Source organism: Lacerta agilis, chromosome 4 (assembly GCF_009819535.1).
Source record: "Lacerta agilis isolate rLacAgi1 chromosome 4, rLacAgi1.pri, whole genome shotgun sequence".
NCBI classification, from domain to species: Eukaryota; Metazoa; Chordata; class Lepidosauria; order Squamata; family Lacertidae; genus Lacerta; species Lacerta agilis.
In genome coordinates this window covers 88,335,385-89,449,347 of record NC_046315.1, presented here as the reverse complement: position 1 = coordinate 89,449,347, position 1,113,963 = coordinate 88,335,385, and the positions used below count along the sequence as shown (strand labels likewise).

At 42.7% G+C, this 1,113,963-nt stretch overlaps 5 protein-coding genes, 1 long non-coding RNA gene, 1 other non-coding gene and 1 pseudogene across 10 annotated transcripts; 5 read left to right on the top strand and 3 right to left on the bottom strand.

The window, feature by feature from the left end:
• Positions 1-17,911: 17,911 nt before the first annotated feature.
• Positions 17,912-19,472, top strand: SOX21 (SRY-box transcription factor 21). Its single transcript, XM_033147885.1, has one exon. The coding sequence runs from the start codon at positions 18,135-18,137 to the stop codon at positions 18,990-18,992; it is 858 nt and encodes a 285-aa protein (XP_033003776.1). The 5' UTR covers positions 17,912-18,134; the 3' UTR covers positions 18,993-19,472.
• A 27,454-nt stretch (positions 19,473-46,926) lies between these two features.
• Positions 46,927-69,865, top strand: LOC117046102. The gene is made up of 3 exons (XR_004426516.1): positions 46,927-46,976; positions 53,293-53,361; positions 69,827-69,865. It is a non-coding gene; the product is annotated as an uncharacterized LOC117046102 (long non-coding RNA).
• Positions 56,754-76,297, bottom strand: GPR180 (G protein-coupled receptor 180). 2 transcript variants are annotated; one of them, XR_004426515.1, is made up of 11 exons: positions 76,097-76,297; positions 73,440-73,598; positions 72,078-72,278; positions 69,212-69,392; positions 66,244-66,293; positions 64,191-64,348; positions 61,746-61,937; positions 60,995-61,072; positions 59,854-60,163; positions 58,385-58,584; positions 56,754-56,858 (listed from the first exon to the last, which is right to left on the bottom strand). XR_004426515.1 is itself a non-coding variant. In XM_033147884.1 (9 exons), the coding sequence occupies exons 1-9, from the start codon at positions 76,233-76,235 to the stop codon at positions 60,005-60,007; spliced, it is 1,317 nt and encodes a 438-aa protein (XP_033003775.1). In that variant the 5' UTR covers positions 76,236-76,297; the 3' UTR covers positions 59,398-60,004. The 2 variants fall into 2 exon arrangements, 1 of the variants encoding a protein (XP_033003775.1); XM_033147884.1 differs by lacking the exons at positions 56,754-56,858; positions 58,385-58,584 and having other exon boundaries at positions 59,398-60,163.
• Positions 76,298-77,663: 1,366 nt separating this feature from the next.
• TGDS (TDP-glucose 4,6-dehydratase) lies at positions 77,664-95,646 on the top strand. Of its 2 annotated transcripts, XM_033147882.1 has the most exons (12): positions 77,664-77,781; positions 79,019-79,085; positions 80,288-80,356; positions 80,907-80,997; positions 81,645-81,787; positions 83,775-83,873; positions 85,689-85,748; positions 86,302-86,345; positions 86,971-87,136; positions 89,866-89,924; positions 93,603-93,700; positions 95,396-95,645. In XM_033147882.1, the coding sequence occupies exons 1-12, from the start codon at positions 77,693-77,695 to the stop codon at positions 95,479-95,481; spliced, it is 1,071 nt and encodes a 356-aa protein (XP_033003773.1). In that variant the 5' UTR covers positions 77,664-77,692; the 3' UTR covers positions 95,482-95,645. The 2 variants fall into 2 exon arrangements, with proteins under 2 accessions (XP_033003773.1, XP_033003774.1); XM_033147883.1 differs by lacking the exon at positions 85,689-85,748 and having other exon boundaries at positions 95,396-95,646.
• Positions 95,647-100,339: 4,693 nt separating this feature from the next.
• TRNAF-GAA lies at positions 100,340-100,412 on the top strand. The gene has a single exon. It is a non-coding gene; the product is annotated as a tRNA-Phe (tRNA).
• Positions 100,413-108,877: 8,465 nt separating this feature from the next.
• DCT (dopachrome tautomerase) lies at positions 108,878-126,868 on the top strand. Its single transcript, XM_033147881.1, has 8 exons — positions 108,878-109,467; positions 117,303-117,602; positions 118,498-118,598; positions 120,152-120,318; positions 121,284-121,463; positions 121,545-121,680; positions 124,813-125,014; positions 126,673-126,868. The coding sequence occupies exons 1-8, from the start codon at positions 109,170-109,172 to the stop codon at positions 126,852-126,854; spliced, it is 1,566 nt and encodes a 521-aa protein (XP_033003772.1). The 5' UTR covers positions 108,878-109,169; the 3' UTR covers positions 126,855-126,868.
• Positions 126,869-140,997: 14,129 nt separating this feature from the next.
• On the bottom strand, positions 140,998-881,849 carry GPC6 (glypican 6). Of its 2 annotated transcripts, XM_033147878.1 has the most exons (10): positions 881,336-881,849; positions 656,830-656,988; positions 480,809-481,200; positions 319,320-319,485; positions 192,835-192,965; positions 188,224-188,367; positions 177,622-177,651; positions 148,051-148,187; positions 143,372-143,547; positions 140,998-142,428 (listed from the first exon to the last, which is right to left on the bottom strand). In XM_033147878.1, exons 1-10 carry the CDS (start codon positions 881,496-881,498, stop codon positions 142,223-142,225), a joined length of 1,704 nt encoding a protein of 567 aa, XP_033003769.1. In that variant the 5' UTR covers positions 881,499-881,849; the 3' UTR covers positions 140,998-142,222. The 2 variants fall into 2 exon arrangements, with proteins under 2 accessions (XP_033003769.1, XP_033003770.1); XM_033147879.1 differs by lacking the exon at positions 177,622-177,651 and having other exon boundaries at positions 881,336-881,848.
• On the bottom strand, positions 743,430-743,875 carry LOC117046098 (annotated as a pseudogene).
• Positions 881,850-1,113,963: the final 232,114 nt, after the last annotated feature.

Genomic DNA, 1,113,963 nt, shown 5'->3' with positions numbered 1-1,113,963 from the left:
GAGAAGGAGAAGGAGAAGAGAGAAGGAGAAGGAGAAGGAGAAGGAGAAGGAGAAGGAGAAGGAGAAGGAGAAGGAGAAGGAGGAGAAGGAGAAGGAGAAGAATTTATTATTTATAACCCATCCATCTGGCTGGGTTTCTCCAGCCACTCTGGGCAGCTCCCAACAGAATATTAAAAACACGATCAAACATGAAACATTAAAAACTTCCCTAAACAGGGCTGCCTTCAGCTGTCTTCTAAAAGTCAGATAGTGTTTATTTCCTTGGCATCTGATGGGAGGGCGTTCCACAGTGTGGGCGCCACTACCAAGAAGGCCCTCTGCCTGGTTCCCTGTAACCTCACTTCTCACAGTGAGGGAACCGCCAGAAGGCCCTCGAAGCTGGACCTCAGTATCCGGGCTGAACAATGGGGGTGGAGACGCTCCTTCAGAAACACCCGAGCTTGTGCTGTGGAATCCTCATGCATTGCAGATAACACCAGGTTTTTTTGTAAGGACACACACTCCATTTGCACCCACCAGGCCCATGGGGAATTAATGCTGATCCCTGTGAATTTACTTGCCCCTGTGGATTGAGCATACTTTTGCACATTGCGGTGAATATCAGCTGAAGTGGGCAAGCTAGAGAAGCTTGTTCATCATTTCTGGTCATCTCACTGTGCACTCCACAATAAGTTTCCAAGGAAGCCCAGCACTATGCAACACCCTTTTGATTGAGCTCGTCCAGCAAAACCTAGTATGTCCTTTGGTCATAAATGAATTTTGGTCATGATCCTAGCCATGCCACTGTTGTCCCTCTTGTTGGAGAGGACAAAGAGGAAATTGCAGTAGGGTTTGCGGACCAAAAAATGGCCAAGAGCAGAACTAGCTAGTCCACCAAATACGTGTTAAACTTCTTGCAATTGTACCTTCACTTTTGCATCACATCACAATCATGCACGAGTCTGGCCATTTTGCCAAGGTCCCTTTTATTTTTATAAGTTTTTTAAAAAACAATATTTATTTATTCAACTTCAGATCCTTACAAAAAAGAAGAAAAAAACCCGAAGCTATAAACAAACAAAAAATACAATACATAAAACTATATCATTCCCATTATCCTCCCTCTCCACTTCCCCTCGCCCATGTGTGATTCATTTACTCAATATTTTACTTTCTCTTTCTTAGATGTGCTGCTACTTTCAACATCATTATCCTATATCTTTTATTTTCCTTCTTATTTTCCAGGCACGATTTATTCCACCAAAATATCAATTCCGGAGCAGTGTTCAATCATATAATCTTTCACTCCTTCCCATTCCTTTATTATTTCTTGGTTTGAGCGGCCCATAATATTTGCCATTTAGTCTGCCATCTCTACCAATTCACACACTTTATTTCTCCACTCTGATATTGTTGGGATTTTCTCCCCTTTCCAATTTTTAGCAATTAATAACCTCACCGCGGCTGTGGCATTTAAGAATACATTGATATTACTTTTTGGGATTTCATCCGAAATTAATCCTAATAAAAAGGCTTCTGGTTTCTTTATGAATGTAATTTTGAATAATTTTTTAACTCATCATATATTTCATTCCAGAATCTTTTAGTAACTTTGCATCCCCACCATAAATGATAAAATGTACCCACCTCCTTTTTGCACTTCCGACACAGATTGGATTGTTTTTTTATAATCTTTCTGGAGTGACGTACCATCAGTACATCATCTTGAGCATATTTTCTTTTATTGTTGAGCAGGCTGTAAAATGCAGATCTCTCCTTGTGACGGTAACATGAAGGTGCTGGAAGTGAAATAGTTAAACCAGGTTACCAATCAGAACTCAGAGGGGGTGGAGTCAGAGTGACAGTTAGTTGGCAGTTGAGAGAGTTAGTTGTGGGAGTGGGTTGGAATTGGGTTGGAATTGGGAGGTTGGTTGGAGTGGGAGTGAGTTAGGAAAGAGTGTGCGTAGGTGAAGTTAATGTAACAGGGAAACTGAGTCAAGACCAGTTAGGAGAATAGAAGACAAGTAAATAGCTGAGAAGTGGTTAAGTGAGAGAGAGCTACTAGAGGGAGTTATAGGTCTGGGAAGACACCCATGTTTGACATTGTTTGCCATCGTTTATGAAACCACATGCTTGTTAAAGGTAAAGGTAAAGGGACCCCCTGACCATTAGGTCCAGTCGTGTCCGACTCTGGGGTTGCGGCGCTCATCTCGCTCTATAGGCCAAGGGAGCCGGCATTTGTCCGCAGACAGCTTCCGGGTCATGTGGCCAGCATGACAAAGCCGCTTCTGGCGAACGAGAGCAGCGCACGGAAACGCCGTTTACCTTCCTGCTGGAGCGGTCCCTATTTATCTACTTGCACTTAGACGTGCTTTCGAACTGCTAGGTGGGCAGGAGCTGGGACTGAGCAACGGGAGCTCACCCCGTCGCAGGGATTCGAACCGCCGACCAATTTAACCCTGACTGGACTCAATAGATTTACCAGGTAGAGCCTGGTTGGTGGCAGCGAGAGAGGAGAGCGTGGTGGCACAGGGATCAATCGACGGTGAAACGTCCGGGGACCCTGCGTGCGATCGCCACACTCCTCCATATCCTCTCCCATCTATCAAGCTCAATTATATGGCCGATGTCCCTTGCCAAGGTCCCTTTTAGAAGGTCCATTCACAGGGACCTCAGCAAGGATGCACAACATTTTAAAGGTCCGGTTCTTCCACCACTGTTGGAATAAAATTGAGGCTCCATTTATTAAGTTGAGGAAGGATTCATTTTGCACAGTTGCTCGCATCTATGTTACATCATGCCAAGATGATAGAAGGTGGTCGTAGTTCAGGGGTGGCGAGGGCCGGGGAATATGAGGCAGAGATTTGCTGCACTTTTAGTTCTTTAGAGCTCTATTCCAGATTCTCCATCATGTTCAGTCCTGCGTACATGCTTGCCATAATGATTGTTTTTCTCATTTGGCTAGATTACCTGCTATGATTTTTAAGAGCGACATTTGTGTTCAGGTGTAGACAACTCTAAACACTTACATAAGGAATAGCATACAAGCACATTAAAGCCGCCGCTTCCACTCTCCCCCCCCCCTCCTCTCCTCCTCCTCCTTTTTCGGGGGCAATTTAATATTCTGCAAATGTTACAACTTTTCTCCCTCCCCCAAATTAAAAATACATCAGCTTAAACGCCTAGAGGAAATCTGGCTGTTTTTAATTTATTGTTTTGTCGTAAAACTCCGTGTGCTAAGAGCCAAAATAAACCAACTCTTGGAACTCAAAAATATAATGTGAATGTTCTGTCTCTCTTCTTTTTAAAAAAAAAAAAAAGAAGCAAAAGCAAGCAAAAGCTGTTAAAGGGTGAAAGCAATGTGCTTATTATTTATTACAATTCTGTACTACCTTTCTTCCAAGAAGATGAAGGTGACATCTCCTCTTCCCTGAGTTTATCCTCACAACAACCCTGTGAGGTAGGTGAGACAGAGTGGTGCCCGAAAGAAAACAAACATTTCAGGTCTATCTATCCTAATGCAGCTGCTTACAGACATGCCTCTGGTCTCCTTGTGAGTAACGCAGCATCTTGGATGTTCAGGGTTTGGTGATGAAGGACAAACAGGGAGGGAAGACTATTGGCAATATTCCACTCTTTTAAGGGATCATGACCCAGGTGGGTCAAAGCACAATCCTATACATATCTGCTCAGAATTAATTCTTAAAAAGGTTTAGGATTGCAACATAAATGTCCAACTAGAATGCATGCGTGCCCATGGCTATACAGTTTGGCTCCGACCAGGGGCGTAGCAAGGTAAACTGGTACCCGGGGGCAAAAAATTTGTTTGTCAAACCCCCCCCCCCCCCCAGGCATGGGACGGTCAGGTGGTACCCGGTGCGGAAAATTTCTTGTCAACCCCCCCATTGATCCCCCCCCCCGCAAAAATGGTTTTACGTTATTTCATATTTTCTGACAGTGTCCTATGGGAAGCCCACAAGCAAGACTACAACACCCATCACTCCTGACCAGTGACCATACTGGCAGCCCCTCTAAGTGTCCCTATTTTCCAGGGACAGTCACAAATTTACAGAAGCCGTCCCGGTTTCTGATTTGATTCCAGAACGTCCAGCTTTTCCTTAGGGCATCCCTATTTTCATCGGACAAATGTTGGAGGGTATGGAGTTATGCAACCGCCAAACCAAGAAGATAAGTAACTTTAAAACCTTTAGAAGACATCTGAAGACGGCCCTGTATAGGAAAGTTATAAAATGTTTAATGTTTTGTTATGTTTTTATATATGTTGGAAGCCATCTAGAGTGGCTGGAGTAAACCAGTCACATGGGTGGGCAATAATGAATGAATGAATGAATGAATGAATGGGATGTCTCTATTTTCATTGGAGAAATGTTGGAGGGTATGTACTGGCATGGCCTGATAGGAGTTGGAGTCTGTGGCGTTTGCCCATTCCTGGGGAATATATGAATGTGCAGGAGTAAGTAAAGGGTTAAGTGGCTGACCCTAGGCGAACCAATGAACAGAGGGAGGAGGAGCTAGGGGCAGCTGAACAAAGGCAGTTGGAGTTAGTCAGTTGGTGTTAGGCAGTTGGTTAAGGGCAGTTGACTGAGACAGTTGGTTGGTGATTGTGAGGGTTGGTGGTGAGCAGGGCCGTCTCGTCATAGGGGCTGGGTGGCATGGTGCACCAGGGCGCCAGGCCCCCCAGGGGCGCCCCCGCGAGCCCACCGGCATACCAGGCGCCCCCTCCCCAACCCGCGCCCGCCCCCATGGGCGGGCGGGGCGGGCGCTCGTGCGCCGGCAGGCAAGCTGCAAGCCGGCTGCCCTCCAGAGCCCCAGCTGGAGCGCTGGGAAGGGCGTGCAAAGCCCCGCGCCGCTCCAGCGCCATGCCCCTCATCTCCCGCTCGCCCACCTCCCTCCTGCGCTGGCCACCCCTCGGGGGATGAGGGGCGTGGTGCTGGAGCGGCGCGGGGCTTTGCACGCCCTTCCCAGCGCTCCAGCTGGGGCTCCGGAGGGCGGCCGGCTTGCAGCGCCATGCCCCTCATCTCCCGCTCATCCACCCCCCCTCCCGAGGGGCGGCCAGCGCGGGAGGGAGGTGGACGGAGAGGCGGCCCACCGGGGGCGCCGAGGGATCGTCGCACCAAGGCGGCCGATCCCCTTAAGACGGCCCTGATGGTGAGGTAGGGTGGTGAGTGTAGGATCAAGACAGGGCTGAGATAAGAATAAATATATACCAATGTAACTAATATCTTAAGAGCCAGTTTGGTGTAGTGGTTAGGAGCGGCAGACTCGTAATCTGGGGAACCGGGTTCGTGTCTGCACTCCTCCACAGGCAGCTGCTGGGTGACCTTGGGCTAGTCACACTTCTCTGAAGTCTCTCAGCCCCACTCACCTCACAGAGTGTTTGTTGTGGGGGAGGAAGGGAAAGGAGAATGTTAGCCGCTTTGAGACTCCTTTGGGTAGTGAAAAGCGGGATATCAAATCCAAACTCTTCTTCTTCTTCTTCTTAAGTTTGTTGATGTTTAAAATAAACACTTGTTATTTTGTTCAAATCCAAGCCCTGACTGTGACAGTGATTACCGGGGGGGGGGGGTCCTGGTTGGTGGCAGCAAAGCTCTGTGGTGGCACAGGGATCAATAGACTGTGAAAGGTCCGGGGACCCTGTGTGATCGCCACAGAGTCCAACAACAACTTGAGAAGGAAGGCTGTCATGGGTGTTACTTGAGTTCTCCACTGAATAAGTTCCCTTCCAGTTCTGGGATTCTGCTAAATCAGCTCTAAGGCAACTGAAGCACTTATAAACCTTGGTTCTCTCTCTCTCTCTCTCTCTCTCTCTCTCTCTCTCTCTCTCTCTCTCTCTGTGTGTGTGTGTGTGTGTGTGTGTGTGTGATGGCAGGGGCTAAAGAAAGAAAACTATACAAATGAGGAATGTAGTCTTGCAAGTGTGTTTAAGGGCCTGGCAACTTTTGACAACTGAAAGTGATGTGGAATTGGTGGCAGAGAGCTGCACAAAGAAAAATGTCAACTTTGAAGGGAGGGTATGGAAAGGCTTTCGTGCACAAACAAAGCAGCAAATACACAAAGTGCCTCTTCAAATAGCGCAGTGATAAGTCTATTGAGCGTGTGAGTCATCTTTTCAGTTAGTGAGAATGATTAGGTGCAGATCGCTATCAGGAAAACCACTATTCTCTTCTAATCCTTTTTTTTTTAATCTCTCATGCTTGCCAACTTATTATTACATTCAAATTGCCAAAATTAGATGGGATTGCGGCTTTTTGCTTGCTCAGGAGTGTTGTTGACGGTAATAAAAATAATGCAACCAGTCTTTTTAAACTAGGCCCAAGTATGTCAGAGAAAACATACACACAAACAGAGAGAGGTGGCATCAATTACATACCACCCTTTTATCGAAGCTCAGAAGTGGAGTAGCCATGTTGTTTGTGGGGGAATGTTTTGAGTCCCTGAGCCAACTGAAACTGCTTCTCGTTGCCCTTTCAAAAACTCTCCCTTCTTCTCCTCAGTTTTGTGAAATGGTTTATTCAAATAGGGCAACCGTTGCCAATATTGTGCTTCCCTGATATCATGGACTAAAATTCCCCTCGGCCTTAGCCGGCATGGGTGTTGTAGTCCAAATTCCCCTGAGGGCACCAGGTTGGATGAGGCTGAAATAAACAGTTGCAATTTCCAGAGAGAGTTTATTAAAAAAGAAAAGAAAATCAATCTTTGACATGGTAATGGATCTTATTCATTAAGAGACGATAAAAAAAAGAAACCTCAAGCAAAATGAAGGGCCTAGATTTAGGTTTCGTCATGTGCTTCAGATGCAAATTGACTCCCTTGCACAAGATGACTTTCTCATTATTCCCCGTAATTATATCGATACCATTGCATCACCGCAAGAATTAACGCATAATAAAGGCCATGTTAACCAAGCATCAAAGCAACTGAATGCATTTCAACCATCCACTCCTAATTAATAATTTTCAAGGGTCTAAAGTAAGAGCGTGATGGATGACAACAGGATTCGGCTTCTGCTGAAGTCAGTGGGAAATCTCGCAAAGGCTAGAGAAACAAGATTAGTGTAATTGTGGTGTCTTGGTGGTAGGAAGTATGAAAAGGGGCAGATGTCTCGGGAGCATTTTCCTTGATAGCAAAACTGTCAGCCCTTTGATAGCAGCGACAGCTTTGTCACTGCATTCAAGGAAAAGGGAAAGCAGCGAGGAAGGGATACCATTACCGATATCGGTAGGGCAGTGTTTTTCAACCACTGTTCCGCGGCACACTAGTGTGCCGCGAGATGTTGCCTGGTGTTCCGAAGGGATCTTTGCGCGCACACCCCCCGCCCCATTCTCGGTGCAGGGCTGTAAATTCCTCCTGTCAAGCCACAGATGCAGCAGCAGCAGCGAAACCTTGCCGCTCTCCGCTCTCGCCGGGCTGCGGCGCTGCGCCCTGGCTTGCAGCCTTCGTGACATGCGGCAGCTCGTACTGCCGCTGCGACTGTTTCACCCCGGACTGCTTCGGATCCGGTGCGAGGTTTCCAGCTCTGCGCGCTGCTCTGGGGCGCGGCAGGGTGAGGCCGCCGGCGGAGCGCCTGTCCTGCAAGTCCCAGCCTCGACGGCCCGCCCGACGGAGGTCACCTTGCGTCCCAGGAGGGGAAGGGGGAGAGGTGGAAACTGCGTCCGTCCCGCCTATGCCCCAGCCAAGACGGGCGACGAAGCCTCGGGGGGGACGGACGCCTCTCCCTCCTCCCCGCGGTTCCGAAGTGGCGCAGCACTGCGGGGAAGGACCCTCGGGACTTTGGGGGGGGGGACACACCCCAGCTCTTGGGACCTTTGGCGGCGGGGAAAGACCCTCGACGAAAAGGTCCCAAGAGCTGCCCGCAGTAGCGAAGGTTGAGTTGCCTTCTCGGGCGTCGGGTCCAACCAACGACGGCAACGCGAAGTCGACGGCAGCCGCTTCTCCACGTCGCCAGCCCCGATCTTTCGGGCATGCGAGGCATGTGCGCGCCCTCGCCACCCGCCTCCGCCCGTGTGGTTTCGCTAGCCTGGGGGTGGGGGAGTAATCGAGTGGAGCTGAGGCGCCCCCGAACTCGCGTCTTCTCCTTTCGCAAATGCGGCGCTTCGCTTGCCGAGAGTCGCGGCGGCACTTTGGGCATTTCTGCTCTTTGCACGCTTCGGGACTGGTCTGGGGAACTTTCGGGGTCCTTGCACCATGGGAGACTCTGAGAAGGGGTCCCTTGGTAGAAATCCACTCAGGGGTAATTCCCCACCTGTGAATATGGGCTTTGGGCGAGCTGCAGTCACAGAATGGTAGAGTTGGAAGGGAGTCCCAGGGGTCATCAATAAAGTATTTTATAATTTTTCATATTTCTGTTTACTTACTATTTCATAATAAAGTAATTATAAAATACTTTCTTTGTGTTTATTTGATTCCTATTCAAGAGAATTACTTTATATATAGTCAATATAGGCACAGAGTTAAATTTTTTCACATTTTCTAATGGTGGTGTGCCTCGTGATTTTTTCCATGAAACAAGTGTGCCTTTGCCCAAAAAAGGTTGAAAAACACTGCGGTAGGGGACATGGAAGGGGCAGAGATTCCATTAGGAGGATAAGATTCCCGGCCTACTTTGGGAAATGATGGGGGCTGAATTGCAAAATAAACATAAAGCCCCAAACCACCCAATGCACTTTAAGAGTTAGTTGTTGTGCGGTGCATGGAGACAGCCGGGTCGTGCATCCACAGCAGTGACCAGAGGAGGAATGATCTCTGGGAGGAGCATCAAGATAAGAAACGCCATGGTGCATCTGCAGCAGCACAACCGGACGCCTTCATCTGCTCCAGCTGCAACAAAACATGTCTCTCCTGTATCAGTCTCTACAGCCACAGCAGGCGCTGTAACTCTCCGACGATTTGACTTCACCCCCGAAGGTGCACTCCTCCCAAGACATATGCCAATAGATGTATTAAGTAGTGGGTGGCCATATCAGACGACACAGGGATTCTCTAAGCAGCTCTCTTTATTCTCAGGCTGGAACAGAACTGAACGGAAGGGCTGAGCCAGCCTGCTTATATAGTACAGTGGTTGTTGTTGTTGTTCAGTCGTTCAGTCGTGTCCGACTCTTCGTGACCCCATGGACCAGAGCACGCCAGGCACGCCTATCCTTCACTGCCTCCCGCAGTTTGGCCAAACTCATGTTAGTAGCTTCGAGAACACTGTCCAACCATCTCATCCTCTGTCGTCCCCTTCTCCTTGTGCCCTCCATCTTTCCCAACATCAGGGTCTTTTCCAGGGAGTCTTCTCTTCTCATGAGGTGGCCAAAGTACTGGAGCCTCAACAGTACAGTGGTACCTCGGGTTAAGTACTTAATTTGTTCCGGAGGTCCATTCTTAACCTGAAGCGTACTAAACTTGAAGCACCACTTTAGCTAATGGGACCTCCTGCTGCCGCCGCGCCGCCAGAGCACAATTTCTGTTCTGAAGCGGAGTTCTTAACCTGAAACGTACTTAACCTGAAGCGTACTTAACCTGAGGTACCACTGTACTCAGTAACATGCAACAGTAACAACTCTCTCTAGCAACACCCCTAGTGGCCTAGGGTGAGAACTTCAATACATAACAGATGCCAACAAGTTGCCAACACAACTGTGTTTCTTAAACTTTTTGGACTCGCTTCCTTTTTGAAGCTTGTATTGGGGAGAGAAGCTTGTGACCTCCTAGATGTTGCTAGGATTGATGGGCGTTGGAGGCCAAAACACCAGGAGAGTCGCATGTTCCCTATTCCCGATTTAAACTTTTAAAATAGCTTATTGTGTACACTAGGGATTTATATTGGTTTTGCTTCAGTTTTACGGTAATGATGATCTCAAACCGATTCCTGCCCCACAGTTTGAGAACCATGGCAATATATTACATCACAGAGCCATTACTGGGAGCGGGGGTTTGTGCCTTTGACGGTCTGCATTTAATTGTTTCAAATGAGCGTCAGGCCAGATGTAGTTAATGCAATAGCCAGTCAGAGGTAGAGGTGCTCTTCCTGAGGACTAGCCGCATGACATAGATGGGGGTCAGGAGGAAGGGCAAAGCTTTCCCCTGCCCTCTCCAAATGTTGTCCCTGATTACGGCCTTTTCTCTACTGCAGGTCAATTTTGTTTTTGAGGTAAGAAGAGCTGAGAGTCTTAAGACACTAACATATTTCTTGCGACATAAACTTTATGGATTAGAGTCCCACCTTCATCAAATGCAGGAAGTGTTCAGTTTGGGGCGGGGCGTGTCTGGTTTGCTTCTCTCCCCCAGCTGATGAGCTTGGTGGTCAGTCAATGAGAGAATGTTCCTGATGTGTTTCTCTGAGTATCCTCTTAGTTCTGGGCAACAGGGAGATGCCCCTTGCTTTCAACCTGGTGTGGGGTGGAACAAGGAAAGAGGAAGCTGAATTTAAGCAATTATAATGTTTAGGCGTGGGACGCGGGTGGCGCCATGGTCTAAACCACTGAGCCTCTTGGGTTTGCCGATCAGAAGGTCGGTGGTTCGAATCCCCGCGACGGGGTGAGCTCCCGTTGCTCTGTCCCAGCTCCTGCCAACCTAGCAGTTTAAAAGCACGTCAAAGTGCAAATAGATAAATAGGTACCGCTCCAGCGGGAAGGTAAATGTCATTTCTGTGCCGGCTCCCTCGGCCAATAATGTTTAGGCAAAATGAATGTATATTGCACATTATAGATTCATTGTATACAGGCAAACTCTCAACTTACGTCCCAGGGATCACGCTTAAAGCCAAATTGCATATAGTCAAAACACATTGGGTAAAATGGTGAGGAGTTGGCAAAGTCTTTTTCCTGGATGCCTGCCCCCTTTCCACCCCCTTTTCAAGTTAAAGAAATTGCCAAGCGTGTAAAGCTGAATGCACACAACTTAAATGCGGGTAAGTTGTAAGCTACCTGTATTTAACATTATGTGCACATTTTATGTCAAGTACACATTAAATCTCTATAATCTCTGCAATATGTAGAGCAGGGCTTCCCAGACTGAAGTCTGTGGACCACCAGAAGTCCATCACACGTCTGCATTAAATAGCCATATAGGTTTTTAATTGTATTTTATTGCTTCTTTTATTTCTTATACTGTACTCTATCACATTACAGTTTGAAATCTAAGGAATGCAAATCGTAATACAATAAAATGCAATATAAGAAATAAAAAGCAATAATAATGCAGTTTAAAATCACACAGCGTTTAGCAAAGCACATTACAATTACTACAACAGGCAGGGAAATCATTAAGTGTGTTGCCAAGACCCTCAACCGTTTTCAAGTGGTCTGTGGGATAAAAATGTTTGGGAGCCACTGATGTAGGATTCCTCCCTCTATATAGTTTCAATATGAATTTCAAGTTTGGAGAAGCCAAAAAAAAAAAAAAGGAAAGGAAGGAGTGAAGAAAGAAGTCAATGTCATAAGAAGTAAGTGAATGTACCATCAAGTCTTTCATGTTAATTGGAACCATGTATAGGTTAAAAAAAACCCACTTTTTTACAGGGAGTGGATAAATTCATTGGCTTAGTCCTCTGCATTCTCAATCATTTGGTCATTTAATATGCAGTCCTATATTGACAATGGGACTTACTCCTAAGTAAACATATAGAGAAGTGTGCTATATGATCCCCCCAACTCAGTGCGTTCCTGAAATATCAAACAGTTTGGAGAGAATGATTCAGTAGCAGCCTGAAAGGATTAAATTGTTTCGAGCTGTAGAAGATCTCAGTGATCGATGACTTCCATGGTTAATGACTCAGGAACTTGCATTGGTAATATTGAAAATGTGAATAATAATAATAATAATAATAATAATAATAATAATAATAATAATAAAGACTGCCTCTGAGTATATGCAGAGGACTCCCCCCTGCCTACTGAATTAAATAGCCATTCTTTGTTGAAAGGATTAGGATAAAGTCTTCCGCATCTGAAGCAGCTTTTCATACATAGCTTTAAGTTGAATATAGAAGAGTAATTAGAATACCGGTAGCATTTCACTTGCAAGAACAATCAACCATCTTCTGTCTCTCTCTGCAAAGCATATTTCAAGAAATAATAATGGTGATGATAATAATAATAATAATATCTCTTATATTGTTGGCTTTTTCAGTGCATAAAAAGAGGAAATTTATACATTGCTTAACTGGAGTAGTCAGATTCCAAGCATAGGACTAGGCCTGGAATCAAGTCCTCACTTTCCTATTAAACTCACCAGTTGATACTGGGCCAATCACCAACTCTTGGTCTACTTCATAGGGTTGTTGTGAGGTTCAATAGAAGAGAAAAATGTGTGTGGTTTTGAGGTCCTTGGAAGAAAAGCAGGGTATGATGTAATAAATGGCAAAAAAAGGTATAGTCAATGACTGAGGGTAAATCTGGGCATGTCAGTCTGTGTTTGTGATTCTTCCCTAGAATTTGCCGGGTGCTTGATATTTATTATTCAAAGCATGGTAAGTGTTGTAGCAGTTGTAACGGTGTTGTGTTCAATTATGCCAAAAGGTGTTTTTTGTGTTAAAAACACACAACAACAACAACAACAACAACAACAACAACAACAACAACAACAACTTCGGCTGCCGTCCTAAACGCTCCCCACTGAAAGCAGGAGGCCTCAAATATGCATTAAACATGTGTAGGATTTGTTTAATAAGGCATTTGACCTTAAAACAACAGCAGCAAACATATTTGCCTGTCCGAAATTCTAATCTGTGTGATAAAACGTAGTCTTTCTTAAATCCGCCCCCTTTTCTTAAATCCATGCCCACAGTTTGAAGGTCCAAAGTACAAATGGAGGAGGCTATTTCAGGACAGTGGGGTTTTATAGAAAGGGTGACAAGTCGCACCCCTTCCCTTCTCGCTCCCCCCACCCCACCCCGTAGCCTCCACATATCCTTTTTTCTTTTTCTTTTTTTGCTTCCCGGTTTAACTCTTCTAAACCCAACTGAAGCGAATGACACACAAGCGGAGTCGCTCCTCTGGTGTCCGCATTAATCAATCTGACACGTCCATTCATGCCGTGGCCACGGGAAGGGAGTGTTAATCGTTGGTCTCTTTGACTCTTGAAGGGTGTAGCATTCTGCCATATGCTGGTATTTTCCAGATCTGGCTCTCTTGGGGCGAGGGAATTAGTCGACCCTTAGTCTTCTGGGTATATATGGCTGGCCTGTCTACCCGTTTCGGGAAGGGAGACAGATAGACAAATTAGATGGATGGGAGGAGGAGGAAAGAGGCTGTTAACGCGGGGGGGGGAGCTGCTCCCATTCTGTTTATTGTAACAAAACGAGTTATAAGAAGTTCCCAGAAAAGATGGGGGGGGGGAATCCCCTGCCAGCCACTTTCCTGCCTGGTAATTAAATTTCTCAAGAGGATGTCCTTGCCATCCTGAATGGTTCAGATGCCGTAATATGACGCTATTGGCAAAGAGATGGATTTTCCCTTATTTTTTGTGGAGGCCTTGTAAGACCTTGCAAGATGACGCATGTCTACTCAGAAGTTAGTTCGAATGGGTTTTACTCCCCCCAACCTTACTGATATGCTTCCTCGAAATTCAGCCCCCGCTGAGTACAAGGGGACTTTCTGCTTCTTCTTGCAAAACCCGAAGCAGATTGTGGAAATAAGGCACGAGTCATTGAAGCACTTTTAAGTCCCTTTGATTTCGGTTCCCATGCTCAGAACATGTTCCCATGTCAATGTGTGAGTGGATGGGACTTCAAATTATTATTATTATTATTATTATTATTATTATTTACATTTGTACACCGCCCTTCATCGGAAAAGCCTGAGGCGGTTCACAACAGAAAAATACAAAATGAGAATGCAGAATACACAGTGATACAGAAACAAAGCAATAACCCCACCTCCCACAAACACAGTTTAAAGAGGAACGTTTTCGCCTGGTGCCTAAAGATGTACAATGAAAGCGCCAAAAGACCCTCGCTGGGGATAGCATTCCACAAATGGGGAGCCAACGCAGAAAAGTCCCCTCCACCTCCCAGACCTCTCCTGGAAGAGGAACACGAAGAAGGGAAGAAGGTCCACCAGAAAAGTGCTGATTGCTTTTTTCGAATCTCAGAAATAAGGTCCCAGATATTAGCCCTTGACTTCTCCAATTGAAACCAAGAACCCGAAGAAGCCAGAGTGGAGAATAACGGGGGTTAGATGAAGACAGCGTCTGGGAAGACATCGTCTGCCTGCGTTTCTCTCCCTCCCTTGCCCTCTTCCTCCTTTTACAGATTCCCCTCTCATCCCAGTTTTGATCATATCGGTGTGTTTGAACATGCAAGATTATATCGGTGTGAACATGCAAGAGCGCCTCTTTCCACTCTGGCCTGGCTGGCGTTGTTGGTGTAGCTACAGTTTTAGCCAAGCACCTGTTAATTTTCTCTCTCGTACCGTCTAAACAGGGGGCGTCGTGGAATGAGCCAGCGGCCCCGCTATACCTGGCAGAAGCAGACTGAATGAAGTTCGGGGGCTCATGATCGATCTCTGGAAGAAGAGAACTTATAGAAGGAAATAATACCGCGATGCCCAACCGAAGTCCCAGTTAAGTCGCAGCGCTTGAATTTAAGCCGACTTTGTTGTCGCTGAACGACACCAGCTGGACAAAACGATCTGAATTTCAGTCCGGAGTGAAACCGATTTAAGCCGTGCTAGCACCAAGGAGACTTCAATCGGTTTAAATCCAGACACACTGCGCCCACGCAGTAGATACAAAGCGCATTGTCCCTCCCTGGGAACTCTTGTTTAACTCTCACAGAGCTATAGTTCTCAGCACCCATAAGAGCACATTTCCCAAGATTCGTGGGCCGGGCCAGAGGGAAAAGGAGAAGGAGGAGAGAGGTGTGTGTTTTAGATGTACTTTAAATGTGGATCGGGCTGGCAGGTGGCTGCAGGAATTCTTCACCTGCATATTTGGGGGCGGGGAGGGTCACTTAAAGGAAAGGTGGATGAGTTCAGAAGCAAAAGGTTTGAGGGTTAGCTGCCGACGGATTGCAGGGTCGAAGCAGGTAGCGGGACAAATTTAAGGAGGAGTAAGTCGCCGGTCTGGTGGGAAGGCGCCCGGCAAAAGCGATCTGATTTCAGAGCTATCCGACGTGGGATATCCCCACCGACTTCTGCACTCTTTGATCCGAAGCATCCTTTCATGGAAGTAAAAAAAAAAAAGTCCCGTTGATTGAAAATGAATTGCGCCTCCCCACCAAAATAATAATAATAAAATCAAATCAAAGTAACGCATCCTCTGCAGAGCATCATTTCACACACAGTGATAACGTTTCCAAAGACGTCGGAGGGGAGATTGGAGGAGCAGCCGCAGGAGGAGCTCCCTACCGAAGTTGATGCTCTGAAGTGACCGAATTTCGGAATAAATCGTTTAAGAGAGGGAAAGGGAAAGTGAGAGGCGTGGTGAGGGGGGTTTATTGCCTCCCCCTTGCAAACTGCAACGGAAGAATTGCGCTTGTTGAACGTCCCCGTCCCGTCCCCCCTCCATGGGCGTAGCCAAGAGGGGGAAGGGAGGGGCAGCTGCCCCCAATCAATAAAAATAAAAAATGCATAGCAAACTGAGGTTCTGCCTCCCCCCCCTTAACAAGAGGCATGTCCCCGCTAACAAAAATCCTGGTTATGCCCATGCTCCCCTCCCGGCCGCTCGTCCTGCCTGAGCGAGCCCGCAGGGGAGGGGGCGACGTGGGATCGGTGCTTCCCCCGGCTCCTTGCCGCCGGCCCTTCCCCCTCCCATCCCCGCCACGTCCCTCCCCCACCATCACCCGCCTTGTGGTATTGATCAGAGTTCTCGAATCGAGGCAAAATAAGCTCTGCCCCCCTCCCGTCCCGTCGATCAGCCTCGCCTTCGCCGGGGAAAGAGTTAATGGTCCCTGCCGAGCCGAGCCGGGCCGCTCACTTCCACACACCACGAAGGTAAGTCAAACCAGGCGAGCGGGTTTTCCCTTGACAGACAGACGGGCATGTCAATGCGACGGCAGCGGACCTAGCAGGTGATCTGGTAGCAGGGAAGCAAGGGGCCGGTGAATACCTGGTTCCCCTCCCCAGCTTCCGCCGTCCAGGAGACAAATATTGGGGGGAACCGGGGTCCCCTTCTTCTCCGCCGTTAGCTCCCTAAGGATTTTGGGCCCTCCTCCTTAATTCAGGACCCCCCTCCCCGTCAGTTAAGTTTGAATTGCGCGTTTTGATGCGCTCGTTGTCCCTTCCCCTGCCTTCTTCAGGATCTGTCCCGGGTCATTTTTCCCCCGGTGCGCCCAGGTGTGCACCTCGGAACGAAGCGCCGCCTCCAAGTAGAAGAGCGTTTCCGAGAAAACTTCTCCAGGAAACTGTCGAGGCAGCACTTTTTTCCAGGAGAGAGAGAGAGAGATCCGCGCGGACCAACACTCTCTCTCCCCATGACTGGCAAATCGCTTCTTGGAGAGGAAGAGGGGCGAGAGCCAGCCAACGAAGCGCGCGCTCAGTTTGGGGATCCTCGCGAGCGATCGCGGCCGGGGTGCGATTGAAGCGGAGGGGACCCCCCTGTCGAGAAAGGGGAAACCGTGGCGGCCCCGTCCGCCCCCTCTCCTCTGCTCTGCTTCGTCCACAGACGAAGCCGGATGGCCGGCTTTTTCGGAAGAGGAGGGCGCAGCAGGGTTTCCCAAAAGGAAAGGTCCCGGAGAGATGGCTCTGAGTGCGCACGCGCCCCGTTTTTCGCTTGCCCTGGCGGCGGGCGGGGGGGGGGTGTGTGGCGGAGAGAGAAGGGAGAGAGGGAAACACCCCCCCTCGCCCAGTCCCCGCCCCTCCCTCGAAGGCCTGCGGCGGCGTGAATGGGAGACGGAAATGCGCTCTCTTTAATCAATGGAACGCGGGGGAGGGAGGAGGGGGAGGAGCCATGGGGGGCCGCCCATTCACTCGCCTGACACCCCGCCCCCTCCTCCTCCTCCCCCGCCTCATGCCCCCAGATACACACGCTGCCCATGCACCATATAGGCGAGCCTAATGCCTTCGCCAGCGCACAGGGAGTAGAGCCTGCGTCCCGGAGGCAGCAAGAGGGGGCAGCTGGCACCCAACGCTAGGGCTAGATACGGATATAAATACAGATACGTAGAAGACGCTTCCAATCTAAGGGCTTTGCGCCTGGATCGTCCGTCATCTACACCGGCCGCGTTTTAAGCTTTTGTTTTGTTTTGCTTTGCTTTCCCTCTCCTCCCTCCTCCCTCAGCCGCCTTCCGGCCCCCACAGGCTCGCCCTAAACTTCAGCGGAGCGGGGCGGGCGGGAGGAGCGAGCGGGCAGAGGTGGAGCCGACGGGAACTTGTGGCAAGTTTGCTGCGAAAGCGGCGCGGCAGCGAGATCGGGAGAAAGGAGGAGCCGCTCCGGAGAGCGCTTGGCCGCCGCAAGAAGCGCGATCGCCGGCTTCTTCCTACTGCGCCCTCGACGGCTGCGAGGAGCTGGTCGTGGCGAGCAGAGGAAGGGTGCTAGCGGCTGAGCGAGACCGGCGAGCGAGGATGGCGCCCGGAGAGGAAGCGTCTCGCTCTCCGTCAACATAGAAGGAAAGCTGACGGAGAGAGACGGGCGGGCACCGGACAGCCTGGCTGAGGGTCTCTGCGGGAATCGGACAGCTCCCGTCCCTCTCTCTCTGGCAATCCAGATCGACTTTAGATTGGTGCATTTGACTTCAAAGAATAACATTCGTAACTAAGTTTTTTTGCCTGCTCGCACCGTCGGGTTTAAACTTTTCTCGGCGGCCAGTCATGCTGCCGGTGGCGACAGCCCGGGGCTCCTTTGCTGTCCTCCAGTCGGCTGTCAAATGCCCCGATTCCCGCCAAGAGTAAACGCCAGTCGCACTTGGGTGTTGCAGGGAGCGCTTTGCACCTACTCGAGCTAAGGAGGGGGCCATTGGAGGGCGGGGGGCGTCGGCGAACGGGATCCGAGGAGCAGGAGGAGAACCGACGGCGCGCCTAACCACCGCCAGTTATAGGCCGTGGCAGGGAGACTGCGGCGGGGTTTTGCCGGAGCACGTTTCGGGGTTCGGAGAGAGGGGGCAGGCACCCCCGAATTTGGGCGTCCGGAGCGCAGGAGCCACCATTGATTTCCTGCGGGTGGCTCGCAGCGACGGGCTGGGCGCCGCCGCCGCCGCCGCCGCTGCCGCCGCGGGCATGGCCAAGCCGGTTGACCACGTCAAGCGGCCCATGAACGCCTTCATGGTGTGGTCGCGGGCGCAGCGGCGCAAGATGGCTCAGGAGAACCCCAAGATGCACAACTCGGAGATCTCCAAGCGCCTGGGCGCCGAATGGAAGCTGCTGAGCGAGGCGGAGAAGCGGCCCTTCATCGACGAGGCCAAGCGCCTGCGGGCCATGCACATGAAGGAGCACCCCGATTACAAGTACCGGCCGCGGCGAAAGCCCAAGACGCTGCTCAAGAAGGACAAGTTCGCTTTCCCCGTCGTGCCCTACGGTTTGCCCGACGCCGCCGAGCATCACGCGCACCATCTTGGCCACCACCACCCGGCCCTCAAGGCGGGCGCCCTCCACGGCCACGAAGCCCTGCTGGCCAACCCGGAGAAGGCGGCCGCAGCCGCCGCAGCTGCGGCCGCGCGCGTCTTCTTCCCCCCGACGGCGGCCGCGGCCGCGGCTGCTGCTGCAGCGGCCGCTGCTGGCAGCCCTTATTCTCTGCTCGACCTGGGCTCGAAGATGGCAGCGGAAATCTCATCGTCGGCGTCTGGAGGCTCCGGCGGAGGAGGCGCGGCGTCGGGGTTGCCCTACGCCTCATCGCTGGCTTACCCGACGGCTGGCGGCGCTTTCCACGCGGCGGCGGCGGCGGCTGCCGCGGCTGCAGCCAGCGGCGGCCACACTCACTCGCACCCGTCCCCGGGTAACCCGGGCTACATGATCCCCTGCAACTGCAGCGCCTGGCCCAGCCCGGGGCTCCAGCCCCCGCTGGCCTACATCCTCCTGCCGGGCATGGGCAAGCCCCAGCTGGACCCCTACCCCGCGGCCTATGCGGCGGCCCTATGACATCCTGCCCCCCACGTTGGACCCCTGTACAGAGGAAGCCTGTGGGGCGCCTGGGGGCTGGACTCCGACGCCGGACTCTAGCCGACTGGACCCTCTTCTTCCCAGCCTGCTGCTGCTGTTGCTACCGCCGCCGCGGTGCCCTCCAGCCATCTGCTCTACGGGGCCGCCGACTGGGGTTTCCGGACGAGAACATTTCGCCTCTCCATCCGTCTTGTCGCCTCCTTCGCCGCCCGTCCATTTCTTCAACCTGTTGCCTTCCCTCCCCCCCTCCAGAATCTGCTCGCTCTGCTCCTGTCCTCGGGTTTCCTCGACGGATTTGCTGGAGGGTGATGGGTGGAGAGAGAGGAGAGAAGTCGCGCGTTTCCTTGCCGGGCATCCCGGTGGAGACGCTTCGGGTAGCCCGTTGCCTTTTCTCCTCGACGTCTCATGGGATTGCCTTTTTCTTTTCTTTTCTTTTCTCTCTCCTTAACCTCTCCTCCCTCCCCCACAAATCCCACCCTTCCTCTCTCTTCCCCCCTCTCTCCACACCCCCGCTAAATCCAGCCCTGTCCACAGTAGGTCCAGAAAAATGGACCCAAACCCAAAGCCATCAGCCTTGACTCCATGCTGAACCAAGTGGACGAGGCGCGCACAGCTAACCACCCCGCGAAATAAGCAGAGTTTGATACCTCGCTTTATGAGGAGGAGATCGGGTCACTAAAAGGAGAATCAGTATGCACTATCGCTGTTGGTTTCCTCCTAGCTCCCCTCCCTTCGCCCCTTTCCCCTTTAATGTATACAGCAAAGTTCCCCATGACAACTTTTGTATTTCTGGAGAAGGGACCTGTAAATGTCTACATGCGCGTGGGAACTTTAGGTGTAAGACTGCTTCGCTGTATTATCTGAGTCACTTTTTTTTTATAACTGAGATATATATATATATATTGGCTGTGATCCTAAGCACACAGTACCTTGGTAATGGGTCTCGTTGCAATCAATGGGGCTTGCTTCCAAGCAAAACTGTGCAGGAGCTCGAGTGCCATAAATAGACAGCGCCAACCACAGCAAAACACCGAGGCGAATTGCAACAGACTGCGAAATCCCTTTTCGGGGGGGTTTCGGAGTTCAAACTAAAAATAAAAATCAGACTTCTTGTCTGAGAGATAATTCTATACTTTCTGTGATGTTGGCGTATCCCAAACTGCTGTGTTTCGAGCGAAGACGTTTGAAATAAATCACCCCCCTCCTTTTCGGACACCTCACGGCAAAACCTGGAGTGCTTCCATGCGATTTGGCCCGACTGGGGAGGTGGGGGAAGGGAGAAAATATTCTCCTTATTATTCTTTTAAATAAAAGCATACAGGATTCAGTTGCAGGAAATGATTTTGGAGGGCGAGGGAAGTCATTCTGAGCAATCTCTTCCATTTTCGTTTACTTTTGTAATGTGTATATTTGGATTAATGTTTGTGAATCAAGTTGGCTAACCTGTATTTAGTTTCCTTTCCTTTTGTTTTTCGCTTTCTGTAATATAAGGTTTTTGGAAGGGGGGGTAAGTTTTTAAGTATTGGTTTTAACATTTGACGTGTATAAATGAGTTTGCTGGTGTGTTCTAATTTAAAATTAGACGTCTAAGCTATATCTGTACATTTAGAATCCGACTTACCACTCTGTTCATTTTGGAACAATGAGTTTAAATAAAAGCCTGAAGCAGGGGAAAGAGAAAATACTCTAGTTCTTATTGAGTTACTTACAAGATTTTAATCTCAATCGCCCTTACCTGCTTAGGCCAGGTGAAGTGTAAGGTATCCTCCAAAGACTTTCTTTGTTTCGCTTTTGAATAGATTGACTAGGAAATCTAAATCGGACCATTGTAAGGTAGAACTAAACCCTGATTTATCACATTTGAAATCGTGAATAGGAAAGTAGGGTTTCCCCCCCTTTAAAAAAAAAAATCCAAGTAGCTCTATTATGTGGGGGATGGGTGGGTGAAGAAAAAGAAACAGCATTCATTTGTTGGTTGAATAAGACACACAGGGAACCCTGAACCGGTTTCCGTGTAGTGTTTTCAGAGTAGAAAGTTGTTTGCCTGCTCTGTCTTCCCACTGCAAAGGGTTTCTCTGCTCCAAATCTGCGCAATTTGCTAAAAGTATCCTTGGGATATTTCTTATATTGCACACCTTGAGGTCGTCACCTGGCGCTAAGGACATGCCGCCCGGGCCTGTTTGTTTTCAGTCTGAAGCAAATAATTAAAAGCAGAGCAAATGGGGAGTCACCCCGGTTAAATAAGCTCTTTTAAGGACCATTGATTTCAGTGGCCAACGTTTGCATGCCGCCCTGCTAAAAATTAGCGGGCACTTTAACGCTGCACCCCTTAAAAAAACAACACCCCTTTAAAATTTCATCCAGGTAAGCACATATCAGATCGGTTTGCCCAGCTGCAATTCTTGGCAACCTGGACTTGGAGTGGTTTCTCGCTCCGGTTACTTTTGAGAATCCATCCTCAGGGCTGCGGTGGCCCTCGGTTTTCATTGAGCCGGTTTCTTAATTTGTCGAGGAGAGAAAGGAGGATGGAGAAAGGCTCATTGAGCAAGCCTGAAAGGGAGGGGGCTACTACTTCACCCAGCGGATGGGGAATCGACTAGAAATAAAGCCCCCCTTCAATCAATTTCAGCTTCCAAATCTGTTTTTATTAGCCTGGAAGAGTTAGCTCCCTGTTCCAAGGCTGGGCCCAACGTTTGCTTAGAAAGGGATTTCTTCTTTCAACCCCCCTCCTCGCTGGACGAAATTTAGTTTTCTTGTGCAACACCCCCTCCTCGCTGGACGAAATTTCCAGCGCCATTCTTGGCACGGTTGCTTGGAGGCAAGTCCCGCGGAAAAAAGCAAGCGGTCTCTTGCTCCCAAGCAAATGGGCACCGGCGTACACACGTGCGATTGCTTCCTAAGCGCGTCTTTTACTTGGACGGAGCTTCAGTGGGACAATCTCAACCGAGTATGCAGAGGACTGGAGCCTTAGTTTTCGGAATGAAATGTGTGTGCATTTTGCGGGATGTGGGTCGGTGGGATTCTGCGTGGAAACACGTCCCAGCAAGGATGTCTTTCCTGACCTGGCACTGCTCATTAAAGCGATCTTCCTTTGTCGCCACTCCAGCTGTCCCCCCCTCCCAAATATCCTAAGTGAATTCATATGGTTAGGAGCGATTATGCAAACTCGGACTGTCCAGGGGTAATTAGCCCTGACACGGTTAATTAAATCCTTTTCAGGGCTCGCCATCTTCCACCCCCCCTCCTTTTGTGGCAGCCCATCATTGCTTCACATGGAACTTCCTGCTGCTCTCTAGAAATCCCAGCCCTAAATCTTCCCTGACCCCCTCTCTGTTTTGTGGACTCGAGCACCCGGGAGGCACCGCTGGCTTTTTAGGCGCTGTAGGGCCTTATTTGTTAACTCCTAAGGCCCGTCGAGGGGGTGTTCACCAACGGAGAGCTTGTAAAGGGTGGCTCCCCCGCCTTTCCACCCCAGAAACCCCTTTGCAATGCACGTGGAAATGGCGTTTCTTGTCCGCCTTGGACAAGAACGCAGAACAAGGGGGCAGAAATTGCTCCAGATTAATCAACCTGCCCCAAAATTAATCATTCTTGTCCACTTTTACAGAGCTGTAAATCGATTGGCAGGACTGACCGAATCCCTAAAGGAACCTCCACCCTCTAGTAATACTGTAGTAATAATGCACGTTGTGATCTTGTGTATGCAACCGTGGTAAACTTTCGACCAACTTTGCCGCCTGAAGCGTCCTAGAAAGGAATAGACGGAAGGGTGAATCGTTTGTTTTCCCCGATAAGCGGGATTGTACGTGGAAATAAGTCCCACCAACAAGCTCATTAATAAGGCAGCTTTAAGCGGATGGTTTTAGTTTTAATTTCCGACTATTTCTTCGCATTCCGCTCGGGACAGGGACCTGGCAGTGGCAGTCAACCGTTTTTGCCCAAGGATCGGTGGCTTTTGCAAGATCAGAATTTCCCCTTGCAAAGCTCAAATGTGCAAAACATTTAAAAAGAGGAAGCGAACTGGCCCAGGGCTGGTGCAGAGATCAAGTTCCTGGTCCTGTTCTTCACCCAAGGGCGGGGGTGGTCCCAACCACCACCGCCTAGCAATTAATTTGCAACGACGTTGTCCACGGTCTCCAAGTATTTGAATAAATACTTGAAGCAACCATCTCTTAATTGCAGTCTGGGTTAAACAGAGACCGATGAAAGTATGGAATGGGTGTGTGTGTTTTTCACAATGGGCAGCTTGTTTCCTAATGTCCCCGTCCCTGTCCTTACTCCCGTACCTCCCGCCCCACGCCGTGGAAGGGAACCCAGATTTCTCCCGTGCAGGTCACTTCCGAAGGAGGCCGAAAATTCCTGGAAAGAATGCAGAGGAGGCGAAGATTCCACCAGAGAACGGCAAGAGCGCCAACATTCCACCAGAGAACACCGGAGAGCTCAAGATTCCACCAGGGTCCCTTCGACGACAGGGGTTAGAGACGGGGCGGCGGCGCGAAACGTCGGGGAGGACAACATTTCAGACCTGGAGATCTGGAGCCCCCCAGATGGGACGGAGGAGGCAACGGCCTCTTGGAGGGGGACCCGGGACGCAGCACTTTTGCCCTGAATTAGGACGACACCGCTGGTCCCCGAGCACCAATCGCCCCCCCCCCGGGCCACTCACTGCTTTAGAAACTTTCCTAATCTCCCCCTCGCCCCTATCCTTCCCCCCCCCCCAACCCGGCCCTTCCCTTTCTCTCCTCCCTCCCGGTATCCCTCAAAGGTCACCACTTCCCTTTTCAAAGACTGATATTATTAATTCGCGGACAATTTCCCTCTCCTCCGCAAGCTCCTTTTCCTCTTTCCTCCCTCTTATTTCCCCCCACCCCACCCCCCCTCTCTCTCACACACAAGGGAAATGGGGGCAGGGAGAGAAAGGACCAAATCGAGAAAAGCTCTCTCTCCCCCCCCCCTTCCCCTTTCTCCTCTTTTTTTTTTTTGTTCTGCAGTGGGAGCGTTTAGACTGTCGAGGGTTTTTTTTGTGCCAGAACAAAACCAGGGGTTGGGAGGTTCTGTGAGGGTGTTGTTTGTTGAAGTGGAGCTAAGAGAAAGCGGCGGCATTCTCCTCTTTGTGAAGAAACCAATCAGTGGTATTTGGAAAACTGTTAGCATTGTGCATTTCTTCTGTGCCCATTGTGAAGCAGTTCTTTTCACAAGGCTTCTTCTTCTTCTTCTTCTTCTCTTCTTTTCTTTCTTTTTCTTCTTCTCGGGCTTTTTTTCTTCTCTCTCTCTCTCTTTCTCTCTCTCTCTCTTTTTTTAGCCGATCCAGCTGGCCAGACTGAATAGCGGTGCAATTGTGTACACGCTTTGTCCCTCCGGCCCTTCAAGTAGCCCCCTTTGAATAGACTAAGTTGACACTGCATGACAGAGAAACAACATAATAAAAAATACATGAGCCCCTGAATGGGAACAGGCGCATAAATAAATAAAATGGGTGACCAAAACTGGATAAACTGAATGACAAAACGGTGAAAGGGGAACAAAAAGATATTTAACACGCTAGATTAGCATTAGAATGCCATCGACAAGACTGAACAATTGATGAATAGGGTTACCGGCGAAGAAAGAAAGAAACTAAATGCCCTTTGAATAGATTTTTTTTTTTTGCGTGTGTGTGTGTGTCGAGGGCACTGAATAGAATATGCTTCTTGCAAGACTGAATGAGAAAAGGTAAAAATGAAGCTATGCAAATTGAGGGAGAAGATGGGCGTGCGTGTGTATACGCGGCTATGCATATAGAGATGCACACGCATATAAGTACATATGCATGTGCGCGCGTATATGTTTGAGAGATGCGCATCTACGCATGCACACGCATATCCATGCACGCGCACACACTGCACTGGCAGATGCTTACAGCAAGCCGAATTACTGGATATAGATAGCCATATGCGGGGCATAATACAAAAAATACATGCTAGCTGGGGATATATGTACATACATCTGTGCATATTTATTTATATATTACACGCACTTTATTTTTAATTGAATGTTTTCCCCCCAGCTTTGTGTGTGTGAGAGAGAGACCCTTGCAATTTAGGATTTATAAGGTATCGCAGCAATATCCGCGCTTCTTTGCATAGTCTTGGGACGGGAATCAAATAACTGGATTGATCGTAGCCATTTCTCAAGGCCTAACTCTTTGACGAAGGAGCGGATCTCCCCCACCCATCACCAATCTTTCCCAGACAGGTTAAGTTCCCGCGAACTGACCTCAAATCCCGCCCGGTCCTGAAATTCAGCGAGCGAACCCTGGAGGTTGCTGCTGCCGCCTGCGCGCAAATCACATCTTATCTCTCTGGTTCTCTTGTTATTTATTTCGTTTCTTCCAAGTGTCGCGTTTGTGGGAAGGATGGTCTTCCGGGCATGCCCCCGCTTGGGAATGTGAAGTGGTGAAGGGAAAGTTACAGGAACTTTTCGGGAGATGTAGCTAAGGAGAATTAGGGCAGGACCCCGAAAAGTTTGCAGAGAGTTTTTGCAGTCTTTTTGTGGGGTGCTGAGGAACAAAACGCTGCAGCAGCCTATGATCTATCTAGCTCCCGGCTAGAAACTGTAGACACACATACTGGAGCGGAAAAACCTTTCCGTCGCCTTCTGTGGTCCATAGAAATGACGAGAAAAAGTCCTTCGGGCATGGTTCCTCGCTTGGCTCTCTTTGTGGTCTGAGCAATATATGGCTGACCCGCGTCAGGATGATGCGTGTCGAGGGCGTGCTTTCTCGAGTTGGTGCGTGTTTGCTGGAAGAGGGTCGGGAACTGGATCTTAGGGCGTTTTCGCTCCCTCCGATGCTGTGATACCTCTCAGTTCTGCTCCCTTCTTTGAGCAACCAGATACTGTTTGTTTCTTGTTTCTTGTTTTTTTTAAAAGTTCCCTTCTTTATAGCCCCCGTAAAGCTGAAGTTTAGCTAAAAGTTTCTCCACATGTCTCCTTGACAGCCTGCTGTTCGCAGCCGCTTTCTGACGTTTTGAAAACTCGCCTAGTTTCCAGCATATAAGAGCGCACCTTTCCCAATGCGAACAGGTGCGTGATGCGCGCGTTGCGTGCAGCGAGCGGGAACGACCCGTTTTAAACGGGCGTGAGTCTGTTTCGATTTTGCACCGCTGTTGCAGGCGAGGGCCGTTCCTGCCTTGAACCTGGACGTAAGGAAGCCTCCTCCAAGTATATGCCGCGTTTCTCTGGGGGAGGAGACCCCTCTTTGTGGCCTCTAAAAGGGGTGGGCGGGGGGAGGAAAGTGAAGTGTAAATCTAGTCCGATTCAGTTGCACTGAATCCCAAATAAACCAAAGTGGAATCGGATTGCAACAGGCATCCATTCCCCAGCCCACCCCCAATAAATTAATTCGGTGAAAGACCATCACAGGTCGGAGTACGTTTTCTGCACTAAAATCCACCCCCCCTGGCTGTATGCTTTAAACCTTCGTTAAGTATAATGTCATATCATAGACGCACACACGTGTAATTCCATAGGAATTCCTTTTTATTTTTCTTCTCACATGCACATTTCGTCCTTTGAAAGAACACCCCCCCCATTCATTGAAACTTTCGCATCTACAGACCCAGGGAATTTGCCGGTTGCCTCTGACAGGTTATCCTCTGTCGCTCGCGCGCGCACCGAAAGTGACACTTGTTTGAGAAAATTGCCGTCGAGGGTGCCACGTACAAACACAGTCGCCCCGCTTTCCTCCCTTGGAGTTTCCTCCTTGCGCCCGGCTCTTTCTTTCTTTCCATTTGGAAGAGAGGGGAGCCCTGGGTTGTCAGGGAGCCTTTGAAGAATCCCTAACAACTGCCTGAGTTAGCTGTGGGCAGAGCAATGTACATAATTTCTCTTCCCACCCCCCCGCCCGGAAGCCCGGAGGATGCAAGTTGGCTTTCGCTGGTTTCAGAAATAAAAACCGTGCTTCCTGATCTCGATTTGCTTTCCTTCCAACCGCACCCCCCCCCCCCAGCTCACCTCGCCAGTCCTGAGACTTCTTAGGTGAGTGAAAGGAATGAAGCAGTCATTGTAAACACCTCGTTGCTTTTTCTGAATGTGCTTATTATCATATTAGCAGAGGAGTAAGAGACACATGGCGCATTACTCATCCAGCGCCTCTAGGCAAAGAATTCTCCTATTGAGATCAACCAGTATAACCAGATTTCTTATGGGAAATTACAGAAGGCAGCTTTAAACGCTTCTCCCGGAAAGAGATTGCCAGTCCCCTTTCTCCTTCTCCTTCTCCCCCCCCCCATCAGCTACAAGCAAAAAAAAAGTAATTAGCTATTTACAGCTCAAGACTTGGAATTCAGCAAAGAGAAGAAGTGGGAGAGAGATGGAAATCACTTGGAGCACCCCAGAGGAGAGGGGCGAGGAGTGGCGGGCTGTGATTGGGATCCTGGCCACACTGAACGGAGAACAAGTCCTCTAGAACTCAGTGGAACTTGCTCTGGTGTAATCACACAAAGGGTCATCCTGTGCATATTGCTATGGATGGCATAATATACAGGTGTTGTTTTTTTTAAAGTGATAGGAATAATGTTGGGCTTTTGAAAAGGTATGATCAAGGAAGCAGGAGGAGATCTCTGTCCTCTTAGCACCACCTAAATTCCTTCATGGATTCCCCCAGCCCCTGCCCCGTGTGAGCATCAGAGAGACTTACATGTGTAGATCATAGATTACGTCCTGGTTCACACATGCATGCATATTACTTGATTACTCTACAGTTGATTACTGTATAATTTGGGCTGGGTCACACCCACGTTATTCGTCATTTGATGAATGTGAAATTTACAACCTGTCAGTGTGTAATTGGGCCACCACAGATATAATGGTACAGATAGCACCTCACACTACCTCAAATGCAAAAGCCGACTTTCCAAAGGAGTCAGGTCACATGTTTAGCTGCCGGTCATGCATGAGGCAGTCCTTGATGCTGACTGCATCAAAAACACTGGTGTTTCTGTCTTGTTTTATAGGCAACGAGAGACTACATTAAAGCTCCATCTCTGTACTGTATCTGTAATGGCCCATTCACACCTGCAAGTTATCATGATGCCAAGTGACTGTCAGGTATGTACAGTATCAAGGAGTCCTGTAAACTGCATGCATATTGTTTCCCATAAAATGGATGCCAATTGCTTCTGCAAATATTGGGAAGCTGCAATGGGTTCTAGCATCTCGGTTGCACACAGGTTTCCTACATGCTATAGCCTCCATGCCATAACCATAAACTTATTGCAATATCTCCATGTAGGAGTTCGGTATCATCAGCTTTCCACATACTGCATTGCCATCTCTTTCTCTCCTTTTAATACTTACCATGAAGGGAGAAACATCTCAAAATAATTATAGTACATCATTTTGGTGTCTACTGTATATAGTAGAAAAATCATTACAGTAATCCTCCAGAGGAGACCAAACTTAAGATGCACACACACACACTATACAATTAAAGCACATTCAAAGCACATTTCCCCCCTCAAAAATTATGGGAGTTACAATTCCCAGCAAACCTTGACAAAATAGAGTTTTTGGAGGGGTGGGGTGGGGGGATGTGTTTTGGATGTGCTTTAAGGGTATAATGTGTATGCTGCCTTAGAAATAAAGATGATAATAATCAAATAATGATAATGCAAGAGTGTGTGTTTTTCAGTGTGTGACCAGAAAGCCATGGTTTACTTTTTCCCAACATTGTTGGGAAAGCCAGTGTGGTGTAGTGGTTAAGAGCGGCAGACTCGTAATCTGGGGAACCGGGTTCGTGTCTGCACTCCTCCACATGCAGCTGCTGGGTGACCTTGGGCTAGTCACACTTCTCTGAAGTCTCTCAGCCCCACTCACCTCACAGAGTGTTTGTTGTGGGGGAGGAAGGGAAAGGAGATTGTTAGCCGCTTTGAGACTCCTTCGGGTAGTGAAAAGCGGGATATCAAATCCAAACTCTTCTTCTTCTTCTTCTTCATTGTGCCCCATTTTCCAGTCCATTTATGCTGTTCCATGGAATTTAATGGAAGCCTGTTTGCAAAAATCAAGCCTGTTCCCAACTCTGCATAGCTCCACCCCAAGTTCTGCTTCTTGGTCTCCCTAGACTGTGGTGGAATCTTCATATCCAGGTCTTGTATGTTGAGGTTATTTTAAGACCCATCAGGTTTAATGGGGGGTGGGAAATAAAGCACACCATCCCTTTTATCTATCCACATTTACCACCCCTAATCAAGACTGTCCCATCCCAATCCTGAAACACATAGCATTAGAAGCAAACTATCACAGTGCGTCTGACTCTGCAGGAGTGATGGCTTAGTGGTGGAACAGAAGTTAGGTTAGAATCTGCTGATAGAAGGAATTATGAAAAGAAGATCTGTGGTAGATCTCTGGGTAATTTGCAGCACATCAGCAAGTGCTTCTGTTCTGATTCTCAACTATTTTACAATGCCAATCACATCACGACTTTTTGTATCTACATTCCACTACTGAAATGAAAAAGGTAATGAGGAGTGGATGTGTTTGAAAGGACTGTGAGCTGCATTCAGTTCTGGTACTGAAAATAATGTCCTAGGCTTAGCATCTGCTCAGAGGCACACTATTCTATAACTCTAATTTTAGATGTGACTCTGTTCAGTAGAAGATTTGGGGTTCCAGTAAAACACCAAGTAGATCTGGCAAGTCTGCCCAGCTCTGTGGTATACTGCACAGCTTGGCTGCAGGAGGTCCAAATGGGGGTCCATTCATGATATCTCCAGTTTAAAAGGATCTTGGGTAGCATCTCTGGGTAAAGACCTCTGCCTGGAGATCCTGGTGAGCAGGTGCTACCCAGAGCAGGCAGTACATTGGACCAGTGGCACAAGACAGCTTTGTGTGTTAGAAAGGTTGGAAGACGTTTTCTATGTTAATAGGATTCTCTATATACTAACCAACAATTGCATCCTCCTCTCCAAATACAGTAAACAACTGAAAAGAGATTATAGCCTCAACACAACAACGTAGAGTCAGGTGCCCTTAAGCCTATTGAAATCAAAGGATTCTAAGTGTATGTAATTCTGTATTGGATTGTGGCCTGCATATTCTGCACCTCCTTCCAAGAAGTCTCTTGTTATGCTAGCTGGCTGCATGATAAATGTGGCTGAAATGTTTTGTCCCTTCCTGTAAGTTCCTGCCCATGTACATTCACCCCAGGAAGCAATCCCCTGTGAGCCAGAGAAGACAACTGAGAAGGAGTAAGAAGAAAAGGAAATGAAGCTGAAGCTTCCAGCGGGAAAATTTGTCCACCTTTCCCCAGTTCCCGCATGCTTTTGGTTGGTACCAAGACTGTGAAGAGTCCCTGTAAGCAAGCCCCCACATTGCTATTTTCTCCCACGTTTATCAAATGCATAATAGGTAAAGCAAGCTTTATACTGGGCTTGACTCTTTCCCACCCCCTTCAGTGGAGGTTTCCACCTGCTGGGGAGAGCTTTGGGCTCCGGCGATAACAAGATAAAAGGGACAGAGCTGGCATCTGGCTGCTGATTGGACGACAGGGCATCCTGTTTGTTCTGTATGACCAAACAGCTTTTGGAAAAAGCGAAACAACAGCAGAAGCAGCATTTGAACCCTCCTATCAGTTTTGCACATTCGCAACATCAGAGACAACCAGGAAAGCCCAGCTCTCTATATCTTTAAACAACAACAACAACACCACAGGGTCAGTAGAAGACTGTAGGGAAGAGGAGGCCACAGACAGAAGTGCTAGCTCTTAAAGGAATTTTCAGGAGTGCCAGTGATTTTTGATCAAGCTATTCCCTTGGAAATGTTCCTACATGCTCTCTTGAATTGAAATTTCCTTCGGCTGCCAGTAATGAAATGTGAGAAATTACTATCAATTACTAGGCAAGGGGAATGTAAGGGAAACTTTGGGAGGGGAGGAAAAAAAGAAGAAGGGAGAGAGCCAAATAACTGTCAGGTTACATAATCCAGTATTCCTTCATGCTTCTAACAAAGTAAACCCATGAAAATTGTGGCAGTTTTCTCACTGAACCAGGTATATGCAAGATCAGATTTTTAGATCCTTTGTTAATTTGTCTAGAACAAACGTTAAACTCCATTCTCTGGTTTGGTCTTGACAACTAATACAATTAATAAGAAATATAGAGAACATTAAACAAACCACCCTGCAATGTGGACTGTGTTTTTTTTTTTTTGCACACAACTGACTACAGATTAGCTACAGCTCAAAACAGCTTTAATTACCATTTTGTTCAGAGTAGCTAAAGAATTGCAAAAGGTTGGGTATTTCCTGAACTTTTCCAGTGCATATTTGTGGGACTCTTCTCTTAATCCCCTGTTGAGCTTATTTATTCCAGGAATACCCCCCACAGTCACCATAACAGATTAGATTGACTGGTCCCTATACGTTAAGACTTAAAGTTTAAGTTCTCCTTGGAGGACTGAAAAAGTCATATTTATTTTATCATTTCTAAGCTACTTCTCAGAAAATAAAAATAAAAATAAACAAATGTTCAGGGGAAACTACTTCATACAAACACATGAATGTCTACCTGGGAGCATTGTACACGCTATGACTTACTTCTGAGTATCATGCAGAGAACTGGGACACACATGTCCAAGGTGCATAACAAGTTTCTTCTTCCTTACTTTCCCCAAGTCTAGTGGGTGAGAGTTGAACTTTGACCAGTCATCACATCCCTTTTAAGGGCAGAAAGGCGACATGTAAATTCAAAGATTAGGAACTCCGGTTAGGCATATTTGGATGCATACAAACTTTGTCAGATGCCTTTGTCAAGTTTTTTTACAGCGGTGTTGGTGTACTAGGTTTTTTTTTTTTTTTAAAGAAAATAGTGATGGTGGTAATGAAACCACAATATTAAATTTATTTGGTTTTTTTTTGTGTGGCGACTGGTCTTCAGAATGCTACAATACATTTACACACATTGAGACAGGGATAAACCGCTTGGTTGGAACTTACCCCTAGAAGATGACCCTCAGGAAGGTCTACCTGTTATCATTTAGGCATCAGGAAAAGACCATTTTATCTTCTCAAGCTTTTAAATTACTTTTTTCTTTATCTGTGCTGGGTTATTTCTTATGCTGTCTTTAATTGGCCATTTTTAATATACGATGTTTTAATTGCTATTTTATTATGATCAAAATATCTTAAGTAATAAATTATTCCAAGGATATAGACTTGGGTGTTCAAAGTTTGTAGGGATTTTCACAGCCTCAAGCCAGTAAGACCCTTGTAATGAGGCTTCCCTGGGGCTCATTTTATTATATTTTAGGCACCAGGGTACAACATTTTTATTCTTCCAGGAATTTGTACTTCAAAACAATGGAATTGGGTTTTTTATTTTTCTGTTTTAGTGTGTGTATTTAGTTAATGTTATTTTTAACAAATATTTCTCCACGGTTGCTTGCACATTCCATTGCTTTCTTTTAAACATAGCTGTCAACTTTTTCCTTTTTTAAAGGGAAATTCCCTTATTCCAAATAGGATTCCTCGCAAGAAAATGGAAAAGCTGACAGCTATGGTTTTAAGTCACATTGTGAACTGCACAGAGATAAAGATTATGATGGGCAGTATCTAAATACATGGGCTGAGCAATCCTGTGGTTGAGAATTCACAAGCCCAAATGTATGCCTTTGTAGCAACACAACCCCAAACCACCCCCAGCTTGGGAGGGGAGAAAACAAGAGAAAGGAAGAGGTGGATTTCCCGCAGCCTGACTTGGAATTGGATCGGCACTTACAGGTGTAGCTGGAGAATGTTATGTATATCTGTATGCACACAGATACACACACAATATTCTGTAAGGGTTTATAATCGGATCATTTTTATTTTATTTTTACACATGCATGATTGCTCTGTGGAACACTCTAAGAATCTGCATGTATTCCAGAAAGCAACCATGCATGTGCAAAAAATTTATAAAAAAAGGGGAAAAGTGGGGAGAAGAATGTTGCTTGGGAATTTAGGGGGTGAGACAGTAATTCCTACAGTTATGGCAGAGAAACACTGATAAATTCAACTCTCCACTATCAAAACAAAAACATTCGGTAGCAAGGTTTTAACTCTGAAGTGGGGTCGGGGTGGGGCAGTGATAAAAATAAAATAAAATAAAAATAAAATAAAAAATAACAATATAATCATCATCATCATCATCATCATCATCATCAAATCTTCAAGAAACTTCAATTTTTGAGAATTGACTCAAATATGTTCCGCAGAAAACAACAGGACGCTTGGTCAGGCTGTGTGTTTCACAACAGTCAGCAAGAATAAGGGTTTAATGTTAATTAACTTCTGTACATGTACTTACAAGGCACCTAGTTTTGAGCAGCAAATCTGCCAAAACATGACTAAGCAAGGAAATCACACCTGATTCAGAGTGGGACCAGTTCGTATTCTGAACCAAGCAATCACAAACTTTGGAACCTCAATCTGCAGAAGTGCTGTACCCTTTGCAAAAATATTTAAGCCCTCGCATTAACTTCGTCAACATATATTGATGTATCCAAGGGGAACATACTGCAGGTTGTTCCTAAATGTGGATTTCTAGACCAAGATTCCCATAAAATAGATAGCTGGAAACAAGCAAATATTGAGGGGATATTATAAAGCTATGTGCATACCCATTCTCTTCCAGTGATGGAGCGTCAGTGAGTACAATCTCCAAGATGCCTCATATCCAGTATTATCTCCTATATTTCTGCTTTTCAAGGCAACATGTAGTTATTTAAAAACTGAGTACAGTACCTGGATTAATTTATTTTACTGACTTCTTTCTAAATTTATTTTGTCCTGTAGAATTCATGTAAACTTGAGAGTTTTGAAATAAACTTATCCCTATATTTGAGTATTTTGAAAAGGGAAAGGGGGGAATTTTAAAATCTACATAGGAGTGGAGTCAATTTTTCTTCCTTTACTCTCTATTCCTTTTCAAAAAATTCTCCTTTCTTAAAGCTCGCTTTAAAATGCAAAGATAAAATATTATTTTCACATTTCCTGGATTACTTTGAAGCAATGTGTGTCTTTCTGTGTTTGGTCTCACACCAAAATTGCACCAAGTCTTGAGCTCATCACGAGATATATTGTAATAGTACCCATAATATTAACCAGAAGTAACAATAAGCTATCAGCATCTGATATAATTTGGACAATACACGTCTCTAACCAACACTAGATATCTCAAGAGGTCTATATCCCCTCGTTGTTGTTGTTGTTGTTGTTGTTGTTGTTGTTGTTGTTGTTGTTCAGTCGTTCAGTCGTGTCCGACTCTTCGTGACCCCATGGACCAGAGCACGCCAGGCACGCCTATCCTTCACTGCCTCTCGCAGTTTGGCCAAACTCATGTTAGTAGCTTCGAGAACACTGTCCAACCATCTCATCCTCTGTCGTCCCCTTCTCCTTGTGCCTTCCATTTCCCCCAACATCAGGGTCTTTTCTAGGGAGTCTTCAGTTCTCATGAGGTGGCCAAAGTACAAAATCCCCTCACCCCTCATCAAATAACACATTCAGTTTTGCAATGAATCTACATAAATGTATTTAGGTTCTGGTAGCAGGGTATTGTCCCAAGCAATTTTCGGTATGAACTATATTATGGATTGCAGCAGCTAGATTTCAGTATGGAACCATGCACCGAAGGCAAGCAAGATGGGATTCAAACACAGGGTCTGAAGATTGCAAACAGATCACTTCATTAGCAGACTGGAGAGAGGAATTTTAATTGGCAATTCTACTCTAAAGTGGGGAATTCTAGTTCCTGAATCCATATCTGGTTATGTTCAGGTTACAAGACTCATGGAAACATCTCAACTGGTTTCTTTGACCACCACATACAAGCAGTAGATGCCACACCTGAGCACTGACTCTTCAGACAGTTGTTAACTGGACAGTTGTTGCTTGACCACATTATGTACCTACTTTGCTGTGACTTCTCTAGGACAACATAAATATAATTTCAGAACTGAGGTGGAGGAAGCAGAAAAGAGTTTAAAGCCTTTGTATCTGCAGAGACAAAAGCTTGTTATGAAAATAAACGTTCTGTGAATCCTCTTAATATAAGTGGGACCAAATAGAGAGCCAGTGTGGTGTAGTGGTTAAGAGCAGTGGATTCGTATTCTGGTGAACCGGGTTCAATTCCCCGCTCCCCCACATGCAGCTTCTGGGTGACCTTGGGCTAGTCACACTTCTCTGAAGTCTCTCAGCCCCACTCACCTCACAGAGTGTTTGTTTTGGGGGAGGAAGAGAAAGGAGAATGTTAGCCGCTTTGAGACTCCTTCGGGTAGTGAAAAAGCGGGATATCAAATCCAAACTCTTCTTCTTCTTCTTCTTCTTCTTCTTCTTCTTCTTCTTCTTCTTCTTCTTCTTCTTCTTCTTCTTCTTCTTCTTCCTCCTCCTCCTCCTCCTCCTCCTCCTCAGTGCTTCAGTATGTAATGACTATAGTTAAAACTTTGGTTTTCTGGTAATAAAAGCAGAGGCACTATTGCCTATGGAAAAGGGATGCATTTATTTTAAATAAAGTAGGATTGTCAACACCCCTATGAAAATTCAGGAGGCAAGACTATTCCTGGCACACAAGTGATGGGGAATCGCTTTACCTGCGTAATTGCTGTTTTGCCATGTTGTCGTTCGAGGCACGGTAGCAAGGCCCCAAAAGCAAGCATACAAATTGACATCTAGCACTAAGCAATATAGAAGACCTGCATGTAAAAGAAGCCGATAGAAGGATAATATTTGTTTCACTGATATGATAACTTTATTCACGGAACATCAAGGACTGCAGCCATGAGCTGAAATTTAACAGATGTGTTGTAGAGAATCAAGGATGCACCCTATGGGCCAACTAGGTTAACTGCCTTTTCTTAAACATGTACCGGGTAATCCAGTGCCCAAAGCTTCTACAGCAGATGTCCGGCAAACATTTTCTTGAAATCTTGTATCAGTCTTCCGAGGTGGTTTATTTCATTGCTAAATTGCTCTGAACCGCTAGGATGTTTTTGTTTGTGGTAATGACGATGATCCATTATTATCCTCATAAATTCTCCTCTTAATCCGTTTCAAGCTGCCATAATATTGAGGACACTTAGCCCAGTGTTTTTCAACCTTTTTTGGGCAAAGGCACACTTGTTTCATGAAAAAAATCACGAGGCACACCACCATTAGAAAATGTTAAAAAAATTAACTCTGTGCCTATATTGACTATATATAAAGTAATTCTCTTTAATAGGAATCAAATAAACACAAATAAAGTATTTTATAATTACTTTATTATGAAATAGTAAGTAAACAGAAATTCTTCTCTCCGCTGCTGCGCACACTGTGCTCGGGCGGGAAGGAAGTCGGAAGATGATGTCAAAAAACCCACCCCCCATACCCAGGACACAGTCCAGCGCCCACAAAAGAAAAAGATTTTTTTTATGGAAAATTCCAAGAAAATACACGTCCTTAATAGTCTTAAGCCAATTTCAGGCTATGTTCACTTCACTTGCCAAACTGCACTCCCACTGAACCGCAAAAGGAGGGCTGCAACCATCATAAACGCAAGTTTCCAGCATCCATGCTGGCAGCTTATGGAGGGGGCGGGGAAGGGCCCACGTCAAAGCGACGGCAAGGAGGAAAATAATACTATTATACCGACACCCTGTATCAACGCAAAAGATTTCGCCTAGTTTTTCTGTCAATCTAATTGGATGTTATAGCCGAGATACTCAAAGCAATTAATTTAAAAAAACCCGCATAGGAAGCGCACTTCACATACTTCGGGGCACAAAAGTTTAAGCAGGCGCGTGTAGAAGGAGAAAGGGGAAGGCCGCCGCTCCCTTTATTAGAGGCTCCTGGAAAGCGCGCCAATGAGCAGGCAGCCGGCAGAGGAAGAGCAAGCAGCGGTAACTGCCCTTCACGCCCTCCGGCGCCGCTTCTCCGCCCTCGCACCGCCCTCCCTCTGCCGACGGCTCCGCCAAACGCACGGCCGCGGTGCCGCCCTCGCGGCTTCTTCCCTCGACCAGCCCGCCCATCTCATCGCTGCCGAAGGCGAGCGAAGCAGCCCTGGGCGCCGCCATCTTTGGCGCCGCCTCCATTTTGCCCGCGCAGCGTCAGTAGCGCCGAAGGGAGGGAAAACAAACCCCGCCAGGTCCAGCCACAAGCCCCGCCCGCCGTTACCCCGAGGGGAGTCCCCTCCTAGGCGCCGCGAATTTAGCTAAGCGGGGCCTCGAAAAGAGCCAAAGAGAGGCGTCGCTGCGGTCTCTTCTCCACCCGCGCCACTCACCTCCACCGTAACGGCCATACCGCGACATCTGCACCCAAGTAGGGGGGGAAATCCCAACCGTCTCCACGGCACACTAGGCAACATCTCGCGGCACACTAGTGTGCCGCGGAACAGTGGTTGAAAAACACTGACTTAGCCAGTACTGGCTACAATAGCTTCTATTTCTTTCTTAACAGTGCAATCCTATACATCTTTACTCAAAAGTAAAGACCTAATGTGTCCAGTGGCACTTGGCTTAATCCCAAAAAAAAACACGGTTGGGATTGCAATCTAACAGCACAATACTGTGTTTACCTGCAATTAAGTTCTACCATAATCAGTGCAGCTAACCTCCAGATAATGTGAACAGGATTGCAACTGGAGTCTCTGAAATGTTTAAAGTAACCGTAATTGGCAGCATCACAGTATCATATTGTTGACTCTAGTCCAGTTTGTTGAATCTCTGCATATTTCTTGGAAGTGTTGCTTGGTTATCATCTGGTTTATATTGTAAACTGGCATCTTATTTTGTATGATATTTGCATCTTATTTACATTTTGTTACATTCTGTTTTATTTTTTTCACCCAGGAGGGCAATTTAAACATTTTTATCCTCTAAAGTGATAGGCAGTGACCAACAGGCAGCTTGCAGGCTATCAGACACCTCAACCAGTTTAGTCCTTCAGCACCTGCCAGCAAACAGAGGGCGTCTCTCACACAGCTGCTGTTTTTGTACCACATCCCTGTTAGGTAGGTTCATATTATCTACATATTTCAAGATGAGGGTGCAAGTGGTTTGTTTATGACATAATACTGAGTTTATGGCTGAAGTGAAATTTGAATCTGGGACTTCGTAGCTTGCACTCTTAGGTACCACACAACACAGTTATCATGCCACAATTAAGCAGTTATATTTATAATAAAGAAAGAAGACAGACAATGCTTTTCAGGAGGGGTGGGTGCCTATTTACCATTTGCTGAAAGGGAAAAGTTAGGCTGAAGGATAGAGAAAGGAATAAATCTATTTCCCCAAAAAATATACAGTTACGAAACACGGTGCCATTTTGCATTAATAACTGAGCTGAGTGTCTCTAAGAGGCTTTGTGCTAAATCAGCTGACATTCGATTTCAAACTTAATTTAAAATAGTATGTGCAAATTGTGAGCTATGGAGTGTACTCCTATGTATGTTTGCTCAGAAATAAGTTACACTGTGTTCAATAGGGCTTATTTCCTAATTGGTGTATTTAGTATTGCAGCCACAGGCAAACATACATTATTGCTCTATTTTAATTCTTTAGCATATAATGCCTGAACCAAGCCTTGTGACAGTAATACAAGCACTATTGGTGTGAATAGGCCTTGAGTAAGCAGTTGAATGGGACATGGGTGGCGCTGTGAGTTAAACCACAGAGCCTAGGGCTTGTCGACCAGACGTTCGGCAGTTCGAATCCCTGCGACGGGGTGAGCTCCCATTGCTTGGTCCCTGCTCCTGCCAACCTAGCAGTTCGAAAGCACGTCAAAGTGCAAGTAGATAAATAGGTACCACTCCGGTGGGAAGGTAAACAGTGTTTCCATGCGCTGCTCTGGTTCGCCAGAAGTGGCTTAGTCATGCTGGCCACATGACCCGGAAGCTATACACCAGCTCCCTCAGCCACTAAAGCGAGATGAGCGCCGCAACCCCAGAGTCGTTCGCATCTGGACCTAATGCAGTTCAATGGTGTTAGCCCTGAAATTAAGATGAATCCACAGGTTTTTTTTATTTTTATTTCAGTGCAAATATTACTAAGAAACACATACTTTCCGTTAAGATTGCCATGAAGTATCATCCCTCCCGCCATCAAATAATTCACAAATAAAATAACAGTATAATTGGGAGAGCTATTCACAAAAGGCCAGAATGATGAGAGTCAGCTTGGGGGATACACACAAGCAGAGAAACAATCACACACTCACCCCAAAATGTTCTGCACAAAAAAGGGCCAGATGTTTGAGGTTTTGTGGTGGATATCTCCTGTAAATACTTTACAAAAAAGAAGTGTGGGGATGAAGTGGATACATTAATTTTAATAGCTATGAACTACAATTTGAAGGGCTTCAGATAATATAGTTATATAGTTCAGGTTCAGCCACATCCCTGCCAATGGTAATTTCACTTTGAGGAGCTATTCCTCTAACAATCACCCACAATGAAGCTGGTTATTTTTAATTGTAAGATCTGGGCAGGAGCCAGCCTTAAATATTAAACACGAGACACCATCTAATATGGTTTTTAGGTCACTTTTACTACTTCATTCGGTGCCTGATACCACATTTTCCCATGTTGTTATCTCCTCTGGGCCTGACACTATTTCATCGGGGCTGTGCATCTTTAACAGGGAATTCAAACTGGCAGTGTGGAGAATTAAGAGATTATCAGCCATCAGATGATAGGCAAGTTGGATTTATGTTTAAACATTACAGTATCGCTGGTTTAAGAAATATATCAAAAGGTACATTTCAATGTGGTTTTGAAATGTGATTTGAAAAGATGACCCTAATCTTCTGAGAGTCTGTCTGGACACATGTGCATTTCACTAGATTGTACCTTTTCTCTCCCTCTTCCCCCCCCCCACCCTGAGGAATTTAAAGAGATATGCTAAACTGTTACCTAATGCAGCTTTTCTGTACAGGAAGTGTTAAACTACAGTTACTGATAAAAGCGGCTGATAAAGCCCATGAAATATATGCCACTGCTTTGCTAGGAAGCTCTATTTTTCACATGTCTGAAGCTGAAGTAAAGAGCAGGTTGCCTGGAACCAAAACTTCCTATGCTGAAATTGTAAGGGGAAGAGAGATTTGGGTGTAATGAGTATCCTTATCCTCCCCGGTATCTTTTACAACTGCTTTAGATGACTTCCTAATGGTTGCTTTAATACATTTTAATTAGGATGACACTTCCTCATTTTCGAGGATGACATATTAATATTACAGATCATTAACATTGCTAAATGGCTGTAATGGCACAGAAGTCTTTAATTGTCCCAGTTAGACAGAGACCCACTTTTTCATTTAGCTTTTTCCTTTTCTTTCTTTTTTGTTATTGGCCTTACAGAGAATTCAGGAATGACTCCCAAGTCTTTAAAGCATGTAGCAAGAAGCAGCTACACCCTCCTTATTAAATTATGGATAGGATAAAGACTCTTGTGTAATGCTGTTTCTTCTTGAGACTGAATGACCGCTAATATTGTCTTTCTAATATCCACTTCATCAATATTAGAAGTTGGGAAACTTTGGCTCTTGAGTAGAGCTATTTTTTAAAAAACAATTAGAGCAGACTGTATTTAACATCTGCAAAATACTCATGCTTATAAGGAATGAGCTGTTCCATTCTGTTTGCAATGGTTTTAATCTCTTAACTTTAATATATGTCCTCTAGCAGGCTATGCTACTTGGATTTCATTTTTAGATCCTTAAGGCTGCATATATCTGTCAGACAGACATAATGAATTTAAAGTGCTAATGCTTAGGAGGCAAGAAAAAAAAACAACAACATTGAAATATATCCTCGGTTGATTAAATTGCCACCTCCAGCTACTTTGCCTCCTTATGTCCAAACTGATTTCCTTTTCTACTTTCCAGGTACTGGATCTAGCAGATGTGGAAGATGTAATTTAATGGTAAAACATGCACAAGTATTTAGACAAGAACATTTTCTTTAAGCATCTTTTTGACTCTGTGTCTATAAGATAGAGCTTCTAACTGACTAGAGGGGCTTTCAATTATACTCAACCTCCAGGCTGACCTTAGGCTGAAGGAGGACTTTTGTATACTGGCACCGAAAGATGATTAGGGTTAAAAATATCTGGCATCGCACTTCAAATTTAAAACAGCCAATCTCCCTCTTTCTCAGTTTAACTTGCTCTGCTTATTTCATGATTCATTCCATTATACACAATTGGTAGTGTGTGCTTTTCCACACCTAATACTGTAACCTATTGTGCCCAACCTCTGTGTGATTTTGTCACCAAAATAAACAATCCTCTTAATGTGAATTTAATTATCACACTTTTTGGGGGGCGGGGGCAGGAGAAAAGTGTTTACTATCAGATCACTGCTTCACGGGCAGTATTTTTTTGGAACAAGCAATTGCCTTGCTTTGCATCTATAGCTGTGCCAGCATCATCTCCATCACCATAATCATGCAGTGGCTCATCAAATATACCGGTAATCTATATAATGTCTTGCTCCTGCTGTCATTGTGAAGTGCAGTGCCACTTTTCACATGGTTCTTCCTTATGGCATGGGAAGTGTCCATGCCAATCTGGCCCAGTCTTGTGGTAGTTGAGCTGTGTAGAAGAATTAAGTAGTGGGAAGAATTAAGCTGGAGATGGTACTACCTGCTATGGCAGTAGACTGGATAAAATACTCTATGGAGGCTGTTACGGTGTGATCAAAATAATATACAGTGGTACCTCGCAAGACGAATGCCTCGCACAACGAAAAACTCGCTAGACGAAAGGCATTCGCTAACAAAAGGGTGACTCGCAAGACGAATTTTTCTATGGTCGTGCTTCGCAAGACGAAAATTTCAATGCATTCCTATGGGAATTAAATTCCTATGCATTCCTATGGTCGTGCTTCGCAAGACGAATTTTTCGCAATACGAAACAACTCGCAGAACAAATTAATTTTGTCTTGCGAGGCACCACTGTACAGACCAGGCTTTACTCATAATGCAGTGGACGCTCGGGTTGCAAACGTGATCCGTATGGGAGGCGCGTTTGCAACCCGCAGTGATTGCAACCCGCAGTGCCACATCTGCGCATGCGCGGGTCGCGATTCGGCACTTCTGCGCATGCGCAAAGTGCAATTTAGCGCTTTGCGCATGTGTGAGCGCTGGAACCCAGGAGTAACCTGTTCCGGTGCGCAACCTGAAAACGCGCAACCTGAAGCGTCTGTAACCCACGGTATGGCTGTAGTTGAAAGCAGAGAGCATGGGGAATTAAACAGGTTAAGCAAGGTTATAGAAACGTCTTGGTCTGCATAGCATCATGGTATTTGAAGGACACCATGCTCTCTTGTCCTGGAAGGTGCTAAAGGTTTGAAAATATGCCCCTGCAACCACAGCATGCATATATGTGCCATATACTCTAATAAAAACACAAAGATTCAAATAAATCCAGAAACGCAAAGGCACAAATATGAAGGAAATTATCCCGTATGTACACATTTAGTCTACGTAAAAAAGTTTACTCATGCAAGTAGCTACACAAACACAAATATTAACTTGCAGGAATATTAACTTGCACAAGAGAGGGGGAGTGTGTGTAGATAGATAGATGATAGATAGATAGATAGATAGATAGATAGATAGATAGATAGATAGATAGATAGATATTTCCCATTCAGGTAGCTCTACTAACCCATAAGTACACGTAAATGAATAAATTTCTGTTGCATCTAATATATACCATAATTAATCTTACTCTTTAACCTTTCAGGAAATACAGACATAAACATAGTCAGACATTGCAAGAATGTGCTCGTGTAAATCTTCATAAGAACACACACAACCCCTATCCTTCGTATTCTTCTCAAGATAACTCATATCCACACAATCCTGGAGTCGCACAGGTACAAATATTTGTTTCCTTGGCAGCCTCAAACTATGCACATCATTCCTAAGTACAAATATGCACATGGTCAAGATGAACTTGCATATACACCCTCCGAACATGGCGTTCACATTTGGTATCCACCCTCACAAAATACCCCATGACACACCCTTGAGACCCCCCCTTGAGACACACATTTCTAGACTTTCCCCACATTCGGATTGGAGCGCACTTTATCATCCCATAACAACCACTTTCAGCACCCACCTCACACTTATTTACCATTTTATTTCATTTTTTACACTCCTTCCCCACCTTTCCTCCAAGGAGCTTAAGGTGGCACGCATACAGTACTTCTGCTTATACAACAACCCTGCAAGGTAGGCCAGGGGGAGAGCAAATGCAGGACCCAACATCACCCAGCGAGCTGCGCTGCCAAGCGGGGATTCGAACCCTTCTCAGGGAGATTTGCCTAGAAATACCCGCTCACTCTGAACGTAGATACAAACGGGTCCCCGCAAGGCCTAATATGCGGCCCACCCAAATATCTTCCACTTCTTCATTTCCTCAAGGACAAGCCCCACATTACGCTGAAGCACCCTTGCAGCCTGTCATGCCTCGCACCAATGCCACCATGCTCTCCCATCTCTCCCTGCACCCACACAACGCCCGGTTGGCAGAGCGTGAGACCCTTCTAACCTCAGGGTCATGGGTTCGAGCTCCACCCTGGGTGAAAGGTTCCTGCATTGCAAGGCATTGGACTACATGGACTATGCCCTTTCTAAATGTGGTTTTTTTTTGAGTATGTGTGTCATTGGGTTGCTGTTTTTATTTTGATTATATATATATATCTTGCGGTTTTATATCTTGATTTTGTTCTGTGAACCGCCCTGAGACCTCCAGGTAGAGGGCGGTATATAAATAAAATAAAATAAAATAAAATAAAATAAAATAAAATAAAATAAAATAAAATAAAATAAAATAAAATAAAATAAAATAAAATAAAATAAAATAAAATAAAATAAAATAAAATAAAATAAAATATCAGGGTTTTCCAATCTCAGGGCTGTACTACAACTCTCATCATCCCTAGCTAGCAGGATCAGTGGCCGGGGATGGTGGGAACTGTAGTCCAGAAACCGCTGGAGACCCATATTTGGGAAACCCTCAGGGTCCCTTCCAACTCTACAGTTTTGTGCATAGCTGTCAACTTTTCCCATTTCTTGCGAGGAATCCTATTCAGAATAAGGGAATTTTCCTTTAAAAAAAGGGACAAGTTGACAGCTATGGTTTTGTGACGCATCCCTTGGCCCTTCTTCCCAAATGCAAACAGGCTTAAACCACACATAGTAAACAGCTACTTCTTCAAGTTTCTCTCACACAAACTCACAAGAAACACTTTTTCCCACACAGCAGTACAGACACACACACACGTGTCGATCGATCGATCGAGACAGGGTTCTCTTTTTCTCCCTCTGGAGTCAATATGGCGGCGCTCCCTTGTGAGGCGAGGGGCCATCTTCCCATGAAAAGCCACCTTGCCTACTCTGCAAAAAAGAGTTTTCCCACCAAAACTCCCCTGCCATGAAGTTCCCTCTCTTTTTTCCCCTTTGGAAAATTTATTTATTTGGTTCTTCAGTTTAAAGTTTTACAATCACATGTCCAACATGCAACATGAAAACCAGATTCCAAAGAATCTCCTGGACTTCCCACCTCCCCTTTGTGGGTCCTATTATTAGTCATTTCCTCCTGCATCTTTTATAATGACCCAAATCTATTATTATTATTATTAATATTAATATACTGCCCTATACCTGGGATCTCAGGGCGCTTTCACATCTCCATTATGTCCAAAATTCACCATTAAACTACAAGTGTTATTCCAACCCTACTAACGATTTTAGCTATTTGCAATGGTTTTTTTCAGATAAATTATAAATTTCCCCCATTCCTTATTAAAATTTTGGTCTTCCTGATAAGAAAAATCAGGATGTTGTCTCTCTTTTGCCAGGGGAGGTATTTACCCTGCCTTTCCCCCCTTGCCCTCAGCCAGGGCCGCAAGGGCCAAGCGGGCTCTGAGGGGGTTTGCCCTCTTTCTTTCCCGCCATTTTGTTCCATGCATGCGCCTTCCTCTCCCTCCTCAGCAGCAGACAGAGCTGAGGGGAAAAAGGGGGGACACAAATGGGGCCTTTCTTCTTCCTCCGTTGCTGCTGCTGGAGGGTTGGCGGGGCCTCTGAGGTGCCCACAACCCGACCAAGGGAAGGGGATATGATAGATAGACAGACGTATATAGGCATTGTAGGATAAGGAGCTTTCCCTCAGTTTTTCGTTTATTTTATTATTATTTTTTAAAAGAAAAGCGAGTGCCCCCAACAGATGAGCAAAGTCCCCACAATTTGAAGTGGGTGGGTGGGGGTTAGGGGGCGATGGGTGTGGGGCAGCGTGAGGTAAAAATGAACAGGGGACGATGAAGGGGGGGGGTAGGGAGAAGCAAATGGAAATGAGTGAGACAAAAAATAAGGGGAAAAAGGCAGAGAGAAAAAGAAAAGAGAACAAGAGGGGGGGAAAGAAGTAATATTTTCCTTGATAAAAATGCACAAAAGGGAAGATGAACTTTGTTCTTTTTCTCTTTCTACTCTCCTCTCTCTTTCTGCTTTTCGCCTCGCAGCACGCCAGCCTAAGCTGAGAGCTGTAATGTCATTAAATTGCAAATGCTTTTTCATTTCCGACACACACTGTTTACTTATCTGGCAAAAACATATGTTGGAAGGAATCCGTTAAATTCTGCCCATTGCCTTGGGTAAAAGTGCAATGGAAACGGACCCAGTGAGCGTCTTCTTTCTTCTTCTTTTAGCACTTCCCTTATCTACAAGACTGCTTCGCAGCAAACTGGCTAGTTCAATGAAAAATGAAGATACAGCAGGAGATTAGAGAAGAACAGTGAGCAAAAAATTCCTGGAGAGAGGGTCACTTCATTGCAAATGATTTCACTTCTCTAGATCTGCATAAATTACTATTTTTAAGGCATCTCCAAAGTCTGTATATTTTTCTCACTCTGTCAAACATTTAATTTCACGCCCCGTGTTCTGAATATGCTAAAATGCATATCTCTGATGCACCTTTAAGCCAGAAAAACGAATGCAAAATTGAAGATAAAATGATGTGATTTGCACTACAAGCCTATTACTTGAGGTATTTACATATAGTTTACCTCTGCAGTTCTGAGAATGATTTATTAAAAAAAAAAATCAGGATTAAGCTCATATAAATATGTATAAATCTTTGTTTAGAAAATAGATTTTGCAGCTGTTGTGTCAAGAAGTTCTTTAAGATTCTGTGAAGAATTTTCCTTTTAGCGTGCCTTTCTATTTAAAAAAAACAACAACAAAAAGAAAGAAAAGAATTTGACAACCTTCTTTGGCAGGAAAACACATATTTTTTTCCTAATGCCTTGGGGGTTTCCCCCCAAAGATTCACTTGAAGTTTCTTTTCTCCCCCCCCCCTTTGCATCTCCCCACCTATTTTCCTAATGCCACTTGGGTCCTTTCCGTCTTATTTGTTTGGACCCTGAAAATAACCCCTATGGTATCTCTCGAATTCAAAAGGAACATTCCGGATTTATAAAAGTAGATCAAACCGCTGTGGATTTCTCTTATTCCCACTAAACTATTGTTGTTGCATAGGCCCTAGCTATGGGAAAGAGAGCTCTTCAGATTTAAAAGATTCTTGAAACAGAAGCATCGCTTTTAAAAAGGGACAGGGAAGTTTGCCCACATGTTCCTTTTTATTTCGAAACCGATGCTCCTTTAATCGCCTCTGTTTAGGTGAACAATGCCTTCCAGATCTGGCATCCTTTCACCTGGTGAAATAGAAAATAATGACATTATGATGTAATTCACCCTCCTTGTAATAAACCCTCCACCTTCTAACAGTGAGAGTCTCTAACTCTTCTCTCCGGCCTTCGCTTACAGATAATCAAAGCGATGGGAGATGGAAAAGCAAGACCGAGCAACCACCATGCTGCCAGTCTCCAAACCAAAACCAGGAAGATGCTTCTGGTTTGCTCTGGTGCTTGCTAGCTCAGCTAGCTCTGGGGAACAGGTACTGGAGGAAAAGCAGGTACTTCAAAGGTTACGTTAATGCAATTAAAAAGACCAAAGGACTCTGGCCAGAGACAGATTGTATTGGAGAGAGTGAGAGTGAGTTTGCTGTTTGCTTACAAAAGCTGTGATTGAGAGCTCTTAAGATGCGCTTGCTTGGAGTTGGCTAATGACCGCTGGGAAGAGGGAAGGGGGGGGGAAACACCCACAAACTTAACAGTTACTTCCAGAAATTCAATTTAATTTTCTCCCACACACAAAATGGTTTAACAATCCCCCTAGCGGTATTTCTAGTGCTACTGTAAGTACACAAAAAATGCACATAAACAAATTCCTACTTGCAAGTGATAGCACGGTTAAAAGATGGAGATCGGATAGGAAGGGTATGTGTGTGTGTGTGTGTGTGTGAGAGAGAGAGAGAGAGAGAGATCATTCATGTTGTGAAATAAGCACAGCTTATGTTGTATATAAACTGCACATGCATATGCCTGTGAAGAGATATAAAAATGTATTTTAACAAATCTTTTTACCCTGCACATCTCAGATCAAACACATTGGTATAAACTAATTTGTCAGCATACTTTATCAAATGGGGCAATAAATTAAAAGTAAGCATCCTTTGGAAATCGTGTCAATCTCTCAGCTGTTAACCATTTCCTGAAACAGGACTGACTGTGACTAAGATTCAGAGTCCAATGCGACTAACTCCTGGTAAATGAGTATAGTAGGATTGCAGCCTAAATGCTATATATCTGTAAAATGAATATAAAAGCATTATTGGCTAAAATCCACATTTGATTTTCAAGTTACCTTTCCTACACATTCAAATATCAGGTTGTTGTTTTTTAAATTTCAGCACAAAGTGTGTGAAACATGTGCTGTCATCATTTGTGAAAATGCAGTAGAAGAACCATTTTACATATTATGCGGAAAGAGTTGGTAAGCTGTGGTGATAGATTACTGGAGCATACCACTTCAGACTCCAGGTGGAGTTCATATTATTGAATGCGTTCCCTACTTAAACAGCAAGTGATAATATTAGGTACTGCTAACTCCATCTAATGTGCAGAAGGACTCTAACATATTAGCTCACAAAAAGAAGGAAGTATATAAACAATAACTTTTGATTGTTACTGTCTATAGCTGTTGTCTGATATACGTAGCTGAAATATTATAAATGTATTCATATAAGTTTGTACAACGTAAGTGCCAAACTGCATCCCTGTAGTAGCAGTTTATCTGAAACAATTAAAGTTTGTGTGGCCTTCCCATTCCAATGCTAACTTAACCTTACATTTTCCACACACCTGCGATTTCAAAGGTTAAAGGTGGGTTGCTCCTTTTGCTATAAGATTGCGTCCTGCACCCTGTCACCTGTTTGTAGTTATTATATAAAATTGCATGCTTTATTTTATCTATTGTTCACTTCCTCTGCTTTTACATGCACTTTAAAAAGCAACTTTGTGAGCTATGTACATCTTAGCCTCAAATGCTTCACAGTCATGTTTGGAAAATGTGGCTCTTTCCGATTTACAAAAATACAAAGGTAATTTTAAATGTGGTGGTTTAAGCAAGAGCAGAAGGCAGGCACAACCTGCAGAATTACCTGGTTTTCAGACCCCAAAGAAAGAAATTACTCTAGGGTAATGCACATAGGGATGCGGGTGGCGCTGTAGTCTAATATTTATTTATTTATTTATTTATTTATTTATTAGTAGAAATTTATTGGATTTTGGTAATAAACATAAACAAAATACAAATACAAACACTACAAAAACTACAAAACAAAATACACACAAACAAAACATTTATTTACTCATCCTTATCCTCTTTATAATCCTAAACTTGGGACTTCCTCGCATCCTCTCTTTTGCGTTCATTTCTAATCTTCTTTAGTAACTTTATAACATTGTAAAATCTGCTTTCTTACATCTAATCTTAATCTTACAATTATAATCAACGTATCTTAAATCTTATTCTTATCAAACAAAACATCAAATTCCACATCTCAACTTCTTTTATCCTCTCTTAACTTAACTTTGTTATACTGTAGCCTATATTTCTTCTGATTCCAATTTCAAATATTAAACAGAAACCACATTTTAACAAATACCTAAATGTTTCTTCCAGTCTCATAGTCCGTTTTCCCTCTGGTTTCGGAGTTCCTTGGTCATCCTTTATCATATCCCCTTTAATTCATCCTTTACCCCACCCCCCTCCTGTCCATCACAACCCTTCCCATTACCTTTCCCCTCCCCCACAGGTCCCCCCCCCAAAATTCACCCAATCCAGTTTCTTCTTCTTCCATTATTTCCTTCATGTTCAGTTTTGCTTCTTCTTCTTCTGTTATTTCCTTCATGTTCAATTTTAAACTTAGTATTCCTCGTTGTAGCTTCCTCTCCTCCAGATTGTAGCATTCTTCTTGATAAGTAGTTGCTGTAACTTTGTCATAAAGTATCTCTCCTCCACTCTCAGCTCCATAATGCATTTTCCATGATTGTTGTTCTCGAACCCTTGGGCTGGCGCTGTAGTCTAATCTGATCAGAAGGTCGGCAGTTCGAATCCCCGCGACGGGGACGTTGCTCGGTCCTTGCTCCTGCCAACCTAGCAGTTCAAAAGCAGCTCAATGTACAAGTAGGTAAATAGGTACCACTCCAGCGGGAAGGTAAACGGCATTTCCGTGTGCTGCTCTGGTTCGCCAGAAGCGGCTTAGTCATGCTGGCTACACCCAGAAGCTGTATGCCGGCTCCCTTGGCCAGTAAAGCGAGATGAGTGCCACAACCCCAGAGTCGTCCGCGATTGGACCTAACGGTCAGGGGTCCCTTTACCTTTACCTTTAATGCACATACAGTAGGCGCTGCAATACACTCTTTGTATATTAGGACTGATGCAGGAGTTACACTGGGAAAACTTTTGCACTTGTGGAACATCTCCCAACAACCACATTCATGTGACTAATGTAACATATGAGACAGAAGCCTGAGACCTTTGTTCTCTAATGCACGTTAGAGATATTGCTGTGGATGAGGTTCACACGGTTTACTGCTAGGAAGAATGCCAAGAGAGCTTGGTGAATGCAAAAATCACCTCCGTGTAATGTTAAAATTGATCCTTAGATATGTAGGTGAAAATGCCTTTTGCCTGACGCAAGCAATTGATATTCATGATAGCCTTTTGCTCCAGTAGCAAATAATGATGGGCATTATTTGCTCCTTCTTTCCAAGAGGTCCATTCCACAAGATAAGAATCAGGCATTTAGTATCATGGCACCAACCCTTTGGAATTCCCTCTCTTAAAATTTTAGGCAGGCACCATTACCGTTGAATTTGGGTGCCCACTGAAGTCCTTCTTCCTTCAATAGGCCTTTTAAGTGGAGCTCTTTCCCAGTCCATATCTGTACTGAGATTGTTTTTAGACGTTTTAATTGTTTTCCTCTGGGCTCCTTTGGTAGGAGGTGTAGGATATAAATTTGAATAATGGTAATGGTAATAATTTTCTTGTGTTACATTTATATCCCTTCATTCATTCATTCATTCATTCATTCATTCATTCATTGTGAAAGTATGTACAAAATAAGTGCACTTCATGGTATAAAAAGTAAACATGCATTTTGTGTATGTTAATGAGATATCATGTGACTTTTTTAGACAAAGAAGCACAATGTGGTTCTTTAACCCAGGTGGAATCTACACACAGAGTAAAAAGGCTGTGAAAATGCTAAAAAAGAAAAAAAGTTTTGAAAAATACATTGAATTTTGTATAGCTCGCTGTTACCATCTAGTGTTACAACACATTTAAACTGTTTTATTTGCAGCTGTATAGCTGAGTCCCAGGTTGCCATTACTACCATTTTCACATACACACATCTCTAGCTTTTGGATATCAGAGCAGCGGCTTTCTTGTTCCAGCGAATGACACATTTGTATAATATGTGATTTGTATAAGAACTTTCAAGATTGTTGTTACTTCCATTCATTGTTTTCCTAAACACATAGTCTTATGTCCACTTTTATAGCAAACGTTTCCCATTTCTATCTTGATTCCCATTGCAACACACTATATGGATGGTGTCAAGCACTGTTTTCCTTTCCAGGAAGGAAAACTGTAGTTCTGTAGAGACGATAGAGTTCAGCTCAATTCTACCCGCTTTGCTGGTCACTTCTGACAATATTGCATATGGCAGACACATCCAACAGGTAGATCACGATCTACTGGTAGATCACGGGGTGTTCCTGGTAGAGATCTGGTCCCTCAGGGATCTCCTTCCCCAGAAAATAAAAAAGAATAAAAGAATAAAAAAGCTCAACCACTCTGCCTTCCTAAGAAAAGCTGAACAACTTTGCCTTTCCAAAAAAGAGCTCAGCAACTTTTGCTTCCTAGCAAAAAAATAAGTGGACCATCAGATTAAGGTCCACTATTTGACTGTGGATTCAGGACCCTCAACTGTGTGTTTTATATAATTGACTTTTTATTAAGTTCTGTGCATATTGCAATGCTGAGTCAGTTTCATTCCTTCATATATTCAGTTCCATTCATTCATTTCCTTCCTAAAAAAAACAACAACTCAACAACTTTGATCCATCAAATGACAATGGGTAGATCACTGCCAGTTTTTTATATTGTGAGTAGATCGCAGTCTATTGGGAGTTGGATGTCCCTGGCATATGGCAACCAGATCAGGAACTGAGCCAGCCGCTTGGACCTGCAGGGGAGCTGTCCAGCAGAATCTAAAGCTGAGTTAGATAGGCTATGTGGGAGCTTTCTTCATTGCTTTGTACTGACAACTAGCAGGCCGATATTTTATAGCAGACTTGGCAGCACCACTTCTTCCTGAAGCTAAGTAGGCCCAAATCCAAAACATGTACTAGTGCTTGCTTCCTCCTCCTAAGTAGGGATGAGGGAAGGGAAGTGTTGGGTTGCTGTCTGGGCACTGTATCTTCAGTGCCTGTTCTTGTACAGGGCCTTCCTTGCCTTTGTTCCTGTGGTCACTGGAGTGATGGTATAGAGTCTAGAGCTATTTGGGAACATTTGGGTCCTCTTGGAGCAGGCGCAATCTGAATTCAGGGCATTAATTCCCTATGGTCCTTGTATGAGGTGCAGCTCACAGAATGTGCCACTGTCGGTGCTCTGCCTGCCCCCCCCCCACTAGCAATAGCAAGGCAAGGAGAAGCAGCAGTGGCTTCTTGCCAAATTTCACGGAGCTCTTGTGAGATCTTGCTGGAAGCCACTGTTGCTTCTCCTTGCTTCTCTGCTGCCACTGTGGACATCCTGCCTGCCTTCTGCTGCCACAATTGGAGAAAATCAAGGCAGCTTCTGGGTTGTGGCAAGATCTGGCAGGACTCTTGCAAGATCTTGCCAGAACCTGGAAGTTGTTGCCACAGCTGCACAGCCCCAGTAAGTGAGATTTTGGTGGGGGCAGGTGGCACCTTCCCATTTTGCCGCAGGCAGTGAAGCAAGATGCACCAGCCCTGGTGAACACACACAGACCAAATGCAAATGCAAATAAAGTTTATTTGCATCTGGATGTACCTAGAATTCCATGGGAAACTCATTAGCCCCAAAGCTGCAGCATTTTCTGTTTTCTACCCTGTGGGTAGAAATAACCCACGCAAGACTTTTCATAGCTGCTCTCAATTCCCTTGCATTTTAGATTAAATCCAGCCTCTCTCATACGCTTATCTTACTGCCATTTTATCTGAATATGTTTATTTAAAAGTCACCCACTGACCTCCACTACTCTTGTGCAGCAATTGCTGCCTATCACTCAAATACATATTTGAGCTTTGAGTAGCACCTTCAGTGTATGTTCGGCAGAAAGCCTCCTGTGTCTCTGAAAAGTGGTTGCACTGTGTGTACAGCAGGCACTTTTCAAAGTAAAACATATCTTTTCAATTTTTTTTAAAGTTTCAAAATACCCAAAGCAGTAAAATCATGTAATTGACTAATCACTTGCCAATTTTCCTCTTTTTTTTAATCTAATCTATTTTAATTTTTAACGGTGCCAAAATGCAAATGAAACTGGTATGCTTCCAAGCTGCTTTATTTATTTTACAGCACAATTTAAGGTATTCACAATTTAGAGAAAACATTTCCCCCCCCAAAAAATAATAACATTCCCTCTAGTATGCATGAGTGTTGTTTTGCAAGTTTCAGCCTGAAGCAAAGGTTCGTGTTGAGGGAACTGAATAGAGGCCTTTTGTAAATATTGAAACACCTTTGACTGCAATGTATGTTTTCAGCATATGGATTGAAATTCATAACTCAATTGTCTTAAAGTGAATCACATGCCCAAGAAATGTTTGTTAAATGACTTACTGTCCTGATTGCCCTTTCAGCTCTACCTACCACATCAAACAAGCCAATAGATGGCCTCCTGAGACTCCCTGTTTGCAGAGTTTTCCCTGGTGAGTTTTCTTAGTGTACCGTGAAATACTCATTAACTAGCCTAAACACACTCTTCAGCACTTTATCCTGAAGTGGGAAAACACAATTTAAGTAGGCTGCTTAAATGAACCTTGCCACCATTTTGTCTGTACTCCTTAGTACTCTGTACAATTCAGGCTGGTTAGCCTAGTACTTTAAATCAGCCTAGTTCATGGACTGAATACAAATATCAATGTATGGATTATGTATCTGTCTGTCCAACAATTCATCCATCCAGAAACACACACACCACACACACACACTTCCAGCAACCGCATCCAGGAGCTTAATATCTACCATGTGAGTGTGAAATATAAGCTTTGGTATTGAATGCAACATCATGCACGAGAACAGTGATGCAGACTGTAGACAAGTGATGTTGCCTTGATAATAGAACTCTGGTGGAGCCCAAGTGCCTCTGGAGAAGGCAGGGGTTCTCCAGTATTTTATAAAGATTATACCATTTGATAAAAGAGAGTCATAATAAAATACTGAAATATGCCACTTGGAGGCCTCCACTTCACTCTGCTTTCAAGTGGACAGCGGAATACTTGGCAGTTGGGCTGACAGGGACAGCTGCTGCAGAATCGGTTGTGTAATATATTTAAACTTGTTTAAATGCTATTAACTTACACAGCATTTATTTTAATTTCGAACAACTAGAGACATTTTAAGGCGGGAGATTTTGCTAGGAGGCTTAGCAAATGCAGCTGGCCAGATAAAGTGGCAATTTTGCAGCCTTTCAATTTTGTGCCTAGAGTCCTAACACTGTAAATTGGATAGTGCAGGATACGGGAAGAGAGAGAATTTGAAACAGATTCTGGACAAGTACTAGACTATTTGGAAAGGAGCACCCAGCAGTCAGTAGCAGGAACAGTCAATCTGAACAGTGGGAACCAGACATTTTAGCAAGAGTTATCAATTAAATTATAAACTAGATTGTTGTTGTTGTTCAGTTGTGTCTGACTCTTCGTGACCCAATGGACCAGAGTACGCCAGGCACGCCTATCTTTCACTGCCTCCCGCAGTTTGGCCAAACTCATGCTAGTCACTTCGAGAACACTGTCCAACCATCTCATCCTCTATCGTCCCCTTCTCCTTGTGCCCTCCATCTTTCCAAACATCAGGGTCTTTTCTAGGGAGTCTTCTCTTCTCATGAGGTGGCCAAAGTACTAGAGCCTCAACTTCCGGATCTGTCCTTCCAGTGAGCACTCAGGGCTGATTTCTTTAAGGATGGATAAGTTTGATCTTTTTGCAGTCCATGGGACTCTCAAGAGTCTCCTCCAGCACCAGAATTCAAAAGCATCAATTTTTCGGCGATCAGTCTTCATGGTCCAGTTCTCACTTCCATACATGACTACTGGGAAAACTGTAGCTTTAACTATACTGACCTTTGTTGGCAAGGTGATGTCTGTTTTTTAAGATGCTGTCTAGGTTTGTCATTATTTGTACTAATTTACCCTATGCAGATGGGGGCGGTCGGGGCACTTGCTGCAGGAACAATGCACCTTGAGAAGTCATGTAATATATTAAAGGGAAACAGAAACCTTCTTCTACAGTGGTACCTTGGGTTACAAACACCTCAGGTTGCAAACACTTTGGGTTACAAACTCCACTAACCCAGCAGTAGTACCTCGGGTTAAAAACTTTGCCCCAGGTGTGGTGGCAGCGGGAGGCCCCATTAGCTAAAGTGGTACCTCAGGTTAAGAACAGTTTCAGGTTAAGAACAGACCCCCGGAACTAATTAAGTTTGTAACCCGAGATACCACTGTATATGTACCGTACTTCATGCCCTGTTCATGTAGCTAATGAACTAAATTTGCTGTCATGAAAGCTGGTATGTCAGAAACAAATTGTGGCCCAGTTGCAGTTCTAGTACTTGTGGTCTGGGTTTAATAGTTCTGTTATGCTGTGTTATCTTATCCTGGGCAATTGCAGGGTTTAGTATAGCTTTGATTAGAGTTGTAAAGGTCCTTGCAAAGATTTTTAGTTTTGAAAGGTGATATATGTTTATTAAATAAAATGAAATAAAATCAGTTTGTGCTTTATTTTATTTTTTGTACAAATGTAATCAAATTAAGTAAAACAAGCAAACCAGCATGCATTTATTGCCGTACACTGTTATTCTTCTCTTTACCATCACTGGGAGAGCAAACAGCTGTGCAGACTCCATAAGCATGCAGACCCCTGCCCCACCCAGTTCTGAATCTTGCTTCAGATTAGAACATTTTATCCAGCATCACCCACACATTTACTGCCTTAAGTGCTAGAAACTTCTTCCATTTTTTTTTTAAAAAAGCTAGAATTCTGGCCCCTTCTGGGCCTGTGATTCCATGAATAGGGAAAGAATTAAAATCAAGGCAAACGGTAGGGTGTATGCGTGGCTGAGAGTGAATCAGAGCATGGAGGAGGTCAGTCAGGGCATCAGTGATTCAAAATGGGTATTGATAATGGCCATCATCTTTCAAGACCATACCTTCTGGAGAACTGCAAAGAGAACTAAATGGTGCCCTGGTGCCTTAGCCGCTAAATGGTGTCTTACACTCTCAGTTTAAGGGGAAGTGCAACCTAATAATAGAATCTAACAAAATATGAGACAAGGGTCAGAGAAGCTGCCTGCAGTTCTGAGATTACTTTTATTGCCATTAGGGCCTATTCACTTAGAAAATCAGAGTTTCTGTTACATTAGCATCACTTGAAATATTGTGCATATTAGCAGAACAATAGATTGCTTAATTTTCCCCCCTATTCCCATTCTATTTATAAAACCTTTAAAAAAGCCACACACCCAAAACCTGCCTTCTCCACTAATGTAAGATATAGCAAAAAAAATATTGTTTTTTTACTCTTAAACCAAAAAATGTGATGAACTAGAATCCAACAATGTGTTGATAGACTAGCTTCTGAGAGAGCATCCTCTCTGTATCCTGAAACTTTTCTGATTATTAACTATGTTGGCTACGTTTGCACAGGCTTCCACAGCTCCAAATATGCCCACTGGGTGCTGCTCAAAGGGCCACAAAGCAGGATTGTGCTGGTTCTCTAGGCTGCCTTCTTGCACCGTTGCTGGGATTCTAATGATGGATGGGCTGCTGAATCAATGTGTGAAAGAACAGAGAACTTCAGAGCACACCCATTTTAAGGACCAAAGGCCATAGCACTCACAGGGACTTACTGTTTTTAAGCAAATTTCTACAGGGTAAAACTATATAGCTAGTAGAGGAAGAGCACCACAGCCAAAAAGATTTAGTTAATGACTGGCCAGTGTGGAAACAAAACTTCCTTAAATGGCAGTACAGCTGTAGGATCCAGTCTGGAGAAGTTCAAGCAGAATCTTTCACAGATGAACACCCCTTTCTGTACCAAACTCTGGTCCTCTTCCCATAATCCCTCTCCTCATCTCAGTCATGAAGGGCAGTGCTGTCTGCCCATATTGAGAAGGAAGCTCTCAACATTCTTTTGTTTAACTCAGCAGCTTCTGAAAAACAATGGGGGGCGGGGCGGAGAAAACAATGCAGCTCACGGAAACCGTTTATCAATTGGTCAATAGAAACGGTGCATGTGGACAATTAACAATGGTGCTATATGCTGCTGTATGGCATGTATGGGGTGTTGGGGGAGGGGTAGTATCTCTGGTGGGGGACACGTGGTGCTCCTTCTGGGGTAGTGTGCCCACATTTGGACCCCATCCTGCACTCAGCTCTTACCTGCGGCTTCTAGAAGCTGTCAACATTCAACAGTGGCCACAGCCCGGGAAACGGCTTCGAGCTGGTCGGCTTAAACCAGGCGAGGGTAGCCAGTTAGTCTCAAACCCTTGGTGGATTAGGGACTTCTCCTGCGTGTGAAGCAGACTGCATTTGAAGCAGATTGAGTGGGTGGGACCAACAGCGAGTCCAATGGTGAAGGAGACAGTTACTGCACATGCTGTAGAGGGAAGTGAGGCAACCTGGGAAGGCAGCCCATCTAGGAGAAGGAGAATCGTAAACTTCCACTGCCTTGCGGATATACTCATTTGTGAGAAAGGGGGAAGAAAAGGCTAAGGAGTAAGCCCTACACAAATCTGGAGCGGAGTCCCTAAGATGGTTGGATGGCATCTTGTACGCCTCTTTCCGGCAACTCCTGCAGCCAAGCTGGTGCCGCACATATTGCTCTGCTTTCCTTTTGAGCGCATCAGTGAGCCTGACAGTGGGGAATGCTGTCTGCCCCGACAGTGGCTTTGGTGCTGCCAATACAGCAAAAACAATGTGGGATGCAGCAGTTATGAGTCTTTGCAGCCACAGCAGGCACTGTGATTTCTCCAGTGGTTTGACTTCGCACCCAGAGGCGCAGTCCACTGACTTTTGAGACAGATGGATACTGATAACATGCTGATGGTAGACCATTCATCAGAAGCCCAGTCATTACATTCTCCCCTAACTTCAACTCCTGGACTCCACTTTAAAGAGTAGCAACCCCCTGCTGTTAAAATAATCCAAACTCTAATTTGCCAGCACTTGGACTACTGAAAGCAGAAATCACACTGCGCAATTAATATGAGAATTGAGGTATCAGTTTTTCATGCATTTTTTTCTGACCAAATGCAACTTTTATCACGCAAGATGGCAAGTGGCACCATTCATTCCTCACTCTTGGTGCAAGCCTTGTGTGCATTTTGCATGAGAGGAAACCCAGATGTATGTTGTCTTGTATTATTGAAAGTTTGTGCCAAAACCCACCTTTTCTATTCTGAATATGAGCACAGAGATAAACACAATTTAAGCCATTTTGATGTGGCTACCAGAGAAATGCAAAAATGTTGCAGTCGTTCTGCTGATGGCATGAAAGTCTACGATTTCAGCCTTTCCAGCCTCAACCTGCCGTTCTTGTCCTGAATTACAAAGAGTAACTAGTGAATCTATTTAATGAACAACTTTGTCATGTTGCCATTTGCCTTAGTCAGAGGCAAATATGTGGCACCTATAAACTTAAATGAAATCCCGAGACTGATTCTCAAAGCTCTATTACCTTTAGTAAGGCTTGTGCTGAAGCAGTGCTTTTGAAGACTAGACTGTCTGATTTTAAAGGCTGCATTCCTAAAATTATGTTCAAGCTTGTACTGTATCAGGATTGCTGCCTCAGGCTCCCCTGACGCTCTCCCCATACGCTCCTGACCAAGTTCTTTGAGGATAAGTCTGCCATAGTTGTATTCCCCACTGCTGCTAATCCTGGTGTGAAGTGGGGAAGAGAGTGGGGAAGAGGATAAGTGGGAAGCATTAGTTTTGTACGGCCTTCTCCTCCTTTCTTCTGGCAGTTGGCTCAACACAGCGCGAGTATTGCCTTGGAGCAAGTAGGAAGCGTAAATAAGCACGAATCAATCAGCTTTCATGGCTGGCTTCTGATGATGCTACAAACACAGCCTTGTGTCTGGAACTCAGAAAAAAAACTGAAGCATATTATAAAACTAGCTTCACATTTCCTCCGAGACACCAGTTTACAAGCATGATTTAATAGCACACAACAGCACAGAAATTACTTAACAGGAGTATTTATTTTATATAGCAAAACTCGTTCAAATTATTTCAATCTTGAGCAATAAATAGGCACTTCAATAAGAGTATATACTTACAATGGCAGTCTGAATGCTAGGAATCATTTTAAAGTGTGCTTCTACTACAATGGGTGGGAGATGGCAACTACTTAGAACCCACTGCCAACATGGATTATAACAAATCCAGTGAGTATTTTGTTTTTCAATTATTCATAGAAAATTTAATCCTGATTAAGTATCCTTGGGCAGGAATTCATGGGTAGTTGATGACTGAAACTAACATTGATGACTGAAACTAACATATTTGAAATGCTTCTGTTAATTTAATCTGTGAATATGGCTTAATTATGATTGAATCCTCAATGTAAGAGTAATGAATTATATCAGGATTAAAATTCTAGTGCTGCATCACATATCCCCCCCCCCAAGTTTAGGAGATGCTAGCCTGCTGTTTTTATAACCTTAACAATGCCAGGTTTTTGTTTTTAAAAAAAACAGAACTCAAGTTAGTCCATCACCCTTATGCTCTTGTAACATTTGTCACAAATATGGTGTGTAAAAAGCAATTGGTAATCAAGCTGAAATCTGAACTGCATCCAAATCTCAAGGCAAGGAAGTGTGTTTTCTTTTCGTTTTCAAAAACACAAATAATGAGTGCTACAGTTTGCTGTAAACATTTTACACTGGTTTCCCGGACCTATTACAATTTCTAAGTCCTTTTAAACTTCTGCACAATTTGCACTGTTTCAAAGCAACTTTAAATCAATATATTATTTTAATTCCAAAAGTGGTCTATGTGATCCATTTATGCCTGTAGTTATTACAATTTGGATCTAGTTCCAATGTAAGATGAGGCAGTTTTTAAGTGAAAACACCGAGGTTAAGAATTTTCTTTGACTTCATCCAAGATGCTTTGTCGCAATTTTTGAGGAAATCTGCCTCATACCTGCACTCGTTCAGCTCCTGCAGCAGTGCAATTCTGTGTTTTGATTGTTTCGTTTCTCCCAAAGATCCTCTGTGGTGGATTCACTGCTGAAAACAGCTGCACATTTCCAAGTCTTTATTGCACATTTGTCAACGGATCTCCCAGATGCATGTCAGAAGTGATGCCGACTTTTATGCCCAGATGCTACTGTAAGTGGCAGTGTTACTGAAGAGAGGGAGGACACTTCCCAATACAGACTATGGGAAACAAAGAGTCGGTACAGGAGGACCATGGAGAACAACTGGCAGAGGATGACACCTACGGTAATGGCCTAAAATATGAAAGGAAAAGAAAACAAAGAAGAGAGCTTTGTAGAAAGAACAGAATATTCACCTGAAATTTACTGGACCTACCCAGGCATTCAAGTTTAAAGTTCACCTTGGGATTGCCAGATCTCTTAAAACACAATTTCATGTAGTCTTTCATGGGATCTCTTAACATCACAATTCTAAAGCTGCCTGCATACATTACAATGCACATGAAGGGGCAACGCGGGTAGGAAGGGACTGTGCAGTTCCCTCTGGCCCCACCATTCACGTTTTGCAGGCTTTCCTGGAACTTGCACAATTAAAAGTTCCAGGATATGAGGAAGTCTACATGCACAGATTTCCCTGCCTCAAGCACCCACACTAATACACGACTGGTGGGGCCAGGGGAACTTGATGCGCTGGGGGAAGGGAAGGGGTCCCACAACTCCCCTCTATACATGTTGCTCCTTCATGTGGAATGAGTGAAGGGGGCTACAGGGGAAAAAATAGATTCAGAAATTCCCATTACTTATCAAAGTTTAACAATCCAAAGTCTTATATACCAGAGGTGGCCAACTCCCAAGAGACTGAGCTTTTTTTAGGAAGGAGGAAGGCCCATTTTTGCGGGGTTCGGGTCAAAGTTGTTGAGTTTTTCCAGGGAGGTAAAATGTTGAGCTTTTTTTAGAGGAGCCACAGTTGTTCAGCTTCTTTGGGGGGAGCCAATGATTTACCAGTGATCTACCGCAGATGTCCAGTGATCTACCGGTAGATCACAATCTACCTGTTGGACACCCCTGTTATATACAATTAAGCCTTCATTCTGACTCAAGTTTTATTATGCTGTATCTACCTACCTTCTCTCGCTGATAATCTCTTAACATTAGAGATATAAATACAAGACTTGGTTGACACAAAAACCATAGAAGACAGCCCTGAAAGAAGAAAGACCACTATCAGCTAATCCACTGCCATCGTTCTGCCTGGACACTGAGATCCAACACCTAGGGCCTTCTGGCGGTTCCCTCACTGCGAGAAGGGAGGTTACAGGGAACCAGGCAAAGGGCCTTATTGGTAGTGGTGCCCACCCTGTGGAACGCCCTCCCATCAGATGTCAAGGAAATAAACAACTATCTAACTTTTAGGAGACACCTGAAGGCAGCCCTGTTTAGGAAAGTTATCATCATCATCTGTCAGTACTAAAAGTCACTCTGTCCATTAACGGATCTCTAGTTACCTTACCTATTTTCATTTGACATGTCAAAATAACGTTCTGTAACTTACCAAATGCTCTTCTGCATCAGGCCATAGAACACTGAGAGTCTTGATGTATAACATCATACCTTGCATAACCAAACCTTATGTATGTATGTACTCAGAAGTGAAGTCTCACTGTGTTCCATGGGGTTTACTTCCATGTAAGCATGCATAAGATCGTAGCCTCAGACTACAATCCTGTACACAATAACTTGGAAATAAGCTCCATTAAACACAATGAAACATTTGTAAGTACATAAGAGACTGCACTGTTTTATTTTCTTCCAAACTAGTGACTGCATTCAATAGCGCTCTGGAAGAATACATTAAGTTTCTATATTATGCACATACTTTTGTGAAAGTGATATAGAATTCTCTTTTCAGTGTACTTCTCTCAATTCGGATGATCTGGTAAAGTCCGCAGCCAAGCGAAAGAGCTAGGCAAATTCTCAAGCCAATGAGAAGCCCGCCTGCTAAACTTTGGTGTGAGTGGTAGCTGTGATGATTTGTATCCTCAAACTGTTCCCAAATTAGCAAAATGCCCTGCAAAAGAACAAGGAACACATTTAGAAGAAAGATAGTGCCCAGATGGATCTTTCTTCATATAACTTTGTACAGTATAAAAACAAATTATGATGGCCCCCACATTGTCAGCCTGGGCAGTGGGGAGAGAGGAAGGAGGAACAAAAAGAGTACAATTCGCTGAAGCCATCTTCAATAAAACTGAGATTCTAGTCAGCAAATACAATCTTTTAGGATGTGAGGTGGTCAGGGGTGGACAAAAGTTCAAGCACTCTATTTGGGACTGATCTGGATAATTTTGCCTCAGTTATAGGGTCCCAATTCAGTGGCAGATTCCATCTGTTGTGGTGTGACAGGCACTTGCCAAGAGAACTATGTGAATGGGCTTTTTAGCTTTGGGAGAGGGAATAAACAAGCATTGGTTTAGAAATAATTAGAAGTATGTCGGAGAAGGAAACCTTTCACCTGTGCCCATTTAGTTTGTTTGTTTAGGAAGTAACATAATCTTTCAATATTTTGTATTTTTCCGTGTATAAAACTAGTTTCCCCCCCTAAAAAATAATATCATAAATTAGGGGGCGTCTTATACTCTGGGCCATCTCCCAGCATTTTCTTAAATCTGAGTTCCCCAAAATAGGGGGTGTCTTATACATGGGAGCGTCTTATAGATGGAAAAATACGGTATCTGGTGTGTGTGTGTGTGTGTGTGTGTGTGTGTGTGAGAGAGAGAGAGAGAGAGAGAGAGATATCACAGTAAAAATTAGCTCAGGGTCACATGTTGTAATAGCGTTCTCAAAGGCATATGGCTGAGAGGTGAGAACTGTTTTTTTCTGCTGAATGCCCACCAATATATGAAGCACAGAGGGCCAATGAATGAATGAATGAATGAATGAATGCTTGGAGACATGTCTCTTCATTCTCTAGACCAGGGGTGGATAAATCAAGGCCTAATCCCACGGCACCCTGAGTTCATACAGGTAACAAGGGAAAACCAGGGAGTTAAAGGGAGACAATGGAGTGGTAAAAAGAGAAATAAAAGAGAAGCAGTGCCATCCACCTTTGGTGCCAATATGCGGTCTCCCACAGATTACTCTAAGGGTGTAAAGCCCTTGACAGAAAGGAGTTTGTTCACCACTGCTCTAGACAATAGTCCAAGAAGTATATTTTGCCAAAAATGAGAAAGAAAAGAATCCCATCTATAGGCTCTCATGGAATCTTTGGGTAACTGATCAGTTGGAACATTGCATACCTTCCCCCCCCCCCCAAAGCATGTAACATTCACATGTGAAATCTTCCTCACAGCTTTTGAAAACATTGGCCTTTTCCTTTCTAGTGATGAGCTGGATAAAATAGTTACCAAATCTTTATTTGCATTTGGTACAGTTGCTGGGGGGTGGGGGACGGCGGCAGATCAATTACAGCGGACCCTCTAGTTACGTACCGCTCTGGATACGTAACTTTCGGGTTATGAACGCAGCAAACCCGGAAGTGTATACTTCTGGGTTTCACCGTGCGCGCCTGCACAGAAGTGCTTTGAGCACCACACAAAGAAGCGGCACCTCTGCCTGTGGACTTTTCGGGTTGCGGATGGACCCCCGGAACAAATTTAATTCATATCCAGAGGGTCCACTGTACTTTGGCAACTAGGAATCCAATGCTGGTATGAAGAGAAAAACACATTTGCCTGTGGCAGCGGCAGCAAACATGGTGCCCTCTAGACACTGGGCTACAAATTCCACCATCTCTGACCATTTGCCATGCGGTCAGGGACTGATGAGGATTTTAGTCCAACAACATTTGGGTGGGTGAGGGGGCAGGCTGGCTTCCCCTGGCTTAAGACAACAAAGGAAGTTCATGATTAAGAGCAGATTTGAACGAGGGACTTCCCATTTCACACTTTGGGCTGATGCAGTGTATCAGTGTAGCTAAAGGAGAGACTTTGAGAGACCCTGGAAATACTTAGCCATTTAGAAAATGTACAACCAGGTACTCAGGGGCTGCTACTTTTTCAGGAGCTAGGTATTACATTAAATCCTATGCCAGCCTGCAAAGAGCTCTTCTGAGTTTTTCAATCATCTGTATCAGTACCAGCAACAGCGGCATTTGCAGTCTTTCGGGCTGGATACCCTTTCACAACATTCCTAAAGGAACATCAGTATAGACAGCCTCTTCTCTTTTTGCAGGATCATTATGACACCATATGCTTATTAATGTTTCTTAACTACCCCCAAAAGCACCTCCACAGTAAATAAAACACCCAGCATGAAAACAGACCTGTGTTACCACGACAGCTATCGCAATGGCTGTGGATGTTGGAGTGGAATCCCACTGGAGAGGTTTACTCTGAGATTTCTTCATTCTCCCTATTGTCCATCCCATGCACAAGCTGAGCAGTAGATAGAGCATCTGCACCTGAGAGATTATGTCGCACACTAAGGGAAAGAACATTAGTATAATTGAATTGTCTTAATTACGCCACCAAGAAAAACCGCTGTATAAAATGGCCTCTTGTAGGGCTTTACTTCTGCAAAACGTACATAAGGGGTCAATTAACATTGTTGTAAACACTTCAATATAACTAGCGGGATGATCTAGCCTAGATAAATAGCATGCATACTGACCAGCACTCTTGCAGTGTACAAATTCATTTAAATTTTGTCCATTGGTGTTCCAATACGAAGCTTCCTGTATATATCGGCTTTCCCCCTCAATATTTAGAGCCTCTGCTGTACAGAATGCCCTCATTTGGAGAAATGCAATTTTCATAATCTGGACCAGACTTCCCCAACCTTGGGCCCCCAGATCTACTACCTGTCATTTAGAAAATACCTGAAGGCAGCCCTGTTTAGGGAAGTTTTTAATTTGTGACTTTGTATTGTATTTTGATATTTGTTGGAGGGCGCCCAGAGTGGCTGGGGAGACCCGGCCAGATGGGCGGGGTATAAATAATAAATTATTATTATTATTATTATTATTATTATTATTATTATTATTATTATTATTAATTATCACCCCCAACAACTGGCCATGATGTTAGGAAGGCTGGTCCGGAGCTTTACTGTGGTTGTCACTGCAACCACATCATGGACAGTGTGCAGGGACAGCCTTGCACGGCTTTTAAACATATTTTTGGTACACTTAAATCAGAATCAGATATATGGAACGCACAAGGAAGAAGGAAAATCCCATAAAAATATTTCTGAAATGAGAGGGGACAAAATGAAGCAGGACCATGATTTCATGCTTATGTCTCCCCCCTTCCTCTTGAGAGTCTGTACACGTCATCTATCCAGAGCTGTTCTGTATGTGTCCAGAAAAGCATCTTTAAAAAAAAAAATAGACATGCACGCCTATTCCCCTAATGTCACCGGATACATCCAGTATTTGCCACACAACAGCAACAGAGTCAGTCACCTTTTCTACACTGAAGGTCAACAGTTGCAATAGCTAGGGACAGAAATGTGTTTTTTTCGCTGCAACACAAGCATTGGCTGCTGCAATTAACACTGAACAGTCCTCCTGGAAGTACAAGAGCCCTAGGAAACAGCACAGTATTGTAAAAATCGTACCCAACAGATTTTACGCAACATGCTACAAGAAAAATTAAATTAAATTAAATTAAAATCAGCACGTGTAAGGGTGGAGTCGTGTTGGCATATCTTGAAATAGTAAATCTGTCAGGTTTAGCTTTTGCTGCAAGAAATTCAGCGAAGGCGTGCATGGACTGTATGGGGACTTGAGTCTACAACATCTGGGGGAAATGCACACCTCTTTTGTGAGGAAGCAAGATTTACAGGGAAAGAAACTGGAAGGGAGGAAAGGAGCAGTGGCAAATCACAGAGTGGGGTCTAACCTGTGCCACGTCTTTACAGGAATATTTGCACAAGAAACTGTCTGCCTGGAACACCCTAAGGGGGGGAAATGAAATTTGTTTAGCTGAAGCGATTTAACTTGTAGTTAAGCGGGCAATCCTATGTTGACTTATATGAATGAAGTTTTACTGATTTCATGGGGCTTAGTTTTGAGTGGAATGCTTGAGTGGACTCTTAACACTGTTCTAAAAAGTGTAACTATTTTTAATAAATAAGGGTAAAGAGCCCCATTTGCTGCAGGGGCTCCTTCAGTCGCAGCCGGGAATTGCAACTCTGCGCAAGGACAGGTTTCTAGGTGTGGCTTAAATTTTTTATCTAATATTTTAAACCACTCTGACTTTCCAACAGACTTAGCATTTCATGCTATACAAGATATATTAACATCCAGATAACGTGCTTCCCTAAAACCAATGTCCTCGTTTGTGACCAGCTCAAAGAAAGCAAGATGTACTTACACTCTGCAAGGCTTCCCATAAAAGGTGCTCCTACTCCATTTTTAGAGTAACTAAAAAGGAAAACCAGCTTGATAAATAAGCCTATACTAAAGAAATACGCATCATAAAAGCATAAACTGATTGCAAAACATAACCACCACTAATACCATTTTTGGATATTAAAAAAAATGGAAATAACTTTGTAAAAGCTTTAAGAATACATAACACAAAAATCAGCTGGGTTTGCCTCTAGCTTGTAAATGATAAAGGAAATGGGCAAATCTACTATTTTGCATTCCGCACAGAGGCTCCAGAATTCAGCTTTTCTCATATGAATTTCTGTGAAGCAGATTTGACTTATTAACAGAAGAGGATACACTAGCAGTGCGCAGTGGCACACAAGTTGGGTTGATCTGGAGGCCTCCTGCCTCACAAAATGCAATGCCAATACTTCCCATCATCCTGAGTTGGATTAGCTGCTGCACATAATGGCCTTTCTCTGCACTGTATTTCCTATATTTCTTTAGGTCCACAAGTTTTGCAACAAGTGGGGCCGTCCCAAATGTAGCCTGCAGAACACTGAAAAGCTGGTGATTGTTTTTTTTTGTGGAAGTGCAGTAGAAGAGGACTTTCAAATACTTAAAAGCTTTCATTTACTTACTTTTTAAAGTGTTTTTTAATTGGAGGGCAAAAGGGAAACACACACACACACAGAGAGAGAGAGAGAGGGGGGGGAGAGAGAAAATGCACTTGACTGAATTTATGTAACCCTTTTTACATAAAGGGGAAATACTAAAACAAAATGTCAATACTGTTCTATTCCAGAGTAGTAGGCCTCAATTAAGAAGTTAAAAAGCAGCAAATCTAGAGGAACCAACAAGAATGACAATCGATCAGTACATCCGAGTTCAAAGGAAGCTGAAGTATGAATGTTTAACTACAAGAAAATACTTCTGTTTCAGTGTATCTGAAGAAGTGTGCATGCACACGAAAGCTCATACCAGGAACAAACTTAGTTGGTCTCTAAGGTGCTACTAGAAAGAATTTTCGATTTTGTTTTTACAAGAAAATAAAATTAAGGTGGAAGAACGCCTTAAGAACAGCATATTTAGGTTTTATAGTGGAAAGTGACAACAGCTTGTTTCTTCACCTATTTTCAGCACTGAATTGTATTCCCTACAACAAAACCTAAATCAGCTCTGCTAAATGGTTATTTCCTATCTCACTCTTTGGATCATCTATTGGGGATGGTGTAAATATTAGGAGATAGATGTGTTTCCTACACCCACACACACCAGTGTTTCATGCAGCAAATATGTATTACGTAAAGTGTGGAAAACATTCCCGCCTGTGAATGCATATGGAGACTCTGGCGATTCAGGGTTCCAACATACATGTACATGTTTGTATGTCTTCTACGCTGTTCTAGGAAACAGCAATGTAATATTGCAGCATATGTAGCAAAAACATTTATTGCGCAAAGCAGGGAGCTGCCCTAAGATACAGGTAGTCTACCTTTGCACAGTTGTTCAGTTGTGGTAACTGTATCAGTGTGCCTGCGAGTTCGAAACCTGCTGTTCCCCTGTGCTGGGGCAGACCAGCACCCTGTATTTTGCTCTACTACCCTTGTGTGGCGAGTTGCAGAAAGAACATTTCAGAGTCAATCTGAAGGGAACAAAGCGAACATCGGTAGGAATGACTTCTGGGTCGACTGCGGGCAATGGAGGACGATGGAGGCCGCTCACTGCGAGCGGCCCGATTGCTGTGAGGAAATGGGAAGTGACAAAGGAGACTCTCTAGGAGCTCCCAAAGCTTCAGAGGGAGCTGCGGGAGCCCCGAGATCGAGCACAGACACACGGCGCGATCGAGACCCACAGCAAACTACCACAAGGGCTGCCATTGAAGCAGCGACTTCTCCAAATAAAAGAAATTTGGACCAGTTTGACAATGTAAATTCCTTCTTGAAACCTGGGAAGGTGCGACGAACCTCCACTTCACACTCTCCCCTTGTTACTAAGTGAATTTCTAATCAGGTGTTCTGGGTCAAATTTCAATCCACCCCACCTGTCCTTCTGAGGTCCGTCTGTTATGTCAATCCCCTTTTATTTATAAACTGGGGATTCCTTAGTAACGGGAGTTTTCCTGTCCAGCGGCCGTGGCCGGTTATATCCTCTGCTCTGGGCTTCAGGGGTTAAACTCTCCTTTGCCTACAATTCGGGGTCTCTCTTTCATTAGATCCCTCGCTATATCAGTTAGCTAAGCCCTCTTAGCAACTCTGTGGCAATACCAGGGTTTCCGCCCGCTAGCCCCTCCTGAGGGAACTCCAAGACACAAACTATCGCCCTGCCGGTCAGTTTTGTCCTTTCCCTGAGTTCGCCTCCTCATGAGCATACATAACTCGCTGGACCAAATGAACGACGATATTTTCTTAGCTCAACAATAAGAAGTCTTTATTTCTTTCAGAACATAACTGTTTCAGTAATGGTTTATAAGCTTAGTTTCATAACAGAGAAAACTCTTTCTTTCAGCATCATATACACATCTTCAACGATCCTAACCTATCCTAACCTACCCACCACTATCCTGGCTCCACGCCCTCCTTCTTCCAGTCACCACTCCCCCTCTCTAACGGCTGCTCCCTCCTTTTAAAGAGCGGAATGTCCCGCCTCCCAAGGGATATCTGCCACTCAAACTGGGGTGCCCATTAACTCCTAAAACACCGTGGGTTTCTGAACATCCCTTAACTTAGATCCGATTCACTACCAATGCAAGACCAGGGGTGGGGGACCTGTAGCCCTCCAGATGTTGGACTCCACCCTGCATTTGCTCCAGGCAGAATCACCAATGATCAGGGATGATCACTGTTGAGCAACATCTGGAGAGCCGTAAGTTCCCCATCCCTAACACAGACAGCACTAGATGTGGAAGACCAATGATGTTACTCGGTATGGCAGCTTCATATGCCCAAAGGCGGAGGGTTTAAATTTACCTTGAAAAATGCAGGTAGTTAGCAAAAGCGGAAGCAGCTTGCAAGAGCAGAACGGTCGACAAAACTTTTAACACAGTGTGCATAGGTCCTGCTTTTTTAATCGTCTGCCACAATGTCTGAGCATATATGCAAGCAGCGATGAAGTATGCCAGAACAAGCAGGAAGAAGAACTCATGGAGGCCTGCAAAGAGAAAAGCACCTTACATAATATTTCTTTACTTAGATATTTAATGTCCAACCCTTAAAAAAAATATCAAAATTCCCAGAGCTAAAAGTAATAACGACAAAACACAGTGGCAACCCAACCAGATAAAATTTTAATTAAGAATAGAAATCTAAAAGAGAGACTCAAAAGGGTCTCACCCAGTGCTCAAAGGGCAACAAATCGGATGTCAAGTAAACCTCTCTGGGAAGAAGGTTCTGAAGGCAAGGCAGGGTGGGGTTAAGGGTACTACAAAAATAACTCATCTTTGGTGTGCAGAGATGAGCCTATTGAACAGGGGAAAGTAGTGGTCCCTAAGGTACGTTGTTCCGAAGCAGGGTTATTATTAATATATGCCTATATACTGAGTAATTTCGACAGAGACAATTGCTAGCTTAGTTTTTTTTAAAAAGGCTGGAAATTTTTTCTATGAATAAATAGAAGCAGGAAACTCCAACTACTGTCCCGGCAGACTGTAAGTACTGTGCTCGTATAGATACTCACAATACCAGCATAACAACACTGGAAATGCTGGAATCTTATCATTAATTATATTTGTTACCTGTCTTTCACGTCCCAGGACAGGCTGCATCTAAAAAGATAATACAATACCATTATGCTGATACGCCCTAACCTACTGTATGTTATCACATGCTACCTTTCAAGATTTATTTCAAAGAACCAATTAAGATGTGACCAAAGAATACTTTGTTCCTTCACCAAAATACCGTAACTTAATAGATTTTAAAGTAACTGTTTACTATAACACCAGTATTTCCAGTGTGATGCTGGTACGATGAATATTGCTTACAAAGCGTGGGGACAGATGTTGGATTTTCTTGTCTCTGTCTAATAACAGAAATAATTTCCAGCCTACTTTATTTTTACTAAGCCGGCAACCATCTCTGTTGAAATTACTAAGTATATATGCAAACACACGTGCCTTGTCAGAAGTGTCTGAAACTTACTGTGTTTAGTGACAAGAATCTAGCCTTTGGGTAAATGTAGCTCCTCTTTTCAGTCATGGAATATTGCTGACTTTGCAATACAAACATTATACGTTTGCCTTGAGGATATGGCATTTGTGAACAGTGCTCTCAGCTCAACAAATTTGTTTATACGAAGACTCCTTTGTTACTGTTGTAATGTCTTTTGCTAAAGCAGTTGACAAACAATGAGTGACTGAAATGTTTCAAGCGCAGCACGCACACAAGTATAGTGAACGGCAGGATAGTATATCCATGTCAGTCAGTCCCAGCTAATGCCACATCCATTGTGAATGAGCATCAAAGCCGCGCTTCACACACAAAACATTATTGCTTCCCAAGGGTGTGATTCTGTGAACCCTAGCTTGAAAGCGTCACTGAATTAATGGGATTTACTTCTGCGTAAACACATAGAGATTTGCACTATAAAAAGTGCTTCCCGTGTACTCATATCTCTCTTTTCCCTCACAATACCAAAAAGAGATGTTTGCTGCAAATATTCATAGTGATCACAGCATTTGAAGAGGAAGTTCCCAGCTGCTTGTTGGCAGACATACATTTCTGTTCAAATATAATGCTTGACATGCTGCAAACGCCACTTTTTCATACAGAACAAAGAAGCTTCCAGTTACAGGTAGGTAGCCGTGTTGGTCTGCCATAGTCAAAACAAAATAAAAAATAAATAAATCCTTCCAGTAGCACCTTAGAGACCAACTAAGTTTGTTCTTGGTATGAGTTTTCGTGTGCATGCACACTTCTTCAGATATCTGGTATGCACACGAAAGCTCATACCAAGAACAAACTTAGTTGGTCTCTAAGGTGCTACTGGAAGGAATTATTTTATTTTTTATTTTGTTTTGAAAGAAGCTTCCAGTTTTGCTTTAGACTTGTGGACACAATTGACTCACCAAAATTTTACCATGCCTACATTTGAGAGACCGTGCAACAGATGTGAGAATCATTCATCTTACCACTAGATGTCATTGCTGCAACATTTAAAAGGAACAGCCAGTCCACAATGCACTTAAACACAGGATACAATTTTCAGCTTTGAATGAATGATGTTCATGTTCTATGGTGTGTAACATTAAGATGAATTAAAGAAACCTGGCCCCTGAATTTCTCAATCAAGATATTTTATTTTCCTTTTATACTTGTCTGGATTAAACTTCTTCTGCTGCTGTGTAAGAAGTAGTCATTTATCTCTGTTACATTGTTAATTCTTAGCGCATTCAATGAACCCCAAATAACTTTCTTTAAAGCTGTGTTTGCAGTCAGAACAGAAGTGTCATATATATTAGCAACTAATGTTAATTACAGAATAATAAAATTGAAGTGGTTGATTCTATTAATGTGTTACTGTATCTTCTGAGACATCACAATTAGACTGCACCAAAAATGGAACTACCGGTAAGTAGACACTTTGGGTAATTGTCCTGGATTGTGGAAAAAAGGAGTAAAAAAGTGGGTGAACACTAATCTATTAGGGCAAATTAAAAGTTATCAGGCACTTCAAAGTCCTCTTTATATGACCAATCCTATACTTTCCCCAAGCAACTATGTTTCCCTCATCCTAAAGATAACTGGATAACAACATCTATGTATACAATTTAATGGGTTATTTTTGCCTGTCACTTCCCCAACCAATTTCCTCCAAAATCCAGAAGAAACATCTTACCTGATTCCCCTGCACTAAAGTGATCTAAAGGATTCCCTTCCGCATCTGGATTTAGTAACACCATTTCAAATTGAACTTCCTCGGATTCAGAGTCCTCATAATTCACCGCACAGGTAAACTTGTCGACATAAAACACATACCATGTGTCAGGGTACGGAATCTGGGACACAGTCAAATTTTGTTCTGTGCTGTTCAGATGCACTGCAAAAGGAACCAGACTTGAATAAACTCAGAAAGCTTTGAATTACAGAACATAAAGCAATGCTAGAAAACAAGAAACTTTTCAGGTTAGCTATGGCTAAGGAATGTACAAGCTGTTTTTGTCAGATGCACATGCATCAAGGTGCTTTTTAAAAAACAGATCCATATGATGCATTTGTGTTACGTGTTTTAGTGTGTGTGTACCCCTTAAAAACCATATGGTGCAATGCAGTCACACATCTTTTAATTTCAGTAGGAGGCAGTTAAGCATGTGCATAACTAACATTGCAATCAATGGATATAAAAGTGCTAAGCTATGCTTAGATTGTGGTCATGATGTTTGGTCTAGTTAAAATGTTAATTCAGCGGCATGCCTTCAGCCCCAAACCACATTGTCAATTCTCTACTTGTCCATGGTAAAATCTGGACAAACTGGGCTAAAGGAAAAGGGGGCGGGGGAAATCCAATTATAACTAGAATTGTTCATATAAATGCTCATATAAACACACTTAAATGATACTACAATAATGATTTTAGTATCTGTTCAATTCAGTTATATAATTATACTGTCCTTCTGAGACATAATTTGCATGTCTTTATTTTGATCAATAAGCAAATTAAGAATGATCTTGATTAGCACATCTTGATTAGCACAGAGGCTGCTTTCTGGATGGGGAAAGGGCAGCTGACATGCTGCTGCATGCATTTTGCATGTGCTGAGCTGCTTCTTGTACATTATGTGTTGCCGTGCATATTTTTATGTGATGGGCTATTGCACATGCCTGCTCATGACACAGTTCAGCCTGCTGCTGCATGTGTTTGCCCAAGACACACTGCTGCACACATTGCTGTGTGGATGTGCTGTGGCATGTTACTGCATGTGTGTTCCCCCAATATGAAAACGGGCTGAAAAACCATAGGAAAGTGCATGGATGAAGGCTCAGTTGCAATCAGGCACAATATATACAGCTTGCGTGGCATGGAAATTAAGTCTAGGTACCTTAGCTTACAATTGCATGCCTTTTGTTTACATGAGCAAATTTATAAACACCTATTCTCTTAGTTTTTTCTTCATCCTAAACCTATTGTTCAACTGATGCATATAATAAGCTATGAACTGACTGAGCATATTTATGACACCCACCGCCCATTCGAACTCACTTATCAGCTGAGCTTTGGACAATCTCTCTTTACAGCTGTAATCCTGGTAGCTTTCTTGCAGCTTTAGCCATTCCTGAGCTTGAAAGAGGTGAAGCTTGGCTTCTTTTCCAACTGCTGTTGCTACATTGTTGATTCTGACATACAGAAGAGCACAATCACCTTGATATTTAAAAAGAAGTCAAAGTCTATTATACTGATAAGGACGGAAATAAAGCTAGAAAGCTTTTAATGCTGGCAGAATTGCCTCTTAATGCAAACTGCTGCCAAGTGTTCACTTTCCTACCAATATTTAGTTCAACAAATAGTTGTATAAGATGCCCGCAATTAATTTTCCAGCTTACATCAAGGCACAACAAATTCCAAACTGCGAAAATGCTCTACATTGGGCTGCTATATATTTACCTTAAAATAGGATTGTAGAACCTAGATTTATTTGGGGAAGGGCACTTTGGACATTCTGACGTGGGTATAAAAATGTTTTGGATTGTCCCTGCTGCAGAATGTTATTTACACAGCAAAGTGATTTCAGTTGGCTCAAATCGGACAGCTAAGACTTAGGCTGAGCGACTCAATTATATCCACATACACACTGGATCTCTATGGAAGCAACCCTATACACAAGACACTGGGATAAAGCAAGCTGGTATAACTTAAACTAGGGTAAAATTACAGCAGATCCAGACTCCATTCAGCAGTGGGGCTACAGCTGGCTAAGCCTGCCTAAGTCTGGCAGAGAGAAAGCAATAGTGTTTGAGTTGTTTTACTCTTTTTGCCTTTAACTTGTTCAGGCTTAGGATCCAGCCTAAGCCTCTAACCTCTGCCCCTATAGTGCCCTTTATTCAGGGCTTACCTTGGGAATATGATTACTGGGGCAATCTCATAGCTCCAAACCGGCAGAAAGGAGAAGCGACTTGCAAGGCAATGCTTGTCATTTGACAGATGCCTGCGGAATAGATAGCTCAGTCGGTAGAAGAGCATGAGGCACTTGATCTCAAGGTTGTGAGGTCGAGCCCCACGTTGAGCAAATAGATTCCTGCATTGCAGGGTGTTGGGCTAGGAGACCCTCGTGATCCCTTCCAACGCTGCGATTCTATGACCCTCCAAAGGGGAAACAAGAAGCCACTCCAACAGCGCCATCCTGACTCTTTGACAGTGAATGCTGTTTGTTAAAACCAATGTATGAAAAATTTAATTGCTTAACTAAGATATATAAAAAGGTAAAGGTAAATGACCCCTGGACGGTTAAGCCCAGTCAAAGGTGACTATGGGGGTGCAGCACTCCTCCCTTTTGTGCCTAAATGATCTGATCAGAGAGTTGTTTTTACCTCCACAATTCATTCCATTATTTTGAAATGCAGGCCAGATTTCGAAAGTGGACTAAAGTCTGTTTATACGGCGTCAGCTCACCGATTCACCAACCTGAGTACTTTTGACATATGTTGGCTAATTCTGAAGTGGCAACACTTTAAGCCAGTGGTTCTCAACTGGTGGTTCACAGAAACCAGGGGATCCATGGCACATTCTCCATCACGGACCTGGGACATCGTGTTTTTTTGGGGGGGGGCATGCTCTCATGCAAGAGCACAGCACCTAAAAACGTGTGCGATCGTGGCTGGACATGTGTCTTGCTCAAGATTGCAGCTCCAAAAACTGCATATGTCTGACTCTAGCGAAAACTGAAAACGTCAATATTGGGTAGATAGCATTAGCAGGTACACCAAATAATCAAGAGAAGACATGACTTCTGTTCTCATTCATAGAAGTGGTCCTCCTGGGAAATGTTCCCCAATAGGTAAAGGACCCCTGAACAGTAAAGTCCAGTCAAAGGCAACTATGGGGTTGCGGCGCTCATCCCGCTTCAGTCCGAAGGAGCCAGCGTTTGTCCACAGACGGCTTTCCGGGTCATGTGGCCAGCATGACTAAACCACTTCTGGCGCAACGGTACACCGTGATGGAAACCAAAGCGCATGGAAACGGCATTTACCTTCCCGCCACAGCGGTACCTATTGATCTACTTGCACTGGCGTGCTTTCGAACTGCTAGGTTGGCAGGAGTTGGGACAGAGCAACGGGAGCTCACTCCGTTGTGTGAATTCGCACTGCCAACCTTCCAATTGGCAAGCCCAAGAGGCTCAGTGGTTTAGACCACAGCACCACCCGAGTCCTGCATAAATAGATGAGCATAAAGAAAAATGCCAACTACCTTGGCCGGAAAGCAAAATTAGTGCCGCAACCCCATACTCGCATTTGACTGGATTTAACCCGTTCAGGGACCCTTTACCTTTACCTTACCTATATAGGTGACAATACATATGGCTGCAAGATCAGCTGAGGTCCGGACAGAGCCTTAGCTACAGGGAGAGCTAAAGGGCGGTGGACTTGAGGATGGGGCGAGTCTCAGAGCCCCCTGGAATCGGGGCAAACCCTTGTCAAATCCAGGAAGGGCGCATAACGCGTGGAAACGGGCGCAAACAGCAGAAAAGGCCCTGGCACGGTGTCCCTCGCTTCCCTCCTTCTCCTCCCAACCGAAGGCGCTGCTGCGCTGGATCCTGACCTAGGCGCGCATAGGATCGCGCTGCGAAAAGGCGCTGGGCGGGGATCCTGCTCCAGGCCGGGCAGCCGTCGAGGAGGCGGCCGAGGCGGAGGCGCCCCGCTTACCGTGGAACTGGAACTGAGCCGCCGCCTGGCCAGCTCCGGCGGCCGCGCTGGAGAAGCCGCCCCGGACCGTCTTGGCTTGCGCCGCCGAGAGCCACGCGCCGCACCAAAGGGCGGCCCAGGTGAGCCACGGAAGCCCCATGGTCGTTCCCTCGGCGGCCACAGCGGCCGCCTCAGTCACCGCTTTCTCATCCCCGTACCACGTCTACAACCTCACGGATGGGTGGGCGGAAGCGAGACTGACCGCGCAGCTAACCAATAGGGTTCTTCGAAACGACGGGGTGGGAGGGGCCAACAGATAGATACTGCTATACTTCCGGTCCGCCGCCAGTTTGATCTCCCCCCTTCGGCGCGCGGCGGAGGTTGCTAGGGTACGAGTTCTCCAACCGCGTGACCCAGCCGTGTTTGACCAGCCTGTTGATTGGTTGCTGGGTGGGTAGGTGGGCGGGGAAACTTCCCAAGGAGGGCAGAGGGTGAGGGAACGCGGCGTCAGAAGGGGGTCGTGACGTCATAGCCACGGGACACGACTTATACAGGATTTATTTTATACACGAAAGCTCATACCAACAACAAATTTAGTTGGTCTCTCTAAGGTGCTACTGGAAGGATTTTTATTTTATTTTGTTTTGTTTCGACTACGGCAGACCAACACGGCTACCTACCTGTAACTAGGATTTATGATGATTATGATGATGATAATCATAAAATGATCAAAAAATAAAACTGCAAAATATATAATCAATATTCGTATTTTACTTTATTCAGAATCAGAAGAATCTTTTATTTGCATCAGCCATTCACAAAAGCAACAGCAATAAATTGTACTGAAGAGAGAGGTAAAAACTATACAAAATACATTTTGCAGGTTTACATCAATATTCAAATAATAGATCTTATTCTAATTGTCCCCGCTCAAAGCCTTTCAGTTTTTGCTGTCACCTGATCATCTTGATGTACTAAAAGAAAGTGCTAAAAGATCATCTTGATCAGCTAAAAGGAAGTGCTAAAAGCAAGGACAGTGGCAATGGTTGATCGACAAAAATAGAGGGGTAAAAACTTCACTTCTCAAATCTTTATAGAGAGTGCAAAAGCCAGAAGCACTTTATACTGATTAAATGGGAGATCCAAGGACGGTTAACAGAATAAAATACAGGACAAAATAGCAGGTAAATAATTAAAGCAAAACAACACAACTAAAACTCCCTTTCCCACGGATAACATTTAAAAGGCTGCAGGATATTCAAAAGTCTGCTTGAAGTGGAACGCATGCCGCCTTTGCGCAGTGTCAGCCGCTCTCAAGGCGGCCGACGACATGAGTAAAAACACATCGCTGCCACATAACAGAAAAAAAAATTAAATACTTTTTTTGGGGGGGCAACTTTATGTTATCACTCCCAGTTTTGGAAAGAGGGGAGCGCCCGAGTGCGCATGCCCGCGACACACCCCCTTGCGCTACGTTCGCAGAACGCAGAGAGAAGCGCACGTGCAAAGGTCGCTCTGGGTGGCAGTGCAGGCGGAAGTGACTTGTACAGTCGTGGCGGAAGTGACGCGTCGACGGGGAGGAGGAGGAGAGAGAGAGACTCTCCAGCTGTGGGGAGAATGTCTGGGGGGTTGTCCGGGTCCGAGGCTGCCCCGCTCCCCCCGGGCTTCGCCAAGAGGATTTTGGTGACCGGCGGCGCGGGCTTCATGTAAATTCCCTCCTAGGTTGGGTTGGGGTTTTGGGGGGAGGCTTCCAGGCTTCCTAAAAGCCCTCACGAAAGGAGTAAAAAGCGCATTTAATATGACGGGGTGGGCTTACTCCTGAGTAAAGATGCCTAGGGTTGTGTGTGTGTGTGTTTTAAAAAACAAAAAACTTTTGGCCTGCTTTCTCTGCCAGCGTGCCTTTCAAGGAGGCTTGCGAAATTAAAATTGCATAAATTACCGGAGTACAACTTCCTTTTTTAAAAAAGCTTGCAAAAAAGGGAAAGCAATAGTTTTTAGTATAACTCCTCTACCTGGTGAGCTGCAGGGTAGTTCTTTACCTACTGAGCTTTCCTTCTCAGAAAATATGGGCTTGGAAAGAGCAAAAAGGTGTCTTATGCTTGTTCCCCATTGAAGTTCTTTACAAAAAAAGGAAAACTAAAAAAAAAATAAAAATTGGCTTGTGTTTGCTACTTAAAACCTATTGGTTTCCTCTCTTTTTTTATTATAATTCCTGTACCTGGTGAGCTGCACGGTCGTTCTTTACCTACCATACGTGATTGGGCTTGTGTCCACTTACAAATTTGGGTTGGGTTGGGTTGGGGTGAATTTGGGGCAAGGGATTAAAGGCCTTAAGCTTTCCATTTCAGAAAATAAGGGTTTGAAAAGTGAAAGGTGTCTTATGCTGCTTCTCCATTGAAGTTCATTCATGACACCCGCATCATGTTTTCCATGACTGTAAAAATAAAGAAATCCTAATATGTGTGACTGGAAAGGGTGTCACTTATTTCTTGATGCTCCTAATAAAGGGGCGGGAAGTTCAAACTATGTGGAGGTGGGTAGGTAAACTGCTTATTTGCTAGAAGCTTTTTATGTTTTTGTTTCTTAAAAAAAACACAGTTGCTTCTTAAAGAAAACAATATTTTGGATACAGTTTTGCTTACTCTGTCTGAAAAAAAGTTTACAAACAAATATTCTAAGAGCTCCACAAGTAAATATCTTTTCCACTGAGATTTGCTTCTCGGTTGAGGCTGATTACTTGAGAGACAGTTCATGAGACATTACCTCAAGATTTTTTTGTGGTGTGCCAGTCTTAGTGACAGAAAAAGCAATCAGATCATGGCAGCAGAAACAAGGGAGCAGCATGGGACTGGTACATGTGTGTACGTGTTTTGGAAATGCTTTTGAAATCAATGCAGTTTAAATTTGAAATATGATTTTTTGTTTTTTCTTCAAAATCTGCAGTGCATCTCATGTAGTGGTTTCCCTCGTAGAGAAGCATCCAAACTATATGATTATTAATCTTGATAAGGTAAGACTCTTTTGCTTAAATAAACATAAATTAGCAAACCAACATATACTTGACAGGCAATCAGTGACTGCATGCAATATTTCAGGTCTTGATTTTAAAGTAAGCCATTACCATGGAACTCATATGCATGTGATGCTATGGTGAATTTTGATCCGGAAGGCCAGTATCCTACAAAATACTCTATTTACTTAGCTCTGGAGATAAACAACAGTAAATGAGATCTGAATGTTTGCAGCTATGCAACTTTAATCCAAATAGCCATGCTCTAAGGGAGCAATCTCATGCAGAAGAAGCTGGTGTAAAGTGAGCTAGTGTAAAGGTAAACAGCATTTCCGTGCGCTGCTCTGGTTCGCCAAAAGCAGCTTAGTCATGCTGGCCACATGACCTGGAAACTTTCTGCGGACAAACGCCAGCTCCCTCGGCCAGTAAAGTGAGATGAGCGCCGCAACCCCAGAGTCGTCCGCGACTGGACTTAATGGTCAGGGGTCCCTTTACCATTATACCAGATCCAAACCCTGTTCAGCAGTTGCTTTGTTGCTATAATATAATAAAAAAATATTCATTCAAACCTCCTTGATACACCTCCTTGTTCTTATATAAATTGAAGGATCACTCAAGAGTATAGATTAGAGATACTATTTAAGGTTTCTTCATATGATACATATTATACCCGGTAACAGATTCTAAAAGATGAAGTTCAGTGCATTGTCATTAATGAAGGAAAAAACCCTTAACCTTCACAGCTTGCTGTTACTGACTTCCACACTGTTTCTTTTTGTAATTCTGGCTTTTGGACTTCTCACTGACCAGTTCTGTGTCTCTTGCACATTTATCCATGTAAATAAAAAATTAAATTCTTCCTTGGAATTGTTTATAATGAAAATACAGTCTCTATATTTCCTTCAGAGAATAACTCTGCAGGCCAAAGAGTTGTCATTCAACACATATTTGCTTTCATTATACTTTTTCTCTCTTAAGAATTCATTTTCTTGACTTTTTTGTGATTGAAATGTGGATGTGATGATTTTCATTTATTTCATACTAAGACACACCTGAGTTTAATTAAAAGGGTTGATTTGTACCAGTCCCAAGATACAGAGAAGGTGGGTTGGAAGAGAATACTATGAGACAAAATGGAGGAGCAGAGGCTTGACTCTAGAAATAAAACTTCTCTGTTATTTTCCTTTTTTTTTGCTGTTAAGCTGGACTATTGTGCAAGCTTAAAAAATCTGGAGAGAGTTTCTGAGAGAAAGAACTACAAGTTTATCCAGGTAAACTAGACCTTTTTTTGGGGGGGGGGGTACGTTGCTCGGTAGATAAATAGGTACCGCTCCGGCGGGAAGATAAACGGTGTTTCCGTGCGCTGCTCTGGTTCGCCAGAAGCGGCTTAGTCATGCTGGCCACATGGCCTGGAAGCTGTACGCCGGCTTCCTAGGCCAGTAAAGCGAGATGAGCGCCACAACCCCAGAGTCGTCCATGACTTGACCTAATGGTCAGGGGGTCCCTTTACCTTTTTAATTTATTGTTATTTTAAAAACCACCTACAATATAAAGGCTGCAATCCTGTACAGACTTACCTAAGCGTGAGTCTTGTTAACTGACTTGGAACTGGCAGCTTTTTCTTTTCTTTGTTACTGAGTATTTCACTGTGTACACTGAAGTTGGAACTGACTGAAGCATCCTTCCGCAGAGCTTTGTGAAGCGAAAGTATTAAACTTTCTGCAACAGGTGTAAAATTTGGTGTAGTTGAAGAGTTTTGGGTATACATAACGAAAGTTGATGTTCACTACTAATTTTATACTTTTAATCTTTCTCTTATAGGGGGATATCTGTGAACCCAATTTTGTAAAAGAATTATTTCAGACTGAGAAATTTGATATAGTGCTACATTTTGCAGCTCAAACACATGTAGGTGAGCACTGCATGTCACTACAAGAATGTACTATACTAGTAGTAGTAGCTTCCAGTTTTTGCGTGAGGGACAGAGGATACTGCTTATGCTGCACCGCTAAAATAGCTGGACATCTATCCTGCTGTACAATGTACATAAATTGATAGGTTTTACTGTTTTGCCATTGTGCACCTTGATTCATCATTGCTTAAACTTTTGACGTCAGGTGTTAAGCATGCTGCTGCTGTAGATAAGTGGCGCAGAACATCTGGCCAATGGACCTGATTAATGTTTTTAATAGGAGCTGCTCAGAGTGGCTGGGGAAACCCAGCCAGATGGGCGGGGTATAAATAATAAAATTATTATTGTTATTATTATTATTAGGCCCAGTGGGGATCAGCCTGCAGTAGTTCCACTGCTGAGTGGAGTTTGGGTCTGGTGGAACTTTATCATAACTTAATTTACACTGGCTTGCTTTATACCAGCTTCTTGTGTGTAGGATTGCTCTCTTAAGAGTAGTTTTATTGTACTGCATATGGACACATTTTTTCTTTTACTTGAGTTCATGTTGTAGGTCTGAAGGTCCCTCAGAGATCATGGCATTCAGGCTTTTTTTGGTACCAAGATGGATGTACATTTCTCTTTTATTCTTTTGTCTCAAAACTCAGATCTTTCTTTTTGGCATAAGTTTGAATTCAACTATGTCAACGTTTATGGAACTTGCATTCTGGTTGGTGCTGCTTATGAGGCTAATGTGGAGAAGTTCATATATGTCAGTACTGATGAAGTTTATGGGGGAAGCTATAACAAGGTGAGCTTGAAGTAAATGACTTTCTTACATCTCTTACCTTCATGTTTGTCTATTGGGTGAATTAAACAGGGCATGATCTTGTAACGACCAGTAAGTGGAGACTGTTAGCTTTGTTTAACTAGTACCACTTTACTTCCCATGACCAACCAATAAAAATAGACAAACATTAGAAACTGAGCCTCTCTTGTTTCCAGCTTAGTAAGCATATTGTTTTACATTTACACCAGTGTTCGGCCACTTGAAAATAACCAAAAGATAAAGATAATCTTACACAGAAATTGTACCACACAAATTTGTGCTGGTACAAATTTGACCTAAAGCATTTTTGATTCTGCTGTCTTTAAAGAAAGCAAGAGTTTTTGTTAGGACTTTGGTATTTTAGGATTTCTGTGCAAGTAAATACTTTTTTTCAGTAAGAGGATGGAACATGAAACCTCATCTGTCACGGAGCAAGAGTAAAATGTTAATTCCTGGTAAAGGTAGTCAGAGTTGAATTTAGGAGAACACTTTGGGCAGGATGGTTTCCTTATACTATATAGGTAGACAGGATCACTTTCCCTTTTCCCATATTTTCTGCTGCATCTGCTAGGAAAAGGATCAGGCCCTCTGGGGTATCTTGCAGCACAAGCCTAACCGACATCTACTCAGAAGTAAGCCTTATTGAATTCAGCAGGGCTTACTTCTAGGTAAGTGGGTTAGGATTTTATCCTTATGTGCTTAGCTGGGGGTACATTTTTCTTAGCACTACTGCTAATTAGAGAGTGGAAGTATTATTGGTATAATGTTAGATAACTAGCAATGAGAAAGATTCAGGTAGGTAGCCTTGTTGGTCTGACGCAGTCAAAATCAATAAAAAAAAAATCAAAGATGCTTTTTTTAAAATAAAAAATAGTCTAGTAGCACCTTGGAGACCAACTAAGTTTGTTCTTGGTATGAGTTTTTGTGTGCATGCACACTTCTTCAGATACTCTTCATGCACACAAATGCCCATACCTAGAACAAACTTAGTTGGTCTCTAAGGTGCTAGTATACTATTTTTTTTTTATTAGCAATGAGAAAACCTCTTAAATGTTTTCACTCCACATACAGAATTTTGTGTTGTTGTTTTTTTAAATTATTACATGTTTTTGGCAAGCTTGCACTGCTTATTTGTGTTAAGTCAAACCACAATAGGAAAGGTGTCTAAAGTAACAATTTGCATGCAATTCCACAACTATCTTAAACATTACTGTCGGTATATATAGAATTTAGTATTGTGCAACCGTTAGCCAAACTGAACCACGTTTCTATGAATTATTGCTACATTAGTAACTTAATGTTTCTAGTTTCGAGCTTAACATTAATCACCAGTCTAGTATGTAGACTATTTAAGCCATGAATTACTGTTTCCTGAAAACACTGGCAAATGACATAACTGTAGTTTATTTATTACCAAGAAACCAGAATCTAAAGTTGTGATTTGTTGTTGGCTTACGAACCCTGCTTTGTTTTAACCTATGACTTGCTCTTAATGTGTGAATCTAGTACCCTTCCTTAACCATAGTTTCAGTTACAGGTAGGTAGCCGTGTTGGTCTGCCATAGACAAAACAAAATAAAAAATAAAAAAAATCCTTCCAGTAGCACCTTAGAAGTGTGCATGCACATGAAAGCTCATACCAAGAACAAACTTAGTTGGTCTCTAAGGTGCTACTGGAAGGATTTTTTTTATTTTTTTATTTTGTTTTAATCATAGTTTGTTTGGTTGCTTAAACCCAGATGCTCACTAAGCTACAAAGACACAAGGTAAATCCCAAACTGTGGAGGAACAAGCTGTTCTTTGCTGCTTTATCAGATAGCTCACGGTTAATTTGAGGTTTGTTAAATAAGCCATAGTTTAGCATTATGTGAGAATTGGGCCATTAACTAGAGTCATTTTAAGTTGGCTTGTAAATCAATATAAATTCTTTTTAAGATTTTGAATGTCTGGCATGTAAAAAATTGTTCTAGGAATTTGATGAATCCTCATCTAAAAAACCGTCAAATCCTTATGCAGCTTCTAAGGCGGCGGCTGAATGCATTGTCCAGTCATATTGGGAAAGATACCAGGTAAGCAGAAATGAAACTTGATATTTTAGGTACTGTTATTAATTATTTGGATTTCTGAACATGGTCCATATGCCCAAATATGTTTTGGACACAGAAGAAATGCACAAGAACCCACACGGAGGTTAAATAAGTTGCCACCGCAAACTATATACGTTTAGTCAGAAGTCAATATCATTATGTTCAGTGGGCTAGCCAATGTTGTGTCCTTCAGATACGATGGGACTACAACTCACATCATTCCTCACCACTGGCCATGCTGGCCAGGGCTGATGGGAGCTGTAGTCTATCAACCTCTGGAGGACAACATATTGGCTACCCCTGCTTTGCTGGTGCTAGTGAGTTTTAAAATACGTAGTAGATTTCCAGTATAAAATATGGTAGTTATATCTTTGCTGTGGGCTTGCTTACAATGAAAAATAAACATTTAAAAACTTGATATGTAACCTGCTATACTGGCTATGCTGGTTTATAGTTTTCTGTGAAATGCTGCACCACAGGTATCAATTTCCTGATAACGTCTGGCTTTTCCCTCTTTCAAGAATATATGTTTAGTCTCTGACTCCAAAGCCCAGCCTTTAAGAGAAGTGAAGCATGTCCCAGAGCCCCCTTTCTGCTGCTCCATATTGGAAGCAAGGAATACTTTAAAATATAACACCACTGATTACTCTTGCTGGGCCCGGTGGCCATGTGGCACGACATATAGGTATGCTTGTCAAGGAGCAAGGATTTTTTAAGTTTGTGTATGTGGTGATAAGCCCAGGTTTGCCATTGTATAACATGCAATTGGGCCCAAAGTCCTATCCCAAAAGTGTATTATTTTGCTCTTAGCTGATATTCTTCAGAGATATGAAAAGTGCACCACTTACTGCGTCTTCTGTTTGTGGAAGAAGGCATTGGTTTGTATCTTTACTAGTCCCCTGCAAACAGAAGGCCTTGTTTCATTTGCAGAGGGAGCTGTGAGGCTAGGACATGATTTTTTTCATTTCATTTCATTTCACTTTTAATTTGTATACCGTCTTTCTATTTTGCAATACCCAAGGCGGTTTACAAGCTGAAGAAACAAAGAATGTAAACCTTATAAAAATCTAATCCAATACAAAAATGTGATTATAAAACATAACTTTAAAATGAGTAACTTATATAAGTAATACAGTGGTACCTCGGTTTAAGAACAGTCCGGTTTAAGAACGATTTGGTTTACAAACTCCGCAAAACCGGAAACAGTGTCCCGCTTTGAGAACTTTACCTCGGTCTAAGAACGGAATCCGAACGGTGAAGGGCACCGGCAGTGGGAGGCCTCATTAGGGAAAGCGTGCCTCGGTTTAAGAACGGTTTTGGTTTAAGAACAGACTTCCGGAACGGATTAAGTTCGTAAACCGAGGTGCCACTGTATTTAGCAGTCCATTGGAATAGTATAGAATAATATTAAATATCAGCATATAAAAAACTAAACAGAAACCCACTCTTAACAATTATAATTAATAATTTCTAAACTATAATCAATAAAACAACAGCAAGCCGCAGTGCATAAAATAATACAATACAGATTGAGAAGCAGAGACTGGAGGGTGGGGCAAGGCAAATGGAAGAAGGCCTTGCCTGGTGAAGTCTCTCTACTCACATGATACTTCTCATGCTGCTTGGGGGGCTATACCAACACCCTAGATCAGATTTCACAGGGGCAAATCAGCTGGGTGGTGGGAGGAAGGGGAGATGCCCCCCACCATTGGAACCTTAGGATCTAAGCCACTGCAAGCTATTTATGGCTGTTCTCCTTGAATTTGTGCTGGCACACTCATAGTATATCCTTTAAAGTTTCCAGTGGTTATCACGCGGAGCAGCAATGTTTATGGACCCCATCAGTTTCCAGAAAAAGTAAGTGAGATGAAGGCACTTCATTTATCAAACAAACCCTTTGTGAGCTCTCAATTAACAAAGTCACAGCATTTTGCCAAGCGTTTATTACGTGGTCTCTGTTCTGTAGAATTACTGCTTATTAATGTGCATGCCGTCAGATATTGAAAGAGTTGGCCATTCATCTAGCTAGGGGTTCTAGCATGTGAAAATAGGCTTCCATGTAAATAGTAAATCCCAGCTGGGAGAGGAACCACACATGCAGCTGTGTGCTACCCATTCAGTTCACCTCTCCGGTCCAGCAGCCAGAATTGTGTGTGCAGAATCCATAACTGAAAACAGTTGGGCTTTTAATTGGCTGTTTAGGAGATGGAGCAAGGTGTGGTTTCAGCCCCTTCCCTTTAAAAAAAAGAAAAAAGAAGGGACTGCTACAAGTGATTGGTGGTTTTTATTACTGTCCGTTGCTAGAATTAAATATGTTCTCACACAAATATTTCAAAAAAAGCTGAAAGGTTTAACATTCTCTTTAAGTAGCCTGGATTAACAATTGCTGTCTATTTTTAATGTTTCTTAGGTTATTCCAAAGTTCATTTCTCGCTTGCAGCAGAACAGAAAATGGTATGTATCACGGTCATTTTCGGTGTTCCCCCCCCCTTCTGTTATGGCAAGCTAAGTCAGTGCCATACCCTTGGAATTGAATTGTCTGGACAGTAAAATGGGTCACGTTTAGAGACCGCACTGCCCCTGGGACAAAACCTGCATGCACAACTGCTTTTATTCAACAACAATAGGTATATGGTTTCTTAATACTCCGTCCCACCACAAGAGGTCATAGATGTAGAGCTGGACATAGCAGAGTCACTGTTTCATGCTTTTCGCTAATTTGAAAGCTTGGCTGAAGAGAATGTATAATGCTGGGGTCTTGTACTTAGCCTTTCTCATTGACATGGATTTGCACCTGTTATATGTTTTGACACTACTAGGACACATTCTGTAGCGCAAAGTCTGACACAGGGTGCAGTGCAATAGCCACTTTTTCCGTAATTCTTTGTAACTTGCTGTGTGTGCCGCCAGGTTTATTGCCACTGTAAAGAACTAGCATGCATGGAGGTCGTGTTTTGTTATCACATACTTTGTGCTTTGCCCTTTGTAAGCAGTTTATAATTTTGCAAACCTGGCTGGAGTGTTAGAATAGCATTTGAAAAGCAATGCTAAATGTATGCACTGTCTTCCTTGCTTGTAGCTGTATTCATGGCTCAGGACTTCAGAGAAGAAATTTTCTTTATGCCAGTGACGTAGCCGAAGCATTTCTTACTGTGATGAAGAAAGGGCAGCCAGGGGAAATCTACAACATTGGAACAAGCTTTGAGATGTCGATTGCACAACTTGCAAAGGAATTAATCCACCTAGTGAGTAATAAACAGTGTTGGAAATTGGAGGCTAAGTTGCAATAAATACAGTACTGAATAGGACAAATGAGCTCTATTGATGCATTTCAGTAAATGACTCTGTAAGATATGTGTGTGCAGATACATTTGGAAATGGGAGCATGTGCAAAGTTTTATTTTACTAACCAGTGGGGTCTGTTTGCTCTGCCTTTGATCCTGTGTTGACAAATTCCTTTCCATCATATTTCAGGCAGGCGCTCTGCTTTTGGTTTTGTTGTTTATTTCCTAGCACTCGCGTGGTTATATCTTTAAACATTTGACTTAAACCTCTTTTTGCCTATAACTATTATTATTATTATTATTATTATTATTAAATTTGTATGCTGCCCTTCATCCAAAGATCCCATAGTGTTTCACAACATAAAATACAAAATGAAAGTTTGTTCTGATGTTTAGCCAGAATCTCCTTGAACTTGAAGCCATTGGTTCAGGTGTTACCCTCTAGAGGAGAGAACAAGCTTGCTCCACCTTTCGTGTGACAGCCCTCAATTCATTTTCTGCTCAAACCAGTTTCCCCCCCAAGTGCAGTCCAGGGAAAAACGTGGCTTGTCCAGTTACAGCGTGGTTGAGCAGACTTCCTATGGTGGGCTCCTCACTGAAATGTTATATTTCTGGGTGTACCGATAATTACATTACAGTCTCCCTTCCTGACACTTTCAGGTATCACCAATTGTAGAAGAATGTGCCAGTTCTTTTTCTTTTAAGTGATGCAAGGTCGTTCTATACAAACTACTGGGGCAAATCCTCATCACTTACCTGTATAGCTTCATGCTCTTATATTATGGTCAATATTGTGTGGCTCAGAATATACAGTGAGGGGGGGGGGGAAGTATTTGATCCCCTGCTAAATTTGCCCGTTTGCCCTCTGATGAAGAAATGACCAGTCCATAATTTTAATGGTAGGTTTATTACAACTGTAAGAGACAGAGTAACAACAGGAAAACCCCCAGAAACCCAGAAAACAAAATCCAGGGATTGATGTGCATTATCATGAGCCAGCCAGATGTCAGGCTACCTGGTATCTTCACTGTATGTAACAAACTGAGATTAGAAGCACCTGCTGTAAGGGAGAGGTCTTACCTGTAATCCCAGCTCATTACAGTACCTGTACAAAAGACACCTATCGACAGAAGCAATCAATCCAGCAGATTCCAAAGTACCCACCATGACCAAGACCAAAGAGCTGTCCAAGGATGTCAGGGACAAGATTGTAGACCTGCACAAGGCTGGACTGGGCTACAAGACTATTGCCAAGCAGCTTGGTGAGAAGGTGACAACAGTTGGTGCAATAATTCACAAATGGAAGAAACCCTCGGTCTGGGGCTCCATGCAATATCTCATCTCGTGGAGTTGCAATGATCAGGAGAACAGCGATGAAGCAGCCCAGAACTACACCAGGGGAACTTGTCAATGATCTCAGGGCAGCTGGGACCATAGTCACCATGAAAACAGTTGGTAACACACTACGCCGTGAAGGACTGAGATCTTGCAGAGCCCGCAAGGTCCCCTTGCTCAAGACAGCACATGTACAGGCCCGTCTGCAATTTGCCAATGCACATCTGAAAGACCCAGAGGAGAACTGGGTGAAAGTGTTGTGGTCAGATGAGACTAAAATTGAGCTCTTTGGCATCAACTCAACTTGCCGTGTTTGGAGGAGGAGGAATGCTGCCTAAGACCCCAAGAACACCATCCCCACCGTCAAACATGGAGGGGGACATATTATGCTTTGGGGGTGTTTTTCTGCTAAGGGGACAGGACACTTTCACCGCATCAAAGGGACGATAGATGGGACCATGTATTGTCAAATCTTGGGTGAGCACCTCCAGGGCATTGAAAATGGGTTGAGGAAGGGTATTCCAGCATGACATTGACGCAAAACACATGGCCAAGGCAACAAAGGAGTGGCTCAAGAAGAAGCACATTAAGGTCCTGGAGTGGCCTAACCAGTCTCCAGACCTTAACCCCATCGAAAATCTGTGGAGGGAGCTGAAGGTTCAAGTAGCTGCACATCAGCTTCGAAATCTTACTGACTTGGAGAGGATCTGCAAAGAGGAGTCGGGCAAAATACCTCCTGAGATGTGTGCAAACCTGGTGGCCACCTACCAGAAATGTCTGACCTCTGTAATTGCCAACAAGGGTTTTGCCACCAAGTACTAAGTCATCTTTTGCAAAGGGATCAAATACTTATTTCAATCATTATAATGCACATCAGTCTCTGACTTTTGTCTTCTGGGTTTCTGGGGGTTTTCCTGTTGTTATTTTGTCTCTCACAGCTACAATAAACCTACCATTAAAATTATGGACTGGTCATTTCTTCATCAGAGGGCAAACGGGCAAATTTAGCAGGGGATCAGATACTTCCCCCCCCCCCCCCCACACTGTATTTAGTAACATACTCCATAAACACCTTTGATTTGGGCCAACTAGCTAACACTTGGCATCTTAAATGTAAGATATATTTTCCGGCACTTGAGTGTTTCTCACAACTTACATCTCTTGTTTTCAGTAGTTTTAATGATACAACTAGCAGAACTTGGGAATCGTCTACATTTTAGACAAAACAGAGGGTGGTTTATTGGTTTTGGGTTTTTTAAAAAAAATCTTCATTAGAAGTAGTTGTGCTTACAATGCAATAGAAATCAAAACATTTTGTTAAATGTTAAATCTCCCCCCACCCTCCTGATTTACAGATTAAAAATACCAGTTCAGAAGCAGAGACAGAATATTGGATGGATTATGTTAAAGACAGGTAAGATATTTATTACTTCGTTTCAAATATTTTGTCATGTCATGTAAAGCATCCCACAGGATTTCAGATGCCATATTAATTTGGGTAATATTATGTGTCCTCTTATTTAGTGGTACAGAATGTTTTGCGTATGTTACAGCGAAGCCAAATTTTGAGCTGCTCTGCCCCCCACCCTTTGTAGGTTGGGCTGTGGCATGGAGAGGCAAGCATGGAGCTTTGTTGTACATTCCTTTCCTGCTCCAGGATAGGAAGATGAGTTTGGTCCTGGGTGCCCAAGGTAAAAAGGTAAAGGTAAAGGACCCCTGGATGGTTAAGTCCAGTCAAAGGTGACTATGGGGTTGTGGCACTCATATGGCTTTCAGGCCGAAGGAGCCAGCGTTTGTTTGCAGACAGCTTTCCGGGTCATGTGGCCAGCATGACTAAACCGCTTCTTGCACAATGGGGCACCATGACGGAAGCCAGAGCGCACGGAAACGCCGTTTACCTTCCCGCCACAGTGGTACCTATTTATCTACACCCTTGTGCAAATTGATTGAAACAAAGCATGTTTTCTGTCTTGCCCGTAATCCTGTACTCAAAACAAACACGAAAAGTCACTTGATCATTATGGTGTCGGAAGCCTGCAGCCAATAGAAGGAATGATGCGCTCGCCACAATATATTGAGGTTCTATGAAAGAGACTTATTCCAGAGCTGGAAAAGAGGTATTCTGATGGTACTGGGATATTGCAGCAGGACCTTGCCCCCTGTCACACATCGAAAGTGGCGAAGAAGTTCATGACAGAGCAGTAATTGATTGGCCAGGGAATTCCCCGGACGTAAATCCTGTTGAGAATTTGTGAGCTATTTGCAAAAGTCGCCTCCGTGCTGTAGACTGTATGATTATGGAGAAGCTCATTCAGGTGCTGATTCAAGTGTGGTACAGGGATCCAAAAATCAACAGTGACTGTTGAAACTAGTAGACTCCATGCCAAACCGTGTTCAAATGCTGCTTAAAAATAGCAGAGGTCATATCCATTACTAATGTACGTTATATGTGAGTTTTGTACATGTATATGTGAGTTTTGTACAATAAACTACATTGTTTGTTTCAATTAATGTGCACAAGGGTGTACTAGTACTGGTGTGCTTTCGAACTGCTAGGCTGGGAGGAGCTGGGACAGAGCAAAGGGAGCTCATCCTGTCGCAGGGATTCGAACCACTGACCTTCTGATCAGCAAGCCCAAGAGGCTCAGTGGTTTAGACCAATACACACTCCCAAGCCTCAGAGCTTGAAAGGGGGCAGTGATTGTCTTGGCATTATGTCTGAACTCAGTTTCACAGTTTGTTTTACTTCAGACAAACCATGAGCAGTAAACCCAGAACAAACCTTTGGTGTAGCTTTGCATGCAAGCCGAGTCACTGCATCTCATATTGGCGTAGACACTGCTTTTATGTTTTACCGACCATCAAGTGACTTGCTTGAGACTTGTAACTATTTGAAAGTAGCTTATAGCTACAATTAAACAAAGACCCTATGCTTGGATTTGGATATAAAAATGATGAGGCAAACTACCCAGTATTTTTACTGGAATATTTTATTTCTGTTTTATAGTTCCTTGAAGCAGTTCAGTTAAAGATTTCATATAATGAAACTTCTTCTTGAAAAACCAAAAACATCACAAGAGATATTCCATTGGGTCTGCGGTCACACGGCAATTTTTTTGGTCTTCCTGGCATTTCCTGTTATTTTCTGCATTGCACACGACGGAAATCTGGTTGAATTTAGCATTAATTGCTTTACAGATAAATTCTGTATCCAGCTATTTTAGCTTGGAAAACCACAGGACAAATTTTGGGGTGATATCCCAGCATGCATCCTTTCCTGCCATTTAAAATTTAGTGTAACATGGTGGTATATTGATCAAAAAGCTGGCGCTCCAGAACGAAACAGGTACTTCAGTGTGAAAGGAACTTTTGAAATCAGGACAGAAATGTTATTTATAATAAGAAAAACTAACATAGTAATCCCCACATCTGAAATCGCGCACAATAATTGAATCAAGGGACCTAAGTTAACTGATTTCAGTAGGTCTGCTCTAAGTATGATGAATGTTGTTTATTGCCAGAATCAGCTACTGAAATAGTCCTAAATGTGACTTGTTATCTATCTCATTTTCTTTACATGTACCAATAAAATGTTTCATCTATACCTATGTGATTCATGATCTCGCTTAAAGCTTTTAGGGCTGTAGAAAGAGTGGTTTTCTTTTATGAAAGTGAGAAGTCGTCAGTGTGATGTAATGGATAAAATATTAGTCTTAAATCAAGAATGCTTGAGGTTGAAGGGATGCGGGTGGCACTGTGGTCTAAACCACTGAGCCTCTTGGGCTTGCCAATCGGAAGGTTGGTGGTTTGAATTCCTGTGACGGGATGAGCTCCCGTTGCTCTATCTCAGCTCCTGCCAACCTAGCAATTCGAAAGCATGCAGTGCAAGTAGATAAATAGGTACCGCTGCGGCCAGAAGGTAAACAGCGTTTCCGTGCACCCTGGGTTCTGTCACGGTGTCCCATAGTGCCAGAAGCAGTTTAGTCCTGCTGGCCACATGACCCAGAAATCTGTCTGTGGACAAACATCGGCTCCCTTAGCCTGAAAGTGAGATGAGCGCTGCAACTCCATAGTCGCCTTTGACTGGACTTAACTGTCCAGGGGTCCTTTACCTTTTACTTGAGGTTGAATCATTTATCAACAATGAAGCTTACGACTCTGTCAGCCTGTTGTTGTTCAGTCGTTCAGTCGTGTCCGACTCTTCGTGACCCCATGGACCAGAGCACGCCAGGCACCCCTATACTCCACTGCCTCACGCAGTTTGGCCAAATTCATGCCAGTCAAACTTTGAAATGAAGCTTTGAATACACAAAGGCTTTCAGAACTCCATTTCAGCATTTTGATTACATTTCCTGAAAAATGCTGTTGGTGTTAAGCCTTAAGGTTGTTTGTAATACTCCTTTCTTATTTGTTTTTTTTTTTTAAACATCATAAATTGATTGGGATCTGATCTGGCATTTTTGTGCTATGTGTTCCACATGGTTTTAATTTACACACGCCCCATTTAGTGACTGGAATTGTGATGGGTTATATAAACTAAAAGTAAACTAAAGGTGTTCATAATCGGAATGTATATGAATATATCTATGCACCTGCTAGAGACAGTCACCTGAAAATGTAATTACAACTGCTCAAATTCATTGGTATTCATCCATAATATTCCAAATAAATTTCCCATGTTTGATGTCAGTGGTAGTATATTTTTCTGCCTCACATGACTGATCTTTGCTATGATTACTCACACTCAGGTCTGTGATTGCAGTAATCGAGTCAGAGATTGGAAATTATTTGGGTGCCTTGCATGTGCGTAATATTTGTGAATATAGACTATTCTGTGTAAATCATGCGTGTTTATCAGGAGAAGGAAGGGCAGCCTAAAGATTAATCCAAAGGAATAAAGTGCTGAACTTCTAAATGTCCTTTGAAGGTAATTAATAATAATAATAATAAATAATAATAATTTATTATTTGTGCTCCGCCCATCTGGCTGGGTCTCCGCAGCTTCCAACAAATATTAAATTATATTAAATACACATGCTATATGAAACTTTGAGTTTTCCATTGGAATAACACTCTTCTCATTTTTTTAAAGGCCTACGAATGACTTGGGATATCCAATGAACTCTGGAAAAATGCACAGCTTGGGCTGGAGACCTAAAGTGCCTTGGAATGAAGGAATAAAGAAAACCAGTATGTTGCATTGATACTAAATATGGAATGAGAGTGAAAGGAAACAGGGCAGCATTGTTTACAAAAGAGCTGTTTTTTATAGGTTACTTTGGAGAGTAAGCTGTTTACTGAATTAGCTAAAGCTAGAATTTTTAAAACAAACTTTGAACCTCCCATTTTATTTTTGTCTGTATATACAGTTGTACCTTGGCTCCCGAACAAATCGGCTCCCGAACGATCGAAACCCGGAAGTGAGTGTTCCGGTTTTCAAACATTCTTTCGGAAGCCGAATGTCTGACACGGCTTCTGTGGCTTCCGATTGGCTGCAGGAGCTTCCCGCAGCAGCCAATTGTAAGCCACGCTTTGGTTTTGGAAGTCGAATGGACTTCCGGAATGGAGTCCGTTCGACTTCCAAGGTATGGCTGTAATGGTAAGAGAGGAAATAAATGTTGCTTCTGTGAGCTTGAGAGTAGGCACTGTATGTTGGGGTAAGAAATATGAGAATAGAAATTATCTACACCCAGGCAACTGTTAGCCTAGACCACATAAGCACTTTTCACATACATCATTTTCATTTGGAAATGGGATGTGCTTGGTTGCCGTTGGTGGAATTTCACTTCTGTAGTTTCCACCAGTGCTTTCTTTCTAAAAAAATGTTTAGGGGTACTCTCATTTTCTTACCCATATTGAAATACTGCCTCTCAATGAAGCCAAACTTAGATTTACAAAATGTTTAGGGGTATGGGTACCCCTACGTACCCCCAGAAAAAAATCACTGGTTTCCACCATTAGCTTAAGTGCCCCATTAAGTTCCTAGGCTGCTCTGGAAACTTGGCAAAGGACTACAGATCTTGACTTAAACTTCCATAAGGCAAATATTTGTTCACAAGTTAACCTGGAATTCAGGGCCTTTTGTGTGTGAGCAAAAGCCAACTCTGCTCGTGCAAGTATTGCCTGAGTTTCACCAACTTGTGCTAAAACCCTGTGGACCTCGAGGAGTGGGAGTGGCTTCTCAAGAGACAAAACAAGGGCCTGTAGAGGAAGATAGGAAGGCTTGTTGTGAGAGCAGAGTTCTGTATACCTTTCCCTGCTTCCAACCAGAAAAACAAGTCTACATATGCTGTGAGATGAAATTGACTTCCTTTTGGGGCTATCAAATGCCCTGCTTAATCCTAAATGTCTGACATTGTTACTCTGCTGTTAAGAACATTTAAACCATCATAAACCAAAACTTTTTATTTCTGCCTTTTGGTTCCTGAATCCTTGAAATGTGCTGCCAAAAAAAATCACGAGATAGAAACCTTCAAACTGAAAAATACACTGTTGTGATTGTAACTAGTAACTAGTACAGTGGACACTCAGGTTGCGAACGTGATCCATGCGGGAGGCGCGTTCGCAACCCGCAGTGCCGCATCTGTGCATGCGTGGGTCGCGATTTGGCGCTTCTGCGCATGCGCAAAGTGCGATTTGGCACTTCTGCACATGTGCGACTGCCGAAACCCGGAAGTAACCTGTTCTGGTACTTCCGGGTTCGGAGCAGTGCGCAACCCGAAAACGCACAGCCTGAAGTGCCTGTAACCCGAGGTATGACTGTATCCTGTAATTTGTCATCCTCTGCACTTAACGATTTTGTGTGTGTTTGAGCCTGCATGGATTAGCACTGTAAGATTGCTTATTACATATTCATGCTTTGAAATCTTCCTTTTCTTGTGCTAGTTGAATGGTATCAAGAAAACTTCCACAACTGGAAGAATGCAGAGAAAGCTTTGGAGCCTTTTCCTGTTGCTGAAGAATCTGTATGATTTGGTCTGCAGCAAAGTTGTAAAGAAAAAATGAAGGAAAACATTCTACCTCAAGATCATCACATTAATGGAAAACTGTACTCAAGCAGCCAAATGTGATTGTACTCATGGAAATGTCAACAATCAATAATATCAAGAAAGACAATGGAGTAGAATTTTACAGTATGGGCTTTTAATCAACATTCCAGTGCAGTATTGAAGCTTTAATATTTTTCTATAAAAATAATAATTGAATTGGAGCATTTTTTTTTATTAAATAATGCACTTTTTAATAGGTACAGCAGTTTTGCATTTTAATTATTTATTAATGTATTGTATTGACAGGGTTATAGTTTTTTTTACAACCTAGGCAGCAGATTTTGGTTCAGGAGTATTTTCTGCTTTTTGTAGTTGTATCTGTAGTTGTCCCAGAAGAAGTCTATGCTTGATCACGTGCTTGTTTTAAAATACTGTCATATCATGTATCCTCAATGATCTGGTAAGGAAATCTGTCTCCCATTGCTCTACAGAAATAGTGCTTTGTAGACAACCAAAGACTTCCCCGAACTCAAGAATACAGTATAGAAACCTGATAGCTTCTTTCAAATTTATTTTGAAGAATAACAGTGCATTCAAAATTTATTTAATTTGTCTTTCTTGTTGCATAAAAGTATTTTAACTCTATGAACATGTGAAATTATGTGAACAATATTAAAATGTAAGACTACGATAAATGCCCAGTGGTGCCTTTTCTGAGCTAGACTTGGAGCTGTGTATTCAAAAGGTAGAAATGTGTAACAGCTGACATCTGTTTTGTCACTGAGCAATCTGGCAGGTATCTCCCATGCTTTACTACTATTCTTCATAATAATAATAATGATGATAACAACAACAACAATGATTTGTTTTTTATATGCCGCCCATCTGACTGGGTTGCCCCAACCACTCTGGGCAGCTTCCAGCAAATTAGAACACCAAACACAATAAAACGCCAAACATTAAAAACTTCTCTATACAGGGCTGCCTTCAGATAGTTGTTTATTTCCTTGACATCTGACGGGAGGGAGTTCCATGGGGAGGGCACGCTGCCAAGATGACCCTCTGCCTGGTTCCCTGTAACCATGCAGTGAGGGAACTTCCAGAAGGCCCTCGGAGCTGGACCTCAGTGTCTGGGCTAAATGATGGGGGTGGAGATGCTTCTTCAGGTATACAGGGCCAAAACCATTTAGGGCTTTAGAGGTCAGCACCAACACTTTGAATTGTGCTCGGAAACGTAACTGGAGGCAATGTAGATCTTTAGGCTGACATGTATCCCATAGTCTCTCTTTTCAAAACAAAATAGAAAATTCTTTCCAGTAGCACCTTAGAGACCAACTGAGTTTGTTCTTGGTATGAGCTTTCGTGTGCATGCACACTTCTTCAGATACCTCTCTTTTCACTTACTGTTGGTGCCACTTGGCACATTTTATCTAAAGGCACGTTTTAAGTATCAATCCCAATTAGCCTGTACATTGCTTTATGCTGATAAGAGATATTGAACCAATGATGAGTATTCTCCATCGCAAACTGCAGTCATATAAAGGCGCTTTGTCAAACCCCTTCAACATCGAATCCAAGTCTAAAACACCGTAGCCACATTCTGTCGTGCCAAAAGGGTCGTGTGTATTTTCCATTACTCTCTTCCCAAAGCTTTCAGTATGAGGAAACTATGGTCATGGTATTCTGAGGCCAAATTTCATGCCATGCTGGCCATTGGTGAAGCATTTGTCTATATGACAGAGGGACCTTGCCTTAGGCCAACTTGGTCCATCGATTCATCTAGTATTGTTGACACCGACTTAAGAAATGGCTGTCCAAGGTTTCAGGCTGAAGTCTTTTCCCAGCCCTGCCTGGGGACACCCAGGGATGGAAGTGGAGACCTTTTGCATGCAAGTCATGCGCTGTACCACCGAACTATGGGATGTCATTTAAATGGTCTTATCGTTGGTGCCGGCCCATATGCCTGCGGTGTTGGCATGCCAGCAGCTTCTCCGTAGGGCTCAGATATCACTAGCATGCAAATGCCGCATGTGATAAAGAGAATTTAAACAAGATGCCGGCTGTGTGGAATGCTTACCCGAGTAAATGGCTTGCCCAAGGTCGGCATAGCCTTGAAAATCTAGGGAAATCGCAATGGAAAATGTTCACCAAAGAGGAATGTATGCAGGTCCATATTGTGTAAAAAAAATGCAAAATGCAAAAGAGAACAGACTATAATTGAAATGGCATAGGCTACACATTCAATACTATTATAACACAGGAATCGAGCTAAAGGCTTATAAACCCCTAACTCTTTAGCTCCTGAAATGAAAGATGCGAAAATGGAGTACTTTTCCTTTGTGCCACTTTTTTTTAATGCTAAACCACTAAATCGTCTGAATCCCTCGAAGGCATGTTCCCTCACTATGTTAGTTGTCATTATAGTCCCAAAACAACAGCGCAGAGAACTTTGATGGCTACTACTTGAAAGCACTGGGGACACGGGTGGTGCTGTGGTCTAAACCACAGAGCCTAGGGCTTGCTGATCAGAAGGTTGGCGGTTCGAATCCCCACAGCGGTGTGAGCTCCTGTTGTTCTGTCCCTGCTCCTGCCCACCTAGCAGTTTGAAAGCACGTCAAAGTGCAAGTAGATAAATAGGTACCACTCCGGTGGGAAGGTAAACAGCATTTCCGTGCGCTGCTCTGGTTCGCCAGAAGTGACTTAGTCATGCTGGCCACATGACCCAGAAGCTGTACACCAGCTCCCTCGGCCAGTAAAGCAAGATGAGCGCCGCAACCCCAGAGTCATCCGCAACTGGACTTAACGGTCAGGAGTCGCTTTACCTTTACTTGAAAGCACTACTTGCCTACTTTAAATGATCTCCCCCAGCCAATGTGTTTTGATGAGTGCAACGTGCCACCCTTGGAAAGCAACCCAGGACCTTCAGCTTGTTCAGAGGAGGACTTTGCAAATAGGATGGCGCCAGCACACATTTTTGTCGTCTGCAATGACTTCCAGTCCATTTCTGTGTCCAATTCAAAGTGCTGACATTAACCTTCAAAGCCCTAAAATAATTTTGCACCAGGTTATCTCAAAGGATTGCCTTCTCCCATAAATAACGCTCTAGCTTCGCCCTTAAGAACATGTGATGTTCTGCAGGTTCCCCTACCCAATGAAGTGAGGTGGGTGGGTTACTACAGAGGGGACCTTTTGGGTAATAGCAACCCACTGCAATGCCCTCCTCAAAGATACTTGTATCGTAACCTACCACCAGGTAAAACACTTTTTATTCTTACAGGCCTTTGCACAATATTTGCATACTTTAGTACTTTTTATATTCTTCCACCCTTTGAGCTTTTAATGCTATTTCATGTTGATTTATGCTGCTGGGGGCATTTTTGCTTGTTCTATCTTCTTTTTCATATATCTATAATTTTCATTAAATTTTCTGTTTTACAATTTAAAGTACTCGTTTTTACATCCTTAAAATATCAATGACTCCCCTTCTTCCCTCTCCATGGTTCATTTTTACATACCTGCATATTTTACAGAAACTATACCATTCAGTATTCCATTATTACATTCACCAAAACTTATTTACACTGTTGAGTTTTATCTTAACTCTGCCAGCGTTTTCAGCTGTTGCTTGTTTCATCTTCTATTTGCATGCGTGCAGCTAATTCATACTACAGTACAGTACAGTACAGTATGTGTGTGTGTGTGTGTGTGTATATATATATATATATATATATATGTGTGTGTGTGTGTGTGTGTATATATATATATATATATATATATATGTGTGTGTGTGTGTGTGTGTGTGTGTGTGTGTGTGTATGTATATATATATATATATATATATATATATATATATATATATATATATATATATATATATATATATGTATGTATATTTCTGATTGTATGTTTAATACAATGGTAAACCAGTCATGGACCAATATATAGAAATGCAGTTCCAGTCGCGTGTGAAGAAGAAGAAGAAGGAGGCAAAACCTTGCATGCTGCCTTTAAAACCCCACGTGGCAAAACTTGCCCGCAGCTGCCTTCGCTGCCATAACTTGGAAGTAACTCCCATTGAAGTCAATGGACCTTAACTTGAAAAGCAAACATTTGGCAGAGTTGGCACGTGGGGCATCTTTAATAGCGCTGTTATCGCTGGAGGAAAGGTGACAGAGGCTGCCCGTCTCGCCCCCAGTTTGCAACGTCGCACTGCAAACGTGCCAGCCTGCGATTTCCTCCTTTTCATATATAAAAATTTAATTTTTTATATTTATATTTAAGTTTACACACACGCACACAAACACACACACATATTAGTATTGGCATGGGCTTTGCAGAGAGCGCCATGTGAGCTAAAAGTTTTCCTGGGAGTTTATATAATATTAAAATATAAAAAAATAAAACTCCCAGGAAAACTTTTAGCTCACGTGGTGCAAAGCCCAGGCCGATACTAAAATGTAAATATACACACACACACACACTTAAATATAAATATAAAAAATTACATTTTTATATATGAATAGGAGGAAATCACAAGCTGGCACGTTTTTCAGAACGTGTGTAAAAATAAGTCCTAAAGAAATCGCCAGCCTTGGGGTGGGGGTTTATTATTATTTAAATAGTTTTTTTTTTCTTTAAGCAGGGTCGCTGCTCACAGCCACTGCCATGAAATGGAATTTGCAACTAATTCAACAATCGTCGAGAAGCTGCCCTAGATAACACCAGCGCCGAGAGAAACAATATATATGTGTATGTGTGTGTGTTTTCAAATAAAAAGCACAGAATTTATCAACCGGGAGAGTCCTTTTGAAAGTCCTTCTTCGAAAGCCGCAGAGCAGCTGCCGAAATAGCTCAGTTGGGAGAGCGTTAGACTGAAGATCTAAAGGTCCCTGGTTCGATCCCGGGTTTCGGCAGGCGGTGTTTCCTCCGCAATGAAGGTTTTATTTTTCCCATTCCCCTTCTTCCTTGAACTACTCCCTGCACGTTAAAATCTGCTTCTCGGGAGAGGTTAATCGCTGAAGCTCGATAGCTGCTCTGCAGGATCGCACACAGACAGAAGCTGAGCTTTTTTTTTCTTTCTCCCCCCCCCCCCTTTGAAATAGCAAAGACTGGCAGAGCTCTGTTTGCTATCTGAAAAACCAGAGTTAAGAGGATTTAACTCCAGACAGCTTTTGAATTATGGTGCTGGAGGACGAGACTCTTGAGAGTCCCATGGACTGCAAAAAGATCAAACTTATCCATCCTTAAAGAAATCAGCCCTGAGTGCTCACTGGAAGGGCAGATCCTGAAGTTGAGACTCCAGTACTTTGGCCACCTCATGAGAAGAGAAGACTCCCTAGAAAAGACCCTAATGTTGGGAAAGATGGAGGGCACAAGGAGAAGGGGACGACAGAGGATGAGATGGTTGGACAGTGTTCTCGAAGCTACCAACATGAGTCTGACCAAACTGCGGGAGGCAGTGGAAGACAGGAATGCCTGGCTTGCTCTGGTCCATGGGGTCACGAAGAGTCGGACACGACTGAACGACTGAACAACAACAACAACAACAACAACAACTCCAGACAGAGGCTTAATGTTGCAAACAGGTCATTCAGATATCACAAATGGGTTGACAATATTTAAAAAACTAAAAAACCCCACAAAACACACACAAAAAACACACAACTAAAAAAACTGTGGGCTGGCAATTTGTATGCAGTTGATATAGAAAAATAGGGGTGGTTGGCTTTTGCTGCCCAACTCCCCAAGGGACTGAGTCTCCTAAGTTCATGATCTGTCAGAGATGAATGGATGGAGGCTGGATGCACTGAAATCAAGACAGATCTTTATTTTTATGTTGCAATGGAGTTCCCACCCCTCTTAGCAAGGAGGCAAGAGAGACCCAGAACCAAGAAAAAACACAATTGTAGTATTAGTAATAGTAGTAGTAGTAGTAGTAATATTACTATTATTTATACCCCGCCCATCTGGCTGGGTTTCCCCAGCCACTCTGGGCGGCTCCCAACAGAATATTAAAAACACGATAAAACATCAAACATTAAAAACTTTCCTAAACAGGGCCGCCTTCATCACTTTTAAGGGTTGGCATTTTGGCGTGCAGAAGGAGGACATCTCTACAAACAGTCAGAAATTGCATCACACCTAAGGTGGGGTTACTGTGGCTCAGGCAGGCCAAGGTGTGATATTCCTGAGGATTTAGCAAGTTTTACATAGTTCCAGACACAGTTCACGCAAAACATTAGCGTTGGATAAGACAATCAGGTTGCCCCTCGGACATCCCTAAATGCAGAGCCTCTGGGCAAACAATTGCAATTATTACAAAGACGGTTCGTAGATATAGGAGAGGAATTATTTCAGGAACTTCTCCTCATTGCTATCTGCCTGCGTGTTCTCAGGGATTAAGGAGGCAGAGGGAATGTTTATAGAGTCTTTAGGAGAGGCAAGATTACTTTTGGATTGCTCTCCTGAACTGTTTTAGACATGTGGTCTATATACTTATGTATGTGTGTTTACCTTATGCAATTATCAACATTTATTCTATATTTGAGACCTTAGCCAGGGGTCAGCAAACTTTTTCAGCAGGGGGCCGGTCCACTTTCCCTCAGACCTTGTGGGGGGCCAGACTATATTTTGAATAAAAAAAGAAGAAGAACCAATTCATATGCCCCACAAATAACCCAGAGATGCATTTTAAATAAAAGGACACATTCTACTCATGTAAAAACACACTGATTTTCGCACTGTCCAGGGGCCAGATTTAGCAGGTGATTGGGCCGGCTCTGGCTCCCAGGCCTTAGTTTGCCTACCCATGCCTTAAAAAGGTAAAGGTAAAGGGACCCCTGACAGTTAAGTCCAGTCGCGAACGACTCTGGGGTTGTGGCGCTCATCTCGCTTTATTGGCCGAGGGAGCCAGTGTACAGCTTCTGGGTCATGTGGCCAGCATGACTAAGCCACTTTTGGCGAAACCAGAGCAGCGCACGGAAACGCCGTTTACCTTCCCGCCGGAGTGGTACCTATTTATCTACTTGGACTTTGACGTGCTTTCAAACTGCTAGGTTGGCAGGAGCTGGGACCAAGCGACAGGAGCTCACCCCATCATGGGGATTAGAACCGCCAAGCTTCTGATCGGCAAGCCCTAGGCTCTCTGGTTTAGACCACAGCGCCACCTGCGTGCTCTACCCATGCCTTAGAAACTGGGAAAATCTTGCCTGCTTGAGGAGCAGTGATGCTGCAATAAACACTTGTCTAGAAGTCCCCCCCCCCTCCGATCTGCATGGCTTGCGATAGGGTCAGCCTAGCTCACACATCATTTAGGTTCATTTGCCCTAATTAACATCATGTTGCTTCTAGGTCAAAATCTACAATAAAATAAATTTATGGCTATATTGTTCAGGAAAGCCTTGAGGCTTAAAGAAAGAATCTTACTTTGTTTAGCTGCTGCCACTACTTAATATTACTACTACTATTTATTTCAGACAATCAATGCTTCCATTGTTCCACACGCAGAAATATGTCAATGAATTTGAATGACTTCTGCACAGTAGTGTTGTTGTGTTTCCTTCTGCCAACTTTGAGACCTGGGTTTCTGCACTGATAAAAAGCAAAGCAAACAAACCACTCTCAGGGAGCATGTGATTCACTTCAATGCTTGCTCACACACAGACACATACCCGGGGCAAACAAAATTGTAGTTGCGTGATTTGGTAATATGGCTTCCCATATCCGGCGAACAAACAGTCCTGCCAATGGAAATGGCTAACATTTCCTGTTTCCCAGAAGGACAAGCAAGTCATTAAAGTACCATCACATCGACACAAACCAAAACACCAGAAACAAGCTTTTCCCACACACAGAAGACTCATTCATTGAGCGTTTGCTGAATGTCTGTGCCTGCTGGCTTGTCTTGTTCATAGGATAGTATGCCCTTTGGTGTTGAACTGTTTTCTCAGATCTTGCTTTGAAAAGAACTTTTTGAAGATGAAAAACCAAGTAGGAGAGCTGGAACTTCAACATGGTGCTGACAGCGAGATGGCCCTCTGCTTGAAACTCAATGCCTGACTCAATGTTTGGTCAAGTTTTGAGTTTCGGGGCAATGTGGCTACTGAGGAGCAGAGCCAAGCATGAGTTTGGCTCCTGTTTAAAAGCGAGGTTTGTGTGAAGTGATGGCAGCAACAGCTCCACAAACACAGCTTTGGTGGTGGTGAACATGGCAGGGCCACAAAGCACCAGAAGATGGTCTTGATGACAGCCTGGCAGATGTGGGTAGGCGACGGCCCTTTCTGAGTCCCAGGAGGTGCCCATCGATGCTGATCCCTGGTGTTGGGCCTGCCAGGAAGCCACACATTTAAGGAGAAACGTCATTTCTGCACCATCCCTTGGAATCCAGCCACCACATACTTGATGTCAGAGGAACAGGAGATGAGGATTCCAGGTAGGAATCGGAGTGATTCTTGAGAGCTCTTGGGAAGTTTCTGGCTAGAATGGTTGGCTATTCTGTCAATGTCCTGGTCATTCTGTGGGATGTGGAGATGACTCAGAAGAAGAAGAAGAAGAAGAAGAAGAAGAAGAAGAAGAAGAAGAAGAAGAAGAGTTTGGATTTGATATCCCGCTTTTCACTACCCGAAGGAGTCTCAAAGCGGCTAACATTCTCCTTTCCCTTCCTCCCCCACAACAAACAATCTGAGGTGAGTGGGGCTGAGAGACTTCAAAGAAGTGTGACTAGCCCAAGGTCACCCAGCAGCTGCATGTGGAGGAGTGGAGACGCGAACCCAGTTCACCAGATTACGAGTCTACCGCTCTTAACCACTACACCAAACTGGCTCAGGAGGCTGACATGATTGTTCCTAAACACCATGTCCTCCAATGCAGAGCCCATCCAGTAATTTGATTTTCTGGGGGTGTATGGGCAATGAAACAGACAAACCACCAAAAAAAACCTTGGTTACATACAATAGTAGCTCAAACCACAACAAACGTAACCTGCTGAGTCTCATTAATATAATATCTTGTTTTTTGTCATTACCATCAAACGGGTATGAAGTTCAACTAAATGCTAAACCAGGATTATAATACAAAATATACACAGATCTGCTTCACATGTATAGAAAGAGGCCCAAAATAATTAATGCATGGAGGAATGATAACAATTCATAAAGTTCATAGAATCATAGAGTTGGAAGAGACCACAAGGGACATCCAGTCCAACCCCCTGCCAAGCAGGAAACACCATCAAAGCATTCCTGACAGATGGCTGTCAAGCCTCTGCTTAAAGACCTCCAAAGAAGGAGACTCCACCACACTCCTTGGTAGCAAATTCCACTGCCAAACAGCTCTCACTGTCAGGAAGTTCTTCCTAATGTTTAGGTGGAATCTTCTTTCTTGTAGTTTGAATCCATTGCTCCGTGTCCGCTTCTCTGGAGCAGCAGAAAACAACTTTTCACCCTCCTCTATATGACATCCTTTTATATATTTGAACATGGCTATCATATCACCCCTTAACCTTCTCTTCTCCAGGCTAAACATACCCAGCTCCCTAAGCCGTTCCTCATAAGGCATTGTTTCCAGGCCTTTGACCATTTTGGTTGCCCTCTTCTGGACACGTTCCAGCTTGTCAGTATCCTTCTTGAACTGTGGTGCCCAGAACTGGACACAGTATTCCAGGTGAGGTCTGACCAGAGCAGAATATAGTGGTACTATTACCTCCCTTGATCTAGACGCTATACTCCTATTGATGCAGCCCAGAATTGCATTGGCTTTTTTAGCTGCTGCATCACACTGTTGACTCATGTCAAGTTTGTGGTCTACCAAGACTCCTAGATCCTTTTCACATGTACTGCTCTCAAGCCAGGTGTCACCCATCCTGTATTTGTGGCTTTCATTTTTTTTGCCAGTAATGTTAAGTTCAGTAATGTTCCATGCATAGAATGTGACAGTTCCGTGAAAAGACACGAGAAAAATACGTGGAATGTAGTAGTTCCATGAGATGATGCAAAAAGGAACAAGGATTTCCGGAATATATTCTCCCTGTTTCGCCCTTCGGCTTCTTCAGCAATATGGAATCTAAATAATACAAATAAATCAAAAGCTGTAATCTTACACATATTGCATGATCCAATCTTAGAAATGCAACATAGCCAAATAGATTATACTTACCAAACATGATATTATGACAATGTACATCACAGGTATTCCAAAAGGCTGCAATAAACTCTTGTGATACAGTAAGGAATACAGGGCAGGGAGATAGCTAGAACTTTGGTGTTGATAAACCCTGATGTACATCTAGACTAATGCAAGGGTGAACATGTTATCTAGGCTACAAAGTGGTGGCAAAGAAGTGATACTTCACTGCCATGGTGTCAATGGGGTGCCATCCAGTGATGCTTTTGTTACTGGTCTGAGGCCTCTTACAGCTTGTCTCGTGGTGTAATACGAAGGAACCCTGCTAACGTGTTTGCTATGCACTTTGAGGAGAGGAATTGCGTTGTCTCGGGCATCACAGTTTCTGCAGATTAGCCAAGGGGCGTGTCCAGAGCACCATCTAGTCATTTTCTATGGGATGCATAGCTTCAGTGCCTGAAGGAGCCCCAGCTTTAAGAAGTACTGGTTCTCAGTGCTTGATCCTACGGCTGGAGACATAATTCAGATTCCAGCTGGAGTGATGATGATGAGCAACTGTGTGAGGTTGGGAAGTGGCTATTTGTCCAAATAACTAAGCCTAAAAAGGTAAAGGGACCCCTGACCGTTAGGTCCAATTGCGGACGACTCTGGGGCTGCGGCGCTCATCTCGCTTTATTGGCCGAGGGAGCCGGCATCCAGCTTCTGGTTCATGTGGCCAGCATGACAAAGCTGCTTCTTGGCGAACCAGAGCAGCGCACAGAAACGCCGTTTACCTTCCCGCCAGAGTGGTACCTATTTATCTACTTGCACTTTGACGTGCTTTCGAACTGCTAGGTTGGCAGGAGCAGGGACCATTCAAATACAGATACCTGGTAAAATCTGAATGTGTATTAGTTAATTGTCACACACTAGCTAATGGGGTGCAATAACATTACCGGTAAATTTGACGGTGATATGGGTAGGTTGGAAGAGCTTGAGTCATTTAACTTCCAACTTCATTTCCGATATTTCCCAGATGAAAGTAGGAGCTTGCTTGTTAGTTTTCCAATTCTCGTCCCAAGGATTTCTGCCAGAGTCCCAGCTACCCCCTCTGTGACACATTGCAGAACTCTGCAGCTAGTGTTTCTTTCATGGGCTGCACTCATGTTCTGTCTTCTAATGATGAAAAAAAGCCAAGAAAATTTGGGCAAAGAGGTACTAAGTGCAATAATCCCATGAGGCTGCTTAGGCTGTGATAACCTCGCAGTGAACGACCTCACGGGCTGTGAACGACCTCACGGGATTATTGCAAGCGTACAATGAAATAGAAAGCTTTGAACCTTCAGGGGAAGGGGGAGATGCCACCTAAATGAGTATGTACATGTTTGATATCATCTTAAAAGTCTGGCCTGGGTAAGTTGGGCAGACAACTTGCCAACCGTTTCTTGAGATGGGGTTGCTCAAGGCGAATTTCTGGTGGATTAATTGCATTTGTAACGTCGTTTCATTACTTTAGGAAACGAATCCTCAGTTTAGGTAGATTGGCAGATGCAAGATGGCACAAGAAAACAAAACCAAACAAGCCTTGTGGGCAGGAATTGGGGCAGGCAATCTTATGGGGTGGGTGTCCTTGGAGGGAGAACATCAACATTTGAGGGTGTACCCCTGTGAAAGAAGGGGGGGAGCCCACAGCAAGGACTCATTCACACTTCTGCTTGCCCTGTGCCCAGAAAGTTCCTGCCTCGAGTGGCAAAAACACTTGTTCCAGTCCTGGAACCGGACCTGAGATCTTATGCACGTGCTGAATTATGGACCAGTTTCCCCAGAAACAGAAGTCAGTCCTGCTTCCAATCGGTGTATCTGAACCTTCACATAAGTCTATATGCATACAAACAGTGGCGTAGCAAGGGCGGGGCGTTGGGGGCGGGGCGCCCCGGGTTCCAGCCTGGGGAGGGTGACACTCTGCGCTACCCCCCCCCCCGCGAGTGCGACTCCTAAGCCGCCACCCGGAAGGGGTGCCGGGCAGTGGCTTGGGAGTCCGGGCGGACTGCGCATGTCCGCAGCAGCCCGCAGCACTGCAGTCCACCCAGGCTGCTACGGACATGTGCAGTCCGCCCGGGCTGCACTCTGTAGCGCATGCGTATTGATGTCATGACGCATACGCTACAGAGTGAGGCTTGGTACGCCTCTGCATACAAAGGATGTGACTCACTTCCCAGCAGTCTGGCATCCCCTTCTGTTGCTGAGCAAGGACTATAGCAATTGTTGGCTCCTGTTTCCTTTCCTTTCCTTCCCTTTCCCTTTCCCTTTCCCTTTCCCTTTCCCTTTCCTTTTCCCTTTCCCTTTCCCTTTCCCTTTCCTTTTCCTCTTCCTTTTCCTTTCCCTTTCCCTTTCCTTTCCTTTCCTTTCCTTTCCTTTCCTTTCCTTTCCTTTCCTTTCCTTTCCTTTCCTTTCCTTTCCGACATTCTTCAGGGGGAGGGAGGGAGGGAGGGAGAGAGAGAGTGAGAGTGAGAGAGAGAGAGAGAGAGAGAGAGAGAGAGAGAGAAGAAAATGGTTTGGAAGAGGACTGTCACTATTAGTGGCTTGCAAACTCATATTGCTTTTTCCTCCAGTAACAATATTTAGCAGATTTTCGATACTGTTTAAAAGACCTGCAAATCCTGTCTTCTCAGAGGTAACAATGGTACAAAAGATGCGTGTGTATGCTTCACGATGAGAAGCGAAAACTTCCCTCCAACTGCTCTTGGTTTTCTCATAAACGATTATCTGCTTCCAATTTATTTATACTTATTTTATTTATCTCTAGAGAAGTTCTACACCTCAGCTTCCCGGGGCCTGCATGCTACTTTTTGCAGCTATGGACAATTAAAACCAACCTGAAAATACAAGGCAAGTCCGAAAGAACAAAGACAAGACAAAGAAACTCACAATATTATCAAACCAGAGATAGGCGCAGCAGATAGGCTTTTATAGCAGATTACTGTTTTAAATTCTCTCTCTCTCTCTGCATAACATTACATTTATTCTACCTATCTATGCCACAAAGAAACCGGTGTCTCCATGCACAGTGCATGAACTCCAATGCTAGCGGTGTTGCAGAATGCAAAAGAGAACAGGCGAGAGAGAAGACAAGGAATGAAAGGCATTTTGTCTCACTGACCCAGAGAGCCAAAGTATTTCACATATCCCCCACCTCTCAAAAGGCCTCTTTTTTGCCCTTGATGTCATGTGCTAAGCACGAGGGTTGGTAGAAAGCTAATCCTTCTAATTAGGGTTTGCTGCCCCTACAGAGAAACCCCCCAGCCGTGGCCTCTTGGCAAGCAACAAAGGACCAAACTGTCCTCGTTTCTACCACATTCAATAAAAATTAGGCTCCAGGATTAAGCAAACGCCCCAAAGTCTAACCCGGTAGGCTGTGACGGGTTGGGGGGTTGGAGACCTCATTTGGTCACATAAAACCTGGCTTGCTTGTTCAGCCCAGAGGCTGCGGATAAGACCGCCTGCCCTCAATCCCATGCTGACTTTGCAGGTTGAACAAAGCGAGTCAAGAAGTCCTGGAGTCTGATACTGATATGGCCTTCCTGCTGTTTTGCTGCGCTCTCTTAGGATGCCTGAGCCCCTTTTGGCCTCCGGAGGCCACGGCGCAATTCCCACGAGCGTGCATGACGGCGGAGATGCTGCAGTCCAAGCAATGCTGCCCTCCTTCGGGGCCTAATCCTAACAACGTGTGCGGCTCGCAGCAAGGCAGGGGCACCTGTAAGGAGGTGCAAGTGGACACCAGACCTTGGAGCGGCCCTTACACTCTCCGCAATGTGGACGACCGAGAACGATGGCCACTGAAATTCTTCAACAGAAGTTGTCAGTGTACAGGTGAGAATAATAATAATAATAATAATAATAATAATAATAATAATAATAATAATAATAATAATAATATAATTTATACTGTACCCCACCCACTCTGGGCGGCTCCCAACAGAAAATTAAAAACACAATCAAACATCACACATTAAAAACTTCCCTAAATAGGGTTGATTTCAGATGTCTTCTAAAAGTCAGATAGTTGTTTCTTTCCTTGACATCTGATGGGAGGGCGTTCCACAGGGCGGGTGCCACTACCGAGAAGGCCCTCTGCCTGGTTCCCTGTAACCTCACTTCTCGCAGTGAGGGAATTGCCAGAAGTCCCTCTGAGGTGGACCTCAGTTTATGAGGGCTGAATGATGGGTGCGGAGACGCTCCTTCAGGTATACTGGGAGGGAGGTTCCTTACTCTCTGGAGAAAGCCAGGAATATTCAGAAATACACTAGAAAGTCCCCATGATTCTGTCGGGTTCCATCTACTTTGCATGTGCAAAATAGACACAAAGCTACGTTTTATATTTCTTATTTTCACCCCCAGTACTTGTGATACGTGTCGACAGTTTCCGATGTTACTTTTCCCTCTTAACGTTCCAAAAACAGCTATACAGAAGCAGGAAGAAAAATGGCTACAGGTGCACAGCTTTGTGATGTGTTCAGACCCGAATCGGACGTACATCATGATGAAAGGCAGGAGAGCAGAGTTTTGCCGCTTTTGCCACTTTTAGGCATTTCCCCACATTAAAAAGAGGCCTTTTGATTCATGGAACTTACTAATTGCCTGACAAGAAAGACACTAAGAGCTACAAATTTAACTTTCTTTGGGGGAGAGACCACTAGAGATTTATGGTGCCTTTGCAATATATGTTGAAATTGTAAGTATATGAGCAGATTATATTGGAACCAAACAGAAACTCCTATAGCAGAATGCCAGTCCCATACAGCGTTTCTGAAAGCTCAGCTCAGCTTTTATACCTCCAGACAATTTTACAGCTCCCAAACTCTCTCTAACGCTCTCTAAATTCAGACTGACATCTGGATCCAACTTTATTTACCCTGCTTCTCACCTAGAGAGCCATCATCTCCTCCAAGCTCTGGATACCACATTGCAGAAGCTGGGGAGAGATTTCTATTCCAGCTACCTCCTGTCATTTGGGAATGTTTTAGTAGTCAGCCAGCATCTGCCACAGTCACCAAACAATAACAAAACAGTATTAAAATGAATACGACATTTTCTTCACCTCCTGCTCTTGGGTTTTGGAAATGCATTAATTTGGAGGAAGATCTGGAGCTAATTGCCAGTTTAGTAGCAGCAATTAGACAAACAAGAGATCTTTTTGGAAATCTCCAAGATCTCCCAAAGTGTGTTCTCTGGTATATGTTTGTTTTTCTAATGCATCCGTTTAACCTTCTGGTGGCTGCTTTGCTGATAATATCGCTCTGTTATGCTAAAGGCAGTACTGTTCCGTCCTTGCCAAAAATGTTTTAGCCACCAGAACACAAAGCGCAGTTATGAGACCTCATGTAAGAACAGCGCATGAGGCAGCTTGAAGGAAAGTTTTGAGCTGACAGATAAGGTTTCATTTGAAAGCATTTGTGTGTTCCACATCAGATGCATTAGGGTAGCCAATTTGCCCGGAGGCGAGAAAAAGAAAAAGATAGAAACGAGCAAGTAACAGTTGCTGCGGTTGTACCTATCAAGTCCCTCAATGTCAATTTGATTGCCAGGTTGAAACACGGAAATAATGCTATGTTAATTTATTCATTATATTTACACCCCATTTTTACTTCAAGGATCTTAAGGCAGGGGAAATGATCCCCCCACTTTTATTTCGACTAGGTCTGAGCTCTCTTAAGGCACTCATATTTGTAGTCGGTCTAGAGAGGGTATTTTGTTCATGAGCTCCCAATATCTCGAGCTGGCGTGGTCTGCAGGTAAGCGTCAAGGCTGGAGCCAGGTGGCAACTAGATACTTCAGTTCTGAAAACAGGGCATTTGCACCTGGTCAAACAACACATGTTCTTCTCTCTATCTTCATTTTCTCCATTGCGGGGGTAATCTTGAGTTATGTATTGCAGTTCTCACCCTAGGCCACTAGGGGTGTTGTGTATACAGGTGAAACTCGAAAAATTTGAATATCGTAGAAAAGTCCATTTATGTAAGCAATTGTTTTCATTAGCTACTGGAGTTGAATATATGAGATAGACTCATGAAATGCGAAGCGAGATATGTCAAGCCTTTGCTTGTTATAATTGTGATGATTATGGTGTACAGCTGATGAAAACCCCAAAGTTGAGATTGTTAATTTGGGGTTCTCATCAGCTGTACGCAATAATCATCACAATTACAACAAATAAAGGCTTGACATATCTCGCTTTGCATGTCATTAGTCCATCTCATATATTAGTTTCACCTTTTAAGTTGAATTACTGAAAGAAATGAACCTTTCCACGATATTCTAATTTTTCGAGTTTCGCCTGTATAGTTTCACTCTGCCCACCGTGGCTGCAGTTCTCACTCAGGTCCGCAACATGCAAATGAAGGATTGAGAATGCCGTTCGCGGATTGGGTAGCTAGAGAGTGTTTGTTACTGTTGCATGTTACTGAGTGCTATATCAACAGGCTGGCTGGGCCTTCAGTTCAGTTGTGTTCCAGACTGAGAATAAAGAGAGCTGCTTGGAGAATCACTGTGTCGTCTGCTATGTCCACCCGCTACTTAATATCTTGACTGTATCCTTCCCAGGTCCAGTTAAAGAGTTAGTGGTGACATTCGCTTGCCTGGACCATCTGAAGCAATTGCAGCTTGTCATTGCACTTATTTAGAAGTGTGGCTTAAATGTCCCTGCAGAGCTTAGGCAATTAAAAAATACCACCAGGCATAACACTGCTTCTGAATGCAGTTGTTTTCTAGCCAGAGCAGGGAAAATAATTCCTGCTTGACGGAACTGGTTCGTCCCCACACACTGACGCTCAAATTTAGATCGGGCCTGCACAACTTGTGCCCCAACTTGTGGCCCACTAGGACCTTGTCAAATCTTAAAGCTTGCTTGCTTCCGGTCTGGGACCGTAGAGGCTGGGAGATTACGAAGCAAGGTGCCAGTACACGACTGATGTTCTCTCTTGAGTTAGGTGGGTCAATCTACACAGATTGCCAACCTAGCTGGATTTCCTGAGAGACCAAGGCTGTGCATGCTATATTTTCGAACCCTCCAAGTGTCCCTATTTTCCAAGGACAGTCCCGGATTTACAGAAGCTGTCCCGGTTTCTGATTTGATCCCAGAATGTCCCGCTTTCCCTTAGGACAGGGGTCTGCAACCTTTAAGACCAAAAGAGCCACTTGGACCCGTTTCCGAAGGGGGAAAAAAACCTGGGAGCCGCAAAACCATTGCGACATTTAAAACAAATATAACACTGCATTTTATTTTTAAAAATCCTATTTAAATAAAAAAAAAATCCAATTTAAATAAAAAAATCCTATTTAAATAAAAAAAATCTGATTTAAATAAAAAAAATCCATTTAAAAAAAAATAAAAAATCATTCATTTTTATCCATCCTGGGGACCACTACCAGGTCACAGCCTGATCCAAGGTGGGTTGCAACAGCATACAAATATTTGATTTGTTGGGTTTTTTTTAAAATGAGTCCTCAACTGCACACTTGTGTTAAATGTTTGTCCCATGTCTAATTGAAGACTGCTGGCTTTTACAATAATCTTAGTGTCTTTTACTCTTAATATTTCAGACCAGAGGCTATGTTCACCTCTTCCAACCTCCTCTCTTGCTAAATAAAGCACAGAATTGCACCAGAGAAGCCTGTGATGTTTGTGCTGACTTGCATACAGGTGGCTGTAGTAGTTCGTAGTGTTCAAACCTTTTTAGGGGAGTTCCCTGCCCCCTTAATGACAATGGCGATAGATTTTGCACATGAACACAGATCCAAGTTAGGACTCCTCTCTTCCACGCCAACAGGTGCTTTGTCAAGGCTCCCCTAACACACACTCAGGACAGAGGAAAAACTGCAAAACGTCCCGGCCTTGCTCCGGGGCGGAGAGAGACGCGCGCCCGCGAGAGCGCGGTCTGATGCTGCGAGCGGAACCAGGAGCGAAGGAGGCAGCGGCAGGGAAACAGGCGCCGCTTCCTCGACCATTTTTAAAAAGAGGGCTTCCCCCCTCGCCCTCGCCTGCCACCCGCCGCCCCTGGCCCAACCCACAGCTGCTTACCTCGTCGTCGCCTCAACGCAGCAGCCAGCAGCCTTCCAAGAGGAACCGCGGCCAGCCCGCCCCCGCGGTCCCACGACCCAGCCGAGGAGTCCTGGCCTCCAGTGCCCGTGCGGGCACGCGTCTGAAGGCCCCCTTCCTGCCCCCATCCTATCCCGCCTCCCAGGTGCCTCTGGATGCTGCGGGGTCCCACATAGCTGCCGACCCCGGAGCTCCCCTGTCCGCCCCAAGGCCGCCTCCCACGCTATGAAGACTCCCGGAGCTGGGCAGGGTTGGTCCCGCCAGGCAGGCTTGGGGGGGCGGCCTCTCCCATGGACGCCTGCTTCGGAGGTGGAGGCAGGGTCTTCAAAGTTCCCCCTCCCGCTCGCCCAGCTCCATCTCTTCCCGAAGGAGCGCACGCGCCTCAGGTGCGCTCCCCGCCAGAGCCCTCAGCTGAGCTGCGCCACCTCTACTACGTCCCCACCGCCTCCGAGCCCCGCTGTTCAAGGCCAGGTGATCCTGGGTACGCCCCTGAGCAGCGCCCTCAGCCTCTGGAGGGCGGGCCGCCGGCCAGCTGGAGGGCAGTCGCTTCCGCTGGCCAGCTGGAGAAGTGAGCGGGCGTATCTGCAGCCGTGTAAAAGAGCCGCATGCGGCTCCGGAGCCGCAGGTTGCTGACCCCCGCCTTAGGACATCCCTAGTTTCATCAGAGAAACGTTGGAGAGTATGGAATAGGATGTCCCTATTTTCATTGGAGAAATGTTGGAGGGTAGAAGGTAAAGGACCTCTGGACGGTTAAGTCCAGTCAAAGGTGACTATGGAGTGCGGCGCTCATTTCGCTTTCGGGCCGAGGGAGCCGGCGTTTGTCCGCAGACAGCTTTCCGGTTCATGTGGCCAGCATGACTAAACCACTTCTGGCGCAATGGAACACCATGATGGACACCAGAGTGCACAGAAAGGCTGTTTACCTTCCCACCGGAGTGGTACCTATCTATCTACTTGCACTGGTGTGCTTTCGAACTGCTAGGTTGGCAGGAGCTGGGACGGAGCAACGGGAGCTCACCCCGTTGTGGGGATTTGAACTGCCGACCTTCTGATTGGCAAGCCCAAGAGGTTCAGTGGTTGCAGTTAATGACAGTGGCAAACTTTGGGCTTGCAAATTTCAGTGGCGCCTTTCCCGATGCTAAAATTGAGCACCCCCACCTCTCACACTCTGTTTTTGCAGCTTCATTTTGGCGCCCCCTGCGATGCAACGACAGTGTTTGCACTTCTCTAAAACTGCCTCTGTTAATGACCTACCAACGGGGCGGTGGATCAGTAGCCTTATTGAGCTACTGTTTTTAGAGCAATACTTCGTTCTGTGGACATTGCTCTTCCTTGTAGCTAGGGTATTATAAATCAGAAATAATTGAATATGAAAGTCTGACCTATTCCAGTTTTCTTCTGCTAATACTCCTTGTAAGGGATTATTGTTTGAATGCGCCGACTGATTTAGGGCAGAGGTCATGAATGTAATTGCAAGCAATTACCAGCCATTATGGCTCTTAGATGGCTTCTTCCATACTTCATCTTTTATGAATGTGATAGATTTTCCTCGTATGTTGAGACAAGTCAGCAAATCCTTGCTGTCAGTGCTGTCCACACATTCCCCTTTTCTCTGCATCCCATGTGATCCCTGTACCATTTTAGGAAGTGGTGTTCACAGGGCAACAGTCTAATCAGTATCTATACTGTCATTTCTTGTCAAGTACTGCATTTTGGTGTCTGTCCCCCCCCCCCAAACCAGCTTTGATCTGAATTGAGGCCAAGAATGACCCTGTACTCTGTACTCTGCTGAAGCTATATCCCAGGGGGCAGGGATCTCTCCAGATCTCAGAACTAGGGAAGGGGAATAGTACTGTTTAAATATATATATATATATATATATATATATATATATATATATATATATATATATATATATATATATACACACACACACACACACACACACACACACATATAATATTTATGAAAAATTTAACTGAAAACATACATAAAGAAAAAACATAACTACAATAACAACAAACACAAAAACACATAGACATTAAAAATAATTATTCTTCCTCACATCATGGTGGGACTTCCTCCTGTCTACTCCTCCTGCGTCCCTTGTAAATACCTTTTTTGTAACTTCCACAATTACCTATAGTTCTATTTATTTTCTAACAACAAAATTCATTAATATCTCAAACCTCTTAACATATATTATATCATTATCTACTCAATTAAACTTATATCTTATCTTATCCTTATCATCTTCCAACCTATTCATCTATCTTCTATTCTACAACCTATCCTATCCTCAAGTTATATCTAACTTTCAATCATACAATGATCTTTTAAGTACAATTTAAAATTCTTCCAAAAAATAAATATATATTTTTAAATCTGTTCTCATAACTGGCTCCATGTTACCTACTGTATGGTGACACTGGTGAAGGAAGAGGAGTGGGGGGGGGAGCGCACTGCCCCCGGCAGCGCGATCCCGTTTGGGTGTCATTACAGCTGCCCCCCCTGCGCTGGGCGCCCCACCCCTGCAGATGGCACGCCCCACCCCTGGGACACGTGCCAGCCCCGCCCCTGCCTGCTCTCCGCCCCCCCCCCCGGTGCCGGAGCATGAAGCTCCGCCACTGCATGGTGAGCCTGTACATCAGGTTTAGTCTGCTCTTTCCAAATGTCACACCAACTCTGGAGACTTCAGGGAGGATGGCTGGCAAATTTGACCAAGGTAGCAGTCATGGTCTCATTTGTTCACAATGCCTTTAGCGTATACATGGAGGTGACTTTATGGAAACAGCTCTCCTGAGATGTTGGAGAGCATGAAGTAGTCATTTTGGCTGCATACACAACATACATTTAAGGAATCACAAAGAATCATGGAAAATGTAGTTTACCCCTCTCTGAGTTACAATTCCCAGCGTCCTTAACAAACTATAGTTCTCAGGATTCTTGATGTGCATGTTTGTGTGTGCTTTTGTCAGGCTTCAGGGAATCGGCTTCCTCCTCCATGGCAGTAGATAAGCAGAACAAAGGAAAAGGAGTCTTCTTACCAGTTAGAAAGTTTAATAATCACAGCGACAGAACAAAGAACACCTCTCCTAGAAATGGCGGTGCTCCCAGTTAAGGAACCCACCCCTTTCCATCCCTATTAATCTACGTCACTCCTACGTCTTGTAATCTGAGCTTGTACCCTCTGTGCTTTCTGTTCTGCCACTTTCTGAGCTCTCCTTGACTTTGGAGAAGGGTGTGTGTGTGAATGCTGTCCAGAGACTGTGAATCTGTTAACCCTCTCTCTTCCAGTGTTTCTTCTCCTAGCTGTTCCCCATTCAGTATTTCCCAGCATCTGCCTTCTGGACTATGTCCCTCTGCAAACCACTGTTCCAAATCTATACTGTCTTCCTGCTCCTGGGAAGATTCAGGATCCAGAGCAGGAGCAGGAGGAGGGGGAGGCTGCCAGCATTCCTCCTCAGTGCAGCCCTCCTCAGCACAGTCCCTGACAGCTTTGAATGTTTAGCGTTTATTCAGCCTTTTAACTCCTCCTCATCACAGAGGTTTGGGCAACATCTTCTGCTTCTGTACGCTGAGGTATGACTGGTGCTGTCTTTCAATACAGGGAATTTTGCCGGCTACAATTGTGGGGACTGCAAATTTGGTTGGTCAGGGCCCAACTGTGACGTCAGGAAGCCTCTGGTTGTCCGGAAGAATATCCACGCTTTGACGGAGGAAGAGCGAGAGCAATTCTTGGATGCCCTCAACCGTGCAAAGACCACCGTCCACCCCGACTATGTGATTGCTACCCAGCATTGGCTGAGTCTGCTTGGTCCCAGTGGAAATGATCCGCAAGTTGTAAATTGCAGCATTTACAATTACTATGTGTGGCTTCATTATTACTCAGTCAGAGACACACTTTTAGGTTGGTGATTTCCATGAGCAATGGATAAGATAGAAAAAGCTGAAACACACACCAAAAGGAATGTCAACAGAGTGTTGTTGTTGTTGTTGTTGTTGTTGTTGTTGTTGTTGTTGTTGTTGTTTTATTATAAAAAAACCACTTTGGAAAAAACACACTGTAGTTAACACAGGAAATGAAACATTTCCAACACAGTGGATCAGATTTGTCTGAGAATTTCCCCTCTTCTGGGGAAGAGGATTTTTTCCCCATTCTCCCAACTTAGGAACTTCGGAATGCTCCTTGAAGCTTCTTAGGATTCCTGTAATCTTTGGAATAGTCTAGTTAGTAGAAAGGCAGTATGGTTTGTACAGTACTGAGGTTTGAATTTGTATTACCGGTACATTTATTTTACACTGTTTGGGGTGGTTTTTTTGGGGGGGGGCATGTTTCTTTAAAAACACACAAGAAAACTGTTAAAAAACACACAAATAAATCAGAAATAGATGTGGAACTATTCTAGCATTACATTCCTTTGTCTGAAACATAAAGTTTGGAGCCATATACGATCACTGTTCTGATAGCCAAAAATGGAAATAGTTTTGCATTCTGACTTTCCAGGCAGAGCATACAGGGTTTTCACCATAGGATAAGAAGAAAGAATGGTGCTGGCAGATGACATTTCATCTGAGCCTACCTGGCCTAATCTGAATCTTGGGCATATGGCAGTCAGCTAAATGGGTAGAAATCTAGAATTTTAGAAACAAGAATGTGCCATAATTTATAAGCCAGGATGGCAAAAGGCACAGCTTTCTCTCGACTGTCAAGGCATTGTAGCAATGTTTTAAAAAATGGATTTCTATCCAACGTGATAGAGAAAACGTCCACTTTCTAAGCGTGATTCCATTCTAACCCACAGGACCAGGCCGCCCCTTCACAGCAATAGACTTCTCCCACCAAGGACCTGCCTTTGTAACTTGGCACAGGTATCACCTGCTGCTGCTGGAAAGAGATCTGCAGGTTAGTGGAAACACCGACTGGTGTATGATGCAAATGGAGCAGCTCCTAAGTCCTCCCCCCCCCCCATTCCTGAGACGGAGGAATTCTCAGCATAATGAGCCTCCTTAAGGTTTAGCATTCTGGCACAGAATGGGAAATGTGTAAAGATGGTCCTGGGGAAAGAGAATGATGTGACAAAGGATTTGGAGCTTCCCCATCTGCTGCATTGGTAAAGGTAAAGGACCCCTGGACAGTTAAGTCCAGTCAAAGGCGACTATGGGGTTGTGGCGTTCATTTCGCCGAGGGAGCTGGCGTTTAGCACAGACAGCTTTCCGGGGCATGTGGCCAGCATGACTAAACCACTTCCACCACAATGGGACACCGTGATGGAAGCCAGAGTGGGTGGCAATGCCGTTTACCTTCCCGCCGCAGCGGTACCTATTTATCTACTTGCACTGGTGTGCTTTCGAACTGCTAGGTTGGCAGGAGCTGGGACAGAGCAACGGGAGCTCACCCCGTCACGGGGATTCGAACCACCGACCTTCTGATCGGCAAACCCAAGAAGCTCAGTGGTTTAGACCACAGCGCCACCTGCGTCCCATTGCTGCATTGACTGATAGAGGGATCAGTTGAGGCCGGGATAAACTACACAGACAATAATATATCCAATGCCATCCCATTCTAATTAGGCATGTAAGAATGATTATTTTGCATGCCCAGGCAGTGACCCCTCGACCCCCCGAGAGACCACTGCATGCTTTGCTTTCGGCTCCGCCCCCTAATAAACAGCACAAGCGGACCAGAGTGAAGCCTGCTCACTCACGGTCCACTCGGCTGGCCCCGCCTCCACTGCATTATTTGAACCGAAGTTTGGCGGGAACCCCCAATGGCTGTGGCATCAGGGAGGCAGGCCAGCTTGGTGAGCTGGTACGTCCCACGAGGCTCGGGGGTGCTGCACGTGGTCCCACAAAGGGCGCCCACAATCCGAGGACTGAGCATTCCTTCTCTCCCCCCCTGTATTTTTTGCATGCAACACTGTTTCCATTCTACTGCTGTTCATCTTTTGCTAAAACTATATCTTGCTGTCTGTTGTCTGCTATCATTACATTGTTCCTCCCTTTTCATTTTGATGCAAAGGCAATCCATTGGATAGCTCAGTTGGTTAGAGCATGGTGCTGATAACACCAAGGTCGCAGGTTCAATCCCCAAATGGGACAGCTGCATATTCCTGCATTGCAAAGGCTTGGACTCGATGATCCTCAGGGTCCCTTCCAATAGAATCATAGATTTGTTTTGTATGCAACACAAGGCACGTGTGTGTGTGTGTGTGTGTGTGTGTGTGGAGAAGCTTTGTGCTCTGATTTCAGGCAAATATAGCACATCTACCTGAAGAGATATCCATGTTTTTGTAAGGACTGGGATGGCCTGGAAAGAGACGGTTTGGGCAAGTGTTGCAAAGAGGTTATATTGGGTTTGTTGAGATGTGGAAATAATTTTAACAAATGTTTCATGCAAAGAACTAATCCAAAGTGGTTTCATCCCCACCCCCTCCATCTCCCCCCTCTTGTGTTTAGCGGATGATCGGGAACGATTCCTTTGCATTGCCTTATTGGAATTTTGCTACAGGCAGAAATGAATGTGATGTGTGTACTGATCAGCTTTTGGGAGCGCAGAGTCCAGACAACCCAAACCTAATAAGTCGGAATTCAAGGTTTTCACAGTGGCAGATAGTATGCAACAGGTAACACAATTTTGTTTAGAACTGAGATATTGGGGATACCTATGCATCCAGGCTTTTAACTCCTCCTTTGATTTTTTTTTTGAGCTGTCAATAAATTCAAGAATTACCTGCCTTTTCATTGATGAATAAATTCATTCATTGCATTTAAAGACAAGCTGCATCAAAACCTCAATAAAGGTGACATTTTAAAATTTCTTGAGGAAGCGTAAGATAATTTTTGGTTTAATAAGTAACAGCTGCCACCAAGACTTGGTTCAGATGTAATGCTAAACTATGGTTTGGTGTTACACACAGAGCCTCGGGCTCATGTTCTCCCTCTTCCTTCCTGGTTAATCTTCACTATGGTTTAGCAAAACAAACCAGGACCACAAGCCAAAGTTTGAAGTTGACTTGTTTTCCTAAAGTGTAGATAAGACTACCCACAGTTTGTTTGGGTTCAGACATAACAACAAACCTTAGTTTGTCAAAAATGGAAGTGAAAGCTTCTGATTTCCTCTCAGCAAACATGGGGGGGGGGGAGCAGCTTATGCACAGGTGTCTGAATACAGCCAACTATTTGAAGAAAAGTCTATTTTTAATTTGTTGAGCAACATTTATTTCACCTTCCTTGCACATGGCTCCAAGAGGGATTCCTCAGTTGGTACCTCTCTAACTCCCCCAGCCCTGAATCTGCCTGACCATTATCTCCACTGGGGTGGGGGCGGGGGTGGGATATGTTTGTACTTCCAACACAAAGATCCAACACTTTGTAGCTCCTATGCTCCCTGGTGTGCAAACACTTCATGTATGGGTGATCAACATTTTCCCCAACTGGAAGATTAACTAAGCACCGGCTAATTAATCCTCCAGTTAAAACCAATTAACGCTTTCGGCACCATCTTCCTCCCTGCGTAAAATCAATAACAAGGAAGCTCAGCACAAAATCAAGTCTGACTGCTTCATGTCTCTCTATTTTTAAACCTAAGTTTGGATGATTATAACCGCCTGGTTACACTTTGTAATGGGACCGATGAAGGACTCCTGCAGAGGAACCCATTCAGCAAAGCCGGGGACCGGCTGCCGACCATGGAAGATGTCCAGAATTGCCTCTCTCTGCAAGACTTTGACAAGCCGCCTTTCTTCCGGAATTCTAGTTTTAGCTTCAGGTTAGTTCTTTGGTTTGCATCGTTTGCTTTGCTGAACAACGGAGCTTGTGAGATGGTAATGCTCTGCCTTGCTTGACCCAGGAATACTTTGGAAGGCTTCGACGAACCCGACGGAACCCTGGTCCCATCAGCTGTGAGCCTCCATAACTTGGTCCACTCGGTCTTGAACGGAACGAGTGCTTTCCCTCATTCTGCAGTGAACGATCCTGTCTTTGTGGTATGTCCTTATCTCATTTTGGGTCCCTTGGAAGTCCTTGTAACCAAATATGCCTGTTGGGGCATGGGTGGCACTGTGGTCTAAACCACTGAGCTTCTTGGGCAGGGGTAGGAAACCTAAGGCCCGGGGGCTGGATGCGGCCCAATTGCTTTCTCAATCCGGCCCGTGGACAGTCAGGGAATCAGCATGTTTTTACATGAGTAGAATGTGTCCTTTTATTTAAAATGCACCTCTGGGTTATTTGTGGGGCCTGCCTGGTTTTTTTTACATGAGTAGAATGTGTGCTTTTATTTAATACGCATCTCTGGGTTATTTGTGGGGTATAGGAATTTGTGCATTTCCCCCCCCTTCAAAATATAGTCCGGCCCACCACATGGTCTGAGGGGGGGGGGTGGACCGGCCCACGGCTGCAAAAGGTTGCTGACCCCTGCTCTTGGGCTTGCCGATCGGAAGGTCGGCAGTTCAAATCCCAACGACGGGGTGAGCTCCCATTGCTCTGTCCCAGCTCCTGCCAACCTAGCAGTTCGAAAGCACGCCAGTGCAATAGGTACCGCTGCGGCGGGAAGGTAAACAACATTTCTGTGTGCTCTGGTTTCCGTCATGGTGTTCCGTTGCGCCAGAAGTGGTTTAGTCATGCTGGCCACATGACCCGGAAAGCCATCTGTGGACAAACGCCGGCTCCCTCGGCTTGAAGTGGGATGAACGCCGCAACCCCATAGTTGCCTTTGACTGGACTTAACTGTTCAGGGGTCCTTTACCTTTACCTATTGGGGAACATTTCCCAGGAGGACCACTTCTACGAATGAGAACAGAAGTCATGTCTTCTCTTGATTATTTGGTGTACCTGCTAATGCTATCCACCCAATATTAACGTTTTTCAATTTTCGCTAGTGTCAGACATATGCAGTTTTTGGAGCTGCGACCTTGAGCAAGACACATGTCCAGCCACGATCGCACACGTTTTCAGGTGCTGTGCTCTTGCATGAGAGCATGGCCCCCCAAAACAGGATCTCCCAGACCCATGATGGAGAATGTGCCATGGAACCCCAGGGTGGGTTACACAGATCCCCTGGAGTCTGTGAACCACCAGTTGAGAACCACTGGGTTAAAGCGTTGCCTCTTCAGATTTAACCAACATATGTCAAAAGTACTCAGGTTGGTGAATCGGTGAGCTGACGCCGTATAAACAGACTTTAGTCCACTTTCGAAATCTGGCCTGCGTTTCAAAATAATGGAATGAATTGTGGAGGTAAAAGCAACTCTCTGATCAGATCATTTAGGCACAGAAGGGAGGAGGCTGTGGAACACCCTCCCATCAGATGTCAAAGAAATAAACAACTATCTGACTTTTAGAAGACATCTGAAGGCAGCCCTGATTGGGGAAGTTCTTAATGTTTGATGTTTTATCGTGTTTTTAATATTCTGTTGGGAGCTGCCCAGAGTGGCTGGGGAAACCCAGCCAGATGGGTGGGGTATAAATAATTTGTTGTTGTTGTTGTTGTTGTTGTTAAAAAAGAGACAAATCAAAATCTTGTTCATTAATAGTTTTGTTTTGATAAAGTGAGGACAACAGTGTCCTATTCATGCACCTTACAGAACCCCTATGTGGGCAGACAGGGAAAAAAAGCAGGGAAGACGGAATATTTCATATGCGTGGAAGTGCCTCTATTAATTCACAAGATTATCCATCGTTGTTCTGGGGGCATAACGGAGTATGTGAGCTCCATCTGGTGGCTCAACTAAAGCTCGAGCCCTGCAGCTTTAGTAATGCAAATAGAAGAACTACATGGAAAAAAACTTGTAGGAAATGTAAGAACTCTGATTCACTGCAGTAGAATTCTGTAATGATGCCTAAGGAAAGAAGCCACAGCTGCGTTCCTTCAAGGCAGGTTTTTAAAGAATGGTTGATACCCAAAGAAGGAGGTGGATTTTCATTCTCTGCGGCCCAGAGAAGGACCTGAAGGCACAAGATGCTGGTCTCAGTAGAGGTGATGCCTTGATAGATCTCACAGAACCCCATGTAAAGTCTCCTGAACTCCACAGGGATCTAAATGTAATAAATAAAACTGATAAAAAACGGAGAGAAAATGAAAACCCACATCCCAGGATCAGCCTATTAGAGAATCTAGACGTAGGAATATTGATATATTATTAAATCCAACCTTGAAATTCTTAAATATTGTTGCTGGCTTCCATCTGTCTTGAGAGAATATGGAGTGCACCCCCCAAATCACTGTGCTAGCAGCACCGAAGTAACCTTCCACTGTGTGCAAGCTTGGGCAGTGTGTATGGAGGTCCTGGGCTGTCCAGACAAGCTCTCCCTGATTCTTTCTTTCTTTCTTTCTTTCTTTCTTTCTTTCTTTCTTTCTTTCTTTCTTTCTTTCTTCCGCAATCACTCGTATAGCCGAGTAAGATTGTCTCCCATAAACATGGTTTTAACAGTGAGTCCGTAAGTGACTGTGGAAGCCAGTTCTGGATCCGCATGTCCTTCCGCAGTGGGGGTATTGCTAATCCAGTCATGGAAAAAGGGTGGCGGACTATGTTTAGGGCACCTTTTCTAGCTCCTTTCCCTTTTTGGGGTGAGCAGAGTGGATCCTAAAAAGGGCTGCTTAGTCATGGATACAGATGCTCAACTGCCTTGTTCCTGGAGTCAGAACAACTAAATCTGTACCCACCACCCATGTGCCGGTTCATGTCTAGGGGCTTCCAGATTTCATGACCCTGCCCCCGCTACCATTTGCCGATCGCCATGGGACTTTTGGGTTTTGGGTTTTGGATGGGTTTTTGGAAGACGCCTGTGCATGAATTTGTTTTCTGTGTGTAGATCAGTGCACGCTGAACAAACGCACAGTCTTCGCAGTGCCCTTCCACCGTTCGGCTTCTGTTCTTAGACCAAGGTAAAGTTCGCAAACCGGGACACAACTTCCGGTTTTGCCGAGTTCGTAAACTGAATAGTTCGTAAACAGGGCTGTTCTTAAACTGAGGTAGCACTGTGCTCCAAAACCCAGTAGTTTCCTATAGATGATAAACAGCATAGGGAATAAAATGAACATGGTCAAATTGTTTGTTTTCATCATATTGGCATGGGCATATCCCTGTGAGCTTACGATCATGTGTGAATTGACTTCCCAGGTCCTCCATTCCTTTACGGATGCTATTTTTGATGAATGGATGAAACGATTTCACCCGTCTGGCAGTGCGTGGCCCGAAGAACTGGCTCCTATCGGCCACAATCGGAAGTTCAACATGGTGCCTTTCTTCCCTCCTGCGGCCAACGAAGAACTGTTTCTACCTGCAGAACAACTTGGCTACAGCTATGCCATTGACTTGCCTGGTAACACAGATAGTTTTGCGAGTTATATAGTGCAGGTTTAGCTTGCAAGAGCTCAGCAATGCAGCATGTACCACGTGTGTGGTACCACTCTGGGCTAAGGGCGCAATGTGGTATGGTAGCCTTTGCCAAACTGGTGCCCCTGGTTGTTTTGGCTTACAATCCCACTGGTTTAATAGCATGGCTATTAAAAACAACGGAAGCATTGTCAATTATGGCAGTTGTCCAGGGATTTAGTGTAATGGTTAGAGTGTGGATGTGGCCCCCAGAAAGGAATGTGGCCCTCTGGTTAATTTAGGCTACCCACCCCTGCTTTACCACAATGTTGTAACTGGCTTTGTTCTTTGTTCTTTTTACAAAATTTATTTATTTGGTTTTTCAAATTAAACATTTACAGGGATATATCAGACATAAATCATAAAAACAAGATTCCAAGGAATCTCCTGGACTTCCATCCTACCCTATATAGGTCCTATTATCAATCCTTTCCTCCCTCATCTTTTATGATAATCCAAATCCTTTACCTTTTCCATTATGTGCAGAATTTAACCTTAAACTACAAGTGATATTCCAATCCCACTAACAATTTTAACTGTTTACAATGGTATTTATAAATCTTCCTCATTCCTTATTAAAATTTTGGTCTTCCTGATTTCTGACTCGTCCGGTCATTTTAGCCATTTCAGCATAATCCTTCAGGCTTTTAAACAAAGGTTATTTTAAACACTTTTTTCAACTCATTATATATCATTTCCCAAAATCCTTTTACTACCTTACAATTCCACCACATATGATAAAAGGTGCCTTCTTTTCCCTTACATTTCCAGCATACATTTGAGCACATTTTATACATTTTTGCTAATTTACTAGGAGTTAAATACCACCGGTACATCATTTTCATATAATTTTCTTTCAGTGCATAACATGCCGTGAACTTCAAGTCCCCAAAATCACATAGCTGTTTATCTGTTTGACATCTGCTGGTGGAGGGTGTTCCACAAGGCGGACGCAACTACCCAAAATGCCCTCTGCCTAGTTCCCTGTAACCTCACCTCTCACAATGAGGGAACCACTAGAAGACCCTCGGACCAACAGCTTCAGACACTCAGTGTCACTTTCAGCACCACACAACTCTTTGCAGCAGACATGCCAACTTTAAGGGCTGACGTATCTCTGGTCCTTTCAGTCTTTGTTGAAAAGGGGGTGGGTCCTCTCAGTACTGAGGGGGCCCAGTGTGTGTCGCACAGGCATGACATATAACATGCCGTGAACTATAAATCCCAATTCCATAACATCTCCCAAGCTGTGAGCTGTATATTATACCCAAAGTCTCCCACCCAGGAGAGCCAGTGTGGTGTAGTGGTTAAGAGTGGTAGACTCGTAATCTGGGGAACCGGGTTCGCGTCTCCGCTCCTCCACATGCAGCTGCTGGGTGACCTTGGGCTAGTCACACTTCTCTGAAGTCTCTCAGCCCCACTCACCTCACAGAGTGTTTGTTGTGGGGGAGGAAGGGAAAGGAGAATGTTAGCCGCTTTGAGACTCCTTCGGGTAGTGAAAAGCGGGATATCAAATCCAAACTCTTCTTCTTCTTCTTATCATTACGGATTTGACCTGTTCGTCTTTGGTAGACCATAATCGGCTTTGCTCTTCTGCCTTCACAGAATCGGCTGAAGAAGCCCGCACTTGGGCTCTCATGGTTGGATCTACAATTGGAGGAGCTCTGATTGCTTTACTTGTTCTGGTCCTTCTGCTTGTCCTCTTCCAGCACCGGAGACACCGGAAAGGGTTTGAGCCGCTAATGAATGCAAGGTTTAATGTGAAGAAATACAGCGACGAAGCCTAAGGGGGGTGGGGTGGGTGGGAAGTGTTTTGCAGTCGACCGCCCTTGAGAAGTCAGTTGGTCAACACATACCATTTGTTGCTTTAGCATCTTGACAGAGAACAACGCCCGGACAACTTGTATACTTTTAAAACCAGCTCAACTAAGCCTCCATTCCTTTCTGATTTGAGGTTGTCATCTCGCACGTCAACACCCTTCGAAAGGACAGATGCAGATCTTGATTCCTGTTCCATGGACTCCACCTCATCGGCTCTCACAGGATTTAAAGTGGGGTGCTCACATGTGCAGGAAGGAATCCTCCCCAGGTTGCCGAATCTCTGTGAAATTGATTTGTCCGCCCTTAGCCCAGAGTTACCTTGAGAGATTTCTCTTAGGTGGCTAGGTGCACAAATATAGAGGAGAAGAATTGATGTGTTGCACACATTCAAAATACAGTGGTACCTTGGTTCTCAAATGCCTTGGTACTCAAACAACTTAGAACCCAAACACTGCAAACCCAGAAGTAAGTGCTCTGGTTTGCAAACTTTTTTCGGAAGCCAAACATGCTCCGTTTTGAGTGTCATGCTTCCGTTTTGAGTGACACACTTCTGTTTCGAGTGTTACACTGAGGTCCGTCTGCTTTTGCTATTAAATTTGCATTTTTGTTTTTGTGACTTTATCGTTTCGTTTTTGTGACTGTGTGGAACCCAGTTCAGCTACTGATTGATTGATTGTCTGCAAACAATTGCAGTACATTGACTGCAAACAACGCAGTACATTGTTTATTGCTTTCATTTTATGGATCAAGGGTCTCGTTAGATAGTAAAATTCATGTTAAATTGCTGTTTTAGGGGTTGTTTTTAAAAATCTGGAATGGATTAATCCATTTCGCATTACTTTCTATGGGAAAGCACGCCTTGGTTTTGGAACGCTTTGGTTTTGGAACGGACTTCTGGAATGGATTAAGTTTGAGAACCAATGTACCACTGTATGTCTTGTTATACACAGGCAATGCTGATATCCACATATCCATCATAGGGGTAACACCACTTTGATCTCCTAACTACTTAACTATGAATGCTGTTCTAACATTTATTTAGCACAGCATGCTAAGTGCTATTCAGAGCATGCCCACGGTGCTTAAAGAACACTTGCCAGAGGAGAACTGTTGTCGTTTGTTCCTATATTTTTAGTCGGCTCTGAGTGCTTATTACATTGTGCTTCACATGTTTCACTGTATACACTAAATTCCCCATCTCTTTGTGTGCAGTAACATACTTTGATTCCTGATCGTATGTCTGCTCACAGGTGAAAAGGCATTCACCAGTATCTGATAGTGCCAATTGCCTGTTGGAGAGAGCATGAGAGAAAGTGGATTCAGTGGGCCTCTCCCCTCCATCCTGCTCCCAAAAGTGATTATTATTTGTTTTCATCTCGGTTTTCCTCAAAGGACCTCAAGAATAATGCAAGGCATTCCCTTTCTGCTGTGTATTGATTCAAGGGTTATAATATCTGTATTACTATTGTCTGTATTCACATTAGGGGAAAGTAACTGCCTTCCTGTTCCAGAAGGAACAGCTACTATTGGTTCATTCAAGTTGCTGCATTTGGATCCTCAGTCTTATTGGTTCCCACCAAAAGGCAGCTTTGTGATTGCTTGAGATTGTTCCCTCCAAAATGTATCCTTTCTAGCCAGTCTTTCTGTCCCTATAAATGTAGCATCCCTCTCCTCAGTTCCCCAGTCTTGTTTGTCTGAATAAAGAGTGTTACATGAAGAAGCTGTCTCCTGCATGCTATGTCAGAGAGCTGAAATCACTTGCTGAATCACGATCCCCACGTTACAACACTTTCCACCCATTTTATCTGTACAACAACCCTTGGAGGTAGGTGAGGCTGAGAACCGATGACTGGCCCAAGGTGAGCTAAATGGCTGAATAGGGATTTGAACCCAAGTCTCCCTGGTTCTAGTCAGATACTCTAACTACTGCACCACAAATAGTGGGTGCCCAATAGCTGTTTGGAAACAAATGTATAGACCTGATTCAGGGCAGCTCCAGGGAATGCAGGACCCAGAAGAACACAGCTTCCAAGTGTGGCTAGTGATTGCTGGATTTTACTTAGTTTGTTTTGTTTAACTGCATACATGAATTCGTTTTTTAAAAAATGTGCTGAGATTTCTGTAGTAAATCCTTGGCTAATACACATTGCAGTAGCACTTTGGATCCCAATGAAATGTGGCGATTCGACCTACAAATCATGAAGCTGTAAGTCTTACTTTCCCTCCTGTGTTTTGCTTGCTTCATTAAATAAAATGTAACCTTCAAAAAATGCAAGAAGGAGAAAACTTTGTTTTAGAAGGGATGGAAACCTGTGCTGCATGAAAGTGTGGGTTGCCCTCTTGTGGCATGCTTGGGAACTACAGGGAGATCCTCTTCTGCTTGATCGGAATCAAGACCGAGGACTAAAGCTTTGGAAAAAAGCATGGTTAAACGGACCACTTTTGTTTTGAAGAAAAAGCAGCTGTGGCATCCTGATCTGAAACACGGTCTCAAACCAGATCAAGGGCTCCATGTTGGAGGGCCTCTTCCAACAGAGGTGCACTCTAAGCTCTGTCCCAGCTCCTGCCAACCTAGCAGTTCGAAAGCGCACCAGTGCAAGTAGATAAACAGGTACCACTGTGGCGGGAAGGTAAATGGCATTTCCATGCACTCTGGTTTCCATCACGGTGTCCCGTTGTGCCAGAAGTGGTTTAGTCATGCTGGTCACATGACCCAGAAAGCTGTCTATGGACAAACACCGTCTCCCTCGACCTGAAAGCAAGATGAGCGCCGCAACCCCATAGTTGCCTTTGACTGGACTTAACCGTCAAGGGGTCCTTTAAAGGTAAAGGGACCCCTGAACATTAGGTCCAGTCGTGGCTGACTCTGGGGTTGCGGCGCTCATCTCGCGTTAGTGGCCGAGGGAGCCGGCGTGCAGCTTCTGGGTCATGTGGCCAGCATGACAAAGCTGCTTCTGGCAAACCAGAGCAGTGCACGGAAACGCCGTTTACCTTCCCGCTGGAGCAGTACCTATTTATCTACTTGCACTTTGACGTGCTTTCGAACTGCTAGGTGGGCAGGAGCTGGGACCGAGCAACGGGAGCTTACCCCATTGTGGGGATTCGAACCACCGACCTTCTGATCGGCAAGCCCTAGGCTCTCTGGTTTAACACACAGCGCCACCCGTGTCCTTTACCTTTACCTTTTACCTTGTATCCCTCAAGCTGAGATGCTTGCCCATGCTTCCTAATTCAGGGCTAAGCATTGTGTAGTGGACTAGGATTGGGAGACCCAGGTTCAAATCTCCACCCTAGCCATGAATTTCAGTGAGGGACTTTAGACCAGTCAACAAAACTCAGCCCGACCTAACTCACAGAATGGGAACTTTGTTTTGTTCATTTTTGCTCCTGGTGATGGTGTCTTTCTTGCACATGCATGGCAGTTTGGGCCCTGGCAACTCTGCATACTTTGGCCTTTCAAGCAACGCAGGAACCAAATACGCCATTATCTCAGTAAGGACCCCAAAATGCCGCCCAGAAAGTGTGAGTGTAGCCTTGTCATAATATAGAGCTGCAACTCTTCGGCAAGGGGATAGGCTATATATGGTGTAGGCTCTTTAGAACCCTTTTTGTGTTTGAATGTGGCAGCACACTCTGTACCCTTCAATCGTTTGGATTTAATTTAATATATTCAGTGATTTGCTACACTTGGTTTAACCTCCCTGTACTCCCCACCAAGAGATGCTGCTGCTGCAGGCTGATTAACAAATTAGATTATGAATTCTAAGAGAGCTTGTTGTTAATTTAATTGAAACCTAATTGTGACTTCATTAGCATCTTCTATTCCCCCCCTCCCTGATACTTAAGGTTATCTGAGGTATTGTGCCTCTCTAAAAACACATTGTTGAAAGGAAGCCCCATTGATCCCTACATGACTTGCCACTGTCTTAAGTGCTTAGTTGTCCTTCTGGCCTGATAGGGAAGGATTGTTGTTTAGTCGTTTAGTTGTGTCTGACTCTTCTTGACCCCATGGACCAGAGCACGCCAGGCACTCCTGTCTCCTGTCTTCCAGGAGAGCCAGTGTGGTGTAGCGGTTAAGAGTGGTAGACTCGTAATCTGGGGAACCGGGTTCGCGTCTCCGCTCCTCCACATGCAGCTGCTGGGTGACCTTGGGTTAGTCACACTTCTTTCAAGTCTCTCAGCCCCACTCACCTCACAGAGTGTTTGTTGTGGGGGAGGAAGGGAAAGGAGAATGTGAGCCGCTTTGAGACTCCTTCGGGTAGTGAAAAGCGGGATATCAAATCCAAACTCTTCTTCTTCTTCTTCCACTGCCTCCCACAGTTTGGTCAGACTCATGTTGGTAGCTTCAGGGAACACTGTCCAACCATCTCGTCCTCTGTCGTCCCCTTCTCCTTGTGCCCTCCATCTTTCCCAACATCAGGGTCTTTTCCAGGGAATCTTCTCTTCTCATCATGTGGCCAAAGCATTGGAGCCTCAGCTTCAGGATCTGTCCTTCCAGTGAGCACTCAGGCCTGATTTCCTTCAGAATGGATAGGTTTGATCTTCTTGCAGTCCACTCTCCAGTGGAAGGATACAGGATGCAAACAGGCATCGTTTAGGGAAGACATCATGTGAAAAGCCCTGCAGGTTCAGATCAATGGCCCATCTAGTCCAGCATCATCTTTTCACAGTGGCCAATCAGATGCCTTTGGGAAACCCCAAATGCAGGTCCTGAGGACAACAGCACTCTCTTAGTTTCTGATACCTACTGTACTACGATGGAGGTAGCACATAGCCATCATGGATGGAAGCCACTGATAGTTTTATCCTCAGTGAAATATCCTGTAAAGCCCCTTAAAACCATCTTCACTGGTGGCCATTACAATGCCTTGTAGCAGAAAATTCCGTAGCTGAACCATGCGCTGCAAGACAAATGCTTAAGACAAAGATCTCTTGCTTATTAGATAGATCCTTATAAAAAAAAACCCCATCTTCCTGAACTTCATGCTCCCTGCTGGACATTTGGCATGAAGCTCTTGAGCCCAGAACCCTGGCAGCTGCTAAGACAGTTTTGCAAACAAACAAACAAACTGCATGAATTATTATAGCTAGGAAATGTAAGGGGCAAGCAGAATATAAAATGGAAGAATGGTATAAAGTGGTGTGGGATATAGCTATTAATGATAAATAAACATGTGTCATTAAGGCAAGGTGGGGAATATGCAGGAGAAATGATTTCAAGGAGATATGGAGGGTGTTTGTAGAATTTGTACTGTTAAAACGGAAAGGGGTCAAACCATCGCAAGAGGTCTTGAAATTTTGGGAGACTGGATATTTAGAATGGAATGGTCTCGGTGGTGGGGTGGACATTTTTATTCTTATTTATTTATGATTATTACTTTGCTAAAATAGAACAAAAAATTAAAAAAGAACAAAAAAGAGCATTATAATATATCAGAGATATATTATCTGGCTTAAGGCCAATATAAACAAAAAAATGAAATGCCATTTACCTTCCCACTGGAGCAGTACCTATTTATCTACTTGCACTTTGACGTGCTTTCGAACTGCTAGGTGGGCAGGAGCTAGGACCGAGCAACGGGAGCTCACCCCATCATAGGGATTCAAACCGCTGGCCTTCTGATCAGCAAGCCCTAGGCTCTGTGGTTTAACCCACAGCACCACCCGTGTCTCCTGCAGGGTGGTGGTTGAGGCCAATTCTCTTCCAATGGCTAGTCGCCTGTAGATGATTTTTTACTTGTGGCAAGCAACCAGGCGAACTGCTCTTCACAAGCCTGTGGCAGGTTGAGAAAATGAGGCAGCCAAGCCTGTACACTGCCTTGCTTGTGACCAGAAGTCACCATGAAACGTCTACTCCCTTCTCAGGCAGCAACTGCAACAAGAGGCTATTTTGTGAGGCTAAGAAGACTGCACACCATCTCAGTAGCATCCCTCGGAAGTCTTTCTGAGATTTCTTGCTGCTGTACTGAATGCATCAAACCGACTCATGACTTTTGCGTTTCCTCTTGTAAGATACGTTGTCCCCATGGTTATTTTAGCTCTTTGTCTATGCCATTGCTCTTCTAACAAAAGGACCATAATTGCAAATGGTAATGAGACCGCTATAATGAACAAGCGTATCTAAGCAGAATGGAAAAGCTGTTCTATTTGGAGCCTTGCTTTGCTGACTGGTCCATGTTTGTTATCTGAAAGCAGGCGCTGTGTGTTGAATGCATGGACAAAATATACTCACATTTAATCCTCAGCATCTAAAGAAGTAAAACTGAAGCGCTTCCAGATGCTCTAGACACCAAACTCTGGTCAGATCTGTGTTATCTTACCCTTCAACTACAGAGAACCTGGATTTGCAAATGTCAGGGACATGGATTACTTTCAAAATATATAGGGTGCTTGCCAGAATTTCCTTTCCATGTGCTCTGAAAAAAATTGCATTTCCACCCTTTTCCTAGCAGGAAGCTTTCCAAACTTGATTTTCTTCAGTGTTGCAGAGAGCAGAGTATGGAATGTGAAAACATTGTTGAAAAAGAGATCCAGCTGTTATTCACTCAAGCCCTGTGAATTTTCACCATCAGCCACTATTTGTTCCAGGGCCAAGTGCAAGGAGCTTTTATGCTCTCAGTTAAATTTGCGTGATTATTTCTGTGGTGTAACAAAAGCATCTTCCCCTTCTTTGCTACTGAGACACTGTTCCTGATTTCTCCTCGCTAGCTTTACAACAATACAAATGGAATATGGGGGTTCATTATTCGCTCCGCTTTTCCAATTGCACCAGCTTTCCCTGCTCATATAAGCAAAAGGAGTGCTGGAATTGTTTAAGCTACAGGTGAAACTCGAAAAATTAGAATATCGTGGAAAAGTCCATTTTTGTAAGCAATTGTTTTCATTAGCTACTGGAGTTTAATATATGAGATAGACTCATGACATGCAAAGCGAGATATGTCAAGCCTTTGCTTGTTATAATTGTGATGATTATGGCGTGCAGCTGATGAAAACCCCAAAGTTGAAATTGTTAATTTGGGGTTCTCATCAGCTGTACGCCATAATCATAATTATAACCAATAAAGGCTTGACATATCTCGCTTTGCATGTCACAAGTCTATCACATATATTTTGTTGTTGTTCAGTCGTTCAGTCGTGTCCGACTCTTCGTGACCCCATGGACCAGAGCACGCCAGGCACGCCTATCCTTCACTGCCTCTCGCAAGTTTGGCCAAACTCAGAAGCTTCGAGAGCACTGTCCAAGCATCTCATCCTCCGTCGTCCCATTCTCCTTGTGCCCTCCATCTTTCCCAACATCAGGGTCTTTTCCAGGGAGTCTTCTCTTCTCATGAGGTGGCCAAAGTACTGGAGCCTCAACTTCAGGATCTGTCCTTCTAGTGAGCACGCAGGGCTGATTTCTTTGAGAATGGATAGGTTTGATCTTCTTGCAGTCCATGGGACTCTCAAGAGTCTCCTCCAGCACCATAATTCATGTCATGAGTCTATCTCATATATTAGTTTCACCTTTTAAGTTGAATTACTGAAAGAAATGAACCTTTCCACGATATTCTAATTTTTCGAGTTCCACCTGTTGTTCACGGGCAGTTTCTGGCTTAGTCAATTTCACTCCTAAGGCAAATGAACTTTAAAAACAAACAAAACAAAGTGAATTTTTGTCCATGACACCAGTGTTGCTCTTGCTTCTGGTAGCTTGTTTCAGAGACCTTGAAGTGCTACAAAAACCTGGAAAACCTGGATTCATGATATATCACAGTGGCACATGAAAAGCAAGAGCTTGTACTACTACAGGCAATGGGAGCTCCACAGTACCATTTCCAAGCCACAGGAACATTTCCAGTCAAATGCAGTGACATTTCTCGCTGCTCCTGAGATCAGTGTTCTTGTCACACTCCTATCCCGCAGGTCACTGGAAAAAGTAAACCACTGCCTGGAGAAGCAGGTCTTCCTGCAATTGCGCAGATCTCCCTGTAGCTGGAGCTCGTGGAATCCGGAAAGGGTCAGAAGCAGGCTGAAAACACGCAGCTGATTCTGTGGAGGCTGCTGCAGTATTCAGAAGCTGACCACTGTCATTTAAAATCAGCTGAAAAAATATATATTCTGAGAACAATGGATGAATCATTCACAACACAACACAACTTTGGCTCCTTGGCTTTCCTGATACACAAATCAGGTGGATTTGGCTGCCGTTGGGATGAATGGGATTTACACCCAGTGTTTTTTTCCCCCTGAGGGTATGCAGGGGTACACATACCCCTAAACATTTTGTGAATCTTTGTACTTTTGTCCATTTACTGTATTTATTTCCCCCGATTCGAACCATAAAATGGTGATTTTCTTGAGTCAAAACGAGAGTACCCCAAAACATTTTTTAAGGAAAAAAGCACCACTTACACCATACATCTAAAGCATATTGCTTCCCCCAAAGAATGCTGGGAACTGTAGCTTACCCCTAGCAGATGCATAATTTTTCTTGTTGTTGTTGTTTAGTCATTTAGTCGTGTCCGACTCTTCGTGACCCCATGGACCAGAGCACGCCAGGCACCCCTGTCTTCGCATAATTCTTAGCACTCAACAAACTACAATTCCCAGGATTCTTTGGGAGAAACCATGTGCACTGAATGCCTGGCACCTACTCTGTCACAGTAATAAACTCTCATTTGGAAATGGCACGAAAAATATTCCCCTTAGGGGGCTGGTTTTTACAATGATTAATCGTAGAATCCCATAACCCACCCCACCCCCATTTTAAGCACTTTATTGTTCATTGATGATGATGATTATTGTTATTATCATTATGTCCTGCCGCCCTTTTTGTGTGTGCAGAGCCACCAGGGCTCTCTCTTCCAGCCACTGATCAGGTCCCATTTATTCACCTTCACCATATAGGCAACTCCAGGCCAATCACGGGAGCTTCCCATTGGCACCTGATTGGCCACAGTCAGAAAGAAGATGCTGGGCTTGATAGGCTTTTGGTTTGAACCAGCAGGGATCTTGTTCTCTTAAGTCCTCCGTGTGCTCCGTCAAAGTGAGAACATTAAAAACTAGCATCCGGAGAAGGTTATGGGAAAAGCACCGAGTTGGACCTTACAGTGTTAAATACTGAATATCTTTTCCTCGGCATTTGTCACGGGTAGATATCAGAATATTCCCAGAAACAAGAGATACTGCAGGTGTTCCTGTCGAGATACATAGAAGGTTGTGTAGCCTAGTAAGTCTGCAGGCTTGAGCTTGCTTGCAAAGTAAAAGAAGCTGATGCAATAGACCTACAAACATTACTGTATCAGAGTGACTCAGCAAGAGTGGGCTGACAGATGATTGGCTGTTGTCTTGTATTAAAGGGGAACCTGTTAAGCAGGGTGTGGTGGTGTAGAGTGGAGTCAGAGAGTGAGAGTGAAGTTGTCCTAGTTGTCTTTGTATGAACTGTCTGTAAGTATATAGCTCACATTAAAACAATACTGCACTAAAGAACCTGTGGCTTTTGCACTTCTCTGCTACAACGCCATGGAGCAATCCGCGACAGTTCCCTGAATGTCCCGGACACTGTAGAGCATATTCTCTTTTATTGCCCACTACACAGTACACTGCGTGAATGCGTGTTGTCCCCCCTTTTGGACGGTTTGAAACCGCAGCATGGTGGAAGTGTTGGATTCTGTCTCTCTGACATTGACCAAGGGGTGACTGCGGGGGTAGCCGAGTTTTTGGCAGCAGCGCTTCAAGAAGAAGAGGAAGAAGAGTTTGGATTTGATATCCCGCTTTTCACTACCCGAAGGAGTCTCAAAGCGGCTAACATTCTCCTTTCCCTTCCTCCCCCACAACAAACACTCTGTGAGGTGAGTGGGGCTGAGAGACTTCAAAGAAGTGTGACTAGCCCAAGGTCACCCAGCAGCTGCATGTGGAGGAGTGGAGAAGCGAACCCGGTTCACCAGATTACAAGTCTACCACTCTTAACCACTACACCACTACACCACAAGGAGTACTTTAACAGGAGGAAATTCTAGATTTTACTAATACACACATACAATCAGCCTATGAGTTTAATTGTTGTTTCTTTGTGTATATATATTTTAAAGTTCCTGTATGTGATTCTTTCTCTCGCAATTTTACATGTAAATGCCTAATAAAGGTTTTGATAAGTAAATACCCAGGCGGGGAGGGCTCAGTACAGGGCCTGCTGCTCCCTCCCTCCACAATTACATATCACATATGTGAAGTTCCTCATCAAATGTTATGTAGATGGGCCACCTAGTTTGTGGAACTGGAGGAGAAACATCACCTAAAGGGAAAAAATGAGGGGGAAATGATATCTGCATTGCAAGTGGAACTAATGAAAAGGGTTTTTCTCCCAAACAAAATTTAGCAAAATCCTTGGGAAGCGTTCTGTTTCTAGTTGGTATGGATGGTTAGGACAACTACCATACAATTATCTGCAACCATAGCCATGTAATTTCCACATCCAATTTAATTATGATGCTGCATTAATTAAAAACACTATGATATTCTAAAGGATTTCAAATACGCTGCCCCAGCCGTTGCACGATTATTAATGTTGTGAAAGCAACTTAAGCTTTGTTTGTTGTATCTCGCCATAAACAGAAGAGAACCATTTGAATTACGGCACTGAAATAATTCTGCATTTCCTGTAGACAAATAGTTATTATAAACAAAGGAAGTGTAAAGAGAGGCACTTCAAATGATATAGAAACTTGCATTTAGAAGCACCAGGTTTTTAAATTTTTATTTCCTAACTCCAAAATCCAACACGCTCTGTAGATTTAATAGCTCCTTCACATTCCAAGACAATCTGAGGTGTGGAAAAAGAGAGACAATTCAAGCTTTAGGGAATATTGGAGAGTTATGTGCACATCTCGCACAAAGCGATCACCATATCTACTGTGGAGAAATAAACAGAGAACTATGACCGGACATATTCATCCCTGATTTAACTCACATACTAATGGATGAACTACGACCAAAACATGATGGATAGAGGCATGTCACATTATTTCCATGTTACCTGGCATCCTCAGCCAATCCCAATCTCAGGATGGGGAAGTAGAGCCATTACTATTGCATAGCACCTGGCATCTTCGTGAATGGATGCCATCCTGAATCCGGATAAAAATTGCCCTCTCTTGAGAAACACATTATGGTTGCATGTTCCCTCATTTCATCACCATTTGTTCTCTTGCGACGCCGAATATGCAGCTGGGTTACTACCATCTCTATGAATACCCAGACCAAGCCGTATGTTAATGCAGTGCTGTGTGAGTGCCATTTCAATGCGACTGGATCTCACACGGCTCTGTTAATGTTTGTAGAAAGGAAGGATCTGTGACAGGCCACTGAAGTGGCACCTTTGTGTATCAGCTGGTAGGGAAAAAGTAACCGCATCAGCCATCTTTGGCCCATGTGGTTCCTTCCTACAGACATCAGTGAAACGACATTGGTCCACACAGCAGAAGTTGCCATACAGTTCTAGTATCAAGGCATGACTGTCCGATTGCCCAGAAGTGGATAGAGTCTGCGGTAAGGGGCAATGGAGTGGAGGGCAGCCCCACAACGCTTTCCTAAGAAATGTCTGTGAAGAGGAAACCATTTTAGAAGAAGGCAAATCATATGACAGAGTGGACTATGTGTTGTTGTTGTTGTTGTTGTTGTTGTTGTTGTTAAAAAACAACAACAGGGCTCTACCATTTCTTTCCCCACTTGTCTCAACTGTGCCAAGGAGTTGTAATGTGGAGTAGCAGAGAATCTGAACGAGGATACATGGGGTTATATTATATTTACCTATAGCATAATTAGATGAAAGTGAAACTGGACTCTGTTTTATCAATATCTCATTACATTGGCAAAGGCCCAAGAAGAATCCTGGCATGCTGGAAAATGTTGGATAAGTGTACTGAAGTGCCCAAGGATAATAAAAAAGGTAAAGGGTAAAGGACCCTTGGATGGTTAAGTCCAGTCAAAGGCAACTATGGGATTACAGCGCTCATCTCACTTTCAGGCCAAGGGACCTGGTGTTTGTCCACAGACAGCTTTCCGGGTAATGTGGCCAGCGTGACTAAACCAATTCTGGCACAATGGAACCCAGAGCGCACAGAAACGCCATTTGCCTTCCCGCCGCAGCGGTACCTATTTATCTATGTGCACTGGTGTGCTTTTGAACTGCAAGGTTGGCAGGAGCTGGGACAGAGCACCGGGAGCTGACTTGGTCGTAGGGATTTGAACCGCCGACCTTCCGATTGGCAAGCCCAAGAGGCTCAGTGGTTTAGACCACAGTGCCACCAGTGACCCAAGGATAATTAGGGTGAGCTACCAGATAAGATGGTAAACATAAATCAAGATGGTAAACATAAATCAAGAAACTTAAAAATAAATGGGATGCAATTAGTTGTAGGGTGATTAACTGCTGGCTCTCTTTGTGACAAGGAAGATGGTTTAGCATTAACAGGTAGATGAAGTTACTTGTGGCGAATCAGCTTATGGTGTTCACTGCATCCTTTTTCTTAACACCTTAGGCAGGTGAAGGGAAGGGCCATTCCTCAGTGGGACAGGATAGGTGCATATAAGGCCCTAGTTCAACCACACACATGCTCAGTTAAAAATCCCTTAAGAAACGGTCTGCAAGTAGTCTCTACCTGAGACAGAGCTACAGCCAGGGAACCAGAGCAGATAGTAAATGGGTCATTGGCCTAATCGCATATGAGGCAGTACATTATATCCATATTCTCAACTGGAGAGTCTGAATTTGTGTGTAACCTGTAAAAATGTTCAATCCAAGAAAGATTCAACGGCTGATGTACAGTCAAAAGGTGCCTTTACTTAAGTAACCACCACTACTACCATGTAACTGCCAATAGGGGTGACAAGGTTGGGGGGTATAAAAATTTAAATAATAATAAAAAACCCAGAATAAACCTGTTTTTGAGAATCAAAACCTCTGCCTTTTGTTTACCTACGGGACGTAGCATTTAATCATTAGCTGCATATATGCTCATTTTAGGGGGAAAGGGAAGTGTAAAAGTGCTTAAGTATACTTTATACATTTGTGCTGTGCGCCTACTACTTTCATTACTAAATCGATAGCTAATTATAACGAGATGAGGAAACGATTATTTTGAAACATGTACAATTCATACGGTCAAAGCCTTAAAAGCAACGCGAGCAGGTTTCCTTGAATGTGTTCCACCAACTTCCCCCTCTCTCAACGCTAAAAGAGCAATAAAAACAGGGCCATCTATTTGTAACGACTCCCTTTTCAATGAGGCTGTAATCCTATAGCTATTTACACGGGAGTAAGCCCTTTTGAACTCACTTGGATTTCTGTATAGACATGTAAGGTGGCAAGGATCCGGTTTGGGCCTGCTCACTCATGTTTCTCATTAGGTTGTGATCCAGGCCCCTCTGAACATGGAGCACGGGGCAGGGCCAGGACATCTGCATAAATCTCCCCGCTCCCTTGTCATGCTACCTTTACACTATGCCTAGCATGGCAAGGGGGAGTGGATAATTTATGCTGATATCCTAGCCCCTGCTGCTTCCATTTGCACCCAGAGCCTCTGACATCTTACCCCGCAACATGCTAAAGCTCCATCACCGCCTTGCCATTCCTGGTACACAGGTGTGATACGACACACAGAAGCTTTTCAGACATTATCAACAGGATCGCCAACAGCAGTGTAGCAAAGGAGCATAATATTTATGCGTATGGGAGCAGGATCACAGCCCCGGGGCTCGAACACTTTCTTTTACATCAGATCCTGCTACCCAGACACATCCCGGGGTTGCTATCACCATGTAGGCAGTCAAACTGGCTTTTGAAGGAAGCACGCAAGAGTACAAATTGCCGTCACAAAGTCACACTGCATTTCCATGTCCCCGTTGCACGTGCTCGCGCAAATGCACAGACACAGAAAAGGGAGAGAGACACCCCTTTGCAACTCCGTAAAGAAATGGACCAATGAAAATGCAGAAAAGTTCCCTTTCTGATACTTGCACTTGCCAGTTATGAAAAGGCGACTCTTCCTAAGCAGAACAACAAAAATAAAAGCCGGTTGACAAAACATTCCCTCCCCCCCATACAAAGATGTGTCAACCCTGAGCTTGTAATTAAGAAGTTAAAATCTGTGATTTATATATATATATATAATATTCATATATATAAAAATAGATGATCATACTAAGACTAAAAAAGTGAAAGAAATTTTCCATGTCAGTACTATATATATATATATATATATACTTGTGTCGACGTTTTAGCAACAGAGTTCCCTTCTGATACAGAAACTAATAGATACGAAGGATGCCGTTTCTATGCAAAACTAACATATTGATCCAATTACTGTTATCAGTTCCTTTGAAAACTGCCATTTGGTTAAGGTAAATGAACACAGTCGCAGGAATTTCTACTTGATGCCAAACCTGCAGCTAAAGAAAAAGGAGAGATTCTATCGCAAGAGATTAGTTTTTATGTCAAAACCCTCGAGTTAAAACTTTTCAAGCATTGTTAAGACTTTGCTACAAACCAGGTGGTGATGGGCAACTTAGTGGACGCCTTTGTCAATTACATACCATGGCTAAAGGGTAAAACCAACCAGGACAAAGAGTGTTAGAATTCAAACAAGAAGTGTGCTAAACAACGTGAATATTCTGAGACGAATGATGTTCCTTGATTAGTAGACTTATTTCTGCTTTTGTTTTGGACCTCTTGGCAAGTCTTCTATTTATGGCCAATGGAGTGCAAATAATACAGGATTCAAAAGATACTCCCTCAATAGTAAAGATCATTTCGGTGATCTGAAGCGCGATACAAAAGCACTCCTTGTTTTTTATGTATATGTTTGAAGTCACATTTCGCTATTTTGTTGGGCCTTGGACTTAGCTTGATTGATTGATTGATTTTTTGGTGGTGGGGCGGGGATATTCTTTATTTTGTTTCTCTTCTCTTTTTTCTCTGTAATGGAAAACCCACACTTTGTACCCTTAACCCTTTCCCGCCTCCCCTCCCCTTTTTTCTTCCTGCAGCATAAAAGCAAATGAAGCTCTGAAAAGTCTCCTGTAATAAAAACGTGAGAAAAAGAGATCTCGCCGAGGAGCGGACAGCGTCTTCATCACAGCTATCTGAAGGAAACAGGGAAAGGTCCACTCTGGCACCCGGTGCTCTTTGGAAATGCACAAAGGGGAGCAGGTTGCAGCACCGCTCTCTTCTAGTAGAAAACTGTAAGTATTTGTGGCATGGTCCGTTGCCCAAGAGCATAAGAAAAAGAGAAAGTTGGCTGTTTTTGTTTTCATTTTCCGAAAGCTAAAAGGCAGTCATTGCTGACCAGAGCTAGGATTATCTGCATTGTTTTTGCAGTAGGAGAACCAGGCAGATGACAAACCACGTGAGTGCTGACCAACTGGGCTGACTGGCTGAAGAAGAGTCCACTTCCCTTCTGTCTGAATCAACGAGGGGTGCGTCCGTGGTGATGAATTCAAACTCTGTGGGACAAATGTCATCCGTGCAACCGCTTCCGCTTCCCGAGCCACTGGTCTCTTCGCCTGCGGGAGGGAAGGGAAGAGGGAGAATGTCATCCTCATCATCCTCATCACCACCATCTATTTCTTATACCCCGTGCATCTGACTAGGGTATCCCAGCCACTCTGGGCAGCTCCCAACAAAATAAAAAGGAATACACCAAAACATCAAACATTAAAAGCTTCCTGAAACAGGGCTGCCTTCAGATGTCAACGAAAAGTCATATCATTGTTTATCTATTTAACATCTTTGACATCCTTCCAAGCACAATTCAAACTGTTGGTGTTGACCTTTAAAGCCCCAAATGGCCTCAGCCCTGTACACCTGAAGTAATGTCTCCACCCCCATTGTTCAGCCCAGACACTGAGGTTCAGCTCCGAAGACCTTCTGGTGGTTCCCTCACTGTGAGAAGTGACGTTACAAGAACCAGGCAGAGGGCCTTTTTGGTAGTGGCGCCCGCCCTGTTGAACGCCCTCCCATCAGATGTCAAGGAGATAAATAATTGCGTGCCAAGGCCCCATGACAAAGGCCCCCTAAGGGATAAATAAAACACACAAACAAGCAGAATTTGGTTTATGGGTTCAAATAGGGGCAAAAATAAAATTATTATTATTATTATTATTATTATTATTATTATTATGGCCAACTGTCAGGGATGATGGAAGTTATGGGCCAACAATATCTTGGAAGGCCACAGGTGGATCTCTGGCTGCCAGGATGGACACACCTCCCCATGAGAGCTCAGATAGCTAGTGTGTAAACAGCACTGAGATGGGTCAAGGCAGTTTCCTGGTCCCACGGAGGTTTTCATCCAAAAATAATGAATAAATGGATCACAATGGAAATTTCAGCATCTCAGCCAGTGGTTTCAACTAAGAACATATTTGAAGAATATTTTTCTATCCCATTAAGCACTGCTGTTGTAAGGGACCCGATTAAGAGAAGCCGAATGACGCGGGATCTTACTTGTATCCTGAAAATTCACATCGTTTCCATTGTATGCGTTCTTGAGTTTGTTCGTCATGACTCTCAGGGCCATGATCTGCTGCCTTATGTAGGTGTCGGGCCTGGTGATGTCGACGTCAACCTCAGGATTGTTGATCTGGTTGGTGAGCCCATCATTCATGATCTCTGGGAGGTATCTGTGCATCAGAATGAAGAACTGCATCAAAATGATATGCCACGACCAAGAAATTTCACTAGTCCCTGACACAAAAAGCCAGAAAGTTCAATTTGTCAACCCAATGGACATGCAGCTGCAAACATGCCTCCAGGACCACTCACTCGATCCAGTAGGTCTTTTAAAAGTTTTTTATTTTTTAAAGAATGAAGGAACTGGCAACCTGTTTTTCAGAATGGTCACTTTAGCTCGCCAGTAAACCCGCCGTTTGAAACTGAATAAGCAGCGAGTCCCCGTCAGATGGGCTTTACGTAGATGATGATGATGATGATGATATACTGTGCTGGTTTACACATTTAGGAAAGCACTTTGCTTAGTAGCAATTAAGAAATGTATTGAGGTTAATGCAGGGATTTTTTTTTTTTAGGTAGGGAGATAGGAACGAAAAGGATTTTCAAAAAATATGTATCTGCCATTAAAGAAGGAACTATATATTATTTTGACAGGGTTTCATGTAAACTCTGTTAGCATGATGGAAATGAACGCCTGCAAGTGTAGAAAATGTTATGTGAGAAGCACAGGGAAACTGGCACAAACCACCTGCATCTGTGCCTCAGAGGAAGTGCTTTCATATAAAGAATAATCTCATTCCCTTCCCCTTCACTGTCAATATTTTGAACTAAAAGCTATGGACTGGATTTAAACTAAGGCTACAATCCTAAATATCGCACGCATTATACTTTTAAAGCACCTCACCAAAAGAATCCTGAGAATTGTAGCCTACTCCCCCCCCCACAGAACTACCATTCCCTGAACACCCTGAACAAACTACAGTTCCTAGTATTCTTTGAGCAGGGAATGTGCTCTAAACGCACACAGCCACAGACTAGGAAGTAAGCTCCACTGGACACAGCGGGACTTAAAATCGGTTAGCCATGGCTCAACTCTTGATGATTTCAATGGGAATTAAATGAAACTAATGCGCAGAGAAATCCAAACTGGCAGAGGCACCCAGTTTTGCATAACATGGGGTGGTGGGGGTTGTGTGTATGTGATGTCACATATGCGACACACATGTCTGAGGTCACGTGTGCCGGGAGGAGTCCGCGAGGCCCTCCACCATTGTAGGGAGGCCTGGCGGGGCACTCCACCACTGTGGGGAGGCTCGGTGGGCCCCAATCCCTCAAGATTGGGGAGGGCTCAGCTCTGTCCCCTTTGTGGGGGCTGAGCTGTCCCCAGCTCCATAGAGTTGGCACGTATACAAAGTGGGGTTTGCCCTGTTTCAAAGGCTTCTGCCTGTTGGCTTCGCACAGTGGTGGATGATGCACTTGTGGGGCTCCTCACTGCCAATGGAGGCAAATAGGATTGTGAACGACTGGTCATGTTGGACTGGTCATGTTGTGTGGATGCCTGATTATCGTCTTCCAAAGCAACTACTCTATTCCAAACATCAAAATGGAAAGCGTGATGCTGTTGGTCAACAAAAGAGGTTTGAAGACTCTCTCAAGGCAAATCGCAGAAAATGTAGTATAGACACCGACAAATGCGAAACACTGGCCCGCGAGTGCTCCAATTGGAGAACAGCCTTTACCAAAGGTGTCATGGACTTCGGAGATGCTCAAATTCAGGATGAAAGGGAGAAACGCGCTAAGAGGAAGGCATGTTTGGCAAACCCTCACCGTGATCAACTCCCATCTGGAAACCTATGTCCCCACTGTGGAAGGATGTGTGGATCCAGAATTGGCCTCCGCAGTCACTTACGGACTCAATGCTAAGGCCATGTTTATGGAAGACAATCTTACTCGGCTACCTACCTGTAACTCGGCTATAAGTGATTGGCAAAGAAAGAAAATAGGATTGCGACCTGTATACTGAAAATCTGCATTAAATCTCATCTCCACTGAACTGATGGGTAGGTTGGATACCTTCTGTCTACGTATTGATCATGTTAAAGTCAAAGGCGGTACAGGTCTGCATCCTACCTCCAAGGCTGGATGGGTTTCTTGCTCCACTCCTCAACACCCACAAGCCTATGTGTGTTGACCTCTATGGGAGCTGGAGCCCTGAGTGATCAAGCTCATGCTCTTATAGAAGTTTACATGCTTAGGCTTTGGCCAGGAAGATGTGCATGTTCAACACATGATGCTGGAGGAGCAAGGAAGTAACCCCATCTCAGATGCATAAATAATAATAAAAAGGCTATCTCTTTATTTATTTTTGCTTTTTGTTTTTTTGGTATTTGTTTTCTTTTATTATCATTTTATTTTGACAAAGTAATAGTCATAAATAAAGAAAAATAAAAATGTGCACCCCACCACCCAGACCATTCCATTGTAACTATCCAACCTCCCAAAATGTCAACACCTCTTGCGACGTTTCGACCCCTTTCTTTTTTAACAGTAGAAATTCTATAAACACCTTCCATATCTCCTCGAAATCATTTCTCCTGCATATTCCCCGTCTTGCCTTAATGGCACATGTTAATTTAAAGCTGACCGAAAGTCCAGAGGTAGCATTATTATCAATTTACGATGGGGTGGAAGGTTCGCAGGCTATGAAGGACTTGCTCACAGATTTATTGACAGCTGCACAAATTAAGATACCGTAGCTAGGAATTGGAAGGGGCAAGCAGAATATAAAATGGAAGAATGGTATAAAGAGGTGTGGGATATAGCTATGAATGATAAATTAACATGTTCCTGCTCTCTCTTTAATTGGATAGGTTTCACAAAATCAACACATAATTGACCCAATTATACAGAAATAGGGACTTACTTTTTTGTTTATTTCAAAGACTTATAATTTCATTTTGATGAAACATGTTTTGTAAAGTTGCATCAATCTGTGAGAACGTGTCGTGTTCGAAACATCTCTCTCCCTTTTATTTTATTTTTTACATAGATATATTTTGAGGAATGTTGTTTCTGCTCATTTATTTTTCTGACTACCGATAGTGACAGAGGCCACCCTGCTGTGTATTTCCGAAAGGACCAAAAAGCTCAGAAAAAGCTATGATTGCACTTTCACTTGTTCATTAGGGTTCCATTCACATTATAAGAGCTGTTTCACACTCCCAGCTCCCTGGTCGTATATGGCCTGATAAAATTACATCTCTGATAATGAGGCATTCCTGGCTGCTTTTCAAATAAAGGGCTAGAAAGATCAATCCTCCTCTGTGTTATTTGCTAATTGATGGCCTAGAATTAACTCAGCCTGGCCTCTTCTTAATTAATAGTGGCAGTTGTAGAGAAAGGAGTGATTTTAATAATCACAAGTAATCTTGACATGATGACTTCTTCACAGCCACATAGCTTCCTTTGGCTTAAAACTGAAGTTAGGAAAGGGCTACTCAATGATATGAGAGGCCCATTTTAAGGCATGTCTACTATAAATGGAAATTAGTTTGATGTCAGTTTGTCATGCCTGTTTAAGAATGAATCCTGGGATTTGTAGCTTGGTAAGCGTACTGAGCCTCTGGTTTCCAGATATAGCTCTGAAAACTTGTTTATTCCTTCGTTGCAAATTGAGCCTTACATTGTCTACTCGTAAGTACTGCTTACTGTATTCAAGGGAGCTTACTCCTGGGTAACTGGGTAAAAACTGTGCAGCCTCACACAGCAATCCTAATCATTTTTACTCAGAACTAAGTTTCACTGAGTTCAATTGGATTTACTCTCTGGTATGTGAGTATGATAATTCTCGCAGTTGTTGTTGTTGTTGTTGTTGTTGTTGTTGTTGTTGTTGTTGTTGTTGTTGTTGTTGTTGTTGTTGTTGTTGTTTCCTGCCTTTCCCCCTGACAGGGACTCAAGGCAGCTTACAGCTACAATTGTATTTCATTCCATTTATCTGTTGAAGGCATTGTACAAGACCCCTTCCCTCACACATTTCTTCTTTACTACAACCCTGTGAGGTAGGTTCGGCTGAGAGGTTGTAATTGGCTGAAGATGACAGGTGTAGATGTATATTTGACATCTATGTGTGCAGGAGATCACACACAGGAGAAGCTCCCTGAGGTGGAATAGGATGTCAGGGGACGCGGGTGGCACTGTGTGTTAAACCACAGAGCCTAGGGCTTGCTGATCAGAAGGTCGACGGTTTGAATCCCCACAACGGGGTGCGCTCCCGTTGCTCGGTCCCAGCTCCTGCCCACCTAGCAATTTGAAAGCACGTCAAAGTGCAAGTAGATAAATAGGTACCACTCCAGCGGGAAGGTAAACGCCGTTTCCGTGCACTGCTCTGATTAGCCAGAAGTAGCTTTGTCATGCTGGCCACATGACCTGGAAGCTGTATGCCGGCTCCCTCACCCAGTAATGTGAGATGAGCGCCACAACCCCAGAGTTGGCCACAACTGGACCTAATGGTCAGAGGCCCCTTTACCTTCATTTCCATTTGAGAAATGTTGGAAGGTATGTGTGTACCTTCAACACAGTATTTCTAAACAATGCTTCACAAAGTGTACTATGCATGGTTCCATGGAAGTTGCAGATGCAAATATTAATATATATTTTTGGTCTCCCCCCCTTACTTAGCTTTGGTGTGCCCATTCCAGCAGTCCTCCTCATTGGACAGGCCTGCTGTCACTCTTTCTTCTTTGCAGATACTGTATGGTAATGTTGACCAGAACTTTTTGGAAAGCTTCAGTTTTTCTTTAATGTCAATTACCTGATCAAAAGACAAAAGAAGGACATTTGGTTAAAAAGAGATAAGAAAAGATAAATAGACTCAGATTGTGTGTTCGTGTTTGTGCACATGTGCATATTTTTTTTCTTTTCAAGAATTACAAAATGGCAAATATCATTCTTGATAGTGGAGACTATTAAGGAACACAAGATAATTTCTATATAGACTGAAACAAGCTGCCAACCACATGGGACTGCAATCCTAGGCCCACTTACCTGGGAGTAGGCTTCACTAAACTCAACAAGATTGATTTCTGAGCAGGCATGTAAAGGATTCTGCTCTTAATTTACCTTAAGGCCATTTCTACACAACATTTAAATTGCCCTCGTGCCTTCCCTGTGCATGCGAGTTTGTAATTATTCATCCAGAAGAGAGTGTGGGAGAAATTCAAATTGTCAAAGCAGGCTTATATTTGCAGAATAAACTGAAGTGAGAAGAAGACCTAGTAAGAAGACCTAGAAGCTTACCAGGAGTAGCTCAGTTAGATGATCAGCAACAGCGGGCAATTTCCTTTGAGGCTTACCCTCTGCTACTGAAATGTGCACCGCCAAGTTTGTTGTGGTTTTCAAGGGCTTGCTCAGTTCACATGTGCGACGAACCTCCCTGCCAACTACCCCTCTGTTACCAAGTGTATTACTTCTGAGGTGTTCAGGGTCACTTTTTTCCATACACCCCACCTCGATCCTTGAGGTCCGTCTGTGAGGATAATCCCCCTTTTATTATAACTAGGGATGACTTGGTAACGGGGTTCTCTTGTCCAGCTGTCATGGCCTGTTTTATATGTATATATATTGCTCTGGGCTCCTGGGTTGAGAATACCTCTCAGCTCTATCAGTTCTGGGGCTCTCTCTCATTAGATTCCCCCACTGCGTCAGTTATCTAAACCCTTTTAGTAACTGTGTAGCCTTACCGAGGTTTCTGCCCTTTTGACCCTCCTGAGGGAAACTCCAAGATACAAACTATCATCCTGCTGGTTAGTTTTGCCTTTTCCCTGAGTTCACCTCCTCATGAGCATCCATATATCGCTGGCCCAAATAAATGCCTCTTTTCTCTTGGCTCAACAGAAAAAACAAGACTTTATTTATTTCAGAACATCGTGCTTCACGTATTTTGATATTTCATCAGCTTAGTTACATCAAAAATATCAACTCTTTCAGTACAACTGATTAATCTCCATCCTATCCTATCCTAACCACCACTCTCCTGGCCCCACACCCCTCTTCTTCCAGTCACCACTCACTCCCTCCCTCTTCTCCAACTGCCAAAACGGCCGCTCCCTCCTTTTAAACCGGGGATCGCCCCGTCCCCAAAGGATGAACTGTCCGTCACAAACGAAGGTGGCTTAACTCTTTCGGCGCTGGGCTGTCATACCTCCTCCATCTTAGGGCCAATCCATCACATAATGGAGCAATGGTGAGGCCCACTGATTAGAATACGTTCCAGAATCCTAGGAATTCCTGCTCAGTATTTCATGCAGAAAGCACACCTTTCTGGTAGAAAGCCAGGCAACCGGGACGGAAGAGATGACTTGCCACATGTCAGAAAAAACAGCATTTGAGCTTCAGTAAGAAGACCTAGGCGACTTAATTGATTTTTTTTTATAATGCGTAAGCAAACCTGCCAGTCTCCCATTTCGTTGTGCTGAGTTTGAGGAGTTGTCTTTGCTGCTGTCTTAAAGAACAGTCGGCTCATGAACTTGCTTCATAGACCCAGAACCATAAAGTACTCTAGATGGCAGCCTTGGCCAATGTTCTGCAGAATTAAGCGTTTCCCTGGCTGCACACAAAACAGTACACCCCAAATAAAATTGTAGATTGTTCTACCGAATAGAAAACTGACAGGCCTGATATTTTAAAACTTGAAACTGACAGGCTGCTATTTTAATGAGGTCTGCCAGAGCCAAGGTTAACCAAAGCCTTAGTTCCTTACAAAGCATTACTGCCTTGCTTCTCAGCAGGAGGCTGCACAACACGATGCCTATTGATATCTTTATAGAGTTCTCAAAATTGCATCATGGGTGTGTTTGGTATAACAAAGGCCTTTAATTTTTTTTTTAAAATGCAATTTTGGACAAATTTTATTTCTTTAAACAGAAATGGCCTTACCTTATTTTTTGTGTGTGTAATGCATAGAGACAAACGGGCCCTTTTGTAATTTGAAAATAAAGCTGGAGACCTTTCTTGTAAAGAGGTATCTCCTTCCTCTCTGATGTTTCAGAAACACAGAAGGAAATTTAAAAGGAGGAAATGTGCGCTTGATATTTGCAAATGGCTTCATGAATTTAGACAAGGAAATAAATGCCAGAGGTGGTCCGACAGCCCACGCACATTTCATCTCTCTCCCGCATTGTGTCCTATGTGAGCACCACTTGCATAAATAGCATGCATCAAACTCAAAAATGATTTTCCAGCTTCACACGTGACAGTGGTCTCTAAAGACAAATTAAAAGTTTGCTTCAGACACTCTCTCCCTCACATCCCTGGACCTTGAGCTGAGGGAGTTTGTGGTGCCACAAGAGTGCTTGTAACCTGGCCAGGATAACATGTAAGGTACTGGCTGAATGAACAAGCCTCTCCAAATTGATTCGATTTAATATTTGTATTCCGCTTTTCCAACAAAAAACAACAAGAGCAAGGTAAATCTTGTGGTCTTGCACACCCTCCAACATTTCTCCGATGAAAATAGGGACGTCCCATTCCATAACGATAAATTTACTATTTACACCCCACACATCTTACTGGGTTTCCCCATGCACCCTGAGCAACTTCCAACATATATAAAAACATGATAAAACATTAAACATTAAAAAAACTTCCCTGTACAGGATTGCCTTCAGACGGCATGGGGGTTGGATAATACCTTCCAACATTTCTCTAATGAAAATAGGGGCATCCTAAGGAAAAGTGGAGGAGACTCTTGAGAGTCCCATGGACTGCAAGAAGATCAAACCTATCCATTCTTATAGAAATCAGACCTGAGTGCTCACTGGAAGGACAGATCCTGAAGCTGAGGCTCTAATACTTTGGCTACCTCATGAGAAGAGAAGACTCCCTGGAAAAGACCGTGATGTTGGGAAAGATGGAGGGCACAAGGAGAAGGGGACGACAGAGGGCGAGATGGTTGGTTGGACAGTGTTCTTGAAGCTACCAACATGAGTCTGACCAAACTGTGGGAGGCAGTGGAGGACAGGAGTGCCTGGTGTGCTCTGGTCCATGGGGTCACGAAGAGTCGGACATGACTAAATGACTAAACAACAACAAGGGAAAGTGGGACATTCCGGGATCACATCAGGAACTGGGACGCCTTCTCCAAATCAGAAACGTCCCTGGAAAACAGGGGCACTGCAAAACACCTATCGTGAGGGATCATGTGTCTCTTCTGAAATTATCTTGCTTCATGTTCAACACAAATACCGCTACTGCGTCCTCATACCATATTTGTTTTAGGAAAAACAACAACACCTTTCAGGTGGGGCAGTTGGGGAGGAGAGAAGCCACAGGGATCCCTTAGGCATTTCCTGATTCCATCACCACCCTTGCTACTTTTGCTCATATGGGACTTTAAATGTGTGCTTGCCAGAGAAAGACAGGTTTTGTTTTTGCTGAACAAGTTTACTGGAACAACAACCCTCTTGGTGGCCAAATTTATTTTTCTGGCCTTTAAGCGTTGTAAGGCTAAAATTGACTGTATTGATATGGGTCCATGGGGCCACCTCATGAGAAGAGAAGACATGGACACTGTTGTCACGCCCGCAAGTGCTTTTTATTTTATTTGTTTTAACCTGTACGATTTTACTGCCAATTGTTTTAACTGTATCTGTTGTATTCTCTGCATAATCGTGTCAGTCTACTGCCTGGTCTTTTACTATGTGCTATGGCCATAGGGCTAATGCAATAAATAAATTGATTGATTGATTGATACGGGTCTAAATGTATAAACTACTTTTCCTTGTAGGTCTAAGTGTCACACTTCTCTAGACATTTAGATGTTTAAATTTTTGTGTGGATAATATTTGTTTTCTGACTGACGGTCGAATAAACTTTATTGATTGATTGAGAAATGTGTGCTTGCTCTTGCATCGTCTCGCCTTTAGGAGGTGGAACTTAGAACTGATGGCTTTAAATATTCAACTAAGAGCCATATGAGCTACAAAATCGCTGCGTTCTTGGATATGCCCCTCCATGGCCAGGCAAACACCAATATTGTTTTATTAGCTTGTCTGCCACATTTATATCCCACCGAAGCACTCATGGCAGCATACATGTTTCTCTTCTTCCCCATTTTATCCTCACAACAAGCCCTTGAGGTAGATTAGGCAGTGAGAATGTGACTGGTCCAAGGTCACCCAGTGAGTTTCATGGCTAGGCAGGGATTTGAACTCTGCTCTCCCAGGTCCTAGTCCAACACTGGAAGCACTAAACTACAATTGGATCTTTGGTTCGTTGCAATTTCTAACAGTCGGTCTCATGTTAAGACGAGCTCTTGTTAAAGCAGGTTTGTTTATACACTTTCAAATGTCATCATATTTGCATCATCTCTCACTCCCTGTTTAGTCACCTTCCCCAGATGACTGTGAAATAAGACTCCTAAAAATGGAGAAAGACAACCGAGGCTGCTGAAAGTATGGAAGCATAATTTAGCATTCAAAATGATTTAAAAGCAACAACACACGAAGAGGTTTTATATGTCACAGCAGAACTGCACCCACTCTAATAACTCCATCACACCCTACTGTACAATGTAGGCTTCAGAAGTAACTCAAAGTGGTGGGGAGTTAACTCCCTGAAGTGGAAATCTGAAGAAGTCTGTTAAAGATTTCATTTTTCCTAGATAATTTGGGAACAGTGTTAAAAAGCTAAGTCATAAATCTGAGTCAAGAAAATCCAAAGTGTGCTGACGGAGATTCGTTTTATTGCAGATGAGTGTAGCAACAGCGTTGCAAGCACACTAGTATCTGAAAGTGCTGGGAGGGGTGTGTGTGGTGTGTGTGTGTGTGTGTGTGTGTGTGTGTTTCTGTGAAACATCCATAGCTAAGTGCTGAAATTTCAGGAAGAAACTTTCATCTCTCTGAGAAAGTACAAGCAAAACAGGATCTCAGGCAAGCAGATAATAGTGACAGAATGTCGGGTCCCTACATCTTCCCCACTGTTTAAGAAAACTCATTTGCTTGCAGAAAAGAAATGGCCCAGCCTTTTGGCATTTTTGAAGGTTGTGAGAGTGGTTACTTAAATGGTGAATCATGCATCGGTAAATCAGTAAACTGGAGGAGAATGGAATTTGATTGATGTGGATGTTCACATTTGAATGGTGACGAAGCCAAGGCAATTTTTGTGCATATCCAAACTCTTGAGACTTACAATGGAATACCACTTTCTTTCAATGCTGTGCTCTCATGCCCCAGCGGGGTCAGGGGTCAACCTGAATGGTTTTCCAGTCAGGCTGCTGGTCAAGGTCTGGAGGAGACACAGATGACTCCAATGGACCAGAGGCTGATGTGGGCACAAACCCACAGTACCATTTCTGACCATTTTAGACAGGCTCGGTATCAGCACAGGGCAAGTTGGGACAAAACGAAGGGAGACCAGGAAGTCCCACTATGGAAAAAGACTTCTGGGAAAAGATTTATAATGAAATGAAAAAAGTGTTGAAAGACACTTTTATTAAGAAACCAGAAGCCTTTTTACTGGGAATTGTAGGAGAGGAAATCCCTAAAAAAGATTTAACATTCTTTCGGTATGCCACAACTGCTGCGAGGCTACTACTTGCAAAAAACTGGAAGAGTTGAGATCTACCAACTATAGACAAATGGCAAATGAAGATGATAGACTTTATGGAACTGGCCAAACTGACTGGGAGACTCTGCGACCAAGGAGAAGAGTCGTTGGAGGAAGATTGGAAGAAATTTAAAATTTACTTCAAAAAGTATTGTAATATTTAGCATGGCCTAAGGAAGTAGTTATAGGTTTTTCGCAATAATTTTAGGAAATAGGCTAAGCATAGATGTTTAAGAAGAAAATATTGGATAAGATGTTAGCCCTTAGTAACTGCCAAAGAAGATTAGGAAATGAAATTCAGATGGGGGGATTGGGAGAAGTCTTCTATTGATGTTAAGAGGAAGTTATGTGATTGTAAGAATTACATATTGTCTCTTTCTTTTTCTTTTCTCTTTTTTCTCTCCCCCCCTTTTTAAATTTCTGTATTTTTCATGTTTTATTATGTTATATTCTTTAATCTTACAAAATGAAAAATAAATATTATTAAAAAAGGAAGTCCCACTATGGTTGGTGATGGCACCTCCCTTTCTGAACAACACTTTTCTTTTTTTAAAGAGCCGGGAAATAAAGGAGAAGCTCCAGGCCAAGCAGCTGTGGTCACCATCTGGCCTCTGCCCCCAAAGCTTTAGCTACCTGTGAATCTAGGTTGGTACGCAGAGTTCAGTGGAAGTAGTAATATGATGTAGTAATAAATGTAAGGCTGGACTGGATGAATCCCAAGCCGTAATTAAGATTGCTGGAAGAAATATCAACAACCTCAGATATGCTGATGACACAACCTTGATGGCAGAAAGTGAGGAGGAATTAAAGAACCTTTGAATGAGAGTGAAAGAGGAGAGCACAAAATATGGTCTGAAGCTCAACATAAAAAAAAAAACTGAGATCATAGCCACTGGACCCATCACCTCCAGGCAAATAGAAGGGGAAGAAATGGAGGCAGTGAGAGATTTTACTTTCTTGGGTTCCATGATCACTGCAGATGGTGACAGCAGTCACGAAATTAGAATACGCCTGCTTCTTGAGTGAAAAGCAATGACAAACCTAGACAACATCTTAAAAAAACAGAGACATCGCCTTGCCGACAAAGGTCCGTATGGTTAAAGCTATGGTTTCCCCAGTAGTAATGTATGGAAGTGAGAGCTGGACCATAAAGAAGACTGATCGGCAAAGAATTGATGCTTTTGAATTATGGTGCTGGAGGAGACTCTTGAGAGTCCCATGGACTGCAAGAAGATCAAACCTATCCATTCTGATGGAAATCAGGCCTGAGTGCTCACTGGAAGGACAGATCCTGAAGCTGAGACTCCAATACTATGGCCACCTCATGAGAAGAGAAGACTCCCTGGAAAAGACCCTGATGTTGGGAAAGATGGAGGGCACAAGGAGAAGGGGACAACAGAGGACAGGATGGTTGGACAGTGGTCTCAAAGCTACCAACATGAGTCTGACCAAACTGTGGGAGGCAGTAGAAAACGAGTGCCTGGCGTGCTCTGGTCCATGGGGTCACGAAGAGTCGGACACGACTAAATGACTAAACAACAACAACAAATAAATGTAAAAAAGAAATCAACAATAAAACACATTTCCAAACCATTTCAAGTCCAATACAGATACAGACTTTGATAAGAAAATCTCAACAAAAGGCTTTCTGGAAAAGGAAGGCCTTCAACTGGTGCCAAAAAGGCTTTTGAGAAGGTGCCTTTCTGATGTGTAAAAGGAGGGAATTGTAAAAGCTAGGAGCTGCCACCCCAAAGGCCCTATTCCACAGGAGGCTCTTTCCTGCAAAATGCAGGGTTATAAGGGGTGAGATGTTTTTTTCCTATTGAAGTTACAATCACCAAATAAAAGAAAATGGCAGGGATGGCCTTGCTGCAGAAGGATATGCTAGATAGGAAGGGAAAGTGACTTAAAAGAAGTATTTCATGTTTGAACACTGGAGAGCAATAGCACGCAGCCTCTGGAAATAAGAAGGGGAAAGAGAGAGGGAAATTCATATCACCAGTGGACTCTGAAAACGGTGTGGGCAGGCACTGAGCAACATGAACACCAACGAAGAGGTTCCCATCACACCACTCAAACTACCCCCTTTCCCACAGCAAGGGCCACAAACAGACACAGTTACTCTTTCGCAGAAACTGGAAGCAGCAGTTTGAGTGCCAGTGCACAACCATTCTACGACACGAGCATTTCCTGGCTGACTCAGTCACAGCGGCACATTCCCAGGGGCAAACACACAACATCTGGAAAAGCCCTAAGTAAACACAGGATGCGGCGATATTCCCTTAGTAGACAGATGCCTAGGTGTTTATTTTCAGGGCAGACATCCTGTGTGAAAAGGTCCGCTTGTCTTCAGCCTTCATTCTCGTTATCTTCTGTGATCACTCATTCTTTTTCTTTCCTCCCCCCCACACCCCATTTTACATAGTGCAACACTGACCCCAAAGTTTCCATGCTTAACCTAGGGAACATTTAATGATGGGATAGAGTTCTCCGTGTGCGCAAATTTGAGCTATAGAGCTTAAAGCAACAGGCTGGTTCCACCAGCTGTTGGTAGTGAAATAATTTTTTTTCAGGAGGATTTTTCAGAGGACTTGAAGCTGACCTGGGAGTAAGTCCCATTGAACTCAGTTGGGCTTAATTCTGAGTAGATCTCCATAGGGCTGCACTATATGAATGTAGTAAATTCCAGTTGGGCAATCTCACCAAAACGTTGGCTTGATGCAGCAAACAAGATAAAGACCAGGGGCTGGTTTCTTATATTTAAAGAAACAGCTAGAGAACCTTTTGGTAGCTGAACTTCAGTTTTTTTCTACTTAAAAATTAAAATAATAGTAGTCAGGGCTTCCCCCCCCCCAGCTGGAACTTGCCAGAACTGAGTTCAACATGTAAATAATTGTGTTATTTTCCGCATTGTCAGACCCTGTGTGAGAACCCAGAGGCTGAGAGGTAGGGTGTTTCAGAAGGAAACTGATTTGATATTGATTTATATATTAGTAACTTACAACAACAACAACAACAACAACAACAACAACAACAACAACAACAACAACTTATTTATACTCTGCCCATCTGGCTGGGTTTCCCAGGCCACTCTGGGCGGCTCCCAACAGAATACTAAAAACACAATAAAACATTAAAAACTTCCCTAAACAGGGCTGCCTTCAGATGTCTTCTAAAAGTCAGATAGTTGTTTATTTCCTTGATATCTGATGGGAGGGCATTCCACAGGGCGGGCACCACTACCGAGAAGGCCCTCTGCCTGTATTAATGTAACATTTCTATATGTAACTGCACTTTTTGCAATACTTTGTCTAAGTTGTCTGTTGTTGCTTCCGTTTTTAGTGTACTGCTTAGAGATATTTTTAATATATTAAGTGGAATAGAAACACAATAAAATAATAATAAAATAAAATAAAATAGTTGAAACACTTTTCAGCCTATGCTGAAGACACACCTCTTTATCCTGATACCCTATTCTTGTGATTGTTAGTTGCTTTAACTGATTTTTAAAAGTGCAATTTTACTTTGTTGGTAGCCTACCCTGGGACCTTCTGGTGAAGGAGAAGGCAAGGAATAAGCAGCAACGCCAACAACTTTGGTCACATTTCTCCTTAGAAATATACTCCAGTGCCAGTTTACACTATTTTACTCCACAGCTTTTAATCTCTCTTTCCTAAAGGCAGGAAGGATTTAAATACACACAAAGAAGCCTTGAAGGTTTGCACTGGCGGTTCTTGAGCCATGAGGCATTAGGACCAAACTTTTCTCAGAGAATCCTGCCCTGAGGAGCATTTCTGAAGGGTCTGAGGAGAAGGGTGAATTCAATGAACACCACACACACACACCCTTCTTTCAAATATCAGATTTCACACAGTGGTCAAATTAAAACAAGGACCAGGTTTTCCAAGGCACCCAATGCAAAGGAAGTTTTGCTTGGCCTTTTAAGGATGAGTCATGCACAAAATACATTTCAAATATAGTGGGTAGAACAGGAAAAGGCTTTGCTGAAGGAACAACGAGACCCTGATGGATATACGGTTACATGACCTGCTAGTGAACTCTCCTCGCTGACCCCCCCCCCCGGCAATGCAAGAACGGGAGCAAGTCCTCCAATTAAACAAACGAATCTCCGAGATTGTCTGTATATAAGATAATAAACAGTAAGCTCATTCCTCAGTGGTGAAGCTTTATGTAGCCAAAATGGCACCAATCACGCAAAAGGATGAGCTATCTGAATAATGGGATGAACCGCAATGTTTTCATATATATATATATATATATATATATATATATATATATATATATATTGTTGTTCAGTCGTTCAGTCGTGTCCGACTGTTCGTGACCCCATGGACCAGAGCACGCCTATCCTTCACTGCCTCTCGTAGTTTGGCCAAACTCATGTTAGTAGCTTCGAGAACACTGTCCAACCATCTCATCCTCCGTCGTCCCCTTCTCCTTGTGCCCTCCATCTTTCCCAACATCAGGGTCTTTTCTAGGGAGTCTTCTCTTCTCATGAGGTGGCCAAAGTACTGGAGCCTCAACTTCAGGATCTGTCCTTCTAGTGAGCACTCAGGACTGATTCCTTTGAGAATGGATAGGTTTGATCTTCTTGCAGTCCATGGGACTCTCAAGAGTCTCCTCCAGCACCATAATTCAAAAGCATCAATTCTTCGGCGATCAGCCTTCTTGATGGTCCAGCTCTCACTTCCGTACATCACTACTGGGAAAACCATAGCTTTAACTATACGGACCTTTGTCGGCAAGGTGATGTCTTTGCTTTTTAAGATGCTGTCTAGGTTTGTCATTGCTTTTCTCCCAAGAAGCAGGCGTCTTCTACATACATACATACATACATACATACATACATACATACATACAAACACATTAGGGGGGGAAATCAGCTTAATGAGAACTGAGCAAGCTGAGCGCATTGGGCATGGGGGTGCTGATGAACTACTGTGTGTGTGTTTTTTTTTGGGCGGGGGAATAGATGGAAAACTGATGGGAAAGAATGGAATGGATTATGGAGAAGCACGTTGGAGGCTTGCTGGATTCCTGAACACTCTGCGCTGTAACATTTTGTTGCACTCCCCGCCGAGTTTGGTTATTATGTTCCAACTCAAGGTGACTTGCAGCGAGCACCTAAAAGTGTACGACGTTTTCCTTTTGCTGATTTCCGCCAAAGAAATACAAGCAAGCGATTCCAGTTTGTGCATATTCTTTGATGGGAATTAACGAAAGGAGACTGGCATTTCGTGTTTCCCAATAATGGAAATTTAAGCAGGGCAGCAGAAAGAGGAATATAGTCAATGGGAGAAGAGGGCAACATTCTGTGGGTGAATCCAATGCACATTTACCTGTGAGTAAACCCCATTGAACTTAATGGGGATTAGTTCTGGGGAGATGCATAGAATTAGACTGCAAAGGAGTCAAAGGTAAAGACTTTTAATTTCTGCCTTGTTGTGTTTAAACAGTCTAAAATGTGAAGAAAATGGGCAGAGAACTGGGAGTTCATCAAGAGAAAAGGTGGATTCAGTTACCTGATGTAGACATCAAAGTGATCAACATCTTTGATTTGCTGTAATTCTTATCTTAGATTTTTCTCAGTGAAAGTGCAGTTTAGTTCTCATGTAGCTGTAATTTATCCAGGCTTAAGACATGTCCTGTCAAATCTGTCACAGCCTCTCATATTTCATTTGTCCATCAAAGTCAATGGCATCATAGACGGGAAAATTGAAAATAAAGGGGGAAAACCTGCTCGGCAAAGGCAGGCCTTTCAAGCAAATGGGGGGATTTGGGGGAAGAGTCTTTAGGGCAATTGATTTACTGTAGGTCTTCATGAATATAGAACTGTAATTTTTAGTCTTTAGGCACCCCACAGTACAGACACTGCAAGGCTCTTAACTGGATCTGATGTGTGAGGAGGAAGCAAAGCAAAATAGAGACAGAATGCATAAGCTCAACAAGAATTTTTGTACGAAATCATTGTTAGGGTCCAGTGAACCTTCTGACATCAATTCTCTGCTCTTTTGATGTGTGTGTGTGTGATGTGTGTGTGTGTGTGTGATTTGCAATACAAAGCAGAACTAAAACATGATCAGTCATCAAGAAGACATACAGGGCTGCTTCTGAAACCAGTAGCACATTTTAAAAGGGCATTGGATGTCAATCAGCAAAAGGGCTAGTTAAAGGAACGTTTTTGCCTAAAGGTGTATAATGAAGGTGCTACCGTATGTAATTATTATAGCAATGTTATCAATACATATAAAAAAACCATCTCTTTTAAATCAAAATACTTGTGCTTACACAGACCCATTTAACTATTGATCAAAGCATGTGCTCTACTACAAAGCAATAAATTTACCTATACTATTTATCCTCTTTAAAGCATTTTTTTAAACAACAACAACAACAACAACAACAACACTTCCTATAAGCTACAGGGCAACCATTGCTCTTTCTAGAAAACCATTTGGGTAATGGATCTAGTGTTAAGGGAGAAAAATGGGATGGAAGTTGCTTTCACACATAAGCTTTGAATAATCTTGCATCTCTTCTGGATGCATGATCATCATTAATGTTAATGATCATCCACCCCCATCATTCAACTGAGGTCCAGCTCCGAGGGCCTTCTGGCGGTTCCCTCACTGCGAGAAGTGAGGTTACAGGGAACCAGGCAGAGGGCCTTCTCAGTGGTGGTGCCCGCCCCGTGGAACGCCCTCCCTCAGATGTCAAAGAAATAAACAACTACCTGACCTTTAGAAGACATCTAAAGGCAGCCCTGTTTAGGTAAGTTTTTAATGTTTGATGTTTGATCGTGTTTTTAATATTCTGTTGGGGAACCCAGCCAGCTGGGCGGGGTAGCAGCAGCAGCAGCAGCAGCAGCAGCAGCAGCAGCAGCAATAATAATAATAATAATAATAATAATAATAATAATTTTGGGATGGAAAGCTGATGAGAGGCAGCTGTAATTGCAATAGCATTCGGTGCCCTCCATGTTTAACACTTGCAAAAAGTCACATGTGAAAAACACAACGTAAGAATGTAAGAGCCCTTGAGCTATCCACAGCCTGTAAGTAGCTTTTAAAGATATTTCAGATCTACTGTTCTCAGCGTCAGAGCTACTACTTCAAAATGCTTGCCCAGCATAACAGGTCCCCCCCCCTCCATTCTGGGCAAACTGGGCAAAGGACAAAACTTTGAGTTTCAAAGAAGAAAACGACTTTGTCTCACAGTCTGCATTTGAATCAGTGACACTGACTGAGTGAGAGAAAGAAGAGAGCGAGGTTATCAGCGAGGCTTAACGGTCTGCGATCGAACCTGTAGGATTAAATTGCACAAAAGCAGCACACTTCAAGGACATTTGTTGTAATTGCTTTCCTCATAATTATTATAGGATTGTTATCAACTCATATCAAACAACCACCATCACTTTAAAGGTAAGGGACTTGTGCTTACACAGACCCTTTTTAAGTGCTAATAATCATGGTCACTGAGGATCAAATGCTATAGATGATGCATCATTTGCACTCGGAAATCGCTCGCTTTTTGTTATCTCTCTTGAATTTCTTAACATAAATACATATTCAACAACAACAACAACAACAAGGGAGATCCTTGGCTTTTTTGTTTTGCTCAGTGACTCTTCACAAAAAGACAGGTTTACAGACTTAGTTTCTCCAATAGTTTCTATTGGTGATTCCCACAATTTAGCTATGGGACCCTTGGTGTTCCCTATGATAGCTAGGGCTGAATAAATCTGTCAACGTCAGTTTCCTGTTTTGCAAATCTTCATATCAGTTTGCCTCTTTTTCACAACAGCATATTTTACCTAGTATGCAATTCTTGAAGCAATTTTTCCTGAACGAAATAAAGTATATTTATCTATGCTCTTTCCATTAATATATAGATTTTGTGTGTGCAGGTAGCCTCCTAAATTACACTCTGTTTTATATGTATTCTTTCTCGCCCCCGCTTTTTCGGTTGGAGAACAGTGCCGCAAAGTTCAGAGAAGTGCAAATTTCAAAGGATTATCTGTTTCAGGTCACTTATTCGTTTGGGAAATGTGAATTAGATGACATGAAAATAAGAACGAAACAAATCCATCCCACCATCCCTAACAATAGCAGATGACCTCAAAGACTCATAAGATTCTTGTTCAAAAGCAGATGCTGTCACCCCTTATTTTCTTTATAGAGTGGAGATCTCTGGTGACCTTCCTTCTTCTGGATAGTTGCTGCATAAACATGGAGTCTTCATTCACATTTTTTTTAAAAAAATTTTTTGCTGACCTAGCATCATACAATAAATCAAAAACTTGCAGTGATGGATAGATTGCAGTCCAAACCAGCAGGCCTCTGCAATATTTATACCAAGTGGTAATATATTGCCTCTAGGAGAACCAGGCAAGAGTTTGTGAGGAAGGCTGTGTTTGCTTTTAAAATTATTGCGTGAAATATGGGCAATCTTTGGGACCAATGGTATATAACAGGAGTTAAGGATGATCTGGGTGTTGCCATATCTTCTATATATTTCCTACTGCTTTAAGTTGCATATAAGAGAAGTTGCTTCACCCCCTGCGAAGACTTTTTCCTCTCTCTTTTGGTATTGGATGTTTGTTGGAGAAATGTTTCCACGTTTCTGAAAGTGGTCAAATCTCTTGCAGGTTCACTGGACTTGAATATCCCTCCTCCCTATTTCAGGACCCTTATTTAATGGAATGCTAACTTATCTGTGATGGGACACGGGTGGTGCTGTGGTCTAAGCCACAGAGCCTAGGGCTTGCCGATCAGAAGGTCGGCGGTTCGAATCCCCGCGACGGGGTGAGCTCCCATTGCTCGGTCCCAGCTCCTGCCAACCTAGCAGTTCAAAAGCACATCAAAGTGAAAGTAGATAAATAGGTACCGCTGCAGCGGGAAGGTAAACAGCATTTCTGTGCGCTGCTCTGGTTCGCCAGAAGCAGCTTAGTCATGCTGGCCACATGACCCGGAAGCTGTACGCCGGCTCCCTCGGCCGGTAAAGCGAGATGAGCGCCGCAACCCCAGAGTCGTCCGTGACTGGACCTAAAGGTCAGGGGTCCCTTTACCTTTAACTTTTCTGTGAGATTTTATTGACTTTTGACTACCCCACCACAGTGGCTTCTGCTGCTGAGCTTGTCTTAATACGAGGGCAAAACCCTCTGCCCTCCCCAACCTCATGCCAATACACGTCTATACTCAGTGAATCAGGCCATAAAACAATATGGGAAGTATTATACAAACATCGTTGGACACTCTCTAGAAATGGGTGAAATGACTTGCCAGAGATTTTCATTTTCATATTTTATGAAGCTAGTAACATGGCCACTGCATCAACTGGAATACAGAATTCAAATTACCTTAAAAAAAGAGGGGGGGGGAGTTAAATTGCAGATAAAAATAAAGCCTCCAACCAAGATAAACAACCGGCCTGCAGCTGGTGTAATTCTTTATAAAGGCCTTCATAAAAATACTCAGTTCCTATCAGCGGATTCATAAAAACACCTTCTGTAAGTCCAAATGTGCCACAAAGAATTTATATTCTCATGTCTCAATTCCTTATTTTCCTCACAAACCCCAAGAATAACTTGAATGTTTTTTTTTTACATAATAACGAACCATTCCTCACTAACAAAATATAAAATCAAAAAATCCTTCCAGTAGCACCTTAGAGACCAACTAAGTTTGTTCTAGGTATGAGCTTTCGTGTGCAGGCACACTTCTTCAGATACATTCCCCACTAAGTTCTCTAAAACAGTTGCGTAATGGAAGGGGATAAGAGCCAGTGGCTGTGAACATGGCTGTGATTTGGGTACCAAAAACATGGCTCTCAAATTATAGGGTAGTGCACATTAATAATAATAATAATAATAATAATAATAATAATAATAATAATAATAATATTTATACCCCGCCCTTCCCAGCCAGAAAACCGGGCTCAGGGCGGCTAACATCAATTAAAATCACAGCAAGAAACATAAAAACGATCAATTTAAAATAACAGATTAAAATACAAATTTAAAAATTCAATTAAAACTGCAGGTCTCAATTTCAAAATATCCCACCAATAAAAGATGAAGCATTAAACATAAACCAACCCAAAGGCCAGGTGGAACAGCTCCGTCTTGCAGGCCCTGCGGAAAGATGCCAAATCCCGCAGGGCCCTGGTCTCTTGTGATAGGCTGTTCCACCAAGTCGGGGCCAATATTGAGAAGGCCCTGGCCCTAGTTGAGGCCAACCTAACGTCTTTGTTGCTCGGGACCTCCAAAAGATTATTATTTGAGGACCTTAAGGTCCTACATGGGACATACCAGGAGAGGCGGTCCCTTAAATACGAGGGTCCTAAACCGCATAGGGCTTTAAAGGTCAAAACCAGCACCTTAAACCTGATCCTGTACTCCACCGAGAGCCAGTGCAGCTGGTAAAGCACTGGATGAATGTGGTCCCGCGGCAAAGACCCGGTAAGGAGCCTCGCCGCGGCATTCTGCACCCGCTGGAGTTTCTGGGTCAGTTTTAGGGGCAGCCCCGCGTAGAGCGAGTTACAATAATCAAGTCTGGAGGTGACCGTCGCATGGATCACTGTGGCCAGATCAGGGCGACACTTCAGTTATATTGGGTGCATTCAGAATATTGGGGAATGTTCCTTTCACATTGCAGTAGCTATTGTGTTCTGGAACTGTGGCTTTTGGACTGATATACCGGCATTTCGCACTAAATTTAATTCATACCTAGTGGGTGTGGCCAGGGACGGGTTTAAGTTTGATGAGGCCCTAAGCTACTGAAAGTAATGGGGCACTTTATATGTCCAGCTGTCCTTTGTCAACAAAAAATTGTGGCTGTTTTTTTGTGTTGAATATATGCTATATGGTAATTTATGGACCTAATAAGTATCTAAAGCCATTTGCTGTATGTAGGTTTTATTTTATTTGTTTTTTTATCTTAGATTTTGGAAATGTACATTCAGTTTTTCTTCCTTTAAATTTTTTTTTGGGCCCCCAAGAGACTGGGCCCCTAAGCTATAGCTTGTTTAGCTTATACATAAATCCGGCACCTTGAACAATGCCTCTGCTCCTCACCCTTTTCGTGCACGTGTGCTTCTTCTGTCCTCCATAATTCCTTCATGAAAAGAGCAGTATGTCCCAATTATTTTTTTTTTACTCCCACAATTTCCCATGTTAAGGAGGCTGGAAATGACCCCCCCCCCCGGAATCAAATAACATGGAAATGAATGCGAAACATGCACTACATTTCATTATTTTTCTGGAAGCGGCTTTCCCGCCATGTGGGATCTCAAATGTAATGTGGGAATTAACAGTTACGGAAACGTTGCGGGAAATGGAACAAACTGCAATGTGAATGCAGCTGTACCAGCAAATTCACAGATCCTCCAAGTGTCCCTATTTTCAAAGGACAGTCCCGGATTTATAGAAGACGTCCTGGTTTCTGATTTGATCCCAGAATGTCCCATTTTTCCTTAAGATGTTCTTTTCATCAGAGAAATGTTGGAGGGTGTGGAGTTATGCAACCCCCAAGCCAAGGAGATAAGCAACTATACAACCTTCAGGAGACATCTGAAGGCAGCCCTGGAAAGGGAAGTTCTTAAAAAATGTTTAATGTTTTAATATGTTTTTATATACGTTGGAAGCTGCCCTGAGTAGCTGGGGCAACCAAGTCAGATGGGTGGGGTATAAATATTATTATTATTATTATTATTATTATTATTATTATTATTAAATAGGATACCCCTATTTTTATAGGAGAAATGTTGGCGGGTAGGCTTTAGCTTTGGTGTACACAGGCTGAAAGCCTGAAGAAGTCTTAACTGTGGCTGGTTTCGGTGTTTTTGGTTATTTTTGTTTTCTAACTTTGCTCTTCAGCCGCATGCCGTTTCTGATTATTTCATTTCTGTGGAGGCTATGGTGGCTTGGTAAATTTTAAAGTGAGAATCCAGTCTCAGATGTCTGAGCTGCATAGATGCCAGCCTGTGGCGTTATCAAGACAGCTGAGGTCTCAGAGTCCCCGCTTTTTTTGTCTGTGAGGCTAGTTCAGAGCAGGCTTATGAAGAGAAAGAAGGTTGGTTCAATGAAAAGGTAGATTGATTTCTTACACTGCATGAGATAGCGATTTACCTCAGGTTACAAATTGACTGCAGCTGCTAAAAATAACGAACCCGCCTCATTTCTTACTTTTGGGGAATACTGATCTGAGGGATAGGAAACCAACAGTAATTTTTTTTTTAATATTTAGCAGTGATCCTGTTGCTGCGCTTCATTATTTTTGATTAAATTTGTGAGAAAAGGTGTAGGTGATGTTCCCATTTCATATTTTGCAGATCCTATACTCTCCACCCCTGCACACAGGTAATTATTATGGAACAACTATCCTCTTTGGTGAAAACTCCATGCTGGAAAGAAGCCAAAGACTTTTCTAAAGGGCAGCATTGTGGTTCTAAAACCAAGTTTAAATGATGTCTAACCTTTTCTCACACAAACTGTTTTGAAACTAAGGATTGACAACTGCAGTGCCCCCATGAGGCAATTTTGTGCTCATTGGAATTTTGCCTTGCTTGGAAACTCACTATAGGGGCCTACAGTTGCCTGCTAAATTGGAGACTGGGATGGGTGATTCTCTCAACTTCAGTTTCTCATTTTTCCAGTCTTAAATTCAGTGCTCTAGATTTCCACACCAGTCCTCATGAAAATGCATTCCCTCCAACTTTTCTCCAGTGTCCTATTCCAGGTATGTCCAACCACAAGTAGCCCGAGATCTACCATCCCATATAAAAAAACTGGCAGTGACCTCCTACACTCTCCCATTGTCATTCTTCAATTTAAACATATTATATTTGGCTGAGCTTATGACAATAATAATAATAATAATAATAAATGACAGTCGCTTCCATAAAAAAAGTTCATCATAAATCAATATATTTTAAAAATACATACTTTGTGTACTTGTAATGTAAGAAAATAACATTGAGGACAGGGTCCTACATAATAAGCACATGATGCACGGATTGTTGTTCACAAAAGTTCATGCCATAATAAATGTGTTAAGTCTTTAAAGTACCCCAGGACTCTTGCTGTTTTTCAAATGAGTCAGGGGCACATGCCAACCACAGCGGTTTCCCTCATAGTTCGAAACAGAAATTGGGTAAACTCAACTGCAGAGTTGACAGCCTTCAAGCACCACCTTAAGAACTGGATGAAACCTGTGGAAGCCCCTTCCCCTGGATCCAACCCACCCCATCCTTTCGAGTAAACCTAAACCAGCCCTTTCTGTCTCTGAGGAGCCAGTGCACAGGGCTGCACACGCATACCTCGGGGTGGGATGGCAGCAGCCACAAAGGGTCCCCAACTCCCTTGTGCGTGTTTACTCGAGAGTAAGTCTCGCCGCACTCAGTGAGAGAGCTTGTTGGTTTACCATGGGGGGGGGCAAGGCAGTCCTCTCCTTGAGAGCTGGATCCTAGAATGTCCAGCACCATCTCTCTCTCTCTCCAAAGCAGTCCTTTCTCTTGAGGAACCAGTGCACAGGGCTGTTATCTCTCTCCCAGTCTCTTCATCTGCGTATGCCTCTGCCCACCTCATGCCCATTTTCTTCTTAGAGAGAGAGAGAGAAAAGCCTTGCACACTGGCTCCTTAGACAAAGGACTGTTTTGTGTGTGTGTGTGTGTGTGTGAGAGAGAGAGAGAGAGATTGACAGAGATCGGCGAGAAACAATCACATGATCCACAAGTAGATCCTGATTGACATTTTGTACAATGCTGTCCTATTCAATAATACCACTACTAAAAAATATTTTATTATTTATACCCAGCCCATCTGACTGGGTTGCCCCAGCCACTCTGGGCAGCTTCCAACATATACAAAAACGTAATAAAACATTTTAAAACTTCCCTATACAGGGCTGCTTTCAGATGTCTTCTGAAGGTTACATAGTTACTTATCTCCTTGGCTCGGGGGTCACATAACTCCATACCCTTCAATATTTCTCCAATGAAAATATGGATGTCCTAAGGAAAAGTGGGACATTCTGGGATCAAACCAGAAACTGGGGCAGCTTCTGTAAATCTGGGACTATCCCTGGAAAACAGGGGCACTGGGAAGGTCTGAAAATGTAACAGCGTTTCAGTGCAAATTTGTTTGGAAAACTACACTGCAAAATTCAGAAAAGTGTGAATTATGAAGGGTGCTAGGGTTTTGCCTCCCTTGTTGTTTTGGGAAGGGTGCATTAGACAAGTTCATGTTCAAATGTGAACTGAACTGAATGTCTCCCCTATCTCTAGTTGTGGCCTTCTCACAAAAAAGTGAGCTCACATTCTAGCACCGTAGATGTCTTGGTGGCATACGTGTGAAATTCACTTGGTGCAAGAAGACACAAAGGCAACTCAGCAATGGGTTTAGGGTTGTCAGATTTGAAGGCAGGTTGGGGAGCAGGCTGACGATGGGGGTGCTATGCAGGGCCGTCTTAAGGAGATCGGCCGCCCTGGCGCGGCTATCCCTCCAGCGCCCCCGCCATGCCGCCTCTCCGCCGCCTCTCTCCCGCGCTTGCCTCCCCTTGGGAGGGGGGTGGGTGAGCGGGGGACGAGGGGCGTGGTGCTGGAGAGGCGCGGGGCTCTGTGCGCCCTTCCAGCGCTTCCAGGATGGGAGGCGGGGGCAGCCGGCTCACGCTCCCGTGCTCCGCCGGGCAGCCAGAGGGCGCTGCGTGGCTGGCCAGCTCGCGGTCCGCCGGGCAGCCTGATGGCGCGGTGTGGCCGGCCGGCTCGCGCTCCTGTGCTCTGCCGGGCAGCCAGAGGGCGTGGCATGGCCGGCCAGCTCCCTTGCTCTGCCGGGCAGTTGGAGGGTGCTGCCCGCAGGCGCTGCCAGCAGGGCTGGAGGGCGGAGGCACCCTCCAGGCCATTGCGCCCTGGTGCGCCGCGCTGCCAGCCCCAATGGATGAGACGGCCCTGGTACTATGCTACAGAAGTGTTTCGGTGTCACAGCTGCCCAGCCATGATGCTCTGCTACTCCACCTCTTGCTCAGAACAGGCCTGCTTCCCTGCCCCAAGCCCAATAGGAGGATTTACTTCCTTACGGAATGTGAATTCTATGAAATAAAGTTGTCGTCATGCAGGCACAAGCCTTTTACCTTGCCTGTTCCCTACCCACCCAGCCAACGAGGGTGTGGGAGAATCAGCCCAAAACTCCTTTCTCCTTCACAAACCACAACCCTGCAATAAACTGAATATTGCAGCTGAAAACAAGTGCTGGTTCCTGAACGGGAATCGTTGGCGATTCCAAATGATGATGCATGAAAGAGAGGCAGGGAAATTTGATTTTCTCAGACTAGGCTGACCCTATAAAACTGAGTGGAGCAGAAAAATTGGTTTTACTAAGCAAACATGACATGGAAGTCATAAAAGGAGCAACGCTTACAATATGAAGCATCAGAATGCCTCATTGCTATAAATATATTGTTTAAAGCAGAATGACATTTAAATGACAGCAATAAATGCATTTTCTTCATTATCCTTTATGTGCTTGCTTTCCTGCCAATTTTATATATGCCAATGGAATCCCAGGGCCTAGAAATTTCGGTGCCACAACTGCCCTAGGTGAAATGCAATTTACTAGCATAAAATGTGCTGACTCTTTCAGACAATGTTAAATATCTGGGGGATTCTTTTTTTTTATTAAAAAAGCAAAGTTTCTGGCCACCATGGCTACAGACAATCTAGCCAAAGCTGAAATCAGTGGGTGAGATGCACACCCTGAACTGACCCATTTTAATCAAGGGAATTTGAAGGGGGGGGGAGTGTAGCTTTGGCTGTTTTCTACCCCCTTAACATACAGATAGTGTCTGCTACAGACTCAAACAGAAAACAGAGGTGGTTTTAAGGAGATGGATGTCAGTTCCAGATCACCGCCATACAAATCTGCTCTGAAAATAGCACAGGGCAAGGACCACACTTTTGCCTTGTCACTTGACTCTAATTAAAACACCACATCCTTATTCCTTAAGCAAGTGACTTTGCATAAATTGTTGCAGAGGATATACTAACCAGATTTTAATATTATGGATATTTAAGGCTTAAGTCAGACATCATCTATCTTAAACGGGTGGCTTTCACATAGACTGTTGCCAAATGCACTGACATAAAACGGTAATCTGCATACAGGAAATATTACCTATCCATCTTTAATGTTTTATTTATAGAGAGCCGCCAGCTTTCACTCAAGTGAGAGCCTTTGCACTTGGGTTTTTGCAGTTTTCAAACAAAGGCTGCTAGCTCTTACTCAAGTGAGAAACTTTGCATTTGACTTTCTGCAGTTTTCGACCAAAGGCACTTAGGAATGCAGTCTTGTCATCAGTTTTGCACAGTCAAATCTCACTGATTCAAATAGGGCTTGTACAGGAATAGCTGTGCACCAGATTCAGCCCAGGAGCATTCATGTGTGGTGTGCAAAAATCACAGTTCCCAGTACTTCAGTTAATGCCAGAGTTAGTTGAACATCTGGCAGACCCCAAGGCTCCTGTTTTTGCAATCAGTGTCATAAGCTCCAAGCTGGGACATAACCACATGCATATACATTTCTGTACAATGACAAATCATGTTTCTTCATTCTCAGAATCATATGAAAGACATCACAAGTGGGGAAGAGGACCCTGAACCAGGTTGGCTTTCTCTCAGTATACATCAAAATGGGTCTAGTTCTCAGTGATGGCCGAAAATGGAGAATCAGGGTTCAGGCTTGGGAAGCAATGCAAAAAGTCTACGGATATCTGAGCATGCATAAAATGTCTCTCCCAGTACTGAGATCCTGCTATCACCTCCTGTAAAACATACATGTGGGTTTAAGAAGAAGGGCAACGAGAAGCCACACCTTTTCACTACTTTCTGCTAGCAATACAGAAGCAGGTGCCACAATGGAAAATATAGTTATTCCTAGCTGGAAGCAGCAGACATTCATTGCCCACATCACCAGGGCTGGGCCATTTCAGAATCAACTGGCTCACCAAATCTATTGCCCTGTAAGCAACCATGGCATGGCCATCTGATCTGGAAGTAATGGTCTCCCATGATGTCACTGCCACAATTGGAGTGACAAGAAACTGGCATATTCCAGTTAGGCCCCAGAAGGCCAAGGTCTCATCCTCTCAAGTAAACATCTCCTGGCTACATCTGCTTCTAGGAAGTTTGATCCAAGCTATAGTTCTCAGGGACCACCGAGGCCCGCTTTTTCTGAGCTGTGAATAGCACATTTCCACCCAAGCTGATCGTTGTAAGAACTTTGTGCCATCCACAAACCCTGAGTTTGCTTATTGCCCCTTCCCTCCCTGCTTCTTCCTTTTGTGAGTTGTCTTGTTAAACTGTAAGCTTGAGGGCAAGGTCTGTGCTATTTTCATTAATTCAGCCACTCTGTAATATTTTCTGGCTGAGCGATGGGGTGCAATTTCTTTGAACGACTGAATGAATGATTGACAAAACAGAGAACATGGCTTTGGTAAGCCCAGGTGAGGACTAAGCTTAGAGAGGATGGACAGGTGGCTGAGTGGCTGTACCAGCTTCTCCTCCTCCTCCTCCTACATGTTCATCCCTTTCTGCCACTAATAGTGCTCTTCTTCCTTGTGTTAGATGGTGGTTTTGGCTCTGGGAAGGGGAGAGGAGTAAGTTTCATTCCACCCAGGAGCAATGGGTGCAAGCTGCTATGATGTGAGGACATGAGGGGAAATGACCTACACAAAAACCCAGAGCCAGCTCTGCAAGTGGGGAGAGAAAGGTGCGGTGCGAACAAGACAATAGCATCTCTATTCAATGTTAGACATCTTCAAATGGCTGGGGAAGGAGAAAACCGCTCTCTCTTTCTGTCTCATTCTCTGAACTCAGCTATACAGCTGCAAATAAAACGTTTTTGTAACGTGTTGTAAAGTGCATTATACAAGTGTGACAGTAGAGGGCGATGGCGAGCTATGGCAAATTCAATACGTTTTTCAAAACGGTGTTTTTTTTTTTTAAAAAAAGCATTTCCGTAACATATTTTTTAAAATGTGTGTGCAGATTCCACTTCACTCTCTCTGGCCATCTTCATGAGTTCAGTACCATTGTTCACCATTTGGGGCTTGCCTGAAAGTTCACGGAGAGAACAAGTCTCGCGGCAAAAGTAAATAAATCCCTTTAGTTTCAGTATCTGACTTTTTTCTCTAAGCACTAGTAACATCCCTAGAAGTCCATAAAGTGTCAAACATCCATTACGAGCCAAAGAGAAATGTATTAGGGGCTATATGTTTGGCTTGGGAAATCACTTTTCATTTGCTGTAAACCAACTTCCTGTTATGACTGTGTCTGTCAAAGGCAAAATCTTCCGCAGCGCATTTCTGTTATGACTACTCAAGCAGTGCATCTGTTAAAACCAAAAAGCTGAAAACGGCTTGGGGGAGAACTAGTATCGAGAGGATAGATGAACCGGGGTTTTCCGTTTGCAGCTCTGGCCTCCTTTGTCTGCGATAAATTCAGACTGCAGCAAAGAGATTTAATTTCACTTATCATATTCACCCCCGGTTCTCAAGTGACTTCTTCCTGGAACGATTTCGACACAAACTACATCAGCGTTGTCAAATGAGATTTACATTCCCAACCGGGTGTGAGTCACCAGTGTCATTCTCTGCTTCCACTCTGTCGGAGGGAAGTCACTGCCTCCAATTTTGCCTATCTAGAACGAGGTTAAATAAAAGCAGAATTCGGAAACATTTGCTACGCTCATGCTAAGCCAACAATAAAGATTGTGAAGCCGATTCAGACATTAAGAAAAAGAGGTGCTACAGTCCTCCCCGGGGAGGACTTCAGAATGCAGATGGGGTACTTTATGCTCGAAAACGTACTGCATGAAGAACACTAGCACCTCAGGGGAGAGCCCTTTCCCTTTTTACTATGTTACAGAAAAGGTCAATTTTCACCATAGCTTGTGGGAATACATTTTAAGGTGCTCCTGCACCTGTTTTCTTTAAGGAAACCTTCCGCGCATTGCACGGAAGGTAAAGGATCCGGCAGAAGGTTTGCTGCCTGGATCCCTCCGCGCTTGGGGCAAAGCGCGCCAATTTAGCTTTATTAACGGTCAGTTAAGAGTTTCCCGCCCAGAAACTCACCTAGAAACAACGTTGTGATTGGTTGTTGACAATGTTATGACAATGTTTAACTTCCTAATAAATAGCCCCCTGCTCTCTGTAGCGGTGTGGAGAGTGCGCGAGACAAGCTAAGAAAGAACATCGGTGCGAGACAAGCCAGAGAGAAACCGAAAGAGAAACCAAGCCACACAGAGCAGTGGAGCGCTTCTTCACCATTGACTGCAGTCTCTTAGTATTTATTTCATTTTATTTCTAAAAGTTTATTTGGCCTTCTAAGTTTTGGCCGCTACTTTAGCTTTGCCTATCTTTCCTATCCGGAAACCTCCGGAACCTTCAGAAACCTTCGGAAACCTTCAGAACTCACAACAACTACCTTCAGGTTCATAACCAGTGGTCCCTTTTACGGTCAGTGGGAGCAGGAACTCCGGGATTACTGGTCGTCCCAGATGCTGGTTATCCCCACAATAGCTTTTGTTTTCAAAGGCTCGAGTTTCCTCGCTGTTGGGCAGTCTATTCAGTTGTTTCATGTATTCATTCTTTATAATTACTATTACTGAACTGAAAACCTACCAGAACTGAAGAGAACTAAACCGGGAGTAACAGGTTGCTCTATGGAAGAGATTTAGATAGGAGTTATTTTACGATCAGCAATTTTTTTCTTTAGCCAAAGAAGAAGGCCGCGAGGAAACCTAGCTCCAGAGATTCATGGTTGTTATTACAGCAGAATATTGCTAAAAATCGCCGGCTGAACGACCAGTTTCTTTTGGACAGCGATTCTTATGAAACACCAGAATTTAAGTGGCGTTGTGGTGAAGTAGTTCGGCGCCTACATATGCAGCAAAGCTTCAGAGTTAGCATAATGTGAAAGCAGTTGGCTGCTTTTTGGAATAATATTGCAGCTTAAAAAGGTGTGCGCGCTTGCATGTCTCTGCAGGATTTCGAAAGCCATTGTTATCTAACTCCTTGTCAACTGAATCTAGTAATAAGTTATGAGTGGGAGAAGAAAAATCCAGCACCTAATGTAATATTGCTGGGACATCCTTCTCAATTGATATCAAACAGGTAAACTTTCTCTTGCAGGGTTCAGCTCAACTTTTAACATTGCTATCTGCAGTTGTCAGAATCTCGGGAAATAACGCTAATATGTTCAGCCTTCATCTGTGAGAGGTTCTCTTATGGAGGAACTGAGCATCACATGAACCTCTGTGATTGTTGTTTGTTTCAGACCTTGTGCCACCAAAGCTACAATTTGAGATAGATATCAGGCACAAAGGGAAATGGGTTTCTGAACCCCTTGCCCTCGTGCTTCAAACCAGGTGTTGTTGTTGTTTTTAACCTGCTGAGGCCATTTGTAGACCACAGTGGTCCAGGCATTGGTGATTTCAAGACAGGTTTACTGTAATGAACTCTCCGTGGGGCTTCCTTGTCACTTTGCATTTCTTAGTACAGAAAGTATTGATCTGATGTGTAGAGATCTTTCCTATTCTAATTAATTCAAGAGGGTTCTGGAAGCTTCTCTGTGCAAAAGAAACAAGCAGATGGTTCATTATGTTTGGGTTATTCCTTCAGAGAAGCTGAGTACAGCTGATCTAAATGGTTCTCTTATTCTTTCTGTCAAGGTCATGCTGACTATAATAATAGGTCAGAAGGAGCCTAGGTTTCACTCACTTTCTCTTTCTATCTCTTTTCCTTCTGGTGTGGCGTTCTGTATGCTTAGTGCTAAGTTTTAGACTTATTATAAGTTATTGTAAGTTTAAGTTAAGTCTGTTGCAACTGGATTTCTTATGGAATTCTTATGGACAGTGCCAATCCAGAATGTATTGGATTTGTGATCATTACGCTTATTTTGCCTTCAGTAGCAGTAAAGCTCTGCTGGATGAAATATTAATTGCATCTGGTCTACTTTTTGGGAATCCTGCAACATGTTTAAGTTTTTACTCTGCTAATGATACATTGGAATCTGCTCTGGATCAATATTGAGTAGAATTCCAATGTTTCTTTGGCCTTGGTTCAGAAACTGCAGTTAGTGCATAATGCTGCAGTGCAGTGTGATTTCTGACAAGAGAGTGGCAGCTGTGGCGGAGAGTGTGGGGCGAGGAGAACTGCAGTGTTGGCTCACCACTTCCTACCTCCCAGTCAAAGTAGCCTTCTGACAAAAGTAGATGGTCGCTGGAATTCTAGTAGGCCTATCTTGTTCTTCTGTTTGGGAGGCCAGGATTGAAACCCCACATTTGCTCATGGCTCATTTGAATGGGCAAACCATGTTCTATCAACATCAGTTTTTCTCCAGAATAGCACAGTGAGAGGCTATGTTGCAAGGAAGAACACGATTAAGATTCGGGATCACTCTACACATTCCAGAAGATGTGCTACACCCATGATTAACGATGACCACAGATGCTCCTTTTTACGAAGAACATTTCTAAAGGCGTCCAACTCCATCATTGTCTCTTACAGAGAGAACAGACAGACAGGCAGAAGTTGCTAAATGGAAATTGTATGCTTTGACTGAGATCAGATCCTCTGTTGTGATCTCATCCATGATATGTTCCATTTTATGCATGAAGAAATGGCACCTGCAGCAGCTTAGCAACCCAGCAGTGTGAAAATATTGGCACATTTACATCATTGGCTTCTTTTCAACCTGTTATTTTCTGACTTGGAGGTGTGACTGAGACCATACGAGGTCTTGCCCTTTAACATATTCTGTTGTCACATCTAAGTATTCCGCATTCACATCTACATATAGCCATGAAGAAGAATTGCGGAAAAGGCTGTATCCGTCCCATGGTGTTAAAGATACTAGACATCATTTGCATGCATTAAATATGAATTTATTCTACTTTATATTCTGTGAATGCTTGAGAGACAAATTGTATATTTAGAGTATTAATATACTTCCTGACTCAGACATACTGTATGTCTGCAGGTTTAAGTGACGATGCTAGATAAAAATCCTGTATCTTTTTTTTTTTTTTTTTTTTTTTGCTACATTGCAATACACCAGCTAACTGTATATGAAATCTGGCTGGAGGATTATGGTGACTGCTGACTGATTAAATGTATTCTATTGAGACAAGTGTGCTGATGTGCCCCAGGCAGCTGACTCAAATTCATCCCCCCTTCAAATACAATCTACTTCCTCCTGGCTTGGTGATTCAACAGATGGAGAAATGGCCAGCTTAAGTGGATGACATTAAGGAATTCCTCTGTCATAGCTCTTCCCTGACCCACTAAGCAACTGTAAGAAGTTCTGGAGTCTGACATCAACTAGACCAGTTTTTGAAATTAAGCACCGCCATAGTTCCCCCTTGGACTTTCCTGTTATGAAAGTTGCTTGACTGCATAAGCCTAACCAGAGGATATACTATGTTTTCCTGGGTGGCGTCCAGACTATGAGATGGATAGATTCTATTCCACAACCCTTGGTAAAACAGGAAAAGGTGGCACAGGAGCCGTGAAATCACTTTGCATAAGTACGTGACACAAAAATAAATGTATGAATATCTTGCTCTGGCATTCGATGATTGAGTCTATATGGAAAGGGAGAAATTGCCTGTATTTAAGACTTCATTCTTACCATGACCTATATTTTTTCTGTCTAGGTATGCAAGTCAAAGGTACAATTCCCATTGTGAAATAAGTACCGTGTTGATTCCATTGCTATAGGTTTTTTTTTATGACGCATTAAAAATAACATAAGATATATTTCTATTATTTCCCTCCCTTTTTACAATAAATTAAATGTAGCTGGGGGGGCATGTACCTTTGAAGTTTACTGAATCTTATATCTCTTCAATTGAACTATCTACCCACTATCCTAAAATATGAAATTTTACTCTGGGGCCTTGCTGAAAGTAAGTTTTACTTTGTGCAGTCCTTTCCAGATGATTTAAAGAGCAGAATCTGCAACAATTAGAATGGATTGAAGCAAATGCAGATTCACGCAGAGGATGGAGACACCTGAGGACCAATCAAGATGAGCAATCACACAAATGGCTTTGGAAAAAGGAAATTCCATACAGGGAGATTTGCAAACACTGCGGTGTTCAAAGGGTTAAAGCCCCCCCCATTCCCCACACCAGAGTCCCGATCAGATTCAGAGGCTCCTTGTCCACAATTTATTTTTTAAAAGCCATTAACACAATTGTTTGAATGGCACTGCATTTAGCTGGGTGCCGGGGAGGTGTAATAACGCAGTCTAAAAGGAAATCTGTACAGCCGTATGACTGGTGTGTCATTTGAATTTTAAGGCAGAAGAAAAACAACAACACATTATCTCAGTCATTAGAAGTTTGGGAAACACTGACTTAGATGAAAACTACTCTGGGAAATGAGGGGTGATGAAAAGAACCCGAATCACCCGTTCCAAACACTGAGATCTTTGGAAACTGGAAATGAACTCATTTTGCAGTAAAGCCAAGGGAATGTGACACAGATGATACTAGATGGAGTTTGCACAGCAAAATCAGAAACAGGCGAATGGGTATGAAAGTCAAGAATAAGAATACCAGAGCTTACACCATGTTGCATTGTCCTCCAGATAGTCCTCTGGGAAGCAAAAGAGAGAGAAAAGAAAAGAAAATAATTCAAGACAAAGTGTTAGGTTATAGAGAGAAGACAGCTGCAAAGAAGATAGTGTATCAGTACTGGCAAACCACTCTGAATGGGACTTATTTAATTATGGCTGACAATATACACATATCCAATTAGCCCTAAACCACCTCTGTATCACATTTAGCTTTTATTTTCTTTTATTTTTAATTGAGTGCATGTTTTAACTTTTCTATAGGGCTAATGCTAAAAACTTCAGAATACAAACCCCCAGGAACGTAATAACAAGAATTCATAATTTTTATCTCCTCCTGCCATTAATCTCCGTGTCCCACCACTCACGCATCCCCAGTTCCTACCAAAGTTATCAAAGTCTCTTCTGCTAAAAAGAAAGGGGCACATTTTCACAATAATAAAATTAGACACTTCCTGCTTAAGCCCTTAATGGAAGTAAAATGGGTTCAGCAAATTAATGAATGTATAAGGAGATGATAATTAATGTATAAGGAGACTTTTAGAAACTCAGACTGCAGTGAAGATACATCAGGGTTTCTGAACTTTTGTGCACTATAAACACAGGTGACCATTTTGCACTCTCTCTTCTCTTTAAAAGGTGACATTCTGACAAAGACTGATGCTTTGATGATGGCAGGGGTGTCTCTCACTTCATTTTAACCACTCCGTGCTGCCTGGTATTGGAGTGTGTTATGATAAATCAATATAAAACAATTTGGCCGTATATTATCAGGGAGACCTCAAAGGCAGTTTTCTTCCAAAGCCCTTGTGTTTATTTTGGTCCTATTCTGGCTTAGCTGCAATCAATTGTTTTGTTGTTTTGTTCTGCTTCAGGTAACGCTCTGTCTCTTTCTTTCTCACCAGTTGGAACCAGTTCAGATTGTCCTACGCTGCTACTCAAAGATGAAATCACAATCATTAGTGTGACATTTATATCCCATCTTTCTTTCACAATGAAGGGCAAGGTGGCAGACTTAGAATTCTCAAGTGGTCTCCCATTCATTTACAGACCAGATCAGGACTTGCTTAGGTTCAGCTTTTTGGATTATGCTGCACCCTGGGACCAACTGCATCGAATGTCTAAATATTAATCTAGGAGATTCAGGGTTCAGACTGTTCACTGTGATTTGTGAAGGTTTTTGGAAGTGGGTACTACTAGGACTTCGACGTTTGAGCTTCTTGATTCCTGAAGTCTTGAAAGCACAGAGGACATTGTTTGTGGATTCTAGAAGATTGCTCATTTGATCATGACGGCTAAATGAAACCTGAAATGAAGTTGCTGAGTGAGGTGCCTTAGAAATCTGGAGGGAAGTGTCATTCGTATCTAGATGACACCTAACCCTATTTCACTTTGTCATCAAAGTCAGGTGAGGCTATGGAGGTAATGGATTATTATCTGGACTTGATGAGGACCAATAATTTGAAGCTAAATCTTGAGGAGACAAGCACTGTGGGTCAATAGTTTCCTGGTCTGGAAAGTTGCTGTGTTAACTTTTCTAGATGGGGTTGCACTCCTGCAAAGGAGAAGATACAATAGCTTGATCTGACATTGTCAATGGAACCCCAAGTGGCTCACAGCACCTTTGACAGACTTTGCTTCATTGGTCAGTGGTGACCATTCCTGGATCTTCTTCTTCTTTGGCGATCACTCGTAGCTGAGAAAGATTGTCTTCCAATAAACACGGTTTTAACAATGAGTCTGTAAGTGACTGTGGAGGTCAGTTCTGGACCCACATGTCCTTCCACAGTGGGGACATTGGTTCCCGGGCAGGAGTTGATCACGGTGTGGATTTGCCAAGCCTGCCTTCCTTTTAGCATGTTTCTCCCTTGCGTTCTGAGTTTGAGTGTCTTCAAAGCCCATGACACCTTTGGGAAAGGCTGTTCTCCAACAGGAGCGCTTGCAGGCCAGTGTTTCCCAGTTGTGGGTGTTTATACTACATTTTTTAAGATTTGCCTTGAGACAGTCTTTAAACCTCTTTTGTTGACCACCAGCATTACGCTTTCCATCTTTAAGTTCGGAATAGAGAAGTTGCTTTGGAAGACGATAATCAGGCATCCGCACAACATGATAGCCTGGCTACAGCAAACCATTCTCTGGTCATCTCCAGGTTGAGTTATTATAACGTGCGATATGTGGGGCTGCATGCACACTTCTTCAGATACCTGAAGAAGATATCTGAAGAAGTGTGCATGCACACGAAAGCTCATACCAATAACAAACTTAGTTGGTCTCTAAGGTGCTACTGGAAGGAATTTTTTTTTAATTTTGTTTCAACTATGGCAGACCAACACAGCTACCTACCTACCTGTAACTAGAATTCCAGATGGTTTTTCTTGATGGAGCCAAATCACATCAGTTCTGAGGTAACCATACTTCTTGCTTCCTGTTCAGTGTCAAGGTGCTGGTTTTGGCCTTAAAGAGCTTGGGCCCCAAATATCTGAAGGAGCACCTCCTCCCATATCAAGTTGGCCATGCATTAAGATAACCAGAGGAGGCACTTTCCCATGTTCCAGCTATTGGAGAAGTGTGTTATACATATGCAGAAAAGAGGGCTTTCTCCATGGTAGCATCCCAGTTTAGGAATGCCCTCCTGAGAATGGCAATCCTGGCGCCGACAATGTGTTCCTTTTGGCACCTTTTTATTTGCCTAATTTTATGTGAATATATTTTCAGCTGGTTGACTGGTTTTATTCCTCTCACTTTCATTATATTGATGTTTAATGTAGGCTTTGTATTATTATTATTATTATTATTATTATTATTATTATTATTATTATTATTATTATATTTTAAACGTCTGCTGCTCCGAAATCCATTTTTGGATGAAGGCTCAGTTTACAAGTTCTATAAATACATAACTAAAATAAATAAATGGAGATGAATAGCGACACATGGCTTTCCCATTCATAAGGTACCCAGGGAGGGTTGGGGGGGGGGGAGAAGGAATAACCATTAGCTGTAGCATATGGCTAAGCCGGAAGCTTGGTTATTTGCCTGCTGTTTCTGCAGAAATGCAGAAAAGAATCTGGCAGAGTCACACAAAGCTAAATTTGTCACTGCAAGCTAATGGGAATGCATAGAGCAGATTGCCTTATTTATGCCGAGATTTGCTTGCCTTTCAGACACCTAGGACCAGCCGCCCAATATAGCTCCTGCAAATCCTTAGGAAAGACAGACATGAGTTGTTCTGAAATGATCCTGGAGTCAAGCTGCTGGTAAGTAGCGCAGCTTCAAGCCGTCACTTATCCCCCATTTTGTCAGCCTGCCTTATGAATTTACAGTGTTTAAGCTGACTCCTACCTGGTAAAATACACAAAGAAGGTATTGCACTTGGTCTATACAATAGTGTTTTTCACATTTAAAAATACCTATCCCTATTGTAGAATGAAGAATAAACCCACCTTTAAAGGTTTTCCTTTCCTTTTCTTTCTTTTTTAAAGAAAATGTCCCCGGCGGGGACATGGCAAATCATTTTACAGCTTATTGATGGTTGTAAATGAAAGGGGGCAGGGGATGAACAGAAGAAATTTGCTGTGTAAAATAAATACTACTGTGCTAGTTGCATTTTCTGCCCTTGATTAAGACGCCAGGGAGTTTTGTTTAAAAACAACAACAAAGGGTTGGATCCACGATTAGTCTGGCTATGAGTAGAACCATTAAGATCAATGGGACTAATTAACACTAAAATCAGCGAGTCTCCTCTAAGTCTATGTGTGGATCCAACCCAATGGCCCCAATACTGCCCCCAATGAGTTGGGGGAACTGGTGGCTCTCCAGATGTTTTTGGATGCACATTCCTACCAGCCCAGCCCCATCCATTGGGGTGAATGAAGTCCCATTAGGATTGATAGGAGTTGTAGTACAACATCATTTTGCCATGGGTTCCCTATTCTTAATGTATTGAGTACTGATGTGGAAACATCCCTAGCTAGTGTGGTGTAGTGGTTAAGAGCGGTAGACTCGTAATCTGGGGAACCGGGTTCGTGTCTCCACTCCTCCACATGCAGCTGCTGGGTGACCTTGGGCTAGTCACACTTCTTTGAAGTCTCTCAGCCCCACTCACTTCACAGAGTGCTTGTTGCGGGGGAGGAAGGGAAAGGAGAATGTTAGCCGCTTTGAGACTCCTTTGGGTAGTGAAAAGCGGGATATCAAATCCAAACTCTTCTTCGTCTTCTTCTTCTTCTAGCCACCTGAAGTCAGTTCCATGGGGTGAAATTAGCCCTATGGTGTGATTGCAACTGCACATTCAGATGCACACCTGTATCTGTATTGGCTAAGTGTGGATAAGCACAATTTTTCTAGATTTATCAAATTGAAAAGTCAGACCCTGTGGACCTGCCAGCTTATTCTTCTATCCATTTTCTGCCAAGTTGGTTGGAAAGATTAGACCAGATGTTCATTATATCAGTGTAGTACCAGCAAATACACATTCTGGAAGGTTATATATATTTGGGTCTGAAAGCCCAGGATTTCAGATGTATTCAACAGTATTATAATCATAATCACCATCATCATTATTTTGCCATGGCCCCCACTCTAATAATCCTCCTAATCCACATTAAGAATAAAAGAAATTGTGACCCTAATTTAATTTATCCACCTCAAATTGAAAATGCCATGTCCCCAATTAGAGGGAGGGAGAAGGTTTTTCAGTGGCCACCTATGTGTTTCTGAGCTTAGAAGTCTGAAAGACTTGCCAATCATGGACATTATTGCATCTGTTATCTTTGCAGGTCTTGGAGAATACCAAGAGGTTTGTTGTTTTCACAAATTCAAATCTGAATGTGTGTGTGTGCATGTGTAGACAGATAGGTAATCGATAGATAGATGGGCCTTTTTTCACTGATAGCACCAGTGCTGTGAAATTGCTTCCCTGATGAAAAACTGAAAGCCCCATGAGTATTGGCATTCTGCCAGCTATTGAAAACATTTCTTGAAAGCATCTCCCTGATTGGCTTGTTTATCCTACATATGTTAATTGTGGATGCTTAATGTAGCCATTTTACTATGTAACCTATTTTTTGCTCCACAAGAGGCACTTTTTGCTTCCTAAAATGTAAGGGGAAATATCTGTGCGTCTTATGGGGCGAATGGTGGTCCCTGGCGCTGAATTGCCCAGGGGCCAAAAGAGGATCATGCTTTTTATTTTACAATGAGAAAAGGGGGTGTTGAAAGGACCCCGTTGAGCAGCTGATCAGCAAAAGATCGGGAGAGAGATAAGAGTCCCGGCTCCCTTTCAGCCCCGCCCTCTTGCCCAGGCCTCCATTGTTGAATGTGCTGCAGAGGGAGGTTGTTTGTTTCCCCAGCGACATGCGACTGGCTGATTAGATTATCTGTCTGGAAACTGTAGAAAAGGCTCCCTTTCCTTTAGAAACTGTAGAAATGTGAGTTGAACCCCATAAAAACAGGGCTTTTCCTCTTTGATTTTCCCCCTTTGCAAAAAAAGCTGCAAAACTTTTAGCTGATCCTCAAAAAAGGGTTTTTCCCTTTGCAAAATAGGCTGCAAAACTTTTAGCTGATCCTCAAAACCAGGGCTTTTCCCTTTGCAAAAAAAGCTGCAAAACTTTTAGCTGATCCTCAAAAAAACAGGGCTTTTAGAGGAGGAAAACCAGATTTTTTTCCCTTGCTTCCTCCTCTAAAAACGAGGTGCGCCCTATGGTCCGGTGCGCCCTATGGAGTGAAAAATAAGGTATATTAATTACAGCAGCTGTATTTTCAATTAGTTTTATTATTGTCACTTTGCTATTGGTTTTATTTGTTTGCGAATACCACCCTGGTAATTCTTTTTGAAATGAAAGGTGGTATATTAAGAATAGTAGTAGTTTAGTAGTAGTAGTAGTAGTAGTAGTAGCAGCAGCAGCAAAAAATAATCTAGAGATCTTCGCCCAGAGGCTGGAAGCCATCTCTTGGGGATTTATTTATTTATTTATTCATTTTATTAAATTCATAACCTACTTTTCCTTTCTCAGAATAGAACACAGTAAAAAACAGAGAGAAGGTAAAATATGCAGACTTTTCGCAATGAAAGTCAAGAACTGCTTTTATGTACCACACATAACAGCATCACCTTTATATTTTGCATGTAAAGAGTCGTTTTTGAGAAGATGGGAGTGTCTTTCAGGGCCTGTCTGAGGGGACAAAAGAAGAGTTCCCAACGGTTGAAGGCATTGATAACAAGAACACCGTTTCATATGTTTAATGTAGTTGTGAAGTAAGTTTTGTGTCCCAACTTGCTTGAAACGTGAATTCCTTAATTAAAGTTTAGCGAGCGGAGATGCATTATGCATATGGACACTTAACAACAATAAGTGCTTATTTAATTATGAGAGGAGCTGTAAAAATGAGTGTATTGTAAAGTTAATTGGGAGCTGAAGTGATGGCACTTTAATTTGACAGGCTCGGGATTACTCGTTTCAGTTTTGGGAGCATTCAATTTTCTCATGGACAGAAACGGATCTCTCCATTGAAAAGCTGTCCTCGCCATTTCATCTTAAGAGTAATGTATTATGACTAGTGAAATGCATGGGAAATTTGTGGGAATGTTTTAAATCTGCAGCATAGATTTGCCATTTGGAGTTCATATCGTGGAGATTGGTTTGCTAGTAGCAGCAGCCGGTAAATCTGGGAGGAGGAAACTGTTGTCCTCGGGAGGTTGTTGGCCTGCCTCTCCCATAATCCCTGACTATTGGTCATGATGGCTGAGGTTGACAGGAGCTGGAGTCCAACACCATCAGGAGGGTCACAGTTTGAGCATCTCTGATCTGCTGGCTTCTGCTAGTGATATAATAGTCTTTTTCCTTGCTGCTTTTCTGTGGAGGGCTGGAATGAACTATCTGGGGTTATTTCTTCCAAGTAAATAAGCATAGATCCCCTAGACAGAGTCTCTTGGATTCCCATCTCTCAGCTTTTTGACGGGAAAAAGGTAAAGGTAAAAGGACCCCTGGACGGTGAAGTCCAGTCAAAGGCGACTATGGGGTTGGGGCGCTCGTCTCGCTTTCAGGCTGAGGGAGCCGGCGTTTGTCCACAGACAGCTCTCCGGGTCATGTGGCCAGCATGACTAAACCACTTCTGGTGCAACGGAACACCGTGACAGAAGTCAGAGTGCACAGAAACGCCATTTACCTTCCCGCCGCAGCAGTACCTATTTGCACTGGCGTGCTTTTGAACTGCTGGGTTGGCAGGAGCTGGGACAGAGCAACGGGAGCTCACCCTGTCGCGGGGATTCAAACTTTTGACCTTCTGATCGGCAAGCCCAAGAGGCTCAGTGGTTTAGACCACAGTGCCACCCGCATCCCTTTCTGACAGTACCTACCACAGGCAACATGTTTCAGAAAAAATAGCTAGGCAGCAAGAAGGACTCTCTCCCATACAAGGGAGAATCACAGTCCTTTAACACTGGGTGCCTGGAGCGGTCTTTCCACTAGGTGACCACACGTGATTCTTCATGAGGACTTTTCTTATTGCACCACTCTATGGAAAGTAGTTCCTATGATGTATTGCATTTCTGTAGCACATGAAGAGAGGCTTGAAAGGTGATATCGCAGGGAGGCAAGCTAGGTCAATGGAGCCCAGCAATATTTTAATACAGTAGTAAAAGTTTAACAGGGCCCAGGGAAGTCGTGGTTGGTTGAGTAGCTGCAGCCTATTGCAGGGAAAACACAAGAGAGACCCAAAGAAAGGGAAGGATGGAGTCAAATTGTAGGCTTGGCAGATCTACTCTCTGCCCCCAAAGAAGTCTGAGGTCTACTAACTGGACCCATGTGCAAAACAGGAAAGCTGACATAGAACTGTAGGAAAAGGTAAATGCTTTCTCAGTCCACAGATTTGTTTTCAGTACCAAAAATTGAGCTCACATGCAAATCTACTCTGATTTCCCCACAATCTGCCTTAATTTCAGGGGAGGAAAGAATGTTATGGTGATTTTTTAAAATATTTTTTATTTTGCAATTGTATTGGGAGTCAGAAACTCTTGCTGGTTTACAGTCAGGAGATCCCAGTCTACCTCCTTCCTTCTGCTCTGAAATGGGACGGGTGTGGGTGAAGTGTACCAAATGCTTTTGGCAATGCTTTTAGTATCTTAATATTGTGTCTTGGGTGTCAACATCTGTAAAATGCATTCTGTTGGAGACAACAGAGTGGTTTAATTCTGTTAAGTATCAGAAATGGATAGCATAAAAAGTGAACTAAAAAAGCTATTGCCAGGTACAATAGTTGTTTCTATTACATCCTGCAATCTGTTCTCAAAGAGTTGGGTCAGAATGTGGGTACAGAGAGGCACATTTCACTGAAAACAATGCAGTGAATAGAGATATGTAGCATCCCTACTCAGATACATAATCAGAACTGACAGTGAAGGAGCTGAGAGCAGCTTATGCTATAAGCATTGCTGAAACTATGCAGGCATGGACCTGATCTGGGCTTAGATGTAAGACAGCTGAGAGCTCCTTATCTGGATAACAGACAACTGGGAACTCCTGAAAAGTCCATGTAAGCAGCTGGGAGCTTTCTAAATGAAAAGGAAACTATACATGCTTATTTTATATAATTACCTGTATGTATCCGAAATGTGACTGTATTTTTATTAGGAATGCCATGAAAGGTGTCATGAAAGATGGCAAGCTTCAGATTTGGTCTTGGATTTGTGGTATCCTACTCTTAGAAATCTGGGGCAAAAGTGGGTCTTTCTACCTATCCAAAAATGGATTCCTGACATTCCGCAAAGGTTTCTGGCCTGATATATCTGGGGCAGTGACAATGGGGAACTCCCCTCGTCTTTGATAACACCACATTGAGCATCAGCAAACACCACTAAGCAGGAGTGCCAACTTGAATAAAATATTGCGGGGTAAGCCCCGCCCTGCATAATTGATCACAAGATGTGGCACCCCCCCATTTGAATGTCAATGCCTGTCAACTTTGGGCCCCTCCGGCCTCCTCAAATATTTTATTAGGGGGCGGCTGAAGGGACCTCAACCACCAGGAGTTGGCTCCTATGCCATGAAGCATGTGCAGGGAGATGACAGGAAGGGCAAAGTCAACCCAGTGCTAGTATTTATATGTGATATGTTGTACTGGAATGTGAATGGGGATTTACATCTCATTGCAGGGGAAGTGCATATGCTGGGGGCCCTCCCTCCTGATACAGGTACCACTGCTACTAAGCCAGCGGCCCTGACCTTGCTGCCATCTTGGCCCATCCATCGCCATCCAGGTAAGCGACAATGGCACTGGTGTCGGAAGGATGGTTCTCCTCAACCTACATGTGGCTACTGTCTCGCTGGAAGCAAGGTTGAGCACCCATACTCCCTTGTGCTGCTCAGGGAACCAGGCAGAGGGCCTTCTCGGTAGTGGCGCCCGCCCTGTGGAACACCCTCCCATCAGAGGTCAAGGAGATAAACAACTACCTGACATTCAGAAAATACCTGAAGGCAGCCCTGTTTAGGGAAGTTTTTAATCTGTGATATATTAATGTATTTTAATATTTGTTGGAAGCTGCCCAGAGTGGCTGGGGAGACAAATAAATTATTATTATTATTATTATTATTATTATTATTATTATTATTATTATTATTATCCTTTCCCTCCCCATAGCCAGAAGTGCAAAGGACAATGTGGGGAAGGACGGCAAATGGCTATAGTGCACTTGTGAGCCTCAAAAGGCCGTTCTCACATTCTGTTAGGATAGAGCTCAGTAGATTCATTCGGTTTTAGGAACAGTGTTGAGTAAGCAAGCAGGCAAGTCTTCAGCATAATTTTGCAACGCCCCTAGTTTTAGGAAAATATTTGTTTTATGGGGCAATAATTGTTCACATCATATGAACAAGGATTTGTCGTTACTAGCCAGCTGCTTTGGCCATGTATAGCCATATGGTGAAGCCACATACATAACTATGATTAAGGGGGAGAATGAGAAAAGATTAATCATCTGTTAAGTTCTAGCTGACCAAAATTCTTCCCTCCCTATATTTTTTTAAATGATTTGCAATTTGTAAAATTAGAAAACGGCTATAGCGCACGAAGACACAAAGGTCAGAATTGTTTTATAGGTCCACACTTGGCTTTTTATGTCCTTCATTTAAGATTTAAATGAAGATCTGAGGTAGGTTGCTTTTCTCACATTTTAGGTAGATTCACTGAACCACAAGAGTAAGCAATATTTAAGTCTCTGGCCTACAAAACCTCCCCAACAAACACAAACTTTCCCTACCATTGTGTGGCACCTCACTCAAGAACAAGTCATTCTGAAGGAAAAGGAGGGAAATGCTTTGAAGGGTCACACATGACGCAACATACTTACGTTGTTCTTGTGGTCTGCAGGAAAGATCATTGTTACTTCCAATATTGTTAGTTTTTCACTGCCCAAATAATTCAACTATTTTACTATTCTTCCTTTTTAGAGTAAAATAGCTGTCCATTGTACTGTTACACATTTTTATCTGGTGGTGTCATGTAACAGGTATGACCATCTAAGGGTGTGGAGAAGGTTAACTTTCAAAATAGAATCCCTTCCTTTTCATAACAATTGAGATCACTTTACCATAGTTATTACTCACCAGCCTGTCCAAACTTGTACCAGCGGCTGTTGTTGGTCTTTCCTCAGGATTATAGGGCCGAAAGCGGGTATTAAAGGTATCCGGAACAGAGCGGGAGGATCTTAACGCTGGAGCTGGTTTAGGCTGTCCACATCCTTGAAAGACCTGCAAGAACCATGCTAAGTTACTCCAAAGGTTTGCTCAGAATTGAATCTAGCAGCATCTTATTCCTGAGTCTCAATAAATTTGATGACCTGGTAAAAGTGATCGATCAACAGCATCATCAACAACTGAATAAGCTGATTTTTTGTTAATGAGTCGATATGTTGTACTTGTGAATTTTATTGGCTAAGTACCAAGTTACATGAACTGGATTTCAAGTTGTGTCATCTGTATTAAAACAGATGCCTCACACATGCAATATGAAGGTCTGAGTTCAAAATACTTGAATGGCCCCATTTTGGTTTTCAGTGAGACTAATCAATACCTTTGTTTTTTGACTATTTTTTCCAATCTGCTACTCAAAAGCATGAACAAAAATTACTAGAGTGTGGACCATCTCAAGGATCATATAGTTCTCCCTTTCAAGACCTTCTCTGGGCACTTTCTTTCTTTCTTTGGTGGAACTGCACAAATCCTCGCAAAGACTGGGTAGTTTCTTCAAGTGTGAACATTTAAGTCTTAAATTGTAAGTCATAGAGAGTTAATGACTCTTAAGTACATTCCATCATAATTATCAAACAGCCTTGAAAACATTGATTTTACTCATTGGCTACCTATTTTTTTGATGAACAAAAAACCCAACCTCAACGAAAGGGCAGCATTTGAGGTGAAAATCAAAACCCATGAAATTATGGCTCAAATTGCTCAGGACATTCACTGACTTCCTTAGGCCATTCACTTGATTTTTCTACGCCGTTGCTGTGCTAACTGGCAGTCAAATGTGTGAATGAGCTGCACTGGCAAGTGTTCTGTTTCAGGTGTTACGTTCTTAAAGGAGTGTAACTTGTTTTTGGAACTAAAAGGAATTCTGTTTAAAACTTAGCCACTACCGCTCCAGCTCCAATCTGTTTAAGCCTTATTTGTGTTTGGTGAAGAGGCATTTGCATCAAGTCTTCCTGGTGTGTTTTCTGAGACCCACCAAACTGAGAAAAGCTATACAGTTGTGCAGTAAGGTAAAGGTAAAGGGACCCCTGACCATCAGGTCCAGTCGTGTCTGACTCTGGGGTTGCGGCGCTCATCTCGCACTATAGGCCGAAGGAGCCAGCGTTTGTCCTCAGACAACTTCCGGGTCATGTGGCCAGCATGACTAAGCCGCTTCTGGCGAACCAGAGCAGCACACAGAAGCGCTGTTTACCTTCCCGCTGGAGCGGTCCCTATTTATCTACTTGCACTTTGACGTGCTTTCGAACTGCTAGGTGGGCAGGAGCTGGGACCGAGCAACGGGAGCTCACCCCATGGCAGGGATTCGAACCGCCGACCTTCTGATCAGCAAGCCCTAGACTCTGTGGTTTAACCCACAGCGCCACCTGGGTCCTTAAGTAAGCCACTGCTAGATCAATGAATTCAACTGTGCACCAAAGAATTATGAGTAACACAATCTACATAAACTGAAGGTGAAAACAATGCAGAAGGAGTGGACATATTGCAAAGTGTGACAGCAGCCTCAATATGGCTGGTGTAATAAATGGGGGAGACAATCGGGTTAAAAATGAAAAGGAGGAAATTGATCTCATTGATTCTACTTAGTGATGTGTCAGAATAAAGACAGAGCTCTGCCAGAATAAAATAGCGTATTTGGAGGCTGAAGAATGTAATGTCATGCTCCTGAATGGTTTTAAAAATTGAGTGCAACGGATACTTCGCTTAATCACTTTCCACATGTTATATTTTGAAAGGTAGTCAACATATAGGAAATCTAGATTGGACCTGGATAAGCCCCATTCAGGTCAGGCTGGAGATATGCAGATCTAGATAAATAACCATTTGTCATATTCATATGTCATATTAGATCTAAAGGGCCTTTGATTCAGGCTGACGTGAATGACCTCCGTTTGAGTTCAAGCTAGCAACGAGCTTGTCAGAAAAGGTTTTGCCAATGTGGAAAGCTGAAACCTGGGAATTTCTGCATTGATAAAACAAAGTTGCCATTGTCTGCAGCTGTAGGGCTCCTCTAAGTAGACAGGAGAGCAGAATGGACACATCCTGAGGGTTTGGGGGAGATCTGTGCACCTTTGCGTGAATGCTGCTGAAGAAAAGCCCAGGAGGGGAGCACATGCTATCAGCTCTTAAGGAAACCACCAACTGTTTCAACAGACCCTCCTCCATCTTTGGGGATGGGTGAATCTGTCAATTTTGGTTTCTCTTAATTTCTCATTCCCCCCCCTGAACATTCAGTTCCCCCACATCTTTCTTAAAAGCCCTTTGGAGAAAAGACCTTTAAAAATTTGTTTAAGCAAACAGAGTTGGGATTAGTTAGAGAAAGAGTGTGTACATGGTGGGGTGTCCTATAACGGTTAGACTAAAATATTAAATATCTGTGACAGCTGACAGTTGGCTGCCATGTAAGTCCCTCAGGCTGGTCTGGGGAAACTTGGTCCTTTTTGATAAACTGTTGATTAGTCATTTGGGCACAAATGCTTGGTCACTCATTGGACAGTTGAGGTGGTCTTATGAGTGGGGAGAAATCAATGCCACCCAAATCTGGTCAAAGGATAGGCTGGCTGGGACATAATTTATACTGTTGAGTGACCAAACTTGCTGAACAAGACGGAGGGTGAGACTGATACTGGCAGAGATGATGATGATGATGATGATGATGATGATGATGATGATGATGATTATTATTATTATTACGGAAGGAACATGGTAAAGGTCTAGTGTGGGACAGGAAAGAGCAATCCACAGCTAGCAACATGTAGCAAGACTGTAACCTCTGTATTTTCCAGCCCAGTGAACAGGCATGGTCTGGAAGCCTTTGTGGGAATCTGGAAGTACAACATGACCCACTCTTGGCTATTGGTGTACAGTGGTACCTTGGTTCTCAAATGCCTTGGAACCCAAACAACTTGGAACCCAAACACTGCAAACCTGCAAGTAAGTGTTACAGTTTGCGAACCTTTTTCAGAAGCAGAATGTGCTCCGTTTTGAGTGTTATGCTTCCAATTTGAGTGCCACACTTCTGTTTTGAGTGTTACGCCGAGGTCTGCCTGTTTTTGCTATTTCTTTTGCATTTTTGCAGTCTTTTCTTGTTTTGTGACTGTGCGGAACCCAGTTCAGCTACAGACTGATTGATTATGTGACTGCAGTGCATTGCTTTCGTTTTATGGATCAGTGGTCTCCAGGGGCGGAGTTAGGGGGGCGGGGGGGCGGGCGGTCCGCCCCGGATACCGCCCTGGGGAGGGTGACACTCTGGGGGCAGTCCCCACCCCCGCGATCGAGTGTGGCAACTTTTAAAAGGCTGCAACGTGCGAACAGCAGCACAGCGTCTGTGCTGCTGTTCACGCGCTGCAGCCTTAAAGGTTGCCGCACCGCACAGAAGGGGTGCCAGCCGATCGCGCCCGCCATCTTGGGTGGACATGCGCAGTCCACCCAAGATGGCGGGCGCGATCAGCCGGCACCCCTTTTGACCGGCACTGCGCAACGCCGCGTTTTAAGGCTGCCTTAAAACGCAGCACGGTGTGGCCCGGTGCCGGTCAGAAGCGGTGCCAGTGATCGCGCCTGCCATCTTGGGTGGACTGCGCATGTCCACACATGCGCAGTCCACCCAGGAGGCCGCGTGCGCGTCGTGACGTCACAGCGTGCGCACGGGGAGGAGTGCCTTTCAAGTTTGCCGCCCCGGGCGGCAGATTGGCTCCCTCTGCCCCTGGTGGTCTCGTTAGATAGTAAAATTCATGTTAAATTGCTGTTTTAGGGGTTGCTTTGAAAAGTCTGGAATGGATTAATCCATTTTGCCTTACTTTCTATGGGGAAGCGCACCTTGGTTCTGGAACGCTTTGGTTTTGGAACGGACTTCCGGAACAGATTAATTTTGAGAACCAAGTTACCACTGTAATGAAATTTCCTCTGTTGGTGTGGATGGCCTTTTCATGCCATTCCCTCCTTTGATTCGTTGCACAGGCAGGATCCCTGCTTGAGATCCCTTGATTGCCTGCTCAAGACCTACTGAGAATTCAAGTCTCTTCATGCCTTCAATCCAGCCCTTGCACAGGACTTCAGAAGCTTGGAAAACGGATTTCAGGCCAGACCTTTCAGGAAAAATAGAGAAAAATGTTCCAGATGCTTAAAATAACACTTACTCCAAGCCTGACACATTTCAGAACAAATCCTTCCCCGGGGAGTAGGAGGAACACACTATAAATATGCCAATAACATACATAAGAAACGGGATAGCAAAGCAACTAATGTCTCATAGCCTTGTTTTACTCTATACTTTACTACCTCATTTCATAGAATAAATCATATGGCATGCAACTGGAGTTTCTCCCCTCTTTTTTTCTGCCAGTGGCGATTTCCTGGTTTTGTGATTGGTCATCTGGATATTTAAGGAAAGAAACAACCAAATTTCTAAAGAAGCAATGGTAGAGTTTGCTATCTAGCTGAGGCATTTAGTAGCAACAATGTGTTTGATACCTTTGCTGTCACGTGTACACTGTTTTCTTGCATGTTCATGATGGCTTCAGAAATCTTGACATCAATAGGATCCATAACAGATTCAATGTTGAATGGTCCCTCTAATCTGTCTGCTACCAAAAGCATAGCATCTGTTGAAAGACAAAGCAGTCAGCCGTCAGATAATAAGTAACTATGGAGCCTCACATGATGTAACACAAAGGGTCCTGGCAGATGATTCAACTTCAGAAACTTGCCATTGTCTCACAGAGAGACAATGGAAACCAGGTGTGTCTTTCCTATATAAGCACATAAAATATGTCAGTACTCAGCTGGAGAAAAAGTAGAGAGCACCTGAATCGGACACCAGCAGGAGAAAGAAAGAGGAGGAGAGGGAGGGAGGGGGACATACACACAGGGGAGGAGTACTGCAAATTCAGCCAACAGGTGTGCCAAAAAGTGGAGTTGTCTGCCAGTGATCTCTCTCTCTCTCTCTCTCTCTCTCTCTCTCTCTCTCTCTCTCTCTCTCACACACACACACACACACACACACACACATTTTAAAAGGTGTACCTAGAAAGCTTTGCTATGCATTACACAAGTGTGTTTTCAACCACATGCACCAATTCAACAGAACTGGCTTGGGTAGCAGTCCTTTATTTTACATTTACTTCTGTCAGGGCTGATTCAGCTGCAGGTCAGCACGGAGACTCAGTGATGAGCAATAAAGTTAATTCTTTTTTCAAGAAAACAGAATACAAACAGAGAAACCTGCACGCAAGACTGGCCTCGGTAAAGCAGTTGGCAGAATGGACAGCCTGTGCCTCCTACTCCCCCCCCCCGCCAAGTCTCCTCCCCATCCAGCTGTTTCCCCAGCCATCTGAAACTCCATCGGGGAAGTGCCCTCTGAGCTCTTTGCTGTGCTACAAGCAAAGCCTTTCACGCCCTTGGAGACAAGGGAGGAGAGGAGCTGAATAGAGTAGGACTGGCAGACTCCTGCGAGTCTGCTGCAGCCTCTGCTCCCACCTCCTCCCGCCTGCCCTGCATCTTCAGTGCTTTCTGCCTCTTCTTCCTCTCTCTCTCTCTCGGCTGTTGCTTGTTCAGCATCCAACCATTCTGCCCCCCTTTATTTTATCTTCATGACTGTTATGTACTGAGTTGAATAGGATCCAAACTGCAGCAGGCTGATTGGTCCTAGAACAATAGGATTGAGATTGCAGCAGTCTGACTGGTCCCAGAACAATAGGATTGAGATTGCAGCAGTCTGATTGGTCCCAGAACAATAGGATTGAGATTGCAGCAGTCTGATTGGTCCGCAGGAGCCACCCAATCCAGCTCCAGGTGGAAGTGAATCTGCACTCTGATTGGCATACAGGAGTATCCCTGAATGAGCCAATCACGTGGGGCCCATTGTGTAAATAGTGTATATCAGGGGTGGCCAACTCCCAAGAGACTGCGGTCTACTCACAGAGTTAAAAACTGGCAGTGATCTACCCCCTTTTTTGGGGTTCAGGTGAAGGTTGTTGAGCTTTTTTTTAGGAAGGAGTAAGGCCGATTTGGGGGAGGGGGTCGGGTCAAAGTTGTTTAGTTTTTTCAGGGAGGAGGTAAAATGTTGAGCTGTTTTTAGGGGAGCCACAGTTGTTCAGCTTCTTTGGGGGAAGCCAATGATCTACCAGTGATCTACCACAGACGTCCAGTGATCTACCAGTAGATCACGATCTACCTGTTGGACATGCCTGGTGTATATAAAGCAAACGTTTTGGGGGAACTGCATTCCTCACTACTATGAGCTGAATAAAGAGCATGAAATTCACACTCGACTCCGAGTATCTTTCAATGACAACCCCGGGAAGCTGGCTAAAACAGAGTGACTGGTTCAAAGCCACCCAGTGATCTTCATGGCTGATCAGGGTTTTGCTCTTTGGCCTCTCAAGTCCATGCCCAACGCTAGCCTGGCACAGTGACCCCAGCTGTTAGGGAAGAGCCACAGCTCCATGACAGAACAGATGTTTGGCATGAAGAAGGTCCCAGTTTCAACCCCTGTCAACTTCAGGTAGGGATGAGAAAGCGATGAGATGAGATGTCAACTTCAGGTAGGGATGAGAAAGCGATTTTGCTTATTTGCCAGCTACAAAAAAAGAACGCAGCCACCCCACCTTTCTCTGTCAGCCATCTTGGAAATGATTGAGAAGGCAGCACTCGAAGCAATAGGGAGCAGAATCCCTCCTCCCAAGCAACTGAAATCCCAGATGAAATGCACAGTCATTATAGTTGAGGATCTGAAAAGATATGAGCCAGGTGTGTGTAAATGCTTTGAAGATGGTGTGGCCCACAACACAGAGAGGTGTTCTGAAAAACTAAATGTTGCTGCTTAACGGAACTCCAAGCATCACTGTTAGGTGGTGACACAGTCTACTCCGTAAATGCATATCCACATGGGCCCATGTGTGTCAGCCTGTTGTTTGTGATTTCTTGGCATGTATTTGTGAGGGGTGACTGGCACATCCCTCTGGAGGTGGGGGATGATGACTTAAAGCAGGCATAGGGAACCTTCGGCTCTCCAGATGTTTTGGACTACAATTCCCATCATTCCTGACCACTGGTCCTGTTAGCTAGGGATCATGGGAGTTGTAGGCCAAAACATCTGGAGAGCCGAAGGTTCCCTATGCCTGACTTAAAGGATTCTAAAGGATCTATTCTGGCTCCCAGTACATTTCTGAGCACAATTTAAAGGGCTGATGCTGACCTTTAATGCTCTAAATGGCCTTTACCCAGGATACCTGAAGGAGTGTCTCCACCCCCATCGTTCAGCCCAGACCCTGAGGTCCAGCTCTGAGGGTCTTCTGGCAGTTCCCTCACTGCGAGAAGTGAAGCTACAGGGAACCAGGCAGAGGGCCTTCTCGGTAGTGGCACCCTCCTTGTGATGTCAAGGAAATAAACAACTATCTGACTTTTAGAAGACACCAGGGAGTTTTAATTTTGTTTTGTTTTGTTATGTTTTTTATGTGTTGGAAGCCACCTAGAGTGGCGGGGGCAACCCGTCCAGATGAGCAGGGCATAAATAATAAAATTATTATTATTATGTGTGCAAATATGTTTGACTCATGTTGTGTTTCTCTCCAACATACAGCATACAGCCTGCGTGGCACAGGGGAGTAGTGGTTTGACACGTAACAGGGTGTACCAGGAAAGCACAGAAGGGATTGTTGGGCAAAAACTGGAGCCCATGGCAGTAAGGAAAATCCTATTGATATATATATCAAAGCTTCAGCTTGAAGTAACAAGAAGCAGGTTGAAAACTTTCTTCACAAAAGCCGTCTCTTGTCATACTTCTCTAAGAAAAAAAAGGCAGCAGAGAGTTTAAAAACTGCATTAATAATAGATGCCACATACTATTGCCTCACGCAGCAGAGTTGAAAACGGGCCTTTTATCTTGACACCCGAAACAGATAATTTGCTAGACGATTCGTACATAGACATATCAATCATAAGAATGGAAGCTGATCGAAATGAACCCTTGGGGTATATTCTGGAGCTTTGCACAAGACGAAGAAAACTTTTATGTGATATACTGGGATCTTATAATTAAAGCAGCTGTTCATTCTGACCCCGAGGACCCCATTTCCTTGCAATACAAACAGGGGATAAATATTGGATTCCTGCCATGACGTACAGGTACAAGTCATGTTTTATGCTCTGTGCTTTGTACAAAATGCAGCTGTCTGCTGTCTGCTGCAAGATATATTTTATGGTTCTGCTGGGGTTACACAAACTCATTTGTCTAATTACATGGCGCCGTGCTCAGAGAATTACATAATGTACAATCATAAGAGCATAGTGATGCATATGCTACTGTGTTTACAGTGCACCTTTGACCAAGTTAGACGCTACCAGCTAATCCATCCCCGAGAAGTATGTGCTCCCATGCCTTCTAACCTCAGCCCATGATCAGACAGTGTTTCCTTTCTCAATTGTTTAAAAAGAATCTCCTCCCCTCTCCTCCCCAGTGCAGAATTCCCTTTAAGCTCTGCACTAGATAGACTGCAATATCTGCTCTGGAAGCAAACAAGCATTTACAGAGATGCTGCAAAAGACCTCATGGTTTGACTCAAAATATTGTCATTTCCATCATAGCATGGAGGCGAACGTGCCACACACCTTTCACAGAGCAGCCTTGAGTGGTTTCTCTCAGAGGTGGGGGCAGAGAAAGGCATGCGAGGCTTGATAGCCCCAAATGAAAGGATGGGTGAAAGCAACCACAGACCAGGAACAGCTTCGATTGGTCAGCTAAACCAGGTTGAGAGTAGCCAGTGGGTCTCAAACGCATGGTGAGTTAGGGACTTTCCCTGCAGGTGTAGACAGGCTCCAGCGGATTGAGCAGCCAAGACCAAGAGTGGGTCCAACAGTCAAAAAGGCAGTTTCTGCATTTGAGGGGCAGATGTGGCTCCTCAACCTAAGAAGGTAGCCCATCTCAGAAAAGGAAAACTCTGATTCTAAACAACCACTGCCTTGCAGGACATTTTCAGGAGAAGGAAAGGCTAAGGAGTAAACCCTACACAAATCCAGAGTGGAGTTCCTAAGATGGTTGGATTGTGCCTTGTACGCCTCCTTCTGGCAACTCCTGCCTATTGTTCTGCTTTCTTTTGGACCACACCAGCAAGGTCAAGAGTGGTGTCTTGTTGTATGGGCAGCCCAGGACCTCCATACACACTGCCCTGGCTTTTACCCTGGGACCCTTCATCGCCTACAGACAGCCACCCAATCTCAAACAGCTCCTCACCCACAATAATACAACAACAGGACTCAACATGGACACTGGTACCAGAGCCTGCAATAAACCCAGATGCCAACTTTGCTGCCACATAAACCCGGACAACACCATTACTGGCCCCAACAACATCAAACATACCATCTCAGGACTATTTAATTGCTCATCTTCCAACATTGTGTATGCAATCAAATGCCAACAGTGCCCTTCAGCTCTCTATATTGGACAAACAGGCCAAACCCTACGCCAAAGGATAAATGGACATAAATCTGATATCAGGAATCACAAGACAGAGAAACCAGTAGGAGAACGCTTCAATCTCCCAGGACATTCTATAAAAGATCTCAAAGTAGCTGTCTTAATAAAAAAGAAATTTCAGAAATAGACTGGAAAGAGAAGTGGCTGAATTGCAACTAATCACCAAACTTAAAACCATGGAGAAACCTGGTCTGAACAAAGACATTGGATTCTTATCTCATTATAAGCTATCTTTAGCCATCTCACCCCTTGCCTCTCCCTGCAAGACTAATTGCATCCGTTAAGAGTCGTCAACAGGTTTTCCACACCTATCAGCTGATCACCCATTCCCACCACCCTTCTGAGCAATACCCCTCCCCACTCCCTCACTATATTTAAGGATCTGGTGACTTCTGTTTCAGTGTATCTGAATAAGTGTGCATGCACACGAAAGCTCATACCAAGAACAAACTCAGTTGGTCTCTAAGGTGCTACTGGAAAGAATTTTTTATTTTGTTTTACCCCGGGAGTTCACTTTGGTGCTGCTAATGCAGCAGCTTGACATCACCCCCAAAGCCCACTCCATTGTCTCTTGAGACAGATGGATGCCAACAACAGCACTGACTGGAGAGGTGGGTATGTTATTAGGTTTGAATTTTATTTTTTTTGAAAGGTTGCTCAGAATTGGAAAGGGGAGAAAATCCCAACAATTGAAGATTGGCAGATTAAATTAGTAGAATATATGAATTTAGCAAAGATGACAGCAGCGATTAGAAATGTCCCAAAATAAAAAATCAAAAGCGAGTGGAAATATGTGGAGGATTACTTGATTAAAGAAGGTATAAAAATGGAATTGGTGATTTGTCTAGAATGAGACACATAAGGGAATATATAGATGGATAGTATATTATATGAGAGATTGATGCATTTGCTAGATGGTGGTATTGTATGGTGAGGAAAAGTAAGAAATGTTAAAACGTAGAGGGAAACGATATACAAATGACGGGGAGTCATTGTTTTCATTTTTCATTTTCATTTTTGTTGTTTTTTTGGGGGGGTTATTGGTTATCTTTTTGTGATTGTGTTTGTATTGTATGATTTGCATTTTCTTTGTTGTATATTTGTGTGTGAATGTATTCTTTTAAAATATTTTGAAATAAAGATTATTTATTAAAAAATAAATTAAAAAAAGAAGGTGCTCAAACTCAGGACGAAAGGGGGAAATGTGCTAAGAGGAAGGCACGTTTGGCGAACCCTCACCGTGATCAACTCCTGGCCAGAAACCTATGTCCCCATTGTGGAAGGACGTGTGGATCCAGAATTGGCCTCCACAGTCACTTACGGACTCACTGTTTATGGAAGACAATCTGACTTGGCTACGAGTGATCACCAAAGAAGAAGAATTAGGTCTGCTTAGCTTGTGGTCCAGGCCAGAGGTCACAATGAGTTTGAGGTCTTCCACCCCCTTTTATTGTTTTATTGGGTATGGGTTTTTTGTGGGATTCGTTTGTTGGTGAGGAGAGGGGGTGCCCCCAAACATAAAGCAGTTCAGCTGTACACACCCTACCTAACCAATGTGTAGATAGACACAGTGCATTTATAACGCTTTAATACAAAAGAAGAAGAAGAAGAAATCACCGACCCATTTTTCTATTCTCCCTCAACTCCTCAGCCCAGTGCTGACTGGTAAATCATGCAATGGCACTCCTCCTCTTGAAAGAAAATGGATGGAGTTTCACAACACTGACTTATTACACATGCAAAGGATTAGAGAAGTTTTAATGGGAAAGTATAAAACTAATGCTGAATTATTGGGCATCTATGAGTATGCTGGGACTTAAGCCAACTTCTAGTCTATTGGATTTGGGAAAGAAAAGACTGTGGAAATGAGAGTTTTTGCATCTAGCACATCATTTCTCATCCCCCAAGTGATATATGTCACTTGGGATTTATACAGTTTTGAATTAGCATGAAGCGGAAGAGAGGAAGCCTTTCTTATTTGTGGACTGGAAACAGGAATATTCCAGGGCAATTCATTTATTTGTATTTTATTTTATTGAATTTATTCCCCACCCTTCCTCCATGGAGCTATTTTATCCTTACGGCAACCCTCAAGATAGGACATGCTCACAAGGTATGACTGGCCCAAGATGAAATGGTGAACTTCATGGCTCAGCAGAGAGTTGAACCTGGATTGTACTCAACCATTACACCACTCCGTTTCTCACACAATGTCAAAGTACTTGTGTGGGGTTCCTCATGACCCAGTGTCAGGGATTGGGTAGATGAGGAAGAACAGTGGAGACCACCACCCCAGGTGTCGCCCAATGTCAGGGACTGGGCAGAGGAGGAATGGTGGAGACTGCCTCCCCATCCTGACCCTTCCAGGGAAGAGGAAGAGGAAGACAGGATAGATTTACAACAGGGGTTTGAGGGAGGTAGTAGCTCAGAGGCAGATGAAGAGAAAAGCTTGGAAATCATGGGAGAGCTGGGACAAGACCTAGCTGACACATTGTCATTAGAAAGCATTCCATTCCCCCCATCTCCCAGAACAAAACAATGGTCAGATAGTAGGAGAGCAAAGAGCTCAAAGACAGAGGGCATGTATGACAAATGAGGAAGTGGGAGAGACGAGGAGTGGAGATTCACTCTGGACAATGCTGTTATCCAAGATGCTGGGTTCTATAGCCTCTCTCTGTAAAGATTGAACTAAAAAGGATGGCAAGAAACTTTCCCTTGTCTTTAGACTTATATCACGCCGAAATCATAACGACATTCAAATGAAAATTAAAGGCTACAGCAAATAAACTTCAGATGCTGGTTTTAACCGAACCCAACAATCAAAATAACTACACTGAAATGAAAGCGTTCAGAACTTCCAATGTGCGCTTTTCTTTAAATAAACAAATGGACTTCAAGAAGAGAAACACGGGTAACCTGCCCCTTTTCCGCTTAATGAAATGCACCGTTGAGTTGAGTTTCCCCCCTCCGCAAACTAGATTCCCCATTAGGAGCCATGCCAAGATGTCTGTTTTATTTTTTAAAAAGGCGCTCCATTTATATTTCAAATCAAAGCTATTATTTAGAGCAAATGGCTGCAGCATGGCTGCCTTTCAGGCATGTGAACGCAGCATGATTTCAGACCTGAAGGGTCAGGGTGAGTGATCTTTCCTTCACGAAGCAAGTGTTGCCAGAGCAGGCTAACAACCCAAACGCCAAAGAACAAAAAAATGATGTGCTAAGCCTTGAATGTATACACTCAGGTTACCACTCACTTCATCCTCATTTGTTTCGAGTTACCCCCTTTTCTTTTTAAATACCAAATTGTGCTACATCTGTGCTTTACACACCTCTCTCAATCACTGCAGGAATCATGGCCTAGTGTCATGACCTTCTGCAATGCCACTGAAGGGTTAGGGACTGCGCAAATGACCAGGCAGGCACATTGTTTGTCTGCCTACCACACCTTCCACTGCTGGTAAAATAGGGACATCCTATTTAATATAATAATAATAATAATAATAATAATAATAATAATAATAATAATAATAATAATACAGTGGATGCTTGGGTTGCGAACACGATCCGTGTGGGAGGCGTGTTCGCAACATGTAGCGTCCGTAACTTGCAGTGCTGCGTCTGCGCACACGCGGGTTGCGATTCGGTGTTTCTGCGCATGCGCAAAGCGCCGAACCCGGAAATAACCCATTCCGGTACTTACAGGTCCGGCGGGGTGTGCAACCCGAAAACGCACAACCTGAAGTGGCTGTAACCTGAGGTATGACTGTAATACTTTTATTATTATTTATATCTGACAGGGTTGCGCTGCCACTCTGGGTGGCTTCCAACATATATCAACACATAATAAAACATTAAACATTTTTTAAAAACTTCCCTATATATATAGGGCTGCTGTGAGGGACTGGGCAGAGGAATGGTGGAGATCACCTCCCCATCCTGACCCTTCCAGAGAAGACGGAGACAGTTCAGAATTACAACAGGGGTTTGAGGGAGGTCACAGCTCAGAGGCAGATGAGGGGGAAAGCTGGGAAATAATGGGAGGAGGAGGAGGAGGAGGAGGAGGAGGAGGAGGAAGCTGCACCAGAGGGGGGGTGACAGCTGATGGACTCAGTGTCTTTAGAAAGCCTTCCAGACCCCCCCCTTCACCCAGAACCTGGCGAGCCTTGAAAGCAGGAGAGCAAAAAGCTCAAAGGCAGAGGGCGCTTTTCAGCACCTGTAGTGATGACTCATGAGAAAGTGGGAGAGACGGAGGGGGTGGAGAGTCACTCGGGACAACGCCATTAATCCAAGAGGCTGCATTCCCAAGCCTCTCTATGTGAATATTGAATAAAAAGCAGATGGTAAGGACTTTTCCTTGTCTTGTCTGTTCCCGGCAACCTGCTGTGGGGGTTGGTTCCTCTGCCGCCTGACAGTAGGATAGGATAAATCACATAATCAAAACCCTATGTTTTTTTCTGGATGGATGGATAGATAGATAGATAGATAGATAGATAGACAGATGATGTTTTCAGTTTTAAGAGATGTGGGAAGAGAGAGGAAACCACTTTCTCAAGCATACTTTCTGTACTTGAAAATATTTGATCTGCCAGTCTATTTTCTGTGCTTCCAGCACACCGAGACCTTGTCAGAGTGGGCTGAATTAAATTGTGTAGAATTGCTAATGCTGTAATGTATTACGCATTGAGTGTGTTTTGTTTGGCTTTTTTATATAAAAAAATATTTATTCCTACAAGCGGAATGTCATTTTCTCAGACATGTAAAGAAATGTGCTGTGCCAATGTCCAATCCACTGCAGAAAGCGCACTGCTCATCCACAGAAACTCATTTCCTTGCTATCAGCTAGTACAAGATGACAAAAGCCTGCCAATATTTTTCACTCTTTATGTCCTATGTGGTTGGAGAATGATTTCTTGAACTGTTCTACGCAGAGGGCGAGAGACAAGCATAACGGGATTGATGGAAAATCTTTCTTCATTGTAGTTTGAGAGAGGAAGCAAATAAACTCTTTTGTATTGTTCAGCTTTTCCTTTTATTGTTTTTCTCCCCCCCCCACCCTTCCCAGCGGTTCATCTGAAAGCGTACTTGACAGTTCACCTGCCTATCAACACTTACCTTGAGGTGTGGGAGCGGATTATAGCCTTGGTCCAGCCGTTCCAGTGTGTGCACGAATGCAAATATTTAAATGGGCATATAAAACGTTTGTGCAGGCAGCAGCTTTTCCATTCACTTAAACAAGCGGGACTTGAAATGAATGGGACTTGCAGGGTTGAGTGCATCGGTTCCTGGTTCCAGTCAACTAAGCTCTCTGTCAGGAAAGTCTATTCCGTTTCTCCTCCCCTTGGACAGCTTTCCATATTTTACTCCCTTAACAATTAGTCAGCATTCAGTGGACACAGAGAATGCAGTTGGACTGCTTTCTCTCCCCCCCTCCTTAGAGCTTCTATTTTAGAAAGAGAGAGAAAGAGAGGTGTGTGGGGGGGGGACTGGGACTGCTCTTTTGTTTTCGTAACTATCTATGGTTTAGAAAATTGTGTTCTCTATCTAACTGTGGGAGGCAGTGAAAGATAGGCGTGCCTCTGGTCCATGGGGTCACGAAGAGCCGGACACGACTGAATGACTGAACTAAGAGGTTTTAGTGTACTGGTCCAGTAAACGCTTCTGCTGCGCAAACCAGCAACACTTCTCTTTGCAGAGCATTAAACAAGTCCAGCAGCGGGGTTCTTGGTGCAGTACCGAAGTAATGACACACGGGAGCTCAACTTCCTAAAGACAGGTTTATTGCAGACTGATAACAGAAACACCCCCGGAGCTTTCAGACATGACTGCTCCACGCCCCAGAGGCAAACCAAAGCAAACGCTCTATATATACTGAGCAGCTTAACAACTTAGCAAGCTTAACAACCTAAATCATGTGACCTTGCTAATTTGCCAGCGTTTCAGGTTTCAAGCCCTAACACGAACAACAACATCTACCTGTATATTGTTGTTCAGTCGTGTCCGACTCTTCGTGACCCCATGGACCAGAGCACGCTAGGCACGCCTATCCTTCACTGCCTCCCGCAGTTTGGCCAAACTCATGTTAGTAGCTTCGAGAACACTGTCCAACCATCTCATCCTCTGTCGTCCCCTTCTCCTTGTGCCCTCCATCTTTCCCAACATCAGGGTCTTTTCCAGGGAGTCTTCTCTTCTCATGAGGTGGCCAAAGTACTGGAGCCTCAACTTCAGGATCTGTCCTTCTAGTGAGCACTCAGGGCCGATTTCCTTGAGAATGGATAGGTTTGATCTTCTTGCAGTCCATGGGACTCTCAAGAGTCTCCTCCAGCACCATAATTCAAAAGCATCAATTCTTCGGCAATCAGCCTTCTTTATGGTCCAGCTCTCACTTCCGTACATTACTACTGGGAAAACCATAGCTTTAACTATACGGACCTTTGTCGGCAAGGTGATGTCTTTGCTTTTTAAGATGCTGTCTAGGTTTGTCATTGCCTGTATATTAGTTTAGTGCAATCCAGATGTTGTTGGATTACAAGTCCCATTGCCCCTTACCATCGGCCACGCGAGCCATGATTCATGACAGTTGTAATCCCAACAACAACTGGAGGGCACTAGGTTGGTGTAGACGATGATATGCAAAATAGGCTCTGTATGTGTGGATAAAGATGGAGAGTCTGGAATGCTTTCTAATGACAACATGTCAGCCAGGTGTTGTTCTGGCTCTCCCATGATTTCCCAGCTTCCTCCCTCATTTGCCTGTGAGCTGCTCCCTCCCTCAAACCCCTGTTGTAAATCTATCCTGTCTTCCTCTTCCTCTTCCCTGGAAGGGTCAGATGGGGAGACAGTCTGCACCATTCCTCCTCTGCCCAGTCCCTGACACCTACATACCATTGAAGAAATTGGAGTTCTTGGTAGAATAATGCAGGAAAGGAAGCATTACCTACATACTATTGGCATCATCTAATGCAGCTGAATGATGGGGAATTTGGGACAGGTAAAAGGAACTACTCCCCATAGATAAAATACGGAATTTGCCCGAACAAGATGTGGTGATGCCCACTGTATGCAATGGCTTTAAAAGGGGATTTGATAAATTCATGGCTACTAGCCGCAGTGTCTCTGTGACACCTCTGGGATCAGAAGGAATACCGTATGTCTCTGAATGTCAGTGGCTGATCACTGTGGGAACATGATATTAAACTAATCACCAAACTTAAAACCATGGAGAAACCTGGTCTGAACAAAGACATTGGATTCTTATCTCATTATACATGACAAAGCTATCTTTAGCCATCTCACCCCTTGCCTTTCCCTGCAAGACTAATTGCAGCCGTTAAGAGTCGTCAACAGGTTTTCCACACCTATCAGCTGATCACCCATTCCCACCACCCTTCTGAGTAATACCCCTCCCCACTCCCTCACTATATTTAAGGATCTGGTGACTTCTGTTTCAGTGTATCTGAAGAAGTGTGCATGCACACGAAAGCTCATACCAAGAACAAACTCAGTTGGTCTCAAAGATGCTACTGGAAAGAATTTTCTATTTTGTTTAAACTAGAGAAGTCTTTGCTCTGATGCAGCAGGGCTTTTTGTTAAGTACAGTGGTTTAATTGACTGAAATTGGGAATGCTTAAATGCATTACTGTGTGTTTAATTCTGGAATGTTCCCAAATAGGTCTCGTGTGTTTGGTTAACTCTGGTCACATGGGAGTTATCTTATTACATTCTCTGTTTGGTTTTGCGTGTGAGTGACTTGACTGTAATGGCTGCATCTCCATGAACATTGAAGAAGAGAAAGGGTTAGACAACTCTCTCTCTCACTGAACGCAATAGAGGAGAGGCATGCTAATGTTTCTGTGCGAATGTATGTGACAGAAAGAAGTACAGAAGTTGAAGTTCTCCCAAAGAAGCAGGTAAGGGAAGTCTGCTGGAAGGAGAAAGTGGAAACCTCTCAGAAGGAACTGCATGGCCAAGCTGGGTAACTTACAGAAGGCTCAGTGCAAGTACTGGAAAGAGAGAAAGACACAGTTTGTTTGGATGCTTAAGGAAGAAGCTGTAATCTTCAAGTAAGAAATAACAAGCCCTTGCTTGGATAAGCATGTGAATGTAAACACTTTGCATATATTCTTGTTTAGCTATACGTTCTGAAAGTAAAAGTTTCTTTTTGAATATTTTAACAAGTGTTTAATTTCAAGAAACGAGTCAGTATTGCACAAGATTTGGCTTCCTAGATGCCATTTGGCTACTCTGCCAGCATGCCCTGCCCCTTTCAGCCCATTTTTGTGACTTTTGGGGTCACTTCCGGGTTCGGCACAAGGTGTGTATACGTGGTCACACACATATTGAAAGCGCGTAAATGGGGGGGGGGTTCAGCTACTCTGCCAACAATTTTGATTTTGATATTTGCTTTTGTCCTTGTTTTCTATTCCTTGAACCACGTGTTGGCAACCTTTGGCTCTCCAGATGTGGCTGAACTACATCATCCACCAGCCCCAGCAAACATGTCCAATAACCAGAGTTGATAGGAGTTGCAATTGACAACGGAAGGACTGCCTTACGCTATATATGCAATGTGCAATGGAGACCTGGTGAAACAATTCGCCAAATAATACTTTGGAGTGAATCGTGAAACTCCCCCCCCCCTTCAGAAATAAGATCAGGGACTGCTCATCTCTCTCCCTGCACTTTCAGCCCTGATCTCCCAACTTTATCTTAGTTGTGAGCAGTTTGCTTCAACTTCCCTGCGCAGAGTCATTCACAATTAAGTCTGCCAAGAGCAGAGGTTTGTAATAAAGTGCTGCTCAGAATGGCTTAGGTCCTTTCTAAATGAATTGCAAGGATCTGTGTTGCGACGTGCACTGGCTTTGCACTTTGCCAAAAACAATTTACAAAGTCCTTTAGTTTCATCTAGCAGGCTCTTCTCTGATCTGAAAACCTTGCAGCCACTTTGTGACTGGCTGTGCTTTCGATTAATCTACCTATGAGCCAGGTACATGAGCTCTGTGTATTCTCATTATATTTGCATTGTTGCAGTATTTCACCTTTAATGTCAAACTATCAGTTAGGGATGGGCAAATCTGTCAATCTCCATTTCCCCCAGTTTCTTCCTTTTCCAACCATAACTCTAGCTTTTCTAATCAGTTTGCATTTTCTGAAAAGCATCTTAGGGAAAATTTCTCATTCATTTATTTACTTAATTCATCAATCTCTTTTTCTACACACAAAAGTCTCAAAATAAAATGCAATGCAATTTAAATCCAGAAAGAATTCAAAGCATTGACAGTAAAAATACAGTATATATAAAATGCTCATCCTCCAACTTATTAATAAGGACTAAAACCTAACCACCCCACTAAAGGTTTATAGGAACAACAACATAATATGTACATATTTATATGCAATTTTGTAAATTTTCTCTTATATGGTTCATTTTCTGTACATTATTTTCCACCAATATATGCATTTTTATACACATTTACTCCAACATAGTGCATTTTTTGTAGACATTTTGCAGCTGGAGAACTGCATTGCAAAATTTGGAGAAGTTCAAATTTTGAAGGATGGTTGTGTTTAGGTTCATGCAATGTTTGGGAAAGCACAAATTAATTAGGTTCATGCCCATATATGTGAACTGAATCAATTTCCCCCATTCCTACTATCAGTGAGTGGCTGAAATTCCTTTCTTCCTAGCTGCAGTCATTTACAGAACTGAAAATGAAGATGCACGTGTAATGATATCAATGATTTATGTAGCCTTATGACTACAAGATCCATGATGCATTGTGATAGAGACTTAATTATATTTACATAGAAACATCTGGGGCCTTTAACTGAAACACGCAACTAACAATATTGAAGAAACGCCTGTGCAGATTAAAACAGCCAAAATTTAAACAGGTATATAGATTTCCTGTTGATCTTCAGGGCTGGGAAAAATGAAATTGAAAATAGAATTGCACTTTCAGTTTCACACACACTGATGGAAGATACAGAAGGAAATGGAGCAAATTTTTGTGAGTGGTCTGTGCAAAATGCACAAAAAGGAATTATGCTCACACACTCAAAATTATAGTAATGTGTTGTAATTACTCAGTTGTGATAGCGTAAAATATCGATGGCATGCTAATTGAGCCTCCATCCCAATTTGTTTGCACAAAATGTGTGGGAAAATCAGGATGTTGGCTGTACACTGAGCATTCATTCTAACAGCAACAGCATCAGCAATAACAGCAACAACTGTCAAATGATTATTAATCTTTGAATCTTTTTTATTAATCTGCAATCCCATTGTCTCTGGGATGGTGTTCCAGAGGCTGTAGAAAGCACTCAAACTCCATCCCTCTTCATGGGCTGAATAGGACCTCAGGGCTGAATAGGGTCTGTGCCGGGAGAGCAGATCTGACTATGGGATCCAAAATATTAATAGTCTTTTCAGTCCTCCACCCCACCCCAAAATGAGGGCAAAAACTATACCAGCCCTGGATTTGACATGGTGAGTTTGCCTTCTATTGCTTCCAGTGGAAAAAGATGGAAGAGCCAGTGTGGAATAATGGTGTTGCGTTAGGACCTGGGACTAGGCCTTTAGGGGTTAGGATTTGCTACTGGGCGCAGGTAGGAGATCAGCCCCCCCCCCCTACCTGGCTTTGTGCTGGCTTCTCCTGAAGGGAGGAGTCAATACAAAGCCCCTCTGGTGGGTCGGCGGATCAGGAAAGGATCTCCCCCCTGTCTGTTGGAGGAGACTCCTTATGGGGATTGCATCCCCTGTGCTGGGATGGCAGCAGGGTGTTTCATTGCATAATCCTGCGGGTGCCTGTCTGGTCTTTGCTATGTCAGGCGTCAGAGGATCCAGCCCCCATAGTAGGTTGTCAGGAATGGATAAGACAATGAAAGTTCTTACCATCCACTTTTTATTCAATATTCACAGAGAGAGGCTTAGAAATGCAGCCACTCGGAGTAGTGGCGCTGCTCCGAGTGAGTCTCCACCTGCTCCCTCTCTCCCATTTTTCATCATCACTATGGTTGCTGAGATGTGCCCTTTGCCTCTGAGCTATCCGCTCTCCTACTTTCAAGGCCCACCGGGTTCTGGTAGGGGAGGTCTGTAATGCTTTCTAAAGACATCAGTTGTCCCCGCCCCTCTGGTGCTTCTTCTTCCTCCTCTCCCATTATTTCCCAGCTTTCCTCCTCATCTTCCTCTGAGCTGTGAGCTGTGATCTCCCTCAAACCCCTGTTGCAATTCTCATTTTTTCTCCTTCTTCTTTGGAAGGGTCAGGCTGGTGAGGCGGTCTCCACCATTCCTCTTCTGCCCAGTCCCCGACATGCTGTGTTTAAAATTTTATTGCACACCCTCCAACATTCCTCAGATGAAGATAGGGTCATTTCTCACTCCCCCCCCCCCATGGCAGACCCTCCTTAACCCCCCATTATTATTATTATTTGTCATCCAACACCACTACACTAATGGAACACAGTACACATGCCCTCCAGCATTCTGAGAAAACCCGTTTGTGGACACACAAAGCGTTTTTTAAATAACAAAAATCAAGACTCCCTTCCCTCTGCCTGCCCCTGAGAGCTGGCGCATTATGCTGGGCTGGGCCTTAGTGGCAGAAGCTTCTCCTCTTTCTTGCCCACTCTCCAGCAGCCACTACGAGCTGCCCAAGGGGGGAGGCTGGCAGCAGCAGCCATGGAGAGGCAATGGGATGTTCCCTCAGAGCCACAGCCATCACAACTGGGACAAGCACCAGTTCAGCCTCCTCCCTGAGCTCAGGGCAGCAGCACTGGCAGGAGAAATAGGGACATTCCCAGATCAAACCAGAAGCCAGGATTGCTTTTGTAATTCCAGGGCTGCCCCTGGAAATCCGGGACACTTTGGGGGGTATGTTATTGTTGCTTATTCATATGAATATTTATTTTCTGTGTCATCTGCAGCTTGGAGAGTTAGCATGATTCATAGAAACGTACTGGGTCTGGCCCCTTCTTTGATGAGATATGCTCAAACAGCAAATCACCACATGAAATTTCAAGTCTAATTTTCCCTTCCCTTGAAAAAAAAACCCCCTCTGAATTTACTGTTCATTTCATCTTCTTCCAATCACAGAAATCAGAGCTGAAGAAAGGACGTTTTCAGCCAGCTAGTTCATTCCCTCGCCACTGGAAAATTATTACCTGCTGTATATATTCTGCAGGGCTGCTTCCAGTCCAATTTTAAAATGGCTCAGGTGCTAAGGCTATCATCATTCCACTTCAGTATCCAATGCACCACAGAGTCAGAATTTTAAGTTCTATTCTTTAGCTTGCAATTTCTTTGCTCCTTTTTGACCAGATAACCTCATTTATACGGATCATATACAATTGCATTTTTTAAAAAATATATATGTTTATGTTCTTTTTTTGCAGACACTTGCCATACACTCACTAAGTCAATATTTCCCAAAAGTATACATATTTATCTTTTCAAATCCTTTTTCATAAATCAAAGTCCACTTTTCATTTTCACTGCTTCTCAAGTCTTTTCACTGAGCTTCAGCTGAACTCAGAGATTTCAGCTTGTCTGGAACAAAAACAAGGTTGTTGTGTTGTTCTTTTTTAAAAACTGGAATATGCCCTCCTCTTGTATGCTCCACACATAGCTTGCTGTAGAATATTGAATAACCATACCAATACATTCCATTCATTAACTAAAATAGCTATGTGATATACATATGTAGTACTGAAACCAGCAAATCCTTCTCTCCTTAGGTGGGTGGCAAGAATGCTAAGACTACCTCTGTTTTCTCTAGTAGTTCTCATGTGATTGGCTAACGTTGGTCACATGGGAGGTATCTAGTGAAGGAGAGACTCCGTTGTATGTGAAGCAAGATGGCTGTGTTTTAGAATCCACTGTGAACACTGCTAAGTTGAATGGAGTGTTGGACTGCTTGTTCTCTGCTTGAAAGAAAGAGAGCAATGCTTCAGGAGAGTGTAAAAATGGAAATCTCTCGTAAAAGCTGAAGGGCATGGCCTAATTGAGATACAGAAGGCCGAGTGCTGACCTCTGGAAAGAGGGGAAAATACAGTTTGAAGAAGAGACTGTAGGCCCATGCTTGGAGAAGCATGTGACTGTAAATACGATGTTTTAATTTGTCTATCACTATAAGCTTCTGAAAGTAAAATTTTTGAATGTTCAAGTCTGGACATTGGTTTAACTTCCAAAGAAGAGTGTCAGTCAAATATATGATTTTGGCTCCTTAGCTGCAATTTTGCTACTCTTACTTCAAAAATCTATAGTATTGTCACCACAGCAACTGCCATACAGTGGAATTTCCCTGCCCTGATGTAAGTTTTGAACCGTGTAAGTGCAACCATACCTAATCCCCAAAATTTTGTCCGCAACTAATACAAGTAGTATTAGTTCATGCTCATATCCATATATTAATCAGCAGCAGGAAAATAATAATCTTAATTGGATTAAGTCTGAATTTGCATCTCCTGAATAACATAAAGGGATATTCCAAGAGGAATGCCATACTCGAATGGCTGTGAGTTTGGATTTGCCAGACCTCTCTGTCCAGTTGCCTACTGACAGCTCACCACTTAATGTCTCTTCCACCTACTCCTATCCTTAAGGACAGGGATGGAGAAGCTTTTTAGTAGCAATAGAGGAGGGAATTAAATCCTGCAGCTTTGGCTGCAAGCACCGGTCACCTGGGTATGTGTGTAGGGGGGAGATTTCAAGAGAGGGATGGTCTCAAGCTCTACCCCCTACAAATCTCCTCCTGTGGTCCATATTAAATAGCTGATAAATGAGCAAAAGAGGGCTGAGGCTGAAGAAGCAATGAGAGAAGAGATTGCTCACTTTAAAGATGTTGCTGGCGGGAATGCTCGCCAGTCGAAGCAGCCAGCCTGCTGCATGGCCATGTGCCACTTTAATCAGCCCATCAAGGTCATGTCTGGCCATGATTAAACTTTAGATCTTACTCAGCATAACAGGATTGTCTTGAAGGATTAACACACACACATGCACACACACAAACTTTTTCCTTCCTTTCTGAGAATGCTTAATAGCTAGGTGCCAAAGGGAGGCATACACTATGGGAGTTACCAAATGGCCTAGGGCAAGCCGACACCATTGTATACATTCTGAAGGACCATTCATAAGGGTGGTTTGCCTATTTGTGTGCTCGAACGGCCCCCTTTCACGTACAGAATAGTTACAGTGCGATAAACATCTCTTTATGATAATGCGACTTTGTGGAGTTTGACTCTATAATTAGAATCAGAAATGGTCTAGTCCTCGAGAGGACAACCTGTTCCATTTGAAATGCATGCTAAAAGCACTGGTTCTAAATGAGTGCTAAAAGCATTCTAACTAGTGCTGGAAGAGCTAGCAGCAACGCATTTCTCAGGGGGCTTCGCCATTAAGAAGACAGTCCTGCAGGAGCAGCAAATTTACTGGGCAATCCAAACTGAAGGAAGCCAGTGTGTGTTATAACAGGGTGAGTTATGCCGGTGTACCTTACCCGGTACGCGGATGGCGCTGTGGGTTAAACCACAGAGCCTAGGACTTGTTGATCAGAAGGTCGGCGGTTCGAATCCCCGCGACGGGGTGAGCTCCCGTTGCTCGGTCCCTGCTCCTGCCAACCTAGCAGTTTGAAAGCACGTCAAAGTGCAAGTAGATAAATAGGTACCGCTCAGGCGGGAAGGTAAATGGCGTTTCCGTGCGCTGCTCTGGTCCACCAGAAGCGGTTTAGTCATGCTGGCCACATGACCCGGAAGCTGTCTGCAGACAAATGCCGGCTCCCTCAGCCAGTAAAGCGAGATGAGTGCCACAAACCCCAGAGTCGTCCGCGACTGGACCTAATGGTCAGGGGTACCTTTACCTTTACCTTTACTTTACCCTTACTTCAAACTCTTTTAAGCAACAGAGCTGCTGTTGGCTGAACCAGCCCGAACCCAACAGAGGGAAAACAAGCCATTAAAAAAGAGTTGCTAGGCCACGTACCTGAGTCGAATGAAGTTTGGAATAGGTGTAAGTCTCTCCTGGCTCCATCCCATGTCCACAACCCCCCCAGAATGCTTTTTCAAGACTTGCACCCAAGACTGGGCAGGGCGGAGCATGCACGCAATGCCACACCATCAGGAAGAAGCCGAGTGGGGTGCCCAGTGCAGCGCTGAGGAGCAGTCAGCCAGTGAACCGTGCCACGGTCGGCCTCCTTCACCCCCTTGACATCAAGGGGGCCAGGCCCCCTGCCGACTAACATTGAGGGGGCTGAAGACCCCTCTGCCCCTAGGAGTTGGTGTAGGGTGCAAAGAGAAAGCAATATTACAGAAATGTGATTAATAGCAATGTATCACACAGCTCACATGTTAGAGATTTCAAAGTGCCTATGTGCAGAAAGTCAGCTTATCACCTCTGTAGCAATTACCAGTTGGCTGAAAGCCAAGATCTGCTCTCTCTCCAGACCCTTAGCAACAACCTGTGATTGGTCAATGAGTTCCTAAAGAATGAGCTCTGTGTGAGAGCTGGTTGTAGTTGTTAGTAGTGTGGTGCTTGTAGTTTGGTTACTGAAGGTAGAGAGAGAGAGAGAGAGAGAGAGAGGAGAGGTTTTATGTTTTGTTTCTTTTATTTGTAAAGTCTGTACATAGTAACTTATGGATACTAGTTGCTTCAATAAATACTGTATATAGTTATCCAAGTGAGTTGCTGAGTTCCTGCGTTGTGCTGTCCAGTCAATGCTCTACAGCCAGAAGCTTCCAAAAAACCTGCGGTTCACTCTGCTGTGTCCAGGACTATGTTATTTCCTGACACTAAATCTTAAGATCGCATTAGTGTTTACTGCAATTCACTTTCCTTGCAGTGGAGGAAAGAGAGACAAAATATTAAAATATACAGGATGAAAACAGGGCTAATCCAAAAGGGAAGGGGCATTTTCATCATACCCACCCTCCACCCAAATCACCATGTTTCCCAGGAACCCCCCCTCTCTCTGTGTGTGTTGTGTGTTGTGTTGTTGTGTCCCAGAAGAGAAGGCTGCATAGACAAGTAAAATAGGACTTGGGGGTGGGGATGCTTTCAGAACACCGTTCAGCTCCCACCTCCCTATTTATGCCAAAAAAAAAAAATGTTCCCTGGAGAGCATTCAGCTGAGCCCTAAAGTCAACACCTCTGGAGAAATGTCAATGTGTTTGGAGAAAATCGGAAAATGAGATCTAAGCTAGTAGAGGGGCTGCAGAGCCTAGCCCATATTGTTCATGCCTTAATACCAGCTTAGCTAGATCCTCCTAATCCATGGAGTATGTAGCAAAATTCCCTTTTGTAACGGTGACATCTGGTATCGAACAGCAGAAATAATAATACATTCCCCGAGTTCTCTGCCTGAGAGCTTTACTCTACGCATCTTCGCCACTGCCTATATCTCTGCATTGCTGAGTCAATGCCAACCAGAAACTATCTCTTGCAAAAAAAGCCACATTTTATGTATTACTGGGATCTGTGTTATTCAGGGCCCGGGGGGGGGGCAGGTCTATGCTAACCTTTGGGACAGGGCATTTATTTATTTATTAAAAAAAATGCTAGCAAAAATTAAACAGACTATTTAGTAGTCACCATGCCAGCAACTACTTTGCTGTCCTGAATAGCCAATGCTGCTGCTGCCAGCTTTGCCAGCATGTAATAAATTCCAATGGCACTGCTGCTAAGCAGGTATCAAACTCAGGGGCACAGGTAATATTGATTTTTTCCCCCCTGCCTCTAGCTTTTTGATTAATATGGAAACCTACTGCACATTGCTCACAGCAGTCCAGAATCTGCTAGCTGCATTTTTTTTCTCCACAGAGCTCAATACCACAAATAAACATGAGGTTTAGAAAAAAATGAAAAGCAAAGTAAAAAGTCCCCCCCTTTTTTTCTTTTGGTTAACATCCAGCTAAGTGCTCGACTACTTAAACTGTAACTCTGAAAAGCACATTTGTATTCCCAAATGGCAGTGCACACCAGGACAGCCACGGATCAATACAGCCGATACGATTTATCTGTTATTTTGACATCCCTTCTTGGAGAAGTTGGAAGGGGTGGGGGGAAAACACCTCAAAGGGTAATTTCTTCACACTTGTCTTACTGTGCTAATGACATTGTTGGGACGAAAACAGAACTTGATCAGTAGCAGAAGTGCAGCATGGTACAAAAACTTGCGGATGGTTTCAGCAACACTTAAAGAGCACAGAAAGCTTTAGAAAACTATAATGAGAACCACAGGGGCAAGCAGGAGACTTGTCCCTTTCTCATTCCTTCTGGCAAATACTAAGAATTGCATTATCCATTTCTGATGCTGAGGTTGTGAGTGCCATTGCATATGTCGTCAAAACAGCACCACGCACGAGGGAGGTTTCAGAGGGCAAACACCAAGAGTTGTTGAAGTCTAAAAAATATTTAGAAAAAAGAAAGACTTGAAGGAGGAGTCAAATAGCCCAATTAGGGCTCATAAGTGGAATGCTGACAGACTATTACATGAAACACTGTATTAAACATGCCTAAGTTGTTTTCTTTTGTTTTTTTAAATTTGCCAGGATGATCAGATTAATTCTATGTCCTTCTGCTCCTCTCAGATAAAAAAAAAAAATCTTATCACCCTCAGTGTGGTCAAGCGCTGTGTGCCAGCAAGCAAAACCTGCCAGCAACAGACACCAGACATTTTGAAATATTCTTCTTTGGATTTCATGGCGTTGTTACATATTTTAGAATGCCAATGCTCGTTTCATTTCACTCTATGCTGTTTTTTATTTATTTTAGTTTAACATTTTTTTTTACCCTATTATACACATTTGTTTGTTTGTAAAACTGTCTTAGCAGCTGCCAGGGTTCTGGGCTCAAGGGCTTCATGCCAAATGTCCAGCAGGGAGCATGAAGTTGTTCAGGAAGACAGTTTTTTTTATAAGGATCTATCTAATAAGCAAGAGATCTTTGTCTTAAGCATTTGTGTTGCAGCGCATGGTTCAGCTATGGAATTTTCTGCTACAAGGCATTTTAATGGCCACCAGTGAAGATGGTTTTAAGGGGCTTTACAGGATATTTCACTGAGGATAAAACTATCAGTGGCTTCCATCCATGATGGTTGTGTGCTACCTCTATCGTAGTACAGCAGGTATCAGAAACTAAGAGAGTGCTGTTGTCCTCAGGACCTGCATTTGGGGTTTCCCAAAGGCATCTGATTGGCCACTGTGAAAAGATGATGCTGGACGAGATGGGCCATTGATCTGAACCTGCAGGGCTTTTCACATGACGTCTTCCCTAAACGATGCCTGTTTGCATCCTGTATCCTTCCACTGGAGAGTGAAGTCAAATGGACTGCAAGAAGATCAAACCTATCCATTCTGAAGGAAATCAGGCCCGAGTGCTCACTGGAAGGACAGATCCTGAAGCTGAGGCTCCAATACTTTGGCCACCTTATGAGAAGGGAAGACTCCCTGGAAAAGACCCTGATGTTGGGAAAGATGGAGGGCACAAGGAGAAGGGGACGACAGAGGATGAGATGGTTGGACGGTGTTCTCGAAGCTACCAACATGAGTCTGACCAAACTGCGGGAAGCAGTGGAAGACAGGAGTGCCTGGCGTGCTCTGGTCCATGGGGTCACAAAGAGTCGGACACGACTAAACGACAACAATTTCCCATTGATTTCAGTGGGAAATAATTTCAAGTAACCTGGGGAGCGATCCTATGCACAAGAAGATTCTCCAAGAATGCCTCTTTTGGGGGACTTGCACTGGCCTTTGCTGGCTGAGGAAATTACACCAGCATATCTTTGGATGAGCCGAGCCTGGGGACTTGATAGCACTGAGACTGAAATTAGCTGGCTGAGCCAGAGTTCTGCTGCATCCTAAACTGCTTATTCTGGCAGGTCTTGCCATAGAATAATGGAAATCCAATGCTTCCCCCCCCCTGAAAATCATGCATAAAACAGCTATGGGAAGAGAATTTGGAACAGAGAATAAGGGCCCGTGTGCCCTACCCTTTCCCCCACCCTAACGCCAATACCTTAAAATTCATTTCAAATCACGTAAAAGAACTGCTGGGGAAGAAACCAGGACTCTTCTCAAATGTGTTAACTCAGCCCAGAGAAAAAAATAGACAGGTGTGCTACAGAAGGACCCTAAAGAGCTAATACATTCAGGCAACTCAGACAAATGAGCAAACTCTCTCACTCCCAAGGAAAGTGAGCAACAACAACAACAAAAAACCTTCCCCCAAACGACTAGCTAATATGATCTGGGAGAACAATGAAAAAAGTGGGAAAGAGAGCCCATTAAAGAGCATTAGTGCATTTTATCCCTCCAAACCTTTTGTTTATGTTTGCAAACTTTGCGTGTCCTCAAATGATAAATGACACCGCTTCCATCATAACAGTGCGACGTGGCATCAATATTTCAAGCTTCTGCATGCTACACACAGTGAATGACTTCATATGAAATTAATTACCTTTAAAATGGAAGACGCGCATAAATCAATCTAGCCGAAAAAATAAATGATTTATTTTTCCTCCATCAAACAGGAAGAGATAATGATGCATGCTGATCAATGCCTTGCAAAAAGAGAGGGAGGGGGGTACAGAAAGTTATATGGCCTTGTGGGATTGCTCAAGTTCCACAAGTAATTTTATTTGCCTGCGTATCTCTTGGAGTGAAGCTTGCACTGATAAAATGACAAACACGATGTAAGAAGAGCTTCTTCGTTTCCTCTTGGCGAATAGGTGGAAACTTCATACAATATGAGGAGAAAAGGACAACTTTATCCACAACTGACACAAGAAACGAATCCCGGAGACCGATTAGTCTGAGGCAAAGACCCCCTGAAACAACTTTGTTTTTTTCTTCTGTTGCATGAGCTCATGTGAGATAGTTTAGCGGAAGTATTTTGAAACGTGGCATTTTTTTAAAAAAAGGTGTCTTCTTTGAAAGAGATGGCTATGATCATCATAACCACATGATGGTGTGTCCTGTTTCTGCTGAGAAATGATCTTTGCCTAGATTTAAAAGACAGCAGGAGAATGTATCGGGTTGTCAACAATATTTGCTCAAAGCCATATAATCAGATAAATAACCCCAAGGTTATTAGTGGTATAAAATGGCAACTACCCCTGGCCACTATGATGACCTGTCCATAATAAGTCAGCATAGCTCTAAAGCACTACAGCACAGCCAGCTATATATATGTACTATTGTTGAGGACCAAGTGCTGTGTTGGATTGTCTCTTAGTTTGAATTTTCATGTGGGAAAAGCATATTCACGGTGGAGGGTGAGAGTTTCCAGCAAGCTGTCCCAAATCCTACATTCTTCATGGCCATTAATTGGTTGTTCATCATCATCATACCCTGCCCATCTAGCTGGGTATCCCCAGCCCTGGTCATTTATTGCTTCGAGGCTGAGATTTGGCTCACTGATGACATCATCAGGACAAACAAAGCTGTTTAATATGAGTCTTCGCCCATAAGATTTTTCTGCTTTCAAAAACATTGTGATGCATCCAAATCTGATGGGATGCGATACCAATTTCTTGTTTCTAGAGTTATGCAGCAGGTGACCAATGTTGCAACATTTCTTAACAGGTAGCAGGGAGAAGACCTGTGCGGCTGTGGCAGAATGCACTCATGTTGGAGGGGGTGTTTTAGAATAAACATTTTAGGTTCCTTTTGTATGCACCCCTCCACGCAAAGTAAAGCAAAGGCATATTTTGCAGGTTTGGCAAAGAAGCCCTTTGCAAAACACACCCCTTCTGTTGCGAGCAAGTCAAAGATCGTATGCTATTTCATCACACACAGAACAATTGTCTAGAATTGGCACTTCTGAAAGTACACCCGAACACAAACATGCCTCTCCTGTGCTATGCAACTTCTCTCACTTTTTACAGCTGCTTCTGTAGGTTGATTTGCCATTGGTGAAGTGTAAAAATGTTCACATTTCTTCCTATATACAGTACATCAGGATGTAAAATGTCATCATGTTCTGATGCTGTGTGGCTGTCAATAGGAGGCCAGCCAGACAATATGAGGAATGCCAGACAAAGTCAGACAAACTGCTTAAATGGGGGTGGGGGGCACCAAGCACCTGTTCTGGTTTGGTAAGTGTTTCTGCAGTGAAGTTTGGCAGAGGAATGGAAAGGCCCTTTGCCCAGTAGCTGAGCTGTGGGGTGGAAGGAGCTGTGGGGGTTTGGGGTAAAGTGGGGAGTTGGAAAGTGGGGGTGGGTGTTTGCCAAGGGTTCGAGAACTGAGTGAACCCAGTATACACAGAAGTACGAGCTTCTGCTTGCTTATACAGTTGTACCTTGGAAGTCAAACAGAATCTGTTCCAGAAGTCTGTTCAACTTCCAAAACGTTCGAAAACCAAAGCGCGGCATCTGATTGGCTGCAGGAAGCTCCCGCAGCCAATCAGGAGCTGCGGAAGCCCCTTCGGATGTTCGGCTTCCAAAAATCGTTTGAAAACCAGAACACTTCCAGGTTTTGATTGTTCAGGAGCCAATTTGTCCGGGAGCCAAGGTGTTTTGAGATCCAAGGTACGACTGCATGCACTGTGCTTAGTGGCAACACACTTGAGGTGCCGTGTCAACTATGCCTCGCATCCACATTCTAAATATACATTAATTTGTTTTTATGTTCTTATGGGTCATTTTGAGTACTATGTGGAAAAGCATTATATACAGTAAATAAACTTGACAATGATGGTGATGACTGGCTAATAAGCATTTTAGTTCATTAATAACTCGTTTACAATTATTTCTTTGTTCAGGATGCAGGCAATAAAGAATATTTTCCAGAATTCCCAGACTTACACCATTGCACCAATTTCACTTGTGTTGTATTTCTTTAAATCTCAACGAACAAAATGTGCTATGCAGCATCTGGTAAACAAAGCAATTTCTTGATCAGATTGGAAGAATCTGGGCAGGTGGCTGAATCAGAAGCAAGGAAAATTATTTCGCTTAGTCCAGATATTTAAAAAGACATGTCGGAATGGGCTTCCAAGTTTATGCTTCTGTTTTGTATCATGTCAAAATGAAGGACAGATGTCCTTCATGCTGGCAGCTTAAAATATAAAGACCTCCATACTAGGGATTCTCCGGCAGCCAGATGGATGACAAATCCTACACTAGGAGAGATAAGTCCATGGAAAATGGTGTCCAAACCATTGAGAGCTATTTAACATGCACCCCAACAGACAATTCTCTACAAAAGACAACTCTTCTACAGTTGTTAAGAGGATGCTGGAACCACAATTAGGCAGAGAAACTAAAAAGAGACAGAATGCTTTAACCTGGGGATCAAAACAGGAACCAGGAATGAAGGAATGTGAGCTGAGACTAATATATTGCAGCTGCTGTCTATTTGCAGCAGCTGTTGCAGGATTTTGGAGGTAACCCTAAGTCAGTAACACACTGACAACCACATGCAATGAAGAAAATCACCACCATAGCAATGTTGCTAGAGGGTGGTCAAACATGCAATGGCAGTGGTGGCGATGCAAATGTATTGGTGTCTGCCACTAATGGTCTTACAGAAACGGTGAACACCATTCTAAGGCTAAGGTCTTCTATCAGAATAAAATAATTGTCTCTGAAGAAAAAGAGCGCGCCCATTTTCAAGGTGTTAATGAAAATATTGTCAGGCTTGCTAAGGGGATCTTTCTGCATCAAGGTGTCAGAGCTATGCTTTCCAATGGAGGTGGCTACCCCAGGGGTGTATCCAGGATCAAAACTGGGGGGGGGGGCAAGCCATGGTCATTCAGGTTGTGACATTTCAGCACGGAAAAGGCGAATGAAACCAAAATTTTAAGAAAATTATATATAATTATAGCAGTGCTTTATTACAGTAGTTATTACAATTATTTGCTTGATTTTTTTTAAATTTTTATTCTAGTTACATGTCTTATACTAATATCATTTTTCTCGGGTTTGAAGAAAACTTGTTCAAAACTTTCTTTTCAATCCAGTCCTGATTTTCCTTGAAGAATTTCCGATGGACGCTCATCAAACACAACCCAGTCAGTCTGTCCTCTCCCATTGTGCTTCTGAGCCAGGTCTTTACCCTTCGAAGGGTACTGAAACAGTTCAACAGTAGCCGTGGTGGACGGGAAAGCACTTAAAATACTGATCAACTAGCGGCGGGCGGCTCAGTTTATATAGTGACGCGGAACTCACTAGACCCCTTTAGAAGATACCCTCTTCTCTCTGCTAGAGCCCGCTAGAGACCTCTCGCTCCCTTGAATCCCACTGGCTGGCTGACATAGATTCCTCTACCAGTCGCTAGGTGTCTCTAGATACTTCTCGGTTTCCACACCATTTCAGTGTGGTAAACAACTGATTATTCGCCATCGCCCTACCTAATTTTGTTTCGTTTCATCATTTTATAACCATTTAATTTTTTTTGCTTATGGGGGGGCAGCTGCCCCCCCTGCCCCTCGCTGGGTACGCCCATGGGCTACCCAAGACCAGTAAAGCCATGGAGTGGGATGGGAATTTCCAGTACTCAAATGGCAAGCGAGAAGATGGTACCAGTCTTTTCCTATTTCACCCCTGTGGCCAGGCTCATCTCCACTCCCAGAGCCTGGCAAGGAAAAAGGAAGTGGTTGGGGCATGTTAAGTATAATTGATTTAATTCACACAGAAATGGAAGATGCATGTGTATTAATGAAGGTTTAAAATGGAAAATGGCTCAATGTGTATTGCTGAAAGGTTTGTTGTTGTTGTTGTTAAGTCGTTCAGTCATGTCCGACTCTTCGTGACCCCATGGACCAGAGCACACCAGGCACCCCTATCTTTCTCTGCCTCTCGCAGTTTGGCCAAACTTCGAGAACACTGCTGAAAGGTTATTAACTCGCAGTTTGGCCAAACTTCAAGAACACTGCTCAAAGGTTACTAACTGCCTATATAAATCCATACAGTAGGCAAAATTGTTTACAAAATGTGCATATTGGGATTTATGGGCATGAAAATGCACACAAATTTTATAGGGACTTTTTAAAAACTACATGCAGAAGTGGGGTAAACTGAATTTACGACTGGGAAAATGAGATGTGGAGAGGAACTTACGTGATTTTAATTAGTGTTAGCCGCCCTGAGCCCGGTTTTTGGCTCGGAAGGGCGGGGTATAAATAAAATTTTATTATTATTATTATTATTATTATTATTATTATTATTATTATTATCCCTACTCCTGGCTTCGGGACTTGTTAGAAATTAGGCACCTGTACTGCAACAAATTAAGACCTGCTTGCCCTGCTGTTCACACACACAAGGAGAGAGAGAGGAAGAGAGAGAGAAAGAGAAAGAGAGAGAGAAGGGATGTATATTTCATTTGCTCTGTAGTCATGAACAGAAGTCTCATGATGCCAGCCCCTATCCTGAAAGTAAAAAATTTCTCCCTGGACACCTGAGTGGATAAGATAGTTAGCAAGAGGCCTGCAATGTGGGCTCTGCTTTTGGGAGTCCAAATAATTTAGAAATCCATTTCATTCAGCACTGAAAAGCTCACAGGCATTTGAGCCAAAGTATGGAAATCATTTTTTGATGAGGACTCTACGTGTGTGTGCTTGCCTGTCTGAAGGTCACTTTGAGCAATGTTTGCAAAGGCATGCTGCACGTAATTTTGGTACTCAGTCCCTTAGACAATTTAGAAACTGAATACTGAAAGCACCTTCTTAGGAATGATAAGAAATGTAGAAACCTCAGGAGTAAACCTGCTGGAATGGGGAAATATTAAGAAGCAGTCTATTAACATTTTCCATTTTATTATGTCAGATATGTCAGCATATATCGGCTATTAAAAAAAAACCAAACACCAGCGTGCAAATTGCTCTCAGTCCAGAAAACTCCAGTTCCAAACCTTTCCTTCTTAGCTTTACAGACTGTTGCCTTGGTCCTCAAAAACTTTCACAGATCTTGCTATTGCAGAGTTGTTAGCCCCTCCCACTTCCTCAGACATGTCTGACTTGAAACTCTCTCAACCTATCTCTTGGGACATTGTGATTACTCCGGGTCATTTGCATCACTTAACTTTCGAAGATAAAAACACCTTCTGCTTTAAAGCTCACCATAACCTTCTCTCATAGCTGTCAAGTTTCGGATTTGAAAATAAGGGATCACATGGAGTAACACATGACTGGAAAGGTTTGCAGTTCAACAAACATAGGTGTGCACTGCCTCGTAATAAAAAGAAGTGAACAAAAGAAGCCTCACTAGGGGGGGCATTGCTAAAAAAATGTCAACTTTGTAACCAGAGGTTCAACTGAATAGAATCTGAATCACATGCACCACAAGGTCTATGCAGCCTCAACTTAAGGTGGCTCCCGGCCTGGCTTTTTACAGGTCCCAGCTGACTGCACAACCTGGCCTTTGGAAAGGCCATATAGATTGCATATATGTAAGTATTTTAAATTAGTAATAAAGATTTGCAAAAAAAAAGGAAAGGCCATATAGACAGATACCTTTAGCTTCTGCACCCCTCCTTTGCACACCTGTCAACACAACCACATAGGCATTTTCCACAACAGCTCCGCAGCACAAATCCCTTCTGCAGGCAGGCACCCGTGTGCAAGAAATGCGCTCCGCTCCCCACAGCGGACCCATGCTCCCTCACCCTCTCAAATTTCCCCTCTGCAAGCTGCATCCATGGATAGAACACCGCACCTAAATATTTCCATTCTGCACAACGCGCAGCATTTGCACGACCCCCTCCTGACAGCACCACACACGGAGGGATAATTCCCACACACAGCTTGATGGGCACATGTGCAACCCTCCCACCCCCCAATATATATCTGCATCATATATGTGTGTGTGTGTGTGTGTGTGTGTATATATATATATATATATATATATATATATATATATATGTGTGTGTGTGTGTGTGTGTGTGTACACACACACACACAACACCTTCATGTGCCATTCCCTCTGGGCAGGCCGGGTCGTCCTCTTATATACCTGCTGGGATTGACAAGTCATCTGACCCTCACCTGAATCTCATAGCTCTCCAGTAGCTGTCTCTGATCAGTTATCATTTAACTCTTGGGGTTAACCCCTTTGGCTTAGTTACAGGTGGGTAGCCGTGTTGGTCTGCCATAGTCGAAACAAAATAGAAAATTCTTTCCAGTAGCACCTTAGAGGCCAACTGAGTTTGTTCTTGGTATGAGCTTTCGTGTGCATGCACACTTCTTCGTGTGCATGCACACTTCTTCAGATAAGCCCTTTGGCTTAGTTGATTAAGCCGTGATTGAGCCAGGATGGAGGACTTATGTGGCTGGACCAGGATGAGGGACTAGGCTCAGCCAGAGAAAAATCTTTTCCAATCTGTGCTCAGCCTAGTGGTTCTTGGGTTTGGATTGCTTCCTGAAGCTTATTTGCAATTGGGAATGAATATTAAGAGGCCAGGTTGGTTTTGAGGAGCATCTTTATGGACAAAAGGGAGAGCTTTCCCCATCCAGGTGTTCGGGAAGAGAGTTCCATTAACTTTAATTCATAGACAGAAGTGTTTGATTCATAATTGGCTGTGCAGAAATCGGCTCTCCATTACAAATTCCAGCTTTACAAACAAAGCTATTTGATTGTACGTATAATTCGGTGCTACATTGCCTTGTGTGTTCATTGTCATGGAATGGTGGAATAAAAATGCCAAAAGAAAGAAAAAAACCCAAAAACTTTGCAACTGGGCCAGAAGGTAAGAGAAACCTAACTAGGCCAGGAAAAAAATCCATTTATTGGCAATCATACACATTCTGCTCTATAGCATATTGCCACGGCAAAAGCAATTCCTTGAGGCCACTATATGCAAGTCTTGCAGGAATTGCCTCTAAATATTCAGGTGATACAAATGCACAAGGCAATTACTAATTGCTAATTGTATTTTTGGTCCTCTGGGAGCATTTTGCTTATCCCATATCACAGATAAAAATGTGAGAAAATTGAGTTTGGTCAAAGCCAAATAATGATCTGATTAAAGGAAGGTGAGCCAAGTCACCATTGTCCCAAAATAACAGAACATCTTATACTAAATTGTGGAGTAAAATGCAATGTTTCATCTATCTGCTGAGATTTATTATTATTATTATTAAACTTTTCATCTAAGAGGAAATATATGGAAGGCTGGACATACAGTAAGATGATATACATGTGATATAATTGCATTTTAAGTATATACATAGAGCCAGTGTGGTGTAGTGGTTAAGAGTGGTAGACTCGTAATCTGGTGAACCGGGTTCGCGTCTCCGCTCCTCCACATGCAGCTGCTGGGTGACCTTGGGCTAGTCACACTTCTCTGAAGTCTCTCAGCCCCACTCATCTTACAGAGTGTTTGTTGTGGGGGAGGAAGGGAAAGGAGAATGTTAGCCGCTTTGAGACTCCTTCGGGTAGTGATAAAGCAGGATATCAAATCCAAACTCCTCCTCCTCTTCTTCTTCTTCTTCTTCTTCTTCTTCTTCTTCTTCTTCTTCTTCTTCTATGATACCTTAGTCCATGCCATAGCTGTCAAGTTGCGGATTTGAAAATAAGGGATCAGCAGCCACACCTATCCCGGGGACAGTCACATGGCAGTGGTGGGCGGAGCCAGAAGCAAAAGTGGGCGGCACTGGTGTGAACGTGCGCAGTAGGCTTACTGTATTTTGGAAATGCTGCCCGTGGGCTACGACACCTGTAAGCGCGGGAAATGTCTCCCGCTTGCTTTGAGGCTGCAAGGAGGCGAGGTCTTCCCAGTCCCTGGCCAGCAGGGGGAGGGAGAGGAGCTGCTTCCTTTGAAAAAACGGGAAATTAAAGGCATATAAAAAATAAGGGAAACTGCTTGAAATAAGGGAGATTCCCGGGGGAAACGGGATACTTGACAGCACTGGTCCATTCAGCCAAGGGACCAATCAGGATCAGTGTTGTTTGCATGTATCACCACCAGACCCCTTCCGCTGTGCAGGCATAGGCAAACTCAGCCCTCCAGATGTTTTGGGAGTACAATTCGCATCATGCCTAGCTAACAGGACCAGTGGTCAGGGATTATGGGAATTGTAGTCTAAAAACATCTGGAGGGCCGAGTTTGCCTATGCCTGGTTTATTGTCATTGTTTCTATAGATACGAACTTATGCTTTTGACTTCTACTAATTCTGCAAACATTGGTTGGGAAAACAGAAGAGCGTGCATTATCATAATGTGAGTGTTGCAGTTTAATTACCACGAGCTTTTTAAAACAAAGAAACCCTTTGACTGCAAATATTTAGCAAGGTGTAACAGTAAGCATTTTCTAATACTGAGAAGATAAGCAAAGCACTAGGATAAATAATGTGTTGGGGTGTTACATTTTAATTGCCTAAAAGTGGTTTAAACTGGGGTTTCTTTTCACTTATTGTGGAAAAGCTCGTGATAAACCCAAGTAAATTAAATAAACATTTTTTTTTTAAAAAAAGAAAGAAATTGTGATACTGTACCTAATTATAAATAACAGCCTGTGCTAATTTCCCAATTGTATGGACAAAAAGATAAGGAAATACTGAAGACAGTTGTAATGTACCTTAGTATGGCAAATGAAACACTAGAGCGTAAAATTGCAAAATATTGCATGTATTTGTAGGATAATTTCTAATTGTTGTTGTTGTTAAGATAGTACTCAAAATGTGCAACAAAGGGTGGTTTGCAAAAAAAAGGAGAGTTCATTTTTTTAAAATGAAACAAGCATAGAATTTGAATCTAATGCTTTGCTTTGGATTTCATTTTGCTTTTCTTTGGATTTAAATTTAATTTAACAAAGTTTGTATACTGCTTTATTGCCAATAAAACATCTGAGTGTTTTAGAAAGAATATGAGATATGCATTAAAATTCTTAATAAAAATCAAGTTTAAATCAAGTTTAAACAGTCCAAAATATGAATAAAACCAACTGTGTGTATGTGTATAAAAAAGATTAATAGTTAATGTTCCAAATACAGACACTTCCCATTCCAGACAGGAAAGACTCCAGTCTGAAACCCTATAGAGCTCCTGCCACTTCCATGCTGGAAAAACACATTCTAGGAACATACTTGAACAGTACTGCAGAGAAGAACATTTTTTTCCAAGAAGGGACATATAAAGTTGAATCAGGCATTCATCTCCTGTTATGTGGGGGAACATTCAAGCATGAGACTCCCTACTTGCATTCTGAAAATGTACAAACCAAATGAGCACTTTGTTCTGCAGCAAATCCTATTGCTGAACAAGTTGATCAGCTCTGAGTTACTGGCCATCACCTTGCCTGTGGCATATGCAATGACCTGTGTAAATTAATTATGGGTTGCATAAAGAAGAGCATGGAGACAGGGAAGGGTTCAGTGTAAGAGAATATGCTTTGCATGCAAAAGGGCCCAGGTTCAGTCCCTGGCACCTTCAGGTAGGTCCATGAAAGTCCTGCCCAAAACCTGCCACTTGATGTCAACAAGCTAGATAAACCAATCACCACACTGCACTCCTAAACAGTTCCCGTTGTTCACCACAAATCCTTTTCCGCCCCTTTAGGAAGGAGGGGGAGTTGCGGGCATCACGAGCCCAGCACGTGCGCAGGGGATGATCGCATCCCCTGCCATCACTGGCTGACCCCTGGGCGCGGTGCCCAGCGTGCTGGCCAACCGGCTCAGCCGCTGGGTGTGGCTGGCTCAATTTAAGCCAGAGCGCGACCAGGGCTCAGCCTGCTCCTTTCCTGGCCCCTTCTGCGCGATTTCCCACCCTCCCACCCTCTAGGTAGCGCCCCTTAGTGTCCCATTAGGCAGGTGCCTTGACCTTGCTATGGACTACGGTTGGTCGCCGTTAAGGGGCCTGGTAGGACTTTTTTCCATTTGGCAAATTGGCTTCCGCCTGGTGGTTTTCGCCTACCTCGTAGCAACTCGTCACAACTTTGGTTTGGCGGTTAGGCATTGGATTATCCCCAGTTAGCATCTCGGTGGGGGGGGGGGAGAGCTTCGGCCATCACCTCCCCCCAGGCTCTGAAGGGTACTTCAGTAAATGAGTCCGGGGGGGGGCGTGTCCCTGTCCGAAGCCACGGTGGGCGAGGGCCAAAGGCACGCCCCAGACCAGTGATCACTGGGTGAGTCCCTAGCTGATGTGCAGCAGCAGGGTTTCTCACCCATCAGTGGTTAACCCTTCTTGGACTGCCAGCACAACGTGCTGGAGTCGGATATTGTTAGTTAGTTCCAATGCCTAAGCCAATACCGCTCAACATCCGTAACCAATAAAGTTGTGGCCTTTTATGCCCATTAACCTTATTTTTGATGTCCTGTGTCTTCATTTCACCACGGGAGGGATCGGGTATTGACACGCAAACACGCTGACAACAACATATCCTTGGATCGCTTGGGCTCTCTACATTTTCAGACGGAGGAAGTTTATTTGCTCTTTGCTCCAGTAGCAGATGGGCATGGTAGGGTGGTGGCACTTAGTGGCATCTGAGGTGCTGCTGCTGTTTACCAGGGTGGAGAAGGAAAAGAGTGAGGTGGTTGACACAGTGCAAACAGATCAGCAAAAGCACCAGAATGGCTCTGATGTGGCGTGTTTGCACCATGCCAACCTCTCTGCCCCCTTTGTCCTTCCTCTGCAGCGGAATTGCCCTAGTCCTAGATCTTCTTCTCCTTTTATGAGGACAGAGTTAGATGCCGTCATCATTAATTAATTCATTAATTATCATGAATACCACTTGTGTGCAGGAGACACGAATATACTGCCAAAAATGGCATCCTCCATCAAATTCTCCCACCCCTTTTCTCTAACATGTGATTTCACAATGGTGTGCCCCCCCCCCTTGGCCATAGTGCAGAAAGGGGGTTAAGAAAATCCTCAACTTTGTGGTGTAATTGATACAATGAGTGGTGTGGAGTGGAAAGTGGACATGGAAATATTGCCACATTTCCATTATTCGTATAATAATATCCACTTCTGCTCTGGCAGTTTTTCTGAAATAATGACTCACCTAGTCCTTTTAATGTATTTGTATCCTCTCTGGTGGCACTGTGGGTTAAACCACAGAGCCTAGGGCTTGCCGATCAGAAGGTCGGCGGTTTGAATCCCTGCCACGGGGTGAGCTCCCGTTGCTCGGTCCCAGCTCCTGCCAACCTAGCAGTTCAAAAGACGTCAAAGTGCAAGTAGATAAATAGGTACTGCGGGAAGGTATCCTCTCTGTCCTCCAAGTAGATTGGAGTCAGAGCTGTTTTTTGTTGTTGTTTTTTTTTTTGCTAAGTAGGTTAGGCTAAGGTGCATTGACACACCCAAGTCAAATCAGTAAGATTCTTGGCTGAAAGGGGATTTGAACCAGAACTTCCCCACATCACTCTAGTCATTGTACTACAAAGATGCCCTCTTACTTAGTCAGGGACAGTTACAGTAGAAAGGGTTTTTGCAAGACCTTCCTTCCACATGGATAATCGGTCACTGACCACAGTCCCAACACTTGTGTGACCAGTGCTCCCTCTCCCAATTCAGCAGAACGCCAGAAAAAAGAACCTACACCATACCCTCCAACATTACTCCAATAAAAATAGGGACGTCCTAAGGAAAAGCAGGACATTGTCTACATCGTTTTCCTTGAAGTAGTTTTGGAGGGTTTTTGTGAGACTCTCTAATTTGTTTGTTTGTAGTTAGGGTGGGACTAAAGGACCATGATGGGGTGGATTGTGTTTCTTCTCCTATTTTAACCATGACTTCTACTGGGATGTGATCTGCGATTTTGATGTTGCCTATGTTTGTTGATTCCACTAAGGGGATCAGACCTTGTGTGGGCAGAATGCTGTCCAGTCTGGATACTGTAACGTGGCGTCCAGATTGGAATGTATGGCTGGTGTCTCCTGGGTTTTCCTCACCCCAGATGTCATAGAGGCCTCTGTTTTTTAGCATTTTTAGTAGCTTGTAAGAGTCCCTGGTTGATGGGTGGATTTTTTATTGAGGAAGGTTGTCCGTGAGGTTGTAGGGTGAGTGTTTTTCAGGGATATGCCTTTCATATTCAGGTTGAGGTCACCTCCTATGATTGCTTCCCCTTCAGAGAAGCTGTATGTCAACTTTACCTGACTGGGAACCCAGAATGCACAAGGTTTCAGTCTGGAGAAAGCCCAACATGTACAGAGCTGTGTGCATGTAGGCTATATTTCCAGAAGCTCTGCTTCAAAGCTGGGGGAGGGGGAATATGGGAGAAACACACTTTGAAAATGTCTATAAGAATAAAAGAAAATTATTATAAGTTAGTTTGGAGGTGGCATTTAACACCAGTAAGATTAAATCAAATAAACAAGGAATATTCGGTGTTATGTTGGAGGGGATGCCAGGAAACCGGGACTTACGTTCACATGTGGTGGGGGTGTAAATATGTAAAAAAAAAAAAAAATGGGAACAGGTGTTTAAGGAGTTAACAGAAATCACTGGGATAAAGCTGAACGAAAGTCCAGAAGTAGCATTGTTATCAATTTATGATAGCGTGGACGGTTCGCAGGCTATGAAGGACTGGCTCACAAATTTATCGACAGCTGCATGAGTTATTATAGCCAGGAAGTGGAAGGGGCAAGGTGGATATAAAATGGAAGAATGGTATAAAGAGGAGTGGGGTATAGCTATAAATGATAAATTAACATGTGCTATTAAGGCAAGACGGGGAATATGCAGGAGAAATGATTTTGAGGAGATATGGAAAGTATTTGTAGAATCTGAACAGTCAAAACAGAAAGGGGTCAAACCATCGCAAGAGGTGTTGAAATTTTGGGAGGTTGCATAGTTATAATAGAATGGTCTTGGTGGTGGGGTGCACATTTTTATTCTTATTTATTTATGATTATTACTTTGTCAAAAAATAAAGAAAGGAAGAAAGGAAGAAGCAGCAGCTCTGCTAAACATGAGGACAGTGGAGGGTGAGGCCAATGGATACATGGGGACATTGGTGGGGAAGTCCGACTCCCTACTCTGTACATATTATACCATATATTCCAGTGTACAAGGCGACTGGGCGTATAAGACGACCCCCAACTTTTCATGTTAAAAAACAGAATTTGGGGTATACTCACCTAGCCCGGGCTCCATGGTGGATGAGGTGGCGGCGGCGGCTGGAGCGGCGGGGACAGCCTCCCCTCTCACCGCACAGGAGCCCGTCACGCTCCATGGTGGCTGAGGCAGTGCACGCACGCAGCCAGCGGTGGGGCGGAACGCTGCGTGATGTTGCCGGCGTCATCGCGCCGCGTGACGTTGCCGGCGTCGCCTGAAAAACTATACCCACTGTACAAGAAGACCCTTGACTTTAGAGAAGATTTTCCGGGATTAAAAAGTCGTCTTGTACACCAGAATATACGGTATATACTTGGAATCCTGGTGGGTGAAATGACTAGCCCCTGGGTATGTGCCCAAACTGGCAAAGCAAATGCTGAAGAAAATAATTAGATCACAATCCATCCAATACAAGGGTGACAACTGTGAAACTAATCAACAAATAGCTTGTTAGCTTGTTTTTAGGTACGATGGTGTTTTCAAGATCACGGGCTCGTTTGTACAGTTCATAACTCAAAATTCTGGCTAATATTTTTGCTTTCACTCTCTGGTTTCCACTTGATTTAAAATACATCTAGTTCATTGACCTTTCTTTTCTCCTTTAGGCCAAGTAGCGTTGGATGAAAAAGGAAAGATTTAAGGGAAGCTAACAATATGAATAATAAAAAATATATAATGATGAATAAAATATGGTTAGATTTATGCATTATACTGTGTAGCCTTTCATTGAAACAGTGTTCTGACGGCAGTCATATATCTTCACAATCTTTCTCTTCCCACCCACTACCAAAACACATTTCCCCGGTGGCATTATAAAAAAAAATATTGCTCTGTTCCCAAAGGAGCTTTTACGGTTTCTTTTATCACCGTGTGTATATTTTACATGCCTGTAATAAAATAAGCAAACAACTTATGAAGCCCCACTTATTTTCAGCAACAAATTACTAGAATGTATGTGAAGCTCCTTCAGTTTGCAGTCTGTTTGCCCTCTTGAATAGTATATGAAGCAGAATAGTAGAATATGCAGGAAACCTTTAAACTGTCTGCTGCACACATTTTACTACCACACCCCACAATATCTGAATTAAAATTTTTTGGGGGGGGGTGGAGGGTCAAAAATTGTTCAATACCTGACTATAAATATTCATCTTTTTTTTCATGAGACAGCCTTCCATAAATGAAGTCTGTATTTAAAAACACCTTCGTTCAATAATTTATGACGGTATCAAAGCTCTTTCTCCTTACACACAAATTACATTGATATCACAGTTCTATGCATGTTCACACAAAAGCAAGGCTCACTGAGTTCAACAGAAGTGGAACTCAATCTCAAGGATGTTCAGAGAAAAACGAGAGAGTTGAGATGGCAAGTTCATTGGCCTAGTCCTCAGGGATTTCCTGCAACATGGGCTCCCTCCTACACACAGGTCCTGCTATCCAAATTCTCATTATTTTGCTAATTCGCTTATCCAAACATGAGGAATTGGTACCCAAATCTTGCTTTACAAACTGCAGATTCAGATCTCCAAAGAGCCAGACGTGAATGTAGTACTGTGATGAAAGAAGTAGCCTTAAGCAAGCATTACTTTTCATGTTTTGCTGGTCCTTGGCAGCAATTTTGCTAGAAACCATGGTGGGTTGGAAGGTGGAGATCGGGCAAATCTTTCTTTCCTTGTTTGTGTTTTACAAGGTTCCAGAGAGTTTTCTTGGGTTTCCCCAGATTTCCCCATCATTATGGGGTTGCGATTCCGTCGCTGGGAACACATTTCACATGCCACACCCAGTATTTTAATGCCGGAGTTCTCTGCATTAAAAACCCTAAGATTTGAGTTTCCACCTGGAGCCTAGGTATGCCTTGGGGGCACATCTTTCAGAAAGCAGACACCAAGCATTTAAGTCTGAAGAGGAACAGCTTAATCTTGTTCTTTGAGAACAAGACTGTAAACATTTCTATGGAAGATATCTGGTGCTTTAGGGGTCTCTACAAATGTTTGTTACACAACAGACAAAGTCTGAACCCATGCCTTTAGGAGTGCCATGCAATCCCACCCCTGCCCTAAAGCCTCCCTTTAGCACTCACTTTCCTCCATAATTTAAGATAGCATCTCCTCCTCTGCAAAATAAATCATTCATGTGCAATATTGAAAGGGGGGTGGAATCTGAGTAAGCTAAATCAATCTGTAGTTAATATTTGATAGCTTCTCTTCATGGCTTGATGATAACATTTTGTATTGTTCCATGCAGGACTAGAGAGTCTCTTTTCTTTTTCTTTACATTGTGTGCACAAGATGATTTATACAAATGCATCCTATTCCTATTAATGGAGGCAACACAGATACCAGCACACAGTTCACACACGAAAGTATCTGAAGAAGTGTGCATGCACACGAAAGCTCATACCAGGAACAAACTCAGTTGGTCTCTAAGGTGCTACTAGAAAGAATTTTCGATTTTGTTTTGACTATGGCAGACCAACACGGCTACCCACCTGTAACAGTTCACACAGAAAGAGAAACAGAAATGATTACATTATGGCATGGCTATGAAACTAGCTTGCATAAGAACTTGAGCATCTGATACAGAAGAATATATATTTCCCCTATAAAATACTGTAAAGACACTGTATCTGATGTATCTGATAATACATCTAGGTTACTTTACTTCATCCAATGGTATAAAAGTTCTTCAGGTGGTCACTTATGCGTCACCCAAAAAGAGGTCAAAAGATAACACAAATCTGCATATTCTAATTTATGTGTAGATATGCAAATTTAGAAATAATTACCACTTTTTACAGGAGGAAATTACCCATCTAAATCACCCCAAATAACTCCTCCTCTTATTTTTCACCCCATTCCAGAGCACCCAAATGTTTCTCTCCAATTAATTTACCCTGGTTAATTCTCCAACTGGATCCTGTTTCAAATCAATTCACCTTCGTCATTTAATTACACAAATCCCTCATCACTTGACCCCTGGTAAGTAAAATTCAAAATAAATGGGGTACAGAAATGTTTGAGTGACTCGCTTGTATTGGAGCTGGACTTTGGAAGAAGAGAGATAAGGTGGGAGTTAGGTCCTTTCCACTCAGCCAGAAGCAGAGAAGCTGCCCTCCTGATGTCTGTATGGGGCTAGGGGAGGGTAGTGTACACCCAACAGCTCCGACATTCCTGCTGTCCTCCCTCATCCTCTTCCAGGTAAGCAGCAATGATACCTGTTTCAGGAGAGTGGCTCTGCGGCTCTGCTAGACTGCACCAGCCTCTACTAGTTGTTGTTGTTGTTATCAGATAAGTTCTTTAATAATCACAGTGAGAGACAAAGGAAGGCACAGCGAGCTAAAAAATGGCATAGTATTATATAGACATTCAAACTAGGTTTATGCAACCCATCTTATATAAATTTCCTGGGCGGTTCAGAACAACACAACATCTCCCCTATTACTATTGGACAAGAGCCCAGAAGTTGCCAGATTTTGCGCTGCCTTGATAGATATTTGATGAAGAATTGTCTATGCTACAATTCAATCCTAAACTGAAGGCCCATATTGTTAAGTCTGGACTTCTGAAGCCCACCCCATATAGCTGTGTTAATCAATCTTTTAATTTTTCTTATAAATTTTTACTCACCCATTATCTATGCTTAATTAGGTATTGTTTAAATCTATGTTTGGTTCTTGCTCCTATTTATTTAATAATTATTCGCTTAGATTCATACTGTTATGCTATTTATTTCGATGTTTTGCTTAGGCTGGTCTATGACCGTAATAAAGTACTAGACTTGAAAAACAGCGTTACTCCCAGTAAAGGTTCACCCCCTCCCTCCCATTAATCTATGTCACTCCTACGTCAGGTAATCTGAGTTTGTTGCCATTGCGCTTTCCGTTCCATCACTTTCCAAGCTCATCTAGTCTTAGCGGGAAAGGGGTGGTGGTGGCCTCAGGAATGCTGTCCAAGGACACTGAATCAGTCAGCTGTTTCTCCTAGTGTATGCTCTTCTAGCTGCTCCTCATCCAGTATTTCCCATCTTTCCCCCCTCTGGACTATGCCCTTCTGCAAACCACTGTTCTAAATCAATACTGTCCTCCTGCCCTTGGGGAGGTTCAGAAAGCGGAGGGGGGGGGGACTCCCACCATTCCTCCCCAGTCCAGTCTCTGACAGTAGGGCCCACTTACATAATCCATCCATGGCATAAAGGGTGGTGTGCAAAGTTCTGGATACCCCTCAGCTGTTGCAACTACCAGTTTTGTTGTCTTAAGTGGGATCTACTGCCTGGTATAAACTAGTTTTCACATTTCAGCTTTAGTCTTGGGGGCGGGGGGCGGGAGAGAAAGTGGTATGTGGTAAGAGATGGTAAAACACAACTCTAACCAATCCTCTCCCCCCCCCCCCAGCTACTTCTTTCACTTGCCTAGCTGGGTACATGAAGGACAGTGCTAACAGAAAGAAGTTTATTTTTACATATTTAAAACACATGACTACCCATGCTAGTCATTGGCAAGCAAACAAGCAAGTTTTTTTTAATGTAGTGAATATTTGGATTCTCAGGAATTAGGGTCTCTCTTTTATTAGGTCCTCTCAAGTTTTTATTGCAGGTGTATTGATTGCTTGCATCCCATGCTGTTAATGTAGTGGTTTGACTTCACCCCGTACACTCCACTGTCTCCTGAGACAGACAAGTGCCAACATTCCTGCAACATGCTCTTGATATTGATACAATAATAGTGTATTAGTGACGGCTTCATTATGCCTTAGTATGCTTCCACATTGTTGCTGTCTGGAGGGCCTATTTAGTGCAACAAAAGTGGAACAAAAATAAACCAGAACATTTGTGGCACAAAAAGTTTTGGGATTTCAACAGGAAGTAATGGGATATTCACTGACTGGAAATGAAACAGTGCGGACGTCCCCAAATCCTTTGTGGGCACAAACAGTAATTGAAAGTGGGAACATGTGTGAGCACAAGTAATCCTGGACGCACAATAAAAAGGATGTCTGGGGTGTGTGTCTCTTAATAAAGCTGTGTGTTGTGTGTATGTGTTTGCATCATTTAAAACTGCAATGTTTTAATTGCAATCTTATTTTGCAATGTTTTCATGGAATGTTCTTTTGCAGAAGCAAAAATGGGATAGCTCAGAAACAGCACGGTATGGAAGCATTTCAGTTTGCCTATTGGGATCTCAAAAATATTGTCTTCACATCCTGTATTCGATATTCCTGCATGATGAGCCGACAGTATAACTAATGGGGCTGCAGGATACCTTATAACCCTCCTGTCAGAGCAGCTTTTGGGATTGATGAAGTGCTGGCACACCTACACGGAGAAAGATGTATGGATCCATGCTGGGTTGCAACTAGCACATAAATCCTCATTTGTTATTGTCTCCTTTGTCACTCTTCTTTATTTTTCTTCTTCTTAAAAATCAAGTATTGGGAGACTTTAGAAAAGTTGTAAAATGCCTAGTGTTCTTATTATCTGCATTGGATAATCCAGGCTGGATTATAAAGAATGAAAAACCCAGATACTGTGGCCATGAAATAGGATAGCCTGGGGTCACCAGACTATCCTTCAGCCACAGTTTATGTATTCTCTAGGCTTCTACAATGAAATTGCTACTGCCTTCCGGAAGGGAATAATATGCAGTTGGCCCAATATTTGGATGGCCCTCCATAAAGGTAAAGGGACCCCTGACCATCAGGTCCAGTCGTGTCCGACTCTGGGGTTGCGGTGCTCATCTCGCTCTATAGGCCGAGGGAGCCGGCGTTTGTCTGCAGACAGCTTCCAGGTCATGTGGCCAGCATGACAAAGCCACTTCTGGTGAACCAGAGCAGCGCACAGAAATGCCGTTTATCTTCCCGCTGGAGTGGTCCCTATTTATCTACTTGCACTTTGACATGCTTTCGAACTGCTAGGTGGGCAGGAGCTGGGACCGAGCTACGGGAGCTCACCCCGTGGCAGGGATTCGAACCGCCAACCTTCTGATCAGCAAGCCCTAGACTCTGTGGTTTAACCCACAGCGCCACCTGGGTCCCTAACTGTTGTAATGTATGGCCCTCCATACATTACAACAATTATTAACTAGGTGCTGTCCAGCGAATTAAAAGTGAACCAATCTTGCCTTTGTGCTTAGAATCTAGAAAGGCAAGGTTGTAAGAGTTGGGGAAAGGATATCAGGAACATCCACCATATCTGGATGTTACTGCTTAAACAAAGATAAAAGGTCCTAGCAGAGAGCAAGCTAATTCCAACTTAAATTCGTTTTTGCTTGTTTTAGATGAGGGCATGTAACAGTTATGAAGTGCATGCAATACATGGGTATTTGTGAAGTAGGGGACTTACCAGTCAGGCACCTGCAGAGAGACAACTGAATCAAATTAATGCACAGAACATATGAGTTGCTTTGCCAATTTATTCCCAGAATAAGTTAAACCTGACAAAAGGGGAGGGGGAAGAAATGGGGAAATGCAAGCTGCAGTCTTAAACCTTTGTAGCTACTGGCTCTGGGAACACAGCCATTGGGCCAGTTTGGCAGTACACAAAACATAGGGCTTAATGTGATGGGTTTGTACACTATCAATAAAAAGTGGTTCAGAGGAGAGAGAAGCCATTGAAGTATTAGTTAGGCCGCGTTAGCAACTATTGTGCTTGTATAACAATATACAGACCATGTGGATGGTATGTTTAAGTAGTATCTGTATACTGGTATTTCATGTGGGCAGTGTGAATAAGCATATATGCCTATATGTGAATGTTGGAGAAATTCAAGGAGCGATGGATCGGTACAGATGAAACAAAAACTGGACACACAAAACACAGCAGCGAGGAGCTCCTTTAGAGCAGTGTTCCTCAACCTCGGGTCCCCAGATGTTTTTGGCCTACAACTCCCATCATCCATAGCTAGCAGGACCAGTGGTCATGGATGATGGGAGTTGTAGGCCAAAAACATCTGGGGACCCAAGGTTGAGGAACACTGCTTTAGAGGCTTTCCTAGGTAGGCCTTCATTATCCATCCCATTCATATCTGAAATGCTTCCATGGTTTTGAAGGCAGAGGAGTATGTTAAATGCAATCATTTTGTCTCACCATCCACTTTCCATAAGCGGCGCCTTATAGACCAAATAATATATCATTGCCCAAGTGTTTCAAGGAGTTTAATTAAATGTATCACTTCCAATAAATTCCTTGGGCAAACACACCACCATAGGGACACATAAAGAATGTGAACATTAATTGCGTTTGAGATTAGCCTTGCTGAATTGAATTCTCACACACTGATACCCTTTGTTCTTAAGCCATAAATATCAGGCCTTTATACATCCAACTATTGGCAGCTTTACTGTAACTTAGAATTCCCATCAGGCTAGTCTGGGACAGGGGGAAAGGGGCTCAGGAAAGGACCAAATTAGCTGGGGACAAAGCCTCACTTTTAATTCTTTTTTTTTTTTTAAAGAAATGTATGATGTCCTTTTAGTTTTCTAACTAGTGTGATAATAGTGCCAGCATTCATTTGGTCTGCATTCTCCTGGCTTGGGTTTAAATAAAGCCTTGTTTTGTGGTGACTTGTAAAGAAATAAATGAAACTGACCTGGAAAAAGCAACCCTCATTCAAATAAAATAACACATTTTAATACAACCCGCACAGAGTAGGAAAAAAAAATCTATTTTAAAAAAGAGAGGGGAGGGGGAAGCAAGGACACCTAATGAAATTCCAATTTGCTGAAAGATTAATTAAATTCCCTACCCGCCCAACCCTGACTGAATCTGTCCCACATGTGAGAGCCTGAAATATGCATTTACTAATTAATGTTAATGCAGAGAATAGAACAATTAGAGGAGCAGACACACAACAAAATGAACATCCTCTTTAACACAGTTAATGAAAGCAGCATGGGTTAGTAAATTGTGGTGCTTGCAAGATCTATCGAGAACCAATTGGCCAAAACTAACTATAGCACCTTGGGTAATAAAGCTGTAACTCCTATAGCACAAAACAGGTAACTTGCTTCATATTTGGAGGGATGCTTTATTTGGAAAGGATGCTTCAGAAACCTACAAGTTTTGCAGGTGTGCTATCTATGCCCTGCTTCCAATAAAGGGAGGAGCTTGGTCTTCTTGCTGCCATGTTCTAGTGAATAAATTGGAGTTCTTGTTATTAAATGCACCAAGAAAAACACACACCAAGAACTCTGGCCAGTATAAGTTTCAATAGTGGGAGTAGTCCCTACTCACAAATCAATAGTAAATTGTAACAAAAACTAATCCATTCAAATACATATATTCAGACAGAGATTACAAACTCAAACAGAGATTACAAACTCAAACTCACAGGGATATGTACAACACAATAATCCGTTACAGTATTGGAAATGAGAGTCTTTGAATAGAGACAAGTTCATGTTAATCCATAGTCAGGTGTGATGTGAAGATCTTAGTTTCAATCATTGAGCAGAAGTCAGAAGTCAGTTATGGATCAGAAACCAGGACAGGGCCCTGTTTCGATGTATTCACCTTCATCAGCTAAGTTTTAAGGGGTCGTATAAGTTTGAAGAAATCGTATAAGTATATCCTGTTATTTTCTACATTTCTCAGAGATAACAACTAAGCGTGTGAAGATCGACATGTATCTTGAGCTTTTCTGGGAGGAAATGAGCTCTAACCCTTCCTTGCGAGTAGGCATTTTTGGGTTAAACAAGCAGTCCCCATCCCCGAATCCTTTTGAAAGGCCAGGATATAAACTCAACTCTAACTTTTGAAACAAATAGCAATGGGTTGCGCTGAATTTGGTCCAAGCGGGAGAAGAAAGGCAGACAATGTCCCTCCTACTCCTTTAAAAATGACTTAAAATAAGACAAGGAACACAAAAGGTACAGAAAGGGCTTAGCTTTCCTGACCTTGGCGGACAAAAAGAAAGAAAGAAAATAACCACAATGATGTAAGGATTAACAGCATTTCCTTGGTCATGACCTGTCTTCACCTTGTCTCGATAAGTCTGCTTTTAAAGATCCATTCTTGGCTACATCGTATTTTCAGCTTGGAGTACAATATCTTTTATTGCCAATTAAAGGAAATTAATCAGAGGAGTCGTTTCTAAATGAAAGCAAACACGCAGAGAAAGACAGCTTTATTAGCTTGAGAGGTTCCCTCAAAGCACTTGTATAAACCACACGGAAAGTTCATTGCATACAATTGTTTATGATACATTTCATTATTAGCATCCTAATGCCTTTCAATTGCTGATCAATGTTACATTAAATATAGATTTGCTTACAGGGTAGACTGTAAGGAGCCTGCATGGGCCACTGAGTAAACGTCTGCTTTAACAAGTCCATAATTATGTATTTACAATATGAGATTCTCTGTAATAGCTCCTTTGGAGCCATTGCAAACTATTAACTCAATAATGCACACTTCTAAGTTAATTATGTCTGAATGCTGTCACTATCAGGGTCATCAGGAGGAGACAATGAAATGGGGGAGGAACTACTTTCAGAATATGAAGCAAATAGTATTATAGCAGAACAATACTACAAATCACCAACAATGCAGTTCAAGGGAAGCACACTGAGTGACATCTGACACAGCTCTGTGTGGCTACTCTTGGACCATTGCTATGTGCAGTATGAAATGTAGCTGAACTAATCCCTTGACCATTTTTGTTTCAGGTAAGTCAGAGGTTGCTGAGAGTGCTCCAAAACAATGTCTTCAATGAGATATTGTTGCGCCCCTCTGGGGGAGGAAAAATCTTAAACACAATGCAGAGTTCCCCCAAAATAGACCAGAGGCAATTATATTTCATCCAGCAGAGCTTTACTGCTACTGAAGGCAAATGAGCATAATGGTCACAAATCCAATACATTCAGAACTGGCACAGTCCATAAAAAAATCCAGTTGCAGCACTTACAAAAACTTATAAACTTATAACATAACTAAACCTTAACACTAAGCATACTATGTACGGAACAGAAGACCAGAAAAAAAGAGATAGAAAGAGAAAGTGAGTGAAACCCAGGCTCTTTCTGGTCTCACTATTATAGTCAGCATGACCTTGACAGAAAGATAACAGAACCAGTTTAAACCAGCTGTACTCAGCTTCCCAGAAGAAATAACCCAAACAAGAACCTTCTGCCTGTTTCTTTCACATAGAAAGAAAACTTTCCAGAACAATCTATAAATGGTAAGTGAATGAAATTAGGGATGGTGACCTCTATCTACAAGGTGACAATATCCTCAAATGACTATGTTGCAGGTCTACATCTGTGTTAGATGTTGCAGTTAAAGGTGCCCGCTTGGATTTTACCCCAAGTCTTTGGAAGAAGGTGCTAGCAAAATGGGCCTTCATCAAAACATACTTTGTATTACTGAACTATAACAATCTCTCAGTGACTTGAAGATAGTTGGAAGGAACTTCCCCTTCTTTGCAGCCCTGGCTTCTGTGGCAGTTTCTTCCCTCCCCTACCTGCAGTAACACACTGCTACATAGCTGTCAACTTCCCCCCCCCTTTTAAAGGGAAATTCCCTTATAGGATTCCTCGCAAGAAAAGCAAAAAGTTGACAGCTATGCGCTGCTTCAGGGTAGCATCCTGAAGTCGCTTGCCACAAGGAGCGAAGGCACGATTATATTTATTTTGCTGTGGATTTTTTTTTTACAGGAGTTCTTCACAGTGCTAAAGCTGTCACACCTGGATGCTTTCAAGTTTAAGCAATGTATTTGACTCCCTGTTGTGCTGAATAAATAGGCCAGTATGAAATGCCAGATATATTACTTCTTAGTGGCTCTGCTGATTCTCGGGAGGTTTAGGCAAACCAAGCATTTGTTTCTGATTTAAATTCAGCAGCTTTTCCCATTTCCTTCCCCAGCCTCAGCCCTTTTTTGAATTTCTAAAATCTGGATTTCTTTACTTGTTTCTGCTTACCTGTATGCATTAAGTTTGCCGGAGTTATTAGGCTGCTTTAAGGGAAATGAAAGTTGACTGGCATGTACTGATTCCTTCAGGTGTAGACTGACAGTATATGGGGCTGCTGCACCAGATATATGACCTGCCGTTAGGAAAAAAATGCTCGAATGGAAATAGGAAAAGTGCTACAAGGCATCACAGATAGCAGCTTCAAGGCCAGTAGAGAATTAAACCCAGACTTCTTTCCCACATATCCACAAATATATACTGAGATCCAAAACTTCCTACGTGAAGACTGCAGACTTACAAAGTTGAATATTGCAGATTGTACCCAAACCCAAGAAAGTAAGGAAGTTGGCTGTTCAAATAAGTGAATCTATGGAGCATATAGCAAGGTTTGGGTATAATTCTTCAAGTGAGGATAAGTGAATTTTTGGATAAAAAGCACGCAGATACTAGAAACTCACACATATATTGTTTCATTTTTTTTCCAGTTTCCAATAGTTTCCGTTGGAAAACAGAAATGCTACAATTTTCACCTTTGACTTTAACAAAATGGCTACCAGTTCCTTGCTGTCAAGGAGTAACACTTGTGAGAAAACCATGGGTGCCTGCCATGAAATCAGCATATTTTCATTATTTCTTGTAATCAAGATGAACATATTCACATCCACAACGGCTACAACTCCGCTAAGGTCACAAATATATCCCCCATCATAAAACCGGTTTCCTGTTCAATCTCATTTTTATTGTTGATTTAAAGATGCTCTTAACTTCTGGCATGGATGTGCTTCAACATCCTATGGGATTACATTTTTGCTCCATTTGAGTACCACTGTTCCTAGCAGTGACCATAGAAGTGGAAGAAGAGACTTTCAGAAACACACCCTGCATGAAGCTGACTCCGCATTTCCATTTTTACAAGCTCCAAAGTGCTAATGTAGGGTTTGCCACTTCGTTGACACTCGACTATTAATTGAACCTTCTCCACAGATAAACTAACTGCCTCCCTCATCCCCACACTCTTTGTGGTCAAGCCTGCCAGTACAGAACCCGTTTCCTATTTTGTGTAGTGCTGAAAGTAGTGCTGCCAGTACTGACATTATTACAGGTGAAACTCAAAAAATTAGAATATTGTGGAAAGGTTCATTTCTTTCAGTAATTCAACTTAAAAGGTGAAACTAATATGCGAGATAAACTCATGACATGCAAAGCGAGATATGTCAAGCCTTTGTTTGTTATAATTGTGATGATTATGGCGTACAGCTGATGAAAACCCCAAAGTTGAAATTGTTAATTTGGGGTTCTCATCAGCTGTACGCCATAATCATCACAATTATAACAAGCAAAGGCTTGACGTATCTCGCTTTGCATGTCATGAGTCTATCTCATATATTAAACTCCAGTAGCTAATGAAAAGAATTGCTTACATAAATGGACTTTTCCACGATATTCTAATTTTTCGAGTTTCACCTGTATTTATGCTGAAATTCTATACATACTTCCATGAGAGTAAGTCTCATTGAACTTAGTGGGGCTTACTTCTGAGAAGGCTGCTTCTCCTCCTCCTCCTCCTCCTCCTTCTTCTTATCACTCATAGCCGAGAAAGAGGAGGAGGAGTTTGGATTTGATATCCCGCTTTATCAGTACCCGAAGGAGTCTCAAAGCGGCTAACATTCTCCTTTCCCTTCCTCCCCCACAACAAACACTCTGTGAGGTGAGTGGGGCTGAGAGACTTCAGAGAAGTGTCACTAGCCCAAGGTCACTCAGCAGCTGCATGTGGAGGAGTGGGGACGCGAACCCGGTTCACCAGATTACGAGTCTACTGCTCTTAACCACTACACCACACTGGCTCTCAGAAAGATTGTCTTCCATAAACACGGTCTTAACAGTGAGTCCGTAAGTGACTGTCAAGGCCAATTCTGGATCTACATGTCCTTCCACAGTGGGGACATTGGTTTCTGAGTGGGAGTTGATCATGGTGAGGGTTTGTCAAATGTGCCTTCCTCTTAGCACATTTCTCTCTTTCGCCCTGAGTTCAAGCATCTTCAAAGCTCTTTTGTTTACCACCAGCATTATACTTTCATATTTTTTTCCATAATGTTCTGAGAAGACATGCATAGGCTTGCCCTGTTAATCTTTTTGAAAGAACATTAATGAATAATGTTATACTGGAATGTAGAAGCCAGAGACAATGCTGTTTTAATACAGGGAGCCTTCAAATATTGTTTGGCTGAGTTTACCTAAAGCTTCTGCACAGAAGGCATGATGAGCTCATGTCAACCCAAGAGTGTTTCAAGTGATCATCTGAAGTCACCTACTGTATATGGTGCAGATATTAAAATTGCACAGTTTGAAGTGACTTGAAGCATAATACTGAGTCCATTTGGAAATGAATAATTGTCCAGGCCCATAAAAATATTATTCAAACTTTCAGTGGCAGAACTCTTCAAAACATACATAAGCAACAATGACAGAACCCGAATATCCATACAATGTTTTGTGCTGTCCAGCACAGCCTTGGCACCTTAGAAAATATGAAATAATGCAAACAAACCTAGACACAAAGGTCTCTCTCTCTCTCTCTCTCTCTCTCTCCACAGCCTGCATCCAGCCTCCATTGGTTTTAGGCAGTTTACCCTCCCTTCAGTAGAGCGCCATGGAGTTTGGGACACAAAGACTCACAAGGCAAAGCGTGTCCTCCATAAAAGAGGGCACGTGTTGCAGTGCGACCTGGCCACCTGACTCGGTGTTGTGGGGGGTAATCTGGAATCAGCCACAACCCCTGATAGGTTGGTCCCGTGTTGCTGGGGTGCAGTCTGACCAATGGGATGTCGCAAAGAACGGCAACGCGGGACCTATAGAAGCCCATGCAAGGCTACCAAGCTTCCTCTTTGGGGCTATCACATCGGAACACCCGCCCACCTCTCCCTATATTTAGGGCTTGCGCTTGACCTTGCTATGCCGTCGTGTGTTGTCTGCTCTTGAGGCAGGGGCACGACAGGAATTTTCCCCACTTGGCTGATTCGCTGGTGCCAGTTGGGTTTCCCCTGCCGTGTAGCAAATAGTCACAACTTGTAAGTTGCGGATAGGCTCTGGTTCAGGTGATAGGCATGGCAAGTGAGGTGGCCACGCCTATGCAAATGAAGGATATTCTGGTAGAGGAATCCAGGGACTCACTGGTTAGGCATTCCCCGTAAGGGGTTTGGCCCGCGCCCGAGTCCAGGGGACATCAGGTCGGCTGATTGGCGCTCCTTCCATCAGCTGTCCCTGGTGTTCATCCTTGGCTGTCCTACGAACGTGGCTCTGGGACAGCACTGCCTGCAACGGTGCAGGGAGAGAGTCGAACCAGAACCTATGCAACCACTCACTTGATTGTAATCAATAAAGTTGTGGCCTAAATTTCTGCCAAAAACCAAACCAAATATCTGACTCTTGTGTGAATTTATTTTGGGGAAAGGTAAAATGTCTAAACACACAACTCCCTTGAAATTTTGCCTAATCCTCTTTTAAAACTATAGAAGTTGGTGACTATCACTATATTTTGTGGGAATGAATTCCATAGTTATAGGGTTATTATGACATACTGATATGACGATTAGATGTTGGCTTAGAATTTTATAGCGCTAAGTGTATAAAGTTATAAAAATAAAATTAACTATTAAAATGGTGTTACAAGGATTTTACAATACCTGAATTATGCATTACTGATTTTAGACTAGGTACTGTAAAATCTTTGCAATACCATTTTTAATAGTGACTTTCATTCTTTATATTATTTTTATATGATTTTTTAAAAATATATAATTAAATATAATATAATTTTTTTAAATGATGTGATGAATCTAAAACGCCACCTTGAAAGCAGAGCTATTTGGTTTACTGCATCTCCTCTAACCATCAGAGTATCCTTCATTTTCTAAGCAAAGCCGCTTTCTTGGGCTAACATATGAAATATTTAAAAAAATAAATGCAGTGTCCTGGTATGTGGCACATAGCATAACACAAAATTAGAGAGACAGCCTCCCCCCCGAAACCTTATGCTTTCCACGTCCTGATTGTGGAGATTACACAATATTGCCCCCCCTTGCGCATACACTGATGCTCTTGGTCTCTCATAGCAACAGAGAGCACTCTTCAATACCGTGAAAACTATACAAAATAGCCACACCACTCCCTCTCATTCCACATTGCACATTTTGCCCCATGACATTCTTTGGAGAAGGGGTAGAGACTTACTTTTTGCTTTTAATGCAAACTCATGCATGTTCTGGCGCCCACAGGTGCTGGGTTGGTGATCTCGTTTTAAATTAATAAGACCCCTTTCTGCCAAATCTCAAGCTAAATGGAAAGATTTTTGTTTTTTTGTTTTTCCAGCATTCAGTAAGGGCTTCATGCAGAAAGAGTGAATGAGACTCGCTGAATGCCCAAAGGGTGGCAGGGCGGAGAGAAGGAAATATTTTGTATCACATTATTTGAACACCTGCTCCTTTCAAGAGGGAATTGACTTCATATAATTGAAGGCTCCCTACTTCCTCCTGTCAAATGGGAGTGGCTCCCCAATGCCTATCCACTTTCATTCTGCTCCATTCCAAACTTCGCTTGCTGACTGTAGGCGCTGGACTCACTTTCTCTCAAGCTCCCGATGGATTCCTTTTTTTCTTTTTTTTGGCACAAATCATTAGCAAAAGAGACAGAGAAAAGGCAAGGACACAAGCGGTCAAATCATAACTGGAAACACAGACGTCACCCTCCATTGTTCATCGCAATATGTTGCAAACATTTAAACAACGTGTAACCTTCTTAGGAGTGGCAGTGAAGGAGGACAGGCAGAAAGCCTAAATCACCTCCCGCCTTTCTCCCTTTGATTTGTTTCAACTATTTTAATTTAGTTCCTAACTGTTCCTAACCAAAGATAAATAAGAATTGCTGATGAGCCACATTATATTCTCACTGAATGAGCTGGAGCAAAGCACAAGATGTGTAATTAATGCATAGCAGTAGCTGTGCGGTTTATAGGGTTTAAATGAATAGGCATGTTTAAATATGCCTGCGTGAACTCTTGCACTCCAATTTTAACAGGGTGAAATTCCATTAACTTCTTTTGATATTAAGCGAGTCAGGAAGATTAGACTCTAAGCGTTCCTTACGTTCTGTAGGAGCAGTTTTTGGCAACCAAAAATCCTGAAATGCACTGACCTTCCATGGGAGCCTACTTATCAATAATAGTAGTCCTGCACATGGATGCATATGGAGACAAGCTGTTTACTGTTTCTGTTGTTCTAAAGAAAAGCACAAGAACTCAGCAGGTAAGAGTGAAGAATTCAGTTAGGTAACAATGTCAGCTATATATATAATGGACTCCAGAGCATTCGGGAAGAATGCTAATCTTCTTAAGGTTGTATTTCACTCAGCAGGCAAGACATCATAGGTATGCATATTTGCATGCCAGTGAGGCAAGGCTCACTTACAAAACCTGTATGCTGCATGGAAAGGAATGGATGGAGGGTATAGGTGGACACCACTTGAGACCTTGTGCACAAATGCATGTACATAGGCCTTGGTTCATATTCAATGCATGGAAGAGGCCAAACTATTCAGGCTTTTAAAGTAGGCACCACAAGTTTATTAAGTATAGTAATTTAATTCACTGACATTGTAAACGCTTGTATGCATTACCATGTGTTAAAATTTGATTGGTTGGTAACTGAATTCTAGAGCATAGCTGTCAACTTTTCCCTTTTCTTGCGAGGAATCCTATTCGGAATAAGGGAATTCTCTAGTAGTGATTATGTGGTTGGCTAATGTTGGTCACAAGGAAGGTATCTAGTGAAGAAGGGACTCCATTTTATGTGAAGCAAGATGGCCGTGTTTTAGAATCCACTGTGAACACTGCTAAGTTGAATAGAGAGTTGGGGTGCTTCTTCTTTGCTTGAAAGGAAGAGAGAAAAGCTGCAGGAGGAGGTAAAAGTGGAAATCTCTCATAGGAGCTGCAAGGCATGGTCTAACTGAGGTACAAGGGGCTGAGTGCTGAGCACTGGGAAGAGAGGAAAATACAGTTGTTTGGAAGAAGAGGAGACTGTAGGCCCATGTTTGGATGAGCATGTGACTGTAAATATGATGTTTTAATCTGTCTATTGCTAGAAGTTTCTGCAAGTAAAGTTTTTGAATGTTCAAGTCTGGACATTGGTTTAATTTCCAAAGAAGGGTGTCAGTCATATATATAATTTGAGCTTCTTTGCTGCGTTTTTGCTACCCTTATAGTCAACAAAGCTATGTATGTTTCCAGATGTCTTGTGATGTCATGTGAGGCATCTGGGGCACCAATAAGCATGTACTACAGCTGAACTCCTTGGTAATCCTGTTGCTCCTCAAGGTCAATAATGGACCTAATAATAGCAGACAGAAAATTTCCCAGCTGCCCCTCTTGCATGCTGATGATGGGAAGAACAGGGGTTATCTCTCACTGTGCCCCACTTTTCCCAGTCAGGGAATCCTATCTCAGAGTTTTTGCTCCCTGGACACATCCATCCATTCATTCTTGGCTGGTTCACACATTTATGTTCATAATTTGATTTGCATGTATGGATGGGCCAACACAGATGTGACAGAATTTATATCACCATAAACATAAGTTAAATCATATCACCTAGAATGAAATATATTTCAGTGTAGGCACTCCATAAATTCAACAGCGCATTCATCAGTTAGTCCTTTCCAGATGATAATTCAGGTACAATCTGCATGTGCTTGGGGTGTAATATAAATACTTTCTCGGTGCAGAGGTTAATAGGAATGCTTTGAGGCTTCAAATGCAATCTCATTACCTCCATGCACATGCTGTCATCTGAATGGGATTCAAGTGCACAGTAATCAAATATAGACTTGTCATGTGAGCTACATACATCTGTGATCCCCTAAGAGGTACGGTATATGTAGAATGTGCTGCTTTGTAGAAAGCTGATTCAGTTGGTTCAAAATGTAGCAGCTAAGGGGTTAACTGGGTTTTTCAGGTTGGAGCACATCAATCTCATAATGTGCCATCTTCACAGGCTCCCAGTTTGCTTCTGGGGCTCAGTTTGAAGTGCTATTTTTGGTCTTCACGTCTCTTGAGAACAATACGAATCTGTCCAAGCACTTCCTGCTCTTTACCTCTCAGCTATCAAAAGCATCGTGAGTGAGCTTAAGAAGGTAATGAAAATTACCTTTAGTAAGAAACCAGAGGCATTTCTTTTGAGCATGACCAATGAAGAGATACCCAGTCAGGATAGAATATTTTTTATGTATGCCACGACAGCGGCTAGAATTTTATTGGCAAGAACTTGGAAGGGTGAAGAGATACCGACAATTGAAGAATGGCAGACGAAGCTGATGGAGTATATGGAGCTCGCAGACCTGACTGCCAGAATCCGAGACCAGAGGGAGGAGAAGGTGTCGCAAGATTGGAAGAAATTTAAGGACTATTTAGTTAAGCATGTTAAACTGAATGTTTGAATATTTGAGCAGAGTTATACAAAAGAATCGGCTTTAGAAGTTTAAGGTTAGATATAATGGTTTAGAAGAAATTTTGATGTGATAGATCTATTTGCATAAGAAGGTTTTAAGATATAGAATACAAGTTAAGAAATATATTGGTTTAAATAAATTTAAAGAGCATTAGGATATTGAGCATAAGTTAATGTGAAAAGAAATGAAGCTACCTAAAGAGTATATATGTTTTTGAAGACAGAGGAGGGACCAGGGGAAGTCCCCCCAAGAAGTTAAAAATAAGTTGAGAAACAAAGATAAGTATTTGGTAAGGTTTGTATAAGTTTTCTTTTTTGTATGGTATTGTTGTGTTTTATATTGTTGATTGTGTATTATGTTTTTATTGCGTTTATGTGTGTTTAATGTTGTTTCTGTTTTGTTTTATGGTAAAATAATAAAAATCTTATTAAAAAAAAAAAGCATCGTGAGTGGGCATGAGGGGAAGAGCATTTTCTGTTGGCATCAAGATTGCGGAGTGCCCTCAAAGAGTGCCCTACCTAGCTCCATCTCTGCTTGCCATTTGATGAATAGTAAAAACATACCTTTTGAGATTTTCCTGGGTACTGGTCTTTAATGTTGTTTGTTCTTAATTTAAACATTTGTTTGCCTGAGATTATTTCAGAAAGGAGTACAAGAACACATCTCTCCTGGACGGATATTCTTGTGCCCATGAGGGTCTTTATCAAAATGCTTTTCTAAAGGGCATTTTTCCTATTTTATAGCATTCCCCCCCCCAGCTCCATTTTGATGTATCACAATATTTTCTCAATATTTGGCCTTTTTTAAAAAAATTAACCTTGTAATTAAAAAGTAATTTGTCGTATAATATCTGTTGTTAGCCGCCTTGTTGATTTCTTTAGTGATACAAAATAGAAAAAGGAAATGCAGTGGTACCTGGATTTACGAATTACTCGACATACGAATTTTTCGACTTACGAATGAAAAAAGTGCCCGCACGCCTTTGAATTTTTTGACATCCGAAAGACACCCATTGGCGGTTTTAGATGGGGTTTACTCGACTTATGAATTTTAGATGCGGTTGACTCGACTTACGAATTTTTCCGAATTTTTCTGAATTTTTCTGTTTCCAATGCATTCCTATGGGGAAATCGCTTTTTTCGACTTACGAATTTTTCGACTTAAGAATGTGCATTCGGAATGGATTAAATTCATAAGTCGAGGTACCACTGTGCACTCATATGTGCCTTCCTGGAGCAATCCATGCCTTTCCCCCTTTTTTCTTTACTGGGGTTGGCCAGTCCAAAAGCCTACCTTCCAGCCGCAGAGTACAAATGCTTTAAACCCTATCGGAAGGCTGAATAAACACTTTGAAACCTGCACACCTGCAGTCCACCATACAGCCCTAGCTCCCAGGGCTAGATCTCGGCATCAGACTGTGGAGGCTCCCAAAGCTGACAGTGCCTCTGTCTGAGAAAGCCCTTAGGCTACAACGCCACATGCCTTCATGCTTCAACCTCAATGCAATGCGCTCTAAATGGGGATCTAGGTGCATGATAGCACATTGCGTTGCCCTGATCTTTCTTCCAGTTAAATCTCCAGACTACAGCTAAGTGCTTTAACGTTTTTAAAGGCCTTTATTTATTTATTTATTTACTTCAGGTCCGGCTTCTTTGTCATTGCAAGTTCCTCGTCAAACAGACAGCCTGTCAACAGTCCCTTTGTGCGAACTGGCTCTTCCCTTTATCTCCTGCTCACAATTGCTCATTCTTCTCTCTTACGCTTCCTTGTCCTACTGCGTCTCTTACTTGAGATCCTGCTGCTCTCGCTCTGCTCCCTTCTCACTCCCCCCCTCCAAATGCCTTTTCTTCAAGGCAGTGTGCAGAGCATAGTAAGATCACGGATGCGACTGTGTTTAATCAATAGGGACAGAAAGGAATATGCCCCGCTCCCACTCCCTGCATTGCCTGAGCTCTACCTCCTGCTTAGGGCTGCTACTAGAGAAGGAGAACAAGATGGTGATCCCCATTCCGCGTAACAAAGCAGAGTCGAATGAAGGTTGAGTCTTATTTGGCCACAGCTGAAGGGGCAGCATTTTCCACCAAGCAAAGCTTAAAGGTTGTAGTTCCAGCCACAAAGCACACAGAGCTCTTATTCGTCATTTACTTAAAAAAAATCATATACAGTCCTTCATCCGAGGACCACAGGGTGGTTTACAGCATAAAAACACAAAAACACATAACATACAACACACAAAACAATAACACCCCTGCCCCAGTTTAAAAGGCCATACAGTCATACCCCGGGTTGCAGACGTTTGAGTTAAGAATGCCTGCAACCCCGAAGCATTTCCGGAGTGTGGACGACCCCTGGATGCGCAAAACGCTTCTGCGCATTTCGTGCATGCGCAGAAGCACTCAAATCACGCTACTTCTGGGTTTTTGGGTTTTTTTGGGGGGGGGGGCGTTTGTGTTAAGCACGCCTCTGTTACGTAGCGCGATCCGGAACGGATCACATGCATAACACGGGGTACCACTGTAGACTGTTTAGTTAGTCAAAGGTTGGAATGGAAGAGGAATGTTTTCACCTGGTGCCTGAAGGTATATAATGAAGACACCATCCCTGGGGAGAGCATTCTACAAACAGGGAGCCCGTATCCAGCCCCCAACCTGATTTGACTGGAGCATCAGGGAATTACAGGAGCCATCCCGGCTCCTGATTTGATCCTGTCTTTTGATCTTGTGCAAGAGCGCAGAACCCAAAGACAATTGTTTTTTGGGGGGGCATGCAAGTCAACTGGGGTGCTGTAAAAATGTGACAGAAATGTGCATGGCCCCATCTTAGTGGGAGGCTAGAGCTGCTCTCTGTGTGCCCTCTGCCCCATGTGTCCTGCCCAAGCGTGGCTGAGCATGGCCGCTTCTTCCTCACTTTCTCCAAGGCAGTGGCAAGGGCCCTCATGATGGTGGTGGCTGTGGTCTCTGCACACAGACTGCTACTGCTGCTCTTGGGGCCACTCCAAGGGGACCTCGGTGAGGCCCACTTGCCGCTGCCTGTCTTGCTGGATGTTGAGTTCACCTTCCTGCAATGGCTCCATGAGGGTGGGTACCAGGTTAGGGTGGGTCGGTGGGTTTCCAGAATCCAGCTCCCAATCGTGTGCATTGGGATTGAGGGGTGTGGGCAACCAACGCTCTTATTCGTGCTCAGTTCCTGGTTGTGGTGGTGGGTAGGCTGCCCCAATGGTGGAGTTTCCACTTCGAGGCTGTGTGTGCATGCATGACAGGGGGGGGGGGAGGACATTCCAATTTTCATCACCGGGATGTTGGAGGGCATGGGAGCACCCACAGAAAAGGCCCATTCTCATGTTGTTGCCACCCTGCAGACCTCCCACATGAAGAAAGGTCTCCTGACATCTGCTCACTGCCAACTCAAACAGATGCTGCAATGCAACCTTGTGATCATCATATGAGCAGAGCATCATCACCCCAAATGTCTGCTGGAGTGTGTGGCCTATGGTGGCTCTGTCTCTGCTGGCTTACCTTTCCTAGTGATGGGGAGGAGGTAACTAGGGAAGACAGTCAGCCTGCTCAGACCAACAACTATCAAACATTGCCTCTGCTAGGGCACCAGCTCAGGAGGAAGAGCTGGAGAGGTCCGCCACATGCTCACCCTGGCACCCACCACCTGAGGAAACCATCTCACCCTACCACATACTAGGGGCCATCCACCTAGGCCATGAGTAACCATCAGATTTCTCCTTTTACATTTTAAAGGTAAAGGTAAAGGGACCCCTGACCATCAGGTCCAGTCGTGTCCGACTCTGAGGTTGCGGCGCTCATCTCGCTTTATAGGCCAAGGGAGCCGGCGTTTGTCCGCAGACAGCTTCTGGGTCATGTGGCCAGCATGACAAAGCCGCTTCTGGTGAACCAGAGCAGTGCACGGAAACGCCGTTTACCTTCCCGCTGGAGCGGTCCCTATTTATCTACTTGCACTTTGATGTACTTTCGAACTGCTAGGTGGGCAGGAGCTGGGACCGAGCAACGGGAGCTCACCCCGTGGCAGGGATTCGAACCGCCAACCTTCTGATCAGCAAGCCCTAGACTCTGTGGTTTAACCCACAGAGTTAAACCACATTTTACATTTTAGGCAACACCAAATCCAAACAAAAGAGGATATAACAAGGCTCAGCCTTTAATACTCATTTAACCCCAGCCTTTCATACCTTTTCATCCAACAAATCATGCTAATTCCCATGGGAGTAAATACACTTTACCCAAATAAATCTACTTCATTATAACACCAAAGAGTTTTGCGCAAGGAAAATAAGACCTGCTTTATATACCATTTCTGAACTTTCGAAGTGCCAATTTAAGCTGAAAGGTTAGGGAAGGAAAAAAAAAAAAAAGACTGTGCAGTTCAACAGGGAGCCTGCAACACACACACCCCATTTCTAATCCCCCCCCCCGTGTCAGCATCAGCTGCAGCCCTGTTAAATTCAATAATATGACGTTCACTAGAGACTTCTTACAATTTACCCACAAAAATCCAATTTCCTAGAAACTGTCAGGAGTTTAAACCCCCCACCTTTCTAGAGTTTTTAGAAGCAAAGGTAGAATAGATGCCACAAACTTTATGATCTCTCTGTAAATATGTAGGGAGGTGGTGGGGGACCCAGCCTAAGTGAATAGAATTAAAAAAGCATTAAAGGTACATTTTCCCAGATGCCACCACCAGCAGTCTTCCGTTCAGCTTTCCTCTCAGTACTTCCTGTTGATATTCCAAAAGAGAGCTTTAAAGGCTTCTCTCGCACACCCTCCAGTATCAATGTCATTTAGAAGCTTGTTTCGGGGACTTGCATTTGGCACCAGCCACAGGGAGCCTTGGCATGTTGGGAAGGTATCTCTAGCAACTCAGCGGGCTGCTTTCACCTTGCTCAAGTCATCATCCTGAGCCGCTCTGTAAACCCGTCGCAAGTAAATGCCTTTGGAAAGAGACCCGGCGGTTCGCTTGCATATGTAATCTCTCGCGGGCAGTTAAAAGACTAGATCAAAAAAAGCCACGAGAATCCTTCCCTTCATACACATCAGTAGCAAACAAGAGGTTCAGAGTTGCTAGGATAAGGAAAGTTGAGATACGAGCAGCTCTACGGAATGCAGAGGAATCCTTTCACTGAAATGTTTTCCATGAGTATTTCTCTCAGTGGAAGCTTCCAGAGTTCAGTCCAACCTTGACCTAGAACCTGAGGTCTCCTGACAAGAGAAGCGGGGTGGGGGGTGGGGAGCAAGACCTCCCCTGTCGCAGATCTCTATATTACCAATGACCCGAAAAGCCATTTGAGCCAAAGATCTCTGCTCCAAGGCTGGAGTTCACCACATAGCCCAATTGAAGGTGGAATTCAATTAAGGCTTACTCAGAGTAGACCCATGGAAATGAATAGCCCTAATTCAGCCACGTTCATTAATTTAAATGGGCCTGTTACTAGAGTGTGTTTTCCTTTCCATGCTAATAGCAGGTTCGGCCCAAATTGAGAAAAATCACATGGCTGTAGCCATGTTCCTTATGTCCCCTAGTGTTTCTCCAGCTACTAAATGTTGGGATTAAGAGCACATGGGGATATCCCTTTCACAGGTTTCCTCCCCCCAAAGGTATTTAATGCCTGCTATGCCAAAATTGTGGGATGCACGTGGCACTGTGGTCTAAACCACTGAGCCTCTTGGGCTTGCTGATCAGAAGGTCGGTGGTTCGAATCCCCGTGATGGGGTGAGCTCCCGTTGTTCAGTCCCAGCTCCTGCCAACCTAGCAGTTCAAAAGCATGCCCCAAAGTGCAAGTAGATAAATAGGTACCGCTCTGGCAGGAAGGTAAATGGCGTTTCCGTGCGCTGATCTGGTTCACCAGAAGCGGCTTAGTTATGCTGGCCACATGACCCAGAAGCTGTACGCCGGCTCCCTTGGCCAGTAATGCGAGAGGAGCGCCGCAACCCCAGAGTCGTCTGTGACTGGACTTAATTGTCAGGGGTCCCTTTACCTTTATACCAAAATTATAATCTTATGGTAGTTTAGAAGAGGAACTGTGTGTCTGCCTGAGCTATGCCAAACCTGGTTATTGCGACGAAATTTTGTCTGCAGCTAATGATTGCTGTCACGGGCAGTACTTTGACTCAGTGCCATCGTCTCTATCTGCTAGATCTCTCTGCTGAACTGAGCTTGCAAGCTGACAGCTCAAACCAGTCAGAGGGAAGTGGCACAAAACAAACCTTTCCCAAATCACCCCTACCAACCCCTGCTCTCTGTACATGAAAAGTGGGATGATTGCTTTTCCTGCATGAAAGAGAGAGAACCTATTCCAGATCTTCCACACAAGTTGGATTTTTAGTGGTAGAAGGAAAAGTGGTTTAGCTTTCGTTTTGGACTTTCTTCCAGAACACCTGATGAAAAATGACAATGACATGTGGTAGCATGCCAAAAAATATTTCAAAAACAGGAACTATACTACTACTATAATAATAATAATAAATTTTTTATTTATACCCTGCCCTTCCCAGCCAAAAACTGGGCTCAGGGCAGCTAACACTAATTAAAATCACAGCAAAAACATAAAAACAATCAATTTAAAAACCAGATCAAAATACAGATTTAAAAATTCAAAATTAAAACTGCAGTCTCATTTTCAAATAGCCCACTAATAAAAGAATGAAGCATAAGTATCAAACAGAAACCAACCCAAAGGTCAGGTGGAACAGCTCCATCTTGCAGGCCCTGGGGAAAGATGCCGAATCCCGCAGGGCCCTGGTCTCTTGTGATAGACTGTTCCACCAAGTTGGGGCCAATACTGAGAAAGCCCTGGCCCTAGTTGAGGCCAACCTAGCATCTTCGTTGCTCGGGACCTCCAAAAGATTATTATTTGAGGACCTTAAGGTCCTACACGTGACATACAAGGAGAGGCGGTCCCTTAGGTACGAGGGTCCTAAGCCGCATAGGGCTTTAAAGGTCAAAACCAGCACCTTAAACATGGTAAATGCAGGAATACTTGTTGTTGAACACCAACCTGAGTTCTTAGTTGGCTCTCGTACTTAACCTGCCCTTCTCCAAGGCAGAGGAGCACAGAAGATAGTGAACCAGGCAGGAATTTCAGACTAGCAGCCTGTGAGGCTACTTGAGAGGATGGGGGAAGCCATGACTTGGTCATAGCCTGGCAAAGAGGCCGAAAAGGATGGAGTCTCCAACTCCCATAAAAGCTCCCCATCTGCTCTACTTTGTTGATGAAACAACAGCCACTAGCTTGCATCTTTCTGAACCTTGGGCAACAAGCAGGTTGTTTGCCTTAAGATTATTGTACAGCTGATTCATAATTTGTCACAAACATTTTCAGCAGTGTCAACCCCCCCCCCTTTTGTGATGTTTCCATGTTCCTTCACCTTGCTTTTACGCACACTTGCCACGTGTATTTCCATAAAGATGCTGACTCTAATTGGCTGTATAGCACTGTCATTAGATTGAACTGACTGAACATTTCATGAGGGGCGGGGCGGCTGAATATTTAAAGAGAATGGGTAGCCATTTTTGTCAGTTGAGAGGGTGCTTGGGAGAGGGAGTGTGGGGTGGTTGAAAAGAAGGTCTGTGAGAGTAGGTTTAGGTTAGGTAGTTGTAAGTTTATCTATTATATGATTAATATATTAATATCTATTATATGATTAGATAAACTTCTGAAGAAGTGTGCATGCACACAAAAACTCATACCAAGAACAAACTTAGTTGGTCTCTAAGGTGCTACTGGAAGGAATTTTTTATTTTATTTTGTTATGATTTACAAAGATATTACCACTGAAACAAAGCTTGTACGTAAAAAAACAAAAAACCTTAATGCAACCATTACGATCTTAAGCAAATAATTTTCCATCTTTAAAGTGCCAGTCAGAAAGTTGCCTGTGTTATTTTCCAGCAAAGGTACATGAAACTCATTTGTGTGGACACTCATTAAAAAGACAAAACTTCCTTCAAGAGTGGAACTGTGAGGGGGTGTCTTTGAGGTGCACTGTGAGGGCGAAATAGGCAGACAGACCCAGGGTGTCACAAAGTTACCTCAGGGAAGAGGTGAGCTTTTACGTGAGGGGATTTCTAGTGGCTGAACCCCTCATACTGTGGACACAAGGGATAGTCTCATATTTGGCCTAGAGTTTAAAAGGGTACCTGGCCACCTTGGTGCTGGAAAGGTCTCTCTTTTATTTAAAAAGAGAAAGGTTTACAGAAAGGCTAAAGGGATAAGTGGGAGCTTATTTTTACCTAAGAAAGCCCTGTTAGTTCTTTTAATAAGTGAGAGGACGAAGTTGTTAGACGAAAGGAAGGTATTGTGGTCCTGAGCTGTTTAAGGCGTTATAGGTCAAATCCAGTGCTTTGAATTGATCCCGGAAACTAATTGGTAGCCAGTGCAGTCAGACCAGGATCGGTGTAATATGCCCAGACTGTCTTGCTCTGGTGAGCAACCTGGCTGCTGAATTCTGCAGCAGCTGAAGTTTCCAAACCATCTTCAGAGGCAGCCCTATGTATAACACATTGCTGTAATCTAACCTTGAGGTTACCAGAGCATAGGCATAGATTTGCCTCACACAAGCGTGTGGTGTGAGCAAACCCATAGTGAAGACAATAAATCACCGTGCAAGATGAAAAAGTGGTATGAACAATATTTGAATAAGATTTGCCTGGCACATGGAGCTTAGATTCTACATATATAAATGCCATTGTGGCTTTTCAGTTATGGCTGGAATATTTTCCGGAACTGCTAAATTATTCCTCAGTACCAGGATTCTAGTAAGACGTTCAAGCTGCTACACAGCTGGTCTTCTAATACCTATAACATGCATTTAGGCAGTATGTCATGCCTCCGTTGTTAAATGTATTATCTTATTACTATGTTTAATAAAGCCATATATCAAAATACTGGCATTGAAATAAGGTGCCAGGAGCTATAGCCGTTTTCTTCGTTACATGTACCCCCCCCCCACTGCTGCAAAATAAAGGAGAAAAAACTGGTTTGATTGGCACCTTTTCTTCCCTCTTAAGTCTCTCCTGCACTTTTCATTTAGTAACCTGTCAAATAAAGTCCTTGGCAGCAAAACACGCTAGCGATACATTTAGAGGGGGAAGAAAAAGCCTCTGATTCAAGATGCTGGTGAGAACTGAAATAACGTTCACATTCCAAATTCAAAACATTGCAAAAGAGTATAACCTCCACGGAGAGTCACATTCAAGTGTCTTACACAAAGGGCAAAACTTTGCTTAAACTTATAACTGATCGCCAGGCACTGAGGCTTAATCCTCAGTCTTCTTCCCCCTCAGGGTAGGTCTTGCTACACTTCAAATCCAAGTTGCAGCCACGGCTTGGAGGTCTTCAGTGAGCCACATGCTTTCCGATTGAGTTTCTCTCTATAAAATGGGGATAAAAACACCTCCGTGATTTTCAAACAGTGCTGATACCAAGTTGCCAATGCTGAGGTTCCTGGGAAGTTTAACAAAGGCTAGGAGTGCATGGGATATTAGGGCATAGCTGTCAACCTTTCCCTTTTTTGCGGGAAATTCCCTTTTTGTAGCATTGGGAAACAGCAGGGAGGGTTGACAGCTATGTATTAGGGGAGGGGTAGTACCCCTGGTGGGGGACAAACTGTGCTCCTTCTGGGGTAGTTTGTCCACCTTTGGTCCCCACCCTGCACTCAGCTCTCACCTGTGGCATGCGACCATAGCCACACCCCAGAAAATGGCTTCGATTGGCTGGCTAAACCAGGTGAGGGTGTCCACTGGGCCTCAAACCCTCAGTGAGTTAGGCACTTGCCCCGCATGTGAAGACAAGCTCTGGCAGATTGAGTGGATGAAACCAATAGTGGGTCCAATGGTCAAGAAGGCAGTTTCTGCACGTGCTGCAGAGTGAAGTGAGGGGCAGATGGGGCTCGTCCACCTGGGAAGGTAGCCCATATAGGAGAAGGATGCTAAAACCTCCACTGCCTTGTGAGATATCTTCGGGAGAAGAAAAGGCTGAGGAGTAAACCCTATACAAATCCAGAGTGGAGTCCCTAAAATGGTTAGATGGCGTCTTGTATTCCCCCTTCTGACAACTCCTGCAGCCAAGCTGATACCAATCATATTGCTCTGCTTTCCTTTGAACCACATCAGCAAGTCTGAGATGGGGGGGGGGAATCTTGCCATCTAAACAAGAGCTGCCCATGCAAAGTGCCCTAGGAAGGTCACTTCAGTGCTGCTAACACAGAGGTGTGACTTCACCCTGGGAGTTGCAGTCCATTGTCTTTCAAGACAGAAAGATGCCAACAGCAATATAAGAAAGGCTAGACAAATATTCCCGAGAGGCTTCTACCCCATGACCATTGCGTCTCTGCTTCGCATAATGACAGATATGTTGAACATGCTCTAAAACAGAGGTGGGGGAGCTTTATCAACCTGTGTCAGGCGGCAGAGAAACCAACCCCCGCAGCAGGTTGCCAGGAACGGACAAGACAAGGAAAAGTCCTTACCATCTGCTTTTATTCAATACAGTGGTACCTCGGGTTACATACGCTTCAGGTTACAAACTCTGCTAACCCAGAAATAATGCTTCAGGTTATGAAGTTTGCTTCAGGATAAGAACAGAAATCGTGCTCTGGCAGCCCAGCGGCAGCGGGAGGCCCCATTAGCTAAAGTGGTGCTTCAGGTTAAGAACAGTTTCAGGTTAAGAACGGACCTCCAGAACGAATTCAGTACTTAACCAGAGGTACCACTGTATTCACAGAGAGAAAATGTGGCCTCTCGGAGTAACGGCATTGCCCCGAGTGAATCTCCACCCCTTCCATCTCTCCTATTTCCTCATTCGTCATCTCTATGGGTGCTGAGAAGTGCCCTCTGCCTTTGAGCTCTTCGCTCTCCTACTTTCAAGGCCTGCTGTGTTCTGGGGGGGGGGTCTGGAATGCTTTCTAAAGACACTGAGTCTGTCAGCTGTCGCCCCCTGATGCTTCCTCTTCCTCTTCCTCCTCTCCCATTATTTCCCAGCTTTCCCCCTCATCTGCCCCTGAGCTGTGATCTCCCTCAAACCCCTGTTGTAATTCTGAACTGCCTTCTTCTCCTCTGGAAGGGTCAGGCTGGGGAGGCAGTCTCCACCATTCCTCCTCTGCCCAGTCCCTGACAACCTGATGGCTTTCATTCTCTTCTGGCAACCTTCAGGTGTGTGCATCACCTGCCAGTGGTGTTGGACCAGGGGCAGAAGAGCAATGAATGTGATTTTTATTTTTGTAGGCTAGCGCACCCCCGCACCCCTTTTTGTCCTTTATTCAGGCAAGCAAAAGCCATTATCAGAATTCAAAGACATATTCCAGCCAAGCCAAAAATATCCTAATGGTGGTACAAAATTGGGCCAGTGAGGCTTGTGGCTTGGGGAGAGAGGAGAGTCCCAGAGAGAGTCCTGGAAGTTCGCATTTGACCCCTACACCGGATGTTTCTTGCCCCTGTGCTAAGGCAAGCCATAACACTTTCAAGGCAAGGCCAGGTCTAACTAAAAGCATGTTGACAGGAGCTCCCTTCATGCAACCAACACATGGAGTAGGAATATGGCAGTGTGCACTGACAAATATGTTGTATATTTACAGACACGTACTGAAATATGCATCTAGAATCTAATGTGCGACAACTGCCCCTTCCGTTTGCTGACATCTCCTGCTGATCCAGTTTTAGTTTTGCAGAATGAGCACCATGAAGCATTGTTCAATATCTGCACAACTGATGCTTTGTCTTATGGGATTTCCTTCCCACCAAGTGGGATAAAATACTACGGAGAATGCTGTAAAATGCTGGCAGGACACTGTGCCTTAAAAGACCATTATTTTGTTCTTTTCTCTCTCTCTCTCTTGCCGCCTAAGATTACTTAAATTGCATTGCTCAAAAGATTTCTCTCTCCCACCCCCCTTTCCTTTTTTGCTATCTTTAGGGCCTTAATGCATTTTAGAGTAATACAGCCTCATTATCAAGTGTAAAATCACAAAGATCAGTGCGGAAATGTATATAACTATGTGCGATTCCATTAATCAGTGCCACAATTCGCAGGGAAACCAAAGCAGCAGGCGGCCTGTCATGCCTGCATAAATTGCTTGTATCTGTTCCAAATACCCGAGAGCCAACCAGAAGATGAAATTTGTACACTGCTGCCTTCGAGACCCACAACTCAGGTGGTAGATGAACTCTATAAAATATGTATTTGCGTAATCACCGGGGGTGAGGTCTGATTACCTCAATACGTTATATTGCTTGGGGGGTAATAGTGCGAATAAAATGATGACCATATCAGCCAGAGAGGTTATCATTAGCTTTCTTCATACTGTTCCATTGGTATTATTCAACTCTCATCCATATTTTACTCGAGGCGGCGGCGATAAAAATGATAAGGTCAGTGATGCGTGGCTGCTTTTAATTTAGATCCATTCCCAGCACAAAGTGCAACACAGAGTTATATGGATGGGTGGTTAAAGGTGAACAGCTGTATTGTTTTTTTTTTTTTTTAAAGTATTCTAATCCTGCAATGCATTACCGTTCTATTTCATCTAAGGTTCTAGAAATGCTGCCGTTATTTTGTAACAGCTTGGGAATCTGGTGATAATGTGTTCTTAGCATTTATTTCCTTGTTTCACAAATTATCTCCTTTACATGGAGAACAATTTAGGACATAGGCCCTGAGGAAACCAGATTTCAACAGGCTAGCTATTCTCAGAGGCAGACTGGCAGTCAAGCGTGGCTGAATCCCAATCCTGGCCAAATCATCCACAAACTCAAAGATCCAGGGTGTTTCCAGATTGTCACTATTTTTTTAGGTGGGATTCAATCACATACTAAATACACCAGGCTTCCTCAAACTCGACCCTCCAGATGTTTTTGGCTTACAACTCCCATGATCCCTAGCTAGCAGGACCAGTGGATAAGAAGAAGAAGAAGAAGAGTTTGGATTTGATATCCCGCTTTTCACTACCCGAAGGAGTCTCAAAGTGGCTAACATTCTCCTTTCCCTTCCTCCCCCACAACAAACACTCTGTGAGGTGAGTGGGGATGAGAGACTTCAAAGAAGTATGACTAGCCCAAGGTCACCCAGCAGCTGCATGTGGAGGAGCGGAGACGCGAACCCGGTTCCCCAGATTATGAGTCTACCGCTCTTAACCACTACACCACACTGGCTCCTACACCACACTGGCTAGGGATGATGGGAATTGTAGTCTCAAAACATCTGGAGGGCCGAGGTTGAGGAAGCCTGAAATAGACACTTATGGCAAAGACCTACTGTATTTATGCAACTGGGAAAGACTATTAGTAAACCCGAAATGAAAAATGCTCTCCTGAAAGTAATTAATGTGCCTACAATCTTAGACCCTCCAACATGCCACGGAGAGAAATCAGGACATGTGTCTTTTGGGGCTATTCTCTTGTGGGAACCAAAATAGGACATTCCAGGAGCCAATCAGAAGCCGGGATGGCTTCTGTATTTCTGGGATAGTTGACTGGTATACAATCTTACTTCCCATAGGCTGCAGTTTTATGCACACTTAGTACTGGTTTGTGACTCAACAGAGAGAACAAATCTATGATAGCAGAGGTGGGAGATCCAGTAATGCTGTTACAGTGGTACCTCAGTTTAAGAACAGTCCGGTTTAAGAATGATTTGGTTTTACAAACTCTGCAAAACCGGAAATAGTGTCTTGGTTTGAGAACTTTACCTCGGTCTAAGAACAGAATCCGAATGGTGGAAGGGCACCGCCGGCGGGAGGCCTCACTAGGGAAAGTGTGCCTCGGTTTAAGAACAGTTTTGGTTTAAGAATGGACTTCTAGAATGGATTAAGTTCGTAAACTGAAGTACCACTGTACTGTCACTTCCTCTGAAGGTCTAGTTTTTAATGCTAAGTATTTTGTTAATGTTCTGTTATGTTCAGAAATGTGTGCAGCAATCTGCCTCCTTTGTGTGTGCTTTTCAAGTTTATAAAATTATCCTGGCATGTATCTCTGCATAGATTTCTCATCCACTTGTCTTTCAAAATATGTAAGGTTATGCTCATGTTTTTCCTCAGCCTGCGTTAACAATTCTAAGGCATCTCTAGCATCAGAGAAACCAATAGCGACTGATTTCGTTTCAAATATATTTTGCTATGTTGAACTTGAAGGAACCACACAAATGTCAATTTCATGTGTGGTAGCCTGGGTACTGAATGTGATTTGGGAAGCCAGCGTTCAAATCCTCAATGAAATTTGCAGCGTAACTTTGGGCTCACCGCTTTCTCTCAGCCTAATCTTCCTCACAGGGTTGTTTTGAGGATAAAACGAGGGTGGGAGAACTTTGTAGGCCACTCTGAGCTCCTTGGAAGAAAGGTATGATAAAAATAGAATAATAGTTATCGTCGTCATCACAATGCCTCTCTGAATCTACATCAACCGGCATTCAAAAGAACAGAGTAGACCCCACTAAATTCAACGAGACTTGCTTTTGGAAAAGTTGCATTGCTGTTACAATCTGCTTTGCACAAATGCACATCCCTCGCTGTCCCCAAGTTCTGCTGTTGGGCTGGGCAGGTGTGGATTCTGACAGCTATGTGTTACAGGAAGACAAGAGGGTGCAGAAAAGCAGGTGGAACAAGGAAGAAGTGAGCAAGTAGCAAAGAGGGAAGAGGTGCCGCTGCCACCTCCATTTCCTCCCTCCTTGCCAATGTGTATTGTCATTCTCTTCCTTCCTGTTGCTGTGCTGCCGCCATGTGGAAGAGGTGTGCACCCTCAATTTGAATTGGAAGAGGGAGGGGAGGTGGCAGGTGATCCAGAACATGGGTGGCTGGGTGGAGCGTAAGAGATTGTTCAGCCCGGACACTGAGGTCCAGCTCTGAGGACCTTCTGGTGGTACCCTCACTGCGAGAAGTGAGGTTACAGGGAACCAGGCAGAGGGCCTTCTTGGTAGTGGCACCCGCCCTGTGGAACACCCTCCCATCAGATGTCAAATAAATAAACAACAATCTGACTTTTAGAAGACATCTGAAGGCAACCCCTTTTAGGGAAGTTTTTAATGTTTGATGTTTTATTGTGTTTTAAATATTCTGTTGGGAGCCACCCAGAGTAGCTGGGGAAACCTAGTCAGATGTTGTTGTTGTTGTTGTTGTTGTTGTTGTTGTTGTTGTTGTTGTTATGCATGGGACCTGCCAGTGTTAAAGTTATCCAGAAACGCACAGTCTGAGTGTCTTGTCTCAGTGTGCCTCCTTAATGAACCAGCCACGGAAGGAGAATCACAGCCATGTTGCCTTCTGTTGCTCTCAAGCATCCCTTCATAGACAAAGGTTTATGGAGGCTGCATGTTTTGAGAGCCTTTTGGTGCAGGGTATTCAGACACATTCCTCATTGAGACAGGGATAACATTCAAAAGCTTATTACCTTGTGATGGGCGACCAAGAAAAATTAGAAATAAATTAGGATTATATTGAGCAAGCTACACTGACTTTGTATGTTCATTTCACAGTCAGTTAAGTTTTACATTTGTTTTGTGAAATGTTTTTTTTAAAGAAAATAATTTGCCAACATTTGTTTTATTACTTCATGGTTTGTTTTACCTAAAGCCCTTTATTGCACTTTGATACCTAACAGCTTAATAATATGGATTGATTGCACTATAAGTCTTGTAGCAGCCTGGCCTACAGCTCTTTTTTAACTCTGCCAGTGCTTGATGGTGATGAATCACAAAACTCTAATTCAGAGATCATCAGTGCATGGATGTGAACATCAGGAACGGAAATAGTTCTAAAAGGTTTTTAATTTTGTTTTAATTGTTCCTCTTAGTTCTGAATTAGTTGAATTGGGGGAGGGTGGTGAACTGAACTAAAACATAGTGTGTTGTCAGAGACCTGTGTTTTGGGGGAGGGGGAAGATGAACTGTGGTAAGAAAATATTAATGACTAGAAAGAAATTATTAGTTTTAGTATGATCTTCCCCATTTCCATCAAACCATTCAAACTTGATACTTAGACTGTATGTCTTTTGAAGACAAAGACTGACATTGACAAATTTGCTGAATGTCTACCGGAGTCCACAGGACAAAGTAGGATCGATCGATCAATCAATCAATCAATTGGAATGACTACCATGTGTCATGAAGTGACCCTTTCAACCATACTGAAAATACACAGAGTGCACCATGGGTCACACTTGTATTTTAGGATCAGTATTCCACATTGGTTCTGTGTACACAAGTGCTGTGATTTCTATGCTAGCTGCAGTGCTTTTTGAAATGACCAGGTTCTACATGTGGAAAGTGTTTCCTGCTCATGGGAGTGCTGTTTTTAAACATCTTATCGACAGCATTGCGTGAGGAAAACAAAAGTAAAAAGCAGTGTTGATCTGCTTGCATGGGAACTTGCACAACCTGTTCCAGAAGCAGAAGTTGAAAACTGCTTTAGGACCTAACTCTTATTCCACTGTCAAAACTCTCCTATGTGAAATTGTGCGAACATTGGTGGAATAATGCTAGTGGCCATTTTCCTTCCACTTGTGGGTCATTGTTGTTTTTGAATCTAGCCCATTGGCATATTATAATACTGTGTTGACACTTGTAACCAAAGATCAGAAAGCTTCATGACTGGGCAAGACTTTACTGTGGATTTAAATGGATTCAACACTTGGGAATCACTCAACTGCAACCTGGTCTAACGTCCAAAATTAATGTGACAATAAATTGATGGGTCACTGAATCAAGCAAGTTGGACTTCTGGATTGCCATGCCAAAAAGTTTGAGAATCGCTGATCTAAGAAGACTACCATTTTGCCATTGTTTGATTTGTGTAATTACCACCGGAACTTCAACCATGATTATGGAGGTTATGCTTCTAAAGAAATAACTATTTCTTGATAAATATCAGTCAGCGCTTCATTGTCACAAATGATTTCCATAAAATATATTTCTTGCTATGGAGAGAAGACCGCTCCTCTGAAGAAAATGTAGAAGCGTGAAAGCACAAGGTGTCTGGATTTGTAGGCATAACGACTGAAAGAAATCTCAGTTTTTATCATTTTTACTGTACAGTTCACTCTAAGGTTGTTTCAGGAAGGTGCGAAAGTCAAGAGAACATTTTAACATTAAATGTGCAAAGATTTTCACACATAGGCATTGACATAAGGAAAACATTAATATCCTTCATTGATTTTGACTGCGTCCTTTGTAAGTGAAAAGGCAAAACAATTTAATTTAGGTCATTCATAATTTCAGATTTCAAAATTTTAATCCATAATGCAATTTCACAGTTGCGGTCCATTCATACTAAGGCACGAGTGGGAAACCTGTGGTAGTCCAAATGCTCTTAGACTCCAGTTCCCATCATTCCTGACCATTGACCATGCTGGCTGAGACTGATGGGACTTGGAGTTCAACAACATCTGGAGGGCCACAGATCCCTCACCCTTGTACTAGGTACTGTTTTTTACATTAAGTCTCCCCATGAAGACAAGTATACTTACATAATAAGAAAGGCACATATCTGTACGATGGGACCACCACACAAGTCTTGGGCTACACATTGTATTTAGGTATGACTGCTCTGTCAGATGTTGGGTGCATAGTGGTACCTCAGTTTTTGAACATAATCCGTTCCAGAAGACCGTTCAAATTCTGAAGCTTTTGAAAACCGAAAACTCAATACGGAAGCCTCAACACAGAAAATTCAATACAGAAAACCGAACACAGAAGCCGCGTGGCATGTTCGACTTCCGAGGCGTGTTCGAAAACCGAAGCATTTACTTCTGGGTTCATGGCGTTCGAAAACCGAAATGTTTGTCAACGGAGACTTTCGAAAACCGAGGTACCACTGTATAAGGAAGCAGCAAGAAACAGTATCAAAAGTGGCTCTGATTTACTGAAATGAACTCATAATTTTAGATATTTGAAATACACCGCACAAACAAATGCCACCTAGGTCCTAGGTCTACACCCTTCAAAGACATACTCTCCTCTTTTCTCTGAGATCAGCACAGATCACAACATGTACATGCTAGTCTACTGTACATGCATGGCCACTATGGATGTAGTGTGCATTGGGGTGTACAGTAACATTCAAGCCAATATGAGCAAGTTGGGCTTATGGGTGACATCCGATAGATATGGTTCCGATATCACCTTGATGTGTACATCTCACCTTGACCAAGCATCAGGGCTCATGTCTCATTTTGTGACTTTTAAAACTATTTAAAAGTCTGTAAACATCTGTGTTCTGAGACACCTTGGCCAATTACAGCTCCGGGTAGTTAGTTTACTTCAGGTTTTCAAACATTACAGATGCTCTTTGAACACTACAAAAAGTTATCCAGGATTGAAATTCTTCTTGGCTGTCAAATATGAAGCTTCACTTGAGCTTTGATGGTAAACTGAAACCTTTTACATCTTTACAAGAAACTCGTATCCATTTTTGGTCCCGACTTAAAAGTATCAAAATGGTCACAAAGGGTCCTGCTTTGAAGTGGCCTGTAAATGCATGCAATCAGATCTGTGATCTATAATGATCGTGTCCTTCCAGTACCTAAAACATAAATTTGTAACTTTCCTTCCAGAAGAGTCACTGAATGGTGACCTAGCTCTGATCGCAATGTTTCAGAATTGTGAAATTATGCATCCAGAGATGAATTTTGAACTTCAGAAGTTTGAGGAAAAATTTAGAATCAGAAGGGAAGGAGAATCTGTGGATTGGTTTTTCGTTTTGTTTAGTTTGCTAATGTGAATGGCTCTACAACATGCTGAGAAACACTGATCTTACTGGATCATAGAATCATAAAAATGTAGAGTTGGCAGGGAGCACAAGGCCCATCGAGTCCAACCCCCTGCAATGCAGGAATCTTTTGTACAATGTGGAGCTCGAATCTTCAGTTGCAACTGAGAGTAGAAGGTCTCCAGGCAGGCTGGATCAGCTGTTGGTCAAATCTGTTATTGCATGGTTTTGGAGTTCCATAAAAAGCAATAGTTAATATCCAGAAACAACCTGTGTGATATTTTAGGGGCGTAACAAGTGTGTGCAGGAAATCGGAAGCTGCCTTTACCAAGTCAGAGCATTGGTCCATCTCACTCAGAACTGCCTACTGCAATGAAGGGGATATTCCCATCCTTACCTGGAGAAACCAGATATGAACCTGAGACATTTGGCAGGGAAAGCATATATTCTACCACTAAACTACTGCCTGTCAAAAGCACTATTACACAGAATAGGGTAGTTACTATAATTTATATATCCAGCTGTTATTTGGCTTTAGGAGCTGCCGTATTTCACTCACTATACTGCAGACATTCCCCCAGTCAGTTCAGGCTTTTGGGTATTAGCATTGCCATAAATATATACCTTGGACAGGGCTTTGCTTTAGCCAGAACTCACCGGAACAGTTCCAGCACCTCAGGTGGGTGCCATTGCCATTATAAGAGAACAAGGGAGGCGTTCATGGTGAGTTCCAGCACCTCTTTTTCTAGAAAAATAGCAGTGATTTTCTATTTCACTTTAATACATTGTAGCACCTGTTCCGAGCCTCATCTAGTTCCTATTCGTGCTCAGTGTATCACTAGATTATATGGAAACCACACAACCTTATAGTTTTTTTCAAGCTATATACTCTCAGGGTGGGGTGTATGGGGTGTTAGGGGAGGGGTAGTACCCTGATTGGGAACATGTTGTGCTCCTTCTGGGGTAACTTGTTGACCTCACCTGTGGCTCTCACCTGTGGCTCCGAGAAGCTGTCAACATGCAACAGCGGCCACACCCCATGAAATGGCTTTGACTAGCCAGCTAAACCAGGTGAGGTACACTCCATTGTCTCTCAAGACAGACAGATGCCCACAACTCTCAGGGTACCATCCCCACTTTTACCTTCTGCAAAGAACCCCTTGGAATTTTGCCACTAGACCTCTGAACACAGCAGAGGATTCTGGGTAGTTTTCTGTGACATATGGTAAATTCATGCGGGACGCTTGACAAGTCTTGGACTTTACTCATTGTTGAGCCACATGGACTGAGAGTACACTTACCCCAAACTCATATGGCTTCCCATTGGAGAGGAAAACAATGTGGGCAGGTTGTCTCTCAAAGAAGCATGTCCAATGATTTTTTTTTTTTAAGAACTCAGTTTTCAAGGAACCAGAGTATTCTCTGGGACAAAGTTTGTAAACTATTGACATAATCCATAGAAAATGACTTTGGACTGTGTAGACAGTACATAAAGGTGAAACTCAAAAAATTAGAATATTGTGGAAAGGTTAATTTCTTTCAGTAATTCAACTTAAAAGGTGAAACTAATATGTGAGATAGACTCATGACATGCAAAGCAAGATATGTCAAGCCTTTATTTGTTAAAATTGTGATGATTATGGCGTACAGCTGATGAGAACCCCAAATTAACAGTTTCAACTTTGGGGTTTTCATATCTCGCTTTGCATGTCATGAGTCTATCTCATATATTAAACTCCAGTAGCTAATGAAAACAATTACTTACATACTTTTCCACGCTATTCTAATTTTTCGAGTTTCACCTGTACATCACTGAGAAATATAGAAATGTGTACCAGATTAAATGTAACTTCTTACCATTCCCAAACCACACTTCAGTTGAGCTCTGGATATAGAAACCAAGTAACTCTCACATCTTTACTAAACCATTTTCAGAGCTATTTGCATTATGCAATAAAGTCTAAATTTGCAGCAATATTTAGTGCAGATTGCAGTCAACCCTATTTGTACCATACCATTTTACAGTTTATTGGCTTTATTAACTGAATTGGTGTTTTCTGTTTTGTTCTCTAATGTAAGGGAAACATGTTTCTCCTGCTCCCTCTCATCTGTAAGCCACCTTTCTAAATGAGGTGTTTCTTACATTTTTCTGTTTCTAGTGAAGATAATTTAATATACAAATAGCCCCAATTCATGATAATATATGTTGACAGCCTGATAGCCAGTTGTGAATTATATAATCTCACACAGCCAAAATGGAGCCTGCTTTCTTATCAGGTCAATAAACAACATTGCCATGGAAAGGTCTGATTCCATGCATATATAATTTGGAAATCCAGCAACAATTTTTTTGGGCACCAGTTCTCAAATTAAATTGGATATATGTCTAGTTCATGCTGCAATACATAAATTATACTCACTGACTCACCGACATAGTACAACACAGAGGTATGCCATGGTTGCAGTTCAGATCATTTCTAGAAAAATACAGTTTGGGGAGCTGATGGGACGTGGTCACTTCTTACAATATGCTTTTTGTGTAACTGAGTAGAATAAACAGGTGGCAGTTAAGAATGGAATTAATGTTGCTTTTTCATGGCAGAAATATTCAAAAATGGTGCTTATGAAAGAATCGGGTTGGCCCAAGCTTCTGTGTGTTTTCACAGTAAAGTGGCAATTTAAATGTGTGTGTGTGTTGTGTGTGTTGTGTGTATGCCAGTTGCAGCTGCCACAAAGGGAGTGGAACAATAGGAAGATGAAACATCTAAGTGTTGTGATCCGTGCTGACGTCTCATCCTGATCAATGCCTGCGTGGAAAAGATCGTATTGGCAGAAATTTATATATAGGCCAAAGAAAGCCGCACACTTTCTTTGTAAAGGTAATGGCACATAATACTTGTGGTGTTATGAAATGTTGCCTTTAGGGCTTCTCATACCGACTAGCCCTTTCCTGCCGACAGCTGATAGGAGCCAGAATAGTGGCTTCTTCCTTTTAGCAAATATGATTGCCTAAGTCTCTTCTCGCTGCATTCGTAAAGCAGGTTGACAGCTCCATTAAACAAAGGATGCAGCATTCCTCTCATCCCTATACATTTTTAATGCTAATGCATACAGATTTTCCTTCAGGAAATGTTTCTTTTTTATGATCAGTGCCCAGATTAAAATTTTAACAACTTTCTTTTAAACTTTAGAGGAGAGGTGTTCTTAACACATTTGCAGCCAGGGTTAAGAGGAGAAATTTGTCATTCACTGGTATCACTTCAAAGAAAGTCATCCTCTAGACTGAATGCTCCTACTTTGTCTTCACTCCCTGGGACTGAAGCAATGTATCGGAATGTCCCTAAGGGCACATTGTACATCCTGTTTCACAAATGAAAATAGGGACTCTCTTGTGTGCTTGTTAACACCCCTGTTCTCATATCCAAGATCACAGTCTGAATCCCAGTTCTCACAAGTAATTACATATTACTGAAGGTTCATCTCTTCCTGATTTAAGCTACATTCATTTCTCCCGAAATATTATTCACCTTAAGGTCCTAGGATGGGAGATAACCTCTCCTGCACTCATGTCTGAAGCATGTGTATTAAAAATGATTAAAAAAAACCCCAACAGTTTTCTTAAAAACAACCCTCCAGATGCTTTTGGACTCCAGCTCTCCCCCCAGCCCATGCCATATAATAATAATAATAATAATAATAATAATAATAATAATAATAATATGGCTAGGGCTGGTGGGAGAGCTGGAGTCCAAAAGCATCTGGAGTATGGCCAGTATGACCAATGCTCAGGTGTGGTGGCATCTGTAGTTCATCAACAACTGAAGTGCCTCAGGTTCCATCTCCACCCCAGTTTTAAAGATATACATTGCAACAAAGTCAGTTGCACTTGTTATGGAACAGCTGCAAATGAATAAATTTCAGTGGCATTTGCTATCTGGATAACGGAATACTTGAACCACTGTAGTCTCTACATGGGGCTACCTTTGAAGGTGGCTTGGGAACTACAACTAATCCAGAATGTGGCAGCTAGACTGATGACTGGGAATGGACACCGAGACTATATAACATCAATCCTGAAGGATATTCACTGGCTCCCATGTTTCTGAGCACAATTCAAAGTGTTGGTGCTGACCTTCAAAGTCCTAAGCGCCCTTGGCCCAGTATACCTGAAGGAGTGTCTCCACCCTCCATCATTCAGCCCAGACAATGAAGTCCTCCTCTGAGGGTCTTCTGCTAGTTCCCTCACTGCGAGAAGTGAAGTTACAGAGAACCAGGCAGAAGGCCTTCTTGGTAGTGGCGCCATCCCTGTGGAACCTCCTCCCTTCAGATGTCAAGGAGATAAAGAACTACACAACTTTTAGAAGACATCTGTATTAGGAAGTTTTTAAATGTTTGATGTTTTATTATGTTTCCGTATATGCTGAAAGCCGCCCGGTGTGGCTGGGGCAACCCAGTTGGATGGGCAGGGTACAAATAATGAAATTATTATTATTGGTTGACCATGGACTTGTCACCTTCTCTCAGCCTGGTCTACCTCATAAGGTTGTTTTGAGGATAAAATAGGTAGAGGGAGAACTATGTAAACCACCTTGAGCTCCTTGGAGAAAAGATGGGATAGAAATGCAATAAAAAATAAATAACAAGATGCATGTGTGCACAGGCTTAGTGAAGCCACTTTGTCTCTCCAACCTTACCTTAGCTATACTGCGCACATATTTTTCCCCTGGGGTGGGGTGTGTGTGTGCAGGATCTAGCAGAACCAAGTAGTCTCAGCTATGGCTAGGCAAATAATCCCCTTCCAAACCTGCAGGTGGCAACATTTGGGGGGGGGGGCAACTTTTCTTACAGGAGGAGGTTGTAGAATGTTTTAAGGAGCAGAGAGTTTACCAGTAAAAGCACAATGAGCAACATCTCTCCCCCCCCCCTTCCAACTTTTTTTTCATGCTAAAGAATGATGCCACTCTATTTGTGAATGGAATATACTGGGAACAGTTTAAGGAGTCCAGAGAATCAAGATGCATTTGTGTGTGTGTGTGTGTGTGTGTGTGTGTGTGAATTATTTTTTTAACCAAAAATTTCGTCTATTCATGCAAAGCTTACTAAAAGAGATACAAGGCAAGTAAATTGAAGAATTAAGAGCGGAAAGTCCTAAGCATCAGATAAGCCCAAGGACAAATTATAAGGATATGATGCCCCAGGGCAATAGAGGGCTTCTAACATCACCATATAATATCTGATGTTTGATGGAGCACTATTAAATATTATGGGAGACTAGGGCTCTCATCAACACATCTGTTAACATGGCCCTTGAGGTATTTGAGGGTGCAATGCAGGTAACTCCTTGAGAGCTTTTAACCTCATTGTGAACAGTTATATAGTGCCAAAACTAGGTGCCTTGGTTTTCTGAGGATGCCCAATATCACACAATAAAGTTAAAATAGAGACTCAGGAGAGACATTTTCTGCTTGATGCCGAAAAGAATTTCAACAGTGTTAGCAAAAACGATAAGAGCAATTACTCCTTCTATGGGCTGAGGTTGGCTTTTTATTTCATTCACTAGCAAAGATGGAGCAATTAACTTGTGGGTTACAAAGGTCTCTGCAGGGGGAAAAAATAAGCTCTATATAAGGGCGACAAGAAAATCTGTCTATAAAAGGAATGGCCTGTCTCTTTTTTTCTCCCCCCCCCCTAGAGCTGTAGGAATATATACTGCAGCTATATTGAAATTGCACCCACATTTGACAAAACTTCGAACTTCCCATTTTTACTTTGATCAAGACGTTATAAATCTAGTCTTAAGAAACAGTGACTACTCTTTGCTATTTTATGAGACAATACATCAAATTTGCATGAGTATTGGTGGTCAAATCCATGCATAACACAATTGTGTTTCAAATACAGATTTTGTATGTCCAACTACTCACATCAGTAACATAGTGGTAGAGTACAATGCATGTAGATATAAGGCCCCTGGTTCAATCCCTGGTATCTCTAGAGAGGTCTGGAATAATGTCTCAACCCACCTTGAAATCTGTAGAGCCACTTCTAGTCAGTGTAGACAATACTGAGATAGATGGCGATTTTACTCCGTCTAAGACAGCTTCCTATATTCCTAACAATAATAAATCTTACATGTGTATATATATTTCAATATATGGTACAATATGGTCCAATTCTAAATGTTTAAACCTCTAAACATGTTGGTTTCTTATCCAGGTGGATGGAGATATCATTGTTCTAGAGACCATATGCTTCTGATATGATTAAAAAGGTAGCAGAATATGGACTATGCTTATATAATCAAATCACCATTTAATTGGGGATTACTTTCAAAGAATGACTATGTTTTGGGCAGCTCAAATTGGGTGGATTCACCTTTAAATGTGAATGCAGATGATTTTCTCCTGCATCCCATGTATAAAAAATAAGGAACATCATGCTATATCTATATACTGTTGCAGCACATTCTTCTCAACCCATTGGGCCAGTTTGGGGCTCTCTTAGTATGGAAGGGGTGGTTGACCACCGCATTACAAGTGTGCATGCACACGAAAGCTCATACCAAGAACAAACTCAGTTGGTCTCTAAGGTGCTACTGGAAAGAATTTTCTATTTTGTTTCGCATTACAAGTGTGGAAGAAGGCAGCTTGTCTGACCTGTCCAACGTCCATGCATTGGAGATAGTGGTACTTGTTTAGATGCCCCCCTGCCCTTCCCAAACTGAAACCCTGCCAACTTTTTGTTTTGCCACTCCTGCTCCATGTGACACTGATGCATATCAGCACATGTCAGCGAGAAATGAAATGAGAAAAGAAAAGAGGGGTGGGGGTGGGGGGGGAAGAAGGATCACGTTGTTTGACTTGAAGATGTAAATGCAAAGCTACATCTGATGCCTGGATTCAATTTTCAGAGCGACTTTCTCATTATAAAAATGCTAAGAAAGAACCCGCCGTTATCATATCAGTCTATTGACTGGGGAGAATAGGCCCCCGACTGTCAAGGAAAGATAGCCAGTGCTGAAAGATTCACATAGTAAGATAGGCTAGCCTTGCATCAAGGGAACTATTTTCTATGGGCTAGACAAAGGGTTGTGTTTGGGATTTATTCCCACATAACCTCACTGTAACTTCTGCTACACTTTATATATGCTGCTCACAGAAACCTACCTTGTTATAAAGTCTTCTTGCTTGATAAACTTGGCTTGTGCTTTGGATTTAACTTCAGGTCAATGGGAGCTCAGTGGATTGATCTTGCTGCATTTACGATTGAGGTCTCGGGCTGCAGCACATGGAATATGCAGCATGTTTGGGATTGCAACAATTCTCTGGGGCTGCTACCCACTCCAAAGGAAACTGGTCTCACTGTCTGACATAGTCCAAGGAGGATTTTACTCCATATCCTTTCTTTGGAAAAAGGCAAGAAAATTATAACCTTATATTGAACATTTCTATAAAGGGTTCTGTTTTGGTATGCTTCTCCCACTCGAGAAATAATGGTCTTGAGATAGGGTTCCATTCATTTACAGCTACCTTTTTGACTTACACGGAGCTGGCATTATTATAAACACCAAACAGTAGGTTACAAGCGGGGACCTGCAGCAATGCATACCCATCACAAAGTCTCTTGTTATAATATACCGAGATAAAACAGCTACTTGATCTAAAAAAAGAGCAAAGTCAGAAGGAAGAAAATACAAGTAAAGGAGATATCGAAAGAAGGAGAAAGCAAGAGAAAAGGAAAAGAGAGAGAGAGAAACTAAAGAAAGAATAAAATAAAAGGAATTCCGGCTCTCTGCAACTACACATGATAAGATCCAACCATTCTATCTTCTACAAACCAGTATGTTTTCAATCTTCAGATACAGTGGAGCCTCTGGATACGAACTTAATTCGTTCTGTGGGTCCGTACGTACCCCGAAAAGTCTTCAAGTCGAGGTGCCGCTTCTGTGCATGTGCATGGCGCGATAGAGCACTTCTGCACATGCACGAAGTGCATAGAGCGCTTCTGTGCATGCATATACACTTTCGGGTTTACTGCATTCGCAACCCGAACGTTACGTAACCCGAGATACCACTGTACAGATATAACGAATTCATTTTCTCTTTCATGCAAAAAGTCCATAAGAAATTTCCAATCCTTATGTTAGTAATGATTTTTCTTTAATTAAACATGGGGACCTGCAACAAATGTTGATGTGTATTCCAGACCCCTAATAGAAGTGTTACTGTTCATGGCTACAGCCAGCCTGGAACAGGAACCTTGTAGCACTTTTTTTCCTTTCCTTTTCACCTTCTAGCAACCTTCCCTGACTGTGCTCCATAGTGCTAAAGGTAATATTCTCCTGGTGGGTCCTGGGAAAGATGGTGGAAAGATGTCCTCATTGAGGTGCCTTTTGCTCTTGCTTTATAGTCATTTTGACGCCAAGTAAAAGCTCACCTTTTCTTGTCAGAACAAAATAAAAAATAAAAAAAATCCTTTCAGTAGCACCTTAGAGACCAACTAAGTCTGTTCTTAGTATGAGCTTTCGTGTGCATGCACATCTGAAGAAGTGTGCATGCACATGAAAGCTCATACCAAGAACGAATTTAGTTGGTCTCTAAGGTGCTACTGGAAGGATTTTTTTTTTTTTTTTACTATGGCAGACCAACACGGCTACCTACCTGTAACTTTTCTTGTCAGGTTTTTGGAAGCAGAAGGGTGAAGTCATTTCAGAGGTTTGGTTGCCCCTATTCCTCTCCCAGAGCTACAGTTCCCAGACTGGTTTCACAAGCAATCCCTCTTCACAGGGAACACTGGGAATTGTAGCTTTGAGAAGGGAATAGAGTCCCCTGGTGACTGAGCACCCTTCACAAACTTCAGGTAACAAAATTCTTTGGAAGAAGCCAAACATGCTTTAAACATATAGTGTGAATGTGTCCATGATGAATTGTGCCAGGAAACAGAGGCAACAAGTACAGCTGCTGCCACCTTCTAAATCAAAGGAGCTGCAGGTATAGAACATTTCAGTAACCTAACCTGGATATAACCAAGGCATGTACAAACCTGGCCAGGTCTAAACTTTTCAGGAATTGGTCTCGCTTGAGTAGCATCCTAAGCTGGGCAAAGTCACTCCAATTGCTATTTGCTATTTAGTGGAGAAAAAAACATCAATAAGCATAAGTATTCTTGCAGGGAGCAATGTTATACAGTGGAACCTCAGTTTTCGAACGTATTCCATTCCGGAAGACTCCCAAAATATTCAAAAACCAGAGATAAAAGGGTGGTTGGCAAAATCCATTGAAAAAATGGAAAAACGCGACGCAGAAGCCGTTTGACTTCTGAGGCGCGTTTGAAAAGGGAAGCATTCACTTCCGGGTTTTCGGCATTTGGGTTCCGAATTGTTCATCGACAGAGACGTTCGAGAACCAAGGTTTGACTGTATCATATTTTTAAATAATTGACTAAAGTGTGTGGGCAAATCCTGGCTAACTTGGTATAGTGAAGAAACACATTGACTTAGCAACATCTACCTCTTCCAAACACCCTGTGGAATAGTCCTGTATAACTTGAAAACTTTAAATGCTAGTTGGTTCAAATAAAAATGATATCAAAAAGGAGTCTCTGGACTCTCTACTACTTTGTACACAGCATTTCATTAATGCAGTTAAGCGTTTATTAAATTTGTTGTTGCTAGTTACCAGCCCTCTGGTTTTTATGGATAGGAAGATTACAGCTTACTGCTACTTGAATTAAACTTTCTAGTTTTTATTTGGATTTTTAAAGCCTTCCTATAAATTGCTAGAACCAAAATATACACCAACGCCGTGAAAGTAAAACAGGAAATCTTTAAAGAGCTGCAATCCAGAAAATGTGTATGTCTATCACGGATCATAAATATAGCCACAGATAATTGTAAACATATGGTAAGTTACTCCTAAATAGTTATATTCTGGGAACATAATTGTGCCATATCGTTTGCTGAAATCACTGAATACTCATAACTTGGAAATCTGTGAAAATATCCTCAATGCGTCTCCAGCAAGCACATATACAAACAAACAAACAAACAAACAATGGAGAGAATATGGTATGTGTGTGTGTGTGTGTATGGGTCTCTGAAATTATTTGTCTAAACTTTGCTAGGTTTCTTACCTGCAGGCACCTCTCTTATGACTGCTATTTTCTTAACCCTCAAAACACTTCTGGAGATTAAGGATGCGACCCCATGCACAAGAAGCTGGCATAAAGCTAGCCGCTGTAATTTAAGCAAGCATAACATTACATCAGATCCAAAATCTGCACAGCAGTGGAGCTGTTGCTTCTTCTCTGCCTAAGCCTGGCAGAGGAAAAACAAACCTGCCAGTCCATGTGAACATGCTGAAAAGGCTTAGCATTTTCCCACTGGCTCTGGTTCTCCTCCACCCCCACCCCTGAATGCTCCTTTTTGGGGACTGGCACCAGCGTTGGGTCAGATATATGAATGTTACAGTACCATATCTTCATCTGAGTTGGCTGAGCCAGGAAACAGATGGCTGTGCCACAGATCTATTGGATCCTAAGCTGCTCATCCCAATGGATCTTGCCATAGCATAGCCCTCTTAGTGAATCCTTCCATAAAGGTAAAGGTAAAAGGTAAAGGGACCCCTGACCATCAGGTCCAGTCGTGTCCGACTCTGAGGTTGCAGTGCTCATCTCACTCTATAGGCCAAGGGAGCCGGCGTTTGTCCGCAGACAGCTTCCGGGTCATGTGGCCAGCATGACAAAGCCGCTTCTGGCGAACCAGAGCAGCACACGGAAACGCCGTTTACCTTCCCGCTGGAGCGGTCCCTAGTTATCTACTTGCACTTTGACATGCTTTCAAACTGCTAGGTGGGCAGGTGCAGGGACCGAGCAACGGGAGTTCACCCCGTGGCAGGGATTCGAACCGCCGACCTTCTGATCAGCAAGCCCTAGACTCTGTGGTTTAACCCACAGCGCCACCTGGGTCCCTTGAATCGTTCCATAAGCACCCTTAAAACAGGAAAGGCTGCTCTTTCAGAACACCCACTGCAGCCAGTGTGGTGTAGTGGTTAAGAGTGGTAGATTTGTAATCTGGGGAACCGGGTTGGCGTCTCCGCTCCTCCACATGCAGCTGCTGGGTGACCTTGGGCTAGTCACACTTCTCTGAAGTCTCTCAGCCGCACTCACCTCACAGAGTATTTGTTGTGGGGGAGTTACAGGTTGTTGTGGTGGAGGAAGGGAAAGGAGAATGTTAGCCGCTTTGAGACTCCTTCGGGTAGTGATAAAGCGGGATATCCAATCCAAACTCCTCCTCCTCCTCCTCCTTCTATACCCTTGATATTGGGCAGGATTCATCACATCAGAAAGCACTACTACGCCTACAAATTCCATTCCTTTCTGCCAAGTTATAGATGGTTCAGAAATGGCACAGAATCCACCATAAAAATACCTTGGATTTGTTTGCCTATAATATGGCTCACTTTATCCACCCTGGAGGGGCTATAATGCCCAAAAAATATCTTTAACTTCTGCCAAAAAGGAAAAAAACATTTCCCCCCATAATAATGAATGGGAATATTGTTTTTTCTTCTTTTCTGAATCAGGATTGGATTCCTATCAATACGCCAAATTAGATATCTGTTGAAGCACTTAGGGCCAAAGTAAGTAGTTTTCTGAAGTGTAAAATCAGGCCCCCAAAAGCAATATTATGGTCTCAGTGGATATCCCAAGTTCATACCAATATTCCTCAAGTATCCCTTGATACTGTCAAACAACAACAGCAACGGTTTGGTATTGAAATAATTATGAAACGTATTATTTCTCAAAAGGTGGGACGGATCTACACTCATGGTTTATAACGTTAAAGAAGGATTAATGAATGATCTACATAATGTAATAGGCACATTACGTTTTGCTTGTAATGTTAATAATGCAGTATTAAAATGTGACCCGAGAGGCCGCTGTAGAACAACCCAGAACGGGCAGTAAGGAAAACTGCACTGTTATGGAGGAAACAATACTTTGGGACATTTTAAATTTATCAGTATGCCCTGTGATATTTTAGAACAATTCATCTAATATCGTTCTAATAAAGTTTAAAAAGTCAGTGTAGATCCAGCCATGGTCCGAAGGAACACATTGCAGCAATATTGTGCCTGGATGGAGGCCATCTTGAGTTCCATTTTTGGAAAACAGAAAATATAAATAGGAAGAAGAAGAAGAAGAAGAAGAGTTTGGATTTGATATCCCGCTTTTCACTACCCGAAGGAGTCTCAAAGCGGCTAACATTCTCCTTTCCCTTCCTCCCCCACAACAAACACTCTGTGAGGTGAGTGGGGCTGAGAGACTTCAGAGAAGTGTGACTAGCCCAAGGTCACCCAGCAGCTGCATGTGGAGGAGTGGAGACACGAACCCGGTTCCCCAGATTACGAGTCTACCGCTCTTAACCACTACATCACACTGGCTCTCACACCACACTGGCTCTAGGATATTATTAAAATCAAAGTGTATGCGGTTGTTTGTGTGAGAGTGATGCCGCGTAGCAAGAAATGAACAATACTATACCAAAGTGTGCTTGATACTACAGGAGTAAGTCCAGCTGAATACTTAAATAGGAATTAGAATAACCCACCTGAATGATCATTCTTGCACTTGTCAGAAGCGCTCTAAAATGACTGTCGTCTTACGGGTAATTCAGTGAGGACGGCATCTCCCTTCCGTTCAACGCCTGACAGTAGCTAAATCCTAGCTTAAAGGGGAGTGTATGATATATTACATTTTGCTGCTATTGTTTCCTGCAGCAGCCAGACTCTCGTTCCCTCACCTCACTCTCCTGCTTCCGCCTTGCTACTGATTATACCCAAACCTGCTCATTTTAAAAGATCAGATGAAATCACAGTCTGAAGTGGTATGGCTGCAGGGTAGCTTGAAGGGACTAGTCCAGAACAAGTTAGGCAAGCGGCTTATTTTTCACAGTGGCTCGAGGAGCTGGGAGGGGGAAACAAGGTGTCACCATGGAGAAAAACCTTTAGATATTCAAAACCAATCTTATACTATAAAAGAGAGGGAGTGAAAATCCTCTGAAAGCTATGCAGGCATCTGCTCGGAGTATTGTGCTTAGAAAGGCAAATGAAATGGGTGGAACAATTTAAATATTTTCAAGGAAAGATTATTCTGCCCTTAAGGTACCACACACAGCAGTTCAATTTCCAAATATTCAGAAATAAGAAACGTTGCAGTTTTTCTTGGGCAACAGGTGTGTAGTTTACAGAGCGCAGGTGAAAGAACTCCTGCAGCAGCTTCTAGCTAGGATGTTAGCAGTAACTGGGTGGCCCAAATGAGAAGCAAGATGGAATTAGGTCCAGGAACACATAAATGTATACGCATAAGGCAGGCAGGAAGACAAGGTGGGGAACAGGCATTCCAAACAGATGATAGGCTAAAGGGACAGATTTATAAAAGTGCAAGGTATATAGAAGCAAACATCTAAAATGAGCAGGCTTGCACAGCTGAAGAAATCCCAAACAAACCCTACAGATAAAACCGGTCCTGCACCTGTGTGGTGTAGTGGTTAAGAGCAGTAGACTCGTAATCCGGTGAACCGGGTTCACATCTCCGCTCCTCCACATGCAGCTGCTGGGTGACCTTGGGCTAGTCACACTTCTTTGAAGTCTCTCAGCCCCACTCACCTCACAGAGTGTTTGTTGTGGGGGAGGAAGGGAAAGGAGAATGTTAGCCGCTTTGAGACTCCTTCGGGTAGTGATAAAGCGGGATATCAAATCCAAACTCCTCCTCCTCCTCCTCCTCCTCCTCCTCCTCCTCCTCCTCCTCCTCCTCTTCTTCTCCTCTGTGTGGTCCTGTTTTAATGAACTCAAGAGATGGCAAACACAGGTGTTTGATGGATATAGGGATCATTTCCTGCGGTGTATGCTTATTCCTTTGTGTCCAGCTCTTGCCTCTGGTGACATGAGTTTTGCCTTTTCACAAGGCCACCTAAATCCAGCAGGCTGCACTGGGGCCCCGTGTCCCTCCAGAAATTGTTGGACTACAACTTCCATCATCCCTGACTGGAGCTGATGGGAGCTAGAGTCCAACAACATCCAGAGATGTTCCCAGCCTGGCATTAGGCGGTAAAGGCATCTGCCTGGGGCGGCTGAGCTCCAGGGAGTTATAATGGTCCAACCAGGGTCCTGATATCAGCAGGGTGGGCCACTCGCCTGTAGGTGTGGGGCAACACTTCCTGTAGTGGCTCACTGACTGTGGAATTCCCTCTTCCCAGAGAAGCAGATGACCACCACATTATTGGGCTTCAAGTATCAGGTTAAGACACTTGTTCATCCAGACCCCTTTGGTGAAATTTTATTAGATTGTCCAAGGTCCTAGAGTCATTGCAAATTACTGCTGTACTCACTGTCTGTAATGCCTTTTGCACGATTGATTGTTTTGTTGTAGGTCTGTCATTAAAATTTTGTTTCATTAGCTTCTCTCTTCCCAAGTTTCGCCTTGCCTTTTGGAAGGAGCTTGTTTATAATGATTACATGCAGTTCTGCTGGTGTATGTATAATCTGCTTTTGTATAGAATATAACCTGGCAAGGTGAGGATGCTCTCTGAAGTGGCAATTTATAGATTTGCTCTTGATTGAGGAAAAAAATAAGCACCACAGTGTCTATGCTGCTTCTATTAATAGCAGCATTTGCATATTTGTTATTATGCCGACCCGATTGCAAAGCATTTTAAACTATTTTTCATATAGTTTAAAATATGGGTTCTAGCCTAAGGTGCAATGGTATGACAAGATCCTCTGGGATGAGCAACTTAGGATACAGTGGATCTCCAGTTTAGACAGCCTATTCCTGCCTTAGCCAGGCTCAGTCCCCAATTTCAGCTCAGCTGAAGAAAGAGGCACCAATTTCTAATAATAATAATTTGTTGTTGTTGTTGTTGTTGTTGTTGTTGTTGTTGTTGTTGTTGTTGTTGTTATTTATACCCCACCCATCTGGCTGGGTTTCCCCAGCCACTCTAGGCAGCTCCCAACAGAATATTAAAAATATGATAAAACATCAAACATTAAGAACTTCCCTAAACAGGACTGGATTCAGATGTTTCCTAAAAGTCAGGTAGTTGTTTATTTCCTTGACATCTGATAGGAGAGCGTTCTACATGGCGGGCGCCACTACCGAGAAGGCCCTCTGTCTGGTTCCCTGTTACCTCACTTCTCGCAGTGAGGGAACTGCCAGAAGGTCCTCAGAGCTGGACCTCAGTGTCCGGGCTGAACGATGGGGGTGGAGACGCTCCTTCAGGGTATACTGATTGTGGGGGCCTGATGCGATGACCTGATGTTACATATGTGCGATTGCAAGGGGAACGTGGGGGCAGCACAGTCCCAGCAAGCAGTGGCCCCCATCCTCTCTCTGCCACACAAGATAAAGACATGGGAAGCCACCCCTGACCAGTGGTGGCAGCAACAGCAACAAGAGCTGCTGGCCACCAAAGCCATGCCACCTTGAGATCTGTGGATGTAGGGTAGTATACAAATTTAATGAATACTACTACTACTACTACTACTACTACTACAAGAATCATGAGAATTAAAATGCTAAAGTCAGAATCTGGAAACCATTGCTAAATAGACAAACTTTACAGTCCTTGCTTGAAGCGTTCCAGACCCCACTGGCACAGAGGGAGGGAGCTGTGTGTGTGTTTTTCTAATCAAGGAAGGTCTGATGGGGCCAGCTCAGTGCAGAATCCATTACTAACCTGGTTTCGAAATGATAGACTACAATTGAGGAGTTCCCAAAGCAACGTCTTTAGGAGTCCCAAATGATCCCAGTCATTTCACAACACAGCAATATAGCTTTTTATTTCTCAGAGAGGACGGAACGGAACTACAGCAGTGAGCCAGAAATATTTCGGAAACGAACAGTTAAGAGAAGGCTGAACTGTAACTCTGTGCAAGAACGCACATTACAGGATAGGCTGGGTCCAATTGTGCAGCCATTTCACAAACAAAGAGTTCCGTGGGCATCTATGAAAGGGCAATCTGCCCAGCTAAGGACCTCTAATGAGGCCCTTTAGGATCCTAATCTAACAGCAAACTAAGGTATGTGACAATTATTTTGCAAGTATTTCCCAAGTCTAGTATTAAGATTCGGGATAAAGCCTAATTACTAATCTTAACCATTCTCAAGACTATTTTAGAGTCCTTTGGAGAGGATTTCAGAATCAATTTGAAAGATAAACACTGGTAGAACTGCAGAAATTGTCCACCGAGGATTACTGTTTAGTCTTGTTCTGTCTCGGATCTCTGGAAAAAAGCATTTTGTTTAACTTGTAAAATGATAGAGTTGCACAGGACCTCATAAGAAAGTAAGAATTTTGCTGAATCCAACCAAAAGCCAACCAGATGTCCCTGGGAAGCTCAGAAAAAGGGTATGGTGGAAGTAGATATTCCTGTCCTTTGCAAATGGTGATCATAGGCATGAGGACCATCAACTCAGAGTTTCTGTATTGAACTGTTATACTTAATAGCCATTGAAAGATTTATACATTATGCATCAGGGGGCCTGGGGCCGCACAACGTCACCACATCATGCACGCACACCTGAAGATGACTTTATTGATAACAAGAACCACCACTGAGATGATGCAGATGTGTCAACTGAAGTTTTGGTCCCAACACTGGATGCTCAGACACAGCTGCAGAACCCCAGTCGTGATTTCTGAACCCATTCAGGCATGTTTCTGTAACATGTGCAGTGTCCCGTAGTCAGTAATTCAATGAAGCAAATCTGATTTTTAAACAGAGTTTTCTTCATCACATTATGGAGAACCATTACTGAATCCATATTATTAAATGCACTGCAAGGGATACATACCGACTTCTAGTAACTGAAAAAATGCCCTTTCGGATACCCTGCACCCGAATGTGACATCCATATTCCAAGAGATCGTTTCTATGAGATCTGGGATAACCAGGATGTCCAAATCCATTATAAATAATTTTAGAAGCTCATGCAGTCATACCTCAGAAGTAAAATGGAATCCGTTCTGGAAGTCCATTCGACTTCCAAAACGTCCGGAAACCAAGGCATCACTTCCGATTGGCTGCAGGAAGCTCCTGCAGAGAATCGGAAGCCACAGAAGTCTCGCTGCACGTTCGGGTTCCAAAGAACGTTCGCAAACCAGAACACTCGCTTCCAGGTTTGTGGCGTTCGGGAGCCAAAGCGTACGAGTGCCAAGGCGTCCGGCTTCCAAAGTACAACTGTATTACCATTTCAAAACAAAACAAAGCTTCATGTTGCGAATGTCTGTAATACCCAGGACTTTTATCTGCTGGAACTCGTCTGAGCTCAATTCCGACACCTCTGAGGTAGGCACCATTGCCATTCTAAGAAGGAGGTGTTCATGGTGAGTTCCGACACCTCTTTTTCTAGAAAAATAACACTGGTAATACCTGTTGTATCTTTTGGAGGTCCCAAGCAACAAAGATGCTAGGTCGGCCTCAACGAGGGCCAGGGCTTTCTCAGTATTGGCCCCGACTTGGTAGAACAGCCTATCACAAGAGACCAGGGGCCTGCAGGATTTGGCATCTTTCCTCAGGGCCTGCAAGACGGAGCTGTTCCACCTGGCCTTTGGGTTGGTTTCTGTTTGATATTTATGCTTCATTCTTTTATTGGTGGGCTATTTGAAAATGAGACTGCAGTTTTAATTTTGAATTTTGAATTTTGTATTTTAATCTGTATTTTAAATTGATTGTTTTTTATGTTTTTGCTGTGATTTTAATTAGTGTTAGCCACCCTGAGCCCGGTTTTTGGCTGGGAAGGGCGGGGTATAAAAAAAATTTATTGTTGTTGTTGTTGTTGTTGTTATTGTTGTTGTTGTACCAGTATCAATGTATATTGTCCAAAGGTGGGCGATATATGCAGCAGCCTTTGCCATTTTCTCCTTTGTGGACATTGCCAGCATCAGTCCAATGCAGAAGCCATTTACCATAAGCATTTACAGTGTGATTGGAATATGCTGTGCTTGTGATAATTTTAGCAATACTAGATACTTGTATTGTAGCAAGGAATGTTGTTTTTAACGAGGTAGATCTACTTTGGGGTAATAATCAATATAGATGGCTGGAGACAGCCCTGCAATGGCTTATAATTCATACAGATTCAATTATTTCGGCAAATGTAAGCACACGAGGAATAAATATGCTAAACGATTCCAAGCTCCTTGATCCTAAAGTTAATTTCTCTACAACAATGTGCAGCCTTTTATAAAATTATGTGTTATGAAAATCAGACGACGGTTGGTTGGAAGTATCCGGTGTCTGAAATATTTGTTAAACATTATCTCAAGAGGCTGTCTGGATTGTTGCGGTGATGAATGTGAATTACAGAGTGCATTAACAATGTTGACACTTATATGACAATTTACCACTTTTTTTTTTAAAGCAAAACAAAATCTTGTCCGTACCCCCACCTCGCCTCTTTTATCCAGGAAACATCAGCAGCAAATGGGTGAAATCAAATCAAAGAGTCAGCAGAGAGTTCTGCTGCTCTCCCCTGAGGCAGAAATGAAAAACCAGTGGGGCTTACAGTTAGTACATGAGGCAGGAGAGGGTTTTCTCTCCCCCCCCCCACTGTCAGCAAAACCAAGAAAAGCTTTGGTCTCACTTCAAGGGGTACTTCATTTACAAGGAGTGGCCTGTCTGCACCCTCTCATATCAATAGGCCCAGCAGGAACACTGCATTACACACACAAATGAATAAATGCTGTTGTGATTTTCACACATTTAATGCTCACATGAGAAGATGGCTCACTTAAGAAAAAGGCCATAGGCTCAGTGGTAGAGCATCTGCTTGCATGCAGGTTCAAGCAATGATATCTACAAAGGGCTGGGAAAGACGACAGTTCGAAACTGTTGAGAGATGCCAGTCAGCGTTGGAAATACAGGCAACCCCCCCATTTACGTGGGGGCTATGTCCCAAGGCACCGTGCGCGCCAGTGAAACCGCGTATATTTGAAACACCATTGAAAAAGCCTGTTCTGCCTCTGCCCTGTTAAGTATAGTGATTTAATTTATGGTACTGAAACTGGGTTCCATGATCACTGCAGAAGGTGACAGCAGTCACGAAATTAGAAGACACCTGCTTCTTGGGAGAAAAGCAATGACAAACCTAGACAGCATCTTAAAAAGCAAAGACATCACCTTGCCGACAAAGGTCCGTATAGTTAAAGCTATGGTTTTTCCAGTAGTAATGTACGGAAGTGAGAGCTGGACCATCAAGAAGGCTGATCGCCGAAGAATTGATGCTTTTGAATTATGGTGCTGGAGGAGACTTGAGAGTGCCACGGACTGCAAGAAGATCAAACCTATCCATTCTCAAAGAAATCAGCCCTGAGTGCTCACTAGAAGGACAGATCCTGAAGTTGAGGCTCCAGTACTTTGGCCACCTCATGAGAAGAGAAGACTCCCTAGAAAAGACCCTGATGTTGGGAAAGATGGGGGGCACAAGGAGAAGGGGACGACAGAGGATGAGATGGTTGGACAGTGTTCTCGAAGCTACTAACATGAGTTTGGCCAAACTGCGAGAGGCAGTGAAGGATAGGCGTGCCTGGCGTGCTCTGGTCCATGGGGTCACGAAGAGTCGGACACGACTGAACGACTGAACAACAACAACAACAACTGAAACTGGGAATGCTTAAATGCATCACTGTGTGTTTAATTCTGGAATGCTCCCCGGTAACTCTGGTGTGATTTGTTAACTCTGGTCACATGGGAGGTATCTTATTTCAGTCTCTATTTTTGATGTCCTCCCAAATAAGCAGGAAGGAGAAGTGTGCTGGAAGGAGAAAGTGGAAACGTCTCAGAAGGAACTGCGTGGCGAAGCTGGTTAAGGAACGGAAGATTGAGTGCAAGAGCTGGAAAGAGAGAAAGACACAGTTTGTTTGAACATTTAAGGAAGAAGCTGTAATCTTCACCTAAGAAGAACTAAGCCCTTGCTTGGATAAACATGTGAATGTAAATACTTTGCATGTATTTTTGTTTAGCTTTAGCTTTTTGTATATTTCAACAAGTGTTTAATTTCAAGAAAAGAGTCGGCGTTGCACATGATTTGGCTTCCAAGCTGAAGTTCAGCTACTCTGCCAACATGCCCTGCCCCTGTTTGCCCGTTTTTAGGTCACTTTCAGGTTCAGCACAATGTGTAAATGGCGGGTTGCCTCTACAGAGGTAGGTGGGCCAATGGTTTTATTCAATATCATGCCAGTTTCTATGTTCCTACGTTTTTTATGAGCTTTGAAAGATGTGCATGAGTCAGAACACATTTGTGAAACGCAACCGGAATTTGTACATTCAGTAGGTGGAGTAGGTGGAGAGATAAATGTTCTTTTCTCGGTCCAAATTACTTTAAAGTCTTTAAAAGAATGTGTGTTTTTTCCCATCAAAGAAAAAAATGCCAGCAAAAGTAAAAAATGCCGTCACTCTGGGAGGGAAATCATATGAACCCCGAATATCATCTGTACATAAGACATATCAGAACTCATAAATCGTGGTGGCAATATACTAATAGTGTATTTCATGGATCATAATGACTTTATCTTGATCTAAATCATCCAAAAGTACATCTGTGAATTATTGATGCCTTTAGCACTCTGGAATAATCAATCCTCTTCTCAACTGTGATATAAATTTCACTACAGTCTTCATGCATGCACAGACTAGGCTTACACACTCAAAGTGTCAGGTTAAATTGGTACTTGTCCCTCTGCTTGCACTGAGCAGGGAAAACAGCAGTGACCCATAAGATTGGGTTTCCAGTGCCACCACCTGATGGTACCAAGATGAATGTGCTCCTTGGACCCTATGGCCTCTGTGAGATCATGCACAACTGTGTATGTAGTTGATTTAATGGAAGAGGAATCGAAGGGGAAGGGAGTGGTAGACAAGAAGTGCTTTATTCAGCCTGCAGTCCTGTCAAAGGACCGGGCCATCACTCACTCCAGCAAGCAGAGACACGGCAGTTCTGCTATGGTCATTACAACACAGAGGAAGCAAGCTGAAGGATGTGGGAAAACCCTCATGTAGTTGTCTGCTGGGTTGTCTGGTGCCATGGTATTCAGGCCCGTATCCCCCAGTAGCCATAGAAAGGTAAAGGTAAAGGACCCCTGGATGATTAAGTCTAGTCAAAGGCAACTATGGGATTGCAGCGCTGATCTGGCTTTCAGGCCAAGGGAGCCGGCATTTGTTTGCAGACAGCTTTCTGGGTCCTGTGGCCAGCATGACTAAACCGCATCTGGTGCAATGGGACACCATGACGGAAACCAGAGTGCATGGAAACACTGTTTACCTTCCTGCCACAGCGCTACCTATATATCTACTTGCACTGGCGTGCTTCCAAACTGCTAGGTTGGCAGGAGCTGGGACAGAGCAACGGGATTATATGAACGAATTCCTATGCCCCACAAATAACCCAGAGATGCATTTTAAATAAAAGGATACATTTTACTCATGTAAAAACATGCTGATTCCCAGATTGTCCGCAGGCCACATTTAGAAGGCGATTGGGCTGCATCCAGCCCCCGGGCCTTAGTTTGGGGACCCCTGGCCTAGGGCTTGCCGATCAGAAGGATGGCAGTTTGAATCCCCGCGATGGGGTGAGCTCCTGTTGTTTGGTCCCTGCTCCTGCCAACCTTGCGGTTCGAAAGCACGAAGTGCAAGTAGATAAATAGGTACTGTTCTGGCAGGAAGCTAAACGGGGTTTCCATGCGCTGCTCTGGTTTGCCAGAAGCGGCTTAGTCATGCTGGCCACATGACCTGGAAGCTGTACGCCGGCTCCCTCGGCCAGTAAAGCGAGATGAGCACCGCAACCCCACAATCATCCATGACTGGACCTAATGGTCAGAGGTCCTTCTACCTTTACCTTTAAGAGCTGCCCCAGATCTGTGAAGGTGGCATCTAGATGGTTCCCTTCTGCTGGACTGCAACCACTCTCAATTTCTCTGTGAAGGTGACATGTATGGTAGACCACACTGATGGAAATGTCAGCCCAGTTTTATGGAGACACCATGCAACCCATTAAAAACAACTGCATATATTTTCTACTATTAAATTACACTGATACTGATGTTCTGCCCCAAGCGCTTAGGAAGAATTTGATATTTAGCAGATACTAATTCTAGCTGACATTAAGGGAGAAAAGGCAATCAAAAAGAAGTGTTCACAGCAGTGATTAAGTCTTCATATTTGTGGAAAGTTTTAACTGCAGAAAGGTTCATTAAGGGATGTATGGTTGTGGATTTGGAAGACCTGGCTTCAGATTTCAGCCAAGCTGGGTTTGAGTAGATTACATTCTCATGCTGGGCGCTTCTCTCGCGCAAATTAAGAAAATAAGGGTGCATTCAGATGTGGGGAATATTGCGTTAGCTTTCCAAATTCCATGCTAGCACTTCTGTCCCCCCCCCCCAACATTCCTTTCACGCTGTAATACTTGTCGTGTTAAGAAATTGTGATTTTTTTGATCAATATACTGGCATGCAGCCCTGAACTTTCATTTACACCAATTGGTGTGCTGCAACACAACAGCAAACATTACTACTCCTCCACCCTTTCCGCACATGCATACTTCTGTTCCCCCATGATTCCCCCATGAAAATGGCAGGAAAGAGCTGTATGCAGTGAAGCCTTTGCTCCCTCCCCAGTCTACCTGAGAAACTCCGTGTGTGAAGACGTTCTGAGATGGTTGCTCCAGCTCAGACAGCATGGCTCTCACAAGCCATTCTTGAGTGCCTATACCAATAATCTAGGTTACCACTTTGTAACTAAGCCAAGTTTTACTGCATATGCAACTTTTCTGACAGATGTATGGAAAAACACATGAATCTGACCTTTAAAGAGTTTGTAAGTAAACCAATTTTTAGCTTACAAAATGTGTGATCTTTTCCCTATGTAAGGGAAAGAGGGGAACCTTGCATATTTTAAAGGTCTTACAGCCTATATTTGTATGCTTTACTTTGCTGCATATTTTGTGCTTTTAAATCTCTGCTGGGATTCTTTCACCAAACAGTACTTGCTCCAAACTTGGATCTTCACATCAAGGAATTCATTCATATATTCCTGAACCAATAACAGGAACAACTGTTTAGAAACTGGTGCATGAATTTTGATTTCCCTGCCTGCTTTCCTCTCTGTTCCCCCTACCAATCCAGAGACATGGGTGGATTGGCTGTGCGTCCCTCCAGGACCGAAGAAAAAGTATGTGTTTAGTATATGCTTTAAATGCTGCTGAATCATTTCTCCACACATCAGCAGTGCCATTGAAATATGGATTCACAACAAAGTCTAGGCTGTAATTATGTCTTGTTTATGCCTACTAATTTCATGCTTACACCTGTTTTTCCTGCTTTGCCTGTTCATTTCCCGAAAATAATTCATCCTCCTGTAACTTATCTCTGGAGGAAGGCTGAGCATAGACAGGCCTCTAGCTCTTTTCCTATCTTAAAGCAGATGAAATGGTCCTTGTAGCTCATGGTTGCTGTGCCATCCCAGTTAAGTTACTGATGCCTAGCTCTTTTGTTGTAGAATAGGGGGTCAAGAAACTTTTTTTGCCCGAGGGCCAAATTTTCTTCCAGCAACTTTCCAGAGGCCAAATGCCAGTGGTGGCCGTGGCTATTGGCAGAAGTGGGTGGAGCAATGAATTTTAATCATGCTTTCCTAGGCGGACCTTGTGTCATCTATTGACATCCTTCCCCTTTCTCTCTTCCTTTTTCTGTTCTTTCCTCATTTTGGGAGCTCCCTCACTGTTTCTGCCTCTCTCCAGGAAAAAAACCAGACATCCTAATCACCCTTGCTGTCGGCTGTTAACTCCCCCTGGTATTTTTACTAGGGAGGAGGAGCACGGTGCAGAAGGAATTCAGTTCAATTCAGTTCACATTTAAGGCACGAAAGTTTGCACTTTCTGAAACAATCTGAAAACTGAGAAAAAACAGCTGCCCTTCGGAAATTACACTTCTCTGAATTTTGCAATGCAATGCAAAGATGCACACTGAGCTCAAGTGTGCGCAAAATGTGTATCTTCATGAAAACTCACATACAAAAATTCATTATATAACAGAAAACCTTTCTTTGTAAAAATGTGTCTACTAGGTAAAATTAGATGCAAAAATAAGCATATCAGTACAAATGTGCACTACAACACTGATGGCTTTTCAACTGAACCTTACATGTCAAAATGTGGATAACTAAATTTAAGATTGGGGGAAAAAATGAGAAATGGGGGGGAGACTGAAATTGACAGAATCAACAGGAATTGCTGAGTTTTGAATTTCCCTGCAATGGAGATTTCAAATAGCCCTAGTCTTCTTAATCCATTCATTTTATGGGTTTCTTTTCTGGTGTTGAATATATTTGAACAGGCAGCACAACATTTTAGCCCACAGTTTAGGCCCGTCCCTCTGCCAAGTGCATATACTGTATACAGTGTGTGTGTGTTTCCCTTCACTTACACATTCAATTTTTAATCCAGACATAAATGGTTAGAAAGAAGATTAGAAAGGGACATGGCCCTCAAGTATCTTGGCTGCCCTCCAGCCATCCGCATGGGAGACCACAAAGTAACCCTTTTCTTCTGATTCTAATCTGGGCTTTGTGTAGTTTAATTGCTCATGACAGCTTCAAAATATAAGGATGAAATTTAAATGATAGCCTAATGAAAACGAGGTCATGGATCAGCAACTCCACGGACACAGGCAAAATCATTAACTACCTGACTTTTCTAATCTTTGCCTGTGGTTAAATAAGGGAAAGCAAATATGCCTATGAATGGGTTTATTGAAAAGCAACACACACACACACACACACTCTCTCTTTTGGCAGGCTCAGACATATAGCCTTTCTTGCCTCGGAGTTTTAAAGTTGTGCAAATTAGGCTCTACATTAGTACAGGCGGCCATTGTGGAAACTGACAGTCTCTCTAAAATCCCACTATTCTTTTGTCCAACAAAGCTTTGGCTACCAAGCATTTTTTGCTATCCCTTCTACAGGTATGTATTCATTTGTTCCATTATTTACCGTATTTTTCGCTCCATAAGAGGCACTTTTTCCCTCCTAAAAAGTAAGGGGAAATAGCTGTGCGTCTTATGGAGCGAATGGTGGTCCCTGGAGCTGAATTGCCCAGGGGCCAAAAGCAGATTGTGCTTTTTATTTTACAAAGAGAAAAGGGAGTGTTGAAAGGACCCCGCTCAGCAGCTGATCAGCAAGAGATCGGGAGAGAGATAAGAGTCCCGGCTCCCTTTCAGCCCCGCCCTCCTTTGTTGAATGTGCTGCAGAGGGAGGTTGTTTGTTTCCCCAGCGACATGTGACTGGCTGATTAGATTATCTGTCTACAAACAGTAGAATTGGCTCCCTTTCCTTAAGATTTTTTCAGAAATGTGAGTTAAACCCCATAAAAATGGGGCTTTTCCTCTTTGCTTTTCCCCCTTTGCAAAAGGAGCTTTGCTTTCCCCCCTTTGCAAAAAAAGCTGCAAAACCTTTAGCTGATCCTCAAAAAAAAAAAAACCAAAACCAAAACAAAACAGGGCTTTCCCTTTTGCAAAAAAGCTGCAAAACCTTTAGCTGATCCTAAAAAAAAACACCCAGGGCTTTTCCCTTTGCAAAAAAAGCTGCAAAACCTTTAGCTGATCCTCAAAAAAAAACCAAAAACAAAACACCCAGGGCTTTTCCCTTTTGCAAAAAAGCTGCAAAACCTTTAGCTGATCCTAAAAAAAACAACACCCAGGGCTTTTCCCTTTGCAAAAAAAGCTGCAAAACCTTTAGCTGATCCTAAAAAAACACCCAGGGCTTTCCCCTTGGCAAAAAAGCTGCAAAACCTTTAGCTGATCCTTAAAAAAAAGGCCTTTTGCCTTTGCAAAAACAGCTGCAAAACTTTTAGCTGATCCTAAAAAAACAACAACAAAACCAGGGCTTTTAGAGGAAGAAAACCAGAATTTTTTTTTCTTGTTTCCTCCTCTAAAAATGAGGTGCGCCCTATGGTCCGGTGCGTCCTATGGAGCGAAAAATACGGTAGATTCTTACCCCCATCTAATTCTTACTTTCTGGAAGAGTAATCTTTTTCACTATGATTATCTAATATTGCTAAACATCATTTGATGTAGGGGTTAAAAAGTGAAAGTGGAAGATCTGGACAATTTATTTATTACAAAAACACAGAGAGAGCTCCTTCCAAAGTGCACAACAACAACAACAACAACAATTTATTATTTGTACCCCACCCATCTGGCTGAGTTTTCCCAGCCACTCTGGGCCTCTCCCCATCGAGTGTTAAAAACAATACAGCATTAAATATTAAAAACTTCCCTAAACAGGGCTGCTTTCAGATGTCTTTTAAAAATAGGATAGCTGCTTATTTCCTTGACATGTGATGGGAGGGCGTTCCACAGGGCAGGTGCCACTACCGAGAAGGCCCTCTGTCTGGTTCCCTGTAACCTCACTTTTCGCAATGAGGGAACTGCCAGAAGCCCCACGGCGCTGGATCTCAGTGTCTGGGCTGAACGATGGGAGTGGAGACGCTCCTTCAGGTATACAGGACCGAGGCCGTTTAGGGCTTTAAAGGTCAGCACCAACACGTTGAATTGTGCTCGGAAATGTACTGGGAGCCAATGCAGATTTCTCAGGACCGGTGTTATGTGGTCCCGGCGGCAACTCCTAGTCACCAGTCTAGCTGCCGCATTCTGGATTAATTGCAGTTTCCTGGTCATCTTCAAAGGTAGCCCCATGTAGAGTGCATTGCAGTGGTCCAAGTGGGAGATAACTAGAGCATGCACCACTCTGGCGAGACAGTCCACAAGCAGGTAGGCCTGTGTACCAGATGGAGCTGGTAGACAGCCGCCCTGAACACAGAATTAACCTGTGCCTCCATGGACAGCTGTGAGTCCAAAATGACTCCCAGACTGTGCACCTGGTCCTTCAGGGGCACAGTTACCCCATTCAGGACCAGGGAGTCCCCCACACCTGCCCACCCCTGTCCCCCAAAACAGTATTTCTGTCTTGTCAGGATTCAACCTCAATCTGTTAGCCGCCATCCATCCTCCAACTGCCTCCAGGCACTCACGCAGGACATTCACCGCTTTCACTAGTCACTATTCTTCAGGTTTCACTTACAATCCTTTAATTCAACTTAACCACTCTGACTAAAGGCAGGAAAAAATGTGTCTTTCTCTGCCAACCCGCTGCATCCTATTGTACAAAGTGTGTGGGGTGGGGTAGGATCCAGATCAAGATAGTCATGTTTTTGCCTAGGTGGGGGGAGCGGACCAATGGTCAGAGTTGAGGAAGCTGCAATCCAGCAACATCTAGGGCAGGGTTTCCCAAACTTGGGTCTCTAGCTGTTTTTTGGACTACAACTCCCATCATCCCTAGCTACCAGGAGCAGTGGTCAGGGATGATGGGAACTGTAGTCCAAAAACAGATGGAGACCGAAGTTTGGAAAACCCTGATCCAAAGGGTGTACAGCTCCCCCTGATTTAATCCCACTAAAATCAATGGGACTTAAATGAGTCATAACTAGCTTGCCGCACTAATTTCAGTGGGACTGACCCCATGACTGTTAGGGTAATGTAGAGACCATTACATGGTAAATGTATCTCTGTGTGCGCACACGAACAAACAAACAAACAAACAAACAAACAAACAAACAAACACTAAAGCCATCCCAAGCATGGCCTCTGATGCTACTGAGTTTTGTCCCACACAATCCTGCCATTCCCACATGCTTCTTACATCACTGGAGTATCCTGGATGGAACCACAAGAAGGTGGTAACCATTTTGCTTTCATGTCATGAGAATCAGCTCGCGATAACGGTGACAGCAGAACCAGGGAGGGGACAGTTCTTCCAGGATTAGTTAACAAAAAAACGAGACGAAGGTGATCTTATGCAAGGAACAAATAAATTTAGTGGATGGGGAAACATCACTTGAGAGGGACCGTGAGCAACTTTACGAGGGCGTGTTTCTAGGACTAAGGTGAAACCATGAAGCCCCCTTGTTATTTTTGCCATTGGATACTGCATGTTGTTTAAGTAACATATTGTTATATATCTTGTTTATAGCATTGAGATGTGCTTTTTTGTATGTTATTATATATATTTGTTTTGCTGTGTTATCATGCCATTGTTTGGGTGGTGTTTGTTTGAAATGCACCCTCATTTCTTTGTTGTAAAAACAAAATAAAAAATAAAAAAATCCTTCCAGTAGCACCTTAGAGACCAACTAAGTTTGTTCTTGGTATGAGCTTTCATGTGCATGCATGCATATCTGAAGAGGTGTGCATGCACACGAAAGCTCATACCAAGAACAAACTTAGTTGGTCTCTAAGGTGCTACTGGAAGGATTTTTTTGTTTGTTTGTTTTGACTATGGCAGACCAACACGGCTACCAACCTGTTCTTTGTTGTAAGTGACTTTGAGCATGATCTTTTTCTGTGTGGAAGAGTGATATACAAATAAAATGAACGAATGAAAACCACAGCAATGAAACGAAGGGTTCTGGATGCATTGCAAGCCTAATTCATACAGAGATTCAAGAGTAAGCTAGATTTCGGAATGTTTGCCAGAACTGTCAGATCACAAACTCTCAGGATCTAGAAGCAATAGAACCATAGTTTGTGACTCAAATTTTATTTGAAGTGAATGTAGGTTGTTATATGATATAACTTGTAAAAATCGTGTTTCATTATGGAAAAAAAAATATGGTCGACTGAATCCACTCTTTGAATCATGGTGTTTGCTAGGAAACTGTAATTCTAATAGACATGGGACCAGCGCCTTGTTGATGTGGGCGCACTAAAATTATAAATGCAAAACAAAGAAATGCATAAAACCTGTGTGCTTTGCTGCTGTTGAGTTGCCATTATTTTGTTAAATTCCAATCATCCAATTTTGTTCACGCTTGGGCTGTAAAATCTGGCAGTTTCATGTTGTCTTTATCAATATGGACAGCATCTGTTTCTCTTGATTACAGATTTGTTCCTTCTAGGTGAAAGTGAACAATAAAACAAAGTGCTCTTTCTTTTGTGGAGTATTTACTTTGTATTAGTGGGTGTATGCGTTGAGGGAGCGAAGCACAAGGAATCGGGTGCAAAAACAGTTAACAATGTTCTCCTGCCCTGGCTTTGAAAATGATTTTGTTAATCCATGCTAATCTAGTAGAATACTTTGAAAACAATTATGTTTAGTTAACAACCCACCTGCCAGCCTGAGTAGCATTATAAATACGCTTCAATGCATACATATTTTCACTCTATTGCACCTGTAGGCAGAATTAAAGAAAAGGATAATAACTCTGAAACTGATTATGGTGGCTCAGTGGTGTATATGTACAATCCAGTTTAGCGTTTCGCATTCTTTGATCACTGACGTGAAGAGTGGACGGCGCAGGTGAAGAGACGTTCGGTATAGTGTTATCTACAATACCTGGAAACAGTGCTCTGGTAAAGTTGTTATGAGTAAAGATGGTAAAAAGTAAAGGCAAAGGATCCCTGGCCAGTCAAAGGCGACTATGGGGTGTGGCACTCATTTTGCTATCAGGCCAAGGGAGCTGGTGTTTGTCCACAGACAGCTTTCCGGGTCATGTGGCCAGCATGACTAAACCACTTCTGGCGCAACAGGACACCGTGACGGAAACCAGAGAACACGAAAATGCTGTTTACCTTCCCGCCGCAGTGGTACCTATTTATCTACTTGCACTGGTGTGCTTTTGAACTGCCAGGTTGGCAGGAGCTGGGACAGAGCAACGGGGGCTCACCCCGTTGCACGGATTCGAATCGCCGACCTTCCGATGGGTAAGCCCAAGAAACTCAGTGGTTTAGACCACAGCACCACCTGCATCCAAATGGACGTCAGTAACGTATTTATTCAGCAGCATAGTTCACAACAATTGCATAGCACATTGTATAGCTCAGACAAGTTTTGCTATGTTACCAGACCCAAAGGAGTCTGCACCGGCACTCTCCTCCCTATTCCATTCCTACCCTTCCTTTCATTGTGTCATTTTCAGATATTATGACAAATCTCGGAAAAAAACTCTACCCCCTCCACAGCAAAAACCGATTCAGAGATCGCAACAGTTCACAGCTCTCTATCAAGTGCCGGGATGGACCATTCGTTGGATGGATGGGGTAGATGGTATGCTCAAGAGGGCTCACAGCCAGTTCTGCCTCTAACTTGCCAGCCAAGGGGACTGTGGAGCTAAGTGAGGGGACTCCAAGAAAGCACTCTATGGTTGTGCAGCAGCGGCGATGTTTTTTCTCATTCACCATGAATAGAAATGGCAGATGCCCCAGTCACAGGCAGGAGTGGTCGTTGTGGTGGGGTGTGTGCTGTACCCTGATCAGTTGAGACAATTGTCTCAGTCTGCCTAATGATAGCCCGTGCTCAGCCCAATCCTATTTAATGGATGGAAGAAAGCTCCAACAGTTCAGTTGGGGGACATTTGATGAAGTTAATGGACATGGTGAATTTAGATTCATCAGTTTCGGTGGGACTACTCTGAGCCTTCTTCTTTGGCGATCTCTCGTAGCCGAGTAAGATTCCATAAACACGGTTTTAACAGTGAGTCTGAAAGTGACTGTGGAGGCCAATTCTGGATCCACACATCCTTCCACAGTGGGGACATAGGTTTCTGGGTGGGAGTTGATCATGGTGAGGATTTGCCAAGCATGCCTTCCTCTTAGCATGTTTCTCCCTTTCATCCTGAGTTTGAGCGTCTTCAAAACCCATGACACCTTTGGTAAAGGCTGTTCTCCAATTGGAGCACTCGCAGGCCAGTGTTTCACTACTCTGAGTAGGACCTAGCTGACTACAACCCTTAGGATTGCAGTGTTTTTATATCAGTTTTCATGTGAATTCAAAGCATCACTTCACATACATTCTTTTGGTAATCCTCACAACAACCTTATCAAGTAGTTCTACATTATTATTTTCATGTTACAGATGAATTGGATGCTGAAGCTAGTAAGTACAGCTTGCATAATGTCACCTTGGAAGTTTATGGCTTAGCTGAGATTTTAAACGAGATGCTATCAGCCCTTAGCTTTTGCACTAAAGAGATATTCTCTTTCAGCTCTGCTCTGTAAATATTGTCGTGACAGAAACGGACATGCATATGGCAGAGATGCCCTTATGGAAATACCAAGATAGGTCTAATGCAGCTGTGAGTCTTGCAAGTTCTCAAAAACAGCGTGAAGAATCTCCGGTCATATTCAACTTTCCTATAGTTACACCTGACCTTAACCTGAAATTGAAAATGGAAACTGGTCCCCATCATCTCAGGAGGAGGAAGAAAAGGAATATTAAGGCACGATAACGTCCCTTGCAGACCCAAAAGGAAAAGGAAATTTGAAAGAATTCATTGTGCAGTTCTCTTGAAATATCATGACTTTTCAAAGCCAACCTTATGTTTCTTGGGGATCTTCATCACAATTCTTGAAAGCCTGCTGTTGGCATCCTTAGCTGCAGTAAATGGCACTTCGGCTAACTGCTATTGCATAACAAAGGTACTCCTGGCAAGGTGACTGGAAAGGTCTGGACGTTATTGCTTTAAGGAATAGTAACTGCTTTGAAGCACATTGCATCTATGGTCCCATGCCACCTACATTAGGGACACTGACCTTCAAAATAATTTATAACTTAAAGCATTCAGCCAGTATCCTTTAGCTATATTCTCCAACCCACTCTTCTTTCTGCAAGGCATCCACAAATTTCAGTATCAAAAGATGAGTCTGAGCCCAAATTTAAGTTAAATTCCATTCTGCCATCTATAAATGCTTGGTCAGGAGGAAATTGGTGTTTGGCTGATCAGAGGTCCTTGGGAACTGCATTTAGTTCCTGTAAATGGTATTTATATAATGTTGTTGTTGTTCAGTCATTCTGTCATGTCTGACTCTTCGTGACCCCATGGACCAGAGCACGCCAGGCACCCCTATCCTCCACTGCCTCCCGCAGTTTGGCCAAACTCATGCTAGTTGCTTCGAGAACACTGTCCAACCATCTCATCCTCTGTTGTCCCCTTCTTGTTGTGCCCTCCATCTTTCCCAACATCAGGGTCTTTTCCAGGGAGTCTTCTCTTCTCATGAGGTGGCCAAAGTACTGGAGCCTCAGCTTCAGGATCTGCCCTTCCAGTGAGCACTCAGGGCTGATTTCTTTAAGGATGGATAAGTTTGATCTTTTTGCAGTCCACGGGACTCTCAAGAATCTCCTCCAGCACCATAATTCAAAAGCATCAATTCTTTGGCGATGAGTCTTCTTTATGGTCCAGCTCTCACAGACATTAAATGTCGTGTGTTTTTGAACTCTGTATATGACACTACACACAACTGTTGTGCTCACACAAGTGTATAATTATTACCCACTCACTTTCCTTTCTGTCCTTTAGGGAGCTGTAGCCATAAATTGTGCTGAAACAAGGAGGGGTGGGGGAATAAACGAAGAAGGCTTTTGGGAATACCAAACTGATTACACAGCATCTCCTGACATCTATATATCTGATCTGGAGCTACGTACAATTCTTGCACATATAGATTTTCCATCTAGCTCACTGGGGTGTGAACGTTTGGACATATGTATGGAGCAAGCCCCTGTTCGTTAAGTTAATAGGGAACTTCTTGTCTGCCCATCAAAACCTCCACATTCACAAGAAGCATTTGGAATGGAATGCATGCCTTATTTCAGGGAAGTCAGAAATGTTTGCCGGTTCTGGGACACAGAGTTTTACTAAATTGGTCATCCTGCAAAGTCAGGACTGCCTACTTCTGTAGTCCTGGGGAACACATATGTTCTCAAGATCCTAGCTTCTTTATTAATTGTTAGGTGCTGTAATAAAATTGACATTAATTATTAGCAATAAGGGCTGTGTGCGTATTGTAGTACATGTGTTCGGATGGTTTCATTCCATAGACTGGGCTGTGGAAGGAAACTTTCTGAAAGGTCCTTTCAAAAGGTAGATTGGCAGTAAAATGCAGTGCAGACTCTTCCTTAAAAGTGAGGTTGCAGGTGACATTTTTTACCTGGATTAAAAATTAGTAAAACTAGTGAAAGGGGCAGTAAAGTTTCTTCGGGGGGTTGGGTATATCTAGCTTGGGAGCTGCCATTTGTTTAGTCCTCTTCCGAGATAATTTTTTTCTTTTTATTAGAAAGACGAATTTATGAAATCAGAAATCCTTATTTTTATTTCACTGGGCAATTATCTGGGTATATTTGCTGCCTGCAGTATGAAATAGAAATGGGACTTTGTGGGGTGGAAAGGTTGATAGGAAATGTGGAGCAAATCAAATACTTTCATCAGCTATCAATCCCCTCTGCACCTGTTTGCCATGAGATTTATTATGGTCTGATTCATACTGCTACATCACAGATTCCAAATTGTGTTCTGGAAACTTTCTTTTATGTTCCCATTGTTAAGGTAAACGGATGGTCATCTTTAAAAAGAAAAAAACAATGTTGTTGTGCCAGGGCACACTTTGGTTCTTTATAGCATAAGTCGGTATAGCTATCCAGTAATACTGTATACTATGTAATAGTTTGTATTGATATAAAGGTTTTATTGACGCTTTGCTACCTGTGAGTTATGCAGGTCATCTCAAAGAAGTAGCAAAATGACTTTTATAGCGCACCATGCCGCCGTATATTCCACGCACGCCATGCAAAATACATCGCTAAACTGATAGCGAGGAAAAGAAATACAGCAAAGCGTTTTAAAGCTGTTGTTATTGATGCTTCTTTTATATGATGGTTCCCCAGTAACGTGTGCTGACTTGGAGACCCATAAATTCTTGGGGTTTAGTTGGTTCCTTGGGCTCAGTGCAACTATTATGCCGCTTCAGCCTTGCAGAGCGCAAGAGCTTAACTAGGGCTGGAAATAGACAAATCGGGTTCTCACTTGTGAGAGCATGCGTTGCGGTTGGGGCTAGAAAGACACCTCCCTGGTCGCTGGGTGGGCTGGCTAGCTGGCCACAGCTCCTATAGGTCCCTGTGAGTTGCTGAGTAGTACTGAATGTATCAAGTTGTGATGGACAGCCCAGCGTCCTTTATATTGTCCTGCATGCAGGGAGATCCTCCTCTTGGCTGTGTGCTTCGGATCACCCACCCTCCCTCCCTTTATTTAGGTCTCTGCATTTGACCTTGCAACTGCCTGTCATGGGGTCGTCTGCTTTTAGGGCAGGGGCCCAGTAGGAATTTTGTCCATCTGGCTGATTGGCTGTTGCCATTTGGTTTTTGCCTACTGCAGTAGCAACTAGTCACAACTTGTAATGTTTGGCGGTTAGGCATTGGTTATTGTGTTGGTTACTGGAATGATGATGGTGCAGGGAATTCCGTTAAAGGAATCCAGGGGCTCAACATGCTTTTGTCCGAACCCCCGGTAGGGGGACAGGGCCACGCAAGAGCCCCTGGGACCCCTGGGGAGAGGGAGGGCCCTGCTCCCGGCCTCCTTAACGCTCCCCAGGTGGCATTCTCCCGATGCTGACCGAAAGTCAGCTCTGTCCTGGCGGACAGCTAGTCTGAACCAATGCCTGCGCAACCACTCACATAATTTGTATTTTAATAAAGTTGTGGCCTAAATTATTGCCAAAAACCCAAACAAATATTATGTCTCTAGTCTGAGTTATTGGGGGGTGTCTTGGGGACCTCAACACGCAACAGGGCAGATGTGGTGCCATACCCAAAACAAAAGCCCTGTCTCATTCCAGTGATCCAAAACTGGCAACATAATGTCATGCTACATGTGTCCCTGCCCTCTAGCAGAACCAGCCAATATAGTTCTGTGCAGGTGAGGAAATACTTGGTCCTTGATACCAGCGCACACTTTTTTGTGTCAGTAGATATGTCTGGGGAGAAACAAGGAGATGTAGGTTTGCTGCATTTAACAGCAGCTCCATGTTGCCTGAAATGCTGGTGTAGTAGAATGGCCAAGAGACTGAGCTATGAATCAGGAAGTCCCTGCTTTGAATCTTGCCTCAGCCATGAACTGGAACACCCTCTCCGCCTCAGTCCTCCCCTCCACCTGCAAAATGGAGGCTACTGATACTGACCTAGCTTACAGCAGCCTCTCCCAACCTGGTGCCCTCCAAGATGTTGCTAGACTACAACTTGTGTCATGCCCGACCACTGGCAATGGTGGCTGGGGCCGAGGAAAGTGGTAACCCAAAATATTTGTGGAAGGCTGAGGTTACAACTAGATAGCACATGCGAAGCGCTTTCAACACTCAAAAGCACCAAATTTTTCACTAGCTACAGCTTTTTATGAATGAAAGCGTAATGCTGGTGGTCAACAAAAGAGATTCAAAGACACTCTCAAGGCAATTCTTTTTAAAAATGTAGTATAAACACCAACAACTGGGAAGCACTGGCCTGCGAGCGCTCCAGTTGGAGAACAGCCTTTACCAAAACAAAATATAAAATCAAAAAATCCTTCCAGTGGCACCTTAGAGACCAACTAAGTTTGTTCTTGGTATGAGCTTTCGTGTGCATGCAAAAAGCTCATACCAAGAACAAACTTAGTTGGTCTCTAAGGTGCTACTGGAAGGATTTTTAATTTTTTGATTTTATATTTTGTTTTGACTATGGCAGACCAACACGGCTACCTACCTGTAGCCTTTACCAAAGGTGTTGTGGGCTTTGAAGACACTTGAACTCAGGACGAAAGGGAGAAACATGCTAAGTGGAAGGCACGCTTGGCAAACCCTCACCATGATCAACTCCTGCCCAGAAACCTATGTCCCCACTGTGGAAGGACACGTGGATCCAGAATTAGCCTCCACAGTCACTTATGGACCCACTGTTAAGACTGTGTTCATGGAAAACAATCTTACTCGGTTGTGAATGATCACCAAAGAAGAAGAAAAAGAATGCAATGAAGCACTCTTTCACCCACAATGTCCTTTCCTCCCACACCCAACTGGGCCAGCAAATGAGCAATGCTACACAGAAAGATGATGAACAATGCTGTCTTCTTAACCACTTTATGAACCTAGTTACTGGGCCTACCACAAACCCTTCTCCACATTTGATCTACAATCCTACTATGCTTTGTAGTACAGGGGTGGGCAAGCTTCATGCTTGTGGAATCTCCTCCCCCCCTCCCCAACTAGCACCCCAAGATCTGCCAACCTGAGCCAGGTGTAAAATACAGGAGGACTATAGAACAGTTTGAACTCTAAGCACATTCTGGGCCTCAGAATTTGTTTTCAATACTACAGCAGAATTGAGTTCACAAACCATTCCACACAGGTTAGCTTTCTTCGTCTCAGCAGCCCAATTTAGAAGGAGCAAAAAGTCATTTTGTTGTTGCCATTATCGGTGTGCGCCGGCCGCGAGATTCAGTTTGGGCTTCAATTTGGCAATTTGGAAAACAGTTCACCTGGATCCAAAATGCTTTGCAGTCTGTCTGATTTGGCTCAAGGCCCATCTGAACCTAGTGGAACAATTGGGAAGCAGACACCCTTACCAATCTCCTGAAAATCACCCCAAGTTCTACCAGTAGATCCGAATCTACTTTCTATCAATCCCTAATGGATAAAACTGCAAGGGAAAGCAAAACAGCACACACATATTTGAGTTTCCTACTAGTCTACTACTTTGGCATTTTAAAATGGAATGGTCTGCCCTATCATGTGAGAAGCCACTGTAGAAATGGTGAAAACATCTCCCACTGTGTGCATATTTCTCCTTTGACTGTGCATAGAGAACTTGAATATATAGAGTATTAACACCCATTCAACAATGTCTGTCCACACAACGTATTCAAATCTAAAAGATCATCGTAAATTCATTTCCTACAAGAAGGCTTTCCTATAAGGGGGCTTCAAGGTTTTCAAAGCTCAGGGCAGCTTCTGAAGTTGCATAACTCTACTCTCAACTTGAAAAGGTATGCAAAGACATTTTTTTTAAGCAAAGGTAGCTGTCAGGTTCTTCCCAAGTGTTGCTCATGAGTAACGACAGAGCCTTCAGTATCTAAGACTATTTATTGTGCATTACTATTTACAGTGTAGAGCTCGTTCAAAACATGACCGCTCAGTCACTTGCAGAATCCGGAAGTGCCCTTCTCCTGTTTGCCGCCCAACACCAAATTCTCGGCACCCTAAAACGACATCTGCGGTGCCCCTGACCCCCCGATGGTGTGCTGGCACTGGAAGCGGCAGTTTTTCCTCAGATCCTCTCTGGCTGGCAGTGCTGGGTCTTTGCCCAGAGTCTCCAAGCCTTCGCAGCCCCCCTTCCCTTGGAGAGAGCTCAGGCGAAAGGCTAGAAGAGGAGGAGGAGGAGTCTGTTGACAGAAGCGGCTGGGGTTCCCTGTAACGTAGAGAGCCCCCCCTCTCGCGAAGAGCTGCTCTCCCAGTCCTCCTCTTGAGCAGGACCTCCAATCAGCCCCTCCTCTCGAGTAGTCCTCTTGTTCCTCTCTTCCTCAAGAGGAGGACCTCTCTCCCGCTGCTCCCCCCAAGGAAAACCCTCGCCCCCGCTCTCCTCCCAAGTAGTGCCCCCTCTCTCCCTCTCCTCGCAAGGAGCCAGGCAATCCCTGACAGTAGCTTTAACTATTTATTTATTTATTTGTGGTTATTTATTCATATTACCCATCATTCAAATTGCTCAGATGCCTTCTTACACGCAAACCCAGGCATTTGAGCTCTGATGATAGGGTTTTGGTTTCTGTTTGGAAAAATTATTTTGAAAGTGTAGAAGTGGCCCAGAAGGGTTCTACCCTTACTCTGGTCACAAGTTCCTTTACCCTTTCTGCTGTTGAAGTGGCTGTCCTTCCCGTGGGCTCCTGAATGAACGCATCAGGGGTTGAATACGTGTTTTTACTTTTGTGCAGAGACTACAAATCTCTCCAGTGCTACACATGTCAACTCAGAAGTAAGGCATGTTGAGCTCAATGGGACCTACTCCCAGATAAGTGTGTATAGGGCTAGAGCCTTTGGCATGGTTTTATAAATAATAAACACTTACTCAGGCAAATTTACCAGTTGGCAGTAATTCTTATGCAACACTGGGGAATACTCTCCAAGACAGTTCTGGGAATAAAACTATGCACAGAGGGGCCACCGAAGTGATGCATACGTATTCCCTTGAAGAACCTGCAGGGCGTTTTCAAAACACTGTTAACAGGCTAGGCTCACTGTAAATTGTCAGCACAGTAATGAATATATTATTTGTTCCTAATAGTTTGAAGAATTTAGAAGGTTCTGATGCAGCTTATGTATTTAGATTGCCATCAGGATATTAAATAAATCTTTCCGCTGAAGGCAAGCTGGAATCAAGTCTTCCCAAGCCATTCATAAGCACGATGAGGTTTGCTCAGTGCCTTGTTCTCTGATTTATCCTCAAATGGGAGCGACGCAACAGCAAATATATGGGTTTCTGGCAGAATGATTTCTGCAAAGCTGCGTCAATTAGAATTCACAGAACATTTGATCCAGAGTGCCTTTGACCTTCATAAAGCTACATTAGGAAACCCTTTCCTCCCCCCCCCCAGACTGAAACTAGCAGTAGAGAGGCGGAAGGGTAAGTATGATCCCCCCCCCCCAGTGTCATCCTGCATGGAATATAGTTTCTGGATTGCAAATGAAAGCTGGGCTAATTGGTGTGAATTGGCTTCTTGTATTTAATCGTACAAAGGTCAAAATCAAAATCCTTTTCATCTTTTAAAGATGACTAGATTTTCCACGTCCAACTACAAATATAATCCAGTTAAAACAAAATGCCAGTCATGGCAAATCCTTCATTAATAGAGGGGAAATAGTAATTTGCAGGTAGATTTTCCATCACGCTATTTCCGCAAGGCCAATTTATCCATTCGTTTATTTATTTATGTCTGTATGTATTCATACATACAAAGATAGCCAATCTAAGTGGTACCTAAGCTCTAGAAGGCATCCTTCTAACAACAATTAAAATAGCTAACAACAATTAAAATAAAGAATGAAATGCAATCATACGCCAGATACACATTACCATAAAAAAAACCCAGAGAGGTGCAGCAGATGAAATGGAGATATTGAACAAAACAATCATCCGCCTGATAAAACAAAACTCTGCCTGAAGAAAAAGGCTTTACTAGAGCTGGGACAAAATATCTCAGAAGACTTTTTCCTAAGAAGAATTCTGATTCCCCCCCTCAAAATAGACCACTCCCCCCCCCCAAGAATTCTCCATCACTGTTGCATCCAGAAGTGACTCAACAGGTGGGGCTAAGCTGCTATGTTAGCTTTCCAGAAGACAGATTGCTGTTGATTGCTGAGAGGGAGAGAGGTGAGATGGTGGCAAAGTCAGTGCGGTGCAAATGCCCTGGTGGCGCCAGTCTGGCACTCATGCCAGTGTACCTGCACCGCCCTGACCCCCCCCCGCTGTCTCTCCCTCATGATGAGCAACACCGTCGCCCCTCCTACTGGGAAGCTAGTGTTGTAGCTACAAGCACAGCAACAGTAGCCAATGAGGTCCTGGGACAGCGGTGTTGAAGCAACAGTAGCGAAAATGCAGCTAAGAAGCTCAAATCATATTTATGACTGGCGCTCTTCTTTTGGAAATTAAACCAATGTCCAGGCATGAACATTCAAAAACTTTGCTTGCAGAGACTTATAGTTATAGATGAATTAAAATATTTACAATCACATGCTTATCATGGCCCTACAGACTCTTCTTCTAACTTCCAAACAACTGCATTGTCCTCTCTTTCCAGAGCTCAGCATTCAGCCTTCTATATCTCAGTCAGGCCATGCCTTGCAGCTCCTATAAGAAATTTCCACTTTCACCTTCTCCTGCAGCTTGGCTCTCTTTCTTTCAAGCAGAGAAGAGGCATTCCAACACTCTATTCAACTTAGCAGTGTTCACTGTGGATTCTAAAATACAGTCAACTTGCTTCACATAAAATGGAGTCTCTTCTTGACTAGATACCTCCCATGTGACCGTGAGCCAATCACATGAAAACTACTAGAGAACTCTCTAGAATTCAGTTATCAACTACTCAGATTTAAATGCATAGGAATGCATACCAGCATTTGCAATTTCAGTGTACTAAATGACTATACTTAACAAGCAGCACTCACTTGATCTCTGGTTGGTTGCAGTGCTGCTGTTTTCTGGGAGATAGAGCAGGAAGCAGCGGTGAGGCTGGTGCATTAGAAACACACTGACAGAGCCAATCTGGTGCCCCCGGTGTGTTTACACCACACCAACATCCCCTCTATCTCCCAGTAAGCAGCAGCAATGCAACCAACCAGAGGTCAGGTGAGTGTCGCCACCCCATCACACCAAACAGAAGGATCATGATTATGCTTGCTAACTGTGAGTTGCACTCAAAACTAAAATTGCACCCTGTCCTCTCCTTCTCGTTCTCTGTGTTCAATAGACTCACAGTGAAAAATGAAAGTGGAAGAAACTGCTCCACATGGCACCTGCCCGCACAGCACCTGCAAATGAGTTTCTCTTTCCCTCTTTTTTGGCAATGCTTTATAGAAATAGCCATTTCAGTTTCTCTGATCACAAACAGGGTGGGGGACATTTATAGAAGACATTTGTGCATAGCTGTACGGTGAAACACCAGGAAGGAGTCAGCCAACAGAGGCTCATGGGTACAAAGAAATTCATAATTTAGTTTTCCCCATAATACTATGTATACAACACACTAAGATTATTTAAGGCTGCCAATAAAACCAATGGGAATTCTGCCATTGGTGATAGGATTGCATGCACAGATGGATCCACAGGTAATTCAGATAGCTCTGAGTATGGTTTTTAAAAGCCAACCTTGTGATTTTTTTTTTAAAGTAATCATCAAGCAGGAAAACATAGTATTTGGGATGTGGATTACACGCAGTAAGCTGTGATTGTCAAACCACCTCCGATACTGTGCAAATTTGGTGTAATGCAAAACGTAGTATAATTTCAATAAACTGCTCTTACTTAAAAAGACTCTTGCAAGCTTCAGCCTTCAAACTGAAACATCACCAGGAAAATGAATGGACTACTTGGCAATATCCGTTGGAAAATAGCTGGGTGGAAAAAGTAGTAACGGTACTTCATCAAAAGACTCTATGTTACGAATAAAGGTATTTGCAAACTGTTTAGAAACTAGTGAAATTTTCAGGTCACCTGAAAGGCATCAGAATTGCAGTCAGCCAATTTTTGGTGCATTTGTTTACATAGCAAAATCACACACATGGCATTTTCACCTCCAAGTAAAATATTACACTACCTGAATTAAATGCTAATGGGCTGGAAAGCTATCTACTCCCAATGGAGCTTTTAAAAAATAGTTCTAAAAGCTCCTTACATATATAGTTTCCATTGGGCAAAAACGGTTGTTTTGCTCCAGCTATTATAACTGGACCCCAAAGTGTTGTTTTACATATGCATGATGAAGTAAATCACCTTGCAGTAGTATAAATGATACATTCATCTTCTATAGCATCTGCTTCTGAAGCAAGACTCCAACTGCCTCCAAAATGTCAAAGAATATGTACAGTACCTCCCTTTCTTCCTACCTTTCCAGCACAATCCTATGCATGTCTACTTAGAAATAAATACTGTTGAGTTCAATTGGGCTCACTCCCAGCTGAATAGGCGTAAGACAGGACTGCAGCCATAATGTTCTTATTAGGTTGAAGGAATGCATCAACTGACTTACGTTACTAGTCATTTTAGAGGACACGGCAGGACATTTGCTCCGAGGGGCCTGTTTCCTCAGTTCTGGGGGTATTGGGGCTGGTATATTGCTTTCAGCATTCTCTAATGATGGGTTATGGTTCCGTTACATATAGCTGCACATTTAAACAGAAAATTGTTTCATAGACTGCAACCCTGGGCAATTCTCTTGGCTCTGAATGGCACAATATCCCACGTCTCCAAAGAAGCGAGAATGTTATACAGAACCCAGCCTTTCATTACCAGGGTGGAAAATTCCTCCCCTTCCATATTACTGAAGAGTAGGTTAAAATTTGGCCAGCTGACATTTCCGAGTAAATGGCTTGGGCCAAACACGCCTTGTGGGGGAGCTTACTCCCAATATGACTATTTTGCCTGCACACACATCAAGCCAGACAAATCTTTCCAGAATGTTGAAGGACTATTCAAAATCACAGTAAGCGAAGCTCGGCGAGAATCTACGGCACAGATCTGCTCCACCTGAATCTGGAGAAGCAGCTAAGGTGCTAGACAGATGTTTGAATGCATTGATGGGCTGGTTGTGGGCCAACAAACAGAGCGAATCCCGAAAAGAGAGAGGTTTTTAGTGTTCCAAGTTCCCGAGTTCAGGAGGTATGAAGACAGACTGTTCTGGGCAGGATTGCACTTCCCTAGAAGGAGCAAGCTTGTAGCCTGGGGGTACACCTAGATTCATCATTGACACTTGAGGCCCAAGTGGCCTCAGGGTCCAGGAATGCCAATTTTCAGCTCCAGTTGGTTCGCCAGCTGTAGCCCCTGTTGGGGAGCAATGACTAGGGCACAGTGATCCAAGCTCAGATTGGATTACTGCAATGTATTCTACACGGGGCTGCCCTTGAAGACACCTTGGAAACTTGAACTGGCCCAAAGTCTGACATTTGAGTGCTTCAGGCTGCAATTTTTACTGGGAGTAGGGATAGAAGAGAAGTTTGATTCAGTTACCTAATTTACAGTTTCTGAAACAATACAAGAACCAAAACTCAGCCGCCCTTTGAAATTTGCACTTCTCTGAATTTTGCAATGCAGTTCTCCAGCCAAGTAATGTGCACAAATGCACTTACCAGGATAAAGTGTGCATAAAAATGCATATATTAGTGAACATGTATTGGTGCAGAAAATCCACAACAGTATCCTCCCCAATAGGTGAACAACATCCATTTTATCCTCAAAGGGCCTGCAAATATTTATGTATTGTGTTTATCACATATCCAAGCTTCTCATTGTCACTGAAACTTCCTACTTGTCATAGGCAAGGCAAGGATGCTGATACCCATTTTCAGCCATTAATACTCAGCAAAGTAGCAAACTAAAAAACAAAGAAAAAGTAAACGCTAAGACACTTTAGTTTGTAGATGTTGCTTCAAGCACTATCCTTGAAATGCAAGGCAATTTAGGGATAATTCATAATTGCAAAATGTCAGCATTTTGATTTGTAAGCAAATGAAAAAAGAAGTGTTTCCAAAACATAATCATCCATTTTAAAATAAATTACTCGAAACTCTTGGGAATGAGACTGATGAGCTAGAGCATTCTCATCTTTTCCCACTGAGCTGTTGATACCCCTCCCCCTTTCCTACAAGACTGCTTCAAGGAAGGATAAAACAAATGAGAAAAATAATTGTAACAAAAAATAATTAACCAATGAATCAAAATGTAGCTACAGCCTCCCGCTACATATGAACACTTATGCTATTGAAAGCAATTTTTCTATTGACAGTTACACAATGGACTCATTATCAGAACCAAATATTGGTACCTCTGTGAATTAACCACATCTATATAGGCGATGTAGGTGACATCTTGCAGTGGGGTGAGATCTCAGATGCTTCCTGACATGGCAATGAGAAAACAAAATATAATTCATCTATTACCTGACAATACTGGCATAGCCTGCCTCTCTTGTATTAGGAGAGGAAAATGTTGCACTTGGGGCAACTTTGTGGTGGTGCAAATTCTGCCCACTACTCCTAGGATAAGATAATGTCACGGCCACCAACAAAAATCTGTTGGTGGAAAAGTAGATGTGGTGTAGTGGTTAAGAGCAGTGGACTCGTAATCTGGTGAACCGGGTTCGCTTCCCCGCTCTTCCACATGCAGCTGCTGGGTGACCTTGGGCTAGTCACACTTCTCTGAAGTCTCTCAGCCTCATTCACCTTACAGAGTGTTTGTTGTGGGGGAGGAAGGAAAAGGAGATTGTTAGCCGCTTTGAGACTCCTTAGGGTAGTGATAAAGTGGGATATCAGATCCAAACTACTACTACTACTACTACTACTACTACTACTCTTCTTCTTCTTCTTCTTCTTCTTCTTCTTCTTCTTCTTCTTCTTCTTCTTCTTCTTTCCCTTCTGAACTTGCCTCCAGATTGTAGAGATGGAGTAGAACGTTTAACACACCCCAGGGGCTGATGGGAGTTGTAGTCCAACTGGAGGGGATGGTTGGATCAGGAGGAAAGGTGGGAGGAGCTGGAAGAGTCTAATGATTCCGGGGAGGTTTCCAGTGGGTTCCGATGGGTTTCATCTACTCTCTGCGGGAGACACAGAGTTGACTGAGGAGGAGGCTGTAAGTGCAGAGTCAGATCCTGGACAGAGACCAAGCATGGAGATCTCATACAAAAGTGGCAGGGACCAGAAATTGACCGATTAGCTTACTCCTGAAGTCTGACATGGAGCTACGAAGAACCCATCAGCACATTCAGAATAACTGTAACATGGATTGTTTTGGGCTCTTCATTTCAGGCAATTTCTCTGTAGCAACTAGGAGATTTGGGCGGGGACGACTGGATCATGTACAAAACCCGAGTAACAAGTGCACATTTCTTGTTCAATAAAAATCATCTGAAAAGCCCCCTGATTTACCTCACTGTGACTGACAATGCAACACGGCAAATGTGACATTTGAAATCATCTTGGGAGAGCCCTTCAGAGCCAAAATGACTGACATGCTTTGAAAGACATCTCTCATGCCCTGAAATTCTTTTAGGGGAAATGATTTTATAATTGTTTCTTGGAGGCCATGTCTGTGTTTATCGTTGCTCTTTCTTTCACAAACACTCGGCACACTGAAGAGTTAGGTTGCCAACTTATAAACACTAAGCTGGAAGTAAGCTCCATTGAACTCAATGAGGCTTACTTCTCAGTAGCCATACACAGATTTGTGCTGTTAAACTGGTTTAATAGCTATTATCTCTCACCAGAGAACCGTGGCAATTGTAGAGGAACTTGCAAGGTGGCTGGAAGTTTCTAATAAGGAATGTCAGTACCTTTCCCTGTGGGGGACACAAGGTCTCTAGTATGCTAAAGGTGCTGTAGCTCTGTGAGGTTTAAGGTACAGTACCCAAGATATTGGGAAAGATGGAGGGCAAAAGGAGAAGGGGACAACAGAGGATGAGATGGTTGGACAGTGTTCTCGAAGCTACTAACATGAGTTTGGCCAAACTGTGAGAAGCAGTGAAGGATAGGGGTGCCTGGCGTGCTCTGGTCCATGGGGTCACGAAGAGGAGGACACGACTGAACGACTGAACAACAACCCAAGATTCATTGGGGTGCATATGCTCTGAATGCATTTTAACTGCATGGTGTGTACTCAGCCTTAGTGTTTCCTATAAAACCAAAATATCTGCCTCTTAGTAGCATGTAGCACAGCATATTATCTAAGAAAGCTGGAATTCAGAGGCAATTTAATGTAACAGATACAATGGTATTATTCGGAAAATAGACCACATGGGGTTGGACCCAGACATTCACAGAAGGGAATCGAACAAGTGTTCTTTTCAGAAGAAATGGGAAGAATGAATTTCACTGGTTTTCCCCTTCCCCAGGCCCAATCTCCCATTCTCTTCCAGGGGTTCCCTAACCATCGGAAGTAGCTTTTCAATGAGGCACAGGAAGCTACCGAGAGAAGGAAGAACAAGGGAAAAAATGGTTTCCCCAAATGAAGCTTTGTGTGAACAGGGCTCCTTTCACTTCAGTTCCAGAATTCAAGCATAAATGAAAACACATTGTTGCTAAAAATACTCTTTAACCCAGTGGTAAGGTACATACTTCCTTGAGTTGCAGGTTTTAAAGTCTACCACTAAATGGCAAAGAAGGAGAGATAAACTCCTCCTGTCCTTGAAGAGACATAGAAGCAGGAAGCTCCTATACCATCAGATTCTTCAAAAGCAGCTCTGAGTGATTATGAATCTCTTGGGAAACATGTTGGGAGTGAAAGACCTTCAGGATTGCAAAGGGCTGACCACCCACTTCTTGTGACGTGGACCAATCAACATATTGGAGATAAGAGAGGGAGAACTTGTGAAAAGCATATTAGCAAGGCTTATTCTGAGATTAGGCATCCATTCTCAAGCTAAGAAAGGTCATTTTGAATCAAGCACTCTAAGCACTGAGACTGGAAGGATAGGATTTCTTGCTTTTAAGTCCCTGGGGTTGTTTTGGTGACAAAGTTATACGCTAAATTTGAAGGAAAGAAGGCTAGTGTTGCTGCAGCTGAAAATGCATTCCGAGCAGGATAAAATTGCAGCATTAATGTCAAACATTCTCAAACTACAATTCTTGGGATTCTTTGTAGCCTGCAAACTATGGTTGGCAGTCATGGCAGTTAAGAGTGGCCTAAGTGTGGTGTAGTGGTTAAGAGCGGTAGTCCTGTAATCTGGTGAACCGGGTTCGCGTCTCCACTGCTCCACATGCAGCTGCAGGGTGACCTTGGGCTAGTCACACTTCTTTGAAGTCTCTCAGCCCCACTCACTTCACAGTGTGTTAGTTGTGGGGGAGGAAGGGAAAGGAGAATGTTAGCCGCTTTGAAACTCTTTCGGGTAGTGAAAAACGGGATATCAAATCCAAACTCTTCTTCTTCTAAGGAAGATACATATTATCCAGAAGGTTTATATATATGCTTGCATCCAGTTAAGTCATACTTAGAGTAAACCCACTGAAATCAATAGGCTTGGCAAATGATTTTGATAACATGTCAATTTTCCATAATCACTTTATATAGAACTTCACATGTTCCTGGCTTGGTACATCATTTGACAGGGGTTTCCAACATAGGGCCTTCCAGGTAGAATTACACCCCAAGGGTCATCTAGTCCAGGAATCTCAACTAGATCATACATGACAAATGGCCACCCAACCTCTGCTTAAAACCATCCCAGGAAGGAGAGTCCACCACCTTGTAACTTGAATCCATTGGTTTGGATCCTATCCTCCAGAGCAGGCAAAAACAAGCTTGCTCCATCTTTCGCACGACAGCCCTTTAGATATTTGAAGATGGCAATCATATTTCCTCAGTGTCTCCTCTTTACCAGGTTACACATACCCTGCTCCTTCAACCATTCCTCATAAGGCTTGGTTTCCAGACCCTTGATCATCTTGGTTGCCCTCCTCTGCACACATTCCAGTTTGTTGAGATCCTTCTTAAATTGTGGTGCCCAGAACTGGACAACAGTATTCCAGGTGTGGTCTCGGACCAAGGCAGCATAGCGCAGGGCTATTACTTCCCTTGACCTGGACACTATATTTCTGTTGATGAAAGTCCCATCAGCCCAAACCTCCTGATCATCAGTGGTCAGGGATGATGGAAGCTGTAGTCCTACAACATCGGGAGGGCATCATATAGTCCACCCGCTGCCATATGAGGACAGAAAATCTATACGAAAGGGGAAATGGGAAAGCGTGCAAGGCTGTGTGGCAGGAGCTTTTCCAATAACTGGAAGCAAAGCTATCCGAAAAAAAATGCTGGATAGATCCTTCCCTCACTTATTTGCAACAGTAGAATGAAGGGGGGGGGGGGAATAAAACATTCAGTCACATTTACCTAAGCAAAGGCTACTAATGCACAACATTATATATTATTTTCTTCATGCATGATTCTCGACACAAGCTCTAGAGGCAAAATTGCTCATGCAGCCTATCCAATCTTGCATAGCTCAGTGGTGCTGCATACCTCTGCTTCTTCATTTTAATTTGGCTAGTAAAAGTTATGTAGTGTTTTGTATGAAGGGAATTGCATATGGTGTTTGTTATTAGAAGAGGTTTGACAGCTGTCTGACAGAAGTAGCCTGCCTGCAGTTCAACCCTCAAGGTGAGCTATGATTCCCCCCCCTTTTGAAAACCTGCCGAATGTAGAGTTCCTTTTCCCAATAGGAAAAACACACACACCACGTTGCTTTACGACAAAGTTACCTTTGTTAATACTCAGTGAAATATTTTGTATCGGACAAAATATTGTTTTTATTACACCACCAGTTTACACCAGGGGTAGTCAACCTTTTTATACCTACCACCCACTAATGCATCTTTCTTGATGGTAAAATTTCCTTACCACCCACCATTGCTCAATGGAAGGAGGATTCAGCTTGTGCCGTAGAATCCCCTACCGCCCACCTAGAATCCTGAAACACCCACTAGTGGGTGGTAGGGACCAGGTTGACAACCCCGGCTTACACAGTGCCCATAAGGGAGTGGAGTTGCATTTGGTTCCTTGGTAAGGTAAAGGAAAAAGTACCCCTGACCATTACCTTTACCTTTACCTTACCAAGGACCCAGGAGGTGCTGTGGGTTAAATCACAGAGCCTAGGGCTTGCTGATCAGAAGGTCGGTGGTTCGAATCCCTGCGACGGGGTGAGCTCCCGTTGCTTGGTCCCAGCTCCTGCCCTCCTAGCAGTTTGAAAGCACGTCAAAGTGCAAGTAGATAAATAGGTACCACTCCGGCGGGAAGGTAAACGGCGTTTCCGTGCGCTGCTCTGGTTCACCAGAAGCGGCTTTGTCATGCTGGCCACATGACCCGGAAGCTGTACGCCGGCTCCCTTGGCCAGTAACATGAGATGAGCGCTGCAACCCCAGAGTCGGACACGACTGGACCTAATGGTCAGGGGTCCTTTACCTTTACCCCTGACCATTAGGTCCAGTCACAGAGAACTCCTGGGGTTGCAGCGCTCATCTCACTCTATAGGCCAAGGGAACCGGCGTTTGTCCGCAGACAGTTTCCGGGTCATGTGGCCTGCATGACTAAGCCGCTTCTGGCGAACCAGAGCACAGTTACCTTCCCACCGGAGCGGTACTTATTTATCTACTTGCATTTCACGTGCTTTCGAACTGCTAGGTGGGCATGAGCTGGGACCGAACAACGGGAGCTCACCCCATCATGGGGATTCGAACCGGCGACCTTCAGATTGGCAAGCCATAGGCTCAGTGGTTTAGACCACAGTGCCACCCGCATCCCTTGGTTCCTTGGTACCCCAGCATTAAAATTCAGATACAGTTTGTTCAACCAGCAAATCGGTTTCGTCCATTCCATTTGCTCTACAGAAGCAGGCACCATTGTACGAAAACGCCTCCCAAATATACAGCCAATTAATTAATTAAATTTATATCTGTGATCTATTTTGTTGGGTGTGTACCTGGGAACTCACTGCTCATCATGGCTAATCCCAAAATGTATACACCTGGCAAACAAGACTCTTGCATAAACCTCACATCTTACAGTTCCAGCATCAGTAAAACGGTTGTGTAAAGAAGTAGCACACTCTTCAAGAGTTTTAAATGGAATGGTTGAGGGAAAGAAGGTGGAAAAAGGAACAGTTTGAACCCCCCCCCCCACACACACACCACATTTGCAACACAGGAAACAGAGGTTTATCATCAAACTAGTTGGCACTGCTAAAATGAAACGACAAGGAAGGCGTTATTTTAGGAGTTTGTATGTGGAGAAGGATATTTCACGATAGCAGTAAATATCAGTGTTATGCATTATACATTATTATAGTATTTTACAGTATCTAGCGATATTATATTATGCATTATATATTAGTACTAGAAAGAATTCTTACATTCATATTTTGAAAGAAAAAAAAATATGGTAGACGCACCACTGCCCTGCCTATAGTGTACAAACTCATTTATTCGTCTAACCATCAGCTCCAGTCATTTGGTTTTTTTTAAAAAAAAAATTACAAAACCACACGTAATAATGGCATAAATGCATGTGTACACACTCATTTATTGACTCTCTTTAGTACTAGATTAGATTAGAGTCCACACTATGGGGGAGGGTGGAGCCTATACATAACAACTTTTCATTCTATAGTTCTATGGTTGTGCCCCCAAAGATGTGGTTGGTGATGGGGCCATGACAACAGTGTGCCTATGGTCACAACTCTGTTCTCCCCCTCCATGTGACTGTAACTGAGTGGACTGAACACTTTTATAGTCTTTTGTCTAGTGTGGTGAAAACTTCAAATTGACCCTGCTTATTACCGATGCAATAATTTGTCGTTGGATGAAAGAGAAGTGTGCCGATTCTCCTCTGGTTATTGAATCTCATGCAATTCACTTTACATAATGATGTGTGTCCAGGAAGGGTGTATCTTGGGATAACTGAGAAAGCAAACACATCTCGACTCATCACGTTCATTTCTCCCTCAACTACCTTTTAAAAGTGTGTTTTATATATGTTCCTCAATGTGCCTCCCCTCTGTTCCATTTTTTTCACCCAGCCCCCTGCAGTTTCCACACAGTATATAAACCCAACATAACAATACAAGTCCACCTGGGTGTGTTTTCCGCCAGAATTAAGACGTGAAGAGCTCTTCTACATTTTTGCTTGTCCTTCACAGCAGAGCCCTGCCTCATTGCTCATTGTGCGCTTGTTTTCTTCCAAGGTATTCCGTGAAAGGGAATTATTTCAAAAGGAGGCAGAAAGATGAAATAGGCACTTCAAGAAAATTAATTGCTTTTTTTGTGACAAGGGGAAGAAAATCACTCGACACCCAATGGGCTTTTTTTTTTTTTTTTTTGGAATGGGAAGACACCAGATATTTGCTTTGTTTCACTAATATGGTGCTTTTTCTATTTTATTTTAAGAAACCCAAAACTTATCACCCTGTAGTGGCACTCAGTCAGGTGAAGACGACTTTCAGATCGACTTCTTTTTGTTCCCTTTTCCTCATTATCTTTATTATGGTTACATTTTGTTGTTTAGAAGCTGGGCATCTCTTCTTCCCACCAATGATTTCTGGATGGTAGGCAAAACAAAAATCTTTTGGGAGGGCACAGAGCTACCTAAATGGCCATCTATATGAATTGAAGTTTCCCGTTTTCTTATTTATGTATCAGCATGATGCCTTATTATTATTCTGGGCATAGAAGGAGAGGATTTGGCATATTTTTTTAACTCGAGTTATGGGGCTGATAGTTTTGCCTGTCACATTGATGGTTCTCAGAGAGTTTCATTCCCCCAATCACACTTGACTCAGGGGGGAAAAAAACGAACCAAGGATAGTGCTGCCTTCATATTTGCAGATCAGCTTGAAGCAGGATAGCTTTAACACAAAGCATACTCTCTCACATGATTTCTCTCTCTCCTGCTAGGCTTGTTACCACAAACCCAACCCAAACATTTGCAGTATGCTCTCGCTCTCTCTCTCTCTCTCTCACACACACACACCTCTACGAATTTAGCTTAGGAATTTCAGCATCACATGACAATGTGACACTGAGAGAGATTTAATGAAAACAGCTCCAAGGCGGAACAATGATCGTCCCCTATAAACCGCAGAAACTTTGATCGGAGAGTGTGAGTGACAACCAAACGAAGGCATTCAGTCACTGTGTCCCGTTTTCAATTTAGCAAATGCTGAACTTTTCTGAACTTCTCATGGAGTTATATAAATTAATGGCTTCCTCCCGCCGCCCCCTCCCCTCCCTCTCCCTCCAACTGTTCTTACCTACGAAGAGATTCCATTCGGTATCCAAATCAGCTTGGTTGGCAAGGCAGCCCTTCATTACGTTGAGGCAATAGTTGTTGCAAGGTTTCACAGTGGGAAGTCCCCGGCAGTAAGGGCAGTACAGCATCTTCATTAGGGCTCGGATGCATCCTGGGGTAGGGCTGACCTGCAGAGTTTAAGGGCAGGAAAAAGAAAACAAAGGAATTCAATTTCCTGTGTCTATCCAGAGACCTGATAGGTGAAAAAACGCAGCCCTCAGGCAACAAAACCACAACCGGCACTGCATGACAACTGTTTAGCACTTAATGATAACTTTTGCTAGAACCACTACTTATCTTCCAATTATTTAAGCTAGATATCAATGATTCCAGGGAACAGCACACACACACAGACACACCCCACACCAGTTGGCACCGGTGATATTTAGACAGGGAGTTTTTCAAAAGATGTGCTTGAATAAAGAAGCAGCAGGCTGGCAGAAATGGACACTTAGTGATGGATAGACCAGCCTCTTTTATGTATTCACTCCACACCATTTCACATTAAGCTATGATAAATATATATTTTAAAAAAAATACCTCATCCCAAAGTTTGCATTTAAAGAAACAATTAAAAAAATATCTTCTCTGAAAACACACACAATATATACACACACATTTTAATTTTCTTCTTTTAGTTGAGAACTATGTCAGATCATTCAAGAGGCATAACAATATATGATGATGATAAGGATGATGATTAATTTCAATTTATATACTGCCCTTTATTAAAAGATCCCAGGGCAGTCTACAATATTAAAAACACATTATAGAACATCAATAATAAAAACCATACTGACAGGCAGCCTAATAAAATATAATAACAGTCCTCTTCCCCAGAATTTTACAGGCCAAATATTATTTTATAGCCATAGGCATTTTTGCCTGGCACTAAAGACATGTAGTGATGGTGCCAGGCGAGTCTCTCTGGGGAGAGCATCCCACAATCAGGGAGCCACCACAGAAAAGGCTCTTTCTCTTGTTGCCACCCTACAAACCTTTCTGGGATGGGGGACATATAGAAGGGCCTCAGATGGCAAGTGCAGGCTCCGGGTCAGTTTGTATGAGGATGGATAACAACATTCTGATCCTCACATTCATCTGGGAGTGGGATCACGTCAGTTTCATTCCTTGAGAATTCCTGTGGACAATTTCCCCATCTTTGGTGATCAACCTTAGCTGGTTTTGCCACCCTGTAACAAGGTTTCCTCCTCCTCAGTGGGAAGTGGTTCTGTGACTTTTCCTTTTTTTTCCCCCAGAAGGGCAACTCAAAAACCATCACCTAAAACTTATAACCCCACATAGAAGGCAAATATCGACACATGTAATTTAGCCCATCATTGCATCTCCATGCCAGGAAAAGCTGTTCTAACTTAGTTTCTGCTTGCTATAGCCTTTGCGTGTCGAGGTCCCCAACCCCCCCCCCAAATAAATTCACACTTCAGACAGAAATTTTGCTTTGGTTTTTGGCATGATTTTGGCCACAACTTTATTAAATACAAGATATGTGAGTGGTTGCTTAGGCATTGGTTCAGACTATCTGTCCCTTAAGGACAGAACCGACATTTTGCCAGTAAAGGGGAAAACCCTCAGGGGAGAGACAGGGAGCCGGGTGGGTCTGACCCTCCCCTCTCCCCACAGGCTCCCAGCGGCTCTTGCTTGGGCCCTGGCTCCCGACCGAGGGATACGGACAAAAGCACGTCGAGCCCCTGGATTCCTTTAACGGAATTCCCCCCACACCAGCATCAATTGGAGGGGCAGACACAGTCAATCATAACCTCTCCTCCAACCAACATAATAAGAACCAATGCCTAACCGCCAACCTTACAAGTTGTGACTAATTGGTATGCAGTAGGCGAAAACCAGATGGCACCAGCCAATCAGCCAAATGGAAAAATTCCTACCAGGCCCCTGCCCCAAAAGGAGACGACCCCATGACAGGCACAGCAAGGTCAATTCAGAGGCCTAAAATAGGGAGGGAGGGCGGGAGATCCGAAGCACACAGTCAAAGGGGTGCTAACCATTATATAGACGCTGGGCTGTCCATCATGAAATAGCAACATAGAACTCTCCCCAATGACACCCTGGGTCCAATCACAGCTGTGGCCATCCAAACCATCCCGCCCAGCAACCAAGGGGTAGTTTGCCGGCCCTCACCACAACACGTGCTCTCTGTGAAGGAGAACCCGCTTTAGAAATAAAAGTGGTAGCACCCTGTCAACCCCCTATTTGTTGTTGTTGTTGTTATTCCAACTTGCACTTTGCTTTTTCATATAAATATGCCCATAGTGGCTCACAATATAGTGTAAATCAATACATAATTACAACAACACCCGTGGGAGGCTGCTTTGACTCTCCTCCTCCTCCTCCTCCATGGCAGGAGAAGGAGCTGGCCACTGAAGCTATGCCACGTTCGGCTCTGCGCTTTGCCTCTGTGCTTTGGGGATATTGGGCCCCCCAACCCCTAAAATATGGCGGGGGCAACAGTGCTCGGTCCCCAGGAGCTGGTGCCCCTGTTGGTCAAGAAATGAAGAGTTTGTGTCACCTCGCTACAATGAGAAAGGTTTTCCTTCTGAATTTCAGGCAGCAACTGTGGCTACCCTGCTTCAACCGCTTGGTTATAAAGCTCTGAATGGAAGCAGCAGTCTCCATTTCCAAGGTCTTATTAAATTATTCAGGGCTAAACACAGTGACAGAAGCAACTATGTGCTGAGTTAAGCATGTGCTGTTAGCTTTCAAGTGAGCAGCTCAGCTCTTTCGGCTAAATTAAAAGTCCTCTGTCCCCCTATCTGGCCCTTGGATAAAACATGGCTAAAGGAGTGCTATGAACCAGCCCAACGTTGTCTTTTAAGGGGGGTGGGACATAGGAACATGAGAATGTAAAACAAACCTGCTGGATCAGGCCAGTGACCCATCTAGTCTAGCATCCTCTGTGGCCATCCAGATATCCTGTGGGGCCTGCAAGCTGAAATGAGTACAAGAGCACTTTGTTGTTGCTGTTCAGTCATTCAGTCGTGTCCGACACTTCGTGACCCCACGGACCAGAGCACGCCAGGCACGCCTATCCTCCACTGCCTCCCGCAGTTTGGCCAAATTCATGCCAGTCGCTTCAAGAACACTGTCCAAACATCTCATCCTCTGTCGTCCCCTTCTCCTTGTGCCCTCCATCTTTCCCAACATCAGGGTCTTTTCTAGGGAGTCTTCTCTTCTCATGAGGTGGCCAAAGTACTGGAGCTTCAGCTTCAGGATCTGCCCTTCCAGTGAGCACTCAGGGCTGATTTCTTTAAGGATGGATAAATTTGATCTTTTTGCAGTCCATGGGACTCTCAAGAGTCTCCTCCAGCACCATAATTCAAAAGCATCAATTCTTTGGCGATCAGTCTTCTTTATGGTCCAGTGATCCCTTCATGGATCACTGCCTTGTCGTGGCGAAGGGGCTTGAATAACTCAGGGAAGCTATGAGCTATTCCATGCAGGGCCACCCAAGATGGACAGGTCATAGCGAAGAGTTTAGACTAAATGTGATCCACCTGGAGAAGGAACTGGCAAGCCACTCCAGTATCCCTGCCAAGAAAACTCCATGGACAAAGACAACAGGCATATAAAAAAGAGCACTTTGCCCACCTGCAATTCCCATCAGCTGGTATTCAGAGGCATACTGCCTCTGACTTTGTAGGTGCCAACCATTGTGGCTAGTAGCTGCTGATAGCCTTGTATTCTATGAATTTGTCTAGTTCTCTTGAAAAGCCATCCAAATTGGTGGCCATCAGGAGCAAGCTCCAAAGTATAGCCACACTGCATGAAGGATTACTTTCTTTTATCTGTCCTAAATATTCCAACGTTCCATTTTATTGGATGTCCACGGGTTCTTGTATTATGAGAAATGGAGAATTTCCACCCCTCTATCCACTGTCTCCATGCCATGCATAATTTCATAGATGTCTATCATGTCTCTCTCACACACAGAGAGAAAATTAGCACATTAAATGTTATCATCTACATTTCTGTTTTGGGGAACCATAAAGAAAGCTCAGCCACAGTCCCTTTCCGACAATATTGAACTTATTTTGGTTTGTGTTTACTGGGTTACCCAATCATCCCTTCCGCTCCATATGCTCCCTGTGTTTCTTTGACTCATTATCTTAGCAGAATGCAGTCGCTTCCCGCTGACTGTTCTGCAAATATTAGGGAAAGCACATGCCATTTAACAAATAATGATGTTCTGAAAAAAAAGAACTCCCTATCTTCTTTTTCTTTTAAAACCGAATTTGCTCTCTGCTTGACACAACATTTTCATTTTCACATTGATGATCGCTTATCTCTCCCACGTTCGGTTTGTTATTGCTGCTTTCGTTTAACAAGCTGCACAACGACTTATCAGACCTGCCGTTTTCTATGCTGTGGAGCAGCTAGGGTCTGATCTAGAGAAACGTTCCTCTTTCATCTTGCAAGGCTAATCCCCGACTTTCAAAGGGGAGATGCTGTTCTCGTCTCCCAACATGTAACCGAGAGTTTCAATTTTGCAGTATACAAGAAAGCTTCTCCCTTCACAATTTCCAGCTTGCTTGCTTTATTAGTCCTGGTCTCCTCTAGTTGCACTGGTGTAATTGAACAATGACCTTGCTTGTGTCCTGCTCCACCAAAATGAGCCCATTGTACTAGTCAGTGACTCGACTAACTCCTTTCACAGTATACATTCATTCAGTGTTACAACACTGGGCTTGCCAGCTAGAGTTCAGTCAAAATGAGCACATGTACATGCTTCCAAATACCACCTAAGTTGCACTCATATTTTAAAATTTTGGGTGTACACCCTCCCCCCCAAAAGGGGTACACACTTAAAATCTCTCTTCTTCCTTCCTGTATGAAGCAGTCGCGGAAATCAGTCCCACCATGTAGGCTTAGAAGCGGAAGCTATCTTTGTAAATATGAAGAAACTCTAGTAAAGAAACATTCCCCCCCCCCCCTTACCAATAAGACCAATGCTAGGTGTTGTGTGAATAAGACAGAAAGGGTCGCAGAAGCACTGGGTAGAGCCAGTGCCCAAGCTATTAATTATGTCATAAAGATAAAGGTAAGGGGACCCCTGACCGTTAGGTCCAGTCGTGTCCGACTCTGGGGTTGCGGCGCTCATCTCGCGTTACTGGCCGAGGGAGCCGGCGTACAGCTTCCGGGTCATGTGGCCAGCATGACAAAGCCGCTTCTGGTGAACCAGAGCAGCGCATGGAAACGCCGTTTACCTTCCCACCAGAGCGGTACCTATTTATCTACTTGCACTTTGACGTGCTTTCGAACTGCTAGGTGGGCAGGAGCTGGGACCAAGCAACGGGAGCTCACCCCGTCGCAGGGATTCAAACCACCAACCTTCTGATCAGCAAGCCCTAGGCTCTGTGGTTTAACCCACAGCGCCACCCACGTCCCAGTATGCCATATAAACCAGCAAATTATATTTTTACACTCAAGAAGAAGGGGGTGGTGGTGGTGGTGGTGAGAGGCTCTCCTGAGTACCCTCTCTTCTTTACACATGCTGCTGCTCATCAAATATTTAGCATATGCTCAAGTAGCCCATGGGACAATGACTGTAGTCTGAAATAGCCTTGCTCTGGAACGAGTCTTAATAACGCTAAGCTAGCAAACTTAAATTGCATTTTTTTTTTAAATTTATTTTTTGGCAATCCGAAGTCAGGAACATATGAAAGTATTTTCTTTGTATTTTAAGACCCCTTCCCCCAACTCGTATGGCAATACTTTCTGTGTATCAATCTGCCTGTCTTTACTGCCGGGTTAACGAAGGAGACGCTTGTCGCGGGCCCTTCGCCCTGTACAGCCCACCCCCGGACGTTTTACGGTCTATGGGTGCTGCACCAACGACACACGGACCCCAGCTGCAGCCCTCCAGACTTCTAGCTGGATCCTGCTTATTTCATTCACCACAGACGAGGATATTGTGAACTAAAAAGTTGTTTATTGAGTACAAAAGCTTGTGGTTGCTGATAAATAAAAGGTTGTTCAATAAGCTTATAACAGTTGTCCTATACCGGCCTAATACCTCTAAATGTTACCGGCCTATTACCTCTAACAGATAACTAAATAGCAATAACAACACGTTTCACAATCTCTTTATCCTCTCTGCTAACTTCCACCTCAGACTCTTAAGCTCCCAGCTCTATCTCCGGACTCACACTGCTCAAGTAACTCTCCCACTTCCACCAACCAACTCCAACTCCACCTGCCCACACTTCAACTCTAACTAACTACCACTGCCCACTGGGAGGGGTGTTTTATACCCAGGCTGAGCCCGCCCCTGAGGGTTCTAACTGTCAGAAAATTTAACCCCTACCTGGCATTGGGCTAGTTCTCCACAACGCTCACGCTCCGTGCTTGTTGACTGTCATATCAAGTCATGAATTGTGATTGTGAATGAGCCCTGACAGATCACATACCAAAGATGGACCTTTCCGATCTCCTGAGGTCAGAGGAGGCTTAAATTTTTGGCCTGAAGGCAATGCTCACAGCATTTTTTTACTCTCTGGCGACTGCATGCCACATTGAGCTGTGGCTAGAAGTCAGTCTGCCCACCTACACAACATATACACCATATTTTTTGCTCCATAAGACGCACCTGAACATAAGGCACACCTAGTTTTTAGAGGAGGAAAGGGGAAAAGCCCTGCTTTTTTGAGGATCAGATCAAAGTGGTGCAGCTTTTTTTGCAAAGGGAAAAGCCCTGCTTTTTTGAGGATCAGCTCAAAGTGGTGCAGCTTCTTTTTCAAAGAGGAAAAGCCCTGTTTTTATGGGGTTCAACTCACAGTTCTGCAGCTTCTAGTCCTACAGACATTTCTACAGTTTCCAGACGGATAATCTAATCAGTCAGTCACATGTCACTGGGGAAACAAACAGCCTCCCTCTGCATTCAACAATGGAGGGCTGGGCAAGGGGGCGGGGCTGGAAAGGGAGCCTTATCTCTCTCCCCGATCACTTGCCGAACAGTTGTTCAGCGGCTTCCTTTCAACACCCCCTTCTCTCTTTGTTAAAAAAAGAGCATGATCTGCTTTTGGCCCCTAGACAATTTGGCTCATGCATTCGCCCCATAAGACGCACAGACATTTCCCCTTACTTTTTATTAGGAAAAAAGTGTGTCTTATGGAGCGCAAAATAAGGGTACTTAATCCCCCCAAGCCATAATCAGTTGTAGCTTTGGGTGGAGGGCAGAAAAATTGTTTGGGTAGCCATATGAGGTCTCCAGGCAGGATGTTAGCACTTAGCTCAGGAAAGTGGTCTTCAATGTAGACAGTTCACACAATCCAGACATTGAATAATGAAATGGCAAGGGATCCGTTGATCTACACGTGTTTGTGAACCAGCTCTGGGAAATGAATGAAACATACCAAATATATCTAATAATTAATCAGTGAACAGATTACATTCTGCAATCATAGGCAATTGAGTCTGCTGCCACCAGCAAATTGGCTTCCCCAATCCAAGCCTGATTCATGTGAACGAAGGGGCAACATAATTCACCACATTTCATTCAATGTGTGGCCTGACTTTTTCTACTTTGGTGTACTGGTTTCTACCACCATAATGTTCACCAGCAACAATGTTTTTCTTTCAATATTCCAAGCACTTTGTTTAAGAATCTCCTGGCTCTAAGACGTGTCTTAAGAATAATAGGTTTTTGCATTAGTCCTCCCCCACCACCCCAAGCTCACTCAAATGTAATAGTGACCAAGGGTGGCTGCATGCATACTATGAACACCCTAAATTCTTATGAATGTGCCATTTAATACAAGGCACTTTTAAATTTTCTCTTTTACTTGACGTTCATATAGCTGCATAGCCTCAGCCGTAAAACCTGCCCTATTTATATGGATAAAAATAAACCAGGTGTTGTTATTTAAAAGATGTTTATTAAATAAAGTGCTTCTTTATTTAAGGAAGGTGTTTATTCTACGTGTTCGAAAACTGAAGCATTTACTTCCAGGTTTACGGCGTTCGAAAACTGAAATGTTCGTCAACGGAGAAAATCTTTCCTCTCTAACCAGACCTTTGGTCTTTAACTATCCATGGCCTTTTAGAAATGAGCAGGATGTTTTAAATGTATGTCTTTGTCTCTGGTTGGTTGGTCGGTTGTTGCCTTGGGCAAGATGAAGCTACAAAATTTTTCAATAAAATAATTGGCAAAGTATTCTCCTGTCACACACACACACACACACACACACACCCCACCACCACCAGTATTGCATCTTTCTATTAAGTCAGGACTCTCTGTGAACCATAATCATACACAGAAAGCAAGACCAACACTGGTGCCCAGCATTCAGTTAATGCCTTTAGTAAGTTAGATTAAATAAAGGTTTCCCCGAGGACTGGTTATTTTTAACTTGCCGTATTAGTGATTTAATTTCATCAGTCATCGCAGGTGGTCATTTGTCAACAGATACTAGCAAGGGGGAGCATGAGTCAAACAATTCATTATCATTAAACTGCACGTGGTACAACATATTTCACTTGCAACTTTCTTCTGGTGAATGGAAGGTGAAAGTGCAATATGCTGAAGACTCTCGCTGGGTTGAAAGCTCTCCCTCAAAAGCAATAAGTGAGCAGGCCGTAACTATTTGTAATACTCAGAAATCTACACAAACACTCAGGCTTTCAATAGTCCATTGCTACTGCAGGTGAGTAATCCCCATATGACAGTTTTGAAACACTAAAGGCTTGAATGGGGAAGTGAAAGACATGTATTTGCTGCCTTTTATGAGAAAACAACAGCAGGAATAGTTTAACAAATAGGATTTGTGTATGTGTCTCTGTGGTCGTGCAGCATTATTTAATCAACCCTCCAGAGTCTCTCTGCTCACTTACGAGAGTGGAAAAGGAACTGCAGACATCAAAGCTGAGAGCAGTCTATTCTGGGAGCCAGAATAGTATACATAAAAGGCTAATTAAATCATTACTTCATTTCAGCAGGATCCCATGATAAGAATCAATAGCTGGGCCACTGATCTTGCATTAATTTGTCCTCACATTGTCACTAAATCTTGTCACAGTCACACTTTCTTGACACCTCAACCTAACCTTGATCATAACCTTAGCTTCAAAATAGAAGCCTGGAATAGATTTTACTTCCTAAAACTTGTATTTGTTTCCTGCAAATGGCTCGGTCTCATAGAATAACAGAATTGTGAAATTGGAAGGGACCCTGGGGCTCATCCAGTCCAACCACCTGGACTGCAGGAATCTGAACTAGATCATACATGATGGATGGCCACCCAACCTCAGCTTAAAAACTTCCAAGGAAGGAGAGTCCACCACCTCTCCTGGGAGTCTGTTCCACCGAAAAAACCAGCTCTTACTCTCAGAAAGGTCTTCCTGATGTTTAGTCAGAATCTCCTTTCTTGTAACTTGAATCCATTTGCTCTGGTCCTATCCTCCAGAACAGGCGAAAACAAGCTTGCTGCATCTACCATGTGACAGCCCTATAGACATTTAAAGATGGCTATCATATCTCCTCTCAGCCTTCTCTTTGCCAGGCTAAATATACCCAACTCCCTCAACAGTTCCTCATAAGGCTTGGTTTCCAGACCCTTGATCATCTTGGTTGCCCTCCTCTGCACACGTTGCAGCTTGTCAATATCCTCCTTAAATTGTGGTGCCCAGAACTGGACACAGTACCCCAGGTACGGTCTGACTAAGACAGAATAGAATGGGGCTATTACTTCTCTCAATCGGGACACTATACTTCTGTTGATGCAGCCTGGCCTGTGGAAGATGAAGAGTTTGGATATGATATCCCATTTTATCACTACCCAAAGGAGTCTCAAAGTGGCTAACATTCTCCTTTCCCTTCCTCCCCCACAACAAACACTCTGTGAGGTGAGTGGGGCTGAGAGACTTCAAAGAAGTGTGACTAGCCCAAGGTCACCCAGAAGCTGCATGTGGAGGAGAGGAGACGCGAACCCGGTTCCCCAGATTACGAGTCTACCGCTCTTAACCACTACACCACACTGTATATGATGACAAGGAACACAAGTGTGGATCTTTTTGTAGCCAAAATAGTAGCATCCATAAACCAGAAGGAGGTATCAGCAGGTTTGGGAGAGTACAAAGCAAAGAATGTAACAGGCATACTTATCTCCATGGCAAGTGAGCTCTGCAGCAAGAGTGACTAGCCAGCAACCTGCAAATCAGATCCACCTCAGTGAGCTTCAGGAATTGACTTGCCAGCTCCTATAGATCACATTGCAAGATGAAGCTCTGCCTGATCTTTAGAGAGGGACTCTAAAGAACGCGGTGCTTTATTTCTCAATCTAAGTGCTAAAATGGGGGAGATAAAATTCCTGTCCCTGCTTTTTAGAGATCGTCTAAATCCATAGACTCTATAAACCAGAGGTTCAAATACCTGTCTGTGGCTAAAAAGCCCTTTGCAAACATGCTGCACTTTGACGTTCTGAAAATCGGGGCTTCAAAGTGCAGCATTGCCAGATGTGGACTCCATCCACCTGCCAGATTTGGCCACCAGGGTTGGGGGGGATTAAAATCTGGCCCACCAGTCCCAAAATGACCCCACCCCTGCTATGGAGTCAACAGATTACAAACCCCATTCAACCAACCATGAGATAACTGCTGGCTGCCTTGGGCAGAACTGTAATCTACATGACAGTGTTCCTGCATACACATTATATTGAGAAATTGAGCATTGTGGAGTGGTCCTAAGAGCATCTTAAATCTACCAGCCCTTTCTGTATGCTGTATAATTAATTTCACTGCATCTATTAAAACCCACTCATTTTGTTCTATAATACTACGCGGGATATGAGCCAATACCTTATTCAGTTAAAGAAATAACTGTTTTCAGAAAAGATGGCACATGTACACAGATAATCTTTTAGTACATTTTATGCCTTTTTTATGACAACCGTTTGTCAAGGAACTAAAAATATAACTCATTAATTGCACTCTCTTCTACAAAGGAAAGTCCTTTAAGTGCATAACTCAATGTGATGATCTCATTAAGACAAGAATGGCTATTTATCAAACTCAGTATAATTTAGTTATTATTTTATCATACTTAATAGAATTCATAGAGCTAGGACAATGTATTATATGGATGTAACTAAAGCCTGGAAAAGAGTGTGTGTGTGTGTGTGTGTGTGTGTGTGTGTGTGTGTGTGTATTGCTACTTTAATAATTATCTTCAAATATTTCGGTGATTGGGGGATCCTCATTTTTCAGCTGCATTTTATTTTTAAAAATACTTGAGTGAGACGTGAAAAAAACACTAGCATTTTAAAAGTACTAGTTTATGGGTTGTAGCCAACAAAGTCATTCTGTTAGTGCAATGACTTTCACTTGTGCAACAGGACTTCATCTCCCCCCCCCCACTGCATGAGGAGAGAAGAGGAAGTCCCATTGCACAAGAAGAAGTTATTGAGCTAACAGGATGGCTCCCCCCCCCCCAATATAACCTTATGTTTTGGAAAGTATCTCCACTCACCCAACCACTCCTGGATTTCCATCCCTCTCTTTCCTATGATTATCTCAGAATAAATGAAATACATTTTTAAAGTTACAGGTGGGTAGCCGTGTTGGTCTGCCATAGTCAAAACAAAATAGAAAATTCTTTCCAGTAGCACCTTTCCAGTTGGTCTCTAAGGTGCTACTGGAAAGAATTTTCTACATTTTTAAAAACCCAGAAAAATAAAATAAAAGGGTATAATGATCAATATTTTAATAAGATCAGAAATACAGTTTCTATTTACAAACTACATTGCAGAATGATAATTCACCTAAACCCCAATAGGAATTATCGAGAGAGGAGGAAGAAGTGGGACAACACATGCTCAAACATTCCTGTACCTGTCAGCATCACCCCAACTTTTCTGACTGGGGAGGAAGGTTTGAAGGGAGAACCAACATACATTTAGCTGAAAATGCACAGGATCCTCCTCCACATGGATCAAGAGCCATGAACAATCAATGTTTCCTATTGCCTGTGCACATTCAGTAGGACAAGTGTTGGCTCTCACTACAGTGTTACCTTGGTTTTCTAACTTAATCCATCCTGGGAGTCCGTTCGACTCCCGGAACGGTTCGAAAACCAAGACACGGCTTCTCATTGGCTGCAGGAGCTTCCTGCACTCAACCGGAAGCTGTGTCGGACATTTGGCTTCAGAAAAACGTTAGCAAACCAGAACACTCACTTCCAGGTTTGCGGCATTTGGGAGCCAAAATGTACGAGTACCGAGGCATTCGACAAAGCCACTTCCGCCTATTGGCAGGAGGTGGCGTTGCGGGCATCACGACCCGAGCACGCGTGCAGGGGCTGATACTTAGCCCCTGCACGGTTGGTGGATTCCCGAGGCTTCTCCCCGGTGGCTGACCAATCCGGTCAGCCGAGGGGAGGGGCCAACAGACCCTTTAAACGCGAGACGGCGGGAATCCTTCCAAAATGTATGAGTACCGAGGCATTCGACAACCAAGGTACAACTGTATAGAATTTCCAACCTACTAACCAGGCCATATGTTCTTTACCATCACGTGCATCAGCTTCTGAAGTGGGCAAGAGTTGAATCAGATTCTCTTGTGTTGAGATACATAATTGAAAACCAGTCTCCATATGCCATGAAAATTCTAACGCGTTACACCGAAAGCAGTTTTAAGCATGTTATAAAGCACAATTTAGCCTGAATGGTTTGTGATACCCTATATTAAGAACCTGCTTCCCAGTTTCTCCTTGGCATTACAATAGGGTGCTATCTCCGGCTCCCTTTCGAGGGCTGAAACAGCCCCTGTCATTCAAACCCAAGTGCTCCAAGGTCACAATCTAAATTTTGAGACAAAAAGTCCTCAAAGACACAGCAAATATACCTTTCTCATCTGCATTGCAAACAACTCATCACACCCTATCACAGATGAACACAAAACCCAAATTCTTGCTTACATATTAATATACTAACTATCATACCAAGGATTTATTGTCAAATTATATCATGTAGCATCTTTGCGTCTGCCTGTCTGTGGAGAGGCCAAGACCTTTTGTTCACTCAAGCAATGGTTTTTCAGCTTGATGTATTTTCACCACCCCACCTGAATACCTTGCTGATGCAAATAGGACCCCGTGCGCGAAAGGTCACTTCTGAAAGCTGCTGAAAAGTTAAACAATCTTTCAGGATGAAAGATGTGCAAGCGCAATGCAGACAGAGTCAGATGCAAACAGCCAGACGTAACATGTATTTCATTGTTAAAACTTAGCTAATGTTATGAACTTTAATGTATGAATTTGGTATGGTGTATGTCCTGAAGGCCGAGGGAGCTCATTATATTTCAGCATCTAGGAAACGGGAATGGAAGAATGATGGCAGCAGGGGGAGAAAGCAGAGGTTCCACTGCACTTTTTGCCATCAAAAAAAATAAGCTCAACATCAAAAAACTAAGATCATGGCCACTGGTTCCATCACCTCCTGGCAAACAGAAGGGGAAGAAATGGAGGCAGTGAGAGATTTCACTTTCTTGGGTTCCATGATCACTGCAGATGGTGACAGCAGTCACGAAATTAGAAGACGCCTGCTTCTTGGGAGAAAAGCAATGACAAACCTAGACATCATCTTAAAAGGAAAAGACATCACCTTGCCGACAAAGGTCCGTATAGTTAAAGCTATGGTTTTCCCAGTAGTAATGTACGGAAGTGAGAGCTGGACCATCAAGAAGGCTGATCGCCGAAGAATTGATGCTTTTGAATTATGGTGCTGGAGGAGACTCTTGAGAGTCCCATGGACTGCAAGAAGATCAAACCTATCCATTCTCAAGGAAATCAGCCCTGAGTGCTCACTAGAAGGATAGATCCTGAAGTTGAGGCTCCAGTACTTTGCCACCTCATGAGAAGAGAAGACTCCCTAGAAAAGACCCTGATGTTGGGACAGATGGAGGGCACAAGGAGAAGAGGACGACAGAGGATGAGATGGTTGGACAGTGTTCTCGAAGCTACTAACATGAGTTTGGCCAAACTGCGAGAAGCAGTGAAGGATAGGCGTGCCTGGCGTGCTCTGGTCCATGGGGTCATGAAGAGTTGGACACGACTGAACGACTGAACAACAACAATTTCCATAGTGGGCAGTGGCAGAGTGGCAAAGTCCACCCCCTGTTTTGACAGTGTGGATTGTTCCTCGAAATAAAAGAAAACACTTGTGCTTGGGCCCCATTTCAACCACCTGAGCCTACCCTTTCTTTTAAATGTGGTGGGAAAACTAGTTGCGTGAACCTCTGAGGCTATTTTCAGGATACTCATATTGTTGCCCATTAGAGCGCAAGCCATTTTTGAGCATGTAGACAAATCAGCAGATTTATATGGGGCCATGCTATGAACAAATGGACTCACTTGGTGTGCTAGACACGAGCTGCTTCAAACACCTGCAGTCCCAGTTTGTTGCCCATCACCTTTGTTTAGCATTTCAGCCTTTAATAGCTTCCATTTACAAACTTGTCTCCTTTTATTTAGGACTGTGCATTTTCTTCTATGCTAATAGAAACGTCAAGCAGTATTAAACTGTATCCTCCTCAGGGCAGATGTCTTGATCTGCGTATCTAAAAATAAGAGACATTTGTAATGTTGTTTCTCTCTCTCTCTCTCTCATTAGGTAATATGTTCAATGCTAGCAATACATAACGTAATGTACAGTTCCTGTGTTCTTTGGCTCAAAATCAGACTGCTGCAGTGACAAAAGTAGATTTCAAATCCAATCCATGCAATAAAAATGAATCTTTTTTTTATTACAGGAGTAATTAAAAGTGCAAACTATAAATTTACAATGTTGCCTTACACACAGGCATGTAACTAGTTTTCCTTGTTAGGCTTGGCAGTCAGATTTGTAGCTGGGCATTTCATGATGGGAGGTGCCTAAAAGGTAAAGGGACCCCTGACCATTAGGTCCAGTCGTGCCCGACTCTGGGGTTGCAGCGCTCATCTCGCTTTACTGACCGAAGGAGCCAGCGTACAGCTTCCGGGTCATGTGGCCAGCATGACTAAACTGCTTCTGGTGAACCAGAGCAGCGCACAGAAACGCCGTTTACCTTCCCACTGGGACGGTACCTATTTATTTACTTGCACTTCGTGCTTTCGAACTGCTAGGTGGGCAGGAGCTGGGACCGAGAAACGGGAGCTCACCCCGTCGCGGGGACTCGAACCGCCGACCTTCTGATCAGCAAGCCCTAGGCCTAGTGCCAGCAAATTTGGAGAAGATGTACAGTCCAGGTAAGGGGAAGGAAAAAGAACTGACCTTCTGTCTTGCTTGTCCTCCATGCAGAAAGTGTGCTGACTTACATAATGGGCTGTGTAAAGGTCAGGTTAAAAAGAAAATTTAGCAGGAACAGCAGGAACTCAGTGACTGGCAAAAAAAAATTGTTTCATAAGGCGGGGAGGGGAGGATATCAAGGATACAGTGAACCATATGATACTAAAAGTTGTAAAGCAAAAATAGTTTCTGCTACAACCAAGAAGTTGAAAAACTAATGTGAAGCTTTCCACCCCCCAAAAAATCTTGTACAATTACAATACCAGTACAAAACAAAACAAAAAAAGTTTAGGGGGTGATCTTATGGCAAGATCTGCCAAGATGAGCAGTTTAGCATGCAATGAATCTCTAGCACAGCCTGCTGATTCTTATCTCAGTTGGGAGTAAAGCCTCCAACCTTTGGTCAGTTGAAGACATGGCAGCGTAACTTGCTCATCTCATTGTAAGGCCCTAATGTGAAGTTTCCCCCACCCCCCAAAATTCTTGTACAATTCATCATGTCCCAACTTGTGCTGGGCAAGCTAAGAAAGGAAGTCGGGGAAATCAAAATGACAAAGCAGTTTTTAAAAAAGGTAAATTAATAGGCTGAAGTTGAGAGAACTAGAATTTGAAGATGCTCACCTGCCAAGTGTAATCAGTGCACATAACAGGAGTATTTCTGTCTTGCACAGAGAGGATTTGTTGTCGGTAGCAGTTATATGCAGATTGCATATACTTTCTCTATGAGGGCATGCTAAGAACTGTGAGGAACAGGCCATCAGCTGACACAGCAAGAAGTACTTTCGTACAGGATAAAAACACTTCATGTTAGTTAGGGGTCTCTTCTGCGGATGGGTGTGCTTTCAGATGTGCTGTTTGAAAGCCAGGTTAAGAGGACACCTGCAGGGAACCTGGGGGTTTTCCAAACCCATCTTTTAGTCATCACATGAATTTGGCAGTGGAGGGGGCAATTTGCAGAGGACAATTTGCAGGCAGAAAAATGGGAATTTATAGCCACTTTCTTCTGATTGGACAAACATGTCCCAGGTTCTCAGCAATTGTTTCCCCCCAAGACAGTATCTGGAGTTGAATGTAAACATCAATGCAGCTGTTGGTGGGAAACTCCAATTTCAGAGGAGAATCGGTGGGGGGGGGGGAGTGGATGGGTGAAGTACCCTCTCAAGTCCACTAGTTCTTCCTTTCAAGGGCCTCTCCCTTGCATTCTCAATTTATCAGCAAATGTAGGCTTGAGGAGTGTGCATTGGATGAGATTCAGTAATATGCCTGTACAGTGGTGCCTCGCAAGACGAAATTAATTCATTCCGCGAGTCGTTTCGTATTGCGAAAATGTTGTCTTGCGAAGCACAGTTTCCCATAGGAATGCATTGAAATTTAATTCCCATAGGAATGCATTGAAATTTTCGTCTTGCGAAGCACGACCATAGAAAAATTTGTCTTGCGAGTCACCTAAAAATCGCAAAACCCTAGCGAGTTTTTCGTTGCGTGAGGCATTCGTCTTGCGAGGTACCACTGTATATATTTGTGATATATGATACAAGATGTGATAAGAGGCCTAGATACAGTTAGAGAGAGTTGGTGGGAGAAGTAAGTTGAGCAGGGAGTGAGTCAGGAGTGAGAGCTGGGTCAAGAGTCTGAGGTGTAGCATTGGTGGAAGTTAGCAGCGAGGATAAACTGTTATTGTGAAACGTTGTTAATTAGTTGACTGTTAGAGGTAATAGGCCGGTATCATCTAGCGGTAATAGGCCAGTATAGGACCATCTTTATAAGCTTATTGAACACCGTTTATTTATCAGAAACCACAAGCTTTTGTACACAATAAACAACTTCTTTATTCACATAATCCTCGTCTGTGGTAAATAAAGCAAGCAGGTTCCGGTTAGCAGTCTGGTGGGTTGCAGCTGGGGACCGTTTGTCGTTGGTGCAGCACTCATAGACCATGAAACGTCCGGGGGTGCTGTACAGGGTTGAAGTGCCCGCGACACCCATAACCTAGGTTTAAGGTCCCATTTAGCTCCTAGCTTCCGTATCATGGGCTTGAGGGCATCCTGATCAAGTTTGCAGATGACACCAAATTGGGAGGGGTGGCTAATACCCCAGAGGACAGGATCACACTTCAAAATGACCTTAATAGATTAGAGAACTGGGCCAGAGCAAACAAGATGAATTTTAACAGGGAGAAATGCAAAGTACTACACTTGGGCAAAATAAAAAATAAAAAATGAAAGGCACAAATACAGGATGGATGACACCTGGCTTGAGAGCAGTACATGTGAATAGGATCTAGGAGTCTTGGTAGACGACAAACTTGACATGAGTCAACAGTGTGATGCAGCAGCTAAAAAAGCCAATGCAATTCTGGGCTGCATCAATAGGAGTATAGCGTCTAGATCAAGGGAGGTAATAGTACCACTATATTCTGCTCTGGTCAGACCTCACCTGGAATACTGTGTCCAGTTCTGGGCACCACAGTTCAAGAAGGATACTGACAAGCTGGAACGTGTCCAGAAGAGGGCAACCAAAATGGTCAAAGGCCTGGAAACGATGCCTTATGAGGAACGGCTTAGGGAGCTGGGTATGTTTAGCCTGGAGAAGAGAAGGTTAAGGGGTGATATGATAGCCATGTTCAAATATATAAAAGGATGTCATATAGAGAAGGGTGAAAGGTTGTTTTCTGCTGCTCCAGAGAAGCGGACACGGGGCAATGGATTCAAACTACAAGAAAGAAGATTCCACCTAAACATTAGGAAGAACTTCCTGACAGTGAGAGCTGTTCGGCAGTGGAATTTGCTACCAAGGAGTGTGGTGGAGTCTCCTTCTTTGGAGGTCTTTAAGCAGAGGCTTGACAGCCATCTGTCAGGAATGCTTTGATGGTGTTTCCTGCTTGGCAGGGGTTGGACTGGATGGCCCTTGTGGTCTCTTCCAACTCTATTATTCTATGATTCTATTATCTCAGTTTCTAACACTGATTGGAGCTGGAAAGAGAAACCACTTTGGCTCACATACTGTACACATAGTGCCTTGTCTGAGTGCAAAAGGAACGCACATATATAAAAATTAGAAGGGGGGGGGAGAGAACTGGAAGTGCATAGCAACAGGCTGTGGAGACAACTGGCAGATTTTATTCATAGGGAAAGACAAAAGGGGTGGAATTGAAAGAGGTGAAAGAAGAACACCCATATAATGTGTCACAAAGGAAACTGTGTTTTTCCATTTTATTCCCCCTTCCCCAGATTGGAAGGGGAACAATTTTCCATTTGGGTTTTAATGGGTTTTTCGTTCGTTCTGATACAGCGGTAAAGAGCAAGTTTTCTACATTTCTGCATTGGGATATAAACGAAAAGCTTTTGGACCAGTGCTTTATAGAATTGAAAAGCTTTTGGACCAGTGGACGGATCCACTGCAAATTCTAAGAAAGCATGCAACAAACGAAAGTGTGGACAGGGCCTGAGCGCAACCTTTAAACTAAATTTAATAGGAATACGTCCCATCGGTGGTCCTTGATTCCAAGTAAACAACCACAGGACCAAGCTGTATGACTTATTCAATAGCTGCTGTCCTGGCCAGGTGGTTATGAGTCAAAAAGAACATTTGCTTCAAATGCCGGGGCTGCAGCAGGCCCCAAGCAGCTGCCGAGTTTCCCCAGTGTGCCATAGCCATGCTGTTATGAGACGGCCATTTTATTTTTTGCTGCAGTTGCCTAGCAACCACGCTCTGTTCTACTTGCTGCAGCAAAATGGCAGGGGTTGGGGGGGATGAAGCTCAAAAGGCATTGTAGGTCATAAGAGAAAGGAATGTGTGCGTTACAATAATTAAGAAATGCAAAACCAGCAAAAAGAAAAGGGGGAGGTACAAAATCTGTGAAGAGGGCCTGAAGACCCAGGGCCTACATAGCAATAAAAGGACCAGAAAAAACTTCTGTGCATGTTGCACAAATCAAGTAGTCTGGAGGCATAACGTGATATACCTCCATATTTATCAAGTGTCTGTCTAGAAATCAGTCACCTGGAGGACCAGGTTAAGAGGTGACAAAAAATTGTAGCAAATAAGGAAATCACGAATAAGCAAATTCCTGCATACATTTGTGTGTGTGTAATAAACTGCCTTCCCAATTTTCAGAACAGATTTTGGATGAAATCTTCAGGGTCTGCCAGGAATTTCAAGGGAATAATCCATGGCTAATAGGAAATCTGAATAATCTTATGCGTGGCAAAGCTGTTTTGGGACCCTGGTTCTATCCAATTGAGTGGACATCATTTTCCGTAGCTCACTTCATCTATTTTGGGATGTTCAGACCAAGGTTCTCCAACATAGCCGAGACACATATAGTGCACAGCTAATTTTGTAGGACGCGTGTATCCTGTTCACCGGTGGGAAAATGGCAACTGAAGTGTAGGCTGATGTTTTGGTAATCGTTTGGACCATTTCCAAATGCCTTTCGTCATTCTTATTCTGAACACACTCCCTTCTGCAATTGTGCCTGCAATGCTTTTGTTCTTCTCTGCCAAAGCAAGCCATTTTGAGGCTGCTTGTAGAAGAGAGGGGTTGCCAGGCAACAGGAGCAAAATAAAATGGCCACCTTCTTTAAACATTTGCAGGACATATGTAGCACCAGGGCCCAGAAAAGTCCCTCAGGCTTTTAAGGGTTTTTTGTTGTTGTTTTTTTTATAAAAAAAATATTAACTGAAGTGTAGGTGGGTTCCCACGAGGCAAGACACAGTGATAACAGCAAGAACCTTTATTGAACTAACAGAACCGGACAACAGGGGCAAGACAACTGCTTAAATACATTTCTGAAGGCCTGGGCCACTCCCACTACCAACGTGATTGGATGTCTAGACTTCCAAGCTGCAAATCATGACTCAGAGTTTAAGGGCCAATGGCAGAGGCCCAAATCATGAAATGTTCTGTGATTGGATATCATGTATCAAATCAGAACACAGGGGCTCAAGCCTTAGTCCAGGCTCAAGCTCAGGCAAACACAGACCATTGAATACATAACATTAGCCATCTCTTCTGTTTAGGTTTTTTTAGTGTCTTTCTGTGTTGGTGTTCTTAATAATTGGAGTGATCTCCAAATACTTCACACTCAAAGTAGACTCATCAAAATCAATGGATTAGTCAGTCTTCCAATTAAATAGGTTACTCTGAATATAACTAATGTTGAATGCTACCCTTGAGTTTTATAACATGGGTGGGGAGTCTCCAGCCCATGGGTTAAGGGCGGCCAACCAGATACTCTCTGAGTAATTCCCATCACCAGCTGTACTGCTTTTGCCTAGTTTGAATGCTTCCTCGAACTTTGATAATGCTTCTTGCTTAAGTGGGTTTTGGACAACTGGAATAATAATAATAATAATAATAATAATAATAATAATAATAATAATAATTAGTATCCCACCCTATACCCATAGATCTCAGGGCAGTCAACAACATAAAATCACAATAGAAAAAAAATACAAAATACATAAGATAACCCAACGACCCCCCCCCACACACATTTCAAAAGGCCATTAGGTGTCAATCAGCCAAAGGCCTGGTTAAAGAGGAACGTTTTTGCCTGGCAGCTACAGATGTATAATGAAGGTGCCAGCCAAACCTCCCAGGGGAGAGCAATCCCACAAATGGGGAGCCACTGCAGAAAAGGCCTGTTCTCATGTTGCCACCCTCTGGATCTCTTGCGGAGGACACACACAAAGGAAAGTCTCAGATGATGATCTCAGGGTCCAGGTCAGCTCACAAAGAGAGAGGCAGTCCTTAAGGTATTGTGGTCTTGAGCCAATCACATACCCTCCAACATTTCTCCGATGAAAATAGGGATGTCCCATTCCATAATGATATTTTTACTACTTACACCCAGTGTGTACAAAACACAATGAACATTAAACATTTAAGAAGAAAGTTACCTATGCAGGATTGCCTTCAGATGGCTTGGGGATCGGATAACTCCATACCCCCCCCCAACATTTCTCCAATGAAAATAGGGACATACTAAAGAAAAGTGGGACATTCAGGGATCAAATTAGAAACTAGGACAGCTTCTCTAAATCAGGAACGTCCCTGGAAAATAGGGACACTTGGAGGGTCTGTGGTTGTACAAAGATAAGAGTCGCCTCCTGCCTCTGACCACCAACAGTTTTATGGTTTGCACCTCCTTGGTACGGATGAAAATTGGTCTAAAACTAAAGGAGCACACAAAGCACAGCTGAGGGGAACTCACAGTTGTGAGGCCTGAGGAGATTGTGATGCTGCATCCCTAGTTGTCGCTATCGACTAAGTGCTGCCTGTGACATCACAAAAGTACATGGCAGCTGAGCCTTTCCCTCTCCCCCAACATCGGTTCTGTTGGGGTCTGGCATGTAATTCTTGTTCATGCATCTCGCACAGATACATTTTAGGGTAGAAGAGTGAAGTTTGCCTCCAGTGTTAATTCAGAAAAAAGTATGCCTCAGCTCTGCCATCAGAACTCTAGTAAACAAACACCGACAGCGAATGTTGCAATTACCAGCATGGTTTCCAGTAGAAAGAAAGAAAGAAAGAAAGAAAGAAAGAAAGAAAGAAAGAAAGAAAGAAAGATGATTGAGTCAATAAAACAAATTATGATTGCAGTGTTTTAACAGAAACATGATGCGAGTTTCCATAGCTGCTTCTCAAAGCTTCATCCACCACAAATATGTTTGTACTGATTTCAGTTTAAAACTTTAGAACAAAAGTTATTCATCGGTACTTAATTACCTTTTCCTTTAGAATTTAGGATTCGGGACTTAATTATGGTTGAGCTGGAGGTTCACTGCATCCTGAAGCCATTCATCTTGGCAGATCTAACCATAGGATTACTCCTGTAAATCCAATTTGTTTCGGTGGGTATACTCTAAGTATCTCTAAGTTTGGAAGTAATAAAACTACTCCAGTGATTTTTTAAATACTTTTTTATTATTATTACTTAGAGTGGCACACCTGTATGCTACATAATGAACTCATTTTTTCCTCTGTTTTAAAGGATTGATGCAGCACAGGGGACTGATGTTGGAGAGACAGAAATCCAGTGCTATTGTGGGCACAAATTCAATGAGATAATCAAATGGTAATTTGGATCCAAGCTATAGCCGAGACTGAGCTTTCTCAGCGCCACACATACAAATTCCACACACACATACAAAGTCACACTGAAGTTGCATTTCTGACAGCTGAAGAAAAGAAAACGTACCGATGAAAGAGAAGCGGAGTAAATGAGGGGAAGCACTGAGGCTCACCAGCGCTGAATGGGGTGTGTGTGTGAGGGATCAGAGCTCCCCAAAATAAATTTAAATGAAGGGGCCACCCCCCAAGTTCCTCAGCAGCCATGTGAGCAGGCCGTGGGGCATGCTTGTGTTGCACATGCACACTGTAGGGCATCCACAAAACACGCCAGCATGCCACAGGGCATGCATGTATGGCGTGATGATGTCGCCCGGCCCCAGACCCCCTCAGTCACCGGGGGGGGGGGGGGAAGGTGTCGTAATATCGTTCAGGCCAGTCCTAAGGTCAGAAGTATCTCAGTTCATGTAGTTAGACGATCTGAGGGTTGAAAGCCGAGGGTCCAAGGTCACAAGAAGGAAGAAGCAGCAAGGTCTGACCACTGGCGGAGGAAGAGGAGTGCGGGGGGGATCCCGGCAGGGTGCCATCGCGGCTGCCCCCTGCCCGCGCTGGGTGCCCCATCCCTGCAGGTGTGCACCACGCCCCAGGATGCATGCTCCGCCCCGTAGGTGGCGCGCCCCACCCCCAGGACGCACACCAGCCCCGCCCCTGCCTGCTCTCCACTCCCCCCTCGGTGCCAGAGCATGAAGCTCCACCACTGGGTCTGACCAGGAATGAGAAATGTAGTTTCTAGCAACTGACAGAGGCTGGAAACCCTGCTTAAGAAAGCTGGAGAAAAGCTGGTTCTCCTCAGGATCAAGAAGGCTGATCAGCAGCAGGTGGAGTCACAATGCCTTCTGCTCATTCAGGCTGCTGCTCAGCAGGTGAAGCCAACTCCTGGCCCATGACAAAAGGCTGCACACTTTTCCTCCACCAGATGCAGGTTTTTTGTGAGAGATGTGTGTAACTTTTGGCTTTTGTGATTATCCCACACTATTTAAGAAAATTTGTCACAAGGTCTCCACCCACTTGATAAGAATTGTACTTTGTGCATAAATTAATTTCCTCCCATTTCAATGTTCTTAAAGACACTATTGAGTTCACAACTCTATTTATTTCAGAAGCATCAGGTAGGTCAAACTGCATGCTGGCTCAGTTGCTTGACAAGAGTGTTGGTGTACAGAAAATAGTTTTATCCTGCCCCTGCTGTAAAATAATGTTAGCTAAACTAGAGGCTCCCTCCTCTACTTCTCTCAAAACACATGGGATGAGGAAAGAAAAACAAAACTTCAGTCAGAATGACCATCATTTTGATGTCCTTAGAAAATCCGACTGATGTGTGAAAATGAATTTTTTTAAAAAAAAAATGGAAGGGGCTGCAGTCAGTAACTGGAAATTGGTACAGATGTTCAGTGAACATCTGAGGGACTTCCTAAGCAGGTTTTGTTAAAAAATAAATGAAAAGTGTTTGAAAAGAAACACCGACATGTGAAACCTCAGGGTTTCTTTGTATGTTATAGACCCCATACAGAGGCAACCAGAAGTTGCATCTAGGAGGTAGTTCTCCACATAGAAGCTGTAATAACACCCAGAACGGCTTTTCTCATGGTTTAACCTAACCAAGTAGTGAGTCACCATGCTGGCTCTACAGAGCTGTGGCCGCTGATTTGCGACAGTCAGCAAAGAAGGTGGCCTGCACCTGGGTGCTCCCTTAAGTACCCCAGGGGCGGGCTGGGGGCAGTGCCTAGGACCTTTGCCATAATTGGCCTTGCCAGTGATGCCCAACCACACCTGGAAGGCCTGGGATGGCTGAGGTGGGTGGCACCAGGTGACCATCCCCTCCCCCAGCTGTGCAGGAAGATGGCGGCCTCCTCGGACCAGCTGAGGCTACGCTGCGCGGCAAACGCCACCCCACCCCAAGCCCCAGGTGAGGTGGATATTTTCCATATGGAAAGGAGTTTTGTTATGCTGTCCTCGGAGGCTATGGCAAATTGACAATTTCCTCAGAAACAGGAAAATGTATGAACTGTAGGAGATAGATCCCTCACTGCGAGAAGTGAGGTTACAGGGAACCAGGCACAGGGCCTTCTCAGTAATGGCGCCTGCCCTGTGGAACGCCCTCCCATCAGACGTCAAGGAAAGAAACAACTATCTGACTTTTAGAAGACATCTGAAGGCAACCCTGTATTGGGAAAAAATTTAATGTCTAATGTTTCACAATTTTTTATGTAAGCCGCCCAGAGTGGCTGGGGAAACCCAGCTAGATGGGCGGGGTATAAATAATAATAAAATTGTTGTTGTTGTTGTTGTTGTTGTTGTTGTTGTTGTTTTATATCAACTGCTAGGAATGGCCATGTTACTCACAACTGGAACTACATTACATCATGTTTATAACAAAATAATACTTCTGCTTACTTTCTTAGCAGTGAACTTTGCATCTGAAGGGGTGCTTGTTTTCCCCACAGACAGCAAAGAATTGAGGTGCGGAAGAAGAAATTGTTGATACCATCACAATTTTGTGTAATGATAAAGGCATCAATATCTGCTATACAGGATTACAGGGGGGGGGAAACAGTTTAGCAAGTTTTATTGAAAAGGAAATTTAAGTATTCTGTCAATGGAAAAACTAGGGACCTATCATAAATATTCACAAAGACAGATTGCCAACCTCCTCTCTTCAGGGGAGAAATCTGCATTATGTTGCCTTTGCCTGTGAAATTTATTAGCACATATATTATCAACGGGGGCTGGGAAACTGCTGGTGTTTTCACATAATCCTGCATTTGATGTAGATTTTGGTAACCGGTGCAAAAATCCTGCTGGGTGGATCTCACACTGAGATGCCAGAACTAACGTCAGACCAAGCTGCCACATGTTACTCAATAACTGGTCCTCCTTAACTTCTCACAAAGCGTATCTAGTGATACGAATGTGGGCAGCAAAGAGAAAGAAGGACCACTCCTGGATTTTTCGGGTTCGCTAAGTTTGAGCCTGCGCAGACAGAAAGGGGTGGGGTACTTGTAGTTGTGATGGTTGTGCAGAAGCAGGAATTTCGGTAGCTGATGCCAGGAAAGGCTACACCCACTGACCTGCCTTCTGTCTATATAGATACTAGAGCTATTAAGAGAGCTACCATGAAAAGAATATGGCAATTCTCATTTCTACACTCTGGGCTTCATTATTATTAGACTTCCTTCAAATGATTTCCTGGGGATAGAAACCTTTCCTTTCCCTCCACATCCTTCCCTCTTCTCTTGACTTAGCTTCATAAAGACCTATATCTGGCGGACCCATTTTGACATTGCTGAACTGATAACATTTTAGCACATCTGGTACATTATCAACTATTATACTAACAAACTTTTTTGTGGGTGGGAAGAAATGCAGTTTAGTGCAGGAGTCCTACTTTTCATGTAAGGTAGGGCTGCCATATGCCTGGGTTTCCGCGGACACGTCTGGGAATCAGGCTGCGAAATGTTGTCCGGGCATATTTATGCTGAATCGGCAAGATGTCCGGCGAAACCTGGACATATGGCAAGTAGGGCGATACTGTTTCAAAAAATGCTTTGAAAATTCAAGAAAAGTCCAAAATGTTACCCCAAAAAAGCTCAACAGTTTGTCCGGAATATGCCAACTCTATGTAAGGGTCTGCTCATTAGGAACACTGCTTACTCTCATATCTGCTCAATAGGTACAGTGCCAGTTTCCTCTGTAAATTCACTTTGTATCCCCGAAAGGAAAGGCAGATGGTGTCACCACATGACAACCTTGCCAGAGTGGCAGAGCCAGATGGCAACCTGACACAATCCTTGTTTGAACTGTGCCCAGGTGCCATCTGCACCGAAGAGAGAACAGTATCCGCACAGCATGATCCTGCGCTACACTTCTCCTCTCCTAATGAGGAACAGAGATACCTCCCTGCCACAACAAATGGTTGATACCAGAAGTTATGGTAGGGAGTTAATAACCTTCCCACAATTTCCCGTATGGTAGTCTATAAAAAATCTAGAGCCCCTCCATCTATCAATGTCCTACTATTCTTTCATAGAATTGTAGATTTGGAAGTGACCTCAAGGATCATCTAGTCCAATCCCCTGCAATGCAGGAATCTCAGCTAAAGCATCCATGACAGATGGCCAACCAACCACTGCTTAAAGACCTCCAAGGAAGGAGACTCCACAACCTCCCGAGGCAGACTGTTCCACTGTTGAACAGCTCTTACTGTCAGAAAGTTCTTCCTGATGTTTAGCTGGAATCTCCTTTCTTGAGACTTGTTTGAGTTCCACCCTCCAGAGCAGGAAAAACAAGCTAGGGAGATTTTTCGCCCATATTTACATTGTAAGCTTGGAGGTAAAATACTTGCTTGATTTTATCTGGTTTGTACAATGCTGCACAAATCTTTGAAAAGTGTTTAATGAACAGTAGCCACAACTAACACACAAGTTAACAACCCAACATAAAAGTGTAAGAGTCTATAGAGAAACATGCCTGAGATGGTTCCAGTTCCCAAAGTACACCACATGCCAGGAGATATCATCAACAAGCATTTTGGCAAGTCGATCTCCTTTTCAGGACCAAGGTTGCAACATGCATAAGTGAAAAGGCTCCAAATCACATAAAGAGATCTACATGCAGAAACAGATTTCCACATAGGCATCACTTACTAGATGAGGAACCAGGGTTAGAAATTGAGAGATGGAAGCTAGGAGGTAAATGGCACCTTAAACCGAGGTTATGGGCGCAACAACGGAATGTCCAGGCACACTTTTTTATAACAAGAATACCAACCTGAAAATGAATGAACTACAGCTAAAATGTTATGTTCATTTTTCACATGGTCTAGTCCATGCATGTCGAACAGGTAGATCGTGATCTACTGGTGGATCACTGGGCATCCGTGGTAGATCACTGGTAGATCATTGGCTCTCCCCAAAGAAGCTGAACAACTGTGGCTCCCCTAAGAAAAAGCTCAACACTTTACCTCCTCCCTGAAAAAACTTAACAAGTTTGACCAGAACCCCCCCAAAGTGGACCTTCCTCCTTCCTCAAAAAAGCTCAACAACTTTGTCCTGAACCCCCCAAAAGGGGTTAGATCACTGCCAGTTTTTAACTCTGTGAGTAGATCACAGTCTCTTGGGAGTTGGCCACCCCTGTAGTCCTTCCCCTGCCTAAAATTCTTAAGGGGGTCTCTTCTCCAGTCTTCAGAGAGTAGCTGGAAGTGGGGAGGCAGACAAAGGTCCTCCTTTCCTTCCACTCTGCAATTTTAATCCAAAATTAAAGAGCTCAGAAACTGGTTGCCCCAATGAAATTCCCCGTTGCAACATGCGCCTAGAACGATGGGAGTTTCGAACACTTTGAGGAACTATGTTAATTGGATTGTGCCCTAGGTACCACGGATGTAAATCGGATTGTGTTCTGATGTTGATATTGTCAGTTCATACTGCATTACTTTCAACTGGATGTGCATTTGGATGAAAATCCTGTTCCTCATTGTAATATGCATATAGCTGGATCAGGATGAAAAGACTTACATCCTGCGGTACGCTTCACAGAACGTGAGCTGCTTCTGAGGCCAAAAAGCTCAGAGTAGAATTATCTTAAAGGGATTATAATAAAAAGTAACATCTCTGCAAGCTGGCATCAAAGTGTGAACTAATTAGCACTCAAAGAGGGCTGTGAAAGTTAAAGTGGACATTCACCATCCGGGCAGACAAAATAATTCTTACCTTCAAGCATTTGAATACTACAGAAACCATATGGTGCAGGTTGTTCAGTTAATACCTAATGAAAACATCAGTGCCATAGATCAAGTGTGATAGGTGTCAGAGTGATCTAGTTCAACGGCCTTTCGCACCTGGATGTCTTTTTTCCCCTCTTAGCGGGAGCAAATACAACATAACAGGGTCAACTGTCACTGCGTAAATATATTGCTGTGACAGCATATATGGATGGAGTGTTTGATGGCAAACATTAAAAGCAGCCTTCAGTGCAACCTGAATACAAAATATCTTAGACGGTTATTGTTGTTTATTTTATTAGCAACCAACGCACACAGTGCACAACAGAGATTGAAGGGTTAAGGAAATGGCTTGGAAATACCGCATTTTTCCGTGCATAAGACGAGGTTTTTTTTGCTATAAAAAAGTAAAAAATTGGGGGTCGTCTTGTACATGGAACATGGGCACCTGGGGGGATTTCTTAACTATTTAAGCATAGGTCCAGGATTTTGGCTTGGGCGAGCTGAGGCGGACCCTCCTGCTGCCGCCCCCCCTTTCTCCTCCCCCTCTGGGCTGCATGGTGGCGACTGGCTCGCCTCCTGAAGCCCCCGCTGGCTCGACCCCCGGAGCAAAAGTAGCTTCCACCGCTGCTGCTGAGAGCTGCCTCAGCTTCCTCTCCATGCCCTTCTTTCCACCCCCCCTTCCCCTCTCAAACTCCCACCCTGCCCCCAGCCCGCTCAGCACCCTCCTCAGCTCAGTTTGCTCGACGGCATGGCCCGGTGCAGAGTGGGCGCTGCCTCCCCCCGGCTTTTCCTCGGTATCCTGCTTGGGAGCCTCCTTCCCCTTGCTTCCCCGCAGCAGCAGCAGCTGCCACCGAGGGACAGCGTGTGATGCCCCAGTCACTGCCTTTGCTTCTGCACCACGGTGCACTGAATGCTCCTCGTGCTGGAAACTTTGAAGGCGATTGCCCCACAAAAAGATAGAACTTGCCACCGCAGACCATCCAGATTTTCACTTCTGTTTTAGGGTTTTGCCTTCTTAATTTTGGGTTCAAAAAAATAAGGGTAGTCTTACACATGGGGGTGTGTCTTATACATGGAGAAAAATGGTACATTTTAGATAGGAATGGGTGCAACTACATGGTTTCCCTACCATTTTAGTCAATAACAAATGACTGGGGTGACCCAGCCAGTTGCATAGATGTCAACCTTTCCCCCCTTTTTTGCGGGAAATTCCCTTATTCCAGGCATAGCTGGAATAGGGGGAAGATTGACAGCCTCCCCAGAAGGGAAGGCAAAAAAAGGGAGGGTTGACAGCTATGGCCAGATGTGTGGGGTACAAATAAATTATTATTATTATTATTATTATTATTATTATTATTATTATTATTATTCTGCTCTGTCTGCCCAAACTCCACAGTGAATTGCAGAAGCCAGAATGTTTTCCACACTTAAATCTGGGGATGCACAAAGAGACCCAGCACTGAAAAGTGTTTGCTTGTATAATCAAGCAATGCTGTGAGAGGAAACTGCATTTACTGTCCTATGGTGCGAAGATGCAGTGAGTTCTCTGCAGGCTCACCCACAGTGTAAATGAGTACTGCCACTGGGCTACTTCCCTCCAGATGTGAATCTCCATATGCCTTCCTCTTGCCGCACAAAGCATACTGTATTGTTTTGTGGGCATTAATGGGCTAAAGCCCACTTCGCCGGATGCATGATGTGACCTGGAATGCTACTTGCTGTTGATGCGCTCAAAGAAACACAGTGCTGATGTGCGATTGACTTTTCCAGGCCTTCGTTCACGCCCAGATGCCACTGCCGAGTCCCACGCACTGTTAAACTGCGCACATGGCTGGCAGTAGTTTTGTATTAATTATGCCACGAAGGCCCAGCAGTAGTTTGAGCCACAATGGAAGTGACACGCTTTCAGGTCCGAGAGCTGGCAAGTACCTGGAGCAGATAAGCAGATGGCAGGCAGGCAGGTGGAAGTCAAAGAGGACAGGAAGGCCAGCACCGGGGAAGTTGGCAGTCAAGTGCGGAGTTATAGCCTAATGCACATTTAATACTCTGAGGTTTCAGAGAGAGAGGTGTCCTTCCCCCTCATTGTCATTATCTGAAAAATGTCAAGAAACTACAGGCTGGGGTAGTTAATAGAGAAAGCCTAAAATCCCATTCAAAAGCTATAAGCTGATTGGGTTGGAGGGTTTCCCATTGCTTGCTCAGGAACTGCCCTGATCCGTGATCCTCAAGGCACTGCTGCTTTCTGGGATTTGCCCATCCTTATCTAGAGCCTTCTAGATAAGAGCTGGACCATAAAGAGCTGGATTCTTAAAGAAATCAGCCCTGAGTGCTCACTAGAAGGACAGATCCTGAAGTTGAGGCTCCAGTACTTTGGCCACCTCATGAGAAGAGAAGATTCCCTAGAAAAGACCCTGATGTTGGGAAAGATGGGGGGCACAAGGAGAAGGGGACGACAGAGGATGAGATGGTTGGAGAGTGTTCTCGAAGCGACTAACATGAGTTTGGCCAAACTGCGAGAGGCAGTGAAGGATAGGCTGATTTGTGAAGGATGATTTGTGAAGGATGATTTGCTACGGGAAGGCAAAACCCAAGTGGCACCTGCCAATCAGCCAAATGGGAAAATTCCTACCGGGACTCTGCCTCAACAGCAGACGACCCATGACTGCATAGGTCAAAGCAAGGCCCTAAATATAGGGATGTGTGGGTGAGTGAACCAGTGCACGAAGCGAAAAAGAGGAAGCTCAACGCAACGTGCAGCGGAATATAAAGATTCACAAAATTCCCATTGGCCAGATCTGCTCAGCAACCGAGGGCTCTCCAATCGGGTTGTTGTGACTGTTCAATCGCTCCCACCCACAACAATGAGGTCAGTCCTGATGATCTCACCACAACACGTGCCCTCTGGGAGGAGGACCCGATTTATTATTATTAGTTGAATTAGTAGTAGAAGCAGCAGCAGAAGAACTTTTGAAGAACATAATGCTTGATTTCGGTGACACATAAGTGTTGCAAACTTAGCAAATTTGTACAGGACACCAGATAATTAGGAAGGCTGGGCCATAAGGAAGGCTGATCGCCGAAGAATTGATGCTTTTGAATTATGGTGCTGGAGGAGACTCTTGAGAGTCCCATGGACTGCAAGAAGATCAAACCTATCCATTCTGAAGGAGATTAGCCCTGAGAGCTCACTGGAAGGACAGATCCTGAAGCTGAGGCTCCAATACTTTGGCCACCTCATGAGAAGAGAAGACTCCCTGGAAAAGACCCTGATGTTGGGAAAGATTGAGGGCACAAGGAGAAGGGGAGAACAGAGGACAAGATGGTAGGACAGTATTCTCAAAGCTACCAACATGAGTCTGACCAAACTGCGGGAGGCAGTGGAAGACAGGAGTGCCTGGTGTGCTCTAGTCCATGGGGTCACGAAGAGTCGGACATGACTAAACTACTAAACAACAACAACAACATGAAATCAGTAGCTGGAATGTACCAACAACATAGTCTTATTGTGGGAATCTTTATACAGTATTTAAATGTGGCTGCTCAAACTGTTTGGGCCAAATCCATTGTGCAGCTTGTATATGGTACCCAATTGGGTCCCCTTGCCAATTGTGCACCATTAGAAGTGGTACAGCCATTTTGTTAGTGTCTTAATAATAATGAACACAAATAAAGCAATACTACGGTCGGCAATGGCCACACAAAGTGCTAAATATCTGTTGGCAGCATTGGAAATGGCAGCATTTATCTGCATTGGAACATTTGTTTTGCAACATGATAAAGAGAAACACAAGAAAACAACCTACTACAGAACATGAGGTCATCAGAGCAGAAGAGGGTGGTATTTGTATCAGGAGGTTATCTGCAGAAGAAGATTTCTCAAATATGGGAAGTCTCTTTTTCATTCCATTGTACTCAATGCTTTCCACTGCATAATGCATTAAAATACCTGTAACATCTTCCATTTAATCCTCTGTGGTTGTATTGTTACTGGACGACTCTAGTTCTCATTCAAATATCAAATTCCCTTTTATAATATGATAAAAAATGGCTGCTACATAAATGTATTATTCTATAAACATTACAATCAAAGGATAAGGTATAGTGGAGACTGAAATAAGGAGAACAGAATAAAGATTACACAAAGGTTCCTGACTGGAAAATCACAGCAGGCTGGATGAGCTCTGCTGAGACCCCTTTTTCAGTTTATACTTGGGGGGCAGGCAAGAGAGATGGGTGGTATGATGACATTTCACCAGTCCAAATGTCGTGCTTTGTTTTGAAAGACTTGAAACAGGGTTTGAAACCCCCGGGGAAGTTTTGCAGCATCCTGGTTTACAATATCAGCTTTATAGCAAAAGTAAAATCCCATCTGCTGCTTAAAATTATCTTGAAACACAAAAGAATATGTGCCTGCCTCCTTTGTTTTGCGTGCAGCTTTCTTTCTTAAATCAGGGCATTATTGGTTGATATTAAATATTATACATTTCACTGTCAGCTTGGTTAAAGATTCACCCACTCCTTGACCGTGAGCCGCAGTTCACTGAAATATCATTTTGAATAACGGCAATCACTTTGGAGTTGAAGGCTACTCTCAGTCATCACATTTATGATGCACATGTGATACCACCTATGAATACATGGGTTGGAGCAGTCAGAAGCTTTTTGTTTCTGTACCTTTGGCTCCCAAATATATTTACATGTAACAATTGCACAGATTTAGATGGGGAACCTATGGGTTTTGGCTGGCTGAGCCAAGACTGGTGTTAAGTCCCCAGCAAGGAGCATTCCAGGGATGTGGGAAAAGCAGGACCGGGGGGGGGGTACATAGGCTGGATCTTGAACCCATTCAGTTCAGTCATGTTACTTGGCAATTCAGCGTAGATGTTTGCTTTCACTCTATAGCTAAGGCAGAGTAGCAGCCGCCGCCCCACTGCTAAACAGCATTTGGATCTGGTGTAGTTACGCTGGCTTAACACCTTCTCGCTATGGAGAAGCAGAATGGAAAAGTTCCATTCTATAATTGTTCTGGGATTCCACATCTTCTTGATTCCAAACAGATTAATTCCGGTCGGAAATCTATATTTTAGAATATAGGCGGTAATGCAATTTCTTTAAAAGCAGAATAGATAGATATAGCTATTAACACACACACACACACACACACACACACACACACACACACACACACACTGTCTCCATTGAAATCAGAGGATTGATAGAGCTATAGCTCTTATTCTGGTGGGAAGCAAGAAAAATCTAAGACCTTACGCCAAGTAGATGCTCAGTGGTTGGTTTTTGTGTTGGTGACTATTTCAATACCTTTCTCGATTTCATTTGCGCCATTGCACCACTTTATCACGAGGAAGGAGGGAGGCAAACACCAGAACCTGGAGCTACAAGAATGAGCAGCAGCAAGCCGGTGAGGAAGCCCTGACCTGTGACATCTGGCTGTTTTGGAAGCCATTTCTGGGCCAGGATTATTTCCAATGAGGCCTTGCTGTGGTTGAGAGATTCAGCAGCCCAGCAGAAGTTGGAATATCTGAGAATTGGCAGGAGGCTTGCAACATCTCTCCTCCCTTAGTGCCTTGTGCATCTGCCACCAGACCCAGAGGCTGAGAGAGGCCTCAGCAGTAGCCAAGTGAGGCAGCCCTGGCTTGAAAGGGAGAACCATCTGTCTGCTTCAACAGCCAGCTCAAGGACAGAACATTCAGTTGAATGGCAGCTGGTACACTGGAGAACCAAGGGGAAAGCTTATATATTCACCCTAATAGGTAATGTACCATCAATTTTATTTTAACTATATTGTAAGCTGCCTCAATATAACCAGGGTATATAACCAGGGTTATAACCAGGGCTTTTTTCCAGCTGGAACTCACAGGAACTCACTTCTGGCACCTCTCAGGTGGGTGTCATTGCCATTCTAAGAGAACGAGAGAGGTGTTCATGGTGAATTCTGGCACCTCTGTTTCTAGAAAAACAGTGCTGGGTTACCTCTCAAAACAAAGAAGCAAACACATATAAGGTATCTGCTCCTGCTGAACTATCGCATTCCCCTGGGACCATTTTTCAACAAGTCCCTGTGGGGAGGAAGAGGCAAAGGAGGCAGGGATACAGTATACAACACCAGACACCAGCTGCTTTTGGACTGTCCCCTTCCCTCTGAGCCAATATACACCAATTGCATTGTGGGAAAGATTCTGCTGAGTTGTTATACATCAATATTTTATTATTGTGTTTTGATTTTACTTGTAAGTTATCTTAGATGGATTTGTATCTTCCAAGATGGGATATAGATCATTATTATGAATAAGAAATCATTTCATCATTGCACATCTGTAACATTTTTTTAAAACAGAAAAAACACCATTCTTGCAAAACCTTTAGCAGTTTAGTTAGTCGCTAGGCAAATTTTAAAAAAAATACTCATCCGGAATTCGCCTTGCCAAGTTCTAATCTGGAAACCGTGCTGGAAAATATGGAACTGCAAAATCCAAGGCACAATCTGGTTGAGGCAGATTTCATAACCGTCCTGTGATCTCTTGCACCTGTGCATTGTAATGGGGGTATTTCCAAGCATCAAGGGTCATAAACCACCCTTGAGCCTGTCTTGCACTATTTATGTTAAAGTGTGGTGGTTGTTTATGTGGCAGAGAGAGTGGAGGGAGGTGAATTCTTGCCAAGGCACATTTGGTATTCAGAGCTTAATGAAGCCCAAGCAGATGTAAGCCATTTGCGTGGAAATGCAGTAGGTGCGCAGCTACTGGTCCAGCAATGAAAACTGTGCAGAAGCAGCTCTTTTGCTAGACTGGGACTATTGCCGCTCAAGCTGAATGAAAAACAACATACCAGTTTAATTCCCATGGATTCTACTACAGTTATCTGGAAGTGTTGTATGGTGATAGTTCTAAGAGTTGCCTGTGAGAGATACCCCACACTGTACAGCTCCCAAGCAAGATGGAATAACTGTTGAAGCCAGTCTCAGTCTGGAGTTTATCTATGCAGAAACTGTGCAGTGATTAGTAGTGGTGAGGTTGCTTACAGCTTGAAAACATGTATATAAGAGTTATAACTTTTTGACTTAAAAAAATAATAATCCACACAATGGATGATCAAGGATATAGTTTGAGTTCCTCACTTGTAGTTTTATAGATCATTTAATGTGTCAACACAAATAGAAGTTATTAATATTGCAGTTGCTGTATAAGGGATTATTATGACCGGAATGTAATGGAAATTGATAAGGTTTTGGAACGCAGAATAGAAAGCAAATAATCAAGCCATCAGTTCTAGCACACGGGGGGCCACTTTATCAAAATTATATAATTTGGTATTTGAACGATTGGTATTAACAGTTGTATTATAAATTGGTATTGTTATAATGAGGCTGTTGTTGGATTGCAATGGAAAACTAATAAAATTATTATTAAAAATAAAATAAAATTCCTGTATCATAATGGGATGAACTATTGCTTAGAAACACTGAAAAAGGGAGTAATTCTTCTCAGTTATGAAAACAGGTCACCACGAAATGAAAAGTTGGAATTCGCCATATATGTAATGTTACTATTCATTAAGTAGCAGCACTTTTAAAAACTTTATGAAACTGTTTAGAACTTTTACAGCTGTAAAAGAACTTTTAAAAACATTGGAGAATCACTGGAATCAGGAGCCATCCGTACTGCAGATACCAAAAAATAATCAGTGTGCAGAACATGCAATCAAAGTTATGCAGGAACTTTATGGTGCTTGCAGCAGAAAGAAAGACAAACTGCAACCTCAATTTATTCTAAACAATAGGAAGTGATGTACAATATACAAAATATTACACTAGTATTAGACAATTTGCAAGCTCTATTTTTTCCTGTATTATAATACATGTTATACATATTACATAATACATTATACAGTTACATATACAGAAATCGATTTAGTGGTTTCAGGGTGAACTTTTTTCAAAAGACTTGGAAATGTCAGCTCATTCCTTTGTTTTTAGGAAAAAAACTTCATCTAACTAAGCTACAGGAACATGTGGTTGTAAAAAAATGTTATAACCCCAATGTAGAGTTGCAATCGAACTATTGCAAATCAAGTTTATTATCAAAATTTACAGGCTTTCAGCTACAGGTAGGTAGCCATATTGGTCTGCCATAGTCAAAACAAAATAAAAAATAAAAAATTCCTTCCAGTAGCACATGTACATGTACACTTCTTGAGATACAGACTTTCAGCTGTTTGCAATGAGCAAATCAAACAAACACCATTGAAATAGCTCAACACAATGGATGCTTTAAGTGGTTCCCTCAAATTCAGGGAAAATGCAACTCTCTTTGGGGTTTACTCCTGAAACCTTTCTCATGAATAAATATAGCCGCAAGGCAATGGAGAATTTGGACCAGAGTTTTCCTTCTCCTAGATGGGCCACCTTCCCAGGTTGTTGAGCCCCATCTGCCCTTCATTTCCCTCTAAAGCATGTGCAGTAATCGCCTTCTTGAATGTTGGACCCACTATTGGTCTCATCCGCTCAATTCAATGCAGCCTGTTCTTATATGCAGGAGAAGTCCCTAACTCACTAAGCATTTGAGACCCATCGGCTACCCTCACCTGATTGAGCTGGCTAGTCGATGCCATTTCCCAGAAGCTGACAGCTTCTAGGAGCCACAAGTGTGACCAAAGGTGGACATAATGTCCCAGAAGAATCACGACGTGTCCCCCACCAGAGCTGCTGCCCCTCCCCTAACACCCCATAGACCCATCCTTGTTTTAAAATATAAGCAAAGCAATATATGTCAAATGGCAGTGAGTTTATGATTATGTACAATATTTGATTTGATGCTGAAATCAAGCTAAGTATGGTTGTATAAGTTATCTCTTATTCTCTAATACAATGGTGCCATAATATGACGGACTGTTACATGTTTCACTCCAGAACCTAACACACAGCGCAATTATGAGTTGAATTCAATGGAACTTCAGTCTCAAATAAGTGTTCCTAGAAGTTGAGGCTCCAGTACTTTGGCCACCTCATGAGAAGAGAAGACTCCCTAGAAAAGACCCTGATGTTAGGAAAGGAGAAGGGGACGACAGAGGAGGAGATGGTTGGACAGTGTTCTCGAAGCTACTAACATGAGTTTGGCCAAACTGCGAGAGGCAGTGAAGGATAGGCATGCCTGGCGTGCTCTGGTCCATGGGGTCACGAAGAGTCGGACACGACTGAACGACTGAACAACAACAAAGAAGACTCAGCACAATCCTACGTGTGTTTTCTCCGCATTAAGTCCCACTTTGTTCAATGGGAAAGTGTGTATAGTACTGGATTGCAACCTTAGACAGCCAGCAGAAGGGATATAGAACTTGTTCAGCTGGTTGCTAAAGCTAGTTGTTTGACCTCTCCCAGAGAGCTAAGGGACTTACGATTTTCTTTCATTCCTGAACAATGTGGGATCAGTTCCAAGCATTATTTCTTTGGTTATAATTATTTGAAAAAGATACGAGGGAGAGTAGCATAGAGGCCGCAAAGCAAGCCATCAGGAAGGGGAAACAAATTGATAATCTGCCATCCGAAATGATCAAGTTGTCAAGGATGACACTGATATAAAATCCCCAGTTATGGCAGATGAAGCGCTGCAATACCGAGGGGATGAAAATGAGCCAGATTTAATTTGTCAATGTGTTGATGTTATTTTGACAAGATTTCAGTGAAATTGTCACATCTGTCGAAATTCTGTTGGAAAATTAGATGTAGCAAAGAACACCAAACAATCTTATTTTCTAGTATTGAGCATCCTGGGACTTTACTCTAGTGAGTCATCAGCCGGCAGCAAACACAAAGTGTTACAACAACACAGCAAAGATACCATCTGTTTAAGGGAGGGGATGAAACCAGAATGCCATGTGGCCGTGAAATCCATCAGTTCAAAACTATTTACATTACATGCTTGTATGCTATTGTTGGACCTCTTTCTTGATGTGACATCTACATGAAATTATTAAGTAATGAGAGTAGCGGTTGGCAATTATGCGTTTCACTGGAAAATGTTGCTTTGCTGAAAGTTCTGCAGTGCACATAACGTGGTTCCTTTCTGGGGATTGTATGTCTTTCAGTGTTGCCTGGGGATTGTATGTGGGAGAGTGGAAAGGCATTTTGCTAGGGGCTAGGGCATGAGGGGTCATGTTGCCTTCTGCTGGTGGCCAAATACACTCCTAATCGGTGTGGCATAGGCCTATCAGTGATTCCGACCCACGTCGCCAGGGCCTTCTCAATATTGGCCTCGACTTGGTGGAACAGTCTATCACAAGAGACCAGGGCCCTGCGGGATTTGGCATCTTTCCGCAGGGCCTGCAAGACGGAGCTGTTCCACCTGGCCTTTGGGTTGGTTTCTGTTTAATATTTATGCTTCATCTTTTATTGGTGGGTTATTTTGAAATTGAGACCTGCAGTTTTAATTGAATTTTAAAATTTGTATTTTAATCTGTTATTTTAAATTGATCGTTTTTATGTTTTTTGCTGTGATTTTAATTGATGTTAGCCGCCCTGAGCCCGGTTTTTTGGCTGGGAAGGGCGGGGTATAAATAAATTTATTATTATTATTATATTATTATTATTATATTAACTCCAAGACCACAGGCAGCATGTATCTGGGTACCAGTCCTCAGACCATATGAGCAGAAAAAGGCATTCACCCTCATGCCCTGCTTGTGACTTCCTATAGACACCTGGATGCCCACTGTGGAAACAGGCAGTTGAACTGAATATATTATTATTATTATTATTATTATTATTATTATTATTATTATTTCCTGCCCATCTGACTGGATTGCCCCAGCAAACAGAAACATAATGAAAAACCAAACATTAAAAGCTTCCCTACACAGGGCTGCCTTCAGATGTCTTCTAAATGTTGTAAAGTTACTGATCTCTTTGACATCTGATGGGAGGGCGTTCCACAGGGCAGGTGCCACTACTGAGAAGGCCTTCTGCCTGGTTCCCTGTAACCTCACTTCATACAGTGAGGGAACTGCCAGAAGGCCCTTGGAGCTAGATCTCAGTGTCCAGGCTGAACAACAGGGGTGGAGACACTCCTTCAGGTATATATATTGCTGTTTTATTGATTTAGGAATTGTCTTCCACATTGAGTCTCAAGGCAATTTGAAACCAACATAGTATGTAGGCAGGTTTGCCCAAACTTCTGCTGTTGTTTAAAACCACCATTTCCCCCTCTTTCCCCTCCACCTCTATTTTACTCAATTTTCTGCCATTGTTTTAAATCACCACTTCCCCCTCTTCTTCCTTCCTTGCCTTGGCCACTATTGTTGCGCAACCTGACTTTGCTTTTATTCCTATAACCTGCCCTAACTTCATATAAATCCAAGATTGTGATTAGGCACTACAAATCCTTCAGTGGGGGCTGTGTGATGGCAGCCTTACATTTATATATATATAGAAAGAAAGGGATAAATTGCTTCCCTTTAAAAATCAATTACACAAGTGACATTTCTGTTGCCTTTCCAGTGAAAGTTGTCTTATTAATTAATAAATTAATTACTTAATTTTATTTATATACCACCTTTATCTTTGATCTAATCCATCTGGCCTCTTATGTTCTTCTCCCATTCTTCCCAGGGTGCAAGCAGAGCTAGATTGTGTGCAGCTTTATCTTCCAAGAATCTCAAGGTAGGGTACTTGGTTCTCCATCTACCCAACAGCCCTGTGAGGTAGATTAGGCCAGGAGAAGGTGACTGGCCCAGTGAGCGTCATGGCTAAGTGGGCATTCAAACCCCACTCTCCCAGGTCGGATCATTCAGGCTTGCCTTTGGTGACCTAGGCTATGCTAGGACAGATGCTTGAGCCAATAGGGATAGCATTGGCCATACCTGTTATATCTCCTACTCATTCAAACATGACATCATCATATGGTATCAAATATTTTCATGACTGCATAAGGATATATATTTTTCTAGCCATGGGATTATAATGAGCAGGTTGAAAAGCACAGGCTAGCAGGAAAGTTCAGAGACATCATGGGTGCTCAGAGACAGAATCTAATTATTAGATGAGGTGGACTTCCAAGTATATTTCCTTATTTGGGTGGGCTTCTTTGACGAACAGGCGCTGCAAGCAGCTTCGGGGCTCTTCCTTGACACAAATCTTGAATCTCATTGGAGTACAATCCTCATAGACCGCAACGCTTTTTTCTACCTCTGCAATCCAACCAGCTTTCCGTCTCCACTAGCATTCCCTCTCTCTAGGGATGTGCATGTGGGAGATGAAAGCAACAGCTATCAGGCTGCACATCTGTCAGATCCTGACCTCTGAGATGGAAACAGTAATAGAGTGTCCCACTTCTACTCTTATCTCCCCAGTGCTTGGCTCCAAGCACTTGGTAACAGCCATATTTTTAACTGGCCTCTGACTGTGAGATAGTTTTGCCTCCTTTCTGCACTGGGTGTGGTTACCGATAGCTTGGTGGTATCATTTTGGCTTCATTTTTTCCTTAAAACTCCTCCTTGCACTGCTTTATCCTGTTGTTGATTGTTTGGAGCACACATTGATTTTAATGACCAAAAACATCATAGACTATTTTTTTTTAAAGTATTTGGATGTGTTTCGATATATGTTTTCTCAACTCAGTGTGTGTGTGTGTGTGTGTGTGTGTGTGTGTGTGTGGTCTATAGCTATTTCTCTAGAATTCAATTTAGCACAGTGAATGCAAGGCCATCCCTTTGGTTGCTGCCTGACTCTGTGTTATACATTAAGAATGGAATAAACTCACTTTTTAGAGGATTGATTTGCAGTGTGTTTTCTATAATCTTGCAAACCGCTGATTGACAAATATAGTAAATAAATAACAGCGCCAAGTGCCACAGAAATGCAGGCGTCAAGATTGGCCATAGATAATTCTTTCAGTTACACTATCTGGATTTTGTAAGACAAATTCTAATGAACCGTGAATATCATATGTTGAGTCTTTTCAAATGCTGTCATTGAAAATGATTTCAAATCATAGGCAGTATTAGCTGTCAGGATACACGGATACACACACACACATACACAAAACACAAACGTTTTATACATAAATCAGAAGGGACCTCATGAATTAACAGTAATGCATATCTAGGCAGCTGTTTTGTCTGTGTGACTAATGTTTAGAATGCTTCCCTATACTTTTGCCTTTTTTCTATAGTAAACTGAAATGTAGGTGCTTTCTGCAGGGATAAATGAGTTCATTCATCAGCAGAAAGCAAGAGGGGAATAATAACTGCTTGAAAATAATAATCAATAACTTATTTACTATGGTGTTCCTTCACAATGAAATGGAGAATTTTAACAAAAAAAAACAAAAACAAAACCCCTCCATTTTTCTGTATTGTATGACATGTCAACAAGACTTCCTCTGTCACTGTAATCATATTTAAATAGCTTTCTTACTTATCTAAGGGAGCATTCTCAAGATCACTTAGCATGAATTAGCCACTGTTGAACCCTTTAAATATCCTGTCATTTCCACAATCATAAAGGCAAACTGGTGGGTGTCATTTTGTCCTTTGATGTTTGTTTGCACGGATAGGCGGAGTCCCCCCAACCCCCAGGTGACCCCTGAGCAGAATAATGACACAAGACAACGTGCTATGGGATTAAAATTGGCCACAACTTTAATATGATTCAGATGTAGGGAGACCTTGGCTCAAGCATTGGGCTTATCCTTCCCAGCCACCAGCCGGGGATCTGGGAAACTTCAGGGTTATCCAGAATGTGTGGGGATTGGGCTGGCTCTGGAGAACATATGTTCAAGCAGAGAGCCTGCCCCCCGTTTTGCCGCCACTGGTGGGGGAGAGCAATGACAACCTCTCGGCGTATGGACAATGCCTCCCCCAATACCCCTTTAACGGGGAACCCTGTTATCACTGCCGCACTGGGGGCCTAGAGTCACCGTCCCATGCCCCCCCCCCATTTAGGAAGATGACTAAAGGATTGCGCCCAAGGCCTGAAACCGCCAAAGTTGTGACGAATTGCTATGGGAAAGGCAAAACCTGTCAATGCAGGGAAATTCCTTTCCGGCCCTTCAACAGCGGCCTTGGCATAGCAGCGCCTGCGTACCTGTGGAGAAGAGGTTAACCTGCAAAATAAGTGTTAATTGAGGGAGTGGAGGGTGGGAGAAGCTCTGGAGCTGACTGCTGCTTCTCAGGTAAGCGACACCCTCTATTGTGTGGGCTGGGTAGTCCCTCCCCTTACCTGGCCAATCCCTTAGCAACACCTCCCCCAGGCGGGATTGGATGGTTAACTGGGTAGGCGGAGACCCCAGGTATCCCTTCTGGGAGAAGGCACAGCCAGCCGAACTTCCAGGTATCACCCAGGAATTCAGGGGGACTGCGCGTGACCATGCAAACATTTGATGTGGGGAGCGGTCATTATCGCTGAAGGAGGGTTTTTAACCTATGTTGCCACACTGGGATCATTCAAGAGGAAGGGCAAGATACAAGTCGACATCATAGTAAAGAAAAGCAACAACAACAAACCTGAGGGTGTGGTGATTATTTCAATTAACAAATGCAGATTAGAAGGATGCATCCTTGTGCGTGTGACATAAATTTGTCCACATATATTTTGTGTGACTCCTAGCCATTCATATAAATAAGCCCATATAAGATATATGTGTACTAAAAGAAACTCTCCTTGACTTGCCATAGACAGAAATTACATGGATGAAATTAAAAGTTGACCACAGGTGCTCAGATGGTGGGGAATGGCTGTAGTTCATGTGCTGCATGCACAAATTCCAAGGTTCAATTTCTGGCAATTTTGCAGGTAGGGCTGGGAAAGATTCAAGCCGGATACCAGCCACTGCCAGTTAGCATAGTCAATACCGAGACAGATAGACCAGCAATTTGATTCAGTACAAGGTGGTTTTGTGTTCCTATTATACCAGTGCAATGGCACATGTTGTAGCATATTTCTAGCAGAGGGATCTTTATACTTCATTTTGTGGGTGCCACTGTGCCAAGTCATCAGATCGGGCTAGAATAGGAACAGGCAATGGAAGACCTGCAGACCGTCACTGACGGTCAATTTCACATTGACTAATTGATGGTCCATTTTACGCATGTGGAATGACATCATTTGATGTCCCATCAGTTGATGACGCATGGCTGAATGTGTGAGCTGACTCTGGCCACTGGAAAGCATGGTGTCTGATGTAAGGCAATAAGAATGTGATTTCACTCAGGGGCAGAGGAAGGGGGGGTGCGGTGGGGGTACAGCACCCCAGGTGTCTTCACTGGGGGGGGTGACATCTGGCACTTACAGGCGGGCAGCGCACTGAATGTTGGCGGCTTGCTCCGCCCCCGGCTGCAGGGTGCACATGCCACTCCATGCACCCGAGCGGCTATCCCATGCCTGGAAGGGCACCATCTGTTCCCCGCCCCTTTCGGAAGCGCCAGCATATGCTCCGCCGCTGATTTCACTGAGATGGCCACATGCACAGGTTACTTCAACACTTGATACCGCAATCACCAAAGCGGGTTGCACATGAAAACACAGAGGAGGTCGCAGAGGTGTTTAGGCCAGTCACTCCCACTGACCACTGCCACGTTCCCTTGCCGGATGTCTATTTGACGTTCATTTGGGGGGGGGGGGAAATGTCTCCACAGATGTACAGATGTATGCATAAAAAAATCTTACTTGAGAGAAGGGATCCCGATTGGCTAGAATCCTCACCTCATGTGTAGGAACGATCCATGTGCATCTCTGTATGCATGGAGAACACTTTCTGATGAATATCAAATGCATGTTTATCAGGGCAGTGGTGCATGCAGGACTTTTTTCCCAGCCAGAACTCAGTTCCAGCACCTCTCAGGTGGATCCCACTGCCATTATAAGGGAGGCATTCCTGGTGAGTTCGGACTCCTCTTTTTCTATAAAAATAGCACTGGGTGCATGGTGGCAGCAGTAGCTGGCAAGGCTAGGGAAAACTGGCTAACATGATGGGAGATATGGATGATCAGACCTTCTGAGGTTCTTAACCTTTCAGCAGATCATGTCCACAGCATTGAGTCACATCAAGGCCACAGCAATGGGGAAAGTAGCCAAGCCAGTTTCCTGATCTAAACTGCCCACCCCCCCCCATTATATTTGCCCCACAAGGGAAAACCTATAAATATGGGACATGCAACTTGACCCCTTCTGCTGCAATGACCCAGAGGCACAGGCATGACACATAAAAGTCTTCTTACAGGAAAACTTGTATATTTTGTTCATTATGGTAGATGCTTCTTGACTGCGCTTCATTTGCAGTTGAAATTCTTGTCCCATAAAGTGGCTGTCCTACTACCTTGGCAATAAATCTTACTTTGGGGAAAGGTCCGGGGAAACTGTTATTGTTGAAAAAATAATGTTCCCTCCAAGATCTAGTTAATTTGGGTTTTGGCCATAATCGCGTAACTAATGATTTACTGTATTGCACCTCACTCTAAATTTACCTGAAATATGTCCTTATTATCAGTAAAATACCCCACAAGCATCGACAGAGAGCCCAATCAAACCTGAAATAATGAGGAGGCTCGAATTAAGCAGGCGATTTAAATTGAAACAGAACGAAGGAAATTGAAACGCTACAGATAGCCACATGTGATCTGACCTTCTGCTGCCCAGCACTACGTGTTCTGACTGCATTTCTCAGCAAAACTAAAATCAACACCTCCATTTGGTGCCTATCAAAGTAATTCTGCTAAGGACTGGTAGCTCCCCCCGCCTTTTTTTCCTTTTACACATTATGGGTTTACTAAGCATGTCCTCTACCCAAGGTAAGAACGAAGGGATGATAGATGGCGTGACATTTTCATTATATGACAAGCATGTGAAAAGCTAAGTAACCACCTGAAAGGTTGCAATTTTCTCTATTTTCAGTAAGATTTCGCAAGACCTTTCTCACAAGGGAAAGGTTTACTGCTCTGCTTCTTTCTGTCTGGGAAAGATCAGAATCTGTACACATAATTTTATCTGTATGCCACCTTTCCATAGTTAAAAACCATGCTCAAGGCAGCTTACTACATGGAAACAAACACACATAATTACAAAAGTAGTCATGGACAATAAATTAAGCATAAAAAGTACACAACCAAACTGAAACAATTCCTTAGTCATTCAGGCTCAGTGGCAGACCTACATTTTGGGGACCCTGCAGCTGGAACTGATATGGGGCCCCCTTTGCAACCAGCAACAAGGTTGGGGTAACCACTCTCATCATCTTCAGTGGGGTTGTTCCATGACAGAACTCCACATGTATTTATTTTTAAATAGCTACTACATCTGAGATTTTGATTAAAATTGCTGTTCTGGATTATCTCACATGTCAAAGTCATTGGTGTGAACAACAACAACAAAAAATCCTATCCCTAGTTTTTGAGTTACAGGGGGATGAAAATCAGGGAAATTCATGATACATTTTTGAAGCAGAATTTGGAAGCAAGGTGGACTAAAGTCACTTCTGGGCCCTTAAATTCAAGCTTAATTGGTTTCATAGTACTATTTGACTCCAAATTCCTAACTGTGCCTAGTGGCTTCATATAGATGTTAAAAATCAGTGAAGACAAGATTGTACCCTGTGGTGCACTATATCACACATATCATGGAGCCAAAATGCACATGACCAGGGCTGGATTTAGGTTTGATGAGGCCCTAAGCTACTGAAGGTAATGGGGCCCTTTATATGTCCAGCTGTCCTTTGTCAACAACAAATTGTCGCTATATGGTAATTCATGGACCTAATAGGTATCTAAAGCCATTTGCACATAAGAAAATATCTATTTTATCAAAGTAATTGTTATAGAAATGAGCAAACCAGCGATATATTAGGGAGCAGGCTAGCAGGCGGGGTCCATTACTTACATTATAGCAGCCTACACAATACAAAACACTGTTGCTGTATGTAGGTTTTATTTTATTTGTTTTTTATCTTATATTTTGGAAATGTACATTCAGGGTTTTTTTTCTTTAAATTTTCTGGGGGGCTCCTAAGAGAGAGGGGCCCTAAGCTATAGCTTGTTTAGCTTATACGTAAATCCGGCACTGCACATGACCCTGTAAGTAGGAGTGGAACCACTGTAAAACAATGCTCCCCAAACTCATCTCACAGAGATGCTGAGGAGGATACCATAGTAAATGTCAAGTTATTAGTACCCTCTAAGAACACATGCAACTGTTTGGCTCCCACCCTCTCAACCTCTTCTCTGGGTTATTTGTGGGGCCTGCCTGGTGTTTTTGTTGTTGTTCAGTCGTTCAGTCGTGTCCGACTCTTCGTGACCCCATGGACCAGAGTACGCCAGGCACGCCTATCCTTCACTGCCTCTCGCAGTTTGGCCAAACTCATGTTAGTAGCTTCAAGAACACTGTCCAACCATCTCATCCTCTGTCGTCCCCTTCTCCTTGTGCCCTCCATCTTTCCCAACATCAGGGTCTTTTCTAGGGATTCTTCTCTTCTCATGAGGTGGCCAAAGTACTGGAGCCTCAACTTCAGGATCTGTCCTTCTAGTGAGTACTCAGGGCTGATTTCTTTGAGAATGGATAGGTTTGATCTTCTTGCAGTCCACGGGACTCTCAAGAGTCTCCTCCAGCACCATAATTCAAAAGCATCAATTCTACGGCGATCAGCCTTCTTTATGGTCCAGCTCTCACTTCCGTACATTACTACTGGGAAAACCATAGCTTTAACTATACGGACTTTTGTCGGCAAGGTGATGTCTTTGCTTTTTAAGATGCTGTCTAGGTTTGTCATTGCTTTTCTCCCAAGAAGCAGGCGTCTTCTGATTTCGTGACTGCTGTCACCATCTGCAGTGATCATGGAACCCAAGAAAGTGAAATCTCTCACTGCCTCCATTTCTTCCCCTTCTATTTGCCAGGAGGTGATGGGACCAGTGGCCATGATCTTAGTTTTTTTTATGTTGAGCTTCAGACCATATTTTGCGCTCTCTTCTTTCACCCTCATTAAAAGGTTCTTCAATTCTTCCTCACTTTCTGCCATCAAGGTAGTATCATCAGCATATCTGAGGTTGTTGATATTTTTTCCGGCAATCTTAATTCCGGTTGGGGATTCATCCAGTCCAGCCTTTCGCATGATGTATTCTGCATATAAGTTAAATAAGCAGGGAGTCAAATGCTTTTGCATAATCAATGAAGCAGAAGTAGATGTTTTTCTGGAACTCTCTGGCTTTCTCCATAATCCAGCGCATGTTTGCAATTTGGTCTCTGGTTCCTCTGCCCCTTCGAAATCCAGCTTGCACTTCTGGGAGTTCTCGGTCCACATACTGCTTAAGCCTGCCTTGTAGAATTTTAAGCATAACCTTGCTAGCGTGTGAAATGAGTGCAATTGTGCGGTAGTTGGAGCATTCTTTGGCACTGCCCTTCTTTGGGATTGGGATGTAGACTGATCTTCTCCAATCCTCTGGCCACTGCTGAGTTTTCCAAACTTGCTGGCATATTGAGTGCAGCACCTTAACAGCATCCTCTTTTAAAATTTTAAATAGTTCAGCTGGAATATCATCACTTCCACTGGCCTTGTTGTTAGCGAGGCTTTCTAAGGCCCATTTGACTTCACTCTCCAGGATGTCTGGCTCAAGGTCAGCAACCACATTTCCTGGGGTGTATGAGACCTCCATATCTTTCTGGTATAATTCCTCTGTGTATTCTTGCCACCTCTTCTTGATGTCTTCTGCTTCTGTTAGGTCCTTTCCACTTTTGTCCTTAATTGTGGTAATCTTTGTACGAAATGTTCCTTTCATATCTCCAATTTTCTTGAATAAATCTCTGGTTTTTCCCATTCTGTTATTTTCCTCTATTTCTTTGCATTGCTCGTTTAGAAAGGCCCTCTTGTCTCTCCTTGCTATTCTTTGGAAATCTGCATTCAATTTCCTGTATCTTTCACGATCTCCTTCGCATTTTGCTTGTCTTCTCTCCCCCGCTATTTGTAAGGCCTCATTGGTCAGCCACTTTGCTTTCTTGCATTTCTTTTTCATTGGGATAGTTTTCGTTGCTGTCTCCTGTATAATGTTACGAGCCTCCATCCACAGTTCTTCAGGTACTCTATCCACCAAATCTAAATCCTTGAACCTGTTCTTCACTTCAACTGTGTATTCATAAGGAATTTGATTTAGATTGAATCTTACTGGCCCAGTGGTTTTTCCTACTTTCTTCAGTTTAAGCTGGAATTTTGCTATAAGAAGCTGATGATCTGAGCCACAGTCAGCTCCAGGTCTTGTTTTTGCTGAGTGTATAGAGCTTCTCCATCTTTGGCTGCAGAGAATATAATCAATCTGATTTCGATGTTGCCCATCTGGTGATGTCCATGTGTAGAGTCGTCTCTTGTGTTGTTGGAAAAGAGTGTTTGTGATGACCAGCTTGTTCTCTTGACAGAACTCTATTAGCCTTTGCCCTGCTTCATTTTGATCTCCAAGGCCAAACTTGCCAGTTGTTCCTTTTATCTCTTGACTTCCTACTTTAGCATTCCAATCCCCTATAATGAGAAGAACATCCTTCTTTGGTGTCATTTCTATAAGGTGTTGTAAGTCTTCATAGAATTGATCAATTTCGGTTTCTTCAGCACTGGTAGTTGGTGCATAAACTTGGATTACTGTGATGTTAAAAGGACTGCCTTGGATTCGTATCGAGATCATTCTATCATTTTTGAAGTTGCATCCCAGTACAGCTTTCGCCACTCTTTTGTTGACTATGAGGGCCACTCCATTTCTTTTACGGGATTCCTGCCCACAGTAGTAGATATGATAGTCATCCGAACTGAATTCGCCCATTCCTGTCCATTTTAGTTCACTGATGCCTAGGATGTCAATGTTTATTCTTGCCATCTCATTTTTTACCACATCCAGCTTACCAAGGTTCATGGTTCTTACATTCCAGGTTCCTATGCTATACTTTTCTTTACAGCATTGGACTTTCCTTTCGCTTCCAGGCATATCCGCAACTGAGTGTCCTTTCGGCTTTGGCCCAGCCGCTTCATCAGCTCTGGATCTACTTGTACTTGTCCTCCGCTCTTCCCCAGTAGCAAGTTGGACGCCTTCCGACCTGAGGGGCTCATCTTCCAGCGTCATATCTTTTATATGCCTGTTGTCTTTGTCCATGGAGTTTTCTTGGCAGGGATACTGGAGCGGCTTGCCAGTTCCTTCTCCAGGTGGATCACGTTTGGTCCAAACTCTCCGCTATGACCTGTCCATAGCTTGCCTGAGTAATTCAAGCCCCTTCGCCACGACAAGGCAGTGATCCATGAAGGGGCTGGTGTTTTTACATGAGTAGAATGTGTGCTTTTATTAAAAATGCATCTCTGGGTTATTTGTGGGGCCTGACTGGTGTTTTTACATGAGCAGAATGTGTGCTTTTATTTAAAATGCATCTCTGGGTTATTGGTGGGGCATAGGAATTCGTTCATATCTTTTTCAAAATATAGTCCAGCCCCCCACAAGGTCTGAGGGACAGTTGCCAGGCCCCCTGCTGAAAAAGTTTCCTGACCCCTGATTTAACACCTAGGCTTGTGTATATGTGGGTGGGTGTGCTCAAAAGATATCTAGCTCTCTTCTTGCACATTTCCACCATTCTTCACTTTCGCAGTCTTCCAAATCACCAAGCAGTATCATGATGGGACGGTAGCTTTTGGTTTGTCAGATATTATTGCCAGGATCCCAATAACAGTATAATTCATTGAATTCAAATGCAGAAGGACAAAAGTAATTAAAAAAAACCCCAACTTGCAGCCCCTTCCCCTGTCCTGTGCACAAAGTAGTTGACAAAATGGTTCAATTATTTTGAAAGCAAAATTAACTGCATTATGTAATGATTTTTTTAAAAAGTGTCTCTGAATGAATAATGTTGGGCTATAGGCCAATGCATACAACATCAGGTTATGTGTCCAGTGCAGCATTTCTTGCTATAACATTTTTATTTGCCATCTTCCTACAAACTCGCCATTTACGAGGAAATCTCTCAGCATCCTTACGGACGTTTTATGACTTCCTTTGGATATAATTTTGTTAGTTAAAATTTAACAAGGTACCACCTGCTGAAAGTAAGGCTTCATCATTCATTAAGAAAGTTGTGTGCTTTTCAAAGCTTTACTAAATCAACCTCCAAAGATTCTTTGTTTCAGTATTTATTACTCATGCTGCAAATAAAAACAAGCAAACATAGGATCCTTCCTTAGACCACATGAGGCCACTGAGCCAGTCAGCTCAGTACTGTTTTCATTGCCCGCCAGTGGCTCTTGAGGGTTTCGGACAGGAGTCTCATCCAGCTTTACCTGGAGATTCCTGGGAAATGAAACCTAGTCATTGGTTAAGCCTTAGTCTTGGTCTGGAGGGGAAGCCTCTGCCTGCCCCTCCAGGCACTCACAATAAAAAATTTAAAGAACCACACACAATAAAACATCAACCACTAAAAACTTCCCTTCAGATATCTTCTAAAAGTCAAATGCCAACAATACCCTTCAGCTCTCTATATTGGACAAACAAGCCAAACCCTACGCCAAAGGATAAATGGAGATAAATCTGATATCAGGAATCACAAGACAGAGAAACCAGTAGGAGAACACGTCAGTCTCCCAGGACATCCAAGATCACTTACGGTTGCCAGATTTCTGATCACCGTCCTATCCCAAAAGAAGAAAAACGGACTTCTGGGCGGATTGGACATTCCTTTTAAATCATGACTCAGGATGTAATTATGTGTTACCTTAATTGATGCTTTTATAATTTTTTATAGTTTTTATAGTTTTTATAATTTTATAAATAGGGGGTGATGTTTTATGTTGTAAATTTACTGCTTAGTCTGTTACTTTAAAGTCCTTTCGAAGTTCTAAGTAGAAAGGCTAAGTATACATATGTTGTTTGAAAAATCGTGCGTGATGGGCCAATGGCCGTAATAATAAATATCTATCTATCCATCCCAGGACATTCTATAGATGATATCAAAGTAGCTGTCTTACTACAAAGGAATTTCAGAAATAGACTGGAAAGAGAAGTGGCTGAATTGCAACTAATTACCAAATTTAAAACCATGGAGAGACCTGGTCTGAACAAAGACATTGGATTCTTATCTCATTATACATGACAAAGCTATCTTTAGCTATCTCACCCCTTGCCTTTCCCTGCAAGACCAATTGCAGCCGTTAAGATGTCGTCAACAGGTTTTCCACACCCATCAGCTGATCACCCATTCCCACCACCCTTCTGAGTAATACCCCTCCCCACTCTCTCACTATATATAAGGGTCTGGTGACTTCTGTTTCAGTGTATCTGAAGAAGTGTGCATGCACACGAAAGCTCATACCAAGAACAAACTTAGTTGGTCTCTAAGGTGTTACTGGGAGGAATTTTTTTTATTAGTTATTTATTTGTTTGACATCTGATGGGAGGGCATTCCACAGGGCAGGCGCCACTACCGAGAAGGCCCTTTGCTTGGTTCCCTGTAGCTTCGCATCTCACAGTGAGGGAAGTCTCAAAAGGCCCTCAAAGCTGAACCTCAGTTTCCAGGATGGACGACGAAGGTGGAGGTATATGGATGTAATATGCATGCAATATTATATGCATTACAATGCCTATACGTGGGAAGTGTTCATAATTTTAACAGAACCGGCTGAGATAAAAAAAGCAAGACGGAAATGAGAATGGGGGAAATTGTGCACAAATTCTGCTTCTAGATATGCCTCTCTATACCTGTGCCTCGTTTTTTTTTTTAGTTTCAGCCCCAACGGACCCATTCAGAGACAAGAGATGATGCAACACTTTGTTCTTTGTCAGTATACAGAAAAGCCCATCCAGTAATAAAGATGTACACTTAGCTTTCGCAAGAGCAACCCTTATTTCAAAAACAGCGACTTGCAGGTGGGAACTGAGGTTATTTTCGAAGAGCCAATGCAATCACAAAATGAAATAGTGCAGAAATCTGGTGCCTGGGTTTGTGTGTGTGTGTTTTGGAAAGAAGTCACTGTCCTGTGTAATTTACAAGAGGGAATAAATCACTGAGACAGAAAACATATGCAATGGCTAAACATGGGGAACTTGTCACATCAGTTCAGTGTCAGTCTGCTTCTATCTAGTTAAAGCAGACTTCCTGCATTTTCTGATGCACCCGTCCACATGCTCTTTTCCTTTCTTTTTTTGAATAAGGCTTTTAACCCATTTTTAAGACACTGCCCCTTGCCCCCAGATCCACAACGTTTTTAGTACAGAAACAACAAGGGTGGCTGGAACCCATTGAGCTTCATAAGGCAGAAGGCAGGTTACTCAAAGGTAGCTTGAGCCAGAACCAATGACAAGCAGAGCCAATTAAATCCAGTTTTGCTTCTGCTGAGTTCTGAGTTTTTTATGGCAACAGTGAGACTAAGCAGTAGGGCTTAGCTAAGGGGGGGGGGTCAGACCAAGGTTGGTGGGGCAGTGCCCCTTCATTAGCTAGCCTCCACTGAGAAACAAGACTTGAGGTGTGAAGGGCAGGGTGTGGGCACCCATTTCCCCCCAATTTCTCCCACCTCATTTTTTTCAGGACCTCCCCTGTAAGGACGTTCAGTGGTTGCTCATGAAGAATCAGCCAAACGCAGAACTTCTAAGCTAAGTTCTTTATTGTGCAAACTATTTACAGTGGAGCAAAAGTTTCAACGTCCATCTCCTCACTCCACAGAGTCCAGGAATGACCCCTTCCGGTTCTTTCGCCAGCAAAAAAGGCGCGGGATCCTGAACCCCCGCCTGCCCCTTCCACGTCCTTCCTGTCTGCCCCTTCGGAGCGTGGGAACCTGACCCTGTTCCCCGCTATCCCCTCGATGCTGAGGCTCTGCGTTCCTGTCACAGCCCCTGCACCGCCTTCCTGCTTCCGACTCCCCCTCCCCACTAGAGGAATGGTAGCTTCCAGAGGAGGGGGAGGACGAGCTGGTGAAATGCACAGGGGGTTTCCTATACTGCAAACCCTCCCGCGATCCCACCGAGCGCGGGGAGGGGGGGTTTCCTGACATCCCCCAACCAAATAAAATAGAAAAAGGTGCCCTGCCAATTTTTCTGACTTTTTCTTTTGTGAGGGGGGTCCGCATCTCTAAGCAGGATTCATCTTGTGTATTAAGTAGTGGGTGGACATAGCAGACGACACAGTGATTCTCCAAGCAGCTCTCTTTATCCTCAGGCCAGCCTGTTGCCCAGCAACGTACAAAGACAAGGAAATGTTTCTTAGCATCTGCTTTTTATTCAGTATTTACAGAGAGAGGTTATAGAACCCAGCCTCTTGGACAGGGGTCAGCAAACTTTATCAGCAGGGGGCAAGTCCACTGTCCCTCAGACCTTGTGGGGGACTGGACTATATTTTGTGGGGGAAAGAACAAATTCCTATGCCCCACAAATAACCCAGAGATGCATTTTAAATAAAAGGACACATTCTACTCATGTAAAAACACGCTGATTCCCGGGGACTGGACTATATTTTGTGGGGGAAAGAACAAATTCCTATGCCCCACAAATAACCCAGAGATGCATTTTAAATAAAAGGACATATTCTACTCATGATTCCCGGACCATCCGCAGGCCGGATTTAGAAGGTGACTGGGCCGGATCTGGACCCCGGGCCTTAGTTTGCCTACCCATGTTCTTGGATAATGCCGTTGTCCCGAGTCAATCTCCACCCGCATCTCTCCCACTTCCTCATTTATCATTCTCATCGTCTCCTTTACAAGCAATGTTACATGCCCTCTGTCTTTGAGCTCTTTGCTCTCCTACTTTCAAGGCTCACTAAGTTCTGGGAAAGGGTGTGTGTGTGTGGAATGCTTTCTAAAGACACTGTATCTGTCAGCTGTCATCCTCCTCCGTTTCCATTATTCCCCAACTTTCCCCTTCATCTGCCTCTGAGCTGTGACCTCCCTCAAACCCCTCTTGTAATTCTGTCTTCTTCTTCCTCCTCCCTAGAAGGGTCAAGCTGGGGAAGTGATCTCCACCATTCCTCCCCTGCCCAGTCCCTGACATCTAGTTTGTTTCTGCTATCATAGGAGTGACTGCTTCTGGCAACCTCTCAGTTATGACTCCTCCCTGTTTATCCTGCACACACTCCGTCTTCATAAAGTCTGCAGTTCTCTTAGCTCCCTTCCGAGCAGGCAAAGTTTGACACATGTTCCAGTGACTTGGGGTCATCAAAAAAAGCCTGTTTGCATCATTAGGTGTTGGGACACAAGCAAATATTTCAGGGCACTTTTCGCCAGAGGCAATATGGATATTCAGAAGTGGTAAATACTAAGTCATGATACATTTAATGATGTGCATGCATGTGCAAATCTCTCTCGAGATGCTACCCAATCAATCTGGTGAATATGTTCTCCCAAAACTTGCTCCCATTTCAGCTGGGAGAACAGAGTAACTGTGTCTCTTGCACAGTCTCCTACTTCCAGTTGACTTGCTTATGATTTTAGGACTTCAATACACTGAGATAAATAAATAAGCCATTTTCCTTTTGCTTTTTTCCCTTCACTGAAATGCCTCCTGAGCAACTCAGTGTTCCAAACCAATATCTCAGCAGTCAGAAAACTTAATTAAAATTTCATAAAATAACTATAATTATCCTAGCTTAGTAATAAGAAACCTTAGTTATCACACAAATTACTCCTTTGGTTTGTCAAACAAGCACTTTATTTGGGTAACTAAATACAGTGGTACCTCGGGTTACAGACGCTTCAGGTTACAGACTCCGCTAACCCAGAAATAGTACCTCGGGTTAAGAACTTTGCTTCAGGATGAGAACAGAAATTGTGCGGCGGCAGCAGGAGACCCCATTAGCAGGAGACCCTCAGGTTAAGAACGGTTTCAGATTAAGAACGGACCTCCAAAACGAATTAAGTTCTTAACCTGAGGTATCACTGTATACCGAGTTTCCTCACTTTTTGTCTTGCAGGAGGCTGCTGTGTACTTTTAGGTGACACTCAACGTTGGAGCTTGCATTCCTTGTCTATACAAGGCTAATATTTCTTTGCTGAATGTGCGCTGTATTGACATTAGGCTGATTTATCCCTGAAAGCGTGCATGGGTGAATTTCATTTTAAAGCTGGCTCCCCAAAGCATTTATTTATCTTGCAATGTTTCTCAGTGCACTACCGGTCCACTTAAAGGGAGTATATTAGGGGACTATCTTTTCGGCAGTAATTTACAAGCTTCTCCTACCATTTTTAAGCTATGTTGAGTCTCTGCTGTCAGTAGCAATGCCCCTGAAACCGACCGAGGACATCAGGAGGAGTAAAAATCCACAAAAGGGCAGGTTGTTACTTCCGCTGAATTTAAACACCATCAACATCCTTAAAATACTGTCCCTGCAGCCCAGGAGTTCTTGAAGCTGAATAATTTAAGTGTGCAGTTCTAGATTCAAAATGTGTTTATAAAATGACAGCAAAGAACAGGGTTGGTTTTTTTTTTTTTTTACAAGCATGAAACAGATCCAAAATACTATGAGTGCCATTTTCAATCAATCAATCAATCAATCAGTCAGTCAGTCAGTCAATTTAAAGACCTCTTAACCTTATGGCTCTTCAATATTGTATACTATGTGTCTGCTCTCTATCACACATGTACGTAAGCACCTAAAAGAAAACAAATCTGCTCATTTCATTAACTGCAAATAATATATTGGGCCTGTCTTGCTTCACTAACATTAGAAGGTCATAAAAAGGTTGTGCTTATTGATTGTAACCTTTTAGTCTTCTGAACCAGGATTTTCTTGAAAGCTTTGGTTTTGCATTTTATGCTTTGATAATTATCCGTATTACAGGAACAATGCTTAAAGGTTGAATTGTACATTTGAATTGTATTTGTTCATTGACAGAGATTTGATGGAACTTTATTTACACAACCTTTTAGATATATTGCACCTTTGTATATAATGAAAGCAAAGACATCACCTTGCCAACAAAGGTCCGTATAGTTAAAGCTATGGTTTTCCCAGTAGTAATGTACGGAAGTGAGAGCTGGACCATAAAGAAGGCTGATCGTGGAAGAATTGATGCTTTTGAATTATGGTGCTGGAGGAGACTCTTGAGAGTCCCATGGACTGCAAGAAGATCAAACCTATCCATTCTCAAAGAAATCAGCCCTGAGTGCTCACTAGAAGGATAGATCCTGAAGTTGAGGCTCCAGTACTTTGGCCACCTCATTAGAAGAGAAGACTCCCTAGAAAAGACCCTGATGTTGGGAAAGATGGAAGGCACAAGGAGAAGGGGACGACAGAGGATGAGATGGTTGGACAGTGTTCTCGAAGCGACTGGCATGAGTTTGGCCAAACTGCAGGAGGCAGTGAAGGATAGGCGTGCCTGGCGTGCTCTGGTCCATGGGGTCACGAAGAGTCGGACACGACTGAACAACAACAACATATAATGAAATAAAAAGTATTGTTTATGAGAGCTCATGCAATAGCAAGAGATTATTTTAAGGTGCCACAGAACTCTTTGGTCCCGATCACACAACTCTTGCATGTCACAACATGAGTATCTGTCCATGAGTGTATGCACATGCCGTATATGTGCGTGCATATGGTTATGGTCGTTGACATTACCAGTCGCTATTAGCAAGAGAAAGGGAAATCTGGAGACTTGTGAAACAAGCAAAAATCTGACACCATCAATCATCTGTTTGATAGTGCACATGTAGTCTTAACACAGCAAGTTCTGATGAGCTGCAAAGATGCACACTGTAAGCTTTTACATGCATGGTGCCTAAAGTAGCAGAGCATCTGTGCACAAGAGACTACTCTGCATGGATCCTTGTAGGATTGTATAATAATTTTGGTACCACGTTGGAAGATGTATATGGATACTCTACAACAGATATCCCATCTATGGATTCTAATGGATCATGGGTTTCCAACATGGTGCTCACGGGCACAAAGAAGTCTTTCTTGGCACTCACAGGGTTCCACACACAAACACTCCTTGACTGAAATTAGGCTTGAAAGAGGCCTTCTTTAGTCAACAGGCAGCCCTTTCAAAACCTAACTGTGGCACAATCGTGATTTCAACGAGAGAAGGGAGAGCCGCATCACTCAAGTGGTGCTCAAACCAGTTTCCCTGGTTTGCAAATGTGCCCGTGCGCCCCAAAAATGTGGGCGACAGGGGCGGAGGAAGGGGGTGCAGTGGGGACGGGCCCCATAGGTGTCACCACTGAGGGGGGTGACAAAATGCCAGGTGGCAATCACCGCAGGGCCTGCAGCGTGCCCGAGCCACACGTCTCTCCTGGGAGTGATGCGGTGGCTTGGGTGCCTGCAGGCTCCACACTGCCCCAAATGGTCCGCTCGCCGCCTCCCCCTCAGCTGTAGGGCAGCTGAGTGGGGTGAGGCAGGCAGACTCATCGGAGTCTCTTTGGATCTTATGATTTATGTGGAAATTGTTCAAATTGGCTGTATACTTTTTTGTTATTTATTTGATATTTATTTGTCGTTTATGACTTCTTTCATTATGTTTGTGGTTACGTAATTTTTAAATGTGCTGGAGGAGACTCTTGAGAGTCCCATGGACTGCAAGAAGATCAAACCTATCCATTCTCAAAGAAATCAGCCCTGAGTGCTCACTAGAAGGACAGATCCTGAAGTTGAGGCTCCAGTACTTTGGCCACCTCATGAGAAGAGAAGACTCCCTAGAAAAGACCCTGATGTTGGGAAAGATGGAGGGCACAAGGAGAAGGAGACGACAGAGGATGAGATGGTTGGACAGTGTTCTCGAAGCTACTAACATGAGTTTGGCCAAACTGCGGGAGGCAGTGGAAGACAGGCGTGCCTGGCGTGCTCTGGTCCATGGGGTCACGAAGAGTCGGACATGACTGAACGACTGAACAACAACAACAGGTACAAATTTTTAAATGTTGTAAGCTGCCTTGAGCATGGTTATAACTTTAGAAAGGCAGCGTACAAATAAAATGATTGATTTCTTCTTGTGCTGACAGAATGTTTGCCAAAGTGCTACAATGAATTCCACCTTCACAAATGATTTTTAATTGGTGTTTGCTTGTAAACCAAATACTGACTTTTACACAGAATTTTAATATCAGCCCCCTATCAATATCTAAATATTTGCAACAACATAAATAATAAAGAAGTTACAAGTGACACCATCTCAAGAAAACAAAATAATGATAAACATTGATTTTCTTATAGAAGAGTTACTCCAGGCAGCCATTTCCAGAAAGTCATTGCCCCAGATCCATTCAGATGGTGTAAGCAATTTGTTGAGCATATTTAGACCTTTTGAGACATGTGTATAATCTACACTTTTCCTTTGTGTGGAACCCGCTGATTAGAATTCCTCAGAATGAAGTCAATATTTGTACAATAAAGATGAAGTTGACTTTGAATTTAAAAAAGGAACCGGGTTTGTCATGCATTCTACCTTGAAATGACTAATTCTCCCTATAGGAATCTATCAGCATCTTCCAAAGCCTAAGGCTACTCTCTTTCAAAGAACACAGCGATGTAAAAATGCTGATGGAAATTAGAAGGGAGACCATGATATATGGGCTGATTCAACTGAAACACTTTTTCCCGTGTAAGAATATGGGTGGGAAAAAAGAGAAGATGGAAAATTCCCATTGATTTTGCATAAAAGGCTAGTAAACAGGGGCATCTTCTAACTTCTAACATCTGGAAGACATCCTAACAGGATTATTAGTTGTTTTCTCCAGAAACATACCTACATACCCCTCAAACCATGGGGGCCATTGCCAATGAAATGTACCTATGTCTGCCTGAGTCTTCAGTTTAAAGGACACAGGTAGAAACTTGCTAAGATGCACGTGCATTAGGCGAGTGTTATAGTATGACATTCTATAGGGGGAACCAATGGGGGCACAACTTCATTATTATTACAAAACCCCCCTTTTTAAATTGTGAGATAACTTAAGAACAAAGAGCCAGCCTAGCGTAGTCGGAAGAATGCACGATCTAGAAGTAGCTAACTCAGGTTCGAATCCCAGCTCGGCCTGCTCCAATCTGAGTGACTTAAAATAAGCTGCTCTCTGCTGATCAAACTATATCAAGGGGTTGTTGCAAGCCTGAAAAGCCACTCTTTGGTCATCCTTGAAGCAGACTGGGATAAGAATGTGATAAAGAAACCAACACGTTACTCGCACTGAGAAATGTCTCAGTACAGAGAGAAGACACTACATTCTGTTCCCACCGAGAACAGAAGTTAATCTAGCCCATGCAATCAATGGGGCATTAATTAAGCCCACTAGTCATTCCTATAGGTTCTTCACTATCACTGTTGGTTGGGGACTGCCCGTAAGATATAGCATGCATCATGTGTAAGGGGGGAGGGGGGGTAAAGACGTTAAACAATGTTCCAAGAAAGGAAGACTAGAGCATTTGATAAAATGGTGTGCGAACTGGGTGGGGGTGCTGAACCACTTAAACATAATTGGTTGGCAGGTTTGGACATGCTCCCCCTAAGTGCTGAACGGAGCTTCTCCTGAGTGGTGGTTGTTGAGTACGTGTTCTTTGTGTGTGCATGCACACACTTGCTTGACTGTTTGATGGATAGCAATAGCAGCTAGCGAATTAGAATTATTTCCTGTTCCCCACCCACCTGCCCACCAATCACATGCTTGGTGGCTCCAGCCCAATGTCACACCCATCTTCCTCTTCTGCAAGTGGCTTTGACTGTGAGGCTTTTTGGAGTGTGTGTGTGTGTGAGATAAGTCACCCATTGCATATCGAGGCCCCGCTACCGCCCTGTTCCCTAAGGTGCAAATAACTAGACAACACACAGCATATTGGTTTGGGATCAAATAGGGCCACACCTTCATTGGTTACTCATGTGAAGTTTTGGCCATTACGGCATGCTATAATTTAAGAGAGAATGTAATGAAAATGCAATACAGATGGTACCTGACCCCGGTCAGACTGGCAAAAATGTATATAAGCTGTAGTGGTGTCTGTTGGAGATGCAACAACAGGGCAGGAACCTTTCTACACATGTGGTGGGAGTGCAAAGAGATAGTGGGATTCTGGGAAAATATCTATAACGAATTGAAAAAGATGTTTAGATTTTCATTTGAAAAAATACCAGAATCCTTTCTCCTAGGTATCGTGTCAGAGGAAATAAAAAGAACGTTCAGACCAATATTTATGTATGCGACTACGGCGGCAAGGTTATTGATTGCCAAAAACTGGAAAAGCAGCAGCGTCCCAACTAAAACAGACCGGCTATCTAAAATGTTGGAATACTTCCATATTGCCGAACTAACAGGGAGGATAAGAGGAGATATGGTACAAAAAGTGAATAAGGAGTGGGCTATCTTTAAGGAATACATCAAAATTTATGTGGAAAAAGTAGAATTTCTGACAGATATTGAGTGAATCCAGAAAATGATTACAGTGAAAGGAGAGTAAAGTCAAGATAGAAGAAGAGATTAAAGAAATAATGAAATGTGTTTAAGCTAGTTGGAAAAATAAAGTAGCGTAGCAAGAATGGCTAGAAGTCAAGTCACTTGGTGGGTGTCGGTGTGTCGGTATGTTGATATGTATAGTTTAGGTAGGTATTATATAGAGAAAATTATTTATTTTTAAAAAACCAGAAAGTTTGGCCATAGGAATTGTGGTATGCAACTGCATATGTCACACCCTCCCATCCACTGGGATGGTTACCAAAGGTGAAGCCAGTGGGGTGGATGCCCCATGACCTACGTCAAATTGGGGCGTCCCCCAAGTTGTCCCCATTGGAGGAGTGGTATGGCCCTAGCTCCCATCTGGGTATCGGACAGGAGCCATTCTTCCCGGATCCTTTTAACAGGATACCCTTACCCGTGGAGGGGCAGGCGGAGGCTACAACCCCCCCCCCCCAAACCAAGACTAGGCTTACCCAATGCCTATCCGCCAATCGAGGCATTCACTCATTGTACAACCCACTGTTCTTCTGTTAATTTTCCCAAAGACAGCCTGTTGAAAAGTTGGGAAGAGGAGGCTTTTGCTCCATTGCCAAGGCTGCAATCCTAACTTCACCTACTCGGAAGTAAGTGCTATTCTACAGAACATGATCCTCAGTAGACATGGTTAGGATGGCACTGTAAGCTGGTGAGTTGCCAAATTAAAAACTGTCAAAAGCTGTAAAAATAATAATAACGAAGAGGTTGAACTTTTGTGAACTAGGCCATTAATTTGGGTGGACTCAAACTAGTTTGTTTTGTAAAAGGACACACCTGAACTGGAACTGGAACCCTTTGGGACATGATGCGCTTGAAACAGTTTCTTTTAAAAATGAACCTTCCAAGCAGTGCTCTGAGAAGAAGACAGATAGTCAGCTTGAACCAACTTGTCACAATACCTCTTTTCAGGGTGTGCATTGCCTGCAAAAAATAAACACCCCTCAGAAATCTACCCTCAATGGCATCAATGTTGTGGTAATGATATGATCCACTTTTACCAACCGGAATGTTTGAACTTTGCTTTTCTTCTGAAGGTCAGACTTTTGGCTTTCTAGAAATTCAAATGTGGACCTCCCATGTACGTTCATGATCTGCAGGTGACTCAGAGACTTTTTGTAGTGATTGCAATCTGTCAGAGCCTGGCTGGCAGCTGAGGCTGCTTTAGCAGAGGCAAATACTTTTTTTTTTCCTTTTGCAAAAAGAGAAACATACCCAAATGCTAGGATTTTATCATTTCAATGAATCAGATCATTAAATTTGAGTTATAGCCCATAAGAGTCTCAGGGAACAAAATGATGAAACGTTGGCTCCTCGCCAAAGCATTAAAAACTCTTTGGGTTTATTTTTGTCTGTGAAAGTCAATGTACTCTTTATACAGCCGCTTTCCCAGGTGCAATGAAAATGCAAATTGAAAACTTGGAGGCACTATTGTTAAGTGATTCTCACACTCTTTGATGGGGAAACATGCAAAAACACCCTTTTCTTAATAGAATTTATGTTGGAATAAGGCACCTACCAAACATCTGGGGGGCTGAAATGGACTAAAGTTATGAGCAGAGAACAGCTGTGTGTTTGAAATGAATCTCTTTCACTCAATGGCTGATTATTGGCAAGGCGGGAGGGAGTGCAAGGTGGGGGGAGGAGAGAAAACAAGTACTCTCTCTTGTTAAATTGATAAACTTGTGTGAACCATATGAAGAATGAAAACATCTTTCATAGAATCCACCAATGTCCTACTATCTATATATGGTATTTTTCGCTCCATAGGACGCACTGGACCATAGGGCGCACCTCATTTTTAGAGGAGGAAACCAAGGGAAAAAAATATTTTTTCTGGTTTTCCTCCTCTAAAAGCCCTGTTTTTGTGAGGATCAGCTAAAGGTTTTGCAGCTTTTTTTGCAAAGGGAAAAGCCCTGGTTTTTTGAGGATCAGCTAAAAGTTTTGCAGCTTTTTTTTTGCAAAGGGGGAAAAGCAAAGCTCCTTTTGCAAAGGGGGAAAAGCAAAGAGGAAAAGCCCCATTTTTATGGGGTTCAACTCACATTTCTGAAAAATCTTAAGGAAAGGGAGCAGTTTCTACTGTTTCCAGACAGATAATCTAATCAGCCAGTCACATGTCGCTGGGGAAACAAACAACCTCCCTCTGCAGCACATTCAACAAAGGAGGGCGGGACTGAAAGGGAGCCGGGGACTCTTATCTCTCTCCCGATCTCTTGCCGATCAGCTGCTGAGCAGGGTCCATTCAACAACCCCTTTTCTCTTTGTGAAATAAAAAGCACAATCTGCTTTTGGCCCCTGGGCAATTTAGCTCCAGGGACCACCATTTGCTCCATAAGACGCACAGGTATTTCCCCTAACTTTTTAGGAGGAAAAAAGTGTGTTTTATGGAGCGAAAAATACGGCAAATGTTCAAGATGGGTGCGTGGATGCGAAGGCCTTGCTCCGTAACCATTTGACCAGTTGCCTTCAAATTTGGACACAACATTCCTTGGCCATATGGGAAGGTTCTTAGGTACCTAGATTGCAAAAAATATCACACCTTTCCCAGGTAAATTTGTGAATTTGTGCAAAAAATTGCCCTCCAGTGGACGTCAAAGGAACACACACTTTACAACAACAGACCAGAAGAGGGTGGGAGGGGGAGTGGAACTTGAGGTCGCCTCAGCCAATAGGTTGTTGGCGGGGGAGGGGCTGAATCAACCTTTAGCTACCACCACCATAACAACTCCTTGCCTCAGGCTCAGCCAATTCCCATTTTAAAACAGTGAGCAACAGACATGAGAGTGTGGAGGTGACGGAACAAATAACAGAACAGGAGTTCAACAGAACAAGCTGTGGAGAGCCATGCAAAACCGGGGGGGGGGAACCGGAGAGAAGGGAGGTAGGAGATCAACACAGTTTCGGAGTGACCACGGAGAGTGCGGGGGAAGGGAACAAATCACGCCGCGTGAGTGGGAGGAAGACGAAAACGGGGGGGGGGGGCTGAGAGGAGGCACACAGAAGTTCATCAGGATAAGCTGTGGGAAACCAGGCGAAAACGGGAGAGAAAGACTGAGAGGAGGCAGTCTTAAGTTCATCGGGATAACGTGTGGGAAACCAGGTGAAAACGGGGGGGGGGGGGAGGGAAGACTGAAATGGGGCACACGGAAGTTTGTGGGGATAAGCTGTGGAAAACCAGGCGAGAACGGGGATGGGAGGGAGAGCCACAGAAAGGCATGGCCGGGCCAGCTAGTTCTTTCATAGAATTGTAGAATCGTAGACTTGGAAGGGACCCCAAGGGTCATCTAGTCCAACCACCTGCGATGCAGAAATCTCAGCTAAAGCATCCATGAGAGATGGCCACCCAACCTCTGCTTACAAACCTCCAAGGGAGTCCACAACCGAGGGAGACTGTTCCAATGTCCAACAGCTCTTACTGTCAGAAAGTTCTTCCTGACGTTTAGTCGGAATCTCCTTTCTTGTAACTTGAATGCATTGGTTAGGGTCCTAGCCTCTGGAGCAGGAGAAAACAAGCTTGATCCCTCCCCAATGCGACAGCCCTCGAGGTGTTTGAAGATGGCTATCACATCTCCTCTTTTCCATGCTAAGCATATCCAGCTTCTTCAACCTTTCCTCATAAGGCTTGGCTTCTAGACCCCTGATCATTTTTTATATTATGGTAGTAGACCATGGTAGTTAAGAGAGTGAGCTGTGAACTCAGTCCCTGCCCATGCCACAAACTCCTTAGGCTGCCTGAGGCAAGCCACTTTCTTAGCCTTATCCATTTACTTGTATTTTCTAAGTGTTTTAAAACTGGATTAGGCTGCCATTCTAAGTGTGTGTGTGTGTGTCATTCAATGTCTTGCAAGGCTCCTGCTGGCAAGGCAGAAGTCAGATGGTTCTTGCTCTCTCATACATCCTCATCTGAGGTTCTGCCATGTTGCCAAGGAGGGACCTCCGACATCTTTGATGCCAGTGGTCCCTCTATGCTATCCAGAGCTTCCAGTGTGGCCCATTGCTGCTTTTAGCTGCTGGTTTCATTCCCTTGATTGTGTCGTTTTGTATCTTATTGTTGTGGTTTTATCATGCTTGCATTCTGTCATTACAATTCACCATGGAAACATAGCTGAAATCTCTAAAATAAGCAAACATATTAGCATTATTGACTTGCCTGCCGAAAGAATGGAGTAGAACACTCCAAATGCTATTTGGTTCCCCTTTATCGCATACACAGCCCAACAAGACAACAAATAAGAATCCCCCGACAGCATCCGAATCAATCTGGCTAACTGGATTCGAAAATACACACTCACACATAAAAACAATTCTCACTACAACCAAAGACAACCAACCACACCCTAAGCCACACCCAACCTCTCTCACCACCAAGGAAATACAACAAGTGAATAGTAAGAGAACCCATACAAGTAACGCTGACACAACCCCTCACACACACTAAGTAGAAGAATAGAAGCATAACAACCCCACCCCACCCCACTCGCCATTCCCCTCCCCTCTCCCCTTTTCACTTTTTCTCACCCCCCCTTCTTCTTCTTAATTGTTTAAACCAGGGGTCAGCAAACTTTTTCAGCAGGGTGCCGGTCCACTGTCCTCCAGACCTTGGGGGGGGGGGCGGACTATATTTTGAAGAAGAAAAATGAATGAATTCCTATGCCCCACAAATAACCCAGAGACGCATTTTAAATAAAATCAGACATTCTACTCATGTAAAAACACCAGGCAGGCCCCACAAATAACCCAGAGATGCATTTTAAATAAAAGGACACATTCTACTCATGTAAAAACACGCTGGTTCCTGGACTATCTGCGGGCAGGATTTAGAAGGCGATTGGGCCGCATCCGGCCCCGGGCCTTAGTTTGCCTACCCATGGTTTAAACCAATTCACAAACCAAGAATTTATACATTGATCACTAATAATGAAACATACGTTGTAGATAATTTTTCCACATTTATTATGCTGTTTTTGTGATATACAAATGACATGAGAAAACTTGGTATACTTGTTTGTGTAACACTGTTCTTGTTTATAAAACACAATAATAATAATAATAATAATAATAATAATAATAATAATAATAATAATAATAATAATAATAATAATAATAATAAATGCCAGCAGCAGGATTCAAGAAGTGACTGTGTACGGCAACTTCTGCTAGCACAACAGGGCTTTCTTCCCACCTCCCCTCATGCACACACCCCTCTCACAATTGGCTCGGTGGTGGGAAGCCCCCAGAGCAGCATGTGAGGGGAGAGGAGGGTCGTTTTCTCTGGCAAGCTGAAAACCTTGTACTGATGTAAAAAACTGCCATAGTGCTAGGTGGTGGAGGAGGGGTTGGCGCGGCCAGCGGCTATGCCTGGTCAGGCAGGACAGGAAGTGGAAGGAGGGACACCCGGCGCGGTCTCAACAATGTCAGAAGGGGACAGTACTGGCGAGTCCATTCATGGCAAACCTTCAGTGGTCTTTAGATTTTTCACAAGACTTGGACAGATTGATCAGTCCTGTTTAGACAATTCTACTCCTTATACTGCAGTGCGATGGGTCACAACGCTGGGTTTAAGTTTTATCTACATGATAAGAGTTTATCTACTGCAGGGTTGGTACATCGTGACATATGCCTTGGGCATCTACCACCTAAACCTTTTCATAGCTTTCTTGTTGCCAAAGGTAGATCCCTTTCTAATGGAGGACTAAGATGAGGGTCCTTCATTGCCTACAAAACAAAATGAGGAGTTTCGGCCCTTCATTCGAAGGCTGCCATAGTGCTACACCAAGCTCCTCTCTAAGCATTGTTCTTAAGCAAGAGGGACATTTCAACCTGTTGTCGTTGTGTGATGTGTTCCTTATGGTGGCTAACTTGAGGTCCTTTAAATGTTTCTCGACTCCATCTCCCATCACTGCTAACCATTGGCCATGAAGTCTGGGGCTAATGAGAGTTGGAGTTCAATTGCATTTCAGGGGTTTGGAGTAGATGACCCTTGGGGTCCCTTCCAGCTCTACAATTCTATGAGTCTATGGTCACCTGGGGGGTCACAGGCCATCCCTGCTTTATGATGTTAGCAGAAATATTTGCTTGATGTGGCTTTCAGTAGGGTTTTTGCTTTTGTTTTAAATTGAATTTATGTTAAGAATATTGAAGGTGAATGAAGAATATTAGATTGTAATGGACTACCATGCTAAGTGTCGAGTTAAGTTGCGTGTTAGATATTTTATAATCAGTACAGTTTTTGTTATTGGAAAAGATTGGCTATATGTTGGATATTTCAGTGGATCGTGCCATTTGTTTTTTTTTAATCATATCTAAGTGGTACTGCATTTTTGATTGGATTGTTGCATGACTGGTAACGGCTTTTGGCTAAGCAGTAGAGTTCTGGGTTTGGATTTACATGTGCTGTTACAACGTATGGTTAAAACTGAAATAAATATGCTAGAACTGGGGCACTATGGCACCTATATGGCAGCAAATACCACTGGATAATAACAGACACAATGACGGAGAGACTGTGATGCTCACGAGCCAAACTGGGCTCAGTTTTATTTTATTTTTATATAAGATATAGATAGAAAAGGGACGTTTAATGAGAACGGTAATCTCAGCAGGCTCCAACTCCTTGCCAAAGTGGCTTGAAATGTCCGTGATAAATTGGTAAGCCTTGACAGAGCAAAAGAAGATGAAATATTTTCTGCAGAAAGGGATGTTCATTTTTTAAATTCATCATCCGCAGATTGTAAGTGCAGCCCCGTTGGCATGCTGATAAATTAATGTTAGTCACTGGAACAGGGTGGTGAAAATCAAAACAAAACAAGAAATCCATGAATCATATATCAACAGAGCTCATTTTTAAGTCTCTTGGAAATAATATGTTGGTTTTTTAATGAAATGGGCAACAAGAGTAAGAGAACAAGCTGAACCCTTGCTCTACCAAACTAGAGGGGGTTGGTGTGCCCCAGAAGTGTCATGGATGGGTCAATATTGTGTGTGTGTGTGTGTGTCTTTGTCACCACAATGTGCCTGCCAAAAGCATGGAATGGGAGAAACTACTGCTTGCAGATTCCCCACTGTTGGTTGCCAGAACAACCCTCCCCACCCCAAAAAACCCCAGAGCACTTTTGGGAGCGGGCAAGGGGAAGAGCTGGGCTGACCAAAGATCTGCTGGATCCTAATTCAGTCCATCTACCGGTACTTAGAATAGACCTGATCTGCATCTCTATGTTGTACCATCTTGGAGCTGGTACAACAACAACAACAACAAACACAATTTCTGTCATGAATGGCAACTTCCATTATTCCTGACCACTGGCCATCCTGTGAGCAGTTCTAGTTGGCCTGTGCAAAAAAGGATATTGTAGAGCTGAAAAAAGTTCAGAAAAAGGCATCCAAAGTGATCACAAGCCAGGAAAGGTTACAGAATTTTTGATTTCTCACTTTAGGGGGGGGGGGAGAGATTAAGGACGGACATGCTAGCACCATATAAAATTAAGGAATTTACTACCACAAGATATATTAATGGTCACCATTAATGGAACTTTCAAATGGGTTTGACTAATTCATGGAAAAGATTCTTCTCCTCCTCCTCCTCCTCCTCCTCCTCCTCCTCCTCCTCCTCCTCCTCCTCCTCTTCTCCTCCTCCTCCTCCTCCTCCTCCTCCTCCTCTTCTTCTTCTTCTTCTTCTTCTTCTTCTTCTTCTTCTTCCCCACCCATCTTGACTGGGTTGCCCCAACCACTCTGGACAGCTTCCAACATATATAAACACATAGTAAAACATTGGACATTCAGATGTCTTCTAAAGGTTGTATCTTCTTGACATTTGATGGGAGCGCATTCCATAGGGTGGGTGCAACTACTGAGAAGGCCCTCTGGCTGGTTCCCTGTAGCTTCACTTCTTGCAGTGAGGGAACCGCCAGAAGGCCCTTGGAGCTGGAGCTCAGTTTCTGGGCTGAAGGATGGGAGTGGAGAAGCTCCTTCAGGTATCACAAGGCTATCATTATGGGTGCTAGCATGATGGCTGTGTACTACCTCTCGTATCAGAGGTGAAATGTCTCTGAAAACCAGTTGCTGGGTTCAGAAGTGTGCATTCATGTCCTGCTTGGAGGCTTGGCATCTTGTTGGGCTCTGTTGGAACATGATGGTGGACTAGGTGGGCCTTTGGTTTGATCCAGAAGGGATCTTATTTTCTTCCTACCCACTTTTATGAATGAAGTAATTTCTTGTAGTGATGTACACATTCCTATAAAACTCAGCTTTTCTAATAGTTACAAAAGATTCTGGCCTCTGGTTAGTAATGGGAGATTTGCATATTGACAGTGATTTCTACGGTCCTCTTCACACAACTGACAGACCTTCTTTTTTTGTCCATTGAAGGGGTAGAGATCGGCAAGTGCCAAAGCTACAGTTATATCCCCATGTCGAGATAAATGGGAGTCAAATTTGGTTGTGTCAACTGAACTCTACTGTAGAGAGGAAGTTAACTTGCATTTTTACATACATTTTAATGTACCCAAACATAAGCCTGAGGCAGACTACAAACAAAGAAAAGCAAATGTACTTAAGTCAGTGTTTTTATAGCTTCATGGATATTGCCAAGCTGTTGGAAATAATTAAATTTGAGGTTTTTCCAAAAACTGACTACATGAAAAAATAATATTTTTTTACATAATGAACCTGGACCGTTGCCCTAAAAGCATCTTTCCAAGTGTGATCCCAATAGGTTTATCAGCTTAGTGATGGATGCTCTGCTTCTGCAGCCACAGAAGGGGAAAAAAAACACTTACTGTATAGTACTTTAACTTGGAGTCTGGCAGGACTTTATTCAAGTATGTTTAGGGATGCAGCTAAAAGGCTGTGTTTGCACATAATTCTAAACCATGGTTAGCACTATGTACACAAGCAGAAAAGAACCTGTGTGAAGCCTCTTGCTTGTGTACTCACCCTCTCATTTCTTTCTCTCACATGGCCAAAAGGAGGACATTGCCAGGAGTAGTTTCATTCCCACAATTCCTGGCTCCTTGCTACATGCAAACCAGAGATCATGGCTTATAAACAAGCTCTGGTCAGTTTCAAAACATGCCAAGTCAAACCAGGGGTTATGAATCTGGCTCGTTTATTTGCTGAAGCTTTTAATTTTATTGAGACAACTGGGACCTGAAAAAATAACAATGTTGTAGTTGTATATTCCCACCCACTCTGGGATACACAGTGGATGCTCGGGTTGCGAATGCGATCCGTGCGGGAGGCACGTTCGCAACCCGCGGCCACTGCGTCTGCGCACGTGCATGACGCAATTTGGTGCTTCTGCTCATGCACGAGCGCCGAAACCCAAAAGTAACCCGTTCTGTTACTTCCGGGTTTGGCGTGGTGCACAACCCAAAATCGTGTAACCTGAAGTGGCGGTAACTCGAGGTATGACTGTAATCTGTAAGGGAGTAATTTATAGCTATCGTTAATCCCTCTCAAGATGCTTACCATTGGCTGTCACAGGCTTAAGAGGCCAATTCCTCCTCTTTTCCCCATCTCCACCTTCATTTTTCCCCTGCCACCTTGTCAATTGGCACCACAACACTCTGTAAGACCTAGAAGCTCACAGATATTGTCAGGCCATTTTGCTTCCAAACTGAGTTACATGATTTTCTTGTTGGAGGGGAAAAGTTGGATTTGAAACACTATATTTCAGGACACTTCATGCTACCCCTCCTTTTCCATTCTGTAGCCACTGTCAATACTCATTGGTCTGGGTTTTGTTGGGGGGGGGGTTGTACTTTTGTAAACTTTGGAGTATGCAGATACTTCCCCATTGTTTCTCATTGGCCCTATTTTTGCTCTATTTTATTGACTGAGTTTGCTGTTAGATGGAGTAACAACAATTGCTCACTTTGTCATATTTTAAATGTTGTTTTGTTAGCTGTGGCCAAATGGTTCAAAAGATGGGATAGGCAAATTGTAAATGAACACAGCAAAAGTAAACAACATAATGAAAGACAAAAATCAGTGGATTTATTTACTAACAGACCAGAATTAGACTGAATAGCAACACTCATCTGAATAACTATTGTCTTCATGACTTCACTGTGGCTTCCTCCCAAAGTAACTGTACATGCAGTTTTATCCTGTGTTATAATAACCTGTAGAAGATGGAGAAACTGCCTTGAAAAAGCTGTAAAAACAACTTTTATAGAGATGTTAGCAGGCAAGTGCTTGCTCAAACTACAGGAATCATGTCATTATCAGTAGTTTCTCTAGACTACTCAAGGTAAGTTTGACCCTAGGATTTTACAATGCATAAAATTTATGTCCTTCAAAACCGCCACACAACTTTTAAAAATTATTTGAGATAATGCAGATGACAAATCTTTCTGGCCTATATATGGATTATTTAGTTTACATTTAATTTACATGTTATGCAGAAAGAATAAAATATTTTTTAAACTAAAGTAGGAGAGTTATGACACACTGTCATCTTCCTATTTTTTGCTTCCACCAAAACACTAAAAAGAAGAACATAAATCAGATTAGAGCATAAACGGAACAAGTGACAAGAGGATTACTCAAATAAGATGAAATAATTCATGAGGTTTTAGTTTAAGGAATGATTCATTTGCATTCGATTGACTGAACTCCATCAAGCCACAGTATTGTAAAGAATAGTTTGCACTTCTAGTGCTTCTATGTTCCTGGAAAGGAAGGGAAAGTTGTTTGCTGACGACGGGCCATTTCACAATCTCCCATCCATGTTTTCATTATACATGGTGGAAGAACTACCATGATGACATTTAAATCAGGGATGGGGAACCTCCAGAATAAAATGGGGAGAACCTTTTATACCACCTATAACCTTATATGAAAAGCAGTATATAAATGGACCAAATAAATGCTTGTTGGCTGGACTAGATCCCACCACTAAAAACAGAACAGAAGTTGAGAAGAAGAGAAGAAGAGTTTGGATTTGATATCCTGCTTTATAACTACCTGAGGAAGTCTCAAAGCGGCTAACATTCTCCTTTCCCTTCCTCCCCCACAACAAACACTCTGTGAGGGGAGTGGGGCTGAGAGACTTCAAAGAAGTGTGACTAGCCCAAGGTCACCCAGCAGCTGCATGTGGAGGAGCGGAGACGCGAACCCGGTTGACCAGATTATGAGTGAACAAAAAATTAGAATATTGTGGGAAAGTCCATTTATGTAAGCAATTGTTTTAATTAGCTACTGGAGTTTAATATATGAGATAGACTCATGACATACAAAGCGATATATGTCAAGCCTTTGTTTGTTATAATTGTGATGATTATGGCGTACAGCTGATGAAAACCCCAAAGTTGAAATTGTTAATTTGGGGTTCTCATCAACTGTACACCATAATCATCACAATTATAACAAATAAAGGCTTGACATATCTCGCTTTGCATGTCATGAGTCTATCTCATATATTAGTTTCACCTTTTAAGTTGAATTACTGAAAGAAATTAACCTTTCCACGATATTCTAATTTTTCGAGTTTCACCTGTACCTTACCTCTGCATCTAACCAGTCCATGATATAAGGCTATGCTCTACAATGATTAAAACCATACTTCTTAAGAGTTCATGTAGAACCCCAGGTTCATAGAATCATAGAGTTGGAAGAGACCATAAGGGCCATCCAGTCCAACCCCCTGCCAAGCAGGAAACACCATCAAAGCACTCCTGACAGATGGCTGTGAAGCCTCTGTTTAAAGACCTCCAAAGGTTACCCTTTCCACTCATGGGGGTGCTACCTACTTGTGAGTCATGTGGCATGAGTCAACGTGGACCTCAGTCATGGCAGGTCCTGTGTCCTGTAAGGCCTCAAAATGTACTGCATGGAACACGGAAGTCAATGCGATCTGTTTGCTACTGACTTCTATTTTGTACTGCTGTTGTGAGCAGATACTTCCCATTAGTGAAAAACTGCCTGCAACATTAAACATGAACCGCCTCATCAGAATCTTTGTTTATTATTCATCAAGCATCTAAAAACAAAGCTACGCACACCCTGAAGCATTCTGGTTCAAAAAGACCAGTGTTTCTCGTTGCAGGGCTACAATACCACCAGGCATCTCCTCCCACCAAACCCCATTCAAATTAAATGGGGTTGTATAGGGGATCGGTGTTCATCAGAAACCATTCTAAATAAACTTCATGTACTGAATCTCCTGTGCTTTCTTATTTAAATGACCAGGCAGTGCAAAAGATGTTCGCTCTCTTTCTATTTTTTTTGTTTTGTTTGGAAGGTGTGTAATGCATATATTGGCGTGATCTCCCAGAAGTGGCTTTCAAAAGGGCACAAGTGGGAAAAGATCCTTCTAAAGCAAAGATATATGTGATTCATTTTTCTCTTTATGTAGGAATCTGATTGCACAAGCTTCAAAGAAATGTGCAGGCAAAATAAACCAACACAGTTAATGTTACAGTGAGGAATTGGTTTATGAACTTACATTAGCTTTTCCAGCAAAAAGGGAAAAGTCTGAGAGGCTAACAAAACTTCAGACTCCATTAGCTTGAGTTCACCTTGTTTAAATTAGTCTAATGTACTGCGTACATTCAGCTGTTTCGGTATTTTTAAAAATTACCTTGTACTGGCTATTCTAATTTAATCAGTGTTGTTACCCTGGAGAAAAGACGGATGCACTTTGCAAAATCATACATAAGTTATGAACAACCCCCCCCCTCCCTTCCCTAAAACAAACCACAGGACTGGCTGCTTTTTACATCCAAGCAGTTTGCATCTCAAGAAACAGATTTCTCATCTCTCAGGACGACTGGCTTTATGCTGTCTCTCCCCCACTCCCCCCTCTGCTTAAGTTTAGAATTCAAGAGCATAGTTGCTGGATTCTGTTATTTGAGAATGGTAATTTAAAAGGGCAATTTTCTTGACTGAGAGCTTATTGGAAATGCATAGCAACACGCAAAATGCCTGTTTTTAAAAATGCAGGCTACGAAAAGGAAATAAATGAAAGAGCAGTTTTGCTTCATTCAAGTGTTCCAAAATGATGGATTGGGTGGGACCCTTCGATGGGCCATTAGGCTGCCAACTGGTACATTGTAGTACACAGGGTAGTTGAAGGGCCAATTCCCTGTGATTCTCCAAATGGACTTCACCAATAATCAGGAACGATGGGGTTGTAGCCTAACGGCATCTGGAGGGCCACCCGTTCCCTATCAATTTTGGAGGAATACAATAATTCATTATTATATAATAGCCATTACTTTGTTTTGAGAATCAAGCCAATGTTCCGTTTCCAATATTCATAGTCTTAAGTGGCTTGTGCACCTGAATAATTGTCTCTTCCCATGTAAGCCACCCAAATTTTGAGAACAAATTCAATGGCCTTTCTATGTTCCACAGCCTGTAAATGTTCAGCAATTGAGTACAAGAGAACAAACCAGACTATTTATTTTATATCATGGCTCATATTGCAATTCCTTTGGGTGTTTTAAAATTCTACAGTCGTACCTCGGAAGTCGAACAGAATCCGTTCCGGAAGTCTGTTTGACTTCCAAAACGTTCGGAAACCAAGGCGCAGCTTCTGATTGGCTGCAGGAAGCTCCAGAACCCACATCGGACATTCGGGTTCCAAAGAACGTTCACAAACCGGAACACTCGGTGTTCGGGAGCTGAAACATTTGATTCGCAAATTGTTCGACTTCTGAGGTACGACTGTATTTAAAATTATATTTCACTTTTTGTTTTTGTTTTTAAAAACATCCCTCCTCGATACTTCTTAGCTGCCACTTTATCCTTGCTCTAGTTACCATGGAGTAACCGACTTAGTGTTTGGAAGTTTCATAGGCCCTTAAGATCTATTTCACTTAAAAAATATATGTCTTCTGACAGAACATGCAGACTGTAACAATTTGGCAAGCACAGCAGACATCTGACATCTGATTATCATGTAGCAACAGCCGTCCACCGGGCATGGAATCACCAGCTGCTCCTCAGCTTTGCCTCAGAACCTCCCATGTCTTCCTTGCCTTCATCTCTGTCTGAATCAGACTCTGCATTAGGAAGAAAATGTGAGCCCTCGGAAATATGTCCTGCTTAGTGACTGACAGCCAGCTCAATTCAGGATGAATGGTCTTGAGTAAAAATAATTATTGCCCAATTCCTCCAGCTCACAAAATGATAAAAAATATGTTTTATTTGAGAGTAAACTCTGAAGTTGCCATATTCCCCAGGGTTCCTGGAAGGGATGTGGGAGGAACTGTATTTGCATTTGGAAGGAAGCATACCTATATTGGGGGCCCTGTCAGATCTATGTGTGGACTGAAATGCAGATATGAAGACTAGCCTGCATAATCCATGAGCTGATACATGCATGGGTAATAACAATACTATTGAAGAAATATGAGGTGGTAAAAGGGCTACTTTTTCCTTCCTTTTTAAACATTTGACAGCTGCTTGGGACAGCTAATAACTCTACTGTAGCTGCACCAATCAAAAGGCATTTTAAATGCTCCCAGGAAGCGATGGCATGTCAAAATATGCTCTTCCTTCCTAGAGAAACAGCAGTTGCCATCATAGACACTTGGGCCACCTTAGTCTCCATTCAATGCTTTAAAAAGTACTTCCAAGTTTGCATCTAAATTAATAAATGCAAATTTTATTTATGCCATTTGGTGACGCGTTTCCTCTTTTTAAGCGATGCGTAAAAGCTACTGCAGTTTCTCTTATTAAATTTTCACTCTAATTTCTCCAGGCCACAATTGCAAGACTTTCTGTGAAAAGCTATGCGTGTTAATCTGGTATTGATGGAAATAGGTTTGCAGTACAAATTTATATGCCGCATTGCATGCGTGGTGATAAAGCATATCACACTTCTTGGTTTCAACAGTGCTCAGTTGCTCAGAGGACAAAGCAGTTTCCAGTTGAGATTATCTGATGGGAAGGAAAACTCTTCATCTCGTTAGGTTTGCATTCAGGACAGGCCAAGGACTTGAAACAAGGTCTGGGATATATGACCAACAGGAAGGGAGGGTGAAGGAAGGAAGTGTGCAGTTAATGGGCTAAGAAAGAGCCACCTGAAGGAAATATGGATGTAGATTGAAGCTTAGTTGAGGGGAAAGACAGAATTGATGTGAAGCTGGGGCAAGAGAGCTGAACATGTAAGGTCTGAAATGGCTGCATACTATAGGTGTGTGTGCATGTTGAGGTGGGGGGAGACATAGAAGAATACTAGGGAGGTTGGTCAAGAGAGGGAGTTGTGATATGTAGGCTCCTATGATGTAAGTAATGGGCCCCGCCTGCTAGCCTGCTCCCTAAAATATCACTGGTTTGCTCATTTCTATATATAGGGTGCCTACATTCTGCATGTGCAAATGGCTTTAGATACCGATTAGTTCCATAAATTACCATATAGCATATATTCAACACAAAAAACAGTGACAATTTGTTATTGACAAAGGACAAATGGACATACAAAGGGCCCCATTACCTTCAGTAGTTTAGGGCCTCATCAAACCAACCTAAATCCGGCCCTGGGTGGGGGAGACATAGAAGAATACTAGGGAGGTGGGCCAAGAGAAGGAGGTGAAATGAACTGATGAAAGGTAGCCAGTAGCCTGGAGACCAGAGACTTGAGGAAACAATAGGTGGTGAAGACATGAATAAAGGTATTGCTGAATGAAATACTCACGATCAGCATGAGTGCAACTGCTGACACATGCACAGTTTACAGTGCCCAAAGAGGGTGGAGCAGAAAGGAGCAGGGCAGGGGCAGAAGGGACCAGAAGGAACTTATGCACATCCTGCTGAAGCAGCCAGGAGCAGAATCCCTGTGTAAACAGGAATTCCCCTGTAGCAGCACAAAATCCCACACAATCTAGGAAACAGCTATGCAGTATAGGCAGGCAGGAAGGAAGTGGGCAAGAGGGCTGGAGGGCTAGAGATATATGGGGAAGGGGATCTACTGCCACACACTGGCTTTCACAATCTTACAGAGAGCAGAAGGTTGCATTGACATCACTCTTGGTACACAGTTTCGTCCCCTGCCACTCCCACCTTGGCTTGGTCTCTGACCAAAGTGGATTTTTGGGTAGCTGTAAGTACTTCAGGGATGCGGGTGGCACTGTGGGTTAAACCACAGAGCCTTGGGCTGGCTGATCAGAAGGTCAGCGGTTCAAATCCCCACAACAGGGTGAAGCTCCCGTCTCTCGGTCCCAGCTCCTGCCCACCTAGCAGTTTGAAAGCACGTCAAAGTGCAAGTAGATAAATAGGTACCGCTCCGGCAGGAAGGTAAACGGCATTTCCGTGCGCTGCTCTGGTTCACCAGAAGCAGCTTTGTGATGCTGGCCACATGACCCGGAAGCTGTATGCCGGCTCCCTCGGCCAGTAACGCGAGATGAGCGCCGCAACCCCAGAGTCGGACATGACTGGACCTAATGGTCAGGGGTCCCTTTACCTTTAAGTACTGCAGAAATTACCTGGGAAACATCAGTTGTAGCTCCTAGCAACACACACACACACACTCATTGTGGACAACCATAGACAGTACCCTGGGCAACTAAACTAGCACATTTCCCCTGGCCCTTATGCCTGCAGTAATTCTGAATAAGGCTTTTGGGTGCATTTTAAAAAATAAATGTCATGAAATAATACTCATGAAAGTTTATTATTATACTTACATTGTGTATATAATATACATATATCTGTGCCCACTCCTTTTAAAGCAATGTAGGGTCACCTCTCAGCAATATTGCACCATTAAATAACCTTCCCTTCCTTTCCTTTCCCTGTGGAATGAAGTCAATTTCACCGCTCACTTCTCTTGCATAAGAATTGGGAAAGTGTCTCCAATTTGGACAAAAGTTACACACTGACAATTACGGGGGTTACCAGTATGGGATTAGTACAATGGCCCTGTCGCATACAGAAAGAAGTAGTTCTATTTGCAGTTTAGAAATGTTTGCCTGTACACCAGCTAAAAATGAAGGAATTGTCGGTGCAACACTCCGTAGAAGTGCTGTCCTGCACAATCATACATTCAGCTAGTGTGTCCATGTGCCTTTCCTTGAGGAGTCAGACTTGCTTTGGTCATTCACACCTTAGTCAGCTTCAGGTTAGATTCCTGTCAATGTACCTTTTGTGGGGCAGTCCTTGAAGACAATCTGGGGGCATGACATGTCCAGAACACAGCTCTCAAGATACTAATTGGAGCAGGCAGCTTGGTACATAAAACTCTGACACTTTGCCATCTATGCAAGCTGCCAATTTGTTTCCAGCTTCAATACAAAGTACTAGCTTTGACCTTTAAAGCCACAAACTCGCCAGGGGTGTCTTAAAAACCTTACCAATTACTTCCACCCATATGACTCAACCTGACCTTTGAGAACCCTTTCTACTGAAGTCTTCCTCTGCATCCTCTCACTGTCTGGGCCCAAGAGAGACAGGGCCTTTTCTGCTGTGGTGTTGAGATGGAAACCATGTCAAAAGAAGTTGGCCCAATTCATTATTTTAGTTTTTTTTTTCTTAATGGGCATTGCCTTTAAAACAGGTTTCTGACTGCTGTAGTTTTTGCACTAACTCTCACTATTTAAAGGTAGTTTTAGCAGGGTGGAAGACTCTGCTTAGCCCAGGGCATTCTGAGACCAAGAGATGGACCTGCCACAATTTTTTGTGTTGTTTTCTGCCTTGAATGCTTCCATAGGCTGGAAGAAATGTGTGTGTGTGTTTTTCTGAATTTCTGAAATCCCAAGTTGCTAATAAACTGTACAGCAAGAAAGACATGGCCTCTTATCCCTTGCATAGATAGTTTTACCTCAATCTCTGCTACTGGTTGGTTTTGTTTTTCTTGAATTTTCTCTGTGCCATTGACCTTGTCCTTCAAAAGTAATATGAGAACCAATCCACAGAGACTTGGCATTTAATAGATCCCTCATAGTTTACGCCATTACGGATGCACATCCCTGTTAACTGTGTGAGGTGGTGTTTACCAAAGGCTCGTTTTAAATTATGATTTAAAGACGGTTACCGTTTTCTCTGAATAATGACTTATGAGATAATGGTTGCACTCCATTATCTTTGATGCCAAAAGTGAATCCTAAAATCTGATTTAAACATAACTCTTTAATAAATCAAGGTCCAATTGAGTTAAAAGGGTCAAAGTGAAGTGCAGCTATTAAATATGCAATTTTTCCTTAGCCCTTTATGGGGTTTTGAGAGCTAGCAAGCTCATGCTAAGGTCTTGCATGGATAGCTCGAGAAGGCATATCATGAACTAGGTTTGATTTCGAAGTAGGAGCTAAAGTGCAGCTAAGAGGAGAAAAGTGCAGGAAATAAATGTTACCACTGCAGTAATGTTATTAGTATAGCTGATTTGTCTTTTGCAGTGTGGTTTGCAGGCAGTGAAGGCCGGTCCATTAGGGAAAATGGGGCACTGCCCCACAACCCTCAGTCCCCCACCTCTTCCTCACGGTCTTCTTACTTATAGCTTCCTCTTCTTGGTGCCTTTGTATCAAGGAAAAGGATGGAGGCAAAACTAGAATTAGTTGGCTGTGTCTATCACTAGCCTCCCAGCCTTTCTGCCCTACCAGTCCCAATGGGCTTCATTCACCAGGGTCTAACAATCACACTGTAGATTCTTGAAAACTATTAATAATTGTTGAATTGGATAGCGGTATCAATACTACGGGCGAGGGGGAGACTTATACTTCCCTTCCCGGCACATTCTGTTTCCAAGGCACACATACACATGGCATGAGATATATATTTAATCAGTTACTAATCATGTGATTAATGTCACCTTTAGTTATGCCTTGATTCTCCAGCCTTATCTCTGTAAATGTCTGGTTTACCATAAGAAGTTGAAGCATTGTTGATCCTTCAGGTGAAACATGACGTACGGCAGATATTACTGACATTAGATACCACCTCATTTAAGGACCCGATAATCATTGATTCCCAGTGCTTCTGCAACAATGCAGCTGCCACAATTTCTCAATTTTACATATTCATGCTGCCTTTGATCACTGAATTTAGATTCCTAGAATGCGGAGTATGGAGAGAAATGACCTTGGGGGCATTTGCTGATGTGGAGGAAATTAATCACTCATTTCCCTGCCGGCTTGTTCTCCTTTTCAAACGCACCCATTCTGAATTACACGGGCAAATGCAGCTTAGGGAATACATATTTGCCCAGGCAATATCTATCCTTGAGCCATGTTTCATAACTGAGAGGGGATTTGCTGGGCGTGTGAGATCCAGAGCTTCCACTGGTTGGTACACATGTACAACCCAATTTGTGCCTGAATTTTATAGTTCAAATCTACACAGAGAGACACATTCTAGTATGCTGAACATATGAAAGTGCTTTACATTGAGCCGGACCATTGGCCAGTCTACTCCAGTGCTTACTGCTTTGACTCACTGTTGCCCTACAGGATCACAAGATCTTTCCTAGCTCTGATATTCTTTTCAATGGAGATGCCAGGTACTGTTTGTTGCATGAAAAGCTTATGCTCAGTTATGCTCCATTCTCATATGTAATCTCTGGGTTTACATTTGAAGCAAAAGGTGTGCTTTTGTGATGTTTTGTGTGTGTTAATGGTAGCTATTGTGCACCAGGTCTAAGTTAATGAAAGCACGTGCATGGAGAATTTCTCCTCTCCTGCAAATTAGTCAGTGCAAAGTAGGAAATCACTCCTGAATATTGAATCCTGCTTGAATCATGCCATCACACCATAGCACCACCTATAATTCCACTAGAAGCCATTTTTATCAACTTATTACTTTTACTTACTACTACTGCTTATATGGTAGTATTCTCTGGGAAATTATCTGTTATCTACAGCCATTCCATTCCATTCTGGTGTGCAACTCCATTTTCCATTTAATAAAAGAAAATAGAGATAATTGTGTTGCCTGTAAAACTAATTTCTTCTCAGCAGCAGGGATTTCCAGCCTGTGACAATGCAGTTGGCAGACTGTCTTGTATTTCAGCCCTGTGATTCAGCAGGTGGCCTCATTTTCATCCTAATCATACTGTATCGGTATCTGTTCCATTTTTATCCTGAATCCTATCCATTCATGTTCTTGTCCTTATCTGACCTTGATAAACTGATTGCATTTGTGAAGCTTACAATTTGCTCTTTAGATTCCTTTCCAGCTGAATTATTGGCTGAGCAGCCAAACAGAGTTGGTTAATCTTCCCTTGCCTTTGGGCAAGAAATCATATTTTGCTGAAAACGGCTAGGATGAAACATATAAAATGTTCTAGTTTCTAAAGAGGACATCTTCCCATGTCAAACTACTCAATTTTATTATTTGGCGACATTTAGAAAATATTATTCCCATATGAATTGGAATTTTATCGTGTGTATGTGGAAGGAGACAGGGGATGAAGATAATACTTTTGTAAGACTTCTGTCCTTTTCTCTGCCATTTGTGGCTTTAATAATATTGGGTCCAGTTTTCTATACAGGTTACCAACTTAAAATTTTCCCCTCCTGCAAATATTTGTGTGAGAGAGTGAGGGGGAGGGGAGGAGAAAGATCACATTTGATGAACTTGGTATTAGCCATGTCTATCATAACCCCTGAATATAGAGTCCATCAGTACTCCAAGAAAACTTAAAGGATGAAGTACAGGATTGTGCCAGCAACGAAGTAACATTCAGTATCTTCTCACATGCCCTTCCTATCACAGAATGTGGCCTCACCATCACCCTTGGACTCAGCCCCAAACTTCACAGAAGCTACAGTCAGCTTCGGCCGACTACAGCACAGGTTCTGTCTGCCTACATTAGGCTTCAGCTGGTTTGATATAACATCTCTCTATAGCTCAACTACTGAGAGCTGTCCATGGTGCTGACTTCTGTCTTTGCCTTCACCTGGTCTGCTTTTACTGTGATGTGAATTGACTTGGCCAAACCTGCATTTTCTGGTTAAATGCTTTCCCCCCTGCCCCTAAAAGGCTCTGTCTGACTGCCTCCACATCCCCTGGCAGCCTTATACCTCAGTGAAAGAATACGCCATGTGGCCACACTCTTGTGCATGAGGCCATTAGAAAATAAAATGCCTTGTATAGAGTTGCCAAAGGACTAGGGAAATCGAAGACAATGCAGGGGTTTTCACAAGCAAAATGACGGAGAAATCATGATGGATCCTAAAAGAGCTACTATAGGACTAACAAAAATTATTAAAACAAAATAAGAAATAAAAAAATCCTTCCAGTAGCACCTTAGAGACCAACTAAGTTTGTTCTTGGTATGAGCTTTTGTGTGCATGAACTAAGTTTGTTCTTGGTATGAGCTTTCATGTGCATGCACACTTCTTCATGCACACAAAAGCTCACACCAAGAACAAACTTAGTTGGTCTCTAAGGTGCTACTGGAAGGATTTTGTTTTGTTTTGTTTTGTTTTGACTATGGCAGACCAACACGACTACCTACCTGTAACAAGAATTCTTAACAAAATAGGAAACAAAATAGGAAATTCTTTCCAGTAGCACCTTAGAGACCAACTGAGTTTGTTCTTGGTATGAGCTTTCGTGTGCATGCACACTTCTTCAGATACTTCTTAAGAATTCTTAAGTTGCTGTGCTGGTGGTACAAAGCAAAATTCAAAGCAAAAATGAGAGGTACTTCATCTGAGGAACTGACTAAGAGTCAAGCAACTTTTAGTCAACACTGGTGACATTACTCTGAGAAATCTTGTAGATTTCTATGATGTATGTCATAAAATAATTTTTACCTATAAATAATAACTTTTAAGTTACATAAGCTTAACATTCTTAGTTTCAGGAGGAGATAATAAACGGACTACTCACTTTAATGCATTTTGAAATAATGGAAGCATACTCTGATGATCTCAAGAAATTACCAAGCCAAGCCTGTCAGACGCAGGCAACATGAAATGGTGAAGAGGAGTGAAAGCACACTGTATACAGGTCTCCAGATTTTTCAAAACAGTTTCAGTCCTGACCCAGCAAGTTTTATAAATATTCGGGAATTTCGCCTGCCACATTGCCTACTGATTCAACGAGGTTTCCTTGGCAAAACAATAAATCACAGCAATTCAAAATGCAGCATCAAAAACAGCTGAAAACAAGTTACAATCACAATGATAAGGGGATCCTATTATACAGCTCAAGTGTCAAAGTGCAGGATAAAGAAGAAGAAGAGTTTGGATTTGATATCCTGCTTTATCAATACCCGAAGGAGTCTCAAAGTGGCTAACATTCTCCTTTCCCTTCCTCCCCCACAACAAACACTCTGTGAGGTGAGTGGGGCTGAGAGACTTCAGAGAAGTGTGACTAGCCCAAGGTCACCCAGCAGCTGCATGTGGAGGAGCGGAGACGCGAACCCGGTTCACCAGATTACGAGTCTACCCCTCTTAACCACTACAGCACACTGGTTCTCCTTGATGTTGTAAGGAGAAAAACAAAAGGGAAATAAGGAAAGTTACAGGTTACAGGAATGAGCAGGTGCATAAATGGTAAAACGGGTGACTTAGGGTAAGCTAGGGTATTGATCCAACAAGCAACATGCCCACTTCATCTTCCTTTTGAGGAGTGGTGCAGGCATGGGTTTAGTTTGGCAAGTGAGTAGAGTCCCAAGACTTGGCAAGCAAGTGGGCATTCCCTTGAGTGGGTTGACATTGAGAGATTTGTTCATGCCAATGCTGATATCTCTGTGTCCTAGGTAACAGAGAAGAAGACATTGCTGTTCAACATCAGTGTTACTGCTAGCCACCTCCCCAGAGGACATAAGCTCCTGGAGGACCGGGGGGTGGGGTGATGAAGGCAGCTCATTGACAGGAGGCAAAGGACTAGGTATGTTTGGCGGGAGAAGGATGGAAGGCTGCTCTGCTAACACGCTTGGCCTGGGTCTCCATCCTCCAAGCTTCTGGGTCCATCCCAGGATTGGACATCAATGCACTGCAGTTGACTAGAAAATTAGGTCTTCCAGTGCCCATTCTTTGAGCTCCTCCCGCTCCTTCTCTGAGTCTGATCACCCCCTCCACAACACCCCCAGGGGAACCTTGGCAATGTTGTTCACTACTGACAGACAGTTTCTTGCTACAGTTGATTTCTAACTGCCCATCAATAATCTTTTACTTTCCCATCAGCCAACAGACCAATAGATGAGGAATTTACTTTATTTAGCATTGAAGAAATCAATAACAGTAATGCATTAACAATGGACAGACTCCTGACAACACAATCCTAAGCGTTCTAAGAAGTAAGGGCCTCTGAACTTACTGGGACTTTCTAGTACATGTGTTTAGGATTGCACACAGGGTCGAATTTAGGTTTGATGAGGCCCTAAGCTACTGAGGGTAATGGGGCCTTTATATGTCCAGCTGTCCTTTGTCAACAAAAAAAATTCACTGTTTTTTGTGTTTAATATATGCTATGTGGTAATTTATGAACCTAATAGGTATCTAAAGCCATTTGCACATAATAAAATATGTACAAAACACTGTTGCTGTATGTAGGTTTTATTTTTTTAAATCTTATATTTTGGAAATGTGCATCCAGGTTTTTTTTCCTTTAATTTTTTTGCCCCCCCCCCCCCCGAGAGTGGGGCCCTAAGCTATAGCTTGTTTAGCTTATATGTAAATCCGGCACTGATTGCACACTAAGACATTACATCTGAATGCAGAACCCATTCCATTATTGGGCACAAGGTTTTAAAAGGTTCCTTTGAGCAAGTTTCTAACTTCAGCAGAAAAAAGATCACCACTAATTGATGAACAAAAAAAGGTTGCGTAACAGTACTTGAGGTCCGCAATCTACAAGTGAATCTTCATGTGTTTTAGTTTAAATGAAAAAAAAAAATAGAAAAAGAAATCAAACAACAATTTTAAAGCTAAATAAAAATATACTTACAAGTAGTGGAAATTAGTTTACTTTAGGGTAAAGTTGTATTTTCTGTTCTGCACTGGCACTCAGTGATTGCAATGGTAGGAACAGCAGAGAAATGAAACAGAGTTGTGCAGATATCCATGTTAAAATGAATACTAGATGAAAAATGATGCATGAAGCCAGATAAGAAGCAGACCCATGAAATGTTTAGCTTTCTCCAAGCCAAAAACCTGGGAGCCTTAATTATGATTCATGAAGTCATTAATTCTTTTTTGGCATGAGAGTTAATGGAATAATGATTTTTAATCACACTGGGATAACTCCTGAAACATCTCAACAAAATGTTATCATGCATAACTATCGTTTCAGAAACAGGGAGTTTCAGAGACAGAAAAAATATATAGCACTCCCAAACAATATGCTCTTCTGTGCAACTACAGCCGTACCTCAGGTTACGTACTCTCCGGGTTGCATACTTTTCGGGTTATGAACTCCGCTAACTCAGAAGCGCAACCCAGCGCATGTGCGATTTGTGCATGCGCAGAGCGTTTTTTCAGGTTTTTTCGGGGGTTTTTGGTCTGCGCATGAGCAGAAGGAATTGTTCAGGTTACGTCCTTTTCGGGTTACGTACTGTAACTTGGAACGGATTAAGTACGTAACCTGGGGTACCACTGTACATGTAAGGCTACATAAAATAATTCACCTTAAGACACTGATACCATTTCCAGAAAGTGAACCCAAAATAACCACCACCACCACTATTGCCCCCCCCCCAAATCTGGATTAGTTCTAAAGGCTACTGAAAGACACAGCTTTGCTTTTGCATTCATTTTAATACATGCATTTGGGAGGAAAAGAATTTAAAGTTGCATGATAATAACTAGAAAGTTAAGGAAATCATAGGTTAAGTGGGATGGCGTATATGCATGGAATATAGGAAAGGACTGGAGAAATACAACAAAGCTAACCTAGACTGAAGATTGGCTAATATTTCTTTAAAAATATTAATCATTGGACAATTGAGGGGATAGCTGCTGATTCCTTCATTGTTCTGCTCAGCTCTTCTTACTTATGTCATTTAGCCTTAAAGGCTGTTGATTGCAGGAGAAATCAAGCATTCTATCTTCAAAAATCACTAGGTTAATGAGTTGGTATATAAAAGCAGAGTGAGGAATTTGTAAATTGGTAGTAAGGGAAACATGAACAAAAATTGCTGGCTAAGAAGATTTGGCTAGTGAGTGGAACTTAATGTAAGAGTTATAATGTAAGAGTTAAAGAATGAAGTGGTATTTCAGCAAATTCACATTGAGAGATGAAATGTGGTGAAGCGTTGCATGCATAGCTGAAAATGCCAGAAGATGGTGCTGGGTGATCTACTGCTTAGTCCAGTGCTCAGATCCCAGTGTGATGGGATCTGGAAGGATTCCACCCCACTCTCCCAGGTGTTGGTGCAAGACCCCTGCGGTGGCTGAGGGCTATTTTGCAAATGACTTGTCTTTCAGTCTGCAAACCATCTCATCAGTGGTCTGAGTTCTGTAGTTTTCCTGGTTGTCCACTCTTTCATTCAAGGCCAAGTAACTCCTACCACGGGGCTTTTCCACATCAGGAACAGTGGTCAGCCAGGGAGGCTACAGAGCACAGGAGAAATGCCTAATGGTAAGGAAAAAAACACATACCACATTGACCACCCCACAACAGTAACAAAAGCAGTCACCAAAATGCTAAAGACATTCTAAACCTGAGAATGAGGCAGATAATTAGAAGAGTCCTTAGAAGAAAATTTTAGAGAAATTTAAACACACCAATAACAGAGAGAGCCTGGCTACAGTTATCCATGATAACCTCCAGATTAGATTGTGGCAATGCTGCCTTTGAAACATCTTCAGAAACTGCCGTCAATGCAAGCTGCTAGGCTGCTAAGTGAGCATCACCATTTTGTAAATGTGCTTATAGCCCTCCACAGGCTTTGATTTCCTAGAACAATTCAAAGATCTGGTGCTTACCTTCAAAGCTCGACACAGCTCAGATCCTGCATTAATAACCTGATATGTAAGCAGGACTTAAACCATGGTATCCTGGTTCAGACATCACAGGAAACTGTGGTTTAACAAGGCAAGATACCAACATCCAAGCAAAGCACACAAAGAGAGGAGAAGAGGGAACAGAGAATGTGCCAAGCACAGGGCTAGCTCCTAGCTTCACCTACTATGACTAAGTCCAATAGATTTTATCAGAATGGAATAGTGTTATCTGAATCTCCCCATGGTTACATCTAAAGTTGTGCAAGTGGAATATAATCTTTCCTTCCTCTCCGATCTCACTACAGCTCCCTGAAATGTACAGGGGAATCCCCACTTACATGGGGGTTCCATAGCAGGACATGTGTTCTGCCCCACTGTACCCCAGACCACAGCCCCCCCACAACCTTCTGGAAATGCTTTTCAGAAGGTACAGGAGCTTCAGGAGAAACAGAAGTGAAAAATCTGTTGCATGAGCTACCTTATACTAGTGTAATGGTGAACAGTTATAGCTCTGCTCTACTATCCAAATGTGATTTGGAAGGCTTTCCCTCAAATTCCTAAACTTCAATAGATTGTTTCCCATCAAATAGTTTGTAGGAGAATCCTTGCCTGATCTTGAGAGGGGAGACAGTGAAACACACATAGCTTCATGCGGTGCCTTCACCTGCTACCAGATCTGAAATGGGCAGTAATAAATCAGTGCTCAGAACAGGAATGAGTGATATAGTCACCTATTCGCCACCCTATGTAACAGATCTCTTTTTCTGTACATGCTTTGGCAACATTTGAACATCTTGCCCTGTCAGCGGAGTATTTCTGAACCGAATTCTCCAGATAATTGAACTGAAGACATGCATCTTATTACCTTGCAGTTCATCTAAACCATTTTTCCTTCACTTTATGTCCTTACGCAGGACAATGCATTTCTGGATTGATGTGGTGGTGTGCCACATGCAAAACTACCAAGAGCAGCAGCTGCACAGAGAATTTGGCTCAGCAGTGAACTGAAACAAGCAATTTATTTAAAGGGCTATGGAATCTTGATTCATTCTGGTTATCGTGTCGCTTTCTTGCTATTCCCGTTCAATTAAAATCATTGCAGTTAATTAAAGAGGCATGATTGGCTTATTTGGATCTGAAGATGTAGCATTTTGCCGTGTGTGCTGTGATTAAAACATATGAGATACAGTTAGACAGATTTGTACAAGAGGATTTGACAGCTTGAGTGCATATGTGCTTGGACAGTGAAATACAATTCCAGTTTAGAGTCGTTTGTCAAAATTACAGCTTATAGAAATACACTTGTCTCTTAATGGGGTTTCTGATGCATGTTTGCATTGATCTAAATTATTCTGAAGGTATTTCCATTTTGTTACCCACCCCATTCTTTAATTTTTATTTATTTAAAAAATAACATGATAAATTGGGGGATAAACTTTTTAGCTTTGTTAAGAAGAAGAGTTTGGATTTGATATCCCGCTTTATCACTACCCGAAGGAGTCTCGAAGCGGCTAACATTCTCCTTTCCCTCCCCCCCCCCACAACAAACACTCTGTGAGGTGAGTGGGGCTGAGAGACTTCAGAGAAGTGTGACTAGCCCAAGGTCACCCAGCAGCTGCATGTGGAGGAGTGGAGATGCGAACCCGGTTCCCCAGATTACGAGTCTACCACTCTTAACCACTACACCACACTGGTGTAGGATTTTATCATTCCTCTTGGAGTCAACTGCTGCAATCTTCCGCCTTGATATCTCTTAACAAAATGTGTGTGTTTATGTATGTTGTGTGCATATGTCTTTTGTTTCAGAGTTTTGACGGAGGACTGGGAAAGAAAATAATGCTCCTGAGGTGAATTTTAACATCTCTAGGTCAGGGGTAGGGAAACTCCACCGCATGCACCAATATCGGCCTGCAATTCTCCTCCATTTGGTCCATGAGACTGTTCTGGGCAAGCCAAACTCACCTACCCTGCACCCAAGGGTGGAGGAAGGGGGTGCGGTGGGGGCAGATCGCCCTGGGTGTCTTCACTGAGGGGGGTGACATTTGGCAGTCGTGGGTGGGTGGCGCACTGAATGTCCGCCATTGGTGGCTTGCTCCACCCCCATGGGCAGCTTGCTCTGACCCCGGCAGCAGGACGCGCACGCCGCTCCATGAACCTGAGTGGCTACCCTCCGTGCCCCATCCCCCTCAGGAACGTGCCTGCCCTGGGCAGCGTGGGCACATACTCCGCCGCTGCACCTGATGTCATACAGGTGAGGGCAGGGCTTCACTGAAAGGATGGAGCTTGCCTAAAGCTGCGTTGTGGAGCTCCCACAATGAGGAGCCTTTGAGGTGCCACACAAGGCCAGGAACGCCATGCAAAGCAGGTTCACTCCAGCTTCATGTCATCCAAAGGAGAGCAATCTTGCTGAGTTTGGTCTCTGTGGTGTGCCCAGACTCAACACTAAGCAGGATCACTGTCCTGCCACCAGGAGAGGGGGTGGTCCCACTTAGGGCTGGGCTTGGGAGAGTGATAAGGCACGTCGCTACCCTCCCTGCAGAGAGCTATTGAATGTATCCAAACTTTGTGCCAAAAAGGGAGAGAGAGAAATCTCTTCCCTTCCTTTATAAGCCTGATTGTGCTGTGAAACAGGAGTGGGGGGGGGGGCCCTCCGAAATACTTATCCCTTTATCCTTTCCCTTTTACTCATGCACCAACAAACGTTTGCAAAAGCCTATGGGTGGTGCTGTGGATTAAACCACAGAGCCTAGGGCTTCCTGATCAGAAGGTCGGTGACTTGAATCCTCACGACGGGGTGAGCTCCCATTGCTCGGTCCCAGCTCCTGCCCACCTAGCAGTTTGAAAGCACACCAGTGCAAGTAGATAAATAGGTACCTTCCAGCAGGAAGGTAAACGGTGTTTCCATGCGCTGCTCTGGTTCGCCAGAGGCGGCTTTGTCATGCTGGCCACATGACCCGGAAGCTGTACGCCGGCTCCCTCGGCCAGTAAAGCGAGATGAGCGCCGCAACCCCAGAGTCGGACACGACTGGACCTAATGGTCAGGGGTCCCTTTACCTTTACCTTTATGGGAGTTTCCACCTTCATCTTTAAAATTGCAGATAGATCGGCCTTAAAAGGGATGGTGGGAGTTCCTCCACTTTCCTTTTAAGTGTGCTCTCACTCTGATGAGCGCAAAATGGATTTTGCCCTGCCCTTTCTGTCAAATTTGGCCTGTGAGGCAGATCCCTGCCCCTGTTCTAGATGAACCCACCTATGCAGCCTAGCTAGGGAGAGCCAACCAGGATGGGCTTGTTGATGCATCTGAGGAGAAGCTGGTAGATGTTTTAAGAAGGTGATAGGGGGCTGTGATATATAACGAAGGACCCTTCCTTTCGTCTTACCACTTCGTCCTCTCACTTATTAAAAGAACTAACAGGGCTTTCTTAGGTAAAAATAAGCTCCCACTTACCCCTTTAGCCTTTATGTAAACCTTTCTCTTTTTAAATAAAAGAGAGTCCCTTTCCAGCACCAACTTGGCCAGGTACCCTTTTAAACTCTAGGCCAAATATGAGACTATCCCTTGTGTCCACAGTATGAGGAGTTCAGCCACTAGAAATCCCCTCATGTAAAAGCTCACCTCTTCCCTGTGGTAACTTTGTGACACCCTGGGTCTGTCTGCCTATTTTGTCCTCACCATGCACCTCAAAGACACCCCCTCACAGTTCCACTCTTGAAGGAAGTTTTGTCTTTTTAATGAGTGTCCACACAAATGAGTTTCATGTACCTTTGCTGGAAAATAACACAGGCAACTTTCTGACCGGCACTTTAAAGATGGAAATTTATTTGCTTAAGATCGTAATGGTTGCATTAAGGTTTTTTTTGCGTACAAGCTTAGTTTCAGTGGTAATATCTTTGTTAATCATATAATAGATAACCTTACAACTACCTAACCCAAACCTACTCTCACAGACCTTCTTTTCAACCACCCCCACTCCCTCTCCCAAGCACCCCATCAACTGACAAAAACGGCTGCCCATTCTCTTTAAACATTCAGCCGCCCCACCCCTCATGAAATGTTCAGTCAGTTCAATCGGGAGTCTGCATTAACCCTTGATGGGCCGGGTTGAAAAGGATAGAACAAACAGTGCAAAAACGTCACAGGGGCTAACAGAGAAATATCAGTTCTACACTTTCTTGAAGTGGTCAAAGTTAGTGGTAATTAAACTGAACAGTTACCGAGTTACAAAATATATTAACATGCCCTTTCCCCCTGAAAGTAATAGTGTATGCCCAACCTCCCCTTGTTTGGCTGGTATTTCTGATTCTAAGCTTCTCGGGGGCAGGCACCTGTCCCTTTTTGTAAAACTCTGTCAGATCCCCTACAAAAGAGGGAAGGAATTATGAGAATCCTAAAAAGAGGTTTAAGTGACACGGGACAACACATTCATGTGACGAAAATTGCACATTATAGTGTTACATTGGCAACAAGACATGTTGCAAGTAAAACATATTTCAGGTAAAATATCTCACCACATTTTCTTAATGCTAAGAACCTCACAGAAGAGAATAGGAAGGGATGCTTAAGGAATTAAATTTCTGTGGATTCTAAAGCAGGCTGACATAATCCATGCCTTCCAGACTAATGCATGGATCAGAACATAATTATCATTTTGATTTTGCAGTTCTCCAATGCATCTTTAAAAACAGACCAAGATGCATAATTTGAGGACAAAATGCATACATTGAGATTTTAATACAAATTGTAAAACAGCAGATTAATGCAGAAAAGGGACAGAACTGGCTCATGAATGGATACATACAGAACTGACATAGATTGGAAACAGAATGATCTACCCATCTTTAATCACAACTAAGTTAGAAAACAGGAATGCAGCCCACTTCCAACTGCTTATCTGAACCGTAGTGCTGAGCACACAGAGTTCTCTGTTTTATATCTACAGTCTTGTAACTAATGCGATTGCCTTTGCTGACATACTGAAGCATTTTCAGACTATAGAGATAAAAGAAATGGATGGAACTTGAATAATTAATAACCTGAAACTAAATGAGTTGGAGGTTTTTGCAAACCACATGGCCCTCATTTGGAATAAAAGTGAATGCTAATACTCAACTGGTGAGAACTTTTGGAGACCTTTAGGTGTTCCAAGCCAATGATTCAAACATTTGGCTTGTAGAACGCCTGTTTTTAACATCAAGAGGATTTGCTTAAACATTTTTTCTCTCTCCGCAGAACACGAAGAATTATGAACTGAATCAGCACATTGCACACCTGAGCCATACTATGATTAAAAAGCTGATTTCTGGAGAAGTTCACTGGCTAAAAGAGACGTAAAAATCTGCAAAGCAAACACCAAAGCATAAACCCCTTAGATAAAAGGCTATGACACATTTGTGTATGATGCAAGTCCACTAGAGAGGAAAAATGCCATATGGCCCTGGCAATCTTCCAACACTTTAAGGGGAAAAAAATCCAAATAATTCGACACTTGCATTATTTGGATTTTTTCCTTAACAGCCCAATCCTAGTCCTAAAACCCTAGTCCTAAACCTTGGGTATCTGTGTAATTTATTTCCAGCTAAGATAAGTATACTCTGAAAGTCTGAGGCTGCAATCCTACACTCACTTACCTAGGGAAGGGTACACTGAACGAATGGGATTTAGAAGCGGCTTTGTCATGCTGGCCACATGACCTGGAAGCTGTATGCCGGCTCCCTCAGCCAGTAACGCGAGATGAGCGCCGCAACCCCAGAGTCGGACACGACTGGACCTAATGGTCAGGGGTCCCTTTAGCTCTATACATATACAGAACAGCCTTTCTAGGCTAGAATCCCAATACCTTGATGATGATGGCTGCATGGAGGCTAGGAAACATTAAGTACCATATCCCCATATCCCTAAGAGGTGGAACAAGTTTTTACCGCCACTATGCCCCAATGAAACTTGTCACAAATTATTTACATTTCTTTCCGAGGAGTAATAATAGCAGGAAGAAATCTAGACTGTTATGACTGCTGCCAGACCCCTTCCCTTGAAGAACAAGGAATGTGTTATGTATTGAAGTTCTCACCCTAGGCCACTAGGGGTGTTGTGTATAGTTTCACTCTGCCCACCATGACTGCAGTTCTCACTCAGGTCCACATGCAAATGAAGGATTGAGAGTGCCATTCACGGGTTGGGTAGCTAGAGAGAGTTGTTACTGTTGCATGTTACTGAGTACTATATAAACAGGCTGGCTGAGCCTTCAGTTGAGTTCTGTTCCAGCCTGAGAATAAAGAGCTGCTTGGAGAATCACGGTGTTGTCTGCTATGTCCACCCACTATTTAATATAATGAGTGACTTGACCCCGAACACTTGGGGCCCTGTGCTCTCTATTCCCAGCTCCTCAGTCCATCCTCTGGAGTAATTTTACCCGTTGATGCTCTGATCCAGGAAGTGAGCCCTGCTGCGAGAAAGGTGGGTAAGGGGAGATGGGCTAAGGGAGAGTTCAGCCTCACCCCTGGCAGTCCTGTTACACATGAAATTCCACCCCTTTCACTTTAAGACAAGGGTCTGCCACTATTACATCACTTGCAGGGTAGATCTTATCTGCAAAGCCACTTCTCGTGCCCTTAAGGAAGCAGGAAATATCTGCATGAAGTCGAGAATCAGAGGCCTGCCTAATAGTCAATAAATAGAACAGAACAGCCTGAGATCAAAATAATCTGAGGTCCAGTGTTTCAACAGATCACAACTGCAAACCTAAAAATTAAAAAAAGCTAAATGCCTTGGCCCAATACAATAGGGATGGACATTCCAAAACAAAGTGATACCACAGGAGAGGCCCTACCCCACAGTGCTCACTGTCCTATTAGAGGTGGAAAGAGCTTACTGGTCCTAAGACATTGAGGGCTTTAAAAGTTAAGGCCAGCACACTGAATTGTGCCCAGAAGCAGCCCAGTTTCTAGAGCAGTTATTTCAAGACTAGCAAAGTGTGTTCCATTCTTGTACAGATTCCTTCCCGGCCAATATGGACGCAGCAACAGACCAAGGGCTATACGCTGGGAATCAGTTTGTAGTCTCACCAGCGGTGCTCTTCATTTTTTTCAGAACTCAAAGAAACAAGACCCACAAGCCTCCCATACTCACTGCAAAAGAATGCAACTTAATCCGGCACACGAAAGCCCCTTTAGGATATGGATTCAAATTGTCTGAGATAAACCTAGTGTATTCCTCTCTTTTTTTTATTACAGATATTGCCGTATCAAACTGAAATGCGGTGGAGACCGTCGCGTTGTGAATTAAGAACAGCAGCAGAATAACATACATAAACATGTCAGAGGCCGTCAAAATCATTGTTACCCCTCCACACCAATTAAGTTCTTGAGTGCTCCAGCCATATTTCCTAAAAACGAAAGTGATAAGCAACGTACGAGCAAACAAATATCCTAATTTATTTAATGTCATTTTAATGGATTCAATTTACTTCTTTTTTTTCTTGCTCAAGTGTCAACTTCCATTGCAGAGGATAAGTCTTGGCTTTTGTTGTTCATGTATCTTCTGTGCTCACGATTACTTGCAAAATGCTAATCGGGCTTATTTCCTCCCCAGTCCTATTAGCTTATCACTTCAAAAGCGTGGCTGCTATGATTTAAAGAGTGTTTTTTGAATAGCCGTGCCCTCTTCATGGCACTGGGAATTAAATTCCCCCTCCCCGCTCCAATCTTCATCAGAGTGTTTATTCTATCAGGGGCAATTTGCTCTAATTAAGATGTGTGTGTTCTGAAACTGTAGTCATTTCTTCAGGAAATGATTTGGTGTGGGATCACTGCCTATAACCAGATTAGCTTTCTAAACAAACTTGAACTTCAAACTGCACTTAAAAACAAAACAAACCAAAACATAGGATTTGCCCTTCTGGGCCAAGCAACTGATCTAATAGTTGCAACTAAACACCTAACGTTTCAAAGAAAAAATCACAGCGTGAAGTGTGCCGAGCACAAAGCTAGTACCGGTACATAGATTTATACATGAAGGAGAGTCTCCAACCCCATCATTCAGCCCAGACACTGAGGTCCAGCTCCGAGGGCCTTCTGGCGGTTCCCTCACTGTGAGAAGTGAGCTTACAAGGAACCAGGCAGAGGGCCTTCTTGGTAGTGGAGCCGCCCTGTGGAATGTCCTCCCATCAAATGTCAAGGAAATAAACAACTATCTGACTTTTAGAAGACATCTGAAGGCAACCCTGTATCAGGAGGCTTTTAATGTTTGAAGTCGTACTGTGTTTTTATTTTTGGGAAGCCACCCAGAGTGGCTGGGGAAACAAACTAATAATAATAATAATAATAATAATAATAATAGTAATAATAATAATAATAATAATAATAATAATAATAATAATAATAATAATTTAGAATGGCTTCCTGACCACTGAAAGTGATATATTTGTGACATGTGGAAAATTTATGCACAGCTCTAAGTCCTTATATGTTCAGCTCTAAGTGCCCTAACTATTGCTTTATGAGTTTTCATACTCTCTCTTGCTACACAAAGATTGACAGAAAAGCTCCAGCAATAGCAGAGCTGGTTTACTGGTGGAACACTTGAGGGTTTCTTCCATCTGTCTGCGATACTGTGATTATATATACGCAAAGAAGCAAACTGGCAGAGCTTGGTTTGGTTTCCTCTAGCACAGCAGCATGGTTTCCGAGCAGTTTTCCCAACTTGAGACAAAACATTGGGGATGGGCATGCTGTTCCCGCATTGCACCATGCTCCTTTCAAGCCGGGGATCAGGCTGGTGAGTGCCCAGTCATGCACAGCGACCATCGGCTAATTTAGAAGCTTCTGGTCTATTTTAAACCAACCACAGTTTCCCATGACATCACACTTGAGGAACTGTGGTTCGTTTAAACTGTGGCTTGAGAACAAGTCAATATATGAAACCATAGTTTGACTCTCACTTATCATCACTAACCATGGTTTAAACCAGCCAATAGACAGGAAGAATGGGAACTGTGGTCTACATGAAACCACTGGGTGGGGTTATCTGGAGTTTTGGAGAACGTTATCACACAGCTCTATTGGCTGCCAAATAGATTCTGGGCCCAATTCAAAGCCCTGGTTTTGACCTATAAAGCCCTAAACAGCTCAGGGCCATAATACCTCAAGGACCACCTCTCCCCATGGAACTTTGCAATCATCACCTGAAGCCTTTCTTTGTGTGCTTCCTCCATAAGAGGGCCTTTTCTGCGGTGGCTCCCCCATTGTAGAATACTATCCCCAGGGAGGCTCGCCTGGCGCCTTCATTACATGTCTTTAGTTCATTACATATCTTTAGTCGTTTGGATGATTAACATTCTACGGCTTTAAAAGTGTGTTTGTGGTGGGATGGGAATATTGGTTTGTGTTTGTTTTATTATGTATTATGTATTTTGTATTTCCATTTTCCATTTTTTTCTGGGATCTTTAGCTGAAGAGTGGAATACAAATTTAATTAAGTAATTAATAGTCCAAAACATCAGGAGGGCACTATGTTGGGGAAGGATAATTTAAATAAGCTATAGTTCTTTGAATATTACAGGAAACTGTGGTTTGTTTAGAGCAAAAACTTGCAGTTTCTTCCTTGCATATGCAAAAAAGCAGAAGAGGGAAGAAAAACACACAAGCCCAAGGCTAAATATGATTTGTTCACCTAAACTTGGGTCCTCCATTACTGGGCCTGTGCTTCCTGGCATATTCAGAGAAACTACGGTACATTTCTCCATTTTCTGCCCTATGTATCTTCCTCCTTTGTTTGCGTGTTGAGGTCCCCAGACCACCCCTCAAATAATTCACACTTCATTGAGGTATCACAAATAGACCTCTGTGCAGTCCTCCCCCTTGCCCACCATCGCAGATCCCAGAGAGTGCTTCTTGCGTTTCAATCTTCAAGAATTCCCTCCATCATAATACAAAGGAAAATATTTTTATCACGTCATGGGATAACACCAACGAGAGTCTTTATAGACTCTACACTTAAACCTCTATTGTTGAAGGAAATATCTAAAGAGATCTCAAAACCATCCAATCCTGAAACACCAATGGATGACGAACCGGGTGTTCCGATACAGGAGCAGAGCTATGTGGCCTCCACCCCTCAAATAAAGAACAGTGATTCTGTGGAAACTGGCCTGACGCCACCAGAAGAAATTGAACTTATTGCCTCCTTTGCTGATTTACCAGAGACGGAACAAAAAGAGATTATTGACAGGCTGGACTCACTTAAACTCCAGCTTATCAGGAAGCTCAGCAGCAGACCGTCTTTAAAGAGCGAACATTATATCCCAGAGGAACCAGATCATATGGAACTTGAAATAACTAATCCCAGATGTACGTCGGCAATGGAGGATAAGGTACAACTCCAAGAAGTAACCACTGGCCCCTTCCTTCAAGTAGAACAACCCTCCTTACTTCTAACAGATCTACACGATCCGCCCTTGTCAAACATATCTGAAGAAGGTGCTCATGACATATTACAGCTGGACAAATCCCCTTCCACCCATTCCTCGATGCCGGACCTGGAACTTTCATATAGCACCGATCAACCAAGAGAAGATAAAATTTTGCCAACTCTCCCAAATAGTCCACTCTCCCAGTCTTATTCTTCATTGCGGAGAAACATGGACTTAATAGCAAGACCAGAGATGGAACTGATTGAAGATCCAACAGGTCATATAAATCAAGTAGTCCAGAAGACTAGCAGCAGACCCCAGAGAGGACAAACATCTGCCATGCTAGTTGGGTTGCACAAGTCGGCCCACCAAACTTCTCTGGAAAAGGCGGCCTCCTACGCCCGAGGATCCACCCCTAACAGAATAAGTGGCCAGGATCAACAGCTAGACAATATTGGCAATCCTCCTACACAGTCTCGATGGGGGGGTTTTCAACAGAGGAAAATAACTGATTTCTTTGCTGCCCCGTTCCTTCCTGTATCAAATTTGAGCCAACCTTCCAAATGACAGTTAGAAAGAGCTGGGAATTTTCAGCCTACAATATTAAGTTGGAACATTGCGGGGTGGAAAAGTAAAAAATCAGATCCAGAATTCCAAAAATATATAAATTCTTTTCCCATTATTTTATTACAAGAAACCTGGGTGGAGGAGGAAGTTGTGATAAATGGTTTTGAGCTTCTATCTCTACCTGCTAGCCCTTCATTGAAAGGTGGCCGCCCTAAGGGAGGTCTCATAATTGGCATATCTCTTAAACTACGGGCAAAACTCTCCCTTGTGCATGCCTTACCGCCTTATGCCCTTACTGGGCTGATCTCTGGGGGAAAGTTTTCTTTACTGATTACAAATGTCTATCTTCCTCCAGGAGGCTTAATTGCCGAACTCACTTCTAGATGGGAATCCCTAGAAGATTTTTTACTATCCGGTTATCTCAAGTTTTCAAATGTTCCATCTATTATAGGAGGCGATTTCAATGCCCGGATAGCCTCAAATCGGGAGGCTCTTATAAAGTCCAAATGGTGGGTTGACCCCGGTTCTCAAAACTATGATTTAGACCATATTCCCCCCAGAATTTCTAAGGATGTAAAGGCTAATGAAGCAGGAGTGATACTTTATCAGATGGCCACTCGCCTAAATTTAATAATATTAAACGGCAGGTGTTCTCCTGATATACCGGGAGAATTCACCCATCTGGGACCAAAATCAAATAGTGTCCTAGATTATGTTTTGGTTTCTCGAGATCTATTTCTGAATGTTGCCCTCTTCAAAATTGATAATGCTCAATTCAGTGACCATCTACCTCTGATAGTTAAGTTATGTGTTGACTGGCAGCTGACTGAGCGTTTCCATCCGATCTGGGTGAACGAGGAGTCGACTACCAAAATAAGGGCGACTAAATGGTCTCCCGCCCTTGCCCAAAGATATGCGGATTTTATCCAAAAAGAACTTCCTGGGGTCCAGCCGGACATAGGACTAGCCACATGTGACCCCATCAAGTGTTTGAATTTTTTCTCCTGCCTGACAGGAGTTTTAACTTGTTTTTTTAATTTATCTGTGTATAGTGGTAATAAGGATTTTAAACTTGGCGCCCCTTGGTTCAACTCCTCCTGCAAACAAGCCAGACTCCATCTACGTACTATATATAAGGACTATAAACTTTCTGGTGCTTCTACTTTACCTCCAGCTTACTCCCAGGCTAAAACGGCATACAAACAGGCCCAGAAAATGGCCAAACGGGAGTGGCAATTAAATCGCTGGCAGATGATAGTAGCGGCCTCAAAATCTCAAAATTCCCAGAAATTTTGGTCCTTAATAAATAGAAGAACGAGGAAATACCCCTTGGCGGTTATTCCGGCCCCTACTTGGGAACAGTTCCTGAGAAAGTACTTCTCCGTGGCAGAGACCTCAACCACTCACTTGGGTCCGTCTTTTAGTTCCCTTCCTGTTTGGCCAAATACCGACCCCACTGAAATTCTTGAACTGATAGCGCAGCTGAAAATTGGTAAGGCCCCTGGGCCAGATCTGATTCCAGCTGAGGCTATAAAGCTTCATTCTGTATGGTGGGCAGGGATACTGGCTAAAGCTTTCGATGCAATTAATGCCACTGGCTCGATACCAGCAATATGGAAGGAGGCCATTATAATTCCTATCTATAAAAAAGGCCCCCCCGGTGACCCAGGGAACTACAGGAGCATTAGCCTGTTATCGATCATCGGGAAAATATACGCCCATTTTCTGTTGGTAAGGTTGACAAAGTGGTCTGACGAGGCTAATTTGATTGGCCACGAACAAGCCGGTTTTAGATTAAACCGATCCACAACAGATCAGGCTATTGTCCTACATCACTTAGCCCAGAAATATTCGACACCCCGACGGGGCCAGCTATGCGCTGCCTTCATAGATCTGAAGGCGGCGTTCGACAGTATCCCGAGAAAAATACTATGGGATAAACTTGCCCGTTGGGGAATTGACAGAAGACTTTTGTGGCTTATTTCCCAACTTCATGATGGGTCTGTGGCCAGGGTGAGACTAACACCTGCTGGCGATCTAACTAACCTTGTGCCAATAAATAGGGGAGTACGCCAGGGTTGCATTTTAGCACCATTTCTTTTTAACTTATTCATCAGTGACATGAGGAAGCCTCTAGCCGACTCACACAAATTCATCCACGCTCCGCGCATAGCAGATTATCGTTGCCCACTACTTCTCTACGCAGATGATGCGGTGTTACTCTCCTACTCTAGGGTGGGTTTAAGGAGGGCACTTAAGATTCTTGTGACCTACTGCCATACAAACCACTTGTCTATTAACCACTCCAAGTCCAAAGTATTGATATTTTCAAGGAGTAGGAAAATCTATTCGTGGAAACTGGAGGGTAGGAAAATTGAACAAGTGTATAAATTCAAGTATTTAGGAATTTATTTTCAGTATAATATGGGGTGGAAATCACAAGTTGAATACTTATATAATAAGACAAAAGCCCTCACTCACTCTCTCCTCCGTTTTTTCTTTTCTGAGGGGGCGTTATACATCCCTGCGGCTTTGAAAGTGTACAGCATTAAAGTGACGGCCACAATGGCCTACGCTGCCCCTTTATGGGCCGCTTTTGCAAATCTCGCACCTTTAGAGTCGCTTCAAAGCCAATTCTTACGTCGACTCTTAAAACTACCACCATGCGTAAGTAATGCAGCCATTCGCCTAGAAATGAAGATCCCCTCAGTGGAGTCAGTTCTGTGGAGGCGAGCTTTGTTTTTTTTTTTTTTTTTTTTTTTTATAAGATTTTATTATTTTCTATTAAGACAAAAGAGAAAAAACATAGCATAAACACCAACATTAACAATACAAAAATACAATACATAAACACTGCACAAAAACACAATCAAACAATTACAATAGAAAGAAACATATACAAACCTTTAAACTAACACTTATCCTCTTACTTTTCTTGGTACTATCTTCTCTGTTTTAGGGGACTTCCCCCATTCCCTCCACTGTCTTCAAAATCATATATATCTTCTAGGTAGCTTTGTATCTTATTCTATTCACATTTGCTCAATTTTTAATGTGCTTTACTTTACTTAATCATATACCTAATCGCATATAAATCTTAACTTAAACACCAAATCTTAGCATATTTTCTAACAAATAAATCTTTCACACAAAAATATCTTCCTAACAATTTTATCTAACATAAACCTACTAAAGCCGCTATTCTATTTGATTCTGCTCGAATATTCAATTTTACTGATTTAACTAAATAGTCTTTAAATTTCTTCCAGTCCCGTGACACCTTCTCCTCCCTCTGGTCCCGGATTCTGGCGGTCAGTTCTGCGAGTTCCATATACTCCATCATCTTCATCTGCCATTCTTCCACCGTTGGTATCTCTTCGCCTTTCCATGTTCTTGCCAATAGGATTCTAGCTGCTGTTGTGGCATACATAAAAAACACTCTATCCTGACTGGGTATCTCTTCATTGGTTATGCTCAGAAGGAATGCCTCTGGTTTCTTACAAAAGGTAACTTTCATTACCTTCTTAAGTTCGTTATAAATCTTATCCCAGAAAGCATTTACCGCTGGGCACAACCACCACATATGAAAAAAGGTACCTTTCGCATGTTTACATTTCCAACATACATCTGACATTTTGGTATTCATCCTAGCTATCTTAACTGGTGTCAAATACCATCTGTAAACCATTTTCATTATATTTTCTCTTAAACTATGACAAGCAGTGAATTTGATACCTTTTTGCCACAATCTCTCCCAGTCATCCATCATAATATTATGTCCTACATCTTTCGCCCAATCTATCATTGACGATTTAACCAGTTCATCTTTCGTATGCCACTCTAGCAAAAGATTATACATTTTGGAAAGGTTCTTAAAGTTCGATTCTATCAGTTCTGTTTCCAGTTTTGATTTTTCTACTTGAAAACCAACTTTTTTGTCCATTTTGAATGTTTCGTATACCTGATGATAGTGCAGCCAGTCGGGGACCTGACTTTTCACTTGATCGTAGCTTTTTAGCTTAAAAGAGTCCCCTTCCTGCTGCAATATGTCCATATAACTTAACCAGTTTGCAGACATGTTTGGTCTCTTATAGGCTTTGGCCTCCACTGGAGAGATCCATCTAGGGGTCTTTCTCTCTAACAAGTCTTTATATCTAGTCCAAACCTGATACAAGGATTTTCTAACTATATGAGACTTAAAAGTTCTGTGGATCTTAACCTTGTCATACCAAAGGTATGCATGCCAGCCAAACATATTATCATGTCCTTCCAAGTCCAATACATCAACATTGTCTAGTTTAAACCAATCCTTTAGCCAGCAAAAGGCCGCTGCTTCAAAATAAAGTCTTAAGTCCGGCAGGGCAAAGCCTCCTCTCTCTTTAGAGTCTGTTAGGATCTTAAACTTGATTCTTGGCTTTTTGCCCTGCCATATAAACTTTGATAAGTCCTTTTGCCATTTCTTGAAGCAATCCAGTTTATCCAAAATTGGTATGGCTTGGAACAAAAACAGCATCCTTGGTAGGACATTCATTTTTATCACGGCAATTCTTCCCATTAACGACAGTTTCAATCTTGTCCATATCTCCATATCTTTCTTTATTTCCGTCCACAGTTTTTCGTAATTATCCTTGTACAGGTTCAAATTCTTAGTTGTGAGATTGATACCTAGATATTTTACTGTTTTAACAAAATTGAGGCCAGTGCCTTCCTGTATTCTTTGAATTTGTTCTGCACTCAAATTTTTTCCTAAAACTTTGGTTTTCTGCTTGTTTAATTTGAAACCAGCTACAAGTCCAAATTGTTCAATTATTTCCAAGGCTCTGGGGACACTGCTTTCCGGTTCCTGCAGGGATAACATCAGATCGTCTGCGAAGGCGCGTAGTTTGTATTCTTTCTCTCCCACACGAATTCCTTTTATCTGTTTGTCCTTTCGTATCATATTTAGGAGGACTTCCAGGACCGTAATAAAGAGTAAAGGGGAAATAGGGCACCCTTGTCTTGTTCCCTTTTCAACTTCAAACTCCTCCGATATCACACTGTTTACTATTACTTTAGCTCTTTGTTCCTGTGGAGGCGAGCTTTGATTTACTGGCTAACCCTTTGGCATAAACTCCCGAACCACTATCTTATTCAGTGCATGTGGCGGGATGATTTCACAAATCTGTGGGCTGGAAAAATCCATGCCAAATTGCTGACCTATGAGATCTCACCTTCTGATTTACTCAAATTAGATCTTACTGCAGCAAAAAGGTGTATAAACCAAATTCTGGACGATGTGGAGCTATATCAAAATCTCTTAACTGGTGGGGGAGTTTGTTCGCCGTTAAATATCGGCATTACCCCTATCTACAAAGTTCCATCTTATTTAACATCACTCACGGTTGCTTCACATCGTTATGCCTTCATTAGAGCTAGGTTTAATGTTTTTCCATCGAACGTGCTGAGTCATAGATTTACTAAGGGCCAAGTTTCTCCTATGTGTGCCTGTGAAAACAAATCAACTGAATCTCTACAGCATGTTATGTTCAACTGCCCTATGTACAGATCGATACGTGCCAGTATATTAAATCCGATAATTCAGTCCATTGCTGATAAGCCAGTTGACCTACGTCTTGCTTGGGTTCTCCAAGATGTGGACCCTTATATAACTCTACAGGTTGCTAGATTCCTAACAGCCGTCATCTCGCACAAGAGACAAAATGGGATGTCAGCCGATTACTGATGATTAGATATGTTTTTTTCCCCAAAAAAATAGAATTAGACATTGGTTTTAGTTTTGGGTGCCTAAATTTTAACTTTAATTCTTTTTATGTATGTTTTATCGAAGTGATAATATTGGTCCCTGTGAGTTGTGTTATTATATCCGCGGCCTGTATTGGGTTATCGTTTTATTTGATTTTATCTGATTTTTGATTGACTGCTTGTTTTGTATTGTATGATTGTATTGTATGACGGGCGCAAATGCCGAATAAACACCTATCTGATCTAATTCACACTTCAGACATAAATTTAAGTTTAAGGATTTTGGCATTAATTTGGCCACAACTTTATTAAAATACAAATTGCGTGAATGGTTGCTTAGGCATTGGTTCGGACTATCTGTCACTCTCGGGACAGAACTGACATTTGTCAGTAAGGGGAAAACCCAATTTGGGGAGAGAATTGGAGCCGGGGGTCTGGTCCTCGCCTCTCCCCAAATGTTCCCAGGGGCTCTTGCGTGGCCCTGGCCCCCGGCTGGGGGATACGGACAAAAGCATAGCAAGCCCCTGGATTCCTTTAACGGAATTCCCCGCGCAGCAGCAGCATTGGAGGGGCAGCTGTCAATTCTGACCCCTCCCCAACCAAAATGAACCAATGCCTAACCGCCAATCTTACAAAGTTGTGACTAATTGCTACGCAGTAGGCGAAAACCCAGATGGCACCATCCAATCAGCCAAATGGAAAAAATTCCTACCAGGCCCCTGCCCCAAAGCAGACGACCCCATGACAGGCATAGCAAGGTCATACACAGAGGCCTAGTAAAAGGGAAGGGAGGGCGGGAGATCCGATGCACGCAGCGAAGAGGGGGAATGAGCAGCGTGCTAAGCCATATATAGACCCTGGCCTGTCAATCAATAAATTGCTACATTCAAATCTCCCCAGCTACACCCTGGACCCAATTACATGAGACCATCTATCCTAACCCGCCCAACAACAGAGGGGTGTCTTTCTGGCCCCAACCGCAACACGTGCTCTCCAGGAAAGAGAACACGCTTTCTCATAGCCCTTTTCTTTTCAATTTTTTACATGCCTGTTATTTAGGTCACTTCCTGTGGAGATGGTGTGTGTGTTTGTGTGTGTGTGTGTGTGTGTGTGTGTGTGTAATTAACAGTATTATTATTATTATTAGACATATGTTTTAATATTTTGAGCACTGCTAGATGGTTTAGTGAATCCTTCCTTGATCTATTTCTTCCTTGTTACAATTCCCAACCAAGCTGCCTCTGTCACCTTCACAACTTTATTTCAGAACTTAGTTAATTACCCTTTGATCTGCTAATTGCTTGTTACCGACAGATCCCTTGCTCCCCCCTTGCATATAAAAATGCTGTTCCCTTCACATGAATTGTTATACTGGGAGGAAACAATGGGACATCTGGTCTGGTATTTTTCCTCCAACTGTGGGCAATGATGGCTCTCCTCTTTAACACACTGTGACTGAAGTGGCCCATCTTTTCACCTACAAAATCCCAGAGAAACAACAGCCACACCTGCTCTCTTTGTTTTAACCTCATTGACAACAGCTGTACAGAGAGCAGATGTCTTTCCTGAACTGCCCACGGTGACACTTGGGACTTTTTTTAAAAAAAGGAGACAGGGAGGAGAAACAACAATTAGTCCAGGACATGGTAGCAAGAATACATAAATAGGGCAAATGTCTACTCTAAAGGTTTTAGGCACTAACCAAGACAGGAGTGTCTGGCGTGCTCTGGTCCATAGGGTCACGAAGAGTTGGACACGACTGATCAACTAAACAACAACAAGAAGACAATGCAGGTTTAGATTGGGTGGGAAATCATAAACTTGTCACCTTGTGGGTAGTAATGGCCAATGAATCCACAGCTCAAACTCAAGAATCAAGTTCTCTGTAAGTTAGAATGGGTCTAAATCTTTAAAGATATTTTGATTTAGCATCCATGAGTGGTTGGTGGTTTTGGTGATAGTTTTTCTTCTTCTTCTTCTGACCAAAGAATAAACAAACAAGTCCTTCAACCCACTTCTCCCATTTTCCAATTTGGTATTGGACTATTATTATTATTATTATTATTATTATTATTATTATTATTATTATTATTATTATTATTGTAATGGCTAAAACTCCCAGCAGGGAGCAGGAATTGAATGCCTTTGCCCTGTTGCATTCCTTCCTGACTCCAGCAAAGCCTTCTGAAACACATCTTGGGAAGATAGTTTTAGAGTAAGAGTGCTCTATGACTTGCTTTTGACTGGTGGACTGAGTAGGATTCTTCCCTGTGTTGGATTGTGACCTGTTGATTGAAGCACATCAGGAAGGGCACATCTGAAAAAGCCTTGGCTTGGTATTCTTGGTACACCAGTGTGGTGTAGTGGTTAAGAGCGGTAGACGTGTAATCTGGTGAACCGGGTTGGCGTCTCCGCTCCTCCACATGCAGCTGCTGGGTTACCTTGGGCTAGTCACACTTCTTTGAAGTCACTCAGCCCCACTCACCTCACAGAGTGTTTGTTGTGGGGGAGGAAGGGAAAGGAGAATGTTAGCCACTTTGAGACTCCTTCGGGTAGTGATAAAGTGGGATATCAAATCCAAACTCCTCTTCTTCTTCTTCTTCTTCTTCTTCTTCTTCTTCTTCTTCGTCTTCTTCTTTGCCAATGCAATCCTTAAAAGTATTACACACACACACACACTTTGGTTTTTTAAAAAAAATCTTCTCTGAAGTGCACTATTTGGCATCACATTTGAGGACAATGTAATGGGGACATACTGTATACAATGCTCATATCCTCCAACATTTATCTGATGAATATACGGATGTCTGCTATGATTACAAGCCATGCATCTGGCAAAACCAGTTGCTATCAGCTCCAAGCACTTAATGTATAAATGAAATGCACTTTAGAAAGAATCCTGCAGTTCTGAACAAAATTAGATGTTACAGGTAGGTAGCCGTGTTGGTCTGCCATAGTCAAAACAAAAAATAAAATAAAAAATAAAATAAATCCTTCCAGTCTCTAAGGTGCTATTGGAAGGATTTTTAAAAATTTTTTTTATTGATTTTTATTTTGTTTTGAAAATTAGATGTGTTAAGGTGACAGAGCCATCTCCTTTGAGGATCCTATTAGAGTAAGAAGGTTTCAAATCATTATATGGTGTTAATAATTTTCAAAGTGTTTTGCACTATCTACTTTCACGACATCCTGAGAAATATATTTGACTTGGAAAATTCCCAAGTGAGTGCACAGTAAATCTTAGCAATATGAATTCAGGAATGGAAGTGGGTCTCTTTTAATATTGCGTTTGTATCTTACGATCACCAGACAAGCCCCATAGCCCATACTGCACTTTTATCTTTCCTTCTCTCTTCCGTCTCCTTCCAATCAACTTTGCCCTTTCTCTGCACCCCAGAGGCAACTTGAGTAGCCAAAATGTCACCTGAAAAACCCATTACCTAATTTTTGATTAAGCCATTACGCTTTGCCTTTTACATAGCAGTGCAATGACATATTTCAGTCTCTCCCATTTGCACCTCTCCATGATAGCTGTCTCTCAACCCCATTCCCCTTTCACCTTTGCTCATATGAAACCCTCTGTCTCCTGGAGTTGCCAAGAAACCAGCAAGATGACTATTAAAAAGTTAGTTGATTTACCTTTATTGCAGCCGACTGATTTAAATGATTACGGGAATGCTTCTACCTGGATGACATGTGTTTTATATCTCTTAGTAGCCTTTCCCTGGGAAATACTTGCTTTCTGGCACAACCCCCAATGTCTTTTTAGTCAGTAGATTTTCTTTTTTACAAACAACAACAACAACCATGAAGAACAATAACTCTGAGGAGAGGCAAGGAGGCAGAGCTTCAGTTGTTGTTGTTGTTCAGTCGTGTCCGACTCTTCGTGACCCCATGGACCAGAGCACGCCAGGCACCCCTATCCTTCACTGCCTCTCGCAGTTTGGCCAAACTCATGTTAGTAGCTTCGAGAACACTGTCCAACCATCTCAACCTCTGTCGTCCCCTTCTCCTTGTGACCTCCATCTTTCCCAACATCAGGGTCTTTTCTAGGGAGTCTTCTCTTCTCATGAGGTGTCCAAAGTACTGGAGCCTCAACTTCAGGATCTGTCCTTCTAGTGAGCACTCAGGGCTGATTTCTTTGAGAATGGATAGGTTTGATCTTCTTGCAGTCCATGAGACTCTCAAGAGTCTCCTCCAGCACCATAATTCAAAAGCATCAATTCTTCGGCGATCAGCCTTCTTTATGGTCCAGCTCTCAGTAGGAGCTTCAATAAGATGGATCAGGTCAAGAGCTGCGCTTCCTACTTACTGCTCTGGCCATAAAGATGCTCAGGAAACTCACAAAATGGGGCATGATAAAGGACAATGAATGATAATCAATGCTGCTTGTCTCCAGTAGCTGGTACTCAGCGTCTTGGATTCTCTCACGGAGCTGACCTACAAAATGAAAAGTCCTGCCCACAAGAGAACTCTCTCTTCTCACTACAGACCTCTCTAGCCAGTGATGTTATGGAATGAGGTGTGAGAACCGGAGCGTGTCCATGCAGCGCTTCTGATTACAAAATTGAAACCTGAGGAATTTGACCCTGCTCATGTTACTCGCAGTAGCGTGGCGATTGCTACCTTTGCTACTCCAGGCAGCTGCTAAATCTCTAACTAGTCACATAGCTGGTACAGATGTAGTGACAGAATCACACAAACAACAAACCCACCTCGCTAGAAGGGTGTCACCAACATGCTACAGAAGCATCCAGCCCACTTTGGGACGTGGGTGGTGCTGTGGTCTAAGCCACCGGGCGTCTCGGGCTTGCCGACTGTAAGGTCAACTGTTTCAATCCGTGCAATGGGGTGAGCTCCCATTGCTCTGTCCCAGCTCCTGCCAACCTAGCAGTTCAAAAGCAAACCAGTGCAAATAGATAAACAGGTACCGCTGTGGGAGGAAGGTAAGTGGCATTTCTGTGTGCTCTGGTACTCATCATGGTGTTCCGTTGCACCAGAAGCGGTTCAGTCATGCTGGCCACCTCACCTGGAAATCTGTCTGTGGACAAACGCTGGCTCCCTCGGCCTGAATAGTCGAATTCAACTGGACTTAACCATCCACGGGTCTTTTACCTTTACCAGTCCACTTTGGATAAACACAGATATTACGTGGTGTTGAGTAAAAGGAAGTAGCCAGGCTACAGTCTTTGGATTAGGTTTATGCTGTTAAAGATGGGGTGTTTCTATTGCTTCAGAATATATTCCTAAAATTGCAGGCATCCAAAACTCTATAGTAGCTCTAATTCATGTTTTAGAAGCTTTATTTATATTGGTAGATGTTTTTCTGTACTTGTTTATAAGCCCAGTGTTTTGAAGTGATAAGAACTCCCCGCAGATTAGTGACTGGCTAATAATCACAGAATTGCAGATGTCCGTTCCCTCTTGTATCCCAAACTTATTACCAAATCACCACACTTCAGAGGAATCACTGAATAAACGCTATTGCATTTATTCCCCATTGCTCCCTTCTTTTAACTACTGTGATTGAATAAACCCTTCAAAGATTTTCACATCTACTCCCTCAGATCATGAATGCAAGCTGTTATTTTACACCTACTTTCTGCTGCGATCTCCATAGTAACATAGGCGATAGTACCTCTCACCCCCGAGGAGAGTTATTTACAAATCACTTAACTGCTGGTCTTAGAGGGATAATTTGGTTAAAAAATACAACTATACTAATGGAATGTTCAGATACAGCTGAACCTCAAATCAGTTTCGTATTTCCATGTGCAAACAAAATGCTAGTAAGTATGGGTCTGTTATTTATTCTTTTGCTTTCTGTGATATATTGCTTTCTGTGAAGGCTCCTAGCATAGGTATATCCCTTACTTATAATGTAAGTATAAAATTCAACCAAAGGCCTGACAGCGCAGCAATTCAAGGTGTTAGTACTAGCATATAATAGGGCTGCCATATGTCCCAATTTCCCCAGACATTCTTCTTCTTTGGCGATCACTTGTAGCCGACTCAGATTGTCTTCTATGAACACAGTCTTAACAGTGAGTCACTGTGGAGGCCAATTCTGGATCCACACATCCTTCCACAGTGGGGAAATAGGTTTCCGGGTGGAAGTTGGTAGCGGTGAGGGTTTGCCAAGCACGCCTTCCTTTCAGCACGTTTCTCCCTTTCATCCTGAGTTCGAGCGTCTTCAAAGCCCATGACACCTTTGGTAAAGACTTTTCTCCAATTGGAGCGCTCGCAGGCCAGTGTTTCCCAGTTGTCAGTGTTTATACTACATTTTTTAAAAGATTTGCCTTGAGAGAGTGTTTGAGCCTCTTTTCTTGACCACCAGCATTACGCTTTCCATTTTTAAGTTTGGAATAGAGTCGTTGCTTTGGAAGAAGGTGATCAGGCATACGCACAACATGACCAGTCCAACGAAGTTGATGTTGAAGAATCATTGCTTCAACACTGGTAATCTTTGCTTCTTCCAGTACACTGCCGTTAGTTCGCCTGTCTTCCCAAGTGATGGGTGAAATTTTTCGGAGACACCATTGAGGGAATGTTTCGAGGAGTTGGAGATGGCGTTTATACGTGGTCCATGTTTCACAAGCATACATTGAGGTTGGTAGTAAAATTACAGGGTTTTGAAAGGCAGAATTTCAGGCTGGTTTTTACTTTTTGAACTATGACAACCCAATGTATAATGCCCTAAGTGGCTTGGGACCCACATGCCCCAAAGAGCACCTTCAACAATCTCAGACCTTAGAATAAGTAGTTGGACAGTTTTAGGCTCTGGACTTAATGGTCCTATGCTCCAAACTCCACTTGAGATGCATTACTTCACTTACTTCAGAATGTGATAAGCCAGCTTTGATATGTGGAAGTTCCTGGGCTCATTCTGCTATGCAAAACCCTGGAAGTCTGGCCCAAGACCCTCCATAGTTAAAATACTGGAATTGAAAAAACAGGATGCTTTCTTTCTTTCTTTCTTTCTTTCTTTCTTTCTTTCTTTCTTTCTTTTTGGCTTTGAAACCGTTTCACCACCTGACATTTCTTTGCCTAAGCCATCTAGGTCCAAAGTTTTCTAAATACGAAGGAGTTGAGAATCACAGAAGCCTCAGCTCTGAATTCATTAGTATGCAGCGTATGTGTGAGAGAAAGAAGAAGGTGCAGAAACTATTGCTCAAAGTGTAAAAATGTGCTCTGGGAATTAGTGTCATCTTTCGAAACTGACAAATTGCTTGCTCTACGGAAAATTTAGACACTGGTGGTTTTCTTCACACAGGGCATGGCAAAGTGACAGGAAAAGGAGAGGGACTTTTTTAAGGACAAAGTATGAATTCTGATTTGATTGCTTTGTGGCTGTAATAGAACCGCTCTCAGGTGCCATTTTTAGCTGGAGCCTGGAGTCGGGGCAACAACAATATTTCCTGGCTATATACGGTATTCCATTTTGCATTACAGGGCATTTGTTCCATTACGTTAATAGTAGCTTATCTTTTCCATTCCGTCCATTTACTAAAATACTCAATTTGATGGTGACATCTGGGACCCGAGAGAGAATGGCAGGCACACCGAGTGCAGTGTTCTTGCCGTGTTGGCAGCAAAGTGTGTCCCAGCAAAGTCACATTCATGCTTCACTGCAGCCTCTGGTTATTGTTTCGATATTTATTTCTAAAATTTCTAGACCGCCTTTCTACTTGATGCAGTTGCTTAAGGGCCGTAGTGCCAAAATGAAAATGGCAATTATTTGTTTATATTAGCATCACTGCTGCACGACGCACTTTACAGGGCAATGCAAATAAAAAATGAAGGGATCCTGCCCTGAGAGCTTACAGTCCAAGGTTTGACAGTGGGGGAGTCAGGATAGGAAGGGGAGGGGAGGAATGGGTAATAAGCAGAGCTTCCCCCCCCCCCCAGCCGGAACTTTCCAGAACTGAGGTGGGCACCATTGCCATTGTAAGAGAATGAGGGATGTGTTCATGGTGAGTTTCAACACCATTTTTTCTGGAAAGATAGCATTGGTGATAAGGAATAAATGTGAGCAAACACAACTCATACTTCAGGCTTATTTCATTAGACATGAGGTAGGAAGTCACTACAGCAATGGCTCTGAGGTGGGTTTGGGAGGTCAGCTCCAAATGCTGTTGATCCACAAATCTCCCTATTCCTCAGCACTGACAGTGGCCAGGCTGGCTGGAACTGATGGAAGCTGGAGTCCAACAACATTTGTATACCTGAAGGAGCATCTCCACCCCCATCGTTCAGTCTGGACACTGAGATCCAGTGCCAAAGGCCTTCTGGCGGTTCCCTCACTGTGATAAGCAAAGCTACAGGGAACCAGGCAGAGGGCCTTCTTGGTAGTGGCACCCGCCCTGTGGAACACTCTCCCATCAGAGGTCAAAGAGATAAACAACTACCTGACATTTAGAAAATACCTGAAGGCAGCCCTGTTTAGGGAAGTTTTTAATCTGTGATATTCTAATGTATTTTAATATTTGTTGGAAGCCGCCCACAGTGGCCGGGGAGACCCAGCCAGATGGGCGGGGTACAAATAATTAATTGTTGTTGTTGTTATTATTATTTGGAGGTCCACAGGTTCCTCTCTCCTGGCGGGGGGCAAGCTAGGAGTGCGCTCTGGTACAAAGGGTGGCAAAAGAGCATGAGGGAATTCACTTGAGAGACGATTATAACTTTAGGTGGCTCAGGGTGATAGAAGTGGAGAATGTACAGGTGGTCCAGGATAAAGGAGGAAGAATTTTAAAAACCAGCCAGGGTGGGTGAGGCATTGGGGAGATTTAATATGCAAGGGGAAGGACTCTGTGCTAGATGAAGAAAAAGAAGAAAAGCCAAAATATGGATTTAAGCAGTGCTTTTATGATCAGCATAAAATAGAAAGCAATCATAAAATAGAAAGATTGAGTGATATTGCCAGACAAGAGGACATAGCCCAAGTGAAATCAGGGATGTTCCTAAGGGACCAGATATATCAAATGACACCAGCCCCTTGTCTCGCGGAAATTCACTACGTGGAATACTGCAGACTCGTTACAGCGGCTAGACTAAAACCCTTGATTCCGCGGTATTGTATCTACAAAAAAAAAAAAAAAAGCCAAGGAAATCAAAACCCAGCAGTTAATAATAGTTTCTGCAATCTAAGGCAGTCATGGCGGTGTGGGGTAAAACACTAGTGCACAAAACCTGCTTTTAGAGAAAGAGAAACCCTTTGGGCCATTCCCTCACTCACAGAACTGGGAGCCCATATGGGGCTGTTGAGATTAATATGTACTATCTTAAGCACCTTAGAGGACAGGTGGGATATAAATGTAATAAATAATTTGATTAGGCCTCCAGGAGTAGATCACATTGCCTGGAGACCCGCTATTTATCCACGAGACAAACTCTTCCAAAAACTATCCGGAGCAGGGGAATGTAGATACATGTGGAACGCGTGCTGTTAGTCCTTTCTTGAGGTTGCAGGGTCTCAGGCTCAGGAAACCATGCACAAAATTACCTATGTGAGTACAGTGGTACCATGGTTCTCAAACGCCTTGGCACTCAAACAACTTGGAACCCAAACACCGCAAACCCAGAAGTAAGTGTCCCGGTTTGTGAACATTTTTTTTGGAAGCCGAACGTGCTCTGTTTTGAGTGCCACACTTCCGTTTTGGGTGTTAAACTTCAGATTTGAGTGCCACACTTCCGTTTTTAGTGTTACGCTGAGGTCTGTCTGTTTTTTACTACGTATTTATTTTGCCTTTTTGTTTATGTGGCTCTTTTTTCGTTTTGTTTTTGTGACTGTGTGGAACCCAGTTCAGCTACTGATTGATTGTGTGACTGCAGTACATTGTTTATTGCTTTCATTTTATAGATCAATGGTCTCATTAAATAGTAAAATTCATGTTAAATTGCTCTTTTTTTAAAAAAAGTCTGGAACGGATTAATCCATTTTGCATTACTTTCTATGGGAAAGCGCGCCTTGGTTTTGGAACGTTTTGGTTTTGGAACAGACTTCTGGAACGGATTAAGTTTGAGAACCAAGGTACCACTTTACTTCATCCCGATGCAGTGCTAGAAGGCAGATTTCAGAAAAGGTCTGTCTGTCCATATGATGGGCGCACTGTTTCAGATTTACTTTTAACTCCCTCATACATATATAGTTTAGCAGGCAAAGGCAGCACTGCCCATGTATGTGTTTTACCTTCTTACAATGTCAATAACCAAATGTGGGATGGTACGCTCCCCTCCCCCCCCCCGACACACAAAAGAAGTAAATAAATAAATATTATGGTAATGTGCTGTCTGTTCAGGAAAGGATATGATTACAAGGGTTCTGGGGGATAGTTCGTGTTCTCCATGTATAATGTGAATTACTACCTGAATGGGTTGCTCTATTTGTAGAACATTAAATAATTTATTTAGGAAGCACAGTAATAGAGAATAGCGGTGAATCCCTTGAGGTGGGTGAATAATACATTTAAAATATTTTTATTCTGTTGGTGTGTGTGCGCGCGTGTGTGTCCTTGTTTACTGGATTTCATACTGAGTAGCTAGATAGGAGTCTGCAAAGTACATCTTTCCATTTTATTACATCCAAACAAATAAGAGCCACTGCCATATATAAGTGGCGGGATTATGCCACTTCAGTTTCTGCATTACAAAAAAAAAGAGTCCTTAATGAAAAGGTTGCCTCTAGTATACCTTCTCCTTGGGAAGTATCTAAAGGAAAAATAACCAAGCTCAAGCACAGAGAAACTTTGCAGAGCATCTGCTATAAACTATTGAAGGAAACGCTCTGGTAGGATTAAATAACTACCCGAACAGCAACCATGTTGAATGCTATGTGCCTCAGGTCAAAAAGGTTCAAGAAGTCACCAGATTTCAATGCTTCAGGGCATAAATTGATTGCTTTCTAGAATACCAAAGTATATATATATATTTTCCTCATCTAGGTATACAGCAGCGCAGAACTGAACAGATATATCAGACTGGCTTTGAAACACTGCCTATAGGCTAAAGCAGGGAAATGTTTGGCAGATTTCAGCTGCAGTCCTATACACACTTACCTAGAAGTAAGACCAACTGAACTCAAAGGGTGAAATATACTCGGAGTCAAGTGTGAATTTCATGCTCTTTATTCAGCTCATAGTAGTGAGGAATGCAGTTCCCCCAAAACGTTTGCTTTATATACACTATTTACACAATGGGCCCCACATGATTGGCTAATTCCCGGATACTCCTGTATGCCACTCGGAGTGCGGATTCACTTCCACCTGGAGCTGGATTGGGTGGCTCCTGCGGACCAATCAGACTGCTGCAATCTCAATCCTATTGTTCTGGGACCAATCAGACTGCTGCAATCTCAATCCTATTGTTCTGGGACCAGTCAGACTGCTGCAATCTCAATCCTATTGTTCTAGGACCAATCAGACTGCTGCATTTTGGATCCTATTCAACTCAGTACATAACAAAGGGGCTTACCTCTAAGTAGACCAGTGGAGGTAAATGGGATACTGACAGCAGCAGATGGCATGGCGATGCTCATCTGTTCTCCTTCTGCCTGCACTGCTGATACATACTGAGAAGGAGATGGGGACGCTCATGTGATGCAAATATGCTGGGAGGAGTGATGGAGGTCAAGTGAAAAGTTCCCTTTTTAAAAAGTATTAAAATGGTTAAGGATTCAGGAGACTTTAAAAGGCAGGGAAGGAAAAACCCTGCTGTTTTGAAACCGCCGACAGAGTGAGGGACCAAAGCGAGACATCCAGCTACCTTTCAATATCTATCACCGCATGGCACATACAGGTGTTTTCATTTGTTGCATTACGTGTAGCTAAATTTGTATTATTGGGTCTATTAGAAGTCCAGTGTGGATATGGTTTGTAATAACAAGGCACAGGTGTTCTTTTCAAATTCCCACCCCGCTCTTTGCTTGACAACACGTTTCACTTCAGCTGTTTGTTGTTATGGCTGCAGGCAGCCCAACTGCTAGGCAGTAAGCATGATTTAAGGGTTTCCTCCGATTTTAGGATTCAAAAAGCCAGCGGAGGAAAGCGAAGGTGGGGATACTGCACCCCTTACGTAACAAAGAAATAATTACTTACAATCTGCTTCCTCCTTTCTTTGCATGTTATGAAGGCAGCAAACTGACTGTGCAACAGAAAAAGCACACTTGCCAGTTCTACCACTTTCCCCGATAAGCTGCGAGAACTTAACTGCGTAAATGAGAGACACATTCGGTAAACTTCCCTGATTTGATCTCAGTTTTGGGTCAAAGCTTGATACAGGCAAGATCATTTCAACGAGAATCACACCAGTATTATATTAGCGGAGCAGACACAATCTTTCCCTCTGGCCAGTGCTCTGGGAGTACCGCTGACAAAAGGATATTGGTACAATTGACTTAGATTTACAATGGGCTACACAAGATACTACCAGGAGTTATGGATAGCTGGGGTTTGAATAATAGGTGTCCTACTTGCTAAGTTACCCCATCAGTCATAACAAAGAAAGAGAAAGACAGAGAGGGAGAGATTGCCATCATATCGCTGTATCAATTCTCATTTTTTTTTACTTCTTTGTGCTAAGTAAGCAAGCAAGCCAACACACACTGAGAAGGTTAAATTTCCCCAGAAGCCTGCCTGGTAACAGAACAAAAAAAAAATGACCTGTGTTTCTTCTTTATGTTTGCTGAAACCGATGAGACAAAAAGATCAGGAGCTGTCATGGGACTGGGCAGTGGGCATTCACCACTATTCATTACAGGCTCCTGACACAAAATGCTGGAGAAATTCTTCCCAGCAAGTCAAAGGTGCTTCTGGAATCCTGCAGGGGAAGAGCAACTGTGGGGCAGAGGAGGGGATCTGGTGGAGAAACAATGAGGGAGGGCCGATTTGCAGTGGGGAATTGACAAGTGGGGAAAGAGAAAATGTCCTGTAGGGGTGCTTTTGTTGTGGGTGCTTGGCACCCTCACCACAGGGCCCCCTTGCAACTTCCGAGGACTTGCACGGCCTCGGAGATGCTTTCTGAAGCCTTCTGAAACCTCAGAACCTGACTTCTGAGACCTCACGAGAGGTCAGAAAGCATCTACAAGGCCTCACAAGGCCTCAGAGAAACTTTTCAAGGTCTCACGAGGTCTCAGAACCTGACTTCTGGTGCTACCATAAGTCAGGTTCCGAGGCCAGGAGTGGGAGGAGTGTGTGATGTCATGACCCAAAACTAGGGCCCAAGTTGGATCCTCTGGTGCCCTAACACTCTCCTGGTCCTTTTTCCTCCACCAGTCACATATCAACCCACCCTAGCAAATGCAATGAGACTCATACTATGATTTCCAAGTTGAGGGCCATTTTCCTGCTCTTGGGGGGGGGTCGTTTTTGCCCTTTTTGAAATTTAAACCAATTTATTTAATTCCGGCATATACACGGCTCTGCGCAAGTATGGAGTTTTGAAGCAGTGCTGGTGGGCATGTTGGTTTGTGTGGGTATGAAGCTGGCATGCAGAGAATCTACACGTGTTATTTAATTCCAATTCAAATAATGACTGAGTCCCTGTGATTTTATTTTATTTTTAATGAAAAGTTCTTTTGGAAGAAGAAGAACAGAAGAGTTTGGATTTGATATCCCGCTTTATCACTACCCGAAGGAGTCTCAAAGTGGCTAACATTCTCCTTTCCCTTCCTCTCCCACAACAAACACTCTGTGAGGTGAGTGGGGCTGAGAGACTTCAGAGAAGTGTGACTAGCCCAAGGTCACCCAGCAGCCCCATGTGGAGGAGTGGAGACGCGAACCCGGTTCACCAGATTACGAGTCTACCACTCTGAACCACTACACCACACTGGCTCCTGGTGGAAATCACCAGGAGAAGGATAGAGCACTTCCTTTTTACCCCTTTTTGCTGTACCTCTTCTCCAGTTCCACCCCCTCCATGGCAGCTTTCCCCCTGCGGTTTCCAAAAGCACATTTGCCCGTTGCCCAATAGTTCACCAGCATTTATTTGTTGTCAAATACTTCCCCAGCCTTTGTATGACTTATGGTTCTGTTAATAGAAACATTGTTAAAATAATGGTCAGGAATGATTTATTCCTTTCTTAAAGCTTTCCCATGTCCAGGCTTGTTTTGTAATAGATGAATAAAGTTTTAAACTAGGGGGGGGGATATCCTGCAAATGGTATGGCTTGATAAATAAGTTTTATACCCACTATGGTTTGTATGGGAAGGTCTTTTGTTATAGATTAGATGGTGGAGAGGGTTTTTAAAAGGATAGGCAAAATGCACCCTTCATTTTAGAAGGAATAACTCTAAAGGCAAGGCGAACAAGTTGGTTTTTGTAATAAATATTATATATTGTGTGTACATAGTGCTGAGTGCATTGTATGAAATGTCAATGGGAGTGATTGCGCTTGACTATTCCCAGCTACAAATCACAGCTTTGCGCATCCAGGAGAAGCTCTTTTCCAGGCAGTGGCAAAGCTGTCATTTATAGCCAGAGATTGTGGAGCCTTGCAGGCCCCCACGACCCTTTGCAGTACATGGAAGCCACCATTATCCCTGGCCTCAAATGACAGGATCAGTGCTGGTGGAGGCTTCCCACGGCTGTGTGAAGCTGTCATTTGCAAAAGTTCAACAGGGATGGACTTCAGGCATTGATGAGATTGTGGCGGGGAAAGGGAAGTGCGAATGGGTGGGCTTTCAAACTCAGATTGCCTTGTACCATTGGCCAAGCCATTTCCCAACTTCCTATTTCAAGTTACAGGAAACCAGGCAGAGGGCCTTCTCGGTAGTGGCACCCGCCCCGTGGAACGCCCTCCCACCAGATGCCAAAGAGAAAAACAACTACCAGACTTCTATAAGACATCTGAAGGCAGCCCTGTTTACGGAAGGCTTTTAATGTTTAATAGATTATTGCATTTTAATGTTCTGTTGGAAGCCACCCAGAGTGGCTGGGGAAACCCAGCCAGATGGGCGAAGTATAAATAAAAAATTATTTATTTATACATACATACATACATACATACATACATACATACATACATACATACCCTGCCCATCTGGCTGGGTTTCCCCAGCTACTCTGGGCGGCTTCCAATAGAATATTAAAAATACAATAAAACGTCAAACATTAAAAACTTCCCTAAACAGGGCTGCCTTCAGATGTCTTCTAAAAGTCAGATAGTTGTTTATTTCCTTGACATCTGATGGGAGGGCATTCCACAGGGCGGGTGCCACTACCGAGGAGGCCCTCTGCCTGGTTCCCTGTAACTTCGCTTTTCGCAGGGAAGGAAGTCCCTCGGAGCTGGACCTCAGTGTCCGGGCTGGACGGTGGGGGTGGAGATGCTCCTTCAGGTATACTGGGCTGGGGTCATTTAGGGCTTTAAAGGTCAGCAGCAACACTTTGAATTGTGCTCAGAAACATACATTTCTGGGAAATGGCTCCCCTTATTCCAGAATTAGTCTGATGGGTTGCTCACCCATGTTAAGGCAGGAAGTTTGCCATCTCCTGAGCTAAGAAAAGAGTTTTAAAATAGGCAACCCCCTTTGGCTGCTGCATCTCACCCAGTCTGTGGCACTGAAGTTCATGCATTTTCATTAGGTCTGGGTCAGACTGCCTTTTGCTTCTTTTTCCTCTCTATTTTCTTCTTCACTCTCTCCACGTTGCCAAGAAATATTGCTCTCTGAGAGAGAGGCCAAGGAAATGCACATTCGAGTTGGTTGTGCAAAAAGCAAAGTAGCGATCCTGTTACCATGGCTCTGAGGAGAAGGCCAAATATCACACACACTGCTCTGAGAAAGGAGGATTATAAATTCCTTCAGCTGCCTTGGAATAAGCTCTGCAGTGTTACATTTTTCAATCGCTTCAGCCACAGCTGTAAGTAGGAACTTCCCCATTTGTAGCAGACCATCCTAAAGCAAAGCTCCCGAGCTTTTGATTTATTTCACTTGTAAATAAAAGGTCACATGTAGTATATGGGGGCGATTCAGGAATCGCGGCTTCCAGGGGAACCGCCATGGCTAAAAACATAAATATCTGTTCCGCCCCTTTAAATAGGGACAAGAGGGGGCATAAATCTGTAGAAAAGCTGGTGAATACCAATGAGAGAAAAGTGCATCTAATGCATCAGTTGGTCAAACATAAATAGTGTTGCCCACTGTTCATTCACAGCTTTGAAAATGCTGAACAATAATAGAATTTTGAGAGATGTCAACTCTCCCCTCCTCGTCAAAGCAATGTGATATGTGGCCTTGCTTTGGAGCCATGTAACAGTATTACTTATGCGTTAGCACGACTGGCTTCCAGCATATTTCACTGCATCCATAATTCAGTTTCCAGGCTGCAATATACCTGACCCTGAAAACAAGCTGAAATGTGGCTGAGAATGTGTGGTCCAAGCAATCCTATGTTTCTGTCTTCCTTGATTCCTGTGTCTATTATTATTATTATTATTATTATTATTATTATTATTATTATTATTATCATCATCATAGAATCATAGAGTTGGAAGAGACCACAAGGGCCATCCAGTCCAACCCCCTGCCAAGCAGGAAACACCATCAAAGCATTCCTGACAGATGGCTGTCAAGCCTCCGCTTAAAGACCTCCAAAGAAGGAGACTCCACCACACTCCTTGGCAGCAAATTCCACCGCCGAACAGCTCTCACTGCCAGGAAGTTCTTCCTAATGTTTAGGTGGAATCTTCTTTCTTGTAGTTTGAATCCATTGCCCCGTGTCTGCTTCTCTGGAGCAGCAGAAAACAACCTTTCTCCCTCCTCTATGTGACATCCTTTTATATATTTGAACATGGCTATCATATCACCCCTTAACCTTCTCTTCTCCAGGCTAAACATACCCAGCTCCCTAAGCCATTCCTCATAAGGCATCGTTTCCAGGCCTTTGACCATTTTGGTTGCCCTCCTCTGGACACGTTCCAGCTTGTCAGTATCATTCTTGAACTGTGATGCCCAGAACTGGACACAGTACTCCAGGTGAGGTCTGACCAGAGCGGAATACAGTGGTACTATTACTTCCCTTCATCTAGATGCTATACTCCTATTGATGCAGCCCAGAGTTGCATTGGCTTTTTTAGCTGCTGCATCACGCTGTTGACTCATGTCAAGATCGTCATCATCATCTCACCCAGTGCTGGATTTACGTATAAGCTAAAGAAGCTATAGCTTAGGGCCCCACTCTCTTGGGTGCCCCCCAATAATTTAAAGGGAAAAAACCTGGGTGTACATTTCCAAAATAAAACAAATAAAATAAAACTTTAGTTATTGCCAAATGCCAATGTGTTTGCATTATTAAGTTTGTGATGAATAAAAAAATCATTTTAAGTTAGAGCTTAATAATTATTTCACTATTAATATACTTCTTAATTGTATTTCAGTTCAACAATTACTTTGATAAAATATATATTTTGTTATGTGCAAGTGGCTTTAGATACCTATTAGGTCCATAAATTACCATATAGCATATATTCAACACAAAAAAGCCACAATTTGTTGTTGACAAAGGACAGCTGGACATATAAAGGGCTCCATTACCTTCAGTAGCTTAGGGCCTCATTAAACCTAAATCCGGTCCTGATCCCACCACTCACTCCAAGGTTCCAAGGTGGGTTACAACACTAAAGCACTATATTAAAAACAATTAGCATTCACAAAAATAAGACCGGCCCTAAAAATATACAGGCGTCCCCCCCCCCCATTCACACGTGATCCATTTGTGTGCAGCCGTGCAAATGCCCGCTGCCAGTAAATAAATATATAGAGTCAAACCAGGAAATGGTGCGAGAATGCTCACAAGGAGACCCTCCACAGAGTCCAAAGAGGACTTCAGTGAGGGCGGAGGAAGCCCCAAAGAGCACAGAGGTGCAGCAGAGCTTTGTTTCGTCTCCTCAGCCTCCTCACATAGCAGCTGTCTGGAGTCCAGGTTCCCAGCTTGATAACACAGTAAGCGTAGATAATAAAAAAGGAGGATTTATTGCAAAAACAAACAGATAGCTCCCGACGGCTCTAACAAAGCCTTCGGCATCTTTACTCAAGATGACCCTTCTGAAGATTCCTTCTGGCGTCCACAGAAGATAATGAACTTACAACCGTTACGTCTCTTGTTTTGCTTCCTATCTAGCAGCCCTCCCATTCACCGACTCTTTGGACTTAGTGGATCAGCTCCAACGTCTTCCCATTCTGAGAGGCTGTCTCTGAGTTTGTTCATGCCTGTTTGTGCTTCTGGTGAGCTTTGGCTGTGTTCTAGCCTGCTCTCAGCTACTGCCTTATCAGCCTGCCCGTCAAAGTCAGGAAGAGCCAAAGTCTGCAGCTGCTGGCTCTCCCCTGCCTGACTAATATCAAAGCCTCTCTGTTCCTGGTTGCTTTCTGCAGTTGGCTGCAAACCTTTGCTTGGAGCTGGCTCATTCCTGACACCAGCATCCTCCAGCCTATACCTGGCCCCAGAGCTTCAACTCTAGTAGAAAGGGGGTAGAAAGTGCAGTTTTAATCACCATCAGAATTGGTAGAGTAAGAGTACAGTTACATAAACTTCAGTGAAGTCTAAAATGCATGAGTTTCTATTTAGAAGATATTGATTTTTTTTCAGGATAATAAATATTCACAGGTTTGTATCTTGGCAAGTTGGCAAATGATTCCTAGTTAATAATTACTGACTTTTACCCTTCTGCATTTAAGCAATCATTCTCCTTATAAAGATTTCCACTAACACATTCACATTTATTGACTAATGTTTGTTTGGGCTGTGTCATCATAACCATGACAAATTTTTCATCTTATAGATTAAGTGCCATCTTTACTGAAACTGTGCCATGTTGTATATTTTCTGTTTGCTTCATTAGCAAGGCAAGGTTGGCCAAACAGGGATTTAAGTTGGTTGCTTTCCCAACCACACAAAGGAGATAGTCCCAACCGAGGCAGGGTTTTTTATAGTTACTATTATTAGTGGGAAACTGAACTGTCTGCATTCGGTGGACAAAGCCTTTGCCTAAGAGCCTGGCCCTTTCATTGACCCTGGAAAGATGAAACAAAATCTTGTTCTAACCACAGGCACAGCCCACTCAATAGTGTAATGGTGACCGAGGGTATATACAGTATACACAATAGCACCCCAGGATACATGATTCCTTCCCACGACTTTAATCGAGATAAAGTGTGACAAACAAGGCTAACTGCCACCTACAGTAGATAGAGCCATTTTGTACAAAAGAAGAATCACAGGGAATTTAACCGTACTTGCCTTTCCCCTCTTGTCAAGGGAGAAAATGATAAATAGAGCAAGGGGTTATGGCTCACACTTCTTCAGCAGGAAAAATAGCATCTTGAGGTTAAACAAAATCACTTTTTTCTTTTAGTTATAGGACCAGATGGCAACAGGCCCCCTCCCCTTTCCACCTTTCTCTTCTGATCCATGTTCATTGCAGAAATGGTACAAACACATACCCTCCAACATTTTTCCAATGAGAGTACGGATGTCCTCTTCCATTATTATTATTATTATTATTATTATTATTATTATTATTATTATTATTATTATTATTTCATCTGACTGGGTTGCCCCAGCCACTCTGAGTGGTTTCCAACATATATACAAACACAGTAAAACTATACAGGGCTGCCTTCAGATACCTTCTAAAGGACTTAGCTCGGGAATTGCACAACTCCATATTGACCAACATTTCTCCAACGGAAATAGAGACGTCCTAAGGAAAAGTGGGACATTCCAAGATCAATTCAGAAACTGGGGTGGCTTCTGTAGATCTGGGACTGTCCCTGGAAATTAGGGACACTTGATCTAGTTCAATACTGTCTACGCTGACAGGCAATGGTTCTCCAGAAATTCAGGCACGGGAAATATAGCTGTGCCTGTGGAGTATTTTGCATGTTGTGCTGATCACAGTGTTTAACCTGAACTGATGAAGCTATACAGCGAAACCTGTGAGTAATCCGGAAGACAGGTCTTCTTTCTTCCCTTGCCACTTTTGTTGATTTCATCTGGATGGTGATTTTGCAAGACTCACTCTTATGTACACCTTTGAAGAATTCTACCGTCATTTCACCATCAACTATTTGTGAACTTTTTGGTGGCATTAAGATTTTGTTGCTATACCCAGCCTACTGCTGAATGGTTCAGTTGTGTGAACATTTTATCTTATATTATGTATTCAGTTATATGTTCTATACATGGCTCTATTTATCATGTGGCTTAGTTGAAGGAACATTGGCGTTTTAGAAGAGTGTTCAGTACTGTAAATCTTTCATTACATTTTCAGCCATTGTGTGGTGGTTTGTTGTTTATGATTGCACCTGGGCACTGTTTTCATAACTTTTAATCATTCTATGCAGCCAATCCTCCTCCCTTGGCCACCCCATCATCTCTCAAGTCCTGGTTCTCTGTCTTTTCCCCTCATCAGTTGTGTGGCAGCCCTGTAGGAAGCCCTGATCACTCCACAGGAAGGGTGGATGACAGGACCAAGAAGGGAACAGGCAAAAAGGAAGAAGCTGCAGCTGCAATTGAGTGCAAAGTGGCAACTCTTATGCCACAGTCAATTTGTATGTTGCTATAAGGTATTTTGCTGGTATTGCTGCAGCTGACGAACGCAACTATCGCTCTGGAAGACTGTACGCTGAGATAATTTCCTTATTCATAGGTTTATCCTCATTTAATATCAGTGGGAGGGAGTTTGAGATAGGAGGGATTGCTCTCGATAGAAGCTTTTCAGTTTCAGTGAAGCATGGTCTCATCCATATGGAGAACAGAATTCAGTGACAGACATTCAGCTTGTCGGCTTGTCACTCATTCAGTAGAAGGAAAAATTCACAGAAGCATAGATTCGTAGAACTGCAGAGTTAGAAGGGACCACGGGGGTTATGTAGTCCAACCCCCTGAAACCACAACCCAGAAATTAAGAGTCTCATGCTCTACTAACTGAGCTATCAGCAACCAATCATTGCACAATCATAGCAACGGTTCTTTTTGGGGAAAGGAGTAACACTTTAGAGGTGTTTAACACAAAAACTTCTGGTTCCATTCAGCACGTGATACACAATTTGGATGGGGGTTAGTGTGTCTGCAAATTTTATCCACTTCTGCAGTTATTTTATATATATATATATATATATATATATATATATATATATATATATATATATATATGTGTGTGTGTGTGTGTGTGTGTGTATATATATATATATATATATATATATATATATATATATATTTGTTGTTGTTTATAATATTACAATTTCTTGCTTACCCTTCACAATAAGCCCCAGGGCAGCTTACAACAATTTGAAAATACAATATAAAAATCAGTTTAAAACATTTAAAATCAGAAGAAAGGGCTTGGTTCTAAAGCATATATCTCAGCTGTGAAAGGCCAAGGTGCCTCTTCAGCATGCTATGAAAGCTATATAATGAATGTATTTGAGTGATCTGATAAATCCTGCACTAAGAAGGGCCTTTACACTAGCTCGATTTCATGCCATTCCCACAGCATTCTTACAGGGTGAATTTTCCAATACTCCTCTGGATCTTCGACTCTGCCCATGCAACAAAGGAAAGATAGAGGACTTCATTCACTTCTTCCTCTACTGCCCAGTATATGCCTCAATAAGACCTAGGCTTCTCCCTCTAATCCTGCCGACTATCGCCAGGGAAGTTGACCGCATGAAATACTTACTGGCGGATGCCAACCCCCTTGATCTCACGTGGAGTGGCCATCTACATATTACAGGCCCCCGAAACTCAGGACCACCTTTTTGGCTAACTTCCCTTAGCCTTAGTCCTATGTACCTTCCTGACATGGACTCTGTCGTCATGCCCTGCTATTGCTCTTTATTTTATTTGTATTTTTCCAGCACGATTTTACCTCCAATGTTTTAACCGTATCTGTTGTATTTTTTGTATATTTATTTTATTTGTATTTTCCAGCACGATTTTACCTCCAATGTTTTAACTGTATCTGTTGTATTTTTTGTATAATTGCGCCAGGCCACTGCCTGGTCTTTTACTATGTGCTATGACCATATGGCTAATGCAATAAATAAATTGATGATGATGATGATGATATTGGATGCACTTACGTTGGGAAGGCATTCCACAGAGAACCTTCTTCCAAGCCACCCCCTTCAAAATTTTGAGGGAGGTTGAAATCCCAAGAACTCCCCCCGCCCCACTGATCTTAGCATCTGGGAGGGTTTGTAGGGAATGGAGGTAGTATTTCAAATGTTTGGGACCTATGTTATGTAGGGATTTGAACAGTCATGTCAGCACCTTGAATTGTGCTTGGACCCGAATGGAAACCCAGTCAGTAATCTGCCTGCTGCATTTTGAACTTGCTGAAGTTTCCTGGTCATGAAGTCGCTTGCCATTATTATTATTATTATTATTATTAATTTTAAAATTTTGCCATTTTAATACTATACTGTATTGCAATGTTCTAAGCTGCCCTGGCAGGGTAGACACTCTAAAAGGAGGGTTGTTTTTTTTTATTAATTAAATAAGTAACCATAATTAGGGAAGGGGACTTTACAGTCACAGAAAGTCTGTTGATTATTATTAATTTTGTATCATTTATGCTGATTTCCCCCATAAAATGCCCACCACTGTGATGGAAAAGATGTGTGTGCATGAGAGGGCTTGCATATCACAAGGAACCCTGGCAATTTACAGCTTTGAACACACTGCTGACATAGGTTTGCACAAGTATCTGATTTTACAAGGCTTATTCACCGTATTAAAGTTTAATCAGACCTGCAAATCCCAACCTTCAAGAGGAAGCCTACAATTGTTACAGTATCTGACACCTATCTGAGGCTAGCAAACTCATTTTGAATTAATTGCTTTGCCCTTGTGTGTATTTATATTAGATCTTACGCATTCAGACCTATTGCATACAAGTCCAATTTGCCAGAAGGAAAAAAAAATACATAAAGACCAAATTTGCATAAGCATTGGATACAAATGGGATTAGCATACAGACTACAAGAGATGCATTCAAAAACAGTCAACTGTATTTTTTTGTGATCTTAAGCTGTCAGCAAATGAGCAACTAATTTTCAGATGCAGCTTCATTTGGATCATTTTCAAGTGCCTTTTGTGCTGGATAGGAAGCTGTCTCCTCTGATTATTTTGTATTCAGTTGGCCTTTGTAGTTTGGAAAAGGCATGAGCAGGAAGGTAATTGCCTTCCGAATTCAATTTAGGGCACAAAAATTGAGACAATCACCAATTTATTTATTTCCACAAAGATATCTACTCACTGTTCTTATGAAGACTAGCAAAATGGTCATCATTATTATAGACAGGAATTATGTGCATGAATTTTATATTGCATCTTCTCCCCCTCGAATATGTTCCTTATATGGTGTACCAGTAGCCCTCCATATGTTGCTAGATTCGAATTCCCATCAGTCCCAGCTAGCATGGGCAATGGCCAGGGTTGATGGGGGTTGTAGTCCAACATCTGCAGGCCATTTAGTTCTCCTGGCTCAGTGCTGTTAACCAGATGGTTGGGGGTTTGAGCCCTCCCAGGGTTGGCTGTGCACAGGGTTGGTTTTCTGCACTGCAAGGAGTTGGAACAATTTGACCTTTGAGGTCCCTTCTAACTCTACAATCCTATGATTCTATCCCTGTGATACAGAATTCACACACACCCTTCCTCCGCCAAGGAGTCTTTATTGATGATAAGCAGATTTTGCACCCACTGTGATAATGTCCCTAAGATTAATATGTACTTTCCTCCAGTGAAGTAAAAGTGGTGTGTGGGGTGTGTGTGTGTGTGGGGGGGCTGATATCACTAGAAAGGGAATTCCAAAGGCAAAGGGCCCCCACTGAAAAGGTCCTATCCTGGTTGTTGTTGTTCAGTTGTTCAGTCGTGTCTGACTCTTCGTGACCCCATGGACCAGACCAGAGCACGCCAGGCACGCCTATCTTTCACTGCCTCCCGCAGTTTGGCCAAACTCATGCTATCCTGGTACCCACAACTTTATCTCCACTAATGATGGGATAGAAAGCAGAGCCTCTGAAGCCAATCTCAAGGAGGCTTAAACCTAACCTTTCACTGCAATTGTCTATTGCAGGGAGCAAACAATGAAGTGTTTCAAGATCAGCACAACAGACTCTATTTAACAACCTGGATGCTTTATTCTGCGCCAGTTGATGCTTCTCAAGATTTTTTTAAAGACAGCCCCATATGCCGAGCACAGTCTTGTTTGGGACACTATCATAGCAGCCCTATCAATTTCCTTGCTCAATTTGTTCACCCACCTAACTTTGGTCTTTTGTTCTCCAACAAACCATTTTATTGTCCCATTTTGGACCTGAAGTCTGTTTCATTACTGACATCCATATCATGACCAGTAGCTGGCAGCCCAATTTCTGTCCACGATTTGGATGCCACTAATGGAACAATTCGCAATGCTGCACTTTGCCTCTAGTCAGCTGCCCCAGCACCATACTGGCAATTGCTATCATGCATTTCAAAGACCATAAACATTTGCTTGGATGGCAAACATATGATGAATTCCAATAAAAATGTTATGAGTGAAATTTCCTGCCATTCATTACATCCAACTGACTGACACAATGCCCTATGTAAATCCCATAAAGCTATAGAATGAAGTTTTCCTAGGAGATTAAGCACCTGCAACAAATCAGCAGATGTGTGTGGAACTTGCGAAGCAAACCACAAACCACAGACCTGACAAGCAGAGTGAAAGCAAAGTTACAAGTTAAAATGAGTGGGAATTGTTAAGTATTTAATTGACACATAAATGAAAAATGTGCATTAAAGAAAGTTTGAAATGGAAAATGGCTAAATGTGTATTAGTGAAAAGGTTTAACACAGGGAGATTCAGCTGAAGCCAAGAAGAGCTCTCTGAGCTCCTGCTGAGTTGATAATTAACTAACTGATGTTTTTTGCTAGCCAACATGTGAGTGTTGTAACCTTAGATCAGGTGACAAAGGTATTGAGTTGCAAATGCGCCATCTTGAAAAGTGTGGTATTTTCAGTCTTTCTCTGAACACGACAGAGAACAGAAGGATGCAAATGAAGCTCTCAAGGAAGACAGCTCAAGGAAAATGGATGCTGTTAAATCTTTGCTTATATGTCTGTTTGGAATTATCTTTTATTTCTAAGATGCTGAGCTTGTGCTGGACAGCACAAGACATTGTCTGGATAATTTGAATGCAACTTTGATAATTATGTTTTGTTTTAAAGAGTTCTGCAAGTAAAAATGTGAATAATATTTTTTTTATGGGCCTGGACAATGATTTATTCCAAAAGGAGTCAGTTCTTATGCTTCCAGTCACTTCAAACTGTGCAATATTAATATGTGCAAAAGGAATGACAGACTGTGTTCTGAATCTTGTCCCCAACCCCACAAAGCAGCCAAAACAAACAAACAAAAAACAAACAACCATATATATTTTTTTGGGGGGGGGGAATTAATGGTTTCATAAATAGGGAGAATTTGGCATACTGCATGGTCTGATATACCCATAAAAAGCAGACCAACTCATGCCTATTTGACCTGGGATTTTTTTTGTGGGGAGGAAGGTGGAAATTAACACATGCAGGCTTGGGGAAATAGCTCTGTATTATGAAGACAGACTATCTTCCCTTCGTTCATTATTCGGGTTATCTAGGATTTCCCTTTAGTTACAAAACTCCTTTTCATCCCTGCACTGGGATGCAGCCTCTTGTCAATATACTGTTCAGGAAGAAGGCTTATGGTGGGAGATTAGTGCTGCCATCATGACCCTGCTAGCAGCTACTGGTACTGTTAGCAACGAAGCTGATGTTGCTGACACCTGGAGTGACATAACCCACAGCAGTATCACAAATGGATAAAGCCATCACAGATGCAGAGCGGGGAGAGCAGAGCTTAAGGTTAGAAGGAAAGAGCAGGCCTTGTTGCTTAACCAAGAAAGCAAGTTGCAGGGACACACTCAGCTCTCTCTCTCTCTCTCTCTCTCTCTCTCTCTCTCTCTCTCTGATTTTTGAACAGGGCTAGAGAAATATCAATTTTTTCTCAGAGGGAACAGGCAAAAAGCACTAATAACAGGAATAGCCACAGAAACATGAAAAGTCATGGCTCAGATTCCTCTGTCCAATACCGGCATAACTGCTTTAACCTGTAAGGTAGCCACCAATTTAGTATTAAATGGAAAACTGGACCACTTGCTCCTCACCCTTGGAGGTCTGCTGAATCTGTACAACTGTATCTCCTCATTCTCTAGCAATCCCTCACTGGAAATTCAAATACACCGAGCCCTCAAAGTTTGGGAGTGTCTTCTCTGGGCATTTTTCTTTTTCTTAGTACAGCTGAACAAATGTTCCCCCATTATTTCACCTGAAAGAAACCCTGTCATCAATTTGTACGGAGATACATTTAGAAAGAAGGCAGCGCCCAAACAAAATATAACATTCTGCTGAAAGTTTGCTTAAATCTTTCAAATTCAAGTTGATAGAATTCAGCTTTAAAAAATAAAATAACCTAGGGGGTGAAATCAACATATTTTTTTCTGTCCCAGCATACCTTTCATTGCATAGCTTTCCCCTCCAATCCCAAATGACCTTACCTCCTAAAACTGCATGGACAATTTAATATATATTACAATGCACATTTATACCAGCAGTTCTCAAATTGTGTGTTTGACACAAGAGACCTGCTAGAAACAACTACCCACACACCGGGGTCCATTACCATAATCTCTGCATGCTTTCCAGTTCTTTCCAATTAGGTGGTGAACCACTGAAATGTAGGTAGCAGCATTCTACACAAGGTATCTTCAGGCCTGCCCTGGAATGAGTCTGCCCAGAAGGCTGGACATTGGATATTTCTGGACAGGAAGGGTTATAAAGGGCTTTTCCCCTTGAGCAAGGCAATCTTCCTGAACTCCGGTGTGCTACAGTTTCATTGGTTGTTGTTTTTCGTCCTGATTTCTAGGTTGTTCCTCACACCTGACTCCTGGTCTGGTTTTCACTTTGTTCATTTCATTTCATTTTTAAAATTTTATTACACAATACAGTCCCAGCAAAGAAAAGAACATAGAATCAAGCCCGTGCCATCATTTTACATGGTCTTCAATCATTTTACATGGTCTTCAATCGTTGGCAGTCCACTTTGTTATGATTATTGGCTAGTCCCGAGGTTTTGGGTTTCTGGCTGCTCGTTCACCTCTGGTTTGTCGCTCACAGCCCAGTCCTGACAATTTGCCTCTTTCCAATCAGTCTCTACCTGTATGTGTCAGGTGTGATAGGGTCAAAGACTCCTGTTTACACAGAGAGGAATTAGAAGACCTCAAAGGAGGATACTTGTTTTGTCTTTCTATCAACAGGTAGAAATAGAGGGGTGGGCAATTATGAGTTGGCTAACTCTTAATTTCACACCATCAGAGTAAACCATTTGTGTCGTAAAAATAAAACATCTTTCCAATTTTAATCTGAGCAAAAAAATAAAATAAAAATGGCCACAGCTTTCAGACATTTGGAAAACACCCATTTATACACTTTTGTCTTGCAATGGCCTCTAGATTCAAATCACAAAAAGGACAACATCATTATTATTACTATGCTTTTGCCAGTTTCCACAGTCCTGAAAGACCGCATTTGCAATCATTTTTTCTGCCTAATCTCTCATCAATGGCAACATGCCTCTTAACAAAGCATTATGCCAATTTTCCAGGACGCAGCTGTCACTCAAAGATGGGCTTAGGTGATGAGGCACAGCCAGTACTTTATCTTCTGCAGGACGGCTGCTGTTTACATGCACAATGTCACATTAATGCCAGGCACCTGATGGGCCAACATGTAATATGTGAACAATAGGGAAAACATTGGCTTGGTGCCCCCAACCACATCCTGCCAAAGGCAAATGGAATTGCCGTAGGTACCTGAGAAGCTTATTAAGAGCACAGGTGTCCAAGCATATGAGACCAAAAAAGTGCAACTCCCTAAGGCTCAAATGAAAAAAACCTGCAAATTGCAAAACTATTCATCCCATCAAAAGACTAACACAAACATAATTAATGGAACCCAGAACACCAAGCCACTCAGCAAATTAGCCAGTATAAGCACATTATAACCTGACATTAAATGTTTTTCAACAAGAAAGTTAAAAATGTGTTATATGAGGACTAGTTATTCTCATGATCTGCCTTGTTATCCTTTATTACCACCTTGTCATACTTTTATGAAAGTGCGGCTCAGAAATAATTCAGTAATGAAATACCGTACATATCGTTGTTGTTTGGTTTATATACCCCTTAATTGCCAAGATGGTTGAAAAGTACAAAACCAATCACAAAACATATGAGCACACAACAAAACAATTCCATTAAACTATTAAAATAAATCATCCGCAATTTGAATGTGCACGAAAACAACTTCATTAAAGCAATTAAAACAAGAGGTTCAGGTTAGGAGATCTGGGCAATAATTGTCTAAATACAGTGGTGTATGATGAGGCACCAGCTTGCAAGAGTGATTGGCGGGGGGGAGGGATGTCACCTGTGAGCATCATGGGCTTTGGGAGGGAGGCACCAGGTTTTCATACTTTAATACACTAATTTACCTGGAACATTTAGGGGACTAGCCTAGTCCCTCTAGTCCATTGTCTATACACCACCGTCTAAATGGGTGTGTTGGGTGGAATGCCAATGGTGGTGAGGTCTTTTGTATTTCAGCAGGAAGAGTGTGCTATGACATGGGTGCTGCCAATCAAAGAGCCTACCTTTGTGTTAAGAAGAAGAAGAAGAAGAAGAAGAAGAAGAAGAAGAAGAAGAAGAAGAAGAAGAGTTTGGATTTGATATCCCGCTTTATCACTACCCGAAGGAGTCTCAAAGCTGGTAACATTCTCCTTTCCCTTCCTCCCCCACAACAAACACTCTGTGAGGTGAGTGGGGCTGAGAGACTTCAAAGAAGTGTGACTAGCCCAAGGTCACCCAGCAGCTGCATGTGGAGGAGCAGAGACGCGAACCCGGTTCACCAGTCTACCGTTCTTAACCACTACACCACACTGGCTCTCTGGCAGTCAAGAATAATCTGGCTGTGGCAAAGCTAACCAAGTTCCATCTGTTGATCTTAATGCCCGGGCATTAAGCACTTTATCCAGTTTTCCTAATGTTTCCTTAACTGTTAATTTCTGATTTTTTATGTTATCTTTCACACGGCATAAACCACTTTTGAAAATCTAGTGAAAGCTTAGCCTATGATTTCACATAACAATATTCTGGCATACAGTTCTTCCTCACCATTTAAAATTTAGCAGAACAATATATTGATAAAAATACACAGTAACATAAAAGTAACAGACATCGGGACAGAAGTGCTGACATTATAAAGCGTGTTCTCCTTCATGGAGAGCACGTCTTGCGGTGGGGGCTAACAAGTCACCCCTCTGCTGCTGCTGGGTGGGTTAGTCTGGATGGCCTCAACTTCGTTTGGGCTCTGGCTGTCGTTGGGGAGATTCATATGTTGCAACTTGTTGATGGACAGCCCAGAACCTATAAATGACCCTGCACTCAGCGTCGGAGCCCTCCTGGCTTCATGCATCGGATCACCCATCCTCCCTCCCTGTTATTAGGCCTCTGCATTGACCTTGCTATGCCTGTCATGGGGTTGTCTGCTTTGGAGCAGGGGCCTGGTAGGATTTTTTCCATTTGGCTGATTGGCTGGTGCCATTTGGTTTTCGCCTACTGCGTAGCAATTAGTCACAACTTGTAAGGTTGGCGGTTAGGCACTGGTTATAAATTGGTTGAGGAGGGGCAGAGTTGGCTGTGGTTGCCCCTCCTATGCTGCGAAGGGGCAGGTTGGCTGTGGTTGCCCCTTCAAGGCTGCTGCTGCAAGGGGAAATTCCATTAAAGGAATCCAGGGGCTCAACATGCTTGTCTGTATCCCCCGGTCGGGGGCCAGAGCCCACGCAAGAGCCCCTGGGAGCATTAGGAGAGAACGGGCGCACACTCTCTCCCCAAAGTGTTTTCCCCTATACTGACTCCACAGGCGGGTGGATGTCAGTTCTGTCCCCAGAGGGACAGATAGTCATAACCAATGCCTAAGCAACAACTCACTTATTTTGTATTCAATAAAGTTGTGGCCAAAATTAATGCCAAAAACCTTAAACTTATATCTGGTGTGAAGTGTGTTTTATTTGAGGGGTGGTTTGGGGACCTCGACACGCAACCAGTAAAACTAACACAATAAACCCCATGTCCAAATCCAGCCTATACACTATATTCATAAATCCCGTTGAATGTGGCAGGAGTTATTTCCATGTAGTTGTGCATAAGACTGCAACTTTAATGCTACAAACAGATCTCATGTTCAGCACCCCAGTTAGTCCTACTTCAATAGGTGAGTTAATGCTTACAAAAGCTGTGGGTAGACACCAACGGAATAATATTGTCCTTCAACGCACATCTCACAACGTCGTCTTGCAGGGTTGACATTTTAAGACGGCGGTGCATGCTAGTCTCTCTGCCTCCACACCTTGTGTCACGCCAGACGTTATGTGAGTATTCATCACATCCGCTCTACACCCTTGGTGTCTACAGCTAGAAACGATTCAGTGAACTTATGTACTGTGCATGCAAGCCAAACGCAAAAAAATAATAATTTTTGAAACCCTTCGCTTTTAAGAAAGAGAGTGGCTGCCATGTTTTGGCTGGCTGCACTACACACTACAGTTGTTGTGATGAATAAAAAGTTGCCACAAGAAGTGCTCTTAAAATCAGTCGCTTTTTATATTCCTGATTTTAAGGGGAGAAATCCAGTGTTTCACTCAGTGTTTAACACTATTCTGCAGTAGTTGGTTTTTAATGTGCTAATATTTGGCTGGTGTGTGCCACAGATTTTCTATTATTATAACTACCACTATTTGAAGACCTTCTGTTCCCGTTCCAAGAGTATCAGTCCTTTCCAAGCTTTTCCAGGTTATTATCTGGAATGTCAGAAAGACCTGGTTTGTTTCAGGTGCCACCCATAACCCACTTGCTTTCCTCCATCCTTCCCTGCTACTATATCCTCTCTCCCAAACTTAATTTGTAAGGTGGGAGGGGAATATGACAGGAAGTGTGTATTTGAAAGACTTTGGGACGCTGTAAGCTACAAATGGCCTCATACCTAACATAGTCTGGTGCACGAGGGAGGAACTATTGGTCTTGCTCAGGGGTCAGCAAACTTTTTCAGCCGGGGGCCGGCCCACTGTCCCTCAGACCTTGTGGGGGGCTGGACTATATTTTTTTTTTTGGGGGGGGAGAATTAATTCCTATGCCCCACAAATAACCCATTTATTTTTTAAATAAAAAGACACATTCCACTCATGTAAAAACACGCTGGTTCCCAGACCATCCGCGGGCCAAATTTAGAAGGCGATTGGGCCGCATCTGGCCCCCAGGCCTTAGTTTGGGGACCCCTGGTCTTGCTCATTATTGCTCTGCAGTGCCTCCACTACAGATGGTAAGAGAGTGCTACTGCATTTACCAATTTGTCAGGGATCAACTGACACAAAGGCCCCAAACATTTCCAACTGGCCTCATAAGGCTGCTGACTTCTGGCACGTAACGTGAACCTGCAACGCTACTGGAATGTTTAGCATCTCTACAGAAGAAGCTACCTTAAAATAAAACCTGTACGTTTTTGTTCTTCGGAGTAAATGAGCTACCCTGCTTCTTTGCAATAACATGTTATTTACCTGATGCGTTTTCATCTACAGATTTTCATCTACCTTCCCTTGCGCCGCTGTGAATTTAAGTAATGCGTGCAAGCAACTAAATAGTATTCATTAAATTGCCATTATAAGTTAACACAAGAGAGAGAATGCATAGCAGAGTGCTCTGAGTTATATGGTAAAAGGGGGAGAAATGGGAATATTGGCTTAATGAATGAGTTACGGTGAATCACGCATTGCAATGTAATTCCGATTCAACCTCTATTTTAGTTAAACGGCTTCAAAGGTCAGCCTTACTGTGAAATGTTTCACTTTTTTGTTTAGGGGCTGTGTGATTATTATTGTTCCCCAGTGAGAAATATGAACTGAAATTCCCGTGACAGATGCAGAGGAGGAAGAAGGAATGGCCTTTCCCTCTGTGTTGTGGAAACAAAGGAGAAATAAATCTTTTAACCTGCTAATACATCTCTACCTCTAAAGATATATTCTGACACAAAATTACATTGCACTGAGATCTATTATGCTGTGGAATAGTCTCTCAAGGAAGCGATGCAAGCCCAATGGATTGAGACATTTAAGAACACGCTAGACAAAGGGCGAGAATAGGTATAGTTTGTAACAGTTCCCTGCTGTCCTGGGGGGTAAGCTGGAAACTGGGGGTTTGTCCACACTTTGCTTTTCCCACACAAAGAAAGCAGCGGTCTGAGAGGTTTTCTGCTTGTCCCAGAATGCAGTGGTAGAAACAGAAGTGTAGACAAGTGTGAGGGACCCTTCGTTTCCCACCAAGAGCCCTCACACTGTAAAACGTTTCCCCTGACTGTGTCTCTCCCTAGGTTTCACCAACGACTAAAATGAAACCTAAAGTGATGTTATGAGAGATGTCCTCGGGGTACCCCAGTGCTCCACGTTCTTAAAATGAAACTCCTGCCACCTTGGGATCTCCCCGCCCTGGGTTCCCAAACTACTGCAGCTTGCCTTTCCTTCTGGCAACTGCGTGGCACCTTTGGCTTCACTGCCCAGTCCTCTGTGTGCTAGGAAAATAAGCCACCCGTCCCCTCTTCCACAGGAAACCTTTAGTGCTTTTCCCCTCAACCACACCTCTAGAGGTACTGACGCACTGCCAGAGTCCACGAACGTTGAAACACAAAATATGTTTATTGAGGTAACTTAAATATCATGGATGTTAAGGTAGAATGCGGTTACAATGTTTTTCTATTAGGTACGTAAGCTTGGTTACAACATTAAACAGGACAAAAGCTTTCCTTCCCTAACCTAAGCCTAACCTCCAACCCGCTCACCCTCTCACCCTCAATCCCTGACCCACAACAACCGCCCAACTGCCATTCTCTCCCTTTTAAAAGGTCAAAAAGACCCGCCTCTGCGATTGAGCTGCCAGTCATCTAGAGTGGGTGTTAACTCTTCGAGTGCTGGGCACCTGCTCACACCCAGGCTCAGGGTTGGTCCGTTACATTAAGCACTTAGGGGCCCCATTTGGACTTCACAATACTAGATCATAGCTTAGCAGGACAAGGAAGGATTTGCTTTCAATTTCCACTAACCACAGTTTAGCAAATCATCTGAAAACTAAAGGACAGGTAAGCTTACCTGTGGTTTGTTTGAACTAGCCGATTTCATGACTCATGATTTGAAGTTAGCCAATTACCAGAACACCATATTTGGGATTGGCCACCATATTTGGGATTCAGCTACAGGCAAGCTGCAGTGAATACAAACTAGAAGGAAGATCATGACCATACCAGAGTGGAAGGAGTGGAGGCATAAACCCAAGGTTTTCTATGGCTTCTTCTGGTCATGCTAAACGACTGTTTAGCATATTGGTGGGTCGGGACACATTAGTGCTTTATGACCTGCTCCAAGGTGGGTCACAACAGGAGCACTATCATCATGCAAACATATGGCAAACGATTTAGGAATTGGTCACCAAATGCATGCTGGGGTTAAAAGTGGGCCTTGTGTCTGAAAAGGTTGAAGATACCTGGTTTAGCATGTCACTTGAACTGGGTTAATGACCGACTAGATCAGGAAAGCAGACATAGTGCTGCCCCTGCCAACATTCCCAATGATCAGGGATGATGAAAGTCAGGGCTGTCTTAAGCATATGCGGTGCTGGGGTGCAAAGATTCACCTGGTGCGGGTCCCCCCCCAGGTTACCCAGTCTCAGGCATGCAGGAGGGCAGAGCTGGGCGTCTCGCTGGCTCAGTTGCCCCCGAACTTGCAGCGCAGAGCCACCCGCAGCAGAAGAGCCTGCTACGGTGCTCTGACCGATGGGCGGGCTCTTCCCCAGACTCAACTCTCAGGCCCCAGACTCTAGGCCTGGCACCCCTGAGAGCCCGGAGCCTGGGTGCCTCACACCCCTAGTGCCTATGAGTAAGATGGCCCTGATCCAAGTTGCAGTTCAACATCATCTGGAGAGCAACCTTTGAACATCATCTGGAGGGCACCATGTTGGTGACCTTTGAACCTGATCTTCTTTTGGGATCAAACAAGTGCCCACAGTGGGGTTCCTTGAAGGTCTGTTTTGGAACAGATACCTTTTTTGAAATTTCCCATGAGCAGATTTGCAGGCTGTGAAAGGGATGTCTCCAGATTTGGCAACAGGATGTAAATTTGACAAGTTCAACGTAAATAAGTATGAAGAGACTGAGTGAAAAAGGTCCTAATCTCACAAGTATGCTATCTAAGGCTGAATCCTATACTCACTTACATGCGAGTAAGCACCACTGAGTTCCCAACTGGATGCCTATTTTGTATGGTTTTAGTTTTGCTTTAAATGTAAACTGGTTTTTTTCTGCTTTTGTTGTACAATCACCTTGAAACGATTGTATAAAGGTGATTAATAAATTAACAACAACCCTCCTCCTCCTCCTCCTCCTCCTCCTCCTCCGCCGTGGTTCTTAGTTCTGAGTAGACATGTATAGCATTGCAATGGAAATATGTTGGGGCCATTTAAGGAAGAGTCATGCTGAAGCATTCACCAAAAATGTCAGTTCAGTATGCTGCCACAGCTGTGGCAACTCTATCCAGTAGCTCTATCATGTAAGAACAGCCATGAGGCTAGAAACTGACAACAGCTTCCGAGAGAGATGAAAGTGCAGTTGAGTTGCAAGCGCTCACGGTTTTTCATCGTTTTTACCAGTTTCAAAAATGACCTTTCTTTTTGACAAATTCCCAAGCCAGTACTTGTTTGTCCATTTACATTTCCCAACGGTATGCCATCTCTCAGTTTCTTAACAGTTCTCACTTGAGCCTAGCGACATCATCCTTTAAGGTTTATCAAGCAGTTTATACGTCTTGTTGAATGGTAAAGTAAACAATGTAGCCAAATTTGGGGCATTTGGGTATCGTATTTTCCTCTGGGAGAATACGGTCATTCCAAGATGGCTGATGCGGCAGTTAGGAGGAACACTGCCAGTGTGGTGTAGTGGTTAAGAGCGGTAGACTCGTTATCTGGGGAACCGGGTTCGCGTCTCCGCTCCTCCACATGCAGCTGCTGGGTGACCTTGGGCTAGTCACACTTCTCTGAAGTCTCTCAGCCCCACTCACCTCACAGAGAGTTTGTTGTGGGGGAGGAAGGGAAAGGAGAATGTTAGCCGCTTTGAGACTCCTTCGGGTAGTGATAAAGCGGGATATCAAATCCAAACTCTTCTTGAACAGCTCTGGAAATATCCAGAATATTCATCCATGGGGCAAAATGTTCAAGAACATTCAAACTAGTTTCTGACTCAAAATAAAATAAAAAAAATGTTAGAAGAGACTTAAATGAAAATTCATTCAAGCTGTGGTTGGCAATACGTCCACACTTTCTTTCTTTCTTTCTTTCTTTCTTTCTTTCTTTCTTTCTTTCTTTCTTTCTTTCTTTCTTTCTTTCTTTCTTTCTTTCTTTCTTGTGAAACAAGGTTTTCCAGCTTTTGAAAGGACCAGAAACAAAACTGGAAGAGGAAAAATGAGTATATAGACTACCAGGAATGATGGGTCTGTCATTAACATCTTCAGCAGTCTATTGTCTGTTATTAGCCCACATCTTAGAGGCAGAACACCAAACAGTGAAGCAGTACTTCCGATCCATTATTTAGTCAATTTTGTGTCTTGTATTTTGTAGTTCAGCTTCTAGGGATGGAATGGAGCACTAGCGCTCTCTCTCTCTCTCTCTCTCTCTCTCTCTCTCTCTCTCTCTCTGTGTGTGTGTGTGTGTAATGAAAGGGGAGGGAAGCACTAAGAAATCATATTCTACTTTCTAACTTGACCACAATATAATTCATGAAAGAGTCCCAAAGTCAGCTCTCTCATTAAGAAAGCCACATGCTTGGAGATGAGACTTATTAGAATGCCAGGACACACTCCGACAGCGGCTGGTGCTATTTACTGAGGCTGTAACTCCTTCGCCGGTTTCATTTTGGGTTCTATATCAAAGTGGGACAGCCAGCGATCCATCATGGGTTTATGAAAAACAAATGAAAAGTACCATATCGGCTAAAGATATATATGATTAACAAATCAAGGGCAAATTTACCTTGCTAATAAGACCAGAACTTTTTAAACAAGCTAGGGGGGAAAACCCCATTACAAGCCTCTCAGTAGCTGACAGTAATAGTCAATTATTTTTTGTTCAGATCCCTGCCAAGGTGTCACACGCCCCCACCCCACCACTGTCCAGTTTTTAAATGAGGTATATTTGCTTTAAATCATTTCCTGCTGAAAAGGAAGCTAAATGGTTCCGCTTTATTTGCTCCAGAAATACAGCCTGTTTTCACATCCTGTAGCTGCGACTCCTGACATATGAATATTGATGTGAGCTGCTTTTGGCTATCCTCTGGCTCCTACCTGCCAATGTCCATTTCTGATCCACTAAGCACACAGTACAGAGAGATGGTGAACTGAGAATTGCTGATTTATTTTTGTCCCACGGAGCTGTGACCGCCAGCTCAAACAACCGATCCCAAATTTGCATGCTTCCTTCATGCCAGAAGCCTCTCCAAATGTCACTATACCTTTGACAGCAATCATAAAGCAATTGGTTTCATTGGGATGTAGACTCTCGGCTTGGGAAATCCCTTAAGCCAATAATTTTAAATGCTGGCAAAATATATGTATAGTCATCAGGTCCTTCTATTCCCATATGATAGACAACAGCTGCGGAATTTTCCTTCAAAGAGCAATTTCACACAAGCAGAAATAAATATTGGGATTTGCAACTCACAACAAAACACTGGGCTCTTTCTTAGTTATCAGTAACTTGTAGCAGCTGGCTGAGATACTGAAGTCATGCATGTTCTATTTTATGTCTTCCTGCAAACTTTGGTCAAATTCTTACTGAGGAGGCTGTACCACTTCAGAAGGTATGAGGTGGGAATCATAGGGTTCTCTTTTATAACACACCAAAAGTGAAAATGCCTCCACATGTAAAATTATGACTCACTTTGGACATTATATCTCAGCTTAACATGCCAAGATATGAACCAGCATTTTACTTCTTCATGCTGCTCCTTTGCTTCTCTGTTCACATGAGCTACAATAACACAATGAAGTCCCCAATCAATTAGAGTTTTCTGTTTAATCTGAACCAAGAAATCAAGGTTACCACATTCAGAACAAGTCAGGAATTTAAGCCAACTTCAAGCATGGTTTACGATCCTGGCTTGTTATGCACATCATAACTCAATCTTCCTCAATTTGGATGAAACCAAAAACAATCGTTAATTAGAGACTTCCTGATTTAATCACAGTTTGAATGAAAGGGCTGCATATGCAGATGAAAGTCTCATTTAATCTCCGCTAAAACTGAGATAGGAATGTCTGGACAAGTCGGTAGTCAGTGGATTGAGGTTAACTCCCGACAAAACAGGCAGGGAAAGTACTGTTTCTGGGGGACAGGGGGTAGGCAAGTGTGAGGGATTCCCTAGTCCTGAATGGGGCAATTGTGCCCCAGGTACACAGCCTGGGAGTCATGTTGGACTCACAGCTGTCCATGGAGGCACAGGTCAATTCTGTGTCCAGGGCAGCTGTCCACCAGCTCCATTTGGTACACTGCCTGCGCATTGTCTCACCAGAACGGTACATGCTCTGGTTATCTCCCACTAGGACTACTGCAATGCACTCTATGTGGGACTACCTTTGAAGGTGACCCGGAAACTACAACTAATCCAGAATGTGGCTGGCAGACTGTGACGAGCCCTTTCAGTGTCCCACCAAGAGCCCTCACAACTGTAAAACGTTTCCCCTGACTGTGTCTCTCCCTAGGGTTCACCGACGACTAAAATGAAATCCCCACAATGAATGTTATGAGAGAAGTCCTCGGGGTACCTCAGTTCTCCACGTTCTTAAAGTGGAACTCCTGTCACCTTGGGATTCTCCCACCCTGGGTTCCCAAACTGCTGCAGCTTGCCCTTTCTTTCTGGCAACTGCGTGGCACCTTTGGCTTCCCTGCCCAGTCCTCTGTGTGTTAGGGAAAATAAGCCACCCGTCCCCTTTCCTCAAGGAAACCTCTATGTGCTTTTCCCCTCAACCACACCTCTAGAGGTACTGACGCACTGCCAGAGATCACGAACGTTGAACAAAACAAAATATGTTTATTGAGGTAACATTTAAATCAAGGATGTTAAGGTAGAATGCGGTTACAATGTTTTTCTCTTAGGTTCATAAGCTTGGTTACAACTTTAAACAGGAATAAACGTTTTCCTTTCCTAACCTAAGCCTAACCTCCAACCCGCTCTCCCTCTCACCCTCACTCCCTGACCCACAACCCACAACAACCGCCCCAACTGCCATTCTCCCCTTTTAAAAGGTGGAAAAGACCCGCCTCTGCGATTGTGCTGCCAGTCATCTAGAGTGGGTGTTAACTCTTCGAGTGCTGGGCACCTGCTCACACCCAGGCACAGGGTTGGTCCGTTACACAGACCAATGACTTAGAGCAACTGCCAGGTAACACCGGTCCTAAAATATCTACATTGGCTCTCAGTATGTTTCTGAGTATAATTCAAAGTGCTGGTGCTGACCTTTAAAGCCCTAAACAGCCTCAGCTTAGTATACCTGAAGGTCCGCCTCCACTCCCATCATTCAGCCCAGACACTGAGGTCCAGCTCCAAGGGCCTTCTGGTGGTTCCCTCATTGTGAGAAGGGAGGTTACAGAGAACCATAGGATCATAGAATCATAGAGTTGGAAGATACCACAAGGGCCACCCAGTCCAACCCCCTGCCAAGCAGGAAACACCATCAAAGCATTCCTGACAGATGGCTGTCAAGCCTCCGCTTAAAGACCTCCAAAGAATGAGACTCCATCACAAATTCCACTGTCCAACAGCTCTTACTGTCAGTAAGTTCTTCCTAATGTTTAGGTGGAATCTTCTTTCTTGTAGTTTGAATCCATTGCCCCGTGTCCGCTTCTCTGGAGCAGCAGAAAACTACCTTTCTCCCTCCTCTATATGACATCCTTTTATATATTTGAACATGGCTATCCAGACAGAGGGCCTTCTCAGCAGTCACGCTCGCCCTGTGGAACGCCCTCCGATCAGATGTCAAGGAAATAAACAACTATCAGACTTTTAGAAGACATCTAAAGGCAGCCCTATACAGGGTAGTTTTTAATGTTTGATGTTTTACTGTGGTTTTATAAATTGTTGGAAGCCGGTCAGAATGGCTTGGGCAACTTAGTCAGATGGGTGGCTTCTAAACAATAAATTATTATAAACTCAACATGTCAGAGCAAATTCTTCCTTACCCCTTTCCATGATATCATTCTCTCTCTCTCTCTCTCTCTCTCTCTCTCTCTCTCTCTCTCTCTCACACACACACACACACACACACACACATCGAGAGAGAGAGCATTTATCTATGTGAACCTCATGTCAGTGGTACAGGTGACACATGTTAAACACCTTAGTGAGAACTATACCTTAGAACTAAGATACTTGCCACTCTCCCCACATGGCAGCAGCTCAGTTTCCCCACCTTCCATTGTAATCCTATGTTTATCTCTACCCAGGTGCAAACTGTTGCAGAAGATGCCAGTGATCAAGTATATGGTTCCCTACAAGCTCCAATGAAATAAATGAAGTCTGAGTCATGCCTGCTAGATTGCACTTAAAAATACATCTGCTTCTTATATAATAATATAAAAAGATCCGTACCAATCAGTTTTCTCAGTTTTCTTATTCCCCATCCTTGCCTTTTACTGACTCCTTTGCGGATGTTCCCCTTGACACTAATATTTTAAATATTGTACTTATAGCTGACTGGTTATGGATTATTTGGTAAGCATTTTATAGGTTCCAAAGACATGTGCAGCTAATATTCCACTTTAATAGCTTTCTATTATGTTGTGAACTATATTTTCCCCCTTTAAAAAAGATCCCACAAAATGGTTCCATTTGGAAATATTTCTTAATAAAAGCCAAAGACTGCAGTCTATTTCTATTTCTATTATATATTTCAGTTGGATTTCGGTACTCAAGGGAACGGAACCAAGCTCAGTGTCCGCAAGAGGCAAGTTAAATTTGAATATTAAAGAAGCATTTGCATTTTTTTAAAAATGGTTGGAAGTAGCACCAAAAACTCATCACTATCATGTCTCTGAGGAGGAAAGGACTTATCACACAACAACAAATATACATTGTTCAAATAGTGGTTCTAAACTGATTTGGAAGGTATCTCTTAACTGAGATTTTTTGAGGAGTGGCTGGAAGGGGTAAAACTTGGGAGCTGGGGCAGGACTATTTAAGGAATGGTGGAGGGCAACAAGTAATAAAGAAGGAAGAGGATTTTTTATATCAGATCCATGCTTCATCCTAGACTACAGATGTAAGAAGGCATTGATTTTTGTACCAACTTGTGTTCTTTTCACGCAGCGTTGTTTCTGTGCCACTGCAGTTTGGCTTCTTACAAGAGACTATGTTATTTGCCTCTGTCACCACTGTGACCAAATTCATTGTAATTAATTCAGTAAATAATTAAGTTATCACCGGGTTATTCTGACCCCATTCATTTCAATGCAAAATCCGTTCATTTCATTGCAAAAAGGAAACACAGCGCAAATTGGCGCATCATCAAGTACCTATTGTTTGCGAACTGAAAACGACAACAGCAAATACCACTTGTGTCCAATGCATTGTTTTCCATTCTGGGACATGGGAGGAATAAGTGAACATTAGCAACATTTGATGAATTTGTTGCCGTCTCCACCGTGGAAAGCCAGCATAGCCTGAAATGCTCACATTTCTAATTTAGCAAAATCTAGAGTGTTGCGTGTAGAGGTCCCTAAGGTCACCCCCCAAATAACTCACACCGCACACAGGAATTTTGTTTAAGGTTATTGGCATAATTTTGGCCACAACTTTTTTTTTTATTAAATTACAAAATGTGAGTGGTTGATTAGGCATTGGTTCGACTATCTGTCCCCTCCTGGGGACAGACTGACATCCGCCCGCTTAGCGGAAGTCAGCAAAGGGAAAACACATTGGGGAGAGAATGGGGTCCGGGGGTCCGGGACCCTCGCCTCTCCCCTAATGTTCCCAGGGGCTCTTGCATGCTCCTAGCCCCTGACCAGGGGAACGGACAAAGCACGGAGAGCCCCTGGATTCCTTTAACGGAATTCCCCGTGCAGCAGCAGCATTGTAGGGGCAGGCACAGCCAATCTTTACCCCTCCAGCGATGAACACAAAAACCAATGCCTAACCGCAACCTTACAAGTTGTGACTAATTGCTACACAGTAGGCGAAAACCAAATGGCAACAGCCAATCAGCCAGATGGAAAAATTCCTACCAGGCCCCTGCCCCAAAGCAGACGACCCCATGACAGGCCCCTGCCCCAAAGCAGATGACCCCATGACAGGCATAGCATAAAGCCTAATTAACGGGGGGGGGGGGGTGATCCGGTGCACGCAGCAAAGAGGGGCAGACGCTGCGAGCACCAAGAATATATAACCCCTGAACTGTCTATCAAAATTTGCTACATACAAATCTCCCCAACGACCCAAGAGGCCCTATCGCTATCTATCTGAGTCCCGCCCAGCGACAGAGGGGTGTCTTGCTAGGCCCCAACCGCAATACGTGCTCTCCACGAGGGAGAACACACTTGTTGTAGTGAATTGGAAAGCTCTTGGTTCACATAATCATAGAATTGTAGAGTTGGAAGGGAGCCTGGGAATCACCCAGTCCAACTCCCTGCAATGCAGGAATATACAGGTGTCCCATATAGGGATCGAACCGGCAACCTCAGCGTTATCACCACCATCCTCTTGCTCACTCTAACCAACTGAGCTATCCAGTCTTTGCCCCAGCCACAGCTGTCCATTACTGAGTCAGCCCCAATCCCCTCCCTTATATGTAATGGTTTATCACAACATGTAGTTCTTATGACCAATCACAAAAAGGATAGCATTTACAAATGGATTTCTCCTGAACCAATAACATCTTTTCTATAAACTGGTGCTTTTTTTTTCTTGTCAGATTTTAACCAGTGCTGAGGATACACACACCTGACTCTGCAGGTCCTACCTTACTAACATTAGCACTATTAGTGCAATATATCTGTCAAGCTTTATTAAAATTCTTTGTGATGTGCATCTTGGCTCGTAAACCTCAATACTGTATTGATACTGCCTAAGGGAACGTCCTTGTACAACTGAGCCTCTGCAGATGGAATGACAGAAGAACAATGTTCAAAACATTCCTCCAAGATCAGCTTACGGTACTGAGCTCTGCCTTCTTCTCTGACAACATCTCCTTTTAACACAAGCTTTGCATTGCCACAATAACACTATTGTTCAATCGCTGACTGATACCGCGCACTGGCACACAGAGGAATAAACAGCTTTTCAGATAAATAATACAATTAAAAAAAAAAAAGCAAATAGTGCCTGTCAATATCGTTTCATAGCTTTTCTCTCTCTTTCTCATTCTCTATGAACACACCTGTGAGCAAACTGTTGTGACTCTAATCTGCCCGAAACCAATGAACACACCATGGATTGCCACCAAGATTAGAGCTTTTGACAGCTGCTTAATGCTTTGGCTATATGGGTTTTTTACACACACACCCTTCCCAGCAATAAAACACATATAAAGGGCAGGCCTCAATGTTTAACAATACGGGATACAATTTCTTTATTCCCTGCTGTTCCACCATGAGATGCGGGTGGCGCTATGGTTGAAACCACTAAGCCCCTTGGGCTTGCCGATTGGCAGGTTGGCAGTTTGAATCCCTGTGACAGGGTGAGCTCCTGTTGCTCTGTCCCAGCTTCTGCCAAACTAGCAGTTCGAAAGCACACCAGTGCAAGTAGATAGATAGGTAGCGCTGTGGCGGTAATGTAAACGGCGTTTCCATGTGCTCTGGCTTCTGTCACGGTGTCTCATTGCATCAGAAGCAGTTTAGTCCTGCTGGCCACATGACGGGGAAAGCTGTCTGTGGAAAATGCCGGCTCCCTTGGCCTGAAAAGTGAGATGAGCGCTGCACCTCATAGTCACCTTTGACTGGACTTAACCATCCAGGGATCCTTCACCTTTACTGTTACACCATTGTATAACTCATACTGAAGAGAGTTAAGCCAATCAGGGATTATATATGCTCAGGGTAGTAGCAAAGTAGTAATGCACATGTGTCTCAATCTTATACGTACATGTTAAGTATTTTGTGTGCAATACATTGTGTAACCACAGCCATGTAGAGTGTGATGGAATGACAACTCACCAAGCTGGTTGAGGGTTACGTTGTGTAAGTGGGTGCTCACTGTTTCATCCCTTCCTAGTCTTTGCCGCTTGGTAGCCAGTCTCTGGCTGGATCCAAAGCACACCGGTAATGTCATCTGGTAATAATGTCATCAAAGGGATAGGTTTAACCACATGAGGTCCAGCTCCAAGGGTCTTCAGGCAGTTCCCTCACTGTGAGTAAGGAGGTTATAGGGAACCAGGCAGAGGGCCTTCTTGGTAGTGGCGCCTGCCCTGTGGAACACCCTCCCGTCACATGTCAAGGAAATAAACAACTATCTGACTTTTAGAAGACATCGGAAGGCAGCCCTGTTAAGGGAAGTTTTTAATGTTTGATGCTTTCTCACTTTATTATTATTAATAATAATATTCTGTTGGGAGCCGCCCAGAGTGGCTAGGGAAACCCAGCCAGATGAGCGGGATAAATATTATTATTATTATTATTATTATTATTATTATTATTAGTGCCTCCCCTGCCAGTGTTAGTAGTCCTAATAGAGGAGATGCTAGTAGGAGTGCAGGATACAAGTAATCCAAGAGTCCCATCTCACCGGGATGGGATTTGTTGTTGTTTATTCGTTTAGTCGTGTCCGACTCTTTGTGACCCCATGGACCAGAGCACGCCAGGCACTCCTGTCTTCCACTGCCTCCTGCAGTTTGGTCAGACTCATGTTGGTAGCTTCGAGAACACTATCCAACCATCTCATCCTCTGTCGTCCTCTTCTCCTTGTGCCCTCCATCTTTCCCAACGTCAGGGTCTTTTCCAGGGAGTCTTCTCTTCTCATGAGGTGGCCAAAGTATTGGAGCCTCAGCTTCAGGATCTGTACTTCCAGTGAGCTCTCAGGGCTGATTTCCTTCAGAATGGATAGGTTTGATCTTCTTGCAGTCCATGAGTCTCCTCCAGCACCATAATTCAAAAGCACCAATTCTTCGGCGATCAGCCTTCTTTATGGTCCAGCTCTCACTTCCATGCATCACTACTGGGAAAACCATAGCTTTAACTATACGGACCTTTGTCGGCAAGGTGATGTCTCTGCTTTTTAAGATGCTGTCTAGGTTTGTCATTGCTTTTCTCCCTAGAAGCAGGCGTATTCTAATAATGTGGCAGAACAACAGGCCTATATACAGACATGGATGCCCTTACCTACAGTCAGCGGCAGATAAAACTGCACATATCTGGTTTCGAATAAATCAAAGTATGCATTTGTTCCGACTTCTGGTATAAGCCTGTTTCATGTGGGGGGCACCACTGTGGTTTGCCTACATCTGCAGGCACCGTTTAATGTGCTATTCAGGAAAGTGGAAATTGTGTGAATTACGCATACACTTGTATGCATAAATGCTTTAATCACACCTATATAGCGTGTTCCTATGGGCATATACTGCGTCAGGCTTGCCCACCATCTCCCTACATGCCAGCAATAACCAATGCATAGCCTCTTTGAGCAGTAGAGAAAAAGTATGGGCATATTTATATTTCCTCTTTGCAGATTGCAAATGTGTTTTAAATGGTCAAGGCTCAGGAACCAAGAAGACTAAAACCTCAATAAAGAATGGGGAAAGTTCATAATTTATCTAGGAGACCACTGTAAGCAGACGAAAGCATTAGCAGGATTCTAACAACACTTGTAATGTAGCAAATATCATGGACAATATGGAGAGATAACAAAATATGGATTATGAAATGATATGCAGTTGAAAAGGTTGACAATAGGACCCATGGAGGGGAGGGTGGGAAGTCTGGAGATTCAGAGACGTCTCAAAATATGGATATGCATTTTGTGTTGTTATAATTATACACTTTTAAAATCAAATAAAATTATTTCAGATGGGGGAGGGATGGTCAAGGCTAGTGCTTTTTTCTTTTCCTGGCGGAACGTACCAGAACAAAGTTCCGGGACAGTTTTTTTTCTAGAAAAAAAGCATTGTATTACTCTATTATTTCTTCTGGCTATCTCTATGGTTAAGTGTTACCCAAGTTGTTCCCATTATGCCGCTCACCTTGCACAACCCCGGATGGAAGCGCACCCAGTGATGCAGCTGCGTCCCACCCTTCCCTAAACCTCAGAGTGTTGTCTCTGGAGAATCAATGAGCCTCAAAGGCCCTGCCTCCAAGATGGTGAGTGGCTCTTCCCTCAACCAATGGCACTGGAGGAAGGTGGGAGCATTACGTCGGCTTGGGTTAGGACTGTGCCTGGTCAGTGATGGAGATGGGATGGCGGAGATTTATGCTTGTACCAAGTGCCTCCAGCTCTTTTCTGTTCGAGGCTCTGAGCTCTTCAAGGGCAGGGCCAGGAATGGGCAGTGGCCAAGGGTGGGGGCTCAGGGAAGGGCCACCATGGAGCTTAAGAGTGTGAGCCAGAATCCCACCCACCAATCCCTCCCTTCCTTTCCTACCTGAGCTTACCTTAACTGTCTCCTTGGGTGACCTTAGCCAGAACAGCATCGCTCAGGATCTAACCCTCTTCTCTCTCTCTCTCTCTCTCTCTCTCTCTCTCTCTCTCTCTCTCTGTCTCCTCCCAGCCCCTCCAGGTCATACCAGAATCAAAACAACACCAACCTACCTCACAGAGTTGTTGTTGAGTATGGCTGTAGCATGCTTGGTCTCTCACCTTCCCCACCACCTGGGCAAATTAACAACCCTACACTGTGCTCACACAACAAGGTTTCCTAAGATTCCTCCCTCCCCGCTCCGTAGACCTTGGGTGTATCAGCCCAACAGGCATAGTGTGGCCCTGTTGTGGACACCCCAATGTGTTTGTCAGGTCAAAGGGCACCCCCCCAGCACTCAAAACTGCCTCAGGTAAGTGTTCCATTCTTTCTGAAATCTTCTCACCTGCTAACTAGCCAAATTGAAGGAGCACCTCTCCAACAAACATCACCCAACAGTGTGGAGAAAGCAGAGAGAGAGAGAGAGAGAGAGAGAGAGAGAGAGAGAGAGAGAGAGAGAGAGAGAAGACCTGGAACCAATCAAGGCCTCCAAAAAAAACAACAACCCTCTTTTCATTATCTTCTTCCTTCTGTATGTAAAATATCTCTGAATTATTCTTCTAGACACACCAGTCTTTTCCACCGAGTTCTTTTCTTTTTGCCCTCAACCAGAAATATTAAAGAGAAGGGGGTGGGGTGTGTGGAATCCAGCTCCCTGTAAATATAACATTAGTGCTAATAAATATTTTGACAACTTTGCTGCATTCATAGAGGAATGCAGCTTAAAAAAGTGAAGGGCTGGCTGGCTGGCTGCTACTTTCCACTCGCTGCTGCTGTGTGAAAGAGAGGGAGATGCAGCTTCCAGCCAGCATATTCCCTTTTAGCATTAGCAGGTTGAAAGCTTAGATGGAATGAATTGTATACCACAGTAATAATGCGTTCAATCTGGGAGTTCAGAGATTTTAGCAGTTTATTACACTGGGCTAGGAAATAGCCTGAGGACTTCCAAAAGGGCTCGAGGCAGGAAGGCTTTCTAGGGAGGTTTCTGACAGCAGCTAACCCTGTGGTCGAGCTTCTCTGTCTCATGCTCTGAAAAAGGAATGAGAAAAGAGTGGGGTGGGGGGGAGGGGAGGGGGGAGGGAAGGTGGAAGGAGAGATGATGAAAGACCTGTAAGTGCTTATCTCTCCTAGCGAAGCACATGTCACGCATGACGGATGGGACGGCGGCAGCTTTCTAAACACCTCCTCATAGCGTCCATTCCCCGCCACTTGATGCAGAGGGAAGGTTATTTTAAGATCTCTAGAAGGTATGACAAGATGACAGCATGCCTTGATTTTTCTTTCACGTACCTCAGTCAAATGCTTAAACTGGCTCCTTATTGCACTGTTACATACCCTCCAACATTTCTCCCATGAAATAGGGATGCCCTATTCCATAATAGGGATTCTATTCCATAAAAGGAAGGTCGGCGGTTCGAATCCCCGCGATGGGGTGAGCTCCCGTTGCTCGGTCCCTGCTCCTGCCCATCTAGCAGTTCGAAAGCACGTCAAAGTGCAAGTAGATAAATAGGTACCACTCTGGTGGGAAGGTAAACGGCGTTTCTGTGCGCTGCTCTGGTTCGCCAGAAGCGGCTTAGTCATGCTAGCCACATGACTTATATCACCTGACCCTTCAGCATCATCACCTTGCGCACTACAGCAAAGCTTCCTTGCCTTGTTTAATGCAATGGGGCAATGCCCATCACGCCACATGCACCTCTGAAGTAGCGAAGACCATAAGAGCGTCAGGCCTGGAAAAGTGGCCAGCAGCTCATTGGTCTCTGCCCAAATTCAAACAGAAATAATAATAATAATAATAATATTGCTTCTAGCTGTCTCTTCCTTCCCCAAACTCTCAAGTGCCCATTTGAAATGCACATTGAATGATGTGCAAGTCAACTTAACACCAAAGCAGAGGAGTGGCTAATCACACAGCCTTGTATGGCTGGAACAATGGAGTTCAATCGTCTTAATTTCCATATTGATCCCAAACCACAGGATGCTGCAGAGTGCTCTGAAATTCATTTTAAGAAACACTCTTTGCTTGTGCAGGGCTTGGGCAAATCTTGTGCCATGACTGACCAAACTCAGTTTGCACCCAAAGTCTTCTAATATTGCATGGTGCAAAAGAAGTTCTTTCAAGCAGGTTGACTACCATGGTGGATCTTCTTTGAGAACTCCTGTTAAGTTTTTCAGGAAACAGTTTTCCTGGAAAACCATTTAAAAGCCACTTACGTAATACTCTCCCCCCTTTTTTAATATACCTTTTTATTAGTTTTTACATATATTTTCCAAACAGAACATACCATCTCATCTCATCTTTTACAACATTTTGGCTATTTTAGCCTGAGACTTCCATCAACCATGCCTAATTTTCAAACCTCATCTCTTAATCTTACATTTGTTATCCTAACTATTACTTTTAATAATCCATGACTTAAAATCCATTCTCATAAATCTTTTCGGCAATATTTCATATAGTTCTCCTTACAAAACTTCTTGTAGTCCTACAAGCGTAGTCAGGACTTACGTAATTCTTATCCATATACCAGTAGCTTACAACAAATGACATTTTGAAGAGAGATGTGGAGAATATATTATCCCATCTATTTATAAATGGCCACTTTTCTGGCCTTCCTCATCGAGATTCAGAGTGACTAGACTATTGAGTAGTTCTATAAATGTCCAGCTAAAATCAAATAGAAGAGAAAAGGAATCATTTATCAAATAAGTAGGTATTCTAGTCAATATAGGTTTTACATCTGAATTATAGATGCAGGAAATGCAAAATACTATTCCTTGTGAAAATGGCTGGAGAAGTAATTCAATCCAGACTAAGGGTTATGAAAACACCCAAAGGTGCTTGGGTTATGAAAACACCCAAAGCTGTTTTACACTGGAATGCACATTCCAGTAAATAGAGGCATTCCAGTCAAATCATGTATGTGTCAAATGTGTAAACAGCTTACTATTAAAAGCTACTTCAAATCTGTTGGGTAGCATGGGGGGGCACAGGGGCAGTTGCCCTGGGTGCAAAATTGTTAGGGACAAATCTTGTGCCATGAGTAAGAGCACGGGTTCTACCATGGGTAAGAGCACGTGTTGCGATCGGGACCTGGCAAGACTCATCCCTTCCTGTGGGGGTGGGGCCAGTAGCCGGCCTTAGCAGCTATAGGGCAGTGAGGAGTTACTGGGACAAAAAGTAAATGTAGCAACTTGTGATGGACAGCCTAGCATCCTATATATTCCTCTGCACGCAGGGTGATCCTTCTCTTGGCTTCGGCTTCTGATCACCCATCCCGCCCCCCCTCTTCTTCTTAGGCCTCTGTGCTTGACCTTGCAACTGCCTGTCATGGGGTCGTCTGTCTTGGCGCAGGGGCCCAGTAGGAATTTGTCCATCTGGCTGATTGGCTGTTGCCATTTGGTTTTGCCTACTGCAGTAGCAACTCGTCACAACTTGTAAGGTTGGCGTTTAGGCATTGGTTCCTGTGTGGATTGCTGGTTTGGGCAGTGCCCAACCAGAATCATGATGATACTGGGAATTCCGTTAAAGGAATCCGGCGACTCTTATGCTTTGTCCGAGCCCCGGTAGGGGTTAGGGCCATGGCTGAGTCCCCGGGACCATGGGGAGAGGGTAGCGTGTACACCCCCCGCTCCTTAACTCTCCTCAGAGGCATTCTCCCAATCGCTGGTTTTAGGCCAGCCTCTGTCCCGGTAGGACAGTAGTCTGAACCAATGCCTACGCAACCACTCACCGAATTTGTATTTAAATAAAGTTGTGGCCTAAATTATTGCCAAAAACCCAAACAAAATTTATGTCTCCTGTGTCAAGTCCTTGGGGGGTGGCTTGAGGTCCTCGATACGCAAAAAAAAAAATTCAACACCCAGTGCTGCTTCAATACAGCTACAGACTTCCGTCACTGGGCTCTGCTGAAAGCAGCTTCTCCATGTGAACCAGGAAGTGACCTCTCCAAACAATGAAATGACTCTTTTTTTCTTCTCTGTGGTTGCCATCTCTTGGGTGATGCGGACACCGTTAGGCAGTTTAATGCACATGCATACTCTGTCTGTTTCCCTCCATGTGGCCCTGGGTGCTGGCAACCCACGCTACACCAAGCCTTCAAATTATGGGTTTTAACCCATTAAGTAAAAGAAAGACCATACTTTAAAAACAAATCAAACTCTTCCCCCCAAAAAAAGTTTTCATTTGAATTTTGGAATAAGCTATCAGGAAGCAGAGGAGCAGGGCAGGAGGGGCATTGCTAACTGATCAATCTGAGGAGGTTTCTGAGAAATTTGAGTTGGAGGTCTCTTAGGCTTGTGTGTCTCAACCCACTTACTAGGGATTTTGTCCCATTAAATGTATACTTCTGAATAAACATGGTTAGGACTATGCTGTTAGACAGGTTGGACCCAAGTAATTTATAAATCTGATGTCAGAAACAGCATCATAAAGAGTTCATGGGTATATCTGTTGCATTTGTTACTGATAAGGTAGTTCTTTGGGAAAGCATCACAGAGCCAAAAGAGCAGACTTAATTCTCTAGGGAGAGAAAGGTCTTTTCTAGAAGAGGGAGACTGGTCTTGTGGGTATTCTTCCCTTGGCATCCACCAAGGCCCTTTGCTCATTACAAAGATTTGATATATTTTTTTAATGGAGGTTTTCTCTGGGGGTCAGGTTCTTGTTGTTTGGTTGTGGGTTGTTGTTGTTGTTGTTGTTTTGAGGGATAGGGTTTCTGAGCATCACCGGTTTTTATTATATGAAATAGGTATTTTTTGTGTGACCATGACAGCTTGTTAGATTTCCAAGTGTGCTCCCAGCCATTTAAAAAAAATAAAAATCCTTGGTACCTCTGGATTAAGGCAATGATGAATCTCCCTAAAGGAACTGCTTCAATAGACAACCAGTTCAAATATCATTCATTTTGCCCAAATCAGATATATTTTTGAATAATATACTGCATGCAGACTTGATGGGCGGAATCCATTGCTCTTTTTACTTCAGATCTGCATAAGAAATGAAATAAGTAGGCCTTATCAAACCACGGTTTGGAAACACCGTTCCTGTTGGCAGTCTGTTAAAACATCTTACAGATAATCAGTGACTCCAGTAGTTCTAAAAAGTCAGCATGTCGCAGAATGATTTACATCTCAGAGTGCTGTTTAACCTTCTGGCTTCTTTATCTCCCTTTCCATTCGCTTGATTCCTCTGCATTTCCTCACTTTACTCCTCCTTACTTCGGCATGCTAAAACAGCAAAAATTCTAAAGCTGCTGTAAGATTAATCACAGAAGAACTACGCTATGTTCAATTCTGGCAGTGTCAGCAGAAGAGTCAATGGTGGGGATCAGATGAGCTCCAGCTCATTGGTGGCACGTTTATCAAATTTCCTCACCAGAGAATTCATTGCAAACCTCTCCCCCCCCCCCTGGCTTTTGTTACTGTCATTCTGTAAGCCCTTGTGGCAATACAAGTTAGCTTTTTGGGAATCCTTTGGAAGTCTGGCCTCTGACACCTACCATACCTCTCAGCAATACTGGCAGAGAGCTGTGAAGTTTCTTCATAGCAGCAATCTGCTTAACCTTTCCCTCACCGTGACTGTGAAGATGCACATTGCAAATACGAGGTGGTCCAGATGCTAAACACAATCCAAGAAAGGATGGGAAATGGTCTGTGCAAGGAAAAGCCTGTCAAACCATTCTTTGTTAAGGAACAGTGTGTTGAGGTGGACGAAAGAACATGGTGAGATAGTATTTTGCACAGAAATAGCTGGAAAAGGTTGACACTCTTCTGTGCTGTGTGTGAATTGTCCTAACATGACAGGAGTAAAGAAGTTAAGGAATATGGAAGCAGCGGCGGAGCAAGCTGATCAGGCGCCTGGGGCGGTACGCGTGCCCTGCACCCAGGGGCGGAGCCAGCCACCCACGGGGTGGGGCGGGTTGCAGCAGGATGCTCTGTGGGGCCTCCGAGGAGTCTGCCTGCCTCGTCCCACTCACCCGCCCTACAGCTGAGGGGGAGGCAGTGGGCGGATCGTTTAGAGTAGTGCGGAGCCTGCAGGCACCCAAGCCACCGTGTCACTCATAGGAGAGCTGTGTGGCTTGGGCACACTGCAGGCCCCGTGGTGAGTGCCTGAGCCTGCAGCCTGCAGTATGCCTGAGCCACACATCTCTCCTGGGAGTGACGCAGTGGCTTGGGTGCCTGCAGGCTCCATGGTGAGTGCTGCCTGGCATTTTGTCAACCCCCTCAGTGGTGACATCCAGGGTGGGCCACCCCTACCGCACCCCCTTCTCCGCCCCTATATGGAAGATACCCATTAAAGAAAGCAACTGAATGGTTACTGCCTTGTATGCGATGATACAAGACCTAGCCCAGGACAGAGACTGAATTCCTACAACAGTGAAACATTCCAAATACTTTTATCGTGCTGCAAAATGTCACAAAGCAGTGCACAAGCTTTTGAGCTCTCCAGAACTCTTTATCGGGTCAGACATAAAAGGAACAGCTGGGGCAGAGACAGAGAATAAAACTGGCTGGTGTTGGAAGCATGGCGTCTGCATCTGATCAAAGTCTTGATATGGAATGGGTAGGAGGTAGCAAACATTCAGATGAGGCTCTTAAGGTGCTGTGCTGGTACTGGGTTGCACCAATGCCTGCATAACAGTGGCTGATTCCCCCATCTCTTAAAACACAAGAACAAACTGGCCGTTACTAGGTCTGTCGGGCTCATTACGTGAAACTCACAAAGTTCTTAACTGGAGGAAAATAGGAATCAAAAGAAACAAGGAAGGCCTTACAGGGGCAAAGGTGGAAATTAATTTTAGGTGGTGTGTTAGGCAAAAATAAAAGCAAAATTTTGTAGCTTTACCTAGCTGTTAAAAGGAGTGTTCCTTCTGAGAAATAAAGTCCTCTTTTAAGGTGGTTAGAAGCCTCTTTCTCCTGTTTAGCATCCGGTGTTATGTATTCAGTGGTCTGTGTTTGCCTGGCTTGAGTCTGGACTAAGGATTCTGAGCTCCTGTGTTCTGATTCGATACATGATGTCCAATCACAGAACATTTCAGGATTTGGGCCTCTGCCATTGGCACTTGAACTCTGAGTCGTGATTCGCAGCTTGAAAGTTTAGACAACCAATCACGGTGGGAGCGGGAGTGGCCCAGGCTTTCAGGAATGTATATAAGCAGTTGCTTTGCCCCCGTTTCCCAGTTACAGGTGGGTAGCCCTGTTGGTCTGCCATAGTCAAAACAAAATAAAATAAAAAATTCTTTCCAGTAGCACTTTAGAGACCAACTAAGTTTGTTCTTGGTATGAGCTTTCGTGTGCATGCACACTTCTTCAGATACACTGAAACAGAAGCTGAAACTACATAACTGTTTCCCAGTTATGTAGTTCAATAAAGGTTCTTGCTGTTACCGCTGTTTCTTGCCTCGTGGGAACCCACCTACACTTCACATCCCTTTTCTGAATTACTAAATTGAAGAAACAGAGTCTGGTCACAGGCTTCAGATTTCACCTTTCCTGACCTCCTACTCCTTAGAATAGTGGTGGGCTAACCTTTGCCCTCCCTAAGTTGTTGGACTCCAAGTTCCATGTACCCCAGCCAGCATGTCCAACAGTCAGGGATAATGGGAGCTACAATCCCACAAAATCTGAAGGGCTGCAGGTTCCCCACCTTAGCTTTAAACGATACATATGGTACAGTATTACACATGTGTGCATCTGCACCCATCCATGCTTAAGCGAATCAACAAATCCTGCGCATGATAAATGGCTCCAACCTACACCCTCACCTCCTGGGAAAAGAGGCAATCTTCACTTGGTATTCTTTTATATGCTTTGGCCTAGCAGAAGCAGCATTTTGCCTCCTCTGTGCAATATAACTCCTTTTTCCACCCAGTTCACATAACACTCTATCACTGTCTTCAAATTGCATTTTCCAGCATTAATATACTATTTGTTTTGGCTCCTAATTACCTGCTTTATCAGCATGTCATATTTGTTCCCCCCTTCCGAGTAATTATATTCCGAATCAGTGTGACACTTGATATTGACCTTTATTTTTAGCTTTCTCTCCCCCTCACAGAAAAGAGGGTGAATGCTTATTTATAAACCATGAAAACTGAGTTTGTGAGAATATTGATTTGGTGTCTTTAAAAAGCAGCAGGCTGGCAGGCTGCAACTCATAGTGATCACTGGCAATTAGCAGGGCACATTTTTCACTGCTAAACCTTGCCTTTACCTTCTAATTCTATTACTGCATTTGCTCCGCTCTTCCCAGAAAGCACCGTGTTTGTGGCAAGAAACCAGCTATCTGTATAATTTAATGAAAGCCAGTGATCAAAATTGATTTAGTCAGTTTCAAAAATAAGGCAGTGGCATAATTGACACCAGGTGTTCAGAAAAGTTTTCAAATAACCATTAAAAAGATTAGATGCTAATTTAATTGTTAAGTTCCTTTGCAGGAATAACAAGATATTAGCTACAGGGTCAAATGTTCCAGGTATTTGCATGGCCATAATAATTATCTTTTATAGGAGAATTTGAGGGGCTTCAATGTATGTTGGATGCAGCTTAGAGTTGTCTCGTATGCTATACTTTTCCAACATGGAGACATTGGAAAAGGCATGCTATTTTTACAGCACTAGAATGGTCACACATGTGAGTTTTTATTTTCTCTGTCTCCTTTTGCCTGAATTCATATATTGACCATGAAGATTCTGCAAATGTTGACTTGCCAATCCATATACCAGTCAGTTGTGATGGTAGCAGAACCACTTCTAATTGTAGCATGGTCAACTTTTAATATAATAGCTTTAAAATATTGCTTTGAGGGAGGGTATAATTCCTCGTAGAAGGGGCACAGTGTCTGACATCCACAGACTGCTTGTAAAAATGGACTGGATTGAACTTAGAATCAAAGAGTTGGAAGGGACATGGAGGGTCATCTAATCCAACCCCCTGTAATGCATGAATATCAACTAAAGCATCAATGACAGATAGCCACCCAACCTCTGCTTAAAAACCTCCAATGAAGGCATCTCCCCTATAAATCCCATAATTGGCCAGGCAGGTGTGATGCGGCTGGGGTTGGCGCAAGGGGACATCAATCCCTTGCCCCCGAGCCAAATCACCGCAAGGGCCCACATGCCCGGCTGCGATGCTGCCCACCATGAAAGGTGAGCCGTTTCCCCCCAACCGGTTGTTGTTCAGTCGTTCAGTCGTGTCTGACTCTTCGTGACCCCATGGACCAGAGCATGCCAGGCACCCCTATCCTCCACTGCCTCCAGCAGTTTGGCCAAACTCATGCCAGTCGCTTCGAGAACACTGTCCATCCCCCCAACCTAGTGCTACCCAAAATTTTGAATTACAAGTCCCTTCGATGCCAGCCAACATAGTACATCTGAAAGATACCAGATTTCAGAAGACTGACCTAGATGTTCATTTTCTGTTGACAGTTCTCAAGAATCTATTCAACAAGGCCGAGAAGTGCCCAAACAGTAGCAATTTTGGAGTGTCCTGTTGAAAGTGATCAAACGTTTTAAGCATTGAAAGTAAGAGCAATGCTATTTTGTTTGCCATCAGTGCTGACACATAGCTGGTTGGCTATGTATCTACATAATGACATCTCGCTTGTTATGTGGCACCTCCCATGTAACTATCCCAAAGAGGAAGTTATAACTTCATAACAAAGAAGTCAATATTAGGTCAGGGAAAACAATGGTTTATTGCAATAAAAATATGCAATGTACCCTCCCCACATCAAATTCTGGGTGTGGTTTATTGTTTTTCTTAGACGGATCTAACTCTAAGGACATAATCCTATGGAAAAATCCACCTGGATGAACAACTCACAATGCAGGAGATCTCCAGCTCAGCTGGAGGATTCCTGGCTCAGTTGATTTCCCCTGGCATAACTCGCTCAGCCCAGCTAAATCAGGGCTCAGATATATCCTGGCAACCTGTATCAGAAAAACATAGCAGAGGTTTTGCTAACCTGGGAGAAAGTCATTTCAAATAACAGCATTAGGAGTGGGGTTTTTTTGGGGGGGGGGTCACGTTTGTTTTATACATTTGCTTTAAGGTACTCAGAGCAAGATACACTGGATCAGGCCAGATATCAGCACACCAAGCATGTGGAGTGTTACCATCTTGACCAAGGTCTTTCACATGTGAGCTGGAATTTTAACCCATACTTCCCTGATCCAAAGCCCGCAAAGTAGGACCTATGTCCCATTGACACCCACGGGTTGTGATATTGCTGCAAAATTGGCGACCCAGTGAAAAGTGACACTTCTTTGTCCTTCTTATAATTTCATCCAAATGAAGACCAGTCTCTTGAAGTCTGACAACACAGTGGAAATTAACTTGATCGCCAATAGAGAGCAATTCCTGAAACAACTGCAAGCGCTCAGTTCTCTATATTAAAGATATGTCAAAGCTGTGGGTTGCTGCAAGTTCTTGAAGTACAGGAAGAGAGACACTGACGAAAAGCATGCACACAGGCGAGCAAATTCTTTGCTGAATATTTCATTAATCATGAAGACTCTAAGTCATCCACATCATTCCTTTTTGCATCAGAACACCTCCCAGTAGATTACAAAGATCTGCAATACGGAGTGGGCGGGGGAATGTGACAGATGACTTATTTTTATATTCTGGATTTGAGCCGTCTACTCTTTACCTACTCAACTACATTCTGTGATATGAATGTAAATTATTTAATCAGATTGCCGCTTTCACACTCTCATTTTAGACTAGAATGTGGGGGAAGCCTTGGAAAAGAAAGCACGGGGGAATATGAATGCAACGATTCACAACAGTAAGGACAAACAGTTTGGCTTGGGTCTTCAGTGCTCTGAATGGATAATATACATTTAAATTATTTCACAGAATCATAGAATAGTAGAGTTGGAAGGGACCCTGAGGATCATCTAGTCCAATGTAGGAATATGCAGCTGTCCCAGACTGTGATCAAACCATCAACCTTGGCATTACCAGCACCATGCTCTAACCATCTGAGCTAATTGTTGGAAGGGACCCCAAGGGCCATCTATTACAACCCCCTAAAATGCAGGAATCTCAACCATAGCCTCCGTGACAGATGGCCATCCAACCTCTGCTTAAAAACCTCCAATGAAGGAAAGTTCACAACCTCCCGAGGGAGTCCGTTTCCTGTCAAATAGCTCTTACCATCACAAAATTCTTCCTGGTGTTTAGTCAGAACCTCTTATCTGCACAATCCAAGGTCATAAGTCAGAACTAACGGCTTTGCAAAGATCAACACATTTAAAAATGACAATCATGGTTTTAACAAAATAAATTAAAAAATTCCTTCCAGTAGCACCTTAGAGACCAACTAAGTTTGTTTTTGGTATGAGCTTTCGTGTGCATGCACACTTCTTCAGATAATCATGGTTTTGTCCATCATCAGTCCCCAGGATCCACTGCTCTGCTTGGGACACAACCTTTGATCAAATAATCCTTCTTTTGGGATATTGATGTCATGCATTTGCATGTTTTGTTTCTTCTTTAGCTAACAAGCATATGGTTTGGATTTATATACTGGAAATATATTTAAAACAAATGAGAAGAGAAGAGAGGCTTGCCTTGCCCTTATCTGAGAAAAAAGAACAAACTTGGGAAATCCTAATGAGAAAAACTGTCATTCGATACCTAGTCTGCCCTTAGATCATACAACTTTTGGTGATGTGGAAGAAATTGGTTCCATTCGCACCTACCTAATTTGCACTCTGTAAATCAATCCCGGAACTAAATGAAGCTGTCCTCATAAATTTACACTTCTCTACATTTTGTGATGCAGTTCTCCAGCCAAAACACATGTACAAAACGTGTGCATTGGGAATAGACACAGAAGAATGTGAATATTGGTGAAAATAACTTACAGAAATGTATTGTGCTGGAGGAAAATGCTTGAAGAAATGTGCTTGGAAATGCGTGTATGAATGGGGGAGGTTACTTTCTTTAAAAAATGCAAATTGATGCAGAAAAGAGTTTGAATGAACTTAAATAAAATGAGGAACAGAGAAAAACCAACGCTGACAGATCTGTCCACCCCTAACACCCTCAGACATTCATTACAGGCTAGCTTTCCACCTGCAGCATCCAACATGAAATCCATTAGTTGTACTCCAGAGCTCCTCATCATGTTATTTCTTCTGTATGCTGGAATCAGGTCTCAGAGATTGAGACTCAGAAGGAGGGGGAAATGTGGGGCTAGCAGGCTGGCATCCCTATAAAGGGATTTGTGCTACGTAAATACTGACATATGTTCCTTTCTAAACGGAAATCTCAACATTACAGCTAGCATCTTGACAGAGTCCAAGGAAGAAAACACCCCACAGTTACACGTCAACAAACTTGCCTTTCAGCTATAATTGTGGCATAGATTGAAAGTTGCGCACCATAAAGGACAGCATGGAATAGGAGATGAAGGCTCCAGTGAAGCATTGAAAGGAACGAACCAGCAATGAAAAGAAATAATTTGGATTACCTTAGATACTCTGTTAGCAACTTCTCTTCCTACGGTCAGCCCCTGAACAAAGGTCCTTGCAGCGATGAAAGCTCTTGTCACTTGAACCTTCAGTTTCCTGGGTACGTCTCCAAAAGGCTTAAGCTGGTCTGTGTATTTGCTTACACACTCTAGGTAGTCCTCAGAGAAATGATAGTGGGGGTTTATGAGCTGGAACATTCGCTCTAATAGCCGAGCCCAGAAGTCATTCAACATTTCCTCCAAGTTCACGTTGCCTCCTGTATAATACCGTTTCAGTTCTATGAAGAGGTCCTGGAACACTTCCGAATTCTGCATGTACAGCATGCCGTATGTCCGTACAAACATATCATTTAAAGATCTTTCGGCATTCTCCAGGAGTTCTCGGAAAAATTCTATACAAAATAGAAGCATAAGCGTAAGAAAATATATATATATCTATAATATGAAGGAAAGCAAACAATATTAGTGATAATCAGGATTACGACAGTGTGTCACATTCCCCCCCCCCACAACTTTTAAAGCAGGGGGAGTGCCAGAACCAGACCCTAAGCTCACCAGGCACCTTCTGAATTTGTTGTAGAGCACTGGGGTGACATCATAGCACTGAGCTGAATGGAGACATTTCAGCCTTCCTGCCCAGACAACTACTGTGTAGGTAGGAGATTAAAATTGTGTTCTCTTCACTCCTTGACGAATACACTGTAGAGCAGAAAGAGCACAATCTTCTGTCCCATTGCAGCACTCGGCTGCACTCTTATAATAAATAAATAATAAAAATTTTATTTATACCCCGCCCTTCCCAGCCAAAAAACCGGGCTCAGGGCGGCTAACACCAATTAAAATCACAGCAAAAAACATAAACACAATCAATTTAAAATAACAGATTAAAATACAAATTTAAAAATTCAATATTAAAACTGACAATAGCTGATCTGCAACAGTCAGCTATTGTCAGAGACTGGCTGGCTGAGGAAGAATGATGGGTGCCACCGCCTGGCTTAGAGTCCACCAAGGATGACACAAAAGACCTCGGATCATGGTGGTGGGACACTGGAGAGCAGTCTGGGGAAGGGACGAGCTGGGAGGTGCTTGAAGCAGGAGGCTTGAGCAATCAAGGGTAGGGTAGGAAGAAGGAGGCCCTTCCAGGACAGGGCTGGAGTCTCAATGTCAGTGCAAACTCAGCAGAAAGCAGTCAGAGATGGTCCCTGCTACCTAGCAGCTGGACAGCGCCAGTCCTGGTGTATCTCCTCCCTCTCTGACACCCCACTCAATGAGGGTCCTGCGCATCCTGAGCAATGGGCCAGGCAGGCTCAGAAGAGGAACCCACCCCCTTGTCGCAGTCTCCGTCTGCTTGGAAGGGATCCAGAGTGAGAGGCTGGAGGGGTAGGTGGAGCCAGTGGTCAGATTCAGCAATGTCTCATGCTTAATGAGTCAAGCCAGAGTAACACTGCTGTGTTGTTACTTTCTGTGAATAAAAGTTAATTGCATTACTTGCCTCGCTTTCTTTCCTGCCCTGCAGAGGACCTGCGCTTGCCTGATTGCTGCTCGACAGCTGTGGACTCTGTGCCTCTCTTTGTGGTTGTGTGGTTGTGTAATGTGTATGAAAATGTGGGGTAGCTGCACAAACTCCGGGCACCCCACTTCCTTGGATGCATGTATTCTGGGCATGCAGCCTTCAACTAAAAAAAAAAGTTGCCTATCTCCATCCTTAATTACGGTAACTGGTCAAGAAAGAATCTTGTGCCAAGAATCTTGTTGCCTGTGCATGTCAATATTATGCAGCTTTGCTCTGAAGATTTGAATTTGAGATGAGTTCCTTTGAAATAATATTAAGAGAACATTGGATTCCTCATGAGGAGGCAGAATATATCATTTTTAAAAAAATCCATAGTCCTAAATGTTAAATATGCTTTAAAGGAAAACTGCTACGAAAGCTGTTCCATTTATATTTAAAGGATTGTTTAAGCAATACAGCTCTTGTCACTTAGAAACTGAATTGGCAGTGTTTCTGCTTTTGAGTATGAAGTAAGGGGAAGAATGCTATTTAGCAAATGGTGTGGCTAAGTCAACAAGTCAAAAATAAAGTGTTGTTTTAGAGGCTTGCAGGTGGGAGTGGAGGGAGACGAGGCAGTGACTTGGAGGAATGCAGTCACAGCAGCGCCTAATTTAGCACATGGTCATGCTCAGAATGAGAAGGAAATCAGATGATACTGTCATAGTTGGGTTCAGCATAAGGGGGGGGACTAGATGCCACATGTGCATAACTGTTCTTTTTGATAAGTGGGCAGCGGAAGGAGGACCTGCTGTAACCTCTTCCATTAGGGAAGAGCGCTAATGATTTTGGTTGGGGGAGAATCATGAGTCAACCATGTGAAGGGAACTACTATTGGTGCCTTTCACTGGACAAGTGGCATTGCAAACAGCAAGTAATCTCAAGCTTTGCTGAGGATGAAACAGGACTTCTGAAGGAAATCTGTATTTCCACAGTGGTTTGATTGTTTTTCAATTAAAAATTTAATAGATTTTTTTCACATTTTAAAACAATTAACATTTGTTTTCAATAACATATCTTAATTGAAACAAAATAAAAAAATTCTTTCCAGTAGCACCTTAGAGACCAACTAAGTTTGTTCTTGGTATGAGCTTTCGTGTGCATGCCTGAAGAATCTGAACCTGAAGTATCTGAAGAAGTGTGCATGCACACGAAAGCTCATACCAAGAACAAACTTAGTTGGTCTCTAAGGTGCTACTGGAAAGAATTTTTTGTTTTGTTTTGACTATGGCAGACCAACACGGCTACCCACCTGTAACTATATCTTAATTGACATTGTTTATATAGACTTCCTCGGTTCCCCCCTCATTGAGTCCCTCTTTAATTCCATCTTTAGCAGTTTTCATTTTATGTCTTAAATCCTATTCCAAACCTTGTATCTTTTCATCCATTTATCTTATAATACACCCCTTAGCCCTTATAATACACCCCTTAGCCTAAATTACTTCCAAAAAACATCCATACATTTAACCATTACTTTTTCTTCTAATAACTACTTCTAGTTCTAATCCCCCCTCCCCTGGACTCTGGGACCCCCAGACGTTTCAGCAAATCCCATACAGCGTTCCAGTTCCAGTCCTTTTTAACCAATTTAAAGTATCATAACCCTTATTGTTGCTTATCACACACCCACTCTATCCCATCCTGGCATCCACAGCTCCCCCCCCCCCGCTGCCTCCCCACCACCTTTCCAACTGCATCAAAATGCCTGCCGCCAAAATTTTCAGTTTCCAAACCTTTTACCACTTCCCCTTCCCCTGGAGTTTGCACCTTATAGAAATCTTGCTCTCTCCAAGCACAGTGTTTTTGACTAATGTGCACGTGGGTCAGTAAGCACTTGTCAGGGGATGGTAGGAGGTGCTTAATCCATCTGCAGTAGCTGATTCCCACCGTGACCCAATTTTAATTGATTTTTCGTCAGTGAAGCTCAGAAGTACTGTGTGCGGGGGGACAGGAAGCAGACAGGTGTGGAGGACTCCCTGGTCCTGAATGGGGTAACTGTGCCCCTGAAGGACCAGGCCCACAGCCTGGGAGTCATTTTGGACTCACAGCTGTCCATGGAGGCACAGGTCAATTCTGTGTCCAGGGCAGCTGTCTACCAGCTCCATCTGCTGCGCAGGCTGAGACCCTACCTGCCCGTGGACTGTCTTGCCAGAGTGGTGCGTGCTCTAGTTTATCTCCCATTTGGACTACTGCAATGTGCTCTATGTGGGGCTACCTTTGAAGATGACCCAGAAACTACAACTAATCCAGAATGCGGCAGCTAGTCTGGTGACTGGGAGCGGCCACCGAGATCATATAACACCGGTCTTGAGAGATCTACATTGGCTCCCAGTATGTTTCCGAGCACAATTCAAAGTGTTGGTGCCGACCTTTAAAGCCCTAAATGGCCTCGGCCCAGTATACCTGAAGGAACATCTCCACCCCCATCATCCAGCCTGGACACTGAGGTCCAGCTTTGAGGGCCTTCTGGTGGTTCCCTCACTGTGAGGTTAGAGGGAACCAGGCAGAGGGCCTTCTCAGTAGTGGCGCCCGCCCTGTGGAACGCCCTCCCATCAGATGTCAAGGAAATAAACAACTACCTGACTTTTAGAAGATATCTGAAGGCAGCCCTGTTTAGGGAAGTCTTCAATGTTTGATGTTTTATTGTATTTTTAATATTTTGTTGGAAGATGCCCAGAGTAGCTGGGTATTATTAAAACCACAAATAAGCGGAGCCAGCCCAAAGAAGAACAGTTTGCACAGGGGAAAGCAAGTTCAAGTGCAAAGTTCATCTCTTCCACCTGCCAACGATATACACTCTCTTTATCTGAAGTCATACAGTTTTGGAAACATGTATTTCCTAAGATAGCTATAGCTCCACCCTAAATCATTTAAAGCAATATTTGATCTCGGAATAGTCTGCCAATTGTGAACGCATCTTTGTGTTTTTACTCCTCCTTTGGAGCCAAGTGAAGAAAGCAGATGTCCGAAAGGCTCACCAGCAAGCACATCAGTTTAATGCCGTTTTCCCAGCACGGCATGTTAAAATGCCTTTTGGACTGAATCACGAACAGTTCGGCAAGTCATGTTTCCGTTTGTGCTCCCAGTCACCTGGCGTATCCTGTTCCTTTCAGAAGTGCAAACTACATCCAATACATTGTATATCATTTATACAGTGAGCTGAATAAGTCCCACATCGCTAATAGAGGGAAATCCCTGTTAATACGTGGCTTTATTGAAGCCACACTAGAAACTTTTTCACTTCATTTATTATAAACTTTCTGCAGCATTACAAAACCACCACTGTATTAATTAAACAATGTTAAAGTTAACAGTTAAAGGCTTAGCAATAAGAAAATGTTATAATAGAAACTCTTTCTTTCTTTCTCTCTCTCTCTCTCTCTCTCTCTCTCTCTCTCTCTCTCTCTCTCTCTCTTGTTTTCACTATGAGTGCTTAGATTTTATGGGTTTTCACCCAAGCCTAATCCTAGACTGGCAGATACAATTTCATATATTACGAACATATGTCTGGGTGTTAATGAGAAGGGGTGAGTCCATAGTAGCAGGTTTGCAGCCTTGTTTCCTTATCCCACAGATGAAACACGTGTCACTCGACAAGAAAAATTTGCTAAATGATGTGAAGTTCAAATTTATGAAATCTATTAAATATTTAAATATGTATTAAACATATAAGCCACAGGAATTTGAAGATGAGGAGTGGATAGTGAGAAAGGAAGAGAAAGGAAGCAGAGCAATGCAAGAGAGTAAAACTGCAAGTTATGAGCAGGAAAAAGGAGGAAACAAAGGAAATCTATCCTTTTGTTCCAAATACATTTATTTTCTGGCAAGAGAAATCAATCAAAAATATCTAGCTAAAGCTATTAGAATATTGTGTATCTGGTATATTAATTGCTCTTTTATAGGAAATGGTGGTGTTACAAGAAGGCCCCAGTTGATGTGGAATAAGTACAACTTTCTTTATGGAATATACAAGTTGTTTTAATTCCTGTCTAATGGGAAACAAGCAACAGCCTGCATTCTAACTGGTGATATATTAGGAACAGATTTGGTCAATGCTTTCAGAACTGTTAGGATTTTTTTTGCTGACAAGACAGATTGCCCATGTAGCACATAGTGGATCTTGAAAAGATCTTTTCTTACCTCAATATATTTTCTTTCATTTGATGGGAAATGTCCCTGTTTTATGGCTTGTCCCAAGAACAACAACCTCCGCAAATATTGAATTTGTTCCCACAAGGTCAGTGTGAAAACATCAGCCATACAGTAAATGCAAGGTCAACGGTATAATGCATACTCTAAATTACACCAAATACACCAAGGATACACTGACCATGGGAGTAAGTCTCATGGGAGTCAACAGGGCTTACTACTGAGTAGACAGATATAGAATGGTGCTGTAAATAGGGTCAAAAAGAAAGTATAATACTTAGAAAGTGAAAGGTAAAGGTACCCCAGACTGTTGAGGTTCCAGTACTTTGGCCACCTCATGAGAAGGGAAGACTCCCTGGAAAAGACCCTGATGTTGGGAAAGATGGAGGGCACAAGGAGAAGGGGACGACAGAGGACGAGATGGTTGGACAGTGTTCTCGAAGCGACTGGCATGAGTTTGGCCAAACTGTGGGAGGCAGTGGAGGATAGGGGGGCCTGGCGTGCTCTGCTCCATGGGGTAATGAAGAGTCGGACACGACTGAATGACTGAACAACAACAACAACAACAACAACAACAACAACAACCCCTGACCATTAGGTCCAGTCGCAGACGACTCTAGGGTTGCACGCTCATCTCACTCTATAGTTTGAGGGAGCCGGCGTTTGTCCACAGACAGCTTCTGGGTCATGTGGCCGGCATGACTAAGCCGCTTCTGGCGAACCAGAGCAGCGCACGGAAACACCGTTTACCTTCCCGCCAGAGTGGTACCTATTTATCTACTTGCACTTTGACATGCTTTCGAACTGCTAGGTGGGCAGGAGCTGGGACCGAACAACGGGAGCTCACCCCATCGTGGGGATTCGAACCGCCGACCTTCTGATCGGCAAGCCCTAGGCTCAGTGGTTTAGACCACAGCGCCACCCACATCCCTAATAGTTAGAAAAACCTGCCTCAAACATGCATCCCTGGGCTGCCATTGTTTAAAAACTATACCCATGTTTTCTTTTTATCAACTACCTCTTCTTCTTTTCTTTATTCTTTAGCAGAGGTCAGATATTAGTGTTTAGATATTGTGGCTGAGCCAACTCAGTCATCATTGGAGACACTTCTTACTTCTACTCTATCTCTCATTAGTACCAGACAAGCACACATTGCAGCCATATTTAGGGACATAAAGAAAATGCATGTGGAAAGACTAATCTATAAAGTTGACCTGATGATAGAGTAAAATCACAGCATATATGGGCAGATGGAACAATTGCTACTAACACACACACACACACACACAGAGAGAGAGAGAGAGAGAGAGAGAGAGAGAGAGAAGAATGACAACCCCAGCAGATGAGACATGTTTTAGCATTGGGTTTAAGTGCTTTTGGCAAAAGATTACAATATCACACCTCCCTATATTACCCTCTGGAACTCCTGGAGAATTAAACGGTCAGTGTTAAGTTATCCTATTTGTACATATTCTGTGGGGTGTTTTGCCTTTCAGTATAATTCCACCTGTGACAGGAAGCAGGCCTGATACTTATGAGTGCTTAAAATTATCACCATGTGAATGCGGTCGTGAGTATTTAACTCTTCTCTATGATCATTCCCTTTCACCAAAGAGTTATTTAGAACTACACAAATTTGTACACACACTGGTGTTCTTAAATATGTGGCTCACATGAGACGCAATTTGTACAATGGGATTTGTGGCCATCCTTGAAGGCAGGACCCATGGGCAGCCTTCCTGCTAGTCCAACTGAACTGGCTCTGAGGATACAGTTTCATGTTGTCTTCTGGATAAAGAGTGGCTTTTTATTTCAAGAGGCTGGTCTAAATCTTCCAGTTTTCACCTGGTCTCCCATGTCACAAATTGACGTTGTTGTTGTTGTTTGAAAAAACCCAAACTAAGTACCTAATGCACATTATATGATGCATGTCAAAGCCATTGCAACAAATCCAGAGGTTTGCTACCTTCATATTATGTAGCATACAAAAGGAATCTGTATGCAATCAGTGGACATAACTGAGAGATAATGTGGTATAGTGGTTAGTGCTGTTGGACTAGGGCAGGATCCCAGGTTCAAATCCCTTGAGCCTGTCACTACCTATCAGCCTAACTGGCTTCTTGTGAAAATAAAATGAGGAAATAAGAACCATGCATGCTGCCTTGAGTTTCTAGGAAGAAGGGTGTATTGCGAATGCAATAACTGAATTAAATAAATACTTTACCTCATGTCTGAAGGCTGAGATGCTAGTTTGGAAGTTGGAAATGCTGTTTGTCTGTGAGAGTGGAATGGACTTTAGCTACTGAAACTTTCGCTAAGACTTTGTCGTCCTCTCCTCTCCTCTCCTCTCCTCTCCTCTCCTCTCCAGCTCTCTGCACACCCTAAAAGCTACTCCAGAGGGTTGGGAAATCCTTTGGAGCAGATTTGGGAGGATGTAGGGGGGAAAGGAGATTATAGTAGTACCTCAGTTTTCGAACGTAATCCGTTCCAGAAGACCATTTGAGTTCTGAAACGTTCACAAACTGAAAACTCATTACGGAACCCTCAATACAGAAAACTCAAAACGGAAGCCACATGGCATGCTTGACCTCCGAGGCGAGTTCGAAAACCGAAGCATTTACTTCTGGGTTTACAGCATTCGAAAACCGAAATGTTTGTCGATGGAGACATCCAAAAACTGAGGTACCACTGTAATTCCCATCGTGTGGGTAGTTTGTGCAACATTGGATTGTGCCTAGTGTGTTGCAAGCTGCTTACCAATTACACACACAAACACATCAACATTAAAACACAATGCAATCAGCAAATTAAATGATGCAAGCCCCTGAAGGGAAAGGAACCCGAAATGATTTTGAAAAGTCATGCCTCTACTCATTACAGCAATGGGAATGTGCATATCACCCTGCTTCCCTCACAGCCTATAAAATGCTAGGTGCCAACTAATTACACATTTGCCTCTATATTAGTAAAAAACCATCTCCAGCATGTTATAATTTTATTGTCCCCTACATGGCCCTAGATGTTAAGTGCTGCTGTATTTACCAAGCATGTAATTAAGTGTGAGTTCCTATTAAGCAATGTAATATTAGGGTTCATTATGAAATTACACTGTTCAGTCAACCTAGCATTGAAAATACAGTTGTCACTTTCACTGACATAAGGATAATTTCATTAGGCACAAGTTAACCCCCTGAATAGCCAAACACTGCTTTCTTCATATTTACATTTCAACTTTCAATGTAAACTATGCTTTAATTGGCAGATATATTTTTCCTGCCCACAGTTAACTATGGTGATAACATCTGACCTAATATTATATGATATTATATTACCTCAGGCCTGGCTTATGTAAATAAGAGACTGAGGAAACAGAACAGCTGATGTGGCAGAATGCACTGTTTCACGTCGGGTGAAAAGTCACATTTCTGAATGTTCCTCTATGTTATTCTGTATATTGGACGTGGAAGAGAAGGACAGAGGGTCTGTGCCATGAAATAAATTCCTCCTTCATGTGCTAAGCTGTTTTGATTTGTTTACAGACAACCTTTTATGAGAAGAAGCATTCAAAATGGCAAAAAAAACCTATTCTATGGGCCACAGCAGCTGCCCCATCATTGCCAAGTGCTGCTACCTGCCCTGGACATCAAAGGTGGTTTGATGAAAATAGGCAGTGTAATTTTTTAAAATATATATATATATATATGTTGTGCATTATTTTATAAGGTTGCTGAATCCTCATTTCAGCTTAGAAATCATCTAAGAACACCCCCAACATCTAATCAAAAGGCAATTTAAACAACTCCCCATCCCACAGCTGGATTTTTTTAAACGCACACACACACACAAGGAAAAGCTGTAGAATTAGTCCATTTTAGTCCCTGCATTGTTCATTTTAAGAAGTTTTCAGGAACAGATAGGAGCACTTGAGCTTCATGCCAGCATAACATGGGAAGAAGGCTTCCATAAGTACTGTGTAAACTACATCCTGGGAGTCTTTCACTGCCCGGCGACCTCCCCTATTCATTCACAGTTTCTCCCCCTTCTTTCAAAGTTCTCTGCATCTGTGATGTCTCAAATGAATAAATGGAGCAGCAGAAGGCCAGGGATTTGGCATAACTCCCGGGAGTAGTTTACTGGAACAAATGGACCAAACTGCAGGCATGTTTAATCCCTTGGATTACCTCCTGCTTTTTCAAGGTGATGCTCAGGGATGCTGTTACTTAACGTTGATACGGCCGGGATGCAAAAAAAAAAAAACCACACGCCGTTTTTGAGAGTTAGACGCCAGGTCATTTACTTGAACTGCTGATTTCATCCTGATCACAAAATTAAAGCTCAGAGGTTTATCAAAAGCAAGAGGTCCATGAAGGAATCACAATTCCAGGGTCTGCATTTAACAGCAGCCCGGCTTTCAAGAGAGCCTGTCACACACACTCACAAAAAATAGCTATTATCCAAAAGAAAGGGAAAGCAGACTGCAAATTAATACATTGAAGTTTGATTTTTCCAGTAATATCATAAAGCTTGCCTTTGGCATGGATGATCCGATCCTTTTATCTTAACTGCCCTAATTGTCACAGCTGCTGTACTGAATCTATGCTTCTTTTAAGCTTGGATATAAATATAGACATACGTGTGTGTGTGTGTGTGCGCGCACGCGCACATCTTCCATTCACCTGCTTCTTTATAAGCAGTCCTGAAAAAAAAATTTACTATTTCAAGCAGAGAAACAGAAATATTTTAGGACTAGTAATCAGCAATCCAGGGTAGGAGGTGAGGATGGCAGAATGCTACCGGGAATAAGATGTCTGTGCCTTAGTTGGGCTCGTTGTTAAAAGGTTTAAAATCTTCGGTGACAACCTGCTCCTCTGATTTTTGCCATCTTGACCCAAGGATATAGGTGGCCTGTCTAGAGAACCTGCTTTTCCCGCAAATGTCTGTTTACCCAATCTTCCTCGGAATGGCTGATGGTAATGAATCTCCTTCCTCTGGCCCCAAGTGTTGCATTCAGTTATCATCAAGCGCAGGCGTCAAGTAGCGCTCTAATCTTCCACTGATGGATGGAATACTAACCTTTCACAAGATTAGAGACACAAGGTGCTCTGAAGATAATAAAATTCAAATAGGTTTGTTTCAAAGGGCAACTCAATCTTGATTTTCTTCATGGGTCACTTGACAGATCATTTGCCAACGTAAAGTTCCCCCACCCCCTCTTTTGGGTGACTGTGTGTGTGTGTGTGTATCTTTCAAAACCTGCATTCTGAGCAATGCTCTGTTTTAAATTATAAAAACACTAGAGATGGAAACACCAGTCTATTTTTCAGTACCTCTCACTCAAAAAGTGTGTTTCGTCCCATTTACACATTAATTTACAACTTTAAAATGTATTTTTTTATTTAAATGCATATTTAAACTATATTTTAAGATGTTTTCTCTCATTTGCATAAGTATTTTTCTCTTTAAATGTGCACTTCCAGCTCCATTTTCTCTCAAAATATGCATTGTAACATGCACTTTTAGACATTTCTTGAGTTGAAAACTGTTGTTGTGACATTTGGAGTTGTGAAAATTTTAGGAATCTGCTTCTGATACCAACTCTTGCCGATAGGTTTTTGCATTATTGTACCTCCATCACATATCAGAGGGAAAAACCCCTTCCTCATGATGAATCCAGCATTTAACATCCCTTGTTCTGCTACTCATTTTGTTCTTCCAGAGAGTTCAACCAGCGGCGCTGAACTGCCATTTTAATGCAGATATTGTATAGTTGGTTTCAACTGGAAAATTGGATCTTTTCCTAAATATTCCTATAGGTATTTCCTTCTGCATGTCTATTACACCTCAGTGTAATTACATCCATTTTTAATGATATTTCATTAACAATATTTGACAAATCTTAGAAAAAGGATCCCATCTTGTTCTTTCTACTAATATCTCAAAATCTGTCTTTCCTTCACACTTATTGTTGTGTCATCTCATTTAAATGTGTCCTTATGCATAATAGTAAATAAACAGATGGAATCATCTGCTCACCTTCTCATAATTTCCTATCAGCTCCCACTCTTGATATGTTTCTAACCTAGGGGCCAATCCTATGGAAGCATCCACTGACATGAGCAATTTAGGATGCTGCAGAATTTTGGATTAGCCAGCTGATTCCAGTTTCTGCTGACATTAAGTCCCTAAACTCGGCTCAGCCAGATTTTTTAAGACAAATATTTATTATATAACATTTACAACTGTAAATTATAATGGCCATGCCCATTAACTTTGGGGGGCCCTGCCCCTTTCAAATATTTTATGGGAGTGCTGAAGGGACTTTCATCCCTAGGAGTTGGCTCCAATGCTCTTATCCTTTTTCCATAAACATGACTGTTTTTAAGTGTTTCGCTTGACTAAATGAATGTTCTATCATTGGTCTAAAATATTTTTTATCCAGTATCAGTTGCTTGTGCTAACCATCTTAAGCCAGCTACTTCATGATAACTCCAGGTATCTGGGTGGAATCTAGACACATATAAAAAACGCTGTGTAAATACTTAAAAAAAAAAAAAGAAGTTCTGAAAAATATATTGAATTTGTCATAAACTCAATATCACCATCCAGTGTCACATTTGTATAATGCACATAAAACACACTTAAAATGCTATATTTGCAGTTGTATAGCTGAGTCCCTGGTATACCTAGCCCCACCCCATTCTACTTAAGATATTTTCTCTCTTTTCATATAAATGTGTCAATTATCTTTTGCCAATCTCCCACCACTGAGTTTAACTTGGACACCAAAGTATTTTGAAGTATACATAAGATTTTGGGGGAGAAAAAAAACTCTTTTAGCCCAAAAATGGAAACAACAAGAAGTACCGATGAAAGAAGAGTGGCAGGTGAAAATGATGGGACTTTGCAGAACTGGCGAAGCTGATGGGAAAAATCCGAAACCAGCATGATCAAGTATTCCAAAAAGACTGGAGTAAATTTATACAATATTTGAAAGATCATTGTAAGCAATTAACAACACTAGTAGGGCTATCTGAAGACTTGTAATGAGATTTTTTTTTACCTTTCTATACTTATTTAAACTGTGAGGTATTTTGTAATGAGATATATTAGAATTGAAAAATATATAAAATGATGTGACATAAAGGTTATATTTGAAAGCCAAGAGGCGGGAGGAAAGGAAGTTGACAGGCTCTAAAGAGCCAAAGAAATAAAGTGGATAATAATGATGTGATTATATATGTTTAAATGGAAAATTAATAAAAAAAGATTTTTAAAAAAAGATTTTGGGGGAGAACATTCGTTTTGATGGTACTTATTCTTCTGAACAAGGGTTCGATCACATTCCACCCTTTTTCTAAATTTTGCTCTTTCTGATTCTGCAATCTTGCATCTCTCTCTATCATCTATCTATCTACAGTGAGGGAGGGAAATATTTGATCCCCTGCTAAATTTGCCCGTTTGCCCTCTGATGAAGAAATGACCAGTCCATAATTTTCATGGTAGGTTTATTGGAGCTGTCAGAGACAGAATAACAACAGGAAAAACCCCCAGAAACCCAGAAGACAAAAGTCAAAGATTGATGTGCATTATAATGAGTGAAATAAGTATTTGACCCCTTTGCAAAAGATGACTTAGTACTTGGTGGCAAAACCCTTGTTGGCAATTACAGAGGTCAGATGTTTCTTGTACCACCACGTTTGCACACATCTCAGGAGGTATTTTCTCCCACTCCTCTTTGCAGATCCTCTCCAAGTCAGTAAGATTTCAAGAGTGATGTGTAGCTACTCGAACCTTCAGCTCCCTCCAATGATTTTCAATGGGATTATAGGTCTGGAGACTGGCTAGGCCACTCCAGGACCTTAATGTGCTTCTTCTTGAGCCACTCCTTTGTTGCCTTAGCTGTGTGTTTTGGTTATCTATGATGGCACTCAATCTGTCTTAATGCTCTCTCCACCTGCTTCTTCCCTGCCACATGGCAATAGGGTTGGCTTTCCTTTAAATGAAGTGGCTGAGGGAAGAGTGGTTTATTTTAATTTTTTAAAAAAACCACAACAATAGAACCCTTTGAGCTGCCACAACACTCTAAGCTCCTGATGTTTCTAGATTCAGAATGCCCATAGACAAGCCACCACCAGCCACAAAAGATTCAGGGACATTTTACCTATCCCATGACAGTAGCAGAAATCACCATTCTCTCTCACTTGGTAGAGGCTGAGTGGACCCATAAGAGAAGAGCATGATTTTTCAGGACAGTGCTAATTTCAGCACAACAATGAACCATTCAGGTATAAGTCCAGGTGGTGCCAATATGTGATGGTCCATAGAATTCCCCAGTGGCCACCAATGGCCACACATGATTGCTATTAGGCATTTAGATTCCTATTTGGTATTCTTGTCTCATAAAAAATTAAAATAAATAAACTAGAGAAGGAGGGAAATTCCATTTGGTTTGTATTCTTAAGCAACCAATTAATTCACACTCCTGGATTCACACTTCATGGATTGGAACGGATTATTACTTGGATTTCACACTTAGCTGTAATTTGAGATTCACTTTCCAGCTCAGAGAACAAGCCAAAATATGTTCCTGAAGAATGTATTTTAAGATAAGATAGGGTTGGAAATACATACATTGAGGGGGGAAAACAGCATTTAAAGTATATAAAAATATGCACTTAAACATGAATATGCATGTGTGTTGTGTTAAATCACAAATTAATGTGGGGGGAAAATGAAATGGGCTTAGGAATGAACACATGAAAAATTCACATGAGCCAAAAAACTGTTTCCTTGATTTCTAGAATGTACTAGGTACTGTGTATAAATGTGCATTAGAATTTTCTATGCCCCCTAGTCTAATTATCTACCTAAGTATAAAAAATATGTATATACAATTATTTAGGCTATCATCTCTTACTAATTTAAAATAATAAAACAATACAATAAATAGTACATGGGCTGAGGGATGTCCGGAAGTTCCAGTGAAAATGGAAAATGAGGTTATAAATGGCTGGAATTAGCATGCTCATCTGTGGTCAGGAATGGAAATGTGTTGAGCTGATTTTTTAAAATATACAAATGATTAAATGAAGGTAAGTAGTTATGCAACATGCTAAATAACAGACACTGAGACAAACAGCACAGCAGTTGGCAGAAACAGAACTGCAGCAGAATGGAAATAGCACTGTTTGTGATGAATGCAAGTCTGAATGGAAACCGCTGCCTTCTCATAACCCTACATGGGATTGCCACAGAACAATTAACCACCTGTGCTGGGTTGTAGTCACCACCACCTGCCACTTTCCCCTCCTCCTCCATTCACCCCACCAACACATCTAACCTCCTCGGTGCTCACACTGCCTTTTCCTCCTTCCTCCAGCCTGCCACTTCCTTGTAGTTGCTACCAATCCTCTCACCAGTGCTTGAAGTCTGGGCCCAAGCTTGGCCCTCAGAGTCACACTCTGAGCATTAGGTCTTTCTTCAGAGCAAGGCATTGTGGTGAGGCGGCCACAGAGAGTGCCTGTGCCACTGCCACTCTGTCACAATGGTGACAAATCCTGTTTAAACCTTGTTTGCCACCATCACACCAAACCGACAAGAGTACAGGCACACTCTATGGCCACCTCATGATACATCGTTCTGAGGAAGAACTCAGAACCTCTTCCATATTGGGTATGCAGAACCCTTTTGAGACACTGACTGCTGCATCCCTGCAGCAGCGGTGGCAGAACTTCACCATGAGTGGATGGACAAATACAACAACAAACAACAAACAAACAACAAACAAAATAATAATAATAATAATAATAATAATAATAATATATTATTATTATTATTATTATTATTATTATTATTATTATTATTATTATTAATACCTCGCCTATCTGGCTGGGTTTCCCCAGCCATTCTGGGCGGCTCCCAACAGAGTATTAAAAACATGATGAAACATCACACATTAAAAACTTCCCTAAACGGGGCTGCCTTCAGATGTCTTCTAAAAGTCAGGTACAGTGATACCTCACAAGACGAATGCCTCGCTAGACGAAAGGCATTTGCCAACAAAAGGGTGACTCGCAAGACGAAGTTTCCTATGGCCATAACTCGCAAAACGAAAATGTTTTGCGATTCCCCCCCGTCAAACCGTGATTCCTCCGACTGTGCTTCGCTAGATGAAATTTCCACTATACGACAACACTCGCGGAACAAATTAATTTCGTCTTGCGAGGCACCACTGTAGTTGTTTATTTCTTTGACATCTGATGGGAGGGCATTTCACAGGGTGGGTGCCACTACCGAGAAGGCCCTCGGAGCTGGACCTCAGTGTCCAGGCTGAACAATGGGGGTGGAGACGCTCCTTCAGGTATACTGGCCCAAGGCCATTTAGGGCTTTAAAGGTCAGCACCAACACTTTGAATTGTGCTTGGAAACATACTGGGAGCCAATGTAGGTCTTTCAGGACCGGTGTTATATGATCTCGATGGCCGCTCCCACTCACCAGTTTAGCTGCTGCATTCTGGAGATAAACTAGAGCACCCAGTCAGCAGCAATAACAGCCTCAGTGGGTGGGTGGATAAGACAAGCTGGCTGGCCCATGGGATGGGAGATACAACCCACCACCCTTTGTCGTCTAAGTCTCCATCAGTGCTACCCTGCATATCCAAACTTCAAGAAAGATGGAAATCAGAGTCTAACATCTGGAGAACCACAGGCTCCCAACCCTCACTTTGAAGGAAGAATTTTCAAGGTGCTTGTTCCTTAACATAACTTTTCACTATCTAAATCATTTAAGAAGGGTTGCAGTTTCTCCATTCAGCCCTAAGTTATATTATTTTGTCAATAGTTAGAGAATTAACAGATTTCTCCCCCTTCCCCCTGAAAAAAGTGGGAAATAGCTGCACATTGGAGCATCAGCAATCTCAAATGGATTGGCCACCTTTTCAAAACTGCTAAGCAAGCATCAAAATCCACCCTCCTAGACAGTTGTGTGGAGAAAAAAATATATATATCCAGAAAACATGAAATCATTGTTTCTGGCACACAATGGTGGCATATTTATGAGGTGTTACAAGATGTGAATTCATTTGTACAGCTATGACAACTTGAGAAGCATACTTTTGATACTGCTGATAAAATTCTACACATATTTTTCAAGCTCCATGGAATAAGAGGGGACATCCCATTAACAATTAGGGCTTGGGAGAATTTCTGTTGAAAAATCTTCACACGGATAAAGTATATCGCTCAAGGGTAAACATCTGCTACAGTGCTTGACATATGTGCTTGGCTGGACAGTGGAATTTTAGAAACTTGGGTGTTCATGAAGCATTATTAAGCCAAATTATTTGTGAAATCTAAAGTCATTACCTCTGGGGGGGAATTTGAATTTCTATAAAACACTGAGCCAGCTGGTACACAACTTTATTTCCCGAAATATAAAACCTGCTACAAGCATATTTTACTGTGTGGCTTTAGGGGGGTTTTCCATATTGATTGTCCCACTTGGCATTCAATCACCCGAACCTCAAAAAGTTCAGGTAGACATCTTCATTCTTATCTTCCTTCCACTGAAATATACACTATAGCACATGTTTCAAACTATTCAGAAACTGGTATTTTCCTTCACTATGAAGGGTGTTTGAAAGCCACAAGTGCTAATTGTTCTTTATATAGAGACTTTAGTCTCATACAAACAACCAGTCTTTTAGTGTACTGATGCTATTTTACATCTACACATTCAGCAAAACCATGTTGGTGGTACTGTTTCATTCTGCTGGCACTATGTGAATGCAAAAGATTCTCACTGCATGATTAGCATGATTAAAGCATGTAAAAGTATGAGAGTCAAGGATAAAACTATTGGGGCAAAATTGTCATCTCAATCCAGCTCTAACCCCATGTACTCATGCATAAGTGGGTAGGGATATGGATCCAAATGCATGCCCCATTTGAGGCACTCAGTGCAGTGCAAAAGGCTGATGTCCCCATTTGAATGCACATCTGGATATAGATTGCAATGGTTCATGCTACATTAGTTTCCACTGATTCTGCATTCATCTATGCACCTGGATGTGCATCCCCATCCATATTCTGCTTCAACAAGTAGAGAACTGAAGGGATTTAGTGGGCCCAAATTCTGAAGTGAAGTCTCCTGAATGTGTATATTGGAATGTGGTCCTCCTTCAGAACCTGGATTCCAATGGATTTTACCAGCTTTTCAGAAGGCTATCTTTAATCCCCCCTTTTTTTTAAAAAAGAGGTAATAGCTATGGCTAAGCCGTGCTTCTATGTGCAATAGGGCCACAAATTCCCCTGAAAGTGATATGTTATTCCTCCTAGGGATATGACATAGAACAGGGATGTCCATCCGGTTGACCACAATCAACAGGTCGATTCCCGTGTGATCGGTGTCAATTGGTGTCAATCATGGGATCCCTCTCTATTTGCAGAAGTGAAAAGCAATACAAGGGAATTCCCCGCCCCCCCTGCCCCTGTGTTAGTCCGTCGTGTCAAATGGGTTAGAAAATGGAAGTAGTCGTCAGGGCTGCGCCGTTGTTTTAGGTGAGCGATTTCCCTCTCATAAAAAAGGACAGCTTTGGATTCCCCCCCAAAAGCCCAACAAGTTTGGCTCCCCCAAAAAAGGTCAACAAGTTTGGCTTCGCCTCCCCTAAAAAAAGTCAACAACTTTGGTCCCCCCCCCCTTCATGGGTCGATCACTTCCAGAATTGTTACACTGGGAGTAGTTCACAGTCTCTTGTGAGTTGGACATGCCTGGTATAGAATATACTTTTTACATATTTGCAAAAGCAACATGGACTGAACTTAGACTGCTCTCTCAGCTAGTCAACTAGGCAACTTGGATTGTCATTAACTGGCTTAAGCAATGGGAATAGGTTCTCTCTTCCTGAATACCCATCCATTAAAGGTAAAGGGTAAAGGGACCCCTGACCATTAGGTGCAGTCACGGACGACTCTGGGGTTGCGGTGCTCATCTCACATTACTGGCCGAAGGAGCCCGTGTACAGCTTCTGGGACATGTGGCCAGCATGACTAAGCCACTTCTGGTGAACCAGAGCAGCACACGGAAACGGCATTTACGTTCCTGCTGGAGTGGTACCTATATATCTACTTGCACTTTGACGTGCTTTTGAACTGCTAGGTTGGCAGGAGCAGGGACCGAGCAACGGGAGCTCACCCCGTCGCGGGGATTCGAAACGCCGACTTTCTGACCAGCAAGCCTTAGGCTCTGTGGTTTAGACCACAGCGCCACCTGCGTCCCTTTACTGAACATTTATTTCTTTCCCCCCAGAAATTTTTATTAAAGTTTTCACAATACAATAAGATTATATCTAGAACAAATGAAATCAGATAGAGAGAGAGAGAACAAAAGAAAAGTCAGGAAGGCAAGAGAGGAGAAATGAAGAAAAGAGAGAAGAAAGACAATACAAATAATAAAACACACGCAAACATATATCCCTCTATTCTAATTATATCTTAATCTTCAATCCATATACAAAGAAGCGAATCTCCGAAGCTTTCACCTGAGAAGTATATACCTTTCCTCAGTCTCACACTCTTGCCACAAAGGCTTTCGACCATAACCTCTCTGTAGGTAACTTCTTTTACGCAAACAACATTAATAGAGCAGTATGAGAAATGAACAATCATAAAAAAACAAAGAAAATGAAAAAGGAATAGGAAGATTTAAAGAGAAAAGAAACTTCTTCTTCCCTGTCTGCCAATCATTGGTATATTAATTATTCATATCACTGAACATTTCTGAATCATTCCACAAAGAGCTGGCAAAATCACCAAATGGAGGAACATGTTTTGCAGGGAGTGAGAATGTTTGAAATTCACCCATTTCAGCTCAGAGCTAGCTAGAACTAAACAAAACCGAGCAAAGACAGGCCAGGGAGTCACTATACTTCTTTTGAAGCCCAAGTGCAATGGTCAAAATATATACCATAATTTTCCGTGTATAAGACTAGGTTTTTTCCCCTTCAAATATCATGTTAAAAACTGGGGCTCGTCATATACATGGATAGTGCATTGTGGAGACGTGGGATTGGTTGCTGCCGTGAGTCAGAGATTGTTATTGGTGGCTGCAGCAAGGGCTGGTGTTGATTGGCTGTCGCTGCGGCAATTGGGCGGCCGATTTGCTGCCTTTGTTGGTGAGGGGACAGAGGATAGGTGGCTTTTGGGCCGCCACCCCCCAAGAAAGCTCAACAGCTATGGACAATTCTTCCCCCAAAAAGCTCATCAACTCTGGTCAATCTATGCCTCCCTTTTCTTAATTTTGAGTCTCCAAAAATAGGGGGCTTCTTATACACCAGGGGGAGGGGGGATATTATACATGCAAAAGCACGGTAAGCTCTTTCCTTGGTTTATAACAGATAGAGCCCAAAGGGAATAGCCTGCTTGAATTCCTTGTCACGACCACAAGTTACCTTTTTGAGTCAACCACAACCTTTACAAAATTCACCGGAATGCAGGCATCTAAAACGAAAGCTTGTGCTCATGCTGCACCATTCATTTGTTCGTTTTATTCATTTGCCACTTTTCAAACAATGGAGTGCACTTCAAATGAACACTACAACAAACTATTTCACAATAAGAGCAAAATAATAATGTCACATTAAATATAAATTTAATAAATAAATAAATAAACGTACAGTATCAATTTAATAAAACAAATAACATAAAGAAACATAGTAACCTAATAATTCCATGACATCACAAAACACAGCAAAACAATAACATGCTGGACTAGACAGAGAGCCCATTTGCCATGCATGTATCATATGTGGGTGGTCCAATAACAGTGCCAAGCAAGGGCAAAGCGGTTGTGTGAATTGGTTTTTTTTAAGAATCACGGATTTGGAATACGAAACAGAACACCAGCTTTTTCTTAAGCTTCCAAAATCTATTTCCCAGCTGTGCTGCTTCTGTTGTTGTTGTTGTTCAGTCGTTCAGTCGTGTCCGACTCTTCGTGACCCCATGGACCAGAGCACGCCAGGCACGCCTATCCTTCACTGCCTCCCGCAGTTTGGCCAAACTCATGTTAGTAGCTTCGAGAACACTGTCCAACCAGCTCATCCTCTGTCGTCCCCTTCTCCTTGTGCCCTCCATCTTTCCCAACATCAGGGTCTTTTCCAGAGAGTCTTCTCTTCTCATGAGGTGGCCAAAGTACTGGAGCCTCAACTTCAGGATCTGTCCTTCTAGCGAGCACTCAGGGCCAATTTCCTTGAGAATGGATAGGTTTGATCTTCTTGCAGTCCATGGGACTCTCAAGAGTCTCCTCCAGCACCATAATTCAAAAGCATCAATTCTTCGGCGATCAGCCTTCTTGATGGTCCAGCTCTCACTTCCGTAAATTACTACTGGGAAAACCATAGCTTTAACTATACGGACCTTTGTCAGCAAGGTGATGTCTTTGCTTTTTAAGATGCTGTCTAGGTTTGTCATTGCTTTTCTCCCAAGAAGCAGGCGTCTTCTAATTTCGTGACTGCTGTCACCATCTGCAGTGATCATGGAACCCAAGAAAGTGAAATCTCTCACTGCCTCCATTTCTTCCCCTTCTATTTGCCAGGAGGTGATGGGACCAGTGGCCATGATCTCAGTTTTTTTGATGTTGAGCTTCAGACCATATTTTGCGCTTTCCTCTTTCACCCTCATTAAAAGGTTCTTCAATTCCTCCTCACTTTCTGCCATCAAGGTTGTATCATCAGCATATCTGAGGTTGTTGATATTTTTTCCGGCAATCTTAATTCCGGTTTGGGATTCATCCAGTCCAGCCTTTCGCATGATGAATTCTGCATATAAGTTAAATAAGCAGGGAGACAATATACAGCCTTGTCGTGCTCCTTTCCCAATTTTGAACCAATCAGTTATTCCGTATCCAGTTCTAACTGTAGCTTCTTGTCCCACATACAGATTTCTCAGGAGACGGATGAGGTGATCAGGCACTCCCATTTCTTTAAGAACTTGCCATAGTTTGCTGTGGTCGACACAGTCAAATGCTTTTGCGTAGTCAATGAAGCAGAAGTAGATGTTTTTCTGGAACTCTCTAGCTTTCTCCATAATCCAGCGCATGTTTGCAATTTGGTCTCTGGTTCCTCTGCCCCTTCGAAATCCGCTTGCACTTCTGGGAGTTCTCGGTCCACATACTGCTTAAGCCTGCCTTGTAGAATTTTAAGCATAACCTTGCTAGCGTGTGAAATGAGTGCAATTGTGCGGTAGTTAGAGCATTCTTTGGCACTGCCCTTCTTTGTTTTACAAATTTGTTTTACAAATGTGATTAATAAATAAATAAATGTAAAAAAAAACAAGCCTGCAAACGTAATAACATTTTAAAGGTTGAATCATACTCTAGTTGCAGGAAAAAAAGTATCCACCAGCATTTAATTATTGAAGGTGCTCAATTGTCACTAATATTGTGACTTAATTCATTTAGGACTAAAGTACGTCTGAGCGGTGAGCTTTGTTGATACTGCACGGCATCTTTACATTTGCTCATTTAATAAAAAAAAAAGTTGACAGTTGAGAGAGGGAATGCTGAAGCCCATTTCCATTCTTTAATTGCTACACAATGCACTACCAAATGATTAAAAATATAAATCAAAAGTTTTCCAAAAACACGAGGCTCCCAGTCACTTTAATGGGCTTCTTTGCATTACCAAGATGTTTATTATACACTCATTTACAAAACAATGAGCTCTTGCTGTTTATGAAAGTTTAATCTCTTACCCGTTTATTGCTTTAATATATCTCACATTGGTAAGTTCTACTTTTAAATGAAACCCATGATTGTGGTATGTGGATTCTATTTTATACATAGACTACCAACAGAATGAGTAACATCATAACTGTATTCATCTATGAAGCAATTAAAATTGGGGTAATTGCTTCTGCTTCATTCACATCTGCATATAAAGTAATGGAATTAATATTTTATCATTTTGGCAGTGCCTTTTTGTTAGTAGAATATTTCCACTACATCCATTTCTCATTGGCCCTGGGCAATTGGACAAACCTTTGGGAAAGTTCAATTGATTTTTTAAATCTTATTTTAAGTAAAAAAAAAATGCATGATACAAATTTACAAGTGGATTGTTTCATGAAGCCCTGAGACAAAAAGTCAGTTTTGAAACCCAGGATTTTGCAACACACACACACACACACACACACGCACGCACACACACACACACAGAGAGAGAGAGAGAGAGAGAGAGAGAGAGAGAGAGATTTACTCCCACTATTAAAAAAACTGGCAATGATCTAGCCAAAGTTGTTGAGGTTTTTTTTCGGGGGGGGGGGTTGACCAGGGATGCCCAGCAATCAACCGATAGATCACAATTGACCTTTTGGACATGCCTGATATATAGGATAACCAATTCACACAGGAATCCTATCCCAGATGTGGGGAGGAGGAGCAACTACCCTGCTCGCCAGCATAACTCCATAGGATCAGACCAAGCAATAAAAGTTAATTGGATTCTAGGGCACTTTCAGGCACGAAAGTAGACAGTCTAAAACAGTTCAGCCCAGACACTGAGGTCCAGCGCCGAGGGCCTTCTGGTGGTTCCCTCACTGCGAGATGTGAGGTTACGGGGAACCAGGCAGAGGGCCTTCTCTGTAGTGGAACCCACCCTTTGGAATGCCCTCCCATCAGATGTCAAGGAAATAAACAACCATCTGATTCTTAGAAGACATCTGAAGGCAGCCCTGTTTGGGGAAGTTTTTAATGTTTGATGCTTTATCGTGTTTTTAATATTCTGTTGGGAGCTGCCCAGAGTGGCCGGTGAAACCCAGCCAGATGGGCGGGGTATAAATATTATTATTATTATTATTATTATTATTATTATTAATTCACTGCAACTAGAGCTGGTGCAAGGGTTTGGGGTAATCCTCTTTCCCATTAACTCCCATTAATGACTATACAAGCACCAAGAGCTGCTGAAGTTTCAAGTCAATTTTGTGGGTATACTGGCAGAATGAGGGGGCTTTGGATTCTGTGCATCCATAACTACCCTTGACATGCCCCTGCAATGTACCTTTTGGCACCCATCACTGGAGGCACCCCACTGTCAGAGCATCTGTGACAATGGAGGTTTCTTCCAGCAGCACCGATGTCTTCCTACCTGAAGACTTCTCTCTCCACTAGCAGAGTGGCAACTAACACCATTTCCTAAGGCTCCTCAGACAGCCTTCCAACTGACTGTAGGATTGCAGACCCACGCCAGTAAACAAATCACATTGTTTGCAGAATACACCATTGAGACAGCCATTGAAACAACTAAACAAAGTTAGGAAGACCTAACTAAATTGTTTTCAAGTAGTTAAATTTCATTTTTGCCATGCTCTATTCCCCCCATCCCCCACAATAGGAGCTTTTTCCATGATGGTATGTTGAAAGTGATAGAGTTTTGAAACTAAGTAGAGAGGTCAGGACTGTGTGTGTGTGTGTGAGAGAGAGAGAGAGAGAGAGAGCACTTGTCAGGGACTGGGCAGAAGAGGAATGGTGGAGACCGCCTCCCCATCCTGACCCTTCCATGGAGGAGAAAGAGGAAGACAGTATAGATTTACAACAGGGGTTTGAGGGAAGTTGCAGTTCAGAGGCAGATGAGGGGGGAAGCTGGGAAATCATGGGAGAGCCAGAACAACACCCAGCTAATTGTCATTAGAAAGCATTGCAAACCCTCCATCTCCCAGAACCTGGCGAGCCTTAAAAGTAGGAGAGCAAAGAGCTCAAAGACAGAGCAGCACCCATAGAAGTGATGAATGAGGAAGTGGGAGAGATGGGGGTGGGGGTGGAGATTCACTCTTGACAACACCATTATCCAAGAGGCTGGGTTCTATAGCCTCTCTCTGTAAAGATTGAAATGAAAAAGGACGGTAAGAAACTTCCCCTTGTCTTTATACTTTCCTGGGCAACCACCCGCGAGCCACAGAAGAAGAAGAAGAAGAAGAAGAAGAAGAAGAAGAAGAAGAAGAAGAAGAAGAAGAAGAAGAGTTTGGATTTGATACCCCGCTTTTCACTACCCAAAGGAGTCTCAAAGCGGCTAACATTCTCCTTTCCCTTCCTCCCCCACAACAAACACTCTGTGAGGTGAGTGGGGCTGAGAGACTTCAGAGAAGTGTGACTAGCCCAAGATCACCCAGCAGCTGCATGTGGAGGAGTGGAGACACGAACCTGGTTCCCAGATTACAAGTCTACTGCTCTTAACCACTACACCACACTGACAGCATCCTGACAGTGATGGGTTGCAGTGGCTGTGAAAATGTAAGACCTGTATGCATGGAAGTAAGTTCCATAGAGTCTTTATTGTTCATAAATGTTTTTTTTTTTAAATGCAGAACCTATAGCTCAACCAAAAGTACAACTCCGATGTGGAAGATTATACACAACCTCTTCTTCCCAGGCTCAGCAGTGTTAGGTTCCTTACATCCTTCACTAACCACCTTCAACCATCACCCAAAGACACATATCCCACTTTAGCCTCACCTGTGTAACTTCTCCAGGCAGGACTTAACAACTTCAGAATGTTCATTTCACTTTCTCCCTTGCCCCTGACCCTCAAAATGCCTCTCTGTCCTACTGCTGGTCATATAACCCATTTTGGGCCCACTCTTGCATTATTCAACTATGGGGGAAGCACATCTGTGTGCCTGCACACCTAAAAGTATAAAACCACCGAGGGAGCTGATGATACCTCCTGCATACTGGTGGAGAGCTGCAACATTACAAGGATGCCATGTATGCTCAACTTCCACAAGTGGTAAAATGTTCTAGGCGGAGTGGTTGCTTAGACTTGGCTTCCCATGAGGGAGATATCATGGCAGAATTAAGATGTTCAGTATCACCCAGGGATGGCCTGTCCCATTTCTGCTGCCTAAGGGGAAATGGAAGGTATTGCCCCCACTACCCCACTGCTAAAGGGACACGGGTGGTGCTGTGGTCTAAACCACTGAGCCTCTTGGGCTTGCCGATCAGAAGGTTGGCGGTTTGAATCCCTGCAACAGGGGGAGCTCCCGTCGCTCCTGCCAACCTAGCAGTTCGAAAGTACGCCAGTGCAAGTAGACAAATAGGTACCACTGCGGCGGGAAGGTAAATGGCGTTTCCATGCGCTCTGGCTTCCGTCATGGTGCCCTGTTGCACCAGAAGTGGTTAAGTCATGCTGGCCACATGACCCGGAAAGCTGTCTGTGGACAAATGCGGCTTCCCTTGGCCTGAAATTGAGATGGGCGCTGCAACCCCATAGTCGCCATTGACTGGACTTAACCATCCAGGGGTCTTTTACCTTTTTTTCCCTACTGCCAAAGCATCGCTTACCAAGGTCATATGGTGGCTTCTAGTGACATTTTGCTGGAATCTGATGCCACTTCTCCAGCAGGGGATTCCACCCGTGGCATTCCGGCTTGCTATGTTTTGAACAAAGCAATGCGTTTTTCAATCTAAAGAGCCACTGATCAGGCCATTAAGTCCTGAGTCCAAAATTTCCTGACTCCACCACTCTATGGAGAGGCAGAACCTAACACTGAGAAAACTATTAGCCAACAGTGAAACTTTGAAATATTTTCTGATTCACTGTTCTTTGGAAAGTCTTTGCTGTGTGCAAAACTAGGTTGGAGGCTTAATCACCCATCCCATTTTACATCTGCTGTGGGGTTCAACTCTTCTCAGTGCCCTACATTTTTTTAAAAAAACGCATTAACATTTAAAAATATGCCTGGTTCAAAGCTGCATGTGGGTAGTGAAGTGTACTCCAAAATTCTGACTGATCCATTTTTTTTAATAGCCTGGGCCATTTTTCTTAATCCATCATTATCAAAGGCACTTAAAATATTTATAGTTGGTTGATTATTACATTTTTATGGAGTTCTTAACCTCTGATCAGGCTCTCTTCCTTTCTTGCTCTAAATGTTTATTTCCCTACTACAGCTCTGCTAAGTCGTCTCTGGAGATACACCTAATGAGTTTAATAGGGAGGTGCACTTTGCTAAGCTTCTTTAAATGATCTTTGTAAAAGCTTTCGTGTTGCATTGATTGTCTTGTAATCTGGTCACATCCTGCTCTTTGGTCTATTTCATTTATGGTGAAATATATCTACAGTCTCTTGGGCCAACAGAGACTCAACATAAAAGTAGCTACAGGCTGGGCTGGCTAAGCAAAAGACATTTGTGCCTTCCTTAAAATGGACACACTGACAGGAGGTTGCAAGCTTTTCGGTGAGTTCTTATGGGTTTAGCCCATTGAAAAGGGATGTGGGGGGCCTTTCACCTAACTGAGTGATGGGTGGACTCTGAAGACTAGGGATGGGGAACAAGTTCGATTCACTTCACATTTAAAGGTGAATCTACCAAATTTGCATTTCCTGAAACAATACATGAACTGAAGCATAGATATCCTTCAGAATCTGCACTGGTCTGAATTTTTGTTGAAGTTTCTTGAACTTTTTGACAAAGTTTTCCAACCAAACTGTGTTTGAAATGCACATACTAGGGGAGCATGTGCATAGAACCGAATATATTAGTGAAAATAACATACAGAAAAGCATGCTGGGGGAAACTGGTGGCACAAATGTGTACATTAGTCGCAACTGCATACAAAAAAAAATGTGATTAGGAGAAATTCCCACTTAGTTGCTGCTGAAATTTCATGAGGATTTTTCTTTTAATTTGCAATGTAGCGAACCAAGTTTCAGATTGGGAAAAATTGGAGGCTGAGATTCTTCTATCCCCACTCAATACTCTTGCCCAAGAAGTATAGATGTGGCCCTACCATCAGTTGGAAACACTGATACCCCTTTCATATGCTCTCCAGATTAAATATAGGAAATATATTCTGTAAAACCAAAGCTGGACCCTTGCCAAATGCTTATTTTAAGTGGGAACCATAATTTGTAGAGAAACTGAGCTATCTCTCAACTCTTTTGCATCCAAGAAAGAGCTTCTACGCTTCCTTACAATAGCCAACTATCCATGCCGCCCTCACTTTTGCCATCAAGGCTGGTCCACCCATTAGGTGGGGTGAAACATCTGAGCTGAAGCTCCACAAAGGCCTCATCTGCCACACTGCCTTTGCCCCTGTTGTGCAGAGCACACAAGATCTCACTGGAAATTGATGCTGATCCTGATGGCGCTTCTCTGTCACCACAAAGGTGGTAGGCTGGACAGTGCAAGAAGTAGTAACAGGCAGGGTGGAACTTCCTGTTTTGCTTCAAGTGGTGAAATGGGACACTCCACCTGTGCTCTCCATATTCAGGCTTACCCTCCTGACTTTATGTCCTACTCCTTGTGTAGCTCGAATCCAGGGGTCATTTACATCTTGAGTTTCCCCTGTTGAGTTTAGCTCTCCCTTTTATTCCACTGTTGAGTTGAGTTCTTCCACCTTTGCCTGTTCCTTCCTCACTCTCTTCATTTTCCATACAGAAAATGTACAAGGAGCCAGTGTGGTGTAGTGGTTAAGAGCGGTAGACTTGTAATATGGTGAACCGGGTTCCCTTCCCCGCTCTTCCACATGCAGCTGCTGGGTGACCTTGGGCTAGTCACACTTCTCTGAAGTCTCTCAGCCTCACTCACCTCACAGAGTGTTTGTTGTGGGGGAGGAAGGCAAAGGAGAATGTTAGCTGCTTTGAGACTCCTTAGGGTAGTGATAAAGTGGGATATCAAATCCAAACTCTTCATACAACTAACCTGAAAAACTTCTGGTCCAAGCTCCCCTTGTCTGTGTAGTAATTGCCTGTATTTGTACCCACTTTTCATAGATATAAACTGTCTCCTAATTGTAATAAATATATATTTGCTCTTTGCACACAGTAGTCTGTGGTCAGTAGTTAATTTCCCCCTGGTATTTATAGTGCAATCTACCCATGACAGACCATGATTCCGACTGCAAGATTTTTAGAAATACCCCATTGGTGACACATGTATCTTGCATGTCTGGATGAGTGATCAGGAACATGTAATAACAAAATGAGCTCTACAATGGTCACTGTGCACAAATTTATAGTTGTAGGTTAACTGGACTGTGCAAAGTAATTTAGCATTCGCTTTCACATGAGTAAAAAATATTTCTAAACAGTATTGCATTATCTGATTTAAGTTTGTAGCTGTGTTAGCCTGCAGTTCTTTGTTTTAAAACAAAGCAGAAGACTTGGTCTTCATAGCATATTTTTTAAAAAACTTACTTTAGAGTGTGACCTTTTATAGACTTCAATTGAAAGAAAACCTTGAAACTATTGCTATCTTTGATTTTTCATTGCACAATGAGTTTTTGTAACCTTGAGAATTGATTATCATAATGTGCTCTACAACGGTGAATATTACAGACATATTACACCATTGTACTGTACCAGGTTCTAAATAGCTTTATATACCACAGAAATCTCCCATTACTCTATGCCCTGTTATAGCTTGGTGAAATGAGACCTATTGGTGGAGAGCATTCACGTATCAAATACACTCACAGCAAGGGCGTGTAGGCAGTTTTTTTTTTAATACCATTCCTCTCAGAGCCCACCAAGGCCCAATCCTGCACATGGCTGTGTACATAAGAAGAAGAAGAAGAGTTTGGATTTGATATCCCACTTTATCACTACCCTAAGGAGTCTCAAAGTGGCTAACATTCTCCTTTCCCTTCCTCCCCCACAACAAACACTCTGTGAGGTGAGTGGGGCTGAGAGACCTCAAAGAAGTGTGACTAGCCCAAGGTCACCCAGCAGCTGCATGTGGAGGAGCGGAGACTCGAACCCGGTTCACCAGATTACGAGTCTACCGCTCTTAACCACTACACCACACAGCAGAAAGCAACAGTGTTACATGAGTAGGAATGAATCTGCCAATATTCATTTATCTCAGTTTCTCTTTCTCCCCAGTCATAAAACATTTCTCCAGACTTGGACGTGATACTTACATTTTTGTAAAGCACTTTCCCATAATATAAATGCAATTCAAAAAGTTATTTTAGCTAATATGTGCATCTTTATGCACACTTCACCCTAGTCTATGCATTTATTTTTACACATTAATCGACTGGAGAAGTGCATTGCAAAATTTGGGATTCGGCGGTGAAAATTTTGAAGGATGTCTGTGTTTCGGTTCTTGTATTGTTTCAGGAAGCGTGAATTAAGAAAATTCACCTTTAATGATACTGAATTGAATTACCCTCCCCCTCCCTGTGTATGAGCAAATAAGCAAATGACTCTTGCATCCTTTCCACTTGCTTCTGAGTTAGCTATGAAGTGGAGAGACATAAGTTCACTCTTCGCACAAAATAATTGGTATGGTTAAAAGAGTATTATGAGTTCCTTGTGCAGTGTTTATGTTTGTATCCTGGTAATGTATCAAAAAGTGATAAATGTTCTCCTAGGGAGGAAATGTAATTCTTTCTTTTTTTCCAAAAAATAAACGAGGAAGGCTTTATGTAGCAGTATATCTTTCATATGTTCCCCCTGTCTACAGATGTGTTATATTAATCTTTTTTAAATGTAGTGATGCACCTAGAGCCTAAAGGGCAGAGGGTGGAATAAATTTTAATAACTAAAATAAACTTGGAGCACAATTTTTTAAATCTATGCCTCTTGTTTTCTAGTAAGTGAATCTTATACCATTATATGTCTTCTGGAGTAAATTTCTTGCTGATTGTTATCTGCACTGACATTAAAAAAGAAAAGAAAAGAAAAGTGCATTTGAAAAAGACATTGCCTGAGATAGAAAAGAAATATGGGATATGATGGAGTCCAATTTTCCAGCTCGATGTTCATGCTGATACAAGACATTTTTGTATGCACTGTGAACTTGCCTTCCTCTATTTTTACAAACCATATTTCACACACTTTTGTTTACAGATAAAGTAATTCAGAAAATGCAATTTCTTTCTTAGGTCACAGGGCACAAGTGATTGCAGTGAACCAAAAAAAAAATGTAGTTTTGCAAACCTCATAATTCACTAACTGCTCTCTTCAGATTTATTGTGCACAAACTTTCTAATGGTTGTGCATCATTGTCTTATTTGTCCAAATCTCCTTCTTCGTGATCCTCCCCTCGCATTGCTGATTTCTTAATCTCTCTGGCTCCACCCTAGCCATGCAGGCTGCTTTGCAAATAAGCCATGCTCAGCACATCTGAAATATGAGGGGGCCGTTTCTCTCATTGCTATCCATATATGCTTACTTCCCGGTCTCACTCACCTTCCTGTTCAAGAGTGATTAACAAAACATCACAATTAGTGGAATTGTTATAGCCTTCTCTTTAAGCAAAGGAGTTCTTGCCCATGAAAACCCTTCAAAATAATCACTCTATAGCAAATAAAACAAAAATTAGCTTGCCAATCTGCGCTATCAAAGAACAACAGAAGCCACCTATGCTTTCCTTACAGGAGGAAGTTAGAATTGGCCCCTTAGTGCTGATCCATCTGCCTCATCCAATACCACGTACCAAAGTGGAATAACCAGGGTTTTACATCACACAGGGAGTCTACATGAGTAGAAGCTGGTCTATTGGCATAGTGTGGGTTGCCAGCACCCGGGCCATGCAGAGGGATGGATGAGAGGGAGGGAAAAGGATGGAATGCGCATGCACAATTCAACTGCCTAATGACGTCCACATCACTCAGGAGACTGCAGACACAGGGATAAGAAAATAAGAACTGATCCACTGTCTGGAGAGGTCAGTTCTTGGTTCACATGGAGAAGCCGTTTTCAACAGAGCCCAGTGATGGAAGTGCACAGCTGTACTGAACCAGCACTGGGTGTTGAAATTGTGCACCTGGGGCAACCACCCCTGTTTACCCGGGGCAACCACCCCTGTGCACCCACATGCTACACCACTGAGTAGGTCCTATGCTTCAGGCTGTCACACACTCCCAACTTGCATGGGGACGGAGGGTGGAGCTAGCATACTTGTTCCCATGCTCACCCATGTTTAGTTTCCTGATGCTCCTGAAAGAAGAAAGTAAACCTTCTGCATGTTGCACAATGATGGTGGCCCCAAAATCTACATTAATGCAGAATTGCAAAACTCTTTCCCTTGAATTCTACAATAACAAGAAATCCAAAGTCTAACCGGTCCCATGGGTTTAACAGAACACTAAGATCTTCCATCATGCATTTTCGTTTGCTCTGCATCTCATGTTATAGGGCTGGCATTAAAAGGCAAAACATTAATCTCACAATTGCTTTATATATTCCCAAAAAAGAGGACGTGTAAGGAGGAAAGACATAAGGTGGCAGGCAAGAGTTATGCCACATTATCCTTTCAAATTGCTCTTGAAGAAGGTTAGGAAGAGGAATATGTCCTTAACACGAGTCAACAATGATGCAGCCACAAAAACATAATGCTCTTCTGGGCTGCATTAACAGAATTATAGTGTCCAGATCAAGGGAAGTAATAGTACCAGTTTATTCTGCCTTGGTCTGACCACACCTGGGATACCGTGTCCAATTTTGGGCACCACAATTTAAAAAGGATGTTAAGAAGCTGGAATGTGTGCAGAGGGCAACCAAGATGATCAAGGGTCTGGACACCCAGCCTTATGAGGAACGGTTGAAGGAGCTGGGTATGTTTAGCCTGGAAAAGAGAAGACTGAGAGGAGATATGCTAGCCATCTTCAAATATCTCAAGGGCTGCCACATGGGAGAGGAAACAAGCTTGCTTTGGAGACCCAAACCAATGGTTTCAAGTTACAAGAAAGAAGGTTCCGACTAAACATCAGGGAAAACTTTCTGACAGTAATAGCTATTCAACACTGAAATGGTCTCCCTTGGGAGGTTGTGGACTCTCCTTCCTTGGAGGTTTTTAAGCAGAGGTTGGATGGCTATCTGTCATGGAGGCTTTATAGCTGAGATTCCTGCATTGAAGAGGGTCGGAGTAGATGACCCTTGGGGTCCCTTCCAACTCCACAATTCTAGGATTCATGTGTTTTGATGGGCAACCTTCATTGATGGGGTGTCAGAGCAACCAGTGGGTTTGCAGCCTAGTAGCAATTATGTGCACTGTTGCCTCTATGTACAATTGTGGCTTCCTTACCCCCCAAATGATTGTGATTACGCAAATTACAAGGGACACTGCACAGTCCCCACACGTTGCTGTTTAACTAAAGGTGCTGCCATACCATTTCTGCTGGATTATCTCACTCACAAGCCTGCTGCACAGTCCCATGGTTGATCACAACCACTATACGAACCAGGCCATGGTAAATGAACCAAGATCACACAATATAATTTATGGAGGAATGGAACTTCAAATCCAGATGCTGAGAGTTTGTTAAATAGGAAAAAACTGTTTTTGAAAATGTAGGCTAGATCAGTGTTTTTCAACCACTGTTCCGCGGCACACTAGTGTGCCGCGAGATGTTGCCTGGTGTGCCGTGGGAAAAATTGAAAAATTACTTTATATATAGTCAATATAGGCACAGAGTTAAATTTTTTAACATTTTTTTAACATTTTCTAATGGTGTGTGCCTTGTGATTTTTTTCATGAAACAAGTGTGCCTTTGCCCAAAAAAGGTTGAAAAACACTGGGCTAGATGTCTGCATGTGTGAGACACTCAAACTCAGGACGCCAGGCAGAAACATGCTAGGAGGAAGGCATGCTTGGCAAATCCACACTGTGATCAACTCCTGCCTGGAAACCAATGTCCCCACGGAGGAAGGACATGTGGATCCAGAATTGGCCTCCACAGTCACTTAAAGACTCACTGTTAAAACCATGTTTATGGAAGACAATCTTACTCAGCTACGAGTGATCGCCAAAGAAGAAGATCATTTCTGATGTGCTGGTCAGTGACCGTAATAAAGAATTGATTGGTTGGTTGGTTGGTTGGTTGGTTGATTTCTGAATGCTTAGGCTAAGATGTTATTATGAAATTTGCAAACCCGCCTAAAATATTGTAATTCTGTTTTAAAAAGCAAAACGGTGCCCATGTTTTTACTACTAGAGGCAGCAAGGCAAACCTTAACTGGATTCATGTTATTAATGAGATATTTTAAAAAGGTTATATCTTTATCAGGCTTCAAGTGTATGTGCATTGCTGGACCCTACCAGAGAAGAATGGCAGATCAAATTGTTGGATTATGCCAAAATGGCTAAAATGACCGGAAGAATCAGAAATCATTAAGACCAAATTTTTAATAAGGAATGGGGAAATTTTAGTAGGATAGTAGTTTAAAGGTGAATTTTGGATACAATGGAGAGATAAAATATTTGGATTATTATAAAAGTTGCAGGAGGAAATGATTAACAATGGGAACCACAAAGCGGAGGAGGGAAGTCCAAGAAATTCGTTGGAATCTTGTTTTTATGTTATATGTTGAATATGTGACTGTAAAGTTTTAACCTGAAAAATCAAATAAACAATTTTCTTTTGATAAAAAAATCCATGTGCATTGCTTACTGATGTTAGCTCTGGATTCTTCAAGGAATACAGACCCATTTCCAGCAAAAGTGACTTTTCTTATATTTCAGACACTTAAGATTGTGTAGACACCATACATTTAAATCACATCCTTCCATCCTTTGAAACTACAGTTCCAAATATTATATTGGGGGGGGGGGATGTAGGAAACACAACCATTACTTTATTTCGTAGTGCAAGTATGCCATGAGGGATTCATAATTGACAAAATAACTATGCCTATTTAAGTGTCTTTTCTCCTGGACTATGACCCCTGTCCCAAACCGGAATTAAGATTGCCGGAAAAAATATCAACAACCTCAGATATGCTGATGATACAACCTTGATGGCAGAAAGTGAGGAGGAATTGAAGAACCTTTTAATGAGGGTGAAAGAGGAAAGCGCAAAATATGGTCTGAAGCTCAACATCAAAAAAACTAAGATCATGGCCACTGGTCCCATCACCTCCTGGCAAATAGAAGGGGAAGAAATGGAGGCAGTGAGAGATTTCACTTTCTTGGGTTCCATGATCACTGCAGATGGTGACAGCAGTCACGAAATTAGAAGACGCCTGCTTCTTGGGAGAAAAGCAATGACAAACCTAGACAGCATCTTAAAAAGCAAAGACATCACCTTGCCGACAAAGGTCCGTATAGTTAAAGCTATGGTTTTTCCAGTAGTAATGTACGGAAGTGAGAGCTGGACCATCAAGAAGGCTGATCGCCGAAGAATTGATGCTTTTGAATTATGGTGCTGGAGGAGACTCTTGAGAGTCCCATGGACTGCAAGAAGATCAAACCTATCCATTCTCAAGGAAATCGGCCCTGAGTGCTCACTAGAAGGACAGATCCTGAAGTTGAGGCTCCAGTACTTTGGCCACCTCATGAGAAGAGAAGACTCCTTAGAAAAGACCCTGATGTTGGGAAAGATTGAGGGCACAAGGAGAAGGGGACGACAGAGGATGAGATGGTTGGACAGTATTCTCGAAGCTACTAACATGAGTTTGGCCAAACTGCGGGAGGCAGTGAAGGATAGGCGTGCCTGGCGTGCTCTGGTCCATGGGGTCACGAAGAGTCGGACACGACTGAACGACTGAACAACAACATGACCCCTGTCAGGCACAGGCAGCGTTAAAAAGACAGGTAAATCTTTTGTAGAGGAAATAACATACAGTATATTAAATAAGGGCCATGTCAAACCATCCGTGTTCTCTTAACACCTGCGTTCTGAAATTTGACAGCTAGGAAGGCTTCTGGTCTCTTGCAATGTGTTAAATCACAAAAAGTGATCCCATAATAATGAGTGCAATGTTATTTGGGGATATTTTTTATTTTATTTAGAAAAGCTGTTTGAAGAAGAAGCCAAAATAAATTTGCATAACACTGTTTTGTGGAACCTCCTCTACTGTAGCCTCCATTTAACAATTCCCATTTATATGTAAATGACCAGCCATTTTGCAGGGCAGGAAGAGCTGCTCCATTTACAGCTTTGGGATGCCAATTTTCAGCACACCTGAAACCACTTGACTTGCATTTTCCATAATTCTAGTTGCCATCATTTGCAGATGGCCACAAAGTAGGTGATGAAACTCCAAGGGCACTCTCTCTGCAATTTCACTCTTTTCTCTGCATGCAAATGTGCACTGCCATCAGCAATACTTCAAGTTTATTTAACGCCAATAGCTTGCAACAATGTTATTTCTCGAGTTTTGACTTGATTAGTTCGACCGACAGGGTTTGCCAAAACTGGGATTGGAGTCAAGTCGCACTCAGCTATTGCCTCTTTTATTCTTCTGTGAGGTGAGCCCATTTTATGAGGCTCCAGCTCTCTTTGTTTAACTCAGGAGTGACAAACCTTTCTAAAGTCACCTGGCCACAGGTGGTGTAACAGATCAAGAGGTAAAAGCAGGTGGAGCTACAGATGTCTTACCTTAATAGAGCAATTCTTCAAGTTATTTGTTATTAGATTTACAGGTGAAACTCGAAAAATTAGAATATCATGGAAAAGTTCATTTATGTAAGCAATTGTCTTCATTAGCTACTGGAGTTGAATATATGAGATAGACTCATGACATGCAAAGCGAGATCTGTCAAGCCTTTATTTGCTATAATTATGATGATTATGGCGTACAGCTGATGAAAACCCCAAAGTTGAAATTGTTAATTTGGGGTTCTCATCAGCTGTACGCCATAATCATCACAATTACAACAAATAAAGGCTTGACAAATCTCGCTTTGCATGTCATGAGTCTCATATATTCGTTTCACCTTTTAAGTTGAATTACTGAAAGAAATGAACCTTTCCACGATATTCTAATTTTTCGAGTTTCACCTGTATATACCACTTTTCCTATAAGTAGCTCAAGGTGGCATGCATGGTTCTTTACCTTCCCCCATTGTATCCTCACAAGAACCCCTGGGAGGTAGGTTAGGCTGAGAGACAGTCACCCGGGGAGCTTCATGGCTGCAGCGGCATGACGGGGGGGGGGATGCAAGCGGGGCTGTGGCCCCAATGAGTAGATTTTTGAGGGAGTGCTTTTTGAGGGGCCCACACGCAGGCACCACCAGCATGGCCTGGCCCGGCACTCCTCTCGTGGCATTGGAGGAACCAGCGCTCGTGGAGGCACCTGGTTCATGCCCATCAAATGCTGTGTCAGCTGACCAGGTTCTACCCTGTGCGTGTGGGCAGATGGCTTAGCATGGCTGTGCTTGCCTTCAGGGTGGGGTGGAGTCACTCTAGCAGTGTTGGTGATGAGGTTTGGGGTGCCGCGGTGGGCTCCTTCACCCTCCATGCCCCAACCCCAGCATGTGCACACCCCTCTGACGCCCAGACATGGGGAGCTCACCCTATGCCACTGCATGGCTGAATGGAGATTGGGACCTTGTTTCCCCAGGTCCCAGTCTGACACTCTAACCAGTATACACCACTACATGTATACAAATGGCCAGGGTACAAAATAATAATAATAATAATAATAATAATAATAATAATAATAATAATAATAATTACATACCAGTCAAGAGGTTCCCCCCCACACACTTCTCCTTCCTCCATCCATACAAGACATTTACACTGTTTGAATTACTTCAATATGCTCTACAAGGGGCTACCTTTGAATGTGACCTGGAAACTACAACTAATCCAGAATGCAGTAGCTAGACTGGTGACTGGGAGTGGCTTCCAAGACCATATAACATTCATTCTGAAAGACCTACATTGGCTCCCAATATGTTTCCGAGCACAATTCAAAGAGTTGGTGCTGACCTTTAAAGCCCTAAACAGCCTCGGCCCAATATACCTGAAGGAGCATCTCCACTCCCATCGTCCAGCCCAGACACTGAGGTCCAGCTCCAATGGCCTTCTGGAGGTTCCCTCACTGTGTTGTTGTTTTTTCCAAATAATATTTATTGTATTTTCAAAAAAAAGAAAGAGAAAAATAAACACCTACAAATACACACTAACAACAACAAAAACACAATAGAAAAAAGAAAAACATCAAAAAATAAACACAAAAAGAAAAAATACATCATCATACTAAAAATAACTCCATTTTCTTATCATCTTTTACTGACTTCCTCCTGTTTCCCCTTATTTGCTTCCCTTAGGAATATTACACGTAACTTCCAATTTTAATTTCTCCCATATATTAGGTATTTTAGGTAAAGACATTTTGAAATGTGATAGAAACTTAGTATTATATGCCACAACAGCAGCAAGAGTTGTAATAGCAAAGAACTGGAAATTGGAAGAGCTACCTACTATTGAACAATGGCAGATGAAGTTGATGGAATATATGGAGCCGGCGGAAATGACTGGGAGAATCCGTAACCAGAGAGACGACGTGGTGGAGAAAGAATGGGGAAAATTTAAATTGTATTTTAAAAAGCACTGTAATATTTAAAAGTTTATTTTTATTGGTAAAAGAAGGATAGGCTGTCAATGTATAGGTTGAAGTAAATAATAAGAATTTTAGGAAATTATAAATTTTACAAATAGATTTTGAATTTATGTTAGTGGCAAATAGTTAATAGTCAATAGTTAATAGTTATAAATTTAAATAGTTTTGAATTTTAAGATTGTTAGCATTTTCATATATGGTTCCCTCACTGTGAGAAGTGAGCTTACAGGGAAGCAGGGAAAGGGTCTTCTCAGTAGTGGTGCCTGCCCTGTGGAATGCCCTCCCATCAGATGTCAAGGAAATAAACAACTATCTGACTTTTAGGAAACATCTGAAGGCAGCCCTGTTTAGGGAAGTTTTTTTTAAATGTTTGTTGTTTTATCATGTTTTTAATATTCTGTTGGGAGCCACCCAGAGTGGGTGGGGTATAAGTAATTAATAATAATAATAATAATAATAATAATAATAATAATAATAATAAGCACATTCCAGCCACACAAAGACACTTGAGGCAGTATTAGTGCAGAGCAGGGAATGAGTGTGAGCTAAAGAGAGGGGAGATGGCTTTGGAAAATTCCTGGTGGCTGAATAGAGTGTTCTGGAGGACCACAATTGCCCCCTTTAATTCAATCCTCTGCAACAGTATGCATCTGATCAGCATGAACCAGAACATTGAGTGGTCAGGGAGCCCTGAGGATGCTGTCCAGCAATACGGACTACATAAAGTAGTGGTTTTCAAAGGATGTGGTGCACAACAGTGGTGTGGCAAGAGAGGATAGCAAGTGTGGCGCGAAGATTTAAGGACAATCAAGGAAACATTTAAATATTTCATTGTGGTATAGTATAGTATAGTATAGTATAGTATAGTATAGTATAGTATAGTATAGTATAGTATAGTATAGTATAGTATCAAAGTCTATTTTTTAAAAAAAATTGAGAGTGTGTCACCCAGAACACAGTTGGAAGAAGATACTAAGTGTGAGTTTTCTGAGAACAATGGCTCTTCTCTTTGGACCAGTCTTCCCACTGCTTGACCACTATTTTGCGCTCGAGCCATTGGGCCATCCAAGCCCAGCCCCCTTTATTTATTTATTGCTGGTAAGTGCCAAGTTACTCATCGTTTCTGCACCAGAGTTCTTTTGAGCAAGCAAATAATTGCCTTCCAAGTGTTTTCAAGTGAAGCTCGGCACCAGGTGGAAACTCAAGCCACAATTGGAGAACTACAGAGGTGAACTCAGACTGTGACCCTCCTCGCAATGTCTATAAAAAGGATATAAAATGAAAACTCTGTATTCTAACAATTGACAGTGCTTTTGCAGAGTTTTCTGTTCTCATAAGGACCCCTTTTCCTCTATTGCAAAGTGGGATCAGCTTCTTCTAAGCAGTTTCTCCCTGCCAAATCCACGCAGGTGCTGGAAGTAATATATCTATATTAGCCCTCTTGAATGCTTGCTTTGAGCGGTCTTTTATCTTCCAAGGGGAAAAAAGAAAAGATCACCTGGGCAGCTGGAGAATGCTGAGGATACTATGTGCAGGTGGTTTGAGAGTACAAATGTGAGAGAAAAACTGAGTGAAGTAGAGAAATCAGATTGTTGTACAACACCGTTGCAAAGTAGTCTTTGCTATTTCTTTATTTGCCAGATTATGACTTTGATCCCTCCTCCCGCAGGGAGAAGTGGCAGCTCAGGTGGAAGTGTGTGAGCCTTATGTTACATTCATTAATTTAAATAGGTCCACACTGAATAAAAGTTATTGCTTACTACAAGATGTGTTTACAATCAATAACTAAATTTTTATCCCTATGCATGGAAGATCCATTATTAAACATTCTAAGTCCAAAGTTGTGGTATATTGGAATACTTCTCAGAAAAATAAAGAGCTACTTTATGAACAGGTGACAGAGCAATTGAGTCTTTCACACAAAAATATTCAAAGAAATTTCATTTCACCGCTCTTAAATTAACAAGCTATGTGAACTATGTCTACGGTACTTCAAAACCATTTACAGTAAATAATGACAACTAATGGCTCTAGTTTCGAAGGGTTTTGGTTTGTTTGGTTTGTTTTTACCTTCCAAGGTCTTAGGTCAGTTGTTATACAGGACTGAAGGTTGAACTCTAAGAAGTCGTCTTTCAGAATATTTTTTTATGAAAAGAGCTTGAGCATTCACCAGGGTACCATCTCATGAAAAATGGAATGGATGAGACAAGTCTCATTGAATGTTTGGGCTGGAACAAACGAGGGCCAGAATTTGACCACAGAAATGTCAATATTTATTGTTATATATCAACAGAACTAGTTAAATTATTTTTGACAACAGGTCCTTGTTACACCCTGAGGAACTGAGTCGTGATGCTGAGAAAGATGTCACGGTGATAAATAATTTGGTTTCTGTAGGCAGCATGTTAAGATCATGAAAGGTAATAAAAGGGCACAATGCCTTCATACTCATTTAGGAAGGGTTTTCGTGATACGTAGGTGTCAAGTAAGTACGTAAGTGTCTTTCCTTCCTCTGGTGCCCTCTTGCATCGCTGCCTCCCAAAGGCTTGCACAGCTGTTTGTTGCAGCAGCCCGGGCTACAAGCTCCTCAGGTGAATGGTGCCTTTGGGGCTGGCCAGAGGTGCTTCCCAGGCACCTGTGGGGCAGTGTGAGGAGGCACTTCTCTTTGGGGTGAAGGGCAGCTCAGAGATCAGGGGCAGCAGTAACAGCTGCTCAGAGGAGAGGGGAGAAGAGAGGAGGCTGAGGGAAACCTCCGCAAGGGAGGGTGTTTGAAAAGGGGCAAGGACTGCTGGCTCTGCAGGTGACATACCAGTAACTGGTCTTCTGAGCCCCACAGGGGTTGCCGCAGAAAGAATGTAGTTGGTCAAGGGAGCCGTGGACCCAAAAAGGTTGAAAACCTCTGAACTAGTTGGTAGCCAGTGCAGTCGCATAAAACTAATATTAAAGGCAATAAGGTTTGAAGTAAAAAATATGGGAGAGTTGTCCAAAAGCAACAAAACAAAATAAGAACACAAACTTTGGCAAAAGACACACGAGCAAGATGTTAAGGGATACTAAGATAAAAAATCGAAGAGCACATTGCTAAGAACGTTAAGACAAACAAGCAGTTATTTAAATACAATAGTAGCAGGAGACCATCTTGGAAGGCAAGTTGGAGCCTTGGACACAGTCAAAGGTGTGATATCAAGGAGGATAAAGAGACTGTAGAGGAGCTGAATGAATTCCTTGCATCTGTCTTGACAGTTGAAGATATAGATCAAGCTCTCAAAGGACTTAAGTGTGAAATTTTTCATCTTATGAGAATAAGATCTGTTGACAATAGATGGCTTCCATTACCTCCTTCACATTCCAGATATCTCATTCCAGATACCTACCAAAGCCACTACACAACCATAACAACTTCCTGCCCATGTATGAAACCAACCCCCATTTCACAGATGTTTTGGACTACCAATCCTATCATTCCTGGTCTGCTGGCCATGCTGGCTTCTGCTGATAGGAGTTGTGGTCCAAACATCTGAAGGGTACCAAATTACAGAAGCAGGTGCAGGCAATACTGAACTAGATAGATCTTTGACGTGGCTTACCAGAAATCATGTCCCTATATTTTTCACAACAAAATATTGGTTGATATTGCTTTCCCCTACCTCCAGTTTTGTTTCTGGATAAAATGATTTTTTCCCCAAATCTCCCTGTACAAAACCTTGAGATAAAAAGGACAAATAAACAAAAGCATGAGATGTACATGAAAACGTTTATTCTTACAGAAGGCTGGAATTATTATTTTTGTCCCGTCCCACCCCACCCCCTGCCACATACCTCAATGTCAAAATGTAAAGGAAGTTTAGCTCCAAAAGGCATTTTGATCTACACCCAAAAATGCAGGACAAGAAATCAAGGGCATATCTGTGCGAGAACTGACGTGTTCATGCTGAGCTTTAGTCAGCGACTTGAGAGAAACACATTTTAATTCTGCGTTTTCACACCCTATGCACACTTTAAACTATAAACAAATGCAGATAGCCTTCAGCAGAAACGCAGCATATTTGGCTCACGCGCACATAACTTTAGATGGCATTTAAAAATAGAATTTAAGAAAGAAATTAGCTCTATTTCTAGCCTGAAACAGGTTTTGGATTTCTCTCTCTCTCTCTCTCTCTCTCTCTCTCTCTCTCTCTCTCTCTCTCTCTCTCTCCTTCTTCAAAAGGCCACTCTTTTTGCTACAATCAACTTTTTTCTCATTCCTCTTCACCTGAAAGAGGTTGATAGAGATTGGGGGTTCAAGTGCCAGCTTGGATTTTGTGTACTTGGTTCAAGTGGAAACAGTCACTCTAAATCCAACAAGAGCAATGAAGAATTATAAGTGCTCAGAGAAGGTTTTTCTCTTCAGCAGAAGCGCTCTCTGCAGTACAGTGTAAACTCAATTACCTACTCCTCCAGTCGACTACAGCAAATGTTTCCAACCATTAAAATAATCTATTCTTGTTTACGTGGGCAAAGAATTACTGGTTACCTGGCAAATGTGTATTCCCAAATCTACATTCACCAAGGCAGCCTGACTGTGGATGGGATCTTTGGAAGTGAATCAGCAGGCAAGCAGGGGAAACACTCCAGAGGAATAGGAAGGTCAGGTGGTACCCATTGACCCGCCCCGCAAAAAAATGGTTTTACGTTATTTCATATTTTCTTACAAAGGAATAATAACAAGTAATAATAATATAAAAACTTTTATTTATATCCCGCCCTCCCCGGCCGAAGTCGGGTTCAGGGTGGCTAACATCAGATACGTAACATTGGTATAAAAATCAAACAATAATTAAATTACCTCCTAAAAACATCTCAAAATCAAATTAAAGTCTAATTAGATGGCTTTCCACAGGGTTAGGGGAGCAGTAAGTGCTCCACCGAACTGAAATTTCAGCCTTCACGACATAGGAAAACAGCCATGTAAACAGCTATTTCTTGGAGGAGGGTCAAGATACTAACCGATATGCATGAAATTTTGTATATAGCTATATAATCCCTAGTATAGTAAGATAAGACCTTTGGAGCAGGCATTTTTTTTAAAAAAAATTATTATGAGCCGCCCTAGTAGGGCAGTAATTGTTCCTTGATAATTTGTCGCCCCCTCCATTTTGGAACATGGGGCGGAACGCCCCCTATGCCCCCCCCTTGCTATGCCCCTGATACTGTGCCATAGACACACAAATTTCCCCCTGCAACCCTCCCTTCACCACTTTCTCTCCTTGGTTAGCTCTCATTCTGGTTTCAAACATTGATGAGGAAAAATGGATAAAAAATGGCCCTATACACCTAAAGGAGTATCTTCACCTCCATTGTTCATCCTGGAGACTGAGGTCCAGCTCCAAGGGTCTTCTGGCAGTTCCCTCACTGCAAGAAGTGAGGTTACAGAGAACCAGGCAGAGGGCCTTCTCAGCAGTAGCACCCTTCCTGTGGAATGCCCTCCCATTAGATGTCAAGGAAATAAAGAACTACACAACTTTTAGAAGACATCTAAAGGCAGCCCTGTATTGGGAAGTTTTTAATGCTTGATCATGGTTTTAAATGTGTTGGAAGCCCAGCCAGATGGGCAGGGCAGAAGAAGAAGAAGAAGAAGAAGAAGAAGACATCTAGGGCCCTACATCACTGAATTATGTCAGAAACCCAAATTTTACCTCAGAAGTCATTCTGCTTGAGCTCCATTCAGGGCTGTCCCATCCATGAGGCAGATTGAGGCAGCTGTCTTGGGTGGCACAAACCCAGGGCCAATGTCCCCATTGGTGCTCTGCTCGCTGCCACCCCTACAGCTGGAGAAGTGAGAAGAAGCACTGGCAGCGTCTGGGTTCTCGTGAGAGCTCTGTGAATCTGGAAGCCGCAGCTACAGTTCTGGTAAGTTAGGCTTGGGGGGGGGGAGGTAGCGAGGGACTTCACCTTTCCATTTTGCCTCAGGTGTCAAAACACAACAGGATGCCCCGGCTCCATTTGCCCCTCAGAACCGGTGCAGACATCTTGGTAAGTTTGATCAGCAGATGTTTGAGAAGTGCAGTCTACCTCCAAACAACAGAACTACGTTCTCTTTCCTCTTAATTGTTTTTGACATTCCATCACTTCTTCCAGGAGCTCAGTACATCTTATTTTGCACTCTGACCAAACCCATGGAGAAAGCTTTGGTAGTTTGCCTAAGGTGAGTTCCTATTTGCTCACCGGGGCAAGACAGCTTGAGCATATTACACCGATTCTGGTCCAACTGCACTGGCTACAAATTAGTTTCTGGGACCCATTCAAAGTGCTGGTTTTGACTTACAAAAACTTAAATGGCTCAGGAACGCAATACCTCAAGGACCGCCTCTCTCCGTATGAACCTACCCGGACCCTGCAATCATCATCTGAGGCCCTTCTTCATGTGCCTCCTCCTCAAAAAGTCTGGAGGGTGGCAACACAAGAACGGGCCTTCTCTGCAGTGGCTCCCCTTCTGTGGAATGCTCTCCCCAGGGAGGCTTGCCTGTCACTTTCATTATACACCTTTAGGCACCAGGCAAAAAAGTTCCTCTTTAACCAGGCCTTTGGCTGATTGTCATCCAATGCCCTTTTAAAATGTGTCGGGGAGGGAGTGGGATTATTGGGTTGTTTTTGTTTTTATTATGAATTTTTCGTTTTTGTATTGTGATTTTATGTTGTGACCGCACTGAGACCTATGGGTACAAATGTAATAAATAAAAATAATAACAATAACTTCCTCCACTGTTGCACTAGCAGGAGGATGGGATGTGAGTGGCACTGAGCCTCTTGGGCTTGCCAATCAGAAGGTCGGCAGTTCGAATCCCCACAACGGAGTGAGCTCCCGTTGCTCCATCTCCTGCCAACTAGCAGTTCAAAAGCACACCAGTGCAAGTAGATAAATAGGTACCACTGTGGTGGAAAGGTAAATGGCATTTCCATGCACTCTGGCTTCTGTCACTGTGCCCCATAGGGCCAGAAGCGGTTTAGTCATGCTGGCCACATGACCTGGAAAGCTGTCTGTGGACAAGCGCCAGCTCCCTCGGCCTGAAAGCAAGATGAGCACCGTAGCCCCATAGTCGCCTTTGACTGGACTTAATTGTCCCGGGGTCCTTTACCTTTTACCTTTTACTAGCAGTAGGACTTATGCTGGCTTCGACCAGCATACTGGGTTAGTTGAACCTATTCATTGTTTATTTTTAGTTTGTATTATTGAAATGGAGTGACTCCAGATATGTATTTGCAGCTTGTATATGGCAAAATTTGGATAAAAATCATTTCCAACAACAACCGGCTTGTGAGGTGCATCAAACTGAGACGCAGTGATTGGACCATGGTTCCAATGTACCGTACTTCATGGCTGAGGAAGGAATGGAAGACACGTCTCCCTAAACACTCCAGTGCAACAGTGGAGAGCCAGCATGGTGTAGTGGTTAAGAGCGGTAGACTCGTAATCTGGTGAACCAGGTTCACGTCTCCCCTCCTCCACGTGCAGCTGCAGGGTGACCTTGGGCTAGTCACACTTCTCTGAAGTCTCTCAGCCCCACTCACCTCACAGAGTGTTTGTTGTGGGGGAGGAAGGGAAAGGAGAATGTTAGCCGCTTTGAGACTCCTTCAGGTATTGATAAAGCGGGATATCAAATCCAAACTCCTCCTCTTCTTCTTCTTCTTCTTCTTCTTCTTCTTCTTCTTCTCTACTCTCAGTGTGGCAGATATTTGTTGCTGTTGTTGGCGTCACTGTATCATAGTTACACAATCTGTACAATCTCCCTATTTTGGTGCTGATGGCAGTGCGTGGGCTGCCGGAGCTATTCTCCACATCCGTGACAATTGGATAACCAAAGGTAAATACTTTGACTTTGCAAGGAAATTACTGTTGCGTGATATGCTTATGTCTTCAGAATTTAAAGTACCTTTCAGAATGTTCTTGAGATGTGAAACAGCAAGGAGCCGATTTGCTGAAAGGAAAATATTTTTGCTGGCCACCATCCAAATGGCTCAGAGGAATGCAAAAGCCAGAGGAGATACAAACTTCAGAAGCTAGTTAGGAAGGAAGTAATGCTGTGTTTTCACCACATGTAGGAAACATAAACATGCCACCCACTAATTCAAGTCAAGAAGAGCCAGTTCTTCTTAAAATAACCTGCATTCCACAAGAATGCTGACCATCTGGAAAATATTGCTATATGTGAGATTCCTGGGTAGGATGGAAGGTTTATTTGTTATATAGTCATGTTTTTTTATACAAACATGGCAATGGTACAAATGTTTGTTGCTGTTGTTAGATTTAGGCAGATAATGAATTTCAATGGTGGGCAACTTGTATCCGTGTGAAAAACAAAATTGTGTGTGGTGTGTCCGTTAAAATACCTGTTTTAGTTTAATAAAACCGCAGCAAATATGCTCTGTATGATAAAATGTGAAAAGTCCAATAAGGTGCAAGCAATTTTATATATATATATATATATATATATATATATATATATATATATATATATATATATTGGTCCAATAGATATGCACATGTGTATGCATGTGGAATCAGGATTCTTGAGGACAAATCATAATATTTTTTTCCAGTGATCACTATGCATAAGTGACAGTGGCATTCGATATAGATATTTTTCAGGTTGTTATTTGTATAAATGCAAAAAAGTAAGAATATTGGGTTGTATCCAGACTTAGTCATGTTCAGAGTAAACCCATGGAAACCAGCAGAAAGTTATTCATACTCTAACAATGAATCTAACCCATTCATTTTTAAAGTAGCAATATCATGCTTTGATCACTCTTCCTAGTGCAGTCAATGCAGCCAACAATGGAAGTCTGAGAAGCTTATCCTTTTCATACAACAATAAATAAGCAAGCCTGGTCCTGGCATCACACCTGTGTGCCCAAGAATCCCCATTTCTGTGAGCCCTATGCTTGGACCGCAAATGTCAACAAAACCAAGAAAGGCAACAGTGTAATCCAGTCTCTCCTAACCTGGTGCAATATCTTTTTGAACTACACTTCCCATCAGCCCCAGCCAAACTGGCCAGTGGTCAGAGATTATGGGAATTTTAGTCCAGGGTACCACATTGGTGTAATCTATGGTTCAGGGGTTCACTAGGGCAGCAAAGTTGCATGCTCATTCAACAAGTCTACTAATGAAGATTTCCACTGGTGCTGTGCTGTTTCTATTGTAATTACAGTGGTGCCTTGGTTCTCAAACTTAATCTGTTCAGGGAGTCCTTTTGACTCCCAAAACCATTCGAAAAGCAAGGCGCGACTTCCAATTGGTAGCAGGAGCTTCCTGCACTCAAGCGGAAGACATGTTGGACGTTCGGCTTCCGAAAAATGTTCGCAAACTGATTTGTTTGATGACTAAGCCGTTCAGGAACCAAGGTACCACTGTATTTGCATGGTTTAAAAGTGTGTGTGTATTCTATCAATGTTTTGCCCTATTCCCCCCCCCCTCCAATGTTTTTACGTGTTCTTACTAAACCTGGTGGGGGTAGCAGATGTGTTTCAAACCCTTGGTGCATTAGCACTTGCCTTGCATGCAAAGACAGGCTCCGGCATATTGAAGGGAGAAGTCTAATAGTGGGTCAAGAAGGTGTTCTCTGCATGTGTTGCGGAGGGAAGTGAAGGGCAGATGTTGCTCATCAGCCAGGGAAGGTAGTCCATCTAAGGAGAAGGAAAACTGATCCCAAACCTCCACTGCCTTGCGGGATATCTTTGGGAGAAGAAAAGGCTAAGAGTAAACCCTGCACAAAACTGGAGCGGAGTCCTTAAGATGGTTGAATGGTGCTTTGTCTGCCTCCTTCCAGCAACTCCAACAGCTAAGCTGGTGCCAAGGACCACGTTTGGGCAGCCCAGGACCACCATTGTCATGAGTGAGCCCAGCTCCCAGGGAAAGGATGCTGCCAACTGAAGAAAGCAGCCAAGAACAGAAAGGGTTAACTACCATGCAGGATGAGCATTGACTAGTGCCAACTTCCCCACCCCTTGGAATGCCGGCTGAGAAGGGAATGGCAGGGAGCAGGGAGCAAGCTAGAACGGGAGCAAGCTAGAATGCAGTCAACGCTTGCTGGAAGCACAAACAGGCGGGGAAGACAGCCTCTCAGAGAACAGGGAAGAGGAGAGAGCTGACCCACTCAGTCCGAGGTCTCGACAAATGGGAGGGCTGCAATATAGGAAGCAAAACAAAAGGTATATGAAGCAAAAATTCAGTTGCTTCTGGTCACGCCGGAAGCAGTCTTCAGAAGGGTCATCTTGATTGATGATGTCGGAGGCTGTGTTAAAGCTGTCCGGATCTATCTGTTTGTTTTGACAATAAATCACCCTTTTTAATTAACTACGTTCACTGTGTTATCAAGCTGGGGACTGGACTCCTGACATCCATACACAATCCCCCAGGCTTGTGCCTCAAGGAGGTCACTTCAGTGCTGCTAACACAGTGGCTTGACTTCACCCATGGAGGTGCACTTCATTGTCTCTCAAGACAGATGGATGCCACCAATTTTTATATCTAAGTCAGGGGGAAAGGGTGGGGTATAAATAAATCTATCACAATAAAATATCCACAGTTTTCATGCACATCTTCTTATTGCACATTCTTGCACAATTCTCATTCACTTGGGTAGCCCTTGCACAGCAGAACCCTTCTGGATGGATCAGGCCTGTAGCCTTGACGCTACAGAATTGATATTCTGAGACAGGAGAAAAAGCATGACTACAGAGCACCACAGCAGACAATAGAAGCAAAATGTTTCTCTTCAGCTGCAACTATTATCTGTATATAAAGAGAGACTGTTTGTCTCACCACAAAAAAAGAATATAGAGTCATTACTGTTATTGTGTCAATGACAAATGGACTATACAAGCACATTATGTCTGAGGGACACTGGAAACTACTGTGTTTTCTGTACCAGAGGAGATAGCAATTTTAAAATTGCTGCAGTCAGCAAGATTGAAATTGAACAACAGGAAATAACTCTGAATACAGTGTACGAGCAACATGAAAGAACACGGAGATGCATAGCAAGGACATTCTTTTCTTTTCTTTTTTTAAGTGGGAGAGAAAATAAACCCTAAAAAAGTCATCAATCCATGCCATACTTCACATATAGTTTGGAAACAGTGACTAGTTGCTAAAAATTCTACAACATCCTGGGATTTACCTGAGGCTAGAATTTCATTTTTCACTTTAGCAATTCTGTCAGTCCAGTAAAGGTGACTCTGAAATTACTTATGTTTCTTTTGTGGTTTCATCTGAAATTGGGATGAGCAAACATGTCCTACTGTGTCACAATTGCCTTTCCTATTTTAATTCATCATTTCCCTCTACTCTCTTCCATTAATCAATCACTATTTTTCTTTTTTCTTTTTAACTGACAGAATAAGCTGTTGTTTAGCTTCAATATATCATAGAATCGTAGAGTTGGATGGTACCCCGAGGGTCATCTAGTCCAGGGGTGGCCAACTCCCAAGAGACTGTGATCTACTCACAGAGTTAAAAACTGGCAGTGATCTACCCCCTTTTTGGGGTTTGGGTCAAAGTTGTTGAGTTTTTTCAGGGAGGAGGTGAAATGTTGAACTTTTTAGCCGCAGTTCAGCTTCTTTGGGGGGAGCCAATGATCTACCAGTGATCTACCGCAGACATCCAGTGATCTACCACTAGATCACAATCTACCTGTTGGACATGCCTGATCTAGTCCAACCCCCTGCAATGCAGGAATTATTTGCCCAACATGGCACTCAAACCCACAATGCTGAGCTATCCCAACCAACGCTATTTAACTTTTTAACTTCATTTATATTCCACCTTTTCTCCAATAACTTCAAGGCAGCACACATAGTTCTGGCCCCTATTTTATCCTCACACAATTCCAATCTGTGTATGCAATTTCAATCTGCATATCTGTGAAGCAGGCTTGGATAATAGGCCTCGTTCCATAGCGAAAGCTGATCAGATTGAATTCCGAGTGTATCCCTTATCTAAATGACACTTTTAATCCGCTCTTTCTAAGACAAAGGTCACCTACAGAACACAGCTAGGAGGAGGATTTGAAAAAGCTCATTTTCATTATTTCACACACAAATTCAAGTTGAGAAAATAAGGAACCAGCACCAAGGAGCCAAGCTGATAAAGGAAGGAACACAGAACAATCCCTGGCACTAAAGAGAATTAAGCAGCCCTGAATGTTTTATTGGATACCAAGTCAAATTATTTGTTCGCCTAACTCAGCATTGCCTCTTCTAACTAGCAATGGTTCTCCAGGGGACTCCCGACCCTAATAATAACAATAATAATAATAATAATAATAATAATAATAATAATAATAATAATAATTTTTTATTTATACCCCGCCGTTCCCCACCAAACCGGGCTCAGGGCAGCTAACACCAATAAAATCACAACAAAAACATAAAACAATTCATTAAAATACAGATTAAAATACAATTTAAAATTTAAAATTTAATTTAGACTGCAGCCTCATTTTTAAGTAGCCCACCAATCACACCAAAGAATGAAACATCAGGGTTAAACTGAAAGACATCTGTCCCCAGATGTACAAAATACAACTTTCATGTAGCAAAATAACAGGCAAGTTAGAAGACCTTCCAATTCCCCAGAGACAGTCCTGGATTTACAGAAGCCATCCCCGTTTCTGATTCCCCCCCCCCCTGGAATGTCCTGCTTTCCCTCAGGACACCCCCTAATTTCTTCGGAGAAATGTTGGAGGCTATGAGTTAGCAAAGCCATTACAATTACACTGTTAACCCAACATCAGTACAGTAACAGCTTATTCCTTTCAAGGTGGGATGGCGTGCAACATTATGTATTGCCAGGATGAAAAAACAAAACACCCGTAGATCCTTCTCACTGAGCACCTTGGCTCTTCTATAACAACCTGCTCCATTTTCTCAGTCAGACGTATTTCTGCTAACAGCACTAGTGAACTGAGGTCTTTGATCAGCGAACGTTCCAGCAGATTCTCTCTCCCAACTATTCACTGTACCCTGATAGCCTTTCAGTATTTATTACATAAAGTAAATCAGTGGAAGAACATAGATCTACACTTTTCTTGTGCGGAGTACAATTATGCTACAGGGAGATATTCAGCTACAGAAAATGTATAGACTTGAATTCTTTCTATTTCTTACACTGAACTTCTAGCTCCAGCCTGCTTTATCGAGCACTAAGAAAAGGACGGGAGGTTCAATCACTCCTAATTTTTTTAGCCCATATGGAGGTTGCAGCCAGACTAAACTTTCCACATCCAACTCCAACACACATATATATTGATTTTTGAAGGGGGAAATATATGTTCTGCATACCCCTTGATTCCTTCCCTATTCCAATACTATACTTTATTTTTTTTAAAAAAAAAAATGTAATTTGCAGCAATGCTACAAGTAACCCTGAGAAATAGGCATGCAATGAAGCTGAATTTGGGAAGATTTAGGTGTTTCTCCATGCAGGACATAGCTAAACTCGAACTCACTCCCAGAGGAGGTAGGGAGGGCTGCCAAAATGGATGAATTTAAAAGAGTATTAGGCATAGTCATAGGCGATAATGCTATAAATTACAGTATGTGAGGCTTTATGTGTCGGGGACTGGAGTGAAGAGGAGGGGAGGAGGGCTGGAGATCGCTCCCTCCTTCTCCTCTGCTTCCCTTGGAGGAGGAGGAGGAATGGTGGGGATCACCCCCCTTCCCCAGCAGCTTCCAGAGAAGAGGGAAACGGGATTGAATTACAGCAGAACTCATAACAGCTTAGTTATGAGGTGTTAGGAGAAGGAGGGGGAGATGGAGCACAGCCAGCAGAGATGTCCTTGGAAAGAATAGAAGAGCCACCATCTCCGATAACTCATCACTCAAGTAGAGTACAAGAACAATGGGCTCAGTGACATTTGACTACTGGGGGCCCCTGTAGAGCCAAGTGCTATTGCTGGGGAGAGAAGGGGAGGAGATCAGAGTGAGCAACATCACTATGGAGCTAAGGACTGGAGTCTTTGTCGTACACCACGATGACTGAATAAAACCATAAATACAAACTTTCTTGCTTCTTCCTTGATCTTTGATGCCACTGGGGGAGGAGAGAAACCCCCATGGCTGGAAGTATGTGTCCGTATCCCAGTTGCTTGGGACTGTAAATTCAGAGAGTGCTGCCATTCTCAGGTCCTGCTCATGAGGTTCCCATAGACACCTGGGTGGCCACTGTGAAAACAGGATGCTGGACTAGATGGGCCATTCCATCCAGGAGATGGTTCTCATGTTCTTATGATAATAATATTGCAATACATTTAACAGATCCTCCAAGTGCCCCTATTATCCAGGGACATTCCCAGATTTACAGAAGCTGTCCCAGTTTCTGATTTGATCCTGGAATGTCCCGCTTTTCCTTAGGATGTCCCTCTTTTCATCAGAGAAATGTTGGAGGGCATAGAATTATGTGACCTAAATACAACATTTAGAAGAGAACTGAAGGCAGCCCTGTATAGTTTTATTATGTTTTTATGTATGTTGCAAGTCACCCAGAGTGGCTGGGGCAACCCAGTCAGATGAGCAGGGGATAAATAATAACATTGCTGTTGTTGTTGAATAGGACGTCCCTATTTTCATCAGGGAAATGTTGAAAGGTATGACATTACAGGATTAGTTTAAGGACTACTGACATGCATGTGGCATGCTTTGAATGCTCAGAAATGGTTTTCTACGGCCACATATTGTCATTGCTGGTCCTTGCCTTGCCTGTATTTCATATGCTGATTTCCGTTTGGTGGCATCTGATTGTAATAATGACCTGATAGCCTGTAATGATGATGTGATCACACTTCCTGATTCATTAAAGAAAGACGCACAGAAACTGGGCATGTAGTTCCAGGACTGCATTTATTTGGCTTATTTGTATACTTTGCATACTTTTCAATGCAAGTCAACTTGATTAATAGTGACACATTAAATGTTCTCAAGGACACAGCCATCTTTTGTTGCAAGCAAATGGACCAAACTAACCAGTCTGAGTCCAGCAATTCTACAGTAGTAAGGAAACGTGAGATGGGGTTTAGTTCTTTTAAAGAGTACTGGTTTATACTTTAATCCTTACCCTCACTTATTGATTAATTAAACTCCTGCTGTCATGCACGAGGACCAGTCTTTTTATTAAAGGAGAAGGGGAAATGGGTGGGGCAAGAAAGGAAGGGCAGGAGAAGCCTGGAAGCTGTGATCAAGTTCTCAGGACTTCGATTAATAGTGCTTGAGAAATACTCAATATTAGCAAGATCCTGAAATGAGGGACAAAGGTGAAGTTTTTCTCAATACTGGCAATTAATTCCCACTTTGCATAGGCTAATTGAGGGCAATCAGAGAATAGTGTGTGCCGTTTCATTACCTACCCATCAAATTGACTCCAACCTTCATTTCTTGCTACATCTCAACCTACATCTTCCTTTCCTAGTGGAAACAAAAGACCCACACCCTCATTTCCCTTGTAAGTGTTTGACATTTCTCCGGACCCTGTGACGATTAATTCTTGCGCTCTTGAAAGTGTGTCATGATCAGGAATTGAATTATTATTTCTGAAATCATAATCAATGTACCTGGGTGTCTACAGAGTAAAAGGTGAGATCTTTCCCAGAGGCACTTTCTTTCTGAATCTAGGCAGAAAGCGGAAATAAAATGGAGTGAAGAGATGGGAAAGACAAGGGGAACTAGCCAGTGCAAGAAGTGGGGTGGGGGGAACCAAATCTTGGAGCATCCTGCATTCCAGTTCAGCATCACCGCTGAAATGACAGCTGTCCCAAATTGATGGAAACCACTAACATAGTTATTTTGTCCCCAGAAGGGTCAGCCCAAGACATGTTGACACTTGAGGCGAACCACAGAATGGTGCCTGGCTCCCTACTAGTGAAGAAGCAATGAGTGAGGAACAAGGAGGGACTATAGAGTGTGATGGCCTGGGACTCGGGCTCGGACTCAGAACCAGAGGAGTCTCAGTCTGCGCCGGATCCTCTGCCCCAGACATCATCTGAACCAAGCCTGGGGCCTGATCCTGAAGAGCCCCAGTCCGCACAGGTCCCCCTGCAACAAGCACCAGCTGGGCCGAGTCAGGGGCATGAGCCTGTCCTGGCTCCAGATGTGGAGAATAACTTGTTGTCATCAGCTGGGTCATCGCCGACAGCTGCTCCACTACTGGCTGCGTCAGGAGAGGCTGAGGTGGCCCCTGGGTCTAGTAACCCACTGGCGTCTCCCGAGCTGCAGAGACTCAGGTCTGAGAGGAGGAGAGACCTGAGTACTCACAGGAGGAGTGCTCGCCTTCGGGTGAGTCATCAGGGGATCATGACTGGCCATTGTTGTTGTTGTTGTTCAGTCGTTCAGTCGTGTCCGACTCTTCGTGACCCCATGGACCAGAGCACGCCAGGCACGCCTATCCTTCACTGCCTCCCGCAGTTTGGCCAAACTCATGTTAGTAGCTTCGAGAATACTGTCCAACCATCTCATCCTTTGTCGTCCCCTTCTCCTTGTGCCCTCCATCTTTCCCAACATCAGGGTCTTTTCCAGGGAGTCTTCTCTTCTCATGAGGTGGCCAAAGTACTGGAGCCTCAACTTCAGGATCTGTCCTTCTAGTGAGCACTCAGGGCCGATTTCCTTGAGAATGGATAGGTTTGATCTTCTTGCAGTCCATGGGACTCTCAAGAGTCTCCTCCAGCACCATAATTCAAAAGCATCAATTCTTCGGCGATCAGCCTTCTTTATGGTCCAGCTCTCACTTCCGTACATTACTACGGAAGACTGGCCATTGCCTCATCAGAAATAAAAGGCTGTCGGACTCTGCCCCAGGTTGTGGGAGCAACATTGCTGTTTGCCAGATTCTGCCGGTGATGCTGTTCCTGACCTTGCCTGGTTTCCTGCCCTGTATCCCTCCTTGGCTTTGTTGGACTGACTCCTCGCTAAATCTTTGAACTCCAGACCGGACCTGGACCTCGCTTCTTGGATTACCCTTGGAACCAGCACAAAGAGCTATGTTAGGATCTCCTGCTCCTGTGTATTCTGCCACCTGAGGCAGTTGCCTCACCTTGCTTCATGGGTTGACTGGCCCTCCAACACAGCTTGCTTTCATGGAACTCAAGGTGGTATTTATGCAGCTCCCATCCAGGCACTGGCTAGTTCCATATCTACTTAGCTAAGCTTACTGTATCCTGTGGCTTCAGAGCACATCCATAATGCTAGATCTGTCTTCCCCACTGTATTATTTTAGATTCATTTCTCTTATTTGGGAGTTGGGCCCTGCCTTTTTTTGCTAGAATAAGTTACATTTTAAATTTGCTGAAACGTATTTACGTTTTGGGTGTGACTTTTTGTGACAATAATAATGTACTCATTCGTTTTTTGCAAAACAAAGGAAAACAGTGGTTCTGGGCTGCAGGGTGATGCATTCAAATGAATATTGCAGTGGGTATTTGGAAAGGCATGTTACTACTCACAACTAGGGATGGGAATTCAATAAAGTTTGCACTTGAAGGTAATTTGTACATTTTGAAATAATACAAGAACCAAAACACACCCATCTTTTGAAATTTGCACCAGTCTGAATTTCGTAAGGTAGAGCCAGAATGGAATCTTGTGGGTCAGGAGTGGAACCAGTACAGAACCTGGCAAATCATGGGATGAACTTGGCAGAAGCTGGAGTTTAATGGATTTTCAGACCATTTGTGGGTGGCAAGGGTCTCTAGGAAGGGGTCCTGTTCCCACACTAGGTCTACTCAACTCCCTATCAGACCTCCCTATGGCTGTAATGGTGAGGCTAATTTGGGAATGGGGATTTGTGAGGTGAGCCTGGATACTTCTGCTTGTCTCCACCCTCAAATAGATGCTTCTGGGATCTGTAGCCTCTCAGATGACAAACCTCTGTAGTCTGAAGCACATATCACCATTTACCCTTCTCAGCTTCACCCACAGCTAAATCTGCTTATTTCCTCTGCTCTTCATCTCTCTCTCTCTCTCTCTCTCTCTCTCTCTCTCTCTCTCTCTCTCTGTATGCTTGACCATCATTATATATTATAAAAATATTTAAATACCACTATTCATAATAGAAAATGCCAGAGTAGTTTGCAAGAATAGTACATAATAGTACTGATGTATAAAATAGTACATAATAGTAGTGATGTATGGAAGTGAGAGCTGGACCATAAAGGCTGATTGCCCAAGTATTGATGCTTTTGAATTATGGTGCTGGAGTAGACTCTTGAGAGTCCCGTGGACTGCAAGAAGATCAAACCAATCCATTCTGAAGGAAACCAGGCCTGAGTGCTCACTGGAAGGACAGATCCTGAAACTGAGACTCCAATACTTTGGCTACCTCATGAGAAGACTCCCTGGAAAAGACCCTGGTGTTGGGAAAGATTGAGGGCACAAGGAGAAGGGGACGACAGAAGACGAGATGGTTGGACGGTGTTCTTGAGGCTATCAACATGAGTCTGACCAAACTGCGGGAGCCAGTGAAAGACAGGTGTGCCTGGCGTGCTTTGGTCCATGGGGTAACGAAGAGTCGGACATGACTGAACAACAATTGTTATACAACTGAACAACAATTATATATAATTAAAATCAGCCAACTACTGTAGAAAGATGAATTCTTGATTGCCTGCACAAGCCTTACAGAACAGCCACACCACTTCCCACTGATCTCTTTACGTGGCCTTTCCAGGCTTTGCTTCTAGATCTGGTCTGTCTCCACATCACTTCTAGTTAGCTTCTAGTACCGCTCATACTTCATACTGAAGTTGAGGCTCCAGTACTTTGGACACCTCATGAGAAGAGAAGACTCCCTAGAAAAGACCCTGCATGTGGAGGAGTGGAGACACGAACCCGGTTCCCCAGATTACAAGTCTACCACTACACCACACTGGCTCTCAGTGGATGAAATGATTGGACAGTGTTCTCGAAGCTACTTACATGAGTTTGGCCAAACTGCGAGAGGCACTGAATGATAGGCATGCCTGGCGTGCTCTGGTCCATGGGGTCACGAAGAGTCAGACACGACTGAACGACTGAACAACAACAAACCGCTCATATTCCTCGTGCATGGCTGCAAGAGCTACTGCAACATGTCTGGGCTACACTTGGTATTAGTGAACATTTAGCCTACAGTCCTGTATATATTTGGTTTTGGGAGTAACCAGGCTTCAAAAGTTTCTTGTCCAGCACTGCTCACAATTGGTAACATTTATTTTCCTTGCAAGGGGAAGTCTACCCAGACAATTCATTGAGGCTCAGACGAGCAGCACCATGTAAATATGATTTTCCTCTGTATACCCTGTCACAGAAGTCTGCTTTGCATGCTGATCTCCTGTGCTCAATGGGAGCAATTGCATCAATGCATAAACTTGCTTCTCAACAATCTGGTCTACAGTCAAGCTCCAGAAATCAGAAGTGTGCTTTTTTAAGTGAAGTATTGTTAGGGCGCCAACAAGTTGGTGTGCTGCAGCGCAGCAGTCAGGATGAGATAAGCCAAGGTCAACAGTCCAGGTCAGAAGCCAGCCGAAGTCAGGTATCAGTATTGGGGTCAAGAGAAGCCAAAGTCAGAGACAGTCCAAGTCAGAACAAGCCAAGTCAGTCAGGTACGAACCAGGAACACAGGAACAAGATGAGCAAAAGCAACCACATGCCCAGCACAATCGTTGCAGACGCTGTGGAATAGGGCAGGTAGCTTTCTTAAGAAGACGGTTCACTCCCACGCTTCCTATGAGCTACAGCTGTCTCTAATTGCCGCCTTCGCTTCTCAGCTCGGCGTTCTACAGCTGAGAAGGGAGGAGGAGAGGGGATCGGCTGATTCCCCTCCTGACTGGGACCTGCTCCTGGCCCCACTTCTTCCTCTAGCTCTGGTCTTCCCTCCTCCTCCCTGTCAGATTCCTCCTCTTCTGAGGAATGCCGCCACCAGTCTTCCCCAGGTACGAATTCCTCAGATTCCTCTGTGGGTGATGCCTTGTCAGGGGGGGGGGCTTGCCACCACTCCTCCTCATCTGACTCGACCCTGACAAGTATACAGTAGATCCTATTTTACACTTCCAGAATTATTCAAGCACAGAAAATATTATGAGGAATGATGCCCTGGGTGCCATATTAACACTGGAACTTATATCTACAGCTCCCTTCATCTGTTTGTGTTGGGGCTTATTTATCCAGCAGAGGTAACTGCTTATTAGGAAAAGAAATAATGAGCTTACAGACAACCTCCTCCAATTTTAGTACTATCAACAACATATGTATTTCATGTTGATTTAAATCAAAGCAGTTTTATCATGAGAGTATGAAGTACTTTGTGGTCAAGTACTATTCGAATAATACACAGCAATTCATTTGAATCTGAGAAACCATTTCTAGCAGACAATTCCTTCTTGTATATTCTGATACACTCTACCAAGGTGGGGGATATGAATTGATGAAACTTTAATCTCAAAGTAATTTTCATTTCAGTGGCATTCAGCTTTCGCCGCTGTAAAATATATATTTACTTATTTGAAATTAACAGGTACTTGATAACAAAAATGAAATGGTGTTATTTGCTCCGATACCTTGCCACAAAATATTTTCTATAGAAAGAATAGATATATAGATAATAGGCATCTGGTTATCCACTGAGAAAACAGAATGATGCATTAGATGGCCCGGGGGGCAGGGAGGGGGTCTGATCCAGCATGGCTCTTTTTGCATTTGTATTTTTGTATAAATATTACACCATTTCAGTGAACTGGGAGTTTGCAGGAAACCTGCATGAATGATCTTGTTTGGAAGGTTGATGCAGATCTCGGATGTGGCATCCTAATCTGAATCTCACTTGCTGAGTAAGAAACTGGGTCACAGCTGTGGAAATTATGCAGAGATTTTTGCTTCGTAGATGCCAACCCAACATGTATTAATCTCTCAATTATTTTTAAATGTTCCTTTATTGATAATTTTAATATTCCTTATATACCACTTAGAGGTTCCTTACTACAACCAAGTGGTATATAATTTTTGTTAAATACATAAATAGCAATTTAAAAGAATTGCTCTGCTTGTAAATGAGAAAAGGGACAGCGGAAGCCTCAGAGGCGCCCCCTAGATTGGTCCCATACCGCCTATGTCTGTACAGAAGATGATTTTACATCTTAGATGCAAAAACGGGACACTCTAGTAACAACTGGAATACTCGCCGTCTAAGGCAGTGCTTGGCAGCAATAAAATTTGCAATCTCCACGGTAGACTGGAGGGGATGGGACACTCAAGGACACCGCTTGTTATTTTTTCACAAATTTACCCAGGCAGCTCCTCCAAACCACCACCGCAATTAGCATTTGTTTTTGCAGCAACCTTATAGTGAACCTACTGCTTTATTATGGAATATTTAAGGACCTGAGCATCCACAGTGCAAAAATATGTGTCAAGAAAAAGACTCGGGCCTGAACTTCTTTGCAAACTGTCACACACACGTTTCTGTAGAACATCATTATATTTTTCTTGCGTGTACCGGTAATAGGTACTGGGGTTTTAAGGCAGCATTTGTTCTGTCACAAATTCTATGATGCGTTACTATCATTTTAAATTTATGAATCACCATATACTGAATATTCCAGGCAACGTACAATAAAACTAGTTCAAAATACCCAACACAATGAGAGCAACTATTATTGATATAACTATTATCAATACCACTTAAACTGGGCAGAATTTTCCATTAACTTGAACATTGCGTTTTTGTTTGTGTGCCTTTTTTGTGTTTTTTTTTACTTGTTTATGTTTTATGGGGCTGACTTGTGACTGTGGCTTGTGACTTTGTTTTTGTGACTTGTTTTGTGACTGTGTGGAACCCAGTTCAGCTATTGATTGATTGATTGTGTGACTGCAGAAATGGATAAAAGCATCCCATCCAAAGAAGAAGAAGAGTTTGGATTTGATAACCCACTTTATCACTACCCGAAGGAGTCTCAAAGCGGCTAACATTCTCCTTTCCCTTCCTCCCCCACAACAAACACTCTGTGAGGTGAGTGGGGCTGAGAGACTTCAGAGAAGTGTGACTAGCCCAAGGTCACCCAGCAGCTGCATGTGGAGGAGAGGAGACGCCAACCCGGTTCCCCAGATTACGAGTCTACCACTCTTAACCGCTACACCACACTGGCTCTCAAATAATCCATTCCATGGCTCTCAAACAATGACTATCATCAGAGCACGTAAGGAATTTATTTTTTATCATCTAAAATACTGTCTTATTTATTTTGTAGTACAGTACATTGATTATTGCTTTCATTTTATGGATCAATGGTCTTGTTAGATAGGAATTCCTGTTAAATTGCTGTTTTAGGGATTGTTTTTAAAAGTCTGGAATGGATTAATACGTTTTGCATTACTTTCTATGGGAAAGCATGCCTTGGTTTTAGAACACTTTGGTTTTGGAAGACTTCCGGAACGGATTAAGTTTGGGAACCAAGGTACCACTGTACTACTAAGTCCTAAGCATGTATTTACATTGGTGCATGATCACAATATTCCTTGAATTAACATGTGCAAAGCCAATCTGCCCTGCATTGTGTCCATTTCCTCAAGCACAAAGCTCTGTACACGTGGGGGGAAATTGTGCTAATTTGTCCTGTTTCTTTAGCACCATAGAATCCCACAGCTGTTTCGGTACAGGGAAGGATAAGTGGTTTATGCGTTTCCATATGTGGTTAAGATATCTTAGAGCACTCCACATAAAACAGCAGTTCAGTGTAAGCATTACTACTGCTGTATGTAGAAATGAACCCCTGGATTTGTTTGTATATCTATGACAAATACCAAGGGAAAACATAATCAGTGGCAGGAGGGGGGGGGGAGGAGGTGTTTAATAAAAGTATTGAGGCTTTTAATAAACAGAATAATTTGGTTCACAAGATGCATAATTTTCACTCATGAGTAGCAGAAACTACACTAAATATCTATGTAAACCGTGTTTGTTTGTTTGTTTAAGTATGGTCTTAGCTGGGGTGGAGGAGAAATTCATTTCAATTCACATTTAAAGATGAGCCTACAAAATTTGCACTTTCTGAAACAGCCATCCTTGCAAATCAAATTTTGCAGTGCAGCTCCTCAGCCAAGATATCTGTATAAAGGTTGCATAAATATGCAAGTATTGGTGAAAAGAGCATATGTAAATACGCATTATATTACAGAAATTTGTTTCGAAAAAAAAATATATTAGCAGTAACTGCATACAAAAGTATGTCTATATTACGGAATGTTGAAATGTGGAGAACTGAAATTAAGACTGCAAGAGACAGACAGACAGAGAGAGAGAGAGAGAGAGAGAGAGAAACAGAGAGAAACTAAAATTGAATGATCTGCAGCTGCCTAGCCTTTGCTCTCTCATCCTGAAATCACTGGGATATGGAAAGGCTTGACTTTGCCTGAATTGTGTCCTTAATCACGTGTACCACAGTACATTAAAAAAACGCATGCTTCAGTGGCATGCAAAATAAATACTGCCATATCCCTTTGCCCTTCCTTTTATCCTGATACATGTTTTATGAACTTTCCAGCTGTGCTAATGCTAACAAATTGCTGGGCACTGATACCTAAGGCTCAGCTAGCTGGGGATTTGAACTCAAGCACCTAAGCAATTAAGCAGCTATCTTGCCAGGAGAAATACAAGATGGTCCCAATGGTGGGGTTTTTTTCTGTTAAAGTAATATTGCACAGATAAAGGCTGTACGTGCATCTCTCCATTTGCACGGTGCTTACTTCCTAGAGACACCTGCCTGTGGTAGATGGGTGGTGGAAACCATTTGATGCTGATCTGCAAGCTTGGAGTGCAGTCACTATTTCTAATCCTTCGCAACTCTTGTTCCACCCCCACCCCTCAGCGTTTGCTGCCAGAGGCAACTGCCTCACTCTGCCTCATTGTAGGGCTAGCTGTTATCACAGGAAGAGCACAGCTGACTAGCTGGCCATTGGGCAGGAGATGCAAAGAGTTGCCAAATAGCTCCCTCAGCCTCAGTGCAAATCCAAGGGTCCCTGACAGTTTAGTTCCCTATCTTCATTGATTGCAAAAGGTTGTTATTTGGTTTGTGTCTGTATGTTTACACATTGCTTGGGAAGACAGGCGAACTAATGCCAGTGTACTGGAAGAAGCAAAGATCACCAGTGTCGAAGCAACGATTCTTCAACATCAACTTCATTGGACAAGTCATGTTGTGCGGATGCCTGATTATCGTCTTCCAAAGCAACTACTCTATTCCGAACTTAAAAATGGAAAGCGTAATGTTGGTGGTCAACAAAAGAGGTTTAAAGACTCTCTCAAGGCAAATCTAAAAAAAAAAAAAAATGTAGTATAAACACAGACAACTGGGAAACACTGGCCCGCAAGTGCTTCAATTGGAGAACACCCTTTTCCAAAGTTGTCATGGGCTTTGAAGATGCTAGAACTCAGGACAAAATGGAGAAACGTGCTAAGGGGAAGGCACGCTTGTCAAACCCTCACCATGATCAACTCCCGCCTGGAAACCTATGTCCCCACTGTGGAAGGATGTGTGGATCCAGAATTGGCCTCCACAGTCATTTACGGACTCACTGTTAAGTTCGTGTTTATGGAAGACAATCTTACTTGGCTACGAGTGATTGCCAAATAAGCTGCCACTGCCTGTAGATCCTTCGGGTTTAAGCATGTGAGTGGCTTGGATTCATCAGGGAGAAAGGCATGGTATCGTTATCAAAAACAGCAATAACAACACTTCAGGACCATGTCTTGCACTGCATTGTAATCTCCATGATCTGAAGCCCTGCGTTTGTCACAAAGCCTGACATATGTCCAAATTTGGCTGGTAACTATTAAGACAGTAGAAGAATAAGACTAGAATGCTGGTATTTGAAAGAGTCCTGGAAGTAGAATCTTCTGTGTCAACGGGTGTAGCTCAGTGTATGAATGAGCCTGCCTTTCCTTTAAATTTCTCATTTTTTTACCAATCATCAGTTTGGTTTGCATCATTCCCATATATGGAAATCTGCATGGAAATTGACACTCAATTTTATTCAAATATTTTCAAAAATATACATTTTTATATGCAATTGTGCCTAGCATAAGCTACTTGGCCATCATTTCCCCCCAAATAGAGTGCATTTTCGGATGTTGTTTTCACTAATATATGAATCAGTGTGTGCATTTTTTTAATGAATATGAGAATATTTCCAGTTATAGATAGGTAGCCGTGTTGGTCTGCCATAGTCAAAACAAAACAAACAAACAAAATCCTTCCAGTAGCACCTTAGAGACCAACTAAGTTAGTTCTTGGTATGAGCTTTCGTGTGCATGCACTTCTGAAGAAGTGTGCATGCACACGAAAACTCATACCAAGAACAAACTTACCGGTAGTTGGTCTCTAAGGTGCTACTGGAAGGAATTTTTTTTTTTATTTTTTTATGAGAATATTTGTATGCATTCTTTGTTGGAGAACTTCAGTGCAAAATTTAGAGAAGTGAAATTTTGAAGGAGAGCTGAGTTTCAGCTCACATACTGGTTTGGGAAGCGCCAGCTTGGTAAATTCACATTAAAACACGAAGTGAACAAATATCTCCTCCACCTCTACTTCATAGATAGAGCCTTTTGGTATAACCAATGTGTGAGACCTCACAGTCCGCAGCAGGAACATGTCACCTAAGGTTCAATACTAAGCGTCAGCCTCAGCCTTGCCTTTGTTTTCTTGTCAATAGATCCCAAAGCAAACAATCTCAGCCATCCCATTTTTTTTCCTTCTAAAGGCCAGTTGGTGATCCTAGATACAAACATGGGTCTGCCCCACCAAATCCTAAAGCAAAGTTCAAAGTAAACTCATCTGAGGATGTACAGAGAAGGAAGATGTCAAGAGGCTGGGAAACTAGGCAGTGCAACAGGAAAAGAGAACATTCAGAATATGGCTAATTCTTTCCTGGAGTCATCAGTCTGTCAAAGTACACTCTACATTCTGAAATGTTGACCTGTAATCAATTTGACCATCTGCAATAAAATAAGATATTTAAAGTTATCAGATGTTCTCTGAGCAGCCCGCCTGGATTCTAAATTTCCACGTTTAAAATGCTATTCTGAATCAGAGATATTGAATTTCCATCCTCTGTGCAGCTTTGATTTTGTTTCTTACTGTGCCACCTGGTAACACTCCGTGCTTCTGTAGTTACCTTTTATCTAAGAACTTGGAGCCATTTTGCAAACATTAAGTGCAACAGCCCTCCAAGGTAGCTGACATGATTTGCTGTCTTTCATCACATAAAACAGTAAGATATTATGTAGTAATTCTTCCCCTTAAATATCTTAGTGGCTCAATGAGGTCGGGCAGAATTAAGGTAAGAGCAATGCATCCAACAGGTTTTGGAGCAAAGGGTGTAAAAGGGGGGAGAACTTCACATTTTTATTCCCAGAAAGATAAAACATCTATGCATTACATGGGGCATCCAGAATACAAATCAAGAATTCTTCATAGAATCATAATGCAAATCAAAAACAATACCACCACAAGCCACACTGGTGCCATTTTATTATTATTTTAGAGCTCAATGGTATGTTTTGTTGAATGCCAGGAATATCGTCTTAGTTGTGAGGAGCAGCGGGAAGGGATTGTGTGCAAAGCTGTGGTACAGATAGATGAGAGGGGAACAGAAGGCACATCAAACAGGATTTCGATACCAGAGGCTGTAAAGTAATTGCAACATAGAAGGAAAATCTCTCACCCTTCGCTGGCTGGCAGCTGCTACACTGGCAACTGTTTAGAGTTAGCCCAGATGAAAAACTTCAAAGTGAAGAAAAAAGCTGGGTTATTGTCCAGCTACTAGGATGTGGTATCATCTGAGACGACTTGTTAAAAAATGGCAACACTTGAGGCAAATACACATGCAGTCTCTGTGCATGTGCAGAGGAACCCTGCCTCGGCCAGGACAGATCTAATACATCAGCTGTGCTGGCTCACCAGGTTGGGAGAGGAGCAGGGGCATAGCAAGGGGGAGTAGGGGGCGGACCGCCCCATGTTCCATAATGGAGGGGGTGACAAATTATCAAGGAACAATTACTGCCCTACTAGGGTGGTTCATAAAAAACTTTTTTTTAAATGCCTGCTCCAAAGGTCTTATCTTACTATACTAGGGATTATATAGTTATATATGAAATTTCATGCATATCGGTTAATATCTTGACCCTCCTCCACCAAAATAGCTGTTTACTTGGCTGTTTTCCTATGTCGTGAAGGCTGAAATTTCAGTTCAGTGGAGCTCTTACTGTTCCCAACCCTAACCCTGTGGAAAGCCATCTAATTAGACTTTAATTTGATTTTGAGATCATTTTTTCGGAGGTAATTTAAATATTGTTTGATTTTATACCAATGTTATGTATCTGATGTTAGCCACCCTGAGCCCGACTTCGGCCGGGGAAGGCGGGATATAAATAAAAGTTTATTATTATTATTACTTGTTGTTATTCCTTTGTAAGAAAATATGAAATAACATAAAACCATTTTTGCAGGGGGGGGAATCAATGGGGGGGGGGGGTGACAAGAAATTTTCCGCACCGGGTACCACCTGACCTTCCTACGCCTCTGGAGAGGAGTGCTTCCCCTGATTTCCCCCATTCCCCCCTTCAAACTTTCCATTTCACTGCTTTCCCTTTCCTGCATTGCATCCCTACAATTCTATGATTGCCCACTTTGATTGTGCCCGCCCCACAGCTCCTATCAATGCATGAGGGCTATTCACACTGAGCAATAGTAGTAGAAGTAAATTTATTACGGCCATTGGCTCATATCAAAAACAAAACAGACAAAGCAAACAGAACATACAATTTGGAGCAACTCAACGTAAGACAATTAAAAAATGAGGCAGCAACTGCTGCAATCTGAACAATATCAATTCTAAACAGCCCTTCAAGAATAACATTTTAACTCAATTTGGTTAATACATATGCAGCATAGGGATTCAGCTAAAACTTTATTTAAGAGTTACCGTATTTTTCGCTCCATAGGACGCTCCGGACCATAGGGCGCACCTCATTTTTAGAGGAGGAAACAAGAAAAAAAATATTTTTCTGGTTTTCCTCCTCTAAAAGCCCTGTTTTGTTTTGTTTTTGAGGATCAGCTAAAAGTTTTGCAGCTTTTTTTGCAAAGGGAAAAGCCCTGGGGTTTTGGGGTGTTTTTTTTTTTTTTGGAGGATCAGCTAAAGGTTTTGCTGCTGTTTTTGCAAAGGCAAAAGGCCTTTTTTGAGAATCAGCTAAAAGTTTTGCAGCTTTTTTTGCAAAGGGAAAAGCCCTAGGGGTTTTGTTGTTTTTGTTTTTGTTTTGAGGATCAGCTAAAGGTTTTGCAGCTTTTTTTGCAAAGGGGGAAAAGCAAAGCTCCTTTTGCAAAGGGGCAAAAGCAAAGAGGAAAAGCCCCATTTTTATGGGGTTTAACTCACATTTCTGAAAAATCTTAAGGAAAGGGAGCCATTTCTACTGTTTTCAGACAGATAATCTAATCAGCCAGTCACATGTCCTGGGGAAACAAACAACCTCCCTCTGCAGCACATTCAACAAAGGAGGGCGGGGCTGAAAGGGAGCCGGGACTCTTATCTCTCTCCCGATCTCTTGCTGATCAGCTGCTGAGCGGGGTCCTTTCAACACTCCCTTTTCTCTTTGTAAAATAAAAAGCACAACCTGCTTTTGGCCCCTGGGCAATTCAGCTCCAGGGACCACCATTCGCTCCATAAGACGCACAGGTATTTCCCCTTACTTTTTAGGAGGAAAAAAGTGCGTCTTATGGAGCAAAAAATACGGTAATTAAGAACTTAATTTCCTCCTAAAGATACTGGATATTAGTTAAACTATCAAAACTATGCAGTGATCCATTTCTCTTTTTCTGGGATAGGACATTTCTCAAAAATCTAGCGATTGTATGGGATCTACTCGGTTCCTCGTCATTCTATAAATGGATTAATTTAGCCTCCTGGGTTCCGTCTGCCTGTCCTATCAAAAGGGGGGATAGAAATCTAGACCGGGCTGCCGAATAAGCTGGGCAGCAAAAAAGTATATGTTGTAATGTTTCTACGGAACCACTATTACTGTCGCATAGCAATGAAATCTGGCCATTTGAGAGTCTGTTGCCCATGACATTTGATGGGAAGGCATTGAATCTGGCCTTGATAAAGGCATACCTATGCGCCGCAACAGAAATAGAAGATAAGTAAGATGGTAATTTCGTTATTGGTGCCAACCCCAGGTTTGTTGGTGAACAAGTGCCACCTCCTGTCAAAATGTTATGCTGAGCAATAATCAGATGAGGAATAAACAAATCACATCCAAATTGGTCTAAAGGGAGAAGGAACGGTTAAATAAGCAAGTGATCAGGTTTTGAGAAGCTACTGAGTTTCAACCTTGCAGCAGCAACACTGAAAATGTAATGATGGGCACTTGAGAGCGCTGAGTTCAAGTGTTCCTGCAAAAGCCCCTTTGTTAGCCTTCATGTAATTTCACGACATGACAGTGTCAGGTAGTGGCGTTTTCCCACCCCCCCTTTTTTTGGAGGGACGAACATGTTCTTTCTCAGTCTGACTTCCAAGTCCAACCCAAATGCCAGTTTTGAGTTAATGTTGTACAAGCAGCAGAATCCGCCCGATCGTTAATTCACAAACCCCAGGAGTTGTTGTGACAGCTACAGCGCCCATGGGCTCAGTCATGCTTCACCAGCACCTCCAGTAATTGTCTGCTGCTGAGAGACATGTTGTCTTGGGCCACAACTGACGTGGCTGTCACAGAAGGGGGAGAGGAATGAAAAGAGGGGTGGCGGCAGGTGAGAACAAGCAGTTGAAGCTGCTCCCCCAACTGACAGGTGCTCTTTCAGGATATATGGGGCATCAGAAGAGAAATCAGGAGCCTACAGATTCATCTGCAATGGGGAATCAGTTTATTCGTAGAATATAAAGAACTTGGTGATGGGCGGAGGTATTTTGATAAGCCAGCTGCAAAAAGGTGCACACTCAAAAGCTTTTAAAAGCAGAGGTTGGATGGCCATCTGTCAGGGATGCTTTAGTTGAGATTCCTGCATAGCAGGGGGTTGGACTAGATGACCTCTGGGTACATTCCAACTCTATGATTCCATGAATACCTGGAGGGCCACAGGTTCCCCATCCTTGTTTTACACAAGTGCTTCTACACATTTGTGATTGATGACCCAAATATTTGTCATTAATAAACCGGTACGTACTGAGATTATAAATACAATTTACTGTACCTCCTACGTTCTCTCCCTCCATCCCACAAGAGATGGTATTCAAATGATGCTGTGGTTGTTCTATAGATCAAGTTTTATGAGGAATGTGTTACAGTTATATATAAGCTGCTGTTTGCATACAGAGGCTCCATGCATTTGGGACACCCACACAACTGTTTGTCCCAATTGCACAAAATTCCTACATGCAGTAGGAGTCCAGGAGTTGAGGTTTTCTTACACGATATGCACAATTGTTCCAGGAAGCGGATATGACAGCAGTCAACCAACAACATGCAAGTTAAATGTTAACAGGCAATGTACTGTGCAGCTGTCATGTACACTCTAGGACTATGCAGAAGAGCTGTCTCTATGCATATGCCCAAGACATATAGGATTCTGCCGGCACCACCCGACTCCAGCCTCATGTCAGCATTCCTCCTGGCCCAATCTCTGATGTCGATGCACTGAATGGAATATCAGGAAGGGAGAGCTGCATGCAGTCCTGATTTGTTGCTGCATTTGAGCCATTTTTAGGACTTTTTCGCGACATGATTTTGAACAACCGGGGATCACAGAGGCTGCTTATAAATGCCCCCTTTACACCTCCCAGCTCCTGCCAACCACATATTAAGTGGATGCAAGTGGGCATATCCATGTACAGTATAGTGGTACCTTGGGTTACAAATGTTTCGGGTTACAAACCTCGGGTTGCGAACTTTGCGCCTGGATGAGAACGGAAATCGTGCGCCGGCAGTGTGGCGGCAGCAGGAGCCCCCATTAACGAAAGCGTGCCTCTGGTTAAGAATGGTTTCGGGTTAAGAACAGACCACCGGAATGCAGTGGCGGAGGAAGAGGAGTGTGGGGGGAGCGCACCACCCCCGGCAGCGCCATCCCGGTGGGGTGCCATCGTGGCTGCCCACACTGGGTGCCATGCCCCTGCGGGCGGCACACCACGGCCCCAGGATGCACGCCAGCCACGCCCCCGTCTGCTGTCCGCCCCCGGTGCCGGAGCATGAAGCTCCACCACTGCCGGAATGAATTAAGTTCGTAACCCGAGGTACCACTTTTTGCCCTTGCTGACGTTTTGTTCAGTGCATGCATGTCGGTATCTAGATGGCTTTTCCCCTCCATACATTGGATGTATGTGTATGGCAGTCTCTTCTGAAAAGCCATAATCGGACCCCTGACTGTCCGAAATCATGTAGCGAACATGAAAAAAGCTTGAAATAGTGCAGATCAAGAACTGCAAACAAGCGTAGGGGGAGGGACATGAAAAAAATAATAAGGCAGGAAGGTTTACTAGGTTGTTTTTTTATATCCCACAAAAGCCTACTTTTTGTCTATAAAATGTCTGTATGTGAATATTTGGTGTAGCTCTAGCAATAACCGGCAATTTTCTGTAATTGAGGGTGAAATAACACATGCTATAAGTCACTGCAAAATCTGGGATAATATAAGGCTGCCTTTTTAAAGCTTTAATGAATATTTTCCTTTGATGGCTCAATCTCTTCTGTTTTAGTCTAAGTAGCATGTTCTTGTTTCACAGAATTAATCATTTACTAGCTCTGTTTGGTTTCATTCCCAAGACTCACTCAGATTGCAGAGATAATTTTTTTCCCTTCTGCTTTCCTTCTACTTGATGTCCAGAAATACAATCAGACAACTTTTATCACAGAAAGGATCTGCATGGTCTTCAATCTTTAATGCAACATTTCAGTTCTGGTATCTGAGTGTTAATCTTGTTCTGTGGTTTATTCCTTTGATCCCATCAGAACATAATACTTCCCTCCTAGCTGCTGCCATTTTGCCCACACATCTACTCTTGCTATAGCTTCAAGATGCTTAGGATATTTCCTGTTTATTTGCGTGTGCTTCTAATATCACTGCCAGATAACCTTTGTGGTTCCTTCCAACTTTATGATTCTATAAAATGATATAACTGAAATCAGTCATTGAAGATCATCTTGTTATCTCCTGCTATAGTGGACTGTAAAATGAACGATATGGGCTATTGGGTTATGAGTGTTCCGTCAGGAAGGAATTCCAACCCGGAAAGGGATGTAGGGCTAGTAGACCTTCAGGCACCTTTGAATTCTGAAATTTCATCTTTATATAGACAGAAGAGCTGAAAGAAAACCAAATCTACAGATAATTTGCAGCAAATTGGTCTAAGTTGGCCTCTATCCTTACACAATTAGGACCATCGGCAGAAACTTTCCACTTTCCACACTCTCTTGTTAGGCACCCAGAAAAGCCTTTAGGTTAAAGGGGGAAAAACCCCAAACAAATATATCTTTGTGATTGTTAAAACAAAACAAAATAAAAAAAATTCCTTCCAGTAGCACCTTAGAGACCAACTAAGTTTGTTCTTGGTATGAGCTTTCGTGTGCATGCACACTTCGGCTGAAATAACCTTTGTTCCAAAAAATTTGGTTTGCAAATTTTGATAGTCAGATTTGGCAGAGCAAATATTTGTCCATTTATACTTGCATTCTACAAAGGAAAGTCATGGTGGGCAAACTGTATTTTATTGAAATTTGCCAAACGTTACTTAACTTCTCATCAGGTTCAAATCCCCATTCAACTGCACAGCTCAGGCCATTCATTCTAATACCTCACTTGGGAGTTATGATAAAATGAGCAGAGGAATGTCCTCAGTTCCATGAAGGAAAGGTGGCATAAAAACATAATAAATACATTGAATGGCACCCATCAATTTTAGAAAAGGCAGACATGATCATACTTGCCCACGCAGTCATGGTATTGTGTTGCGCTGGAAGGGGAACATAGGCAGGGTTGAAATCAATGACAGTGTTACGCAGCGCCCAGAAGAAAACACTACAGAGTTATATGCATGTCACACCTGTATTAAGCTTCTTTAAGATTAATTTGTCAAATCATATTTCTTTTAAATGTCAGGTGTGTCTCCAGTTATCCCTACTTGTAAACCTATTATTTCCAGCTCATTCTTTTTCTTCTTTCTTTTTTTCCTGCTTTATACACCTATTTCTTTGCTGAATGCTCTAAAGATTAATAAAAGGGATTATGCACAACTGCTGGTTTTATTAAGGTCTCTCCATAAAAAATGAGTGAGGGAGAGAGAAAGAGAGAGAGAGAGAGAGAGAGAGAGAGAGAGAGAGAGAGAGAGAATAGGGCAAAATACTTCACTCACTACTGATTCAAGATCAAATATGAACACAAAAAGAGCAGCACTACCGGTATATATAATTTGAACACTGACTGCTGTTTTGTACATCCAGGGGAGAATCAGTCCTACACACAGGAACTGGAAGTAAAAGAGGTCTGACGTGACAGAACCTACCACCTTCCCTCAAGATGGCAATGCTCATTTGTCAGAACCGAAACACATAAGTTCCATTTTATAGTCTTAGGGCTCCCCCTCTTTTTCTCTTTTCATTACCTCTCTGCTGTGCCTTCTGGTGATTCCCTCACTGCGAGACATGAAGCTACAGTTTTGGGAAGGAGGCAGCAGAGCCGTCTCATCCATAGAGGCCGGTGGCGCGGCGCGCCAGGGCGCAGGGCACCCCAGGGGCGCCCCCGTGAGCCCGCCGGCATACCGGGCTCCCCCTCCCCAACCCGCCCCCGCCCCCATGGGCAGGCAGGCACTCGCGCGCCGGCTGGCGGGCGGGCTGTAAGCCGCCCGCCCTCGCCTCCCGGAGCCCCAGCTGGAGCGCTGAAGCGGCGCGGGGCTTTGCGCGACCTTCCAGCACTCCAGCTGGGGCTCTGGGAGGCGAGGGCGACCGGCTTGCAGCCCGCCCCCCCCGCCGCCCCTCATCCTCCGCCCGCCGGAGCGCAGGCGCCCGCTCCAACGCCACGCCTCTCATCCCCCGCTCGCCCACCGCCCGTCCCGAGGGGCGGCCAGCGCGGGAGGGAGGCAGGCGGAGAGGCGGCAGGCTGGGGGCGGCGAGGGATCGCTGCGCCAGGGCGGCAGATCCCTCTAAGACGGGCCTGGGAGGCAGGAAGGTGTGCCCTTGGGCCCTGCACCATAAGTGGTTGTGCTTCTCTAAATCCACCTCTGATTGTGGTGGTCAGGTGGAGCCTACTCCATGCACATCGTTGTATGTAACTGAATTACTGAAAAGGACCAACGCAGGGTGGGGACCCTCAGCCCCAGGTGCTGAATGTGGGCTTCTAGACCTGTTTTTATTCTCTACACACCTTCACTGGCATTGCTCCACACCCTCCTTGAATGCTTCTGTGCTACTGGAAGGCACCCTGAGCTGTCAGATAGAAAGAGCAAACATTTCCTCTTTCCGCCTCACACCTAGCTCAAATTAATCCGGTCTTAGAGCACTCCTTCGCCCGCTTGCCCTGGTTGTGGTGAAATACTGGGAGGCTTCTAATGAACTCGCCTGGCAGCTGAGCAAGCCATTTCATGGATGGATAGCAAAGAAGAAAAAGCAGGAACTAACAAAAGCAGGGTAATGCAACAATTCAGCAGGAGCATATGGATCAAATTAAGGCCTCTCAGAGGAAGACAAAAACCCCTATCAACTTCTGAAGTATGCTATTATGTACAAAGGAGGAAAAAGGATCCTTTCAGCACCAAGACATTCACGTAGGATGTTGCTCACTCTGAGAAGAAGTGGTCCTTTTAAATCTTATATATTAGGAGTTTCCCCGCTCCTTGGGATGTTCAAATCACAGAAGGAAAACAGGTTGAAGCAGAGGAAAGAAGTGAACTCTATGAAGACGAAAGCAGATGAGGTCAACCATCCATGATGAAGCAGCAGTGGCCTGCTAACTTAACACTTTCATTGGGTACACATGCGCACTTTAAATGGTCTTTATTGCAGTTTTGTTTCCCCTCCCAAAACATACTGTAGGATTCGTCTCAGGGATTTGTGGGGCTACTAATTCCAGATTATGTCTCAATAAATTTTCGTGATTAAGTCCTTACTCCGTTTGCATCCTTCCCTTCCTTCAGAGTGCTCAGTGTAGCAATGCATAGGTGCCTTACTTGCTTCTAGGCACAGAAATTTGATTTGTGAAGATGAACTGAAGGTTTACTGCAAAGTAGTTTAAATAACATTAAGTAACATTCACTTATTCTAAATGGTAATGATGCACTATAAGGAATAGTTACAGCAGGTGCAGAAAGCCTATAGGCAACCCAGATGTAGGAATCAAACTCCCATCAGCCCCAACCAGCAGATTCCTGCATTGCAGGGGGTTGGGCTAGATGACTCTTGTGGTCCCTTCCAACTCTAAAATTCTATGATTCTATCAATCTGTGGCCTGTTGTGAGGAATGATGGGAGCTGTAGTCCAGGAGTTGTAGTCCAGTACCATCTGGAGGTACGAAGGTTAGCTGCCCCTCAGCTACAGTATGGCCAAAAAAAAAAAAAAAAAAAAATCAGAGGTGAAGTGAGTAAAATCTGTCAGTTTGCATTTCTTAGTGCAGAAAGTATTGATCCGATGTGTAGAAGTCTTTCCTAGTCTAATTAATTCAAGAGGGTTCTGGAAGCTTCTCTGTGTGAAAGAAACAAGCAGAAGGTTCATGATGTTTGGGTTATTCCTCCAGAGAAGCCGAGTACAGCTGGTTTAAACTGGTTCTCTTATCTCTTTCTGTCAAGGTCATGCTGGCTATAATAATAAGGCCAGAAGGAGCCTGGGTTTCTTTCTTTCTTTCTTTCTTTCTTTCTTTCTTTCTTTCTTTCTTTCTTTCTTTCTTTCTTCCTTCCTTCCTTCCTTCCTTCCTTCCTTCCTTCCTTCCTTCCTTCCTCCTGGTGTGATGTTCTGTACATAGTATACATAGTGTTAAGGTTTAGACTTAAGTTATTGTAAGTTAAAATTAAGTCTGCTGCAACTGGATTTCCTACGGACAGTGCCAATCCAGAATGCATTGGATTTGTGACCATTATGCTCATTTGCCTTCAGTAGCAGTAAAGCTCTGCTGGATAAAATGCCTCTGGTCTATTTTTGGGGGAATCCTGCAACATGTTTAAGTTTTTACTTTGCTAACCTGTACACTGTACCTGTACACTGGAATCTACTCTGCATCAATATTGAGTAGGATTTCAATGACAAAATCTCAGGTGTGTTAAATGAAAATTAAGCTCTTGCATGAGCAAATTTTAACTTTTGGTTCAGTCCCAGGTTTCCCCCTCCTTTTTATGAAACACAGCCATCCTTGCAGCATTTGTATAAGTTGGTGTATTTTTACACCACATTTTGCTTCTGTTAAACTTGCAGAGTTTGCCTTGCTTTCTTCAGAAAGCTTGATGTAACAGAAAGAAACCCTTGAAGATGCTTACAATCCCAAGCTGTGTGGGAATGTTTATATGAAAGTATGAATTGCTAGCTATATCAAGAGAGCTTGAACTTTGTCAAGGTATTTATATCTGTAGAAGGCATTCTTCTCGCTGTTGAGCTGCAATGTTGCTCTCCCATCCACTTCTGGTTGGGCTGCATTTGCCATATGGTGCACAAACAATATTATGCAAGTTGGAAAAAAAATCACCTTGCTACACTGATGTCATGATTAACATTATGGGGTCCATAGGGAGGGGGAGGAACACTTCTGGGGTGAAAAAAGAGATTCTAAAAGCTAATTAACTGTCAGAATACAACAGGGACTGAGATATTATGGAGTAATTTAACTGCAAAGTAGTAATATACACAGCATTCAACTTTTTCTGTTATTAGAAAAACAAACAGGTGTGTTTTCTTGCAGCAGAACCATCTTAGCAAACACATGGGCTATCTTCCACATTCCTACTTCCCAGCCACGCACAGACCATCTGTTCAGCCTTTTAATTGTAATTAGTTCTATTGAGTGATTTATTTCATTATCTTCTACAAAGCAGTTCTTCTGCATCTAGACAGCATGGAATGTATGTATGTGTTGCTGTGTTTTTACTTTAATAATAATAAAAAAACAGAGTATCACAGAAGGTATTTCCCAATAACTTAAAATAGATTTTCCCTAGGGATCCTCAAGGAATTTATAATTTCCACTGAAATGTTCCAACTGACATGATCTGCAACTCTCAGACAAATGTGCAGATCAAAGTGCAGATTTTTGCACATCCACACATTTTGCAGAGGGATCTTCTGCTCAATAAATTTACCAAAATGCATATTTTAAAAGAGATAGTGCATCATCTAAAAAGAAGGGGCAGATCTGGATAAAATGTACATATGCCCATTTACAGAAGTAAATTCAGAAATATAATCTAAATAGAAATACATTTCACTATAGGAGAAAAGACTGTGACCCAATGATCTGGGCACCTGTCCTTCAAATATAGGGCAGTTCCTCATAAAAAGTAGGGCACATGAACCCTTCCAGTGTGGTATAGTGGTTAAGAGCAGTGGACTCGTAATCTGGTGAACCGGGTTTGCTTCCCCGCTCCTCCACATGCAGCTGCTGGGTGATCTTGGGCTAGTCACACTTCTCTGAAGTCTCTCAGCCTCACTCACCTCACAGATACAGGTAGGTAGCCATGTTGGTCTGCCATAGTCAAAACTAATAATAATAATAATAATAATAATAATAATAATAATAATAATAATAAAAAATTCCTTCCTGTAGCACCTTAGAGACCAACTAAGTTTGTTCTTGGTATGAGCTTTCGTGTTTTTCCTCCACATGCAACTGATAGCAGCAGCAACTGCAGATAAAACTTTGCAAGTTTGGTCTTTTTTTAGAGGTGGGTGGGTGTGAAAATAGCTTTCCTTCCAGGCTTGATCTGTGCTATCATCACCTTTGCCAAGAGCATGGCATATCTGCTACATTAATCATTTAAAAACTATTTTACAATCTCCACAAATCAGCGATACTTAAGCAAGAGATTTACTGGTCAAGTAAGCACTTGGGATAGTAAAACTCTAAACAGCTGATATACGGCCGCTCCAATTTCCATGGCAAGGCACATTGTAACGTCGCCCAGAAGTCATTTTAAATAGTGTTTTACCTCCCTCGCCTGCAGAGCCCTGCAGTGTACAAGTTGAAAGGCAGAAACAGCAGAAAGAAACCCATTCACTTTTCTTTTTACAGTGCTTTCGCCATTTAAATCTTTTTCTCCTTTAAATTTCAAAGGGGTACATTATTTAAACTGTTTTAGCTGCTAATTCAATTCATATCTTGAACTCATGCTAAGGTTGAGCTGAATTACATTTTCAGTGCTGCGTTGGGGGGGGGGGGAACCCCCCAAATAAAAGACCTCTTGTTGAATAGAAAATGACTCTTAGTGCTCCACTTCTCCTAGGCAAATGAACACATAATCCAGCAATAACAATTTCTCATGAAAGACAAAATGTGATGGATGGGAGGCTGCATGGCTACTTTTGAGTTACAGCCATTTGCACTACCTTTCAAAAGCTTCATAATAACATGGTAACAAGGCTGTTTTTTTTTGTTATTAACCAGTGACGACATCAGGACTTTCAAGGAAAGTGCCAAAAGCTGCTATTTAAATAGCTGCAGGCCTGTGAAAAATCCATCCTCTTTTCAGAATGTCAGTTTTATAGCACAGTATGTTTTCCTTTGTATCTAATACTCTGGAGCTGCAAACCTATTCTTATCCAACATCATATGTGGTTAGCCTAAGGAAGGGGCAAGGAAACAGGAAAATACATATGCTGTTGGACTACAGCTCCCATCATCTCTGAGCTTTGGCCATGCTAGCAGGGGCTGATGGGAGTTGGAGTCCAACAACATAGGGAAGGCCACAGGTTCCCAACTCTTGGCCTAAGGTCTGAAGCCGCGCAACCCCTGGGCTTGCCAATCAGAAGGTCAGCAGTTTGAATCCTCACAACGGGCTGAGCTACTGTTGCTCCGTCCCAGCTCCTGCCAACCTAGCAGTTCGAAAGCACGCCAGTGCAAGTAGATAAATAGGTACCGCTGTGGCAGGAAGGTAAACGGCATTTCCGTGCGCTCTGGTTTCCATCATGGTGTTCCGTTGCACCAGAAGCGGTTTAGTCATGCTGGCCACATGATCTGGAAACCTGTTTGTGGACAAACGCTGGATCCCTCGGCCTGAAAGTGAGATGAGGGCCGCAACCCCATAGTCGCCATCAGAATGCAATTGTTGTATGCATGTCATGAGAAGGAAGGGGAGAATTTGGCCCAGGCATGTCATTTTAGTGGCAGTCCTGTTTCTGTTACAAAATGTCACTCCACCTTCAGGATATAATCGAACCTCAGTAAGACTGGTTTTGTGGTAAAGTTGAGGTTATCTCATGTATCCTAAATACATATACGTTCAGGCATTATGGGGAACCCAATGGCTATCTGCTACATTGATGAATCACAGTGACTAGAACATTCCTCTGTACTCTCTGGGTGCCAGTGAGAAGACCAAAAGTTTCCCCTTCCCATTTCAAACAAACCACAGTTCCCCATGGTGCCCGAATTATGATTACGTATCTGAATAAGTGTGCATGCACACGAAAGCTCATACCAAGAACAAACTTGGTTGGTCTCTAAGGTGCTACTGGAAAGAATTTTTTTATTCTATTTTGTTTTGACTATGGCAGACCAACACGGCTGCCCACCTGTAACTCGAATTATGATAGTTATTGAGAACAAGCCAAGATCAAACTGTGATCGCTTCAGTTGCATTCTTGCTTCAGTTACATAGACACCATCTGTCTATCCCATTGGCCAGACAAATCTGGAACTTAGATCCACCCCGCTGGCACAGACAGCAATCCACCAATACCACTTGAAGGTATTCAGTGGCAGCAATTCGGCTCCAAGACAGTGGTGAAGCATGACTTGTCCACAACTTAGGATATACTGTACCACATCCATATTGCCTAACCGCCACATCTCTTAAGGGCGTGGCCTTTGACAGCTGTAATTTCCTGTCATTTCAGAGCTTGTGGGAATGTGGAAAGTCCTTGACACAACAGCTTTTTTGTTAATTGAATATAAATTCATGGCCAAGTACTGTGTTTTTGGCTAAGCTTTTGATATCCGAGAGGACGCTCACAGCCCAGTGTCAAATCACTGCCATAACAGAAAACGAGGCAGAGCCAGTGCTACAAGCTGAAAGCAGGTTTCTGTGCCAACGTTGCAGGCAGACGTGCTGGCAGAAATGTGTTTAGGTTGGCATGTGAGATTCAGGAAAACATTTAAGCTGGAGACTGTAGGGAGGAACAATTCCTACAGTACAGCAAGTGCATTAAGCATTGGGCTGCAGTTTATTGCTTTGGTTGGAATATATATCTCCTACTTTCATAGCCCCTGAAGACTGTCAAAGCAGCTTACAAAGGATTCTCTCACATTCAGTTCTGGTGTCAGGGACAGAAATTACATGGTGCTCTTATAGCTCTGGCTGGCACTTCCTGCTCTTATTCTTGTCCTCCTTTGGTGCCCCCCGCTGAGAACCTCTGTAGCTACAAAGCTACAAACGAATGTGGCTCTGCCAACCAGTAAGACACTGTGGCCATCATTAAAGTGGTCAACTTGCTTCTGATAGCTTGAAGTGTGGTGTGTGGAATCCATGAATTGCTCAGGAAACACAAGACCAGATACCCAGTGGAGCTTCCATTGCTCACCCTTTAATGTCCTGAAGTTCTAGAGCAGAGGCAGCTCATGAGATTTGTGTCCTGAACACTGTGGAAGGACAGTCAGGCATGGGCAAAGGCATGTGAGGAGAACACTGTATACCTGAAGGAGCGTCTCCACCCCCATCATTCAGCCCAGACACTGAGGTCCAGCTCCGAGGGCCTTCTGGCAGTTCCTTCACTGTGAGAAGTGAGGTTACAGGGAACCAGGCAGTGGGCCTTCTCGGTAGTGGCGCCCGCCCTGTGGAATGCCCTCCCATCAGGTGTCAGGGAAATAAACAACTATCTGACTTTTAGAAGACATCTGAAGGCAGCCCTGTTTGGGGAAGTTTTTAATGTTTGATGTTCTATTGTCCTTTTAATTCTGTTGGGAGCCACCCAGAGTGGCTGGGGAAACCCAGCCAGCGAGATGTGTGGGGTATTAACAATTATTATTATTATTATTATTATTATTATTATTATTATTATTATTAGTTTCAACACTGGGCAGTTGTCATTGCAGTGCTGAAATAAAAGCCCCTGTGGGACATTCTCAAGAGAGGGCTTGGTATACCCCATTCCCATATAGCAGTGCTCAGCAGAAGAAGCTGGTAGTCCATCTCTGAACTACTGCATCAGTCACTGCTGCACTTTAGAGTCCACATTTCCAGTGGCTGGCTCCTCCTCCTGCTGCTGCTGTGGAGAGGAAGCAGGGTGGAAGCAGCCTCCCACCAGTGGCGGCACCACAAGGAGGTGGAGGAGGAGCCACCAGCCACTGAAGCCTCATAGCCGCCACATTCAGCTCCGCCCTTGGCTCCTCCCAACATCTTGACATCACACACACAAAACATTCCCATCCCAACTGCCCTCGCAGATTGGTGCCTCCGGTTGCGATTGTTCTGCATTTCAATTCACTCCATGAGTCAAAATTAAACTCTATTTCGACTAAGGTTTGTTAAGCTCATGCTGAAATGATTATAAAGAGGGGAAAGTACAATTATTTGAATTGTAATATGCATGCATATTTTACAAATTGGTTGCTCAGTTATCTTACCAATTTAAGCTTTCAACCTGACCTCTTCACAGCCTGACCTCTTCACAACATGGTACAGAATAGCAGATAACCTTATAAGCAGAAGAGTTACCCTTTTTGAGATAACTAATGAATTTCTTTCTTTCTTTCTTTCTTGGCAACTCTATAATCTATTAATCCAAACTCCTCACATTTTTGTCATGATTTTATGGAAGGAAGCATTTGCGGTCATGGGTAAGACTGCAATTCTATGCACACTTATCCGGGAGTCACTCCCATTGAACTCAATGGGGCTTACTTCTGAACAGACATGTTTAGAATTGCACCGCAAAAAAGTAATTAGATTTTGTCCTGCTGAAGTGCACTCACCACATTCGGGTATTTGAAAAAGCCTAGGTTTTTTGAATGAAAAGTTGTCATGGATTATGTTCTCATTATAAAAAATGATTAGAAACTAGTTTTACCTTAAGCCCAACATCACAGAGCTTCATGCTCCTGAATACATTTCACCACACAATATTACCTCATCCATAGCAATAACAATTTTGACAGCATAGGATCAGCATGATGATCTGTTACCTCTCACAACCCATCCGCTTCTTCACTCAAACTCCTCTCCAGCACATTTCAACAAGTCTTATCCACAGAAACAAAAAGCAGCCTGGAAGAAGAGGAATTGTGAAAGCTAAAAGTATCAGGGGATAGGGTGGCGGCTTAGGGTGCAATTCTGCACCGACATGCATCTCAATTGCGTACATGCTTACTCAGAACACCGTGTTCAATGAGACTACTTAGTCCTAAATAAACATTCCTAAGGATGTGCTATGCTGCTATGCATGTTTACTCAGAAGCCAGTCCCATTGAGCTGACTTCAATAAAACATTCCTAGAAGGAAATGTACACAGGAATGCAGCTATTAACAACCTATCTGTTCAAAGTATTTTAGCTATTTTCACAACAGAGTTGCACGAATATTGCTCTCTCTGCAGTGGTGGACTTCTGGCTTTCAAATTTCAGCGGCATCCTGTGCAATGCCTATCTATCTCGCCCTGATCTGGCCACAGTGATCCATGCGACGGTCACCTCCAGACTTGATTATTGTAACTCGCTCTATGCGGGGCTGCCCCTGAAGCTGCCCCAGAAACTCCAGCGGGTGCAGAATGCCACAGTGAGGCTCCTCATGGGGTCTTTGCCGTGGGACCACATTCATCCAGTGCTCTACCAGCTGCACTGGCTCCCGGTGGAGTACAGGGTCAGGTTTAAGGTGCTGGTTTTGACCTTTAAAGCCCTATGCGGCTTAGGACCCTCATACCTAAGGGACCGCCTCTCCTGGTATGTCCCGGGTAGGACCTTAAATAATAACTTTTTGGAGGTACCGTGCCACAAGGATGCTAGGTTGGCTTCAACTAGGGCCAGGGCCTTCTCAGTACTGGCCCTGACTTGATTGAACGGTCTGTCACAAGCGACCAGGGCCCTGCGGGATCTGGCATCTTTCCGCAGGGCCTCCAAGACGGAGCTGTTCCACCTGGCCTTTGGGTTGGTTTCAGTTTAACCCTGATGTTTCATTCTTTTAGTGTAATTGGTGGGCTACTTAAAAATGAGGCTGCAGTCTAAATTAAATTTTAAATTGTAATCTGTGTTTTAATGAATTGTTTTATGTTTCTTGCTGTGATTTTATTGGTGTTAGCCGCCCTGAGCCCGGTTTGGGGGGGAAGGGTGGGGTATAAATAAAATTTTTATTATTATTATTATTATTATTATTATTATTATTATTATTATTATTATTATTAATTTGGCACTCCCTGCCTCAAACCTTCCACTCTACTTCACGGTTGTCGCCCAGTGTGGCGAACTGCTCACACTCCCCTAAATCTGCCTCTGCCCGTAGCTTTGCGTTCTTCTTCCCCTGCATAGGAACAACTTCAATGGGTGGCTTTTCCAAGGTTTGGATTCTTTTGGAGGTGAAAGAACTGAAGAGGTTTTGCTATTTATGCAACACTTGGTTTATTTGCAAATATACAAGGTGGAGGCTAGTAACACACAACCTTCTACTAGGCAGCAGATCCACTGTCCCATATTATACTCCCAGAGAAATGCTTCCAGGTGGAATCTAACTCTCTGCTACTATGAACAATGCAGGGTCCCAACCAGGCGTAAAAACATTTTGCATGAAACATTTGGGACCTGTCAGGGCTTAATCAAGAGCCAGGAGGTGGGCTGAGAGACAGGAACTTTGGGGCTAGCCAGTGATTGGGACCAAAAAAGTACATTGGAAGCCCAGGACAAAGCAGGATGTAGGGCAAGGAAGCAAGCTGGATGTAAGTCAAAACTGGAGGCAGAAATGAGGAGCAATCCAAATAGCAACTGAGAATACAGGAACACACTAGAGCTCAGGAAGACCTCATTGCTCAAGTGAGTCCCATCTTGAACAGGAAGCTTTTCTATACCGCTTCCTGTCCAGGAGGATCGAATGCCCAGCCTCAGTTGGTGGAGTCAGTCCAAGATTTGAAGGTGCTTCACGAAGATACTGCTGTGTGTGGATCAATGGTCTACCACGCAAGGGAGCCGCAAAGTGATTCAGCAGCTCCTGACAGGATCTAGTGGATCAGCTAGCAAACATACATATGTCAGGCGTGAGGTTTGTAGCTGCAGTCCATCCCTGTGATACATGAATTTACAACGGTCATCTTCACAATGCTAAGGTTTGATGCACTCTTCATATTAAAATAGCCTAAGGACAAACTAGTGGGTACACAACAGGTGCTTGTGGCAGTCAGACTTCTTATTTTTTTAATGGAAAACAGCAAGCAACAACTGTAGATGTTACTGGTGTTGTGGAAAGCGGGTGCTTGGAAAGCTACAGGGAACCAGGCAGAGGGCCTTCTCGGTAGTGGCACCCGCCCTGTGGAACGCCCTCCCATCACAGGTCAAGGAAATAAACAACTACCTGACATTCAGAAAATACCTGAAGGCAGCCCTTTTTAGGGAAGTTTTTAATGTGTGATAATTTTGTATTTGATTTCTGTTGGAAGCCGCCCAGAGTGGCGGGGGAAACCTAGCCAGATGGGCAGGGTACAAATAATAAATATTATTATTATTATTATTATTATTATTATTATTATTTACTTTTCTTCTTTGACACAGATGTTTCCCTGCTGAAATGTCACCATCCCCAACCTGTTTTCCCACCCAGAGGAGAAAAAGATATAGGTGTCCCAGATTTAGATGGCCTTAATTATCTGCAAGAGGACTTTACCATGTGTCAAGGGAAACACACACAGAGAAAAGAGAGAGAAAGAGAGAGCAGAAATTTGTACCCAACTAAGTTCTATTCAAAGTAAACCACTGAAGTTAATGAACCTAACTTAGGCATTTCCATTAACTTCAATGGGTTCACTCTGAATAGGACTAAGCATTAAATACAACTCATTTATTTTATCTAAACTTTCAGATTTCTAAACATACAGGTGAAACTCGAAAAATTAGAATATCGTGGGAAAGTCCATTTATGTAAGCAATTGTTTTCATTAGCTACTGGAGTTTAATATATGAGACAGACTCATGACATGCAAAGCAAGATATGTCAAGCCTTTGCTTGCTATAATTGTGATGATTATGGCACACAGCAGATGAAACCTCAAAGTTGAAATTGTGAATTTGGGGTTCTCATCAGCTGTATGCCATAATCATCACAATTATAACAAATAAAGGCTTGACATATCTCGCTTTGCATGTCATGAGTCTATCTCATATATTAGTTTCACCTTTTAAGTTGAATTACTGAAAGAAATGAACCTTTCCACGATATTCTAATTTTTCGAGTTTCACCTGTATTTTATCCTAAAATGTGCATTTTTAATTCCTTTTGGTACATTCTTTTGAGTTGAGAGCAGTACTGCAAAATTGAAACAATAGCTACTTTCTAATTGCTGTATTAGTGCAGAAAGTGCAAAGTACATAAGTTTGCTTAACCAAAATGCAGGGTCCCTCACCACTATTTAAAAAATTTGAAGTGTTCTTGAATCCAAAAACAAACAAACAAACAAAAAACCAAAAACTTTCCAGCCACATGGAAAGAACTGACATTTTAACTTACACCTTCACCAAACACTGCAATGCAGTTTATTGCAGCAATGTGCTTGTTTTAGTCAGCATATATTATTTAAATATTTTGCAACAGCAATGCTCGTTTTGCGGTGAAGTTGATCTTTTATTTCTAGCAGTATTAGGAAATTGAAAACCTAATAATTTTCTGAGCTGTAACTTAGTTCATAACAAAATCCCCAGAAGGAAAGTCATAGAAGTATCATAGTTACAGTCGTCTGAAAATTAAAAGATGTGCACGTCTGTGTGGTGAAATGCAATGTGAGGAAATACGGCGGACTATACAACCAAGGCACAATCATAAAAACATAATTGAAAACCAGAAATATATTGTGTGTGACTGTATATGCTGCTAATTTTCCACTAGCATTGTAAACGAACAGATGTGCAGCTGATATGCAGGACGTGGTAGAGTGGTTCATGCAATTATTACAACCACACAATTATTTTCACTCCTTCCTGTTTGTTAAACACCTGCTGCATCTATGGGCTTCAGAAATGATTTTTCTTCCCTTGCCAGGGTACTATTAAACATCAACCACTCCACCAAGGGGGTGGGGGTGGGGAGCTGGCATGCTTGATTAAGATGGGGAGAAAATTCCACAAGAACACCAGAAAAATAGGCATCTAATCATATGAACCTAGCATAGTTACTGGAATATTTCTTAGCACAATCATGTGTTTTTTTGGGGGGGGGGAATAATGAAAATCATACTGCAGTACTTTATGAGGTTGTTCAGTCAATACCTGGCTCTAGTATTCTACTGTGAAGAAATCACAGTGGATAGAAATTGGTGAATGAGCCAAGGAAATATCACACAAAATGCAACCTTATCGGTGTTAGCATTTGTACAGTATTTGTTAGAAAATGTATTTTACAACGAATAAATTGTACTGGGGAAAAGAAACCAATGTAATGTAATGTAACAGCTGCAAAAACTTGTAACTCTCATTAAGGTCACGAAACGCTGAATAACTGTCTTGTTCACTGGTTTGTTGTTGTTCAGTCGTTCAGTCGTGTCCGACTGTTCACTGGTTAGGTACCTTTAAAAGTGTGTGCTTGTATGTGTCTTAGATAGATGGGAGGGGTGGGAGTTGGCTGGTTGTTTTGCCGTTGTTTTGCCGAGTGTGGAAACTTCAAGCATACGCTGTGTCCAAAGGAGTTTGTGAGGGCAGCCAGACAATGGACTAATAATTATGCACTGTGACGAAGGAGTTTTGGAAGCAAGAAGACCCTCTCTTGGGCTCAAGGGAGAGAAATGCAATTTATTGGACCTGATATATATATAAATACTACTGTTTATTAATAGTTGCCATCCTGCAAGTAACGAGTCATCTTCAAAGTCTTGTGTGTGAAATCTACTTCATCACTAGGGATTCGAGGGTGAAACCACTACATCCCTCTGTACGACTCAGAAAAAAATAACTAACACTTCACTCTTTCTACACATTGTGGGTAGGATAGGCAAGGAGCATGAGATAAAAGTACAGTGATACCTCGGGTTAAGAATTTAATTCGTTCTGGAGTTCTGTTCTTAACCTGAGGTACCACTTAGCTAATGGGGCCTCCCGCTGCCGCTGTGCTGCTGCCATGCGATTTCTGTTCTCATCCTGAAGTAAAGTTCTTAACCCAAGGTACTATTTATGGGTTAGCGGAGTCTGTAACATGAAGCGTCTGTGATCTGAAGCATCTGTAACCCGAGGTACCACTGTATAGTGGGAATACTGAGTCAACAAACACCAAATCTAGTTGGTTCCGAATGTCCTAGTTACTAAGAGCTAATTCACATGTTTATAGCCTAGCTCACATTTTCGCAATTTCAAGCTACTTAGCACAAAACTCAATGCAAGACTATTCATGGGGCCACAGTTCAGATCAGGGCCATGGTTGCAGATGGATCGTGCTCAACCCTTTGCCCCTACTGCAGTGCTTATGTGGATCAGAGACTACATGCCTGCCATTTGCACTGGGACCGAAAGCTTCTATTTGTATGATGAAAGCTCTCATATCAGGTTCCCTAGCTGGAACAGTTGCCTTTCCCTCTCCTCTGCTGTAGATGCTTAGAAAAGGTATTCATGTAACTGCTAATTAGCAGATGTCTTAATGGTACTCTGGGCTTCCTGTAGGCATCTGGCTGGGCCACTGTGAGAACAGAATCCTGCCCTAGAAGGCTTTGTTGCACTGATCCTGAAAGATTCTTATTATGTCTTCATGCTATCATGTTTAGTGTGGCCTTCACTACAGGCACATATTGTAAAAGTAAATGCAGTGATACGGAACTCAAATGGATGTAAAGATCGCATGTGGACTGAAAGGAGATTCAGCTTTTAGAGTTGGCAGAAGTCATTGCTTTAACATGTCCAAATTTAAGCTAGGATGGAAAACAGGCAGTATCTTAAATGAGGTGAAATAAAGAACATGCTTATGAATGACCATGCATAAGAATTCGGTGGATTCTGACGAAGAGCTTGCTGGATAACACCTGCAGAAAAATCCAGCTATGCTATATGTTTCAAGCACATTCGTTGAAGGCTGCATTATTCATCTTTAAACTCCCCTGTTCCACCCCTGTTGTTACCACAAACTCCCAGAAACGATGACCCTACAAGTTTCTAAAAGGGGTTTGTGATTCTGAAGCCTGTTGTATGCTGTCCACACAAGTATTTCATTGGATGCATGAATATAACTTACTAAGATGTATTTGACAATTCATTTTAATAGCACCGGATAGTGCAGAGGTTAATGCCCTTCCAACCTCTCCACAAAGCTTTCGTTTAAGGTTTATGTTGTCACATTACACCCCCCCCCCCAAAAAAAGAGAGAGAGAGAACCTACCGACAACAACTATTGAGTCAACATGTCTCTCCGAGTCTCAGAGCAGGATACATTTGTTTCACCAACCTGAATACCTTTTGTGGCCTGCATTATGGATTTACGGTGAAGTCTAAACAGGAATTAAATAAATCTGCAATGCAAGTCCCATCTGGTTGCTTATGAATAAGAAATTTATTCGTGTTGCTGCTGTTCATATTAATACTGACAAGTATTAAGACAGCAATCTTCTGAAGGTACATGCAGGTAGGCCCACTGAAAGTAATATTTAGCCATGCATAATGCTATGCAGGACTGCAGCCTAAGTCTGAAAGACAAAGGGGAAATCTGACCATGTAGAAGAGAACAATAGACATAGCCGGGGAGACACTCATTATTTTTGCTGCATCCATTCCAAACCCTCCAACAGTTTTTATCCGACAGTTTTATTATTGTGGAGCTCTCACATGATTTGTGCGATTTTGCCAGAAACCACTGCCACCACACAAACCCAGTGGCAGCGGCAGGCAGGTGGGGGCTACCCTTGGTGGTGCTGCCACACAGGATTCTGCCACCTGAGGCCATAGCTGTCAAGTTTTCCCTTTTCTTGCAAGGAATCCTATTCGGCATAATGGAATTTCCCTTTAAAAAGGGAGAACTGACAGCTATGCCCGAGGCTGCTGCTTCAGTCCACTCGTGGGTGGGCTGGCCCTGCTTCTTACACAAAAATAGGCACATGCTCGCAACATCCCTGTTTTTATATCAAGGACCAATACCTTGATCCCCCTCTTTAAAAACACGAGAATGTTACTTAGGGTGCCTCCAGACTGTCGGTATTTCACAGGAGAGATTCAAGTGCATACTCAGATTTTAAGTCTGCACATTTCCAGCGGGTTTAAAGGCTCTCTCGCTTCAGTGCAACAAACTCACTTAAAAATACTTTGGAAAGGGACACAGAAATGCAGCCAGAAGTGTGGAAGATGTGTAAACACCCCACAAGCAAATCAAAATGACTGTAGAATGAATGCTTAATGCCATATAAACTCCTGGTAAACAAATGAGAACAAATGCTCAATAAGGTCTGGACATTGTCTCACCGCTATATAAGTTTTGTGCAAGCAAATGAGATGGATGCTCAATAAACAGGTGTTAGAATCATAGAATTGTAGAGTTGGAAGGGACCATGAGAGCCATCTATTACAACCTCCTGCAATACAGGAATCCTTTTTGCTCGATGTGGGCCTCAAACCCATGACCCTGAGATTAAGAGTCTCCATCCTCTACCAACTGAACTATAGGAGCCTTTTCACTGAACCAGTCCACTGGCCCATCTATACTGGCAGGCAGCTGCTCCCCAGGTTTTCAAGAAATGTCTTTTAATAGCCCTGCCTAGAGATGCCAGGATTCAAGCTCTACCTCTTAGCCACAACCCTTCCTATTACTACCTAATTATACCACACCTTGCTGAATGTTCTACTAACTCCATTGTATCCTGTATTCCTTTCTACTGCAATCTGGATCTTCCACCACTTTTAAAAACTAGGCTATGAAGTTATATTACAGAAAAAACCCCACAACTGTTTGAAACATGATATTAACAGTTTCAAGCAGACCTCAGAAGCATGTGCAAAATGGAGGACTCTGCAGTCCACAGAGCCCGGTTTTGGCCGGGGAGGGCAGGGTACAAATAAAATTTATTATTATTATACACCTGTATACACTTACACGAATGTAAGCTGTCTGTTAATAACGACTCAAGAGATTTAACTTCTAAGGACACTGGGGAGGCAACTGAACCTTGAAATCTGGCTACATTATCGAACTCATATTATCCATTTTTAGCCAGTCATCTTCAAAAAAAAGAAATAGAGACAAATCAGGTATTGCGATTTTATAGAGGCGATTGGCATTAAGGATGTATGAGGAATTTGTTCTTTACAAATATGGGCAAAGCTACCGTGGTCCACAACTCCCAGCCTAAAGGTATGGCTTTCTGCAATTTTGCAGTGCCATTTTGGGCTCCAAAAATAACAGTGTACAAAAGTCCATTTAGAAATCAGTTATTTGGGGATAAAATATGTTTTTAAAATGTGTATTTTGAAGTAAAGTCTGTTTAGAAATCCATACATTGTGAGAAAATAAGTTCAAATTATGCATATAATTATTCAATATGAATTTTTCATACTTTTTTTTTTTACAAAAAATATAGATTACGAACAAAACAGAATGGAGCACACTTATGAATGAATGCAGTACTTACAAAGTGATATGGACTGGAAATAGACTGATATATCCATTCTTTGTTGGACTGAACAAGTTCATTCCATGACAGGCAACTAAAACTTAAGTATGGCAGCATTATTTTTTTTTAAAAAAATTAAAAAATAAATAAAAAAGTGAAGAAAAGATTGCCTGGTAGGCTGTAAGTTACCACACACACCAGCTGTTTGAATCATTGCCTAAGAAAGTGTAACCCAACTGAAACTGCAAGAAAGGAACTTCTGAGCAGTAATGGGCCAGAACTCATAGAAACATGAGTTTATTCCATTGTCAAATTGGTCTCAAAATGGTCTTATGCTTATGAAAAATCTTTTGATTTTTTTTTTTAAGGACTCTTCCCAAATCTGATGCTCTCCTGACATTTTGGACTACAGCCCACATCTCTGATCATTGGCCATGCTAGCTACAAATCACAGAATTGTAGGACACCAAGTTGGCGAAGGTCAATTTTAATTGTTACTTTAATAATAAAATAAAATAAAAAATCCTTTTCTGACCTTTGAGGGCTATGTTGCCTGAAGGCATTCTTTCCATCTTTTGCAACAACTTCTTCACCATTTTGAAGGTAGTGTTCAAATTGTCAAGTTCACCTTTAATTTACTGTTTTATGCTAAGGATACTTGCATCTTTCAAGCTCACATGAAAGGCTTCCTAAATTCACTGTCATCTTTGTACTCATCTCTGAATCCTGAGTGATTTCCCCCAAGAAGGAACTTAATAAAGAGCAAGCCAACATTGGGGTGGGGGTGGGGATTCAGGGCAAAAGTAAAGTGCTGGCTAGTGCAATGATGCTATCAATTAACTTACTCCTGTTTACACTGTCCAAAAATTTAAGCTCTAAGAAAAGTGGTTGCCTGCATAATTGGACCAGCGTTGAGGACATTGTAGTAAGCAATTCCCCAGGAGACCAGGGTTTCAAATCCTATTGCGCAGCCAGGCGAAGTCCCCCCACCCTGGGGCAGCCCCTGAGGGAAATAAAGACTCATGACAATGTTCTATGGGATTAAATTGGCCACAACTTTATTTATTCAGATGTAGGAAGACCTTGGCTCAGGCATTGGGCGTTTATCCTTCCCAGCCAGCCGGGGTTCTGGGTACCTTCAGGGTTATCCAGCATGATTGGGAAGTGGGCTAGTCTGGAGAACATATGTTCAAGCAGATAGCCCACCCCCCTATGTTCACTGCCGCTGGAAGGGGAGGGCAGTGACTGTCGCGGTCACTCTCTCAGACCTGAGCAGCACCCCCGGACGTTTAACGGTCTATTGGTAACTGCCCCAACGACATATGGTATAACCGCTGCCACCAGCCAGTATTCACTCTGGCAATGAATAACTCACTTCAGAATCAGATTGTGGTGAAAAATAAAACATAAGTTTCTTTATTGTGTGTACAAAGTGTAATGGTTTCAAATGACTTGGTAAAACGTTTAATATAACTGTATGGTTATTCAGATAAATATATATCAACTCTCTACCTAGTATTCCAATAACTATCCCTAATGCCTCCTGTTTATTATTCACTCTGCGCTAGCTCTGATCATAGGCTCTATCTCCCTCTCTCTATCCTTCCCTAACTCAACTCAACTGTCTCACTTCTAACCTCTAACTGCCTTTTCTATCCTCTCTAACTGCCATCCTTCCACACTCTATTTGCCTGGAGAGCTCCCATTGGTCAAGCTCCTCCCTGCCAAATTAACCCTTGGAGAACCTATAGGGGTGAACGCCACAGTGACGACCCTGGGTGTTTGGTCAATGCCTCCCCTGAGATCCCTTTAACAGGAACCCTGTTATCGCCGCCACAATGGGGGCGGGGGTCACCGCCCCACGCCCCCCCAATCCTGTGAATGACTAAAGGATTCCGCCCAAGGCCTGCAACCGCCACCCGAGACCGCAAAATCGCAGTCTCGCCGCCAAGACTACCTACACCTGAAATCACGCCTCCGATTCTGCCATCCATTGCAACAGGCCATGCCTAATGTCGCTTAAAAAAACAATCATTGCCAACTGTTGAAAGGTGCACACCATGAATCCAACGGCCGCTTCCCAGGTATGACTTAAGTTCTATTGTGTGTACTGTATAATCCCTCCCTCTACCCGGCCAATCCCCCTGGCAACACCTCCCCAGCCGGGATTGGGCGGCTGCTAGAGTAGGTGGAGTCCACAAGTATCCCAACCTGGGAAGGTGAAGCCAGACCAACTGCCAGGAGCTGCCACCGTGATTCAACGGGCCTCCCCGCAACCTCACAACATGCACACCCCGTTTGATGTGGGGAACGCTCATTCTCTTCAGAGATTTGTAGTTAATCATTGGATATTCCTCAAACAGAAGAATATCTAGGACACACCCATGATTTTAACCAATGGATACACTGCAAACTAACCAGGATGCAATTCAAAAATGGATGAATGAATGATAATTCTAGATTATCATTAGCTAGCTTGGATTTTGCAAAACAAATTAATTTACTTGGTTTCTATCATCATGACGACCCAACGATGGTCAAAATGCTGGTTACTTTTTTTAAAAGGCTCACTTGTGGGAATGCCATCTGTTTCTAACAAATTGAAAGCCCAAATTGCCAACTCAGAAAGCAAATTAGGATCATGAGCCTAGAAATCTATAAATATAGGTTCAAAGATAGATTGGGGGGGGGAATCTGCCTTGTGAGCAGTAGAAATTTGATAAAATTAAATAATTTGTATTGATCTGATTTTTATTTTTATAAATATTTGTTTTTATTAGGTGTGGAAATTTCATTCCTTTCTCACATGTAACCTATTTTGAGATATATCTATATCTATATGCATGCTGTATAGAATAAAGTAAAGAAACCATGTGACCTTTTATGGAGAAGCATGATCCCCACTTTTTTTATTGAATCTTTAATGTTACTATGGGTAACATATGAAACAATGAGAGTTAGAAACTCACATTTTCAAATGAAGCCTGAGTCACACCAGTATGTAGCGCTTCCATTAGAGATTGTTGGTGGAAGCTCAGCTCCCCAATTCATGATGTAATCCAAGGGATGCGAGTAAATAGGTCCCCTGGTCATCAGAAACAGGAAAGGCTTAAAGGTAATTCACATAGGACTTGTTGCAAGTTTGGGTTTGTATTTTGCAGCTTGCTAAACCATAGGGACACAGTTAAAGGGACACGGGTGGCACTGTGGGTTAAACCACAGAGCCTAGGGCTTGCTGATCAGAAGGTCGGTGGTTTGAATCCCAGAGACGGGGTGAGCTTTTGCTCAGTCAGAGCTCCTGCCCACCTAGCAGTTCGAAAGCACATCAAAGTGTGCAGGATGGATACAGTACCATCAGGTACATAGTAAGTTTAATAAGGATATGAGGCAAAAAGGCTTTTTAAACGAACCCTCTTTATTGGAAACACACCTACTAAAAAGCGATAATAAAATAATCTCTAAAATGTATAATGTTCTGCTCGAGTGGGAAGTCAAAGACGAAATGGTAAAAGAGACAATGATTAATTGGGCAATGGATTTAGGGAAGACCATACAGTTAAAATCGTGGGAAAAACTCTGGAAGGAAGGGTGGAGGTTCACAGCTTCAGAGGGAATAAAAGAAAATATGATCAAGATGTTTTATAAATGGTACCTTACACCTGTTAAAATCCATAAGATGTATAAAACCAAAGATAATTTATGTTGGAGATGTAGGAAAGAAACAGGGACGTTCATTCATTGTGGTGGCACTGTGGTAAAATTAAAAAAAAATGGACACAAATTTTTGAAGAAATTAAGAAGATTTTGAAATATAACATTAAAAGAAATCCGGAAGCCTTTTTAATAGGTATATTAGATGATGGAGTAAAAAAAGATGAAAATTTGTTTCTGTATGCAGTAGCGGCTGCAAGAATTTTGATTGCATCTTACTGGAAGACACAAGAAGTACCTAGTATACAGGAATGGCAAGAAAATTTATTTAGCTTCCTGGATTTGGCAAAATTAACAGAAGTGATAAGAGGTGGTAGTAATCAAAAATTTAGTCAAAGATGGGAGAAATTTGGAATTATATGAAAAACCAGTGCCCGAATATAAAAACTTGGATCCATTTCTAACATTCTGTATTGGTAAAAAAGGGAAGGAAAGACAAAAAGTCGATAAATTCACATGAATTTTGGTTAAATGATTGGATAACGCAGTAATGAGTAAATTAAGCAACCCGGGAGGAGGGCAGGCGGAAGCCTAAGTCAAGTTTACAACTAGGTATTATGATTTATGATTAACTTGGATCGGTTATGATTTATTTATTTAAGTAATGAATTTTGATATTTTATTAATAGATAGCATGATTGAATGAATGAATATGTATTATTTGTTTTGTTCAAATTTCTTTTTGATGTATTATGGTTATGTGTGATGTTTGTTTTGTTGTGTATTGTTTTTAATATATGAATGTTACAATTCTCAATAAAGATTTATTTTTAAATTAAAAAAAAACAAAAAAAAAAACAAACAAACAAAGTGTAATTAGATAAATAGGTACCGCTCCAGCAGGAAGGTAAACGGCATTTCCGTGTGCTGTTCTGGTTCACCAGAAGCGGCTTAGTCATGCTGGCCACATGACCCAGAAGCTGTACGCCGGCTCCCTCAGCCATTAACGCAAGATGCGCAACCCCAGAGTCGGACACAACTGGACCTAATGGTCAGGGGTCCCTTTACCTTAAACCATAGCTTAATAGTTGGAGTCATGCACAGAGGTTATGTGCTCCCTCTAGTCTTTTCTCTTCCTTGACATTTGTATTCAAAACAGAGAACTTTGGTTTAACACCAGTTTGCTAAACAGGACCTTAACTAGGGCTTTCCCCCCCCCAGCCGGAACTCACAGGAATTCAGATCCAGTACCTCTCAGGTGGGTGCCATTGTCATTGCCAAGGGAGGCATTCTCGATGAGTTCCAGCACCTCTTTTTCTTGGGGGAAAAAAAAAAATCATCACTGATCTTAACTATTCCCCAAACATCTGTGAGATGCCGGTATATTTTCGCAAACCTTCATTTCATATTTAACAGCTCATCTCATACTTTAAAACTTTCTGAGAAACATATGATAAACGCAAGCATCTCTATATTCCCATTTGCATAAACCTTTAACAAGGGCAAGCAAACATTTTCTCCAGTGTGTTCTGGCAAATTGATGGGCAGCACGAAGGGCCATGCTATCCTCCTGAATCTGTTCCAGCAGCTGTTAGCTCAGCAGGAAGAACAAGCTTCCTCATTCCAAAAACCCCCAATTACCAGAAAGACAAACCTCTTCCCTTCCCTCCAACTGGTTTGTCTAGTAAAATGCACAATATGGTACTGGTAGTGAAGCCTCTGTAGAAAGCGATGGCAAGGCAGTTCCAATAACTTTCCCCACATTAGTTTATCCACTCTTTTGATTACAAACAGGATGGCCATAATGTATTTTTCCAGAGTTTCAGGAAGCTGTTAAAATCAGAGCTGCAGTTCAAATCAAGGCTAGTGATGGTGAAAATACTACTTTAAGGGTGGTTAGATTCATTGTATCTTTACAAACTTGTGCACAAAAGCTGCCCCTTTAAATTATATACAAATTAATTGTATTCATTTGAATCTGTATGCTGTTCCAGCACAAAAACACAAGAGGGAACTATAATTTAAAACAAAAGCATCCATTATTGTAAAATTTGGGTTAAATCCCAACTCAATGTCCAACCCATTACAGGACCATAAACAAGTCACCATCCCTTAATCTCAGCCTGGATTCAAAGACATTAGCCGTCTTTGGACATTTCATAGAATTATAGAGTTGGAAGGGACAATGAGGATCATCTAATCCAACAAGGTTGTGCGCTGCAAAAATAAAAAGTAAGATTCCGTTCTGGTTGCTGTTGACAATTCCTTCTTTCCCAATAATCCCAGGCCACAAATCGAAATCTCGCCCAACTCTTGCATTAAAATCACCCAGGAGGATAATTTTATCTTCCTTAGGCGTCTCCTGAAGTTGAGGCTCCAGTACTTTGGCCACCTCATGAGAAGAGAAGACTTCCTGGAAAAGACCCTGATGTTGGGAAAGATGGATGGCACAAGGAGAAGGGGACGACAGAGGATGAGATGGTTGGACAGTGTTCTCGAAGCGACTGGCATGAGTTTGGCCAAACTGCGGGAGGCAGTGAAAGATAGGCGTGCCTGGCGTGCTCTGGTCCATGGGGTCACGAAGAGTCAGACACGACTGAACGACTGAACAACAACAACAACAACAATAGGCGTCTCTGCTAGGACGGTATCCAGCTGAGAGTAACATTTTTCTTTAAAGTCTTCATCAGCATCCAGTGTTGATGCATAAGCGCTTATAATAGTAGCCTGTTGGTTTTTGGTGAGCTTTATTCGAAGGGTTGAGAGTCGCTCGTTAATGCCGGTAGGGACCTAGTCAAACCTCCTGCAATGCAGGAATCTTTTTTACCCAAAGTGGGGCTCAAACCCACAACCCTGGAACTAAGAGTCTCATGCTCTACCAAGCCAAGCTATTTCTTCACACAATTGCAGTCACAACGGGTTGAAATCAGTGGGGTTCTGATTTCTTGCCCTGCCTCCATTACCTGGTCCACTGCCCTCTCCTACCCTGAAATTGTAACATACGCAGCAGGGCAACTGCTTTAAGCATGTAGGCAGGCTGTGAGATTCTGAACCCTGGAAGATAAGGATTCTAAATCCTTTGGAGAGGCTAAACGAGTGGTGGGAGGCACCAGCCGGGGAACCCCCTAAGGAACCCCCAGGGGAGGGAAGCTCAGAGCCAGGGATTGGTGAGATGGCGATAAGTGATCAAAGGGAGAAGGAGTAGACCGGGAGCAGGTGGTGTCAGCGGAAGTGGTGACAAGGTTTAGTGAATGGGAAGAGGCTGCAGCAGAGCACAGTTCAGAGCAGGAGCAGGAGCCAGGGAGTTCCCCCTCTGCCTGCGACCAGCTCCCCTCTCCCCATATCTCCTAGAACACAAAGACAAATGAAATGAACACAGCAGAGGGTGGTTGTGCGCAGACACAGGCTGAGACTGTGTGGGGAAGTCCCTGAAGAAGAGGAGTCCTAGTGGGCTCTGGGAAGATGGGGGCCTTCAGTCCTCGCAACTGCTTCATTGGGGCATGCGCCCCCCCCCAGAAAGAGTTGCTGAGACCACTAGGCCGCAGCTGTGGTTTGTTTCCTTGAATAAAGAATTAACTTCACTGGCCTTGGTTGATTTATTGTTTTGTTGCTCACCTACGCCTGACTCCAGCCCTGACAGCCAGTGGACATGACTTGGGGGAAATGGCATTGTGGGGGAAAGCACTATTCACATTTACATTTTTTTAAAGCCACTATGTAGATCAGGCCTATAGGTCCACTAAGCCAAACTTCGCCCACCAACTGTTCTGCCAGGTACTTGCACTCTCAGGCAAAAACAGCATGGATATCATACACCGAGCTAGTTTTGGATGAACAGATTCCCTTGCCTTTCTGCCGTTAACACACAAGAGCAAAATATTTTATCCACCACTGTGGAGGTTTTTCTTTTCTTTACTTCTTTCTGTAACACCTTTTCAAGTCGAAATGAATGCACTGCCACCATAAAAGCCCACCCTGTTCTTTCCAGAGCCTCGCCTGACAAGAAACAGTCAAAAGTCATTTAGCGCCTGACATTGATGTAACTTTGCCATGAGCAACTAAAGCAATTATGAGGCCTGGTTTGGGCACAGCTGAACCACGTTGATAAGGAGGCAGTGAAAAATGACACATCACAGAGGCTGGATGGCTTCATCGGCACATCGGTAAATCAGCACAAATGTCCCCAGTGTTCTTCATAAAGAGGCAGGCACATAAGCTGGGGTTGAACTGGGACACTTTTATTTAAGCCCCATATTAAAATCAGCAGAGAGGGGTGACTATGGGGCAGGAACTAACTTCACTGTATAACTATAGCCACTGGGCGACCCACCCTTGCCTAAGGAATTAGGGCATGGCTCCCTAGCCTGCCCCAATTCCCACGCCACACTTTGCAGGTGAGAAGGGAGGCCTTATCTTGTCACTGCCCCCCACGACTGCAAATCCCCAAGTGGATGAGGGAATTTGGCCTCAAAGGAGGCCCTCTGAACTGTGGAGTTTGCGAAGTGAGCCTAGGGATCGACTCATCACCTAAAATGTGCCTAAGGGATGCCACCAGGCTAAAACAAACCATTTCTTTTCTCGCACCTAAACTGCCACTGAAGGGGGACAAATCACTATTTAGTCCCCTTTACTCACCTCCAAGAGGTGCTCTTGTAGCCCCCTCTGCAGATCAGTAGAAATATGTCATTGCTGACATCCATCAAATGGATTCCGCCAAGCCTACACACTTCAACCTCATTCCCACCATACTTTCATGGCGGGTTACTTGACCTCACTGGCCCTGAACTGCAAGCCAAACTTCCCTGTTGACTCCTGGGCCTTGGCCTATTTATTCCCCTAGGATCAAGAGAACTGCTGAGCTCTTCTCAGCATATTTCAGACCAAACTAAAGAAACTGCCGGCCAGCGTCCTTTCCCGGATCCACTCCAGGTTTCGCTCAGTTGACTAGGCCTACAGCAACTGCCAAGTCATCTGCAGCCAGCCTAAGCTGTTAAGGATCCTCCTACAGAAGTTGGGTCCTGCCATGCCACTGGCCTTCTTGTGAGTAAGGGAGCAGTAAGGAGAACCAACTCCCAGACTCTCTAGGCTCATTCCTACCCTTCCCCACTGCACTGTGTTCAGGCCAAGATGTAGTCCTAATCACAGTTCGAGGCCTCTGTCTGGTGCTGCTGTAAACAGGGAGGCTCAAGGGATGTCAGCTTGTCCCTTAAATAGGGAACATGTCCTGCCACCCTCCTCAGACCACTTTAGGAATGCACCGATCAGTGCCAAGGATTTTCCCACTCTGCCTCTCCTGCCCAACGGCCCACAAATGTGCCCAGCCTTCTAGGCACCATCTAGGGCTTCTGGCTGAACGTTCCTCTGATGGTAATAAAATCATCTAACAAGGGAGGTGGTATTTTTTACTACTGCCTGCATTTTTACTGACCGACTGAAAGGGAGAGGGGAGGAAATACCCCTGTATGCTGTGGTCAATCTCCACATTACAGTACTAGCATGCAGCTAACTCCAACATTTCAAAAATTAATAGTAAGTGTGGGGTGGGGTGGCAATTCAATTTGGAGAGGGAGGGTGGCGCTGTGGTCTAAACCACTGAGCCTCTTGGACTTGCCGATCAGAAGCTGAGCGGTTCAAATCCCTGTGACAGAGTGAGCTCCTGTTGCTCTGTCCCAGCTCCTGCCAACCTAGAAATTTGAAAGCACGCCAATGCAAGTAGATAAATAGGTACCACTGTGGTGGGAAGGTAAGCGGCGTTTTTGTGCACTCTGTTTTCCATCACAGTGTTCCATTGTGCCAGAAGCAGTTTAGTCATGCTGGCCACAGGAACCGGAAAGCTGTCTGTGGACAAACACTGACTCCCTTGGCCTGAAAAGCAAGATGAGTGCCGCAACCCCATAGTTGCCTTTGACTGAACTTAAGCACCCAGGGGTCCTTTACCTTTTTCATTGGCACCATAAGAACATGGCCTATTTAATCCAGCATCCCATTCTCACAGTGGCCAACTTGATGCTAATGGGAAGCGCATAAGCAGGACCAGAGCATGAGAGCACTCTCTCCTACTGCAGCTTCCAGCAACTGGTATTCAGAAGTTTACTGACTCCAACAGCTGGGGTAGTAATCACTAAGTTTTGGCAGGGAGCCAGTGGGAATGGGAAGGCTTTCCGATCACACTTCTCTGCACTCCCTCTTTGACCCTGAATGACTATGAAACATTGCTTTAATTTGTAGACTCAAAGGCCCAGGCGCCACAGAGCTGGTAATATCTGTGCCTGGACTGTAGGCAGGGTCTTCTATGATGGAGAATTCCTGTATAATTTAAATCTATCCTAGGTTAGGAAAAAATGGTATAACCAGAGGTAAGGGATTGGGTTGGGTGGGAATTAGGCTTCTTCCTGACGTGCCAGCTTTCTTTGTACAAGAAATGTTTTTTGCTTGGTGAATTATGAGTGCCCCCATCTGATATTTGAAATGGCGTAGACTTAACTCAGGGTTACCATTTCAGTAAGAACTTGGCTATAGACAATTTCATAGTTTGGGGGGAAAGTATAATTACCCTATAATTAAATCATCCATGCAAACGCCTAACAAGATTTGTTTTCCCCTAATACTGAAGAAATGCATGGGGTTGCAGCCAAGGCTAGTCCTACTCAAAGCAGACCTGTGATTAGCTTAGGCTCATTAATTTCAATGGATCTACTCTAAGTAGAATTTAGTTGGCTATCTGGTGGATGTTTCATGAAGTGTTTGAATCTTTAATGGATTTCCAGAAGTTGGCAGGGATGTAAGGTTTTGGCTGTACACCTGGCAAATTAATTAAACCTGTACAACAGCTACCTAATTAACTTGGCTTAAGATCAAGCTCTTTTAGCAGCCTAGACATCTAAGCAGACATGAGTGAGTAGTATGGAAAAGTTTTGCTACATTGAAGTCAACAGTTGCAGTAGTCATGTTCTGCAGTTATAATGCTCCTTTACCTTCCCCCCCAGTCATTTTTTAAGGGGACACACACTCTGAAAATGAATAATAACTCATATTTTCTTTGCAGGCAAACTAAAAGTTTAGCCAAGTTTGCTTGCTCTCTTTGCTTTCATAAACCCCCACCTAGAAGTGGCAATTAGCACTGGATGAGAAAAGAGAGTGCTCAAATTTCCCTCTGCCAGTTGCTGTCTTCTGAAACTTCACTCCTCTTGCTGCTTTGAACATGCAGGATCGAGACCATGCTTGAGAGGGAAACACCATATCAGATCTCTGATGAAGAAAAGTTGCAGGTTGGGTGACGAATGGCAGGGGAAAGACTGAATGCCCCTTTCCTTCTCTTACTGTGCTTATTTTTCAAGGCAGAATGGGCCATTTAGCTAGTTGCTTCAGAGTAATGTGCTCTGCCCCCTTGATTCCTACTCTACGTCTCTGAAATCACCATACTGGAACAGTGGCAACTACCTGGAAGCACAGTGGAACAATCGGCAAGACCGAGTCACAACTACTAAGATCAGGTCAAAACTGCAAGGCAGAGTCACTTCGAGAAATGCTAATCTAGGCAGGTAAGGCAGTCTGGTAAGGTTAGGTCAAGATACATATAGCAAGTGTGGCTTAGTCAAGGGGGAAGCAATCAGGACCTTGGACAGATCACTCTGAGAAAGCAGGCTAGAGCGATTTCATCCACAGAAGAGGGCTCTGGTGCAAATATTCTGAGGGGTTTTGAAGGATGGCCAGGCTGGTTGTCGCAGCAGTCTCCTGCTAAGCAACAATGAGTGAGCTCAGGGAAGTGGGAGGCAAACAACACAGTCTCAGGGGTGCACTTTCCTGTAGGCACAGTCTGATTCCAGACTCAGGTCCAGTCCTAGAGTCAGACAACAGATTATTGTGGTCAGACGGTCCAGGAGCTGGAAATCTGAAGATCAAAGGTCAAGAGGAGCAAGAAGCAGCAAGTGTGGCCAAGAACAACAAGCTAGAAACCCTGCTTAAGAAGGCCGAAGCCAACTGGTTCGCATTAGCGCCAGTGTGGTGTAGTGGTTAAGAGCGGTAGACCTGTAATCCGGTGAACCGGGTTCACGTCTCCGCTCCTCCACATGCAGCTGCTGGGTGACCTTGGGCTAGTCACACTTCTTTGAAGTGTCTCAGCCCCACTCACCTCACAGAGTGTTTGTTGTGGGGGAGGAAGGGAAAGGGGAATGTTAGCCGCTTTGAGATTCCTTTGGGTAGTGATAAAGCGGGATATCAAATCCAAACTCTTCTTCTTCTCCTCAGAGTCCTTGAAGGCTGATCAGCTGCAGGTGGAGTCACTCTGCCTTCTCCCCCTTCAGGTTGCTGTTCAGCAGGTGTAGCTGACTCCTGGCCCATGACACTGGCTCTGTTGTTGACCATGCCCCCCTCTGAACAGTTTGCATGTACCCATTAAGGAGCATTGCTTTGTTTTGCAGCCATTTGATCACAAAATGTGGGGAGACTGGAGATGCCCCAAGAGTGAGTTTCTGAATCAGAGCAATGCCCTCTGGCCTTGAAGGACCTGTAGTGAGGGACGGTGACCTTTCAAAGGGGCACTTATTATCTTCCCCTCTGCCTGAGTGTGGGCAAAGCTGGGGAAGACGATGCTATAAACAAGAAACAGATATACTTCCAAATATGCAAATATATTTCCAAACATATGAAATCTTATGGGAGAGGGGGCAAAAAGGAGGAAGAAAGTCAGCTGGGGGCAGTGTAAGCTACCAGGGTCATTAAATATTATCTTTCAAAAACATTTTATCAAGCAAAGAGACACAGAAGTTGCACTGTGTGTTGAAATAAATAAGTGGAGGAAAATGAATCGCTTTCATGAGAGTCTTGATAAAGATAAAAAAGGTGACATGATCTCAAGAAGGAGAGCACGTTGTCATTTTCTTTCAGTACTGAAACTCTTTCTCTCTTCTTATCATGGCATTTCCAGAGACACTCAGTCATTTTCTGGGATCAGATAAGAAATAATTCTGGTCGGTCACTTAAATGCAACAAGGTTAAATACTGCTCAGAGCATCAGATAAAGTAACTAAAATATTTAGATGCCTTTCTCCCCCTCCCCCCTTTTTTTGAAGGACTTCCGAGTGCATCTTAAAAGAAATACGTTCCTACCAGGCATGTGTAGTGGCTTTGTACAAATCAAGGGGTGTGTATCAGCTTTGTAAGAATTCTGGGCTTGTCTGAGGCGAAGTGGGGTGGTTTAGACCACAGTGCCACCCACATCTAATAATAATAATAATAATAATATAATAATATAAATAATATAACAAACAACAACAGTGCTGGGAAGAGTTTTAAACTTGGAGAAGAGCAAAATATCTCTCTATCCAGTACCTCGTATGAGGCTTGAATACCAAAAACATGGTTGAGGAGTCTTTGGAAATAAACCAACTTCATGAAGGAGAAAAATCCTTGTACTTATTTCTCCCTTTTTCCTTTATTTTATTGTTTTGACATGCTAAATCCCTCCTTCATTTCCTGGCTCTAAACACTTTAATTTTCTGGATAGAGAAATCAATTTGTCCAAGCCTCTGTTGTTCAACAATTCAAGTTACATTACCCAATGTTCTAATACATTTCCTTACATTTTCTCCTGTCCAGGCATCTTTGGCAATCTATCACAGATAAAATGTCATGCAAAAACAAAAAGCATATGGCTACATCTTTTACTGGCAAAGTGCCCCTTGCTCATGGACTCCTTTTAATGATAAATATCAGAACTGCACTACATCATTTAGGAAATGTACATGAGTTTGTAATTTGTGGCTTTGTTTAAACTGAGTACAACTGAGAGTGGTATGTGTTTTTTTCCTCTTTCCATTAGACATTTCTGAAGCATCTCCAGTTGACCACACTTCCTGACCTTAAAAATTTCCATAGGAATTCCATAGTTACCTCCTGGGCTTCATTCAAGTGTGGGGAAACAGGGAGACTGGCTACCAAGATCCAAAGACTGTACTGGTCAAGATTTTTCTTCCTAAGGGATGCTCTTCCTTAAAAAAACAACACACAAACAACTTCCTGTACCAATTTATTTAAAAGTAAGAAGACCTCACTTAAACAACAACAGCAACAAGCAGCAGTAGAGAGAATAAGCTTTTAAGAGCACAACACACAGCATCTCTGGTTTCTCATGGCTATATGAAAGCTCAGATAAGCACATCAGGGTTTTCTCAGGAAGTATTGGAAACCTGGAAGAATGCAAAATGCAGGCCACTGGAGAGATTATGTGTACAATAAAAGAAAGTACACTCACAACACTCCTTGGTCACCTGAAAAGTTGGTGCAACAAGAACCCTGCACTCTGCCAATGAGAATTATCTTCCCATTGTTAATTTCTGAAATCATTTCCTGTCTCTTTAATGGATGGAAACTAGTTAAAGAAACGGAAGAAAGTTTTGGCACAGCACTTCTTAAAGGTAGTAGCAAGGGAAAGGGAAAGCCGAGTATTGTTGAAATATTCACCCTAGCACAAAGTTATTAGCTGAAGCTAAGTAGAATTTAGTTCAAAAGTGACCATAGGGAGAAATACACACAGCTCCATTGTGCATAGTTATTCAAAGTCTCTTGAAACAAAACACAGCTGTTTTCCTTTACAATTTATTTTCATCTGAAACAACTTGTTTTTGGACAAGAGTGCACCGTAAAAATAAGCAGAGCTGCCATTATGGGTTAGAAATGGATGGCCATAATTCTGCCCCTGTTATGTTTAGGAAATAGTCACAGCTAATGGGATCTCTCCTGGGTCAATTTCCACTCATTAATCCCACTGTGCTGTATGGAAGCCAAGCAAAATGGAATCCTGCTGCTTTCATTCACAGAACTGTGTTCCATCTCTGCTTACTTTTCTGCATTATCTAGAGGCCTATTGTGTTCCTGAGCCTGCTTGCACCTTTCCCCCCCCCCCCGTGTCAGAAAAGGATGTTACAGTACTAAGAAGTGAAAGTACTGAAAAAAGGCCTTCGTTCAGCAGTGGAGCATCTGCGCTGCAATAGGTCCTAGGGTTCAATCCCTGATGTCTCCAGAGAACCCTCCCTGAAACCCTTGAGAACTGCTGCCTGTCCATTTGGACAATGCTGAGCTTGGTGGACCAATGGCACCAATCCTTCACCATAAGGTCCTAGGCTGGGTTACAACCATTTGAAATTCAACGTTCAAAACAGTTCAAAACAAATTACAGTCATAGGTATAGGTTGGGTCCTAGAAATATTTGTCTCGGGTGTCAAAAAGCATGGGGAAAGAGGTGTGTCTTCAGCATACATGAAAACTACATAATGGAGGTAAAGGATCCCTGGACGGTTAAGTCGACTATGGGGTTGTGGTGCCCATCTCACTTTCAGGCCAAGGGCGCTGGCGTTTGTCCACAGACAGCTTTCCAGGTCATGTGGCCACCATGACTAAACCACTTCTGGCGCAACTGGACACCGTGACGGAAACCAGAGCGCACGGAAATGCCATTTACCTTTCCGCCGCAGCGGTACCACTGCCCGCTTTCAAACTGCTAGGTTGGCAGGAGCTGGGACAGGACAACAGGAGCTCACTCCATCGTGGGGATTCAAACTACCGACCTTCCGACTGGCAAGCCCAAGAGGCTCTGTGGTTTAGCCCATAGCACCACCCACGTGTCAGACACACCATGGTAGGGAGACAGTTCTATAATCTAGGAGCTGCCATAGAGTATGCTCTCTCTTGGGCTACCCTGCCCAAGTCTGTGTGTGTGTGTGTGTGTGTGTGCGCGCAAGTAGGTTCCCCTCTGTTGATCTAGTATGTTGTAGTGATTAGAGTACAGGATAAAGAGTATTAGAGTTCAAATCTACACTCAAAGCCATTAAGTTCTCTGGGTGGCTCTAGGCCAGTCACTTTCTCTCAATATTAACATACCACCAAAAGCAGACTACTTGGTGGTGGCGGGGATGCACTGCTCACTTTTGACTGTCATCTGGCTAAATTGCTGCAGCATACCAGGATGGAGAGGGGCACAGTAGCAGAGACGACCAGTAGTGCAAACCCACTGGCAGAAATGCTGGATTGCCTTCTTTGGCATGTTTGCACTGCTCTAACCATGGATACCCCTCCCCATCTTTCTATGCTGCAATGGGATGAAGTAGATGGAGGTCAGGTCAGTGGCACACTGCACTGCTGCCCCTACCTCATAGGGTGGTTGTAAGGGTAGGATGGGGAGGGAGATGCCACCATCAAATCCTTGGAGGGAAGTTGAGATACAACTGCAACAATAAAGGCATCATCTGTTCCATCTCAGTCCCACAGAACTTAGGTGCAATGGTACAGAAAGGAGGAGGAACAGATGCAGCTACAACAGTGCTTTATGCAAAGCAAACGCTAAAGTGATTTTATACTATGTTGTTTATCATCAACTTCAGTCTTGTGGCAATGCCCTACCATATGTAAGATCTGGCACAGGAGGACTAGCATTTCCACTAGAGGCGTGGATTAGATTTGAGCAAAGGTTGGGTGCTTTAGACAGGTCTGCTGTTAGGCAAAGCAGAATCTGTACAAAGCACCCTGATAAAAGCAAAATTCAACGTTGTCCCTCACAAAACCCTGGGTCGATTTGTCCATAATTGGACAGGCTGCTTTGATACACTGTTGAAGGTCTACTATGCCTGCAAATTTTCTCCACTTCTGTCAAAAGTGTGTGTGTGGGGGGGGGGATAATAGTCCATCCTCCCCAATCTCCCATTGCTGAATGGGAGAGAAAGGAAATCAACCTCATTTTTTCAAAAGCCAAATCAGGCAGTCTCCAAAGCACTTTGGACCCAAAGTGGGTTGTTTTATGAAGCATAAAACAGTAATTTTGTGGTGGTGCATACTACTAATTTCTACACATTTGGCTATGTAGGTTTACTTCAGCAGTAGTTGGGCCTGAGCACTAAATATTTATTGGACAAGGAAGGAGCCAAAAAAGAATTACTGCATATTAGCAAACTCCCTCATGAAATCTTCCCAACGCTTTTGTTGGGAAATGTCAGGGCACTGTCCCCAGCTCAGCGCAGGGTGGTGGAAGGCTCTGGATGTTACAGAGAGCCCGACCCCACCTGACTAGCAGCACCTCCTCCAGCGGGGGAAACAGTGATGTCTCCAGTGGGAAGGGCAGACCCAGGAGCGTAGGGGCTCTGGGGATGCTAGAGACCCTGCACTCCCCTCGCTCAGCGGGCAAGGAGGGAGGCGCGCCATTTCCACCCCGTAGAGGGTGAAACGCAAAGAGGGGAGGCGGAGACTGGGGGTACCGAAATTCTTATGTTGGGGTCGCAACCGGAAGGGGCCACTCCCGGATTCTGCTAGCGACTGATACAGACATGGAACTTGTAGCTCTGCACTGCACATAGTATGCACAATAAACCTGTTAAAAGACAGGCTGGGCGTTTGCTTAATTACTCGTGAGCAACCACCGCACAATCCTTACAGAAAATATATGTATTTTTACACTGCAGCATAACTTGACTAAGCAAAGGTCAAATATGCATTAATTTCCTGTCCTTAATGGGAATGATGCAGTAGCTGTGAAGGTTCATCAGCCTAAATGCCCATGACATTTCCATTTGAGTCCTGCAATTCGAAGGCAAAAGTTGATTAAATTAGAAGCCTGCTATTATTTAGACCAAAATACATTTAATCTGAAGAAATGGGTCATTCAAAGCTGACCTAAACTCTACTTTGGGATATATTAATCAAATGCACATTATAATCATCTCTTCATTTTCCTAAACATCTGCTTCATGCATTTCCCATCTTAAATAAAAAAATACAACCAGTCTTGGAGACTGAAACACACACACAGTTGTTAATTTTGCATGATGAGAAAGAATATAAAAGTTTTTCTAAAATATGCACTCATATTGAGGGCCTCTCCCCCATCCCATTCTTAACTTTTATTTTTTATTTTTTTAAAAAAACCAACAACACTACCAGGAGTTAGTAAATGTTACATCTTGGTTTTTGCTCCCAAACTGCAGATTACTGAAGGTTTCCCCATAAATAACAGTTACAGTTGTATATCGTGTAGATAAACAGTCACCCAGCAACCCACACACAATTGCTCTGAGGTTATCTCTGTTTAAATTATTTGGTAGTTGGACTTAACCTTTGTAAATTGTGATGCAAGCACTGCCATAAGCATGACATTTAAAATAAGCTGCGAAAATGTTAGGGATTCTTTGCTTCTGACAAAGTTAGCCACAATAGAATGACCTGCAGGGTATCATCATGTGGAGGTAATATTTTTACTTAACATGGAACAGAATGTGATATCAGAATCAATTGAGTAGCATTTTCCACGAAATTAGAAGACGCCTGCTTCTTGGGAGGAAAGCAATGACACACCTAGACAGCATCTTAAAAAGCAGAGACATCACCTTGCCAACAAAGGTCCATATAGTTAAAGCTATGGTTTTCCCAGCAGTAATGTACGGAAGTGAGAGCTGGACCATAAAGAAGGCTGATCGCCGAAGAATTGATGCTTTTGAATTATGGTGCTGGAGGAGACTCTTGAGAGTCCCATGGACTGCAAGAAGATCAAACCTATCCATTCTTAAAGAAATCAGCCCTGAGTGCTCACTAGAAGGACAGATCCTGAAGTTGAGGCTCCAGGACTTTGGCACCTCATGAGAAGAGAAGACTCCCTAGAAAAGACCCTGATGCTGGGAAAGATGGAGGGCACAAGGAGAAGGGGACGACAGAGGATGAGATAGTTGGACAGTGTTCTCGAAGCTACTAACATGAGTTTGGCCAAACTGCGAGAGGCAGTGAAGGATAGGTGTGCCTGGCGTGCTCTGGTCCATGGGGTCACGAAGAGTCGACACAATTGAACAACTGAACAACAACAAGCATTTTCCAACGTCGTAGAAAATAGTGGATGCCGTTTAACTACTGGTGCTCATTGTGGTATAGAAAGCTCTATTCATCGTAGGACCAAGATGCCTAGAAGATGGTTCAATACCCAATATGTTGTTTTAACTTGCATTCTATGTAATTGTTATTTTTTAAAAGTTTTTCTACATGCAATACTTTATGTTTTTTTCATTGCAATGTAAATCACTTTGGAAGTGATTTATAGATCACATAGGAAGTGACCAAAAATTATATGAGAGAGAGAGAGAGGTCCAGTGCCAAGGGCCTTCTGGTGGTTCCCTCACTGTGAGAAGTGAGGTTACAGGGAACCAGGCAGAGGGCCTTCTCGGTGGTGGCGCCTGCCCTATGGAATGCCCTCCCCCCAGACATCAAAGAAATAAACAACTACAGTGGTGCCCCCTACACGAATGCCTCACTAGATGAAAAACTCGCTAGACGAAGGCATTCATCTAGCGGAAGGCAGCCCCGCAAGTCAAAAAAGTCTATGGGGCTGCCTCGCAAGACAATTTTTTTTGTCTTTTGTTTTTTTTTCGTCTAGCGAAAACGCGGCTTGCATTGCCGCTTCGCTAGACGAAAAACCCGGTAGACGAAAATTTTCGCAGGACGAATTATTTTGTCTAGCGGGCACCACTGTATCTGACTTTTAGAAGACATCTGAAGGCAGCCCTGTTTAGGGAAGCTTTTTAATATTTGATGAATTATTTAATATTTTGCTGGAAGCTGCCCAGATGGCTGAGGAAACCCAGCTAAATGGCAGGGTATAAAGAAATTATTATTATTATTATTATTATTATTATTATTATTATTATTCAGCTATCTATTGCACAGATCTGCCCGCCTCTATCTAGCATGACTGATAAACTGAAGAGGATGGAGGCATTCAGACAAACAGGAGAACATATTTCTCAATGGCTGGGTCACCAAAGCAGGGAGCATGCTTACTTTCCATATAAATTGTGTTCTCCATATTTATTTGGGAAATTGCTCTTGTACTCATCCTCACAGCCTTTAAGATGGCTTCCTATATAAACAAGACACTACAGGGGAAAAATAAGATTTTCCAAGGTGAATATGCTCTTGAACCACATACCCATTGTATGGAAATTGAGAACAGGACAGCAAAAAATGGGATTCTACAAGCCCTAGTGGTAGCAAGAGATGGATACTGATGAATTGGAAGAATAGAGATATGATTCCCCTTAATCAATGGCTTGACAACATGACAACATTGGCAACATATGAACGGACAGCTTATAGATGCAGACTTTCTTTGGATAAATACAGTGATATTTGGAATAAGTTTACACAGAATATATTAGGTTATAGGAAATTATATGTGCATTAGGATAATAAGAATATTACATATTAATGTATGGAAAGTAAGAGTATTTTTTCCTTTTATTTCATTCTCACTCATTTTCTCTCTTTTTTCTCACTCCACCATGTGTGTGTAAATTTAAGGCAACAAACTCTGCACCCCACAGGGGTCATTGTAATGTATAAGCATCCCTTCTACCTGCAACCTACTAATCATGGTGGGAGGCATTTTGCTCATTTCAAAGGCATCAAAACAAAATAAGAGCAAATGAGCCATATAAAGAATTATAATTCATTGGTAAGCAATGGTTGTTTTTTTTTTAAAGAAATGAATCAACGAAATAGCATAAACAACCAACAATTTTGAAAGATCAAGTGAGTCATTACAAACTGTTTTTCAGAAAAACCTGCAGTTCAAAAAAACAACAGAAGTTTGGGTTATTTTCTCTTTTCTTACATTGACTGAAGGCGAAGGGGAAATAAATATTTTAAGACTTTAATCACTCAGTCACTTTAAACCACCCAATTAGCATATTAATGTAATGGTCCTTTGGTTCCCCCCCCCCAAGGAATTAAATGTAAATGGCTAAATCAAAAATTTATGATGTACGTATGTGGAGATCAGCATGGCCCTGAAGAGGAGAAAAGGGATGCATCTTAATATATTGGGTGATAAAATTATTCTTTAAAAGACTTAGCTACCCTTGTGCTCCAACATCTTGACAAGTAAGCCAAATGGCAATAGAGATCACATTCAGCCATGTCTTGCTTCCTCCGAATGATCTCTATGGGATTTATCCATCATTACATCTTCTACTGTAGTTAAGGTTCATTAAATCAGCTTATGTACATGTAATAAAAACCACAATATTAATATATTGGAAAAGAGGCCTTTTGTGGTTTTGGGTAGATGAAATATTCCTGAATCATTCAAGACAGGTCACTCAGAATAGAGGTCACGCACAGTAAGTGTGTGGGTTATCAAAGATCACCCATAAATAAGGACAAACGTAATTTATAGGTTTGAACAACTGCCAACTAACCTAATCCCAACTTCTGTGCATGGTTTGTGAATATTTCTCCTGTTTTAACCATGATTAAGAGGTACATTGGTAATGGGACAAACTGCAGTTAAAGGTAAGTAGATCCGCTACCTCAGGAGTTGCAACACTATTTCAACTGTGATTTCAGAGCTGGTTTCTAATGATTAGTGCCCATTCAGAGAAAGATGTCAAGCAAGACAGTATGTGTCATCCAAACAAGCAAAATTCTGGCTGTGCCGTGTTACGATACACACATTTAGATGGAGCAGGAAGAAGGTACCTCAGCAGCTTGAAACCAGGTATTTACAGGTATTTGCCAGACAGCAAACACCTGTAAATTATGTGCCAAAGAATGAAGGACAGTTAATCTCCTTTGTTCATACATAGCAATACAGCAATCTCAAGACCAGAAAAACAAAACTTAAGGTGGCACACTTTGAACAACCATGATGAAATGGTAGTCATGATTCTTTTATTTATTTAAACAAATACAGGAGACATAGCCTCCTTAATTGAACCAACAGTGGGGGTGAAACCATTCCAAAAGATGCTTTCCTAGAAAATCTAGTTCTATGAAGGCCTGTTCATAAGATAACCATGCCTGGCCCCTGAACACCTTTGAGGAAGAGTGAGATAAAATTGACAATGTTCATCATCATCAGATACTACGCAACAATGTGTAAGTTTAAAAAGTGCAGTAAATATACTGTTGCAAACGTTGAGTGCCACCCTGCACTCTCTGCCAAGCGGTAGCAAGATTCCATGGGGATCACCCAGGGTCTGTGTTCCTTTGGAGAATTGAGACATGGCAGAGACTGTTGTAGCTTTAAGAAAAATGGTTTATTTGCCTAGTTACACCTTCAGTCTGCATGGAGGGAGTCCAGATCTTACAGCATGGCCATTCAAGAAGGGCTTGTGTTCCACAGCAGTACAGTTATGGAGTCCAAGCCATGACTCCTAGCCAGCCTTTAGGCCAGCCTGCCCAAGATGGATGCCAGTATTTCTTCTTCTTCCCAGACACCTGCTAAAAAACTCCTTTTCTCACACACACCCACCCACTTTGACAACATTCATCTCCCCAGGCCAGAAGGATTCCTCTTGGGTGACCTGTCATCCCCTTTTGTCTTGTTAATAGATTTGCTCTTCTCTAGGCCAGCCAGGCTGGTTTGCATAAGCCAGTCCAGGCTTCGCTGTCTGGCACAACTCTGTAACTTGTACTTTCATCCATATCCCAATTATCGAAAACCTACAATTTATTAATTTCTAGGGTTTAGTCCCGTCCCCCCCCGCCAAACAAGCCCTATAACCAGTGCTTTATTTCTAGAAAAAGAGGTACAGGAATTCCCACCTTTTTTGACAAACAACCCTAAGTTGTTGAGCTTCTTTTCAGGAGCCACCCAAAACACACACTGCGTTGACTCCCTTACAGAGCTTCTTTCACAAGAGAAGCAAAGCGCCAAAAATGCTCGTCGTGCCACTCCCAATCCATCCAAATTCCTCCACCCAAGAAGCGTGCCAGCAGCCTGCAACCCCAGGATGATTATGTATATATTCTATTTGTATATATATTGTGTATATTCTATTTCTCGCTCCTGAAACAGGAACAACCGACAAACGTTTTAACTGGATGACACTTCTTATTCAGTCATTAGATGAGGAGAAAACAGACATAATGAGAGCTAGACCATATGAAGAAGCCAATTAAGCTATGGCAAACCATGAAATAGGGGGGAAAAACAAAACAAAAAATTCCTTCCAGTAGCACCTTAGAGACCAACTAATAGAAATATAGTCTTACAGAGTGCCAATGCCAAACATGAAAATATGTACTACCTGCTGTTATTCTTCTCAAACAAAAATGATACAAAACACAACAAGTGGATATATTACCAGGAAAGATTCAAAACTTTCTGTGGAAATGCTTTTCTGCTGTTTGGTAATCAAGTCACTTTGTTTCCCCCTCTCAGATGAACTGTAAGCTTATCGTGCTCACTTTAATGGCTACTAGTCTCATTTTATTCCAATAAGTGACTGTTCAGAGAGTTATGCAGTTTTGTAATGTAAATGCTTTACATTTTCTACTGATGGCACAATTCAATGGGTACACTGCATGCTGTTTGGATATAACAAGTCTACGTTTAGAAAAATGTGCATGCTAATATTTCATAGAATATAGAATTGTAGAGTTGGAAGGGACCCCCGAGGGTCATCAAGTCCAGCCCCCTGCAATGCAAGGAATCTCAGCTAAGAAGAGAAGAAGAGTTTGGATTTGATATCCTGCTTTATCACTACCCGAAGGAGTCTCAAAGCGGCTAACATTCTCCTTTCCCTTCCTCCCCCACAACAAACACTCTGTGAGGTGAGTGGGGCTGAGAGACTTCAGAGAAGTGTGACTAGCCCAAGGTGACCCAGCAGCTGCATGTGGAGGAGAGGAGACGTGAACCCGGTTCCCCAGATTATGAGTCTACCGCTCTTAACCACTACACCACACTGGCTCCCAATGCATCCATTTGACAAGCATAAATCTTCAAACGAAAAAATAAAATTGAAGGACTTTTGTCTGTCTTCACTTTATAGTAAATATATCATGTGGGATTCTGCCATCTAATAAACTGTATAGTGCTGGCCATGCCATGGTTTGCAGAGTTATTGAGTCATAACTGTGCTTCACATTACCAGATCTCAATCCTGATTGGACCAAACAACCACCACTCAAAATGCAACAGGGAAGGAGGGCAGAAAGTTGGGGACGATGCTTTGCATGAGAACCTATTGCAATGCTCAGGTGCTCAGGATAGCAGTTCCTCATAAGTGTTACAAACATGTCAGTATATGCACAGCTACACAGAACCATAACACAAATGTTACAAGCAGCTGCATGTTTTGATGTGTGTACAACATGGAATCCTGCAAAAAAAAAAAAAAAAAAAAAAAGCAGAGCCCCTCTCCAAATGCAGGGCAAACAGTCCACTTGTTCACAATTTGAAAATACAAGGCAGGTCTTATCTGCATTTTGAGCCAGTCCACAGTGCTAAAGGTTCGGGAATAGAAATATACCTGAGCATTGGCTTAAGGTGGTGGGGTAAGCAAAGGTTCTCCAACTGTTTATCAGGTTACAAAGTGTATAAAATAGACATGCTTTAGAATTTCATCATGTACAAGTGTAAAATGTTTAGTAAACGTTCAGCGTTTGTCCTGCTCAAAACAACTGTGCTAGGTCCATTGCTTATGCCCATTATGAGATTGTATTTAAGCTTTTACAGTGTCATCCCTTGGTATGAAAGCAGCCTGGCATTTGGCGTTTCAAAGACTGCTATAACACCAAACCATCTGCACCACTTCCGTTTCAAGAGGGACATTAATTTTTATTCTTCTTGGATCCTGAAGGAATAGATTTGCTAACCTCAGCATGTTCGCTAGTCAGATATAATTCAGTCAGCCAAGTGTGGCCAAAAATGTGCGCCAGCCGGAAGCTTTCTGCTTTAACAAGTATTTGTTTTTTCTGATGTCCTAGATGGCAAAGAAGTGAAGCAGGTAACTCTAAGTAACACTGGATGCGATAGATCTTGACAACATACACTGACCTAAAACATCAGTGTGCCAGAAAGAGGAGCAAAGGGGGAGAAGGAAAAGGTGGGGAGGGGAGCAAAAGAGAGAGGGGGGAAGGAAAAGCCTTTTAGCTGCCTGCTTGCTGATCAGAAGGTCGGCGGTTCGAATCCCTGCCACGGGGTGAGCTCCCGTTGCTCGGTCCCAGCTCCTGCCCACCGAGCAGTTCGAAAGCACGTCAAAGTGCAAGTAGATAAATAGGTACCGCTCCGGCGGGAAGGTAAACGGCGTTTCCGTCGGGGTCCCTTTACCTTTATCAGCTTGACAAGAGAGTCACCTCTTTAATGCACATTCAGAAACGGTAAGTGAATCCCTCTAAACTAGGCCTAATTGCAACAGGGGCAAAACCTGTGACTGAACTGTTTCTCTTCAGCTGGCAGGTAGGGTCACAAATGTCTCCACACAAAAAGAGAGGGGGGAAATAGCCCTCATGCAAAACTGATGTTCCACTCTTCCTCAGGCATCCCTATTTTCATCAGAGAAATGTTGGAGGTGATGACACTGCCATTACTCCTAGCAATAAGCCACTGCTGCCACCATTAATGGCCTCTTTCACGGGCTCCAATTTTCATCCAAATGACTTCCAAATACAGTCACAGGTCCCCTTCCTCCTTTTTTAAAAAAATGCATAGCATAGAAACATGATTACAGATGTAATCCTGTCTAATAAGCCATGAAGGCTTCTTTCTTCCTGAAGCTGATATTTCAGAAGGACAGAGTTGGACATTTTAGATATTGGTTTTTGGTTTAAACTGCTGGTTTCTATCCACAAGGAAAGCCATTCCCCATCGATTTGTCTACATGGGAACTTCTGGACACGAGTCCTGGAATTCTTACACATTACAAATGATTTATAACCATCAGTAATAATAATAATAATAATAATAATAATAATAATAATAATAATAATTTATTTATAACCAGCCCATCTGGCTGGGTTTCCCCAGGCACTCTGGGCGGCTTCCAACAAAATGTTAAAAAAACAATAATCTATTAAACATTAAAAGCTTCCTTAAACAGGGCTGCTTTCAGGTGTCTTCTAAAAGTCTGGTACAGTGGTACCTTGGCTTACGTACCTGATCCATTCCGGGGTGCCATTTGCACCCCGAAAAGTACGCAACCCAAGCATCCATTTTGCGCATGTGTGAAAGCGCGATATTGTGCTTTTGCGCATGCGCGAGCTGCACAGAACGCTTCTGTGCATGTGTAGACTGCGCAGGGCGCTTCTGCACATGTGCAGACCACACGGAACGCTCTGCGTGTGCACAGCACAGTGATCTTTACTTCAGGGTTTGCGGAGTACACAACCCGGAGGTACACAAACCCGAAGCGTTCGCAACCCGAGGTATGACTGTAGTTGTTGTTCTCTTTGACATCTGGTGGGAGGGCGTTCCACAGGGTGGGTGCCACTACCAAGAAGGCCCTCTGCCTGGTTCCCTGTAGCTTTGCTTCTCGCAGTGAGGGAACCGCCAGAAGGCCCTCAGCGCTGGACCTCAGTGTCCAGGCAGAACGATGGGGGTGGAGACGCTCCTTCAGGTATACTGGACCGAGGCCGTTTAGGGCTTTAAAGGTCAGCAGCAACACTTTGAATTGTGCTCGGAAACGTATTGGGAACCAATGTAGGTCTTTCAAGAACATCCAGCATTTTCAAGTGGTTGATGGGAGCGCAGTACTCTGGTGGGGACCTACTGCTTCTGATGCATCTTTTGGGACAGGCCTGCCATACCACTGCCCAGGAACACGTATTGGGTAGCAGAAGCAGCAGGCAGCCCTTGAGTACAAGAATGCATTGCAGTCCATACAAGATGCATGGGGGGGGCAGCTGTTGTTCCACATGAACTGAGGCTTTGACTTGTAAACCCTTCCCTTGCTCCCAGGTTGTAAATTTCCAGGAACCATCCACGTTTGCCCATTTCTTCCAGGCCAGCTCAAGATTCTCAATCAAGATTTCATCTTACCTCTAAACTAGATTCGGAGCTGTATTCTGAACGCAGACCCATCCAAACCACTGGGTATGTCTTCTCCAACCTCCAGAGCATTTTACCTCAGTATAGGAACTTAGATGTAAAGCATGTTTTCATTACAAGAACTGGCAAGCTAAAAATTATCAGTACTGGCAGCAAGATAGCCATCATTCCTGATCTGCTCACTCAGGTACCACCACTGACATGATTCAGAGTTTCCTCCTCAGCAAAACTTTGGCAAGGAATGTTTGTCCACAGGACATTATTTCTTACTTTTGGTTCAAGGCGAAATCCCTGGCAACCATTTCCCCCCTTATTTTAGGAACTTTGTGCTCCATGATCAGTGAGTAGCATGTACCATTTGCCTTCTGGCTGGCAGAGGAACCATTTTCAAAGCAGATATAAATCGGCGGCTGTGCAGACAACCCACAGAAAGTGTACATGTTCTCAGCCCCATTAAACCGATGCTTTGGGGGAGCCAATGGCACCCAAGGAATAAGTATTGAGGTTACAAACCACGAACCTCATTCATCACTTTCTGACAGCAGCACAGATAAAGTTTGTAGCACCTTCTGTAAATGCAGCTCTGTGTAGTGTAAATATAGCTGCAGTGATACAACATTTGGAGATTACTATGTCCTTCTGAATCAGGGTTTGAGTTAGCTGAGCTGTTGGATAAATATTTCCTATGTTTATCCTTGGTCAAATCCATCTGTATTCGCAGAAGTCTATAGAGTTGCTCATCCATGCACGCCATCCATACATGGGTGATAAGAAGAGGACACCAATCTAACTGCTAGTGAATTTTAATGCACACATCCTCCAACAAAAACAATGTTATTTATTTCCCACAAAAGGGAGACAGTATTACTTCCTATCTGCGTAAAGCGTGACAGCACAGGGCTAGGCAAAGTGGTGCCCTCCATATGTTTGTTTGCTGTTTAAATTATTATCACATTTGTATCCCACCTTTCCTCCAAGGATGGTCTGTAGTAACTGAATTTCATTTTCTTAGCTGAGAAATTTCCCAATTTTCTCCTCACAACAACCCTTTGATGTAGGCCCAAGGTCCCGCAGTGAGTTTCAAGGCTGAGTGGAGATTTGATTACTCCTGGGTCCCAATCAAACACTCTTAACAACTGCACCATGCTGGCTCTGTTGAAAGCAACTTCATTCTCTCCTATTGGGCAAGTTCACTGGGGCTAATGGGAGTTAAAATTGAACAACAGCTGGGGGACATCACATTGGCTACTCCTGTAATAGCCTAGCTTAGCTTTCTCCAAGCTGTGACTTACCTTAATTATTATTTTTTATTAAAGATTTTCTTGGTTTACAGAAGTGTGTGTAATGTCTCTAGGTTTTTTCCCCCCCATATAACATTTTACAGATCAGTTTTGATTGTTGAGACATTGGGGGGAGAAGGGGGAAGGAGGTGGGTGGGATGGGGGAGGGCGGGGTGGGGAGATGATGCTTTTATTTTCCTTAATATATGTAGGATTTGGTGTCAGCGTCGTTCGTGTTGGTTCTTTGTTGCTTGCTTGTGTTTCTTTGGCGGTGAGAGGTCGGGATTGGCGTAGGGTGTGATTGTTCCTTTGTGGTTGGCTGTGGTGATCTTTGGTTTCCTGTGTGAGTGGGGTGGGTGGGTGTTTTGGATCAGGTTAGCCATATTGATTTGTATGCTGTTGGTAGATTTTTGTCGTTGTCTTGTCATCACACACAAGCTGTGACTTACAAACATTTTGGACTACAATTCCCATCACACCTCACCATCAGCCATGCTGGCTGGGGCTGATGAGAGCGGGAGCTGTAATCCAAAACATTGGGGTGGGGTGCCCAGTGGAGTAGGAAGGGGGTGGCGTAGGGGGCGGTTCACCCCGGGTTCCAGGGGAGGGGGGTGACACTTGGCGGCCCCTCCCCAAACCAAGCCCCGCTGCCCGGCACCCGTCTGTACTGCTTTACGGACGGACGGGGCAGCCCCACGGCCTGCCACTCGCTTGGTGGCTTGCCTGGTTGCCACAGGAGCAGTAGCGCCGGCCCGGATGGACTGGGCATGCATGGCATTTCTGCGCATGCACAGTCCGTCTGACATCGTGACATCATGGCACCCCTGCCCCCAGGAGGGTGCCTCCGCGTTGCCACCCCAGGCAGCCAAAAGGCTTCCTCCGCCACTGGGGGTGACAAGTTGGGGAAGGCTTGCTTGATAAAAGTCAACAGAGGATACCATTTCTAAACCTAGAAATGTTCTAGGCAAATGATAATAAACCTCCACCTCAGATTTGAACACTGCAAAAAAAAGGAAATAAAAATCTGAAAAGTAACTCAGCCTGCTATAAAGTAAGTGTAGACAAAAATACTATATTCACACTCACATGCACCATTAAACCCAAAGCCAGAAGCGTTTACCCAGTGTTAATCTACTCTTTATTTTGTTTCATGATTGCTTCCTGGCCCAACTCCCAAATGTATCTGAGAATTCAGCAGGAAGTATTATTAAATAAAACTTGTCATAATTTTTCTACTTAAACATTATAGTATAGCTCTAAAATGTAAAAGTGTATGTGAAAGGTTTTATTTCCTGATATATAGTAATAGGGGCTTTAATTTTGGCATTAAGGTATACTGAAACATCACCTCTTCTTGCATAGAGAGAGAGACTCGGAAGCAGAGAGATTTCAGATAATAGGAGTAGATTGAATATAAAAACAGATTTATAAATATACGTGCATGGGTGTCAGAAAAAAAGTGTGCCTGTTGCAAACTTATGGAATGGAAAGTTGACAAGTGAGAATGACCCTTTTGTCAGAGTTACAGTTCTGAGTGTTGACAATTGTATTTTGGTGATTCTCACAATTCACAAACATATCTTCAAATTTGTGGACATTTGCAAAATGCATTTCTAACTGCCCGTATCTAATTGCCCTGGTCTCTCTGTTCCTGTATGTACTGCCCTTTCCCCCACAAGCCAAACTGCCCATCATTGGGGGAGGAGGGGGTGTTTAAGAAGTCCCCATCAGACCTTTCTGCTCAAAAAGACAATGACCTATCCCCCAACAGCATACGAATCAAAATGCCCCCCCCCACCATTCACACATACAAACAAATCAAACGGCAACCAACTGAACACAACCAAACAAACTCTGGACCCTCCAATTTCTCACAATGTCAATAAAAAAGGATATAAAAATAAACGACCTATGTATGTGATGCTGACACAAAAACCCTGCACAAACATTATGCAATAGAATGAAATTATGCACCCTCTTTTTCCCTCTCTCTCTCCCTTCCCCCCAATGTCTATGACAATAGTGTCTCATACCAAACATAAATGAAATGTGAAAAAGACTCTATTAATCAAAAATGGAGGTGCTATATGTCCTTTTCCTTTTTTATCTGTTTGCATTGTAACACAAAAAAAGTTTCATAAAAAGAAGAAAAACCAAGGGGAAATAAATTAATAATAATAATAATTATTATTATTATTATTATTTATACCCCGCCCATCTGGCTGGGTTTCCCCAGCCACTCTGGGCGGCTTCCAACAAAATATTAAAATACAGTAGTCCATCAAACATTAAAAGCTTCCATAAACAGGGCTGCCTTCAGATGTCTTCTAAAAGTCTGGTAGTTGTTGTTCTCTTTGACATCTGGTGGGAGGGCATTCCACAGGGCAGGTGCCACTACCGAGAAGGCCTTCTGCCTGGTTCCCTGTAACTTGGTTTCTCGCAGCGAGAGAACCGCCAGAAGGCCCTCGGCACTGGACCTCAGTGTCTGGACAGAACGATGGGGATGGAGATGCTCCTTCAGGTATACCAGACCGAGGCCATTTAGGGCTTTAAAGGTCAGCACCAACACTTTGAATTGTGCTCGGAAAAGTACTGGGGTCCAATGTAGGTATTTCAAGACCGGTGTTATGTGGTCTTAGCGGCTGCTCCCAGTCACCAGTCTAGGTGCCGCATTCTGGATTAGTTGTAGTTTCCGGGTCACCTTCAAAGGTAGCCCCACATAGAGCGCATTGCAGTAGTCCAAGCGGGAGATAACCAGAGCATGCACCACTCTGGCGAGACAGTCTGTGGGCAGGTAGGGTATCAGCCTGCGTACCAGATGGAGCTGGTAAACAGCTGCCCTGGACAAAGAATTAACCTGCGCCTCCATGGACAGCTGTGAGTCCAAAATGACTTCCAGGCTGTGCACCTGGTTACCCCATACAGGACCAGGAAGTCGTCCATACCTGCCCTCCTCCTGTCTCCCCAAAACAGTACTTCTGTCTTGTCAGGATTCAACCTCAATCTGTTAGCTGCCATCCATCCTCCAACCACCATCCATCCTCCAAATAGTTTCTCCATCCATCTCTGCTAATACAACAGATCCCTTCCAAATTACTGTCACTCTCCTCCAAGTGTAACCCCTGATCACTCTACTCAAACCTCTGCTGTTGTTTAAAATAGCTACCTTCCCCCCTCTCAGTACCACTCCATCCCTGCTTTACACAAAGTTTGGTGGCTGTCTCCCCTTTTCCCCTTTGAGTGGCCCTCCCTTCGCACTGTACTTATTTTCTCCCATCTTCCATTCCTCAGCTGCTTCATGAGAGAGAGATAAAGATGTAGAACCCTCAAATATCCCATAGTACTTTACTTAAACCTCTGCCATTATTTAAGACCACAATTTCCTTCTCAGTGTTCCTCCTTTTTCATCCCCATGCCGTGGCCCCTGCTGTTGTGCAACCTGCCTACAACCAGGATTGTGATGTGACAAATAATTCAGTGGGGACTGTACAGTAACATTCGTTACTATACGGACAGATCCGCGCATCCAGCGATGTCCGCAGCTCTACCGGAAGTTCGGGTGGTATATAAATTCAATTAATAATAATAATAATAATAATAATAATTCCATTTAAAATTCAAGGCCAAAGGATAGCGTGAGGTTCTGTGGGCTAATTATTCACCTGCAAGATTGCAAGTTTAGTGGACTTAGCATTGGCGAGAATAATGCTCTGGATATTAGTCTTTATTTTCTGTTCTGAGCTGCCAGCCAAGATATTAAAGCCAGACAATTCATAAAACAACCATCAAACAACCAATTAGCCAAGGCAGTGTTGGCAAGTGGAATGCAGTAAGAGGACACAAGTCTGCCCAAATAGGATTCTTCTTCTCAAATTATGACTGGCATTTGATCATAGCCTTCCTTTGAACAAGGATAGGAAGTTATACAGTATTTTGAAAACAATGCCTGACAAGACATAACAGAACCAAAGTCAATTGTAACACCTTCAGCAAAAGAGGAATCATTTCACCCTGGTGACATCAGCTCACCACGAGAGAGTTGATCTAGATATTACACAACAGGGACTGACATCCCATATCCCAGTCATATAATTTAGTAAAACTCACCCCATAAATTCTACTCATCGGGAAATGAGTTTCCTTGCCTGCTCTCCACATCAGCTCCCACCAAAAATATGGTGGCAGAAGCAAGAGAAAATCATGGATATGGTAGGAAGTATTCACAGACTGTACTAAGAAACAATAAACAATACAGTTCAGACTTGGAATACTTGTTTGGGGGCAATTGCCATGGTCTACATGTTAAACTTGCCATCTCAAGCTAGGGCAAGCATCACTGGAATGTGAAATAATGTCATGCTTCTTTGATGTTCAAGCTATACAAAACCTGATATATCTTACATTGGTTATTGCCTTAATGCCTTTTAAGGGAGCACAGCAGAGAGCTTTCAGTGGCTACATTGAATTTTCTGTTGTTGTTTTGTTTTGTTTTTTAAAAAAAGCCTAAAACAAAATGGCATTAAAGTTACCATTGGGTAGAAACAAAATCATCTAATGACCACAGTTTTTTTTTAAAAAAAAAATGGATTACAACATTCATTTAAGTTTCTTCATGATTTCATGATCATCTTAGAAACCACATTCAGGTGGATTCCCAAATTATGTTTTAAAAAATAACATAACATGAATTAGAAAAAAGGTATTGAAGAAAAAAAGCCCCCCCTGTAGTTACTTCTTATATTGATGTACAGGGTTAGGTTATAGAAGTAACCACCATTCAGAAGACGTTATAGAAGTGACTCCATTTACCTACCCTTCTCCAACTACCATCAGCCCCAACAAGCATGGCCAATGCTCATGGAAGATGGGACTTGTCCAAAAACATCCAGAGGGCAAGCTGCTTTATCCTGATAAAGCGGGTCCTCCATTAAAGAGTTGCGGTGTGACCTGGCCACCTGACCCAGTGTTGTGGGTGGGTAATCCTGGAACAGCCACAACCCCTGATAGGTGGGTCCCGCATTGTTTGGGCTCAATCTGACCAATGGGGTGCTCTAGAGAAGGAGCAACACGGGACCTATATAACCCATGTGAGGCTACTGAGCTTCCTCTTTGGGGCTTTCACATCGGAACACCCACCCACCTCTCCCTATATTTAGGGCTTGCGCTTGACCTTGCTATGCCATCGTGTTTCATCTGCTCTTGAGGCAGGGGCACGGCAGGAATTTTCCCCACTTGGCTGATTGGCTGGTGCCATTTGGGTTTCGCCTGCCGTGTAGCAAATCATCACAACTTGTAAGTTGCGGATAGGCTCTGGTTCAGGTGATAGGCGTGGCACGTGACGTGGCCACATCTATGCAATGAAGGATATTCCAGTAGAGGAATCCAGGGACTCACTGGTTTGGTGATCCCCAGAAGGGGTTTGGTCCGCGCTCGAGTCCAGAGGACAGCAAGGCGGCTGATTGGTCTCCTTCCATCAGCTGTCCCTGGTGTTCATCCTTGGGCTGTCCTATGAACGTGGCTCTGGGACAGCGCTGCCTGCATGGGTGCAGGGAGATAGTCGAACCAGAACCTATGCAACCACTCACTTGATTGTAATCAATAAATTTGCAGCCTAAATTCTGCCACAAACCAAACCAAGTATCTGACTCCTGTGTGAATTTATTTTGGGGAAAGGTAAACGGTCTAAACACGCAAAGAAATGATGATCGGGAGTGTGTGTCTACATTGCCGCCGCAACTAGGGTGAAGGAAAGCATAAGAAATCTGACTGTGAACAGGTTTCTAGCATGCTTGCAGCTGAGAAGCTTCCATGGATAAAACATTCTTAACAACACAATGCTGAATTCGCCCAATGTATTTATCCCACGGTTATCTCCCCTTTCCTCCAGTGATCTTAGCACAGCGAGGCACAGCTTTCATCAACACAACATCCAAGGGAGAGAAGTTTTAAGAAGACTTGGCCAGCTTTGTAACTCAACCAAAATTGGAATTCAGGTTTCCATAGTCAATGGAAAACACTCTAATTGATTATACCACACACCATACATCATTTTCAGTTCTAGCAAAACTTTGTGGCAAGAACTGGGAAGGAGAGTGGAAAGGAAAAAGACTTCAACTCCCTGGGTATATATGCATCATTGTCTGGAACTAGATATTCGGCAGCAACTAGAACTGGTACCTGAATTGTTTGTTTTTCCTCCTCCCTCTCAATCTCTTTTCCTTTCGTGACACATTTTTTGGATTTTCATCTAAACTCTGGGGTAGGGACATTGTGAGCCTTTTCTCAGCTCAAGAGTGGGATACATTTTTTCTTCAAAAAGTAAAAAGAGAGTTTAGCTGAAATCGATATTTAAACATTTGAAAGGCAGACAAATTAAGGCAAGTTCCCAAACATTTTATCAAGTGTTGCTCAATGGAATTCCACCCTCACTTGGTCAGGACAATCCATATTTACACCAGCTTCATTATCCTCACCTACACAGAGCTCTTTGCCTTGCAAGATATTGAAGGAGGGGATTGATCGCACTGACTTTTCCAGGGTGTCTTATCTCCTTAACAATTGTAGTAATGACGTTGTGAAGAATGTGGCAAGATTTTTGAGTGACGCTATGAAATTACGTCAACATAGGTCCTAAGAGCCATTTTCGTACCTCATGATGTCTGGACAGTTTTATCCTAAAGTATCTCCTACTATGTTTTGTTAACTGTGTTGTGTTCTGATCCATATATATACGATGCACTTTTTCTATGCCAATAAAGGAGATTGATTGATTGATTGAAGTAAGCTTTCATTTTGTCAATGGGAGACGTAATATAATTATATTTTATATCACTTACAAACAGCAGTCCAGCAAATGATTTTACCTCACCAACTAACATGCTCCAATTTATCTATCAAATGACGACTGCACCTATTTCAGGACTGGACAACTTGTGTTTTATAAGCAGCTCCCTGGAAGAGAGCCTGCAAGAACTTCCAACTCTATAATGCCTCATCCAAGTTGTCATTAGCTTTTACAAGAAATTATTTTATCTAACAGACCAAAATTACTCTCCTGGGCAAAATCATTCTGAACTGGAGGAAGTATGCTTTGTCTACTTTCTGACATAGCATTTTGCTCTCACTTTCTCCGATCAATCTCCGTGGATATTTCTCATTTGCTTTCTTGGCAGCCAGATTAATTCCAAAAGTTTTGACTGACCTCCTTTTGCAGGGACCTATAATTTTCAATAAGAAACTTCTTAAAATAGGAAAAGGGAAAGGGAAAACAGCATAGGCCTTGAGACAAAATAATTTTTGCTTCTGCTCATTAAGAACACAAGTTTACGTTTATATGTTGCATTAGTACCCTGGCTAAGGATGAAAGGATTTCCTTGATAGTTATTTCTGGCTCACTCTGTTTTTTACTCCTCCAAAATTCCAGTTTCAAGTATGAGAATTTCTAAAATCAATTCCAGAACTGGAGCATGAACAGTTCTGTTGCAGCCTTCAGTCCTTTCTAGTTCTTTTTCATCCTTCCTTTCTCTAAATATGTACTGATAAAACAGTTTAAAAAACAACAACACACTCCTCCCCGCCCCCATTCATTGAAGCAATTGCATCAATTCTTTTGTGTGTGGTGTTTTACTTTCCCCCTGCAACACACAATGACACAGCTATACGCAAACATGTGTGCTGACTGTTTTGCACTTATCTGTCAGTGCAATGCATCCTCTATTTGAGGGGTGGCTAACCTCTGGACCTCCAGATGTTACTGGTCTACAGCTTCCATCATCAATGACCACTGGCCATGCTGGCCAGAACTCATGGCAGTCCCACAATATCTGGAAGGCCACAGGTTACTCACCTCTGCTCTTTTGTTGAAAAGTTCACCAATCCCATTTAGAGATAAAGAATTGTAAGAGCAGAGGCCTGCCCACAAGTTGTCTATCCACATTTAAAACCTGGGCAGCAGGCACATACCGGTAAGTCACAATCTTCTGTAAGGGTAACCTAGTTACAGTCACCTGGTCACAGCTCCCCTCTCTTGAAATACATCTTCTTCTAGCGTGACGTATTCCATTTCTATTTATTTCTTTTTAATTATTTCTAAATTTGTGCATTTATATCAGGGGTAGGCAACCTAAGGCCCGTGGGCCGGATGTGGCCCACCCAATCGCCTTCTCAATCCGGCCTGTGGACGGTCCAGGAATCAGCCATGGCATATGATGATGGGATTGGGCAGCTTGGCAGTTCCACTCCTGATGTGTTGCTCGTTTGATTGCATTTATATCCCAGCTTTTTTCCTGGTGTACATTTAATCCCCATAACAACCATGCGAGGTAGGTTAGACCAGTGTTTTTCAACCTTTTTTGGGCAAAGGCACACTTGTTTCATGAAAAAAATCACGAGGCACACCACCATTAGAAAATGTTAAAAAATTTAACTCTGTGCCTATATTGACTATATATAAAGTAATTCTCTTGAATTTTTCAATTTTTCCCACGGCACACCAGGCAACATCTCGCGGCACACTAGTGTGCCGCGGAACACTGGTTGAAAAACACTGGGTTAGACCATGGGTAGGCAAACTAAGGCGCGGGGGCCGGATCTGGCCCAATCGCCTACTCAATCCGGCCTGCAGACGGTCCGGGAATCAGCATGTTTTTACATGAGTAGAATGTGTCCTTTTGTTTAAAATGCATCTCTAGGTTATTTGTGGGGCATACAGAGTTGTCAACCTTCCCCTTTTTTTGCAATGGGAAACGGCGCTGGAATAAGGGAATTTCCCGCAAAAAGGGGGAAGTTGACAGCTATGGGGGCATAGGAATTCATTCATTATTATTTTTCAAAATATAGTCCAGCCCACCACATGGTCTGAGGGAAGGTGGACTGGCCCACGGCTGAAAAAGGTTGCTGACCCCTGATCTATATCCATATAAAATCTATATCTATCTATCATCTATCTATCTATCACATGCAAATGTTATACAAATCTGTATTCATTTAGTCTTTTTTTTTTCCTGGGTTGGAAGTTGATTCATTTTTTCTTATTTGGTTATATGTAAATATTCACCCAATTTTCTATGTTCCTCATGTGTGCTGTGTACCAACTCGGGGCGGTGCTGGAGAGGGTGCTGAAACCCATGTTTTTATTTTATGCATGCACGAGGGAGCACGTGGGTGAGTTTGTTTAAAAGAGGACTAATATAGACATTTTTAAAAAAAAATATTGGTATCATGTCTGCTTGCACTTAATGGCCTGTGCTTCTAAAACAGATAATTACTTACAGACAGAAATGTGCATCATTATAATAAACAATTGTTAAATGCATATATCATGCTTCCTTTCCTACTCAACACTCCCCCCCCCCCCCGCACAGAAAACCAACTAATGTAAAATTTGAAATTAAAATGAGGAATAGACTAAGTACATAAGGACCAGTGAGAAACACCAGCAAACCATTTTAAGATTAGAGCTCATTCTAGAAACAGGAGCAGTCATGTATTTCAAACCTCTTTTCAGCCAAAGTGTAATTAGAGACATTTTGACTTGCTAATGCCACTTGGACATCTGTTTAGCTAAGCTCACACTTTAAAGCCCTGATCTTTGTCTCCCTAATTACGCATTATATCTGGCCACTTCTGCTCTTGTTTTCTAGACCTCTGAATAATATGCATTTTATTTGACACAATGTCTCTTTGGTGCCATCCACTATTCTGGGCAGGTTTCCTTGTTTCCTTCTGCAACATTAATCCAAGAAAATGGTACACAGAAGTGTAGCTAGTTCAGTTAATTTCCATGAACTAACTGGCTGGTTTGTGGAGGTGATTTGTTGTTATGTGTTTGTGTGTGTGTGTGTGTGTGTAGGGGGACTGACACTTTGCTCCATTTCCAAGGTTTGGGCCAAGTAAAATGCATAGCACACACACACACACACCTTCAAGCAAAACAGAGTTAACTCCCATCCAATTAATTTCAATTAACTTACCCTTTCTTATATAAGAAGAAGAAGAAGAAGAAGAAGAAGAAGAAGAAGAAGAAGAAGAAGAAGAAGAGTTTGGATTTGATATCCCGCTTTTCACTACCCGAAGGAGTCTCAAAGCGGCTAACATTCTCCTTTCCCTTCCTCCCCCACAACAAACACTCTGTGAGGTGAGTGGGGCTGAGAGACTTCAGAGAAGTGTGACTACCCCAAGGTCACCTAGCAGCTGCATGTGGAGGAGTGGAGACGCGAACCCGGTTCCCCAGATAACGAGTCTACCGCTCTTAACCACTACACCACACTGGCTCTCAATATACAGTATATAGATATAGAAGTGATGATATTCCAGCTGAACTATTTAAAATTTTAAAAGAGGATGCTGTTAAGGTGCTGCACTCAATATGCCAGCAAGTTTGGAAAACTCAGCAGTGGCCAGAGGATTGGAGAAGATCAGTCTACATCCCAATCCCAAAGAAGGGCAGTGCCAAAGAATGCTCCAACTACCGCACAATTGCACTCATTTCACACGCTAGCAAGGTTATGCTTAAAATTCTACAAGGCAGGCTTAAGCAGTATGTGGACCGAGAACTCCCAGAAGTGCAAGCTGGATTTCGAAGGGGCAGAGGAACCAGAGACCAAATTGCAAACATGTGCTGGATTATGGAGAAAGCCAGAGAGTTCCAGAAAAACATCTACTTCTGCTTCATTGATTATGCAAAAGCATTTGACTGTGTCGACCACAGCAAACTATGGCAAGTTCTTAAAGAAATGGGAGTGCCGGATCACCTCATTTGCCTCCTGAGAAATCTCTATGTGGGACAAGAAGCTACAGTTAGAACTGGATATGGAACAACTGATTGGTTCAAAATTGGGAAAGGAGTACGACAAGGCTGTATATTGTCTCCCTGCTTATTTAACTTATATGCAGAATACATCATGCGAAAGGCTGGACTGGATGAATCCCCAACCGGAATTAAGATTGCCGGAAAAAATATCAACAACCTCAGATATGCTGATGATACTACCTTGATGGCAGAAAGTGAGGAAGAATTGAAGAACCTTTTAATGAGGGTGAAAGAAGAGAGCGCAAAATATGGTCTGAAGCTCAACATCAAAAAAACTAAGATCATGGCCACTGGTCCCATCACCTCCTGGCAAATAGAAGGGGAAGAAATGGAGGCAGTGAGAGATTTCACTTTCTTGGGTTCCATGATCACTGCAGATGGTGACAGCAGTCACGAAATCAGAAGACGCCTGCTTCTTGGGAGAAAAGCAATGACAAACCTAGACAGCATCTTAAAAAGCAAAGACATCACCTTGCCGACAAAAGTCCGTATAGTTAAAGCTATGGTTTTCCCAGTAGTAATGTACGGAAGTGAGAGCTGGACCATAAAGAAGGCTGATCGCCGTAGAATTGATGCTTTTGAATTATGGTGCTGGAGGAGACTCTTGAGAGTCCCGTGGACTGCAAGAAGATCAAACCTATCCATTCTCAAAGAAATCAGCCCTGAGTACTCACTAGAAGGACAGATCCTGAAGTTGAGGCTCCAGTACTTTGGCCACCTCATGAGAAGAGAAGAATCCCTAGAAAAGACCCTGATGTTGGGAAAGATGGAGGGCACAAGGAGAAGGGGACGACAGAGGATGAGATGGTTGGACAGTGTTCTTGAAGCTACTAACATGAGTTTGGCCAAACTGCGAGAGGCAGTGAAGGATAGGCGTGCCTGGCGTACTCTGGTCCATGGGGTCACGAAGAGTCGGACACGACTGAACAACAACAACATATACTCAATATACAATACACAATATCTCAATATACAATATACAGGTGAAACTCAAAAAATTAGAATATCGTGGAAAAGTCCATTTATGTAAGCAATTGTTTTCATTAGCTACTGGAGTTGAATATATGAGATAGGCTCATGACATGCAAAGCGAGATATGTCAAGCCTGTATTTGTTATAATTGTGATGATTGTGGCATCCAGCTGATGAAAACCCCAAAGTTGAGATTGTGAATTTGGGGCTCTCATCAGCTGTATGCCATAATCATCACAATTACAACAAATAAAGGCTTGACATATCTCGCTTTGCATGTCATGAGTCTATCTCATATATTAGTTTCACCTTTTAAGTTGAATTACTGAAAGAAATGAACATATCCATGATATTCTAATTTTTCGAGTACATCCTGAACCCAAAGGCAATAACAAAGCAGGGCAGCCTTACAACACTTCTAGAAAGTGTTTCATTCTACATCATGGTGAATAATATGGTGTGGGAGGGAGTTCCATAAATGAGGACACAACCACCAAGGATGTCTTCTCACCAGCCTTCCCGTCTGTATTGATGGCATCTTTAAGAGAGTGCCCTTGGTGGATCTCAAAGACAGGACACATAGGAAGAGGCTATTGGGCTCCAGCTTGTAGGGCTGAGGATATAACCAGCATTTTGAATTGTGCTTGGAAAAGAACAGGGATCTTATGGAGACATCAGAGCATGAGTGAAATGTGCTTCCCCAGTGGACAGAATTCAAACTAACTGACCTATCCATGTGCACAGTAGGTTTCAAGAGGCTTGCCTAAAGCACTAAGAATTTGCATCTCCTTCCTGGAATTTGTCCTTGATCTTCAGAGCATCTGTGTGGGTTGACTGTGCAAGTGTGACATCTCAAGAGCCCATGGCCAACACAGCATAGATTTGAGTACTTCTATGGAGCACTTGCTCCATGGAGTTATTCTGAGCAGCATCTAGAGCCCAATGCATTCAAGAATAACTAATGAAACTGCTCTACAGGAGGGATCATTATCAGTTATGATTCCTGCAGTGCTCTGGAGATGGTCCTACTTTGACCTCTCTTCCTGACTTGCTGGACTGTGCAAGGCTACAATCCATTGCCTTCCCTTGCTGGTTCTTGATTAAAGGAACCTTGCAAATTAAATAGGAGATCATATTGGTTGAGGAATGAATGCCAAAGTACAATTTGATACACCACTTGCCCTAAATCTCGCTTCTTCATGGTATCTTTGTCCTCATTAGCACAGCATATGTTGAAGGAGCAGGAGGGAAATGGCTAAAATTGGCATTGCATCTTTCCTTTTATGGGCACAATTGCACAAAACTTTACACTGAAATATCTGCACATCTTCAAAAATGGACATTTTTTTTTAAAAAAAAAAAATCCGTTATAATGGAAGATCTTAAACCCCAAAATTATTAACACAGAGAGTTCATGGTTAGACAAGATGATACAGTGGTAACTCAGGTTAAGAACTTAAGTCGTTCTGGAGATCCATTCTTAACCTGAAACTGTTCTTAACCTGAGGTACCACTTTAGCTAATGGGGCCTCCCGCTGCTGCCACAATTTCTGTTCTCATAAGTAAAGTTCTTAACCCGAGGTACTATTTCTGGGTTAGCAGAGTCTGCAACCTGGAGCATCTGTAATACAAGGTACCACTGTACTGGATTTATTAAGTTTTCCTAGATATACGACACACTATTTTCATTTGAAGACTCAGAACTGCACCACAAAGCATGTTCTCAATGCGCAAACAACCAGAAGATAACATGACAGATACTGATACTTGACAGGACTTGCTTGAGTGCTCTTTAGAACAGAACGTCTTTTTATTTGCAATGTCTGCATAACTTCTCCATGAATGAAAACAGTCTCACAATTCTCCTTTTATTTATCTTCCTGACCACCCTGGAAAATGACCTAATCCAGCAGCTTAATGACTCAACAGGAGTTTGAAATTGGGTCTTCTTTGGCAGCTAACTGCAGCATGGCACACTGCTCTTCAACTGGGATACCTGCATTACACATTTACATTAGTTATATATCCATTTAACTGCCGTAGCACAAAGAATCTTAAGAACTGTAGTTTGGTTTTGGGAGTGGGAATTGTGGCTAGTGATGACGCCACGATTTCCTTAGGTCAGGAATGACCAGCTTCCATCTGTAGTTCTCGTTTTAAACATCATTTCATGGAAACAAGAACTGACTGGTTTATGTCCACTTAGATTTCTTGGCTAGTGGTGGAAAGTACAAGGAGCCTTTAGTTCAACCGCTTTCACTCCAAATTCCTGAAATAACATTTCCCCATTTCATCTCTGCGGAAATCAACTGGAGGATCCCGCAAGTGCTTCGACCAGTGCCAGGTGGCTAGGATGAGATTACGCCTTATCCCCAGAATAATATCTCTTTTTTCCAGTTGCCATGAGCAACCTCTCTAATCGATTACACAATGGTACACAGCACAGAAGTTCCTAAAACACCCATCAGTCAATTGCCTCCATCACTGTACTCCTGCCTCCCCCTGCTAAGATGTGCCACTATCACAGTAAATAGGCCAAGGTTTGACATGAATTAGTTAAGACAGGAAATCAGCCGAAGAACCGCTGAATAAGGCGGTCCCCGTTTCAAATATCTTCCATTTCAGCTCTAAAATACACACGTAAAGTTACATCCCGAGTATTTGATTTGGCAGAGACTGAGGCTCTCATGCATATGTAACTCCAAGCTTCCTCGGTGGTTGTCATTCATCCCCTGGGCTTCCAGCCAACAGTGGCAAAGATGTCACAGCTACTGGCAGTAGCTACCGCATCCCTGTTGCCAATGTAAAAAAAAATATGGAGGCCACACCAGATATTCAAGGCAAAGCTTTGTTTTAGGACTGAGTTCCATAGCTTGTCATCTTTTGGGGGGAAAGATCCCCAAAGCCAGGAACATGCTGTCCAACTATTGCCTTTTGGCAACCTGGTTGCAACCAACACAAAACACTCAGAATGTGAAATGCTAGTGAGCACAAAAGATGGGCTGCATTGTAACAGGGCTCAACTAACCAAGCTTCTTTATATAATTTCTTGGGAGCTAGCTCAATGATTTCCAAGTCCAATTACCCTCCTGGACCCACTTGTATTCCTAAAGCCATGCTAATCATGACAAGCTTCAAATCCCTTGCCACAGTTCCCCATGGAGTTCTAGAAGAAGAAGAAGAAGAGTTTGGATTTGATATCCTGCTTTATCACTACCCGAAGGAGTCTCAAAGCGGCTAACATTCTCCTTTCCCTTCCTCCCCCACAACAAACACTCTGTGAGGTGAGTGGGGCTGAGAGACTTCAAAGAAGTGTGACTAGCCCAAGGTAACCCAGGAGCTGAATGTGGAGGAGCGGAGACGCGAAGCCGGTTCACCTGATTACGAGTCTACCACTCTTAACCACTACACCACACTGGCTCTCAGTAAACAAGAATGATGGAAGAAGGCTGACTTTGGTAGAATAGCCGAATCCTGCTGAAGAACAGAGCAGAAGTCTATACTATGGAAGGAGGAGGAGGAGTAGGAGTTTGGATTTGATATCCCGCTTTATCACTACCGGAAGGAGTCTCAAAGCGGCTAATATTCTCCTTTCCCTTCCTCCCCCACAACAAACACTCTGTGAGGTGAGTGGGGCTGAGAGACTTCAAATAAGTTTGACTAGCCCAAGGTCACCCAGCAGCTGCATGTGGAGGAGCGGATACGCGAACCCGGTTCACCAGATTACAAGTCTACAGCAATTAACCACTACACCACACTGGCTCTAGGTATTCCCCCAACCCCACTTTATTTGGCTATCTCCTTCCCCATCCCATTTTTACATGGCTGTGGCAGGAACAGTTGGTCCTTCCTGCCCTCCCTGAAAAGTAGCTCCAGAAGGTCAGAGAACCCTTCTGAACAGCATGGAAACTAGATAAAGGGTTGCAGGAAGAACTGGTGGAAAATGTCTTCCCTTCTCCTTCTGCTAGATCTGCTGTGGGAGCAATTCATTCCTGAAATGATTTGCAGCACCCAGTCGGATCACTCTCCAGAATTTGGGCCACTATTTTGGTGTGCAAAAAGTACACTCGAAAATGGGTGCTTTCCCACAAAAAGTGTGTGAAAAAATTAACAGATACAGATACAGACACTGCAAATCATTCCATTGTGTTTTTTGATGTCCCCCACCCAAGGGCTGGATTAACCATTAAGCAAAATAAGCAGATGCATAGGGCATCAAAGGAAGGGGGGCACCACAGAAATTTTCCATTGCCGAACTTACCATCCCCAAACGTGCAGCTGAACCAGGTTCCACAAAAAAGGCTCCCACAATGTCCACGTCATAAATTCAGTGCAACAAAAAATGTAAAACACAGTATTCAATCATGCTGAACTTTATGAAATAATTGTAGAAGACTATATTTTACTGTTTATTATGGTTTATACAGTGGTACCTTGGATTACAAATGCTTTGGGTTACAAACACTTTGGGTTACAAACTCCGCTAACCCAGAAGTAGTACCTCGGGTTAACAACTTTGCCCCAGGAGGAGAATGGAAACCGTGCATTGACAGCATGGCGGCAGTGGGACGCCCCATTAGCAAAAGCACGTCTCAGGTTAAGAATGGTTTCAGGTTAAGAATGGACCTCCGGAACGAATTAAGTTCATAACCCGAGGTACCACTGTATTTTGAATCAGATATACATGGGAGCAACAAAATCTTTTAAGTGCTAAAGGCCTCTAAAGGTCTTATTCCGGTCATGACCCCACCCCAAATGGACTATTCCACTGAGACTGCAAACCCCCCTCATCCCACAACTATAGAACTCAATGATCCCCTAGGAGCTTTGCTGCTCCTAGAAATCCAAAAATGGGAGGTTGTAGATACCATCTATACATCACTGTCATATACCTGGAAGGACAGATCCTGAAGTTGAGGCTCCAGTACTTTGGCCACCTCATGAGAAAAGAAGACTCCTTAGAAAAGACCCTGATGTTGGGAAAGATGGAGGGCACAAGGGGAAGGGGACGGCAGAGGATCAGATGGTTGGACAGTGTTCTCGAAGCGACTAGCATGAGTTTGGCCAAACTGCGGGAGGCAGTGAAAGATAGGTGTGCCTGGCGTGCTCTGGTCCATGGGGTCACGAAGAGTCGGACACGACTGAATGACTGAAGAGAAGAAAGAATACCTGGCAAGCCACAGTACATGCTTTTCAAGCTGCGTTCAACTTCATAAAACAAAAGTTTTGTCTGACTGACCCGTGGATGAGTTATCATCCTCTCATTTCCCCCCAAATGAGTCAATGCAAAATTTCAAGTGCCTGATCAGAGTAGATGAAAAGACAAAATCCACACCTCCCTCCTCAAGGTTCATTTTTTGGCCTTCGCACAGCAGAAGGGGATAATTGTGGTGGGGGTGCCTGCTTATAGGAGCACCCCACATTAATTCTCCAGCACCATAAACCTAACCTGGAATAAGAAATTTCTAGCCAGGGAAGAATTTCAGTGTCATCTGTTTCCATTCTTACATCTCTACACAAAACAGTAGGTGCTAGAAGAGGGGGGGGGGGTGGCACAAAAAAGCTGTTGAATCCCATGATGTGATTTATCTTCTCCTCTTGCTTTAAAATATATTAGAATATATTAAAATATATTACAATGAATGCAAGCATCTGACACAGGCAATTTTGTATGATGATGATAATTTTTATTATTTCAAGCAAACCACTTCGCTTGCCCAGTTTATCTCACAAGCCAGATGCAGCTGCCATTGTTTTGCACCGTGGCAACAGATTTTAAAACCGAAAAGAGCATTCCAGAACTGTCCTCCTGTCATTTCTAAGCCTAAAGGATAGAGATGCAGAGTGCAGTGGTTAAGTATTACTTCATTAATTAAACCCAGGCATTGTTTCTATTGAAAGCTTGCTTAGATATTTATTTCTGCAACAACAGCGGCAGTGGCTTTTCATTTAAGGAAACTGAAGAGATAAATCTATTGCATCACCTCCTTTGATATAAAATAGCAAAGAGCAAGGATATGATCCAGCCAAAGTTAAGGACTGCTAAGTCTCAATGATGAAAATGGGAGAATGGACCACATGGTTAAATCTCTCACTCACTGACATCAACTGGACCAGTCATGCATTGCAGCATGGGCGTAGCCAGGATTTTTGTTAGGGGAGCAGAACCGACATGATTGGTCAGTTAGTTAAGTATTTAGATTGTTTTACTTGATCTAGGGGGACGCGGGTGGCGCTTTGAGTTAAACCACAGAGCCTAGGGCTTGCCGATCAGAAGGTCAGCAGTTCGAATCCCCGCGATGGGGTGAGCTCCCATTGCTCGGTCCCAGCTCCTGCCAACCTAGCAGTTTGAAAGCAAGTCAAAGTGCAAATAGATAAATAGGTATCACTCCGGTGGGAAGGTAGACGGCGTTTCCGTGCCAGGGACAAGCGTGACGCCCCCTCCTCGCTGGCCCACCCCCACCAAAAAAAAAGCGACGGAAAGGGGGGATTTCCCCCTTTCAGCGGCATCCATGTGGGTTGTGATGTCACGATGCCGTCACGATGCACGCGTCATGCCCCTCCCCCAGGGGGGTGCCTCTGCGACGCCGACGCCCCAGGCAGCGCAGAGCCTTGCTATGCCCCTGGTGGTATCTAACACCAGTTAAATTAGCAAAAAATGTATAAAACTATGGAAAGCAAGTGTTGGAAATGTAAAGCAACAGAGGGGACATTTTTTTCCATATGTAGTGGAAGTGTAAAATTATAAAGAAATATTGGGAAATGATTTATAATGAAATGAAGATGTTTAGAATAACCTTTGTTTAAAAAAAAAATCAGAAGCTTTCTTATTAGGTATTATAGGAGTGGACATACCAAAATTACAAAAAATAATTTGTTTATGTATGCAACAACGGCTGCTTATTAGCACAATATTGGAAATAAGGTGTCCCATCTAAAGAAGAATGGCAAGTTAAACTAATGGAATATGCTGGAATGGCAAAATTGACGATGAAATTAAGAGGAAGAGATGATAATGAATTTAAGGAAGAATGGAATATGTTTATTGCATATATACAGAAGCAATGTACACAGGTTAATGCATTAGCAGGGTTTTAAGATTACTTGTAATTTTATTATGAATGGATAATAGGTGATTTAAATATGTTACAAATTTAACAATGGACATGCAGTATCTTGATAGATAGTAGAACCAAGGAAAGGATTAGAGGGAAGTCAATTTGGTTTTTTTGTTTTGTTTCTGCATTGTTGCTTTTTGTTTTTGTTATTTTTTGGGAAATCATCAAAATGTTATTAAAGAAAGAAAGAAGAGAAACTGGGCAAGCTAGAAACATTCCTGCAAAAGGAATTGCCTGTTATTTGCATAAAGCAAGCACACAAGCAAAGAAAGCTCAAAATCATAATAGGGAAATGTACAGTTTTGACATTTCAACGACATAGAAATCCCAGCCAATAGCTTATTGTTGTCTGTTTGAATCTTTTGTCAATGACTAACTTGAAGAGTCAAGGCCACTAGCTAACATCCACGCCAACACTGATGAAATTACCCAGCGGATGAAGAATCTCCGGAGGCTCATCGTGTCACAGGTAATAAAAGTAGAGGAAAGAAGAAAAAGTTTCCTGGCTTTATGCAACTTGCAATTTGGTGAAGAAAGTGAAATATTAAGAGACCAAGATACTTGCATAAATTACACTTCCTAGAAGCACTGTCAACACAATCCTGACAAATATGAAAGATCAGAAAAGAGAAAGGCTTCGTTGTGTTGATGAGGAGATGAGAGTTTGTTTGTCTCAAATTAGACCTAATATAAACAAGTTTTCCCGGCAATAGGAAGCTCATACCTCTCATTGAGCTTGTACAGGTATACATACTTAATGTTTGCATGCAAGAGGTTTGTTTACATATGTAAGAGGTTCGTTTATAATGATATTTTGGGAATAATCCATGTAGCTGCATTGTTTTATAATTTCTGGATGTCCCATGATCATTTTATAAAGTACTTTTGCTCTCTATATAAATTAAATACTACCACAAGTTGTTTCAGTGTATTTCTTATCAATAAAAAAATCAGTGTGGCACAAGAAAATTTTTATTCTGAAAGTGTGGCCTAGAGAAAAGAAGCTTGCGAACCTCTACCTTAGGAGAACAGGTTTCTAAGTCACACAAGACACCTGTGGCCTAGTTTCAAAGCCTACTGAGAAAGTTAGGTAGGTGCTGGGAAGAAGCTTGAACTAACCCAGGCTTCCTCAACCTCAGCCCTCCAGATGTTTTTGGCCTACAACTCCCATGATCCCTAGCTAGCAGGACCAGTGGCCAGGGATGGTGGGAATTGTAGTCTCAAAATATCTGGAGGGCCGAGGTTGATGAAGCCTGAACTAACCTATCTATATTTATGGAATCTTTCTGGTATTTATTTATTTATTTATTTTATAAACTGCCCTATACCTGGGGGTCTCAGTGCAGTTTGCAGTGCAGTTAATCAAGGGAAGGCTCACCTGCAGTCTAAACGTGCAGTCCGGACACAGGTTTGCCACCTGAGTAAGAACAATGCTTATGATGGAATCAAGACATCATGACTTGGCGAAAGACCATCTTACAATCTGAACATGGGTTTCCCCACAACTAATTCCACATCTATAACCATTGCACAACACCAGCTGTTAACATGTTCCACTAGTATGTGATACTAGTAACATGATCATGGCCTCATGTGTGAATAGAAATATCTTGTTTATTCTATGCATCCCTGTTTTGGTTCACTACTAGTGCAAAGCCGTATTGTCACTACATTTCTGAAAATGCAGAATAAATCAGTAGCATACACAAAGGCTAATGGGACAGATTATTAGTCCCCTGAACCTCCAATTTAGCAGGAACTCCCAGGTATAGTTCAGTTTGAAAATTGTTATTCGAAGTGGGAACAGGAGGTTTCAGAACACAGCCTGAAATTCATTTCAATTAAATAATACAAAATGATGGTTCATGTTTGGATGGTTATTATGCAACTGGGGGGCATAAAAACACAAGGCTGGAGATGAATAAGTTCTTGCTATCTAATAAATATGACAATTTGCCTTGAAATTTACTGTTTGGAGCTTCTGCTACTCAGTATTATAACATCAACAAAAAGGGCAGAGGCATAAAAGACTGAATAGAATGGTTCCCCAACCACATTTTGGAAGTCCTACTGGCCTGTACAAAGTACCAATGTAAGTGAATATGCTCATCTGAATACCCTTCATCATCCCTGATCTACCTAGGATAGCCATTTGCTTGTCTTTCAGAACTGAAGCACAAAATCAGAAATACCAGCATAACACTTCCTGGGAGGTATAATAGTTATATTGTTGGATCCATGGTGAAAGACCCCTCTCCCCAGAAAAATAGCCTAGCCTTTTCATACATGTGAATATTTGTTTTTCGTGGCAGAGAACTCTCACTGTTGATGAACACAGAAATGTATTATCATGATTCTACCACAGATCTGAGAGACAAGGGATGGCTCCCCCTTGACCTGTTACCATTCCACAGACAGGATATTTTTCCTATGTGAGAGAACATTCAAACACATTATCACCTGCCTGATACTGGAAAAAAATGTAGCATAGGACTATCCGATGTCTCGGCAACCAAGAAAAACACAGGTACCAGTTATATGTTGTGGCCTCCTAGGTCCTAGACAAACTTCCTCCCACTCATTTTTGCTTTTGGACACACAGAAAAAAGAAACAAATGTCTTTGATATATCCAGACTTGGGGCAAGGACTATGCACACCCCTAACCAAAAAAGAGAAACTAGTAGGATATATTGAGGCAGGATTCAGATTAGGGATAGGCAAATCAGTCTGTTTCCACTCATATTTGTCAATTCTGTATGTGTTCATTGTCAAGCCAGTTTTGTCCTTTTTCTGCATTGATTTTTTTTAAAACAAGTGTGAAGATGCATATTTTATCTCAAATACATGTTTTATCTCAATGTATGCTCCTGTCCACCTAGCAGTTCAAAAGCACGTCAAAGTGCAAGTAGATAAATAGGTACCACTCCGGCGGGAAGCTAAACGGCGTTTCCGTGCATTGCTCTGGTTCACCAGAAGCGGCTTTGTCATGCTGGCCGCATGACCTGGAAGCTGTAAGCCAGCTCCCTCGGCCAGTAAAGTGAGATGAGTGCCGCAACCCCAGAGTCGTCCGCGATTGGACCTAATGGTCAGGGGTACCTTTACCTTTATGCATTTCTAAACAAATTGCAACCTAAAACATGAATTTTCCATTCATTTCAGTACACTGATCTGAGAATTGTATTACAAAATTCAGATAATCGCAAAATGTTAAGGATAATCACTTTCATATTGCCGTACTGGTTCAGGAAGTGCAAATTAGGTCACTTAACTTAAATCAGGGGTCAGCAACATTTTTCTGCCATGGGCCGGTCCACTGTCCCACAGGCCAGATTGAGAAGGCGATTGGGCCACATCCTGCCCACGGGCCTTAGGTTGCCTACCCAACTTAAATGAATGAAATTCTCCTCCATCGCAACCTCAGATATTGTGTTAAAAAGAAAGAGAGAGAGAAGTCTGTCTGCTTCTGCTTCGACATCCGAAGTGGGGAGTGGCACCTCTCCACAGGAGTGAAATATACAGACTCTCAATGTGTGGGAAGCTTGGCTGGCAGTGATGAGGGGAGCAGAAAAGAACACAGAACAATTGCCAGATCCCATTACTCACAGCAATGAAAATTGCCTTCGTTTCTGACTGCATAAATTTAATCAAACCTGCTTAGATCATCCCAATTAGATGAGGTATAATTAAATTAAATTGTTTGAATCAAATTCTCCAGCTTTTCTTCTGTTTGCTTCAACTTCTGCTGAGAGGTGTTGGACGTCAACAAGAGCTGTGTTTTTATAGCACACCTGACAACCACATCCTTGTTTATTTTACTGCAGCTGGTTCTGTTTTGAAAGTGGGATCTCAAAACCACAGCAACACATGCTCAGGTTCATATTATGCTGAAAATATTAAAGATGCCAAAGAAAAGAAAAGCTGTAATGCCAGCTGTCTCTGGACACAGTCAGTCGTAAAGTAATAACTCCCCTCTGGACTTTGTTTTTACCATTTTATTTAACTAACTCTAACAAGAAACCTTGCAATTGTAGTTTGTTAAGGGGACTGGGAATTGTAGAACTGTAAGAGGGTAGAATTGTTATAGGGATGCGGGTGGCGCTGTGGTCTAAACCACTGAGCCTTGGGCTTGCCGATCGGAAGGTTGGCGGTTTGAATCCCCGGACGGGATGAGCTCCCGTTGCTCGGTCCCAGCTCCTGCCAACCTAGCAGTTTGAAAGCACATCAGAGTGCAAGTAGCTAAATAGGTACCACTCCAGCGAGAAGGTAAATGGCATTTCCATGCGCTGCTCTGGTTTTGCCAGAAGCGGCTTAGTCATGCTGGCCACATGACCCAGAAAAACCGTCTGTGGACAAACGTCAGCTCCCTTGGCCAGTAAAGCGAGATGAGCGCCACAACCCCAGAGTCGTTCACGACTGGACCTAACTGTCAGGGGTCCTTTACCTTTTAAGAGGGTAAATGCAGTTGCCAAGATTTATTGGGGGAGGCTATGTGCTTGAAATATATGATGTGAATGTGACAGAGATCCAGCCAAAACTGCTTGTGTCTCGAGTGTGTTTGGAACACCCTGAATTCTAGAACCTTTCCACACTTTAAAATGTTGCAGCCACAACGATGCTATAGGGAAAAAGTAGCATTACATTGCTGAGCTCCTTTAATCATGAAACAAAAAGCCTGATGAATATGGAATAATAAATGATAGGTGAGCAGACAAGACTCAGATCAGAACGGGTTACATCCCACAGCCTTTAGCAAGGGTAGATTTTAGGTTCATGTTGTTAACCCTGTGGGAGAAGAATGAACTTTTAGCAAAATCCACAGAGTCCTGAATTTATTTCTGTTTGTTCCTTTTGATAGCCCTTCATATTAAGGGGTTTAGAAGGCAGCAGGAAATAACTTGGCAGATGTCCAAGACCTGTCGACATCTGGAGCATCTTGAAAGAAAGGAAATTGTGAAAGGATACATTCCATGGTTTGTCCATTAGGCTCCCCTAAATCTAAACTTTTTTTTCAGAACTGCAGGGCAACGGCTGAAACCATTCTCCTTCATTGGATCAGGGATTCTTTAGCTATGATTCTGGCATTGAAGGGGGTTCCTTCCAACCATACAGTTCTATGATTTTAGACACAGCTGAACCGAGTTATTTTAAAAAATAATAATAATAAACAAAATATGTCAATATAGTAAGAGCTATGGGTCAGATCTATACTCAAGGGTTTTAATGTTAAGGAAGGGTTAAGGAATGGTTTTGATAATGTAGATGGACACATGACATCCTGCTTTTTATGTTCATAATACGTTATTACTCGTCCTTTTTACCGCTTAGTTTTTAATCAATTTATGGTGCTATATCGGGGAAACACTTCTCATAAATTAAATTTGAAAGTCTGACATGTGCAGATAACAAAGGACATGCATGGAGGGGGAGGGGGGAAGAATTAAAACATTACATCAGAGGGCAGAGCAGAGGAACCAGCAACCAGCGGCACGGAAAGAAACAGCGTTTTGGGAAATGGTATGGCTGGGTGTTACTTACATTTGATGAAAAAACCAAGGTAAAAAGCGTTATAATTAACAAGTATGCCCTGTGACATTTTAGAATACAGTCATACCTTGGTTGTTGAACTTACATCCATTCGACTCCCGAAATGGTTCAAAAACCAAGGTGCGGCTTCTGATTGGCTGCAGGAGCTTCCTGCACTCAATCGGAAGTCGTGGAAACGCGTTGCACATTTGGCTTCCAAAAAACGTTTGCAAACTGGAACACCCACTTCCGGGTTTGTGGCGTTTTGGAGCCGATTTGTTTGGGAGCAAAACCAAGGTACCACTGTACCTAGTCTCATTCTAAAAGGGTGAAATAACGTTAAACAGTCAGTGTAGATCCAGCCATGGTTAAAAGGGGGATTGTCTATTGACAACCCAGTTAGTGTTTACATTTTAAAGCATTACGCAAACTGGAGATGATTTTATTTGGCACATGCTGCAAGATAGCATTATGTCCATGATTCTTAAGTTTTCCCGAATACCCTCCAGATATATAATATGCCAAGTCATTGAAAGGATTGCGTGTGGGACATTTCATGATTTCCTATCTCATTCCACCCCATTTTAAAGACAAATCACAAGATCATCAAATGTAGCAGAAGCAAAAACGCCCTCCCATTCCCAGAGGCCTTTCGAGCTCTCTCAATTTCATGCTTCCCTGCACCACTTATTTACACTAAAACTATTTCTGCTATGCACTCCAGAACAAACACTTGGACTCGATCTTCTGGCAAATCTCAGCTGCATTTTTGTACACTCAATGAAGCCCCTGCTATGGACTCTTGGTTGACATCTCAGGTGAGATGCAAGTCAACTGTCTAATGGAAGTTAATGTCCCATCAAAATGAGGTCAACAAAGATGCAATCAAATGTGTGTATATGTCATCCACCCACCCACAACATACATGCTTTTTGCTCAAGTATTTGAATCTGCTGTGGATACTGGAAGAAGTCAGCCTATAGCATTCAGTATTTCTGCAGTCAATTGTTCTATTAAATACTTCATTTTCTTTCCGTGGACTTGCTCCTCTAAGTGTGCTTAGAGTTGTTGTCATCATGATGAAGTGTGTGTGTGTGTGTGTGTGTGTGTTGACTAAAAACCACAACTAGGCAAAACAAGCTGCATGGAATTTGATATTGTTTCCACAATCCAAAGACCTACACAACTAGTTTCACACATGCAGGGAAGATCTTGGGGTTCTGTTCTTGAATAGGAATACTCAATTTTGCCACTCCAAACCCAATACATGGGCCAAAATACCCTGCAGTCTGGCAGAGAGGACAAGTTTTATTTTTTTAAAAAAAATCCAACAGAAAGACCAACTTTCTCAGTCACTACCTGTAATAATCATTATTTCATGAGTTCTTGTTTCTACCAGATTGGAGGACAATGGGATGAATTACCATGGCAAAATGATGAAGGGGGGTTGCCATATCAATGGTGAAATTAAAAATCTGGTCAACTCAGTTTTAGAAAACAACAACTAATGTTTTCATTTCACTAAATTATGTCACATTGTGAGATTTGGAGCTTTCAGGGTTAAATAAGCTCAACAGTATGCCCCTCCCACAGGGAAGATATGTCACAACATCCAGGGTATCTGCTGTATACAGAATGTCTATGTGATTTGTGACGCACTGTTTTTTCAGTCCTGGTTTCGCTTTGAACCGGAGCGGACATGTCATCCGTAAGCCCGGGAGTGTCCGTGATTTATATGCTTGTAATTAAAGCTTGCTGACTCGAAACAAGCCAGACTTTGTAGGAGTTTATTTGCTGGTAAGAAAGGCACACATACCGTTGCACAAGAAGAGGTTTGAAGTTTGAACAACTCTGCAAAAGCACTGGAGAAGCAAGCTACGCAGCAGAAGTGTTGCTGGACACCACTCCAAGTGCTATACTGGTTTTGAGGCTTTTTCCAGTTAAAACCAAAAGCCCCAACACACATAGTGGGGGGCAATGCATATAATTAAAGAGGAAGAAGCTGATCACACTCAACAGGAATCCCTAATTGTACAATGGGGCTCATAATTAGATACCTCAGATGAAGTCTTCCTTCCAGTTGTTTTAGACTACAACTCCCAACAGCCCTAGCCTGCACAGCCAATGGTCAGGGAAGATGGGGGTTGTCTAGCAGACATCAGGTTAGGAAAGGCTGTTCTACAGAATATGTAGTTGAATTACTATAGATTATATAGATCTTTTCTCCAGTCAATTCACACTAGTAGCATCTATTTACTTACTAGGATCCGCAAATTTATTTTTAAACCACTGTTGCAAAAAGTTTTATACACATGGATATCTGCAATCATGTCATGCCAGTATTTGTTCATGTGTAAAATAACTTTAATAGTGCTTTCTGTTTTAACTCCCCCCCCTTCCCAATAGGGTAATCAAAACACACAATTTTAAAAGGAAATCATACCAGCATTGTTAATATGGCTTGGACCAAATAAATATTTTTAGGATCAGGAAACAAATCTTTACTAACAAGCAACACACACACACACACACACTTGTATACAGACAGAGGGAGAGGGAAGAGAGAGAGAGACGTCCTCTTAAAACAATTAAAATAATTGCAAACATATGAAAGAGACAGAGAGTACCATCAGCAAACACAGCTCAATGGTTACCTTCCATGCAATGAATGTCATTATATTTTTTTAAAAAAATGCAATGAACATAAAGATTTGCCTTGGAACTCTGAGCCGGTAAGTGTTAGCTATTTAGACTCAAACCCCCCCCCCCCCCAATCAAATGCAAATTGGTATGCTTGGAAAAATAAACACCAAAAAGTTATTTTACAACAGATGTGCAAATGTCCATTCAAAGACAAATTCATCACCAAGTTGATTATTTTTACATTATGAATTGCTGAACACTCAACATATCAGGAAGTGAATCCAACCCACAGGCAACCTTAAAATCTCTGTGAAAAGAGTTGCATCTGGCCTTATTTTGATCTAGAGGTTTCCTTATAGTTGTAACTGTGCTTTAACTGCTTTGTAAGGGGTAGGGGGAACGGTGGAGGTGGCAGTAGACACTTTGTACTTTGATTTTCACCTTGGAGTGCAAGTAATTTTTATTGGAGGGGCCAATCTGATGCAGGAAGGAAATCTGAAGTAGAGAAAGACAATGAGCTTCCCTGCTTGGAATACTTACTTATGTCGGCAGATAAGGTGTTAGTAAAGGTAAAGGTAAAGGTACCCCTGACCCTTAGGTCCAGTTGCGGACGACTGGGGTTGCAGCGCTCATCTCGCGTTACTGGCTGAAGGAGCCGGCGTACAGCTTCCGGGTCATGTGACCAGCATGGCTAAGCCACTTCTGGCAAACCAGAGCAGCGCACAGAAATGCCGTTTACCTTCCCGCCGGAGCGGTACCTATTTATCTATTTGCACTTTGATATGCTTTCGAACTGCTAGGTGGGCAGGAGCTGGGACTGAGCAACGGGAGCTCACCCCGTCGCGGGGATTCGAACCGCCGACCTTCCGATCAGCACCACCCGTAGCAGCATGGAAATCTTTCCATACAACAACATAACAAAACATTCATCAGAAAGGTAGTTGGTTCTCATACAAGTGGCATAACGGACTGCTTCTGCAGTACCAGGAAGGAGATTTCCCCATAGGTTTATTACTCTATTAGAACTGAAATTACTCATTTTATTTATTTTAAATGATTTATACAAGATAACTCCCTGCAGTGCCACAACCCATTTTAAATGAAAATTCTCACGCATGTCAACATCCCCCCCCCCCCCGTACATATTGTTCTGGAATGCACATCCTGTCCCTCACCCTTAGGTCTTTCTAATAATTCCTTTAAAAAATGTTGGGGCAGAAATGCGATGATTCAGTATGCAGGCATGTACGTGTACATAGTGCTTTACCGAGCTACAGCAGCAGAGAGAGACCAGTAGGTACCAGGACTTCAGGAATATGTGTTGATGCTTGGATGACCCAAGAACAGAAAGGAAAGGTATCTGAATAGCAAGGGATGCATGAACAAATGGGGGTACAGTTAGGGAAGGGGGAGAAATTTGATTAATTTACTGAACCTATCCAATTTGCACATTCCAAAACGAACTGACTAAAAGATAGCCATCCTTCGAAATTTTCATTTCTGCTCTACTTTTAATTCCACTGTGATCCAGTTTGGATCGATTCTGCCAAGGAATCACAAAGAACAAACAAAGCTACCCTGGGAAATCCGGAAAGGTTCATATTACTGTATTAATAATGAAAATTTCTAGTGCATTTTTATACATGGATACTTAGTTCTGTAATGACACTTATTAGAGAGATCCTGAAGTAGAATTCTCTTGAAAAACAATGATTTCTTCTGTATCTCACTTCATTTTGGCAGGTATGTTTTTTTCTTTTCAATACTCGTTTATTTAGTTTGAAAATTTCAGGTACTACTTTGTTTTGCTTTTTATAAAATCTTTCCCCCTGCATTTTGTGATTTGACCCCTACTGCCACCCAATTTTTGATAATTGTGGCATGTCTCAGCTGTAATTTAAGAAGAAAAAAAACAATTCTACAATAGAAAGTCCAAACAGTTCTATTGTGTTCCCCCTTACAACCTGCACTTCCTTTTTCTCTCTTAATAACATAGCCTCATCTCCTCAAACCATAAATTTTCACAATTCTTTCCATTTTCTCTTTAGTCCCTACCCCTATTATTTCACAAAATGCCTAGTTAAGCACAGGAGGACTGATGTGCACTTTGCGGTCAATACTGTTGCTGCTCTTGTGAGTATTTGAGGCTCGCTCCTCAAACTCCTCAAACGGCCAACTCCATCAGGCCTACACTCACCACCACATCTTAAGAGGCGCTGAGAAGGGCAGCCCCGGCTCTTGCTCTGTAATGTACTAGTGTTTGTATATTTTTACATTGCAATGTAGCCAAAGCAAATTCCAAGCATGTTGGAAAATGTACTTGGCCAATAAAATCATTCCTATTCCTATTGCCCTTCAGCTGTTTAGGGACTGCAACTCCCATCATCCCTAGCTAACAGGACCAGTGGTCAGGGATGCTGGGAACTGTAGTCCCAAAACAGCTGGAGGGCCAAATTTGGCCATTCCTGATTTAATGTATTTTAAAATGCATGTTTAACTTTTGTCCCCAATGACAAAAATGTTGCTTCGATGGTTGAAAGCTATTTATTCAGCTCTATGTTGAAGATTTTAATGGGGACCTGAGTGAGAGAGGGGGCAATTTTTTTATTTTTAATCTTTGAGTGAGATTGGGGGTAACTTTTATTTAGTGGCCTTTCTTTTAGGCTTGTGTTCGCATGACTTCAGATTTCCCAAGGAGGACTTATTAGGGAATAAGCAGGTCTTTCCCCTCCCCACATCAGACGACAATCATCAGGAAATGTGTACACATAAATTAGAGAATGTGTTAAATGGTTCCTTTTTCCTCCCATACAAAACTACAGGAAAAGCCACACATGCCCTGGATTTCATGTATCAATCTGTTGCTCCCCATTATCTCTTTGCCCAGGAAGGTGCATTATGTGACCCATGAGAGCAGCAAAATAGCCAGACTGTACAACAGCGATGGGATAAAATCAGGTCAAATCTTTATTGACAGCAGCAGGCAGGGCAAGGGTTGACATGGGGTCCCAGGACCAGTTCATCATTCCCCAAGCCCCTTGCTGAGGGAATGGATCCGCTGGGTTTGGACTGCTCCAAACCTGTTCCATGGGAGTCGGCCAGTGTTGAACCTTGCCAGGGTGCAAGCCAAGCAAGCAAGTTCTCACTGGGGAACCAGGGTTCAGATTCCAACCAGGCAGATATCAAACCCAACCTTTTGGGTTTGTCATGGTCAATTCTCCCCTCAGGCCCCTTATGGGGCACCCTCTATACTATGTTGATCCTGCCCAATGACATTTATGCCCTCATACAAACAATGTTCTTCCACCTAACAAACAAAAGCCATAAGGTTCACTGAGGGAAAGGAGAAGGGGGGGGGGAATCAACCAAGTGCCAATCAGGTTGAGAGAAAAAGATAATAATTTCCAGCCCTGTCAACCAATGAGTTTAAATTGCTCAGTGAAGACTCTAACCCAAGGATGGGTGGGTGGCTGGGTAGCTCTCAAAGCAAAATGGCAGCCTTATATAGGCTTTCCCCTCCCTATTGCAACAAGGACTCATGGGACAGCTTTTCCCCATCACACAGAGAAGATACCAGGCAAAACCTTGCCCAGCATTTTGCTGCAATCTATGGACCACAGTGCCACTGGGCAAAGGCTTCCCATGCTTATTGGGCATGGAACGGGGCTTATACGTCTTCAAACACAACAAATAACTATGCATGGGCCCAGGTATGAATGATGAAAGTCATCCAGCTGCTGTTAATTCAGTGGCTTTAAAAAAATTAAGCTTTCCTCACAACTGCCTACCATGCCTGCATGTTGCCCTCTCCTTAATAAAGTTTCACCACATTCTATGCAACTCTTCCTGTGAAAAATTATTGTTGCTAAACTGACAAGGCAGAAAAAAATGAATGGAAATTGTTCAACAGCCATAGTGATTCATCTTTTGCCACTTTATGAGAAAAGGTGCTTCACTTTAATTATATTTATAATTAGAGGCTACCCTTAGCAGCATCTCCATCAGACAAATTTATATGGCAATTAACTTCTTTTACAACATCTTTGTAGAGTGGAACCTTTCACTCTTTTTTTAATATTTGATATCATCTTTTACTTTCAAAATTCTAATTCACTGCCTTGCTGTGCTCTATGTTCTTATAAAAGCTCTGTGCATTCATTTCTTCTAATCAGAACCCCAAGGGTAAAAATGAAGTACAATGTGAGTTTTGGGGGCTGCTATAATTACATTTCCTCATCTTCATTTACCTAGTAAAGTTCTAAGTTTAGGATAAACTTATGCCACCTCCTCAATCACTGCTAGCAACCAATTCAGTTGGCTGAGATGTTTCAACAATTGATTACTTAGAAACATGTTCTTTCACCAAGGGGTTGCTTTTAGGAGGTATATGATCAGTGGCGTAGGGAGGGGGGCGAAGGGGGCGGGGAGCCCCGGGTACCACCCTGGAGAGAGTGACACTCTGGGCGCCCCTCCCTGGGTCGCCTCTGCCCGGATGGGCTTGCTCGGGGCTGCGCGCCACCGGCAAACCCCAAGCAAGCCTATCCGGGACTTGCCCGCCAGCTGCGCACCGCTCCCGTCTGCGCACTGGGAGTGGTGCGCTGCTGGCGGGCCAGCTTCGGACGGGCTTGCTTGGGGCTCTCCTGCCGGCGGCACACCACTACGGAGTGTTGCACGCCACCGGCAGGCCCCAAGCAAGCCCGTCAGGGGCTCGCCCACTGGCAGCATGCCGCTCCCAGTGCGCAGGCGCAGCGTGTATCCGCCGCATGCATCGTACGCTGCGCCTACACACTGGCGCACTGCTGGCGGGCGAGCCCCGCGTGCTAACATCAGATAAATTACATTGGTATAAAATCAAACAATAATTAAATCACCTCCTAAAAAACATCTCAAAATCAAATTAAAGTCTGATTAGATGGCTTTCCACAGGGTTAGGGTTGGGAGCAGTAAGTGCTCCACTGAACTGAAATTTCAGCCTTCATGACATAACAGCCAAGTGAACAGCTATTTTGGTGGAGGAGGGTCAAGATATTAACCAATATGCATGAAATTTCATATATAGCTATATAATCCCTAGTATAGTAAGATAAGACCTTCGGAGCAGGCATTTAAAAATAATAATACTAATAAAAAAAACACTTTTCAATAAAAATTGTTCCTTGATAATTTGTCGCCCCCTCCATTATGGAACCCAGGGCGGCCCACCCCCACCCCCCTTGCTACGCCCCTGATCTTAGGTTCATGTGTTTGCTTCTTGGCTTTTATTTAACTGCTTTCACTTTGAAGCAACCCTGTCAGCTTTATGTGTCCTTCCCAGAACAGGAACCTTACTGAGAAGACTCACTGAACACCTTAGACCTTTTAAACTTTCAAATCCAACTGGATGTGTGCACATGTAAAAGGATTATAGTCTTATGATCCAGTCTAGACATCACTGAGCTAGATTGGTCCTGTGCTGCTAAGCACAAGACCACCAGCTTAAGTGATTTGTAGGTTGCAGCCCCTAAAAATAAATATGAAAGGCAGTCCCTTATTCTATAGCACATGTAATTCAAGTATTGCATGCTACACTTAGTTTAGTTCATCCTATCTATATGCTCTGCATAATCCATACCACCTTTTTTATTATACTTCCATTTCCAGAAAGTATTTTACAAGTGCAACTTCTCCAACTTATCCTTGGGATGCTGTATTTGAATTCAGAATGTTTGAGACAGTGTAAAAAAAATAAATCAGAATATGCAGTTAACAGGTTCTTTCGATCATGATCTCATAAGAGGAATCCTTCTTTAAAGGGCCAATATAAAAGCTATACACATTCAAATATGGAACCAAACTTAGTGATAATAGAAAGGCCCAAATCTTATTATGAAGCCAAGATCCAATCTTTCACCTGACATTACGACGCCCTTTCTCCTTTGGTTCTCTGTGAAATTATACAATACTGGATTCTTACACAGTCTCTGTTAACATGTGTGACATTCACAGCTCTCGCTGATAATTTGGTAATGCAATAGATCAAGATGATGCTGTTTAATGGAAATGTGCCCTTTGTTTAAACGCGGAGGAACAGCTTGTAAGTAAAATGAAATTAAATAGAACCCTTCACTTTGTGCTAGATACACATAACAGTTCTCGGAAAACTGGGAGTTTAAGAAGGTTAAAAATGTTGAATATATGATGCTGCTTCCTCAAATGCCAATAGGCATATTACCCCTTAAAAATAATAATCTAGCATTTACATGATGTTCTACAAAGTTTAGCACACTTTATACACCTTATGGCTCTGGTCCAGTTCAAAGTTGTGACCAAGCAATCTCATATTCATTTAGAAGAGAGCAAACATCACATAACTCAGCATTATTTATTTCAGAACAGAGATATATAAGATTCTGCTGAATGGCCCCTTTTCTTCCTAATGTGGCTTGAACTACAGAACTACTTGCAATGAATTTACTTTGATTATGAAGAGTAACTTCAACTGGATTAGTGACTGTGTTTCTAACCCATTCATTGACATGTCCAGATGCTACTTTGCTCATTTAGAACAATTAGAGCAGCTATTGGCCAGAAAACAACCTTTTTGGTGGTGACCCCATTCAGAAATTATAGCATCTGCATAGAACAATATGAGAGTGGGGAATGGGGCCAAACCAACCAGTCCTCACCACCAATATTCATCCGTACCTTACAAATGTCTACGGAAAGTGGGACTTGACACAAGTAGCTGTAGGCAGGAAGGCTTCCATGTGACCTGAAACCTTGATTATGCAGACATCTAGGCTGCATGTGTCAGTGTCCACTGTCTGCAGATGTTTGTGCTACACGCACAAACACCAGAGGGTTGGTCTGGTCTGTATGGCCATGCTCATACACTGCTGTAAACATAACATTAGACTTCTAAAGATACATTCTAGAATATTATGGACATCATGGAACCAGCATCCCTCTCTCAGCTCCCACTGTTGCCCAGTAATGGCTTTGGAGAGCCAGGGGACATGGGATCCACCAGACCCCCCAACTCGCCATCTCCATTCCAAAATGCTCCATTCAGAGGCCTTACTGCTGGTGATAACTCACTACCTGGTCCCCACACTTTTATTTGCCAGTAGAGGCTGATGGAAAGCATACCACACAAAAGCCACTGACAATTTTGGAATACAATTGCAGCCCAAGACTCTGAATAATAATAATAATAATAAAAGTTTTCAGAGTGTTAATGTTAACTTTCAAGATCTGGAAAAAAATGTGCATTCAAAAATAGAACCCCAAATTAACAATTTCAACTTTGGGGTTTTCATCAGCTGTACGTCATAATCATCACAACTATAACAAATAAAGGCTTGACATATCTTGCTTTGCATGTCATGAGTCTATCTCATATATTCAACTCCAGTAGCTAATGAAAGCAATTGCTTACATAAATGGACTTTTCCACGATATTCTAATTTTTCGAGTTTCACCTGTAAACCAGTTAAGAATCAGGGCAGCCAAGAGACAGGGATAGCACATTATGTTTGTTTGTTCATTTTGTTATTTTAATTAATCTATATTCCACTCTTCAAAACCTGCACTTTTAGGGTAATATTCATTCCAAAACAAAACACACACACACACTTCAGCAGAAAATTAATTAGGCTTCTTTTTTTATTTGCACTAATGAAACATCTGCCAGCAGTTAACTGTATGTAGCAGATAATAGCATTGCAACAGCAAAAATGTGGCTACCAAAAAAAATGGACTCTCTGACAATGCGAAATGTTTAAAATGAACATTCATTTTATTTTTAAGCTGCTTTTCAGAGAGATTATAGTCCTATCAATGCTGTCTCGCAATCCAATCAAAACTGTCTGACTTCTGGGTATTTTTCACTGACCCTCTCATGGTCCACTTGCTTTATCTGCTCATCTGTCTGAACCAGCAGATTCTGAAACCCACTAGAGCAAATCACTTTACTGCGAAACTATAACAGCGTATGCCATCCACTATTCCTGCAAATGCTTGTCTTTTGAATTCACAGCTACTATTTGGAAAGCCCTTGAATTGATGCGAGTCCAAAGAAGTTCCCAACAAGATGAAAACAAATCTCACATTTGTCCCAAATCCTTCTATGAGAAAAGCAAATCATAAAGGTTTTACATAGCAATGTAGTTGACAGAGGAGTATCACATAAAGATATATATCTTCATGGAGGATGTCTCTTGATCCTAATGCCCACCTCCGAAATACTGACACCTTTTATGGACTGAAGCAGGCCAATTCTCTTTCTTTCTATTTTCTCTCCACCACCATCCCCAACTGACACCTTCAATATTCCACGGGTCAGCTGCCTGCAACCACAGACTTAATTGCCAAGATTCACACAGTCTGCCCGACTTCCATTTCAGACCTTTTCTTTTTCCTTCCCACAAGGTAGAAATGAAAGTTACCTTACAAAAACAATGGAGAAATTTCAGGATTTTTTCATAGTTGTGAATGAGCAACACAATATTCTTAATGGTAGCAACAAAGGGGAGTTTTAAGTGTGAGATGGGTTAAGAAAACATTTTCTTTATGCCCGCAACATCCCATGGGTCTTAGAAACTGATCGTTGGGTTTCTTAGTTTTTTTTTTTTTTTGCACTCACCTGACTTCCTAACAGTGACATTGCTACTACTTACTAGGTAGGAGAGGGGACGAGACACAACACACACACACACACACACACCAATCTAGCACTTCAGCCATTCCATTTGCACCATGTGGATCTCCCATTCCTCCTTCCAGCAGCAGCAATAACTCAGCTGCTGGAAAGTCAAATGAATTCTACTGCTCCACCACACTGTCCAAGGGATGCCCTGAGAGACTAGAGCCTCAGTTACATAGCAAGTAAGTTCTCACCAGAGAAACTCACCATTGAAGATGGAATTGCATATCCAGCGTAGTCCAAGCAAACCAAAGTCAAGCACAGAAACGTTGACAGGTATGCTGCTGTTGCAGAAGAGTAACATGTTTGCCAAATGGCCTCTGCTGGACCCTCAGGATTACACTCAGGTGCAGCGGCTGCTACAAATATTTGTGCTCCTCTTAAAGAAATAATACCACTCCTGTACACTGCTGTGCATGGAATTGAGAGAGGATCACATCTTTTCATTAATCTCAGGCAATAAAGTGACTTCTGCTGGGCCTGGGAATGCCGTGAATCATATGTAGGTAAAATCGCCAAAATTCAACACATTATGGTTTTCTTGAAGTAGCATATACTGATGTACGAAAGTCCTCTGGCACCTTAGTAACTCTGCTCCATGGTTGCTGGTGCCTTGCTAAACGTGTAAGTTCTTCTAGTGCCACAAAATTATTGGTTTGCTTTTGCTGCGACAAATCTAGTCATATGGAAAATATACTGATGTAAACATTTGCCGGCTGCAAAAAAAAAAAAATGCACGTAAAGTTTCAATGCTTATTAATGGAAGTATCTCTGTTTCCCATCAATTATGCTGTGATGTACCATGTCAGGTTTAATTGCACCTGTGAGTGCTTGCCTACAAATCACAGCCACAAATCCAAAAGTTATACACCATCATTTGATTTTCCTTGGGAAATTAATTATTCCAGTGTTTGGCAACTCAATGGCAAGGATTCAACCACCAACCAGCTAATATGCGCAATCCAAACATTTAGCAGCAGGTTTTTACATTAGTAACAGCAAGGTTCTATTTCACAGAAGTTGACTGAGAATAAATTATTCTCATTTTAGAAGTCCTTAAGGCCAAAAGTGCTTTATCCTCCTTCCAGTGTTCCAACTAGCTCTGCGTGGTGTCATCGAGATTAATGTTAATGGACGCATTATTTCCATAGTCTCTGAATAACACTAAACAGCCACTTAAAATATGTAGCTGATGTGGGAGGAAACTGATGAAAGAAGTCACAAAGTGGTATGAAATGAACATGTGGAGCTGCTGTGACTACAAGCATCTGTCACAGGTATGCTTGGGCCATGGTTATGTATTCAAATTTCATGTACAGCCACTACCATTAACTGTCATGATGCTGATTCAGAAGAGATGGTAGATAAACAGAGAAACTGGTGCAATTTTAGCTAAAGGTAGCCTCTTGGAAGAACTAACAAGACAATGAAATTTCCCCGGCATTCTCATGCTGTCTCTAATTAAAAGCTCGTTAGTTGTTCCCTGGAAATCCGTCATGAAGTGCAAACTCGTGAACATGAGCTAAGTGTAAACAGCAAATACACCCCTTTTAAGAGAAAGAAACAGAAGTGGAATCGATTTCTCACACATATCTTCCTTCCCAACTGCTTCTTTTGGAATGATCTGTCCCCATCAGCACTTTTCCCTTTCTCAGATTTCAGGGCTCCCATCAACAGCTTTTTAGATCCTTGCCCATCCTAGTTGTTAATGGCCTGTCAAGGAAGGCTGCTAATTGTGTTTATAGTGGTTGTGAATGCCTCTTTGCGTGAAGGGGAATGGACACCAGCCCTTTAAGAGTCACTTGGCAAATGTCCACTTAAAGAGTCTTCCTCCAGCATCGTTTATTATGGAATTGATTAGAGTGTTAGGTAATTATATAGACCTGTATCTAATGAGCCAGTTATAGCCTAAGGTGGTAGAGTGGGTGGTGGCATACCTCTGGATGAAATTGAAATTGATTACTTGGATTCGTTTCAACATGGCTCCCGGACAGGGTTTGCAATGGAGTTGCTTGTGGTTATCCTGCTAGATGAGCTGTAACTGTGCAAAAGACAAGAGTGCATGACCCTGTTGGTTCTTTGTCGAATGCAACCTGGGAGACAGGGATTGGACCACTAGCTCCCAGCCAATGCAGACTGTGCAAAAGGATATTCATTTTGCAGTAGTTTCTCATGCTATTAACTATGGTGCCCCCCTGGACTGCCTATGTAGACGGAGATAGGTAGGTAAATTAAAACGAGGAGCTGTGTCACACACTCACCTTCCGAAAGCAGGACAACTATTTCATCAGGGACTTGTTCCCAATAGTCCAGTTTTGAAAGAGTTTGGTGGTCCAATAGAGCTCAGGAAACTCAACAGGGCTTGTAAGTGTTTGAGGCAAAGTTGAAAACTGGTGCTGTGCTAAGAAGTTCTCTCATTTTGTGACACTCTCTCCTCTCCCGGCCCCTTGCAAGAGAAACTGTTGCCTTCCTGTCTCTTTCATGGAGGGGAGAACTTCAGCAACATTTAAGGCATTGTAACATTATGAGGTTACCAGGTGGGAGAGGGTTGTTCTTGCTTAAAACAATGGAGTGTCCCAGCCTTCAAAAGTGTCCTGAAAACTACTGGAAGGACCTCAAGAGCACAGGGGCCCTAATATTTTGTTTTTACTATTTGCACTGCCTGCCCATTTACGTGTTTAGACCTTTAACCCTCCCCAAATAAATTCACACAGGACTCAAATATTTGGTTTGGTTTTTGGCAGAATTTAGGCCACAGCTTTATTGATTACAGCCAAGTGAGTGGTTGCATAGGTTCTGGTTCTGCTTACCACTGTTCCAGATGTTCACCCTTGGCTGACCTACGATTGGGCTCTGGGTCAGCGCTGCCTGAAGGGTGCAGGGAGCTAGTCGAACCAGAGCCTATGCAACCACTCACTTGATTGTAATCAATAAAGTTGTGACCTAAATTCTGTCAAAAACCAAACCAAAATTTGAGTCTTTGCTGAATTTATTTCTAGAGGGTGGTTAAAAGGTCTAAACACGCAACTGTCATCTCAAAACCCTTTGGCCTTTTTCAGTCTGTGCCCCCTATGCTCTGAGATCCTTCCAATCGTTTTCAGGACATTCAATTTTGACTCTGATCCTTCCAGTGTGCCCCCTAACAATGCTCTTCTTAGGACTGGTTTTGTGCCAGAAATAGAACTTCTTTCAACAAAAAGTGTATTTTTTTTAGCATAATAAAGCCAGTTTGACAATGAATGTTATTTATAAGCCGATACTAACACTGAAGCTCTGAAGATCTGTTTGATAAGTCTACTCTAAAGAAGCAAACAAGCTGCACAAGCAAAACTTGAATTAAAATAAATATTTAACAGTATTCTAAGTATAGAAAACAGAAACAAAGTACAAACAACCTCAACACATTGCTGTCAAATGAAGTTGGTATTCTTTTTTTTTTTAAATCTGCATTTAAATACAAACTGTTCTACTTTATACTTGATTCAGAATTAGGAAGTGTGTGGAACTGCATAATCCTTCCACGCAGAAATGAAATTTTCCAGTGGTGGTGTAGAAAGCATTCCATTTAAATGCAGATTCTGACTTTTTAACTCAGCAAATTGCCTCTTTTGAAATGAGAACAGCAAAGAAAACATTAGTTCAAAAACATCTCATGAAAGACAAAGCCCACTGTAATCAAATCCGAACTAGATTCCCAATTATGAACTACTCTAACCAAAGAGAACATTGTTTCCATATTCTTTTTTTCTTTTCAAAATTCAAAAGCACTTTATTTCTGTTTTTAAATCCTACATGTGTTGAGATAATATATATAAAAAATACAGGAGAGAGGCAGGGATTTTGTCATAGGGGCCATGTGGTTTCTAACAGAATTCTCTGAAGTTTGCTTTGTGCTGTAGGCAGCTGTCGTGAGTTAAATTCCTGTCACTGTTTCACCTCAAGAGGTCTAAGTCAAAAGACTCAGACTGTAATCAGACTTTCTTGCAAGAAAAGTCCCAGTAGATCCAACAGAACTTATGTCCAAGTAAATGTGATTAGGACTGAGGTATAAGTGTGCCTGGGGTCACTTGCATCCGCTGGAACCTACTGAGGGAAACCATAACAATACAACCACAAATGAACAAAATCACTCAAGTTTCCCAGGATTTTAAGAAAAAATGGGGAAATGGAGCAAAACTGGCCATCAACCATCACATAAAGAACAATACAATAGCATAACTTCATAGCCAGTTTGTTACAAGTCATTCAGGAAACATTATGCTAAGAAACCATAATCCCCCCATCACACTTTTTCCAGTTACAGGTAGGTAGCCATGTTGGTCTGCCATAGTCAAAACAAAATAAAACATTAAAAAAATTCCTTCCAGTAGCACCTTAGAGAATTTTTTTAAAAAAAATTATTTTAGAGAATTTTTTAATTTTTAATTTTGTTAACACTTTTTCAAGAAACAGATTATATGTGTTGCTAATTAATCGTAAATTAAATTAGCACCCCAAGATTAAAATGGAAGTCTAACCCTGAACCTAACCCAATTGTGCATCTGGGAAAGACAGAGTTTGTTGACTGGGAATAATTCTATCTCAGCTCCACATTAAATCTTAGGGATTTTTTGATTATTAGATCATTAAATCAGACAATTAATTTACAATGTTATGCCTGAAAAAGATGGAGAGATACCTTGAGCCATGTAGCAACTTTGATGCATGGTAAACAAATCAAAACTTTTCCAGAATAGTTACTAAGGTCCCAGGAAAAAAAAAATCCATTGCTGGATAAAGATTTATTATAGTTCTCCATTTTCATTTCTTAATATTCAGTGAATTTGAAAGTATGTGGTGTTCTGACTTCTAATGATCAAATGCCAGCCCCAAAGCAGATAACTTTGTTATTGCACATGAGAGCTCAGTGTGACAGAGGCATTCAAGATTTGATGAATGCTTGGAAACAGTAAATTTGCAAGGTGTATTGCTGTGTGTCAGTAACATATTCCAAATATTGATCTTTTCCCCTGGTATATTAAAAATCAGAAACATAAGCTGTCGCTCAATACAAACAAACACTCAGTCAATGTGTTATTTATCAAGTGTGTCAAATGATAAACTTTCTAATTAATAAGCTTGCATCCATTGGCAGCTTTGGCATATAAATGATTAGGAAGCTCTGTCCATGACAGTTGACCTTTGATATTCTTTTCACACAGCTGATCTGCCTGATCATCACTTCGTAAACATGATCAAGTGAATCGGCCGGATCAACAGACGAAGCTATGAATGTAAGAAAAGGATAGTACGTGCTCAGTGGGAGCATACATAAGTTCCCAGATGTATTAAGCTGGGATCTCAAGTTGAAGTCAGTTGGGCTCCTGAAAATAAATAAATAAATAAATATTTGATTGATTGATTGGTACCCCATTCTCTGACTAGGTTGCCCCAGCCACTATGGGCGACTTCCAACAGAATATAAAAATACAATCAAACACTGTAAAAATACAATGAAATATGGGGGAGAACTGACAGTGTCCCGACTGATTAAGCTGCTCTGCAGCGAATGTTCGAAGAAGAACTAATTGGGGAGAAAGACTTACAGAAGCCTCTGCACCGTCAAAGGTGAGAAAGTCGGATCGTAGGTGTAAACTGGTGGAGAGATACTCTTTAATAAGACAGCCAACAGTATCACGGCTAAAGCCTTAAAACTGTAAATCTGAAATAAAGAGACCCCAGTCATTGCTACCAGCTATTTACTCTCTGACAGTGTCCCTCCAGATAAGCACATTTATCAGTTTGGGGTATAAGGGTACTGGTGGGTGTTTTTCGTTTGTTTGTTTTGTTTTCTGAAGAAGAAGCTGTGTGCCTAGAAGCAAGTCATATCCTTCCATAAAGTTACAGGTGGGTAGCCGTGTTGGTCTGCCATAGTTGAAACAAAATAGAAAATTCTTTCCAGTAGCACCTTAGAGACCAACTGAGTTTGTTCTTGCATGCACACGAAAGCTCATACCAAGCTCAGTTGGTCTCTAAGGTGCTACTGGAAAGAATTTTCTATTTTGTTCCTTCCATAAAGGTAAAGGTAAAGGACCCCTGGATGGTTAAGTCCAGTCAAAGGTGACTATGAGGTTGTGGCGCTCATCTCGCTTTCAGGCCGAGGGAGCCAGCGTTTGTCCACAGAAAGCTTTCCAGGTCATGTGGCCAGCAGGACTAAACCACTTCCGGTGCAACGGAACACCGTGACGGAAACCAGAGCGCATGGAAACGCCGTTTACCTTCCCGCCACAGCGGTACTTATTTATCTACTTTCACTGGCTCCAACCAGTTACTGAAAGTCCCACTTTGCACACAGGATTTCTGCCACCTGGATAGATTGCAACTGCTTGCAATATTAATAGTATGTGGTTTGCGTATACCAACAGAACAAAGAGAATTCCACTTTGGATAATGTAGAGGCCTAACACAGTTAAGAGAATGCTATTGTGACAAACTTTACAAAATGGAACTGTGCTGTACAATGAACAGCCAAGTTTAATGTGCACTGTTTTTGCATTACACATTAAAGCAACACATCAATGAAATGGTAAACACTGCATATATGGCACAATAAGTTATCAGCAACACTTCTTTGGATCCAGATTTCAGTTCCCCTAATAAAACTAGGTCAACAAATAAACCAGGTTTTATTCTGTCGCATTCGTCATCTCATTCAAAACAGAAATACAGCACCACCTTGGTTCTTGAACTCAATCCATTCTGGAAGTCCGTTCAACTTTCAAAACATTCGATAACCAAGGCGTGACTTCTGATTGGCTGATTGGCCCCAGAAACAATGCTGACAGCCAAAATGGACATTCGGCCTCCAAAAAAAATGTTCACAAATTTTTCGTCAACTAAGCCGTTCGGGAACCAACGTACCACTGTAACCGTACATAGTTTGGATTCAGACTTCAGTTTCTATGGCTGTAAAGAATCTTCCATCTGGGAAAGGGTATTGATCCAGTGGAGTTACCCTGAAGTCAGAGGAGAGGTAACATATATCTTCTTTCTCTGCTGCTCCCAATACTTATTCCCACACAGGGATCCCCCAGTCCACTGGGAAAGTGTGGGCGATGGTGCTAAAATACCTAGTGGAATACTCGAGGTGAAAAAAATATTTTCCCCCTCTACCAGCAAAAGCATCCCCTGAGTAGTTTAAAGGAAGTCTCAGTCGAACCCCATACATCATTGCAAATACTGTAAAAATACCCCGAACAACAAAATAATTGGACAAAGTCCTCTTTGTTGAAATTGACCAACTGTTTATCAATACATGTGGCATTCATTAATATGTTCTCTGAATATGTGACTTTCCATTCCGAAATGATGTATCCTTCCTTCCCACAGTGTTATGTCTAGGAGCGTTTTACACAGACACCCTGAATTAATTGTAAACAGGGACAACTGCATGGCTCCCATCAGCAGGATGTTTAAAATATGTTTTAAAAGCTAGCAGATGGACACTTCTACCATTCTGTGATAAACAGCACCATGTTCCAGAGGCATAAAACAAACAGATTACACATTGAATGGAAAAGGGCAAAGTACAAATCAATCATTCCAAGTAATAAGCTATCTGCCAGCAATAGCTTTGTAAAGGACATGGGAGTATTTATTTTGGTATTCTGTCCACAAATATTTCACAGGGAAAACCTCTAAGATGACATACTGAATCTTGGTATACCAAAGACCGAGACTTAAGATTTTAGATAGCACAGGAGTCAGAGAACTAAGCACTTTACTCAAAGGCTTAATACTAACCAGGTCTTGCAGGTCCAGAAATGTAAACCAAAAAGATATGGGCATTTTAAAAAATGATGAAAATGTATACTTTTCTTTTAAGCACTACCCAGGAACTGTTACCGCAATGATTTCATTTGCAATTTGGTTCCTTGATGCTTCTCCAGTCCTTCATGGTATCCTTACTCATCTCCTTATTCTGAAACCCCACAACCCATTAAGGAAACAATGAAAAAGCTGGTTCTAATGCTGAAGAATTGTCCTGTAATAGACAGTAATCTCTCAGATACTGCCGAAATCTATTTTAGGAATCAACAGCTGAATCAGGAATCAAAATCCTGGCAGACAAAACAGCCTGGGACTCAGCTATACAGCTGCAAATAAAACGTTTTGGGTGTGTTTTAAGTGCAATATACAATGTGGCACTAGATGGCGATGGTGAGCCTTATGGAAAATTCAATGTATTTTTTAAAAAAAACCGCTGGGGGAGTGGGAAACACATTTTCAGAATGTTTTTTTTTATATGTGTGTAGATTCCACCCTGGACTCCAAAGGACCACGACGAACTCATTAGCCTTCACATATGGGTGACACTGTGCAAACAATTCAATGCTTTAAAAGGGACCACATGTGTATACAATGCAAGGAAGCTAATGGATCGAAGGGGCTGGGAAACATGCAATTTGGCAGAACCTACTTTGGGATATTGGATAGGGGTAATATAAAGGCAAACCAACATGCAGTTTGTTACTCAGGAAGGCAGAGAGTTAGCTGTAGATTTGCAAGTTATCTAACATGCCTACAACTGAACCCAATTGAATTATCAACTTTCCATGACAGGCACAGAACTAATTTTACAAGCAAGTCCTCCTTTCTGTTCCATAAATAAATATTTTGCACTATGGAGGGTCCACACCTAGGCTTCTTGTTCTTTTCACCTTCTTCTTCATCATCCCACCCAAGTGTGAATTCCCACTGCCTTCCCATTTCAAAACTAACCATGGGCACAGCACTGTATTTGCACCAATGTCTGTGCTGACTATGCATAGATCCAATGAAAACCCCATAAAGGGAAGGAAGGATGGAAACATAGAGGGATGGAGCATGTTAGATGCTGCCAATATCCCAACAATTGTTAGAAGATTGGGAGAACTACGTACATCTGAACTAGGCTTTAAAAGAAACAGACTTAAGATTCCTGAAGGATAAAGGGTCACCATAAAAGCAACCAAAAACTACAATCCAACAAGACCGACATATTAACACTGAGAAAATAAGAGCCAGCTTGGATTGTCTAACCAAAGGCATAAACAGCGATACCCAGTTAAATTTAACAATCACCACAACAAATCATGGTATTTTTTTTCCTGGAGATTTGAAAAGGGTCTGAAAATTGAAATACTGATAAGTGATAATAGTGCCAGCTTTCCCTAACAACATTCTGACATTAATTGGTGATAAACGTAAAGTTCAAAGATCTATTGTGGTTTCGTTGTAATGTATACAGAGCATGTTTGTAAGAAAATATTTGTGGATGGCAATGAGAGGAAACAGGTTATGGCAGACTATCAGCAATTTCGTGATCTTTGTTAGAAGCATAGCCCAAGTGAATAGTAGGTGTTTTTATTGTTATAGAAGCAAATCCTAAATGAATAGTAGATGCTTTATGTTAAGATAATCCATAAGCAAGATTAAAACATCACATTAATTAAATTGGACCCCCCCCCCCAAAAAAAAAGAAAACCAGGATTGGTGATGGATACCAGAAATACAGTGGGGGAAAGGATGCAGAGAAATGGATAATTTGCACATTAGGAAGATGATGAGCGCTTCCAGACTGTCGCTATTTTTCAGGTGAGAGTCATTCACATCCCAGCAAATTCAGGTTGCACAATTAAAGATAGTCTGGCGTTCTCACAAAACAAGCCCACTTCCCCTGACCAGTGGTGATCTTTTTAGGGTTGAAGTTGTTGAGGTTGGTTTTTTTTTTAGGATTTTACCCCAGGAAATAAACTGCCACAAAGGCTGGATTAAACCAACCGGCGGGCCACATTAGGCCCCCGAAATGGACTTAGACTATTTGTGATGAATTTGGTGGGAAATGCAGTGGAAAGTGTGGGCTAACTCCTGTAACACAATGTTGCCTGATCTCTCCACCAACGAATCAGGATGAATACTCATTAAACTGGTCATTTGGAAGTGACCAATATTTATTTAAAAGATTCTGGAAAGCAAACAGAAGCAAAAAATAATAATGTGATACTTCAGTATCCATGAGCAGGCCCATTCACCTCCCCAATCACAGCAAAGTGGTGGACTTTTTTTCTCACTTCACAGTTCACACTGTACATTAGAATTCATGTGACTTAATGTTCTCTATGCAAAAAGTCCTTGACTGTTAATCGCTTAAAGGGTCCCTAACATGTGGCTTTACATGTGTTGCTGTTGTTGTTTAAATGGAGGAACATTTAATCATGAATTTCCACCTGCACTAAAGCGGTTTTCCAGCCCAGTTAACGTACCGGTACTTTGAATGCCGCGAGAGCTTACTATGCAGTAGAGCGTGGTATAGGGATTATCAGACCTCCACAGATTCATTTTTAATTTCTAGGTACTAGCCCAAGCTACTTTTTCCCTTCCACTGTGTTTCTGTAAGAGTTCTGCCTTTTATGACATTTGTGCTTGATGGGTTTATTGTTTTTATTGACTTTTTATTGTGATCTGAACTGTGTGCTTTTATTGAATGAAATATGGTTTTCAATTTGGGGAAAATGTTAAACATGTGGCTTATACCAAGCTCTTTCTTACATGCTCAAACAGTTCCTGCTTACCACACACAGAGCCTAGTTTCTTGTCCCGATCCCTGATTAATCGCCACACTTTTGTGCATTGGGGAGTCAATTCCCCCCCCCAAGTTCATTGGCATTGGTTGTTTGACTTGTCATTCTGTAGGCTTCTGTTTCCCTGCACTTAGGGCTATAGATAGAATGTCCACATCACTAAATAAGAGGAGACAGATTAGCATAAAAATTGCATGTGCTAATTTATATTCATAGAGGCACATTTAGGAACAATTGCTGTAAACAGAGATGGAAACACTATTGCTTTTGCCATAGAGGGGAAGATTGTGACCAGGGGACCCATCGGCCTGTTCCAACTACTGTCATCCATGCATAAACCACTGGTGTTGACAGGGCTCTTTTTTCCAGCGGAAACACACCGGAACTGAGTTCCATCACCTCTCAGATGGGTGCCATTGCCATTACAAGAGAACAAGGGAGATGTTCATGGTGAGTTCCGGCATTTCTTTTTCTAGAAAAATAGAACTGGGAAGGGTAGCTAATGCCACAGAAGGCAGAAGCAGGATTCAAGGCGACCTTAACAGATTGGAGAACTGGGCCAAAACTTATAAAACGAATTTCAGTAGGGGCAAATGTAAGGTTCTACACAGGCAGTGGGGGGGAAACCAGCTGCACTGATATAAGGTGGAAAGGATCTAGGGGTCTTTACTAAACCACAAGATTAACAGGAGTCAACAGTGTGATGCAGAACCAAGCAAATAAATAAATTCTAATGCTATTCTAGTTAGATTTTTCATGAAAGAAGAGCTGGATGCATCCTGTCTCCAACAGGTGGAACCAACAAACATGAGCGCCAAAGTGCCATATAGCTTGTTGCATTCCATTTTACCAGCTAATAAAGCCCACTTCCAGGTGAAACTCGAAAAATCAGAATATCGTGGAAAAGTCAATTTATGTAAGCAATTGTTTTCATTAGCTACTGGAGTTGAATATATGAGATAGACTCATGACATGCAAAGCGAGATTATGTCAAGCCTTTGTTTGTTATAGTTGTGATGATTATGGCGTACAGCTGGTGAAAACCCCGAAGTTGAAATTGTTAATTTGGGGTTCAGACTCCTCACAGCAGCTAGGTTAAACGTCCTGGAAAAAGCGGTCTTGTTGGGAAGATACAGGGGAGTCCCATATGCCCTGAGAGTCTGTCCCTGTGCCTTGGGAACGGTTGAGTCAACCGAACATATTTTCCTGACCTGTCCATTTTATGTGGACCTTAGACAAAAACTGATAGTTCCACTCTTAGGCCACTTTAGCCTGGTAGATAGAGAATGTCGTTTTTGGTGAACAATTTTACTGGTACCACAACCTTTGAGGTGGCCAAATTTCCTTTTTTGGCCCTTAAACGACGTAAGGTTAAAATCGATAGTATTGATATGGGTCTTTATGTATAATCTACTTTTAGTGTATGTTTTAGTGTAATCCCCGCTGAGTTGTTTCAAGTGTTTTAAAATTTGTATGGATAATTATTGTGTTCTGACTGATGGTCGAATAAATTGTTGTTGTTAATTTGGGGTTCTCATCAGCTGTACGCCATAATCATCACAATTATAACAAATAAAGGTTTGACATATCTCGCTTTGCATGTCACGAGTCTATCTCATATATTAGTTTCACCTTTTAAGTTGAATTACTGAAAGAAATGAACCTTTCCACAATATTCTAATTTTTCGAGTTTCACCTGTACAATAGGATAGTCATGTCTCCCCAGCATACATTAAGCCAAACTTAAAACAGTGCAGAAGAGGCTATTACTGATGAAATATGTCGGAGTGGAGTCTTCAGCCATGTATAATAATGGGAGCAGCAGCTCAGGCAGTGAACCTTGGTATTAGAAGAAGAACATTACAAGCATTTGCCTATTTTCATCTGTGAAATGTTGGAAGGCAGGCTCTTGCAGGAAAGGATTTTCTCTTGCCTGAAATGACTGGCCTGGGGTTGAATGGCAAAGCAATTGCAGCCCAGGACTGGCAAGCCGGAGGCAACCTATGCACCATATATAGGGTCCCTTGATAAAGTGCCATACTAGGCATGATGTTTAATGTGTCTTTGCATTTAATGTGCTCAGTTTCTTAAAGTGCAAAAAAGCAGCTGCAGGGGCTGATAATAATTGAGTTCACAGCAGTTGAGTATGGGCAGTTTCAACCCTGTTCCCCACATTCCCCATTACGATCCTGATGAAAATTGTTCCTCCGAAGTTCCTATTTGCCTCTGAGAAACTTGCAGTTTATGTCTATCCCTCCATCATATCTCAATGGGAAGACCTAGCATCCCAGAAACCTTCATTATTCCCTTGGATCTCATTGCCCCATCCAGCTCTTACTTAATTGCACTGCTGTTGTAGTCAAATTGACAGCATCTTTCCATTTTCCTGGCGTGCTCTGTTCCATGGGGTCACGAAGAATCGGACACGACTGAACAACAACAACAAAATCACTAAGAGGCAGGAGCAAGCTAGTTTCTTATAAATCAAAAGATTTCTGCATGTGGTGCCTCATCTCTCAACTTCCACAAGAACCAGAAGCTTACTTTACAAAAATTAATAAAATAAAGCTCCGCACCTAACAAATATGTCCCAGCTAGGGGGTAGACACCAATGTGTGTCTTCAGTTCTTTTTAGTACTGGAATACCTAGCAAATACTATTTCACGGTTTCTACACACAAATTTAAATGAAATTATTTAGACATTCATATAACAATGCCTCTTAAATAGAAGTTCTCTCTTGTAGCGGTGAAGTAGTCATTCACCAAAAATACAAGTATTGGGATATGCTAAAGTAGTCATTCACCAAAAATACAAGTATTGGGATATGCTAGTCCAGACTGCAGTTACCTGATTTACAAATAACCTGGGTGTCCTGCTTGGAAAAAAATCTGTCTTTAAATGCCTTTGGATAACTTGTTATTCCATGTTTAATTAATACTTCCTACTAGAAGTCGAAGTTGGTTATTCACAGCCACCCCCTCATATGCTACAGACTGTGACCTTTCTGCCCCATTAGGATAGGTGACAGTATATTTTCCAACCGGACATAAATGGGAACTTTAATTGAGGGAGATTGCCATTCTCTCTAATTATGAAAAATGCCAGAACAGAGCCGATCAAGAGAGCAGAGCAGTCATCTTCCCATGTTACCCACTGAACAAATATGTTAATCCAGTTAGAAAGGTTAGGCAGCTTTAGATGTTCAGCCCAGTGTGTCTTAATAATCTAGATCTCTTTTCAGATTAGGCCTTTCATGGTAAAATACTATCCAGAGTTCAGGTTAGTATCTCAGCCGTAAATAAATACGCACACCCTCAGCCCCAGTGCATTTTGTCAGCAGAAAAGTGAGAAGGAAACCTGTTTTAATTGATGCAAGGCTATCTGGTCTATTGGTGAACAGGAGCATGAATGAAAGTTTCCAGTGCTATGTCAGGATAATCATGGGGAAATGTGCTGAACACATAAGAAATTGTCCACTACACATAATTGTATCTGTCTTTAGGAGAAAGAAAGGCCTATAAAGCCATACCTCCTGCTTACACGTAGTTAAAGGAACAAACTTCTGATGCCAGTCAAGCAATGGCTGTCCGCCAAGATACAAATAAGGTCAATGTTTTTGGTGCTACCTTTTGCACTTTATTCTTCTGTGGCACAGGCCCTCGTTCTTTTGAACGCTGCACCTTTGCCTGCAATCTTGTTAATTTAATCTTTGTCCATTTTTTATCAAGGTTAGAGACTTGGCCTCATGAGCATCTCCCTTTGGTGAGGTATCTGAGATGAGATTTAATATTTATTATTAATTAAATTTGTATACCTGTAGCATTTGATCTGCAAGGACTCCTTCACAGCTGCAGGTGACTGTGTTCTGTTATACAGGTGAAACTCGAAAAATTAGAATATCGGGGGAAAGCCCATTTATGTAAGCAATTGTTTTCATTAGCTACTGGAGCTGAATATATGAGATAGACTCATGACATGCAAAGCGAGATAGGTCAAGCCTTTGTTTGTTATCATTGTGGTGATTATGGCGTACAGCTGATGAAAACCCCAAAGTTGAAATTGTTAATTTGGGGTTCTCATCAGCTGTACGCCATAATCATCACAATTATAACAAATAAAGGCTTGACATATCTCGCTTTGCACGTCATGAGTCTATCTCATGTATTAGTTTCACCTTTTAAGTTGAATTACTGAAAGAAATGAACCTTTCCACAATATTCTAATTTTTTGAGTTTCACCTGTGGTCCATTAGATGCTGGATATGCATTTCTGAATGGAGCTGTAAGCTAGTCCTGCATGATCATGTTTCCCAGAGGAAGTTATTATCAGATTAATCCAAAATCATGGAGGATAAGGCTGCCAATGGCTATTAGCCATTGTAGATATATTCTGCCTCCAGTGTTGAAGGCACTATGCCTCTGAATACAAATTATTTCAAATTGCAAGTGGGGAGAGAGCTGTTTCGCTCAGGTCAATCCTGCTCAGGTCCTATAATGTAAAAGGTAAAGGTAAAGGAAGGTTACAAGTAAGTCCAGTCAAAGCCGACTATGGGGATGCGGCGCTCATCTCACTTTCAGGCTGAGGGAGCCGGCGTTTGTCCACAGACAGCTTTCTGGGTCATGTGGCCAGCATGACTAAACCGCTTCTGGCGCAACGGAACACCGTGACGGAAACCAGAGTGCACAGAAATGCTGTTTAGCTTCCTGCTGCAGCGGTACCTATTTATATACTTGCACTGGTGTGCTTTCAAACTGCTAGGTTGGCAGGAGCTGGGACAGAACAATGGCAGCTCACCCTGTCGTGGGGATTCGAACCACCAACCTTCCGATCGGCAAGCCCAAGAGGCTCAGTGGTTTAGCCCACAGCGCCACCCGCGTCCTATAGGCATTTGGTTGGTTGCTGTGAGAACGGGTTGTTGGATTAGATGGGCCCCTTTGATGTGATCTCGCAGGGTTCTTCTTAAGGAAGGCAATGTGACAAGCTTTACTACAGAGGGCAAACACTGGATTATGCTCAAAGAACCCTCCATTAGATATAGATATAGATTTTCTTAGTGCACCTCCAACCCAAATGTCACTCACATGCAGTACTACCGCTCACAACGACATCATTAAGCAGTCTGATGTGGGTGTCACAGGTTATCAAAGAAGCGTTTCAGTTAAATGTGTTTTAAATTTAAACAGGGAAAACAGGTAGAGAAAAACTGGATTCCACAGCACCATCTGGTGGCACAATGTTATATCGCATATACAACGCATATAAATCACCTTTTCATTACCAGTCTAGCTGCGTCCCAGGTCTGCACGAAAAGAATATAAGCAGCCTGTTTTACTGTGATAAAAGATGTTCCTTGGTACTTCTTTCTAAATGTAGTCCTTGATTCTACAAATACTCCGATGGATTGGTGCCTTTATCGTATTGTTGAATCTTCCATGGGAAAGAGACATTTTGTTTATGCCATTTGGATATTTCAGTGAGAAAAGATCAAAGAACTATAAATCAAACAAGTTTTATGGGGCTTTTACTGCCTCTCCTTCTCAAACTAATGTGACTGTCTGTGCAGTTTTGAGACCAGAGTCTGTATAAAATTGGGGCAGTAAATTGCCATAAATCCTTAGCTTTATCTGAAACTTGATATACCTGGCTTAGATGCACCTACTGTGATGATACCATTAGAAGCATTCACCTGTCAGGTGGGCACCAACCATAACAGTAAAAAGACACCTTTATATATGCCATCTATAACCATGGAAATTCGCACTTCTGCCAGATAGACGCACGCATACTTTCTGAAAATAAATAAATAACTGTCCTCTATCCATGGACTGTGAGCAAGTGTCAAATCTCAAAGATGATATAAAAATATAGTAAAATTTTAAACAGAAAACCCCAACCCTATGTGAAATGCTTCCACCTGGCAACATTTTTCTGAAGCATATCTTCACACTCATGCATGCAGAGAGGCCTAAGAAGGGTAAGAGAACTCAGCTAGTTCTCCCAGGAAAATATGGCTAATTTCATACTCCTTCTTTCCCCCCCAAGTACTGTGATGTTAAGGGTTGCCCTTTTAGAACCTCACTTTCTTTGTGATGGCAGAAACAGGAACACACAGGGTCTACAGACGTAAATATATTGAGCGTAAGGGATGAGGGAGGCACCATGATGGAGAAGGCAAGTACAGACACTTCAAGTGTCCTTATTTTCCAGGGATATCGCTGATTTGGAGAAGCCATTCCGGTTTCTGATTTGATCATGGAGTGTCCCACTTTTCCTTGGGGTGTCCCTATTTTCATTGGAGAAATGTCGGAGGGTAAGGATTACAGGTGGGTAGCCGTGTTGGTCTGCCATAGTCAAAACAAAATAAAATAAAAAATTCTTTCCAGTAGCACCTTAGAGACCAATTGAGTTTGTTCTTGGTATGAGCTTTCCTGTGCATGCACACTTCTTCAGATACTTTGAAACGGAAGTCACCAGACCCTTAAAAATAGTGAGGGAGTGGGGAGGGGTATTACTCAGAAGGGTGGTGGGAATGGGCGATCAGCTGATAGGTGGGGAAAACCTGTTGACGACTCTTAATGGCTGAAATTGGTCTTGCAGGGAAAGGCAAGGGGTGAGATGGCTAAAGATAGCTTTGTCATGTATAATGAGATAAGAAGGTAAGGAGTTATCCGACCGCCAAGCCATCTGAAAGCAATCCTGTATAGGGAAGGTTTTTTATTTAATGTTTAATGTTTTATTGTCATATTTTTCCATGTACAAGACGCCCTCATGTATAAGACGCCCCCTATTTTGGGGGACTCCAAATCAAGAAAACACCCTTCAGCACTACCCATGTATAAGACGAGCTCCAATTTTAAACCTATTTTTTTGGTTAAAAAAACAAAACAAAACCCTAGTCTGATACACGGAAAAATGTTTTTATACGTGTTGGAAGCTGCTCAGAGTGGCTGGGGTAACCCAGTAAGATGTGTGGGGTATAAATAGTAACATTATCATGACGGAATGGGACGTCCCTATTTCCGTTGGAGGAATGTTGGAGGGTATGCAAGTATTATTTTAATTACTGACCACACTGACACATTTTGAAAGAAATTATTCAATTTGCAGAAGAAATTGGAACAAAACTGACGCACGGCGCAGAAAGTAGGGATAGTTTACACAAACACACTAAAGTTCTACTGTGAAGTTCTACTGCATTTATCTATATGAGAAAGGTTTTTGTCACTTTCAAACTTATTTCTATCCAGGAATGTAGAATTCATCAAATGTTATTTCAATCTGCACACACATCTCTGCCAACTTTTCACTGGTTAAAAACCAGTATCAACCTTTCAATTAAAAGAAACCACATGCATAAGCCGTGAAAACATCCCCCCCCCCTCTCTCACACACACACATCTGAAAACTTTTAAACATGTCAAAACCCATCCTAAACCTTCCAGTTCAAAACAAACCTTATTACACACACACACATACTCAAGCACAGCTGTCAACCTTTCCCTTTTTTTTGGCGGGAAATTCCCTTATTATAGCATTGGGAAACTGCAAGGGAGGGTTGACAGCTATGTACTCAAGTAGAATAAAGTTTTCAAATAAAAAATGTCCCCTTGCAATCTCAATCCCACCTCCTGGCAAATAGAAGGGGAAGAAATGGAGGCAGTGAGAGATTTCACTTTCTTGGGTTCCATGATCACTGCAGATGGTGACAGCAGTCAAGAAATTAGAAGACGCCTGCTTCTTGGGAGAAAAGCAATGACAAACCTAGACAGCATCTTAAAAAGCAAAGACATCACCTTGCCAACAAAGGTCCGTATAGTTAAAGCTATGGTTTTCCCAGTAGTAATGTACGGAAGTGAGAGCTGGACCATCAAGAAGGCTGATCGCCGAAGAATTGATGCTTTTGAACTATGGTGCTGGAGGAGACTCTTGAGAGTCCCATGGACTGCAAGAAGATCAAACCTATCCATTCTCAAGGAAATCGGCCCTGAGTGCTCACTAGAAGGACAGATCCTGAAGTTGAGGCTCCAGTACTTTGGCCACCTCATGAGAAGAGAAGACTCCCTGGAAAAGACACTGATGTTGGGAAAGATGGAGGGCACAAGGAGAAGGGGGCGACAAAGGATGAGATGGTTGGACAGTATTCTCGAAGCTACTAACATGAGTTTGGCCAAACTGCGGGAGGCGGTGAAGGATAGGCGTGCCTGGCGTGCTCTGGTCCATGGGGTCACGAAGAGTCGGACATGACTGAACGACTGAACAACAACAACAACAATCTAAATTTCTACAGAAGCAACATATTTGTTTTAATTACAGGTTTTTTTTGGGGGGGGTATGGTGATATTGAAGAGATTATGAGTTTTTGAACTATATTTATAGCCATTTTTGGACTGGGTGAACCATCTGACCACACTCCCCACCACCCGTAGCAAACTGTGTGTGTCTTGCTAGCAAATAACAGTTTCCCCATCTATTCATCAGTGGAAGATACATATATGCGATATACAGTCATACCTCTACTTATGTATCCCTCTGTATACGGAATCTTTGGGTTAGAGCCACAGCAAACCTGGAAGTGTATACACACGCATGAGCAGAAGCTCTCAATCACACCGCGTGTGTAGAAACGTGACTCTATTTACGTACTTTTTGGTGTGTGAACGGACCTCCGGAATGAATTAAGTTCATATCCGGCAGGTCCACTGTATTGATAACGAGGAAAAACTGTGCTTTTGTCTAATATATTCCAAGACTAAAGCTCAGGGATACTGAAAGTTGCAGTCCACAAACATCTGGAGGCAACAGGTTGAAGAAGACTGATTTAATTAAAGACATTTTCATAAAATTGGGGAAGCTAGTCCCTCTGGTTTTCTGCATTTACGTTGTTCGCATACATTTTCAGAGCCACATGTACAGCAATATAATTTACTTGGCGTGTATCACACTGAGAAGCTAGCTAGTCACTTGGATGTAGAAACCACTTAATGAGAAATTTCTTTCCACTTACTATGGCAGAGTAAGACAGTGACCAGCTTTCCTTTAACTGTTTTTCCCCTTTAAAAAAATTAAAAATCAACATCTCATTGCAATTTGCCTATAGTTATTCAGAGGATTAGTTAAGAAATGTCAGTGAACAGATACCGCCTGCTCATTAACATTCATGGCATTACCCCCTTCTGGTGTGTTTGGTTTCAGCTGCTGATAGAGCAATACTTTAAAAAGATATTGGCTTGGCTGCAAAACAGCTGCTCAGCAAAGCCACTATGCAGGGGGAATTGGTGATAATGAGACAATAGTATTACGACAACTCTGGGAGGATAATATATCTTAAGCTGTTTTGAGGTATGCCTTGTGTTGTCCGAGTACTAATAAACACAACTGTCTGTCCAGTCCTGTAAGGGGTTGTTCCTCTGTGGGCAAACAGTTCAGACCCCATCGTTTCCTGAAATTCAAGCAGAGCTATAAATGTGTATCAAATCTCTGCAAATTGTGACGTTTCTTTGTCCCATACATACTCTCAAGGATGAAAGAGTATCAGCTGATTTGCTTCAGTGCTCCTTTACTTGAAGCACTTGATGTCAGTACATTTGGAAGTGCTTGTTATTATTCTGAGGCTCAATAACAGTTCTAAAGTTGTGGCTCACTGTTGCTGTATGTGGCATAGATGGTTGGCAGCCAGCTGTCAACCTGGAGAGCACATGTCTACCTTTAAATGCTCCAGAGCAACAGAAGTGTGTGCAGCTGGTGTAATTTGGTCTCATACCTCCTTTGGCCCTCCACCAGCTTTCTGCCCCTGACTTTACGTTGGACAAAACTGCAAGTCCTGCTCACTACAATAAACAGGGAAACAGATTTTGCAAAGAAGCCAGAAGGCTATTGCAGAGTGATGCATATTTCAAAGCTTTCAAAGGGATGTGGATTGTCCACTACTAATCCTGTTTAGTTGGGTAGGAGAGCTGAAAAAAATGGCACACCTTGAGCTCCTTGGATTTCAGATAGTACATCGGTAGACGAGTCTTAAAAGCCCCCCAAACAAATTTTCATGGCCCTCTAGCGGCTATGATTGCTTATTAATCAGAAGTAATGTATTTAGTGTTAACTCTGAAATTGTATACAGTGCATAGCTGCCAACCTTTCCCCCCTTTTAAGGGAAATTCCCTTATTCCGAATAGGATTCCTCGCAAGAAAAGGGAAAAGTTGAAAGCTATGATACAGTGGTACCTCGGAAGTTGAACAGAATCCATTCCAGAAGTCTGTTCGACTTCCAAAATGTTTGGAAACCATGGTGTGGCTTCCGATTGGCTGCAGGAAGCTTCTGCAGCCAATCGGAAGCTGCGGAAGTCACTTCGGACGTTTGGGTTCCAAAGAACGTTCGCAAAGCAGAACACTCATTTCTGTGTTTGTGGCATTCAGGAGCCAAAAGGTTCAATTTGCAAGGCGTTCGGGATCCAAGGTACGACTGCACATGATTTTGACCAAACTAAACCTTCTAAAGCAAAATATACATCAGGAGGTTTAATTTGGTGAGCGTCAAGTATACACTTCCATAGTTAACACTAAATACCATATTTTTCGTTCCATAGGGCGCACTGGACCATAGGGCGCACCTCGTTTTTAGAGGAGGAAACACGAAAAAAAATATTTTTCTGGTTTTCCTCCTCTAAAAGCCCTGTTTTTTTGAGGATCAGCTAAAGGTTTTGCAGCTTTTTTGCAAAGGGAGAAAAGCAAAGCTCCTTTTGCGAAGGGGGAAAAGCAAAGAGGAAAAGCCCCATTTTTTATGGGGTTCAACTCACATTTCTGCAGCTTCTGAAGGAAAGGGAGCCATTTCTACAGTTTCCAGACAGATAATCTAATCACATGTCGCTGTGGAAACAAACAACCTCCCTCTGCAGCACATTCAACAATGGAGGGAGGGGCTGAAAGGGAGCCGGGACTCTTATCTCTATCCCGATCTCTTGCTGATCAGCTGCTGAGCGGGGTCCTTTCAACACCCCTTTTTCTCTTTGTAAAATAAAAAGCACTATCTGCTTTTGGCCCCTGGGCAATTCGGCTCCAGGGACCACCATTCGCTCCATAAGACGCACAGATATTTCCCCTTAATTTTTAGGAGGAAAAAAGTGCATCTTATGGAGCGAAAAATACGGTACATTGTGTCTGTTAATGAGGCATCACAGCTGCTAGAGGGCCGTGAAAATTTGTGTCCTGGGCTTTTTAGACTTTTCCACCCATGTACTGTTTGAAACCCAAGGGGCACACTGGTTTCCAGATGAGAAATATATTGGCATTATTTTCAGCTCTCCTACCCCATTAGTTAGTTTGACCCTGGAGAATAAGTATTACTAGTAGTGAGAAAGGGGTGGAGAGAGACAGCAGAATCTTCTACCCTTCAACCACTATTTTGGAATGCCAGATTAGGTTTTAGGCAGCAAAATATCTTGAGCTGTCACTGAATGCTTTTCTGCTATGGCTCTATTCCCCACCCCACCCCACCCCCCAAAAAAACGCAGCACAGTCACAACTATGATTCTGAAATGTACTAGACAATAAATAAGGGCTATTCAGAAGCTAAGCACAAAAGCCACCAGTGTGACACCTCTGCTGGTAAATTTCCCTAACGGTTTGAGTTTCCTTCCACCAAAAAGGCACTCCATTCAGGTGATTGGTTTCTACCTTTTGCATCTATCTATTGCAATTTGCTGCATATCGCATGAAAAAGCTCTTCCTAAACTGCACACCAATTATGTGATGAAACGAGTACTAAAAGTTTCAGCATAATTAGAGTAGCATTGTTCATCCTTCCATGAATCAACACAGTTTTCTTCCTCCTACATAATTTCAGCATATGCTTTGATGTAGAGAATGAAAATATCCACAATGAACAAATATTCGCCCTTTGGCAACCATGTCATAAGGCAAGCGTGAGAATTCGATCTTTCTCTGTGCTTGTCGATTCGGTTAGAAAAGAGCATCTCTGGTCACATTGACAAAGGATATTTCTCTCGGGGTGGCAAAACTGCAACCTTCATGCATCCTCTCAAGAGATATAAGTCCCTTGGGAATCAAACACTTTCATTTTTATATATTAATGACAAAAGTTGTGTGCCATTGGGAAAAGTAAGTTTAAAAACCCCCAAAGCTTAATAGCTTTAGAATATTGTGTGTATTAAAATGACTTATGTTTTTCTACTTTCTGGCCAGGGTTCCACATCCACCATAGCAGTCCTATCATGGTCCTCATGAGGGACATTTCACTTCATAAAGGATGTTTAATAATATTGTTTTCGAAGCGAACCCTAGGCAGCATATTCCAGCAAGAGCTTAACCAAGCCCCCACAGCATCCATGGTTTATATTTTGCAAAATGTAAATGTGCCCATTCAGGCAAACAAATAGGGAAAGAGGCCATGGCATATCAAGTGAGACGGACCTAATAATTCACCCATGCACTATTTTAAACAGTGTGCAAGTCTTTCATCTCTCAGCAGCCCGTTCTTTCATATCATTGGGATTAACAGGAATAATTACAGACAAGGGATGCCAGCTTTAAAGGAAGCTCTTATCCTAGCAGGACAACAACTTAATGTGATATCCATTTGCCTGAAAAATACAATTAACATTCATTCTGAATAAGTGGTATCCTATGATAAACTAGGGGGTTCCAGCTAAAGAATCTGACCGTACAATGGATTAATTGATTGAGCCTTTTATGATGTGACACACATGATCAGCAGTCTCATATGGTTATCTATTGCTGGATGGTATCATTCAGATTGGAGGTGGGGGCAGGAATCAAATGTTTGGATGTCCTATTTTAAAAGCATCATGTACATATAAAACTAGCATGCTAAAGAAGAAGATAACAGCCTAGCCTTATCTATGACATGTTTGTTTTGTAAGTTCAGGAAATGATTTTCCATCTTTTATCTGCCACTTCAAGTGAAATAGGCTGTCTACATTATGTACAGTTTCACGGATGACTGTGCAGACTGGGTCCAAGAATAAGCAAAATATAACATACTACTCACCGTCAAATTTCTTGTGCCTGGACACAAAGGTTGTGCGCACAAAATGACTTGTCTCCTCCACCAAGTTCTCAAATTCCAGTTTGCTTTGCTGGCTTAGCTTATCTTCCATTTCTGATGTGCAGCATGTATATTCCTGAGGGCAGATTCTCAAATGTTCCCCTACAATAAACATAAATGAATGCAACATATGAATGAAGGCATGCAAAATTTACATCCCTGTTCATATGCACACACTGGTCCCACTTTACGAACATTCGCTATGTGAAATTTCACATATCCATACAGAAGGCATTAGTAGCCAAACCTATACATATTACATATTCAGATATCTGAGCAGAACATTTTTTACTTCCTTGTTTGCCTTTTGCTGGCTGGCTGAGAAACAGAGGGAGGGGGAGCAATTGGACAAACCAGAGAGCATTTGTTTGTGTGTGGTTTTCTATCTTAAAAAAAAAAAATGGGGGTCAAATTTGCGTGGTTGAAAATGCATTAGAAATTTCCCCATAGAAATCAATGGAAATTGTCAGCTCATTCTGTAAACACTCACCTAGCGAATGATTTCCAAGGAACGCCTTGTGTTTGGTAAGCAAGATGTGCATGTACTGTCAAGTTACTACCAGCAAATCGCTTCCCATTCATTTGCAATGAAATTATTAGTCACTGCCCAGCCACTCATTTCTGCAGCCAAAAGGACTGCGTAGTGTAATGGTGGAAGGGGCTTCAGTGCTTAACTGAAAAGAACGTACTGGTGAAACCACGTGTTTGAGTCTTCTCAGGGATGGGGACCTGTTCTCTCACCAGGGCGGTATTCCATGAAGCATTCAGAGGCAATTTGTGAAGTCTACTGCATAGGGCCTAAGGCTTCAGTGGGTAGAGACAGAAACAAAAGCAGAAGGGGCACCCGTTTTCATTCTCTTTCGGCCACTCAACATGCTAACAGGGAAAACCAGATTTGCTCTTAGCCAAACATTTGGATGGATTGCTTAATTTAGCTTTCCCCCTTTTCCATTGCTCCATCTATTTTGGCTCCCTGCATCCCCCCCTTCCAATCTCCTTCTCTATCCCAGTCTCCGTCTCCTCCTCCATCATATGAAATGGGCTGCATGAAATAAGGTCAAAGGTCATAAAGCCACAAGTTTCCCACTCTGGGCCATCTAAATAAGAAAGGTCATCTAAATAAAGAAGGTCTTTGCCAGCTGAAAGAAAGCTAGCGGAAAGGGGCCCTAACTAATAAGTGAGTCCCTGGATCTTGGAAATACCACTGAGAAAGCCCTCTCACACACCTCTGGTAAACACACCTCCAATACTGGCCAGACAAAGAGAAATACAGTCGTACATTGGTTGTCAAATGCCCCAGAACTCGGATATTTTGGATCCTGAATGCCACAAACCTGGAAACAAAATAAAAATTTCTTTCCAGTAGCACCTTAGAGACCAACTAAGTTTGTTCTTGGTATGAACTTTCATGTGCATGCACACTTCTTCAGATACACAGAAGATACTTCTTCAGGTACACAGTGTGTTTCTGAAGAAGTGTGCATGCACACGAAAGCTCATACCAAGAACAAACTTAGTTGGTCTCTAAGGTGCTACTGGAAAGAAATTTTTATTTTGTTTTGACTATGGCAGACCAACACGGCTACCCACCTGTAACAAACCTGGAAGTGATTGTTCCAGTTTGTGAATGTTCTTTTGGAACCTGAACATCCAACAGGGCTTCTGTGGCTTCTGATTGGCTACAGGAGCTTCCTGCAGCCAATCAGAAGCCACAATTTGGTTTTCAAAAGTTTTGGAAGTCAAATGGCCTTCCGGAACGGATTCTGTTCGACTTCTAAAGTACGACTGTACATCTCTTGTAGATCTTCTCAGTAGAGGTGTCCACCCTGTGGAATGCCCTCCCATCAGATGTCGAGGAGATAAATAACTATACAACTTTTAGCAACCCTATATAGGGACGTTTTTAATGTTTTATTACACTTTAAAGTTTGTGTGCCTATATATTAGAGCTTAAGCTCCATTCTGGCTTCATCCTTTGCATTTTAATAGCAACGTCTGACTGTCACAAATTCTCATAGACAAAAGCAGATTTTTTTGTTAGACACACATCATTGTAAGTTAAAATGCAATGAAGTATTTAATTAATGTTTGTGCTACGCAAAAGAAAAGCAATAGAGAAGTAATGATTTTCATTCAGTTCCACAGATCTATCTCTTGGTATACCATGCCCACTGCTCTTGACAATATTGGTTTCTTCAATGGAGGCTTCAAGTGGACAGCCATTATTTAGCTCATGAAATTAAAATACTCGGTTATTACTACATGAACCGTGAATTTCCAATTGGTGCTGTTCTCTGGTTGTCAGAAATATTTAGGCTGGCCTGCAAAAAGGAGAAAAATCCACTGTCCCCTTGAGAAATAGAATAAATGCCCTGACTGTGTGAAGAGCTACACATGTGCCAATGTAAATGTTTCACTTTCAGCGCAAACCATGCTGATTAAAATCTCAACATGCTCTTTTAATGCGCAGAGGCAAGACAAGCGCTTACATATTATTCAGTGCCTAACTTTTCCTAGACTGAATATGTATATAGATCTCTGTAGGCTCGTATAGTACTCATACCATGAACATTGTACCATTGACTTGCCCGTCTGCTTTTCTTTTTCTACTTATGCTATGCTTTTCACCAATGGAACCCAAGCCTAGAACCTCAAGGCCTAGAACCTCAGTTCCAAGTGGGGTGAAAGCATTTCCAGAATCGAGTCAGGATTCTCTGCTTCATAATTTTCAACCTTCATCCCTGGGGCATGTGAGGTGGGAATCTAGCTTGACTCAGGGGTGTCCTTGTAATAATAATAATAATAATAATAATAATAATAATAATAATAATAATAATTTTTATACCCCGCCCTTCCTGATCAAAACCGATCAGGTCCTGCAGAAGGAGATCAAGTCCTGCAGTCCTTGGACTGTGTTAGACTCTACTTCACATTCTAGTGGCCCTGTAAGGCAGTGTTTTCATCAACCCCCCTCACTCAATTTGTGCCTTTTGTCCCTATGAAAATATGCCCACCACACCAGACCTATTTGCACATGCCTAGAGTGGATTGTAGAGTCCAGTTTCTGCTCAAGAATTTGGCCAGAGCAGAATGGTTTCATTTTAAAATTCAATGACAGGCAAGATGCATCTGCCCGCCCCCTTTTGATAATGCACACCAAATCCAGCTGTTTGCTTTGAAGTCCACTTCATGCTTCTAACCATAGCTGTCAACTTTCCCTTTTTTGCGGGGAATTCCCTTATTCCAGCGCCGTTTCCCAATGCAAGAAAAAGGAAGGTTGACAGCTATGCTTCTAACACTAGGTATTTTTTTTAATCTGGGATGTTTTTAACGTGGACATTGCAACCCAACAGGGGAACTATGCCCTTGGGATTCCAGCAAGGAATTCAGTGGTGCGAAGGGCAAGCATGAGATTGAAATGTGTTCCTTCTCAAATTCTGGGCTTTCATAGGGCAACAGTTCATGATTGACAGGTGGGACCAACAAACCAGACAATCCTAAATATGGCAGAATCAAAACATTGAGATGAGGGAGAGTGGACCTGCTTGCTTGCTTGCCAGTCAGGGAGAAAATGAGCAATCAGGCAATGCCATCTAGTGCTCCTCCTCACCACCACCACCACAACTGTTTGGGTAAGAGGTGAGTGAACAAGAAAGTACGCTGAAATTATTTATTGGCAGAACTTGGTGGAATTTGTGTGCCTCTTTCTGAGAGGATGAAACCAAACTGATTTCAGACAGGTAAGCATTTGGTTTACAAACATCTGCGCAGGCCATTAGAGTCTAGTTAGTATGTAAATGTTCGATGTTGTTAGGTTTCCATGCTTCAGTGAATTGCTATCGGTAATCCTGCAAATTAACCTTATGCCAATAACAATAGCAACAATAACAAATTAATGGCTTCTCCACGGACAACGTGATCCCTGAACAGGCTAAGCTTGAATCCCTTCACCTTTCCCCTCCAATCAAGCTCATGTTCTCGGTTTTGTAACACATTGTTCTAAAATGACATCAAGGTATCGATTTTGATATTTACAAACCTTGACGATTTTACAGGCTGTAACCACTCACAACGGACATGCCTGCTCTTTTACCCTGGGAAATTCAATGCGTTTTGTATTCTTATGTCACTTTCAGCAAAGATTATATAGCACAAGGGGCATCAGACACAGCTAGCTGGCTTTCCCTTGCCCCAAAGGGTCTCTCCATAGAGAAGCTCGACTGCATTAAGTTATGCTGTGCCAGCACTATGCCAGACACAAGCAAGAATTAATTCAGCAGTTCACAATGACCTGCTGCAACTCAGTGAACCACAGTGCTTCAGACTAAAGATTCTGACTTATATCTCTCTCCTTTCTCTGTGGCCCACATTATATAAATCAAGCCAATCACCTGCTACAAATTCAACAACTAGTGTTCAATTCCAGTTTTTATTACAGATGTAATCTCACACCTGTCTGCACTTGCTCCGTATTGGCAAGCATTTACAGTTGAATTTGGTTCAAGCTGACATACTGGGAACTTATGTAACGTAGCACGGCAACTTACAAACCACACTTCTACACTCAAAGCCAGATTATTGTGGGGTTTGAACAACAGCTGTCTCCCACTTTCCCCAGTCTCTAGGGATTAACAGGAAATGAAACAGCCCTATATTTACATATGAGGGACCTGTTCAGGCAACCACCCAAAGAATTGTGTGAGAGAAACAGGGCAAAGCTAAGTAAAAGCAGAAACAGGCCTCATAGTTACTTTAGTGGAGACTTTTAGTCTAGTGGTAGTACAAAGAGACCTCTCTAGTTTCCCTGAAGTTCTCTTCTTTTGCCAATGCTGTTTGGTAACACATGGGCCAAGTCCCGGCCTGATATTCCTCAGGTCACAAGTTTAAGGTCTGCTGTTGGGGTTATGTCATGATACTCAGGGATGGTTCCAGGGTTAAGCAGAGTCATGAATACGTCTGGGTGATATCAGCTATTCAACATTGTGAATACACTGCAATATAATGATACATCTTTTGGGAATTATACGGACAGAACTGCCTAAATTATATAGAAATTTATTCATGCATGCTACTACAGCAGCAAGAATGTTACTCGCCCCAAAATGGAAAGAAGCAGGAGTCCCAGCAAAGGAAGAATGGCTATGAAAACTTATGGAATATGCAAAAATGGGAAATCTCACAGGAAAAATAAGAAATCAAGAAAACAAACTATATATATATATATATATATATATATATATATATATATGAACAGAAATGGTTTATTGAGTATTTACAGATACACTGTAAACAGATAAAAACATTAGCAGGATTATTGTAATAACCTGCAGTTTCATAAGAGTATATATTTAAAGTAGATCATTAAATCAGCTAATTAAATGAATTTGGATATGCAGAAGATATTTTTCAAAAAATGAATTTAAGGAACCACAGAAAGAGGGGGAAGGAAGTCAAATTCGAAATGTAAAATTGACTGTAAAACTAATGAAATGTATAAACTTTAAAAGTATAAATAAAAACTTTTTTAAAAAAAAGAGATACATTGCAATGTTGAAAAGTGGAGGGGGAAACAAGCTGCATCAGACCCAACCTTGCAAGGCAAACCGCTTTGACTCCCTTGGCATGAGCAAAGGCGATTTCACCCTGGCACCTAGCAGGGCCAGGGCCAACGTAGCTTGTTTGTGTGCTGGGTGCTGGTGGTAGAGGGATTCAGGAGCAGTGGTGGTTTAATTCATGATATACTGCTGGGTGAAGGCGCCATCATGCCCTCAAACCGATCTTGGGTGATGTATTGTTACATCACCCAGGCCTAGTCATGGCAACATGTTATTTGTGGACCTTCCCACTTCCCAGGACCTTAGGAAGTATGACACTCTGGAGTATTGGGCAGGGGGTGGCAGGATATTACCCAACATCTCATGTTTCTCTGATGACTGCCATGTTCTTTTCCTCACAGAGTGCTCTGGAGTAACCTAGTATCTGGTGGAAAATCCAATATGATGGCCAGAAAGCTCTTGGTACCAGACACCATAAACATGTAATTTTGAAGTAAGTTAAAAATGGGGTCCAAGGCAAGTTTCAGAAGGAACCCTCGAAGCTGCTCCTGTTGGTACCAGACCTGATGATGTGGACTCAGAAAAAGGGTATTGTGACACGGAGTTTTAAAATAAGTGTGTCCCTTGCTAGAAAAATAGTCAAAATGTAAAATTAGGATTTTACTTCTCCCACAGCTGAAATCTTACTAAAGCTCAGACCACAGTCATTAATTATAATGGCACCCTTGTTAAAGTAGAGCTTAATCACACAAACGTATCTGAATTTCTTATGATTTGCGACATAAATTTTACAATTACAAGAATAATATTTTTTATGATATACTCAATTTTGATAGTGTCTGCCCTAACCCCAGTTGAAAGGCAGTCATAAACTCTACAATTTATAGTATACTGCCTAAGGTTAAATTCATGTAAGAATGATGAAAAGAATGATATGACCATTTCTGAACTGTTCTATACTATGGAAGAGTGGACAATCAATCTTCTTCTTTCTTACAATCGAGGAAACTGTTTGGTTTCATATTCGTAGGATCGCAGGAGATGCAAGGGACACAGAGGGTCATCTAGTCCAACCCCCTGCAATGCAGGAATCTTGACACCAGCCCCAAAGACAACTTGAAACCATGCCATACCCTCCTTAGTGTTGCAAATGTGCTAGCATTTTATTGCTGCGCCACAAGGAGGAATAAACCTTAGTTTGAGAAATGATCCTTAGTTTGAGAATGTTGTTTTTTATTTTGTTGATTCAATGACAGAAGTTTTATATAGTTTTCAACAAGTTTTCTAGAGGGTCTATCAATGTTAGTCAATAAATACAGGAGCATCAGCTGCTTCCTATATGAATATAGTAACATTAGAAGCTGACTTATACTGAGCCAGATCATTAATCATTCTAGGCCAGTACTGACTACACTAATTGCAGAGTTTTCTAGGGCCACAGGAGAACAGAGGTCTTCCATGGAAGGTCCTTCAGCTGTAGAGGCCAGGGTTTGCAAAACAACCATTGTTCAACTGAGCTGCATGTGGCTCTGAAGTAAGACTGCCACCAGCACTGTGCTACTAACTGAGTGGGTTTAGAAGACGAAGAAGAAGAAGAAGAAGAAGAAGAAGAAGAAGAAGAAGAAGAAGAGGAGGAGTTTGGATTTGATATCCCACTTTATCACTACCCGAAGGAGTCTCAAAGCGGCTAACAATCTCCTTTCCCTTCTTTCCCCACAACAAACACTCTGTGAGGTGAGTGAGGCTGAGAGACTTCAAAGAAATGTGACTAGCCCAAGGTCACCCAGCAGCTGCATGTGGAGGACTGGAGGCACGAACCCGGTTCCCCAGATTACGAGTCTACTGCTCTTAACCACTACACCACACTGGCTCTCCATCCTTATGCTTTCTTTGCAAAAGTTGGATGCAGATAAACATTGCATCTATCTTAGCTGTACTTCAAAGATTGCATTTTGCTTGCACCCTGTTGAGTATTTTCAGAACATTGTTGGGAATCTAGTTTACATTTCTTTCACTAACTGTTTATTCAGTAGAAAGGTCACAACTGACACTCGCCTCCTTGCAGTCACAATTCTTCTGGAGTTATAGATTTAATACCATAAATTTCTTATAATAAATGCCAGCCCAGAGTCTGTGATGCCAGATGTTCCCATTGCTTGCCAGAGTTTCCCACTCATTCATGTCGAGTCTCCAAAGTCACATTTGCAACAATCTTCACATCAGAACTGTGGGTGATTTATGTGCCTTTTAGCACTGGTTATCTCACTATAAAATATGCATGTGAACAAGCCTACATGGCCATCTTTGAAAGAGAGGGTGCAAAAATGTCTGTAAGCTTGGGAAGTGTTATAGGGTCAAGTTTGGATAAGAGGCAGCTGTACCCAAATTTAGATATGTAATGTGTGTTTTCCAGCTGGGATCCCTGTGGTCACTAGTTAAAACTCAGAGCAAACAGGCAGCTCTACTCTGTCGACCAGGTCTAAGCTTCTAGAACTTGTATCAATTAAGACCTTCATACTGTTTGCAAATAGTGTGAATGTTTCACACCTCTGTTTCCTTTATATCTGAATAAGGTTCTGAGGCAAGTGCAGGCATCATCCAGGTTGTTCTCAAGGCTAGGACAGAGGTTTCTTTTTCCAAACTCCTGAGTCATTGGCAGCATGAGCGCCTGCACTGCTGGCCTTATTATGAGGGAGAACTTTAGGGATGTGAAGTTGAAGGGTCCTTTCCCAAACTAGTGTCTCCTTCTCCAAACTGGCAGATTGTCCCTCCTGGATGCTAAGATTTCCTTAGTTCTGTGTTTCCTTTAAAAGGTGGTCCCTCACCTGGCTAATGGACAGAGTGGTATACGAATCAATTCTTACCACAGCAGGCTGCTACCCTAGCCCCCCATAATGACAATTTGTCAGTTATCAAAGCAGGCACAACACATAAAAGGTTATCCTTTTATCATAACAATCCCATAGGTTGGGCAAGGATGAGAGATTGCAGTACAGTAGTCCTAAGGGCAGCCAGTTATCTACATGGCCAAGATAGGAGTTGAACTAGCATCTGGACTCAGCCCAGTACTCTTAACTCTGTAACACTGCCTCATTTTGTCAAATGTCTTGGTGAGATCAGCAAAAGCAAGGAAGAGCTGTTCTGCATTGCTTCCTGCATTTAGGTTAGCTGGTGCAGATTGCGATCAAGTCAAGACTGTCTTCTTGGTGCATTTGCATAAGGTCAGTTATAAGTTAAATTAGCATGGCTAGAATGCTAATGATGTAAGTTTTGACGTCCATAACTTAACAGCGCATTCTTAGAATTCATTGTTTTAGTATGAAATCTTACGTTTCTCTAGTGTTTTGCTCTCTGGGAACATGTTGAATATGCAAACCCATTTCTGTGCAATCAATAAAGATGCCTTTGGCTATTCTTACTTATCTTGTCATATCATGATGACTAAGGCATATTAGTCACAAGTTAGCATGTGATCCTATTCTTCCATTAAGGAGAGGCAAACATCTTTATTTGATGCGCGAGCATAGAAAGTTAAAGAGTAATTATGTCAGCACTAGATGTGGAAGACCAGAAGTGCAGGGTGCTGGAAGCATGAGCCTCAATAGGAAAGAAGCACAGAAGAAAGTGTAGTGGGGAAAACTTTCAGGAGATGTAGGCAGGACTGGGGAAGGGAGGGAGGAGGGAGCACAGTTAAGTGATTGGAAAGCTGGGAAGTACAACTACTTGGCACCTTGGCTTACTGCATTTTTCCAAGAGCAACACTTCATCGCAGAATGCTTCACACCATCACTGTTTTACAGCTATTCAAGCAGTTTTACTCTAATTGTGTAACACTAGGACACAGTAAATTCATCCACTGCTTTTAGGCCGTAATTAGTTGTTACATCATCGTTACATCAAACCACAGGATGGAAGGAGAAGTTAAGCTGTTTGCTATTGAGATTGGAGCAGTCCAGTTTTTCCCATAGATTTTTGGGAAGGTTTTAATAATCAGGTACTCAGGCTCAGAAATGTTTATTTCTGCGACTCCTGCAACCACACAATTTGGAAGGCAGCAGGGCTGCCTGAGGCAAATAACAATGATGACCACTTGCACATCACAAAAGTAACAAAAAAAAAGGGGGTGAGGACACAGCTCTGCATAAAAGTCATATACAGTGGTGCCCCGCTAGACGAATGCCTCGCTAGACGAACGGCATTCGCTAGCAGAAGGCTGCCCCGCAAGAAAAAAATGTCAATGGGGCTGCCTCACAAGACATTTTTTTTTCCGTGCTGCATTGCCGCTTCGCTAGATGAAAAATTCGCTCTACGAAGACACTCCTAGAATGAATTATTTTTGTCTAGCGGGGCACCACTGTATGATCATCTATGTATACAAAATACAAATTCATAAATACAAATTCAAAAATAGTTACTGTGATTTAAATAGAAATACACCACACCATGGTGATCAAACAACCTGGGTGTTTGTCTAAATTTATTTTCCCAGTACTAACTGTTGAAGGGCAAAGCGCTGGCTTTCACACAGTACTTTGTTTTTGAACCAGACTTGGACCGGATGACTCTTTGTAGTCCCCCCCCATCAATGACATGCTGGCACCCCCATCCCAATTTCATGTTCAGAAGCAGACTGGATGATGAACTAGATGAGCCTTGGAGTCCTTTCCAATTCTATGATTCTGTGGACCTGCAATTGAATCTTACTTCAACAGTAGCGATGAGACAGATCTCCCAAACTTAGACCACACCCAAGGGGCACAAACTAGCTTAGAGGATAAACAGCACACACCTTGCTGCCATTCCCCATTTAATAGCATTCATCACCTGAGGCACCCATCTTCTTCTGTTGAATGGTTGGGGCCAGCCTTGGAAGGCACCTAGATGAGTCAACGCATAATGTTTGTAGCCAGGCTTGACCAGGGGCAACCAATGGACTGCTTGGGTGGGTAGAGCTACATTGGGACCTGAGAGAATAACGCAACTGTTTAAGGCAGTTGAGCAGGGCAACAGATCAAGAAGCCCCTGCCCTAGTATCCCGACCATTTCCAACATGCTTCTGTCATGGCATGGAAAGCTCAGGCGTTACTGCACCTCCATCTCTTCCTGCCACCAGAGCAAAAATCATTCCATACAATGCTAACATTATCACACTGTACAAAACAAATGTATTTGTGTTGTTTGCAACATCATGGGATCTCCCTCTTCAGCACAAAAAAAAAAAACAATTTTGAGGAGACTCCAGCAATCCACCAATAAGCTGTACGTATCCCAAGACACAGGTCATAACATCAATGCAGATTTAACCACATCTCATACTGTGTGTGTGTGTGTGTGTGTGTGTGTGTGTGTATTAAGCTGAATGCTAGCAAACCAGAAATGTGGAATTTAGCATTCTAGCCAATATACAAGTGAAGAAAATTGAAATATCCATTCACCGGACCAAAGATTGTTCCCAATGAACAGCCGTCTTGACTCTCTTCCTTCTGGCACAGCAATTAACTTCTCTGTAGGGTATAACAACACAGCACATTGCCTTGCTGAAATCGCATCTGGCATTTAAAGAGCGCAGTTCAACTTTTCTACTTATACCCAAACTTATGCATGCAATGATCTGAATGCATTCCATTGCAATGCTTCCAGACAGGACAAGATTGAAGGAACATTCACCGAAAATATGGTTTCCAAAGGGTGTAGATTAATACACTGAGGAATGGATGCAATGCAAGTAGCTCTACTCTTTGAGTTAAACCTGCAAGAAGAAAAGCACACACCTCCCTCATTGCTTTTCCCACCCCAAGAAATCAATACTTCCCCCCTTTCCCTGTATGAATTCATCTGTTTGTCCTCAACAGAGAAATCATCTTTCTTCAGACACCTTTTGTTCCCTTAGAGGTTTGAGGTCAATTAAAAAATGAATGCCTTCCAAAACAGACTGATAATTAGTTAACAGTCTCTTCATTGTAAGTCCCACGGGGAACATTAATTTACAAGAAGTCCTGACCCAGTTGTCCTTGGAATACCATCAAACTCACAGAAACGAAGGTCATGGCAAAGCTATTCTCTACAGCACTGCATGGGGTGTAATAAAGAACGATACCTGGAATGTTATTTCCTAATCTATCTGAACACCATCGTCTCTTGCTGCCTTGTCATTATATTCTTCAAACATACAGAGGTAGACAGCTGGGGCTTTTTTAATGGCCTAACCAGATGTGAGCATTATTGTGAATGCATGCGTGAATGTATATTGTGGAGAGTGGATTTTAAAGTATAAGGATAGCTTTAGGATAGTCTCACTGAATCAGGCCAGTAGAAAGCCCTCCCATCAGATGTCAAGGAAATAAACAACTATCTGACTTGTAGAAGACATCTGAAGGCAGCCCTGTTTAAGGAAGCTTTTAATTTTTTGATGTTTTATCACTTTTTATTATAGTCATACCCTGGTTGTTGAATGCTTTGGTACTCGTGCGTTTTGGCTCCCGAATGATCGAAACCCAGAAGTGAGTGTTCTGGTTTCTGAACTTTTTTTCCCCAGAAGCTGAACATCCAATGCAGCTTCCGCTATTGTTTCCGGTATGCCTGTGCAAATCCGAAGCGACGCCTTGGCTTCCGAATGTTTCAGAAGTCGAACGGACTTCCAGAATGCATTCTGTTCAAAAACCAAGGTACGACTGTATTATTATAAATATTCTGTTGGGAGCTGCCCATAGTGGCTGGGAAAACCTAGCCAGATAGGTGGGGTATGTATGTATGTATGTATGTATGTATGTATGTATGTATAAATAATAATAATAATAATAATAATAATAATAATATTTCCAAAAGTGGGGAGTCAAATACCTCCAAGAAGCCCACAAGCAAGGCAGGAAGGCAATAGCCTGAGACCAGATATCGTTGGGCTACAGATATCATCCTTGCTGATTATTGAACATGCTGGCTAAGGCTGATGGGAGTTGGGAGTCCAGCAGCACCAGGGGTTTCATATGTTTCTCTGTGTTATTCAGATTTCTATTGCACCTGAATATAGTTATCACGGCTAACCACAACTTAAATAACTATCAACCACAGATCAGTCAAATGACCTTTTCAAACCATCTGAGCCAGTAGCCATCATGGCAACTTGGGCCAGTGAATCCCTAAAGTTACAGCCCATAAATATCATTGGGTGAGCCCATGATGTAATGCCAGAGGAGGCAACCGTTAATATATTGTGGGATGTATTCCCTTGGAGAGAATCTGCCTGGGACCCCATTCTGGCAGTGGAAAAATCCAGAATTAAAACTGGATTGAGCCAGAGCCACAAGTAGGAAGGACACCCCCTTTGTCTCTGCCACACACCCCTTTTCTCGTCTCTCTTTTTGCAGGTCTCCCTTCATTTCTCATGCTCAGCACCCACATAAAATGAGCCCAAGAGTTCACCCATGTTCTAAGATTATGAGAAAATGATGGGGAACCCCCTCATATTCTATGCCACAATTCCTAAATTTGTGGTTCAGGAAGATAAGAATGGACCCACACAAACACCTATTTAACTATCAGTTATGGAACACTACAACCGATAGATATATATATGCACACATTTTAAATATGTCACAATTTATTCTGAAAATGCCACATGTGACGCAGTCGTCTACAATTATACGCTTTCTCATTTTCTTTCAGCAGTATATTAATCCAAATCTGACCTTTCTATTAGATTATTTGATACTGCAACGGATCAAAGCTGCATTACAAGGAGCTCAAATAGCCACTGGCGCTCATCTTTAAAGATGATTTCTTAAGACATGTGCATTTTTACTTTACACTGTTCAGCTAACAGTCACCTTTATTCGTTGTAAGCCTCCCAGGTTTATATTAATGATACCAAGAAAAGGAAGACAGAGCACATAAAACGGACACCGGCATTTCAAGATCTGTTTACATAGTGAACGCTTCGGCCAAGAGCTGGTTTTAAAAGTTGTCAGTTATCTTCATTATTATCCATGGATTTATGTTCCTGGCAGCCTCCTATTCTTGGCAAGGTTCAGAGCCTTCAAGATCAATAACCAAATGTAATAGATTCTTGCCCTTCAACTTCTTTAATGGCAAAGGTTTGACCTTTCCAGTTAAAGATCAACCTCAAAGGAAATCCACTTCGAAATTTTATGCCTTCTCTCTGGTTATCTCTTTAAATATTGCTAACCCCCTCATCTCTCAAGAACAGACAACTTCCTTTCTTAAAAAAAAAAGTATTTGTCCATATGCTGCCTATCAATGGAAAGTATTTTAATTCTGATAATTGCCCTCAGGTTCTGCCATTGGGACTCTGAGCTCAAATCCAACATCTCCCACTCAGGTGGGGCAGGTGGAGTGTTCTCTGCCAGACAGTGGAAATAAAAAGCAAATTTCATATAAAACAGTTTCATGAGTTCAAAGAATGCTATGCAAAATTGAAGGTTAATCAAATTGACACATGATCTGGTGTTGTGTCATAAACCCATCATTTATTTGGACACTGCAGTCCTAAACCACTTACCTAAGCCACACAGAACTGAATAGGACTTACTTTTGAATACGTTTTCAGTCATTTGCCAGAATGCGCTGTGCTTAATTTTTGTGTGTGTACAACAGACTCAACAAATCCTGTGCATCTAACTGGGAGGATAGTGGGATGTCTTCTGTACCTATCTTTTTAAATGCACCTTTCCTTTCCAAATCTGTAGCACTTGGGCAAAATGCAAGCCATTTCTCCACTGTGAAGCAAGACTCAAGCAAGAAGCCCAGTGGAGGGGGTTTAAGACCACAGGAGGGGTTTGTAACATCCACACTGTTACTTTCCCTCATCTATTTATATTTAACTGGGATCTTCGCTTTATGCAACCCCAGGTATTTCCATCTCTGTCATAAGCTTTTCCCAATGTACAAGATACTATTGGACTGGGAAACAAAGGATGAGCAAGTAAAAACTTCAATGATACATTGGGCAATAGATATTTGGTTATAATATAGATAAGGAAGCATGGGAACGATTGTGGAATACGGATATAAAACTTACAGCATGCTATGGTCTAAGAGAAAATATATGAAAATTTTACATAGATTGTATCTAACACCGAATAAACTGGCAAAAATGTATAAATAAAAATTGATTGTGTTGGAAATGCAAAGAGAAAGAAGGTACTTTCTATCATATGTTATATCATAGTAAGGTTAAAGCTTACTGGGAAATGATATATAATGAATTGGAAAATATGTTTAAAATAACATTTGTAAAAAAAACAACAACAGAAGCTTCCCTTCTGGAAATTACAGGGGTAGAACTACATAAACAATATAGAAATTTATTAATGTATGCAACTACAGCGGCAAGAATGTTATTTGCCCAAAAATGGAAAGAAGAAGTCTCAGCAAAGAAGAATGGATACAAAAACTTATGGGATATGCAGAAATGGCAAAACTTACTTGGAAAAAAAATGAAATCAAATCAAGACAACAAACTTTATAAAAGAATGGAAATGGTTTATTGAATATGTACAAATAAATTGTAAACAACCTGCAGCTTCGTAAGAGTAGATGAATAAAAGAATAAGTTAAGTTAGAATATGCAGGAAATGATAAATATAAATTTAAGGAACCGCAGAAAGAGGAGGAAGGAAATCGAGTTTTGAAATGTTAAAATGACTCTAAGACTATCGAAATGTATATAACTGAAAATTAAAAAAATAAGCCTTTTTACCAATGTACATTTGTGTACAGGGTGTTCTCTTCAACATAACTGACACTTCTAGATGATGAAGAATATTACAATAGGGAGAAGGGCTGTTGCTTCATTGCCTTGACTCTTGGAGATCAAAGAAATAATGTGCAATGCAATTTATTTCAATGTGCATACGATACAGGAACAAGTCATCTATAAAGTCAAGGTCAAAGCATTTCAAAACAGAACAGAACAGAACTTCACACCTGTCCACTAAATAATATGAACACTGGCTTAGATTATTTTATTTTATTTTTAATTACAAATTAGCCATTCATCAACCTGATTATATTCATTTATTATCAGCTAATGATCCCCATCGTGCTTTCTGTTTAGGGAAGACAGATTTATTGGTTTATAATGAGGAACATCTAACATCTAAGACCTGCAGAGCTCAACACAGGCTAAGGCAGACTGGAATGGGAGAGAGAGACACCATTTGGGTTTTGGGAATTATCTTTTATTATTTCTAAGATGCTGAGCCTGTGCTGGACAACATAAGACACTGTGTGGATGTTCTGGATGTACCACTTTATTTCTTTTGTTTGAAGAGTTCTGCAAGTAAAATTTGAATAATATTTTCATGGGCCTGGACAATGATTTCTTCCAAAAGGAGTCAGTTCTTATGCTTCCAGTCGCTAAAAACTTCACAATATTAATATCTGCAATATGCTTTCCCGCCAGCCCTGCTGCTCACCCACTCCACCATCACACATGTTTGCCCTGCTCACCCATCCTGCTGTCTGTCTGTCTCAGATGCTTCCCTCATCCTGGAACATGAGGAGTCTGTTGCCAGCACTATTGATTGATTGATTGATTGATTGATTGACTGATTACATCCAGCAGCGTGGGAAGCCTCTTCGCTGCCCAGGGCGGTGGCGCGGAGGCACCCCCCTGGGGGCGGGACGTCATGGTGCATGCGTCGTGACGCCACAGCACATCGGATGCACTCTGCATGTCCGGAATTTCTGGGCATGCGTAGTGGATCCGGCCGGCACTGCTGCGAGCCGGCGGGTCGGGCAGCCCCACGACCCACCGCTCACTCGCTGGCTCGCCACGGGAGCAGCAGCACCGGCCAGATGCACTACGCATATCCAGAATTCGTAGTGAATCTGGCCGGCGCTGCTGCGAGCTGGTGAGCAAGCTTGTGGGGCTGTCCCGTCCATACGGGTGCCGGGTGGCAGGGGAGGGGCCAGGGAGTGTCACCCCCCTCCCCTGGGACCCGGGTGGAGCGCACCCTACGCCCCACCCTTCCTACACCACTGATTACATCTATAGCCTACCTTTTCTCCAAGGAGCTCAAGGTACATGGTCCTCACCCTCATTTAATCCCAGACTAGTACAAATATGGTATAGAGAGATAAATGAACACTGCATGGCCCCATCCTCAAGGATCATACCAACATTGCTCAGCTTCAGTGAATGAAGCCCTTCTAAGCATGCCATCCTCACAGCTCCATAATTTCCACCTGGGAAGCAGCATTTTATAATGAGAGCAGCTGATGACGGTGGAGATCAAAATGGATCGCCCCATAAATAAATAAAACTCTCTTTTTGTTGAACATGGCAACACGTATTTTAGGTATTTGTATACTGCCATCTCAGAAAATATCAGGGCAGTGTACAGAAATCTGTGTGCAATAAAATATAAAACACCATTTGTAAGAAGTACAAAACCACCATTAAAATTACTGGCTGTTCAACTACATTGTAAACAGCTGCATAGGCCTGTGGGCATAAAAAATGGAAGTCAAAAGCAAGGATGCCTTCTTAATCTTTGCTGGGAGAGAGTTCTACAGAATGAGACTGAGAACATTAAATGCTAACTTCTAAAGGAGGCTGGCTAGGCATCTCTAACATGGGGGACTATTAGGAAACCTAACTGCAAGTAACTGCAGTTTTTATCAATCATTGTAATTCATAGCGGCAAACAATTATCTTGTCACTGCAGAAACGCAGGACATTAGAATGTGACATTTCAGATGATATATATCCTTGCAGCTAAGTAGTGCATCTGCAGGCATCTGTAGAACACTAGGTAAACAAAGGTTGGTATAGCAAAATGTGAATAACAGAGCATGTAACCATGCAGTAGGTGAATAAAGTTGTCCACTTATAACAAAAAATGCAAATAGCTTTCTTTGTTTCCTGTAAATGTTGAGTGACCAAAGTGCAAAGTATATACATATCTGAGTTTGAGTGGTGTACGTACACAATGAAGTGTACCACCCCCCTTAATATCTGCTCAAAGATGAATGATATTGTATGTTCTTGTATGGTAGCCATGGTACAGAGGAACACTGCCATTTGCCTATCACCGGGCATGCCAATGCTCTGCTAATTATCCCATTATTCATAGGAAACCAAGGACCCCAAGAATCATTTAGGCTGCAATCCTTACCCCGCTTACTTTGGTGTAAGCCCTAATGAATTCACAGGGCTTGTGTATCAATTCTACAGAAGCCTGATCTCATAGCCCCATTCATACACTACTAGCATGCTGGGAAATGCTTTCTTTAACTGAGAGTAAGTCTGCTCTTTTAGGCATGTTCAGATGCCATATGTCTTTCTAACAACCATGTTTGCTACACTTGTCTGCAAAAAAAAGCCCCAATACACAAGCAGCCGCCCAGTTGTGTAGCAATCTGTGTGAAGCTTTGTGTCTGTCTAAATTGTTCACATCCAAATGGAAATGTGGTAAATATAAGTATAATGGTTTAATTGGCATTGAAATGGAAAATCCCTCTATGTGTTTGAATGTGAGCTATCTGAGCACCTAGGTGGCTTGATAATTAACTGTCAGTGATCTCTGCTAGCTCTTACATGGTGTTTAACTTTAGATAACATGTGAGAGGTATTCAACTGCAAATTGCCATATTGGGGAGTTGATCTTTGAGGTTTTCTTTGGAAGCCACAGAGGACAAAGGTTGTGCTAATGAGGTATCTCCTGAAGAGAAAACAGCTCAAGGCTAATGGAGGTTGTGTGGAGAGAGACAGACCTCTGATTTTAGGCCTATTTGGAGTTATTTCAATTGTGTACGAAGATGAAACTTGTGTTTGACATGTACATGACATTATACAACTATTTTGTATGTATTGTTATTTGTTTTATGTTCTGTTTTGAGTAAAGTTTTTGAATCAAATTTATGGGTCTGGACAATTTTTAAAGGAGTAAGTTTCTATACATCCCATTGCTTCGAGCTGTGCAATATTAATATCTGCAATATGGATGCCTTCATTTGCCTCAGCTACAACAAAACATGTCTCTCCCATATTGGCCTATACAGGCACAGCAAGCCCTGTTAACTCTCCAACCATTTGATCTTAACCTCAAAGGTGCACTCTTCCATTGTCACCTGAAACAGATGGATGCCAACCAAAGGATGGTTCCCATCTGGAGATTTGGGGATGATGACTAAAGAAAAATGTAAATAAATATGATTGCTGCTCTGATATCTAATTTGACCCTCAGACCATATAATGGCACCAAGAAGTATATGCTGGATTAACAGTTTGATGATACATTATGAAATTCTTTAGAATTCTACAAAGAAAACAAAAGAAAGAAAGAAAGAAAGAAAGAAAGAAAGAATACAGGAAGCTAGCTTATACTAAATCAGACCATTGGTGAATATAACTCAGTATTGTCTACATGAATTGGAAGATGCTCTCCAGGTCTTCTTAGCCATAGCTGCAGATGCTTGGGGTTGAATTTGGGACCTTCCACATGCAAAGCTTGTATCACTAACCCACTACTAGGGTTGGGGGAGGAATGTGGTTTTGCTTGCATTTTATTGCAAAACTGCCTACTTTGCATTTCTCAAAGCAATATGCAAAACAAAATATAGGTTCCCTTCAAATGTCACACTTCCCTTCAAAAGTCACACTTCTCCAAATTTTGCAATGCAACTCTCCAACCAAATAATATGCAGGAAAATGCATATATTGGGGAAAAGGTTCATGAAAATGCATGTAAGTGAAAATTACATACAGAAATGCATTAATGTAGGGGAAATTGCTTGTAAAAATCAGTCAAAACTACATGCAAATATGTGTATGCAAATTAGAAGAACTCAGTGCAACAATGATTAATTTTCATGAGGATTATTTATTTTTTAAAATCTCAAACTGCTGCAGAAACATGGAAAAGTGAATTTAAGACTGGGGAAAAATGAGAAATGGAGAGAAACAAAATTGAGCAGATTCATCCATTCCTCATTACTGACCTTCCACAAAGGTTATTTCAATAACTCATTTTATAAATTTGCATAGTCTGATCCTCTTTAACTTTGGGGTTGCAGGTGGTTTTTGTCACTTGTCATATTTATGTTGCTGTTGGTTTTATGGCTTTATGTTTTATTTTGCATTTTTAATTTTTTAAAAAAATCTATAACCTTGCAGGGGACCAGGTTTGTGTGAATTCTGTAGCAAGATACTGGAAACAACCCGTTTTCAGTTAAGACATGTCCTCTACCTATTTAAGGGAGATCCCTTCTGTCAAACTACAATGGTATGACTGCTGGTGACAATTCTGAGGTAAGGACCAGCAAGCAGCGATTTCATGCTAATTGGATGCAGCGTTTATAGTCAAGATGGTATCAAAGCCTTGTTTGACAAGGTGCATTCAAAGTATGGAGCAATCAAACTGAAGCCTTGCCAGTTGTTTTACCAGTGAATGGAGTTTCAGAAAAGGCACAGTGCCTGCATTTCCATTACAAGAAACTGTATCATCGGCAGAAGCATTTTTAGATGAAACTGACAGATAATATAGTGTGCAAAGTCCATAAAGGTGAAAGTGTGATCAATCAGTGCCATACCCTCAAGATTAAATATGCTGCTATCATATCAGCAGTGAAGAACTACAAGGTAGATTACTACATGATTCTAAAAGGCTATATTACCTTCTTTTTACACTGCCTTGAATCTAGGGCAACTTAAATAATGATTTAAAGCACTGAGCAGAAAACCTTAATTTAAATCTGTGACTTTAATCTGGTTTTCCCATCTGTACGTCAGTTAATTTCTGGGGGGAAAGGTATTCTCATTAGCTGACAGAACTATAAAGATATGTTAATCTATAACTAAATAGGACCACTATACTAAATTTAGCTGATTGCCAGTCTATATTGTATTGTATGGCATAGCCGTGTGCATTTATTGGCGCAATTAGACAGATTTATTTCTGCGATGGCAATAAATTTCAAAATAGCTCAATACTGGATTCTTTTAGGATAAATTATTATATTATTTGCAAACAACACACCAATGAAAAGCTGCTTAAATCATTACTTTGACTCAAGAGATTATACATATATATATAGCCAGTGATTCGGACTCCTCTGAGCAAATAACAATAGCTTTCCAATGATCCATGCATACATTCTCAAACAATAGTGGAAGCCCCTAGATATGTGAGATTTAGCTCAAGCAATGCAACCACTGTATCATAATGATAATGCTGAACGCACTGGAAACAGCTTTAATGGAAAGGAGATACAAAACTCTAGATATAAATCTGTAATCAATAACAGCATTATTCAGTCAATCATAGGGGGGAAATTAGAAAGAGTATCTTCTTCATAACAGAGAGCCTTGTCCTGCAGCAAAAACCAAAGTACAGTTTGAATCAAACTTAATGTTCCATGTAGGTGAATACTTAACAGTTATGCAGGAATCGACCCATTCTCATAACATGCAATTTTGGTTTAAATGGTGTGTGTGCTTATAATGTCAACTCTAGGATATGATATCAGCTTCACTTCTTTCATCTCATTGAGTGACACATGTCAATTATGTCTCTCACCTTGGGATGGACAAAAAAGTCAATTCCGTTTGCTTTTATGGGAAAGTGCAATGCACTTATCCAGCTAAGAAATGTGTACAAAATGCAAGGTAAATGTAAGGACGTTCAGTGGTTGCTCATGAAGAATCAGCCAAATGCAGCACTTCTAAGCTAAGTTATTTATTGTGCACCTTATTTACAGTGAAGCAAAAGATTCAGCGTCCTTCTCCTCACTCTGCAGTGTCCAGGAATGAACTCTTCCTGTTCTTTGTCCAGCAAAAGAGGCGCAGGATTCTCAACCCCCGCCTCCCTCCTCTACGTCCTTCCTGTCTGCTCTCTCGGAGGGTGGGAACCTGACCCCATTCTCTGCTATCCCCACGGTGCTGAGGCTCTGCGACCCTCTCAGAGCCCCTGCACCACCTTCCTGCCTCTAACTCCCCCTCCCCGCTGGAGGAATGGTCGCTTCCAGTGCTGTCGGGGGAGGAAGAACTGGTGATCAGCTTAGAAGGTTCTCTATACTGTAAACGCCCCCGCGACCCTACCATCCGCGGGGAGGGGGGTTTCCAGACAGTAAAGCATGCATTAAAATGCGTAAAGTGAAAATAGCATATGAAAATGCACTATATTTGAGGAAACATAAATATTAGGGGAAAGATTTTTTTGTAAGAAGGTGTATATTGGGAAAATTACTAAAATGATTATGAATTTTTGTAAGGACTTTAAATATATATGGAAATGTGGCGTGATGAACATAAAACTGAAAACAACAACAGAAAAACCAAAATGGACAGAATGGCCCATCCCCATTCTCACCCTATCCCCAATAAATATTAAGTGTCAAAGTAGCTAAGAACAATTGTACAAGCAAGACTAATACTTATATTATATACTAGTACTGGGGGAAGAGAAGTAAATGCCATGCTGTACGATAAGGAAGAAAGGCAGAATAAAAATGTGGTAAAATTTATGGGAAAAATTATTAAGAGCCCCTGATATGAAGGGCATAAGATTTCTAAGGCAGTGTTTTTAAAAAATTGTGTTCTGGGACATCTTACATTTCTTCTGGGGTATATGCTGAGGGCCTCAGTTGAAAGCTGCATATTGGCAGATTGTGATAGGCCACCCAGGTCATAATTACCCAATATTGAATATGATGCTCATGCCACATGCTTATATTCTAACTCTGGCACAATTCCCTTGATCATTCTTTTGTAGTTCAGATTGTAATCCAAGCCGGAGAAGAAATCCCCTCCACCCATCTGTTTCTACAGCAGTTTCCCAGGGAAACGTACTGTTTTAAGGGCTCTTGATAGACATACCAAAAGAGAGGAGTCATGTAGGAGAGTGAGGTTTGGGGTGAGAGAACACAACTTGGTCCGTATTAGGGTTGGCGCAGCTATTTTCTAATACTTGTTTTGGAGGGGGGGAACAGTTTTAGATCACAGGCTTGTCACAGGCATCTGTGTGGCCATTATGAGAACAATATGCTGGAGTAGATGGGTCACGGGACTGAGTCAGCAACCTCTTCTTATGTAAAAATAGATCAGTTTGCTGGGCCAGATTCCAAACTGACCAGGGGTATGTTCTACTATCAGAAAGGGCAAACCAGCTTCCCTGAAATATCTCATACCACTAACAATTGTGCCAGAAGATGCACCGTCACAAATTAGTGTGGCATGCCTTGCTTGGCCTTGCCGGCATTTCATATGAACTCACTGTGCCCCTCTAGAACAATGCCCTCTTCTTAGAATGACAAAATAGCATGGGAAATCTTCCCTGAAATCGTTTTCAAATCACTGTTTTGTGGCATTATTGGGATATGTTTTGATCCTGGTCCTTGAACATTATGGAATGTACCCCCTATGAAATGAGAGCCTCAGAAATATAAACGATAGTCAAGGTGTGGATGAACCACTTGATTCACCAAGGAATCCTATTTCCTTTTCCTTTTCAAATATATATATTTTTCTCATTCAGTTTCTTTGTCTACAGTATATTTATCAGACCCTTGCAGGCCATTTTTCTTAGTGACTCCCAGGTGTCTTTGTTCAATGCTAATAGCTAATTCAGTGCTTACAGTTTTGCACATAATAATTACAGCTATTTGTCCCAATATGCACCATTTTTCATATTTAATAGTATTGCTGGGCCATAACATGCAAAATCCATATGAAATGTATCATTTTATGCATTTCTCTTATTTGAGAATGGCTAATATTACACTGGCTCTGTACTTATTATCATTACTGTTGTGGTTGTTATTTACCCTGCAACGTTTCTAAGGTAACTAGTTTTTGAAAGTCATTCAGCAACTCTCACGTCTTATCATTTGATTATTTCCCTTTCATTGAAGGTGAATTGGAAGTCAACATGCCTTCATAGGATTGATTGATTGATTGATTGATTATTTATTTATTTATTTTCTTTCCTACTTATAGGCTCATCCACTAGCAAAACCTTCTTGTCGTAAATAGCTTGAGACAGTTCTAGCTTCATAGAGTAATGTAGTTAGAAGTGTTTACAAGACAGGCAGCTTCAGTGGACAGGGCACATAGACCCTAAACACAAGTTATGATCGCACAAGGTGGTTAAAACAAGACAAGGATTAGCTAAGTAGCAAAGTGATATCGTGTTCTGAAGCACCGGGGGAATGATTTCTGAGCCACGCTAGCGATTCTTAAACCCTTATCCATAGATATAATTTACTTCAAGTTGATTACACCAATAAGAACGGGGTTTTATTTTAGCAGGTGATTGCAATGTTTGCATCATATAAAGATGGGGAAAAGAAGATGGAAGGATAGCGGGATTGATAAAAGGGGCATTGACAGGTGGGTTCCTTCTTTCAAATGTCCCAATGATGTAAGTGTTCCGGAATATAGTTGCTAATTACAACCGGGTCAATTTCTGCAGGTCAACTCTTAAAGCTTTCTCATCATTTCGAACCCTGGTGACCCTGAATTCCTGCACAAAGATCTTTCTGAGCAACTGTATTCAGCAATGAAGTCATGTTTCACATATTATTGGAAGTCTCCCAAGCAACCTTCTAAGCATTTTGGAGTAAGTTTTGGAAACCATAAAATAACTTGGCAAGAGCAGCAATTGCAATGTTGAAAAAGATGTTACGGCTTCCATTTATCTCCTCTACAGAAGCCCTTCAAGCTTTTGATCACATTGCATACACACACACATCTATTCTACATATCTACAAGCTCACCTATGATATATACTAAGGACTGTCAACAATTTCCACCTTTTCTCTTCATTAGTGATTTTGTTGCATTGCCTGTTTAGCTTCATATCAAAATAAAAGTTGATTGCTGATGTTGCTTATTCATCCGTGTCTTGAACGAATATCAGTCCAGTGAATATTATTGGTATTTGCTGCTTTCTGCCTGCAAATGATATGTAATTGATTACATTTCCCTCCTCCATTTGCACTGTGTTTGCACCGAAACTAATGGGGTGGAACAATGTAATGACAATGTAACATGCAATTAATTACATAAATTACATAATCTTGCCATATTGAACAGTAAGGCAAATAACGTAATTTTTGGAGGAAGACAAACTGCAGAGGAAGATCATGAAGGCGGTATATGTCAAATACAGTACAGAACAGGAAAAATGCATTTACATCTCTACCCACTAATGACCAACCTAAATAGTGAAGTACACCATTTCATTGAAGACCATCTACCCAGGCTGATTTGATTTAAATCAAACTGATTTAAATCACGATTTAAATCACTAGTCAGTAAGGCTTAGGGTGGATTTAAATAAAAAAAATCCCATTTAAATAAAAAAAATCCCATTTAAATTTAAAAAATCTGATTTTTTTTATTTAAATCAGATTTTTTTTATTTAAATCCACCCTGAGACTTACTGACTAGTGATTTAAATCAGTTTGATTTAAATCAGTTTGATTTAAATCAAATCCACCCTGCATCTACCTGAAATCTAGCTTAAAATTTCAGAGACATTAAGCTAAGCTGCCACTTGAACCCTATAGGTATCATAGAACCTAAACTTGCTTCCTGGTATATCTAAAATGGATCAAACACCATTTGTTTACAGATACTATAATAAATTACTTTGTTGTTGTCAAAACCATTAGAATATATCAAATCAAAGTAGTCAATCAGTCAATTAAGTATTGACAAATATTGAATTTCATATATCTTATACAGCTCTGCTCTGTATTCAGAGTTGTATCTGTATCGACACAACTGAGTTGTATATTGCTTAGGGATATGAAATGTCACGGGTAATTGTGAAAATATGACAAAGTAAGGAATTCCTTCAGCTTAATATCAGTTTAGTCATTACTAAGGCTTCAATCACTTTCCTGAGAGTAAACTCTATTGATCTTAATGAGGCTTAATGGAATTTACTTCTGAGGAAGCACTATAGCATTGCAGTATTAATTTCATCAAAACAGAAAAATAGCACAAACACAATCAACATCCAAAGTGCGTAACATAACCAGATAGTGAGCCTGCGGGATCTAAGAAACAAAATGTACAAGCGTTATTAAATAGAACACGTTCAAGTCTGAGAAGACTCCAATTAACTCATTAACAAAGATATTAATCAGCACATCCTAAAGGAACTCTGAAGCATTATTATTTTACCCAAAGCCTTAGATGTGAAGTCTAAATTATTTTCTCATTTTACATTTATTGGGTTCAGTCCCTCAGTGAGCTGTGTTTGGGCTTAGCAAGTTTTGCTAGTCTCAGCAAATGGGTTTTCCATTAATGAAATTCATTCAAGTACATTGAGGGTCAGGGGACCTTCAGCCTAAATGTGATAATTTAAAATTGCAGAGACATTCGACTAAACTGCTTGATATTGTAGAAAGTGCAAGGATATCATGAAAAAGAGCAGGCCTATATTTCATTTCAATCCTACAAGGAATCAGCTAAGGCCTCATATGCACTATATCTTTAAAGCAGTAATATACCTTATTATTATTATTATTATTATTATTATTATTATTATTATTAAATGTATTACCTGCCCTTCACTAGCAGGTCCCAGGATGGATTACAATTTAAAATTCAAAATAGTTGAAACAACTTTAAACAGCCATAAAGATAAAGGTAAAGAACCCATGACAGTTAAGTCCAGTTGCAGGCAACCCTGGGGTTGTGGCGCTCATCTTGCTTTACTGGCCGAGGGAGCCGACATTTGTCCGCAGACAGTTTTTCTGGGTCATGTGGCCAGCATGACTATGCCGCTTCTGGCAAAACCAGTGCAGCGCACAGAAACGCCGTTTACCTTCCCGCCGGAGCGGTACCTATTTATCTACTTGCACTGGTGTGCTTTCGAACTGCTAGGTTCAGATGTAATGGTCTTGGCCCAACAAATAATGGCTTCCTGGATGGACAACAAGTTTTATGCTTAATATTCTCTCTCCTCGACTTGTGTCACCGCACAAAACTGTAATGTACAATTTAAATAATAGGCTTAGACTGCTTTTTTAAAAAGGTCAAATTGCCTCCTAAATCAGTTTACCATATATACTTGAGTATAAGCCTAGTTTTTCAGCACACTTTTTGTGCTTTAAAAGCTGCCCTCGGCTTATACTCAAGTCAACCATTCCTTAAGAAGTGTGCAAGAACGGCGGTTCTTTACTCTCCCCAGGCAGCTCGTTCCATTCCTGAACTGCTCACATAAATGCAAACTTTAGACCCCAGAAGGCAGAAAGCCTATCAGTTAAGGAAGTATTAAAACCCCACAGGTGCTCACTTTCCCTGGCTCCTGCTTAAACAGGACAGGATCCCAGCCTTCTCTGTATAACACAAGGGAACATTGCGCTGTGAGTTAAACCACAGAGCCCTAGGGCTTGCTGATCAGAAGAATGGCGGTTCGAAACCCTGCGACGAGGTGAGCTCCACAGCAGCAAAGGAGGAAGAGGAAGGAGCAGCCCAAAGGGCTGCTTTGGGCTGCTCGTTCCTCCTCTACCACAGTGGCAAAGGTGAACCGGCTTATACTTGAGTCAATAAGCTTTCCCACATTTTTGTAGGGAAATTAGGTGCCTCGGCTTATATTTGGGTCGACTTATACTCGAGTATATACGGTATATCAATTTATACAACTATATACCAATAATAATAATAATAATAATAATAATAATAATAACAACAACAATTTATTATTTATACCCTGCCCATCTGGCTGGGTTTTCTTTCTTCTAGCAGATCAAGATGATCAACAATGCAATTTAAAACAGTTAACGTTGGGGGGATTTAAAAAACCAATCCTGCCAGACTGGGAATATCCCCAAACTGAGGATATTCCACCATTCTTCAGAAGAGTTTTTTTCTCTCTCTCAGCAAAGTGGCTAACATATAATATCAAACAAAGCTTCAGTAATAAAGAAAATGGTAACACAATAGCATGCTGTCTGAGAGAAATTAAAACAAAACCATGAGGCAAGAAGCAAGAATGACAGTTGGCCTCTCTAACTGAACTTAACTGAACACCTGAAGGGAGGGGCTGATTCCAGAGTACAACACAAAAGCCCCACCCACCAGATGCCAGACATTCTACTATTCAAATTAGGCCCCAGAGTTTTTCTTACAGTTAAGATATCCAAGTCCACAAGATTTAAGGAGTGAGGTTATTACCCCTCTACTATTGTCTATGCCGGGTCGCTCAACCATTGCTACTGTGTCCTTTCTTTTAGCAGATCAGGTGTTTAGCGGGGGCAATTAGAAAAGATCTATTATTTGATTATTGATGTAAACCTCCAAAATGTATTTTGTAGTTTTTACCTCTACCTTCAGTACATTTTATTTTATTTTATTGTTATTGATAGGGGCTGATTCAAATAAGATTCTTCTTCTATCCAAGTCCATCCTCAAAACATACAGGCCCCCCAAAAGCCCCACAGAACTCTGAAGAACCATAATGTAAAAGTTCTGTAAAAGTTGAGTTGAGCTATATTTTTTCACTCTATCTAAAGCTTGCTGGTTACAACTAGGATCTGATCACACATCTGAACTAGGGCAAGTTAGTCCACTTTGAATCCAGACATTCAGAGAATTATTAAAAGTGTGCCGCAATCTCCAGATTTAAGCAAGGAATTCCAAATAATTTATCAATACTCGCTTTCATAAAGATTATCTATCTGTGTTACTTTTTTGTGCTGAATATGAGTCCTGAGCCACTTTATCTCATTTTCCAAGATAATATTTTCCTTGTACTTTGAGCTTCCTAAGGGTTGTCTAAATCTCCTCCGAAACTAAGATCTTTTGCATGCTCAAGATCGCACTGGTATTATAAAACCAAGACTTTAATCTAACAGTTAATTACCTTTACTGTATGGAATGCCTTCTAATTTTTCTCAGTGAATCTTCAAAGCACTGCATGTGAGAATGAATAGCCGTACAAGAATCATCACTATGCCATAATAAGCTGCGCTGTATTCTTGTCACTTGTTTAGCAGTAGGATAGAGGAGGCCATGTGGATGTTTTTAGCTTCAAAATAAGTAGGAAGTAAGCAAGAGAAGCACATTGCTCCAGAGAGATGTGAAGACTGCATGCCATATCACACCTCAAATGCATTAGCTGGCACAGCTGATTGGAACAAGAATGTATCTCTGGGGCATTAGGGTACGGTTGTTTGTGTGCTTTGTCTATTTGTGTGTTTTCTCTGAGTTGTTTCAAATTGTTGTACTGTCAATGGTGATTTCTTGCTTAAAAACCAATTCATGTTGTTTGTCCCCTATAGTGAGATCCTCTACTGCACTTGTACATGCTTCTGGTGAAACATATGCATGGAATATGCAGAGCATTTTTTTAGGAACATAGGACCCTTCATGTGTCCCTTTTTACAGAATCTATCCCGGTTTCTGATTTGATCCCAGAATGTCCTGCTTTTCCTTAGGACATCCCTATTTTCATTGGAGAAATGTTGGCGGGTGTAGAGTTATGGGACCTCCGAGCCAAGAAAATAAGCAATTATTCAACCGTAAGAAATCATCTAAAGGAAGCCCTGTATTGGGAAGTTTTTTTTAATGTTTAATGTTTTATTGTGTTTTTATACGGTTGCCATATTTCAAACAGCCAAACGGTTGAGCTTTTCTGGGGGTGGAATGGGGACTTTTGAGCTTTTTAAAAAAGGGAAATAGCCCAAAATGACACTGTTGAAATGGGTTGCCATACATCCAGATTTTCCCAGACATTTTCACGATTTCTGCCTGGACACTGCTTTCGAATGCAGTATTCCGGATATGTCCAGGAAATTCTGGACGTATGGCAACCCTAGTTTTTATATATGTGGCTGTGTGATTCCACTACACATCCGCTGTCAACTAGTATGGAGATGAATTCACCAGAATTCGTGATGCCAACTTCAATCTTAGTTAATGGCACTGTGTGATTCTCCACCATCCTGTTTTCATAACTACAGAAAAACAACCAGTATCAGGTGGTGCACCAATGTAATAATCAACACCCGAACATTTTCTGCAGTGCTTCCCAACAATAAGCTTCCCAAATGATCAGACTTCTTCTAGGTACAGCTGCACAAATGTGCACACATACAGATCCATGCACATACAATCCCCATGAGTATCTTTTGTTTCTCTATCATTTCTATTTCATTTAAGGAGTCGGCATCTGTTTTCCTACACGTGGAGGGCAGCAAGGTCATGCCCGAGGAGACTTGCCATTCTGAGAAGCTGTTAGGAACTCAGCTACATTACTGTTTTTTAAAAAAGTGTTTTAAATGTGTTATGAAGGGAAGGGTGGCGCTGTGGGTTAAACCACAGAGCCTAGGGCTTGCCAATTAGAAGGTCAGCGGTTCGAATCCCTGCGACGGGGTGAGCTCTCGTTGCTTGGTCCCAGCTCCTGCCCACCTAGCAGTTTGAAAGCACGTCAAAGTGCAAGTAGATAAATAGGTACCACTCCGGTGGGAAGGTAAACGGTGTTTCCGTGCACTGCTCTGGTTCACCAGAAGTGGCTTTGTAATGCTGGCCACATGACCCAGAAGCTGTACGATGGCTCCCTCAGCCATTAACGCGAGATGAGCACTGCAACCCCAGAGTCGGACACAACTGGACCTAATGGTCAGGGGTCCCTTTACCATTAGGTCCAGTTGTGTCCGACTCTGGGGTTGCGGCGCTCATCTCGCTCTATAGGCCAAGGGAGCCGGCGTTTGTCCGCAGACAGCTTCCGGGTCATGTGGCCAGCATGACAAAGCCGCTTTCTGGCGAACCAGAGCAGCGCACGGAAACACCATTTACCTTCCTGCCGGAGCGGTCCCTATTTATCTACTTGCACTTTGGCGTGCTTTCGAACTGCTAGGTGGGCAGGAGCTGGGACCGAACAACAGGAGCTCCCCCCCGTCGCAGGGATTTGAACCGCCGACCTTCTGATCGGCAAGCCCTAGACTCTGTGGCTTAACCCACAGCGCCACCTGGGTCCCTTCCAGGGGTCCCTTTACCTTTAACTAAATATGTTATAACACTGTGACACCAGATGGCGCTGTAGAGTTCCATCTTTCGGCAATGTGATTCCCCATTATGAGGTTTACAACGTGTTTTCCTGAAGCTTTTTTTGATGCGTCTAGATCCAGCCTTAGTTACTAAGCCCGACTCTGCAAAGCTACAAGCCTTTCAATTCTGGGATGCTGTATAATGTTCAGAAGTGCTAAATGCTTTCTCTTCCATTTTCGCCCCCTATACAAATCCATTCATTTCCCTCCAGTAGAGTCTCCTGCTTCAGTGATCTAAGCACTTGTCACCTTTCAATTGGATTTCAGTATTTCACTACATCTGGGAGTAGAATATAGGAATTATATTGACGATGCTCACAGTAAGTTAAATAGCTTCCACTATATCCACTGCATGTATCAAAAATGTGCGGCTTTGCTTTGTTCAATGCTTTCAGGGATGCCTAAAATATGTAAGCTACTTCAGAGTATGGATGGTATAGCATTTACCCTTCCTTTCTCTTGGGTATATATATGACCTGGAGCTTTGTGGGAGCTTTGCTACAGCACTGAGTCACAGAAACCAGGGGTTGCAGCCAATGTAGTGCTAAGTAACTTGTTCTGTTAGTGCAAAGCTTGGCATAATAGAACTTCCTTCAATCAGTTCTAGGTCTTCCCTCTGTTCTCTGGAACAGCTTCCTCGAGGCTTTCACTCTCAGTGCCCACTTGAGATGGCTGAAAATGACCGAGGCCCCCCAGTCACAAAATGTGGGTTCAAATCTCGGTTAGAAAATGGTGGCAGATGGAGGCAGTTTGGCTCAATCAGTGGGCCTTTTCTCCTGCTAGCTACTCCATCTTTGGGACTGGCTAAATTCTTTGCCACAATATTTCTCCATGTAGAGGTATGATAACAGTCAGTTTGGGGGAAATTGCTGGTCCAAAAGATCTTGGAAGAGAAGGCTTTTTCTTTCGGTGTTTCCTACCAGCACATGGTTCTCAAAAGGATTTCTATCTATCTCCTCTAATGTCTTCTCCTTTCATACTCCCCACCCCAGTGAGTAGCTCAGTTGGGTAGAGCATGAGACTCTTAATCTCAGGACCATGGGTTCAAGTCCCACATTGTACAAAAAAATTCCTGCATTGCAGGTGGTTGGACTAGATGACCCTCGTGGTCCCTTCCAATGCTATGATTCCTTGTAGCTTATTTCTCCTTGATGCTCCATTTTCTTTATTCCCCCCTCCCTGGTGCTTTTACATCCAATGTTTTCTCTATAACAGCTTTTGGGCTACTGCAATGTGCCCTACATGGGGCTACCTTTGAAGATGACTCAGAAACTACAACTAATCCAGAATGCAGCAGCTAGACTGGTGACTGGGAGTGGCCACCAAGACCACTTAACACTGGTCTTGGAAGACCTACATTGGCTTCCAGTACGTTTCCAAGCACAATTCAAAGTGTTGGTGCTGACATTTAAAGCCCTAAACTATCTTGGCCCTGTATATCTGAAGGATTGTCTCCATCCCCATCGTTCAGCCCAGACACTGAGGTCCAGCGCCGAGGGCCTTCTGGCGGTTCCCTCACTGCGAGAAGTGAAGTTACAGAGAACCAGGCAAAGGGTCTTCTCAGTAGTGGTGCCCGCCTTGTGGAACACCCTCCCATCAGATCTCAAAGAAATAAACAACACCTTCACCTGTTTATTTATTTATTTTTATCACCATCATCAACAGCATTTCACCTCACTTTGCAATTTCCTTCATGACTGCCTTTGGCTTCTTCCCTTCAGAAGGCGAAGACTTTTATTCCATCCCCCTGGCCCTAAACCTCTCTGTCTTCTGGCCAGCTCTACTCAGCAGACAAGGAGTTGCTTATGCTGGCACTGGTCTAACCAAAAGTCTGTGGCATGCCTAGGTGGTGGAATGAGCAAATGAGGAGACCCGATGAGACCATCTAAAAGGGGCCCAGTTCCCACTGGTAGATCTCAGCCCACTGTTTGAGATGCACTATTTTACAGGGAACAGTGTGAAATTCGGATAGTGCTAGTGCTTTGGTGCATGGCATACTTTTTCAATCTCTTTTAAAATTCCTATTGAATTTGCTCAGTTCACAGTATTCATCAGGTTGCACTAGAAAGTATCAATCAAGAGAGACTAATCATTTAGTATATGCAGTTTGTGTTTGAATATTCACTATACTTGAACATCTAAAGCCCGACAAAACCATCAAAGAAATCTGGCACATTAGCAAAATAAAAATTGTGCTAGTAACAAAGTGAAAATTACTTTTTTAATGAAAGGAATTCAATTTACGATCCAACACAAAAATCTGTGTTCCTGTGTCATCTGCAAATCCTCCTTAGAAATGGAAACCAATCTAAGGCAGGGTAAATACTATGCAAACCAAAAATGAATAACAAAGTAGGCAATTTTCTAAAGCAAATTAAAATGCAATAGCAAGAATTTCATGAATATTTGAAGGGATGCTCGCCTTTCAGAGACAAACATCTGCATGTCTTTCACCAAGCATATTTTTCAGAAACATACTGTGAAAAGGCGTGACTCAGAAGCACCTAGAAACAATTACATTTTAAAGCAGCTAATTTGCTTTGGAAAAACCACTTTTTTGCAGTTTAAAGAGTGCCCTTGGTACTGAGCTGATTTCAAAGAGCAATAAAAATATTCCTGATATACACTGAAAGACAATGGCATTTCAAATGAATGGTGCCAAGAATGTGGGCAGAACTTATTAAGAGGAACTTGTTCAAACCGGTTACATGCGTTTGTAATGGTGCTTCAGAGGCAAATATTGGTTGATAGAGAATATGAATAATCCAGTCTGAAAGTTCAGTTCTGTTCCTCGCACTACCCTCTGAAAAGCACATTTTAATAAGCACAGGTGGATTTTAATAACCAGATGGATGCCCTTGCCAACACTCTTATATTTTGGTTGTTTGCATAAAAGTGGTGAGATGTTGGATAGATAAATCAAGGGAAGTTATCAAGAATTCAGCTTTCACCTGACAAACCAGAACAAGCAAAAAAAGAATCTGCTTAAGAGCTCTTTGAAGGAAGAGTAGGATAAATTAATAATAATAATAATAATAATAATAATAATAATAATAATAATAATAATATTTTATTTCTACCCCGCCCTTCCCGATCCAAAAACCGGGCTCAGGGCAGCTAACAACAAATGTAAGACAATGAGTAAAACAACTTAAAAAACAGTTAAAAAACAGCATAAAAAACAAACATCAATGGGATCACCAGGGCTAACTGGCCAGGTTAGTCATGCTAGGCCAGTAGGGAGACCAGGGAGGAATTTTAATGTAGGGACCCAGAAGGGTTTCTTCAGAAAAAAGGGAAGGGGAAAAGGAATAGGGGATCAGGCTAGATTAAAGGCCAGGCGGAATAACTCTGTCTTACAGGCCCTGCAGAAGGAGGTCAGGTCCCGCAGGGCCCTAGTCTCGTTGGACAGAGTATTCCACCAGGTCAGAGCCAACACTGAAAAAGCCCTGGCCCTTGTGGAGGAAAATCTGGCTTCTTTTGGGCCCAGGACCCTTAGGCTATTGTTATTTGTGGACCTTAAGGTCCTCTGTCGGGCATAACAGGAGAGGCGGTCCCGTAAGTACAAGGGTCCTAACAGGGGAGAATTTTTGTGAGAGGGGCAGCTCTGACCTCTGGACCTGGATATTGTTATCTGCTCCACTGAGATTTGATATCTGGACAGGAGCAGATGTTTCAGGGGAGGGCTTTCATTTTACCCCATCACTAAGGACAGTCAGTGACTGAGTAGATACCAGGTTCAAGCTGGGCCACCCAGACATGAATAGAAATATTATTGCTGCAGTGGGAACAGAGTAAGCAGGGAACCCAGACTCTGAGCTTTAGGCAGGACCTCAAACCAGAACTTTATTCTGAACCTTGTGTCCCTCTTGTTTTCACCTCATTCTGAGAAGGGAACATCTGGTTTTATGTGGTTTGTTTTGAAGGTACTTCTGGGGTCCTTTCGAAACATTTTTTTTTAAGTCTTCCCTGGTAGAGAACCCATTGTTACCCAGAAAAAATAACTGAGAAATTGAGGAATGAATGGATGGTGTGTAAGTGCTTCTGAGTATTTATGTCAGCATTTTAAAACATGCAAATAAATGCAAATGAAAATAAAACCCATAATTAGTATATCCATACTACAAGGTGGAATATTATGGTTGAGAAAATGTAGGCTGTGTCAGCCTTTGATAGGCTGCATAGTCTAGTTTTGGTATACAAATATTTTGGGTTGGAGGTTGAGAGAAAGCATTTGATAACTCTGCAGGGTAGTCCAGAGTTGGTGTGCAGTGTCTTGGTGTGCTGGTTTTGTATATGCTTTTGGAGAAATACAGGGAGCACTAATGTTGGGTTGTAACAGCAGCAACACTGTGTGTGTGTGTGTGTGTGTGTGTGTGTGTGTGTGTGTGTGAGAGAGAGAGAGAGAGAGAGAGAGAGAGAGAGAGAGAGAGAGAGAGAGAGAGAGATTTTTGCTACTGGTACAAACATATGAATTAGTATACTCCTGTCAACAGCTTCAATGTTTCTTCTCAAAGACAGAGCGAGAGAAGGGTGGATATTTTGACTTGTGCTGATAACAGTGCCGTAGTTATTGTGGGGGATGAATAAATAACCACAACAAATACCCTTAGAATATACTACTTGCTTTTTAATCTTGAATTCATCCATGTATGGGTAGCTGAACCTTAGCTTCTATAATCTTAAATCTATTTTGTCTCGCCGCCCCGTCTCAGCCATCTGAAACTCCGCACCTGATCTTGCATTGAATAGTATTTCCAGCCTAAAATAAATTGATGACAGGCCTACAGTAATATAAATGATTTGCAGCTTATGAAACCCAAGAGCTTTGCATGGTTTAGGGTTGGCATTGGGGAAGACAGCAAGGTTCCTGTACTTTTAACAACTGAAGACCTGCCTTTGGTGAAGTAAGGTTGCCATACGTATGTCCTCTTTTTCCAGGACACATCCTTTTTTTTCATGAGAGTTGTCATAGAGATCCATAGTTAAAAGAAGAAGTCGGCAAATGTGTCCTCTTTTTTGCTCTTCAAAATATGGCAACCCTAACTGAAGGCCATAAACAACCTGGTTGAGCCAAGTCTGAAAGTTATTTTGAAGGCTTATATGGTGGGACTGTGAAATCAATATATACCAGTAAAAAATAAAATACGAAACATGGATATATACATTATAAAATATATTGCCTTTCTACCTAATGGGGTGGCTAACAACCAAGGAAAATTAATACCAAAAGAAACATAAGATTAAAAGGAGGCAGGAGGGAGGACTGAACGAGACACTGTGCTTCAGTTGCTGCTATTTAAAGTTTCTGCATTAAGTCCCCAGTTAATGGGGGTAGGACACTTCTGCTTGGGTAACAGGATACCAGACCTTCCAAGTGTCCCTATTTTCCAGGGACAGTCCAAGATTTACAGAAGCCTTCCTGATCCCGGAATGTCCCACTTTTCCTTAGGACGTCCCTATATTCATTGGAGAAATGTTGGACGGTATGGAGTTATCCAACCCTCAAGCCATCTGAAGGCAGCCCTGTATAGGAAAGTGTTTTTTTTTTTAATGTTTGATGTTTCATTATGTTTTTATGTATATTGGAAGCTGGCAAGAGTGGCTGGGGCAACCCAGTCAGACAGGTGGGGTAAATATAGCAAAATTATTGTTATTTTAATTGAGACAACTGTTCCATTGTCTGGAGAGGTCACTTCCTGTCTTACATTGACATACCAACATTTCTCCAATGAATATAGTGACGTCCCATTCCATAATGATAATTTTACTCTTTATACCTTTTTATACTCTTACTGGGTTGCGCCAGCCACTCTGAGCAGCTTCCAACATATTTAAAAACATAATAAAGCATTAAACTTTTTTTTTTTTTAAAAAAACTTCCTATACAAGATTCCCTTCAGACGGCTTAGGAGTCGGATAACTCCATACCATCCAACATTTCTCCAATGAAAATAGGGACATCCTAAGGAAAAGTGAGATATTCCAGGATCAAATCAGAATCTGGGACAGATGATAAGATAAGATGATAAGATAAGATAAGATAAGATAAGATAAGATAAGATAAGATAAGATAAGATTTCTTTATTGTCATTGTACAAGTACAGCGTTGTACAAGTGCAACGAAATTGGATGCCATCTCATAAAAACAAAACAAAACAAGCACAAAAAACAAAAAAGGACACATTTGCCAACTTCTACTTTTAACTATGGATCACTATGACTGCTCTACTCATGAAAAAGAGGATGTGTCCTGGAAAAAAAGAGGATATCTGGCAATGCTGTGAAGATGCACTGCCAAGGCTGGCCACAGCTTGCACATCTCCCTTGAAAGAATATGTGGAGCCATCTTTCGAACATTAACTGTAAACGTGAACACAGGAGGAGCAACTGCTCTATGCCTTACAAGCCTTTACACAAAAGCTTAACAGGTGAAGTCACTTTTACGTTGCCTTCTCAAGTGCATATGTTGAAAACAACAGGGACGTTCTATGCTATGCAACAAGGTGTTCTTTTATGTATATATAGAGAGAGATGTGTTGGCTTTTCGGGGCTCTTACTATAAAATAATACTTCAGTGCATAGATTTCTATTCAGATTTTGTATGTGGAGGAGCAACACTCTTCTTTATCCGACCTAATGCTAAGACGACTGTCAGACGACAGATAATATATTGGAATTCAAGGTACTGCTTGGGTTTTCTATCCGCTGCATGTTTCATTGCAAAACACTCACAGTCCAGCAATAAGAACTGAAGATGATCTCCTTTTTAAATAAATAACAAGGAATTGAGCAGGCAGATCTTCTGCCGTTTGACGTGCTAAGCACATCGTAACAAAACAGAGACATAAGCCTTAGTTCCTCCCAATTTATCCATTTAGTGCAAATAACTTTCAGAGAGTAACACTGACGTAAATCACCTTCAAATCCCACCAAAACCACAGACATGGATTGCCAGCCGCTTAAGCCGCCTAATTAATGTGTACCTGCAGCACACAGGAAGTCAGTAATGCTCTGAAGAGCTGGAGCAATGCAATTAATTTCAGGCCTTGGTCTGCGCTCCTCTCTCCTTTCCTTTCCCTGTCATCTCAGTCACTGTTTCCCAAAACAATCAGGAACAGTTAATGGCTGCACACACAAAATATTCAGCCTTGGGTTAATATGATCCTGCACACTGTCAAAACATTTTAGCGTGAGCCCCTGTAGCTGAATGCTTAGTGGTTTTCCCAGCACTCAGAAGCTAATCTTGTCAGTCCTATTCATGCATCATGCTTAAAGGGTCAGTGCCGGATTAAAATAATGTGGATGCTCTACCCAAGGCCTACCCAGAGAGCGACACACCACCTGTTGTGTACTCTGCCACGATGGTTGTCAAAACCCTTTTAAACAGGGCAATCCAAAATAGGCCTGTGAAATCCTTGGGGAGCCCACGTAGGTGGCAGGTTGGCTGAATTTATTTTGGTGGGGCTCATTTTATGCAGGCTTGTACTGCATTCTAGGAACGCACACCTTCAGAGAAGCACCTGCCTGCTCAGCTGCAAACAGGATACAAATCAATGGGTGGAGGGGGAGCTGGATTGTGGCAATAAACTCTCTTTTCTTCTACCTTGGATAGCTCCTGTGTTGCACAGAGCCTATACTTTTAGATCTTAACCTCAGGTTAAGAACTTAATTCATTCTGGAGGTCCATTCTTAACCTGAGGTACCACTTTAGCTAATGGGACCTCCCGCTGCCGCTGCGTTCTTCCTAGGCTGGAAAAATGGCGAACTCAACATATTTACTGGAAGTGATGCAGTGACTTTTGGAAACTGTGAGACTCTTTCCTTGCCTGTAAAATGCAAGGTACATTTCATGCAGAGAAAATCTATGGAAGATATGGAAGACACGAGTCTTCCTAAAAAACAAAACAAAACAAAAATCCTCTAGAATTACAAAAAGGACTTATGTATGCAGCAGTAGAATGCTTGCAGAATCTTTTAATATGCCGCAGGAATACACAGTGTTCCATCCAGGATACAGAGAGCAAAATATCAACAGAGTGCTAAACTGTCCTTCCCTGAATACTGGGTGAGGGAAATGAGGCAGGATTAAGTTTATGATGATCTGTAAAATCAAGATGGCAAAGCTACAATCCTAACCCCATTTACCTGGAAGTCAACTCAGTTGAATTCACTGGGACTGCTGAGTAGAGATTATTAGGATTGCAGCCATGGGTGGGCTTTGTGATGGGCCATTAGCCACTTCATTAGCTTTGCCTTTAAGGTGTCACAAGACTTGCTATTGGTTTGGCTGCAAAAGACTAACAGGCTCACCCTTCTGGAAATTCATTACTTGGAAAGGGAACACATGGGGGAAGGTAATTGTTTTGTAAGTATCTGTTGATGGCTGAGTTATGCATGTCTATGATGGGCTGCAGAGGCAGAACATATATCTGCATCAACAGATGATGAAAAGGAAGGCTTGTGCAAAATAAACCAGTTGCAGAGAAATGGGAAATATCTGATGAAAGTACAAATGTACAGTGGTACCTCAGCTTAAGAACTTAATTCATTCTGGAAGTCCATTCTTAACCTGAAACTGTTCTTAACCTGAGGTACCACTTTAGCTAATGGGGCCTCCCACTGCCGCTGCGTTCTTCCTAGGCTGGAAAAATGGCGAACTCAACTTATTTACTGGAAGTGATGCAGTGACTTTTGGAAACTGTGAGATAACCGCTTCTCCCAAGGCATGACTGGAACTATCAACAGTTGTAGGAAGGAAGGATATAACACCATATATGGATGGGAAAACATCATGGGGGGAGGGGTTGAACTGTCACACGCAGGAAGCAAGTTCTTCACTTGAAACTTTATAAATGACCTAATATATCAACATGAATGAAATCACAATATTGTAGCTGTTATATAAGGGATTATTATATCTGAATGGAATGGAAATTATAAAGATTTGGGGATGCAGAAAAAATGTAGAAGAACGAAGGAAGCAAATCTAGCATGCGGGGAGGCCAGTTTGATTAAATTGTATCATTTGAAATTTGAATAATTGGTATTAATAGTTGTATTAATTGGATAAAATTGGTATTGTTATAATGAGGCTGCTATTGAAATGATATTGGAACACAGACACAAACACACACAAAGTATAAAGTACATAAAATAATAATAATATGAATTACTAATGAAAAACTAAAATATGTCATGTTCTCTGGTATAAATCTGAACACAAGAACAAATCTAAATAATAAATAAAGCCCTGTAATTTCTTTTTTTTTAAAAAAAAAAAAATCCCATTGCTTACTGATTGTACCTACATTTATTAAAGCCTCTCTTTCGTTATGGTCGCAATTTACATAAAACGTACAGAGGGAAAGATGGATAATATGAGTAAAATGAACAGTTTTGAAAATCATTACATTTGGTTGTAATGCTATGCTATACTAAGGCAACCATCTAAAAAGCTTTCTTTTGTTTTTGTTTCTAAGAAATGAACTCTTTAATTAAGGCCTGGAAACATCAGATGCAGATAAAACAATTATCATAAACAGCAGATTTTGATTACAGGTAGGTAGCCGTGTAGGTAGTTACCAGGTAGGTAGGTTATGCTTAAAATTGTACAAGGCAGGCTTAAGCAGTACGTGGACCGAGAACTCCCAGAAGTGCAAGCTGGATTTCGAAGGGGCAGAGGAACCAGAGACCAAATTGCAAACATGCGCTGGATTATGGAGAAAGCTAGAGAGTTCCAGAAAAACATCTACTTCTGCTTCATTGACTACGCAAAAGCATTTGACTGTGTCGACCACAGCAAACTATGGAAAGTTCTTAAAGAAATGGGAGTGCCGGATCACCTCATCTGTCTCCTGAGAAATCTGTATGTGGGACAAGAAGCTACAGTTAGAACTGGATATGGAATAACTGATTGGTTCAAAGTTGGGAAAGGAGTACGACAAGGCTGTATATTGTCTCCCTGCTTATTTAACTTATATGCAGAATTCATCATGCGAAAGGCTGGGCTGGATGAATCCCAAACCGGAATTAAGATTGCCGGAAAAATATCAACAACCTCAGATATGCTGATGATACAACCTTGATGGCAGAAAGTGAGGAGGAATTGAAGAACCTTTTAATGAGGGTGAAAGAGGAAAGCGCAAAATATGGTCTGCAGCTCAACATCAAAAAAACTAAGATCATGGCCACTGGTCCCATCACCTCCTGGCAAATAGAAGGGGAAGAAATGGAGGCAGTGAGAGATTTCACTTTCTTGGGTTCCATGATCACTGCAGATGGTGACAGCAGTCACGAAATTAGAAGACGCCTGCTTCTTGGGAGAAAAGCAATGACAAACCTAGACAGCATCTTAAAAAGCAAACACATCACCTTGCCGACAAAGGTCCGTATAGTTAAAGCTATGGTTTTCCCAGTAGTAATGTATGGAAGTGAGAGCTGGACAATAAAGAAGATTGATCGCCGAAGAATTGATGCTTTTGAATTATGGTGCTGGAGGAGACTCTTGAGAGTCCCATGGACTGCAAGAAGATCAAACCTATCCATTCTCAAGGAAATCGGCCCTGAGTGCTCACTGGAAGGACAGATCCTGAAGTTGAGGCTCCAGTACTTTGGCCACCTCATGAGAAGAGAAGACTCCCTGGAAAAGACCCTGATGTTGGGAAAGATGGAGGGCACAAGGAGAAGGGGACGACAAAGGATGAGATGGTTGGACAGTATTCTCGAAGCTACTAACATGAGTTTGGCCAAACTGCGAGAGGCAGTGGAGGATAGGGGTGCCTGGCGTGCTCTGGTCCATGGGGTCACGAAGAGTCGGACACGACTGAACGACTGAACAACACAGGTAGCCGTGTTGGTCTGCCGTAGTTGAAACAAAACAAAATAAAAAATCCTTCCAGTAGCACCTTAGAGACCAACTAAGTTTGTTACCGGTAAGTTTGAGGTAGAAGCAAGAGGGAATTTAAATCTTCAAAATACAGATATTGCCCCTTGGTAGGAAAGAAATGGAAAGAGGTTGTATAAAGCACTAGGACACCACTTTACACCACTTTCTCCAAATAATCATGGGAAGTGTGGTTCGTTAATGGTGCTGGGAGTTGTTCGGAGAACCCTGTTTTCCTCCCAGAGTGACATACGATTCCCAGTGTGGTTTAACAACTAATCCATCTTCACTGGAACATCTGGGAATTATAGCTCTGGCAGGGGAATAGAGGTCTCCTAACGACTATTGGTGCCCTTAACAAACTACAGCTCCCATAATTCTTTGGGGAAGCTGTGGCTGTATAAAGTAACACCAAGAAAAAAAATTACCTAACCACTTTCAGGTTTTCCTTAAAAAAAAAAAATTCAGACAACAAGGGTACCTACTGTATGTTGTTAATTTTATTCAGTACAGTTTAGTAACTCTTTATTGTAACTGATAAGTGCAAACTGTTTAATTATTATTTACTGTTTAACATTATATTTCAATGGATTATCGAAAAATGTTTTATTTTATATAAGACGTTTATTTTAAAGTTACCATGATTTTCGTTGCTGTTGTATTGGATCAGTTTGTTATTACATGTGTGACCTTTGCTACTTATTTTGTTGTTTCTTCAGCTTGCTAAACGGCCTTGTGTGTAGTGACACAGAAAGCCAGTACATAAATTAAAAGTGAAATTAAATTAAATGTTCCATCGCCAAAGGGACTTCAGGGAAGTTCCTTACATATGCAATGAAATGGCACAGTCCAACTCAGATATAAAAATTACCCTGACATCAATAAAAAAACCTTCCCTGCTGTATAGCCACAAAGCTGATGTTAAAAGGGCGGTGTTCATTATTCCAATCCCTAGCAGTTTGTGCTGAATGCTTTTCAATGACCCTAAAGACACACCAGAATTTGGAGCTATTCTCCAATGTATTTATGTCTCTGTTGTTCAATGTCAGTGTTTCTTTCTTTAATTTCATTCCACTGATCTCAATTACACCACTTGTATGTTTAAATTATTCTTTCCCCCTCTTTGGCATTTATACCCTTCAACAACCTTAGATTTATGTTCCCATTAGTTATTGCTTAGCAGCATGATAAATATTTAGCTCTTTTAATCTGCTCTCATAAGTCAGTTTTCTCAAGCTCCACGAGTGCTCCTATTGTATGACTTCTCTGCAATTTGTCAATATTTGTCAAGCAACGAGAAGCCCTAAAATGTATGGAATATTCTAATTACACACACCATATTTTTTGGGGGGGGGAAGTGTGGTGGAATTTCAGAATCCTCTCTTCCCTGATGAGAAGTCTTCCAATATAAAATGTCAAATAATTTGGTGGTTTTTATATATTTGAAAAGGGGCACAAGTCCTTATAATGATAATGTAGCTTCTTTATTTATTTCATTTATATCCCACCTTTCAAGGCAGTGTACACAGTTCACTGCCCCTGCCTCCATTTATTCCTCGCAACAACCCTGTGGTGTAGGTTATTCTACTCCTTATGCTACCTTATGCTCATGGCCACTGGTCCCATCACCTCCTGGCAAATAGAAGGGGAAGAAATGGAGGCAGTGAGAGATTTTACTTTCTTGGGCTCCATGATCACTGCAGATGGTGACAGCAGTCACGAAATTAAAAGATGCCTGCTTCTTGGGAGGAAAGCAATGACAAACCTAGACAGCATCTTAAAAAGCAGAGACATCACCTTGCTGACAAAGGTCCGTATAGTTAAAGCTATGGTATTCCCAGTAGTGATGTATGAAAGTCAGAGCTGGGCCATAAAGAAGGCTGATTGCCAAAGAATTGGTGCTTTTGAATTATGGTGCTGGAGGAGACTCTTGAGAGTCCCATGGACTGAAAGAAGATCAAACTTATCCATCCTCAAAGAAATCAGCCCTGAGTGCTCTCTGGAAGGACAGGTCCTGAAGTTGAGGTTCCAGTACTTTGGCCAGCTCATGAGAAGAAAAGACCTTGATGTTGGGAAAGATGGAGGGCACAAGGAGAAGGGGACGACAGAGGATGAGATGGTTGGACAATGTTCTCGATGCAACTGGCATGAGTTTGGCCAAACTGTGGGAGGCAGTGGAGGATAGGGGTGCCTGGCGTGCTCTGGTCTATGGGGTCACGAAGAGTCGGACATGACTGAACAACTGAACAACAACAACATGCCAGATGGGCGGGGTACAAATAATAAATATTATTATTATTATTATTATTATTATTATTATTATTATTATTATTATTATTATTATTTATCCCTGAAAGGTTTTAAAATACATGTACAAGGATAGGAAATAACATAATAAGTTGTCTTATACCATGTGAAACCATTCATTCATCTAGCTCAGTATGATAAACAATACAATGACCGGATCATCTTTCTAGCCCTACGAGAAAATGTCAGGATTGAATGGGAGACCGTCTGTTTTCAAAACATGTGCTATGCTGCTAAACAGCAGTCCTCCTTCAAGTCTGAAAGCAACACAAGCCATTCAACTACCACAACATCTACACTTTCATCTCACTGCCTGTGTAAGCCTGAAATATGAACAAGAGATGTGAGGAATCACCTCAGAAATTTCACTCGCCTTACCTAAGCCCTCTTGCTTCTCTTAAAATTCCTTGGGAGCAGCAGAAATCTGCAAATCTGCCCCCAAAATAATTTTGCCTTTTAATAAATGTTTCAAGTCTAGAAAGGTATGGTAAAGGGGCAGGGGTGGCGCTGCGGTCTCAACCACTGAGCCTCTTGGGCTTGCTGATCGGAAGGTTGGCATTTTGAATCCCTGCGACGGAGTGAGCTCCCGTTGCTCTGTCCCAGCTCCTGGCAACCTAGCAGTTTGAAAGCACACCAGTGCAAGTGGATAAATACTGAATACTCGGCCTGAAAGTGAGATGAGCGCCGCAACCCCATAGTTGCCTTTGACTGGACTTAACCGTCCAGGGGTCCTTTACCTTTACAAGTCTAGAACACGGATGATCCCTAACTTGCAAACCTTACCTCTTACTTTAAATTCTCTGGTATGTTACAGTAAAGAAGCATTCGTTCCAAACATTCATTCCAAACGTTCAGCTTTAGTAGAACTCTGATTCCACAACTCTGATTTTCTTGCTAACCAACAGGAATTTGAAGTCTTGTTCATGCTGAATTTGGGGGGCGGAGGGGAGCCTGATGTTAGCTGTTTTATATTGGCCACACATTCCATGTTAGCTCTCCGGGATTATCCAGTCAGTCCTATACTAGGTCCTCCTTTCTCCTCTGAAATACAATTTGCTTTTGGCTCCTTGCCCAAGGGCTGTGACGAAGCATTAGCTCCCAAGACAGGTCTCATTCTCTTGGAGTTAAATAAGAAGTGCTGAGCCTACTAGTTCACTAATACCTCTACTACATAATCCCTTATTTCGAGACCTGACCTGGCTGATCCCCGAGTTAAGAACTGCTCATAAAGAGGGGGAAGGCAGGAGTCTTGCTAACAAAGATAAGCAAAATGGGGTTACAGTTGTATTCTGGTCAGTGAAGTGGGAAGCAATGCTAACATAACTCCATTGGGTTAATACATCTGACTCACGAGAAAAAGTTATATACTAATGGTTTTTAACAAGCATTGAGGTGCAATACACTATTTCATGGTTTATAATAAAGTAAGAGGGAGAAAATCCCTTTTTAGGTTCTGGTAGTAGTGTCTGATTTCCCCCATAGAATCATAGAACTGTAGAGTTGGAAGGGACCCCAAGGCTCATCTAGTCCAAGCTCCTGCAATGGGCATTGTGGGTTAAACCACAGAGCCTAGGGCTTGTATATCAGAAGGTCGGCGGTTCGAATCCCCGCGATGGGGTGAGCTCCAGTTGCTCGGTCCCAGCTCCTGCCCACCTAGCAGTTCGAAAGCACATCAAAGTGCAAGTAGATAAATAGGTACCGTTCTGGTGGGAAGGTAAATGGCGTTTCTGTGCGCTGCTCTGGTTCGCCAGAAGTGTCTTAGTTATGCTCGGCCAGTAAAGCGAGATGAGCGCCGCAACTCCAGAGTTGTCTGTGACTGGACCTAATGGTCAGAGGTCCCTTTACCTTTTAATGAAGCAATTTCGGCCAAAGAAAACAGGATTAACCAAACAGCACTGGCATCAGAAGACAGCAAAAGACCATCCAAGACTAGAGATCCAGTTTCATGTTTAGTATGTCAAACTCACTGACTGTCCTCATAGTCTTGAACAAGTCCCCTTCCTTCGACTCCACTAAGTAATAAAATAAAATAATAATAATAATAATAATAATAATAATAATAATAATAATAATAATTTATTATTTATACCCCACCCATCTGGCTGGGTTTCCCCAGCCACTCTGGGCAGCTCCCAACAGAATATTAAAAATATGATAAAACATCAAACATTAAAAACTTCCCTAAACAGGGCTGCCTTCAGATGTCTTCTAAAAGTCAGATATTTGTTTATCTCCTTGACATCTGATGAGAGGGAGTTCCACAGGACAGGTGCCACTACCAATAAGGCCCTCTGCCTGGTTCCCTGTAACCTCACTTCTCGCAGTGAGGGAACTGCCAGAAGGCCCTCAGAGCTGGACCTCAGTGTATGGACTGAACAATGGGGGTGGAGATGCTCCTTCAGGTATACTGGGCTGAGGCCATTTAGGGCATGGATAGGCAAACTAAGGCACATGAGCCGGATCTGGCCCAATCACCTTCTAAATCTGGCCTGGGGATGGTCCGAGAATCATTGTGTTTTTACATGAGTAGAATGTGTGCTTTTATTTAAAATGCATCTCTGGGTTATTGGTGGGGCATAGGAATTTGTTCATTCCCCCCCCCAAAAAAATATATATAGTCCGGCCCCCCACAAGGTCTGAGGGACAGTGGACTGGCCCCTTGCTTAAAAAGTTTGCTGACCCCTGATTTAGGGCTTTAAAGGTCAGCACTAACACTTTGAATTGTGCTCAGAAACATACTGGGAGCCAATGTAGGTCTTTCAGGACCGGTGTTATCTGGTCTCAATGACCACTCCCAGTCACCATTCTAGCTGCCGCATTCTGGATTAGTTGTAGATTCCAGGTCACCTTCAAAGGTAGCCCCACATAGAGTACATTGCAGTAGTTGAAGCGGGAGATAACCAGGAAGGTTGGGGAAATTATATATAGTTTTCATATTGCTTTGAGAAGTGAGAATTAGGCAGGTTCACATTTAGAATATGAACTGAACTAATTTCTCCTCCATCCACAGTCAGGACCTTTCTGTCCTCCCAAAAATTCAGATGGAAGGATTAGATCATTTTTTAAAATCATTTTTTAAAATTATCTTAAAACTGTATATTGTGATCCTTGTATGGAACGTATGAACATACACAAATTAATTAGTACAATTAATCGGGGGGGGGGGAGAGATCACTTGTCATGTAGGTTGACTTGTGTATTTTAATAAGAAGAAATTGCATTCCCTGTTGGTTTAAAATAATTCCCTGCTCCTCCAAAAGATACAAGAGAAAAATCCACCTCCTTTTTAAGCATGTTATTACGGAATGAAGAGATCCAATTTTCATTTAAAGTGTGCCCTTTGCCAATTCATAGGACTCCAACCTGTTCTCACCCAGGTTAATGGCACCAACTCCCATTTATTCCAAGGAAACAAGAACAAGTCTGCAGAGTGAAAAGGTCAACAGAATGCAATTACATCTGAGTTTGGAGGAGCAAAATGTAAAACCCCCAATTAAAGTCAAAGACAGTTTGGGTCACAAAAAAACGGAATATCCATTAGTCACCGGAAGAGTGAGCCACAATTACTCTTACTAATGCCAACTCTTCTGAGCTGGGCTAGTTCGTATGAATTGGACTCCCTAGTCTATTCTGAAACATCTAGAGGTTGGCATTTAACAGGTCAAGTATTTCCCCTACATCCAACTCCTGGGATTGTCATTCAACCAATTCTAACAAAGTGTTTTTTATGGCACAGCTTCTGAATAAAACCTGAAAGTGATGGTTGCTATGTTTCTGAGCAAATCTCTTTAAAAAATTTAAAAAAATACAATGAAGTCACGAGAATCTGTGTTGAAATAGTTAAAAGTCCACATGATGCTGATAGTTTAGTAATCAAGAAATCTTCCCCTCATAAAAATATATGTGAAGTTAGATAACCTCAAAGATTTCACAAACTGAATGTAGGATGTAATCTGTAATATAATGTATTGGTTGAATCTAATCTTTAACCAATTTCTATAAATGAATAAACTGCCTGAAAAACAAAAGGAGATTATCTTGCATATATTTTCATGACAGACCTGAACTCTTATCTACATCATTGAATGCGTTTCCTACCTAAAGATTTCTGCTTCAATGTGAACTAAATTAATCAGTGAAATGACATTGTTAAGAACAGCAAACTAATCCCATAGCATTGCTAAGGACAGGGTTAGAGGGGCTGTCTAAGGCACACATGGGTGGGCTATCAATTTTTGCCTCAAAAACCAGAAAGTGGAGCAAGATGACCTTTATTATATTTTGTGCCACAAAAAATATAGGAAACTGTGTGTAGCAGATTAACTAGGAATCTTTAATAAATGACAAAAAGCAAAGCTAGCTGTGTTGTTCCAAGGGGGGCACCATAAAACTCACCATTGTGCAATACTTTTAAGAGAACCTGCAAAAATTTTGCAAGTACGTATGGTATGATACTGTACAATGATGCATGGAATATGAGAGGTGATCCACATTTCAGGTTGATACAGGTAGAAATTGACTCCACCTTCAGCTTCTGGATGAACATATTGAGATAATGATGAGGATGAGGATACATTGGTACAGCCCAAAATCATGCCTCCTGTTCTGTCAAATGGAGTGTTAAGGCTGGTGCATTTGTGCTGCCAAATGCCCCCAGTTCAGTCAGAAATAGGTGCTGGATCTTAGCTCTCAGATGGGAAAACTCAGTCGCCAAATGCAGTCCTCCAGGCCTCTGGGGAATGTCCCGGTCCACACCCTTTCCAACCCAGTTTTTGCTCGTCTTGAATGTTTTCTTGAATTCTGGTACTTCTTGTTTCTCCGGATGGAAGATAGGGGGTTAAATTCAAGGGTTTGTATAAACTAGACTACTGTGCTGTACATTAATTGCCCCTCCTGACCTGCTGAACACTGGTATGTGGCCCCCAGAAGGTTTCATAGAAACGAAGAATTACAGAGTTGGAAGGATGCCAGGGGGTCTTCAGGTCCAACCCCCTGCAATGCAGGAATCTCAGCTAAATCATACGTGACAGATGACTATCCAACCTCTGCTTAAAAAACCTCCAAGGAAAGAGAGTCCACCACCTCTTGTGGGAGTCTGTTCCATTGTCAAACAGCTTTTACTGTTATAAAAATCTTCCTGATCTTTAGTCATAATCTCCTTTCAGATCTCCTGCAGATCTTGCCAACTGAGGCGGTCACCTGACCTTCAGCAGGTAGAATTTGAGCATGGGCAGTAAAAAAAAAGAAGATAAAGGACCCCTGGATGGTTAAGTCCAGTCAAAGGCAACTATGGGGTGCGGAGCTCATCTCACTTTCAGGCCAAGGGAGCCGGCGTTTGTCCACACACAGCTTTCCGGGTCATGGGCCAGCATGACTAAACCGCTTCTGGCTCAACAGGACACTGTGACGTAAGCCAAAGCACACGGAAACGCTGTTTACCTTCCCGCCACAGCGGTACCTATTTATCTACTTGCACTGGCATGCTTTCAAACTGCTAGGTTGCCAGGAGCTGGGACAGAGCCACAGGAGCTCACACCATCGAGGGGATTCGAACTGCCGACCTTCTGATCAGCAAGCCCAAGAGGCTCAGTGGTTTAACCACAGTGCCACCCGAGGCCCTCAACATGGGCAGTAGACCTGGAAGAGGAACAGAAGCTGGGACTGCAGCTGCTGCCCCCATTTGTTTTGTTTTGTTTTTTTTTGCTGTGGCCATGCATAGTGAATAAGAGGCTCCTCCAGTTGGTGACTTGAGGGTCCTGTATTTGCTCCCATAAGCTCTGTTACAAATTCATTCTCGGCAGCTAATTCTCCCTCCTGCCCTTTGTGCACGGAATCAGCAGCTTTCATAAGCCCAACAGGATTTCAGTTACTCTAACACATTTGCAATAAAACACAAGCTGGCCCCGTGCACACTCCATCTCTTCTGGCCTTTTGTGACAGCAGGAGGAAGGTGTTTCACTCTCAGCAGGTGCCCCTTGTATATCAACAATTAATATGGAAATCAGTCTCCACTAATTAATAGCCCACAGGAGATTTGTGTGCTCGTTCTATTTTTCACTCAAACAAAGGGTCATGGAATGTAACATCTCTCCTCACCACCTTCCAAGCACCAGCTTCTTTGCCTTTGGGGAATTTTCAGGCATTTCGCTTTCAACAAAATAACCTTGCCGAAGTAGACTTTATTTTCTAAAATTCATGGGGAGAGATGTGTGAAATAGTGACACCAGGCCTCGCCAAACAAGGTCGGACATTTATGCAAAAGTTTGGGACCAACTTCTAACTTTTCCAACTTTTCTTCCACAGTTCTAGTTACAGGTAGATAGCCGTGTTGGTCTGCCATAGTATAAACAAAATAAAACTGGAATGTGTGCAGAGGAGGGAAAGAAAGATGATAAAGGATATGAAAACCAAGCCTTATGAGGAACAGTTGAAGGAACTTGGGTATGTTTAGTCTGGAAAAGAGGAGTCTGAGAGGAGATATGATAACCATCTTCAAATATCTTTTTTGTCAATTATTTTTATTGATTTTCCAATATAAACCCAATTACACAAATCACTTCCAAATTAATACAATTCTGTTAAGAGGCTTCCCACACAATGTTCTTGATGGATCTTTATGATCTAATATTACTGTGTTTCACATTCTTTTTTATTTCTATTACATTTTATTTTTCAAAATTATCACATAATTAACAGCTCCATTCTTAACAGTTTCTATTCTTGTTATTGTATGATTAAAATTCAAAAAAAAGGCTTCAAGTGAGAAACTATAGCTCTTTTCATCTTGCATGCGCCACATCCAAAAGTCAGTTGTTAGTCTCTTGACCTTATATGTCTCTCTGATGTTTTCCTTTTTCCCGTGGCATTTGGGACCATCTCCTTACTCCCACTGCTGTTGTATCCCAGCCTGGTTGAGGCGGAGCTGCAACTTCAAGGTTAAACCCTCTTCTTTCTCAGGCTCAGCTCCTTCCCATAATACTCAAGCAGTCTGAAATTGACAACAGCAGATCCCTGCCTTCCACTGGCAGCAAGAATCAACAAGTTCCAGAGATCCATTTCTCCCTCTGGCTTGGAATGGAGGGGAAAGGCGGTAACATTATTCTTCCAACATCCAAACATCATGGCACTTTCCTTTCTCGGCTACCATAGCATTTTGCGCGTATATATAATTATATATATATATATATATATATATATATATATATATATATATATATATATAATTATATCTCAACATATAACATATAAATCATTTTAATTAAAGTTTCCAAATTAACAATTAACAATTCAATCAAATCATAGTAAATATATCAAATTATACATATGCAAATCATACAATCCAAATACTCTGCCAAATTATAATTTATTTTTTGGGACTCCCCACGCTTCAAGTTTTGGAAGGCTCCTCATCTTTTCAATTCCACAGCACACCGTATTCTTTCCGATATTCTCCAGTTCTATCTGTTGTTATCCTTCGTTCTTTCACAGCCCCTGAGTTGTTCCCACAAGCGATTTAAAATGAATAACACGTTTCCGTGTGGGTTTTATATCAGTCTGATTCTCTTCCATCTCCTCACAACCGGTATTTCTGTCGAGTCAATCCAAATGTCCTTTCGTTATTTGCAGCCGCCATCTTATCCAGTTCCGATAACATCAAAACTAAACGTCCTGCTCATTATTAAAACAACCAAGATGTACTCCTTTTAAGCTGCACACAGCTTTACATCTTCTTTTAAATCTCCATGTTACATCGTACATCAAACCATCCTCACTTGTATATCTTAAAATTCAATATTAGGCGAGGGCTGCCGAATCATGAATGTAAAAAAATCCATAAAATATAGCAGAGAGCCCCCCTCGCCTCCATCCACCTCCAGCACTAGATGGAGCCTCTCCATTGATGCTGAACTGGGAAAGCATGTTGACAAGGCAGCCATGGCAATGGCTTGTCTCTCCAAAAGGGTATAGGAGAATGTGATGCTAACGTCCAATACCAAGATTGCATGTTGAGCACTCCACTTTATGGAAGAGAGTCGTGGGCGGCTTACAACTGCCAGGAGTGACACCTCAACGTCTTCCACATGTGATATGTCAGAAAGATTTTGGGGTATCACATGGCACAACAGAGTTTCAAACAAAGATGTGTTTTCCCAAGTTCCCATTCCCAGCATGTTCGCACTCCTGTCTCAGCGATGTCATGTGCATAGAACGGAAGATGGCAAGATCCCCAAGGACATGCTCTACAGGGAGCTGTCTTTAGGCACCAGGCCCACTGGCAGACCAACTCTGCATTACCAAGGTGTCTGTAGACTTGACATGAAGGCTGGCAACATCAACCCCACTGTGTGACCATCCCTGGCAGATGACCCCAGTCCCTAGGGACAGTCAGGTTGTGTATCCATAGCAGTGACCAGAGGAGGAATGACCATTGGGATGAGCACAGAGAGGAGAAACACTATGGTACATCTGCAGCAGCACAACCAGGTACCTTCATCTGCCCCAGCTGCAACAAAACATGTCTCTTCCGTATCAGTCTCTACAGCCACAGCAGGCGTTGCAAGTGGGATCATCTCAATAGATGGTCCTGGTTGCGGGCAGGCCCTCAACCCAGTCCCTCCACCCTGGCATGGGTGGAGTCTTTACCCTCATGCCAGGGTGGCACCATGATTACCCAGGGCTAATTGCCCAATCAATTTGAAGGGTTATCATGTGGGGGAGTATAAAAGTGACAGTGCGACACGTGCAACCTTCCAACAGTTTGACTTCACCCCTAAAGTCGCAGTCCTCCCTTGTCTTCTAAGACAGACTGATGTGAACCAAAACAAAATAAAAAATGAATAAATTCCTTCCAGTAGCACCTTAGAGACCAACTAAGTTTGTTCTTATCAGCTCTGGGAGAACCTGGTTCTTTGAATATTGCACAAATTGTCTCAAAAAGTACAGATAGTTAATTCTAACCTTTTCCTTTTTTTATATACTGAATGACTGCCTGCCTTCTTGCAGTACGTGCTGCTTTCCAATGCAAGCACAGTTTGTCAGTCCATGTGGTGCGCATGCCCCAAAGCACAAAGTGGAAGTAAGCCGAATCAATAAACCTGAGGCCCTGTGCACGTAAGCTGCTTTTCTCCTCTCCTGTTCCCTTTTCATCTTGGAGGCCTCCACCTGCGTTTGCTGCTATCCTTCCAAGATAAAGGTAATCCATGACAGGAGATGGAAAAGAGCTTACTGCCTGTCAAACAGTTTGACCATTCCCACAGAGGAGACAAACCTTTGTGTTCACAATGTGCCATGCCGTTAACCAAACCCCATGCTTGCAGTTGCCCGAAGCTCTAATTTATTTTGCAGATGGCTCCTCTTTTTTTAGTCAACAGTGTCTCATCTTACTCCTGATGGCCATGCCGTCTCCTCTAGATCCCAGAAGGGCTTTCAGCTCCACTCCATCAACTTTGATGCATGCAACAAGGGAAAAGCTGAATCACTGTTTCCTAAGCAATGACTGTTGACGGTCATTTCTCATGTTACACATTATTCTGCTGAGCTTCTGCGTTCTGAATTAATGTTTATTCTACCTTGAGGTAGCCAAACTAACTTACTCTTTAAAAATGATATCTACTTTTGTTTGGGAAGGTTAAGGGTCTCTGAAAAGTACCTATTGGAAAGAATACAAGCGGTTTCCTACTGGCAGCAAAGGGCGGGGGGAGAACTTTGCTGTAAAGAAGAAAGCTTCATATATTGTTTCTAAGAGAGAGTTTGGAAAATCAAAAATCAAAGGAAAATGGAAGCAGGGGAAATGGACCACCCATTCCATATGAGCTGGGGAAATGTGTGGGATGTATAATTACTGGATAATTTATTGTGCACCTAACAGATTGAAAGAGACATGTCTTTTGTAAGATTTCACTGGGATATTGCAGAAATTAATGCCAGCTAATCTCCGAGGCAACCGAGAATACTAAATTCCTTAAAAGCCAAGGCTATATTAAGCTAGGATGTCCAGATTCGGGATGAGATTAATATAAGATAGCATTTCATTTCACAATAAAGAAATTAATTGCGGAAGTAGGTACTCTATTGAGAACTCTTAAGCTTAATGATTAGTTTTTATGGATATACTTGCATGAATATAAAACCAGCCTTAAGGGTTTCTGTCAAATATCTCACTTTGGGTGAAAGTTAACAAATTGACATTGTGAGCCCTCGGGTGAATAAAAGGGTCACCAGATTGCAGGCAAGGAAGGACTCTGCCATCCTTCTGCAGATAATTATTAAAACTTTTGCAAACACTCAAACAGGTTTCTCATGGTTGAGAAAGAACTGACTGATTAGAGGGGGTCAATTATTTCTCCTTGCCTTATAAATCAGATTAGCACAACTTTCTATCCACTGAAATTCTACGAAGTCCACCAGCTATGGTACCTATAGTATTATGGCCTGCTAGATTGCACAGAGGGGGGGGGGGAAGACAGACACTGAAACCCTCCTATGGCTGAGAGCCCGTTCTAGTCCAGAATACATAGCAGGTTGCATTCAACTTGGTTGGTCTCAAGCTGTGCAGGCAGTCTTTCTTTCGTACCTTTGCTCTTTCTGTTCATCAACACCCAAGTTGTCTTGCCCATATATTAAGATCAGAGCCAGAAGGCCTGTTGTTGTGCCAACCTTCCTCATCTCAGTTCTTATCAGTCTGATTTCCTCCTTGTTATAAACCATCTTTGGTAGCCCATATAAACTGAGACTTGTTCTGTGATAGATAGATAGCTAGATAGATGATAGATAGATAGATAGATAGATAGATAGATAGATAGATAGATTACGGCTATAAGCCCATATAAACGTTACAGAAACACAGAAACATTCATAAAACACAGGGAAACCTGAAACCACAAGAGCAAGAAACCATATCATGGCCACCAGAAATGAGCCAGCCAGGGGTATTAAACTATAATCAAAAGGGAAAGTAGCAGAGACCTTTACAAGTCCTGAAGTTGGCCGGTTTGCCTTTTTTGAGATAAGACAGAGTTTAAGAACCTTGCCACTTTATCTTGCAGGATTAGGGCAAGGTGAGACTCTACTGGCGCGCAATCCATTTCTTGGATTATTGAACTTGGTATTTTTGCTCGGGCATCACTATACAAGGGGCAGGAAAAGATTTTATGATAAAGGGATTCCGTTGACTTATTGTCGCATACACATACATCGGAGACTACACCCTTAGAAATTCTGTGTTGCAGGACGTTGGAGGGAAAGGCATTAAACCTCGCTTTAATAAATGCAAAGCAGTGGGAGGCAGTGGACAGAGAAGACAGAGTGTTAGATCTATGGTCTATGGTGGGTGAGAAATTGGCAGGGAAGATAGAGTCCTATTCATTGGACTGTAGTGCAAAATCAGGTAGATTCCACTTTCTGATACCTTTTTCATGGGTATTAATTTTTTTTGCTGGAGGGAGTGGGGAACATCCCTAAATCAAATAAATAAGTGTATCTGAAGAAGTGTGCATGCACACGAAAGCTCATACCAAGAACAAACTTAGTTGGTCTCTAAATACTGGAAGGATTTTTTTTAAAATTTTTGTTTTGTTTTGACTATGGCAGACCAACACGGCTACCTACCTGTAACTCAAATAAATAAGACTTTAATCATCTTCGGTATTTCATTCACATGGCCTACACAGGTATTTTGGTATGCACACAGAGCCCCTTCATATGTACGCATGATGGGTACACAAGCAGGGCATGACTGTCGGACAGCTCCACAACTTCTCCAATGCACTCCTTGAGCATGTAAGCTGCCCATTCACCACAGGAGACAGTTAAGGGAGCTTGCAGTATATGTGGGATTTTAACCTTCTGCCATTTGATGCATGATAACGTCAAAAAGGATTAAGGACCAGCATCAGGTAACAGTCTCTTCACTTCTCACTCTCCATAACATGCTTATCTCATTCCTCATTCTGAAGAGGTTATTCTGTCTTTAAGAAAATCAAATGGCTTCCTCTTGGTCTTATTGGGATCACAGAAAAGCAGCATCACAGCACATTGGGGGGGTGCCATTAAAGGGCAACTCTTTCATTTGTTGTATTTTTGCTTTGACGGGAGGTAGTTTTTGGTTTTCTGCAAGGTTCGTGGAGCATCTCTAAATCCATCATTTCACCCTGAGATGAAACATAGCTGTGCACATACAGAAATAATGCCAATCATGGCCTCGCCACTTACATCCATTCCTCTCCAATTCCCGTGACATGTTAAAGCAGACTTCTGCTTCACAGACAAAATCTGTTCTTAGTTCCCTATAGCCTGTTCGTCTTCTGCATTTTAGAATCACGAAGGACCGCAAAGCACAACCAGCTTGCAATCAGTATTCACCTGCAGCAAAAGCCCAAGATCCTCTTGCAGGGCCAAATGACATCGCTTGCTGAAAGGTCCATTGCCGTCACAGCAGGATAATGAACAGTGCACTGGCCTCATCGATAATACAATTCTCACAAAATGCAGGGCACAGTGACAATTACAGACTTCCAGAAAAACAGAACATATGACTGTGGGTTGCTAAATAGGAAACAAAGCTGAATGAAAAGAAGTCTTTAAGCAAAACACAGGCACAACATCTGCTCTTTGGAACATCTGAAAAATGCCACTGGCATGAAACAGAGAAATTGCTGGTATGTTTTAAGCCTGGAAGTTATCCCAGTGCATTTTGTTTACTTTTGGATGAAATTCAACGAAGAAGCCAAAGGCATCTTCAATTGCAGAAAATATTGAGATTAGTAATTTATCTCAGAAGCAAAAGGAGGCAGGCTTTTTAAAAGGTACGGCGAGGCAGCTTCTTAGAAAGAAGCATACTGTCTGTATTAGGCACATGGCAAGTATGATTCATCTTTCCCATGAAATATTATTGTGAACCAGCAGTAGCATTGGAGCTGGTGGGCTGAAGAAATCCACCAATATATGGACCTTGCCTCAAAGCATCAGCTTTGCTACCTACCTTACTGAAATATACTCGGAGTCGAGTGTGAATTTCATGCTCTTTATTCAGCTCATAGTGGTGAGGAATGTAGTTCCCCCAAAACGTTTGCTTTATATACACTATTTACACAATGGGCCCCACATGATTGGCTAATTCCGGGATACTCCTGTATGCCAATCGGAGTGCAGATTCACTTCCACCTGGAGCTGGATTGGGTGGCTCCTGCGGACCAATCAGACTGCTGCAATCTCAATCCTATTGTTCTGGGACCAATCAGACTGCTGCAATCTCAATCCTATTGTTCTGGGACCAGTCAGACTGCTGCAATCTCAATCCTATTGTTCTAGGACCAATCAGACTGCTGCAGTTTGAATCCTATTCAACTCAGTACATAACACTTACTATGCTATACCAGAGGCAGAGGAGTCATATGCTTCATCATTTTTCATCCACTCTGGAAGAGTCTGGGAAAGAACAAATGGATTTCTTCACTCAGGCACTAATCGGGGTAAAGATTCAAGTCGAGGATGCCTTTGGACATGTTTACTAAGACTGTTTTTCAATGGGCCTCTTCAACGGGTCATCTGTTATTGTTTACTGCCAGCACTTCATAATCAAAAGGTACAATGCCTCTGAAAATAGGGAGCTTCCATTGCAGCTGATAACCCATTAATAAAGCTGTCCTCCAGAATATGCGATTTAGGAAGATCAGAACCAGGCGGAGGCAATTTGCAGCCCAAGGTGGAACAACAAACATCACTCTAAACTCAAGATGTGTGGCACCCAAAGCTGATGAAGTTATGTTGGCACCTGAGACAGAAAATCCCACAAGCAACTTTCCTTTGAGAGTAAAGATACTTCAGTTATAACTAGCAATTTATTGCCCTTGAAAGAGATCCAAAATCTGCCGCAAGAGGCAATGGTCCCAGTGTGCCTAATGGAGGGCCAGTCCCAGGGAGCAGCAGGAATACACCACCACCTCTGTGCTAGGCATGGTTTTCCCTTAGCCACCTCACCCTTTTGCACACAAGCATTCACATCCAAAAGTACTGGCTGAGCACCACATTCTTACATACAACAAACAAAGCAAAAAGCTGCCTACATTATATATGCTAATCAAAACAATTGACTACTAAGAAGCACTGCTACAAATGCTACAAGTGTCATGTTTAAAACAATCTCTATGAAATTTGAATACTATAGCTCAGAGGTTTGAAGTAATCAGATTATTGTTTCAAAACTGCATGCTCCGACATTCACTTATCAATGTTGCTAAAGTTCCCCTCTAATCATGCCTATATTGAGAACATCTATTTGCCTGTAAATGATAAATTTGCAGATTTGCCCATTATTTGTGGTCTCATTTGTTTCTCCTCCAGAGCTGATTGAATCAACATTTTTTGTTGTTGTTTCGTTACACTTGGATTATCATTGCTGAAAGGTTCACATGGCAATTTCCCTGTCTGCTCTGCTGATCTTAAAACTCTGAACAGCACGCAGCCATTTTTCCTTTAATTAATACTGGTTTCGCCTGCCCTACTGGATATTGTTTTCATTTATACCACTGAAGTAGGCATTGAAATACCGTATATTCTGGTGTACAAGACGACTTTTTAATCCCGGAAAATCTTCTCTAAAGTCGGGGGTCATCTTGTATGGCGGGTATAGTTTTTCGGGCAACGTCACGCGATGCGGGGTTCCACCCCATCGCTGGCTGCATGCGTGCACCGCCTCAGCCACCATGGAGCGCGACAGGCTCCTGTACGGCGATAGGGGAGGCCGCCGCCACCTCAGCCGCCATGGAGCCTGGGCTGGGCGTGGGCGGCGAGCGCGGCGGGCTCCTGTGTGGCAAGAGGGGAGGCTCTCCCCGCCGCTCCAGCTGCCGCTGCCACCTCAGCCGCCATGGAGCCTGGGCTGGGCGTGGGCGGCGAGCACGACGGGTTCCTGTGCGGCGAGAGGGGAGGCTCTCCCCGCCGCTCCAGCTGCTGCCGCCGCCACCTCAGTCACCATGGAGCCCAGGCTGGGTGAGTATACCCCAAACTCTATTTTTTAACATGAAAAGTTGGGGGGTCGTCTTATACGCCCAGTCCCCTTGTACACCGGAATATACGGTACAGGTGGAACTCAAAAAATTAGAATATAATGGAAAGGTTCATTTCTTTCAGTAACTCAACTTAAAAGGTAAAATTAATAAATGAGAAAGACTCATGACATGCAAAGCGAGATACGTCAAGTCTTTATTTGTTATAATTCTGATGATTATGGCATACAGGGTGGGGACATAGCTAACTCAGTTGTGGAACAGGTCTTCTGCTGCCACTGCCACAACACCATCTGCTCTAGGAAATGGGGCTGCCTTTGAAGACTGCTCGAAAACTGCAGCTGGGGCACAACATGGTTGCTACTAACAGGCTGTAATTTTAACTCCACTTATCTGAGATTAAGGCCCACTGAATTAAATTCAATTTATATTGAAGTAGATCTAGTTAGGATTGTGCTGTTAAACTGGTCATTGTGATTATATTCCACCTGTGGAATGCCAAATGTACTTGCTCACAGACTGTTTCCACGACCCTTGTAGTTCCTGCCAACTCTACATTTCTATAATTCTATGATTCCAGGAATGTGGAGTATCCAGGAATAGGTCAATGCTAATTGGGTGAACCCAGGACAGAAACATCCCACAGTGCCATGTTTTCGTGCAAGTTCCTGATGTGATGAATCAATAAAACCTCGACTGAATAATCCCCGCTAATTTCAAATTATCTCTGAATTGAGATTAGCCATGAATTACTGTGTGAACAGTTTCCTAAGCATTATTTAGTGGACACTTCCTCATCCCTAGTAGTCACTTAAATAATATACATTTGAGGGTTTTTTATGTTTTGTTTTGGCTCAGATTGAGAAATTGCAATATGCAGTTGCTCCCTGGTGAAGATAAATATTCATATATATTGACAACATTCCCTTTTTTTCTTATCTCCATGATCTGATGTGGGTGAGATGAGTTTGAACTGTGACACATGAACTTTCTCTTTTTAAAGCAAATTTATATATTCTTTTGAAGGTGGATACCACACCTCTTCTGAGAAAGCTGGCTCACCACATTTACATAAACCTAATGGTTTGCCAGGAACAGAGAGAATTACAGTGGGACGGTCAAGCAGATATGTTGTGATTTTCTGGCCAGGTGTCTGACAGGAACCATCAGAGATAAGGCTGAGAAACTCTCAATAATACACATTTAAATGAAAAGAGAAGAACAGAAGCAATCAAAAATCTTTACAGGTTTCAGGCATCCTAGATACTACATGTTCCAGTCCCAGAACTCTTGCTGCCCGCATCCTTGCATCTTCCAAGGATCTCAGTTACCCTGGGGAAAACTTTGTTTCCCATACTCCTTACCACCAGCTGCATTTGATCAGAAGCCCATCAGAAATGCCTATGCTGCTGCTTTTGCTAATTCCACCACTGCTGCCTGGTCAGGTAGGGGGGCTGGGGGACATAGAAGGTGGTTTCAGGGTTTGTTGAATGTCCTCAGGTGTGCAAAAGGCTTCAACTCAGACTCAGAATTGGACTGAAAAATCCAAGCTATTCTCTGTTTGGTTGCTAAGTCTAATTACAAATAAAACTGAAGAGATAGGGATTTTCAACCATCACTATACAGGTGAAACGCGAAAAATTAGAATATCATGGAAAAGTCCATTTATGTAAGCAATTGTTTTCATTAGCTACTGGAGTTGAATATATGAGATAGACTCATGACATGCAAAGTGAGATATGGCAAGCCTTTGCTTGTTATAATTGTGATGATTATGGCGTCCAGCTGATGAAAACCCCAAAGTTGAGATTGTTAATTTGGGGTTCTCATCAGCTGTACGCCATAAGCATCACAATTATAACAAACAAAGGCTTGACATATCTCGCTTTGCATGTCACGAGTCTATCTCATATATTAGTTTCACCTTTTAAGTTGAATTACTGAAAGAAATGAACCTCTCCACGATATTCTAATTTTTGGAGTTTCACCTGTATTAAACACACCGTCCAAGTAGCCATGATGAAATCATTTTATAGTCATGCATCTATTTTCCATAGGGACCGAACATCAAAAGAGCTGTTTCAAAACAGGTCCTGGGCCACCAAAAGGTATCTGCTGTCTTCTTTGTTTACCCTGCCAGCAAACAAATAAATAGACAGAGACGTAGAGAAATGGCTGCTAAAATCTTTCAGTGGGGAGCTGCAAAAACATATTGACGATTGGATTAAGTTGTATACCCAAGCTCTGTATCTTTTTCATATTTTATGAACGTCTTTACAGAAAAATTATATAAATGAAAGATGAGAAGTAATTTCAACCTAAACACTTGTCACAGACGAACTATGCCTGGGTAGGAGCTCAACAGTAAATTGGAATCCATTAGGCAATCAATCATCTAGCAACCTCTGGTATAAAGCAAGTTGAGTTTTACAGCAATCGGAATTCACTCTTTTCTGTGAGAAGGTTTCAGGTTAACTTTGTTTCCAGAAAGTGTGTGTGTGTGGGGGGGTCCCTTAAAAGGTCTAACTCCCCTTTTAAGGGGCTCTGAGTCTCCCACATTTGTTAATGGTCAGAGATGAATGAGCTGAGCAAGGATCCAGTGAAAGCAAGGCAGATCTTTATTATTCTGTTGTGCAAGAACTTTGAAAGTCTTGGGGAAATTGGCCAACCATTTATCAAAGACCAGCCAAAAGCATCATACATACATCGCAGAAAGAGGTGGTCTACAACAGAAATTTGAGGCTTAGCTCCTGACTGACAAGATAACTGATAATAAGCCTTGTCCTGGTTTTCAGGTGTAAAAATGGCATGGGGGGGATTTTTTGCCGAATTGGCAAAATATCAGGGAAAACCTGGATGTATGGCAACGCAATGGAAAAATCAGCGCAAACAGCTGAAAAAGCTTAAAATCATTATTTTTGGAGCAGGTTTCCCCAAGAAAGCTCAACAATCTGGGTTTGTTCCTGGGGTGTCAGGAATTTTACTTTTGGAAATATGGCAACCCTATGATAATGGCCACTGTTTGCATCATCTGACCAATCTGGGATATCCCTTTGATATGGTAAATACCCGGGTTCCTGAATCCCTTTTACAAACTTACACCTATTGCTAAGATGTTCTATTGACAGGTCTGCTTGCCAGACTGGTTTTGCAAGGAGGAGTAAGTACCTACATTCCACACAGTGAATCTACAGGATTTACGAGTGAAAATAACTATTTGGGGAAGGTATTCTCTCCCATTTCCTCCCTCCTACTGCAGAGAAATATTTGGGGCCATTTAAGAGAGTCAAAATGGCTTCAGGATTTCTCACCTATACCATTTCAGAATATGGCTAATGTACCTATGTATGTGCACCCAGCCCATGTATATTTTGAGCATTTATTTTATTAATCTGACATCTGAGAATTGGAGGGTTGGGGGCGGGGAGGAGATGAACAGCTATCAGTATTGATGCGAAAGTACAAAGGATATTGCACACGTGTAATGATGCTACAAGGCTTTATCCCATTCTTTGTTTTTCTGATTTACTTCAACAGTAAATGGAAGACATTAATATTTCAAGGGGCAAATGCAACACTGGAGAATCAGTGTATACTTAATAGTTCCAAGAGCCCCGACGTCTGGTGTCAGACTGTATGTTTGGAGTATAGCCTAAATTCTATTTTCCAACAAAGTGGACTCTATATTTGCCTGAAGAACTCAAGGGGTTCGTTCCTTGAAGACAAAACACCAAACAAGTGCTTAATTGCCTTTCATTGGGAGCTAAAGGGCTGATGACACATTTACTGAAATCTTTCCACAGCTGCAGATCCATGATTGTCTTAAGGAAGAGTAATAAGTTTAAAAGAAATATGCAAAATGTAGTTTATATGGCAGTGGGCACTACTGCAAAATTCTCACCATGACAAGTCACTATCACTTGACTTTCATCACATGGATCTGCTGTAAATGATGAATGACCTCACCATCTTCTCTGGCATACTGAGATCTCCTCATTGCAAATCAGAAAATGCCCCTGAGATTTAGAGGCTCATGGGTGGGTGGGTGGAGAGTTTTTATATTAAATTTGAGCTGGAGAAGAACTTTGGGGTTTTTTTTTTTTAAAAAAATCCTTGCTTCATATTTAAGATGACCATAATAAGTCAATAAATTGATCATGAGATGATTTCACACCCTTGATGTACCAGCTATGAATGTGCTGCTCTGTGATGTGACAGGTAATTTACACCCTTGTACAGCTCTCAACATTTTACATGATGTAGAAAATGCTATTTATTGATCACACAACATTTGAAATCCTTATCACACAAAGGTGAAAAGATACAATCATCTCATAAGGGTGTTATCATATTAAAGATAGTATTTATTTTTGCCCTTATTCTCATATTATATGTACCTGGGACAATGGGTAGCTATATCCATTTTGGGGAGTATGTTCAGCCTGGGTAAGAGGAGACTGAAAGGAGATATGATAACCATTTTCAAATATCTAAAGGGCTGTCACATAGAAGATGGAGCAAGCTTGGTTTCTCCTGCTCCAGAGGGTAGGACTCAAACCAATGGATTGAAGGTACAAGAAAGGAGATTGCAACTAAGCATCAGGAAGAACTACTGATGGTAAGAGCTGTTTGACAGTGGAATGGACTCCCTTGGGAGGTTGGGGCTCTCCTTAATGGAGGTATTTAATCAAAGGTTGGATGGCATCTATCATGGATACTTTAACTGAGATTTCTGCATAGCAAGGAATTGGGCTAGTTGCCCCCCAGGGTCTATTTGAACTCTACAATTCAATGATTGTATGTGTCAAAAAGTCATCTTGCCACATCGCAGAAGGATATAGATGATGAAGCTAAGCTGCGGGAAAATATTCAGCCCAGAATTACTTTGCACTGAATTTGATCTGCAGAAGGCTTGGCATGCCACTGGGGGTAGATAATATTTTCTTAAAAACATTATTCATCAATGAATTGCAGCCCTGCGAAACATCACAAGTGTGAGGAAAGAGTCAGATGCACCAATGACCCTGTCTACTTTTCTGTCATATCCACTTGTCTTTTTAATAACTGATTCACACACCATGGCCATAATATGCATGTCCCTAAAAGCATTGGTTAAAAACCACCAATCAAACTAGTCCTTAAATGTTTTGACGGCAAGGTCTGTTTCTGGTGCTTTGAAAGCCCCAGTGTAAGGGCTTGTGGGAGATGGGCTTGGAACTTGGCTGGCACCGCAACACAATTCCAAACATGACGCAGCGCTTCCACAGACCTCTAGACAAGGTTGTCAAAATTTACATGGTGCATAAACAAACCGAGGGATGTAGGAGATTCAAACCTAAATACATTCATTAAGTACAGTACAAAGTGTGACAAAGTACAGTACAAAGTATTATAGTTTACAGTGCAATATCTCTTCCTAGCTATTAAACGGGCATTGCATGTCTTGGTTTCAAAACGTTGCTTACATGTTTTGCAGACTAATCCAAAAGTGCAGCTTATATCATGTCCTCTATCTAGATGCCCATTTATCCATGTCCTACATAGGTTTGGATCTGTGCAGAGGTCTTGTTAATTCAGATGTACTGGGAATGGTCTGGTGATAGAGATCACGTAAAGTAAATTTGCTAACAAAGGAGAAGAGTTGAGACACAATGTTTATCTGAAAGTTGTCGCACTCTGGCTGCACTTTTACATATTTGCTACAGAATTTCCAATCAATGCAAGCCTCTTTCGCGTTCAAAAGGCTAGTCATTTTCGCAGCATAACAAATGATTCTCCCAGACTATCTTATTAGCAGCATCGTGCATTATTCAACAGCGTTGCTTGTTGAAACAATTTTTTTTCTGATCAGAAACACTGCATTTTGAAAAAAAGCAACTTCTAGTTTAAATATTTAAAGATTCCAGCATCTCCAGATCTCCAAAAGTAACAAGCAATTTCGGCAAAGGAGTGCACTTTGTGCAACGTTAAAAGCATTTCTGGCATTTTGTGTTAGCTGCTTTTTAATGACTGTATTTTACTAACATTAAAAATGAATTAATATCTGCCTGCCTGAACAGTCTGCTGAACACTGACAGAGTAAATCCTGTTGGGGTTACTCATACCTTGCAGATGCTAGTGAGATCAGTGGATTATTTTGTGCTTCATGCTTTTAAAAAGAAAAATGAAATTGATTTAAAATTCAGCGCTGCCCAGGCTTGTCACACTACTGGCTTGTTCCCTTGGAATTATATCAAACTTCTCTGTATCAAGACCCACAAACAATATTTCAGGAAGCAGGACAGGGTTGAAGTGAGTCAGAGCAAGTAAGCTGTCATTGTTCTACTTGCAGGGGTGGGAATTGTGGGGTGTAATCCATTGGAGCAGTCAAATACAACATTCCTCGTTTGCCTAGAGTGGACACAGACAGGGGGATGCTGATCCAGCCAGTGGAACTTCCTGTTACACCTGGTCTGGAGCATCCTTCCCCTCCATGTGACCCCACAAAAGGTCCAGTCAAGCAGCCACCTTCCTCTTTTGATGCCTTTTCTGGTCTTGGACTGCACTGCTGGCTCTCTGCCAGCAGCACATGGGCCCATCCTTACAAGGATATAAGCCGCACTGTATCTGTAACTACAAGCTAAAGCCTGCCTTCAGGAATCCAAGTGTGAAGTGAATGTGAGTAAACTTCTTATTGCTTTTTAAAAGAAGCTTCTTGTGTCTTTATTCTTTTTAGGAAGGAGAAAAGAGGACTTACCAGGAAGAGAAGCCAATCTGGACAAAGCCAGGCTGGATTGCTTAAGTAAAGAGTTTCAAACGATTCTACCAACTAGCTTCCTGCTATATATTGGGGAATGTAGCTCTGCTGATGACTCACAAGCGTGAGGAAGAATACTATTAAATCAGTGGTGATCAAAGGATGCAACATGGCTGATAGGGAGTCATGGTGGTGGGGACATGGCCAGTTGTACTGGTTTTCTCCCCACCCTCCTCCCTTGAAAAGACACCATGGGCACTTGAGCGTTGCAGCTGTACAAACACTTAGCACCGAACAAAGCTGAAAAGTGTCTTACTCTGGCTCGGAAAGCATCACTGCTGTCACAGTTGCTTCTCTGCTGGGAGGAACATTGTGTGGCTTCCACTTACTCTAATTCTCTCCCTATCCTTCTCATTTGCAAAACAAAAGTCCAACAGATGCTTGAAAGTATTGCAGTTGCCTAACTACCTAACACCCAAGTGTCTTCCCTTGGTTCAGAACTGCTGTCACAATTTCCAATGCAGGTTCACATCACAATAATCCAGGCTTCCTCAACCTCGGCCCTCCAGATGTTTCTGGCCTACAACTCCCATGATCCCTAGCTAGCAGGACCAGTGGTCAGGGATGGTGGAAATTGTGTTGGAGATTCATTCCCTGTGTCTACAGTCATGGGTTTGTTATCTATCACATGATGGTGTTTTCATTCCATAGTGGGATGTGACGAAGACAGGATGTTTGTGTTACTGTGTTTCCTGAAGTGGGACTATTGTCCTTTGTTCTTTCTCTTTGCTGTCTGATGCTAGAGAGAGAGGGAGCCATGTTGCAGTGCTCTGTGTGTTTATATGTAAATAAAGTAGACTAGCCCAAATGCTAAGTTGCTGAGGTCTGCAATTGCGCAAACTATGCGGATCCCTAAGTGTGCTGATGTTTCTTGGCATCAGTCGCTGTGATGTTTGGGCTGAAGAAAGCTTTTGAAGCTCCCGAACGATCGACCAGGAGGGAGGGAACATGCCAGTCAGGCATGTGTCTCTGCCAAGCTCCTACTCATGTGTAGGAAATGCTAACAAATTGTAGTCTCAAAACATCTGGAGGGCTGGGGTTGAGGAAGCCTGCAATAATCTTGTGTTGCTCACAAGTAAGCCACACTAGAGTTCATGGGGATTGCTCCCTGGTAAGTGTGTACAGGATTGCAGTCTGCAGTGCATGCCTAGGATAGCTCAGTTGGGAGTGCGTGAGATTCTTAATCTCAGGGTTGTGGGTTCGAGTCCCACATTGGGTAAAAGATTCCTGCATGGCAGAGGGTTGGACTAGATGACTCTTGTGGTCCCTTCCAACTCTACAGTTCTATGATTCTATGAATTAGGTAGCCTTAAAGGTGCTACACAGAACTGTGAACAAAAGGACTCCACAGATTTCCAGACATATGGTTAAATATTATTCCCTGCCTGTCCCATAATTTTGAATTGGGGGAGGTGTGTGCAGGTGTGTGGCCAGCTTTGGAATCGTGAAAAATACTAGCCTAATTCTTTTACTGATATTTCATCTGCCTCTTTGTATAGTTTACTGATCTTTGATTGTATTTTATTGGTCAAAACATGGGAAATTAACTTAACAAATAAAACCAACACACAAATGTACATAATTACAGTGAAGATTTCGGCAGTGGCTACACCAATAACAGGCACACTGGATAGTTCGCCTGAATTTCAGAATTTCAACATCTCTTTCGATTAGTGCCTTTTGTCCTCCCCTTTCATTTGCCCTGGAGAAAACGAAATATTAATTTAGCCCAAATACATATGCTCATGGTGAAGTTCCCCAAAGGCCTGGCATAGCTACAGAATCCCATCTGAGACCACAAATACATATACATTAGCTGTTTTGCTGATGTGTAACAATAACCGTAATAAATTATAAATCTGGTGACAGGGAGCCACAGACGGGTAATTTTTATAACCAACGGTTGGAAACATCACTACAGGTAAGGTGCTTTATCAACAGCAAGCTGGAGGCAAGAGTTCTCAAATCCCCGAGGAACAATCCTGACACTAAAGCAGTTAGAGCAGATGGACTAGAATATATGAGTATACCACCCTAGCAACTATGTTTTACAATAGTAAAAAGGGGCAACAATCTGGTTATATTTAGAAACCTACCACCATCCCGTTCCCTCTCCTCCCCACCACCCAAAGTATGCACATAACCTTGACTTCTGTCTGCCCTAGGTCAGAGCTATCCATTGAGATGGCTGCAATAATACACATGAGGAAAATGTTTCATATTCCAAAGGCAGCCAGGTTTTGGAATAAGTGTCAGGCTGCATGCTTGGGGGTCCCAATTGGAGTGGGAATTTCAAGGGGAGCTTTCCACCTACCGGTGAAAACGTTTTCCAGCACGCAGCTTGCAAATCCAGATGACTGCATATTAAGTTTCTGCGAAGCCAACGATGGGGCTAGCAGAGTGGAATTTCACGCAAATAAAACATCCCATCAGAAAACTGAGAGACTGAGGTCCAGCTCCGAGGGCCTTCTGACAGTTCCTTCAATGTGAAAAGTGAGGTTACAGGGAACCAGGCAGAGGGCCTTCTCGGTAGTGGCGCCCGCCCTGTGGAATGCTCTCCCATCAGGTATCAAGGAAATAAACAGCTATCTGACTTTTAGAAGGTATATGAAGGCAGGGAAATTTGTAATGTTTGATGATTTATCGTGTTTTAAATATTCTGTTGTGAGCCGCCCAGAGTGGCTGGGGAGACCTGACCAGATGGGTGGTGTATTAACAACAACAACAACACAGCTAGGATGTGAAAAACTCTGTGAACCTGCCCTCGCCCATAACCCGATGTGGCAATATTGGTTGTCAGTCATTTTCTTAAGCAGTTGGTACATCAGTCTTTCCCAAGGGAAACCTTTGGCCTTCTAACAGTTCACTATTGCATATATATTCAGAAATAAGCCTATTCAGGTCCAAAATGTAGGTGTGATTATGTGCATGTATGCAGGCAATTTCCCATTTATGTGTATTTAAGGCATGCACAAGTGTCCGCATCGCCACAAACCTGGGAATGGGACAAAGGGGGCTAAAACAGCCCTAAAAGAGCACAAAATTCCAAAAAAGGGTACAAAACCAGTGTCTCGCAATCCCATGGGCCTTTGCAAGTGCAATCCTAGGAGCCCTTGCACTGATCTTTTAGGCCCGTGGAGAGCTGGAGTTTGAGCGAGGAGGTTTGGAGGGAGGGTGTTGGCCGGCTTTTTCAATGGCGTTCCCAATATACGCAATTTCACTTAAACACACAGTGCCTCAGAATATGGCCCCCATGTAAATGGGGAGTTGCCTGTATACAGTGCTTCCCCCCCCTAAAAAAAATGTTTATGAGTACTCTCATTTTGACTCAAGAAAATCACCATTTTATAGTTCGAATCGGGGAAAAGAAATATAGTAAATTGACAAAAGTTCAAAGATTCGCAAAATGTTTAGGGCTATGCATCCCTCTGCATCGCCCCAGAAAAAAAGCACTGCCTGTATACACCTTCCCCCTTACACATGCATGCTAACTGTTCAAACAGGTTACTGTTTGAAAGCTCACCACAAGGATATTGGTTAATATAATGGGCAGCCCATTTCTATGCCACTTTTGAATAATTGCTTTAGAGCCAAAACACACTGAAAAAGGTGCAATTCAGCAGAAATCTGCTGCTGCTGCTATTATTATTATTATTATTATTATTATTATTATTATTATTATTATCACAATTAAATAAGATCTATACATGAAGAGAATATTCAGCAGCAAAATTTGCAGAGGCTAGTTTTGAGAATTGTTTTGGATGGGGGGTGTGTGAAATTGATTTGAGTTTTAGTTGCCTTGCAACCAGAAATATGCAAATCACCCAGTTTAGACTAGCATCCCTGCCAAAAATGAAAATGTAGCATCAGCATTGTGTTGGTGAAGCCACCAGCCACAAAATAAGGGTTTGGTGATTGTGTGTCCTTGCAGAACATCTATACTTTTGGCAGGGCCAAGCCGTATGGGCGGTCTGCCATATCACCTTCCCTCCTTACCACAGAGGTAAGAAAGTTCATAAACTGCAGGCATGCGACAAATTACTGCTATCCAAAAGACAGTCAAGGGCATTTTATTATAAGGTAGCTACAGCTCCATCTTGCCAGCTGTGTGATTTATAACTTGAAGTTGCCTTTGAACATATGATTGAGGATTATGCTTCTGCATTATTTTCTTATTCTAAAAGAGGACACATTTTAACCAAGGCAGCTAAAACTGGGAGATTTTATTCTGTTCAAGCATAAAAGCACCCTGACTCATGCAAAATTCAGTCCTATATTGTGACTATATTGTGCTTTAAAGAAAATGTAACCTGAATCCTGAATTACTATTTGAGGGGTGAGGCACTAATTTACATTTATGCCTTAATCCATTTGACATTTGTAATAGATCTTGGTATGGAAAATAGTAGAATAATAACTATATATACATAGCCGCACCTTGCAAGCCGAACAGAATCCGTTCCGGAAGTCCGTTCAACTTCCAAAACGTTCGAAAACTAAAGGGCAGCTTCTGATTGGCTGCAGAAAGCTCCTGCAGCCAATCAGAAGCCAAGGAAGTCATGGCAGACATTTGGGTTCCAAAAATCGTGCAAAAACTGGAACACTCACTTCCAGGTTTCGATTGTTCGGGAGCCGATTTGTTCGGGAGCCAAGACATTCGAGATCTAAGGTACGTGTGTGTGTGTGTGTGTGTGTGTGTGTGTGTGTGTGTGTTTCATGTCTTACTGAAACACTCACATCTGAAGATCAGAGATCTCTCCATATTTATAGATATTGGTTTTATGTTCAATTCCTGCAGGCATAGCTGTGAAATATGGTACTAACCAACTACTTTTGCAATCTCTCTGGCAAGCGGAAAGAAGCTTAGATTTTTAAGAATGTTTTTTGCCACATATTCAGAATATGGTTGAGAATCATTATGGTGGGCATTCTTTCAATCCACGTACAAATTCATATTTCGCCCTTGTACTTGTATTCCCCCCCATCACATCGCCTTCCATGTGGCAGTACGATGTTACCCCCCCATGGGGGTCCCATTAGGGTCCTAAGGGGATCCCTATTAGAAAATTTCCTTCCATGTTCTTTTCACAGTGCAAACCTATACATGTTTACATAGAAGTACAGTGGAACCTTGAGTTGCAGACGTAATCCGTCCCGGAGGCACGTCCGCAGCTCAAAGCGTTTGCATCCAAAAGTGCTGTGTCTGCAAATGCGCAGGGTGCGATTTACCACTTCTGCGCATGCGCGAGCGGCAAAACCCGGAAGTAACCGTTCCAGCACTTCCGGGTTGCCACAGGACGCAACTGGAAAAGTCTTAACCTGAAGCGGACACAACATGAGGTATGACTGTAAGTTCCAATGAGTTCCATGGGACTCGCTTCCAGGTGTAATTGGCCCATAGCTACAGTAGCAGATATGTTCTATGCTTATGAGAATATTTTATTCTTTTGCCACTTATGCGGTTTCAAATGTGCCTTTTATATTTGACTTCACTTAGTAATGCTTTCTTTTGAAATGTTTAAGATAATTTGTTTTTTGTTAACTTTGCTCTGCTAAATGTGCATTCTGCAGTTGACCTCCTCTGTAGAGTTTTTTTTTAAAAATAATAAAAATGTTTAGTATAATATTTTAGTTTCCTGTTAATTATGTTTGAACTGTATTTAAATGTATACTTTATATTTGACTTTCTTCCATAAGGTTTTATTCTGGATTGTTTTATTTGCTGTTTTAATGTAGGTTGTAAACTGCTTTGAGCCCCCCCCCCCCAATATAAAGCAGTATAGAAATAATAATAATAATAATAATAATAATAATAATAATAATAATAATAATATCTCCAAAACATGTGTGCAGTGTTTATTACTTTTGCTACAGGTAGGTAGCCATGTTGGTCTGCCATAGTCAAAACAAACTAAAATAAAAAATTCCTTCCAGTAGCACCTTAGAGACCAACTAATTTGTTCTTGGTATGAGCTTTCGTGTGCATGCACGAAAAGGTATCTGAAGAAGTGTGCATGCACACGAAAGCTCATACCAAGAACAAACTTAGTTGGTCTCTAAAGTGCTACTGGAAGGAATTTTTAATTTTATTTTGTTATTACTTTTGCTGTGGTTCTTTGCATTTTGTTGAGCTTTTAAAGGGGAAAGTACAAAAAAAACCCCTGCGAGATAATTACTTTCAAACAACGGTTCTCCATCAGACGAAGCCTAGCCAGAACCATAACCAAATATGGCCAATTTAAAGTCAAAAACAATATGGATTTGGCAAGTCGGGGGGAGAACTCCCAGAGCCTTTCCAGACTGAATCCCATCTGAAAATAGCAACCATCACATACCAGCAAATTCAGTTTGTCCAACTAAAATAGCTCTGGCACTCTTGAGCAACAAACCCTCCCTCCCCCCCCAAAGACTTCTTATTATATGGAAAGTGATATGAAAATGCACTGGAAAATGTGGGACAATGGATGCTTGACTCTTCAGTATTTACGTATCCTCCCCACAATGGGAAAGCTATTAGAATAATCTGTCCCGTTTTATCCTAATAGATTTTGACATGTCTCCGTTCAGAATTCAGGCTGTATGGTGTGGGAGAAAGGGGACAGTTATACTTCTGTTTGCTTGCTTGCATACACATTACATACTTTCCCGCATGCACTATGCAAATGGAATGCATGCAAGGCTGGAGCACACTCAATAGGGAGTAAGTCCCATTAAACACAACATGCATTCTGTGATTTTTGCAGATGCTAATAGTGAAACATTTCCAGGCTGCAAGAAGAGAGAGAAATCATCTTGGCCCAGCTGTAATTTCTTTAATCAGCCTTGTTTCACTCCTTTGAGTAGGCAACCTTGCTTCAAGTCAGTTTTTAAACCACCTGAGCCTCATCATTCTTTGCCGACTTGCTTGTGTGCGCCACAGTTTCTGAAAGGTTTTGCCAAGGATAAGGGGACACGAATCTTGTTAGAGAATGTTTTGAAACCCATCCAGCGAGGACGACTATAAATCTTCAAACCATTTCTGACCATATGTCACAACTCCTAAAGGCAAATGAAGGCTCTGACAGCTTTTAAATAATATTTAGTAACGATGGCTGTTAAAATGTTCACCTTTTCTATAGCCACATCTCAGAAGGGGGACGTTCCTCCATATGTAGAACCATGTTAACTGGATGTAAAATGCTGAAACTAATAAAAGTAGGCAAAAAAGACAATCACGGGAATATCCAAATGACAAGAAAAAATCCACACGGTGAATGATCCCTGTAACGAGATGAGCGTATATTTATATAGTATTAATATAAGTTGTTTGTTAAGTTATTATTTTCCTTTGGATTAGTTTATAACTTTTTGAAGTGTTTTTTGAGCTATTCTGCTCTCGTATACATTGGTTATTTAAGTATGCATTTTAAAAAGCAGAGACATCACCTTGCCGACAAAGGTCCGGATAGTGAAAGCTATGGTTTTCCCAGTAGTAATGTACGGAAGTGAGAGCTGGACCATAAAGAAGGCTGATCGCCGAAGAAATGATGCTTTTGAATTATGGTGCTGGAGGAGACTCTTGAGAGTCCCATGGACTGCAAAAAGATCAAACCTATTCATCCTTAAAGAAATCAGCCCTGAGTGCTCACTGGAAGGGCAGATCCTGAAGTTGAGGCTCCAATACTTTGGGCACCTCATGAGAAGAGAAGACTCCCTGGAAAAGACCCTGATGTTGGGAAAGATTGAGGGCACAAGAAGAAGGGGACGACAGAGGATGAGATGGTTGGACAGTGTTCTCGATGCGACTGGCATGAGTTTGGCCAAACTGTGGGAGGCAGTGGAGGATAGGGGTGCCTGGTGTGCTCTGGTCCATGGGGTCACGAAGAGTCGGACACGACTGAACAACTGAACAACAACAAAATATAAATATACGCTCATCTCATTACAGGTATCTTTCACGGTGTGGATTTTTTCTTGTCATTTGAAACTAATAAAAGAGCTGTAGATGAAAGGAATTTTCAGTACTTTAGCTCCTGCTATTTGTACCTTTCCCAGATAGATGCTTTATCTATTACTCAGTATTTTGAATTCCAGTCCAGATTTTGGATTCTATTCCAAACAGCCAATGACTTTATTTAAGGGTGAGTGGGAATCATATGCACTTGAAAAATGGAAGTATTAATTCAAAATATGTCTGGCTTAGGGAGCTGTGTTAAATGTTAAGCATGCACACACATATCATCCCCTCTCCCTGCTTGGGACACTCAATTTTCAGTGCACTGTGAGGACACTCCACAGAAACATGCACACATACCAGTAAAACAGTGTACGCAGAATATAATTGGTAATGCATACTTTTCTACTTTTCTATAAGCCAACAATGAAAAGAAAGCTCTACCCAGTAAGAGGTGTAGCCTGGGGGCAAAAATGTATAAAATGTTGCTGGAATGGCATTTGAAGGATAAGGAAGTGAAGTTGGTGATGATTCATTGGGCAAAAGACTTTGGGCATAATATTATGTCAGAGGACTGGGAAAAACTGTGGAAAGAAGGAATGAAATATGCTGCATGTAGCGCACTAAAAGAAAAATGTTAAAAATGATGTACAGATGGTAAATTACCCCAGTCAAGTTGGCAAAGATGTATAACGTTCATAATAAGTGTTGGAAATGCAAAGAAAAAGTTGGTACCTTTTACCATATGTGGCGGGAGTGTAAGAAGGTAAGAAACTTCTGGGCTATGATATATAATGAAATGAGATAAATGTTGAAATGTTAAAAAACCAGAAGCTTTCCTACTGGGTATTATAGGCACTGACATTAAAAGGCAAGATGTTTAATTTTTCCAATATGCAATGACTGCAGCAAGAATCTTGATAGCACAAAGGTGGAAACAGGAAGAAACACCGACAAAGGAAGAATGGATAGTGAAATTAATGGAGTATGCAGAACTGGACAAAATGACAGGAAGAATCCGAGAACAGCGGGACCAGAAATTCATCAAAGACTGGAATAAATTTACGAACTACTTGAAAGGCAACGATACTCAATTGAATACGTTTATAGGACTTCAAGAAGCTTTGTAGATAAATGAAGAAATATTATTGTAATTGTGAATTTTATAGTGATTGTTATGTATATGATAGTTTAAGCAATGATAGATTAAAGAAGTATAGATTAAAAAGATAGAAATTTGAAAACCATGTGGAAGGTCTGAGGGAGGTCACGGCTATGAAAGCCAGAAAGGTGGAAAATATGGATGATTATGTGAAAATTAATATTTCTTTTGTAGTATTGGTGTATTAAAACAATAAAAAATTATTATGGAAAAAAGAGGTGTAGCCGGGGGAGAGTGTTGAGAGGCAGACATAGAGACCTGAGGTTTCCCACCCCTGCTTAAAAATACTTCAGAAGAAGTAGTCAGAACATTCTAGCCCACAAAGCACTTGCATGTGTACTTTCCAATGCAATCCATCTAACATCATGACGGAAATTACACCAGATACTGGACCTGCTTCAGCAAACTACTCAGGCTCCTTAGGGGCATTTTCTCCCATTGAATTTGGCTGAGCTGCACCAGCTGTCAATAAGGCACTCTTTGCCTTCCAATCATTTCATTTATCTCACATCAGAATTAAGACAACCCAATCCAAAACCTGACTCATTCCAGAGCATTGCGTTGTTTTGGCAAAAACTGATGTTGCTAGGTGGGGTGGGGTGGGGGTCCCAGATGACAGCAACATATTTTTATTAGTTCAAATGTTAAGTACAGTAATTTAATTGAAAGCAAATGTCACTAGGAGTGAACAGTTTCAAACACACTGCATTTGAAAAAGAAAAAAAAAGAAAAATAAGAGAAACTGAACTCATCAATGCACTTCTGTTGCCCACAAGAGTCTTTATAAGAGGGGTGGAGGAGAGAAATTCCTAATAATACTTATATAAAATGTTGGAAAGACATCTGCAGCTGGAGCTTTGTTTTAAAGGATGGCCAAGAAGGCTGATCACCGGAGAATTGATGCTTTTTAATTCTGGTGCTGGAGGAGACTCTTGAGAGTCCCATGGACTGCAAGAAGATCAAACCTATCCATTCTGAAGGAAATCAGCCCTGAGAGCTTACTGGAAGGACAGATCCTGAAGCTGAGGCTCCAATACTTTGGCCACCTCATGAGAAGAGAAGACTCCCTGGAAAAGGCCCTGATGTTGGGAAAGATGGAGGGCACAAGGAGAAGGGGATGACAGAGGACAAGATGGTTGGACAGTGTTCTCGAAGCTACCAACATGAGTCTGACCAAACTGCGGGAGGCAGTGGAAGACAGGAGTGCCTGGCATGCTCTGGTCCATGGGGTCACGAAGAGTCGGACACGGCTAAACGGCTAAACAACAAGAACCATGGACATGTTATTTCTGAGTACATACAGCCTTTAAAAGCAGCAGGTTGGCTCTATTTCTACTGGTTTTCCCATATTAGTTTCCTTGCTGTGCATGTGTTTGGTGAAAACATCAAGAAAGAACAACGAGTGAAAAGCAAGCGTGCCACCTTGCCCTCATGACTGAGGCGCCCCCGGGCATGCTGAAGTCACCTGTGCATGCTGCTGAGGGTGCTGATGTGTCGTGCAGATGTGCCATGGTTTGTGTGTGTGATGCGAGTAAGGTAAAGGTAAAGGACCCCTGGACGCTTAAGTGGAAGGCGACTATGGGGTTGTGGCTTTCAGGCCAAGGAAGCAGGCATTTTTGCAGACAGCTTTCCAGGTCATGTGGCCAGCATGACTAAACTGCTTCTGGCACAATGGAACACCGTGACGGAATCCAGAGCACACAGAAACACCATTTACCTTCCCACCGCAGCGGTACCTATTTATCTACTTGCACTGGCATGCTTTCGAACTGCTAGGTTGGCAGGAGCTGGGACAGAGCAACGGGAGCTCACCCCGTTGCTGGGATTTGAACCACTGACCTTCTGATCACCAAGCCCAAGAGGCTCAGTGGTTTAGACCACAGCGTCATCCACGTCCCACTGTGATGCGAGTATGCCCAATGCACAGCTACCACGGAACTTTTTTGGGGGGGCGGACGGCTCTTTCATTGGAAATATTGGAGGCCCTGGCTACTTCAGATGAGATTTAATTTCTGTATTTCTCAAATTTCATTTTGCAGTAGGGGTGAATGGGGAGGTTGTAGTGTGTCCCCATCCATTTCTCACATAATTCAAAACTTTTATTTAGTTGTGTGTGAAAACCACAGCAAGGAGCAATTGTTATTAAAGTTATATTTCAGGATGCAACATGCCATGCTAGTCTTACCTACTGTACCTCAGTAATAACACAGACTTGAACCTTCCTTCAAGCCTTCATCCTGTGCATTTCCAGATTTTGCTAGTTTCTTTTGGCTGTTATCACTTAATTATGAATAGTGAAGCTTTTAGCGGCAGAGAATCAGATATGTCTGGTTATGAGTGATTAAGCGCACATGAGATTATTGCTGGCACATTAACTGTCTAGCATAAAAAACCGTAAGTGGGAGGCCCTGTAGTTCTTCAGATGTTGCTGGATGTTGCTGGAGTCCAATGTCAATCATCTCCAGAAACATGGCCAGTGATAAGTGTTAATGGGAGTTGAAGTCCAGGAAGAGCTGGAGAGTCACAGGTTCCCCGCCCTGGAGAAGCAAATCTTTGAAAAGTGATTCTCACTTGCTTTCAGTTACAAGAGTGCCACTGCAGGTACTTTGGGCTGCTGTACCCAATTATCTGTGGAGCCTACAGACATAACAGTGCCAAATTTGGGACGAAACAAGTCTGTCCTGTACCTTTCTCTCCAAGTTTCCACATGCAACTATGGTCTCATGCTGATGAACTCTGTTGAAATTCAGAGAAGAGAAGGGGCTGGGGTCAACAAGACAGCTGAGCATGGAAACATCAATAAAGGGCTAGAGAGCATGTGATATTGGCTGGCAAATTAACGAGGTCAAGGGCTTTTTTTCCCAGCTAGAACTTGCCAGAGCTCAGTTCTGGCACCTCTTGGGTAGGCATCATGGCCGTTATAAGAGAACAAGAGGAGGTGTTCATTATGAGCTCTGGTGCCTTGTTTTCTATAAAAACAGCACTGAGAAGCTCCTTTATCTGTTTGCATAAGCTGTCCCTATGTGCTATATCAGGCATGTCCAACAGGTAGATTGTGATCTACCAGTAGATCACCGGATGCCTGTGGTAGATCACTGGTAGATCACTGGCTCCCCCCAAAGAAGCTCAATAACTTTGGCTCCCCCCCCAAAAAAATGCTCAACAACTTTGACCTGAACCCCAAAAGGGGGAAGATCACTGCCCGTTTTTAAGTCTGTGAGTAGATTGCAGTCTCTTGGGAGTTGGCCACCCCTGTGCTATATCACAAAGAAATCTACCATATCCCTCTGCTTCCATGACTCCCAAACTGGTCCTTTGTTACAAGTTGAAAAAGCAACCTCTTTTATTTTAATTCAAGAAAAGGAACCTGCGACCCTCTAGATTTTTCTGGACTCGCAATTCCCACCCTCACCCCCTAAGACCATGCTGACATAGAGATGGTGTGAGTCAGAATCCATTAACATCTGGAAGGCTACCTCATCCTCATTTAATTGATTTAAAATAATAATAATAATGCAAGAATTAGGCTGAATGAAGCAGGATGGTGAAACAATCAAACAAAGCTTCTGTTCCATTCATTGCCTTGCTGCATCATTTTGTGGAATAAAAATGAGAACAGCAACATAAAATACCTGGGGAAGATTCTTGAAGCTATCATAACAAAAGAAAAAAATGTAAAACTAGTCGTGGTCCCTTTATGCAAAGATCCTCGGCATCTTCTTGAAAGCAAAGTTTCGGCACGGTAAAGCGACGGTGTGATGAATATTGGAAAAGGTCAGTCCTAATTAGCTGTGTACTCTTAATGCATTTTACAGAGAAACAGCTGGCAGATGACACACTGATTTCTTTCTAAAGGACATCACTGAAAGAGCCTCCAGTTAGGATTCTGCAAGAGCCCATCTTAAGCAAGGTAAACAGCATTTGCTCGGATCTGTTACACTAAAATACTCGATCGTCTCAGTGAGCACCTAATATGCTCAGAGCCAGCTTACCTTTGGAAATTTGTCTAATGACCAGTTTAAAGAAAGGTAACCTTCTTACTAAATGTTAAACACCACTGGTTGTAAAATTAAGTGGATTTTACCGCCGCCTATGCTTTGCCTATATTTTACAAGGATAATTGCATCTCGCCCACCCATCTTCTTTTTACTGTGTATAGAATGGTTTCAATCCAATACATTACGGTCCATTGGTTTCAGTGGGACTTGCAAATGCATAACAAGGTGCAAGCTTTATGCCTTGGTGCGCCAAGAGATTTACAGCCCCTCCCTCACCTTCAAATCAGCCCTGTGAAGGAGATTATGATTAAGCCAGTTTAACAGATGAGAGACAGAAGCTAAGAAACAGTAAATTGCTAACATCACACACAATCTATCTGCCATTTTAATCCAGGCCCCTTAAATCTTTTTGCCCGAGGCTTATAATTGTCTGAAATGATTATTATATGACGAACACCCACTATTTGTACTTTCCGGAAACAACAGAAGACATTTTTTTGTTTGTTTCAACAAGCTTTTTCAGCTGGAAAATGTATGGTCTTTGCCTTTGGGTGTTCATTTGTTTTCAAGCCTATCTTCAGTTGTTTTTATTTCATGATTGTAAAATGACCCAAGACCTATGTGAAAAGCAATCCACAAATTAATAAAATGTTGTTGTTGTTGTTGTTTCCTGTAACAGGTGTTCTGGGTGGCTGGTTCCCCTTTTGTGCAATGCCTTCCCTGGTGAGAGGCATCTGTCTCTCTCATTTTTAACATTCAGGAGAAATTTGAAAACCTGTTTGTATTCTTCTCCCGGTGTACAGTTTTCTCTCCACAGATTGACCACTGTTGAACCAGCTAAGCTTCAGCAAGACAGCTTTATCATATACCCTCAGGCCCTGGGACCATACTGGGTGTGTGGACATGCATGCATGAATCCCCTCCAACATTTATCCAATGAAAAGAGGGACGCATCCTATTCCAACCCCTCCAACATTTCTCAGGTATAAATAGGGACATCCTATTTCACCCTCTCCAACCTTTCTCTGATGAAAAGAGGAATATCCTATTCCATCCTCTCCAACATTTCTCAAGTATAAATAGGGACATCCTGTTCCATTTCCCTCCAACCTTTCTCAGATGAAAAGAGGGACACATCCTATTCCATCCCCCCCAACATTTATCGAATATAAATAGGGACATCCTATTCCACCCTCCCCAACCTTTCTCTGATGAAAAGGGGGACATCCTAGTCCACCCTCTCCAACATTTATCAGATGAAAAGAGGGACATCCTTCAAAAAGGGCAAGTGGGACAGTCTGGGATCAAATCAGAAACCAGAATGGCTTCTGTAATTCGAGGACTATCCCTGTGAAATCAGGACACTTGCAAGTGTCTGATGTGTGTAGGTGCCTGGTGTTTTTATAGATTATATTTCATTTATGATTTTCTTGTGCTTTGTTCTTTTTCTCTTCCTCCGCCCCCCCCCCCCGTCCCACGACATGTTTCATGCCAGTGTGGTATAGTGGTTAAAAGCGGTAGACTTGTAATCTTGTGAACTGGGTTCGATTCCCTGCTCCTCCACATGCAGCTGCTGGGTGACCTTGGGCTAGTCACACTTCTTTGAAGTCTCTCAGCCCCACTCACCTCACAGAGTGTTTGTTGTGGGGGAAGAAGGGAAAGGAGAATATTAGCCGCTTTGAGACCCCTTCCGGTAGTGATAAAGCGGGATATCAAATCCAAACTCTTCTTCTTCTTCTTTCATAACTGCTCTAGTCTATAGGAACAGAAATTATGTCTCCTTTTGGTCACGCTGCATGATCTAGATTCAAACTGTGGGACCTAATTCACAATTGCAAAATCACCTTAGAACTGTCACACCACTTTGACCCTGTCGATTTTGAAATGCACCCTCAGAGGTGTTGGCCATGTGTCACTATGGCCCTTGGCTCCAAAAAGGTTAGCCTCCCCACTGTTATTTATTTATTTATCTGTTCATTATATTTATGTAAACCTTTTTCCTCCAATGAGCTCAAGGTGGCGTGCATTGGCTCTCTGTTCCTCCTTTTACCCTCACAGCACGAAGTGTGCATGCACACGAAAGCTCATACCAAGAACAAACTTTGTTGGTCTCTAAGGTGCTACTGGAAGGAATTTTTTATTTTATTTTATTTTGTTTTGACTGCAAAGGTAGGTTAGGATGAGAGGCAGTGACTAACCCCAATGTCCCCCCGGTGAGATTAATGGCTGAGTGAGGATCGAGACCCTGGTCTTCTAGGTCATAGTACCACAAGTGTTTATTTTCTAAGATAAAAGGGAGAAAATCAGTGTGTGCACTAGTCTGATGTGCTTGGTAGCCACCCAATTACTTCAACTGAAAACCAGGGAAATGCATCATTTATTTAACTAATAATATTTTTAAAATAATTTTATAAGTTACCAGTATATGTCTTTGCTTCTCAATTTGTATTGTGTTATTTTATGCACTGTGACTTGCTGTTGTTTTCATTGATTACAGTTTAGAAATTATTTATTGTAATTGTGAATGTCTGTTTAATTATTATTTGCTGATACAGTGGTACCTTGGTTCTCAAACGACTTGGTTCTCAAACGCCGAAAACCCGGAAGTAAGTGTTCTGGTTTTTTAACGTTTTTCGGAAGCCAAATGGCTGGTGCGGCTGTCGGCCATTGTTTCCGGGGCGCCTGCACCAATCAGAAGCTGCCCCTTGGTTTTTGAACATTTCGGAAGTGAAACTGATTTCCGGAATGGATTAAGTTTGGCACTTTTATTTTTGCAATTTATTTTGCGTTTTTGTGGCTTTTTCAGTTAATTTTTTTTTTTGGGGGGGGGGGTGACTGTGTGGAACCCAGTTCAGCTCCTGACTGATTGATTGCGTTACTGTGGAAATGGATAAAAGCCCCCCCCCCCCCATTCAAACAATGACTATCATCAGTGCAGGTAAGAAAAAAAAAATAATTTTAATTTTTATCATCTACAATACTGTGTCTTATTTATTTTATAGTATAGTATAGTACATTGATTATTGCTTTCATTTTATGGCAGAAAAAAATGGAAACCTCTTTCTTTCTGTTAAGGCGTAGCACAACCAGAAATGCATTTCCAAGCCTGAAGCCAACTTGCACAAACCATCAACCGCTGCCTCCAAGACGTGGGAGGGCCCATAAACCTGTCCCCAACCGATATTTGTAGACACCATGCTCCAGTGAAATCAAATTATTTGACAGCCCAGCGTATCCAATCAGTTGTGTAATGGTCTCTATATACTAAACAGATACCAAAGCATGCCAATAAAGTGGGACCAACTACAACAGGCAAAGCTTTGCTGGCTGTTCTGAACTCACAGTCCTCAAAGTTTTCAATTACAAAAGTCATTGTTTTGTCATCTCTTCCCCACTGCTGCAGCCAGCTCTTCCACCGCTCCATCTTTCTCTGCGTGAGTGAGAAAAACTACTTACTGAAACTATTTTGAGTTTCGTGCCTTGCAATAAAATGAAGAGAGACAAAGGGGCTAAAATCACTGGGTTGCCTTGTGAGATATATATACACACCAGAATAATTAATTTCTTTACTGTGTGTTTTCGAGAGAGTTTCTAGTCATTTAATTTATCTCCGTTTTTCCAAATGGTTCAATCAAGACACATACATAGCTCTGTCAGTAAAGCATGAGACTCTTAATCTCAGGGTCGTGGGTTCAAGCCACACGTTGGGCAAAAGATTCCTGCATTGCAGGAGGGTCACTTTCAACTCTACCATTCTATGAACTGCCAATAATAAAGGGCATCTACTTATTAGCAGATGTCTGTAGGGATTCCTTAGCAGACAAGTAGATGAAGATTCTCTTAAGCTAGAAAATTTGATCATCGCTGGCTCATTTGATGGGGAATGAAGCAGCATTCAGAGAATAGGAATAATTAGCAGTGCATTTGGAAATGTGTACTGCAGCCAGTGCTATTTTTCTAGAAAAAGAGGTGCCAGAATTCACCATGAACACCTCGCTTGTTCTCTTTTAATGGCAATGGCACCCACCTGAGAGGTGCCGGAACTGAGTTTCGGTTTTTTGTTTTGTTTTTTTTAAAAAAAGCCCTGACTGCAGCTATGCTCTTTCTTAGCATAGTTTGTAGCCTAACAACGAGAGGCCATTTGAACAGGTGATCCTTAAGATTCTTAGGCTTTGGTATTCTAGAACTTGAATGAATCAGATGGAGCTGTTTATCCAGCAGCTAATTTTATTTTACAGAGGGTACAGCAGAGGGAGACAAGTCAGAAAACAGCTGATTTCAAAAGAAAGAAAGGTTTTTGTGCTGACCCATATGGTACAACCTGAATGTTGACTTGCCCTAAAAAATACAAATGAAACATTCAAATGACACTTTGATATACCCTACAAAGTTCCTCCCCTGTGACTGCAACACACTATATCTGTTGTGCATTCTTCAGGCTTTGTCACTTAGAACACTCTTGTTTACTTTCAGCTACAGTCTCATAAGTAAAAAGAAAGTAGATTCCACACAAACAATGAAGTTAGTTAGGTTGCAAATATCTGAATATATCCTATATACCTGTTGAGAGTATAACAGAAACTTAGCACATAACAGTGTATAGCTAGAAAACATGAAATTGACCACACACACACACACACACACACAAACACACACACAATGTCCAATCTAATAATCAATGCAAATTAAGCCACATCCTGTATATGTAAGGAACACCGCATTATCAATGATGAACAGATGCTGAGCCTAATTTCCCAAAAGTATCCTTCCCTTGTTATTGGTCTACAAAAAATATGTAAACTTCACATCTTAATTGTAAGTTATTTACCACAATTTACAGCTTGAAGAGCCAATGTGTATTCACTTGCCAGAATTTTTGCTACTGTCCCAGGCTGATAAATGACCAAAAACTAACATTTTCTCTTTTCTTTCTCTTTTTTCCGGATTTGATTTGTTATTCTATTTATAATGTTCAATTTCGTACATTTCAATAATTTTATAATCATTCTAACATTTCAAAACCTGACATCCTTCCCCCTCATTCTGCACTTCCTTAAATTTATTTTTTAATATCTTCTGCATATCCAAATCAACTTAATTTGCTCATTTATTCGTCTACTTTAAATATATACTCTTATAAAACTGCAGGCTATTACAATAATTCTGCCGATGTTCTTATCTGTTTTCAATTTATTTGTAAATATTCAATAAACCATTTCCATTCATTTATAAAAAAAAGTTTGCTATCTTGATCAAGATATCAGCTAACATTTTCTGTTGTCCACCAAGGAAAGACTCACACTAGCAAATATTGAACCACCCCCAGACACCTCCGGATTAGTGTTAGGCAGTCAATGAAAGGTGTGAAAAAAGGGCATGAATGCATTTCCTACTCAGGTCTGCTTATGCTGAATGACGCTGCACTTTATGTCTGCTATTTAGAACAGATCAAGATCAATGAAAATGCAACATCATGAAAGGGTGTGTGGCAAAAATAGATGTTGAGAAAAAAAATGACAAAGAATAGAAGCTGAGTGCTATAACAGAGATAAAGGGTCAAAACAGAAGTGTGCATGCACACGAAAACTTAGTTGGTCTCTAAGGTGCTACTGGAAGGATTATTTTGATTTTTTGATTTTATATTTTGTTTTGACTATGGCAGACCAACACGGCTACCTACCTGTAACTAGACATAAAAGGTGCATAAGGAATCCCACACTTATTTTTGTCTGCTTCTCTTTGAAATAAAATATGTTGGTCTTGAGAATAAAGGTCACAATTAAGATTTAAGGCAGAGAGAAAACCTCAGCATTTTCTTCACTGGGCAAGCAATTAACACCTCCCGTTTCAGCTACCGTACTTAAAGGGCAGAAGACTCTTGTTTTCATCTGGGGGGGGGGAGTCAACACCTAGAGAACCATAGGACATTAATCTCATCCTGTTTCTGGTATGGGGGAAAATGTAGAAAACCATTTAATTTAGGCATGGTTTAACTCTAAATGACTCTGTTTTGTCTAACATAATGCAATCACCAGTAGCAATGAATAAATTAATGAATATATAGGGGTTGGCACTATTTGCAAGCAATTCCCAGTCATTTAGATGAATGCAACAAATCTGCAAACATACGACAGTTAAGTCACAATAAAGAAAATAGGAATTTGTTTACTAAAATATATGGTTGCCACTCTAAATTGGTCAACTTGCTGTATTTCTTTTTAAAGTGACACCACAGTAATACCAGCTTTATTAATGAACACTAAATTTATGAATGAGCCTCATGTTTTTAGCTATGGCTGTAATTTGCGATGCCTGAAAAGCTTTCCCTTAGGTCTCTTGCAGAACTCATTACGTTCATAAGAACATACGAAAAGCCCATAGCGACCAAATAGGTGCCTATAGCAGGAGTGGATGAGGGCAACCGTCTCCTCCTGCTGTCACCCGGAGACTGATACTGTATTTCAATGCCTCTGATCCTACAGTTAGTATGTTACCAACATTTTTTTCACTTTCAGTAATTTCAGCAACAGTGTAATATGTGAGGAGAGAGCCACTCTGTGCTGCAATGAGAGGCCAGGTTCTGGTCATGTTCCGCTTTCTGTGTACATTTGGACCCATATGCACATGGAGCTGTGGGCTATTGCAATTATAATGAATGTGAATATACAGTCATTTATGCAATATTTAACAATAAAGGAAACATTGGTGCAGCTATGCTAGCATGGCCCAGATCAAGTGAGACACCTGTCAGGGACTGGGCAGAGGAGGAATGGTGGAGAACGCCTCCCTAGCCTGACCCTTCCAGAGAAGAAGGAGAACGTTCAGAATTACAACAGGGGTTTGAGGGAGGTCACAGCTCAGAGGCAAACGAGGGGGAAAGTTTGAAAATAATTGGAGAGGAGGAGGAGGAAGCACCAAGTGAGTGACAGCTGATGGACACAGTGTCTTTAGAAAGCATTCCAGACCCCATCTCTTCCAGAACCTGGCAAACCTTGAAAGTAGGAGAGCAAAGAGCTCAAAGACAGAGGGCACGTAGCAGCACCCATAGAGATGACGAATGAGGAAATGGGAGACATGGGGGTGGAGATTCACTCAGGACAATGCTATTATCCAAGAGGCTGGGCTCCAAAGCCTCTCTCTGTAAATAGTGAATAAAAAGCAGACAGTAAGAAACATTTCCTTGTCTTTGTATGTTCCTGGACAACTGGCCATGGGAGATGCTGGCAGCCACCCAACGGAACCACAGGATGCACTAGGAGTCCACAAAACAAATATGCCACAGCTGAGAGCAAGTCACATGCCAATGGCTACATGGAGAGATACAAAAAGAGAGATTGAAGTAACCAGGCAATGCATCCTGCAAAGGTGGATGACCAGTTACAGTGGTACCTCGGGTTACATACACTTCAGGTTACATATGCTTCAGGTTACATACTCCGCTAACCCAGAAATAACGCTTCAGGTTAAGAACTTTGCTTTGGGATAAGAACAGAAATTGTGCTCTGGTGGCGCAGCGGCAGCGGGAGGCCCCATTAGCTAAAGTGGTGCTTCAGGTTAAGAACAGTTTCAGGTTAAGAACGGACCTCTGGAATGAATTAAGTACTTAACCAGAGGTACCACTGTATTGCCCCCACACCCTGTCCTACTAGAGAGTTATCAATGTGAGGCATTACTGAACCCTCCACAGAATTTTCTCGCAGTTGACAAACCAAAGGAGTATAACAAATGCATCCAATGTGCTGCATGGCTGTACCATTTCAGTTAGTTGAATATGAGTCCCATTGAAACCAAGCTAGTCATGATTTCAATGGGAACAGTGCAATCTTGGGGAGGGGGCGCTTTTCAAAAATATTTATTGGTGGGTGCAAATGCACGCCACTCAGAATTGGAGCTTCTCGATAAACCTGCCTGTCTTCTATCTCTCCTCAAATTTCACTTTGGCCTCTAGCCGGGCTTTATGTTTCAGCGCAGGGTCCCCAAAGACATCCATGTTGAAAACGGTCTTGTCAAGGGGAATATCAACAGAGTACCTGGTAGGCATTGTGTGTTTGTAATTGGAGACCTTCACAAAGGACTTGGAATGCTTCACAATCTTCTACTTGCCCATGCTGGCCGTCACTTTGTGTGGGTAGCGACCGAAGCCAGCCACCAGATCGTGGCTGTAGGGGTGGTCAGAGGTGCCATCATCAATATTCTTAACAATAATAGCTTTGCGTCCAGAGTAACGCCCAGCAACGACAAGGACGACTTCCCCTGGTTTCATAAACTTGCCCATCTTGGAGCTGCAGCGGCGATGGCACCCACACCAGAAGAGGAAAGAGAGCTCGCTCAGAATCTTGTACATGTCCACTCAAAAATAAATCCCACTGAGCTTGATGAGACTTACTCCAAAGTAAATGTCTCTGGGATTGCAGCCTGCATGCAATTTACATAGCATTTTTAAAGCAGTGCTATTTTTCTAGAAAAAGAGGTGCCGGAACTCACCATGAACACCTCGCTTGTTCTCTTATAATGGCAATGGCGTCTCCTTGAGAGGTGCTGGGACTGAATTCTGGTGAGTTCCGGATAAAAAAAAGCCCTGATTGTAACCATGTCTATTTAGAAATACGCCCTACTGAGTCTAATGGGGTTTACTTCCAGGTAAGTGGGTTAGGATTCCAGCCTTATTCTAAAATAAAACCATTAAAAAAAAACCTAGCTTCATTGCCCCTTGACCTATCTTATGAGATATATTATCTATGCTATCCTTTCTTAGTGTTCTTGAAGCCCTTAAGAACTCAAGACAATGAAAAGAGAAAGAGCTCCTTCCTGCTTAAATCAGTCTTGAGCTTGACATGAACAAAACAGTTCATTTGAGCACCATTTTAGCCAAGGTGCTTGAGGAAGAAAATAGAACATGACACAGTCCTTACAGTTCAAAAGAGCCCCTGTGACTCCAGGGTATCAACAGACTTTGAGCATAGGATGCTATTGTTATTACGGGACCACTGAAGTCTTGAAGGCCCATGAAATATTAGATAGAATTATAGACATGAAAATACAGACAGTAAGTACGAGTTTCAATTGCTTTTCTTTCGCGTTCAGTAAGCAATAGCACTTTGAGGTATATTTTCAAGGCCCTCAGTATAGTACTTTCTTGCCACAATGCAACCACCTTAGACCTTTTTGCCTTTGGATAAAAGTAGACACAAAGTCTGTTGCATAAATCAAATTAATGTGTGTGGTTCTTTGTTTTTTATTATTATTATTATTACTATGTAAATAGCCACCCAGGGCAAGCAGCATCAGGTCTGGGCCAAGGAAAGGTAATATTTTAACAACAACAAAGCCTTGAGCTGCCATTTGCATTTTTTAAAAACACAACAACACAAAAAAACTGCATGTTAATAGGATTCGCAAAATTAATGTCACATCTAGTTTGGATCTTGCTTGCCTTTGTGCCAATGTGCTCATGATTGATAGGAAAGGAGGAGCAAAGAGAAAGATGTGGCCTGGAGCAATGTTGATGTGCCACAGACAGGATGTGAGCAGCATGCTGGAGGGACTAAGTGTGTTCACCCTCTGATGGCAAAAATTTCTGGTGCACTACTGTTTACCAATGTGACATGTAAGCATAGTTCAGGCATCCCCAAATTCAGCCCTCCAGATGTTTTGGGACTACAACCCCCATCATCCCTAGCTAGCAGGACCAATGGGAATTGTAGTCCCAAAACATCTGGAGGGCCGAGTTTGGGGTTGCCTGGCATAGTTCAACATGGTCTCCATGGTTCTTCAATTCCCCATGCTGCAGATTTTCACAAGGACATGTTATTTTCAAAATCTGCAAGCTGATGAGGTGAGCTGAACTTGAGCTTGAGAAAAATAAGAAACCAAGCTAAATTGAAATTGACAGATTTGTCCATCCTTATTCAAACTGAGGCAAAGTAGAGGAGAGAACAAGATCTTAGAACCATTGTAGAGCTGGAAGAGACCCTGTGGATCATCTAGGTCAAACCCCCTGTAAAGCAGGAATATGCAGCTGTCCCATATGGGGATCAAACCTGTGAGCCTGGCATGCTTGGCACCATGCTTTAACCAACTGAGCTATCCAACTGAGATAATTGGCTAAATTGATCTACAGGAGATAGAGGAAAGGTGGGCCATAGAGAGGAGAAACTCTTAGAGCTCAGTGGTCACGCAAAGCCTTAATAGGTGAAAAAGTCAGAAGAAAATCAAGCAGCATTTCCAAGTAGCTAAATGGATGAAGTTTTCCCACTAAACATGCAGCAGGGAAATGGGATCATAAAAGCCTGAACATAAGAGATATAAGGAAACACAAGAAGATTCATTATACTGCTTAAGATCATTGGCCCATCTAATTCAGTATTGTCAAGTTTGACAGGCCACAGCTTTCCAGGATTTCAGACAGAAATTCTCTCCCAAACCTGCTTGGAGATGCTGGGGGTTGACCCTGAGAAATTCTGCATACAAAGCAGATGCTCTCCTACTGAGTCATGTCCCTTTACCCAAGAAAGATAGGGGTGAAACCACCAAAGGCAGCCTTGTGTGGTGTTTTGGCTTTTTAAAATGCAGAACCTCGCCCCTGCTCCCCACTTTCCCCATTCCTCACAACAAAAAGTTTAACAAGGGTGACCTTCAGACTGTCAACGTTTTGCGGAGGGGATTCAGCTGCAAACTGGAAGTGTAGGCTTCACGATTAAAGTGATTAACCTGCTCTGGTGCAATGACAAAACAGAGTTTTTGTATCTAGGAAAGGGATGGAGGAAGCGCGCTAAAAAGTGTGGGATAAATGACTGATTTGGGAAGATGTGCCACATCCATGCAAGCAAATCAGGATTAATGTTCACTGTCATATAACCTCAATGCAAATGAACTGGAAAGAATGCTCTGTAAAGAGCAGGCATTGTATAACCCCTTGTATAACTCCCACATAAGCTTTGCACAAGCAAAACCATGATGAATACTCAAGAAAGAGTTTGTTGGGAGGAGCCCAAGAGAACCAGAACATTACTGGTAACCTGTGCTTTTTCCTGGGAGGGGATGCAGGGAAGTACGGATATACCTAAACATTTTGTGAATCTAACTAAATTTTAGTTTTTTTCTCCAGCACGGTGAATCTTCAGTTCCATTGAATAGCACAGTGAATCGTCAGTTCTGTTGCTACCCCCAATGGTGGCCTCGTTTCCTGTTACGGTGTTTCCTGAGTCTCAGACAGAAGCGAGCGTTTAATAGTAGTACCCCTAAACATTATTTTTTTAGGGGGGAAAAAGCACTGCTGATAACTGGGAGCTGCTCTGTGTTCATATTAGCCTCGCTGGTAAACAAGTATTGTGTGACAATCATAGACTTTTAGTGAGCAGCAATTTTTTTTTTTGTGATAAGCACAGTAGCCTACAACTTTGTTTATCTCCCTCTCTAGATCGCACACCCTTGTTATCAAATAGCATGGATGACAAAGGCAAAAAATATATTACGCTGAAAATCAATGGCACTGAGCTCGACAAGCAATATCCACGAGTGGCTGAACCCTCATAAGCACCGCAAGAGATGGCTATGCATGAATCAACCTGTTTTTCTCCTTTATTACTCCTGGAGCTTGAACAATGAGTTTGCCATTTCCCGTGTACTTCAAGATTAGTTAATAACAAATTTAAAGAGTGAAAAAGGGAGAGAAATACTTTTAATTTGCTACTTCATTTTGTCTTAGCAAACATGCATTTTCTTCTATTTGTTGATCATTGTTGCCAGGTGGCAAATTAACAGGAAATAGTTCGTTTCTTACTTTTTTGGGTTCCTGTTTAAGGAATTGTGGGGAGAATTAAGCCTAAAACCACTTAGAGAGATGAAAAGGAAAAACTAAAATTCAGCACTGAAGTCGAACTGATTTTCAGGGGGTGGGGGGATGAATGAAGTGTAGCAAACACTCAGCATTTTTTTGTTGAGGGTAATGGGCCTAAAACACAGCAAATGTTTACTGAGAAGTAAATTCCATCAAATTCTATGAGGTTTCTTCCCAAGTAAATGTGTGTGGGGGGGGAATGCAGCAATGCTTAATTTGTGCCTCAGACTCTGAAAATACTGTGAAATTCCTAATGGTTCTACATATTTGGGCTCATATATTATTTTGAGAACATAAGAAGTGATCCTCTGAATCAACCCAGAAGACAATCAAGTCCAACATCCCAATTCCCTCCAGTGCCTGACCATCAGGGTGGATTTGATTTAAATCAAACTAATTTAAATCACGATTTAAATCACATTTAAGTCAGTAAGGCTCAGGGCCGATTTAAATTTAAAAAATCAGATTTTTTTAAAATTTAAATTGGATTTTTTTATTTAAATCATATTTTTTTATTTAAATCGGCTCTGAGCCTTACTGACTAGTGATTTAAATCGTGATTTAAATCAGTTTGATTTAAATCATATCTACCCTGCTGACCATAGCTCATAAACAGATGAGATAGTCAAAGGCATGCTAGAACCAACATCCAGCCATCATGACTAGCAGCCTTTGATGGCTTTATAATCCATTAAATATACTATTCCCTTTTAAAAGTACAGATTTGTACAGCTCCTTTGGCATGCAATGACAACCAGTGCTACACATTCTGTCTTGGGTTCTCCTTGAAGGTGGTTTGGAAACTGTAGTTGATATTAAGTGCTGCAGTTCAGCTCCTGGCAGGACTTAGAAGGCAGGTGCATATCCAACCATTTTGTGGCAATTTGTACTGACTGCCAATGTCCTTTAGGGTCCCATTTTGGATACTGTTATTAGCTTATAAAAGCTCTTTAACAGCCTGGAACCTGCATAGCTTAAAAAGTTCTCCTTCCCCTATGAACTCACCCATCCATTAAGGTCAAGGGAGAGACCCTATTAAAGGTAATGGAGGAAGAAGGAAAGTATCAGATAGACTGAGCATTCATTGTGGTCGCCATAAAATTGATGTGCACAGATGACCCCCCTCTGCTACCTTTCTGGAAGTATTTTACAGTAAACACTGTTGCAAAGCCATTCACAAATTAAGTTGATTACCACTAATCTTGTTTGTAGTTTTGGCCGCCTTTCTATGTGTGCAATCTTTTGCCACTGTCATCATCAGTTTTCATTGTGGAGTTTAATTGGGTTCAATGTTCAGTGTTGTAAACCACTCAAATCATTTGGAAGGTTAGAATAGAAATTAAGTCTAGGATCAAAAGAGCTGTTGTGTCTCTGCCCGGTAGGATTTCTGCCTTGCTTTCTTTCAGTAGGAAGGCTTTTTAGCTTTTAGCAAGCATCATTGCCAAATTTATCTATTGCATTGAGAACCTCCTTTCCTTCATGGAGCTCAAGAAGGAATGCCGAAAATTCCATTCCAAGCAGAAACAAGCAGAGATCTGCATATTCGTTTGTGCTCAGGAATGGAAATTAGGTAATACAATTGGTATTCTCTATTTGTTTTTCCCTTCCTCAGCCTATAAATGATACATGACATTATTCTGAAATTTCCTTTGCATTGAAATGAATGCTGTGGAATTATGCTATGACAACATAATGATTTGATTGTGTTAAATTCAGCTACAGCAAACCATGAGATGGATAGCATAGTTTAGAGTGGAAGCTAAACTGCAGCAAAATGAAAACAGTGTTGACCAAGACAGATGTGGGTCAGAACAGTCCTTGCTACCGGTAACTTCATACACCCCTACCTCTAGGTGACATGCCTGGCATCTCAGAATCACACTGTCAAGAAGGATAGTCTGACAGAGAGTAAATTGTCCAAGGTCACGCAATGCAAATACACACAGTAAAAAAAATAGATGTGTTTTCAAGGACTATGGCTGCATGAGAAATGATGAGGTGCTGGCACTGCAGAAGGTGGTTGGGTAGAGCAGTAACAACTAAGATAATGTATGCATACCCTATATTTCCTATATGGTGTGGGCACTAATGTTTTGCAGGCTCTTTTGGACACTGTGCAGCAGTGCATTACTGAATAAAGACTGACTAATTGAGAACTTGGTGTGAGCCTCCATATTCCCAGGGGGAATTTCTCCCACAAGAACCATTGAAAGACTTGCATTAAATTCAGTTTGTTGTTTTCTGTGAGTATGACTTAAGGAGTGATCTAAACCCAAGATCTGCCAGGATGAAGGGAGTTTTGTACAGGTGGATCTCAGGTTGAGATATCTGGGCCCAGCTAGCTGAAGTCCTTCATTCCAGCTCAGGTGGATATCTGCCAAAGTCCTTCATCCCAAGTTCAGCTTTCTTCACTGAAGAAGAAGAAGAAGAAGAAGAAGAAGAAAAAGAAGAAGAAGAAGAAGAGGAGGAGGAGGAGGAGGAGGAGTTTGGATTTGATATCCCGCTTTATCGTTACCCAAAGGAGTCTCAAAGCGGCTGACATTCTCCTTTCCCTTCCTCCCCCACAACAAACACTCTGTGAGGTGAGTGGGGCTGAGAGACTTCAGAGAAGTGTGACTAACCCAAGGTCGCCCAGCAGCTGCATGTGGAGGAGAGCAGACGCGAACCCGTTTCACCAGATTACGAGTCTACCGCTCTTAACCACTAAACTACGCTGGCTCACGTTGGCCCCCTTATCATGACTAATGAAAGTAATGAAAAGGGGGGAATTCATAGGAGTGACAGGGGTAGAGTGGGGTGGATGACTTCCTCCTCTTCCACCCTCTGCTTAGCTGTGACCTAGCAAACCAGCAAAACATACATGGGCAAAAAAAGGTGGTGTAACTCATATGCTATTTTTCCTCACTCAGGCTGGCTCAGCCAGCAGTAGCCTCACTCCTGAGTGGCATCTAGAACACAGGTAAGTTACCTCCCCATGAATTTCATGGACTTCCTATACTAGGATTGCTCTGCCCATCAGATGTAACTCTACATGTGTGCTTAAAAAATAAATAAATGATGCATATTTTTTATTTAACTAATTTTTGTGGAACTTGTTTGTATTTGTATTGCATCTGCATTGCAAATGTATTTCACAAAGAATAAATGGTACTGGGGAAAGAAGGTGGCAGTTGGCTGGTTATTTTGTTAGTTGATTCTTTGACTGAGAGGCAGATACTGTCTGGAGGAGTTTGTAAGGACAGGCAAGCTATGGATTTATAATTTATGCACTGCTATGAAGGAGTTTTGAAAACAAAAAGGACTAAATCCTCTTTTGGGCTCTCTTGGGAGAGAAACGCATTGTATTCATATACTGTATAGATTCTCTCTCTCTCTCTCTCTCTCTCTCTCTCACACACACACACACACACACACACACACACGTTGTTCAACTGTTGCCAACTTGGCAAGTAAAGATTTACATTAAACTCTTGTGCAAGGAGTCTATTTTTTCACAAATAGCTAACAGAACTCCCTCCCAGCTAAGATCAAACTAGCCCCCTCCCTGTTGCAGATCTGATGCCTAGTGAATTTATTTTTATTTCAGCTGTTTTTGATACCATATTTAGTTTTTAACTGATTTGATCTCTATTGTATTTGTTCAGTTCTCTGTCGCCGCTTAGAGACAACTGTAATAAACCAGTATATAAATCACCAAATTACATATTGCAGTTTACATGAAATATTCATCAAATGAACACGGGGGGGGGGGGGAATCAAGAAACTTTAAGCACAATAAAATTAGCAAAATGTAGATAGCATCAACAGAATGTAAAAGCAAGCAAATATCACAAAATAAAATGTCTGGGTAGGCTAGCCAGGTTTTGAGCAGTCATTGAAAATAGAACAATGAAAGTACCTGCCTGATATTAATAGGCAGGGAGTCCAGAGCATGGGTGCTGCCACAGTAAAAGATTGATTCCTTGCAAGTGCAGAATGAACATTATATGGTATTTGTAAATGTGTGAGTTCCGCAGATTGAAGCAATTGAATGGGCACATATGAGGTAAGTCAACAGGTCCCAAGCTTTGTATATGAACAGCATCACCTTGAATTTGGTCCAATAGCAAGATCCATTATAAATTCCAATTACATTCTTGTAAGGATCTGCTGCTACTTACACATTAACACTTTCTAACATGTATTAATTTCCCATTGAACGATCGAGCCAAGCAAGAGAGTTACTTCTTCCAGAAGGTATTACTTGCCACTTTGGCAGAGACGATCAATGCAGCCATTAACACAAGAGCATTACCTAGGCTCTTTCTGATAACAAGAACAAGTCGCATTTTATGAAGGGAGTATATTAATGTTGCCTTCATAGTCATTATCAGTTAATTCCTTGCAGAGTTCATATTGTGGATGTTTCACAAGCTTTCAACAGTCTGTTCTCTATGTGGTGTATAAGCTCTAGAGACTCCAGCGCTGCTTCTACTTTATAGCCCCCCTCAGTTTGGTACTAATGATATCTATCCATCTTGTCTTCAGTCTCCCTAATCTCCTCTCACCTTCTGCTTCCTAGTGAAACAGCCTCCTTGGTAATTTCCTGACATTCCCCTTTCGAAACAGTTCGGTCCTTAGAGTACTGTTACAACTGAAAGCTGCACGGAAAGCAAGTAGCACTCCAATGGCACAGGGTAACATTTTGTAGATTAGACTCTTTCTTCTTTAGATATTCTCCTCTCCAGGCCCCAAAGTACTTCCCCCTCCTTGCTTCTTCTTATACACAAATATTCATTCCGTGTTATCTGCCATGTCAGAGTCGCGCAAACAGATTTACCGGTAATCATGGCCTGCAAAACCCGGTTCCGCTCAGACAAGTCAAAAGCAGCTCATTGGCCTCATTTAATTTTCTTACATTTATATCTCATTTTTCTTCAAAGAACAAAATAATTATATCTATAGTAGTCCCCGAACAAGAGTCAAATGTAGGTCACCTCCATGACCTGGCCCATAGTGCTTTGAACTACGCACCATTTCTGTAGGTCATCAAATAAGGTGAATGAGGCTGGTTGACTCTGTTAGCCAAGATAAAATCTGGATATTATGGAATCTAAACAGCTTCAGCTGCCTTAGTTGATGACCTACATTAGGAAACAGGGTGTGTGTGATCCTGTCACTGCTGGTACATTTCTCAGCAGGCTTTAATACCATCAATTAATATAACCTTTTGGATTGCCTAACTGGGATAGGGCTTGGAGAGCAGCTCTGAAGCCAACGGCTGCTTCCCAGGTATGACTCAACTTCTATTGTGTGCACTGTGTATTCCCTCCTTCTGCCTGGCCAATCCTGCCGGCAACACCTCCCCAGTCAGGATTAGGTGGCTGCTGGAGTAGGTGGAGACCACAGGTATCCAGCCTGGGAAGGTGGTGCCAGAACCAACTGCCAGGAGCTGCCCCAGTGCCCCATGATCCCAGGAGGTTACGCGTGACCACGCAAAATGCGCACCCCATTTGATGTGGGGAACGGTCATTATGGAGGTCAGGTCTTACTCGGAGGATTGCAGAAGGTGTGTCATGGCCCTTCCTCAAGACAACCCCCAACCTTACTTTGGAGAAGAGAAAGGGGAGGAGGCAAGGCTTCCCAAAGATGTACAGACGGCCATCTTTTTCACCATACAGGGTGACTGTTAGTCTCAGGGTCCTTCAGTGGGAGAGCATCCACTCTTGTTGGGGATCCTGAGACTAGTAGGAAAAGAGCAGTAGGGGAAAATTGTGCTTTGTGCATTGGTAGTAATGTCCACCCTTGCCACCGTCATATCCTCATGTCCCTAACACTCAAAAATCCCCATTTCTCAGTTCTTAGTAATGCTTATGCAAGCACAGTATCCCAGTGCTCAATGAATAGACTGGGATTTATGCATGCAGAACTCTACTGATGAGTTGAAGCAGTTGAGTCATGGATATTGTCCATGTTACAAAGCACCGAATGTACACAGGATTCCCTTTGCGTACTTGGGGAAAGAGGCACAAGCACCTGTGGCAATCACTTTCTTTAGCTGGTGGTCTGGAGTCATGTGGGTTGGCAGTCAGGGAACTATCACATTAGCTCACTCAGAAGAGAAAGTCTACAGCAGCAGCAACATGGGAAACTAATGCTCCCTTTTGTTACTAGACGTCTGTTGTGCTGGTAGATGCAATATCCCACTCTGGCCATCTGCAGTGATGGAGCTGTTCACTGGAGACAGCTGCCCAGCAACCCTCCCCCTGGATTGGGACCCACTGAAAGTGGCACAAGTTGGAGAACCCTACCATCTTTTATTTACTTTTATACTTTAGCTTTCTTCCATCATGAGCCGCAAAGTGGGATACCTGTGGTTCCTATTATTGTCCAATCCAGGCACTGCCAGACCCAGACCTGTGCAGCTTCAGCAAGGTGGCGATCTCATGTGCCTTCGGATCAGACTTGTTATTTGGATTGGGAATTAGAACTGGCAGGTGGAACCTGACCTCCTCTAAGCCCCATGGGTCACTGTGGCAGGTAGGTAGCACCCACAGTATTTTCCCCTACTGTATTTTGCAGGCACAGCTCAAGCAATTGATGCAGAGGAGCATCCCTGGAATCATTGGACTGAATCCAAACGCAAAATAAAAATAAAAATTGTGTTTGCAGAAAGCCCTGCATTGCCTTATGACGTACATGAGCCTTATTGTATTGCTAGTGGAATGTTTTTGTGAGCTGACCTGTGCCTATTTGTTGCGTGCATCAGTAGCTGGCAAGATGAGCTAAAGATAGTGGGAGCAAGTACTCTTCTAGCACTCTTCACCATCCTTATGCTGGCTCACCACAGAGGAGGTTTTTGTGCAGCATTTCAGTAAGAATGAAATAGAGTGTGCAGAATTATGCAGACCTTCCTCTGTTTGCTCTGCCTGAATATAGTCAATAGCATTTTTCTGACTGCATTTTACATCACAAAACTGTGAAGCTGACAAAACACCAACGTTGTTGTTGTTGTTGTTGTTGTTGTTGTACCGTGAGTTATGTATAAGGTAAAGGTAATCAGTAGGAGCAAAAGAAACCCATAGTACCTTTAAGAAACAGGGATGGGATCCTGTGAACAGACTCAGGTGTCCATAGCTAGATTTCAGACTTGGCATGATTTAACAGGACAGTAGACTTAAACAGGAGTTAGCATCCAGGGATAATACATAAAGCCAAAATTATATATTGTCAAAAAACATTGAGTGCAATGATGAGTGGGATTGCCAAAGTCCCCCCATGCCTGCCTTCTTTCTTTCTTTCTTTCTTTCTTTCTTTCTTTCTTTCTTTCTGGCCAACTGCATAAAACTGAATGTGCACGAGTTAAGTACAAAACCCTGTGAAATGTAAGTTAGTAAGAGGGATAGGGGTTGGGATCTCTGACTAAGAATTTTCAGCACTCTCCCCAAATATAATTCATAGTATTTTATTTTTGAGGTGGGGGCTTATGGCAATGAAATTGGCACCCGGATGATACAAGTTTATACAGTAAATATGTCATAGGGAAACCCAGGTTAGATAATGCATCCAAGATCCTCCTAGCTGTTGGTTTGGCATGCACGTTCCTAAACCAGTATGTGTTTCCTTTGAAAGCAAAGCAAAGCATTATTACACCAGAAATTTTTCATTTTTACTATTCTGCAAATATTAGTTACAACCACAACCAAAGCCTAATAGGACACCCTTCTAGCTGATCTAGAAGATTTACTTGTCACGGGTTGTGAAGCTATCTAATTCCTGGGACAGTTAATTTAGTTTTGTTTCACCTGGTGTGAGTGGAGAATCCCTGGTGTGCCTTGCTTCTTCTTCCCTGGAATGAATAAGGTTACAGCACAGCGGTCCCCCTCACTATTAATCAGTAACGCAGCTTCTCTCACCACTCCTCTGCAGCTGTTCACAGTGGGAGCTGAAGTGACATCGATTCCCATTAAAATAAAACCCTAAGAAATGGTGTCAAATCTGAAGAGAGATACTTGCCCAGAACAAAGAAAGCTAAAAGACCTGCAAAACCCCAAAGACTCCTGGAGGGTGACCATTATGATAAAGGGTCCAGAGACCAAGCCTTATGAGGAATGGTTGAAGGAGTTGTGTATGTTTAGCCTGGTAAGGAGGAAACGGAGAGGAGAGATGATAGCCATCTTCAAGTATCTAAAGGGCTGTCATGCTTTTGGAAGATGGAGCAAGTTTGTTTTCTGCTGCTCCAGAGGCAAGTTACAGGAGATTCCAACTCAACATCAGGAAGAAGTTTCTGAGGGTAAGAGATGTTTGACAGCGTCTTTAGCTCCTATAATACAATTTTCTCTTTTCTCTCTTTGTTATACATTTGTAATTTCTAGCTTTACTATCACTGACCAAGGAATTAAGAGAGACCTTTTTTAAAAAACAACAACAACAACCATCTGCCACAGCACTTGACTTAATGACCTCCTCAGTCATGGATTGTAGTAGTGGAGTATGTGCATTTGCACATATATCCATTTACATGTTCTCAAATTAATGGCTATTATAGTTGAATTCAGTTGAGTGGCGTGCCTGTATGCTTGAGGTTAGGCAGGCTTTTAGTGCCCGGGTGGATAATGTACTATACTGGCACTTTGGTGTTTTGGGATCTTATAAGGGAAAGACATTACAGCAGACCTCATAATCTCATAACGCTTCAGAGCAGGGCATACACCTGCTTATCAACTCAGTAAAATATCCCACAGAAGAAAAAGGAAGCAATAAATCCAGATTGTCTGAACCTATGGCACAAAAATCTATAGTGAAGAGAGGTCTCTGTAACAGATGGTAATTCCAGGGAGGACCGCAAAGCTAACTCTGAGTGGAACATCACAGTAGTTTTCTCAGTCCAATATCTTTAATCCTTTGGCCATGAATTTGATGAGAAAATCAAAGGTCATGACAACGAGACAATGCAATTGGCAGAAATACAATTTTTCTTTCAAGAGTTCTCATTTTGAAACAACTGTGTCCATGTGATCCAAAATTTATATCCATGGATTCCATATCTAACTGATTTATACTTCCTGAAATTGAGCCATGTCAACAAGTTATGGAAAGGAGACTTTCTTTAAATATGTATATTGATATAGTTTTTCTTCCAAGAGAAGGTTAACTTTATTCCCCCATTTTAATTACTTTTTGAACAGCTGAGCTTTCCTGTAATTTAAAATATCTCCAGAATATGATTTCCAGCCCTGTGAGATGTGCTGAATGGGAACTCATCCAGTACTGAGTAACAAAGATTACTAGGTTTCTGGCCCAAACACAATCCAGTTTTAAGTAATAAGCTGATAAACCTCGCTCATCATCCTCTCCTTCCAGGGAAGCGGCAGTGACTCAGATGTTGGGAGGTGAGCACCACCACCCCACCATGCTGTCCACTAGGGCATAGAGATATAGTGTCTGCAATGGAACAACCAAGAAGCCCATGCTTCAGCTCCCTGACATTAAGATGGGACTGGCCATATAATATTATTACAACATTTATATCCCATGTTTCCTCCAAGGAGCTCAAGATGATGTACATGGTTGACCTACTCCTTACTTTATCCTCACAATCGCCCTGTTGAGTAAACAAAGCTGAGAGACACGGACTGACCTAGGTCACCCAATGAGCTTCAATGACTGGCCCCATAATATTATTACACCATTTATATCCCATGTTTTCTCCAAGGAGCTCAAGGTGATGTACATGGTTGACCCACTCCTTACTTTATCCTCACAATCGCCCTGTTGAGTAAACAAAGCTGAGAGACACGGACTGACCTAGGTCACCCAATGAGCTTCAATGACTGGCCCCATAATATTATTACACCATTTATATCCCATGTTTCTCCAAGGAGCTCAAGGTGATGTACATGGTTGACCCACTCCTTACTTTATCCTCACAATCGCCCTGTTGAGTAAACAAAGCTGAGGGACACGGACTGACCTAGGTCACCCAATGAGCTTCAATGACTGGCCCCATAATATTATTACACCATTTATACCCCATGTTTTCTCCAAGGAGCTCAAGGTGATGTACATGGTTGACCCACTCCTTACTTTATCCTCACAATTGCCCTGTGCAGTAGACAAAGCTGAGAGACATGGACTGACCTAGGTCACCCAATGAGCTTCATGGCTGAGTGGGGATTTGAACCTGGGTCTCCCAGGTCCTAGTCCAACACTCTAAGCAATATGCCACACTGGCTCTCTCAAGAATCACCTGCAAAGTTCCAATCAAGTCATTTAGAAATATAAGATGATCCAGAGGTAAGCAAATTTTGACTTGGATACAAGGAGCCCAGAGCACCCGCCTGAAAGCTAAGCAGATACATTTTACTTATTTTGTTATTCTCACATTTTTTTAGCTGCTGTGGAGAGAGGGAGCCCTACAGAAACCGTCTCACTAGTCTTTACATTTAGCACTACGTCTCTATTTACTGTATTTCTGTGCTCCTTTATGAAACATGCAACATAAAATTTTCCATTGTTTTTAAGAAGAGCCAATAAGACCTCATTAAGGTTTCATTCAAAGACTAGTTGAACTGCACATTTCCTTGTGAATTTGACAGCTGTCATAGCCCGCCGCTTAGCATAAATATGGGAAATAAGAGTATAAGCTAAGGAATTGTGGTGCCAAAGAAGATAATCTTACTCATATCATTTCACTTACACTTCATTTTATTTCACCTATCCTATTTAGAGATGACATAGTATATTCAAATCCAGGTGTGCTTTATTAGTCAAACTAACATTTTCAAAATCCTGAATGTCTGAGCATTTATTCTCTCCGTGCTGCCTAGTAAAATAAGTGAGAAAAAGGTCTCGGGGGCAGATCTATCTCTTCCTTTGAGAGTTCCAGGGGCCCTTCCCGCATATCAACCTGAATGGCCCAGAAGATCTTCAAAATTAGATTCTGAGGGCTCTGCCTGCCCCTCTAGCTCCTTGCCCTGTGGGGTGTCTGAATAGTCCTCCGAGGACTTCATGACTGGTACCATGTCAGGCTAGGCATGACATCTCCGTGGCATAGAGTACATTTCATCAGCTTAGGCTCTTGACCCAACTTCAGCCATATCTGGTTGGATATAACCTAGCATTAATGATCACCATACTCTGGTAAATCTCCCATCCAGACTACTGCAATGTGTTTATGTGCGGCTGCCACTGAACATAGTACAGAAACTTCAGCTGATGTACAATTTGACAGTGACGTTCCTAAAAAGGACCAGGCATTATGGACATATTATGTCAGTCCTTGTTCACTTGTACCGGCGGCCAGTACACTTTCAAGCCAGATTCAAGGAGTTGGCATTAACCTATAAAATCATGCCTTATGGTGCCTTCAATTTCTGAAGGAACGACTCTACCCATACCAGGCTACCCAAACCTTAATACCATCTACAGAAGCCATTCTCAGGGTGCTCCATTTATCAGAAGTGCATGGTATGACGACGAGACAGGGCCTGTTGTGTGGTGCCCTGCCCCCAGGGAACTCTTTCCCCATGAAAGTTCATCTAGCATCTTCTGTGCAATCTTTTTGGTGCCAGTCAAAGGACACTTTTATCAGGCTTTTAAACTGTTTGTTTAAAACAGTGGCATATTTTTTATGTTTTTTAGTGCTAATATCTTTCTCTCAATGACAACTTTTAATGTTTATATTGGGGGTATTTTGTTGGGGAAATGTTTTACATACGAATAATGGAAAGATGGCGTATAGATTTTTAGTCATATTTCCTATTTTGTACATTGCACGGTACCTAGAGACTTTGGTGTAGGAAACAAATTTTAATAATAATAATAATAATAATAATAATAATAATAATAATAATGGCTTATCACTATCTGTGCAATAGTAACTCAGCATATGGGCAATGTGCTGGCAATGTGGAATGGGTGGTCTATGTAATATACTATTAGCCCTTTTAACTCTGCAAAATGATGCTTCCAAGTGCAATGGCCATTATTTTTGCTTCTAAACCATTTCACTCGTCTATAAATAAATATTAGTGTTGCAGCCCCAATGTGATTACTGCTAGCTCCCCGGAGCAAGCACTTTGACATTGCTATTTATTGATCATTGCTAAAACCCCCCAAAGCAAGCAAGGTATGTGTAGCCAAGGCAATTGTCTGCAGCTCGAAATCATCTCCAGTAAAGTTCCCAAGCATGTGCGCGCTTATTTGCAATTTTATGTTGAGTTTTATTGACGTTTCTGTATTCTGCTTAGTTTCTACATTGCAGATTTTTGATTTAAATGTTTATGGATTTTCCACCCTTTCAGCGAAGGGCAGATCGTAAACAATTATAAAAAATGAATAAATAACCCTTGGTGTATTATAAATGATTATAACAACTAAACAAATAAACCTGAGTGAACATTCTGAAGTGGATGTGTGTGTCGGATACAGGTTCCCACATTTCAGTCACACAAGCAGATTTGGTGACAGCTGTGGATTGGATTTTGGATTTGATATCCCGCTTTATCACTACCCTAAGGAGTCTCAAAGCGGCTCACAATCTCCTTTCCCTTCCTCCCCCACAACAAACACTCTGTGAGGTGAGTGAGGCTGAGAGAAAGTGTGACTAGCACAAGGTCACCCAGCAACAAACCAGGCAACCATTGAGGTTTGGGAGCATTTCAGCCTTGTTAAGTTTCTATGTACGAATATTTGGTGAGTAATTTTTAGACATTAATATGTTTATTGATTTCAAAAATGCAAATGCTCACTGTGTACACTACAATTATTATTATTATTGTTTAAGAAGAAGTCCATCCCTTGAAAGAAACGATTACAGTGAAACCGGGGATAATGCAAGCTAGCCGCCCGTCGGAAAACAGACATGGACGCCTAAGAGACTTGAGCACCTTATCGCATTGAACTTTTGCACAATGAACATTGCACTTTTGGTATCTTAATTGCCTCTTTTGAGACATTGTATGTGTTATGGATTATATCCCCTCCAGTTGGTGTGTGTGTGTGTGTGTGTGTGTGTGTATATATGAGATTGAATACTCTCACGGTTTGTGTTATTTGTATACATCCTCCAAGGTCACCCAGCAGCTGCATGTGGAGGAGTGGGGAAATCGAACCCGGTTCACCAGATTATAAATCCACCGCTCTTACCACTACACCACACTGTGGTGAACCAACCCACTAATGTGAATTAAAAGCAGGTTCCTCTACAACACCCGCTGTTTTCTTGTGCTGAAAAGGGTCTTTGCATAGCAGCTCCTACACATTATAGGTGTGGGAAATGCTAAATAAGGCAGTCAAAGCCAACTACATCTGATTGCTAGAAAGGCACACACAAAGGAAGTTGAATCTCATAGGGTCTACAGGAATCCTCCCTATGAGAGGCACTCCCACGGTGTCCAGCCAGGTAAAGGGTGCAAACCTTATAAGTGGGTCATGTCCTCGAGTCCCAACCTGTAATATAACCGAGCCAGTAATGAATTGACACAAATGCCCTGAATTGATTATCAGTTCATGAAATCTCTAATATTTTTCATTTTCATTAAAAAAAACCAACAACCCACCCAACCACCCACATCATACATCACATTGCATTGGGGAGGTTTGTATACTTTACAGTCCTTAAATCTGATCTTAAAAGAAGTATTGCTTTAAAAATTCCAGTGATGCATTTTTGACAGAAGAATTGTGTCACTAAGGTTAAATCTGATATATGCAAATACCCGTTTTGTGTATAAGAGCCAGGAAAAAGGCAAGAGAGCAAGAGCGAGGGAGAAGCAATTTGTGTCTGAAAAATAAAAAAAGATGAACTTTCTAGCACTGAGATTTTTCAGATCCAATTAAATCAAGACTTATCAGTAGCAGGTAGCCTCAAAGATTCTATTAAAACATAATACTAGGGAAATTGAAAAAAAAATCATAATAGTAATGTAATTGCACCAAAGTCTAGAAAAATGTTCTGTTAGCCAGACTGTGAAAATCAATCACTGGCTTGTGCATATGAGCTAATCAAATGAACCTCATTTAGCATTCATTTTAATGACAGCTCTGTAGCCAGGTCTTCAGACTGCTGAACTCAGTAATGTATAACCATCTCCTCTCTGCCAATAATACTCAATTTATGAACTGCACAATAGGCACTTTCCACAATCAACAAAGAACCAGCCACCCTTTCTTACTGTACTCTACTGTTTGCCTTTAATGCTGGTGGAAATGAGAGATGTCGGAGCAATTCAAAGTATAATGTGTGCATTAAGTTTCTTTAAAAGTTTCCCTTGAATGTTGACTGAACGGAAGATCACTTCTCAAGTACAAATGGTGAGTGACGCCTCCACTCTTTTTGGATCTTTAATCAAATTGAACCAATGAAGTGTGGATTTATATTTAACTGCTTCTGGTTATTATTATTTTTTAAAAAAAGATTCCCAGTGATTTCCTGTAGTCAGTATGTTCAACGTTTGAGACATTTTGGCAGCCTTTACATTCCGTAACACCACTGTAGTAGACCCTCCGTAACACCACATATAGACCCTCCAAGTGTCCCTATTTCCAGGGACAGTCCCAGATTTACAGAAGCCATCCCAGTTTCTGATTTGATCCAGGAATGTCCTGCTTTTTCTTATGACATCCCTATTTTCATTGTAGAAATGTTGGAGGGTGTGGAGCTATATGAGGAGGTAAGTAACTATACAACCTTTAGAAGACATGTGAAGGCAGCCCTGTAAGGGGAAGTTTAAAAAAAAATTAATGTTTTATTATGTTTTTATATATGTTGGAAGCTGCCCAGAGTAGCTAGGGCAACCCAGTCAGATGGACGGGTTATAAATAAATTTGTTGTTGTTGTTGTTGTTATGGAATAAAGGTAAAGGTACCCCTGACAATTAGGTCCAGCCGGGGACAACTCTGGGGTTGCAGTGCTCATCTCGCTCTATAGGCCGAGGGAGCTGGCATTTAACTGCAGACAGTTTTTTCTGGGTCATGTGGTCAGCATGACTAAGCCGCTTCTGGCGAACCAGAGCAGCACACGGAAATGCCGTTTACCTTCCCGCCGGAGTGGTACCTATTTATCTAGTTGTGCTTTGACGTGCTTTCAAACTGCTAGGTGGGCAGGAGCAGGGACCAAGCAATGGGAGCTTACCCCGTCGCGGGGATTTGAACCGCCAACCTTCCGATCAGCAAGCCCTAGGCTCTGTGGTTTAGATCACACTGTCACCCGTGTCCCTTGTTATGGAATAGGACAACCCTATTTTCATTGGATAAATGTTGGAGGGTATGTACAAATCAGTTCAGTCTTCCCCATCCTGTGGCCTCTAGGTGCTTTAGAGTGAAATTTTCATCTGCCCCAGAAAGCCCAGCCAATGGCCTAGGAATCAAGGGAGCTGAAATCCAAAATATTTGGAAGGCAGCAAGTTTAGGGAGTCTAGCTTGAATCAGTCCATGGCATTTTCAAAAAGGAACCTCAAATTTCAGGATTGGGAATGACTTTCATCTGAGGCCCTGGAGAGCCACTGCCAGTCACTGGCCCAGTCCACCCATTTTCCAGGCAGGTGATCATCTTCACTGAAGAGTGCTGCCCTTTAAAAGGATTTCCAAATTTACTTAAATCCTTGGTTTTGAATCCTTGTTAAGATGGTGAGCATGAAATGGGATTCTCATTTGCATGGGATGGAATGTCAAACTGTGGTTAAAGCTAGGAAAGGGTTAGGATCCCATTGGTGTGGGAGGAAGTGCATGTTCCCAATGCTGCTTCCCAATCTGCAAACCACAATGACAGAAGGAAGCCAGCAATCCTTTTTAACTGAGAATTCGAAGCACTTTTTTGCTTTTAACTGGTACACTGTCCCACACACCGGTTGCCAAGGGCAGCTTAAGGTACTTGGTGTCATGGATCAGTTGGGTGCAGAGGAATTTTTGATGCCTGGACATCAGTTACTTATTATGTAGTAGCATTGGCAGAACATAACTTGCAGGGAGAAGCTTTTCTCAGATGAAACCATCAGAAGATGTTAGGAAGGACAAAGGGGGAATCTCACCGGTTTTTAGAACTACAGAGATTCCGATGGGATATAGCTATTAATGATAAATTAACACAAAGTTACTTTGTGTATATATATTTTAAAGTTCCTGTATGTGATTCTTTCTCTCGCGATTTTACATGTAAATGCCTAATAAAGGTTTGATAAGATAAGAAGAAGATAAATTAACATGTGGCATTAAGGTAAGATGGGGAATATGCAGGAGAAATGATTTTGAGAAGATAATGGAAGGTGTTTGTAGAATTTGTACTGTTAAAATGGAAAGGGGTCAAAACATCACACGAGGTATTGAACTTTTGGGAAATTGGATAGTTACAATGGAACGGTCTCGGTGGTGGAGTGCACATTGTTAATTTTTATTTATTTATGATTATTACTTTGTCAAAATAAAATAAAATAATAAATAGAACTACAGAGATTCCATAGACTGTAAAATGAAACAGAAGGTGGAAGGAAAATAACACTAACACACACACACACACCACACACACACACACTATATATATTATATATTATATATATATATATATAATATATAATATTACAGCCATACAACTGCACATTCCCACAATGATGCCCTGTCTTGCCCTGTCTTTAGTAAAATGTTTTACACAAGCAGTCTCAAATAATAACAAAGGCTCTAATTAGCTCTAATTTAGTTATTTCATCTCCCTTTGAAATCCCTCTGTTGGTAATTTTTGGCATCAAATACTCTTTCTCCCCTACCTAATGCACACCTTTTATTTTTTTATTTAGCTACAGGACGTCTTCAGCTTAAAAATATATCCCTCTCCATTCTCCCTCATAGCCACACGTTCATATTAATCATACCACCAAAGTCACTTTGCTTGCAAGCGTGCCACAATGCATTATAAGCCATACAACAACAGGCAGGGGGCCTATAAGAGTCACAGCACGCTTGAGTGATAGTTATGTTTAAACACAGAGTAGGTAAGCAATGCACTATCTCCAGCAAGAGGGGGAAATGGAAAGAGAATTTGTGTATTCTTCTCAAAAAGAGACCTGCTAGTCAACTTTATACAAGGTGGGCAGCTTTGAATCACAGTCTTGATGACTAAATGGAGAGCAATTGGTCTTCTAGTGTGTGCTCCCTCATACAAAATGAGATGGAAAGGAGCACAACCTTTTATCCTTAAAGATAGAGCAGTAAATATTGATGCCCATATTGACAAAAAAAAAACACCTCCCAGAAAACTACCTGACTGTCACTCAGCAAACGATATTTAACTAGACACTTTCTGACCTAGTAAAAATGATTAGGAATGTTAGGTGCAGTGGGGAACCTTAAAGTTGATGGACAATAGCATTCTACTCAGTTTCCAACTTTCCACTGGCTTATTTCTTGATACAAATTATCATGTTTTAAAAAAAAATCATTCATACATAATTGTTTTGTTCAGATGATTTCTTTCCAGTTCTACTGGATTTTAAAGCATCCTTGACCGCTCCTTTTTTCAGAGCCATTGTGTCAGCTTAGAGCTGGACAATCACAGACTCAGATAATTGGAAGGTATACAGTGACAGGATATCATCTCGCTAAACCATCTCGGGCAGATAACCTGTCCAAACATTTCTGGATACTCTTCAGGCACAACTGTTGGCAGATTGTTTCATTTCATTTGCTCTGATCGTTATCATGCTTATAGATAAATCTGTCTAGTTATCCAATCCATTCAATTTCTCCTCCAACCCCAATTTCTCCCCTACCCCAACAGTCATAGGTAAAGGTAAAGTGACCCCTGACCATTAGGTCCAGTCGTGTCCGACTCCGGGGTTTCGGCGCTCATCTCGCGTTAATGGCCGAGGGAGCCAGCGTACAGCTTCCGGGTCATGTGGCCAGCATGACAAAGCCGCTTCTGGAGAACCAGAGCAGCACATGGAAACCCCCAACACTCATGGCTTCCCCAAAGAATCTTGGCAGCTGTAGTTTGTTAAGTGTGCTACAGTGGCTCTGCATCCTTTGCTAGTGCCCGGGGCACTGGGAAGCACCAAGGGCAGGGCATGGAGGGTGAACAAACCCCTCAGTTCAGCCCTTGCCACCCACGCCACCAGGAAGGCCAGTGCAAGGCATGGAGGGTTCATGGGGCTGTGCTGTGCCACCTGCCCGCCCACCGACAAGGGGGAGGGAGCCTGGGTGGCAGCAGCGGCCACATGGAGGCGATAGGATGCTCCCTTGCAAACACCACTACTGCTGTCACCACAGTCTCTCAGGACAAGCACCAGCTCGTCTTCCTCCCAGAGCTCAGTGGCAGCAGCACCGGCGAGGGATATCAGGACATGCCAGGGTGGCTTTTGTAATTCCAGGACTGTACCTGCCAAATAGGGGCACTTGGAGGGTATGAGGCTCCCAGGCCTCGTCAGAAATAAAGTGTGCTTAACCACTAACTCAGCTCATGGTAAATTTCTACCTCAACAACGGAAGACAATGTCATGTGAAAAGGAACTATCATACACCATCACCGTTATTTGAAATCCTATGGTTTTAACCCACTCCCCACAAAATCTTTAGCTTTGTGTGTTATTCCTAAAGGCAGATATAAAAACATTGGTCTGCTTCAAAGTGTGCTAATTGTGGCTGTATGTAAGGCATAGTGTGTTTTTCTAATGAGAGCCTTTCGCTTTGACTGCTTCATGGAGTCACAATTTGCATTCATAAGGCGACACCTGTCTGTCCTCAGGACATATATGGATTAGCCATCTGAGAAGCAGCAAAAAAAAAAAAAAAAAAAGGAGTCAGGCAGTTAATTTATAAAATTAATTTTGGAATCACTCCTCAAACTAATGATCTTGAGCAGCACAGTTCAAATTCCCTTGCATTTTTGTTTCCTGGAGGTAAAAATTCAGGTAAAGTCCCAGTGAATACTGTGCTCCTCTTCTGTAGAGTATTTTCAGAAGAAATGCCCTGGTGAAAAGGGACTGATTGATCTGGTTCTCTGTAAGGTCAAAACTGGGGAAGAAAATTTAATTCTGCTTTCCTGCTCAAACGAAAGATCTCAAAGTGACACATAATATTTACTAAAATATACAGCAATAACTATGGGGTGTTGGGGGGTGAGGTAGTACATCATGCTCCTTCTGGGGTAGTGTGGTTCTTGCCCTGCAGCCAGATCTCACTTGCGACTCCTATAAGCTGTCAGCCTACGACAACAGCCACATTCCAGGCAGGCTCTGGAGGATTGAGTGGAAGAGACCAATTGTGGGTCCAATGATCAAGAAGGCAGTTTTGGTACGTGCCCTGGAGGGAAGTGAGGGGCAGGTGGAGCTTGCCATACTGGGAAGGGGGCCGATCTAAGAGAAGGAATACCCTGCTCCTAAACATCTTCTGCCTTGCAGGATAGATTTGGGAGAAGAAAAGGCTAAGGAGTAAACCCCACCTAAATCTGGAGTGGAGTCCCTAAGGCAGTTGGATTGAGCCTTGTACACCTCCTTCCAGCAACTCCTGCAGCCCAGCTGGTGCCAAATGCATTCCTGTGCTTTCCTTTGGATTATATCAGTGAGGCCGAGAGAGGGAGGGGGTCTTGTTGTCTAGGCAGCCTGGCACTGCCATACACACTGTCCAGGCTTGCGCCCTACGTAGGTCAGTTCAGTGCTGCTAACACAGAAAAACAACAACGTGGGAGGTAGCAATTATGAGTTATTAGGCTTTGCAGCCACAGCAGGCGCTGAGATTTTTCAGCAGTTTGACTTCACCCATTCTCTCTCGGGACAGGCAGATACCTCCTCCCTCCCTCCCTCTCTGTGTTTCAGCATTAACAATGGGCACACAAGTTATGTGTGATCTGTACATGGCCAGTGGCTACCTCTATCTGGCAGCCCTTTCTCTCCGATTACTAAACACGGCATGAAATACCCCTGCCCTTCCTTGAATTTTCCATGCATTTCTGAGACTCAGAGAGGGAAACGGTCCCTCATTATGCTGGGCAGGAGTGACAGAGACTCACCTATTCTACATTTTCAGAGACTTGCAAAAGGGATATGATTGCAACAAGTGGCCCAAAATGAATGATGAACTAGCTACAGTTCCTTGCAAAATTTCATGTTTGAACTGTAGCTGGGCTTCCTACATGCAATTCCAATAGGTCAACTACCTGCATACTGTATAGGGATGAGCAAATCTGTCGTTTTCATTTTCTCCGTTTCTCATTTGTCCGAATCTTAAATTAATTTCTCTACATGTTGACATCAATATGTGCTTTTAAATTCTCACGAAAATTTACCTGCAAATGTATCAGAATACACACGCTAGTATGCAATTTTGTCTAATATACACATTTTTGCAAAGCAATTTCCTCTGATATTGATGCATGTCAATGTTATTTTCATGGATATGCACATTTTTGTACACATTACTTTGCTGGAAAATTGGAAATGTGAATTCTGAAGGATCACCATATTTCAGTTGATGTATTGTTTCAGAAATTGCATTTGCCTTTAAATGCAAACTGAATCAAATTTCTCCCCAATCCTACCTGCAGTACAGTACTTCCTAAACAGTTTTATTTGCTGATATGAATGCCTTTGGACTTCTCTAATGAATGAACTACAGTGGTACCTCGAGTTACAAACGCCTCAGGTTACAAACGCTTCAGGTTACAAACTCCGCTAACCTGGAAGAGTTACCTCGAGTTGAGAACTTTGCCCCAGGATGAGAACGGAAATCGTGTCCCGACAATGCAGTGGCAGCAAGAGGCCCCATTAGTGAAAGCACGCCTCTAGTTAAGAACAGTTTCAGGTTAAGAATGGACCTCCGGAATGAATTAAGTTTGTAACTAGAGGTACCACTGTACTAGGGAACAAGCTGCTAAGAAGAATTCTTTTTGGGGTGGATCTGTGCTTTAATTTTGCTTTAAATGCATGGTGTATGTGTAGCCCTGAATTCATGAAAGGGTAGAAAATAGTTTATTTTGTAATTTTATTTATTCCTTCCTTCCTTCCTTCCTTCCTTCCTTCCTTCCTTCCTTCCTTCCTTTTCACTGCCAGGGAAGGGACCAGAATTGCTTGCCAGATGTCCTGCATCACGCTTCAAAATTAACTGACTGATCTTGGATAATATGCACCCTGACATGTGGAGAACAGTATTTGATGCTCTGCCTCAGGCAGTAGAAATATATATTGGGCCAGTCCTGAGTACTAACCGTAACTGTTCCATGTGAAGTCAGAAGATAGTATCGATTGAATTTATGGAGTCTGTTTCGAAGTCTAGCTCCCATGGCTGTTCTAGAAAGCTTTCTACTATTTTAAAATGATTGTGCATTTAATCCTTTTGGTTATTATGTGCGAGTCTCCCACCTAACCTATTAGGCCAGAGAAATTTTTCTAAAACAAGTGACTAATTTCTGCAAATTCATGCACATGGGATTATTTTTACAAGCAGGAAAAAACTATCAAACAAATGGGTGAAATCGACGGTCAAAGCAAATCTTTAGTAGCCCTTAGTTGCTTAACAAGCTACTCCCCTGAGAAACCATTAAACAGAATGTGTCCCTTCATTGTTTCTAATAAATGCAATGGGAAGAACTGTTAGTGTACTCTCAGTTTGTTTTAAAAAAAGGACATTGATTGGATTCAGCTGGCCAATTAAAGGCACACTTTGTGCTGTAATTCTTCAAGTGGAATGGAAGAGCTGGCCCAAAAACGGCAAGTTTGGACGCTGTGGTAATCCCTTTCAGTGTACATAAAAGTTGCTAATTAAAGGGGTGGAGCATATTATTGGCACAGTTATTTACCGGTAATTGATATTGTTTGTCAGTTCACATATTGCCTTATAAATCGAGGGGCTCATTCAAATGCAGTAGCTATCAACAAATATCCTTTGCTCAGCTGCACAAAGGCACAAGCCTGAATCCTTGGCCTACCTGGTGGCTAGTCAGTATGTCAAGTCCCCGGTCCAGGGTCAAGCAACACGTTTCCAAATGAACCATAGTCCCACAGAGATCCTGGAGCATCGAAGGTGAGGTTAATCCACATGGACTGTTGAGTATACAGAGCACCTCAGCTCTCCTGCTCTTTCATTCTTTGCATGCTGACTACAGCATCTGGGCTTGATGAGGCATGTGACCCTCACCTGTTCCCAGCCTACTCCAGCAGAGGAATCACACACCTGCTTCCAGAGCTAGCGAGCTCCACCTGGCTACCTAGGGAGCTGGGCTGTGGGCCCTTGCTTGTATCAGCTTCCTGGAGTATCCTGCCCACTGCTCCTTATGCCTATTTATAACACAAATGGATAAGGGTGGTGCTGTGGTCTAAACCAGTGGTCCTCAACCCCCGGGCCATGGACCAGCATTGGTCCGTGGATCAAATGGTACCAGGCTGCCCAAGGAACATTAAATTATTTCCATTTTATTTATTGTGGTGTATTTCTCTCGGGTTTGTGCGACATTCCATGGGCAAGAGGTTAACCGGGTGTAACTGTATTTTATTTTGAAGGCATGTTTAAATGCAATTAAATTAAAATTATTAAATCAAAACAATCTAAAATATAAACAATCAATGTCCCGTTCCCCCCCCCCTCAGCGGGCCGTGGTAAAATTATCAAACGTTGACCGGTCCGCAGCGATGAAAAGGTTGGGGAGCACTGGTCTAAACCACTGTGCCTCTTGGGCTTGCTGATCAGAAGGTCAGCAGTTCGAATCCCTGCAATGGAATGAGCTCCAATTGCTCTGTCCCGGCTCCTGCCAACCTAGCAGTTCAAAAGCACACCAGTGCAAGTAGATAAATAGGTACCGCTGCGGCAGGAAGGTAAATGGCGTTTCCATGAGCTCTGGTTTCCATCACGGTGTTCTGTTGCACCAGAAGCGGTTTAGTCATGACCCAGAAAGCTGTCTGTGGACAAATGCCAGCTCCCTTGGCCTGAGAGTGAGATGAGTGCCACAACCCCATAGTCACCTTTGACTGGACTTAACTATCCAAGGTTTTTTAGCTTATTTCTAGCACAGCCCCATGGGTGTTGACATGGAAGTGAGTGTACAGATATGATCGCCTCCATATAAAATATTACAAGGCATTACACAAAACCACACCACACACATTTAAAGCAATACCCTCACAGAGCTATAGTTCCCAGAGTTGTTCAAAGATCAGTTGCTTGTTTGAGGAAACTCTGGGAATTGTAGCACTGTGAGGGCAATAGGTGTCTCCTAAGAGCACTCAGCAACCTTAAACTACAGTTCCCAAATAATACAGTTAATTAACTACAGTTAATTATTTATTTATTTTTCAAATTTTGAAATTTACAAATAATTATCAAACAACCAAAATAGAAAGAGAATTCCGTAGAATCTCCTGGACTTCCCTCCTGCCCTTTGTGGGTCCTTTTCCTTCTTCATCTTGTCTATTAATCCAATTCTATTAAATCTCTATTACAACCATAATTCCAGTTTCTAGGATTCTTTGAGGGCAGCCATGACAGTTTTAAATGGTACGATGCTGCTTTAGATGTATAGTGCAGATGGGATCTAAGTGTAGAAACAGAACATATTCACCTTCTTATGGTTACTGTAAATCTGGGATCTGATCACCCCAAAATTAAGACTTACAAGTCTTACCTGTATCAGCATAAATTACCTCATAGTACTGAGGGAGGGATTTGGGTTTGAGCTTCTTTGGGGAACAGCAGGATACAAAACTATTTGAGCGCTATAGATAACTGTGTTACACTATATTCACACAGAAAGATGGACAGTTGACAAATCTATGACATCCATATACCTTCCAAGTTACCAAAGGGCAGATATACTCAGAGTGGAAACAATGAGCGAAGAGCAATTTAGCATGGCGCTAATTTCTCCTCCTCCCAGAGTGAAAGAAAGAAAAATGCCACTGGAATCTGTAGTCCCCACGGGCCTCTGTGGATTTTTAAACATGTTTTCTGCAAGTTCCTGGTGACCCTAACTGTGAGCTATTAGTGTAGCCACTAACACTAGACAGAATTTGCTCTCCTGGGCCACGCTTCTGCCATAAATTTTATTCTTGACAACAGCAGCTAAGGCAGCATCCTGAACCAGTGTTAGAACAACCCAGGGAGGCATAATATGAAACAATAAATGTGGTCTTTTATAAAGTGTGTGCATGCATGTGTGCGTGCACACAAACAAACACACAATTAAAAATAAGAAAGATTAAATAAAATAAAAAAGGCTAAACTTTGAAGCTGCCTGGTGCCCACTGCAGCACTTCCACCTTAAAAGAGAACAAATTCTCCATGAAAGCCCTTAACGCCTCCACAGCTATTCACTGAACTTGCCCTCAAATTAAAGGAATATAAAATGATACGAGTACCCAACTAAAAATGAAGAGGTGAACCTTTACAGGAAAGGAGACGGGTTTTTACATCTCTTCCTTCTGTTGGCTCTAGTTGCGCAGCAGAATACCAATGCGCAGCAACAAATAACCACTACTGATTAGCACACCAATACATTGATAGGGCACTTAAATCACCCCCTGGAACATACAAGGCAGAAAAATGGTGTAGCTGCAATTTATAGGCCAGTAAAGCGAGATGAGCGCCGCAACCCCAGAGTCACCTGCGACTGGACTTAACTGTCAGGGGTCTTTTACCTTTACCTTACCCCTACATATGCAGCAAAAAATAATGTTGGACAAGGAACATTGAAAACACGCCTCACCAAGAGCACCATTTGCCTTGGCAATTGATGCTTTTGAATTCTGGTGATGGAGGAGACTCTTGAGAGTCCCGTGGACTGCAAAAGATGAAACTATCCATCCTAAAGAAATGAGCCCTGAGTGCTCACTGGAAGGGCAGATCCTGAAGCTGAGGCTCCAATACTTTGGCCACCTCATGAGAAGAGAAACTCCCTGGAAAAGACCCTGATGCTGGGAAAGTTTGAGGGCACAAGGAGAAGGGACAATAGAGGACGAGATGGTTGGACAGTGTTCTCGAAGGACTAACATGAGTCTGACCAAACTGTGGTAGGCAGTGGAAGACAGGAGTGCCTGCGGTGCTGTGGTCCATGGGGTCACAAAGGTCGGACATGCCTAAACGACAAAACAACAACAACAACAAAAATCTTGATCCACTACTTTTTTTATTATTTGCAACGAGCTTTCCAACAGAGAGGAGCATTTTACTACTGCACTTACTCTGATCATTTCCTAACAATGACATGCTAGATTGCTTAAAATAACCTCTCAGAAAAACAGAAAGTCTGCTGCAAAAAAAATCTTTCAGAATCCAGTACATGCACAATTCTTCCTGTGTCATCCACGTATTCTATGAACAGATGAGAACACAAGCTTATAAAGAAACCATTTACGTGCATTAAGAGTCCGAGGATAACACACACTAGTAAGGATGGATGAATAATTAACCTGACTGCATCACACATTAGCAACCTTCTATTTTTAGTTTTCAGGACCAGAGATGACATCACAGCCTTTTCAAGCAAGGGACAAGGAACAATTAGTGTGTCTGACTGACTGACGAGATGAGGTGTGAATCACTCCCCAAATACAGAGGAGACGGTTTGTATGCTGTTAAAATGTACATTTAAAAAAAAAAAGATTGCAAATATAAGGCATCAAAGTAGAAGCACAATGTAATGTTCTCGGTTTAATGATGAGCAGTTCAGCAGTTGAACAAGAAATAGCCTTATTAAAGAAATATGTTTGACTGGTCTTCTTGCCTTTTAGTTACTTTCCCACTTTGACTGCTAACCCTGCCTCCTCCTTCAGACTAACTTCATTAAGTAGGTATGGGAGGTGCCTTAAAAGCAGAGTCACATTAATCCTTACACAAGCCATTAATGCATGTGGTGCCTTTATTTTAGAAGCATACTTAATGCACAGGTTTACTATCACAGTGAGAATTTTCAGGTGGGTAGCCGTGTTGGTCTGCCATAGTCAAAACAAAATCGAAAATTCTTTCTAGTAGCACCTTAGAGACCAACTGAGTTTGTTCCTGGTATGAGCTTTCGTGTGCATGCACACTGTATACAGTGTATCTGAAGAAGTGTGCATGCACACGAAAGCTCATACCAGGAACAAACTCAGTTGGTCTCTAAGGTGCTACTAGAAAGAATTTTCGATAGTGAGAATTTTGCCTGAGAAAACAAAATATATCCAGTTGTTATAACCTGTGTAGACAGAAATCTGAGGAAAACAGCGACTACAGGTTGTCTTTTGTAAGGTGAAAGGTAAAAGGTAAAGGACTCCTGGATGGTTAAGTCCAGTCAAAGGCAACTATGGGGTTGCGGCGCTCATCCTGATTTCAGGCTGAGGGAGCCGGTGTTTGTCCACAGACAGCTTTCCGGGTCATGTGGCCAGCATGACTAAACTGCTTCTGGCGCCATGGAACACCATGATGGAAACCAGAGTGCACCGAAACACCGTTAACCACAGCCCAATTCCAAGGAGTCTGCCCATTCCTGAGCAGTATTTACTTAATAGTAAATTTACTAGTATATCTTAGAATTCAAAACCCAGGAACAGTTGTGGTGAACTTGCCACACCAGGCATATAGATTTTTCTGCCTTCCTCAACCATATGTTATGTTATCCATCACAGGTGATGTGGAGTTTTTGCAGTGCTGACCTCAAACCACAGCTGCAGATTGCTAAGTTGAATGCACTGCCCGTGCATTGTTAAAAAGGGGGGGGACCCCGGATGGTAAAGTCCAGTTAAAAGTGATTATGGTGTTGTGGCACTCATCTCGCTTTCAGGCCGAGGGAGCTGGCGCTTGTCCACAGACAGCTTTCCAGGTCATGTGGCCAGCATGACTAAACCGCTTCTGGTGCAACAGAACTCCGTGACGGAAGCCAGAGCGCACGGAAACGCCACAGTGGTACCTATTTATCTACTTGCGCTGGTGTGCTTTTGAACTGCTAGGTTGGCAGGAGCTGGGACAGAGCAACGGGAGCTCATTCCATTGCTGGGAATCGAACCGCCGACCTTCCGATCGGGAAGCCCAAGAGGCTCAGTGGTTTAGACCACAGCTCCGCTCCCGTCTGTGTGCACCATTCAAATGCAGAGCTTTCCAAGTGGTGCAACATGTATTTGAATGTCTTCACATCAGGCTGTCGCCAGCAGTTGGCTTAATTGCTCAACAATTTACAGATTTAGTTGCTGCGTTTTGCCATGGATACATCAATACTTCCAACCCTGTGAGCTCTTTGGGATGCTTATCCACAGCAGCCCATAGGCAATCATTACTGCAGCTCTGAGATGCACGTTTTAAAGAGAGAGAGGGGTTTCCCCAAAAATTTCTTCTGCGGAGAGCAGAAAAGTCAGCAATACCCTTCATGCAATAATAGCAACAGACACAAATATTCCCTTCTAAAACAGATCCCTTTTTGTGATGACATTGCTTGCAATTTGATGAGAGAAGTAAAAAAGAAGAAGCGTGATTTTAGTTTAATAAATGAGCCGTATTTGCAAAGGGGCTGAAGATCAGTTGCTTTCCTCCCTTGCTATACAGAACGCTAGAGGTAGAGCCCCAATTTTACTCTCCGATCTCGTAATCATGGCCATGCTTCTCCTCCACCCTTCTGTCATAGGCTGAGGCAACCCAATGTCCCTCGATGGGCAAAAGCAGTGATATCTCCGATGTGCTCAGATTCCAGAGTGCCTGAAGCCATATAAATATGCAGGCAAGTGTGCAATCATCAGAGATAGCAAAGGCAGGAGCTGGTGCCTGCCAATACAGAGAGAAATGATTCATACGGGAACCTAGTGGTACATCAAAGATTCCTCACATGCTCCAGCCTCTCATTGGATGGCTGGGTGATGCAGGTACAATACAACCGGCTGCTTTCTCAGATTAGTTTCTCTGCCAGCATATGTGGAATGAAGATAGGAGGCAGCACCTTGTGTCGAATTTCAGTGACGGAGACACCCCCCAAAGTGGGAAAGCATCAACCTTTTGGCTTCCTCGCCTCTGGGCTGCTGCATAATATACAAAGGTGTGCTTGCCACAGATTCCACAGGGAGGGGAATGTGGGTTTGTGGTGGCTAGTGTCCTAGCGCAGCAATTGCTGTATCTGCAGGGGTCTTCCTTGCTTTTGTGGTACTCGCAGTCTGGTGGTGTGGTTTGCCCCTGCCTGTCTCCTTTCTCCATTAGTTCACATAGACAAATTAGGCTGCAAAGGAGGGGGGGGGGAGAAAAGCAGGTCACTCAGTGGTATCTGTTGCCTCCGGCTCTTCCTCAGTTGTCAACTGGTGGCAGCCATTCCATCAGACTGCAGAAGAGGTGGGAAGCAAAGCATCTCCATCAGCTCTGCTGGGGGACTTGCTCCTTGCTCTCATCCAACTAATTAAGTCCCAACTAGACATATTAAAGAACTCTTGTAGATATTGTAAATGTTAAATTTTATGTGCAGGAATTGGGAAGTGTAATCAAGGGTAATAAGTTAAAAAACAACAACAACAAAACAATTGTATTATAAGGTTGGTTGTAAGGAATGGAATGTGAATTAGAAATAACTAGGGAAAGAATGCAGCAACAAGAAGAACCTTGGGGCACATCAAGAACGGGGTGCAGAAAACCAATTTTTTTGGGGGGGGATTGTATTAAATTTGTCATAATTTGGTAAAAATTTGGAAAAAAACCAATAAACATAATTTGGCAAAAAAAGAACTGTGCAACTTTAACTGTTGCTGTTTGCTCCCCCCTCTTCCCTCCCCTTTCTTTTAGTATTTGTTTATTAATTTCTATCCCACCTTTCTTCCAAGGAGGGGAATGTTGCCCTAAATACCCCTCCCCATTTGATCCTCACAACAACCCTGTGAGGTAGGCTAGGCTGAGGGTGAGTGATTGGCCCAAGGTCACCCAGTGAGCTTCACAGCTGAGCGGGGATTTGAACTTGGTCTCCCAGGTCCCAGTCCAGCACTCTAACCACTACATCCTACTGGGTTTTAGGCTGTATGGCTTTATTAGGCTGTATGTCTGAGGATAGGGATTGCTTATGTTTCTTTATTGATTACAGGCTACCGGTATTTTGATTTTTTTTTCAGCTGATGAGCAGAGTAAAAATGTTTTGGAAACATCACACATCTTGTGTGAGCACAAGAAAGATAACTGCTTTTCTCTAGGATTCTGCCAACTCTTCTGCTTGTGAGTGGAATCATGGGGAACTGACAACTGTATTTCTCCCCAAAGGAAATGACACTGCAAGCAGAGGGTCTTGCTACATGGGAGATCTGTTACTGCATCTCCTGGCACTGCCTTTTTTTAATGAAATGCAGCCACATGGTGGGAAAGTGTGTGTGCTTGTGTTACAATTTTATCAGAGCAGTGGTATCAGGGAAGGGGGTTGAACAATTCTTGCCATGCTATCAAGACTGCAGTTTGTTCCATAAGACTATTTACCTATGTTCCCCCATTTCTGTCAGATCACTCTCTATCTGTGGTTCTGTTTTGCTTGAGGAAAGGTTTAAATATCCCTTCTGGCCTCCTTTTATATTCCATAGGTTATTAAAATATAATAACTATACAATCTGCCAATCAGAATTACAGGGAACCAGGCAGAGGGCCTTCTCAGTAGTGGCACCTGCCCTGTGGAACACCCTCCCACCAGATGTCAAAGATGAAATCAACTACCAGACTTTTAGGAGACATCCGAAAGCAGCCCTGTTTAGGGAAGCTTTTAATGTTTAATAGATTATTGTATTTTAACATTCTGTTGGCAGCTGCCCAGAATGGCTGGGGAAACCCAGCCAGATGGGCGGGGTATAAATAAATTATTATTATTATTATTATTATTATTATTATATTATTATTATGCCAAATTAACCAAAACCAATGAGGTCTGGGCAGTGAGGTCAATTATTGGGATATCTGATTATCTAGGCTCAGATAATGACTGGGAAAATGGTTATTATTTTGGCTCAGAGAGTGACTGGCACGTAGTGGAAATCTTCAAGGATGATCAGGGATTTGAACCCACGTCTCCATAATCAAAATCCTATAATTAACTATTGCACCACATTTTACTAGCTTCCTATTCTGTGATTGTCAACGATCAGTTTATTCTGGACATTGCGCTATGTCCTGATGATTTTTGGTGTGTGGGTGTGGGTGTGGGGGGGAGGGAAGAGATGCCTAGGACCAGTACAGTTTCCTGGATTTTTGGATTTTTATTGGGGAGGGGTGGCTAGGGGGTCTATCATTTTGAGCTCCTATACCTCCACAGTCACCAATGCACTGCTGTTTAAGAGGCGCAGGGTCACACTGGAAGCAGACACACCACTACCTGCCTCACAAGTGACCTCTGAACTCTGCTCTGCAGAAGTACACAACATTGCAATTCACAGTTCCTCCTGCTTTCATACAAAATGGCAACTGGTGCCTGAAAACAACAACTTGGCCTGGAAGTGCCGTGTAAGTGTGCCCCAGAGAGATTCTGGGAGCTTTCTTTTCTTTGCAAACACTGCGACAAATTATAGAGTGTGAGAGCCACACCGACACAAAGGCGATAGGTACTGATGCAGCTGCAACACTAGCACGTCTGATGATTAACTTAAATTGGTACTGAGAAGAGAAAACAAGTAATTGTGGGTATAATATTGTATAGCAAGGATACAAGCAGTTCCCCGATTTCATATGAATGAGGTTTAGACACATCTGAGTCAGTGCAGCATCGCAGTCTGCAGTGCTAGCCTGGGGGGTGGATGGGCAATTTTGATTCAGTTCTCAATCAAAAGTGAACTTGCACTTTCTGAAACACAGTCATCCTTCAAAAGTCACACTTGAATTTTGCAGTGCAGTTCTCCAGCCAAGCAGCGTGTCCAAAAATGCATATACCAAAGTGTGACATGAAAATAGCACACAAGCATGCACTGTGTTGGGGAAAATTGCTTCGTAAAAGTGTATATTAGGCAAATATGCATAGAAATACGTGCATATTGGGAGAAATTTGCAGGTGAATTTTCACAAGGTCTTTTATTTAATGTAAATGGAAGAGGAAATGTACAGGAATGTCCCCATTGCAAGCACAGAAGTCAAATGTACGGGCACTTAAATCTTACTTCTAATCTGAAGACCACCCCTGATTGCTTGACACACACAAATTTGTCTTCCATCAGAGGGAAATGGCAAGGGGATTCAGGAGGAAGAGCTGGTGTCTGCCCCCAGCACCTTTCTGCCTCTGCCTCTCTTTGCCTAATGACAGGGCTGACCACAACATTGGTTAGGAAATGGGCAGAGGTAACCCTGTAGTGCTTTGTACTGCAATGCTATAGTCAAGAGCCCGCTTCACAAGCAAATCACATGCAGAGAGCCAGTGTGGTGTAGTGGTTAAGAGTGGTAGACTCGTAATCTGGTGAACCGGGTTCGCGTCTCCGCTCCTCCACATGCAGCTGCTGGGTGACCTTGGGCTAGTCACACTTCTTTGAAGTCTCTCAGCCCCACTCACCTCACAGAGTGTTTGTTGTGGGGGAGGAAGGGAAAGGAGAATGTTAGCCGCTTTGAGACTCCTTCGGGTAGTGATAAAGCGGGGTATCAAATCCAAACTCCTCCTCCTCCTCTTCTTCTGGATCATTGAGTGACTCAAGTGGCTGTGGGACTGTACTCCTGCCAACATGCAGCTCTCCTTGGCCTCACCACCTCCCCTCCACACATTAATGTAGACACTGAAAAGGGGAGGCCTACATACAGAGACCTCTGTATGTGTAAACAGTGGCATAGCGTGGGTTGCCTGGACCGCACCAAGGGGTGGGTGAGTGGGAGGGAAATGAACAGAGTACACATGTGCATTCAACTGCCTGAAAGCATCCACGTCACCCAGGTTTATCACAGCTGCAGAGATAAGAAAACAAGACTCATTCCATTGTTTGGAGAGGTCACTTACTGGTTTGCATGCATTAACCATTTCCAATGGAGCCCAGCGACGGAAGAGCGCAGCCGTATTGAGGCAGCACCGGGGGTTTGAAATTTTGTGCCACAAACAATTTTGCGCTCAGGACAACTGCCCCTGCAACCCCCCCCCCCCACACACACACTGTGTGTAAGCTTTTCTGATTGTGCAGGGACTGTGAGCTGCAAGTTGTCATGGGCTGAATCGGAGATATGACTTCCACAGCTCCCTTAAAATCACAAGCAATGAATGAAGGGGACTAAGGCAACATACTATAACATACAAAACAGACTAAAAACCCAACTTATCAGAGTCAGAACAACAAAAGCCATAAACATGCAGTTGAGCAATTGAGACTTAATGTTCTTGAGAAGGGTAGGGAGAAGGGGCTCTTTCGATGGTGATGTGCATTGTTTCAAAATGTGGTTAGCCAGTCTTGCTTCTAATGGATGCCTTCCTGCTCATTCCACAAAGTGGTGCCCTGTACATCTACCCCACAAGTCCTACTCTAATGCAACCGAAGGCCTCCTCACCTCAGGGTAGGGCCAGCTATGAAGTTGCCTATTTGCACCCTTTACAAAGATTCCACCACCTCAAAAACAAACTCTCTGCAAGCCGATAGACAGGTATGCGGCGACATAGCCTAATGTGGCTGATAGGTTTGTCATGCTACTCTATTTTATGGGGAAATGTTGACTTGCATCCAGCAGGGCAACTAATACTCTGTAGCTAATTGTGTGCACTACCATGACAGAACATCTAAGGAAGGACACAGTTTCATATGTCTCAGGAGGGGAATAGCACGATACCTCATTTACAGCCACCCATCTGTCTGGTCACGGCAGAATCACATCCTGTGCAAAAGTCACCGTGTAGTATGCCCTTCAGGAATATTCCCTCTCAGTTAAGTGCCACCTTCCTTTTTTAAAACAACAACAACAACAACCCACATGCACACATCTCAGTTTAGATGTCACCAGAGTGATACAACATGATTAGTTTGTTGAATGGCTCAAGAGATTGCACTCTGGAGCCAAGGCTGAAAGCATAAGGATTTTGTGTTATATGGAGAACAGAGAGCTCTTTATGCTGATTTGTAGTGATTTGGGGTTACATGGGAGAAAAGATACTTACTGACTTCAAATAATGATGGAATTTCAAAAGTTTCTTCAGGCAGTCATGCTAAGCATGAATGTGAAGCATTCCACATCTAGACTACAACCCTAAACCTACTTGCTAGGGAATAGAGATGAGTGAATCTGTCAATTTCAGTTTCTCATTTTTTCCCCAATCTTAAACTCAACACTCCACATTAGTTTTAGATTATTATTTTTTTAAAAAATCATCATGAAAATTCCTCAGCATTTTAGTGTGAATTTCTCCTAATGTACACATTTTTGTATGCAGTTTTCCCTAACATACAATTTTGTAAATCACCCCCCCCCCAACATAATGCACACTTGTTTGTTATTTTCAACAATGCATGCATTTTAACACACTTTACTCCAGTAGATGCTTTTTCGTGCACATTGCTTGGCATTGCAAACTCTGGAGAGGTGAGAATTCCCAAGGATGACTGTGTTAGTACTAGTGAGTATTGAATTCCTTCTCCAGTCCTGCTAGGAAGTGTGCTCCATTGAATATAGTAAGCAGTGATGTAGCATGGGTTTTCAGAACCCGGGTCCACATGGAGGGGGGATAAGAGGGAGGGAAATGGAGTATGCATGCACATTCAGCTGCCTAATGACATCTTCCTAATCTCACCCTGGAGATTCCAGCTGCAGTGAAAAGAGGAGTTGCTCTGTTATTCCCACTTCACATGGAAAAGCTATTTTCAACGGAGCCCAGTGACAGAAGTGTGCAACTGTATTGAGGCAGTACAAGGTGTTGAAATTTTTCACCCTTCACAATTTTGCACCCAGGGTAACCACCCCTGTGCCTCTCCTGCTATGCCACTGGTAGTACAGGGTGAGTCCTTTAAAAGAAGCCCCATGGATATAGAGTACACATGTTCCACGGGGCCTCTTTTAAAAGACTCACCCTGTATGACTTTACTCTGAGTGCATACGATAGCACCATAATTTTGCAGAAGTTATTTTCATGAAAATTGCCATAGTGGCTTCCAAAAGAAAGGAAAAAGTGACATTCAGCCAAGACCGAACAAACTGAATGTTAAATGTGAAACTACATTACCTCAGCAAACCGAATATATGACAGCTTGGTTATATGCACCAAAGTCAGCTGAAAATGTTCATTAGATTTTTTAGAAAAAGGGTTTGCAAACTACAAGTTACTATACTGCTTTTCTGTTAGAGCAAATTAGATGTGAGGAAAGCCTTCAGGGCACCAAAGGAAACTCTGAATTCAGCTAAGCCATATTTGAAAAGTATATTCAAACCCTCCGAGGTTTTGAAGGAGGGAATTAACACACATCTTGACTGTGCTGATGTTAGTATGTCTCCATTGTGTGAATCTGGATGTAGGAGGTATAATTGGCACTTAACCAATTATTGTCTTTGTATTGTGTGGTTTTTAATCTCTTAAGCCTCTCTCTTTCTGTGACGCCAGGTGCAATAAATTTCCAGATCATCAAGTAAACATAGCAGAACCACCCAACATATACTTTTCAGGTAAATGCACAAGGTTACAAAGAAATCTACAATGAGCCTTGTTTTTACAATATTAGAGAAAGTCTATTGGACAAATGAAGAATAAGAAGAAAATCAATGGAAGGAAAGGATAGAATGGTTTGTAGCATTCTGTCTCTCTACCCTGATCCAAGCAAATGTACTGGCAGCTCCTCTTTACAGATGTCACTCAACTGTTCCAACTTAGACTACAACTCCCATCATCCCTGACAGAATTAGAAGCTGTGAGTCACAGCATGCACACAGATGGTCCCAGTCCTGTTGACTCTCTTCCCCCTCTCACTGGAGGCTCACTGATGTGCTGGAGGGTCCAGCACATCAATGGTGTCTCCGAAAATCTTTACACATCACCTGGAAAGACAGGTGAACTAATAGATAGATAGATAGATACTTTATTGTCATTGTACATAGTACAACGAAATTGAATGTCATCCCACATTTACAGCCACACATACACATACACACCATCCATCATGACTCCCCAAGATCATATTATTTAGTTACAGCATTTAAAATAGTTATAGCTCTCGGATAAAAACTGTTTTTCAGTCTATTCGTTCTTGATTTAATTGTTCTGTATCTCTTGCCCGAAGGCAACCGTGCAAACAGACTATATCCAGCATGAGATGAATCCCGTAAAATGTTGTTTGCTTTTTTGAGACAACAGGAGCTATATAGTTCGTCCAAAGATGGGAGAGGATGACCGATAATCTTTTGGGCTGTGGTTATGACCTTCTGGAGCATTTTCCTATCAGTGACTGTGCAACTGGCAAACCAAGCACAGATACAGTATGTAAGAATGCTCTCTATGCTGCCTCGATAGAAGGAAACCAGCAGTCTCTCACTCAGATTGTTCTTCTTTAAAAGTCTGAGGAAATAAGTCTCTGCTGGGCCTTCTTTACCAGAGCATTGGTCATACCCTGCTCGATAGTAACACCCAGAAACTTGAATGCAGCCACCCTCTCCACCCAGTTCCCCCCAATATACAAGGGCTGGACGTCCGCCTTTTCCCCCCTGTAGTCCACTACCAATTCCTTGGTCTTAGCGATATTAAGGACCAAATTATTTTCTCCACACCAACCGCAGAGCCGCTCCACCTCATCTCGATAGGCGGACTCATCCCCCTCAGAAATGAGCCCCACCACAGTGGTGTCATCAGCAAACTTGATGATTTGTTGCTAAGATGGGTAGCTGTACAATCATACATATAGAGGGTATAGAGCAGGGGACTCAACACACAATCCTGTGGGGAGCCGATGTTAAGGCTAAGGGCTGTGGATATATGACCCTACTCTATCCCTCTGAGAGCGGTCTCGGTGTACTGGAAGAAGCAAAGATCACCAGTGTTGAAGCAATGATGCTTCAACATCAACTTCGATGGACTGGTCATGTTGTTCGGATGCCTGATTATCATCTTCCAAAGCAACTACTCTATTCCGAACTTAAAAATGGTAAGTGTAATGCTGGTGGTCAACAAAAGTGGTTTAAAGACTCTCTCAAGGCAAATGTAAAAAAAAAAAAAGTAGTATAAACACCAACAACTGGGAAACACTGGCCTGTGTGTGCTCCAATTGGAGAACAGCCTTTACCCAAGGTGTCATGGGCTTTGAAGACGCTTGAACTCAGGACGAAAGGGAGAAACGTGCTAAGAGGAAGGCACGTTTGGAAAGCTCCAAACTGAAAACCTACACCCTCGTGCAAATTAATTGAAACAAACAATGTAGTTTATTGTACAAAACTCACATAACATACATTAGCAACGGATGTGACCTCCACTATTTTAAAGCAGCATTTGAACACGGTTTGGCATGGAGTCTACTAGTTTTGAACAGTCATTGTTGATTTTTGGATCCCTGTACCACACTTGAAACAGCACCTGAATGCGCGTCTCCATAGTCATACAGTCTACAGCACGGAGGCGACTTTTGCATATAGCCCACAAATTCTCAATGGGATTTACATCTGGGGAAATCCCTGGCCAATCAAGTACCTGTATTTGCTGCTCTGTCATGAATTTCTTCACCACTTTTGATGTGTGACAGGGGTCTAGGTCCTGCTGCAATATCCCAGTACCGTCAGGATACCTCTTTTCCAGCTCTGGAATAACTCTCTTTCATAGAACCTCAATATATTGTGGCGAGCGCATCATTCCTTCTATTGGCTGCAGGCTTCCGACACCATAATGATCAAGTGACTTTTCGTGTTGTTTTGAGTACAGGATTACGAGTAAGATAGTAAACATGCTTTGTTTCAATTAATTTGCACAAGGGTGTATGTCCCCACTGTGGAAAGACATGTAGATCCAGAATTAGCCTCCACGGTCACTTATGGACTCAGTGCTGAGCAATGCTCTAGACAGGCCCAAAGGAGGAGCCCAACCTTGGATGCAGCCTTTGTCTGCTTGGGAGGGATCTGGAGTGAGAGGCTAAAGGAGGAAGGGCATGCCTAGAGCATAGTTTCAGCAATGCCTTCATTGAGTTAAGACGAACCAGGGACATTGCTGTGCTGTTGTTTTCTGCTAATAAAAAGCCAATGGCATTCCTTGCCTTCCTTGTGCGTGCCTGCCCTGTGGATGACCTAGTTCGTCGACAGCTCCTTTATATCCACTGATGTAATCTGCATTAAAAAAAACACCCTGCATAAAGATGCCTCTAAAGATGCCTCTAACATCAGGTGTAGTTTGGGTCTTAGAAGACCCAACTATTCTGGTGTTTTAATTAAAAGAAACCTCAAGAGCAAATACATGGTCATTTCATCATGGCAACAAGTTTCTGAAACAATTAATTAAAACAAACAAACCGTGTCAACTCAAGTGATTGTCGGAAGTAGCTGAAACTCAAATTTGTTTTTTTCAAATAAAGGGTTTGAAGGAGACATAAGAATGTGGACCAAGTTGCAAAACCATCGAAAAAAATGTGTTTAGCCTTGATTAAGGTAATGGCTAGAGGTGAAAGAGGAATTAATTCATTAAAAATAAAAAGTTAATAATTAATTAACCACTTAGAGGCTACAATTAAGCCTATAGAATTTTTGTTAAATAAAAAATATTGGTAGTGGCAAAGTTGACAGCAGTAACTTTAAAGCCATACAATTATTTTTCTTAAACCCATTCTAGTATTTAATATTTGGATACATATTTTACTGCAAAACCCTTTAAAAATTCAGTTAGCTTTTAGTAGTAGCAAGAGATTATGTATTATGAAAGTTGTGTATTAATATTTGCATAAGGTTTTATGTTTTTAACAGCTAAAGACAGCCTTTGGATTTAGACAAGAGTAGAAAATTGAGTACATGCATAAATTTCAAATAAATATTGACAAAAATAGTCAGGAGCTTTTGAATTAATATTGTTTCTACCTGTTTCAATAGTAATTTTCAAAGGAGAAAGGCTCACTCACACACAAAAGCAATCATATTGTCATGTTAACAGTGAAAATAATGTGCTGAAGTTACTTTCACATCTCACTGTGCCTCAACTGATTTTATTGCTGGAAAAACAAAAAATCTTAACAGGCATCCAAACTGATGTTTTGGAACTGCCATGCCAAACTGGGCATCATGCCAAATGGAGTGACAATATCATCAGATGTGTCCTCAGTGCAGTCTGCTATCTGGATTCAAAATGGTGTCTATCACCATCACACCAAATTTCTTAACAGTATCTTCAGAGGCACCCAGATTGGTACATTTTGGATTTCTCAGGCATAGAAATCAGTTCAGCTTGGAACCCTCCCCCCAAACTGAGTAAAGTCACATCAAATTCCAGTTCCTGGAAACTACAGAAATGGAGAATGCCATTGTGCTTCTTGAGGGCTTCCCATAGGCACCTGGGAGAACAGGATGCTAGCCTACAGTAGATCAGTCATTGGTCTGAGTGAGGACGTTGTTCTTATGCTCTTACCCGGAATGTAGTCTTAAGGCACACTGAGGCCAAAACATAAGGTGGGAACAGTGTTGAGGGAACTGGCACACAGACAACGTTCCAGCACTTTGCTTTGAATGGAAACCTCTTTAACCTGCTCAGAACACAGATGCAAGAGTTGGTCTACTATCGGAAATTGGTCTATTTATGTGGACTGGCTTACTTTTGGGTACTGTGCCTTATTCATGGAGTAACCTTCTTCATCAGGTGGACAACCGAGCCTGCACTTTTAGGTGCCTGTGTTCTCAAGGGCTCTGATCGAGTTCATGTCTTGAAGGGAATAGTTGACTGCTGCAAGCCCAAAGGGCCCCGGGCCCCCTTGATCTGCTCCAATTCCCTCAAAGTTTGATGCTTCTCTGTGATGTTTGGTTCAGGGAGCTCCAGATCATCTTCCTTCAGTGGATACATATTTGTCTCAAGAACAGAAAAAAAATATGGAGGGCCAAACATGAAATTTGTTTCCCATGGACCTCAGTTATGTTTCCGTAATTAAACTTAAATGTAAAATAACAAAGGACACCGAGTCTCCTTTCTGTAGATTCTAGTAGGCAATGTCTATTAAATTCTTTAAAAATATGCTCTATAATAAGGAAGTTTTCCATTAAAAGACCTTAACATGTGGCAACCTCTATCCCTAGTGTTTTATGTGTTTCTGTCGATTGAACACGTTTTCTTCGCTCAACTGTCCCAGGTTTGAATTGTTGAGGTGTTTTCTCACTTAGTCACAGTTGCTAGCTTCCAGAAAATCCCAGAAGAAGCCAACACTGTAAAGGAGTGATATTACTGCTTTTAATAGTGGTCCAGGAAACCGACTCTGAGAGAACTGCAGCAATCTTCCTGCTGAGTTCAGGGTTATTCACCAACCTCTATCACTTAAAGGGTTATGAAATATAATTAATACACCAGAGAAACTATCTTCTCTTCTCTTTAGAGCAACTACAGTATAACAACGTTGACTTTTGCATAAAAGGCTGCATGCAACTCTGGGGCTATTACGTGGAATGAATGGCTATAAACGTTCCCACTCCCCCCTTAAATTATTCCGAAAGACTGAATGCACAGGTGCTAACACAGATTTCAGTGTTGCCTTCGCTGGATTTCATTCAGCGTTCATCAACATGAAAATAGTTGTTGTTGTTGTTTTCATTCATGAGAACAGGAACAATTAATAATGTTTTAGAAATGTGTCAGTCACCTAATGATTTTATGAATGCCCCTGCAGTGGCCTACAGGAAATCTATATGTAAAACGGGAATATTATCCCTCGCTCTTAAAATAAGAGCATATGGGGAATATGCAGGGCTTTTTTTCAGTCAGAACTCACTGGAACTCAGTTCTGGCACCTCTCAGGTGGGTGCCACTGCCATTATAAGAGAACAAGGGGCGCATTCATGATGAGTTCTGGCACCTCTTTTTCCTGCAAAAAATGCACTGGGAAATCGGGTTCGCAAATGAGAGCACGTGTTGCGGTGGGGGCTGGAAGACACCTCCTTGTTGCTGGGCGGACTGGCTAGCTGGCCACAGCTGCTATAGGCCCCTGTGAGTTGCCAAGCAGAATTTAATGTATCAATCTGATGATGGACACCCAGCGTCCTATATATTGTCCTGCAAGAAGGAGGATCCTTCTCTTGCTGTTTGCTTTGGATCACCCACCCTCCCTCCCTCTATTTTAGGCCTCTGCATTTGACCTTGCAACTGCCTGTCATGGGGTCGTCTGCTTTAGGGGCAGGGGCCCAGTAGGAATTTTGTCCATTTGGCTGATTGGCTGTTGCCATTTGGTTTTTGCCTACTGCAGTAGCAACTAGTCACAACTTGTAAGGTTGGCGGTTAGGCATTGGTTATTGTGTTGGTTACTGGAAGGGCGTTCCCCCCCCCCCCCCGGAATGATGATGGTGTGCAGGGAATTCCGTTAAAGGAATCCAGGGGCTCAAGATGCTTTTGTCCGAATCCCTGGTCGGGGACAGGGCCACGCAAGAGCCCCTGGGACCCCAGGGGAGAGGGGGGCACTGCTTCACCCGGCCTCCTTAACTCTCCCCAGGTGGCATTCTCCCGACGCTGACAGAATGTCAGCTCTGTTCCGGCGGACAGCTAGTCTGAACCAATGCCTACGCAACCACTCACATAATTTGTATTTTAATAAAGTTGTGGCCTAAATTATTGCCAAAAACCCAAACAAATATGATGTGTCAGGGTGTGAGTTATTGGGGGGGTGTCTTGGGGACCTCAACACGCAATACGTAATCTGGCAGCTGTTTTGCTATAACCTGAATTAGCGGAAAGAGAAGAATATATGACATGAAATTATGTTTTGGGGTTCAATCCTAAATCCGCACCATTGGTGGAAAAATGGGGGTGGGGGGAGGCCGTGGGAGATGAGGAGGAAGGACCATGAGGCTTGATTCAGACTGAGTTGCTGTGCCAACTCCATACTGGTGCAGCAAACTGCTTGATTTGGACAGAATGTCATTATGCAATGGTTCCCACTTCTGGGGCTTTTCACTGGCCCTCGCTACTGGAGTTGCTGCCAATGGGCTTCCGGCCCAAGTGTTTGTTGGCTAGCAGGAGGCTCACCCCTTAGTCCAGTACAAGGGAGGTTAAGTTACTCTGTCCATGGTCAAATTTATCATTTCTAAACTATGATGTCATTTAATGAGGGCACACAGGAGCAACTGCCTTCTCGGTGTTTTGCATGATGTCTGATCATTTTTTAGGCACACTTAAGTCTCTGGAGATTGTAACGTGCAAAAAAAAATTGCTCTAAAAAATGCCACAGCTATATTGAAATTTAACGTAGACAAAGCAGGCAGGTCAGGGTTTGTATCAGGCACCATCCTATGTTTCTGATTTGCTCCCGTCTCAAATCTGAAGCCTAGATTTTTTGAAACAATCCTTCTCCTTTGTACTTTCCTTGGTCTATCATATTTTATTCCATTATTATGATTATTATTGTTGTTGTATTATTAATGCAATTCAAACATATTTATTTATCTCTGACATTTCTGTAATGGTGTGCAAGTGCTTGCAACATTTGCCTTTATAAAAAATTGATTCCAGCAATATCGAAAGTATAATTGAGTGGCATTGTCCAAAATACAAGATAGAATTTATAATAGGATAAACAACTGTGCCTTGAATGCATATTTTTTTAAAAAAATTAAAAGCATAATCTATTTAAAGAAAATGGATTAGCAAACACAATGCAGAAAAATGATAATCACTTTAAAATGGAGTAATTATTTTTCATATTCATGGAGTATTGTGGATGGGAGGAAGTGACCCGCAGAGAGAGACATTAAGCGCCGCAGACAGGCAAAATCCTCCCACAAAGTGATAAAAGGCGATAGGATAAACATTTTATGCATTTATTCACTATTGTCAAAAGGCACACAGGCCAGTGGGAAAGGCTTTGGTGCAGTTGCCATTCAATTCAGTGGGCTAATATGAGAGAACTTTCAAAAGCACACTGAGCAACAGCAATTTGTCATCATGTTCTATGCTTAAAAACAAGTTCAGCGGCCATTATTCTCTCTCTCTCTCTCTCTCTCTCTCTCACACACACACACACACACCATCTTGATGATAGGCCCAGGCACTGTGGAGGATGCCAAATGGTAGCTAGGCAGCCCATTAGCTGGAATGGCATGAAATACACCACTAGCTTTCATTTTGGTCAATATTTTGGGTATGTCACTAGAATACATGCTGAATTTCTCTCATAGTAGCCTGTTCAGACAATGATAAGCATATATGTAAAATATTAGCGGTGCGATGACTGCCCTGATCTGCATCGCTCTCCACCCAGTACAAAGCAGTTTTATCAGCTCATTCACTCAATTTCGAGCGACTCTTTTAGAGCTCTTCATTGTGTATTTTGGGATCTTGCCATCCTGAACAATTTGGTGTCATCCACAAATTTATCTCTCTCTTTTTTTGTTTTGTTCAGTCATTCAGTCGTGTCCGACTCTTCATGACCCCATGCACCAGAGCACGCCAGGCACCCCTATCCTCCACTGCCTCCCGCAGTTTGGCCAAACTCATGCCAGTAGCTTCGAGAATACTGTCCAACCATCTCATCCTCTGTCGTCCCCTTCTCCTTGTGCCCTCCATCTTTCCCAACATCAGGGTCTTTTCCAGGGAGTCTTCTCTTCTCATGAGGTGGCCAAAGTATTGGAGCCTCAACTTCAGGATCTGCCCTTCCAGTGAGCACTCAGGGCTGATTTCTTTAAGGATGGATAAGTTTGATCTTTTTGCAGTCCATGGGACTCTCAAGAGTCTCCCAGCACCATAATTCAAAAGCATCAATTCTTCGGCGATCAGTCTTCTTTATGGTCCAGCTCTCACTTCCATACATTACTACTGGGAAAACCATACCTCTCTTAAAGACATTAAATAGGAATGTAATTTGCCCTTGGTTGGAAAAGTGTCGATTCTTTTTGTATGGCAGAAAGAAAATGGCTTCCACGGTGTGGCACCATGAAAGTGTGAGGACAGCATAAGTACAATATAGCAAATTGAGTTAGTCCTATCTCTGACCCAAATCTGGTTCTGCTGTGGGTCCTCCACTTCAGAGGAATTGGGGAATTTGCAGAGTCGGCAGCTATGCAAGGAAACAAAGGAATTCAACTTTTTCAGAGAGTCTGAAATCAGGAATCGGTAGTCTATTTATGAAATTGCCACGACATCGATTTTCTGCACACCCCCATGACCCCAGGTCCTGTGTACAATCCCTCCTCTGTAAACTCAGTTATTTGAAACCGTCAGATACAAATTTCATTCTTGCCTCTGTAGTCACCCAACTCGCAACAAGTCAATTCCATGTACTGGGCTCAACACAATTACATTATTGACATTTCTCAGCTGAAAGGCTCTTGCTAATACTATCCAATTTTCTAGCTCTTTCTGAAAAGTTCAGAAGATGCATCTTGCATGGGAGACATGAATTTACACTGATGGGTACCTATCATCTTGAATACAAATGCTACCCTGAGCATTTGCCCAAACCCAGAGGGGTGCATCTCTGTAACAACTAGCTGCAATTTAGACAACCAAAGCACACTTGCACTTGAGATAAAATATGTTTGTGCTAGTGAATACTTTTCCTGCTTGAAGAACCTCCAGGCTAAGATCTTCAAGGCCTCCTAATTAGGAAGGTTGGCATTGAATTTCAGACCTGTCACTCTTAATAAAATGCGTGTCAACAGCTGAGAGAAAAATGTCATTTTTGCTCAAAAGCAGATAACAACTGTGTTGCATTATTACTACGGCAACATACATTATAGAATTGGGCCTTTCATGTTATTACAGACAAAATCACCATCGGACCTCAATGTTGCCATTTGCAGAAGCAAAGAGAGCACTATACTGGATTTTACAGATTTTGTTTCTAGCCTGAGGTTTTGTCAGAGTAATTATACCATTAATTATTTAGTTAAGCTTCCATCCCATTGTCTGATTATTTAGCAGTGTCTCGGCACCTAGAGATCCTTAATTGTATTTAAAATCCTACTTTGGCCAGCCATTGGAAGTGGTAAACATGCTATCCTAGCAACTGGTCCTAAACACACCCAAGTCATTGATCTGCACCTTTGCAAACAGAACTTGGTGAATAGGACATTTCACCTGATCACTACATGTGAGCATACAACAAGTTCAGTTGAAAGACAAGTAATGCACATTCACAGGGATGCGGGTGGCACTGTGGTCTAAACCACAGAGCCTAGGGCTTGCCGATCAGAAGGTCGGCGGTTCAAATCCCCATTATGGGGTGAGCGCCCGTTGTTGGTCCCAGCTCCTGCCCACCTAGCAGTTCAAAAGCACGTCAAGTGCATGTAGATAAATGGGAAATGATTTATCCTGTGAAGGTTGTGGAGAATAAATGTAAACCACTATTATTAGCAGTATTTCTGTTATTGTTTTTATGTGTGTAACAGTTCCTCGCTAAACACAATAAATCAAACTGAACTGGGTTGCCCAAGCCAGCATATTCTGGGCAGCTTCCAGCATATTCAAAAACATAAAGGTAAATGTAAAGGGGCCCCTGACCATTAGGTCCAGTCATGGACAACTCTGGGGTTGCGGCGCTCATCTCGCTTTATTGGCCAAGGGAGCCGGCGTACAGCTTCCGGGTCATGTAGCCAGCATGAATAAGCCGCTTCTGGTGAACCAGAGCAGCGCACGGAAACATTGTTTACCTTCTCGCCAGAGCAGTACCTATTTATCTACTTGCACTTTGACGTGCTTTCAAACTGCTAGGTTGGCAGGAGCTGGGACCGAGCAACAGGAGCTCACCCCGTCACAGGGACTCGAACCGCCGACCTTTGATTGGCAAGCCCTAGGCTCTGTGGTTTAACCCACACCACCACCCGCCCCCTATTCACAAACATAGTAAAACATTAAACATTAAAACCTTCCTATACAGAGCTGCCTTCAGATGTCTTCTAAAGGTTGTAAAGTTACTTATCTCCTTGGCATCTGACAGGAGGGCATTCCACATGGTGGGTGTAACTACTGAGAAAGCCCTCTGTCTGGTTCCCTGTAGGTTCACTTCTTGCAGTGAAAGAACCACCAGAAGGCCCTCGGAGCTGGACCTCCATGTCCAGGCTGAATGATGGGGGTGGAGATGCTCCTTCAGGTATACTGGGCTGAGACCATTTAAAGGGCAGCACCAATGCTTTCAATTGTGCTCAGAAACATACCAGAAGCCAATGTAGTCCTTTCCAGATTGGTGTTATATGGTTCCAGTGGCCACTCCCAGTCATCATCCTAGCTGTCACCTTTTGGATTAGTAGTTGTAGTTTCCAAGTCACCTTCAAAGGTAGCCCCATGTAGAGCATGTTGCAGTAGTTCAAGCAGGAGATAACCAGGGCACGTAGCACTCTGGCAAGAAAGTGCATGGACAGGTAGGGTCTCATTTGGCATACCAGGTGACAAAGAACTGACCTGCACCTCCATTGACAGCTGTGAGTCCAAAACGACTCCCAGGTTGCACACCTGGTCCTTCAGAGGCAGAGTTACTCCATTCAGGACTAGGGAGCCCCACACACCTGTGTGCCTACTGTCCCCAGAAACAGTACTTCTGTCTTGTCAGGATTCAACCTCAATCTGCATCCCATTGTGTCCTATTGGATGCTTGCATTCAAAACAAGGGGGGTGATTTGAAGAGGATCTGACTGAGATACTTAATTCTTTCAAGTGCTGATGTGCAACAAATCCATCATGAATAACTTATGGGGAAAACCATCTGCCTAAGCAAAGTGCATGCACTTCACTGGTGTAAAAGGCGCTATAATGGTACATGTATTTCCATCCTGTTTTTAGGCTTTTGTACCAGTCAGAACAGCAGGCAAAACTAGCAGAGACAAACCGTACACACATGTTTAACAACATCCCCAAAGCGACTTTAACAGGTCCATGACAGAGAAAGACAAGACTAGAGAACAAGGAACCAGTTAAATATGCAAGCCAGGATCGAAAAAGCCCTGCAAGTGTGCAGGCCCAAAGATTTCCATGAGAATCACTGAGTGATTCTGTGGTAACATGGAGACACCCTGAATTTATGCTGTCTTTCTTTGCATTAGAGGTCAGTCCGTATTCTGTCTTGACGTTATGAAGCACTTTATCAGGAGATGTGAGGTTGTAGTGGAAAGGAACAAGGGCGATACAATGAAGGGACATTGGGCAATCTTATTGTTCCTGTTTGCCACCAGAAGAAGCCACGCAAATGGCCCCAATTTGTAAGTGGCAGAAATATTGTCAGAAGGCTTTCAGAATCATGCAGACCCTCCAAGTGCCCCTATTTTCCAGGGATAGTCCTGCATTTACATAAGCCATCCCAGTTTCTGATTTGATCCGGAATGTCCCATTTTCCCTTCATCGTTCAGTCATCTTAGTCGTGTTCGACTCTCCGTGATCCCATGAACCAGAGCATGGCTTGGAATTTCTTCTCAAAGCTTCTCCTTTTGTCCATGAAGTGTTCATGGCAAAACACTGGAGTGGGTGCCCTTTCCTTCTCCATTTTTCCTTAGCACGTCCCTTTTCATCAGAGGAATGTTGGAGGGTATGGAGTTATATGACCCCCTGAGCCAAGGAGATAAGTAACTATACAACCTTTAGATGACATCTGAAGGCAGTCCTGTATAGGGAAGTATTTTTTAATGTTTAATGTTTTATTCTGTTTTTCTGTATGTTGGAAGCTGCCCAGAGTGGCTGGGACAACCAAATCAGATGGGTGGCATTAATAATAATAATAATAATATGTTCTTATTTTCATCAAAGAAATGTTGGAAAGTATGGAATCAACTGCAGATACAGGCACTCAGGGGATTCAGAACACATTCAGAACTCATTCACAGCCTTATGCTAACTGGTTCTTAAATACCAAGATCAGATAGATAGATCGAAAGACAGATATAACTTCTGTATTGACCCAGTTGTACATGCTAGGGACGTGATGTATTTACCCTTCTAGTCCTTTAAAACAAAATGAAGCCTATATAAGTGTCAATTCAAATTGATGATGGCCATGGAAAATCCTCTCAACCACGACCTCTCTGTGTAGGTGTTCCACGTGGCTGGTGTCACTTTTAAAAGCCCTTAAGCCATTTGCTAGTGTCATATTTCTGTGCAAAAAGATACACCTTCAGCCTGTTGCCTAAAACATATAAGGCTTGGTGGACACTTACTTTCAAAGGGCGGTCCCGTAAATGAGGTGTCACCACTGATAAAAGCCCTCCTTAGAGTTGCCATAACATGAATTTCCAACAACTGCACACCACCAAAGGGACTGTCCCCCGCCCCAAATGCTTATAAGCATATGTTCCCCATGTATGGACCAAAAGTCTTTTAAATGTACAATTGAGGCAAGGAAGCATCCAGAGAGGTAAGCTTCAAGAGGGATAAAAGTAGCCTCCATATTGTCCCATTTAATCCAAGAGTTATGCTTCATTCCCATATTAGACATGACACCAGTGTATGATCCATAGTGAATAATTCAATGGAAATGTCAATACGTATGCTTCAAATTTCAAGCTAGAGGTTATTAGGAAATGGATTTCACATAAAACTGCCAGTATCATAATGCCCTTATTCATGTCAATGGTACAGTCATTTGGGATGTTGTACAGCTCTGGACGACCCTTTTCAAGCAACCCAAATAATCAGGCTGTGCAACACCTTCTTGATTATGACACACTGAAGGTTTGTACCGTATTTTTTGCTCCATAAGACACACTTTTTTCCTCCTGAAAAGTAAGGGGAAATATCTGTGCATCTTATGGGGCGAATGGTGGTCCCTGTAGCCAAATTGCCCAGGGGCCAAAAGAGGATTGTGCTTTTTATTTTACAAAGAGAAAAGGGGGTGTTGAAAGGACCCCGCTCAGCAGCTGATCAGCAAGAGATCGGGAGAGAGATAAGAGTCCCTGGCTCCCTTTCAGCCCTGCCCCCTTGCCCAGGCCTCCATTGTTGAATGTGCTGCAGAGGGAGACTGTTTGTTTCCCCAGCGACATGTGACTGGCTGATTAGATTATCTGTCTGGAAACTGTAGAAACGGCTCCCTGTCCTTAAGAAGCTGTAGAAATGTGAGTTGAACCCAATAAAACTGGCTTTTCCTCTTTGCTTCCCCCCCCCCTTTGCAAAAAGCTGCACAAATCTGAGCTGATCCTCAAAAAACAGGGCTTTTCCCTTTGCAAAAAAGCTGCGAAACTTTGAGCTGATCCTCAGAAAAACAGGGCTTTTAGAGGAGGAAAACCAGAAAAATATTTTTTTTCTTGTTTCCTCCTCTAAGAATGAGGTGTGCCCTATGGTCCGGTGCGCCCTATGGAGAGAAAAATATGGGTAACTTTTTTTTTGCTTTGGAAAAAGACAACCAAGCACTGCCATGCTAGAGACTTATACATGCTGCTTGACCAGGGAAAAAAAAACTATGACAGAGGTGGGGAGAAGGAAGTTTTGGATATCCAAGCAGATGACTGGGTGATTTGCTGTATATTTGCAAGGGTTTCTGACTCCCAATTATTTAAGAATAGCAGCAGTAAGATGACTCCCCACCCCAATTGTACTGATGAAACTATGAATGCTTAGGGGGAACCAGGAGTGGATTTTTCATGTGGATTTTTCTGTTAGTTCTGTTCCTCAAAACAATTCCTGGGCTCAGAATTCTTTAATTCTAATCACATGTCTTTTTCACTTGGTTCCAAGGTGGATAAAAAACAATGGTTTTTTAAAATTAAATATATATAATATATATATATATATATATTATATAATATATAATAAGATTTTTAAATTTAAATCAGATTTTTTTATTTAAATTGGATATTTTAAAAATAAATGCTTTTGGGGAAAAACCTTTCTAAAGATAGTTTTCTATTTACCGGTAAGTTACATTATAGTACAAAGGCTATTCATCAGGAATAAGGATTTGTTTTTAATTATGTAGCATGAGGCTTTATATGCAATGTTTAAATTTTTTGGTAAATGAATTCCATTAATCCATTCACAATGTCATGCTCTTCTAGAGGTTTCTGTAAGATTATTTGGGGCAGTATTTCTAACGAGAAGATGTTATCACAGATAATTTTGCAGTTCTCAAAAGTGTGAATTTGTGTCTTCAGAGATATCATGCTCTTTCTTCACAGGAAAAATGTTACAAAATAAACATACAGAGTTGAGGGGGAAAACCTCAATCCCATTGCTCCTTTGCAAATTTATATACAGTACACAGAATCAACCCCTTACCTCTTAAATGCTAAGTTCCAAGAAGTTCAATGAATAGATTGTTTGGAGTGAAATACATCTGCACAAGTAGCTAAGTGTGAAGCAGTAAAAATGAAAGTGCAACCTTGTTAGCAGAATACACCACAAGTCTCGGGATCTTTGTGTAATAATTGTGCAAGTCAGTAATTTTTGATTTAACTGTAAAAAACTATTCTGAAAATTTATTATTCCAAAAATGAAACCTTCATCTGGTTGCAAATATTAAGATTATACCAGCAAGAATGAGTCTTTCTCTTTTTTAAAAAAAGATTTAAATCAAGTCTTACTGACTGGTGATTTAAATCGTGATGTAAATCATGATTTAAATCAATTCAATTTAAATCAAATCCACCCTGCTTGGTTCCACTTGATGGATCTCAGGGGTTGGTAAAAATCAAAGGAAATCAAGCAAAGCCAGATATTTCCCCATGCCTGTTCAATGGGAGCAACATCCTGAAGAAGCCAAGATCTACAAGAAGGAAATCCATATTTTTCCAGGCCTGTCTAATATACATTAATGGAGCACCACAGTGGCCACCTGAAACTGAGTGCTTCATGATAGCACAGCTTCTATAGCACACGTCAGATCGCACGGCAGAGTGATATTTTATCTTTTACAAAGATGTTACTGTTACAGACGGATGCATGTGGCCTAGAAGGAGATAAGGCAGTTCAGAGTATGATACTCGAGCAATTTGCATAAGAATATCCTACAAACACTGGGGACAATAAGATATATTATTGTACGTACTCAACGCTCCAAAGAAATAAATGTGGGTATATAGAAATGTGCAGCCATGAACTCCATTTGACTCACAAGCACAATGCATTTGTAAGAGGTACTTCTGATCACTCATACTAGAAATTGCACTTCCTGTAGCTTTTGACAACTTCATGAAGTGTTCCGCATTGGCTACTGCATTAGGCAGTCACATTTACATTTGTGTCTGCTCTTGGAAAGCAAAACAATTTGCTCAGTTAGTCAATTGATTATGAAGAGTAAAAGCCAGACAGAGCCCTCTAAAGCATTCTCTCATTAAGGATCATCGCTTATTCTTAAATTCGGAAGAGCCTCAATTTTTCCACTTGCTACAGGCAAGTCAATCACATTTTGTTTCTGGTGTGATTTGCAAAAGATACAAATAATGGTGAAAATGAAGAAAATAAATACCAGTAGCACTGAGTTATGCTCCACCATTCAACCTGCCTGACATGAAGGAATCATAGAAGGAATCGTAGAGTTGGAAGGGATCCCAAGGGTCATCTGTTCCAGCCCCCTGCAATGCAGGAATCTCAGCTAAAGCATCCATGACTTCAGATACAGAAAAGGGAGAGTCAGAACAAACATCAACCCTCAGAAAAACAGATTGACATTTGTTCCGATTCAGTGGTAAATGGTGGGTTTTCAGGGCAAACACGGGTGGACAAACAGAAGTGTGGAGCCCTATCTGAGATTGGGATTTCATCCCCAGGTTTAAAATATCTGGATGATGTTCACAACACCATTCAGCTCCCTTGAATTATCTCTATAGCAAATTGGGGGAAAGGGGCATTGCCTAACAGCAGAAGAAATGTTCAGCTTTGATAAGCAATTCCCATTATTTTCAAGGAGTTGGGGGGAAAGAACAGAAACAATGTGCTGAATTTTTTGAAGAACCCCCCCCCCCCCGCTGCCATAGGCAAGGAATGTATTTCAAACTGCTCCTGTATGCACAGTTCAATTTACTTTTTAGCTCAAAGGAGGAAACTACAAATCAAAGGAATTTTATAATGGGATTGACTGGGGCACTTTAATTATAAACCATAGAGAAGGGTGCCTTATATTTAAACACTGCCTTCTTTGAAAAGTTTCAGAAGCAGCATTTTACAGTTGGGTTTCTGTGGTTTTTGTTTTGTTTTATGTTTGTTTACAAATAATACAGTGGCACAGGGATAATGAGACAGCATTACTAGGAAGGTTGCAAAGTTAAGGCTTCCCCCTTGGAGCTGCTAAAGGCTGTGTCAACCAGCTGCAACCCTCAAATATCTGATTCCAAACTTTTCAACCCTCCCTGTTCAAGGCAACAGCAGTTAGCAGCCATCATGCATCAGCAGTCAAAAGTCAAGGGTAAAAAATCACTTCCTCGACACCATTGCAGTTGCATTGTGCCATGTTACAGTTGTATTCTGGAGTCAATAAAATATTCACCACTTATTAAAGAGGCTTACAATAGTAGTGGAATAGGGACTGCCATATCATGGTATATACTGTTTAAAGGTTGATGGTTTTATTTGTATATTGTTTTATGCTGTTCTGTGCACACCGGTAAAGGATCTTTGATTAAGCAGTTTCTAAATTATTCTAAATAAATAATGTATATATGTTGAGCATCTATGTCAGCAATTCTATGTCATGTGTAAGATTTGCTTAGGAAGGTACACCATGGGAAGAAAAAAATCTCTTCTTCTTATTTCACAATTGACTTCAATTGCCTACTCTTGTACAAACCCACTAGTAATGTTGCTTGAACATAATATCTTTGGTGAGAAACGTGAGCTTGCAAAATTTATCAAGTTATTATTTTAACTAAAAAAATGATTTTATTGGCAAACGGGGTAGGCCAGCATCAAAATCTAGAACTAAGTAAAACAAAACAGCACTGAAACCTTTTACTTCTGTATTCTGGCTCAGTATTAAGGAGATTCTTCCAAGTCTACTTCTAGAGCTAACACCATGTACTGCGTCCATAACTCCAGTGTTTCTGGCAGCTCCAAGGATCTAGTACCATGGACAGCATCTCTTCTTCATGGAATCTTTCTCACCATCAACAGAAACAGCCTTATATTATTACAATTTTTGAGGTGTTTAACCTTGGGAGGTCTGGCCAACACTGGCTGTGTTCAAGAGATTAGTGGGCTGAGTATGATTCAGCCATTGGAGAAGTTGAACTTGAAGCTGGCTCTTGGTGTTTTAAGTTAATAAATTTAAATAGGAAACTAAAGTCAAAATATAGTTACCAAGAATTCTATCTGCTTAGCTTATCAAACTGTTAGGCAACAGGCTAGCGGGGAAAGGATCTAGAAACACAGAACATGTTGTTGCTGCGCTGTTGTTGTGTAACCCCACCGATCTATTTATACCCTGCCCCCGGCAGGCAACACCATTTGCAGACTGAAGACTTTCTGCAATTGTTAGCACTTGGGCAGTAACTAAATGATTTATTTGCCCACAAGAATCTAAAATTTGAACCAGAGGTGAGGCGGTTGTGTGGTTTAAATCCTTTTTGATTTCTGAAGAATCAAGCATTCATATTGAGTAACCAAATCTGTAAATCTTGAAAAGGTTGTTTACTCTCCAAATTTTAAAGCTTCCACTCATATTATTTTATATTATTATATTACCAGCTTCCTTCCGAGCTTTTCCAGATGTGCACATGGTTCTCCTCCAGCCCATTTTATCTTCACAACAAGACTGTGAGGTACCTTAAACTGAGAAAACTGTAACCAGCCCACGGTCACCTGGTGAGCTTCACAGTCAATTTGAACTGTGGTCTGACCACAACACCACACTGACTCCTCTCTAATCTCTTATTTCTAGGCCCTCTAAATTGGATTTCAACAGAAAGACGATGTTCACGCTATATACTTTTTATTTTATTTTTTAAAAAAAAGTTAATACAAGAACAACAACATAAGCCACAAACTACCATGAAATCCTTGGAAGCTACAGTGATTCACTTTGAAAGAATTTGGCTTCTTCTGAAAGCTAGTAAAGCCTCCCCACCAGACCTGTAATCAAATAGCATCACAACCTTTGCAATAAGGAGGATGTTCTTAAAGGTTGGAAGATCTCTCTTCCAAATTCTCTCTGCTTGCCTGAGCACTGCGTATTATGAGAGACTCTGAGGTTTGTGGGAGTGTCATATTACTTGGGAAGCAAGCAAGGGAAATTATGTCACTGTCATGCCCTGTTTATCCCATCTCAATTTAGAACATGCCCATTATTTATCATGTCTTCCAGAGTTCTCTGAAACACTTCTTTTGTACCCTTCTGCTCTTCTGAAAGAACTCTGGGAATAGTAATTTCCCTGGAATTTGAGGCCCTTACTAAATGCAAGGGTCCCTCTATGTAAGCTTAGACCCAAATACATGACAATATAAATGTAGGTATTAGCCCTCAGTGTCTTGGACGAATCCTACCTCATGGGTTGGTGTAGGACATCAGTTCTTACCTCTGTGCCCTTCCTCTTTATTATAAAAATGATTGCTCTAAGTTATATAATAGTAAAACTATTCTTTAGAATCTACAGGTATGCTATACACAGCTCTGACCTAAATGTGCGCGAGCAGAGCTTTGTTCAGAACATTTTCAGCTGAGAATTGTCTGTTACTTTTCTGATGAAATGAATTTTTAGGTGTTTACAAAACATCAAAGCACATACTTTCTTCAGTGCATGGTCAGTTCATTCACACAAAGAAAGAGAATCCTTTTACTACAAAAATAACAAATACAGCTGGATTTTAGCTAAGGTGAAACCTAAGTTCAAGCAAGCAAGGAGTTTATGTGTTAAAATCATGTTCAATGTTTCCCTGCTCAATTCTCATCAGCAAACTTTCAGTCTAAGATGCTTGATAATCCCTGTCTCATCCAGACTTCCAGAATAAAGAGTTCAGGCTGACACAAGGTTCTTCCACATGATAGGGTTATCTACCAACTACAGGAAGGAAAGAAAGTTTGCTTGTTTGATTCCAGATAAATCCTAGAATTTTGACGATACAAGCCCGATATGTGTTTAGATAGATAGATGGTAGAGATGGATTAGATAGATGATAGATATATAGAACTTTACTTGTTTTCTATGAATTATGAAGATGGCTTATGGAACATCTAGGACGGTAAATAAAATAATACCACAGAAACAATATGAAACACTGTGCACAGTACGCTTAAAATGAATGTCCTTTAAGAGCAGTACTATTGTTAAACGGTACAAGCGAGAGTCATTGACATTACTTCCCACATACGTAGTTGCTGGGAAGTGAGGGATAGACAAATTGGAGTTCAAACAGGAAACCAAACAAACTACACTTTATCAAAAAGGTCAAGACTCCAGTCACTCTGACTGCCCTACAAAGGTATGTGAGACACCAGATAGAGCTATATCCTTTTTTTCTTTAATCCATTTTACAAATTTTAGAAGTTAGCATTGTAGGTTGTTGTGATGCTGTTTTGGTTAAATTCAATTCAGATTCTAGTTAAGGAAGAATATTTAGATTACACTGGTGGTGTTGGGGTATGTTTGTTGTTTGTTATGTGGAGCACCTTTCCTTGTCACACCTGCAACAGTAAAATGTCCCATTTTTTTTAAAAAAAATATGCTTGTTTAATGGCTTTGAAGTAAAGTTAGTTTTATATCAGAATTGAATTTTTCCAGAGTTATATGAATAGGTTATCATTAATGGAAGACAGAAATTGTCAGAGGAGTATGAAGTCACAAGCAGAAAATAGTTTCCTAACAATGGAACAATCATTGGAGAGCATTCCCGGGTTAAACCACAGAACCTAGGGCTTGCTGATCAGAAGGTCAGCGGTTCGAATCCCCGCGATGGGGTGAGCTCCTGTTACTCGGTCCCAGCTCCTGCCCACCTAGCAGTTCGAAAGCACGTCAAAGTGCAAGCAGATAAATAGGAACCGCTCCATCGGGAAGGTAAATGGCGTTTCCGTGCGCTGCTCTGGTTCACCAGAAGTGGCTTTGTCATGCAGGGCCACATGACCTGGAAGCTGTACACCGGCTCCATCGGCCAGTAATGCGAGATGAGCGCCGCAACCCCAGTTGGAAACGACTGGACTAATGGTTATGGGTTCCCTTTACCTGTATCTATATATCTATATATCTATCTATATCTATATTATATCTATAATCTATATATCTATATCGTTTCTTTAATAATGTTCCGATGTTTACAGTATTGTCTATCTTCTCACATTGGCGTAGCATGGGTTGCCAGTGCCTGGGCTGCACTGAAGGGGCTGGGAGGGAGGGAAATGGGCGGCGTATGCATGCACATCAATTCCCTAACGGTTTCCATGTCACCCAGGAGATCACAGCCACAGAGGTAAGAAAGAAGAGTAGTTCCATTGTCTGGAGAGGTCACTTCCCAGTTTGCACGGAGAAGCCGTTTTCAATGGAGCCTGGCCGACAGAAGCGCACAGCTGTATTGAGGCAGCACAGGGTGTTGAAATTTTGTGTCCCCTAACAATTTTGCACCGGGGCAACCTCTCCCATGCTATACCACTGCCTTCTCATCCCAAGCCACTTTGTTCACATGAGTGAGTAAAGTAGCACTGGGCAACTGAGAGGAAAGAGAAAGTTAACCGACCGTGGGGATGTTACAGACTTTCATCTAGAATTGAGCTCCTCAAATAGCCGTTTCCACAGGTATCTGGTTGGCTACTGTGAGAACAGGATGCAGGACAAGATGGGCCATTGTCATGATCCAACGGGCTCTCTCAACTACATTGAAGAAATGAACTGCATTCCTCTGCTTTAGGAGGAAAAGGAAACACTCCCTTTTGAAATTACCAGACAAATTCCAAATCAATCTGCATGCCCAGTATCAAAAACTTATTAAAGGAGGTGGGCACAGAGAAGTGAGCAATACTCACCCTGTAACTGAAAAACAGGTTGCCTCCTAATGTAAATTGCTTTTTGCAATCAGAAGAGTTTAACATTATTTCCCACTTGTACTTTGAATGTATATATCTGATTTGTAGTCAATATGGTTACTTACCCAAATTTCACGAATAGGATCATCTCTACAGGGGCCTAGAGAAATTCAGTTGACAGGCAGCCCAGAAACATTCAGCAGCCAAGTTTGCTGACTGTTCCCCAGGCTTACAGCAAACTCCGATTGAGGGAAGTGGTTTTTTTTATATTTAACCAAGTTCAAAGCCTTTGCATAAAGTACCCATAGGCCACAGAAACCTCAAATAACAGGGTAAAGAAGATCTACACCTGTGTGCCTGCGCAACATTCTGTTTTAGGCAAGCAAATTTTTAATGGCTTGCATTCTCTTTACCTAACAGAGTGCATATTCCTGCCAAAGTGAAACACGTTTGCATCCTGTTGGTTTCAAAGAGGAAATATAAAGGACAAACCGACACACAAAACGCCACTTGTATCTGAATTACGTTTGGTTTTTAATAGTTGAGTTTCGATGCCATTTTAACTCTGTAAAGACTGATAAGATTGATGTTGATTATGTAACTTCCTGCGACACAAATTATGTGGCAGCAAATCAGATCTTCATTATCACTGCAGTAACTCCTAGAGGCCAGGGAGTTAAGTGTTACTGTAAGTGCAATTCTACAGTGAAAGCCCTATTGTAGGAGAAAAATCTGTGAGGGAGGGTAGCCTGGTTTCAAACTACAGTCATCTCTGTAGGAGTCCCTGTAACTCAGTGGTTCCCAATTAGGGGTCTGGGGACCTCTGGGGTCCACGGAACAAACTCAGGGGGTCAATGGCACCATCCCCAGCTGAGGGATCCCCAATTATTCTCTGGCTTGCATGCTAGCAGAAGCATTGGGGCTCCCTATAGATTGGGGGAGCACTTTGACAGAGCCCCCAACCCACCTGTGGCTTGCATGAGTCAGCAGCAGGGTGGGGGCACCATTAACTGCTCAACTGAGAGGAGTGGCAATCACACACCCCTCAGCAGAGCAGTTTCATGGAGCCCCGCCCCAATGTCAGCTTGTCAGATCCATTGGCAGAGTGGGGATTCAGTTAAGACTTGCTGACTGAGGCAAAGTCATTGGAGCACTCCTCAGCTGAGCAGTTTAAAGAAGCGGAGAGACAAACAGATGGATCAGCACCTCATCAATGCAGCTTCTTTCTCCCTTTGCGTCAATATGAGGGCAGGTAGGTAGCCGTGTTGGTCTGCCGTAGTCAAAACAAAACAACAAAATCCTTCCAGTAGCACCTTAAAGACCAACTAAGTTTGTTCTTGATATGAGCTTTCGTGTGCATGCACACTTTTGCAGATACCTGTGCATGCACACGAAAGCTCATACCAAGAACAAACTTAGTTGGTCTCTAAGGTGCTACTGGAAGGAATTTTTTTGTTTTGTTTCGAATATGAGGCAGAGTGGGATGGCAGCTTCACTCACCAGTATATCACTGGTGAAACCGCCACCAATCTGGAGTCCCTCTGCTACCAGAAGAAGAAGAAAATGAACGCAGAAGAGAGGATGAGAGGAAGTCCATTAATTAAGTTTAGAAATAAGATTAAAATAGTTAAATTGGTGTGTCTCTGTTGTAGGTGTATTGTCAGGTAATGTATTTGTTTTTTCTTTCTTTTTCCGTTTGTATTTGTATTTTTTATTGTAATTTGTATGTATCTTTGTATCATGTGTGTATTTGGTTTTTGTTTGTTATTTGTTTAAAATACCAATAAATTTTTCTTAAAAAAAAAAAAGAGAGAGAGAGAGAGACATGGGAAGAAGACTAGAGCATAAAGCCATGCCCTCAGTCACAGAAGACATCTATGAATGACTACATGCAAAACTTACATGGCCCTGAAACAGATGATTGATCCATCTCTAGGGGTTGACATAACTATTCTAGCCAGAGAAGAGGGTGAAATGGCAACAGGTCTAGCAGAGAAGATGTGGACATTGCGGCATAGAATCAGCATTTAAGAAAGAAGGGGGAAGTCACAGAATCTTTTACCATGCGGAGTCAGCTTAAGAACTTGTCCTGTAGACCATCCATAGCTTTTGGCCCATTGGCCATGCAGTAAGCCAAGCATTACTAGGCCCCTCTTTCCACCTGGCCTGGAGGGCAGGTGCCTGACTGACTCCAACTACAAAGGTGAGGATGATGAAGAAGCCAGAGACCATCTTTGCTGTGAGTGCTGCACTGGATGCCTAGAGACTCTTGGGGTGGGGTATTGTTTAGGAGATTTGTTGGGTGCCAAGTTTTCATTTTGGAGATGCTTAATTTTTGCTGTTACAGTGGTACCTCGGTTTTCGAACGCCTCCATTAACGAACATTTTGGTTTTCAAATGTTGTAAACCTGGAAGTAAATGCTTTGGTTTTCAAACACACCCTAGAAGTCGAACATGCCGTGTGGCTTCAGTATTGGGTTTTCCATATTGAGGCTTCCATATTGAGTTTTTGGTTTTTGAACATTTCGGAACTCAAGCAGTCTTCTGGAACGGATTACATTCCAAAAACCAAGGTACCACTGTATTAACTGTTGGTTTCTTTGTTGTTATCATGACTTATATAGGGATTGTTTAATTTTACTGTATATGTACTATTTTTATTGCTTATGGCTGCTTTTGCTATATTTTTGTACTTAAGTAAATCTTCAAGTTGTAAGCTGCCTTGAGAAGGGTTTAACTATGGAAAGGCGTCATACAAGTAAACAATGATGATGACGATGAAGAAGAAGAAGAAGAAGAAGAAGAAGAAGAAGAAGAAGAAGAAGAAGAAGAAGAAGAAGACAGCCCCCTCGGTGGGTGGGTGGGTGGGTGGGTGGGTGGGTGTTTTCAGTTCTCAAGCGCCTTTGCTGTTTAACAAATGTAATTCTTGGGAACTCAGGGTCTCGGCACTCAGTTTGAGAATGAATGCACTAGTAGCTAATAACTTTGGGAGAAAAGGCAGAAAGTTCAGGGGAGTGGGAGAGAGAGATATAAGAGTGCTATATGCCACTCAGTTGCCTTCCCCAATCCACTTCTTCTCCCATTCAAACTGGATGGTGTGGATGACTGCTATAATCAATATATGCACCAGAGAAACCTGCTCAGCTTCATGATTCACTAAGCATACAGACCAGCACACTATTGTCAAGAAAACCCTTGTTGCTTGATCTCTCGCAGCCTCCCTGTTTTCTCCTTTTTAATTTAAAAAATGTCAGCGCTATCTTTGATTTCTTTCCTCACCTTCATGATCCTTGTTCACGAGATGAAATCCTTCTCCCACTGACATCTCCTGCAAAACTGAAATTGGTTGCAATAGAGTCAGAATTTCACCCTCAGTTGTGGGCTGGGAGGTGGGGGTGGGACCCATATTGTTGTGATACAGAACATGAAACAGGAATTTGGGGGCTTTTGTTCAAGGTTAGTTGTATCTATTTTCTCCACCTAATCACAGCAACTCGATTTTTTTCTCCCCAGAGTACTAACTCTAAAAACTCTGGTTTTCAGCCCCACTGCTTTTGACTCAATAGGCAGTTCTATTTTTTATTTTTTTAAAAAAAACACTTTAAGAAGAACATAGAGCCAAATCCTTTTCATCCTTCACTTCAGCCTGAAGACTGAGAAACAGCACCATATTGTCTAACCCAAATTTATCAAAACTGATGGTTTTTGCACTAAAAAATATTGTACATAACACCTCAATTGGACACAGCACTGTTTAGTGATACACAGAGATAATATAAAACATAATGCAATTTACCGCTTCATTTCTTCATGGAGTCCTGACTGGCAACACATTATCTCTTGGTGGCAAAGGGGTTTGGAAGAACAGCAAACCAATATGCATATAAAACCAGATATCCTCTTCATTTGGGTGGTCTGGTCACACATACACGGTTATTACAAGTGAGGAGCTTCGTATGTGTGAATGAGCCAAACACTACATTCAGGCACACACCTTTGCAACTGAGAGAGTTCACAGAGTTGGCTGACAGCCAAACAATGGGATTTCTCATATTTGCAACTCCATAACTTGGACAGTTATAATGTTAAGGGATGAGCCGAATGCATGTGCTAATAATATGTTTGCAATATGTATTCTTTGAGTAATACCACTGACTCAAATTGTAATTGGCTCACACATTCCAAATACCGATTTTGAGCACTGTTGATCGCTTTTTAAAAAAAGATTTTATGAGTTCTAATCAGCCCATATGATTTGTGCATATGATTCCATGATTCTTTATTCTTGAGATAATTCTGGAAAATTGTAGAGGGGCAATGGAGGAAGACAGCCTGTTTTCTACACCAAATACTGGATCCACAAGCTTTCACCTACCCCACACAGAAGAAAAGCCAGAAACTGTGAAGCACACAAGAATCTTCCAGGAAACTACCAAAGAAACCTCCAGTAATGGCATTGAAGCCAAAATGAAAGCAGCTTGGACCCACCCCTACCTGTCTTGGCCAAACATAGACAACATACACCAGCCAACAGATTTCCCAGAATCCAATGTGTGTTTTCAATGCATCCATATTAAATTTTAAGTCATTTTCAACAGGCAGTGTTATTCTACAGTAGGGTCTCAAAAGTAAGCACCTTCTAAGCATTGTTACTAGCAGCTAACAGCAATGAGCACTTGGTCTGATGAATAATGACCATATTGGCACAAGAACACCACACACTTGTAAAATACCTGGCTTTTAATTAAAGAAGTAGAATTGGAGGGCAAGAAGGCACCGCTCCTCACAATGCAGTTGGATCAAGCATGCAAGCTATGGCAGGGAGGGGGGGGAGTCCTTGAAGCCTGTCATTTTTGAACTTCAGGAATACCATCGTGACCCATCACATATCAAAAGCACAAACAGAACCTCTCACCTCCAACAGAATGATTTTTCAAAGGAGCAGGTGTGACGGACCCGTCACAGCAGGTTGTACATTCACCAAGAAACCATCAAGTGATGAATAACCAAACAGCAAGACATGAAGCAATGCGAATCTAAGACATGTATGAAGCAGCCCTAATCTTTCTGAGTGAAATTTGGGTAAATCAAACCACTTAACCACACAGCAATTGAAACACTCCCAAGATTCTTCAGGCAACTGCCATTACATGCTGGAGGCTAATATGATAAAAGATCATTGCTTACATGTTTCTATTACCGGAGAAAAAAATATTTTTTCCCCTCGCCAACTTTTATCTGAACCTTAAAGTCAAAAAACAAAAGAGCACACAATGGAAACATCTTCGTTTATAACATTCCTCAGGGCATTTTCTCAAAAGAATGATATATAGTTTAGTTTAGTGCACAATTATGAGTTCGGCAGAAAGACAGCCTAATTTTACTTCTGAAACTGAATTCCCACCTGGCCAAGGATACAGAATAAAAGAGCTGTAAGGCCAAGATATAGATTTTTTTTCCTTTTAAAAAAAGAAAGAAAATCAACTGATAGGCTCAAATGCTCTTTTCCCCCCTTTAAAAAAAATCCATACAAAGATGTAGAGAATTTGCTCTGGATTTTGTCATCCTAGTGATAAAAGGAAGGAAGGGAGGTGAAAGCAAGCTGAGGGAGAAAGGGAGAAAAGAAAATTCAAGGCAACCCATCAAACTGCTTAAGTTGCTATCGGAACAAGAGGCCTCCTTAACACTACTCAAACAACTACTTATGAATCCTTCACACAACAGATACACTGGAGGACTTACCGATGCTTGAGAGAGATTAGTTATTTATCTTGACAAGTGTTGGAAGACATGCCCACAGAGAGGACAAATCCTCTGCCAAGATCTACACAGAGCCTTCATCAGAGGGAGGTAGCCTAAAGTTGATTTAAGCAGCTAATGTAATTGGAAAAGAGAACAAATAGCCTAAGGACTGCGAGTTGAAATTACTTTACAGCGGAGCAAAACCTCTCCCTCTGTATGCTGCTTCCACATACTAAGCAAGCTATCCAAGGTGAATAATAATAATAATAATAATAATAATAATAATAATACAATACAACACACTAATAACAATAAATGTATGAGTTGCCTATGCAAGTACTTTGTAGGTGACACACAATACACCACAGCCAAACAGAACAAGTCACCAATTAAAAACAGAATCTGCTCTAATTAAACATAAATTTCCGAGTTAGAAGGTAGGAAAATGGAAGCCTCTTTTGCAAGAAACTAGAGATCAGATTCTGGCAGAGAATTAAGCCCCCGAGGCTATTTCCCTCCCCAGCCTTGTCCCTACCAATGTTTTATCAAGGTGTGGTAAGAACCTTTGCTTACAATTTCATTTGTAGGGAAAATAAGAGGCAAGTCACCATTTAGATTTCCTCTAAAGGTTATTCCATTGTTAGCCCCATGAGCATTCTAGGATGGCAAAAAAACCAATTTGCCTCTTGAGCAGCTCTCATCATGTTCATTTCTCATCTGCCCCCACCCAAGGATCACATAAAATTTGTATGTACACCTTCCTTGCAAAATCCGGATTAACCCAGTGGTGATGGCTTCAAAGAGTTGCTTCCAGAGTCATGTCAGAAGAATATTAGCATTGTTCAGACCAGTGCTTTTTCCGGCGGGGGTGGGCAGAGGTACGCATACCCCTTTGAAAATTTGAAAATTTTTAGTTTCTTCTCTAGCATGCTGAATCGACAGTTCCATTGCCACCCCCGATGGCGGCCTCATTTCCTGTCACAGTGTTTCCTGAGTCTCAGACGGAAGCGGGCGTTTAATGTGTGAAGTAGGAGTTGGAATCTAGCGCAGTGATGTGTGGTTTCCTTTCCTTCCCAGTGTAATGCATGTTCTTTGTACCTTTGTCGATTTACTGTATTATTTTTCCTGATTTGAACCCTAAAATGGTGGTTTTCTTGAGTCGAAATGAGAGTATCCCTAAACTTTTTTTTTTAATAGAAAAGAAGCATAGTTGTGACATTCATCAGGATTCACATAGGGTGGGGGAAGTGGAATCCCACCCACATGCAGCTCCTTGTCTAAATCCATATAGGAATTCAGAGGAAGTCCAGAAAGAGCCTAAATGAACAATGGGGGAAAAGAAAAAAAAAGAAAAAAAAAAAGGGGGGGAACAAAAGAAGAAGAGAAGAAAAGAAGAAGAAGAAGAGAAGAAGAAGAAGAAGAAGAAGAGAGTTTGGATTTGATATCCCGCTTTATCACTACCCGAAGGAGTCTCAAAGCGGCTAACATTCTCCTTTCCCTTCCTCCCCCACAACAAACACTCTGTGAGGTGAGTGGGGCTGAGAGACTTCAAAGAAGTGTGACTAGCCCAAGGTCACCCAGCAGCTGCATGTGGAGGAACGGAGATGCGAACCCAGTTCACCAGATTACGAATCCACTGCTCTTAAGCACTACACCACACTGGCTCTCATATAAATTGTAAGTCCATAAACTTTTTTTCTGGATGATTGTAGACCCTGCCTATTCACAGGAACACAGGAAGATGCCTTATATGTCAGGGGAACAAGGTGGGGATACAAATATACATTGGAATCTGATTGCCCCTTGTGGATCCTGCCGCCCGAGGCACTGGACTCACCTTGCCTCGTGGGTGGGTTGTCCTTGGACTCTTCGGCATGCAAAGCAGTTGAAGGGGCTTCAACGTCCATATAGTTTGTACATGAACAGGCACTCAGGACCTTCTGCACCTTTGGTTACATGGCAGGCACTGCCAGTGGGCACAAACCCCACAACCCAAATTGCTGTGAGGAACCCCGCTGAGGGGGTATGCACACATGAAAAGGTAAAGGTAGGCAGTCATGTCCAACTCTGGGGTTTGCGGCGCTCATCTCGTATTACTGGCCGAGGGAGCCGGTGTACAGCTTCTGGTTCATGTGGCCAGCATGACTAAGCCGCTTCTGGTGAACCAGAGTAGCACATGGAAATGCCGTTGTACTGCCATATAAATGTTGTACTGCTGATGTACTGCCATCTAAATGATAGATCAATACGAAGTCATCTGTTCCTTTCTTGTGTCATTTTTTTTATTAAAAAGATTAAAAATGAGTTGACCAGGCACTTTTTGAAAGAAAAATGTAAAATACCTTACTTTCTGAAGAAAACATCTACCAAACTCCGTTTTAAAAGCATCAAGGGAACAATAGCATGAGGCATTCACTGGTACAATTATCCCTAAATAAGATTTAAAAACAGTAGGTAGAAATTATGAACTGGAATTAATGGAATGTGGTCCTAAAATATCTCTTTAATTGAAGCTGTGCTCTCAGCAATCCTTTGCTAGGACTCTGGAAGCCCTGATGAGAGAAACAAAAGCTTTTGATTTTCATAAAAATATTTCTACTGTTGCCCCAGCAAGACGGATGATAAAATACCATATTTAAAATATTATATTTTGGAATGATTTACCCATGGCATTTCTAGCTGATACGCATTAAAGACCTATTGTGTACCTGCTAACAGTAACACCTGTGTTTTAAGTGGCTATATATATATATAGCTCTAGACATTGCTGATAAAAATTACTCTTCCTTCTCAGTTCCACTGCTGTCAGAAATCTCACTTCATGGTCTCTTCAGAATAGTTTAAAACAATTAGGAAGGATGTGAGTATTCCCTAGAGATATTACTGTGTATGTGACAGGCCCAGATACATTCCCAAGGCTCAGCAATATTAGAATTCTGACCAAGAAATGGTGTGGAAAGGAAGTTGCCTCACAGACTTGGGGGAAAGAGGTGAAAAAAGCAAGTAAAACAGAGGTTTAGGGAGTCCAACCTTCTGGTCAGGGTAAGCCTAGCCAAAATTTACAAGTTATCTGAAGCAACTGATGGTTGCTGCTTCACAAATGGCAGAGAAAAAAAAGGGCATTTCATTTATTTATTTTAGTAGAAATATACAGGATTGTGGTTCAAATGGGAAAGGAAGCCAAGCAATAACCGAATAAATGTTGCTTTCATTTTTATTTTCATTTTTTTGCTTATTTGCCTTTAAAATCATTCCATGTGCATTCTGCAGCAGAAGTGTACTGCAGAAGGAAAATGAAAAGTAAACATGTTCAAAACAATGCACATTTCTTTTCTATCAGACACTGCCATTTCCCTCTGGAAGTTCCCATGGACCACTGCACTTTTTAATACAGATTTTATTTTCCTTTAGCTGAACAGTTTATTAGTAATAAGACCTTAGGCACTATCATGCTTAGCAGGCATAATTGCTCCATGGAGGACATGTGCGTGGGTATTGGAAAAAAAAAATAGCTACACAGTAAGAGAGAATATATGCCCATTGTTTTGTGTCCCTGGTCTTAAAATAAGACTGTGTGTGACTCCTGATGATTGATTGGGTTTATGGAGATTAGGGTATTTGATTTGCTATCATAGCAAGCTGGTCCCAACAATGGATTTAGTAAAACTTGTGGCTAAGCCTGCACACTGCATCCGCCAAGTTGATCCTCCTCTTGATGCATGTAGTACAAAGGCTTGACACGTGTTATACTGAAAACAGACACCAGCTATCCACACAATATACACGTTATGTTGTGAAAGAAAGGGCACAGTTTGTTGATATATGTAGAGTTCGGGGCTGTGTACACTGGTACACAGGCGTAAAAATAAAAAAATAAAAAAATTATATGCTGCTCATTGGCTGTTTCCCAGCCACTCTGGGGTGGCTCCATCAATTAAAACATCAGCTCAAACACAGTAAAACATCAAACTTCCAAATACAGGGCGGCCTTCAGATGTTTTCCTACATGATATGTATCTCCTTGACATCTGACAGAAGGCATTACACACAGGGTGGGCGCCACTACTGAGAAGGCCCTCTACCTGGTTCCCATAGCTTCACTCTCACAGTGAGGGAACTGCCAGAAGGCCCTCGGTTCTGCATCTCAGTTATCCCAGTGATGATGGGGGTGGAGAAGCTCCTTAGGTATACTGGGCTGAGGCTGTTAGGGCATTAAAGGTAAGAACCAACACTTTGAATCATGCTTGGAAGCATACAGGAACCAATGTGGGCTTTTCAGGGAACAGTGTTATATGGTCGCAGTGGCTGCTCCCCTTTCCTCTCATACTGTTCCATTCTGTTGTTTGTTTCTGAGTCACCTTCAAAGGTAGCCCCATGTAGAAGCACATTGCAGTGGTCCAAGCAGGAGATAATCAGAGCATGCACCACTGTGGCAAAACAGTGCGCAGAAGTAGGGTGTTCGGGTTTCGGCCGGCATACCAGATGGAGCTGGTAGACGACTGCCTGGACACAGAATTGAATCAGCATAAAAACATAAGACAACATGTATCACACATTCCCAAGAAAGGGATGCTCAGTAAATGGCTGCATTTCCACCCTGATGACATGTACAGTGGTACCTCGGTTTTTGAGCATCCCGAAGCAGAACCATTTCAGTTTTTGAACACTGAAAAACCCAGAAGTAATTGCTTCCATTTTTGAACGTGCCTCGGAAGTCAATGGCTTCCGTTGCGTTGTTTTTCAGTTTTTCCAATTGAATTTGCAGCCAGCCCTTTGCACCTCGGATTTTTGAATGTTTAGGAAGTTGAACGGTCTTACAGAAATGGATTACGTTCAGAACGAGGTACCACTGTATTTATTAGAATATTCTGAATCGTTTATACCCAACTTTCCCCATCTAAATCAAGGACATCATCAAACGTTAGTTCAAGAACTGTTTCGGAAGTTATTTTGGCAGCTGAGGCAGAAATAAAAGCCCACTGGCACCTCCTTCTGCACAGGAGTAAAGATTGCAACAGGATAAAACCAAACAATTAACCATTCGCGTCCTTTCCATATACCCAAAACAAAGTGTGTGTGTGTGTGTGTGGTGTGTGTGTGGTGGGGGACTGCTTCATTCTGCCTAATGGAAGGACAGCCATGAGTTGGCATGAAAGGGCACACTGGATCAAGCACATTTTCACTGCCTACCCAAAGACCACTTAGCTGGCCTTGCAGCTAACAGCAACTTGGCACATAAGAATTAGCAAGCAAACTCTGAACATTGTGGTGAAAAAGCCCTCATTGACCCAACTGCTGCGGACCAAGCTGCTGCAAAAGGCACCAATGAAGAGACTGGTTGAAAAGCTGGCTACCCAGGAAAATTGTGCTAGAGGTTGCAGCCATAAGCTTTCTATGGACACACAGGTGTACTTCTAAGTATTTGGCTAGTAGTTTTGAATGGATTTCACTTCCTCCCTTTTCTTTGGTCTGCTTGTTTGGTCTGCTTATTTTTATTTTTTATTTTAGCAAACACACTGTAGAAATTCAAACAACTTCCACTCCTTGATTTAACAAGGACAAGTTCTGAGAACTCCTGTACTGAATTTACCGGCTGAAGGTTAATGACATAAAAAAGTTATTAAGTGGTACCTGTCAGAGTTAGACTCAAAGCAGGTTCTTCTATGCTCTAGCCCACTGGAAATATCCACATTGCTCAAAAATCAATTTAGCACACCAAGGTCTTCTAGAGACTTTCCAGAATACATTGTTTTGCTGTTATATATGATACAGCATATCTAAACATCTGACCTTGGAAAGGTGGACAGCGACACCATGAAATCAAGGCGTGCTAAGATATATCTTCTTGCACTTGCTCATCGGTGGATTTTACAGGTCTGAAACAAATACAGGTGAAACTAGAAAAATTAGAATATCATTGAAAGGTTCGTTTCTTTCAGTAATTCAACTTAAAAGGTGAAACTAATATATGAGATAGACTCATGACATGCAAAGCGAGATATGTCAAGCCTTTATTTGTTATAATTGTGATGATTATGGCATACAGCTGATGAGAACCCCAAATTAACAATTTCAACTTTGGGGTTTTCATCAGCTGTACGGCATAATCACCACAATTGTAACAAATAAAGGCTTGAAATATCTCGCTTTGCATGTCATGAGTCTATCTCACATATTAAACTCCAGTAGCTAATGAGAACAATTGCTTACATAAATGGACTTTTCCATGATATTCTAATTTTTCGAGTTCCAGCTGTACGTCTACACAAAGGCAAGGAAGAACTCCAATTTTTAATATATTACTCAACACCTACCTCCACATTTACTAAGGCCCTATGAAGGAGACTTGACACTGATGGAATATTTCTCAGATGTGTCCCACATTGGTGACTATGCTAGTGTTCCTTGGTTCTGATACACCTCTCCAGATGTATCTAGACCACAAATCCCATCATTCCTGGCTATTGACCATGCTTGCTGGGGCTGATGGGAACTGGAGCCATGTTGGCTTCCCCTGGCCTACACTATTGCAATAGATGTAAAACACAAGGATGTTTCTTGTAGCCATTTTGATAGCAAAGCCCATGCATGGTCTTAAATGTTCTGCCACTTAGACCTTGCTACGGTGTAAAAACAAGTTGCTTTGATGTAACACAAAAGAGGACTATCAGTTCCACAAATACTGTGCAGAGATTGCTCTTGATGACTTTTTGTGTAGCTGTTGCTCTCAGAACCCCCAAATATTTCATACTAGAACCTATTTCATGGTAGCTGAGACCACCCTCTCCTTAACATCAAGATGGCGAGTGATTCTCAGAATCCAATCCCTGTATACACGTCTTCCCTATAATTTTTTTTATTGCATTGCATGCTATGTTGTGCCTGGATTGACTGGTATCATAGGAGTCAAAGCCAAGGGGCCATTGCCACCCCCCAAAAAAAAATTATTTGAGGGGCCCGCCCCAAAGTTAATGAGCATTGGCATTCAAATGGTGTATGTGTGCCATGTCATGTGATTGATTGTGTGGTGTGGGGCTTACCCGGGCCTGCCAATACTTTATTCAATGTTTCTTTTTAAAATTACATTATTGAAACAATACTTTTAAAAACAAACAAACAATAAACAACACAAAACAAAACAGTAACAACACCAAAGAACAAACAAACAAGAAAAAAATCACATATTCCTTTAACTTCCAATCATCCCACTATGTTTTCTAGGCTTCATTTTCAATTCCACACTTTGTATAATCAATATTTTATTCAAGTTGACACTGATTGGTATAAAAACGGCGGTATCAGACATATGGGATTGTTTGTGGCTCCTGGGTGTTTCAGAGGCAAATTTGATTTTTTATTATAATATTTATTCAGTTTACATTTTTATCATCTCACATTCCAACAATTATACATTTTACCAAAAAAACATTACTCATAATGAGCTTTGACTTCCCTCCTTCCCATTCTCTGGCTTTTCTAAGTATTCACTTAAGTCTTAGCATTCCACTTACAACTTATTTACCTTCTTTCTATCTTAATAAATCTAACCATTCTAATTGTAAATTAGCCCCTCAATTTATCATTACAAAATATTTTAACTCAATCCTACAAACGTTTTCAAATGTTTACAATGACCTTTCATGTATTGTATAAATTTGCTCCAGTCCTTTTCAAACAGTTCATCACGCTGGTGCAAATTTGATTTTCTTGTTGTATAAACATGTGGAAAACAGGCCTGAAAACTAATCATAGTTGGTATGAACCCTAGGAAAAAAATCTTCGCTATTTTTCTTTCTCTCTTCAGGGAAAGGCCTAATCACGCAGTCTTCTCCTTTCTTACATTCCTTCCTAGTACAGGAGCATAATGAGCCTTAAGAATTCTAACACTGCTAAAGCTTGCTTATAAGTTATACGTTTACTATTCTAAATAAAACCATAATCATGAACAGATGACCCACAGATTTCTCCAGAGGAAGGGTAACTGTAGCAAATCTGTTAATGGTGGACACATCGCTATGAAAAATTATTGAATTTCTGTTTCCTAAAAGAATGTATGGAGCCACTAATTAGATGCTGGGTGCCGGGACAATGATATACGAGATGATTTCAGTTAACCCAAGGAGAAAAACAAATCATCTCATTAAGGGAAGAAAAGTGCTGGGATTAATGGCAGTTTGAAGCTAATCTATGCTCTCTTGTGTTCTTTAAATATTCCAGGGATTTGATGCACCATACATCAGAAACCAATACTGGTGATGCAGTACTGACTAAGGACTCAGTAAAATGTCTGTGTTGCAGGAGATCACTGTCCAAACTATGTGTGCTGTGCTCTGATCCAAAAGCATCCCCATGACCTTAAAAGACAGTAAAAACTCTGGTATATCTTATTTTGGTTTCGAGCTATTAGTTTTCAGATAGCTTCAGTGCCTTTTCACCAAATCCAGTCTTGCTGGTAATAAAATTCCACTAAGGACACGACCTTCCTCTCCCCTTTTTGGCCCCCCCCCCACGCAATGCATTTCCATATACTCCTCCTAGAAACCTCCGTCGGATAGTTTGGGTACTCTCCAGAACAGCATGGGTGGCAGCATTGGAAGTGGAAATTGGTGGAAATCCTCTTTCTTTAGAAGCAAAACCAGCAGCAAAACAATTTGCTAAAATAATTTGCCAGTGATTTTCCTGTGCATTAGTGTGATACATTGTCATTTTTAAAGCCTGGAGTCCTTGTTTTCTGCCTTAACTCTCCTTGTGGGTAGCTTCACTCAACCCCCCTGAAAGAACATGGGGCAGTTTTGTGGCATTATGATGGTGCCATACGGTGTGGCTGCTCTAAGCCACAGGGGGCTACACCTGTGGCCTTTCAGACACTGTTGGGGCCCCAACTCCCATAACCTCTGCCAAATCGGCAAACGATAAGGGAAGATGGGAGTTGTAGTCCAGCAACATCTGGAGGACACCACAAATGACCTTGAGAAGCATGTACAAAACTAACCTACCATACGTATATCAAGTAATAGCCTACTTCCCTTTCCACTACATGCTTATGACAGGTACACTGGGGTATTGAGTAGCTGAGTTTAAATGGGTGCCACTACTAATTTCCCCTAGAGAAGGGGCAGGGAACCTGTGGCACTCCAGGCTACAACTCTCACTGGGCCCTGCCAGCATGGACAGTGGTTGAGGGCGATGGGAGTTTAGCAGCATATCAGGGGCTACAGGTTCCCTGCATAAGCTAAAATTGGAAATTAATTTAGAGCAGGGTGATCCAACGCATGGACCAAGGACCACATGTGGCCCTGGAGGCCTTTTCTGGTGGCCCTTGGCAACATTGGACTCCCTCCCCTCAACCCTCACACTGTTTTCCCCAACCCAGGTAAGCAAGGCGCTGGGCTTTGGGAAGGAGACAAAAGAGCTCCGACAGGGCCCTAGAGCCCTCCTTTCTCCTACTCAAAGCCTAGTTAGCACTGTTCCAGCTTTGGTAAGGAGATGGGAGGGCTCCAGGACCCTGCCAGAGCCTCATGCCTCCTTAGCCAGCTTTGGGAAGGCAGCACAAAGGCTGGGGTGTGTGTCAAATGTTGGCCTCACTCCCCCTACCCCTCACGACAAGGCAGTATGTGGCTTGCTGGTTCCATGTCCATGTACTCCTGCAGCCCACTTGGTATGAAAAGTTGGACCACCCTAATTTAAAGGACCTATAATGGGGGGGGGGGAGAGAAACACCTGTAAGAATTTGAATAGAATTCAAGGTTAATTAATTTAACCTTCATTTCATGGAGGTTTCACAAGGCTCTGATTTTAATCCATTATTTGACATAGCCTGAAACAGAAAAGACCTCCAAGCATATATATCTTTAAAATAAAATAAAAATAAAATGTGAGTGTATTTTTGAGGTCTAGTAAACTGCCTAAATATGTGAAGGCAGTGCAAAAATTCTTTCCCTAAACACTGACCTGCTACTGTCTGGGAGAGAAGTTCAGAAACTTAACTATGAGAAAAATGTACATCACTTTTCTCTGATGGCAGAGGCTGTGCAACTAAATGAATGCAAGGATTCAAAGTACAGATTTTAGTGATTTAAAATGCGGATAATTTTGTTTCCATGGCCCCTTGATTGATGGGAATGAAAGGATTAATAAGGTATGACAGTATAAACACCGAAGTAAGCATGCTGGGCACGTTTCAGTTTTCAAATGCAAGTTTCAAACTGATGCCATCAGACATCCTTATTTGAAAAATATGTTCAAAGATGCATCTTTCAGATATATGTCACTCCCATTTGGGCAGAGCTTTCTTGATCTTTAAGGCTAATTTTGATGGGGTTCCCCCCCCCAAGCCAGTCTCCTCACCTTACTTTAATGAGGAGACCAATTTCCACAGTCTCGGAAATTAATGATAGCCCGATTAGTGATAAGATACATAAGCAAAGGGGGGGGGAAGTTGGCAGGATGAAAAAGAAATCAATATTTGCCATTTGGAAATCATCAAAACTGAAAGGGGAAACCTATTGGCAGGATGATTGGGTACAGAGATGAAATTCATTTCCACAAACCAAACAGACTTTCTGCATGGCTTGTCTTATACGTCAAATCATTCAAGGAAGTCAATTGAGCAGAAATGTTCAAAGGCTTTGCTCTATTCCTTTAAAAAAAATGTAGAGAGAAGTGGGGAGGAGAAACATAATTTCTTTCTTTTTCTGAGCTCTCTACTGTCTTACCCATTTATTGTTAGGCAACCTCCTCCCCTTGCATTCATTCAGAATCAGATTAGTATTTAGCACTAGATTTCACCATTCATAATCGCCGAAGAATTGATGCTTTTGAATTATGGTGCTGGAGGAGACTCTTGAGAGTCCCATGGACTGCAAGAAGATCAAACTTATCCATCCTTAAAGAAATCAGCCCTGAGTGCTCACTGGAAGGACAGATCCTGAATCTGAGGCTCCAAGACTTTGGCCACCTCATGAGAAGAGAAGACTCCCTGGAAAAGACCCTGATGTTGGGAAAGATGGAGGGCACAAGGAGAAGGGGACGGCAGAGGATGAGATGGTTGGACAGTGTTCTCGAAGTGACTAGCATGAGTTTGGCCAAACTGCAGGAGGCAGTAAAAGATAGGCATGCCTGGCATGCTCTGGTCCATGGGGTCATGAAGAGTCGGACACGACTGAACGACTGAACAACAACAACAACAACAACAACAACAAGAACAAGAACTCATCTTTTCCCCAAGGTTTCTTGCCCAGCTCACAGCATTGACACATTGGATTGCATAGGAGCCAATTCCATGGGGCTTGAGGGGGCTCCACCCCAAATAAAATATTTGAGGGGGCAAGGACTCTCCATAGTTCATGGGCACTGCCCATTCAATGGTTAGATTACTGCAATGCATTATACTTAGGGGTGCCTCAGAAGACGGTTCGGAAACTTCAGCTGGTGCAGAATTCAGCGGCCAGGTTGCACACCAGAGCAATGTTACACTGATCCTGGTCTGACTGCACTGGCTACTGGTTTCCGTGCCCAATTCGTAGCTGTCAACTTTTCCCTTTTTTTAAGGGAAATTCCCTTATTCGAATAGGATTCCTTGTAAGAAAAGGGAAAAGTTGACAGCTATGGCCCAATTCAAAGTGCTGGTTTTGACCTATGAAGCCTTAATGGCTCAGGACCACAATACTCAGGGACCGCCCTCTTTCCATATGAACCTATACCGGGACCCTGAGATCATTTTCTGAGGCCCTCCTTCTTGAGCCATCTCCTTGAGAGGTCCGGAGGGTGGTGACACCGAGAACGGGCCTTCTCTGCAGTGGCTCCCCATCTGTTGAATGCTCTCCCCAGGGAAGTTCGCCTGGTGCCTTCATTATACACCTTTAGGCGCCAGGCAAAAATGTTCCTTTTTAACCAGGCCTTTGGTTGATCTGATAGACATCCCGTACCCTTGAGAATTAATTCCCCCCATCACCTATTTCTTCATCCAGTTCTGCAGCTTCTATCACTTTCAATCAGAAACCTATTATTATTATTATTATTATTATTATTATTATTATTATTATTATTATTACAGGTGAAACTCAAAAAAATTAGAATATCGTGGTAAAGCCCATTTATGTAAGCAATTGTTTTCATTAGCTACTGGAGTTGAATATATGAGATAGACTCATGACATGCAAAGAGAGATACGTCATGCCTTTGCTTATTATAATTGTGATGATTACGGTGTGCAGCTGATGAGAACCCCAAAGTTGAAATTGTTAATTTGGGGTTCTCATCAGCTGTACGCCATAATCATCACAATTATAACAAATAAAGGCTTGATATATCTCGCTTTGCATGTCATGAGTCCATCTCATATATTCGTTTCACCTTTTAAGTTGAATTACTGAAAGAAATGAACCTTTCCACGATATTCTAATTTTTCGAGTTTCCCCTGTATTGTATTATTTCATACTCTCCTTCATCTGAGGGTCACAGGGAGGTTTTACCATAGAAAGACACAAAAATGCATTAACATAGTAACAAACAAAAGCAAGAGGTGTTTCTGAGAGCCAGTGTGGTGTAGTGGTTAAGAGCGGTAGACTTGTTATCTGGGGAACTGGGTTCGCGTCTCCACTCCTCCACATGCAGCTGCTGGGTGACCTTGGGCTAGTCACACTTCTCTGAAGTCTCTCAGCCCCACTCACCTCACAGAGTGTTTGTTGTGGGGAAGGAAGGGAAAGGAGAATGTTAGCCGCTTTGAGGACTCCTTCGGGTAGTGAAAAGCGGGGATATCAAATCCAAACTCTTCTCTTCTGCTTCTTTTCCTTTTTGCTCACCATTATGAGAACGTGTCGTGTTTACTTCTGCAATAGATTTTGTTAGCATCTGAATGCTCTCCTCTGTCTTCAGGTGACCTTCCAATGTTTATTTCATAGAAGACCTAGACCATTAAATAATGATTGGCTTGTCAACACCTGGTGGACCAAATAAATGGCACACCGTGAGTCACAATCTGTGCAAGCCTCTCTCAAAAAACAAAGAGCAATTTGGAAATCAATTTGGTATCTGAAGAAGTGTGCATGCACACGATAGCTCATGCCAAGAACAAACTCAGTTGGTCTCTAAAGTGCTACTGGAAAGAATTTTTTATTTTGTTTTGGCTATGGCAGACCAACATGGCTACCCACCTGTAATTGGTGGGATCGATAAATGTGGGTGTATGAAGGGGTTTCCTTTTATTATTATTAATGTTTCTATTTCAGACTTCATGGCAGCAGGGATTAGTTTGAAAATGCTGAAGCCTACTGAGACTCCTAAAGCAGAAGGCAGGCAGGAGGGCGCAGCTCCTTTGTCCTAATGGAGCAGCCTCTGCTGCTGGCTAGGGGAAATCATTTTTATTGACCAATTTAATTTAATTTTTCACTTTCATGCAATTCCTTAACGTCAGACAATATTAAAATAGCTCAGAATCTGCACATGTGTAATATGAAAAACATACCCACCATTTGTGGCTTCACACCCACCACACTTATGAAGTGGTGTGTGGTAACTTTGGCATAATATAGGAGCTAACTAGTTTAAAGAAAACTGGAAAATGTTTGCTGAATATATGGGTGTCAGGGAACCTCGGCACCTTCTGAGTAGCGAAACCTCTTCCAGCAGGCAGAGCGGCGGCTCCTCCAGCGGGGAGGGGCAGGCTGCAGGCAGCCAGGTGAGGCAAGGGCTTGGAGATGCTGCTGAGAGCCCCAGCATGCCTCGTGAGGTTCGCCCTGAGGGGAGTATGCCATTTCCGTCGCCCCAGTTGTGCAGAGGGGTCAAAAGGAAACAGGGGAGGTGGCGATTTGGGGTGCCTAAATTCCTATGTTGAGGTCACAGCCGGAAACTGGCACTCCCGGATTCTGCTAGCGACTGATACGGTCGTGTTTTTCAGCACTCTGCACTATACAGGTGAAACTCGAAAAATTAGAATATCATGGTAAAGTCCATTTATGCAAGCAATTGTTTTCATTAGCTACTGGAGTTGAATATATGAAATAGACTCATGACATGCAAAGCAGGATATGTCAGCCTTTATTTGTTATAATTGTGATGATTATGGCATACAACTGATGAAAACCCCAAAGTTGATATTGTTAATTTGGGGTTCTCATCAGCTGTACGCCACAATAATCCACAATTATAACATATAAAGGCTTGACATATCTCACTTTGCATGTCATGAGTCTATCTCATGTATTAGTTTCACTTTTAAGTTGAATTACTGAAAGAAATGAACCTTTCCATGGTGTTCTAATTTTTCAAGTTTCACCTGTAAATAGTATGGCACAATGAAACTGTTAAAAGACAGTTCGGACTCATGCCTCTTTACTCGTGAGCAACCCCAACGCAGAACTGACAATAGGTGAAAACTGTGTTCATTTAAAAATGCTGGTAGCATTAAGATAAATTCAACAGTGTAAATAAGTTTTGATGGATGAAACATTGGATTACTGAATAGTTTAGGTCATGTAAAATATGCAGGGATGTATGGTATGCAAAAGGGACGCGGGTGGCACTGTGGGTTAAACCACAGAGCCTAGGGCTTGCTGATCAGAAGGTCGGCAGTTTGAATCCCTGTGACGGGGTGAGCTCCTGTTGCTCGGTCCCAGCTCCTGCCAACCTAGCAGTTTGAAAGCACGTCAAAGTGCAAGTAGATAAATAGGTACTGCTCTGGCGAGAAGGTAAACAATGTTTCCGTGCGCTGCTCTGGTTCACCAGAAGCGGCTTATTCATGCTGGCCACATGACCCAGAAGCTGTACGCCAGCTCCCTTGGCCAATAAAGCGAGATGAGCGCCGCAACCCCAGAGTTGTCCATGACTGGACCTAATGGTCAGGGGCCCCTTTACCTTTTATGGTATGCAAAATGAACCACGGAAAGAGAAGGGTAGTTATTGATTTAAGGTTGTTTAAATAAATATTTTGAAATGTAATTTAGAAAATTTAATAAAACACACACACACAGAAACACACACACACACAGTAATAATCTTGGAGCTAACTATGCAAATGAGCTGGTATTCTTCCATACATAATGCACATCACCTCTCATTGATAAACAGACCGGACACTACAAATATTTTAAAACTAATCAATTAATGTTCATGTCACAATTTTAATCTCAGAAAATGGATCTGAGCTACTTTGCCAATTCATCCTAAAGAAGCAAAAAAAGAATAGTCCCCGCCCCCCACACCTGATGAGGAGAAACTCAACAACTTTATATTTCACCTAGTTAAGTAACGCATCAACATGCATGTTAAATAGCCCAAAACAATTTTAACAGGTGTACTAATTAAGAGATTTGTCATATCTGAGTAGCCTATAGAAAACTGCAAACACCGGAGCAGATTTAAGTAGCAGAGATAAATGATAGTGGCCGTTCATAAGACATTAAAATTTTCCATAATTATTACTGAAAGATTGAATTTGCCCAGTCCAAGGTAAGAAAGTTCTGCTGTAGTTTATATCACAGTTTCCATAACCAAAGCTATGGTCTCTTCAGCATAAATAGATATAGTCCTGGCTACACATGTGTTTCTTCCGCAAATGTACAGGTTGCTTCTATAGTTTCTGGAATCCTAGCTTTTAAAAAAGATGGATAGGTTTTTAATACACTATAAAATCATAGAATTGCAGAGTTGGAAGGGACCCAATTGGTCATCTAGTCCAAACCACTGCAGTGCAGGAATCGCAACTGAGGAATCCATGACAGATCCAAGCTCTGGTTAAAAACTTCCAGTGAGGTAGAGTCCACCACCTCCCAAAGAAGTCTGACAGTTCTTGCTGTCAGAAATTTCTTCCTGATGTTCTGACGGAATCTCCTTTCTTGCAATTTGAATCCACTGGCTGGGATCCTACCCTTTGGAGCAGCAGAAAACAAGCTAGCTCCATCGACCATGTGATAGTCCTTTAGATATCTGAAGATGACCATCGTATCATTTATCAGTTTCTCTTCTCCAGCCTAAACATACATCAGCGGTTTGAATCCCCGTGACGGAGTGAGTCCCCGTTCCTCCATCCCAGCTTCTGCCAACCTAGCAGTTTGAAAGCACACCAGTGCAAGTAGATAAACAGGTACCACTGCGACAGGAAGGTAAAAGGCATTTCCATGTGCTCTGGCTTCCGTCACGGTGTTCCATTGTGCCAGAAGCGGTTCAGTCATGCTGGCCACATGACCCGGAAAGCTATCTGTGGACAAACACCGGCTCCCTCAGCCTGAAAGTGAGATGAGCACCACAACCCCATAGTCGCCTTTGACTGGACTTAAACATCCAGGGGTCCTTTACCTTTTACCTCATCTTGGTCACCCTCTGCACACATTCAGCTGTTCTTAAACTGTGGTGCCTGTAACCAGACACAGCTGTCCAACAGGATCTGACCTAGGCAGGTATGGTTATTGTTCACATCTACTTTTATGTATTGTTTGGTTTTATAAATTGTACAGTAGACCTTAGAAATTGGATGTAAAAAATCTTTATCTTATAACATCAAATAATATGAAACTATATACTCTACAATATAAGTTGTGCATCAATAGGTGTTTGAATATGACTTGCAGTCATGCACACCAACACTATCAATTAGCACTAAAAATTGCTGAGCAATCACCACAGGATGAGACAATAGACAACCTATTTGTTTCCATGGCACAATTCATGACAGAATGGACTATTGTAACAGACAGTACAACAGAGGCTTTAACAAAAGCAATCAAGTTAATTAGTAAAGAATGAAAATCTTACTGCTATCACTACCGCATACCAAATAAGAGATGATGAAAATAATCCCAATGGAAATCATTGCATTATAGATATAAAATCTTAACGCCACACAGCTAATGAAGAACTCAGCACAAAATAAGAACTCTAAAGATCTGAGAATGAATATTCAGAAGTAATCGCTTCCTGGAAATGTTCACCCCAACCATTGCATGGAAACGAGAGATCAGAAGGCAATTGGGCATCTGACCGTGAGGAGATTGGGGATCTCTAAAAGCTCCAGTTCACTAAATGAATCTCTTCCTTGAATGGGTCATAGCAGCACCAAGCACTCAGTAGGGTGAGGGAACCACAATTTAATGAGGACTACATCAGGCATGTGAGTGGCACTGTGGTCTAAACCACTGAGCCTCTTGGGCTTTGCCAGTCAGAAGGTCGGTGGTTCAAATCCCCACAACAGGGTGAACTCCCGTGGCTCTGGCCCAGCTCCTGCCAACCTAGCAGTTCAAAAGCATGCCAGTGCAAGTGAGTAATACCGTTACCTTTTTTTTTTTACATCAGGAAATATGCCATGTTTTTTATTTTATTTTAAAGATGCTGGGGTGATTGTCCACACAGGAATGTCCATGACCCTTTGGATCAGATGGGGGGGGGGCTGAGCAGCCAATGATCCCACAAGATTTTCAAGGAAGGGGCTGGGCCCCCTCAATATTCTGTGGTGACGTGCACATGCCATGCACACAACCACATGGTGTGCTGACGTCACTTGTGCATGCTGCACAACATGCTCACGTCATGCACACAAGCCACATGGTGTGCATGCAACATGTCAGCATGTCAAATGGCATATGTGTGTGAAACTAGCGGGCCATGCAGCATGTGCACGTCATGCAGCGTACGTGCATGACATCAGCAGGCTGTGCGGCGCCGGCCACCTAAAACACAGGGGCAAGCCGGCACACCTGATTTGTATATTGCATCAACAGCAAGGCTACTAAACATAGCACAAAAAGAGGATTATAGAAAGACAGAGATTCCCATAAACTTTGCATGTGCATGTGCTTATTTATATGTGGGTATGTGCTTATTTATATGTGGCGTGCCTGGCGTGCTCTGGTCCATGGGGTCATGAAGAGTCGGACACAACTGAACGACTGAACAACAACAACAATATAAATTTGGAATTAATTACTATAATTTCAATTATAGTGGAGAAGACTGACCAGATGAGTGGAAGTGCATGTTCAGTTCTGCTGTCCAGTTAATGGACAACTTGAAGACCACTGCTGCCCTCTGGCCCTTCATTTTTATACCAGACTTGGACTGGCCACCGCTTGAAATGTAGGACTGTAAAGCAGGACACATAGCTACGTTGTTAGCAGACTCTATTCTTACTCCATGTTCCTTTGACTGCACCTCTGATTTATGCTAGCAGTTCCTGATCCATCTAGTGAAATAACCTGTGCATAAGTCTGTTTGCACACATCCATCTCTCTAGCTGGAACTGTGGCAACAGCTAGCCCTTTACGAGATAATTCTTGTAAATGTATTAGGAGCCAAATGAGATTCAAGGGCTAAGGAGGCGCTATAAAGACATGACTATGTAATGCGTTCCAGTGTGCACACGTGAAACAGGAATTATGTAAACAGCACATTTCATCGGACTTGGGAAGAAATTGCGGCAATCAAATGAAAAACAGGGAAACCATATGCCTCCTTTCTCATGTGGTGGAAATCAACCAGAAACACGAAGCTATGCCAATATAAACACAGCGAAGGAGAGAAGACTAAGCCAAACATAACACGCCAAGATTGAATACAATATTGAATACTTTGTCCTGATTTCCATAAGTACATGCAATTTATTATTCTTTCTTAAGTTGCCAGGTTATAGATTCACCCCCCACTGACTTTCAAGCACTAGAGGGAGGGAAGGCAGGCATGCAAGTTACTTCACCTCGCCAACAGTCCTGTTGGAACATGCCATTCATTGGCGGACATCTTCCCTCTCCCAAATCACGCCAAGCCGTTACATAAGGGAGGGGAAAGGGGGTGGGGGTGGGGAAAAGAGATGACAGAAGAACTTCAGCAGCACTGGTTGGCTGCTGGTGAGACCACAGAGGCTGGAAGCTACATTGGAACAGACCATGTAAAGAAACCACAGTCAACTTGAGCAAGTGGAGATTAATCAGAAAGAAGCAGGAAATGAAATGAGATGAGATTATCGAATGATCTAGGATGGTGAAAGGTGGATTCAGGCTCTCTGGCACCACAGTTAAGAGATTATTTTTGAAAGGTCTCATAGTCATGAACGTTATATTAAATTTATTAAATATAACACATGTCTGAATTAAAGTTAGCTCCATTTACCGGTACATCCTTCTTCTTTTCTTGTTGTGGTTTTACAAAACTCTGTTAAAGGCATTCTCTAAAGCGATGGACTCTTTTCCAGTTGCTGTAGTGGAACAGGTGATATATTTGTTTACTTAGCCACTTTATAGGAAAAATACAACTCCTTTAAGAATCTAACATTCTGTTAATAGATTAGCAAGAACACTGAACTGTAAATGTTGTGGTTGGAAGTAGCATCTTTGTTCATTCCAGGAAACATTTCATGAATATTATTTTGTTTTCAGACATTCCAAGTGCCCCTATTTTTCCAGGAACAGCCCCGGATTTACAGAAACCATCCTGGTTTCTGATATGATTCTGGAACGTCCCACGTTTCCTTGGGATGTCCATATTTTCATCATAGAAATGTTGAATGGTATGTATTTTAAAATAGAAAAATACCAAGTTTACTGTTTAGAGACTACTGCACAGCGATATGGGATAAGGAATTCCTGAAGAAGAATGCCTTCTGTGAGGTCTATCTCATAATTTCAGGAAGCACAAAATCACCCCATTAGGCCAGGGGCAGCCCTTATCCCTGGCTTCTCAACATTTAAATATGAAAAACACTGTGCCAAACTAACTCTACATAGGACCAACCAAAAATCAGTCATAAAATATATTGGTTCAATGTTGCTGAATAACAAAAAGAGCCGAGAAAATAGTATACATGATTTGGCACACAATTCACAAATAGAATGTGGAGCAATTTGTTGAATAAATTATTGGCTGTAAATTATTAACACAGTTCTATTTGTAAAAGAGAACCTTACTATGGCAACAGCAGCAGCGTAGAAACAAGAGCAGACCAAGCAGCGAGGGCCAGACATACTTCTATATATTTTCTTACCCTATATTACAGATGAAACTCTGAGTTGTGCTAAATAAGATTCCTACAGTGCTGTGCAGTTGGTGACCTTGATAGGTATTCAAAGAAAGAATCTCTCAGCTTTATAAGCCTGTTGCTTTTCTTCAGCACCGATACAATAAATTTCACTGCGAGCGGCGATGTTAATTAATTTATGTAAATCAGTGCAATACAATCTCTGATTACTATCTTCTTTACTTTATTAATTTTGACTGCTTTCAGAGAATGACTGACATACAATATCAACCAAGTAGAGAATCAAATATGCACCCCCAAATGAAGCAATTTTAACATTTGCCCAAATGGCTTCAACATATATTTGAGCATGCATGCACACGCACTTTCTCAAACCCCACTACAGTGGAAACCAAGGATTTATTTTGCATGGACATCCTTATGGGCACAATTGGTCTCAGGGCTGTCTTAAGCATATGCGGTGCCAGGGTGCAAAGATCCACCCTGAGCACACACACCCTGGCTGCCCAGTCCCAGGTGCACAGGACCGGCCAACCGCCTCAGCATCTCACTGACTCGGTCCCCCTCAAACTCGTGGCGCAGAGCCGCCTTCACCGATGGGTGGGCTCTTCCCCAGACTCAACCCTTGGGCCCTGGACTCTCAGCCTGGCGCCCCTGAGAGCCCGGTGCCCAGGTGCCCCGCACCCCTAGTGCCTATGGGTAAGATGGCCCTCATTGGTCTCAGGTGACACCTTTGCAACTCAAACATTATTTGAATGCCTTGAAATTTCCCAGTGCAGGAGAAGACAAGGGAGTAATGGCTTCTCCCACCAATTTCTTCTGTGGTGCTGCTGTCTATCCCTTCCTCGAGCAGCTGTAGGAATCAGGACCCAAGCTGTGCCAACGTTAGGCAAGAGATGGAGGTTTGTGGCATGACCAAGGGGAGAATATGCAGCTGCCTTGTCTCTCACTTCATCAAAAGGTATTCAGGTTGCAAGGTGACAATTCCAAATCAGTCTAGTATGAAGCCATTCATGGACTGATTCCATGCTCTGAAAATGGAATTAACCCCATGTAATCAAAGCAACTATATGATGGCTAGGTGGAGATGACCGATCCACAATCGCCCTTATTCATCCACCATCTTCCACCGTCTTTGGGAACATGCACTCAGGAGTCTCTGCTTATTAAACAAAATCCAATCTCATTGGGTTAAACAGAAATATATCATAACAGAAATGTAGAATATATCTCACTATCAAAGACCAAGGGATTCATCTCATGGACTGGGGTGATTTCATTTATGTATGGTATGTAAATGTATGCAGTTGTACACAATGAGGTTCTTCCCCTACACTTGACAATCACATGATCCTCTGACTAAAGTCTCACTTAGATTAACTTGAAAGATTGCCAAAGATCACATTTCAGACATTTGCCAGATAATTTACTTTCAGTGAAACATTAATAGCTTGTCAACAGATCCCTCCCACCTCTTATCCTGTATGTCTTTAGACTTCGCCAAGCTTAAGAATAACAAAGAAAAACAAAGATATCTACATAGAAGTGAGTTGGAATATAGCAGGTGTTTGATCAAAAGTGGCCCAGGATGAATTATTTAAAGTACCAAATGTGCAAGTTTATGTAATCCTGAGAAAATAAGTGGTAAATCCCACTGAAATCAATTAAGCAGAGAAGATTCCCACTGCGTTCACCAAGAGTTAATTTAGCTGTATTCCTGGATTGTCTAAGCCTGTATTATTCACTTAATACTAATAAAAGTTGTAAGAATGGGCTACCAGCTATAAAATGTTAGGTTAACAAGGTCTGGAAGCTGGAAGGAGCTATTCCAGCTTAGCGAGCGTGTAATTCTTACATTGCAAAGTTGAATCTGTACACATTTACCTAAGGGGAAGGAGAAGTCATTCAAGGAACTCAGATTGGCAGAATGTTATCCAAGCATTTGGTTAAAACTGCAACCTCCAAATCAGCTCCAGAGTAGATTGAAGCTCTGTAAAGGTAAAGAAAGGTATAGGTCCCCTGGACGGTTAAGTCGAGTCAAAGGCGACTATGGGTTTGCGGCGCTCATCTCACTTTCAGGTCGAGGGAGCCGGCCTTTGTCCACAGTCAGCTTTCCGGGTCATGTGGCCAGCAGGACTAAACCGCTTTGGGCACAACGGAACACCGTGATGGAAACCAGAGCACACGGAAACACCATTTACCTTCCTGCCAGAGCGGTACCTATTTATCTATTTGCACTGGCATGCTTTCGAACTGCTAGGTTGGCAGGAGTTGGGACAGAGCAACGGGAGCTCACCCCGTCGCAGGGATTCGAACCGCCAACCTTCCAATCAGCAAGCCCAAGAGGCTCAGTGGTTTAGATCACAGCACCACCTGCATCCCTGAAGCTCTGTAGCAGTGTCCAACACAAGCATTTCCCATACTAGCACAAAATACTGGGTAGGGCCTTGATTTGTGACCATATGTGACAGCTTCTGTGGACACTGGGGGACAATGGAAATAGCATATATTTCTGAGCATCTCTGGGTGCTGGCAAATGTTCTATGACAGCAGTGGAAGCCTGATGGAAGCCTATTGTCTTGGTAAATTAAGGGAAAGGGCTATGGGGAAAGGGTCCTCAGACGTGTAGTGGTGCCAAAACAGATCCGATTCGGATAAGTCCCAAACTTCAGAAAGTTCTGAGTCCACTCCTCTTGGGGCCAGGGTCAGGTTTCATCCCACCCGGCCTCTTCTGAGTGATTTGCCTTACTGCCATTGGCAGATTTGGCACAACTTCTGACTGGGACAACAGCCTTCGAACAGCACATTTGTCTTTGTTCTGCCCCAGCAGAACGTGCATTCCTGCCTTTTGCCATATTCATCCCTGTCTCAAAACAGGTCTCAAAGAAGCAAGTTGAATGCTCTCTGGGTATTTGTGCTTTAGCCCTATGAAGTCAGACAATGATTATATACAATATATGCTCTCTGGCAGCTGATTAACATTCACCACTCCAAGTTGAGATAGTCTGAATAATCCTTGGCAGGTCTTCATTTTAAATATTAGAAACTCTATTTACATTTGCCATATGCAGAGAGAAGCCAAGATTATACCTTGCAATTATAGCAAGGTACTTATGGTAGTCATGTTTTAAAAAATTATTGTTGTTGTTGCTGCTACTGTTCTTTTTATTTTAGTCTCTTTCACTTTTAATTATTTTACAGGCAAAAAGAAAAACCCTCTTCTAACTAGACCTTTGGCTAATTAAGCAATCTATAGCCTTTTAAACTGTGGAAGGGGTGTGTGGTTTTTGTTTGTTTTTTATGTTATGTATTTTTGTGTTTTTGTACTGTCAACTGCCCTGTCATCCTTGGATGGAGGGTGGTATAGAAATTTAGTAAAAAAATAAAAATAGGCAGCTCCCAGAGTTAAAGATGCTTGACTTTCTTTCATCCCAATACCATTCTATCAACCCCACTGTTCCATTAGCAAACTACTGGTCCAGAGATGACAACATGAAGAGATTTGTACATCTACATTTGCAGGAGTAGGAGAGAAAAATCCATGTTTGTAGTTCATATAACTCTGCACAGTGAAGAGTACTGTGCAGTTATATGAACTATTTGCCCACCTGATTTCTGCTCCTGTTGGCAACAAGACAAGCAAATGTCTTCTGAAGAAGTGTGCATGCACATGAAAGCTCATACCAAGAACAAACTTAGTTGGTCCCTAAGGTGCTACCGCAAGGAATTTTTTATTTTATTTTGTTTTAAGCAAATAAATGTGATTTACAGTACTATTTTCCCATTTGACAGAATTCTGATAACTCTATTTTTTTGTTGTTGTTCAGTCATTCAGTCATGTCCGACTCTTCGTGACCCCATGGACCAGAGTACGCCAGGCACCCTTATCCTCCACTGCCTCCCGCAGTTTGGCCAAACTCATGCCAGTCGTTTCGAGAACACTGTCCAACCATCTCATCCTCTGTCGTCCCCTTCTCTTTGTGCCCTCCATCTTTCCCAACATCAGGGTCTTTTCCAGGGAGTCTTCTCTTCTCATGAGGTGGCCAAAGTACTGGAGCCTCAACTTCAGGATCTGCCCTTCCAGTGAGCACTCAGGGCTGATTTCCTTCAGAATGGATAAGTTTGATCTTTTTGCAGTCCATGGGACTCTCAGGAGTCTCCTCCAGCACCATAATTCAAAAGCATCCATTCTTTGGTGATCAGTCTTCTTTATGGTCCAGCTATCACTTCCATACATTACTACTGGGAAAACCATAGCTTTAACTATACAGTACGGATCTTTGTTGGCAAGGTGATGTCTCTGCTTTTTAAGATGCTGCCTAGGTTTGTCATTGCTTTCCTCCCAAGAAGCAGGTATCTTTTAATTTCATGACTGCTGTCACCATCTGCAGTGATCATGGAGCCCAAGAAAGTAAAATCTCTCACTGCCTCCATTTCTTCCCCTTCTAATTGCCAGAAGCTGCTGGGACCAGTGGCCATTATCTTAGTTTTTTTATGTTGAGCTTCAGACCATATTTTGTGCTCTCCTCTTTCACCCTCATTAAAAGGTTCTTTAATTCCTCCTCACTTTCTGCCATCAAGGTTGTGTCATCAGCATATCTGAGGTTGTTGATATTTCTTCCAGCAATCTTACCCCCTACTATCTCTTGAATAGTTTGAACCAGTTGACCCCATAGTCAATAACTTTCTTTTCAACCGTTTGTAAACAAACTCACTAACTTAATGAGCCTCTCCATACTTCTGATGAAAGCTTACATTACGGTAGATTTGCTTAGCCTATAAGGTGCAAGATTATTCAAAGGTCAAGGAAGGAAGGTGGTGATAGAAGACAGGGAGGTTATTGAATTCCAGTATGTTTTGTTGTTTATTCCTCTACCATGTAAAATATGACCTGATGGTTGAACTCTGTAACTGTTTTCATGTCTGTCTTGTGCTGAATCAAAAAGTGGTAAGAACAAAGAACACTGCAACCAGAAAATGTGTTGGTATGTGAAGTATATATTCCATACCCTCCAACATTTCTCTGATGAAAATAGGGACACCCTATTCCATACTAATACTAATAATTTTATTATTTATAGTCCACCCATCTGACTGGGTTGCCCCAGCCACTCTGGGCGGCTTCCAACACGTAAATAATAAAACATTTAACATTAAAAACTTCTCTATACAAGGCTGCCTTCAGATGTCTTCTAAAGGTTGTGTAGTTACTTATCTCCTTGACTCAGGGGTCGCAAAACTCCAACATTTCTCCGATAAAAATAGAGACACCCTAAGGAGAAGTGGGATATTCCAGGATCAAATCAGAAACTGGGACTGCTTCTGTAAATCTAGGACTGTCCCTGGAAAATCCTGACACTTAGAATCATAGAATCATAGAGTTGGAAGAGACCACAAGGGCCATCCAGTCCAACCCCCCTGCCAAGCAGGAAACACCATCAAAGCATTCCTGACAGATGGCTGTCAAGCCTCCGCTTAAAGACCTCCAAAGAAGGAGACTCCACCACACTCCTTGGCAGCAAATTCCACTGTCGAACAGCTCTTACTGTCAGGAAGTTCTTCCTAATGTTTAAGTGGAATCTTCTTTCTTGTAGTTTGAATCCATTGCCCCGTGTCCGCTTCTCTGGAGCAGCAGAAAACAACATTTCCCCCTCCTCTATATGACATCCTTTTATATATTTGAACATGGCTATCATATCACTTGGAGGGTCTGGTACTTTTTGCACTAAATTAATAGGTAACCTGTATCACCACCTGCTTGTATTAAAAAGCAGCATTTGGAGGGCAAACAAAATATTATGGACTTCCTTTAAAAAATTAAAAATTAAGAAATTAAAAATGCCATCCTGATGATGCTCATTTGCCACTGCTGCATGCTACATCAGCAGTAGGCTGACTCCAAAGAGAGAAAAGAAAATCAATCCGTTTGTAAACTACCCTGAATGACAGCGAGGCAGGGTGTCAATATTTAAAATAAAAAATAAAAAGCAAGCCTTCCCAGTGAATCAGAAAGCCTGATGTAGAGCTACACCCAAACTGCATTTCCTTTTTCTTTTACTACTTATTTGGCTACATAGACCTAGTGATATTAAAGCCTTTTATTAATCATACTAGACCTTACAGGCATCAGTTCTTTTCAAATATTCTTCCAACAATTCAGTACCCATGCTCCGCCCTCCTCACATGCCAATCTCCTGCCTGAACAACTGTATGCAATGAATGTGTATAAACCAGGGGGCTCAGCCTTGCACTACAGTATTACACACTTCCACTCCATGTATGCTCATTGAATACAAATGGGTTCGAGTCACACACTACTACTACTACTACTAATAGTTGGTATACCACCCTTAATCCAAACACATTCTCAGGGCAAATTGCTGAACTTTTTTGGGAGGGAAGGGGAGATGTGGGGAAGCCACATATAGAAGAACAATTCATTTTTGTTGCTGGCCTAGAGATCTCATTTGCTATGACAGTAGCCAGGCACTAAGCCTCTGATTTATGCTGAAATGCATTTGCTTTAGCGTCACATGAGCATATGCATCACAGAAGAGAAAGGGCACCTGAGACCATTCATATAAGCTTTACTTGTCATGTTGATAGTAATGAATTTCTTCCAGTGTATTGAATTTGGGGTTCCAGGTTCATGTCATCATCATGAATACAGACTGGGAGAAGGTTCCCACACAGGAACCTTTATATCCCAAGGCAAAAGCCACATTGGATGGATAGGAAGCACAGATTCTTCTGTGGCTTGCAAAGGGACATTGTAATTCTACTACTGCCACATCACTCTGAAGTTCGTCTCTGTACCTCAATGTTCCTCTTGTCTCTGTCTTCAGCATGGGTTTTGCCTCTCGCCATGGAAATCACCAAATGTCCTACTGTGGGGACATTGGGAGCAGCCCTAGAAAAGGCTGCTCATGGGCTACGTAAGAAGAAACTGAGAAAGAAAAAGATGAATAAGAAAGAATTCGTCACCTTTCTTCTTTCCTAACTATCTTTGCTGAATGCACAGCGAAGGAGCTGGGACTGGGTTTTCAACTGAAGTGAAACTACCATGTTACTCATCGTTTCTGAAGTATCATTGACTTCAAAGGGCTTTAAGAGCTTGTCGGGTACCATTATTATGGCCTTACTCTGCTTTTGATTGTAAACCATTAGCCTCTGTTCAAGGGCCTCTGCCTAACATTTGCTTCATTGTATTAGGGTTTGTCCTGTGCTTTTGAAAAGGTGGGAGATAATAAAAAGATGAACCAAACAATATTCAAAAACAGGCCATATAGGAAAATAATGTCACCCATTCACACCATGGATTTAAGGATCTGTTCAGTAAGATACATTCCAATCCTCTTAACCTTGGGCAAGCAAGGCAATTATTAAGTGGCATGAAGTATTCCTGTCTCAGTAAAATTTACAATAGCTTCAGATGGTTTGGTTTCTCACCAGAAGACTAGGACAAACATTTGGCAGTAAGAACAACAACAGCAACAATTTGTTAGGCTCCCTTCATTCTAAGTTCCCCAGGCAGGTTGCAACAATTAAAAAACAATGCTAAAAGCCATTTGAAATGATACATACAATCACAAAAAGGTGCGTCCTAAAAATATACTAAAGGTATGTCCTAAATACATACTGTGCTAAAAATATGTCTCTTCAGTTTATAGAGTCTGGAGCTGAATGTGGGGTTCCAGTGACACTGCATTTTTCTCAATGGGATTTCTATTGACAGCTAGCACAACTACATCAAGATGCATGTCCTAGCTAACGAAGTCAGAGAATTCAGCAAATAAAGTGGTACCTTGGTTTACGAACTTAATGCATTCCGGAAGTTGGTTCTTAAACCGAAACCGTTCTTAAACCGAGGCGCGCGTTCCCTAATGAGGCCTCCTGCCGCCGGTGCCCTTCCACTGTTCGGATTCCGTTCTTAGACTGAGGTAAAGTTCAAAAACCGGGACACTACTTCCAGTTTTGCAGAGTTCGTCAACCAAATCGTTAGTAAACAGGGCTGTTCTTAAACCAAGGTACCAATGTAGGCCTACAGTAACCTTCTCCATCCACCTGTTTAACCAGTGATCAGAAACAGAACACCAAGAAACAAACACAATCAATGTGAGTTTATGGTGGTGGTGGTGGTGGGGTTTAAAATAAAAAGTCCACAAATGTTAAAAAATATATTATGGCTTTTTGGACATATTTGTGCTGGGTGCCAGGAATACTGGTGGCCCTGTGGTCTAAACCACAGAGCCTACGGCTTGCCGATCAGAAGGTCAGCGGTTCAAATCCCCACAATGGGGTGAGCTCCTGTTGTTCAGTCCCATCTCCTGCCACCCTAGCAGTTCGAAAGCACGTCAAAGTGCAAGTAGATAAATAGGTACCGCTCTTGCGGGAAGGTAAACAGCATTTCCGTGTGCTGCTCTCGTTCGCCAGAAGTGGCTTAGTCGTGCTGGCCACATGACCTGGAAGCTGTACACAGGCTCCCTCAGCCAGTAAAGCAAGATGAGCACCACAACCCCAGAGCCGTCCGCGACTGGACCTAACGTTGTGATTGGCCATTAGCTGCTTCATTAACATTAAAAGAGAACATGCAGGGATGATATGGAGAAGTCAGTGAATGACACAAGTAGAAGAAGAAGAAGAGTTTGGATTTGATATCCCGCTTTATCACTACCCGAAGGAGTCTCAAAGCGGCTAACATTCTCCTCTGTGAGGTGAGTGGGGCTGACAGACTTCAAGGAAGTATGACTAGCCCAAGGTCACCCAGCAGCTGCATGTGGAGGAGCGGAGACACGAACCCAGTTCACCAGATTACAAATCTACCGCTCTTAACCACTACTCCACACTGGCTCCCCAGTATCTGATGGTGACTGTAAAATTTGAGATAGGTGACCAAAAACAATTATGTAAATGTGTGACATGGACTCCTTCAGCCACTTATGCATCCTGTCTAATGCAGCACAACAGTACACAGCACTCAGACATTCATGCAAAGTAATATGATACTCTAAAATTAATTAATAATGGTGTCCTGATAACTCTAGTCAGACAAAATAAAGGGAGTAGATGGATGACTTGAATGGAAATTCACAATGCACGCAAACATCTCTGGAGAGACTAACTGAAGCTTCCACAACACTTTCAACAGCCAGTGATAGAAATAATCTAAATGGCATTATGTTGCTTAGACAGGGCTGGGGGATGGAGGAGGCAGCAAGGCTGGCATTTGGAGTGATATGAGAAATATGCAGATGAGCACCCTAATAATAACTTAGAAAATAAGAAATAAATAAAAGTACTGTTGAAATACTGTGCAGACATGGAAAATGGATACACATGAAGAGGTCTAAATTCTGACATCGCGTGCAACAAAAGAAAGAAAGAAAGAAAGAAAGAAAGAAAGAAAGAAAGAAAGAAAGAAAGAAAGAAACCCAGGTATAATTCTGCATCAGATGTGCTGAAACAGATATCGTTCTATCAGACAGAAGAATTAGGATTGCTGTGGAATGGAATCATTGGTACCGGTAGGTTAGAACCAACGAATGTGGAAATGGTCATTCGTACTTTCCTATATTCCACTGTAACACAGATCATTTTTCTCACTATTGTGTGTGGTGTTGGAAAGAAAAAAAATACAAGACTTTCCTGTCCTATGCACAGGAGGATATCCAAGGACATCCAAGGCCAGGGGTAGTTGAAGAAACAGATTCCAGAGGTTCTCCCAGCCTTCTGGCCCAGATCAGCAAGCAGAGGAACAGCAAACAAGCAAGCACCCTTTTGTATACAGTGGTACCTTGGTTCTCAATCTTAATCCATTCCGGAAGTCAGTTCCAAAACCAAAGTGTTCCAAAACCAAGGCGTGCTTTCCCATAGAAAGTAATGCAAAATGGATTAATCCGTTCCAGACTTTTTAAAAACAACCCCCAAAACAGCAATTTAACCTGAATTTTACTATCTAACGAGACCATTGACCCATAAAATGAAAGCAGTCACGCAGTCAATCAATCAGTAGCTGAACTGGGTTCCACACAGTCACAAAAACAAAACGAAAAAGCCGCAAAAACAAAAATGCAAAATAAATAGCAAAGACAGGCAGACCTCAGTGTAACAACAACAACAACAACAATACCAACAACAACAATTTATTACTTACACCCCGCCCATCTGGCTGGGCTTCCCCAGCCACTCTGGGCGGCTTCCAACAGGAGATTAAAAATACATGTAATACTCAAAACGGAAGTGTGGCACTTAATTAGGAAGCATAACACTCAAAACGGAGCACGTTCGGCTTCTGATAAAAGTTTGCAAACTGGAACACTTGCTTCCGGGTTTGCAGTGTTTGGGTTCCAAGTTGTTCAAGTACCAAGGCATTTGAGTACCAAGGTACCACTGTACTGTAGCCCAGGAGCAGGGAATCTAAAGCTCTCAAGCAGTCTGGCAGAAGCCCAGATGAAACAGTTGAAAACAGTGAAAGAAGAGCTAGAAAAACACTTCCTACCTCGCAGCAATATAATTTTTGAGTGGGCTCAATTCCACTCTCACAAGCAAGAGCAAGGAAAGATGGTTTCTGTGTTCATTACTGCTCTCTATGTCCTCATCCTTATACATTCAGTCATGTTTCTGTGCAATGGAACGTAGCCTTTCATAACCTCAGTACCTATCACTTTGCCACAAAAGCTATCCTGTTGTTTCCAAACTTCATGATGATCCTGAAAGGACCCGATATTTGGGGGTGTCAAGGTATAACGTGCTGTGGTGTTTGCCCATTCCTGGGGAACATATGAATGTGTAGGAGTGAGGAAAGGGTTGATTGGCTGTGTGATAGGCTGACCAATGAAAAGCTGGAGGAGGAGCTTAGGGGCTTTGAAACCCAGCATTGAAGGGGGGAGTTAGTCAGTTGGTGTTGGGCAGTTGGTTAAGAGCAGTTGGTTGGGACAGTTGGTTGGTTGGTGGTTGGGGATTGTGAGGGTTGGTGGTGAGGTAGAGTGGTGAGCATAGGATCAAGACCAGGGTTGAGATAAGAATAAATATATACCAATGTAACAATACCTTACTTTTGTTGATGTTTAAAATAAACACTGTTTCTTTCTTTCTTTGGTGTTAGCTTGCCTTCAATAGAGACAATTTATGCTACCCGAGTTAGGAAGAGAGCAGAGAGAATTGTAGCAGATCCTTTACATCCCGGTCATCATCTGCTTGATTTACTTCCATCTGGATGTCGCTACAGGACTTCATATACAAAATCGGCCAGGCACAAGAATAGTTTTTTCCCTTGTGCCATTAAATTGTTAAATTCATTGTTGTATAGCTTAAGGGGAGGTAAAATATGGGTGGGGTTTCTTTGCTTCTTTGTATTGTGAGAGGAACAGTGTCTGTATGTTTACATTGCAATGTAGCCGAAACAAATTCCAAGTATGTTGGAAAATGTACTTGGCCAATAATAAATTATTCCTATTCCTATTCCTATTGTTCAAATCAAAACCCTGACTGTGACAGTGATTACCAGGGGGGGATCCTGGTTGGTGGCAGCAAAACGCTGTGGTGGCACAGGGATCAATAGACTGTGAAAGGTCCAGGGACCCTGTGTGATCGCCACACGTGCTATATACCCTCAGTCGTCGACAAGAATCTCCACTAAATGTAGATGCTTATCATAGCTTTCCGTCAAAGGTCATTGCTGACAATTGCCATAATGCACAGCCAAGAACGATGTCCCTTCCTGTACATACATGCACATAAACACTCATTATCAGTGTGAAAAGGAGGTTTAAAAGGAGGGGTAACACTGCCTGTTGATTGCAATTAACTAATAACAACACGCAAGCCTTTGACAAAGTGTTATTAGAGCTTCTGGAATGTGTGCTGATGTGCTAAAAACTTTCAAATGCAAGATATAAGAGTTGGGGAAGCGTGTTCTGCTTCTCCAACATTGTTACACATGTATAAACAGAATATCAAATTACTGTAGCAGCTATATGAAAGAGGAACATTTGGTAAGGCGTTTTTCCTTGTTAATCCAAATGAAGAGTTATTAAATATTCACACAGACAAAAAAGCTACTACGTTCATGCACTAATCTTAATGTAGTTCAAGAAGAATTCTGAAGTGAGAGTAAGATAGCTGTGGGGCTATTATTTATAACATATACATTTTAAAGATTTCTTTCATTATTCAACCAGCCTTCCAATAACTGTTGGTGGTATGAATCAACTGTCAAGGATTTAATTGTCACGGGGGGGGGGGGCCTTAATTGTCATGGAGATCGGTTGGTTGGTGTGACATTACAAAATGCATCTCAGGTGAATTAATGTAAATGGGAGGGTGAAAGCTACCTTATTTAAATAGGCCTAATGAAGTATTCATTATCAAATGTGGCTATTCCCTCATATCTGAAATAAAGAGGTGGATGGAGTTGGTTGCACAGCATGTACGCTGATCACATACCCTCCAACATTTCTCCAGTGAAAATAGGGATGTCCTATTCAATAATTGTTATTATTATGATTATAATAATGTTATTTACACCCTGCCCACCTAACTGGGTTGCCCCAGCCATTCTGGGCAGCCTCCAACATACATAAAAACGTAATAAAACAATAAACATTTAAAAAGCTTCCCTAGATATAGGGCTGCCTTCATATGTTTTCTATAGGTTTTATAGTTACTTATCTCCTTGGCTCATGGGTCACATAGCTGCATACCCACCAACATTTCTCTGATGTAAATAGGGACATCCTAATGAAAAGCAGGACATTCTGGGATCAAATAAAAAACTGGGATGGCTTCTGTAAACAGAGACACATCTGTGATCAGGACTCAAGCTCACATCAGGCCTCAAACTTTGAGCCTGACAAATTTTGTAGTGGAGGAAGTAATATGAAGCTACATTGTACCAAATCAAGTCATTGGTCCATATATCCCAGTGCTCCCTTCTCTGACTGGCAGCAGCTCTCCAGTGTTTCAAGCAGAGGTATTTCTGGCATTAAGTGGAAATGCCATTGACAGAGCCTAGGACCCTTCTCCTAAGGCCGCAGCAATCCTTGTTGCATGAAACACTGCTTTTGAAATGGGGGAGACTTTCAAAGCTGGTTTGGGGTATGGCATAGTGGTCTGATGTTTAACAAAAAAAATAAGATCCTGGCAAGCTCCAAACTCTTGGTGTGCTTCAAGTATCTCTTTCGATCCTGACCATGGAGGACCAGAAATCCCATAGATCAGACACTATGCAACCTATCTGAAGAGAAGCTGAGAACCACTTCTAGCAGGGGCATTCGCAGAATCACCCCATAATCCAGAAGATCAATCTGGATCATGTCTCTGGCCAACATAGAGCCTTGAGAGCTGTTGTGTTCCATTACTGTAGGCAGTCAGGCCACCGCATAAACCATCAGGCAACTTGCTTGCTGTCTCCCAACATGCTCAACACCCTTCCCTGCCCCTAATACATGACATTAATGTGCCAATATGGCATCTTGCTTTGGGTAGACAGTACAGCCCACACTAGGTCTACTAATGTGTATCTTTCCCCAACACAAGCCGACAACGCATCACTGAATGATAACACAGTGGCATAGTGCGTGGGGGGGGGGGCATAAGGGCCATGGCCCTGGAAGCAAAAACCAGGCACCACTACACAGGCACCAGCTTCCACAGGGATCCCCGCCCTGCCCCAGCGAAGGTGGCAGAGCAGCCTTTCTGCAGGCGACAGGGGAATTCACCGCCAAGGGACGCATCGGACAGCTGGGCTCTCCTCTGCGTGGGTGAGCAGGCAGAACAGTGCAGCCCCACTTACTCCAGCGGCATCAGTGTCCTGGGCACTGGCAACCCATGCTGTGCCACTGTGATAACTGTCGGGAATTTCATCTCTCAGTGCTGCAGAAGTGTGATTGTTGTTGTCACGTTTACATTCCGCAGTGCTGGATGTCATGGGAATGGAAGATCAGATATGCTATTCTGTTCTGTATTGCTTTTGCTTTTCCCTTCTCTGCAGGGAAGAGAGAGGGGGGGAGGCATGAATTTGGGACTAGCAATGCACAGAAGCAGCTAGCGGCAATTTGGGGCAGAAAATTGGCAGGGGAGAAAAGGGTTAAACACCCTTCCTTCACGCTCCCCTCCATACCTCTGTTCTCAGTCATCCTGTCCCATTGTTGCTTTCTAATGGCATTTAACAGAATCTTAAAATTAGTCTATATGTAAAGTGTAGTTTATTAGGGATGCAGGTGGCGCTGTGGGGTAAACCACAGAGCCCAGGGCTTGCTGATCAGAAGGTCGGCGGTTCGAATCCCTGCAACGGGGTGAGCTCCCGTTGCTTGGTCCCTGCTCCTGCCAACCTAGAAGTTCAAAACACGAAGTGCAAGTAGATAAATAGGTACCACTCCAGTGGGAAGGTAAACGGCATTTCCGTGCGCTGCTCTGGTTTTGCCAGAAGCGGCTTAGTCATGCTGGCCACATGACCCAGAAGCTGTATGCCGGCTCCCTCAGCCAATAAAGCGAGATGAGCGCTGCAACCCCAGAGTCATCCGCGACTGGACCTAATGGTCAGGGGTAGTTTGGTCCAGATTCGGGTAGAAATCCAGGACAACTACATTATACAGATTTGTAATGCAGCTTCCTATCACTGTGATAAAAACTGCATGCCAGCAAGTACTGAATTATCAAAAAGCTGACAACCAGCCACTCTATAGAATGTGACATGTTTATCATTCGCTAATATATATTCTTCCTACTTGGTATGATATTTCTGGCATTTAAGAAAACTCACAGCATTCACAAAGCTATGAGGAAGAGGTGTTATACAGCAAACAAATTACAACCCTTTTTTATTTAAAAGAAGTCCATCTGTTCCACAGAAACAGGTAGTCCCTAAGTAGAGTGGCAATATAGTAGTTATTATTGTTCTTTTTTGAGGGGTGGGGGACAGCCATTTGTAAGACATGACAAATAATAATATACTTTCTTTAAACAAAAGCAAACAAAATGAAATTATTGCTGTTTCGGACAGCTTTTCCAAAATGTCAATTCTCTCATGAGTTGGGAAAATGCCAAATATCTAAGCTTCCATTATTAGCTGGTGCGAGGTGGTCTGCGTTGCTTCTAAAGCTGGCAAAGGTGGAAGGGAAACGCAGAGAAAGAAAAATAATTTCTGGCCTTGTTTGTGGGGTTTAGTTGATGAGATTGCAAATGCTACCTAGGTATGCCTAATACGCCTCAAGTCCCAGATGGCTCCTCAGGGGCATAAATAAAAGCCGAGAGAAAACAAATGTATTGATAGCTCTGTCTTTAAAAGAAACCATCTGTTTTCAGCTTGTGGCGACGAAGCTGAATTGTTGCATGCTACCTAACTGTGATTAGTTTTACAGGCTATCTGAAACCTCTAGCACTGGCTATTTAAAAGAAGACACCAAAACAAATGGCATGCAAGGGAGGCAAGCTTTCTTACCAGCTCCAAATGGTGCATATTTTATTTGGAATCAAGTCCCACAGAGTCTATTTTGGACTGTATCCTAAAACATACATTACTGCAATGTGACACACCATGTATCAAAAGCTCTTAGGAACTATGCTTTAAAATGCTGGGAAACATGCACAAAATATAACCCTGGAACAAATGGAAGGCATCCAACAGTCTGAACTATAGATAACAAGAACAACATTTTTTATTCCTTTATACCCCGCCCATCTGGCTGAGTTTCCCCAGCCACTCTGGGCAGCTTCCAGCAAAATACAAAAACGTAATAAAATGTCATACATTAACAACTTCCTGATACAGGAGTGCCTTCAGATGTCTTCTAAAAGTTGTGTAGTTCTTTATCTCCTTGATATCTGATGGGAGGGGGTTCCACAGGGCGGGCGCCACTACCGAGGAGGCCCTCTACCTGGTTCCTTGTAGCTTCACTTCTCGCAGTGAAGGAACTGCCAGAAAACCCTCAGAGTTGAATCTCAGTGTTTGGGCTGAACGATGGGGTGGAGACGCTCCTTCAGGTATACAGGAACAAGGCCATTTAGGGCTTTAAAGGTCAGTGCCAAAACTGAATTGTGCTCAGGAACATACTGGGAGCCGGTGAACATCCTTTAGGCCCAGTGTTATAGGGTCCCGCCATCTACTCCCAATCACCAGTCTAGTGGCCACCAGATGGGCATGGTGAAGCCTAAATTATATACATTGAATTTGTATGCATATTTGCTTATTTAAGCCCACTGTGCTCAATGGCGCTTGTTCCTGGATAAGTGTGAAGCCCGAATTTCCTCCATTTAATCAATTAACTTCTAGCCCATCCTCACAGCACTCACTGTAATTACAGAAGGTGGAGACATTTAAAACAAGAAAAGCAGCACAACATATATAGAGAGTGGTACCTCTGGTTAAGTATTTAATTCGTTCCGGAGGTCCGTTCTTAACCTGAAACTGTTCTTAACCTGAAGCACCACTTTAGCTAATGGGGCCTCCCGCTGCCGCTGTGCCGCCAGAGCATGATTTCTGTTCTTATCCTGAAGCAAAGTTCTTATCCTGAAGCGTTATTTCTGGGTTAGCGGAGTATGTAACCTGAAGCGTATGTAACCTGAAGCGTATGTAAGCCAAGGTACCACTGTGTGTGTGTGTGTGTGTGTGTGTGTGTGTGTGTGTGGAGTGGGGAGAAAGTCCCACAGTCTGTCATACTGGAGAGCCAGGGTGGTGTAGTGGTTAACAGTGGTAGACTTGTAATCTGGTGAACCGGGTTGGCGTCTCCACTCCTCCACATGCAGCTGCTGGGTGACCTTGGGATAGTCACACTTCTCTGAAGTCTCTCAGCCCCACTCACCTCACAGAGTGTTTGTTGTGGGGGAGGAAGGGAAAGGAGATTGTTGGCCGCTTTGAGACTCCTTCGGGTAGTGATAAAGTGGGATATCAAATGCAAACTCTTCTTCTTCATATGGTTATCAGCAGCGCAAGCCTTATGTATGTTTACTCAGAAGCAAAATAAAGATGTATAGTGTCTTTGTCATGCATCACTGATGAAAGGCTTAAATAGGCTCATTTGAGACATTTGATTTGGACCTCAAAACCCAACCCCGTTCAATATGATCAAAATTATTTGCCCATTGTAATCTCCTTTGGGGGAGGATACATCCCGCCCCAAACCTGTAATCAGAGCTTGTTCTTGAAAGCTGCTGCAGCTCTCACCAATGCTGTTTTGCAGCCCTTGGACTGATTAAGTACTAAGAGAAGGGAAAGGAATGTTTGTGCCCAGAGGACGAATGAATGAGCTAATCAGGATGCCGGAACAGGTGGCCTGGAGATCGACTGCTCTTCTGTCTTGCGTCAAGTCCCCTTCTGCCTTGCCGTGCCCTTCATGTCGGGGCCTAGGAGTACATCTTAACATAATGCAGTGTCATATCATATAAATGATACAACAAGCTTCATCACGGCATTTGTGTCCCAAATGGTGCCTTGAATATGTATTTGGAAGAAGAATCATGCTCTGATTAAGAGCTTTCTAAAGATGCAAAATGACATCTCCAAACGTCTTTGTTCTCTTTTGCAATCCAGTACAAGAACAATTGTCTACAATAATAATAACAATAGTAAAAAAAAAAAAAAAAAAAAAAAGCAGTCCTCGGCTTCCACCCGCTTTTCGTTTTTGACATTCAGAATCACACTGCAAAGACCCAAATTTCATGAGGAAAAATGTGCCTGAACACCACTTGTGACCATGACAAAGAGCTCTAAAGGGCTTATGCCAAGCATGTACAAAGTCCATTTCGGGGGCCTAATCTGGCAAGCCGGTCGATTTAATCCTGCCCCCGTGGCAGTATATGTCCTGGAGTAAAATCCTTTAAAAAAAAAATCAGCAACTTCAATTTTAAAAAAAGCTCAACCTTGGAATAAAAATGTAAGAAAAAAAAAAAGCCTGACAACTTTGGTCAGCCCTCACACATGTTCATCAAATCTGGCCCTCTTTGAAAAAAGTTTGGCAACCCTGGCTTATGCTAATACTGAATTCATCAGCCTCTGTAGATTAACTGTGGGGAACATTCGGCCATCCAGAAGTTGCCGAACTAGAACTCCCATTGTACCCAGCCATTGGTCATGTTCACTAGGGTTGATGGGAGTTGCAGACCTACAGATCTCCTTGACAAAGAACCTGAACAAAATATGAGTACCGCTAGCATATCTCTGCTGCAGCCTGATGAAATGGCTGCTACCAGCCAATGAAGGGAGTAGCCTGATGGGAACATGTGCAAGGAAAGCTCCAAATGGCATGCATTCATACCATGGAGAAGATCTCCTACACTAGATGGTAAAAGGATGAAAATATATGTATGCAAAGCAACAGAAGTGAAGCACTGGCTCAAGCAAGTAGAGTTTCAGTCATCCTGGGCTCCATCTTTTGGGAGGAAGGCTGGGACAGAACAGGCTACGAAATAAACCCTACTCATTGGAATAAATTGTGGACTAAACCTCCCTTTAAATCCATCTGACGCAAAGGAAAGGAATTCACTTTGAAACTTGGCAATAGAAGGTACCAAGCACCATGGAAATTGGCGCTGATACATCCAGGAACCTCACCAAAATGCTGGAGAGGCTGCACCTCTACAGGCACATACCTCCACATGCAGTGGGATTGCCCAAAGCCAACCCTTTGGGACAGCAGTCCTACAAGAAATAGCTAAAGAAAATAACTAAATAGGTATTAGATGTTAGGGCGCCAACAAGTTGGCGTGCTGAAGTGCAGCAGTCAGTCAGATAAGGTGAGGTCAAACTGTCCGAGTCAGAAGCCAGCTGAAGTCAGATATCAGCACAGGGTCAGGAGAAGCCGAAGTCAGGAACAGTCCAAATCAGGAGCCAGCCAAGTCAGTCAGGAACAAGCCAGGAGCCAGGAGCAAGCCAAGGGTCAGGAACAAGCCAGGAGTCAGGAACAAGCCAGGAGTCAGGAACAAGCCAGGAGTCAGGAACAAGCCAGGAGTCAGGAACACAGGAACAGAACAAGCCAGAGCAACCACACACTCAGCACAGCAGTTGCAGGTGCTAGCGAAGGGAGCAGCCAGCCTTTCTTAAGTAGCCGGCCTGTAACCACGTCTCTTACGAGTTGCAGCTGCCTCTAATTGTTCCCTGCGTCTCTCAGCTCTACGCTCTACAGCTGAGAAGGGAGGAGGGGAAGGGCCCTGCCTGTTTCTCTCCTCACAAGGGCCTGATTCTGGCTCCACTTCCTCCTCTTCCTGTTCTGGTCTTTCCCCCTCTCCATCTGACTCTTCCTCTTCCGAGGAGTGCCACCACCAGTCTTCTCCAGGTACGAACTCCTATATTTCCCCAGGTTCTTCCGTGGGTGCAGCCTCGCCAGGGGGGGGGGGCTTGCCACCACTCCTCCTCATCTGGCTCAACCCTGACATTAGAAAGCACCCCAGAATTGGTCCTATTGAATATTTTCCAAGACAATAACGCTCATTCACAATATGAAAAGCTTATAACCCACCAACTCTCATGAGCCAGAAGCATCATGGTTAGACACCGGAGAGGCCTGTCAGGAGTGAACATGGATGGACTGCTGGTACCAAATTTTATGGGAAACAACCTTACTATAAAAGATAACCAACAGACTGGAACTGACACAGGCGCAAATAAAGAAAGATGCTTTCACCCCAGTGTGACTCCCCTTTACATACACAGACCAACAAGGCGACAGGAATCAACAGCATATGAATCATTATGACTGACCTGGCTCAACAACCTCCCCCCCCCCAAACAAATCTCATTGCAGTCAACTAAAGACAACCAACCATGCCCTGGGCTCCCTCCCTTTCTCACACTGCCAATGAAAACTAATAAATGAATAGCAAGAGACCCTACCCAAGTGACACAGACACAAAAACATCACACATACAGTAAGTAAAAGAATGTAAGTTTACCACCACCACCACCCGCTTTCTTCTCCCACAACATTAAGGTCTCACATGGAGTATAACTGATCTGAAAAGACTTTACAACCTGAAAAAAGAGACAATACACTTTGTAACCCAAGAAAATCTTCAATAAAAACTATTTAAAAGGAGGAGGAGGAATTGTGTTGGTGGGAAACCTTTTCCACTCTAGCGCCCTCCATGTACTTTTGTCTATTGCAGATATTAATATTGCACAGTTTGATGCGACTGAATGAATGAAAACTGACTCCTTTTACAATTCAACATTGCCCAGACCCATTAGATAATATTCAAAGCCATCATGAATAGCAGTGCCCGACTGATGTGGCTTGGATTTCAAAAGAATTAGAACAAAAAGTTTAAAAAAATAAAAATGAAAAAATTGAAATAAATCCTAGGACGTTGTCAGACCATAATCCCATAGTAATGGAAATCCAGAAAGAAAACCAATCTACTTTTGAATGGAGACTAAATGAAGATTTATTAGATGACAATTTTTTTTAAAAGAAAAGGCAAGAAAGATATTGGGAGATTATTTTGAATTAAACCTCGATAATGGAACCAAGCTGCAAACAGTATGGGACGCTAGCAAGGCTCGCAAGTGATGAGGGGACTGTTTATCCAACAAAACTCAACTAAGAAGAAATTGAGGGGAAAGGGGAAAAAAGGAAATCTTAGATGAAATCTTAGAGAAAGAAAAAGAATTAATAAAAAACCTAACAAGGAGACAGTTAAGCAGGCAATCAAATTATTACAAATACAATACTCAATGTTGATTAATGAGGAAATAGGGTGGAAAATTAAAAGGATGAAACAAAAACACTTCTCAGCCTTTTGGCTAAAATCAAGTGTGTAGATGTGGTTGGACTACATCTCCCATCAAAGGGACACAGGTGGCTCTGTGGTCTAAACCACTGAGCCTCTTGGGCTTGCTGATCAGAAGGTCTGCGGTTCCAATCCTCGTAACGGGGTGAGCTCCCATTGCTCCGTCCCAGCTCCTGCCAACCTAGCAGTTCAAAAGCATGCCAGTGCAAGTAGATAAATAGGTACCGCTGCGGCAGGAAGGTAAACGGCATTTCCGTGCGCTCTGGTTTCCGTCATGGTGTTCCGTTGCGCCAGAAGCAGTTCAATCATGCTGACCCAGAAAGCTGTCTGTGGACAAACACCGGCTCCCTCAGCCTGAAAGCGAGATAAGCACCACAATTCCATAGTCGCCTTTGACTTTAACCATCCAGGGGTCCTTTAGCTTTACCTTTTACATCTCCCATCATCCCTGACCATTGGCCATGCTGGTTAGGGCTGATTGCATTTTTAGTCCAGCAACCACTGGTCCGCCACAGATTCCCCATCCTTCCTTTGCAGCTTAATTGGAGTGTTCCTCAAGGGCTGTTGGTTCTGCACAAATCCTCTACAGAAGCTCTTTTTCACAAGGCAAATGCCTTTTGGGACATGATATATAATGAAATTAAGAAATTTTTTGAAGTGACTTTTCCCCAGAGGCCAGAATCCTTCTTGCTGAGGATACTAGACAGCAAAATCCCTCAAAAATGTCCTAACAGCATTTATGCATGTGACTACAGCAAGAATTCTCTGAGCACGGAAATGGGAGGAGATGACACTCTCAAAGGAAGAACGGTCTATCAAAATCTTGGAATATGAAGAGATGCCACTGATAAAATTGATGCAACTGATAAAAGATACAAATTTAGAATCTTTTAAAGAAGACTGGAACCCCTTTCTAGTCTATATAAAAAGTTATTTCCCATATGCAAAGACCATAGTGTGGTTTGAAGTGTAAGAAGATAGCAGAATATATTAAGAAACATGTTAGAGAGGATGAAATTATAGAAGACGGAACCTTAAAACACAATTGTATGTAATTTGGGTTATAAACATCAATACTGGGTGAGTGAGAACTCACAGGTTTTGCTGAATTGGAATGTAATTGTTGAGTAAGAAATGTAACTTTCTACATGGAAAAAGGAACAAATTTATTATTATTATTATTATTATTATTATTATTATTATTATTATTATTATTATTATTTAAAAAGAAGCTCTTTCTCATATGTGCTGTTAGAAAGGAAGGCATAAAATAACCTGAGATATAACCTTTTCCATTGTTGCACCCCATCTAAAGAATTTCCAGCTAGGTTTGATTCTGATTCTGCCACTTTTATCACCAGGTGAAGTCTTTTAATAAATCAGACTTTTTAGATGCTCTTTTAATATTAAAAAGTTCTAGTATTATTTGGCCTGTTGACCAGTTCTATGTACAGTGGTACCTCGGGTTACGAACCTAATTCATGCCAGCGGTCCTTTCTTAACCCGAAACTGTTCTTAACCCAAGGCGCGCTTTTGCTAATGGGGCCTCCCGCTGCCGCCGCGCGATTTCTGTTCTCATCCTGAGGTAAAGTTCTTAACCTGAGGTACTACTTCTGGGTTAGCAGAGTTTGTAACCTGAAGTGTTTGTAACCCATTGTGTTTGTAACCCAAGGTACCACTGTACTGTTTTTTTTTTAAAAAAAAATTGGTTGATAATAGTCAATCATTTTAAATTCCTTTTGATTTTGTAGTTATTCTAGAAGCCCCTTCATATGAGTGAAATAGAAATGTACAAAATAAATAAATAAAAATTCAAAGTGCCCTATGCTGTCCTTTGCTGAAAGAGTATCTTTATATTCAGCAAGATCCCTTATCTTCCTTCAGGTAATTAATATGTCTCTTACATAGCAGGTCGCTGCTGTGCCAAGAATCCTGAGACAGTTAAAAATTGGCGCTTGCTCAGTCTCTCCTATGTCTATGAACAATTTCCATTTGTCAGCTCCCGTGAAAAGAGCTCGACTGGAGTGATTAATTACGTGATTCAACAAAGCGCATGAAAGATCTGTTTAAGACGTTACAGAAGCATGTCTTAAGTACAAACAAAGTGACCAAAAACCAAAGCTTGCCTCACACACTGAGAATTAATGGGATTACGAGGGGGGAGGTTCTTGGCCAATCCATCCAAGATGCCAAGAAGCAAAAGGACCAACGCAGTGGTGAAGCAGAATAAATATGACAGGGATCCGGGTCAAGGGGAGGAAACTTTGACCGTCTGCCACGACACACATAACAGTTTCCCTGAATAAATATGCACAAAGTGGGTGTCACCTATGGCTAACCATAACCTGTGACCCTCCAAGTGTCCTTGGACTACGACTCCCATTATCTCCAACCATTGGCCACTGGTGGCAGGGCCTCAGGAAACATCTGGAGAGCCACAAACTTCCTAGCCTTCTCCAACTGATATCTAGTGCAAAGCCAAACACACACAACAGAAAACAGTGCCTCTCTCCCCAGGGAAATTTGCCTGGCGCCTTCATTATACACCTTTAGGCGCCAGGCAAAAAATGTTCCTTTTTCACCAGGCCTTTGGTTGATCCGATTTACATCCTACACCCTTAAAAAAAATGGGGGTGGGGTATTGGGTTGCTGTTATGTATTTTGTATTTTGTGGTTTTATATCTTGATTTTATTCTGTGAACCGCCCTGAGACCCCCGGGTATAGGACAGTACATTATATAAATTCAATAAATAAATAAACAGAAAACCTTCACATGAGCTCCAAATGGTGTGATAAAGTGTTCAAGGATACTCAGGTCTGAAGCAGCGCTTAATGCTTTTCAAAGCTGCGGACCACCCCATTTCCCAAAGTTTTCCTCACTGAACTATGAGTTACATCTGACATCAGGGTGTCACCCAAAATGGCATCCTTGTATTGACAATTCTTTTCCCTAAGCTGTGGAGGGTGACTAGGGACGGACAGATCTGTCAATTCATTTCTCTCCCTTTCTCTTTCTCCCCCTCGCCCCAAGCTTAAAATCAGCTCTTCACATTTCTGCAGCAATTTGCAATTTATTTATTAAAATTTTGGTATGTACCTAGGTCGGATTTCCATTGTTGATTTACAGAATTGAGTTGCCCAACTGTTAACTCATTCATTATTTTGTAAAGTATAGGGAGAAGGGTATTTTGCATGTTTGCGTGTCAAATTAAATTTTCAAATGATGTCCAATGTCTTGTGACATGTGTTTTAACTTCTGAATTTGATATGAAGTACATTATTTGATGAGCATAGAGCAGAGCGGTCAACCTTCCTTTTTTCTTGCACTGGGAAACGGCCATAGCTGTCAACTTTCCCTTTTTTTGCAATGGGAAACGGCGCTGGAATAAGGGAATTTCCTGCAAAAAAAGGGAAAGTTGACAGCTATGGCATAGAGCCAATTTATATTCTGCATTCTAACCAAGGCTTGTTGTTTTTTTCCTCCAGCCGGAGCTCACAGGAGCGCAGCTGGGCACCACTGCCATTCGAAGAGAACAAGGCAGAAGTTCCTGGTGAGCTCTGGCACCTCTTTTTCTAGAAGAAAAAAAAAACAACAGCAGTGATTCTAACCTTTAAGTAGCATACTTCTTCAACTAGTCACCAGTAATCAAATAGCAGCTTCTTCAACAAAGAGTTGTGTGACAAGGTAGAGCGAGTGTCTCTAAACAGGAACATGTCAGTTCTCTCTTTCTCCTTGCACTTTCAGATATTCTGCTTCCTGCGCTGCCAAGGTTAAAACTCACAGTTGGAAAACACTGTTATCTTCACAATTTACAGATTTCTCTAACTTGCCACCTTCACCTTTGACTTTTTGTTTTGTTTCGCTTCCTGGTTTCCTTCAAAGCTGTTATTGGAGTACAAGAAACATGCATACATTTGCATACAGCTTGTTTTCAACCGACTAGCTTCTAACCTTGGAAATAAAAAAAGTTTCCAACATGGAGGGGATCCCTCCTCCTCGTAGATATTGCACATACAAATTATCAGTGATTTAAAGGCACTTCATGAACTTGCATTTCTGCTTTACATCACAATCCTATATTTTCCCATTGAGTTCAATTGGTTTTTCTTCCAAGTGACTGAGCACAGGATAGCAGCCTTAAAATATTCTCTTAATAAGATGGAACATCTCATATTTCCAGCTAGGGGAAAAAATAGGCAGGAATAAAAGTATCACTTAGATCAGTAATTTCCCATCTATGTTGCTGGGGCTCACTCGTCTGCTGCCAGAGAGCTGTAAGCAAGCTGTGAATAAATAAATAAATTGAAGAATTGGTTTAGAGAAAGCTTCTCAATGAATGTAATTTGCCTCTGCTAGGCATGGGTTGCTGTGTTATTTCTCTGAATCAAGCATGGTTAGATGATTCAATCACTGGTGATGGAGAGGTGCAAAAGAATGGCCCATGTGAAGATTGCCCACTGCACGTCCGCCTGGATCACCAATGTGTGTTGACCTCCTTCCAGGAAAGAAGCATAGCTGTGAGAGCAGCATGTGCAGAAACATGGAGGTAGTTATTTCCATACTGGTGCTGGAGGTGGGGTTGTGATGATGCCACAGCAGTGGCAGGGCCAGCAGCCATGGTTGTCCTCTTCCCATCACAAGATCAAGATGGCCAAGTAGGGTTGCAGTCAAATACAAATAGTGGGAGCCTCTACTTGACTGAATGGCAGTTTTGGTATTCAATGAAAACAACAACAACAATATGTTTTAAATTTGTAAAGATACAAGAAGCATCTCAAGTGCACAGCCATGCGTAAAACATCTCTATGGGCCATGGCCGGGAAAGGCTGTTTAATTATTAGAGCTGAGAGATTTCATTTGGCAACTGAAATATACTCGGAGTCCAGTGTGAATTTCATGCTCTTTATTCAGCTCATAGTAGTGAGGAATGCAGTTTCCCCAAAACGTTTGCTTTATATACACTATTTACACAATGGGCCCCACGTGATTGGCTAATTCCGGGATACTCCTGTATGCCAATCGGAGTGCGGATTCACTTCCACCTGGAGCTGGATTGGGTGGCTCCTGCGGACCAATCAGACTGCTGCAATCTCAATCCTATTGTTCTGGGACCAATCAGACTGCTGCAATCTCAATCCTATTGTTCTGGGACCAGTCAGACTGCTGCAATCTCAATCCTATTGTTCTAGGACCAATCAGCCTGCTGCAGTTTGGATCCTATTCAACTCAGTACATAACAGCAACCAAGTGTTGACAAGGCGCACTTGAGCTTCAACTGTTTCGACAAGACTTCAAATCTGTAAATCAGAAGAGCAAACCATGCAGTGGCAATAGCAGGGGCTCCTTGGGTGTTGGGATTTTTCAAGCTCTTTTAAAATTATCACATTAAGGTGGTGAGGGAATTATCCAGTGCAATGCCTGCTATTACAACTACTGATTTGTGTTGTTACAGCATCTGGAACACAGAGAAGAATGAAGATGCAATACAGCTTTGCTCCCCGCCCCAAGTGATCAGATCTCTCAAAATGTTTTTTTTAAAAAGAGGATTTGTATTATTTTTAGGATGGACTTAAAATGTTCTGACTACATGCAAAATGGATTTCACTTTCTTGTTTGCGGAGGGTAGGCATTTCAGTGATTTCAGGAGGTATTTAAAATTCACATTAAGGGCTGCTCAGGGCTGCTTACTTGGTTTTGGTAATAGCAGCTTCATTGGAATTCCTCTTCATTGACCCTTTATATTGGTCCATCTCCTCCCCTCCCCCAAAAAAATAATGTCCTAGGAAAGATGCTATATTTGCATGTACTTTTGTTTCAAGGGAGAGCTCTACTGCTACTGTCTTTGTCAGATACAACATACACACACAAACACACAAATTAGCTGTTTCCATGGACAACACTGCAATAGATTAAGCCTTTGAGATTAATCTTCCCTTGAAAATCATGCCCGCCGTAAAAACTGCCCCTTGTATTTCATGCTAAAATTTCACACTTAAGAACTCAGCACTGTTCATTTGCTACATTGAAGAAAACAAGACAGTCCACGTGTATGTAGGCTCATAACAAAGCGTCCAGGAGGTCTCAAGGGGAGTGGAGGAATAAAAATAGCTGGAATATTCAGGGGAAGTTTTAGCTAAAGCAGCAGGGGGGAAGAAGAGGCTGTGCACAGGATTGTGGGAAATACCCAGAAGGCAACTTGAGATGCAGAGTGTGACTGAGAAATTGAGGGCAAGTGGAGAAATAGGTGGTGGCTATCTAGTTCATATAGTAGAGGACTCACTCACTCCACCATGCTCATAGAGATATTGGAGGGATACATTTACACTCAGATGAGCATACTGTTGGGAGATTCATTCCCCGTGTACAGTCATGGGATTATTGTCTATCACATGACGGTGTTTTGATTCCACAGGAGTGGGAAGTGACGGAAAACAGGATGTTTGCCTTACAGTGTTCCCTGTAGTGGGACTGTTGTCCTCTGTTCTTTCTCTCTTTGCTGTGTAATGCTAGAGAGAGGGGGAGCCATGATGGAGTGCTCCACATGTGTATTATATGTAAATAAAGTAGGTTAGCCCACATGCTGAGTTGCTGTGGTCTGTTACGCAACTGCGCAAACCTCTGCAGACCCTAAGAGCGTGTTGATGTCCTTCCACATCAATCACTGTGATGTTCAGGCTGAAGAAGCTTAAGAAGCTCCCGAACGATCGTCCAGGAAGGAGGGAACATGCCAGTTAGGCATGTGTCTCTGCCAGGGTCCTACTTGTGAGTAGGCCATTTCCTGACACATACAATCATACCATTCAATTTTTAAAGTTTTATTTAAGAGGAATAATTGGGCTTCTGCCCCTCAGGTTTCTTTATATTGGACCCAGATTGCATCTTCTGTTATGAGTGTGGAGGGCTATGAGTGAGCCATGAAACCTGTTCCTTCACCCCATGAACGTGATTTTTGGCCCTCATAAGCATCTGAACCCAAGCCACATTTCCATTTTAAAACTATGTGTTTTATTGTTTGTTGTCGGCATTTTGCCCGCTCATACTTACATGATCAACACGAGTCTGAGAAGGTGCTGGTTTTATGTTGATACAAGATCGTTCTCGGAACATACGAAAATACAGCCAATATACTGTAGAAACCAAGCATCTTCCGAAAGGCATTACATGTCAGCTCCCTTTCCCCCTCTGTAGGTTATTAAGCACTTAAACAAGCATTTGGTTTCTGGTACCGAGGAACTCCTGATGCATTTTGATAAGCGGTTCGTGAAAATGCTCAAACAGCAGCCCAATTAAAAAATAATGAACCCATTTCCTCCGAAACAGAATCATTAACTTGATGGCTTTCAACAGCAGCTTAAGGCTTGCTACTTCATCAAGCTGTCTTTGTGGTTGTTGGCCATCAGGACCTTTGTAAACCTCAGGAGCTCTTCAAATACACAGGCTAATCAGACTCTACTAGTGGAAGATTCCATGTGTCCACTCTGCTCAGCTTCTCTGACTCCGTTATGACTTGTAAAGGAAGGCTGCACCCCTGCCCTCTCTCTCACACACATGCCACTTGGAAAGAAGCCAGCCAGTATTACCAAGGTCACCCAAGAGATATCAAGTATCCTACACTGATAATTACATTAAGATGGTTCACAAGACTTTCCCCTTAAAGTTTTAGATGCATGAAGCAGGGCCACAGGAGCTAGCCCAGCCTAGTTGGGTGGCGCTGTGGTCTAAACCACTGAGCCTCTTGGGCTTGCTGACCATGATGGGGTGAGCTCCCATTGCTCTAACCCAGCTCCTGCCAACCTAGCAATTTAAAAGCACACCAGTGCAAGTAGATATATAGGTACCGCTGTGGCAGGAAGGTAAACAACATTTCCATGCACTCTGGTTTCTTTCACGGTGTTGCATTGCACCAGAAGCTGTTTAGTCATGCTGGCCACATGACCCGGAAAGCTGTCTGTGGACAAACGCTGGTTCCCTCAGCCTGAAAGCGAGATGAGTGCCATAATCCCATAGTCGCCTTTGACTAGACTTAACCGTCCAGGGGTCCTTTACCTTTACCTTAGTCAGAGGCATAGGAAGGTCAGGTGGTAGCCGGTGCGGAAAATTTCTTGCCACCCCCCCCCATTTATTCCCCCCCTGCAAAAATGGTTTTGCATTATTTCATATTTTCTTACAAAGGAATAATAATAAGTAATAAAAAAAAAAACTTTTATTTATATCCTGCCCTCCCCGGCCGAAGTCGGGCTCAGGGTGACTAACATCAGATACATAACATTGGTAATTGGTGATTGTTACCAATAATTTAATTATTGGTAACAATAATTAAATTACCTCCTAAAAACATCTCAAAATCAAATTAAAGTCTAATTAGATGGCTTTCCACAGGGTTAGCGTTGGGAACATTAAGTGCTCCACTGAACTGAAATTTCAGCCTTCACGACATAGGAACACAGCCAAGTAAACAGCTATTTTGGTGGAGGAGGGTCAAGATATTAATCAATATACATGAAATTTCATATATAGCTATATAATCGCTAGTACAGTAAGATAAGACCTTTGCAGCAGGCATTTTTTTTAAAAAAAAAAAAAGTTTTTATGAACCGCCCTAGTAGGGCAGTAATTGTTCCTTGATAATTTGTCACCCCCTCCATTATGGAACTTGGGGTGCTCCACCCCCTATGCCCCCCCTTGCTACGCCCCTGACCTTAGTCACCATTCCGTCAGAAACACTCTGCTGCCATACTTCTTGGCATTCTGAGAGACTGAATTTGACTGCAAGAGCTTTTGTGCTGTTGCTCTGCATATCTTCTCTTCATTCATTTCAAAGTAAGTCTTGTCTTCATCAATGTATTCCTCATCAATGTGAGTTCTTAAGTTCTGAGTTCTTGAAGATAGAGGCTTAAAGGAACCTTGCTGAATGACCAGAACTCGGTATATATCAATTGTGTCACATGATCAAAGAGCTTCACCTCATAATCAAAGTCTAGAATCCCCCAACATCCTTCAATTTGGCATGCTTTTAGAACCTCTTCCTCACTTTCTTGGACCTAAGAACTCTTCTGTTGGGCACTGTGGGTTAGTCGAACTTCCCTCATTCTCACTGTCTGGTCCTCCATAAGGATTTTCCATTAGAAGATTCTTGAGTTTATTTAATTTAGGTGAACATCTTCTTAATTCCCATTAGTAATTGGAGAAGCCTGCAACCTAAGTGCAAAGGATATTACAAGTTGTCTTGTCTGTACCAAGTGTTATTCCACTGCAACAGAGAAACTTCACTACCATTTGTGTGTTGATCTGTGGGAAAGGAGGACGTGAGGGGGGACTCCAACCAAGGTGGGGCTGTGAGCAGCTGCAGAAAGGGTCAAGACTAACCTACACACCCCATCACTCCATCCTCATGTTTGAAAGCAGAGAGCTGCTTCGAACATTCTCCCTCTTCTTATTGCAATCTGTATGTAAGGACAATCCAACTTGTGACATGACTCGATGTTTCTCAACTGCGCAGAACCAGCTTCTGAATGAACAAATATTTATTTGCTTTATGTATAAACCATCTTTCCTCCCAAAAAAGCTCAGGTGCCATGCAACCTCCTCTGGCTGGGTTAACTTCTCAACAACCCTGTGGGGAACATGTGGCTGAGTGTTTGTGATTGGGCCAAGCTCAAGCAGTGCGTTTCATGACTGAGAGTAGAGCTGAGTTCAAATTTCTCAGAAAGCATTCCTCTCAGAAAATTTCGGAGATTTTACTTTTTTTCGCCCCACCCCCACCCACAAAGATATCTACTTTGCAGATGTTTGACAAAGCCACTATTTATTTATTTATTTATTTTTTCATTCCATTTCATGGGTGCTGACTGCCCCCATGTCTCTGCCTCAGTGCTTTCAAGTTTGCTAGGTTCATGTGTGTTGCAAAGAAACAACAGGGAGCTAATAATAATAATAATAATAATAATAATAATAATAATATATTTGTACCTCGCCCAATTGGCTGGGTCCCCCCAGCCACTCTGGGCGGCCTCCAACAGATATTAAAATACATTAAAATATCACAGGTTAAAAACTTCCCTAAACAGGGCTGCCTTCAGGTATTTTCTGAATGTCAGATAGTTATTTATCTCTCTGACCTCTGCTGTGAGGGTGTTCCACAGGGCGGGCGCCACTACCGAGAAGGCCCTCTGCTTGGTTCCCTGTAGCTTTGCTTCTCGCAGTGAGGGAACCGCCAGAAGGCCCTCAGTGCTGGATCTGAAAATGTGCTTTCAACTGTTCCTTGGCATGTAGGACCCACTATTAGTGTTGTCAGTAATCCCAACTTTGTCTATTTGCAGGCACGGATTCAATTCAGGCCATGCCCAAATATGGACATTTTCCCCCTTTGCAGGCATGTTTTCAGGTCTGCAGAGCATGTTTGAGGGTGTAGTTTGACTGGCTCCGTGACAGCATTGATCAGCACTGATAGCGAGCCTTTTTGAAGCCATGCTGTCACCATCAACCAGCTGATTGGTGCTGACAGTGCCCTTTGAAAGTGGTTCTCTGTCACCCAATCAGTGCCGACAGCAAGCCCCTTTGAACTTACAGCCTGATGTCATAAAGGCATCAGGTGATTGACAGGTGAGCAGTCCTGCCAAAGTGTTCCATGGGGTAGGTGATGATCTGACCTGCTAGGCTGAAAAGGTTTCCTACTCCTATTGCAGAGGATCCAAACTGATGGCTCAGCTGCCAAACTTAAAGTGGCAGCAAAGATCCCTTGTGTTGCGAACAGAAAAGTGGCTGCAGAAACAACAGCAACAAACTCTTAGGATGCTCATCTCCATAACTTCCAAATATTTCGCAGGTGAATTGTTACATTCCTGTTAACCTAGCAAGCATCAACAGTTGTTCTTTTTCTTTTTTTAAAAAAAATATAACTTTTATTTAAAAAAGCTTTTTTATTAGGAATTGTAGGTGCCGGTATTCCAAAGGAGCAGAAAAGAATTTTTAGGTATGCAACGACAGCTGCATGGATGCTACTAGCCCAGAGATTGAAAGAAGACAAAGTCCCTACCAGAGAAAAATGACAAACTAAACTGCTGGATTATGCTGAAATAGCAAAACTGACCGGAAAGCCCAGGGACCAAGAAGACCAAAACTTCAATAAAGAATGGGGGAAATTTATAATTTACTTGAGAGACCACTGTAAGCAGATGAAAACATTAGCAGGACTGCAATAATGCTTGTAATGTAGAAGATATTACGGATAAAACAGAGAGACATAAAATTTGGATGATGAAATAATACGCCGTTGAAAAGGTTTCAAATAGGACCCATGGAGGGGAAGGTGGGAAGTCAAGAGATTCGGAGAAATCTCCAAATATGGATATGTATTTTGTATTGATATAACTATATACTTGTAAAATCATATAAAAATTATTTCAAAAAATGAGGCTTTAATAGAATATTTAGTTTTACGATGGACCGTGTTGCATTTATTATACAATAACAAGAGAAATTCGGCAACATTTAGTTTGTTATAGGTGGTGATGGGAAGGAATGGAAGTGAACTAGTATTCTGAGTTTCGGGTCCGCATTTATCCAGACATGCACTCAGACACAGTAAGGACAAGACACAGATGCTCCTCACTCAGAGATTTAACTTCCAGAAACCTGGAAGAAGGAAGCTAGCAGCAGAAACAGAGAAATGTGTAAATGTGAGGGCACCAGCATTGCATTTGAAAGGCATCCTGAACATATCTCTCACAGGGGGGGGGGAATAGGGACAACATGTTGTTTTAGCTGGGACAAGAACTCCAAAAAGACAAGTCCTGCTAAGAGAGATAATTTGATCATGTTAACCTGCTCCTTCGTACATGCCAAAAGGGTTTAAAACACTCTTGATAAATGCATTTTGGCTGCCTATAGTCTGTATCACATTTCTAAGCCTCCGTCCACAGCTATTTTTGTTTCCCTGCCCTATGACAGGACTTGTGGTTTAGCCACTATATTGATTCAGCCCCATTTTCATGTTTCTTGGCTCTTTATTACAATACTTATATTGTCTTGCACAATAGATGCAGTAGTGGCTGAGCAGACAAACCAGGATTACAAAATCAATATCAAAACAAACATTTGTGATTATACAGCTTTTTTAAAAAAAAAAAAAGGAAAAAAAAGAAGTAGGTTTGGCATATGAAGTCAGAAAGGATCTCTTTCTGCATTTAGAGCAGATAACGCCAAGGTTGCAGGTTTGATCCCCATAAGGGACAGCTGCAAATTCCTGCACTGCAGAGGGTTGGACTAGATGATCCTCAGGGTCCCCTTCCAACTCTTATGTTTATGATTCCATGATTCCAAAACGTACAAAGAAAAGCAAACAACAGCCCCCCAGACTTCACCTTGAAAGTTCTCCACACATGCACACAAAATGTGCACAAAACCACACTACATTGGGGGAAAGTATGCCTTAAAATGTACATATAAGTGTTTTCCCTTTAATGTTGCTTTCCCTCTGCCAGGTATAGACAGAGCAGCAGCTCAGCCGCTGAAAAGGGTTTGGATCTGATGCAGCTTTTGCATATGACTGCTCCCTCAGTCACACTGAAATCATTGTGACAATGACTAAGTCCCATTGCTTAAAAATGGCTTCTCAAGGGAACCATTTTAGTACAGTGGTACCTCTGGTTACGAACTTAATTCGTTAGAACTCCGGCCCAGCTAGCCAATATGATACCAGGACTCAACCCAAACTGCTGGCACTGCGAACGGGCCAGGGGCTGGTTTCCCCATATGTACTTGGATTGCCCAGAGGCAAGGAGATTCTGGAATAAAATTCTTAAGATCATTAATGAAGTTTTTAAAGTGAAGTTATCTATAGACTTTAACCTTATGACAATGGGATTACTTGGAAATATAGCCATAGAGAAAGGGGACCAGTTTACATTCAAAGCCATGATTCTAGCAGGAAAGGCAACAATAGCGCTGGGGTGGAAGGATAGAAAAAAATGGACAGAAGAGGTCTGGTCTAATTATCTTTTTGATTTTATCCAATCGGATATCATTGCAATCACGAAACAGGAAACGTCATGGAAGGTCAAGGCTACGATGATCAAGACCAGATGGAAGCTCTATTTTCAATGGATAATAACAACCGGAAAAAAGACATTCGGTGGAAATTAATGACTCTATGCCCGTGGCTGAGGTCTACTGTTTGAACCCTTGCAATGGACCATGGGTGGGGAGGGGGGTGGGAAGGAAAAAAGGAAAAAACTGTACGGGAAATTCAATACTTGACGGAGATTATACAATGTATGTAAAAATTCTCGTACAATAAACAATTAAAAAATAAATAAACGAACTTAATTCGTTCCGGAGGTCCGTTCTTAACCTGAGGTACCACTTTGGCTAATGGGGCCTCCCGCTGCTGCTGCCGCACAATTTCTGTTCTCATCCTGAGGTAAAGTTCTTAACCCAAAGTTCTTAACGGAGTCTGTAACCTGAAGTGAATGTAGCCCGATGTACCACTGTATGTGGTTTATGCAATTCTATTGATCCAAGGTGTTTGCTTCATGCATGAAAGCTCAATGGTTCAATCCTGGACTGAATCATCATTTCGATGCGAGTCAGTATGGCATAGTGGTTTGAGTTTTGGGCTACGACCTGGAAGAATAAGTCCCCCTGCTGTGAAGCTCACTTGGGTGACCTTGGGTCGATCGCTGTGTTGCAGTCCAGCCCACCTCACAGAGACGTTTTAATGATAAAATGAGGTGGAGGAGATAGAGAGTGCATGCCACCATGACCCTGCGGTGTAGCGTGGGGAGGCACAGGGGCGGTTATCCCTGGCGCAAAATTGTTACGGGCACAAAATTTCAACACCCAGTGCTGCCTCTACACAGCTGTGCACGTCCACCACTGGGCTTTACTGAAAATGGATTCTCCATGCTCTCTGGACAACGGACAACTCTTCTTTTCTTATCTCTGCAGCAGCAATCACCCAGGTGAGGTGGACGCTGTTAGGCAGTTGAATGTGTATGCATACTCCGTCAGTTTCCCTCCCTCCCACCCCCTCCATGTGGCCCCGGGCTCTGGCAACCCATGCTATGCCACTGCCCTGAGCTCCTTGGGGACAAGATGGGCTATAAAGGGAAGAAATGAATACACATTGTTTTCCACTGGAGCCCATACAGCAATTTACAAGTATCCAGTGGAATAGAAAGTATGAGTTAAGAAGCACCATGAGCTCAGTGATAGAGCATGCCTGGCATCGCCAGGGAGGGCGAGGAATGCCCCTTGTTCAAAATCCTGGAGAGCCACTGCCAGCCAGAGTAGACAATATTGAGCTAGATGGATCAAAGGCCTGACAGCTTCCTACATTCCTAATATGCTACAACATTGTTACAGTTGGATGGACATATTTGCAGCCGTTCCAAGGCATTTTGACGGTATCTAGCAACAGACTTTCATGCTAGCCCCCATCACTTCCACACCCACTAACTGGAGTTAGCTTGTTTTGGGAATCTGCTATATGATGTCATGCTTCTTTTCATAGGAGTGGTTTGACAATGACACCAGAAACATGGCTCATGAATTAATATGGACTACGTACTGACAGTTGCCCAGCTTTCACTTCATTTATTCACCATTGCTTCAAATCTTTTGAAATTTTTGGAGTTGCTGTTTCCGGTCATACCTGTTCCCACCATGTCACTGGACTCTAAGAGAACAAAAAGAGAACTTCCCATTTGTGTGCAAATCAGAGAGGCTGAAATGAAACCCGAAGCCACCCGCAGTGGGGGGAAAAGGCTCCCAGTTGATCAATGGCCTGGATTCATTCTTTTAAAACATCTTTCTACCACCAGATTTCAGCTTGCAAAGCATTAAAGAATTTGTGGCTTGGCCTGAAAATGCAGGGATGGTTTCTCTGCCCTAGGTGGACAGCGTTTTAGACAATGATTTAATGCATCCAGCTGGAGCGGATGTAAAAAAGCTAACTCAAACTCTACGTTGCTAATTAACTGGGTGCAAAGATGCCACCGCGAAGGACCCATCAATTATGAGAGGAATCTCAGTGGGACGCAGAACAGATACCCTTTTAAAAAGATATGGTGGTGTTTTTTTTTAAGAACCCAGAGCTTCATAGTATATCTTTTTCTATAGCACAACAGGTTTAACCGTGATGAACTCGTCATGAATTGTTGAAAGTTAACGCCGCTTTGTGCTGTAAAAACAGAAGCAGCAGCAAAAAATGTTGTCGACATAAGCCTCAGCTCTGAAAGAAGGGCATGTCTGTGGGGAATACAGCACCACTGGGACTTAAAGTGGAGAGCACAAACCCAGAATATTTGCACACCCCTCTAGAGAGCTGGGGTTCAACATTCTAGCAGGTTGTTTTAAATCAAAATGTGAAATCTAACGTCCATTCTTCATCCCTCCAAAAACTAAAAGCAGAGAGCAAAGACCCTCGAAGCATCCCTATTTTCCAGACTTACAGAAGCCTTCCCAGTTTCTGATATGATCCTGGAATGTCATGCTTTTCCTTAGAGAGCCAGTGTGGTGTAGTGGTTAAGAGCAGTAGACTCGTAATCTGGTGAACCGGGTTCCCGTCTCCGTTCCTCCACATGCAGCTGCTGGGTGACCTTGGGCTAGTCACACTTCTTTGAAGTCTCTCAGCCCCACTCACCTCACAGAGTGTTTGTTGTGGGGGAGGAAGGGAAAGGAGAATGTTAGCTGCTTTGAGACTCCTTCGGGTAGTGATAAAGCGGGATATCAAATCCAAACTCCTCCTCCTCCTCCTCCTCCTCTTCTTCTTCTTCTCTAGGACACCCCTATTTTCATCGGAGAAAAGTTGGAGGGTATCCAACCCCTGAGGCGTCTGAAAGCAGCCCTGCATAGGGAAGCTTTTTCAATGTTTAATGTTTTAGTATGTTTTTATATATGTTGGAAGCTGCCCTGATGGGAGGGGTATAAATTGTTGTTGTTGTTGTTGTTGAATAGGACATCCCTATTTTCATCAGAGAAATATGGGAGGGTATGAGAGCCTCTCTTCTTCCGCTCCTTATGACCCTCCTGACCAGTGGCGGAGCTAGGCTCCGCAGCACCCGGGGCGGCAAAGGAAACGCCCCGGGGGCGGGGCGTCGTGACGACACATTGCGACGTCACGATGCCCCGCCCCCGGGGCGTTTCCGGGAGTGCCGCCACCGCCGCTTCTGCAGCCCCTTTTAAGCCGAAGAGCCCGCTTTTAAGCTCTGCGGCTCAAAAGGAGGCTGTGGAAGCGGCGGTCCGACGCTGCTGCTCCCGGGGCGACTGAGCGAGCGGCGGCGCGTGGGGTTGACAGGCGCCGGCCCCTCCTGCCACTCCCCACGCTGCCAGTCACCCCGGGAGCAGCAGCGCTGCACAGACGGGGTGCTCCCTCGGAAGGTGCGCTGTTGGTCCTGGGGTGACGGAGGGAGCGGCAGCGCTTGGGAATGGCGGGAGGGGCTGCCGCTTGTCACCCCCATGCGCCTCCGCTTGCTCCATCGCCTCGGGAGCAACAGCGCACGGCCGAGGGAGCACCCCGTCCGTACAGCGCTGCTGCTCCCAGGGTGACCGGCGTTGCGTGGGGAGTGGCGGGAGGGGCTGCCGCTTGTCACCCCCACCCGCCGCTTGTCACACCTGCCACTAGGGGCGTACCGCCCCCACCGCACCCCCCTAGCGACGCCCCTGCTCCTGACCCCTTTCTCTCCCCTTTCTCTCCAGAGCTCAGCTCCTTTGCTTCCATGTGCCTTGGCTTTCCTTCCACTGGGAAATGGTCGCAGCTCAGTGGTAGAGGTTCTGACTTACATGCAGTAGGTTCCGAGTTCAATCCCTGGCATCACCAAACAGAGAGCAGCTGTCAATCAGTGTAGGCAAAATTGAACCAGACCTACCAATGGTCCCACTCAGTATGAGGCAACTTCAGATGTTCCACAGCTGCTGTTATTGGCCCATGTGAAGTATTCCTCATCTCCATCACTAACTGCCTGGTTTCCATTCCAGCATCCCTCCCTCTAGGCCTTGCACCCACTTTTTCCTCCCAAGCAAGCCATCCATATATCTGTGCTTAGGGATGCTTCCTTTAGCTGTTTGTTGATTTTGGAATGCAGAAATAAAGAACATCAGAAAGCCATCAAATCTAGCAGGTGGGGAGTGGGGTGGGCACTTCTATTGAATTATATAATTTTGTATTTGAACGATTGGTATTCATAATTGTATCATAAAGGTAAAGGGACCCCTGACCATTAGGTCCAGTCGTGTCCGACTCTGGGGTTGCGGCGCTCATCTCACGTTACTGGCCGAGGGAGCCGGCATACAGCTTCCGGGTCATGTGGCCAGCATGACAAAGCCGCTTCTGGCGAACCAGAGCAGCGCACGGAAACGCCGTTTACCTTCCAGCCGGAGCGGTACCTATTTATCTACCTGCACTGGTATGCTTTCGAACTGCTAGGTGGGCAGGAGCTGGGACGGAGCAACGGGAGCTCACTCCGTTGCGGGGATTCGAACCGCCGACCTTCTGATCAGCAAGCCCTAGGCTCTGTGGTTTAACCCACAGCACCACCCGCATCCCAACTGTATCATAAATTGGCATTATTATAATGAGGCTATTATTGGAATGTAATCGAAAACTAATAAAAAATTATCTACAAAAAGAATTGAATCATCCTCTATTGTTGCATTAGCAGGGGCGTTCTTAGCCCCTTGGCTGCCTGGGGCGGGAAGCCAAGAGGCACCACTGGGGGCGGGGCATCACAGTGCGTGCGTGCGTCATGACGTCATGATGCACACGACGCCCCGCCCCCGGGGGTGCCGGACGGCGGCTTCAGGAATCTCTGCGGGCTGCAAAGACTCCCGAATCCACCGCCCGGGCTCCCATGGCGGAGCGCAAGTCGGGGCAGGGAGAGGGACGGGCCAGCGAGGAGGGGTGTCCCTCCTCACTGGCCCGCCCCTCTTCATGCCCTGGCTCCGCAAGCCAGCCAGCAGCGGAGCTCGGCATAGAGGCAAGGGGCGGGCCAGCGAGGAAGGGGTGGCACCCCACCTCGCTGGCCCACCCCTTGCCTCCATGCCGAGCTCCGCCGCTGGAAAGGGGGGACTATTTTTGGCACTGCTGGGGCGGAGCCGAAAATAGCCTTTAAAAAAATTAAAATTAATTATAAAAAAAAGTCCAGGGGGCGGGGCCAATGCCCAACGTGTCACCCTCAGCAGGGGCGCTGCCCGGGGGCCCCGCCCCCTCCACCCCCCCTTACTACGCCCCTGTGCATTAGCTCCTGGTCTATATTAGTTAACGGGCTCAGAGTACTTGAATTAGAGAACCAGAAAAGTTGACAGAGCCATTCTCCACTCTGAAGCAGATATATATGGACCTTGAGTCTAATTCTGACTCACTGCATAAATGCATAACACGGGAGAATGCTAGTGACAGCATCATAGATTAAGTTTGAGAACCACTGTATTAACAATATAGAGAAAGAATTTTTTTTCCTGTTGTAGAAAGGAGGGCGAGGGAGACATCCCCATCCACCAAGCAATCCTTATCTCCTTTTCATCTGCGGCTCAATTGGAAACCCTGTTAAAAGGCTATTAGAATCATCAGGTAACAGACCTTGCAGGGCTTTGGAAAAACCGGTGCAGCAATTTGCTGTATGCGTTTGGCACGTGAGCCCCAAGCCACTTCCATTGCCTGGACTGCAAACGGCTTCTGTCACGAGCCGTGAAAATCAATTCCACAATAACGAGGGTAAAAAACAAAAACCAAAAAAAACCGGTTCTCTTGCCTTTAGGACCGACCGACGCAGTAGAGCCTCCTTCTGGGCGCTAGCAGGATCTACAAGCCGTTTTGCGAAGAACGCTCCCCAAAGGCTTTGTGAAACAAATAACAGTCCAGGTACTATTAATATCTTTCCTGGGGAGCCTCGCAGGAGACATGGCTCTGTAAAGTCTGAATTACAACTATGCGCGGCGTAAGCAGCGGGAAGCAGTGCCAAGTGGGGGGGTTGGAATCAGCTAAATGCTTGGTTTTATTTGCCTCTTTTGTGTTCAGGATTACAGTAATTGCCTAGAATGCCCTTTCTTCCAAATAACAGTATTCAAATATCCTTAAAGGCAATAAAGCATTGTTTTATATTGCTGGAAGTAAAAGGTCGTGTTAGTGAAAGTAAATTGTACATTATTGCGCCAGTGATCTTGCTGACAATTGTCTGCTATGCCTTAGGAGCAAGAGGAATACCCCCCCCCCTCTCTTCCAGGATAAAAATCATAGATGACCACAGCAGGAGAGGAGATAACAGCTAGTGAATGCTGTTCCTGATGATTCACTAGTTTATCAGTAGGAAGACATTGCTTTCACAGTCAGATTAAGCATAACTGGGAAGAATGTTATTTTAATTAATTTTAATTGGGCTTTTAATTTTTATTGGGCTCCCTCCCCCACTCCCCACAAAGAGCAACCAAAAAAAAAAAAGGGTTTAGGAAGCAAACGTAGAACATTAACCACCTCAGATGGTGCCCACTGGGATAAGTGCTTACTTTAATCCTGACCGAGACAGCAAAGATTCCAGCCAAGCCGCTTTGACCCATGAGTGTCTGTGCATTATGAGAGTCGCATAAAATTGTAGCTGCATTGCCAATGTGCTGGACATTCTAGTTCTCTAGTGTCTGTCACCAGTCCACCTTATCCATGGGTAGACAAACTAAGGCCCGGGGGCTCACCCCGTCGCGGGGATTCAAACCGCTGACCTTCTGATCAGCTCTGTGGTTTAACCCTGTACATCAACACAAAAAGAAGCCTTTCTCTTTTCTGATCTTTCATATTTGTCCCAATTTGTCATATTTCGTGGTGAACCGTAGAAGAACAGCCAATGTTCTTGAAGAGGCGTGTGGCTACTTCCTCTGGATGCATATCCAAAAAGAACTGTCATGACGCGGGTGGCGCTATGGTCTAAACCACTGAGCCTCTTGGGCTTGCCGACCAGAAGGTCGGCAGTTCAAATCTGTGCAAGCGGGTGAGCTCCCGTTGCTCTATTCCAGCTCCTGCCAACCTACCAGTTTGAAAGCATGCCAGTGCAAGTAGATAAATAGGTACCGCTGTGGAAGGAAGGTAAACGGCGTTTCCATGCGCTCTGGCTTCTGTCACGGTGTTCTGTTGCACCAGAAGTGGTTTAGTTATACTGGCCACACAAACCAGGAAGCTGTCTGTGGACAAACAGCAGCTCCCTCAGCCTGAAAGCGAGATGAGCGCTACAACCCCATAGTTGCCTTTGACTAGATTTAACCGTCCAGGGGTCGTTTACCTTTCTACCATTTACCTTATCCAAAAAGTATTATTTTGATATTACACTATACTGAAAAGTTTAAATGTTTCTTTGATTGTCCTTGAATCTTCCCACAACACTTGCCATCGTCTCCTGCCACACCTTTTGATAACCACTGCCTTAGAGCAGATTGCAGTGTTTCTTTAACATACATCAGTAATGAAAACAAAACTAAAAATAAAAATAAATTCCTTCCAGTAGCACCTTAGAGACCAACTAAGTTTGTTCTTGGTATGAGCTTTCGTGTACATGCACACTTTTTCAGTAATGTAGAGAGCAGGGAATAATGCTAAGGAAACTCTTTGGCAACTCTTTCACCAATTTCTAGCTTTATAAATGGTATTATTTACAGTCATACCCCGGTTTGCGCACGCTCCGTGTTGCGTACATTCGGGTTAAGAACGCCTACAACCCGGAAGCGTTTCCGGAGTGAGCGCAGCCCCCGGATGCGCAGAACGCTTCTGCGCACTTCGCGCATGCGCAGAAGCGCTCAAATCACGCCACTTCTGGGTTTTCCGGGTTTTTTTCATGCGTTTGGGATACGCACGCCTGCATTATGCACAGCAACCCAGAACGGATCATGTGCGTGACCCGGCGTTCCATTGTACTAAGGAACATTGTGAGAAGCACTTGAAAGGGACATATGCGCTGGCCCCACATGATACAGACTAGGTTGCAAAGCTTAAAATGAAAGATAAATTTTGTCAGTCCCTCCTTCTCCGCTTCTCTGAAGTTCAGCAGTTTGATCCTTTGCAGCAAACATCCTTATAGCAACAGCCTTGTGAAAGAGATGTGGGTGCAGAAATGATAACAGTTATCTTCTTTGCATGCTCACTGGTCCATTTCTTAAAATACTTCACCTAGCCAGATGCTTTGATATTTTAATGTCAAACAGACAGTAAAGGTTTTTCCTCTGAACCAAGTGAATGCAAGCATCTGATTCCGTTAGAAGCGGCTCTTTTAGCTAGATAACAGCCACCGTGGTCACCTGATGAACAGCGATATATATGAAGTGAGTAGAAACTTTGCTCCAAGTTTTTTCAAAGGTATGAAACTGCAGAAATCTAGCTGAGAATTAACACACGCAATAGTGGTCACCAGAACCAAAATGGCTAAGCTGCCTCCCTGGGCTCTTTTGGGAGAAGGATGGGATACAAATTTAATAAACAAAGCACAAAAATATTTTTTTTTTTTTGCCAATTGGGTAACTCCAGGCTGACATTCCCCCACCCCACAGCCTCTCAGAATGAGCGTTCCCCACATCAAATGGGGTGCGCATGTTGCGGGGTCGCGAGGAGACCCATTGAATCACAGTGGCAGCTCCTGGCAGTTGGTTTGGCTTCACCTTCCCCAGGTTGGGATACCTGTGGACTCCACCTACTCTAGCAGCCGCCCAATCCCGGCTGGGGAGGTGTTGCCAGGGGGATTGGCCAGGTAGGAGGGATTATACAGTACACACAATAGAGCATGAGTCATACCTGGGAAGCGGCCCTTGGATTCAGAGCTTCCCCGCCCTCCACTCCCTCAACTGACACTTACTTTGCAAGTCTAACCACCTTTTTTCCACAGCCACACAGCCACGCAGGCGCTGCTATGACAAGGTCGCTGTTAAAGGGCCGGAAATGAATTTTCCCTGCATTGGCAGGTTTTGCCTTTCCCGTAGCAATTCGTCACAACTTTGGCGGTTGCAGGCCTTGGGCGGAATCCTTTAGTCACTTACAGGATTAGGGGGGCATGGGGCGGTGACCCCCGCCCCCATTGTGGTGGCGATAACAGGGTTCCCATTAAAGGGGTCTCAGGGGGAGGCGTTGGCCATACGCCCAGAGGTCATCACTGCCCTCCCCCTCCAGCAGCGGCGAACAGGGGGGCGGGCTATCTGCTTGAACATATGTTCTCCAAAGCTAGCCCACTCCCCACTCAGGCTGGATAATCCTGAAGTTACCCAGAACCCTGGCTGGGGGGCTGGGAAGGATAAACGCCCAATGCCTGAGCCAAGGTCTTCCTACATCTGAATATTCATAAAGTTGTGGCCAATTTAATCCCATAGAACGTTGTCATGAGTCGTTATTTCCCTCAGGGGCTGCCCTGGGGTACGGGGGACTTTGCCTGACCGTGCAATGATGCTACTTGATGACATAGCGCTCATCGTTCCTTGAGATGTCCAATTTGGGCGCAGTGACACACACCTTAATTGCATCCCATTTGGATTACTGTAATGTGTTCTCAGTGGGGCTGCCTTTAAAAGGGACTCAGAAACATCAACTGGCTCAAAGAGCTGCAGAAGGGTTGCCACCTTTGGTCAGACAAAATAAATGACCAGTCAGGCAACATACAGGAATAGGGGGTCTAAAAATTACTCTACCTGCTGCAGAAATAACTTCAAAGCAATCCATTACAATGATACATGGGGCCTGCTCACATAAAAACTCTCTTTCCCAATCCCTCCTGCTCCCACAGGGACTTCCTTATGAGTAGACATCCAAAGGATTGCAGCCTTTTGGGTCCTTGTTTCAAGACCCCTGGAGTCTTATAGGATCGCCCCCCTAATTATTAAAATGGTGGAACTCACGAAGTCTAATATTTCAATGAAAACGTAACTTCACTATGCTGCGGAAATATGAACTCTGATCCTTTAACACTATTCTGCTTAACATTTCAACCGAAAGCCTTAATGTAATTACATTCATCCTTCCTTTGCTAAGCACAAAGCAATATTAGCATGCATCATGTTCAGTCCTGTGTTACACACACACACACACACACACACACACACCACCCCAAGTCAAGCAACAGCTGATCCTCCTGGGCCCACGGAGTCATTCAAGAGAACAGCAGGTAGTAATTTTAAAAACAATTGCCCAGAAAAAGCTTTTATTGTTGATCACTTGTTATAAGATTTGCCATTTGCAAGTAATTGGACATTCAACCGAAACTGACCTTTTATGAGAGCCAAGTGGTAATATAAATGAAATTAATATATCTTATTGCAGACAGATAAAAAGAGTGACCCGAGCTTTAACACACTGCTTGACCTCTGTGGTGTTGAACATCACCAAGTCTCTGGAACGCTACAAGGTACCCTGGGAAGAAATAAGGAGCAAGGCAGCTATGGAAATGGTTTTAGTACATTAGCACTTAGCAAATGCACAGAATACCTGCAGCTTTCACAACCTTCCCTTTGCATTAGATGGAAAATATATATAGCTGCAATACAATACACTTTAAAAAGCATCACTCAGTGGGGCTGTCACTGCTAAGGAAGGAGGAGTAGCTATATGCCTCGTGTATGAATCTAAGAAGGTAAAAGACCCCTGGATGGTTAAGTCCAGTCAAAGGCAACTGTGGGGTTGTGGTGCTCATCTCGCTCTCAGGCCGAGGAAGCTGGCATTTGTCCACAGACAGCTTTCCGGGTCATGTGGTCAGCATGACTAAACTGCTTCTGGCGCCACAGAACACTGTGACGGAAACCAGAGCACATGGATACACCGTTTACCTTCCCGCCGGAGCGGTACCTATATATCTACTTGCACTGGCATGCTTTCAAACTGCTAGGTTGGCAGGAGCTGGGACAGAGCAATGGGAGCTCACTCTGTCGCAGGGATTCAAACCGCCAACCTTCTGATCGGCAAGCCCAAGAGGCTCAGTGGTTTAGACCACAGCGCCACCCACATCCCACCTGCAAGGTTCCCATTTAAAATGGAAATAGGACCCACTTTATAACATCGTAAGTACTGTTTCCATTTAAACTCTCTCTTTGAGGAACTCAGCTTCAACCTACAAATTTAAAGCTTTCTATGAAAAGCTTCCCCCTCCCCCCCCTTTTTACAGGAAACGAACCTAATTATAAGATGAAGTTCAACGCATACCCATGGACAATTCTCTGACACAGCATACATTTAAAGCACATTACCTGTGGGTTAAACCACTGAGCCTAGGGCTTGCTGATCAGAAGGTCAGCGGTTCAAAACCCCACGATGGGGTGAGCTCCCGTTGCTTGGTCCCAGCTCCTGCCCACCTAGCAGTTTGAAAGCACGTCAAAGTGCAAGTAGATAAATAGGTACCGCTCCAGCAGGAAGGTAAACGGCGTTACCGTGCGCTGCTCTGGTTCGCCAGAAGCGGCTTTGTCATGCTGGCCACATAACCCGGAAGCCGTACGCCGGCTTCCTCGGCCAGTAACACAAGGTGAGCACCGCAACCCCAGAGTTGGACACAACTGGACCTAATGGCCAGTGATCCCTTTAACTTATTGCAAGGACAAAATGGCGACAGATGAATTTGTAAGTCACAAGGAGCCCTTCAGTCAGAATGTGGAGCACTGAAATAAATACTAGTCAGTTGCTTCTTTTTACTACTTAATGCAGGTTTGAGGAATTCATTCTACAAGACCAAGGTGAACTGAAATGCTAGACCTTCCACTTACCGGTAACTGTTTCTGAGTACAACTGTGTATTTAAAGAAAAGGCTGGAAGTTAAGTTTCTTCACAAAAGAAAGAAGTGGGTAAGGCCCAAGCTCTCAATGTGGGAAAGAGTTGTGCAGTTGCGTAGTGAGTGTGGGGCCAAAGGGGAGGCTGCCCCAGATGCAAAATGGTTAGGGGCACAAAATGTCAACACCCTGTGCTGCATGTTTCCGTCACTGGCCTCTGTTGAAAATGGCTTCTCCATGTGAACCAGGAAGTGTTCCAGACAATGGGAACAACTCTTATTTCCTTATCTCTGTGGCTGTGATCTCCTGGGTGATATGGATGCCCTTAGGCAGTTGAATATGCATACATACTCTGTCCATTTTCCTCCCTCCAACTACCACCCTCAGCATGGCCCTGGGCACTGGCAACCCACACTATGCCACTGGAGCTGTTTGTATCCTGTCTACACAACTTCCTTTCCAGATGTTATAGCGGAGGCATTAAAAAAAGAGTGGCCAGCATCTTTGCCGTAACATTTGAAGCTGATGATAATCTGAAGGATTATCTTCTATATAGGAATTTATGGTTTTAATGGAACCTCTGACATTCCAGTAATAAGTTCCACCAAAACTTAGTATAGGATGCTGCCTTGAAATGACTCAAGACCATTCAGCTAGATAGCACAGCAGAATCTATGCTAATGGCCACCAGCTATTCAGGCTTCAGGCAAGGACCTTCTCAGCCCTGGAGATGCCACCATATGTGGGAAGATCAGTATCTCCATGGGAGAACACGTACGTTGTATGAAGGTTTCTGGTTTGGGGTAGCTTGCTTTATAGAGGACAGATCCTCAACTTCATTGGCTCTCCAGTCCACTTCCGTGCGCTCTGGTTTCCGTCACGGTGTTCCGTTGTACCAGAAGCGGTTTAGTCATGCTGGCCACATGACCCAGAAAGCTGTCTGTGGGCAAATGCCAGCTCCCTCAGCCTGAAAGCAGAGATGAGCGCTGCACCCCAAGTCAAATTGACTGGACTTAACCATCCAGGGGTCCTTTACCTACTGGTAAAGAACCCTAAGAAGGAAGAGATGGGGTCTTGAAGTTGTCCATCAACAAGACTTGGACAGAAGCAAGCAGACATGGTCACAGTCTTCCCCACTAAGGGAATATGCACTGTATTTACATTATAGCAATTATTTCATATGCATATACTGTAGTGTAACACATGCAAATGTATGTCCTATTAGGTACCCCTTTCCCCCTCTTTTTAGGCAATGTCTAAGTGACCACGATAAACCTGTATGCATTGTGTTTTATCCTGGGGATATTATCTGTCCCCTCCTTCCATCTTGATTTAACATACTGCCTTCTAATAGCACGATTCTTGCCCTTTTACTGTCATATGAAATCACACCCTCCCACGAGTAACTCCAGGTTTCAGGCCACTCAGTAATTCCTGTAGAAGATTTGCTTAAAACGATGTGAAAGATCTTGTTGCAGATCTGTGTATGGGCTTCACAGCCTTCAAAGAGGTCTCAATTTATGCAATGCAATTGTTACAGGTACTGTTCGATTCATTTCTGTTCTGTGGGCTGATGATGCATTCAAGCACTGCGTCCAACATTACTCACAAGCAGCAGCCTTTTAAAAAGCAGTTTTCGGCGATCTCTGATCCATCAGCCTCACAGGCCAAAAGATGATGAAGAAGAAAGCTCTTTTCACAGGGTTTGGTGAGAGACCAGCCACTGGCCCCCATATAATGGGAATCCTGCCTCTACATCCAGTGCTCTAAAAAGGAATTTGCAACACTGCACATTCTCCATGTATGCAAATCCCCAAACAGATTTAGATGTATGTGTTCTGTTTCAAAATTTGCTAGCTGGCACATAAAAATTGTTACACTTAGCAATTTAGCACAAGTATAATAAGAACGCCAGAGTATTATGCTTGGAGTCACGTGTTTGCTGTGGCTTCTGAACAAGATCATGAGAACAAGAAGACTGCATTACAAACTCAGAGACATTGCCACTCTAGTAGTAACACTGCATTGTTTTATAATCCAACATAAAAAAAATATATAACTTGTGCTTCTGGATATAAAAAGTTAAGAAGAATGCAAGTCTTCGTTCTAAACAAAACATTCAATTTGATACAAAAGTGACTTAATAAAAATGTTTATGAAGCATCTGAACTGGTGCTTCAGTTCAGATGTATTGGTACTCTGAGGCTGCCATACAGACTGAATCTAAATATCCTTATTTCAGCTATGCACTCTCAATCTACGGTATCCCTAGAATTTTGATCCAGTGACATTAAGGATACTTAATGTACTTATTTTGACAAACACAGTATTCTTCACATTTCTTTTTTACACCCTGTTATCAAACGTATCAGCTTATCTGTTTAGACCCCCCAAAAAGTCCAATGCAGCCTTTCTTCTATTAAAAAAGGTAAGAATGTGCAACTGTAATCAAAGTTCAACTATTCATTTCTTGCCTTTACCTTCCACCTTTCCTCCAATGAGCTCAAGGTGGTATATTTAGCTCTGCTGCTGACAACAACCATGTGATGAAGGTTAGCCTGAGAGTGTCTGCCAAGTGAGAATTGGAACAATGACCTCCCAGGTTGACTAACCACTAAGCCACACTGTCCCTCTATATTTGTTGATACTGAATCTAAAGGCTCACCCACATGTCCTGTTTGCTCCACTGCTTTCCCACCGGGGGGAACCTCTCTTTAGCACTCAGTTCGGACGTTTGCTCCAATTTAGCACTAAAGAGTGGGCTTTTCAAGGAGTGGGGGACAAGCGAAAGTATGGACAAGCTCTTCATCACTGCGCTATGAAATCTGATGCACAACTGCAGATTTCTTTTAGGGAAAAAAGAAAAACTGAACTAACTACTGAATTGTTTGTATATTTTGCATCAGGAGGGCCAACAATAAACACCAGACCAAGAGATCCATCTCTTCAGGTTGTTGGCAGTTTGTTCGTAACAGTGACAAAAGAAACTTCACAACGTTTAATGCCGGCATGTCTTTCCCAAACCAACTTTTTTCTTTAATTGAGGCACTCAGCACTACACACAAAAGAGTACACTGCCAATTACACTCCCTTATAACAATGCAGCCCTCTCCAAGGAAAGTCTACATTTCCCTCAAATACATTGACAATCAAGCCAAATGTCTCCATTAAATTCCACCAACTTGTTACTGAAGTGAGATGAGCGCCACACCGCGCAGTCTCCTTTGACTGGACTTAACTGTCCAGGGGTCATTTACCCTTTTTACCATTTACATCCAACAGCACTAAAAAGTCAAGAGATGCTTAGTCGAAAAAAGAGGAAAAAGCATCCACCTGGATCTGGTTGCAATTTCGTATTCCGCACACATCAAAGGGGAGGAGGAGATGGTGTTGAAGTCTTGAGACAAAGTTGAAGATTAATATTGGATTTAACAGTGATTGATGTCGTTATTTAAACCAGAAGCTGATTATTAGGTTCCCCAGCACTTATTTCCGCTACTTTTGCAAATACTTGAAGACTAATTAATGCAGCTCGTTCAAGCTTTGCTTTGGGAGCTATCTAAAAAACGGAAAGAAGGATGCACAAATCAAAACATTCCAGCGAGCAAATGGTAAGAGGAATCCGAACTATTCAAAATGTGATATCTGGTCTTTTTTATTTTTTTAAAAAAAAAAGAGGGGGGGAAGCCAGAGTAAAGCAGAATCCATCCATCACTGACCTAAAATGAAATAACAGTCAGTCCAGGGAAACTTGACTGAAGAACCCAGAGGCTTTGGTCTCAGTCAGAAGAGAGCTCTTGGGTAATTGATTAGCAACTCGAGGGGAAGTTTAGAAACGGCACAGTGAGGCTTTTGAAAATTACTCGAAGCACAACACTTCACTTCTATTGCTCACTTTCCTGCCTGGCTTTCAGAATCCCAATTTGGCTAAAGAAAAGGGCATTCTGGTTTGTGTTGTTGGGGTATTGGGGGCATGCAAGTACTCTAAGCTCATGGTCCTACCCAGTTTTTTAAAAACTTTTTTTTTTTAGGAGAATGTGCCAGTACAGTGGTACCTTGTGTTACGTCCACTTCGGGTTGCGTGTTTTTTCGGGTTATGACCCCCGAAAACCCGGAAATGAATTTCGCCGCGCGGATGTGGTTGCATTTGCCCTCTGATTACTAAGTGATGGCTAGATGTGGTTTGGGTTAAGGTTACCAGATGTCCTCATTTCCCGGGGACAGTCCCCGGATATATAGCTTTCTCAGCATTCACATGTACATAGCAAACAATAAGTGTCCTCCGATTCATTGAAAAAAATCTAGTAACCTTAGTATGGGTGGATTGTTCAGTTATATATGACAACAGCTGATCCATGTTCCTGTTAAGAAGGCCAGCACTGTATATAACCACATGCTCCATCCTAAATAACCATATACATGGAAGGCTGTAGGTCAGGGATTGTGAATACCCAATAGCCCCAGCCTGCATTTCCAATGACCAGCAATGATGGACATCCTAGTCCAACAGCATACGGAAGCAACCACAAAGTAATGATAATCAAGAGACAAAAAATAAATAAATTAGGGGTCATCCTAGCAGTGGTAGAGCTTGATGGAGCAGCACACTCGCAGTTTGCACTGGCCATAACTTTAGGTTGGGAGGAACAAGGGAAAATGCCCAGGCTGGCACAGCAAAGGGACTCAGATTGTACCCATTGCCACACTCAAAACAACCCATTTCAAGGGATGGGTTTCTCCTGGTTATAACCACCAGTAGATTCTGGGAACCAGATGACTTTCTAAGGGTATATTCCCCCATCTCTTTTGTCTCTTGGCAGCTATGGTTTTCATTTAACCTTAGCCAAGTTTTTAGTCCCTTTGCCATAGCCTGAGCCAACGGCGTCGAAACCAGCACCACACACTGAGCCCTGGAGTGTAGAGAAGCACACAGTTGCAGTCGCTCACAATGTTGGGGCTGTGGACAATGTGGAACTTGGCAAAAGTGCAGCTTCCATAGGCTGGAAAGAGCCTCGTGAATCACCCCTAATCTATGAACAAGACTACCCATTTTCTAATAAATGAGTAAGGATTGGGAAAGAGCGCACTTGTGACTTTTCTGGCAAACACTGTTCATAACCATAAACCCATTTAAATAAATTTATCAAATGTGAAATCTCATCATGAACGTCTAATGTTAAAACAGAGCTTTAGAGCCAAACCAGATGTAACGTTAATCACATGGATGTAATTGAGAGACAAAAATAAAATGTCCATGGCTTGGGGCAGTCCTGGTGTCTTAATGCCAAGACTACAGTAAATAGAAGGGGGTTTAGCCCTTTGTCCCCTTCTGTGGTCCTGCCAAATCATACATCACTTCTGAGATGCTGCTACCCACAATGGAAGTGAAGGCTACACCACACACACACAACACACACACACACGTCTCTGTGTGTGGTCCTGACATGGTTCAGGCCCCCTACAGTTGCTATTCAATTTCTCTTTTTAAAAACCTGCATGTTAATTGCAATCAAGCAGGTAACATCCCATCTAACTTGGCCCCAGAAATACATGCACAGAAAGTCAATGGGGGAAATAAAATGGCCCATTGGCAGTCAACTCTACCAGGGTCACCTCAAACCGAAACAGCTAACCTAGCTGGCAATCAGGCAGGCCCCAGATTCGCTTTAATCCCAGAAGTTAATCGGCATGTTTTAGGAACCGGCTGGTTGTGCTGCTCTGAAGATGTATGAATGCACCCCAGCAAACGGCCAACTATCAATATTAATTGCATCACTTAAGCCTAAGAAGGGAACAATCAGATTGAAACGCGACATCTTTGAGTCTACGGTATCCCCTATGCGGATGACTTAATTCAGTCCTGGAACCTGCAGGTGGTTTAATTCAGTGTTGGAAACTGACAGGCAGCAAGTTTCACTCAAGTAGGCTGCAGCAGCTGTTCCTACTTCTTTCAGTCCTTTGCTCACACCCACCACAGGTCCTTCCTCCCCCTTGCTTTTCTTAATCACCTATTCATTCTTTGCACACTGAGTTCTGAAGATACAGCGGTGATAAGAAGACAGCAAGGAGCACAGAAATAGGCTTGAGAGAAAACCTGACATACCGTTGCTGTGCAAAGGGGAAGGGACAACTAATCATGCTTAGCAACTCAGAATGTTAGTTGGACTTGAAGGTGGATCTTCAGAGGAGGTCTTCATCGTAACTCACACCCCTAATCTTTTCATTTCCCCCAGACAGTTTGAAGTCTACAGTTGTTTTATTTCCCCCCTTTTTTCCAGGTAAGCAATGCTTTTACAGGTGCTCCACTGGAGAGGGGTAAGCAGACTCTTGAGCGAGGCAGAGCACACCCTACTGGCAAACGACAACTGTCACGACCCCTTAATAAAGCCGGCCAGGTGCAAAATAAAAGGGGGCAACCTCCCCCCCCCCAATGCACACACAAATAAGAGACACAAGTTGGGGTCCTTCTCTGTGCAGTTTCTGTAGTTTGTGGCAGCAGACTGCCGTGCATTTCATGAGGACGAATGCCCGCTCTTTTAATGAAAGAGGCAACAGGCAGCCTCATTTAGGGACTAGAAACTTGCGTTCCACTGTGCAATTCCTTGAAGGCAACTTAGAACTTCAAAAGAGTGGGGAGGGCAGCCTTCCCTCTGTTCTTGTCGCATCTCCCCAGGCGAAAAAAAAGTGAATATCTTGCCAAATATCTCCGTCTCTTCTCTGCGCCCCCCCCTCCCCAACTCGTTCTTCCCCCTGTTGGTCTCTTGGAAATCTAAAACGGATTCTCTATTCACTGCACAATGAGGCGATTCATCGCCTAAGCAGCAGCAGAGTGGAAAAGGCACTGCTCTCTTTCCCTGGGAGGCGAAAGGAGAAGGGAGAGGGAGCGAGAGGGAGATCTCTAGGCAAAGCGAGTGTTTCACCGAGGGGTGGTTGGGGGGGGGGGGGGAACGACGGCAACCCCATGGCTACGCGAGTGCCGAGATTTCCCCTTGCCCAGGTGCTTACCTGCGATCTCCTGATAGGGGATGTTGAGCAGGCTGAATCCTTTGGCTTTGTACGCCTCCCTCACCTCTCCGCAGCTCCGCGCTTTCGCGTCCGCCGCTCCGGCGCGCAGCGACAGCAGCAGCCCCAGCAGCGCCCCGAGCAGCGCCCCGATCCAAGGAACCATGATGCCCAAAAAAGGGGGGAAAGAACAGACCAAAAAGAAAGAAAAGAGGCACCCCTCTTCTTTCACCCCGCCTCCCCCCCTTCAACCCCCCAAAAAGAGAGCCCCTCGCCAAATCCACTTGGAAAGATAAATCCCACGGAAGAGCCTTCTATCAGAGCCCCGGGTCCTGCGCAGCCGTGCGCGCCTCGACAGAGCGCAACCCCCGCGGGGGAAAGAGCAACCGGGAGCCCCCCTCCCGTCGCGGCCAAACTTTGCGAAGCCGGCTGGGAAGGCGAAGGAGGAGGGTGCACCCGAGGCAGGCGAGGCAAAGCGGCAGCCGCCCGCCCCTTCTCTCGTCTCTCGCCTCCTTCTCCTTCTTCTCCTCCCCTTCTTCCTTCCTCGGCGGGTCCCGTTAAAGTCCGGCCCGGCTCAAAGCCGTGGTGGTGGGGCGCACTGAACCTCGGCGCCCGGGGAGCGGGAAAGCCCGGAGCGCCGCGCGCGGAGCCTCGCGCGCCCGCCCCCGTCGCGTGGGCGAGAATGGGAGATGGCGAAGCAGCAGCTGGCTTAGCTTTACGCACGGAGAGGAGGGAGGCTGGAGAGGGTGGCTTGGCTTGGCTGTTGCGCGCTGCGCTGCTGGTGCTGCTGAGAGGCGGACATCCAGGGAAGGGGAGCCGCTGCGCCGCGCAGCCTGCCCAGAACAGCAGCAGCAGCAGCAGCAGCCGCCTCCTGGCAGAACAGGCGGCCGCGGCAGCCTAGCAGGGAGCCGGCAGGAGCGCAAGCGGGGCAGGCGGGCGAGCGGCCGAGGAACGTGCTCCACATTGCAGCGGCGGCTTGCCGGTGAGGAGGAGCGCGAAGGAAAACCCGGGATGGACTCCGAGTTGTGTTCCCCCCCCCCGGCCGCCGACCAACGCTGCCCGCTCCCAAATGAAAAGAACGCCCCGCTCTCTCCAGAGGGGAGGAACCCCACAACGCACGTTTTCATCCAGAGCATCCCCCACTTTATTCATCAGGAAACGGGGGGGGGGGCATCAGCTCACGCGCGAAAAAGGATGGGGGGCCTTAGCATCCCCTCCCCAAGTTAAGAACAAGGGTGCTCTTGTAAGAGCCCCCCCCCATCCCACTCAGCAGGGGACACGTTGACATTAAGCAGGGGAATCGTACCCTGCTTATCTCCAGTGATACACGGATGGGGGGAGCTGTGGTCCTGCTGCTGTTGTTCTCATTGACCAGCATGACCAATGGTTAGTGGGGGAAGAGCTGGAGTGCAGCAACATCTGAAGCAGCTCAGTCAGGCTCTCCTTCCTTGCAGTGCCCTAGTCCCTTCTTCTGCGTCCTTAACAATGCCTGGGTGTGCAGACACTGGCCAGGCATCATACAGTGAAAAGCTTATGAGAAGCTGTCTTAAACTAAGCAAAACCTTTGCTCCATCTAACTCAGAATTGTCAGTTTCAGACAGAGGTCTATTCCAGCCATACCTGAAAATGCCAGAGATTGAACCCCGGCTTTCAGCATGCAAAGCGTTTACTCCACCACTGAGTTATACCGTTCCATATAAAAAGGCACAGGAGCAGGCAAAACTGGATTCCCTCCACCCCAATCAGTTGATCACCTTCAGTGTCGGAATGGGGGCAGTGGGGGCTGTTCTCCTGCACAGGGTGCCGTACTACCAAAGACTACCAAAGTCCGCCCCTGACACCTAATAACGTACTGCCAGATGTGAAGCTATGGATAACTGTTTTACCAAATCCATCTACCAGAAGGAGGACTATATGATTGGGGCATATTACCCTCTCCTTCTCATATCCTGCAGAACACACAGCTTGGCTCACTTGCTTGAGTCACCTAGAACTACATGTTGCTGTGATTCATACTTTTGCCTCCTTTTGTGGCATATTAAATATTAGGTTGAACTCCGATAATCACAACGATTCTGCAAGGTAGATCAATGAACGCCATTATTAGCATTATTATTTACAGTGGCTATTAGAGCTGAGTAAAAGAGACTCACTTAAGATTTGAAATAAAGATGCCCCAATTCGGGTTACATTTCTAGGAGTACGTGGAATTGTAGGGCCTTGCATAACAAGGGCCCCGGGTGGGCCAGGAAGAGTGGCCAACAGAAGACCATGGGGATGGATCTGGTGGGTTGGGAAGATCTCTTTTGGTGTTGGGAGCACTCAAGCAAGGGGATCCTGGAGGAGATCCTGAGGAGGGAATTGCTGTCACCTCATGCCATCTCCCCACAAGTCCCTGCAGTGCAAGGCACAAGTTTTGTCTCCATCTCCGGGGCTATCTGAGCCAGACTCTGGGAGAGGGATACCTTGCCTGTCCCATCTGCCTTTGAGGAGGTGGCAATACCTCCATCACCCAGCTCCCAGTGGTGCCAAAGCGGGCAATGGTTCAGCATTCTCAGGAAAGTGCAAGGTCGCTTGCCCAGTCTGAGAGCCAGACTCACTTGCCACACTAAGTTGTGTCCTTGAGTTCGAGTTCTTCCTTGAATGGGACTTATTTTTCAGCAGACAGGCATAAGGTTGTACTGTTCTTCCATTTCTTACAGGGCACTCCTATAGTCCTGGAGACCCCAGTGTCTTGCCTACTACAGGACCCTCAGACACCCCCCTGGCACCCAGCAATAACTCCTTGCCTTCCAATATTATTTGTTTAAGCCAGGTGTGGGTTAATATTTGTATCCTTCAGGTGTTATGAACTACAAGTCCCATCAACGAATGGCCAAGAGGGATGGGAGTTGGAGAGCAAAAGTTTCCCAAGACCTGCCAAAGGTGGATTAATTTTGGCTTTGTGGCAATTGTTTGGGGAGGGTTGTCTGTTTGGGGAGGGTTGTCTGTTTGGGGGGGGGGGTTGTCTGTTTGGGGGTGGGTGGGTTGAGGTTGCCAGGGACTACTTTTGTTTGTTTGGGGAAGTGTCGGTATTAGCTTGTTTCTGAGAGGGCAGTTATCTGAGCGCAGCCAGTTTTTCTTCTGTGAAATGGATATTTTCCGATGCTGACAGCAGTTTTCTATATTCTCGAATGTGTCCCCCGAGGTCCAAAATAGTTGGGGGTCCCCTGGTATATACAGGTACCTGAAGATAAGCCTCATTGAACTCATTGCTAAATCCCCATGCAGCAACTGTGCCAAATCTCATCTTCTGTGACATGGTGGTCTTGATGAGTTTTCTCCTATGTGAATTGCCTGGTGTGAAACTCCAGGTGACTGAAGTCATCTTGTAATTGTGGTGAGGACAAAGTTGCAGCTGGCTATTTTTGGTCAGTATGACTAAAGGCTTTGCCACACCACTTTGTAATTCTAATGTCGAAGATAAGAGGAAAGCAAAAGATGTGCAGTCAAATAACTCTGGTGGGACCAAACAGCTGTATCTGCTGAATTTCACTTTTCTATACAAATATTAAAGCTGAACCCTGTTAGTAGGGCAGGAGAGCTGAAAATAATGCCAATATATTTCACATCTGGCAACCAATGCTCCCCTTTGGTTTCAGATAGTACATGGGTAAACAGGTCTAAAAAGCCTGGGGCACCATTTTTCACAACCACTCCCATCGTGGTGGCTCATTTACCAGAAGTAAGATATTTAGCGTTAACTCTGGAAATGTATACTCAATTCTGACGAGACTAAACCTCCTGGTGTAAATTGTGCTCTAGGAGGCTTACTTTGGTCAGAATAGAGTATTCTGGTAAATGTGTACTATCTGAAACCAAAGGTGAGTGTTGGTTGCCAGATGTGAAATATATTGGCATTATTTTCAGCTCTCCTACCCTACTAGCAGGGTTCAGCTTTAATATTTGTATAGAAAAGTGAAATCCAGCAGACCCAAAACAAAATAAAAAATAAAAAATAAATCCTTCCAGTAGCACCTTGGAGACCAACTAAGTTTGTTCTTGGTGTGAGCTTTCATTGGTCTCTAAGGTGCTACTGGAAGGATTTTTTAAAAAATAATTTAATTTTGTTTTGACTATGGCAGACCAACACGGCTACCTACCTGTCAGCAGACCCAGTTTGTGAGCCTCCCTCTGCCCAAAAAATTAAGAAAGAAAAGCAATTGCTGAAAAGGTATTGCTGAACATCAGCAGAGGGACATTTTGCCTACTTTAAGATGCTGTCAGTGTCCTTGTGAATAAGACTCACAGTGTTGTGGAGAAGCATAACTTTCACATTCCAAATGCCTTGTGGAGCAGGCGGCAGTGCACCTCAGGGTGATCTGTTTTCAGAGACTTGGTCCCTCCCTCATTGGCCACTGGGCCAGGACTGACTACTATTATATGACTGAAGAAGTCTTAGCTTTCCTTGCAGCAGACTCCTTGATGCAACATAGTACAGTATGTTACTTTGATTCTTAGAAGTAAAAGGCAACTTTGCGGCTGTACTCCGAGCCAACGCCAGGCTGTTTGCTAAACCTATTCCATGCGCTGGCAACCAGAGTAATTAGAAAGTCAGTCTGGTGCAAATAAAAGTTCATTACTGAGACCATGGGAGAAAGAGGCTGAGCCTACCGTTAAAAAGAAAAAAAGAAAAGGAGGGAGCTCATGAAAAGCTGTCCCCTATTTGGAGGAAGCTCAGAAAAGGCACCTACAGTGTTGTTTTGGGACTACAACTCCCATTATCCCTAGCTACCAGGACCAGTGGTCAGGGATGATGGGAGTTGTAGTCCAAAAAAACAGCTGAAGACCCAAGTTTGAGAAACTCTCGTCTATACAGACTGGCAGCAGCTCTGCAGGGTTTCAGATCAGAGTCTGTTCCAACCTTATAGGGATTGAACCTGGGGGTCATCTGCATGCAAAGCAGTCCCTCTGCTACTGTGCTACAGCTCTCTCCCAAAGGAAGGGGGGTGAGAAATCTGGAGCCTTGAAATATTTTCTATGGCCATATCTATGAAGAATGACTGACGCATATTAAACACAGAAAGGTTATGTCAAGAGCTGTGTAGGTAGGATGAGCAATCGGGAACAGCATTTGATAGGTTTCTTCTTGAGGGACACTTTTTTTTTGGAAAACGGAAAGAACTGTGTACTTGGACTGAAATAGAAATTACTTGCTGAGGATTCTATCTGAGGCTGCTGCAATTTCTCACAGTGACTGAAATAGGAACGTAGAAAGGCACCTTGTACCGAATGAGACCATGGATCATGACCATGGATCACCTTGTACCGAATGAGACCATGGATCCTTCCACTATGGTGTTGTCCAAACTGACCTGCAGTGGCTCGATAGGATTTCAACTGGTGTTTTCTCAGCTCTGCCTAGAGATACTGTTTATGGGGGACAGGGGGCAGGTGGGTTTGGGGGACTTCCTGGTCTGGAATGGGGTTACTGTGCACCTGAAGGAGCAGGTGTGCAGCCTGGGAGTCATTTTGGACTCACAACTGTCCATGGAGGTAAAGTCAGCTCCATCTGTTATGCCAGCTGAGATCCTACTTGCCTGGACATTGTCTCACCAGAATGGCACATGCTCTGGTTATCTCCCACTTGGACTACTACAATACGTTCTGCATGGGGCTATCTTTGAAACTGTAACTAATCTAGAATGTGGCAGCTGGACTGGTGACTGGGAGTGGCTGCCGGGACCGTATTACACTGGTCCTGAAAGTTCTTCACTGGCTCCCAGTATGTTTCCGAGCACAATTCAAAGTGTTGGCGCTGACCTTTGAGGCCCTAAATGGCCTCAGCCCAGCATGCCTGAAGGAACGTCTCCACTCCCAACGTTCAGCCCAGACACTGAAGTCCAGTGCCGAGGGCCTTCTGGCGGTTCCCTCACTGCAATAGGTGAGGTTACAGGGTACCAGGTAGAGAACCTTCTCAGTAGTTGTGCCCCTCCCACCACCACCACCCCCATGGCACATCTTCCTATCAGGTGTCAAGGAGATAAACAACTATACAACTTTTACAAGACATCTGAAGGCAACCCTGTATCAGGAAGCTTTAATGGTTGTTGAAACAAAATAAAATAAAAATTCCTTCTGGTAGCACCTTAGAGACCAACTAAGTTTGTTATTGGTATGAGCTTTCGCGTGCATGCACACTTCTTCAGATACACTGAAGAAGTGTGTATCTGAAGAAGTGTGCATGCACATTAAAGCTCATACCAAGAACAAACTTAGTTGGTCTCTAAGGTGCTACCAGAAGGAATTTTTTATTTTATTTTTATTTTGTTTCGACTACGGCAGACCAACGTGGCTACCTACCTGTAACTTTAATGGTTGTTGTTATATTATGTTTATACATGTGCTGGAAGCCGCCCAGAGTGGCTGGGGCAACCCAGCCAGATGGGTGGAGTATAAATAATAAAATCGTCGTCATCATCTTCTTCTTCTTCATTACGGATTGAACCTGGCACCTTCTGCAGGCAAGACAGATGCTCCAGCACTGAGCCATGACTCTTCCCCAAAGGGAGGAGGAGGAGGAAGCCAGAGCCTTGAAACTTTTGCATGCAAGGCAAATCATCTGGAAATGCTCGCTGTCATCCTGGGAGTCAACATTTTGGAAACAAAACCAGGGCCCACATGAAAGAAGGATTATTGGGGAGCAAAAGGCCTGCCAACGCAAACAATCCAAGCAAGGGATTTTGGGCAAATAGCCACCTGCACTGTAGGGGAGGAGGTGGGTTGGCATTTTGCCTCCTGGCAAAGCAAAGCCCACACTTGGAATAAAAGGGGGGGGAAGCAGTCAGGGAGGTGATGAGCACCTGCTCCGGCAGTTTTTCCTGATCCCCTACAGAGACTTGCCTCATACATTCAGAAGGAGTCGAGAACGGTTAGCGCAAAACCTCAGTCGAGATGTAGCCTGGAAAAAAGTGGCAGCCATCACAGGTTCTTCCTGTCCTCATTTCCCAAGATATATTACCAGGAACAATCACGCAGAGTTGCACAAAGCAGAGTTTCAAATTGCCCTGTGAGTTTATAGCGAGTTTCTTTATTTGTCCATTTTAAAAAGCTCCCCTGATGTGGGTTGAGCAGTAGCAGCAGCATGGGCAAAGGAAATGGCAATGCGTGCTTGCAATGAACAGCTGAGACAATATGTTTGCCGTTAAGCATAGTTAAGTGTGACAAGGGAGGTCGGGTCTGGCACTGGAAGCCGGCGGAGCCAAACACGTGCGGAGGATCCTGCCCTCTAGCAAGAGATGCAGGGATGGAGGTGAAAGTTGTTGAGATTCGTATTTCTATGCGAACCTATCCAATTTGAATTTCCCAGAACAATGCAAAAAGCGAATCACAGCTCTCGGTCAAAATTCACACATCTCCGAATTTCGCCATGCAGTTCTCCAACTAGGTAATATGTACAAGAATGTGTACATTATAGGTAAGTATGCCTACAAATGCATGTGCTGGAGCAAATAACACAGAAAATCCATTATATTTGGGGAAATGGCTTGCAAAAATGTGTTCATTAGGAAAAGTTCGCACTAAGATGCAGATGAGTTTTTATGCTATTGTTATACTATGTATTGCTTTTTTGCTGTATTCTCTGTTTTATTGAATTTGTATCTAGCCATTTCACTGCATTTTAAATAATGAAAGGAAGAAGAAGTGCAGCTGAATTGAACCAAAGGCTTTGTCCGGCTTCCTAATATATAGTCCCAAGCAAGTAACTACATTTTCCTTCCATTCTCCTAAAAGTGTCTGTCATGAAGAAACTTAGCAAATGCTGTTCCTGATTGCTCATCCTACCCACATAGCATTTGACATAACCTTTCTGTGTTTAATATTCATCAATCATTCTTAATATGCCTACAGAAAATGAGTTGAAATCTAGTTCTAAGGAACTTAGGAAATGTAAACCATGAATATTATTGAAGGAATAATGGAAGAAAGTAGCAGGACGTCAACTAAATGGGGATCTGTATGAAAACGTTAACTGCAGCTGTCCATACATTTAAAGCCTGGGTAGCTCAGTTGGTTACTAATAATGCCAATGTTGTAAGTTCGATCCCTGCATATTCCTGTATTGCAGGCAGTTGGACTGGATGATCCCCAGGCTCCCTTCCAACTCTACAAGTCTGTGATTTAAAGCAACCCTAAAGAATCACGAGAACTGCAATTTAACCCTCACATAGCTACTATCCCCAGCACCCTTAACAAACTACAGTTCCCAAGATTCTTAGGAGTGCTCTAAATACAGGTGAAACTCTAAAAATTAGAATATCGTGGAAAAGTCCATTTATGTAAGGAATTGTTTTCATTAGCTACTGGAGTTGAATATATGAGATAGACTCATGGCATGCAAAGCGAGATGTGTCAAGCCTTTGTTTGTTATAATTGTGATGGTTATGGTGTACAGCTGATGAGAACTCCAAAGTTGAGATTGTTAATTTGGGATTCTCATCAGCTGTATGCCATAATCACCACAATTATAACGAATAAAGGCTTGACATATCTCTCTTTGCATGTCATGAGTCTATCTCTTATATTAGTTTCACCTTTTAAGTTGAAACAAAATAAAATAAAAAATTCCTTCCAGTAGCACCTTAGAGACCAACTAAGTTAGTTCTTGGTATGAGCTTTTGTGTGCATGCACAATTCTTCAGTAAGTTGCATTACTGAAAGAAATGAACCTTTCCACAATATTCTAATTTTTCGAGTTTCACCTGTATATGGTTTGTATGCCACCTCCCTATCCTTCGCCATCCAAATATTTTAAGAGGTTTCCTACTGCCTACCCCCATGTCATGTCTCCTTTCAGGATTCTCAAGGTGACAATAATACCGTTCTATCCATGGTTGGTGCCAGAAGTCATCAGGGAGGTGCAGTAGCAGTAATTAAGCCTGTATTCCTGTGCACATTTTAACCTTGGAGTAAGGTAAGAGTAAAGGACTCCTGGGTGGTTAGGTCCAGTCAAAGGTGTCTATGGGGTTGTGGTGCTCATCTTGCTTTCAGGCCAAGGGAGCCTGCATTTGCCCACAGACAGCTTTCTGGGTCATGTGACCAGCATGACTAAACTGCCTCTGGCACTATAGGACACCGTGACAGAAACCAGAGTGCATGGAAATGCACGGAAACGCAAGGGACATGGGTGGCGCTGTGGTCTAAACCACTGAGCTTCTTGAGCTTGCCGATCAGTAGGTCGGTGGTTCAAATCCCCACGATAGGGTGAGCTCCCGTTGCTCGGTCCCAGCTCCTGCCAACCTTGCTGGAGTTTTTGGCTACATGATTAAAAGCAGCTACACAACTGAGCAATTAGCAGTTGGGTGTCTGCCAAGAAGAACTCTAATCTGTCTAGTGATATGGGACCCTGGTAACAGTCCGGTAATTGGAGGAGGTTCCCATAAAGGCAGTAACACTCATGACCTTCTTTGTTGGTTGTTGGTTGAGAGAGGTTGGTGTGTAAAGTGTTAGAGAGAAGAGTTTGAGAGGAAGAGTTTGTTGTTTTCCTAAGATCCATGTCTGTATATACTGTACATAATAAACGTCGTATAGTTTAATCCAGTTAATAGTTGCAGCATCTTGGTTCCTGCTTCATACTGTCTAGCCGACAATTTGCAACCAAAGCTTCCTGGAGGTCTGCGTGTACTCTGCTGTGGTCCCAACAGTTCCTGCAACTGGTTGTGGACATTCAGACATTACTCCAACAAACCTAGCAGTTTGAAAGCATGGCAGGGCAAGTAGATAAATAGGTACTGCTGCGGTGGAAAGGTAAACCTTGGAGTAAACCCTATTGAACAGAATGGGATGTATTTCTAAGTAAACATGTTTAGGATTGTGCTGCAAAAGGTTCATCAGCCCAATGAGAGCACTTCTGCCATTGTGTTCTACTGGTCCCAGCCTCCCAACTGTGCTCCTGGGTAGCCATACACCACCAGTTATGGGGCAGTTATGGGTTACTACCAATCCACTGAAGGAAAGTGAGAAGCTATGTCTTCCCTTTTAGTTCTTTAACCTCCCCTTGAAAGACTGCCAAGTTAAGCCCACAATTCAATGGTCTTCAAAATGTTTGCAAGGGCTTTATTGTAGTCAATATTGGTAACTTCTGTATGTATATCACCATCAGAAACACCAAAAAAAGATATAGCAACATTACTCAACAGAACATTTAATATGCCAGTCACCCTTGATGGACAAGCTGATTTGCATTGCTTTTGAGCTAGAACAATGTCGAACTAAAAAGTGAATCAATTTAAGGCAATTTACCATTATGTCTTGTTCGCACATTCCATTAAAGCTTTAATCTTTCTGACAATTAGAAAACCCATAGTGTGCAACTACATCCCAATTTGGACATCAGATGTACACAAAAAATATTTCCAAGAAGTAATACGGTTTTAAAATGATAACTGATTGGCAATGTGTTTAAAAGTATATGGAACTTTTTTCTCCTTTGCAAAAGATCATCAAAGGGCTAAATATATTTTGTAAATTACTGCTGTAATGATTCCATTTACAAAATATAATTTGCTATCTTAGTTTCATAATGAATGGAAACCTAATGAATCATGCAGGCTTTAGCGTTCAAAAGAAATATGGGGAATCTGAGACCAAATTGGAACATTTATTTTGACAATGAGTGGGTCTTGTTAGATCTCCCTTTTATTTTGTTGGTAGGTCAGTGTTTCCCCAACTCGGGTCTCCAGCTGTTTTTGGATTACAACTCCCATCATCCCTAGATAGCAGGACCAGGGGTCCAAAAACAGCTGGAGGCCCAAGTTTGGGAAACACTGTTTTATATCACTCATTCATGCTCCCAACTGAAAGTTGTGCCGCTGCAATCTCAGACCTACAACCAGCCAGCGTGGTGTAGTGGTTAAGAGTGGTGGACTCGTAATCTGGTGAACCGGGTTCGTGTCTCTGCTCCTCCACATGCAGCTGCTGGGTGACCTTGGGCTAGTCACACTTCTTTGAAGTCTCTCAGCCCCACTCACCTCACAGTGTGTTAGTTGTGGGAGAGGAAGGGAAAGGAGGTTGTTAGCCGCTTTGAGACACCTTAGGGTAGTGATAAAGCGGGATATCAAATCCAAACTCCTCCTCCTCCTCCTTCTCCTCCTCCTCCTCCTCTTCAACTGCATTGTAAGTGCTATATTGCTGCTGTGCTCTGGATGTTTCTTGGATTTTAACTCAACAATAGATGCCTCATGTGGATTGTGGACTTGTCTAAGGAAAGCTAGATTTCTTGATATAACAAATTTTGTACCAAAAGTGAAACTATGTCTCCAAGCTAACTGTATAAATGCCAGTGAGATGGAGCAGGTTAGCTGAAACAAAACTTCTCTCTCTGGCTTAAAACAAGAGGATCAGGAGGGGGAGCTCTGTCACAACTGACAAGCCTAGTTTATAATCAGATTGTTTCATTTGCCAGCGCTCTCCAATCCCAGTGCTTTGGAGGAGGGAGTATCACTGCAAGAGAAAAGCTCGGGTTTCTAAGGTTAAGGAAGATGCCAGGAGAGCAAGGGGAGAGAAAGAGTTGCATTGTGACTGACAAGACACACTTATAATCAGAGATAATATTTTTTTTTTTATAAGATTTTATTATTTTCTATTAAGACAAATAAAAACATAACATAAACAACAACATTAGCAATACAAAAATACAATGCATAAACACAACACAAAAACACAATCAAACAGTTACAATAAAAAGAGACATATACAACCTTTAAACTAACACTTATCCTCTTATTTTTCTTGTTACTATCTTCTCTGTTTGGGGGACTTCCCCCATTCCCTCCACTGTCTTCAAAATCATATATACCTTCTAGGTAGCTTTGTATCTTATTCTGTTCACATTTGCTCAATTTTTAATGTGCTTACTTTACTTAATCATATCTTAACTTAAACACCAAATCTTAACATATTTTCTAACAATTAAATCTTTCACACAAAATATCTTACTGACAATTTTATCTAACATATACCTGCTAAAGCCGCTATTCTATTTAATTCTGCTCAAATATTCAATTTTACTGATTTAACCAAATAGTCTTTAAATTTCTCCAATCTCGTGACACCTTCTCCTCCCTCTGGTCCCGGATTCTGGCGGTCAGTTCTGCGAGTTCCATATATTCCATCATCTTCATCTGCCATTCTTCCACCGTTGGTATCTCTTCGCCTTTCCATGTTCTTGCCAATAAAATTCTCGCTGCTGTTGTGGCATACATAAAAACACTCTATCCTGACTGGGTATCTCTTCATTAGTTATGCTCAGGAGAAATGCCTCTGGTTTCTTACAAAAGGTAACCTTCATTACCTTCTTGAGTTCGTTATAGATCTTATCCCAGAAAGCATTTACCACTGGGCACAACCACCACATATGAAAAAAGGTACCTTTCGCATGTTTACATTTCCAACATACATCTGACATTTTTGGTATTCATCCTAGCTATCTTAACTGGTGTCAAATACCATCTGTAAACCATTTTCATTATATTTTCTCTTAGACTATGACAAGCAGTGAATTTAATACCTTTTTGCCACAATCCCTCCCAGTCATCCATCATAATATTGTGTCCTATATCTTTCGCCCAATTTATCATTGACGATTTAACCAATTCATCTTTCGTATGCCACTCTAGCAATAGATTATACATTTTGGAAAGGTTTTTAAAGTTCGATTCTATTAATTCTGTTTCCAGTTTTGATTTTTCTACTTGAAAACCAACTTTTTTGTCCATTTTGAATGTTTCATATACCTGATGATAATGCAGCCAGTCGGGGACCTGACTTTTCACTTGATCGTAGCTTTTAAGCTTAAAAGAATCCCCTTCTTGCTGCAATATGTCCATGTATCTTAACCAGTTTGCAGACATGTTCGGTCTCTTATAGGCCTTGGCCTCCACTGGAGAGATCCATCTAGGGGTCTTTCTCTCTAACAAGTCTTTATATCTAATCCAGACCTGATACAAGGATTTTCTGACTATATGCGTCTTAAAAGTTCTGTGGATCTTAGCCTTGTCATACCACAGGTATGCATGCCAACCGAACATATTATCATATCCTTCCAAGTCCAATACATCAACGTTCTCTAGTTTGAACCAATCCTTTAGCCAGCAAAAGGCCGCTGCTTCAAAGTAGAGTCTTAAATCCGGCAGGGCAAAGCCTCCTCTATCTTTAGAGTCTGTTAAAATCTTAAACTTGATTCTTGGCTTTTTGCCCTGCCATATAAACCTTGATAAGTCCTTTTGCCACTTCTTAAAGCAATCCAGTTTGTCCAGAATTGGTATGGCTTGGAATAAAAACAGCATCCTTGGTAGGACATTCATTTTTATCACGGCAATTCTTCCCATTAACGACAATTTCAATCTAGTCCATATCTCCATGTCTTTCTTTATTTCCATCCACAGTCTTTCGTAGTTGTCCTTGTACAGGTTCAGATTCTTGGTTGTGAGATTGATACCTAGATATTTTACTGTTTTGACAAAATTGAGGCCAGTGCCTTCCTGTATTCTTTGGATTTGTTCTGCACTCATATTTTTTCCTAAAACTTTGGTTTTCTGCTTGTTTAATTTGAAACCAGCTACAAGTCCAAATTGTTCGATTATTTCCAAGGCTCTGGGGACACTGCTTTCCGGTTCCTGCAGGGATAACATCAAATCGTCTGCAAAGGCGCGTAGTTTGTATTCCTTCTCTCCCACACGAATTCCTTTTATCTGTTTGTCCTTTCGTATCATGTTTAGGAGGACTTCCAGGACCGTGATAAAAAGTAAAGGGGAGATAGGGCACCCTTGTCTTGTTCCCTTTTCAACTTCAAACTCCTCCGATATCACACTGTTTACAATTACTTTGGCTCTTTGTTCTGTATAGATGGCATTAATTCCATTCAAAAACTTTCACCAACTCCCATCCTTTCCAAATTCCTTTTTCATAAATGTCCAAGAAACTTTATCAAATGCTTTCTCTGCATCGACAAACAATAGTGCCGCATCTGTATTTATGTTTCTCTCCAGTTTTTCTAAAATGTCCACAATAATTCTCGTATTATTACTAATTTGTCTTCCTGGCAAGAAACCTGCTTGGTCTCTATGTATATAATCTTTCAACACTCTTTTCAGCCTTGTAGCCAATATATTTGCAAAAATCTTATAGTCCACATTCAAAAGGGATATTGGACGATAATTTTTCATTTGAGTCACATCCATATCTGGTTTTGGAATCAGTGTGATAAAGGCTTCCTTCCACGTCTCTGGTGCCCTATCTCCTTCTAATATCTTGTTGCAAACTTCTCTAGTGGCTGCGATAGCCAGTCTTTCAATGTCTTATAATATTTTGCTGTTAATCCATCCGGTCCTGGAGCCTTCCCAATTGCATGTTATTTATTGCATCTTCTATTTCCTGCGTCGTTATTGGTGGTTGAGAGTAACTAATTTTTCCTCGGGGACCTTTTGCAATCCGTTTTTTTCCCAGAAATCGGTCTATTTCTGCTTCATCTATCTTCTCCCCTTGTACAGTTGCTTGTAAAATCTTTGAAAACACCATCTGATTTCCTCTGGTTTCTCCACGTTTTTTCCGTTTACTACCAAGGTATTGATGACATTTACCTTTGTCTTTCTTCAATTGCCAAGCTAGTATTTTCCACATTTATTAGCCGATTCAAATGTTCTTTGCTTCATCATTTTCACTTTCCATTCAATATCCTGGTTCATTATATTGGCATATTGGGATTGCAAGTATTTAATTTCTTTTGAATTTTAACACATCTGGGATATCCTCTTAGTTCTTTTTCCTTTTCTTTGATTAATTTCAACAATCTCTCCATCTCTGCATTTTGTTGTCTCTTCTTTTTTGCTTTTTCACTAATGAGAAATCCTCTCATTACAGCTTTACTTGCATCCCAAGCAGTTCTTTTCTCCACTTCGGAGCTCCAATTTATCTGAAAATATTCTTTCATCTTTTCGCCGCTCTTTCCACTAGCTTGGTGTTTCTCATCAAAGCGTCATCCATTCTCCATCTAAAAGAATCCTTGGAAACCATTTTTAAATTAACTGTACAGGATTATGGTCTGAAAGAGTTTTTAGGGCCAATTTCCTGCCTTTTGTATTTTTGGAGCCAATTCATTCGAAATCCAAATATAATCTATCCTCGACCATGACTGCTGAGGTTCGCTGAAGTATGTTGCCTCTGTATCTGTGGATTTTTAATCTCCAAGAGTCCACCAAATTCAAATTGTCCACCATTTCGAAAAAGGTCTTTGGAGTTTCCCATCATTCGTTAATTTAGTTCTTTGAGATCTGTCCATTAATGTGGAAACTGCAACCGTTAAAATCTCCAAGGCAAACTAATTTGTAATCCAAATAGTCCAACAGCAAGTCATGTATTTCTTATAAAAGATTGACTTTCCATCGTTTGGTGCATAAGTCCCAGAATCAAAAATTTTTCGCCTTGTATGTTAATTTCAATTGCGATGTATCTCCCTTCTTCATCTTTAAAAGCTGTCTTGGGCTATATTTCTCCTTTGCGTATATCACTACTCCTCTCTTCTTGACCTTATCCGATGATATAAACTCTTGGCCTAATTTTTTATTCTGTAATAATCTTCTGTGACGTCGGGCTATGTGGGTTTCCTGTAAGCATATTATATCCATATTCTTCTTTTCTATGCTGTAAAACACTCTGCGTCTCTTTGGTCTCTGGTTCAATCCCCGGACATTCCATGTCATTAACTTGAGCGCCATTTTCCTTTCTCTAGTCTCCTCCTCCAGTTGCTTCTCCTTTCTTGTCTTCCTCTGGATCCTTGCCTGGACTTGGTAGACTTGGTGGTGGTCCCGGCGGTGGTGGGAATACCTCTGGGAACCTGTAGAATTGTGCTGGGTCGAGTGGTGTGCCTTTAAATTGTTCCAGATGCTTGTCCAAAAACTTCTGCTTCTCCGCCAGGGACCTTATTCTTATCTTTTTTCCTTCAAACGTAAATGCCAGGCCTTCTGGAAATTCCCAACTGAAGGGGATTTTCCTTTTTCTAAGCTCAGTTGCCAAATCGTTGTAAGGAACTCTTTTGTCAAGGAAAAATCTGGGGATATCCTTATAAAAAATTACTTTATTCTGCTCTACCACCAGGTTGTTTCTATAATGCCAGTCCAGAAAGAAGTCCCTATCGTGTCGATCGTGACACACAATCAAACAGTCACTAACTGTTTTGTTACTTTTCTTTCCTCTGGAACCTCTTGAACCAAATCTGAAGGCCTTCACTATGCGCGCTGAGACGTTGATTTCTTCTATCTCCCAAAATCCTGAAAATAACTTCACTATGTAGTCTTTTAGGTCTTCCCCTTCCACTTCTGGAAGATTTCTTAGGCGGATGTTGCCCTCTCTTTGATGTAGTTGCAGAAACGCAAGAGACTCTTCCACAGACCTCTGTCGTGTTCCAATATTCTCTATCTGTTCCAAATCTAAATTGTCCAATTTTTCCTCCACCTTTTTTATTTTTTCCTTGACCACTTTAATTTCCTCTGAGTCCTTTTTCAAGGTGGTCACCTCTTGCCCAATCCTATTGATCTCTTCTCTGTTCTTCCTTACATTCTCCTCAATTTGCCCAATTGATTTTTCTAGGGTCTGCGTAGAATTTTTAATATCAGCTTTTATATCCGCTTGAAGTTTTTCTATCGCTGAATTCACTGCTGTATTTCCTGATGAGACTTGATCTTGTGTTTGCTTCAGCCCATCAGTAACGCTTTTCAGTCCTGCTGCAATTTCTGCCACACTAGCAACCAATTTCTCCATTTGTTCCTGTAGAGTTAGGGAAACAGAGCCTTTTCTTTTCTCAGAGCCAGTTCCTTTAGATCTAGTTTCCATTCCCTGTGGGCTCTGCAACTGTAATCTCAAGGTCACTCCAGTTGCTGTGGTAACAATCTCAGACATTCACAGTAGAAGGCCAACAGTCCCAAAGTAAACACCAGGTGGCCAGCAGATCAGTTCTGAGAACAAAGAGACTGCTGAGCCAGGAGCCCACACCAGTCCCAAAAGTCCAACTTTTAGGCAAAGAGTTTAAATTCCAAAGTATAAATTCCTTAAAGCCAAGAAGGGTCCACTTTCATGTAGCCCAAGTCAGTAACAGTTCTTGGCTTGCAGTGTTACCACCAAAGTCTATAGAGTAGCTTGTATCTGGTTACAAAGAAGTCAAAATGTCTCCACTGGTAAACAGTCACTGAGACACCAACAAAGAAAAAATGGCAACAATATATCACAGCCCGCTACTGACCCGGAATCCTAATCCAGAGGGTGAGGGGCGTCTTCTTTTGCCATATCAACTGTTTTTAAGTCTTAAAACAAACTTTAAGCAACTTTTAAACCACTTTTAAGAAGTTTGGCAGAGTTCGCAAAACTTTTCCGTTAGTCGCGGCTTTGATCTTTTAGCGCTACCAAGCTCGCGCAAACAGTACAAAGGGAACAGGCTTCCTTTTGCAGTTTCCTCTGCAAGCAGTGCTCTTTAAACTTGTAAAAATAATCCAATTCTTTAACTTACAGAGTTTCTTTGGAGATTTCTATGCAGGAAGTGCCGGGTGCTCGAGTCTGGCGGGATCGCTGCTTTGATCCTCCGCAGGCAGACGCTTCTTCAGTCCCGTGCCGGCGCTCCGCTCGCCCGATTTTCCCCCTTACGAGGGTCAATCGGGAACGGAGACGGCACGTCTGGGACCCACGAAGCTCAGGTCCACGGGACGCTCTTCCCGTGGCTTTAAGGGACCCGTGGCGCAGGCACGGAAGTCCCTAAAGCCTAGCGGAGGACGGAGCCGTCGGACTCCCGTCCGCCATTGACCGGCACCTAACCGGAAGTCCATAATCAGAGATAATATTTTTGCCTGGAGAGCGAATCTCCTTTAGTTCTTCACACCTCAGATTCAACTTGGAATGTATCTCACACAAAAGCCGCTGAATCTATTTTTCTGCATTTGTTCAGATCACTTTGCAGATTTACCAGTATATAGTTTGGGATCTTGTCTAGAAATACAGAACACTGCTTTAGAATGGGTCGGAGTAATTGTACAGTTATTACCTACTCTGACTCACATCAGCTCTCCAGGGTCACAGATATGGGTCTTTCTCGCGATTTGCTGCTTTATCAGTTTTCTTTCTTTCTTTCTTTCTTTCTTTCTTTCTTTCTTTCTTTCTTTCTTTCTTTGCTACAGCTGCTGGTGATTGTTCCTGGGTTCTTTTACATAAAACATATATGCAGTTTCATTGAGCTATAGTATCTCCCCAATATTTTGTTGCCTGGACTTGTATGAAACTTCCTCCTTCTTTTCTTTGGACACGTCCATCTTCATGGGAGCCAGTGTGGTGTAGTGGGTAAGAGTGGTGGACTCGTAATCTGGTGAACCAGGTTCGTGTCTCTGCTCCTCCACATGCAGCTGCTGGGTGACCTTGGGCTAGTCACACTTCTCTGAAGTCTCTCAGCCCCACTCACCTCACAGAGTGTTTGTTGTGGGGGAGGAAGGGAAAGGAGAATGTTAGCTGCTTTGAGACTCCTTCGGGTAGCAATAAAGCGGGATATCAAATCCAAACTCCTCCTCCTCCTCCTCCTCCTCCTCCTCCTCCTCTTCTTCTTCTTCTTCTTCTTCTTCTTCTTCTTCTTCTTCTTCTTCAGCACAGTGATTGCATGCTTAGAATTCTCATGTGCAAAAGCAGATAAGCTGATATTGTGATGCATATCCAAATCAATGCTGTACATCGGCTGTGTATTCTTATCAACATTTAGCTTAGGTTTCCTTCATGTTTCCTATTGAAATTGCAAGTCTGCTGCCTATTCAAAACAAGTATGACTATGCACAAGGAGAAGATAATTAAATATATTTGCAGTTTCCCCAACTCTATTTTTTGGAAGAAACTTGTATTTTTCCACCTTTTTTATTTAAGTTTTTTGAAATTGATTCATTTAATTTTGTTTATAACTGGTTTTATACCTAAGCCTCTGAGTGACTTACATTAAATATTTTAAAATAATACAAATTATTCAAAAGTGAAGGACATTCATCAAGTTAAAATAAATGCTAATGATTTTTGGAACTTATTGGACAAGAGAAAAGAAATGATTCCATTGGGTGTTTACCCTTCAAAGTATACCACCAAGAAGTGCACTAAAGTTTATTAACTTTAAAAATCAATTTTGAATTAATGAAATCACCTAGCCCTCCTCCCAGATTTTCTAATAGTGCCAAATAAATTAAATAGTCACCTCAAGAATTCTGGGGACTGTAGTTCATTAAGGGCCGCTGGCCCAGATGGCATAGGTCCCAATATTCTCAAGCTAGACCCTGACTGGTGGGCTCCCTTGTGGCCAACCTATTCACAAGGATAGATACGACTGGACTTATGCCAGAGGCATGGACAAGCGCAATCATCGTTCCAATATACAAAAAGGGAGGGAGCACATAACCATCCAACTACAGACCAATAAGTCTCCTCTCCATAGTGGGGAAGCTCTATGCCAAACATCTTCTAGGAAAGCTTTGTCGTGGAATTTTACTTAATATTAATCCAGAGTAGTTTCCCATGTATAGTGAGCAGAGTAACAACTTAAACAAATAAATAAAATAAACTTAAATAAATATTTCATCCAGCAGAGCTTTGCTGCTACTGAAGCCAAATGAGCCTAATGGTCACAAATCCAATACATTCAGGATTGGCACTGTCCATAAGAAATCCAGTTGCAGCAGACTTGACTTAAACTTACAATAACTTATAATATAAGTCTAAAACCTTGACACTAAGCATACTATTTACAGAACACCACAACAGAAGGAAATGAGATAGAAGAGAAAGTGAAACCCAGGCTCCTTCTGGCCTTACTTTTACAGTTAGCATGACTTTGATTGAAAGAGATAAGACAACCAGTTTAAGCCAGCTGTACTCAGCTTCTCTGAAGGAATAACCCAAACATCATGAACCTTCTGCTTGTTTCTTTCACACAGAGAAGCTTCCAGAACCCTCTTGAATTAATTAGAATAGGAAAGATCTCTATTGTTGTTGTTCAGTCATTCAGTCGTGTCCGACTCTTCATGACCCCATAGACCAGAGCACGCCAGGCACCCCTATCCTCCACTGCCTCCCGCAGTTTGGCCAAACTCATGCTACTCGCTTCGAGAACACTGTCCAACCATCTCATCCTCTGTCGTCCCCTTCTCCTTGTGCCCTCCATCAATACTTTCTGCACTCAGAAATGCAAACTGACATAGATATGACTGGACCTATGCCAGAGGCATGGACAAGCGCAATCATTGTTCCAATATATAAAATTGAGGAGCACACATTGCCATCCAACTACAGACCAATAAACCTCCTTTCCATAGTGGGGAAGCTATATGCTAAACATCTTCTGGGATGTCCTAATTTGCGTTACCAGACCCTGAGCTGGTGGGCTTTTGCCAGGGGAAACTCACCTTGGATCATTGTGTTATACTTTCCTACCTAGTGAAGAAATACTCTAGTGCAGTGTTCCCCAACCTTGGGCCTCCAGCTGTTTTTGGACTACAGCTCCCATCATCCCTAGCTAGCAAGGTCAGTGGTCAGGGATGATGGGAGTTGTGGGCCAAAAACAGCTGGAGGCCCAAGGTTGGGGAACACTGCTCCTAGTGCACCTAATCAAAGACTTTATACAGTGCTTCTGGTCCTAAAAGGAGCCTTTGACTCAGTCCTGAGGGAGCTGCTCTGGAACAAACTGTCCATATTCAACATCGATGAAAGGTTACTCTTTCTCATCAGAAAACTACACACCTCCACGTGCTGCCAGGTGAGATGCTCCCAGTCAGGCAGGCTAACCCCCCAAATCATTGCCAACCAAGGGGTAAAACAAGGTTGTGTCTTAGTCCCGTATTTATTCAACCTTTTCTTAAACAACCTTGCACCCTGTTTTCACAGGGTGGATGGCCATTGCCCGAAGCTCAGCTCCATCCATGTTCCTATCTGCTGAACAATTGTAGTAATGACATTGTGGAGAATGTGGCAAGGTTTTTGAGTGACGCTATGAAATTACGGTATGTCACCATGGATGCTAAGAGCCATCTTCGTACCTCACAGTGTCTGAACAGTTTTATCTCCTAATATGTTTCTTTAACTGTGTTGTGTTCTGATCCATGTATACAATGTGCTTTTTATGTCAATAAAGGGGATAGATAGATAGATAGATAGATAGATAGATAGATGATAGATAGAGATAGATAGATAGATAGATAGATAGATAGATAGATAGATAGATAGATAGATAGATTGTAATTCTGTGAGAAGTAAACCACAGTGCCCAGAATTCTTTGAGGGGAGAAATGTGTTTTGAATGTGCTTTATAATATGTAACAGAAGGTTGATGAGCCCTCTCTCACCAACATCTGAACAGAATCAAATAGATGAATCAGCAGTATTTGTCATAATTCCCTCTATTGCTGATGTTCAGGCTGTGAGTACCATTGTTACTGATAGCAACAAATTATCTTAAATTTGAGGAAGGGAATGTAGAGGCAGAGAAAAATGATACAGTTATGCGACCCATGAGCCAAGGAGATAAGTAACTATACAACCTATAGAAAATGTATGAAAGCAGCCATGTATAGGGAAGTTTTTTAATGTTTAATGTTTTATTATGTTTTTAGATATTCCGTAAGCCGCCCAGAGTGGCCAGGGAAACCCAGACAGATGGGTGGGGTGTTGTTGTTGTTGTTGAATAGGAGATCACTATTTTTATTGGATAAATGTTGGAGCATATGGGATGTCATCATTTTTAGCATTACTTCTGCAGAGCTGGTAGCAAATGGTTTTGGACTGAAACTTCAGTTGAAAGTATTATCCTTATTGAAAACGCTAGATATGAACAAAGTGATTAGAAACACACGAGCACACAAGAGATATTTTCAATACACTGTATAAGGAACTGAGATCCAAGAACGCTTATCCAGAAATTAATACCTTGTCAGCCTATTCACCCTATGAGCAAAAGGTAATTATTAGAATTGCTGACTTTGGTTTTAGCAATAGAAACCTGGAAAATTATGGAACCTTGAAGATGAATCTTGGGCCCATGTTTGCATCAAGGTAACAAGGGAAGATTCAAGGCTGCCTTACCAAGGCAATTGCAGGCTCTTCCTCTGCCCATGCCAGCTTTTTGACTCTTTTCCATAACGGTAGCCAAGACCAGAGTGTGCAATTCCTCCCTCGGCCCCCCATTTGTATGGAAAAAGCGTAAGTGTTCCAGAGGGAATCCAAATTAATTATGCTTCCATTTTCGTTGTCTGCCAGCTCTGCACAAACTCAATAGCAGGGATTGATTCACAAGTAAGACTGACCAGCTTCCACAAAGATGCCTCGTAACATCTTTTTGCTGCCTCTTCTGCTGGCAGGAAAGCACACAGGACTCTGCACCAGTTGAACTCACAGGGAAACTCAATGGGGTGATTTGCCTGACATGTAAAATCAAGGTTAGCAAATCGCAGTTGCTGGTTTACTATAAAGCACCGTTTTGGAAATAATGCATGAGTTCAAGAGCTGCATATTCCATTTCCCTTGTAAGTCAAAACAGGTAACACAAGTACAAATGTTATTTCTCATCCAGGAAGTCTTTCACGTTTGTTTCCCTCTCCCCATTTGTTAAAACGCTTGTTTGCTCTTAAGATTAGTGGGCTGCCAAGTTATACTGGAAAATTATTAATAAAAAGACAAAATGCCAATTCTCCCTTGTCCTGTCTGGCCAGATTCCGTTTTGTACGGCTGTTCTGCCTGTAGACTTCCAGAAGTCATACTTATGTCTACCCCATGTAGTTTCACACAAAGGTTTCCGAGGAAAAAGCTGGAATAGGGCTTTGTGATGGCTTTTACATACCCCCATCGTTGCACGTAATGCCAGTCCCATGGAGAATGTCCATTCCATGCTATTACCAGGCCTTGTCAAGAATGGACAGCACAATAACTCTACTTATGTACTAACAGTAATACATTGCCATGCACCCCAATATATTAGCATAAATAATGCTGTGAAGCCCCATATTGGGCAAAAGATTTCTGCACTGCAGAAGGCTGAACTAGATGTTTCTTATGGTCCCTTCCAACTCTACAACTCAATGATTCTATTAATGATGACCAGGGTGTATCAGCTACACAGACCATATCCTTTGTCAGTCAAATGGTCTAGGTCAGGGGTCAGCAAACTTTTTCAGCAGGGGGATGGTCCACTGTCTCTCAGACCTTGTGGGGGGCCCGACTATATTTTTTTTGGGGGGGGAATGCCCCACAAATAACCCAGAGATGCATTTTAAATAAAAGGACACATTCTACTCATGTAAAAACATGCTGTTTCCAGGAACGTCCATGGGCCGGATTTAGAAGGTGATTGGGCTGGATCTGGCCCCCAGGGATTGGTTTGCCTACCCATGGTCTAGGTGGATGTTCAATCTTGTTAATTTGGTTCGTTGCAGAATGTCTAATTTTTTTCATTGTCCTAGATTGAAAGATTTTTGGCAGAAGGTAACTGAAACTATCAACAGAACTGTATGGATCTACCTTACATTTACAGAGCAAAATATCCTCTACCCAGCACATGGAAACTTACAAAAGGACAATACGAGTGGACTCTCCGTGCCCTTACCACAACAAAAAGACTGATACTGATGAATTGGAAAAATAAAAATGTGGCTCCCTTCTATGATTGGTTTGAAGATTTATACAAACTCGCAACATATGAACAACTTGCATATAAACACAGACTTGCAATGGACAAATTCAATGATATTTGGATTCCATTCTTACAAATACTGCAATAGGTTAAGATCTGGTAACAAATATGTAAAATATACAGTTTTGCATTTTTTCCCCTTCCCCCCTTTATTTCCCCTTATACACGGGTTCTGTTTCTCTTTTTCTCTCTTTTATTTACATTTCACCATGTTTAGTGCACATGTAATTATGTACTTTTTGAATTTTCAAGAAAGATGTATTTTTTTTAAAAAAAGAATGTCTCATTTATTAGATTTCCCAAATGTTATTTGTCTGAACTCGCCCTGTGGATCCAACTGGTGTTATGGATTTGCTCCCGGAATTAGTTTCCATCTATATTCTGCCTGCATAAATGCAAATGGAAAAAAACCCAACCTAAATACTACACAAATGCCACAAGTCTCCAGAGATCTCTCCCTCCCAAAAACAACAACTAAATACTAAATCTGGGTAAGCACTGCCCCTGGAACATCTCACCACTTGCAGAAGTGTGGTGTATGAGGCAATTTATATCACTTCCCTTAGGAAGGGGACCTGTTAGTAAGACCTGTCAATGGTTGTGACCACGTGGAAATAAAATCAACTGGTTTTGATCTGCTGATTCTGTTGGCCCAGATTTGCTGTATTGTTATCACTTGCTGTTTTATGATGCGCTTTCATATTGCAACTTCTTGTTCTTATACTGCCTTGTGAAATCCCCATGGGAAATGCAGGGTATTAAAAAAATATATGGTAAATAAATGTTGTGGTCTAGAGTTCCCGCTTCTTCCCTCTGACAAAGGTTAACATGCTGACCAGATCTATTAACCTGCCCAGGAAATTATATTGATCTGAACTTTTTGAAGACTTGTGTAACCAAACATAACAGAAGGTTCTCTTGAACAGCTTACCTCACTTTCAGGTACTGGTTTATCGATATTCCACAATAGCCCTGGCTTTACAATGGATTCTAAATCCGCAGATGCCTATTGAAAATCCATTTCTGGGGGTTGCCATAAAAAAGATGTTACCACTCTATAAATGAACACTGTTGCTCCAATGAATTTAATGGACTAAAGACATCCGATTTGCCCTTATAAAAGCAGTGTTCGTTTGTTCCTATTAAATTATACTAATGAACTAATTACTTTGGTGCTAATGATTTCATTAGCTTCCTCTTCCTTTGCTGAGCTAAGAGTTAGGTTTCCAGTACTACCCTATGGATCTGCTTGTAGCTGAGCATCGGTATCAAATTTGCCACCCAGACATCAAATTTCTCAGTACTTCCCATCGCTCAAAGTTGTTTTCTATTTGCTGGGATGTTATCCATCTCAACCTGCACTTCTGAGATTCAAAAGACTACAATTCATTGCTATTGTTATGCACGAACTTTTTAAAAATAATATATAACACCACCAATAATTTCACTAAAGAGATTTAAAGACTGAAATGTTGAACAAATCTTACATATTTACACATACATTCTTCAACTTTACTTTTTTTTAACAGCTCTGGCAATTTAAAATGCACATGATGTCACAAAGGCGCTAGCCAATTGGTACCTTCAACATCTGCTTTCCCCCAGTTCAAAATGACAACAGTAGAAACTTGCAGACCTTTCTTCTTTCTTTCTTTTCTTTCTTTCTTCTTTCTTTCTTTCTTTCTTTCTTTCTTTCCTGGAGAGAAAGAAAGCCTTTGTATAGAATTCAGTGAGGATACTTTGAAGCCACTTTTAAAATGTTATGTCAGTCTTCAGCTTTAGTGAGGTTGACTGTGGAATTTTGCCATTTTAGAAAGAGTCTCTGGTCCGCTGTTTGCTTTTCAATTACATCATGTCTGGAGTTATTAATTTCTGTTTGCATAAAAAGGCTAAACAGCTGGCATGTATGTTGTTGTTGTTGTTGTTGTTTTAAAAAGGTACTTATTTGCTTTCAACATTTTCCTTCTGTTTTCTGCAAAGTTTTGATTGAAATAGCAATTATTTAGTGGTCAGATGGAGAAACAAGGGAAACTTTGTTGGGCTTAAGGGCCCAACACACAGGTGAAATCCAACCACATGGCAAAACTGTATAGCAGTGAAGGAGAACTGGTGAAGTAGAAATGGGCTGATAAGATCCTGGTGAGAATTAATCCACATCTGTAGGAAGAGAAAAAGGAGAGGCAAAGAGCTGTGGAGAGGGAAATGTCACAAGCCACTAGAGACATCATGCCCTCTTGCTGTTCCCTCTCCTCTCTTCCTTTTCTCTACAGTCATTAGGACTTGGAATGCTGTGCATTTCATCATATTCTTGAAAGTTCAAGCTTTCATCAGGACTTTGAACTTCAGCCAACTTGGGCTGGTGTTTCTCGACATCTCCAGTCCTATTACCTACTCATTAGGTTAAAAAAAAATAGAGGACCCCTGGACAGTTATGTCTAGTCAAAGGCAACTATGGGGTTGCAGTGCTCATCTCACTTACAAGCCAAGGGAGCCGGCATTTGTCCACAGATAGCTTTCCGGGCCATGTGGCCAGCATGACTAAACCACTTCTGGCACAATGGGACACCGTGACAGAAACCAGAGCGCACAGAAACACCATTTGCCTTCCCGCCGCTGTGGCACCTATTTATCTACTTGCACTGGCGTGCTTTTGAACTGCTAGGTTGGCAGGAGCTGGGACAGAGCAACGGGAGCTCACCCCGTCCTGGGGATTCGAACTGCTGACCTTCTGACTGGCAAGCCCAAGAGGCTCAGTGGTTTAGACCACAGCGCCACCTGCATCCTGCTCATTAGGGTGGTGAGGAAGCCCCATAGAACTCAGTGAAACTTACACCTGAAGTTCATGTCTTAGATTGAACGGTCAGTTATGCAAAATGAGCAAATTTGCTTGAGTTGCAGTAATTATATTGGTAACATAATCTACCTTTTCTTAATGTGGAGTGTATCACACCAGCAAGGGTTATTTATTTATTTAGAACTTCCACAGTGTGGTTTACTAGTTCAGCCAAAATGTTTACTCAAGAGGCACATTGAAGCCTTTATTGTTATGTAGATAATTTAAACAACTCCACATTTGCAGAACATAATTTGAATATCAGTTCCATCATCTGCTTAGAAAAGTGTGTGGATTAAGTTCGCTGATCTGAGACACCAGAGGATCAATTATTCTGGCTTAATTGCAAAGGACAGGAAAGCCCCATGCAAACAGCATGCCTAATTAAACGCTCTTGCATAGGCTATGCCAATATGCAGCCATTGCTGTGAAAAAAACGTGATTTTTTGGAAATAGGCACAAAATGTGTTTGCCAGACTGCAGACCTTCTTAAGGGGTGGCTAAATGACTGGCTTTCATTATCTACGGTACAGGCAGCAGGGCTTTTGAAGACATCTCTTCTGTCTCCTGGTGCAATGGTTGATCCAAGTGATTTGTTCATCAAGTCAAACATCGACTGTGTTCACAGAACATTTTATTCCAGAATCAATGGAGACTGACTATTTGCCTTTTCTAAATAGTCCACACAGAATCTGGGTCTGTTGCATATATTTTTCTGCCCCTGAAAAGTGCTTCTTGAGAAACTGATTTCATTCCACAAATAAAAGTTCATTGCAGATTGATTCCTCATTACCCCATAGCGTGTCCACCTAAAAACAGATGAAAATAGTGGTCCGTGGGGGCGGAGGGTAGGTTTGGGAACTACTGGGATAATTTAATTTCCCATTAACCTAAATTGCCCCTAAAGGAATCCAGATTGTGCTTGTACACTTGACATTGGGCTATAAGCAGAGCAGCACAGAGCTGGTGTGCGGAAGGCACACCCACAAATTAATGAAGCTATAGCACAAAGCTTTGAAGCTTGTTTCTAACACACAGGCAGCAGGAAAGGTTAAAAAGAGAAATGTTTCTTATTTTAAAATCCCATTTTCTACCGCCTCTTTCCTTTCTCTCAATTTCTTCCTCACAAGCATCCATACTAAATACAAACACAAGTAAAGGACTCACTCCTGTATCTCTTTTGACCACAACTAGGCTTTGCAAAGGAAGATCAGGCTGATCGCCGAAGAATTGATGCTTTTGAATTATGGTGCTGGAGGAGACTCTTGAGAGTCCCATGGACTGCAAAAAGATCAAACATATCCATCCTTAAAGAAATCAGCCCTGAGTGCTCACTGGAAGGGCAGATCCTGAAGTTGAGGCTCCAATACTTTGGCCACCTCATGAGAAGAGAAGACTCCCTGGATAAGACCCTGATGTTAGGAAAGATGGAGGGCAAAAGGAGAAGGGGACGACAGAGGATGAGATGGTTGGACAGTGTTCTCAAAGCGACTGGCATGAGTTTGGCCAAACTGCGGGAGGCAGTGGAGGATAGGGGTGCCTGGCGTGCTCTGGTCCATGGGGTCACAAAGAGTCGGACACGACTGAATGACTGAACAACAATCTTGTTTCTTCCCTATTTGTCTTTCGTCACACATTTAAGAACCACAGCTATGGAAACATTTCCCACCATCAACTTCCACTGTTGCCTTTCTCTCTGCGTGATTTCAAATTCCCATGAGCCACCATAAACCTCTCCCAAGAAGGTACCGACATTTCAGATGCTATTTAATGCCAGGCAGAATAGCTGCTTCAAAATTCTAGCTGCTAGTAACACAGTTCTGCATGGGATTGTTTTAGGTCTGGGGGTTGTATTGGCTTTAGTCAAGAGCTGTAGTCCAGTGCTGAAGGACTTGCTTGCAAACAAAAGGCCTTGGGCTCACATCCCCTGCTTCCAGTCAAAGTAGACAATTAATAAGAAAACGGGCAATGGTTTGTTTAAAGGCCTTCACACACTTTAAATGTGGAATAGTTGTTGTTTGTGGGGAGGTTAGATGATGCTGTTTCAAAGCAAGTGTTAGCCCAATCTTATCAGCATTTCTCCATCATTATCTCTATAGTGAAAAGTCTGATATTTTGAGGGAAGTGGGTTTGTTGGGCAAGACCTCCCAATCAACTGTTATTGCGCAACCTGAACTTGCCCGATATGCGATTGCATCCCATCTGAAAATAGTGATAGTCTGGAAGCATCCAATATGAATTTCCATCTTGGATCAGTGGAGCAACATTACCTTTCCCAGACCTCTTGTTCTCAGCTTCGAAAGAGATTTGCCATGGGAGATTTCTGTCTGAGAAAACAAATCCAAATCTCCCTTGTGCGCACAACACCAGTTATGTGGTTCTTTGGGCCCAAGCCAATGTTTAAGGATGGGCTAACAGAATGAATCTCAAAAGGTGATAGCATATTATATTCTATTTGGCTGGCAAAACAAGCAAAAGCTAAAAAGGAAGCTAGTCTGGCTGCAATATTCATAATCAAATACAAATATTAATCAAACATAAAGTCAAGCAATGAGGTCCTCCATTTAGCATTTTCATCACACACAAGTTGTGCTTATCCTTTTAATGCTCTTGTTCATCAGTTCCTACTTTATAGCAGGCAACCAATGCGGTGCTCTGCAGATGTTGCAGAAGACAACTCCCACCATCCAATGGTTAGGAAAAATGGGAGTTGCAGCCCATGTTATCTGGGTGTAACTCCACCTTCATCGCAATGGACTCTAAAACCCACAAACACACATTGTTGTAGGACTGCATGTACCAGAGACTCCAGGCTCCTTCCCGCCAGCAGAAAGAGGCCAGGTGGAAGGCAAATTGGACCATTCTGTTTCCAAACCTGACTCCCAGGAATGCCAGCTCTGACTTCTGCCAGATTCTAACACAGAGCATAGCTTGATAAAACACAGCTGAAATCCAGTCCAGATCAAAAAAAAAAAACAAAAACCCAAACACATAAGAATATCAACATTAAGATTTTTTAAGCATAATTAAAAACAAAAATAGAACACACTAAACTCTAAATTTATTTTATGTTAGGAAATATCTCTGGGTAGGCTTGCCAAAAAGTAAATCATCAGGCATCTAAAGCAATATAAGAAGGCCACCTGACTAGTTTCAATGGGTACTGTAGATGCTCCAAAACCCACTAAAGGATTGATCCTTCACAAATATTCTTATGTGGCACTTCACAGATCAAAAAGACTGAATAGATGTTTGTGGGGCAAGGTGATATCTGAAGTAAATAGGTCCCAAGTCTACTGAGAACAGTTAGCAGCTTTGAGCTACAGCCAACAGAACATTAAAAACACGATAAAACACCAAACATTAAAAACTTGACCTAAACAACCACTATCTTGGCCCACAACACTTCCTCCACCTCTTCCTGCCTTCATTTCATCTGCCTGGCTAGCTTTGCAAATGTATGGAATCATAAGTCAACACACAGACTGTGGGGAGGCTGAGCTTGCTTCTCATGAGTAGACTGAGCCCAATGGCTTAGTGGGCCCTGCAGCCCCATGAAGCTGGGGCTTTGTGAGGTGCTAGACCCCAACTGGCAACAGACATACAGTGGTGCCCCGCTAGACGAATGCCTCACTAGACGAAAAACTCACTAGACGAAGGCATTCGTCTAGCGGAAGGCTGCCCCGCAAGACGAAATTGTCTATGGGGCTGCCTCGCAAGACGATTTTTTTTCGTCTAGTGAAAACCGCGGTTTGCATTGCCGCTTCGCTAGACGAAAAAAACCGTTAGACGAAAAGATTCGCAGAACGAATTATTTTCGTCTAGCGAAGCACCACTGTATTCACACACATCTTAAAAACCTGAACATCAGACCCTCCAAGTGTTCCTATTTTCCAGGGATGTCCCTGATTTACAGAAGCTGTCCCGGATTCTGATTTGATCCCGGAATGTCCCGATTTTCCTTAGCATGTCCCTATTGATTGTTTAGGGACCCAGGTGGCACTGTGGGTTAAACCACAGAGTCTAGGGCTTGTTGATCAGAAGGTCGGCAGTTTGAATCCCTGCCACGGGGTGAGCTCCCATTGCTCGGTCCCTGCTCCTGCCCACCTAGCAGTTCAAAAGCACGTCAAAATGCAAGTAGATAAACAGGTACCACTCCGGTGGGAAGGTAAACGGCGTTTCCGTGCGCTGCTCTGGTTCGCCAGAATCAGCTTAGTCATGCTGGCCACATGACCCGGAATCTGTACGCCGGCTCCGTCAGCCAGTAATGCGAGATGAGCGCCGCAACCCCAGAGTCGGACACGACTGGACCTAATGGTCAGGGGTCCCTTTACCTTTACCTAGATGTGATGTACATGAGATTACCTGGCAAAAGGAAGCTCACACCTCATTCAGTTTGTACACCTAGCAGTTCAAAAGCACGTCAAAGTGCAAGTAGATAAATAGGGACTGCTCCAGCGGGAAGGTAAACGGCGTTTCCGTGCTCTGCTCTGGTTCGCCAGAAGCGGCTTTGTCATGCTGGCCACATGACCTGGAAGCTGTCTGCGGGCAAATGCCAGCTCCCTCGGCCTATAGAGTGAGATGAGCGCTGCAACCCCAGAGTCGGACACGACTGGACCTGATGGTCAGGGGTCCCTTTACCTTTATCTTTATTGCTTGTTTAGACCTTTAACCTTCCCCAAAATAAATTCACACATGACTCAGATATTTGGTTTGGTTTTTGGCAGAAATTTAGGCCACAACTTTATTGATTACAAGCAAGTGAGTGGTTGCATAGGTTCTGGTTCGACTATCTCCCTGTACCCTTGCAGGCAGCCTGGTCCCAGAGCCACGTTCATAAGACAGAAAAGGATGAACACCAGGGACAGCTGATGGAAGGTTCACCAATCAGCCGTTCTCATGTCCCCGGGACTCGGCCACTGGCCAGAACCCTTTCGGGGACTGACAAACCATTGAGTCCCTGGATTCCTGTACTGGAATATCCTGCATTTCCATAGGCGTGGCCACATCCCGATGCGTTAGGCCCCAAAGAGGAAGCTCAGCAGCCTCGCATGGGCTTAAATACGTCCCGCGTTGCTGCATTTTACAATGCCCCATTGGCCAGATTTCACCCCAGCAACTCGGGACCAACCTATCAGGGGGGGTGTGGCCTTGATTTCCAATTATCCCCACAACACTGGGTCAGGTTGCAGGTCGAACTGCAACACATGCTTCTTTTAACAGAGGACCCGATTTTTCATTGGAGAAATGTTGGAATGTATGGAGTTATTCGACTGAAGGCAATCCTGGATAGTTTTATTAATGTTTTATTATGTTTTAATATATGTTGGAAGCTGCCCAGGATGGCTGGGGCGACCCAGTCAGATGGGCTGGGTATAAATAGTAAAATTATCATTATGGAATGGAATGGAACTTTGCTATTTTCATTGGAGAAATATTAGACAGCATGGAACATGTAAAATGACATTATAATCTTAATGCCATGTTCATTATTTTTTTGTGGAGAATGTATTAAATTTCATTTAATAAAAAATTAGGAATAAGAAACCAGAATGTAGGTGCAGAAACAGTTTGATCTCGAGTCACAACCCAGAAAAAAATGTGTGCCCACTACCCAAATCTGTGGGATTTTTGATAGAGCAAAATGTGAGCCGGAGACTCAGTAAAATAGACCAAATGGATAAAAAAGTTAAGTGTTGAAGAGCAATCTGGTTTCTCTGTTAATCCTTCTGAGCTGATTTAATAAAAGAGATATGGAATATTAATATTTTTTTTGCTGTGCTGTTTGGTTAAGTGACCTTGGTAAAAGCAAGTAGGTGAATTTAGAAATTAGTTTAATTAGCAGAATTTTAATATCAGCTAGCTCATTCAGACCATTTACCATGCTGACCATTTAAGTCAATTTCACTAATGGATAGAAAGACAGGAAAATACACAGTGCAAACACTGCACAGTAGTCTAATTTAATAATTTCCCTCTAAGCCCCTTCAGCAAATTGCATATCTTAAAATTGAATTTCATTTAGCATTCACACAACAGCACAGAAATGTTGAGTTTATCACTGACCTACTTGCTTAATGAAAACATCTTCTAAAAAATATAGCATTTATTATTCAAAGGCTTGATTGGTAAAAGGTCAGCCTGCAAATCTGCGAAGATGTATAAATGTTTTCCCCACATAAAAAATGTAGATCAAAGATAGCCAACTTCTGTATTTTGGGGTCAGTCACGTTGTTTTCCAGAGCATTGTCAGGGGGTGGAAATCTATTTTGCCACATGAGCTCATTACCTTTCAGCTGGCAGAGTAGCTATTGGCTGGATCATGGTGCAGGCTATTTTAATGTGTCTCTCAGCCTAGTTTCCTGTGTGTGGTAAAGATGGAGAAGCAGGGAGAGGGGGTGACAGAGAATGAAAAAACAAAACTGAAGTGTAGGTGGGTTCCCACAAGAGCAGTACATGTGAAAAGGATCTAGGAGTCTTGGTAGACCACAAACTTGACATGAGTCAACAGTGTGATGCAGCAGCTAAAAAAGCCAATGCAATTCTGGGCTGCATCAATAGGAGTATAGCGTCTAGATCAAGGGAAGTAATAGTACCACTATATTCTGCTCTGGTCAGACCTCACCTGGAATACTGTGTCCAGTTCTGGGCACCACAGTTCAAGAAGGATACTGACAAGCTGGAACGTGTCCAGAAGAGGGCAACCAAAATGGTCAAAGGCCTGGAAACGATGCCTTATGAGGAACGGCTTAGGGAGCTGGGTATGTTTAGCCTGGAGAAGAGAAGGTTAAGGGGTGATATGATAGCCATGTTCAAATATATAAAAGGATGTCATATAGAGGAGGGTGAAAGGTTGATTTCTGCTGCTCCAGAGAAGTGGACACGAAGCAATGGATTCAAACTACAAGAAAGAAGATTCCACCTAAACATTAGGAAGAACTTCCTGACAGTGAGAGCTGTTCAGCAGTGGAATTTGCTACCAAGGAGTGTGGTGGAGTCTCCTTCTTTGGAGGTCTTTAAGCAGAGGCTTGACAGCCATCTGTCAGGAATGCTTTGATGGTGTTTCCTGCTTGGCAGGGGGTTGGACTGGATGGCCCTTGTGGTCTCTTCCAACTCTATGATTCTATTATTCTATTCTATGATTCTAAGACACAGTGATTACAGCAAGAACTTTTACTGAACTACATAACTAGACAACAGAGGCAAAGCAACTGCTTATATACATTTCTGGAGGCCTGGGCCACTCCCACTCCTAACGTGATTGGCTGTCTAAACTTCCAAGCTGTGAATCGTAAGTCAGAGTTTGAGGGCCAATGGCAGAGGCCCATATCCTGAAATGTTCTGTGATTGGATATCATGTATCAAATCAAAACACAGGAACTCAGAATCCTTAGTCCAGACTCAAGCTCAGGCAAACACAGACCACTGAATACATAACAAAGACTATGCCCCACCCAGTGGTGAAGCTGCATGCTCCGGCATCAGAGGCAGAGAGCAGGCGGGGGCGTGGCTGGCACATGTCCTAGGGGCGTGGCACACATTCCGGGGGCATGGCACGTCGCCCGTGGGGTGTGTGGTGTGCATTCCGGGGGCATGGTGTGCCGCCCGCGGGGGCGTGGCACCCAGTGCAGTGGGGGAATGTGCAGCGCATGTCCAGGGGGGTGGCCGTGATGGTACCCCCTCCCCGATGGTGCCGGGGGCAGTGCGTTCCCCCACATTGCTCCACCAGTGGCCCCACCCATTACTCATTTAGGCTCCACCAGTATCAGTATTTGACCCCTGAGAGGGGGGAAAGTTCCCCACCTTTGCTTTACATGATCAGGGGTCCTTTTCACGCCCATTTAATCATGCCAGCATTCCCTGTCCTTTCAAGATATTATTTCGGGGTGACTGAAGGAGTGGGACACTGGGACATGCTGCTCTTCGTTGCCAAAAAGGCAGCATGGAAATGGGTGTGGCATGGCTGAGAACCACATTGCCTAGAGGTTTTGTTGCTGTTGTTTCCTTACGCCACTGATGCAGCAGCAACATCAGCACCAATCGCCAGGGGGTTAGTCATACACACCTCTGGCCAATTCACTTTCATGAGTGGTGCAGATGGGGAGCAGATGCAGTTTGAGGGGGAACATTTAATTAGTGCTTCTTTCGGGGCTTATTTTCCTTCACCGAAGCCCACGCCTGCTCTGAATCTCCCATTAGGTCACCATCTTCCAACAGAGGCTGTGTGTATTTAATGGTTGGTTAGCATTCAACATCTAAAGCACTGGGGAATTGCTTTGCTGGGAAAAGCTGCACCTGTAGAATTTCTTCCTGTCGTGCTGCCATTGCAGGTGAACAGAGAGAGGAGGGATCCTAATTACCCACTGAATGAATGGAATGAGCAGGGGGATATTACAACAGCTGACTCTGTCCTTTGATGTTAGTTCAAATGGTAGTTAGGTTTAACCTTGACTGAAGCGAAAGCATATCCTTTAAAAAGTCCCATATACAACAACAACAACAACAACAACAACAACAACAACAACAACAACAACAAAAAGTCCCCATATATAACAACAACATAACAAAATACAATACAGGGAAGTCATATTTGGTTTCGTTTGTGTGGTATACAATACTACCATTTCTGTCATTATTCTTATTTTCATATTATGTAGGGAGAATATGAAGAAAAACGCATCGCTCCATAGAATTAACAGAGTTGTAGAGTTGGAAAGGACCACAAGGGCCATCTAGCCAGACCACCCTGCAATGCAGGAATATTTTGCCCAGTGTGGGTCTCAAACCACATTAAGAGTCTCCTGCTCTACCAACTGAGCTATTCAGTTGGTACCTCAACCTATCGAGTCTCTCCATCAAAATTCTTGTAAAGCTGTTGAGGAACTGCCCATTTCAATAGTTCTTGACTATAGAATGAATCCATAATACTATCCTATGAAGTCAACTTCCATATTTGGTTTTCTCGTTGTTTGTACTTGCTTTGTCAATCTTTCCATTATGGCATAGTGCCGTATTACAATCTCCCCTTCTTGACATGTTCCACCTACTGCCCTTGCAGCACAAAACAGGTCAAATCCACCACACACTTTTTTATTTTATTGCCTATGTTATGCAAAAATATATGATAAGTATTTGGGCCCCTTATTGAAGGAGGGGATTTATCACACTGACTCTTCCAAGGTGTCTTATCTGCTGAATAATTGTAGGAATGACGTTGCAGAGAATATGGCAAGATTTTTGAGTGACACCATGAATGTACATCACCATAGGTCCCAAGAGCCATTTTGGACAGTTTTATCCTAAAGTATCTCCTGCTATGTTTGATTAACTGTGTTGTGTCCTGATTCATGTAAACGAAACACTAAGCCAATAAAGGAGATTGATTGTACATGTTCCTCCATCTTCTGTTTTCCAATTTCTCGCTATTACATAGTTGTCTGCAGCTAATAACGTCTATTTGCCAAGGAACACTCAGACAAACCTGTTTGATCTTGATGTTGCCTTGTGTTACCTAGAACCCACACAACATATTACCGTGCTCTTGTGCTTCTCTTATTCATTTCCAGTGCTACATTTCTAGAAAAAGAGGTGCTGGAACTCACCATGAACATACCCCTTGTTCTCTTATAATGGCAATGACACCCACCTGAGAGATGCCAGAACTGAGTTCCAGTGAGTTCCGGTTGAATTTCAAGGATGATGTTGATGGTGATAATTTATTACTTATACCCTGTCCATCTGGCTGGGTTTCCCCATCCACTCTGGGCGGCTTCCAACAAAACATTAAAATACAATAGTCCTTCAGATATTAAAAGCTTCCCTAAACAGGGCTGCCTTCTTCTTGTTGTTCAGTCGTTCAGTCGTGTCTGACTCTTCATGACCCCATGGACCAGAGCACGCCAGGCATCCTTCACTGCCTCCCGCAGTTTGGCCAAACTCATGTTAGTAGCTTCGAGAACACTGTCCAACCATCTCATCCTCTGTCGTCCCCTTCTCCTTGTGCCCTCCATCTTTCCCAACATCAGGGTCTTTTCTAGGGAGTCTTCTCTTCTCATGAGGTGGCCAAAGTACTGGAGCCTCAACTTCAGGAGCTGTCCTTCTAGTGAGCACTCAGGGCCGATTTCCTTGAGAATGGATAGGTTTGATCTTCTTGCAGTCCATGGGACTCTCAAGAGTCTCCTCCAGCACCATAATTCAAAAGGGCTGCCTTCAGGTGTCTCCTAAAAGTCTGGTAGTTGTTTTTTTCCTTTGACATCTGGTGGGAGGGTGTTCCACAGGGCGGGTGCCACTACCGAGAAGGCCCTCTGCCTGGTTCCCTGTAATTTGATAAGAATGTAAGAGATTCGGATCTGTTGCTTTTGTACAAAAAATGGTGGGGTTGGTACATAATACCACAATTTGCAATACTACACTGGTGCAGTAGTTCTGATGCTTAACCTGACCCACTCATTTTCCACTGGCCTGCTTCACAGGATTGAGTCATAAGAGCATGTACCAACAGGCAACCTGAAACAGAAACAACACTTTACAGGAAAACTGCAAAAAAATTAATGCCCCATCTAATAATTTGCTTTATTTACTCATGATGCCATTTCCCCTTTGTGCTCCCAGGAGAGAGTTCAGTTCAAGTTTTACATTAAAGTTGTAAATTATTTGTGTAGTCTTCCTTTTTGTGTACTCTTCCCATTTGTGTCACTTAAGCACAAATGTTCTCTATTGTTATTGCCAATACTAGAGGGATAAATCCTTTGGGTGCAATTCACACCTCAAGCTTTCACATTCTGTGAAGCCCTTCAGCTCACTCTGCGTGATTCCGAATGCTAAGAACATAGACGGCATACGCACAAAACACACGCTTGACATAATCGTAAAAAAAACAGTTTTCAAGTTCATAATTCCTTTTTTCAATCAACAGGACTCATGAGCTTGCACATACTTAAAACACTAGTGCCCCATTTATTGGAGTCTATTTGGCCCAAATAGGACTTCTAAATCAAACACATATTTTCTTTTCCTATTGCTTCTAGAGGATTTTGTTTTGTTTTGTTTTGTTTTGCCTGAGGGTGGGGGAGAGGAGAGAGAGAAGGTTTGGGTTTATATACAACTGCATGGAGAAGAACATGAAAACTCAGTAAAAAGAGCAAATTCCACAGCTGTACTCAGGTATCTGCATTTCAAATGATTCTTTATCAGTTGGTGACTTAGGGTAGATTCTTCTAAAAATAGTTTCATTACCCTGACGTATCTCCGAGTAGCCAACTCATCAGTCTAGATCATGAAGCTCTCTATCTGTGACTGACAAAATATGATGTGTATAATATATCAATAAAAGAGGTTGTCTTCAACTCACTTTTACTCAGAGTAGACCTATTAAATTCAATGGACCTAATTTTCTTGCAGACGCTAATTTTAATGTGTCTACTCTGAGTAATACAACTGTGTCAGTGTAACTGGCCTTGATACTGCCACCAGACCATTTTGGAAAGTTTAGGTTGGTATTCTCTTGGGCAGGGACACACAGTTGAACCAAAAGAGCCCCAACTTTCCCTGATCTTCTGCCACTGTTCCCCATACAGATTCTCTGTACAGTGGTACCTTGGGTTACATACGCTTCAGGTTACATACTCCGCTAACTCAGAAATAACGCTTCAGGTTAAGAACTTTGCTTCAGGATAAGAACAGAAATCGTGCTCTGGCGGCGCAGCGGCAGCAGGAGGCCCCATTAGCTAAAGTGGTGCTTCAGGTTAAGAACAGTTTCAGGTTAAGAACGGACCTCCGGAACGAATTAAGTACGTAACCAGAGGTACCACTGTACAGTGAGACACTGCCCACTTTAGGTCAGGGAAGGCTTGGTCCTTGGGTTATGCCTCCATCACAGCTCCTGTTGCTCTGTCCCAGCTCCTGCCAACCTACAAGTTTGAAAGCATGCCAGTGCAAGTAGATAAATAAGTACCGCTGTGGTGGGAAGGTAAACGGCATTTCCATGCGCTCTGGTTCCGTTGTGCCAGAAGCGGTTTAGTCATGCTGGCCACATGACCCGGAAAGCTGTCTGTGGACAAACACCGTCTCCCTCGGCCTTTGATTGGACTCAACCACCAGGGGTCCTTTACCTTACCTTTACTTTTACCATCACAGTTTTGTCTTTAAGCACAGTGTTTTGATTTTCCTCTCCAGATAAGTTGGCATGCATTCACTCTTATGGGGAAGACGAAACCACTGTCTGGGACAGAGATGAAATTCTTTTCCACACTGTTTTCATCTGTGTCTGATATTATAACCCATTTACGACGTATTATCAAACTATGGACACTTCCCTCTGGAAGTGCTGTTTTGCAGGTGGGATTCACTTGCATGCCAGCACACTCAGGCTGCACAATCAAAGTGGGTTCAGGACTCTTGTGCAACAGACCTGCTCCTCCCCCCTCCCCCCCAAAATGAACTTTTGCAGTAGGGAAAGTGATAGGGAAATGAACTGGAACTAAGGGATAAATGATGGGCCACTGACCTGATCCACCAGCCTCTTATATACTTATGACCTCATCTAACCTCCCTGCAAACAAATTGGAATGAATGCTATATAAAATAGCCAATATCACATAACCTCAACCGAAACTTTCTGCAAATGAATCAGGATGAATGCTCAACAAGCAGCTAACTCGGAAGCAACCTCAGCCCAAGGGTTTTGTTTTTGCTCTTTTAAAGGAAAACCCAGATGGAAATTTAGCTATAGCTACATAGCTGCAGACACTTCAGCGAAGTGTTGTAAAAATCATATTTTGCACCATCGTCATAGGAATGACACATTGCAATATAGCAGGATAGCAAGCATTAGTATGCCTGGCTAATTAACCTCATCCTCATGTAAATAAGATTAATTAGTAATTTTCTCCTCTAATCTGGTGGGAAACATGGATAATTATAGTTGTATTGTTTATGCAAATTTTACCCAAATAGGACAGAACAGGTTGCAAAGTAAAGTTCAGCCGAATGACTACTCCTGAACATACCGCCAAAAGACAGATAAGCTAATTAAGACATGCCATGTACATAAACAAATATGGACACCTACTCTTGCATACAGCCAACCCTCTGCCTCATTTATTCTAGGCTTTCTAGTATAGAACACTAGTAGACTGAGGTCACTAACTGGAAAATGTGATTTGTATGCGGTATTGACAAAACAGTGACTCATGTTACACAAAGAAGGCAAGCGCCCTCAGCACAGCCGATGAGAATAATGGCAAAATGTTGCAATGAACAACAGGGAAGACAATCAACAGCCTGATTCTGGCATGACAGAGGTCCATTTCATGCATTACCAGATTTGTCACCGAGGGCTCCTTGAACAGGAAGCTGCAGACAATCCTAGCTCCTCGAAGAGTATACCTGTTTGTTAGGCTAGGTGAAATTTCCATTTTTGAAAGACCAAATGTTCCTTTTAAAATGGGGTGATGGCAGTGAAAGAGGGGGGGAAACTACCTCATCTAGTTCATGTTTTCAGGTCTGGGGTCACATGGGGGGGGAGGGGACAGTTACTTACTGGAGTGCTTTGATGGCTACATCTGGATAATGGCCACTTTTTTATCTCACAGAATGCCCCACTCCAAAGGACATTGTGTATCGAGGATCTCAAGCCACCCCCCAATGAATTGACACAGGAGACATAATGTTTGGGTTTTTGGCAATAATTTAGGCCACAACTTTATTTAAATACAAATTTGGTGAGTGGTTGCGTAGGCATTGGTTCAGAGGCTGGCCTAGAACCAGCGATTGGGAAATTGCAACTGAGGAGAGTTAAGGAGTGGGGGTCAATGCTTCCCTCTCCCCAGAGGTCTCAGGGGCTCGGCTACGGCCCTAACCCCTACCGGGGGTTCGGACAAAGCATAAGAGCCACCGGATTCCTTTAACGGAATTCCCAGTATCATCATGATTCTGGATATGGGTACCGCCCAATCCAGCAATCCACACAGGAACCAATGCCTAACCGCCAACCTTACAAGTTGTGACAAGTTGCTACTGCAGTAGGCGAAAACCAAATGGCAACAGCCAATCAGCCAGATGGACAAATTCCTACTGGGCCTCTGCCCCAAAAGCAGATGACCCCATGACAGGCAGTTGCAAGGTCAAGCGCAGAGGCCTAAGGAAAAGAGGGGGGGGCGGGATGGGTGCTCAGAAGCTCACAGCCAAGAGGAAGATCACCCTGCGTGCAGAGGAATATATAGGACGCTGAGCTGTCCATCACAAATTGCTACATCTAGCTTTGCCCAGCAACACCTCTTGACCCTATAGCAGCTAAGGCCGGCTGCCGGCCCCTCCCCCACAGGCCAGGGAAGTGTCTTGCCAGGTCCTGACCGCAACATGTGCTCTTACTCATGGTAGAACCCGATTTTCCAATGGAAACTACAATTTCTCTGTGGTGGCCACTTTTTCTTTCAACGTGCAACCTGAAATGGGGCCAGGGTGCTTTTTCAGCTGGAACTAACACAGTTCCAGCACCTCTCTGGTGGGCACTGTTGCCATTGCAAGAGAACAAGGGAGGTGTTCTGGAAAACACCTCTAGAAAAAGAGCACTGAATGGGGTATTATGGGAAATAAAAAAGGCCGACTTCCTGCTGGATGGAACATCAAAGACCTCTAAAGTTTTCACTGCCCGACAGCTTCAAGAAAAATGCAGAGAGCACAACCAACCCCTGTATATGACATTTATTGACCTGAATAAGCCTTCAACACTGTAAATAGTATTGCCCTTCTGAAAATCAGCTGCCCGAATAAATCTGTGAACATCCTTCAGCTCCTCCACAATAATATGACGGCAAAAACTGCAGATTAACAATAGCTCTCAAAGTGAACCATTCACAGTGGGATCAGGTGTTAAACAGGGATGTGTTATTGCCCCAACTCTATTTATTATTTTCATTGCCGTGATCCTTCGCATTGTAGAAAGGAAACTCCCCACTGGAGTAGAAATCATATATCGAACAGATGGAAAGCTCTTCAAATTGAGTAGGCTGAAAGCACAGAGTAAGGTTACCATAACTTCCATCATAGAGCTTCAATATGCTGATGACAACATAGTGTGTGCACACTCAGAGGATGACTTCCCATCTATCCTAAATATCTTCACAGAAGCTTATGGAAAGCTTGGCCTATTGTTCAATATTCAAAAAACCAAAGTGTTTCACCAACAAGCACAAAACAACCCATCTGCAGCACCACAAATCCAACTTAATGGTGTAAAGTTGGAAAATATTGATCATTTTTCCTACCTAGGCAGTTATTTTTCTACAACGGCTGACATTAATGCTGAAATCCAGCATTGCCTGAGCTCTGTGAGTGCAGCTTTCTGCCGATTGAAAGCTCATACCAAGAACAAACTTAGTTGATCTCTAAGGTGCTACTGGAAGGAATTTTTTATTATATTTTGTGAAGAAAGTAATAAAACATATTTAAATTTTATTTTAAAGCATAGATTAATGTAGGAAACAGAATTATGACTGAACAGACTACAGATAAAACTGAATCCTTCCCTCCTAATTTTTAGATGTGTACCTGAAACCAGCACTGCATTTTCAAGCCTTGATTTCTAGGGGCATAGAAAAAAAATTATGAAGGTGGCTGTGCGTGCAGAATTCAGCTTCCTGAGAATTTCAGCCTTCATTTAAAGAAAAGAGGAAATTCCCAGATCCTACAGCTGCTTGAAATGTATACAAAGGCTGTAAAATAACAGAAACTAGAGAAGTGGCTTGAGAATATTTTCCTTGGGAGTGGGAGTAGGCCTTCAGTGCCCTCGCCCATCCCGTGGCCAAGCAAATCAGCACACACAGCAGAACAAATTGTGCAAAATTAAGAAAAAAAATATGCAGAGTTTGCATACTTTATGCCAATAGCAAACCTGGAATTTTCTACTGTGGAGATTGGAATGGAAATAACTTGCGCTGGAGCTAGACACATCAAAGACGTGTTTTAGTTAAACATGTTGTAAACTTTGTGTGAGAAATCGGGTTGGCAAAAATGGAACTCCACAGTGCCATCTGGTGTCACAGTGTTATAATGCATATACAATACAAAAAACACCTTTTCTTTACGAATCTAGCTGAGCCCTTGGTTTTGTTTTTGGTTTTTTTTTAAGAATTAAGTTCATTGTTGTTGTTTAGTCGTTTAGTCATGTCTGACTCTTCGTGACCCCATGGACCAGAGCACGCCAGGCACTCCTGTCTTCCACTGCCTCCTGCAGTTTGGTCAGACTCATGTTGGTAGCTTTGAGAACACTGTCCAACCATCTGGTCCTCTGTCGTCCCCTTCTCCTTGTGCCCTCCATCTTTCCCAACATTAGGGTCTTTTCCAGAGAGTCATCTCTTCTCATGAGGTGGCCAAAGTATTGGAGCCTCAGCTTCAGGATCTGTCCTTCCAGTGAGCACTCAGGGCTGATTTCCTTCAGAATGGATAGGCTTGATCTTCTTGCAGTCCATGGGACTCTCAAGAGTCTCCTCTAGCACCATAATTCAGAAGCATAAATTCTTCGGTGATTAAGTTCATATTACCTTCCTTAACAGCTACAGAACATATGGAGTCAAGTGGCTGTGAAGTTCTGCCCACAGTGGATGAGGTACCACTGTGTCATCAGCTGTAGCCAGGGCATAGTGGAAAAATTGAATAATATTTTAGCAGTATTTCCTCTCCACCATTATTGTTTAAGGATGTGAGAAACCTCCAAGTGTCCCCATTTTCCACGGACAGTCCCTGATTTACAGAAGCCATCCCAGTTTCTGATTTGATCCCTGAATGTCCCACTTTTCCTCCAGGCTTGTGGTAAGGTAGTAGGCTTGAGAAGAGGAAGGGATTAGCACATGAGAGATAAGGACAATGGGATCATTTGCAAACTTTGTTCTGATACCCATTAGAAAGCAATTCGTGGCTGAAACTGTCTTGAGAATTTATCATAGTGGCCATTTCCACACACCCCTCCCCAAAGTGATCAGGCTTGCCATTTCTTTTCAAACAACTGACTTTTACAGTTTCACCTTTGCACCACGAGTATCTTAGCAACCATCAAATCTTGGCTGAGTCTTTCCAGGTAATTTACAGTTCATTTGTTTCCATCTGGCTCAAAAAAATTACAAGGTCAGACTGTAATAAGAATGTGACCGATAATTCTATAGTCTGGAGACCCACTTAAGAGAAGGGACAAAAGCCTAGGTGAGATGGGGGTGCTAGAGGCAGACAGGATACAACCAATTTTAAACACGCTCCATTGATTTCACATCGAACATTTGCTTAATTCTCATTGAAATCAGCATGACTTAAAAAGTGCTGGATTATACATACCCTCTTTCTTCAATGGAAAAATCAAGACTATTAAAAAAGAGATTCAATTTGACTCCCAAAATAAGAATGAGAAAGACAACTGAGCTCATTCATCTGAAATGGCTGAAATAATTCATTTGACTTATGTGTGAGTCAGTGGTATCTCAGATGATTCTGTTTAAACCATCATGTTCACTGTTTTATTAGTTCAGATTTATCCTGACTTTTCCGTTTATTAATTTCTATGTAAAGCTTATACTATTTAGAGTAGTAGTATAATGCATACATATAGTTTTAAATTCCTGGAGTGAAAATGGCTAGAGCAAATTTCATTCATTCATTCAATCCATCCACCCATCAATAACACCCTAACTGATTATCATGGATCAATTAAAGAGAGAGAAAGTGGTGAGTTGTGGAACACAATTAAAACAATGGCATGGGTCTTCCGGAACGGCGCGCTTGGAGTCCGGTGGAGATCCGCGCTCCTGCTGTCTCGAGGCGGATTGGTGTTGTTGGAGGCGAAAAAACGGGCGACGAAGCGTGAGTCAACCGACCCCAGGGGGGGATCCTGGGGGCTGAAGCCCACGGCAGCACGATATGGGGTCTCCCACGCAAGGGAAGTGATTAAGAACTTAACCCAGTGATTAAGAACCTAACCCAGGGAGGACCTCCGTGCAAACGGGCGCAAACCCCTCTTCAACACAAACGCTCCAATTCTCGACAAAGTAGCGCCGAACTACCCCATTAAAAACTCAACTGTAAACGGACAAACTCCTCCAATAACGGGAGAAAATATAGCAATATCCCTCACCTCCCTGGAGCACAGGGGGTGGCAAAGGAGGAGGGAGAAAAGAAACTAAGTTTTTTACGGACAGAAACGGACAGAAGTATCGCGGGGGCTGTGGCACAACGCAGAATACCTGTCAAATTAAAAGCTGAATGTGGTGGAAGTAGCTCTAATTCCCCCGAGGAGTGTTAAAATGTTTAGAAACTAGAGGTGTACTTAGAAAAGCACGAACGAAAATAGTAAAGAGAAGAAACCGCTAAAGGGGAAGCGGGTGGGAAGAACGTGCACACAGATAGACCTCGATCTTTTCTCTCCCAGGAAAAAAGAAATAGAGAAGTAAAATCAACCTTACCAGCTCGTAAGACGGGCCGGCGGCAAAGTGCTGAGTCAGTGCAAAGCCGCCATTGAAAGCAGTGGGTGAGAGGAGAGAAGACGGAAGTGGAAAGCAAGGAAGGAGCTGGAAAGTAGACCATAAAAAGGAAAGAGAGAAGGCTAGGAGAGAGAAAGATAAGAGAGAAATAGCACGACCTCGCGTGGCTACAAGCAGTACTACAGTAAATAGCGAGAAAAAGAGGGAACGCGTTTTCTGCCACCCAGTGGAAGACTTGAGAGCTACAGGAGAATTATAAAGACATTTTTAAAAGGTTGCAAGGGGGAAATGGACTGTTGCTAAATAACAACCCCCAGGGAAACTCCCAATAAAAAGAAAGACGTGGTGAGGGACAGCAAAGCAAGGGGAAAAAAGTTACAAATACACAATCTGAAGGGAAACTCTGATGGGATCCAAAAAATTCACAACCTCCAGCAGCCACGCAGCAGCTTTAAATCATCAACGTAGGACTTCAATAATCGAAAGTGATACCAATATGGATTTGAAAGAGTTAATGGCGGCAATGGAGAGAATGGAAAAAAATATAGGTGATAAGATAACAACGTTGGACGGAAACATTAAGATTTTGGATGGAAAGATGGAGACGATGGGGAATAGGATGGAGACAATGGGGAATAAAATTGAGAAAAATTCAAGTTTAATAATGGAATTGTCAAGCCAAGTAAATCAAATGACTGCAAAACAGACAGAATTAGATACAACAACACAAGAGGTAAAAGAAAAGTTGCAGAAACAAGAGGAGAATATTAAAAAGACGCAGCAAGAACAAAAAGAAATGAAAAGATATCAGGAAAAAGACAAGATGGAACTAGAAGAACTAAAGAAAATTCAAGAGGACACCTTTGATGCTCTTGCTGTCCTGGAGATGAGGCAGAAGGAGATGATTCTCCGTCTGAGGGGGATCAAAGAAAATCGAGATGAGGATATTTCAGAAATTATTACGAAATCCTTGGCGGACTGGCTGAAGGTGTCAGCGGAGGAGTTGGGACTGGATATAGAAAAGATATTTAGAATAAGAGTAAATAAGAATAAGACTAGAAAAGGCCCAGGAGATTGCCTCATATTCCTCAATTCAAGGCTGCTGAGAGATAAACTTTTGTTAAAGGGGAGAGTGGAACCGCTCCAAATTGATGGAAATGTAATAGAAATAATGAAAGAAATCCCGACCCGTCTGCTTAAAAAGAGGGAGAATTATAAATTTTTGACGTCGGCATTGAGGAAAAACAAAATCTTGTTTAAGTGGGAGTTTCCTGAAGGGCTCTCGTTTACCTTTAAGGACAGGAGAAGACTTTTTAAATCAGTTGAGGATACTGAAATCTTTTGGAGAAAGTATTGGGAAGAGCTGGGAGGCGAAAAACGTCCCGAAAGAAGTATCCAAAGTGACTGAATAAACAAAGAGTGCCGTGGCTGAAATAATAGTGAAACAACAGAGAACTAAACTTTTTTAGGCACTCTGTTGGTATCTATTCCTACCTTTTGGTTCGGCAGACGATAAACTGAATCAAGGGAAAGACATTTTTAAAACAAGAAACCGGCGGTGGATCTCATTTCTTTATTTTTTGGCTTGATTTTTGCTTTCGTTTTTCGTTTTTTGTTTTTTGTTTTTTCAGTTTCCTTCTGAGTTTTTTATTTCTTACTTGGTAACCCTATAAAGGGAAATAAAGGTAGCTATACAGAGATGAATTTGAAATGTATATCGTGGAACGTAAACGGTTTGAACAGTAAGTTGAAGAGGAACAGGGTAGAGTGCATTTTGAAAAAAAGGAAATGGGACATCATGTTTGCAAGAAACTCATATATCTAAAATTCACATAAGAGTTCTGAAGAATGTAAGATTGGGAAAAGAATTTATATCAGCGGGAGGGGAGAAAAAAGGGGTGTAGTGATGTATATCAATCCCAAGTTAAAGCCACAACTATTATTTGAAGACGAGGAAGGGAGAATATTAGTGGTGGAGATACAAACAGAAGCGGGTAAAATCGTTTTGGTAGGTTTTTATGCCCCTAACAACAGAAAGGATGAATTCTATAGAAACTTAGAGGACAAATTGTGGGATTATATAGGGGAAGAGATTATCTTCATGGGAGATCAAAATGGGGTGGTTTCTATTGATTTGGATAGAACAGATAGGGGGAAAGAGTCTAACTCGGGCAAACTCCCTTTATCCTTTTTCAATTTGGTTACAAATTTAAATTTATATGACATTTGGAGGACCAAAAACCCAAATACGAAAGATATCACCCATTATTCTGAAGTGCACAAATCCGGAGGAAGGATTGACGCTATATGGGCCTCAAAAAAATTAATGTTGAGTGTGGATAAAACAGAAATACAAAACAAATCCATCTCTGATCATAACCCTGTGACAGTATATATGAAATTTAAGAAATGTACAAGAGGGAGATGGAGGATGAATGAAGATCTATGGAAGGAGGAGGAAAGAGCAAATAAAGCAAAAGAGGCACTTAAAGAATTTTTTGTATTAAATGAAAATCAAGCAATGGACAATATGGTGATCTGGGATACCAGTAAAGCGTATATGAGGGGGTATGGCATCCAACAAATGAAGGAAATTAGGAAAAAAAATAACAATAATTTCATGGAAATGAGCAAACAAATAAGAGACAAAGAAACGGAATTGGTCAAAAACCCAAAAAATGAAGAATTAAGATTAAGTATAAAAAATCTACAATCTCATCTATCAAATATGATAAACAAAGAAGTAGAAAAGAAGATCTTATGGACTAAACAGAGGTATTTTGAGCAGGCAAATAAGCCGGGCAGAATGTTGGCATGGTTGACTAAAGAAAGACAGGTAGACAGAGTGATAAATAAAATAGTAGAAGGGGAAAGGGAATTAACAGACTCCGAACAAATTAAAATGAGCTTCTGGAGATACTACAAAAACCTATATGAGGATAAAGGAGAGGAAGAAAGTGAAATACATAACTATCTAAATGGAAAAAAATTACCAGACATTAGAGAGGAAGAGTATAACATGTTAAATGCAAGAATTAGAACAGAAGAGCTTGAGGAGGTAATAAATAATCTAAAAATCGGAAAATCCCCAGGCCCAGACGGGATACCGGTAATATACTATAAAAAATTTAAGGAGATAGTAATACCCAAATTAAAGGTCATCTTTGATGAGATCTTGGAAAAAGGAAAAACTCCCAAATCGTGGCAGGAAGCTTTGATAACACTACTCCCTAAGCAAGGTGCAGATTTGAACTCAACAAAGAATTACAGACCAATATCATTATTAAATATTGATTATAAAATATTCACAGGAATAGTGGCTAACAGGTTGAAGAGAGTATTAATGAGAGTTATAGGGCAAGACCAAGCAGGCTTTCTTCCTGAAAGACAAATTAAAGACAATACAAGAGCAATAATTGACATTTGGGAATATGCTGAACTAAACCCCAGCAAAAAAGTTGCAATGTTATTGGTGGACGCAGAGAAAGCTTTTGACAGTGTTTCCTGGAAATTTATGCTGAGAAATTTGGAAAAGTGGGAGATAGGAGAAAAAATTATGAATGGAATTAAAGCTATATATAATAAACAGAACGCAAGATTAATTATAAATAATGATCTCACAGAAAGTTTTGATATTGAAAGAGGAGTCAGGCAAGGTTGTCCTTTATCCCCACTGTTATTTATAATAACGTTGGAAATTTTTCTAGTTACTCTAAGAGAAAACAGAGAAATTAAAGGGATAACTATTGGGAACCATAATTATAAAGTGAAAGCTTACGCGGACGACGTGATCATTACAGTAGAGTCCCCATTAGAGAGCATACAGGAAACACTGGAGAAAATTAATGAATATGGGAAGAGTTCAGGCTTCAAATTAAATAAAGAAAAATCCAAATTACTAACGAAAAACATGGGGGATAAGGGAAAAAAAAGACTGGAAGATATAACAGGATTAAAAATCGAATCCAAAGCAAAATATCTAGGATTGTGGATATCCAATAAGAACACCAATTTATTTAAAGACAATTATGTTAGATTATGGAAGGAAGTTAAAGAATTATTGAAAAAATGGGAGAAATTAAATTTATCCCTGCTCGGTCGAGTATCTATGACAAAAATGGTGATACTCCCAAAAATTCTGTTTCTTTTTCAAACAGCACCTGTAATAATCGGAACCAGATATTTAAAGAACTGTCAAAAAGATCTCGCAAATTTTATCTGGATGGGGAGAAAAGCGAGGATAAAGCAGGAGATTATGACTAGTGCTAAGGAAGTAGGTGGCTTCGGGGTTCCAGATTTGATAACATATTATGACGCAGCAGGCTGGATGTGGCTTAAGGACTGGATAACATTAGAGAATAAAGAATTGTTAGAACTGGAAGGATGGGACAAGCTATATGGATGGCATGGGTACCTATTCTATGAAAAACTAAAGATGCACAAAAGGTTCAATAACCATTTGGTAAGGAAAGCCTTGCTGGAAATATGGGAAAGAACTAAAGGGAGAATGATGCAAAAAACCTCATGGTGGACATCACCGGTGGAAGCCATGGCAACATTTAAAAATATGACCAAAAGGAAATGGCCCACATATAAAGAATTAGTAGAGGAAATAAAAGAAATTCCAAAACTTAAAAAATATGAAGATTTAAGAACCATAGGGGTAAGTTGGTTAGAATATATTCAGTTAAGAGCAGTATTTGAAAAAGACTTAAAGAACAGAGGTTTTGGAAATAAGGATACCAAATTGGAGGAGGTTATAACATGCAAACAGAAAATGCTATCTAAAGTATACAGATTATTAAGTACAGGATTATTGGAGTCAGAAAGTAAAAATAGAAATATGATAAAATGGGAGCAAGATATAGGCCATGAAATCGAGTATGGAAAGTGGAAACAATTTTGGACAAAAAATATCAATTTTACGGCCTCCTACCAAATAAAAGAAAACTTTATGAAAGTACATCACAGATGGTACCTGCCTCCAGTAAGAATAGCCAAGATAAATAAATCTGGAAACAATAAATGTTGGAGATGTGAAGATCAAATTGGAACGCTATTTCATATGTGGTGGACCTGTCCCGAAATTAAAATTTTCTGGAATATGATCCATGAAGAAGTTAAAAAGCTGATTAAAATATCATTTGTTAAAAAAGCTGAACTATATCTATTAGGAATATTGAACAATGAAATTCCAAAAGATAGAATAAACATCCTGCTTTATGCGACAACAGCCGCAAGAACCCTTATAGCTAAATATTGGAAAGGGAATCAAATACCATCAAAGGGAGAGTGGCTGAGTAAAATGACAGAATATCTGGAACTAGCGAAGCTAACAGATGCTATCAGAGGGAAATCAAGAGATATGGTTAAAAATCAATGGAAGTACCTTAACGACTATCTGAATAAACAAGAAGTAAGTGGAAGATTTTGGTTGTGTTTAGAATAATAGGACGAATTATGGTTTAAAAAAACTGAGGTTTATTTGCATTTGTATTTAATTTGTACTTGTTTATAAAGCGGTAAAAATGTAAAAAATGACAGATATAATAAGTATTATACTAGATGTATGAACCGTTGTAAAAGCAGCGGAAGTATATGTAGAAAGTATTGGTAAAGGTTTTTCTTTTTGATGACTTATCTGGTCCTGATCTTCCTCTCTGAAGATCCTTTTCTTTCTTTTTTTGTTTTCCTTTTTTCTTCTCTCTATTTCTCTTTCTCTTCTTTTCTCTGCCTTTCTACTTTTTCTTTGCCCTTCTTTTCCTTTTTTTCTTTTCTTTTTTTTTCTTTTCTTGTTCTCTTTTTTATTTTTATTTTTACATCTTTTTCCTCTTTTCTTTTTGCTTTTTTCTAGTTAACTAAGATATGTGAGATTTATTTCATTATTTCTTAGGTATGTGTGAGAGTGTATTTGTATATGCACATGCTTGTATGTAATTATATTTTAATGGAACAATAAAGGACTTTTAAAATTAAAAAAAATAAATAAAACAATGGCATGGAATGGTGGATAGTCAAATAATCTGATATTTGAGAAACATCCTGTCTCCAATTGGAAAAGCAAGCAAGTGATGATATACAAAGATGAAAAGAAGCAGAGTGGCATGTCAATAAATTGTTTGGAAAATCTTCCCTTTACTAAAATTATTACACATTTGATTTCATGGATAGGAAGATAGGAAGCTGTCCTTGGTCCATCTAGCTCAGAATTGTCAATACTGACTGAGCGTGACTCTGCAGTATTTCAGATTGGGATATTTGCCCCACAATTTGAATAAGGGCTCAATACAGGGATACGGTTAAAGGTGATTTTCTATTACAAGGAAGACTTGTAGGAAACCAAAACAGAAGTGCAGGCAGGCATAAGATGTGCTTGGAAGGGTGGGATTGTTGCGGAGGATGGGGGGGCGGTGATTAAAAATATAATCTATTTGTCATATACCATTTAAATAATAGTCTAAGACTGCTTTTTAAAGGTCAAATTGCATCCCAGATCAGTTTATGTCAATGTATAAAATTATATACCTTTAAAATCCAACAGTGCAATTGAAAGCAGTTAACGTGGTGGTGATTAAAAAATCAGTCCTGTCAGACTGGGAATATCCCCTCATTCACCCAAGTGGAGGATATTCTACCATACTCAGCAGAGTTTCTTTTCTGTCAGCAAAGCGGCTCGCGTATATGTCAAACAAAGCTTTAATAATAAAGAAAATGGCAACACAATACCATGCTGCCTGAGAGAAACTGAAACAACAGCATGAGGGGGGAAGCAAGAATGATAGTTGGCTTCTCTAACTGAATACCCGAAGGGAGGGGCCGATTCCAGAGCACAACACAAAAGCCCCGCCCACCAGATGCCAGACATTCTACTATTCAAATTAGGCCCCAGTGTTTTTCTAAGAGGGATGATAGGATGTAACTGCAAGGAAGAGAAGGAAGTGACTTTGCAGAAGCAAGCTGTTATAAGCCATCTCCCCTGCCTCAACACTATTGGCTCCAACAGGTCACATGGAGAGAAGTAGATTTCACCTGCACACAGAAGGAAGCCAAACAAGACCTGCTTCCATACCGAGGTGGAGCAAACCCACACCCAACTACTAGTTGGCAGTAGTGCTGTTTTTCTAGAAAAAGAGGTGCCAGGACTCACCCTGAACACACCTCCCTTGTTCTCTTATAACGGCAATGAAACCGACTTTTAGAGAGTTCTGATTGAAAAAAGCCCTGTTTGGCAGTGATCTTCCCAGTGCAAACTGGAGATACAGAAGCACATGACAACCTTACCAAAATACCACTCCCACCAATCTGGAGTGAAATGTTTGAGCAATTTCAAAGGGAAGCAAAAGAGATAAAAGGCTTGTGACATTTCCTAGGGCAGTGGAGAGCCACCCACCTCTAATTGGAGAGTTAAGCAACCTTAGATGAAGTATCAGAGAATCTGAAGCAGAGCTAAGAAAAGGAAAGAAATGGTCAGGTGAATCTTATTCCATTCCATGTAATTTTTACATGTGCTTCGTCACAGGACCATTTCATCCTGCTTTTTGTGGATTTTTTTTTTAATGCTCCAAAAACTCTTATTTAAATTGTACCTTTCATTAAGAGACACACTTTGTACACATGCTGGACAGATTCTTTCCTTAAAATGCATGTTTCAGAGCACTCCCCCTGTTAAATCTGCATTCTCGTGTGCGTCATTTGCAGAAGTGCACAATCTGACTGGCAGCTGAATTCTGATCAGCATCCAAATCTGGAACCAGCAGACTGAGTTGGTCAATGTCCCAGGGGAGTATATTGCTGTGTTTTATTAACTACTAGAACTTACATGGTAAGGAGCATGACTCAAAAGATGGTTTTTTTCTGAACTGTAGAGGACTAGAAGTGAACCCATTCATTATTAATATATCCTCTAAGGTATAGAGAATTTATTCAGGAGAGGAGAACCAGACAGCAGCAAGTTCCCCATTAGTTGGAGTCTGTGATAAGAGCCCTTGGGGAAATAAAATTTTATGTGTTATTGAGTTTTTTAATTGATGGGTACATTAGGAAAAGCAGCCCAGTTAACTGATCGCCAACATATGTTCTGCAAACTGGTTATTTCAGAGGGCTAAGTTGTGTCCTACTCATTCAGTGTGCAGTACTGCCACACAATGTATATTAGATTGTTGCAGATATTAATATTGTACAGTCTGAAGTGACTGGAAGCATAAGAACTGACTCCTTTTGGAAGTCAGGCAATGTCCAGGCCCGTAAAAATATTATTCAAAATTTTACTGGCAGAACTCTTCAAAACAAAACATAAAATATACATCCAAAATATCCATACAATGTATTGGGCTTTCCAGTATAGGCTCAGTGTCTTAGAAAATAAGAAATAATCCAAACAGACCTCAAAGCAGAGGCCTCGCTCTCTCCCCACAACCTGCATTCCAGCCTCCATTTGCCTTTGGCTATTTACTCTCTCTTCAGAAGAGCTTTCACTCCATGGAGTTTAGGAAACAAAGAACTAAAAGCAACTCCCTTTCAAAATGGAGATTTGCGACTCAATACCTTCATCACATGATCAAATGCTCACTCTCAGCACTGAATAAAAAAAAAAAACCCCAACAGGTAATCATTAACTAGTTACAGCTCAGAGAGAGCTCTTCTTGTTGTCGATACAGCTTCATGGAAAATTACCATTTTAAACCTTTTCACCAATACACATTTAGGCATTCTCATTTCAGTGTCAATTAAACCATTATAATTAACATAAACTATAAATAACCAGTTGCATAATTAAGTGGTTGTTTTGAACTAGTGGATATGGTTTTGCATGCATAAGGAAAAGTGTGAATTTTTTCCACTTCCCCATATTGATTTCAGCCCATGACAAAAGCTTTTGATGGGGCATGTGGGACAGCATAAGAATGTCTGGATGTGCCCTCAGCTTGGATTTAGAAGTTGTGGGTTCAAATGTTTGCCTGGCCATGAATCCCCCCCTCAGGTCATATCCTCTTATCTCCCTATCTGTGAAATGGGATCTTGTAGGACAGGGCTTGCCAAACTTACCTGGCCTCAGGCCAGTTCCTCCAACTTACCTGGCCTCAGGCCGGTTCCTCCAGTGTCGATCGCGCGGCGGGCTGGAGTGCTGGGGAGCGTGCGCCCACACACTATTTTCAGCGCACTTTTGGGTCGATGGAGTGCCGGAAATAGCTTGTGCGCATGTGCAAGCATAATTTCTGGCACACTTGGGCAGACCCGGAAGTGCACCAGAAATGATGCTTACGCATGCGCACAAGCTATTTCCGGTGTTCCGCCAACCCAAAAGTGGGTAGCCGCGCTGCGCCACACCACACAGTGCCATGCCATGCAGTGCCACGCCGGTAAGAGCGGGTGGCAGCAGCGGAGAGCTCTGCGGGCCGGATAACGGAGTCCCTCGGGCCGCATCCGGCCCGCGGGCCTTAGTTTGGGGAAGCCTGTTGTAGGACATTACTGACAGATGTTCTGCAAGAATGGACAAAATGCATATGGAGCAGTATTTAGCGAGCTGGCGATTCTGTGCAAAGTGATTTCAGCTATTAAAGAAAACGCGACTAAAACTGACCTGGTCCGACAACTCCAAGCTAAGTGGTTTGTGATTCACAGCCCCCAAAGTGCTGGTAGTTGTGAGGTTAAGCAGATACTGTGTGCAAAGAAGGTTATAAGGTTAATGTTCGTCATAATCCATGAATCTTGGGCTAATGGTGTGAAAGAACATACTACAGCTGAGCTGCTGTGTTGAAGGACTCTATTTAAGGACCAAACTACACAAAATTATGACGTCTCTTTGGCCACTGCTGCACCTACAGCTATTCATCTGGGATTTCTCAATAATACCAAAATTGATAGATTCCCCCCCATCTCTACTTATGGTAAAGCTCCACATCATCATCATCATCATCATCATCATCATCATCATCAAATAACTTTATTTTTCAGTTTCTAAAATATTATTATTATTAATAATAATGCTATTATCTATTATTATTGTGGTGGAAGCAGCAGAGTACATCTATTCCGGCACACGTTAAAATGTTTTAAAATCTCTTCCAGAAATAACAGGCGGCGTATGCGTGTACTGTGATGCCTGCATATAATTACAAGAATACTATAAGACCAGCTAAAACTGGCTTTGGGGGGAAACCGCCCCCCATCCTCCTTTCCCCCTCAGCTTTAGTCCTTCGTGTTCACATTCCATCTTCTCACATTCCAGCCCACTGAAGTTCAGTCTAGCCAGAACTTCTTCTCTTGTTCCTGTTCTCAGTTGGGAGTGGTCCTAGTGGGATATTTATCCTTCCTCTCTCTGCCACAGAGGATCCTGCGTTCTGTTCAGCAAGACAGTTTTGAGCTCTGCTTAAAAATTTAAACAGAACAGTGCACAGGCATCCACACACAGCTCTAGGGGAAAGCATATATAAATTAATAAAAGCGGCAAAATGGCATGCATAATACATCACAAAACACTGTGCATTATCACAACAACAAAAGAATGGGGGAAAAACACACACCCTCTTTTCCATACATGCTAGAAGACTTTGAAGGAAAAGGGTGTGCCCTCCCCCTTCAGCCCAATGATGAGAAATCCAATGGGTTTGAAATGGAGGCCCCCCAGGAGGAAGACTTATAAAAATCACCGGCATTAAATCAATTCTTTTGGAAAATAGTCTCCCAGCGCTTCTGGATAAATGAGTGGGAAGGGGGGATGAGGCAGGATGAAGACGGGTTGTTGTGGGAGGCACAGAACCGGAAGAGAACAGGGAATGCTTGCACAAGAAAGATGGGACAATTGCAGTATTCAAAGCAAGGGTGATCCAATAAGTGAGCAGTGCTTTGCTCAAAACAGAGCCAATTACAGGCAGACATGGCATCTTCCATACAGTGAATTGGACTCACACCTGTTTTCTTGCCCTCTGTCCTTGCAGCTCCTCGCAGAGGCCTAGGAAGGTCAGATGGTACCAGTGACCTTCCTACTATGCCATCAAAAAGAAGGCAAGGCTATCTTTTATCTGTAGTCTCAGGAGTCTCTTACACAGGAAAGCATGGGAACATGCAACTTCCTGTGTGTGATGTGACATGCTACAATCCCATTAAGGCTGTGTTTAGTGATTACTCCAAACAGGACCAGGATTTGGCCTCTTGGGCAGATGCCAGGGTCTCAGCTGGTGCCTGGCAGGATCTGCTGTTGATGCTTTCCCTGGGTTTCCTGTGGTTAACTTTTTTTGTGGTCCAGATCCCTGAGTAGCCCAGGTTCCTAGATTTTTTAATTTCCCACTATAATTCCAACCTAGTGTCCCTCTGAGAAATTAAAATGGTGGCTAGATCCAGCCACTTAGCATGGTTTGGACTATGATCACCACAGCCACTCACAGTGGAGGTAACACACTGGAGGATGTTTTCCCCAATGCTCCATCAAACCTAGAGTCTGCTGTGACTCTGAATGTGAGGATTCCATAGAATGGCTCCTGGGGAAGGAGAAGCTATCCCTCAAAGCAAAGGACACTACTCAGAAATGCTCTTATATATTACCAAATCACTTCCAGCTGTTGCAGCGTACCTTTGGGAAAGATCATGGAAGATGAGACCCTTTAGATTCACACAGCCAGCCATTTGTTATGAAACGGACATGAAATAGAAAAACAAGGGCTTAAAAAACAGCCAGAGAAATGGACAGGATCCAGACAGTCCACCCTTGAGCCTGCTGGCTGCTGGCTCTGTCCATTAACAGCAGGTTTCCAGCAAATGAAACTGGAAAAATAACCACGTTCCACCCAAAGTCTGCGTTTCAAGTATTTTTTTTTCTAATCAGAACAAAGAAAAAGCCAAGTACCAGAGCATGCATGTATCCTGCTGGCCCCTAACTTGGCTTCCATCAACCAAAATAGTTGCAGGTACATTGCAAATGGATGAGATCCACATGTCAGCTCTTTCCACAGAACTTGCATTGTTAAGACGGGGCCTAAAATGTGTAAACATGGGACGGGATCTAAAGGAGGCTTTGTATGTGCATACAATCTGCCTATTATTGGTTTTGCAACTCAAAACTTCTGCCGTTTGCGTCGTTTCTCACACACCCATAAACTGCTATGTTTGGATCAGGGCTACAGCCCACTTCTTGGCTGTTTGTTTGTTTTTAACAAGCTGATCATGGCAGATGTTAAGTCAGCATGGCCTTTTGCTGAATTTAAACAAGGCTAAACTCTAAAAAAATGTTCCACAAATAGCTTAAGCAGCATCCACAGAAATGGCCAATATTAAAGCAATACAGTTGTACCTCGGCTCTCAAATGTCTTGGGAGTCGAATGTTCCTGCTTCCGAATGATTGAAAACTGGAAGTGTGTGTTCCGGTTTCTCACCTTTTTGGGGGGGGGGGGCGGAAACTGAACGTCCGCCGTGGCTTCCACTATTGTTTCCGGCGTGCCTGAGCAATCAGAAGCCAATCAGAAGCTACGCCTTGGTTTCCGAATGTTTTGGAAGTCGAACAGACTTCTGGAATGGATTCCGTTTGACTTCCAAGGTACGACTGTATGTCTGTAATTCTGTGTCCACTTACCTGGGAGTAAGACCCTCTTGTCAACTCAGTGGGACTTGCTTCTGAGTAAACAACAGGCAAGATTGCACTCCTATGAAGTTAAGCACCCAACAAGGCCTCGAAACAGACGTTTTTGTGTTCCTTTTTTCATTACTTTCCCCCCTTCATGATCTTGTTTTAGGGTGTCTATTCATCCTGCTTTACAGATGACAGCCTTCTTTTTGAAGGAGTTGTCTATTTGAAAGGTCCCTATATAAGAACCCTAAAAAGGAAGAGCAAGGGCTTTGAAGCTACCCATCAACATTAAGCACTCCAACAGAGGAATGAGGAATGAGGAATGAGGAATGAGGAATGACCAAGAATAGGTCATCTGATGACCGTCTTCCCAACTTTTAATTTTGATTTAAATTATATTATAGTTTGTTAAATGGCACCTTTACATATAAATTGGCATGTGCAAGTTTTAGGCAGCTCTGTGACCTCTTGTGTCTTCTTTTCGGTCATGTTTCTTCTTTTTGTGTATGTGTTGGGGTGATATCTAAGGAACCGCCCTAGATCATTGCCACTTTCATTTGTATGCTGAGGAAAACCTTGTACATCTGCCACATGGCAGCTGCTTCTTGCAGAGGAGTCTGAAAAGCACACCAAGGTGTACCATCCAGGTAGCACTTGTGGGATATTTACAATGTAGTCAAGCCAACAATGTGTGGTTCCTGGATAGGCACATGACAACACCTGAAGCTCACAGAGTTTTCCTGTAAATTTCCTAGAGAGAACTCTGGGAGACACTCCCACTTTGTCTTGACAGAAGGAAGCTGTAGCCACATATAATCCCCTCACCTGGCCAGGTACTTCCTTTTTTCCTCTTTCACCTCATTCCAGCAATTTGGAACATCTGCATGTCTGAGCTCCATTGCTCAGACACCATTTTAAGATAGATGTCTGTAACTGGATTAAACTGGATTATAACGTTAAATCTGACTGAACAAAACCAGCTGTGACCTGTTTTTCTTCCAACAAGAAATGCTGGGTGAGTAAATGTTTTGTTTTGTTTTTTACCTTTTACAAGACCGTCTGTGTGATTATTGTTTTAAATTGGAGAACAGGTAGGAGATAGCAGGAGAATCCAGCCTGCCCTAAATCGAACTGGATTACTTAAAGATAGATAGATAGATGTTTATTTACAGCCATAGGCCCATACAAATAAAACACATAGGTAACAAACTTATGCAAGGTAGGTACATCAGCCGATATAACATATCGCATACCACAGTCATCCCAAATGATATTAAAAAAAATTAAAATAGATAAGAATAAATGTGTATTTACAATATAATGGGATAACATAATACACCTTTACTAATTGTGGAGTAATCCTTTGCGCCGCTTTTGGGAGAGAACAGCGACCAGGTACCTTGCCACTTGCAAGGTCATATCAGTATCCTTATCTTGCAAAATTTGGCCAAGGTGTGATTCTGCTGGGGTACCATCTAATTTCTGGATTATCGGTCTCAGTAGATTTGCCCGTCGCATGCTGAACAAGGGACAAGCAAACATAATATGCTGAAGAGATTCCACTGACTCCTTGTCACAGTCACATAGGACAGAGATTTGGCCCTTTGAAAATCTATGTCTCAGAACATTGGAGGGAAAAACATTAAACCTCGCTTTAGTGAAGGCAAATCTATGGGAAGCAGTAGAAAGAGAGGAGAGGTATGGTGGGGTGCAATGAGTTGAGGTAATGCCAATGTTCTGTGGTGAACAACCCCTCCCCCCAACATGTGGTTTCGCTGCAGATCGATGTCATCCAATCTTTGTTGGATAAGTCTTTGAGCAGTATTTAGATCTAATTTTAGGGAATCTGAAGGGGAGATTCCATAACTCAGGAGTTTGGCATGAATTCTACTAGTCCAAGGGCTAGAGAATTCATCTCACCATCTGGATTACTTAAACTAAAATACTTCCATTTTAAGGTGAAAAGGGATGCCCTCCGCTGAACTCACAAACGCGAGGAAAGAAGGATAATACCTAATGAATATATCCTCTCTTAGCATCTATACACATCCCTGCAGCACTTAGTCCTATGAGAGCCCTAGAAATGCCCAACACTTCTCTGTGACATTTCAGGATGAGATCATAAATGATGGGACAAAATGGCTTTGTGGGAAACCTGACATGAGCTGAAGACCACTGTTGCAATTTGTAGAGTTTCCTTAAGATACGAGATGTGGCTGTTGTGATAAAGATCCTGTGCTCTTACTTCCAAATTTAGGAAAGCATATTTTCTTTTCTTTTTCTTTTTAACAACCTTGGGCAGATTTCAAAAATGCTGGCAAGGAAGATTGGCTCTGAAGTGCAAACACATGTTCTGGCCACCTACGTCGAGCTGAAAAAAGCATATAAAAGCCCGTTTCTTTGGTCAAAGCCAAAATATCAACGGAGGAATGTACGTGGTACTGTTTGCATTTGGGCTGCACTGAAAGTTTTCTGTGCTACAAACACAGAAAAGTGATATGATGGATTCCCTTGTCAGGCGGGTGGAATTTTCATATAAGAGTGAACGCAATGAAATGATTATGCTGAATATTTATCTGGGCAATTTGGTGAATTGTTTCCTGCCCATGTATTTGACAGGATTAATCATGGATCACATGGTGAGTCAAACCATAGGCATAAAGAGATTCCAGTGTTTGTACAATGTGGGGCTTGTCTGTTTATTTGTTTAAGAGTTTATTTCACTAGTATTATGGGCGTATTTCCTTAATATAACATTTGTGATATAATGGTATATAGATTTTTATTTTTATTTTTGCTGAAGAAATGGAAGACAACAGAAGAACATAACTCTTAAGGTCCCGATCCAGATTTAACTGAGCTTTGTTGTGAGCAAATAGTGGTTGTGATAGGTCTCCATAGTGCTCCCTTTCTCTGATATATCCATCAACTGAAGTGAAAAGCAGGTGTGTAATATATTCAAGATTAAAACAGACACCCACAATACAGTCAAAACTCAGTTTTTGATCGTCTCCATTGCTGAAAGTTTCAGCTCCCAAACGTCGAAAACCCGGAAGTAAGTGTTCCGGTTTTCGAACATTTTTCAGAAGCCAGATGTCCAATGCAGCAGACAAGCAGCTTCCGATTGGCTCTTCTAATTGCAAGAGCCACTCAGAAGCCTTGCCTCGGAAATCGAACATTTCGGAAGTCAAACATCCATCTAGAACAGATTACGTTCGACTTCCGAGGTACCACTGTGGATGTCTTTCCAGACTAGGGCACACTTATTCAACATAAGCAGAAAAACACTATACAGTGGTACCTTGGTTTCAGAACAGCTTTAGAGAGCCAGTGTGGTGTAGTGGTTAAGAGCGGTAGACTCGTAATCTGGGGAACCGGGTTAGCGTCTCCGCTCCTCCACATGCAGCTGCTGGGTGACCTTGGGCTAGTCACACTTCTCTGAAGTCTCTCAGCCCCACTCACCTCACAGAGTGTTTGTTGTGGGGGAGGAAGGGAAAGGAGAATGTTAGCCACTTTGAGACTCCTTCGGGTAGTGAAAAGCGGGATATCAAATCCAAACTCTTCTTCTTCTTCTTCTTCTTCTTCTTCTTCTTCTTCTTCTTCTTCTTCTTCATTTATGAACAACTTGGATTAAGAACGCTGCAAACCCGGAAGTAGGTGTTTTGGTATGTGAACTTTGCCTTGGAAGCAGAACATGTTCCAGTTCCTGTTGAATGTGTTCCATTTGTAAATGGAGTCCCCCGCTGCTATGGGAAGGCACGCCTTGGTTTAAGAACGCTTTGGTTTAAGAACAGACTTCCGGAACAGATTAAGTTCGTAAACCAAGGTACCACTGTACAGTAGATTTTTTTTTTAAGCCATCATCCTGATTATATAATTCTTCACATTTTGCTCCTTTCTGTCCATTCAGAATTATTTTGGGAATCAGGAATAATTAAAGGCAGTCCTTTGTGGGCCTTAGTGGCAGTTTCATCCACAAAACCACAGAACATACTCCAAAAGCTTCCCCTGATAAATTTCCAAGTCTACCCTGAAAAGGTAGCATGGCATGTCAACATAGGCAAGTTATAGTTTAAATCACAATAACATCACATCATTTCATATTACTAGGATTAAATCTATTCAAAAAGGATCATATTACTACCATCTATGGCTTCCATTTTTTAATATTTTCAAAATGTTCATTGCTTCTTTTTGGAATTGTAATTATTTAGAGCTTATTGAAAGAAAGATGAGAGAGAAAATACGAAAGAAAAGAGCTAATGATATTACTCAGATTGAAAGCTAGTTTTAAGTGACAGTTATGTGAAATATTCATACAAGCTGATGTACTTATGATGAAGTATATGTATTTATATGCAGTGATTGAATTTCCATTCTGTATTTGCAAACCCACGTGTGCATCCTAAAGGACTACTGCAGAATTGCTTGCTTAAAAAGCAACAAACCAGCAAGCTAAACTAAAACTCTGAAAGTTGATAGCAAACAATCACTTCACATAAAAGACGCAGTTTTAGCATATCTGCTGTATGTCATGAAATGAACACCATAATGATTGAAGGCGGAGGTGATATCTGTTGATGAAGATGGTGACAATCATTATTATGTGCTTAAAATAGCTCGATGCTTTACATAGTTGAAATTAGCAGGTCCCTGCCTGCAGGTTTACAAACTAATAATAGTGCTTCACTTGAAACACCTTGCATGTTGAAAGAATGCATGAGGTGGACAAGTGGTCTCAAAATACAGAGCTCACCTGTGCACCAGCCACACACCTCTCTGGCTATATATCTTTTGACTCCAAAAAAGAACCCTTCACATGCAATTGTGGATGTTTCGATCAATCAGAATCTCCCCTGCTGTGGAAAAGCTCTACAAGCATTCATTCACAGGGGTTCTTCAGATGACTGCAGATTCATTCACAGGAGTTCTTCAGATGACTCTACAATCATTCATTCACATGGGTTCTTTAGATGACTGCATAATATGTGGTCATTGTTGGGTACGGATGGAGAGCAAATTCAGTTCTGTTTGCATTAAAAGGTGAACCACAGAGCCTCAAAGAGTGGGTTTCAAGGAGATGGTTCCAATTGCTACAAATACAAGATTAACATACCATGTGTCTTTGCTGCAGGCAGCTAGTTATACTGGTGACAGGGTGAGCTCCCATTGCTCAGTCCCAGCTCCTGCCAACCTAGCAGTTTGAAAGCACACCAGTGCAAGTAGATAAATAGGAACCACTGCAGCGGGAAGGTAAAGGGCGTTTCCGTGCACTCTGGCTTCCGTCACGGTGTTCCATTGCGCCAGAAGCGGTTTAGTCATGCTGGCCACATGATCCAGAAAGCTGTCTGTGCACAAACGCCGGCTCCCTCGGCCTGAAGCGAGATGAGCACCACAAACCCATAGTTGCCTTAGACTGGACTTATCTGTCCAGGGGTCCTTTACCTTTCCTTTTTTACTGACCCCCCCCCCCCCCCCGCTCATATAAAATCAAATCAAATTTTGTTCATGATCCTATTAGCTAATTTTGTCAGAAGCAGGGAAAGAAGGCATTTTTTTGGAAAATTAATGTTGTTGTTGTTATGTGGTGGAACTCCAAGATGTAGGATCATGTACAACCATTTGGTTCTGTTTAAGAATTGTATTTAAGACAAAGTTTAAGACAAAGTAAATTACAGTTGTATGTTGCATCTCAAATGCCTTGGCTGTTGAACAAATCGACTCCCGAATGATCAAAATCAGGAACAAAATTTGATTTGATTTTATAATAAAATAAGAATCCAATGTCTTTGTTCAGACCAGGTTTCTCCATGGTTTTAAGTTTGGTGATTAAGACAAAGACATTGGATTCTTATCTCATTATACATAACAAAGCTATCTTTAGCCATCTCACCCCTTGCCTTTCCCTGTAAAACTAATTGCAGCCATTAAGAGTCATCAACAGGTTTTCCACACCTATCAGCTGATCACCCATTCCCACCACCCTTCTGAGTAATACCCCTCCCCACTCCCTCACTATATTTAAGGATCTGATGACTTCTGTTTCAGTGTATCTGAAGAAGTGTGCATGCACACGAAAGCTCATACCAAGAACAAACTCAGTTGGTCTCTAAGGTGCTACTGGAAAGAATTTTCTATTTTGTTTCGACTATGGCAGACCAACACGGCTACCCACCTGTAACCAAAATCAGGAAGTGATTGTTCCAGTTTTTGAACATTCTTTTGGGACCCAAACGTCCAACGCGGGTTCTGAGGGTTCCGATTGGCTGCAGGAGCTTCCTGCAGCCAATCAGAAGCCGTAATTTGGTTTCTGAACATTTTGGAAGTTTAACGGACTTCCGGAATGGATTCTGTTTGACTTCCAAGCTATGACTTTATGTACATCTCTTATGCTATTTCCTTTTCTTCCGATTTCTTCTTGGTTTCTTTGTTGTCCAGTAGCACAGGCAGATATTGTAATTTTGAAATTGTACAAGTTTATTGTTATCATTTTATTCATTTTTTAATTTTTTTTTAAAGAAAACACCAGAAAGGGCAGGCACTGTTTCAAGAGCTTCTAAAAAATAAACCAGTGATGCAATATGCAGTACTTCGGTGGAAATAGTGAAAGGTTTGGTAATAGACTTGCTACATTGTATTCCCATCCCATCAAAGGCATTCTTCAAAGAGATAGCAAAATAATGTTTTTTTATAAAAGGTGTTGGCCTATGATGTCAGTTTTTATTTCGTCAAGTGCTTTGCTTTGATCTCGTAACAATAATCTCTGCCATATAGTTTTAATAATGTGGCAAGAAAGATGATTCTCAGGATCCACAGGCTGAATTATTCATTACATTTCAAGCATTAAATTGTCATCAAATGCTTTCCAATCTGCATTACCTACAGCCATGCCATATTGCTAATGCCACGGCTGCTTATGTAATGAAAAACCTTGCGGATGTTCTTCGATCACCACAATGCACTTGAGAAATAGCAGACCAATTATTTTGATAAACAAGACAACTCGAGTGAACCGCCTCCGCTGCCTTTAAGCACGTGGCTGGAATTTTAGGAATGGGTTTTTAGCTTTTATTATGTTTCAATCAAAGCTACTGGCTGCTGCTGGGGTCAAGCTCAAAGTATTTTAATTTGCTTTTATGATATAACTGAAAAATTGAGTTTGTGTGTATGGCCGACATTGTCTTCTCCATCTTAATTGATTGTGAAAGCTCTGGTAGAGATCAGAATTTTCATTCATGTTTTCATTTAATCTGAGAACTCAAATCACCCTAGTGTATAACACAGTGCAAACTGGAAGGCTGTAAAACAGTGTAGCCACATAGAAAGCTCCAGATTCAATTCCCAGCATGTCCCAGTAAGGCCAGAGAGACTGTGGATGGGACTGTAGGAACTGAGGATGCATTGTAGCCTCCAGCAGTAGAACAGAAAGTTCCAGGTTCAATCCCTGGCATCTCCTTTAGGTAGACCTGGCAAAACTATTTGCTGAAACTCTGGACAGCTCTCCTGCCAGTCAGTGTACCCAATACTGAACTAAGAAGGACCAGTGTTCTGACTTGGTATGCATCAACTCCATATGCTATTAGCACAGGGGTCAGCAAACTTTTTCAGCAGGGGGCCGGTCCACTGGCCCTCAGACCTTGTGGGGGGCTAGACTATATTTTTTTGGGGGGGGGAAACAACAACAACAATGAATGAATTCCTATGCCCCACAAATAACCCAGAGATGCATTTTAAATAAAAGGACACATTCTACTCATGTAAAAACACGCGGTTTAACAACTGTTCATGGGCCAGATTTAGAAGGCGATTTGGCCGGATCCAGCCCCTGAGCCTTAGTATTAGCTGAACATGACTGATGAATGCATAGCAGCCAGTGCTTTAAGAAGGCATCCTTTTCTGTCCTGTCTTATATCCATCCCATGCAGCACTGTTTCAGTTCTGCTGCAGTTCACCTTCTCCCCAAGCCTTTGCTATTCGTGCCATGGCAAAATTGCACAGCTTACAAAATGTGATTAATTACATAGCTTACTAAAGTTGCATGAATTATGTTGCTCCACCCCATACGTTTCAATGGAAATGGGAAAAATAATCAATTACGCTTGTTTGTGGGCTGAAAGTAGCAACATCAGTGGATACTAATCATATTCCCTGGATCAATTTCCTTTCCAGACAGGGATGAATAAGCAAACACTGGCAATTTCCCATCCCATTTCTGTTTTCATTGGCATTCCCCAACATTCCCCTAATATTAGCTATATGGATGTTCTATTGATATTTGTTTCCGTAAGTCGTTTGATATTCTTTTGCAGTGAAAATCAAACATCAGTAGGCATGCACATGTCTTCCAATGAAATAGTTCTGTTATTTCCCATGCAGTTTACTGAAGAGTCACTGTAAAGCCATTATATCTTGCAATTCATTGTTAGGTCACTAGGAGTCGTGTAACTCTGAGCCAGAAAGGAAATTAATCTTCTTGACTTCCTAGGAAGTACAGCTGGCACTGTCTGTGTTGCAATATATGGTAGGCATGTTAGTGCATATCTATTGCCACCTGCCTTGATTTTTGTTAACCATTTTAACACCAGGATATAATGTGTGGATCAACGTCGTCTTCTTCTTCTTCTTCTTCTTCTTCTTCTTCTTCTTCTTCTTCTTCTTGCCACATATGAAAATATGTTCCATTCAGCAACTAGCTATATGCTTGGTATGAGCAACTGGGTATGACAGAATATTCTACACTCCCATACATGTAGAACACATGCCATTTTCTCAGTGTTAAAACTAGAAAGCTTTTGCCTTTATACCCAATACACTGTTTGCAGTTTCCACTGGTTTCACTCTGAAATAGCAATCATTATCTAGAACCGAAAAGCAAATATCTTTCCAGAATGTACAATCTGTTATTGGGGTGGCATACACATGATGAGTTGGTAAAATCGGCAATGATTGACTGGGCAAAAGACTTGGGGCACAATATCATGATGGAGGATTGGGAGCGGTTGTGGAATCAAAATATTAAATTCACAGCGTCTAGCTTACTAAGAGAGAACTTTATGAAGATGATTTACAGGTGGTATTTGACCCCTGTCAAATTAGCAAAAATTCACCATGGTTTAAGCAATAAGTGTTGGAGATGTAAGCAATCAGAAGGAACTTTCTTTCATATGTGGTGGTTGTGCCCCAAGGTGAGAGACTTTTGGGAAAAGGTTTATAATGAATTGAAAAAAATTCTTAAATATACTTTCAAGAAAAAACCTGAGGCCTTTTTGTTAGGCATTTTAGGTAAAGACATTCTGAAATGTGATAGAAATTTAGTACTGTATGCCACAACAGAAGCAAGAGTTTTAATAGCTAAGAACTGGAAGTTGGAAGAATTACCCACTATTGAACAATGGCAGATGAAGATGTTGGAATATATGGAGCCTGCAGAAATGATCGGGAGAATCCGTGACCAGAGAGACGAAGCGGTGGAGAAAGAATGGGGCAAATTTAAACTGTATTTAAAAGAATATTGTAAGATTTAAAATTAGGTATTTTGAAGAAAAAGGATAGGCTGTCATTTATATAAATAGAATTAAATGATTTGTATGTTAGGAGAGTATAGAATCTAGAATTAGATTTAGAAAAAGTTTTTCTTTTGTGAAAGATTAGTTTTAAAAGATGTGATTGATTTAAATTGGGAAGTTACGTAATATGTTTGGTAAGGGACGCAATAAGGGGAGACAGGGGGAAGTCCAGTTAAAGATGTGAAGAAAGTCGACATTTTTATTAATAGAATATTTTTGTTTTTATTTTTGTAGAATGTTTTGTTTTTTGTAGTTTTGTATTTTTCTTTTATGTATGTTTTTGTTGTGGTTTTTGAAAAATTTCAATAAATATTATTATTAAAAAAAAGAAATAGCAATCATTATCTATCTTGTTCTGCAGAAGGGGATCAGGAAATTTAACCATTTTTAAAACCTGCTTCTGTTAGAGCAGAGTCCAGGCTATATCACCTGTTCCACACAATCAGGAAACTTAGAGCTAAATCGTGTCCTCCCTAAAAGAGGGCACGTGTTGCAGTGAGACCTGGAGACTGACCTCTTGGTTGTGGGTGGTCTATTGGATAGCCACAACATCCAATTGGTAGGTCCCTCGTTGCTGGATTTAATCTGGCCAATGGGGTGCAGTCTAAACTGATCGAGGGACCTATATAAACCCATGCACGTGTCCCAGAACTTCCTCTTTCGGCTTGTGCATCAGAACACCTGCCCACCTCTCCCTACTTTTAGGGCATTTTGCGATTGACCTTGCTATGCCATCGTGTGTCATCTGTCATTGGGACAGGAGCACAGCAGGAATTTCCCCCACTTGGCTGATTGGCTGTGGCCATTTGGGTTTCGCCTGCCATGTAGCAATTCGTCACAACTTGTAAGGTTGTGGATAAGCACTGGCTCATGTGATAGGGATGGGAGAAGGGTCTCACCATCCCTATGTGAAGGGTATTGTGTTAAAGGAATCCGGGGACTCAACTTGGTTTGGTCAACCCCTGAAAGGGGGTTGTGCCCGTGCCTGAGTCCAGGGGAGCATCTGGGGAGTGAACAGAGTCTGGTCCCAGGCTTTTCACCTGCCTCAGGTGTTCACCCTTGGCTGACCTATGATAGAGCTCTGGGTCAGTGCTACCCGCAAGGGTATAGGGAGCTAGTCGAACCAGAGCCTATGCAACCACTCACTTTTCTGTAATCAATAAAGTTGTGGCCTAAATTCTGCCAAAAACCAAAACTAAAATTTGAGTCAGATGTGTCTTTATTTAGGGGGGAGGTCTCTGGGTCTGAACACGCAACACCTTAAAAGACAGCCATAGCTTGTGGTTAGTCATCATCATCATCATCAACCTTTTATTGGCATCAAGCAAAGAAACATACATACATATAGAACAGTAGCGAAATAATACATTCACAGTGGGGCAAACTGTATTAGAAGAGGAAAGAGACAAGACTCCACTGTCCACGATCACATCTCTGGGACTCCTGATAACTCAGACGACTGCAGAGCATTACGACGAAAAAAGAGCAGATGTAGGTATTTAGCTACCAGTTTGGTAAGCTCCTGGTCAGTTCCCTTTAGTAGGAAATGCAATACTTCCCGCTCTGGTCTCCTTTTAGGGATACAGAGCTGGTCCAGGAATTGGTGGCGGAGATCGACGTAAAGTTTGCAGTGGAAAACCATGTGAACGAGGCTTTCCACCTGATGGTCACCGCATGGACAAATCCTCTCGCCCTCCACCCTGCCTGAAAACCTTCCCCATAGGAGGTTCGATGGATTTGCGTTGAACCTGGCCAACGAAAAAGCCCTTCTTTCTGGGGGGTTCAGAAGAAAAACAAGATAATTACAATTTGTTTCGTGTGCCCACGGAAGATGAAAATAGAGAGGGGAACATGTTTTGTCTGCTGCCTCTATGAGTTCTTGGCGCTCAATGTCCCACAACCTAGTTTTTATTGTGGCCTTAGCAGATAGTAAGGGCATTGAGCGCAGAAATTCAACTGATAGCCCCAGTTGTTGAACCTTCCTTTTGAAGAGTTGTAACCCCGAGGGGAGGAAGGTGTCCAATAATATTGCCTGGAGGAGGGGGTCTCTATCAGAGTCAAGGCAGATATTTAGCCAGAATGAGAGAAATCTTACCCAGGCAACAGACTCCACCTTATGTTGTGCTCCCTCTAGGCATAAAACTGCATATGGTACACATCGTGGGACTGAAAAAATCTTGTAGAGGAAGATTGATTGCACTCGTTCTACTGTCTGAGTGAACCCTGGGATCCAGACTGGAATGCCATAGAGCAATTGTGCGATAATTTTGGCATTAAAAACCTTGAGCGCAGAGGGGATATACGAATTACCCCTTGTTGTAAAAAAGCGCATTATGGCCTGCATAGCCATCTTACTGGCATTCACCGCCGAGTCTCGGTGTGGAGACCAAAGGAGCCTATGGTGGAAGGTGATTCCTAGATAATTGAATTTAAAGACCTGCTGGATGGAGTTACTTCCAAATACCCAGCTGTAATTCTTGCATGAATTACCAAACACCTGGTGTTTGTGGTTAGTAAGGGTGTTGTGCATCATCACAAATTGTGCTTGTGTGTACCCCAAGGCAACTCAAAGTGACTTACAACCAAGCAAATAAACAAGTAACACAAAAAACCTTCACAGACATATTAAAAGCAAGGAAATAATAATAATAATAATAATAATAATAATAATAATAATAATAATAATAATAATAATAGTAAAGTAGTTGTCTTGGGCACCTTCAAGAGGAATAGTGGCATATAAATTCAGAAATAAGCAAACCTACCTGCTATGCAGCCGCACATTAAACCCATTATCTTGAATGGGACAAACGTAGCCAAAGTTTATTGTAGTTCACACTATTGACGTCCGCAGCCTTGCAAATGTACATAAAAAGTTTCTTAAACAGGACAGACCTTTCCTTGCTTAGAGCAATAATAATTACCATGCATAATACACGACCAGTGTTTCCCTCCTTTTGCCAAAGGCAAATTCTGACATTACTAGTTCTGTAGAGATATATTTTTAAATTAACATGCAGCACTATGGAAGAGGCACATAGCCCAGTGTTTTTCAACCTTTTTTGGGCAAAGGCACACTTGTTTCATGAAAAAAATCACGAGGCACACCACCATTAGAAAATGTTAAAAAAATTAACTCTGTGCCTATATTGACTATATATAAAGTAATTCTCTTGAATAGGAATCAAATAAACAAATTTTTCCCACGGCACACCAGGCAACATCTCGCGGCACACTAGTGTGCCGCGGAACAGTGGTTGAAAAACACTGACATAGCCCTCTCATTGGGACCTACATTTTAGAATGAAAGGTACTACATAGAGATCAAGCTTCCCTAGGAGAGATCTCATCTGCAATAACTCTTTATAATAATCATGGGGACTGGGCAGCTCTTCAAGGTACCGCAAAACATTGTCAGTTTGGAAAGCGACATGTATTTTGTGATCTATTTGTTCTAGATGCTCAAAAAGTGTGTGCCTCTCAGAATGCAGAGATAAATATATTCTTTTGGTGCCATAAACATTAGTGCAAGTTAGGGATGGGTGAATCTGTCCATTTTCATTTCTCTCAATTCCTCATTTTCTAATCCTGAGTTCAGTTCTTCACATTTCCACACCAGTTTGTGATTTGTTGTTGTTGCCGAAGAAAATATCCTAATGAAAACCAATATTTTGGTGTGAAATTTTCCTAATATGCATGCCTAATATACACATTTGTGCAAAGCAATTCCCACTAATATAATGTTTTAAAAACTAATATATGCACTTTCACACACCATTTGCCCTGATATATACTCTCTCTTTTTGGTATAGATTGCTTTGCTTGAGAACTGCACTACAAAATTTGGAAGGTTGCAAAGTCTGAATGATGGCTGCCGTTTCAGTTCATGTATGGTTTTGAAATGTGTGAATTAAGCATATTTACCTTTAAATCAGAGTGGATTAAAATCAATGATTTTTAATGGATTTTTAAAATTTAAATTGGATTTTTAAAATTTAAATTGGATTTTTTAAAATTTAAATTGGATTTTTTAAAATTTAAATTGGATTTTAAAAATAAAATGCTTTTGGAGGAAAAATCTTTCTAAAGATAGTTTTCTATTTAAGTTACATTATAGTCCAAAGGCTATTCATAAGGAAATAATGATTCATTTAAGTTTTTCATGTGTGCTAAAACTCAGTCTAAGTTTCTTTTTTTTAACCACATCAGTTAACAAACATGGATACATATGCTACAATGTTATTGTTTTAGTTAAATAAATTGTTTAAATTGTTACTAAGGAAATGATTATTTTTCTCCTTCCAATAAAGTACAGCAGAAAAGTTGTCCAAATATGAACAGTTGACTTATTAAACCTCACAATAATTTCATAATTATCTGCCTATGTATTTCTAATAGTATAACCAAATCAGTAATTTTGATATAACTGTCAAAACTACTCTGAAAATTTATTATTCCAAAAATGAAACCTTCATCTGGTTGTAAATATTAAGATTATACCAGCAAGAATGAGTCTTCCTGTAAAAAAAAAAAAAAAAAAAAATTAAATCAAGTGTTACTGACTAGTGATTTAAATTGTGATTTAAATTGTTTTGATTTTAATCAAATCCATCCTGATTTAAATGCAAATGAATTCCCAGTTCTAATGCAACTTCATTATAAAAGGGGGGTGGTGTATGAAAAAAATTGCCACAGTAGTTTTAGGAAACATATCATGTCCTATATAAAATAGGGACATTTGCCTGTTTTGAAAGACAAATATGAAACGATTCCATGGGTGGGGAGTGGGCAAGGTGGAACATGTGGCATGTAAAAAGGGGGTAGCATTGGATCAGTGTAAAAATCCTGAAAATTATCCTGTATTTGTGCCAGCAGCATTTAAGACACTTTGAACTGAGCACAGCCTCTTGGTAGGTTGGTGGTAAATCCATTGATTTCTGTTTATGTGTAGAGGGGGAATTGAGCCTGAGCAAATTTAATTCTGCAGAAATTGGGTGAATTGATCCCCATTAATCAGTAAACATCAACATTTTCTCATTAGAGAACGAGTCTCCTCCAACCTGCCAACTTCCTCACCTACTGCCACTCTGATCAATTGATCAGCTCTTGTCAAAATAGAACATCTCGAATGGAACCAGCTTGCAAAACAATACCCAGAGGGGAAAGAATATTATTTTGATTGCTAATGAAGACACAATGTTCCTTGGGGATTCCTTACAGGAATGATTTTGCTGATGAAGTGTTTTAAAGGGATAGCCTCAGTCTGGAAAATTAACTGATGGATTAATTAATTATTATCTATGTTGGTTCTACTTGGTCTCAGTTAAGTTATACTCAGAGTAGACCTATTGAGATCAGTGAACTTCAGGTAGTTATGCCCCTGAAAGTCAATGGGTCTACTTTGAGCATGGACACAATCCAGTGAGTATCACCCAGTGTGCCGTGATGCTTAAATGTCACTAAGTTCAATCATGCAACCACTCAGTGCTTTTTTTTCTTAAAAAAAATAATAATGTTTAGAGGTACTCTCATTTTGACTCAAGAAAATCACTATTTTATAGTTCAAATTGGGGGAAATAAATACAGTAAATGGACAAAAGTCCAAAGATTCACAAAAAGTACAAAGATTCAACAGCACTGGAATCACCTATGAACTGGATTTCAGGATAGTTTCAGTCTGTCAGTATTTTCCATTCTCATCTGTATAATAATCATTCATAATTTCATTTCATTACATGTAATTCATAGTATTATGAATTATAGTTTGCTGAAACATCTTCAGAGTGAAACTGTTCATCAACTTTCCACCAATGGGATTCACACACTGACATCAATCTGGGTTGGAGAACCTTCAGAGCAGGCTGGTATAATCAGAATTTATTACTTATACCCTGCCCATCTGGTAATTTTGATAATGCAGTTAGCTCGTTTTAAACTCTGGCCTTAATGGGGCTTCTGAAATGATAATGTGCAGAACTTTATTTACTTTAAAATTTGATAGGCCAACTCTGCTAGTTTTGCTGTGTAAAACCCCAGACCTGGGGCGAGACTGCTGTTGGCGGAAGTCTGGAAGCAGCAACAAATACCGACTGTAGAACAATGGCAACAAAAAATAATGGGATATGTAGAAATAGCTTGATTGACGGCAATTATTAGGCAGAAGGGCAATGAAACTTTTCAAAATGAATGTGGAAAATTTATGGACTTTATAGGAAAAAGGTGTTAAATTTAAAGAATACCGGTAGGAACGAGATAAAACTCTCAGCGTGAACAAAATTAGAATATAAGACAATGTATAAAGGAAAATGGAATTGTGGTAAATGGAAACGAATGGATATAAGTAAGTTAAAAGTTGGTATAATTGTTAGACAGTTGAAGATAATAAGAAAGATGAACGGCGATAGGACAATGTGAAAAATGAAGAATCAACTTAAAGAAGACAGTAAGAGGAGGAAGAGGGGAAGTCAAGGAGTGATAAAGAATGTATGGAATATAAATTGTATGTGGTGTAATGTTAAAAGTAAAATCAATAAAGAATATATTAAAAAACAAACAAACCCAGACCTCTGCTTCAAAGTCCTGCCCTGACAGCCCCACTGCTACCAGCTGCCAAGAACAGACATTGATATGGCAAAGAAACATTCCACTGACCCTTGTCCTATGGTTCCTCAAAGCCAGAGTAGCATGGAATTGGACCATGGAGAAGTGGCTTCTATTCAGTAACATATGAATCAATTATATGTCTCCAACCAACATTTCCTGGTGCCTATTTAAAATATGGAATGAGAAGAAAGATTCTCTTAACTCTCAGACCTGCCTATAACTCTCTATATATTTTTTTTAAAAAATCATATGCAGCGAATAGGACAGATAATGAGATGTGGACAAGAAAGAGTCTCGAAACAAAGGGAACAGCAAGGAGGAATTAGGACAGGAAGAATACGTTATGAGAGAGAGAGAGAGAGAGAGAGAGAGAGAGAGATATGAATAGAGTACATGATGAGCTGGGAAAATGGAAGGGACAGAGAACTGAAATATCTAGCTAAAAATAAAACTGAATGAGAATGGAAGTAATTTAGATAGGTAGACTTCTAATGTCACTGCTGCTGAAAGCATGATAATCAAATGAGAAAGTGTGTATATATGCCAATATTTAAACCACTCTAGAGGAAGCCAATATTGCCAATGGTGGTGTGCCTTCTTGATGCACAAAGTGCTTTAAACAGTTTCAAATCAAACATATAAACATAAAAAAGTTACCGGTAATCTGGAGCTCTTCAATGGTCCATCATGGCTAGTACAAAAAAAGCCTTATTTGCATTCCATATTTGTTTACCATAGTGACCATGGTTGACTGTCATCAACCACAGCAATTCTCAAAAGGGGTTCTTGGATATCATGACAGTGCTAGATAAAAAACATTATAAAATAACATGAACTATCCAATCTAAGCCGAATACAGCACAATAAATGCTGAAGATGCTATCTATGTCATCATTTCCTGGACCTGCTCGGAGGATGACCAGGAATGATGAGCTCTGTGTGTGCACATTGGGCTTTGCAGGGATTAGATTATCTGAATCAATACATCAGAGGCCCTGAATACACCTGCAATGAACGGATTGCCTTGCCTGCTTCTCATACTGATCTCTCCAGCAAGTACGTATTTTTCCGTGTATAAGACTAGGGTTTTTTCTTAGAAAATTAGCTTTAAAATTTACCCTTGTCTTATACATGGATAGTGCAGAGGGAGGTTGGGCAATTGATTGCAGCCATGAGCAGGAGATTTTCTGCGGCGATAGGGCTGGTGATTGGTGGCTGTGTGAAGGACTGCTTGTGATTGGCTGCATCTGTGGCAATAGCGCGGTCGATTGGTGGCTGCAGGTCTTTGGCGACGCATGTGATCATCAGCGGCGGTTGAGTGATTTTTGGCAATTCCACCCCCTAAAACAACTCTGGGCTATCTCCCCCCATTTTCTTAAATCGGAGTCCCCCCAAATAGGAGGCGTCTTATAGAGGGGAAACTATGGCATGTAGAATCATATATTTAAAACCCAGCCAAGCTCACTCCCTTCTCAAAAGAAGAGCTATTGTGGAGCTTTAGGTCACTACTTATATCAAAGTATATCAGAAGAGAGTTATGTTTTTCATGCACAAGACCGTTTCCTCTTTTTAAAAAGTCAAACAACAACTGCTATGAAAAGGAGAGGCTTATGTTTTATGCATCTTCTGGAGATAAGTCAAGGTCATCTTCTTCAAGAGTTGAGGAGCTGAAAAAGACTTGGCTCTGGGGTAGGCAGAAATTCCTCGCTTTCAGTTTAGCTAAGCAGGCTCGTCTGACTCATCCTTCTGTTCTCCTGTACCCAACAGAGGAAAGGGAGAATTATTTTAATTACACAGTTCTTGTAATGATGATGCTACTATTTAGCATCTGTATTGCACCTTTCCTCAGTATCCAAATCCCTACACCTCTTAGAGGCTTGCGGTTGCCTATATATATATATATATATATATATATATATATATATATATATATCCTACTTTAATGTGTTTTACAATGATAAATATACACTATTCAAAATTTAACATATTAATTAGACCTCCAACATTTAAAATCCCCATATGTAAAATCTCAAAATAATAATAATATAATAATAATAATAATAATAATAATAATAATGCAGGTATCAGGGAAACAGTCTTTTTGTTTTTAACCCACCCCTTCCCTTTATTTAATTATTTTTGAAATGATTGTTATATGATTTTACAAAGATAAAATTATAGTAATACCACAACACCCACCCACAATTAAAAGATTCCTCCAAATCTCTGGACTTCCCACCTTCCCCTCCATGGGTTCTGTGGTTAAATCTTTTCTACTGCATCTTTTCAGTAATCCCCTTTTTGATATAATTCCATTATCTCCATAGTACCTGTTACAGTACAAGTGTTATTGCAATCCTGCTAATGTTTTCATCTGTTTACAGTGGTCTCCAAGATAAATTATAATTTTCCTTATTATAGTTTTGGTCTTCTTGGTTCCTGAGCTTTCCGGTCAATTTTGCCATTTTGGGGTAGTCCAACAGTTTAATTTGCCATTCTTCTCTGGCAGGGACTTATATCTTCTTTCCAGAGTATCAGGGAAACATTCAGGGTGCAAAGTTCTCTTAAAAGAAGATAGTTTTGAACAGGCATCAAATCCCCCAGCTGATGGGAAGTGAGAACAGGTCTGCTGGGATTACATGTGCACTAGTGAGTTCCCCAGTGGGGAATTTGTTAATGAATCTAACACTTGCCCAAAGTGGGACAGCAGACTTGATGACACCACCTATCGGCTAATCTATTTGTGCAACAACACCTGATCACCTATCAGCTGATAGGTGGCAGATTCAAGCCTGCCGGATCAGCTCTGCTAATCAAGTCTCCTCAGGGAAATTCAGTAGCACGGCCAACCTCTGCAGGAAGCAGGCTCGAAGTCAGTGCCCATCATGCTACAAAAGCAAAATGGGTTACCTGATAGTGTAGTGATGCCAGGTGATTGACATCCCCACCCACATGTTATAGGAAACCACTGGGGTTGGGGGAACCTAGGATCCAGATAGTTGGCTGGATCACAGCTGTCAACCCTCCCTGCTGTTTCCCAACAGAGCCAGTGTGGTGTAGTGGTTAAGAGTGGCAGACTCGTAATCTGGGGAACCGGGTTCGTGTCCCCGCTCCTCCACATGCAGCTGCTGGGTGACCTTGGGCTAGTCACACTTCTTTGAAGTCTCTCAGCCCCACTCACCTCCCAGAGTGTTTGTTGTGGGGGATATCAAATCCAAACTCTTCTTCTTCTTCTTCTTCTTCTTCTTCTTCTTCTTCTTCTTCTTCTTCTTCTTCTTCCCTGCTGTTCCCCACTGCTATATACATAGCTGTCAACCCTCCCTGCTGTCAACCCTCCCTCCTGACGTGGAATAATAATTACAATTCACACATGTTAAATATTCTTTCAGAGAGGTAGTTGTGTTAGTCTGCAGCAGCAAAAACTAATATACTTGTAGCACCTTAAATGTCATAAGCTTTTGTAGACTAGAGGTCGTTTCATCAGATGCATTATCTGCCAACTGAGGTTGTCACTTTGCACATCTGATAAAGTAGAATGGAGTCCACAACAACTTATGACAATACATGTTTTAGATACAGCAAGAGCTTGTTAAATACTTGACATTCCCTTGCGTACATCCCAGTTCTTCCCATCAGATAATTAATAAGCATTTATTTTTACTCCAAGGTGGAATACGGGGGACATTCACTCGTTTTCATTGGAATTAAGCATGAAGAAAATGTGATATAAGTATAATGGAAAACAGCTTTTAGACAGGAAACACCCCCTTCATCGTCACCTTAATGCCACCTTAAGATCAGAACAGAAGAGTGAATCAAATTCAAGTTTCAAATGAGCTAGGGATTATTAGACCTCTGGGATGATTTTAATGGAAGTTATAAGTATCTGAAGTTGAGTGTTTAAAATGTGAGAGAGCAACGCAAATGGAACTATGATGTTATAATTACACAATGGATCAAGAAGGCAAGAATGATTAGATGGCTGAGGAATGATTCATGCTTGGAAGGCTTCCTTTTTTTTTTTTTAAAGGAAAGTTGGAGTAAAATCAGATGTCTTTTCCCATGAAAGAAGTGATAAATTGAGCGACCAAAGAGCCTGCTCATTCCAGCTCCCTGATAACTTGGGCTTTATGAATTAGTCATAAGGACCTGCAGCAGGAGAGTTCAACGATCATATGAGATTTGGGCTGAGGGTGGATATGGAAGCAAAACACAAAGAACAGTGCCACCTCGATGCTCCAGACGCTAATGCTGTAACCTCCTTGGTAGCAAAGCAGTAGCTCCTGTGAACTCGGCACTAGGGAGTGCAATTTCAAATTTTAAATGGGAGCAGGCAAGAGATCCCAAGTTGGGGGGGGAGGGAGATAAACAGGATTTTCAGGATGACAAAGGTCTGGTTTGGGTTGCGCTGAGGTATAAATTGCAGTACAAAAGAACACCAGTCATTTTGCAAAATGCAACCTTTGTAAGAATTACTTAAGGAATCGTATGAACGATGGCAATTGTTATGAAAGCATCAACTACTTCCTTTTTTAAAAAGGAAAATTTACTTCTGCCTTTCACATGCATACATATCTCAGGGGTCATTTCTTCCATTCATGGATGCAACTCTCACTCCCAAAGCAATCCACACCACCACCAAATCAGGAGTGCCAGCTTGGCCCCACAACCATGGGTGCCCGGGCCTGTGGGTGTCATGCAGTGCCTGATTATCATCTTCCAAAACAACTGTTCTATTCTGAACTTAAAAATGGAAGGCATGATGCTGGTGGTCAACAAAAGAGGTTTAAAGACTCTCTCAAGGCAAATCTAAAAAAAATGTAGCATAAACACCAACAACTGGGAAACACTGGCCTGCGAGCACTCCAGTTGGAGAACAGCCTTTACCAAAGGTGTCATGGGTTTTGAAGACGCTCGGACTCAGGACGAAAGGGAGAAACATGCCAAGAGGAAGGTACACTTGGCAAACCCTCACCATGATCAACTCCTGCCCGGAAACCAATGTCTCCACTGTGGAAGGACGTGTGGATCCACAATTGGCCTCCACAGTCACTTATGGACTCACTGTTAAAACCATGTTTATGGAAGACAATCTTACTCAGCTACGAGTGATCACCAAAGAATCTTACTCAGCTACGAGTGATCACCAAAGTTGCTGTTGGATACCACATTGTATCTGGAAAATTCTCTGCACCAGCTAAGACTGATTCACCACTTATCTTCCCTTGTGGACAGATCCAAGCTGGCCACTGTTATGTGGGATAAACCACCCTCATACAGTCAAACCTCAGTTCTTGAATGGCTCTGTTTTGGAACATTTTGGCTTCCAAACGCCAAAAACCCAGAAATAAGTGTTCCGGTTTTCGAACGTTTTTTGGAAGCCGAACATCCGACGCGGCTTCTGCTTGAGTGCAGAAAGTTCTTGCAACCAATGGAAGCCACACCTCAGTTGTCAAATATTTTGGATGCCGAACGGGCTTCCGGAATGGATTACATTCAACAAATGAAGTTTGACTGTATTACTATCATGCTTAAATGTAATTAATGCATGGAGAAGATAATACCATAAAGCAGTGGTTCCAAATTAGCTAAGTACTGTGGATTCCATATTTTTCAAAAGCCAAGCCAGAGAGTAATTGCCCCAAACTTGGATCTTGGCATCCTGGAGTTCTCCTTTTTCTATACCTATTTTTCTTTGCAGCCAGCATGTTATGTATGCAGAAAGGACCAACTGGCTTGACTTCTGCATTGCTCTGTATGTGAGGCTACCTCTAGGAAAGCCCAGCCACCGAAAGCAAACACTAGGCTAACCTACATTTTGATTCAACAGATATACCGGACAACATAATTTTCAGTTCTCAAACCATTATACTGTACTGTGTTATGCAAGTTTTACCATATGCCATAAAATTTCTGCAGATTTCAGCAACCATTTGACACAAAGTTGGAATCTGAATGCGACAAAAACCGGTTTTGAGGCTGAATTCTATCATAAATGCTGTCATCTAGAAATACATTAGTGCACAACTTTTCTGTCAAAAGTCTTGAAATGAACCACCACCAGCTGTTACTTGTTTTGCTAAAGAGAACCAGTAAAAGATGGCTCAATATCTGAAAAAAAACTTCTTTTAAAGGCTTAGTTTCAACTGGTTTGGATAATAATAATAATACTATCTAATCTGGCCCAAGTACAGATCAGAGATGTTTGGAAATGGTTTCATATCTATCAATCTATTTTGATATAAAAGAAAAGATTAGGTTATCCTAAAAATGTGTTTATTATACTGAAAAGAAGATAGAAAGAAGAGGCTCCAGGAGCAAAGGAAACAGAATTGCTCAACTAGCTCCTTGCATTAGTTAACACAGTCTAAAACCACTAGAGAAGCTCTCTTTTTTTCCTTATTAGAATGCAGAGACACAAAATGATTTTTTTTTTTATTCTGCTTGATAGCTCATCTCCCTAATCAGATTTGGTTCCCACAGAGTCAGTAGGACTCATTTTATCAGCGTTACAATTATGCTGGTAAGTTAAGCATGTATGCTGCAAGCATGGATTGACATACAATTTTGGCTGTCGCTGGAAATCCCATGGAGGCTAAATGGAATGTCCAAGGAGCCAGAGAAATCCCTATCTCATAATGCTGACTCAGTGTCAATAGGAATGCGGACAACTTGTATTGTCCAGTGTCTTCAGCCAAAGTAATTGTTTTCCCCATTTCTCTTAACATTGTTACTGAACTTGGCTGCTTAAAGTACAAATACACTGGCAAATATTTGGAAGGCAGGTCTTTTCTTAATTTCCTTATGCCTGCTTCACAATGATCATTAAGAAGTCATCAGTGCCCAGTCTAAGCACTTGCTTCACTTGGGAAGATAGACTAAATGTATTCTAAATGTATACATATTGTAAAAAGAGTAGAAAAAAGTGAAGGTCTTACTTGATATGTGTTCACTCAGTCCTGGCAACCGTATTTAGATAGCCAGATAGAATGATTATGGGTTTGTTTTGTGTTGTTATTTTTTTTTTTTTAATTCTGTGCAGGAATATCACCTTACCTTTATCACACAAAGGAAGATTCTGTCTTTGCCATTCATAAAATTACATGATTTAATTGAGGTTTTGTTGGAATACTGAAAAGCTGGGGCTTGGTTCATGCTGGGACTCAGCCCCAGACATAGGAGTCACCTCCTAGGGGCCGAGGTCCCTCCCCCCCAATAAAATATTTGAGGGGGCCGGGTCCCCTACATTTGATGGGCATTGCCATTCAAATGATCTGTGTGCACCACATCATGTGATCGATTATGCAGGGCGGGGCTTACACCCCCCATATTTTATTTAAGTTGGCACCCTTGGCCCCAGACATCGGAGGTCCCCTCTCCCCTTGTGCCAGGGTTCAACTTTCGACCATATGCTTAAAATATAACCAAGGGCCAACACCTGAATGGGGTTTCAGAGGAGTTTTACTTGGGAAGTTTATCGCACAACTTCTGCGGTGACTGGGACAACAAACAGAGCTTTTCTTGAAAGAGTTGCAGAAAATGTAGAGCTCTAGCCACAGAAGAAGAAGCCTAGAGTGCAATTTTAGTAAACCTGCATGTTTGCCCCTAATTTCCAAATCCTATTGCTATTGCAGCCTTTTGCATTTTCTAGATCTTAAACAGCTGTTGCCGTTTGCTGATCTCTTTAACACGAACTCATTAGCTTGCAATTGTTTTCGTGTGTTCATTTTACCATTAGTTAATAACTGCCTTACTGAAATGTTAAGTGTTCCGCGGAACCTTTGCTTAAGGCACATGCTACAGATCACTGAATGGTTTAATTAAGACTCACTGTTGGATGAGGTGTGAACTCTGTGACAGTGTTAAGGTGGAAATCATATCATCATTTGACTGCAACACAGAGTTGGAATAGTTGGAGAAGAAGCCAATTCCGTGGAGCCAAAAGATGCTACCTTGCAGGACTTAAAATGCCGCCACTGTTCTGCCAGTGTGGGAGGGAAGAAAATCAATTTAATTCATTCTGGAAGCCCTCTACCATTCAGGACTTAATTAAATTATAATTTCTAAATGCATGAAAAATTACATTGTCCCACTCAGCTAGACCCAGAGGACACAAGCCGACCTCCAGCTAGCTGCAGCCAAACAACAGGCATCCACTTTATCAAGACTATGCTTTATAACCCAGATTTCCTAAGGGGTTTCCAATATGGATAGTTCAATATGGGCACCCGTCTCCTGGCAGTGTGTGGTGATGTGAGAAGCCCTAGGGCCATGTGGGAGGCTGCTTTGCTCCCTCCTAGAGCAACGTTGTCCTAGTTTCTGGGAAAGAGATGCTGGCATGGGGAGGGGAGGGGAGGGAGAAGTGATGAAATGACGTGCTTCCCATGATTCAGTTATCTGGAAGGGGTGGGAAAGAACTTGACTTCAGTGGTTTCCAGTCCAATCCACATAGCAAGAGATGTCAAAACCTACACTTGTTCATATCCCCTCACAAATCAGAACTCTTAGCTTTCTGCATGAACAAACCACAGTGCTTTCATCTATAGCATGATAGGCTCAGTAACCAAAAAGCCATTTCAGGTGAGAGAGCAGGAAAATTTCAGCAAGCACCACATTTCCTACCTAGTCTGGGAAGCTTCAGCTGCCAAAAGCCTTCTAAAAAATTTGGCAGGTATTGGAGACTTGGAAACCTGGCCTCCCTTGAAGGTAGACGCCAAATGCAGGAGTAGGGGCCCATTTTCAGACTGTCTACGTGCCATTAGTGGGTGGGGCCAGAAGCAAAAATGTATGGGACAAAAATGAAAATTTTCCTTTGCAGGGGAGGATAGTTTTGATGCATACTCACACTCCCATACTCTCAATCCTCCATCCAAATAAGAGGCATTGCCAGTTGAAAGATGCATTTCACATGGTAAAAAACTCAGAGGACCAATGAGGGATGAAGACTTGGAAGAGATGGACAAATAAAAGGGCCAGGGGGGCACATTTGGCCCCTAGACCTGAGATTCTTTGCCTCTGACATAATAGATGTTTGCTTTTACTACTTGTAAGTCATTTTGTAGAAGATGGTCATCAGCACCTTGCCTGAGCCCCTACCACCATCACTCACAACCACTGGTCCTGCTAGAACTCTAGCTCCCTTTCACCCCTTCTCACCATTGGCAACTGGGCAGCTACTTGGTTTTGGCTAAACATTGGGTTGTGGGAACTGTAGAATGTTATTTCTATTTCAACCAATTCCAGTAATCAGTGGAATAGGACACTTCAAAGAATGACAGAAAGATATTTCTAAATTTATCTAGCAGGGGAAGAAACCAAGGATAAAATATAAATTGTTAACTGATACTGAGGAAAGAGGTGGCTTTTCCCTGCAAGATTTAAGATTATATTATGAGGCATCCTGTCTTTGCTGGCTTCTGGAGTGGGTTACTTCAAAGAATACGGATATCTTAGATCTAGAAGGTCATGATAAAAGATTTGGTTGGCATGCATATCTTGTTGGAAGATTCATTCCCCTGTGTGCAGTCATGGGTTTATTGTTTTTCACATGACTGGGTATGTGTTTTCATTCCACAGAGTGGGAAGTGACGGAAGACAGGATGTTGTGTCTTACTGTGTTCCCTTAAGTGGGACTGTTGTCCATTGTTCTTTCTCTTTGCTGTCTGATACTAGAGAGAGAGGGAGCCATGTTGAAGTGCTCCAACTGTATATATATGTAATAAAGTAGGTTAGCCAACATGCTGAGTTACTGTGGTCTGTTACGCAACTGCACAAACCTCTGTGGATACCTAAGAGTGTGTTGATGTACTCCTACATCAATCACTATGATGTCCAGGGGCTGAAGAAGCTGAGAAGCTCCCGAATGATCGCCCAGGAAGAAGGGAACATGCCAGTCAGGCATGTGTCTCTGCCAGGGTTCTACTTGTCTATGGTCCTGACATATCTATGGTATGAAAAGCCAAAAGTACATAAAGGTTTCCTAAACCACTTGGTGAGAAAATCAATTTAATCAGTATGGGAGAAATATAGAAACTTATTGGAACAGAAACCACGTCGGTGGCTCTCCCCACTTGAAGCGCTATTTTTGAAAAAAGCGAATGGGCAAGTGAATGGTGGGTGATGCTGCTGGTGGTGATGGGAGCCTGTTCTCCAGGAGGTTGCTTTGTGGGGTTGTTTTTGTGTATCATGCTATAGAAAAGTGATGGTATAGGAGATAGTCTAGGATTCTACATCTCCAAAATTCCAAAAATATATTAGGAACTTGGGTTTCTTAAACTGATGGAATTTAGAGTTTCCAGCATGTTGCAAATTTCCATGAATGAGCAGGTGAGCAATTGGTAGCTCAATTTACTGAGCAAACCTTTGCATGTCTATTCAGTAGTCCACAGGAAATATCATGTTCTTGCTATATACTTGATTGAATCTTAAAATCCTCTTCAGATGCCCTACTCCATGTGTCCATGCCAAGTCAATTGAGGCAGGTGGCCACTAGAATAAGGGACCTTTTGGTGGTGGCACCCCAGCTATGGAATAACCCCTTCAAAAAGGCTCGCCTGGTGCCTTCTGGTGGTCTTCTTGGCACCAATGGACATAATGTTCTAAAAATATAGAAGAGAAACTCAATTTGCATGGGTCAAACTCCCCCTGTCTCATGACTAGGTGAGAAAGGAAGTGTGATCTGGGATAACCAGTGAATATTTAATTTGTACTTGCTGAACTAGTGGCCCATCACCTATGTATCATGCCTTGCTAGATGCTTGACAATCCATTTGTTTTTAAAGTACCAGCCAGGCAGCTAAAATAAGAAGTTTATTGAGCTTCTAGTAGGCTACCAGTCATGGCTGATATGATGCCATTAGTAGCTTGGTGGGTCTCAAGTCAATTACGTCTTATCTGACTTATGAGCTTGGATAGACTTGTGCATTGCAATCTGAAGCATGTCTTCACGAAAGGATGTCCCATGAGGTTAGTCCCTAGTAAGTATGTTTGGGATTGCAGACCGAAAAGGAAGAAAAGAGTGGGGGGGGAAGCAATTATAAGTAACTCAGCAAAAGCCAATCTTTGATACTTGACTGAGCAAGTTCAGTCTTCTGTTGAGTATGGAGTATGTTTTTTTATGTACCAATTAGAATTCCATTAAAATGCATTAACAATTAATGCTACATTAGCAAAACTGCCACGCTAATAAAAAAACTGATATAAAAAGCCTAAATGAAATTAATTTAAACTATTTAGGCTTACACATCTTAAATAGCACAAAATATGTGAAGAAACAAAAAAAATCAGTTGAGAATTCATGGTGTGCAGACTTGTTAATAAACTTCACATTAAATCTGTACGCATTTTTTAAAAAACTTCTACATATCATCATTCCACTATTGATACAAAAAAGTAATAATGCTCTGGAACTGATGCAACATGTTCTTTCAGTTTCTAATGTCAAGATTCATGTGACAATTTCAGAAGATATTTTCCGTAAATAACTGTTAAGAATAGTATAGGGGTTGGAACAGGAGCAATTCCACAAACACCTCTTAAAGAAAGCAGCTCTTAAAGCAATAGTTATAGCATTAAAGTAACTGTAATGTCATTAAAGGTAACATCTTTAAAAGAACAGTAATGGCTATTAGAGTTGTGCATCATCCACAAGATTCTTCATGTACCGGTATCTCTAGCAGAAAAAGTAGATTTCAAGCTTGAATTGGGGGAAAGGGCCATAACTCAGTGGCAGAGCACTTGCTTTGATTGCAGAAGGCTCCATCTTTAACCCCCAATGTCTCCAGGTAGAGTTTGGAAGGGCGAGCCTCTGCCAGTCAGGGTGGACAGCAGTAAGATAGATAATCTCAATGCTATTTTTCTAGAAAAAGAGGTGCTGGAACTCACCATGAACATCTCCTTGGTTCTCATAAAATGGCAATGGCGCCCACCTGACAAGTGCCGGAACTCACAGTTCCTCACTTCTTAGGAGATCATTCGTAGCCGAGTAAGATTGTCTTCCATAAACACAGTTTTAACATTGAGTCTGTAACTGACTGTGGAGGCCAATTCTGGATCCACACATCCTTCCACAGTGGGGACATAGATTTCCGGGTGGTAGTTGATCATGGTGAGGGTTTGCCAAGCACGCCTTCCTCTTACCATGTTTCTCCCTTTTGTCCTGAGTTCAAACATCTTCAAAGCCCATGACACCTTTGGTAAAGACTGTTCTCCAATTGGAGCGCTCGCAGGCCAGTGTTTCCCAGTTGTCTGTGTTTATACTACATCCTTTTAGATTTGCCTAGAGAGAGTCTTTAAACCTCCTTTGTTGACTTCCAGCATTACGCTTTCCATTTTTAAGTTCAGAATAGTGGTACCTCGGGTTAAGAACTTAATTCGTTCTGGAGGTCCGTTCTTAACCTGAATCTGTTCTTAACCTGAGGTACCACTTTATCTAATGGGGCTTCCTGCTGCTGCCATGCCACCACCACGTTCTCACCCTGAAGCAAAGTTCTTAAACCGAGCTACTATTTCTGGGTTAGTAGAGTCTGTAACCTGAAGCATCTGTAACCCGAGGTACCACTGTAGTTGCTTTCAAAGATGATAATCAGGCATGCACACAATGTGACCAGTTTAATAAAGTTGATGTTGAAGAATCATTGCTTCAACAGTGGTGATCTTTGCTTCTTCCAGTACACTGCCATTAGTTCGCCTGTCTTCCCAAGTTATGTGTAATTATTTTTGGAGACACTGTTCATGGAATTTTTCAAGGAGCTGGAGATGGTGTTTATAAGTGGTCAACTCTCACACAGCTCCTCACACACCAAACTCACATGTAGACTTAATACAACAAGAAACCCTTAGTTACCCATTTTCTCCCAAGGTGAGAGGAAGTGACACAGGAAAGCCTGGCAGGACAGCTTACTCTATGGCATTAACCACTTCATGTATTAACTAGACTTAAGCATGCTGGTTATTTGAGGGTGATTACCCTAAATACACACACTCTCAAATTCAGCTTGGCAGGAGGACCCTCCAGAGAATATTTTGGTGGTGCAGGGAGGGGGTGGAAGTGAACAGAAGTGTTGCTATGCCAGCAGAAATCTGCTACTGCTGCTTTGGATACCACAAACTTTGGAGAACTCCTCAGTAGAGTTTGTTCCTAAAAGGTAGCCTTTAATATTTTAAATAAATGGCATAAGGTTGCTCATCCATCCACAGTGTAAGCAGCAGCACTGTATTAAATGAGGCATAATGTTTAGTAAGCATGTTTAGAATTACAGCTTTAATTACACGTTTTCAGTAGTGGTTTAGGAGCTAATCTCAAATACTTTTCTCCCTCTCTGTTCGTGGAGATGGTATTTCATTTGCTTGTTTATAGTAGGCTGTGTCTGCCCTACACATTGCTTCTCACTCTCTTGGGCTAATGTCCATCATAAGGGATCATGGGTGTAATAATGCAATGGTGGAGAGATATCAGCATCATTCAAACACTAGTCAACAATGGCAAAAAGCTGGGGCATTCTGTGTTTACGTTCCCATCCCTAGCTGTCAAAAGAAGCTGGAGGCGCAAGACAAATTAAGCCTTCCCAACTGGCCAGTAGTTCAGAGGGCTAATACACAGAGAATACTTGGATGATCTGGCCATGCATAGAATTTGTGAAGCATGTCTTAATGTGTTTCTGAAAGATGGCAGTCAAAAATCACTCACTAATGATAGCCATCTGCTACACAGCAGCTGGTGGTACTTGCTGGACTTCCTTGTGGTACAATTAAACTTTCAGGACATTGAGGACTTTTCTTTCTGTCCTGTGAATATCTCCCCTTCCTCCAAATAACCCTTTCTAATTTTTTTTTATATAAAATGACAAATTTGAAAGAGAAAACATAGGCCTAGATTTGAAAGAGAAAACCACACAGTTGTAACTTTGGAGTTGTATTACTTATTCTGACAACAATATAAAAGCATCCCGCATGAGTAACCATGACAAATATGCCAAATATTAGCATACAAGCCAAGAATAATACAATTGACATGTTCCTTTTTAATTATCACTCAACTATTTCTGAGTGTTGCTCATTGTGGAGCAACAACCAAACCTCCCTGCTTGTAGAAATGAGCATATTAAGGTTGAAACTTCTGGTTTACCATTTGCAAAAAGGTACTATCCAAAATGCACTCTACCACCTGCTAAATGTATAACCAGGATCATCACCTTGGAGAGCAGGACCCTCTCCTTTCTACTTTCCACTTTCAGAGTCCATCTTGTTTTTTTAAAACTGGTGACTTACAAATTCCTTTTAATTGTCGCCCTCCTAGAGTAATAAGGAATTCGTTTTAGCGTGAATTCCAATGTCAATTGACTTGATCAGCACCTCCTGCACTAATGTGCTGATCAGAACATACATATTGTTCAGATTTGGCACTTCTCTGAAATACAGGAAATAATTCTCAGCTCAAAAATAAAATAAAATACCAAAATGCATTACAAAATGTGACCAAATAATGCCATTGACCCAAAAAGCAAAATTCACTATATGCTCCACTTTAGGAAGTATGGGATAGGTGAAAAAGATGGTCCTAAATGCCAATTAAAAGGGGAGGGGGAACCCACATTTAAGCAAATTACTCAGCCGATGCAGGCAGCTGCAATATGCCATGCTATGGATTGGGGGTGTTGGTAGATAGAATTTTCTCAGCAGATGACGAAAACCAGGTGATGGTTCACACCCTGGGAGCGGACCTGAGGGAATCCTACTTGCTCCCTCAGGTCCGCCCCCAAGGCCAGCCCTGCATGCAAGCCTGCCTGCCATTGGCCAACCATGCAGGCAGCTCCTGATAGCTGCGGGGGTGGGCTTTCCAACCCCCATAGAAGCCAACTCCTAGGGACCAAGGGGTCTTCGCCCCCCCCAGTAAAATATTTGAGGGGGGGCAAAGTTGATGGGCATCGCCATTCAAATGGTGTGCGTGCATCTCACCATGTGATCAATTATGCAGGGTGGTGCTTACCTGGGCCTCCCAATATTTTATTCAACTTGGCACCCCAGCCAGCCCCCTCACCCGTTCAAGCTGGATCCCAGTGATCTGAGTCCTCTCATCAGACCTGTGGGAAGCCACAGCTGGCCCACAATGTCGCCACACCAGGGAGGGTGAGCAGACTTCTCAGCAGCAGTAACCCTAAGAGGGTATTCTTGCCTTTTTCAGGTAGTCAACGACCGCCCGACTTATTTGCCGTTATGGCTGAGCTCCATCTGTCACTGGAGATGTAGCAAACCTGCTCTCTTTTCCTGGCTGTGAGCTTGAGGTTCACCATGTCTTCATGCATAATAATAATAATAATAATAATAGTAAAAAGCAGTGCTTTTCCTAAAAAAAATATAATTCAGGGTACTCTCATTTTGACTCAAGAAAATCAGCATTTTATATTTCAAATCGGGAAAAATAAATACAGTAAGTGGACAAAAGTACAAAGAGCATGCATTACCTCATATTACACATCTGACAGCTCACTGTAACTTCCACAATGCTTGCTGTTGGTGAAAAATAGTAATTTTCCTACTCATATTGAAATACCTTTGAAGGTGATCCGGAAACTGCAATTAATCCAGAACGCGGCAGCTAGACTGGTGACTGGGAGTGGCCGCTGGGACCACATAACACCGGTCCTGAGATATCTACATTGGCTCCCAGTACGTTTCCGAGCACAATTCAAAGTGTTGCTGCTGACCTTTAAAGCCCTAAACGGCCTCAGTCCTGTATACCTGAAGGAGCGTCTCCACCCCCATCATTCAGCCCGGACACTGAGATCCAGTGCCAAGGGCCTTCTGTCGGTTCCCACACTGCGAGAAGCAAAACTACAGGGAACCAGGCAGAGGGCCTTCTCGGTAGTGGCACCTGCCCTGTGGAACGCCCTCCCATCAGAGGTCAAGGGAATAAACAACTACCTGACATTCAGAAAATACCTGAAGAAAGCCCTGTTTAGGGAAGTTTTAAAACTGTGATATTTTAAATGTATTTTAATATTTGATGGAAGCCGCCCAGAATGGCTGGGGAGACCCAGCCAGATGGGTGGGGTACAAATAATAAATTATTATTATTATTACTACTGCCCCTTATTGAGGCCAAACTTTGATCAGTAAAACACCACACATCCCCATTCCACACTGCTTCACACATTAAACACTCGCTTCAATCTGATACTCAGGAAACACCAGGAAAGAAAAGGAAGCCGGCATCAGAGGTGGTAACGAAACTGACCAATCACCATGCTTGATTCCAATTCCTACTTCACACATTAAATGCTCGCTTCCATCTGATACTCAGGAAACACCAGGAAAGAAAAGGAAGCCGCCATCAGAGCTGGTAACAAGGAAAATGACCAATCACCATGCTTCATTCCAATTCCTACTTCACACATTAAATGCTTGCTTCCGCCTGAGACTCAGGAAACACTGTGACAGGAAATGAGGCCACCATCAGGGGTAGCAATGGAACTGATGAATCACTGTGCCAGAGAAGAAACTAATTTTTTGTAAAATTTTAGTTTCTTCTCCCATTGGATTCACAAAATGTTTAGGGGTAAGCGTACCCCTGTGTACCCAGAAAAAAGGCCTGGTAAAAAGTTAAAACTTGTGAACTCCTGAGAATGAAGCAGGCTTGATTCATTAGTTTAGTACTGATCAATTTCCTCGAAGAAACTGCAGAGTTTCTGTGTTATTCCATTATGGAGAAAAAAAGCAAACAATGTTAATGCTTAAGCTACAAAAATCTTTGTTGTTTTAGCTAATAGCTAATTCAAGTCGTCTCGATGGCGGCTGCAGTACCATCTTTCCGATAAAGCTGATTTGCTGGGTTGTGTGCTCGGCAAGAGGCTGAGGGCTTGTCGTGACCTCACAGTCATGTAGTAAGTCAGAGCAGACATTTGGACACTCCCAGATGGTGCTTTTCTTGCCCTTTAAATTAATATCATTGCCAATACCCTCCTGTGTACTTGTCCACACATAGTCAACAGTGGTGACAAGATAGCCACTTCCTAATAAAATGTGACAACACGGTACGGCTGCCCAGAGCTTGCTGTGTGAGCAGACCCACCAGGAGCCTTTACTAAGAGATTGCATGTCACATTCGAGGCAAATCAAAGAATCACTGTACTGAAAAATAATGTCATAGAGTCTGTAATGAAAGCTGCAGATCTGCATGAATTGAACGGCTGTGGTCAGTAAACTCCTAACAGTGAGAGAATAGCTCATCCCCAAATTACCCTTCAAATGTTTTAGCACCATGAATTATTGACACTCATCACTAGGCCTAATAGGGCAGGCTATTCACACATGTTCCCATCGTATTCTTTTTGGTGATATGAGATATTTCTACATGGCAGTAGTGATGGGTGCCCCATTGGGATTGATAGACTAGAAGGCAGGGATATCAACTGGGGGCTGAATGCACTTCAGCTAGAACACATCTATTTGAAGATTATGCAGGAAGTTGATGTAGAATTAGCAATTCACCTTCCTACATGGCCATCCCCCCCTACTACAAGTGCGTTTACAAGTCTTATATGTGCGTGTTTTCCATGCATGCACATCAACTGTGAAAGATTTTTAGATGGCATAGGTGAAATTTGTCTGGATGCGGTGCTGGGATCTGGGAAAGCTAGGCTGCCTTTCCCCCAGTCCTAAGACGTACAGCAAAGGGCAGGAGACTCATTTATAATTTCATAACAAATAGTTCAGGTGGCAGTAAATATTCCAAAATGGACTCAAGTAATCGGTTGTAAAGCTCACTCATTCATGCTACTGCTTTTAGAACAATGGAGACCTAAGATGCAAAGGATGTAATTTAAACCAGCCTGCTGGCGTTTCCTCGATTAAGCCTGCTATTTTTACAAATGCCACTGAGCATATGTGAAATTGCAATTTTGTATACCAGTTACTGACTGCCAAATCTCCTGGCCAAATCACCCTTTTCCTCCTTAGACAGTTGTTGGATGCCTCAGGCTACAGCGGTGGAGCTAGAAGCAATGGATAAATGTTCTCAGTTAATGATCAGGGAGTACTTGATGCCACTGCTTAGTTTTACCTAAGTGGGCATAATGCGGATCAGATCCTGATTGGAAAACCACTAGCACCCCAGTGTAAGTTCCCCTGATTCTCTCCCCCCCCCCCCATATATGCATTTTCCATTCTGAATATTCATTGTGTATTCCGCGAAGGAAGCCCCAGGAAGAAAATAAATAAGGGTCTCAGTTGGCATCAGTCTGTCTCAAGAAGCAGTGGAGCACCTTCGGGAGTGAAGTCAAACCGCCTCTCCAGGGCACAAACCTAGGTGGTGTGTATGGAGGTCTGGGGCCGTCCAGTCAACAAGATGCCTCTCTCGGCCTTGCTGATGTGTTCCAAAGGAAAGCAGAGTAATATGTCCGGCACCAGCTCAGCTGCAGGAGTTGCTGGAAGGAAGTGTACTAGGCGCCACCCAACCGTCTTAGGGATTCCACTCTGGATTTGGGTAGGGTTTCTTCTCCCAAAGACATCCTACAAGGTAGAGGAGGTAGGATCGGACTTTTCCTTTTCTTTGGGTTACCTTCCCAAGATGACGAGCCTCATCACCCCTCATTTTCCTCTAAAGGTAAAGATAAAGGACCCCTGACAGTTAAGTCCAGTTGCGAATGACTCTGGGGTTGCGCCACTCATCTCACTTTACTGGCCGAGGGAGCTGACGTTTGTCCACAGACAGTTTTTCTGGGTCATGTGGCCAGCATGACTAAGCCACTTATGGCGAAACCAGAGCAGCACACGAAAATGCCGTTTACCTTCCCGCCGGAAGGTACCTATTTATCTACTTGCACTCTGACATGCTTTCAAACTGCTAGGTTGGCAGGAGCTGGGACCGAGCAACAGGAGCCCACCCTGTCGTGGGGATTCGAACCACTAACCTTCCAATTGGCAAGCCCTAGGCTCAGTGGTTTATACCACAGCTCCACCCGGGTCCCTTTCCTCTAGAGTATACACCAAAACTGCCTTCTTGACTGTTGAACACATTATTGGTCTCGTCCGCTCAATCCACAGGAAGCCTGTCTTCACATGCAGGGGAAGTTCCTAACTCACTGAGGGTTTGAGAACCATTGGCTCGCTTTACCTGGTTTACCTGGCCAGTCAAAGCTGTTCCTGGGGCATGGCCACTGTTGCATGCTGACGGCTTCTAGGAGCCACAGGTGAGAGCTTGAGTTGGAGCTTGAAAACTTCCCCCATTGTCCAGCCCTCATTTAACAACCCTTGGTCTTCTTTCCTCCCTGCTTCAACAGCCATTTTTGTTTCCCAATATATTTGTGTCCTGCCTTGCTTCTGATATGTAGAGATATCCCATTTTTTTTCTTCCATCGTGGGCTGAGTGAGATCCAGCTGTTCCGCCTCACTTTCTTGTTTCAGAAGACTTGCTGCCTGCCATCTGCCATCAAGGAAAGACTGCTTTAATCAAAGACACGGACATGTGTATGTTTTAGGGAAGATTGCTCAGAAAGTAGGCAAAATTGTATGAACATTATTAGGAGAAAGGCACACCCAAACGCTTATAATTTTTTTTGCAAGGGCTTGATTTGTTTTTCAACGAACCTGTGCAGATCAATATGGCAAGCTGAATTTAATATTGAGAAAAAATGAGAAATGGAGAGAATCCAAAATTGACAGATTTGTAAAATAATAATAATAATAATAATAATAATAATAATAATAATAATAATAATAATATCACGTGCCCATCTGGGTGGCTTACAGCATATCTAAAAACATAATAAAAGCATAAAGTGTTAAAAACCTCCCAATACAGGGCTTCTAAAAGTTGTGTGATTCTTTATCTCCTTGACATCTGATGGGAGGTTGTTTCACAGGGAGGGCGCTACCACCAAGAAGGCCCTCTGTTTTCTCTGTCCATCCCTAGGTGTGCCTACTTTAGTTTTGCATAGTTTTCTTTTGGGTTTAGCTAGAATATCTGGTGCTTTTAAAAAATGCAAAGTGTGGGAACGAGAGTACTCTCAGAATCTCTTAACAGTTAGGGCATAATTAATCTGTTAAGTGATGTTGAGTATGCATACTTGAGAACTCAAGGACCTTCCTTCCTTCCTTCCTTCCTTCCTTCCTTCCTTCCTTCCCTACTACTCCATTTCATCCCTTCTTTTATATGTATCTGGTGTGCTCTGTTTTACATTCCAGTGCTCCAGTAGTTAGTTGGTTAGTCATTAAGAGTATTTGTAGTCCGCATTTCACTCAAATTTGCCAAGGCAGAAAATGCATAAGCATACAACTCGGATTTACAATACAGTACAAAGGCTAAAACAAAATACAGCTATAATTACCCTGAAATAGCAAATAGTGAAAGCCACACAGCAGCATCAATTGAAACAATTCTCTCTCTCTCTCTCTTTTCTTTTTGGGAGGGACACAATTTATTTTGAAATAAGCTATTGCAATAGTGTCAGCGACTCCAAATCAGGAGTTCGTTTTAAAATAGGTTTGAAAGAAATGTACAGGCATTAGCTCATAGAAGTTATACTGAGTACCCCTTGTTCACCTTGCCACTCCTCAAAGGTCTTGAGAGCCAGTGTGGTGTAGTGGTTAAGAGCAGTAGACTCGTAATCTGGGGAACCGGGTTCGTGTCTCCACTCCTCCACATGCAGCTGCTGGGTGACCTTGGGCTAGTCACACTTCTCTGGAGTCTCTCAGCCCCACTCACCTCACAGAGTGTTTGTTGTGGGGGAGGAAGGGAAAGGAGAATGTTAGCCGCTTTGAGACTCCTTCGGGTAGTGAAAAGCGGGATATCATATCCAAACTCTTCTTCTAGACAAAGAGTTGCATCTACGCTTGCCGGATAAAAGTCAGTAGTGTTGACAAGAGACCTGCCTCATTCCACACATGTGGAGATGCCAGAATTTAAATAGAACCTCTAAAATTATTTCTGAACTTGGAGCATGTGCAGTTTCACCAGCTTTCTTTAGCTTCCTTCCTCTTTAGTTCACCAACACACATGAATGCATGCATAAAACACTGAAGAAAAAGAAATCTTGGTGAAATCTTTTTATGTGGTGTTTTACTGCTGCACACACAGTGGTAAAAACCATACAAAACCAATGTTGCCCCCCCCTTTCCCGCCAGTGATATATCAATGGGCATAAATGTACTGTGGGTGGGGGAAGAGGCAAAGAAATTGTAATCTGTGGCAAACAGCACACAAACCTTGCTTCATACAAAATTTGTGTTGGTGTTTCTTTTTAAATGACAAATGGATTGGGTCCACTTTGCAAACAAGACCGGGTAATTCACAAATCTAAAATCTGCGAAGAAATCCAGATGAGGTGGATTTTGGAAACATTGCTGATTTCGCTAACCAAATATCATTTTTTTGTAAAGCAAATGTGATTCTTCTGCAAAAATTATGAGCAGAAGGGAACTCTAGGTGGTTGCTCCTTGGACTGTGGCCCAGGAGGAGGATTATATTTGAAATTATCATCATCACCACCACCATCATCCAGGACTATACTTATTTTATTTGCATTCCTGAAAATAAAAGATTTCAATTCCTTTTCTTTTAAAAAAGACAGCTCCTCTCCTGAAGCGTTACGTATTTTCCGGTTGTTTTTCCACAAAGTTGTACAAACGGAGCAGAACTGGCAGAATCTTATTTCCACCGTACAAAACTCTTTCAATTATTTTATTTTGAATGACATCAGCTAGAGGAAACCCCCCCCCCAACCCGGTGTCTCTAAATATATATTTATATATTTATTTGCCTAAGACAGATGTGCTGGCATCTTCATATTACTTCCTGTCGCTACTGCTAGCTGACGATACAACTAAAATGCAACCTTGCAAAGCAATTTACTGCACTCGTCGTTTGCAGTTCACTAACAGGTTGTTTGATCTTTGTGACTGAAAATCATTCTTTCAGTTTCCCCTACAGAGAGAGAGAGAGAGAGAGAACTTTATTTAAATAAATTTAAAGTCTACACACTGACAGTGTATCATTGCTATTACCGGCAGCCCTTTGAAATACTGCTTCTCAAAGCTCGAGGATTTAAAATAGATTGTCTGGTTTACAAGCCCTTCTCCCTTTACCTGAAACACAGGCAGGGCAGATATGACATCATAAAATAAGGCTGAATTTGCTGGGCAGTTTCCAGTGAAATCTAGAACGCCTTTGTGCAAGATGGTAGCTATACAATTTAATCACTTTACTTTTCCATCGACAAAAATACCACTAACGTAACCCACTTCTCTCACCAGCCCTCCGACCCTTACCCTAGCAAAGCCCTGTCTCAATACTCCTTGTCACCACCGCTTCCTAAACCCCTTCCTTTGCTCTTTGCTAAACCTCTGCAGATCACCCACACCGCCCTGCCACTTCTATCGCTGAACCTGCCCCATTGCCACTAGCCCAGTTCACGTTACACTGCATGCCACCCCTCTTGCTCAACCCGGACGCCATCACAACCCTAGCTCATTCAACAGCCCAACTCACCTGCCGGCCAACCCCTCTTGTTTGCCCCCACTGCCCCTCTTACACTCCCGCTCTGCCCCCTGCGATCCCTCTGGCTTCCCCAGCCATCACAAGCCCAGCTTCCTTGCCACTGTCCCCCACACTTGCCCTGCTGTCTGCCACTCTCACAGTCCTCCATGTGCCGGGAGCGGTTTAGTCCTGCTAGCCATATGACCCAGAAAGCTGTCTGTGGACAAATGCCGGCTCCCTCGGCCTGAAAGCGAGATGAGCGCTGCACCCCATGGACGGCCTTTGACCGTCCACGGGTCCTTTACCTTTTACCTTACCCTACAGCATGCAAAGTCTATCACCAGTGGGATGATAGACTAGCACAACTATGCTATAAAGACATAAGTGTGACCTGTAAGAAAAATGTTGCACTGCAGAGTGCTTTGGTTCCCGGTTTGCAAAGGAAACACAACACAAATTGAGAGGTGTGTGCTATAATTATTTACATATCATTTGCATATTGATGGCAATGACAACAGCAAACACCAATTATATTCGCAGGGTTGATTTCTATTCTGGACATGAGGTTCATAAGCAAACACCAACAATTTCCATTGCGTGGACAGGCGGAGTCCCCCAACCCCCAGGCGACCCCCGAGTGGAATAATGACACTAGACAATGTTCTATGGGATTAAAATTGGCTACAACTTTATTAAGATTCAGATATAGGGAGACCTTGGCTCAGGCATTGGGCGTTTATCCTTCCCAGCCACGAGCCGGGGATCTGGGAAACTTCAGGGTTATCCAGAATGTGTGGGGATTGGGCTGGCTCTGGAGAACATATTTTCAAGCAGATAGCCCTCCCCCCGTTTGCCGCCACTGGTAGGGGAGAGCAATGACAACCTCACGGCATATGGTCAATGCCTCCCCCCAATACCCCTTTAACGGGGAACCCTGGTATCACTGCCGCACTGGGGGCGTGGAGTCACCGCCCCCCACCCCCACCCCCATTTAGGAAGAAGACAAAGGATTCCGCCCAAGGCCTGAAACCACCAAAGTTGTGACGAATTGCTACGGGAAAGGCAAAACCTGCCACTGCAGGGGAATTCCTTTCCGGCCCTTCAACAGCGGCCTTGACATAGCAACGCCTGCATACCTGTGGAGAAGAGGTTAACCTGCAAAATAAGCAATAATTGAGGGAGTGGAGGTTGGGAGAAGCTCTGGAGCCCGACTGCTGCTTCCTGGTAAGCTGCACCTTCTATTGTGTGGGCTAGGTAGTCCCTCCCATTACCTGGCCAGTTGCATGGCAATGCCTCCCTCAGGCGGGATTGGGCGCCTAGCTGGGGTAGGCGGAGACCCCAGGTATCAGGTATCCCTCCTGGGGGAAGGCAAAGCCAGTCCGAACTACCAGTTGTCGACCAGGAGCTCAAGGGGCTGCGCGCGACCATGCAAACGTGGCGCCCCATTTGATGTGGGGAGCGATCACTCCCATTTCTGTTTTCGTCAGAATTCTCCAATATCCCTGATTCAGTTCATCCATGTCACTTGATACAATCTCCAAAATGCATCACCTTTTTATTATTTCTCTTCTCTTCTCTTCTCTTCTCTTCTCTTCTCTTCTCTTCTCTTCTCTTCTCTTCTCTTCTCTTCTCATCTCATCTTATCTTATCTTATCTTATCATCTTACCTTATCTTATCATCTCTATACCCCATTCTGTCCGAAATTATCTGCTGGATCAAGGCTAACCCCAAAACTTTTTGCTGCTTGAAGTAAAGGAAAAGCTGCCCCCTTTCCATATATAGAAGTTGACGAGTCTGGCAGCCAAATATTACTTTGCTGGCAACAAGCTAGCATTCTCCACCGGAAGGCAGCAGGCTAGCTTCGGAGGCTCTTGCTGTCCCCTATTCCTCTGTTTGTCTAATGTTAGGGCTGACACTGAGGTAAATTACATGGGATCCTCTGCTTTTATCCTCACATATGCCCTGTGAGACCAAGTCATGCTGAGAACTAGCGATGGGCTCGTGGTCACCCATGACCATGGGTGGATGAATAGGGTTTTGAATCCAGGTCTGAACAGTAGAATAAATGCTTTATCTGCACTCCATAGGCCATCTATTGCCCTAGCCTTTTTAAAGGTATTTTCTGACTATAAACCTATGGTGCTATATAAAACATAGTGATACACACTGCTCTTCAGAATACCTCTATGACAGCATAGAATTTTCCACTGAAATAGCACCACTTGAGAAATGAACATTATATTAGCAGCTTTTGTTAGTCATGCTTTGTTCAGCTGCCTACCCACTAATTCACCATTATTATTATTATTTTTTTTAAAAAAAAACATTCTCAGGGCTGGTTCACACATCACTTTAATAACAATGCATATACGACTTAAAAATCGTCACTGATACCCCACTCTTACGTCTTAGGATCTCAGAATGGCTTACATATAGCTCTCAGTTGGTCACCCATCCAGGCTGTAATTGGATGTTGTGAGTTATCCCTGGGCTTATCTTCTACAGGTACAGATTTTATATACGGTAGAAATGTCACAGACTAATGCCCTTTTCAGACAAACTTACTCAAATGCTCATCGACATGTGAGGAGTACCATGCCTTGATATTACATTCCTCTTTGGTCACATTCTACATTAGGAACATGAACAGTGCACATACAACTCTGCATGGGTTTAAACAAATTCATGGAAGAGAAGTCTATGTCAGTTTGCATTTCGTAGTACAGAAAGTATTGATCTGATGTGTGGAGATCTTTCCTATTTTAATTAATTAAAGAGGCTTCTAGAAGCTTCTCTGTGTGAAAGAAACAAGCAGAAGGTTCATGATGTTTGGATTATTCCTTCAGAGAAGCTGAGTACAGTGGTACCTCTGGTTAAGAACTTAATTCGTTCTGGAGGTCCGTACTTAACCTGAAACTGTTCTTAATCTGAGGTACCACTATAGCTAATGGGGCCTCCCGCCGCTGCCGTGCTGCTGCCACGCGATTTCTGTTCTTACCCTGAGGTAAAGTTCTTAACCCAAGGTACTACTTCTGGGTTAGCAGAGTCTGTAACCTGAAGCGTTTGTAACGCAAAGCGTTTGTAACCCGAGGTACCACTGTACAGCTGGCTTAAACTGGTTCTGTTATCTCTTTCTATCGGGGTCATGCTGACTATAATAATAAGGCCAGAAGGAGCCTGGGTTTCACCTTCATTTCCTATCTCTTTTCCTTCTGGTGTGGTGTTCTGTACATAGTATTCTTAGTGTTAAGGTTAATACTTATTATAAGTTATTGTAAGCTAAAGTCTGCTGCAACAGGATTTCTTATGGACTGTGCCAATCCTGAATGTATGGGATTTGTGACCATTATGCTCATTTGTCTTCAGTAGCAGTAAAGCTCTGCTGGATGAAATACAATTGCCTCTGTTCTAATTTTTTGGGGAAATCCTGCAATGTCTTTAAGTTGTTACTCTGCTAACTATACTTTGGAATCTACTCTGGATCAATACTGAGTAGAATTCCATGACAGTCTATTAGTGGATACTAGCCATGGTGATTCTACTGCCAGTGTCAGAAACAGTATGCCTCTGAAAACCAGTTGATGCTTGGATCATTGATAGGGTGCACTGTTGAGCTCAGGTTCTGTTTGCATGTGAAGACCCCTAAAACCACCCCCAAATTAAAGACACAATTGACACAGGATTTAGCTTAAGGTTTTTGGCATTGATTTTAGCCACAACTTTATTGATTACAGCATGTGAGCGGTTGCTTAGGCACTGGTTCCAGACTACCTGAACCTGCATGGTGACAGGAACAGGAATGACACTGGGCACCACCATATGTCAGTAAGGGAAAGCATCCTGGGGGAGCAAGAACTTCTTTGATCTCACAGCTCACCCCAGATGCTCCCAGGGGCTCTGGCGTGGCCCTAGCCCCTTGACAGAGTTTGGACAAAAGCAAGGCAAGCCCCTGGATTCCTTTAACGGAATTCCCTAGCAGCAGCAATGGAAGGGCCGGCGCAGCTAACCACTTCCCCGCTGCACAACATTGAACCAATGCCTAACCCCCAACCTTACAAAGTTGTGACGATTTGCTACACAATAGGCAAAAACCAAGTGGCACTAGCCAATCCGTCAAATGGCAAAATTCCTACCGGGCCCCTGCTCCAAAAACAGACAACCCCTAGACAGGCATAGCAAGGTCAGAAGAACAGCCCTAAATATAGGGTGATCCGATGCACGTCGCAATAAAGAGGAAGCTCCATTTGACATGCAGCAGCTTAAATAGCCCCTTGATTGCCAATCAGTCTCCAAACAGCCAAATTCTACCCCAGCAACTGAGGGGGAACCAATGAGGAGTTGAGGCTATCCAAATGGTCCCGCCCCAACAACAAGGAGGACATGATTTGCAGTCTTCGCATGGACATCTGTTTGGCCACTATGAGAGCACGATGCTGGACTAAATGAGCTTTGGCTAGATCCAATTGGTTTTTTTACGTTCTTATGTAGGATTCCAGGCAATCAGGAATCCTATGCAATCAAGTCTCCCGATACCATGGAAAGTTAGGCACACAGAGTTAGGTGTGTGTAGACTTTATTTTCTCGGGTGTTTGTGCTCAAAGAAGTAACCTTGCAGGTGTTTACAAAGGGATGTATGATGACAGGGCATGGCTTGCCAATGCAACTCCAGGCCACACAGCCCATTTGTTCCTCTGTCTTCATTTGCATGTTTTTTTTTTTTTTTTTATCAGCATGCATCTGCTGAAATGGGCTTAAGTCCATGAACACTTTAGCTCTTAGTCTTTAAACTGCCACAAAGATTATCTGCTGTTCTGGCAGAAGACTGACATGGCTTCCTCTCTGGGAGTTTTCTACAGGGAGGTAGGGTCACCTTTTTGCTGGATACAAATTTTGTCGGCCCACCTCTTGATTAAAGAAATCTTAGTTGATTTATTGACTGATTGAAAGAAAATTATATGATCACATCAGTTAAATAAAATGCTTTGTTTTAGATAATGGCAGAGCATACACATCATCTTTAAAGAAGCAAGTCTCCTTGACTCAAGAGGGGATGTGTCTTTGAAGATGGCAATAGCTGCAAGTACTTGCAGTAAAATATTTCTTTATGAAAGTAAAACATGCCATCTCGTTAATCGGAGGAAACCTTTTATTTGATTCAAAATGGTTTAAATGATTAATCTAAATGTAGCTCGATAGGGGTTTTTCTGTATTCGGAAAGAAAGGTAAAATTCCTGCAACAGAAATGCATTCTTGAGGGAATATGTGTGATCTGCTTGAAACATATGAACAAAAACCAAATACTTCTTGCACACATGATGGATTATATGAAAACACTCTTTCGTTTTTTTTCAAATACTTTGTGAAGACGCTATGCAATTTTACCACAGATAGTTAAGAGAGCTTGCCCACAACCTCAAGGAACACTTACATGAAAACGGGGGGGGGGGGATCCAGAACATTGTTCTGAATTAATTGAAGACAATTAACTATTGCTGAATTTGAGATTGTTGAAGCCAAGGCAATCGGTGACCTTTCCAAGTTTGTTAATGAACGGCTCTCTTATAATGTCAGAGCACCTAATCAATACCAACAGTCAAACCTTTTTGAAAGGAAATCCCATCTCACACACAAATGACCTCTGCGGCTTTTGGATCTTCTGAATCAGAAATGTGAGCCTACAAACCAAATCTCCTTTTTTATCCTTCAGCTTAAGTGGAGATATAAAGCCTACTGTCTAGGACTGAAAACCTTTATACCAATGATGTTTCAAAGCTTTTAACAGCTATCAAACATGTAGAAATGTAGCCAGTAACATTTTCCCCCATCACCTTTTCTATGTCTGAAAATGCATCAGCAGTAAAATTATTGCAAGTTAGGCACATAAGCCCTGCCAGATAAGAAGCTTGGAAGTACTAGTAGGGGCAAATGTCAATTATCATTCTAACCGTTGCTCTTTTTGAAGAATTTGTATTTCTGGAAAAAAATGGCCTGCAAATTCTCCATTTATTATTTTTTATTTTTAAAAGAAAAGACATGGACAGAAATGCATTGTCAGTCTAGATCCAACCCAGAGGCATTGTCATACTCAAAACAGACCCATTGAAAGAAAATTGATCAAGGGAAGTAATAGTACCACTGTATTCCGCTCTGGTCAGTCCTCACCTGGAATACTGTGTCCAGTTCTGGGCACCACAGTTCAAGAAGGATACTGACAAGCTGGAACGTGTCCAGAAGAGGGCAACCAAAATGGTCAAAGGCCTGGAAACGATGCCTTATGAGGAACGGCTTACGGAGCTGGGTATGTTTAGCCTGCAGAAGAGAAGGTTAAGGGGTGATATGATAGCCATGTTCAAATATATCAAAGGATGTCATATAGAGGAGGGAGAAAGGTTGTTTTCTGCTGCTCCAGAGAAGCGGACACGGGGCAATGGATTCAAACTACAAGAAAGAAGATTATACCTAAACATTAGGAAGAACTTCCTGACAGTAAGAGCTGTTCGACAGTGGAATTTGCAGCCAAGGAGTGTGGTGGAGTCTCCTTCTTTGGAGGTCTTTAAGCAGAGGCTTGACAGCCATCTGTCAGGAATGCTTTGATGGTGTTTCCTGCTTGGCAGGGGGTTGGACTGGATGGCCCTTGTGGTCTCTTCCAACTCTATGATTCTATGATATCACCGAAGTCCATTCATTTCAATGAGTCCACTCTATCATTTAATATTATTCTTGATAATTCATATCACTCTTGATACGAATGTTTGGTAGCTATTGGTGGTGGAGAAATAACATCAGTTGAGTCTTTCAAAAGATAAATGGAAGGATAAATTCCCAGAGTTTCCTGTGAAGAGGGAATGCTTGCTAAGCCACTCTGGGAATTGTAGTTCTGGAAGAGAACTACAGCATCCTAACAACCCTGAGCACCCTTAACAAACTACAGCTCCCAGGATACTTTGTGGGAAGGCATGATTATTTAAAGTCATATCACAGGGTTTTAAATGTATGGTCTGACTAGGAGGTGGGGATAAGGGAATATGCCCAACACAAAATAGATGTGGTTGCATGGGTTACTTGCATGGGTTACTTATTTCTGTTCATAGGCCCTGATTCACATGCACATGTTGAGCTTTCAATTTCACTCAGAAGTAATCAAGATCGGTGTAAGTTTAAACAAATGATCTATCACACACCATTTCCCCTTCAAATTTGTTAATTCTTTCCCCTGCTTAAAAATAAAATAGGCATGGGATCAAACTAAAGGGAAAAAAATCCTTGAAATGTCTTTAAAGTCATTAGATAAGCAAATGTGACTGGACATCATAAAGGCTTAAAAAAATATAATACAAAGCCTACAGCCAAAGTGGCTTAATTGACATAGAAATTTGCTGCCTGGCCATATTTCCTTTTTAATCAGCACTTTAACACAAACCAACTGCCTTCCTGTGCTTAAACTGGTAATCATTCCAGACAATTTACTTACATTTCTCAAACTTATAAGCCACCATGGGGCTATTGAAACAATTCCGAGACCTCAAATTTACCTTATAACAAAGCCATTGTAAATTGTCCTGTGGGCTTCTCAAGTCACCAATCTGTTATTTATGCTAGAAATCCAAACATCCTCTTAACATGTTGATTTCCCCTCTGCAGAGTGTTTCAAGGTTAACCTCAGCATTACACATCTGCTGTAAATATCCCTTGGCTTTTCAGAGGTTAACAGACTTCTCATTAAACTATAAATGGGAGACCCTGTTCGAGAGTTCTCTTCAAAGACGAACCTTTTTGACCTTTCTCTTAATGATTTGAGCTTGACTCCCAGCATTCTTTGAAATCGTGGACACAGGAAAGCTCCAGTCTTCAGAAACATGGCACACTTTACCCAGCTGGTCTACAATTTAGATGGCATTTTCACTGTACTCCTCTGCTTTGCCCCTTTGCTGGGAGGTCAGGTGAGCGTTACCACCCCACCCCACCCCACCGTATGCTACTAATAACATAAAAAAGCATGCTGGATCAGGCCAGTGACCCATCTATTCCAGCATCTTGTTTTCACTTGAAAACAGGTTCTAGGTGCAAGAGGACTCTCCACTCCTGAAGTTTCCAGCAACTAGTACATACTGTCTTTCACTACGTTTACTGCTTTTAGCTGTAATTTCAGAATTCGTGGGGGGGAGGGGACGTCCTAGGTGACAAGACTAAAGTGCCGGCTCATAAAGTGGTTGCTAGCCAGATACAGGTACTCTTGCATAAACCTAGTTCTGGATCCCTTCCACCAGGGTGCAGCCCCAGTTTTTGTACTTAGACTGCCTTGGACATCCTGTGCCAGGAAAGAGACAACATTGTTGTTGTTCAATCGTGTCCGACTCTTCGTGACCCCATGGACCAGAGCACGCCAGGCACGCCTATCCTTCACTGCCTCTCGCAATTTGGCCAAACTCATGTTAGTAGCTTTGAGAACACTGTCCAACCATCTCATCCTCTGTCGTCCCCTTCTCCTTGTGCCCTCCATCTTTCCCAACATCAGGGTCTTTTCTAGGGAGTCTTCTCTTCTCATGAGGTGGCCAAAGTACTGGAGCCTCAACTTCAGGATCTGTCCTTCTAGTGAGCACTCAGGGCTGATTTCTTTGAGAATGGATAGGTTTGATCTTCTTGCAGTCCATGGGACTCTCAAGAGTCTCCTCCAGCACCATAATTCAAAAGCATCAATTCTTCGGCGATCAGCCTTCTTGATGGTCCAGCTCTCCCATTGATCAAAATTGGGATTCTTGCTTTTTGATCGCGAGCTCTCATGGGAGCCAGCTGATTTGTGCAAGAGTGTGAGATGAAAAAATGAGTGCCTTTTGGTCTGGCAATCTGGCAACATCATCATCATCACCACCATCATTTACTATTTATACCCCGCCTGTCTGGCTGGGTTTCACCAGCAACTCTGGGCGGCTCCCAACTGAATATTAAAAACACGATAAGGCATCAGACATTAAAAACTTCCCTAAACAGGGCTGCCTTCAGATGTCTTCTAAAAGTCAGATAGTTGTTTATTTCCTTGACATCTGATGGGAGGGTGTTCCACAGGGCGGGTGCCACTACCGAGAAGGCCCTCTGCCTGGTTCCCTGTAACCTCCCTTCTCACAGTGAGGGAACTGCCAGAAGGCCCTCAGAGCTGGACCTTAGTGTCTGGGCTGAACGATGGGGGTGGAGACATTCCTTCAGGAATACTGGGCCAAGGCATGAGCCAGCTGACTTGTGTCAGAGCACTGGACCAAAATACAGGGCTCCAATCAGAGCACTGGACCAAAAAATACAGGGATCCAATCAGAAGCCAGAATGGCTTCTGTAATTCTGGGGTGTCCCACTTAAATCGGGACGGTTGAGTGGTATGAGACAGGCTGCATGCAATTCTCCTGGCTCTTTCCAGCCTTTCAGTGGCTGTTGAGACCACAAACCACAGTATCCTTTGGGAACAGCTGTCTGATTTGGGGTCACCACTTTGTGGTTGTTCTGCTCATCCTTGGATGGTTGGTACCAGAAAGAAGGGCAGTATTAACACAGTATTTCATTGGTATTATGATGCTCTAGAACATGGGTGACCAAATCCCAAGAGACTGTGATCTACTCACAGAGTTTCAACTAAACTGGCGGGGCTCTACCATAGCTGTCAACACTTCCCTTTTCTTGTGAGGAATCCTATTTGGAATAAGGGAATTTCCCTTAAAAAAAGGAAAAAGTTGACAGCTATGGGCTCTACCCGTTTTGGAGGGGTTCAGGTCAACATTGTTGAGCTTTTTGTAGAAAGGAAAGCCCTGTTTTGGGGGGTTCAGGTCAAATTGTTGAGTTTTTCTTAGGGGAATAAATGTCTTAGTTCTATATTCTGTTTACCTCTTTCCTTCAACTCTCTAATTCATTTTTTCAAATGCATTTGGACAGGAAATAAAAGCATGAAAAAGAACTGTTTCTCCTTTGACTGCAAGTACAGCCCAATTTTGAACTGTAGTCTGCTCGCTGTAGGCTTGCTATCAGATGAATGGTTCGTTCTAATTAATATTGACTGTAATAATTTCTGAAGAAAGGGGTGCATGCATCCCCGTGACTCCGACCAAGAATTTGCACAATGGGGTCACAATCTGATAACACTTGCTCACAGAGCAATATTTGTTCTTCTGAAAACTGGCATTTTTTTATCGACAGCTTCAGATCACTGAATTGCACTCTGGTCTTTTGAGGTCATCTGTTTGAAGCTGAGCTGAGCGATCATTGATTAGACTGCAATGCTACGGAACTGGGGACAAAATAGGAGGAGGCAAAGTGAACACAAAGATGTCTGATGGTGCTAAATCTCTTATTTCAGTGTCTGGGGATATGGCCCACCAGATGTTGTGGGCATGATCCACAACTCCCAAAGGGAGGTGTGGGTGGAAACGTAGTTGACCATTGGGTTCCATGCACTTCAGATGTTCCTTGCTCCCAAAATAAAGATGAACAAGATACTTTCTAAAATGCTCAGTTTTTGATAGAAATTACCTAGAAATGTGCATTTTGAGAGAAAATATATTTTAAATTATATCCATATATAAATACAATTTTTCATGTAGAATATTTTAAAAGCAGATTAATGAGGAAACAGGCTGAATGCTTGAACAAATGACACAGACTGGAACTAGGCTGATTAGACTATTAGCCTCATTACAATGTCTTCATTTTGCAATCACAGGTGAAGGAGAAGATTTCTCCAGTAACTTGATTTTCTTTTTCAGTACATGTGTCGGTACACTCATTCATTCACAGGACAGTTCATATCTCAGGGCTCTAATATTTAAGATCCTCTTTTGCCTAAATCAATCATATCATATCATATCATATCATATCATATCATATCATATCATATCATCATATCATATCATATCATATCATATCATATCATATCATATCATATCATATATCATTTGGCAAGGAGAGAACCTTTTGCAGAAATAATTATAGTGGTACCTCGGTTTTCGAATGTCGCCATTGACGAACATTTCAGTTTCCGAACGCGAAGTAAACCCGGAAGTAACTGCTTTGGTTTTCGAACGTGCCTCAGAAGTCGAACATGCCACGTGGCTTCCGCTGAGTGCATGGCCTAGCTGTCGGCTATTGAGTTTTCGGTTTTCGAACATTTCAGGACTTGAATGGTCTTCCGGAACGGATTACGTTGAAAACTGAGGTATCATAGTATAGTATAGTATAGTATAGTATAGTATAGTATAGTATAGTATAGTACCCCCCCCCCCAGTTGCTTGTATTTATCAGCGGTTCAGACTGCAAGTTACAACATTACCTTGAGCAATGGATTTATTAATATTATTTAAAAAACTTTAATGGAAAAATATTTAAAGAGCGTCTCTCTTAGAAGCACAATCTATTGCATTGTCCATATAAAAATGCAAATCGCAGGAGAATTTGGGGGCAGCACAAATAAGGACTGCCTAGTTACAGAGCTGTTGCACTCAGGCATGGCTGCCACATTACAAAACCAAGATGAAATGACATAGTGTGCGATCTGTCACATCTGGAGGGGGTACGGCTTCCTCATCCCTGAATTTCAGTTCAGATAAACTTTTACTGCAGGCTTTCCATGTCTTCCAGGCAGTCTGCTGGTAATTCCTACAATACTAAAAAAGCACACCCATCAAAAATTAGTGCTGGGCCAAAATCTATCCTCCTTTTTTTTTTCTCTCCAAAAGTTTCCTTCCTCTGCAAAAGAAGCTTCACCTTTTCTACCTCGTTCTTAGGGCTCTGCAGAATTTATTTAGATTTTGGGTGGGTGCTAGGTTTTGAGTTCACCTTTCATTGCCAGATATGTGCACATTTCTCTTTGCAGGCGCCTCGGTATATTTTTCAATTCTGGTGGGTGACTCAGGAGAGCAGGGAGAACTGGAGGTTACAGAAAAGCCCGGGGAAGTGGAATTATTCAGAAGCTGCTGCTGTTGCTACTGCTGATTTGAAGATACAGTTGATGCTAAAGAACCACAGCGAAACCAAGCCTTCCCTTCTATTAAGCTGCGGCATCCAAATATCTGAAGGAGCACCTTTTCCCGCATGAGCTTGCCCATGTCTTAAGTAAAGCTGTGGAATGCTTTCCCCAGAGAAACACCCCAACACCCTCATTGCTTGCATCTATCTTCCCTGGCCTTTGGTAGTTGCATGCCAAGGCTCCCTGCCCCACATTTCCCTATCGATAAGAAACACGCGGACACGAGTATTTTGGTTTATGTGATATAAAAGGTCACAACTTTATTGAAATAAATTATATATATAAAAAAATATTTTTTTTAATTTATTTCAACTGCGTTAGACCAACACAGCTACCTACCTGAATCTACAACTTTATTGGTTACAGATGTGAGCGGTTTGGCTTAGGCATTGGGTGAACCAGACTATATCTCGACTCCTGCCTGTCTGCAGGGAGTCCACCTAAGGGTAAACCACCAGTAGGGGGAGCTCTATGACTTACATCAAATAGGGGCACCCTGAGGGGTCCCTGTTTGGGTCGTGGCATGGCCCTAGCCCATGTCTGGTCATCGGACCGGATCCACACACCCAGATCCCTTTAATAGGATACCCTTATTGAGGAGCAGCAAGTGGAGGCTACAACCTCCCTTCCCTTGAACAAAGGCATACCCAATGCCTAACCCCCACAGCCCTAGTGCCCCTATAGCTAGCTTTTAGGCACCAGGCAAGACTGTTCTGTTTTCCCAGGCCTTTGGTAGTTACACTAGCCACAACTTGTCTTTTAATGGGGTTGGATACGACTTGTCCTTCTAATTCGATTGGGTTCTTGGATGAACATTTTAGGAATTTTGTACATTATTTTCAATTTTCCTAGCTTCGAATTGATTTTATCTGTTTGTATTTGATATTGTTAAGTCGCTTTGAGATTTATTTATTTATTTGCATAATGCACCTTTGGGGGCAGTGACATGGTGTGTTGTACAGAAGATGAACTGCTCCAGAAGCTGCGCTTCAAGATAACCCTTCAATTAATTGGCTATGAGCTCATATATGTTTACCCATGCCTGCTTTGATATCCTAATTGGCTTAGCTTTGATGGTACCCTTATCTGTGGGAACTGGGATGTTGGGCTCGGAGCCCAGAAGAGGAACCTTGTGATGTTTGGAGTATCTGTGACCTGCACCCCTGGTCAGGTGGCTGACGTAACTCACCTTAATGTATACAAAATGTCTTCACTTTGGAATGGTGCAAACAAGCCATCTCCTTAATGTGGTTCCTACTTGCTCTAAGGTGAAAGGTAAAGGACCCCTGGATGGTTAAGTCTAGTCAAAGGTGACTATGAGGTTGCGGCGCTCATATTGCTTTCAGGCGAGGGAGCCGGCGTTTGTCCACAGACAGCTTGCCTGGTCATGTGGCCAGCAGGACTAAACCGCTTCTGGTGCAATGGGACACCGTGATGGAAGCCAGAGTGGACAGAAACGCCATTTACCTTCCCTCCGTAGTGGTACAGTGGCGTGCTTTCAAACTGCTAGGTTGGCAAGAACTATAGCATCTGTCGCATGTCTGTAAGTTCAAGGGGAACTGGCAGACTGCTTTGCTGTAAGCCTATACCTATTTTCAACAAGCGTTTGAACTGTGCACTCTGGCATTTTGGAGTCTTCCGGAGAGGCACCTGAATCTCACAAAGCGTGTCCTCCTTCATGGAGAGCACGTGTTGCAGTGGGGGCCAGCAAGTCACCCCTCCAGAGTTGGGCGGGAGCATACAGACGGCCACAGCTACGATTGGGTCCTTGGTGTTGTTGGGGAGATTTTTATGTTGCAATGTGTTGATGGACAGCCCAGTGGGTTTAAAATGCTTGGCACGCCTCGCAATATTCCTCTTGGCTGTGTGCATCGGATCACCAGCCCTTCCCCCCCTCTGCGTTGACCTTGCTATGCCTGTCATGGGGTCGTCTGCTTTTGTGTCAGGGGCCTGGTAGGAATTTTTCCATTTGGCTGATTGGCTGGTGCCTTCTGGTTTTTGCCTACTGCGTAGCAATTAGTCACAACTTGTAAGGTTGGCGGTTAGGCATTGGTTATTACGTTGGTTGGTGGAGGGGAAGTGGTTGGCTGTGCCTGCCCCTCCAATGCTGCTGCTACGTGGGGAATTCCGTTAAAGCAATCCAGGGGCTCGCCATGCTTTTGTCCGTATCCCCCGGTCGGGGGCCAGGGCCACGCAAGAGCTCCTGGGAGCATTTGGGGAGAGTCATTGGGTCTGACCCCTGGCTCCTATACTCTCCCCAAAGTGTTTTCCCTTTACTGGTGGTCATCAGTTCTGTCCCCAGTGGGCAGATAGTCTAAACCAATGCCTATGCAACCACTCACATATTATTAAACATACCGGTATTAAAGTTGTGGCCAAAATTATGCCAAAAACCAAAACCTAAATTACTGTCTGTGGTGTGAGTTATTCTGAGGGGTGATTGGGGACCTCGACACGCTAACTCCCATGAGCTTGCCTCAGCTCTGGGACTGTGGCTTGGGTTCACAAAACATGGAACGAGGGAACAGCGAGCAGCAGCTCAAGAATCCAAGGGTTCTACCTTGCTGGCTACAGGGGTCTGCTTTTTAACCGTGTTCCCAAGCAGGTAACAGATTCACAGATACCGTAACTCATAAGTATACTTGAATTTATGGAAAGTATGTTCTTCAGTTTTTTATCCAGATATATGAAAGTTTCTGGATTTAACTGAGAAGTGCAATTGCAAAGCCGAGAATGATTTGGCTATCAGAGGATCTCTAAACTAGGACTCACTTTAGATTGGTTTCATGACGGACTGATGCAGAAGTGAACCAATATTTATGCAGGGAAACGCTGTACAAAATAGCAGATCAGAAAGCCGCGTTGGATTTTGCCCTGCGAAAGATCAGCTTCTTTGCTGTTTCTCTGCCTCCGTCGTTTTAGGAAGAATGGGCTCTGCACCATGCATTCCAAAGTTTACTTAAGGTTTGCCATCCTCACAACTTACAACCGAGAAAAACAAATCCAAACAACAGCACAGTGGTACCTCAGGTTAAGAACTTAATTCGTTCTGGAGGTAAGTTCTTAACCTGAAACTGTTCTTAACCTGAGGTACCACTTTAGCTAATGGGGGCCCCCGCTGCTGCTGCGCCGCCACACTTACTCACTTACTTTTGGACTGAGCTCAGTTGAACTAAGTAATTCTGAATAGAATGTATAGAATTGGACTGTAGATCGACTGCTCAAAACCTGTGATATACTGCAAGAAGCCTTGTACATATTTATGACACAATGGCATATGAAGTCCAAGATCCCCCAAATATACAATCTCTCTCTCTCTCTCTCTCTCTCTCTCTCTCTCTCTCTCTCTCTCTCACACACACACACACACACACACACACACACACACACACAGCAAACCAATGTAATGTCAATATATCATTTTCCTGGGTTAAAAAAGAAGAAGCAGATATCGTACTGGCTATCAGGTATTGGTTGTGGGTGTGAGGGTATTGGCGGCGAGCCGTTTAGGCTCGACTGGCAGCTAGGCATTGTATTATCTCGGGAAGGCTGAAAGGGGGGGGAGGTTGGGCCATCACCTCCCCCAAAATGCTGAAGAGTACAGTGGTGCCTCGCAAGACAAAAATAATTCGTTCTGCGAGTGCTGTCGTATAGCGAATTTTTCGTCTTGCAAAGCACCAACGGGAGAATAGCGGTTTGACGGGGGGGGGGATTCGTCTTGCGAGGCAAGCCCATAGGAAAATTCATCTTGTGAGGCAGCCTTTCACTAGCAAATGCCTTTCGTCTAGCCAGTTTTTAGTCTAGCAAGGCATTCGTCTAGCGGGGCACCACTGTACTTCGTTAAATGAGTCTGGGGGGCGTGGCCCTATCCAAAGCCGTGGAAGGTGAGGGCCTGAGGCACGTCCCATACCGGTGATCACAGGGTGAGTCCCTAGCTGATGTGCAGCAGAAGAGGTTCTCCCATCCATGGTTAACCCTTCCCGGACTGCCAGCACGACGGACTGGAGTCGGATATAGTTGGTTAGATCCAATGCTTAAGCCAATACTGCTCAACATCTGTAATCAATAAAGTTGTGGCCTTTTCTTGCCAATTTCTTATTGAGTCCTGTGTCTTTATTTCACTACAGGAGGGGTCGGGACATTGACATGCAACCCCCAAATATACAAACACTCTCTCTCTCTCTCTCTCTCTCTCTCTCTCTCACACACACACACACACACACACAGCAAACCAATGTAATGTCAATATATCATTTTCCTGGGTAAAAACAGGAAGTCATATTTCTCTGTTCATACTTGGTTTGTTCCATTCTGTTGTCTGACACTGAGAGTGACAAGTAAGTCCACATAGGCTTCCTTATAGCTCAATCTCAGAGGTCTTTTCTGCTTTCAAAGTAGGCTTTATAGTTCTGGAAAGTGTATCTGCAGTAAACATAAATTTACCTGGTGTGTTAGGTGATAATCAAATCATACTTTTGTATTTCAATCATCATTTTTCGAATCCTTAAGGTACAGCCATCCACCAGTTTCCTAAGAAATGTGACGAAGGCCTTGTGGTCCATTAGCACATGAACTGTCTGCCCATGGATATATTGCAAAAAGGAACCAGAACAAAACAAGACCCCCAACAGCACTTTTTTCCAATTTATACATTCAGTGGTTTTGACATCAGTCATATATTTAGATGCAGAAGCCATGAGTTGACAATGCTCATTGGCTTCCTTCTAAATTACTGTTCCCAAGCCAGACTGTGATACCTCAGTTGAATTTCTGATGGGCCCCCATGGAATCAAATATGTTAATAGTGAATCTTGCCTAAGTGTGTTTAGTTTGGAACAGGATGGATTTGATTTAGACTCATTCTTGCTTGTATAATCTTAATATTTACAAGCAGATGAAGGTTTCGTTTTTTGAATAATAAATTTTCACAGTAGTTTTTACAGTTATATCAAAAATTACTGATTTGTTATACTATTAGAAATGCATAGACAGATAATTATGAAATTATTGTGAGGTTTAATAAGTTAACTGTTTATATTTGGACAAATTTTCTAATCCAATTTAAATAAAAAATCCAATTTAAATAAAAAACTGATTTAATTTTTTTTAAAAAATCTGATTTTTAATTTAATTTATTTTTTTAAAAAAATCATCATTATTATTTTTATCCACCCTAGTGTGGAATAAACATGTTTCATTCACTCACTCTTTTGGGGCATCATCTGATCATTGCCATTCTGCATTTTCTCTGTGTTTTTCTGCATTTTCTCTGTGTTCTTCTGTCTTTCCTAAGACCACAGAAAGCAAGGCTTTTTTATATACAGAAGAACAGAAGTGTAGCAGGTATAGGTGCTTTTAGCACTGCTTTCCCATTTAATCTTTCAATAACAATCCATTAATTAACACTCTGGGAATAATCCTCAGAGTGCTAATCTTCCCTCTGCAAGGTTTAGGTAGAGCAACAGCAGAGGTCCTGTTGCTGAATCAGGGTTGGGTCTAGATAACTTCAAGCCCAGTTTAATTTATGCCAGCTTCCTTTACCCCTGCTTCTCGTACATTGGCAACTTATAGAGGAAAATAAAATTCAATGTGTGGGGAGATACTATGGAGAGATTAAGGTCACATTTCTCTTTGTGGTCTGGTATGTAATGCGCTAGGGGACGCAGGTGGCACTGTGGTCTAAACCACAGAGCCTAGGGCTTGCTGATCAGAAGGTCGGCGGTTCGAATCCCCGTGACGGGGTGAGCTCCCGTTGTTCGTTCCCAGCTCCTGCCAACCTAGCAGTTCGAAAGCACATCAAAGTACAAGTAGATAAATAGGTACCACTCCGGCGGGAAGGTAAACGGCATTTCCGTGTGATGCTGTGGTTTGCCAGAAGCAGCTTAGTCATGCTGGCCACATGACCCGGAAGCTGTATGCAGGCTCCCTCGGCTAATAAAGCGGGATGAGCGCCGCAACCCCAGAGTCGTCCGCGACTGGACCTAACGGTCAGGGGTCCCTTTACCTTTATGTAATGCACTAACCTTCCAAAGTTAATGTGGTCCAGAACCACAGAGCTCTTATGCCAAAGTAATGCCCCTGATCACCCATGAAACAGTCTAGGTGTGTGACAAAATATAGTTCTGACCTCTGGATCTGTGCCTGGACTGTTGAGTGCCATTTCATTGTATGTTAATGAAATAGCTCTTCATACTGGGTCATAGGGGAAGTACAAAATATTCTAAACACTTGGCAATCTTCCTGGTTTTTTTTTTTTTTAAAAAAAAACTGATGCTCATCTTAAGTCCTCACACGTTGAAAATGGATATATAATGAATGAACATGGAAAGATGGAAGCACAGCAGGTTCTGTCACAAACTACGCCTGCCTCATATCCATAGATTGCAGAGGCCTTTAAAAGGCTTTAGGAAAGCTGAAAGGAATGGATAATTCTAACTAGTTCATTTAAAAGGATCCTTTATCTATGTCTGCTATTTTTTTCTTATTAAAAAGGTTTGAAAGCAAATCCAGCAAAATGGAAAAGGATAACAAATTGGAAATCCCTGTTAATCTACAGAACTTTCTCAACAGCTGAAATGCATCAGAATCGCCATTCTCTTACGTCTGTGTGGATTTATTTAAATGTGAGTGTTGCTGAAGCGCTAAACAATGGCAAATGTTTAACACGAGTACAGAAATCCTTTAGCTCATTCGAGGCTGATGCGAAGGGCTGTGGCTCTGATGTGGGCAAGACCATAACTCAGTGGCAGATGTGATTTGCATCCAGGCTCAGTCTCCATAGGGCTGAAAAGGTTCCCCATCTGAAACCCTTGAGAATTGCTGCCAATCACTGTAGACCAGTGTTCCCCAACCTTGTGTCCTCAGATGTTTTTGGCCTACAACTCCCATCATCCATGACCACTGGTCCTGCTAGCTATGGATGATGGGAGTTGTAGGCCAAAAACATCTGGGGACACAAGGTTGAGGAACACTGCTGTAGACAACGCAAAGCTAGATGAACCAATAGCCTTTTCTTTCCCCAAAAATATTCCACAAGGCAGCGGACGTTTAGCATCAAGGTTTTCCTTCTCCTAGATGGGATACCTTCCCAGGTTGATGAGCCCCATCTGCCCCTCACTTCCCTCTACAGCACAGGCTGAAACCACCTTCTTGATCGCTGGACCCAATATTGGTCTTGTCTGCTCAATCCACCAGAGCCTGTCTTTGCATGCAGGGGAAGCCCCTAACTCACCAAGGTTTTGAGACCCACCAATAACCCTAATCTGGTTTAGCTGGCCAGTCAAAACCGTTTCTGGTGTTTGGCTGCTATCACATGCTGGCAGCCGGGGGGGGGGGGGGCGGTGGGGGCGGTACGCCCCGGGTGACAGGGGAGGGTGGGGGTGACAAGCAGCGGCCCCTCCCGCCACTGCCACGCGCCGCCGCTCGCTCCGTTGCCCCGGGAGCAGCAGCCGCCTTTTCGCTCTGCGGCTTAAAAGGGGGCTGCGGAAGCGGCGGCGGCACTCCGTCCTGACATCACAATGTGACATCACAATGCCCCGCCCCCAGGGCATTTCTTTTTGCCACTGCTGACAGCTTCTTGTAGCCACAGATAAGAACAGAGTGGAGGGTGGCATCCAAAAGTGGACACACCATCCCAGGTGCTGTGGTCCAAATCACTGAGCCTCTTGGGCTTGCCGATCAGAAGGTCGGTGGTTCGAATCCCTGTGACGGGATGAGCTCCCGTTGCTCTGTCCCAGCTCCTGTCAACCTAGCAGTTAGAAAGCATATCAGTGCAAGTAGATAAATAGGTACCTTTGTGGCGGGAAGGTAAACAGTGTTTCCGTGTGCTCTGGATTCCATCATGGTGTTCCATTGCATCAGAAGCGGTTTAGTCATGCTGGCCACATGACCCGGAAAGCTGTCTGCAGACAAACAGCGGCTCCCTTGGCCTGAAAGCAAGATGAGCACCACAACCCCATAGTCGCCTTTGACTGGATTTAACCATCCAGGGGTCCTTTACCTTTTACCTTTACCACCCCAGAAACACAAAATGTCCCCTATCAGATGTACTACCCCTCCCCTAACACCTGATAACCCTCTAGTCCAGGCATAGTTAAACTCCAGCCCTCCAGATGTTTTGGAGCTACAATTCCCATCATTCCTAGCTAACAGGACCAGTGGTCAGGGATGATGGGAATTGTAGTCTCAAAACATCTGGAGGGCCGGAGTTTAACTATGCCTGCTCTAGTCTATCAAAAGCTTTAGTTTTGAAAGAAACAATAGCACAATCTTCTACACCAAAGACTGTAACATGAAAGTATTATTGCTTCCTCAAGAATCTGTGAGGCTAAATGGTACCTAGATGAAGTTTCTAACTGTGATTTCTTAACTTAATATTATCAGAATATATATGATCAGAAACTACGGTATTTAAAGTGTGCAATGTGCAAGTCAGCAAATGAGCAAGATTACTCTTTATTGTAAAATACTCTGGGTGAGACCTCTCCTTATGTTATACCAGTGCACATTAGTAAAAGATCTATAATTATGTATAAGGCAATTTCAGTTTCTGCAAGGGCTTTACACAACCTCTTATCTCATTCTGAATTTGACTCGCAGTGTTAAGTTAATGCTTGAGAAATAATACTTTAACGGTGCCATAAGGACAGTTTAGAACGTCTCTCCAACCAAAAAAACAACAAGAAAACCTATAGTAAAAATACAAATGTTTGAATCCAGGCAAAGATACAGTTTAGTCTCACTGAAATTACATCAGACAAAATTAAAGATTACAGAATTACAACCCAATGTAAAAAACAACAACCTGTTTCTTAAATTTAAAACTTAATTAATATTCAAATCCAGACATTAGTTTCTTCAGCAGTTTCAAAAACTGAAACAACCTTCACTGCCAGAATATGTTTTCTCTTGAAACGTTTCTTGCTCTCATTGTCTTCCAATAACTAGTAAGTCCAAACTTCACAGGTGTTATTATTTTAGATTCTTTTTTTTTTGGGGGGGGACATCTCATGTCTAAAATTGTGGCTTTAGGGTGTGTGTAGTTTTCTTCTTCAGTGATGCCAACTTGTTCCTTTTCTTCAAGATAGGAAGGCAGCATTTAGAAAAATAATAATTTCTTGGTCTCTCTGTAGAACAATTGTTCTTCGCTTTTGACCTTTCGCGCTTTCTGTCCTAAATGCTATCAGGGATCTGGATTTATACGTTTTTGTTCGGCTATTTCTCAGCTTTTAAATACAAGCTAACTACAGATGAATAGACGATGGTTTTAAGAGGGGAAAATTAGAAATGTTATCTCCTAGAACAGGGATACCTATGGCCCTTCTGTTGTTTTTGAACAAAACTTGAAATTCTGAATCTTTGTTACATATAGCAAGCAAGAGGTTAAACAAAGACAAGCACCATCAGACTTTTCAACCAGATTTAATGTTAGTCTAACAATTGTAGTCTATCCTGCTGCACTGGGAAAGAAAGTAATAACACAGCCCCACCCCACCCCTTCATGTTCTACTTACAAATGCAAAATATATAATATTCGTAATAATGCTAAAAGTAAGGAAGAAAGGAAGAAATAAAAGACAGATTATTTTATCTATTTTCTGCTTTTGGTGTTGCATGAACCCCCATCATTCAGCCCAGACACTGAGGTCCAGCTCCTTCTGGCAGTTCCCTCACTGTGAGAAATGAGGTTGCAGGGAACCCATCAGAGGGCCTTCTCAGTAGTGGCACCCACCCTGTGAAACGCCCTACCATCAGATGTCAAGGAAATCAACAACTATCTGACTTTTAGAAGACATCTGAAGGCAGCCCTGTTTAGGGAAGTTGTTAATGTTTGATGTTTTATTGCTGCTGTAATAATAATAATAATAATAATAATAATAATATGTTGGGAGCCACCCAGAGTGGCTGGGGAAACCCATCCAGATGGGCTGGGTATAAATAAATGATGATGATGATGATGATTAATTTCCTCTGCCCTGCTGCCCCTGAGCACTTTCAAAATATGAACCAGATGGTTGCAGAACCGCTGGCTTGGAGGAGCGGATTTTGAAGGCACATGGGGTGAGGACTCTGCACATGCAGCATTGGATACAGCCCACTCTTTGGGATTCTATAAATGGAAACCAGGGGAATATTTCCTCAAGCTGTATAGTTAGCATCTTTGTCTTGACTTGTACACCAATATATATTTAATTTTCACAATGCAGAGCTGAAGCATCTTGCCACATCCTTTCATTATTGTTCTTCTAAATAAATTTTCACTCTGCCTTACTTCAGTGTTTTATGCACAATAAATTACCCAAGGGACCTGTTTCAAGCAATGCCTTTGTTGCTACTGCATAACATGTGCACCCTCTGTTTAGAAAGTAATACAATCCTCTTTATGTGCAGCTTAGGCAATGAAGTGATCCAGCAATGCTAGAATTGGGAGTGGGCCCAAAAAAAAAAATTGTTTCAGGTGTTGTTTTTCCCTAAAGGTATAGGTAAAGGGACCCCTGACCATTAGGTCCAGTTGCGGACAAGTCTGGGGTTGTAGCGCTCATCTCACTTTACTGGCCAAGGGAGCCGGCGTACAGCTTCTGGGTCATGTGGCCAGCATGACTAACCCACTTCTGGTGAACCAGAGCAGCGCACAGAAACACTGTTTACCTTCCCGCCGGAGCGGTACCTATTTATCTACTTGCACTTTGACATGGTTTCAAACTGCTAGGTTGGCAGGAGCTGGGACCGAGCAACGGGAGCTCATTCTGTCGCAGGGATTCGAACCGCCGACCTTCTGATCAGGAAGCCCAAGAGGCTCAGTGGTTTAACCCACAGCGCCCCCCCCCACGTCCCTGAATTTCCCTACTCACATCTTAAAAAAAATGGATCACCAAAATCGCTCTATAGTTCTATTTCTTTTTAGATCTGTGTAGATCTCCAAATCATAATTTCTTGCTTTCTTTTTGCTCTATACATTAAAAGATCTAGCAACTTCATAACATTCTCAAGCTTCCATTCTTCTTCTGAAAAATATATCTGGGATTGTTTTGCTGAATATCAAACAGGGTACTGGCCTTCAACCATTGAGTGAAATTCGTGGATTAAAGAGTTCCTGTGACATTTCTTTAATTAATTGTTTGGTCTAAAGTGTTTGAAGAAATCTCTAAAGTTAGTAAGGAACCTATGCAGTTCACAGTTCTTGTTTGCAGTAGGTAGAGTCTAAAACAGGGGTGAGTAATTGCTGGCCAACAGGTCAACACCATACTGCCAGGTATTCTGCCATGACAAAAATGAGAGATTTTTTGTGGGCACATTAGCGGTATCATTGCCTCTGGGGGCAAAAAAGAGAATTTGGCAAGGGCAATAGTAGTGACGGCTTTTCCCCCCTTCTTGTCCCCAAGTGTTCTTTCAACTCTTTCTAGGAGCATAAGGACACTTCAATTATTCTGAGTGCTTCTCTATGGGAGTGTTTCTGGAACACTTGGAAAACTGAGATAAGTATTTAGAGGAATATCATTCCTGACCCTCTGGATATTACATTACTACAGTGGTACCTCGGAAGTTGAACGGAATCTGTTCCAGAAGTCTGTTCAACTTCCAAAACGTTTGGAAACCAAGCTCCTGGAGCCAATCGGAAGCCGCAGAAGCTGCATTGGACGTTCGGGTTCCAAAGAACATTCGCAAATTGCGAATGTTCGGGAGCCAAAACAGATGAGTACCAAGGCGTTTGACAACCTACGACTGTATTTATTTATTTATTGGTAGGAGCAATTAATTGGGGACCTGCCGTAGGAGGTCCACCGGGTTAGGGTTAGGATGTGGTGGAAACTGTTGTTTACAGATTCCATGTGTTGCTTACCGTCCAAGTGTAAGGAAATAAATACTTTTGCATGGATTCTGTGTTTCCTTCTGCCAGTGGGAGGATCTGATGACTGGAATTCTGCTCATTATAAGCTCCCATTGTCAGAAGGGAAAGAGATGACATTAGCCAATCTCCTCTTTCTCCTGGAGGTGCTTTGCACACACATCCCTCACCTTTTATTTTTTTAAAGAAAAGTTATTTACAGTATTAACACAGTCACAGGGCGGGGGGGGGGGGCTTCCAGAACAGTAGGTGGGAAAGTCAGAGGAAAGGGGGCAATCATTTCGAGAAGCGAAGTTGCAGGGAACCATTCAGAGGGCCTTCTCGGTAGTAGTGCCTGCCCTGTAGAACGCTCTCCCATCAGATGTCAAAGAAATAAACAACAATCTGACATTTAGAAGGCGGCCCTGTTTAGGGAAGTTTTTAATGACTGATATTTTGATGTATTTTTAATCTTTGGTTGGAAGCTGCCCAGAGTGGCTGGGGAAACCCAGCCAGATGGGCAGGGTACAAATAATAATAATAATAATAATAATAATAATAATAATAATAATAATAATAATAATAATAATTATTATTATTATTATTTCAGTGAAATTTACCTCCCTCTTCTTGCACCAGTGGGATCCACTGGATCACAACTCCTTCCGTAAACAAAAGGAGCCCTTCCTTTTGCTATAGTGAACTCGGGATCCCAAACCCATATGCATTTCATTTAATTTCCATTGCACTGATATGCGATTTACATTCTGAGAAAGACAAAGTATCACTTTTGATCTCCTACTTCATTAGCACGTTCCTTTCTCAGCCTTTCCTCTCCAAATGATGACCCAGCACTGGATTTTGGATGGTGCAGGTAGTTCCTTTGCACAGGGCACTGAGCTGAGGGGGTGCAAAATCAAGAAGATCCATAACTGAGAAGATCCATTTGGGAGTGCCCAATGTTGGCCTTGCACAGGGTGCCATATTACGAAAGATTGCCTAACTGCACCCCTGCCATCTCAGCTGAGTCCTTGTGCTCTGACGCCACAGCTTTGTGTTGCCAATTTTATTACAGAGTCTGATCATCCATTTGGTGCAACAACTAGTGTCTAGACTAGAGAATAAAGTGGTCCATGAACATATAGCATTTGGCCATCCCTAAAACAAAAGATCAACCTTTTCAGAAAAAGACATTTTTTGCCTTTGTTTTCTAAAATGAAGCAGAGGTCCACGTATTTTCAATCATCTCTAATAGCAACTTTCTAGGTACTCTCAGTCCTCTGGTAGTTATTTTCTTTCTGTAAACTTTACTAATGGAATTACATCTTGAAAGAACAAGTAAGCATTTTCTCCTCTCTGATTCATACTGAGCTGTAATCTTGAAATGGCCCTTTTTTGCCAAAAGAACAGCAGAAAGGTTAAATGAAAGCTTTTCAGAGTCAGGTTTATGAAGCTTATTGATGTAGGCCCATGTGTTCTCAGGTTAACAAAAAGGGCATTATTTAGCATGTCGAACTGGGATGGATTGGGGGGGGGGGAGGCTGACACTGACATGTGACTCTTCTTTCTTACAGCAAACACTGTGGGTTAGCACAGATTTCCAGAAATCTAGTGTGGGGAACTTCTAGAAAAGGCATATTACCCTTAACAAGAAGCAAATATGAATTGTGAATTTTGCCATTATTGAGGTACCATTTTTAGTTTGTGTGGATTTCTCTAGGGAATGCTGACATTCATATAGCAAGTTTTAAAAAAGATATTGTTGCATATATTCACAATTTAATTGCAAACAAAAAGAAAAAGAGAAAGGGACAAGCAACTTAGAACTATATTATTACTGATACAGATCTAATGCTCATCCCATATTGAGAGCATTGCAGTAACTAAGAGAATGAAGTAGGAAACTCCTGGTTTAATTCTGGAATTCAGCTAGCAACTGACTAGAAACCTTTAGGTAAGATCCAGTCCTCTCAGGCTCAGCAAAGGAATGATGAATTCTGCCAGAAACAGAAATGGGAGTGGAAATTCCCACAATTCATCAGTGGCCAGGAACAGAAGTCACACAAGTGAATGCAACCAGCATTCACTATGTGGCATTTTTGGGTCTGCAATTTGCTTTAGATATTTTCCTTAATTACACACATTTTGGCCATAGTGCACACTGAGATGAATAATGTGGATCTTAGTGGAAGTTGAACTGTATTAGAACAGAAACAGCGCTGGTTGTGAAAACACTCATGCTGGGGCAGAAATTGCATCCCTGGCCTCAGCCCTTCCATTTGCAACATAGCAAAGATACAGGTGAAACTCGAAAAATTAGAATATCGTGGAAAGGTTCATTTCTTTCAGTAATTCAACTTAAAAGGTGAAACTAATATATGAGATAGACTCATGACATGCAAAGCGAGATATGTCAAGCCTTTATTTGTTGTAATTGTGATGATTATGGCGTACAGCTGATGAGAACCCCAAATTAACAATTTCAACTTTGGGGTTTTCATCAGCTGTGCACCATAATCATCACAATTATAATAAGCAAAGGCTTGACATATCTAGCTTTGCATGTCATGAGTCTATCTCATATATTCAACTCCAGTAGCCAATGAAAACAATTGCTTACATACATGGACTTTTCCATGATATTCTAATTTTTTGAGTTTCACCTGTAATATTGTTCTGACTGAGAGGTGGGGGAAATGGTGGAGTTGGACTCCGACTCTGTAGGAGTCAGACAGCATGGCCAATGGACAGGGATTATAGGAATTGGAGCCCAACAACATATGGTCGAACCCAGCTTCTCTGTCCCTGCTGTAGCATAAAGGGCTGTTGTAACAATAATCTAGATAAGATATGTAAAGTGCTCTAAATTTTCAAAAATCACAATATAAATATTGCGACATTGTTGTGCCGCAGTTTCTCTGTCCTGCTTGACTTCATTGGCTGCTGCTTGAAATACATATGCGGTGTGTGTTTATGTTTATGGTGTGTGTGTGTGAGAGAGAGAGTATTTACCGCTTACTTGCCCCCAAATGCCTTCAGAGCAGTTTACAAGTATAAAGTCAGTTACGTAAAAGGTAACTGGATGGTTAAGTCCAGTCAAAGGCGACTATGGGGTTGTGGCACTCATCTCGCTTTCAGGCCGAGGGAGCCGGCGTTTGTCCACAGACAGCTTTCCAGGTCATGTGGCCAGCATGACCAAACTACTTCTGGTGCACGGGACACCATGACAGAAACCAGAGCGCACGGAAACACCATTTGCCTTCCCGCCACCGTGGCACCTGTTTATCTACTTGCACTGGTATGCTTTTGAACTGCTAGGTTGGCAGGAGCTGGGACGGAGCAACGGGAGCTCACCCTGTTGCGGGGATTCAAACCGCCGACCTTCTGATCGGCAAATCCAAGAGGCAAGTGGTTTAGACCACAGTGCCACCCGCATCCCATCGAAAGCCAGTTATAAAAGTATGGGCACGCATAAATAAAATACACATGAAAACAATTCCATCCAAACATTAAAATAAACACCCATAATTAAAATGTACGCTGAACATTAAAGTGGCATAAAACTTGAAACAGCAGTTAAAGCAATTAAAATCAGGAGGTTCAGTCAGGAGATCTGGTGTGTCTTCAAGAGAGGCCCTTGTCAGAGCACTTGTCACACATCTTTATAGTGCAGGAAGTTACAGGAAAAAAAGAGGCGGCAGCAAAGAGAGGCAGGCCTGCTGCTCAAGTGGCAGCCATGAATCTTCCATAACATCTTGTTCTGTCTGGAGCCACTCAAGTGTGTAGAGCTAGTGACTTTGCCAGAGAATAAACCGAGGAATAATCGTATGTAGTCTTGAAAGGATCATTGCAAGGATTGACTCCTCAAACCAGCCACCTGATTGGACTAGTGCTAAAAAAAATTGCCTCATGTTTAACATCTTGGCACCTTCTGCGCAGCTTATAAATCTCACAAGCTGATCTTGTGGGATTTCTCGGTACAGGGATATACTTAACAGCTGCTCGTGCCATCAATTCATGACTCCCTCTTGGAGCTGTCATGTTTATTAGCTGACACTCATCATCCCACACGGTATGTTTCTGGAACGGCGGAACACAAACAGCACCAGAAAGCTATTTCTAACGCTATTTCTGATATTCAGCCCCGTTCATATTCAGCTCTTCTCAGAGTCCCCCCACCACCACCTTCCGAACTGCTTCTGTAATCTACTCCTCCTGCGAAGACAAATTGTCTGACTGCGTTTTTTCAGATACACTACAGATTTCTGAGTGAGGAAAGCAGTGAACCTAGAAAGGCTTATTTTATTTTTTTCAAACACACACCCCAGCAACGCTGCCTGTGGGTTAGTAATATGAAGCCCTTAAGCCACTGTTGTAGGGTTCGAAAAAAATAAAACCTAGACAACGCTCGACACTGCATCTTCATCGGCAAACTTTCAGTTGCATACATAAGCTGAAATCATTATTACAACAAAATCCTATCTGAACTCTTGTTGCTTGTTGTGAAGAAGAATTGTGAAGAACAAATGGAGCCAAATAAACAGATTTATTCATTTTTTTTAAAGAGAGAACAAGCTGGGGTCCTTTCTAAAGGTTACGTCTTCTTTGGTACCACTCCTTGTCCCCGAGCATTCAAAGCATAATAGAGATGCACTGCTTTGTGTTCCTCTCCCTTGAAAATCTGATCTGTTATCTATCCGGTTCTGAAGTGCTGATCATGAAAGAATAGTCACAAATTTGGATGCATTCCCAGCACTGCATTACACAGTCAAGAGCATAGCTCAGCTTTCATATACTTTCATGGGACCAGCTTAGAGGGGGAGTATAGGATCTGGGAGAGGGGTTGATGTAATGCATTTGTGTGAGAATAAATATATATATATATATATATATATATATATATATAGAGAGAGAGAGAGAGAGAGAGAGAGAGAGAGAGAGCGCGCACCAATGGGGAAAATAGTAATCTCAATGCAATATTGCTGATGATATGAGAGGCTACAGAGTTATATGTTAATGGGAGGCAGACAACTCTCTCTCTCTCTCTGTCTCTGAGAGCCAGTGTGGTGTAGTGGTTAAGAGTGGTAGACTCATAATCTGGGGAACCGGGTTCGCTTCCCCACTCCTCCACATGCAGCTGCTGGATGACCTTGGGCTAGTTACACTTTTTTGAAGTATCTCAGCCCCACTCACCTCACAGAGTGTTTGTTGTGGGGGAGGAAGGGAAAGGAGAATGTCAGCCGCTTTAGGGTAGTGATAAAGCGGGATATCAAATCCAAACTCCTCCTCCTCCTCCTCCTCCTCCTCCTCCTCCTCCTCCTCCTCCTCCTCTTCTTTTCTTCTTCTTCTTCCCTCTCTCTCTCTCTCTCTCTCTATATGGTATCTATGATTTGAGCCATACAACTTGCAACTCACAATACATTACATAGCACCAAAAAAAAAAAAAAAAACCCCAACCCTCCCACCACCCATTACAGCTAAGGCACAGTCCAATACACGTAAGCAGAGCATGCATTATATATCAGAGAATCGAGATCTGAGGAATCAGAAGAAAATACTTTTCTTCTTCTTCTACACTCTGAAATAAGTTGTAATGTAGAGTGAGAAAGGCTTTGCCCTGTGGACCAACCCTTAAAAGAACGGCAATCAATCCTATTTTTATTTGTTAGTTTTTCTGTTGTGTGCTTTAATCTTTTTGGTGAGATTTATTATGAAACGTAAATGCATACATAAATGCTGAGTGCCTATAATCCAAGAAGAAACAGCAAATTGGGTAGAACGCTATAAAAACACATCTCTGTTTATAGTTTTCTTGATTTCAGTAAGAAAACCAGCATTTTTCAAAGCTTAAAAAATTATCTCCCCCCCCCATGGTATTTTCATAAACTTGGCCATTCTATAATTTTCTGAATTTTGCCAGCTTAAGGTTGTAGGTGTTGCCATAGTGGTGCAACCATTTTATTTTATTTTATTTTATTTTTTGCTGATATTGGCAGGTTTAGGATTAAAGCCTGATATATCCCTGGGGCTATCTTCCCATTTCCTAGCATTTTATCTCTCTGTTTAAGACCCTGTGATGTCACCCTAGGTTCTCTTGGTCTCATTCTGTATCTGGAATAGGAGGATAGAGAAGACAACGTGTCACTCAGAAGTCCTACTTAGAGATGGGGAAGCCTGACGATTTCAGTTTCTGATTTTTGCAATGTTTGGTTCTACACATTTCCACATTTATTTGCTTTTGTAAAAAGTCGCCACAAAAATGCATCACAATGATTGGCTTCTTCCACTTGGCACAGTTGCTGCGAATCACAAATGGGGTGGGTTCTGCTTGTGGGTCCCATAGACATCTGGTTCACCCCTGTGTGAACACGTCTTTGGTCTGATCCAGCAGAGGTCTTCTTATATTCTTATGTTCTTACATGCTAGAAGCTCTGTATGTCCAAGGAATGTTACCCCGAATTAGTCATTTTGCCCATTCACCAATTGTCAGCATGCCCTTTTAGTAAACAAAAATGGCTGAGTGAGTTTGTTATATTCCATAGAGTTAGTGGAAGGAGCTTGCTGAGCCAAATATCAAAACCATTGGCCTAGCTGGAGTGGGAGTATCTGATAAGTAAATATGAAGGACACTAGAAGGACAGATCCTGAAGTTGAGGCTCCAGTACTTTGGCCACCTCATGAGAAGAGAAGACTTCCTGGAAAAGACCCTGATGTTGGGAAAGATTGAGGGTACAGGGAGAAGGGGATGACAGAGGATGAGATGGTTGGACAGTGTTCTCGAAGCTACTAACATGAGTTTTGCCAAACTGCGGGAGGCAGTGAAGGATAGGCGTGCCTGGCGTGCTCTGGTCCATGGGGTCACGAAGTGTCGGACACGACTGAACGACTGAACAACAACAACAAATATGAATCTTCACTTCTATGATGCACATATTTCAAATCCATTTAGAACTACAGTCGTACCTTGGTTGTTGAACTTAATCCATTCGACTCCCAAAACAGTTCGAGAACCAAGGCACAGCTTCCGATTGGCTGCAGGAGCTTCCTGCAATAAATCAGAAGCTGCGCCAGACGTTCAGCTTGTGAAAAACGTTCACAAACCAGAACACTCACTTCTGAGTTTGCGGCGTTCGGGAGCCAAAACGTCGGAGCACCAAGGCGTTCGACAACCAAGGTATGACTGTAGTGCTTTGCATCCCACAAGATCAGATATTCTTCATAATCCAAAACTTCAGCAGAAATATGTAGAAGAGACTCTCATTGTTACTGCTTTACCAAATAGCCACTTCTCTCCTTTCCAGGGACATTTCGGGGTAGTAAGGGCCATTGCTCCCCATTACCCCTGGAATAATGCTTCTATAGTGCCAAATCTGCTTTTAAAACAGGGAGGAAGGGGAAAATATTTTTTTTCCTGCTACTTTCCCCAGTAAGACACCTCCTGTCTCTGAAAATTACAATTTCTCCTGCCCCTGAAAATAACTCCCCAAATGCCCCTCGTGACCTGTAAATGGAACCACAAAGGGGTGTGTAGGATTATACCTCAGTATAAACTCTTTTGAGTGTTGAGAGGTACTCACCCTTCTTGGATTCTTTTATTTTAAATATTGCACAAAAAGTGGATTTATTTTATTTTTTTTAAAAAATGCTTTTACTTGGCATAGGTTTTCGCTTCGTAAGTTTTTTTGTGGCAAGAGAATCCACAACAGCTGGAATTTCCCCTTCAATGAATGTAGGAAGAAATGATTTACAGAAGCATAGGATCTGATTGCCTGTGGTGCTATCTCATGCTGCTTGAGATGTAACAAAAAACTAGATGAGTGGAAGCAATAATATATTTCCTTCCCACTCTGCCTTGGCTGATCCATACATGGCGCAAGGAAAGCTGTGCAAAATGGTCTGAATTTTATTGCAAATCCGTTTTTATTCAGGGTGGTGGTGGTATTGGTAGAGTTCTTCAGAATGTATTGGATATTATATCAACCTGTGCAGCTGCCTATGTGTTTGGCGAATTTTCTGCAGCTGTTGTTGATCCCTCGTTTCCCCTATGCACAATACAGGTGCAACATCTCTGCGGTGTAATCTCATGCCACATTGGGAATGTATACCCGAAGGAACCATACAAGCAGAGAAACCAGAGAAACGTTTCACTTGCAAATGTTATCTGATCTCCTTGCCAGGAAACATTTGCGTGGGAAGGTATCGTTTCGCTGGCTCCACCACAATGGGATCCTTCATGCACAGATTGGAAGAGGAGTTGGGGACTCCTTTTCGGGGAAGCAACTGTCTCAGCAAGACACCACTGCAGTTAAACGTGAGTTGCATAGAGCTTAAAACAGAAGTCCAAGAGGCAACCCAATCTGCCTTTTGAATTAAAAGTGCTGCTAGATTTTCTATTTGTTTCCTTATTGGTATTTTTTTTTATTATTTGCTCTTCAAAGTGTAGTTAATTAAGGCCAATGTTCTGCAACGTTCATTCCTCATACTCCCACTCAATCTTGTGCTAAGACTCAGGGGATCACTTGTGTGGATGGAGAGAATGAGAAACAGCAGTGTTTCGAGGGTTGTGTTTGGCCGAAGCTTTCCATTTTACCTTTGGAGTGTTAGTTATTTGATATGAGCAGGGAAAGGGAAGCCTATGCAATCAATAGACTACAGTCAAGCCCATTCCCTCATGCAGAATGGGACGCTCGAATTCTGCCCTAGGGATAGGCTAGGGGTGGCTGACTGTTTATTTGCAGTCCCTATCACTTTCACATGCAGCTCATAATTTGAATCCGCTCTGTTTCAGCATAAATCAGTAGTTTGTTATTTCAGAAATCCTCTGGGGGAAAACCCACATATTTAAAGAGATGCTATAATACTTATGTGTCTATTTTCCTCTCATAATATAATTATATTATATAATCATAATACAAATCTATTTATTCTTTTCTATTATGCATTGCCATGTTTAAGTCCTGCCCTTGAGAATAAAAACCCTTCCAAGATGGCACTCAAGTAAAATCATAATAAAATCGCAAGCAAATAATGTAACACGTCATCAGTTGCCTTCCTACGGCTCAGTGGGTATCAGTTGGCCCTAGTGGGAGAGGGGACAGTTATGTGGTGACAGGATCTGAGGTCTGCTTTACCTGTCTAGTTCCTCACTCTCCCATTCCTTTTCACAGGGTAATTTTTGCCAGGGAGTGGGGAGGGAGAAGAGCAGGAGCAGATGGTTGGGGTGGGGTGGGGTCCCACCATTCACCATTCAAGCGTGTTGCTGCTCTTACTGGGAGGTCGCAGGGAAGACAGTGGCAAGGCTGACTTGGTGTAAATGCACTGATTGGGCTACCAGACTGGCTCCACTGGTGAATTTGCACCATGTCAACCTCTCTACTAACTCCCCCTTTTGTTCTTCCTCTCAGTGAGCAGCAATAATGCAACTGGTTAGAGGTCAGGTGGGTGGCAGTACCCCATCACATCATTCGCCCCTAGGGAAGAGTGTGGTTGGAAGAAGCTTTGCTTTGGTTGCCTCCCTGTCTTCATGTGCATTTTCTCTCAAAATATCTATTGAAATCTTGATATATTTAATATGTGTCTCAGTATCTGGATAACTGTGAATTCTAGTGAACTGCTAAGGCTGCATACACACAATATATTCAATGCATATTGCCCCTCCAAGAATCCTGAGAAGTATATTCCGTTTAGGGTGCTGGGGATTGTGAGAGGTAAGCTACAATTCTTAGAGTTCGTGGTGTGCATGCACACACACACACACACCCCTTAAATGTATGACGCACACACAGTCTAAGTTCCAATTGGTGAGTTTCTCCAGGGCATATGGAACCAGTGATTTCATAGAGGAATTCACAGATATTATATTCCTCAGCCTCTCTAGGGATTTAATCTGAGGGGTTTCAAGTTAAGGAAAAAAGACTTTCAAAAATCAGAAGTTGCAACCTCAACATATCTTTACCTAGGATATATATTAATTTCCTCTCCTTGGGAGAATGAAAATGCTATCTTGCCCAAAGCTCTGTCTCGTTGTCACTCCAGGTATGTTTCAGTTGCATGACGGCTGTTTTAAAACTATGGGACTTGGTTGGTCACCCAAATATTTTTATTTCTCTTACAACTGTCTTCTATTTTGATTAAGGTAAAGGTAAAGGTACCCCTGACCGTTAGGTCCAGTTGCGAACGACTCTGGGGTTGTGGCGTTCATCTCACTCTATAGGCCGAGGGAGTTGGCGTTTGTCAGCAGGCAGCCTCCGGGTCATGTGGTCATCATGACTAAGCTGCTTCTGGCGAACCACAGCAGCGCACGGAAACGCCGTTTACTTTCCTGCCGGAGCTGTACCTATTTATCTACTTACACTTGACATGCTTTTGAACTGCTAGGTGGGCAGGAGCTGGGACTGAACAACGGGAGCTCACCTCGTCGTGGGGATTCGAACCACCAACCTTCTGATCAGCAAGCCCTAGGCTCTGTGGTTTAGACCACAGTGCCACCCACGCCCCTTTCTATTTTGATTAGTTCACAACTATTTCTATAACTAAGTGCTATGGGTTTTTTTAGAAGAAGAAGAAGAAGAAGAAGAAGAAGAGAATCCAAGTGTAGGTCTTCTAATTACACTTCTCATTCCTAACAGCCTTTAATTAATCCCCTGTCCATCGTAACAATAGAGTAAAAAGAACGTTTTAACACTTGCAATTAAACTAAAAAAGCCATTCTTCATATCTATGGGATGTTTCATTTAAGAAATGTGCTGGGGGGGGGGGTCTCATTGTATACCAACATTGGTCAAGCCATCTTATGCAAAATATCTTACACATCTCTTAATGTGTTGGCAATTTTAAGTTGAAACTGAATATGTGCCACTCCTTGTTTCTCAAATGAAAGAACATTCAGATACCTTAGACCTTATTGGAGCCAGCTCCATCATTTCACCAAAATCTATAAAAGCATAGGAGAGAGGTGGCTAAGCTTGTATTCAAGGTTGGCTAAGCCTTCGTGGGCTGCATGCCAAAGTGGCCATTGAAAAAAACAAACAAACCCACACACTCACCACACCTACAGATCACACATAAACTCGCCACATATGCAGGACACCCATATGCATACATAGGCACACACCTTAGCCCCATCGCAGTGCTAGACTGAGAGGAAAACAAAAATTTCCTCTCAGCCCAGAGCTGCGATGGAGCAAAGTAAGGTATGTGCCTAGGTATGCATATGTACACCCCCTGATTCAAGCTGCAGGTACACCACCCATATACTTAAATTCAAGATGCACAATCTTATGGCTCCTCTCCGCTGGCAGCTGGCTTATAGTGGTGCAACTTCAGAATAACTTAATTGGGATCTGATGCATTCCTAGTGCAAGAAATGGGGAGAAAATAAGCTGACTTGTCTAGGTCCAGGGGCTTTGTAAAAAGCAAAGCTACCTAAATGCTACCACTGGAGCACGGAAGACCTCTGAATTATTATAATTATTTTTGAAACAAAATAGGAAATTCTTTCCAGTAGCACCTTAGAGACCAACTGAGTTTGTTCTTGGTATGAGCTTTCGTGTGCATGCACACTTCTTCACACGAAAGCTCATACCAAGAACAAACTCAGTTGGTCTCTAAGGTGCTACTGGAAAGAATTTCCTATTTTGTTTCGACTATGGCAGACCAACACGGCTACCCACCTGTAACTATAATTATTTTTGTTAAAATAGAGATTAGGATAGTCTCACTGTGTAATGCCTGTTGGAGGACATTTTTTTCCAATGCAAACAAACACCAGTAAAACTAAGCTGGTCATTGTGAAGCTGCTTGTGTGTGTGTGTGTGTGTGTGTGTATAAGCCAAAATACAAATCACTTAGCTACCTCTTAATTATTTTAAGGTATAAAAAGACAACTGCCCCCAGGTTATGGAGGACAGTGAATCCCTTTTTCTTACCCCAGAAAGAGCCCCTAGACCTATTTTTCTGAAAATTTGCAGGTTTAACCTACTGGGGTTGCCTGCAAATTCCATCTATTTTGTCCAAAAGAGAGGGAAAGTTGTAGCTGTTTTGAGATAACCCACAGGAGTAAAAGGGGGGAATATGGACCTTCATTTGATATAGCGTGGCTCACAATTAAAAGCAGAGATCAGAGCACACAGAGGAAGTAAGTAGAGGAAGGGCCTAGAATACAGAGCTTCACCAGCTTGACAGGAGGCTTCTGAGATGGTGGTGGTCATAGATCCTGACAATTTACCTCAGTCATGACACAAGGCTGTCTTTAACCTGGCATACAGTGTACAATCAGCACTACATCTCATCCCATTTTTTTATTATTAAAAAAAATAATTTAGTTCTTCTGACTCACTAGGAGAAGAAAAGATTTCCTGGGGGATGTTGAAGAACTACTTGGCAGTGGTTATTCATCTGAAGAGCACCTGAGGAAATATGGTTAAGAGCATTAATAAAAATCACTACACAACAGCTCTTAACCCGTGGATCTCAAGGAGCTCTTCAAACAGCTGGAGGGATACCCAATGGTAACCAAGTAGTGAACCATGGAGATGAACAATTATTAATAATGAATATAACTGGGTCAAGAGAAAGAACAGCTGCTGCTATAAAAGTTGCCCACATGCATATTTCTTTTGCTTAAAAGGAACCACAGGTTTTTATCAATCCGCTACAAACTCTTGAAACATACACAAAGACATGAAATGATGCCCCCCCCCAAATAAAAATGTTGGTTGAACATGGGCCTTGGAACTGCTGCTCAGGACATTTGGTGGGGAAATTGGTGGTGCGTAGGATGCAGTTATCAACAGGGTTGAGTATCAGTTCATTTTTAAGTCTGATCTGTTCCGTTCCAGTTCAGCAGTGCTATTTTTCTAGAAAAAGAGGTGCCGGAACTCATTATGAATGCCTCCCTTGCTCTCTTATAATGGCAATGGAGCCCACTTGAGAGTTGCCAGCATTCAGTTCCAGGTGGGGAAAAAAGCCATGCAACTCAGCATTGTTCTGCGAATGCAAATCCGCCCCAGAATTCACATTTTTGGTACATATATTAAAGGCAGCTTCAAAATTTACTTATTTTGAAGGCAGCTTAAGAATGCACATTCTGTTCTGAAAAGCACATGAGTATTTTACCTCACACAGTAGGGTTTTTATATGCCTTTTGGTACATTTTTAAAGCAAAATTCTCTGAAGTCCACCCATATTTAAACATTGCAGAATTCATTTAAGTGCAAAAACTGGAGGATAACTGCATTCCAAACCATGCTGTAGTCCAGGAAGTGCAAATCAGGCTGGTTTGTGGAGGGGAAAATAATTGAGCCTTGGAACAGCACTCTCTCAGTCTAAGCTACTTCACAGGACTGTTGTGAGGATAAAACGGGAACAGCTATATAGTGTCCCAAGTTACTTGGGAATGGCCTGCGATAAAATATATACAGTATTGAAAAAATCCTCCTCAACCTATATTCAGTATCATCAGTTCTCAAGCAACATGCTATTAATACAGAGCATGCAGAGTTTTTCTTTCACTTGGTCCAAACACATTCAAGCAGTATGATTAAAACCATTTGTGGATCATATGGGCATTACATGCAAACAGATCATCCTGCATTTTGAGATTCTGTATCTGGTTACCTTAAGTAATGAATATAGTGAAGAAAGTGGAATTATTTACCGGAGAATGTGCCCCAGTATAATTTCATCCCTGCTGACTGTGGACATGAATTCTTAGGAGCTAGATGTATAGCAACAGCTTCTTCTCAGATAATATTTACTAAAGTGCATATGTGGAAATGACATTCTTTTTTTAAAACACACACACACACACACACACACACACACAAACACAACTTAATTTGTCACTTAGTTTTATTACTGAAATATTTTCTCCTTCATTGCAATACTAAAGACAAAAAGCAGTCCTCCAAAACACTCCTAGTTTCTCAACGCTTACATCCCATTTTCCATTTTATTTCTCCAATGTCTCATAAAGATAGCTATGAGGCAGTAGCAAAATATCATTTCAAACACTCAAAGTCAACGATGCAGAAAATAGAGGACCGGAATACATTTGTAGGATGAGCACTGCCCCCATTGTTAGACCCAGATGTTTGAAACAACCAGTAGATTGCATTAAAAACACACACACAAAAACACCCACAACAGCTTGAAGGAAAGGTCTGCTTAGCTAGATTTATTAGGCAAGATCTCTGGTATACCATATGGCCTCCTGGCTCTTCCAAGTAATTCAGTTCTGTGGATGAATGAAACAGAGTGAGCTGACTGGCCCCAACAGATAAATTGATGCCACCCAAGGGGGAAGAAAAGCTTCTTTTGGCAGAGTATTTCTCTTGTGTCATTTTGTGATATATTTTCAAGCAATCCATTACATCCCAATATGTTTTCAGTCAATCTGGTGATCCCCATTTAGCCTCTTCTTTATAGGGATCTCCAGACAAGGGCTTGAAACCATGTGCAAGATTTGTCATGTTGTTTAATACACCTCTCCCTTAACAAAATATTTCATGCAGGAAGCCCAAACAAAGGGATTTAGCGAGGTTTTAAGGGCCATTATTCAAGTCGATGAAAAGAGCAGTGTATATACATTGTTCAAAGGATTGAAAGCTGAGCAAAGATGTTTCCCTATCCCTGCTCAAACTAAGTAACTCCATTAAAGCCTTACAGCATCTAACGGCAAAATGATTCTATTGCAGTGATTTGAATCTGCCTTTCTGCTTCCTTTCCATTTCACTAACCTGACGGAGCATTTTACAGGAAATATGGATGGCACAACAGAACACTAAGTGGATCCTTGAAAAAAGAAGTGTGTCTCTTTCTTCACAACCATTTCCCAAAACTGCTAGTTCTTAAAAAGATGGGTGAATCTATTACTTAAATAGTAACTCTGGAAGTGCTGTATTGTCCAAATTATCAGAAGATGCCAACACATTATTTAGAAATCCTCCTTTCTCTGTATGCAGATGACACTCAGGTCCATTCTGCCTTGTCATCAGACTAAAGAGAGGTCACACACTTCTTGGACCAGTGTCTGGCAATGTAACGGGCTCATTGGGAGCCAACAAACTGAAAGCAAATCCTAATTAGACAGAGCTTCTGCAGCATTTGAAACTATTTTGATCAGTAGGAATAATGTTGTGTGTGCAGCAACCCTTAAACCCTTGACATCTGAAAGACCGGGCGTTTCATCTTGCAAGATGCAGTCTTGATTTTCCTAATGAAGTGCTTCCTTGAGGCATGAATATCAACACTTTATGAAGGGATCTCATCCTTTTCACTTCCACTTTTCAGAGAAGACATCCCTTGCATACAAAATTCCCATTTGCTTTTACCAGGGGTATTTGGACTTCTAACCCATTTTCCCTTTACCGGGAGTAAGCCTGACTGATTTCAGTGGGACTTGACATTTGCCTTCACCAACCTGTTGCCCTCAAGATGTTGTTGGACTACAGCTCAAACACGAACCACAATTCAAACACTGGCTGAAGAGTTTGGATTTGATATCCCGCTTTATCACTACCCGAAGGAGTCTCAAAGTGGCTAACATTCTCCTTTCCCTTCCTCCCCCACAACAAACACTCTGTGAGGTGAGTGGGGCTGAGAGACTTCAGAGAAGTGTGACTAGCCCAAGGTCACCCAGCAGCTGCCTGTGGAGGAGCGGAGACTCGAACCCGGTTCCCCAGATTACGAGTCTACTGCTATTAACCACTACACCACACTGGCTGGCTGAAGCCGTTTCCCAACAATATCTAGAAGGCACCTGGTTGTCGACGGCTGAGGTATAGAATTCTGCCACTTGTGAGCAGCAATTGAAGGAACAGCTACAGGCAGATTTGGGTCCTTTGGGAAACCGAAGGAAACGTTTGTCTCTGCCTATTTAACGCGTTAGGTTTATTGTGCAATTTCGGTGCCGTTTTAATAAGCTCTGCCAGCAGCAGAAGGGCAGAATTGTCTTGCATTTTACTCGGAAGTATTCTCCAAGGATTTTACTGGGTGGATGTTTCCTCTTCCTTCAGAGTTCCCTGTTTATTGACCCCCCCCCCTTTACAACCTTTTAAAACAGACAGATTTCCTAGTGCCTCGTTCCACAGTAAATGTTATATTTAATCATGCAACTCATTGAAAATAAAAATGTTCTCCCCACCCCCTGACAAAATAAAGTCAGTAAAAGTGGTAATGATCCAACACAAATGCAAAGTATTGATTTGGTAAGTGCTGCTACATCTGCAATTTATGGGCATCTTGGTTGTTGTTTTCCTGGTTACTTCTGAAGACGGCATTTGTTGGATCAGTGGCTATGCAGCAGAGTTAAAACGTAATCAAGATGCCTAATGGCTTCTCATTCCACCTGACCAATGAGGGCAGGGAAGGGAGTGAGACAGCACGGTTCCCTCCATCAATTTAGCTGCAAGCAACATTTGGCTTCTTATCTCGCAGAACACCCTTCTATAGGGACTGTAGCCCTTTAAACAGAGATGGGTGAATCTGTCAATGACAGTTTCTCATTTTTCCAAGTTTAGATTCCACATTACTTTGGAATTTTTTAAGAAAAATGCTCATGAAAAGTCATTGGTGAATTTTTCATAATATGCACTTTTGAATGCCATTTTGCCTAATATATAGGTTTTTGCAAAAACCACCTCTCAATGCAATGCAGTTAAAAACATTACTTTCACAAATAAATGTATTTTTATGCACTCTTTACCCTAGCAAATGCCTTTTTGTAGGTGTCACTTGGTTGGAGAACTGCAGTGCAAAATTCTGAGAAATGTGAATTTCAAAAGCTTGGCTGCGTTTCAGTTCATGAAATAACAAACTTAGTTGGTGTCTAAGGTGTTACTGGAAGTTACAGCTACCTACCTGTAACTTGTTCGTGTATTGTTTCAGAAAGTGTGAATTAGGCTGGTTCACTTTTAAATGAGAAGTGAATCAAGAACTGCAAGGCTGCTTAGAAAACTGCCTTATACTGAGTCAGGTCATGGGTGTACCCAGCTCAGTATTATCTTCTACAATGACAGTGGTTCCAGGATTCCAAGCAGGTGTATTTTCCAGTCCTACCTGAAGATGGTGGTGACTGAGCTGGGACCTTCTGGGTGCAAAGCAAGTGCTCCATTGACAGGAGTAAGCTTGCAATAAATCATACCCTGCAGTCATTAACTTTTTATTAGCAAAAACAAGAGCTGCACAGGAGTGTCAGCTACTCCTGTGAGCCAAGCTACTCACCTTTGGCAGGTCTTGTCCCCATGAAGCAGTTGCTGAGACTAAAGGTCCTTGCCTCCTGCACAGCTGCCTAAGTCCCCTCCTCTCCAAGGTTTTCCCCAAGCAATCTGGGACTGTGCCTGCAAGAAGCTAAGCTGATCCACTCACTTCATGCCTCTTCTCGTTCTGGGAGACCAGTGGGGAGGGGAGCTTGTTGCAGTAGGAGGAAGAGACCTCTGTGCCCCTTCACCAGCTGGACTCATCTTTGCTTCTTGGCTTCATTTCTCTCCTGCTTCAGTTTCTTTCTTTTTATTTGGTTTTACATATTAAAAATAAATAATAATAATAATATTTATTATTTGTACCCCGCCCATCTGGCTGGATTTCCCCAGCCACTCTGGGCGGCTTACAACAGAAATCAAATACAAAAATATCACACATTAAAAACTTCTCTAAAAAGGGCTGCCTTCAGGTTTTTTCTGAATGTCAGGTAGTTGTTTATTTCCTTGACCTGTGATGGGAGGGCGTTCCACAGGGCGGGCGCCACTACCGAGAAGGCCCTCTGCCTGGTTCCCTGTAGCTTTGCTTCTCGCAGTGAGGGAACCGACAGAAGGCCCTCGGCGCTGGATCTCAGTGTCCGGGCTGAATGATGGGGGTGGAGACGCTCCTTCAGGTATACAGGACCGAGGCCGTTTAGGGCTATTAAAATTTACATTCATCAAAAATAATAACACCTGAATCTTTAGGCTTTTCTCCACCACTCCATGGGTTCTGCTACAAATCTTTTTTTCTGCTGCATATTTTAGGTCACTCCAATTTTTAACTCTCCATTGTGTCCATAGTACTTGTTACCTTACAAGTGTTATTAGAATCCTGCTAAAGAGTTCAACTGTTTACAGTGGTCTCCAAGATAAGCTATAAATTTCCCCCGTTCTTTGTTAAAGTTTTTGGTCTTCCTGATTTCTGATTTTCTCAGTCGTTTTCATCATCACTGCATAGTCCATCAGCTTGGTCTGCCATTCTTCTCTGGTAGGAACTTTCTCTTTCTTCCATCTTTGGGCTAAGAGCATCCGGGCAGCTATCGTTGCATACATAAACAGTCTTTTCTTTCCTGCTTCAGTTTCTGTCCCTGATTTTGGACTTCTCTGACTCACCCCCCACTCACCAATCCCTCTTACCTATTCAGCTTCCAACACCCCCTCCCATTCTTCTCCCTCTCATCGTTGTCCCACCAACAATGCCCTGGCTCTAAGACTTCTTTCCTTGGAGGTTACCCAGCTTAGTTCTGCCCACCGTTCTTCTGCATCCAATCAGCACCTTAGATACCAACTGAGTTTGTTCTTGGTATGAGCTTTCGTGTGCATGCACACTTCTTCAGATAAACTGAAACAGAAGTCACCAGATCCTTAAATATAGTGAGGGAGTGGGGAGGGGTATTACTAAGAAGGGTGGTGGGAATGGGTGATCAGCTGATAGGTGTGGAAAACCTGTTGACGACTCTTAATGGCTACAATTAGTCTTGCAGGGAAAGGCAAGGGGTGAGATGGCTAAAGAGGGCTTTGTTATGTATAATGAGATAAGAATCCAATGTCTTTGTTCAGACCAGGTTTCTCCATGGTTTTAAGTTTGGTGATTAGTTGCAATTCAGCACACGAAAGCTCATACCAAGAACAAACTCAGTTGGTCTCTAAGGTGCTACTGGAAAGAATTTTCTATTTTGTTTCGACTATGGCAGACCAACACGGCTACCCACCTGTAACTGCATCCAATCAGTTTGTGATATTCACCAATGAGCCGCTCTTTCTACAGCTCCTCAATGAGACTTATTTCTGAGCAGACTTTCATAAGGTTAAATGGTTGGTTTGCAATCCTGTGATAACATCCAAGTAGCCGTAATATGTTGTGGACTTCATCCCCTCTGCCACCAGTTGTTCCAATAGCAGTTGGGGAGAATGGGGCATATTGGTTGGAATGGAGGAATGTTGGGGTGGACTGAATGAGACTCTTGATCCCCCAGCACACACTTGACAAAGGGATGAAAAATACACTTGTCCCTGTGCTGGTTTACACATGCTGAAATTCCCTCTTCTTTGCAACTATATGATGTGCAGCAGCCCCATTCTATTTTGCACCCAACCACCCATAACATACACATAAGACCTTTAACTAGAAGCCACTGAGAGATGAGCAGGAAATATCAGGCACACACTACAGCCCCACTAGAATGAATGAAATGAAACACTTAAATCTCATTTATTTCAGTGGGGCTTGGAGCCTAGCATTTGCAGGACTGAGTCCCCTGGATGTCTGTAAATATGTTTGTGTACAGAATATGACCTTGCCTTCTGACTTAAATGACTGAGAATTGCTGATAGCGTGTCCTCGTTCATGAAGGGAACAGGGCCAAATTTGGATTGGCAGAAACAATTCAGTTTTAATACAGCCGCAAGCTTTAATCAGCAGATCAATCAGCAAAAGCCTTGCTAAATATTATTGTAAAGCCATATAAAATATACCAATAAAAACAGTGAAAGAAAAACAAGAGTAGTTACAGAATTAGCTTCTTTCTTTTTTGGAGGAGGGGGGAGTTTGGAAGAAGCATAGGTAAGTACTCCCACATTTTCTCCCCTCCTGGCTGCGGTTCCTAGAAACTGCTTTTCTTTTCTTTTTTTTTAAGTTGAAAACAGGTTACGTAGCCAATGCACTGCTTTTCTATAGTTTTCTGAGAAAATTGCAACGAGACTTTTCTCTTTCTAAGCCTCTTTGTCTAGTACATTCTTCGGAGTACACCTATAACCAGTTATTTTGAAACATGTATACTATATATGTACACTCACCAGAAATTCAGGATATGCCCCCTGCCCAATGCACACTTGGTGGTAAACCAGGTTTTCCAAAAAGGTAATCTGTAGCATCGCCCTAGTCTATCAAAACAACGTTGAACAGGAGATTCTTTGATTAAAAAACCCAAAAATTAAAAAGCACACTGCTTTCATTCAGAGCTAATCTGCCCTAAGCTTGCACAAGCTGCTTAAAGATCTAACCCTCCATATCCTGTTTAATCATCCCTGGAGCAAACCATTGCCCTTGATATCATTAGGCCAGTTTTTTACTCCTGTGTCATATGACACAGGTCTGAGTTGCTCAAATCATCAAAAGCAGAAATCAGAGTTTTGTAGGTCATTTGATGGTTCTAACCATGTGTAGTACATTACTTATTTGATAATAATAATAATAATAATAATAATAATAATAATAATAATAATAATAATTAATAATACCCTGCCCATCTGGCTGAGTTTCCCCAGCCACTCTGGGTGGTTCCCAATCCAGTGTTAAAAACAGTACAGTGTTAAATATTAAAAACTTCCCTAAACATGGCTGCCTTTAGATGTCTTTTAAAAATAGGATAGCTGCTTATTTCTTTGACATCTGATGGGAGGGCGTTCCACAGGGCAGGCGCCACTACCGAGAAGGCCCTCTATCTGGTTCCCTGTAACCTCACTTCTCGCAATGAGGGAACCGCCAGAAGGCCCTCGGAGCTGGATCTCAGTGTCTGGGCTGAATGATGGGAGTGGAGATGGTCCTTCAGGTATACAGGACTGAGGCCGTTTAGGGCTTTAAAGGTCAGCACCAACACTTTGAATTGTGCTCGGAAAAGTACTGGGAGCCAATGCAGATCTCTCAGAACCGGTGTTATATGGTCCAGTTTTATAGATGTGTAAATGAAAGGAAAAGGAAAAGTGGCATATGTTAAGCAAGACAAAAAGTGTTTCTGAGCATGCACAGAATTCTGAGTACAAAATAGGTGGTAATAACATTGCTACCTCACTTTTCCACCTCCCTGTAAGCAGTAGCAACACACCTGACCAGAAGTCAGGTGCCCCACCATGGTGTCTGCTATTGCCCACATGTTTAGAGGCACACTAGGGACGGGGGTGTCTCTGTGGGTTAAACCACAGAGCCTAGGCCTTGCCGATCAGAAGGTCGGTGGTTCGAATCCCCGCGACGGGGTGAGCTCCTGTTGCTCAGTCCCCGCTCCTGCCAACCTAGTAGTTTGAAAGCACGTCAAAGTGCAAGTAGATAAATAGGTACCGCTGTGGTGGGCAGGTAAACGATGCTTCCGTGTGCTGCTCTGGTTCGCCAGAAGTGGCTTAGTCATGCTGGCCACATGACCCAGAAGCTGTACGCTGGCTCCCTCGGCCAGTAAAGCGAGATGAGTGCCGCAAGCCCAGAGTCGTACACGACTGGACCTAATGGTCAGGGGTCCCTTTACCTTTACCTTTAGAGCACACTAAAAAGTAGTTTAAATAAGATGACCACTATCCAAGGCTTATTTCTCAGCATGGTGGTTAGTCTGTGTCTCAACTGTATCTCTCTGGACTGCACTGAGAAAGGCTAGAGAAGAATGCTTGTTTTCTGTGTGAAGGAAGTTGGTGTATGGAAGAAGCATTCAGCCATGTGGATCCGTTTTGAAGTGGCAGAGTCCTAGATTTGTCACCTCAATGAAAACTAGGCCAAACTTTTTAAGTTTTCAGATAAAGAAGAGAAGGAAGAACATAGCTATTTGCAAGTTTCCCCTTGGATTTTCATGTGCTATCTAGAATCTGGCAACGAAATGCTGGAGCCTATTGATCTCTAGGGAGTTACTTCTCCCAGCATCAATTTTTTTTGCCCTCAAATTTCAGCTTGGAAAATAGCCATGCAGCTCTTAGAGATCCAATTTACAAGTCTTGCTTCTTTCCCACCCCCTTTTCCTACATGGAAACAATAACTGTTTAGGGAGAGTGTGCTTTCTGAATTTAAATGCAGCAATCTATGTTTATTTTGCTGTGAGTAGATGACCTAGATAGACAGGCAACAATTATACATTGAGTGGGCAACTTATATTTCTAAATTGAGTTGCCACTTCTCTGCTAAAGTGATAGACAGAAGGAGGGGGATTAATCACACTTTGTCCACCTTACAGACAGTTCTCCATATCCCAACTGGGGTTCTAGATGAGCAGTTGTGAACAGGGAGGTGGGGCGGTCCGCCCCGGGTTCCAGGGGACGCAGGGTGCCACTCAGCAGCCCCTCCGGCCCCTCCCCCAGTGACGCCACCCCGTCCGTGCGGCACCGCTGCTCGCTCACCACAGGAGTAACAACGCCGGCCAGGATGCACTGTGCAGGTCCGGATTTCAAGACTTGTGCAGTGCATCCCGGCACCAGCGCTGTCGCCCTTCGGCAGCGTGCCGCTCCCAGCACACAGGCGCATGACGTCATGATGCCCCGCCCCCAGGGGGTGCCTCCGCACTGCCGCCCCAGGTGGCCTAGAGGCTCCCTACGCCCCTGGTTGTGAAGCAAATATGGGTCAAGCACCAGGCTAGGAGAAAGCTGCTGGCTGCATGCTGCTTTTCCCTTGCAAATTATCCTTCCTGAAGCAAGCATGCAACAAAGAGTAGCCATGCCCAGGACTTGGAAATGTAACTAGGCCCTGACCAGGGAAGAATGGCAAACCAAGTTGATGGACTACGCTGAAATGGCAAAATTAACTGAGAAGCTCAGGAACCAAAAGGACAAGAACTTTTAAAAAGAATGGGGGGGGGGAAATATAACTTACTTAGGAGACCGTTGTAAGCAGATGAAAACATTAGCAGGATTTGAATCACACTTGTAAAGTGATAGAACTATGGACAATTTAGATGGATAATAAAATCTGGATAACAGACTGATATGCAGTTGTAAATATTGTCATTAGGACCCATGGGGGGAAGTCCTGAGATCCAGAGCAATTTCTTTATATGTTTGTTTTTTTTTAAATTGACTTTGTTATATGTTTATATTTCCCCCCAAAATCAAATATAAATAATAAATGGAAATGTAACTAGGCCACTCAGGATTAAATAATCATGGGCAACAACATATGTAAAAAAATAAAGTTGTAACAATATGCTTCCCCCTCTACAGGGAGATAATATATGTGTAGGATTATTATTAATTTTTATGATGCTACTTAAGAATTCTTCTATTATTAGAGGATGGTAAATCATATGAGACTCTCCAGGCACCTGGAGTTCTTTTCTCCAAAAACAGAAAAAAGAAAAGAAGAAATAAAAAGATAATCCCAGGAAATAGAGTGAATCCAAGTGGACCATGAAATGTATCTTTCTCTGTCTCCCCCTGTGCCACCCCTTCACCCCCAACTCCCAAAAACTCTTCTTACTTCCCTTTTCCTAATTTCCAAGAGGGATGGCGGGAATGTTGTGGCACCAGCAGCCTTCTCTCTTTTTGATCTATGGTGTAGTGTTATGATAACCAAGCATGGTGGCCAGCTAGGGATTGCAAATCTCTCAAATTTGATTTATTTCAGTTTCTCAATTTTCTCTCCCCCCCCCTTTAAAAGTATTATTTAATGGTTTTACACACTTTTATACATTTTATCTCTAAACATTTCAAACATTAAAGTAAAAGGTTCTCTTGAACCTTCGGACCTCCTTCCCTCCCTCCCATAGGTTCTATATTAAAAATTTCATTTTCTGCATCATTTACTATTATCCATCTATTATATATCTACAGTTACCATAGTCAATTCCACGTTACAAATGTCATTACAGCCCTGCCAATGATTTTAACTGTTTTTTAAATAAATTAAGTGGGTTTTTTTTTAAATCAATTATGATTTTACTCCAATCTTTGAAAAGTGTATTTACATATTATTTGGTAGCATCAGAACCATCAATTCATACATATATAAGTTAGACTCTGTATCTGAACGGTGTCAAGATACCAGGCATGTAGGGGGGTAGAGGGCACTTATGGGGGTAGGTATCAGCAGGCCGCTGTTAGAGGTGCCTAACCTCTGTCAAACACCCCAAAATTTGCTCGTGCAAATCCTCTCACCCCCAAATACCTGTAGTTGCATTTCTCTCAGCTCTCATGAGCAAATCATTCTAGTGAGACTTGAAGACATGTGTCTCGTTAACCTCTACAGGTGCAGCAGATAGATTTAAAAGGCCTGCCCTTGAAGATGTACACTGCCTCAGCTTCATGCTCCTCTTGAAGTGCTTCCAGCTAGGAATTCTGGCTCTCCTGTTGAGTTGGCCTTTTTCACTGGTAGCACCACTGAATGTTGTGGAATGCTCTTCCTGCAGAAATATACGAGGTCCCGTCGGTATTGGTATTCCATCAGCTCTTGAAGACACAACTGCTTAGACAAGCATTTCCCAACACACCATAGCCATTGACTTCTCTATTATCCAAGGCATAGATTTGATTTTAGTGTCTAAGATGGCAGGTTCCTCGATGTATACCATACAGGGAAGATGTCAGAGACTGGACTAAGGAAGAATGGTGGGAGCCCCCCCCCCCCTTTCTGAACCTTCCCAAGGGCAGGAGGACAGTATTGATTTAGAACAGTGGTTTGCAGAGGGGCATAGTCCGGGGGGGGGGGAGCTGGGAAATACTGGGTGAGGATCAGCTAGAAGAGGAAACACCAGGAGACAGAAAGCTGGCAGATTTGCTGTCTTTGGAAAGCATTCCTGACCCCCCTTCGCCCAAGACTAGACGGGCTTTGAGAGTGATAGAACAGAAAGCGCAGAGGCAACAAGCTCAGATTACCCAACATAGGAGTGGCATGGAGGGGATGGAGGGGGTGAACCTTTACTGGGAGCAATGCCATTTTTAGAGGGATATGCATTCCTTTGTCTCTCGCTGTGATTATTAAAGAAACTAACTGGTAAGAAGCGCCTTTCATTTGATCTGCTTATTTACTGCCAGCTGACAGAAGATGGGGAACCCCAGGCCTAGAAGCCAGATGTGTCTCTCCAAGTCTCTCTATTTGGTCCTTGGGGCTCTTCCCCCAATGAACGCCCTCCTGAGCCACAACAACCCTCACCAATCCTGCTTTGCACTCTCCTGTCTGCCCTCAACTATAATGCTTCTTGCTTGCTGGATGGTGGTTAGAGGAATTTGTGGGTGTGCAGAGAAGCTAGCCTGCTGTGCAAAAGTCAAATTTGCATTGGTTGCATCAGTTCTTGTAGATGGGGGAGGGAGAAGGTCGTATCTTAAAACTCGCATAATACATCTTTCCTTAGCATGCCTCAAGCACCCTTTCAACTAATCTGCCTGCACATTCTAAGATCACTTAAAGTGAGAAACTGTTCCAGGCCAGATCTGAATTAGATTTGATAACATTTTGCCTTAACCTCTGTAAAGTTAGGGGAGATAACAATTTACAATCAACCAACAGAATTAATGAGATTCTCCTAGGAGCCTTCAAACATGAAGTCCATCAATTAAATAGGGGTTAGAGACCCAAAGAAGAGATTATCGGTCTATTTTACGATTCCTTGTGTCAGATCGTCAGTGGTTGCTCGTGAGTAATCAGTCAGAAGCCGAACTTCTAACAACTAAGTTCTTTATTGTGCAAATATTTACAGTGGAGCTCAAATAAAAATGTCCATCTCATCCCTCAGCAGAGTCCGGGAATGACCGTTTCCGGTTCTTGGTCCAGCACAGAAGGCGCGGGATTCTAAACCCCCGCCTCCCCCTTCCACGTCCTTCCTCCCTTCGCGATCGGAGCGCAGGAAAAGGTCCCTGTTCCCCACTTCCTGCTTGGTGTTGAGGCTCTGTGATCCTGACACAGCCCCTGTCCTGACTCCCTGCTTCCATCTCCCCCTCCCCACTGGAGGAGTGGTCTCCTCCTCCAGAGGAGGAGGATGACGAACTGCGGAGAGGGGGAGGTGGTTCCCTGTACTGCAACGGACCTGGGAATGCTACCTGTCGGGGTGAGGGGGGTTTCCTGACACCTTGAATTTGCTTTCTTCCTGCAGTAACATGCTAGGGGTTTGGGGTATTAAATCTGGGGGGTGGGAGCAGGGGCAGCTACCCCCTGGCCTTGAAAACCATAGGAATCACCCCCCCCAATACATTTTTTCCTGCCCTACCCTCAAGATTCCATAAATTTTGGCTGGTGTGGCAAAACAGTAACACCACAAGAACGGTGTTTACAGCTACCCCAACTCTACCTTTAGAAGCCTTATAATAAACAGATACAGGAGAAGGACTGTGGTAATATGACCAAGAGTATAGGTGGCCCTAAGACCAAAAAAATGTTAGCCACCAATGGGTTAAGGGATATAATTAAATGTCGGAAATGTAGTGAAACCAGCTAGAAGAAAAAGGCAATACATTAGAATGTCATGGTCATTTTATGGGAACTAAGATGTTTGGACCTGGTAAACCCTAAAAAGAAGAAGAAATTTAGGAGAAGACCACTTCCGTGCATGCGCAGGAGGTGGCATCGCGGGCATTCACGACCCGATCACGTGTACAGGGGCTGAGAGCTCAGCCCCTGTGCGATTGGAAGGATTCCCGCCGCATCGCCCGAAGGCCGACCAACCCGGTCAGCTGGGGGGGGCATGTCCAGCTTCCCTTTAAGCAGGAAACGGCGGGAATCCTCTCTCTTTCGCTCTGGACCCCAGCTGTATAGGTTCTCCCGCCCACCCGCCTTTTAGGTTAGCTCTTGACCTTGCTATGGACTTCGGTTGGTCGCCTCGGTTGGCCGAGGGGCCTGGTAGGATTTTTTCCACTTGGACTAGCCAAGGCGGTTTTTTCGCCTACCTCATAGCAACTCGTCACAACTTTGGTTTGGCGGTGAGGCATTGGAAAACATCAATAGAGGTGAGAAGGGGAGGTAGCACCATGACCTGCCCCTCATTCGAAGGGTATTCTGTTAAAGGATTCCGGGGGCGTGGCCCTGTCCAAAGCCTAGGGAGGTTAGGGCCTAAGGCACGCCCCTAACGGTGATCACAGGGGGAGTTCCAGTAGATAAGCATCACTGGGCTCCTTCCCGGTGGTTAACCCTTCCCAGACTTCCAACACACGGGTTGGGATCAGATATAGTCGGTTAGGGTCCAATGCCTAAGCCAATACCACTCAACATCTGTAACCAATAAAAATTGTGGCCTTTACGCCCATTAAACCTATATTACGTCTCATGTGTCATTATTTCCCACGGGGAGGGAGGGACATTGCCACACAATGCTCTACATGGAAAATGTAAGTTGGTCATCATCAAGCAATAATTTTAAAGCCTTGCCCCTTACATAAATCAGAGGACGGTGGTGTGCCAAAAATAGGGGTAACACTGAGAGGGGCAAAAAAGATATGTTTGCAAATCTTGGGGTTTTGAGTTCAGCTAAAGATGAGACTGAGCCAGGGGTGAAGCATGGGTTGCCAGGGCCTGGGGCAGGGCAAATGTTTTGTGGGTGTAAAATGGGTGACTGCCTGAGAACCACATGCCTTTTGTCCCACAATGGAAGAAAAGTGGGATATAAAGGTAAAGAAAGCAAACTAAAACAAATGCAGAGTCCAAAGACAACTACATTTATTGGCAGACTATTCACGCATGTTTCTTGGTGCAAAACGAAAGCAGATTTTGACAAATTTTCACCAGATGTGAAGGCACAAAGGGCAGGGAGTGGCAACCAGCCGCTGTAACATGAGAGGTGCACCAAGCCTTGCTTGTCTGTAATTTTTTTTTTTTAAAAAAAAAAACCAAGCCACACCAAAAGATGCTTCAACAATTGAATCGAGATCTGAAACAACAATAAGCAATTCACTGGGAATTAGCAGTAAATTGGATTGCTACGGTTTCATGCACAGAATATGTAAAGTACTTTATAACTGTTGAATAGCAGGGTTGTCGGCTGAAGTCAAACAATGCCAATACCGTACGGGATGAAAAAAACAAGGAAAAAAATGACTCAACAAGAAATATAGTGGATGATACACATCTTGTATTGTTTTACATTTAATACTCCTTTTAAATGGTTTTGGTACACATGTCGTCCATTGGCCATTGTGGGTAATAATAATAATAATAATAATAATAATAATAATAATAATAATTTATTGTTTATACCCCGCCCATCTGACTGGGCCTCCCCAGCCACTCTGGGCGGCTTCCAACACAATATTAAAATACAATAATTCATCAGATATTAAAAGCTTCCCTAAACAGGGCTGCCTTAAGATGTCTTCTAAAATCTAGTTACAGGTGGGTAGCCGTGTTGGTCTGCCATAGTCAAAACAAAATCGAAAATTCTTTCTAGTAGCACCTTAGAGACCAACTGAGTTTGTTCCTGGAATGAGCTTTCGTGTGCATGCACACTTCTAAAATCTACATCACTGTAGACATGACCATATTCAGTTAAGGTCTGGTTCACTACAATTACAATATCCCCCCTTTTTTTGTAATGTACAAAATACCTTTTTGTTCTGCTCTGTTTTCTACATGGGTGCTATTTGTTTCTTCTTCTTTTTTTGTCTCTTACCTTACTCTGTGCACTTGTAATTTTGTAATGTGCGAACACAAGACTGTGGAGTTGTGCCCTGTTTACATGAGATTATAGAGTTTTAGGGTTAATCATCCTTTTAAGAGGATCATAGAGTATCTGTATTCACAAACTAGATTTGCACTTAAAATGAATCATAGAATTGGAGAGATCAAGGAGCCAGGAGTGACAAATCAGCAGCAAATTCAGGTTTGTTGTTTTATAATGTGTGAAATGGCCCTGCCTAATCTATGTGACATCTATATTCATTTTTCTGATTGACATGTTATACTGGGTTGTAATAGTCTCGTGTATAAACAACCCCTTGTAGAGGACCTGTTTCCAACAGTTTTTTATAGAGTTTTCTATGGCATCAATAGTCTCTCTGCACAGCCTTGGCAAGATGTAATTGTGCTTTTGTCTTCAAAGCATGGCACAGTGAGCACTGTTTATATCACTGGAGTCTGGAGTGGTAGAGAGCACTCAGCAACAAGTTGTAAGGTATGGGGGCCGAGAAGGAATGAGGAGCTTGTGAGAAATGCTTTCAGAAATGGCCACCAAATTACAATCGCTCTAATAGATTACTGCTTTGTTGACTGCAAACCCCGCCAAGACCAATAGGAATTATTTCCAAGGAAGAGAATCTGAAATGATGAGAAAAACAAGGGGTGTTTTATGTAGGAATCAAGGCAGCTAGCACATACGACTCACACGAGCTAGTTGTTTGTCAGGCAGGATTTGGGCTTTTTAAAGCAGGAGGTTGAGTGTACAAGTGCTCCCGAGAAATTCATCTTCTCTTACCATCTTTTGGATTCACACCCATCATTTCCCCTGCAAGATGGTAAGGCTGCTTCCCCAGGAGAATACATCTACAGTGCTAGAACTTTTCCCGCAATTAGCTAGAAGCCTAATTCAAATGGAAATTCCAAACAGCAGTTAATAAAGCACTATATTATCCAGCACTAAATTAAAGTTCCTTACCTGCAGGTTCAGCTCTTTTATTGCTTTCTGCTTAATTTAGCTGAGTGATTGGTGATGAATAGACCCTTAATTGTCCCTTAATTAGTCATCTTTTGTTCTTTTCGATGACTGGTTTCTTTCCATTATTTATTTATGTTCAATTTAAAAACAGTGAAATATTTTAGTTGTTGTTTCTTTAAAACAAAAAAGCTTCCTCTCCCAATGGAAAAACGAAGCTGGCTGCTTAAACAGAGATCACCCCTGCACACACATCTACAAACACATCCCATGCAGCATTGAACAGGAAGAGAAATAATGGCACAATCTGCAAACAAGAAGCTTTTGATTAAAGGCGCAGTAGCCTCTTAGGACCTCAATAGCACATTGCCTAACCACACTGGACAGAGTGGTGCTGCAATTTTAATACAAAAATAATTGCCTAAAACCAGTTCTGAGAAAAGCACTGGACTGGGGGAGGGGGGTGGAGCCCTAGAATGAAACTATTTGGCAATGTGGTCTGTCTGCTCTATAAATGGGAGTAAACGAAATATAGTAATTCTAGGGGGAAGAAATTTCTAGGAGAAAGCAAGCATGCAAATTGTTTGTATGCAGGTGTAACCCAGCCTCACAAACACTCATTGAGTGTTTTGCAGTGGTGGCGAGGGCTGGATGTTGCATTCGGTCTTTCAGGTTTGTAGGCACAGAGGAAACCTAAACAGTTGCTACTGGGCCTGTAAACTTAAATGCAGATATAGGGAACCTTGTCAGCACCCAGATCTTCCTGAACTACATCTCTTAACAGTCCCAGCAAGGAAGTACCATGACCAGGAGTGATGGGAGTCATAGCTTGGCAAATGTCCCCCCCCCCCCGTGTGCTCAAAAGGTTTTGGAGAGATGTTGACTCTTTTAAGCAAACACCCCAGGCAAGGTACAGCTTTGCCCTATGCCCTGGTACTCATGGTATTTCAGCTGGCGGCTACTCTCATTGTTGTGCAAGCATTTAACTTGTTCCGTACCACAACCTAAAGTAAGATCAACCTAGCACTTGCCTTCATTTTATGAATTGAATTGAAACGTGTGGCTCAATTTTTCATGACACCATGATAACAACAGAACAATGGTGGCTGTCTCATTTAACCAAGCTATCCTGCACTACCTTCAATAATGGCCCCATAAACATGGCAGGCAAAACTGACCCTCCACTTGCAGTGTTATCATCCCTCCTTTTCTTTTATTCTATGAACTGCCACAACTCTGCAAGTGCCTAGTATTTCTCCTCACCCTCTTCTCATTTAAACTGAAATATATCACCCTTCCTAGTCCAGCTCATTATATCTTCAGCAATTACAGTCAATCTCTTTGACAAATGTTGAGTAACTTTAATTTAAATCCAACAAATCTTAGGATATTAAAAGATTAGGATGAAAAGAACTCATGACTTCCAGAAGGACATCACTGTAGCCAAGAACTGTTCATTTTTTAAATGACTGAATAATTGGAAATTCAATCACTCCTGAATTGAATGGGGAGTTCCAGTACTTATGCATTGTAGGGTACATAAGACCATGAAATGAGCCCTACTGAATCAAGAAAGAGTTCTGTCTAACCCAGCTTTCCATAGTGAAGTCTAGCCATAATGGCTTTGTTTTACCTCCACCTGTTGTAGGCAGTGTGCCTCTGAATATTAGTTGCTAGGAATCACAATGGGAGGTATGCTATTGCATCCAAGACTTGATGTCGCCTTCCCAATGGGATCTGGTTGGCGCTATTAGAATAGGATGCTGAATGAGATCGCCCATTGGGACTCTTCATAGGGACCAGCCAGATGCCTTCAAGTATTCCACAAGCAGGGCATTTAGAGAACAGCATTTCCATGCTCATTTCCTACAACAGTCACTATTGAGAGGGATCATGTCTCTTTATGTAGAAGCTCTGTCGTGCCTAATAAATGCAAAAGACTAATCCTCTCTAAATGTCTACCTTTTAAAAATCCGCCTAAACCAGGAGTGATAATCACATGTTCTGGCAACAAATTTTCCACAAATCTGTTTTTGGGGGACAGGAGGAGGGCAGGTGCGGAGGATTCCCAGGTCCTGAATGGGGTAACTGTGCCCCTGAAGGACCAGGTGCGCAGCCTGGGAGTCATTTTGGACTCACGGCTGTCCATGGAGGTGCAGGTTAATTCTGTGTCCAGGTCGGCTGTCTACCAGCTCCATCTGGTACGCAGGCTGAGACCCTACCTGCCCGCAGGCTGTCTCACTAGAGTGGTGCATGCTCTGGTTATCTCCCGCTTGGACTACTGCAATGCGCTCTATGTGGGGCTACCTTTGAAGGTGACCTGGAAACTGTCAAATAGTTGTTTATCTGTTTGACATCTGATAGAAGGGCGTTCCACAGGGCGGGCGCCACTACTGAGAAAGCCCTCTGCCTGGTTCCCTGCTGCTTCATGTCTCACAGTGAGGGAATATAAATTTAATAAATAAAGAGACAAGCTGCATGAACCATTCTCACAAAGTTCTATTTCTGGTTACCTGAAGTAATATTTGAGTATCTTCAAATGCCTTAGAGACCCCTTGCCCTGCACACAATCAGACCAGCAACGATTCTGTAGTCTGGCTGCTTTCAAATGAGTCTGGCTGCTTTCAAACGCCCGTCCTAGTTTTTCTGCCTGATCCGCATATTCTTTTAAACTTTTCTGTGCCTGCTGACACTTTAATGGTGTTCCATTTCTCCTGGCAGATTGGCGGCGGCTGGGGGGGGGGGGGCGGCAAATGTGAGAACCAGCCTCTCCCTTTCAGATACTTCCGCCCAGTTTTAATGACAGAAGGCCTGATGCTGCTAAATTGAGATCACAAAACCACCCTTTCAGAAATCATCACAATGGTTTAAAATTGTCTCCTGGTTTAGGAATATGTTTGTGAATCACATTTTCAATTTTTTGTCTCTTAACAACGTGAAGATGGCTTCCTGAATAAAAATGAAAAGTTTCAGATACTGTCAGATTTAGGGAATGTAGAACGTGTGTGCTCCCACCTGGTACCTGGTGACTATCCTGTGGTCTCCAACACATAAAAAAGGGATCATTTTTGTAGATTTATGTGAATCACCATTGTTCTTATTAGAGATGGACAGAACAGTCTACTTCTGGTCCAAGTCAATTTCACATTTACCAGTCTGTTTTAGTCCATTTCACATTTATATGCATAACTTCTATTAAAAATGCACAAAATAATTATATCGTATCACAAACACACTTTAGAAATGTATTTTTTTTTAATAAGAATTTATTGGCATTTTTCTATAACAACATATACCCACACCCACACCTACAATTAAACAAATGCAAAACAAATAAAACAAATACAAACAATGTCAAGTTTTCTTATTGCATCTTTCTAAAAAAAAAAAAAAAAATTCTATTTCCATATCTTGACCATTGACTTCCCCTGCCTTTTCACCTTCGAATTTATATCCTTAATCTATTTTATAACCATTTCTCCTGAGAAAAGAAAAAAGAACTTAAATTCAATTGTATAGTTACTTTCAATTATATCTTCAACATTTTACTAAGAATGCATCGTCATAGTAATACCTCGTCATAATTCTTCTTAATCCATAAACTTAATCCACTTAAATTCACTTTACTTATACTCCACCTCACAGATCTTCGCAAATCATTCGCATCAAATCTATCTCTTCTATCCTTAAGATTGCTGCTAATAACATAAAAACTTGAAATATCTCCTTTCATGTTCAAATAAAAAAAATATAACAAAATATTGTTGACAGTATTCACCCTCCGATTTCAATTTACCATATCAGGCTACTTTAAGTTTTACTTAATGCTTCACCCCACACCCCCTCTGTCCATTATTCTTCTCCTGGTGGCATCAGCACTGAACTTCCATGTAGCTTCCCTCTCCAAACGTCCACAGATCCAGGCACAGTCCAAACCTCTCCTTGCCACGAGTTCAGAGGTGTCCATCTCATCATCTCTCAGCTTCTTCGGTTCTTTGTAGCATTCCTTTTCTTCTTGTAAATACCTTAATTCTCTGTCCCTGGCCCCCGAGCTCACACCTCGGGGACTGGATATAAGAAATCTTGACGTCGCCTTGGGGCTGCCACCCCCAAAAAGCGAATTTCTTCTCTGAAGTAGCTCACTCATTTCTCTCCATCTTTCCATCCACCCTCTCAGCTCCTTGGCAAGGCTTTCTTCCAAAGTGTCAAAAGTTTTAAAAGCCTCCTCTGTGGGCAATTGGTTCCATTTCAGACCCCCACACAAGACTTTGACTTTTCTACAAAGCAGTTCCACCTTCAAGGCAGTGAGTCTCTGTTCATCCGTTAGTCCAGAGTTCAATACCAGTTCAAGGACGAAACCCAGCATACTGGCAGAGGAGGAGGAAGTGGGTGTCATATTTCTGCTCCCCTCTTTGTTCGTCGCCATTTTCCTGAGCTGGAGCGCAAATACCGCAACTTTAAATGGAGATATTTTCCTCTAGTTAGCTTCCCGAAAAAAGAGTTTGCCAGTCTCATGTGTCAATTTTAAATACATTGTAGCCAGTTCTGTAGCAGTAATCACTCAAATTGGTTAGATTCTTAAGCTCGAAGGGAGGGAGGCAGGCTGCCTTTCTCCTTCCCCCCGGATCGTTCCAAAAGCACGATTTCTAATCAGATTCTTTACTCACGACCACCGGGTTCCTTTAGCTCCATTCTTCAAAGGTAGAACTTAGACGCTCACCGCGGGCTTTGTCGCCGCATTTGCATCCCGGTTGGGGCATGTCCCCGAAGCCCGGCTCCGTTGTCCCTTCACCCCCACTCCCCCTTTACAGGGGGAGCGAGGGAAGGGTTCGGAGCCTCCGCGGGCACTGCCGGGGAGCCCAGGGTGCGGGACGCTCTTCCCGCACCCCAACCGGAGCCCCGCTTTGCGGTGGCGGGGCTCCTAACCCCCGGGATGGACAGGGCGCTTCGGACCCGAAGCAGCCCTCGACCACCTGGCGATTGCGTCGCCGCCGGAAGTCCTAGAAATGTATTTTAACTGTTTTGGTATATATAGGTGTTTCTGTGCGCTGCTCTGGTTCGCCAGAAGCAGCTTAGTCATGCTGGCTACATGACCCAGAAGCTGTACGCCGGCTCCCTCAGCCAATAAAGCGAGATGAGCACCACAAAACCACTTCCGCCCATGCGCAGGGGTGGTGCTGCAGGCTCACGACCCAATCACGCATACAGGGGCTGAGATCTCAGCCCCTGTGCGATTTGCTGGATTTTCACAACATCGCCCAAAGGCCGACCAATCCGGTCAGCTGGTGGGCATGTCTTGCTTCCCTTTAAGCAGGAGACGGCTGGAATCCTCCCTCTTTTGACCCGGCCCCCAGCTGCAGCAGTTCTCTGCAATCGCCTCCCCCCCCCTGTTTTTTTCCTCCCCCCTTTCTTCGCGAGCCGAAATCGCCATTCTAGACTCCGGACCTGAGTGCTTTTGTTTTGTTGTGATGCCGTGCTATGGGGATCAGGGGTCCCTTTACCTATATATCTATCTATCTATATTTACCTATCACTAAATTTAGATGACTAAAAACCCTGATGGATAATTGCATTCTGACCCTCACATTTGCTTTGGAGGTGTTCATCAAGTCAGCTTCCTTTGGATTTCACAGAAATCAAATGTACTGAGCATCCATCATTCTCATCTTCAAATATCTAAAGGGCTGTCACATGGAAGATGGAGCAAGGCTGCTTGCTCCAGAGGCTAGGACCCAAACCAATGGATCCACGTTACGAGAAAGGAGATTCCAACTAAATAGAGGAAGAACTTTTTGTCTGTAAGAACTGTTTGACAGTGGAATAGACTCCTGTGAAAAGTGGTGGACTCTCCTTGCTTGGAGGTTCTTCAGCAGATGTTGAATGACCATCTGCCATGCATGAACTAGTTGAGGCAATGGACTAGATGATCCTTTGGGTATCTACAATTCTATGATTCTGTGTTCAGGGTGGGAGAATGGATAATATTAGAATGGCAAATATGGTTCAATGTAAACAAGTGTAAAGTGAGGCACACTGAAGCCGAAAAAATCCTCATTCCTCATATAGGCTAATGAGGTCTGAATTGGCAGTGAGTGACCAGGAATGAAATCTTGGAGTCATAGCTCATAGTTTGATGAAGATGTTAACCCAGTGTGCAACAGTTGTGAAAAGGATGAATTATATATTATGGATTATTAGGGAAGGGATTGAAAATAAAATTGCCAATGTCATAACACCATTATACAAATGTGTGATGTGACCACGTCAAATTGATTGTTGTGGAATTGGAAAAGGTTCAGAGATGAGCAGCCAAAATGATCAAGGAGATGGAGCAGCTCCCCTAAGAGGAAATGTTACAGCATTTGGGCCTTTTTCTGGAATATACAAAAAATGAATATATTACTTATACTCTTTGTACACATTTTCTTAATCAAATACATATTTTCCTGCATGAATGACACATCTTTTAATATATTCCCCCCCCCCCAAAGTATGCACATTTTAAAATGTAAAATGCATATTTTTGTGTTTACTTTTTGTGCACCAAAACTGCATTGGAAAATACTAGTAAATGTGTGATCTGGCTGAAAGTTGCATTCCAATCTGCGAGCACGTTTGGAAGTGTTGAATTGGGGCAGACCAAATTAATTCATCAGGGGCTGACCGGCATATTGGCCTGTGCTTTATTCCCTGTCTGCTATTCAAAATGCTGGTGAACGAGATCCTTCCCACTTACAATGCTAAAAGAGCAAAGGAGTACATCCTTTTGATGTACAAACCCTGTGAACCAAATCCATTTGTTGGAATAAAGCAAGTACTTGTTTCATCCTGTAAACCACGTAATGGTCTATTCCACCAGTTTGAATGCTTCCCAGTTCTCCCTCTAGATATTAAAGACAGCATGTCTTCTACAAAAGAAATGCTTCCAACAATAATCCAAGATAACAGCTCTCCATGATTCACCAAATGCCTCATTCAGCAAATCCCAATTACAAGGAGACAGAGATGTATCTTGCAACAGTAGGGTTGTCAATTTCAGTCTTCGCCCAGTATTAAAATTCAAAGAGTACAACTATCAATCAAAATTAACAAGTTGAAGTTGAGTGTTATTACATGCAACAAATATTGACATTGTGGTTACACGGAGACTGAAAAGGGCTTCATATAAAGACAAGTCAATATTTATGTAATTAGGTCAATACATATGTGATTCAGAAGGTAAGCTTTACTGCACTGGAACAGACACATTATACAGAAGCTCGGGTCTACCGATCTGACATATCGATTTTACAGTTTGTGTTTTGTATTCTTTTCCATTCTTTACCCTTCAAAGATGAATAGCCTGTGTGCATGCATGTGTGCGAAATTTTTATACCCAGTAAATTACTCTCAGGATACCTTATTATGGACATTATGCCTCTTGCTAAACTTTTAGAAGTTTATGTTTCTGATTAACTGCTTTCTCATTTCTTCAGTCATCCACAGTGTCACAAATCTTCCTGGTTCTCTGGGATCGTGTTTCAAAGAGAGAGCAGGACCTTGAACGGCAACTCATAGATTTAACATGAGCCATATTTTCTTCCATTTACCTAGGGCTACACTGGTTCCACCCACTGTCATGAGAACTTAAGAAAAGCCCTGCTAGATCAGACTAAAGGTTTTCATGGTGGCCAACCAGATGTCTATGGGAAGTCCATAAGCAGAACATGAGCACAACAGCCACCAGTCATGACCCTGTAAGTAGTACTCAGAGGCAAAGTGCCTTTGATCCTGGCTCACAACCACACTAGGGGAGACAGGCAATGGGCTTTTTGACTGACTTGTTTCCTATTTGAACAAGAATAGAGCTTATGGAGTTCTTCCCCTTTTTATGCACCTCAGTGGGCCTGAGGTGAGCATTTCCCTAATTCTGTTTGTCATGCTTGTGGAGAGAGGGATTTCCCAAATGCAGCTGGGGAGGGAAGCCCTAAATTTATCACATGCCGTGGTCTTGATCCTCCTGAAGCCCACAAATGGTCAGTTTGCATTTCTTAGTACAGAAAGTATTGATCTGGTGTGTAGAGATCTTTCCTATTCTAATTCATTCAAGAGGTTTCTGGAAGATTCTGGAAGCTTCTCTGTGTGGATGACACTTCATGATGTTTGGGTTATACCTTCAGAGAAGCTGAGTACAGCTGGCTTGAACTGGTTCTCTTATCTCTTCTGTCAAAGTCATGCTGACTATAAAAGGAAGGCAAGAAGAAACCCGGGTTTCACTTTCTCTTTCTATCTCTCTTCCTTTTGGTCTGTACATAGTATGCTTAGCGTTAAGATTTAGACTTATTATAAGTTATTGTTAAAGTTAAGTCTGCTGCAACTGATTTTTAAATGGACTGTGCCATGTGAATGTATTGGATTTGTCACCATTATGCTAATTTGCCTTCTGCAGCAGTAAAGCTCTGCTGGATGAAGTACAATTGCCTCTGGTTTATTTTTGGGAATCCTGCAACGTGTTTATGTTGTTACTCTGCTAACTATACATTGGAATCTACCGTGGATCAACATTGAGTAGAATTTCAATGACACAAATACATGGGATTTCATTTTTAAACCACACATTATTGCTAATCATGCTGTTAACATCCCGTGTAGTTAGGACTTGGCTTCTTTAGTGAATGTGTGCTCTTCACAGAACGACTTCTTATTCATGATATTTTTTCAAGGACATTCTTACTATAATTAACAGTTGTGGCATAATTGCTCATCAAAACAACCTAGCTGTACCAGGATATGTGGAAACAGAGACCCTGTGCATGGCAGACAATCCTTTAATACCCAACCACCTAATATTCACTTCTAAGGACTATGCCCACATTTGGAATGTTGGTGGAAACAAGAGACAGATTGCAGTCTGTATTAGTCTTAAAGGTGCCGCACAGGCAGTTAACAAGGGGTCCTATAAATTTCCAGACCAATGGAAAAGATTATCCCCCCTTTTCAGCTTATTCACTTCTATATACCCCCCAATGTATCCAGCTGTTTTTGGACTACAGCTCCCATCATCCCTAGCTAGCAAGGCCAGTGGTCAGGGATGATGGGAGTTGTAGGCCAATAACAGCTGGAGGCCCAAGGTTGGGGAACACTGCACTAGAGGACCTTGGAGACCAGGATTAAAATCAGCCATGAAATTCACTGTGGGACTTTGGCAATATTGTAAACTGTGATGCAGCCTAAGGGGTTTCAGTATTAGCACCATCCATAGGAGCCAACTCCTAGGGGCCAAGGTCACTTCTTCTCCCCAATAAAATATGTGCTCTATGTCCCCTCAGCCTTGGGTGCAAGTTGGCGGATCTGACAAGTGGGAGCACATTCATCACAACATCACATAGTCCTTTCACATCTGGTATTTGCATGCTTCTTCCAAGCAGACACTGAAGAACAACAGATGGCAGGTTCAGATCCTTTCTCCTCTGGCAGGCTACTTTGGTGGCACAGAGTAATGGGCCTGACTCTCACTGCTGGAGTCCCCAGATTCTTTTCTCTGGGACCTTAATCCTTTCTTCTGCGGTGCATGTGCCTGCTGAAGGCATTGCTCAGTTTGCCTCCCCACCTCTCCTTCTCCCTAATTACTATATTTAGGAAACAGAGTGTGAATTTGTTTTTCCCAGTGGGAGAAGATTTTGGAAGCAGAGACATTTATCTGTTTTATCAACGTATTCACTTGAAGGGGGTTGTCAAAAGCTACAAGGACACCGCCTGTGGATCAAAAACCCTGTCTGATGTTTGCACGATTCCCTAAGGAGCAGACCTGCTGGCAGCTTCACATCTCTGCAATCAACCAGTTGTAGATGTTAGCTATGATATTAAAGTGTAAAAATATTCATCTAATACATTTTAGCGATAATTAACTCATCATACTTTTCCTCCTCTCAAAACACTGTGTGTGCAGCATGTCATAACAACAGAGCATGAAATCCACTGTGGAGCACCAGTTCTTAAACCACGTTGACTATTCATAATATGGTCAAGGGTATTTTTAAGATACCTGCTACATTAATCCACGCTGATATTGGAAACCTACCTTGTCAACTGGAAATTGCTGGTTCAGCCGGTTAACAAAAAAGGCTTTCTGTTTTCTGAATGCCTGCAGGAGCTCCTTCCAGCTTTAAATTACACGTCTACTCTGATCCTCCCAGGACTCCATGCAAAGTTGTAAGATTTAGTGAGTATTTTAATAGCAGATTTATGGCATATTCCTAGTTCCATGTGTTCATTAGTTAAAGTGGACAGTTCAGTAAATTTTGCAGGTAAATCTTTCAATTCCATGATTTCTTTTCTAAAGTCTTTGAAAGCTATGTCCCATTCCATCACTATATTTTTTTCCCTTTTGGGGGGGGGAATTGCTTAAAACGGTCCTTGAAGTGTTCATAGTCCTCTTTGGAGAGTCATGTGGCTTTCAGGGCCAATGATGTTCCCTTACTGCCTTTGGAGGCAAAGTAGTTTCTGGGTGATTTTTCTTTAGATATTTGGGGCAAGGTAGGCTTACCCTTTAAGGGTCCAGTTCTTTCCTGGATATTCTTTAGCTTTCAGGGGCTTGAAATCGATAGGGGAGGTAGACGGTCAGAGCTACCAGTTTATTCTGCCATCTTAGACAATTATGTCATTCTCCCTGTGCACACAGTAATACACCATATCTCCACAGGATACCTGTGGGATGTAGACTGGCCATGCAGTGTCAATGACAGCACAGTTTCTACCCATGCCCAACTGTCTCCAAGTGTAGGGCTTTCTTTACCCTTCTCTGTGGAAATGAACAGTACCATGAATAAACAGAAGTTTGCATTCCGGGGATCACTATCAGCACAAGAGATAAATTGTTAGCCTTAGAGTTAAGACTTGTCCCTCTCAGCTTTGTCCAAGATTGTGCCCCATTAATTTTCTTCCAGAAAAGTCCCTGGGGGCTTTACTCCATTCACCCATGGAGCACATTGCTAGCTTCTGTTACTTGTTGCAACGGGAATAAGGTGCTGAAATATAACAGGGCTCTTGGACTTGGAATATAATCTAGGGATGAACAGGTTGAAAGACATGCAAAAATTAAGCACTGCAAAAACCCCACCATTTGTCTCAAATCCTAGATTATGAAACGAAACACCCAAGACGACTTTGTAGCACACAATGCATCATCACTGTGCTGAGAATGAAACTGAGAAATTTAACTAGTCAAAATGTGACAGGCACTTACTTTGTTAATGAAGAACAAATTAAAAAGCTAATCCTAAGAGCCTTAAGAATTGTTTTTTAAAAAACATGAATGTTCCAAAGAAGCTGTCAAGATTTGGGCAGAGGGGTGCCTCGCAATTAAAGAAAAATCAATTACTTTGCAATGCACATGGGTTTCATCGTCTCATTTAAAAATATAACTTTATTTTCTAAAGCTTTCAATTTGTTCTTCATTCAGTGGAGCTGCTTAGTGTGAAGTGCTACAGGAAGGAAAAGAGAGATGAGATGAAAAACAAAGAATGGAAATTAAAACAACTGTAATTGATTTGGAGCCTATACACTCAAAGCCTGCTTACCTATCTTCCCTGACACGTAGGTTACATGTTTTCTTTATGGATTACAAGAATGTGCATATAAAGAAAAGAATAAAAGTAGTACACCCCAAAAACCTATCCATAGTTCAGAAATTTTATTGGCTAGCAATTTATTGCAGTTGCCAGTGTTCCAGGTTGCATTGAACTTCACCACCCACAAGGGCTGTAGATGTTCTGGGCGCATATTAGGACATTCAGGGGGCTCCAGATGAGAGCATTTAAATGCAAATTCCATAGTTACAGAAACATGTTAGACTACAATTGTGGGCATTGTCTCCACCACCACCAAACCTCAGCAGTCAAGGAGCATGACTGGCATGCTTGGGACTCCAGAGGAATAGCCGGTTGGCTGCTGCCGGAGATAGTTGCTCCATTTTTCCATGCTAAGGCCAGTCATCTCAGGGAGGGATTAAGATCCGTGCTTCAACACAGAATTAAGAATGCTAAAGTGTACCACTTTTCCTTCCTTGTCTATATTTCCTGAGACTTCTGCTACTCCTTAGTTAGGGTTGCCACATGACCAACAACTTTGGACAAAAATAAATAAATAAATCTCAACAACATTTGGATTTTCACTTTTTGAAATATACCCACCCTACCTTAGTTATTGAATACCACTAAGCAAATCCAATTATAAAATGTACAGTATGATTCATGCATGTTTAATTGGACATTAAATCCAATGGAACTTAATGCTTTTAGCTAATTGTATGCATGATCATCAATTTATCCACTAGGGTCTTACTAAGGCTCTCTTAAGCAAACAAGCTCTCTCACGCACTAGCCTTAAGGAATCCAATCCTCAGACAGGAAGCAGAGGTATGGTTTGGATTATCTTAAACTCCAGAGTTGGAAAACCACTTATTGAGCAACTGATTATTCTCAGTTCAAGTAGGATAAACATTTCATGTATTACTAATAAAGGTTTTTTTTAAATAAATGAAGTATTTATAAGATCATGGCCACTGGTCCCATCACCTCCTGGCAAATAGAAGAGGAAGAAACGGAGGCAGTGAGAGATTTTACTTTCTTGGGCTCCATGATCACTGCAGATGGTGACAGCAGTCACAAAATTAGAAGACGCCCACTTCTTGGGAGAAAAGCAATGACAAACCTAGACAGCATCTTAAAAAGCAGAGACATCACCTTGCCGACAAAGGTCCGTATAGTTAAAGCTATGGCTTTCCCAGTAGTAATGTATGGAAGTGAGAGCTGGACCATAAAGAAGGCTGATCGCTAAAGAATTGATGCTTTTGAATTATGGTGCTGGAGGAGACTCTTGAGAGTCCCATGGACTGCAAGAAGATCAAACCTATCTATTTTTAAGGAAATCAGGCCTGAGTGCTCACTGGAAGGACAGATCCTGAAGCTGAGGCTCCAATACTTTGGCCACCTCATGAGAAGAGAAGACTCATTGGAAAAGACCCTGATGCTGGGAAAGATGGAGGGCACAAGGAGAAGGGGACGACAGAGGACAAGATAGTTGGACAGTGTTCTCAAAGCTACCAATATGAGTCTGACCAAACTGCGGGAGCCAGTGGAAGACAGGAGTGCCTGGCGTACTCTGGTCCATGGGGTCATGAAGAGTCAGACAAGACTAAACAACAAATTTATAATTGTCATTAATTACAGTGGGAAATATTCAAGCATGAGATTTCAGAATTCATGTAGACCATCAGTATCTGTTTCACTATGTTGGCTGCTGGGCTTTAGTGAAACCACCAGCAATACAAGGCAAAATAGGGAGTATTGGCCAAATTACCTTCCTAATGGTTTCAAATACATTCCAATGGTTCCAATACGTTACAAACTACTCAACAGGTATCCTCACCCAGAGTGAAAGGTCAGGAATGTAGCAGAACAGCACTACGGTTAATGTGATAACCCAATTAAACACTTCTTTTAAAATAATAATGAAGAAGAGAGGCTAAAAGAATTCTCAGCAGATCATCAAGGAGGGAATTAATTGAATGTGATCTGTTTACTTACACCTCTTTTTTAATTAAATAAAAAAACCTGTAGAAGTGAGAAAAACACAATCAACAGCCTCAATAAATGTGTGACCCGCTTTTGAAATATTGATAGCAGCTGACACACATCGGAGAGCCAGGTTTTCTTCATCTTTCAAAGTGCAAAGTAGCATTTGTTTCTTACTCCAATTTCAACTCAGCAGACATTGCTGTAACACAAATCAAGAGACCTAGAATTTAAGCTCCAGAATGTTCAGTGCTGTAAGCATGGGTTAAAACTCATAAAAACACAGGGAGTTGCTGTATATGGAGTCAGATTACAGCCACATTTAGCCTAGTATTCCATGTACTGGGCAATGGCTCTCCAGGGTTTCAAACGGGGGCAATTACCAGTCTTAGCCTTGATGCCAGATCTGGGATATTGTGCATGCAAGACAGATGCTCTACCATTCAGCTACGGTTCTTCTAGTTATCAAGACAAGGAAATAGCAACACAGGTGGTCTACTCTTCCCTCTTCCTCCTCTTTTGTCACGCTAGCTCAGAACATGTCTCCAAACACATTTGCAAATTACTTCTCTGTCTTCTTCTTTGGCAATCACTCATAGTGTGCCTTCCTCTTAGCACGTTTCTCCTTTTCGTCCTGAGTTTGAGCATCTTCAAAGCCCACGACACTTTTGGTAAAGACTCTTGTCCAATTGGAGCAATCCCAGGCCAGTGTTTCCCAGTTCTCGGAAATGGTCAAACATAACAAATTAACCATGGGGTAATTTGAGGATTTCTGTGATATTTTCAAAAAATAAAATAAAAAATGATTTATATAAATTCACCCTTCATCTGAGCAGAGATTTATTCACTCACTCACTCAATATTTTAAGTTACTTTTTCAATGTATGTGCTCGGACGAAAGCACACAAGGCAAATAGTCTAAAATAAATCCAGCAGAGGAGCCAACCTACTTTCAATATGTACCAAAGAACAGCAACTGGTTGTGAGAATGTGATGGATCGACCTGTTAGGAGGGAATTCTGAAGGGTGGCTTCTACAAGTGACATTTCCAAAATGGGTATACGCAATTTTGCCCATTGCAATCTCATAGAGATGTCAAGAAATTATGTTTTGTTTTATATATATATTAAGTCTAATTGTGTACAAGGTTTCATCTTTTATGGAAGTATACACACACAAACACTACACAAGTAGACTTAAACGCTATTCATGTTTTCCACAATAGTGCTTAAATCAACAGGATTTAAGCAGCCTAATTGTGTGCTGATTGCAGCCATAGAAAACACATATTCCTATCTTGATGAATCCCATTCCAACAAAGTTTATTCCAGACCTGTTCCTAGACTCAGCTCCATGTAGACTTGCCAGTTTGGAAAGACGTGCATTATTTCCTTTTGTTATGGGAACATAATGAGTTGGTATTGTTTTGAAGAAGATCAGATTAAAATCCCCCACGGGAGTTTTGGTCATCCCTAAAATTAAGCACAAACACAGCACTACATATTTTACTGCTCATTAGACCAGCAGGAATCCTTTCTAAGCACAGATATCAAAAGATAGCATTATCTAAAATCCTAATTGCCATCACAGCATGAACACACTGTTAAAATAATCATTGATCATGATTAGAAAGGTTTTCAGCTATGTTATAGTAAAATTACTTGCCCTCAAAATTCATCTACAATTGTATCAACATCCATGCTATTGTTTAAAAAGCTGGCCACAATCCAGTTCACAGTTGTACATTTTAAAATCCCATTCAACTCACTGGGTTGTTAGCATTCCTTTACTCTGCAGTGCTTTATGTATCATGTGTTTTGAATTCAGAGTCTTACAACACCTGATAACTTGCAGCCAAATTGAGACAAAGCAAGATTCACAATCGCAAGATTCTAAGTTTGCTCACCTGAATGCTGCTAAGTGTGATGTGCTGGCATAGCTCAGTCAGTAGAGCATGAGACTCTTAATCTCAGGATCATGGGTCTGAGCCCCATATTGGGCAAAAGATTCCTGCATTGCAGAGGGCTGGACTTGATTAGCCTTGCACTGCCTTCCAACTCTACAATTATATGTTTCTATAATTCTATGAATATGCCATTCATTGGCTGGGCTGAGTATGGAGGAGGAAAAGGAGAAATCTGTCCTGGTGCCTCATGGGCTGTCTTATGGTAATGTCAAACAAGGAAAACCAGATGAACCATCTTGAGGAAACCATCATCCCTTTCCTTTCCAAAGACCACGTGTCTCTCCCCAGCCTAAACTGTCAGGGCAAGGATTCCTACTGCAGTCTCTACCACCTCTCTGCCCCAGCTGACCCCTAGGCTCCTGGGAAGCAAGTGCCTGACTGAAAGACTCTTGATGTTACTAGCAGTACTGCAAGCTGCAGCCCTGGACTGGATGTTAGAGAGAGATCCCTAAGCACAAGGGAGAAGTCTCTGAGCAAGTGGTACATTGCACCCTTTGAGGAATTCCACAGCAGGGAGCAAGCACTTTGCATCAATATCTTGTTAAGAGAACAACAAGATGCTTATTGTCTCGAGAAACTCTTCTGACGAACTTGGCACTATTGCTTAAGACTGAGTTAGTGGCTGCTGTTTCATAAACCTGTGGTTTTAATTGCCATGCGTTTATAGGCTTCTCCAAACGATCCGTTTACTGAGGATTTTTATTTGGGGGAAAACTTACACAACAATGGACATTCATCCTGATTTGCTTATGCATCAATAATTGGTTCCTCCCACACTTTTGACTGCATTTCCCTTTCACTTTCCTAATTTAAAAAGACTGTGTACAGTGGTATCTCGGGTTAAGAACTTAATTTGTTCCAGAGGTCCCTTCTTAACCTGAAACGGTTCTTAACCTGAGGTGTGCTTTTGCTAATGGGGCCTACTGCTGGTGTACGATATCCGTTCTTATCCTGGGCCAAAATTCTTAACCTGGAGCAACCACTTTCTGGTTAGCGGAGTTAGTAACCCGAAGCGTCTGTAACCTGAGGTACCTGTCAGGGAACTGCCGATGGGCAGGGAGGAGGTGCGGGGGCTGTCGAGGGACAGAGAGCCACAGCACCACTCTGGCAGCAGCCTTGAATCCAGCGAGGAAAGCAGGATGTGCCTTAGTGGGGGGAGCAGCAAACAGATAGTTTGGTGGGAACAGGGCACAGGGATGCTACAGAGCCCCGACACACACCTGGAAGAGCGGAGGAGCAAAGCGCAGTCGCATTTCCGTTGCCCCAGCTGCGTAGAGGGATGAAACGTAAGGATTCTAGGAGGAGATTCGGAATACTGAAACTTTTATGTTGGGGGAGGAACTGGCAAAGGCCAATCCCGGATTCTGGTACAGACTTAAGCGGTCATGAACTCTGAGGCTCTGCTTGTAAATAGCTTGTAAATAAACTGTTATATACGTATCCAGACGCATCGGACTCTTTATTCCCAAGGAGGCATCACAGCAGCATTACAGTACCACTGTATTTCTTAAGTGGCTTTGATGTGCTGGGGTGACAGAGTGCTTCAAATCTAAATTACCAGTATGCTCTGGAATCCCTCCCACAGAATGGTGACCTGACGTTTTCTGTATGGGTGGATGAGAGGGAATTGGATATGCCCTCCCTTTGGACACATGGGTACTCATATATGGGAACTGGTTATTCAACAGAGATCCTGAATTCCCACCCCCATGTTTAACAAGACGAAAACCATGTAAGTAAAGGATACACAACTGTAGGAGCTGAATCCCATGGAAACCTTCAAAAGCCATGTGCAATTCTGACATGAAGGAACTCAATACAGCACACAATATGTGCCTGTCGAGATTTAAGCAACTTTCTTAAATTGCTTCTGCTACTCTCCTCTTGCCATTTAACACCATCTGGGACAAAGACGTAACAATACAGCTGCTTTTCAAGGACAAAAAAAGGTGTCACATTTATAATGCTTTGAAAGCAAAGTGTGATGTATAGGTAATGAAGCAAAGAGATTCTCTCCCCCGCTCTCTAGATGTTTTGAAATGGAGAAGGAGTTCTTGCCATGTAATCCTTTTATTGTCAGAAGGATTCCACCCTCCAGGTATAAACAATTTTCAAACCCATTCTCCAAATTAGATTTCCAGACTGTAAATAAACGTGATGAATTTCAGACAAGTCAATTGTGTTTTCTGCACACACGTATCTGTTTTACAAAAATATGTCATATGACCAGTATATTTCATACCAGCCTGTCTACTCAAGTTAATGAAAAAGAAAGAAAGTACATTTGGAAAGAATGCAAAATGCAGATCTAACTACGGTCTTCAATGAAAGCTCCTCAAATGCTCGAACCACTCATCTTATGTAGGCCTTAAGTTAACTTAGGCTGCATTCACGTGCCAATTTTTTCCATTTCCCCAAGTTGTTAATTTGAGCTTTCACACAACATAAAAGCCACTTCTCGAGTTATCGTGGAATATACAGCACAAGTTTACCTCTCATTTCTGTGCTATTTGCTTCCAGGATTAACCCCCCCCCCCGAAATGAGCACGGAATTTGCCCTATATTCTGCTATGTTTCCAGAAGTGGCTTTTACATCATGTGACAGTTCATAGATAATGCAGAAATTAACAGGGAAATGTCAGGGAAATGGAATAAGCTGCTGTGTGAAGGCAACCACAGGGCTCACCCACAGTTCCTTGCTTTCTAGGCATGGGACAAGTGGGTCAGAATGGTTTTCCACTTGACCCATGCTTTCTAGGTATAGGGTCCGATATTTTTTCCACTTGCCCTGCTCCTTACCCAGGGAAAACCCACTCTTTAGCTCTAAATCAGAACGAACGGCAAGCCACAGAAAAGCCGATTGCTGTTTGCTCTGATTGAGCACTAAAGAGTGGTTTTCCTGGGCCTTTGGCCTCCTGCTCCCAAGACGCTGCATTGGGAGACATTGCGAGACCAAGAGAGGCCTCCAGAAAAAATGGGGCATCCCAGATTGGGATCAGAAGCCGGGGCAGCTTCTGTAAATTCAGAACAAATACCTAAATGTTCCTTCCAGTCTCATACACCGTTTTCCCTCTGGGGTCAGCCTTTATAATATCCCCTTTAAATAATCATCCTTTACCCCGGTTGTGGTCGCTCCTAACCCAAAAACACCGGACCCCCCTCGGAGCTGAGAGAGGTCCAGACTGAACGGAATGGCGCTCCACCGGAAGTCTCTAAAGGCCTCTCATCATTCAAACTCTGTCCATATATATTTTTCAATCCATCTTTTGTTGCTACCTGCATAAAGAGGCGGAGGGGCTGGTTTTTAGAAATACGGCTGGTTTCTTTTTTGCACTTCAGAAATGTATCTTAGCTTGCCAGGACTGTCCTTTAACAAGGCATTAAAGATCCTTGTATGCTGATGGGGCTATATAAATAATAAATTGCACTGTGCACGAGTGACCTTGTCAAAAGAAAAGAAAAGAAAAGAAAAGAAAAGAAAAGAAAAGAAAAGAAAAGAAAAGAAAAGAAAAGAAAGCAAACAAACCACTGGCAGATTCTTACGTAGAGAACTGAACAGGCAATGAAAACCCAGTCACTTTGGAATAAGTGTTTACAGTGGAATAAATGGTTTCTGTGCTGCGGCCAAAGCTCTCAAGTAAAACGCAGGCCCTTTGTCTTTCATATCTCAATCTATTTCCGTTGCTTTGTATTCAGGTGTCATTTTTCAAAGCACGTTCCTCTCTGCACCAAGGCATGGCCAAAAAAGATATTGCTCTTTGGTGAGGAAATACGGTTTTTCGATGGGAGCTTTATTAGAGTCACAGGCCTTAAAAGACTACTGAGTAACTGAGTGCCTTGCTCCCAAGGCTTGCATCATTAAGTGCCCTGTTTACTTGCATTATCAGGCTTAGTTTTCCGAGTTCAGCTGGCAAAATGCTTATTGTAGAATGGTCCCCTGGACATCATCACCAGTATTTGAGTGAGACTATTATAGGCTGTGCCATTTACAGCACAGCCGGTCACAATTTAAACTTCAATTTTGGATCTATTTTAAGTGCATCTGTTTGTGAGATACTGTGTAGGTATGAGAGGGATGACACTGCAAAACTGGTCACTATCTCCCAGATTTTATGTTTCAACTGATTTTTTTTTAATGAGCATTTTATTGCAAATTTAAGGCAGCTACCCCAACCTGCTGCCTTCCATATGTTTTGACTAAAACTCCCATCATCCTGAAACATTGGCCACAATGGCTGTGGTTGATGCATATTGTAGTCCAAAACATGTGGAGAGCACCAGGGAAAGGTGACTAAAAGCAAAGATTCCTCTGAACTCCTTATATAGAGAGATATCTTCCATAGTTGCATCTATATATGGTCTGGGCACAAGACTGGCTTGTATCTGTAACTCCAATCTGTTTCAAAGTCATTCTTGTGTTTCTAGGTCAACTCATTATTGGGAACAAATTAGACCTGTTAAAAACAAAGGTATCTCTTTCTCCCTACCTCTCCATTCACTGTAATCAGATATCTAAAAACAGCTATACCATTTCCCCCTCTTTACAGAAGTTGATAAAATTTGTAGGCATGGGAGCACCTCCAGAGTGGATTTTGAACATTATGGGATAGATCCAGCAACAGTTAAGCACATTTCAGTGCAACTAATTTCCAGTAGAGGGACCCAGGTGGCGCTGTGGGTTAAACCACAGAGTCTAGGGTTTGCTGATCAGAAGGTCGGCGGTTCGAATCCCTGCCACGGGGTCAGCTCCCGCTGCTCAGTCCCAGCTCCTGCCCACCTAGCAGTTCAAAAGCACATCAAAGTGCAAGTAGATAAATAGGGACCGCTCCAGTGGGAAGGTAAATGGCATTTCCATGCGCTGCTCTGGTTCGCCAGAAGCGGCTTTGTCATGCTGGCCACATGACCCGGAAGCTGTCTGCGGACAAACGGCAGCTCCCTTGGCCTATAGAGCGAGATGAGCGTGCAACCCCAGAGTCGGACATGACTGGACCTGATGGTCAGGGGTCCCTTTACCTTTACTTTAATTTTCAGTAGAACTGATCACATGAAATGGGATTTTGAAGTCTTTTGATTTGGCTGCTTTGGCTTGTCCCTGAATTTATTACAAAACCTCCCTGTTGCTCACCATTTGGCAAAGTATGGTTACTAAGAGTTTTAAACAAGAAAATTCTATGTTTGGGTATTTTGACACCCCTACCCCCCCCCACACACACACCTTGGGAGGCTGCCTATGGAACAGCCAGTTCTCAACAAGAGACTGAAAAATACTGCAGTCAAAGGCAGTCTGTGTCCTTTTAAATGTGCTTGAGGGGGGGGGAGCTTATTGGTTTGCTTCCCTCTTGTTTTTATTATGTATTTTGTGTTTTTATTTTGTATTTTTATGCTGTGAACTGCCTTTAGAACTTTGGTTGAAGGACGTTATACAAATTTAATTAATAAATAAATTAACAGCAGCAGCAGCAACAACAACATATAGAACCAACTGGGCTATTGCCCGAGTGTGGCTGTGCTAGCACCCACCTCAAAACACTGAGTGCTCCTGTTCCAAAACACGGCAGAACTGCAGAGTGAGAGCACAGATCTCCGTATCTGTCTTGTAGTAGAAGAAGATCCCAAACAAATGGTTGATTTGAGTAAGTGGTGGTGGGAAGGAGTTGATTAGATGTTATCAGATCAACAATAATAACATCTGACTCTAGGCTGTGCTTTGCAAGTCTGCCAATATGGCATGGAAACCACAGAACTATCCCAAAGGGAGAAGAATGAGAAGGTCTGAAAAGCCTGTCATGAAACAAGCGTTGCTGGGCAAGAGGCTCCGTTGTACCCATTGGTTCAGCAAAGCTATTTCAATTTGTTCCAGACACGGAAAAAAACAAGACCAGAGCTTCTCACTGGGAGCAAAACAGAGTCATATTAAATCATTCCCAAAGGATAAAAAAAAAGACTCATTTAGCCAAAGGCATTTCCGAGGGCACCTTTTCCAGATTACTCTCCTTCTCCCCCTCCCGAACGAGTGAATGATAGGTGTTGTTTCTTAAAAAGCACTGAAGCATGTGTTCTGGCAAGCCCTAAAATTTAAACCATTGCTATTGGACCTGAGACATCTCCCAGATGCTTCAGATGGACCACCCACGCATGGTAGCAACTGAAGCCTGTGCGTCTCCTGGCCTAGATTGAACCTCTCCATTGCACCCACCTCCAGTAACATAAAAATGGAAGGTGGGTGATGGGGAGGTCCATGTCCAAGCCAGGGAGAAGAGACACAGGCTATAGAAGTCTTTGGGGCAAGGTAATCATAGCATCATTGTAAAATAAGCAATGCATCACTTTCCTCTTTCGTGAGAAAGTTAGATTGCCAGTGTGGTGTAGTGGTTAAGAGCGGTAGACTCGTAATCTGGGGAACCGGGTTCGTGTCTCCACTCCTCCACATGCAGCTGCTGGGTGACCTTGGGCTAGTCACACTTCTTTGAAGTCTCTCAGCCCCACTCACCTCACAGAGTGTTTGTTGTGGGGGAGGAAGGGAAAGGAGAATGTTAGCCGCTTTGAGACTCTTTCGGGTAGTGAAAAGCGGGGTATCAAATCCAAACTCTTCTTCTTCTTCTTCTTCTTTTAAATACTAATATAATAACTAATCCCAACAGCGACAAAATCAGCCTCATTTAAAATAAAATAAAAACCTTTGGAAGAAGAACAAGTCATGTAGATATATTTCTGTTATCTTGCCTGAGATTGAAATAGGTTTCTGGCTGCCCAGGAGACACTCAGAAAGGACAGAAGAAGAAAATGGGAGTAGAATACAGTACATGCTTTCAGCCTAGTTGGTAAAACTACCTATTGGACAAAAGCACTGCCAGAAATCTAACGGTTGGACACATTGTGACAGGCAACTGACAACTCCCAAGCAGCCCTGGAGAATAGTGTGATTGCTCTGTTGATGTATGTGCAATGACAGAAGTCGTGCCAACAGTGGCTTCTCCCATCTGGGATGCGGGTGGCGCTGTGGTCTGAACCACTGAGCCTCTTGGGCTTGCCGATCAGAAGGTCAGCAGTTCGAATTCCCATGACAGGGTGAGCTCTTGTTGCTGTGTCCCAGCTCCTGTCAACCTAGCAGTTTGAAAGCACACCAGTGCAAGTAGATAAACAGGTACCACTGCGGCAGGAAGGTAAACACCATTTTCGTGCACTCTGGTTTCCATCACGGTGTTCTGTTGCACCAGAAGCAGTTTAGTCCTGCTGGCCACATGACCTGGAAAGCTGTCTGTGGACAAATGCCAGCTCCCTCGGCCTGAAACCAAGATGAGCGCACCCCATAGTTGACTTTGACTGGACTTAACAGTCCAGGGGTCCTTAACCTTTTACCTTTACCTCCCATAATGCTAAACCTTCACATTGTCCCCCTCCCTGGACTATTGAAGGTGGAAGAGGGAAATGAAGCAAATATGTGTCTGAAAAGGTCAAGGGATGAATTAATAGGTCAGGTACAGAAGAAGTTACCTTGATCTTATCACCTTAGTGAGAATAACCCTCCCAATTTGCTTTGAATCTTGCTTTAATTCAAAGATATAGCAGCCAAAGGCAACCACATCACGAAGGTGGAAACAGCCTTTCTGCTGGGGCAGAGCTCTGATGCTAGCTTCCAGTGGTGGGGTCACTGCCATTTACCGGGGGGGGGGGGAAAGTAGGGGAATTTGGGATGGAATGGGCATACCAAGGAAGCCAATCCAATGCTTCTGCCAGTGTGCCCCTACTGCACCTACCTCCCACTATCTAACCCTTCCCAGCAAGCAGCAGTGACCCCTATTGCTGGGAAGCTAGCATTGTAATAATAATAATAATAATAATAATAATAATAATAATAATAATAATAATAATAATAATAATTTTATTATTTGTACCCCCACCCATCTGACTGACCCCCACTCCACACCACTTGGCAAACAGCTTCTGCACTAGGGTGGAATGAAGCCATATGGCATGGAGTAAAGTATATAAAAGAAGATCATATGTTGTTCTTGCTAGGCCTATTGTTAAAATGTGCTGCCAGTGTTGAAAACTACTGTTTAGTTTCACAGCCTCCAAACCATACAGAAAGAGGAAGCTGTTTTGATGGCACTTGGATTACTTGACACTGAAAAAGGCTTAAACATATTGTGCTCTTTGACCATTGCTGCAAACAAGAAGAACTGTAGGTCCTTTTCAGGGCCGGCGCGTCCATTTAGGCGAACTAGGCAATTGCCTAGGGTGCCAAAATGGAGGGGGCGCTGGCCAGGCTTGGGCGGGACGGGCTAGCAGCAGCTTCTCCGCTGTAGCGGAGAGGTGCTGCTTGCCCCCTACACCACCACCCCGGCTCCCGCTAAAGCAGGCTTTGGCAGGGGGCGGGGGGCGGGACGGGCGAGCAGCAGCTTCTCCGCTACAGTGGAGAAACTGCTGCTTGCCTCTCCACCACCCCGCACCTCCCGCTAAAGCAGGCTTTGGTGGAGGGTGGGCGGCGGGGTGGGCGAGCAGCAGCTCTCCGCTACAGCATAGAAACTGCTGCTTGCCTCTCCACCCCCCCCGCGCTAAAGCAGGCTTTGGCGGGAGGCGGGCGGCGGGACGGGCGAGCAGCAGCTTTCCACTACAGCGGGGTGGGGGGCGCCAGAAGGTGGTTCGCCTAGGGCGCAAGACGCCTTAGCACCGGTCCTGGTCCTTTTGAAATTGTTTCTCTCACTTAGTGCCTGCTAGAACCTGCAACTATCCCTATTTTCCAGGGACAGCCCCAGATTTAGAGAAGCCGTCCCAGTTTTTGATTTGACCCCGGAATGTCCTGCTTTTCCTTATGATGTCCCCATTCTCATCAGAGAAATGTTGAATGTTTTGGTAGGATGTCCTTATTTTCATTGGAGAAATTTTGAAGGGTATGAGGTTATCTGACCCCCCGAGCCATCTGAAGGCAGCCCTGTTCCTTGGTTCTCAAACTTAATCCATTCTGGGAGTCTGTTCGACACCTGGAACTGTTCAAAAACCAAGGCGCGGCTTCCAATTGGCTGCAGGAGATTCCTGAACTCAATCGGAAGCTGTGTCAAACATTTGGCTTCTGAAAACGTTCACAAACTGGAACACTTACTTCTGGGTTTGCGACGTTCGGGAGCCGATTTGTTCGACAACTAAGCCATTTGAGAACCAAGGTACCACTGTATAGGGGAGGTTTTAAATGTATAATGTTTCATTATGTTTTTATATTTTTTGGAAGCTGCAGAGTGGCTGGGGCAAAATGATGGGGGAAATGATGATGATGGAATAGGACGTCCCTATTTTCATCTGAAAAATGTTAGAAGGTATGGCCTCTTCTTGTTACAGTTTTTGTTAGCAGTCCTAACATATGCTGAAATGTCAAGACAGCACTGATTAATCTCAACTTCATAATGTATTCTTTGATAGCTGCACTAGTATGTTGTTTTATACCTGCACGAGAAACAGCTGTTTCTTTCTTTATTTCTACAAGCGCAACATGACACACATTACAATAACTAGGTTCTACAATCGCTAGGGCATGTAACTGCTCTACACATCAAGACCAGCCTGATCCTAGACTCCTAACAAGCAGGGCAAACCTAAGAGTCTCATTTCACTTCTGCTCCAATTGATTCCACATATAGGTCAAACCTGTGTTTAAAACCTCTCTGGGCTTCATCAATGTTTCCTGTAAATTTGAGCTCTGCAGGAGGCCCTGGTTATTCCATTTTCCACCTTGTTGCATCCAGTGTACAATGCTGGAGCTGTAAGTTGATGGTAAGCGTGCAAGACATTTTCAGCTTCAATGTGACTTCTTTCAGACCTCAGCCATTACTCAAGTCTGAACATTGAATTGCACTTCTTGACCTTACCAGTAGTATTCGTATCACCTGAGTGTTTTGCAATATGTTTAGTCATGTACCACAAGCTAAAATAGAATTGGTTAGAATACTTGCATTTTAAATCACCTCGATGATCTGTAGGAGAATCTGTAGGGTGGTGCTGTGGGTTAAACCACAGAGCCTAGGGCTTGCTGATCAGAAGGTCAGCGGTTTGAATCCCCACGATGGGGTGAGCTCCCGTTGCTCGGTCCCAGCTCCTGCCAACCTAGCAGTTTGAAAGCACGTCAAAGTGCAAGTAGATAAATAGGTACCGCTCCGGCGGGAAGGTAAACGCCGTTTCCATGTGCTGCTCTGGTTCACCAGAAGCGGCTTTGTCATGCTGGCCACATCAGCCGGAAGCTGTATGCCAGGTCCCTCGGCCAGTAACGCAAGATGAGCACCGCAACCCCAGAGTCGGACGTGACTGGACCTAATGGTCAGGATCCCTTCACCTTTACCTTAGTCATGTACCACAAGCTAAAATGGAATTGGTTAGAATACTTGCATTTTAAATCACCTCGATGATCCGTAGGAGAATTTGCACACACAAACCGGCAAAAATGTGCAGGAATTTTACACTGACCACAGGCTGAAATTTGGATATAGTTCACATTTTAATGCAAATCTACACTTTTTTGGAATAAATAAAGCCTAAAAACAGAGCTCTTCTTTGAAATTTGTCCTTCTCTGAATTTTGTGATACAGTTCTCCAACCAAATAATGTGTACAATAAGTAATATTAGGAGAAATGGTGGGGGGGGGCAATAGGACATGATATGTTAGGGTCTGCACTCTGGAAATGATGTGCACCTGCCCTGTTCACATAGTCTAAATCAGACTATGATCAAGATAGGATTGTGTAATCCCGTTGCAAGAACTGCAAACTGAAGAATACACATCCAACTGTGTAGGAAGTAAAAGAATTCTGATTGAAACAGCAACTGGTTGGGAAATTGCCACTGTTCGCATATCCGCTCACTGTTGGCACCAGATTAACTTCATGCAAATGGGAAATTGTTGTAATTAAATTTCAAAGCTGTGAATATCTATCACTAATTAATTGCGTTCAAGTTACATTACCTGGATGCAAGCTCCATTGAACCCAGTGAAACTTACTTCCGAATTTACATGCATAGGTTCCAGTGTTTCTCAAACTTGCACCCCCCCACTGTTTTTGGACTACAACTCCCATCATCCCTGAACCACTGGTCCTGCTAGCTAGGGATGATGGGAGTTGCAGCTGGGGACCCAACAACAGCTGCCCCCCCCATACCTTATAAGGTTGGGTTTTAACTCTTTGCTCCTTCATGACAGTTTCTGTTTTGCTTTCTCTAGGGTCCTCGCTCCCATTGTTTCTTAAAGCAACAGCTTCTATAATACGAAGTTTTTCCAAATGTTTCCTAAATTTGTAATGCCTTATGGAGTTTCTCTGCTCAGCACCACGCTTCTACCGTGCGCAAAGTTTCGTCCACACAACTGTGTGTTCATTCAATCTGCGGCTGCACGCGGGGATTTGTGGGCCGGTCTAGTGTATCCCATGCAGGCGTTAGAAATGTAGCAAAGTAGTCTGATGTCTACTCAGAAGTAAGTCCTATTGAATTCAGTGGTGCCTACTCTCTGGTTAGTGTGGCTTGGATTGTTGCAGCATAGGCAGGATATGGTTAGGATTCGGGAGAGGGAGGCTTTGCCTAAACCCCACAGAGCCATTGAAATACATCTGCCTCTGGAGCCAATAGGGAAGGTGAACATGCCGGCATTATGTACATAAAGATCTGCCACTAGGGGAAAAAAAAAACATGGATCAAATTGTGTTTTGTTAATGTGGAATGAAAGGGGAGAAAGGCCTTTCTTTAAGACTGAGGTGAAATTGATGGCTTTTTATATCCCTAGTAAAAAGGTAAAAGGTAAAGGGCCCCTGGACGGATAAGTCCAGTCAAAGGTGACGATGAGGTTGTGCTGCTCATCTCACTTTCAGGCTGAGGGAGCCGGCGTTTGTCCTCAGACAGCTTTCCGGGTCATGTTGCCAACATAGCTAAACCGCCTCTGGCGCAATGGAACACCATAATTAAATTACAGTGGTACCTCGGGTTAAGTACGCTTCAGGTTAAGAACTCCGCTAAGAACAGAAATCGTGCTCTTGCGGTGCAGCGGCAGCAGGAGGTCTCATTAGCTAAAGTGGTGCTTCAGGTTTTTTTTTAAAAGAAATTTATTAAGTTTCCATAATAACAAAAAATAACAAAAAATACAAACAAATACAAAATAGAAAAACAGGAAAAGAAACAGAACATGAAAAACACAACAATTCTCAAATATCTTAAACTTATTGTAAATCTTCTTTAAGGGGACCTCCCCCATCCTCTCTCCAGCGTTCAGTTCTAATTTACTTTAGTAACTTTGTAACTATTTATTAATCATTCACCTTCACTCTTCAGATCCTAATATCATCTTATCTTATCTCTATAAACTTATTTATATATTCAAAGTATTAATTGCTTTAATTGCAAACAACCATATCTTAATTTCTTATTTACTATTCTACTCTAACATTACCTAGCTATCACCTATTATATTCTCTGATTTCAATTCAGAAAACCAATTTTTCACGATATTTCAGATAGTCCTTAAATTTATTCCATTCTTCTTCCACCTTCTCCTCCCTCTGGTCTCGGAGCTTCGCGGTCAGTTCTGCGAGTTCCATATAGTCAATTAACTTCATTTGCCAATCTTCTACTGTTGGGAGCTCTTCACCTTTCCAATTTTTAGCAATCAAAATTCTGGCAGCTGTTGTGGCATACATAAAAAAACAGTCTATCTTTGCTGGGTATCTCATGATTAGTTATGCCCAACAGGAAGGCCTCTGGTTTCTTAGAAAAGGTGTATTTCAGCACTCTTTTGAGCTCATTGTAAATTTTCTCCCAGAAGTCCTTAACCTTTGGGCACGTCCACCACATGTGATAGAAGGTACCTTCCACTGTATTACATTTCCAACACTTGTCACTTAAACCATGGTACATCTTAGCAAGTTTAACTGGTGTCAAATACCATCTATATAACATTTTCATTATATTCTCTCTTAACATATTAGATGCTGTAAATTTGATACCTTCCCTCCATAGCTAAAGTGGTGCTTCAGGTTAAGTACGCTTCAGGTTAAGAACGGACCTCCAGAACGTATTAAGTACTTAACCCGAGGTACCACTGTTTAGGGAACAACCTAGTATTAAATTAATGTGTATGTTTCCATTTTTCTTTAGGATGACATGATTGGTAATGAGAGGACTGGTAGTGTTTTGCTAAAAGTTTCTTTTGCTTAATAATAATAAATAATAATAATATTTATTATTTGTACCCCACCCATCTGGCTGGATTTCCCCAGCCACTCTGGGCGGCTTCCAACAAAAATCAAATACATTAAAATATCACACATTAAAAGCTTCCCTAAACAGGGCTGCCTTCAGATGTCCTCTAAATATCTGGTAGTTGTCTATCTCTTTGACTTCTGATGGGAGGGCGTTCCACAGGGCGGGCACCACTACCGAGAAGGCCCTCTGCCTGGTTCCCTGTAGCTTTGCTTCTCGCAACGAGTGAACTGCCAGAAGGCCCTCAGCACTGGATCTCAGTGTCCGGGCTGAATGATGGGGGTGGAGACGCTCCTTCAGGTATACAGGACCGAGGCCGTTTAGGGCTTTAAAGGTCAGCACCAACACTTTGAATTGTGCTCGGAAACGTACCCCCAAACATTTCTCATCTGCTGATGAGAAAAGAAATTACGTTTGAAAATTATGAAAGGCAAGGTGAAATTTAGGTGAAATTTTCTACAGGTTTTGGGGGTTGTCCTTAGGTTATTTTCCAAATTGGCCAAAAGCTTCTGTGAGTGTCCTTTCTTTCATTCTACATATCATCTCCCAGGAGGTCAAAGTACTTCAGTGTACCCAGGTCCCCATTCCCCAACAGGTCTGTCCCCCTGCTTTCTGAAAAATCTCATTATGTCCTTCAATTGACTTTCCTGTAAGTGCAGATAGGCAGGGAGGCTGCCCGCCATGCCTCTGAAAACTCTTCATTGTTATTTTTTAGTCTTTGCCCTTTCAAAGAAATCAGTGTGGAAAGATTGTTATTTTTTTTTTTAAAAAAAAGCTAAGACATCCCCTGAAAAACAAAATCAGCAAGCCACACAGATCTCAGGTGTTCAGTAGTCTGACTCTCTGGCTTCCCGTGCTTCAATTAAAGCTCAGGAGATGATTTCTAGAAGCAACTCTTCCTAAGGGGCTCTTATTAGATCAGGAAGAATAGGCAGCCTGGGAGTTTGCAAATGCTGGAGAAAAGTTTAATGGAAACTAAAGTACAGACATGCACTCCACAACAGCTGAGCCCAGCACCACCAAAATTATAAAGAAATTTTGAGGCACCCTGAGAATAATGTAGAAACATAGAAGCTACTTTTGTGGGGGGAGAAATATTTAGGAAGCTGGAGGAGTTTCAGAACAGGACGAATAATGTGTAAGGGTATACAGTACTCGTCTTTTAGCTATGATACACCACAGGTGGACAGGGAAGGAAGTGCCATCCTATGTCTTCTCAGATCACAAGCTCTTTTCAAATGTTCAGAAGGGCTTACATGAACATGCATCAGGAAAGTGGCATCATTCTATGACATACAAATGCTCATTAGAACATGCACAAAGTAACCGCTGTGTGTTCAGCTCTATATGTGGAAGGATCTTGCCACACAATGAGAGATGGTGCCTTTTAAACATACACACACACACACACACACACACACACACACACACACAATTTGCTAGTGGGCAAGGTATTGAAAAACAACAGTTCACCCTTAAATACAGTAAAATATCCAGTGCTGTGTTGAAAGTCATTTTATCTTCAGCACCTGGTGTATATTGGATGCTAAATATTTCTTCAGTAGTTAATGTTAAAGAAATTGAAACCAACCCAACAGCACCCTTAAAAAAAAAGGTTATTTAGGAAGTACCATATCGAAAGAGGTTGAAGCAAATGTTGCAGCAGAAATTAGTCTCAAAGCAAAACCAAACAAACTTCTCTCTCTAATTCATGCAGGGCACAAATTTGGCCTCAGAGAAAAGCAACAGGTTCATCACCGTGTGCAAGGCACAGGGAACAATGAAACAGAGATATTATCAGCAGGACCAAGGCTAATAGTCAACTAGGCCAAGTGTATCTGAAGAAGTGTGCATGCACACGAAAGCTCATACCAAGAACAAATTTAGTTGGTCTCTAAGGTGCTACTGGAAAGAATTTTTTATTTTGTTTTGACTATGGCAGACCAACACGGCTACCCACCTGTAACTGGTTCTCAAAGGGTGTGGCATGCCACACTGGTGTGGCAAGAGAGGGTGGCAAGTGTGGCAGAAAGATTCAAGGACAATCAAATAAATATTTCAGAATAGCATAGTATCATATCTGCCTAGGATATACAACTAGAAACATTACCCACACCTCTCTTCAAGAGCGTTGGGTATTCTTCTACAGTTCTCCATGACATATTGTTGTGAGCAGGGATCTTCAACTCTGACAAATATCAAATAAGCGAAAGGCTTCTTTGTGTTGACGAGGAGATGAGAGATTGTTTGCTTCCCCCAGAAGAGAAGTCTCCTCTCCTTGGTTAGCGGTGACATTGCCCTTGGGTGATACTGAGGTGGGCCACTCTCCTGACAACCCTTTTGGCCCTTCTCCTGGTTCTAAGTCTCCACCTTAGAAAGTGCTGACAGAATGATTGGAAGAGTGTGATGGGCAATTCCTCTCTAGGTTTGCAACAAACCACATTTTAAACATGTCACATTCCTTGCCAATCTTCTCATCCTGCCCTTGTCATACACATAAATTGGACAGCGCTCTTATTATTCTTCAGATTTTTCAAGCTGGGTTTAGTTGTTTTTTTTTTTTCTGAAGCACTCCCACACACTTCCTCAAGATACTATACAGAGAGCTGACCACAAGGAGTCTTTGTTGTAGGCAAACAAAAATGAATAATGAACAAAACTAGGCACTTTACTCAGAAACAAAGGACTTCAGTCTCACTTGCCTCTTTGCTTTGACATTGATGGATAAGATTAATACTTGGCTAAGGGTTGGCTTATTATACATTAGTTTATTTGGGTAGGGTTTTCTAGTTGTCAATATAGTGATGAAACAAGGCTCCCTGCATGATTTAGAATCCCAAGCTGAGTTCTGAATTGCCTGGAGAGCCTTCACACATAGAGAAAACGTCCTGCTTCAGACAGGCTAAATTTGCAGCCATGAAGTACTATTCAATACACTTATCCTCTACCAGGGATGAGAGAATCTTTCAGTTTTGGTTCCTCACAATTTCTCATTTTTCAAATCTTCAATTCAGTTCTCTACATTTCCACAGCAGTTTGCAAGTTTGTGTGCTTCTTCTTCTTCTTTTTTAAATTGATTTGTTTGACTAACTTCAATAACAATTAAATTTTAAGAGACTCATTAAAATGAATCAGCATTTAGTGGAAATTTCTTCTAAGGTGCACATTTCTCTAACACAATGTGTTTTTGCATGTCATTTCACTAGAACAGGCATTTTTGGAAAATTTCTTCTAAGGTGCACATTTTTGATTCCAATTATCTATAACACAATGTGTTTTTGCATGTCATTTCACTAGAACAGGCATTTTGGGAAATGTTTTACCCTTTATGCCTCGTTCTGTGCCCAATAAGCATGAGACACCTTTGCCCAGTGGTGATATGGCCCATACATTGCACCCAAATACTGGGCAAGGTTTTGCCCAGTATCCTTTATGTGCGACAGGCCCCTTGCAAAAGGGAGAGAAAATACTACATAAGGCTGCTTCTCCTGGAGCTCAGGGCCAAATTTCCCTTGAGATCTTCCTGCCCACACACCCTTGGGTTAGAGCCTTCACTGAGCAATTTTGGACCGCTGGTTGACATGGCCAAAAAAGATTTTCTCCCCTCTCAACATGATTGGCACTTAGTTGGGGTTTTTTTTGTGAAATGATGGCCTTCCTTTGTTAGGCTGAAAAACATTGTTTGTTGAAGATGGAAATGACATTGGACAGGATCAACATGGTATGGGGGGGGGGCTAAAAGGGGCCTGAGGGGAGGATTGACCACAACACCCCTAATCTTGGGTTTGGTATCAGCCTGGTTGGAATCTGCACTCTGGTCTCCCAGTAAGACTTTGCTTACTTAGTTTGCATCATGGCAAGGTCCAACACTGGCCAACTCCTATGGAATGGGTTTGGAGTGGTCCAAACCTGGGGCAGATCCATTCCATCAACATGGGGCTTGTGGAATGACGAACGGATCCTGGAATGCAATGCCATGCAACCATTGTCTTGCCTGCTGCTGTCAATAAAGATTGGGCCTGATTTTACCCCATCATCGTTGTACAGTCCTGTTATTTTGATGCTCTCATGGATCATATAATATTCCTGCCTGGGCAAACACATTTTTGACACATTACTTGGCTGGAAAACTGCACTGCAAAATTCTGTTTTGAAGGATGGCTGTCTTTTGTTTCTTCTATCATTTTGGAAACTGCTATTTATTCAGATTCACCTCTAAAAGCAAACTGCATTTAATTTACCCTTCATCCCTAGGTGAGTTACGTATGAAAAGGGCATACTCAGCCACTCGCCTACCTCTTTCCCCCAACCAGGGGTTATAAATTCTCCGGGATACCATAGTCTCTCACTGGGTACCCTGGAAATATTAAACCTATATATTTCATGTATGTAACTTTCACATACCTGAGTACATGCAACATGCTTTAAACAGACTCCTATAATGCCCACAGGTGGAAAAAAACAAAACAAAATTTCAAAAACACAGTGAAAAGATATTTAGAGTCAGGCAGTAGGAAACAGTTTACACAAGGGGATGTAATCCCTAATCCTATTTTTTGAGGTTCACTAAAAAGGGGAGCAATGAGGTAATAGAATGCTCTCTTAAGCACAATTAAAGGTAAAGATAAAGGGACCCCTTTATCTTTAAGGTTTAGACCACAGTGCCACCTGCATCCCTTAAGCACCCTTAGCAAACTACAATTCCTAGGATTGTTGTTAAGTACCCTTAACAAAGTACAACTCCCAGAAGTACACCAATTTCTGATTTGCCTCAGGTGCCCTGATGCTCAACGTAGATTTATTACAATTAATGGACCTAAATTGTGTTAGTGTCATTAATTTCAGTGGGTCTACTCTGAGTAGGACTGTCATCAGCTTCAAGCCTATATTTGTACTGTTTCAACTTTACAAGCCATCCCAGGTTTACAAGGAAATATTCTGGAAAGTTAGGCCAATTTTTTATTTTCTTCAAATAAAGTCTTACTCTTTTCCCAAATACCTTTGCTTGGGTCTCCTTTAATCTGGAATTTTCTTTGTGGAGGAGAGACTGTCTGCTAGATGTGTGTACTGAAGTGCAGCCTGTTTTTTATTGGTCAGTATTTCTACTTTAATATGTGCAATAAATCTGAGGTAGCCTAAGTATAAAGTCCCAGTACACAGCAGTCTTTTTCTACCAGGGTAGATGCTGGAGTCAGAAGCAGCACAGCCCGTCTCTGTAATATGGCATCTTCTATTGAATGTATCAAAGAAAAGACAGCCATGGGTGGCGTTTGCTATAACAGAAGCCCCTAAAGGGGCTGAGCCAACGTCTGTCTCTCAAAAAGATAGACCTCTCAAAAAAAACCCACCCCATTCAATGGTGGAATTGTCAGAAGCTGAAGAAGCACATCACAAAATACAAAACAGAAAAAAGAGGAGGCCAGCTCTCTTTAGGAGGACAGTTGCTACATGAGATTAACCATAATGGGAAATCCCCAGAACAATGAGTTTGAAAGACCAGCTAAGGGGTTCTTTAGTTTAGTAATGGCGCTGCAATTCATAGGTATCTCCACCAGTCTTCTTTCTTCTTCTTTGGTGATCACCCATAGCCGAGTAAGATTGTCTTCCATAAACATAGTTTTAACAGTGTGTCCGTAAGTGACCGTGGAGGCCAATTCTGGATCTGCATGTCCTTCCACAGTGCAGACATAGGTTTCCAGGCAGGAGATGATCACGGTGAGGGTTTGCCAAGCATGCCTTCCTCTTAGCGCATTTCTCCCTTTCGTCCTGAGTTCAAGCATCTCCAAACCCCATGACACCTTTGGTTGTTCTCCAGTTGGAGTGCTCACAGAACAGTTTTTCCCAGTTGTCAGTGTTTATACTACTTTTTAAAAATATATTGTAATTTGGGCATCCTGTAATGATTACCTTTGTTATGAATAGCAAATTATTTCCCTTAGAGGGGACAAGTTTACGTGCATGTGCTATCAGCCACCCAACAATGGCACTTGCTCTGTAGACGTAGGCAATGCTCTCAGAAACGTGTGTGAAATCAACCAAGTAGGCCTTCAATGAAACAAGCGCACCCTGCAGGGTTGAGCACTTCCCTTAATGGTGGCAGCATGGGGAAGAAGAGTCTGCTTGCTCATGAGTAGCTCAACCAGCAATCAGCCAGCATGTATTGCTACTGCATAAGAGTGGGTCTGATGAGAGGCTGCGAGTCTCATGTCTGGGCGCGATGGCTTATAAGCCTCAGACAGAGTATGAAAAAGAAGCTTGAGTGTGTGGGGGGAGAGTACATCTAGAATGTGGATATTGTAATGCCTGTGGGTTGGTTTATTCCCCCATTTGGTGAGCAAAATCAGTATGTTCACCCCTTCCACATTGCCAAAACACACTTTTTCTTGTTTCCTCTTATAATACGTAAGAAATAGGTGGGATATTTGAAACTTTTTGTTATTGGTGTGTTAGTAAATCATGGTGCTGAGAAACATATACTACATATACATTTCCCAGTACGTTTCTGAGCACAATTCAAAGTGTTGGTGCTGACCTTTAAAGCCCTAAATGGCCTCGGTCCTGTATACCTGAAGGAGCGTCTCCACCCCCATTGTTCTGCCCAGACACTGAGATCCAGTGCCGAGGGCCTTCTGGCGATTCCCTCACTGCGAGAAGCAAAGCTACAGGGAACCAGGCAGAGGGCCTTTTTGGTAGTGGCGCCCGCCCTGTGGAACGCCCTCCCATCTCATGTCAAAGAGATAAACAACTACCTTACATTCAGAAGACATCTGAAGGCAGCCCTGTTTAGGGAAGTTTTTAATCTGTGACATTTTAATGTATCCTAATATCTGTTGGAAGCCGCCCAGAGTGGCTGGTCAAACCCAGCCAGATGGGTGGGGTACAAATAATAAATTGTTGTTATTATTATTATTACTCAAAGTCATTGTGCCTACTATAGTGTATCAGAGGAGTCTGCTTAATAACGGAAGACACCATAATAGTTATTTGATGAGTCCATTGTTTGCTTGGCACGTCTCTTGTAAAATCTTGGTTATCACACCATCTCCATTTCTTTTTTAAATTTGGAACCAGCTTTGCTGCACCGTTTTCAGTCAGCAAATCAGCAAGATGGTAGAGCTAAATTTCACGGGTTGATTTGAAATAAGCCAGCCAAATTCCTGGCTTCAGACAGTTGCCAGTAAAAGGAGAAATTGTTGAGAGTTAGAGGGAAGTATCTTTTCTCATTGAACACATATTGTTCTTTGCCTTTTCTTGCCTTTGGCAATGTATAAATTCATGATTAAACTAGAAATACTTACTACCAAACATCCCGTTATGGTTTATATTTTTCAAGATGTTTAAATAATAGTATTCATATAATGCTTTACAGTGATATGAAGAATTCAAACAGCATGATCCCCTCGGTAGCCCCATTCACTTCAGTGGGCTTTGTCCAGGAGGATTGCTCTGTGGATTGAGCACATGCATTATACATGCTCAGTGTATTATATATTCAAAGGATCTGGAAAAACATGTGATTTAGTGCCAGCCTGATCAGCTGCAGAATTAAAATTTCTGGTTTTTACACAGAAACTGCTTTGGTCACCCTGTATGATGACCTGTGTCAGGAGAGTGACAGAGGAAATGTGTCCCTGTTCATTCTCCTTGACCTCTCAGCAGCTTTCAATACCAGTGATCATGGTGTCCTTCTGGGTGGCACTGCTTTGCTGTGGTTCCCGTCCTACTTGGATGGTGATGCTTCGGGAATGCTCTGGTTCCATGGAGCCTTCAAGTTGGGCTTCCTCAAGGTTTGATTTTATCCCTCATGGTACATGAAAGAACTGAGTGGGGTCATCTGGAGCTTTGAAGTATACAAGGAGATGTTGAAGAAACAGAAAAGGCGCTGTCTTCAGTGTTGTCATAGAAAAGGGCAAACCTGAAAAGGGGAGGTGTGAAAAAGAACATAAAATGAACTATGTAGCTTCAGTTCAGACGAAAGCCTTCTTCGTGTATTTGAGTCCATGTGTTTGGACTTAAAATGGGAAGAGACATGGTCCCAGTGTCGCCATAAGGCCACCTCCTCTTCAGATCTTTCTGTGTTCCATGTTAAAGTCAGAAGAAGGTTTCTAAATGCCTTCAGGTGAACATACATGGGCCCGCCCCTCCAAATGTGTGGTCTTTTTCTATGGTAGGAGAAGTGGAGAACTTTGGAAGCAACTTGGAAGGACATATTTTAACAGCCCACATTTCCATGCTTTGCTTTGCTGTATATTTTGTGGTGTATGAACCCCTCTGCTGGGGTTCTCATCCAAAGAAGCTGCAGTATGGGTTACTCACATGACTTTTGCAGCATAAGAATGGAGCAACTCCCATGCCATAATTGTGGTGAGTGGAAGAGGGAGAGGGGGAGAGAGAAAGAGAGAGAGAAGGATGCTTCAAAATGGGTCTTTGGAAACCAGTCTTCCTCTCTTATCAGACAATAATCTTCCTAACTACAAAGGTAAACTTGTGTCCCATTATCAAAGCATTGTCAGACCACCTATTGCCTTGCCTTGAAGGCCGGATGGGGAGGGTGTGTATGGGGGTGTTCCTAATTTCATCCTGCTCTTCATGCAGAACTATCGCCTGGCTTCATGCCCTCTACAAAGCATGCTTCATCATTCTGCCTAGAAAGCATCGGATCTATTTTACTATTAGAATTTCAACCTTCCAGCTTCTTCTTTTCCCCCACCAGAGATTTTGCTGGTTAACTAATTCAAATGAGCTCCTGCCTCTATTATGTAGCCCTGTTCCCAACTGACTAATTAGGCCCAGCAATTTCTCTTAAAACTCCCAACTTCGGTCCTCCCCCTCGCCCACTCAGTCTTACACACGCAATAGACCTTATCCCACCTAGAGGTACTCATCTCCAGTAGAGTGAGTTATTTGACTCAATTGGATAATGCAATGTGCTATAAATGACCTGGCTCGATCTATTATTACAGGCAGTTAACTTTCACTAAAATGTCAAAGGTATTGTTCCTCATGCAATTCTAGGTGAATGCACTCTACCAAGTGAAATACATCTTCTTTCCAGCAGAACTAGCTAAGAGCCGGCGGGTGCCCTTGGACATTTGCTTTAAGCCATTCACACGACCATGAAGAGAACAGCAGTACAAAGGCGAAGCTGGGATGGAAATGTTTTCCACTTCCAGGGCAAATTCATACTCCTTCATAAATACAGATGGACTGGATTAGATGGGAAAAGCTCAAACGCCAAGTGTATCTGCACTGCAGTCCCATCGCAGTCAGCTCAGATCAGATGAAGGGCATTCACACATTGGGGTTTTTTTGTTTTTTGTTTTGGGTTTTTTATATATTACATTTATCTACCACTCATATAACTGAATTCTCTGGGTGGTTTACAGACTACTAAAAATGCAAACTACAGTACAATATTTGATATAAGACCCCTTAAACCTATTACATACATCAGGCACGTCCAACAGGTAGATCGTGATCTACCGGTAGATCACTGGACGTCTGCAGTAGATCACTGGTAGATCATTGGCTCCCCCCAAAGATGCTGAACAACTGTGGCTCTCCTAAAAAAAAAAGCTCAACATTTCACCTCCTCCCTGAAAAAACTAAACAACTTTGACCCAAACCCCCCTAAAATGGGCCTTCCTCCTTCCTAAAATAAGCTCAACAACTTTGACCTGAACCCCCCAAAAGGGGGTAGATCACTGCCAGTTTTTAACTCTGTGAGTAGATCGCAGTCTCTTGGGAGTTGGCCACCCCTGACATACATTATCAAGCTTTAGGGCATTCAGATCAACGAGTGTTGCTTGTGGGAGTAATTGAGCCTTAGCATTTCTTTGTCTAGAAATTAAGTGCTTGTAGCTTGCTGGTGACTTCTAGAAGTCAGTTGGTAGTTCACCGCACCTCAACCAGTGTGCGTTAAGTATACTTGTTTAATTGGCACAGAAATGGGGAATGCCTGTGTATTGTTAACATTGGGTATTGTCTGTGGCTGAGAGCTCTCTGAACTTTAACTGGTTTATAATTAACTGTGATGTTCTCTGCTCTAACATGTGTGTTTAACCTTTGATCATACAAGTAAGGTATTCAGTTGCAAATCACCATCTTGAAGGGAGTTGCCTGCTAGTCTTTCTCTGGACACCACAGAGACAACAAAGAATGTGATAAAAAGCTGTCCAAGCGCTGCATGGCCTTAGGCAAGATGCAGGCTATTACAGGCTGGAATGGGAAAGAGACACAGTTTGATTTCTGTAAAAAGTAAAGTTATTTCTTCTGAGATGCTGAACCTGTGCTGGACATGCACAATATATTGTATGCAACTATTTTCAATGTACCAGTATGGTCTTTGTTCTGTTTTGAAGAGAATTCTGCAAACAAAGTTTGGAACAATACTTATGAGTCTAGAAAATGTTTTATTCCAAAAGGGGTCAGTTTTTAATGCATCCAGTTGCTTCAATATCTGCAGTAGTGTGATGCATCTGCAGAGTATCAGGAACCCCAGCAGAGTCTTCAGAGATTTCCTGCTGCCAGCAGAACAGCTTATTCCAGAGTCCTCAGTTAAGGGGGGAATTCTTCTTCTACACCAAGGCTCAGCAACCTTTTTCAGCTGTGAGCCGGTCCACCATCCCTCAGACCATGTGGTGGGCCGGACTATATTTTGAAGAAGAAAAAAATGAATGGATTCCTATGCCCCACAAATAACCCACAGATGCATTTTAAATAAAAGCACACATTCTACTCATGTAAAAACACCAGGCAAGCCCCACAAATAACCCAGAGATGCATTTTAAATAAAAGGACACATTTTACTCATGTAAAAACACGCTGATTCCCGGACCATCCACCGGCTGGATTGAGAAGGCGATTGGGCCACATCCGGCCCTTGGGACTTAGGTTGCCTACCCCTGTTCTACACAGTTTAAAGTAACAAAGTGTTTAATGTCTCCAGGCACAAGACAAAGCTAAACACTACTATCTATTATATATACTTCTCCTGGTTTTGAAGTGAAGATTCATATGTATGGAGAAATTCCATAATACTATCACCATGCTAGCTAATGCTGCTGTGTAAAGGCCACAGCCTCTTTCCTGATTCTTACAGATTCAGAATCATTCCCTGACAACAAACAGAACTGGACACAAGACATGTCATAATGAAAGCAATGGCCTAGAGACTATTATACACATCTCTACAGGTAGGCATATTTCCTGAAACGATGGGAGGGCGAATAACTCAGCAAGTCATACACTCAACCTTGCTGGTGTTGCTACGGTAACCCACTGCACCTGGTACCCCTATCTCAGATTTTCTAGATGTGGAGGATGTGCTCCTCAATACATGAGCCCAAGCACCATGTAATTTAACCCATTATTCACATTGCACTCACACAACTATCTGCTGAATATATTCCATTTCCCTTTGTGCAGTGTGTCAAATTGACCTCTGAGCTTTCATTGTCAATTGTGCATTTTGATTCAAAGGTGTGGCATTTCAGAGGCAAATCCCATTGGTGTTTATGCATGAATAAGAGAACTGGGAGCCTAGTCAGGCTTTGCATACACAGAGAGTTCTCTTCTCATGGTAGAGATCAGCAAAGCACCTTCATGCACCAAGCCATTGGATCATGGCTGTGATTTGGGAAATGTTGTGTCTGGAGGATAGAGTCTCCTTCTCATGTCAACAGAACTGTACAGCTTGAGTCCTGTAAAATGCTTTCCAGTTTAACAGGATCTAGATGCAATTGGCGGGGGGGGGGGGGAGGCCATCAGAGAAAACCACAGACATCATCTGCTAAGCATCTTATCTTAGTAACACAATCTGACATGCTCTCTACAAGCACATGGTGGGATTTCTGCGAGCCCACCCTAATATAAACAGTTTCTGAAATGAAAGCACAACTGGGAAGTTTCCCAAATCAAACTATTTAAATTAATAGGCTATTTGGAGGATTCTTTAAAAAGATTTTAAGAGGGAAGAGGAAAGATAAAATAAATAGTTTATTTTTTCACCCGTCTTTTCCCAGCCTGGTTCTACTTAGGCTCTGGCAAAAAGAAGCTCTTGTCAGATTCATGTCATATAACACAAAATAAACCAGTTGATGCTTCTGTGTTTGATTTTGTCCTAAGTGAAAATCTTTGTACAAGAAAGGGAAGAATAAAACGGAATAATAATATGATTTAATTTTGTTCTTTTCCTCAAAAGAAGCCAATGCTAGCCCTAGGGAAACCTGCTTTAACAGTTTAAGAGACACAAAATTAAAAGGGATAAGTATCAACGGGTGTGTGATGGGGGTAGAGTAGCTTCCAACTTTTCCTTATTCTTGGGGAATTGCTTAGCCAGCTCAACGTATACACAGGGCACTGACACTATGTAAAGATCTATGTTAATGACTGGTGTTCCCACAGCCTTTGACACCAAAAACAGCAATGATTTGCCCTAAGTGAAATGGAGTATTGCTGTGGACGACAAATTTAACTTTCTTTGGAATAAACTTTCAAAAGCAGCAACCCATCATTGGGTTCAGCAATATCCTTATTTAAAGAATAATAATAAATGAATGGGAGGAAGCTTTTAAGGCAATTGACTTTACTGGAGAAAAACACGGAGCACTGCTTCAACAAGGTCAAAGGTAATTTCTTTCTATGGAAGCCAGATGGAGTCCTATTTATTGGCTATGTTTGTAATCCCACCTTCACCCAAGGGACTTGGGGTGGCACGCAAGGTTGGTGAGCACCATATTCTTCTCACCAAAATCCATTGAGGCAGTATACAATGAGAGACGCATCCTGCAACTGCAAATAAATAAGGTATCAAACAAGAAAAGTCTTCACCATGCTCATTTGAATGCAGCCAAGGTCATCCAGCCAGCTTTGTACTGGAGTGGGGCTTTTAGCCCTTCCTGTTCTGCATCACATTGGTTCTCCCTCTTAAGCCCTGGTTATTGAGTGGTTATAGGGACGCGGGTGGCGCTGTGGGTTAAACCACAGAGCCCTAGGGCTTGCCGATTGGGAAGGTCGGCGGTTCGAATCCCCACGACGGGGTGAGCTCCCGTTGCTTGGTCCCTGCTCCTGCCAACCTAGCAGATCGAAAGCACGTCAAAAGTGCAAGTAGATAAATAGGTACTGCTCCGGCGGGAAGGTAAACGCATAGCTGTCAACCTTCCTTTTTCTTGCATTGGGAAACGGCCATAGCTGTCAACCTTCCCCTTTTTTTGCAGTGGGAAACGGCGCTGGAATAAGGGAATTTCCCGCAAAAAAGGGAAAAGTTGACAGCTATGGGTAAACAGCGTTTCCGTGCGCTGCTCCGGTTCGCCAGAAGTGGCTTAATCATGCTGGCCACATGACCTGGAAGCTGTACGCCGGCTCCCTCAGCCAGTAAAGCGCCGCAACCCCAGAGTTGTCCGTGACTGGACCTAATGGTCAGGGGTCCCTTTACTTTTATCCTTATTGAGAGCAACATGATTGTCAGCAAGGGTTTTCCCCCCAGCTGGAACTCACGGAACTCAGGTGGGCACCATTGCCATTCTAAGAGAATGAGGGAGGTGTTAATGGTGAGTTCCGGCACCTCTTTTTCTAGAAAAAGAGTAAAGAGTACTGGATTGCCATTGTCCTGTGTTGGTCCCCAAACTGTTCTCAGTGATGTATTCAGACTGCACGTTAAATTGAAATAATTATTAAAGCAAAAAAAAAAAAAAATTGTGACAAGATTAATACAATGTAAATAAATAAAATAATGTTAAGTCCTGGAACTGTAGTTTAGTGTGCCCACAGGGAAATTACACATCTTTTTCAAAGAAAGGGTCCTCACACATCTTATCAAACTGCTTTGAAACATTGTTCAATGGCATGTAGGGATCACCCGTTTAAAGCGTTCTTATTGAATACATGGAATGTTGGCAGCTGGGTTGAAGTATTTTGAAGGAACATTTGATACCAGTTGCCATCTTATGTCAACAACAACAAGATTTTATTACGGTTGTAGAGCAGCATAAGGAGGGAGGGATACAATATTTTAAAATCATTTAAAATCTTTTAAATAAACACTAAAAGTAGTTAAAGCAGAGTGTGTGTGTGTGTGTGTGTGTGTGTGTGTGTGTGTGTGTATATATATATATTCCATAAGAATCCAAAAGAAGCTAAGAAAGTCTAAAAGAAGGGCTTGGAACATCAGACAAGAGTGAAAGAGTGCAAAAGGCTAGTATATATAAGACCACATATATCAGTCTATAGAGCACTCCGATACGAGTGCCCATTGTATCTGGTTTGTGGCACAGGTCATCACCCATCAAATCTTGAGTGCTGCTATGCAGAATCTGGCAACGCTGTTACGTTATAGCAGGATTGGCATCTGAAAGCAGCAGGGGGTTATAGAATTGCCCTATGCACCCTGGGTACTTACGCAGTGATGGTGTCAGGAAACCCCCCTCCCCACGACAGGTAGCATGCCGGGAGCGCTTGGAGTACAGGGAACCACCCCCTCTGTTCACCAGTTCGTCGTCCCTCTCCTCAGGAGACAGCGACCATTCCTCCAGTGGGGAGGGGGAGTCAGGAGCAGGAAGTCGGCGCAGGGGCTGTGAGGAGATCACAGAGCCTGAGCACCAAGGGGGAAGCGGGGAACAGGGACAGTTTCCCGCACCCCGAGTTCGCAGGCAGGAAAGACGTGGAAGGGGGAGGCGGGGGTTCAGGATCCCACACCTCTTTTGCTGGACCAAGAACCGGAAGGGTTCATTCCCGGACTCTGTGGAGGGATGAGATGGACGTTTGAACTTTTGCTCCACTGTAAATATCTGTACAATAAAGAACTTAGTTCTAGAAGTGCTGCGTTCGACTGTTTTCTCATGAGCAACCACTGAACGTCCTTACAGATGGTAAGATGAGCTAGCACGAATGTCTCTCTAATAAAGACACTGGAGAAGCACATGCTCTGTTGTTTCTATTTGCTGTCATATGTCTGTTACCACGTCCCTCTGTGCCAAGGGGGGGGGAGTCACCTTGGGGAGCAGGGAACAGGATGGGCTATTGGAGGGCTCTGACAAAGACTGTACTGACCTGGTGGGTATCTTGCTTGAGATGTGACATTTGCAGCATATTTTGGCAGAAGAGGTAATTGGATGAACTGTATGCCCCATGATCCCTGGGAGGGAATGACAAGTGACCATTAATGATATGACATGAGAAGGCAGTTTAGTCTCTCTCCAGCTAGGAACATGCTTTCAGTTGGTGCTGTGCTGAAATGTCTCCTTCATTCCACCCACCCCCACCAACTGTTCCTCCAATTAGCAATAAAACAAACTGTCTCCAGATATTATCAAAGCATGAGGACATTTACGTGAAATCCCCATGAGCGAGGCAAAGCATTTTTTTCTTTTGCATTTGTCTTATTTTTTTAAGGGGCCGGGGGCTGTTTGTGATGCAATGGCTTATCTCTGATCTTAGTATTGTGGTCCCCCAGCACTAAGATCAGAGATAAGCTTTTGCTGCTCCCTTCTCTCCCTCCATCCCACATTCTGCCTTTTTAAGACCATGCAGATGCTCATCTCTTATCTTAGCATCATGATTCCACAGTGCTATTTTTTATTTTGTTTTGACCACAGTGCTAAGATCAGAGATAAGAGAAATTCTGCTCTTTGGCCGTCTATCATCAGAGAGCAGGCAAGGCTGATCTTAGTGCTGTGGGACCACAGTGCTAAGATCAAAGAGAAGTCATTGCCTGCTCTTTGACATTACCATATTGGCCCGAATATAAGCCACACACCCCCAATTCCAACCGGGAAAAGTTAAAGTGCCGCTTAAATTCACAACCTTACAAAAATTGGCTTTAACGATATTGCTGCTGAAACAGACATACAGTAAAACGGAACGGGTTTGAGTGCCTGTGGAATTTTAAGGGAGTGGCTTATATTCGGGTATTATATTTCCCCCCCTCTCCCCCCTTGAATTTTAAAGGTGTGGCTTATATTCAGATAAGGCTTATATTTGGGCCAATACGGTACATGGCATAATATGGGTTCAGGTGATTGCCAGGTGGGTGGCAACTGGAAAAATGGTCCATGAAGGTTGTGTCTTTCCACCTTAAAAGCACTCTACTTCAACCATTTCTTCAAATTCTCCCAGCATAATGTCTGTTGTCTAGTGTTCCCACTCAGAATGTTATAACTTTTATACAGAACGTAGCATGTTGTGTTTTTCTGTGCTTCTACCTATTTGTCTGCTGCTAGTAAAGGAAGACCCTAAATGTTGTACCAGATATTATATCGTGGGAGGGGTGAGCTAAACACCCATCTTTGGTGGCAAGCATGCTTTTAACATACCGTTTAGTTTGACCTCAATCCTTTAAACCCAGATATAACTCCATCCATTGACATTGTGCTGATGAACACCCTTCATTATGCTATTAACTTTCCATTTATGTTCCAGAGAACCACAGAGAAGAACTCCTGTTTAATTAAGAAGCTAGCAGTGCAAAAAAAAAAAAAATGTACAGCAAGTGTATAAAACAGACACCTCTGATCCGTTTGCTAAGTTATTAATCCTTCAATTAAAAAGAGGGCAAGGTAAGTCTTCATTAGGACTTAAAAGCTAGGAATCTCCTTGAATACCAAAGACACACAAAAATTTTAATGTTATTTTACTAAACTGCTTTTATGTTAAAATATGCTTAAAGTGAAAATTGCTTTGGGGTTCTGGGAAATGAATACAGAACTCTGGTCCATTTGCAAAACTCAGAGTAGTGAATAAAAAAGGCCCAGCAGGACAAGAACGTTCTTAATATGAACTCTCATGTACAATTTGGGTAGAGAGAAAAGGGAAAAAGTAATAAATCATTTGATGACTAAGGATCTGAACAACAGGGGGTGGCTCCCATCAGAGTTCTACTAAAAGGAAGGTGGGATTGTACTGTATAGCTTTAATGCTGGTAGAGAGCATCAGATTTTTAATATACACTTCTAATCTCTTCTGAATAGCATATTGTTTCAGAATATAATGTTCTTATTAATTGCAAAGATCTTAACTACTTTTTTTTTTGGTGCTGATGTAATTTTGGAATATAAACGCCGTTTACCTTCCCGCCTATTTATCTACTTGCACTGGTGTGCTTTCGACCACAGTGCATTGTACCATAAGATCACGGACCGCCAATGTGGTCTCAACGTTGTTGGACAAAAATTCCCACCAGCCTCAGCCAAAATAGAGTTTTGTCAGGGATGATGGGAGTTGTAGTCCAACACCTGCACTGGATAGTAATGAATGTTCAAGAGTTTCCCTGTGTGTTTCCTCCTCATCTTCATCATCCCAATACTGCCAATTGATTTATAATCATCTGTGTAGAGAATTCTTAGGACCCATTCAGTATCGTAGCAACATCCTTATTGAAAATGGATTTTTCACTTTTTAAAATCAAATTCAAAGCGATGAACAACTTCTTGCAGCACAATCATATGCACGTCTACTTAGTCCCAGGGAAGTGTGTACTGTATATGATTGAAGCTGCAGTTCTCAGATTTCAGATTGTGGCTTACTCCTCATTTCCTTGAGCAGAGAGAAATTCCACACACAGTTTTTTTTTACAAGGGTTTGGTTTCCTTTTAGAGGAAAGACCGCTGGAGATTTATGTGTTTTCTGTAATATGTGGTTTATTAACAAATCTATCAATAGGGCATAGGAGGAGAGAAACATCACAGCATTCCTAGTAAGGCAGCAGACTCACAATTAAAGATGGGGGAATTCAATTCAGTTCACATTTAGAGGTAAACATACTGCATTCATACTTCCCAAAATGTTATGAGAATCAAAACACTGTCAGCCTTCAAAATTTTGCAGTTCTCTTAATTTTGCAAAGCAGTCAATTAATGCACACAAAATGTGCACAAAATGCATTTTTTGGCAGGAACGACGTTACAAAAAGTGTATATGAGGCAACTTTCTGTTTTAAAAAAGGCTATTAAGCGTCATTTGTACTAAAATGCTGATTATTTTTATGAGGGTTTTAAAAAATCACACACTGGTGTGCATGATTGAACACTAGATGAGGAACTGAAAGGAGTAAAAAAATGAGGAATGGAGAGGATTGACAAATTTGCCTATCCCAATCCACAACCCATATCAGATTCGCATTGAGGCTTCCCCAAACATCAATATGGTCCTGTTGCTTGAAGATGGCTCTCCCTCTCTTTCTATCTCTGTCTAAAACTATATTTCCTCCACACATAGACCTTAGATCCACCATCCACCCATAGCACCAAGGTGGAGGTGTGTCAACTTCCTCCGGAATCTGATTTATTGGTTTAAATAATAATTTTATTCATTCATTCATTCATTCATTCATTCATACCCCACCCATCTGGTTGTGTTTCCCCAGCCACTCTGGACAGCTCCCAATAGAATATTAAAAACACATCAAACATTAAAAACTTCCGTAAACAGGGCTGCTTTCAGATGTTTTCTAAAAGTCAGGTAGTTGTTTATTTCCTTGACATCTGATGGGAGGGCGTTCAACAGGGCGGGTGCCACTACTGAGAAGGACCTCTGCCTGGTTCCCTGTAGCTTTGCTTCTCGCAGTGAGGGAACCATGAGAAGGCCCTCGGCACTGGACCTCAGTGTCCGGGCAGAATGATGGGGGTGGAGACACTCCTTCAGGTATACTGGGCCAAGGCCATTTACCAGACCACTGTTTACCAGACCACCCTTCTTCCAAACAGCTCTCAATGTGCTATATAATGGACACAAATGCCAGCTACACATGCAACAACAACAACAAAAATACCAACACTCATAATAAAAGAATGTAAGAAATTGGTGAGCTATGTGATAATAGCCCCCAGATTAACTTTAATTAAATCCTGGAAATTATCTAAAATACCCAAGATAGGAGTCAATAGCCAAATGTAGGATATGCAGCTATGGCTAAATAAGGAAAATAATCAGAAATGGGATGCATTTCTGGAGAATAGGGAACCAAAGGCTTCTTTTTTTGTAGAATTAACTCATTAGTAACAAGCCCACTTTTATATTATATAAAATTAATTTGCTCAGCTGGAGCATCTCCCCCAAAGGGAAGTGTTATATAATTCTTATAAGTAAATACAATATACAAATGTAGCAAATCTTAACTCCCGTCCAAGGCCAGTTGGCTGGCTGGGTAGAATGGGTTTGGGAATATGGACCCATTGGCAGAACAGTCTACTTTCCCCAGAAGGCTTTTGTGCTGTCTGCAGAAAGTACCATGGACATAGATGTACTGCCAGAGGTATTTCTGCAGGCAATAAAAACCTGATCCGAGGCATTGCAGAAGTGTATCATGCTTGAAGCTGACATTGTTAATTTCATTCCTTTAAAAAAAATATGCTGATTTGTGGAGGAGGGAGAAGACTTACTCTATCTACTGCCCTGACCAGAGAGTGACTTTGTAACTAGTGAATCGTCCATCATTTAGGGTTGCTCCGAATTATAGGGATAAAACTACCAAAACTGTATAGAAATATATCCATGTATGCTACAACAGTGGCAAGAATGTTACTTGCCCAGAAATGGAAAGAAGCAGAAGTCCCAGCAAAGGAAGAATTGATACAAAAACTTACGGAATATGCACAAAACGATTGAACTTACCGGAAGAATAAGAAATCAAGATAACAAACTTTTAATAAAAGAATGGAAATGGTATAATGAATATTTACAGATAATTTGTAAACAGGTAAGAACATTGGCAGGATTATTGTAATAACCTGCAGTTTGATAAGAGTATATATTTAAAGTAGATGAATAAAAGAGCAAATTAAGTTAATTTGGATATGCAGAAGGCATTAATAATAACTTTAAGGAACTGCAGAAAGAGGGGGAAAGAAGTCAAGTTTTGAAATGTTAAAATGATTGTAAAATTAGTGAAACGTATAAACCTGAAAAGCATATACCTACAGGTGAAACTAAAAAAAATTAGAATATTGTGGAAAAATCCATTTATGTAAGCAATTGTTTTCATTAGCTACTGGAGTTTAGTATATGAGATAGACTCATGACATGCAAAGTGAGATATGTCAAGCCTTTATTTGCTATAATTGTGATGATTATGGCGCACAGCTGATGAAAACCCCAAAGTTGAAATTGTTAATTTGGGGTTTTCATCAGCTGTACGCCATAATCATCACAATTATAACAAATAAAGGCTTGACATATCTCGCTTTGCATGTCATGAGTCTATCTCATACATTAGTTTCACCTTTTAAGCTGAATTACTGAAAGAAATGAACCTTTACACGATATTCTAATTTTTCAAGTTTAACCTTTATATACAGGTATATATGGATTGATCCCAAAGGTATGACAATGAACTGTGTTCTCTGTGATAGTTTGTGATCCTAGCAAAGGCAGGTGTTAAGAAAGATAAGGATGAAGGTGTTCCCATATGTTTCAAAATGTTAGAAAGTAAAGATAGATGTGACTGAAAGTTATATCAGATCTTATTTCCGTTTGAGGTAGCCATAGAGAACACAGAACAATTCCCTAACTCATACTGCTTTGTGGATTTTGAAGGCTCTTTTCTCACATTCATTGTTGATATGATCAAAGCATCGGGAAGGTGACTCTTCCTAGCTATTTTTCACATGACAAACATTTATTTTGAATGCAACCTCAGATACCAAGATCTAGTCACTTTGTGAGTGGCCAGGATCTAAAGAACCATGGTTTACACATGCAGCCGGATGAGGTGGTAGAATGAAGTGAGCGTATCATTTCGGTTTGGAGAACCCTTTTTTGAAATGGCCCCATATGGGAACAAAAAATAAATAAATACCCCCAAACACTCCATGTAGCAGAATACGTGCACAGTTGGGATTCAGCTAAGCTATAATATTTCCTTCTGGATTTGGAATTGATGGAATATATCTGCAGACCTGGCATACACCAGATTTTTTTAAAAGCCCTTTCAAAATGTGGGGAAGCATTCAAAATAGCACCCCTGCAATTCCATGTCAATTGACACTATTTGTCTTTTCAGGATTCTTCCACTTCATCCTGCAACAGGCCTGCTTTAATGAACCTAAGACCTATTTACATAATGGGGTTTGGCTTGTTTTCTCTCAAACTACAGCCATCCTGCCAGTACAATACAGCAGAATAAATAATAATAATAATAATAATAATAATAATAAATTAGTAATTAGAGTGTTGGACTAGAACCTGGGAGGTAAAGGGATTTGAACCACCAACCTTCTGATCGGCAAGCCCTAGGCTCAGTGGTGCAGACCACAGCACCACCCGCGTCCCAGAACCTGGGAGACCAGGTTTCAAATACAGGTAGGTAGCCGTGTTGGTCTGCCATAGTCAAAACAAAATAAAATAAAATATTCCTTCCAGTAGCACCTTAGAGACCAACTAAGTTGGTATGAGCTTTCGTGTGCATGCACACTTCTTCAGATACAAAATAGCCACTCATCCATGAATCTCACTGGGTGATTTTGAGCCAGTCACTATCACACTTCCATAGGATTGCTGTGAGGGAAAAACTGGGAGGGGAGACCTTGTACACCACCTTGGAGGGAAGGTGGGATATAAATGTAATATAATACAGTCAAAAGAGCTTCAAAAAAATTGGTTGTGTTATCATGGGAGGGGAAAGGGATGGATGAGGTTGATCACTCTTGAAAAGTCAAAAATTTCACCAGGGTATTGCAGACCACTTGCATTAGCTCATGTAGTTGTTTGTTTTTAAATCTAGCTCCCAACTAGATCTCTGCTGGTAGTGATTTTTTTGCCACATGATGACAATTGGGAATGAGTGAAGATGGGATTAGCATACATCCAGATTGTGCTACGGGACGGATTTCATGAATCATGAAGTCTGTTAAAACAGTGATTTTGAGATACTTACTGATCAGGATGGGGAGGGGAAACCTACCCCCAAAACATAGTGTGAGGTGTTTGAAAATGAATCTATTTTTAACACATACTGTGACTATATCAGGGTTCTATTGATTTCTAGACCTCTGATTGGCTGAAGGGAATTGAAGTGGGAAGATCTAAGGCTTTAGTTTCTTGGTTCAATAACTCATCTGTAGTGAGCAATTAATCTTGTTCACTGTGTCTTTTTAGATTGGGAAACCCTTCCTCCACCAACCAAAGAAGCTTCCTGAGGGGAAGAAGTGAGTATAGATTTTCTTTTGTTTACCTTAAACTGGGGCATTTGCCTAAATCTAGCTTTTAAAACAGTGGTTATTTTAACAGAAAATAGACATAGTGAGAATGGAAAATGCAGACCTCAGTTGTGTGTGGTTTACCCAGGAGAGCTTTAATGCTGGTAGAGATGAAATCCTCTGTCTAGCAGATGAAAGCAGATGAAATCCTCTGTCTAGCTCTACAACAAAATTTGCAAGTTTGCCACCATTTGCATTATACCTTTAAAAGGTAAAAGAGATGTGGGTGGCACTGTGGTCTAAACCACTGAGCCTCTTTGGTTGCTGATCAGAAGGTCAGCGGTTTGAATCCCCGCGATGAGGTGAGCTCCCGTTGCTCTGTCCGAGCTCCTGCCAAACTAGCAGTTTGAAAGCATGCCAGTGCAAATAGATAAATAGGTACCACTGTGGCGGGAAGGTAAACGGTGTTTCTGTGTGCTCTGGTTTCTGTCACAGTGTTCTGTTGTGCCAGAAGCAGTTTAGTCATGCTGGCCACATGACCTGGAAAGCTGTCTGTGGACAAACGCCAGATGCCTCAGCCTGAAAGCGAGATGAGCGCCGCAACCCCATAGTCACCTTTGACTGGATTTAACCATCCAGGGGTCTTTTACCTTTAAAGCAGTAAAACACCACTGTTATTAGGAGACTCCCCTCCCCCACAAAGAGCTAGAGTTCTCAGAATGGATTCACAGTCAAGGAATAGGAATCTCCTAACAACTCTCCGCACCCATGATGATGATGATGATGAAGATGATGATGATGATGATTTTATTATTTATATGCCGCTCACCTGACTGGGTTGCCTGAGCCACTCTGGGCGGCTCCCAACAGAAAATTAAAAATGCAACAAAACATCAAACATTAAAAACTTCCCTATTCAAGGCTGACTTCAGATGTCTTCTAAATCTCAAATAGTTGTTTATCTGTTTGACATCTGATAGGAGGGCATTCCACATGGTGGGTGCCACTACTGAGAAGGTCCTCTGCCTGGTTCCCTGTAACCTCACGTCTCGCAGGGAGGAAGCCACCAGAAGGCCCTTGGAGCTGGACCTCAGTGTCCAGGCTGAACAATGGGGATGGAGACTCTCCTTCAGATATACTGGGCCAAGGCCATAAGGGGTTTAAAATTCAGCATTAACAGTTTGCATTGTGCCTGGAAACATACTGGGAGCCAATGTAGGTCTTTCAGGACCGGTGTTATGTGGCCTTGGCGGTCACTCCCAGTCACCAGTCTAGCTGTCGCATTCTGGATTAGTTGCAGTTTCCAGGTCACCTTCGAAGGTAGTCCCACGTAGAGACCATTGCAGTAGTCCAAGCGGGAGATAACCAGAGCATGCACCACTCTGGCAAGAACGTGCACAGGGAGTTGGGGGAACCACCTGAAGGCCCTCGGAACTAGACATCAATGTCCGGGCTGAACAGTAGAGATGGAAACTCTCCTTCACATATACAGGGGCAAGGCCGTTTAAGGCTTTAAATTTCAGCATCAACACTTTGAATTGTTCCTGGAAATATATTGGGAACCTTAACTAACTACAGTTGCTAGGATTCTTTGGAAAAAAGCATGGCTATTTAAAATGGGAAGGTCCTGTTTTAAATAATATCATGCAGATGTGGGCTTTGTCTCCTCAAAGCTTGAGCCATAGGAAATAGTTTTCCCCCTAAGATATTTAAAGCAAAACAAAATAAAAAATAAAAATAAATCCTTCCAGTAGCACCTTAGAGACCAACTAAGCAGTAGACTGTATCCCCCCCCCCCAGCAGAAACCTGGCAATATCATCTTAGATCTCCAAAATTACCATGGAGCGCCCATCTTAAAATTAAAGGAGTCATGATAGTGATATGTACTACTTTTAATCACATCCCCTCTTTTTTTCAACACCAGTGAAAACTGCACCAGTACAGAAATGTGACAAGATAACAATGAACATTTTTGTTTGAAGTAAATAGGCACCCAAAGGCAGATTTATTGCCTTCATTTCGTTGACCGAAATGAATGTTAAAATACGCCGTAGTCAGAGATAAACTACAATGTGCAAATATTTAAATTCAGTTATTTTGAGTAGAGAGGGGAGAGAAACATGATTCAGTTCATATTTAAAGTCAAATTTACCTAATTTGTACTTTCTGAAACCGTTTGCAAAGCAGAACACAGCTATCTTCTGAAATTTGTAGATCTCCAGTGTGGGAATATGTTTTTAAGGTGTTACTGCACCTGGTTGTTTGTGTTTACTTTAAGGTATCCTTCCGCGTTAGGAAGGAAGGGCAAAGGATCCAGCAGGGAATTTGCTGCATGGATCCCTCCGCGTTTGGGAAAAGTGCGGTAATTTAGCCAATGTAACGGTCAATAGATGGTTTCCCGCCTTGAAACTAGCTTAGAGACAAGGTTGTGATTGGTTCATGTAAATGTTATGACAATGTTTGATTCCTTAATAAATAGTCTCCGCTCTCTGTAGCGTGGGTGGAGAACGCGCGAGACAAGCCAGAGAGAACATCAGTGCGAGACAAGCCAGAGAGAACATCAGTGCGAGACAAGCCAGAGAGAAACCGAAAGTAAAACCAGCTGCACAGAGCAGTTGAGAGCTTCTTCACCATTGACTGCAGTCTCTCAGTATTTATTTCTTTTACTTAAAAAACTTTTATTTGGCCTTCTAAGTTTTGGCTGCTACCTAGCTTAGCCTATCTTTCTCTCCGGAGACCTCCAGAGAACTTCCAGATACCTGCAGAAAACCTTCGGAAACCTTCAGCAACCTTCAGAACTCACGACTACTACCTTCAGATCATAGCCAGCGGACCCTTTCACGACGCAGTGGGAGCAGGAACTCCGGGATTACTGGTCGTCCCATCTGCTGGCTATCCCCACACTCCAGATTCTGCAATGCAGTTCTCCTGCCAAATCATATGTATACAAATATATATGTGTGGTAAAGTAAACTGCTTTGCATTCCCCCCTCTGCAGTCAGTGTACAGTGGTACCTCGGGTTACGAAGCTAATTCATTCCAGAGGTCCGTTCTTAACCCGAAACCGTTCTTAACCTGAGGCGTACTTTTGCTAATGGGGCCTCCTGCTGCAGCCATGCCGCCAGCACCCGATATCCACTTGCATCCTGGGGCAAAGTTCGCTACCAGGAACACCTACTTCCAGGTTAGTGGAGCTCGTTACCTGAAACATTTGTAAGAAGGACGGTACGTAACCCGAGGTTCCACTGTATACATTTTATGAAATCAATAAAATAAAATAATGGGGCATATAAATGCATTTATTAGTAAAAATAATATATATAATAGGATATATTAAGGAAAATGTCTTTGCAAAAATGGGTGTTAGATAAAATTGCAAGTAAATAGGTGTACATTAGCATCAATTTTTTTTTTTTAAAGACAATCAAATACAGGTTGTGGCTAAATGAAAATACAGCACATGAGAATAAATTATATATAATTATCTGACTTCATAATAGGAAAAAAATACACTAAAATGCTGGTGAATTTTCATTTGGACTTAAAAAAAAACCCCACCCACCCCCCACACACAAACTGGTGTGGAAAACTGGATTTAAGATTGGAAAAATGAGAAACAGAGAAACTGGAATTGATAGATTCTCCCATCCCTATTTGCAGTGCATCAAACGGCTCTTTTAACTGAAGAAGAAAAATGAAGTATTGCAGAAAATCAGATGCCTCTTGCTGAGACATTCATTGACCTATTCCTTTCTCTCGTCTTAAATAAGACTGAGCGCTAGTTATGGATTGTATTGATTGCTCTTTGAAAATGACAGATGACCTAAACATTTAACTTGCAGATGACTGTTTTTTAACAACCCATGTGGTTACTTGTCAATGACAGCTAAAACACTGAATGAGCTATTGATGGGTAAGACCTTCAACTTACCATTGAAAGTGTGAAGACCTCCCTGATTACGCTGGTTTTGTGTGCAGATTGAGGTTTTGAACTGCAATTTGCTTTTACAAGAGATTTTAACACAGAATTCAAAATGCCAAGGAAGTCTAAACCGTTCTTATAAACTGGAACCATTTGCATTTGCTACAATGCAACAGTTATAACAGAAAGTCTAACCTAGGAGATGATGATGATAATAATAATAATAATAATAATAATAATAATAATAATAATAATGTACCCTCCCATCTGGCTGGGTTTCCCCAGCCATTCTGGGGGCAGCTTTAAACAAAGATTAAAATACATTAAATTCTAGCTAAATGTCTGTGGAGAAACACCAACTCCCTCAGCCTGAAAGCGAGATGAGCGCTGCATCCCCGTAGTTGCCTTTGACTGGACTTAACCATCCAAGGTTCCTTTACCTTAATATTTTTACTTCCAGTAAGTATAGACTGTACTGAATGCAATAAACCAATGCTTTGACTTAATATAAGGGTGCTTGCTGTGGGTTTTTATGTTCCTTTTTGACATGTATTGTTTACCTTAAGTTTTCTCAAAACAGGACAATTATGTTTTCCTTATGGAAAACTTGTTCAGAACTTGTTGTTTCAACTTACTTGTGGGATTTGCCTTTAAAATTATGGAATCTAAAATATTTGTAGGGTTGTTGTTTTCTCCCTTATCAGCCAGGTGTTTGCCTTAAATGTGATGTTGTATGTTTCTGTTTTATTCTTAAAATAGTTAATGAAAATATTGAACAGTGTTTTACAAAGAAACAACACTGGTGGGCCTTTATCGAGCACCATGTTCCAAATTGTTCATGGATCAGTAGTAATTATAGCATAATCAATTTTGTTTTTACGGCAATTATTTTTATCAATATTATTATTTCTGTCATGATTTTAAAAAACCCAGAACAACCTCAAACTGGATGGGGAGGTGAGCACACTGTTAACATCTAAAGTTATTTTGATGATTTTGGTTGCTATTGAATTTGCAATGATGTCTGAGGCACAATAAAATTTATCTTGTTTTTTTCTATATAGTGGCCTAAATCATCTTGGGATATTTAAATTTCTTTAGCTAGTCTGAGTACAAAGCTGTTTCATCTGCTAAAGGTAGACAAAGCTGTTTAGCTGTTCCAAAATATGAACTCTTATTTATTGACTTATTCAGTTTGTAAAATCAAAATGATCTTCCTTCACAACGAGGCTACTTGCAGTTATCCCTCTGAAGCCTTTTGATTTAAGATACTGCTCTAGCTGCACATAAAATATGTGGCATGGAACGAAAAGCCAAGCCAGATTTCTTTGTGCATTTAAGTTCCTTTATTTGAAGATGGTTCTCTTTGGGAAGCTCGTTTAGATAGATAGATAGATTTATTTATTGTCATTGTCCGTATATACACAGTATACACAACAAAAATCAAACACCCAAAGACCGGATTTACCATACACATTTGCACATATCTCCAACACTCTCATCCTTATTAAAACATAATCTATTAAAACATAACATAATCCAGAGTATAACATAACCTATTAAAAGCATAGCATAACCTAAAAGCCTGTCTCATTCCTTACTACTCTTGACAATTCTTGACAAATTCTTGACAGTTTCTTGACAATTCCTATTCTTTTGGGTCTCATCTTGCGTTTGGAGTTAAGTGCCTCATACAGCAAGGGTTGCCAACCTTTCTGGGTTGGTGCGAACATTTGGAATTTTGAGAAAATGCTATGGTCACATGACACAAATTGGTTGTCACATCAAATGAGCTGAACGATATGGGGCCACAATATAGTGTATGCATTACCTCCATCAATTTATCTACAATTTATCTACTTTCGCCCGTCTTATTTTAATTTTAATTTTATTTATTTTTAAATTATTCATTTGGCTTTGCAAATCACACTTTTACAATGACATATCCAACATACAACATAAAAAATGGAGGGGGGGCGTTAATGGATTATTGTTTTTATTTTGATTTTATATCTTGTTATATTTTTTTTGTGAACCGCCCCAAGACCTCCAGGTATAGGGAGGTATATAAATTCAGTAAATGAAATGAATGAATGAATCAGTGGGGAAAATAATGCTATATAATCCACCACCATTCTTGCTCACAGAGAGAAGTTCTTTGCCACTCTTCTCTGTTCAGAATAGAAAGGAGTATGAATGTGCAGTCCTGGCATCCAATCAAATTTGGCACACTTAAGGGAGTATGCTTAATGTAGAAGAGACTGTGAATCAGTGCAAATAGGAATTGTGCAGGAAGAGCGAAGAGTCTCTTCTGCATTGTGGATTTCTATTGAGATCTTTACCATGACATTTTGCAGGCACCATCAGAGGTACCAGCAGGCAAACCGGTGTGCTCAGGTTCCAGGTTGGTGATTCATGCAGTATGGGAAGGCAGAGCAATATAGCACTGGCCTTGAACAGAGGAAATTTGACTTTGAACCCATGCTGAGCCATGAATCTCACTGAGTCACCTTGGGCTAATCACACTGTCAAGCTCATCACTTGCTTCCGCTTAAAGCCTTTTCCTGGAAGAACTATGATAGAGTGCAATGAATGTGCCATTTGGATACATCTCACCTGCACATAAATCCAATGCGCTTGACATCTTCATCTGCCAACGATGCTGCGATACAAAGCAGGAGGTTTTGGCGTTTGGGATTGGGTTGTAAGATTCTTGATTATAAGCTAGATCTGTCAGTCCCGAAGAAGCTATCCTGGATCTGCCTTGATCGCAGAGACATAAGTTTTGCTCTTGCACATCTGAACTCTCCCGCAAATCACTGAGATTGGAAAGTGCTGGTAAATAATTCCATCTGATTATAAGCTATGCATGTCGGTCATAACAGCATTCTTCCCTTCTCCCATCATCTCATCCTGGCATTATAGTGTTACACTAAGCTCAGATACATCATTTTTATTTTCAACAGCCACTTGTACTCAGCATTTTTTTGATAGCTGGACAGTGTAAAGCAGGGGTCAGCAAACGTTTTCAGCAGGTGGCCGGTCCACTGTCCCTCAGACCTTGGGGGGGGGGCAGACTATATTTTGAAAAAAAATATATGAACAAATTCCTATGCCCCACAAATAACCCAGAGATGCATTTTAAATAAAAGTACACGTTCTACTCTTGTAAAAACACCAGGCAGGCTCCACAAATAATCCAGAGACACATTCTAAATAAAAGGACACATTCCTCTCATGTAAAAACACGCTGATTCCTGGACCGTCCACAGGCCGCATTTAGATATAATTTAATGCTGTTGAGATCCAAAGATCTATTTTAGATGTACCCAATAGCTTGGGCACGCCTTGTGGAATAGCTGACATTTTTCCTTTCAGTAATCATAGATACTCTTTCTTTATCACAAACCACTCCTCAAACTTTTCCTCTTTGAGAAACATACACCATGTGTGTATGTTTCATGTTTCTGCATGAACACCGAATGAAATTTGTTTAGTTTTCTTGGGGGGTGGGGATAAAAAATAAAATGTTTCTTTCTAAAAAGATCTCTCGCCACAGTCAGGGGTGTGGAAGGCAAAGTATTTCTATATAAAAAATATATACCGTGTCTAATTACCAGCCTTCTGAATAAAATCAAAGAAACATCCTTTGAGGAGCTCTTTTTTGAAATATCGCTCTTCAAAGCAGTGAAATCATTTTTACTACTTATGTAGCACTTGACATATTGGAAGCATTGAACAAAATTAAGACATTACGAAGCTTCTTGCCATAATGCCTATAATATAATCATATTTTTATATTTTCATTTTAAAATTGTATTTTCATGAACGCACACCATTCAGTTGCAAAAAAAAAGAGAAAATAGAGGGGTTGGTACATCTTATGTTCAGGGATGTGGCTAGACTACAAAGCGACTGTGAAATTTCTTTAAAGTGGTTATTCCTTTGCATTTCTGTGTATGGAGATCAATAGGAAGCAAAAATCCTCTCTCTGCATGGTTGCTTTATAAAAGCATAGCCAAGAGAGTGGCCCAAATTCAGAGTGTCATAATCTCTCTCTCTCTCTCTCTCTCTCTCTCTCTCTCTCTCTCTCTCTCTCTCTCTCTCTCTATTTGCCATATGTGCCTGTCTTAAATGGGATCTTTCTTACCATTACAGTTCCACAACCGGATAATGGATGTGTCTAATTTAAGAGAAATATTCTGAACTGCTTAGAACTGGTATCAGAGGGAAATTATATGGGGGAGGGGTAATGTCTGCAAATGTGTGTCCATTGTACATAATGCACATTCCTTGTACATTTTTGAGCATAATCAGGACCAAGGACACTGGCAGGGGCTATAGGGCAGCAGAAGAGGACAATGTGCTTTGCTTGCAGAATGCCCCAGATTTAAACCTCAACAGACACCATAATTGCCTCATTACGTAAACCATGTTTAGAACACTACAACACACACGTAACCGGCTGTAAAGTAACACAACATTATCTATATATATAAAATCGTAAAAGGTGGGTGTTTGTGCTGTACCACCTTTCTCTGTAACCGCTTGACCGATTTACTTCAAATTTGGACACAACGTCTCATGGGCATATGGGAAGGATCTTACGTAGTTAGATTGCAAAAATAATACACCTAACTCAGGTAAAAATTGGATTTTGTGCCAAAAAACACAACACCCTCCAGTGGACGGAATGCAGCATGACACAATAAAAAGTCTCAAACCCCTCCTCCTCCTGTTACTACGTCACTACCTCCAGCCAATAGAGGGGCATGCCACTCACAAATGGCGCTGTTGTCTCTGGTGGCAGCTGTAGACCCACGCAGGCAGGAACAACCGTTTGTGCGGCTGGCGGCCATGGCTCCAGGTGGGGAGGAAAAGTGAGATGAAACGTTGCTTCCACCATCTGTGGTGTTACCTCGGCCTCCTACAGAGCCAGGATGGGTGGAAATAGCACTCTCAAACCTTTCAAGTTTCCGATGCCACCTCCACTTACAAAACAGCCAGGGCAGGTGGAAACGAAACTTACCGTCATTTGTGGTGGTGGCAGTAGTGGCTGTAGAGCCAGCCGGATAAGAAGCAGTCTCCGATGCCGCCTCCACTAACAAGACGGCCATTGCGCCTGCGGAGTCAGCCGCAAAAAACAACAAAAAAAACCTTCGGTTATTTCTGGGACTCCATCTCCACTGAGAGGAGAGTCTGGATGCCTGGAAACAAAATGACCACCATTTATGGCAGTGCCCAAAGCATCTGCAGAGCCAGTAAGGAAACCACACATCCTCAACTTCAACAAGAAAAAGTGTCTGTAAGCATACACTTCCACTTTTGCACTACACCTCCCTTTCCCATTTCACCAAATCAGCCACAGCAACGCGTGGCCGGGCCAGCTTGAATGTAATAAAACTGTAATTTTATTACAATAAAAAATGCAAAGCACAGTTCCTGATGGCAATAACATTTCATATTACTATTAACCTTCTATATGTATTACTGTCGTAAAGTCCAAGGATTGTCAAGTCCAAAGATTGTCAAGCCCAACGATTACAAACGTACAGTTCCCGTTCGCAATGCCATTTCATACTGATATTTTCCTTCTCCGCCGTCCTAGGTATTGAGAGTGTAACAAACAGAACTATTTAGTAACAACAAGGCAGCCGATAATAGACCAGTTCTCAGGATACACCCTTGTTTCGCCTATCGGGCTTCTTCAGCGACAAGGTTTCCAGGAGATCTTCAGTAGGTTTTTTCAGCCGAAAGTAGTCCACAGGAATGCAGAAGTTGCCAGTCAGAGACGCTCCGTATCAATAACCATTGAAACTAAGCTATATAGGGCAACCCCTACAATGGGGCAGGTGCAGGCAATTAGAATTAAACATTCTTAAAGAGACATAATCACAATGATTTAAACCTCAGCATATCCCTTTAAACTAGGGATGGGGAATGAATTTAATTTAATTTAATTTATTTATTTAATACTGCCCTTCATCTGTAGATCTAAGGGTTGTTCACAACATAGCAACACAAAATCTGTGGCCTTCCAGATGTTTTTTCTTTATTTAACAGCTTTCTATCCCGCTTTTCAATAGACACTCAAAAAAATGTGCATCAAAATACAACCGATATAGTGTAATTTAAAACCGAGTTGATGAACTTTCCACCAACTCCCAGCCGAGTGATGGGAGCTGTAGCTAAAGAACATTAGAAGGATCCTAAGTTCTCCACACATGATAGGACAGGATCTAGGTTAAGGAACGCTTCCTGACTGAGACAGGGATGGAAGACTCTGTCCATTTTGATTCTCTCAATTTTTCATTTTTCATATATAAAAATGAAAAATTGAGAGAATCAAAATGGACAGATTCTTCCATCCCTGTCTCAGTCAGGATGCGTTCCTTAGCCTAGATCCTTTGTATATATATATGGAAATTCTTCAGCAATACAAATTTCTCCTAAAAACATATTTTTACCTACAGTTCTAACAAATGAACACATTTTTTGCAAGGCATTTCCCTAGATTTAATGCATTTTTGTGTATTATTTGCACAAATAAATTAATTGTCACGTCTACGAACATTGTGTGGTTGGAGAACTGCACTGCAAAATTCGGGGAGGTGTGAATTTCTTGGGTGGCTATGTTTTGGTTTCCATATTGTTTCAGGAAGCGTCAATTTGATAAATAGTCTGAGACTTTGAACAGCATCTTCCAGCAGAAGTAGGCATTGTTTTGTGAGGTGAGTGTCTGGTTTGATGCAGGATAATGATACCCATGAAAAGCAAGCAGCACTTTACAAACAGATGGAGCCTATATATAGAAAAGCACACTCAGGTCAATATAAAATGTGAAAGAGAGTTGAGGGGGGGATCTACTCACACACTAAATAGTAGTTTCCAAGTTTTTTCAAGCATTGGAACTTCTAAAAATTGACCTAGGGAACAAACTATCCCAAGTTAAGGTTTTATTCTCTCCTGGTGAAATGGGATTTAATAATAATAATAATAATAATAATAATAATAATAATAATAATAATAATTTTATTTATACCCCGCCCTTCCCAGCCATAAAACCGGGCTCAGGGCGGCTAACATCAATTAAAATCACAGCAAGAAAACATAAAAATGATCAATTTAAAATAACAGATAAAAATACAAATTTAAAAATTCAATTAAAACTGCAGGTCTCAATTTCAAAATAAAACCAGTTATCTTTTGATTGAAGCAAACATATAATGGGGGGGGGGAATCTTGTATTTTATTCTGTGAACCACTGATAAATTTTAAGAAGAACTCCTCCATTGACTTCTGGAGGGAGCAGGAAAATTTGTGTGTTATTAGGGGGAAGCTGAATTGGATCCAGAACTAAATTGAGCAGCCTTTGTGTTGAAATAAAGGGGACTTAATCATGACCAACTTCTCCCCCATTGATTTAAATGTGCCTAAATTCAGCTAGGTCACAGTGGAATCCCATACATGCTGACTCGGAAATAAGCCACAGTTATATCAATGTGACTTACTTCCAGGTAAGCTCATATAGTATTGCAGTCTATACCTGGATCCTATCCATTATGACTATAGAAAAAACCTCAGTTTATTTGTGTTCAGAACTGAACTGAGTTTTTCTGAATATATAATTACCCAAGATCATGACCCCATCAAAGTTAAGCATTTTAAGTCTCCCTGCTGCCATGTAAATATTATAAGCAATTAAATCTTCCCCGGTTAAATCAATGAGACTCAATGCATGTGGTTGCAGGCTGTTGATATGCACATGTGTGAGAGGTTGTTTAGTTGGAATCTCCTTTCTTGTAAAGCCTCTCCTCCTCAGCGAGGGGAGGGGTTGGGAACGGGAGCCGGCTCCCGCATCTGCGCGGGGGCGTTTAGCCCCCAGCCTTACCTGCCCCGCCGCCGCGCCCCGCCCCTAGCAGTCAGAGAGATGGGCCGTTGGAAATCGAATGCGTACAAGGGTTATATAAGGAAGAACTGTTAATTACCTATCGTTTACCTTCCCTTCTTTTCTTTATTTGCCAGGGCTACACAGGAGGCAAGTGTGGATTTGCGGGCACAGTATTGTCTATTGGGCAAGGATGCGCGCCATAGCTTCTGGCATTGGTTCTAATCTGGGCCTCCCTAACAATGTGCAGGTCTCCTGGTTTTCCAGACGCGGCATGCGATGGGAAGAACTTATGCCGTTGGTCAGAGCAAAAGCGGCTGCAATCGGCCCCCCAGACATCATGATAATACAACTTGGTGAAAACGATTTGACCTGTAGAAAGAGTTTGGACTTAACCTTACACATCAAAAAGGACTTGGACGAATTAGCGCTTTCTTTCCCGGATACTACTGTTTGTTGGTCCTCACTTCTAAAGAGAAGAGTCTGGTGGGGAAGTCGTTCTCCCGTGGCAGTGGATAAGTCCAGAAAACTGTTGAACCGTGTTATCGCACGCAAGTTACGTTATCAAAATGGCCTCGTGATTGAGCATGCCAACATCAAATACGGCATTTCTGCTCTGTTTCGGAAGGATGGCGTCCACTTCTCTGATATGGGAAATGACATCTGGTTGTCTGATATTGCCAAGGGTCTTCAGGATTGGTTGCAGCTGTGAGGGTATTTGGCGGCGAGCCTCTTCGGCTCGGGTGGCGGTTAGGCATTGGGTTTAGTGTGGTGTTGGAGGGCAAGGTTCGGGCCATCGCCTAACCCTCCTAAAATTTGGGTATTCCGTAAAGGAATCCGGAGGTCGTGGATCCTGTCCAATGCCCTGTTGGTGGCTAGGGGCCATGGCACGACCTTCGGTGACTCCAGGGGGTGGAGCTTCCAGTTGTATCTTGCATCAACGGGCTCCGCCTTCTGGGCGGTAAACCCTTGAGTGACTCCACGCTCTGCGGGGGGAGTCAACTATAGTCTGTTCAACCCAATGCCTAAGCCAATACCACTCACATGCTGTAACCAATAAAGTTGTGGCCTTTTAATCTCCATTTAACCTAAAATCTATGCGTCGTTGTGTTTTATTCCTGACATGCGGGAGGAGGGTCCTCGAATCACAACTTGAAGCCATCAGTTCAAGTCCTATCATCCAGAGCAGGAGAAAACAAGCTTGTCCCTTCTTCTTTTCTTGAAATATTTTTAATCTTATTTTAAAAGTATAAAATAATAACAGTACAACCATATACACCCACATTTAAAGATTCCCCCGAATCTCTGGAATTCCCACCTTCAGTTCTGTGGGTCGTATTATTAACCTTTTCTACTGAATCTTTTTCAATGATCCATATTTTATATAACTCCATTATCTCTATAGTACTTGTTACATTATGCGTGTTATTGCAATCCTGCTAATGTTTTCATCTGCTTACAGTGGTCTCCAAGACAAATTATAACTTTCCCCCATTCTTTGTTAAAGTTTTGGTCGTCTTGGTTGCTGAGCTTTCCTTTCAATTTCGGCATTTCGGCATAGTCCAACAGTTTAATTTGCCATTCTTCTCTGGTAGGGACTTTATCTTCTTTCCATCTCTGGGCTAATAACATCTGGGTGGATGTCATCTCATACATGCTTTTCTGCTCCCTTGGAATATCTGCACCTATAATTCCTAATAAAAAAGCCTCTGGTTTTTTGGGGTGGGGTGGGGGTGGGCAACAGTTCATTTAAACATTTTTTTAATCTCATTATATATCCTTTCCCAGAATGCTTTTATTACCTTACAAGACCACCACGTATGATAAAAGGTGTCTTCCTTTTCTTTACATTTCCAACAGATATTTGTACCTGCCTTATGCATTTTTGCTAAATTACTGGGAGTCAGATACCATCGGTAATTGTTCCTTCTTCTGTTCTGAAACATCAAGCAGTGGCTTGCATACATGAAAAGCCCATCAAAGATTTAAAAAACCAAATTATATCAAGCTTACCAAAGTATCTTTTGAATTCCCAACTCATGTTGCCACTTTTTGTTGTTGTTGTTGTTCAGTCGTTCAGTCGTGTCCGACTCTTCGTGACCCCATGGACCAGAGCACGCCAGGCACACCTATCCTTCACTGCCTCTCGCAGTTTGGCCAAACTCATGTTAGTAGCTTTGAGAACACTGTCCAACCACCTCATCCTCTGTCGTCCCCTTCTCCTTGTGCCCTCCATCTTTCCCAACATCAGGGTCTTTTCCAGGGAGTCTTCCCTTCTCATGAGGTGGCCAAAGTACTAGAGCCTCAACTTCAGGATCTGTCCTTCTAGTGAGCACTCAGGGCTGATTTCTTTAAGAATGGATAGGTTTGATCTTCTTGCAGTCCATGGGACTCTCAAGAGTCTCCTCCAGCACCATAATTCAAAAGCATCAATTCTTCGGCGATCAGCCTTCTTTACGGTCTTCTTTACGGCCACTTTTTAGCATCCTTCATTTTCGGAATTTGAAAGCTGAAAAATCCAACATGCCCTACAGCCATAAACCAGAGACCCAGATTCAGGGTCCCTGTCCAATGGATGGTGCTTGCCAAAGCCAGGCTAAATAAAAACTTTGGTTACCAGGAGTATAGGCAAGCTCTCAAGGTGAAGCTAAGTTTGTGGCTGAAAGATGGGCCAGTGAGCAATTCTATTTTACCTGTTCATTAGCTGTCAGCCTCTCTCCTCCACACTTTAAACCTTAGTGGCTGAACAGCATTCAAGACTGTTTTTAATAATGGTGGGCCTTTATGTAACTTTGCAGCACACAGAGGTCACAAATCCAATAAGCTATGTTATTCCATCCATGGTAATTAGGAGCACTCAGTGTTTTTTTTTTCTTAGATCTGAGAAATTGTGTGGCGCGCTTTAAAATGGCCCAGATAATTGAGTGATTCATAATGAAATGAAATAACAAAGTGGGAAAATAAAAGAGCCTTTGTAACCCACTGAACCATTCATTTGTTGCTAGATCAACAGCAAACTGCTAATCTGCAGCCTTACATTAGGTACAACGGGCTTGATAATAAATAGGGATGCTGTTTTGTTTTTGCAATTCTGAAACTTACAGTGGATTTTTGACCTAAACAGTGCAGCAGTTTGACTTACTTTTCTGGCCTCAGTCATATTGGCTGCAGGAATGGGTGGATGCCTCCAGGGACAATTACATGGCTCTGTACGATGTGATTATTATCCAAGCAGGACTGGAGGCAAAAATTTGATATGGCACACCTACATGCCCCCTATGTCTCCTATAAGCATCTGTTGTTGTTTTCTAAGGGTGGCAACAAAAAAATAACAAATTCCTGAGCAAACAAATGTGTTTTTAGTTTGTGATGAAAACTCACCAGTGTTGGTGCCTGTCAAATCTCAGAAAGGAGGGCATCCTACAACAAGGGTGTCACTGAGGAGAAGGATCTTTTCTCAGGTTGCCACATAACAGATAATTTTCAATTGTGGTACAGCCAAGAGGGCCTTCTTCCAAGCACGGTCTTATCTCATGGGCAGGTTGGTAGCTATGAAGGTACTCCTTCATGTAACTAGGTCCCAAGTTTTTTAGGGCTTAATAAATCAGTACAACCACTTTGAATTTGGCCTGGTGGCATATTGGTCTGTGTAGTGAAGATTTTTTGATTGTTGCCCATCCAAAGATTGATGTGATCCTTTCAATGAAAAGGTGCAACAGTGCAAATTTAGTCACAAGTAATTCTCGTCAGTCGGACCTGTGTCACAAGATAGTGTCTCTTGCAAATTTCCGTGTGCATAAAATTTCCACCAGTCTCCTGCTTGGTAATTTGACAAGGTCAACCAAATGAAACAGACCAAAGCAGAAATGTTCAAATGAATTCTCATCATGGAAGCTTCTGTTCTCAATATGTCAATTAGTGTGGTTTAGGGATTACACTTTGGCCGGTGTTGAACCTCATGTAATGAAAGCATGGGATTCAATATCAGAGGAAACTGCCTTATTCTGAGTCATGTCATTGGTCCAGCTAGCTCTGCTGGGCTTCAGACTGGGGTCTCTACTACCCCTACTTGAAGATGCTGGAGATTGAACCTGCATGTAAAGCAGATGCTCTTCGGAATTATAGGGATAGAACTACCTAAACCGTATAGAAATTTATTCATGTATGTGACTACAATGGCAATGATGTTACTTCCCAAAAAAATGAAAAGAAGAAGTCCCAGCAAAGGAAGAATGGGTACAAAAACTTATGGAATATGCAGAAATGGCGAAACTTACCAGAAGAATAAGAAATCAAGATAACAAACCTTTATAAAAGAATGGAAATGGTTTATTGAATATTTACAGATAAATTGTAAACAGATAAAAACACTGGCAGGATTATTGTAATAACCAGCAGCTACATAAGAGTATATGGGATGCGGGTGGTGCTGTGGTCTAAACCACTGATCCTAGGGCTTGCCGATCGGAAAGTCGGCAGTTCAAATCCCCACGATGGGGTGAGCTTCCTGTTGCTTGGTCCCAGCTCCTGCCCACTTAGCAGTTCAAAAGCACGTCAAAGTTCAAGGAGATAAATAGGTACTACTTTGGTGGGAAGGTAAACGGCATTTCCGTGAGCTACTCTGGTTTTGCCAGAAGTGGCTTTGTCATGCTGGCCACATGACCCAGAAGCTGTATGCCGGCTCCCTCGGCCAGTAAAGCAAGTTGAGTGCCGCAACCCTAGAGTCATCAGCGACTGGACATAACGGTCAGGGGTCCCTTTACCTTTACATAAGAGTATATATTTAAAGAAGATAAATAAATGAGTAAGTTTAATTAATTTGGATATGCAGAAGATATTAAAAATAAATTTAAGGAACCGCAGAAAGATGGGGAAGGAGGTCAAGTTTTAAAATGTCAAAATGATTGCAAAATCAGTGAAATGTATATATCTGAAAGGTATAAATAAAATTTAAAAAGAGAGAAATGAACGAAGCAGAAAAATGTGACAGTGGTGTAATTAACTGCGTAAGTTACATAATTTGCCACTGTGTGGGCAGCAGGATGAAAAAAAAATAGCTATTAACAGAGGAAGGACGGCAAGGGAATGGAAACTGCCACATGTGGTAAATGCAAGACACAATGGAAAATGAGGCTGCCTTGCATCCCTGCTCAAGGCAGAGTTTTGGAAATCTCTGATCTCATCTCTGCTGCTCTGCTCAGTGGCTGAGCTCACTGTTAATGGAAGTGACATTAGTACACTTATATCTGGGGAAGTTTCCTTCATCCCCGTAATTTGTATGGGGCAGGGGGAGTTCCACGGGTTGTTAAGCCGTCTCCAAACAGTAGTCTAAAGTAATCTTCGATTGCTTCTCCTTGTTGAAAATACAGCCTTGCCCCCACCCCCCTTTTTCAGGCCATTGGCAGAACCGAGACACAAGTACCTGTCTGGCAAATGAAACAGTCGGTGCTTTTCATTCCGCGGCTGAAGCTGCCCGTAGCCAGTGACCTGTTTGAGGGGATGCGCTGACAAGCTCCACAGGTGTCCGAGCTTAATGTTACTCTGGAGTGCTTTTAATAGATAAGCATACTCTATCTGCTGTGGCGAAGAAAAATAGGACAGGCAATCAGACAACCATCTTCCCTCACCTGAGAAGAATACTTAACATAAGCCAAGGGTAAAGAAAACAACCTTCCCTGCACAATGGCCTGAAATGTCCACTGGAACATTACCTTTTATCTGTCTTCTTTGTGTGTTTTGTTAACTGGACAAAGCAAAATAACGGAGCCAATGCAGCATAGAAGATTCTTACCAGGAAAAAGAAGAGAGAGGGGGAGATGTCTGAAGAGGAATACACACACACACACACACACACACACACACACAATTGATTGTGGTGCTGTGGTCTAAACCACTAAGCTTTTGGGGCTTGCCGATCAGAAGCTCGGCAGTTCGAATCTGTGCAACGGGGTGAGCTCCCGTTGCTCTTTCCCAGCTCCTGCCAACCTAGCAGTTCAAAAGCATCTGGCTGGTTTTCCTCAGCCACTCTGGGCAGATCCCAAGAGAATATTAAAAACACAATAAAATATCAAACATTAAAAACTTCCCTAAGCAGGGTTGCCTTCAGATGTCTTCTAAAAGTCAGATAGTTGTTTATCTCCCTGACATCTGATAGGAGGGCGTTCCACAGGGTGGGCACCACTACCAAGAAGGCCCTCTCTAGAAGTTATCCAGAACCCTCTGGAAAAGCACAGCGGTTCTTCAGTCGTGAGGTTGCTGTGGATAATGTTCCTTGAGAAAATTCGTTTGAAAACCAATTAATCAGGGCTTCTTCTTCTTTTTCAGCCAGAACTCACTGGAACTCAGTTCCAGCACCCCTCAGGTGGGCACCGTTGCCATTATAAGAGAACAAGGGAGGTGTTCATGGTGAGTTCAGGCACCTCTTTTTCTAGGAAAAATAGCACTGCAATTAATTGTCTTGGATAGCGCAGTGTGTGTGGATGGAAGTGAAAGGTAGAGCAGGGTAGAATTTCTCCTCCATTGCTGATTGGCATGCTTGTTAATACTCTGAGCAAGTAGGACAAAGGATGTGTGAGCACATTAATTTGGAAAGCTTTATTACAAAGCTCACAGCTGGTAAGAGTGGTAAGTTCATTATACGGAAGGAATCCTACAACTATATTCCAAATAGCCTTAAAACTTAACGAGTGGGTTTGTGCTGCAAAAGGGTATGCCATTGTTTGTGTGACCTTATTAACAGTGTGTATTTTCTCATGTACTCCTTTTACTTCTTATAATAATATCCTCTGGATTTTATTTTTATTTTTTTTAATGCGGATCTCAATTTAGCAAATGTCAGGTCATAATTTCTTGTGTTCTCTTGTCAGGAAAATGATCCCCTTCTGTGATCACGTTCAAAGGTGCCTAATAATCAAATGGAGCCGTGTTCCAACTAAATTGGATGTGATGAATAATTCATGCAGCCCAATTTATTATTATTATTTTCCCGGGCATTCTGAATGGGGGTGGGGGTGGGCACAATTAGCGTTTATAAAGATACGGCTTTTAAAAAGTAGTTCCAGGGCAGCCACTGAGAAAGAAGACCACGGGGAGAGAAGTGGAAAGGAAACTTACACTAATTAATTTCATGCTGTGACGAGCCTCTGATATTCATAGGAATGGCAACTTTTCTTCTCGAAGGAACTTAACAGATGCAGAAATCCAATGGCCCCAATGTTGTCCCTCATTGGTGCTCAAAAGGAAAAGGCATACCAGTTGAACTGTTAAAGGAATAGAGCCTTTCTGGAAAAGCAATGAAAATCCTATGTATTCATTGCCAATACACCATGGAGGAAGACTTGAGAGATTTGATGAATGGTGGAAAGGTCATGTTTGTTCAGAGCTAACAATAGAACTACAGAAAACAACAACAACCCAATTATGCAACTACGGTATCTGAAGAAGTGTGCATGCACACGAAAACTCATACCAAGAACTAACTTAGTTGGTCTCTAAGGTGCTACTGGAAGGAATTTTTTTATTTTGTTTTGTTTTGACTACGGCAGACCAACAGGGCTACCTACCTGTAAATGCAACTATGGGTTAGGTGCAGTGGCATAGTGAGGGTGGGGCGTAGGGGGCGGGGTTCCAGGGGAGGTGGGTGACACTTGGGCCGCCCCTGCCCCGCCCCGCCGGCGGGCCCCAAGCAAGCCCCGGAGTGAGGCATCCTCGCCCCGCAGCCTGCTCGCAAACCTGCTCGGCGGCCTGCGAGCAAGCCACAGAGCAAGGCCGCTCCGCCCCGCGACCCATCTGGGGCCTGCCCGCCAGCACCGCTATGGGGCTGCCGCCGCTGCTCCCACAGCAACCTTGTGAGCCGCTGAGCGATCGGAAGCTCGTGGGCGAACACCAAAGGACCCTCTCTCTGTCTCTAATTTTGTTTGTGTGGCGGCAGGAACTTACCTTGCATTTCTTCTTCCCCTCCTCCTCATTAAAGGGGTATCATGGTCCAGGAGTCAGCTTCACCTGCTGAGCAGCAGCCTGAAGGTGCGGAAAGTGATGTGATTCCACCTGCTGCTGATCAGCTTTCTTGCTCCTGATGGGAACCAGCTGGCTCTAGCTTTCTTAAGCAGGGTTTCCAGCCTCAATCAGTTGCTGGAAGCAACATTTGTCGTTGCTGGGCTGGCCTTGCTGCTTCTTGCGACCCTGGACCCTTAGATTTTGTGACTCCTGGATCATCTGACTACATGAACTGAGATATTCCTGACCTTAAGACTGGACTGAACTCTACATGTGCGCTCTGCCTCCAGGCAAGTACCCCCCTGAGATTCAGCTGGTTGGCTGGCTTCTCCCTCCACTGAGCTCTGCCATGGCTGGCAGCACAGGACTACGACAAGGGGACACACACTCTTGTATGAGCAATGGCTCCCATGTTTCATTGTTCACATATTGATTGCTCACACACCAAATCCTATAACCTCTCAGCCACCATATCTTAAGCATAGGATCACACTCTGTTGTATTTGCACAGTAATTGGTCGATACACCTTATGCTGCTTATATCTAAACAATAGGTTACAGGCATGCTTCTTCCTTCTTTAAATCCTATTCTTTCTCTCCATAGAATAATTCATCATAGTTCATGTGACTAAGTGATATATTCATTAAATTAATTGAATTTCATTGTATAAATTTATGTAGTCTGGTGTTTTAAAAAAGGGGGGGGGGAGACCAAGCGTATGATCTCACACAGAAACATTCCACAGAGTGTCATTTAATGGGCGGCTGCTCAGTTAGGTTGAGCACCAGCAGAAATCAAGTCACACCCAAACACATAAAGTTCATCTGGTAACTTCGGAGAGCCAAGTTTGACAATAATCACTGCCTGTTTCCAGATGAGGAATCAGGGTGGAACTAAATGTTCAGCAGGGACCAGTGTCTGGGAACTCAAGTCTCTCCCAAGAACTGAAAACTGGATGTAATTTGCCTTAAACTGGAAATAAATTTGAGAATTCGACCTTGGAAGATACATAAAAATCAGTTTGACTGGATTTCTAGGTGGGGTTCACAAACATGAACACTTTGATATTTTTTTAAAAAACCACCCTTTACCATATTTATAATGTACTAGCTGGCCCAGCCACGCATTGCGGTAGCTTTTTTCGTGAAACAAAAAAAGGAAGATCTAGATATATATATATAAATGTAAACTGTCCATGCCCACATCTTCCCTTGTTGAATTTCTGCCTGCCTCCTCTCCGTCTTTTCCCCATTTCTTCCTCCCTCCACACAGCTTCTCCTGTTGAATTTCCACCTGCCTCCTCTCCATCTCCCCCCCCCCCGTTTCTGCCTGCTACCTTCCCCTCCCCCACACTTTCCCTGGTCACCCCAAAACTCTGTTGCTTACTGCTGTATAATTGCAAATTCTGCTGTATAATTGCTGTTGATTGCTGTGGCCTGGGAAGGCGCGCAAGCACACGCAGACGGCTTCTTCAGGGGTTGGCGGCCTCCATTTTTGCCCCACGTTACCATAGCAACCTGGCCTCGCAACGGCGCCTGGCCTCAAAGCCCAGCTTCTCTCCTGTCTCTTGAGGTTTGGTCGTGTAGAAGCAGCTCTATTGCCCCCCACCACCACGCCCCCCCCCGCCTCTCTGCGAACAGCTGCCTGCTTGTTATGCATTGTCGGGCCCCTTGAGGTGGCGGCTGAAAGTTAGGCCACAAATGGCGGACAGCCTTTTGAGGAGGCGGCTGTAAGTTGTCGCCTCGGGAATTGGGTGGCGCCTTTCTATTGGTTGCTGGTTGTGATGTCAGTGCTGTTGCTGGTGACATCTAATAGGCGCGCCAATTTTTTTGCGTTTATTCATTATTTTAGGTATGTCAGGTGTGTTGTTGTTTTTTGGAAATTTAATTATCCCATGTTATTCCCTGATGGTCATGGAATGCTGTGTCCTAATTTGATGCTGTTTGGTCCAGCAGTTATGGAGCAAGTTGGTAACACCCGCGCACGCAATGGGAACATTTTATATATAGATAGATTTTAAAACATGCTTTTTTGTTATGGGTAAAAAAAGAGTCAGGGGTAGTCAAGATGATGCCCTCCAAATGATGTGGGACTATAACTCTAAGCATAGCCACTGGTCATGGATGATGTGAGCTGGTCCAACAGCACCTGAAGGTTGACTACCCCTGGTTTAAGAACTTCTGGTGATGGTCCAAGAAGGTAGAACTTTGACTAAAATGGCTCCATCTTCTGTGGATACCTGGAGCAAGTCATTTGCAGAAAAATCTACACCCTACTATGAAACATCCCTATTATATCTGCATTTGGTAAATGTTCATGTTATCATCAATAAATATGAGGTCAGTTGCCATCCTAGCAAATGTCCTGGGCTAATTAATTGGGCCGTCTTACAAAGACCTTCCTTTAGCAAGAGGCCAAAATGATGGCCTATTGCTTCCTCAGTTTTCTCCTCTATAAAACATATATTACACATAAACACAGAGAGCAGTTTCCTGCTTAGGGAATACATATGCCACATAAATGAGAAGATCCTGTTCAAGCTCTAGATTTTGGATGACATCCTATTTTGATTTGGCTAGGAAAGCTAGTGTGGTCTCTGGTGCTCATGCTGCTAAAAGAAATTAGGAAATTACAGAGGACTTACATCTGGGCCAGGCATTAAACATATGTTAGAAAGTCTGATTAGCAACCTTTGTCCATTTCATTGACAATGTAAGGACAGTGGAAAATAGATTCTTATATTCAGTCCTAGCCCAACAGGTTATTTTTCTAGAATTCTTGGATGGGGGGAAAAAATGAAAGAAAAATTATGTGTGCAGTGATATCATTCCCTTAGGTGGAAATACATGATACATGACTCTGTGTCACATCCAACAGCCATGGGTCATTACCATTGTCCTGAAAGCACAGTTGTTTCCTCAAGTCTTGATTAACTGGACAAAAAATAAGGTAAGGATTGGAAGGGGTTAATTAGCTAACCTGTATATATTTAAGTATAAAAGAACTTTTTAAGCTTTGCCTTATGAAACCTCTCTGTAAAGCTGTGAACTTTGATCTGCATTGCACTTCTTTCTGGCAAGCTATGACTAAGAGTCTGGAGATAACAGCTAACCTTGCACAGAGAGTAACTGTCCTTGCACAGAGAGGAACTGTTGTCTAGGTCAGAGATAGGATGGCCTTGCTGGAGTGCGCATGAACCAACTCAGGGCTAAATGTCCTTTTGCCTTATATGTACAACAGGAAATGTACAACAGGAAATGTTCCTTATATGGACAAGAGGAAGATTTCTGGGGTGGGAAGAGAGCCAGAGAACTGTCTATAAGAACTGTCTGAAAATTGACTAGTTTTGTACTTGCTTGGATGTCTGAACACCGCAGTACCTCTGCATGCAGGAAATAAATCTTTCTCTCTCTGAAGCCAGCAGCCTCAGGTGTCTTTCTGTTTCCATGTTTTCTCACCGGGCGCAACCATGGGAACCCGTAGGGGCAAATAAGGCTTCAGGATGATGTTGAGGAATATAAATGTCCTTGTGTCATAAGGGTGTGGAACTTCAGGCCTACCAACCCACCAGTGGGTCCAAATTAGTTTTGAGGCTATTCTCACACTACCACACCTACCTGTCAATCAGCTGAAATCACTGAAAGGTGTGTGACTCCATACCATCCAACATTTCTCTTATGAAAAAAGGGACATCCTACCACACCCTTTAATATTTCTGTGATGAAAATAGGGACGCCCTACGGAAATCAGAAACCAGGATGGCTTCTGTAAATCCAGGACTGTCCCACTTGTCAAAGTTGATCTGTGGGGTCAAAAATGCTTCCCATCTCTGGTGTAGACAATGCTGAGCTAGACAGACCAATGGTCAGATTCAGAGTGAGATAGTTTGTTGTGTTCTTATGTTCCTTGGCACTGATGCAGGGCCAACCTAGACAATATGCTACTTCAGTAGTTTGTGCCCTCAAGCACTGTTTGTTTGTTTGTTGTTTAAAAAAAATTAACAGTCAACATAGGGCCCTGATCTAGGTCAGGACCCCAGTGTGGACAACGGGGAGGGGGGCTTTTAAAGCCATTGCCACCCCCCTCACCAGGATTTCAAGGTTGCTCTTCCCACACAACAATGAGGGGAAAGTTCTTATTTAAATGAGTGTAATTGTTGGCACAGGCCCCCAATCTGAATTGGGGCCATTGTGTGTGTGTGTGTCTTGGGAGTTAAAGCCCCAATGCCCTCTGAGCCAGATCAACACTACCACACTGGCAATTTGTGTTTACTCTACTCTGAAACACAGACTGCTATTGCCCATTTGGCTCTCTAGGCTTTCTGACTTGTTATCACCCAGGAATGCTCTAATTCCAACGCTGGTCTTAAACTTACCTTTGTGTCTTTAGCTCCTTCCCCTGATCTTGATGCAGTTTTCTGACCTAGATTCAGAACCACCATACAGAGATTTGCTAGAATCTCCATCTCTTTCTCAAAGACTAACGGAAAGGCTAGACTGTTTGAATACCACAAAGTAAAGAATGGGGATAAAAGCATTTCAAATTTGCCACGCCTGCACAGTAGATGTGCATAGCTTTCATTTTCCCCTCTTGCGGAATTAATTAATATTCTTCACAGTAAGTTCCAGCTTGCTGATTGCTTTTCTCCTACGTTCTACGAAGCATTACGGAAGTGATGACTCCGGACTACTTTTAACTCCCGTGCTTGATTATTCCCTTTGCAACCGCGGAAGAAAATCAATCACATTGTATTGCAAAGTATCCTCCATGATGTCCTCCCAAATGCTCTAAGATGACACATTTCACGTGCAAGTTTTTTGGGGGTATTTTTTTTAAAAATATGAAAGAAAAACATGTAAAAGCAAAACCAGATACATGAGTTGCTAACTCTGATTTCTTCAAAGCTTGTGAACTGGTAGATGAGATACAGCCATCAGATCCATATATTCAGTGCTTTTTTCTAAAAAAAAATGTTTAGGGGTACTCTCATTTTAACTCAATAAAATCACCATTTTATAGTTCAATTCAGGGAAAATAAATACAGTAAATGGACATTGGGGGTAGCAATGGAACTGACGATTCATCGTGCTATTCAACAGAACTGATGATTCACTATGCTAGAGAAGAAACTATTTTTTTAATATTTTTAGTTTCTTCTTCTGTTAGATTCACAAAATGTTGAGGGGTATGTACCCCCCCCCGGGGGGGGAAACACTGCATATATTAATTTCTGGTCCCATTTTGGGATTCTAAAGCAAAAGGTCAAAGACATGGCCAGATGATTGAGCCTTTCAGATGTTGCACAGAATTGGAGAATCAGCATGGTGTAGTGGTTAAGAGCAGTGGTTAAGAGTAGTTAAGTGGTTAAGAGTGGTGGACTCGTCATCTGGTGAACTGGATTCGCTTCCCCGCTCCTCCACATGCAGCTGCTGGGTGACCTTGGGCTAGTCACACTTCTCTGAAGTCTCTCAGCCTCACTCACCTCACAGAGTGTTTGTTGTGGGGGAGGAAGGGAAAGGAGATTGTTAGCCACTTTGAGACTCCTTAAGGGGGGTAAAAGGTGGGATATCAAGTCCAAACTCCTCCTCCCTTCATCCCTCCCTCCCTTCCTTTTCTCCTTTCCTTTCCTTTCCTTTCCTTGAGCGCCTACACAAGAGCTGCTGTTTTGCAGACTCTAAATGCACAGTTCCTGTTCTTCTCCATCCTTTGTGTGCAGAACACATAAAGGCTATAATTCCCCCTCCCTGGCAAAAAAATGCTTTTTAAAAAAATATTTATTAAAACATATAACACACAACCATTAAATAATTCTTCTAATTTAAACATGAGATTGGTAGGAGGTCACCTGCTCTTGATAGGGTTACGTTTCCTCTGAAGGAGCAGGTTCAAAGCTTAGGGGTACTCCTGGATCCTTTGCTGTCGCTCGAGGCTCCGGTGGCCTCAGTGGCCTGGAGTCCCTTCCATCAGCTGGTGGCCCACCTACGCCCCATCTAGACAGGGATAGCCTAACTACTGTTGTCTATGCTCTGGTAACCTCAAGGTTAGATTACTGCAATGCGTTATACATAGGGCTGCCTCTGAAGACAGTTCAGAAACTTCAGCTCGTGCAGAATTCAGCAGCCAGGTTGTTCACCAGAGCAAGACGGTTTGAGCATATGACACCGATCCTGGTCCAACTGCACTGGCTAGCAATTAGTTTCCAGGCCCCAATTAAAAGTGCTGGTTTTGACCTATAAAGCCTTAAACGGCACAGGAACACAATACCTCAAGGACCACCTCTATCCATATGGACCTACCCAGACCCTGAGATCATCTTCTGAGGCCCTCCTTCATGTGCCTCCTCCTCGAGAGGTTTGGAGGGTAGCAACAATGAGGATGGGCCTTCTCCGCAGTGGCTCCCCATCTATGGAATGCTCTCCCCAGGGAAGTTCGCCTGGTGCCTTCATTATACACCTTTAGGCGCTAGGCAAAAACATTCCTTTTTAACCAGTCCTTTGGTTGACCTGATCAACATCCTATACCCTTTTAAAATGTGACTCTTTTTTTGGGAGGGGTTATTATTGGGTTATTGATTTTGTTTTTATTTTATATAGGGTGTAGGGCAGTATATAAATTCAATGAATAGTAGCAATAATAATAATTTCTGGCAGAAAGTTCACGGTCAGAAAGATGCCACAAACATGTCACACTGAGATCTTGCCAATCTTTCTGCTTCTTGGCCTCCCTCATCCCACTGTCCTGCTTCACCTTCTGCCTCTGATTCTGAACTTCTGTCTGCCATAGACTCTCCCAGCTCACTAAGCCCTGTTACTTTTGTGCTAACGCTCTCAACATTTCCGACTCATCATATTCTCTTCCTACTGAAATTTGGTTAATTCGCTTTCTACTTTTTTTTGTAGCCGAGGATGCTTTTTCTTGTTAGAATTTTAGACTCAGAAACGCTGCTAACTCCCAACTAAGCCTTTTGCACAGAAGTGGCACTGAAATGAATGCTGCTTACAATTAAGATGTGACACTGGGGGAATCAGATGTGCTGCTTGCATTTTTCTCAGCACACTGATATCGCAAGGAAAGGCTTGGAAAATCTGAGCAATATAAGAGAAATGTGCAATAAGGTAAGCTTTGGGTATGAAGATAATTTATAACACCTGCTTTCCACTATACATAACCCGTGGTTCATAAAAAAAGGAAAGAAACCACTATTTACAGTTGTCCGGTATTTTAAGTCCTGGTATATTTAACTTTTTTTCCACATGAAATCCTGCACTCAAGTTAGGCTGCTTAAATCCTACTGAAGTAAATGGGATAGGTAAAAGTAAAGAGACCCCCGACCATTAGGTCCAGTCATGGACGACTCTGGGACTGCGTGCTCATCTCTCTCTATAGGCCGAGGGAGCTGGCATTTGTCCGCAGACAGCTTCTGGGTCACGTGGCCAGCATGACTAAGCCACTTCTGGCGAACCAGAGCAGCACACAGAAACGCCGTTTACCTTCCTACCGGAGTGGTACCTATTTATCTACTTGCACTTTGACGTACTTTCGAACTGCTAGGTTGGCAGGAGCTGATACCGAGCAACGGGAGCTGACCCCTTCAGGGGATTCGAACCGTTGACCTTCTGATCGGCAAGCCCTAGCCTCTATGGTTTAGACCACAGCGCCACCCGCATCCCATGTATGGGATATAGGTAGCTTAATTGTGCACTGGATTTTATCCCCTTTTCTAGTATTCTGCTCAATTTCTGTATATGTAGTATCCCCCAGCGCCGTTGTCTACTAAATATGGTTGGTTGCAAGTATTTGTTTTCATAGTATAAACCATTGTTATCTTAGCTAACAGGTTTTATCTCCCTTTTTTCTGAGGAATAAAACTCCAAAGAAACGTATATTAAACATGCACAGACTGATACTGCTCAAAGCTTTTTCCATTAGTAATTCACAAACTAGTAGTCTTCTCATATACTTCTTGTCAAAAGCAATTAATATCCAGCTATAATGAATCTGTAGAAGATTGGGGGGGGGGACCTCAAGTGATTCAAAAGAATTAACTAATTTTTGGAATGTATTCAATTAAACTGTCTAACTCTGATTTTTGGCCAAGATTATTGTCAAGGGGAGGGGGTTAATGCTCACCCAAATTGATGATGGATGAAGCTCCAAGCCGAGCTCTGTCAAACTAGCCAGGTTGTTCCCCATCTGATGAATCCCCGCATCTCCCTTCAACATCTAAACCAGAAGAATAGTTTGGCTGTATTCCAGCACCCTTGCTCCACAAGAAAGCCTTGCACCTGCGACTCTCTAATAGAGTCCTCCTCTCTCCGGTCTATACAACTACCACGCCCAATGCAAACTGAAGCTCAATCCAGATAAGACTGCAGCACTGTTAGTGGAGGGTTCCCTAAACCAGATGGGTGGGAGATCGCCTGCTCTGGATTGGGTTACACTTCCTCTGAAGGAGCAGGTTCAAAGCTTGGGGGTACTTCTGGATCCTTTGCTGTTGCTTGAGGCTCAGGTGGCCTCAGTGGCCTGGAGTGCCTTCCATCACCTTTGGCTGGTGGCCCAGCTATGCCCCTATCTGGACAGGGATAGCCTAACTACTGTTGTCTATGCTCCGGTAACATCAAGGTTAGATTACTGCAATGTGTTACACATGGGGCTGCCACTGAAGACGGATTGGAAACTTCAGCTGATGCAGAATTCAGCAGGCGGGTTGCTCACCAGAGCAAGATGGTTTGAGCATATTACACCAATCCTGGTCTGATTGCTACCAGTTAGTTCCCGGGCCCAATTCAAAGTGCTGGTTTTGACCTATAAAGCCTTAAACGGCTCAGGTCCGCCATACCTCAAGGACCGCCTCTTTCCATATGAACCTTCCCGGACCCTGAGGTCACTTTCTGAGACCCTCCTTCATGTGTCTCCTTCGGTCCGGAGGGTGGCGACACAAAAACGGGCCTTCTCTGCATTGGCTCCCCGTTTGTCGAATGCTCTCTCCAGGAACGTTCGCCTGGCGCCTTCATTATACACCTTTAGGCGCCAGGCAAAAACGTTCCTTTTAAACCTCGCCTTTGGTTGATATGATTTGCACACACACACACACACGTGTGTACATAAACACCGCCTTCTCTCTTTCTTCAAGTTGTGTTTTCTACAATTCAGTTTCATTTGTTGTGAGACATTGGTGTTACATACAATGTTAGGTTAGGAAAAAAAGAGGGGGGAGGGGAATGTTTAGTGGGGTTGGGTTGGGTGATTTATATTTCTATTCTTCTACTTAGAGTATGTGAGGGATTGTGTTAGCGTTACTTGTATGGGTTCTCTTACTACTCACTTCTTGTGTTTTCTTGGTGGTGGCCTAGGGTGTGGTTGGTTGTCTTTGGTTGGCTGTAGTGAGATTTGTTTTTGAGTGTGATAAAAGGGAGCCATACCAGGGTGAAGACGTCTTCTTCCATTTGTCCCCATGTTAGTTTCAGTTTGTTGGTTAGTTTTTCTAATAAGGCTGTTTCCCATACTATTTGATACCATTGGTCCATGCTTACTCCTGACAGGTCTCTCCAGTGTCTGGTTATGATGCATATTTATTGTATGATTGCTGTCTAGAAGAATTGGATTTTGGGACATTCCCACCACATGTGGAGATGCATCAAGCATTTTGGTGAGGTTCCTGGGCGTAATAGCCATTTATAGCACAATAATTTGTTTGTTCCAATATCTTCTGAATTAAAATTGTAGCTGACTGTCCACACTGCATTCACTATTTTTGGAGGCAGTGGTGCAAAGGCAAGGCAGGAGTTGGATCTACCTCCTGAGACAAATTGCTTCACCTTGTCTCATGGAAGGGCTGGCCCTGCCGCCAACCCTCAGGAACAACTTTTGGTGGTGAGGGACTTAACTAGGTGGGGTTACAGGTAGGTAGCTGTGTTGGTCTGCCATAGTCAAAACAAAATAAAAAATAAAAAAATTCCTTCCAGTAGCACCTTAGAGACCAACTAAGTTTGTTCTTAGTGCATGCACACGAAAGCTCATACCAAGAACAAACTTAGTTGGTCTCTAAGGTGCTACTGGAAGGAATTTTTTATTTTTTATTTTGTTTTAACTAGGTGGGTGATTGGCAGAAACCATTTGCTTGAGCATGTGCAAGTTGAAATGTCTGAATTTAAAGTCACCACATGAACATTCGGTCACAATGCAGTACTGTGCACAGTCTATTATTTCACATCGCTGCAGCTGCTAAGGTATATTTTGAACTCCAGATAATATAATGTAAGACCATTTTTCTAGCAAATCTTTTTTTCTTAAGAACAAACCTATTGGCTTTTGAATCAGCAGACAGCAGGCTGTCGCAGGGGAAATGATACAGCAAACAGCTGAACACAGTCATCACTTGTGTGAAATGGTGAAATGTGGGGTGGGGTGTGAGAACAGGCCATGGACTGCTAAGTTTGATATGAGAATATGTGTACTAGAAGTTTGGCATTATTTTCCCTTGTGAAATGTTGATGGCTATGATAGTCTCACTTTGGAACTACAGACTGTACATTTTTCATTTATGGATCTCTCTCTCTCTCTCTCTCTCTCTCTCTCTCTCTCTCTCTCACGTACACACACACACACACACACACACATATATATATATAATTTTTATTTGGTTTTACAAGTATGAAATTATAACAGGGGGAGAGATAAGATATGTGTGGGGGTGGGGGTAGATCGAGTGACTGGGATAAGAAATTGACCAGAATGTAAGAAAATAAACATTTTAAATCTCAACTTTGTTTTTACTGGGCTACAAGAGAATTAAGTTTTAGCACTTGGCTAGTTTTCTCTCTTAACTGAAATTGTAAGAGACTTGAGAGCAGCAGGAACAAGAAGGAAGGAATCTGATTGCTTGAAGGCTGATTTGTATCATCTCAAAAGTTCATGGTTCTATCTGTGCTAGTAAGAAGTTCAATAGTGACAATAATCAGGCTTCAAAGCGAGCAGAATTTCCCAAGTGGTGCTTCAGTGCTTTTCTTTTTTTTCCAGCAGGGGAAGAAAGTATCATCAGATTATATATAATATTAGAGAAAAGTTTATTACTCTTTCAAGCTAAGCTGTTCAAAGACTGAACGGAAAAGTTTAAAGGCTGGTAATTTCAAACATTTGTTCATTCCTAGGCAAATTATTCCTGGGCAGGGAAGTTGAGAAGCTACATTTTCCCCACACTCTCTCAAAAGTCTGGTGTGAAATTCTGTGAAATTAATGGGAAAGTTGCAGCAGTTTATAACTACCCTTGCAATTTCCCACTTTTTATTGGCCTTGCTCTTGCAGACTCTTCTGGCAACCTGAAACACAGAAGTGAAGTTTCAGTTACAGGTGGGTAGCCGTGCTGGTCTGCCATGGTGGACTTCCATTTCATGTGGCTCAATGTGGTGCCTTCCATAGTTCCAGTTACAGGTGGGTAGCTGTGCTGGTCTGCCATTATCTGCCGTTATCTGAAGAAGTGTGCATGCACACGAAAGCTCATACCAAGAACAAACTCAGTTGGTCTCTAAGGTGCTACTGGAAAGAATTTTCTATTTTGTTTCCACAGAAGTGAAGCAGGTGAAGCATTTCCTTTCACATTCACTCCCCCAGAGTTAAAGCGTTACCAGGTAACACCTAGACATTGGTTCTCAAATGCCTTGGTACTCAAATAACTTGGAACCAAAACACTGCAAACCCGGAAGTAAGTCTTCTGGTTTGTGATCTTTTTTTTCAGAAGCTGGATGTGCTCCGTTTCGAGTGTCACACATCTGTTTTGAGTGCCACACTTCCATTTTGAGGGTTACACTGGGGTCTGTCTGTTTGTGCTATACAGATATGTTTTGCTTTTTTGTTTTTGCGGCTCTTTTTTGTGACTGTGTGGAACCCAGTTCAGCTACTGATTGATTGATTGATTTGTGTGACTGCAGTACATTGCTTATTGCTTTCATTTTATGGATCAATGGTCTCGTTAGATAGTAAAATTCATGTTAAATTGCTGTTTTAGGGGCTGTTTTTAAAAGTCTTGAACGGATTAATCCATTTTGCATTACTTTCTATGGGAAAGCACGCCTTGGTTTTGGAATGGACTTAATCTGGAACAGATTAAGTTTGAGAACCAAGGTACCACTGTATCCTTTTGCTCCTGGTGACTTGTTTCCAAAGCATTTTGGGGATAAAATCGCTTACATCCAGTGAGCTCTTAACTTTGCTGTTACAGCAGATGAATCTCAAGGGGTAGGTCCAGAGCACTGTCCAGTTGTTTTGTGTTGGAAGAGTTTCAGTTGGTAAGGCTTGAGGATGTGGACAATGAGTTTGGATCATTCAGGATATAGAAGCCAACTTCTAGTGGCCAAGAGATCTTTACACCCCCCAATAAAATATTTCAGGGATCCAGCCGCCCCCCCCCCGA

Bases quoted from the DNA above. Each gene is read 5' to 3' on its own strand.
- SOX21 (XM_033147885.1), top strand. From the start codon at position 18,135: ATGGCCAAGCCGGTTGACCACGTCAAGCGGCCCATGAACGCCTTCATG.
- GPR180 (XM_033147884.1), bottom strand. From the start codon at position 76,235: ATGGGGCTTCCGTGGCTCACCTGGGCCGCCCTTTGGTGCGGCGCGTGG. The intron at 72,279-73,439 runs GTGAGTTCGAAT...TTCCTTTTGCAG, and splicing joins GTCCAAAGCTCAGCTGATAA to TGCATCTGAACAGCACAGAA. The intron at 69,393-72,077 runs GTAAGATGTTTC...TTCTCTTTGCAG, and splicing joins CTTTAGTGCAGGGGAATCAG to GCCTCCATGAGTTCTTCTTC.
- TGDS (XM_033147882.1), top strand. From the start codon at position 77,693: ATGTCTGGGGGGTTGTCCGGGTCCGAGGCTGCCCCGCTCCCCCCGGGC. The intron at 81,788-83,774 runs GTGAGCTTGAAG...AAATTGTTCTAG, and splicing joins ATGGGGGAAGCTATAACAAG to GAATTTGATGAATCCTCATC. The intron at 83,874-85,688 runs GTAAGCAGAAAT...TATCCTTTAAAG, and splicing joins CATATTGGGAAAGATACCAG to TTTCCAGTGGTTATCACGCG.
- DCT (XM_033147881.1), top strand. From the start codon at position 109,170: ATGGCCTTCCTGCTGTTTTGCTGCGCTCTCTTAGGATGCCTGAGCCCC. The intron at 118,599-120,151 runs GTTAGTGGAAAC...TCTTGTGTTTAG, and splicing joins TGCTGGAAAGAGATCTGCAG to CGGATGATCGGGAACGATTC. The intron at 125,015-126,672 runs GTAACACAGATA...CTGCCTTCACAG, and splicing joins CTATGCCATTGACTTGCCTG to AATCGGCTGAAGAAGCCCGC.
- GPC6 (XM_033147878.1), bottom strand. From the start codon at position 881,498: ATGGTTCCTTGGATCGGGGCGCTGCTCGGGGCGCTGCTGGGGCTGCTG. The intron at 192,966-319,319 runs GTAAGAACAGTT...GTCTTTCAACAG, and splicing joins CGAATGGAATCTCTTCGTAG to ATGCTATGCTTTTGGTAGCA. The intron at 142,429-143,371 runs GTAAGATCCCGC...TCCCTCCCGCAG, and splicing joins TGTGAATTTTCAGGATACAA to GCGAAGAGACCAGTGGCTCG.